The sequence below is a fragment of the Puma concolor genome, chromosome C1, assembly GCF_028749965.1.
Source record: "Puma concolor isolate L17-30 chromosome C1, mPumCon1.1.hap2, whole genome shotgun sequence".
NCBI lineage: Eukaryota > Metazoa > Chordata > Mammalia > Carnivora > Felidae > Puma > Puma concolor.
Window position 1 is genome coordinate 40,007,238 of NC_141674.1, and position 1,132,912 is coordinate 41,140,149.

Here is a 1,132,912-nt window from a genome sequence, read left to right on the forward strand (position 1 = left end):
CCCCCCATCAACCCTCAGTTTGCTCTCAGTTCTCAACAGTCTCTTATGCTTTGGCTCTCTCCCACTCTAACCTCTTTTTTTTTCCTTCCCCTCCCCCATGGGTTCCTGTTAAGTTTCTCAGGATCCACATAAGAGTGAAACCATATGGTATCTGTCTTTCTCTGTATGGCTTATTTCACTTAGCATCACACTCTCCAGTTCCATCCACGTTGCTACAAAAGGCCATATTTCATTTTTTCTCATTGCCACGTAGTATTCCATAGTGTATATAAACCACAATTTCTTTATCCATTCATCAGTTGATGGACATTTAGGCTCTTTCCATAATTTGGCTATTGTTGAGAGTGCTGCTATGAACATTGGGGTACAAGTGCCCCTATGCATCAGTACTCCTGTGTCCCTTGGATAAATTCCTAACAGTGCTATTGCTGGGTCATAGGGTAGGTCTATTTTTAATTTTCTGAGGAACCTCCACACTGCTTTCCAGAGCGGCTGCACCAATTTGCATTCCCACCAACAGTGCAAGAGGGTTCCCGTTTCTCCACATCCTCTCCAGCATCTATAGTCTCCTGATTTGTTCATTTTGGCCACTCTGACTGGCGTGAGGTGATACCTGAGTGTGGTTTTGATTTGTATTTCCCTGATAAGGAGCGACGCTGAACATCTTTTCATGTGCCTGTTGGCCATCCGGATGTCTTCTTTAGAGAAGTGTCTATTCATGTTTTCTGCCCATTTCTTCACTGGGTTATTTGCTTTTCGGGTGTGGAGTTTGGTGAGCTCTTTATAGATTTTGGATACTAGCCCTTTGTCCGATATGTCATTTGCAAATATCTTTTCCCATTCCGTTGGTTGCCTTTTAGTTTTGTTGGTTGTTTCCTTTGCTGTGCAGAAGCTTTTGATCTTCATAAGGTCCCAGTAATTCACTTTTGCTTTTAATTCCCTTGCCTTTGGGGATGTGTCGAGTAAGAGATTGCTACGGCTGAGGTCAGAGAGGTCTTTTCCTGCTTTCTCCTCTAAGGTTTTGATGGTTTCCTGTCTCACATTCAGGTCCTTTATCCATTTTGAGTTTATTTTTGTGAATGGTGTGAGAAAGTGGTCTAGTTTCAACCTTCTGCATGTTGCTGTCCAGTTCTCCCAGCACCATTTGTTAAAGAGACTGTCTTTTTTCCATTGGATGTTCTTTCCTGCTTTGTCAAAGATTAGTTGGCCATACGTTTGTGGGTCTAGTTCTGGGGTTTCTATTCTATTCCATTGGTCTATGTGTCTGTTTTTGTGCCAATACCATGCTGTCTTGATGATGACAGCTTTGTAGTAGAGGCTAAAGTCTGGGATTGTGATGCCTCCTGCTTTCGTCTTCTTCTTCAAAATTCCTTTGGCTATTCGGGGCCTTTTGTGGTTCCATATGAATTTTAGGATTGCTTGTTCTAGTTTCGAGAAGAATGCTGGTGCAATTTTGATTGGGATTGCATTGAATGTGTAGATAGCTTTGGGTAGTATTGACATTTTGACAATATTTATTCTTCCAATCCATGAGCAGGGAATGTCTTTCCATTTCTTTAAATCTTCTTCAATTACCTTCATAAGCTTTCTATAGTTTTCAGCATACAGATCCTTTACATCTTTGGTTAGATTTATTCCTAGGTATTTTATGCTTCTTGGTGCAATGGGATCAGTTTCTTTACTTGTCTTTCTGTTGCTTCATTGTTAGTGTATAAGAATGCAACTGATTTCTGTACATTGATTTTGTATCCTGCAACTTTGCTGAATTCATGTATCAGTTCTAGCAGACTTTTGGTGGAGTCTATCGGATTTTCCATGTATAATATCATGTCATCTGCAAAAAGCGAAAGCTTGACTTCATCTTTGCCAATTTTGATGCCTTTGATTTCCTTTTGTTGTCTGATTGCTGATGCTAGAACTTCCAGCACTATGTTAAACAACAGCAGTGAGAGTGGGCATCCCTGTCGTGTTCCTGATCTCAGGGAAAAAGCTCTCAGTTGTTCCCCGTTGAGGATGATGTTAGCTGTGGGCTTTTCATAAATGGCTTTTATGATCTTTAAGTATGTTCCTTCTATCCCGACTTTCTCAAGGGTTTTTATTAAGAAAGGGTGCTGGATTTTGTCAAAGGCCTTTTCTGCATCGATTGACAGGATCATATGGTTTTTCTCTTTTTTTTTGTTAATGTGATGTATCACGTTGATTGATTTGCGAATGTTGAACCAGCCCTGCCTCCCAGGAATGAATCCCACTTGATCATGGTGAATAATTCCTTTTATATGCCGTTGAATTCGATTTGCTAGTATCTTATTGAGAATTTTTGCATCCATATTCATCAGGGATATTGGCCTGTAGTTCTCTTTTTTTACTGGGTCTCTGTCTGGTTTAGGAATCAAAGTAATACTGGCTTCCTAGAATGAGTCTGGAAGTTTTCCTTCCCTTTCTATTTCTTGGAATAGCTTGAGAAGGATAGGTATTATCTCTGCTTTAAACGTCTGGTAGAACTCCCCTGGGAAGCCATCTGGTCCTGGACTCTTATTTGTTGGGAGATTTTTGATAACCGATTCAATTTCTTCGCTGGTGATGGGTCTGTTCAAGCTTTCTATTTCCTCCTGATTGAGTTTTGGAAGAGTGTGGGTGTTCAGGAATTTGTCCATTTCTTCCAGGTTGTCCAATTTGTTGGCATATAATTTTTCATAGTATTCCCTGATAATTGTTTGTATCTCTGAGGGATTGGTTGTAATAATTCCATTTTCATTCATGATTTTATCTATTTGGGTCATCTCCCTTTTCTTTTTGAGAAGCCTGGCTAGAGGTTTGTCAATTTTGTTTATTTTTTCAAAAAACCAACTCTTGGTTTCGTTGATCTGCTCTACAGTGTTTTTAGATTCTATATTGTTTATTTCTGCTCTGATCTTTATTATTTCTCTTCTTCTGCTGGGTTTAGGCTGCCTTTGCTGTTCTGCTTCTAGTTCCTTTAGGTGTGCTGTTAGATTTTGTATTTGGGATTTTTCTTGTTTCTTGAGATAGGCCTGGATTGCAATGTATTTTCCTCTCAGGACTGCCTTCGCTGCGTCCCAAAGCGTTTGGATTGTTGTATTTTCATTTTCGTTTGTTTCCATATATTTTTTAATTTCTTCTCTAATTGCCTGGTTGACCCACTCATTCGTTAGTAGGGTGTTCTTTAACCTCCATGCTTTTGGAGGTTTTCCAGACGTTTTTCTGTGGTTGATTTCAAGCTTCATAGCATTGTGGTCTGAAAGTATGCATGGTATGATTTCAATTCTTGTAAACTTATGAAGGGCTGTTTTGTGACCCAGTATATGATCTATCTTGGAGAATGTTCCATGTGCACTCGAGAAGAAAGTATATTCTGTTGCTTTGGGATGCAGAGTTCTAAATATATCTGTCAAGTCCATCTGATCCAATGTCTCATTCAGGGCCCTTGTTTCTTTATTGACCATGTGTCTAGATGATCTATCCATTTCTGTAAGTGGGGTGTTAAAGTCCCCTGCAATTATCACATTCTTCTCAATAAGGTTGCTTATGTTTATGAGTAATTGTTTTATATATTTGGGTGCTCCGGTATTCGGCGCATAGACATTTATAATTGTTAGCTCTTCCTGATGGATAGACCCTGTCACTATTATATAATGTCCTTCTTCATCTCTTGTTACAGCCTTTAATTTAAAGTCTAGTTTGTCTGATATAAGGATGGCTACTCCAGCTTTCTTTTGGCTTCCAGTAGCATGATAAATAGTTCTCCATCCCCTCACTCTCAGTCTATAGGTGTCCTCAGGTCTAAAATGAGTCTCTTGTAGACAGCAAATAGATGGGTCTTGTTTTTTTTATCCATTCTGATACCCTATGTCTTTTGGTTGGCGCATTTAGTCCATTTACATTCAGTGTTATTATAGAAAGATATGGGTTTAGAGTCATTGTGATGTCTGTATGTTTTATGCTTGTAGTGATGTCTCTGGTACTTTGTCTCACAGGGTCCCCCTTAGGATCTCTTGGAGGGCTGGTTTAGTGGTGACAAATTCCTTCAGTTTTTGTTTGTTTGGGAAGACCTTTATCTCTCCTTCTATTCTAAATGACAGACTTGCTGGATAAAGGATTCTCGGCTGCATATTTTTTCTGTCTAGCACACTGAAAATCTCGTGCCAATTCTTTCTGGCCTGCCAAGTTTCAAAAGAGAGATCAGTCACGAGTCTTATAGGTCTCCCTTTATATGTGAGGGCACGTTTACCCCTTGCTGCTTTCAGAATTTTCTCTTTATCCTTGTATTTTGCCAGTTTCACTACGATATGTCGTGCAGAAGATCGATTCAAGTTACGTCTGAAGGGAGTTCTCTGTGCCTCTTGGATTTCAATGCCTTTTTCCTTCCCCACTTCAGGGAAGTTCTCAGCTATTATTTCTTCAAGTACCCCTTCAGCACCTTTCCCTCTCTCTTCCTCCTCTGGGATACCAATTATGCGTAGATTATTTCTTTTTAGTGTATCACTTAGTTCTCTAATTTTCCCCTCATACTCCTGGATTTTTTTATCTCTCTTTTTCTCAGCTTCCTCTTTTTCCATAACTTTATCTTCTAGTTCACCTATTCTCTCCTCTGCCTCTTCAATCCGAGCCGTGGTGGTTTCCATTTTGTTATGCATTTCATTTAAAGCGTTTTTCAGCTCCTCGTGACTGTTCCTTAGTCCCTTGATCTCTGTAGCAAGAGATTCTCTGCTGTCAGCTATACTGTTTTCAAGCCCAGCGATTAATTTTATGACTATTATTCTAAATTCACTTTGTTATATTATTTAAATCCTTTTTGATCAGCTCATTAGCTGTTGTTATTTCCTGGAGATTCTTCTGAGGGGAATTCTTCCGCTTGGTCATTTTGGATAGTCCCTGGCGTGGTGAGGACCTGCAGGGCACTTCCCCTGTGCTGTGGTGTATAACTGGAGTTGGTGGGCGGAGCCGCAGTCAGACCTGATGTCTGCCCCGAGCCCACCGCTGGGGCCACAGTCAGACTGGTGCGTGCCTTCTCTTCCCCTCTCCTAGGGGCGGGATTCACTGTGGGGTGGGGTGGCCTGTCTGGGCTACTTGCACACTGCCAGGCTTGTGATGCTGGGGATCTGGCGTCTTAGCTGGGGTGGGTAGGCAAGGTGCACAGGGGCAGGAGGGGCAGGCTTAGCTTGCTTCTCCTTAGGTGATCCACTTCAGGAGGGGCCCTGTGGCAGCAGGAGGGAGTCAGATCCGCTGCCGGGGGTTTGGCCCCGCAGAAGCGCAGAGTTGGGTGTTTGCGCGGAGCGAGCAAGTTCCCTGGCAGGAACTGGTTCTCTTTGGGATTTTGGCTGGGGGATGGGCAGGGGAGATGGCGCTGGCGAGCGCCTTTGTTCCCCACCAAACTGAGCTCTGTCGTCGGGGAGCTCAGCAGCTCTCCTTCCCTTTGTCCTCCAGCCTTCCCGCTTTCTGAGCAGAGCTGTTAACTTATGACCTCCCAGACGCTAACTCGCGCTTGCTGTAGGAACACAGTCCGTCAGGCCCGTCCGCTTTTTGCAAGCCAGACTCGGGGGCTCTGCTTGGCCGGCGAGCCGCCCCTCCGCCCCGGCTCCCTCCCGCCAGTCCTGGAGCGCGCACCGCTTCGCCGCCCTTCCTACCCTCTTCCGTGGGCCTCTCGTCTGCGCTTGGCTCCGGCGACTCCGTTCTGCTAATCCTCTGGCGGTTTTCTGGGTTATTTAGGCAGGTGTAGGTGGAATCTAAGTGATCAGCAGGACGCGCGGTGAGCCCAGCGTCCTCCTACGCCGCCATCTTCCTTCTCTCTCCTAGAGTAACCTTTAAAGGTATATTTAATTCATACTCTCATTTTACAGATAAGGAAAATAGGTAATTTGCCAAGATCCCCAAGACCAAGACGGTTACTTGTGGAGCTGGGATTTGACTCCCAAGCTTGTGATCCTTCCTGGCATGACACAGCCTCTCATGAAGACTGACATCTAGTGAAAATGCAACAGAAAAGAAAGATTTCCTTGCTATCACAAAGACTCAACAAATATTTGTCAAACTGAACTGAATTCAAACTCCTAGAGGAGAATCTTAGAAACAAAATTTGAAATATATACATAAAACTAAAGTTAGCTTTGAAAGAAATACATTAACTAGCTAATGAAACAAACTATGTGAACAGCATTTCTTTATTCACTGATATCCACATAACAAATATTTACTTAAAAAATTTTATATATTTTTAAAATTTTAATTTAATTAAAAAAAATTTTTTTTGAGAGAGAGAGAGAGAGAGAGAGAGAGAGCATGTACAGAGTGGGGGCAGGGGCAGAGGGAGAGGAAGAGAAAGAATCTTAAGCAGGCTCTATGCCCAGCCCAATGTGGGGCTCGATCCCACAACCCTGGGATTGTGACCCGAGCTGAAATCAAGTGTTGGCCACATAACCAACTGAGCCACTCACAAACATTTACTTTTTAAATGTGAGCCACTCACAAATGGGCACCCACAAACATTTACTTTTTAAAAGTACTTGTTCCAGGGGCGTCTGGGTTGCTCAGTCGGTTAAGCATCCGACTACAGCTCAGGTCATGATCTCACGGTTTGTGAGTTCAATTCCCACATTGGGCTCTGTGCTCACAGCACAGAACCTGGAGCCTGTTTCAGATTCTCTCTCTTCCCTCCTTCTCTCTCTCTGCCCTCCCTCCTTTGCTTGCATGCTCCCTCTCTCTCTATCTCAAAAATAAATAAACATTAAAATAAATAAATAAAATAATAAAAGTACCTATTCCGATGGGGCACCTGGGAGGCTCAGTTAAGCCGCCGACTTGATTTCAGCTGGGGTCATGATCTCACCGTTGTGAGATGGAGCCCTGAGTGGGGTTCTGCACTAAGCGTGGAGCCTGTCTGAGATTCTGTCCCTCCCTCTTCCTCTGCTCCTCCCTCGTTTGCCCATGCACTCACGTTTGTGCTCTCTCTCTCTCTCTCTCTCACTCAAAAAAATAAAATAAATTTAAAAATTAAAAATTAAAAAAAAAGTATTCTTTGCTCCATTCTAAAAGGGTTCAAGGCGGGGGCGCCTGGGTGGCGCAGTCGGTTAAGCGTCCGACTTCAGCCAGGTCACGATCTCGCGGTCTGGGAGTTCGAGCCCCGCGTCAGGCTCTGGGCTGATGGCTCAGAGCCTGGAGCCTGTTTCCGATTCTGTGTCTCCCTCTCTCTCTGCCCCTCCCCCGTTCATGCTCTGTCTCTCTCTGTCCCAAAAATAAAAATAAACGTTGAAAAAAAAAATTAAAAAAAAAAGGGTTCAAGGCATAGGCATTAGACTAGCAATGTCAATAAATGAAATAATATTTAGAGATTCCAGTTAATCACGTCAGCACACAGAATTATCCAGTAAATGGTAGCCATTGCCATTGGTGACAGCAATGTGCGGAAAGCCAAGAGAACTGGGATTTGCTTCTTACCAGTTGTGTGAACTTAGGCACATCACTGAACTTCTCTGGACCTGCCTTTCCTTGTCTATGAAATGAGGAGGATGATAGCAATGATCTCTAAGGTCCTTTACAACAATAAAACCTATATGAAGACTGAGTACTCTTTTTATCATTTCCTGCATGTCATGATTGGCCAAGCCATTTTCTACTACTAAGCAATTAATTATCTAATTTATTAAGTGGAAACTGCAACAGTTAAGGAGCAACTAAGAATAGTTAATTAAAACTGTTACACCAAAGGTTCTAATAAAATGTTTCTAAACATATGCTCATGGGCTTATTTGAAAATAAAGCTTATTCATTGTTCCTAGTGAAATCTCATGTGATCAAACATTAGAGAATGCACAAATTCTGTTATATCCATAGTAATAACATTACAATGTAGCCTTAGTCTGACAATGGAATATACAAATTATTTCACAGCTATGTAGAGCAGGTCTTTTTTTAAAAGGCACCTCACCTCTATCAAGCTTCAGTGTTTAGTCTTTCACCTTCTAAATCCTACCTGTTCTTCAAAACTCAGTTCTAGAATAATTTATTTTCCACGAATCTTCCCAGGTCCCTCTCCCATCTAACCCTCTCTCCCCCAGGCTGTTTTGGATGCCCCTATGGCACTCTCAAGATCCCTGACCCTTCTGTTTTAGCACTTGTTAACAGTGTTACATTGTATTATCACTGCCTGTCATTTCCTTGTCTACCGTCCCCTCGGGCTGTGATCTTCTGGAGGACAGAAGACAACTCCACTGTCAGTGGTTAGCAGGAGGCCTAGATCTACTGCGTGCCCAGAAGATGTTGATGATGAAAATAATAGATGCATTTTTTATCTTATGTCAAATTTCCAAATCCCTCAAATATTATCCATACCTTCACACATGCCTATTCTTCTTCTATGGATGGGCATAGCTGGAGCCTTTTTGAATATGTCTCCTGCAGAGGAGAAAGGGGAAAAAGAAGCAACTTGTATTAATGGTTACTGCACACACTTTTTCCATTAACATTAAAAATAATCTTCATAAAACCTATGAGGTAACTTTATCTCTACTTATTATCTCCATTATACAGAAACTGAGGCTCAAAGGGATAATAGAATTTGCCAAACAGAGCTCCTGAAGGACAGAGGTGGGATTAGCCTGACTCCATCTAATTTCACACTGCCTCTCCAGGGAGAAGAGTGGGGTGGTGCTGGGGTTGGGTAGATGGGGGTGGGGCCTTATGTTCTGAAACCTCTCCTGTGTCTTAAAAGCAATCTATCCCACAAGTTAGCTCTTACTACCCTGAATTTTAGCCCTTTACCTGAAGGGTAAGCAGCAAATGCTCTCCCACCATAACTAATACCTGTGTTCCTCCCCAGTCATTATTTGAGCCCCGGAGGTTGTACAGATGCTATTGTTAAGTTGTTCTCATTAAGAGAGAAATAGGGCGGGACAGGGGAGGAGTGTGGCAAATCAAATCCTCAGGTCCAACCAACCAGCTAAACAAAGAAACATAGGTGCCCTTATAATTAAGGTTCACAATGAGCTTGTGATGCCTTTGTGTGAAGATTCAAGACTTTTAAAGAAAAATAACATTGTCCTTAATACAGGAATTGCCTTTCAGAGGAAGAAAGTAAGTTTCCATGCTCTTACTAATTGCTTGTTACATGAAGTTGACTATCCTAGAGTCACAATATGACATGTAATTGTAAAATTATAACAGATTCTATTTATGGTTTGTATTGGGAAGGAATGTAAATTAACACTATACTTTGGGGAATTTAAAGTAATTCCAAAACATTTGTTTTAAATAGTTAATACTAGGTTTATGAAATTAAATTTTAATATGTTGCATTTAATGAAGTGTGTGTGTGTGTGTGTGTGTGTGTGTGTGTGTATCAGCCTGAAAGATATTTTCTGTTGATGAAAAATTGTTTTATTTTCCTGTACCATAATCCTTAATGCTATGATGATTTGTTTTTTATGAGATTTTTCATAAGTATTATTACCTTAACATATCTGAGTATAAAATTGAAGATGTATTATTTTTCATTTATGTGTAGAATTTTTCAGTTGCTTTCAAAAGACCTCATAAATCCAGAGAATAGATCAAATCTTTGAATATAATAAACAAAATGCATGACAAAGTGAAGTTCTAAATATGCCAGATTCTTTTCTTTGAAGAATTCATGGCTGAACTGATTTTGGAAAAGTTAGACTGAAAGAATTGGTATTTTTTTGTGTATATCGTGTCTGGGTTTGAATTCTGTTTTAGTAAATACAAGCACATGTAATGCTACATGGATTTCTTTTAAATGCGGACAGCTTCCTCCTATGAATCCTGACAGGTTGTGCATTAACCTTTTAAGTTAAATAACAGTATCTTCAGATATCAACATAAGCAATGTACTAAAATCTTTGTATCAATGTAAAAAACAACTTATAATTTATAAAATGTATAATCATTTAAATAACTCTTCTAACTATACCAGGCACTGTTCTTACTGCTCTGTTAACTCTTTAATACTGAAAACAACCCCCATGAAGTCAGTCTAATATTATGCCCATTTTGCAGCCAAGAAAACTGAGGAACAAAGAGGTTAAGTAACTTACCCAAGATCACTGAGCTAGTAAGTGGTAGAGCTAGAATCCAAACCAAGGCAGGCTTTAGAGCCAGCCCATGCTCTTACCCACCCCACTGAACAAATTAGACTCAGTAGAGAGGTGATCTGAGTAATAAAATGATTATAAAGAACAGACTTTGCTATAAGGGTTGTGCCTAAATTATTGAAAATGACAGTATATATACATATGCATACATACATGTATATGTATATGTATATGTATATGTATATGTATATGTATATGTATACACACACACACACACACACACACACACACACACACACACACACACACACCTGGCAGTGTGTTAGGCTAAGTGCTTTAAGTATATCCTTGCATTTAATCCTCATAACCACACTGTGATGTATTTATCTAATTATGTAAACTAGGGCAAGTTATTTGACTTCCCTTAATTTAAGCCCCAATTTCCTCACCAGCTGATGTGGGGATGAAACTATATACAGAGTGCTTAGCATACTGCCTAGCACAAAGTAAATTCTCTATGAAAGTTAGCTATTATTATCATCACTGGTTTTAGGCTTAGAAAAACCAAGTAACTTGTTCAAGATGACATACGTTGAAGAGGGCAGAGCTATAACTTGGAAGCTAGGTCTAATTAGTGCCCTAACTACAGTGGCTAAAGAACATAGTCTTAGCCTTAAGTCTTAGCACAGTTTACTGTGCTAAACTGCACTGAATTCTTATCTGCTCTCCTTTGCCACAATGCCTTGCTCATTGTAGGTACTTTGATAATAATCAGGGATATGGATTCATTAAAACAAAACTTGTTTTAATTCCAAAATAATAAAAATTTACTACAGAAACTTAAAAAAAAAGATAGAGGTAAGCAAAAGAAGGAGAACTAAAAATCACTCAAGATCCCACCTTCCAAAATAATCACTGTTACTCTTTCACAAACAGAATCATTCTAAGCATACAATTTTGTGATCTGCTTTTTCTCTCCCTTTGAAATATATTGTGAACATCTTTCCACATTGATAAATATTTATCTACTGTATCATTCTTAATGTCTGCAGACTATTACATTGTATGATCAGTCCCATTTGTTGACCCTTAAAGAGGATTTCCAATCTTTCCACATTCCAAAGAATGCTACAGTAAACAATCATCCAGCTACATCCTTGAACACATTAATGATTACTTCCTTAAAATAAATTTATAGAAATGGAGCTATCAGATCAAAGGATACTAGTTAGCAGAATTTTGAGTTGGTATATCCCATCTTCTCAGGTACAAAACTCTTGTATTACATAGTCAAATGAGATTATAGGAAAACAGCTCTTACAAGAAACAGGGATTATTCAGTTTTAAGGAGGCACTAAGAATGAAATCATTTAAAACTTGGATTAAATGATATAATCCATGGAAAGTAAATAAGATAAGTGATCAATAACTAATTGCTATTATTATATTGAAAAAACATCAAATTTGTTTCATATGTCATTCCAAATCCTTTGTTAAAAAATGTTTATTTTTGAGAGAGAGAAAGAGAGTGCACACGCACGAGAGCAAGCTCAAGTAGGGGAGGGGCAAAGAGAGAGGGAGACAGAGGATCTGAAGTGGGTTCTGCACTGACAGCAGTGAGCCCGATGCAGGGCTTGAACTCACAAACTGTGAGATCATGACTTGAACCCAAGTTGGATGCTTAACCGACTGACCCACCCAGGTGTCCCCCAAGTCCTTTTATTACCTAGGCCTCCTCTTTAGTTTATTTGAAGGTCTCAATGAATCAAGCCCTAAAACAAGAAAAAATTTGGGAATCCTGAGCATTACAAAGTAATTACTAAGTAACTTAGCAGTTTACTTAGTAATTCATATTCATACCTGTATTTCTTGTATTTTGAATCAAGTTAGATTTTCTGTAGGCAATAATGGACATTCTCTACAACCCTATGGTCTGTGAGTTTCTGAATTCAGAACATGGAAGTTTTATAAAGATCAGGGGAGCCAAAGAAGCCACTTGCCCCCTTTTTTTTTTTTTACCTACCCATTTTTATTTTTATGTATTTATTTTTTTTAATGTTTATTTATTTATTTTGAGAGAGAGGGAGACTATGCAAGGGACGGGCAGGGAGAGGGAGAGAGAAAATCCCAAGCAGGCTCTGCACTGTTAGTGCAGAGCCCTATGTGGGTGGGGTTCAATCTTGCAATGGGTGAGATCATGACCTAAGCCAAAATCAAGACTCACTCACTTAACGGAATGAGCCACCCAGGGGTCCCTGACCTACCTTTTTTTTTTATTTTTTTAATGTTTAGTTTATTACTTATATGAGAGAGAGAGAGACAGAGTGTGAGTGGGGGAGGAGCAGAGAGCGAGGGAGACACAGAATCTGAAGCAGGCTCCAGGCTCTGAGTTGTCAGCACAGAGCCGGAAGAGGGGTTTGAATTCATGAACCATGAGATCATGACCTGAACCCAAGTCGGAAGCTCAACCGACTAAGCCACCCAGGTGCCCCCCACCCACATTTTTAATTATCATCACATTACCCAGCATGGAACTAACTTTGTATATTATTCAAACCTCTGGCGTGGTTTAGCAGGCCAGGCAGTAAACTGAAGGGCTCTCCCAAATCAGGCCAGCAAACAGTTTAACCTTAAATTATCATTAACACATTTATTTTAAATTATAGAGCACTAAAGTGTTGGCCATTTTGCTTGGGGTTTAGTGATGTCATTGTCTCCATTTCTCACTTCTCTTTGGACATAACTTGGACAGGAGTCAACTAGCTAAACATGGCTTGAGGGACCAACTTAAAGCGTCCACACTGCCTGCCGGAGACAGGCCATTTTCCTAGTGTGCCTTCCCACAAAGGGTAAGATTTATCCTAAGGTTTCCAAAGTGGGCAAGTTTGTAAACTCTCAAGGCTCAGCACAGCGTTTTGCCAATAACATTGGTCCAGATGGTGTTGGTAGACATGAACGGCAAAGCAGCTACCACTTTTAAAATTTAAGAACAGGCAGCAGTATTGGAGAAAAGGGAGTTTTACTCATTCACCTTTTCCAGCATAGATTCCAGGCCAAGCGCCAGGACCACAAACGGAGCCTGCCTCACAGGGGCCAGTCCTCCCTCTCTCGCGCGGGGCGCCCCCTGGAGGCGACGGTGGGGGTGGCGGCAGCGACGGCGGCGGGGGTGGCGAAGCGGCCGCGCAGCGCTGGGCGGGCGAGCGAGCGAGGTAGCGAGCGCGCTAGCGAGCGCTGTGCGACTCCGCGGACGTACCCCCGCGCGCAGCGCGCCGCGCCCCGCGCCCCGCTCGCCGTGTCGCGCCCAGCAGCTGCCGCCTCCTGCCGGACCGCACCGCCAGGAAGATGCGCCTCAAGAATCAGGTAGCCGCGCCTCTGATCGGCCCCGCGCCCCCGACGCCCCGCCCACCCGCTGTCACGGGAGCCGGCGGCCACGCGGCCACGTGGCCGGGACTCGGCTGCCCCCGGCGCCCAGTCCCGCCGCCCCGATTCCCACGGAGGGAGTGGGAGCCCTTGCAGTTGGGAATCGCGCCGCGCGCCTTTGGTCGGAGGGCTCCTGGAGACCCCTCCCTCGCCCATCTGGCAGCTCTGTTCCCGCTGGGCTCCGGGTCACTCCCCCGCTGGCCTCCCGAGACTCCCCTGGCCTCTGGGGAGACAACCGAAAGTTGGGTGGGCGCGCGCCTTCTCTCCCGCAACTGCGGGCAGTGCCCGCGCGGAGAAGCCGCCGCCCTGCGCCACTCCCCTCTGCGCCTTTCGAGAGCTGTCCTCGGAGTGGTTTTCCTGAACTAGCTGGTGGCGCCAAAAAGTCCGGGCGGCTTCGAGCGAGCAAGGCCCCAGGGTGCTGGGCGAGCGGGCATGGATCCTCCGGGGGCCTGTCTCTCTGTGTGACTCCCGTTAATTGTTGAGAAGCTGCACTCTCCAATGGTTTCCCCCATTACTGGCAGCTGTGGACCTGGGCTTGGGATATTTCTGGAGGAGATTGAGAGGGCGCTTCTGTTTCACTAAGCACTGCTCTCGTTTAGCGGAGGAAAAAGAAGGCTCAGGTGTTGGCTAGGGGCTATCAGTGTTTTCTGATTGTTTTCTCTTTGGGCTGGGGGTTGTCAAACGTTGGGGATTCAGTAAACACACGTCCTGAAGTCTTTAATTTACGGGAGACGAATTCGTTTCTAAAAGGAAGAGAACCTCCCCTCCCCCAACATATCTTGGATTTAGGTAGACTACAGGGAAACCAAGGGTAAGGGCTTCTAGGAAACACCTCCAGGTTTGGGGAAAAGTGAGTCTTATTGATTCCCAAGGTGTTAGCTGGTATCGTTCAACGGTGGTAATTCTCATAAAATCTTCCTCTTGGGGATTCAAATACTGCCTCCATAACGCAGTTTGGCAGGAGCCTTGTGGGATCCTGAAAGCCTATCTGTGCCCCTTACCTAACTGCTTTATTTTATTTTATTTTTTTAAATGTTTATTTATTTTTTGAGAGAGAGAGAAGCCCAAGCAGGCTTAGCTCTGTCAGTGCAGAGACTGGGGGGGGGGGGGGGGGAGGGGGGGCTCAGTCCCCTGAACCTCAAGATCATGACTTCAGCCAAAATCAAGAGTCTCATCAAGATGCTCATTGGACTGAGCCACCCAGGCACCCCTAGCTGCTTTATTTTAGTAGTACCCCTTAAAGAGGCTGCCACCCTTTCTGTCTTGCATTTGTGTGCCTAATTTTTTTATATTTTATAACACTTGCAAATTGACACTGAATAAGTTTTAACCTCAGTCATTTCAGAATAAGTTTGATGTTTTAAAGTTTTGAATGGAACTTCATTCATGAGGGAAGTAGTCTGTGTGTTTTGTAAATGTGAGTGGGTAGAATTTTAAACTGAATAAAATTAGTGTAATGAAGAATCAAAAGGTTCAATCCAGATGTTTGCCTCCACGAATCCGTAAAAAAATGACAGTGCAGTGCTGCACGCTGCCTTTCCTTGTGGTCCTTGGGTAAAGTGGGCTGTGGCACTGTGGTTGACTAAGAACAAGTGGATGGTTGGATTCCTTCCATTCATTTTCTAAAGCACTAACCATTCTTTGGGACTGATGGAGTTGTGACCCACCCACCTATATAGAGGATTTTCCCCCTCTCCCAACTACTTTAGAAATATGTGAGGGATTTACAAGCAGGTTTTCAGTTAAAGAATTTGCAAGTAATCCTCTTTAGTTATCATTAGTATTAGACCCTGAAGCCTTTGCTTGCTTGTTAAGATGAGGTACTTGGATGTGGTGAGGCTGTGATGTAGAGCTGGTGGCCTCACTAATTCCACTATGTAGTGTGTGTTTTGAATTAACAGAGAACACCTTAGCATTTGTGTAGAGGCAATATAGTTTAACATAAGGGATTCTAATTCAGATGTTCTTGGTTCAGGTCTCATCTCACCACTCAGTAGTTATCTGACCTTGCATAATTAATTTATTGGTCCTACCATCCCTCCCTTTTTATTCCCAGTAGATCAACAGGGATAATACCAACCTTCAACAGGGAATTAAATAGAATACTATATAAGTACTGTGCCTGGCATTAGGCACTCAGCAAATACTCCTATTGTTCACTATCATTAAGCAATAGCTATTACCATCACTATTACTATATCTACTTAAAAATACCTACCTACCTATGGTTGGATAGAGAGTTTGACTGCAAATGGCAGGAGGGAACTGTCTGGGGTGATTAAAATATCCTATATCTTGATTGGGGTGTTGATTAGAAGGGTGTATCCATTTGTCAAAACTCATCAAAACTGAACCCTTAAGATCTGTGTGCATTTGGTTGTATGTGCATTACATCTCAGTAAAGTTAATTAAGAAAATTAATCTCCCAATATGTTAAGTATATATCTTTATGGAGGTGGTAGCTGACATACCAACCTAATTCTGCTTAATCTAGTGATTCATTTCCAGAGGCCTCTCTGCATATGAGCATATGTTCTTCATAAGTTTATGTTGGGTCATAGAAGGCACTCTCATTTTTCAAGTTGTTGCAGGACTGATGGTCTATGGAGAAGAATGATTGTGTGGCTTGTGCTGAGATGCTACTTAATTTGAAACTTACATATAGAGTTAGTTTTTACTAAATAGCTTTTTAAAATCAGATTAAAATGTTTTATTTGATCCAGTAGTGCTTGTTTGCATAATATATCCATCAAGTAGGCACAGTTCCTGAAAGGCCAGAGTCATTTTCTATCCCTTTTCTTGCTTTCAGTAAATTCTTTGTATCGTTCATACTTAAGTGAGATACCTAACATGTTTTTAGCACAGCACCAGGCATGTAGTAAATGCTAATATATGCTAGATGTTATTATTAAAACTGATAGATTCATATTCATCTTTTTTGGAGGTCAGAAATCAACATTATGTATATTTTAATGTCAATTCATTATAAAGATGTGAAAAACAGGTGTTTTCCTGAAGCCTCTCTCCTTGGCTAGAAGATGGTTGTCTTTTTATCTTAACATGGTCTTTTCTCTGTGTGTGTATGTGCCCTAATCACATCTTCTTATAAAAACACTACTCATATTTGAATTAGGGCTCACTCGTATGACTTCATTTTACCTTAACTACTACCTCTTTAAAGGCTTTATCTCCAAATAATCATATTCTGAGGTGGTAGGTGTTTAGGACTTTAACATATTGATTCTGGGAGGTTATAGGTCAGCCCACAACACATGGTATCTAGTAAAAAGCTGTGTTGGTTCTTTCAAAATAACTCAACAGTAGAATATGAAACAAGTCAGATTTTGATTCTTGTTTTAGAACAGTTCAATTTTGATCTAAATGGTGTAGTTCCCTACTGCAGTGAGAAACCCAAACATATCCATCACATACACACGCACCTTTTACATGTAAGGCCAATTACAACTGAGGCAGAGTTAGGGTCATTGTCTAAGCTGAGTATTCCATGCATGGGTCCACTAAAAATCATGTCCTTCATTGATTGGGAAAGATAGCTATACAGCAGCGTCCTAATCTTTCTGCCTTTTTAGTACTTTGGATAACGGAGGTAGGAGGTTTGGCTCTCTGGAAAGAAACCACTTACTCCTCTGATACCTTTATACTTAGTGCTGTCTTTTGAGCTCTTGTTTGACTTTCCAGGTATCTCTCCAACAAAATAATTATACTAATACCTTTATACATATTTTGTACATATTCAAACCATGAATTTATGGACCCAAACTTACTGCACAAACAACCTTTGTTCCTTACATCAAAGCCTAGAGATAGTTTACTCAGAGGTACCTAAATTGCCCACTTCATGGTTTATTCCCCTTACCAGTTTGAGGTTCATCTTGGCTCTTCATGTTCACGCATCAGGATATGATATTTTATCTAAAGGAAAAAAAAACTAAACTTATGTTGTGCAAAAATGGCTCTCAAATGCATTCTGTGTGTTACTATCAGTTTGTGCTAATTTGCACAGCCTCTGAACAAACTGGCAAAGTGGCTAGTGTTGATGTTGCAGCTGCTGCAGTGTTCCCAGTTGCTTTAAGAATTTTTACATTTTATTTGTATAATGATAGAGTTTACAGTTATCCACAGCGTGTTAATTACAAACACTTATTATCTTTTATAGTACCAGATTTATTCTTGATCTTAAATTTCTTTTAACAGAAATGTTGCAGCTTTTATATTTAATTATAATGGGGATTAATCATCACTTGTATCAGTTTTTACCTACAAGCAAAAACTTGGAACAAATCATAGTTGAGGTGAGGCTATTAGACTTAGAATGCAATGCCAACAAAACTTTCTTTTTTTGACTTTAAAAATTTCCATTAAGAAAAAAATTGCTAATATCACTGAGCCTCATTTCACATGACTGATCGGATAATTGACTGACTCATCCATTCGGTGAATGTTTGTTGAGTGTCCAGTATGGGCAAGGCTCAGTTGTAGGTGCTTGGGATAATGCAGTGAACAAAATTCAAATATCCCTGTCAATAAGGGTGCAAGGGGAGATAGACATTAAAAGTAGCCATAATAAGCAAGTACATTATATAGCATGTTAGAAGGTTATAAGTGCTCTGGGCTTGGAGGAAGTACAGTAGGATAAAGGAGATGAGGAGCTTGGGTGGGGGATTGCAATCTTGAATAGAGCAGGCCTCATTGAGAAGGTGATATCTGAACAAACTTGATGGCAGTAAAGAAGTTAGCCATATGTCTCCCTGGAGAATAAGCAGAGGGAACAGCCAGAGGAGAGGCCCTAAGGCAGGAGTGTACCTAGAAGGCTTCAAGGAACAGCAAGAAAGTCACTCTAGGCTAGAGAGGAGTGAACAAGAAGGAAAAAAAGATTATAAATTGGATTATAATGTTTGTATGCTGAATAAATTTTGTCATGGTTCATCATACACTGCTAAGTAGATAGATGTTTAACCTATATACTACGCACATTGTAGGGGCTCTGCAAATGCTTCCTGAATGTTTCTTTAACAAATGTATTAGTGCTTTTAAGAACTGGTTCTGAACCACAATAAAAAATGGAATCACTTCTAGAATTGTTGCTGATTCTGGCGCCAGCAAAAGTTAGAATTGGAGCTGGGAAAGGAGAACGGCAGGAAACTAACATGGAGATGCTGATGTGCAGATGACTGAGTCTTGCCTTACTGTTGTCACACTGACCTCACTAGGGAATCAATTTTTCACTTCGACTTAAACATTTGGTACTGAAAAATTCCTTTTCAATTTGGTTTGTGTCCTCATGACTTAAATTTTTAAGCAGAAAGTAAAAATTCCAGTGTAGGGGATACTTTTGATTGGAAAGCTTGAGATGTGTCAACCTCAGGATTCCCACACCATAGCATTTTCTTGTTTACTTCTTATTGGATGGATCCCATAATTATCATATTTGTTTACTTTATTTACAGTTTATGAAGCATTTTTTTTTACATATTTGTCCCTCACAACAAATCTATGTGAAGGTGGAGAGCCATTATTACATTTTTGGACTGAGTGTCTTCCATTTGCTCTCTAGATCTACTCTCTACCCTTTTCCCCATCCTTTCTGTGGCTTTGGAGGCTGCCTTTCATAGATTGCATCAGTGAGGTCCATTGTCCTTTTGCTTTGGGAAGGATTCAGCCAGTGGTGTGCTAGCAGGATATCTGAGGGCAGAAAGAAATTGAGTTCCAGTGCTAGGCTATTGGTTAATAGTGGTGTGTGAAGGCCACAACCCCTACCATCCTACAACTGTAGCTTTCTCTCTGGATTTTCTAAGGTCTAAGGGATGGCACAGGGTCTCCACTTCTGCCAACCTGGGGTGCTTCATCTCCCTTGATGAATTCTCTTCATTAAACCCTGCCTAATTTTATGCTTTGAGTGTGCCCTTCATTTCCTGTCTGGGACCCTGACTGAGGCACAGCTTTAAAGATGACAACCTAGAGAAGTTGGGTGACTTGTCAATGAGAGAAATCTGGTAAATGATGGAATAGGGACTTGAATCCTATTTTTGTGACTCAGAGGCACAATTAATTTTAAATATACCACAGAGGAATATATTCCAGCTGGTGGATACTATTGAAAAGCCTTTCTACTTTGGTCTCCCGTTAAAAGTATATTATATGGGATATTATTTATTGGTATTTCCTTAAATGTGGAAAGGCTTTTGTAAAGAATAGGGCTCTTTAGAAAGAAATATTATTCACTTTCTTGCCCCCAGACAAAATCCTTAACATATCATATCTTCATAAGAAAAGCATGGAGACAACATCAGGAAGCAATTAGACTGTTTGCTTTTGGTTTTTCAGGGTGATGAAAAATAAGGACAATGTGAATAATCTGTGATTTTCCTTTTTCATCTCTCTACTGGTCTACCATGAAGTCCTCTTTACACATTGTCTTACCTTCCTGTCTCCTCCCCTCCAACTGTTCCCCAGCACCAAACATTGTCTCTAAGTTGTAGATCTCAACTTAGAGATCATTTCCCTGTCCCCCACTCTCCACAGGATAAAGCCCAAGCTGTTGGTTTGTCATTCTCCATCTATCCTTACCTTTATATTTAACCTCATGCCCCTTGATTTTCTCCAGTTCAAATCCTCCACTTGCTACAATATTAAATCATTTGCAGTTGACCAAACATGCTTCATATTTGCTTTTGCTTATTTGCATTTGTTGTTCTCTCTGCCTACAAAATCAACTACCCTTGCCCTGAGCCCCAGTATCTGTCAGGAGAACCACTTACCCATCAGAGTTCTGTTGGAAATCATCACATGAAACGTTGTGGCCCCTGCAGGCAGAATTGCCACACTTGAGGAAAGAAGCCAAACTCCTTGAGGACAGAAATGGATTAAAAAATTTTTTTTAATGTTTATTTTTCAAAGAGAGAGAGAGAGAAAGCACAAACTGGGGAGGGGCAGAGAGAGAGGGAGACACAGAGCTCGACACGGGCTTGAACCCACAAACTGTGAGATCATGACCTGAACTGAAGTCAGACGCTTAACTGACTGAGCCACCCAGGCACCCCAAGGACAGAAATGGATTTTATTCATCACTCTATCTCCTGAGTTCTGGGGCCCTCTACTTAGTGAACCCTTTACTGAGTTCTGGGACCCTCTACTTAGTGGACAATCAACAAATATTTATTGAGCAAATGACTTAGTATAAGGCCCTTCAACCAAAACCTTTATAAGAAAAGTTTTGAAGTTGTTTTTACTGATTTGAATTAAAATGTTGGGGCGCCTGGGTGGCTCAGTCGGTTGAGCGGCCGACTTCAGCTCAGGTCATGATCTCGCAGTCCGTGGGTTCAAGCCCCGCATCAGGCTCCGTGCTGACAGCTCGGAGCCTGGGCCTGTTTCGGATTCTGTGTCTCCTTCTCTCTGACCCTCTCCCATTCATGCTTTGTCTCTGTCTCAAAAATGAATAAACGTTAAAAAAAAATGTCAGAAAGATGGGGTGAGGGTGGTAGCAAGGAAAAGATAAAAAGCAAAAATTCCGGGTTGTCATCAACTAGAGTTTCTAATTAGGGAGTCCATGCCATGGAGTCATGTTTTTGCTGCTAGAAGCCTGAGTAGGACTCTGTACAACTCTGGCCTCTTACTCAGTGTATAGACACCTGTGGTTGACCTGTATTAGCTTGCTCTGCTGCTATTATAGAAGGGATTTTTCTTTTATTTTTTCCCCCTGAAGATGAGTTGGCCATCTTTTCCCTACATCTCTGATATTAAAGATCTTTTAGTTCTCACAGCATGAATTTCTCAACAAAGGGTCATCTGGGAAGCAGCAGTTTTGAGGATCTTACTCAGGTCATTGGAGCTAGTGTTCCTGAAAGTGCCTGGTGCATAACTGTAATAATAGAAGTCAGATCCCAAGTTTGTATTACAAGTGAGTGTTTTGTACTACAAACTCTCCCTGTCCACTCATACTATCACTTGTTGAGGGGAAAATGATACTAACTGTAATACTATACTGTAATTTGAAGTCAAATTACTATGTTGTTTGGAGACATAGGGCAGAAGAAAAAATTTTAGTATACATGGGACACTCTTACTGTGTGTTGAAATAGTATTTCTCTCTCCTCTGAAGATGTGATCTATTCTTCTCAGGTGTATATTATGCAAGGTTATAATATTTTTATACTAAAATAATTTCAAAATACAAGTGGTATCAAACATTTTTACCAAATTAAAGTAAGTTTGAATTATTTTTTCTGATTTTTGAAATGGGAGAATCACACTGTACAAGGGAGAAGTGATTGAAGTAAACAAAAATTCAGTGATCTGTCCTCTAGTTACAAAATGTTGTCATATGGCATCACAATGGATCTGCTTTTCTGCTTTTCTAGAAAAGTTCTAGATCAGTTTTTTGCTTATCTGCTTTTCTAGATAAGTTCTGTTCATGGGACATTCTCTGATTCATAAGACAGAAGAGACGTAATAAAGTTTTCAAACCAAATTGGGATAACCTGTACTGTAAAGACTGTCATAATAGTCTTTTTTTTTCCTATGGAAAATTGGACATATGTGGGATGGAGTGATATTCAGCATGAATGAGGACAGGATAGGACCTATAAGAAGAAAAAGCAAACCACAAAAAATTAAGGTGAGAAATGTTTGTGAGTAGCAGTGTTATTACCTTATGTTTGTAGAGGATTCTGTCACTTTTCTCTTACATTTTCTGCATAAAAAGAGTAGTATAACGGCTCCGGGGTGGCTCAGTTAGTTGAGCATCTGACTCTTGATTTCAGCTCAGGTTATATGATCTCTTGGTTCATGAGATGGAGCCCCTCATTGGGTTCTACACTGACAGAGTGGAGCCTGCGTGGGATTCCCTCTCTCCTTCTCCCTCTGCCCCTCCCCTGTGTGTGCATGTGCACACACACACACACACACACACACACACACACACTCACTCTCTCTCTCTCTCTCTCTCTCTCAAATAAACTTTAAAAAAGAGTGGTATAAAAGGAGCATTAAAACTGAAGAACAAAAGTAAAAATGGAACTCTTAACCAATGGTAAGACTTCTGAGATAATTTCTTTATTATAAGTGTTCTTGTTCTTGTGTTCATTATCCTAGTTTATGGCATCATCATTTACCCAGTGAACCGGAGCAGAAAAATGCTAAGGAGTTACTGTAGATGCATCCTTCTACTTTACTATCTACATTTAGTTACAGTCTCTGAGGCCAGATAGTCAATTTGATTTTTTTAATTAGTTGAGTGCTTAGTATGTACCTTATTCAGAGAGAATGATATAGATAAAAATTATTGCACTTGTGGAACCTACATTTTCTTAGGCATCATATATTTCTGATTTAAAGGTAAGATTTCTGAAATAGAAACCCATTTTTACAATCAATGTTTGAAAAGAAAACAACTAAACTAAAACTTAGTGAGTTGTGGTGTGGTTATCATGACCTGTACATGGACGAACTTAATGAAGCTCACGGTAGGTATCTGTTCAATCATCACCTCAGTTGCATTATTTGCATTTGGGAGTCCCATATGCAATTGAATTATAACTTAAATTTGTATCCCTGATTGTCATGTAAGTTAAAAAATAGCCAAAAAGCACATAAAAAATGTTTAACATTATTAGTCATTAGTGAAATACAGATCAAAACCATGATGAGATACCACTTCACATCCACTAGCATGGCCATAATAAAAATAAAAATTAATAATAATAATAATGTGTTGGTGAAGATGTGGACAAATTAGAACCCTCATATATTGCCAGTGGGATTATAAAGTGATGCAGCAACTGTGGAAAAGTTTGTCGGTTCATACCGACATATAGAATTACCATATGACCTCCACAGTTCCACTCCTACATGGGTACCCATAAGAATTGAAAACAGTTATTCAGGTACATGTACACACATGTTTATAGCGCACTCTTCATGATAGCCATCAGGTGGAAACAGTCAAATGTCCATCAACGGATGACTGGATAAACATTATGGTATATACATATAATGAAATATTCTTCAGCTATGAGAAGGAATGAAATTCTGGTACAGGCTACCGCATGGATGAACCTCCAAAATACACTGAAAGAAGTGAAAGAAGCCAGATAAAAAAGGTGACACATGATTGTGCTTATATGAAATATCCAGAATAGAAAAGTCCAAAGAATTTGAAGGGAGATTGGTGGTTGCCAGGGACTAGTTATGGGAGTGGGAATGGAGAGAAACTGCTAAATGAGCAAGGGGGTTTTGCTTTGGAGTGATTGAAATGTTTTAGAACTAAATAGAATTAGAGAGAACAACATTGTGAATGTACTAAATGCCACTGATTGTTCACTTTAAAATGGTTAATTTCATAATATGTAAATTTCACCTTGATAAATTATTTTTAAAAATATTATACTATGATGCAAAATTCAAATAAAGGTTATTTTGTGCCCTCAAGTTTGTCTATCATATACTATCAGTGCAGTTAAAAACAGAATAAATGGTCAAATCTCTTTATATAGATCTTAGAATTCAGAGTTCAGAGAGATTGGTGTGACTTTTTCATGTGTCATCAAGGATGGTTATACAGGCACCTGACATCTAAAGTCAAAAGCTTGACTTCCAGTAGAAGCTTTATTATAATAATCAGGTATAACTGGGGTATCCATGTTCCTTCTGCCCTCAGCAGCTCAGAGTACATCAGTATGCCCCACTCAGGACTCATGAGTGGTATTGCCCTTTGCAGCTAAGTCTTGAGTAAGCACTGATGGCAGAGTTGCAATTTGCCTGGGCCAGGTGGATCCAGAGCAATGACCAAGGACTTTGTGAAGCAGTCTCCTGCTATTACCATGTTGAGGAGAACCTCGGCAGGCAGTAGCTGAGGATATGCTAGACTGGGTCCTCTTCTAACTGTGACACTACTACCAGCATGACCCCATTTGTAGCAGCAGTATTCCCACTGTCATCTGCCAAGTCTCAGACAGCCTCAGAACCCAGTGGCACTGTGAGCTCATGTTTCCATGCCCTCACAGGCCCAGAACTCTGGTCATGCCACACCTACTCTGTCTTTTGGAGTCTGGCTGGACAAAGCTGTCTGCTTACTTCTTAAGGGACAGATACCCTGAGTGCCTTGTAATACTCAAGCATGATTTATATTCCTCATTCAAGGTAATCTTTCTTTTTTTCTCTTGTTGGAGAAAAATTTAAATAAACACATGTTTCAAATCCAGCAGAGCACCTCCATACATTAAAAAGTATCAAAACTTTGAATAACCAAATACAGAAGAAACCCCAATATTCCTTGATGCCTTCTGAGATTGTAATATCACTCCTAACATATCAAAGAGGCCAAGTTCACCAGCATGGATTGTGAAAAACAGAGTGCCTGTGATGCCCTGCTTAGCTGTCAATGACCACAAATGATTGACAAGATCTTTGCATAATAGCTTCTGTTTATTCATAAAATTATATACAAATTAAGTTTTCAAAGTTTGAATCTTAGCCAGGCTTTAATAGTTGCTATCTTCTTTGATATTGTTTTTAATCCTAATATCATTAAGTAGATTATGTACTCTCCAGGTAAACTACAGAGACCATGGGCCCTCTTTCTCCCTTTTATTTTACTCAGGCCAATTTACACATTTATGTTTCCTGCCTAGCCCCTATGGTGTTCTGAGTTTATAATTCCCAAAAAAGACTGAAATACTTTAATAGTACATACTAAGTTTCTGGGCACTGTTTTAAGTGTTTTATCTGTACTGACTAATGGAAGATCACAACCCTATTAGGTACTGTGGCCACCATGGAGGTCTGCTATTCAGACCTCCCTTCAAGAGACAACTCACTTTATCTGCAAGGAGCACAGATAACAGCCTCCAATTGCAGTGCCTTAAGGGCATGCTTTTCCTGGACAGTCCCAGCCAATGACTGAGAATGGTGGAGATACCAGAGCCTGACCATTTCTGCCCAATGTGTGACTCCTCTTATTGAAAATCTTTGTCCCAGAGCTCCTCTTTGGGTTGGCCAAGCCTTTGTCTGATCTTTACTGTGGTGTGATGCTCTCTCTCTCCAATTCTACTTCCTCTCCCTGTATTCTCACAATAAATTGATAAATCTCTTGCATCCCTGACCCTATCTCAGTGTCTCCTTCTGGGAGGACACAACTGATACAGGTAGGTACTATTATTATCCTTAGTTTACAGATAAGGAAGACAAGGCATAGAGAGGTGGCTCAAGGTCTCATGGCTAAATTGGTTTCAGTGCCTTTAATCATGTTCTTAAACCATTAGGGTATGTTACCTCTCCATTCTAAAGTTCTTATCCAATTGGGGCGCCTGAGTGGCTTAGTCGGTTGAGCAACTGACTTCGACTCATGTCATGATCTCACGGTTCGTGGGTTCGAGCCCTGCGTTGGGCTCTGTGCTGACAGCTCAGAGCCTGGAGCCTGCTTCGGATTTTGTGTCTCCCTCTCTCTCTGTTCTTCCCCTGCTCATTCTCTATCTCTCTCTGTCTCTCAAAAATAAATAAACATTAAAAAATTTTTTAAGTTCTTATCCAATTAAGTATCCTTTGTATGGCAGAAACTCTGCTGGGTTCTAGAAATAAAGAAATGAATTATATAGCCCCTTATCTCTCTCAAGAAACCCATAATATAGTGGAGAAAACAAGGAAAATAAGCAGATGGTTTCAATCTTTGCTCTCAGTGCAATGATGAGATGAATGCAGGGGGCCTGAGAGTCTAAAGGGAAGGAATCTAATTTGTGTCATTTCTCACTTCCTCTACCCCTGGTATGGACATCCCCTTCCTCTTCTTATCCCCTTGCCCCATGCCATCTGGGATGCCTGTCATGTTCTCTGACCCCCCTAAAACTGAGTTGGGCATGATTGTTCTGTATTCTTTCAGGAACCATCTGTCTTACCATACCACAACCACCTTAGTTGATGTTTACTGCTTGTCTCCTGCTTGTCCATGTGCCCAGTGCCTAGTGGCATGCCTAGCTACAAAAGTGTTTGTTGAGTCAATGAATGAGGAGAATCATTTGTTTGCTTGCCTGTTAACTCCCAAACCTAGAACCTTTCAAGCTGTGAATTGAAAAGAGATGTTAGAAGAGAATGCACAGGACGGGAATGGTAAGGAGGCAAATGAATTATACCTTTCTCTTGAGAGAATCTCACTTTTTTTTCTCACTGTCATCAGCAGGCCTGAATTCAGGGATGTTTTTGTCTTCTTTAAAACTTGGGTTCAAACATGGACAAATGCTTTCTATCTTGTTTATGATACAGATATGGTAAGCTGATATTTTTATCCATCCATCCATCCATGCATCCATCCATGCATCCATCCATCCATCCATGCATTTGTTTGTTAAGACTGTAAACACATTTCTATGGAGTGTCCCTTGTGTGTTAGGCACAGTGCTAGGTACTGGTAATAGTGGTGAATGAGAAGCACAGTCTCTCACCTCAAGGAGTTTTCATTCTAGCAGGGCAATTGCGTTCTAAACAAATACAACCGGAATGTCCCCTAGACTCCTCCAGTTCATAGATCTTAGATGAGGTCATTTTAAATCTTTGTCACTGAGTCCAGTATGTCTGTATTCTTCCATGTACCAGATGGCATGCTATCAGTTCTGTCCATCTCTTATGTCTATGGGCATACTCAAAGGCTATTTTTTTCCTACAAATGAAATAATGCCTATCATTGATATGTGCTTTATAGTTGAATAAACCTTTCACAAATTGAATATTTTTATCATTATTACGAATATAATCATATAATATGTCCTCCTCCTACTTACGTTTCTACTTTTCTTCTTCTTTGATGCCTCCTTTTACCATATATCCTGGCCATTGTATGCTGTTCTGTTTGTTGCTATAAAGCTGCCTTTCCACTGTGCTACCACCACTATTGGAAACACCTACATGTGACCTGCTTGTTTTTCAGCTTCCTCTGTGGCCCCTGTCTCTAGATTTCTGTTCCTTTATCAGCATCTGGAATGATCTAGTACTAAGACTTGCTGCATTCATCTCATCAGCTGACCACTGCTCTCCCCACAAGACCTCTTGGAGCATCTGCTCTTTCTTCTGCCAGTTTGAGTTTGTTGCCATTTTTCATACCTCCAGATCTCAGATGCTCCCCTCTCTCCAGTCACTGGTCAAGCATTTTCCTTTATTTATTTATTTATTTATTTATTTATGTATTTATTTATTATTTTTAAATTTGCATCCAAGTTAGTTAGCATGTAGTGCAATCATGATTTCAGGAGTAGATTCCAGTGATTCATCCCCTATGTATAACACCCAGTGCTCATCCCAGCAAGTGTCTTCCTTAATGCCCCTTACCCATTTAGCCCATCCTCTCACCCACAACCCCCTAGCAGCCCTCAGTTTGTTCTCTATATTTAAGAGTCTCATACGTTTTGTCCCCCTCCCAGTTTTTATTTTTGCTTCCCTTCCCTTATGTTCATCTGTTTTGATTTTAAATTCTACATATGAGTGAAGTCATAATGACATTTGTCTTTCTCTGACTAATTTTGCTTACCATAATACCCTCTAGTTCCGTCCACATTGTTGCAAATGGCAAGATTTCATTCTTTTTGATTACTGAGTAATACTCCATTGTATATGTATACCACATCTTCTTTATCCGTTCATCTGTCAATGGACATTTGGGCTCTTTCCATACTTTGGCTATTGTCAATAGCGCAAGCATTTTCCTCTTTTTTAACATTTATTTTTGAGACAGAGCATGAACGGGGGGAGGGTCAGAGAGAGAGAGGGAGACACAGAATCTGAAATAGGCTCCAGGCTCTGAGCTGTCAGCACAGAGCCAACGCGGGGCTTGAACTCACGAACCGCAAGATCATGACCTGAGCCAAAGTCAGACGCTTAACTGACTGAGCCACCCAGGTGTCCCAAGCATTTTCCTCTTTTTATGTCGACCTGCTTTTGTAGGGGTCCCATGATATTGTGACATGGGCTCCTAGTGACAGAGTTATTCTATTATCACACATCTTTTCTTGTACTGTTAAATGTGGCTTTCAGTTAAAACCTCCCACCGTACCTGGAACCACTGATCCCATCGAGGTTTTAGGCCTACTGTACCAGCCTGTTTCCTCCTTTATGGTGGTTTTTTCCCCCACAGGATTTCTGTTTTTCTTCTGTTCAACCTGGAAGGTTTAAACCAAGGATGCATAGGGTGCATAAAGAAGATGAGAGATGCAGTGGAAGGAATGGCTCTATGCAAAGCCCCAGAGACCAGGAACAGCATGGGTGTGTGATAGAGCTAGGTATGCTGAGAAAATGCAAGCATCGCAATGTAGCCAGTGCATTGTAGCATGGAAGAGCTTAGATGGCAAGAGGTAATCCTGGGAAGCTAAATTGTGTCAGAACAAGAAGGGCCTCTCCTGGATTCTGAGAACAGAAAAAAATAATCTGGAAATGAAACAGGTTGAGTTTTCTCAAATGCAGGTGTTTTATTGGTAGCTAATTTTTCCCTGACTCTCAAAAGCTGAAACACAAGCTGCTGACATTTTGTATGCATTATGCATGCCTTGCATTTCTTCTTGGTCCTTCTCTCCATCTTTTTTACCACCTAATGGGACTGGTCTAGACAATGTCTAGACTTATTGTCTGTTTTCTGAATCTGTTGATTGTCATGACCTGGTAGTTGCTTCAAGCTTCCAGAATCCAGTTATTAACCCTTCCAAGTTTTGGATATGCTAGGACTCTCAGATGAGTCTTTTTTTTTAAGATTCTATTTTATTTTTAAGTAATCTCTACACCCAATGTGGAGCTTGAACTTACAACCCTAAGATAAAGAATCGCATGCTCTACTGACTAAGCCAGCCAGGCACCTCTCAGATGAGTCTTTTTTGCCCCCCTGCAAGGAATTACTCTTGTCCAAACCAACCAGATTTGAATAGTCACCATGTGGATATCTTGAAGAAGCAATCACCATGACAACCCTACGACAAAATCATATTCCTACAGCAATGGAAGACTGTGCTCCCACAGGAAACTCCCATCCTGTGCATCCGTCATGGTCCCTCCCATGTGAAGCCTTGTCAGTCCATGTTTCTCTCACTTTCCTTTGAACTCTGGAATCTGACTGCTTATTCCATTCATTTGACAGTTACTAATACTTCTTAAATTTCAGTCTTTTTGTGTATTTCAGTCTTGAATCCCCAACTGATTGTGAGTTCCCTGAAGGCAGAGAACATGGAGTTAAATGCTTTGAAGCCTCCTCAGGAGCCATTTTTATGGCTGGTGCAGATAGGAAGTATTTGGTATATATTTGCTAAATGAAACAATTGGGCCACAGGCGAATGAACTGCAGGAAAGATTGAACTGCTTGGAGAACCCAGAGGTGGTTCAGAAGAGCAGCCAGGCAGCATGGGCCTGCGCTCTGGAGTTATCAGACTTGGAGTTACAGCCCTATGAGGCTGCTCACAGGCTGTGTGACTTAGGGAGGTGGATTAGTTTCTCTGAGCTCCTCCCCCCTTCGTTTTTTTTCCTCTTCTTTTTAACAAAGTTGGTGATAGAAACTTCACAGGTTTGTTTAAGGATTAAATGAGATAATATACCAGCAAATTAAATCACTGCTGTTAAGGTTATTCTTCATAGAAATAGCTCTTTGTGTTGGAAAAATCAGAAGGACAGGGAAAGGTTAGGGCAGATTATTTGTTGTAGAAAAGACTGGAAAAAAGTTACTTTTTATCTTGGATTAACTAGAAGATCCTTTTTTTTTGGGCTTGAGTGCTGCTCTAGAGTTGTACTGTCTGATTTGAATTTTGGCCCCATTTTCTGCTAGCTATACAACATTGGGGAAGTCAACTTAAACTCTCTGGACCACAATTTTGTCATCTGTAAAATGGGGATAGTAATATTTACTGCATAAAGTTACTGTGAGAAAGAAATGAAACAACTCCTGTAAGATGCTTATTAGCATAGTGCTAGGCACATAGTAAGGCTCCTGATAGGTTGTTTTATTTATTGCTACTTGTATCAGTTACCTATTACTATATAATTAACCACTCTAAAATTTAGTGGTTTAAAACAGTGAGTGTTTATAATTGCTCATGGGTATACAGATCAGCTGGACAGTTCTTTTGATGTCAGTTGTGCTCATTCATACATTTGCAGTCAGGTCTAGGGCAGGAAGGTAGCTCTGTGATCTTGGCTGGGCTCTCTCACATGCGTAGGGTCAGTGGGCTACAGGCTGTTCCAGGATGGTCTTCCCAGGGCTCACTGGGATGTTTTCCATAGTCTTTCTTTCTCTGGAAGGACAGTCAGGGCTTGTTCACATGACAGGTAGGCATGAATCCAAGAAAGAATGAAAGTAAGCAAGAACTGACACACTGGGATTTCTACTGCATCCTGTTGGCCAAAGCACATCACAAGACCAGCCCAGATACAGGCATGGGGAAAAAAGATTACATCTCTTGATAGTAAGATCTACAAAGTCACATTGCAAAGGGCATGGATACAAGGAGGGGTGAAGATGTGGCTAGTTTTACAGTTGCTCTACCGTACTACCTTTACATTCCTTCTAGAAATAATAAAAACAAATATTTGTACCATGGTTTGTAGATTACAAAGACCTTTTGCCTATAAATACTGAGTCTTATAATGAGACTGTGAGTTAGGTATTTTTGAGCCTTTACTAGGTGCTAGATACTATCTTAGGCATGTACTTCTATTGAAATCTTTTTCTTACCCTTTCAGCATACATTGGTTGTTAATGCTTAGGCAGTAAGCTTTCCTTCTCGGCCAACTGCTCTCTTGACTCTTCCAGGGTCATTTTATTTACTTTCATGGGATTTAACTTTCTCCCTTTATGTAGAGTCATTGATACTCCAGCCTAAATCTTCTTGAATTTTGTTCTTCTTAGTGCTTGTTAACCAGTGTTTCATAGTTGTCACATGACTGCCTCAAACTCATCTTGTCCAGATGTATAACCAGATGTGTTATCATTTTAAAATCTAATTAGGCTGATACTTCCCAGAGTGAAAATACTATGAAATACAAATACATACATTAATATTTTGGCCTTTCTGTGACTTTTATGTATGACTTTTAACTCCTTAAAGTTTTAGAGACACTGCAAATGGCTTTCTGTAATTAACATTCTTAGGAAAAATATCTCCTGGATAAAGGCATTTCCTATTTGGCCTTAATCTTGGGTTGGAAGGTAGGGTCCTGGATGTACACTGGGTAGTTTTTATTTAGGGTTTTAGTGGTGCTACTAAATATAGCATGTCCCATTTTTCCTTTTCCCTCAAACTGTCTCATTGATGTAACATAAAACCAAATAGAACAGTGTCGAACAGCTTGAAAGAGTGAATATCATGTGTTGAAAAGGAATATCACAGTATCACCTGATAAAAATAGCTATACCCACAGCAAGCAGAGATTGGTGCACTCTAGAAGAGTGCATGCTTTTTTAAGGTTTGATTCACTTTTTACCCCCAAGAAATTGATAGGTGTTTGCAAAAGCTGTACCAGGTAAGGGTTTGCTGGATGGGGAAAAAATAACCTTTAAACTTGGTGGTCAGGTCAAGTATAGTTCTTAAAAATAAGCAGAAGAAATGTGGTTAAAAGGTCCTTAACTTTTCCATGTTACCACTCAAAGTATGTTCATATTTCTGAGGATTGAGGCAGAGGTTTGACAAAGTCAAGATTAAGAAGTCTGACGAGAAGGGGATCATATTATTAATTTATTCTACAGGTCTTAAGCAAGAGACCACATTATTTATTCAATAGCATTAATCAAGGAAACACTTTATCATGAGTATTAGAGGATACAGAGGTGAAACAGACAAACCCTCAAGGAATTTACTACCATGTAGGGAAGACATATTTATGCATATGAGTACACATATAATATTACCATGCCAAAAGGGACAGATATTGTCAGAAAGGTATCAAGTGATATAGAATTTGTATGTTCTGTGAGTATCAACTGCATCCAGGCACTGTGGTAGGTGCTGGGGACACGGCTTACACTCTAGCAGGGCAGGCATATAAATAACAAGCTAATAAACTATTAAATAAAATAATACAGGTTAGGGGGGAGAGACCTAGGGGTGTTGTTTTAGGTGGTCAGGATTATGGAGAGATGAGGGTGGGAAATGGAGGTCTTCCCTCCACCTCCTTTTTTTTTAAGTAGGCTCCATGCCCAGTGCAGAGCCCACTGTGGGGCTTGAGCTTATGACCCAGTGATTAAGACCTGAACTGAGCTCAAGAGTTGGACGCCTAACTGGCTGAGCCACCCAGGTGACCCTGAAGGTGTTTCTGAGATAAAAAAGTAGACATGACTAGACATAGAATAAGAAATGTATTTGGGGAAGAGCATTCTAGTTGGACTGGTTTTGGGGTGGATGAGATGGGGTAATCAGGTTCAGAGGAGTTGGTGATCCTCCATCTTTTATTTTGAAAAGGCTTTTAAGGGGGAGCAGTTAAGACTAACCTGGAACCAATGACTGGAGGTTTTAGGGGTTAAAGTCTATGCTGTCTAGTAGTAGGTAGTAGGAGTTCTGGCACCATGTTAGAACAGCATGGTTAACTGCCTGTGAACTCTGCAGGGGCACAAGAATGGTGTCTTTTTCATCAAAATATACCTGTTGCCTATCCCAGAATCTAATACATAGTAGGTGATCAAGAGTTGAGTTTTGAATTCCGTTTCTGAACATCACACACGTGGTTGTATGAAACCCATGGATCTTCTTGCAAGTATTCAGTTGAGATGGCTATGGATTTACATGGAAGTCTACAGATAAGTTTTCCCGAAAAGGATGGCCTATTCTGTTTTGGCTCCCCGGGATGAAATGAATTAAAAGTAATCCCTTTTTCATTTCACAGACATTTTCTCTTCTAGGATCAGAGATTGGTTTTGCTGTCCATAGAGCTGTACCTGATTTAAACAGTGTATAATAATTTAATTTCTATTTATTTTGCTTATTCACAAACATTTATGTATTTCAGAAGGAATAATTTACCCAGGATTTCACAGACAATAATCACCGAGGCCTTGTGGCTCTAAGTCCATGCTCTTTCTACTACATCCTACAGATTTCATTTCATGCAAGTTCTGTTTATGTACCTCTGTGTCATATTTCAATTTCTTTAACAGCAGCATCATTTTACCAGCTAAGAAGACTGCCTGCTCTGGATGGCAACCTAATCACTGTGCTAAGGAAGACACCTCACTCTCTGTCCCCTGTTTAATGAAACCCTCTTGGATCTCTCTGGCCCCCATTATTCTCTCTTGTCTCTGGTTTCTGTAACATTTATACCCTGCCCTCATACCTTCTCACGCTTAGCTTGTTTTCCTACTGTTTCTTCTGGTTGAACCTTATCTCCCTAGATGGGTTGTCTGTTCTAACCCCAGAGCTCAATATTTATTTATTTTTGGGAGAGAGAGAGAGCACACACGAGCAGGGGAGGGGCAGAGAGAGAGGAGGACAGAGGATCCCAGTAGGCTCCATGCTGACAGCAGAGAGCCTGATGTGGGGCTCAAACTCACAAACTGTGGAGATCATGACCTGAGCTGAAGTCTGACGCTTAACTGACTGAGCCACCCAGTATCCTCCAAAGAGCTATTTTTTAAAGCAGGAACTCCATTTATGTTTTGTGTGACACTAGACATGGATGCTTATGAACTACTTATTTGATTCAGAACCATCCATTAGTGAAAGGAAAGTTGTAGTGAATTTCTCCAGGGCATAAGTCATATTGTCCACTTCATTTATATTCCTAGCCACAAGTATTGAGCCCAGAGTAGGTGCTCAATAAATATGTTTTAGATATGTCAGCTTGGTCCCTCTGTACCCTTGTTCCTGGCATCTCTGTTTAGTAGTATTCTTAGTGATGTTCTTCACCATCCTTCAGGAAGGGTCTGGGGTTTATCTGTGCAATAATGGTAATAAGAATAACAGCTTGGTTTTTAGTTATTCCTATGTGCTGGGCATTACACTAAGTACATTACATGAATTACATTATTAAACCCTTACAACCACCCCCTCAACCCAGGTAGTCTTGAGAGCCCAACCTCCTAACCTTGGTACTATTTCCTTTGTAGCCCCTCTCTACACTCAGTAACTCACAGGGTATCAGTCATCAGGAATTTCTGGAGAAGGCCGATTGAAGGCATTGGCTAACCAGTTTAAACATTTCTAAGTCCTTTTTATTTTAGTGTCAGGGCTGTTATTAATATTTTCTATGAAATTCTGTAGTTTCTTTTTCCTCTTAGCTGAATTTGGTATAAGTACAGAATTATTACAGGGAATAGCTAGCCTAAGCTGGAATTGATGTATCTGCCGCCCCTGGCTTTGCCAAGCAACAAGATTCCTTGTTTTCTGAAGCTATCTTGGCATTGTTAATGTGGTTGGACATAGAAGTATATCTGTGATATAAATAATGGTCACTAGGATGGAGAGGATAGCAGTTTGGGAATGGTATTTCTAGTTCTGTGGAGTGCAAAAGAACTGCATTGGTCAGAGAGGATTGAACACTGCATTTATTTTCATGAGTCTTCATTGAGATTTCTACTCATTTAGCACTATTGAAGACTGGTTCCTGGTGGAGGGTGGTGTGGGAGGATTGTGGGCTCTTCTATGGGCTCTTTTTCCCTATCATTTTCATTTTCCTCTTAACTAACCCGTGTTTTCATTTGATAGCGAGAATATAGAATATGAAACTTCCACAGCTGAATGGTGAGATTTCATAGGGGCAGAGAAAGTTGTATGATCATTTTAGAACTCAGTGTTTTCCTCTGTAAATACCATGTACTCCAAAGAATTGTTGGTAGAATAAATGAGATCCAAATTCCTAACCTTGGCCTGCAACATCCAGTATTGTATAATTTCAGCCTGCCTCTCACAACCTTCTCAGATCACCATTCCAGCCTCACTGACCCTCTTGTCTTGTTCCAGGATGCCCAACTGGCTCCTGCCTCACTGCCTTCCTGCTCTACCCACACCTCTAGACCCTCAAGCAGCTGGCTGGTTACCTCCTTAGCTTGACCCAGGCCTCTGCTCAAATTACTTCTCCTCAGAGAGCCTTCCTATTCATAGTCCAGAAGAACTTTCCTTCCTTCCCTGTTTTGTCTATCTCCCTTATCCAGCATTATTTCCCCTATACTACTCACTGCTATCTTAACCTATTTTATTTTTTTTTATTAATTTATTTTTTTAATGTTTTTTTTTTTATTATTATTTTATTTTTGAGACAGGGAGAGACAGAGCATGAACAGGGGTGGGTCAGAGAGAGGGAGACACAGAATCTGAAACAGGCTCCAGGCTCTGAGCTGTCAGCACAGAGCCTGATGCGGGGCTCGAACTCACAGACCGCGAGATCATGACCTGAGCTGAAGCCGGCCGCTTAACCGACTGAGCCACTCAGGCGCCCCTAACCTATTTTATTTTTTATTACTTGTTTGTTCTCCCTTCACTTGAATGGAAGCTCCATGAGGGCAGGGTATTTGTCTGTCTTGTTTCCTTATCTCCTCAGCCCCTCCAGTGGTGCCTGGCACATGGTAAGTATTCAAACAGTATTTCCTGTCAGGGGTAAATATGCCTGATACTATCCATTCCTCGTGGCATGGATAGACTTCTTAATTTCAACTTTGTAGCAACTTTTTTACTGGGTAATGTATTTTCTATTTTTACTAACGTAACCAATAAAAGTTTATCGAACAATTTGATTAAAGAGAGTCAGGGTCAAGTTGAGGTCCACTATGGATACAGCTTCCTAAGGATTAGGTGACCAGGAATTGTTAGGTTCAGGGTTATCACTGGCAGATGATTTTTAGAGAGGCAGCTGAGGTAGGTTGGAAAGAACTGGATTCGGGTATATGAAGAGAACACCAAAGAGTTTTGTCTGAACATGATGGGGCTGGAACCAAACTGGACAGGCAAAGATTTCTAAAGACCTTATACTTACTGATGGTGTGACTTTGTTCAAGTCCTTTGACCTCCTCTGCAGTTCAGATTCCTTGTCTGTAAAATGAGTCTCATAACTGGAGAAGGGAGATGAGGGAGGGACTGCTTACCCCAAAAGGGTTGTTGTAAAACTGTTGAGGGAATGTATGTGGTAATCGTTTATATCAAGTGGCACTCACATAAATTGACATAAATGCATATAAAGTGCTTGGCACCCAGTAAGTACTCAACAAATGGCACCTATTATTTGTATTAAAATTATTAAAACACTTGGAAATTATTTGAAACCCTTGTAATGATTTGGATATCTTAATGATTAGCTTTTTTTTTGAATTTCAACAAACTTTAAACAAACTGTTGGATTGTCTCCTACTCCCGGTTTGCATTTAGTGAGCATGAGAGGGCCCTTGAGCATAGCAAGAATGTGGACTTTGGAATCAGACAGAAATGAGTGCAAATCCTGAAATGAATGAATAAATGAGTAGGCAAATGGACTAGTGTCCAAGCCTAATCTTACTTAGCCCAGGCAAATTTCAATTTCCTTTCCCCCTCAAATTGCTGTCCATCGTGTGAAGGGAGCACTGTGGCAAAGTACCAGAATAAAGAGAAATAAACTGTAGCCTAGATAATTCACAGATGCCTTTTGTACCCCTGCATGAATGTGAACCACCCTGTATTTCTTCCCTCACAGACACTGGGGCATGCTTGTCCACACAGCCCTACTGGTTCTTCCTACTGTTTTATGAGACAGATGCCAAGACTCAGCCACTCACTGTCACCATCACTGGTGAATGACAGTATCAGCCACTCACTGTCACCATCACTGGTGAATGACAAGAGTCCTGGAAAAAAAGTCATCTTTTCCTTTAACTTACCAAGGCAGGGTACATAGATCCTCCTCTTCCTGGTAATAGGATTCCAACTTAACTTTGAAGGTCCCTCAAATCTGTGGTCTTTGCAACTTCTGGGAATAACATGAGTAATAATCTTGACACAAAGATTGATTACTTACTAATGTCAGACATTATGCTCAATCCTTTATCTGATTCCTTCCACAGCTCTAGAAGGAATAGGTACTATTGTCTCATTTTTTTCAGGTGGGGAAACTGAAATTTCAAGATAGGAAATAACGTTTCCAAAGTCCCCCAGCTACAAAGAGGAGGAGTTGGGAGGTCAATCAAAGTTATCTGACTCTGGTGCCTGTGTTGGGTTGTCATTCACTAAAGTCTGTCATCTCTGCCAGACTATGAAGTCTTTGGGAGGAGAGATAGATCTTACTCACCTTAATCCCCATTCATCCCCAATGCCCAGCTCAGTCAATGGTTATTAAGATGAAAATTTAAAATTCCCTCTGTGTGGGTGGTGCCCTAGTCTACATACAGCTCAAGCTTCAAGATAGAAAGTGGCTACATCTGTGCATCCTGATGTAAAAATGTTGGCGTTTGGAGCCGAGGGCGAAGAAAGAATTCTTGAGACATCTTTGGTGCAAGAAGGTGGTTTTATTAAAGCACAGGGAAGAACCTGAGGGCAGAAAGAACATCACTCTGCCTATTTTAAGGACATGTCAGTGGGCTGTAAGTTGTAAGGAAATTTACTTTTTTCTTTTGCCTTTGTTTCCCACATCACATTCTACTCAGCTCTTTGCTCAGGCAATCTCCTCAAACCTCATAGCACCTGGGGAAAGGGTGGGGTTATTACTCCATCTTTACACGGGAAGAAGTATTCTCCCAATACTTTTTTGTAGGCACCGAAGTTGGGATATAAACTCAGCGTCCTTAATTTCATATTTAGTCATTCCCCTTCCTCTGTATCTTTAAACTTTTAAGAGACTTAGAAATTTTCTGGGTGGGGGCAAGGACATTTGACACAGTCTCTTATATTGTTTTTAAAAAAGCCTACCTTAATTGTGTGGTAAAAGCTATTTTAATCTCTAATACAGGCACAAATGCTCTATTGATTTTTTTTAAAGCAAAGTCACAAAAACCCATGTCCCTCTTTTTGTGAAAAATCATTATTACTAGGTGTTGTGGTCTGCAAGATGCTAAATAAGGATTCTAGCTAAAATGCTTTTGCAAAACTATTTCAATGCAAAATCAATAATATACCTGAAAAATTTATGAAAAGATGAATTAAGGATAAAACAACTCCTTACCTTTTAGTGAATACATACACATGTATGAACATTAACATGCAATGTTAACTTTTGGTTGTCTTCTGGGGTTTGAGATCTAGTGGCTTTGTAGATGAGGAACATACCAAGAGTCTTGCCTGAAATACAATGGTAGCCATAACTATACTGGGCAGGCCACAAGTACCAAAGGCCTTAAGCACTTAGAAAAGTAGAAATCTAACATGGGGCCAGACTCTGGACTTCCATGTAAGACTCCTGTGCCTCCCATTGGCTTCTGGACATTTTCAGTGGACCATGTGAACAAGACTATGAGTTGGTTTTTGGCTAGTCATGGCTTTAAGGCATGCTATACAGTGTAGAGCCAGGAGGACTAGGAATAGAGAGGGATGGAGTGGACTTGAAAATTATTTAGGGGTACAATGCCTGGCTCATAACAGTTGTTTGATGTTCCCTAAATGAATGAAAGTGCCATCAGCAGGACCCAGAGAGTTCCAGTGATGAAGGATAAAGAAATAAGCTATAAACTATGCAAAGGAATTCAACCTCTAGCTTCATCTGTAAGAGGGGAAAGGTGAGAATACTTCCTGTATTGGTTACTTAGTCAAGAGTTTTCCAGAGGATGTATGTACATATAGAGAGATTTATTGGAAGGAGTTGACTCATGTGGTTATGAAGGCTCACAAGTCCCAAGAGCTGCGGTCAGCAAGCCAGAGACCCAGGAGAGTCAATAGTATCATTCCATTCCGGGTCCAGAGGCCAGAGAGCCAGGAGAACTGATGGTGCAGTTCCAGTCTGAATGCTTGCAAACTCAAGACCCAGACAGAGCTGATGTTTCAATTAGAGTTGGGTGGCAGCAAAGAATTGATGCCCCAGCTCAGTGCAGTCAAGCAGGAGAAGTTGCCTTTTACTCACAGGAGGGCCAATCTTTTTGTTCTATTCTGGCCTTCAACTGATTAAATGAACCCACCCTCAGTGGGGAGAGCAATCTGCTTTACTCAGTACATTCATTCAAATGCTAATCTCATCCACAACACCTTCACAAACCCCCAGAATAATATTTGACCAAATAGCTGGGCACCCTGTGGCCCAGTCAAGTTGGCATATGAATTAACCATCCCAATTCCCATGCTTGTTGTAGAAATGTTATGAGAGTTAAAAAAAAATACTGTACAAACATAAGAGTGTCACCATTTATTCAAGGGAAAAGGTATTTATTTATTCCTTAATGATAATACCATGCATTTACCTAGTGCTTCCCGCATGCCAGTTAGTGCCCTGTTTTACTTGCCTTATCTCATCTAATTCTCACAATGACCTTCTCTCTCTCCTTTTACCCTCAGAGGGGTCCATGTCTATAATTGTTACTGCATACAAACTGTCTGTGACATGGTGAGGAGGACCTCAGGCTCTGGAGCCAGCCTGCCATGGTTTCAATGCCAGCTGTTTCACTGGCTGCACAACCTTAGGGGCAAGTTATTAACTTCTCTATGCCTCAATTTCCTCTCCTATGAAATGAGATAATTGTAAAGTGCTTAGAACAGAGCTTGGCACCTAATATGTAAATATATGCTATGTACGTATATATGTACAGGTAGCATGTATGTGTGTATGTATGTGTGTTGCAGTGGTGGGGGTGACAGTGATCACACACAGACAAACTTACTTGCCTTCATTGGCCAGTCAGGTAACATCAGTGTGTAGGAAGCAGCGGAGAATAAGTTAGTAAGGAGTGGTAGGGTGAGTGGAGAACTAGAAAGTGTCCTCTTCACTTAAAGCCATTAAAATTGGGGAATTTACAAATCATGCAAGGAGTTGACCCCCCACACCCCAATGTGCCATATGCCAAGCTGCTGTAATGTGTGTTTTACAAAGAGTTCCCTTAGTGATCCTGCTAACAGGATGGTCCATTTTATAGATGTCAAAAGCAAAGTTCACTCCCCAGGTAATAAGTACCAGAGGAAATAGGGACTGAACAAAGGGCGCTCCCTATGTAGATCCCACACCTTGATCACTGTCTCTATGCCATTCTCATGCCTAACACAGGAGCCTCTGTTGGTGGCCTTGGGGGTTATGGCTGTGTTTGTTTGTGTTACTCCTTTGTGAGCTTAGAAGGGTTGGGGCCTTATTCATTTTTCTATTTCCTGCCTCCCTACCACACTGGTGTCCATTGAGTAACATCTGATGGGTCTATGTTCTGGTCATTGGTCATCTCTAATCAGGTGGTGAACTTGGGCAATTAGTTTACTGTCTAAGATGTCCAGTTTCTCCATCTTCAAAATTGGGATAATAACTCCCACAGGTTGTATTCCTTGGGAAGCAGACTTTTGAGATGTGGACTAGCCTGCAGGGGATTTATTAGGGAGTACTTTGGGGATCATCACCATGGAAGGAAAGAGAAAGGGAGGGAAAGGGAGTGGAGGAGAGCAGAGGGAAGTTGGGGGGAAGGGAAGAAGCAGGATCAGACAGAGGGACCAGTGGGGCTGGGCTACAGTCTCAGTGAAGGCCTCAGCCAACCCTATGAAGGGATGGAAAGCTGAGATAGCCCTTCCAAGTGTACTTAGAGCAAGGGTTCCAGGTCTTCATACCCTATGTCAACCAGTCACTAGATGTGGGGTGCCCCAAGAAAGGGGCATGACTTTGGGAGAGACAGCTCTCTCCGGTCAGCTGAGCACTATCTAAGGGACTAAGTTCTTCGGTCGTGAAGGAGGATCTGGGCAGCTCACCCCAGCCTCTACTGGAGAAATCTGATAAATGTAAAAGCATGCTGTGAAATGCTAGACAAATATAGCATTTTTGTTGTTAACATTAATAGTAATATATTCGGGGATCAGGAAAAAAATTTAAACTGAGTTGAGTCTATTTTTTTGAATAGGTTCTCAGTAAGAACCATGAAGTTGGTATATACCCTTGTTTTTATTCCTCTCACTTCCCCAAAGACACCCTTTCTCCTCTCTCTTTTGTTATTAATCTCATCTTAAAAGTGCTTATGCCATCCTATTTTAAAACCTCTAGGATTGGTTTGATTTGATTTCCTTTCCACTAAAATGACTGTTCTGACCTCTGACCTTAATCCGGGATGGTTAGAGCAGCTGGAAGCACTTTCTTGACTATCTATCTATCTTCACACTTTATATTCCATATAGGCTCAGAAAAATTCTAAGTCCTAGTGCAGTTTTTAAACATTGCTAACATTAACTATTCCTGTTATCAGTGAGGTTAATTAAACATAATTGAATGCCAGCCCTAGCATTCCCAACTCTGTACTGACCCTGGAGTCAGTTCTGTCACAGTTCTGTCAGTTTGTAGGGTTCAGACATGAGAACAACACAGCAAAAGCCATCAACATGAAAGATGAATGTTCCAGAGATCAAGAATATTGAGCAACTCTGAGTCAATTCCAGGGACCAGCTGCTTATAGAAAGAACTATGTATGTGAGTTCAAAGGTGTAATACATTGTTCATTTCACATACACGTGCACACACAAACTCACACTCACATGCACACAAACACAGCACTGATGTATTCAGGCAGTTACACTGTGAATTCCATCATATGATTTCTGTCAAACATACGTGTGTATATATTTCTAACTCACACATTTCATCATGTCACTTTTCTGCTGAAATGCAACATCTCCACCATAAAATCTAAAGTCTTAGCAAAGCTCTTTTAGTCCCTGAATATGTCAGAATCTTGTATGCTGCTGTGTCTTTGTGCATGCCCTTCCCTTCTCCCCAGAAAGCCTTCTCATTGCCTATGCATCCTTCAGGTCTCAGTTCAAATGTCGCCCCTACCAGGCAGCCTTCCCTGGCTTCCCCACAATGTCACATTGACACTTGGTGCTCTGTACTGGTTTTCCTCTCACTGAGCCACTGGATGGGAGGGAAATAAATTCATGAACCTGTTGAAGAGGTGATAGGGTCACGGTGGAGAGAGAATGGGAGAAGAAATATGCAAAAACCCTTTTACTTAAAACTTAAGTCCTGTAGAGGGGCACCTGGATGGCTCAGCCAGTTGACGTCTGACTCTTGCATGAGCTCATGGTTCTTGAGTGCAAGCCCCAGGTTGGGCTCAGTGCAATGCAGAGCCTGCTTGGAATTCTCTGTCTCCCCCTCTCTCTCTCTGCCTTTCTCTGCCCCTCCTCCAACCCCCTGCTCGCACTTTTGCACGCTATCTCTCTCTCTCTCTCAAAATAAATAAAACATTAAAAAAACTTATGTCCTGTAGAGTCAATATTCAGTTATATCTCTAAAAGTGTAACTTAATGTATCTGATCCTTGATTTTGGTTTTGGTTTTAAGAAGAAACAAGAACCACCTTCTGACCCAAAGATTAGGAGAGCTTCTGAGGAGAGGCTTTCTGACAGAAGTAAAACTTTCCCCTGACTGCCCTCTTGTGGAGGTGCTTAAAGAGCCCAGAGATGATGGATAAAAACATACACCTTGTTCCCTAGGTTGAGAGAGTAGTATATTCTGCATTGTCCATTGTTCTGTTTAATCAAGCTGCCGCTTGTAGATAATTACAGATTTTTAAAGAATTAGAGTATAGCAAGTCATACCCCAAAATGAATTCAGTTTGCCTCCAATGAATCAGATGGTCCATCAAGAACATTAGAATATCCAAAAAGAAGGCTATGAACAGCACGTAGAGAAAGGCCACGTGTGGTTAAGAGAGGTCTCTGGCAGATGAAGTGCTAGATGCACATGACTTTTCACTTGCATGCCTTCACAGACTGAAGAAATCACAATTAAGAACACTTTCAGTTCTGTTTCTCTTAGATTAATGGCTCTTGTCATGCCCAAGAATCACCTGATGAGCTCTGTTAAAATACTGATTTTTGAGCCTCTCATCCAGATTCTGGTTCAGTGGGTCTGGGCTGGAGCCTAGGAATATACATTTTAATAAGCACCCTAGGGTTATTTTAATGGATATGACCCAAACACATCTTGCAGTGGGGATGGGTTTTATAGAGTCATTTACACACTTTTCCATTACCAGGCAACTTTCTCTAGCAGTCATGATTTTAGATATTCTGAGCCATTGTCCCTTGATAGCACTCTTTTTAGACCTCATGCCCTGATTTTCAGCTTGCAAGACATGGTCTTCATTTCTGTACATGGGATTGCTAGTTGGAATTAGCATTTGATCTCTATGGAACAAAATTTCTCCTTTTCCTCCTCCCTCTCTTTCTTTGTACCCACCCACCTGCCTGTCTGCCTGCCTACCTACATACCTTTGTACCTACCTACTCATATTTATGGAATAGCCTACATTTTATGCTTTGTGCTTGGTAAACCAACATGAACCACAGAAGGAGCCAACCTTTTGAGACAGGGGTTACCCTAGGATTCTGGCATTCTTGATGCGGAAAGGTGAGATGTGCTGGCCAGGAAGTAACCACCCCTGAGAATAATACCAACTATCATTTCCTGAGTGCCTACAAGGTACCAGGTATTCTATAAGTCTTTTTAGGTACATCGTTACTAATCCAGAAAAGTAGCTCACAGGTGAGGAAGCCAGAAATTTAAAGAGATTATATAACTACTCAAGTCTTCCAGAGTCTTGGAGGTTGAACTATAACTTGAATCCAGGTGTGTCTGACCCCAAAGCTCCCTGCTCCCTTTCTCTGGATGAACATATATTTCTGGCTACCCACAGGTGGGCACAAGAGCTCATCAGACTTTTCTAGAGCCACCAGTTTTGTTCTCATTAAACATAGAATTTTAGGTGAAAAGTCCATTTTCAAGAAAGTTAGCAAATCAAAAATTTTTAGATCAGCTGGATTGAAGCAAAAAGAATGGTTTCTGTGATTTTTTTTTTTAAAGGTTTCTGAAGGTTGTTTTAGGACCAAACTGGGCATCCATCCATGTATCTTAATTTTGTATTTTGTAGAGAACCTGCGGCATTGTTGATACTCCTAAAAGGTCAATAACAACTTGTTTGATATTTCGAGTTAATTGTGAGTCTCTGCATGTTTGCATAGCTGAACCTTTATTGCTAAAGGTCCCTTATAAATGTTGCATTGCCCTCAATGTTTGGGGCTGCCTTAAATGCCTTGTATGCCAGTGAAAATGCATTTGTTGCAGTGGAAAGGCATTTGATTTAACACAGTGTAGTTCATACACAGTGATAGTTTAGCTATCAGAACCTTTTAAAAAACAAAGTTTGTATTTTTCTGATTATGAAACATGCTTGAATGTTAAAAATTAGGAAAGTCTAAAACAGTGTAAAGAAGATAAATCACCCATAATCTTCTTTTCCAAGAGCAGTGGCAGTAATAATAAAAAATGCTCTTTAAGTAAGGTATGCTTACTATGTGTCAGCTCACTGTTGTGAGGAGACCTAATTCTAATTTTATAGATTTGGTAACTAAGGCTTAGAAAGGTTAAATATCTATGCTCCTAAGTGGTAAGTTAGTGAAGCCTGGATATAACATGAATTTTTCTAGTTCCAAAGCCGGTACGCTTTTTGTGCCTCTCCCACATAACCACTGTTAACATTCTAGTATGTTTCTTCCAAGTCTTTTTTTATGCATATTTTTTCATGGCTGAGATCACACTGTGAACATAATTTGCGACCCTCCCGTTTTCACTTAACATAATGGCATAAGCATTTTCCTTATAGGATCTGGCTCTGCCTTTGCATCTGACTCCATCTCATACCACCTTCCACCTTGCATGTCACACTGCAGCCACACTGGCCTTCTGTCGGTTCCGGGAACCGGCCAAGAATGCTCTTGCCTTGGGACCTTTGCACTGGCCTGGCTCAACTTCTCTTGTCTCGGTTCTCAAATGATTAGTTTTTTTCTCATCACTCAAGCCCCAGCTTCAATGTGGAGGCTTTCCCTTAATGTCTGTCTCAAGTAGATCCTGTTCTCATTCTTAGCCCCGTGTGGATTTCTTTTTTTTTGTTTGTTTGTTTGTTTTTTCAAAGTTTATTTATTTTTGGGACAGAGAGAGACAGAGCATGAACGGGGGAGGGGCAGAGAGAGAGGGAGACACAGAATCGGAAACAGGCTCCAGGCTCTGAGCCATCAGCCCAGAGCCCGACGCGGGGCTCGAACTCACGGACCGCGAGATCGTGACCTGGTTGAAGTCGGACGCTTAACCGACTGCGCCACCCAGGCGCCCCAACCCCGTGTGGATTTCTTTCGTAGCACTCATTGCATCTTACCATTAGTTTATTTTATTTGCCTTTTTACTGTATCCTCATGTCTCCTTTTTACGTCTAGCCTAGCGTGGGCTTACACATGATTCTATACTGGACATTTTCATATATAATATGCTTTCTTTATTATTTTGGTAGTTTCATGGTTGTTCACCTATGAGGTCAAACTCTAGGAACATTTTTAAGGCTCTTGCTTCATATCACTGCAAAAATTTCATCCCAGCAGCCCAAAATGTATATAACTACAAGCTCTGTGTGAGGGTGCTTCTTTCACTCTACCTTTGCCAGTGTGATCAGTTTTAGAAGTCTTAGCTAAGTATATATCTGTGAAACCATCACCTCCATAAAGTGGTTTAAAAATAAATAAATGAAGAAAAATAGACCACACACACACACACACACACACACACACACACACACAGAGCCTTAGCTATTTTAATAGGTGGCTCAAATGATGCCTGCACATTGTAGGTGCCCAGGACATTTTTGTTGAAGGAAGAGAGGAATAGAGGAATTTCACTTGATAAGGGGATGATATAAGGTTGCATTGAGCCAGAGTTCCAAGAACACTCAAATCCTTTTCTGGACTCCTTTTCCTGTGAGGTCACACAGAAATGTAAGTGAAGAAAACAAGAGATGCACAGATGAGCTCTGTTTTCAGTCCTTGTAATCTGGGCCGGACCTTGTGAAAAATTCCTTTTGCTGGGCCTAGACGTGGCCAGAGGCTAAAAATGGGGTTGCCCCTTGTCCCTTTTCCCCATCTGCATTGGATTGGTGAGGAAAGTCTTGTTCAGAGCAAAGGAAGACTATTTGCCCTATCGTTGCTGGTATAGACCTGTCCACATGCCATTTCAATATCATTTCCTTGACAGATGAGATACCATTTTTATTCAAATATACCAATTCAACAAAGCCTTTAAAAATTGATAATATTTCATGCATGGCATGATTAAAACTATACCCTCTGAGATCGTGATCCAATAAAAAGCTCTTGAACCTGACTGGATTTACTCCTGCATGCATCTTCCTTAGGTGGTCAGTGAAGGGGGAGATAGATACTGAGATCTCCCCTTATCAGTGTTGTTTTAATGTAAACATTTTTTTTACAACTAGTTGTGAAGTTAAATATTTTCCATATTTATTAACCAGTTTTAAGTCCTCTTTTAAGTAACTGTTTGTGTGTTTTGTCTGAGTCTATACTGATAACTTCTGTGATTTATGTGAGTGCTTTCAAAAGCAGTAGTCCTTTTTTATACCTGTGGTAAATATTTTTTCAGCTCATCTTCTTTATAGTTTTTATTGTTTTAGACTTACGGACGTTTTGAATTTACATGTAATCAAGCCTATCAATATTTTTCCTTGTTAATTACTTTTAAGCTTAGAAAAGTCTAGGATTTGGATAAAGGGTTATTTTTTCTTATTTTACAGTTTGATAAGCATATCTTGTTTGAAGGTGCTTTTTAATTGTATAAAGGAACACCAAAGCTGTTTGGGTTGTAAATAACTGGTTCTGTAGTACCTTCCCCAAAATTGGTGTGAACTTTTTTCCAATTTGGCTTTGAAAAAATAGATTTCAAAATTAGGTGTAACTATATAAGCTTTAAAGATGTTTCTTTGTTTGCTTCCTTGGAATCATTCAGCTTTTTTTTTTTTTTTTTTTCATGCTCTCCCTTCTATCTCCTAGAATAGTACGCAGAGGAACTCTTTAGCATACTAATATAATAAGGATGCTTTTTATGGCTTAAGAGATCTTGGGAATCCTTGGGAAATTGTTCGGTGACTCTCTGCAATGGAATTAATGTTTTCAAGCCAGAAGCCTGCATTCTATATAAGATATATTTTCAGAGCTCTTCTTGCAATGAGCTTTCCCAACCCCTCCCTCCTGCTGGCTGTCCTGGGAGTGGTGCATCTCCCCCCATAATTGGATTGTGGCCAGTGTTCCTTTGTTGTGTGCTGCTCAGGGAGGGGAGGTTGTATATTATATTCCCAAAGGGATGGGGGCTGCTTAAGTGTGAGTGCATTGTCTCTGGGTCTCTGCAGATCCAAGGCCAGTGCTTCATTCTCGGTCCCTCAAGTCACTTCTTGGCCTTGGCTGTTCTTCAGCTAAAGGGAGACATTCCCAAATGCTATTGATTGTTCTAATCTTTTTTTCCAAAGGGAGAATGTTAGTATCAAGGAGGAGGGGGGTATAAAGGGGCAATCAATTATCTTTTGGGCTTAAAAGTAAACAAAAGGAGAAAACTAAATGGATTAATGATATTTATTTTACCATCCACTATTTTCCTTATGTAGACCCCTTTGGAGCAGGAGATTCTTTTCCTAATCACTATACTGATTTGGATCCTCAAAACAACCACCCAGAAATGGCATTCTGAAACACAGTTTATTTTAAATTAATAATGTTTTCTTATTTATTTTAAAAAAAATTTAATGTTTATTTTTGAGAGGCCGAGAGAGACAGAGCATGAGTGGGGGAGGGGCAGAAAAAGAAGGAGACACAGAATCCAAAACAGGCTCCAGGCTCTGAGCTGTCAGCACAGAGCCCGACACGGGGCTCAAACTCATGAACTGTGAGATCATGACCTGAGCTGAAGTCGACGCTTAACTGAGCCACCCAGGTGCCCTAATGTGTTTTATTATTTAAACCAGCTTGGTATAATAAGGAAACAGAAGCACAGAGAGGGCTGGGGACTTAGCCACGGTGGCACAGCTAGTTAGTTACAGGATAAAGATGTTTGATGTTCATGCCTTCCACTCCAGTACTTTCCATTGTTTCTCTTCTTACAATCTCCAGAGAAACATATTTTACAACTTTGATTATGAATAGCAAACAACATACATCTTCTGGATTGTATTTTTTTTTTAATCTTAGCTATAATCCATCAAGCGAATATCTAGCTGGCTCAGTTGGTAGAACATGCCACTCTCAATCTCGGGGTTGTGAGTTCAAGCCTCATGTTGGTCATAGAGACTACTTAATTAAAAAAAATTTTTAAATAACCCATTGAGGATAAATATATTTTTATTTTTGTGAATTTCACCTTAGTGATACAACTTAAACTATAACCACCTGAAATAGACACTGAACTTTGCATGTGAAAGTTGCTATGGCCAGAATTATGTCCCTCTAAGATCTATATGTTGAAGCTCTATCCCTCCAATGTGACACTATTTGGAGATAGAACTTTTAGGAAGCAATTAAGGTTAAATGAGCTCATAAGAAAAAAAAATGAGCTCATAAGAGTGGGGTCCTAATCCAATAGGACTGATGGCCTTATAAGAGAGAGATCTTTCTTCCATGTGAGCACACAGTCAACACGAGGCAGTCACATCTGCAAGCCAGGAAGAGCATCCTCTTCAGAACCTATGGCACCCTGATCTTGGACTTACAGCCTCCAGAACTGTGAGAAAAGAATTTTCTGTTGTTTAAACCATGCAGTCCATGGTATTTTGTTGTGGCAATACAAGCTGACTAATAGAACAGTTTTATCGCCTTATTAAATTCTGGTTTCTAGACCCAATAGACCCAGGATACCCTGGATACCTTTTGTGTGTTTGGGTTGTAAGCACTTCAGAACACTTGCTTTACTTGTAAGAAATAGCTTTTTGTTGACTGGAAATACCTTCGCTCACAAATTGAACTGGTGGATGAAACTTGGCCTGTCTTCTGCTGAACCAGGAATAAAGTATGCATTAGCATTGTGATGTCACTGCAGCCAGAGGTCTTTGCTGGGCTGGGAACTCAGTTCTTGGCTCCTGAAATCACTTAATTAAAGGCAAATGCACATAATACCTAAACAGCACTACTGCACTGGTTTTGTTTTCCCTGCCATGCTGAGTTATTCGTTAACATTTGCGTAAAGCATCTGAATCATAGAATCTTTTTAGGAGGTCATCCAGCTCATCCTTTTCTCTGTAGACTAATTCTTCCACAAGCATCTGTAGCAAAATTCTGAGCCTCTGATCGTCCCCACTGCAGAGTTGGTGCCCTTGCCTTGATTCAGCTGATGTAAAAATTGAAAACAAATATTTAACAATGCAACCTTGGACAAAGTATGACATCTGAAAATGCATGGCCTTATGCCTCATAAAGTTCTTAAAATAAAAGAAAGCCACCTGCTGGTCTTTAGGTCTTAGCTGGGTAGTAATGCTACTTACACAATGTTAGCCACTGAATGTCCTCCACCTGTTGGGATGGTCAGGCTCCTTAGATCACTCAGGGCACTAGAAACCAGGAAACAATAAAGGGCACCCACCCACATAGCCAGCCAGTACCTCTTACATCTTCCCACAGACCCTGTTCTCCAAATGTTAGAGGGTAGAATAATCAGTTAAACCTTGGTGAGCATCAGCGATACTTCAGATCCATTCAAATGATTGTGTTTGGTTCTGACTCAGGGTTGGCAGTTACTCTGTAGAGTAGTAGGCTGGGTGCAGCGAGAGCCCCATTTCACAGCTGATGATGCTGATCCAGAGCAAGACTTGAGGGCTCCACAGCAAAGGAATTGAGCGGCACTGCTACTACGAACCACACTGAAAATTAACCAGCCCCACAAGGATTATCTGGCACACTGCCAGGCACTGGAATAAAGAGGAGTATCAGCTATGGTCCCTGCCTGGCCTTGCAAAACTCTTAAATGTAGTGGGAAAGAAAGATCCATAAACTGGTCATAACAGTGGGAAAAGTACTGCAGTGTTGGAAAGGAAGCAGAGGAGGCTATGAGGCAGGGCAGAGGACACCTAATGCCGATTCTTAAAAGGTGGTCAACCTAAGTTAAAAAGATAAGGTATCATTACTTTGGAAGGTTTTCCTTTTGATTCTAAGATGATCTTCATAGCTTCTAATGCGATTAAAAAAAATTACGACTTTTGATATACATTGGCTTTCCAGTATTTTAAGAACTTTGGTAGACATAGGGCCATACATTTTTTAAATTTTTTTCATGTTTACTTATTTATTTAGAGGGAAAGAGACAGAGCACAAGTAGGGGAGGGGCAGACAGAGAGGGAGAGAGAGAATCCCAAGCAGGCTTTGTCAGCACAGACCCCAACATGGAGCTCAAACCCACAAACTGTGAGATCATGACCTAAGCTGAAATCCAGAGTTGGTTGCTTGACTGACTGAGCCACCCATACATTTTTAGATCTTAGACTTTGTCCAGGGTTGGGCTGTTAAATATTTGTTTCCAATTTTGACATCAGCTTCATTTGTCAGCACAAGGGCACCAGCTCTGCAGTAGGGAAGATGAGAGGCTGAGAATTTCAAACTTTTTGGAACTTTGATTCAATTTCAACATTCCCTCAGGTGTTCGGGTGTTGGATTTTTTTTCTTTTTTTTTGTGGGGGGGAGCATGAGTGGGGAAGGGTAGAGGGAAGAGAGAGAATCTTAAGCAGGTTCCATGACCAGCTTGGAGGCCGACACGGGGCTCAGTCTCACAACTGTGAGATCATGACCTGAGCCGAAATCAAGAGTCAGATGTTTAACCAACAGAGCCACCCAGGCTCCCCGATGGGTGTCAGCTTTTAAAAAACACCTTTCTGGGGCGCCTGGGTGGCGCAGTCGGTTAAGCGTCCGACTTCAACCGGGTCACGATCTCGCGGTCCGTGAGTTCGAGCCCCGTGTCAGGCTCTGGGCTGATGGCTCAGAGCCTGGAGCCTGTTTCCGATTCTGTGTCTCCCTCTCTCTCTGCCCCTCCCCCGTTCATGCTCTGTCTCTCTCTGTCCCAAAAATAAATAAAAACGTTGAAAAAAAAATTAAAAAAAAAAAAACACCTTTCTTTTTCACCCTTCCTGTAGTCAGAATGGGCTGTAGGGGCACATTTTCTCAGCAGATGCCACCAGGTATGGGAAGGATGAGGCCAGGTGCAGGAGAACATAGCAGTTTGCTAAGGCCACCTGCAGAAGAACAGCCAGATGGGGAAACCCAGTGTCCAAAGGACTCAATTGTTTAAGAGTCATGAAAACACCTGGCATTTGGAGTCCTAACATGGCAAGCATAATAACAGGGATTCTGAGGTTGGTGTTTGAGGATCAGAGAGGCAGGTGGAGGTTGTGAGGTCTGTTCACAGAAGCCAGTTGGTAGGTTCAGGTGCTGAAATCAGTGGGAAATGGCTGAGCCCAAGCATACTTGAGTTATATACATCAACTTGCGTGAGTATCTGTTTCTGCCTGTTTAAAATGGTGGTGATTCCATTTCATAGGGTTATTGTAAGAGATAAATGAAGTTTACATGCTTAAGGAGACTGGTTCTTGAGAGAATGTGGCCTTCCCCACCTCTCCTTCCTTCCCATATCCTCTTCCCCTGCCTTCCTGCACTACTCCTTTTCACTTTTCAGGAGCTAATAGTACATAGCTAATAGTACATATGTTCTATACAAAGTATAGATCATACTAATATCACTAAGGCTTCTAAGAGAGATGATGATACAGTAACTACTAAGACACTTACTTAGTCTGGTGTTGCCACTTAAAAAAACCGGATGAAAGGTCTCTGTCAGACTATGAATTATTGTAGCAAACAGCCTTCAAATCTCAGTGGCTTAATGCAGTTAAGGAACTTCTCACTCATATCTCATATCACAGTTCAGATGGGTCTGCAGGAGGCCGTGCTCTACATGGTCATTCATGGCCCTGGGCCCCCTCCGTCTAGTGGCTCTGCTCTCCTTTCAGCCTCAGAGTTCAGCATTGTACCCTCTGCATCTACTCTAGTAAAGGGAGGAAACAGAAGAAGCAGCACCATACAGAAGTTGTTAGGGGACCAGGCCTGGAAGGATGCACATCACTTCCACCCACATTCCAATGGTCAGATCTCAGTTACTCAGCCACACTGTGGTCTAGCTGGGTGGCCAGGCAGAAAAGGAAACAGGATGGATACATGGTGGTCCCTGCCCTATAGTCAGAGCTAACCCCAAGTTGGGCAAATGATTAGAACAGTAGTGAGCTCCCTTTCACTGAAGCTATGTAAGCAGAGTTTGATGAACCCTTTCTTGGAGTGTCCTGCGGGGTGGGGTGGGACATGTTCAAGCTAGAAGAATACAGAGGACATTTCTCTGTCTGTTCTGAGATCCTGTAATTCAGTAAAGCAGCAGAGAATTAAAGCCGAATTACCCAGCCGAATTTCCGGTGCCTTAAACTGAGTTCTTGGATTAGAAATAGAACATTGAATTTCATTTCATAAATTGTTCTTCCAGCTTGACGTATTGGAGATTTTTAGCACGCACACTCACACCTGGCTACCCGCCACCTTCTGCCATTGCAGATACGCTTACAGGAAACCGTAAGTGGATCTGCTTTTGATGCTGGCAGCATCTTACTAAAATGCTTTTGCTGGCATCATGGAACAGGAGCAGAATTCAGCTGGGACCAATAATGAGGCTATTTAGAAAGTTCTTTCCTCCACCCCCTGACAAGGCAGATGTGGTGGGGATTTTTCCACTCCCATTCTGTCGATGGTGGCCGAAATTAGTTCAAGGCCATCAAAAAATGTTTAGACCTGGAGAGTTGAAGCCCCAGACCCACAAAAAGGACAAATTCTTATTCTCCTGTCTAGCAAGAGAATAAGAAACTCATCCCAGAGACTCCTAGCACAGAGGTTTGTCACCTATTTGTTCTGTTAGCAGACCTAGAAAAAGCACAGCCATGTGTCAGATTAGAAGGAAGGAAGTATTGGCTTAAATTAAAAATATCTCCAGATAATATGATCCCCCCCCCCCCCCCCCGCCCACCAAAATTGAAGCAACGTTTTATTGTAAGCATTTTCACTTCTTTCATCTCATTTGAAACTCCCGGTCATTTTTGCGTGAGGTAGGGATTTCATGCTTTATCCCAATTTAACAGATACAACTAATTGAGGTCCAGAGAGATTAAGTGACTTCATTTAAGATTAAGGGACTTCAGGATTGGTACCCAAATCTCTACACTTACAAATTCCTTCACTAGACCACATGAGGTTATATAAGCTGATGCTCTTTTGCGGGGAGGGGGGCAACACACAAACTCATAACTGAGTCCATCTGTATGTTGATCCATTCATCCATCTGTCCATCCACAAACTCCATGCCAGGCATTGTGATTGAGATACAAAGATGAATGAAGGTCTTTGCTTTCAACAGATTCATAACTTAGTAAGGGAGATGGACCTATAGATAAATAAATGATGGATACAATTAAGTGTATAGACAGAGTACAATGGGTATATATGTGGGGAAGGAGCAGGGTTAGACACACAGTGAAAGCATGGTCAGTTTTTCCTAGGGAGTTCAGGGATGGTATCACAAAGGGGGCCACATTTGAGCTGAATCTTAATGACCATCACATATACAAGGGGTATAGAGGCATCCCAGTTAGGGCACAAGCTGGTGCAAAAGCATAGAAGCTTAAGAGAATGTGTGTGATCCATGTAAGGATATCCTGGCATATTTGGGGATGGTTTTGGAAAGTGGTAAACCCCAGGGGGCAGCCTGGCCATATTGCTGGGCTAAAGTGAAGGTTGATGTTCTCTAATACTTGTGTTCACCCTAGTTTCTGGGTCCCTTGTTGACATCTCAATTCTCAGAACTTAGGGAATGTTTTGAGTCTGATCCACACAATCGAGTCCTTGATTATGTACCGTCTTGTTCTTGATTATGTACCGTCTTGTCTTGTTCTGTCCCTGTTGTCATCAATAAACCTGGCCTCCCAAGTCTGATTATAAATGCTCAAAGATCCTGAACCATATTACATTCTTGCCACATTGCCATCCCAGTGCTAAGAACAGTATTTTGAGGATGCCAAGAGATTGCTTGGTGTTTTTAAAATGTTCAGCAATCAAGCAGTGAGCTCAAGGGAATGTTAGTAGCTATGGCATCGTGAGAAGGAAAGCATGTGGACTTCAGTTCAGTTGGGTAACCCAGCACTGTGTCAGTCCTGGGGCACATAGACAAAGACGGGTTGTTTCTCAAAGAGCTCACAGTCTTTTTTTCTTTGATTTTTTTTAACATTTATGTATTTTTGAGTGAGAGAGAGAGAGAGCACGAGCGGGAGAGGAGAAGAGAGAGAGGGAGAACCAGGATCTGAAGCAGGCTCCAGGCTCTGAGCTGTCAGCATAGAGCCCAACGTGGGACTCAAACCCACCAACTGCAAGATCATGACCTGAGTTGGATGAAGTCGGTTACAAAATTGGACACTTAGTAACCGACTGAGCCACCTAGAGGCCCCAAGAGCTCACAGTCTTGAATGGAAGGCAGCCATTGCAATTCCATGAGGAATGGAGTAATCTGGAGAACAAGTTCTATGAGAAGTCAAAAAAGAAACTACTAATTCTTTCTGAGGAAATTTGGGAAGCTTGTCTGCCCTCAGTTCAGTGTAAACTCTCAAGGCAGGGGGTTTGTGTGCCTTCTTTAATGTTAATTCTTTAGTGTCTGGCACATAGTAGGTTCTTAGTAAATATTTGCTGAATGAATTAGTGGGAATTAATACTTTAACTTTATTTTGCAGGATGAGTAGGGGTTCACTAAGCAGAAGAAGAAGGGAGGTATTGTGTTCCAGACAGAGAATAGCTCATACAAAGATACATACATAAGTGTGCATCTTTATTTACCTAAGTTATTTCCCTAAATATAATTCCAGAAGGGATTCTTGAAGAGTATGGATATCAATGGGATTTCTTGTCCTTGGACAGTGCTGGTTTATGCCTGTTGTCTTGGTGTAATTATTAATAGAGCCTCCTTGCACTCTAAAAAGTGTCTGAATTTAACCAAAAGAAGGAGAGGTCCTTTGTCTTAAGCATCAGTCAAGAAAAGTAGTTGATGTAGAAGGGTCCACTACTAGATTTCAGAGGCACTAATTCAGTTCTTATTCAGCAGATATTTATTGAATGTGATTCTCTTCTGGGTACTCTAGGGACCCCTAAGGATGAACAAGGCATGGTTTTGCCTTTATTTTAAAGTGATGATTGTGCATATTCTTTCCTGCTAATAGATGATTGTGAAAATAGCACAGTAAACACTCTGAATGTTTGTTGAATGGTTATAATGAGTCAATGTATATTATTTAACCTCTCTCTGTCCTCATTAGTTGTCTTTATCTGTCAATGTAGGGTTAACAATCACAGTACCTACTTTATAGGATTATTGTGATATTAAGTGAGTTAATACATGTAAAGAGCTAATACTAATTCCTGACATAGTAAGTGCTCAGTAGATAGTAGTTGTTATGTAAAGCCACTTTGCAAATGGAGGAAAGCTACCTATAGCTCTCTGCAGCTTAAAAAGGAGAAAAGCAACTATTTGGAAGCTTTGTTTAGGGAAAGTTTCATTTGTTAATCTATTCATCCATCATTTATTATGAATCATATATGTTCCCCACCCTTTAAGGAGTTCAAGCTTAGTAGGAGAAACAGACATGCAAGAGAAGACTTTGAACTTATATACATTTGTGTTATGAAATAATGTCCTATCAACATGTACAGTTAGAGGTCTGCTGACACACCTTCACTGGAAATCTCAGCAGAAGAGGGATGGACTTTGATTAATATTAATCAAGGAAGCAATGTGGTTAAAATGGAATTTTAGAAAGGTCAGTGTGTCTGGCTAATGGGGTTCAGTCAAAATTGGAGGTAAGGATATGTTGATAAAAATCTAGGAGAGAGATACAGAGATTTGAATCAAGCAAATAGCAGTGGGTATAAGAAAAGTTAAGGAGATAGATCTACACAACTAAGTGGTTCTCAGGACTCTTGAGAAGCTTACAGATAACTTTTCTTGACTAGAGAGAGATATCTTGAAGGACAAGAGCAAGACACCAGGTCTATTTTCTAAGCCCGCTCTGGGTACTTGTGAAACCTGTGTTGTTAACCTTGTGTGTCCTCACTGTCACCATTGTTACACCATTGTTGAACTTTGTGTAATTGAAGAATGATTGGGAAACAGATTAATTGGGGAGATTTAAGGTAGGTAGAAAGTAGGAGAGGAGTAAGCACTTTTATCCTGTGTGCTTGAGGAACCCCAGAAACTGAGGCATTATGCTTGTAATCTTGGATAGCAATTACCAAATGCTTTGAATTAGATGTACTAGAGGAGGAGGCTTGGGCCTAAGGGTGGTCTCATTGGTGCTAGAACCCAGGTCTTTTGATTCCCAATTAACTTTTTTCCTACTGCACTATAGACTGGATGAGACTAGATTTAGACTAGACTATATTGGTTTAGTGGGACCCACTCTTTTCCCAACCAGGAGAGCAGTACTGTTTTATTTGTTTATATATTAAGAATTCTAATAAGCTTTTACTTAGATAAAAATCACTTACTGGGAAAAAAACCTTGAAAGTAAATCCTCTGGAGTTAGAAACCAGCTAAATAGCCTGCTACTCCTATAGTGCAGAAGTGTTGACTCTTGACTCTCCTTTTAAACTAATTATACATATATATTATATATATAAATTATATATATATACATACATATATACAAATGTATATACATACACATATCCCCCATAATGATGTAATTTCATACATGCATACATATACATACACACATTAAATATTAACTGTTATTATTCATATAGGCAGTAACGTTAAAGAATATTTAGAATACGTTATTAATTCTCTCAAGCACTTGCACATCCTAGAGTTCTTCCAGAGTCCTGATTGTGTAGAGCATGGTAATGTGGGCAAATGATGAATTCACACTCCAGGCTGCATCAGTATCCTCCTCTTTTCCATGCCTTTCACATCATCCAAGACTTATTGGAGTTCTCTGCAACTGGTACTTCTCCAGCTATGGAAGCACAGATTCAGTGTGCAAACTCTCATATTATAGCCATTAAATGAGGTTGCAGACAGAGCATTGCCATCTCTAGTAGTAAGACAGTGGTCTTTGTTGAAAGCTCATGGCTTCAGCTCGATGGATTTGTCCTGAAGAATAACTTCCACTTTAGAGTTTCTGATTTTAGTCATTTGAGGATTTCCAGAGGGATAAAGACCTTACTTTGGTAGAGATTTCTCACATAAAAAAAACGGTTCTCTGGAGGGGTGGATTCCAAAAGTTAAGGTTTTTTTGGAGTCCTCTTTGGTACTCATCTATTTTTTTTTCATTTTTTTAATTTTATTTAAATCCAGGTTAGTTAACATATAGTGTAATAATGATTTCAGGAATAGAATTTGGTGGTTCATCACTTACATATAACACCCAGTGCTCATCCCAACAAGTGCCCTCCTTAATGCCCATCACCCACTCAGCCCTACCCCCCACCCAGCACCCCTTCAGCAACTCTGTTTGTTCTCTGTATTTAAGAGTCTCTTTAATGGTTTGCCTCCCTCTCTGTTTTTATCTTACTTTTCCTTCCCTTCCCCTATGTTCATCTGTTTTGTTTCTTAAATTCCACATACGAGTGAAATCATACGATATTTATCATTCTCTGACTGACTTATTTCTAAGACAAACCATTTCTTTTTTAATGTTTATTTTTGAGAGAGAGAATGCAAGCAGGGGAGGGGCAGAGAGAGAGGGGGACAGAGGATCCGAAGCAGGCTCTGCTGATAGCAGAAAGTCCTGTGCAAGGCTCAAACTCACGAACTCGTGAGATCATGACCCGAGCCAAAGTCCAACCCTTAACCAACTGAGCCACCCAGGCGCCCCTAAGAGAAACTCTATTTTAACCTGCCATGTGATTATGTTCATTTTACTTTAGCAGATATTTACTGAGCACAAACTACAAGACAGCCAATGCGCTCAACTGGAGGGAAACAAAGACACATAAGAACAGCCCTTGCCCTGGAGTATCTTTTTGTTTCTTTTTTTAGTTTATTTATTTTGAGAGAGTGTGCATGTACCTGTGTGTGAGCAGGAGAGGGGCAGAGAGAAAGGGAGAGAGAATCCCAAACAGGCTCCACATTAACAGCGCAAAGGCGTATGCAGGGCTCAATTCCAGGAACTGTGAGGTCATGACCTGAGCTGAAATCAAGAGTCAGAACCTTAGCTAACTGAGCCACCCAGGTGCCCCACCCTGGAGTATCTTGAAAGCAGCTCAGGGAAACAGACCTGTAAACAACTGTGATGGTGGAGGCAGGAAGAATAAGCTGCTATAAAAGCTCAAATAATGAATCAGCTCATTTTGCTTTGTGAGGTTGAAGCCTTGAAGGATGAATGTGATTTTCCAGGGAGAGAATGCATTTCACATGGAAGAAATAGCAGGAACAAAGGCATGAGGTAGAAGGGCCAAGCAACATGGGAGAATAGACTGGCATGTCTAGAGGTGTATATATGGGAGGGAATGTCCCAAAGGACTCAGAAAGCTTAAATGAAGACCAGATTGCAAAGAGCCTTGAATTCCATGTTGAATAATTGGACTTGATATAAGCAGTGAGGATCATGGAAGGTGTTTTAGGCAGGAGAAGAAAAAAACATAGCTTGAGCGAAATAGAAGTGACAGTATTTGATTCTGTTTAATCTAAAAAAAGTTTCATGTGTTTCTACCTGATACTAAAAATATTTAGCATCTTTGAGTATGTAACAGCATTTCCTATACCCTATAATAATACATGCTTTATGTGTATTTTTTCACTTAAGCCTCACACCTTAGGCATTATTATTGTCCCATTTTGAACATGATGACACTAAAACTCAAAGAGAATCTTTTTTTTTTTTTTTTCAACGTTTATTTATTTTTGGGACAGAGAGAGACAGAGCATGAACGGGGGAGGGGCAGAGAGAGAGGGAGACACAGAATCGGAAACAGGCTCCAGACTCTGAGCCATCAGCCCAGAGCCCGACGCGGGGCTCGAACTCACGGACCGCGAGATCGTGACCTGGCTGAAGTCGGACGCTTAACCGACTGCGCCACCCAGGCGCCCCTCAAAGAGAATCTTTAAACTTGATCAAGGTCCTGGTCAAAGCTTGCAAGTTTAATGATTTTAACCAACTGTCTCTAGTTCTGTATTTTATTAAAATAACTTTGGTCACCAGACTGGATATCGGAGGAACATAATACCAACCTGGCTCTTCATTTGAGACAGATTTTTAAATCCTCAAAAGCTTCACTTCCCTTTAGCCAGCATTCTTACACTTTAATGTCAGTTGAAAATCTGAGTTAACCTTACCAAAAATTTTGTTTGCTAATTAAAAACTATTTATTTATAGACTCTGACATATTAGAGCTGGCAGGGACTTCAGAAATCGCCTAGTTTCAGTTCTTATTTAATCAAGAAGATTCTGGTCCAAAGAGGAGAGTGATTTGCCCAAGGTCATAGAATTATTAGTGGTAGAGATGGAACTAGCCTTGAGGTCTTCTGGCTCCTTCTTGTATATTCCCTAGTGATTTAAAATGGATCTTACTTTCAGGAACACACATCAAGCACCTACTGTGTATAAAGGTCATTGCTCTAGGCACGTCCTTCAGTAACACCCTGACACGTGGAAACATATAAAACTTCATGTCAGGTGAATGGTACGGTTTTGTTATCTACTGATACCAAGTAAAAATACGTCTTTTCTCTGTCCGCATCATGGAATTGGCACACATAGATCAATAGTGAAGATGTTCATTGTTCTAAGCCCTTGTGCATTTTGTGCCCCGAGGGACCCATGTGCTAATAGACAATAAACAAATTTCAAGCAGAAGTTTATATATTATTTGAATTATGAAAACTTTAAGATGACAAAAGAGCTTCAAAATTTTTGAACAAGATAAAAGTTTTAATGATAGGCATAACATATATGACATGAACATTTTATATCCGTAAGGGTTCTTGATGGTTAGCAAAACCTTTTGCAAGCCTTCTCATTTCACTGACAATGTAAAAACAATTAAATGTGATGATTATTCGATATCCCATCATCCAATTTACTTTGTTTGAAGTAAACAAAGTAAGTATTGAATAATAAAATCAGTAAGTACCTGTTTGTAAAGTTGGAATTTTCTTTTTATATTTTTCTTTAAACTGTCCATAGAATCTTAGGTTACATATAATAAATATAGTTTGTAAAACCCTGATGTAGGTTTTAAAAACTGTGATTTAAGTTGTTCACTGTTCTCAGTAGGGAGCAAACCGAATAGTGAGGTCAATATCAGTAACCCTTTTTAAAGAACTTAAGTATAATTTCTGTAATAACCTAGGATTAATGGTGACTTGATAAAATAAAAGTTTTGTATTTGTGAATAATTTCAGAGTAAGACCAGGGCTTTTCCAGAGACTGAAATTTCACAGGAGCCCAGCATCATTATGGTTACCACATAATATCATAAAGAAAAGTTAGCGTGAAATAGATATTTGTAGCCTACAAGGCTTTGGGGGCTGTAATGTTAAAACATCTGTTCAAAAACCTTACATTAAAAAAAATACTCATCTTCATTAAAGATGTGATCCTTTTCAAGGAGGTATTTTGAACTTGAAGCTGCTGTTGCTAAGGGGTTGCTAAGGGAAATGAGCTACTCAGCACTAATGTGCAACTTTACTCTTCTGCTTAAAAGTAGTTAAATCATTCCCCCAGCTTCAGAGTCAGAGAAGAGAACTAAAAAGGGTCAAGTGGAGAGTTGCCTCTTTCTGACAGGTATATAGCATGCCTCTCTTGTTTTTCATGGTTTTTCTTCATCTCCCACGGAGAATGGAAGCAACTTTCTTGGGCATAAAAAGGGTGAAAAGGTAAACAAGACTGCTGTGCAGGGCAGGGCTTATAATGAATGTAGACTGTTCCTAAGGCAGAAGGAAGTACCTGACCACTGAGAGAAATGCAGCTGCTGATGAGCAACCTCAGGAAAGGGCTTTTTATAATAACCCTGCATTAAGGGTGACTTGAAAGAGAAAGTTGTTTATTAATGAATAAAGTACCAAACAATTGTGTCCTAAGCATTTGGTTTTAAAGTTTTTCTAAAATATTTGGAACCAATTATTTCTGTTCTTTTACTGAGTGCCCACTATGTTCTAGGTACTGACGTTCTTCGTGCTGGGATGATAAGGCAAACAACATGCAATTTCTACCCTGCAAGCTCACAGTAGAGTGTGAAAATAAAAAAGAACTATAATTCATTGAATACAATCTGTAATAAAATTGTTTGAAAACTGTTGACATTTAGAATTATGCTCAGAGTTGAATTTTTGATAAAATTTGGAAAATATTTGGAAAGATTAATGTCTTGGGGCTTTAGTAGACAAGTCCATCTGAGGATCGGGCACTCTTTCCTCCACTACCAGAGATGGAGGAAGGAATAGCACACACACAAAATTATAGCAGGCAAAAACATGACCTTGGTAATTCTCATAGGACCAGGATTCTATCATCACCTGGTGGCAGAATACTGAAATTGCCAGCATAGGTTAGGTTTTTTGTTCTTGGGTTTGGTTTGGTTTTTTACTGTTATTGTTATACTGTCAGCAGATATCAATGACATTACTTTGAATGTTAGTTTCTGAATATATAATAACATAGAGAATAAGACTTAAATTTCTCTAGATCTACACTCTTCTATATAAGGTAGTATTTATAGTGAAGAGTGTGGATTGAGATTGGATATGTATAAATATGCCTCTTACTAGCTGTGTGATCTTGAGCAAATCATTTAAATTCCCTAATGTTTAGTTTCCCTATAGGAAATCTCAGAGTTATGTGATTAAATGAGATTTATAGGCAAAGTGTCTAGTGCAATGTTGGACACAGAGTAGATGTGCCATAACTATTAATTCCTATTCTTTTTATGAAAGTACTTACTGAATAAAAGGCCTGCTCTCCAACAGTCATATCATAATATTCCTCTTTTTATAAGTTTAAAAATATGGAAGAGATTGGAATAGACTTAGAGGAAACCTCAGAGGGGGTCTAGCTACAATGAGCTGGCTGCCAATATCCCCTTCCTTCCATACTCCCCCACCTTTGTTATTATATAAAATATCTGGAATTTTCCTAGACAAATCCTATCATTCTTTAAGCGTAGTATTAGTTCCAGCTTCTCCCCTGAAGGCTTTCCTCATCAATGCAGAAGGCATCCTCACCATCGACTATCCTTCAGTATTTTATTTTGGTACTATTCTTTTTATATTCCTTACACTATCAAGATTCATGCATAAATATGAATGTTTCTTTCCCAACCAAACTGTAAGCTTCTTGAAGGTGGGAATTATGACTTGTATTTCTTTTTATTCTTCACACTCAGAATTTAGCACTGAACTTTACCTATTGGACTAAGTCCTAATCTGCAGCAGACATTTTGGTTAGAACTGGAACAGCCCATTCAGCCTTTCTTAGTTATTATTGTCTTATTATTCTCTAAATGTTTTTGAGAGTCTTTGTATCTTCCTCAGCAAGATTGAATTATCTTATAGCTAGGTACTAATTCATACAGTTTTCCTTATTTTCCATATTAATAACAAGTACCATATAGAGTGCTGCCTCTACCAAGCCTATCTGTTTTAGTCTTGGCAGCAAACCTTCAGGGAAGTATTACTGTGCCCATTTTACAGGTGAGGAAACTGAGGCTTAGGCAGCCTAGCATATCTTTTTCCCTAAGATGGTGTTTAGTGCCTCCTAGTTGAATCACATGAAATAGGCCTTGGGATAGTTTTTGAGATGATGTTGAATGGAATCGTTGATCTTTATTTCTTCCTCATAATTGAGTGTTGCCTGGAGCCTGGCTCTGTCCTGTAAGGGGCTCAGGACATCAGAGTTCATCCAACCGATGTTTGCTAAGCAGCTACTGTATGTAAGGAATTTTGCCAGATTTGGAAGAAGTAGAGAATTAGGTCTGAATCAGGTACTCATCCTACCTGCTAAAATTTTTTGCTTTCCAGCTTTAATCCTTTGTCTCACTCACTTCAGATTTATAGCCTGGTCATGATGACAGGCTAAATGAGATACATTTTGAGGACATGTTTAGTTAGAAGCACTTCACAAAGAAATCTCTTGGTCACTTTTAGATGAGAAAAAATTACATCTTTTTCTTTCTCTTCTAGTCTGTATCCATCTTCCTCATTCATTCAACAGATATTTATTAAGCATATTCTTCTATGAAGTGATGGAGAGGAAGTCTTACTTTTAGATAAGGAAAACACCTTTCTAGAAGAATGCTTAGATATAACCGTTGTGATTCCTATGATGTTGTGTGAAATTGTGCATATCAAGTGCCTAGTGTAGTGTTCAGTATACAATAGACTGCTGGTAAAAAACAGTTTTTATTTGTACTTTATAAGTCCTATTATTTTATTTCTTCTTCTCCTCCCTCTCCTCTTCTCATCTTCCCTTCCTTCTCCTTCTCCTCCTCCTCCTTCTTCTACAATACTTTTTTACGATACTATACATTTTTTCTTTATTTGTAGTTGCAGAATTATGAGTCCAGAATTTTTTTTGAAAAAACTCTTGTGTTGAATTATTTTCTAAACTGTATTAATCTGGTTAAACACTGAATCCTTTGATGGTATGGCTATTCCATATTTATCTGTTCAGTGGCCTTTGATTTGTAAAGATTTATATTTACATGAGGGTATTTTGTTTGTTTCTTTTTTTATTATTTTTAGTGAAGCTCATCTGAGCTGAAATGGAAAGGCCCCAAATCCTTTAATGCAGGGATCTTCAGAAATCTCTGTGTGTTTGCACATTGACCCTGTTGAGTTTTCTTAGGCTGTGATGAAGAATATAACAGTGAAAAGTCCAGACAGGGACTCCACCTAAATTAGATTTTTTTTTTATAAATGTGTATTTACCTTTTTCAGAATTTTGTAAGTAAGGCAGTTTTCTTGTCCTTTAAATTTTCTTTCCCAGAAAGACATCCTAGTGCTTTAAGGGAATGGTCAAAGGCACTTTTGAAAAAGCGTACCTTAATTCTGAAAAGAAATCTTCTGCTTTCAGCTGCTTTTCTAGCATAAGGCATAGGAATGGAAAGAAAATGGGAAGATCAAGTGTGAATCAACCCAGAGGTTGGTTTACCTGCACAGGTGAACTCTAGGCAATTTAAGTGGACTAGACATCCATTTGTCACATTTTCCTAAACAGTAGCATTCTTGTAGCTCTTTCCTGCAATCCATAGTAGACAAAACTACTTAGGAAAGAGAAAAGCATCATACGGTCAGGTCATGTATCTCTAAGAGAACATCGACAGTGAATTCCAAGACTCCATGTCAGTCTGGTGCATTTTTCTTGCCTCTATGGTATGTTTCCATTTTCCTATAAAATTTGATTTAATGTGTTTAACAGGAAAAAGAAAGACAAAACCAGTGCCACAATTCATCAAAGGAAAATTAGGCTTTAAATTTTATCCAAAGCCTTTAAATAGAGTATACCGTTGTCTGGGCATACTGATTGTATTTTCTCTAAAGGAAGAAATGCCAACAGTTTTGGGTCTATTTTTCAAGGGAAGAGGGAGAAGATAACAAGAAATAGCAAGCACTACAGGAAAATGTCAGGTCATAGTCACTGATGATGCTATTTAAATGGTGTGCCATAATCATATTAGGACAGAGCACGTGGAATTCCTGATTTCTGCATGACAGTGAAGAAGGGCCAGCAATTATATGTGTGTGTGTGTGTGTGTGTCTGTCTGTTTGTTCTACCTTCCCACCCTATTTTGCTAATTCAATTGAGGTGCAAGAAGAGATAATCCAGATACCCAGAACAGGAGGAAAAAAGTCTGCAGCTGTGCTGGGAGGGACTGGTGTGAAGAGAGAGGCTCAGTCAGACTTGGAGTTTTGTGCTATTGCACGTGAATGCTCTGGAACTGCCCTAATCGACTGAAAATGAGCCGGCTACGGTCATATGGAACAGGTCTGTTTAGCCACATCGCTGGGTAGCATGGCAGATGGTAGACCGTCAATGGGTGGTATTGATTGGCTGGATTTGCCTTAGGGTAACAAGACTATGGTCCTTAAAACCCTGCTTCATCTTATTTTCCTTTGTGTAACTACGTACAGTTGTGGTTTACTCTTCTCACTCCCCAAGCCCCCAATATCTCCCTTTTTCTTTTTTCAAATCAAAAGCCTTTCCTGGTAATCAAAATAGAGAGGTTACCTTGAGATAAACACTCTTTAAATTATCACCAAGGCAAGAAAACTCGGGAATATTTTATTTACTAGGCTGATTACATTTTAATGTTTGAAGAAAGTGACATTTTTTAATTAGTGTTTAAGACATATGGTGAGTGTACAAATTAGCTTATTTCATACAACCAGAATTTGATGAGAGCAACTCCTTCTCATTCCCCAGTTTAAAATTGTCACTTGAAACTTAATATATGCGAGGAGGTTAAATGGTATTAAGCAAGGCAGCCTAGACTTAAACATGAAGGAGACAGTCACTATTGTATGTGGCTAAATATTGCCTGGATGGGCTGGAAAAATACTAGTATCGACATTTGTGTTTGCAAGAGGATGTGTAAATTCTAGGGCATTAATTTTGTCCAGCCAAGAAAACAAAATTCCAGGTATCTGTGTGTGTTGGTTTCTCTTTTAGATACGAGAGAACGTAAAATAGTGCATGCATGCTCTTTAATAATATCCTCCTTTAAATCAGGCCATATAACAATATAAGGGATGAGATTTATTTATGTCCAGGTGATTCTTTATCTTTGAACATCCACCTTCCATCACTTGGGGCTTTCAGCTTGGGACATTCTATTTATTCCTGGCAGAGGAGCAAATTAATTGGAATAGAATTGTACAAAGGAGATACCAAGTTAGCTATACATCCAAAATAACACAGGACAGAAATGTTCCACGTTGAGGTGGATCTTAGGGAAAAAGAATAGGACTGAGGAGAGATATGATTCATTTGCTCTTGTGGTCATTTATAGCTATTGGTATAATTATATTTTTAAAAGAGATGCTTAAGATTTTGTTTCTGTTTTTTTTTCCAGTGTCTTTATGTTTAAGCTTTTGGTTATTTCCTATCATAAAAGACCCTATCAAATAACCTCATGCTTTACTCAGAAGAAAAGTTGTACAACCCTTAAACTCTCTCCTCCATCTTGTATGTGATTCATCCATATGCTCACTTTTGATCGGTTTTTATCACGTGAGTCAATATTCTTCTCTTTTTGCTAAAGGAAAATATTTCCAGGGAGTTTTTGGTCCCTCCCCCACGGCCCTGCTCTGTGTTGATTGCATTTTCCTTGTTCATCCTTTGCTGAATGAAACAAAGCATGTTTGTGTTTCATTCTTCACAGTTCTTATTAGAATGGGTGATGGTGTTTTGTTTCCTCCCTATAAGTCAGGAGAAGGAATTTTATTTGTTTATTTTGACAAGATACAGAGAGATACAAGACACGATGCCTATCATGTCACACTGTACACCTAAAAGGCGGGGGCAGGGGTGGGGGGGAACACCACGATCCTTTAAGATGGTTCATTTGAATCTGTGCACTCTACCCACCTGGTGGTTATATAGTGAACTGTTACTTTAAAGAGTAGTTTAAACACCAGCCATGTTTGGGGCAGGCTGCTCTTGCAAAGAGAGCAGTACATATAACAGGAGTCTACTGTGTGTGAGATAAGGGGAAAATTCAGCTCATTGACTAGAGGTTTTAATGTGCGAACTCTAGGGAAATAATATATTGACTGTTCCGTGGCGCGCAAGAAAATTGAAGAACCCTTTGCAGACGGAGTGCTTTGCAAAGGATTCTATCTGTTTCTCTTAAAACAAAATCTGTGGCAAGATGTTTGAAATCAGCAGGACGCTTAATGCTGCTTTGTTAAATAATGAGGTAATATTTTGTCACTTTTTTTCTGGGCAGCATCTGTTTCCCTCCCCCCCCCCCTTCATTTTTTTCCCCCTATGTTTATGAAGGATTCTTTTTTCTTTTTTTTTTTTTCCTCTTTTTTCTTTTTCTCTTTCTTTTTTCTTCTCATGGAAGTCAAGGAATACAATTCACGCTTCCCTTTCTGTTCCTTCCTTTTGGTGCTTTTGGAGAATTTGGTTTGTCTTTTTTATTTGCAGTTTCAGCCGGCTGCTGTTTCCTAGCCCATTGTGCCACGTAAGGCTTCTCCACTGCGCGGAGTAGGTAGTTATTAACGCTGAATTGGCTTCTGGTACAGTCCATCTGGACTCTGTGTGGGAAAGCTGGCTGCCGGCGACTGATGCTGACATATCTGCAACCTTTGGGATGTGTGCATGGTGGCAAGGGGCTGACTGATATGAGATTACTTCTTTTAAGGGAAATTGTTATTAATGAGTCAAGAAACTGCTCATTTATGGTAAGAGGGATACAGCGGCACTGGCAGCCCCACAGCTCTGGGATATCATTTTTAGGTTGCCTTAGCTGCCTGAGTGAGACAAGTTTCTTTCTGTGGTGGTGGAGGATTGTGGCAGAAAAAAAAATCATGCATGACTGGGAGACTCGCCTGCCTGATTCTTGAGATAATATATTGAGAATCTGTTGCTTTACAAATGTCACACCACTGATGGAGCGGTCAGCCCCTCACTCTGAAAGATGAATGGTACTATTGGAAATGCAATAATAAGGTTGACTTTTCCCAACAATAGGATTCTGCCTTTGTCTTTAGAGAAAAGGCCTCTGAGGACATTTGTGCATTTGTTTGAGGATTCCGTTGAAAGACTTTAGAGTGGAGGTTTTTTGGAGAAGTAATCAATATACAAAGTGCATGGATTTTTTTAGCCTAGCACAACCAGCTAATTATTTATACTGTAATATACAGTTCCTGTTTCAGAAAAGTGGCCAGAACATCTTTTGATATACCTACTGTTGATTGATACCTAAGTGTGCTGAGATTAGTAAGGAAGGGAGAGAAGCTTTTAAGACATTCTGACTCTTATAACCTCCAGAGAGATACAAAGTAAAGATTTTGTTCTGGAGCGGAGCTGTTTTCATTTGTGTTTTTCAGCATTGTGTTCATGGTTTTCTTTTCACAATATTTTGATATTGATAGGATTGCATTCAGAGTTTCTGTTGTTGATTTGGGGCACCTGTACCTTCCCTGTGTCTGTATGTTGAGCTCTTTAGAACACTTAACCTATGAATTCGTCCCTAGAACACAGTTCAACAGATACTATAGTACTGTTGTGACTTGTAGGACTCTGTATATTTGCTGGAGAAATTATTTTAAAAGTTTACTTAGACCAGTATTGTTTCACCATAACTATTGTTACCATTTTAACATTCCTACTTTTCTCTTTCATGTATTTTTATTTCGAACAGCTGAATGTATCATAGAGTGTACCCAGCACATACCGTTTTGTGGTGTATCTGTATTTTTAAAAGTGTGAATATGTACATTTGTGTGTGTGTGTGTGTGTGTGTGTGTGTGTGTGTGTGTGTGTTCATGAAATAGTAGCTGGGAAAAAAACAGTTTTAATTTTTTTTAATATAAAGGTCATTTTCTTTTCTAACAATTTTTCATGGGCCCGTCTTTTCTTGGACTTTGAAGCCCAGAGTGTAGCATGATTTTCGGCCTCTATTTCTATTCTGCCCAGTCCCATCTTGCTGTCAACTACAGCCAAAGATTTAAAATAATGTTGAATTATTTCCTTAGTAATACTTGTTACCTCTGTGTATTCATTGAGGAACAAATTGACTAAATTGTGAATTAAATAGCAGTAATTTAGCCTTTTGGATAGAAGTAAAGCAGAAACTCTTCAGGTAAGCCACTTTAAAACCCAAACCAGAACAAATTACTATCCTATTGGAAGACTGGTGTCGCAGAGGTTATGACATGTGTAACATGGGCAGACAAACTGTATACATCACCACACACTTGCTAAATAGCTCTTTGCAAGTCTTTCAAGGGGCCAAAGATAAAAGACATCTTTTGAAGGAGAGAAGCAAAATCACGTGTTCAGTTAAGCAAGATGAGCCCTCTGCACCGGTTATGAAATGATGCTGTTGTCAAAAGCATGTTTTACCATTCTCTATAGCAGTAGTGAAAGCAGAGAAGATGTGTTTTAGTGGATTTTTAAAAATTCAGATCATGCCTCTATCCAAGTTGAGAAATCTATTCATTTAAATAAATCATTCATCATTCTCTGTTTTGAAAAGCTCAGACAGAAGGCAGAAAGGTAGAGGCTGACAGCTTTTCCCCTCCCCCCCCCAGCTTTTTTCTTTTTTTTATTAGGAAGTAGTTTTCTGAAGCAAACTTGTATGAACCCAGTTCACAGAACAAGCACAGTCTCAAACTTGCCTTCTCTTGAAACCCTGGCCATGTTAGCTGCACAAGGAGCATTACTTACTGAAAATCAGCAATATTAGGAAATAATAAAGTTAAAATGTGGATGTATTAGCACATTAAAGTGCTTTTGTTGTATCTTTAAGCCTAGAGGCAGATCATTAAATATGCATTTCGCTAGAAAGCAACTGTCCAGAAAGATAAGGTGGTTGAAAATATTCCATACTGGAAAAGCCCTCTGTCAAAGGGGTTTGATGGTGCAGCCCTCAGGACAGGGGAAAGGGAGGACACTCCCACTATTAAGGTTTGCAAGCGGCGGGTGACCTGCAGTTGTTACAGTACTTTTGAGCTGGGAGGAGAGAAAAGGTAAAAATACAAGTATGGCTGTTGTTGCTTCTGCCTGGCCTTAATTACCAGACACAAGAAGCAGTTCAGAAATCTGGTCTCTGTTGTTGTAGAGGTCACCAAATCATTAACATCGTCAATCTGGCAGTAGCTAATTTAAATAGCACCTGATGTTGCAACGCCTCCCTTCCTTTCCCCAGCCAATCAGATCCTGGCTTCGGCTGACAGATGGTCCCATAAATGGATGTAAAAAGGGGAAGCTTCGAGCCAATTTCAGCAAGGCTCTGTTCAGTTGTTCTTATCTACATCCTAGAATCGGGGGTTTCAGCTCACTGCTCCTTTTCTTTCTTTTTTTTTTTTCTTTCTCTCCCCCCATCCCCTCCCCCCAAATAATTGATTTACTTTACAATCATCCACACTGTGTTTTGTGGATCTTTAAATATATATAACAATAGTAGTCATTTAAAAAATACATTCTGAAACCTTTGCAAATTTTAAGAGAAGAGTCGAAGCTCTGCGAGACCCAATATTTGCCAATAAGAATGGTTATGGTAGGTATGACTAGATTTATAATCTGTTGTTTGTGTTGCTGGAGGGAAGAAAAACATCTACACCTTGACCAGTCTTATGCTTGCACAAGAGTTTAGTTCTCTGCTGCTGTTTGGTTCCTACATTTACTATCTCTTTTGTGTAGAGAGTGCCGGTAGGTCCTTTTATTGAAAAGCAGTGGGGAAATAGATTGTCATTTTTAACAGGTCATTGTCAATTTTCCCTTCAACATAAAGGAGGGGGGTGATGTAGAGGGGAGGTGGGCCGAAATAATTGCTGATTTTTTGAAAGAGATTATATTACATGAGACCATATTGGCAAAAAAAAAAAAAGGGGGTTTTGTTCTGTGTTTTTTTGTGAGGGAGAGGGGGTTTGTCTATGTGCCTGGGTTTTGTGGGGCTGGAGGGGATGTAGCAGGGTTAGGAATCTCCATTTCTGTGCTGGAAATTTAAAGCTCGAGAGGCAGTTCCTGGATACTGAACGTTGAGATGGGCAGTTGTGTTTCGGGGGACTGCGCAGTCAAAACGGCAAAGAGAGTGATTTATTTGGGCTTCAGTAAATGCTGCATCTTGTATTTCAAAGAGTTTCCTGTCATGACCTCATAAAAAAGAGGAGGCGGCTTGTATGTGTAGCGGTGCCTGGCGTGTTGAGTTGTTGCTTCCTTCTCTGGGCAGCAGCTCTGTAAGAAGGAATGTCAGCTTTTACATAACGTTCCTTTCCGCTTTTGACACACTGTGTGAGGGTCCATCTTCTTCTGATCACAGATGGAGTGGAATGGCTTGAAGATGGTAAGTGAAAATTCAGAGGAAGGCAGCTTGGAGATTCCAGCCTTGTGTGTGTGTGTGTGTGTGTGTGTGTGTGTGTGTGTGTGTGTGTAAGGATGATGGACTGTGCATCGTAAATCACTGTGCAGATCGTGTGTGTGTCTGTGTGTGTGTTTATTAGTATTTCTCTTTTCTGAAACCCAGCATCCATCTCCAAGTGTAATGGCACTGCATGCACACAAGGCACACACACTGCCTCTTCCATCGAACACACATTTAGCCAAGCGAGGCTGGTGTCTTTTTTGACAATCACAATGTCACCGTAGCTGTTGGCTGGCGTGTCCACCGCCTCTGTGAGCTTTCAACAGAATTACATGACTGTTAAAGTTAAAGGCACATTTCTTTTTCAGTCTCCTGCTAGGAGTGATGGGGAAGGCTGGGTACGAGGGGTGGAGGAGGTGAGGTTCAGTACCAGCAGATGCAATTGTGAAGCAGGACTTTTGGATGTGGAAAGGGAAGTGGAAAACCATTCTGCCAAAGTAGTAAATCTATTTTTAGCATCATCTTTTTCGGGAAAAAAAGAAGCAGGGAAACTCCTTGAGTGCCGCTCCTGTCGCCTGATGTTGACCCTGAAGATATGGCACAAAATGGCACAATCAAATGCCACGAGTGCCCACTTTGACTTTGAATTTCACCAGCAATAGCTTTCACAGGGTTTCAAAGCCGGGTATGTGGGGAGGCTGTAAATTCATATCTATCTCACTTATTTTTTGCTAGAAAAGCCTGGGGAGGACTTTTCGCTCTGCATAGATGTTATAACAAAGCTGTGGTCTTTTTCCCATTCTTAGAGGATTGCCTTTGTCTGGCTGCTTGTTTTGATGGGTGTAAAACAAATAAGATTAGACCGAGCAGCCCAACTGAAAGCGATAGCTGGGAGGAAAACCCAATGAAAGGTTGCCGGGGAAACGAACAGAGGAAAAGCCGAGTAGGGAGCAGGTGGCTATCATGAGAACACACTGCAAACAGTGTAAAAAAGGGGGGGAGGACAGGACCTCGATTATCTTTGCTGTTCTTTGTGGCCGGCCCAACTTTAATTATTCTTTATAAATAGGTGTTAATTACATTTCTAACTCTGGTTTACAGTGATTTTTAGAAATCTATTTTTAAGCATCTGTTCTGTCTCTCCTGTTTTTTTTTTTTTTTTTTTTTTTTTGGTTTAAAAAATAGAGAGGGAGAGAGAAGAAGAAGAAGAGGGGGGAAGGGAGGGAAGGGAATCTTGCTTTTTTTTTTCCTCTCTCTCTCTTTACCCCTTTCCCCTGCTGTGAAATTGTACGTGCGAAAAATCGCAAGGAATCCTGTGAGGCCATTTGAAAAAAATGTAAATTATATTGAATGAAGTTGACGGAAGCATAATAGTGAACTCCCACAGCTGATAGGTTCTGCAAATGATTTCTTAGAAATTTCCAGCAAATATCCATTGGAGAAATATAGGTAGTATAGATTTACCCTAAAGCAATGATTTTGTGCTAGCTGATATTGGTGTTTTTACTAAATCAGATGTTGATACTACAATTCCAGGGAGTTCATTGTATCTTTCATTTTATATCCCGAGTAGAAATTACTTTTAAAAATAATCAATGAAAAGCTGCATTCTAGCCTCTTGCTTCGTTTACCTCTCCATACCTCCAACCACAAGGTCCATCAGGTGTACCCTTGCAACCACTGCAGTGCATTTGGTCCTGGGTCTAGTCTTGGCATAAACTGAGCGAAAAGCTGATTTTTTTTTTAGAGTCTCTGAACGTCTAGGACCCGTGCGTGCCCTGGGTGACAGGCATCTCTCCCTTTTCCTCTGAGTGTGCTTTACTAGTAGTCTCTTTTTCTCATGATGGTGGGTACCAGAAGGACTGAAAGGTATAGTGCTTAGGCAAACAGGAGGTTGCATAAAAACCATGATCTGTTCTGGTTTCTTCCAAATTAGATACACGATCAGGTAGCTAATATTAAGCCCAAAATGAGAGATTTAAAAATACTGAAATACGTTAAAAGGTTCAGAAATGTAATTGGCTTTACTGAAAGTGCTCTTAATTTTTACTCTCTCCATTGCAAATCTCTGCACTCACCCCCACCCCCCCCCCACCCCCCGCCCTTTCTTTTTACCTTGCAAGACGCTTCTTTTTGTTTTGTCTTCTTATTGGGGGATTTTTTTTTATTTGTTTTGACTCTTGAAGTAAAAATAAATAAACTTATTTTTGTCATATGTCATATACTTGAACCTTTGCTCTCTGTCTTGAGCATATGTCTCTCTTAAAAATTAGAATAGGTTTTTTTTATTATCTCTAACATATTTTTTTCTGAGGAATTTCTAGCATATTTTCCTTAGGGCAAAACCATTTCCATAGAACTAGCACTTTGTCTTGGGTTGTAAAAAAAGACACGTGGTTCCACTGCTGACCTTTCTTGCTTCTTTGTCTTAAAAACATTAATGCCTACTACCTGCACGAGGAGGTGTGCCTTTATGGAAGCACTAGGCTAAGAGTGCATTTATTGAGAAATGAAAATCTGATCGGATATATTTCTGCAAAAAATACCTGACTACATCCCAGGCTTAATGGTCAGAATTTCTGTATACCTCATTGTAACATATTGGCTAAATCGTTTAATATTCAAATTTTTAAAAGGATAGAATGAACATAGATAGGGAAGTAGCTGAGAAACTGCTTTGAGAATCATTGACTTATAAGATAATTTTAATATCTCAGAAAAAAAGCCTAACAGACAACTTGAGCACTCATTTTTGTAATCTCAGTTCCGCTCATTTCTAACTGCCATTCATTCAAGTCGTCCTCCTGGCCAGATATAGATGAGCTTGCTTCTGTTTGATAGTTTTCCAAAGCCTTCAAACTTTTTTCTCTCCCGATAGCTCTTCCTTGGTCCTTTGAACACTCAAGGATTTTGTTGTGAGGGGAAGGCCAGATTGTTATGAGCTAATAACGATCGAATATTTGTTTTAAAGAAAGAGAAAGAAAATGAGCTACGTGTTTGCATTTTAGTTCTTAACTCAGTCTTGAAAAAGGGTCTGAGACGTGATAGACTTCAGGTATTCTAAACTTAGCATTTCTGTTGGGGATAATCTATTTGACATTTCAAATCTAGAAATCATTGCCTGAATAGTGCTTTGTGTGTGTATTCAGGGTCTCTAGAAGAATTTGTGGGTAAATCAAGGTGTTTTTCTCAAGAATTACCATGAACAATGAAAGGGTTTCCGTCAGGGCAAGTCCTTTCTTTGGTTTGATTTCTTCCCTTTGCACTTATTTCCTTATTGTGGGTGGAATCTTTTCCTATATGTAGACCAAATACTATTCCTTCCATGAGGATATACGCTGCTTCAATTAGCCCTTGGCATCTTAATGCCTTATTTTAATTTAAAAAAGAAAAAAGAAAACTGAAACAAATTGTGTGTACCACAAATAAGGAATGGCGGTCTTGATAGAGGTCATTGTATGTGAACAGAAGTACTTTGGCCTTGACAAATTTCTTCATCAGTTCCAATGATCTGTGGCCACCAGGCACTTAATTTATATGTCTGGACACTTAATATGTACATTTGTTGGTGAGCTGGCCAGCGGATGCTAGACACATGAGTGTGCGCTGGCAAATGCTGCAATGCAGTATTTTTTCCCAATGTCATTGGGAATTTGGGGGGTATGAAGGGACATAAACATTCTCAAGCTTTTATCTTACCATCTTCCAGTAGATGGACCATGTTGCACAGAATTGGCCAATTCTCCTTTTGAAAGTGAAGTCAACCTTTTATTGCCCACTGTTCGTTCTTCCATGCGTTTGATAGATATGTGGAAATTATGTGTATGTGACAGAGGGAGACTCTGTGTGTGTATGTGTGTGTGTGTGTGTGTGTATCTGTGTAAGCATGTGTGTGTGTTTCTGGAATCCTGCACCTGTCTTAGGTTTTCCTTATTTGGTATTACCAAATGTGTATACATACTTGCAAGTATATGTGCATCTAAAAATGGAAAGAAAACCAAACTGGGCTGGCTTCCCATAGAAAGTGGCTTCTCCTCCTCACAGACTCCAAGAGTTTTCTTATTAGAAGAAATATAAAACTCAATCAAAAAAGATATATCCGGACCCTGCAGACTTCCATTCGTAACCAAACACCTTTCTTTAGTTGCCACTTGAGAAACTATAAATGTGCAAATCCCTAACAGTGTTTGTGACCTAGAAGCTGCTCTTTCAATCAAGGGGTTGGGTTCAAATTAAAATGTATATGTTTGTGGAAGGAGAGTTGTTTTTTCTTTGGGAACATTTGAACCTAATCTTTAACCATTGGTAAAAACAAGTAGGAGGTAGGGTGGCTGTGTTAGCAGTTTGTGCATTGTTTTGTGAGTTTGTGTGTGTATGTGTGTGCTTTAGAAACATCCTTTTATTTTTAAAATCTCAGTGTATTTTAAAGATAGAGGGCCATTATAGGTCAGTGGCTTTTTAAAGGTAAAAAGAAAGGTGACTGGGGGTGGGTGGGAATTGTCACAAGCAGTAATTGTCATAAATTACTCATCTAGAAATGGAAAGGAAAAAAAAAGGCCGGAGGACAAGAGTGGAGAGAGGTACCAACATGTGGATCCGCACTTGCCGATATAAGAGATAATGAGTGATAAATTTGAACTGGTGCAGTGCGGGATGCCCGATAATTTCTCAGAACCTTGACTTTGCAGGTTCATTACTTCCTTGCTTGCTTGTTCACACCTTTAATTATATCCAGTTTGGGATGCTAGCTAGGGGCACCAAAGATGAGCCATTTTGTTTGTTGTTTACTTCATTAAGTATTCAGGCAGTGTGCTCACAATAGCTATGGAGCATCAGTGTTAGGAATCAAGCACTTTGGAAATGGAATTGTTACAAAAGAATAAAAAATAAGAAAGCAATCAGCCACCTAGCTTGCTTTGGCTGTTCACTCCGCTTAATGGTAATATTTATGCTGTTCCTTGTACATTCATTAAGAAATAAATTATGCAGTGTTAGAGTCCTAATTTGCTGGTGGCTCCCCTAAACCCTGTCACTCTCTCTACCTCTTTTCTCTCTCTCCCCACGCTCCACCGCCAAGCTTTTGCCTTTTACTTGACCATTTTAGGACTGACCATTTTGCTTTGGGGAAGATCGTTATTCAGTTCCTCATTGTATTTAATACCAGAGATATTTTCTTCTCAATATGGATCTTTCTGTATAAGGATCATGAAATGCTGAACACCATAAAGGAATCTTTAAATAATTTTTGTTGAGGAAGCAGTGAAAATGTTGAAGAAATAAGGTCAATGTAATTGTTGTGCTTGGGTTTTGTATTTTGTTTTGTTTTGTTTTTGGAAAGCCTTATTTTTAACCAAAAAAAGTAAAGTGCAAAACTAGCATATGTGATTTTTTTTAAATGGATAAAGATTACAAGTCATAGGTATCTCTTAAAAAACTTACCTTGGACTCTGGTTTGAAAAATAATATTTAAACTCGAGTTTAATTTTTAAATTGTTCATGTTAAAGCTATAAAATGTTATTCATAAACATTTTTTCTATAAGAAGTTTAGTTCTATTTTCAGGATACGAGGAAGCAGAGAAACCATCCTAGCCAAGATGGCGAATTCTGAAAAACACACTACAGGGTGGAGGTTTCCCCCTCTCTGCACTTTGTGGCATTGAATCCACTCCTGCTTGTTGTATGAATCAGTTACCTGCTGTCATCTACTGTCTTGTAGCAACTAGCCCTTGAAGTTGTTTTCCCAACTGTGTTCATAGTAGAGGTTAGCTATCATTTGTTGTTGGATGAAGATGTGTTTGTTGAGGACTTGCTATGTGTATTTCTTTGGAAGGTGGAATTCAGCTTCACCGTTTTCTTTTTCTTCTGACACTGATCAAAAAACTTCTAAGAGGCTAAGTCCCTGTGATTGGGGCTAACGTTGTGGTGAGGGATTTTAAAGTTGGATGTTACATAATGAGGTTTGTGTCAAGTTATGAGAAGAGATCTGTTTGAACATTCAAGTACACAAATGTTTTTCTTTTTGTATTTGTAAGAGCCTAGGCGTGACTCCAAAAGATAGATATAAAAGCGGGGGGGGGGGGGGGGGGGCGCGCCTGGGTGGCTCAGTTGCTTGAGTGGCTGACTTCTGCTCAGGTCATGATCTCGCGGTCCGTGACTTTGAGCCCCGTGTCAGGCTCTGTGCTGGCAGCTCGGAGCCTGGAGCCTGTTTTGGATTCTTTGTCTCCCCCTCTCTCTGCTCCTCCCCTGCTTGTGCTGTCTCTCTCTCTGTCTCTCAAAAATAAATAAATGTTAAAAAATTTTAAAAAGAAATAAAAGGTCTTCTGGACATTTTTGTCTATAAGGTTCCATATATGTAGATGTTTGCTTTCAGGAAAAGTAAAGTTTAGGCATTTGTGAGGAACTCGTCTCTCTGTCAGCTACTGTGGAGCTTGGCTAGAGCCTGTTAATTTTACAGAAATACGAATGCCTTTCTTCCAACAGAGATGACTCTTTGAGTACCTTTCCCCATGTCACCCTCCGGGGAGGACCTGAGAAGATAGTGGCCCTCTTGGCATGTACCTGTGCAAACTGTAAGTCTGCACATAGAGCAGAAATCATAGAGTAACTTTGTGACACACACTAAATACTGCATGGTGTGTGTGTGTGTGTGTGTGTGTGTGTGTGTGTGTGTGTGTGGCAGGGTATGTATAGATAGACAGCCATGACCCCCAGTGTGCTCTGGATGTGCCAATAATGGCTTCTGAAGTAGCCTATGTTTTCCTAAGCTGCCAGTCTAAACCTTCAGAGTTTTCCTTTCTAATTTGTACATGAAAAATAATAGGCTGAATTGAACTTTTTTTTCAAGTGCCCCCTTTGAAGATGCAGCAGTAGTAAATACAGCTTTAATGATAAACTTTAGCTCTAAGTGCTATTTAAAAGTCTGTCATGGAAAGCCTGAGAACTTGCAATCTTTACTAATGAAACTTTTATTAGGAGAGTGCTCACTTAAAATGGAGTAAACGACTAAGTCCCTGTAATGTGTGATTTTGACCAGATTTGACTCATCCTTTCTTATGTTACTTTTTGTAATGCAGCCAACCACACATCTAAAATTCTGGATATTGTACTTGTCTTCAATATTAATTATCTCTGTTGATGCACTGGGTACAGACAGTACAATTCCCACAAGTCCAGATTCTTACTGTAACACCAAAACAAAAGTGGTATTTATGAATAATATTGGGAAAGTTGTCCTCATAGTAACCATTCCCCAAAGGAAGCTTTACATAAATGTGCATTTATTATTCAGGATATTAAAAGGGAATCCTTAGCTTTTACATTTTAATTTGGGCTAAAATATGTAAATTGGTTTTATTTTGGAGTTGTTCTGTTTTAGGTGGCTTTGGGGGAGGATAACTTTCTAGCTTGATTATATTTTAATCGCCTCTGTAGTAGAAAAGGTTCCAATCCTGAAATCAACCTGGTTATTGTGATTAGGACCCAGAGGGCCAGTGTGCAGATGAGGCTAAATACATATCACATCGATTTGTACACATGTAGAAAAATTAGATTTGTTTCTACTAGATACCACTGTCTCCATGTCTTTATTGGCAGGGCCAGCTCAGAAGCCACGGAGCCACAAGTCTGCCTGTGGATTTACAGGACTTTCATGGTGTGCCTGTACAAGCAACCATCTGGAAATATTGCCGTTTGTCTTAAGAAACCGGGAAGGGCAAAGGACTTTAAAGTCAGGTGGATTTGGATTAGAATCCTGACTTTCCCTATTAGTAAAAGGGTGATCTTGGATGAAGTCCTTCAGCCTCTGAGCTTCAGTTTCCTCATCTTTAAGATGCAGATGATAATGCCTGACTCACAGGGTTTTTGTGAAGATCAAATGAGAAATGGTATGTGAAGGCATCAGTCATACACCTGAATATTAAAGGTGCTTAGAGGATGTTAGGTCTCCTTCAGTCTGCCCGTGCTAGATGTCCTGGGGAGAAGTGACATTGAATGATGCCCTCATAGTCTCTATCCTCTCCCCAGAACTCAAGGAAGGGGGCAGAGGTGGTGGCACAGTAATTTTTAAACACAGATAGTCCCTCAGTTCTTCCCTGGAATTGTGTGGCTTTATTAAGTTTCTCCTAGGGTTTTGTAAGGTACATTCACGGCCTCCTTTGGAATTAGAATTAACTTGGGATTTAGTTGTTAAAAGAGAAAAAAGGTGAACATAAAATTAATTTTAGTTGGTGCTGTTCTTTTTATTATTATTATTTCATGAGTCTGTTAGGAAATTCAGAAGTCAACTGATAAAAACCAAAAAAAAAAAAAAGTGAAGCTCATTAATGCAATATCATCTCTGCTAAAATATGTTATTATAACCTGTGACTTATTTGAATTTGGCCCAAACCAACTTATTTTGGAGCTATGTTTTCCCTCTTCACCACATCACCTTTTTCTTTCTGTCCTTTTTGTTTCCCCAAAAGACTGAATTTTGAAGTTCTGATTTTCAAGGAGTGGTGAAGAGGTTGAGGCAAAAAGTGGCTTAATGAGATTTTTCTAACTCGCCATCAGTTTTCTTTCTCCTGCTTGGTGAGGCAGGATGATGGATGGCTTTGGCAGTGCAAACAGTTCTAGAAGCGATTGCATTGACTGAAGAGGTGTGGGAGATGTGAGCAGAATGCTGTCCCTCAATTTATTACCTTCCCATTTGTAGGAAAGAAAGAGAAAAGAGTAAGACCTTGATGTAACTGTTGGTCACACACACTTGGGAAAGGTAGTGGTGTCAGGACTCGTGTTAAGCTGAGCCTAACTTTGTGCCTTTTTCCCAAGGCTCTGAAAGGGGGAATAAACAGGCACATTTAATAAAATTGACAACTTGCTTTAAATTGGGACCTGTTGCTGTCACAAGTGAGGACAAAGAAATAATACAAGTAGTACCTGAAGGTGCTTGAGACTTAAACTGAAAACATAACCTTTAGAACACGATTTTAATGTCATGGATTTTGGATTCCACTTTATATGGTCATGGGAAGGATGTGAAAGGGAGTAATTTTCTTTCCTTCAATTTAATCCTTAAAATCAGGGGAAGGATTATAAATTGATCTGATCCCCCAAGCACTATTTTCCAGGACTTATGCTTTTATAAAAAAAGACCCTTTACTGTGAAACAGACAATAGAATTTTTCTCTTTCCATGTGTATCTATTTCAAGGCTTCACCAAGTTCTTCTAAGGATTTTGTAAGCAGCCTCATATATGGTATGCAAGCTCTCTGGAAGAATTTAGTCGATTTTTACATTGTGTGTGTTCGGGCAGAAATACGCCAGTGGAAGAAAGGGGCTTGAATATGGAGAAGGGTAGAAGATGTTTCTGTACAGGTTAGCCTAGAAAAATCTCACACCTATTAATGAAGGACCAAAAAGAGATGATCAGGTGAATGATTTGAGCAGGTGACTAGACAGGGGAGGGGCAGGTGGATATTCTTAGGATCTCTTGGCTAGCTAAATGTTTGTATTATTTAAAAATTGACCCCTATTTAAGCCAGTACTTGAGTCTCAATTCCTTCTTGCTTTACACCACTGGCTTAAGGTTATCTGCAAGAAGAAAAGACTTTTAGCTTAGAGGAGCTTTAATAAAAACTCTTAAACAGGTCTCTAGTTGGTGTATTTTGGAGACAGGGCTTGCAGTTGCTATAATCATAACAGCACTCTTCCCGAACTACCGTTGTGTCAATTTTCTAAGAACAGAGGAGCAAGTTTGTATTTCTAGAACTTGAGCTATTCCCAGCACAGTGCTGCTGTAATGGATCTGTGACTAGGGAGATCATTTCTTATATTCACTTAACATTGTATAATTTTTGCTCTATGGTGTCAGGTTGATCTCCTTAATGTAGTTGGGGCATGTGTTATTAACCCCTTTTTATAGAAAATAAAGCTTAGCTGCCTGCCTTAGGATACGTGCTTAAGAATATCAGAAGTCTTAGCTCCAAAGTATTTAGGAATACATCCAGCTTAGCCAAAGTTTACTTCTCTAGGGGAAATCAAAAACAAAAACAAGTGAAGCAATTCCTTTTCTAGATCAAGTTTTTCAGTGTGGAATTAGCAAATACAATGGCATGTCTGTGCATATAAATCACATTCTAGGTGCCTTCTGGAATATCATAGCATTTAAAACGTATTCTAATCTAGTGGGTAAGGACAGTGACAGGCAGAATGTGAAGAATGTCTCAGCAGAGAAGGTAAAATATACACAAGAGGAGACATTCGTTGTTGTTGGAGGAAGGAGGCAGGCTTCACGGAGGAAATGTCATTTGGGTGGAACCAGGAAAGATGGATAGGCAGAGAAATTAGGGAAAGGGAGAATTCTGTGTGTAAAGAAGAATGTAAGTAAAGGCACGGAGATGGGCACTTGCTTAAGGAATAAGTAGTCTGGTGTAAATACAGCATAGGATGTGTAAAGTTAAAGAAATAGTTAAAAGCTATCATTTAGGAAGGTTAAGGTGTTTTGACTTGGTTTTAACTTTATTTGAATCAGTAGCTCTGGAATGTATTAGTTCAAAGGATTGTTAGTTTCCTGATTGTTTTGCAGGGAAGACTTGCCTTTATTGGGTCATGATTTCTCAGAAGTTGAAGTCACCCTAAAGATGCTTCTTAATTAGATATTGGTCATTCAGAGAGAATTGACATTAAAGCACTCTTCTGGTCAGAATGTGATGTGATGATGATGATGATGATGATGATGATGATGATGCTCACTGGTGAAGTTACATTGAGGCTTGCTTTTAGGCTTACAGTGCCAAAAAGCACTAGGAGGAAAAATACCAACTTTATTTCAGATTGTAAAGAAATGTGCCATTAGAGGAGCACACTGCATTCTCTCACCAGCAGGTACCAGTGCTCATGTCATGGGAAAATGTGTGGCCAGAGATAGGATAGTGGTAGTTTGGGAAAAAAACTTATTTCCCCCAGAATAGAATATACCCGCTTCAGACTTCCAAGTGCATGTACCAAGGCATGCTTGTCTTCCCTGGTAGTCTGTGAGCCCTAGAGGGCAGAGATCATGTCAAATGCTCTCTTATTTCGATGTTGGGCACACAGTAACTACTCAATTTAAATGTTTACTGAATTGAGTTATCCTTTTTTAAAGAGCCTGAACTACAGAGTTGGAAGACTTGTGAGTCTTGGGTCTGCCATTTAGTCTACCTTAGTCCAAGTCACCTCATCTTGCTGAGAGCTTCAGTTTCTTAATATGTAAAATAGAATCCATATCTTGATGGGAGGATCAGTTAAACCATATCCTTGATACACCCTCACAGACAGAATAGCAGTATTAGTAAATTACTAGGTTTAGTTTTGCCTCCAGTTATTTTACTGGGTCTTTTGACCAGAATTTTTTTAAGTAAAATAATAAATGAAATAGAAAAGAAAACATCAGTAGCTAGTGCTTAGGAAGGGTAAGTATTATTTCATGAATCTTTTGTTTCAGTTGCCTATGTTTTGAGTTGTGATGTGAAGTTGATGTGTGTTCAGTATGTTTCTTACTTTTTTTGCTTTGTTGGATTCCGGTCGGTAAATTTTGAAAAACACTGTTCTGTTGTTTTGTTTTTTTTTTTACTTTTTTTAATGTTTATTTATTTTTAAGAGAGACAGAGACAGAGACAGAGCGTGAGTAGGGGAGGGACAGAGAGAGAGGGAGACACAGAATTCAAAGCAGGCTCCAGGCTCTGAGCTGTCATTACAGAGCCTGACGCAGAGCTCTAATTCATGGACCGCGAGATCGTGACCTGAGCCAAAGTCAGATACTTAACTGACTGAACCACCCAGGCCCTTGAAAAACACTGTTCTAGATGATCATGAGCTCCGCATTCTCCAAACAAACAAAATCCATCGTTTTTTTTTTTTTTTTCAGAGCTATGCAATGCAAGATCTCTAGTATCTTCCAAATTATTAAAGGAAGCATGGCATCTGATTATTTTACATTTAATGTGAAACTGTATCTTTAGTCTTCGAAAATTCATGCTATCTGCATGGTATATGCTACGGCTCTCTATTAATCAAAGTATTTATTAACTAGCAAATCTTATTCCTTGGTCATGCCACCTAGCTGAACCTTCAAAGTAATAATACTAATGATAGTAGTAAGTAGTGGAGGTGATCTAAAGGTGAGACTAGAAATAATGAGATTAGCTTTCATTTCTTGAGCTCTTACTATGAGTCAGGCACTGTGCCTTACACACTATCCCTTTTAATCCTTAGAACAACCTTAAAAGGTAAATGTTAATTTTCCTATTTTATGGATGAACTAACGGAGATTTTGAAAGGTAAATTAAGGTTACACAGGCAGTAATTGATTGGGCCAGATTTGATTTGAACTCAGGTGTGTCTGATTCTAGAGTGAAATTTAAACATTTTATTCAGTTCCATGAAAATGTATTAAGATGCCTACTCTGTGGTAGCACTGTACTTCTTTACAAATATTGGTGGGTCAGTTGGTCCCAGCTCTTTTTTTTATGTTTATTTGTTTTTGAGAAAGAGAGAGAGAGAGAGAGAGAAACAGAGCGCAAGCAGGGGAGGGGCAGAGAGAGAGGGAGACACGGAATCTGAAGCAGGCTCCAGGCGCCAAACTCCTAGCTGTCAGCACAGAGTCCTACGCAGGGCTCAAACCCACAAACCACCAGATCGTGACCTGAGCCAAAGTCGGATGCGTAACTGACTGGGCCAGCCAGGAGCCCGAGTTGTTCTCTGCTCTTCAGGCTTTACTGTGCGTGAAAGTGGGTGAGATGTGATTTAATCACAGGAGGGCAGCCACAGAAACTTCCGTACCAAGTATTTAATTTTGGAAGTACTGAGAAAGGTGCCTGCCACATAGTAATTATTCCAGATTTATTGAATTGAATTGAAATTGGATTAATAGCTGGTGATTGGGAAGGGAGTGGGAGAGTATTGGAGAACCTTTGTACTCAAGAATGTCCTTGCCTGGAAAGTGGCAGATCGATCTGCCCTAAAACCAACCTATGCCCTTTGAAACTCCTAAAACTTGCAACAGGGAAAAGCCAACTGGAGTTCAAGAATTCAAATTGTGGGGGCACCTGGGTGGCTCAGGCAGTTAAGCATCCGACTATTGATTTTAGCTCAGGTCATGATCTCATGGTTGTGGGATTGAACCCTGTGTCAAGCTCTATGTGGACAATGCTGAGCCTGCTTGGGATTCTCTGTCTCTCTCTCTCTCTCTCTCTCTCTCTCTCTCTCTCTCTCTCTGTCCCTTTCTCTCTCTCAAAAAGTAAATAAATGTTTTTAGAAAAAATTCAAATTATGAACTTCAATTTCATTCAGGCAGAGAGAATCTTCTCTATCTTAGTATGAAAAGAGAAACCATTGGCAGAAACATTTAGAGAATGAAAATAGAAGGCGGGCTTCCTTAGAATGAAAAACAATAATTATTATTGTCGTTATTGTTATTCTTTCTATACTAACCTTACATCTTGAGCAAGTCACATTACCTCTGTGAGCCTCAGTTTCCACATTTGTAAAATAATCTATACTTCTTGGGGTTGTTGTGAGGATTACATAGATCCATTTAATAAAACCTTGCTAAGTACTCACTGTTTAGTGGTCTCTGAGGATTTAGCATAGAGACATAGCCCCTGAGTATCTGGCAAAAGTGCAGTGAGAGTGGGATTCAGCCCCACCACCTGCAAAGCCCACTGCTGAAAGAATGCACCCTTGCATTCTGCTTTGGGGTGTGTATATTATTGTCGTATGTGCCTCTTTTGCATCATTGGAGGTTCACGTTCATTGAGGGTAAGGTTGTCATGATATTCATCTTTTTATCTTCTACTACCCATGGGCCCCTGCTTACCCATTGGTGCAAGGTTACCTTATACAGTTGTCACTCAATGAATCTAACCCAGGTCAGCAAATATTTACCAAGTTGCTCAAGGTGCTGTGCTGGGAAAGTAAATTCAGTAACATTTGCTGAACAGAGTTGAGTTTAAAGTGACTTCAACGTATAAAAGGGGAACAGTATCATGAGGTGGTGATAAATTCCCCTACTGCTAAAAATGCCCATGATCTATTCAGGGAGAAAATATGGCAGTGAACCTAAAAAATAGTGTTTTCTTTCTTTTTCTTAGTGCTGTTTTGTTTGTATTTTTAAAAATTGTTTAACATTTTTATTTACTTTTGAGAGACAGAGAGAGACAGAACATGAGCAGGGGAGGGGCAGAGAGAGAGGGAGACACAGAATCCTAAGCAGGTTCCAGGCTCCATACTGTCAGCACAGAGCCGATGCAGGGTTCGAACCCAACAACTGTGAGATCATGATCTGAGCCGAAGTCGGATGCTCAACTGACTGAGCTGCCCAGGTGCCCCTGTTTTGTTTGTATTTTGTGGGGAACCAGTGTATTTGCTACAGGCACACAGTTGAGATGTGATCTCAAAGATGGCTACATTAGAGATTTGTGGCTCAGGATCAAGCCCAGCTGCCTTCACAACACCCATGAGACCCTCTGTGGCCTGTCCCCACCCTCCTTTCCAGACTCCCATCCTGCAGCTCTCGGCCTTCCATTCATTCTCCACTGTGGAACTTCACCATGCTCTTCTGTACCTATGCTCAAACAGACCCCTTGGTGTCAAACATCCTTCTACTTTTCTTCACCTGTCTTCAAGAGACAAATAGGTGACTTCTCACCTAGGAAAGGTGACTCATGCTGGGACTCATGAGCACTGCCAGCATCCTTCTGTCATTGGTCTTCCCCAGTGCATTATCAGTTGTTGACTTTACTGTTTCACTGCCACCTCAACAATCAGGACTGAGTTTATCTCTGTGCCTGTTTCCTAGTTAAGTGCTCGGTAATGAATTGTTAACTGAATGATAGAGTTGGATGTTGGTTATATGTTCATAAAGGGGTTGCCATCAGGTGCGCCATTATCCTCTAGCCTGTGAGAGGGAAGTTGGACCCAAAGCCCTCTGCCATGAAGACTGATTTTGACACTGCTGTTGCTCACCAACCGTAGTTCTGTAACTTTGGGTTAAAGATCTTGAGGATGCCTTATTTACGTGAAACTCCCTGACTACCATGACTCACCTTGTACTTCCTCATTAATTCTTCTTTCTTTCAGACTTCTTTATATCCCTTGGTCTCTACCACATGGTTAACAATGATACATCACAATAATAGTGACCTTTTATAGTGTATGTGTCAGGCTTTACAAACAGAACAAACTTAGGTTATGTCATTGAACCTTATAACTCTAGGAAGCAGGTATTTTTTTTTCATCTAAAAAATTTTTTATTTTATTTTAGAGAGAGAGCATGCATGCTGGAGAGAGGGGCAGACAGAGAGAGAGAGAGAGAGAGAAAGAGAGAGAGAGAGAGAGAGAGAAAATCTCAAACAGGGCTCATCCCACAAGCCTGGGATCATGACCTGAGCTGAAATCAAGAGTCCATCACTTAACTGACTAAGCCATCCAGGTGCTCCTGAAGCAGGTATTTTTATTCCCATTTTTAAGACAGAGCACCACATAGTTTATGTAACTTCTACAAGGTTACATGTCTAAGAAGTATCAGACTGGGAATTACAAGCCTAGTCTGTTTGATTCCAGAGCCCATGTTCTATCTCCTATTTTATATTATTCACTTCTTAAAAGGAAGGGACTGATGTAGACATTTAGCCTAGTGGTTATTAATAGAGACTTCAGTGAAGATTGCCAGAGTTCATATCCTGGCTTTACCAATTATGACTTTGAGCAAATCACTAATCCCTCCCCCCACCCCCCAATGCTTTAGTTTCTTCATCTGTAAACTAGGGTTATTTTGAGGATTTGATGGACCAATGTACTTTAAGAACTTAAAACAATAAAAATAAAGAATGTAAAACAGTGCTTAGCATATAAAGTGCTAATGATAAGCATCATTATTATTGTCATGTGAAATTAATTTGGGTCCTATTCTTCAAATATTTGTTGGATGCCTGCTATATGCCAGACACTGTTCAAGGTACTAGAGATACAGCAGTAACTAAGACAAGTCCTTGCCCTCATGGGGCTTTCATTTTAGAGGGGGAAGACAGGCAACAGAATAAGTAAGTAAGTAGAATTAGTAGATAGATTGTGTGATGTTTTATAATTCCATGTGATGAAATGCTATTTAAAACATACAATGAGGGGCGCCTGGGTGACTCAGTCTTGAGCATCTGACTCTTGAATTCGTCTCAGGTCATGATCCCAGGACCATGGGATTGAGCCCCACATCAGGCTCTGTCATAAGCATAGAGCCTGCTTAAAATTTTCTCTCTCTCTCTCTCTCTCTCTCTCTCTCTCTCTCTCTCACTTTCTCAATCTCTACCCCTCTCCTCTGCTGTGCACACATGTTCTCTCTAATATAATAAGTTAAAAAATACAGTCAGATAATGGGTTGGAGAGTGGCACTAATGAGTATTTGTTTGTGAACATGTAATGAGGCCACAACAGTTCAGCCAGCATCTTGCTTCTGCTTGGTAAGCTGGAGCAGTCATTGTCCTGTTCTGACTAGCTGCTGACTCTTGGGGTGACAGGCATACCCTACCTGCATTCAGTTTGGGGTGGTCATCCCTGGAGTAGCAGGAAATTAAAAGATTGGTTTGAGGTTTCTGGGCCTCAGGAAAACCCAACATAGAGAACTCATAAAAAGACCAGAGGTCTTCAGTCTGTGAGGGAGAAGCTCCACTCTATTTCCCTATAGTTGAGACTATGAAATGGGATAAAAATCCCAAGAAGGTCAGAAAGAAGGTTAGGTCAATCATTCAAAAAGTTCAATAATCATTGTCATTATCATAAGATTCTTCATTTCCATAAAAGTAATCTAGTGGTTAAGAGGATAGGCTTTGGAGTCAGAGAAATTGAGGATTTTTTTTCCTTTCCCACTTAACTGTGGGGGGGTCTTGGTAAGGCCACTAATTTGTTCTAGCCTCAGTTTCATTGTCTATAAAATACAGTTAATAATACCTACTTCAAAGACTGGTTTATTTTTTTATTTTCAAAGTTTAATTACTTATTTTGAGAGAGAGCGAGAGACCATGCAAGTGGACGAGGGGCAGAGAGAGAGGAAGAGAGAAAATCCCAGGCAGACTCTGCCCTGTCAGTGCAGAACCTGACTTGGTGCTCGATCTCACAATCTGTGAGGTTATGACCTGAGCCAAAATCAAGATTCAGACACTCAACCAACTGAGCCACCCAGGCACCCCTCAAAGACTTGTTCAAAGGATTATTAGCATATGTAAAGAGCCTGGTTCAGGTCCTGGCACACAGTAGGCATTTAATAAAGGAACATTTTAAAAAATAGTTCAATCCACCTAGGGTGCTATGGTGTGTATTTTAGATATTAGTCACTTTTTGTAGGGCTCATAGGGAGAGATTTAGACTAAAATATGCAAGCTACTTCCCATTGCATAACCTTCAAAGAGGAGAACAGATAACCTCAAAACTGAGGATATATCATCCAAGAAAGGCTCGTGGATGCCAGCAGAAGATAAAAAGAGCTTGGTAAAAGAGCTCTGGAGCGTGAGATCCTGAGTTCAGTTCTTGAATCTGCTGTCAAGTTTTTAAGTTGAAATGCTTACTTTTGAATATGTATTTTCATAGGTCAAAAGTATTCAGGCCAAGACTACTGCATTAACTGGAATTGTAAATAAACCTACATGATGAAAGCAACCAGAAAGCGTTAGTTTTAAAATATAGATATGTATATTTTATGTATTTTTATCTCCTCTCTCCATTGTGTATACTATTGCATAAAATTAGATTAAAATCTTAAGATTAAAAAAGGAGAGATACTGTTTATTCTGTTGCCAAAGCTCTTTTGTTTTCATTTGCAATGTGTAGATTTAAATTACTTAAAAAAAAAAAGCAAAATTCTGCATCAAACACTCTTAAGAGTAGAAGAATAACTGAACATTTGGCAGTGCACCTTTTGTGCAGAGCTCCGGGTGAAGCCCTAAATATTTTCCTCTTCTTGTGTTTAGTGGCATGTTACGATTGTGAGTCTCCCAAAATTTATTTGCCCCCCCTTAGCCACTAGTTCACATTTGTTTTGATCATCATGCCTGTACTCATCTAAAATAAACAGCGCAGGAAGAGTGAAGAAAAGGCTTAAGGAAAGGATTCAAAAATATAGAACCACAAGTTTCTCTTATGGTTTTCTCAGCACACTGCAGAGCCTGGTGGGTTGGGAAAAAAGGAAGTCTCGTGCAATGTTCCTGTGTTCTCTCCCTCTAAACCCTCCTGGCACCCTGCACCTGCCGCTGATCACTGATTCATTCAGCAGGCTTTGGTCAGATTCTTCCTGTGTACTCCATGCCTGGAGCAAGAAGTCAACTAAAATTCAGGCCCTGTTCTCCAGGAGCTCCCAGTCAGTGGGGAGACAGGCAGGTAGACTGTGACCGAATGTGGAGTGTGAATGCCACAGCAAAGCAAAGAGAGGAGGTGCCAAGGCCATCTGGGTCAGGAAGTCAGACTTCAACTGAACTTTGCAACATGGCCCAGTTATTTAGATGGTGGTGGGAGAAGCATTTTAGTGGGAGGAGAGGAAGCACACATGTAAAGACACGGAAAAGACATACATACCACAGAAGGCAGACTATGGTACCTGCCTTGTTGCATTTTGGAATTTTGTCTATTCACAAATCTGTCCATTAACCACTGCTATCCCCCACCCCTTACAAGACTAAATTCCTCAATGGCAGGGATCAAATGCCATGGAACTCAGTCATCTAATCATAATAATACATTTAATCTTTGCCACATTCCTATAAACACTGTCAACACTGAGAAAACTTAAGACACAGAATTGTTAAGTAACATGCCCAAAATCACAAAGCTGAACTTAGGCATTCAGGCTCTGGTGCCTGTGTTCCTAACCATTAGATAGATAGATATTGGATAAGTGTTTAAATTGATTTGAATTGAATGGAAGTAGAAGTAATTATATGATGGTTTATTCAATCATTTGTTTTTTTTTTTAAAAATAACACGCAAGTGGGGGCGCCTGGGTGGCGCAGTCGGTTAAGCGTCCGACTTCAGCCAGGTCACGATCTCGCGGTCTGCGAGTTCGAGCCCTGCGTCGGGCTCTGGGCTGATGGCTCAGAGCCTGGAGCCTGTTTCCAATTCTGTGTCTCCCTCTCTCTCTGCCCCTCCCCCGTTCATGCTCTGTCTCTCTCTGTCCCAAAAATAAATAAACGTTGAAAAAAAAATTTTTTTTAAAAAATAACACGCAAGTCATTAGCTTTGATAGTTGTTACAGCAAAGTATTGAGTCTCCATTGGCTTTGGCTTCTGCCTGTGTGACTTGTAGCAACTCTCCTAGGTGCAAGTGTTCTGTGGGACTCTTAACCTGTAGCCCTTAGCCAGATTTAGACCCAAAGTGAAAATAAAATATGAGTTTAGGCCTGAAACAGAGGCAGTCTGAGTTGGAATGAATGAATGGTAAAGGAAAAGAGGCTATGAAGATGGCCTTCCCCAGAAAATGGCCTTAAAAATACAGTCTTTGGGGACAGTTTGAAAGAAGTTGAGGAAGACAAGCGTGATAAGTGCAATATAGCTTTAAAAGATAAAGGTGCTCTTATTTTTTTTAATGTTTTTATTTATTTTTTCGAGTTAGCACAAGAGAGGGAGGGGCAGAGAGAGGGGGACAGAGGATCTGAAGTGGGCTGTGGGCTGACAGCAGCGAGTCCGATGTGGGGCTTGAACTCACGAACCATGAGATCATGACCTGAGCCAAAGTCAGATGCTCAACCCACTAAGCCACTCAGGTGCCCCAAAAGTGCTGTTATTTTTAAATTGATTTTGAAGAGCTGAGAAAGATACAAGAGAGGTTTATGATGAGAGAGGAATGGTGGGGAACAGAGCAAGGAAAGCAGATTTAGCTATGGAGAGCAGGTGAGCACCTGGAGAGCCGCCTGTTTATTCATTTATTCTGCCAACAAAACCTGGAGCTCTGCACTGGTCCTTGGGGTTACAAATGAATCAAACACAGCCCCTGTCCTCAAGGAGCTCACAGTCCAGCGATAAAGACAGGAAGATGGAGAGTCTCGAGGCTGTGTGGTAAATGTCCATGACGGAAGCATGTACAAAGGATAGAGGTGGGAGCTGGGGAAAGATGGGGTGTTGGGGAAGGTCTGTTAGGCCTGGTGGTGGGAGAGGACAGCTTTCTAGGCCAACAGGAGTGCCTGCGCAGAGTGTGGCACGGGAGAGACCACAGCATGTTCTAGTTTGTCCTTGCAGGCTGGAGAAAATGTTGCTGGGAGGGTGATTTCCAGGGTTTATGGAGGTTGTGGTGGGTAAAGGAGGAAGATGAGAGTCAGTGACAGGAAGACCCGGGGTCAGATCCCAGCTCTGTACCTTGGGAACCAGGGCTAGTCACTCTGCTTTCTGTTTGCTGCTTAGCCCCTGGTTTGCTCACCTGTAAAATACAAATGATAGGGGAGGGGGGCAAAGCCCACTCATCTCTCAGGGTCTTCATGAAGATGAAATGTGGTGCTGGGTGTGAATGTGCTTATAAAATCCCCTGAGTCTAACATGTGATTTAAAGAATTCTTTCCAGTGACTTTGTAAGGCTTCATTCCATTTCTGCAGGAAGATAACACTTTCTGTGTTATCTCTGCACTTCCCACCACACCTTTCCAACAGTGCCCTGTAAAATTCTCCTGAAGTGCATGTGGTCAACGTAGCTGCTCCTTGGGGTCCACAGGAAGGAAGGAGCAGTCCAAGTGGAGGGTGCACCAAGGACAGACAACCTCTATGCTTCCACCCTGAGCAGGTCCATGTGGAAAGTCAGAAATGCCCTCTGCTATCCTTCCACAGAGAGCACTGTGGCAATTTCCTGAAATTTCCCATGAAAACAAGAGGGTTTTCCTCTTGGGAAATCAGAAACCTGAGTGACTGCACTTATTACATTTGAAGTATCTAACTTTAAGCCACTCACAGTAGAGGTTGTTTTAAAAAGGCAAAGTGTGGGGCGCCTGGGTGGTGCAGTCGGTTAAGCGTCCGACTTCAGCCAGGTCACGATCTCGCGGTCCGTGAGTTCGAGCCCCGCGTCGGGCTCTGGGCTGATGGCTCAGAGCCTGGAGCCTGTTTCCGATTCTGAGTCTCCCTCTCTCTCTGCCCCTCGCCCGTTCATGCTCTGTCTCTCTCTGTCCCAAAAATAAATAAACGTTGAAAAAAAAAAAAAAGGCAAAGTGTACCAGAAATTATGTTTGTAAGTGTTAAAAATGGTGATTTCATTACTCACTTTTTATTTTTATTTTATTTTTTTTTTAACGTTTTTATTTATTTTTTTGGGACAGAGAGAGACAGAGCATGAACGGGGGAGGGGCAGAGAGAGAGGGAGACACAGAATCAGAGACAGGCTCCAGGCTCTGAGCCATCAGCCCAGAGCCCGTCGCGGGGCTCGAACTCACGGACCGCGAGATCGTGACCTGGCTGAAGTCGGACGCTTAACCGACTGCGCCACCCAGGCGCCCCTCATTACTCACTTTTTAAAGTTCACTTAATCCCTTTCCCTTTGCTCTGTATGTTCCTTACTGGTATTATTGTGAGTATTTATTTATGTTTGTGAAACATTTTGAAGATGAAGGAAATAGCTATTGACATAGGTGATGAGTACTAACATTTTTAAGTATTTTTTTCCATTTCAGAAATTAAATTCCAAGGATAAATGTTACCAGCTCTAGTCAACTTTACTGCCTCATTTTAATGGGGATATGTTTTTAGAATGTTACAATTTTGACAAGGGGAATGAACATGTATTGTGTCCTTACTGTGTGCCAAGTTCTGAGCCAGATGCCTTAAATTTGTTATTTTTCATCTTCACAACCACCCTGCAAGGCAGATAGAATTATGTGTATTTTTCAAAGATGAGTAAATTTAAATTGCAATTCAGAGTCTTAAGTGTCTAAACCACGGTCAAGGCTGGAGCCAGTTTTCAAATACAAACTCCAAACTTCATGCTCTTGCCTATACACCATGTGGAATTTTGAACTAAGATTTTCCTCTAGCATCCATTTATTTGACAGTTTTAATGACTAATGGTAGATATATAGCCCAGTAGGTTTTTAATTGGATTCGATCATTTACTTTCTTCCAAGACCATTGGGGTTGCATTTTATGGTGATAGGAGCTCTTTCCTCTGACTTGGAGGTTTCAGAAGGGACAGAGTTTGGTTTCACACTTGAGTTCAAGTTGTGGTTCTGGCTGAGTGAGAGCAGATACTGCCTCAGGCCTCACTTCTCCTTCATCCTATGTAGAGTGACTTCACTTCTTCAAGCCTTGGTTTCCCCAACTGTAAGTAGGGGCAACGACAGTTACCTACTTTGCACAGTTGTGGGAGAATTAAGTGAAGTAACCTACCTGACTACATCTATCACTGTTTATTATGCGCTGTTGGTAGTATTAGAAGTTCATGGTAATTGCTTGCCTAAACATTTTCCTGTGTAACCCAAAGCACTTTTTAATCAGTGTTATCACAGGATCTCCATTTATTGGGCCTTTGCTATATTCCAGGCAGGGACTTTGCTGGGCACTTTGTATATACTTCTCCATTACCACATTTATGACATTATAGAGTAATTACTTATTTACTGATTTATTTATTTCCTTGCAGGCAGGAAACCCCTTTCTCTCCTATATCTCAGGCATTTATCATAATCGCTTCTGGCCCATTGAAGGAACTCATTGACGTTAAGGAAGTTAGCTTGACTTTTGTTCCTTTGTGCTGCCTTTCCTCTTCTTTTAAGAACTAACTTCAGTTGTGGGGAAGAGCTATTCAAATGAAGTTCAATATTGTCATTATTAAATTGTGACTTGCTGGGGCACCTGGGTGGCTCAGTTGGTTAAGCGTCCCAACTTCGGCTAAGGTCATCTCACTGTTCGTGAGTTCCAGCCGCACATCGGGCTCTATGCTGACAACTCAGAACCTGGAGCCTGCTTCGGATTCTGTGTCCCTCTCTCTCTGCCCTCCTCGACTTGCACTCTGTCTCTCTCTCTCTCTCTCTCAAAAATAAGTAAACATTAAAAAAATTTTTTAAAACTTTTGACTTGCTTTAAAGTATGCCTATAATTTAAAAAAATTTAGTTTGCCCTAAAATTTGTTAATTTGACAACAGCTGACTCTGAATATTGTTAGCCTTTCATTGTTTTGTTTTTTTTTAAGATAAATTTCTGGGATAAAAAGAATATATCAAGAATTGGAGCAGTTTGCCAAGCAAATTTACTTTGTGATTTCAAAGGACATGGTTTCCTGACTCAAAGATGTAAACTCTTCAATACCTTAGTGTATATACATGTATCCAAATTATTCTTAGGGACTTATTAAATTAGTTCTACAAGGGTCTTATCTGAGAATTATATATAATGCAGTTTAAATTTTAGTATAAAGGTAACAATTTTGAAACTTTATCCTGTGTTTTAAAAAGTCTTACCATTTCTGAATTTTTAAAATGCCAGTTTGACTTTTGTCCAATTATATGAATTAGTGAGATTTCAGAAGCATATTTTGAAAGACAAAAGATGATTTGTGAAGATAAAAATATTAACTTGTTCTTTATTCAAATCCAAAATTCTCTGTTGTTATAAGGCAACATCATAAAAATATGTAAAAGTACATCTATTTTTCTTTTTTAAAAAAATAGAACAATGAGGAAATTGAGGTGAAGGAAAATTAAGAGAATAAAAAAAAAAACAAGATAAATTCAGAGGTTAAGTTTGTGTTGAAAAAGAATCAAGGGGCCCCTGAGTGGCTCAGTCAGTTAAGCAGCCGACTTCAGCTCAGGTCATGATCTCGTGGTTCATGAGTTCAAGCCCCGCATCAGGGTCTCTGCTGTCAGCACAGAGCCCGCTTTAGATCCTCTGTCTCTCTCTCTTTCTGCCCCTTGCTCTCTCTCTCAAAAATAAAACAAACATTAAAAACAAGAATCAAAAGTTTGCAGGGAGATTCTGTGTTCTTTCCTTAAACACAGAGGGCTACAAATTTGCTCCTCATTTTTCTAGCAGTATTACAAAGAGGAGACACAATGAATTACAAGATGCAGAGTCCATAAAACTAAAGGAAACCAATCATACAGAGGACAAAGAGTGTTAGTGGTTCATTGTCATAATAAAGTATTTGTCTTAAAGTAGACAAACATTCTGATACGTGGTATTTGTGATTTTTTTTTTTCCTCTCCACTTTGCTTTTTGTTCGTGAGATTTTTTAATACATATGTATTAGGAAGATCTCTGTATGCAGGAAAGAGAGAGAGAGAAGCTTAGAAAGCATGGCATGGAATGCTGCTTGACAGTGTCATACATTCACAAGATGTCCTTGAAGATGGAGCACAGAACAGAGATCAGGGAAATTTTGGCAGCTGCGGTTGGGAAAATAAATGGCTGTTGTGTGATTGGGCAGATCCTAAAAGCAGGCTCCTGCTCAGACCATGTAATTAAGAAAAGTGGGAGCTTTTTGTCCAAGTGCAGAATGTTCATAATATCAGAGTTTGTCAGCAGGAGCTTTTGGAACGGATCAGTACTTTTCACTCCCCGATCCAGGGAATGGTTTTCTTATAAATCATCTTCTCTCCTTGCTGTCCTCCTGAAGGTTGCTGCCAGGCGATAAGGCAGACTTAGATTGTAACCTTGCTAATACACAGTGATTTAGGTGAAGGAGAGACTGAATCACCGGCCGTTTCAAGAAATGTGATTTTTATTCATTTGGGCTCCTATGTGTCCTCTAATGTAGGAGCAGAGTGTGGCCAAGGAGAGATCCCGCAGGACAGCTCTGGGAAGGAGATGGAATAATTTTTAATACTGTGACTCCAAACTGGTTTGAAGGATTTGACATTTTCTTTCATTTTTAAAAATAACTTCCTTTCAGGTTATAAAAGTGCTGTATTTTCATTGTAAGACAAAAACTTGGAAAATAAAGATAGAGACGAGTGTAGCAGTCACCTATAATCCCACCCTTTATTGTTAGTATTTTTACTTTTCCCTCCTACATTGTACATGTTTATGTAATCAAGATAATCAGTTTTTATTTCACTTTTTTCTACATTTATCATACATGTTTTCTTCTGTTATAAAACCCATTATAAACATAATTTTAACAGCTGCAGAATACTGTGTCGTAAAACTATACAGTAACTTACTTAGTCATCCCCTCTTGTTGGGCCCTTAGGTTGTTTCTATTTTTTCACTCTTCTAAGATACACTTTTAATAATATACTTTATCATGCATACTTTTGGTCTTTAGAATTTTACAATGCTTTTCTGAGCTTCAGAATGGATCCTTGGGTCCAAGAATATGAACGTAAGGTTCAGAAAGATTGTGCCAGTTTACATTTCCACCAATGTGAATGAGACTATTTCACTGCACCTTAAAGCTTGACAGTTGCAAACCTTGAATTTCTATGTTCTATGTGAACAAGCTGTCCACAAATAATTCAGAAATACACTTCTCACAGCCTAGGTCTGCGTTCTTAGGAACGCTGTTAGGCTAGAGTCCCATTTTACTCACACCCATCTGCCTTCCCAGGGGGTGTCCAGGATGAATGGTAGTCCCAAATAACTCTCTGAGGTAGTGTGAGGAAAAAAGTTCCCCTATCAGGTCAAAAAGTCTTTTTTTCTAATGAATCCTTCTTATTAAAAAAAAGAAGAAAAAAAGGAGAGAGAAGGAAGGGAAGAAAGAAAGAAATTCAGAAGAGGAAAAAATTAAAAATAAAATTTCAAATGTGATAAAGTAATTTTCAAATTTAAAACTGCCCTATCAGAATGACGTTCAAGATTTTTTCAGTAATGAACATGTAGATATAACATGAGGCTGTGTGAATTGTCCACAGGTCTAATTTACCATGGCCACTTACACATACACTGAGGTGCTGAGAACTGTTTATTTCACTTAGTATCTTTAGCTTCATTATGCCCCCAAATAATCTTTTCTCCTTTGAATTGCACAATTGGAAGAACCATTGGCATTATACAATTCTTAACAAAGAGAAGGTTGTCCTGTATAGAATTTTCTAGATACTGACTCTCTCTACTTCCCTTCACTATCCTCCCCATTCCCACCCAGGTTTGTTAAGAAAACAAATACAAATTTTCACAATAAAAAAAAAAAAAACATTTTAGGGGCACCTGGGTGGCTCAGTCGGTTATGCGTCCGACTTCAGCTCAGGTCACGATCTCGAGGTCTGTGAGTTCGAGCCCCGCGTTGGACTCTGGGCTGATGGCTCAGAGCCTGGAGCCTGCTTCCGATTCTGTGTCTTCCTCTCTCTCTGCCCCTCCCTTGTTCATGCTCTGTCTCTCTGTCTCAAAAATAAATAAACATTAAAAAAAATTTTTTTAATAAAAAAAAAATTTTATTTGTATTTCTGAAGAATTTAATCTGAGTGTGCATTAACACAAATGCGGAGGAGTGACCCCATGGTGCAGATCATGATACAGATGCAGAATAACACATTGCTTCGTTCAGCTGAATCCCGGTGAGTTTGCTTACACTCTGAGCCACCAGCCAGGCACTTTATAAGTATACAATATTTATGCCACTGGCTATTGATTATGCATTTAATCAGAAGATAAGCTTAACTTGGGGTGCCTGGGTGGTCCAGTCAGTTAAGAGTCTGACTCTTGGTGGGCTCAGGTCATGATCTCATGGTTGGTTTATGAGTTCAAGCCCCAAATAGGGCTCCAGTGGACAGTGTGGAGCCTGCTTGGGATTCTGCCTCTCTTCCTCCCTGCCCCTCCCCCACTCGCGCAGGCACATGAGCGCATGCACAGTCAGGCTTTGTTTCTCTCAAAATAAATAAATAAACTTAAAAAAAAGAAGCTCAACTTGATAATTCTGGAAGCAATTTTACAAATTATCCATTGATGTTCTTTGTATGAAGATGACGTGTCTACCATCACAACTGGTTCCTGCCCCGACAGGTACCCATAGCTAATTATGAGGCATTTTGGTTATTTTGTCCACATTAAATATTCAGAGTTTAGAAGCTTAAGGGGTAGAATGGGAAAGGAATTGTTTTCCAATTGAATTTTTTAAGTTTTTTTTGAAGTTTTTTTTTTTAGTGTTTGTTTATTTTTAAGAGAGGGAGAGAGAGAAAATGAGAAGGGGGGAGGGGCAGAGAGAGAAAGACACACAGAATCTGAAGCAGGCTCCAGGCTCTGAGCTGTCAGCACAGAGCCTGACCCGGGGCTTGAGCTCACAAACTGTGAGATCATAACCTGAGCTGACATCAGACGCTTAACCGACTGAGCCACCCAGGTGCCCCTCCTGTTGATTTTTTTATTAGATCTAATATTTTTGCAGAAAGCGAGAGCTTGGCCATGAAATTGTATTTATATTGAAATGAAAACATTTGCGCTTTTCAAATATGTCTTTAACAAAGAAGGCTTATTGAAAGTTTGAGATGATCTTTATTTTGGAAAAGAGCACTGAATTGGGGGTTCAAGGGGTGGTGACAGAAAGGTTTCCTCATCTTTATAATGAACTGGATGGCCGGGTCATCCCTCGGCTCTGGAAGGTTTGCTGTAAAAGTCTGCTAAAACCAAGTACCCAGGGGTTTTACTAGGACTGCCCCAGGACAGGCATACCAGGAAATCATTTTAGGCCCAAACTAAAGCCCTAAAGAAACACTGTAAGATATAAAGGAGGCCAGTATTTATTTAGGAGGAGAAATGTGTGTGCTGTATCTGGGGAGGAAGATTAAAAACTTGGATTTCTGTGAATTTGAGAATAATGCCTAAGAGAAATTAAATTTTGATTATGCTTTTCATATCCACGCTGGCCCTGCTATTTTAAGTATTAATGCCTCTTGTTCTCTCCAGCGACTGCTGAGTTTTTAAAAACCCTGACTACCCCCACTGAGAATACTTTTGGCATGCCTAGTATTCCTCTCCAGTGAAGAAGATGCTGTTTCAAAGGAGTAATGCCTTAAGCTTACCTCCTTGTTACAAACAGTCATTTGTTTAGGACGTAAGCATTTAGACTGGAAACAGGACTGTCAGTACAGTATCAGAACTTGTCCGTGTATATCTCATGTATGTGCTTTTTTGGGAAGGAGGGAGAGTCATTAGAGAAACTCTGGAGGCAATTGCTTAAAGAAAGGGGTATATACAACTGGTTTTAGTTAATTATTTGTTTATCTGCCCTCCCTTTCCATCCTCCTAACTTGAACACTCTAAAGGCAGGGACCAAATTAGTTTTGTTTTCTGTATTCCTAGAACAATGCCTTGGTCTTTAATAGCATTCAATAAACTTGTGTTGACTTGAACACACTTGTTTTAAGGATATGCTGAGAATTTATTACCACATAACTTCCTAGAGTAAATAGGTCTTTCAGGTTATTTGTGCATCTACCCAAAGGTACTATTAAACTGTCAGCATGTTTTCCCCAGTTGGAATTAAATATTTTTTCTAGAGTTTTCTAGTTACCTTCCAGCAGAATTAGGGAAACTTGGTACAAATGTTTTTGAGGGACATGAGTGCAGTCTTCAGCCAGATTCTTCTGCTCCAGGGGTCTTTTGTGAGTCATCACTTGTAATTTGGTGGGGGGCGCGGGGGTGCGGGGTGAGTATATTCCCAAGTTCCCTTTTCTTAGAGTGATCAGATCATCAATCTCAGCCCCTGCTCTTGGAACCCATTAATAACATGTGTCTCCCTCCCAGTTGAATCATAACCAGGAAAGCATTGCATTTAGAAAAAAATATTAATCTGAAGGGACTTGAGTGAATTAAAGCCTCTTGAAGAGAAGGAGGGGAGAGTGTGGATTTTATGAGCTGATGGATAAAACTTTTAAAAAATATGAAATTGGGGGTTGTAAGGACATTTTTAGTATCTTTAAAGGAGCAAGAAGAGAAGTGAGGAATTATTCCTAAAAATAATATCTGTCTTCAGGAACACAGAGCCTGCTGTGTAATTTTCTAACTTTGGGGATTTGTTTTTCAGGCTTTTGAAAGGCGGGTGAGATGCAGTAGTCTGGGCTGCACCACCAGAGTCTAACATACTGCGTGTCAGGATTTTATAAGGGTTAAGTGGGAAATGCCTACAAAGAGAATTAGGACTTTTATTTTTGTTCTCATGAATAATTTAAATCTATTTCTTTAATGGTTCGATTCAGTGACTGCCCTTGGTAAACATTATTCTTCATGCTCTCGGGAGCGCTTGTTCTATTACATAAGGGTTAGCCTTTATACATAAATTTTCAAAAGTTCTTCCAACATGGTAAAAGAAAACACCTTTCAATACTCATTAAAATATTGAATAAAATACGTGTGTGCGTGTGTCTCAGATGTACACACCTGAGACATGTTTGCAATCAGTACACTCCATCTTTCTAGTTTCTGGGAATGCTGACATTTAGAGGGCATTAAAAGTAAAGGGGAGAGTATTTGGAAAAGAAGCACCATATTCCTGTGACCTTCTTAGTTTCTTTTCTCTTGGTCTTTTTGCCCTGATTGAGCCTTGAGGCCACCCCTCCTCCGGAAAACCAGAAGTTGAGAACTGCCGTGATAGGAGTACAAGGGCCCTGCACTGGGCTCTTGGATGACGAATATCAGTCTTGCGTTTTACCATAGCACAGGTTCCTGTAACATAAAGTCGTAACCCTTTATGTGTCTCATGAAGTAAATCCTGAGAGTGTAAAGTGGGTTAAGATATGTAAATGCAAGACCAAGCAGTTTATTGTGGGACTGCATTTTTATGGAAAATATTGGAGTAAGGCCACAGTATGGCAGACAGGATTGGTGAGGGGGCTGCGGTAGGGCCTCCAGGGTGGCTCTCTGGTGCCCGGGACAATAACTGTCCTTAGTTGTGAAGAGGAAGACCAGCCCTATATCTCTAGTCTTTCCCCAGATTTGAGCAGATGAAAGCCTTGTGAAGAGTGAAGGACAGAAGGAACTGTGAGGAGTCCATGAGCTGATGGAAGAAATATTAAAGGAGACTTTAAGTATATTTTTAGAATTTTACAATAGTCCAGTTTAATATACTTAAAGGACCTTCTGGCCATAAGACATGCTTGCTCTCTCCTCTGACATGTAGACCCTTTGGCAATAAATATTTGTTTGGTTAATGAATTCATGAATTCTGAGAACAAGAAGTTACATGAAAAGAAAGATTTGGGAAGGAAGGGAAGTTTTTGCACTTTGATTGTATTGCTATTCTTAGAATCAGCTGGAGGATTTCAATCTGGAGACAAAGGATTGCCTTTAGTGTACGTAAAATGGTGTGTGTGTGTGTGTGTGTGTGTGTGTGTGTGTGTGTGTGTGTGTGTACATTTTTCTGGGGAGAATGGAAAAAGGCATTCAACAGGTTCTCAAGGGGGCTCATGTCAGCCAAAGATTCAGCCCTCCTGCTTGAACAAATGCCTCTTACAATCTGTATATGAAATAATATCTAAATGTATGCCTGGCATATAGTGGGTACTCAGTAAGTATTCTGCCCTCTTTTGTTATATTTAAGAATGGGATGACATTAATACCTTTTTGGCTTGTACTTTACAGGGTTGTTTGAGGGATCTAGTGAACTACTGAACGTGCAAGGACTTTCATTCATTCAATAGTCCTTTATCCAGAACTTAGAATCATCAGGCGCTGTTCTACATGCAGGAGATGCTATAATAAACAAAACAGATGTGTTCTCTGAGCTATGGAGCTCAGGTCACCATTCTTTGTAAACTGTAAAGTGCTATACTCAATAAAGCATGGAGATAGACATGTCTCCACACCTCTGTTCAAGGGCATTTTTATGATATGGCCACCTTACTCCCTCTTCCCAGAAAAGGAGAAATAAACCCTCATCTAAATGTCCATGTCTGCATTGTCACAAGAGTACACAAGAGAGGTAGTCTGTAGACCTGGGCTTAAGTCCCATTTCCTGCTCTAACTAGCAGTATCACCCAGAGCAAGTAATTTCCCCTTTCTGGTCCTAGGTTTCCTCATTGTTAACATTATGGGGTTGGGTTTTGTGGTCCTTAGTGTTCTATGGTATCTGTCATGCATCTCCATCAGGAACTCAATGAGGGCTATCTCTTTGTCTTTGTTGTCTCTGTATCCTCAGGGCCCAGCACAGTGCCTGGCACTCCGGGGCTCCATCTCTGTTCATCTAGCATTCTAAGATCTAGCCATAATGGAAATAAACCCCATTTTTTATGTACATCTGACCTGACAAGTCCAGGAAACAGTGAAGCAGATACCTTTGGGGGGACAAAATAAAAGATGGGATTGAGCAAGTAATTAAGGCTATGGGCCTAAGGACCCAGGATTGTGGCGATGGAGACACTACGATGGGCTGTTTTTTTCAGGAGCACCTTATGAATGAGGCTGAGCCTGGCCTCTGCTTCTTACCTCCCTCCACAGAGATAAATATCCCTGAGTGCTGATCCAGCAGCTGCATGTCTGAGGCCTTCCCTCTTGCTTTTGTTGTATATTTTTCTGAAAAAAAAAGTGGTGGGAGGGGTGAGGTTAATGCGTTGAGTGTGAATAATTAGTCATTCAAATCATTGACATTTACAATGACAGGATTTGAGTGCCTATGTTATTGTGCACTGCTCTAATAGTTTATCCCTGAAATTTTCTGCCTGTATAATGTTTCTTAAAATATATCACAGGAACATAAAAGATTTAATGCAGTGCTTTGTACAACCATTAGAGTTGAAGTCAACTGAACCTCCTCAATGCTCTATCCTGGATGCTCACTGTAATTCTGTTCTTAATTGCCATTCGTAAGAGGGAAGGAGGGCAAAAATGGTTTGGAACCTGGTCAGCTGCAAAGTTGGCCGTGAGACCCACACAGACTGTTTCATGAAAATACATAGTCACACTTGAGTAACTGATATATTTATTTGCAATGAAAATTGTGCTGTTAGAATATCAAAGGCTTTAGCCTGGGGAAGGAAGTCTTCTGATCTTGTGAAGCCAGCCTCTGCACTTATTGGAGGACATACTTCCTGCTAACATACGTTTACCTCTGGTCTGTTCCCCAAGTTAAGATTACAGGTGTCCTCTCGTTAAAGACGTCATATAACCTTAAAATATTGCAGTTTAATATTCTTGGGTTCCATATCTTTAGACCTTGGCAATTTCTCTTATTTTCCAAGTAATGTTTTAAAATCCTCTTGGTTCACTTGTGTGTTGGATTTGATTCTGACATTTTACATTTGTGATTCCTTTTTTTAAGCCTGTCTTGTATCCTGGAATGCATCAAGATGAGTGAGGGGCTTACTATGTGATGTGTGTTAAACATTTGCAAGTGTTTCTCAGCTTTAGCATTGTACTTTTTTATTGAGCAAACTCTGTGTGATTGTGTGTATTTTCATCAGTTCTTTCTGAATACACAAAAGGATAATTGTAGTTTGTGTGCAGAGCAAAGAGAGCTCCATCTCCATAAGCCAAGAATGACTTGACCTAATTTATAGGTTTGGTCGGTTGAAGTAGCTCAGTACCAAATATTGCATCTCATCGATCCTTTTCAAAAGTTTGAGCCCAGTTAAGGTTGTCTGATCTACAGATGGGGCTCCAGTCCAGGAGTCAGCATAATTTAGGAAATGCACATAAGATGTAGGGGAAGATGGTTGGGGAACTGACATGACTTTACTGCAGACTCGATGCTTCGTAGGCTTCTCTGGAGCAAGGAAACCTGTGAGATGTTTACATGGACAAGTGCTGGCTTTCACCACACATGTCTGTGAGGCGAGCATCCAGTGAACAAAAGATGAACCTGGCTGTCAGGTGACCTTTAACAGTCTTGATCCCATAGAATCTCAGCATGCTTAGGTATGATTTACATTCTTCTTCATACTCCATCATTCATGCCAAAAAGGCTGCCTCGGTGCAGGATATTTTCTAGGTGTTTGTGGGAGAGCCATAAGAAGAGTAACCTGACAGGGGCACCTGGGTGGCTCAGTCAGTTAAGCGTCTGACGTCGGCTTAGTTCATGATCTCACAGTTCATGAATTCGAACCCCGTGTCGGGGCTCTGTGCTGACAGCTAGGAGCCTGGAGCCTGCTTCAGATTCTGTCTCCCTCTCTTTCTGCCCCTCCCCCAATCGCACTCTGTCTCTCTCGGTCTCAAAAATAAATACACATTAAAAAAAATAAAAAGAAATAAAAAGAAGGGTAACTTGACAAATATGGACAGCAGGGAAGGTGTTCTATAGATCATGGGACTAGCACTTTTGCCATTAAGTCAAAATGTAGCAGCTGGGTAGCTCTGTGGTTCTGCCAACCCAGCCTTCTGAACCAGATAAATTCTGCTTTTAAGTTTCTTATCAAGTTGGCAGTGCTCCTTGTGTCTGTTGCCTGGACACTTAGTGAGGCAGTGAGACGACACAGCAAATGGAGACACAGCTCAGGCCCAGGAGGCCCAACAGTTTGGCAGAGCAGAAACCTGCCTCCCAGCCAGGAGTTGTGATGATGCTCTACGACATCATCTCCATTAGCATGTACATCTCTTGGGTGCATCTCCCTCATTGTTTCCTGGACAGAGCAGCTGACTAGGCTGTGTTGGTACAGTTTCTATCAGTGCTGAGAAGAGTTTGATTTAAGATTCTTCAGATGGGGCGCCTGGGTGGCTTGGTGGATTAAGTATTCCAACTCTTGATTGAGACTCAGGTCATGATCTCGTGGTTTGTGAGTTCAAGCCCTGCATCAGGCTCTCTGCTGCTTGGAGCCTGCTTTGGGTCCTCTATGCCCCCCTCTGTCTGCCCCTCCTCCATTCTTTCTCTTTCTCTCTCAAATAAATATTTAAAATAATAAGATTCTTCTCAGAAACTCTTTGTTTTCTCCTTGCTGTCTCAACCAGCCTTCCAGAATCCCACAGTTGACCTGAATCCAAGAAAAAAGTTCTGATGATGTGATAAGGGGAGCCACTTACGTTACTTATAATGATAAAGAATCTTAGAAGCTCCTCACCTTCCTCCGTCTGCCTTATTTCTCTGACTCCTCTTGAGACTTTTTTTTTTCTTTTGGTTTCATTTCCGATTTATGATCATTCAGAAGAGGAAAGAATTAAAGTAACACCTATATAGGGCATGATGCAGAATATTAGTCATTATGCCTCCAGGCATTCTTTCTGAAGATAAACCTACACGAGAGGCTTTATTCCAATTTACAAAGAGGAAACTGAGGCTCAGAGTATTGATGTAACCTGCCTGAGAGCACATAGCTAACAGGTGGTGGAACTACAATTTAAATCAGCTGTTGCCTTGACTAAAAACATATTCCTTTTTTACTTTATCACTCTGCTTCAATGAGAAAATAAGCAAAAATAAAACCAAACCAAGAAAGTGTCAACGAGTATTGATAAGGGTGTGCAGCAACTGGAACTTTCATACTCTGCTGGTGGGAGTGTAAATTGGTGCAGCCATTTAAAAAAGATACTGACAGTGGCTACTACAGCAGAACATAAGTATATTCTATGACCCAAAAATAGACTCCCAGGAATATTCCCAACAGAAATGTGTGTGTGTGTGTGTGTAAACCACAAGACAAGTACATAATGCTCATAACAGCGTTATCAAAATAGTTAAAAACTAGAAACAACCAAATGTTTATCAACAGTAGAAGAGATAAATAAAATGTGATTTAAAAAAATTTTTTTTAATGTTTATTTATTTTTGAGAGACAGAGTGTGAGTGGGGGAGGGGCAGAGAGAGAAGGAGACACAGTATCCAAAGCAGGCTCCAGGCTCTGAGCTGTCAGCACAGAGCCCGATATGGAGTTCAAAACTACAAACCATGAGGTCATGACCTGAGACAAAACCTGACACTTAACCAGCTAAGCCACCAAGGCACCCCAAAATGTGATTTAAAAAAATTTTTTTAATGTTTATTTTTGAGGGGGGGGAGGGGCAAAGAGACAGACACAGAATCTGAAGTAGGTTCCAGGCTCTGAGCTGTCATCACAGAGCCTGACGTGGGGCTCAAACTCACGAACTGTGAGATCATGACCTGAGCCAAAGTCAGACGCTTAACTGACTGAGCCACCCAGGTGCCCCTAATTTTTTAAATGTTTATTTATTTTAGAGAGAGAGAGAGAGGCAGAGAGAGAGGGAGACAGTGGATCCCAAGCAGGCTCTGCACTGACAGAGCCTTTGTAGGGCTCGAACCCACAAACCGTGAGATCATGACCTGAACCAGAGTGGGATGTTTAACTGACTGAGCCACCCAGTTGCCCCCAATATTTTTATACAGTGGAATTCTCTACAGCAGTGGAGAAGAAGAACCTACCACTATATCTAACGACATGGATGACACCCAGACATAATGTATGAAAGGGTACATATTGTGTGATTCCATGTATTTAAAGTTCAAAAACAGATAAAACAAATCTCTGGATTAGAAGTCAGTTACCTTCGGGAGGTGTGAATGATAGAGGTGGGGACACAGGAAAGACTTCTGGAATGCTAGTCATGTTCTATATCATGATCTGAAAGGTGACTACTCAGGTACGAATTGTGTTCTCTTTGTAAACATTCTTTGAGTTGTACCCTTAAGGTTTGCACACTTTACTACATGTGTATGATATAAAAGTGCTTATCCCCCAGAAATTCTCTCAATAGCCAAATGGTGATGATAATGGAAGCTGCTAGTTATCAGATATCTGCTAAGCCTTGCTTTCCTTGTCTACAAGATGTGGAGAATATGAGAATATGCCTCATTGCCTTCTTGTGAGAAGTGAGACGAGTGATGTCAGACAATTGGTAGAGTGACTTTAATAAATATCAATGATGGGAGCATCTGGCTAGCTCAGTCAGTAGAGCATGCAACTCTTGATTTCGGGGTTGTAAGTTCAAGCCCAATATTGGGTATGAAGATTACTTAAAAATATAATCTTTTTAAAAAATAAAAACAAATAAATATCAATGAATGTGAATTACATTCCCACTACTATTCAGGTGGTTTCTGTACATCATGTCACCACCTTGCAAGGCAGGTGTCCCCATTTTCAAATGAGGAAAACTAGGGGTGCCTGGGTGGCTCAGTCACTTGGGTGTCTGACTTCAGCTCAGGTCATGATCTCACAGTTTGTGGGTTTGAGCCCCACATCGGATTCTGTGTCTCCTTCTCTCTCTGCCCCTCCCCCACTTGTGCTCTGTCTCTGTCTCTCAAAAATAAATAAATGTAAAAAAAAATTTTTTTTAATTAAAACAAAAACAACAACAACAACAAAAACAAATGAGGAAAACTAAGGCTCCTAGAATTGAAGTCCCTTACTCAAAGTCACACAGCTAGTGAAAGGCAGAGCATGATTCCATTTCCAAAGAATTGATCAATTTCGGAGGCAATGGAAGTCTTATCATGAAGGACTAGTAAGGGATGGTGATAGGATAGAATGGAAAAGGGGGATTGCTGGGCTGCATTCGGGGCCAGGAAAACTGTAGGCCCAGGCTCTGCCCCAGTTTGCGATGACACAGTTCACTGGATGTCTCTGGAATTAATCTCAAACATGAGAGTTTTGAACTAGATTTTACTAGATTTTATTTCCTTAAGTGACTTCTGGCTCTGCAGTTTTATGATTCTCTATGTTTGTCATGCCTTATAGGGCCTCTTTACAACCAGGCTCCATGAGCTTAAATTCATTTTTCCCGTAGAACTTTATTCCTGCTTCATCTTCTCAGTACTTTTCCTCAATCACATCCTATAAAGCAGGGCTAATTGTTCCCCTACTACATGCCCATTGTCCTACTGTGAGCCATTTGCCGGTCTGTGTCCTCCATAGACTGTTATCTCCTTGAGGCTAGAGACTAAGATTTATTTGTCTTTTTTCCCATACATGCTGCCTGGAACAGTTCACACATTTGTGGAAATTTTTGTTTAATTAAGTATTTAAATCCACAGAAAGTCCTTTTTGAATAAAGTGTGAGAGGATAGCCTCAGGCTGTGCTGGACCTAAGGTGGAGACCCAGAGAGACCTTTTCCTTTATGTTCTTTATTTTATTAGAGGTCCAGGAGAAACAGTAATGGAGTGGCTAGGGAGAAGAATCATCAGATGACTTAGCTCCTTGGTGTGTGTTGATGAAATCTGAAGTTTGATCAGTGCTTAAACATCAGTGACAATCCAAACCCTTCCGATATGGAATGGCCCCCACTTAATTTAATGTCATTTTACTTTATAAGATAGTTAATAAACAGGTACTGTGTTTGATCTTGTGAGCATAGACCTCTGTATTTAGTTTTTCAGCTTTAATGGAACTATAATTTTAATCATGATTATTACTTTACATTTTAATTATAATTTGGTGTGGCTTAAGTATACATTTCTGAGAGTGATTGTGTAATGAAAACAGGAATTAGCTTTTCATTAACAAAATAATGGGAGCGTTCCCATTGCATTCTAGTCTGTGTTCAAAATCTATGGGCTGGCCTAAAAATAGCAAAGGGAGTTTAACATTTTGGTTAAAAACATGCTTCTAAATTGGATGTGTTCACAACCCAGTCTCTTTTGCTCCATCTTGCTTTATCTTGTTCCCTTTCTTTTCAAAGTACAAAATAAAATAAAATAAAATCTTGAAAGAGACTTTGTGTCTTTGAGATTTCAGGAGGTTTATTTTTATTATTTTTATTTTTATTTAGATAATTAGCACCATGGAGCCACAGGTGTCAAATGGCCCGACATCCAATACAAGCAATGGACCCTCCAGCAACAATAGAAACTGTCCTTCTCCCATGCAGACAGGGGCAGCCACAGATGACAGCAAAACCAACCTCATAGTCAACTATTTACCCCAGAACATGACCCAGGAGGAATTCAGGAGTCTCTTTGGGAGCATTGGTGAAATAGAATCCTGCAAACTCGTGAGAGACAAAATTACAGGTATGGTCTTCTTCAATATTCAAAGCTTAGGATCAGCAGCTATCTGTTCGGTTGAATGTGCAGACCTTAGCAGGAATGCACGCGCGCGCACACACACACACGCACGGTGAATGGTTAATGCATCTGAGTGTCTGCATCGTGTATCCTGCCTTCAGGGATGGCGTGGGAACACAGTCGTAAGCTCCTGCAAGTGTGTACACTACATAAAACCATTCTGCAGATTGGTAGGACTTGGAAGCAGATGAGATTTTGGAGCTTCCTCAAGCTTTACTTTCTGTGAAATAACCCTTTGGTTTGATCCCCTTTTATTCTCAATCAGCCACCCTTTCCCTTTGTTCCATAGTTCTCAGTTCTGCCCTCCACCCTCCCTGTACTCCATGCTAGTTTTTATCTATTCCTTTCCTCTCAAGCATTTGGCTTGTGTGTGTCCAGTGTCTGAGACAGTTTTAATGGGGCGGGGGAGCCATTATCTCCCTCCATAATAGGATGGAGATCACAACTGCCCATTGTCTCTGGGAGAAATAGGCTGTAAGGATAGCAGATTATTCTGGAATAAAACTACTCTGCAGTAGGAGGGAGAAGCTTAATGAAGATCTGTATTTGAGGTATTTTGTTTGTTTTGTTTTGTTTTGAGGATACTCTTTGAGAAGTCGGAGACTTTTTACTTAATAGTAACACAATACCCTTACAATTTCAATACTTGAACATTTTAGCTTCCGATGTTTTTCTAATCAACAGCCATTTGCTGAAGACCTAATGTTTGCCAGACACTGATACTGTAATTCTTTGGAGTGAAGTGTCCCTGTAATCTTTTTGGAAGTGAGAATATTTTCTTAGAAATCTACTGGCTACGTCATGACAGAGTGCAGCTGCTCATCTTTGATGCTCCATTCCTAAAATCATTCCGCCCACCTGAGCATTTGTCATTTTTGAGTGTTGACTTTTGTTTCCTTTTCTCTGGACAGTTTAATTGACAAGCAACTGGCCTATTAAGAAAAAGGAAAGTCTGTCATTAAAATAGGAAGATACATCATCTTGGTTTTAAGTCTGAGAATCCAGTGTATACGTGTGCACATAGCTGTATGTGTTCTCCAATTCTTCTAATTCACTTGTAAATTTGTCTCCTATATAAATTAAGTACCTTGCAAGATCATAAAACTAAAATAACTGTTGAAAATAAAAGTCACATAACCCTCCAAAATTAATTTCCTCATCTATAAAATTGGAAAATAATATTTATCTCAAAGGGCTTATTTTGAGAATTAAGTGAGAGACTGGATAGTGTAACGCCTATTGCATAGTGGTCTCTTAGTAAATGGGAGATGTTGTTATTACAGAGGCATGTGGTATGTTACAAGGAAAGTGGCTGAACAGAGAAATTTTATCAAGGTCTCCAAATAGGACCGGAGCTTTGATGATCTTATCTGAGAACACCGTATCATCCATCCTTTAACAGAATTGCCTGTCCTCTCAGACAGCCAGTGTTTAGATTCCTGAATAATCTTTATATAATAGGATGATAATTCACACAAAATTAAAACCAGTTAAGCATATGATTCTTCCTCCCACTCCTGTATAGAAAATGTATTTTTGGTGTAGCCTTACCTTCTAAATAGGGACTCTGCCAGCTATATTAGTGAATATTATTAATCACCTTTTCAAAAGATTTCCCTTAGAACTGTAGTGAGATTTTTTAAAAGTACTGATTCATGGTGTTGTTCCTTGTTTTCTAAAGACACATGTTTAAACAAGCAGATTCCTTTACTGAAAGAATGCTAATTTGGTAGTTCACCGAGTAGATTTGAATAGGAGTGACAGCTTCGAAGACAGCCTTTAATTTGGTATACAAAACCAAAATTGTCAACTTTGGTTTGTTTAGCACCCTCTCCAGCACAAGCAGAGACAGTAGCATCTGAGCTTAAAGAAGAAGCTTATGGGTTGAAAGCAGAAATATAATTCAGGCATAAATTTATAATTATGCACTTTTTAAATTTCAGGCAAAAAAAATTTTTTTTTATTTGCAGGGAACTTCTGGGAATGAGGCAAGGAAATATATAAGAGAACAGAGATATTTGCCCTCATTTGGTAGCAGTGTTTAATAAAAGTAGAACTTGTGGTTGTAAAGAGTGCTTATTAAATTCTTCATTTACACTACCTAATTAATTCTAGCATTTTAAATTAACAGTGAAACTGGTCCCTGCTGTACCATTCCATAGATGCAGCATATTTCCTCCATCCACCAGTTGTTCAGGTTTAATTGACTACGCTAAAAGTCAGAGAAGGAGGGAGAGAGGGCTGTGGGGAGTTGGGGAAGGAGTGAGAATCGCTCTAATGGAAGACCCTCTGAGGCCTACATTTGGTGGGAGGTGATAACACAGGCTGGGAGAGGCGAGGTGGAACATCAGGCAAGTTGAAAGGCTGCTGCTGGTGGTTCAGAAGTCAGGGTAAATGACATCATAAGTATTTTTGTTGCCCTGATTTTTAACATCCCAGTCCCCCCTTTTCCTCCAACACCTCCTACAGATCTCAATACATCTCGATCCTGTGAAGTTTACAAGGAGTTTAAATATCTAGTGGGAGGATTGGGGGGTGGGAAGTGGCGAAGAGATAAGAATTCAAGATTAAGATTTTCCAGCCCAAACCACTCCCTAAGCGAATGGATTCCCTTAGAAGGTTCCAGCTTATCAAATTAAGAGAAAGAGAGGGGCGCCTGGGTGGCTCAGTCGGTTAAGCAGCCGACTTCGGCTCAGGTCATGATCTCACGGTCTGTGAGTTCGAGCCCCGTGTTGGGCTCTGTGCTGACAGCTCGGAGCCTGGAGCCTGTTTCGGATTCTGTGTCTCCCTCTCTCTGACCCTCCCCTGTTCATGCTCTGTCTCTCCCTGTCTCAAAAATAAATAAAATGTTAAAAAAAAAAAAAAAAAAGAGAAAGAGAGACACTCAGAGGAAGAGAAAGAGAGTGAGACTTGTTGTTGAAAGCATTGTAGGTAGGCTGGGTTGGCTCCTGACTGTGGGTTGTGAATGAATTCTCCATTTGAAAACACATAGAGGAAATTTGGGCATGGGCTTAAGTGTTTGGTACTGAGGACATAATTGCTATCATTTATCAGATACTTTATGCTAGGCACTTGCTAAGCACTAGACATACCTTATTTGATTTAACCCTGAGAATAACATCCATTTTCTTAGATGAGGACACTGAAACCTTGTGAGGTCAAGTAATTTCCCCCTGCAAAACAATTATCGCCAGGTGGTGGAGCTGGGGTTAACCCCCAGATTCCAAAAGCATGATTTTATGGGGAAGTATGTGCAGGATGCCCCTGCCTGTGTTAAGTGAAGATCCCCGCCTAACCCTGGCCCCATAACCCAATGAAACATTTTGATCTTCTGAGCAGTAGTTGCTGGCCACCCTCTGGAGATTCTACCTAATGCACCATGGCTTTAAACTAGACTCCTGTGTATAACAGGAGGCAAAGATAACAATATTTATCATCCTCTGGGGATACAACTCAGCCTTCAGAGTAGAACCAAATTTACTGAAAGTGCCAGGTTTAAGATTCTGTTATAGTGCTTTTGGACATCTCTGTTACTTATCTTCTCAGTGATATTAGATTTTCTTTTTCCAATTTTAAAAGGACACTTATCAGGATAATCTAGGTACCAGAGAGAGAAAACATGTCTCCCAACTTGCTTTTGTGTGCAGCCGTGGACACGTGATGGCACAGGAAGCCATGTTCTTCATTTTTCTCTTTCATCCATCTGCAGACTCTGCTGCTGGAGAGAAAGGGACATGGTGTGTGGCCCACGAGCTTTTGTGCAACCTCAAAACTCAGGCAAAAAAACATCAAACTCCTGGTAGAAATTATATTATTCCCATGAACTGCAAAGAATTGAATTAGTTTCTCATTTTTAATTTTGTTGCCCTTTTGTTTTTTCAAGCTTTGAGACTGCATTAGAGATGCTCAGTATTTTAGGGGAGGAAACATGGCTTAGGCAGGATGCAGTTAGATGGCTCAGGGTATGTCTTAAAGCCAGCAGAACTGGGATGCTAAATTACATTTTAATAGTTGTCTACCTCGTTATCACTGCTCTCCAAAAGGAAGACAGAAAGGAGAAAAAAAGTAACAAAGAAAAATCCCCAGAAATGAATCCATGTAAAACAAACAGTTTTGATCTACTTGTCTAGCTCGTGTGATTTTTTGCATTCTAGCGATCAAAAAGAATTTTTACTTGATATTACTCTTCATGTGCCCATACAGTGTAGTTTGTTTTTTTGTTTTTTTTAAATCCCAGTTCAGGCAGGTAAGAGCTCTGAAGGGAGGGTTTTGAGGACGGAGTGGTCCAAACTGAACATTATCTGTTATAAAGCTGAATATATAGAGTGTCCAGGGCATGGAACAGACTGTAAGGACTATAGATGGTTGAGAAAGGGTGAGGTTTTTGTTAGCTGGAGCTGCTGGGAGAGGTTTGAAAGATGAGGTTAGGATTTAGGTAGAGGGAAGAAAAGCAAAGGTATAGAGCTAAAATTCCAGTCTAAGAACAAAAGCCTTTTTTATTCCTTTGTGTTTTGGACACAGGAAGTAGAGCTAGAGTATGCCTCTTAGGACACAGTAGTCTATTATGAAGCAGCATCACCAGATGAAGTTAAGCATACCAAAAAACGAAGCTGGTTAGAGTTGCACCCTGACAAAGACAGCATTTCCTAAACCTCGCCTCTAGCCCATTTTTTTTTCATTTTTTTCTTTATAACACTTGGCTTTGGCTTAATTAATGTTATTCAGTGGAAAAGGCAGAACAACGCAAAAAAGACCCTTCACTGCTGTGGACATCAGGATGAATGCTTTGCCACCACCTTTGTATCTGGAATCACATCTCCAGTTAAAGGAACCAACTCAGTTTTGATTTCATGCCACTGGGTAACTTCTATTCTTTCTCAGATTTGTGAAAGTGCTATTAATCCTGTGTGTCCCTCTCAGTAGGTGACATGTGGGTACAGCAGCGGGGGTGGGGGGATTGTTAGGGCCCTCTAAGGTCAGGAGGCATTGCATGGAGTATGGTCTCTTGGGTTAAAAAGAGAAAGGACAGTGAGGGCTGTGGACTGCTTTATGTTACCTCATATACTTTCAAGAAACTGTACTTCTAGGGCACTATGGAAATTTGAGTGAGTTTTACTTCTGAGATAACTTTATAAACAATAAAAGGCCCTGAAAAATCCTAAAATATGAAAGTGCTTTCAATTCATTCCTAAAATGTGAATTCAGCCCTAAGGTGAGTTTATTGGCATACTTTCTTACAACACCCAGCCAAATAAATATAATAGCAGAAGTTTTTGTATGTTTCTGTGTGCCTTCTGTGTGTTTTGGGCATGGTATTCAATGCTTTAAATAGAGTAGCTCATTTAAATAGTAAATTGGGATTTCTTGGAGACTCACAATAATAGCCAGTGTTTATTGTGCACTATGTGCTAAGCATTGTGCTGAGATGAATTGATGGAATTTCATGTAATCCTCAAGATAGTTATTTTACAGATGAAGAAACTTGGACTTAGGAACAACTGAGTAATTAGCCCAAGGTGTCTTGGCTTCCAAGTGGAGGAGCTGGGACTTGAACCCAGGACTGTCTGACTAATTGTGAGTTGTCCAATTTATAGTTTATCTTTGGCAGTTTCTCTAAAAATACTCAACTGACTTCTCCCCTTAACACATGAACTCAGCTTATATTACCCAGGGAATGAAAACTTTCAGTTCAGGGAAAACACAATTAGAGTTCAAAATCTTTTGTTTTGGAAAAGAGCATACTACACATTAAAAAAATAACAATAAGGACCAGTGGTTTTTTAATTAAGCAGGTCACCCGTTACCTGAACAAGGAAGAACAGAGTGGTTTTTTAACTTCAGGTTTTGTCTCTTCACAAAATACTCTTCACTGTGTTTTCTTTTTCTTGATTTTGCAAGCACTGTATTAAAATGGATGCTGCCTTAAATGTAAGCATAGTTAAAACCCAGTCTCAATTATGTATAATCCAAGAAAATCCCAAGATATTGATTAGCTAAATGAACTTTTCTACATGCACATCAGAGGGCTAGTGATGAGAAGGGTACAGGAAATGGTAGCATTTATCAGCACATTTTGCTGCTGACTTTGAAAATGTGTTTGGTACAGTGCAATGTGTTTCTTGAATTCAAAGGAAAATCAGGCAGATTTGCATCTGTCATTTTATTTCTCATCCCCCTGCAGTCATCTTATTGTATTCCACAAAGAAGAACGAAAGAATTTTGACTTGTGGACTTGGGGAGGGAAAGTGATTATTGTTGGGGGCGAATGGAAAATATTCAGTTATGGAGAAGATTTGGCAGCCTAGTAGGGTTACAAAATGGAAGAATAGGGGTCTCCCTTATTAAGGGGAACTGGAAGATGTCAGAATGTTAAGTGCAAACAGTAAACTATGTAATTATTGTGCCTCTTACACACCCATGGGGCAGAGACCTCCCATACTTTCTAATTAGGATGGGTTGGCAACTGAATGGATCAGTGAGGATTAGAACTTATACAGGTACATTCTGCTCCTTTGGATATAATTCTTTTCCCAGGGTGGCAGGAGTCAGGATTATAGAGCAGGTATGGTTTCCTTTTGCCCCCTGGCTATCTTCCCCTTCATCTTCCCTTCCATATTAGATGGTTCTGCCCCCCTTCCAAACTCAGAAAACCGTAGGAAAGTATTCTCATGTCCCAAGAGAAATGTCTCAAAGGATTTTTACCTGGGATGTGAATCAGGCCTGGGTATTTTAAGGATTTTCTATTTCTGTGCTTTAGCTGACTGTTTGGTTCGTAGGACCAATTCCCTGTTCACCCAGCCTCCCCTCCTTCCCCCAGTACATACACACACACACCCACACACACTCCTTCCCTCACTCCCTCCCCCTTCTCTGTAGAATGACCTGGTTGATTGAGACTAGGAACTAAGCAGGAAGGTAATGTCAAACTGAAATTTCCACACATTATCTAAAAATGTAATTCATCAGCTTCAGGGTAGGAGGAAAGTGCTTTCTGAAATGTGTTAATGGGAAATTCATTTTTTTTCTTGTCTTCTGGGAGGTGTGGCAGGGTGATTTCTCTTTTCAATCTGCCTCCCCCACCCCACAACAGCCCCATTCCACATCTCCCTTACTGCTCTTAACTGATGAACTCTGTATCTGTCTTCATTCCTTGTAAGAACTAAAGATCTTTAAGTTGCCTTTTTATTTTTTCTACAGTCCCCAAATTGAGCTTTGATGGGAGAAGATATTTCTAGTTTGGAGAGAAGATAAAATTCAGATAGAGACCATATATTTGGATAAGGCTTTTACATTTGTAAAACATTTTCATTCAGCCAACAGTATTTATTTAGTGTCTGCTCTCTCAGACCAAATAAATGTTATTCCCTTTCCTTCTCTTCTCTTAAATTCTGTATCAGGGTCTGTGAAGAAGCCAGAGAAGATAAGACATAGTTCGTGCCCACACGTTGCTGCCAGCAGGGCAGTGATGGGGGAAGCCAGGACAAAGTATGGGGTCCTACGGCAGCCTGCAGGTCTGGAAGGGGCTGGAACGCATGTCTGTCCACCTTTACTGTTTTGCGTGTGATGGTAGTGGGGGTGAGGGTGGGGGGTGTTTGTTTTGTTTTTCACCAAGGTCCAAACTGACCCTTCCTGACCCTGGCTAGTAGTTTCATTAGCACAGAAGGACGCATCACAGAAGGACGGAGTTTTGATGGAATGCCTGCTATGTGTCAGCTACGTATTATATATGTTATCTCATTGAAGCTTTATGTCAGTTATGTATGATCAGTGGTATTATCCCCATTTTATAGATAAGGAAGCCAAGACTTAGAACAGTTAGCTGGAGAGTGGGGTTAGATCTGTCTGACTGCAAAGTCTGTGATCTGTTACCTTGTCACTCTGGCTGTGCTAAATGAATATGAACACATCAGCTATGGGTGTTCAAAAGAGAGAAAGACGACAGTAGGCTGGGGTTCTCAGAACAAGTGTCAAATGAGCCTTGATCTTGGTAGAGAGCAGGTTGTGGGAGACTAGTCCATAAAGAGGGAAGCAGTTGAGCAAGGCTTCAGAGACATCTTCAAGGGATAGTGAATGGAACAGTCAGGACTATTCCGTGGGAAAGTGTTATTAGTGGCCCCTTTGTGTTGATGAAATAACTGAAGCTCAGAAAGGTTAAGTAATTTATCCAAGGTCATAGCTAATTAGCGGTAGGGCTAAGATTTGAACCCAAGTTTGTCAGACTCCAAAGTCTGTGTTTTTTTCTACTTTCCTAATAAATAACCCAACCTAACACAGAAGGAGGTGGACAATTTGCAGACTCCCCATGGTGTCTGTGATTTGAGGGTCATTGTTTATCTTGCTGAGGTCAGGCACAAGTTCTCTCAGTGACTCTCCTTGCACCTACTTCAGTTTCTTGCTGACTTACAAATTTGGTTTTCTGCTTGGCCCTTGTTTTGTAGTTGGATGTCTGGTGATATGTGAGGTCCCATTACCATTAAGTGGATACAGATAGTTCGGGTAATTACTCTAATTCCTATGGCTGATAATGGAATTTCTTACCACAAACATCTTGACTCAGATTTAATCATTTTATTGGTGGTATGAGCATAAAGCATATACTTAATAATCCCCCAAATTTCCCTTTGTGTCTGTTTTCTTTTTTTTTTTTTTTTTTTTTTTAAATTTTTTTTTTTTTTCAACGTTTATTTATTTTTGGGACAGAGAGAGACAGAGCATGAACGGGGGAGGGGCAGAGAGAGAGGGAGACACAGAATCGGAAACAGGCTCCAGGCTCTGAGCCATCAGCCCAGAGCCCGACGCGGGGCTCAAACTCCCGGACCGCGAGATCGTGACCTGGCTGAAGTCGGACGCTTAACCGACTGCGCCACCCAGGCACCCCTTGTGTCTGTTTTCAAAGGCTTTGACATTCAGTACTTCCTCTGACCCTATCAAAATAGCCAACATATTGAGGCCAGTGCCCCCCAAAGAAGACTTGAGTCAAGAGCACTTGGTTTCTTCTTTTCCTTGCTCTTTCTTCTTTTTTTTCTTTTCTTTGCTTGCTGCCTGTCCTGTCTCCTCTTTTTGCCTTTTTATGTACTCACGTGCCATTTGATTAAAAGAGGATTTGAATTGGCTTTGTAAGATAATATGAAAGAGAGCTAGAATTAAAATAGCTATGGGTTTTTTAAAAAGCAAGGTAGAGCAAAATGGGCATAGAATGAATGGTAAAAGGAGAACCAGAAGGAAAATTAAATTACATGTGGCTAGGTGACTTGTCTGAGAAGTAACCAACCACCTAGCCTAAGTTTTCTTTACATGAAGGAAAAATGGATGGTGACAACCTTGATCCCATTCTCAAGTGGTAAGCAGGATCCCAGCCCCCTCCCACCTTCCCCCCGACACTCACATTAGCCCACAGACCTCTGTGGAGACACTTGCCAGCTGTGATACAGGATGGGATATGAAGCCTGAAATCACATACATAGAGTTTTTCTTTCTTCATCTTTCTTGCTTGAGCCCATGTTGGATTGATTGACATGTTTTTTTCTGGCCAAGGAAGTCAGTGACAGAGAGAGGCTGCCTGACTGGAGTCCCTGTTTTCACTGTTTTTGTAAACAATGTGCCAAAGGAAGTGTTCTGAAGTGAGCTTCCTTGCCTGCTACCATGAACTGAGGTATTAACTGGTCTCCAGGTCTCTTCAGTCTTCCCCTCTCCCCTCAAACCCTGAGGCTGGGCACACAGGTACTTCAGTACTCTGCTACCATCTTCCTGGTAAGGGTCCCTGCAATGAGTTCTGGCAGGTTCTGCATTGCCCAGGACTCTGAGCTGGACAGCAAACAGGAAAATCAAATGTTACTCTCACCTTCTGGCCCTGACCCTGGAAACTGGAACTAGTTCTCAGCCACCTTTTCTCTTCCCCAGTGCCCCTTGCCAGTAAGTGGAGCTTTTTCAATGAGACAGACCACTGTCTAAGTACAAAAGAAATACAGCACTACCCCAGAGTGCTCCACCCGCCCCAACATACACACACATACCGAATGCTTCCTTCTCAGAAATACCAGACACAGTGCAGTGAACTCTAACCAGAAGTGAAACAGATATCAGTGAAATCTTGCACTACTCCCCAGCCCCTCTCACACACACACATAATAGGTATGTGCCTGGCCTTGCATAAGTCGCTTTTTCCTTGTGGACCTCCCATTTTCTCGACATACAATACGAAGATAGATCCTTACCCTAACTTCTTTGCATGGGACTTGGAATTCAAACAGCTGACACATGTGGAGGCACTTGTAAACTAAAGCAGTCTATAAATGGGAGGGGCCGCTTCTGCCTCTTGACTGCTTCCGTCTTCTCACCAAGTGTCCTACCCCTGGGCCAATAGATGGATAAAGACAGAGGAAAGGAAAAGTAGGTATCTATTTGTTCTTGGTTCAGTCCTCAGTTATATAATTCCAAATAAGAAATAGGAAATGCCATATGAGAAGGCAGGAGAGTGGAATGGGACCTTACATTTATTAAGAACTGCTGGATGCCAGTTGCTTTATATTTGTTATCTCATTTAATCCTGACCACAACCCCAAGAGGTAATAGCAGCCCCATTCTTTAGATGAGGAAACCAAAGCTCACGTTGTTTGAAGTGACTGACCGAGCTGTCTGTGTACCCATGTCTGTCTGACCACATGCTGCTGCCATTTGGAACAAGAGACTTTCACAGAGAAGGTTCCTCGCATCCTTGCTGTTTCATCCTGAATCTTGCATGTGGCTGTGTAGGATGTATTCCAGTAAACCTCAGAAATAGCTACGGTAATAATGAATAGCAGTTTTAGTGGTTCTGGAAGATTGTAAATGAAAGCCTTCAGTTCAGTATTTGAAAATGCCAGGATGATTTCTGAGATTGTTTTTTAAAACCAGGCCACCTCTATGAGTGGCAACATGATAAAATGGAAGGTTCCACCAAGTTCTCATTATAGCTATGGGACTTTCAGTGGATCAAACTGTTCTGTGCCTCAGATTGTTGTGCATAAAATGGGGAAAACGACACTGGTACTTTCCACCTTACTGTGTGTTGACGGGAGATGAGCTACTAATGTGTTGGTAAGTCGTTAAAGTGCTATACCATTCAGGATATTACTGTGGTCACCTAGAAGATAGAACATTGTGAGGAGGGGATTTGTAAGGATAAAGCAAATACTAAACGCCTTGTGATAAGCTAGTTTTACTTTCTCGTCTGTCTTCCAGATGTTTTGTTCAGTTATCTATGTACATCTCAACAAAAGCTGATTAACTGCCTCAGACATCAGTGTCTAACTGTTATTAATGCGCAAGCTGATCAAATTACAATGCCACAGATACTACTTGTGCTGTTAATATTAGATTTCGGATTCCGGTCTATAATGAATGATTTTTCCTCCATGCATTGGAAAAATTGGTTAGCAAGGTTCATAAGAAAGTTTAATTAGCAGGCTGTTTGTGAAAATAGTGGTCGTGAGTCATCATTTATAATGTTGAATTGTTCTTCCGTTCCTTGAAGAGCCACGTAGGATCCTTGTGTTTGGGAAGCTGGTGTCTGCATGCTGCCCACCTGAACTGCCCGTGTAACAAACTAATGACAAAAACAGCACATTTTAAATCCGAGAGAGGAAGAGGAGGTGTAGGGTATTTGTATATTTGTGTATGTGTGTCTGTGTCTTCCCGGGGAATATCATAGACCTACTATAATCTGGAACTGTGCTAGGCAGGATAGCTTTGTGATTAAGACATAGACTGCTTGTGTTAGCATCCCAGCCTCATTAGTTACTAGCTGTGTAACAGGCAAGTTTTTCCCCTCTCTGTGCCTCGGTTTTCTCATTTGTAACATAGGGATATTGATAGGATTATTGTGAGCATCAACATATAAAACACGCAGAACAGCATCTGGTAAATAGTATATAATTCTTACAGCAGTTCTGTGAGGTGTAGGTATTATTAGCCCTATTTTACAGGTAAGGAAACTGGCTCAGAAAAGTTAACTAACTTGTTCAAGGTCACACAACTTCTAAGTGTCAGAACAAAATTGAACCCATGTTTGTTTGACTCTATTTTTTAAAAATTTACTTTAGAGAGAGAGCGCGTGAGCAGGGGAGAGGGGTAGAGGGAGAAAGAGAGAGAGAGAGAGAGAGAGAGAGAGAGAGAGAGAGAGTGAGTACTAAGCAGGGGCCCCATCCAGCGTGGAGCCTGACATGGGGCTCAATCCCACAACCCAAGGATCATGACCTGAGCGGAAATCAGGAGTCAGACCTCAACCGACTGAACCACCCAGGCACTCCTGTTTGACTCTGTTTTTATCTGCAATACTAAAGTGGCTCCCAGGGTATTGTGCCTAGTTAGTTAAGTATAGATAATGTGCAAGTGTATGGCTGTATCTGTGCACCTCTACATGTGTACTTCTGCTTTGGTGTCCATACAGCCACACACAATTATGTTTTGTTTCTCCCCTGGGTCTTTGGTTCTCTGAGTGAAACTCCTTGAGCTATTGTATGCTGATACATAGTGAGCTAGACCCAGATTTGTACAAGATGAAAATACGTCTTCAGACGTCTGACCCCCTCCCCACTATGCATCTCTGTCCTGTGTCTAGATTATCCCAGAGCAAGTCTATGTGATGTCCTCTGAGAAACAGAATCATAGACTGTTACAGTAAAAAGAGACCTTAGAACTGTTCTCTGGCTTCATTTCCTTTTTCCTGTGGGCCCCTCTGGTATCTCAGGAACTATAGCTCAGAGCTGGGGCCCACACCCCCAGGCTAGGGTAATTATATCCTGAGGCAGTATTCTGTCCTGTTTCAAAGAGTAGTGCTCATTTGGGAATCTCATCTAAAAGTCTTTCCCAAAGGTGTTTAATAGGTTATATGTTTTTTTAAAAGAGGTTCTGTGACCAAATGAGTTTGGGAAACTGAAGTGAACCAAATTAAAAAGGGTTGTTTTTTTTTTAATCACTGCTTCTTTGAGTCTGTGCTAATGCATGTTACAAATCTTAAAAGGAATGGTATAATACATAACATTGCCCTAGGAACTTTTTTTTCCTCCAGCATTTTATGGACTGTCATTCTAAGCCAGGAGGAGCTCTATTAGGGATAAGTTTGTAGTAGAAGGGAAGGAGGCAGTTTGGGATAGTTCCTACCTGATGACCTCCTGTTTTCTGTTAAGAAAGAGGTGGGGGTTCTCTACTACACGTGAGTGGGCAAGCAGAGGCCTTGGTGTCCTAGGAAAGTCTTAATGGCTCTGAGGAGAAACCGAATATGGTGCCAGATGGATCCATCCCTTCTGCACCAACACAGCCCCATCAAACATTAGGCATTTTTGTTAGAAATTACCGAGTACTAAGCATGTTCTGGGCATGATTTAAATCATGAGTTCCTTTGGTTTTCTGATTGTCAGGGTAACATTTCATTTTCCATTGCCCAAAAGAGGTGAGCCATAGAAGGTATTTATGTTTTGCAATTCTCACACACATTCCTGGGCATTCCTTCATTTTCACGTCTCCCAGGTACTTGACTCAGTGTAATGATGCTGGTCACACTTGCACAGAATAGCCATTCCCCAAGAAGCCCTTAGCTTTAAAAAAAAAAAAATCAAAGAAGATGGCTTCCCTCCTTGCTTCTTACACTACAGACCCATTTCTGCATGAGTCCTTTTGTTCTTGGGTTTTTATTTCTTGATTTTGTCTTATTTCTTATCTGCAAGCTGACTGGTGATGAAAAGGGAAAATGTGCTTTGATTCTTGTTTCTTTTTTTTTTTTTTCATGGATCTGGGAAATATCTATTCTAGCATTTGTCAGATCCTAACATGATCATGAGATTCCCGTCTGGTACTTCACTATCTGCGAACTCCTTGATGATAGGGATGGGGTACTCATCTCTGTATTTCACACCGCTGTTAGTGGTGAATCCAAGGCCAGAGATCCCCAAGCCCTGATTTCAGAAATGACACACTGACAAAGATTCTCCGACAAAGTCCTTCTCCAGCTCTGCACAGACAAGTTATTTTTCTCACCTCCTTCATCGAGAGCCATGAATTTTCTTTTACTTTGGATAAAGACAGTTTTAATAGATTTATACTCAGTTAATATTTATAAAGCATCTACCTTGTGCCAGGCCCTCTCACATAAGTTATCTCATTTAATCTAAATCCCAACATGATATCGGAAGCCTCCACACACGCCTTCTCCACAGTGTCTGATGGGAGTTTTGGAAGCTGTTGTCTTAGTGTTACACATAGCACTTCCTTTCACCCACAGACATTTCACCCACAGAATCTCATTTTGCCCAAAGGCTAATTACAGTGTATACAATTACTACTAACCTGATGACTTTTTCTACCCCTTCCTCCTTTGTTGTTGTTAGACCATCATTTAACATCAGCTGCATTTCTGGAATCACCTGTTGGTTTTGCATCCATTCTGGGTGGAAAGACTTGTCTGTCTGACATCCAGACCTTTTGTTGTATGTGAGAGTAAGCCAACCAAGAATTAAGAATTCTGGTTCATTTCTCTGACTACCTGGGAGTTTGCCAAAATCCTCCTCTTTTTGTTTCAACCCTTGTTAAAAATATGTTTAAATGTTTGACTATTCTTTCCTGTCTGTAAGAATATTCTGAACATAATTTAATTGAGTGTTGTTTCGATTAAGAATCTTTCATTGCCCCAGGGTCATCAGTCTGAACACTTGTTTTTGTGTGATAAATGCTGAAGGGTGAGGTGGTTGTCGCTGAGGTTTCTATTATCCCTCGTACATTACCTATTTTTTCTCTTTCAGCTTTTTTTTTTTAAACTAAGTACTTGATACTAGCTTTTTATCTCATGAATCGCCTTTCTTCCCTGAACAGACAGAAGAAAAATAGGGTTCAGATTAGTTTCATTTTGTCATTTGTTGAGGTATATTATTGAAATACATATTTGAAGATCTGTCATTGGAGCAACTTATTTTATAGGACAAACCAAAAGAGGTTAAAAAAAAAAAACCTCCTTTGGGAATTTGTCAGTTGGCTTTCTTTGTGCAATATTGTAGTTTTGTAACCAGTCCTTCCTGCTCTGGGGACTGCTGGAAATCATTTTGTATACTTTGCATTTCCATGAACCTTACCCCAGTAATACAGGCTTTGTTTCACATTTACTTGAACAGTTTGGGTGATACTGCCTCTGAAATCAGGAAACTGTTAAAAGCCTGTTTGGACTTTGGAGCCAGATGGACTTGGGTCTTGGGATCTGAGGTCTCTGGACATCAGTCTTCTTGATTGTAAATGGCAGTGATAATGCCTACCTTGTAGGATTGTTTCAGGGAGCATATGAGATGAGAGAAATAACGTACTCAGCTAGAACTTAAATGTTCTCACCAAAAATATGAGTAAGTAAATAAATAAATGTGCTTTATCATTGCACATCATATCAAATCGTATCATATCATCATGATGTGCACTTTAAATACCTTACAGTCATATTTGTTGACTATATCTCAGTAAAGCTAGAAAAAAAATAAAGCACTCAGTACAATAACTGGCACGTGGTAAGCACTCAAAAAATAACTATTTTTGTTCCTGTTTATTCATTGAGTTCATTCACTTATTGAGTTCATTCACTCATTCATTCATTCAACATAGATTTATTGGAAGCCTACTATGTGCCAGACATTGGTCATACCAAGATTAATAAGATCCATGTCCCTGCCCTTAAGGGATTTAGGGTCCATTAGGAAATACATTTAGTTCAGCAAGCTCATATTGAATGCCCACTGTGGGACAAGTGTTTTGCTCATTGCCATCTTGATGCTACATGATGAGTTCTCAGCTTCTAAGGAAACTACGTCTACTTAGGAAGCCAGAATGTAGCCTCTGGAAATAACCTAGTACTGGTTCAATGTAATTTTAAATACTTCAAGAATTCGAAATAAGGGAGACCAGGTCCTGTCTTTTTCAATAGTGTTTGTTGTTGGCAGAAAGCAGACACACTCAGAATTTCAGATGCCTAAATGATTCTTGAATCTGTGCCAGAGGTATGGGGAGATGTCACATATACATCTGAGCCCAGATTCAACTTGGAAACAGTATTGACATTTCAGGTTGATACCAACAATCAGCGGCCTCCTGGAAGTAGTGGCTGTGAACCGAATGGCAGGTCTGTCTCCTCAAGGGATAGATGCTCATGCTTCCTCCTCCTGCTGGAATGCCCTTCTCCATCTATTGTGTGGCTGTCTCCTATCAATCTTTTTGAATTAGTCTCAGAAATCCCTCTCTCCTACTGTCATAACACTGAACCATACTCTACAATCATTATTATTCATAGGTCTGACTTTCTAGTAGACCATGAACTCCTTGCTTCTTCCTCAGTCCTCAGTTTCAGAATCTGGAGGACAGACTTGAAGATGACTGATACTAAAGTCCTTTCCAAGACTGTCATTCTGTGATATACTAGATCCAGTTTGGCAGGCACAACCAAGTTAGAAAGTGGGAATGGGATACTTGGGTGGTATATATTGAAATTAAATGAGAAGAATGAGGACTTAGAGATAGTACTAGAAAACTCAGGCTCTGTCAAAGTCTCAGACACACTGTGCCATGTCCAGCAGGTGTTTAGCATACAAATGAGCACATATTCAAGAAACCAGGGCACAGCAAAAAAAAAAAATGCACAGGCTCTGGAATCAGAGGAGTCTGGCTACTATTCTGCAGCCAAATAACCTTGGATGTGTTACATCTACTTCCTGGGCCTCAGATTCCCCTACTGTAAAACGGGGATAGAAATGCCTGCCTCAAAGTGATGAATCACTGGACTCTACTCCTGAAACCAGTACTACACTATACGTTAACTAACTTGAATTTAAGGGGCACCTGGGCGGCTCAGTTGGTTAAGCCTCTAACTTTAGCTCAGGTCATGATCTCACAGTTGGTGAGTTTAAGCCCCACGTTGGGCTTGCTGCTGTCAGCACAGAGACTGCTTCAGATCCTCTGTTCCCCCCTTCTCTCTGCCCCTCCCCTACTCTCAGATCCTCTGTCCCCTTCTCTCTCTGCCCCTCCCCCACTAGCGCCCTGTCAGAGTCTCTCTCTCTCTCTCTCTCTCTCTCTCTCTCTCAAAGATAAATAAACATTAAAAAAAAAAAACTAACTTGGGGCACTTGGGTGGCTCAGTCGGTTTAGGGACCAACTCTTGGTTTTGGCTCAGGTCATGATCTCATGGGTTCATGGATTTGAGCCTCATATAGGGCTTTGCATTAACAGCGCAGGACCTACTTAGGATTCTCTCTCTCCCTCTCTCTGCACCCACCCCCCACCAATCACACTCTCTCTCAAACTTAACAAAAATTTTTTTAAGCTAACTTGAATTTAAATAAAAAAAAATAGTACTTACATAAAAAAATGTCTGCTTCAGAAGTTGTGAAGATTTAAATAATGATATATGTAACGTGTTTTGCTTGTAGATGCTTAGTAATTATTCTCTATCCTTTTTATTTCCTCAGTTAGAAATCAGGATAAACTGAAACACGTTGGGAGTGTTGGGTCTAAAATAAATACGATTTAGCTCCTTCCCTGCTGCCGCCCAGTAGTGCAGAGGGGGAGGCTAGGGTACACTCAAGATTTGGCTCCACCCATAACCCACCACCATGGCCAGGGAAGGCATTGTAGCTGGAGGTATAATGGACATTAATACTGCTTTACAAGAAGTGTTGAAAGACTCATTCCACGATGACCTAGCACATGGAATTCACGAAGCTGCCAAAGCCTTAGACAAGCAAGCACCAAGCCCATCTTTGTGTGCTTGCGTCCAACTGGATGAACCTATGTATGTCAAGCTGGCAGAGGCCCTTTGTGCTGAACACCAAATCAACCAAATTAAGGTTGATGACAACAAGAAACTAGGGGAATGGGTAGGCCTCTGTAAAACTGACAGAGAAGGAAAATCCCATGAAGTGGTTGGTTGCACTTGTGTGGTGGTTCAGGACTGTGGCAAAGAGCCTCAGGCCACGGATGTCACCAAGGAATACTGGGAATGCAAGAAATGAACAATAAAAAACTTAGCCCTTGTTCCTCAAATTAATAAATAAAATATAATTTAGAACCTTTCATCTTAGCATTACAAGGGATCAGTCCGTCTTGCTGACTGCTGCTCCCTTCCCTGATAACAAACATTGGTCTCTGCATACTTCTAGTCATGGCACCCTTACCACCTCACAAGGCAGCCACACTCTCATCAATCATTATTAGAAAGTTCTTCCTTTTATCAAGGCAAAAATCTGCTCCCTAACTTTCTTCTCCCAGATCTTTATTCTCTCCCTTATGACAAGCCTACCCCTGCTTTCCCATGACAGCCTTTCAAATATTAAAATTGGCTCTGAGCACCTCTAGAGTCTTCTCTCCTTCAGACTAAAGACTACAGGTCTTTCAGATGTGTTTCATGGTACTGATTCTTCTGGACATGGGTAAGGCCCTGGTAAAAAAGTTTGCAGCTCTCCCTGGTCCCTTTCTGTTTGGTATATGGGAAATTGAGTAGGTTAAGAGGATATAAGTATGTATGTGAATAGATCATATTCATCTGTTCACCTAATAGGTATTTACTGACTATCCAACAATGTTATGGATCCTTTGGTAAGTCCTGGGGATACAGAGATGAATAAAATAGCATCTTGGCCCCAAGTTGCTCCCCACCTAGTGAGGAACAGGGATACATTAAGAGATGGTTTTGAAAAGATATGTCAGTGAGATCGTTCCCCTGATCTGCAGGGCTGAGGGGAGTGGGCTGGCATGGTTTTCATATGTTTGAAGAAACCAGGGGTGCCCCTTTCCTCTGTTTAGTCACTTAGTAAGTGCAGTGGGGGGCTGCCCTCACGTTCACTTGTGTCATTGCTCTGACATTCCAGGCATGCTCCTGCCTCAGGAGCATGTTATGGTTTGTGGGATTAAGCCCCACATCAGGCTCTGTGCTGACAGTACAGAGCCTGCTTGGGATTCTTTGTCTCCCTCTCTCTGCCCCTCTTGCTTACTCCCTCTCTTTCTCTGTCTTTCTCTCTCAAAATAAATAAATAAACCTTTAAAAAAAAAAAAGATTTCTTCTGTTTGGGATGCTCTGCCCTCAGAGAGAAGGGACTGGCTGCCTCCTTTCCCTCAGGTCTCTGCTCTCATGTCACCTTAGCAGCGAGGACTCACTTGACCATTCTATTAAAATATTGCAACCCCATCCCCTATACTTTTCCCTCCTCTGCTTTATTTCCTCCCCAGTACTCACCATCATCTGACAACTTTTATATTTTATTTATGTTTCTTGTCTTGCTCCATCACCCTCAATCAGAATATAGATTCAGTGATGGCAGAAACCAAGTATTTTTGTTCTCTTCTGGTCTCAGTAAATGGAACTATGTCTCGCACATGACAAGTGTTCAGTAAATACCTGTGGGGTAAATTCATGCAGTGCTTGGATTCAGCCCTCAGGTTGGAAGGTCATCCCTTGGTAGGAAAATCCTATCAAAATTTTACTGTTTCTTCAAAGCTGAGCTCATGTGCCTCTACCTCCAGGAAGCCTTCTGTACTCTGCTCAGTCAGAATCAGTCTTCATCTCCTCTGTTATGTGTATACTTTTGTTATTGTTCTTGTTCTTGTATATGGTTTTAAAGGAAATATCTCTGGTATATTTATTATTTTTGCTGAGATATAATTAATTCTTATATCTATTTTTCCCTTCTACATATTAAGTCTCCTGAAGTCAGGAACAATATCTTGGTCATTTTGGGGCCCACTCATGGTATCTGGCATGTTGTAGATGCCTGTTATACATGGAGTCTGTGTGCCTATAGCATATTCTGTGCTCTAATATAAAAGAAAAGCATCAAAAACATTCTCTCCCTTTAAGAAGGTTGGGACCTCAATGAGAAGATAACAGTCTCATAGACAATAGTAGAAAGCAATATTTAATGGGGCATGAGAGAAGAAAGACAAGGAACCAGCCTCCACTGAGCATCTGTTATATGCCAGGCACTTTGCATGCATTATCACTTTTAATCTCCCTAATAATTCCATGAAAAAGTAATCTTAAGTTCATTTTACAGGTACAATTATTGCAGCAGAAAGGAATAAAGTGGGAATGCAGAATTGGGGGATGAGAAGAAATAATGTATACAAAGAAATTCTGAGGACTTTCCCATCTGTGCTTCCCTTCCCTGCTACTAAGGATTAGATGTATAGTTTTCTCAGAAACCAATGTGTAGGGACATTACTTGAACTTGGTTAGCTGGGGCCACACAGCAATAAGCTGAAGCTGCATTTCTTACATCATTACATTTCTGTATCAAGTCTCCAGATGATGCCAACAATACCGTTACAGGGACCACACTTAGAGTACAAAAACTTTAAACCATACTTAGTTTGAAGCAACTGTGTGAACTACCAAAAGAAAAGAAATTCTCTGACTAGTTGGTTCTACTAACCCTGAGCCTGCAGAAGAAAAGTGAAGACCCAGAATGCCCAACACCATGTAAAACCCACAGAGGTGGGGTGGGTGGGAACAGAGCCATGGATGCTCCAGAATCTCAAAGCATCCCCAGTCAGTGTGAAGAAGGGGAAGAGACCCCAGCACAGAGTGTGTGCATGTCCTTGAGTGCTTACTTGATGCTGGACACTCTGCTGTGCCTTTTCACAGAAGCCAGGCCCTGTGGAGAGAAAAGCTTGAGCCCGAAAGTCACACAGATCTGGGCTTATTCAGATCCTAACCGTGGACCCTACTTACCGGTTACCTTTGGGCAGGTTACTTAACATGTCTTAGTCTATTGTTCTTATCAGCACAATGGGCCTGATAGTACCCATTTCACACAGGATTAAATTGGGTAACAGTAGGCCACTTAGCACAGTGCCTGACACAAGGCAGACCCTGAATAAATGGTAGCTGCTGTTAGTCTGTGTGTTAACATAGTTAACCCTCACAGTGATTCTCTGATTGTGAGGATAAGGGATTATCCCTGTTTTCCCAGATAAAGGAATATGCTGATGAAGCTTAAATGGCTTAACCAAAGTTATACAGCAAATAAGTTTTGAAACAGACACACACACACACACACATAGAAACACACACTGTGTGTGTGTGTGTGTGTGTGTGTAATAACAGCTGAAGTGTGTAATAACAGCTGAAGTGTGTAATAACAGCTTCAGGTCTCTCTGACCCTCTTTAGGGTGTGTTCAGGTAGATTTTGAGCCATCTGACATCTCAGGACTGGCAGGGAGGGAGTCTTGGGATTCAGAGTTGGCTGCAGTTAACCCAGCATGCGGATTACTGCCATGCAGGTGATCTTAAGGTGACTGGGGATTTTATCATGTGCTTGGAGAACAGAATTTCATCCTGAGCTCGGGGTTCTAACATTCACAAGAATCCTTACTCAACTCAGAAGTTTTTATCAACAGCAGCTACCCATCTGGCTGCCCCCTCAGGGACTTTGCAGATGAGGGGAGTAGCAGTTAGGTTTCTAGAGAATGACGATTTTTGAAGAAAGAAAGAGCAAAGTGTGCAGGTTGGCAGTGCAAAATGCTGAGGCCCTTTCCAGCCAGCCTTGCAAAGGGATGGCTTCTCTGTTGCTGCCATCAGCCATGAGGATGTCACATTTGGGGTCCTGCTGTCATAACCCCCAGGACCCCAAAGGCAAGGGAAAACAACTTCTATCCAGAATGACCAAGAAAATGGTACTATAATCAGCTGTAAGGGTGATTCCTAGAGTCTGAATGCAATAAAAATGCTTAGCACAACTATTGAAGATAATTTTGTTTTTCTTAGATGATTCAAAAAAGCCTCAGACGTATTTCAGGGCTTTGGAATAGTTGTCAGGGACATTTTAGTTCAAATAGAGTTAACTGTGAGTATGGCAAAGGGTACTGGATTTGGAGTCAAAAGGTCTAAACCAGGGGTCAGCAAACTATGGCCAAAAGGCCAAATTGAGCCCACTGCCTGTTTTCCTAAATGTGTTTTATTGGAACACATATTGTCTACGGCTGCTTTCATGCCACAATGGCAAGGTTGTCATGACAGAGACCAGAGGACCCACCAATCCTAAGCTACTTACTATCTCACCCTGTATAACAAAAGTTTGCCAATCCCTGATCTAGACTAAGATCCAGCACTATTTTCTCTGTTCTTCAGTTTCCACATCTATAAAATGATGATTATCTCTCCCATGGGGTTGTTGTGAGAGTCAAATGTGACAGAATGGGTGGCAAAGCTCTTTGGAAATGCAGAAGACAGGCAGCACCTGATCTGTGCTGGAGGAGAGCTTACCCAGACATCCTTTGTGCTTTCTTTTCCAATCTTTGATGTCCACTTGTCATGTTCCCCCTTTCTCACAAATGGAAAAAGAATTCCCCAGGTATCCCACCTTCCCCCCAAACATAAAGCATTCTTCTAGAAATGGAGGATTGGTACAAACATATGTATCCACTCTTTCGTCCCTCAAATATTTGTTGGGCACCTACTGTTTCTTGTAGGGAGAAATGTTTGGTTTCCAAGGGGAGAAGTTGGTATACAAATTATTACAACAGAACAGAGATGTTGCCATGTCAGAGTAGGAGGACCCATCATGTGTTTGTGTGTGTGCATGTACATATGTGCAGTTTATAAAAACAGAAATATTCAGGTTCAGATTTAAGAAAAGCCTGTGAACCTCTTTAATCTAAAATACACTGAAGTGCCTTAAAGTATAGCCATTATGTATAACTGTTTCCCTTTGGAAACTACATTCTAATTTTAAGTTTCCATCCCAAACTACCAAGAAAGCATTTCCTGCCCATGCATGGTCACTGGGGATCCCTCATCTATGCCTGCTGGACAGGACTATTAAGGAGTGGTAACACATGTCAGGGTGGTTGATCACCTGAGCATCAAGGAGTCAGGTGCTCACTACAGTTTACAAATTTTGGAGGCAGTCTTCATTTTATAATATCATCTGTTCTTTATTGATTTTTTTATTGATGATTCAATAAACATAACTTCAATGATTTAATTGTTTTATTTGACCAACTTGCTATCAAAATAAACTCCTAAATTGAGAACAAAAGTTTAAAAACTTTCTGTTCTAAAAATACTGTTGCTATACCTATCTGGTGAAATCTTACTATTGCTGATAAAGAAAAATGTAGTTATTTGGGAAAAAATAATAAGAGGACCTTATCTATTTCTGGGATGCAGATACACACACACTTGGCTCTAGGCTCCAGACTGGGTCCCCTGGGCCTTCCCAGCATGATGGCTCTCTTAGTCCCCATGGAAATAGTGTTGGTATTTTTTGTGAATGTGTTTCATCCACATTTTTCCATGTGCATTTAAATATAGGACTGCAAACCCAAAACTCATCAAACAATGTATGTCCATCATACATACAAGTTAAAACATAGAATTCTTCCTCATTTTACTCTCCCCCCTACTAATAATTTTTTAAAGAAATGAGGCTTGGGTTTTTATATTTTCTACCTTGGGATTTAATCCTCTCTAGAGTGTTTTAAAAGAGACTGCTTAGTCTGCTTAGGGGGTGCCTGAGTGGCTCAGTCAGTTAAGAGTCCAACTCTTGATTTCTGCTCAGGTCATGATCTCAGGGCTTGGATCTCAGGGTTCGTGAGATCAAGCCCCATTTCAGGCTCTGTGCTGTCAGCGGGGAACCTGCTTGGGATTCTGTCTCTTCTCTCCCTCAGCCCCTTCCTCCATTTGCGCTCGCTTGTGCTCTCTCTCTCTCTCAAAATAAATAAATAAGCATTTTTAAAAAGAGACTGCTTAGTTCCATCAAGTATTTTTTATTGGACTTAGCTGGACTCCTCCTACGTTGGCAAGAAGCACGTGAGGAAGCCATTTGTGAACAAGGTAGCACAGGTAGTTTCATTGTGATGCCAGTTTATCTCATGTCTTTTATTTCCCTGGCAATGTTCTTCACCTCCATTCCCCTCTGCTTGAATGCAGTGTTCTGTTTCAGAGTTTGTACCTCGTTATTTCAGATCAAGGAGAATCTCTAGTCTTTCCCCCCTCTTCCTTTCTGAAACGATGTTCATCTGGTTTTTAGTTTTTCCCAAAAGCACCTTCATTCCTGATGTTAAGTGCAGTTTCTCTCTAAACCTAGAGCAGGTGATGACAGCACAGTTGTGCTAATTGCAGTCAACCTGAGGTGATGGTGGGTTTGGGACTGATACAAGCAGGTGGGGAGGTATGACACAGCTTGCTGGACAGGAGTCCTTTCCTTCACTTGACCTTCAGAACCTTCCTAGGACCTGAAGCAAGGGTCTAAACCAAAGATAAAATATAGAATGTAAAAACATAGCCGCTGTATTTATTTTAGATTACCATAACTATATGATAATTAGAAAGAAAGATCTAGTGTATCAGGGAATGTGCACCACTGGTAGGCATGATAAATTTCTCCACATACATTCCATCAGCATGACGAATCATGAACTATTTGGGTTTAGGTTCAGTGTTTGCAGTTAAGTGGTGAGTGTTTTGTCTGTATTTTTTCATATTTCATTTTAATTTTATAAAAATTCAATTTAGCTGGATAGACTGACTTGTTTCCTAGAACTAGCTAAGGTTTATCATTGAGATTATTGCTTTAAAAATGTCCTTCAAAGCATCTCAACTTGGTGCACAACTGTTTAAAATAAATAATTGTAAGAATATTTTAGTGCGGGGCGCCTGGGTGGCGCAGTCGGTTAAGCGTCTGACTTCAGCCAGGTCACGATCTCGCGGTCCATGAGTTCGAGCCCCGCGTCGGGCTCTGGGCTGATGGCTCAGAGCCTGGAGCCTAATTCTGATTCTGTGTCTCCCTCTCTCTCTGCCCCTCCCCCGTTCATGCTCTGTCTCTCTCTGTCCCAAAAAAATAAATAAACGTTAAAAAAAAAAAAATTTAAAAGAATATTTTAGTGCTGCAATTTTTAAGCCTTCTCTTATTTACAAGGAAAATAGAACTGATAAATTTGAATGATGAAAATGGATTTAATTAGGTGAATTTAGTTGGGCTTGATGAGGTGAAGCCAAATTTAGGATAATGATATTTTTAAACTAATGCCTCTTGTATTTTAGGATTTGCAAAAGTTTCTCCCAACATGTGGCAGGGTCGTGTAATTCACACACACCTCTCTCTCACACACACTTTTACTCTTCTGCACACACACATACACACACATGTAGAAGGGCCCCAGCAGCTAGAGTGTGTTTAGCATTTGCTCTTCCTCCTTCAGTTACTAATTCTGCCTATAAAGGGTATATCTGGCCAAGTTTGCTCCTGTCTTTCCTGTTATTCCACAACACAGAGGAGTTTTCTAATGGAAAGTATTGTCATTTTGGGTTTTCCATTTTGGGGACAAAAGTGGGCACTGAGCCATTACTCATGATCCTCTTTGCTTGCGTCCTATAAAGGATAACAAAGTCACCCGTTTTCTGATCCAGAACCCAACTTGTTTTCCCAGGTTCCCTCCTACAACCAACACAAACACAGACATTTACCAGCAAAACAGAAGCTGTTGGAAAGATTTTTTGGCTGCTGAAATGGGCTCCTGTCACCAGGACATGGCAGGCTTTTTGCTGTATTGTCTCCCAGCCCTGGCCCGGGTACTCCAGAAAGAGCTTTATGTAATCAGTCTTCCCTGACATGTGACGTCCTGTCATTTTCCTCCCTTTCGGCTCCACTGCCGCCCACAAATCAATAACATTGCTTGGGAAGTTCAAGCTGGTTTTTCAGCCACCCTAAGCTCTGTATTTCTTAAAGGGTATGTCAAAAAATGTAAAGTTTCCTAATGATATTTCTGGCTGATGACACATGGCAGAGCTGATGGACTATTTATAATCAGTGGCACGATCGCAAGCACATTATTTTTATTTCACTTGGGGGGAGCCCTGTCACTTGCTACCTCTCTTTGCAGACAAGTTGATGCCATCTCCACCTAAAGGAGCTAAATCCTCTTTGCAGAATGTGTTTGCACTCTCCCCTTTGTGTTAGGAGCTCCCCAGTTCTTTCTAATAGAACCTCCTCTTTTTTTTTAATTGTTCTCGGGCTGGGAGGGGAGGATGATGAGGGCAACCAATGATTTGTAGCAACTGCTTTAAATTCTGGTCATGCCTTCACTATAAATGTCTCAGTCTTTGCTGCTCAGATCCTGCTACATTCCTCTGAGTGTGGGCGTGGCTGGCATGACTGAGGCAGCAGACACAGCTACCACATTCAGCGCTCGCCCCAGTTTTACAGGACTGAGCATAGCATAGCTGTCTTTCGTTGAGCAGCTACTATATTCTAGGCAATGTACCTGGTAGGCATTTTATACACAGTGTCTCATTAACCCTTTCATAGTTGTCTCTGGCAAGTGCTGTTATCTCCAGAGAAGACACATGGGGGAAAAAAATTGGGACATCCAGTGACTTCTCTCCACAGTCACACTGCCCATAGGAAAAGCCCCATGACTCCAGTTCAGATCTAACAAAGCACACCTGCTCTCGTTCAACTACCTTCTCACCTCTGTCCAATTAAGTGGACACTTGTGTATGTATGTGGATGTGCAGGGGCACTTACCCATTCCCAACGTGGGCAGCTGCTGGGAGTTCATAGGCTGACCAAAGTGAGAGATGGAAGAATTGGAAACTTCACCTGGGGTAAACCCTGGTGTAAAAGAAACCATATACTAGAGGAGGGTTTTGACTCACTGCAATGGGAAGTATTACTGCTGTAAAGATACTGAGCTCTCTCTTTCTCTCTTTCTCTTTTTAAAATGTTTCCACAGGACAGAGTTTAGGGTATGGATTCGTTAACTATATTGATCCAAAGGATGCAGAGAAAGCCATCAATACTTTAAATGGACTCAGACTCCAGACCAAAACCATAAAGGTAAGAAGTGATATGCTGTCCTGATTGGGAGGCACTGGTTAAATTTTGTTCCTTTGATCTCATAAATCCAGGCTATCAGGGAGCTGGAAGTGGTGTTCTTTATTTATGCAAAGGACATTTATCATCCACAGTGCTAAGTGGAGGACACAGATCATTACAAAGAATGAGATGTAGGCTGAGTAGAGGGAAGGGACTGGAGGGTAGATGGGGTGTCAGGGCCCGCCAAGAAGGCCTGTGAGCCCAAGCCTGCAAAGATGGCCAGAACTAAGCCATGGGAAGAAGCTGAGCCAGAGAAGCTGTTCCACACAGAGGGAACAGCACATGGGAAGCTGTGAAAATGAACGTAAACATTATGAGTGGGGAACAGCATATAGGATAGCATGGTCTGATTTGGGATGGGAGGTGGGCAGGAGCCTCATGTGGCAGGCTGTAACAGTTTGGCTTTACCTAAAGGGGACAAGGACCCTCCTAAATGTGACTAGAAAAGAAAAAAAATCTGTTATAAATAAACACTAATATAATAGGGATGGGGACTATCCAATTGTTAGGAACACAGTAAAGGAATGACAGAAAAAGTAACATTCGAGCAACTGGAAAATAATTAGAGCTGTAGATAATATCTCAGGTGGGGTTGTTTTAAGTCGAAAAAGAGAAACAGTTACCCAGAGCCTGTTTCTCCAGAGGTTTCTATGACTATGCCGTCACTCTCTCGGTTCAGATTTCCCCTTGTGGAGATCCTTCAGGAGGTGGTGCTGTTTGCTTTGAGGGCCCCCTCTGATAGCTAGTGGTGGTCTCCTGGATGGAGCCTTCTCCTCCTCCTCAGTCTCCCTTCCCCTTCTTCCCCCACCTCCAGGCAGCATCCTGCTTGGGGGCAGCTGCCAGCCCATTAATGAGTCCCATCCTTCATAGCCTATTAAACCACAGGGAGGTGTCTCCTGGGCGCTCTTATCCTCACGACAGCAGGTCTGACGCAAAGTAGGACAAAAGAGAACCTCTCCCAGAATGGAAATCTATAGATGGCACCAGCTCTCAGCGTATGAAAACACAAAAGCAGAACTTTTTAGTTCAACAGAGCCACTTTTCCAACATCAGGACTGACAGAGAGAGACTGTTGGTATAAGATAATTTCAGCTAGGAGGTAATCAAAGCAAAACCAAAACAAAAATCTTCTTTTTTTGGAATATTATTATCCGATTGTCTTCCTTCCTTCCTTCCTTCCTTCCTTCCTTCCTTCCTTCCTTCCTTCCTTCCTTTATTTTAAGCAGCTTAACTTTTGCAATTGAGTTTAGCTTATTTCCAAAAGTGATTGCTTTCATGATCTCATACAGTCTGTAGTACACAAAGACCCCCAAATCAGCCTGATTCAGGCTGCCTCAGTCTCATCTTACAATCAATCCCTTTGAGCTATCTAATGGAGAAATAATTAAGAGTTGTTTAATTATGGGGTAGTCCTCTGAGAGGCAGGAGGATTAATTTCTTTCAAAGGAAAAACATACCTATTTTTACGCTTTACGTGAAGATGGGATGCTCACGTCCCTGATTGTTTGATGAGGCCACACCAGGTTGAGAGCTGTATTTGTGGGTTTGATTGATTTTTCTGTGCTATCCAGTTCAGCATTAGAATGTCAGACATTTACTCTTCCCTTGATGGACACCCTGACCTTGAACTGAGAAAGGTACTTTTTTTTTTCCTCTACAGTTTTCTTGAAACCCAAACCTTCCCAAGAGTTTAGGATCAAATCATCAGTCATCCATTTTACCTTTTTTTTTTTTTTTAATATTCCATGAAGCTGTTGGGTTTCCTGAAAGACTGATTGGACCTGGCTTTTCTGCTCTCAGAATGCACCCCCTGATCCATCATGCCATCAGAAGTAGTGCTTTGTCTAAGTAGATCTTACAGACAAGGAACGTCGATTATTTTCTTTCTGTGGGAAGGCTGTCTGCCTTCTCTTCTCTACATCCGTTGCCCCACCCCCTCACCCACCCTGTGCTCACCCTGCATCAAAACGCTGCCAACACATTTGCACCCAGCAGTAACATGGGCTTCCGAGGCATTGTAGGATTCAAAATGCATGATGCCATGGCTGAATCAATAATTTCCATCCTCTACTACGAATGAAAATTTAATGTGCAAACCTGGGGATTTCAGCCCTTTCATTAAAGCAGTTTATTTGCCATACTAAAAATTAAGTTTGAGTGATAGGTTCTTTTATTAACTTTTCTTCCCTTTCCTAAAGGGACACAATGTTTAAGGTAAAAATCATATTAAAGGGGAGGAAAAAAGCAAACCCTTTTCATGTGCTGTTAATAGTCTCATCATTTATTAATTTTTTAAAATTGCTTTTCTGCCTTTCAGGCCACTCTTTACTTCTGCTTCAGTCTGCTTTGATAAGTGACATGAGATTTATCTCTTTGCTCTGACTCCCAAGAAGGAATAGATAACTTTCATATCTGGAAAAAACAAATATCTTCCTGGAAGCATGCTTTACAGAGATCTGCCCAGAACTATCTAGTACATGTTTGCAAGATATGGTCAAGTTTGTCCCTCTTTCTCACATTTCTGGAACATTTTTGAAGTGCTTTGTGCAAAACACAATACTTTTTAAAAACTTTTTGTTTAAGTTTATTTATTTATTTTGAGAGAGAGAGAGCAGGGGAGAGGCAGAAAGAGAAGGAGAGAAAGAACCCCAAGCGGGCTCTGCTGTGTCAGCACAGAGCCTGATGCAGGGCTCGAACTCACAAACTGTGAGATCGTGACCTGCGCCAAAACCAAGAGTCAGATGCTTAACTGACTGAGCCACCCAGGTGCCCCAAAACACCCTATTTCAAATGTAATGTACAACATAGCTGCAGGAAAACCAAGAGTTAATTGTTGTTGTTATATTTTAATTCCTAGGTTTTAATGATTAACTGCTAGATTCAGGGATAGTTCTAGAAAGCCCTAAGGGAAGGGTGGAGACTATAGTGAGGTGGAGAGCAATAAAAATGGCAGGTACTCATCAGCTACTACAGATTGTTTAAGCCCAGATTGTTGCCAGGTCTTCCAATTATTCAATAAAAACTGAAATCTAGATATTTTTAATGCCAAATCTGTCAATTTCTAAAGGTTGGAAACCAACTTAAAATTTTTAAAGCATAGGTAGTCAGGTCAAACAAAACTTAATAGTTGACCTGTGGGCAAGCAGTGTGTGGCCTCTGAAGTCAAATTTAAGTACAAAAACACTGTTTTGCTTATTGGACGTGAATGATTCATTCACCTCCTAGTGGAAGGTGCCCCCAAATGATGGTTCCCTGTTAACAACTATTCATTGTCGCTTTAGTAAGGTGGATGTAATGTAACTATGTGCCAATATCAAAGGCATATAGAGGGCAAGGCCAGGCCTCTGTCCTCAAAGAGAATACAGTCTTGGCATAGACACAGCATCAAAGCAGAGAAAGAACGTGATTCATTAATTAAGCCCCTATGAGTAGTGTGGATGACTGCAGATAATGTGCCTATGTGGATCAAACAAATATATTTTTTGGAAACATGTGTTACAGTGATGTCCTAGGAACATCTAGTACATGTTTGCAGACGTGACTACAGAGGAATTATTCTTTGGATTATAACTTGTTTAGTGGGAGAAAGTGGCCAGGCTCAGAGATGAAATGACCTGTCCAATGGCACACAAGTGACCAGCAGCTGAGCTGAGCTAGCATCTGAAGGGCCTGTGAAGGACTCTGCCACAAGAGGAGATGCTTAATATGTGAGCATATGCTTGAAATAATAATAATTATTTATTATAATTATACTACTAATAATAGTAATGCTACCTTATATTGAATATTTACTGTGTACCAACAGTATTCTAACCCCTTTACATGCTTGAGAGGATTGAATTCTTGAAACATCCCTAGGGCTAGATGCTTTACACACATGAACTCTACTTCTTAAGATAGCCCTGTAAGAAGGTGCTATTCTCTCCTTTGTACAGTTGAGGAAACTGAGGCCCAAAGAGGGTAGGAGACTTACCCAGGATCACATGGTTGGTATGTGAGATTTGGAGTAAAGAAAGGTGTTTTAAAAATAACTCTAGCAGTAGGCTGTAAGTATTGGAAGGTCACACTGTGTGTTTGCTCAGCAGCACGTGCATTCTATGAGATTGTTTGGGTCTGTATTTGGCTCTGCACACACAGATAATACTCCCTGGCATGGGAAGGAGATATAAAAAGCAAACAAATTGTGTGGTTCTTCCAGGTTCTTCATTAAACAGACTTGTGGTTTGGGACTTCTGCCATCAACCTGAGTACAGACCTAAGTTCAGGTCTTTTCTTCTTGAACCCCTGCTTTGCAGGCTCTGTGCTAGGTCCTGGGATTTAGGTGACCCAGAGATGGCAGTGCCCTAGACTTTCTCCCATCTACATGTGTTAGAGAGGCACAGAGCATGGACCGTGGGCTTACATGTCTAGCCTGCCAGACCAGCCTGGCACTCCACTTGGGAAAGTGGGTCTTTTCTTAGGATTTCAACTCTGAACACAGTGGAGATGATTTGCCCCATTTAGAGTTTTGAGAGTGCTCTTTGTTGAGCTTTTTTCCTCACTTGTCTCCAACAGAGTGATGTTAGACTTTGGGACGTATTGGGTGAAATGACTGTGGGTTCTGGAAAATGATTCCCGGTACTCCTTGACTCCACAGTGGATGCCTGTCCCAGTCCTGGGCCCTCTCCTCTCTCCATGGGTTCTAAAACAGCAGCTTCTGAATTCACACTGTAATTTCAGCTGCTTACTAGGAAGCACTTCATTGAATCCAGCTGTAGTGGTCCAGCTCTTTGTCGCATTAATTAGTAACAAAGAAAATTAGATGTCTGTAGTACCTTCAAAAGAGATATCTTTACAAAAAGTTTGGATTGATATTCAAGTTACACTGAGAACCTTCAGTAAAAAGTGATCCAGAGTGTAATTTGAGGGTTTGGAATCATGCCCAGTAAATCTTTCCGAATAGTGGGACACCAGTTTGGATTTTTAACCTGAGTTCGAGGAGCAGAGGAGTAAAGAAGTGTTCACTGCTCTGCCTCCAGAAGCTCCTGTCTCATGGGGGGCACAAACATACAGAGAATCTTCTCTAATGCAGTGGGATGGGGCGCGGATGGGGCGCTTATGGGGCTGCAGGGCTGCCCGTTGGTTTGGGGTGCAGGAGTGGGAACCCGGAAGCTATGCAAGGTTTGAGCAGGAAAGGGACTTGGTCAAAGCAAAGTTCCAAGAAGGCTCATCTGGCGACGGTGTGTCACCTGCGGTGTTGGACGGATGAAACCAGTGGCTTGCAAGCTGTAGTGGTAGGTTTTTGTCAGCCTAGACACTGGTTTTCATTAGCTCTTTAGGAGCTGTTCTTACTCATTTTAAAAGCAAGGCATGCTTATTTATAAATAATTTGGAAAACACATTATCATATAATGTGGCAGTATCAGCCATTCCCAACTCAATACTGTTAACGTTTTTATATATTTCCTTCCTTTTCTCATTGCATTACAGGTTTACAAATGATTTTGTGTCTTGTCTTTTTCAAATAATTACATTAAGCTATTACTCATATTAAAAAAATACGACTTTAAAGAAAACATTCCCAGAGCACGGCTCTTGTGCAAACTGGAGGTGTGAGTGCTTTCAGGACTGGAGCAGGAAGGAGGGGACAAAAGGCTGCTTCTGCCACTCAGAGTGAACCCAGGAGGGTTGGCACTCAGTCAGGAGAGGGGCTGTGAGAGTTAAGAAGGAAGCTTTATCACAAGGCAGCAGCCCAGCTCCAGAGGGAGCAGGACTGAGAAGGAGAAGGTGCATTGAGTAAGGGCTTTTCAGAAGGAAGAAACTTCCCATCACTGGGAAGGAAAACAAACTGAGCTCCTGTCTTCAGGCCTCTCTGTACCATGATGCTGCTTAGCCATTTCTCTGTTCTCGCTTTATTCTTCTAATAGCACTAACGGTGCCTCCAGGGGATCTTTCCACACTTGAGTTTTGCAGGTTCCAGTATGCCCCTCCCACTTCTTCCTCTTGCCAGGGGTCATTGGGGGCGCTAGGCCTCCCTCCCTCGCCCTGCAATCCACCTGCCTTGCTAGAGGCCTCTGTTCCGCTGAAGCATCTTTTCTTTGCACTCGGCATAAGCAATTATTTCTCCTATCACTGCTCTTAATGCTTCCCAGAGAGTTGGCAGATCATTTTTTGCTGACGGGTATCACCCCACCCAGAAATGATAGACTGCCTCCCTCAGTCTTATTAATAATAAAAAAGGCATTTTTCTCTCCTCCCCCATTACAGCTATAGTCAGAGCAGTGTGGGAGCACTTCCCCCACCAAGGTCAGCAGGGGAGGCTGGATCACTGAATCCCCAAGGACCCAAGAGAGGGCACATAGCCACAGCAGTGTAAACTGGAGACTCGTTTACCCCAGTTGTACCAGGCTGCTCTTTCTCTCCGGTGAGAGCTTCCGTTTGCCTGCTCTGCTTCCCGGTGCTCTGCTAACTTCCTCTGAGTGAATGATTTCAGATACAGGTGTAGGAGTTTGAGAGAGAGAACTAGAGCTTCCCTGCTCTCTCTGCCCAGTGAGGCTGTTACAATTCCAGTATCTCTTGAAGGTTGTCCACAGTGTCCTGGGTCTGGATTGCAAAAGAAAATCAGACAGGTACAGGTTAAGATGACACCTTATAGTGCTATCTTATATTGGTTTCAGAAGTGTGTGGAATGGGACTTGGGGGCTTTAGTTGTCTACAAGTGTGAAAGAAGCCAACAGTAGGATGTGAGCTGCTTTTAAAAAAGCCAGTGCAGGGGCGCCTGGGTGGCGCAGTCGGTTAAGCGTCCGACTTCAGCCAGGTCACGATCTCGTGGTCCGTGAGTTCGAGCCCCGCGTCGGGCTCTGGGCTGATGGCTCAGAGCCTGGAGCCTGTTTCCGATTCTGTGTCTCCCTCTCTCTCTGCCCCTCCCCCATTCATGCTCTGTCTCTCTCTGTCCCAAAAATAAATAAACGTTGAAAAAAAAAAATTTAAAAAAGCCAGTGCACCTTGGCTGTGTTAGGAGAATTGTAGATTCCAGATCACAGGAAGTAATGCTGCTTTCTTGTGCACTCTGGTCAACCTGTCCTTGGTGTCTGTGTCCCATTCTCAGCCCCACATTTAAAAATTTTTTTTTTAACGTTTTTATTTATTTTTCGGACAGAGAGAGACAGAGCATGAACGAGGGAGGGGCAGAGAGAGAGGGAGACACAGAATCGGAAACAGGCTCCAGGCTCTGAGCCATCAGCCCAGAGCCTGACGCGGGGCTCGAACTCCCAGACCGCGAGATCGTGACCTGTCAGCCCCACATTTTAAAGAGACCTGACATTCTAAGGATTGTCCAGAGGCACATGAGGAAGATGGCAAAGATGATGCCATACTCAGATCCACCCACAGTGGTTGGTTTTTGTTCTCTAAGGGAAAAGAAGTCTGCAGTGATTCTGAAACTCAATCCTATATTTCAAGAATCTAGGAAGAGACCCTGTGCAGCTATCAGGGTAGAACATTTGTCTTGGATAGTAGTGACTCTCTGTTAGAGACATTCAAATGGAGTCATCAGGGATGATGTAGAAGAGATTCCTATACCAAACTAGAGTCTGATCTAAAGGTCCCTTTGAGCTCTGAGATTCTGAATTTTTGTGTGGTTCCTGGACTTCAACTCTTCTATCCAGTATAGTAGCCACACATGGCTATTTAAATTTGAGTTTAAATTAATTAAAATTAAGTCAAATGAAAAGTTCAGTTCCTCAGTCATACCAGGTACATTTGAAGTGCTCTGTAGTCACATGTAGTTAGTGGCCACCATATCAAGCAACACATTTTCATGATCCTAGGTTTGATTAGACAGCGCTGGCCTAGAACATCAGTGGCCGTGGGGAATAAGGAATCTCTTCTCTATGGCTATCATGAAGCCCCAGAGAAAATCAGCTGGTCTGTCAAAGATCATAGAGCCAATCCCTCTTCCCTTCCCTTTTGTTGTCCATTCAAAAGAGCTCTGAGTTAAGATGAAGAGTCGGTCAAGTCCCAGCTCTGTCAAAAACTCCCAATATGACCTTGGGCAACTTACTTTACTTCTCTGGATGCATTTCCTCATCTGCAGAATGGTTCCTTCCAGCTGCAACAGTCTAATAAAATACTATAGTGTGATCTTGTCAGCTTGATAACTTTCCAGAGAAAGTAGCAGTTTGTGCCAAGCACACAGCTTTTATTTCACTGTCCACGTTAGCCTGGTATAGTGGAAAGATCCCAGAACTTGGAGTCATATCCAGCTTTGTCTTAGTTTGGCTATGTGACCTTGGACAAGTACTTGATCTCACTGAACCAGAATTAGTCATCTAGAAAATGGAACGAATAATATCTCATGGGTAATCATGGCTTATAGTGGGGTACTCAAGTAATGCTTCCCAGAATGATGACAAAAGTGAATAGGGTTATCCCTAAGGTGAAAATTACATGACAGGAGAAGACTTTTTCCCATCTGCATGTTTCAGAGATGTACATGCTTCAAAGATGCATAAAAAAATAAAGAGTCTGAGCCTTACTAAGCCTCAGGCAGCACATATAGAGGCTTTGTATCGTAGGAAGTATTATGGAGCTCCCAGGTGGCTACAGTAATCTTATCAATCTTTCATATAGCAAGAATCAGGATTTGCAGTTTAGTGAGAAGACTGAATGTCTTCAGCTCTGGGTCTGAGACCAGTTCTTCCACTAACCGGGCCATGAAACCGTTAGCATATCTCTACCTTCTGGAGGCCACTAGATGGACAGAAATATCCTTGTACTAAGTAAGCTTCTTTGGAATTTAATGGACTTTGTTAAAGTTGTAGACATATGAATATATCACCACACCATAGAAATATTTATCCTGCCTACTGTATGCCAGACACTCTCTTGATATTCTTGGATACTCTTAAACTCCACAATGGGAGACACAGTGATAGCTGCTGCTGTTGAAATGTATATCATCTATGGAGTTTAAGGAGATAGCAGTCATTTGTGCCTGGGCCTCAGAGAAGAGATAGCATTCAGACCAGGTCTGTAGGGATGAGCAGGAGTTCATTTTGACATCATGATGAACAGATAGCAAGAACAAAGATAAGGAAGTGGAAACTTTAAGTGCATATTCTGAAAACTGACCTTTTTTAAATTTGAACTGAGGCATAGAGTACATGGAGAGTTAGCAGGAATTGAGAAGTTGGTCCAGATCGCAGAGGGCATTGAATGCTCAAATGAGGGATTTGAACATCCATCACAAGGTGTTGGAGAACCATTGAAGGCTTTGGGCAGGGAGAAGTGGCACAATCAGAGCTCATTAGAAACATTACCATCAGGTCTTGCCCCTGATAAAAGAATATCATGTATCAGGTGACAGGTGGGGGAAGTTTGAGGAGTGGGGCCACATAAGCAGACACCTGTTCTGCCTGTGGGCAGGGCTGCAGCCACAGATACAGGGAAAGCTGATCCTCACAATCAAAGCTGTTGTTTCTAGGAGCCAGCTGGCCTTCTTTCTTCTCTCCCTGCTCCAGGAGGTGGGAATCAGAGGTACCTGCAAGGGTTTGCTCCTAGAAGGCCCTGGCAGCACCAGAGACTGTTCTCAGCTGCCATTCTCCTGGTCTCTTTGGAATGAATCTCCCCCAGGGATCTATGTGCTCTGGGGAGTTTATGCTCACTCAGAGAGTAGGGTGTTACAACAGATTGGGGAAAATCTGCAGCTTGATCTTTTGAAATGATAGGTCTCTGTGTGTGTCTCCTCTGCTAGACTAATAGTCCTACATGTCAAGGATGGCTGTTTTCATCTCTGTACCAACCAGTGTTTCACATAAGGCCATAGCAATTATATCAGAGCTGTTTATTGAGCAGTTCCTATGTGCCAGGCATAGTGCCTAGAAATCTTATATGTATTAGCTTGTTTAATGCTCCAAGAACTCTGTTAGAAAGCTTCGAAGCTATGTTATTCAAGTGATATAACTCAGAAAGTTAAGTGACTTGCCCCAAGCTTACACAACTAGGAAGTGGTCAGGATTTAAATTCATATCTTTCTAGCCCCAAAGCCCCTTGCTCTTAACCGTTTTCTCTTTTCCATTCCAGAATAGATGCTCAGTGTCAGTTAAAGTAACATAAACAAGAACTTCCTTGGAACAAAGGCCTGTCTCAAAATAAAGTTTCCTGATGCTCTAACTTGCAACTATCAGTGAGAGAAACCCACAGGATAAGAGGCAATGAGAACAGGAAGGATGTTCCTAGTGTGTGGAGCTAGAATAGAAATAGGAGAAGGATGGAAACTATAGAAGAGACAGGTTTGAACACAGTTGAAGGAAGAACTTACCAATAGTCAGTGATGGCCAGTGATGGGGCAGAGCACCTCATGAAATAGTGAGCTTCCTATGTAATGTATAAGGTGGGTGGCCAGCTGTCTGAGATCTCAGCCAGAACTTTTCAGGCCACTTCCAGCACCAAGTTTCTGTGAAGCAGGTTTCAAGGATAGTGCTTGCTGCTGGTATCACCAATGGCACCTGTCACCTTTATTTCCACTTACCATGAACCACAGTGGTAGAGATTAGCAGTTTTGTGAATAGAATGCCTAGCTCATGGAGACATCCAGTCAATGATAGAGATCCTTATTATGATTTGAAGGGACCTAACAAGTAATGCTCTTGTTTTCCATATCCTGTAAAACCACTGTAAATCAGGTGAGAGATAACACAAAAGAGAAAAGCATATTGAATCCTAAGGTCACCTTTAATACAGATTATGTCTTGGATGGATTTCCTGGACACAGTGGACTTCCTAACACATAACCCCACACTTTGACAGACTGACATACCATGTTACAGGGACTTTGGACCCCACAGGCCTCCTGCTCTCATCGAACAGATCCTGGAACAGAAAGTGTGCTTCCAGCTGGTATCTGGCTGCCAGAAGGGAAGAAGTACACAGTGGCTGAGGCTTCTGTGCCTATTGCCAGTATTGAAACTTGTTCAGAATGGTCACTGTACTTCCCCTGGAGAAGAGAGGTGAGGGGGTACCAAGAATCCTAGACTGCTACCCCAGGGGGCTCCCTCCACATGGAAGCTAACACTGGAAGTGGGAGATGAGTAACCCCTTGCCAGGAACAGCCCTCTGAACTGCACTCTTCATTTATCTGTTCCCTTCCTCACTGGACCTCGGAGTGCTTGAAGCACCAGGCACCCAGCACAGCTCGGCAGACAGGAAGTGTTCAGAAATGAGAGGAACGAATGAACGCACATCTTCTAATGCCGGTATTTATTAAAGGAGCACCTTTCGAAAGCAGAGAAGGATGCCTTTTCTTACCTTACCAGACTCCCAGCACCCTAAACCAAGCCTTTATCATGTTTTCCGAGTCCTCTCCCTTTTCTGTACCACGGCAGGTTAGACAAGGGGCAAGGTATTGCCAGAGGATTCAGGAAACGTTTTACCCAAGGCCATGCTGTTCCCCCATCCCTGCCCAGGCCAACCCCCATGGCTGTGAACAGGTGAAGGAACCTCCGAGGAGAGTGCTGTGTGGGAGGGGCAGCTCCCAGCCGGGGTCCTGCTGCCCCATCTGTGATGAATGATAATGCTGCTGCACCACCTTGATGAGAATCACTGACAGCAGACTTGTGAAGTCACATTGGAAATTGGGAAGTACTTTACTTTGTGATATGGAAAGTACAGTGGAATCTGTAGAAATGTGCTAGAGGAAATTCATGGCAGTGAAGTGGTAACAGATCACCCAGACCCCACCAGGCTGACAGGAGGAATGTGGTGCCTCTATAGGTGCTCACTGGTGGTATCCCAGATGTTTGCTTGTGTGGTAAAATTGAAAGGTGTGTCCCAGTGGGTGCTAGAGTCCCACACTGCCCACAAAAGCCTGTAGTACTCACTGCGTAGTAATAATATAATAACATTTACTAAATATCTACTAAATTCTAGGAATGTGCTACCCCTGTTAAATCTATTATCTCACTTCTTTATAATAACCCATCAAAGGAAAATTGTCCCCCTTTATACCAGTAGAGAAACTGAGATTTATCAAGATCAAATTACTTGCCCAAGTAATAGCTAGTGAGTGTGGGAGCCAGCTCACAGTCAGGGCTGTAAACTCCACACTGTACTGTTACTCTTGCAGTGGGTCAGGGTTACTGTAAGCCTGCAGGGATGGGGAGTTTGGAGGCACTGCAAATCTTTTATCAAGGTCATTTGTAAAGTCACCTGCCTCTGGGCCATCCTAACCCAGAGCTAGAGGAGTGGCCTCTGTATTCCCAGCTCTTTCTGAGCTCCAGAGCAAGATCAGTGCCAGCCTAGAAATGCCAGTCTTGTCTTCAAACGTTCTGGATGAATGGAGTGAGCAGGATCCTGAGGGACTGAGGCATGGGATTCTCTAGGGCACTGCCTTTAGCATTGGAAGCCCTGGGCTCTAGGCCACTAGTTTAGTGGGGTTAACACACCAGCAATGGCTGGCTGTCTGCAGGGGCTAGAAGTGGATAATTTTTGAGAAATGTTTCAGCCTAACAAAGGACCTGACCCCTATAGTCACTCAGTTAGGATTTCATAAATGTATGAGGACACTTGAAAAGTACAAATACCAGGAATCAGCATTTGGATATTAAATTTCTACAGATTTCCTGGATGGAAAACTAAGATAACAAGAGACTTAAGTTTTTCAAATAGAGGAGAAAAAGTAAGCAAGAGTTAGGTTTGGTGAATTATCAAGGTGCTGCTGTTCACCTTTGGCCCTTGTTACTGCTCTGTGGCAGGAATTCTGCCTGGGTAAGATTCTGCCTCCATCAGAATCATCCTTTGAGGAAATGGTTTTGGTTCTGTCATTTACTTTCCAATGTCCACCCCTTTTCCCCAGCAGGTATATCCTAAGCCTGCTCCCCTCTCTACCCCAGCTCTGGCTGCCCAGACCATTGGGTATCAAGGTCATTATTATCCATTGTGCATTTATTGAGTGTCAAACAGGCATTGCACTAAGCCATTGACCTTCATCGTCTTATTTGTCCTCACACCAGAGGAGGTCTATCATTAGGCCGCCATGCCCTGACCCCACCACACACCCATCTCAGCTCTGTCTTCTTTCTGGCCCTTATAACCCTTAACTAAACCCTCCCCTTCACTGTGTTCTAGTCCCAGCTATACAACCCTAGAATAGCACACATCTTACAGCATTGTGAAAATTGGTCCATATTGTGTACCATTCTTCCATTCAACTCATGTTTATTGGGTACCTTCTGTATGTTGTATATTGTCCCCATTGGACTTGGAAGTCCTTTAGGGCAAGAGACCACTCCGTGTTCTTTCTTGTTGTGCATCCCCAGCACACAGCACTGTGTCTGGTTCATAGTAGGTCCTCGGGAAGTGTTTGCCAAGAGAAAGCCTCTACGTGGCGTCTACTTCTAGAACAGTCTTCTTTCAGTCCTTCCAACCTCAGACACTGGGAAATGGGAAACCTTCCCCTTAGCTCTTAGCTTAGTAGGGAAACACAGCTATGCTTCTGGACGCTTAACTCTTGGTGATCCCCCTAAGTAGAGGAATCCAAGCTGCAGTTAACTCCAGAGTCATTAATTCCTACATCATTCATTTTGTTCTGTGGATATATTCATTTATTCTTTCACTAGATGCTTAGCATTCTGCAGGTGTAAGGCTCTGTGCTGGGAGCTAGAGCCACTAAGGTGAATAAGATACACCACCCCTACACACACACACACACACACACACACACAACCATGACCTCAAGGAGATCAGCAGTCTAGACAGAGGGATGGTAAATCAAGGTCAGAATGGGTTAAGTATCATGGGTATGGTTCACTGAAGAACACTGCTAGGGGGCTTTTTAGGAGGAGGTAAGATCAGGGAAAGCTGTCTAGAGAAGATGGCATTGGATCTGGGCCTTAAAGAAAAATAGGATCAGGGCCTGAAAAAGTAGGTGGGAAATTTTTCCTTGTAAGACATAGAAGTAGGAGGGTATGTTTTGGGGGAGCACAAATGTCATACAGGTTATTAATTTGTCAATAATTGGCAGGGGTTAGACAGGGGTAACTCTCATTACCATGAACATATCACTACTTGTTTTTCTTTCCTTATCCCTACCACTCCCTCCTCATGTCTAAAACATAGTTCTGCTAGATTATAATCTGAAGGACTTTGTTCTGTAAAGAATGGGGGTAGGAGAGCCTTGTGTGGAGTGATGCTCTGTCCAGTCACATGAGATTCTTGGTCCTTCAGCTCCCACTCCCCAGGGATTCCATGTAAAGGTCCCTTTGCCTGTCAGCCCTGTGCTGGAGAAGAGCCTACAGAGGCCACCCCCTCAGTTTCTAGAAGAGGTAGATACTGCAGACAGTCTGCCTTGCTCCATCAGCAGGAGGAGACCAACGAGGCAGATTAGTCACTCACATCATTTTATCTGTTGAGTCAACATCTATTTTTAGGTGTGGAACCCATAAAGGGACTCGGCATCTCTGTCATGGAAAGGGAGAGAGTGCCAAGGGTGAGGGGGTCTGCTCATCCTTCATTCCTCTTTGCTAGGTACACTGCCAGACCCTTTCTCAGAAGCAAGTTCTCCTCCACTGCTGGAGCTTTAGTTCTTGATGCCAAGGGTCCAGTTTAACACGTACAATTTCTTTTGTACGCATGCTTTTGTGTGTGTACCACACACACACGCACACATCCATGCACATGCACACTCACTCACCCCCAGAGTCTTAGCAGATCTTGTAAATTGGATATATGGATTAAATAAGACTCCCAAATGAAAAATGCTAAGGCATATAGGTCCCTTCCTGTCCAACATTGTCAGATGTGCTCTGAAATGACTGTTTTCATCATCTATTCTGAGCCATAACCGCCCCAGAAATAGCTTTAGCAGGAAAGTGCTTTTGTTAGACTAGCTGTAAATTATATTTCAAATGTCTGATGTTGTTTTCTTAAAAAATAAATAAATAAGTAAATGAAAGTCTAAAATTAATGACTGCTGGGGTTTGCTTTGCTTATGTGTACTGCTACAGATTTGGCTTCTTGCAGATGGAATTTCAGATCTGTTTACACTTCTGTGTTAGCTTTTTGGGGGAAAAAAAGCAGTTGAGAGATCTGGGAGGACAAATTTACAAAGTCGAACTTATTATAACCATCCGTGAGGCTCGCTTCCTTCTTCCACTGCCCTCTCCCTCCCTCCTTTCCCCTCTGCTCTCCTTTCCTTGATTATAGTTTTGTCTGCTCTTCCTCCACGTTAGAAGGTACCCGGTTCTTGCAGATGTTATGACAAGGTCATGTATCCAGTATCACAAGCAGATGTTCATGAAGCCCCATTTCATTGCACTTTGTCATTCAGCGAGAGCAGACCTTGTGGGAGCAGATTGGAACAACACAGAGGATGGGACATAAAAAATCTTGCAGAGAACCTGATCGCTTTAATGTGTTGAAGACGAAGGGCTTGGGGGTGGGGAGGGTGGCAAGGAGAGAAATCTGCAGAGCAGAATTTCACGGAGGTTTTTTTTTTTTTTTTTGGTTTATTCAAAGATTATTATGTGTTAGATACAGTAAATCATCTATACACCCACATCCAGGAGGTAAATCTTCAGAGCTCCATGCGTGGGTCGTTCTGCATTTAACAGCTGCCATACAGTAGCTATTTTGTTCTGCACTTAGAGACCCTTATCTGTGCATTTGTTTTAAGTTATCATCACTTCTCCTTTTGTTCCTCTGTTGCCGTTCTCGGGATTCGTATTACGATTACAAGAGTAGCTAAGAATCTGAACTACTGAGATATTTAAACGGCACCATGAGTTCGAATGATAGACAAGGGGCTGTCATCTCAGTTGTTGACTCAGTCTCTACTCAGAGGGTGTTGCCTGTAATGGATTTAGCTCCTCTTGCCTTTTCCTAGGTCTCATATGCCCGTCCGAGCTCTGCCTCAATCAGGGATGCTAACCTCTACGTTAGCGGCCTTCCCAAAACCATGACCCAGAAGGAACTGGAGCAGCTTTTCTCGCAATATGGCCGTATCATCACCTCTCGAATCCTGGTTGATCAAGTCACAGGTTAAGTGTTTCTTTGTCATTTCTTTCCTTGTGTCTCAATGCCACAGCCAGTGCCCTGTGACCCATAGGAGCAGAGAGATAATGGTTACTTAGGGTAAAGGGTATGGATCATGCGCAGACAGATTTTTGACATAAGAGAAAGATTTCTTATCAATCAAATGCCCACATTTAAAACGGGCCATCTTAGGAGGTAGATCTCCCATCATGGGAACTGTTCCAGCAGCAGCTAAACTACTTGGCAGGGCTATAAAGAGGATTCGGGCATCAGGTTGTGAGTGGGACTGAATGACCTTCAAAGTCTCTTTCAACCCTTAACCAAGTAACATTACTTTTGTATGTGAAAAGAACCTGTGTTAGAGCTCCAGCTCCAATGATATCATTATAGAGCTAGAGGGAACCGCATGCTGCCTCATTTCACACGTGAAAAAAGAGAGGTCTTAAGTGGGGGATCTGACTTCTGCCCAGCTAGTTAGTGGCAGTGCAGGGACATGAACCCAAGACCTGGTACTGTGGTACTTTGTCCATAATAAAGAAAGGCATCCACCACCTCTCAGTAAGAAATGTAAGGTAACCTGGGTTGCATTTTTATTGACAAAATGTTTTCACCTACTCTCCATTTGATCCCATTTTAAAACACCCCCTGAGAGCAGTTCAGTGTGTGTTTCTCATTCGACTCCTGCAATAGACCCTTACTGAAGCCAGCTCTGCCCCAGACACTGTACAGAGGGACACTGGGGGCCTGAGATGAAGGAGGCACAGTTCTGTCCTTGCAGGACTCCATTATGATGAGCACTTGCTGGGGGCTGTCCAGTGTACCACGGGGGCTCAGGAGAAGGTGTGCTGTGCCTGGGCGGGGGGAGGTTGCTGTGAAGGCTACATCAAGGAGGTGATATTTGAGCAGGGTTTTGGAGGATGGATTGAGGTTATCTGGCACAAAGAGGGACAGAAAATTCTAGGTGGACATGATGTGTCCAGTAGAATAGGTGGATAGGACATGTCATAAGGCATGGAGTCAAGGAAGAACACAGCCTGTTCAAGGAATATGTGGTGGTTCAGTATGGCTGGCATGAGACTCAACAGGGGATTTGGGACCACATCATCAGGAGCACTAAATGCCATGCTAAGAAAGTCTAACTTCATCTGTATGCAACATAGAGCCATGGGAGGATTTTTTGTGGGTTTTGTTTGTTATTCTGTATGTGGAGTGGGAGGCAGTGAGGAACAGGTACCACGCACAAAGTAAAGAATTGAAAAGTTACAAAAAATGTGTAAAAGATGCTTTGAAGGGGTGTAATGTGGTCAGAGTTTGCTTGTCAAATAGATTACATGGTTGCTAGGTGCAGAGGGCACATTGCAGGACTAGAAACTGGACAGTGGGTGATGGGTTAGAGCAACTAGAAGGAGACGAGAACTGAGCAATCTGGTGTAGAGGCTGGAATGGACAGATGTGAGAGGTGTCTGTGTTCTGTGGGTGGGCAGCACCTGCCCAGAGCCATGATGGAAGAAATGCAGGCAGATGCATTTTGATGGGTGAGAGAGATTCTGGGATAGTCAGCCCTGGCCCCACAAGTGGGGCTACTCCCCACTGGAGGTCCATGGGGCCCAGCCCATCTCTTCTCAGAGATATTTACCAATGTGCTTTGTTCACTCTTTATGAAGGCTCTTTCTCTTTCCCTAGGAGTGTCCAGAGGGGTGGGATTCATTCGGTTTGATAAGAGAATCGAGGCAGAAGAAGCCATCAAAGGGCTGAATGGCCAGAAGCCCAGCGGTGCTACAGAACCGATTACTGTGAAGTTTGCCAACAACCCCAGCCAGAAGTCCAGCCAGGCCCTGCTCTCCCAGCTCTACCAGTCTCCCAATCGGCGCTACCCTGGCCCGCTTCACCACCAGGCCCAGAGATTCAGGTAGGCACACCCATGGGGGAAAGAACGCTGCTCCACATGTACAGAGCTGGGTGGGGGCCAGGGAAACCCACATCCCAGAAAGATGGGACAAGCATAAGAACCTCTGTCCCCAGGAATCACTGTGTGAAGCTCCCTACTGAACCTCAGTTTCCACTACTGTTAAATGGGATGGTCCAACCAGATGCTCTACCAAGCCCCCTTTCAACTTACGACTGTGGCTGTGGTTAAACTTCAGATTCTTGGATTAAAACAAAATGTCTACATTTCATCAAACAAGAAGGTGTTCTGTTTCAACAAGTTAAATCACAAATAAGTGACCACATTCAGTAGCTTAGACTTAAGGCAGAGGGAGTGGCTTTTAACAAAGTCAAAGAAAAGTGTAGGCCAGGAGACAGATGATGGGTTGTTTGGCCTGTCCCCCTCTTTCTTCTACAGGTAACTCTGTTGGGTTGGGGAAGGGACAGGTACTCTCTTTTGTGTTAACTTCACTCTGACTGTTAAGTCAGTAGATTCTGGGACAAGAAGGAAGATTTTGTCTAAGACTTATTAGTGTTTCCTTCAGGTACCAAACCCTCCCGGTGCAATGGGGGCACTTCCCTTCTCCTGGGACATTTCTGAAAGGCAGGTTTCACTCCATGAAGGCAGTCTTACCTTGACTGCCTTTATTGTGCAAGAGTTAAGAATATTCTTGACCTACTCGTAATAATTCTAAATAATGATTTTATTCCACCCATGCCCCAACTTCCTTTTAATGAAAGGGTTTTTCTCCTTTTCACACATCACATGGGAAGATAGTAGGCCCTTCCATCTGGCCATGATGAGGAAATCAGCCTTAGCAGTGTCCTCCCATGCCCTGGGAATTTGAAATGGTTAATGATTTCATGAGGAGTCCAAGTCATCTAATTTTTATTTTGTGTGAGAGCACATGCAGTATTTATGTAAAAAGCCTTTCCAGCAGGCTTCTAATGGTGGAAACTATGGTTACTACTGCCCCATGGTGTGAATAGCTTGTCCCCAAGTAAAATACTGACCATGACGGAGATTACAACATAATGGCAGTTTGCTGGGAGGAGCTTTCAGGTTGCAAACAGTCAGCTCATTGTAAAAAATCTTAACCCCAAACTCCTCCTTCCCCCTCAAAAAAATGTGTGTGGTAAGAAGATTTAGTTAATGTAGCTAGATTAAGAGAAAAGATCTATCCTGATAATGCCTTGTGCATGCACGTGTATTCCTTTTATTCACAAGTTTAATTGCAGTAAAAGGTGAATTGTAATAAAAGGTGAACAACTTAAGAAGCTGCCCCCTTTTAACGGTCTCACACACAATATAAAATGACATCCACACAAATGTTCTGAGAGGAGGGGTGAGTGGGATTAATTCAGACCTTGAAAGAAAGGGAGCTTCATTAGACACTTGCTTTAAACTCCAGCATTGACCTGAACGTGGATTACTCATAGTTGGAGGCAGAAAAGGGGGAAACGACCAGTGGATAGACTTCTAAGCATTGGGGAAAGTTGTCGAGCTTTTCTTCTTTGAAAATGGAGCATTCTTATTAATAGTTCCATTGAGCGATCTTGCCATCTGTGAGGCATTAACCCAGAGACCCTCCTTCTCTTTGCAGGCTGGACAATTTGCTTAATATGGCCTATGGCGTAAAGAGGTAATTAAAACTCCACAGATTGCCAGATGTCCGTGTTGGCACAGACTGGGGCTAGAAATTTTTTTTTTTTTAATTCACTAACTTTACTTTTTTTTTTTTAATTCTTCCTTTTTCCTCCACCAGCATGTCAAATTCTTAATTTTAATTTCAGACTTCAGTTGGTTTTGTTTCTTTTAGGGCACACAAAGCGTGTTTGTGTGTTTCACTTTTTCTTTTATTTGCAGGTGGGCTTCTCCTATGGTTCAGGTGCCACAGCTACCAAGCCCTTGATAATCTGGTTCTCTAGATGGCTCCCCCAAGGGAGAAGGCTCCTAGTCTTTGCCAGCTGACTTTGCAAACTTGCAGAGCAACTGTTTTGCATTAGCAATGCCAAGATTCAGTTAAGAGGGCAGATTCCAGCATTTCAAAATTAGAACACTTTGCTAATCACGGTTGACAATCTTATGATTGTCAGTGGAAAAATTAGATTTTGGACTACCAGCCCTTGGCCAAAGCATGAATAAACTTGTGGAGGACCTGCTGACTCCCACCCCCAGTTCAGTGTGCATTTCAGGGTACAGCCTGAGAATGAAGTGTATCTGTGTGCACCTCAACCAGGAGTTTCTTTTGTTACAGGTTTTAACAGTTATTATAAATCCTCCCTTGGTTTTATACATGAATATATGTTTTACACTTGCAGTTTCTTTCATTTAAAGCCTTTCTGTGGGGTTGGGGGTTCAAATAGAATCGAGGTTTGTGGGGGCTCTCTGAATGCAGTCACAAGAGTGATCCAGACCTAGTCTGAAAGCTGAATCTCAGGAAGTTGAGTGCGTTATGTCACTGTGTCCATGAGATTCCCATATGTGCTTTTGATAAGCTCCACTGAGCTGCTAGGGACATAGCATCTTCATCATCCTGCTCAGTAGAGCTGCACACTTTAATTCCCCTTCCCACAGTCAGGGAAAGCAATGTGGTCTTTAGTAGTCCCAGTCACATCCCCCATATGAGGCAGCTCTTTCACCACTTGGCCATGCGTGGTAAGTACCCTGACTCTGGAAACTGCACACAGTAAAGGGAATAACTTGACTGCAGACTTCACTTCGAGAGTACCAGCCTCTTGAATCTCAGTCCTGGCACCAGTGAGGATAACTGAATTACTTCCACGTGTCTAGCACACTGCTTGCCTGTTCCCACTCTCACTTTTGCATTTTTCCCACTCTGCCCTTTGCTCCCCTCTGACTTGAGTGAGGCGGCACCAGTTACAGAAAGAGGAATGCTCATGCACGGACGAGGACAGGGAAGGCACACAGTTGCAGCGTGCATGCCGCCACCCCCTCTGCTTCCCCACTCAGAGCACACGTCACTAGTGGATAAGAGCACTCTCCTTTCCTATTAAGCCCAGGTTTGGATCCAGGCTCCTCCCTACCAAAGTGCTCCAGGTAGCCATTCCCAACTAGAATTGAGACTCTCCTTGAAACCTCTTTGCTGGCTCCTGACTTTGGCCTTAAAATAATTACTTATAGCTGTTCTCTACCTTTAAACTGAGAGGAGTCAATTCACTCAGTTGGAGGAGAGAAGGTTGAGAAGACAGTCTTCAGAAATAATGCAAATAATAGTTAGACATGCATTTGCCCTTCTAAGAATTCTTACCGTGATGATTTTTGGTTTTGTCTCGTTACTTTTTTTTTTTAATGTCTATTTATTTATTTTGAGAGAGAGAGAGCAGGGGAGGGGAAGAGAGAGAGAGAGACAGAGAATCCCAAGCAGGCTGCACGCTGCCAGCACAGCACCTATGTAGGGCTCAAATTCACAAACCATGAGATCATGACCTGAACCAAATCAAGAGTCAGAGTCTTAACTGACTGAGCCACCCAGGTGCCCCTTGTTATTTGTTTTTTAGCAAGAGGGAAGATTGACTTAGTGAATAATGCCAAAATTAATACCTATTGAGTTATGTTTAGCATATCTACAGCAGCCACTTGATTACCTAAATTCTAGTTACATGCAGAACTATTCTTCCATAGGACTTTCCAATCTCCAAGAACATTTGCTTATTTTTAAAACATCCTAAGTAACACTTTACCCCATTCTTGTCCCCAGTTTTTGCTTCCTTTCCTCCTCCTATCCTCCTTTTCAGAAAACAAAAACAAAACCAAAAAAACCCAACCACATGAAAACGAAGACACTAGTCAGTGGATATGGACAAAATCCCTGTATATGTTTAGTATAAAACAAAAAGTTAACAAATATTTTTCTGCTGTAGGCACTGGTAACATAATCTGATGCATCCATTATGAATCACACGGTATATATTTTATCAGACGGTGAATAAAATCTGAAGGGTTGTTTTTCTTTTCATGATAGTAGCATGAAAACTGAGATTTCAAAGGTTAATACAAAAGAAGTTATAATAGGCAAGTAACAGTTTCCTGCTTTTCTAATTCAAGTTATATAAATGCACAAACCACTTGAAATCTTACTCCTGTGATGCTTAGAAATTAATTCCAGATAATACAGCATCAAGGAGTAATCTGTCGTTAATATTATTGGTTGGGCTTTTTTTTTTTGAACTCTTTTAAATAAATGCTAAATGAAACATGAGCCACCCATGTGGTTAATAACAAGGCATGTCTGTTCATTGTCACACATCTCTGTCCACAAAATATCAAGAGATCTTTGACAACCATAAGTCAGGGGACTGCAAAGATGGTAGACTTGAAAACTCCTCGGGCCATCCCCTAATCTGCCTTAAAAATTAAAAAAAAAATTTCCCAAGCTTTGATATCCACCAGTGTTATTCACTTATGCAGTCAATAAGTATTTATTATTTTCTATGTGTCACTATGTCTGTGATAGTCCCACATGTGCCTCAGTGAATAAATAAGTAGAGCAACAGAATGAATGAAATAGAGCCCCTCCCCCAAGAGCTGTCTATTGTGGAGAGGGAGGATAAGGGTCAGAGTGGGATACCCTATGACCATATACTGTGGTAGAAGTACGGTAGAGCCTTGCTCTAGGAGTTTCTTATGGTTATTAGGAATTGACCTAGCTTTTCTCTTGGCATTTATGTCCCTTAGCCAGTTGAGCCATTCCATTCAGAAGAAATGCCACAGACATTAGTTGTTGCATTTTGGTTTTTAAACCTTGAAGACTCTCCTGCAAACACTCACTCAGCCCTCTGCCCCATGTCTGTGTCTGTGCATCTGTGTGTTATCCGTGGTCAGACTGATGTCTGGACCAGTCCCCCCTTCTGCCTGTCCCCCCAGGTTCTCCCCAATCACCATTGACGGAATGACAAGCCTTGTGGGAATGAACATCCCTGGTCACACAGGAACAGGCTGGTGCATCTTTGTCTACAACCTGTCCCCTGATTCCGACGAGAGTGTCCTCTGGCAGCTCTTCGGCCCCTTTGGCGCAGTGAACAACGTTAAGGTCATCCGCGACTTCAACACCAATAAGTGCAAGGGATTCGGCTTTGTCACCATGACCAACTATGATGAGGCAGCCATGGCCATTGCCAGCCTCAACGGGTACCGCCTAGGAGACCGAGTGTTGCAAGTTTCCTTTAAAACCAACAAAGCCCACAAGTCCTGAATTTCCCATCCTTACTTATTAAAATATATATATAAATATATACGAACAACACACACACACACATACACACACACACACACACACACACAAAAGAGAGAGAAACAAACTTTTCGAGGCTTATATTCAACCATGGACTTTATAAGCCAGTGTTGCCTAAGTATTAAAACATTGGATTATCCTGAGGTGTACCAGGAAAGGATTTTATAATGCTTAGAAAAAAAAAGAAAAAAAAACAAAAAAATACCTTTGATGCATTGAATGTTCTTTCATAGCTGTCGTTGTTGAATATAATATACATAGATAGCGATGTGCAGGGATTTTAACCCAGCCAGCTAACTTTACTACCTTCCTTGAAGGTGGGTCTTTTTAAGATGACCATTCGCTCATTTGAAGAAGAAAAACAAAAAACAAAAAAAAAATAAAAATAAAACAATTTTTACAAAGTAATGGGATTCAAAGAAAGAAAAAAAAGATTTTTTTTTGTCAAAAAGTTGATCCAATCAGATTGGTAAAAAACCCCCCACACAAATTAAAGAGGAATAATAAAAATTGCAAAAATGAAAAAAAAACTTTTGCAAATTTTTTTATTTTTCCTTTTTTCTTTTATATCATGTGAACTAAAAACAGTCTTCTGTTAGGGGATGGGGGCAAGGGGGATACCTGATGACATTAACAATTTAATAACATTAACATTGTTGCCAAAGAGGTGGTCTCTTTGCTGAAAATGGGTTTCAAGAAAAATCTATTTTTATAAAATATAAAGAATTTTTACAAGAGAATCTGGATTTGAGAAAAAAATATTTTGACTGGCTAATTTAGGGGAAATTGACAACTTTGTCGCGTTCATACTGCACTGGTAACTTTTTAGAGATCAAGATGTGTGTTTTAAACTGGATTCGTAGACTGTTTTTTGAAGGATGGGCTATAAACAGATGATCTTCATATCTTTTCATAGCATGTAATAATAATAAAAAAACAATTATTAATTACTAGGGGAAAGGAGTGTTCGTTCTACCCAGGGTACCACAGTTCCCCACAGTCAAAACCCAAAAGCAAGGAGATGAGTTGAAAGACAGTTTTTCTTTAAGTCATCAGTATGGGATGTCAGCAGAACAAAAATTAAAAAGATTAATTTTCCTTTTGATCTAAAACTTCCTTAGTTTGAGCAGTAGGTGCTACGAAATTATTTACATATCTTAGTATCATAGTTAAATGTAATGTGTTTAGGAGAGGAAAACAAAAGATACATTTGCTTTAAATTCATTAAGGAATTTTCAAATTCACTTTGTAGCCCATGCTGGTAGAATTGGGCTGTGTTGGTACATTTGAAACACTGTTTATGTTGCTTGAAACACTTATTTATTTAATCGCCGATGTGATGATGCCTATGGCCGAGATCAAATATAGCTAGATTGGCTAGACTACTTATTTGTTTACTTAAACTATGGGAAGAAGCATATTATTGTGTCATTCTGTTGTGTGTGTATGTGTATATACAATATAAATATATATATATAAAGTTATTTTTTCTTTGGGTTAATTTATTATAAGTTGTAACACTTGGCTAGTTTTGTTTGTATATGTCTTAAAATGTTTTCTTATGATATTTAAGTGACAGTTAAAGAGGTATCAAGGTAACTTGTGTAGAACTATTGTTTGATATATTGTCATGTTTGTTGTGAATATTTTTTCTTACTGCACAGTAGAAAAATAAAAACAACTGGGTCTTTATTTTAATGTAATTCAGATTGGGGAAAAAAAAACAGAGCTAAGGGAACAAAATGACTGAGGGAGCATTCTCCCACGTCCAGTGCACTGATCATTTTAGTATGTTTGTGCTTTGTACGGTTATATATTTAAAACAAAAACAAAACAAAAAAATACAAGGGTTCATGCTCTTCCCTGGGTAATAGAAACAGTTACTCGCTATGCATAATCTAGTTGATAGTTAAATTTGCTATTGCTTTTCTTGTCTTGTTATATAAAATCTTTTCAATACAAGTTTAGTCTTAATGGTAATAAAACGTTATGGTTATTTATAACTTGTGCTTATTTTGTGCGTTTTTTCCCATGCTGAACCCACTAAGTGCATGTAGACAGAACTGTTGTTTTCACACTGAAGAGGCAAACTGTAGTAGTAGTCGTAGTGGTAGACAGATAACGAAAACCAAGGCTGCATCATAGACTCCTCCTTTAAATTTTTTTTCTGTTTTTTTTTCCTCTTTTCGGTTTTGAAAAAAAAAAAAAAAACACCAGATTTCAGTTCAGAGAACACTCGTTCAACATTCAGGGAAAACTTTTTACATCACCTGCTATGAATGAACGCAGTTTGCTGGCAAAGTTTTGATGCATTTGCTAAGCATTAGTGGGAAAGGCGTGCCAAAATCTCTTCTCTATAATGTGTTCACTCTTGGGGGAAAAAAAAAGGAAAAAAAATCTTAGGACCAGGCAGTTGTATACTTTAGTTATAATGAATGACTTCATGTTAATCTTGCTAGTTTAGATGATTTCTGAGGGAAAGTATTGTAAATGTTTTTTTTTTCATAATCTTGTTGTGTTTGAATTATTTGTACTTTATCTGTCCAGACAATAAATGAAAGTGTGTAGAATGGATTTGAGCTTCCCAGATTTTTAAATGTGTTCATTCAAACTTTTTTTGTAGCATCTTCAAATTTCCCCAGTAATTTTATCATTAAACAAACGCAAAAAAAAAAAAAAAAAAAAGGTAGAGTAAAATTGTGTTTTGCAACTTAGCCCAGTCTCTCAAAGTCAATTCGGTATTCAAAAGTCATTGCCCTAGTTCCATACCAGTAAAAGTGTGGGCTCCTGCCGGCAGTATCCACATCATCTGGGAGCTTGTTAAAATGCAGAATCTCGGGCTGAATGCAAATCTATATTTAACCAGATCCCCAGGTGAATCACTGGTACTTTAAAGTGACGAACACTGCACTGATTGATAAGAAGCTGGTACATTTGGCATTATGTTTGGCATTGTGATACATTTAGTGTTGGTTATTCATTTATAAGCATATTTGTGACTTGTTCAGAAGAAAGGAAGTCACTGCTTGCAGAGCATCTCCTGTCAGGCTGTGTGCTGTCCTCTACATTCTCTCACTTTGTCCTCCAGCAATCTGGGAGAGGTGGATAGCACTGTCCTCATTTCACTGATGGTAAGACTGAGGCTCAATGAGATTAAGTAACTTGAAACAGCTGGCAAGTCTCCAGCTGGGGCTTGACTCCAAGTCTGAGTCGACTGCACAGCACCTCAGCGTTGAGACTGCAGAGCTGGAGCAGTCTTTAGGAAACAGACCATTTACATTGGAAGTGGTAGCAAAACAAGAAAGGTTACCTTGTTATGTTAGCATTCATTTTTGCTTAGAAGTAGCAAACATTTGACTTTCTTACTTCCAATAGAAACCTAAACAAGGACTTAACTTATACAGTGTATAAAAACATGGATTTTAAGCTCAACCTCAAGGGGGGGACGAAATGTCTAAGGTATCATGAAGTCATATTAAAATGTTCCCTTAAATTTACAGATGAGCTTTTTAGTGATTTCCCGATACAACCACTCATTGATGATCTACTGTCTTTCGTTTTCATTTTCTCACTAATTGAAAATTCATAATACCTCATAAAACATCACCATCCATAAACTGACACTAGCAGAAGAAATGCCTCTAAGTGAGCCAGATGAAGAAATAGTCAGATTCTCTTCCATTTCTCATTACCCTTCCCCTTTTTTATTATTATATTAAATTACCACAGTAGTTGGGATAATTAAATTCAGGGCAAAGAATGGGATTTAATTAACCAAGCTAAATATTAAAACGAAGTCAGCCTGAACTTTACATAGATGAACTTGAGGGTTCTTATTTCAGTTTTATTTAAAGACAAGTCCCTAAGTTTCTTTTCTGAAGAAAAATGCACAAATAGCTGCCCCCAGGGAAAATGGCTTCACAAACATGTGTATAGGGTCTAAAAATGTTACTGCTAAACCTAAGATAGTTATTACCAATCATCACCATCTCTGATCCTTAAAAGTGTCATTTTAGTGTACTTTAAATGAATGGATACATTCTTTTGGAATATTGGAAGTTGGTGGAATCTTACCAGTTCATGTAGTTCACTCCCCAGCCTGCAACAGACCTATCTTGACAGTTTCACAAAGAGCTGTACGTGTTTAAATAGGTCTTTAAAATATCCATGGAAGGCCATTCTATATACACTCTCTTGGTAGCACTTCCCAACATCAGCATAACATGTCTGCCTAACAACTAATAAAAAATTCATTTTGCTGTGAGTGTAAGCCTGTACCTTAAATCTCCAGACAAACGTTATATAGTTTCTTGTAGGTGTTTGTGGGAAAGTTTTAGCAAATCACAAGAAAGCAGAGGCTATTACATTTTTTTTTAGGTCCTAGGTACGTTATGTTTTACTTGGATGAAAAATTGCATGTCAGGGAAGGCTGAAGGCATTTACTTAGTGTTATTTTTCTCAGACTGATAGGAAGAGTGCAAAAAACATGTGCTTGTGTCTGTAACCATCCTACATCATCACCACCAGCATCAAAACTACTTACATCTGACCAAAAGGATCAAAGAGTGACCAAATGTTAGTTACAGTCAGAACAGTTTATCAACTTGGGTCCTGTTTAAATTTCTTTCATCGAGATCAGTCATTATTTGTTCACTTATAAATGAAACATTTAAATCCCAAAGAACAACACTTAAAAGTACATTTGAAACTCACAAAGTCTCATAGGGCTCCTGTGCAGTCAGTATTTGTGTCTGACTACCTTAACCTTGTCAAAATTTGGCACTTAATCACCTTTCACCATAGGCAATTCAGGAAACTCAGTTCCAATTGTTTTGCCCTTACTTTCTGTAAGTACTATGCATTTGTTCTTCAACAGACATATACATGCAAATACACAGAGGCAAGCATTTGTACAACTGAATAGGAAATGGGGTGTTTTACTTTCACTTGCAAATTCAAAAATCATACCTGACAAGGCAGCATTAATGGAAAGAGTGTGTCTTCTAAATGGAAGAGTCATTAAAATCTTAATTTGAGGTCATCCTGCCAGGATCCATTCCACAGCCTTAACACATGCTCATGGAGCACAGCTGTATAATATCCCTACACCCTTCACTGCCTTTGTTCTACCTGGAAAAGAGAATAATAAAAGGAAATTACATTTTATTTCCATGAGCTACAATCAAGTTTTAATATTGTCCAAAAATGACTCGTAGCATTCCTTTATCTTATTAGCTTTTTGGCATATTAAGTAATAAGATAATTTCTCATGGTACAGTATTTATGTAAGAATCATATTTCTCTCTGTGCAGATCACTTACAGAAGTGTCTGTTAACAGGAGAGAATGATGCGTAATCGGCACTTAAGATTAAAATAGACCTGAGAACATAAAAGTGTTCCTTCAATTAAAGGAATAGCATTTCTTCAGTCTCCTCTTTTTTTTTCTTTTTTTTTTTTTTTTTTTGTTTCTGCAGCAGAATGAAAACTGGCTTAAAATCACCCAACCCCAGGTTAATTACAGGAAGGTTTCCCTATGCAAGTCCAGCTTAATCTACTAGTGGTTCAAATGCAAAGTAGACTCACATGCCACTCCAGGATACCATGTAATTATTTTAAACAGTTTCCACCAAAGTCCTTGAGGTTTAAGAGATTATTTCTAGAAAGAGCACAAGCGTTTATTATCTTTCCAATATGCCAGGCACTATACATTTAGCATTTGGTCCTTCTGCCAACTCAGGAGTATCATCCTCCTTTTACATAGAGCAAAAAGAGATTCGGAAGAGATTTGTTATCTCTGCCTGACCTCAAAGCCCCCAGTTATACCACCCTGGCTATGAGCCAATTCTGTCATAATCAGAGCCAAAACAATTACCAAATGGTCCTTACTTCAATTAAAGGTGGAGATGAGTCCTGTTATGTAAGGAACAAGGGAAATAACATTAATGCACTGTGCCTGGGGTAATCCCCAACTCTTTAATGGAAAAACAGATCCAATAACGTTGATTTACAAGCAAATTGACAAGGAAAAACTAAAAATGAGAGTTTTTAAATACTGATGAGCAACAGTGTTTAAAAATGAAAATTTCGTTGACAAGTCTATTTAAACCACCAAAAGTCAATGAGGTGGAAAGGGGTTGAGGATAGGACCGACCATAGGATAAAAAATGTTTACAAGCTAAGCCAGCCACACTTGGAGCTGACCCTTCAAGTCTCCCTCAGAGAGAAAGTCATCATGTGAACAATATCACCATGATGAGAGCTCCTTTTGCTATCTGTATTGCCTCCAAATCCTCAGAACATTCGTAGGAGGCACTATAATCCTTATTTTACACCTGACAAAAGAGGCTCAGAGATGTCGTGCATCTTGCCCAAGGTTTTACAGCATGTCGCAGAATTGGAATTTACACCCGTTGTCTGGCTCCAAGGCAAGGTCTTTCCACTAAACCACACTGAGGGCCTTTCAGTGTGATACCACACTTGTTGCACCCCCACCTACCTGTGATGTAAGGTAGGCTGGGGGTGGGAGAATCAACCTAAGCCTTGTCTACATGAGAACCTCTGCTCTGGACATCTGCTACAGGCCAGGCACTGAGGTAGGGCACACAGCAATAAACAAACATATTCAGCATTTTTTTTCTCCCACCTGTTTTGTACATGGCACTGTGCAATGGGTTATGACAGGAAACAAGAAAAGAAAGGAAATTTAGAGTTTTGTTATAAAGAAAAGCCATATGAAACAATTATTTAGCCATGCCAGGTAGCTTCTGTGCTGGAAGGAGAATTACAAGAAATTCTGAAAAATCTGTGGGGAGTGAAACAGTATTTTGGTACCCAGAGAGGAAAGAGAGTATGGCCTTGTAGAAGGAGGACAAGCACTATTGAAATAAAGTTCTAAGTTTGGATCCCAGGGCAAATTGTTTAATGTCTCTGAGAGTCCTGATCAGAGAAGGACAGATTAGAAATAAAATATGTCAAGTTCCTGGCACTCGATGAAGAGTACAGTTGACTATTAAACAACACTGGACCTACGGACACTGACCTCCACATAGTCAAAAATCCATATATAACTTTGACTCCCCCAAAACTTAAGTACTCATAGCCTGCTGTTGACCAGAAGCTTTACCAATAACACACAGTTGATTAACACATATTTTGTATGTTACATGTGTTATATATGCTATTCTTACAATAAAATAAGCTTGAGAAAAGAAAATATTATTCTCCTAATTTTTTAATGTTTATTTTTGAGAGAGAGTGAGACAAATATGAGTGGAGGAGGGGCAGAAAGAGGGAGACGCAGAATCCGAAGCAGGCTCCAGGCTCTGAGCTGTCAGCCCGGAGCCCAACACGAGGCTTAAACTCACAAATCATGAGATCATGACCTGAACCAAAGTCAGATGCTTAACTGACTGAGCTACCCAGGTGCCCTGAGAAAAGAAAATATTATTAAGAAAAACATAAGGAAGAGAAAATACATCTACAGTGCCGTAAAAATAAATCCATACGTAAGTGGATTCTCACAGTTCAAACTTGTGTTGTTCAAGGGTCAACAGTGGTAGGGATTAAACAGTAGCCAGAAAGATCCCCAGAGGCAAGGAGCTTGGGCCGGACCATTTGGCAGGGGAAGGGGGTTTGGTGGGTGCCTGTGGATGTAAAGAACAAGAAAAAGCCTCAAGGAGGGAGGAAATAGTAGGATGCATATGAGAACAAGCACTTGGAAATTTCACTCCGCCTTGTAGAATTTGAGCTGCTTTTGAAATACAACAATACAACAGGGACCACAGACCCTGTCGGTCCCTCCTCTGGTGCCTGGCCACTACAGTGATTCTGCCATTCCACCTCCTCCCTGGGACTCTTCAGTGATGCTCCCTTTACCAGCTGTCCAATTCTCTCTAAATAAACTGTTCAAATTCTAGAGAGAGGAACCTGAATGCCTTGGTTCATTGGCATTCACAGGCTGCTGGCACAATTAATTCCCTTTCTCATAGACCAACCTGGTCCTGAAGCCAGAGCTGAAGTCACATGCTACACAACATGGCCTGCTGGCAAAGAATGGCTTGGGGGAGTTGCCCTGAGCAGGGGCTTGGGGCAGGACAGGCAGCTTGGACAGCCTGTGCAGTACAGTGGGAAGCGGCTGGGCAAGATGGAGTGGAGACAGGCCTTCCAGGGATTGGTGAGGGGATGGCGATAGGTGCTAAGGAACATAGGTAGACAGCAGTGGGAGGATAGCAGAGGAATACTGATATCCCCAAGCCCTGCTTGTCTTTGCTGTAGGCACAAGAAAGACTCATATGTTCTGTCTCAAGATGACAAACAGATCCAATTAGACTATTTGTAAAGGGCAGCCTTCCCCCACTTGTCACACAGTCAGCCTGGTCTTTGCCTGCTTAGTTAGCTATGGAAAGCCCTTGGAAGTCAGTTCAATCTCCTCATTTGAATCCTTGGGAGAGAAAAGGGCTTTGGGTTGCCCAATCCTACCCTAGGTGACTAGCTCCTTACCCCATCCTACAAACATTAGGATTCCTCTCCTTAGAATGCCCTTTCTGAACCACTGCTCCACCCCCAACCAGGCCCCATTTCACTCAACACACACACACACACACACACACACACACACACACACACACATATCATCCACATGACTAATCCTACATGTTCAGCTCACAATTCAGTCCCTCCTGAGAACCTTTCATACCCCTCAGGCTAGGTTAGGGATTCCTGGACAATCCCATATCCCTCTCCTTTCCTGTCTCACAGCGCACTTTGACACCCCACATTTGTACCACTGTATGCATGCCTCCCTGGGGATGGAGGAATCAAATGTAGTGCCTACCTTGGAAGAGCTCAAACGCAGGCAGAACACTGAAGAACAAGAACAAAACCAGAGGTTGTTTGGGGGGCACAGAGAAAAAAAAACAGTCAAGTGTAACTTTGGTAGGGAAGGGTGAGACTGAAGTGTAATAAGAAAAGCATCCTTAGACATGTGTAGGAATCACCTTTACCTTGAAGGATGAATCAGACTTGGACAGGCAGGCATTGGGGCAAGGTCAGGAGCATCACAATGGGAACCATGGAAGTGACCCAGGACCAGGAGTCAGAATCCTCAACCCCCTGACTTACTGTGTGATATCACTGTACCTCACTGGGCCTCAGTTTCCCAGAAGTTAAGGGAAGGTGTTAGGGACTAGATGGTCTCTGATGGTCTTGCTCCTGCTTTCTCCTAGATTTTCATTTTCCCTTATGTTTTTCATTGATTCAGCAAATATTTATTAATTACTTACTGTATGGTACTGAGGATACAATGAGGGGACAAAAGAGATGTTTGTATACAGTTGGGGATGAATGCTGTTAAAGTCAAGTACAGGCTGCTCTGAAAGTAACAAGGACACCTGCCCATCGGAGGACAAGGAATGCCCTGCTACTGTGGCATTTGAGCTGAGGTCTGAAGGACGAGATGGGCATCCCTCATCCTAGGCAGAGGGGAAGAGCATGGACAAAGAGCCAGAGGTGGAGAGGGGGCTCAGTGGGAAGGAGCATAGTGACTCAGCAGTGGAGGTGGGGCTGGGGCTGGGCTGGGAGTGGTAGCAGGGAGCTGATAACCCCTGCAAGCCACAGAGAGGACTTTGACCTTTACCTTAAAAGTAGTGGGAAGGACCCACATTCCAGCCAATGGATCATCTTCTCTCAGCCTCAATTAACTCATATATAAAATAGGGATGATAAAGCACCCACTTTATATGGTACTGGAAGAATCAAATGAATTAATATGTGTTAAGTGCTTAAAACACAACCTGGAAAATAGCAATAACAATAAAAATGTTTGCTATCACCATCATCATCATTAGCAACATCATCACCATCATCTCATCATTATTCATCTGGCTAATTCTCACACATTCCTCAAAATTCAGCATGGATGCCATCTCTTCGGGAGCTCCTTCCCTGACTTCCCAGTCAGATTATGTACCACTCCCCTGGGCTCCCAAAGTCCCTGTGCTTCCGTCTCTCAGCCTGCAGAGTAATTTGCTGTTTACATCTCTGCCTTCACCACTAAACTGTAAGCTCATCAAGGGGAAAGGACGGTGACCTACTTGTCAGCACAAGATTGGGCACAAAAAGAATGTCAGTGAAGGTGCTCAATTGTGGTAGGCTGAATAACGCCCCCCAAGATGTTCACACGCTAACCCTTGAACCTTGAGAATATGTTACCTTATGTGATAAATGTGACTTTGCAAATGTGTGCAAAAGTTAAGGATCCTGAGATGGGGAGATTATCCTGAATTATCTAGGTGAGCCCAATATGATCATAAGGGCAGCAAGAAGGCAGCAGGGAGATCAATCAGTAGTAGGAGATGTGATGACAGAAGGAAAAGATTGGGCCCATGAGCCAAGGAATGCAGGTGGTTCTTACAAGCTGAAAAAGGTAAGGACCTCCAGAACTGTAAGAGAATAAACTGACGTTTTAAGGTTACTCTGTTTGTGGTAATTTATTACAGCAGCAAAAGGAAATTAATGTGCCAGCCAAACATGAAGCAGGGATTAGAGAAAGAATAATTGTGGGAGAAGCGAATGCTCAGACCAAGCACTCTCTGACCCCATCACATCAGTGAGAGCTGGGGTGATGTTTATGGTGGCCCCTCTGCCTGCTCTGTCAGAATACCCTCATCAAACTGGGCCCCCCAGAAGCAGATGCCACCGCCATTTTAACTTCATCCCTGGTCTTTCAACTTGGTAGACCGAGAAAGGGGGAAAAGAATCAGTGTGTCCAAAGAGATGAGTGCACTGTTTCTCCAGGCTCCAGAGGATAGAGGCTAGAGTATCAAGTGCAGTAATGGAAGGAACACTGGCTCAGGAGACCTGGGTTCAATTTCCAGCCCTACCACCAATTTCTTGTGTGATTTTGAACAAATATTATATTCCAGACAAGCTCTTTCTCTTCTGTTCCACGTCCCAATCAATGGTGGGAAACCCAGGAATATTTTTAAACTCTACCCCTTTCCCTCAACCATCCAATCAATTACCAAATCCTGTGAATTTTACCTCCTGAAAATTTCCCAAATTCATCCCCTTCTCCCCCTCTTCATGGCTGCTATCCTAGTTTAAGTCTCATCTGCTCATCAGAGACAACTGGACATCTTCTATGTACATGGATTCTGGCACTAACCTCACAGGAGACCTCCCTTCCTTAACATCTGTACCCCTCCTATCCCCTCAGTCAGAATGAGCTGCCTAAAATATCCACCTGACCAAATGCCTTCTCGGCCTAAATCCCCTGAGGAGAGTCCCAAACAGGTGACAGTCCAGATGTCTGAGCATGACTTCAAGGCCCTGCATTATCTAGGCTCTGACTGCTTAACTAGCCTCATCCTCTCCTCTTCCTGCCTCATGGTTTATATTAAACCATGCAAAACTGCCTATATTAATTCTCTTCTTCCTTTATAACAGAACCTAATTTTATTAAGGCAACAAAATGCCTAGCTTCAAAACATTTTTCAGTTTTTCTTACAGTTAGAGGTGGCCACATCACACAGCTATGGCCAATGAGATGTAACAAGTCCCTGGTGAGGTTTCCAGGAAAGATCTAAAAGACAGCAAACTCAGCTGACATTCTACTTTCCCTTTGTCATTGTCCTCCCCACCTCTTCTTTCTTCCCCCCTGTAATGCTGATGTGATATCTGGAGTTGCAGGTGCCATGTTGCAACTATGAAGGCAACAGCCAATAACCATGAATGACAGAATTGAAACACATGAGGCACCATGGTCCTCAGTAGCATCTCTTAGCTGCTACAGCAGCCCGGATTGTCTTCCCTGTGCTTCTCATTACATGAGAAAAAAATACATTCCTTACTGCAGGGTTTCCCAGCCAGTGAACACATTCTTATTGATGTTCTCATTCTATTTCCTTGACATTCTGAGCAGCTGGGTGATGCTCTGGGCTGTCAGAGTCCCCAGGCCATTTATTTCTGACCCCAAACAGCCTGTCCCTCTACCCTATTGGGACAAAAAAATATTATTGTATGTATGACACTATGTGAAAAAGGTTAGACAACTTTGCCTCACTGATTTAAGTTTGATTATTACCCTGTCCCACTTGGCCATTACCTATGCCTCCCAGTCTGACCACATTGAAGAGACTCACATTGGTCTTCAGACCCACCCAGATGTCCAATGCCCCTACAAATGCCTGCTATCCCCACCTCTAGGAGTTCCATCCCCACCTGCCTCCATATCTCCATTGCCTTATTACTGCCTGCATCAGTCTTCCATGCATCTAAGGACTCCCCATTCAGCAGCACTGACCTATTTCTGACCTCTGATGCTCCTTGGGGATTCAATTCCTGCCATCCCACTAACTGGAAGATCTCAGTGTCTTTTCTTACCTCCAGATCTACAGGGCTCATTTTTCTCTCTCTTGCTCATTCTCTCACTCTTGCTCATCATTAGGGAAGCACCCTCCTTTTCTCTTATCCCACTTGGCTAGGGAAGGAACAGTCCTACCATTGAGTTGCTTAGACCTCTGGTGACTTAGTAAAATCATTTTTTGGATATGCAGGGGTGGAGGTAGGTCAGAGTGGGCTAAGAAGTGCCTTTCGTCTAGTCCCTTTCATCCTCGAGCCTGTTTGCTAGTCTGGACCTCTGTGCCAGATGCTTTCCTCACTTACAGTGATGTTTTCTCTTGGGACCCTGTTGTTCTTATTGTAATCTGGCTGCTAACGCCCCTATCCCCATGACCTCAGTGCCCATCAGTTACGCTTATATATGTCTGAGCCTTAAATACGAACCATCCAAGTTCTCATTCATGAAGTCTATGTCAACCCGGGGATGTAGCTAGACACTGGAAGGGCATGGAATATATGTAGAGTCCTGAGCCTCCTGCTACAGAATAAATGATTAAATTCTCTAGGCCTCAGTGTCCCTATCTGTAAATGCAGAACCAGGTCTATGTGAATTCAGCTATACCATGCTGACACTAGAAGGAACCCCAGGGGAAGGCTCAAGGCCCAAGAATACATAGAACCAGTCTAGGAAGAAGGGGAGGGGGAGAAATGAGGGGGAGAGGAAGTTTTCATCAGGTGCTGAGCTTTCACTGCCAAAAAATTTCTCACAAACAAACCCACCCCAGCAAAGGAAGCTACTGTCGGCTGGCACACTGCAGAAAAGAAGGCGGGCACGAGGCCTCATTAATCCAGCAACTGTGGGATCAGTTGCAGATACCCCCAGCCCACCCACTTCTCACCATCTGCTGCTGCTGCCGCGGAGCCGGAGGCGTGCAGCTCTGGTGGGCGTCCAGCCGGCAGCCGGCAGAGGGCCTGGACCCTAAACTGTGGGGCAGCCTCAGCACGGGGACCCGCGCATTCCCTTGAGCCAGCTTGGGCCCCAAGGGTGTCTCCTACCCTCCGTCCCCACCCACCAAGCCACGCCACGACCCTCAATGAAGTTCTGCTTTGAAAGCAGCTGAGGGAGAAGCCTCAGTGCCCCAAACAAATACTAAGCAAATAAAAGACTAAATGACATTGATTGAGAACCCACTGTGTGCTGGGCACATACCTCATCTCCCACACTCCCCCCAAACCACACTAAGGCTCCGAAACTAGTTCATCATAAGCCTTAATGATTTCAATACGCATATGGATGATGCCTCCAATATCCTGGCTTCTCAATTCCTCAGCCTTTGCTTCCCCTTCCACCTCATTACTCCCTTCCTGCTCAGACCTCAGATCTGAACACCCTAATGTTAGTTTCAAATGTCTCTGTCAGTGCCTACATCCTCTCCCACTTCCTCTGGGAAACTGACTCAATCCCACTGGGACTTTCAATTTGCCTTGTACTGTCCCTTTCCCCCTCCCCCACCCCCACTGTCCTCATTCCCTTCCTAGCCAGTGTAAATTCCAAGATCAAACATCTAACCCTGCCTTGCATGCATTCATGATGTCCTGGCCAGCCCTCATTCCCCTGCACCTGCTAGCTCTCCAGCTACTCTTCTCCTGCACCTTCACAGCTGCACATGACAAGAGGAAAATACATGCTAACGCCCCTCAGTCTCCCTTTAAATTAGGGACCACTAGGGGCGCCTGGGTGGCGCAGTCGGTTAGGCGTCCGACTTCAGCCAGGTCACGATCTCGCGGTCCGTGAGTTCGAGCCCCGCGTCAGGCTCTGGGCTGATGGCTCGGAGCCTGGAGCCTGTTTCCGATTCTGTGTCTCCCTCTCTCTCTGCCCCTCCCCCGTTCATGCTCTGTCTCTCTCTGTCCCAAAAATAAATAAACGTTGATAAATTAGGGACCACTAGCCTCACAGGGCCCCGAGACTACTTGCAGTAGCACTGTTTCTCTAATTCATTTTCTCTCCCTCCCTCTTGGATGGCGCTTTCCTGCTTTCTCCTCACTTTTCAAATTTCCAATTCCCCCTCCCCCATCTTCATTCTCAAGCAAAGACCCTGCTTCTATCCGACTTTTCTGTCCATCTCTCAGTTTCTTCTTCATTTCTTTGACCTCTAAATGTTGAAGGCTGGTTTCTTGGGCCTTTTCTCTAACTACATTCACTCCCCAGGATCACTCATCCAGGGTCATGGCTTTTAGTATAATTAATGTTCAGATGATTCTCATGTGTATTTCCAGCCCAGATCCCTGCCCTGAACTCTGGAGCCAAATACACAATTGCCAAGTTGACATCTCCACCTGACTGTCTTAAGGACATCTTATACTTAACAAAAAAAGAATAGCTTTTTACCCTCCTGTCCACCCAACCTGCTCTCTTCACCGTTTCAGCAAATGGCAGCACCATCCTACCAGTCGCTCAAGCCAAAACACTTGGGGTGACACTAACTCCATTTGCTTTTCTTCTATCCTTTAGAAAATTTCCCCTTCATGTAGAGATTGGTACCTATTTTGTTCACTATTATGACCTCAGCTCCTGAAAGAATGGCACTTAGTAGGTGCTCAATAAATATTTGCTAAATAAATGAATAATTAAATTAATAGCGATGAATGTCTTGGGCACCAAGTTATTCATCCATATGCTCATTAATAAATAATTACAGATTGGATAAAGGCTGAGAAGGAAGGTGCTGTGGGAGAAAATAACAGAGGGGCTCTACTTAGGGTAGAGGTCTTCTCCCTCAGAAAACGACTTTGAAATGGAACCTGAAAGATGAGAAGGAGTCATTGTGGAAGAGCCAAGCAAAGAACATCAGTGCAAAGGCCTGGAGATGGGGAGAGTTTGAGGGGATCTAGGAAAGAAACGAATGGACAAAAGGGGCAGAAGAACAGTATGGGGAAGAAACAGAGGTGCCAGCAGACTTTGGATTGCTAAGCAGGGCCAGATCATGCAGGCTTTTGCAGACCTTAGTTAGGAATGTGGATTTTACTCTTATGTGGATCCTGAGAAACTTAACAGAAGACCATGGGGGAGGGGAAGGGAAAAAAAAGTTAGAGAGGGAGGGAGCCAAACCATAAGAGACTCTTAAAAACTAAGAATAAACTGAGGGTTGATGGGGGGTGGGAAGGTGGGGAGGGTGGGTGATGGGCATTGAGGAGGGCACCTGTTGGGATGAGCACTGAGTGTTGTATGGAAACCAATTTGACAATAAATTTCATATTAAATAAATAAAGTCCTCAAAAAAAAAAAAAAAGAATGTGGATTTTATTCCAAGGTCACTGAGTTCATTTGTCTTGTCAACTTTCGAAATAAAAAATGTGGAGTAATGTTAAGACCTGAGGATCTGGCTCCCTGTTCTGCTAGGCTTACACTATGTGACTTCTAGCAACTATCTCTCCCTCTCTGAACTCCACATCTATAATCTAGGGATAACCACTTCTGATCTGCTTACCTTGTAGCATTGTCTTTAGATTCACATGAGGTTAGCCAGAGACCTTCAGAGGTGTCACTGCCAGAGCTTAGGGGGCATTTTAACCAGATTGTTAAAGACTTGGACTAAGCAAAAGGGAAAGCTAGGAATGGTTTGCACTTAAAGAGGATAAATATGGTTAAAATCAGCACAGGCTGTTTTGCTATGGTATAAATTAAAAAGTATCTCCTAGCGTTGCCTGAGGCTTTCCAGCCAAGATTCCAGCCAAGTTCCTGGCATTCGAGAAGACCCGTTGAGAAGTGACCTGCTGACAGAAGAGTACCTGGAGATGGAAATTCTGTCCTGTCAAGGCCCTCAAGTGAGGGCTCACTTTGCGTATCCCCACTCCTGCCCTGGCCATTAACTCTCCCCCTCCTTCTCCCTTTGCTAAGGCTTGCCACACCCCATCTCTCTGCTCAGGGAGAGCTAAATATAAAATGAAAGCAACTGTAGCCACTGCTGTCTTGAGGTCAGGACACCCCCGAGAAGAATTACAAAAGGAGTAAGACATCTGAATCAGGCTGACCGGTCCCATGTGCCTTGGTGACTTAAGAGAGCCAGGCTGGCATTCCAGGTCATCACCAACTGGGCAGGGTGGTGGCTACAGGCAGCACCTCCTCCTCCACTTTCAGACAGTTGCCTAGGGCTGCTCAAGGGAAGCTGAAGCAGGTCAGGGAAAAGAATAGACTCCACATGCTAATATGGCCAGGCCTGGCCCAGGGATGGGGTCTGGGAGCTCACAGCAGAGATAATAAAAATGGCTGCTTTTTTGTGAGTACAGACCAGGAGCCAGAGGCTTGAATGCATTCTCTGTAATCCTCCTAACACCTCTTTGAAGCACACAGTATTTTCCCATTTTACAGGTAAGAAATCAGAGGTGCGGAGTTGTCAGATGCAATTTTCCAGCATCGTCAGCTTGGCCGCAGGGAAGGTGGGATTCTAGTCCAGTCTGTCTGACTCCAAAACTTATAAACTCTTTCCGCTAAGTCTCACTACCTCCTCCAGGGATATTTGCCTCATCTGACACAGCCAGAGGGAGGGGACCTCTAAGGCACATTTGCCCCTACAGGTAGAAATTTAAGAATAGTTACCTTATCAGACTGTTGAAAGGATTCAATGATTTAGCACTTAGGGGAGCACATAGTGAGTGTCTAGTACATGTTGGTCCTGGTCACGATTATGGAATTTGAGCCAGCTTCCATTTGTACCTTCATCATTCCTAATGATTTCTAATGTGCCGTGTGACTGTCCTTCTCCTGCTCTACTCCCTATACGCACAACAGATCTCTAAAGCAAGACACAGCCACTGTGGAAAGAGCATGGATTTGGGGTCAGACCAAAGTTCAAATTCCCACAGTACCACTTACTGATCTAACAACAGTTAGTTTCCTTTTCTAATAAAATGTAAATAAAAGTATCAACTTCAATGGGTTTCTGTGAGGGCTAAATGAAAAAATATATGTAAATCACACCTGATAAATAAAGAAAACTCTTTGTAATGATCGTAAGGCCTGTGTCAAATCTTCCCTACTAGATGAAAAGGTCCTTGTGGCAAAGATTTGGCTTCTTATGAACACAGATTCCCTGGTCCCAGCATCTAGGACAATGTCTGGAACTTAGTAAATGCTTAAGAAATGTTTGTCAATGAATATAGAGTTTTGTCAATAATAATTTTTTTTAAGACCCTGAGATACAAGGCAGGTAGCACAGACATACCAAAGCAGATTTGACCCTTCCTCTCTGAAGCTGACATCCAGTTGTCATCATCCTCATACACATTAAGAATTGGACACATTATTAAAATCTCTCAAAGTGACTTCCCTCTCAACTATCCTTCAGGCTGCAATGAGATGACAGAGATCTGATATCTTCATCACACAATTACTAAAACACCCTTTTTTGAGTTACCATTTTAAAATATTTGCCTAGGGACGCCTGGGTGGCTCAGTCGGTTAGGCATCCGACTTCAGCTCGGGTCATGATCTCGCAGTTTGTGAGTTTGAGTCCCCGTCGGGCTCTGTGCTGACAGCTTGGAGCCTGGAGCCTGCTTTGGATTCTGTGTCTCCCTGTCTCTCTGCCCCTCCCATGCTCATGCTCTATCTCTCTCTGTCTCTCAATAACAAATAAACATTAAAATTTTTTTTTAATAAATAAATAAAAATAAAATAAAATATTTGCCTCATTTAGCTGGAGTTTGGGTTTAATTACAGGAAGAATGTGGGCTTGGGTTAGGTTCAGTTGAATTTAGGGAAGGGGGAGCAGATAACTGGATTTCTTTCACGTGCTGAAGGACTTCTGCTGGTTACAGAACTCCCAAATAACTCTGGGCCAGTCCAAATAAAGCAAGTGACACCAAAGAAACTTGGAAAGCTCTTTGGAAAGAAAGAGAAGGTCATGGAGCAGGAGACTGAGAAGGCCTCAATCCAGTTAAAAATATTTCTGTGTCTCTCTAGGGCCTTAGAACACAGGTCAAGATGCTTGGCCTGACTGGCATTCAAGACTTCTATGATCTGGCCACACCTCTGATCTCTGCAACCTTGTCCCATATGCACAGCTCTCAATGACCATGGGCCCCATTGACTTTAAGGACCTCAGGGCTCTTTCAACTTCTTTCCCTTGACCACGGCCCAGTTTTATATCTTTTTCCTATACAGTGGCCTAAACTTGACTGGTCTAGTTTATCAACCAATAAATACACATCAGGGTCTTATTATGCACCTAAATTGGCTCTAGAAGCTGGGGGGAAAGCAGTTAACAGAACAAGTAAAATTCCCTGCCTTCAAGGATGGAACAGACAATAAATGACCGCATACATAAACAATATAGTCTTTTAAATGCTATGATAATTGCTTACCATATTAGTTCCTTTTCTCTTTTTGCTAGAACTGGTAAGGGAAGGGACAAAACAAAATCTGTGCTTGATTCAAGGTGTAGTTTTGGGGGGTGCCTGGGTGGCTCAGTCGGTTAAGTGTCCGACTGGGTTTTGACTCAGGTCATGATCTCTAGGGTCATGGTATCAAGACCTGTGTCAGGCTCCACAGAACCTGCTTAAGATTCTCTCTCTCCCCCTCTCTCTGCCCCTCATCTCTCTCTCTCTCTCTCAAAAAAATAAAAATGTAGTTTTGGAAACACCTTTGATGTTCTTTTTTTTTTTTAATTTTTTAAAAAGTTATTTTAGTTTTGAGACACCAAGAGAGAAACAGAGCACGATGGGCAGAGGGGAGGGGCAGAGAGAGAGGGAGACACAGAATCCCAAGCAGGTTCCAGGCTCTGAGCTGTCAGCACAGAGCCCGATGTGGGTTTGAACCCACGAGCTATGAGATCATGACCTGAGCTGAAGTTGGACGCTTAACTGACTGAGCCACCCAGGTACCCCAACACCTTTGATGTTCTAAATACTCATGGAAATACCCTGTACCTTCCCCTACCATTGCACTGAGACCCATTAACGGATGTTAACAGCGCATTATATTGTCCTTTGGACTAGATGAGGAGCTGCTTGAGGGCAGGGATGGAGTTCTGTTCTCACAAAGGCACTAGAGACTATCTGCTGAATGAATGAGAGGAAGATTGTGCCAACACTGAACTGTCTGTCCTCTGACCCCTAGTCATAAACCTTCAATTCATTTATACAAACATTCTGCCACTCTTGCAGTGAATTGCCCTAAGCTCTAAAGTGGTCTACTGAGGACCTTTGAGCTGGTATCCCTGATGACATTATAGCATCCAGGAAATAAGCATTTTCCAGCCCAACTCCATGAAAATAATGATTGAAAACATCATTATCTAGTGAGCACCTTCTATTGCCAGGTGCCATGCTAGTTCCTTGACATAGAACATCTTTTTAATAACTAAAAAGTTCTCCTTGATAATCCTCCCAGTGCCAATAACTGTGAGAAATACATGGAAATTACTAGCTGCTATCAATATTACTGTGTCTAAAACTACCGTTTTCCCCTGCATTAGAACAATCTGAACATTGTTAGGCAAAGACATCTAAGCAATTTTAAAATTATTTGAGTCATGACAGAGAGACTCACAACTGAAATATTTACCTTTCAATTTCAGGTGAGGATGTTCCCAGAGATGGAAGATGTGACAAGTTCCCACATCATGTGAGCATCAGAGAAAAGTTCCCCTGACAAGTCACGTGCAGAGGTGGGAACCGCTGATTAAGGAGAGGATTAATTTTATCTTCCAAGTATTTCTGCCAGGGAAATACTCTTAAATTTGTAGAATGGTGAGGCTGGAAGGGTCCTTTGAGGTTTCCTGCTCTAACCCAGTGTCTTATGAATGGGGAAACAGAAGTGCATCCTAATTGTTCAGACTGCTTCCTTACATTTCCTGCTTCAATCCCTCCACTGCATGAGAATTTATTGAATGAACAAATGAATACAAATGAGGGAGTATTTGGATCTTGTTTCATCCATTCATTTACTCAACAAATACTGAGTATTTACCGTTTTCCAGACACTGTTCTAGGGACTGGGGATACAGCAGTAGACAAAGCAGAAAAAAAAAATCTCTGCCCTCATGGAGTTTACATTCTAGAGAAAGGAAGTGAACACTAAAACTATATGCATACATACATGTTAAATGGTCATAAAAGCTAGAGAGAAGAATACAGCAACAAAGAGATAAGGAGTGGGGGAGGAGAGTGGAAACTTAATTAGGATGGTCAGAGAAGGCCCCTCTTAGAAAGAGATAGAAGCAAGGAAGGGAGCCATGTGGATATCTAGTGGTTAAAATCCAGATGGAAGGAATAGCAAATGTAGAGGGCTGGAGTATCCAAAGAATCTTGAGGAGGCCAATGTGGCTGGAGTAGAGTGAGCAAAGTGTGAGATTTCCAACATGATTCCAGAGACCAGAGACATAATAGGAGACTGAGGAGGGGTGCACCATATTGTAAAGGTCCTGTGCCATCAATGGCTGGTTTCCTTTCATATCATTCTTCTCTGTACTTTTCCCTTGCCCTCTGGCTTCTGGTTACATTTGGCCAATGGGAGGCACTAGCAGATTAGAGAGGGAGGGAATAAAAGCTAAGTATATCTCTCACTCTCTCTATTTCAAGTGGTATATCTAGCAGGGGCTACTGCCCCCCATGGCTCCAGCTCCCACCAGACAAGCCTACCAAGGTTCAGGCTCTGGTGGAACAGCTCCAGTCCTTGGGCCCCTCCCTTTATTCCTGCATCCCTAGGGAAAGTAGCAGCCCCTTCATTTGCTAATCTCACAGTTGCCTCACCTCCTTGGTTGCTCTTTTAGCTCTTCTAGTATATGTGCTGCCGAAGCGAGCACTCTTTTAGCTCTTCTAATACCTCTGTAACTAACTCCCTGCATTAAATGATCTCTACTAGATTACCTGGTGTGAGTTGTGTTTTGCCAGCTGGACCCTGACTAATCCAGGCTCCATAGGCCCTTGTTAAGACTTGAGCTTTTACTCTAAGTGAAATGGGAAGCCATTGGAGGGTTCAAGCAGAGGTGGATGAAGGACCTTGAAAGCCTGAATGAGGCATTTGTTTTTCCATAAGCACTTCTTGAATTGAAAACACTTAACCAAAGTCACACAAAATATGTGATGAACAGACCTCTGGTGCCTGCTCTTCTGCTCTCCACTCAGTGCTCAATAAATGGCATTGAGAATCCAGAAATTTCAAAGACAAGAAAAATAATTTGCATATTCTTAAGCAGTTTTGCTCAGGACTCTAACTCTTTGAAGACCTTTGCGGGTCAGGAGGGGAGATGACACTGTGCAGAGGAAGACTTTTATCTGTTTGATGTCCCAGGAGTGCCAGCAGAGATGGAGAAGAAAGGCTAACCCTTAGGAAGCCCTTGCAACATCCTAGGCACCCTGCCAGGCAATTTCATATCTAATGGCTCATTTAATCCTACAAGGACACTACTCAGCGGATATTATTATCTTTATTTTGCAAACAGAGCTTCTGAGTTTCAGAGTGGTTAGGTAACTAGTCTAAGGTCACACATCCTCCTTTTCCATTGACAAGTGGACGAAGGATCAGTACAACCCTCCAAGGTGGCCATCAAAGCCGTTGAATGAGGAGTCTTTGGGCAAAGTCATTGGACAAGAGACCAGGTCTTCAAACTAAAATTCATTTTCCCTCTCTGAATCTCAATTTCCTCATCTATAAAGTAGCAATAGTATCAATGAAATCCATTTCAAAGGATGGCTTTGAGGGTTAAAAGAAGCTACTGCATGATAAGAGCCTTGCACATTTTAAAGCTCTATATAAAAAGTTCTTAACTTGAGGTTCCTGCCTGAGCTTTGAGGTCCATGAACCCCTTAAAGATGATGCTAAAATTTGTATGTAAAGGCACAAATATGCTGGTCCTGCAAAAAATGTGACTTTCTTCATGTCTCTTTTATAGGTAAGCATCTTGCTGTGTGGATGGTGATTCCATTTTATAAAGAAAAGCTTTTCTATACTACATGGCTTCCAAATGTAAACCAACTAACTGCTGTGTAGACTATGTGCTCCGGACTTTAGGGGAAATTCAAAGGATTTTCAAGAATAATTTCCATTACATGTGATTTTTGCCTCACAGACCATCTTTAGAATTTAACCTCTGCATAAGATGTGACTCCTCTGTGCTTTTGTGGCAGGAGGGTCTGTGACTCCCAGCAACAGATTCTCAAAGGAGGTGACCCAAAGTTGGTTGGAAGCACCATTCTAGACAAATTTTGCAAGTGTTACCATGTTTTTTTAAAAATTTTTTAAATGTTTATTTACTTCTGAGACAGAGAGAGACAGAGCATGAATGGGGGAGGGTCAGAGAGAGGGAGGCACAGAATCTGAAGCAGACTCTAGGCTCCGAGCTGTCAGCACAGAGCCCGATGCGGGGCTTGAACTCACAAACCATGAGATCGTGACCTGAGCCGAAGTCGGTCGCTCAACTGACTGAGCCACCCAGGAGCCCAAGTGTTACCATGTTAATAGTGAACATACTACGGTTATTGTCATTACATATACATTTATTGAGCACTTATTATGTGTCAGATATAGTTCAAGAAATCCACGTCCACAAGGCTTATAGTGCTGTGGGGATACCAAACCATATGCAGCTGGCAGGCTTCTTGGAGGAGATGAGATATGAGCTGGATCCCAAAGGATGCTAGGAACCTTAACAGGTGAAGATGATAGAAGAGCTTGCCAAGTGGGAGGGATGTCTTGAGCAAAGACATGGGGTGGAGAAGGTGGCAGGGTCAGCTTAGAGAACTCCTAGTTGTGACTGGAGTACAGGTCAAGATGTGCGATGTGCAGGGAGGAGGCAGAAGTACTTTTGGAGACAGAAGTAGGGCTTGGCTATGGAGACCTTCAGTGTCAGCCAGGCTACAAATTCTCTTATCTGTCCCAATATCCACAACTAACTCAGCCCTTTAACTCCCCCAGCACCCATTCCAGGGCTCAATACCTATGGATGCTATGGGAGAAGGAGACCCTTAACCTAGGTAAGAGCAAGACAGACCTGGAGTCTAGTCCTGATTCATCCACCATCCAGTTGTGTGACCTTAGACAAGACTCTTCCCTTCTTTGAACCTCAGCCTCTTCATCTATAAAATAGGATGTGTACTATCTCTCCTGCCAATAGTACCCAGTAGGGTATTTGGCACTTTGTGGGAGCTCACCTCATGTTAGTTGAACTGGGCTCTTGGAGGCCATCTAATGAGACAGTGAATAGTCAAGTGATTAGGAAGAAAGACCAAAGACAGCCTTAAAGTCCTGTGTTATTGTGGTCACTGACCTTGAGAAGCTCTCACTCCATCCAGAGGCAGCAGACTCAGCCCTCTCCCCTCACGCCAAGCTCCCTCTACAACAAAGGAGACAGGAGGGAAAGTCATCCTTTGCCTAGGCTGACCCAGACGCTGGAAATCTCCCAATGCATGCTAATGCCATCGACCCTCACCGAGCTATGCTAGGTTTTCAAATAAGCTTATTTGACTCTGATTCACCTCTGGAGAAAAGAAAGGTTACATTATTGATATGAAAAAATACCAGGAACAAAGTCACCCAAACAACAACAATTCTCCCCAGCCTTCAACTTTCACAACTTCTACTTAAGTTTAGGTGACAGGCCCTTCTCAGAGAGGCCATCATGCCATCATCTCCTCACTTGATTACCTAACAGATACTCACTTTGAGCAGAACTTGAGCCAGACCCTGGGAGCACCAAGAGAACACAAAGCAGACCCTGTGTTAAAGAAACTCTCGATCCAGGGGCAAGAAAGGAGCAAAACTACGGACCCAGAAAGCTGCAAACATTAAGATGTGATTGATCACAGGGCAGGATAGTCCAGAGTTCTGTGGGAGCCAGAGTAGGGAGCACTCACTAGCTTGGGATAGGCAAGGCCATAGAGATTTTGAAGACACCCAGCCCTATACAGGCTAGGGCCAGCTGCAACCCCAGCACTCCCTTTCACCACACCTGCTCACACCAACTGCACCACCATGCCAATAACTCGCAGCTTTTCATCTGTACCAGGCCATTTCATGCATTCACACCAGTGATAAGGTACATAAAAATAAGACTTGGGAAGCAATAATGAGGCCCCTTCATGGAAGACAGTTCAGACAAGATCTCACAGGGAGATGCTAGAATGAGTAGGAATTCACTCGAGATGTCCAGGGACTCTGTGTGCCATGTGGGTAGAAAGGAAAGCATATGCAAGGGATGGTATGGAGTTACTATAGCATAAAGTGAGTGTGGGGAATTTGTGAGTTGATACTGGGGGCAGGGGCAAGTAGCCAAGGGCCTAGGATGCCAGTCTAAGGAGTTAGGACTTTATCCTATAGGTTGATGGGGAGCCCTTCACAGGTTGTAAGCAGGGCAGTGACTTGGTCAACCACCATGACTCTGGGGTGCTTGAAGTAAGTTCAGAGGAGGCTGGGCTTCTATAAATTGGTGGAAAGAAAGCTGAAATCTAACCCAAAAGCAAGAAAGTGCATCCCAGGTCCCAACAGAGCCTCAGCCAGTGAGCAATCCCTCCCCCTCCTAGCGCACAAGGACCCAAGGACTTCCCAAGGTCACCCTAATGGCCTTTGATGTCTAGCATTTCTCTACCACCATCCTAAACCATCTCCTTTCGGCAGGTTCTGCACCAAGGACAGATTTGATGGTGAGCAAATGGCTCACTGGAGAAATAAAATGCTTGTGTTTCTTCAGCAGGGAAAGCTGTTGGGGTTTTTTGTTATCATTATTATTATTTTTCTCTGAGCCAAACAAGTGACAGAACATAATAATATCATTTATTCTAACTTGCTCTTGCAAATCAGAACTTTTTAATATTTTCCTTTCAAATGAAAATGCCATTTATCATTATCAAATGAAGTGCTAATGAAAACAACATGTCTAAGAAACACATTCACACAGCAGAGCATGATGGAGCACCTTGTCAGCGGTCCATAGTCTCGCCGTTAATTTGATTTCTGCCAAAAATCACTTAAGTGAGACTTGGGTTTTTTTTTCCCCTCAATGCTCCAGGCCCTTCTACTGAGGTCTGTTTATTCCCCTCTCCTGAGAAGGCTCTGAAATCTCAAGCCAGTTTTAATCTGCCTTTTAATGGAATTCCCGTTGATTGCATGAGGGATGTGTGTGCACGTCAGGGAGCATGGGGGGCTATGCTTGCCTGCCTGTGTGTTACTGCTCATTTCTTCCACCCAAAACATATGTGGCTGCGATGTGTCCTTGTTTAGGTATGTGTGTGTGTGTTTGTGCTTCAGTTTGGGTGTGCCTCTGTAGATGATTATGTGTTCGTGTCCTTAAGCCACGGGGACAGTAATTATGTCTATTTGTTCCCCACTGTAGGCCCAGCATCTGGCCTATTGCCTGACACGTGGTAAGCACTCAATAAATATTTGCTAAGTGAATGTTAAGTGAATATGTCTGTATGTCTTCATGAGGCATGTATTTTTGTCTGCATGGGTTCATATCTGTGTTTCTATTTACATGTATGGGTCCTTCAGGGCAGGAATTATCCCTGAATCTCTAGTGCTTTGTACAGTGCCTGGCACATGGGAGGCGTTCAGTAAATGTTTGTGGAATGAATATGTCTATGGGTTTCCATACATTTTTTAAAAATTGAGGTAAAATTGACATAACATAAAATTAACCATTTTAACTGTACAGTTCAGTGGCACTTAGTATATTCACAGTGTTGTGCAACTATCACATCCATCTAGTTCCAAAACATCTTTATCACCCCAAAGGGAAACCTTGTACCCATTAAGCAGTCACTCCACACTCCCTCTCCCTCCAGTCCCTGGCAACCACTAATCTACTTTCTGTTTCTATGGATTTACTTCTTTTGGCTATTTCATGTAAATGGGAATCATACAATGTGTGACCTTGTGTGTCTTGCTCCTTTCACTTAGGATAATATTTTTAAGGCTTTCAATATATGTTTTGACATTTGTGTGTATTTAAGTCTATAGGTGTGTATTTATGTGTGGGGTAGTTGGCACCAGTGCTGTGTCCTTAGGACATGGGAAAAGGCCTGACAGCTGAGCAATGAGGAAAACTTCTTTTGCTGTGCTTCCATCCCCCTTCCCTGCCTGCCACCTCTGAGCCTCTGCGTAGGCTGTTCCTCAGCCCAGATCACCTTTCCTCATCCCGACCTTTGCCCTTGCTGGGAGAGCTCTGAATGATTCGTTGGTGATTTTTCCAAGGGCTACCTATTCCAGCCTTTGCCTACCCCAGTCTGGGTTATGAAACCCTTCTCTGAACTCCCACTACCCTGTGCTTTCTTTTGTCACTGCCTTGCTCCACTATGTGGTCAGTGTTTGTCAACTTATCTCTCTCCCTATGATCATGGGCTCCTAAGGGCAGGGGCTGTATTGTCTTCACCTTTGCAGTGCCAGTGCTTAGCATGATATTTAGCTTATAGTGAGTGTCCCAGAAGTATTGCTTCAAAGAATGAATGAATTTCTAATAAAACACATTCCATGTAGAGAGAACAAAGTGTGCAAAAGCCCTGAGGCATGAAAGAGTACATTCATTTTTAAAAACTATACCAATTTGGTATGAAGTGGAGCCTAATGTGTGTGAATGAGTAGGAAAGTGAGAGTTTAAATAGAAAGCAAGAAGTTGAAATGGGCCCATCAAAAACCACCCCAAAGAAAATGGGAAGCCCCAGCAGGGTTTACAAGGGTGTGTCATAGCCCAATTTATGGGCTGCAATGCTTCCTCTAGCTACTTGGTGCAGAATGATTGGAGACAACCAGGATGTGATAAGGGTGAACCATCTAGAAGACTACTGCAGAAGTCTAGGCAAGTGGTAAGCAGCTTAGTCTAGAGTGGTGGCAGTGGAATTGGAGTCAGAGACTTGAGCAGTGCTCAACAAAGCATGGGTTGTGAACTGGGGCTAATCCATGAACTATTACCAGTCCACAATGAGAGAAGTACATCAAGAAAAGGTGAGAGCAAGGACTTAGAAACCTTTAGAGCAATTTGACATTGCTGAGACATTTTTATTGTATTTTACAAAAGTATTGGTCCAGAACATATTGGAAATGGAAAAATAAAAGGTCCTTCACAAGGTAGTTTAGAGGACATATTAATGAATGGGGTATGCTGGGGACAGGGAGAGATTGGAAGCAGGAGTGCTCCCGGCAAGACTGTCAATGACAGGGACCATGTCTGAAGTATCTCTGTGTCCTCAGGACCCCTTTAGGAGGAAAGGCTTAGAAATCCCAGGGTTCATCAGGAGCTGAGGGTCCTGAACAATGTCAAGACTCCCACAGGATTCCAGGAAGGGTATCTGAGTCCACTCAGGCTGCTATAACAAAATACCATCCACTGCATGGCTTAAACAATTGAACAAAAGTTATTTCTCATAGTTCTGGAGGCTGTAAGCCCAAGATCCAGGCACCAGCAGATTTGGTGTCTGGCAAAGACCTGCTTCCTGGTGCATAGACAGCCGTCTCTTTGCTGTGTCCTCGCATGGAGGAAAGGGATGGAGACATCTCTGTGCTCTCTTTAAAAAGGGCACTAATCCCCATCATGAGGGCAGAACCCTCCCAAAGGCCCCACCACCAAATATCATCACACTGTCGTTAGTTTTTAACATATGAGGATATAAACATTCAATCTATAGTAAAAAGTGAGGACAAAAAGCTGGGTCCAAAAAGAAGGGATCTGGTCACGAGCCACAGAGGATTCAGGCTATGCTTTCTGTGCTTTCCTCCAGCTCTGCCTTGCTCTGCTGAGTGTGAGCTTCTGTGAAAACTGAGAGTCTTCCCTGCCCTTCACACCCTATGCTTAATCAGCCACTGAGCACAGGAACCTCAAGAGCAGTATAATGTGGGATTGAGAGCTTGAACTCTGGAGCCAGACTGCCCAAGACTGAATCCTGACTCCACTACTTACTAGGTATATAATCTCTAATCCTTGAATATGATACATACCCTTTCAGTTATGTTTCTTTGGGTTATTGTGAAAACTAAATCAGTTACATGTCAAGCATTTAGACTGGTGCTTGGCACATGGCGACAGTTCTATGTGTTTGCTTACTATGGTTACTGTTATTATGTTGGTTGTTTCTGTTTCCTAAGTATCTCCTGAACAAATCTACCCCTCTCTCCATTCCTTGTACCACTGCCCAGTCTAGGCCACAGACACAGCAACAACCTCCTCCTCAGTGGCCTGTCTTGCTTTGGGTCATTCCTCACTGCACTCTGGCCACAGAATGCTATTTCTGAACCATGAATCTGGCCATGTCACTTCCTGCTTAAAACCCAGCAGTGGCTGTCCATTGTCCCCAGGATGAGGTTCATGCTCACAGACATAATTCACAAGGCTCTCTGTGATTCAACTCTTTCTGGCCTCTCATAGACTCAGCCTTTGCCACCAGGGCCTTCGCCCTCCATGTGTCAGCCACATGAGCCTCTCTCAGCTCCCCAGATGGCCTTTGCATTTTCTGCTCCCTCTGCCTGGGCCAGCACCCCCAACTCCTTCATCAAACCAGCTCCTCTGCCTCCTTCAAGGCTCAGCTCAATAGCCACTCTTTCTGAGATGCCATCCCTTATTCCCCAGGCAGAACTAGGAACCCATGTTCTCTGTTCCCATAAGCCCTGTGCTTCGTTGACATAGCACTGACCACACAATATTGCCTTTACTGTTACATATCTACCTCCCCCAACCATAAGCTTCCCTAGGTCAGACCCTGGGCGTGACCCATCTGTGTAGATGCTCAATAAACCCATATGAGATGGGATTGAATTAGAACCAGCCCAATATTGCATTTTAAGTGCCAGAAAGCAGAATAAAGTGGCTGGATCCAACTTCTCTAGGAGAGGCTCATGCGTGGGCAAAGGGAGCATGAGATGTTCTTTTCTCACACCGTCCTCTTCCTGCTGCCAACCCCCTCCTAGCCGCGTGAGTCTCGTGAGTTGACTCCAGATGGGATGGGCTTGGCAGTGGCTGCCTGGCTGTGTGCCCACCACTCGTGGGCGCCCAGGAAACACTTGCTCAAAGGAGCTGAGCATCACCAAGCAGTCCAGCCCTGCAATTCCTACGTGGGGCCTCGGAGAGAGGAGTAGGTGGGAAGCAGGAGGTGCAGTACCTGAATCTATAATATCTCTGGGCCTCAGTCTTCCCCTCTGTGAAATAGAGTAAAAAATCCCTATCTTAATGGTTGTCATGGGAATCAAGGAGATCAAAGATGCAGGCATATAGTGAGACTTTCTACTCCTGCTTGATTCCTGTTAAGTTTCTTGACATTACCAGGGAAATTGGGGTGAAGAGAGTGAGGAAAAGCACAGTTTTGGGTAGGGTACCACTTTTGTACAGCATAGACAGGAAGGTTCTCTGCAAATGTACAATATCTTCCAAGGATCTGGCTCATTTTTAAAAGCACTCATGGTGGGGCGCCTGGGTGGCGCAGTCGGTTAAGCGTCCGACTTCAGCCAGGTCACGATCTCGCGGTCCGTGAGTTCAAGCCCCGCGTCGGGCTCTGGGCTGATGGCTCAGAGCCTGGAGCCTGTTTCCGATTCTGTGTCTCCCTCTCTCTCTGCCCCTCCCCTGTTCATGCTCTGTCTCTCTCTGTCCCAAAAATAAATAAACGTTGAAAAAAAAATTTTTTTTTAATAAAAAAATAAAAGCACTCATGGATGGTGAACGTGGATACTGATTTGTAATGGTAAGGAAGTAGAGATAAGGAGTTCAAGAAACACAGGATTGTGTGTATATGAAAGAGAAGTAAACTGAAATACCCTACTGCCAACAACAACTAACATTTATAGAGAGTACTTAGTATGGACAGAGACTGTATTAAGTGCTGTATATGTGTAAATCTTATTTAAGCCTCACAATAACCCTATGAAGAAGGTATAATTACTATTATTCCCACTTTACAGATGAGGAAACTAAGTCAGGGGAAGTTAGGTAAATTGCCCAAGAACCCATTAACACAGAGCCAGGATATGAACCCAAAACCATCTGATTCCCAAACCCTTGCTCTTTCCATCCTGTCCTGGATATTGTCATTGGTCTTCAGCTCTATACCTGCTGTTCTAAACTCTCTGGGCACCTGTACAGCGGGAAACCTATAACTACACTTCTAAGATTCCTGTGCCCACTGGGATCCAGTCTGATTCTACAACTGGAAAGCACACGTGTGTGATAAGAAAGCCAGAAGAAATTGATGTCATTTTCGGCTTCTGTTATCCACAAGAGTGTGAACTCTTGGGTTGTAGGAGCTGTGCCGATACCAGTTCCAGGAATGTCATGGGGGTGAAGCCTCCACTCCTCCCCCTTTTCCTTTTCTAGACCAAGAGCAGTGATGGCTTCCTTTTGGCACTGATTTCTGGGGAGCGCCCCCTTTATTTCCTCTTTTGTTTTCCAACCCCTCCAATAGCTTTATAACAAAGTCTCTTTGCTTGAAATACCTAGAGGGGTTTACTTCTCAACCAGACACTGGCTGACACAGTATTGCTTTCTACTCCTTCAATTAAAGGGAATAGCCAGTTATAGGATCAGTGTGTCTGCCAAACAGACTGAGGGCAAGGCTGAGGACTCTGTTGGATAGTGGAGGTCTATCAGGGAAACTGAGGCAAGCATCCACTGGGCCAACACCAACAAAGGAAGATGTGGGAGAGTGCTGCCAGCTGGCATCCAACATACCAGGCTTGGGCTTTGGGCCTAATTCCAGAATCCACCCACTCTTGAGGTTGAGCCCCAAAGCCATCCCACCAACATCAAGATTGCTCAGGACTTGGGTAATGCAAGAGAACCTTGGGGCTGGCAGGTGAACAGGCCAGGAGATGCAAGGGTAACAGGATATCTTCTGCCTGCTTCCACTACCCCTAGTAACCTATCTACTTTGTGTTGTCTGTTCTCTTCATTTGGGAGCCTGACTGAGAATAAAGTTTGGAAATTTGACAAACCTGGGTCCCCATTCTTCACCAGGTAGTTCTGTTAGTCACTTAGCCCCTCCACCCAACCCATGATCTCCTGGTTTATAAAAGGGAGGGGGACTGTCATGCCCACTGAACAAGTGTGAGGATTGAGTGAAATAATGTGTGTAAAGTACCTAGCCCAGCTCCTGGCCCATTGCAGATGCTTATGTGCATCCCTGCTCTCTTCCCCCTTCTGAATCATAAGCTCCCTTATTTAGTTATTTAACAGATCCTGTATGTGTGTCTCTCAAGCTCCATTATAAGGTCTGGGATAGTAAAGATCATGTCATAGCTTTCTTTGCCTTACTCAGAGCACCTAGTTCATTTAAAAATAATAATATGCTTTTAATAATAAATAAACCTTCACATTCATAAAAAAATAAAAAGAAGAAGATGGGAAAATAGAAATGAGGCTTCTCCACTCGGCATGAATATGGGGCATTGAGACAGGCTGCAACTTTAGAATCTGCATAATTTATTTTAGTATAATTCATTCCTTTTCTCCCTACCTTTCTCCTTCCTTCCCTCCCTTCCCTTTTTTCCCTTAAAGATTTATTTTCCAACCCTGGAAATGAATATAAATAGGTATAGCCCTTACCCTAAGAAGTCCAGATTCTAAGGTGGGAAACATCATGTAAACAGGTGCATATATGGGGCATCAACACATCCGCACAGTAGAGAACAGTGCCATGATGAAGGGAAACACACTGGTGTAGAGACCACAGTGGATGCTCCCTGGAAGAATACTGTTCTGTGCTAGTCATAATGGCAAAGTGGAAAGTATGACATGCAAGGGAAGGATGGGAAGACACAACAAAGGAGTCAGGCCAACTGCAGTTGAGAGCCCTCTCAGCTGTGTGGCCCAGGATAGCTCATGCTTCCTGTATGAAACTCAGTTTCCTCTTCTGTAAGAGGAGTGATAATACTTGCCGGGCAAGGTTGTCATGGGTTTGATGGTGATACAGAAAGGATTTGGCATGAATTACGTGTCAGTGGATATCAGGTCCCTTCCACCATTACTGTGACAATGGCTTTTCCTGAAGGAGAAAGGAGATTAAAGTTGGAAGTGTGTGGGGCCAAGATACCTCTTAAAGACACTTTGCTGGCTTCTGCATGTGGAATGCTTCCCCACATTCCCCAGTGGGTCTCCCTTCTGAGGAGGACTTATTGTTAATTATAAAACATAAGACCCTGGGCTGGGGTGCCTGAGTGGCTCAGTCAGTTAAGCATCTGACTCTTGACTTTGGCTCAGGTCATGATCTCATGGTTTGTGAGTTCGAGCCCTGCATTAGGCTCTGTGCTGACAGTGTCGAGCCTGCTTGGGTTCTCTCTCTCTCTCTCTCTCTCCCTTTCTCTCTCTGCCCCTCCCCTGCCACCTCTCTCTCTCTCTCTCTCTCTCTCTCTCTCTCTCAAAATAAATAAATAAACTTAAAAAAATAAAACATAAAACACTGAATAATGAAGAATCCAATCCCTGCCCCCACTCCAACACACACATCCCTAAGGTTACAACCATCCAGAACATAGTCAGGCCAAGCGACTTACTGGATTTCAGCAAGCCCCTCTCAGCTCATACCTCCACTGCTTTTTAAGATTTTGGACATCACAACACAAGAAGAAACCAACCCTGACTTTTTCTCTCCCTTTTCAAACTAAACAAGTTCCTGAACTTGTCAAACATAAATGCAAAATTATGAAAAACAATCATAAGCGAAAATTCCAGTTATTAAAATGTATGGGGACTAATTATTGATCTGATGATATTCTGAATAAAAAGAAAAAGACACGCTTGGATAAACGGAAATCTTTTAAAGTCATTAATATACATGTGTTTATTTTTCCTCGTCCACACTGGAAGCTGCAGCAGGGCTGTATTGTCTAACAAATTAGAGGGGGTGACAATGCCATGTTCAGCCTGATGTGTGATGTCTCTCCACTCAGACTTATTAGTTTCTGCCAAATTAAAACAAGGGATCCCTCCCCACCGCAGGCCACAGGAACGTGTAATGCAAATATGAATGCTATTAGGAAGACTTTAACCAGGGACCCTGCACAATGTTGTTTTTGTACCAACAGAACACTGCTGGCCTGAAACTGGGCCCTGTCAGCAGGGAAGCTCTGCCAGGAGGGGGGCACTTGGTTCTGTTCCTGGAAGGCTGCCCCCCCCAACGTGCCACTCCCTTGTTTTCCCCAGCACCTGTCCTTGCATCCTCCATGTGACACAACTGCCCTGCAACTCCCTTCCAAAATGATCGCTGCTCCTCTGATCCTTGGTTTTCCCATCTGCAAACTGGATCTCCTGGTGCCAGAGAGCAGAATGATGATGAAGAGCTGACAATCCAAAGTCAGGCAGATGCAATGTTCTAACTGTGGTCCCGAGTTGTGTAACTTCTGTGAGCCTCTGTTTTGTCAGTTAAACAAGGAAACAACTCTCATATAAACCCCAGTGGACTGTCTGAGGATCAAATCAGATAATACACGAAAAGCACTTAGTCAGAGCTTGGCTACATAGTAGATCGTCAATAATTTGTCAGCTATTGTTATTACCGTCTTTCTCACAGTTAAATAAAATCACATAAAGTATGCAAAAACAATAGACACAATGTCTCCTCAAAATATTTTCTCAACTAAAAAGAAACTGGCTCTGAAGTCACTCCCAGCATTTTTGGCTGAGCCAGGTGCTCTCTGACGGTTCTTTCTCTCTGTCTCTGTCTGTCTCTCTCTCTTCAGACTCCTGCAGGAAACTTCGGTTCAGGCCCTTCACATCAGGGTGTGTTTGCAACAGGCTTAAGTATCTCTGTTCATGTATGCAGTTCTCACCATGTGAGGCCACATGGCAAATCCTGCCCGTCTCCAGGTGTGGATCTCTCTAGGAAGCCTTTGGAGAGGCCCCTATAGTATCCCCTCTGGTACCTTGAGTTCTGGCTGTTCCTGCAGGTGTCCATCTCCCCCACTGGAAAGTGAAGGCCTGAAGGGCAGCGCCTGAGTCTTTCCCAGCTCTGGGCTCCAGGGACGGCCAAGCACAAGGGCTAGTCTGGGAAAATGAACAGAGTAACTAACATCTATCAGGCATTTGCTCTGGGCCTGGCTCTGGGCTAACCAATTCACAATCTCACTGAACAGCACAGTACTTTATAAAGTAAGAAGAAGCATCACACAATTTTACACAGGCTCAGGGAAGTCAAGTCCCTTGCCCAAAGTCACACCTCCTGTGAGTGGGGCATCCCGATCACACTGCGCATCTGTCTCCTCCAGGGCTTTAACCACTCCAGAGCCACTCTGCTGAGAGGGGAGGCAGGAGGAAAGAGGAGGAATTGCTTCACCCCCCTCTCTCAGCTTTAACTAGGGTAGGGACATTGGTTGGGAAGCCAGTCGTAGCATATGCAAATGAAAGGTGACAAGAGTCTCAACAGGGTGTGCTGAGAATGGAGAGATGCTTAGGGAAGGGCGGGTCAGGATCCCTTCACTTGCTGAGTGAGAGAGTGCTGAGGGAGATAGCAATGGGTAGATAGTGGTGCTGTGGTCAGAAATGTGGACTGTGAGCCATCACGTTCATCATCGGCATCGCCATAGGTGGATGTAATTTCATGCCAGGCATTGTACTAAGAGCTCCACATATGTGATCCCACTCGGGCCTCACAGAAACCTTGTGAGAAGGTATTATTGTCCCCGTTTTATAGATGAGAATATGGAGGCTTTTGAGCAATAACTTATCGGGACAATTTACATTGAAAATGACTCAAATCTCATAAAATAAACATTTTATGATCCATTTAAGCCATGAAGTATGTGCCCTGGCTACTCAGTCCTTCCCCCTGACATATAGAGGTTGGGGTGTCTTGTGTCCCCACTTTTGCCTCTAAGTCCCAATCTCAGCATCCTGCGACTCTCAGTCTAAAGCATTCCCCCAGCACCTCTCCCAGCAAGTTTACCAACTAGAAGTCGGAGGCATCCAAGAGTTCTCAAAGGGGGCAGGCAAATCAGCAACCCCCTCACTCATGTACCCAAATTTCTGATGTCCTCCTGAGGTCCACAGTCCAGTGCTCCTGAATCCCTGGCTTTTCTGCTGCACTGGCTGCAGGACTCACTCTGGCAGCCCGGGTGTCAGGCTCACAGCTACTTGGTGCCCCAGCCCCTGGAGTGCTATCAGAATTGGGTAAATGCAGCTGTTCTTTTGAAGGAGTAAGTTGAGGGCACTTATCAAATCAACTTCCTAATGAATCTTTTCAGGTCTGGATGGAAGCTGTTCTGTTACTATGGAACTTGGCTTGATTTGGAAATTAATGTGGTAATTTACAGCCACTCTGCCAGGCAAGAAGATTAAAAGAGAGTGAGAGAGAGAGAGAGTGAGGGGAGGGAGACCTGCAGGGGCAGAGCCTTAAGAAGCACCAGCCTGGGGTGTGTCTAGAGAGCTGGACCACACGCACTGGTAGAGCCGGCATTTGGGACTCAGGTAGAGAAAGGCACTCCTCAAAGCAGACCTAAAAGTCAACACTCCACACCCTCTTCTCTTTAGGGATGATAGAATGATGATAGATTAGATAGATAAATGATGATGATGATGATGATGATGATGATGAGAGAGACATATATATGATATATATATCAGAGAGAGAGAGAGAGAGAGAGAGAGAGAGAGAGAGAGAGAGAGAGATCATAGACAGACATTTACTGCTTCTAAGATTTTCTTAGTATTCCAGGATTTACTTCCCATTATTATTACTTTTGCCATGTCCACATGTCACCAATACCATTATTCACTTTCTATTTTTCTTTAGATTTATTCACTTTTATCTTAAATAAATTTTATACCACTATCATAAGTGGAAAACCAATATTACATACCAGGAAGGGAAAATAAATGTAAAATTAATTATACTGAAAACAAAAGTTTAAGTATTAAATTCTGGAGAGGTCTTTGCCTGCCCAAGGTTCTCAGTCTGAAGCCTCACCCCATTTGGGGAAAAGCAAGTTTTAGAAAGATGCTCAAGACATATTAGTACAAAGTCAAGGTGTACACACCTCTTGGAATCCACTTTCTTACTGTATGAACCAGTGCTATTTAATGCGATGACCTTTGCAGTTTATTTAACAAACATTTACATAGCATATCTTATGAGTCAGAGCCCATTCTAAAAGTTCTTTTAAAAATTAACTCCTGGGGGCCTGGGTGGCTCAGTCAGTTAAGCATCTGACTTCTGCTCAGGTCATGATTTCACAGTTTGTGGGTTGGAGCCCCACGTCAGGCTCTGTGCTGACAGCTCAGAGCCTGGAGCCCACTTTGAATTCTGTGTCTCCCTTTCTCTCTGCTCCTCCCCTGCTCACACTCTGTCTCTCTCTCTCCTTCAAAAATAATAAACATTCCAAAAAAAATTGAAAATTAACTCCTTCTCTATTTAATTTGTATAATAACCTTGTGTGGTACAGCACTATTCCCATTTTAGAGAGAGGAAACTGAGGCACAGAAGAGGTTCAGTAACTTGCTAATGGTCACCTCAAAACATCTTACTATCGGGGCGCCTGGGTGGCTCAGTCGGTTAAGCGGCCGACTTCGGCTCAGGTCATGATCTCGCGGTCCGTGAGTTCGAGCCCCGCGTCGGGCTCTGTGCTGACCGCTCAGAGCCTGGAGCCTGTTTCAGATTCTGTGTCTCCCTCTCTCTGACCCTCCCCTGTTCATGCTCTGTCTCTCCCTGTCTCAAAAATAAATAAACGTTAAAAAAAAAAAAAAAACCTCTTACTATCATCTGAAGTCGTGTGCACTTTGGTGAGTCAGAGCATCACAGAGCTTCTCCAGCCACTGTCCTGGCCAGAGCTGCAGGAATGCGGCAAGAGATGCTGTTCAAACACAAGTTTTAGGTAGCTGCAGACCGATTCCTCACGGCTCAGCCCCGCCAGTGGTGACATCTGTAAGTGGCCCCCATCGGGCCTCCGTGCCCTCCATCTGACTTTGAGTCTGGGTTCTATGGCTGGTGGGTGACAGAGAGTTGGATGTTGATCCAAAGAAGCTTCTCCAGAAGGAAAGAAGAGAGTGGGGTATTTTTTATTTTTATTTTTATTTTTTGTATTTAATAAAGAATTTTTTTTCCAGCGCCACTGGAGCTGCTGCTTTTCTTTTGAAAGAAATCCCTGAACAGAACAATGCTCTGAGAACCAGACCAGGGCTGCAGTTGGAGATCAGGTGGCTGGATCTGAGCGGGCAGCACATTCCCTTGGCACAGGGAGCAGCGGTGGGTGCAGATGAGGCCTGTGTAGAGATGAGGGGCCGTCTGGTGAGGGCTTCTGTGACCAGCTGCTTCTGCAACTGCAGCCAGGTGCCCTCAAGGGGCCCACTGCAGTCGTTCCACCCTGGACAGCCCATGCCTTGTTTGGCCTGGGGGTGTAAGATCGGCTGCAATCCTAACCACAGCCTGGCGTGGATGACAGGAGCCCTACATCATTCATATAATAATAAAAGGGTAGCAGAGGCAATATTTTGGAAATTGTTAATGCATTATACACTTTTGCTTCTCCAAGTACATGAGCCTTGCCCAGTCTGACTAATGTGAAGTTGAGAATCTTCCAGAAGGAATTCCAAGAGAAAGATGAGGTAATATGTAGATACTGACACTTAAAAAAAAAAAAAAAAACACAGAATTTTATCCTGGCTGGAACTAAAAACTATATTTTCCCCCTTAGCAGTGGGGAGAGAGATGGGAGGCTCAAAAGTGAGGTTAGATCATCAATTGAAAACATGACGCAATCTTACTGCAGATTTGAGTTAGACTATGAGTTAAATCTGAGACCCTACTATGACAATTAACATTGCTGAGCATTTCCTTTGTGTCAGTTCATTCGTTTGCCAAGTGTTATACATGCACAGCCTCATGTAATCTTCTGAATAATCACGAGGTTGATGCTGTTATTAACCCTATTTTATGGAGGAGGAAAAGGAGGAAAGTTAAATAACTCGGCAAAGCTCAGATATCCAGGAGACAGAGTAGAGATTTGAAGCCTTGGTGCATTTCTCTAGACTGCAACATTTGTCCCTAAGGAGCTACCAGTCCCTTTAGCCACCACTACTCACCCCCCCAGGAGCAAACAGAACACTCCATAAGAGAGTCTATCACCAAGACCAACATTCTTGGGCTCATCTCAGTCAAGGACTCACCATGGGACACTCCAGGTAAGAATCTCTGTCCAGCTCCTCACAGATACCAGACCCTATAAAGATTGTAAAGGCAATTGAAAATGCATAGCCCCCACACAGGGGATTGTGGATTTAGAAGCATCTGCCTCCTCTGGTAACTCCTCAGATCTTTAACAGACCAGGTGCCTGCTCCCACATCCAGATTCCAGATCTGTAAGTAATACAGATCACACATCCTCATGAGGAGCCAATGCTTGGCTCATTTACTTGGCAGTTCAGTGAGCCCCTCAACTGTCAGAGGCTCCAAGCACATGAGAGCCACCACTCCCCTCTCCCCACAGTGCAGCTCAAAGGTCAAGCAGGACCTGGCTTTCCCTCTAACTCCTTAGATATTGGAGAAGGCCCACCTCACCTCTCCACTTTTACCCTGCCTTGTGCCCTCCAGAAACAGCCCCAGCAGAGAGGGCTGAGGCCATTTTCTTCGGCAGGCCCTATGCTTGGCATACCTAGAGCTTTCCCCGCCCCTCAGCCTTGGGCCTGGAGGCCAGCCACACTCTGCTACTGCTTGCTGCATAGCACTCAACAGAGAAGTTACTCTCTTTGCAGCTCTGTGTCTTCATCTGCTGAACAGAGAGCTAGATACAGCCTCTGCGGTTTACCACCTACTCTTCCCTCTGTCTGAAAATCCTTCCTCTTCTTGATCTTACTCCTAGACTTGATCTAACTTTCTAGACTCAACTCATGTTATTAGATCCCTCTGGAGGTCTTCCCCCACCTTCCATCTTCTGACTCTTTTCCCAAGCTGGATTGCCTTCCTTCATAATAATAATAATTATAATTATATATTATATATTTATAATAATATAAATATAAGAATTATATACTATATATTTATAATAATTATAATTATTTATTATTATTATCATTATTTTATCAAGCACTTACCACATGCCAGGTACTGTGTTAAGCATGTCACATATATTTATTTAGTCCTTCACAACAATTCCATTAGGTGGATGCTATTATTGTCCTTATTTTACAGAGAAGAAAACTGAGAAATAGAGGCAAAATGAATTATCCCAGGTCACTTGGCAAATAAGTGTCAGAGCTGGGATTTGAACCCCTGCCTGGTTTTCATGAGTGATGAAAAAGTGTGATGAGGCATGAGAAGAGCTGCCTTGCCCAGCTTCCATTTTGATACATGATCCTGTTCAGGGAAGCCCATGCAAAGTTTTTAGCCAAATTACATCTTTTTTCCCAAGCAATGTTATTCCTCAGTGATGACCCCAAATCCATCCTTCTGGACTGAATTCCTGACATTGTAATTCTATCTGTTGCCATTGTTGTAATTACCCACAATTCACCCCAGAGCAAAAGTCCTATGTGTGGAGGCCCGAGGGCATGGTGGAGCTGTCAGAAAACTTGGGGTCAACATCTGACACTATGTATGACTTTGGGCAAGTTCCTGCTACAATCTGAGCAAATTCTTCACCTGAAAAATAGAGATACAATACCTATATCAGAGATTTAGGGAGGGTCAAATAAAATAGTGGGCTTTAAAGCCCTGGACAAGCAAGAAGAACTCGTCAACAATTGCTCAGCAAGTACTTACCTGTGCCTGGCACTGTTACTGTCAAGCAGGACAAAAAAAGGACCTGTCCTCTCAGAGTTTATATTTGGAGGTGACATTTTTGCCCTGGAGTTATTTTCCAGACCAGCTCTTCCTGAAGGAGTCTCCTGTTTATGAAACCACCACATTCCCTATCATGTCAGAACCTCCGGATCCTCACTGACAGGTACCCACCTACTCATTGCTGTCCCGTCTCCTCTCTCCTCTGCCCCCCCTAGGTCAAGGGTGTCCCCTGTCATTTCACTCCTTCTTTGGCCCTGACTCCTCCTCTCTAATTTAAGGAGCTGAGGTCACATGGATTTCCAGGCCCTTCCAGGTGGCCATCAATGATTGTACGGTTTGTTACTCCTTCATTGAGTGGAACTCTCCCCTGTATGGTAAAGTCAGAGGTGGGCAGGAAGATGAGCCCACAAGTCCAGTATGACCTTTGGAGTTTACCAGGCATGTCTTCACTGGGACTGAAACACCAAGTTTCACTCCCTGGCCACATCAAACACCTCCAAGTTCCCTTCATCTCCAGCTGAAATTACACCTTCCTTTGGCTGGGAGCTCCCCTCCATTCCTTGTTTTCCTGGCCAGTCCCTATATTACCTTTAAAACTCAGAGTAGAAGCTGCCTCCTCCCTAACGCTGTCTATTTTTGCAGTCAATGCACTAGGATATAATTTATTGATTTGAACATCTGTTCTCTCACCACACTGAGAGCTCCTCAAGGGCAGGGACTTTATTTTATAATACTGTTTCTCTAGGCCTTAGGTCAGCATGAGGCTCATAGCAAGTGCTCAGTTGCTATTGGATAGATTGAATTGAGTGTGATTTAAAGTCACCTGCTGAGGTTTCCAGTATCAGGAAATAACAGGGCTAGGACTGGAACCCAGACCTGAGTATGCAGAGTCCAGCACACCCCACCTCCCTGCAGTGACCAGAAGTGGCACAGAGAAGAGCTGCTGAGAGAAGAGGGGTGTCCAGATAGCTGTTTTCACCATCCTTCCACCTGAGCAGGGGAAGGCCTGGGGCAGAGATGGTCTCCAGGAGCCTGACTGTCTGAGAAGGATCCACAGGATGTCCTGAGCCTCTATAGCTACCCATCTTTTTTCCCTCCCTTTTCCCCTCTCAGCCCCCACCTGCCCAGCCCCTGGTTTTCTGGGAGCTGAAGTCAAGCCACCTTTTCCCCCTTACACTCCCTTTCCCCAGACCTCTGTAAATATGTTGGGAACCTGGCTTTTTAAATGAGGTGGGAGGAGACAGAGAGAGCCACCCACCCCCCAATGCCTGTCGAGTGCCCAGTTCATATTCCTGCTGTGACTGTATCTAAATTTGCAAATCGTCACCCCGCGCCCCACCATCATGTGTCATCTTTTATGCATGGCCACCTCTGCCGTACTGCTCGGCCAGTTGCTACGCAACCGACAACTGCGCCGCAGGGGCCTGACATTAGTGAAAGCAAATTGACCAGAGGAGCCCTCATCCTGCATGCAAAGCAGCCAGAGCCTTCCCAAGCCACCCTCTTTCTATCTGGGGCCAGACCCTTGGACCACAGCCCCCCAGCCTAAGCTGCAGACACTGGCGCTCCTACTCCTCCAGAAAAAGCTGAACCCTGGCCAGTGACAAGAGCCACTTCCAAAGGGAAAGCAGGGGCCAATGAACCTCCAGTGGAATGGTCATTTGTTGCTGCAGGAAGGGAAAAGAGGATTCCTACTCATTGAGCACTTACTATTTGGTAGGCACTGTGAAAACAGTACAATACAAAAAGCTCTAACTTCCTAGATTCCAGCCCAGCTCCACCATTTCTCATCTGTGTGTTGTGCATATAAATCACTTATTAGGACTGAGACCCAACCACTGAAGGAGGCTATCTTCAGACATCTTAGAGGGCAATAAAAGGCTAGATAACTGGCTGGAGCAGGAAGGCCAGTAGAACATCAGGTGTGAGTAGATGAGGGAAAGGAAGGAGAATAGCAGACTGCCTTGCACACCTGGTATGGAAGGCCTCTGAGCCTCCTGTTGGGAGGAACAGAGGAAATTAGAAGCTGGATGTTGTGGTCTCCCCTTCTGCTCAGTCTCTCATGGCTCCCACCCCCAGGAACTTGACCTCACAATTTGCCATTTGAATATATATATATAATTTTGCACTGGCAGGGGTGGGAGGGGTGCAGCAAGTTGTGCTGGAAAGAGTAAGGGTGTTAGAATTGATTAGAACTGACCTTAAATTCTCAATTCCTGGCTCTCACCTTTCCAAACTATGCAACTGCAGCAAGTTACTTCTGAAGTTTAATTTTTAATCTATAAAATGCACATGATGATACCTACCTCACAAGGTTAAATGGCTGACATATGTACAGCTCCTAACAGAAAATCAATAAATGCCACTCTTCTCCCCCAAACTCTTCTATGGCTCTGAATTGTCAGAGGAGTTGGCTTCCTTAGGACCACCTGGCCCCCACCCCCCTCCCTGGTTGTCACCTCCCTGCACCTCTGCACATTTGCTCAGAATGCTGATTCTTCCTAGCAAACCCTTCCTTTGGCTGTTTTCTTTTGGAAATCTGGTCTACCTCTCAGGACCCAGAAAAAAATACAATAAAATTCCAATTTTAAAAGCTCCAACAGGCAAGGCTGCCCCATCAGACCATCCCCAAATCCATTGAAATTTCCTAGTGGAAGAAAGAGCAGGAAACCAAGGAGTGATCTTCCCTTCTTCAGTGGAGTATCTGAGAAGCTTTCTCAAACTTTATGACAAGATGTCTCAAAGCTCACTTATCTGTTGAGGAATGCTGTTCTGTGGCTCCTGAAAGCTCACCGCTACATCTCACCCTGAGAATGGGCATGGGAACACCTCAGAAGACATAGCTCAGCGACTTACAGGGTGCCAAGAATGGTTCTAGGTGTTGTAACAACATCTTAGTCTTGACCAGTGTTTAAAACTTCACAGTCATTAATTAAAATAATTCACAACTTCTTATTAACATACTAATATGCTAACAACATCCTTCATTTTCATACAAATCAGTGAGGTAGATATTACCCCCACTTGCTGAAGAGGAAACAGAGTCTCAGAAAAGACGAGTGACAAGCACAAGATCACACAGTGGATTGACGATGGTAAAACTGGAGCAGGTATGCAATTCTACATGAAAATGGGCTATGAGGCTGTAATGTAGACTTTGTCTATATCATCAATCAACTTAATACTTCAGAGTGATTTTCCCATTAAAAAAAAACCTCACAATTTACTGGGGAAAGCCATTTATCTGTTCCTTGTAAGGGCAGAGCCTTTACCACATTCAGAAAGAGGCAGCATGGAGGTTGCAGAGAGCACAAGCTCAGCTGTGTGGCCCTGGGCAAATTAGTTCATTCCTTCAAGCCTGAATTTCCTCTCTCTAAAATGGAAGGTGAGGTTACCTATCCCTCTCCTGCTTCTATTCCAAAGGGTAAAATGATACAGACACCAAAGTGCTAAACTAAGAGGTCTTGGTAGGTGTTAGTATCCCCCTTAGGAGTGGCATTTCTCAGAACCAGGGGTATACAACCTATGTCTGACGTATGCATTTCTCTAATTATTCAATGTTGAGAACTGTGTTGTCATTGTTGTTTAAAAGGAGACGTGTCAATTGTATTGCCTTTGTGTTGTATTGAAAAGCATTTCTTCATCATTTGGACTAATTTCCAAACAAATTAAAAACTGTTGTAGCAGTCAAGCTCTGACTGCTTCATCTATTAGATTCAGAAGATGGCAAATTTCTTAAAACACAGATATAAACAATTCTGGTAACACGATCTGATTTATAATTAATTTTCTGCCTGGGAAGGCAAAAGTTCTCCTTCTCACTTCCTTTGCCCTCAACTTCCTGACTGTTCTCCCACTTCTGACAGACTCTTGATTAAGGAAAAGCAGATTCTGTTACCTGGGACTGTGCTGCATGTAAAAAAAGATATCTTTTCTCAAATGTCTTTTGATCACAGAGATGGCCAGGGTATAAGAAGTAGAGTTCCTTTATGATCTGACTATATTGGTTCCTGTTCCTCCCATGGTGCAGCCACAGTGCATCTTTATCAAGGCATGGTCACTCAGTGAACCCATTCTCATTAGCAGCCTTTAGAGGCCTCCCCTGTGCCAGCCTGTGGGACAGACATGCCCTAGGGGTGCTCAAGATCTAATAGAGTTACAAGGCTGAGATATAGGTGAAATAGGATGGACAAACATGTATGCAAGGAGGGTTTTTTAAGTTTCTATTTATTTGAGAGAGAGAGAGAGAGAGAGACAGAGAGAGAGAGAGAAAGAGAGAGAGAGAGAAAGAGAGAGAGAGAGAGAAAGAAAATCCCAAGCAGGCTCCACACTGACAGCATGGAGTCTGATGTGGGGCTTAAACTCACAAACCACAAGATCATGACCTGAGCTGAAATCCAGAGTGAGACATTTAACCAACTAAGCCACCCAGGTAGCCTGCAAGGAGTCATTTAAACAGCAAGAGGGTTGGCTGGGCTGAGCCCCTTGTGAAATGACAGGTATATTAGAAGGAGCCAGGGTCTAGCTGAGGACCAAGATCAGGACTCAGTCTGGAGCCAGGTTTATGGTTCAATATACGGCCAAGATCCAAGCTCAGGCTGGAACCAACATCAGGGCTCAGGTTGTGACCAAGATCAAGGTTCAGACTATAACTAGGATTAGGGTTCAATCTGTGACCAAGATTAGGGCTCAATTGGGACCTGAGTTCCAGGAGTAGTCTCTGGCCAGGGCCAGGCTAAATTGTGGTCAGGATCATGGCTCAGTGTGTAACATGGCAATGGGATTTGTAAGTGATTAGGCCCAGTTTCTGCTCATGGATTTCATAGTCTAGTTTGGGAGACAAGTAAACTGAAATTCCTCACCAACTATTAAAAGTTGTAACAGAAGGTGACATGAAACAGTAAGAACACAAGAAAGGACCAGATTGTCCCATCTGGGGCCCAGGGAACACCTTCTAGAGAAGGTGATACTTGAACTGTGTCCAGGAGAACCTGAGCAGCTTCATTTCAACGTATTTTTTTAATATTGTTTTCAGCATGTGGCCTCATTTGCTTTGCCATTCCCCAATTTCCCCCAGCATTCTGTGCTGTATGCAATGTTTGTTTTGAGGGATACTTTTACTCTTCCTTTGGCCATCAAGGTCCTGAAGAACACATAGTTTTCTTCAACTTCAGTACTTTCCATTATTTCCTGTTCACCATTCAGGTGCTCTATCTGACCCTGACACTAACTCCCAGACACCTTTGCTTCTCTGGTTTGGTTTGATGCACTGGATTACTGTGCAGGAATCCATTTACTCCCTTGTACTATGCATCTCCATCTTGTAGCACAAAGGTGTGAAACTTTTCCCTAGGTCTAGATCCAGTAGCCCCAGAGGAACAGAATGGTGAAGACAGGCAGTGAAATCTAGGAAACCAGATAAGCTCGGTGGCCTCAGGCAAATCACCCAGTCACTCTGAGCTTCCTTGTCTGTTAAATGAGGCTGAAGCATGCTTTGCCCATATTGCAAGACATTTTGGATGCCCAGTAAAATAACAGCTCTAAAAGTATTCTGGAAATAGTAAATATTACAATAAATCTCTCATGAATGAAGGAAACAGAAGTTCATTTCAGCTTCATGGGATTGGTTGATCCTCACTAGGGTCCTAAAAGGTAGGATCCGTGGTTTCTTGTATCTGTTCATCACCCAGGTATGTGGGGAGGGGATAATATGTGTTTCTGAGCTATTGCTTTGGGGTATGAGCACAATTTGTATGCCCATTTTATATTAATGTATGTACCCATGTATGTGTCTTAGATTGGCTTCTTCAGAGCAGACTCTGTGATGGGCATTTATGTACAAGTGATTAAGGAAATGCTTCCTGAAGAAACCAGTAATGGAGTAGGAAAAGCAGGAGGATAAGGAAAGGAGATAAACAAGGTAAAAGTCCTGCAGAGAGTAGATTTTAGCCTGATCCTGCAGGGGAACTCCTAAGTGTAAGTCGTCCCAACTCAAGAGTGGGGCTGGGCTTTCATTCTCTCCCTGCCAATAACCCAACAGTCATTGGTCAACTCCCAGACACATCTAGCTGTCTGTGATAGTAGGCTAGTTCTAGTCTAATAGCCTGAGGGCAGTCCCACTGAAGAAAAGCTACAGGTGCTATTAAAAGCACATGAAGTGAGGGGTGAGGATCGAAGGAGACTGGGGTAGAATACCATTATATACTAGAAGGTTTCCATTTGTGTTGGTTTCCCCAGGCCTGTGTATTGGTTTCCCAGCCTCTCTGGCTATCTCTTCTCATTTTCCTATAAGAGCTCCACTTTCTTTATTCCTTAAGTGATAACATTTCATTTGCTTAACCCATCCCTGGCTCTTGACTGCTTGCAGGATAAAGTCCAAGTCTCCAAATGACTAAGAAGCTCCTTCGTGATCTGTCCTCTGCTGACCATCCCTAAGGCTTATTACTCACATGGCCTCGTTACTCTACCCCACCCAAGAACTTTCTGGGTATGGGGATCATAATGGGGTTCTGGGAAGCCCTTACTCTCCTTGTAGCCCAAAGGGAAGACAGTGATATGACAAGAAAACTAAGGAGTTTGTGGAACAAAAATAAATACATAACTCAGCCTGTGTTCAATGAAGACTTCCCAGGGGATGAATGTGAAAGTGGAGAAAAGTGAGCTTGATAGGAATTGCAGCATAAGTAGAAGGTGGGAAGATGTGCAGGAGATTTGGCAGAGAGTTATCACAAATTAAATATTTGTGGAATAAATAAATGATTAAATGATAATACAGGCATTACACAGCCTGGGCTTTAGAATTCAACAGCCTCTCCTCTGCTTACTCACTGAGAAATCTCCAACAAGTCATTTAACCACACTAAGCCTCAGTTTCTTCATTTAGAAAATGGGGCTCTGGCGCCTGGGTGGCTCAGTTGGTTAAGCACCTGACTCTTGATTTCGTCTCAGGTCATGATCTCATGGTTCCTGGGACCAACCCTGCAACAGCCTCTGTGCTGGCAGAGCTGAGCCTGCTTGGGATTCTCTCTCTGCCCCTCCCCCATTCATGTACATACACATGCACATGCACTCACACTCTCTCACACACAATAAATAAATAAACTTTAAAAGAAAAAGAAAATGGGGCTAATGAGAGTATCTGGGACAATGGTTTCTCTGCAAGCTGGAAAACCCTATTCAAATATTAGTGTTCATTCATTCAAAGAATATTTTTTAGTTGCTACACTAGAAATCAACCTACACAAATAGGAATTAGATGGAGACTCTACTTGGCAGGTAAGGAGGAGACAAGTTTAGGGGAAGAGATGAGACAAAGAAAGAAAAGTTTAGCTCATAATGAGACAAGGTGCTATAATTAAGATCTGGGGGCTCAGAGACAGCTTGACCAATTGTCATCTAATGAGGAAGTTTTCCCCCAAAAGGTAAATTTGTATAATTTTGCCCTGAAGGATAAGTGGGGTTTTGCCAGATGAAGAAGAGGTCATGGTAGAGGGAACATATATGAAGACATAAGCATGAAAGAGAAATGTGTTTAGACCATCAGGGCTGGTCTGGATGGCATAGTGTATGTGGTATAGTGTTGAGACATGAAAGGGAAAGGGGACATCCTTAAAGGTCAAGTAATATAGGGAGAATTTGAATACTTCCCTGACAAGAGAGTTGTGGTGGCATTAAGATGAGAGGAATAAGTGAGCAAAGCCTATCTGGGTCCCAGGAAGAATAATTGTGGGAACCCATAACTTAAGAAATTGAGAAACTTCTGGATTTTTATAATCATTACCACCAACTCCCAACCACTCCACCACCACCACCACCACCGCCGCCACCAAGCTCCAGCAATCTCTCCCTTAGACAGGTATCCATTACAGAAATATCTGCTTAGTATGGTTCTTCTTGAAAATGTTGCTCCTGGGACGCCTGTATGGCTCAGTCAGTTAAGTGTCCAACTTCAGCTCAGGTCATCATCTCACGGTTTGTGAGTTTGAGCCCCACATCGGGCTCTGTGCTGACAGCTCGGAACCTGGAGCCTGCTTCAGATTCTGTGTCTCCTTCTATCTCTGCCCCTCCCCAACTTGTGCTTTGTCTCTGTCTCTCAAAAATAAATAAACGTAAAAAAAAAATTTAAAAAAATGTTGCTCCTACATCATGAGAGTCATTGCATACTATCTATCTCCTGATGAGATTTGTTTGGTTATTTTAATTGTGTTTCTATTGGCAGGGTATAGGATGAAACACCTTCTAATTAGTCTTCAATATCCCCCTGAAGAGGTCTTTACCGGTTATCTATTGCTACATAACAAACCATCCAAAACCTAGTGTCTTAACACAACCATTTATTTAGTTCATGATCCTGTAGGTTGGCAATTTAGGCTATCCTCAGGTGGGCGATTCTCCTGCTGGTCTTGACTGGGCTCATTCATTTTTCTGTGTATAGCTGTGGAAGAGCTAGAAAGGTCTGTTTCTGGGGGTTAGATGGCTGTCAGCTGAGGGTTAATGGGGTCAATTGAACCACATGTTTTTCATCATCTAGCAGGCTTGCCTGGGTTTGGTCACATTGGTGGTAGTCTCAGTGTTTTAAGAATACCAAGAGAGGAAGCTTCCAAGGCCTCCTGAAGCCTAGACTTATAACTTACCCAATATTACTTATTCTACTGACCAAAGCAAGATGCAAGCCAGCCTGAAGTGCTCTCCACGTCTGGATGGGAGAATTTACAAAGTATTGTGGCTATTTTTGCAATCTGCCCTAAGGTTTATGAACTTAGTTTTTTTCTATAATCCTGGCATATGCAAGAAAGAAAGAATGAGCATTCCAAGGTTTTTGGGGTTTTTTTGTTAATTAAATTATTCCCTGTAACCATAACATATACTAAACACATGGTGAGCTCCCAGTTATTTATTATTATGTATTATTATTATAGATCTCCCCCACATCCGAAAGTAGACCTGTCCTATGAAAACTTTTATAAGCCAAAATGATACAAGGTGAAGCAGCAATTACCATTAATTTATATGGAAAAATTTTATCATTCTCAGATCCCAAAAAAAACAACCTCTCTTTGGCCTGACACCTTAATATATCTTCCTCAAGGATGCAGAAAATAAATTGAGATACAGCACAGATGCTCACAAAGTTCAAAGCTATGGCAGCGAGTTGCTGAGTAGAGTTCCCAGGAAGGAACTGACTGCATTGCCACTCTGACTGCTCCATGTCTGCTGCCTCTATAATGGCTCACTGCAAAACAAGTGCTGAAAACTATTTTCGCTTTTATTTATGAAAGCAAAAATCCTCTCCAGATATTTTCTGGTTACCCAAAACAGGTACTAATGTAAGTCTTTCATAAAAGCAAAGTGGCCTAATGCAAACTCTTGAAAAGTTGGGGGATACCTGCATTATTTGAGTACCTGCTATGCACCAGAGACTAGTCAAAAAAACAGTGGAAAAGGTATACACAGCACTTGATCCCATGGAGTTCACAGCCCATCATGGAAAATACCTTAAGCAAGTAATTATAATAGTTACATAATATTATGTCTAAAAGTTTTATAGCTTTATTAATCTTTTTCTTTATGATTTTTGTTCTTGGAGTCTTGACTTTTAAAGCCTTCCATGATCCACAAATTAACATTCACCTGTCCAAATGGGTTTTTGAAAGAAGGAAGTTGTACCCCTGCCTGGTGGCCCTCTTAACTTGGGTCTCCAATGAGCAAACCTGGGCCCAGCCAAAAGGCTAAGACCAAAATGGGGGGAAACCCCCGTTCATCTCCAGACCCAGGTCTTGGCCCATCCTGGAAGAGGCTGGTGCTATCCTCCCTTAGCATTGTGTTACCTCCCCAGGTGGAAACCATTAGAGGGAGATTAGAGGCCCTACTTCAGTCAGCCTAGAGTTGATGTCCACTGAGCTCCCTATTACCAGATCGCCTGTTGGGCCCCTCTCAGAGGTGTTTTAATGCACACTCTGACTGATAACTGGATCCCTCAGAAGCATTTTACTGGATTTCATTCAAGTGTATATATACATACCTACATACCTACACTAACTACAGATGATAGTTTCGTATCTCTTTTCCTTTTGTTTTTCACTTAACAATGTTTCAAGTTTTCACTTAAAAATTTTTTAGTTAAGATATAGCATAATATTGGTTTCAGGAGTAGAATTTAGTAATCCATCACTTACATATACCACCCAGTGCTTATCACAAGTGCCCTCCTTAATACTCATAACCCATTTAGCCCATCCCCACCCACCTCCTCTCCAACAATGCTCAGTTTATTCTCTATAGTTAATACTTTCTTATAATTTGCCTCCCTCTCTCCTTTTTTCCCCCTTCCCCCATGTTCATCTGTTTTGTTTCTTAAATTCCACATATGAATGAAATCATATGGTATTTGTCTTTCCCTGACTGACTTGTTTCACTTAGCATAATACATTCTAGCTCCATTCGTGTCATTGCAAATGGCAAGATTTCATCATTTTTATGGCTGAATAATATTCCTATGTATACAGAAAACACATCTTCTTTATCCATTTATCAGTCGAGGGACATGTGGGCTCTTTCCATAATTCGGCTATTGTTGATAGCGCTGCTATAAACATCAGGGTGCAGGTGCCCCATTGAATCAGTATTTTTGTATCCTTTGGGTAAACACCTAGTAGTGCAATTGTTGGATCATAGGATAGTCCTATTTTTAACTTTTTGAGGAAACTCCATACAGTTTTCCAGAGTGACTGCATCAGTTTGCATTCCCACCAATAGTGCAAGAGGGTTCCTCTTTCTCCTCATCCTTGTCAACATCTGTTGTTTCCTGTGTTGTTAATTTTAGCCATTCTGACAGGTGTGAGGTGGTAGCTCATCGTGGTTTTCATTTGTATTTCCCAGATGATGAGTGATGTTGAGCAGTTTTTCATGTGTCTATTAGCCATCTGGATGTCTTCTTTAGCAAAATATCTGCTCAGGTCTTCTGCCCATTTCTTCACTGGATTATTTGTTTTTTTGGAGTTCAAGAAGTTCTTCATAGATTTTGGATACTAACCCAAAATCTAATCCATAGATTTTGGATACATACCCTATTAGATATGTCATTTGCAAATATTTTCTCCCATTCTGTTGGTTGCCTTTTAGTTTTGTTGTTTCCTTTGCTGTGCAGAAGCTTTTTATCTTGATGAAGCCCCAATAGTTCATGTTTGCTTTTGCTTCCCTTGTCTCCGGAAATGTGTCTAGTAAGAAGCTGCTACAGCTGATGTCAAAGAGGTTGCTGCCTGTTTTCTCCTGTAGGATTTTGATGGTTTTGTGTCTCACATTTAGGTCTTTCATCCATTTTGAATTTATTTTTGTGTATGGTATAAGAAAGTGGTCCAGTCTGATTCTTCTGAATGTTGCTGTCCAGTTTCCCCAACACCATTTGTTGAAGAGACTGTCTTTTTTCTGTTGCATATTCTTTCCTGTTTTTTGAAGATTAGTCGACCATATAGTTACTTTTCTATTTAATTTTTTTTTTAATCTTTATCTTTGAGAGAGAGAGAGGCAGAGTGTGAGTGGGGGAGGAGCAGAGAGAGAGGAAGACACAGAATCAGAAGCAGGCTCCAGGCTCCAAGCTGTCTGCACAGTCTGACGCGGGGCTCGAACTCACAAACTGCGAGATCATGACCTGAGCCAAAGTCAGACACTTAACCGACTGAGCCACCCAGGCACCCCGTTACTTTTCCATTTAATAATGTATTAAGAAAATTGTCTTACACTGTTAAAAAAAAAAAAAACTCTACCCTGAGAGATATATAATGAATAAATAAATATGTTCATGAAACTTCATAGCATTTCATGGAATGCTATAAGGAGGCCCACTTCATCCATCTATCTGTTCAATAAATATTGTCTCCTATGTGCTAGGCCCTCTTCTAGATGACCATTTCTGTATCCTAGGGTATGTGGCCATCTGGCCACCTTACAATGGACTTTCTTTTCTTTACAGATGAAGGATTTGTTGATGTTTTTTCCATTATTTCCCACCTACAAAATCTTTCTAAACATTTTTTTCTCTTAATTACCACCCCCATAAATTTTAATACCAGTTATATTATGTATTTGCTTTTATACTGTTTATTTCTGTGTTTTATACATTTTTTAAAAAGTAAGCTTTTTTCCACCCCCGAAGAACCACTTTTCACCCTCTTGTGGGCGATATCACCCTCTTTGAGAAACCTTTTCATTTCACAGTTGAAGAAACTGATGCCAGAGAAGGGAAAGGATTGCCTCAAGGTCATTTAGTTCAGACCCCTGGAGTCCAAAGCAGATCTCAGGGCTGCTGGTCCTTCACTCTACACCGCCTCAAACATATCCATAGAGGCCACTGTTACCCCCTCCCTCACCATCACTCCTGCCTTTGCTTCCCCAACTCAGGGCTCCCTCCAAACTCAGGCCCTCAACTTTCTAAGAGTGAGATTATCTATACCTAAGTATCCAGGTGCCTTCTAGACTTAGCCATGGACCAGTCCATTAGGAAACCCAAAGGCCCAGTTGGGGCTTCCCTCACAGAGTCCAGCATTAAGGACAAGCACTGCTCAGCTCAGGTCTTCGCTATGGGCCAGCAGATCACACCGCAGCTTCCTGGGAGGTTCAGCTCCATCACCTTTTCCAAATGCAAGACAAGCATAAAACTACTGCAGCAATGAACAACAAAAAAAATCAACTTGGAAATAATTAAACAGTGAGGCAGCCACCCATAATGATATTCTGCAGCACACTTTGGGGACAGTTTGCTGCAAAAGCGCCCGAGCACTCCGGTTGTTTAATTAACATTGAAACGGCAGTTCCACAAGAACTAAAAACCCTGTTAATTTATGTGTCTCTTAATGATGCTCATTTAAATACTGTCAACTTTCCCTCGGTTTAATATTCATGATTTTGAGTCATTAAAACACCATGATCAGCTGGGGAGGGGGGATGTCTCTCTCATCTACCCAGAAACACAAACTGTCTGAAGACAACAATTTCCAAATTCCTACCTTTTTACCCCTCTCCCCAAATGTTCAGCCTCTTAGAGAAGCTACAAACCAGTTGGAGCATTTTCAGAGCTGCAGGCAGTACAGGGGGCTGAGTGTAGTTTATCATTTACTGCCCATCTCCCTTCAGAACCAACAGGCCCTCTCACATTTTCAGCAGTCACATAGCTGGGGAGCTCAGCTGGCAAATACAGGTTCTTGATATGCACCAAGAGGCCAGTCTCCAAACCCCAGAGTGCTGAACTATTTCAAACAAGACTAGGAGACATGAGTTACCCTGAAATGTATTTCTAGAAGAAAGGGACATTTGGGTCAGAATACGATGCTGATGAGGTGAGAAGGCATACATAGGGTTTAGAAGGGGCTGTGGACACCCTTGTAGGAAACACACAGAGTCAATGTAAGGCCCCACTTGGGAGCTACACACACATAATGGAAGCTATGGGTTAGCCATTACAAAAACCCAGGCTCAACATGCACAAATACTCACTGAGACACATGCAAATTCTATGAAAGCATGTGGAAATCAATAAGGAAAATTCAAATCAATCCAATTCAGGATTACCAAACTCTGATAATAGCCCACATGCTATACCTAATTTTCTAAACTGATTGAGTAAGGAAGACAGAGATAGAAAAATGAATGCGTAGTGACCAAGAGTCATTCACCATGATAAGAAGAGCCAATGTAGATGTGGATGGGAGGGTTTTAGGATCCCAGAGAAAGGGGCACATGTGTAGAAAGTGGGTCTGGCACCAGAACACTAGGCTGACACTCGGGAGGTACTTCCTAAATGCTAGTTCCCATCTTTTCACAAGATTTCTCTCTGTAAGACCCCTTCACAACACTGGATTCTACTTTCAATAAACTAAAAACAAGGTATGGGAGTAAGTCAAATCTACCAGCATTTCTTTTTTTTATATATCCTCAAGACAGATAAGTGGTAAGTGTCATGGGAGCTGACTGGAGCAGGAGACAAAACACTGACTTCGATGCCACCCAGAACAGGGTTCCTTTTAGGAACCTGGGTAAAGTCAGTTAATAAATAAATATAAGTCTAGTTCCTCATCTGCAAAGCAAAGACATAGTCCCCAATATCATTTTTTTAAGTATCTGTTAATAGGTGTGTCTTCCCACTAGAATGTGAGCTATCTGAAGGCAGGAACAATGTCTGATTTCTCTCTGTATTTTTAGAGTATGGCACATAGTAAGGACTAGATAGTTGTTGAACTGAACTGAACTATTAACTTCACAGGGATGTTGTAATGAATAAATGAAATAAATATGTAAAGAGAAATCAGTCATGCTCAATAAATTACTTGAGACCGACCGCAGGATCAAGGAAGACTTCAAGAGTTTGAATTTAAAATGGACCTCAAAGTGTGGTGTAAAGTGGACCAAAAAGAAAAGTGTCTTCAGTTGAAAGAGCAGAGTGCATAAAGAGCCAGGCCACAAAAGCCCAGCCCTACCTGTCTCCTTCTCCCCTAGTTCCACCCACAGACCTCCCTGCACATATCATGCTCTTTCACAACCCCCTTTCCATCCTCATAATAGTCTGTTCTCCTTCAATCAGCCAGCTAACTCCTACCTAGGCTTCAAGAACTGGTTCTGCAGTCTCCTTTTCCAGGAAGCCTCCCCTGATTGCCAACTTCCTTCTGGTGCCCTCTCTGGAGTCCTGCAACCCCTCTAATCCAGCTGCATTACACCGTATGGTCACCACTATTTATATGCCTGTCTTCTCACTTGGAGGGAAAGGACTGCTTCTGAGTGGTCACTACATACCCAGTGCCCAGCCCCAAGGCTGACACAGAAAAGTTTTTGCCTAGTGGATGGGATGGCAAGCAGCCTGAGTAGGAATGGTGATTAGAGAATAAGGCCCTCAAATCCACTGTGCACAGACAAGTGTCAATAGTGGCCACCAGGGCCAAGCCACCAAGGCCTGGGCCAAGCCAGCTTTTTCCTCTCCCTCCCCCCACCCACCATCCAATAATCATCCATAAAGGAGCCCTATTGTCTAATAGAAAGGATTATGTTCCATCCCTCTACCCTCTCTGCCACCTCTATCCCCATCCCACTGCCCTGCCTCAGGCCCCACCAACTCTCCCTGCCTCAGGCTGCTGCTCCCAGCAATCCTTGTAGTCCATTCTCTATGCATAGCCAGAGAAAGTGAGCTAACAACCAGACTTCTGCAAAAGGAAATCTGACTGCTCTGCCTGACCCAAAGACCCTGTGGGATATGAGCACTGCCAGCCCCTGCTCTTCCCCTCATCATTTCTCAAATCTGCTGGCTCCACCCATTCTCTCCCTCCTCTCCAGGCCTTTCACCCACTGCTTTCTCTGCCCAGAAAATGCCTTCTCCTCCTCACCTCCCCTTTTCCCAGATAACATCTCTTCACCTGTCAATTCTTAGCTTCCATGTCACCTCCTCTAGGAAGCCTTTTCTGGTCCCCCTCAGGCTGGGCCAGGCCTTCTCCTGTCTTCCCTGGATGTCTCTCCTAGGACTCTCAGTGTGTGTCAGTTGAAAGGGAAGGTACTCAGGTGGTCACATTATGGGAATGGAAAGAGTCCTCTGTGGATCCTGCTCTTTTTCAGTTTATTTCACTCCCAGGGCCACCTCTGAGTAGACCCCCACCCCAGTACTGAGTGGGCTTTGCCAGGGGGAGGGGAGCTGCCCGAGCAACAACGCCTTCCTCCTGACCTTCTGCCTCTGCAGGTTCCCGTGACTCACTGATGGAAAACATCCACCCCTTCTGGGCCTCTTCCTTATTTCATCACTTTAATAAATTAAGAACAGATTGAAAAGCAGGAAACATTGTCTCCTGGGCCCCAGCACCCACATTCCAACTCAATTACAGGATTTGTTTTTCAGGTCTGGCCAGAGGCAGCTGGGATGCGGCAGAAAGAGGGAGAGAAAGAGTTTGAACCAAGAGGCCAGAGATGGCAATTCAGATCCCATCTCAGTTGCTGACCAAGGGCCTCAGGCCCATCCATTCACCCCTCTGAGGTTCCTCATTCATGTCTGGAAAATGGGAGATAACAATGACACATCCCTCACAGGGCGGGGGCAGCATGTCAAATGAGATTGGGAGTGTAAAAATGCTTTGTAAACAGTCAAGTCCTAGACCATGTGAGAAATAGATTACTGCCAATTCTCTTGGTTAAACTAATGTGGCATCAGACCCCCTCCTGCCTAATAACTTGGCTCTAGGACTTTGAACTGAAACTCCTGAATTCCTTGAGCAAGGGTCTCCTTCATTCTCCCACTCCTTGAAATCAGCACCAGGAAGAGGGACTCAGTGGATCTTTAGTCATATATTCAACTGTTGTTCTTGCTGTTTTCAGTTGACATCCAGAGTGCTGTGTTGGAAAATAAAATGGGAGTGGCGGGGGGGGGGGGGTCCTCAGTGGAAACTAGGAGACATAGCTTTTCTCCTGACTGCACTACTTGATTTCTTGCCAATTGTGTCAGTTTTGTGGTTTGCAGTTTCGGTTTCTCCATGTATAAAATGAGGGCAAGGGGGAATGAGTTAATAATCCTTGTCTTGATAACCTCACAGGGTGGCGATTAAGATCAAATTAGACCTTTTATAAGCTGTAAAGCTCTATACAAATGTAAACTGCTGTTAAAAGGATATTAATAATTCAATTATTATAATAGTGACTAAGTAGTGATGAAGAAGGAGAATATTCCAGCTAGATGATAATATCTCTTTCAGCAAAGAGAATTGCATGGCTTTTCTTGATCACCTCTCCTGAGTTTCTTACAGGAAACTCTCCTGAGTTTCTATGATAGTGAAGTTCTTCCTTCTCTAATCCAATTATCTCATGCTTTAGGTTAAGCCATTCTCATTTTCTGCTCTCACTTGGAAAGGAGAATAAGGTCACCACATCCTTTCCAAAAACTTCTACCCAGTTTAAGACCATTCATAAGACACACTTCTTCCTTCTAACATGTCATCTGAAAAGAGCACATTGGAGGAAAGTGGTAAATTCTGTTTTGGAAAGGTGGGTCAGAGGTGCATGTAGATCTTTCAACTGAGATGCACAATAGGCTAGCTGGAAATAAAGTCTGGAGGTTCAACAGAGTGCTCTGTGCTGAAAATAGTGGTTTAGGAGACCTCAGAATAAAAGTGGCAGCTGTATAGCTTCAATCTTATTAAACTACTCTCCATTTCCTGGGCCAGCCATCCACTCTCATGCCTCTCTACCTTTGCTCTTGCTGTTTTTTCTGTCTAAAATGACATATTCCCTTTATCTGCCTGTGAGATACTATGCCTCACCTCCAGAGAAGCCCTAACATTGCTAGAGATTTCACTTACCCTTCAACAAAGTGTTGCAATCTAGCTTTTTATGTTGCAGGCACTGCACAAGATGCTTTGCTAACTCCATCCTATTTAGTTGTCACAACATCGCTATAAGTTCATTATCTTCACTTTACATATGAAAAACTAACCTGTCCAAACCTGTGCAGATGGCTTCTGGTATAACTATGATTCAAACCCAGATCTTTGGATAACAGTTCTAGAGATATTGCCACCAGATTCTGCCAACAACTACGATAGCAAGAGATGTAAGGCAGGGGTGCACTAGCTTCCAATTCTGAGACTGACACTCAGATTCAGACAGCAGCCTGGCCTGAATTTAACAGTTACTCTGTTTGGGGGTTGAATTGGCCAGGCAAAATCAGCTGGTCATATGCCAGGGCTCTCTTATGCTTCAAGAGGTCTTTCCAGAAGTTGGCCTCCCTTGTAGCTCTCCATGGTACTGACATGACTTACATCTGCCAGCCCTAAAAGCCTGACACATTCTCCCCATAGGCACTATTTCCCCAAGTGTGTCCCCCATCTCCAACTTCGAATTTTGTTTTTCCCTATGCCAGATACTCCTCTCTCACATACCTAGTGAGTTTCTCATCATTCTTCAATACTTGGCTCCCATTGGCTTTCCAAGGTGAAGATGCCACATTAGCTTTTTAGAAAGAGTTCTTGGATACCTTCTATGTATCAGGTACTGTGGTGATGACTTTCAGAGGCAATACCTCTTATTACATACTAACATACTCTATGGCTTACTTACATATTATACTTATTATTTATTGTCTGTCTTCCACCACAAGGCCCACAAGGGCAAGGATTATTGTCTGTCCACTGATTTATTCTTGGTAACTAGAAAAGTGCCTGGCACATAGTAGTTGGGCAATCAATAACTGCTGAATGATTAAATAATTACTAAGGTATAGACAAACAACAAAAAATATTAAAAAAGCATTATGATTGCATTTCATATATAAGGGCTTGGGCAAAATGTCTTCCCCTTGGTGTTTCTTGTCCCCTTCCAGGTCCAAACTCACAGTGGGCACTGAGAGAACTGAAATGTCAGAACCAACCTGGATAGAGATCAGAGCTTTTTACAAGGGATTGGTAGAATGAGGAGCCATTGTTCACCTACACAAGTAAATCTCAGAAGAACATATAGTCTTCAGTTGATGCCATTGAGACGCTCAACTTCTATTTATTTTTTAAATGTGTATTTATTTTTGAGAAAGAGAGAGACAGAGTGCAAGCAGGGGGGTAGAGGTAGGGCAAAGAGAGAGGGAGACACAGAATCGGAGGCAGGTTCCAGGCTCCAAGCTATCAGCACAGAGTCCAATGCAGGGCCCAAACCATGAACCACAAGACCATGACCTGAGCAGAAGTAGGTCATGAGCCACCCAGATGCCCCAAGACTCTCAGCTTTTAAAAAGGAGAACTGAGACCAAGAGAAAGTTGTTAGTCACAAAATCTTTAAAGGAGTTTACTATGGTGGAAATAGGAAGTATTGAATGAGCTCTACTCTTATTTATGTGACTCAGTGCATCCTGGCATCAGAGTTTAACCTGAAATCAGTTAGAGCTCAGTATCTGCACAGAGACATCTCAGTCTGATAACAGGGTTCAGGTTTGTGTATGGGATCAGAGTTTAGTGAGTGGGTCCAAATCAATTAAGCCATTAAATCAAATAATATACACAAAATACTTGTACCAAAACTCGATCCCATTTGGTGAAATCCTTAATAAATCAGTCCCTGTTCCCCCAAATTAAATGGAATTCTACACAATTTTAAATGTTCCCTTATTAACCTTCTTCTTTCCTGGGCTCCTTTGTCTTCTTTAAGGAGCCTTCTGGAGGTGCCTACATTAGGAAGGATCTGGAACATTATGATAGTAATTTTGGATTTTGTTTTAAAGATTATGAGAGTTAAAAGAGCCAGGGATAGATTCCAGGAATCCTGACCTCTTCATCACTGTCCTCCACTCTGTCTACCAACCCTGCAAATTCCATACCCCAAGGCCTGGAGCTAGACACACATTTTCTTAAAAATGTCCCTATTTACTGCCTCCCTGGGAACTTCCACTTGTAGGCAAGATGGAATAATAGGGATAGGGTTTATCTTATTGCCTGAAACAACAACAACAACAACAACAACAACAACATCCAGACAAAGATATGAAACAATGGTTTTCAAGACAGTTCATGACAAGCAACAAAAGACAAAGACCCCCTGAGAACAAGACACAAGCAAGGCAGACCTTACAACTTCCCCAGCTTACTTCACTGAGAGAGATTCTAGGCTTCAGAACAGGGAGGGAGAACCCAAGGACAATCTGATGGACTCCCTGATTTGGGAAGTCAGAGCTGACAGTCCAAGGATAGCAAGACAGTGAGAGTTCATAAGACAGAGCACTCGAGAGAGAGAGAGCACTGCACAGAGAGAAATACAGAGATCTATAGAGGTTTCACCTCAAGTATTGAGTGCATATGTGTGAGGAGGCACAGGAAAGATCCATTAGTTCCCACCATTCACACAGCATCAAAAATAGTACCTGTTCTCCCCAAGAAACTTGAAGAAAAAAACTATTATAATTCACAGAGCATGGGTAGAACATTCAGAAGGGTCTTACCTCAATAATGGGTATTAATTAGCTCTAGACTAGAATATGCTCTGGTCCTGCCTTAAAAACCTTCAAATCAAAACCCAAAAGGATCAACTGTTTACAAGTATCTTAACTGCATCCCAGAACAAAGCTCAAGAATATTTTACAAAACGCAAAAAATATCCAGCCCCCAACAAGGTAAAATTCAGTGTCTAGAACCCAGTCAAAGATCACCAGGCATGCAAAGAAGCAAGAGAATATGACCCACACTGAGGAGAAACATCAATCAGAACTGACACAGATATTAGAATTAGGAAACAAAGACATAAAACAGACACACAATTATATTCCTTATGTTTAAAAAGTTTAAATAAAGTCATGGAAGATACAAACAAAAGGCTCAAATTTTAAACTTCTAAAGGTGAAAACTGTGAGGTCTGAGATAAAAAAATACATTGGGTTGAAGGCAGGTTAAACCCTACAGAAAAATCTGTTAGTGAAGTTGAAGAACTAGAAATAGAAGCTATTTAAGGTGAAACACAGAAAAAATAACAGGCAATTTTAAAATGAGAAGATCATCAATAACCTGTGGGGCAACTTCGTTCAACCTTAAATATGTACAATTAGAGCCCATAAAGGAGGGGAGAAGACAGAAAAATTATTTGAAAAAATAATGCCTGAAACTTTTTCCAAATTTGATGAAGACTGTAAACTCACAGATCTACGAAGCCCAATGAACCCCAAACACAAGAAAAATGAAGAAAACTATATCAAGACACATCATAATCAAATTTTTCAAAACTAGTAATAAAAGAAAATATTAAAAGCAATCATAGGCAAAGGAAACATCATATACAGAGGAACAAAGATGAACTGAAAACAGATTTCTCATCAGAAACAATGCAAACCAAAAGACACTGAAGTATCATCTTTAAAGTATAGAAAGCAAGCTGTCAACCTATAAGAATACGTAGTGAAAATATCTTTCAAAGGAGAAAGTAAAAGAAAATTTTTTTCAGACACACAGAATCTGAAAGAATTCATCACCAACAAAACAGCACTATAAGAAATGTTGTAGGAAATACTTTAGTCGGAAAGAAAATGAAACCAGATAGAAATAGAAATCTCCAAAATGGAATGAAAAATATGAGAAATGGCCACTACATGGGTAAATATACAAGATTTCTAAATTATTGTTTAAATCCCTTTAAAAAAATAATTGACTTTAGGGGGTATAGAGTTTTAGCTTTATAAGATGAAATGAGTTATGGAGAAGGATGGTGATGGTTGCACAGCATTATGAATGTGTTTAATGCCACTGAACTATACACTTATAATGGTTAAGATGGCTAATTTTAGTTATTTTACTACAATAAGAACCAAATTTTACTACAATAAGAATTAAAAAATCATTGTTTAAACAAAAATAATAACAATGTATTGCAGTATTTATAAGTAAAATGTATGACAAAGTCAGCCTAAATGTCAGGAGAGAAGAAATGGAACTATATACTATTTTAAGAGTCCCATACTCTATCTAAAGTGCTACAATCTCACTTGAAGGTAATGCAATGTTGAAGATATATACTATAAACCCTAAAGCAGCCACTACAATACATACCAAAGAGTTAATAAGCCAACAAAAGAGATGAAATGGAGCCATGAAAAAATGCTGTCCATCCAAAAGATGATAGGTGTAAACCTACCCCACTCTGCATCAATAATTACATGAAATGTAAATGGCTCCCTGCCTCCCTGGGCCTGTTGAAATGACCATATGAAGAGCACTCATCTCTCATAGCTGGATTCAATCCTCAAAGCCATCTCTGAAATAGATCACAGTTATTGTCTCCTACCACAGATTAGGAAACTGAGACCTCCTCTGGGAAAGTAACTTGCTCAGGTCAACAGCAAGTTAGCAAATGAATCACCACCCTCCTTCTTCCCAAATCAAAGCTGCTTCAACCCAACCCTAAAACAGACTCCTCCCTTCAGAAACTCATTTATTCCTATCTACCCCCACCTCTTCTCTTCTCTCTTCTCTCTCTCTCTCTCTCTCTCTCTCTCTCTCTCTCTCTCTCTCCCTCCCTCAAAAGAAGAAATACAATTTGACATGAATTAATGATGAGCCTGCCTGGCCAATTACCAGGGCTAAGTGCCCTCCTGCTGGGAGCGGCTCCCACAAAGCACTAAGTGATGTGGGCCAAGCTGAGCCCCCCTCCCCCAGCGCCCTCCTGGGTCCAGGCTTAGAGGAAGCAGCTTTCCAATTAGCTCTTGCCAGACAGACTGGCTTCTCTACACAGCAAATTGGGTTACAGAGCTCTCCTCCAGCTGGCCTCGTTGTCTGGTCCCACTCGCCCCAGCAGAGAGGAAGCTAATCAACTGTGAGGCCAAGCCTGCAGGTTTCAGGCATCCATGAAGGAAGGTCCATGCAGACCTCAGCCCTGTCCCACTAAGGTGGCATTCCATAGCCGAGTAGATTTCCCCTATAATGGACAGATAATGTCCTCAGAGCCCTGGAATCCAGGCTTCTGAGCTAAACAGAGCAAACAGTGCTCAAGGGAAAGAACCCCAGTGTCCTATACTTTCACCCATCTCATAGCCACTTCCAGGAATAATGTAGGAGGTTGCTGGGCTTTTTTCTTTCTTACTTTTCTAGCACGTCAACGATAGCCCAGATGTCACTTGAATTTGAAGGGAAACGTGAGGAAAGGGGAGCCTGGGACCTCACAGCGATGTCTTAGACTCCGTGTTCCCTCTTTCTGGACCAGCCACGGTGCTCTGACGAGGGCCTGTCCTGCTGCTCAGCTGCTCCCTCTAGTGGGCATTGCCACATCACAGTGCTGAGCACCACTTCCCTCCACCGCCCCCCCACCCCCCCCCCCACCCCCGCCAGAGCGAAAATACAGGCTCAGCACTTAACAGTTTAAGCAATAATTTCAGAGACTCTGTCACACAAGTCCTCACAATCACTCTGTAAAGTAGCTGAGCAAGGGTTGTGGTTCCCATTTTAGAGATCAGGAAGCACCTTTGGACAGATGAGGAGAAAGCTCAGAGTCAGTGTGAAGCAGGGCTGGTCCTAAAGCCCAGGTCTCTCTCCAAACCAGGGCTGTACTGGGAATGCTCTCAGCCGCCTTTCACTGACAGTGTGTTTTACTTACCCTGCAGGCCTGAGGGTTGGGTGTGCCCTCTTATAGACTGTAACCCTCACCCTTACACAATATGCACATTGCAGTTAGACTGAGCAACAGGGAAGGGTCCTAGCACCACATACCCCCTAACCATCATACCAGCTAGCCAGCCAACACATACTTGTGAGCATCTAGCATGATCCAGGTGATAGGGACTCCAAAGTGAATTAGACCAACTCCCTGTCCTCAGGGACCCCACAGGCTTATTGAGAAAATAAACAGGTAATGGCAATGTTGTATGAACAGTGCAACGATGGGGGTGACACAGAGCCTGGGAGGTATACAGGACAGGCTCTTGGCCCAGAGGAGAGGTGACACCTGACCTAACCGGAAGAGCCAGTAGGAATCCACTGGCAAAGATGGAGGGCTGAGCAGGTAGAGAATATTCCAGGCAGAAGAAATTGTTTTTAAAAAGAGAAGTCACAGGATGTCTTCAGAAAACTTTTCAGTCTGGCTGTAGCCTAGAGCATGAGGGTGCAGAGAGGCATGGCATGGGACTGAGATGCAGCAGGGTCAGACCATGAGACTCCCTGCATGTCCAGCTGCACAGGTCAAGGCTTTGTCAGAGTCAGCTCCCTATGAAGTGGTGGCTGCAATCCCATAGCTAGGTAGGTTTATGGCCAAATGTTCTTATACCCATCAGGGAGCTGAGCAGAGACAGGGCCTCTGGGGAGTGAGCAGCTGGTGATGCTGAAAAGCGTCTGCCAGGAGAATTCAGCTGCGAACACTTCCCATTCCCAAGAGGTCAAGAGGCCCTGTTGTTCCTCCCTAGTGGAGGCCCTGAGATCACACTGTCATCCATAATTCAGTCAACAAACACTCACTGGGCCTCCTGTCTGTGCCAGGCTCTGAGCTAAGCCCCAGGGGCACAGAAATAAAAAGACATGGTTCTTGCCCTTGAGAGAGATGTACAGTCCTGGGGGAAAGGGAGCCAGAGGGGAACAGACTGGGAATTTATCACAGTGTAGTGAGATGGAAGATGGGTACAGAGGAGGAACAGCAAATCTTATATGGGAGCCAAAGGGGTGAGGGGATTTGAGCTAGGCTTTAGAGTATAGGTAGGCATTTGCCATGCAGGAAAAGGAATTGTAGGAACCAGGAATGGTACATAAAGCATAAAGTCATGAAGGCACATTGAGGAACAGGGAGAAGCAGACGGTGGCTGTGTGATGAGCTGCCTGGTCAGACCATGGGAAACTAGACTTGCCAAGCCAAAAAGCTGGGATGCTCACCTAGTCAGGTTTCAGTTTTATAAAGGTGACTCTGGCAGAGACCAAGTGGCTGAAGCAGAGGGCTAGAGTGGAAGGATTGGATCCAAAAGGCAGTACTGAGGCAGAATTGACAGGGCCAGGGGCCAGACGGACTGACTGTCTATAGGAAGAAACATTCATTTGTATTTTGCTTTTTTAATTGCCAAGTTCTGCTAAGCAAACCTCTTCTGCAGCGCACATGTGAATATTCGATAAGCTAGGGTAAGTGAAAATCCCTAGTACGCACACCCCCACCCCCACCCCCAGTAAACATGAAGTCAACACTCAGTGAGGATCTACTGTAGCTGACTCCCTCTACATGATTCAGGGAGTGAGTAGATGAATGAGTAATAAGCAAACAAATGGATGAAGGAATTGGTGACCTGTGGACCCCCAGCAGGCAGCATCAGAGCCACACAAGTCTCTATGCCAAAAGTCCTGGGGAGATGCTATCCAGGAAACTAGCTTGGTGGTATGTGTTGCTTAGGGAGGCTGGGGGTGGGGGTGGGGGGTGTGGTGGTGGTAGAAGCACGGGGAGTAAATTTCAGAGTTTGCCTTGGGGCTTGGGGTCCGGTTGACCCTCTCTAGCCTTCATTCTTTTGGCTTGTATCAGGCAATGGAGGGTTGACGGGTCTACACCTGACCTAAGGAGACTCCATCTCTGGAATACAGGTTTGGATGTGGCTGTCCCACCCTCACTGTGGCAAACCTCAATAAGTCAGAAGATAACCTGTGAGAAATGGAAGAAACCTCAGGGGAGTAATTGACATCACTTAGTCCTATGATGCATAGGCACTGTGCAAGGTACATTATACCTACTATCTCATTAAATATAGCAGTCCTGAAAAGAAGGGAGTCTTATTGACATTTTACTGATTAGGAAACTGAGGCATGGAAAGGCCTAACCTTTCTTAGGCCATCAAATAGTATCCTGGACCAAGTCCACCAACTTACCCATAATTAAAGCATTAGGGCATCTGGGTGGCTCAGTCTGTTAAGAGTCCAACTTTGGCTCAGGTCATGATCTCACAGTTCATGGGTTTGAGCCCCGCATCAGGCCCTCTGCTTATGGCACAGAGCCCGCTTTGGATCCTCTGTCCCCCTCCCCCACTCGTGTGCATGCTCTCTCTCTCAAAAATAAACATTTAAAAAAACAATATAAGATTAAATAGCATTATAGAAAGTTGGAAAAACAGAGAAAAAGTGCTTACAATTTTATCATCCTAACATAGCAGCTGTTCTTTCACATAGCTCCGATATACTTGGTACATACTTGAGGTTTTATTATTCGTGAAATTTTGTCTTACTTTTTTCCTTATTTAACACTGTAACATAAGTATTTTTCCAGACTACTATGTCACCTTCAGAACCACTATTTTTGATGGCTTCAGACTGTCAAATCAGGTGTAAACACCAGATTTTATTTAACCATTTCCCATAGTTGGGTACTTAAATTGCTTCCAATCATTTGATATTATAATCAATCTTTTCTTTTATTAGAATTGCCTTTTTGTAGCAGTATTATTTCCTTAGGGCAGATTCCCAGAAACAGAAATACCAAGTCAGAGGGTTTGAACATTTTTAAGGCTTTTGATATCTGCTGCAGATAACTTTCTCATGGGATCTTTCTACTTCATTCCCCATATCTGGATGCCTTCTTTAACTCTCTTTCAAGCCCCCTTTCCCTAACACAGCACCTCCCTCACCCTCAGTCCCTCCTTATCTGTGAGGTGGAGCTAATGACCCTCCCCTACTAACCTCATGAGCTGTAGATAAAATGATTTGGAGACCCTCGTAAAGAATAGCAGGTTATACAGCATAGTGATTATATAGCACAACTTTTGGCACCAGACTACACAGCTCTGAAGCCCATATCTGCCACTCCGAAGCTGTGTGACCTTGGGCAAGTTAATTAACCTCTCTGTACTTCAGTGTCCTCGTCTGCAAAGCAAGAGTGATGAAAATAATAGCAACCCCTTTGGGTTGTAGATGAAGCTTTAAGGAGTTATTTTGTGCAGAAAGCACAGTGAAAGCCATGGTTGTAATAAAGTGATGTATGATGTGGGAGGCAGCCATAGCAGAAAAGGCTTCAGCATTCCTTGCTATAGGGGCTGCCCAGAGGGCAGGGGCCAGTAGCCAGGTGTCTGACAAAAGTACTTTCTGTGGTAACAACTCATCTAGCTCCATGGCAGTGACCATTACTCCCTCCCTGAAGCCTGCATAGTGCAAGTCTGGGTCTCTCTTACTCCCCCCTCCACTCCACCCTCTGGCTGCTGTGGCCAGATCTTATCCCTTTTTCATCAGGCTGCCTAACTGACCGGAAAATGCAAACGCATCCCTAAACGCGTGCAACTGCCCCCTCCCTCAGCCCTCTCCCCCTTCCGGGAAACCAGCCCCAGCGCCAGCCTGACGAGCAGCACTTAATTCTTTATTGAAAACCATTAACTGGAGTTCAGTTCTCTGAGCCCCAGTTTCAAATTACCCACAGGAAACGCCAGGCTGAGAGAGTGGCTTTCAAGGGCAGAGCCATCTCCTCTAAGAGACTGGCTCCAAGACCCTGACTGTGGGGACTCTTTTGAGAGACAATGACAACAACCACAACAGCAACAACAGCCATCAGTTTAATTCCTAGAAGCACAAGAACTGATGAAGCACCCTGCTCTTCTTCCTCTTCCTCTCCCTCTTCAGTAATAGCCCAGTGCAGTAGGCCTGGAAAGAAATATTGTTGCCCCATGATGGATGAGAAAGCTGACAGCCATGGGATCACAGGCAAGCAGGGTTGAACTGAGAACTTCAGATCTCCCCAACTGAGCCCTATCACCCTCCAGTCAACACCTCATGGGCTACCCACAGTAGGGAGACAGGTGAAGAAGATGGGACTGAGCCCTTGATGAGCTAAAGTCCTGATTGGGAGGGGAGACATGAAAAATGCCTAAACTAGAGCCTCAGAGACCCTAGTGCTACCTCTGGGCCTGCCACTAACTACCTGGCACATTGTGCGGTTAGTTATTATTCTGGGAATATGGACAGGAGTGAGGAAACTGAAGATTTGAAAATGTGTCTTCAGTCTTCTTTATCAAGATTTCTAACCAACCAGAAACTTCATTCATTCATTCATTCATTCATTCATTCATTCATTCTGAATTGTTTACTGTCACCTATGTGCCTAGGCACTGAGCAAAGTAATTTGCAAATAGTACTCCCTGACTCCTCCAAACAGTCTTTGGAGGTAGGTAATATCACCATCCTCACTGCCCAATGAGGAAAGTGAGGCTCGTGGAGGAAAATGAGACTCATTCATGATTGTACATCAGTGGTAAGATCTGAACCCAAGTCAACCTGACTCCCTGATTCTTACTGCTTTTTTGTTACTATTACAGTTACAGTTCTACAAAAAGTACACTATGGCCCCACAAGAGCACAGAGAGAATAAAGACCTGTGTGGGTCTCCAGGAAGGTTTTCCAGAAGTGGTGGCATCTGAGTTGAAGGATCAGTAAGACTTGGCCAAATGGGAAAGGCAGGGAAGAAGGTTTTGCAAAGGCACAAGAGCACAGGTCAGGGCTAGTAACCATCCAAGGATATGGCACATTAAGACAAGTCAGGAATTGCTAAGCCATTGGAACTGAGCACAGAGGGTACAAAGGAACAATGCCCTCTGGGAATGCACAGTCCAGGAGAGAGACAGAAATGTATAAAATGACTTGGTATTTGAGGCAAACTGGGTAATTTTTATCTAAGAACAAAGAGCTATCTGCTTCTGTGTCTCACCTCCTGCTCACAGTAGCCCAAGAAGCCACTGAACAAGAGGGCCTGGGGCTGGGGGGCAGGTAAGAAGTTTTGACTTCAGAGACCACGAGCCTGCTTCCCAGAGGTTGTGCAACTTACCACCTCTCTGAACCTCAGAAGGGGAACTTCTCTACAAAGCAGTCACCAATACCTGCTTCCCAGCACTGCACGTTACTATACCTGATCCTAGTTAGAAAATAATAAAAAGATTGGATTTTATTCTAACTTACCTAATTATACAAATGTAGATGCTGAGGCTCAGAGGCATTAGTAACTTGCCTATGGACACACCAGAAAATGCTTGATCTGAAATTTGATCTCATATCTGGTAGATTCCTCTGCCTACTGTCACTTCCACCCACAGATCCTAGTTTAGCCCTCTGGTGCCCAATGTAATAAGCCTGCTCCTCTGCCCACAATGCCCCTTTGGATGGATGAAGACAACAGCTGTGTCCCAAAATCTCTACTTCCCAGCCAAAATCTCCCAGATTTTCACAATATGATTTCAGCCCTCAACAGGGTTTAGCTGTCCTTGAGAAAGAAACAGGGAAGAATAAACAATAGAAGGAGCTCCTTAGTGCCCTGACCAGATGTGAAACATCCCCTGCCTCAGGACCAGCAGCCAGAATCGCACAAACTCCTCATGGAAAACAATAGTAACAGCCTGTTTGCTTTCCCCAGTCCATAAACTGTCACAGCCAAGCTGGACACCAGCTTTGAAACCCAAGGGACCTGTCTCCACCTAAACCTTGTCTCTTCTCTGCCCCAGATGGTCCTTATTTGAGCTGGATCCATTTTTTTGGCCACCTTGCTGAATGCGGTACACACTCATTCCAGAAAATGCTGACCTCTGCTCCAGGCCGCCTTGTCGGCAGTTTCCCAGACATGGCTCGACTGTTTATTTATTTATTTTTGTGTTAGCAAAGAGGAGAAAATCACATCGGCCTAAAATGAATACTAATGAAATGCCTTCGTTAGCTTCCTTTGTGATGAGAATGAAAAATCGGATTTCCGCAGAATTGCAAGCCATATATTTCTTTCCCCCAACCTTTTTTTTTTTTTTTTTTTGCCCTTTCCTCCGATAGGAAGATTACGGACAGCCAAGAAGGAGAGTAAAGTCATTTCATAAAAAATATCTGCATTTTTAAGGGCGCCTTTGTTGCAGAGGGACGTGGCAGTGCAATTTCTCCAAACCCACTTTTCCCAGCCTGTAAAGCAAATGTACCTATTTGTCCTCTGCTGCAACAATGCCAGCTGCATTCAATCAACTGAGAAGCTGCAAGCCATAAACCTTCTTCCCCAGCTAGGGGGGTGAGGTGGGGGGAGGGAGCAAGCAAGAGAGGAGGCATGCCATAAAAATTCATCAGAATAATGTAGGGATGAGACGCGCTCCGATCGCCGGCAAGCAATCAACCAATCACTCATTCTGTGGCATTTACAGCACGTCTCATTCCCCTGTTCCTTAAGGACAATTGATTTTTCCTGATTCCATTAGCATAACGGCGTGGAAAATGTCTGCAGTGCAATATTTCTGGAAAGTTCCAACAAGTAGGCTGGGCACTGGAGTGTGACCATCTCCATAAAGCTTCCTCAGGCTCTGCGGCAGACATCACCACAGCCACAGCAAAGTGCCCAGAGAGAATGATACAGCCTCCAAAACTTGGGGGCCAAGGGCACCTGAGGGGTGTCAGAGCAGGTAATTGGCACCAATATGAAACCCCTCAATTTCTCATTCCTAGACAAAGAAGCACTCTTTTCTGCAAGATGGGGTACTATGGGATGGTAAGGAACAAGCAAAATGCACCCAGCCCAGGAGGGGCTGAGGCACAGATCCTATGTCTACTTGCGGCCTTCCAAGTCTTCTGGATTTAGGAACTGAGAAAACAATACTTAATATAATTATTCCTTTGTGTGTGAACAGGAGGCTGCAGTAGTGGGTGCCCAGAAGCCGTTATTCTACTCCTCTGTCAGCTGGGTCCCCACCAAAACAGCATGTGCATGAAGAGGGAATGTGAGGAGTTTAGGGACATGCAGATCTGAATTCAAATTCTGGATCTCCCTTTTATTTTGTGTGTGGCCATAGGCCACAGTTAATTGGCATCTCTGATCCTCTTCTATAAAGTTTCTTTTTATGGAAACTGGGACCTCATTACTTCACAAGTCGTTGGGAGAATTAAATGAGAATATGTGAAAAGCACCTAGCATGGTGCTGATGCATAGTGACTGTTCAGCAAATCAAATTCTCCTTCCTCTCTCTATCCCCAAATTTCAATTCCCTCCTTTCCACCAGCAACACAGTTCTCTCACAGTGTCAGCTTCAGCTGGCAAGGTGGTAAATCTTTCAGTGCCAAAAGGAAACATGTAAAACCCAGGATATTTCCATCTACTGTTGCAAGTGAGATGAAAACCTGGCTGTGCCTTTTAGAATGAGCTTGGGGGGACTCCTTCCTCTTGCTCAGTCTCCTGAGTCAGCCCCTGCCTCTCTCTCACCCCCTCCTTTATTCTCACAATGCACCAGAGGGACCTTTCTAAAACACACATGTGATGTTTTCAAGCCCCTGCTTAAAACTACCCAGTAACTCCTCACTGCCTTCTGGTCTCTCCAAGATTCAGCTCAGGCTGGGCCTCCTCCAGGAACCCTTCTTTGATCCCACAACCTTTGTGCATATCTCACACTCTGTTGTGATTATCTGTGTCCACGTTTTCTCCATCCTAGATGGTAGGTTCCCTAAGGTCAGTTTTCCAGTTCTGAGTCTCTGGCATCTCTCACAGCACCTGATACTTAATAGATGTTTGGTTTATGTTGTTGAGAAAACCAACTTACAAAGGCAGTGCTGATCTCTTTGGCTAAGACTCTAAGCTTATTTCAGAATTTGTAGGCTGCTTCGGTGCTGGCCATGGTCCTGAATCCTTCAGTACTGAGGAGAGAAGGAAGAAGTAATAAAGAAACCCTGAGTATGGTGAAAACAATACACATTCATTCAGATAACCTCTAAACAAACAGTTTTTGCAGAGCATAAGGAAGGCAGGGATTCTGGGGGAATTAAGTTCCAGTCCTGGCTGTGCTGTGAATACTCTGCTCAAGACACAAAACCTTGCTGGGTCTCCATTTTTCTCATCTGTCAAATGTGAATTTGACCGTCCCGTGTCACAAGACTGTTCTAAGGATTACAAAGATGATGTCTGTGAATCTATTTGTAACCTTTCTCTTGTTAAAAAATGTTTATTTATTTTTATTTTGAGATAAAGAGAGACAGAAAGAGTATGAGTGAGGGAGGAGCAGAGAGAGAGGGGAGAGAGAGAATCCCAAGCAGGCTCCATGCTGTCAGCACAGAGTCCAATGCAGGGCTTGATCTCACAAACCTGAGATGACGACCTGAGCTGAAATCAAGAGTCAGATGCTCAATGGACTGAGCAACTCAGGAGCCTCACTTTGTGACCTTTCTTAAAGTGCCTTCCATGAAAGAACTCTGAAGTTCCTTCCAGCTCATTCAGTGCTCACTGATTGAGAGTTACCTACATTGACCATCTCCACTTCTTTACCTCCAATTTAAATTTAGCCCACTGCTGTGTGGCTTTTGGACCTATGACTCTGACAAAACAGCCCTCAGTAATGACCTTATGCTGCTAAATCTATTGATATTTTTCAGTCCTTACTATACCTGCTCTCCTAGAACCATGCCTCTTGTTTTTGAGCACTTATCTTAGGCTGTAATTATACATTCATTTGTTGACCATTTTATTAAGGCTCACTCCCCAACTAGACTGTAAACTCCATGAGGATAGAAACTGCATCTATTTTTGCTTAACACTGCATCCCCGGCTCCTGACATAATGTTTACAGGGAGCAGCCTCCCCAGTGAAATAGGAGGAAGGCAGGCAATGCTCAGAGCAGACATGGTCATTCCAGCACTGACAGACACCAATAGATGACCTGAAACCTCTCTGTAAGTCCCTGAGTCAACAACCTAATACCAGAGCTTCTCTGCCTGATGAGACCTGGAGCTCTGAGGAGGCCCCTCTTGAGAAACATTGAGGGTATTATGATGACTGGCATTGTGCCCAGCAGCATGAGTACAGAGGCATCAATACTTACTTACAGAGTTAAATATTGTGGGATAAGATCTGGGGGGATCATTGACCCCAGATACCTTGCTGTACAGAGAATGAAAATCAAGGTCAGAGAATAAATGTGATATGTCTAAGATCTCACAATGAGTCAATGTACTCCACGGTCCAGAAAGAGCAAGAGGCAGAAAGTGTGATCTCTCAGATCCCCTGGGCCCTCTGCTCTGGGCCACCACACCTAGGTTTTCCTCTACCACAACATATATCTCCATAGGCTTTCATTATCTGTTCACATATCTGCCTCCCCCTAGAGGATAAAGATGGTGTCTGGTTAATCTTTGTATTTTCAGGACCTAGTTCAATGCAAGATATATAGGAGTCACACTGGATGGTGAAAAGATTGGAAGAGTGGATGTTGAGGTATAAGAAGGGTGACTGGGAACCAGTACAGATCCCCACACAGCCTCAGAATCCCACCCAGCTGAAGATCCCAGGAACAAGGGATGGTCAGTCTCAGGCCTGGATGTCCCCCAAATCCAGACTTGGGCTCCATGGTGAAATCTCTGACATAGATCTGCAACTGAGTTCCTGCTGAATTTCCCACCTGGCCATCCAAGAAAGCCAGAGTCATCCCATAATCTCCTGAGAATGACAGAACTTCAGAGTTTACGATTCATCTTTACAGGTAACACAAAGTACAAAATACTATCAGCATTTGAAATTGAAGTTATTTTATCCATTCCATAGGATACAGAAGCAGGGGCTTTGCAGTCAGAACCCCCAAGTATAAATTCCAACTTCTCCACTTACATCTGTACACCCAAGTCTATAATGTGGATTTATAAGTATATAGAAAATATTGACTTTGCCTTCAAGGAGCTTATAATCTAGTAATAGGAAAAAGACATGTCTACAAGATTTCTAATGCCAGGTAGGATGTGACTAAAAATCTCTCAAAGAGATGATAGGGGAGGCTCACAGCCAGCTGAGAAGAAAGCTTTATGGAGAAAATAGCCTCTCATCCGAGTCTTGAAAGATACATGGGATTTTTTTTAATTTTTAAAGTTTATTTATTTTGAGAGAGAGAGAGAGCACAAGCTGGAGAGTGGCAGAGAGAAGGAGAGACAGAGTCCTAAGCAGTATCCACACCATTAGCACAAAGCCAGATGCAGTGCTCAAACTCACATACTATGAGATCATGACCTGAACTGAGATCAAGAGTCAGATGCTTAACCAACTGCACCATGCAGATGCCCCATTTTTCATGGGATTTTAAGGCAAAGAAAGAGCATTCCTAGTGAAGGAGGAAGGAGGAAAGAATGGAGCATGTTCCTGGAATGGGAAGTAAGCATGTTTGACTGAAGGGTTTAGGTAATCTTTGGAATATAAGCAGAACCTGGAGCTATAAAAGGAAGTTAAGCCAAAGTAGAGACTTGAATGACATTCAAGAAGTTTAAAAAATTTGTGCAAGGACACATAAAGTCAGTGGGGGAATCTATGATTGGACTTCAATTCTCTTCTCCTTAACCACTTTGCCTTCATCTTCAACATGAGTAATGGCACAGCAATTGGCATGGACAGAGGACTGTCCCATTATAAAAGTACATGAAAAATAAATAATCAGAATTAGTGTGACTGGCTGTGGGGCAGAGGCTCAGAGCCTCTGACAAATAAAAGTGTGAATTACAGGATGAAAGCAAGGAAATATGTTCTTCCCCCACATCTCTACAAGTGGCATATTCTACTGCCCATCAAAACCATGCTTAGAATAGCTAACTCTTATGAATGAATATAAATCTTTGCCATGGGCACATAATGTTGATACATTTAGTGTCAATTAAACATCCAAATAGCAGGGCTTTTTTCTTCAAAAATATGTACCTCTGCTGAGACTTTTCATGGCAAAGGCAAAGGTAAATTTCAGGCCAGCTCACAAATTCTGAATTATCACAAATTGAAAATTTGTTAGTAGAAAGAAGGTAAAATTGAAGCCAGGTTGATTGTTGAGATATTCAGCAACTTTAGAATCTTCTATCCAAATGTTTTAGCATCTCCAAGGCTTTAACAAATTGATTTATTAGAATGGCACCATGGGCTCAGCCAGTCCCAGGTCCAAGGATCTGCTCAAACATTACCTGACTGTGTGACCCTGAGACCTTTGCTCCACCTATCCAATATTGTGGGCCTATCTAATATTGTGAGGACAAAATAAATCAGATAATAAAATACAAGAGTTTCACTGGGAGAAACTAAAGAATACCCATAGTTCATATAGTTGGGACAGGAGCTCCAGCTCAGGAGTTCAAAAGCAAAGTGGGGATGGGGGTGGGGCAGTGCTGGTCCCAGGCTCTCAGCTACTTTCTCTTCCCACCAGAATGGGGTGAGACTCAAGGTGTGGCTGAGGTGGGGATAGAGCCTGAGCATATCTAGCTTTGGAGGAGTCTGAATTAGGGGAAGAAGTTGAAAGTGTGGCAGAGTCTGATGCTCATTCTCTATGAAGGCACACACCTAGTCAAGGAAGAGCAGTACCCAACTTTTCTGCATCCTTCAAAACCCTGTTTAGATTACATTGGCTCTGAGATGCTTTCCATGACCTGTTCCCTAGATTTGATTAATCCCTCCCTCTGCCTTTCTGTTGTGACATCTTCCTCACCATATAAATCACTGTCAGTTTACACGCCCATCTCTTCTTCCAGAGTGAGAGTTTTCCCTGGAGGCACAGACTCACATCTGAGGCATCCTTGGGTCTCCAGGGCCTGCTCAAGAGTTCCACTCAAGTACAACTCAGGAACTGTTTGCTGAACTGAAAGAGAGTACACATCCAAAAGGAACTTCAGGGACTTGAGAAGAGCAGTGATTTATATGTAGAAGAGATGCTTCTTGGAGGAGGAACATGAGGAAAAGAAAGCCTTGTTCAGGGGTTCAGAGAGAGGAAGAGGACAGACCCTGTCCCTGCTCTTTGAGGGAGGCAGAGGTCATTTCTAGGACTGAGCTGAGCCTCTTGCCTGTACCAAAGAATGTTCAAAGAATGTTCAGATGCCCTCACAGTCTCTAGGCTGAGCCTTTCATAATGAGGTCCATCAGCAATTATAGTGTTTTTCTAATGAAATTCAACTATTTAAAACCAACCTTAAGCTGATGAACACCTTTGGAACCTTACAGGAAAAATGCAGATGAACACCCCACTTTTTGCAGACGGTCCTCAAATATTAAATTGAGACTACTGTCTGGGCAGAGTGTTCCTCATGGCCATCTGAGGGATCTTTCCTAAACCTGTCCATACACAGCCAAAGTAAAAGTCAAACTAGCCCAGCAATACTCCTCTCCTCACACTTCACCAAACACAATTCATATCTCTGTGCCTTTGCAGATGCTGTTCCCTCTGCCAGGAATTCTCTCCTCATTTTCCCAACTCTACTTCACCTGCCTACTCAGCCCCAAACATAAGATCTGATACACATTAGAAACTACCTGAGTTTGGGTTTCCTCAGAAACAGATTTTAAAACAAGGATTAAACTGCAGGTAGTGTATTTGGAAAGTGGTTTCAGGAAACTCTAGAAGGGATATTGGGAAGTGAGCTAAGGAAAGGAAGGCACCAATAGAGGGTGTATTTTTTTTTTCAACGTTTATTTATTTTTGGGACAGGGAGAGACAGAGCATGAACGGGGGAGGGGCAGAGAGAGAGGGAGACACAGAATCGGAAACAGGCTCCAGGCTCTGAGCCATCAGCCCAGAGCCCGACGCGGGGCTCGAACTCCCGGACCGCGAGATCGTGACCTGGCTGAAGTCAGACGCTTAACCGACTGCGCCACCCAGGCGCCCCAAGAGGGTGTATTTTTAAGCAAGTTACCTCTACGAGTTGGTGGAACGTAACTGCAGGAACCAGTGTAGAACTTCTGTCTCAGGATATCCCACCTGAGGGGTGAGAGAGCTGGGGTATGTATCCACCAGCTGCCATTACTTATTGGCTGAAAGCTGCTCTGTATGCTAACACCCTGGTACTTCTGGCCTGCCCGTTATGCTCAGAAATGGTAAATTCTGGGGGCATATGTGTGGGTACTGACAGCATCTGCTTCAGACACCTATAAATTTTGCTGAATGAATGACACACAAACAACTCAATAATGATAATAATAATTAACTAATATTTGTAATAAATAATAATTCTAATATTTTTGCTATATGTCAGACAGAGTATAAGTACTTTATACATACTTTTTCAGTCTCCCAACAACCCTGCAAGGTAAGTTACTAGTATGTCTATTTTACAGATAAGAAAATAGAGGCACAAAGAGCTAAGTAACTTGCCCAAGGTCATGCAGCTAATAAATGACAGAACCAGGAGTGAATCTTGACAGCCTGGCATGTAGGTGACCCATTCACTCTACCTACACACTCTGGAGATGCTCCACTTTGGAACCCTGGGGCTGCCATTTCATGGCAATGTAACCTTGGACAAGTTGCTAGTCTTCTAAGTCTTAATTTCCTGATCTGTGAAGTGGGGATCATGTCACATGATTCCTGCACACACAGCAGAAGTTAACATATCAGGGCTGGGCTAGACCTTGGTCTCCATTTGTACAAGGAACTATAAAGCCTCTCCCAGCTCTAATGCTCTGTAGTTTTAAAACCCAAACAACATCTGCCATCCTCCTGTGACAACCTCATTCAGGCACACAGTCCTTTAAGACCCTCATTTGTCTGTTCCATGAAAGTAGAAGTGAGCCCAGAGTAATAAGGTGGAGAGGAGCCCGTCTTTGTGCCTACCACTCCTCCCACTGAGCTAAGGATCTTGACATACTGGCTACAGGAAATTCCAACCCAGAGCCTGGGCTAGGGATCAGATTCAAATCTCAGCCTTCACTGTGTGGCCTTTAGCAAGTCACTTCACTCATTCAAGTGTCAATTTCCTCATCTGTAATGTGGTGATCACAATTCCTACCCCAGAGGATTGTGATGAGTGTGATGGAAAGCCCCAGAACACAGTAGGTGCTCAAGGACAGGCAGCTACACATTCTTTGTTATGAAGAAGTGTGCTATATATTTCCATTAGGGTAGAAAAAAAATCTCAATGTTCACTTTAATTCTAAGCCCCGGAGGCCTTTAGCAGGGCTGACAACTTCGTCTGGAGTATGGTAAATATTTGTCTATTTCAGAGGCAGCATTTATCTTCTAAGGTGCTCGTGCCAGTCCCTGTGCTGACAAGCAACTTGTTTATTTATTACCCTAATAACAAATAGATTGTCAGGCCTGCAGGCTCCACATGCACATGGAGTTCGGGCCTGCTTCAAGCCCCAGCCGCCCAGGCTCTGGCCAGCTCTGTGGGGTCTGGGGAGCTGGGGGCCGGGGGGGGGGGGCCACCAGAGACCTGGCTCCTTCCATGTCCTGCCTTTTGTTTTTCTATTTGTTCTATCCAAAAACTCCGTTATAGAGCCTACACTGTGAAGCCTTGCCCTGGGCTGGCTCTGGGCTGCAGGGAAGAACCACATACAGCCATTGTCCTCAAAGGGCTTGAAGTCTAGAGAGAAGGAGATGATGATTATAAAAATATTAATAGTGATACTAGTAGTAGCAGCAAATACTCTGTACCAGGTGCTATGCAAAGTACTTTACATATACTAACTCATCTGATCTAACCAACAAGTGGATACTATTATTATCCCCATTTTACTGATGAGGAAACTGAGGTACAGAGAGGTTAAGGGACTTGCCCAAGATCACCTCTACAAAAATCATTGCAGTACAGAGCAGGGGTAGATACTAAAAATTTATATAATAACTATATAACAATAATACTTACACAATATTGGTGATAACTGCATGGCCTCCCAGCTATTCCTCCCACGTGCCATGCACAGCCTACTTTAGGACCGCTTGCTGTTTCCTCTTCCTAGAACAGTCTTCCCCCAGATATCCACCTCACTCACCTCCTTCAAATCTTTGTTCAAATATAACCTCAATGAGGCCCCCACATTTACAATTGCGGCTCTCCACTTCAACCCTCCCTAGCCACCCCCCATCCTTTGCTTAATTAGCCTCCAGAACACTTAACCACCACCTGTCCTGCTACATATTTTACTTTGGTTTATGTCCACCTCTCTCCACTAGAATGTACCTCCATGGTCAGAGGTTTTCTCACTTCCTGCTGCATTCATAGCATAAAGAACAGAGCCTGGCAGATAGGAAGTGATCAGTCTGTTGAATGAATGACTCATACCTGACAGTTTGAAGATATCATCCATGTGGCCTGCCCCTGAACTGCTAGCCTCCCTCAGGGTCCACTCTCTGGTTCTCCTTCATGGTGTCATGGGCACCTTCTCTTTAGGGAATTTTACCCCCTCCCATGGCTTCACATTTTCCCCTCCTCTGAGGACTCTAGGATCTTTATTTCTAGACCAAAGCCCACTCTTGAGCTCACCTGTGTAGGTAACAATCCAGGGCACATTGGCACCTGGGCCCAACCTGAGTCACCGTCCAAAATAGATAGATCTCACTACTTTATACCCAAATGTATCCCTTCTCCTGGCACCAGCCCCAAGTCATCCAAGCCAGGAGCCTGAGCCAGGGGCCAACTCCTCCTGCCTTCACCCCACAATCAGCAGTCTCAAGTCCTTAGAAGCATTTCTTGGCTGCCCCCTTCTCTTTCACCATGTTAATTTAAGCTATTATTGTATAAGAACTATGGCACAGCCTCCCTCCTGGCTGCCCCACCACCAGTCCATTCCTAGGAAACCATGCTCTATGGTATGTCTAAAACACCAATACGTCCATGCAATTCCACTATTCCATATTCTTCAGTGACTCCCCATTGCCCAATGACTGAAGGCAAAGGTCATATCCTCTATTTACCTTCCCAGCCTCATCATTGACCCTGACCCTCCTCATTCCCCAAACACATCATACTATTTCACACTCCCAGTGCTAGTCTGTGCTTGGGAAGCTCTCTCTACCTGAAAGGTTTGTGCTCCTCTCCTCTGCATGAAAAAATCCTCACCCTTCACAATCCAACTTAGATGTCACCTCCTCCATGCAGGCTCCTGTGAAAGAAGAGGAGGGAGCATTGTGAGGACACAGATGCAAGAAAGGGTGAGGCCAGCTTGGGCAATAATGACTCTTGCAGGTTTGGGAATCCTCTGTTAGACCTGGGCTCCTGGAGCTCTTGTAGGTTGTGATGTTATGCTGGCTTCAAGGGTGGGAGTGGGGGGGGGGTGCGATTGCCCATGGCTAAACCCTCACTGTGAGCTCCAACAGATACATGTAGCACCTGGGATCTCAAGGAGCTTGTGTCAAAAGGTGCCTGAGACTGTGGGGACTACAAACCACATGATACATTCCAGAGGAAAAGACCACCTCGTGTTCTCACCACAGAGATGAGGACCCCAGCTGTGATATTTGGAGATGGTTTGAGGTAGAGTGGTATGGTGGCTAAAATACCTCTATGCTAGAACTAGGCTGCCTAGCTGCTCTGCCACATTCTCCCTCCACAACTTCGGACAAATTACAAAAATATTCTTTGCCTCAGTTTCCCCATCTATAAAACAGGAACATTTATTGCAGCTGCCTCATAGGATCACTGTGAGGATTAAATGGGTTATTATATATAAAGCACTTATACATGGTAAGCACAATTTAAGCTTTTTTAATGTTTATTTATTTTGAGAGAGAGAAGAGAGGAACAGGGAGGGAGAGAGGAGAGAGAATGCTAAGCAGTCTCTGCACTGTCAGCACAGAGCCCAATGCAGGGCTCCATGTCACAACCATGAGATCATGACCTGAGCCGAGACCAAGAGTCAGACACTTAACCAACTGAGCCACTCAGGCACCCCTAAGTTTTGATTATTGTTGTTTTCACACTGTGGTTTGACAGGAGAAGACCAGCAATGACAGAGACAGAGCAATGACTGGGCATTGCTGCTCTAGGAGGGTAGTGGTCTGGAAGGGGTGACCCTGGGCTCAGGGAAAGACTCCTCTGTGCAGTCCTTCAGAACTCAGGTCCAGCTGGCCTTCTCTATTCTCCAAGTGGCCCTCCCTGACTCTGGGCCTCTCAAGGCCCCATCGCACACCCACCTCTATCATGACCCCATGCTGTCATTGTTTGTTTACATGCCTGTCTCCCCATCCAGGCTGTGAACTCCAAAAGGTCTACCCTGATGTAGCTCTAGAGGCCCAGTGCCTCACTTGGTGCCAGGCATGCAGTATGGGTTCCATAACTGAGCGGAACTATCAAGCCCTCCACAACCTTTGGTCCCGAAATCTCAAGCTGTTAATACCTGCCTCCATGTTAGGCCACCAGAGAAGGGCCGCACTTTCCCATGCTCTCAGACCTGGGCATCTTGAAGGGAAGGCTTCTGTTACTTTCCAGAGAGCAGGGGCTCCCAAGCCACTGCTCAAGACTCTTCATAAAGTCAAGACCTTGGAGGAACCTGGGGTGTTCATCTGGTAGAGAAAAACGAAATGGGTCCCATTCCTCGTGAAAGGTTTTTCATAGTGAAATTAGAAATGTAACAGCCAGGTTGACCAAGTGGGAGCCCTCAGCTATGCCCAGTATTAAGTCTTTACTTGCTGGACCACAGGAAGGCTAAGGGTCCTGGGGGAAAGGCCAGGATAGCTATTGCCAAATAGTACAAAAATATTTCCATATTTTGGCAATCAGCTGGGCTCAGTTTGACAAACAACCCAGCCATTACACCTAGACACACCATGCCCTGTCTTCCAGGAATCTAGTGCCCAGTGGGGAACTAACAAGCCAAGCAAAAAGGTCAACATCAGTTACCACCCAATGAGACAAGAGCAAAGCATGCTAAGAGTCCCATGCAGAAGGATCTGAGCAGTTACGGGAAGGGAAAGTATTTTTTTTTAGGGCTTGGAGTTTGGACCAGGCAGCTGAAGGGAGCCAGTAGTGCAGGCAGTGAGAACAAGGACCTGAAAATGTGTGGAGCCTGTTGAGGGATTGGGGCCAGCACAAATGTGGGAAATGATGCAGGAGGGACCAGGAGGCTTCGTTTTATTAATGTTTATTTATTTTGAGAGAGAGAGAGAGAGAGCATGAGCATGGGAGGGGTAGAGAAAGAGGGGCACAGAGGATCCAAAGCGGGCTCTGACAGCAGCCAGCCCAATACAGGGCTCAGACTCATGAACCATGAGATCATGACCTGGGTTGAAGTTGGATGATCAACCAACTGAGCCACCCAGGCAGTCCCTTAAAGTGTTTCTTAAACAGGCAAGTGATGGCAAGAAACCTAATTCTGGCTTCAGTGTAGATAGTGGGCTAAATAGCCAATGGGGGAGGCAGTGAGGCCAAGTAGAGGCTGTAGCAGGCTTCAGGTCAGGGAAGATGATGGCTGGTCAGGGAGGTGAATGACCAGTGAGATGGAGTATGGAAGCCAGGGGATGTGAGTGGGCAGCACTATCTCAGAAGAACATCAGCCACGTAAGGCCAGACTTGGCCAACAGGAATATTTCAGCTTCTAGAACAAGGCAACCTTTAACCTTGAAGACATCTAAGAGTCAAGGGGAATGTGATAGGTGAGGAGTTTTATCTTCATGCATTTAGCCAACAAATAAGAAAATTACTGATGGGTCCTCACAGTACAGCTCCCAGACCATTGCTATTTATTGGAGTCACCCATTGTGACCCCTCAGACCTTGCAAAAGAAAGGGAGAAGTAGTTCCAACTCACTGCAGAAGGTTCACTCACTATTTATCTTTCAACAAAGGATGTGGGCCAGAGTAATTCTTAGGGGCCCCTGGATCATCATTCAACCCATCAGAGAAGAGCTGAAAAGTGTAGAATCCAAAGGCTGTTATTTGAGGCTGAGCTGTGGAAAGATCTCTGGGTCAGGAGTCCTGCTGCCACCACTAACTGGCCGTGTGACCTTGGGAAAGTAAATCGCCTGCCCCCTAGACTGTTTCCTCACCTTTAAAGGAGGACTGTTCTGCACCTCACCTGAGGATAGCTCTTCTGTTCTCAACCCACCTTCTGTTCTGTGGTATTAAGCCAGCTATCCAACCCCTCAGCTGTCACACAAGAGCAACCATTTATTACGTACCTACTGTGTTCCAGACTCTCTAAAGGACAACACACACACACGCGCGCACACACACACACCTACCTAAAATGCAGACAGACTGTAGTATCACCACTTTAGAAATAAGAAAATAAGACTCAGTCTCATTCAAGATCAAGGGCAAATCTGGGATTTACACATGAGTATTTCAAATGTTAACATGCACAAGTTTTCTGCAAGGTGATATAGGCCCCTGAGTGCAAGAATGCAAGTGGGACTCAGAAGGATTCAATATTCCTTGTCACAGTCAGCAAAGTGGAGGGCCTTCCATTTCCTCAGTGCTTGCTCTCCCTCTCTAAAATATACACAAACCACCTGAAATGACACACTAACCATATGCCTTCCCATTCTTTAAAATGAGTCCTTCCTTCATCACATCAATAAAAGAAAGGACAAGAACCATATGATCCTCTCAATAGTTGCAGAGAAAGCATTTGACAAAATACAGCATCCTTTCTTGATAAAAAAAAAAAACCCTCAAGAAAGTAGGGATAGAAGGAGCATACCTCGAGATCATAAAAGCCATATATGAATGAGCCAACACTAATATCATCCTCAATGGGGAAAAACTGAGAGTGTTCCCCCTAAGGTTAGGAAGAAGACAAGGATGTCCACTCTCACCACTGTTATTCAACATAATATTAGAGGGCTTAGCCTCTGCAATCAGACAACATAAAGAAATAAAAGGCATCCCAATTGGCCAGGAGGAGGTCAACATTTCACTCTTCCCAGATATGATCCTCTATATGGAAAACCCAAAGATTCCACCAAAAAACTGCTAGAACTGATCCATGAATTCAGCAAAGTTGCAGGATATAAAATCAATGCACAGAAATTGGTTGCATTCCTATACACCAACAATGAAGCAACAGAAAGAGAAATCAAGGAATCGATCCCATTTATAATTGCACCAAAACCCATAAAATACCTAGGAATAAATCTAACCAAAGAGGTGAAAAATCTATACACTGAAAACTATAGGAATCTTATGAAAGACATTAAAGATAACACAAAAAAATAGAAGAATATTTTATGTTCCTGGATAGGAAGAACAAATATTGTTAAAATGTCGATACTACCCAAAGCAATCTACATATTCAATGCAATCCCTATCAAAATAACACCAGCATTCTTCACAGAGCTAAAACAAATAATCCTAAAGTTTGTATGGAACCAGAAAAGACCCCGAATAGCCAAAGCAATCTTGAAAAAGAAAACCAAAGCAGGAGGCATCACAATCCCAGACTTCAAGCTATACTACAAAGCTGTAATCATCAAGACAGTATGGTACTAGCACAAGAACAGACACTCAGATCAATGGAACAGATAGAGAACCCAGAAATGGACCCACAAACGTATGGCCAACTAATCTTTGACCAAGCATGAAAGAATATCCAATGGAATAAAGACAGTTTCTTCAGCAAGTGGTGCTGGGAAAACTAGACAGCAACATGCAGAAAAATGAACCTGGACCACTTTCTTATACTATACACAAAAATAAACTCAAAATGGATGAAAGACCTAAATGTAAGACAGGAAGCCATTAAAATCCTTGAGGAGAAAGCAGGCAAAAACCTCTTTGATCTTGCCCACAGAAACTTCTTACTCAACACATCTCTGGAGGCAAGGGAAACAAAGCAAAAATGAACTACTGGGACCTCTAAAAAGCTTCTGCACAGTGAAGGAAACAATCAGCAAAACTAAAAGGCAACCGATAGAATGGGAGAAGATATTTGCAAACGACATATCAGATAAAGGGTTAGTATCCAAAATCTATAAAGAACTTATCAAACTCAACACCCAAAAAACCAAATAATTCAGTGAAGAAATGGGCAAAAGACATGAATAGACACTTCTCCAAGGAAGACATCCAGATGGCCAACCGACACATGAAAAAATGCTCAACACCACTCATCACCAGGGAAATACACATCAAAACCACAATGAGATACCACCTTCACCTGTCAGAATGGCTAAGATTAACAACTCAGGCAACAACAGATGTTGGCGATGATGCGGAGAAAGAGAATCTCTTTTGCACTGTTGGTGACAATGCAAGCTGGTGCAGTCACTTTGGGAAAAAGTATGGAGGTTCCTCGAAAAACTAAAAATAGAACTACCCTATGACCCAGCAATTGCACTACTAGGCATTTATCCACGGGATACAGATGTGCTGTTTTGAAGGGACACATGCACCCCCATGTTTATAGCAGCACTGTCAACAATAGCCAAAGTATGGAAAGAGCCCAAATGTCCATCGATGGATGAATGGATAAAGAAGATGTGGTATATATATACAATGGAGTATTATTTGGCAATCAAAAAGAATGAAATCTTGCCGTTTGCAACTACGTGGATGGAACTAGAGGGTATTATGCTAAGTGAAATTAGTCAGAGAAAGACGAAAATCATATGACTTCACTCATATGAGGACTTTATGAGACAAAACAGATGAAATAACAGAAGGGAAACAAAAATAATATAAAAACAGGGAGGGGGACAAAACAGAAGAGACTCATAAATATGGAGAACAAACTGAGGGTTACTGGAGGGGTTGTGGGAGGCGGGATGAGCTAAATGGAATCTACCCCTGAAATCATTGTTGCACTATATACTAACTAATTTGGATGTAAATTTTAAAAAATTTAAAAAAATAAATTAAAAAACAACATTTAAAAAAATAAATAATAAAAAAAATAAAATGAATCCTTCTTCTTCCCCGTGGGAATGAAAATACAATCTCACTGTTCTTAGAGTTTAGACTTTGGTCTCATTCAGACCTGTCACTTAATAGCTGTGTGACCTTGGACAGGTTGTTTAACACCTCTGAGCCTGGAGCACCTTATATGTAAAGTAAGGACAATGACAATTATCTACTCCTCATAGGTTTGTAGTTAATCCATATGGAGCATTTAGCTCTGAGTCCGACACACAATACTACTCAATAATAATATAGTCCACAGCAGAGATTTCTGGAGCCAGACTGACTGGATTCCAGTTCTGGCTACACCATTGAGTGGCCTTGGACAAGTTACTTAACCTTTCTGTAGTTCAGTTTTCTCATCTGTAAAATCGGATTCTTATAGAACTTACCTCATAAATGGTTGTGAAGATTAAATGAGTTAATATGTATAAAATGCTTGGAAAAACACATTGTCAGCACTCAGTAAGTTTTGCCTATTGTTATAGATAACTCTCACCATCTACTGTAAGATAAAGAACAGAAAACCCTTTACAAGATGCATTGAATATTATTCAAATATCTGGCACCCTATAGGAAATAATTAGAACAAGGGAAATTGGTGGGGAAAGGAAAGAAGAAAAGGGGTTCCACTGAGATCATCAGGGTTAAAGGGCCAGGCAGATATTGGAAGATTGAAAAGGAATTCATGGCAAAGTGCTGGCTAAGACAGAAGGAGCAATCTCTCTTCTCTCTCTCCCTCTCTCTCTCCCTCCCTCCCTCAATTGTTGTAAGAATAAAACAGAATGATGACACATGACAGAGACTTCCTAGCTCTTTACCAAACCCATGTCTTCTTCTCCTGGGCACATCACTAGACTAAACTTCCCAGTCTTCTGTCATTAGGAGAAACCACATGACTGAATTCCAGCAAATGGAACATGAGTAGAAGTGATGTGTGCCACTTCCTGACCTGGTACACAAAAACCTCCATCCTCTGTGCTCTTTCCTCCTTCTGCCACTGGGCGTAGATGAGATGAACCTGACAGACCCACAATATGTAAGGAGCCGGGGTCTCTGACTCACCAGCTGGAGGAGAGCTTCCTATCAATCAGGAACACCCATCCTGGACTTGACCTGAGAATGAAATAAATTTTCATAGTGTCTGAACCATATGCTTTCATGGGTTTTTTGTTACAGCAGCTAGTGCTAATGTTTGAGAAGAGTTTAATGCAGTACCTGGAACATGGCGAGCACTCAGTTTATGGTAGCCAAGAATGCAGGAGACCAGAAAGCCCAACAGTGTTGCAGAACATAAAATATCAAGGCTTATATGGGTTCCAGAAAGCAAGTCTTTTGTTCTCTGTCTTTTCTAAATCCTCAAAGGCACAGAGGGGCCCATTTCTGGATCCCTGTAAAATAAGATAGATAATCCCCATCTGCCATGGTGACCCTGAAGAATAAAGGAAATAATTATAACTACCATTTTGTCAAGATACTGTGCATCAGGCATTTAACTAATGGCTTTATTTACCTACATTATCTTATTTTTTTCTCTCGAGTATACTAAGAATTCTTATTTTACAGATGAAGAAACTGAGGCTAGGAAGTTAATAGCATGTCTGAGCCACACAGATAGTAAATAGGCAACCAAGCCAGGTCTGACTGACTGCAGAGAATCCTTAACCACTGGCCTTCCCTAAGTGAAGTGATGCCCTCCAGGGCTCATCTCAGGCCAATTGGCTCCACACAAGGAATTCAGCCAACAAGGGAGGACAGTTAGGTCTGGGGTCACAAGGGCTGATAAATTGAGTCTCAGTGTGGGATGTGTAGGATTTGGGGTCTTGCTGGCTCAATCCATCTCTCCAGGTCAGCCCCATCCTCAGCTCCTGGGACCTGGCTAGCTGATGCCAGACCAGCATTGGTGCAACATGTAAAATGCTGAAAAGAAAATGGAGGAAAATAACTTAGCAGTAGGGAGGAGGGAACTTGTCACCCCATTTCCTTCCATCCCATGCCCAGGCTCCCAGGAGGCAGCTAGAGGTTGGACCCTGGCTCTCTCCCAAGGTCACCTTCACAACAGTTCCACCAGGGCTCCGGCTGGCAGCACCCGCCAACGCCAGGCCGTGATGGATTACTGCTCGCTCTGGCTACTGTTCACTGCACAATCCAATCTAGGAGACACACATATTTCTCAATTCAGGGACTTCTTTTATTTTATGAAAAATCAGCCAGCTGCTCAGGCATGAGTGGCCGGGCTTGGCAAGCGCTTGGATTTTGTTAGACTTCTCCAGCCCTGTTGCCTTCCTAAATTCTCTTCCCTCTACCCTAGTCTACCCATTACCCACTCTTGGCCCTATGGATGGTGGAAGAAAGAGCACAGATTTGGGAGTCAGTCCTGGGTTAATGCCCCACTTCTGCCACTCGTTCTTTGTGAACCTCAGCTTCCTTGTGCATAAGGTGATGATGATACAACCCACACTTCAGAGTTATTATGCAGAATAAATTAGTCCTCAGTTTGGAGTTCCTGGCACAATAAATACCTCACCTGTACCTCCTATGCACAGGAACTTATTCAGTTTCCTCTTCTCCATCTCCATTCTTACTCACTTGCTTCTCATTCTCTCCGTCCTTTGCTGTCTGTCCCTCCTTCTCCCTTCTTCTCTCTTCTCTGTTCAGGTCAACCTTTATACTTTCAGAGGATGTCCCAGACTGCTGTTTTAAAAGGCAGAGCAATTACTACCACAGGCCTCACTGAACTATACTTATTCTTTATTTTCCACCTTTACCTGGACAACCATGGTCTGTCTTGTGTTGTCATTAGGACATAATTCTTATGACTCAGACAACAGTGATTCTGAGTCCGACTTCTGAAGAGGCTGATTCCAATGCACACTTAAGATCCCTTGTCATTATCCTGGGGTGACTGGGTGGTTCAGTCAGTTAAGTGTCTGACTCTTGGTTTCAGCTTAGGTCATGACCTTGCAGCTTTGTGAATTTGAGCCCTGCATTGGGCTCTGCTCTGGTAGTGTGGAGTCCGCTTGGTATTCTCTCTCTTTGCCCACTCACACTGTCTCTCTCTCAAAATAAATAAACTTAAAAAATATCCTTTGTCATTATCCTTTTAAATTCTAGTGAATCATTATTCCCAGTTCTTTACCTCCTCTTTATACTTAACCGTTCTGATTTGAATAGGATACCCCCACTGGCTCAAAGAGGGGGGAAAGTATTCTCTTGTTGGAAGTGACCAGAAGATTACATTCATGGAACTGGGTAAAAGCAAAATAGCAGCCCAATCTATGCCATGAGTTCAAGTTCCTCACCACTTCATGCATCATTTGAGTCATCTCAATGATGACCTTCTAAATGGGCAGAAAATCAAGAAGGGTTACATTTAAAAACCAAAGCTGAATTGGTGCTCTAAGGGAAGATAAAAATTGAGCATATCCTTATAAGAAACCCCTTATAAGGGTCTCCTTGTGACGATGCCGGCTTAAAGGTTGGAAGACATTGGTCTTTCAACCTAAAGGAGACCAGAGACCCTGGTCCAGAGCAGTCACACTCCAAGCACTGGCACCAGCAGCTAGAATGGAGTCAGTGAATTTGGGTGCCTGACTCGTCTGTCATACATGTCAACACCAGAACACAGCATCTTCCTAAACATCCTTGACTTCTCTAGTGGACCTTCCTCACTCAGAAACCCAGCTATTCTTCAAGCACTACTGAATCCATGTTCCTTTCTTCATCCACAATGCTTCTGCCTTAATCCGGCGCATAATCTTTCACCTGAGTCCTGCACCAGCCTTCTTCCTGCACCTTCAGACACCTCCCAACCCCCATCCTCACTACACAGCAATGGTGATCTTTTCAAAATGCAAATCTGACCCATGTCCCTCTACTCCTTGAAACTCTCCAATGCCTGCCACTGTTCTCAGGCTGGTATTACTAGTTAGAACAGCAAACGTTTTCTATAAAGGGCCAGGTAGTAAATATTTTAGGCTTTGTGGGATATCTATACTCTGTTGCGACCACTCAGCTGGGCCATTGTAGCAAAAGCAACCATTGACAATAAGTAAGCAAATGGGTGTGGAATGTTTCAATAAAATTCTGTTTATAAAAATAGGCAGGGAGCCAGATTTGGCCAGCAAGCCATAGGGTGCCAACCCCTGAGATTTAGACCAATACCTGAGTGACTTGGCCACTGCCTCAGAGAGGTTAGCCCCATCACTCACCATGCAATTTTTGCTTTATAATTCAGCCACGCAGTACAATTCATTTTCTCCAAGCAGGCTGTGTTCTATCAAGCCATCATGCCTCTACTCATGCTGCCCATTATGCTCAGGCCTTTACCTTCCTTACTAGTTCCTACTTATATTAGAAGGCTTAGCTCAGTCTTTGAAGGGAAATTTGGTCATGTGCATCAAACTTTGAAACACATGTTTCTGTTTGACTCACCAATTCAACTTCTGGGAATTTATCCCACAGACAAGTAACTCACCAAAAGCTTTCAAAGATATACCTATAAAGGTGTTTGTGGCAGTACTGTTTAGAGTGTTAAGATAAATTGGAAACAACCTAAATGTTCATCAATGGGGGAGTAATTAAATTATGGTACACACATATAATATGAATAGTGTGCTAGTATTGAAAATAATGAAGTAGATCCCCAGATGTTCTGATATAGTTATTTTCAAGATATATTAAGAAAACAAGATGCAAAAGATTGTGTATAACATAATCCGATGTGTGTAAAGAAAGGATACACACTCACAAATGCTTGGTATGTGTAAAGCATCTAAAATGATACACAAGAAATGTAACAGTGCTACCTCTGGGGAATGGAACTTCAGCTGAGGGATTGGAGCAGGACTGCCAGATATGGTTGTAAAGCCTGTGCACTATACAAGCCCAGGTGAAGCCACGTGTCTAGACCACAGTGGCAATGGCCTGCCTGGAGTTGTGCAGTATAGCAGCAGCTCTGGTTTTGGAGAAGATAAACCTTTTGTTAGCTACCCTTTTATACTATTTGAATTTTTATGACACCAAAGCCTGAAGCTTGAGAGTCAACCCTGGGTTTGAAGACTGTGCTGTAGCTGTTTGCTTGCTTGCTAAGCTGTAAGTCTTTTGAGAGGAAAATGCCTGCCTTATTCACAGCACAGTGTGAATGATAACATCAAAGACAGGAGCTCAAGATACAGAGAGAGCACAGATTAACCTGATGTGGAGCTGGATCTTGCCAGAGAAAAAAGCAAGGAAGGGTACTTAAGCCAAGGGAAGAGCAAATGCAAAAGCATCGATGGGTGAAAAAAGTTGCTCATTCATGTGTTCAGAGTGATATAGAGAAATAGACTGCATGTGTACAGATGGGTATTAGATTTAACACAGTTCCTCAGACCTACTGTGTGCTAGAAAGTCAAGGCCAGCTGTCCAGAACTGGACATGTCATGGTCTTCTGTGATTCCAGTGCTCTTGAACAGGAAAAGGAGAACAAGTTCAAATTCCCTTAATATAAGGTAAGATGTTGTTGGCATCCTGTAGGTCAGAGGCAAAAGACAACTGCTGATAGAGACTATAAGAAAAACTTCATGAAGAAGCTAGTATATGACATGAGGAGGATTTTAACAGGCAGAGATGGAACATAGTAGGGCAGAAGGGAGCAGCATTTTAAGCAAAGGAAAGGAAATAAGAGAGCCCAGGACATGCTCAGGTTGCTGGAGCATAGAGCCACATCAGAGAAGGTTATAGATGAAGCGAGTAGGATTGGTTGGCTAAATGGAGAGGGCTTTGAACATGAGGCCAAGGATGCTGGCCTGTTTCCACACTGTTGGTAGAGTCTGGATTTCCAGCTGACATTCTCAGAAGCCGAGGGTTATTATCCAGGACATTAAGTGGCTAATGGGCCCATCCCAGTGCCCTGCGCAGCCTGGAGCACAAATGTTTTCCAAATGCTGTTTTTATCTCTTGGCAACAGTGAGGCCAAGCCCTCTGAGCTAAAAGCCCTGTATTTGCTGTGGTCCATTCTCCTTTCTACTGCCCATGGCCTAAAGCCGTGAGAATTGTCTCTTCATCATCACCACCCCACCCAGCCACAGCCCAGCCTAGCCCTTCCCCGGAAACAAAGCCAAGCCCACACCTGCTCTCTCTGACCTCATTTCTTCCCCACTAATTGATCAGAGTACAATAATAGCAGGCAGCAAGAGGACTAGTCCCTGATGGACGCAAAGCTCAGGAGAGAGCCTCAATTATTAATCCTGCACCAGCTGCTGGAGGCAACAGGCCTCCTGAGTATCCAGAAGAGTAGCCTGATCCCAGGTGGGGACGGGGTCAGAGATGGGGAGGGTGGCTGAGTAATACCCGGCAGCTTCTAGGCCACATCTGGAGCCCCTGGGGCAACAGGATCCGATGCCTGGCCTGAATGGATAGATCTGCTAGCCATCTTGGCGACGCTTAGGGGTGGGCCATTTGGAAGGTACTGAAGACAGGGTCACTTCCCTTCTGCTCATCTGTGGCTAACACCCTTCCTGCTGCCTCCCCTTCCCAAAGAGTTCCTCTGGACAGAATCAGAGGGAGAACAGCAGCGAGTTTTTCCAGCCATCCTAGCCAGGTCCAAGCCTAATGTCTCACAAGTGTTCTCTCCATGGTTCAAGTCTTCTTCCCATAGTTCAGATGATAGTCTTCCTAGGGAGCTGGGAGTGGAGACACAAATATAACTCCCCCACCTCTGCCTATCCCAACTGTACCCAACTTCTGTGTCTAACCTACCCAGCCTCACCTCCTCCAGGAAATCTTTCCTGACTGCTTCTGCCATTCCTGGCTCAGTTCTCCTCTGAATTCCTTTTATTCTGAGCCACCTCTTGGAGTCTACATGACTATAAGCTGTTTTTCAGTGTTCTTTTTTTTTTTTAAGTTTATTTATTTATTTTGAGAGAGAGAGAGAGAGAGAGAGAGAGAGAGAGAGAGAGAATGATTGGGGAAGGGGCAGAGAGGAGAGACAATTCCAAGTAGGGTCCTCGCTATCAGCCCAGAGCCCAACATAGGGCTCAAACTCACGAACCATGAGATCATGACCTGAGCCGAGATGAAGAGCTGGACACCTAACTAACTACATCACCCAAGCACCCCTTCAGTGTTCTTTTAAGGCTACGAGCCATTTGCTGTATCCCTGTAAACTTTTCAAGGGTGGGACCCTGTCCTCTCTTTGCTTGTGGGAAAAAGGAAAAGACATGGCATTGAGAGCCAGAAGAACAGAGTTCAAGCTTGATCTCTACCCACTAACAAGCTGTGTGCCCTCAAGGAGGCTGCCCAACCCCTATAAACCTCAGGTTCTCAATCTGCAAAATGGAGAAGATAATAATCCCAGCCTCCCAGGTAAATTGTGACAGGCCATTGGGGTTGTTCTTTCCATATCTCAGTACAGAGCCTGCTTTGGATCTTCTGTCCCTGTCTCTCTCTCTCTGTCTCTGCCCCTCCCCCACTCATGCTTGCTCGCTCTCACTAGGCTACAAGAAAGGACTGAGGGATTTGAGAATCAATGCAGCCATCCAGAAGTAGCCCAAGTCCTGGAGTCATCAGACATGGATTCAAATCCTACCTCTTATTTGAAAGCTGTCATTTCCTCTCTGAATTTAGCCTTCCCCATGTGGGGATAATTCTAACTTGAAGGAGTAGTAAAAAGAAGGGGTGCAATCTCTGTAAAATGCCTGGCAAATTGTGAAGACTCAATGAACAGTATCTATGGGGTTTGGTTTTTGAGAGGTTCCTTTGGTCAGCTTTCTTGAGGTATAATTTACACAGCATAAATGTCACCAATTTTACATGTATAATTCAATGATTTTTTGACAAATGTATCCACTCACATATCACCACAATCATGGCACAGAAAATTTCCATCACCCTTTCCATAATACTTTGCTCAAGCCCCCTTTCAATAAATACCCCCTCCCACTCATAGCCCCTAGCAACCATCGATCTGATTTCTGTCCTTATAGTTTTTCTTTTCTATAATTTCATATCAATAGCATAACATATTATGCCATCTTTTGTGTCTTTTTTCATTTAGCATAATACATTTGAGATTCATCAAATGTATTTGATAAATTTATCAAATATATCAATAGTTCAGTCCTTTTTATTAATGAGTAGTTTTCCATGATATGAGTATACCACAATTTGCTCATCCTTTCACTAGTTTGATGGATGTTTGGGTTGTCTCTATACTTTGGCTATTAAGGATAAAGATGGAGAGTGCCTGGGTGGTTCAGTCAGTTAAGCATCTGACTTGGATTCGGCTCAGGTCATGATCTCATGGTTTGTGAGTTCAAACCCCGCATCAGGCTCTGTGCTAACATCATGGAGCCTGCTTGGGATTCTCTCTCCGTCCTTCTCTCTCTGCCCCTCCCCTGCTTGCTCTCTCTTAAAATAAATAAATAAACTTTTTAAAAAAAGAATAAATATGCTATAAACATCAGCTACAAAAGCCATCATTATCATTTATTATGGAATCACAGAAAATCAGAGCTGGACAGGTCCTCAGAGGTCACCAAATCTAGCATCTTCATCCTGAAGATAAAGAAGATGAGGCGCAGAGGGGAAGTTTATAGTTTAGCTCCTTGCTGCTCCAAGTGTGGTCCATGAATCAACAGCATTACTGTCACCTGAGAGTTCATTCAAAATGCAGAATCCCAGGCCCCACCCCAGGCTTTCTTTTTTTTTTTTTTTTTTTAATGTTTGTTTATTTTTGAGAGAGAGAAAGCATGTGCACAAGCAGGGGAGGGGCAGAGAGAGAGGGAAACAGAGAATCTGAAGCAAGCTCCAGGCTCTGAGCTCTCAGCACAGAGCCCAATGTGGGTCCCAAACCTATGAACCATGAGATCATGACCTGAGCCAAAGTCGGACACTTAACTAACTGAGCCACCCAGGCACCCCACCCCCACCCCAGACTTTATGAGACAGAATCTGCTTATTAGCAACACCCCCAAGTGCTCCATAGGCACATTCAGGTTTGAGGAGCACTGTTCTAATAGGCAAGAGATGAATATGGAACTACTACCAAGGCATCTGACTCCCAGGCCAGAGGGGCATTCTCCAAGTCACACTGATTGGCAGTGGAGGTGGTGGGCAATAAGGGTCCAAGGCTTCAGTCTCTGGAGAGCCCTTTGACACTGGGATGGGTCTGGCTGGTCTAGCTAAGGACAGACTGCAGCTGCCTCTGTAGCCTTTTGCGGCTGTGGGGCCTCTTGGTATCTGGGTCAGCTTGGACAAATTGCATACGGTCCTGGGCTCCTTAATTGAAAAGCATAATAATATATTTAGGTAACAAAGCTGTTAGCATGCAGAATTAATGACAGCTATATGGCTTAGGTTGGGGAGGCAGAAGAAGAGGGCAAAGGAGTCCTGGGTGATTTCAGAGCCCAGAAGTACTCAATAGACTCATCTCCTGCAGACACACCTTAACAGTGTAATTATGTCTATTAAACAGATACGCATGAGCATAATAAGCACACTTTCCCTTAAATAGCTAAGGGAAATAATAATCACTATAATTATTGAATTATATAATAATAATATTTTATATTATTATTAAATAACAACTACAAATTGTTTATAGTTTTTACAAATTTTAAAAGTCTTTTGTTCTCATTAATGGGTGATAATTTCAGGATAGGTTTAGAAGTGAAAATAATATTGCTAGTCATGAAATTTTCTTTTATTTTGTAATTGGCTATTACAGTGTATTTTCCAGCTAGGACAGAAACAATACACTTGATTCACCCCAAGATGGACAACCAATTAGCAAGTCTAGGACCCAATACTCTAAAGGAGGTCTGATCATATCAGACCATATCTTCAGATATTTTTTGAATGTCTACGGTGTTCTGCTAACTGAAAGCAGGGGGTGGGCAAACTTGAATGAATCATTTCCTTCCAGGAACATATAGTCTAATGGGGGGAGCAGGATAAAGCTAAGACACAAATAAATAACCATACCTGGCAGTCTGTCCATGATGAGTGAGTGGTACCAAGTGTCAGTGCTTCTGTAGCTCAGAGGAAAACAGAATCTCTGGCTGGAGTAATTATGCAATACTTCCAGGAAGAAGTAAGACTGAGAAAGAGAATAACGGAAAGAAAAGGGGAGAAAGTTCTCCATCAGAAAAGGAGGATGGCTGCAATAGAAGAGTGGAGGTTGGGGGTGCCTGGGTGGCTCTGTCGGTTGAACATCCAGCTTCAGCTCAGGTTTGTGAGTTCAAGCCCCACATCAGGCTCTGTGCTGACAGCTAAGAGCCTGGAGCCTGCTTCAGACTCTGTGTTTTCTTCTCTCTCTCTGTCCCTCCCCTGCCTCTCTCTCTCAAAAATAAATAACATTTTAAAAAAATTAAAAAGAAAAAGAGTGGAGGTGGGAAAGATATGCTGCAAACAGTTCTTGTATGACTGGAGAATGTAGTGGAAGAGAACAATGGTGTGAGATGAGTGCAGTGCAAAGTTAGGGCCAGCACTCAAGCCAGGCTGGGAAAGCAGGACTTAATCCTAAAAACAACGGGAGTCAGTGAAGAGTTTTAAACAAGGGCCTGATATGGTCAGATCTGTAACTTAACCTTGAGAGAATTACAGGCCCATAACATATTAAATCCAGGAAGACTTTGTTCACGTGTTCACTATCACATGGTTGTTTTGGAAGCACAGGTTCCTAGGCCCCATTCCTGGCCCAAGTAATTAAAGTCTCTGAAGTGGAAATCTGCTTTAATTTAAGAATGCTGATTTTAGTTTTATTTAAGAACATTGATTTTAAGCCTCTCACTTTTCCAGAAGAGGAAGCTGAGGTTTAAATAGCAAATGAATTTCCTAAAGATCATAGAACCAGTAACTGGCAGAGCCAAGACTTCCAGACTCTAAAGTCTGTTCTAGGACTCCTCCATTGGAGATGTATTGTATTGTGTTGTGTTGTATTATTTTATTCTATTTTACAAAGACCTATGTAGTTCCAGATTCTCTGTCTTTTAGACATATACAGTAGGACTATCCTACCCAAAGCCTCCCCAGGAGGAAGCATTCTTGTACTTTCTGCTTCCCTTCTCCACTGGCTGCCCTCCAACCTCCCCTCCCACCCAGGTCACCCAACACAGACCAGCAAAGGCCAGTTTGGATCAGTCTTCAGAAGGCCTTCCTGTTGCTATACAGAACACTAATGATTTTCAGCATCTTCTGGACCCAAGTGATGGGTATCACTTGAGCAGATTAAGTGTAAAGAAAGGAGGAGTCAGTTTAATTGCATTTCATGTCACAGAAGACAGGGGCTTCGTTAGGGGTCAAATTTTGCAAAAACAGCAATAACTTCTCTTGTGCAATCTTCCTCAGCCTACCCTGCCTTCCAGCCCCAGTCACTTGGAACTCATTCCCACAGCTAAACTGGTGGCAAGGAGGGTGGGGGTGGGGGACAGGGCATGGAATCATACTTCCTAATAAGAAGAGATCCAAAATGCAGAATCAAGATTTAAGTAATAATATCCAACTCTTATACACTACTTACTCTATGCTAGACACTATTTAAAATGCTTTATATTTTTAACCCTTATAACAACTCTCTGAGGTATTTACCATTATTATTCCCACTTCATAGTTGAGGAAATAAACACCCAAAGAACTTAAATGACTGGCCCTGGATCTTCACGCTAATGAAGGGTCAAGCTGGGAATGAAATACAGGCAGTCTGGCTCCAGAGCCCATGCTCCTAACTATAATGCTAAACCCACTGTGTGCCTAGCCTTGTGTTAGGAACTGAATACAAAGATGAGTTACAGCCAGCATTAGGGAAGCTCCCAATCTAGTGGTGGGAGGTAATTACTAACACAGACAATAATAGCACAGTGTGATAAAGGCTGAGACAGAGAGCCCAGGGATCTGGAAGCCCAGAGAAGAGCCCTTCCCTCCCACCCCCCGCAACCCAGCCTGGAGATCAGGGAAGCATCCTGAATAAGGGGTGCCTGAGCTGCCCAAGGAAGATAATCATCTGCCAATAATTGTTCCCCAGGAGGCTGGCATTAGCATGTCCTGTGCCTGGACCAACTCTGGTCCTGATAATCCCTTCCCCTCCTAATTGGATCTGTATGCTTCACACCCAGATTCTGCCCCAGATGAGAGAAGATTCAGCCAAGCTCTACTTCCTGGATTCTGTATATTCAGCTCCCACTGGAAGCCTCCAGTTTAACAGTCTCCCAAACTTCCATGGCCACAGTGTGGAAGAGATTCTTTGCAGTAAATTTTCTAACAAAACGCAATTCAATTATGTCCTCAAACCCCAAAATAGAGTGATTTTCTTATTCTCTCTTCTTTAGTATCTTTATGGGGAAGGGAACACGCATGGGGACTGGTGTAATCCAGCCACTGGAGGGTTTCAGCAAAGGAGGGACATGAGCAGAGTAGACAATAACTCCTAAGGTCCTGCCTGCATAATGGGGAAGACAGTCCTCAACTGAGATCAGGAACAAAGGAGAGCATGTCTTGGCTGAGACAGCTTGAGCAACTGAAGGCATCCTAAGGAGTGTTCCAGCTGTTCCAGTGTTGCATCTGGCATCCTTTGAACAAAGAAAAATTTACAGATGGCTCTGTTTATTAGTTTGCAGGGGCATCCCATGCAGGTGAGGCCTCCAACACATTTCCGGGGAAAAGATGTTATCAAGCACTCCCAGGGATAAGTACTGAATGAACAGGGGGGAAAGACCAGTACTGCTCCTCAAGGCAAGAGGGAAGTCCAAGAGAGCATGACTTTGGCCTGTCTTCCAAACTGACTTGCATGAAGACAGAGTTCTGAGCACTAGGAAACTAGGCGATGGCTGGAAAGGAAGAAGGGGAGATGACCCTGAGGCCATACTGAGATTTAGCCTCTGAGCTCATCACTTTCTGGAGTCTCAGTTTTCTCATCTGTGAGATGTGGCTAATCATCTGTGATAGGCTCATCCCTATAGGCTCATCTCACAGAGCTGTTGAGGGAATTGGATGGGATAATAGCTGTGAATGTGCTTTGTAAATGGATTCAAGGTACAAATGTGAGTTTACAGTAACGATACCCAGTTTGCCTTCTACTCAATCACTGATTCCCCTCCAGCAATACAGTCACACTTTTTGTTTGTTTATACCTATCATTTTATTATTATGGGTATTATTCACTTTATGCCATTTCCATTTTTTAAATTTATTTATTTAAATTCAAGCTAGTTAATATACAGTCGTGTATTTGTTTCAGGAGAAGAATCCAAGGATTCATTGCTTACATATAACACCCAGTGCTCATCCCAAGTGCCCTTCTTAATGCCCATCACCCATTTAGCCCATCCCCCCACCCAACACCCCTCCAGCAACCTTCAATTTGTTCTCGGTATTTAAGAGTCTCTTATTGTTTGCCTTCCTCTCTGTTTTGATCTTATTTTCCCTTCCCTTCCCCTATGTTCATCTGTTGTTGTGTTTCTTAAATTCCACATGAGTGGAATCATACATTTGTCTTTCTCTGATGGACTTATTTCACTTAGCATAGCATACTCTAGTTCCATCCGTGTTGTTGCAAGTGGCAAGAATTCATTCTTTTTGATCACCAAGTAGTATTCCACTGTGTGTGTGTGTGTGTGTGTGTGTGTGTGTGTGTGTGTGTGCGCGCACGCGCGCGCGTGTGTGTACTGCATCTTCTTTATCCCTTCATCATTTGATGGACATGTGGACTCTTTCCACAAATGGGCTATTGTTGATATGCTACTATAAACATTGAGGTGCATGTTTATAGAATTTTTGTATCCTTTGGATAAATACCTAGTAGTGCAATTGCTGGGTCATAGAGTAGTTCTATTTTTAATTTTTTAAAGAACTTCTATACCATTTTCCAGAGTGACTACACCAGTTTGCATTCCCACCAACAGTGCAAAAGAGTTCCCCTTTCTCCACATCATCACCAATATCTGTTGTTTCCTGAGTTGTTAATTTTAGCCATTCTGACAGGCGTGAGGTGGTATCTCTGTGGTTTTGATTTGTGTTTCTCTGATGATGAGTGATGTTTGAGCATCACTGATGATTGAGCATCTTTTCATGTGTCTGCTAGCCATCTGGATGTCTTCTTTGGAAAAATATCCATGTCTTCTGCCCATTTCTTCACTGGATTATTTCATTTTTGGGTGTTGAATTTGATAAGTTCTTTATAGGTTTTGGATACCAACCCTTTATCTGATATGTCATTTGCAAATATCTTCTCCCATTCCAAAGGCTGCCTTTTAGTTTTGTTGATTGTTTCCTTCACTGTGCAGAAGCTTTTTACCTTGATGAGGTCCAATTGTTCATTTTTGCTTTTATTTCCCTTGCCTCTGAAGTTGTCTAGTAAGACATTGCTGTGGCAAAGGTCAAAGAGGTTGCTGCCTCTTTTCTCCTGTAGGATTTTGATGGTTTCCTGTCTCACATTAGGTCTTTCATCCATTTTGAATTTATTTTTAATGGTGTAAGAAAGTGGTCCAGTTTCATTCTTCTGCATGTTGCTGTCCAGTTTTCCCAGAACCATTTGCTAAAGAAACTGTCTTTTTTCCATTGGATACTCTTTCCTGCTTTGTCAAAGATTAGATGGACACACATCTGTGGGTCCATTTCTAGGTTCTCTATTCTGTTCCATTGATTTATGTGTCTGTTTTGTTACTTTAAACCATTTCTGTAAGACAGATGAGACCAGTATCATCTCATTCCATAAACAAGAAAGCAGGGTCCCAGAGAGGTGACTCAACTATAATCCCGGACTTCTTCTTCTATACTAGAGGAATAATAACAATTAAAATATATACTGCTTTATCACTTTATAATTAACTGAGCATTTATACTTAGATGTTTCTTCTAATCACCCCCACAACCTTAAAAAAGGGCAAAGTAGCCCCTCCCTCCTTTTTATAATGAAACTGATGCTCCTTGCACTGAGAATAGCAAGTCAATGCCACATAGCCAGAAAGAGACAGAACCAGAGCTGGAACCCAGCCTTTCAGATTCCAGAGTCCATGCCTGCTTCTCTCTATTGTTACAGCTCCTTTCTTCTAGTCATTTGTTTCAGAGTTAGAGAAAAGAATTTTGACATATGGTGCCTGACCTTGATTGATCTTGACCACTTCAAATGCAGTCTTTTGAACTTTGAATATGTTACTGTATAAAATGAGTGCACCTCAAGGGGCGCCTGGGTGGCGCAGTCGGTTCAGCGTCCGACTTCAGCCAGGTCACGATCTCACGGTCCGTGAGTTCGAGCCCCGCGTCGGGCTCTGGGCTGATGGCTCAGAGCCTGGAGCCTGTTTCCGATTCTGTGTCTCCCTCTCTCTCTGCCCCTCCCCCGTTCATGCTCTGTCTCTCTCTGTCCCAAAAATAAATAAACGTTGAAAAAAAAATTTTTTTTAAAAATAAAATGAGTGCACCTCCTTTGCAACTACATGAGGCCCCACATAAATTTTATCACTGTGACACTTGAATGCACCTACTCATTTCCATGTTCCTCCTTCTACTAGCTTGGGAAATTTCTGAGGGCAGGGACCCTGTCCTACCTGCCCTGTGTCCCCAGTGACTACATATAAAAGTCTGCCACAAGTGGCTTTATAATATTGAACAAATCCCTCGTTTCTCTTCATTTCAGTTTTACTATCCATAAAATGAAGGAGTGGGCCACCTGGGTGGCTCAGTCAGTTAAGCATCTGACTGCAGCTCATGTCATGATTTCATGGCTGGTGAGTTTAAGCCCAGTGTCAGGCTCTGTGCTGACAGCTCAGAGCCTGAAGCCTGCTTCAGATTCTGTGTCTCCATCTCTCTCTGCCCTTCCCCTGCTCATACTCTCTCTCAAAAATAAATACATATTTTTAAAAATTTATAAAATGAAGGAGGAGATGTTCACTTCTAAGTTTCTTCCAGCATTAAAATGCTTTGATTTCATAAGAATGCTGTTTTCTCTACCTATCAAAATCACACCTTCCAGTGCCAGTTTGGCTACCAGGACTTCTCTAATCTCCCACAAGCCTTTGGGACTCCTTTCTCTCCTGAAATGCTAGAGTAGTCACTATCTGTGCCACCCACCTGTCCTTAGTCCATGCTATCTCATCCATTACATGTTTCTAAGTACCTGTACCTTGTTTCCACACATTAGGATTGCAGTTTGTGAGCAAGGGCAACTTAATACCCTTGTGTTTTTGTCCCCTCATGTGCTAAGTGCAGCCATGGGCTCATGGCTAGGCATCAGGAAAGCTGGATCTTATTCCCAGCTTCTTCACTGACTCTCCTTGTGACCTTGGACAAACCACTAGACCCCTGAGCCTCAGTTTCCTATGATAGAATATGGTACTAACATTAATGCTTCCAGAATTATTTTGATACTCAAGTTAGATAACAGACAAAAAGCACTCTGTTAACTATAAAATCCTATAAATGCAAAAGATTACATTAGTGTAATTGGCATTATGATATGATTACTATTGAATATATTTGACTATGGAGGAATATAAAGATTATGCATGTATTCATTTGTTCAAAAAATTTTCCAGACAATAAGATGGATTCCAGAAGAAAACGAAGGTAAACAAGACCAGTCCCTGCCCTCAAAGGCTTCTCTGACTACAAGAACATCTTAGCAAAAAGAGCACTGAATTTAGAGTCAGAGACTTGGGCTTGAAAAGTCTGATTTCTGTTCTTGTGTAGCCTTGGGCCAAGCCATTTGAATACTTTGAAGATCAATTTCCTTTATTTATAATGAAGAAGCCATACTAGGCCATGCTTCCCAGCCATGAGAGTTTAGGATTCCATAAATATAAGAAAATTCATGGCATCTTTTCAAACTCTAGTGGATCTGTGGGGATGGGGAGAATACATGGTTAACTTCTAAGTGGCTGCTGTCAAACATAGGAATAGAAAGGTGCACCCTGCCTAGAACGGAAGATGCTGTCCTCAAATAGCGTATTTCCTAAGCACCACTGGGCCCTGGCCTGCCTGTGTCCTTTATTGCAGCCGTGAGGCAGAGGCTGTTTCAGCACCATGGATAGCTCCACCGTGGTGCTGCCTCCATGGCCTGGAGCCTAAACAGGCCTTTCCACCACCAACCAGATGTTCCTGCTTTCTCAGCCAGCTTAAGGCTAAAACAAACCTTTTCAACCAGGGTTTATCAGAGTTTCTAAATTACATACTGGGAAGAAATTTAATTGGTTTAATTAAGAAAGTTTATTTCATGGTAATTCAGTTTTGTTATGCTGCAAGACTTAATGTGTCCTCTGGTGGGAGCGTCTGTTATAAATATTCATTGCCTCACTCAAATACCCTCTCCTGGCCCTAATCTCCCTCCCTTACCCCATAGAGTTTGAAAATGTGTCTGAAGAATATTGAGGAAAGTGAGGCCTTCCTGAGCAAGGACACCAGGCCAGGACAAGGTCAACTGAATTTAGCGAGGAAGGCACAGAAGATCAGAACTAAAAGAGACCTTTATAAATATAGTGTGCCACTCCTCCTGCGTTTTACAAATAGGGAAGATTGAGGTCTGGAGGAGAAAGGGCAGGTCATACACCTAGCTGGTGGTAGAGATGGAACTAGGGACCAAGTCTCCTGATTTCCAATCCACTGCTCTTATCTCCCAAATTCTAAATTCAGGCTATCTCCAAGCTAATTCTGGACATCATCTGGTCAACTTTCTTACTACAGAGGAGGAAACTAAGGCCCAGACAGGGGCCTATTGCCCTAAGCCATATACTGACCCATCTGCCTCCCTCCCACTTCAGGATTCCCCAAAAGAAACATGCAACTTCTGCTGGATCCTCTCTAGTTAAAAGCAGCTCAGTATTATATTTTTACAACTATGCTAGTTGTAGGGAGGGGATAAAATGGATATTTGACATTGCCCTTCCTTGAAGAATTGTGCAATCCAGTTGGGCAAAGGAGATAAAATGAAAGCAGGAGACAAAATGGCAGTAACGAGTACCCCTCATGCATTGTTCAAACACACTCCTCACAGTTACCCTAATGTGTCCCAGTATTTCATGTTTTTGTGCCTTTGTAGTTAGACATCCTTCACCAATGCAACTACCTAGTCAACTCCCACTCATTCTTCAAGACCCCCCAAATCATTCCAATCCATCCCCTGACACACAGAACCATAACTGAGTTCCTCTCTCCTCCATGCCCCAATGTACTCTACCATCTTATCACATAAATCCTATCTCACAGCATTTACTTGTCTGTTTCCTCACCAGGGTAAACTCCTTGGACTCACTAGTGCCAAGAGCATTGTCTGGCAAAGACTAGAAGCTCAGAAAATAGTAGCTAAATGGATGAATATGAAACTGATTTACTGTGGGGTTTCAGTTCATTGGGGTATAAACCTGGAATAGTTTTATTTTTCCAATAACTGCTACCAACTGTGCTCTGTTGAACCCTCTCTTTTCCTGCTGGGTAGCAGGCTGCCCTACAAACTCTCAGTCTGAAGCCATAACTTTTGAGTCACTTTTAGTTATTAGAACAGTCTCATTTGAGTTCTTTAGGATTCAATCCTATTTACTTATTTTTTCCTTATTCTTATATTTTATTCAAATCTCTTGCTACCCCACCACTGTCATTCCCTGCCTTATACCCCACCACCTCTAACCCAGTTAAAGCATCTGGCTCTTGGTATGAGAGGCGGAGTATGCTCTCACTACATCCTCCTCCCTCTTCCACTGCTCTGGTATGGGGGTGCAAGGAGGGAAGCAGGAGGTAGTGGATTCCTAATGTGACAGCTCATGGTGAGGTAGTCCTCTCCTAATTGTGCCTTAGCTGTAGCCACTGACCTGGTTTATGGTCTGTGCAATCCTTATGGTGATGCGGAGTCTCCCCTAAACTCTGCAGAGGAAGGCCCTCCCCAAGAAGCTCTTCTATGCACTGTTCCCCCCTGAGATTTGCCTCATCATTGGCTGACACACCCTATCATGGTCTCACAACTCAATCCCCTGATGCCTCTCAATGATGAGGTCCCTAATCTCATCTAATCTCTGTGGACCTCCACTCAGAGGCCTGTGAACACATTCGAGAACTGAAAGGTGTAGGCGGCTTGTCCTTGCCTTTTATGCCTGGCCAAACGACCACCTAGCTCTTCTCTGCTCTTCTACTGCTACACCAGAGCCAGGCCAGTTAGTTAAGTGGAGAAGCAAAATGTCAGTCTATTCTTTCCTTGGGGTCTTGTCTCAGGGAGGGGAAATCCTTTGTCTCCTCCAGGGCAATGGGGTGGGAGGTAACAGCTTTTCCCTTTCCCATTCCTCCTTTTCTAGTGAGGAAGAGGTCAGAGTGGGGCTTGTTTTCTAAACCAAGAGTCTCAGCCAGCAGTGGCCCTGACACCCCATCAGTCTCTGTAAAACGTGGGGACTTAGGGGCACCTGGGTGGCTCAGTCAATTAAGTGTCTGACTCTTGATTTCAGCTCAGGTCATGATCTCACGGTTTGTGGGATCAAGCCCCTCATCGGGTGCAGAACCTGCTTGGGATTCTTATTCTCTCTCTCTCTCAAAATAAATAAATAAACATTTAAAAATAAAATAGGGGCACCTGGATGGCTCAGTCAGTTAAGCAGCCAGCCTCAGCTCAGGTCATGATCCTGTGGTTCAGGAGTTCGAGCCTCATATCAGGCTCTGTGCTGACAGCTCAGAGCCTGGAGACCGCTTCAGATTCTGTCTCCCTCTCTCTCTGCCCCTCCACCACTTACATTCTGTCTTTCTCTCTCTCTCAAAAAAAAAAAAAGTAAACATTAAAAAATGTTCAATAAAATAAAATGCGGGGACTTGGTATTTTTTTTCTAAGTCATGAATTTCAGTTGTCAATTCCTGGACCAAAAAAAGGATCCACTCTGCACCTTATGCTCTCCTGCACATAATTTCCTGGAATTGAAGCTAGTGCAAGAGAGGTTCAGAAAAGAGTGACTTCCAGGGGTAATCAGGGGAAACTTCCTGAAGGGAACAGTCTGAAGCTGAACTTTAAGGACCAAACAGAATTAGAATTTCTGTGGAAATAAAGGTAGTCTAGGCATGCAGAAGAGGAAAAGGAATGGTTATGACATTTTACAGGAGATAGTACAGTGCTCAGCATTTAATGGACCCTCAATAAATAACATGAGTTAAACTGATCCATTCATAGCTAGGAGTTTTCTCTGGAAAAAAAAATTAAATTTCAGGAACTTTGCAGCTATACTGACTGAATTCAGATCACTACCCTCCCTTTAATCTGGCATCTTTATCTTGTAAGTCCTCCAACCTCTCTGAGTCTCTATTTCTTCATCTAGAAAAAAAGTGGGGGATGATAAAACAATTTAGAGGACTGTTATGAGGATTATCAAGGTGCATGGTACCCTGTAGCTGAGAAAATGCCATGTATCCACCAAATAGGTTTATTTCCTCCTGTGCTCAGAGCTTGACTTCATTTCCCAGTTCCCATGAGGAACCATGAGACCGAACTCTGACCAATGGAACGTGGATAAAAGAGAAGAATATACCTTCAACCTTGGCCCTAAATCCACCATGCATCTTCCAGGTTTCTCTCACCCCTATCAGTGAGGCCCAAAGGGAACACTCCAAGAAAATAAATTTAGGAAAGAGCTCCTCTTGAGAGCCACCTGGCCAACCTCTGATTATGGCAGGTAAGAATAAACTTTTGTTGCTTAATCCACTGAGATTTGAAGGTCATGTGTTTCAGCAGCAAGCATTAATACCTCAACTAGCACACACATAGAAAGTGCTTGATAAATGCTGGCCATTATTATTAATAATATGTTTATATCACTCTTCAGATTACAAGCACTTTTTAACGTTTTGTTTTTTGTTTTTGTTTTTGTTTATTTTTGGGACAGAGAGAGACAGAGCATGAACAGGGGAGGGGCAGAGAGAGAGGGAGACACAGAATCGGAAACAGGCTCCAGGCTCCGAGCCATCAGCCCAGAGCCTGACGCGGGGCTCGAACTCATGGACCGCAAGATCATGACCTGGCTGAAGTCGGACGCCTAACCGACTGCGCCACCCAGGCGCCCCAACAAGCACTTTTTATTTCTTCATGTAATTTGTCCACAGTGCCTTTGTGAATGGGGTATGGAGAAAAAAAAGTATTGCTCCATTTTATAAGTGAGGAATCAAACCAAGACCTACTGGTGAATGGAGGTACCCACAAATCACACACAAGCAAGGAAGTCACATGACCAAGACCAAAACAATTATACTTGACTCAAGCCCCTCTTAACCTGCTTGACCCTGAACACTTGCTCTGCTGGGTCCCATAACCAGCATCAGCCCCCCTGGGATCTGTCCAGACCAGAGGGTAACAGTAATCTTAGAGTCACTAGCAGGACACAAAAAGTTAGTAATTCCTGACAAGACTTGTGCATGGGCAGGCAGGCCAGATACCAGATACTAAAGTGAGATGTGGTGACATCATCATTGGTTCAGAAAACCACATGCCACCATAGAAAGAACTAGAAGATGTAGATTCTAGCTCTGGCTCTGCCACCATCTTGCTGAGTGACTTTGGGCAAGTCACTGTGCATCTCAGGACCATAGTTGTGCATCAAAATCTACAAGGTAGCATCAGAACTTAGGGGTTAGCCTTATCCGAGAGGTCAAGGACCTCATGATTGCAGGGTAGGCTGAGTGTCCCCCACCTCCAGGAGACTTTGGGAATCTCCTCAGAGGCCAGCTGAGAATGGGCCAGCTCCATCTCCCACCTCCACCCCAAGCAGCTGCACATGCTTCAAAACCCCAGTCAAAAGGCATCTGTCACCAAAACAAGTGGGCCGCCATTCCAGCAGGGAGCAAAAGCTGGGAACAAATGGTGTTTTGTCTAAACAATTGTTTCCAATAGCAATTCCCTTTCCAGAGTGGCTTTATTATTATTATTATGTTTGTTCACTAATTAGGTTGAGACACATAAATATTTCCAATGTACAGATAACAAATACCTCTATATGAGGGAATCAACTGCCATCCCCGGTGAATCACCATCTGCCAGGGCTGGGGGGACCTCAGAACCAGAAACTGCAACATGAAATCCCAAGAGGGGAGGCACTTGAAAAAGATCACATGTAGATCAGAGGCAGCGCCAAGATGATTCAAGTTATCTTGTTCCTGAGAGCAGTGTCTAACTAGTTACTAATATGAATATTGTCATATTGTCATTACCATTGTTATTTTAGAATATATCTAGGTTTGAACCCTGACTCTCCATTCATTAGCTGTGTACTCCTCTTCAAGTCTCAATTTTCTCTGCAAAATGGGTAAATAATTGCCATCATCTCAGGAAGATCAAATGAAAAAATATATATGTTAAGTGCCTGGCATTTAGTAAGCAACTGACCCTTCTTAATCAACATTTAAAAATAAGTGGGGATGGGGTGCCTGGGGGGCACAGTTGGTTAAGCGTCTAACTCTTGATCTCAGCTCAGGTCATCATCTCACAGTTCGTGAGTTCGAGCCCCGCATTCAGCTCTGCACTGATGGTGCAGAACCTGTTTGGGATTCTGTCTTTCCTTCTCTCTGCCCTTCTCTTGCTTGTTCTCTCTTTCTCTCTCAAAAACAAATAAAGAAAATTTTACAAAAATAAGTGGGAAACATTCCAGAAGAAAAAACAGCCTTGTAGTTAAGAGAACAGATATACAGGGGAATTGTGAGGGTTTGAACTTGGCTCTACTATTTATTAGCTGCATGCCCTTAGGCAAGCTTCTGAGTGCTAGCAACTCTTCTTTCCAATTTTGCCTCACTCCTGTTCAGCTTTTAAAGAATTTTCACATCAACTCTCATTGTGGACCGGATGGTGTTTGGGGGTTGGGAGCAAAAATTATTTTACCCATTTCACAGAGGAGACTGAGAGAGGCCTAGATGCTTGCTCAGGTCACCCAGTCAGGAGGTGGCAGAGCTAGGATTTGAACTCAGGGTTCAGCTATGAGTCCTAAGCCCTTCCCTGTCTTCTAACAACAGCTGGCCCAAGCCATAGAACAGAGCAAAGACTGAGGCTCAGCCCCACCCCAGTTCTGTAATTCTGTGCCAATCACCCCCATCGGTGACAGTGGGTTGAGGGGAGCATGATCCGAGGAGGTGAATGAGAACAGATAATGCCGCACCGCTAGCTTCTAAAGTGAGCAGGTGAAGGAGAGGGCAGTAATTTTAACTGGATTGATTTCACCTGTAGGGCCATTAACTTAATGTCTCCCACTTGGTTAGGAGCAAAGCCAAGACTGGTTTCGGGTTCTTGCAGCCTGCTGCCTCTGCTGCTGGGGAGGGTAAAGAGAAGAGAGGAGTCACCCTCAGATGTGGTCAGACTGGCTGGGGCAAGGGTGAGACAAGAAAAGAGGCACTCATGCTCAGGATTGTGAGCATGCCTCTCTCAACTTTGTACCCTAGGCACCTCACTGCTGAGAAAAGTCCACAGACTGAGGATCAGGAGCCTTGAGTTCAAGTCCTGACTCTGCCACTTACCAAACAATTAAATTAAGCAACTGGTTTTACCACTCCCCAGAACTAGGGGTGTGCATCCCTATGTGGAAGGGTTGAAGGGTGACTGAAAGGTGCTGAGCTGAATGGATGGCAGCCCTTAGTGACCACCTACTCTGCAAACAGGGAGACCTGCTCTCCACTCCAAGGTCAAGGCAGGCTGAGCTCACCATCCTCCCCTTTACCCACCCCCCTCCATAGCCCAGCCTGTGTTTTACACTTAGTGCAGCCTCCGAACAAAAAGGGAGGCTCCACCCGCCTAGCCTTCACTGTAGGTCACTAAAACCCTCCCCTTCTCACCCTTGACTATTCCCATCTTCTGCCTCTACTTCTCTAACCACCAAGCTCCTCCTTGTACCTCCACAGGACACACATGGCACCATCTTGCCACTAAACAATTTTCTGCCTGTTAGCCTTGGATCTCCAGCAATAAGAGTATTATAGACTGAATTATGTTCCTCTACAATGTATATGCTGAAGCCCCAGGCCCCAGTGTGACTGTATTTGGAGACAGGACCTTTGAGGAGGTAATTGGGTTAAATGAGATCCTAAGGGTGGGACCTTAATCGAAAAGGACGGGTGTCCTTACAGAAGAAGAGATACCAGGAGTGTTCAAGCACACAGAAAAGGTCACATGAGGACACAGCAAGAAGCAGGCCATCTGCAAGCCAGGAAACGAGGCCTCACCAGAAACCAACACTGCTGGCACCTTGGCCTTGGACTTGCAGCCTCCAGAACTGTGAGAAAATAAATGTCTGTTGTTTAAGTCATCCACTCTTTGTATTTTGTGGCAGCTCCTACAGACTAATATAGAGGGTCTGTGTCACATTTCATTTGTGACCTTGGGTGGTCACTTCCTTTCTCCAAGACTATTTCTACAGCTGATAAAAGGAGTCAGGTCTGCTGAGAGAAACTCAGGAATGTCCTTGTAGAGAAGGTGATGGCCAAAATTGAGTAGATGCTGGCAGGAGACACGAAATCCAGCATAGGGAGGGTGCCCAGCAATGTCAAAGAGGCTTGAAACAGCCCATCCTGAACTGCCAGGATCTGAAGGAGTCATGTGTGATGAAGCTGAAGTGGGCAGAGCAGGACATGGAGTCTCTGCTAAGCCACACAAAGGGCTGTGTCCTTTCTGCTGAGGGCAGAAGGAAGCCACTGAAGAGTCTTGAGCAGGACAGTGGCATGATTTGCATCTTAGAAGGATTGCTCAGATGGTATGTGGAACCTGCTTTGGAAATGTAGGAAGGAGACTGATGTCAACTCCCTGACACAGGGTGATGGTCTCAAACAGTACAGCAGGAGGAGGGTCAGTGTGGGTGATAGCAGGAGAACAGATGGACCAGATGTGGTGCTTGTCTGGATGCAGGGGGAGGGAGAAGAATGCTGCACCCATTCTCCACTTGGCAGCTACTGCACGGGGCTGGCCAAGGGTGGAGAGGAGCCTGTGGATATGGAGGTGCTTTTCCACATTGTAGGAGGGGCTGTTGTCCACCCCAGTAACCAGCAAAATACTAGGTACATGACGTGTGTTCAGTAAATACTAACTCAATAAATAAATGTAAAGAAACAAAATGGTTATCATTTTGGCCACACCCTTGGTCTAAAATGGCAATCATAACTCCCCGTCATGAAACTGGCAATCCCCCAAATTACCTCTTTGACCCCCCTGGACAGCCACATCCTATCAGGACCAGAACTCAGATTTTCCTAGTTAGGGATCATGAACCATGAGACAGCTATGCTGTCACACTCCAAATTTCACTTAATCCCTGCAATGACCATTGTAGGTGGAAAGATCAGCCCCATTTTAGAGATGAAGAAACTGGGGCTCAGTGGGATTCAGCAAATGGCCCAAAACCACCTGAGCCAGACTCCCTCAGTCCATCCTACAGCTTCTTGTTTCCCTGAAGGCTCTGAACTCTTCACCTTTGATCGAGAACAAGAACAAATTCCTGGAAATCATCTGCTACATCGTTTGGCTGGAAAATATTTCTTTGAAAAAATATCCTGTCATCTTCTCCTTTTTTCTTCATATTTCAGAGTCTTGGGCCACAGCTTTTAACTTAATCTGCTGGAAAATATGGCCTGGCCATGTACCCTGTCACTCTGATCTGAGGTACAGATCCCAACCACAAATGATTTCCGCTTCTCGTTAAGAACATTCATTCATCACATCCCATCCAGGGCCTAGTTGCTCCTCCCTGAGACATGTAATTAGAATAAAATTAGAAATTCAGAGTATCAGAATTTCCCATGGACTGCTTCCAAAGCCAAGGCCCAGGGAGGGGAAAGGACTGGCCCAGAATCACACAGCCACATAGTGGCAGAGCTGGATCTCAAACCTCCGTCTCCCAGCTCTGCATTCAGTTTTCTTCCCTCAGCTCTTGCACACGCTAAATGAAGTCAGAAACCAGCAGGTCCCTGTGGGTCAATTAGCTGTCTCCTTTGAGATGAATTTTTGTGGTGTGATTACTGAGGTTCTGAGCTGCCCACTGAATTCCCCTTCTACTTACTTGCTTTTGAAAACAAGAACTATGTAGCAGAGCCACATGCTGATACCATCATATAAAAAGCTTGAAGAACAAGAAAAGGTGAGCTTAAAGGGAGTTGGAACAGTTGAAAAAAAAAAAAAGAGAAGAGACAAAGATTAAAGAAGCAAATGAACCCATGTTTTGAAACATCTATCCTTGCCGGGCACTGTGCTAGATGAGGTGCATTCATTTCCTCATTTAATCCCCACATCAACCCTAACGGGGTAGAGACAATTAATATTCCCATTTTTTAAATAAGCAAATTGAGGCTGAGGGAGGCTAAAGTAACTTGTCCAAGGTCATGATGCTGCCAATGGTAGAAGGGATCACAGTCTGACCTCAAGTACAGCACTAGATCTATTATGCCTGGCTCTCCTCATGCACAGGCTGTGTGCCCTTGAGTGGGTCTTATCTCTCTGTGGGCCTCAGTGGCCCCCTGTGTAAAATGAAACAAGTGTAGCTCCACCATTGGAGAGATCTATGGAAAAATAGGACAATAAGAGGAACAACCAGAAGAAGGCAAGGGAGCACAGAGCCACTCTGCCCACTGAGGCCATCAACAGAAAACTCTGTTAATCAGAGCAGAGGCAGGATTTGCACATTGTCATCATCATTCCCCATTCCACCTTCCACTTTAATCTGACTCCGATCTTCGTGTATCGCTCTTTGGCTCCTTGGAATGTCCCCCCCCCCACTGTGGGTGGGGCTTCTGATGGGCTTTGGAGGCCCTCACTGCCAGCCCAACAATGGATTCACACCCTCCTTTTCTGCCAGGGAGGCCAGGAAGGAGAAGGGAAGGGGCTGGGAAGCCTGAGTCTCTCCCACATGCCCTGTGAACAGGGCCAAGTCACCACCATGCCACGTAATACAATTTTAGTCATTCAAGTGTCTGTCCTGTGTGAGGTCCTGTACAGGGACAGAGAAATACAAAGGTATAAAGAACATTAACCTAATTGAGCCTCAGTTTCCTCATCTGGAAAGTAGGGACAAACCTCTTCATTTAATCCACATACAACCCTATGAAATAAATATAATTGTTCATCCTATGGAAGTTCTGCTCAGTTCATAAAAAATGCTCAGTAGACATAACTATTATATTACACAAAAGCATAGTCCTGCCCTCAGAGATCTCCCAGCGCAGTGAGGAAGGCAGGTCTCCATACCCAAGTAATAATATGTGCTACCATTCATTGAACAACTTCTCTTTTCCAAGCATTGCATCTATAGTATTTCTAACCTTCACAAAATCCTACAAGTCCTAGCATCCTTGCTTTTGGCACCCAAGGAGACTGAGGCTCCCAAAAAGGACAGGGAATTTGCTTCAGACCACCTCCTTAGGAATTTTACCCCAAGATTCCAACTGTCTCTTCTTGGCTCACTCTGTTCCAAAGCAGGCTTCAGTAAGCTCTGGAGTTGAGGTCTAGGCCAGGATCTGTATCATCCAGCACTAGCCCTTTTGGAGGACAGATATTAACAGCTGGAAGAAACCAAGCCAGAAGGAATCCCCAGGCTGCCCACTGGCAACTGACCCAGAATGCCTGGGCAACAGAGTACAAAGGTACAACATGCCAGGTACAAAGAGGGGGTGGGGGCGCCCAGAGAGAGTGCCCATGGAACATTGTGGAGTTTTGAGAAGGAGCCATTTTAAGGGCCAGTCTTCCTCCCTGCATGACCTATGAGAGGAACTGGCAAGACCCAGAAGGAGGCTGGGGCTACAGCCCAGGTGGCAGAGGATGAAGCCTCACCTGATGGCTGTGGAGATGGAGAGGAGGGGATGCCCCATCAGCAGGCATCCACAGGACACCATCTGCATCCCCAACCCTGTGGGGAATACAAAAAATCCCTGCCCTCCTGGGGGCTTCACTTCCTCCGTGGGAGGAAGCCTAACCATGGGAGACAAAATTGAATTCTTCTTCATAACAACTCCATGAGGCAGAAGTTATCATCAACCCTGATTGTCAGATGAGGAAACAAGGCTCAGAGAGGGGATGCAATTTTCCCAGGTCAGTCTGTCCCTGCCCTGAGGCCTTCTAGTTCTTACTACTCTGAGTCATGTCCCTTGCCCCCTCCTTGTCCAGCTCCTCTAGCTTTCAGAGGAGGAGAGGGACACAGGGGCCTCCCTCACAGAGGCCTAGAGACAGGCTGTATGACATACACTTCTGAAGCTTTTTAAAAATACTGATCCCCAGATCCTGTCCCTAAAGATTCTGATTTGGATGGTTTGGGCAGGGCCCAGGAATCTGAGTTTTAAAATAAATGCCAAACTGCTTCCAATTTGCAGTGGTGGCTAAAAATGAGAGGACTTCCTTGAAATGTTCTTTGATCTCTATCCCAAGGCCCAGTGAGGAGTGTGGAAAAGTCACCACCACAGTATGAGCTGAGAGGGCTTCATATCTGTCACACAGGGTTTTTGCTAAAGTTTGTGAGAATTCAGATTTAATCATCATCTGGGTCACTAACTCCAAGAGATCAAGATTCTATGATACTGAGATTTTGCCCTGAGGTCTGGCAAAACAAGGGATGTTGGTGGACTCTGCAGTTTCCTGCTAAGGAGTAAAGACGAGGCAGGCAGGACAGGCCTGGGATAGTGAAAACAGGCTTTGCAATCTGTTACAACATTTGGCTAGCATCTAGCTTAGTGGCTAGCACAGCATAGATGTTCAATAAATACTTGTTAAATGATAATGTATTTGTCAAGGTTACAGGTGTAAGAAACCCAGTTGAAACTTGCCCAGGTAAGGACACTAGGGTATCTCTCATGTCTGAGGCACAGCTGGGCCTTGGGAACCACAGGAGCCATGGGCTCAAATGCCACTGGCGTCTCTCTGCATATCAGCATCATTCCATCCAACAAAGACCTGGCTTTCCCCCATATGGCATGAAATGTGATGACCTCCTCCTCCCAAACCTCACATCCCATAACTCCCAGTATCAGACAGGATCTAGGATTTTCCTTTGAAAAATCCCCAGGAAGCCCTCTGACTGGCCCAGTTGAGTTAGGGATGCACCTCTGGTCAGGCTGGTGTAGTGACATAGCACTGACACTATTCCTTGAGCAGAAGGAATTGTTATGAGTCCGGTACTTACTCCTACTGGTGTCTATTGCCAAAAAAATTATATGAATGCTTTCCACTGTACAGCATAGTTTAGTCAATTGTTCATCTTCACGTTATGTTGTTTGGTCCTCAGAATAACCATGATTGGGGGCAATAGGAGAGAGACCTTCTCAAACAGGTTAAGAGGGGGCCCAAGGACACACAGCTAGGTTCCAGGGTGAGGCACTAGACCCCATGTATTCTGACTCCTATGTCACATATTTTTTGAAATAAAATAACAACCAAGGCGCCTGAGTGGCTCAGTAAGTTAAGCGTCAGACTCTTGAATTCAGCTCAGGTCATGATCTCATAGTTTGTGAGCTTGAGCCCCACATTGGGCTCTGCACTGACAACGTAGAGCCTTTTTGGGATTCTCTCTACCACCCCCTCCTCCCCTCACCTGCTCTCTCTCCCTGTCTCTCTCTCTCTCTCTCTCTCTCTCAAAATAAATAATTAACATTTAAAAAACAATAACAGGTGTGCGTGGCTGGCTCAGTCGATTAAGGGTCCAACTTTGGCTCAGGTCATGATCTCACAGTTACTGAGTTTGAGCCCTGCATCGGGCTCTGTGCTGACAGCTCGGAGCCTGGAGCCTGCTTCAGATTCTGTGTCTCCCTCTCTCTCTGTCCCTCCCCTGTTTTTTCTCTCTCTCAAAAATAAACATTAAAAATTTTTTTTTTTAATGTCACCACCACCAATAATAGCTGTCATATTTTTTTTAATTTTTTTTAAGTTTATTCATTTTTCAGAGAGAGAGAGACAGAGTATGAACAGGGGAGGGGTAGAGAGAGAGGGAGACACAGAATCTGAAGTAGGCTACAGGCTCCGAGCTGTCAGCACGGAGCCCGACACAGGGCTTGAACCCACAAACTGTGAGATCATGACCTGAGCTGAAGTCGGACGCTCAACCGACTGCGCCACCCAGGCGCCCCAATAGCTGTCATATATTAAGTGCCAGTTCCTTTACATAAATGATTACATTTAACTCCAACTACCCTGCAGGTATTATTTTCACTCCCATTTTATGGATGAGGAACTTGAAACCCAGAGTTCTTATGTGGTTTGCTCAAAATTGGCTTAGAAAGGACAAAGCCAGGATTGGATTCATGATGTCTCCAATGTGAAAATCTGAGCCCTTCTTCTTCCACATGCTTCTGAAAAGCCATAATACCAGCACCATGTAATTTGGGAAATGCCAAAAAGTTCCTCAGCTCTACTCCTCCCCCACTTGCCAGTTATAAGTGAATGGCATTCCCTTCAATTGACACTATAATTCTTGGAGCACAAGTCTGCTTCTGTTCAAGTGCATCCATACCAGGGAGAGAGATAACCATTCTAAGCCAGTGGTTTTCTAAGTGTGGTTGGTCCCTGAACAAGCATCACCTGGGAACTTATTAAAAAATGCACATTCTAAGGCTCCACCCCAGACCTACATTTATGGGTTGAATTGTGTCCCCCTCAAATTCATATGTTGAAGTCCTAACTCCCAGTACTCAAAATGTGACTATATTCAGAAACAGGGTCTTTAAAGAGGTAATTAAGCTTAACTGAGGTCATTGAAGTAGGCCCTAATCTAATATGACTAGTGTCCTTAGAAGAAGAAAAGATTAGGATACAGACACACACAGAGCAAAGACCATGTTAAGCTACCAGAAGATAGTCATCTATAATCCAAGGAGAGAGGCCCTTAGAAGAAACCTACCAACTCTACAAATACCTTGATCTCAGACTTCTGGTCTCTAGAAGTGTAAGAAAATAAATTTCTGTGTCTAAGCCACCCCAGTCTGTAGTACTTTGTTATGCAGCCCTTGCAAGCTAATACACCTACTAAATCAGAAAGTTGGGGACCCAGCAGTCATGTTCTAACAAGCCCACAAGGTGATTCTGAGTACACTAAAGTGTGACAACCACTGCTCTAAGCCATTGTCAGACATTGATACCTCTTTGTTGCTGGAATGTGTGAATATAAGCCTGACCTGGCTTCAGCTATAATTCTAGCCTAGTGGGGCCAACCTGCCTGAGAGACTGCAGTCAAATACAGTGGGAAGCAAAGATGAAACATAGCATGGAAGAACAGACTGAGAGTGACAGCGAGCCGAGATGGGATGACATAGATGACAGTGTTCAAGTCCACAGAAGGCTACTCTAGGATAACCCAGGCCAGCTCACTCCCAAGTTTTGACAATTGAAAGTTACTTTTGTCAGTCTCATGTCTGTAAATACAGTGTATACTCCCAACAGATTAGACATGGTTCATTTCCTGTACATGCTCCAGGGCACTGGGCACCAGGATCATGGAATACAGGTATCTTCTCATGGGGAAGCCACCCCTCCTCCCCATCCTCATGACCGTGGCTAAGTGATGGCCTCATGAACTCTTGTCTAGATCCCTGCAACAGCCCTAACTGGTCTTTTACACCTAACCTCTCCTCCTCTCCCTCCTACATCCCTCCACCTGACTTGTTTGGGGGCCTCAAAAGAGCCTCTGACTCATCCTCCTGTCCAATCCCATTCACCCTTCAGTCCAGCTCCAGTTTCCCCTCCTCCCCAGTGACTTTCTTTGTTCCCCGTGTCCCACACCCCAGACTCAGTGGATCTCTCCTCCCTCTGCACTGTTAGAGAGCTAACATTTACTGAGTATTCACTATGTGCCAGGCTCTGTGTAAGACTTTACAATCACTACCTCTTTAAAACTTACAACCATGGATGAAACACAGAAGGCTAAGTGACTTGCCCAAGGCCACACAAAGTGGCAAAGTTAGAATTTCAACCCACAAAGACTGGCTCCAGAGTCCTCACTCTTAATTGTGCCACAACACTGCCTCCACATGCTCTCATTTCTGTCCTTATACCAGGTAAGAATTTCTCCTATGGTAAGCTTCTTAAGTGTAAATTCAGTATGATGTGATCTTTTAATTAGAGAGTGCAATTTGCACTGGGCAGATCAGATTGGAGAGAAAGAGTCTGCTACAGGGGAACTAGTGAAGGGGATGGTGGGGACTGGAGTTGGCAGTGTCTGATGTCTTTAGGATGCTTTAGCAGGGCTTGGCCCTTGGTTCTCCAGCAGTGTATGGTCAAGATGAATGGAAGGTGAGAGAAGTCTGCCCTAGTGACAGTGCTAGGGGGGACAGAAAAAGAAAAGATGTTCCTCTTGAGCAAAAATGTGGGGATGTCTAAGGCTGGATTTGCTCTGTGATGTTCAGGTTTTACAGCCATACACTTAGAGCTATAAAAGCACCTTTATTATTGCCATTCCTGAAGGAAAAATAACTTTGTTATGGCTAGTGTGAAACTATCCAGCCCTTAACCTCTTTTGCCCCGTTGAAGCAATTGTCTCCATAATTCCATTTCTTATAACACAAGATTTTTTTAGGAATGCAACTTCTGCATCCTAATAGAACATAGCACACGACTGGTGTCTGGTAGGATGTCTGTGCCCCTTGATTGAACACCCTGAGGGTGAGATCAGGTCAGCTCCATTGCCAGACTTCAGAGCACAGAGCAGGTGCCCAATAGCTGTCTGCTGTGTGCTGCCTCTGCCAATACCCACCACCCCACCACCCTGTATTTCTCTTCTCTGTCACTTCTTTTGGCAAATGTAATATCACCAGCTGGTGTGACCCACCCTGCCCTGTCTCCTTGCAAATGGCTTGGCTCATTTGCAAACCAGCATTGCCCAGAGCCCATATTCACATGAAACCACAACACACACCATCACACGCTGCCATCATTACCATTACAAAATTCTTAGCAGCCCAAAAAGACCTGGGTTCAAATTCCAGCTCTACTGCTCCCCAGCTCAGAGATCTTGGGCAAGTCACACAGCTTCTCCAAGCCTCAGTTTTCTCATCTGCAAAATGGAGATAATAAAATACCTCATGCAGATGGTTGTCATGAAGATTAAATGAGATACGGTATAAAGACTGGTGTAGGACCTGACATATAGGCATTAAATGGATGAAGGTTATTGTTTAGCACTGTTTCTTCCTCACAGAAGTTCTGGGAAAGCAGCAGAGATGGTCCTGGTATTAGTTTACAGAAGAAGAAACTGGGGCATAGGAAGCCTAGGTGTCACCTAAGCCTGTGAACTCTGGACCACACAGACCCCTCCAGCTCCCTTCCTGCTTCCATACCCAGCAGGCTCCAAAAGCCTACTAGAGGAAGCAAATAGTTCCCTGAGGGGAGGGCAAGTGGCTTTTGTGGTGGCCTAGAGTTTAGATGAGCCAGCTAAGTCTGAAGACTTTGGCCCTGGGAACTGAATCTACACTTGACCTCAACTTCTCTCACAAAGCCCAAGACCACATTAGCCATGGGGTGCTGACCCCCTGCTCTGGCTACTCACAGTCCTGCACCAAGATGTGTGAGCACTGGGCTCTCTCTTCCACTCCACAGATCAGCAGGTATGTGACTTTGGGAAAGTCACTTTCCCTCTCTGAGCCTCCATTTCCTCACTCGTCTGTCTCCACAGATAATAACACCTGATCTGCAAAGTCATTCAAGGATCCAATAAACTACTGCATATGAAGTACCTAACCCAGGACACAAGACCTGGTCCACATGGTATGCTCAGTAAACAGAAGCTGTTTGACGATGATGATAATGGTGATGCTGGTGGTGATGATATAAAATCTCTCCTCAGCAGAATGGGACCAAGAACCCAGTGAGATTAAAGGCCCACTTGGATAAGCACTGGGCATGTTTATCCTGATGGGTCAGGGAACACTACTGATATTAGGGTGAATCCAAGCGCCACTGAATATTATTGTGCCCAAACCCTGTCCTGCCCTTACCTCTCTTCTTCAAGTCCCTGAGAGAAGAAAGAATGTAAACAATAATTAAAAAGAATGACTCAGTGGGGTGCCTGGGTGGCTCAGTCAGTTAAGCATCTGACTTCAGCTCAGGTCATGATCTCACAGTTTGTGGGTCCAAGCCCTGTGTCGGGCTCTGTGCTGACAGCTCAGAGCCTGGAGCCTGCTTCGGATTCTGTGTCTCCTTCTCTCTGCCCCTCCCCTACTTGTGCTCTGTCTCTCTCTGTCTTTCAAAAATAAAAAAAAAATAAAATAAAATAAAAAAGAATGACTCAGTTACACTGATTTTTAAATGCGGCTAAGGCCCCAAACCCAATGCTGAGAACTAGGCTGGGCCATGGGGAGCGGTCCTTCAGCTGCATGAGCTGGAACCCCCTAGTCAGAACTGAAGCAGGCCACTGATTATTTCAGACTATGACCAAACCCAAGTCTCAGTGTGTAGTCCAGGGACCCTGAGACTTTCACGGAATCCATGAGGTCAAAACTATTTTTGTAATATATTTGAAAGGCTTTATATGATTTTTTCACTCTCATCTCACAAGTACGCAGTGGAGTTTTTCAGAGCACATGATGTGAGATATCGTAACAGACTGAACCCAGAAGCAGGTATGAGAACTTAGGTGCCTTCTTTGAGGCCAGACATTAAAGAGATTTGCAAAAATGTAAACCATATCATTCTGGGGTGCCTGGGGGGCTCAGTAGTTGAGTATCCGACTTTGGCTCAGGTCAGGATCTCACAGTTTGTGGGTTTAAGCCCTGCATCAGGCTCTGTGCTAACAGCTCAGAGCCTGGAGCCTGCTTCAGATTCTGTGGCTCCCTCTCTCTCTGCCCCTCCCCTGTTTCCTCTTTGTCTATCTCTGTCTCTGTCTCTCTCTCAAAAATAAATCGACATTTAAAAAAAGTTTTTTAAATAAACCATATCATTCTTCTCACTTAATATGTCCCAGAAAATACAGTTATTTTTCATTTAAACGATATGATTTATGTTAAGATATAATGAGTTTGTTATGGCATTTGAAAATGAATTAATATATAAAATGGTTATTTAAAAAAATTTTTAATATAGTAAATATCTATAGCTATAACTCACATAAACAAAAGTTCTTCGGAATCTTGAAACTAAAATGTTTGATAACCACTGCCCTAGACAAACTTTTGCACACATGCACCAGGGACATGATTATCTTAGCAGAATATCTGTAATAGCAAAAACTGGAGGAACTCAAATGTCCACAAACAGGAGAATGGGTACAATAAATTATGATATAGTCACACAATGCAATATTACATATCATTGGAAATAAATGAATTACAACCTTAAAAAACAGAGGATAAAGGGACGCCTGAGTGGCTTAGTCGGTTAAACATCCAACTTCAGCTCAGGTCACGATCTGACGGTTTGTGAGTTCGAGCCCCATGTCAGGCTAACAGCTCAGAGCCTGGAGCCTGCTTTGGATTCTGTGTCTCCCTCTCTCTCTGCCCCTCCCCTGCTCATGCTCTGTCTCTCTTTCTCTCTCAAAAATAAATAAACATTTTAAAAAAAATTTTAAAGGATATTTCTAAGATTTATTTTTATTTATATTTAGTAAAATCAAGGCAAGTCACAGAACAACACACTTTATGACATCACTCTTATAAAGCTCAAAAACAAACTATAAACACATATTTAAGGACACATGCATATGTGATAAAACTTCTTTTTAAGCAAGAGAATGATAAATACACAATCCACCCCCTTAGACAGAGGCTGAGGGCTGAGATAAAGGAGGGACACATACAAGATGAACTGTTGTTGATTATATTCTAATTCTTAAGTTGGGTGGTGGCTGATGGGTAGCCATTTTGTTATAGTACTTCATAAATATATATATGGTACACACTCTTTATATGTATCAAATGTAATATTAAAGACAGTGTAACCCCTAGTACTCAGACTGTCCCTCCAAATACCATTTCCCATTAGAAAGAAAGGGAGGCAATAGACAAGTTGCATTTTAAACTAGGAACCTACTGAAACCCCCTTTCACTCCAAGCTCTTGAAGAAATGGCTGATTGTAGGTCTGGGACAGGAAACGTAAGAAATGGAACACCTTGTTATCTGAGAAAGCAAGGAAGGTGGCAGAAACTACTGAGGTCACAATCAAAAGGACTCAGGAGCCCAGTTGAAGAGGTTCCCATTAACCAAAGATGGGATGGGATCATTTGAGCATCAGTAAAGATAAAAACTGAAATGGGTTGAAACAGGTCACACTTATTTAGACTCATGAGTTCATAATGATACAAAATCATCTCACTGGTCACCTTTGGATAATGCTGAGGAACTAACTCATTATTTAAAAAGCTAAATATAAACAGAAAGAATCAAGTTCTTAGCCTGCTTTTGCTGTATGAATTGTATCTTGGCATATCCAAAGAGTTAATGAGAGGATGTTACGCTATATAGAAGTTCAGCTAAAGAGCAAATAAAACGTGATGGAACTAGAATACCACTATTGTGCACACTCTGAAGAAGTAGTTGATCTAGGCAATGATGCTGAATGGCTGCTAACAACAAAAAGAGACACGATGATTAGACACTTTTGTGCCTCATGGTAAAAGTTCATCCCACCACCTCTGAGGTGTTCTCGCTCACAAATAAAAGCTGATGAGGGCTCTAGATTTAACTACTGATATCCAGGAAACACAAGAGACAGACGAACATATCAAATATCACTAGGATGCAAGCAGCAAAGTCCAGATGTGGGTTATAGGATGAACAACCACTTTCTTCAACAAATATACAGCTGGGGAAAAATAAGAGGAGGGGCTATCCTACAGATCAAAAGAGATATAAAAGACACTATCAGCTGATTGCAGCATATGGAATTTGTTTAGATTTGGGGTCAAAATGTAAAAGAAATTACATTATGAATAACCTAGGAAATTTAAACACTATGTATTTGGTGATATTAAGGAATTTTTGTTGTATTTTTAGGTATGGTAATGACATTGTAGTTACGTATTTTCTTCCAATTTTTTATCGTTGTGATATACACATGACATAAAATTCACCATCTTAACCTTTTTTTTTTTTATGTTAGAGCATGAGCAGGGGAGAGGGGTGGAAGGAAAGAGAGACAGAATCTTAAGTAGGCTCCACACTCAGCACAGAGCTCAACGTGGGGCTTGATCCCACGACCCTGGGATCATGACCTGAGCTGAAATCAAGAGTCAGATGCTCAACTGACTGAATCACCCAGGTGCCCCCTATCTTAACTATTTTTAACATAGTGGTATTAAATACATTCATAATGGGGTGCCTGGGTGGCTCCGTTGGTTGGCCATCTGACTCTTGATTTTGGCTCAGGTCATGATCTCATAGTTTCATGAGTTCAAGCCCCCAATTGGGCTCTGCACTTGCAGCACAGAGTCTGCTTAAGATTTTGCCTTTCTCTCAGTCCCTACCCCACTCATGTGCAGTCTCCCTCAAAATAAATAAACAAATTTTATTCAACATTTATTTATTTTGGGGACAGAGAGAGACAGAGCATGAACGGGGGAGGGGCAGAGAGAGAGGGAGACACAGAATCGGAAACAGGCTCCAGGCTCTGAGCCATCAGCCCAGAGCCTAATGCGGGGCTCGAACTCACGGACCGCGAGATCGTGACCTGGCTGAAGTCGGACGCTTAACCGACTGCGCCACCCAGGTGCCCCTAAACAAATTTTAAATAAATAAATAAATAAATAAATAAATAAATAAATAAATAATGTTGAGCGACCATCACCACCATCCATCTCCATAACTCCTTCTATCTTGTAATACTGAAACTCCCTACCTATTAAACAATTAATTCCCCATTCTCCTCTCCCTCCAGCCCCTGGAAACCCACCATTCTACTTTCTGTCTCTATGATTTTGACTAAGTATCTCATAGCAATGGAATCATACAGTAGTTTTTGTGACTGGCTTATTTCTATAGTTATGTATTTTAATGCATCCTTAAATTTATACACATGGTGACATGCTGTCTAGGCTTTGCTTTAAAACAATACGGGGGCATGACAGGGTGGAGAGAGTGGGCAGGAGTAGATGAAACAAGATAGGCCATGGGTTGACAACCTTTGAAGCTGGGTGATAGGTACATGGGAGTTCATTATTCTCACATATATTATTCTACTTTTGTGTGAGTTTGAATTTACTATAATAAAACTTCTTGCAAAGAGCAAAGGCAAAATAAAGATCTTTCCAAGCAGCAACAAGAGAAAGATAATGAAGAAGCAGGAGGTGGTCACAATCATTCAGGTGCAAGATAGGGATACCATTAAGAGAATATGAGAAACAGTTTGGGAGGAACAGTGTTGAGTCGAATTTTGCACACTTGACTTTGAGATGCCGTACTTCCTCATTTAAACATCCATCCAAAATCAGTGCATCTTGGAAAAAACATCACTGGATCACTTAGGAAAAACCTCAAAACTAAGCAAACAAGTTCTAGCACTGCCATGGAGAGCTCCATCCTTTGTTCTTCCTATCCAGGAAAGCATGTTTTCCCTGTGCTTTCTGGCTGTAAGTCAGTTCCATATCTGTGACAGCTTCCCTAGTCTCATTGCGACTCAAACATGACACAGCATTTGGTAACTCGAACACCATCAGAGAAGGGAGGAGACCTTGGCAGGGGGACCAGGAGGGCTTCTCAGAGTACCCAATTCCCCTCACCTGACAGGGAAAACTGAGCTCAGAGAGCCGACATAGCCCACCATGCATGGAGCTCATTCACGGTATAGCCACCAGCAGAGCTCGGGGCTGAAGGTTCTCAGCTGAGAGGGACTGGGCCAAGGAATCAAAAGATAAGTAGCATTTTAAACTAGGAACCCACTGAAGCCCTTTTTCACCACAAACCCTCTGGTCACTCTATGGAAAATCTGTAGCTCCTAGCAATACTGAATAATACAAGTCTATGGGGATTCAGACCTGCTGGAGATCAGCACTTGCAACTCTCTACCTTCCATCCCTGCCCCTCAGCACCTACAAAATGGAGCCCCTCCTCCTGACCTCATATCGGGAAGCCCCTACCATCTCTCCAAGCACCTGACCTGATGCCATGTCCCAATCCTCTACACCTCAAAAGGATCCATCCATTATTTACTGAGCACCTGCCATGTGCCAGGCACTCTTCTATTGTTGAAAACATGTCGGTGAACAAAACAGACGAAAACCCCTGCCCCCTTGTGGAGCTTACATTGCAGTGGAGGGAGACCAACAATAACCATCACAAGTAAGTTAATGATGTGGCACATTAGGAAGTACAGAGAAAGAGCAGGTAGTAGGATTTGGGGTGCTGGGTGGGAAGCGGTTAGTCACTAAGTACCATCTCTGCATCCTCACTGTCCTGGTCCAGGCCTTTATCTTCTCTCTCCTGGATCACTATAGCAGCCTCCTCACTGCCCTCCGTGCCCTCACCCTGCCCCCTCCTATCCATCCTGGAGTCAAGTTCATCTTACTCAGTCCCGGATCTGGCCATCACTCCTTGTGTAAAACCCTCTTATGACTCCCCACTGACTGCAAATCCCTCCAGGACCTGCTCAGTCTCCTCACCCACCACACACCCCTCTGCCCTCCAACCACATCAGGGGACGCACCATTCCTGCCCTTCCTGTAGGAACATCAGCCCCCCTGGTTCCTGAGTTCTGCAACAACCATCCTCAGCCCTGTTTTCCATGTGCTGATGAATCATGCCCCAAGATAGCCTGGGAGCTCTGGGTCTCCCACTACCTAGAAGATCAAGAACCACAGCATCTGCCTTACATCGGGCTTCCAGAAATAGGCTCTGAAGTGAGAAGTTGTGTGCAGAAGACTTACTGGGGAGTGCTCCCTGGTGCCACACCTGTAACAGGGCAGAGGGACAAGCTGACCCACAATGAATTGCAACTGATCCCACAGACAGCTTTGAAGCTGGGATGGCCCCTCAGAATTTTCCAAACTGAGGAAAGCAGGTTGAACTTTTATATCCCTCCATCAGCCAGTCATTGGCCTGAGCAATCACCAAGATGAAGCATACACTAGAATGAGGCAGTTTCTACAGCCAAGGGCAATTTCTAGTGAGCCACTAGCAACCAATTTCCCAGCAGCAAGGGGATTGTGCGTCAGCCAAAGAGATGGGATCTGTGCACAGCACCACAGTATCCACTACAGCCTCTAACAGACCTGAGTTTGAAACTTGCTTCTGTCAGTTGCTTCTGTCAGTTGTAACCTTTGTGGAGATAATAATAGGCTCTGCTGCTCCCTGGAGGTTGAGATCCTTAAATAAGAGAACTGTCTGGATAAAAATGGCAGTTTGAACTTTAATGCTTATCTTTTCTCCCTCTCTATACCTTCTCCCCTGAAAATGACAGTAAGGAAAAGAGAAGATATAAACACAGAGAACAGGAAGAAAGGAAGAAGAGTCATTAATGGATGAGAAGTTTCAACAGATCTCTTTAAGATGGAAAGGGGAAGGAGGAGTGAGTGGTACTTATTTGGAAGAATGCTGGAGCCCACAACACAACCTAAGCTCTTGTGCTCCACCACCACCCAGTGAGGACACTCAGAACAGCCACACTCGGGGCGCCTGGGTGGCTCAGTCGGTTAAGCGTCCGACTTCGGCTCAGGTCATGATCTCGCGGTCCGTGGGTTCGAGCCCCGCGTCGGGCCCTGTGCTGACAGCTCGGAGCCTGGAGCCTGTTTCAGATTCTGTGTCTCCCTCTTTCTCTGACCCTCCCCTGTTCATGCTCTCTGTCTCAAAAATAAATAAATGTTTAAAAAAATTAAAAAAAAATAGAACAGCCACACTCACCATTCTCTGTACAAGTTTTATGGGCTGGATACCCGTGTCTGGTAGGATGTTCCCGCAAATGCCCATGTATATCCCCTCTAGTTAATCTGTCTGCTTTCCCAGAAACAATTGCTTACTCCCAAACCTGTTTATGCCAGTTATACTTGCTTTTATAATTATGTGATTCAATTTAATATTAATAAACCAATAAAATATGATTGCAAAAAGGGAGTTGTTTTATGAAAACTAAGTTGAATGCCTTCAAATACTCAGTGAAGGCAGACTGCTATTAAAAAAATGTTCAGATGAGTTACAGACAAGCAGTTGTAACAGATTGGGAGGAAATGATATAAATCTAGAAGGAATTTGTATTCAGATCATTCCATAAGTTCCTTTAAGTGCTAGCTGCATTATAAAGAAGCTGAACCAGGAAACGATAGACAATGCTTTATGCACTGAGGTTTATGCAACAAAGACCTTACAGAATTCCAGTTAACAGACCCACACTCAAAAGGGAGTAGGCATCTATAGATTTTAAGTTAAAATAAAATGTTTACAACAGGTTTCATTTTTTAATTATTTCTGGCTTGAAATAATTTTTTCAACAAACTAAAGTTGCACTATTTTCTACTGACCTAGATAAGACCTGCAGAAGGTGTACCAATGACATGGGAAGATGGGGTAGGGGTGGTAGGAGGTGAGATTTTGAGGCTGGAAAAGGCTGAAAATCTGCTCTCACTAATCTGCTCTGAAAATCTGCCTAGGGAACAGGTAGACTCCACAGATCTCTTCCCTACTCCATAGAGAATGTGGCTATAGATAGTGACCCCAGACCCATCACTATGTTCCAGGCTAAGAGCTTTAGGTATATGAACTCAACAACACATAGGGTAATATTCTTATAGGTCTAATTTACATATAGGAAACTGAGGCACAGAGAGATTAAGTGACTTGTCCAAGGTCATACAGTTACTAAGGGCAGATCTGGGATTCAAACCCAGGTAGTATTCAAATCCAGGTAGGATTCAAAGCCAGGTAGTATGGCTCCAAAATCCACCCTCTTAACCATATCCACCCTCCTAACCACATCCTTCCTATCTTACTGCAGAAACAGGGCAGTGCCAGAGAACTCCCCTTGTTAATAATTATGTGTCCCCCAACCAAAAGACCAGGCCCTGCCTAGCCCACCTAAAAAGAAACTGGCCCACCTGCCTCCACAGCACACCCGATGCCAGTCAACTTCTTGGATCCTTGTTCTTAACTATGGACAAAGCCTAGGACCTCAACATCAGAGAAACCTTGGCAGTGAGAAAGGATACAGAGCCAAAGACAGACCACAAAAAACTAGCCAAACAGAGAAACTGGAGGAGACAGAGATAAGTGAGGACACAGGAGGGAAAAATCACTAAGTAATATCCTCAGAGAGATAAAGAGGCTGTATCTATGTTGGGGTGGGGTGAGGGGAAGACAGAGAACAAATAAGAACTCTTAGAAATTAAAAAATATGATATCTGAAATAAAAAATTTCATAGGAGAATTGAGCCATAAATTCAAGGAAATAATCTAGAGAGTAGAATAGAAAGATAAAGAACAAGGGAAAAAGAGAAAAGAGATCTGGAAGATCAATCCTGGAGGTTGGGGATCCAAATCATAGGAGTTCCAGAGAGGACACAGAGAGAAACAGATTATTAAAGAAAAAAATTTTTAATTTCATGGCACTGAAGGACACAAGTCTCCACTTTGAAGGGCCCAGCACAATGAATGACAAAAGTCACCAACAGGTCACATGGATTGTGAAATTCCCGAATTCCAAGGATAAAGAGAAAATCCTAAAATACCAAAAAAGAGAGAGAGAGCAGTTACATATAAACAGAAATCACAAGGCATGAAGCTTCTGAACAGTAACTGTAGTTGGGCAGAGCATGGACATTCTAAAGGAAAATGATTTCCAACCCATAACTCTATGCCTAGCTGAATTATTGACCAAATACAAGGGTAGAATATAGATTAACTCCACATATATGAAAATTTCTCACCTCTGCCCAATTTCTTAGGAAGCAACTGGAGTTTCCAAAGGTAGAGAGTAAGCTAACAAAGACAGAGAACCAAAAAACAAGGACATGGGAGAAAACCCTGGAGAAGAGTTCCTGCAAACAACTGAGCAATACAGTATGGGAGGGAACACCCCTGGGAAAAGGAAGCCCAAAACAGAATACAGAACGTGACAGAACTTTAGTGGGGAAGAGAGGTGGATGGCAGTTCTGATAGAGCTTTTGGGGAAATAAAGAGTCACATTTTCTTAATAGGAATGCTGATTACTGAGTTACCTAAAAATAGTGCTCCAGATATGCTGGGCAGGAGGATGGGACCAAAACACAGCTAATTCCTTTATTCCAACAGGAAGACAATAGATGTCTGAAGTTGGTAAATTAAGAAATAGCAGTATAAGCATATTACTTTTAATTATGCAGATAAACAGCAGAAAACACAAGTTAAAAAAGCTAAACTGGTTGCTACCAGGGTGCAGAGCTGGGAGATGAATTAAGTAAGCATGGTATGGCTATTTTTCAATAAAAGCTTTCAATTTGAGGCTAGCCTGGGCCTCAGATTTTATAAAGCATTTTCGGCTTCTTCGAGAAACTCCCTTGCAGAGACAGGAAACCGAGGCCCAGACAGGGACAGTGACCTCTCAAGGTCGCAGAGAGAGGCCTGACCTCCCAAAAGCTCCTCACTGAAACGCGCCCCGCCCCCCCCCCCCCCCCCCCCCCCCCCCCCCCCCCCCCCCCCCCCCCGGCCAAGTCCCCATTCACACACGGTGCACCAGAAACTCGCTAAGGGCCAGCAGGGAGCCAATGACTCGCACCCACCCCCGCAGCCGAAGATCGTGTCTCTGAACACGGCCACGCAACGGTAATGTGGGCGCTGGCGGACTCAGCCAGCCACAGCCTCTGTACCACCCGTCGCCGTGTCCACACTGTCCTTGGGAGGACACGCGCGGAAACCGCGCGCGGTGCAGCAGCGCCCCCTGCTGGACACTGGGTGCTATGCTTCGGCCTCCCCCCCACCCCCCACACCCCCACGCTGTCCTCTGGGAAGGGTTGGGACCACGCCCGCGTGGCTCTCTCAGGACTTATTCAGACCCCGGGGCTGGCCGACTCTGTACAGCCTATGGCCGAGCAGCACTGTAATAACAGAGGGACCCTCTCTAAAATCACAGGACGCGCCGGTCTCCGGGGCCTCCTCCTTGGACGGACGTTAGGGCTAGAGAAGGTGAAGACTTACCCAAGGTCACACAGCACGTCTGGTACAACCGGGACAGGCACCCAGACCTCCTGTGGAACCTTCTAGGGCCCAAACCTGGTTTTTAGAGCCCCTCAAACTGGCCTCTTGGACTTTGGGAAAGAGCCAGGGACAAAGAGAATTCGGGTCCCGCCCCGCTAGCACGGACCCCTGGGCAACCTTGGGCGGGACCTCCTCCCCACCCCGGGGCCTGGGTCGGGCTTCAGGGCGTATGACCTCCAAGGGTCCTTCGGGCGCCAAATCTGGGGCTGCGTTCCGCGCTTCTCAGCGGCTCACTGGAGGCGCCAACAGCGGCTGCGGCTGACCCCTGCTGGCCGAAGGAAGAGTCGCTGCGCCGGGACCGACCGCGACCCCACACTGGCCGCGCCCGTTGGGCCTGGGTGAGCCCCTCCTGCCCAGCGTGCAGTATCAGCCCCAAGGAAAGCCTTGCGCTGCGCTCACAGCTCACACCGTGAAAACAGGCTCAGACGGGGGCCGGATCCGCATAAGAGGCCTAAATACCCTTCGCAGTTTCGGGTTTCAGATGAGGAGAGACCTCTACTGTGCTTCCAGAGGGAGCCAGGACTCCAGAATTTGGTTTAAGTCATACCTTTGTCTCTTCTCAGCTGTGTGACCTTGGATATGTTACCAAAACTCTCTGTGTTTCAATTTTTGCCACCAAAATGGGGATCATACCTAATATATAGACACTTTATGTATGTGAACTCATATTGGAACCCTATTATGAGATAGGTACAGTTATCCCCATTTCACAGTGAAGCACAGAAAGGTTAAGTAAGATCATACAGAAAATAAGTGATGGAATTAGGACAAAAATCCAGGTAATCTAGCTTTAGAATCATTGCTCTTAATTGCCATACTACACTGGGATGATAACAGTACCCACATTATAGTATCATCGTGAGAATTTTATGAGCTGATATATGTAAAGTACTCAGAATGGTGCCTGGCGCATAGTAAGCCCAGGTCATTGTTAACATGATTGTTCACTGAGCACCTACTATGTGCCAGGCACAGTACTAGATATGTTGGCTACAGCAGTGAGTAGGCTGACCCAGCCACTGCCCTCGTAAAGCTGCCAGAATGGGGGCAAAGACATTGAACAAGCCTGTTCAATGGAACAGGAGGGTACTGAGAGTCAGGATCCCAGGCCAGAGGGTGGCCCAAACCCAAACACAGCCACTCACCTGGAGCTGACAGAGAAAAGTGCTAAACGGCAGGCAAGAATCCAGTACACAGAGATCCCAGAACAGGAAACAAATACCTCAAGCTGAGGAAGGCAGTTGGGCTGAGCCTGAGAGGTGAGTTATTTGCCAGGCACAGGTGAGATGGAGTAAGGGTTCCCCTATGGCAGCTGGGGCCTGCATACCTGCCTGCAAGTCCTCAAGTCTCCCATCTAAGTCCAGGAATCACCTGAAGGTTGGTTTTGATTCACAAGACAAGTCATCTTGGTTTAAAGTACACTCCCACAGCCCAGAGGAAATATTTGCTCTGTGAGAACTGGGGTTCTGGTGTGAGGCCTCAGGGAGGTGAATTCTAAGTGGGCTACCTCAGGAGGCAGAGGACCGAACCGCTTCAGAGGTTGCAGGGAGCTCGGCCAGCGTTCCCCGTGCAGGGAGAATGGTGGGACAGGCCATCTTTTCTGCTTCCTCCCACTGAGCAGATTGCTCTTTCAGAATGTCCTTGTTGATGCCTCGTGGAGAGCTAAATGGATACCACTTTCCCCTGTTGCCAACCAGTTTAGTCAGAATGCTTTCTTACTGGCTCCTGATTGCAGCCAGAGCTTGTGGAAGGGGAATTTTAATCAGGTTAGGAGTGATTCTAGGACTTCGGGGCCCTTTTAGGGAGAACAGGCGGGAGAACTTTCAAGGGAAGGAAAAGGAGCAACATTTGTTGAGCCCCTCGTTTGTGTCAGACCTTAGCAGATGCTTTACCTCTAGGGTTGTTCTACTTTTAATCATCAGAGCAGCTTTGCCAGGTAAAGGTAGTATTTGTTATTCCCCATTTCATATGTGATGGAACCAAGACTCCAGAGATGGCATAACATACCTACGGTCACAGGGCTGACCAACAGCAGAGGTGAGTTTTGAAGCTAAGTCAGGGTGACATTGGAAGGGGAATCTTGCCCACCATATTCCAGTGCTTCCTTAGAGAGACCCAAGTGGGAGGCAGGGTGTGGCAATAAGGATGGCAGGGCACCGGAAGGGAAGAAAGGCTGGAGGAAGGATTTTTGCCAGGCCAGAAAAGGCAGAGAAATGCAGGTGAGCAGTCAATGTCTTCAGCAAGGTCTTCGTTTTCTCCACAGGCCACACAAAATCAGCATGGCTGGAGCATCCCGCCTCTGCAGGGTATTTTTAAAACCACCCACCTCTAAACTCCTCTGTTCCTGTGCTTTAAAGTTCTTCTGAAAAGTTAGAATAAATTTGCCTGTCTTTTCTCCGAGACAAATGCAGAGGAGGAAAACAAAAAGAACACGTATTTTATGAGCACAAATTTGGGACAGTGACACCTCCAATCATCATTTTATGGCACGATGATATACAGTAATTAGGTGTCAGGAGTAATCTATGGCCATGAGAATAGAGTCATCTCTGGGGGAAAAAAAAGCGCTTTCTTCCCAGAAGGAAATCTGAGTAACTGGGAGAGAGAGGAGCAGGAACCTTGGCCTGCAGAAAGCACTGCCTACGAGGCCCTGGGCTGAGTCAGGCCAGGGCACCTCGGGTGCCCATAAGGGAGAGACCAGAGGGTCACAAGGAAGACTGGATTGGAATCTCTACTTAGCACTTTTCTCTGTCAGCCCCAGGTTAATGGCGGCATTTGGGTCTGGGCCACTCTCTGGCCTGGGATCCTGATGTCAGAACACACTGCATGCTCCTCAGGCTTGTTCACTGTCTGTCCTTCTGGTTCTGACACTCCTTAGCGGCTGAGTGACCTGGACAAAGCTCTTTCACTCTCTGGAAGGCACGTCCTGGCTATGCCAGGGCTTGGAGTCCTCCTGGCAGGTTTCATGAAGAGTGGAGCTGGACCTAGGCCCTGAGGGATGGGAGGGTATGGATGGGCACAGAGAAGCAGGAAAGACATTCCAGACTGAGAAACTGGCCCAGGCAAAAGTGTGGAAGGGGGAAATCTGCCTTAAAGACCTTCTTAGGGGAGAATTGTTTTTGAGGCTGCATCATTCAGAAGCATTGCCAATTGAATCCTTTATTTCTATAAGCTAAAATGCCAGGCTTTTACTTTTATTTTCCTCATGAAAACACTACCCAGAGGGCACTTTGTGTCTGATGACCAGGGTTCAATTTGTCTCTACTACTGACTCAAGCAAGTGACCTCTTAGTGTCAACTATGCTCATCTACAGAAGGGGATAATTATATCTGAGGCTATTGTGAGGATTACATGAAATAATATAACCAAGTCCTAGGCCAAGGGCCTGGAATGATCTTCCCCCAGACCTTCACAGGGCTGTCTTCTCCTGATTACCCTTCATATCTCAGATGCAACCTCCTCAGAGTGGCCTTCCCTGACCACCCAACCTAGGGATGGTGTTCCCGTCCCTTCCAAGGTGAAACCACAGTCTGAAATCACCCTACTTATCTGTTCACTTGCCTGTTGTCTGTCTTTCCCATAAGAATATAAACTCCTAAGGACCCTCTTCTGTCTTATTTGCAATTAGACTGCCTCCTAGCACATGATAGGTACTCATCATGAGTAAATGAATTAATGAATGAATACTAAATACTAATACATCATGAGTAAATGAATGAATACTAAACACAGCAGATCTTAATAAATGTTAGCTTTTTCCTTCCCCTCTTCACCCTGCTTTTCTTGCCTCTCTCCTTTGGCCAGTGATGATACAAATAGTGAAGCAGAGAAGCCCAGTCCACAGGGGATAGCTTGCACATCCTAAGGCTTGACCTCCCCAGCCATTTCAGGTTAACCTGAGGCATCCAGAGAGAGTCAGTATCTTGCCCAATGTTACAGTTATAAATGACAAAGCCAGGACTGACCCCAGGAACTCCAGCTATGGACATTAAGCTTTCAACCACTACACGGTATGCCTCTTTTAACTAATGTTTTTGAGCCAAGAACAGTTCTGGGTAATTCACATGTACTATATATTTTTTCTCAATCTTTTGAAGGTTTTTTTAGCGTTAAGGTATAGTTGAAAAATAAAATTGTAATATATTTAATGTGTACAATGTGATGATTTGATACGCATGTACATTATGAAAGGATTAACTCTAAGTTAATTAACTCATACTCATATGTTTACCTTTTGGTGGTGGGATGGTAGTGAAAACACACAATGAGATATCACTTTACACCCATCAGGATGGTTATCATCAAAAAGACAAGAGATGGGGGCACCTGGGTGCCTCAGTCAGTTGAGCCTCTGACTCCTAATTTTGGCTCAGGTCATGATCTCACCATTTAGGGGTTCAAACCCCACGGGCTCTGTGCTGACAGCAAGAAGCCTGCTTGGGATTCTCTCTCCCTCTCTCTGTCCTTCCCCTGATTGTGCTCTCACTCTCTCTCTCTCTCAAAAATAAATAAATATATTTTTTAAAAAAGACAAGAGATAAATGCTGGTGAAGATGAGAAAAGGGAACCCTTGTACACTCTTGGTGGGAATATAAACTGGTACAGCCACTATGGAAAACAAGAAAACAAGATTCCTCAAGAAATTAATAACAGAACTTCCATATGATCCAGCAATTCTACTTCTGGGTATATATCCATAAAGGATGAAAGTTCATTATCTCTAAGAGATATTCTGTTCCATTGATGTATGTGTCTGTTTCCATGCTGACACCATATTGTTTTGATTACTATAGCCTTGTAATTTAGTTTGAAATCAGGAAGTGGGATGCCTTCAGCTTTGTTCTTTCTCAAGATGGCTTTGGCTATTTAGGGGTTTTTTTTGTGGTTGCATATGAATTTTAGCATTATTTTCTATTTCTGGGGAAAAATGGCATTGGAATTTTGATAGGGATTGCATTAAATCTATAGATCACTTTGAGTAGTGTGGACATTTTAAAAATATTAATTCTTCGTATCCATGAACACAAAATATCTTTCCCTTTATTGTGTCTTCTTCAATTTCTTTGATCAATGTTTTATATTTTTCAGTATATACATCTTTCACTTCCTTGGTTAAATTTATTCCTAAGTTTTTCATTCTTTTTGATGCTATTATAAATTGGATTGTTTTCTTAATTGCTCTTTCTGAAGGTTCATTTTTAGTGTATAGAAACACAACCAATTTTTTGATATTAATTTTGTATCCTGGAACTTTACTGAATTTATTAGTTTTAACAGTTTTTTGGTGCAGTTTCAGTATATAGTGTCATGTCATCTGTAAACAGAGATAATGTTTCTTCCTTTCTGATTTGGATGACTTTTTTTCTTTCCTAACTAAATGTTCTGGCCAGGACTTCTAGTATTATGTTGAATAAAAGTGTCAAGGGAGCACATCCTTGTCTTGTTCCTGATCTTAGAGAAAAAGCCTTCAGCTTTTCACCATTGAGTATGTTGTTAGCTGTGGGCTTGCCAAATATGGTTTTTATTATGTTAAGGTACATTCCACCTATATCTAATTTGTTGAGAGTTTTTATCAGATGATCATATGATTTTATCTTTCATTTTGTTAATGTGGTATATCACATTTATTGATTTCCATATGTCAACCCATCCTTGAATCCCTGGAATATATCCCACTTGATTATGGTGTATGATCCTTTTAATGTACTGTCAAATTCAGTTCATTAACATTTCGTTGGAGATTTTTGCCTCTGTGTTAATCAAAGATATTGGCCTGTAATTTTCTTTTCTGGTAGTGTCCTCTCTTTGGAATCAGGGTAATCCTGGTCCCATAAAATGAGTTTGGACATGTTCTCTCCTATTCTTTCTTTTGGAAAATTTGAAAAGGATTGGTACATATTCTTCTTTCTTGCTAGATATCGCCAGTGAAGCTATCCGGTTCTGAATTTTTCTTTGTTGGGCTATTTTTGATTACTCATTCAGTCTTCTTACTAGTAATTGATCTGTTCAGATTTTCCATTTATTCATTATTGAGTCTTGGTAGGTTGAATGTTTCTAGGAATTTATCCACTTCTCCTAGGTGATCTAATTTGTTAGTGTATAGTTTCTTATAATCTTTAGTATTTCTGTGTTATCAGTTGTATTATAATTTGTGATTCTCTAATAATATATGAGATTTAGCATCTTTTCATATATTTATTTGGCATCTGTATATCTTCTTCGGTGAGGTATTTGTTCAGGTCTTTTGCCCATTTTTAAATTGGGTTGTTCATTTTTCCTATTGTTAAGAGTCCTTTGTATATTTTGGGTAACAGTCCTTTATCAGCTGTGAGTTTTGCAAATATTTTCTCTCAGTCTGTGACTTGTCTTCTCATTCTCTTGAAGGTGTCATTACTGACAGAAGCTTTTAATTTTAACGAAGTCCAGTTTATCAATTATTTATTTCATGGATTGTGCCTTTGGGGTTTTATCTAAAAAGTCATCACCATACCCCAAATCATCTAGATTTTCTCCTTTGGTTCCTTCTAAGGGTTTTATAGCTTTGTATTTCACATTTAGGTCTATTATCCATTTTGAGTTAATTTTTGTGAAAGATTTAAGGTCTGTGTCTAGATCATTTTTTTAATGTAGATATCAAGTTGTTCCAGCACCATTTATTGAAGAGATGATCTTTTCTCCACTATACTGCCTTTGCTGTTTTGTGAAAGACCAATTGACCATATTTAAGTGGATCTATTTCTTGGCTTTATATTCTGTTCCATTGATCTATTCATTTGTCAGTACATCATTAGATACTGTAGCTTTATAGTAAGTGCTGAATTTTGGTAGTGTCAGTCACCCGACTTGGTACTTCTCCTTCCATATTTTGTTGGATATTCTGGATCTTCTGCCTTTCCATGTAAAAGTTACAATCAGTTTGTTGACATATGCAAAATAACTTGTATTTGGGGGGGGTATTGTGTTGAATCTATAGATCAAGTTAGGAATAATTGAAATATTGAGTCTTCCTATTCATAAGCATGGAATATCTCTCCATTTAGTTCTTCTTTGATCTCTTTCATCAGAGGTTTAGAGTTTTCCTCATCTAGATCTTATACATATTTTTAGATTTATATGTAAGTATTTCATGAGGGGGTTGCTAATGTAAATGATAATGTGTTTTTTATTTCAAACATCACTTGCTGGCTACTGGTATATAGGAAAGTGATTGACTTTTGTATACTTAACCTTGTATCCTGCAACCTTGCTATAATTTCTTATTAGTTCCAGGAGCTTTTTGTAGATTCTTTTAGATTTTCTACATAGATGATCATGTCATTTGTTTTTATGTCTTCCTTGTAAGTATGTATACTTTTATTTCCTTTCTTGTCTTACTGCATTAGCTAAGACTTCCACTGTGATGTTGAAAAGGAGTGGTAAGAGGGGATATCATTGACTTTTTCCTGATTTTACCAGAAAAGTTTCTAGTCTCACCATTAAGTGTGATGTTAGCTGTAGGCTTTTGTAGATATCCTTCACTGAGTTGAAGAAGTTTCCATCTAGTCCTAGTTTGCTGAGAGTTTTTGTCATGAATGAGTGTTGAATCTTGTCACATTCTTTTTCTACATCTGTTGATATGATCATTTGATTTTTATACTTTGATGTGTTATTATGGATTCATTAATTGATTTTTTGAATGTTGAACCAGCCTTGCCTACCTGGAATAAATCCCACCTGGTCATGGTGTATACAAAATTCTCAGTATATTTAAAACATTTTTATTATGAAAAAAATGTAAATATATAAAAGTAAGGAGTATAGAGAAACTGCATGTACCTGTCTCCCAGCTTCATCAGTTATTAACCTCTGGCCAGTCTAGATTCATCTACATTCCTACCCATTCACCTCTCCCCAAACCTTGATGTTTTTTAATAAAATTCTTTTCATTTCATCCCTAAATATTTCAACATGTAGCTAAAAAATAAGAATTCTTTCTCTATTTTAAGCAAATACCCTTAACCTATCTTACAGTTTTAACAATTTATTAGTATCATTAAAAATGTAATCAGCGTACACAAATATTTTTAACTAAACTTTTTTACTGATGTATAACAGACATATAGAAAGTGCACTAATCGTAAGTGTACATGAATTTTCACAAATTTTCACAAAGCCTCTGTGTAACCAGCTCTGAGATCAAAATGTAGAACATGAAAACACCCAAAAGCCTCCCTTACCACAGAGAAATTCCCCTGTTCTTCAAATACTTAGGTTTTCAGGGACACAGTCAAGCAAGAGTAGATGATTCTATGATTCTATAACCTGAGCACTCAGAACAATGATTTCAGATGGAAGCAACACAGCTAATACCTCAACTACTTCTCCCATTAGTTCAGTTCTTTAAGTAGTCCTTGTGTCATTTAGTCCTCACCTTGACCTTGTGAGGTAGGCACAAGAGGCAGTTCTCCCATTTTATTGAGAAACTGAAGTTTGGAGAAATGGTATGATATGCCCAGAGTCACACAAGTAGTTAATAGTAGAGAAAAAGAAAGGAACTTGTACTTTGCCAGGTACTTTGTACAATTTATATCATCAAACCTCACAACAGCTCTTCTAAGGGAAGCTGAGGCCTGGAGATACTTGTAATTTGTCCAGGTAACACCGCTAATGAGTGGCAGAAGCTGGGATCTGAATACAGGTCAGCTGGAGTCTAAAATCAGGCACCACCCACCCCTCCCTGGAGCCATGCCTTCTCTAGAGTCTTGGGGCTGAGCCTCACCCACAGTCACTGACCACACCCCAGCCCCTTCCAATGAGTGTCCATTCAGTTCACTTCAATGCAGTGACAACTGCATTGTTGTTACTGCTCAGACCCACATCAGTTGATTCCTAGTGTCCATCCCCAGGCCTTTTCCTGGCACTTTTGTGGACCTGAAGGAAAATCCCTATCTACTAAACCCCCAGAGGCATACAGAGAGGCATGGAGAAGAGAGTCTCCAGAGCACCATCCATCTGACACCCTCATTCCACCTCCAAGTTCCTCCTCCTCCTTTCCCCTCCCTTCTTCTTCCCCTCTCCCCCCTCACATTCCATCCTTACCTCTCCCCTCCCCTCCCTTCCAGCTCCCCTCTCCCTCCCATCCATCCCACAGGCACCCCAACCCACCACCTCTATTGACAAACTTCCTGATCTGCAGTGTCTTCAACAAGTTGGGGTGGGGGGAGGAATGTAATTTTTTTTTCTTGAAGAGATATTTATTTTTTTTTTATTTTTTTTCAATATATGAAGTTTATTGTCAAATTGGTTTCCATACAACACCCAGTGCTCATCCCAAAAGGTGCCCTCCTCAATACCCATCACCCACCCTCCCCTCCCTCCCACCCCCCATCAACCGGGAGTGATGTAATTTAAAGTTGAGGCTCAGAAGAGAAAAACAAAGGAGGAAGGCAGAAATTAAAGTAACTCCTACACCAGGGAGTTGGTGCTGTCTTCCAGATCAGTGCCGGTAGGCAAGCCACTCTGGATACTGTCATTCCCTTATCACCAGCGACCTGTGACGAGCCCTAAAAACCAGCAGGGAGGAAAAAGGAAGAAACAGGAAGAAAAACAGGTGTGGGAGTGGGCCCAAGTGTGTAACAGTACTTAGTAACAGTACTTAGTTTTAGCCACCTCTAATTTTTCATCTTGTCATCACATGCAATTTCTTCTTCCCTCCCCTCCTCATCCCCAGCTGAACAATGATTTCCACACTAGTGGCTCATTCTGGCCTTTTCACGTAATAGATCTGTGGTCTGTACACTTCTCTCATGGTAGACCTCAAATAAGGCAGTGCACTGAAATGAAGCAAAGGGAAATACAGGGTACTTGTTCTAAAGTTGTTAGCTATGTGACCCTCAGTAAGTTATTAAGCCTCTGTGGGCATCAGTTTCCTCATCTCTAAAGTGGGGTTAGATAGATAGCTGCTACCTCATAAGCTTGACAGAGATTAAAGAAGTTAATATGTGTAGAACACCTATAGTGCCAGGCAAACATGAAGTGCTTAATAAATGCTAATATTACGATGAGCACCATCCCCCACTGCCACTCGGTGGCAGCAGGACTCTGTCTTACCTGCAGCATCAGCTGCCCCTGGGATTGCAGAGCTGCTGGGTTTCACTTGGGTTATAATTGCAACTCACCTTGCACACCTCTGGGCTTTACAGGTGCTAATTTCCCACCTCACTGTTTTCTTTCTCCTTTGGGAGAACTCTTTTGCATCTTCAAGACCAGTTCAAATGTCACTTCCTCTGTAAAGGCTTCCTGACTCCTCAGACCATTCGGTCCTCTTGGCTCAGTGTAGCCCCCGCATGTGGTGCTTGAAGAAACGGAAGGACTGAGTCCAACAGGTTTTCAACAACTGCTCAGCCCCTTTCAGGGGCAGGTGGTCCTGTTTCCTGTGTGGAGCTTAAATAGGAGGGCTCTGGAGGACAGGCACTGGTTGATGATTCATCAGCTAACATTCCAGCACAGATGATTACTAAGAGCCTACTGTGAGCCAAGGATCAAGGACTGAGTCTTTTACATCTTAATCTATAGCTGAAGTATTACTTATGTCAGGGAACAGTCTGTACCACAACATTCCAAACCTAAAGTCAGATGTTCAGTAGGAAACAGGACTCACAATATCCTTGCCCCCAGAGTCTTCGTTCTACTTAGCCCAACTTCTAAGTCAGTGGGCACAGAGAGACAGAAAGAAAATACAGAAATATGGTACACCTAAGATTAAACCCAGCTGTCACCAGAGGGGGTAAAACCAGCATTTATGGAGCACTCATTGGTTGTTGGAACTTTACATTCCTTATTTCATATCATTCCTTTAAGGCAGGGACTATTATTTACTCCCCAATAAAAAATCTGATGCTCAGAGCAGTGAAATGACTTTCCCAGTCTCACAGTCACCAGTGGCAAATCTGACATGGAAGCCCAGTTGTGTCTCAGGGAACAACGTGTGCCTTTCTCTCCACAGGGATGCCTCCATTCAGGTGATCAGAGGCCATCCCATAATCTCCCATCACTTGGGTTGACTCAGAGGCTCCCTGACTTTCCTTCCCTGTTCTCAGGACACATTCCTGTCCCAAGCTTATTCATGAGCTCACCATTAATCAGAGATCAGCTGCCCACATATCTTCTGACTTTGCAGCATCCACAAGAAAAGAAAAAAACAAAAGCTCTATTCAAAGCTTTGTGTCACTTAGACTGCCTCTAATACACAGGTGTTGGAGCAAATTGCCACAGACATGCTCATCAGGGACCCAGTGAGACTCCAGGTACAGCCATAAGGTTGACAACATATAGTGGAAGATAGATGCTAAATTTCATCCCTATAAAATTCAGGTTAAAAAGGTGACATCAATATATAAGCTTTTTATCTTGGGCTCTGCCATTAAAGAATCACCCTCTTTAAACCTCTTTCCATTTTTTGAGATTGTATCAACCTAAAAAAAACTTCTCTATAACATCCACATCCACTCAGATCTCTAAGGCCTTCCTTCATGTTCTAAAAATAACAGCACATAAAGCCCCCCCTCCGCCCAGCTCGCAGCACCTCCCGGGCCACCCACCTGAAACAGGAAAGATTTTATGCAGCTGCAAAGATGTTTGCTGTTTAGATGACAACTCAGGTAGAATCCATTAGTACCTAAACATCTTTCAGTGGGAAGCCTCCTGCTCCAAAGGACAGCAGAACTGCATGGTGGCAGAGCTTGCCTTTTTATTTTGTTATTTACATAAAGCAAATGTGCAGCGTACATGGCCCTTGCAAACAAGCACTTATCCGCAGGGAGCAGGTATCCGTGTGATGTTGCTGGCTTCCCTTTCATGCCAGCTGGAGGAGAAGGCTGTCCCAGGAACAGGGAATGATGAATCCAAAAGACCCCAGCCTCTTCTCTTGGCCCCTAGGGAGGCTCATGATTTCTGTTCAGTGGCATCCAGAGCTTTCCAGCTGCCCACACCAGCTGTGCTAACTGCGAGGCTGCTCTGGGGCCCTCCATCCATACAGCTGCTGCCCTCACTCATGTGGGCCCTGGACCAGACCAAGGAAAAGACCTGGAGACTGCAATTCCAATCCTGGCTCTGCCAGTTGATGGCTGTGTGACCTTGGAGAAGTAACTTACACTCCCTGAACTTGAATTTCTTTAGGTGTAAACTGGCCTCCAAATTGCCCTAGTTCTCATTTATGGGTTTCTACCAAGCACAAGTGCCATTCTCTTTAGGAACCCAGGATGAGTGTTTGCTAGAGGGCTAGGTCAGAAGACTAGAAGACTATTTCAGGTCACTGCTCAGAAGTACTTCCCTCCACTGAAGACAGATGACTGAGCCCAGGTACTGCCCCTCATGGACACCCTTCCCAGAGTCCAGCAGCAGCATTTGTCCCCCCTTTTTCAAGTCCTAATATTGGTCTCCTGAAGCTAGTTTTCTTCACTGGTCTTTTTCCCAGCATGTCAGTGCATCACCATGAAGACTGGAATCTCCATGAGCCATCCTAACACCAACACCTACACCCACCCCAACATTACACCCAGCTAAGAGAACTGGGTGTTCACTAGGACCAGGCCCCGGTCTGCTCATGTTATATGTAGCATCTCATTCAAACTTTAGTGTACCCCAAGAAAAGGCATCTGCCTTTTACAGATAAGAAAATGGGCCTAGAGGAAGGATGAGCTAACTCTGTATGGGAGAATGAAGGCAGGCAGCCTGGAGGAGATGGCTTGGGAGCTCCAGCTTTCCAGATAGAGAAGCAGTAGGTCTTCCACGTGCCCCTCTCCCCTGACCGCCACTACCTTTGTAGCCTAGCAGCTGAAGTTAGGAGGTTGTTTTTAAAATTCAGATCCCGGATTGTGAGCCAAACCTTGGCAGAAGCAAAGCTCTTTTTTTTTTTTTTTTAATGTTTATTTATTTTTGCAGAGAAAGGGGGAGACACAGAACTCAAAACAGGCTCCAGGCTCTGAGCTGTCAGCACAGAGCCTGATGCAAGGCTTGAACTCACAGACTCACAGACCGTGAGATCATGACCTGAGCCGAAGTCAGCCACCCAACCAACTGAGCCATCCAGGCACCCCACAAGCAAAGGCTCTTAACTATGTGCCCATGTATTTAAGCTAGCACAAGCTGAACGTACAATCTCTCACAGTGAAATGTAAGTATAAATTACAGAAAGTTGCCTTTGACAAGGAACAGACTATGCTCCTAATTCTACTGAAGCAAAATCTGCCCTCTCCTGAGCGTGGCCGGGGTCAACAGGCCACATTCTGGCTGAGCTGGGGGCCATGTTATTGGACAGGGAGAGGCAGCCTGCCCCACCTGGCAGCACACTGAGAGGAAAGGGAGAGGGTGGCATAGGTGTGGACAAGTGAGGACAGAGGTGAGAGCATAAGCAAAGACCCACTTCCTGCCCGCCCAGGAAAAGAGCTGGGCCCTGCTCATTGCAACAGAGAAAGGAGGTGGGGCTGGCCCGAGAGGCCTGGGCCTGCCCATAGGATGGGTTCCTCGGCCCCATTCAGAGCAATGACACCAGCCCCAGCCGGGGTTTCCATGCTTGCTGCAGGACAAGGAGGGGCCGGGACAACAGGGGTGTGATCACCACAGCATACAGTCTTGTGCCCTTTCTGCTAACATCTGAATTGGGGCTGCTGATGGCAGTCTTGGACCTGCATGCTGCGGACACTGTGACCCAGGGGTAGGGCTGGAGAAGGCGGTGAAAAAGAACTGATGCAGACAACAGATAAGAAGGAAAGGATGGGAAGAAGGTTCCATCAGGAAGGTTCTCACCTGCCTCCTCATCTGCCCCAAACTGCCAGCTGCCAAGTTAGATAAAAGCCGATTAGCTCAGTGGCTTACATGATAGGAGATGTGTTCCTGCTCATACTCCTGATTGGACCACCTTTCACGTGCTCATTCAGGGACTTGGGCTCCTTCCACATGGTGGCTCTGCCCATGGTTGGCAGTAGGCTGTGGCATTGTGTCCATTGGGTCAGGACTGGGAGAAAGAAGACGTGGGGTATTCCGTGGGAGGTTTCACAGCCAGACCTGACAGGGCCCACGTCACTTCCACCCACCTCCCTCAGCCGGAACTTGGCACCGTGGCCACACCTAACAACAGGCAGGCTGCAAAAACAGTCTGTGTGCCCAGGAGGAGAGGAAAACAGGCTTGATGAACAACAAACCAGTGTTTGTCACCTCAGATCACCTCTCTGCACTTAGCGTCGCAGAACCTTACAATCATAGCCCCGTTGGGTGTTAGGACCATGAGTTCAGAGAATCTTAAAAGTATGAAGTCATAGAACTTGCAAGATCCACAATCATGGAAGCTTTGAAATAATCATGGAAGCTCCTAGATCTGAGGAGTTGGTTGTAGATATGTCCATTTCCCCTATCAGATTATAAGTTACCAGAGGGACAAAGTACTTCCTCAGCACCCACAACACTGGCTGTGATAATTGTAGCGCTAGCAGTGGTGGAAGAAAGGGACATGGTGCCTGTGATGTGCCAGGTGCTGTTCTAAGCACTCTGGATATTTAAATTCATTTGCCTCTCACAACACCCTTGAGTTAAGACTATTATTATCCCCAATTAACAGATGAGAAAACCAAGGCAGAGAGGTAAAGGAATACACCTGGGGCCAGGCAGCTAGTGCACATTCAGTAAGTATCTGTTGATGTGGAAGTACTGAACTAGTGTGAACCACTGTCCACAACAAACTGTCTTCATTTTCTCTCTCACTTATAAAGGAAGAAGATGGAAAGCTTTCGGGACATAATTGAAATATTAAAGAGACCCACAGATAAAGAACAACTCACTTTGTTGTTTGCCCCCCAAACTTCTGAAATGAATTCCCCATCACAATGGGAAAATTGGTGGCCTCATTAATTTCTGGGAGGGGGTTTGAAGTCAGTCTGAAGCAGGTGTTGGGGAAGGGCTTATCCCCACGCTCACTGAGGAGGCCTTGCCTGTTCCATCTAATTAACAATAAACTAGACACCCCAACACAATCCGCTTCTACATCTATAACACGCTGACAATCTAAAAATGCCAGCCTCCTCCTTGTGTGTCAACAAAATGTCACTGGCGACATTTGATGCAATTCAGAGATGAAAGTAAATCCAATATTATTGCTGACTAAATAACAACAGGCCCAATCAGGGGCTCCCAAGCCCCAGAGCAGGATAGGGAGAGGAGGCAGTGCAGCATGAAGACAGAGGAAACAGCTCCTTCCGAGATGAACCAACCCCTAGCTGCCCACGGATTGGAAACTCCAACTTGCTGGCCCACTCTGCTGGGGAGAGGCAGGACTTACAACCCCCAAAGCCAGCTGGGTGGGCCAGAGGGAGCTGTCTTCCCTCTCTGAGCCACACTTTCTTCTCCTGTGAGCAGCTCTGTGTGACAGGCAAGGGTCTAGACACTGAGGACACAGCAATCTTTTCTTTTCTATTTATTTGTTTGTTTATTTATTTTTGCAGTGTCCATCCTCTCCACTAGACTGTGAGCCACATGAAGGTAAACACCAGCTCTCTCTTGCTCACCCTTGTATCCTAGCCCCGCCCACATAGGTGCTCAATCAATACTTGTGAAATGCATGCATGCATGAGTGAGTCACCTTGTTTGGCTTCCCACTAGCCTGGGAGCTTCCTGGGAGGCCATGTGGGCTGCATACCACATATGAGGTATCACTTATCTCCTGGTGCCCAGTTCCCAACAGAGCAATGACAACCTTGATGCAAACTACACCAGTTCTCACCACACGGAACCCTTCTTGGTGGCACCCAGTATCAAAAACACCTCGACTGGGGGATCAAAATGAACATCACCAGTGACAGGTAGACAGACATCAATTGCTTCCTGATGTGTCCCTGAGAAGGACACAACATCATTTATGCAGTGTTATAGCCACTGGTGCAGCAGCTGAATCTAATTACAAAGGAACATCAGACAAACCCAAAATGGGAAGCATTCTACTAAAGAAGGAGCAGGGAGCAGGGGGCAGGGGCAGACTGTGTCTTCAAAAATGCCATTTTCATAAAAGATAAACGCTGAGAAACTATTCCAAGTTATAGAAGACCAAAGAGATGGGGCATTTGGGTGGTAGGTTGAGTGCTCAACTCTTGATTTCAACTCAGGTCAAGATCTCATGGTTCATGGGATGAAGCCCTGCATCAGGCTCTGTACTGACAGTGAGTAGCCTGCTTGGGATTCTCAGTCTCCATCTCTCTCTGCCCCTTCCTCACCCCTATCTCAAAATATATAAATAAACATTAAAAAAAAGAAGACTAAAGAGATATGGCAATTAAATAGAATGTGTGATCATCTACTGGAGAGACAAAATGCCATAAAGAATATTACTGGTCGGGGGGAAAAGCCAAAATGGCAGAACAGCATGTTAGGTTTTTTTGCATCTTGCATCCATGAAATACAGCCAGACCAACACTAACCATTCTACACACCTAGAAAACTGATTTGAGGATTAACACAACAATCTGCACAACCTGAACCACAGAACTCAGCAGGTATGGGGTATAGAGAGGTGAGCTGGGGGAGAAAGAAGCTACAGAGAGCAGGGAGCTGTTTTTGCTTGAGGAGAGAGGACGGAGACAGGGTGTTGGGGAGGGGAGTATGGGAAAAGCACCCCCCAAAAGCAGCTAGAGAGAAAGTGGAAAAGTGGAAACAGCCACAGGGACTGAACTAAAAAGGGAGAAAGGAGAGGGTTTAAATTCCATTAAGACTGTAAACAAGGGGAGTGCAGAGTCTGCAACTCCACAGCTCGATACCTGGTGGTGCTCTGGTGGGAAGGGCGAATCCCCAGGAGCAGAGTGAAGTCCAGGGAGTCTTTGGGCTACATGGAGAGAGGTGGTTCCCCTGCTGGAAGGACACTGGGTTCAGGCTGTGCGGCCACCTGGTCCCAGCAGACTTCAGAGAACAATCACATTCACGGGTGCTGGAACAAGGTCGTTAAGGGCTAAGCCTTGTGCCAGAGGTATGTTGTGATTTTCCATGATCCCTGAAACGCTGTGGCTACATGATTGCGTGAACTTTTTCTGGAGCGGGCTAGCACGCAGCCGCAGTCTCGGGCATCAGCAGCAGCAAGGTCCCACAAACGTTCCTGGGTGCAGCCGGCACCCAGCCATTATTCAGTGAGACCTTCCCAAAGAGCGGCAGAACGAGTCAAAGCCGCAGTCCCTCAGAAGCGAGGGGTCGGTAAACACAGCCAATCCGCGATAAAACTCAGAAGGGAGGTACAACCTGGCAACCTGACAGCTTGGTCACAGACAGCGTAAAAGCAGGGAGTGGACGGAAGCTGGAGACAAAGGATAGGCATGCAGTTGCTGATCAGAACAGCGCCCGAATACTAGAGTCTGGGTAGATCGTGACGCCATTTTCACCCTCCGCCCACCCCACGCATGCGCATACGCATACACACCTGCAAGCTCCACAGCAATCTACCCCAGTAGGCTAAGCAGCGCCATCTAGGGGGGAACGGAGCCATTACACTAAGCCCCGCCCAACTGGGCCAACCTTGCTCTTTAGGAACACAAGTCTCTGCCTGCTTAGTTTACTGACTATAAAGAGCTTCATACATTGACTTCTAGGAGAAAATGATGTAATTTCAATCATTTTTCAGTCTGTTCACTGGTCCATCTATTCAATTTATTTTCTTCTTTTTTGTTTCTTTTTCTTGAATACAGAAAGAGAAAAAAATTATTGTTATTTTCAATTTTTATTAAAAAATTTTTCTTTCATTTTTATACTATATTTTTTATTTTTTGTAAATTTTTAAAATTCCATTTTACTTCCATCATTTCATTTTATTCCACTTCAGTGTATTCATTTTTTCAAATTTTCAAACATTTTCCTTTTTCCCTCCTTGTTTCTTTAATCTATCAAGCTCCTTTCAACAACCAGATCAAAACACACCTAGGATCTAACATCATTTATTTGATTTGTGTGTGTGTGTGTGTGTGTGTTGTTTTTATTTTTTTAATTTTAATTTTTTTACCTTATTAATTCCTTTTCTTCCTTCAAAATGACTAAATGAAGGAATTCACCCCAAAAGAAAGAGCAGGAAGAAACAATAGCCAGGGACTTAATCAACACAGATACAAGCAAGATGTCTGAACCAGTATTTAGAATCACAATAATAAGAATACTAGTTAGAGTCAAAAATACATTAGAACCCCTTTCTGCAGAGATAAAAGAAGTAAAAAATAGCCAGAATGTAATTAAAAATGCTATAACTGAGCTGCAATCATGGATGGATGTAGCAGCGGCAAGGATGGACAAAGCAGAACAGAGAATCAGCGATATAGAGGAAAAACTTGTAGAGAATAATGAAGCAGAAAAAAAGAGGGAGATTAAGGCAAAAGAGCACAATTTAAGAATTAGAGAAATCAGTGACTCATTAAAAAGGAACAACATCATAATCATAGGGGTCCCAGAAGAGGAAGAGAGAGAAATAGGGGTAGAAGGGTTATGTGAGCAAATCATAGTGGAAAACTTTCTTAACCTGGGGAAAAACAGAGACATCAAAATCCAGGAAGCACAGAGGACCCCCCATTAGATTCAACAAAAACTGACCACCAACAAGGCATATCATAGTCAAATTCACAAAATACTCAGGCAAGAAGAGAATCATGAAAGCAGCAAGGGAAAAAAAGTCCTTAACCTACAAGGGAAGACAGATCAGGTTTGCAGAAGACCTATCCACAGAAACTTGGCAGGCCAGAAAGGAGTGGTGGGATATATTCAGTGTGCTGAATCAGAAAAATATGTAGCCAAGAATTCTTTATCCAGCAAGGCTGTCATTCAAAATAGAAGGAGAGATAAGAAGTTTCCCAGACAAACAAAAATTAAAGGAGTTTGTGACCACTAAACCAGCCCTGCAAGAAATTTTAAGGGGGACTTTCTCAGGGGAGAAAAGATGAAAAAAAAAAAAAAAAAAAAAAATATATATATATATATATATATATATATATATGTAAATAAATACCAAAAGCAACAAAAGATTAGAAAGGACCAGAGAACACCACCAGAAACTCCAACTCGACAGCATCATAATGGCAATCAATTCATATCTTTCAGTACTCACTCTAAACATCAATGGACTAAACACTCCAATCAAAAGACATAGGGTAACAGAATGGATAAGAAAACAAGATCCATCTATATGCTGTTTACAAGAGACCCACTTTAGACCTAAAGACACCTTCAGATTGAAAGTAAGGGGATGGAGAACCATCTATCATGCTAATGGTCAACAAAAGAAAGCCAGAGTAGCCATACTTATATCAGACAATTTAGACTTTAAAATAAAGACTGTATCAAGAGATGCAGAAGGGCATTATAACATAATTAAGGGGTCTATCCACCAAGAAGACCTAACAATTGTAAACATTTATGCGCCAAATGTGTGAGCACCCAAATATATAAATCAATTAATCACGAACATAAAGAAACTCATCGATAGTAATACCATAATGATAGGAGACTTCAACACCCCACTCACAGCAATGGACAGATCATCTAATCAAAAAATCAACAAGGAAGCAATGGCTTTGAAAGACACACTGGACCAGATGGACTTAACAGATATATTCAGAACATTTCAGCCTAAAGCAGCAGAATATACATTCTTCTCCAGTGCACATGGAACGTTCTCCAGAATAGACCATATACTGGGACACAAATCAGCCCTAAGTAAGTACAAAAAGATCGAGATCATACTGTGCATATTTTCAGACCACAATGCTATAAAACTCGAAATCAACCACAAGAAAAAATTTGGAAAGATAACAAATACTTGGAGACTGAAGAACATCCTACTAAAGAATGAATGGGCTAACCAAGCAGTTAAAGAGGAAATTAAAAAGTATATGGAAGCCAATGAAAATGGTAACACCACAACCCAAAACCTCTGGGATGCAGCAAAGGCGGTCATAAGAGGAAAGTATAGCAATCCAGGCCTTCCTAAAGAAGGAAGAAAGATCTCAGATACACAACCTAACCTTATGCCTTAAGGATCTGGAAAAAGAACAGCAAATAAAACCCAAAACTAGCAGAAGACAGGAAATAATAAAGATTAGAGCAGAAATTAATGCTATTGAAACCAAAAACACAGTAGAACAGATCAATGAAACCAAAAGCTGGTTCTTTGAAAGAATTAACAAAATTGATAAACCCCTAGCCAGTTTGATCAAAAAGAAAAAGGAAAGGACCCAAATAAATAAAATCAAGAATCAAAGAGGAGAGATCACAGCCAACACAACAGAAATAAAAACAATAATAAGAGAATACTCTGAGCAATTATATGCCAATAAATGGGTAATCTGAAAGAAATGGAAAAACTCCTAGAAACATATACAGTACCGGGGCGCCTGGGTGGCGCAGTCGGTTAAGCGTCCGACTTCAGCCAGGTCACGATCTCGCGGTCCGTGAGTTCGAGCCCCGTGTCAGGCTCTGGGCTGATGGCTCAGAGCCTGGAGCCTGTTTCCGATTCTGTGTCTCCCTCTCTCTCTGCCCCTCCCCCGTTCATGCTCTGTCTCTCTCTGTCCCAAAAATAAATAAATGTTGAAAAAAAAATTAAAAAAAAAAAGAAACATATACAGTACCAAAACTGAAACAGAAAGAAATAGAAAATTTGAACAGACCCATAACCAGTAACGAAATCGAATTAGTAATCAAAAATCTGCCAAAAACAAGAGTCCAGGGCCAGATGGCTTTCCAGGGGGAATTCTACCAAACATTTAAGGAAAAGTTAACACCTATTCTCTTGAAACAGTCCCAAAAAATAGAAATGGAAGGAAAGGTTCCAAACTCTTTCTGTGAAGCCAGTATTACCTTGATTCCAAAACCAGACAGAGAGCCCACTAAAAGGGGAACTATAGACCAATTTCCCTGGTGAACATGGATGCAAAAATCCTCAACAAGATATTAGCCAACTGAATCCAACAATACATTAAAAAAAATTATTCACCACGTCCAAGTGGGATTTATACCTGGAATGTAGGGCTGGTTCAATATCCACAAAACAATTAACATGATTCATCATGTCAATAAAAGAAAGGACAAGAACCACATGATCCTCTCAATAGATGCAGAGAAAGCATTTGACAAAACACAGCATCCTTTCTTGATAAAAACCCTCGAGAAAGTGGGGCTAGAAGGAGCATACCTCGAGATCATATAAGCCATATATGAATGAGCCAACACTGATATCATCCTCAATGGGGAAAAACTGAGAGCGTTCCCCATAAGGTCAGGAAGAAAACAAGGATGTCCACTCTCACCACTGTTATTCAACATAATATTGGAGGGCTTAACCTCTGCAATCAGACAACACAAAGAAATAAAAGGCATCCCAATCGGCCAGGAGGAGGTCAACCTTTCACTCTTCCCAGATATGATCCTCTATATGGAAAACCCAAAGATTCCACCAAAAAACTGCTAGAACTGATCCATGAATTCAGCAAAGTTGCAGGATATAAAATCAATGCACAGAAATTGGTTGCATTCCTATACACCAACAATGAAGCAACAGAAAGAGAAATCAAGGAATCAATTCCATTTATAATTGCACCAAAACCCATAAAATACCTAGGAATAAATCTAACCAAAGAGGTGAAAAATCTATACACTGAAAACTATAGAAAGCTTATGAAAGAAATTGAAGAAGACACAAAAAAATGGAAGAATATTCTACATTCCTGGATAGGAAGAACAAATATTGTTAAAATGTCGATACTACCCAAAGCAATCTATATATTCAATGCAATTCCTGTCAAAGTAACACCAACGTTCTTCACAGAGCTAGAACAAATAATCCTAAAATTTGTATGGAAACAAAAAAGATCCCAAATAGCCAAAGCAATCTCAAAAAAGAAAACCAAAGCAGGAGGCATCACAATCCCAGACTTCAAGCTATACTACAAATCTAATCATCAAGACAGTATGGTACTGGCACAAGAACAGACACTCAGATCAATGGAACAGATAGAGAACCCAGAAATGGACCCACAAATGTATGGCCAACTAATCTTTGACAAAGCAGGAAAGAATATCCACTGGAATAAAGACAGTCTCTTCAGCAAGTGGTACTGGGAAAACTGGACCGCCACATGCAGAAGAATGAATCTGGACCTATCTTACACCATATACAGAAATAAGCTCAAAATGGATGAAAGACCTAAATGTAAGACAGGAAGCCATCAAAATCCTCAAGGAGAAAGCAGGCAAAAATCTCTTTGACCTTGGCCACAGCAACTTCTTACTCAACACGTCTCCGGAGGCAAGGGAAACAAAAGCAAAAATGAACTACTGGGACCTCCTCAACATAAAAAGCTTCTGCACAGAGAAGGAACCAATCAGCAAAACTAAAAGGCAACCGACAGAATGGGAGAAGATATTTGCAAATGGCATATCAGATAAAGGGTTAGTATCCAAAATCTATAAAGAACTTATCAAACTCAACACTCAAAAAACAAATAATCCAGTGAAGAAATGGGCAAAAGACATGAATAGACACTTCTCCAAAGAAGACAGCCAGATGGCCAACCGACACATGAAAAAATGCTCAACATCACTCATCATCAGGGAAATACAAATCAGAACCACAATGAGATACCACCTCACACCTGTCAGAATGGCTAACATGAACAACTCAGGCAACAACAGATGTTGGCGAGGATGTGGAGAAAGAGGATCTCTTTTGCACTGCTGGTGGGAATGCAAACTGGTGCAGCCACTCTGGAAAACAGTATGAAGTTTCCTCAAAAAATTAAAAATAGAACTACCCTACAACCCAGTAATTGCACTACTAGGTATTTATCCAAGGGACACAGGTGTGCTGTTTCGAAGGACACATGCACCCAATGTTTATAGCAGCACTATCAACAATAGCCAACATATGGAAAGAGCCCAATTGTCCATCGATGAATGTGTGGATAAAGATGTGGTATATATATATACAATGGAGTGTTACTCGGCAATCCAAAAGAATGAAATCTTGCCATTTGCAACTACGTGGATGGAACTATAGGGTATTATGCTAAGCAAAATTAGTCAGTCAGAGAAAGATAAATATCATACGACTTCACTTATATGAGGACTTTAAGATACAAAACAGATGAACATAAGGGAAGGGAAGCAAAAATAATATAAAAACATGGAGGGAGACAAAAACATAAGAGAATCTTAAATAAAGAGAACAGAAGGTTGCTGGAGGGATTGTGGGAGGGAGGATGGGCTAAATGGGTAAGGGGGTAAGGAATCTACTCCTGAAATCATTGTTTCACTATATGCTAACTAACTTGGATGTAAATTTAAAAAAATAAATTAAAAAAAAAGAATATTACTGGGTCAATTGACAAAATGGGAATACAGTCAGAACTGATGAAACTATTAGTGTTAATTTTCTATTGCTGCTGTAACAAATAATCACAAATTTAATGGCTTAAAACAACCCAAATTTGGGGCGCCTGGGTGGCGCAGTCGGTTAGGCGTCCGACTTCAGCCAGGTCACGATCTCGCGGTCCGTGAGTTCGAGCCCCGCGTCAGGCTCTGGGCTGATGGCTCGGAGCCTGGAGCCTGTTTCCGATTCTGTGTCTCCCTCTCTCTCTGCCCCTCCCCCGTTCATGCTCTGTCTCTCTCTGTCCCAAAAATAAATAAACGTTGAAAAAAAAAAAAAAAAACCCAAATTTATTTAGGATGTGGACATCTTTGGGGGGCCATTATTCCTGCTGACATAGTCATAATTGATACAAGCATCTTACCAATGACAAAATTACTAAAGTTGTTAACTGTCCTGTGCTTATGTAAGAAAATATTCTTACCCTTCAAAAGTATACACTGAAGTATTTATTTGTTTATGAAAAACAAAGCTTTCTTCATTTATTTGACATGCGGGTGAGAAGAGGAGGACTGTAATGTCACTGGCACATCTGCATGAAGGGTTTCAGAAGCTGGTATCCACCAGGCCCTTCCTCTACCAGGAGGACTCTCTGCAAGGGGCAGGCAGCTCACAGATGCCCTCCGTGCCAATCATAGAAAAAGTCATGACTGTCCCTTTCTTGCCAATCTGCCAGGGTTCCAGGGGGGGAAAGCAGATAATTATCGGATCCTGGCCCAGGTCCAGCTCCTTGGTGAGGGACTTGAAGAATTGGGCTTTGTGACTGTAGTTCTCCTCTGCAGTGTCCTCCACACGGGATGGAAGAGATGAGCAGTTGCACGCAGGGCTCAGTGGAGCTGTTCACCACCAAGGCCAGACCTGGTCACACCATCATGCTCACATAGTCTTCAGGTTGGCCCAGGATGGCTGCACTGGCCGTGCCGAGTCGCTCTACCAGTCCTGTGGGCACGCCGCTGTTTTGGGCAAGTTCGTGTCCAGCTCGACAACTGGCATGTCTGGCGAGAAGGAACCGGAGTGGCCACAGCAGCGGAGAAAGAACACGCAGAGTCTACACTCAAGTATTTAGAGGCAAAGGGTCACGGTGTATGCAACTTACTCTCATATGGAACGGAAATAACAATATACAAAGAGAGAGAGGGAGGGGGGAAATGATAAAGCAAATTGACAATTTACAATAGGTACTTCTGGATAAGAAGTATATATAGTAGCCTTCCTACTATATTTGCAACTCTTCCATAATTTGAAGTAATTTCCAAATGAAGTACGTGTGTATGGCTGTGTGTGTGTGTGTGTGTGTGTGCACATGCACGTGTGTGTGTGTGTGTGTGTTTGCAATAAGTAAGAGTGCCAAGGAGCTGAGACAAGAGGTTTGCTGTGTCTTGGTTTCATCTCACCAAGTAGATTGAAGAACACCTCAGGCGCTCTCCGTTGTAGACAGAAAACCCTATGTCCTCAACATGACATTCAGGCTTTTTCATGACCTTCAGCCTCCTCTGGCAATCACATCTTCCATCTCCCATCTATTCTTTTACCCACATCTGATTACTTACCATTCCTCAAAACTACATCATAATAATTTCTCCACTTATTAAGCATCTAGTGTATACTGGCTCTACCCCCTTGTCATTTCATTCAATCCTCACAACAGAACTTCAAGTTAGATACCAGTGTTCCCTCTTACAAATAGTGAATCAAAGGCTCAGACAGGTTACTTGATTTGCTTAAGGTCACACAGCTAGAGCTAGACTTTAAATCATGTCTAAAACCAGGTTCTTTTCCATATACTGCATTGCCCCACCCTCTAAGTACTGATTCAATAAACATTTCCTAAGCACTCACTCAGTGCTGGGCTCTATGCCAGGCACTGGGAGTACAAACGTAATCAATCCCACTTCAACCTCCCAGAGTGTTACAGACGTAATCAATCCCACTTCAACCTCCCAGAGTGTATGATTTAGCCACAGAGACAGGGACAGGGCTGAGGAGAGCAAAGGGTTAAGGGTCAGGGTCAGCCGGGTTTCCACAGTCTGGCTCCATGATCCTAGAAGCTGAGCCAGGAACCTAGGTGGTGGTGCAAGTAAAGAAGGAAACCTCCCCGCCCTCAGATGGTGGGGAGTGCTGGGTGAAGGTTCCGGGGAACATTTTCCTTTTTAGTCAGGTCTCTGCTGCCCTCTAGTGGGAGATGCAGAGATAACAGGAGGAGAAGTTTCACCCAGAAGTGGCGCGTGGGGGTGGGGAGCCACATTAACTCTGAGCCTCTTCTTAGCCTTGGGATCTGTGACATGGTTCCCTGACTTGTAAATGTAGAGGTCTGGGTTTGAAACTGCAGTTTTGCAGGGGTCAGTCTGCTTCACCAGGAGAGATACTCAACTTTTCTCAGGCATATACTGAGCCCCAAAATTAACCCCAGACAGAGCCCTTCAAAGACTGAGCTATGATGAAGGTCACAGACTGAATTCTGACCTTGATTAGAGACTAAACCCACCCTAACACCCTACCAGACTTCTGCCACCCCCTCACCTGCTCCCCAGTTGCTAAACACCACCATTACTAGAAATTAAATTATATCCATTCACAATTAAATAAGCTGTAAAGAAAAACAAAGATGATACATACTCAAAATGTATTACTTCCTAATTATTTTATTACATTCTGCTGCTGGCTATACTCTTGAGGTGATTTAAATCTACAGTGTCTGCATGGCACAAATGCTACATAATGCCATGCAAATTCACATCACTCCCCAAGTCCCCAGCATATTCAGGGATAGCTTGAAATTAGCCATGCTGAGAGTATTTACACCACAGAAATTAGCAAACATTACAGCATCAGGCTTGAATTATTGTTTTGTTAATTGTCTAGACCAGGAATCAGCAAACCACAGCCAATATGCTATTTTTGTATGGTGACTTAAGAATGATTTTTACATTTTAAAAATGTTGAAAAAGATATAACAAAGGAGAATATGCAACAGAGACCATATGAGTCTCACAAAGCCTAAAACATTTACTATCTGGCCCTTTCCAGAAGGAGTTGGCTGATCTCTGGTCTAGACATAAGAACGTGTGGGGAAAATGTTAATAATGCAGATTATAAACATGTCAGATCTATAGCTGCTACCACATTATAAATCATACAGATTATTGAGGGAATATTTTTCCAGCATTTGAAAACTATTATCTAATGCAGCAAAAAAAGTCATTCACATCATTGACAAAGAGGTGAAATTCCATGCAAACTGGTGCAGCCACTCTGGAAAACAGTATAGAGTTTCCTCCAAAAGTTAAAAATAGAACTACCCTACAACCCAGCAATTGCACTACTAGGTATGTATCCAAAAGATACAAAAATACAGATTCAGAGGGGCACATGCACCCCAATGTCTATAGCAGCACTATCAACAATAGCCAAATTATGGAAGGAGCTCAAATGTACATCAATTGATGAATGGATAAAGAAGATATGGTATACACACACACACACACACACACACACACACACACACACACACACCAGAATATTACTCAGCCATCAAAAAGAATGAAATCTTGCCATTTGTAGTGACATGGATGGAGCTAGAATGTATTATGCTAAGTGAAACAAGTCAGTCAGATAAAGACAAATACTATATGATTTCACTCATATGTGGAATTTAAGAAACAAACAGATGAACATAGGGGAAAAGAGAGGGGCAAATCATGAAGTAGACTCTGAACAATAGAGAACAAACTGAAGGTTACTGGAGGAGAGGTGGGCAGGAATGGGTTAAATAGGTAATGGTATTAAGAAGGGCACATGTTGGGGCGCCTGGGTGGCTCAGTCGGTTAAGCGTCAGACTTCGGCTCAGGTCATGATCTCACGGCTGGTGAGATTGAGCCCCGCGTTGGGCTCTGTGCTGACAGCTCAGAGCCTGGCGCCTGTTTCAGATTCTGTGTCTCCCTCTCTCTCTCTGACCCTTCCCCGTTCCTCCTCTGTCTCTCTCTGTCTCAAAAGTAAATAAACGTTAAAAAAAAATTTAAAAAGAAGGGCACATGTTGTGATGAGCAGTGGGTGTTGTATGTAAGTCATTAATCACTAAATTCTACTCCTGAAACTAATATTATACCACGTGTTTAACTAAATAGAATTTAAATAAAAATTTGAAATTTAAAAAAAAAGAGGTGAAATTTCAAATTATGTAGTGGTGAAGCTGAAGAGGTTTAAATTTAATGACTATAATTTATATGAGGTTTGAGAAACAGTTTTACAGAAGAACATGTATCAGATCTAATGACAATAAATTTATATGAAAAAAAGCACATTGGAATGCAACTCCATTTGTCAAATTATGGTTGAATCACAACTATCAGTTACAGATATAAGAGTTTGGCAAAAGTCAGTGGAAGTATTCTACGAGAATCAATTAGCTAGATAGAATTTATGATAAAGAATATTGTAGAAACTTAACAGAAACCCATGGGGGAGGGGAAGGAAAAAAAAAAAAAGAGGTTAGAGTGGGAGAGAGCCAAAGCATAAGAGACTCTTAAAAACTGAGAACAAACTGAGGGTTGATGGGGGGTGGGAGGGAGAGGTGGGTGGGTGATGGGTATTGAAGAGGGCATCTTTTGGGATGAGCACTGGGTGTTGTATGGAAACCAATTTGACAATAAATTTCATATATTAAAAAAATAATAAATACATAAATACATAAATGAATAACCTAAAAAAAGAATATTGTATATGTCATCACCATAAATTTTGTTACTCATATTAGTAAAATGTATAATGAACTTATGGATGCAGGCATATGCACACATTTTTGGAGAGCTGGTTGTTAAAAATTTGCCAGCATACTGCTGCTCAACAGCCTTCACATACCCAAAGCAACAGCTATATCCCTAGTTCTAAAAAGGCAGAGATTGCCAACATCTACCAACACCCACCCACTCTTACCATGGACCTTTTTCTAAGACTCCCACCTTTCAGAGTTTGGACCTTGGTATATATTTGCTCTTGTTTTCCATCTCTGTCTTTTTGCCTCACCTTTCAAAGTATCTCTTCAGATTTGTCTCATACCTCAACTGATTTTTTCATTTATGCTCTCCGATATTTAACATCCAAGACTTTTTTCTTCCTGATCATTCTTTTTATGGCATTCTCTTATCTAGTGGATTCAATAACTTCTCTTGATTCTCTGAAAATATTCATGATAGAGTGTTGGATTTTTTTTTTAGAGTGTTTACCTCCCCACCTAGTCTCTTTCTGCCACATAGCTTTTATCTTTTTGTTTGTTCATTTGTTTTATTTTGTTTTGTCTCTGTCTTTTCTAGTAGATGCTCTCCTTGGCTCTCTGAGGGTCTTTGCTGTCTCTACGTGAGGCGTTAGTAAAAGAACAAGCCTCCTTGATGAAATGGCTGATTCCCAAACTAGGGCAGAGAAAGTAGTAGATGAGTCCAGAATATCCCCTTATGCAAGAAAGTGCCAGAAAGTCCATCTTACGATGGACATAAGGGGCAGCAGAAAGGGGCTCCCGGTGGATAAATCTAGAATGAACTGAGCATAATATGCACATACAGCATAATATATTGAGCATAATATTTCATAATATACATATATATAGTAAGACTATATATAACTCATTGATTGAAATAAAATCTGTGAGATGACATTAATACAACTTCATAAATAAATAAATAAATAAATAAATAAATAAATAGCAAGAGAGGGAAAGCTCTTCCTTGTACCAGGAAAATAACTAATAAATATAAAAGGCAATGGTGGCATTAGAAAATTATCTCCAGATAACATCCGTATAATAATTGATTCAGGCAAAAATAATCGATGATTTGAAAACTGGTGGATAATGAATATTTATTAATTACAAAAGAAAAAACAATAACTTTACACTGAAGATATTTGGCAGACACCTCGTTTAAGCAGGTGATTAAAGTTAACATCACTGGCAAAGGGATAAATGGGCGTCATGTGCCTCCTGACATGTGAACTAACACAACATCATTTGTGTGATATTGCTGTCAACGGTTCCCTCAGGAGGAAACATCAGACAAACTGAAACTAAAGGACATTCTGCAAAATACCTGTCCTGTACTCTTGAAAAAATGTCAATGTGGCAAAGAAAGACTGAGGAATTGCTTCAGATTAAAGGAGCCTAAAGAGACATGACAACTAAATGCAGCACATGATCTGGGATTTTCTGCTCTAAAGGACATTATTGGCACAGTTGGCTAAATCTGAATAAGGTCTGTAGATATAATAGCCCTGAATCAATGTTAATTTCAATGTTAAAAAGAATGTCCTCAGTTTTGAGAAACACACTGAATTATTCAGGGGCAAAGGGGCATCATGTTCAGTGAAAAAATAATATGTTGATATTAGGGGAATTTGGTGAAGAGTAGACAGGAATTCTTGCAATTTTTCTCTAAGTCTGAAATTAGGCCAAAAAAAACAAAAAACAAAAAACCACTCCACACAGTTAAGAAAAATTCTAAAGCTGACTGGGAGCTGTGTGCGCATAGGTCGGGGGTGTGGACAATGGGCCTGGGGGAGGGGGCCTGCTGGGGCCACTTCATTAGGCGCCACCCCTCTTCCCAGTTTCATCTTCCACTCTCCTGCCTAGAGGTGTCTGCCTGGTTGCCAGGTGCCAGGAGTTGAATGGGGCAGGGAAAGTGGTGTTGTGCTGGGGACTCAACATTCACTTAATCTCCTGTTTTCCCACCCTCAAGTCCCCTCCTCCCAGGCCAGAGACCCTCTCCAAAGAATAAACCTCCAGTCCTCTGCCCAGGTTGGGGGAGGGGGTAGTCTGGGCTCAGGGGGAAGAAACCAGGGGGTCTAACTACTCTCGGCTTTCAGCCACACCTACTTCTAGAAGTGCCTGAGCCTTTTCGGAGTTCCCAAGGTAGAATCTGGCTGCTTGTAAATCTAGCAAACCCACTGCGGTTTAAGATGCACCTTTCCAAGTCTGTCGAGCTAAATGTCTGAGCTCCACTCCCACCTTCCAAAAGGTGCTGTCATCTTGTCTCCTGTTCCCTTTGTCCTTGTGGCTTTAAATATTTTAATAAAACCATCCGCTGTCATTTTTCCTGGAGTTTCAGGAAAGAGCATGTGTATCCAACCTTTAATTGGAAGTCCTTTGTTATGTTCTCTAATCTTTCTACAATGACCATATATTTCTTGTGCAATTTTAAAATATATTTAAGCACATGAAAGAGTTAAATGTTGTGAAACCATGTAAAACAATTTAAGAATGGGATATTTATCAGGTTTCTGACGGGAAGATAACTAAGCTCTGAGAAGGAGCTGGGCGGTGTAAGAAAAATAATAGGAGATGCTGCTCATTGGCAATGTGCCATGAAGGCGAAAGCATTCCTCTCCGAACGTGTTTTTAACCTTCCAACAGCGACTATTAAAGATGGAGAGCACCTGGTGTGTATTGGAAGGGTCCGCAGGGCGAAAAAAGCTAGCAAAAGACTATGATAGTTCTGGAGCTCAAGTTTCACCAAATCCTAGAGGCGGCAGGTACGCGCACAGCTCGAAGGCCAAGGCCCTCCTTGGGGCTGAAGATTTGAAAGAGGCTACTCCCGGAGGGGCTCGCTTAGATCCTAGGTTAGAACCAGGCATCTGTCCCCCGCACCAACACGAAGTCAGGATAGATCCAGGGGTGAGTCAAGTCTAAGGCTCGGTGCCAAACCCAGACCCTCTGCCAGTCGGATGCAGAGAGCGAGTCCCCAGCGCGAGCACCGCATCTGGATGCACCCGCGCTCACCTCCAGCTGCGTCCTCAGCTGTGCCGCGGCCCGGAAGGGGTGGCGCCGCGAGGAGCGGCCTTTCCAGCTCTAGCCACACAGGGGCAGCAGAGGACAGGCGGAGAAAACCGAGAGGGACTTGGGGATGGGGGTGGGAGAGGGTAGGAGACTGGGAGAAAGACCTAGAGAGGGATACAAAGTACACAAAAAAGGTGGCAGAAAAATGGAGAGAGGGGCGAGGAAACTGACAGCCCGGCACTCAGGGAGAGCCTGGAGGCCCCAGAACTATAAAGGAAGGAAGCACTACTCACAGTGAGAGAATTCCTCACTTGTGCAGCGTGCCGCTGGCTCACTTTGTGATGTAAGTGTAATGAACCCATTTCAGAGATGAAGAAACTCAGGATGACAAATTACACGGTCAGCGAAGTCACAGAATTGGCCCTAGATCGTTTACTGGCTGGGGGATTTAACTTCTCTGTGCCTTGTTTTCCTTCCCTGCCTCACAGGGTTGTTATAAGGGTTAAATGAGACGACAGGCAAAGTGCTAGACTAGCTCTCGGCACATAGTAAACACTCAACAAATGCCAAGGGTTATTATTTATCTTTGTTGTTGAATCCTCACAACATGGAGAGGCGCCCTTGGATTCCAGGTTTGCGGAGTGCTGCTGAGAACTACTCCCCCCATGTTAGAGTTGGGGAAACAGGCTGGGAAAGATTGCATGACTTAGCATCCAGGTCTACAGCCAGGGTATAGCAGAGCCAAAATGCAAAATCAGGTCGCTTGTCCCTTTCCTCTACCATGCCAGCTGCCTCAGCAGGGGGCAGAAAGTGCGTGCTCAGCCCAAGTTGCTAAAGTTTGGTTCGGCCCTTTCCCACTGAGCACAGCCTGCTGCCAGGCCCTGGGCTGGAGAGGCAGCCGGGGGGTCAGCAGCATGTTTTCATGGCCAAGCAGCTCACTGAGGGAATGACTGACCAGAGCTGGACAGGGGTGGGAGTTCTGTTGGACATGCTCGCTGTTCCTGTTAGGGACAAAGAGAAGAGATCCTGGTTCCGCTCACATACCCACAGTTTCCAGCCTTCAGTGACAAACATCTGGACAAAGAGCACACCAAACGGATGGCATGGGAGAGGCACACATTGGCATGGGAAAGGGGCTGTACCTAGTCTTTGAAAGCCTGGTCTCCGATTACTCCTGAGTCCCCCTGGATGAGATACTTAACCTCCCTCTCCTTCCTACCCTCTTCATCTGCAAAATGAGGGTAACAACAATCCTTTCTTCCTCAATGAGGCGGGGAGGAGGGGGTAGGAGGATGAAATGAGGTGACCAGTGCACAGGACCAGCCTGGCACACAGGATGTTCCAAGCAAGGAGCTCTGTTATTATTTCTAAAAGAGGAATGATAATGCTCTCACAGAATTACTTCAAAGAGTAAAAGAAATGAGGCATGTTCCAGTGCCTCCAACACAGCTGATACTCAGGAAATGAGACTTAAATCTACTGCCAGGATTTGTAGAGTTGAAGGGGGACACACACACCCTGATACAGCTGGTCTTTCAGGCAACAATAACTTGGGGACAAAGCCCCTCCCACCCCCAACCACGCACCTCAAGAAGAATGTGTTCGTGGGACGGTGACACCTTTGTAGGAAAGTGAGCTTTGGGGCCTCCTGGTCAGCCCCTGCTGTGCCCACTCATAGTGAATGTGCACCACTTGTGTACCACCCTCACCCCTTTGCCTCACTCTCAGCAGGTGGCCCCAGACTCTACATCAGTCCGCTGTGACCCCCAGCTTCCCCTTTTACCAGTTGCCAACATCCTCCACCATCCTTGCCCTTGCCCTTCTGTCCCTCTAAAAAGCAGGATCCTTCCTCCTGCCCCAAACCACCTCCACCCCCCCCCCCCAGCCATGCACCTCCTCATCTGTCAGCTCCTCTCCCTCCTGGCCCCTTCCCACCAGCACGTGAACTTGCCCCTCACACCAGCAGGCTGCCCTCCCACAGTCTTCCTTCCTCCCATATTTCCAAATAAGGTCACATTTTGAGGTTCCTGATAAACATGAATTTGGGGAGGATAATATGCAACCCAGTACATTTAAACTCAGGAGATTTCACATAAATATCTAAATCACCACTTCTCTTTTCTTTTTTTTCTTTCTTTCTTTCTTTATTTTGAGAGGGGGGAGGGGCAGAGAGAGGGAGAGAGGGAATCCCAAGCAGGCTCCATGCTGTCGACTGTGGTGGCACACAGCACGAGGTAGGGCTCGATCTCATTAACTGTGAGTTGGGCGCTTTACTAACTGAACCACCCAGGCACCTCACCACTTCTCTTTTAAGAAAACCAGATGTGACCCCACATCACCCTGCACCCCAGATCCCCCCATGGTGATGAGTGGCTGGAGCTGAGAGGTGGGGAGCACTACTGCAGTCTCTTCTGAAGGCGTCAGACGACTGCAAGAGCACACCAAGATTAAAGACAGCCAGCACATTCATCTTCCTTAAAACTAGTGGCAACCTTCTGTCAGAGGAAGAGAGGAAGCAGCAAAGTGATGTGCGTGCAACTTTTAAAGAGGCAACTGCTCTCAACCCAAGTATTTCTCTCAGTCGCATTGCCTACCTGGTCCTGGTCAGGATTTTCATCTGGAGGATGGCTAGATAGTAATGCCATGCTTATGTGACTGTCACTCACTGGGTGCAGCAGTCACTCTCCATACCCACAGCCCTCGTTCTTACCATTCCTGCCCACCTTCCAACTGCCAGCACATGCACTGCTTTACCTAAGGGCCTCCTCTGGCTACTGGAGCCCATTTCTCACCTCCGCAGCACCCCCTCCCCAGACACACGTGCCAGCCTTCAAACACTGGCCAACAGAAGTGGGGGTGTGAACACCCCAGCTCCCTCACCCTGTGGGCAGGATGACTCTAAAGCTCATGTTCCCCACTGAAGTTCCCAGATGGCTGTACAATAAAGCTCCAGCCGCTCACTGTGGTAACATGTTCAGTGACACTCCCTCAGGTGGCCCACTGCCTGCCTGTCTCACTTCCCATCTCTCCTGGGAAGTGCTTTATGGGGTCACCTGTCAGATAAAGTGTTTGCACAAGAGCAACAGTGTTAGGGCGGGCTCCTGGAGGAACCTAGGTTTGAGAACAGAGACATGGCCTGCTTGCCTTGTTTGTCTTTCCATCCACAGCACAGAGCACAGTGGATGAGTACATCATAAAGAGTACTTATTATTCATTCATTTATTCTGCAGTATGTAATCTAGCTCCACTCTAGGCCTGGCCTGGGTTAGGTGCTAGGATACAATGATGAGAGGATCCACTGTGTTTCCTGCCCTCCTAAAGCTTCCAATCCAGGGAAGACTGACTTTGTTTTTAATGTTTATTTATTTTTGAGAGGGAGAGAGAGAGAGTACATGCAAGCTGGGGTGGGGCAGAGAGCAAGGGAGACAGAGAACCCAAGCAGGCTCTGTTCAGTCAGTACAGAGCCTGATGTAGGGATCAAACTCACGAACCACGAGATCAGGACCTGAGCTGAAGTCGGACATTTAACCATCTGAGCCACCCAGGTGTCTCCAGGGAACACTGACCTTTAAGGAAACAGAGATTTCTGCCCTCCTAGAAGCCTACAGCTTGGCTCTTGAAAACTTAAGATCGTAAAAAAGTGGAAACAGCACAAGCTGGCAAAATGAGTGGGGTGATCTTTCATTCACCAAGCAAATATCCACTGAGCATTTCTTCAGGCTGTCCTGAAGGCAGGGGTACAAACATGTCAACAGCGAGAAAGAACACCAAGAGGTCAAACAGAGACTATGGCAGCACCAAGGAAGGACTAACTCAGCCTAGCAGGTCCAGGAGGACTCCCTGGAGGAGGTGTCACTTGAGCTGAATTTTGAAGTATAGGAAGGCTTTTGCAAAATCTGGAAAGGAAAGAGCATTCTACACAAAGAAACTGCATGTAGAAAGGTAGGGAGGTGTGAAGATGGGGAGAGTGGCTTGATGTGGGTGGGACAAAGGAGAGGGCTCAGAAAGGAGGAGCAGGCAGGGGCAGGAATATGAAGTTGCTCCTATGCTAGTCTCAGGCATTCACACCTCATTAGGACTCAGTTTTCTCCTCAGTAGAATGAAAATGTTGAGGCTCTTGTAAAGATAAAATCTATTAATGCAAGAGAAGATCTGGCATTTATACAACACCTGACATTTCACTGGCCCTCAGGGAATAGTAGCTACTTTATCCTGAGAATGAATCCTAGGAAGTCACTGCAGGATTTAAAACCACACAGTGGCATGGTCAGCCTGGAGCTTTGGGAGATGCCAGTGAGGAGGTTGCTGTGGTCAGAAGAGGTCACCTGCATGGTTTCCAGGCATACCGATAGTTTCCTATGTCTTTCTGCCAGAGAGCTTTCTCTAGTATTGGAGAGAATCACGTGCAGGGCAGGCCAGAAATGCAAAGGAGTTAATACTCCAGGGGCAACCCTCTCCCAAGAAGGGTTGGGAATCAGTGGATAAGACCTTCCACTTCCTGTGGTAACATATTCAGTGACACTGCCCACTGTGGGACATTTCACTGCCTCTCAGAGGGTCCCCAGTTGGATTGAGCTCCAGGTGATGCTAGAGGTAACCCACTCATTAGTATATCTTTTATTAGCTTTTCTCCATTTCCTATCTCACTACTGTACTCTCTCACTATGCCTCATAGGACCACCTCCAAAATAAACTACTTATACCCAAATTCATGTCTCAAGATCTACTCTTGGGGAAACCCAAACCAAACAGGTGGCAACAGAAATGATCCTAGAAAGCAGGCCTCAGGAGGAGATTCTAGAATTAAATTACTAGGCAGCTAGATGGCCAAAAAAAAAAAGAAAACAAATCCTGTTTCTGCTGGGAAGTGAGATGCTTTTGTAGCAACACAATTACTGACTGACTCTAGCCTGTGATAGACTGGGCAGATATAGAAGTGGAAAGAAAACCAACAACCATGCCATAGCTCCAGCCCTTGAAAGCAACGGAAGTAATGGTAATTATAAGGATTGTGGAGTTGATTAGGTTGTGTTACCTTGAAGAAAGATGATCTGTCAGGCTGTTAAGTCCACCATCGACTCAGGGCACATTTGAAAACTAAAAGGTCTCCATGGCACAATTTAAAGAGACATTCATCTCCTGCAGCAGGAGAGCAGACTGTGCTGAAAATCAGCCCAAGACTTGATTGGAACCATGACTAAGTTACAAAAGAGACCGAATCCACAGCTCCAGTAAGTCCTGAGACAAAGTCCAAGTCCCAGTAGAGCGGCAGAAGTAGGACGCTAAGACTTAGTATTTTGACTTGAGAACCTTAGGCCCCACATCTTCCTGAGCCCTGTAGGTTGGCACAAATGCTTCCTCTCCCCGCATAGAGGGGAGTAGCCTCTCATTGCCAGGAGACCATGCGAAGTCCTCCTAAAGGCAATTGTCTTCCAAGGTAATAATTGTTTTCCTGCCTCCTCCCACCCCACCCCACCACCCATGACATGTAGGCCAAAATCTAGGTCTGATCTCAGCATGGTTTGATGGAGAAGTACTGTCCCTTACATGGCAGGTAATAGATTATTCACCATCAGAGCTGCAGGAACCAACCAATATATACCAGGAGAAACTAGAAGATTATATATGAAAGCATATCTTGAGGGTGCTGGGCCATGGTAGAGGAAGAATATTAAACTGGATAGGAAGTAGTTTATTGAAGTAGGTGCTCCTCTCACTCAGGACTTCACATCCTGGCAAAGATGTTCAAAGCCAGTCATAACACATTGCTAGGGTGGTTTCTTGAAGCTTGGAGATGGCATTGGCCTACAGTAAATGAAGCAGAAATACCATAACTGCCTTGGCAGAGCATTATGGAAGAGGTCGGAAAGTTCAGAGAAGTGGGCACGCTCAAATGGATTTATGATGCAAGACCAGACAGCCACCGACAAAGTTCTGTAAGAGGGCTAGAGAACACTCCCTTTACTATGCACTATGGAACAACAGGGAATGCACTATTAAAAACTCAGTGTTGGCTTTCCTCTATAAGCCAAGTTGATGGTAAAGATGCGGCTATGGAACTGGGCTACCTGGTGTCAATGGGAAGAAGGAATTCTGGACTATCAAAAGTCAGATAGTGGCACTTAAACATCAGAAACAAGGTGGGTGTTAAATGGGCAACAAAACTGGAATGGTAACCAAAGACCCTGACCCACAGGGTTATGTGGTGAAGGCTAATAGTGTTTCCAGAGGAGACATATGGGCAGCCATCTAGAGTGTTGACTTACTTATAAACCAAAAAAATATAAAGAGCATGGAAGCAGAAAACTGATAATCAGTTGCCACAATGGAAAATCATGATCCTTTGCCTAGTTTCTAGAGTTGAACCAGTTCTCAGATCCAGAGTCCATTAATTGAAGGAGAAGCCAGGTCCCCTTGAGGAAAGACCAAGAAATCCCATAGCAAACATATACAATACATATTACCCCTGTCCCCAAAAGCCCTATAACCAGTTACCAGACAATCCATACTGAAGAAAGGGGAACACCCACAGCTATTGAATAAAACTTCTAAACTTCTAGCCAGGAAACTCAACATGCCATCATAGCTCCCTTGTTGGATTGTGGTTATATAAAGGGCAGAAGATATATGGAGTCTTGGCCCAAGTCCATCTCACATGGAATCCATCCTGTGAGTAAAGGTCTTAGTGAGAGCTCCTAAAACTGCCCCCTGCACGGGACAAGAATTGGAATCAGAAGCAGTGCTACAGCATAAGTAGAATGGCAGAAATTAGCGCCAGCATCAATGAATTAAAGAATGCAGGGGTGGTGATTTTTAGCATATCCCTCTCTAGTTTACCATTATATTCCCTGAAAAGAAAAAAAAAAGAAAGATCATTGTGGACAATAGTGGACTACCAGAAACTTAACCAAGTGACAGATCCAGTCACAGCTGTTATGCCAGAAATGTATCTCCACTAGAATCAGTCAACACTTGGCATAGAGCTATTGGTGCAGCAAACATATTTTCAATCCCCATCAAAAAAGATCAAAAGCAATTCAGAGTTCTCATTTCACATTCCCCTAGGATGAGTAGCAAACACGTTGACCTTGTTGCCCCAGGGCTATGATTATCCTCCTTGCTGTCTCCATGTAACCAAAGGAACATTGGTCATTTTGACATTTCCCCAGAACATCATCATACTGGTCCAGTATACTAAAGACATCATGTTAATCAGATCTCATGAGCAGAAGTACTCTGTATACCTTGGAAAGAAACATGTGTACTAGAAGGTAGGAGATTAATCCTACAAATATTAAGGGGTCTGCCACACCAGTAACAACTTCTGGTACTCTAATGGCATAGGGCATCCTAGGACATCCCATTGCCCCAAAGTAAAGGATAAGTTATTGCACCTTTTATTTACTATAACTAAGAAAAAGTCACAGCCCTTGATAGGCCCTTTGGGTTTTAAATACAGCCCACATTTACTTATACTGTTATAATCCAATTTTGGGGTGACTGGGAAGTTTACCTATTTTGAGAGGGCTCTACAGCTGGTTTAGGTTGCTGTAGAAGCTGACCAATAAATTCAGTGGTGTTAGAGGTATCCATGGTAGATAGGAGGCTGTGAGAAATCTCTGATAAGCACCCAAATCAGAGTTTCAGTATAGACTTCTAGGATTCTGGAGGAATGCTATTCATATTTCTGCAGCAGAGAAGCTTTTGCCATTCAAAGACAGGCTGCTGGCATGCTATTGGGACTAAGGAGAGACTGAGAACCTGACCTAAAACATTAAATGACTATGAAACCAGAGATGCTTATCAAGAGCTGGATATTATCACAACCACAAAACAATTGTATCATACAATATAAATGGTACATTTGGTACTAGGGTTGAGAAGGTCCGGAAGGTCCAAATAGGGAACCCGAATTCAATGTCTCCTACGTCCATTGCATTGCAGTCTCTCCATAAGTTTCACCTAGGGCTTCGTTGTTTTTTTTTTTTTTTTAAGTTTATTTTTTTAATTTTGTGAGAGAGAGAGACCATGAGTGAAGGAGGGGCAGAGAGAGAATCCCAAGCAGACTTCATGCTGTCAGAGCAGAGCCCAATGGAGGGCTTGATCTTACAAACTGTGAGATCATGACCTGAACTGAAATCAAGAGTTGGACGCTTAACCTACTGAGCCACCCAGGCGCCACATTTTCACTTACGGCTTCTTAGGAGATTTGCAACAAGTGGCTGATAGGAAGGAGAAAAACCTGGGACTAGTTCATGGATGAGTAGACTCAATATGTTTGTACAAGTAGAAAATGGACTTCTGCACTACAACTTGTTTGTGGGTGACTCCAAGACATGGGATCTCCTCCACCATCAGGGAGAACTTCAAGCAGTACATGTAGTCATCGATTTTGTGTGGTAAGGACAAAGGTAAGGATGTATATAGATTCCTGGGAAGTGGTAAAAGGTTTGTATGCATAGTCAGGGTCCTGGAGGAAAGAAAATTGGTAGGTCAGAAACAAAGAGGCTTGACAAAGAGGCATTTAGATCAACCCACAGGAGTGAGCATGAAGTGTAAAGGTATTTGTGTCACATGCAATGCTCCTCAGAGATCCACCAGAGGAGGCATTGAATAACTAGGTCAATAGAATGACTCACTTAATGGATGTTAGTCAAACTCTATCTTTGGCCAACCCAGTGATCGTACAATAGGCCCATTAACAATCTTGTCAGAGTGGCAAAGATGGATACTATACATGGCTCAATGTCATGGGCTCTATCTTACCAAGGCTGCTCTAGCTGTGACCACTCTTGAATAGAAATTTTGAATTTCTACAGGTACTGTATCCCACAAGTCACAATACATTGGCCCAGGAGCCAAGTGCTGAAAGTAAAATTGGTTCCTTTACCACCAATGTTAGGACTCACTTGAGAATTCTGTACTTCTGCCCTCAGAACTTTAGTGTCTTTACGTTAGAAGTTCTGAGGTTCAGGGATGAAATGTTTTTACTAAGGGACACCATAAAGTGTTCCAGTGAACCTAAAGCTAGGACTGTCTTTTGGTCATTTTGGATCCTTCATTCTGGTAAACCTCCAAGCAAAGAAAGGAATCATATTGGCAGGAGTAACTAACCCTGATTATCATAAGGAAATGGAAGTGCTGCTGTATAATGGGGGCAGGAAGGAGTTTGTCTGGAATTTGGTGCTTCCATGATAGATGATAATAACAACAACAACAAAAAAGGTAATTGCAGCAATCATGGACTTACAAGAACAAGGTAACTAGGAGCTTAGATCCTTGGAAGTCTGGGTCATCCCCCTGGGCAAGCAATCTAGACTGGCAGAAGTTCTAGATGAGGCTGAGCATAAGGGAAATCCTGAATGGATGAAAGACGATAAATTATAATTACAGCTTCAGATTCACCTACAGTAGTGAGCACTGTAGTTTGTCCCACTGATCCTCCTATTGTAAATCTTTTTTTTTTAGGTATCATGAGTGACTGTACGTTGGGGAATCAAAGTGGACTTAATGTGGTGACAGGTCGGGTCTTAGCAGTGCAAAGGGAAATTGTAGCAAATTCTGTACGTGCCTCACCTGGTACTACCCTTCTACCTGGTCAGCCTGCTTCCATTCTTGCATTCTGCATCCATTCGCAATTCAAGTAATAAGAACTTTCTTTGAATATACAATTCCTAATATCTCTTTCTAGTGCTTAAAATCTTCCAGTGTCTGAATGCACTTTAAATCCTCAACATGGTGGGGGCACCTGGGTAGTTCAGTTGGTTAAGCATCTGACTTTGGCTCAGATCATGATCTCACGGTTTGTGAGCTTGAGCCCTGCATCAAGATCTGTACTTTCAGCCTAGAGCCTACTTCAGGTCCTCTGTCTCCCTCTGTCTGCCCCTTCCTTGCTTGCTCTCTCTCTCTCAAAAAAAAATAAATAAATAAGCTTAAAAAAAAACTTTAAAAGCATCCCTTCTAAAGAGCATATGACCATAGTCTTTCAATCCAATCTAATAATTTCTACCTTTAACTAATGGGTTTAGTCCATTACATTTTTGTGATTTCTGGTATGTTTGAATTTATTTTTAACATCTTAATTTAGAACTTCCTATATTTATTGCTTTATTAATACTTCTGTTTTCTCTGTTGCCTTCTAATACATTGACTAGTTTTTTATTCCTTCTTCTCTAATTGTTTCAAATTATACAATTTATTTCCATACTTAGAGTTACTTTCAAAATTTTAATACATATATTTGACCTAACAAGGTCTAAAGTTAAAGAATACTTTTTTTTCAGTTAAAGAATATCTTTACCCACGTTTATTTAAAACAATGACTTAGAACTTTATCTCTAATCACTCCCTCTCTCTGTTATCATTTTATAGTATTTTGTTCCACCTTCTATTAGACTGCTGGATATTAACTTTTATTATCACCTCATATAATCAAATGTTATTCAGCAAATCCACATATTTATATTATTGTTATTATTGTGTTGTACATTCACTCCTGAGTTAGATTTCCTTCTTCTAGAAGTACATCCTCTAGTTGTTCTTTCAACAAAGGTCAGTTACTGGTAAGTATTTCAGTTTTTTTTTTCTGAAAATATCTTATCTTGCCCTTACTCTTGAATGCTGGCTTACCTGTGGATAAAATTTCAGTAGATATTTATTTTCTCTAGGCACTTTGACAGCATAATACCACTGTCCACCGTCTTCTCTTGTTGCTGTTGATAAGTCTAAAATTATTCTAATTGTCACCCTCTGTGGTTAATCTCTTTATTCTGTTATTTTTAAGATGTTATCTTTGATTTTAGGGTTCCTCGGTTTCATTTCAATGTTTGTGCATAGATTTATTTTCATTTATCCTGCTTGAGATATTTAGGTTTCCTATACCTGAAGACTTCTGTCTTTGATAAATTCTGGATAATTCTTATTCAAAATTGCTTTACAGATTATCTCTGTCTTCATTCTCTCTATTTTCATCATCTGAAACTTTTATTAGATGAATGTTGAACTCTTTTATCCTCCATGTTTCTTAACCTGTCTTTCATATTTTCCATTTCTGTGTCTATGTTTGTATCCAATTTACTTGGATCTATCTACCAGTTCACCAATTCTCTCTTCAACTGTGTCTAATCCGATATTTGGTCTGCTCATTGAGATTTTAATTTCAATGATATGTTTTTCATTTCTCTAAATTCTATCTGGCTCTTTTTCAAGACTGCTTCTTTCTATTTCATAGTATCTTGTTCTTTTCTTTATAATGCTAAGCCAATGTGGGGGTATTACCAAGTTATAGCTGGGCCTAGTCTGCCTAATTCAGTATGCCTATTTGCATGGTTATTGTATTTCTCCCTACCAGATAATATGCACCATGAGGGCAGAGCTGTATCTGTGCTTTAATTAATTATAGTCAATATTAATTTTTATGCACACATTATTTCTTTTCTTGGCCAGGAGAAGCCCCTGCTAACTTTTGTTTTTTTGACATAGCCTCACTTAATTTTTTAGATGGCCTACTTTACAGAACAAGAAAGTGTCCCAGGCTCAACTACATTCCCAGCCTATGATCTGGAACTGGCCATTTTCCTGAAGAGCCATAGTTCTCCACAGTACTATGAAGTGAAGAAATAATATTTAGAGACCAAATTTTGTATGATAGGAGTGCTCTTTGCTCCAGATGGTCATTCATTGGCTCTAGGTCTTTTCATTGGACAGAATGAATAAATTTGAATTTTTTTAAAAATTCATGAGTTTATACTAACATTTGAAATTTAAATTACCATTGGAGTTTTACTTAACTCATTTGATTTCTTAATTATGGATGCATAATTTACATACAATAAAATTAACACATTTGGGGACACAATTGTGTAACATCCAGCACCCATATTCCCTCATGCCCCTTTATAGTTGATCCCTCTCCTGACCTTCAACCCCTAACAACTACTAACCTGCTTTCTGTTACTTCAGTTTTGCTTTTTCTAGAATTTTATATATCATATGACATATAGTTTTTTGTGTTTGACCTCTTAGCATATTTTTGAGATACATCCATATTTTTGCAATATTAGTATGACATTCATTTTTGTTACTGAATTAGTATTACAACATACGGATATACCACTATCTGTTTATCCCTTCACCAGTTGATGGACATTTGTTTTGTTTTTGTTTTTTTCAACTTTTGGCTATTATGAATGAAGCTGCTATAAACATTTCAGTAGAAGTCTTTTTAAAAATTTTTTAACGTTTATTTTTGAGAGAGAAAGAGACAGAATGCAAGCAAGGGAGGGGCAGAGAGAGAGAGAGAGGGAGGGAGACACAGAATCCGAAACAGGCTCTGGACTCTGCGATGTTAGCACAGAGCCCAATGCGGAGCAAGCTCGGGCTCACGAACCGAGATCATGACCTGAGCTGAAGTCAGATGCTTAACCAACTGAGCCACCCAGGCACCCCTTCAGTAGAAGTCTTTATGTGGACATATGCTTTTATTTCTCTTGAATAAATACCTAAGAGTAGGATTCAGGGAAATATGATGCATGTGTGTTTGACTTTATTAGATACTGCCAAACTGTATCTAAGAAGTAGATACTATTTTCTACTAAGAAGTTGAACTATTTTCATTACCACCAGCAATGAAAACTCTAATTACTCCACAAGTTTGCCAGTACTTAATGTTATCACTCTGTTTTGCTTTAGTCATTCTAGTGGTGGATATTGGCATCCAATTGTAGATTTCATTTGCATTTCCCTAATGATAGTACTATTGAGCATCTTTTCATGTACAGATTTTCTGATTTTATAATTTTCTCTTGCACTGAAATCTTGGCTGTTAACAACTATCTGTATTGATGGATTTGTTTGTATCTTTTCTATCATTATAAGTTGCTGGCGGTAAAATTCAATAATTCATGGGAAGCAGAAAAGTGGGAAACTGAGGGTTTTGGAGTTTGGCAGCCAAATGGAGACCCTGAACCATTACTTTCATAATGAATGGTCTTGGGCAAGCCCATTAGAGTCTCCAAGCCTCAGTCTCCAATTTTTTAAATGGGGATTGCCATCATCAACAAACAGTAATTATTATTATTAGCTATGACTTATTAAGCACTTTCTATGTGCCAAGCTTTATGCTAAGTGTCTTATTATATACTAAGTGTGTTTATATCATGAAAGTTCTTAGAACAATGCCGAGAACACAATAAGTCTATATTAGTATTAGTATAGTTTTTATTACAGTAAGGTATACATAAATTTTACTATTTTGATTATTTCAAGTGGCATTAAGTTCATTAAGTGGATACTAAGTTCAGTGGCATTAAGTACATTCACATTGTTGTGCAAATATCACCACTATCCATCTCCAGAAATTTTTCATCATCCCATACTGAAATTCTGTACCCATTAAACACTAACTCCCTAACTCCCCATTCCTCACTCCCCTGAGCTCCTGGTAACCACTGTTCTACTTTATGTCTCTATGAATTTGACCATTCTAGGTACCTCATATCAGTGGAATCATGCAATGTTTATCCTTTTGTATCTGGCTTATTTCACTTAGTATAATGTTTCTAAGATTCATCCATATTGTAGCATATATCAGAACTTCATTTCTACTTAAGACTTTCTTATTTTCTATCTAGTTGTTTTATCTATCGTTGAAAGTTAAGTATTATAGTTTCCAGTTACTACTGCAGAACTGTTTCACTCTAATATCCTGTCAATTTTGCTACATATATTTTGAGGATGTGTTATTAGGTACATAAATACATTTATCATCATTTAATCCTCACAGCACACTATGAGGTAAGACCATTATTATTCCCTTTACTCAGATGAGGAAAATAAGGCTTAGAGAAATTATGTATCTTGACTGAGATCAACACATATAATAATATTTTGTAACAATTCATTTATCACTATTAGAGATAACATTGTACCAATTCCTACCTGTGAGTATTGACAATTAATGAAAATAAGCATTTTCCCTGCCTTTCCTATTCAAACTGTATGGCAAATTGCATGTAACCAAACAACCTTGGTTGATAAGGAAGAGGGTTTTGGTTTTGTCTTTGTTTTGTGTGTGTGTGTGTGTGTGTGTGTGTGTTTTACGAAAGAATTTCAACTAGAAAATGTTGATGGAATAATGAAACTAGAATAAAACACTTTTTTGCAGGCCCTCATGGAATAATGTTCTAACTGATGAACAATGGATGCAAATTACATTTGATAAAAGTTTAATATGTATATTCATTTTCTATAGCTACTGCAACAAATTACTACAAATATAGTGACTTAAAACAACGTAAATTTATTACCTTACAGTTCTAGAGGTCAGAAGTCCAAAATGAATCCCAATGGGCTAAAAACAGGGATGTCATGAGGACTGTGTTCCTGTGTTCCTTGTTCACCAGGAAAGAATCCAGTTCCTAGCTATCCTGGGTTCTAGAGGCTGCCTGCATTCCTTGGCTAGTTGTCTCTTTCTCACTTTTCAAAGCCAGCAGAGTAACATCTCCAAATCTCTTTCTGACTCTGAACTCCCCTACGCCTCCTTCTTCTACTTTAAACGATCCTTGTGATTACATTGGGCCCACCTGGATAATCCAAGATTATCTCTTTATTTTAAGGTCATCTGATTACCCTAATTCCATCTACAACCTTTATTCCCTCTTGCCGTGTAATATGACATATTCACAATTTCTAGAGTTTAGGACACAGACATCTTTAGGGGAAGAGCACTAACTTGCCCACTACAATGGAGAACTAGATATTTGCCAGGTATCAAATTATTTAGAGGTTATCACAGGTTATTTAGAGGTCATAAGGGGGGAAATACACCTTAACAATAAAGGAGTCATATTGTCACCACCTGAACCCACTGATCAATTTTAACATCATTATTGGTGGATGGTCTACATTCTTGTGTTATGTAATATGAAATAAACAGAATTACCAACGGAAAATTCTTAACAAGAATGTTTTACATGACTTTAAGCAACCTTTTGGGTCTAACTTCCAGTTTACCAGAAATACAGGGGGTAGAGGAAAAAAGTTAAATGACACCTTGAAGAAGCAGTCAGATTCTTAAGATGGGTAATTCTAGAGGACAATTGCCTTGGTTTCTTTAGTAAACCACTGGCATTTAAAAAAAAAAAAATGAAGGGCTGTTCTATGTTAAATGATAAGGTTTCCCCAGAAACAGACTCTGAAACATGGATTTGAGTTTCTGTGGGAAGCCCTGAAGAACCCATAGGGCAGCAATGAAGCAATACGGGGAAGGAAAGGAGCTAATGCAGGGTGTTTTGTTACACCAGTACTGCAGTGGGTAACTGGACCTCAGGCTCATGAGGAAACTCTGGGAAATGGCATAAAACACAAGACTCAGAATTATCACACCTGAAGAGCAAAAGAGCTGGAATGGTTATACACCAATTCTCAAAATCATTTGTAGAAGACTGGTCCCTGGGAGTGTTAATTCCCTGGCACTTTTGGCATGTGGCCAGCAGGTAAAGCAGACTTTTACCCATGGCATACCTAATATATTTGACACTGCAGTGGATCACAGTTTAACAGCCCCTTTCTCTATATGAAAAAAAATATTCATTTTTTAAAGTTTATCTATTTTTATTATTTTGAGAGAGAGCACAAGTGGGGGGAGGGGCAGAGAGCTGGAGAGAGCATCCCAAGCAGGCTCTGCACTGTCAGCACAGCTCCCAACGTGGGGCTCAAACTCACAAACTGCAAGATCATGACCTGAGCCAAAGCTGGAGGCTTAACTGACTGCGCCACCCAGGCGCCCCCCAAAAAATATTTTCAATAATTAGTATGAAATAAAATGGAAAATAATCATGAATAGAAAAGAAATACAATGAGAATTTTCTTTTGTTGAAATTTATATGTATAATCATGCCATTAAGTTTTTTAATTTCAAATTAAAAAAATATTTTTAATGCTTATTTATTTTTGAAAGAGAGATAGAGCACAAGTGGGGGAGGGGTAGAGAGAGACAGACACAGACTCTCAAGCAGGCTCCAGGCTCTGAGCTGTCAGCACAAAGCCCAACCTGGGGCTCAAAACCACAAACTGTGAGATCAGGACCTGAGCTGAAGTCGAATGCTTAACCAACCAAGCCACCCAGGCGCCCCTAAATTAAAAAAAAAATTTTTTTTAATGTTTATTTATTTTTGAGAGAGAGAGGCAGACAGAGAGTGAACAGGAGAGGGCAAAGATCGAGGGAGACACAGAATCCGAAGCAGGCTCTAGGCTCTGAGCTGTCAGCACAGGGCCCTATGTGGGGCTCAAACTCACAAACCATAAGATCATGACCTAAGCTGGAGTCAGATGCTTAACCGACTGAGCTATCCAGGTGCCCCACCAATTTTTAACTTTAAATAAACAAGGGACACCTGGGTGGCTCAGTTGGTTGGGTGTCTGCCTCTTGATTTCAGCTGGGGTCATGATCTCACAGTAGTGGGATTGAGCCCCACATGGGGATTATATATCTGATTTTTTACTTGAACTCGCCATGCTTACCAAACAAAAATATTGTGCCTCAAATTTCACACTTTGTTTTACTGTTTAAAATTTTTTTAATTTTTTTTAAGGTTTATTTATTTTTGAGACAGAGAGAGACAGAGCATGAACAGGGGAGAGGCAGAGAGAGAGGGAGACACAGAATCTGAAACAGGCTCCAGGCTCTGAGCTGTCAGCACAGAGCCCGATGCGGGGCTCGAACTCACGGACTGTGAGATCATGACCTGAGCCGAAGTCGGACGCTTAACCGACTGAGCCACCCAGGCGCCCTGTTTTAAATTTTATTTTATTTTTTTAATATGAAATTTATTGTCAAATTGGTTTCCATACAACACCCAGTGCTCATCCCAACAGGTGCCTTCCTCAATGCCTATCACCCACTTTCCCCTCCCTCCCACCCCCCATCAACCCTCAGTTTATTCTCAGTCTTTAAGAGTCTCTTATGGTTTGCCTCCCTCCCCACCCATGTACCCTCTCACTCTTATTCACTGGCTGGGCAGCAGAAGTTTCCATGGGTCTACTCAGTGGGTTGTGGCTCTTCTGGTCCCATGATCAGTGCTGGGGTGATACAGTGAGCAAGAGCGTGCTTAGAGGGACCCTGGACATCACCTCCTTTGACATTCATATCACAGCCTTTTCTTCTTGGTCAACATTACTTGGCATAGTTGGCAGGATCCAAAGCTCCTAACCTTTGTCCTGAGCATCACCATACATTCAAGCAAGGTACCTACAAGGGCCTGTTATGCTCTGACATCTCCCTGGCGGTTTCAGGTCCCAGTGGAAACCAAATGGGAATCAGTGGTTGAGTGAATGGCCCCAGAACAAAACATAGAGGACATGGAAAAATCTTGAGCTTTTCATGCAAGATCCCACAAGTCCTTTTTGATCAGCAAGTACAAAATTCACTTTCAAGTATGAAAATTTCTGCTGAGGAAAATACTCACTAGCATACAGTTTGTAACTGCTATTGTCATTTTTAAAATACCCTTTTATATGTATCAGTTGGTGATACACTCTTACTTGAAACTGCACTGAGACAATTGTATATATCATCTGGGATGTCCGTGTTCAGAATTTCATACCGTAAGTCTATCGAAAAAGAAAAAACTTGGTTCTGTCTTAGACAAACATGTTTACCTTGGAGAGGTTTGGGGCTTCTTCCTCTGCCTTCAAACTGGGAAGATCTTCCAACAGACCCTCAGTGGGAACTAGGAGGATACATAGCAACTCTCAGGGCGCTGGTGGGGTTGCTCAGCAACTTGTCAGTGAGCTTTGCTAGATGTGGACACGATGTGGGAGTGTGCATGTGGGTGGTTAGTAAGTATGGACTGAGCTGCTGCTGGGCCATCCTCCTTGGTGGACAAAGGAAGGCAGAGTAGAGGAGTAGGAAAGAAATGAGAAACAAAGCCTTTGGCTTTCTAGCTAAGGGGAACATATTCAATGTGAAACACATTCAATGTTTACCCTAAAAAAGGGTAAACCCTAAAGTGCGTGGTATGTTGTAATGATAGAGTCCCATGACCTCTCCTGCTTGTTTGAGATTCAGCCAAATTGCTACTATCATCTTAGAAAACCAGCTCTTCCCCAGGATGCCCATAGGCTGCTACTTCAGTGATTGCATCTTCTACAAGATTTTGTACTTTATTGGAAGACTGAAATCAATCTTAGGCAAATATCCTATTGTATTTATTCACTAATCTATCATTATACAGAAAATTAAATATAGAAGATTTAAAATACTGACATCCTACCATTTGAAAACTGTCCATCATGTGGTACTTTCTTTCCAGTCTTCCTTTCCTATGTAGTGTGAGTGTGTCCGAGTCAGTGGCTGCTTATACTGGCACAGGCCATCCAAAAAGTGGGAAGTTCATTATGGAGAGGAGGCATGGAGTGAGCGCTGACACTCTCTAACCCAGCCATGCAAGATATTTGCAACAAGGGTGTTGGGCACCAAGCTAACAACTAAGTTTTACACTGAGTTTCTGTTTTTCACTGTCCCTTGGGTGTGTGCTTACAGAATTTGAGCACTTCTAAGGCTTATGATAATATTTTCAAATACACTAAAATATATTGCTGATTCTTACCTGCTTTAGTCATTTACAAGCAATGACCCCAGCACTGACATATGTTACCTGTACTGTCTTACATGGGGCCCCACACCTCTCAGAATCTGTGGGCTGACCAGGAGCATGTGGGCTTTCTAGGCACATTTCACACCAATGATATGCCCAAATTGGCTCTTTTTTTTTTTAACGTTTATTTATTTTTGAGACAGAGAGAGACAGAGCATGAACAGGGGAGGGGCAGAGAGAGGGAGACACAGAATTTCAAACAGGCTCCAGGCTCTGAGCTGTCACAGAGCCCGACGCGGGGCTCAAACTCACGGACCGCGAGATCATGACCTGAGCCAAAGTCAGACGCTTAACTGACTGAGCCTCCCAGGCACCCCCCAAATTGGCTCTTAAATGCACCTATAGCTGCTGCTTTACATGACCACTGAGGCCACCTTATAATGTTGGGCAGTGTGTAGGACCTCTGTAACTCTGGTACTTCCAGCCATGCAAATTGATGTTGGTAACTCCCTTGTTCTCTAATGATCCTGTGGCTGTGTGGTAAGTCAGGTCAGTAGCCCAGAACATTATCAGGACACAGGCCTGGGTTCACACTGTGACTTTTCCACATAGGAGGTCAAGAGCTTGGGCCATTCATCTCTGCTCCATCTCTGTTGAGGAAAGGGAATATTGAACAATTCTCCAGATACAACTGTAGTGAAGGAGGAATGAGTTAATGTAGGCAAAGTGTGCAGTGTGTGTCTTTTTTTTTTAAGAACTCTGACACTTGCATTGGGCTGTTTATCTTTTTAATGTTTATTTATTTTTGAGAGAGGGAGACAGAGTATGAGCCAATGGGGCAGAGAGAGAGGGAGACACAGAAACCAAAGCAGTCCCCAGGCTCTGAGCTGTCAGCAAAGGGACTGATGCAGGCCTTTAACTCATGAGCTGTGAGATCATGACCTGAGCTAAAGTCTGACGCTTAACTGACTAAGCCACCCAGCTGAGCCACATTCTGCTATTTAAATGGGAAATAGCTCCTGAAGAAATACATAAACCCACACATATTCACATTCACAATCACAACACATAGACTCACACATAGACACCCTCCAATTCTTTCACACACAAACCACACCACCTAAATGCCCTACTTGCTTCCACAGTCTGTAAAACATGGTCATAGTTCCTCACAGGACAATTTCTGACACTACACCCCTAACCCCCAATCCCAGCAGGAACCTGGAATCAGAGTGACTCTCCAAAGCAGTCAAGGAAGGCCCACCTTCTTAATCACTTAGATTTTGCCTCAGAAAAGGACTGAATCTAGAATACGTACAGTTTTCATTTCCTCCAGCATCCACTTATGATTAGAGAAAATAAAACACTATGAGGATCACACCATCCTATACATTGTTTTCTTGATGACTTCAGAAAGCCAGATGGATACAGTGGTTGAGTCAAATTAAAGAGGACATCTATGAAAAAGGCTTAGGCTTTGCATGGAAGATTTCTTAAGTCCATTCTGATCAGCAAACACAAAATTCTTCCTCACAGAGGAAAATTTTCTGTTAATGAAAATGCTCACTACCATACATGTTGTAGCTGATGCTATATATATATTTTTTTTTGAGAAAGAGAGCATGCAAGTAGGTGAGGGGCAGAGGGAAAGAGAGAGAGAGAAAGAGAGAGAGAGAATTTTAAGCAGGCTGCACGCTCAATGTTGAACACAAAGTGGGACTTGATCTCATGACCATAAGATCATGACCTGAGCTGAAATCAAGAATAGCACACTTAACCAACTGAGCCACCCAGACACCCCCATGTTGTCATTTTTATTACCCATTTGCATCAGCTGTCAGCTGGTAATGTACTTAACATTCCCCTAATCAAGGAAATGGCATATACCATCACTAATATACATTGTCAGATTTTCCTATCTACATACGATTGAAAACAAAAGAAAGAAAGCAAGCAACATTTCTACCTCAAAGAAAGGTGAGCTTAGCTTGGGGAGAGATGGGGCTCCTTTCTTTGTCCTGTCACTGGAAAGGTCCTCAAACAGGCCCTCTGGGGGAGGTGGGGGACACAGAGTAACTGTCAGGAATTCCTCAGAGAGCTTTGCTTAATGTGGACATGGAACTACAATGCATGGGTGTGATTGGTTAACAAGCAAGAACTGAGCCACTGCTGGGCCAACCTCCTTAAGGCTTGGATGAAGGAAGGAAAAGGAGAGAAGCAGGAAGGAAATGAGCAAAAGCCTTTGGCTTTTTAGCTAAGGGGATCAAATCAGTGTGAAATAATCAATCTAAAGAAAGGAAAACATTAAATGCATGCCATGTTTCAATGACAGAGTCTCATAATGGGTCTTGCCCAGTGTAAATGCCCACTTCTTCACATATTAAAGGACCATTTCAGCTTTCGTGTCTTCATATATGTGGCTTCGGTATTCATCATGTAGTCTAGTGGATTTTTTTTACTTTTTTATTGTAATGAAATATACATAACATTTAAAATATTTATGGATAAAATATTTAAAGAATAAAATATTTATCCTTTTAATAATTTGTAAGCATAACTCAGTGGCATTAATTACAGTCACAATTCTTTGTACCCATTGCTATGATTTACACCCCAAACTCACTAGATTGAAAATAACCTCTGTACCCATGAAGAAATAACTCCATCTTCCCCTCTGCCTTTAACCCTTGGTAATCTCTCCTTTCTGTCTCTATGAATTTGCATATTCTAGATATGTCCTATAATGGTATCATATGATATATGTCTTTCTCTGCCCACCTAATTTCATGGGGTGCCTGAGTAGCTCAGTCCATTAAGCATCTACTCCTGATTTTAGCTCAGATCATGATCTCATGGTTTGTGGGATCGAGCCCCATGTCAGGCTCTGCACTGCCCATCTCCTGCTCTCTCTCTCTCTCTCTCTCAAAATAAATAAATAAATAAATAAACTTTAAAAAAAGATGCCTTGTCTTGCCATTCCATTCAACATTTTGTTGGAGATTCTAGCCACGGAAATGAAGCAACAAAGTGAAATAAAAGGCATCCAGATTAGAAATGAAGAGGGGCGCCTGGGTGGCGCAGTCGGTTAAGCGTCCGACTTCAGCCAGGTCACGATCTCGCGGTCCGTGAGTTCGAGCCCCGCGTCAGGCTCTGGGCTGATGGCTCAGAGCCTGGAGCCTGTTTCCGATTCTGTGTCTCCCTCTCTCTCTGCCCCTCCCCCGTTCATGCTCTGTCTCTCTCTGCCCCAAAAATAAATAAACGTTGAAAAAAAAAAAATTAAAAAAAAAAAAAAAAGAAATGAAGAAATATTGGTACCTCATCAAGATAAAAAGCTTCTGCACAGCAAAGGAAACAATTAGCAAAACTAAAAGGCAACCGATGGAATGGGAGAAGATATTTGCAAATGACATATCAGATAAAGGGTTACTATCCAAAATCTACAAAGAACTTATCAAAATCAACACCCAAAAAACAAATAATCCAGTGAAGAAATGGGCAAAAGACATGAATAGACACTTCTCCAAAGAAGACATCCGGATGGCTAAACAACACATGAAAAAATGTTCAACATCATTCATCATCAGGGAAATACAAATCAGAACCACAATGAGATACCACCTCACACCTGTCAGAATGGCTAACATGAACAACTCAGGCAACAACAGATGTTGGCGAGGATGTGGAGAAAGAGGATGTTTTTCGCATTGCTGGTGGGAATGCAAACTGGTGCAGCCACTCTGGAAAACAGTATGGAGTTTCCTCAAAAAATTAAAAATAGAACTACCCTACAACCCAGCAATTGCACTACTAGGTATTTATCCAAAGGATACATACAGGTATGCTGTTTCGAAGGGGCACATGCACCCCCATGTTTATAGCAGCACTATCAACAATAGCCAAAGTATGGAAAGAGCTCAGAGCTCAAATGTCTACGATGGATGAATGGATAAAGAAGATGTGGTATATGTACATATATATATAATAGAGTATTACTCGGCAATCAAAAAGAATGGAATCTTGCCATTTGCAACTACGTGGATGGAACTAGAGGGTATTATGCTAAGCGAAATTAATCAGTCAGAGAAAGACAAATATCATATGACTTCACTCATCTAAGGACTTTAAGACACAGAACAGATGAACACAAGGGAAGGGAAGCAAAAACACTATAAAAAACAGGGAGGGGGACAAAACATAAGAGACTCTTAAATATGGAGAACAAACAGAGGGTTACTGGAGGGGTTGTGGGAGGCGGGATGGACTAAATGGGTAAGGGGCATTAAGGAATCTACTTTTGAAATTATTGTTGCACTATATGCTAACTAACTTGGGTGTAAATTTTAAAAAAAGAAAAAGAAAAAAAAAGAAATGAAGAAGTAAAACTATCTCTGTTTACAGATGACAAAATCTTGTACAACATACACTAAGAGACCCAGTAAGAAAACTACTAAAACTAATACATGAGTTCAGCAAGGGTGCAAGATATAAAATCAATACACAAAAATTAACTGTGTTTCTATATACTTACAAAGAACAATTCAAAATGAAATTTTAAAAAATTCCATTTACAATAACATCAATAAGAATAAAATACTCGGTAATGAATTTATCAAGTACAAAATTTATACTCAGGAAACTACAAAACATTGCTGAAAGAAATTAAAGAAGACCCAAAGCAATAGAAAGACATCCCTTGTTCATGGATCAGAAGATTTAATATTGTTATGATGGGAATACTTTGCAAATTAATCTATGGATTCAACACAAGCCTACATCAATTTTCTAACTGACATCGCTACAGAAATTGACAAGATAATCCTAAAATTCATATGGAAATTCAAGGAGCACAGTCAAAACAATCTTGAAAAAGATAAACCAAGTTGAAAGACTCACACTTTGCTATTTCAAAACTTACTACAGGGGAGCCTGTGTGGCTCAGTCAATTGAGCGGCCGACTTTGGCTCAGGTCATGATCTTGCGGTTTGTGAGTTCCAGCCCTGTGTCGGTCTCTGTGCTGACAGCTCAGAGCCTGGAGCCTGCTTCAGATTCTGTGTCTCACGCTCTCTCTGCCCCTCCCATGCTCATGCTCTGTCTCTCTCTGTCTCAAAAATAAATAAACATTTAAAAAAATTTTTTTAAATAAAAAAAATAAATTTTAAAAAACATTAAAAAATATTTTTTATAAAAAACTTACTACAAAGCTACACTAATCAAGACAGAGTGATACTAGCATGGATCAATAAAATAGAACTGAGAGTCCAGAAATAAGCCTTCACATTTATGGTTGAGTTTTGACAAGGATGCTAAGACAATTCAATGAGAAAGAACAGTCTTTTCAGCAAATCATTCTGGGACAATTGGATATCCACATGCAAAGAATGAATTAGGACCATTACTTCACACATATACAAAAATTAATTCAAAATGGATCAAACACTCAATATAAGAGCTAAAACTATAAAACTCTTTGAAAAAGGGCTCCTGGGTGGCACAGTCAGTTAAGCATCTGATTTCAGATCAGATCATAATCTCATGGTTTGTGAGTTCAGTCCTTCATCCGATGAGCTCAAGTTCCACACTGAGTGAGCATAAGCCCCACTTTGGGTGAGCATGAGCCCTGCTTTTCTCTCTCTCTCTCTCTGCCTCTCACTCACTTGTACCCTCTCTCTCTTTCTCTCTTTCTCAAAAAAAAATCTCTTTGAAGAAAATATAAGTGGAAATCTTCATGACCTTAGTTTAGGCAGTGGTTCTTAAATGTAATACTAAAGATACAAACATCAAAGGAAAAAACAGATAAATTGTATTTCATTAAAACTAAAAACTTGTGCGGCAAAAGACACCACCAAGAAATGGACAAGACAACCCTAGAATGGGAAAAAATACTTGCAAATCATCAAGCTAACAAGGAGCTTGTATCAAGAATATAGAAAGAATTTTTACAACTGAATAGCAAGGGGTGCCTGGTTGGTTCAGTCAGAGGAGGGTGCAATTCTTGACCTTAGGGTTGTGAGTTTGAGCCCCATTTTGGGTGCAGAGATTACTTAAATGAATAAAAACTTAAAAAAAAAAAAACCTCAATAGCAAAAAGACAATCTAGTTTTTTCAGTGGGCAAGGGACTTGAATAGACATTTGTACAAAGAAGACCTACAAATGAGCAAAAAGCACATGAAACAATGCTCAATATCATTAACTATCAGGGATATGCAAATCAAATCCACATTGATATACCACTTTACAACCACTAGGATGGCTGGAATCAAAAAGACAGATAACAACAAGTGTTGGCAAGCCTGTTACACTGTTGGTAGGATTGTAAAATGGTGCAGCTGCTGTGGAAAAGAGTTTGGCAGTTCCTCAAAAGGTTAAACATAGAGACGTAATGTGATCCAGCAATGTCACTGCTAGGTGTATACTCAAAGGAAATGTATATGCAACAAAAACTTATACACAGATATTCATAGCAACATTTTTCACAATAGTTACAAAATGGAAATAATTCAAATGTTTGCCAACAGATGAGTGGATAAAGAAAATGTGGTGTATCTATTCAGTGGAATATTATTTAGCAATAAAAAAGAATGAAGCACTGATCCATGCTACAACATGGATGAACCTTGAAAATAGCATGCTAAGTGAAAAAAGCCAGACACAAAAAACCACATGTTATATGATTTTGTTTATATGAATTTTGCAAGACAGACAAATTTAGAGACAGAGAAAATAAATCAGTGGTTATGTCGGGTTGGGGAGTTTAGGGAAAATGAGTAGTGGCTGCTAATGGGCACAGAATTTCTTTTGGAGGTGATGAAAATGTTCTAAAATTGATTATGGTGATGGTTATGCAACTGTGGGAACACACTAAAATCCACAGAATTGTACAATTGAGATATGTGAATTATATGGTATATGAATTATATCTCAGTAAAGCTATTATTTGAAAATCCTCAACTGTAGGAAAACAAACAACCCAATTTTTCAAAATATTTGAACCAACACTTCAGCAAAGATATATGGATGGAAAACAGATACATGAAAAGATGCTTAAGATCATTAGTCACTAGGGAAATGCAAATCAAAACCACAACAAGACACCACACCATTAGTATTAAAATGACTTTTAAAAAGAAAGAGCTAGACAACCAGTGTGCTGATGTGGCAACTCTCATATGTGGCTGGTGAGAATAAAAAATGGTATAGACCCCCTGGAAAACAGATAGGCAATGTCTTCTCTTTTTTTTAATGTTTATTTTTATTTTTGAGAGAGAGTGACTGGGGAAGGGGCCTAAAGGGACAGAGGATCCAAAGCAGGCTCCCCCCTGACAGCAGTGAGGCCAAAGCAGGGCTTGAACTTAGAAACTGCAAGATCATGACCTCAGCAGAAGTCGGCCACTCGACCCACTGAGCCACCCAGGTATCCCAATAAGCAATACCTTCTAAAATTGAACATACAATTACCATATGACTTGGCAATCATACCCCTGTGTATTTTACCCTGGATAAATGAAAACTTATGATCACACAAAAGCCTATTAATGGATGTTGATAGCAGCCCCATTCATAATCACCAAAAACAAAAACAACCCAATGTCTTTCAATAGTGAATGGATTAACAAACTGTGGTGCCTCTGTACAGTTGAATACTATGCAGCAATAAATAAGAATGAACTATTGACACATGCAACAGCTTGAATGAATCTCAAAGGCATGCTGAGGAAAGAAGCCAGTTGTAAAAGGCTACATACTATAGGATTCCATTTATGTAGCCTTCTGGAAAAGAAGAAATTAAAGACAGAGCAGATCAGTGGTTGCCAGGGGTTAAGAGTTGGGAAGAAAACTGATTATAAAAGAGCAACACAAGGAAGTTTTCTGGGGTGATAGAAATGTTCTGAATCCTGATTGTGATGGCAATTAACAAATCTATACATGTGTTCCAACTTTTAGAGATCTACTATGGAAAAGTCAATTTTACTATATATAAACATAAAAAATTATAAAGTAAACATCTGTGATATATAAGTATATCTAAATATATTTTATATATGTGTGTGCATATCTGCACACACACTGCACATGCACACATAATGTAAACTCAACAATCACTGTGGATTGTTCAGAACTTTGACCACCAATGAAAGTTTTTGAGGTGAGTAATATTTTATCTCTGAGATTATTTAGAATTGCTAGGCTATGGTGATCATTTAAAAATCCAACCAATTTTTAGTCAGTATTATTGTTTTAAATTCTCTGCCAACAATGCATCCTCTCATTGCTTCCTCAGAAAAGGGTGGCTCCCACCACCCCAACTCTGGTATTCCTCTCTCTTCTGTGGTTCTGGTATAAAAACCCTTAGACATACAGAAATGGATCCTGAAATTAGGAAATTATGAAATTAGGAAATTAGGAGCTCTGCCAGTGTCTGCTAGAGATGACCAAATTCTGGTATGAACAAATCAACTGTGTGTGTGTGTGTGTGTGTGTGTGTGTGTGTGTGTGTGTGTAAATAATTAAGTCAGTCCCCAAATGGGGGCAACTGGGTAAATCTTAATATGTATTGGGTATTAGATGATATAAAGGAATTATTTTTAATTTTTAATGTTTATTTATTTGAGAGAGAGAAAGAGAGAGAGGGAGGGAGGGGCAGAGAGAGAGGGAGACACACAATCCAAAGCAGGTTCCAGGCCCTGGGCTGTCAGCACAGAGCTGACACGGGGCTCAAACCCATGAACCATGAGATCATGACCTAAGCCAAAGTTGGATGCTTAACCAACTAAGCCACCCAGGTGCCTCTAAAGGAATTATTTTTAATATTGAGAGTATATGTGGAGGTTTTGTAAAAACATGTCTCATATTTTAGAGATGCATACTGAAGTATTTCACAATGTCTGTAATTTACTTTTAATTCTTCAAAGAAAAATGTGAATTATTAAAGTTATGTGATAAATATGAGAATTTGTTATACTCATCTCTCTACTTTCTTATATGCTTGAAATTGTTCATAATAAATGGTCTTCAAAATTTTTAAAATTCATAAAAAAATCCCAGATATATTGAATTTTTAGTGCTAGAGCCAGTGAACCCTTAATCCAGTAAGATCCCACAGCCCTATCCTGTACCTCCTGAGAAGATTTTAAATCAAAAAAAGCTTGGTGCATCTCAGTGTCCCTTGGAAAAGAAAATGGAAAAGCAAGTAACATGCTTTATAAATAAAGCTTCTACCTTAAAATGCTAAAACAAAGACTATTTAGGGCTGCAATGGGCAAACATTCAGCTATGCTGAAAGTTTGGTTTTCCAGCAGGCAGGCCTTATTCTCTACAGAAGTCTCTGCAGAGAGACTTCCCTCTTTTTAAATCAAAGTGACTTCAGTGTCAGTCACTTGCAAATAGAAGAATCTTGTCACAGTCTTGACCTATGGGGCAAGGTCATAAAGGGCCATGTAACCTTTCACTTTGTTCACTGGAACATCTGCTCTTGGAGCCTTGAGTTAACATGCAAGAGTCAGCTACCCTTAGGCCACCATGACTGAAGAACTACAGATAGGTCTCCAGTCAGTGATCCTGTTAAGCCTAGCTTTCCAGCCATCTAGGACAAGGTAATGTCTTTTTTCCATTAGATACTTTTTCCATTGGATACTCTTTCCTTTTAGTTGGGTAATATCGACATTTTAACGATATTTGTTCTTCCAATCCATGTGCATGGAATGTTTTTCCATTTCTTTGTGTCTTCTTCAATTTATTTCATAAGCTCTCTATAGGTTTCAGCATACAGATCTTTCACCTCTTTAGTTCAGTTTATTCCTAGGTATTTTATCATTTTTGGTGCAATTGTAAATGGAATCAATTCCTTGATTTCTCTTTCTGTTGCTTCATTATTGGTGTATAGAAATGCAACTGATTTTTGTACGTTGGTTTTACATCCTGCGACTTTGCCTAATTCCTGTATCAGCTCTAGCAGTTTTTTGGTGGAGTCTTTCAGGTTTTCCATGTAGAGTACCATGTCATCTGCGAAGAGTGAAAGTTTGACTTCTTCTTTGCCAATTTGGATGCCTTTTATTTTTGTTGTTGTTGTTGTTGTTGTCTTATTGCTGATGCTAGGACTTCCAGTACTATGTTGAACAACAATGGTGAGAGTGGATGTATCTGTCATGTTCTTGACCTCAGGGGGAAAGCTCTCAGTTTTTCCCCATTGAGGATGATACTAGCTGTGGACCTTTCATATATGGCTTTTATGACATTAAGGTATGTTCTTTCTATCTCAACTTTCTTGAGGGTTTTTATTAAGAAACGATGCCTTATTTTGTCAAATGCTTTTTCAGCATCTATTGAAAGGATCATATGGTTCTTATCCTTTCTTTTATTAATGTAGTGTATCACATTGATTTATTTGCGAATATTGAACCAGCCCTGCAGCCCAGGAATAAATCCCATTTGATCATGGTGAATAATTCTTTTAATATACTGTTGAATTTGATTTGCTAGTATCTTGCTGAAAATTTTTGCATCCAGGTTCATCAGGGATACTGTGTCTATTGAAATAATCATATGGTTCTTAGCCTTTCTCTTACTGATGTGGTGTATCACGTTGATTGATTTGCAAATATGGAACCACCCTTGTATCCCAGAAATAAATCCCACTTGATTGCAGTGAATGAGTTTTTAATGTATTGTTTGATTTGGTGTGCTAATATTCTGTTGAGGACTCCTGCATTTATCTTCATTGGAAATATTGGCCTATAGTTCTCTTTTTTAATGATGCCTTTAACTGCTTTTGGTATCAAGGTAATGCTAGCCTCATGGAATTAATTTGGAAGTTTTCCTTCCTTTTCTATTTTTTTTAAATAATTTAAGAAGAATAGGTATTAACTCTTTTTAGGTGTTTCGTGAAATTTGACTGTGAAGCCATCTGTCCTGGACTTTTGTTTGTTAGGAGATTTTTGATTATTGATTCAATTTCTTTGCTGGTAATCAGCCTGTTCATTTTCTATTTCTTCCTGTTTTAGTTTTGGTGGTTTACATGTTTCTAGGAATTTATCCATTTTTTTCTAGGTTGTCCAATTTGTTGGCATATAGTTTTTAAAAATCTTTTATTATTTACATTTCTGTGGTATTTCATTATTTCTCCACTCTCATTTGTGATTTTATTTATTGGGTATTTCTCTTTTTTTCTTGATGAATCTGGCTAAAGGTCTAACAATTTTATCAAATTTTTCTAAGAATCAGCTCCTAGATTCATTGATCTCTTCTGTTGTTTTTTTAGTTTTGATATCATTCATTTCTGCTTTAATCTTTAGTATTTCCTTCCTTCTGCTGTTTTAGGCTTTGTTTGTTGTTCTTTTTTAGCTCCTTCAGGTGTAAGATTAGGTTGTTTATTTGATATTTTTCTTGCTTCTTGAGATAGGCCTGTATTGATGAACCACTTTTGCTGCATCCTAAAGGTTGTGAACCATTATGTTTTCACGTACTTTTTTATGTCACCTTTTATTTCCTGGTTGACCCTTTCATTGTTTAGTAGCATGTTATTTAACCTCCACGTATTCGTGGTCTTCCCTGATTTTTTCTTGTGGTTGATTCCTAGTTTCATAGTGCTGTGGTCAGGAAAGGTGTATGGTATAACTTCAATCTTTCTCCATTTTTTGAAGCCTGTTTCATGGCCTAATATATAACCTATGCTGGAGAATATTCCATGTGCACTTGAAAAGAATGTATCTGCTATTTTAGGATGAAATGTTCTGAATATATCTGTTAAATCCCTCTGGTCCAATATGTCATTCAAAGCCATTGTTTCCTTGTTGATACTCTGTTTAGATGATCCATCCACTGATGTAAGTGGGGTGTTAAAGTCCCCTACTATTATTGCATTTTTATCAATTAGTTCCTTTATGTTTGCTATTAACTGTTTAATGTATTTGAGTACGTAAATATTTATAGTTGTTATATTTTTTTCATATTGTCTCCTTTATTATTATATAGTGTCCTCCTTTATCTCCCGTTACAGTGTTTGTTTTCAAGGTTATTTTGTCTGATATATGTATTACTACTCCAGCTTTCTTTTGACATCCATTTGCATGATAAGTGTTTCTCATTCCCTCCCATACAATCTGCTGGTGTCTTTAGGTCTAAAATGAGTTTCTTATAAGCAGCATATAGATGGGTCTTTTTTTTTTTACCCATTCTGTCACCCTGTCTTTTGATTGGAGTGTTTAGTCCATTTACATTCAAAGTAATTATTGATAGATATTTATTGTCACTTTGTTACTTGTTTAGTGGTTATTTTTGAAGATTTTCTCTGATCCTTTTATTTTGTGAGTTCTTTGAATTTTTCAGAAATATTCATTTTTACTGCTTTTGTGTTTCTTACTTTCATACTGTCATTTTTGGTCTCTTCTTTCCACTCAAAGAGTCCTCTTTAATATTTCTTGTAGGGCTGGTTTAGTGCTCAGGAACTCCTTTAGTTTTAGTTTGTCTGGGAAACTCTTTGTCCTACTCTGAATGATAGTATTGCTGGATAGAATATTCTTAGCTGCAGGTTTTTCTCATTCAACACTTCAAATATATTATGCCTCTCCTTACTGGTTTGGAAAGTTTCTGATGAAAAATCTGCTGATAACTTTATGGGGTTTCCTTTGTATGCAACTGTCTTCTTTTGTTTTGTTGTGTTTAATATTTTTTCTGTGTCACTATATTTTCTATTTTAATTATAATATGTCCTGGCATGGATCTGTTTTTGTTGATTTTGTTGGTAGTTCTCCATGCCTCCTGGATCTGGATATCTGTTTCCTTCCTCAGGCTAGGGAAGTTTTCAGCTATTATTTCTTCAAATAAATTCTCTACCCCCCTTTCTCTCATCTTCTTCTTCCGGAACTCCTATAATACAAATATTATTATGTTTGATGGAGTCACTGGGTTTCCTAAGTCTACTCTCAGTTTGCATGATTTTTTTCTCCCTTTTCTTCAACTTGATTACTTTCCATTACTCTGTCTTCTAGGTCATTAATTCAGTCCTCTGCTTCTTTCAGGCTGCTGTTTATTTCATCAAGGGTGTTTCTCATTTTGTTTACTGAGTCTTTATCTCTGCTATGTTATCCCTTATTTCTGTGTTAATGGTCTCACTGATGTCCTCCACTCTTTTCTCAAGTCCAGTGAGTATCCTTACAACCATTGCTTTAAATTCTCCATCAGGAGATCATCTGGTTGACTCAGGCAATGGAGCATGTGACTCTTGATCTCAGGGTTGTAAATTCAAGCCCCTGTTGGGCTAGAGATTATTTAAAAATAAAACCTTAAAAAAAAAAAAAAAAGAAATCCTCATCAGGTATGTTACTTATATTTGTTTTGCTTAGTTCTCCAGGTGTGGCCTTGTCCTATTCTTTCATTTGGGGCAAATTCCTCTGTCTTCTCATTTTGTCTAAGTCTCTGCACCTGCTTCTCTGTGTTAGGAAAGTCAGCTACATCTCTTGTTCTTGAGGTTAGTGGCCTTATGGGAAGAAGAGGTCCTGTAGTGCCCTACAGTGTAGTGTCCTCCTGTTCCATAGGGCCTCCGATATGTGTTGTGTGCTGCACTCTGCTGTTGTGTCCTAGCCACTTTATACTTCAGGCCAGTGGTGTGCTGAGGCTCTCTTTGCCTGTTGTGCACAATGTTTGGTTGCTGGCCTGGATGTGGCATGTTTTCACTAGTGTGTTCTGGTCTGCTTGTGAAGTGAGACCTGTTGCCACCACCACCAGAATGGAGGCCTCACAAAACTCTTAGGTCAAGAGACCTGGTGTTGGTAGGGGTTTAGGCCAGTCTTCTGGGTGAGGGGGGCCTGCCATGCTAGGACTGAGGCAAGTGTGACTGGGAAAGGTGGTTCTTCTGGAGCACAGAGTGTGGAGCTTGGTGTAAGCAAGTTAGGTAGGGAGTGTTGGCACTGCTCTGTGTTTATGCTGATGGGCATAGGAAAGAAATGGCACCAGTTAGTTCATTGTTCCCAGAAGGGTCTCTCTGTGAATGCTGCCTCTTTGGGACATGCTCTGAGATGAGCAACTCACCTCCCCACTGTGTGCCCCAGGCACTCTTGAGATCACTATTTCCAAGCTGTATGTCCAAGGGCTGTTTGCCCTGCTTTTTCTCCAAGAGCAGCCCCAATGTCCTCCAAGCTTTCCCAGAGCCAAGCACACTGACCTTTAAAACTCCAGGCTTTAAGCCCTGCTGGTTGCAGGAACTCATGAAATTCAGGCCCTGTTGCTTTCCAAGCCTATTGCTATGGGGATTTGTTTTCTCCCTGTGCTCCCCTGTGTGCTAACTTGTCTCTCACTCTTCCTTGTGACCACAGCTCCCTCCTCATGGAAGTGGCCATGATCCCTTTCTCTCCCCAGCTGTGTCTCCTCATTTCCTACCTTATTTGATGTGAGCTCTTCTCCACCTTTGTTGTGGAGTTTGTTCTGTCAGTATTCAGGAAGATTTCTGGGTATGTAGGATAGTTATCTTGTTGTATTCATGGGATGAGGTGAGCCTAGGGTCCTCCTCCTCCACCACCGTCTTCTCCTCCAAGTGAGGATCTTGAACTTTAAATTCCATCGGTGTCACTGGGACTTGGCGAAAGTGAGGACAGTCCTCAAAGTAGAAGAATAAGAAAGGGCTTTCCAGGCAGAGGGACTTGCATGGGCAAAGATTCAGGAAAGTTCATGGTCTGTTAGGTGACTCTGAGGAGCTCAGTGTGGCCAGAGTGCAAGATATAGGGAGGTGGGGATGGACATGTGGGGAAAGGGCAAAAACCCACTAAAGCTAAAGTCTCAGGGAGTAGAGAGCAGAGAAAGTTTGAAAAGGATCTGTACAGGTGGGGAGACCTGACATTTAAGCTTCATTGGTGTCACAACAAAACCAGACATAGGCTCCCCAGGGTCCTGCTCTGGGACAATAACCTTCACAGGGTGCAAAATTTTAAGAGAATGATTTTCAGAGGCCAACCTTCTTGGAATGAACAGAAAAGATGAAAGACAGAATTCCAATGCCTGGGTTCTCAACATCCTCCACCCAGGCCCATGGCTTCCGCTAAGGGAGTCCTTTGTCCAATGGGATAAAGGGCTGGGCAACTTCATCCCTCCCAAGGCCCTGCTACCACCCACATGCTGACTCTTGACCATTTGGTGTCCACACCTAGAGGCCCCATAAGTTCTGCAAATTCTGTATGTTGAATATTGAAATATTTTTCCTCATCTTCCAATCTTGTCTCTGCTCCAGGGGCCCACCACCCTGCAAAGAGTCAAGTGGTCCAGACACCTGGGAATTATCTGTGAGCTCTCCTCTTGGCTTACTCCCCTCACTCCCACCCCCACTGGATCATGAGTGGTGAGTCTGGCTCCTGATAGTTCTTTAAAAAATTTTTTTTGTGTTTATTTATTTTTGACAGAGAGAGAGAGAGAGCGCGCGCGAGAGAGAGAGCATGAGAGGGGGAGGGGCAGAGAAAGAGGGAGACACAGAATCTGAAACAGGCTCCAGGCTCTGAGCTGTCAGCACAGAACCCGATGTGGGGCTCCAACTCGCAGACCACGAGATCATGACCTGAGCTGAAGTTGGACGCTCAACTGACTGAGCCACCCAGGTGCCCCTGGTCCCTGATAGTTCTTGAAGTCAACCTTTTCTCTCCCTGTCCCTGCTTCCCCTGGCCATTTTTTGGTGCTATCATCCTACATGACTTCTACTCAGGAGACCTGGTACACAGTAGACACTCAATAGTGTGTAGCTAGCTGCTGTTGTTATGAAGAAGAGAACCCAGGGCAGGGGGCGGGGGAGATAATGTTGAAATGACCACTACAACAATCTGAGCTCTCCCATGGTAATCCAGACCCAGATCCTCGGTCCTCCCATGCCAGGGGCAGCTGCAGCAGACTTAGGGGAAAGTTTGGAAATAACATGGATGGTAGAGGTCAAGAAGGAAACTCCCATGCCACCTTCCTGTCCCCACAAAGAAGAGGTGATTCTAAAGCCTTCCACAAGATCTCCCAGGAGATCTCAGCAGTGCTCAGGCCCCAGCTCCCTCCCACCTGCTGCAGAAGATCCTCCAAACCGAGGCAGGTACTGCCTCAGCCCCCACTCCCACCACTGCCACCTAACAAACTGGCTTGAGCATCCTGGTTTCTGATTCTGACTCCCTAGAACCTGAATGTGCAGCCCTGGGCAGGTCACTGTCAGTCTCTGAGCCTCAGTGCTCCTGACTCTGCAGTTGGAATTCGCCAAAGTGTCAAGGCTGTGACTGCCTACCCCGGGTTTCCATCACTGCATCTGGGCCACCAAGACTCACAGGGCCAGGGAGGAAAGGAGCCTGGGAACCTCACTATCCCACCCTCTCAAAGTTTCACCGCTCATGAATCATTCTAAGCTCAACCCAAACTGCTGGCAGCCGGGAGCTGAGGCAAACTGTTTCCCTTCTCCGAGCAGCATGGGTACACATGAGGGACAGTTCCTCAGAGCCTCCACCATTGGCCAGGAGAGACTGCTTCAGGAGAGGAGAAGAAGGAGAAGGTCCACTGGGGCAGTGCAGAGGAAAGGAGGTCCAGAGTCCTGGGATGGTGGACAAGTCTACAAACCACTCCGGACCTCAGTTTCTTTCTTCCCTTGTAAAACGAAGCCAATAATAAACAACTCACTGGATTATTCCGAGTTTGCTGTGAGGATGAACTAAAATCCTAACCTTGAAATCCACGAAGCTCCGCTCAGGCTGTTCCTCAGAGTGGGAATGCTGGTTGCCAGGCCAACCCTTGGGGTCTGGCTTGAGCACCCGCAGGAACCAAGGAGCTCCTGGAGACTCCATGTAGGTCTCTCCTGAAACCAAGAGACCCAGAGCGATCTTAAGTTCACCTTGGATGGGGATGAAGGCAGAGGCCAGGAAGGGGGCAGCTGGAATCTATGCTGGAAGAGGACCGGAGGCCTCCAAAAAACTGGAAAAGGAGGGTGAGAAGGCTTGAGGGAGCAGCATGAAGGGCAAGAAAGTTCACCCTTCTAAAAGTGCCCGCTTTCTCTAGCTTTCCTCTCTTTTTCTAGTAACTCTTCCCTCCTCTTTCTCCTCTCTCCCTCTTCTTTCCTTCCTATCTTCCTTCCCTTTCTCGTTCTCTCTGTTGCCCCCCATCTTTCTTCTCTCGCTCCTTCTTGCACCACTTTCAGCTCATCGTCACCCTCGCACTTTATAACCAAACAGTCAAACCCCTTTCCAATTAAAGTGGAATTAGGCAACTCAATCAAATTAGTTCCCTATTAAAGCCCTTCTTTATTAAACCGTTTTTCTTGTCCTGCTATTAAGTTTCACCGCCTGGCGGAACTCGAGCCGGCCCCAGAAGTTTACCTTGGGATGACGCCGGGCCCAGACTAGGGGAGGGAGCACCCTGTTTCCCGGAGAGAGGGAGTCATCCTGCAGGGATCCGAGCAGGTGGGAGGAGGGGGTCGGCGGGGGAGCCACTATTGTGCTCAGCCCCGCTGCAGGAGGGAAAGCCACTGGGGTGCTAAGAGAGATCTGGCCGGAAGGCTCGTCCTCAAAGTCCCTTTCGGATTACACTGCCGCGGACGAGGGCAGCGCCTCCCCCCCTCCGACCTCCATCACCCCAGAATAACTCCCGGGCCACGAGCCTCTGTGGAAGAATGGTCGCAGCCCTCCTTCCCCAGCCGCCGCCTCCGTTGCCTTGGTTCCAAACCTCTTTGAGAAGGGAAGCGCGCGGTGTGCGACCCGTGCTGTGCCCAAATCTGCGGCCCAGGAGAACAGGAACCCGGCCTCCAGCCTCTCAGAATTCCGTAGGAGGCTTTGCCAGCGACCCGAGGATCCAGGGCACTGGCAAGACGACCCGCCGCTCCCGCGCGCCCAAAACAGGAGTGGGAAGGACGCAGGGTCCCCGACGCGTAGCGGGCGCCGCTCCTCGCGGAGTTCTGAGTCGCGCGTCACTCCCGTCGGCGGGGCCTTTCCCTGCGCCACGGAAAGTTTTCCGGCTCCGCACCCCCCGGGGGCGGACACCAGCCAACCTTAAGTCAAGCTGGCACCGCGGGGCCCGAGCGGGAAATCAAGATCTTTTCAATGTGGCCGCCCGAGGAGCGGGACGGGATTCGGTGCTGTTTTCTTAGAAAATAACATTTATTTCTAGCTCATGTCTATGCAAAGGAAAGCACAAAGTGAGCCATTCTCTGCAGCAGCGTTTCCCGCTGCTGTCCCTTCGGTCGGGCTTTTAGCGAGTCCCGGGAGGCGGGCGGGGATGCGCCCTCGGGCGGGCGGTTCTGGCTCAGTCACTAGTCGCTCTGTTCCTGCTTCAGTGCGCACCTTGACCACTCCTTAGGGAGAGATCGGCCGCAAACAAGAGGGGCGGGTGGGCAGGATTTGTCCCGAGTTCACAATATATTTAATCTATAAAACCTGATAAGTACAATGCGCGCATAGTCTACTTCTTTCCATTTTGTCCTTTTTTTGCTTGTTTCTGAATATTTTTCACGTTAATACCGAGGTCACCTACAGATTACAATTAATAACTTAGAATTCCATTTTATAACATTATACACTGGCTTGTATATATATATGTATAGATTATATATAGATTTATACATATATAAAAACTCACACTGCACCAAGGAAACCCATGCTTATCGGCATAAGCAACAAAGAGAGCGACAAATACCGCAACGAGGAAAGTGCACCTTAGAACTTGTTTCCTTTTTTTTTTTTTTTTTTTACAATTGATATCGATATATATATGTGTGTCCCAAAGACTCGACTCAGTGCCAAGAGATTTATACATCCTAAATTTATATTTGTTAGAGCGAATATTTTTTTTAAAAATTTAATAAGGAGAGGGAGACACAGAAGACAGACTCTCGGACTATCCTGCCATCCACTGGAGAGCGGGCGGGCGGGACGAGCACAGCAACAGGAGAGGCAGGAGCGTGTGTGGCGGCCTCAGCCTCTGAATTCTCAAGAATTCCCCGCCTTTCGAAGAGCTGATAGAGCCTTGAGAAGGGGTTTAGAGGACGAGGGTCAGGGCCACGCACCCCCTCAGAGAACACCTGTATCTGTAGTTGCTCCCTTTTGCTCAGCTCTCCACCCTTCCAAAACAAAACTGAAAATCACCTTTGAGCGAGAGGACCCGAGCCGGGGCGCAGAAGGCGCAACGGGTGAAGAGGGACCCGCGGCCCGCGGGATCAAGGCTGGGGTCCCCGTTTGGGGGCCGCCCGGATGCCGGACCCCCGGCCTACTGCTTCTCTGGGGCGCCGTTGACCATAGGCCCGTACAGGCCGCCGCCGTAGGTGGGTTCCTTGTGCACCGCAGCGGCGGCGGCCGAGCGGTCGCGCATGAGGTCGCTGAAGGCGTAGTCCATGGGCGGGCGGAAGCCAAGTGTGGGTACTAGACCCGCGGTCGAGTAGGGAGCCATGAAGGCCAGGCCACGGCTGTGCGCCGCTGCCGCCGAATAGGCCAGGCGCAGGGGGCTGAGGCCGAGCGGCGCGCCCAGTGGGTAGGCGCCGGCGTCGGCGCCGAAGTGACTAGCGTTGGGCTGCAGTGGCGAGAAGGCCGAGCGGCTGCTCAGCGAGCCCAGCGCCCCAGGCGCCATGGCGCCGGCCAGCAAAGGTCTATGGTGCGGAGGGGCAGCGGGGCCGGCCTGCAGCGGCGCGTGCAGCCCCGGCCCCCCGGCAGCGGCGGCATCAACGCGGCCCGGCCACGCGTCTTCCGCAGCTGCTACCGCACCCACCGCGGCCTTATCAGGAGGCGCGGCGGGGCCCAGGCCGGCCGCCAGACCCCCGCGGTGGTGGTTCAGCACCTGCTCGATGGCCTGCACCACGTCGCCGCCGCAACCCTGCAACACCAGCTCCAGGACGCCTCGCCGGTGGCCCGGGAAGACGCGCGTCAAGATGTCCAGCGGCGTCCGCTGCCGTGGACCCGGGCCCCCGCCCAGCCCTGGGGCGGGAGCGGCCTCTGCCTCTTCTTTGTCGGCCTCGGAACCAGACTCGGAGCCCAAAGGGCTGGCGGAGCCCGGGCTGTCCTCCTCGCCACCGCCTCCCGGGCCTGCGCTGCCCGGGCAGCTCCCACCTGCCTCCTTGGAGGCCCGGGCCAGGGGCGACCCGGAAAAGGACTCCCCGTCGCCGTTCTCAGAGCCCGAGCCCGGCCGCACCTCCGGAGAAGATGTCCCGGGACCCGAGTCTGCGCCGTCGGGTGATAAGGGCTTCCCCGGTGGCGGCTGCGGGCTGCCTGGGCGGCCGGTCTGAAGCAGCGTCTTGGGGAACAGGTCAAACTTCTGCAACTTGGCCTCTAGGAAGGGAGAAAAGGGTATATGAGGAGTGATTAGGAGCCGGGAGGCGACGGCACCCTGAGTACATTATCCCTTTGGACCCAGTTTCCTCTCTCTCTGAACCGACGACCTTCATTCACTGGGCTCCAGTGCCTCTTTCTTTTTTCTCCAGTATTCCTTAATCTCTGAGCCCTTACAGTTTTGTCTCACTTCCCCTACCCCTAGGGTGCACTCTTTTGTATGTACCCAGGACCCTAACCACTTGGGCCCTGTAAATTCAATGTCCAGTTCCCCTTTCCACATCTGTGCCCCAACACTTCCACCTTTATTCTCCTTCCTATCTTTGCCTTGACCTGGAGAAGTGGCCTGGCCCAGGAGACAATATAACTTCCACCTATATCATCTACTGTATAGAGACCCCACTCCACATCCATCGTTCCAAGAGCAAACTCTGCCCTGGGTGCCCTCTGGCCTTGGGCAACATAGCTTGTAATGGAAGGTACTTGGGTATCTAAGAGATCTCAAGCCTTTCTACAGGTAAAAATAGAGCCCCTATTTCTAATCCACCCTTTCCAAAATTAAAACCTAAGAACTTCTTCACTGCCAAGCTGGGGTCTCAGAAGGCCCCCAATGGCCCCAGACTTAATTCCTCCCTCCCTAGAAAAAGGCGAGATGTTCTTGAAGAAGAGGGTGGGGCCAGACTGGGAGTAGTGGGGGGGGGGGGGGGGGGAAGAGTGGGGATCCAGGGAAGCGAGAGAGTTCCTGCTCGAAGGAAACCAGGACAGGTGGGGAAAGATGCTAGAAAGAAGGAGCAGGCGCAGCATGCGGTTGTCCGGGGAGCATTAGGAACTTGAGAAAAGGAATCAGAGGGGGAAAAGGAAGGGGGTGTCTTCAATACCTAGAGAAAGCCGTGCGGGGAGACCAAGGAAGACTGGGAGAGGGCCAGATTTCTGAAGAAAGTTGGGAAGGAGCAGAGGAACCACGGCGCGTGAAGAGCAGAACCAAGGTTAAATATGAGACGCGCGGATTTCCGAGCAAAGTGAGCAAGGAAACTGGGACCTGGCTGCATTGGGGTAGAGGAGATAAGATTACAGGGTCTACATTTGGCCCCGCAGTGAAAAAAAGGGCCTGGGTGCCCGGTGAACTCTAGCAGTCGGGCATTTAGAAAAGGGGATTCCACTCTTTCAGTACCAAGACAAGTAAGTCTCTGGGCCACGTCCCCTGGGGCCCCGTCCCTGCTTCCCTTCCTCCCCACCCTGCCGCGCGCTCACCTGAGCTCCCCGAGCCCGCAGTGCCGCCTCCGGTCCCTGCGGGCGCTCCTGCTCCCGGCCCCCCGCCGTCGGCGGCGCACACAGAGCCGAAGACCTCGTAGGCAGGTCGCGGCGGGATAATGCCGTTGGCGGCGGCCAGCGCTAGGCCCTCGGCAGTGCCGTAGAGCAGCTGTAGCTCGCGCGCCTCGTTCTCCTCCTGCGCCTGTTGCCTGCGCAGCGCCACCTGCGCCGCCATGACGCGCTGGCGCTCCGCGATGAGCGTGCACTTGGCGCACAGGCAGTCCTTCCAGCGGCAGTAGCGCTTGTGGCCCTTGAGCGCCGACACCACGCCGTGGTTGCGGCAGCGCGCGCACTTGGGGGTCCGCGGGTACTTCTCCGCCGCCCGCAACAACAGCGGCGGCGCTCGTAGCAAGCCGCCCGCCACGCTCACCGGTAGCGACGCGGCCGCAGCCGCCGCCGCTGCCACCGACGCCACAGACGCCACGGGCGGCCCCGTCGCTGTCGCCGCCGCCGTCGCTGCTCCGGGCACGCTAGGCAGCTCAGAGCGCAGCTCCATGGCAGGACCTGGCATAGAAGACCGTGGGAAGAAGGAAGAGACTTGTGGTGAGGAGCGCACGGTGTGCTAAGGTACAGCGTACCCACGAAGAAATCAGGCTTAGGGAGGGAAATTTCGGTCGCGGAAGTTTGGCTAGTGGTGCCAAATTGCCGGGAGGAGGTGCCTTCTGATCCCCCTTGTAAGGCTGAGTTCCCCCACCCCACCCCCACCAAGGCTCTTCTTATATCTGATTTATGCGCTGGGTCTAAGATTTCGTTTGACTCAGTGGTTCCGCTGGAAAATAAAAATAAAAAGACACAAAGTTTGAAAAGTTATTGGTTCAGGTGGATATAACGAGGGTATGAAAAGTAAAATATTATTTCCCAAAGTTTAGCTTAATTGGAGTGAGACAGGTAGAGAGAAATATTTGTTTGATGGGACTCGGACTAGAGAGAAAAATTTTGATCCAACAGTTAGACCGATACCAAGAGCAAAACAGGAAAACCGAGGCGAAATGCACAGTTTTGTGGAAAGGTGGAAAAGAGAGAGCTATCAGAGCATACAAAGCATGGAGTTCAGCTGGCTGGGTCTGAAGGTTTTGGTGAGAGCAGGAGAGTTAGAAAAATCAGGAACAGAAAGAACGGCTCGAGGAAATAGAGTGAAGGCTAGCAAAACAAACATTTTAAAAGCGAAGTTAGGCGCGGGGGGAGGGGCAGGGACCCGTGGAAATGTGGGGGCTGCAAGTTTCATGAAGCGGGGCCTCCAGGGAGTGGGAGAGAAAAATGAGTGTGGAAATGAATTTGGGAGGTGTGGGGGGGGGGTTAAAGAGAAAATTAAGCCGAAGAAACTTTGGAAAAGCAAACCCAGCCTCAAGGTTAGCTTGAGGGGTGAGGAAAACAACACCAAAACAACAGCTGATACGGGTGTCTGGGTCCCAGGGTTCACTCAGGAGAGAAAGGTGTGCAAGAGAGGGAAAAACAAACAAACCCTTCAGGTAAAAGTTGTGGGTGGGGGTGGAGTAAAACCTGTGGCACAATTTTTAGTCTTGTAGCCTGGGAGAGTAGTCGAGAAGGAAAAAGTATCTTGCGAAAAGTTAGGTATTACAGGAGGGTGATCTTTTCTCTGACCATCTCACACTGCCTTCAAGATCCTCTCCTCCAGTTTAGGGACAGAATCGTCAGACACATGCTCCCCATCCTGGGATCTCTGCGGGACCTTACTCGAGTGCAGATTCTCGAGCTCTGGTCTCAGAATTGGGATCCTGGGACTTGGATAGCCCAGGAGACAGCACCGAGGCAGAGGAGTCGCCTCTGGAACTGGCTATAGGCTAACAACGGAGTCTCACCTGAGCTGCGGACCTAGAAGGCCTAAGCAGGCCCAGCCCCGAGCTTCTGCCCTGTCTCTTCTGGGTCCCCGTATTCCCGGGTCCCCGCCAGAGCCCGGAACCGAATCCTCCTGTTCCCGCCCCAGTATCCTAGATCCCTTCCCTATCTGAGCGGCCTCTTCCCTCAGGCCCCTGGGGCCGCTAAGTCCCTAAGGCCGGCGTGGCCCGGGCCTTGTCAACAGGGCCGGTAGACCAGGCCGCCTCCCCCTGCCCTCCCTGCGCCCCTCAACTACCTGCCTTGGGCTCGGGGATCCTCCTCCTCCGCTGGCGCTTCTCGCACCTCCCAGCTCCGCTCACGATGCAGGCGCTCTTGGCCTCTTCCCCTTGCCCCCTGGTCCCTTATCTGACCACGTCACCCTCCTTCGGTCACCATGTCCGAACTTCCGGACCCCCTCGGAACGCTGCGCAGTCCAACCCTTCCGTCGGAAATCCGAGCCGGGGGACTGGTTAGGGACCGGCTGACTGGAACCCGCGACCCGGCCCTCGCCGCGCGGCGTCCCCTCGCGGAGCGCGCGGGACGCTGCGCACAGCCGCGCCCCAGTTGCCCGGCGCTGCCAGACTCTCAATGAGCCGCTCGCCCGCTCTATTGTTGCTCCTTAGGGCTCCATTAGACAGAATTGGACAACAATGTGGCGCCTGCCATTGGCCAGGGGAGGCAGACAGCGCTCTGATTGGCCGGGCCCGCGCCCGGGGAGCCCCGCATTCTACTGTGTCCGAAAGATTCGAAACTCCAAAAGCTCCACAGAGTGCCTCCGGGAGGGGAGGGGCGCGCCGGGGAAGGAGTGGAAAAAAGTAGGCTAGGAGGAGCGTTGAAAATATCGTGACAAGTAGTTTCCGTGCGCCCGAGAGCGTGTGAATTGCGCCTAATTACCGTGTCCGGTGCGCCTCTACGTAGCCGTGTGTAACCCCTCGGCTTCTAGGACGCGAGCTCCGCTGCGCGGCTCTCAGAGGCCCCGGGCGCTTGGCAAGGCCGAGTTTCCCAAGTGGCCCTGGTGGCCGGGGGCGGGATAGGGGCAGGTGACAATTCAATTACCGCGGTCGGGGTGGGGTGGAACGGGGACGCAGGGGTGGGGAAGGGAGAGGGCATATAGCATAAATGCCAAGACGATTTTTCCTGCCTCCTTCCGGCTCTGTTCTACCAAGTCCAATGCGTTTGGGGTAGTTGGGAGCTGTTTTGTATTTTTCTCTTTCCGCCTTTAAAACACAGATCCTTTATTTTAAAATTCCTGGTACGATAGGCATCAAAAAAGGGTAAGTATGGTTTATGAGGATTTCTGTTGTTAAAGAGGAGACGGGAGAGAATTGAGATGACGCTTCCCGTCGGAGCCTTCCAGTTCCCTTGCGCTTCCTTTCCCAACCCTTAATTCCATTCCTCTTCCTCCTCTTGTTCTTTCCTTTCCTCACTTCTGCAGCATCTTGATTTCCTTTAGGTGGTGGTGGGATTCTTTTTGTCACTGTTGTTTCAAATTAACAAAAAGTTTAATTTCTTTTTTAAACGAAAGTAAAACGTGCCCTCTCTGTCTCCCTAGATCCTCTTGAACGCAGGACGCGCATCGGTCAGTCCGTCCTTCCCGGCCTGAGACAAGGTCGCCACGGACCCCCAGGAGTAGTTTTAACTTTCACCTTCCACTCCCGTACTGACGTCACGGCCCTGAGGAGCAGCTCGATCTGCAGAGGAGGTAACAGGTTTTGGATTTTGTTTCCCTTTTGAATGGCAACATCTGGAATTAATACCGCGGTTTTCGGGCAGGATCACCTTGGGTTTCTCTGTGATTCTCTGTGCCCTTTCTTTCTGTCTTTTCCTCGGTCCAGTGTTCTCTCTCATTTTTACTCTCCACTTTTCTCTTAATTTGTTTAATTAATAGAAAAAACGAGCTTTCACGTTGTTCTCCCTCCACTCCCGATCATGCGTTTCTGTGATGTTCTTTAGAACTTCCAGGGCCACGGGGTTCAGCCCGCGCAGCCTGGGTCGCGGAGGTCCTGGGCGCGTAGACTCAGTGTCCCGCCCCTGGCCTAGGAACGCACCCCTTTCCACCTGGCACAACTCGTGGGCCGCGACCCGCCAGCCCAACCTCTCTGACGCTAGGCGCTTGCGACTGGGGGAGGAAGGCAAGAAAAGTGGGGCCCCACCCCAGTTCACCGAGTCTGGAAGGGAGGTTCCTAGGATGCTGTCCGGGATGGCCAGGCTGAGGGAGGGAGAGGGAGAGGGAAGAAGGTGGTGTGCAGAAGAGCCGGGCAGAGAGCTTCCAGAAAGCTGACCAGGCCCTCGGGCAAGTGCCCTCCCACCCTGACAGAGTCTGTGATGGTACCATAAACCAGACCCTTTGCTCCTAACAAATTCCACTAGCTGGAGCCTGAGAATATGTTTGGGAGAGAGCAAGGGTTCAGCTCCACCTCGTGTCCTGCATGGAGTCAGGTAAGGGAATGAATCTGGGATACTATGTCCTGCAGGAGTGGAAGACCCAGACCCCACCTTAGAACACCTTGACGTTACAAGGTTAAGGAAATCTCTCTGTTAGCTGCACTCTGGCAGGAGGACATGTGGGAGAGGGGGAGGACTGCGACTGAATCCCGCACCAGGGTGTCTGGTGTCTTCTCCCAGAGCTACCTTGGACAAAGTTTTTCAGAAATTATTTTAAACCCTAAATGAATTGAACTATAGGAGTAAGCCTAGCTTTTGAAGAGCGGTGGCCCAGATACTCCTCTTTTTGCTTGAGGCCAGGCCACTGTGTCCTCAACTTCAGTTCAGTGAACCTGGGGGAGCCAAGGGTCCAGCCACAAGGACTTGGGAACCCCACGCTCTCCCACTAGAGTGTGAGGAACCCCATTTCCTTAGGAGGCAGAGTCCACATCCTGGAACCCCGCCTAACCAGAGGGAATCTGCTCACCCCTAGAGCAGGCTCCTCTTTCCTTGCCTTCATCACTCAACAGGTCTGGGACCTACAGCCTTTCTTCTGATACACCTGAGATTGGGGTGCTCATGTGAGTGAATGTGTCATGAATGGAGGGAGGCAGAGTCATCCTAGGCAGAGGTCATTGCACTCATACCTCTACAGGCCATCCTGGGGTTAGTCCTGATTTGGACTGATCCCCAAGGGAGCAGCCCTGAGGGCTGTGGCTGTGCTAGCCACCAGTGGTGCCCAAATTGAGGCAGCAGGGACTACCTTCTACACACACCAAAGGGTGGCTTCACACCTGGACATACATCCTGCACGTGGAACCTCATTCTGTGAAAGTCTTGGATACACCCTCACATCTGCTTGCAGTGACCGCCCACAGGGTGCACTCACCTCTGAAGCTGCCTTCTCACCCAGAGGACCCCTTCAGAAAGTCTGATTGAATTCACAGCGATCATAATCATGCCCTCATCCTAGGATATCCACTTTGTACTTGACCTCATACCCAGATGCCCACAGACTCCCTGGTCAGTGACTAAACACCTAGATAGAAGCATATGCTCACAGACATGTGCCCTCGCTAGTCCATGGACCCAACCCTGTTCCAGGGCCCTGAAGTTGGACCCTGCATGGAGAAAGCCAGACCACTGGGACGAATGAGGCGGCTCAGGGCAGAAAGCTCATCCTCACACAATCAGGCACAAACACACTCCCTCAAGCACCTCCTCTTAGTTCAGAATCATTTGCTGCGCCGGCGTCTGGGGTTCCCGGGTGAGTTCTCCCAACCAGGAAAATCCACCTCCACCCGTGTTCGCTGCTGGCCCCATCCCCCAGGATCCCGCCCGCAGAGGGGTGGGGTTCAAAGGGATGGCCCTAGTGGCGACCCAGGGTGAGGCTGGAGTTGGGGTGGAGGGTGTGGAGGGGGCTGGAGGTGCGGCGTGGTGGCGCTGAGTAGGAGCAGGGCCGGGGCCGCTGATGGGGGACCCGGGAGGCATTGACTTTTGAGCTGTTTGCCCGCGGCCTCGGAGCAAGCAGACGCCATCTGTTTGCCGGCTGCGGCACGTCCCGTTTAATTACCCTCCCGGCAGCCTAATAGAGATGATATTAAACTAAATCTTTCTGACATTAAAAGTAATTATCCCCAAACCGGTGGCTCCGGGACGGAATCGCCCCTCCCGTCCCCAGCCCTCCCCTGGCCGCTCCAGATTCCGTTAGTTTGGCTGAAACTCTTTACCGGCAAAGGGGCGCAGAGAAAGGGGGGGAAGGAAGGTACCTTTGGGAGAAGGAATCTACGCGGGCTGCCCTATACACGCTGTTTTCCCGCACAACCACAGACGCACGAACACGCGTGTGGATACACTCACATCTGTACACACACAGACCACGACAACATTTTCTTCCGGATCAACTCTCGCCATGTTAATTAAGAGTCTCAGCCGCGTGCACCCCTGAGTGGACAGAGAAGCGCAGCCTGGTTTGCTGTCCCCGCCCCCGAGCCCGCTACAATGGCCCTTTTACCGGGTCAAAGCCACGGATCCGGCCTAAACCGGGGCCAGGGACCCAGGCACAGTTCTGCAACCAGAAAGAACCTCTTTCATCGTGGCCCTTGACTTCTCGGGCGCTCTTCCTGTGAGGGGCCCTGCGCCTCGCGATTCCCCTCCAGGCCCTTAAGTCCCGTCAGAGTCTGCGGGGCAAGTTCTATTATTCCACTTGACAGGTGAGAGCACAGACCCGGGGAGGTGAGGTGACTGGGCCCCCATCTCAGAAGCAGTACGGGACAGAAAATAATTCGAACTCAGGAGACCAGAGGAGACCCCTACCCAAGGCCCAAGTTGTGCACGGTTCCAGGCACGGCGTCAGGCTGGGCTCGGGAGATGGAATTCTGGCCCGAGGCCCCTCTCCGCACCTCGCCCTCTGCGGCCCGCGGGACCCTCTGGTGCTCCGCCTCTCCCCGGGCCTTCGACCCCCTTCAGCAGAGGAGCGGGCCAGGGAGCCACCTGAGGGCGAGGCAGCGGTGGCACGGAGTTGAGAGCGCGGCGAGAATCCCCAGCGCAGAGCCCCTGAGCCCAGCCGGCCGCAGCCCTTCTTTGGATCAAGCCCGGGCGTCTGCAGGGTGCGTGCGGAAGCGGCGGCCGCCCAGTGTCGCCAGGCTTCTTGTCTCCACAGCTTTCTGGCCGGGCGCAGCTGAGCCGGGGACAAACGCGCGGAGAGTACTGTTCATTGCCCAACTACTTGCTTGTATTTTTGAGCGCCTAATGTGTACCGCTACCCTGATAAGCTCTTGATGTTGCGCTGTGTTGCTTGGTACCCAGTCCTTGGGGGGAGGTGTGACGTTCCACGTTTTAGAGACAAGACCGCCGATGTTCAGCAAGGCCCGGAATTCAACTTGCCCGGGGTCACAGTGCGGCTGAGCGTCGAGGAAGATGGGAACCTAGATCCCATTCCCACTCAGGTTCTTTTCTTCTTACCTTCAGTTCCAGTTGGACAGGGTCAGACCTAGGGGCTTTCGTTCGGTTCGATTCCATTCAGTTGAGAGATGATTCACAGAAACTCGAGAGAACGGGTCTTTAATTTCATTCATTTTGAGCACCTAGTAAATGCCTTGGGGCTCGAGGATAAATGAGTTGTGATGGACCCTTAAAGTGTTCATGGACCAACTAGGGACACAGTCACCCATCAGTGACCTCACGATGAGAAACACGGTTGAGGTGGGAGTGGGACAAGGAGGGTTAAGGGAGACTTCCTGAAGAAAGGGATCCCTGAAGTGAAACGTTCAATTTCCCAAATCGAAATTGTTTGTTCTGATAAAACATTACAAAACATTTTAGACAATTCAGTAAATTTGGAATTCCTTGTCTATTTACCGTTACAAAAATATACTTTTTGTTACTTGTTTTATATACAAATGTGATAAACATTTTTTCATATTAATATATCTACATAACCTTAAAAATTGCTTAATATTTCAGTGTGTGGATGTACTTTAATTTAGCCAATTTCCTCTTGAGGTATTTTGTTTGTTTCCAATTTTTGCTACAATAAACATTACTACAATGAACATTCTTTGTGAATTTGCCTAATTATTTCCTTAGGATAAATTCTTAGAAATAAGATTGATTGGCCAGAGGCTTTTTTTTTTTTTTTTTTTTTTTTTTTTAAGGCTTTTGATAGCTACTTGTCAAATAGCCCCCAGGAAAGGTTGTGTCAACGAACACACTCAACAGTAATGTATCTTGCTGATCTTTTAAATCTTTGCCAATTCAGGCAGGAAAAAAAGAATCTTTTGTCATTGTAATTTGCATTTCCTTAGTTATTTCTTAGTTTTTCTTTATGTGTTAGTCACTCATGTTTTTTTTTTTTAACTGTGTATATTCTTTGCTTATTTTTCTCTCACTGAGTTTCTCCTTTCCTTAATTTGTAATGGCTGTTTATATATTAAAGACAGTAGCATCCTCTTATCTGTAACATATGCTGCATTTCTCCCTTTTTGTTGTTTTATCCAGTTTTGCTGTTACACTGAAGTTTAATTTTTTTATGTAGCCAAATCTGTCATTTTTTCTTTATAGATGCTTCTTTCTTTATAGATGCTTAAGCAAGGGTTTTTCAAATCCAACTTTCTGAAAGCATTCACCTATATTTTGTATTAGCCCCTTTTCATATAAATGATTTACATTTATATCTTTAGTTCATTTGAAATTAAATTTGGTGGAAGCTGTGAAGTAGGTTTGTAACTTAATCCCCCCCTCCAATGTTAGCCAGTTATCACAGCTTGTATCTAATGGTCCACCCTTTCCCCCTCTGCACTGATCATATATTATATACTGAATTCTCAGAGGGCCTTAGGTCATTTCAGCACTTTTCTCTCTATGGAACTATTTACTTTTGCACCAGGCTCACTAAAAAATTATTGTAGTTCTGTAATGTTTGGGAGGGCAAGCATCTTTCTGATTCCTGATTCTTCTTTTTCAAATACTCTTGCCAATTTTGGAAAGATAGTCACCTGAATAAACATTTTAGAATTTTTAAAGCTGGCTCCAAAGTGAAAGTAAAATTTTAAAAACCTTTGGAAATTTTATTTAACTGCCTTTAGAAATTAATTTGAGGGAGATTTATCCTATACATCTTCACAATATGGGATATTTCCATCTCGGACACAGTGTGACTTTCTTATTCACAACTTTTATGTCCCCTTGTAAATTTTGTCGTTTTGTTTCTTGAGTTGTTTTTTAAGCACATTCTTTAGTATTTTATGTATCTATCGTGAACACACTGTTTCACCTATTGCAATGTCTAACTGGTTATGACAGGAGCATAAGAGAGTTACCGATCATAGTATATTTAGAGACCGGCCTCCTTGCTGACCCACTTTAAATGAGTTCTCACAGTTTCCCGGCGCTGAGTTTGGAAGGACCTGGAACTGACTAAGCTGAGGGAGGGAAGGGCGATTCTACACAGAGGAAACGGTGCGAAGGGCCAGTGATTTGTGCACGGAGTGCACTCACAGGGTGGTCTTTTTTGGACCTTCCTTCTCGTGGTCTCCTTCTTGCAAGAGGGCCTTTGGAAACAGCGATTGCAGGAATCAGCCCTGTGTGACCGTGGGCGAGTCGCCTCCCTGCTGGAATCGGATTGTTTGGAGAACAGCAGCCTCCAGGCCATCGCATGTGGGGAGAGAAGAATGCGAAGATGAAGGGCATCAGGGCTCTAGGCTCTTGGGCTGGATCAGCAAGGGTTTGAGTGCCGATTGCTCCTCGGAAGTGCGTGGGGTGTCCGCAGCCGCATACTCGCAGCCTGTAACCCTCAGGTCACCGACCAAAATGAACATATGGGGGAGGGGGATGGGGCTAGAAGGGAGAGACCTAATCCATTTGCCTGGGCCACACACTCACACATACACTAACCCACGCACCTTTGGCATCTTTCCCTCAAAGAGTTCTACTCAGACTTCCATCCTCCCCTCGCCCTCCTACCCCCACCCCCCACCCCATCCCATTTCCTGCTGGGACTGCGCAGTCTCCTTCCAGACTGTGTATGGTGGGTGAGTTCCAAGCTGCATGACTGGCTCAGGGCCCGATACTGGTTGGGCCAGAGCCCAACATGTTAACTCTCTTTCCTGGCGGGGCCCTGTGTCAGGGTGGGGAAGTTGGCTGACAAGTGGGTGGCTTCCTGCCGCCCCCCCCCCGCCCCCCCGCAATGGGTTGAGACTCCAGGCTTGCAGTGACATGGATGCACAGATGCCTTCTCCAGGTGCTTAGGCCCAGGCCACACAGTTACCTGGAACACTTCTGTTCACTGTTTAGGACCCAGCACTCAGGTTGCCCCACTGTCTCTTGTTAGAGGCACAGTAGACACAGACCAACCCTGCAAGCTTAGTGCCTCTGCATTTTGCCCTCTCTGAAGCCTCACAGCTACCCATCTTCATCCCCAATTCATGTCAGAGGAAACTGAGGCATGAAGAGGAAGTAACTTCCCAGAGTGATACAGCTCGGTGGGGGAGGGATGAGAACTGTTCTTTGCATCTGTGGAAGAGACTGGTGAGTCTAGGAGGTAGAGTTGAGGCCACTTCCCCTCAACCCCCACCCTGCCCAGTTCTCAGAACTGACCCCCTAGGAATAGGTGTAGGAGGGGTGGATGAAGGCACCCCTTCCTTTGGTGTTGGGAGCCTCTTTTCTTGGGGTTTTCTTCACTCCCTTTGGAGCATGTACACCCCCTCTCACCTCTCAGGACTGACCACACTCTGCTTTCACTTCTGGTGAAGAGTCTGGCAGCGCCTTAACACCTTTGGGCATAGCCTGGCTGAACATGGGTGCCAGTATGGCACATTCCCTCCTGTGTAAGATGGAAGCTTTCATGGGTCACTGTGAGGATTCAATGGCACAATTCATGGAAAGTCCTTCTCGGTGTCTGACATGTAGAAAACACTCGGGGTATATTGGGTATTGTTATTTGTTAGTCAGTTGCTGAATGAACGATTCTTCTCTTTGCCTTCGCTCCAGAGGGGAAAACTGTTCCCTTCTCAGTACCCTTTTGCTTCCATTAGAAAAAGGACTGGGGAGCTGGGAGCTGATGACAGGTGACTTCTGCTCTTGAACCATAATCTGAAAACTCCCTCCAGAATCAGAATTCTGATGGAGTGTCATGGATTAGAGACCTTCTGGCAGGCCTGGGGTGCTCAAGGTCCCAGAGGGACTCTGGGCCATCTCCTTCCCTAGGTCACCTCATCTCCCCTACCCACCACTCTCTCCAGGGGCTCCATTAACCAGAACATGTTTGCTATAAAGCACAAAGTGATACTGCACCAGTAAGAAAGGAGCAGCACAGCCCAGAGCCCACCCCCAGCCTCTGGAAGCAGCCCCATCTGTCTCTTCTCAGGGCCTCCATTATTTTGGGCACAACATAGCCCTACTGGTTCCTTGTGGGGCTCTGCAAAGGCAGGGGCTGGGTTCTTTTCCCCATGGCACGGTACCACTTTTATGCCAGAGAACATGGTCTTTCCCTTTGTGTCCATGACCTCCCATAGCATGTAAAAAATTCATAAAATGCACCTCGGTTTTTATATCAAGAACCTGAGGCATGTAGGTGATACTGCACAAGCTAGTTCCTCACTGATGCTTGATGTGGTTGAAGGCATGCCAGAATGGAGTCTTGCTCATTTCACTATTCTGGGCCTTAGTTTCTCCATCTGCAGAATAAGGAAAGGTAGATCTGCTGTATATGGAAATGCTCTGAAATGAGAAAAGGACTATGCAGACCCAGGCAGGAAGATGATGATTGCTATGTGGGATGCTCCATCCAGCTGAGACCTTGGCACTCTCCTTTAGAAATATAGCGAAGTTCCTGGCCTCCACACCTGATTTTCTTTACTTGTGTTTCCACTAGACTCCTCAAAACACAGAGAAAAGTTTCAGTAAGACTCTCCTTGTTGCCAACTCTTCAGAAAAATATCATGCAAATGTTACCAATGTGTGCCCAAGTAAGGCAGATAACATTTCCAGGGGCCTGGACTCCTGAGCCCAGAGGAGCAGTCTCCATTTTGATCCTGTAGGATGCCTACATTTTGTAACTCTGGGATCTCAGATTGTCAGGCTAGGGCAGTGCCATTTATTACAGAATGGACTGGCCACAGCTCCTAGGTGGGGTTCATCTCTCCCAGAACAACTATCCAATCAGGGAGCCTCCTCTGGGTTCCCATGGTTCCTGGAACTTCTCTAGCATTGGCCACACTGCCCTGAAATTTGTGGCCTCATCCCAGCCTGGAAATTCTGAGCTGAGGGTAGAGGCTGAGAATCCAGTGTTTACCAAAAAACCTAAATGATGAATAGATGAGTGAAAACTGACCCCATCTCCATAAGGCAAAGAGCACTTAAGTAATACTTCAATTAAATGCAGGTCTAATGAAAATGCATGATGGAAAAAAAAAAAAAGATTTGCTTTGGTGATAGACAGGGTTATGTTATATAGTAGTTATGAGACTTTGGGCAAATGATTTAACCTAAGCTTCAGTTTATCAATGTTTGAAACAGGGATAGTATGATCCATCTCACAGGGTGGTTTTGTAGTTCATTCATTCATATAACATTTACTGTCTGTGCCCTGTGCCAGGTCCAGTGGGGCAGACCAGTCATGGTCTATAAGGGAGACTTCTGTGCAAATAATCATAATAATATGATAAGTGCTCTGCTAGGGGCAAACACAGGGATTAGAGAGGCTCCTAACTTGTCCTGCTGATTCCATGAGGCTTTCTGGAGGAAAAGGAGAATGGAGTAATAGCCTGAACTCTGGAGCCAAACCACCTGTGTTTGAATCCTGGCTCCTTGGTTTACTAGCTGTATGACCTTGAACAAATTACCTAATCTTTTGTTCCTCAGTTTGCTCACCAATAAAATGGGGATATTAATAGCTCCTACTTCATAGGGTTGTTGTGAGTGAAGCATTTAGTGCCTGACATTCAATAAACGTATCAATGTTCAATATATTATCAACAGCTATTTACCAAGCATCTATACAGTGCCAGCTCTGTGTGGAGTGATAAAACAACAGATCAGACTGACACAGACCTTACCCTTGTGGAATTTATACCTTAGGCAAAATCTGAGCTGAGTTTCAAAGTACAAATTGCCTCCTATCTAAGGAGAGTTTGCAAAGAGCAAAGGGCAGAGGAAGGAATTCAGGGGCTGCTGACATTTCACAGGCAAGCAGAGCAGAAAAACTCTGCACAGGAGACAGAGGGGTTGGAGGAAACTAGTGGCAGGCAGTATCCTAGAAGGCAAGGGGGAAAGTGTGTGTGGGAATTTTTATATTCTATCACCTGTGGCTTAGAAGTTACAGCTACTAAAGCAGCTCAAGGATGGGGTGGGGGGCTTACTGATGAGGGGAAACAGAGCAGGTATGGGCTTTGGGCTCAGATCCAGAGTGGAATTTCAGCTCCTCTCTACTAGCTGTATATCTCTGGACAGTGACATAATTTCTCTGAGCCTCAGTTCCCCTAACTGTAAAATAAGGATACTAGTAGAGTGACTTGGCAGATACTTCTGAAGATGGCATGGGGTGACACTGTGCAGGGCTTACCTGGGTATTCAACACCAACTCCTTTACCCTTTGTTTCTTCCCAGCAGCTCCAGTTGGTTTTGTTCCAGCTCCAATTAATTAACTGCTTCAGTAACCACTGGGTGCATGACTGCTATGTGCCAGACCCTGGGCTGGCTCTGGAAATAGATGATTATGACCTGTTCTCTGCCCTTACAATGTTCCCAGATGAGCAAGGTGTTAGAGATGGAAGCGACCACCTGTACACAGACATCATTTCTTTGTTGAAACTCAGTTACTGAGTCAAAATTTACTGTGCGCTTACTATGTACTAGTCATTTTGCCAGGCCTTGAGGATAAGAAGTGACTCAGACCTTTTGGAGGGCTCAGGAGTCTGAGGTGGGGGCAGGAAGGACATGTGAGGTGAGAGTAAACATTCAGAGTGATCCACGCTACGAGAAGGGTAGCACAGAGCCGAAGATTCACAGCACAGGCACCTAACTTGGAGGGTGTGCAGAAGGTGTAGCAATGGTCAGTGAAACCATTTTGGAGGAAATGAAGTCTAAATTGAAAGCGAAGGATAGAGGGGTGGTAGGAGTCTGGTGGTGATGGGAGAGCACTCAGGACAGAGGGGACAGTGTCCAAGGCCAGAGGTGATATGGAGCTGATGCTTTCAGGAAACTGCAGGTGACTTAGGAAGTGTGTGAGGGCATGGCTGGAGGTAGATGGGAAGGGAGGTGGGGGCCAGATGAGAGGAGTTTTAAATCCAAGCCAAGAGTTTGGATTTTATCTGGAGGGCAAAGGGAAGCCTCTGAGGGTATGAAAACAGGGGTGTGGCATGGTGAGGCAGGTGTTTTAGAAAGCTCTTTCTGGCAGCTGTGTGGTGACTGGTCTAGAAGAGAGCGACTGGAGAAAGGGAGCTCAACTAGGATATGGTTTTATGACGCAGGTGGGAGACAACAAAGGTCTAGGGAAGAAATGCCCATGGGAGAACAGACAAAGGAGCAGGGGATGGACTTCGGAGATGTCAAAGATGTAGAAGCTACAGGATGCTTCTTAAATCACTGCATGTACTTAAAAACAAAGGCACTGCTTAAAACTTGGCCCCTGACACATTGGGGAAGGAGTCATTTTGGAGAGCTAAATTTTCTATAGAAGTAAGGCTTTACCCATTTTTGTATCCATCAACATTTAAAAAATGTTATGATTGTGACTATGTGAAATGCTTGGTAATATGTCATACTTTCCTTGAACGTGGCACTGCATTGCCATAAACACAGTAGGAGCTTTGGAGTCAAAGGTCTGGGTCCCAAACTCTGTTCTGCTCTTTTATAAGCTGTGGAACTCAGGCTAGTTAGACTTTACCTCTCAGAGCTTGTTTCTTCTTCAAAATAAGGTCAAGATCACCCAGTCGACAGGGTTGTTGTGGGATTACATGAGGTAATGTATGTACTGCTCTGAGCACATTACTGAGTACATCCTAAATGCTCAGCAAGTTAGTCTCCTCTTCCCTCCTTCCCATGATGCCCCAGGATTAGCCTCTGGACACCAGTAACAGTGACACTTTGTGCAGGGGTCTTTACTCTTCCCTGTAGGGCCACAGAGCAGTTCTCTTGGAATTCTTCTGCTTCTCATATTTTCTGTGTCCTCCCCCATAAATGGCCACTTGTCACTGCTATCATCATTCCCTCTCTTTTCCTTAATCCACCCCTCCCCCCACCATGTGAGTTTGTAGACCAGATAATAGCTAACTGCTCTACATGTTAACTAATTGCTAAATGTTAGTTCATTTAATCTTCAGAATCTTATCAACTAGGTACTGTTGTTACCTTTTTTTTTTAGCTAAAAAGTGAGGCACAAGAAGGTGAAGTGACTTCCAAAGGGCACACTACTAGTAAGTGCAGGAGTGGCTTGGATCCAGGCAATATGGCTCTAGAGGCTATGCTCTTAGCCACACATTGTATCACCTCTCACAACTGAGAACAACTAATAATGTGCAAATTGAGAGTTAACAGAATGAAGACTGGAGAGCAAGTCTCTTTTATTGGTATTTCCTTTCAGACCACACTTTCAAAATACAGCAGGGAGGAGCTGTAAGGCCAGTTGGGGTTGTTAGAGGTCACCTTCCAAAGCAGATTATTTGAGACAAGAGAGAAGCACTAAATGCAGAGGGAGGTTCAAGTCAAGAAAGCCCAACTGTTGTATCTCACCCCCTTTGGGGGGTGTAGCTTTCTTTTAGATGAAAATGTGGCTTGATGAAAAGAAACGAACTTCCCAAATAGTCTGATGGTATCTGCATAAATGGTGGTTCTGAATTTTCTGGCATTAATATTACCCAGTGAGAATCTGATGAATACAGATTTCCTCTTCCAGAAAACTACACATTTAACTTTTTATACACAATTTAGGGGATACCAAGCTCCATTCTTGGACATAAAATTTAGACATTTGTTATAAAGAGCTGTGAAACTGAAAATCAGAACCTCGGGCTTGAGTGTGGACTCTTGTATTGACATCCCGTGTGACTTCAGGCAAGCGCTGCCCTTTGAGCCCCACATGCAAAAATGGAATAATCATCTCTTCCCTGCTTCTCTCACTGCAGTGGGCCATGGTGATGTGTGTAGAAGGGGTGGGAAACTGCAAAATGCTATCTGAATGCATCAGGACATGGAGGTTCAGAGACGTTACTTACCTTAAGGTCACACAGTTATTAAGTGGCAAGACTAAGGTTCAAACTGGAAGACCCTAAAATCTCATATGTGTGTGTGTGTGAGAGAGAGAGAGAGAGACAGAGACAGAGAGTGAGGAGAGAGGGAGAGGAGGTGGGAGAGCAAAAGACAGAGAGAGAGAGAGAGAGAGAGAGAGAGAGAGAGAGAGAGAGAGATAGCTCCAAGAATTTTTAAAAGGATCAAATGAGATAATGCATATGAAAGGGTCACATAGGTTGTGAAGTGTGATGTTTAAGTGATTACTCGTGGACTGAATTTAGGATTCCATGTTCCAGCTACCTATGGGATCTGGGACTGGGACTGCTGAGAGGGATGGTAGAAATGTGCCAGTGATCCTGCTCATGGGGACAATTAAGACGCTCTCCCCCTATCCAAATGAACAACTTCTGTGCTTTTGGGAAAATCTGCCAGAGCTGTGCAACATCTTTAAACCCACTGACCAGCATACTCAGGTCAGCATGTGTAGCTTTGGGAGTAGTGATTTTAATACAACCACAAACTTATTTTATGTTTATAATGTCACCAAATAAAACTTATAAAAGCCCAAATCCTATTCTCCCACATTAAAAAAGAAAGATTCCACAAAAGTCTCATCCAACTCAAGACTTTGGATGCTTACAATTCAGAGATGAACACCTGTGTGTCCCATAAAACTAGTGGTGCCAGAGCATGGCAACATTGCAAACCAGAAACCTCCCCAAACTGCACCTTCTTAGAGACTGTGGAATATTGTCAATACTTGCTTAAAACTTCAAACTAATGCTTCAAACATACAGCTGATAATCTGAGAAACACTAAGGAATGAACTGGAACAGGAGTGAGGATGACAAGGAGCCCTGGAACTTCACTATTAACAGCTGGGCATAAGAACACTGAGCACTTGTTCTGACTGACTCACTGCATCTGGAGGCTGGGATGCAAAGCGCAAGGGAGTTTAAAGGTATGAGGAAGAATTGCCAAAAGACATCGCTATTTCTGTGATAGCAGAAATGACTTAATAGCTCCTCTTGTGATAGCAAGTTGCTTAATGTTTTTCTTAGAACCTAACTTTATGCAAATTGTTTTAATGTTGTACTTGTTGGAAAAAGCCTAAAACTGCTTTGGTCTCCTGTTCTGGAGTTCGACAGAACAGAATGGCATCAGTCAACAGTGACAATTAGCTGAGGCCTTTCGGGGCAATGAGGGCCTATAGGATAGGATTTCATGAGACCTGAGTAAAGAGAATCTCTCAAGTCAGGGTCGAAAAAGGAAGCACTTAATAACTTCTATGAAATCAGTTTCAGAATAAAGTCTGTACCACTGGAATACAGAAGTGAAGATGACAGGGCAGAACAATATGATGAAGTCAAACTTAAATCCGACAGAACAGGTTAAACATGAAAGTGAATTCAGAGTCCTGTCTCTCCACCCCCACCCACACTCTTGCTGCTGTTCCTAAGTATGGTCTGCATTCAGGGCTATAGCTTCTGCATGGCAGCTACAGAACAAGGTCTCCCTGGAAAAAGAAGACCTGGTGCCCTAGTGCATCTGTAGCATTGGAGAGGACTATCTTGTGGGACCACCAGGTAGGAAGGTAGGTGTGGACCGCCCCCACCCCCCAAAAAAAAGGGAGGTAGGAGTGGAGCCGGAGAGGAAGTGCTCCCCCCACAGTGGGTCTCTTTTCCTTTCAGTCTCCCTGGGAGACCTCTGGGGCCAGAGAAGGCCTGCACCTAAGTAGATGGAGCACTGGTCTGTTAGGAACACATTTCTTTCTTGTAAGAAAGTGTTCAGGGGAGGTCCCTGTTTGGAGCATCAGAGAAAAGACACAAGGTGGAATTTTCCTGGCCAATATCCACTTCCAGGCAAAGGGAAAATGACTAAACATATCTTAGGCTTCAGTTGGAGTGTTCTAAGGAACCCTTGACTTGGGCCAGGGGTAAAAACCAGCACTTAGACTATACTTTGGACAAATAGAGAATGTCAAAATCAGAATCCTAATCCCTGGGATAGAGACCACAGGTGACATAAAAACAGATGTGGAGAAACATTCCAAGACCAAAAAGAAATCACTGGCTGTGAAGGCATAAATAGTGCTTCCGTGAACTAAACTTCAAACCCCAAATCCACAGATTAACAAAAACCCACAGTTACTAAACCGTCCCCAAATTATTATACGTAGATTCAGGCAACACAGGTCTTCTGAGCTGAGCCCCCAAGTTTGCTCTCTTAAATACATGTAGTCAGAATTTTCAGCCATAGGATGGCATCCCTTTCATTTGAGAAGGGGACCCAATATCTAATACTAAAACATTAGAAGAGTGAAATAGTGGAGCAAGGTTTTATAGAGGCTCAGAGTCCATGGGGTGACTGATCAGAGTTTGGTGATAGACAAGGTGCTTAAAACAAGAAATAACAAGGTCCAAACGCACGGTGGAGTGGAGGGAGGGAAAAGCAGGAGAGAACTGTGTTCAGTGTACACTGAAGGATCAGCAACATGGGAGCTGGTATCTGCCCAAATGCAAACCTAACAGCAGTTCCCCGCAGCTGGGCGAGATACCAAAGTTCTGGTACTGGTCCTCTTCACACTATCTCTATATTCACATAATGTGCTTAAACAGTTTCCCATGTTGCATGGGAACAGCAAATACCTCCTAGGTGGAACCCGGAGACCCGAGGGAGCAGCAGTAAATAAGTATCTTGCATATAGGTCGAATGCAGTCCTCAAACACACCTTACATCTTAGTAAAGAAGTCAGAAAGTACCAACAAAGATGATATGCTTTTTTTCCTACAACAATGTTTAATCTCCATGCTGAGAAGTCCCATTTAACTTATTTCCCCCATGCCTTTTAAAATTAGGTGACAGAGTAGAAATCCAGTCATGAAAATAAAAAGGCAGAGGTGGATGATCCCTGGCTCAATGAGACATATCAAATACATAGCATCCTGGTGTCACAGGGCAGACAGAACTGTCCTAGACAGTGTGGGGAAAAGATGGGCACTCGAGAGGTAAAAATTCTACTTCGTGATCACTCACACTTGAACGGTGCATTAGTCATTGAACAAGGGCGAGGTGAAGGGGATAAGGGAGGGTGGTAGAGTTGTAATTCTCTATGAGGACTGGGAACATATACTCATGGATGGGAACTTTTAAGTAGCTATGTTTATTATTACTTTTTTCCAGCAATCTTGCAAGAGGCAGAGTGTGACACTGAATTGAGTGAGACGAGCGTGTAGGTGGGTTGGCGAGGAGCCCTTCTCTTGACGCAGGCCTCTGGCTTGTCAAGGAATGGCTGGTTCCACTGCTGGGCTGTGTTTACTCTTTTGCTTCAAGGAAAAGGGTTTCTTGAGGGAACAACTTTACCTCCAATAGTGATTTATTTGGGTCCAGCTGAGTTACCTAAAAAGAAAGAAAATATATTCAAAAGACTGGCACAAGCACGGTTTTCTCCACATGGCATTCAGATCTTGTCTGTGCACCCTGACTCTCAGTCTGCTAAGCAGAGGCATGAACATTTCCAAACCTGTTCTCTTATTTGATCCTCACAATAAACCTATGACGTAGGTGGAGTTATTACCATCTTATAACAGAGGAAACCAGGCTCACAGAGGTCAAATCTCATAGTTGAGTGGAAAAACTAGCATTTGACCACAGGGCAGGCATAGCTTCAGGAGACTGGACCTCTTCCTGGGTAAGTGGAAGGTCCTTGCCTCCTACATAGCTCAGCTTGGCTGACAGGAGCCCCTAAGGAAGGGTGTTGGCTGAACAGCTGGTTGGCACTCCTGGGAACTTCTGCTTGATTAACTCCCCACAGCATGGAAGGACTTTTCTGCTTGGTGGGAAAAGAGCTAAGCCTTTGGGGCTGATATGGCTAAACCTTCCTGTAGTAAACTGGACAATGTGTATTCTGCCATGCCCAAAGATCAATATCCTCCACTGAGGACACTCTCCCTAGGAAGGGATATCAACAATCTCCTTGGTGGGGTGGGAGGATTTTTAGTTTGAAAAAATGAGTCAATGCCACAATAAGACTTTATATTTTAGAAATAAAAAAAATCATTATTTTATAATATGAACTGTTGGGAGTAAAGCTAGACAAAATCTTGGGTCAGTTGGGATAGGCTAATCATATAGGAACCCTATATTAGGTTTATGACCCCTTAGGCCAGGGCAGGGGTGGAGGATTTATGAATCTGAGAGTGAAAGAAACAAAGTTTTCTTATTTATCAGAAGGGAATATAAATTTTAAAAAGTTAAGAAATAGTAGTGTAGTGGAAGGGACAGTGGGGCTCTGGAACCAGAAAGATTCTGGTTTCAATCACAGCTGTGTTGGCTATTAGCTTTGTGGCTTTGAAGTTAATATGAACCTTGCATGACTGATGTGTGGATTAAATGAGAAAAAATATATATAATTAGCACAGTGTCTGGCACAGAGTAGGTGTTCAGTGAAGGCTCCTGTGTATGTGAGTAACTGTAAGGATGGACAGACAGATCAATGGATAGTTCTGAGTGTGTGTGATGGGAGGCCAGGTAGTCTGCTATGTGAGAGACAGGGGCTCTGGGCCAGCAGTCTGCAGAGTGTACAGCATTTGAAGCCAGCAATCTTGTCCTCTGCTCAACTCAAGCCACACCTAATGAGATGGCTCTGCTTGTTTTCTCCTAGCTGAGGGGGAATGGGGTCCCTGAGAGGCTTGGTGTCACAAGCAGGCTGGCGAGCTGAAGGAGGAACACGATCTTTGACTGTATCCAGATGGAAACCTGGTATGCCCAGGAGGGTCATTAAGGAGACACAACCACCTCCAGAATCCTCTCTGCTTATACAGACCCCAGAGCAAAGGGGCTCTACTGGTATCTCTTGGGTTCTGGGCAGATGGGCAGGCAAGACGGTGGGGAGGGCCCAGCCTGCTGTCTGTCTTCCAATGCACGGGGGGCAAGCTGCTGGCAAATGTTTACCCACTTCCCCAATTAACATACAATATTGTGCTGTCTTTTGTCAACAAGCCTCTGCTTCAGACTCGTTGGTATTTTTTGCCCAGCTGCTTTGTCTATTGTTCTTAATTAACATGCCAGAGCTCTTCCGGCATCTTCTACTTTGTTATTTGTAGTTTGTAAATATGATGTTTGTTGGGAGAAACCATAATCATAATAGTGCCAGAACTATGCAGACTGGTGGAAAAATTATGCTATAAAGCAAAACAGGCTGGGAGGCTGCCTGCTCCCTGCTCCCTCCTTGCACCCTGCTTAAGTTGTCAACATGCAAGGTCAGAGGTTCAGAAAACATACCCAGTTTTCTTAGACTCAGTGTCCAAGAAAAGTTAAGGGATTTTCTCTGTTTTTTGGGGTGAGATGGCTGGGGCTCGAAAAGGAGGAAAATAAAGTTTCTCAAATCCTGTTACATGCCAGGGACTTTATATTATCTTATTTAATTCCTGTAACAACCATGCAAGGTGGGTAGAGATGACAGAACTGAGACTCAAAGTTGTAGCCACTTGTTTAAGGCCACATGGTAAGGGTCTGTCTATACAGCATAATGGTTAAAAAGGCTGAAGCAAACTTAGATTCAAATCCTTGCTGTCACTCTACTAGCTATAGACCTTGAAGAAATTATAGAACCAGAGAGCCTAGGTTTTCCCATCTTTAAGATGAGAATAATCAGTTTCGCATTCATAGGTTGGTGTGATGGTTAAATGGAATATTAGTAAAGTGTCTGGTACACTGCCCAAGCCAGTACTTGCTCAGTTGGTGGTAGCCATTACTGGCTGGAATGTTGCCTTGGGGAGGGGTCCTGGTCTAACCTCAGAGCTGGAGCTTTCCCCTGAGGCCTCTTGGGGCCCAGTCTGCACCAGGCTGCCTTCTTATTTCTGCCCTGCTGCCCTTAGGTAATGCCTCAGTACCTGGAGACCCCCTTTGATAGCCTCAGTGGGGCTGTGCTGAACTACTTCACAGCAAACATGGCTATTTGGGGGCTGCTCCTTCTGGTACCCCAGATCAGAAGCACTATTTTTTTCTTTGAAGATCATTTTAGACAGGAATTTTCAAAATGAACAAGGACAACCTCTGCTTCCATTTTTATTTGACTGTCTTGGACAAAAAGACTGTGGGGAACCTAGGGGGATGAGGTTTTCCCCTGCAAGATAGATGGCCCAGTGTTCTGGGTCCCACTTAAGAAGGATGTGGGGGCACCTGGCTGGGTCAGTTGTTGAGTGTCCCCAGCTTCGGCTCAGGTCATGGTCTCATGATTCTTGAGTTCGAGCCCCACATCAGGCTCACTGCTGTCAGTGCAGACCCTGCTTCAGATCCTTTGTCTCCCACTCTCTGCCCCTCCCCCCTCTTGCACTCTCTCTCTCTCTCTCTCTCTCTCAAAAAAAGAAAACATTAAAAGAAGGAGAAGGAGAAGGAGAAGGAGGAGAAGGAGAAGAAGGAGAAGGAGAAGGAGAAGGAGAAGGAGAAGGAGAAGGAGAAGGAGAAGGAGAAGGAGAAAAAGAAGAAGAATGTAGAGCATGCTAGAAGGGACCTCCAGGCAGGGAAGAGCCTAAAAACCACATTCTCTGAGAAATGGCTGAAGAGTGGGAGAGAGAGGAACTGAGACGTGGTGGTGGTGGTTGCTGCTACAGGGGAAGGGCTACCTGAAGGACTACCAAGTAGATCAGATGTGTTATTCGTGTTATTCACTGTGCCAATGGGCAGAGCTTGGACTGGTGGGCTAAAATCGCAGGGGAAGCAGAATTCAGGTGGTCAGAAAGAACTTTTTAACAGAGCAGCAGCTGCTGGTGTGCTACTGTGCTACTTTCTTCTTCCTCCTTCTGTTGTTTTCTTCTTGTTCTTCATAACCATCATCATAGCAGCAACTAGCATTTACTGAGTACCTACAATGTAGCTAGAACCGTGCTAAGTGCTTTATATAGAGTACCTTAACCATTCCTCAAAAAGTCAAATGAAGTAGGTATTATTATTGCCATTTTATAGTTGAAGATACCATGGGTTATCCTGCTCAAGGTACAGATAGAATAAGATCTCACACTCAAGTCTGTCTGACTCCAAAGCTCATAACCAGAATGCTTCTGACTAACATGTCAATAGGCTGCCTTGTGGAAGTGGAGAAGTAGGGAGGGGAGGGGAGAATGAGTACATTCTCTGTTGACCCTCAAAGCATTCAAGTAAGGGTATATTTGAGAAGATCATGAAGATAATAATAATGGCTAACATTTATTAAGCATTCATTTTGTAACGGGCATATTCCAAGCATTTTACATTTATAAGATAACTTAATTCTCATACTAATCTTCTGAAGTAGGTATAATTATTATTTCCATTATACAGATGAGAAAACTGATGATCCATGGAACACATTAAGTAACTCACCCAAAGTCTCAACGCTATTCAGGAAAGAGCCAGAATGTGAATCTAGCTTTGGAATCCATATGTAGAACCACTAGAATATTCAGCCCGAGGTGTGGCTACGAGTAGGATCCACCCAGACAAAAAAGTTGGATGAGATGGCCCTGAGGTTGTTTCTAACCAAGCTTCCAAGAGAGAAGATCTTCACTTTAAGAATGGCAAAAGATCAAGGGTCAGGAAAAAAAAAAAACCTGAAATGTTTATAAAATACGAATACAAAAACCCAAACTGAGCTTGTGTTCTGCCATTTACTTGGGACTTTACTGAATTATTGACTCTCTAAATCAACAGAGAAACCCACCCTTTGGGACTCCTTGGGAGAAGAGGCGCATTCTCAGATAAGAGATATGGCCTGACTTTGTCTGTTAGAAAAGGAAAGTCAGTCATTTTGACATTTTATTCATTATACTTAGGAAAAGTGAATAATATATATTCTTATTAAATTAATATTTTAGCAATTCATCTTTGTGAAACTTATGTTAGCAAAAATGGAACAAACAAAGCTATTCTTTCCTAGATCAATTTTCTCAGCAGTTTGAACTTTCATATACATCTTATTTCTATTACTTCCCTGGGACTCAGTTCCTTTTTAAAAAAAGTCTAACATTGCTATTGAGAAAAATGTGAATCAATGTGACAGAATCTCATCCAGGCCACACCAAGTGAGTCCCAGAATGTTAGGGGGAGAAAGTTCTTTAAGTGCCAAAAGTCCAACCCCTTCATTTTCCACAGGTTGCCCACCTGAAGCTCAGAGAGGTCGAGTGACTTGGCCCAGGTCACACAGTTGATAAGAAGTAGAAGTAGTACTCTACCCTAGAATTTCTGACTTCTGTTTTGGGGTTCTTTCTAGCCACAACATTCTGCCTCTCACTTAAAAAACGAGCATAAATATACTACTACTACTACATTGGGGGCTACCTCAGAGCAGGAGCTGAGTGATAATAAAATAATAATAGTGGCAATATATGCATAGTACTTTATAGTTTACAACATATTTACACAAACATTGACTCACAATCATATAAGATAGATATTATTATCAGTTCTTGTTATTTTACTTAATTTTGTTAATAAAATTAATGCTTTTATTTTGAAACTGAATGAAGATAAATTTGAATCTAATATTTTCACATTTAGGAAAAAATGCTAGCTTCAACAAATGTTGCTGGAACAACTTAACACTGACAGGCAAAAAGACTGGATCTAGATGCAGACCTTACATCTTTCCCAAAAAATTAACTCAAAATGGATTATAGACTTAAAGGTAAAACACAACACTAGAAGATATTCCTAGAAGATAACATAGGACAAAACCTAGATGACCTTGGCAATGGCTTTGATTTTTGAGATACATCACCAAAGGCACAATCCACAAAAGAAATAATTGATAAGCTGGACTTCATTAAAATTAAAAACTTCCGTGAAACACACTGTCAAGAGAATAAGAAGACAAACCATAGACTGAGGAAAAATATTTGCAAAAGACACATCTGATAAAGAATGATTATCCAAAATATACAAAGAATTTTTAAAACTCAACAATAAGATGAACAACCCAATTAAAAAATGGGCCAAAGAGCTTAAAGGCACCTAATCAAAGAAGATCTACTACAGATGGCAAATATGAAAAGATGCTCCACCACATCATATGCTATCAGAGAAATTCAAATTAAGATAAAAATGAGATACCACTACATGCCTATTAGAATCGCCAAAATCCAGAATATTGACAACATTAAATGCTGGTGAGGATGTGGAGCAACAGGAACTCTCATTCATTGCTGGTAGGAATGGAAAATGGCATAGCACTTTGGGAGACATGTGGTTTCTTACAAAACTGACCATATTCTTACTATATAATCCAGTAATTGTACTCCTTGGTATTTACCCAAAAGGAGCTGAAAACATGTCCACACGACAATTTACAAAAGTCTGTACACAGATGTTTATAGCACCTTTATTCACAATTGCCAAAACCTTGGAAGCATCTAAGATATCCTTCAGTAGGTGAACAGATAAATAAATTGTGATACATCCAGACAATGGAATATTATTCAACACTAGAAAAATGAGCTATTAAGCCATGAATAGACATGGAGGAAATCTTAAATGCTAAATCAAAGAAGCCAATCAAAAAGGCTACATACTGTATGATTCCAACTATATGACATTCTGGAAGAAGCAAAACTATGGAGACAGTAGAAAGATCACTAGTTGCCAGAGGTTGGGATGGGTAGAGGGGATGAATAGGCAGAGCACAGAGGATTTTTAGGACAGTAAAAATACTCTGTATGATGCTATAATGATAGTTATATGTCATTATACATTTGTCCAAACCAATAGAATGTATAACACCAAGAGTAAACTCTATATAAACTATATACCTCTGAGTGATAATGATGTGTTAATGTAGGCTCATCAGTTGTAACAAATGTACTACTCTGGTAGGGGATGTTGATAACAGAGAATGTTGATAATGGATAATGGGGGAGGATATACATGTAAGGGGGTATATGGGAACTCTCTGTACTTGTTTTGTACTTGTTTCCTTATAATTTCCATTATAACTATTCTCCCACCTCCTTCATGTGGTATAACTGTGTTCTCACTCTGTGAGTTACAGCCTTAAGGTTCAGTGTGTGGAATGGGGAAACAATAAACCACCAGTGGTTTCTATAATTTATTCTTGCTTTTAAAGTAAAATTTGCATTTCTGAAACTTCCGGCATCTTCAAGGGGAGAAAAGCTCTGTTCTCATATTTTCTGTAGTATTTGGCTGCTCTCCTCTGGGAGACCAATACCACCATTTTCTAGACTGTGTGCTGGCAGCACTGTGTGCAGAGGAGCCTTGCACAGCCTGATCCCCAGGAGCAGTCCCTTTGCTACACTGGCAGAAAGTTCACAATCTTTCTGTAGCCCACACAGACAGCAAACAGTAGAATCTCATCCATACCCCTTCTTCCTTCTCCTCCCTCCCACAGATGTGAAAGACAACCAGGTCCCATCCTCTACGTTAGAAAGACAGACAGACACATGACCACACAGCCTCTGCAAGCACTCACTCACCTTTCAGCCCTCAGCAAGCTCTCTCTCCTCCACATTCCTCTGTACTGACCGCCATGGCTGTATATTTATAATGGTGTCAGGATGTAATGGGCCAGGATGTACAGGTTCCAGTTCTGGCTCTAGTGGTGGGACTTTGGACAAATCACTTTTCTTCTCTAAGTTTTAATTTTTGCATTTAAAAAAAAATGTGGGGGGGGGGCAGTGTAATGATTCATTGAGGTCAACTGGGCTGCAGTTGAGCTTTGGAAACAAACACGTGGGTTCAAATTCCAGCTCTTGGCCATGCTCTAAGATGCTTAGAGATCCAGTTTCCTTCTCTATTGGGTGAAAGCATTGTTGTAGGGATTAAAATAACTATCATAGAGCCTCACACATGGAAGCAACTATAATTTAATGTCTTCTTTATATCTTAGTAGATGTCATTTGTGTGGTGCGAGCTCCCCAATGATCTAGGGAGGGAGACTTGGGTTGGATTCCTTTGCTAAAACTTCCTCTCTGATGACCATCGATAAGTTACTTAATTTTCTGGTTCATTGTTTATTTATAATAGTGAGACATTTTTGCCACCCAGCATTGTTGTGAAGATTATAAGATGAAGCTTATAATCATGAAGCATTTATTTCATACTCCTGCTTCCACACAGAGGGACTCTGGGATGCTCTCCCCATTTCTCACACAGGGTGAGAGGAGATCTACCTGTTTGGTGAATATGGGAGAAGAATCTAAACTCAGCCCCTTCCTTTCCCTTTTCTGGAGCCAAACCTGCTCTCCTGTTACAAGGGGCCCACGCTGACCAGTTGTATACCCAGGACTGTGTGGGCAAGTCTGTCTCATTTAGGGACAAAGAATGTATCAGTAAGACCCCTGGCTGCAGATCCCAAGCCACAATCTCTGATCAACATGTTCAGTAACAAAGGTGATATTTGTATTCCCCCCCGAGTCCTACTCTTTCTGTTGGTCTTATGTCTTTCAATTAGTCTTGGACAAGTGAAGTGAAGGGATATTATTTAAATGGCACTTAAAACCCCAAATGCCCCCACAACACTGAACAGGGGCTTAACAGTTATGATTGATGTAACTTGATGTAAGGGTCATAACTCTTTTTTTCTCAAAGTCTATTCTGCTTTGGTTAGAAGATGAGAGCAACCTAGTCAGGGCATTAATCAATTCTAAATTGCCACAAAAAAAAAGCCTATTCTTAAAGACACGCTTTTTTTTTTTTTTTTTTTAAATTAAAAGTTTATTTATTATTTTGAGAGAGAGAGCACCCCCACAAGTTGGGGAGGGGCAGAGAGAGAATCCAAGCAGACTTTGAGCTGTCAGCACGGAGTCTGACACGGGGTTTGGGGCTCTATCTCATGAACTATGAAATCATGACCTGAGCTGAAATCAAGAGTTGGACGCTTAATTGACTGAGCCACCCAGGTGCCCCAAAGACATGCTTCTTAAAACAAGTTATCTGAGGGGCGCTTGGGTGGCTCAGTTGGTTAAGCGTCTGACTTCAGCTCAGGTCATGATCTCACGGTCTGTGAGTTCGAGCCCCGTGTCAGGCTCTGTGCTGACAGCTCAGCTCAGAGTCTGGAGCCTGCTTCAGATTCTGTGTCTCCCTCTCTCTGCTCCTTACCTGTTCGCACTCTCTCTCTCTCTCTCAAAAATAAATAAACATTAAAGAAAATAAAAAAAAAAAACAAGTTATCTGAACACAAAATGAATGTGCTGACAAACTTCCTTCTGAAGAATGTGTACATAACACACTTCAAATCCTGAGCTCTTTCTGCTCTAGGAGGCAGCACAAAGACTGCTTACGTAAGTTTCCAAATTAAAGTGAAGCTGAATATATATATCTGCTTTTGGTTCTGTTCAAAATTAGCATTTACTTTGAACATGACAGAACAACTAATCTTTTGGTATAAGTAATCCATTCTGTTAGTTACTCCATTAAAAAATGCACATTAAATACTACAAGTTTAAAAAACAATTACTAACATCATCAATAGTTACCATTTATTTGGCATTTTATAAGTGCCACATGCTATACTAGTTGCTCTATATATTATCTAATTAAATTGTCATAATAATCCTAAGAGGTAAGTACTCCTATTATTCCCATTTTATTAAATTTTTTTTTCAACGTTTATTTATTTTTGGGACAGAGAGAGACAGAGCATGAACAGGGGAGGGGCAGAGAGAGGGAGACATAGAATCGGAAACAGGCTCCAGGCTCTGAGCCATCAGCCCAGAGCCTGACGCGGGGCTCGAACTCACAGACCGCGAGATCGTGACCTGGCTGAAGCCGGACGCTTAACCGACTGCGCCACCCAGGCGCCCCCTATTATTCCCATTTTATAGATGAATTCTTTGAGGTCAAAAATGGTTAGGGGATTTGCCCAGGATTACACAGGTAGAAAAGATAAGGCTAGAATTTGCACCCAGTTTTGTGAACTTCCAGCTTATATCAGATGCATCCCCCTTCATCATGTCTTATCCTACTTCTAAACAGGGAACAGGTAATGTGACTAACTGGCTTTCCTTTGAGCATAAAGAAAGCAGGCACTCTGCAACTTCATCACAGCCCGTTTTTCCTGTTGTGGTATGAGCTTTGTTCTTCCCCACAGGAACACAGGCTGTTTTTTGTTACTGTCAATGTGGTCTTAATAGCTAATTGTCCATTTTCTTTAACTACCTTCTGATGAGTTGGGAATCCCTAAAAAGAAAGGCCAGTTATACCCACAAAGTATCAGAGGGAGAACTTAAGACCTGATCTACTGGTCATATGCTGATCAGGGTGTGAAAAGACTTTGGTAACTGTAAAGTCTTTTGCAAACATAAGGGATTACCCATCATCATCATCATCACCAAGCAGGATAATGCCAGTTTTCACTCATAGCAACTTCTCTTCTATATTTGCTGAAGGTGGTAATGCAACCCTAAAAGGAAAATTCAGTCTGGAAGGGTGCCACTACGGGACTACTCTATAGCTTATTTCCATCCCAGCTTCCTGTGTAGTTTCTAGACCAACATGTCATCTTCTTGCATCACAGGTAACAAGTAGCACTGGGACAAGACTTTCTAGAAAACAATGACAGATCTCCTCTTTCCATTATTAAACTGTGGTAGAATAACTGGTGTGCTACAGAGTGAGGTTGGGTGGGCTTCTGCAGCTGCAAAGAATAGGGTCCTACAAGACATTTTATTTCCTTGACTTTTTTTTTTTAAGATGGGAAGAAGGGAGAATGAAAGAAAAGGTAAAGGAAGAACAAAGGGAGAGAAGACTAAAGTGGCAAAGGGATAAAAATTGTATCGTATAGGCTGCCCTATCTGTTCTTTGTTTTATCACATTATAATAATGGTAACAGTTAACCATTTATTGGGAGCTTACTAGGTGCTAACTGTTCTAAATGGTTTACACTATACAACACTGTGAGGGAGGTGCTATTACTTCCACTTTAAAAATGAGAAATAGAAGCTCAGACAATTATATAACCTGCCTAAGACTGAACAGGCAGGAGGAGGCAGAATAAGGATCTAAAACTAGGTCTGGCTCCAAAGTCTGTGTTCTTAACCATCACACCAGATAGTATTAGTATTGCAGTCATACACTAGACTATTTATTTCTAAGTCTCGTACTTAGAAGGACCATCCTTTTCATGTAACTGAAGCACGTATCTCCCCAAAACAGTGTACTACTATGTCAGGCAATGGGAAAATATCACTATCTAGCTCCTTAATTATCACAAACCCAGTGATTGTTAGATCTGGAAGGGATTCTTAAGTTTATTTATTTACTGAGAGAGAGAGAGAGAGAGAGAGAGAGACAGACAGACAGACAGACAGAGAATCCTAAATAGGTTCTATGCTGTCAGTGCAAAGACCGATGTGGGGTTCAATCTCATGAACTGTGAGATCATGACCTAAGCTGAAATCAGGAGTCGGACACTTAACTGACTGAGCCACCCAGGTGCTCCTGGAAGTTTAAAAAAAATTTTTTTTTAAATGTTTATTTATTTTTGAGAGAGACAGAGACAGAATGCGTAGGAGCAGAGAGAGAGGGAGACACAGAAGCAGAAGCAGGCTCCAGGCTCTGAGCTGTCAGCACAGAGCCCGACATGGGGCTCGAACTCAAAAGCTGTGAGGTCATGACCTTAGCCAAAGTCGGATGCTCCACCGACTGAGCCACCCAGGCGCCCATGAAGGGGGTTTTTATCTCTGTAACAGATGAGGACAGACAAGTCCAGTGAGGGAAAAGAATTTACCCTAGATTACTTAGCATTCATGGCAGATGTGGGACCAAATCTAGATTCTTCATTCCCACTCTGTGCTTTTAGACAGGCTGTTAATGAGGACACAGGCTCTAAAGTGTTGCTAATGTCAAAATGGCCTCAAACTTGGTGCATTGTCAGGGAGACCCTGAACACCAAATGAAAGATGTGATCCTCTCCTTGCACTGGTATCCCTGGTGGTGGCTCTGGTCACTATACTATTAAACAATGATGTTAGTTTAATATCATCTAGTGGGGAAAACCTAGAGGGAATAGAGGGGCTTCTATCAAGATGGGTAGGGTGGGGGTGGGAAGGAAAGCCTCTTTAGTCTAGAAACAGAAGATCCTAGTGTACAGAGTGAACATAAAAAGCAAAAAAATAATAAAATAGTAGAGAACATAAAGAGAATGAGAACAGGCATGTGTCCTCATTCTGGGAAGGGGTTCCCAAGATTAGTCCCTCTTGGGCTCTAGAAGACATGATTTCAAGTAAATAAAAGAAGACCTACTTTATAGAATGGTTTGCAAGCTCACTGTCCCTGAAAGCCTAATAAATAGGGCATAGGCAAATTCACAAATGAGGATTCTATAGTGTGGCAAGAGAAATAAAGTGCAGATCAGCTCCAGTGCTGTGGCAGGTTATAGGTGTGCCAGGATACTAGCCTTCTCATCCCTTAGGGCAACCAGAATCCTCAGGGCTGGGTTGCCTCTAACCCTGAGCAACTTAGTGTGGTTACCCCAAAGAGGCATACAAACGTTTTCAATGTGTGCAATGATTTGTAAAAGGCTAGAAGCACTGGTCTAGGGGACATGCCTCACTTTCAGAGGCTGAAATCATGGAAGGCAGCCAGGTCCTTATATAAAAGGTTCCTAGGAGGCCTCTGATAAAAGATTGGTCTACAAAGCAACCACTATGCTTGTAGAGAAACCTGTTAACTGGACAGGTTCAGAACTGTTACCTCAGCTTAAAAACCTGAGAAACCCTGATTATTATCTGCCCTATAGTTTCACCACTAGGCATGGACTAAGTGCTAATTAGGGAGGCAGTAAGAATTCTAGTTCTGCATGTATGCTCTTAACCAAGTCATTGAACCTCCAGAAGACCCAAATTTGTCATCTGTGAGCTGGTGACAACATCACTCAACACCTAATAGGTTCTAACAGACCATTTCCCTCCGTGTCTTTATTTCACACTGTCACTTGAGAGAGTTGAACAAAATGTCTGATCCTGCCTCTCCTCTTAAATTTCTTACATGATTCCTTACTACAACAGGATAGTCCCCTTTTGCTTTGGCCACATTTTCCCAATTTCCCAATGGGTGGTGTTTCTGGCAAGGCTCATAGCATATCCATAATGGAAGAGATATGATTGGAAAGACAGTTTGGAGATAGATCATGAAGGGTTTGAATGTCTTATTAGGTTTAAACTTTTGAAAAAAACTTTTCTCCCTGGCTTCAGAGGGATCTGGAAGGGCATGCTCAATGTGCTCTTCAGGCAACGTGGCTAGGGAGAAAGTGAACATTTTGAATGCATTTTAGTACTCAAGCAGGGCCACGCGAGCTGGTGTGTGCCTAAGTCTGCACGCAAACACCGCTCAAGAGCTGGAGCTTTGAACAGGAGTTAAAAGAGTTGAGTCCCTAACGACATACAAAAGACTTGCCGGTGTGATTTATTCTGATGTATTTACTTATCCAATTACCAAAACAGCAGGAGATCATTAAATTTTCTAGTTACCAGATGCAGCACGTTCAATATCTTAAATGTTACCAAGGCTTTCTCTGAGCTATTTTGATATTACATTTCATCTGCCCAAAAGCTTATGAAACTGGAAGGCAAGAATCATGAACAGAACAGGTGTTTTCTTTGAAGGTTGGTCCAGCAGGCACCTGTATAATAACAAACTTATACCAGAAATTCCCAAACTCTCTCCTGGACTTAAGGAAAAGTACCATGATGGGAAACAAAAGTATTTAGGAAAGAAGATGCTAAGGAAATAGTACTTGAAGGTGGCTGCAGATATGCATTTTACCTAGTCTGGTTTTCTTCATGCTCATTTCCTGTCAGTTCAGTCCTTATGTTCACAGGTCAGGGTTCAGAGTAGAGGAGAACAGAAGGTACCAAGCATGCTTTGAGACACTGCAAACCTGGCTCCTAACTCTAGCACACTGCTTCTAACTTGGGCAAGTCACTGTTCCTCCTCTGAGTTTCCTTCTGTTAAATAAGGATGTTGCATCTGATGCACCACTTCTACACCTGCTGTGAGCATCTATACAGCTTGTCTTCCACTGTACTTTACAAAAATGTCTCCTGGATAAGACTGAGCAACTTAAAGACAGGAACTGTGTGTTTCCGTTTTCTGTATTTCCAGCTTCCTGCAAAGAACCTGGTATATTATATGTTCTCAATAAATGATCAAACCAAAGAGGTACATCATGGAACACTGAAAAACACAGATAGCAAGCCTTTATTAACAACATTTGTAAAGTTAAGTGGCAAAACAGATGTTTATTCTATTTTATTTTGAAAAAAAAAATGCACCAAATAAGTGGTATCTGGGCTTAAATGTTATGAAAGGGTGGTGGTGGCTTGGCCTCAACACTTTCTCTAAATACTGTCCTCTCACAGACCTTATGCTTTAGCCAATTAGAGCAGTTTGTTATTCCCTAAATATATCTGGTGCTTCTCCTCTCTGAACCTTTGCTTGTGTTGTTTCCTCTGTTATTTCCTCTACTGGAATGTCCTTCCTCCCCAGTTCCATCTGTTGAAAACTTATATACATCCTTCAAGGTTCATCTTAAATGCTACTTTATCTATAAAACCAGGCCCTAGTGACAGAGCCTAAATTAATCTCATTCTCTAGTTCCTTGTAACAGAGTTAATCGTAAGTGGCATCTTCTCCCATTCACTGGGCCATGGCTTCTGGAACACAGGGACCATGTATGTTCATTGTGGTCTCTCCCTCAAGTACCTATTCTGCACATGTAGCCCACATTTGCTATACTAATACCTCTGTTTCAGCTCATGCTCCTCACACAAGGTGGTTGCCAATGTCTGTTGGCAGACTTAAGGGGAGTGTTTAAACTGAAATGTAGACACTGGCAATGCCAACCTTGTCCTTTGCTAAACCAGCCTTTGACCAGGCAAAGCTACCCATTTATGGAGGCTCTAGCTCAAAGGATCAGCTACAGTCTCACACTGAGTTTTCTGTCTTTTGTGCCTCTCAGGTTTGTCTAGGAGTCTATCTCTCCAGTTGGGTTGAATTCTGCGGGCTTAAATGAGGTCTCACTGGCTGTCTATCCTCAGGGCCTAGTGTATTGCTGGAAACAGTGTGAGTTCAATAAATGTTTGTTGAAAGACTGACCTATTGAATGACTGAATAGAGGCTCCCCACTCTTCCCTGGAGTCTCCACCAATCCAAAGAAGGGGAGTCAAGAGGAGCTGTATTCCCAGGTTCCTTCTGTACCTTCCTCCTAGCCTCACTCTGACAGCAGGCAGAGCTTGTCAGTAATACCATTAACAGATCATCCTAGCAGGCCCCCTGGCTGTGGACTCTCTCTGGCCCTTGCTTCAGTCCTGCTGCACAGACATAGAGACTGACAGTAAGTTTGCATCAGTTGCCCTTTCGGAAGGGATAGATTTTTCCTTGTCTATTTAAAATGCTGTTGGAATTGGCTAATTAGAAGGATTTAAAAAATCTTAATACTCTAAACAGAGAAAACTGGTTCTGAATTATTAAGCAACATTTTCAGTGCATCTGAATAACCTTAAGTGACTTAGCTGCCACCTGATCCTAAGCTCTGGCTCAGATAAATAAATGTGAAATATTGTCAAAGCTCCAGCTTATAGAACCCTCCAGCTACAGTAAATAAAAGCTTAAGTCCCCATAAACTGCCTGGGACAGAGACATTCTCATATAAAAGGAGAGAAGATGATCTTAAATAAAGCTAATACGATCAGAAAGCCAATGGTTTTGTTCTAGTTTTTAGAATAGAGTTGTCAACAGGGCAGGTATTATCTATATATGGGTCATTTAATCAGAGAATCACATAGTATCAGAGCTGAAAGATGAAGAAAGCACTTACTTTAATCTCTTCATATTTCAGATGAAGAAAGTAAGACCCAGAGAAGTACATACCTTGCTTGAAATCACAACAAATGGCTGAAAGAACTAAAATTGTGTCCCGGACATCTGGCTCCCAGCTTAGTTCCCTTCCTAGTCTATCATACTCTTCTGAGAACATACTGTCAAAATGAGAGGCTGACAACTGGCTGTTAAAAAAACACCTGAAAATTTTAACCAGAGGGGTGACTTCTAGAGCTTAATTCTAGAGTCTCCATGGTTTCCCCCCAAAGACTTTGGAGTTCTCGTCCATGACTATGCAGGGGGATGGGGGAGAGACATGGAATGAGGAAGGGAAGGAGGGAAACCCTAATTAAGTGAGGGTGAATGTGACTATATTGTGGTCCTCTCTTGCTTATCCTCAAGCTGCGAGGATATCCTGAGTTTCTGTGTGGTGAAGATGGAAAATACTAAAGCAAAAACCAAATAAAAACAGTGGATGCGTGAACGGGCAGGAATACTTTATTTCTTTTCATTTATTTACTAAACAAATATTTCCTGAATGTTTACTACAATGTCAGAATCCACGCTAGGCACTGGGATACAACAGTGAACAAGACACTATTTCTGTCCTCAGGGAATGTAGAATCTAGGACAGGATGCAGACAAGAAATTGGCCCACTACAATTCAGAACAGTGAAGGGCTATGACAGGGAAGAGGCTCAGCAGGGGAGCACGAGGAAGGTAAACCTCAGTCCTAGGGTGTCAGTTTATTTCTCTTTCCTCCTTGATGCATTCTAATATGCACACCTGTTTCCTCAAAGCGAATGAACCATTTTTCTGACTTATACTTTCATATACAATGAATCAGTATTAACTACTATGTGCCAAGCACAGTACTAGGGAATATTCAGATAAATTAGACATAATCCCAAATAACTTGATGTGTATAATTCTTTTTTTGTTTAAAAAACATACATCTTAACCTTCATTTTGTGACTGTGTAAACCAGGGCCAAGCATTTCTGCTTTTGGTATCTTTTGGTTTTCCTAGGCCTTGATCAAGTTACTTTCCTTCTCTGTATCTTGGTTGTTTCATCTATAAAATAGGGGTCTTTTCTCGTTCTCAAGGTCTAAAATACATGCATGAGGAAGGCCTGTTCACACAAGGCTCTTACATGAAAGCCAACTAGAGGAAGGAAAGTGAAATAAATTTGGAAATGTCAAAAGAATATTCAGGTTTGGGATTCAGCCATAGACATTAAATCTGAAGCCTTGAGGTCCTGTTTCCAGGTAAAGAGCAGGGTGTGGTCAGGGTGCAGTAGGCTGGGTCTGGGCTGGGTCTGGGTCTGGGCCTGGGGCTGGGGCTGGGGCTGGGGCTGGGGCTGGAGCTGGAGCTGGAGCTGGCAATGCAGTGAGGCCCCGGGGAGCAGGGGTGGGGGGGGTGGGGGGGTGGGGATTTGGCGTGTTGATGCAAGTGCTAATGCACTCTGGAACTCCAGCACTGGCTTTGAAAATTACAAGGAGTGTCTAGAAAAGGTTAATCTGTGCATATACACGTTTGCGGTTGTTTGTATTTACAATGGGGTTATTATACAGACTTTAAGTGAGTAAAGCATGTCTGCAGAAGCACCTGGAATATTGAGCACAGAACTAATGATTTTTTATTTATGGCCAGAAGGAGTCAGATTGGATTGTATGTAAAGCCTTTAAAAGTTTATTTGATTTCTGATATAGCAATTTTGAATGGTATAATGCTTTATAAACCCCTTATAAAATTAACTTCTGGGACAAAGTAAATAATTTTGTAAAGGTTTAAATACATCAACATACCTATACATAATCAGTAACAGTCACTCCATTTTATGTTTGCATGGTATGGGGAAGGGGCCTGAATTTTGGAAATTAAATACTGGTATTGACATTTATTGTGCAACCTTAAAAAATTTAAGAACTCTAAGCTTCCATGTCCTCATCTGTAAAATGGGAATAATATCTATCTTTCACAGAACTAATATACTTGATTATGCATATAATGGCACAAAAATAAATGGCTTTCATTTATTGTCCTCATTCCCTACCATTCCAAGTCCTTTGTACATGAGTAGAAAGGGCAGAGACGGTTTGTGAAGGCTCTGAATTCCATTCAGCTTCCATGAAATGGCTATAATTGCCTCAAACATTATTTAAAACTCCTCTGTGTTTTCCTTTAACATAAGTGATGGGTTTTCTTATAAATATCACTGGTCCTCTCAATACCTCTGTGGGTTAGCAAAAGCCTTGCCTTTTCTTGCCATCAGCTTCATCATAATAGCTTAGATATAGACTTACTACATGCTGGTGCTTTAGAAGTATCAGTTCGTTTCATTTTTACAACAACCCTGTGAGGTAGGTACTATCATCCTTATCGTATAGGTGAGGAAACTGAGCTATATAGAGGTTAAGTAATATGCCCAAGATCAAAGAGCTAGGAAATGGCAGAGTTGAGATTCAGCCTGGGATGTTAGACTCTGATCTTTTAACCACCACCCTGTACTGTCTCTCCATCACTCATCTCCTTCAAATACATTCTAGTCACTGCCAGGGGCATTTTCTGGTTTAGAGCCAGTGTCATAGTTTTAAATCCTCTGATAGAAAGCACCACCTAGATTTTCTCCTGGTACCCCAGACTCAACAAATCTGTCTCAAGTGAAATTTGCCTCCTTAGCAGTCTTCTTTGATTTCTGTACACGGTAGAAACCATCTTTCTCATCATTCACAACTCCTTTCTACCCACCCCCCACCACTGACTAGTTTGACAATCACCAAATCCCATTGATTATTCCTTTCTCCTGATTCTGCCATTTCTTCATCTCTATTTTTTTTAAAAGTAGACTTCATGCCCAGCATGGAGCCCAATGCAGAGCTTGAACTCATGACTCTGAGAACAAGACATCAGCTGAGATCAAGAGTTGGTTGCTTAACTGACTGAGCCATGCAGGTGCCCCATTCTTCATCCCTGTTGATGCCCTCTTAGTTCATACTTCCACAGCTTATTGTCTTCTCTACTGCAATAGTTCTATTTGGTCTCATTTTTCCAGGTTCTCCCTACTCTAATTCCTCTTAATAAACATCCACAAGCTTTAGACGATAAGAAAAAGGCAAAAATATGGAATCAAAAGACCTAAGTGGAGCCACTGCTCTGCAACTTACTAGCTATGTCAATTTGTGTTAGCCACATGGCAGCTGTAAGCCTAAATATTTCATCTTTATTACAAGGGTTAACACCCACCTTAAGTAGTTCAAATCCCAGTGGAGTTGTTTTTTGTGAGGGCAAGAACATTGTCTAGCCTATTCACTACCATATCTCTAATGTCTTGTGCATAAGAGGTGCTCAAATAATATTTGCTAGATTAATACATAGAAGACTCTTCAGTATTTTTCCATCTCTTATCTCAATTCTTTCTGTGCCCAACTTCATATCCTAAATTCTATCACAGAAAACTGTGTGCAGTTCCCCAACATATACTGGCTTATATTTCTATGGTTTTTGTTCATGCTTCTGCTTGGCAAATGTCCATTTATTTTTTTAACTTTTTATTTTGAAAAACTTATAAACTCACAGGATGTCAAAAAAATAGTAGAGTCCTTTGTACCCTTGACTCAGCCTTCACCCAATGGTACCATATTATATAACTATAGTGTGATAAAAAACAGGAAACTGACACTGGTATCATGCTATTAACTAGACTACAGGCCTTATTCACATTTTATCAGTTCTTTTTTTTTTTTTAATGTTTTTATTTATTTTTGAGACAGAGAGAGACAGAGCATGAGCAGGGGAGGGGCAGAGAGAGGGGGAGATACAGAATCTGAAGCAGGCTCCAGGCTCTGAGCTGTCAGCACAGAGCCTGATCCGGGGCTCAAACTCACAGAGTATGAGATCATGACCTGAGCTGAAGTCGGAGGCTCAACCGACTGAGCCACCCAGGCGCCCCCACATTTTATCAGTTCTTATGTGTATTCATCTGAGGGTGTGTATGTGAATGGTTATGTACAATATCATCTCATGTGCAGATCCGGGTAACCACCACTATGATTAAGATACAGAATTAAACTATGAAATTTATAGTCACACCTATCCCCTACAACCACACCCTCTATCCTTATTCCCTGGCATTCACTAATTTGTTTCCCATCCTTATAATTTTGTCAATTCGAGAATGTTATATAAACGGAGTCATACAGTATGTACACCCTTTTGAGATTACCTTTTTCTACTCAGCATAATGCCCTTGAGATCCATCCAAGTTGTTTCACGTATCAAGAGTATACTATTTTTATTGCTGTTCCTTTTTAAAAACACTTGTTCAAATCCTGTTTCTTCTGTGAAGCTCTACTGACCTTCAAGTAGAACTAGACCCTCTACTGTTCCTTGGGTTCCCACTATAGCCAGTATAGACTATCACAACATTTTTGATCTTTGAATATCTTTATTTGGTCATTCATCTATAAGGCCCTTTGGTCACATCTTTGTATCTTTAGTACCTAGCGAGTACTTGGTAAAACTAGGCATGTGTTAAATGTTTATCAAATTAATGAATGTAGACTAACTTTAAGTTATGGGTAGAAGTATTTAAAAAAAAATTTTTTTTAAATTTTTGAGAAAATTTTTAAAATTTTGAGAAACAGAGGGAGACAAAGCATGAGCGGGGAAGGGGCAGAGAGAGAAGAAGACACAGAATCTGAAGCAGGCTCCAGGCTCTGAGCAAGCAGTCAGCACAGAGCCTGAGGCAGGGCTTGAACCCACAAACTGTGAGATCATGACCTGAGCTGAAGTTGGACTGAGCCACCCAGGCGCCCCTGGGCAGAAGTATTTTTGAAAATAGTATGCAAGTGTTCCTAAAAGGCTACACAGCTCATATTATAGTTGGTCTTCATTATTCCAGATCCTACAATTTGTAAATTAATCTACTTGTTAACATTTATTTGTAACTCTAAAATCAACATGTGCAGTGCTTTCATAGTCATTTGAGAACACATGCAGAGTGGTGAAAATTTTGAGTTGCCTGATACACATGTTCCCAACCAAGGTCAAACAAGGCAATACTCTGTTTTATTGTTTCAGCTCTGATAGTGTAAACAAATGTCCTTCTTGTGGTAGATTTAGTCACAAGGCTTTTTTTATTTTTGTGCTTTTTGGGGTGATTTTGCAGTTTCAAATGGCCCCCAAGCATACTGCTGAAGTGCAGTCTAGTATTCCTAAGTTTAAGAAGACTGTGATATGCTTTATGGAGAAAATGTGTGTGCCAGATAAACTTCAGGCATGGGCTATAGTATTGCTGGCCATGATTCATTGTTAAAAACACTATATATTAAATAAGATGTCTTTGAACAGAAACACACATAAAACAAAAGTTACATACTGATTGGTTGATGAAAACTTATAACCAGAGGCTCATAGGAACTTAACCCTGTATTTACCTTAGGAACAATGTTGAGTATTTGGTAACTCAGTGTTTGTGGCAACTTTATACAACATAACTACTGTGAAAAATGAAAACTGTACTTCTCAGTTCTAAAATCAACAGCTCCCTATAGCCCACAGAATGAAATAAGAATACAGTAATTTCTTAACCTCAGATACATTGCTCACCACAATCTGTACTACTGACAAAGACCTTTCTGTTCAGCCAAAGCAATGTATTCTTCTTCATGTTGTGCCTAGCTTGGCAAGATGTGTCCCATGCCTGCTATGGTGATTTCCCGCCTTATGTCCTCTACCAGACTTGGCCTTATAGGTCAAGACCATGTCATAATCATTATCACACCCACCATAGTGTGCCATCCATACATCCTTCTGTCCATCCTATAGTCAGATCTTGGTGGGTCCTTACTCTGTGGTAGGCCTGTGCAAGCTCAGTGCCAGAAAATGGAGGTGCAAAGGCAAATAAGATGCAGTACAGATACTGCCCAAGTGAACTTACACAGAGCAGACCCTGGAGAACTCTGACATAAATTAGGTAAAAATCTCCAGGAGGAAATAAGCCTGTCTCTTACCCTAGGAAAAACACCATAAACTAATTTAGAAATGTTTCCAACTATGAAAGAAATCTGCTGGTTTGGTAAAACAGAAGGCAGATATTAAACTCTAGATATTCCTAGTTGAACACCACTCTTAAACTTTTATTATTAGGCCTGTAAGGCACACTGTTTGATATCTTTACTTGAAAGCTGATAGTTTCCAAACAGTTAATATTGGACCGAGATCCTGTCCTCTTGAAACCAAAACATAAAAGAAAAAATAAGGATAGGAAATAAGAGGTGGGCAGAGAAATAATAACCATTACCACCATACCAGTTACTATTATTAGAGTCTAACTATATGGCAAATGCTGTATGTATTAAATATTTTACATTTGTCTTCCTTTTAATGCTCACAACAATCCTTTAAAGTAGGTATTGATACTCCCATTTTTACTAAGAGACTAAGTAACCTAAGATCACTCAATGGAAAGCTGATCCAGAATTCAAGGCCAGGTCCATTTGACTCCACAGCCTGTGTATGCTCTTGTTTCAGGATACAATGCCTCTGAAATGTGATTGAAAAGAAGAGGTAGTGTTGAATAAATCATCTTTACAGTGTTGATTTATATTTGCTTATAAAACAAGCAAGGAAAAATAAATACCAACAACTTCTCCTTTATTTTAAGTAGCCAGTTTGAAGAAAGTATTCTCTCTGGGAGGGAAAGTGGCTGAACCCTGAAAGACAACTGCAGAGGCTCTTAGCAGACTACTGCAGATTTTGGGGCAAGTTTATATTGAGTATGTTGGCACTCTAGAATTAGAGATGCCAATCTCCAGGGATTGTGTTTTTCTCAGGTTCTGTTGAACATCTCCTTTGACAATACAGGGTTAACTGGTGCTTATTAGTACAGTTGATCCTTGAACAACATGGTTTGAACTGAGCAGGTTCACTTATATGTAGATTTTTTTTGATAAATATAGCACTGTACTATTAATGTATTTTCTCCTTAATAACCTTTTCTTTTCTCTAGCTTAAATTGCAAGAATATAACATATATTACATATAACATACAAAATATGTGTTAAATTACTGTTGATGTTATTGGTAAGGCTTCCTGTCAACAGTAGGCTATTAGTACATAAGTTTTTGGGGAGTCAAAAGTTATACGTGGATTTCTGACTGCACAGGGGGTTGGCACCCCTAACACACCCATGGTGTTCAAGGATCAACTGTATTCTTTGGAGGCTACTTTGACCCTTCACTACAGGACTAAGTTCTGTTACAAGTGAAGGTAAGAGGCAAAATCAAATGCTTAGAAGTTTCCCAGTTTACAGAGTTCCACCTACATATCCACTAGTAATCCCCAGAAATGAATTTGAGATGTGAATATATTAAAAAATAAAATTATAAAAAAATTATAAAATTATGTGCAGAGAAGGGTTAACATAGCAGACCTGACAGCTATTCTTTTGGAAGTCTTGCTTACAATGTTGGCCGTTGGCTGGCATTTAGGAACTTGGGTTTGGAGAAGCTTCCCACTATTCCCAGAACTGGTAAGAGTGTCTCACTATGCCCAAACTGTTTGTGGAAACAATATAATTTTTGCTGAACACCTGCTTTCCTTCTGGGATTCTGGAATTTTGGGACATGCCACTGCAGAGGGTACATACATGATCAGTCCTCAACTAAAAATCCTGGGTACTGAGTCCCTAATAAGCTTCCTTGCTTGGGAAATTAAATATGTCCTATGTGACTCTACTGCAGGTGGACCCTTGGAAGCTTGTGCCTGGTTTCTGTTGGACTTTGCCCTGTGTGCCTTTTCTCTTTGCTGATTTTGCTTTGTATCTTTTTGCTGTCATAAATCATAGCCATAAATATGACTGGATGCTCAGTCCTATGAGTTCTGCTAAGGAATTATCAAACCTTGGAATAGTCACAGTGTCAGCTGGTGTCAGAAGTGGGACTTTGGTGAAATATGGTGAAAGCATTGTTTGGATAAAGAAAGTTGGAAGGGATAAGGAATGGTCAACCTTTGGTGCCTGAGTGGATATGAAGTCATTCATCCATGGTATGAAACATGTGCTATCTGTTGTGAGAGGTAAAAGTTACCTATGGTATTTTAAAATGATAGATCTAATCTAGGAGAGTTGGCTTCATGGTTCCCTTAACTAGTTTTGGTTATGCTAACTAAAGTGAAGGAAAAAGGTGCAACCTTGTAAGGCCTTTGGCTTTGCTCTTTTAGGTGACAAGAGAAAGGATAACAAAATTTCCAAAAGTGAGCCTTGCATAGGCCAGAAATGCAAAGTTTTTATTGTTCTCTCCTTCAGGTGGGAGGAAGAAAATAGTTAAATTGGTTCTCGGGGCTGGAGCATAATTTTAGATAAACCAGAGGGGGAAAAGGGAGAAAAACACTCCAGCCATTTCTGCAGCTTAGCTGCTGTTAGGTCAGTTGCTGCAACAGCCAAGAACTGCCCTCTTCCCCACTTCCCTTGCATTCCAGCAGGGGTCTTCCCCAGCAGCTTAATATTAACCCTGTAAATGCTAAATATACTGCTAGGTGAATAAATTTTCTATGAGAAAGAGGTGGGGGGGGGGAAGGGGGAAGAGGAGGATTAAAAAAAATGGTTTTGTGGCTACTGTATTTGGATATATGGTAAAAAATGGATATAAAACATTACATGCTTCTAACTTCATAAATGCTAGAGGTATCATCCCAATGAAAGCTGCAAATTGTTAGTAGAACACTAACTACTTCCTTGATTTTGCCACTGGCGAGTGGGTTAGCGTTTAAACTCTGAGTACTGGAAACAGAACAAATCTCCAGAACTAAGGATTTTTGCTTATTGAAGCCTCTAGAAAAAGGGAGATAACATTGGAAAGAAAAGCAATTTCCAGATAGAGATACACCTTGGGAATTAAAAAAAAAAAAACATTTTTGGAGCCCCTGGGTGCCCAGTTGGTTAAGTGCCAGACTTCAGCTCAGGTCATGATCTCACAGTCCGTGGGTTTGAGCCCCACATCAGGCTCTGTGCTGACAGCTCAGAGCCTGGAGCCTGCTTCAGTTTCTGTATCTCCCTTTCTGTCCCTCCCCTGCTTACATGCTCTCTCAAAAATAAATATTGAAAAGAATTAAAAAAAACCCCATTTTTAGTTTGCTAATGAGCTTGTATACAATTAGATCTTTGATCTTTGGAGGCTGGTGATTTTCCAGTGTGGTGTGCATATTTTTGAGTAGGTAAATTTGGACAATACCAAAAGGGCTTAGGAAAGCCTTGCTTGTTACTTGAACTTAGAACACTGCTGCCTGGTCCTGCAGCATCTTGTCTTTGCTGCTGCTGAAGAAAAGTTGCTGGCTTCTTTTGGGACTCCTAAGTCCACAGATTCTAATTGTCTAGATTTGACTTTAAATAAAAACCTGACACTGTCTGTTGTGAGCTGTTTTGGCATCAGAATGTGCAGTGGTGAAATGAAAGCAAGCAGAGGCTCAATGAACAGGACTTTGACTCTGTGACTGTTGTAAATTTAGGATACCCCTTCTAGGGACCTGAAATTTTGAAAATATCATGAGTATTATCTGTATCATCTGGGTCACATACAAATGCCAATAGGAAAGGGTTTGTTTTTTGATAGGACCATCTAAAATCAAGCTGCTGATTGGCTTATATTTGGTATAGAGAATGACTGCATTCCTAATTTGTGATTCCTGACAAAAGCTGCAAGTTGGGGTAGGGCACACCACGAGGAGTGTGACTCCTCTGCCCATTCCTGACAGACCAGACTCGACTTCCTTTGGGGGATGTCTTACTATGGTTGACTTGTGTTCAACTTCCCAGATTAGTTGCAGTTTGCAACAACAGACTAATAAATAGCTTAACTCTATTTTTTAACCTTTCCTCTGGTGCATACCTTAGAAAGACAATCTGGATTTTTAAATGCTGCTGTGCTCAAAAAGGGATTGATTTTTTCTAGGCTGCTCACCAGATAAATGAACAGGACAAAAGGGGTAGGAGATTATGTAAACTCATTTAGAAAATTTTTTGTAATTCAGGATTTTGACCTGACCAATTCCTAAACATGATGGGTCTTTCTGGTGAAGTTGTATAAAAATGATTTTCTATAGGGGCGCCTGGGTGGCTCAGGGGATTAAGTGTCCTACTTCAGCTCAAGTCATGATCTTGTGGCTTGTGAGTTTGAGCCCCACATCAGGCTCTGTGCTGACAGCTCAGAGCCTGGAGCCTGCTTCAGATTCTGTGTCTCCCTTTCTCTGCCCCTCCCATGCTCGTACTCTGTCTCTCTCAAAAATAAATAAACATTAAAAATAAAAAATAAATAAAATTATGATTGCTAAACATAGGATATACTGATTTTGTAACAAAGGAGAAAACACAAAACAAAACCCTGGCACCTGGGGAGGTGTAGGGGAGGGAGGAAGGCATTAAAATGTTTGCTTTTCAAAACTATTCCTGGAAACTTTCCTCTCTTCCTTTCCTGAAGGAAAACTCCCCATGCTGGCTTTCCAGGCTGTTGCAAGTGCTTTGAATTCAAACTCAATGTTGAGTCTACAATCACAAATGACAGTGGTGACTAAGAGACAGAAGGCAGTAGCCCCACCGCCATCACTTTCACACAAAACACCTTCAGAAGTCATGTACACTCATGAGGCAGATAAACTGGTATCATGGAGAAGCAAATTTATTTGAGACTGCCTGCTTTAGGCAGTCCTTCTGAAACCAAGGACCGAACTAAATTGTTTGGACTGACTGAGAACCCAAGTGGGGGGCAGGTACCACACTGGGCCTAATGCATGTCCTGCTCGGGGTGCTCTAACAATTAATTATAGATTTTGTTTCCAGGGGTATCATGTATGCTCTCTGGGATTGTACTTCTTGTGTGTACCCTGATATTAAGACACTGCTTCAGCCCTGGAAGGTGTTCAGGTCAGCTTCAACTTAGAATTGTGCTATTCCTGAATTGATGCCTTGGGCCAGGTTTTAAAAAAAAAAAGGTTAATATAGAAACTTAAGGAGGAAGCCACCTTACTTTCTAAGATGGACTTTAATGATTAATAGGATTTGTTTTTTTAATTCAATGTTATTTTTTTAAACATTTATTTAGTTTTGAGAGACAGAGACAGAGTGTGAGTGGGTGAGGGGCAGAGAGAGAGAGGGAGACACAGAATCCAAACAAGGCTCCAGGCTCTGAGCTGTTGGCACAGAGCCCCATGCGGTGCTCAAACTCATGAACTGTGAGATCATGACCTGAGCCGAAGTCAGACGCTTAACTGACTGAGCCCCCCAGGTGCCCCGGATTTGTTTTAACTGGTAGATTCCAGGACCTCTAAAAAGCATAACTGGGACCCATACTGCAAGTTGCTCTTACTTTTCTGTAAAAATGTCTTGGTCAAGAGTAAAGGGGGTGATATACGTAGAAAAGACTGATATTCTTTGAAAGCCTTGCTTTTAAGGTTGGCCTTTGGCTGGTGTCCAGGAACTTGGTTTTCAGGAGGGTTCCCAACATTCCCAGAACTGGTGTGGTTCAATAAGTCTACACTGTGCAAACTACATAGCTTGTGTTGAATACCTACTTTTCTTCTGGAATTCTCGTACCTCAGTGGAGGGTACCTGCCTTTGTGATCAGGTCTCAATTAAAAACCTTGGGTACAAAGTCCCTAATAAGCTTCTTTGCCTGACAACACTTCACATGTGTTGTCTCAAATCACTGCTGGAGGAATTAAACTCATTCTGTATGACTGTCCTGGGAAAGGACCCTTGGAAACTTGTGCCTGGTTTCCCCTGGACTTCTCCCCATGTGCCTTTCCTCTTTGTTGATTTTGGTTTGTATCACAGCCATGAGTATGACTACATGCTTAGTCTTGTGAGTCCTCTTAGGAAATCATCAGACCTAGAGGTGGTCTTGGGAACCCCTGACACATTGTATGAAAAAGCATACACTTTGGATGTTTCATTCACAATTATGTCAGTTACTATGTATGTGATCTTGGAAATATTACTTAACATCTCTTAGCCACAGCTGTCCTATTTGTAAAATGGGGCTACTATCTATGCCTTAGGGTTTGTATAAAGATTAAATGAGAGAATACTTTCTGAAGTGTCTGGCACAGGTTATGGCACAGAGTAGGATATTAATAATTATTAATTCCCCTGTCTGACTGAGAGGTAGAAAAGGCTGTAAGAACTGAAGAGGTCACCAAATCAGCCACAAAAATTTCAAAGAAAACTTTCACATCAGAGATTCACCCACTTTTGGAAGGCTCAGACCCAATTCCTCTTGAAGGTAAGCAGGAAATTGTGCCAGTATCTTTCACTGCAAACCTCTTCGGTGTTTAGTTATGTTTCCATGTAATCTCAGGACGATTCTGCTTTCTGGCAACAGTAACATGAAGGAAGGAAGAGAGAATATGCTCACTTAAAGGAAAGCATGCTGAAAGCGAGATGGTGTGGTTTCATCCTGCACACAGTGCCTTGCCCAGGTCATGTCCAGCTGGTGAGTGGTGTTATTTCTTGCGATCACAAGGTCTATACATCTTAAAGGATCATATGTCCTGAGTACCTACCATGTGTTATGTCCTTGCCTTCAAATCACCTCTCTTAATTCTACATCACCTCATATGTGGCTATCATTGTCTGTCTTTTACAGGTGAAGAAACAAGTTTAGAGAGGCTATGTGCCTTCCCCAAGGTGTACCTAATAACTGGTTCTTTATATCATCATGCTGTCTCCCTGTCATGATTGTCAATACTCAACACATTTTTTCCTGCACTAGAGGGGCTGTAATAAATAATGGACTTCCTTCCAAGGAAGAGACAAGTCACAAGATGCAGGTCACCCTCATATTAGGAATGAGGAATGTGTGTAAAAACTTATTTTTTAAAGGTTAGAGACAGGGCAAAAGCAGTGACTTGCTGGAAATGGATAAAAGGAACTCAGCATTACCAAATCAAGCAGCATGGACCTCTGCCCTTTACCAGGTGTTTTCATTATCACTTTTGATCTTATTATCACAATATATTAGTGAGGACACATGACATTATCCTCACTTGAAAGATGAAGTAACTGAAATATAGCAAAGAGAAATAATGTACTTAATGTACCTCAGCAAATAGATGGAAGCACCAGCATTAGAACCAACATCTCTCTGACCCCAAGTAAAGATGACATAGGAGAAACTATTGAACCATTTATCAAAATACTTAGTCCAGGTGTTAGTAGACTATGTTTAAGCATCTCTCTAATCTCCCCCTGCTGGGCTGCATTTTTATCAATCTCATTTTAAGTACTGCAGCATCCCTTGACTATTCTTCTGGCTTTAGTTTTTCTTTATGTCAATTCATTTTTCCAGGCTTCCAGTGAGATAGAATGGAAAGAATCAGTACCTTGATATTTAATTTCTACTTCCTGGCTATGTGATCTTGGTCGAAACACTTAACTTACAAGTTTCAGTTCCTGTATCTGTAAATGGGAATATTTGCTTGGTATAATAGATTTCGGACATGGGTTTGAAATCTTTTTGTGCCTTTAATTTTTTCAACTATAAAGTTAATACCAATTTCATAAGCTGGTTGTAAGGATTCAATTAGAGGATACCTGTAAAGTGCATAGCATAGTTACTGATACACAGTGGGAACTCAATAACTGGTAGATAGCCTAATGGTTGTCATTTAGAAAGAGAGGGTTGCTGAAAGGAGGGAAGGAAGTCTGTTGTTTTATATGGGTTGGTCAGAAAGGGCCTCAATGAAAAGGCATCATTTGAGTAGGGACTTGAAGGATGTAAGGGCATGAGCAATATATATTTCTAGAGGAAGAAAGTGTAAGTGCAAGGCCCTAAAGTGAGAAAATGTTTTGTTGTGTTTCACAAATAGTAAGGATGCCAAGATGACTTGAAAAAATTGAGTGGGGTCAGAGAAATATACCAGGGAGTCACATCAGGGAGGGCCTTTCAAAAATTCAGAACTAGATGGGGAACTATTACAGGATTGGAGAAAAGAAGTGATGTGGTTTGCCTTATATATTTTTTAAAAAGTCTCTTGGTTTTTCAGAAAAAGAAAATGAAGGGGTAGGGTGGGTGGTGCATGGGTTGAGGCAGAGCAGCCAGTTAAGACATTACTGCAATAATATGGACAAGGGATTATAGTGGCTTGGCCTAGGGTTAGTTGTAGAGTCAATGAGAAGTAGATTTTGATATATTTTGAAGATAAAACCAACAGAATTTGCTTGTGAGTTGGATGGAGAAATGAGAGAAAGAAGAGTCAAGCAGGACTCCAAGGTTTCTGGCCTGAAAAAAAAAGGGGGGAATGAAGTTGCCATTTAATGAGACGAGGAAGACTATGACAGGAGCAGATTTGGGTGAGGGGAGGGATCAGGAGTTTAGTTTTGACTATGTTTAATTTTAAATGTCAACCAGACATTAAGTGGAGGTGCTGAGTAGGCAGTTGTATGTATAAATATCTGGAGTTCAGGAGAGAGCCTGGGCTGGAGATAACACACCTTTGGAGTTGTAACTGTATATATGACATTTAAAGCTACAAGACTGAGATCACCTAGATAATGAGGGCAGATAGAGAAGAGATTAGAGGACTGACATTTATTGAGTACCTACAATGTGCCAGGCAATGTGAATTTACAAATTATGGAGTAATGTACAGGTAATTACTCTTACTTTGATGATACCATGATGACCATGTCACTACCTTGCTCAACAAATTTACATGAAATAAAGCCAAGTTCTCTTGCCTGGTATTCTGGGTTTAATACAATTCCCTTTTAGCCTTTTCCTAGAACTTGACTATATACAAACCCCATTTTTCAACTAATCTAGTTTGCACGCCACTATCTAGCCATGCCTTGTGCTTTCCAACATTAGCTTCTTTCTTCAAGCTGTCCTGGCTGCTGGAGAATGTTCTCCTCTTACCAGTTCACCAAAAACCCTATCCATCTCAAAAGTTTTGTTTATCTGCTATACAAAGCCTTTCCTGATCACCCAGGTAAGCATGCATCTTGGTCAACTTTGACTTCTGTTGCCCTTTTTGTCTAACTACTCTTAGAATGAACTCACTGCATGAACTGCATTATGGGGATTATTTTTGTATGAGAAACCCAGGTATTCTCAAAGGCAAGGACCATGCCTTATTCCTTGGCACTTAACAGTGTCTAGAAAAATAAAAGTTTTCTGGTAAACAGAGTGTGAAATACAACTAAGTATATAATTTACCTACATCTGGCTGTGACTTTGGAATAGGAATTACAAAGACAATATGAAAAATCAGAGATGATGAAATCTTTTCAAATGTGTAAAACTGAGTTTCATTTACACATTTAAAGTATTTTTTTAGATGACAAACTACTTCCTTGGAATAAATCAGGAGGCATGATAGCATAGGGATTAGGAGCAGACTCTAGAGTCACACACTTAGGTTTGTTTCTGGTTCTGATATTTACTATGACATTGGGCAAGTTACTTAACCTCTTTTGTGCCTGAATTTCCCCATCTCAGTGAGGACAGGATGAATGTTTACCTTCAGAATAGTTTTAGGATTAAATGAGATAATGCATGTAGGGTACTTAGATTAGTGCCTAGTATAGTAAAACCTCAATAAATACTATTATTTAAAAAAAATTTAGCTGAACATTTGGCTATTGGATAATCATCATGATAATTATCATTTTTTTTTTTTTTAAATTTTTTTTTTTTTTTCCAACGTTTATTTATTTTTGGGACAGAGAGAGACAGAGCATGAACAGGGGAGGGGCAGAGAGAGAGGGAGACACAGAATCGGAAACAGGCTCCAGGCTCTGAGCCATCAGCCCAGAGCCCGACGCGGGGCTCGAACTCACAGACCGCGAGATCGTGACCTGGCTGAAGTCGGACGCTTAACCGACTGCGCCACCCAGGCGCCCCTAATTATCATTTTTAATATTTCATATCTCACAGTTTATAAAACACTTTTATATACATTGCCTTATCTGAGCCATGATATGGTCCTGGGAGAAGCAGAATTTATTGCTTCTGTTTCAAGACAACTGAGATTTAGAAAGGGCGTGTGCCTTGTTCAAGGTTGTACAGCTAATAAATGATCTTTTGATTCCAAGCCCAATGTTCCTTCCTCTGTATCATTGCCTTTCTCTATTCCATCTCCTTAATCATTCCAACAATCAAGCACAGACACCTAAGAACTATGAGTTTTCAGACTGAGTCAGTGTGTAAGGCATTGTTAAGGCATAGGATGCTTCATCTCATTACTTAAAAACAAAACTTATAATTTAGAAAATAATACATTTCAAAAAAAAAGAAAATAATACATTTCTTAAATAAAATGACTAACCTGAAGAAATATAAACCACTCTTGCTAGAAATAGTATTTTCTCCCTTTAATTAGACTGCTAATATACCAGATTAGTTTCACATATAGACCTATTTAGAAGTAACTATATTATTCTTTTAAATGTTTTGTTATTTAGTTTTTTTCTGTAAATATTATATGAACAGTTTAGCAGATGACTTCAACCTATAAATTCAAGCGTCCTGTGGTCAAAATATGCCACAAGCATCTTTCCTTACAACATCACTTTTGGAAATAAAGCAATTGAGAGGCCTTGTCTTTAGTCCTCAGTGGTCATGAACTGGATGTATGCTCTCAAGCAAGCCACTGTATCTGAGGCCCCCATTTTCTCTAACTGGCACTAACAATGACTGCCTTGCTGCCTCCCAAAGCTGATGAGAAAAGGGATAAGGTAGCTCTGTGAGTGCATTTTGCACCTGAGTGACACCTGTTGGTTTCTCTCAGGCAAGCAGTTTTTTGTGGCTTAAGGATGAGATGAATGTGGTAGGGAAGTAACTGCATGGGAGGTGGGGAGCAGGGGAGAAGAACTGAGCAGGAAGAGGAGATGGTGTGAGATTGTGTATGCTTCGGTAAGGAGTTTGGACTTTCTCTGGTAGGCCATTAAAATTTTTTTTTAATGTTTATTTATTTTTGAGAGAGATACACAGATAAGGCTCAAAAAGGGGAGGAGCAGTGCACAAAAAAACATAAAATACCTACGAATAAATCTAATCAAAGAGGTGAAAAATCTATACACTGAAAACTATAGAAAGCTTATGAAAGAAACTGAAGAAGAAACAAAAAAATGGAAAAAGATTCCATGCTCCTGGATAGGAAGAACAAATAGTTAAAATGTCGCTACTACCCAAAGCAATCTACATATTCAATGCAATCCCTATCAAAATAACACCAACATTCTTCACAGAGCTAGAACAAATAATCCTAAAATTTGTATGGAAACAGAAAAGACCCCGAATAGCCAAAGCGGTTTTGAAAAAGAAAACCAAAGCAGGAGGCATCACAATCCTGGACCTCAAGCTGTACTACAAAGCTGTAATCATCAAGACAGTATGGTACTGGCACAAGAACAGACACTCAGATCAATGGAACAGATAGAGAACCCAGAAATGGACCCACAAACGTATGGCCAACTAATCTTTGACAAAGCAGGAAAGAATACCCAGTGGAATAAAGACAGTCTCTTCAGCAAGTGGTGCTGGGAAAACTGGACAGCAACATGCAGAAGAATGAACCTGCACCACTTTCTTACACCATACACAAAAAAAACCTCAAAATGGATGAAAGACCTCAATGTAAGACAGGAAGCCATCAAAATCCTTGAGGAGAAAGCAGGCAAAAACCTCTTTGACCTTGGCTGCAGCAACTTCTTACTCAACACATCTCCGGAGGCAAGGGCAACAAAAGCAAAAATGAACTACTGGGACCTCCTCAAAATAAAAAGCTTCTGCACAGCAAAGGAAACAATCAGCAAAACTAAAAGGCAACTGACAGAATGGGAGAAGATACTTGCAAATGACATATCAGATAAAGGGTTAGTATCCAAAATCTATAAAGAACTTATCAAACTCAACACCCAAAAAACAAATAATCCAGTGAAGAAATGGGCAAAAGACATGAATAGACACTTCTATTCACTTTTGACACTTCATGTCAAAAGACATGAAGAAGACATCCAGATGGCCAACCGACACATGAAAAAATGCTCAACGTCACTCATCATCAGGGAAATACACATTAAAACCACAATGAGATACCACCTTACACCTGTCAGAATGGCTAACACTAACAACTCAGGCAACAACAGATGTTGGCAAGGATGCGGAGAAAGAGGATCTCTTTTGCATTGTTGGTGGCAATGCAAGCTGGTACAACCACTCTGGAAAACAGTATGGAGGTTCCTCAAAAAACTCAAAATAGAACTACCCTATGACCCAGCAATTGCACTACTAGGCATTTATCCACGGGATACAGGTGTGCTGTTTCAAAGGGACACACGCACCCCCATGTTTACAGCAGCACTATCAACAATAGCCAAAGTATGGAAAGAGCCCAAATGTCCATTGATGGATGAATGGATAAAGAAGATGTGGTATATATATACAATGGAGTTTTACTCGGCAATCAAAAAGAATGAAATCTTGCCATTTGCAACTACGTGGATGGAACTGGAGGGTATTATGCTAAGTGAAATTAGTCAGAGAAAGACAAAAATCTATGACTTCACTCATATGAAGACTTTAAGAGACAAAACAGATGAACATAAGGGAAAGGAAACAAAAATAATATAAAAACAGGGAGGGGGACAAAACAGAAGACTCATAAATATGGAGAACAAACTGAGGGTTACGGGAGGGGTTGTGGGAGGAGCGATGGGATAAATGGGTAAGGGGCACTAAGGAATCTACTTCTGAAATCATTGTTGCACTATATGCTAACTAATTTGGATGTAAACTTAAAAAAATAAAAAATAAAATTAAAAAAAAAAAAGAAGGGGAGGGGCAGAGAGAGAGGGAGACACAGAATCTGAAGCAGGCTGCAGGCTCTGAGCTGTCAGCACAGAGCTTGATGTGGGGCTTGAACTCATGTACCATAAGATCATGACCTGAGCCGAAGCTGGAAGCTCAACCACCTGAGCCACCCAGGTGCTCCAAGAAGCCAGTGATCTTAAAAAGCAATGGCCATAAGAAAGCTTGGGTTTTAGTGTTGGCTCTGCTTTTATAATTGATCATGTGACATAAGTAAAGTGCATCATTTTATTATGCTTTGATTCTTCCATCTGTAACATGACAGCATTGCTTCGATATCTCTGAGATCCTTTTCAAATATAGTAACGATTCCAATGTAATGTAATGATACATTATTTTGTCTGGTTTGGAGCATTTGGGTATTTTTAACATAAGTATCCATCATTGCTCTAAAGAAAGAATTCATTGCTACCATGCTTTCTTTAGCTGTAAGCCTTTCCTACCTCTTCTGCCTCTCTCCACTTAAGGTAATTACAGCAGAAACTATTTACTATGTGGTAGGGACAGTTTACATTCTCTTATTTCTTTCCACAACTCTCTGAGATAGATGTTATTATTTTTCTTTCAAAGAAAGAAAGGTGAAGAAATAAACATTCAGCATGGTCAAGTAAGTTGCTTAGTGTCACACAGCAGGTATCTGATGGAGTGGGATTCAGATACAGGTCGAACTGCAACCAAAACTTTTATTTTTAACTATGCTCTGTTTCTACTCAGCCAACATCTCTCTCTGTAAGACTCAGTTCAAATTTATTTCCTTTATAATGCCTTCCCTTACCACTGCAGGGTGAAATTACCTGTCTTTCCAACTGTAGGTATAATTTGTAATGCAATTTGCTTTATGTGTGTTTTCACTAGAATATGAACTCTTCAAGGTCAGTAACAATTTTTTATTTCTGTATCATTAGCGTCTGGTATGGAGGTTGGCAGAGTAGCTGCTCAGCAAATGTTTTGTCATATGGAAGAACAAATACATGAACGAAATACAAATTAAACTACTTCTATTTCCTTATGTTGGCAAAAAGGATATCCTTGTGTTATCGATAAAGTCAAACATCATCCAGCAGTAGTTTGTGGATACAGACTGTAAGTTCTACAAGGGCAAGAATTATGTCATTATTTTCCAGTCCTGTGTTTCCAGCACTGAGCTTAATGCTTAATGTAATAAAGGTGGATGGGTAACAGAGGAAGGAATCTGCATACCCTAAATTTGTAAGGTGTTCCCCCCCAAAGTTAATTTAAACAAACCTTTACTAACTAAGGGCCTACTCCGCTAGAAGCTTGTTTATATTCACTGTCTTGTTCCTTTAAACATTAGAAAGAGAAAGAAAAAAAATTATAAGTTATACTTATGGACGGGGAAAAACTAGAAAGCAGGAGAAAAATACAAATACGTTCATTACTTTGTTTTAGAAAATAAAATGTCTGATACTGTATTTCTGAATGTATCCATGTTTGTCTGTTTGGGGAGTTCATATCTATAGGTCTGGAGGAAGAAATGCTCTCAGAGCAAGAATGAGGGCTGTCTGATTACATAAGTGACAAGGAACACAGGGCACCAGTCCTGAAGCCAATCTGCCATTACCATCCTCCTTTCCTAGTATTCTCCAGTCATATTATAAACAGAAAGACCACACTTTCCAGTTGCAGCTGGAGATTCTCTGAGTTGGCAAAAGAGGGAAAACAGAGGAGACAGTAATGGGAAAGAGTTATGGTATAAAAAGAAAAGGAGGTGGGAAGAGTGGAAAGAAGGGAGGAGAATAAAAAGAGTAAAATGGGATTGGAAAGAACAGGAGGGGTGGGAAAGAAGGAGAGAAAAGGAAAGAGGAAGGTTGGGGGATATTGACAACCTCACACTGAGTGGCACTGGGCCAGTACCCAGTAGGTCCAGAGGGGAACTGAGAAGATGGCAGGGGCCCCTTACTGACTCTGAGGCAGGGGGAGTAGTAAGTAGTAGGGGTTAGGATCATTCCTTAACTTTAGGACTCAACTACGTCACTACCAACTACCTTGCATTGCCCAAGTAAGCAAATGGGCCACTGATGTTCACATGGCTCTAACACATCCAAGAGGTATGGCTTAATGACTAAAGCTCTGGTAGTGAATACTACTTCTCTTGGTAACTGTTATGAGCAAAACAGAAAGCAAAACAACAACAAAAATCAAATAACTCAATGTTCCCAGCACCTTGACAATCAGCTTTGCTGGGAAAGGCCTGTGTCTGCTGCTATTTTGCTTGTCCCACAGTGCTTAATTCAGTGGCATACCCACCAGACATTTAGTAAATAGTTGGACAGCTGGGAAATCTTAACATGAAGTATTGTTTTGATTGGAGGGTGGGGGCACAGAGAACGTTTACCATCCCATGGTGAGAAATCAGTCTCTGCTTTGTGGAGAAAAGGTTGAAGACACAATAAGACTCCTGGAGTTAAGTCTTATGTTATTTGTTATTAAAGAGGTGAGGTCTTAAGATGTGCTTTTTAACAGTCTTTAGTTTGGTTGTAATTTAAGATGACTTTTACAAATTAGATCCTAATCCTTGCAGACACAGATGGCTGTTACAGAATAGCCTTGCAAAAACACTAGTCATTTGACTTGAAAGAGCATTTAGAAAAGGATGAAGGGCTATTAACTCTCACCCTACCCCTGGCTCTAGGAGGTCTAGTGAGTCCTGGGTGGGCTTTCTGGGTTTAGGTCTGGGTCTGGAATCTGGGTGGGCCTATGGCATCTGTTCTTATTTGGAACAGCTTCTCTAGTTCACTCTGGAATCAGAGATTTAGGAACAGACCGAGATCATTAACATTTCACAACAGCAAGTAAATGGTTATGTGTGAGGTACCATTCTGGGAACTTCAGGGGAGATAGACATGAACATGATATGGACAGCCTTTGTAAGAAATCATAGAACAACAGGAAAAGTGATATGAGAGAGGGATGTACAAACTGCAATGGGTACAGAGCTGAGGAGCCTGGGAGAAGGGGAGGGCTTCTGAGAGAGCATCGATGACATTTGAGCTGGGCATTAAAAGATGACATCAAACAAGCCAGGAAAAGTGGGGAGAGTGGATATTCAAGGAAAAGAGAACAGAGTATACAGAAGCAAAGAGGCAAGAGAGTCTCGTGTCTTTTGTGAATAGTGAGCAATCTCATCTCCTGGTGATGGAAATAAGTAATGAAAGGCAAAGCTTAAGGTGGGAATGGTAGGTATGGGTCAGATTATGGAGAGTTTTTGAAAACATTCCAATGGGTCTATCCTTATCCTAGGTCCATAAGGAGCTATTAATGAGGTTTTCTGTTTGTTTGTTTGTTTTAAACAAGAAAGGGAATGATCAGAATAGGTTTTTAGAAAAATCCTCTTACAGAAGCAAGCCTCTGGTTAAACTTTTCCTCTGGGGAGCTGGGCCCAACTTGATCTAAACTGGCCTTGGGATAGGGTTTGAGATAGAAATGGGGTTAGGTATGAAAGGAACATTAGAAGAGCCTGTTAACGAGATTGAATAGCATTCTTCAGCAGTGTAAAGAGTGAATGCTTGAGATCTAAATGAAGAGCAAATTTTCTTGGGGAGCTTGGGTGGCTCAGTCGGTTGAGCATCTGACTCTTAATTTTGGCTCAGGTCATGATCTCACAGTTGTGAGATCGAGCCCTGTGTTGGGTCGAGCTCTGCACTGGGCATGGAACCTGCTTGGGATTCTCTCTCTCCCTCTCTCTCTGTCCCTACCCTTTGCACTCTCCCCGTGTCTCTCAAAATAAATAAACATTAAAAAAAGAGTAAATTTTCTCTAAAACTAGGTGACTAACCCTCGATTTAGGGCAAATCCATAGTTAACATAGTCTGTACTGAAAAGGCTGAGTGTTCAGTCAGTAGAGCTCAAGGTGGGCAGATAGCAGGCCCAAAAACCTCTGCATTTCACTTCACAGTTCCTTGCTTATTTACAACAGCAACTTTGTACAGTCTACATTTCTACCATATAGTCATTAATACTAACCATAAAACTCAGCCTTTTTAGAGATTGTTCCTCTCTCTCTCTCTCAAAAATAACTAAAAAAAACCATTAAAATAAAAAGGGGTGCCTGGGTGGCTCAGTTGGTTAAGCGTCCAACTTCGGCTCAGGTCATGATCTCATGGTTTGTGGGTTTGAGCCTCGCGTTGGGCTCTGTGGTGACAGCTCAGAGCCTGGAGTCTGCTTCGGATTCTGTGTCTCCCTCTCTCTCTGCCCCTCCCCTGCTCCTATGTCTGTCTGTCTCTCTCAAAAATAAATTAAAAAATTAAAAAAAATTTTTTTAGAGCTTGTTCCCCCCACGCTACTCCCAGTAATTGGGTTAAAAATTAATTTGAGGGGCGCCTGGGTGGCGCAGTCGGTTAAGCGTCCGACTTCAGCCAGGTCACGATCTCGCGGTCCGTGAGTTTGAGCCCGCGTCGGGCTCTGGGCTGATGGCTCAGAGCCTGGAGCCTGTTTCCGATTCTGTGTCTCCCTCTCTCTCTGCCCCTCCCCCGTTCATGCTCTGTCTCTCTCTGTCCCCAAAATAAATAAACGTTGAAAAAAAAAAATTAAAAAAAAAAATTAATTTGAAAAAAAAAAAAAGTTTAATTTTAAAAGCCAGCAGTTCCTTAGACTTTCTCTCTTTTAGTACTTTCACTTTCAGATGAAAGGCCCAGAAGAGGAGTGCCTTAAAACCAAGGGTTGGGATTTTAGAAGTCCTCATCACAAGGGAAAAAAAAATTGTAACTATGTGTGATGATGGATATTAGCTAAACCTACTGTGGCTATCATTTCGCAATGTTCACAAATATTGAATCATTATATTGTACACTTGAAACTGATATAAGGTTATATGTTAATTATACTTAAATTTAAACAAGCAAACAAACAAACAAGAGCTGGGAGGGACTAAGTTAGTTCCTAAGTTTTGTAAGTTCTTTAAGAGAGATGTTCATCACAGAACATAAGTATGAGAACCAGGCTGATCTTGAACCCCTTGACAGGGGTTCTTTCCTAAGTGTTCACACACTTAGAATTTAACTTCAGTTTCAGAATTCAAGTAGTTTTTTACTTGGCCATGCAGTCCACAGAGCACGTACATGCATGTGTTCCCTGGGACATGTTTGTGTGTATTATATATAACAAAGAGGAAGAGATTGGAGCAGTAGGTGGGGCTAGTGAGAGAGGAACCAATGGCTAGCACCTGGAGTCCATTCCAGTGTCCTTGGCTGAGATATAAGTAGTAGGATCCTCATCCCACCTAGGGATTTTGTGGCTGAGTGGTAGAGCTAAACATATACCACTGATTTCTGTCTCTACTCTGCAAATCTGACAGCCACTGTGAGGGACTAAGATGAACCTTAATTAAATTCTTGCTTTTGTGTTTTAGATGAAGTCTAAGTTATTAGAGTTTACATTATTGGATCAAAATGGAATCAAAGAATATTAAGATTTACTATGTATCCTAGAGGTAAGCTAGTCTAAGCCCTATCCCAGTTAAAGTAGGAACATCAGGAATGAATCCTTCCCCATGTATGTCCAGTAATGCTGGAAAGGGATCATTCAGTAGTGCATGGTTATCTCCAATGACAGGAAAATCACTACTTCATGACCCAAGATGTTCCCTTCTTAGAAAATACTTCCCTATATGGGGCCAAATTCATCTCCTGTAACTTTGAAATCACTGGTCCCAGTTCCGTCTTTGGAGCCTTACAAAGTAAGATCTCTCTTTTTCATGGCAGCCCTTCAAGTAACTGAAGACAACAATCATGTCTCCCATAGCCTTTCCATCTCCAGAGGAAATGTTCCTCAAATGACAGGATTTCCAGTTCCCTCATCTTCCGATCAGCTCTGCTCTAGACATGCTCTTTTTTCTTCAGGCTTCAGCATGGAGTCTAAGGACTGTTTGAGGGAGAGTTTATTTTGTACACAGTTGAACAGGACCATTAAATTATCTTCTTGTTGGGATTATACCTCTAAAAATGCATCTAGCATTTTGTTAGCAGCCACAACACATTAATGCTTATTCAGCTCAATTCAACAATAACTTCTGCTAAGGCATGGTCTTTCCAGGCCAAACATGAGTAATTAATTTTCTAAATCTAATGTGGGAATCTATCTCTAAATATTTCTGTAAAATTTCTATAGGTTTATTTTTGTCTATTGTTTTAGGATTTTAAGGTTTTTTTTAAATCTTGTTTTTCATAATCTATAAATCTGATAAAGTCTTAAAAGCATGGTGAGTAATAAAGGATTGAATATAGAAGTTCCTGGTCTACTCTAGGTGTCACTTTCTGGACACCACCATTTAGTCAGCAATGAGACTACCTAAGTATAGAGTTACATCTCTATTTTGCCCCAGAATACATTAGAGACTATCAAATACTTTGCTGAAATACAGATACATAATGAGTATAAGTCATTCTCTGTGACTTTCCAGGATAGCAAAAACTGTCAAATCACAAAAAACTCTTGGTTTAGCAGGACTTGTTCTAGTGAACCTATAATTGTTGACCCTGATCAAACTGTTAAGCTGATAAGCACACAATTCTCAGATCTACTCTGAGGTATATAGAGATGAGATCTTGGGAAAGATCTTGAGTCTGTATACAGACGCTTGAATAGGGGAAATAGCTAGGAAGGAAGAAAGATTTAGTACCTAATTTCTCACATAGGCTCCTGGGACATGTCTGTTGGCTTGGGAAGACATACCTCCTCCAAAGGCTGAGAAGAGAATGGTGTGTGCAACAAAGTACTCCTAGGCATGTGGTCTTGTAGTAGGCTGTACCATTGGACTTTTTTTGGACTACTTTGTCCAACCCTAATGATGGGATATCTCCCACTGGACATATTTCCTAAAATAGGCATGTGAACTTACGTCTCTCCTTGGAAAGGTACTCAGTAACTTGAACTCGTCCCATGGAAATCCTTTGGAAGCTACAAAATCAAAGACAATCTGGAGCTTATTGCTGGCCAGGAACCGCCGCTCAAGGAACTCGCCACTGGGGGTCCGGATCCGCAGTTTGCTCACAGGTTCAGCATTTTCTTCCTTTGGCTCTGGAGGCAGGGCCTGCTCTAAGGAGAGTCGAATGGCCTAAAGAGGGAAAAAAATCAGGTGTCAAAGTGTGTAACAGAAAGGACTGTGGAGAGTGGGGCAGGGAGAGACTAGAAAGAAGCTGCTGCTTTCTAGAAACTCATCAAAAAGTTATTGCCCTTTATTAACCAAGCCTGATGCTTGAACAATAGAATCATGTATTTTTCATTTTCTTAATATTAGCCCAATAAGCAATTAATTAAAAGAAATCCCACTTTAATGGCATATTAGTAAATTGATAGGTAACCACATAGAAAAGAAATGTAATTTGTTTTTTACTGAAGGGCTCATGGGTATCAAATACCCAAATTGCCTCCTTTGTAGGTTATGAATTAAGGCTATTAGAAGCATTTACAAAAGACATACAAGTAAATAATATATTTGAAAAGCATACATTTTCCAAGTCAAAATGACTGAAAAGTTTGTAGAATACTAGATATTATATGAACATGAAAATGGACTGGAAAGATTCGCTTGAGGTGATGAACAACTTTGGAAATAGTGGTGATGGCTGCACAACATTGTGAATATAATTAATGCCACTGAATTGTACACTTAGAAATGGTTACAAAGGCAAATTTCTGTTGTATATATTTTACTACAATAAAAACAAAGTGGAATGGAATGAAAAGAAATTCAAATGTTAGCTTTATTGGAGGCAGAAGACCGTAGACCTATTTTCAGCCTTGTCACTAACTTGCTGTGGGACTTGGCCAAGTTCCAATTTCTGGACCTAGAGATGGCCAAAATTCTTCACTTCACAGGTAAAAATACAGACTTAAACAGATGGAGTAAACTGTTGAGATCTGATGGCTAGAGTTGGGCTGAACCTAGGTTTCCAAGTTCACAACCTACAGTATTGCATTGTTTCATATTCATGATACTCCATTGGAAGGAAATTAGAAGGTCTCTGATATAGGAATCTATGGCAGAAATTCACTAAAACCTTTTTGTCTCTGGTACTCGGGAGGCATCTTATAAGTAAGCCTGCCATTAGTATGCTCAGCCTTATATTTATATTCTTGCCTGGTTACTTTGACATTTCCATGTTCCCAATTTGTCATCAATAGAAAAACAAAATAGTCCTTCAATTTATCTGTGACTATTATAACCAAGTAACATGAATGAGAGAAATTGGAATTTATATTCTCTAAATCCTCAACAGCAATTTTCATTTTTTTATAAAAGTTTATTTGATAGAGGGAAAGAGAGAGAGTGAGCACAAGCTGGGGAGGGGCAGAGAGAGAGGGGGAGAGAGACAGAATCCTAAGCAGGCTCCACACTGTCAGCACAGAACTGAACTATAAATAATAAAGGGGAACTATAAATAAAAGATACAGAATATCTAGAAAACAATGATTGTTGAAATCCATCATGTTGGAATTAATGGGATTCATCCAAGGCAGTGCTCAGAGGAAATTCATAGCCTTAAAATTCTTCTATTATCAGAAAAGAAAGAACAAAAATAAGCTCAGTTGGCAGGGCATGCAACCCTTGATCTTGGGGTTTGTAAGTTCAAGCCCCATGTTGGGTGTAGAGCTTACTTTAAAAAAAAAAAAAAAGACTAGGGGGAAACACTAGGGGGAAAAAGCCAATAAAGTAAGTGGGAAAAAAGCTTAGAAGAAAATAATAATAAAGCTAAAGCATACAGGAATGCATTAGAAAAAAAATATATAGTTAACCAATAAATAAGCTGGTTCTTTGGAGAAAATCAATAAGCTTCTACAAATAAAAAGAAACACATAAAAATGTTAACCTATAGAGGGTGGGGAAAACAGGGTGGAAGAAAAAATGTGTTTAAAATAACCAGCAAAGAAACAAAGTTTGTTCAGACACCAATATAGATAAGAAACTAATTTTGTGTCATTCAGGATAATTTGGTTGGTTCTAATACTGGTTTTCAAAAAACCATTAAGAATTTCTGTAGCATAGGGGCGCCTGGGTGGCTCAGTCGGTTGAGCGTCTGACTTCGGCTCAAGTCATGATCTCGCAGTCTGTGAGTTCAGGCCCCGAGTCGGGCTCTATGCTGACAGCTCAGAGCCTGGAGTATGCTTTGAATTCTGGGTCTCCCTCTCTCTCTTTCCCTCCCCCACTCATGCTCTGTCTCTCTCTCTCTGTCAAAAATAAATAAACATTAAAAAAAAAAAAGAATTTCTGTAGTGTATAGTGAAAGCTATTTTTCTCTATGACTCTGAAGTCATTTTCTTTCTTGAGGCATTGGATAATACCATCTACCTTAAAGGGGATAATAAAAGATGGGAATTACAAACACGATATATGTGAAGTTCCTAGTGTGGTGTTGGATACATAGTAGGCTTTAGTGAATGGTTGCTTGGGTTGCACTGGTTAAATAGTCCTATATTCTTGTTTTTTATATGGGGGAACTGATAACCCAGAAATGGAGACATAAGAAATATAATTCAAAAATCAGAATAATAGAAAGTTAAACCAGTTACTCTTGCCTTTTCTCCTTTCCTTTCTTTCCTTCTTTGGCTAGCATGAGGGAATTTACTTAATATTGGTGTTCTGATCAGCAACCAGTTTCAGCTGAACATTTTCAAATATTAAGTTATTTTAGTAATATTGTCATATATTAATAACCCAATGAATAGATAAACCTGTGTATATCAAAATTAAATTCCAGTTGTACTATGTCTATTACAGCATTCTCCATACTGTACCATAGTTATTTGTTTAATGTCTGGCTTTCTCACTAGCTTACAAGTTCCTTAAGAGTATGGAAAATGTCTTACTGCTTATTGCAAGAGTAGCATATAGCACAAAATATATGCTCAATATGTATTTGATAAGAGAAGGAATAAACTAACATGTTAACTGAAATGATACATGCGAAAGTACTTAGTATGGTGATAAGTACACAGCATGTGCTAAATAAATGCTAAAAGAATCTGAATCTCAGGGGCTCTACTCCTAGTAACCAAGAACTCATCACTCCTTTCTCTGAGGTATGACTCCCTCCAGCATCAACTTCCAGACTAATTTTCAACATACATGTTCCTTAAGGGCTACCCAAAAGTTGCTTGTAGGAATAAACCACCTCTGTGGATTAGAGTTATATATATTTTCTAAACTGTTAAATGGGATCATTTGACTATTTCTAACACTGTGATTCTTTAAAACTATGTCTTTTATGGCTGATGTTCATCACCACTTGCCATCAGGGAAATGCAAATCAAAACTACAATGAGATATCACCTCACACTGGTCAAGAATGGCTAAAATCAACAGTACAAGAAACAACAGGTGTTGTCGAGGATGTGGAAAAAAAGGAACCCTCTTTCACTGTTGTGGGAATGCAAACTGGTGTGGCCACCTGCAAAACAATATGGAGGTTCCTAAAAAGTTAAAAATAGCACTACCCTATAATCCAGCAATTGCACTGTTGGGTATTTACCCAAAGAATACAAAAACACTAATTCAAAGGGATACATGCACCCCTATGTTTATACAGGAGCATTATTTACAATAGCCAAGATACGGAAGCAGCATACATGTCCATCAATTGATGAATGTATAAGGAAGATCTGGCGTATATATACAATGGAATATTATTCAGCCGTAAAAAGAATTAAATCCTGCCATTTGCAATGACATGGATGGAGCTAGATGGCATAATGCTAAGTGGAATAAGTCAGTCAGAGAAAGACAAATACCATATGATTTCACACATATGTGGAATTTAAGAAACAAATGAGCGAATGGAAAAAAATGAGAGGGAGAAAGAGACAAACCAAGAAACAGACTCTTAATTACAGAGAACAAACTGATGGTTACCAGAGGGGAGGTGGGTGGGGCGATGGGCTGAACAGGTGATGGGGATTAAGGAGTACACTTGTGATGAGCACCAGGTGATGCATGGAATTGCTGAATGACTATATTGTATATCTGAAAATAATATAACACTGTGTGTTAAGTAATTGGAATTAAAATAAAAACTTAAAACTATGTCTTTGAGTTAAAAAAATATTTTTCCTGATTATAAAAGTAATATATAACCTTTGGAAAAAGAAAAATATTACAATTAATTTCCAGATTCACCATCCAGAGATAGCCACTGCTACCATTTGATTTTTTAAACCATTAATTTTTTAAACCATTTTTTAAGTGTATAATTTAGTGGCATTAAGTATATTTACGTGTTGTATTACCATCACCACCATTTATTTCTAAAACTTTTTCTTCATCCCACTCTCCATCAATTTTCCATGCATAGTTTTATATAAATATATATTTAAATCTTTTTTAAGCAAAATTTTAATCAGTGACATACTGTATAAAACTTTATGTTTTGTTCAAAGCCATATGTTCTATCATTTTAAAGTTTTTTATTGAAATATGCTATGAAAAGGTACAATGTATATAGATAGTGTGCAACAGTATACAACTTGATAAATTTTCAAAAAGTGAACATACCCATATAACTGGCCATCAAAAGTCCTTTTGCCCCTTCCTGAAAATTATCTTTCTCAAAGTTAATCACTATCCTGACTGCTAACACTGCAGTTTAAAAAACTTTAACAATTAAATGCTATGTATGGTTAGGAAACAGGCTTTGGGTATGACAGACAGAGGTTCAAATCTTGACTCATAGGCATGTAACAGTCTTTATGAACTTCAGTTACCCCATATAATAAATAGGGCCAATAATACCTTCCTCACAATTTTTTTTGTATAACATGTAGTAATGTTTGTAAAACATCTAGCAAGTGCTGACACATGGCCAGCACTCAATAAGTGCCTAGCATTGAACCTCACGCTGTAATACGGTGCTCAACAGATGACAGTTGTTGTTGTTGTTATCATTATCGTTATTATAATCCCTCTGCACCTACTTTAAATCAGAACTTAACGTGATATTTCCTGGTTTCTCCTCCTGTTCTTCCCTTTAATCCACCTGTATGCTTGCCTTCTATTTTGACATTTCCCTGCACACTATAACAACAGATGCTACATTATTGTCTGAACTCAACCAATTATACTACAGAAGAATAAACAACAGTAGCTCATTACCCCACTCATTGTGCAGACAATATCTGCTTCCTCAATGCACCTAGTCTCCAGGGCTTTTCCCCAGAATGAAAACAGACCTCAGATATCCCACATCCCAAGGTGGAAAACAATGAAGAGATATTAGGTAAGTTGGCAACCTTGGGATGTGAATACCCAAGTTTTACTGGCAAAAAAGAACAAACATACATCAGTAGCTAAGTTTCAAATATACTGGCTAAAAACAAAGGCCTCATATAAGTAAACACTGTTGTAAAACAATGACATAAAGGACACCTACACTTGAATAGCAGTCATAGTAAACACCATTGTTAAACTTCAATTTGATTTGCTCAACAAATATAATTTTTTATTTGCATTATTTTAGGTTTGTAACAAAACAAGGAAACCTAGTATAAGTTGGAAATATAAATTGATCTTGGACTTTCTGTTTGACTAAAAAATATGAATATTCAAAGCATTCACATTTGAAGGATGAGAAATGGGGACTTCTTTGAAGTGAAATTAGGAAATATAGATAGATACCCAGAAAAGACAGTTTCTATGCACTTACATTTTTTAAACAGGAAAAATAATATATTCGAACACCAATCTCTTACAGTAGGAATCAAAGACTGACTTAATTTACATACACAACATGCATACATAAATACATGCATATGCACATTATCTTCTGGGCTTCTGAGTACCCGTCATACTCACATATACAACAGTTTATAGCTAGTTGAAAGAGTTTGAAATAGGCTAAAGCTAACAGTCATTAATTCCGTAAATTCTTACTGAGCACCTTCTATATGCCAGCCATTGTTCTAAATGATAGGAAAATAGCAGTGAACAAAATAGATGAAAAAAAATTCTGCTTATGTGGAAACTATATTTTAGTAGGGTGGAAGAAAGACAACAAATACACACATAAGAAAATGTATAGTTTGTCACAAAGTGATGAATGCTATGGAGAGAGTACAGGGAGGCTGGTAGGAGGAAGGGGTACAACTTTAAACTCTGTAAGCCTCAATAAGTAAAAACTGTAGGCCAGTAAGCAAAGGCCTAAAAGAGAGAGGGAGTCACATGGACATTTAGGTCAGAGAGAAGCATCGCAGGCAGTAATCACAGTAACTGTCAAGCCCTGGCGCCTGGCCTGACTGCAGAATAGCAAGGCAGCCAATGTGGCAGGAGCAGAAAGATCAGGGGGAGAAGGGGATGCAGTTGATTAGAGAGGAATCAAAGGAGAAGGGTGAGTAAGTCATACATGGCTTTGAGTAGCCCATGTCATAATTTTTTTCCTAATTTTAAAATTGGGGTATAACTGATATACAGTAAAAACCTGTCCCTCTAAGTGTATAATTTTGTGAGTTTTGGTAAATGCATATATTTATATAACCATCATCATCAATCAAGATAAAGAACAGTTCTATCACCCCAACCCCCCCCCCCCAACACAGTTCCCCCATTCCTAGTCCCTGGCAACTTCTATTTTGCCTCCAGTTTTGTCTTTTCTAGAATGTTACATAAATATAGTCATAAATATCATATAAATGGCTTTCTTCATTCAGTGTAATGCATTGGAAATTCATTCATGTTGTTGACTATATTGTAGTTCATTCTTTTATTGCTGAGTGGTATTCCATCGAATATACCAGTGTGATTACTCCTTCTTCAGTTGGTTGACACTTAGTTAACTTCTAGTTTTTGGTGACTAAAATACAGCTACTATAAACATTAACTACAGATTTTTCTGTGAACATAAATTTTACTGTTACTTGTATTTCACCTGTGTAAATACCTAGGCGTCTGACTGTTGGGTCACATGGTATGTGTATCTTTAACTTTATTTTATTTTAATGTTTATTTATTTTTGAGACAGAGACAGAGCATAAGCGGGGGAGGGGCAGAGAGAGAGAGAGGGAGACACAGAATCCGAAGCAGGCTCCAGGCTCTGAGCTGTCAGCACAGGGCCCGACACAGGGCTCGAACTCATGGACCATGAGATCATGACCTGAGCTGAAGTCGGAGGCTCAACCGACTGAGCCACCCAGGCACCAGGTTAAGTATCTCTTTAAATATTTTGTCCATTTTATTATTGAATGTTGAGAATTCATTATGCATTCTGGACAGTAGATATATGATTTTCTTTTAGTCTGTGGCTTGTCTTTTCAACAGTGTCTTTTGAACGGTATAAGTTTTTTTTTTTTTTTTAATTAATATTTGCTTATTTATTTTGAGGGAGAGAGCAAGAGAGTGAGTGCAGGGTGGTGGCGGGGGTGGGGGGCAGAGAGAGAGAGAATCCCAAGCAGGCTCCACACTGTCAGCACTAAGTCCAATGAGAGGCTGGATCCCATGAACCAGGAGACCACAACCTGAGCCGCAATCAAGAGTCACATGTTTAACCAAGTGGGCCACCAAGGTGCCCTGTGATCAGCAGGGGTTCTTAATTTTGATTTGGTATAATTTAGATACTTGTTATTTTACGGATTGTGCCTTTGGTGTCAGATCTAAGAAATCTTGGCTTAACTCAAGATCATGAGATTTTTCTCCAATGTTTTCTTTGAGGACTTTAACAGTGTTAGGTCTATGACTTGTTTTTTGTGTATGATACAAGAAATGGACTGGGAGGTTTTTTTTTTTTTATTGTTTGGTGTTTTTACATTTTTTTGCATATGCATACTCAACTGTCACAGCATTATTTGTTGAAAAGATTATTATTTTTTTCATTGAATTGTCTTTGCACCTTTGTCAAAATCAATTGATCATATGTGTAAATCTATTTCTGGACTATTCTGTTTCACTGTGGGTCTATCCTTCTGCCAGTTCCCACAATGTCTTAAATATGCTGTCTTGAACTCTGGTAGAGTCAATCTTCCAACTTTGTTCTTCTTTTTCAAAATTGTTTTGGCTTTTCCAGTTCGATTGCCTTTTCATAGAAATTTTAGAATCACTTCATCAATTTCTTTTTTAAAAATCCTGCATACGTTTAGAATCACTGTAAAGATTTAACTTGTATTTTGAAATATGAAGCCATCTGGGTCTTGAAGTGACATGATGTACCAATTGTGTTTAAAAGGACTTATTAAAAGACATATAGGGAAGGCAAAAATGGAGGCATCAAGTCAAGTTGGAAGGTTACTAAAGTAACCCAGGTAACAGATAATGGTGGCTTGCATGAGAATGGTAGTGGTGGTATAGGTACGTAGCATCGGAGTTGTGCATATATTTTGAAGGTAAAGCCAAAAGGATTTGCTCATTAAATATGGCATGAAAGAGACAAGTCAAGGATAATTCTAAGGTTTTTGGTTCAAACAACTAGAAGATTTTCCACTTATTAAGATAGGGAAGACTGCAGGAGGAGTAAGTTTGGGTGGGGAGGATAAGATCAGTTGTTCCACTTAAGATATATTAAGTTTGTGATGTTATTAGACATCTATGTGGAGATGATGGGCTAGTAATTAGATATTCAAGTCTGGAGTTCAGGGAAAGGGAGGACCTGGAGATTTAAATTTGGATGCCAAGTGTACAGACAGTATTTAAAGTCATGATACTGATGTGATCAAAGGAACAGAACGGATCCTATATGAGAACAATTGGTCTGACCCAATTCTGCAACCATTCTCTGTTCTGGCAACCAATCATCCATCTAGAGAGTATTGATTGCTTATAACAAATATAGTCTTACTGCTGGATAAAGTAAATCGAGGCAAATAGTCATGACCAAAATTGAGATATATGAATTTTGGGCTGCTTTTGGGATATGAGGAACAGTCTGTAGGTTGGTAATTGGATACTGTGAAACTAGAATTTCTAGTCTATTTTAATGGTTCATGAAGACAATGGCAGAATACTTCAAATTGAAACTAATAAATTGTGGTCTCTATAGTTATAATAAGGTGAATTCATGTATTGGCACCTACCTTATTAAGTTGTTAACAGAGATTCAATAAGATCATGTCTGTAAAGTGCTAAGCACAGGGTTTAGCACTTATTAATTGCTTAATAGCTACTGATGATGATGATAGTAGGGATGATTACCTTTGTGGCTCATGTAGTGGTGCTATTTTTGTGGGACAAGAAGCAACTTACATAAGATAAAAATACAAATTATAAGGAACAGTTTGACTTTAATAGTCTACTCATGTTCCCACTTTCATTCTTCCAATGTAGTATAACAGGTAGCAAGTATACCAGTAGGAGCTCTGGTTCTGCTTTTACCAGGCAAATGTTTGCTAAGAATTTTAAAATAGGATTTTTAGGGGTGTCTGGGTGGCTCAGTTGGTTGAGCATCTGACTCTTGATCAGCTCAGGTCATGATCTCATGGTTCATGGGATCGAGCCCTGTGTTGGGATCTGTGCTGAGTGTGGAGCCTGCCTAAGATTCTCATTCTCTCTTACCCCCCACCCTGCCCCTCTCCCCTGCTCATGATCTCTTTTTCTGAAATACAAATAAATAAGTAAATAAAATGGGCTTTTAAATCCTGCTATGATCTGATTTCTTCATCTGTAAGATGGTAATGATACTCAAGTGAGTTTTGTAGGATGGTTATAAAGAGCAGATCAGAAAACTAAAGGGAAGTACCAAGGCTTCTAATTCCATGTTCTTCTGTTCTCTCATTTAATGGTCTTTTAAGATTAGAGTAGGCACCAAGATGTAAAAGAAAACAACTTTGGGGGCGCCTGGCTGACTCAGTCAGTAGAGCATGAAACTCCTGATCTTAGAGTTGTGAGTTCAAACTCCACGTTGGGTACAGAGATTACTTAAATAAACTCAAAAACAAAACAAAACAAAACAAAACAAAACAAAAAAACCCACCAAAACCAGAAAACAACTTTGGGGAGATAGGCAAAACTTAACCAGCAGCAAAAGGGAATAGCTTTGTGCCTATTCTCTCTCACCCATGATTCTCCAAAACTTGGCTCTTTTAACCTTATCTAATTATTAGACAGTGTTCTAAATTTGTCCATTTACTGTTCCCTGAAGAAGCCCTGTGTCTTTCTCTCTTTATTCATATTACCTAGCCCATGCCCTACCCTTTCCCATACATTCACCATCCACCTATTCATGACTCCACCCAAAAAGCTCCTCCACTTCATCTTTAACCATAAAGCCATGTTCCCTCTGTGAAATCTTTTTTATTGCTTTCCTAGTCAGAAATCATCCTCTTCTAAATATTTTTAATACTCTGTGCTATTTTAATGATTTTTATAATGTATAGTATCTTTTCCTATAATTATTTTGTATTCATCTACCCTCCTGTATTAGTGAGCTCCCTGAGGGCAGGGGCTAGGTCTCATACATGCCGCAGCACCCGATTTAGTGATTTGCACAAAGGAGATTAACAAATATTTGCTGAATACTGACTGATTAAAAGACCTGAGAGTCAAAAATCTTAGCTGAAACCTTTTCTACTAACCAAAAACTTGGTGGCAAAATTCAATACTTAGAAAAGATTTCGTAAAGAATATGTAGCTCATACATTTCTCTAGTAACTATAAAATCTGTCCTTTAAGCTGGACCACCAAAAAATACATTATTTGGGTCCTGCAGAGATGCTCTTAGTAAACTGTGCTTTGGCCTTATGCTTTCAAATTATATAAAGCTGTAAGAAGCTGTTATATAGGACTTGCTTTTGCTATTATAGCTGTAGCTATAGTATTCACCATATTGCAGTTCCCCCCTTCCCCCCTTTTTTTCTTTTTTGGAAGAGAGAGACAGGGTACAAGCAAGTGAGTGGCAGAGGGGGCGAGAGGGACAGAAAGAGAGAGGGAGAGAAAAGCAGAGCTTATCCGAAGTGGGGCTTGTGTTTACCCGAAGTGGGGCTCGTGCTCACCTGATGCAGGACTTGAGCTCACCCAATGCAGGGCTCGAGCTCACCCAAAGTGGGGCTTGAGCTCACCCAAAGTGAGGTTGGAGCTCACCTGAAGCAGGACTGGAGCTCACCCGATGTGGGACTTGAACCATGAATGGTGAGATCATGACCTGAGCTGGTCAGATGCTTAATGACTGAACCACCCAGGCGCCCCTCTTCTTTTTTTTTAAAACATTTTTTAAAGTTTATTTATTTTTGAGGTGGGGGGAGGGGCAGGGAGAGATGGGGAGAGAATCCGAAGCAGGCTCTGTGCTATCAGCACACAGCCAAATGTGGGGCTCAATCCCACGAACCGTGAGACCATGACCTAAGCCAAAATCAAGAGTTGGATGCTTAACTGACAGAGCCACCCAGGTGTCCCTGCACAGTTTCCTCTTGAAGGAAATCATAAGAAGCATTGCTCTAAGGTCTTAGTACTTGAAAAATCTGGGCATCTTTTGATAAACTGGTCTTTATCTGATGTAATAGATTAAGTGAAACTTGTAAACAATCATTTTAGCCCAAGAAAAGCACCGAACAAATTTTGTGGTTCATCCTGAGCAGGTGGGTATGCTGGATTGTCTGTTGTCAAAATGTTAATCTTACTTATGGCTTTATTTTCCTTTGTCTTGATTATTGTATCTTTTCTTTCTTCCTTAATCCATTTGAATTGCACATATTTATGTAAAATACTTGAAACTCATTTTGGAAGGAACACGTAAAATATATAAATTGGTAAAATATGGGAGGTTTTTTTTGTCCTTTGAGAATAGCTTTAGAGCCTTTCTCCTTATCATGGTCAAAGACCAGATAAGAATGTCTTCCTAGATTTTGCTGATTTCACTACAACAGTTACCACACAGCAAAATGAGACCAACTACTAAGGAATTTCACTGTAACCAAGGTGATTTGACTATTTAATACTTCATCTTTCCAAAAGATTTTGAAATACTAGAGATAATTAAAATAATAAAACCATTCTTGTTTCTCAATACAATTATACAGGTTAGGATTTCTGGTTAGAAGGAGAGGCAGTATTACTGTAAAAAGTCAGGTGACTGGGCTTCTAGTCCAGATTATGTGTCCAACCAGTTTGGTGACCATAGGGAAACTGTATAATCTTCCTGGGTCTCAGTTTCTTTAGAGGTTGCACAATAAAACCACCTTTCCCAAGGAGTTGTTTGCTGTACATGAGTGTGCTGAAATATGTTAATTGGTGCTCCATGAAAAAAAAGGGTCAAATAAATTTGGATAAGACTTAAGTAAATTAAGATACACAGAAGATAAAGAGTTCCTTAATGGTGGGGTTTATAAGAGCCTTTAACTGTGACTCTCTGGGGGAGGGTGGGTAAAGTATGGAGTATTACCTGAACTTGTGTTTTTTGGGAGTACACTCATGGATAAGTGCAATAATGACTAGTTGCAAAATAGAGTGTTCCACCCTCTCACATACTTGTAGCCAGAACATAGATACTGAAGTATGTAAAGGATGTTTATGGGGTCTTCTGTGAGAGGACAGGCTTTATCTACATTGGGAGAGAGAACAATTTTAGCGTGGGGTAAATAAGATAAATCATCAGAAGAAAGTACATGTACTACTAAGCTCTAGATCCAGAACATGTGGTTAATTGTGTACACCTGACCTTTAGCAAGTATATGGTTTTAAGATATACTATTGTGAGAGTGTGTGCACTGTGAAAGAGCATCAAAAATGAGAGTCCTAAATTTTCAAACTATGTTTCTTGAAATAGCCTAAAAGCATAGTGACAAATCTGTTTCTTAACTTCTGTGAAACATTGCAAACATGATTCCTATAGACACATGCAATGATGTATGACTTTGTATTGGAATGAAGTAAGTGAAACATCATGAGCTTTGGAGTCATAAAGACTTGGTGAGAATCTCAGCTATATTCCAATTTCTTTTTTTTTTAATGCACGAACAGGAGAGGGGCAGAGAGAGAGGGAGAGAGAGAATCCCAAGCAGGCTTTGCTCTGTCAGCACAGAGCCTGGTGCAGGGCTTGAACTTCTGAACCGTGAGATCATGACCTAAGCTGAAATCAAGAGTCAGACGTTTAACTGACTGAGCCACCCAGGCATTGCAGCTTTTCCATTTCTTTGTGTGACTTCTCAAAGAGCTTTAGTTTTCTCATTTGTAAAGAAAAGTCTCTAAGCTTGTAGCTTATTTTAATGGTCAATGAGTAAGCATATGTAAGGCCGCTAGAAAAGTATTTGATACACGGAAGATGCTCAATAAATCTACCTTCCATTATTGAGAGTTTTCAGTGTACAGAGACTAGGGTTTGGCAGACATCGTATTTTGCATGTCTGTGATAGGCACTCAATAATGTGTTTGAGGGGCGCCTGGGTGGCGCAGTCGGTTAAGCGTCCGACTTCAGCCAGGTCACGATCTCGCGGTCCGTGAGTTCGAGCCCCGCGTCAGGCTCTGGGCTGATGGCTCGGAGCCTGGAGCCTGTTTCCGATGCTGTGTCTCCCTCTCTCTCTGCCCCTCCCCCGTTCATGCTCTGTTTCTCTCTGACCCAAAAATAAATAAAAAAAGTTGAAAAAAAAATTATTAAAAAAAAAAAATAATGTGTTTGAATATGAATAAACTTTGATTTCCAAACAGTGAAAGATTACACATCTTTTAAGACATGGCTTGAATATCACTTCTTCTATAGTGTAGTCTGATTCTCAAAGCTGTGAAAGATTTTACTTTGCTAATGAACTCTCTAAGTATACTTCTATGTTATTTAGCATGGTTTTCCCTTGATTTGCTGTTCCTTGTAGACATGTCGTATCTTCCCTACCAGATGAAATTTCTTGTAGAAACTGGTTTATCATCTTTTGTTTCTCTTTCAGTGCTTAGCATAATTCTTGTTCAAAAAACATTTATTGAATAAGTATGAAGTGACATCCTCTGACCAGGAACGATGACTAATGGAGTTTTCCTTAGCCCAAGTTAGAGCCTTCCAGGCCTTTCCATCACTTGTTAGATGACTTCTTTTTATAAGTAAATCTTGCTGTTAATCCCATGTCTAGAAAAAGTTTCAAAAGTCCTTCTTTGTGAACCCATCCTAGGAAATCATTTGATATCCCTTCCTTCTCTTTGTTCCCACTGCACTGTAGGCACATCTCTATTATAGCTTTTACACATAGTTTTGTAATTCTATTTTTACAAGACTATGAGCTCCTGGTGGGGATGACCCATGTCTCTATCTCTAGTCCTGATCAGATTTTGGGCATGTACTAAGTATTCAAAAAATATTTGCAAGATGAGTAAGTGAAAAATTCTCTATATTGTTATGAATATGACAGGAACTTGGTAAGAGGGGAATAAGCCATGCTAAATGGATTTCCCATATTTAGGGGCCCAATGAAGATATCACAGAAGTAACTCACAGTGTCTTTTGGTGGGGAAAGTGAAGACTGGGAAGGGGGCCGAAAATACAGTTTTGTATTCTTGGGGTGAGACGATATCCAGGAAGGATGGGAGCATTTGTCATGTAAAAAAAGGAAAAGGAATTTCTTGAAAAGAACAGAAAAGCATGAAACTAGTATAAGGTCAAGTTTTCTAAGAGTTCCATACAATAGAGCAGGAATGATTCTTTCAAGGAAAGGTTAGGTCTTCCATACTGAAATGGGTCTGGGGAAAGTGGAAAGACATTATACGAAATATTAATATCTTCAATATCAAATGCAGTGAAAATAAACCTAGCTTTTGAATAACTTTACTTGAAATTATCCCCTACCTCACGTTCCTCTTCTTGTTCTTTGCGAATCTGCTCCAAACGAAACTGTTCTGCCATCTCTCTCTCATGAGCTTCCCTCTGTCAATAAAAGAGAAAGGGAGTCAGCACTCAATAAACACTGGTTTACTTAAAAAGGCGGGGGATGGAGGGGGAAGAGAGCTCACGCCCAGCACCGTCATAATAGAAATGTTTCTCTCTGGAACAAGAGTGGAAATGGAAGGAACAATAAAGTATAGCTCTCTGATCATGTTGAGTACCCATATAAACACCTGTTCAGCTCTGGGAGTGTGGCATTCAGGATTCTTCAGAAGACCTTTCTCTGGTCTTCTTTTCTGGTCTTTTCTGCTATCTCTCCTATACCCAAATATCAGGCTCTATCTGCATTAGCTTCTATCACGCACCCATGCTTTCTGGCTCCTTGCTGCTAGCATATACCACCTCTTGCCTCCTACCCTTTTTCTCTATTCAGTTCACATTTTTAACCCCTTCCATGAAACTCTCCCTAAGCAGATTTCCACTTATTAGCTCTCTAAAAAAAGCTAGAAAAAAACTTTCCACTGAAACTCTTGTTCCCTAATCTCTCACAGAACTCAGTGCTTCCCTTATGACTTTTATGATCCTTGCCTAAGTATTATAGCTAACTATGTTCTTGAGTTAATCTATTCTACACCACATTGTGAGTCTTTTGAGGGTAGAAATTGTGGCTTATTTTCTTTTCCCTCCTTCAATACTCAGTACAGAAGCAGGTACTCAAGAAGTATTAAATAAATCAGTGGTTTAAACATTGCTGAGTTTTTACTACAGACTGGTTAAAAAACAAGTAAAATAAATATTAGGCCTATTTTGTTTTCATTTTTCATGAGTGTTAAAAAACTTTGTGTTGTCAAAATGAATCATGCTTCAAAAGCCACGGGTAGAATTATATTCTGTTAACTGAATCTAGCTTTCTCCATTGCAAATCTAACATTCTTATGGATTAAGATGATAAAAGGGGTGGCACTTAAATAAATAATAAAAGACTATTTAGGATTGAATTCTTTGTCTCAGAAGCCCCTTGACCAAACCTACCTTGGCTCTGTCAGCCTCAAGTGAAAGGCGATAGGCCTCATCTTGCTCTCTTTTCACATTTTCTCTGGCTTCACGTTCATCCTTAAAAGAAAGGAAAAGATTCAAATGTCTTTTACCATATTACTTTTTTTTATAGAAGAAAACAATGATGATCATCTTGTCTTAGTCCTGTGTAAATTTATTAGAATTAAATAAGGCGCTTTAAAGTGTATAGGATAGAAATAAGCAAACAAGAAGAATAGCACAGTAGATGGTGAAATAAGAATGTTTAGGCCTAGCTCTACCACTTATAAACTGTGTGACCTTGAGCAAGTTATTTAACCTCTCTGGATCTCAGTTTCTTCAATTATAAAATAGAAATAGCATTTGTTTCATAGGGTTGTTGCGAGACTCAAATATAATAACATATAAAAGGTCTTGCAAAGCACTTGACATTTCTTTTTTTTAATTTTTTTTTTTCAACGTTTATTTATTTTTGGGACAGAGAGAGACAGAGCATGAACGGGGGAGGGGCAGAGAGAGAGGGAGACACAGAATTGGAAACAGGCTCCAGGCTCTGAGCCATCAGCCCAGAGCCTGATGCGGGGCTCGAACTCACGGACCGCGAGATCGTGACCTGGCTGAAGTCGGACGCTTAACCGACTGCGCCACCCAGGCGCCCCAAAAGCACTTGACATTTCATTTTCACAATGATTAGTTCCCTTCCCCTTTTCTCCTGATTTTTTAAAGATAAACTTGGCGTTGTCACCACTGAGGCTAAGGACTGGGAGAGAGTAAAGGACTGGAAAGTAATCCTCTGGTCAGCATGAGGAGAAGCTGAAAGCAAAATACCCTGGTTAACTACAGTCCACACTACACCACTAAAGCTTGGTTATCGAACTCAGTGCTTCCAACAACATTCACACTCATCAAGTGTGGATGACTTAAGCAGTTATCCAAGTTGAAGACCCTTTAAAACATTTTTAGCTTCTGAAGTGATTGTGCATCTGCCTACATTTAAATTACTTCATATGAAATTAAAAGTTAATTCAACTACCAGAATTTCTACATGTACTTAAATTTAATAAATACCCACACCTGCTGACATTAGAATATAGGTTCCCTTTTTGGCCATTTTGTGTCATAGCTGAATGAATCATATAAAGTCACCAATATCTGAATGTTTTTGACCTCTAAAAATGGAAATCTCATATGGCTGAACTTAATACTTTCTAATGTTTTGTCTTCCCAATTCAATATATATTTAGGTGCTCTCACTGATACCCATTTAAGACTGGCCTTCTCTCTGAAGCCTCAATCTCCTTTTAGTTTCAATGATTCAGCTAATTCCAAAATCTCTGATATAAATAGTAACATTTCACTGATTCCCAATCTTTTAAATAAAAAATTTGAAATAATTATAAGTTGCTGGCTAAAGCTAATTGCTATACTATCTATGATGAAAGGGTATGCTAGGTGATTTATATCAGGAACCATATTTAACCTGAGAGATCACTCAGGCTGTGAAGCATTCAGGGATAATTTACATGTCATATAATATTACACATGAATAAAAATGGGTTTTAAACACTTCCACTTGGAGACTTGTACTAAGCAATTAGTATTCATATTTTAGAGAAATAGCATACATCTTTAAATATATTTTCACTAATTCCAGCTGGGTATTTCCCACTTTGGTATATATACTAGGTTTTACTACGACCAGATACAATCAGCCTGATAATTATATTTTGCGCATTTCTGTTTATATTAGCATTTCCCTAATTCATTACTCTGTGAACTCCTCCTCCACTCCATATCCAAGTTTGTACACAGTGGCCACTTAATAGTTCATTTAGCCAAGGCTGATCTATATTTGATACATAATGTCTTTATTTTATAAGTCACTGAGGAGAGGTAATGGGAAGATTAGCAGATCTGTATTCAAATCCAATCCTGGCCAGTAGCAAGCTATGCGTTTTTGCTTCTGTCTCCCTTTCCCGTTATTTATTATATTAAAAGATTGAATTTCTAAGGCTTTTATGCCTCTGTGGACAAGTCTACCTTTCAGAAATCCCCAATATACTTAATATAACCTACGGGAGTAACTTATTTTTCTATATTTCAAATGGGGAAATACTTTAAGATGTTTAAATTTTTAATTTTACATTACTTTCTTGATCCCACTCCTCTAGTTTAGGTTTCTCTTGTAACATTCTGTACTGTCCCTTTAAAACCTTTATCACAATGACAATTAATTATCATATAATCATTTCCTTAATGTGAGATTCCCCCCATGGCACTGTAAGCATCATAAAGGCAGGGTCCTTATCTATATTACACACCTCTATATTCCAAGGGTTTCACACATTGTGTAGTTTTTGGGAGGTGTTTAATAAGCATCTGTTGAATAAATAAACTATCTTTCCAGGCACAAAATATTTATTGTCTGCAGTAAAAATTAAGGAGGAAGAGAATAGCTTAACAAAAATGCAACCCTACCTGACTCAATGAAATCAACTGGCTGGGCAGAAATGACCTATTATGACACTATGTACAGACAACAAAGGGACCTTCTAAAAGCTACCACAGCTGGAAGCCCTTTGAGCACAAATATAGTTGGTAATAGAAGCATTCTAAGTAAACAGCTCTGTTTTAAAACAGACTGTTGCAGATATGAAAGGCCATTAAATATAGGGATCTCTGCCACAAAATGTGGCACCTGTTACGAGAGGACTTCCTGCACCAGCTAACTTGCTTCCTTCTCTTCCCTGTACCCTCCTTTTCATATTAGGCATCACATCAGCACTGAGGATGCAGACGCAGGCCATAGTTTAATAGGGGAAGACACAGATAATCTTGCTTGCTTGGATCACCTTCATCATTTTTTTGTGAAGAGTTCGGTGTTCAAGTTTTGCATTATTTTACTTTTATTCCTTAAATAATGTCACTCTCTTTCTATCTGGAATAGTTCTGCTCCATTAGCTCTATCATTAAAAATCCTACCAGCTTTTTATAGAAATATAAGAGGGCGCCTGGGTGGCTCAGTTGGTTAAGTGTCTGACTTCAGCTCAGATCATGATCTTCCGGTTTGTGAGTTTGAGCCCCGCATCAGGCTTTGTGCTGACAGCTCAGAGCCTGCAACCTGCTTTGGATCCTGTGTTTCCCTTTCTCTCTGTGCCCCCTCCCCTGCTTGTGCTCTGTCTCTCTCTGTTTCTTTAAAATGAATAAACATTTAAAAAATTACAAAAAAAAAAAAAAAGCAATATAAGAGAACAACATGTACAAAAGAGCCACTATATAGAGGGAGAAACTAAAATCACATGAGGATAGAGGATTCATACAAGACTACCCATTAAGTCAGTGGCAGAACTTAGACTTGAATCCAGGTCTCCTGACAGCTTCTTCTCTCCTGTCTGCTACAAACCAATGCTCTTTTCCTTGCTCATAGCCCTCCTGGACTATCAGACAGAAAGGCCAGATCAGGCATGTGGCTCAGCATGAATTTTTCTAAACTTATCATGGTCAGAACTTCTTACTTGTTTGGTAGTTGCTTGTGAATAGCTATCATTTCTTCTTTTCTGTCTTATGGATCTTATACTTGCTTCTCTAACTGCCCTGTTCACTATCATCTCTAATTTGGAGGTTTAAAGAACACTGCTTAGGCATCTCCCCCATATTATTCTATATGATTAGATTTTTTAAAGGAAAATTCCAGGTGTGATTAACATTTCATGCACTAATTTGTTCTCATATCTACACATGCGCCTCCTGGAATTTCTCCTCTACCCTACAAATATAGTCCTTGCAGAGACTCCCTGTGCTAAATCTGAGTGGGCACATTGCACAAAGTGACGAGAAATACATGTATATTGTGTGGAAGTAGAACAGCTGGTTCAGGAACTGGTTTCAGGTGCTGCTTGGGCTAGAGCTTGGGCTACTGGGTATTAAAGTACTCTTTATCACACCAAAATGTGAAGTGGGATCGCTCAGAACTAAGTGATAGCCTCCACTGAAGCCTTTCATCTACAGCATACTTGTCAGCGCTCTCATACTGCTTTGTGCTACACTCATTTGTATGTTTCTTTACTGTTTCCTACCTCAGCTGTTAAGCTCCCAGAGGGAAAAGACTCCATTTGATATGTCTTTGTATTTCCTATGGCATCTAGCGTACTATCTTACATATGGCAAGCATTAAATACACATTTGTTAGATGAATGAATGGAATTACCAGTGCTCAAACAGTTATACACCTCAAGTTCTGGAGTCTCTAAGTATTCTTCAAACTAGTAATTTTTATTTACATGTATTTTTTTTATTCTGAGTAATAGGGTGACTTGTTAAGAAGTACAAGAGTTAGAATTTAAACCTATGTTTAAAAGATTTAAAAACCTTTCTCACCCCAAAGCCTTTGTTTTTTTTTTTTTCCAACTGTGTCAGACTAGGTGGCTTGGTATAGTTCTCTGAGACAGTAGCCATTGAGTCAGACTTCCCTATAAACCATTAAAAATAATGAAAACATTCTGAGCTGTCAAATGGTTCCTAAATGAGCTACTTAACCTGAAATGGAATTTAGATGTAACTTGTTACTCCTCTGGAGTGTTTAAAATTGGTAATCATCAGTTAATACCCAAAGGCTAATGCAAAGTTCTGAATTATCAAATTGAAGTAGGCTATAGTGGTTAGGCTTGTTTCAAATACTTACCAAATACATACACAAATATGTACATACATATATGGTATTTATCTCTTCTTCTGAATGCCCAGGTCAGAACATATACCTTGCTCTTTGCTCTGTTGAGTAAAACCTTGTACAGGGAGATGGCTTTGGTATGTATCCCTGAAGAGATATGGATCAAGATACCTTGAAATTCTCTCAATATAAATACTTAAAGACGATAGAGAAAATGTAACAAAATTTTTAAATAGTATTACTCAGCATGTGAGAAAGAAAGAAACAAAGAAAGAGAAATACCTGGGTACCAGAAATAAAAAACTGAAAAATTAGAGCCGTCAATGATGAGGTAGCATGGAACCTGACAAGTTAGATTATCCATTTTGGTAACCTAGAGTCCCAGAAGATTTTATTTTGGACCCAAGTGAGGTAGGGAAATGGAAAGTCATCTATGGGATAACTTTTGGCAGTATGGTTTAAGTATAATTTGAGTCTGGGAGTAGGGTGCAGGGGTGGGGGGAGAAAGCTTATTTTAGGAAATGATGGCCAAAAGTTTTCTGAATTTGATAAAGACTATAAAGCCACAGATCCAAGAATCTACATAAAAACACAAAGAAAGCTACACCCAGGCACATCATAACCAAATTGCACAAAATTAATAATAAAAAGAAAAATCTTAAAAGAAATCAAAGACATAATATGTACTGGGGAACAAATTAAGAATGAAAGCAGTTGTCTCAGAAACAGTGCAAGTGATAAGATAGTGAAGCAACATCTTTTAAAGCACTGAAAGAAAACAACAAACATGTCAACCAAAAGTTTTATCAAAGGTAGAATTACCTTTCAATTGCAGATGAAATAAAGACTTTTTCAGATATACAAAGGGTGAAAGAATTAATCACCAGCATGTGCATCGAGGAAAAGCTAAAGGAAGTCCTTTAGGGAGAAGTACCCACAGTACCAACCAGATGGAAATCTGGATCTACACAAAGGAGAACTGGAAATGGGAGCTCCGTGGGTAAATTAACAGACATTTTTTTCTTATTGTTTAAATCTCTTTAAGAAACAACTGAGTGCATACCAATGACATTTTAAAAAAAAAAATTTTTTTTTTCAACGTTTATTTATTTTTGGGACAGAGAGAGACAGAGCATGAACGGGGGAGGGGCAGAGAGAGAGGGAGACACAGAATCGGAAACAGGCTCCAGGCTCCGAGCCATCAGCCCAGAGCCTGACGCGGGGCTCGAACTCACGGACCGCGAGATCGTGACCTGGCTGAAGTCGGACGCTTAACCGACTGCGCCACCCAGGCGCCCCTACCAATGACATTTTTTAAAGAAACAGAACAATCCATTCTAAAATTCATATGGAAACTCAAAGGACCCCAAATAGCCAAAACAGCAGCCAAAGCAATCTTGAAAAATAACAAAGTCAGAGGACTGACATTTCCTGATTTCCAAACTTACTACAAAGCTATAGTAATCAAAACACTGTAGTACTTTACCTAGTCTTATAAACAATGGAATATTACTCAGCCATACAAAAGAATGTTATCTTGCCATCTACATCAATATGGATGGACCTAGATGGTATAATGCTAAGTGAAATAAGTTAGAGAAAGGACAAACACCATATGGTTTCATTCATATGTGGAATCTAAGGAACAAAACAAACCAACAAAGGAAAGACCAAAAAACAGACTTATTTACAGAGAACAAATTGGTGGTTGCTAGGGGAGATGGCTGAAATAGATAAAGGGGATTAAGAGTAATACTTACTGTGATGAACACTGAGTAATGTATAGAATTACTGAATCATTATATTGTATACCTGAAACTAATAACACTGCATGCTAATTATACTTCAAATAATGATGATGATGATGATGATGATGATGATGATGATGATGATAAAATAAAAACCATTGTAGTACTAGCAGAGGATACGTATCTGGACCCATGGAACAGAGTAGAGAGCTCAGAAATAAACTCTCACATATAAGATAAATTGATTTTTGACAAGAGTGTCAAGATCATCCAAAGGAGAAAGGACAGTCTTTTCAATGCATGGTGCTGGGAAAGCTACAAAAGAATGAAGTTGGGCTCTCACTTTATACTATATAAAAAATCAACTGGGGCGCCTGGGTGGTGCAGTCGGTTAAGCGTCCGACTTCAGCCAGGTCACGATCTCGCGGTCCGTGAGTTCGAGCCCCGCGTCAGGCTCTGGGCTGATGGCTCAGAGCCTGGAGCCTGTTTCCGATTCTGTGTCTCCCTCTCTCTCTGCCCCTCCCCCGTTCATGCTCTGTCTCTTTCTGTCCCAAAAATAAATAAACGTTGAAAAAAAAATTAAAAAAAAAATCAACTCAAAATGGATCAAAGACCTAAAACTAAAGAATTAAAGCTATGAAATTTTATAAGAAAATATAGGTGAGCAATCCCTATCAAAACAACACCAGCATTCTTCACAGAGCTAGAACAAACAATCCTAAAATTTGTATGGAACCAGATAAGACACTGAATAGCCAAAGTAATCTTGAAAAAGAAAATGAAAGCTGGAGGCATCACAATCCTGGAATTCAAGCTGTACTACAAAGCTGTAATCATCAAGACAGTATGGTACTGGCACAAAAACAGATATTCAGATCAATGGAACAGAACAGAGAACCCAGAAATGGACCCACAAAAGTTTGGCCAACTAATCTTTGACAATGCAGGAAAGAATATCCACTGGAATAAAGACAGTCTCTTCAGCAAGTGGTGCTGGGAAAACTGGATAGCGACATGCAGAAAAATGAACCTGGACCACTTTCTTATACCATACACAAAAATAAACTCAAAATGGATGAAAGACCTAGACGTAAGAAAAGAAGCCATCAAAATCCTCGAGGAGAAAGCAGGCAAAAATCTCTTTGACCTCGGCTGCAGCAGCTTCTTACTCAACACGTCTCCAGAGTCAAGGGGAAACAAAAGCAAAAATGAACTATTGGGACCTCATCAAAATAAAACCTTCTGCACAGCAAAGGAAACAATCAGCAAACCTAAAAGGCAACCAACAGAATGAGATAAGATATGTGCAAACGACATAGTAGATAAAGGGTTAGGGTACAATATCTATAAAGAACTTATCAAACTCAACACCCAAAAAACAAATAATCCAGTGAAGAAATGGGCAAAAGAAATGAATACACACTTCTCCAAAGAAGACATCCAGATGGCCAACCAACACATGAAAAAATGCTCAACATCACTCATCACCAGGGAAATACGAATCAAAACCACAATGAGATACCACCTCACACCTGTCAGAATGGCTAACATTAACAACTCAGGCAACAATAGATATTGGCAAGGATGTGGAGAAAGAGGATCTCTTTTGCACTGCTGGTGGGAATGCAAGCTGGTGCAGCCACTCTGGAAAAACAGTATGAAGGTTTCTCAAAAAATTAAAAATAGAACTACCCTAGGAAACAGCAATTGCACTACTAGGTATTTATCCAAGGGATACAGGTGCTGTTTCCAAGGGGCACATGCACCCCAATGTTTATAAGCAGTGCTATCAACAATAGCCAAAGTATGGAAAGAGCCCATCGAAGGATGAATGGATAAAGAAGATGTGGTATATACCATGGAGTATTACTCAGCAATCAAAAAGAATGAAATCTTGGGGCGCCTGGGTGGCTCAGTCAGTTAGCTGAGCAACTTCAGCTCAGGTCATGATCTCGCAGTCCGTGAGTTTGAGCCCCACGTTGGGCTCTGTGCTGACAGCTCAGAGCCTGGAGCCTGCTTCAGATTCTGTGTCTCCCTCTCTCTCTGCCCCTCCCCTGCTCATGCTCTGTCTCAAAAATTAAAAAAAAAAATTAAAAAAATTTAAAAAATAAAACAGAATGAAATATTGTCATTTGCAACTGCATGGATGGAACTAGAGGGTATTATGGTAAGCAAAATTAGTCAGAAAAAGACAAGTATCATATGACTTCACTCATATGAGGAATTTAAGATACAAAACAGATGAACATAAGGGAAAGGAAGCAAAAACAATATAAAAACAGGGAGGGGGACAAAACATAAGAGATTCTTTTTTTTTTTTTAATTTAAATTTTTTTTTTTTTTTTAACATTTATTTGTTTTTGAGACAGAGTGAGACAGAGCATGAATGGGGGGAGGGCCAGAGAGAGAGGGAGACACAGAATCCGAAGCAGGCTCCAGGCTCTGAGCTGTCGGCACAGAGCCCAATGCGGGGCTCAAACTCACGGACCATGAGATCGTGACCTGAGCGAAGTCTGACGCTCAACCGACTGAGCCACCCAGGCGCCCCAAGAGATTCTTAAATATAGAGAATAAACAGGGTTGCTGGAGCGGTTGTGGGTGGGGGGGATGGGCTAAATGGGTAAGGGGCATTAAGGAATCTACTCCTGAAATTATTGTTGCACTATATGCTAACTTGGATATAAATTTAAAAACATATATAAAATAAATAAATCAATTAAAAAATATATGGGTGAAAATTTTCATGACCTTGGATTAGGCAGTGATTTCTTCAGTATGACAAAGCATAGGCATTAAAAAGAAAGAAAAATAGATCAGGTAGGCACCAGCAAAATTAAAAACTTTTGTGCATCAAAAGACACTATTGAGAGTGAAAAGACCATTCACAGAATGGAAGAAAAATATTTGCAAACATATATCTGGTAAGAATTTAATATCCAGAACTACTATAAGTCAATGACAATAAAAATGAACAATCCAATTAAAACATGGGCAAAGGACTTGAAAAGACAATTCTCTAAAGATATATAAATGGTCAATAAGTACATGTTCATAGCAGCACTATTCACAATAGCCATAAGGTGGAAACAATGCAAATGTTTATCAACAGATGAATGGATACACAAAATGTGGTATACAGATACAACAGAATATTATTCAGCCATAAAAGGAAGGAAGCTCTGATACATACTATAACATGGATAAACCTTAAAGACACTATACTAAGTAAAAGAAGCCTGAAATAAAAGGACAGATATTGTATATTTCCACTTACATGAGGTACCTAGAGTAGGTAGAGTCATAGAACTAGAAAATATATCAGAGATAACCAGGGACTGAGGGAAGGAAGAATGGAGAGTTACTGCTTATTAGTCTGGCTAGATCTCTAATTCAATGGTTAACAAAGTGATATGAACAGACATCCCAGCCTTTTTCCTGATCAAAAAAACAAAAACAAAAACAAAAACATTCAATCTTTCACCACTCAGTAAAATGTTAGCTCATAGGTTTTTTTAAATAGATGTCTTTTCAGGTTCTACTCTGTTCCTACTTTACTGAAAGTTTCTATCAGGAATGCATTAGTTTTGCCTAATGCATTTTCTACATCCATTGAGATAATCATATGGTGAATCACACGGATTGATTTTCAAATTTAAGGCAAGAAAAGGAAATAAAAGACATCTAGAGTGAAAAGGTAGGTACAACTCTTTATCACACATAAAATTATCAGAGATATGGAAAATTATATGGATTCTACCAAAAAGCTATTTGAACTAATAAGGGATTTTGTAAGGTTGTGAGATATAAAATTGATACACAACTAGCAACTGCATTTCTATTCACTAGCAACAAACAATTAGAACCTATAATTTAAAAAATACCACTTATAACAGCATAAAATGTGTGAAATACTTAGGGATAAATCTGACAGAAAGATGTACACTGAAAACTACAAAATACTGCTGAAATTAAAGACCTAAATAAGTGGAGAAATACAACATTTTCATGGATTAGAAGAGTCAATATTTTTATATGACAATTCTCTTCAAATGATGTACATATTCAATGCAATTCTAATAAAAATATTGGCAGTATTTCGTTTTCTTGTAGAAATTGACAAACCTATTATAAAATTCATACAGCAATGCAAAGGACCTAGAGTAAGCCAACACAATTATGAAGAGAGAAGACTTACACTACTTGATTTCTTTTTTTTTTAATATGAAATTTATTGTCAAATTGGTTTCCATACAACACTCAGTGCTCATCCCAACAGGTGCCCTCCTCAATACCCATCACCCACCCTCCCCTCCCTCCCACTCCCCATCAACCCTCAGTTTGTTCTCAGATTTTAACAATCTCATAGTTTGGCTCCCTCCCTCTCTAACTTTTTCCTTTTCCCTTCCCCTCCCCCATGGTCTTCTGTTAAGTTTCTCAAGATCCACATAAGAGTGAAAACATATGGTATCTGTCTTTCTCTGTAGGACTTATTTCACTCAGCATAACAACTCTCCACTTCCATCCACGTTGCTACAAAAGGCCATATTTCATTCTTTCTCATTGCCACGTAGTATTACATTGTGTATATAAACCACAATTTCTTTATCCATTCATCAGTTGATGGACATTTAGGCTCTTTCCATCATTTGGCTATTGTTGACAGTGCTGCTATAAACATTGGGGTACAAGTGTCCCTATGCATCAGCACTCCTGTATCCCTTGGGTAAATTCCTAGCAGTGCTATTGGCTGGGTCATGGGGTAGATCTATTTTTAATTTTTTGAGGAACCTCCACACTGTTTTCCAGAGCGGCTGCACCAGTTTGCATTCCCACCAACAGTGCAAGAGGGTTCCTGTTTCTCCACATCCTCACCAGAGCCTCCTGATTTGTTCATTTTAGCCACTCTGACTGGCATGAGGTGGTGTCTCAGTGTGGTTTTGATTTGTATTTCCCTGATGAGGAGTGATGTTGAGCATCTTTTCATGTGCCTCTTGGCCATCTGGATGTCTTCTTTAGAGAAGTGTCTATTCAAGTTTTCTGCCCATTTCTTCACTGGATTCTTTGTTTTTCGGGTGTGGAGTTTGGTGAGTTCTTTATAGGTTTTGGATACTAGCCCTTTGTCCGATATGTCATTTGCAAATATCTTTTCCAATTCCCTTGGTTGCCTTTTAGTTTTGATTTTTTCCTTTGCAGTGCAGAAACTTTTTATGTTCATGAGGTCCCAATAGTTCATTTTTGCTTTTAATTCCCTTGCCTTTGGGGATGTGTCAAGTAAGAAACTGCTGCAGCTGAGGTCAGAGAGGTTTTTTCCTGCTTTCTCCTCTAGGGTTTTGATGGTTTCCTGTCTCACATTCAGGTCCTTTATCCATTTTGAGGTGGGGTTTTTTTTTTTTTTTTTTTTTGAATGGTGTAAGAAAGTGGTCTAGTTTCATTCTTGTGCATGTTGCTGTCCAGTTCTCCCAGCACCATTTGTTAAAGAGACTGTCTTTTTTCCATTGGATGTTCTTTCCTGCTTTGTCAAAGATTAGTTGGCCATACGTTTGTGGGTCTAATTCTGGAGTCTCTATTCTATTCCATTGGTCTATGTGTCTGTTCTTGTGGCAATACCATGCTGTCTTAATGATTACAGCTTTGTAGTATAGCTTGAAGTCTGGGATTGTGATACCTCCCGCTTTGGTCTTCTTCAAAATTATTTTGGCTATTTGGAGTCTTTTGTGGTTCCGTACAAATTTTAGGATTGCTTGTTCTAGCTTCGAGAAGAATGCTGGTGCAATTTTGACTGGGATTGCATTGAATGTGTAGATAGCTTTGGGTAGTATTTACATTTTAGCAATATTTATTCTTCCCATCCATGAACACAGAATATTTTTCCATTTCTTTATACCTTCTTCAATTTCCTTCATAAGCTTTCTATAGTTTTCAGCATACAGATCTTTTACATCTTTGGTTAGGTTTATTCCTAGGTATTTTATGATTCTTGGTGCAATTGTGAATGGGATCAGTTTCTTTGTCTTTCTGTTGCTTCATTATTAGTGTATAAGAATGCAACTGGGGGGGCGCCTGGGTGGCGCAGTCAGTTAAAAGCGTCCGACTTCAGCCAGGTCACGATCTCGCGGTCCGTGAGTTCGAGCCCCGCGTCAGGCTCTGGGCTGATGGCTCAGAGCCTGGAGCCTGTTTCCAATTCTGTGTCTCCCTCTCTCTCTGCCCCTCCCCCGTTCATGCTCTGTCTCTCTCTGTCCCAAAAATAAATAAACGTTGAAAAAAAATTTAAAAAAAAAAAAAAAAAAAAAAAAGAATGCAACTGGGGCGCCTGGGTGGCTCAGTCGCTTGAGTGGCCGACTTCGGCTCAGGTCATGATCTCACAGTCCGTGGGTTCGAGCCCCACATCGGGCTCTGTGCTGACAGCTCAGAGCCTGGAGCCTGTTTCGGATTCTGTGTCTCCCTCTCTCTCTGCCCCTCCCCTGTTCATGCTCTGTCTCTCTCTGTCTCAAAAATAAGTAAATGTTAAAAAAAAATAAAAAAAAAAACCGCAACCAATTTCTGTACATTGATTTTGTATCCTGTGACTTTGCTGAATTCATGTATCAGTTCTAGCAGACTTTTGGTGGAGTCTATTGGGTTTTCCATGTATAATATCATGTCATCTGCAAAAAGGGAAAGCTTGACTTCATCTTTGCCAATTTTGATGCCTCTGATTTCCTTCGGTTGTCTGATTGCTGATGCTAGAGCCTCCAACACTATGTTAAACAACAGCCGTGAGAATGGACATCCCTGTCGTGTTCCTGGTCTCAGGGGGAAAGCTCTCAGTTTTTCCCCACTGAGGATGATGTTAGCTGTGGGCTTTTCATAAATGGCTTTTATGATGTTTAAGTATGTTCCTTCTATCCCAACTTTCTCGAGGGTTTTTATTAAGAAAGGATGCTGAATTTTGTGAAATGCTTTTTCTGCATCGATTGACAGGATCATATGGTTCTTTTCTTTTCTTTTATTAATGTGATGTATCACATTGATTGATTTGTGAATGTTGAACCAGCCCTGCAGCCCAGGAATGAATCCCACTTGATCATGGTGAATAATTCTTTTTATATGCTGTTGAATTCAATTGGCTAGTATCTTATTGAGAATTTTTGCATCCATATTTCTCAGGGAAATTGGCCTGTAGTTCTCTTTTTTTGCTGGGTCTCTGTCTGGTTTAGGAATCAAAGTAATGCTGGCTTCATTACTTTGAAAGTTTTCCTTCCCTTTCAATTTTTTTGGAAAAGCATGAGAAGGATAGGTATTATCTCTGCTCTAAATGTCTGGCAGAATTCCCCAGGGAGGCCATCTGGTCCTGGACTCTTATTTTTTGGGAGATTTTTGATAACTGATTCAATTTCTTTGCTGGTTATGGGTCTGTTCAAGTTTTCTATTTCTTCCTGTTTGAGTTTTGAAGTGTGTGGGTGCTTAGGAATTTGTCCATTTCTTCCAGGTTGTCCAGTTTGGTGGCATATAATTTTTTATAGTATTCCCTAATAACTGCTTGTATTTCTGAGGGATTGGTTGTAATAATTCCATTTTCATTCATGATTTTATCTATTTGGGTCACCTCCCTTTTCTTTTTGAGAAGCCTGGTAGAGGTTTACCAATTTTGTTTATTTTTTTCAAAAAACGAACTCTTGGTTTCATTGATCTGGTCTACTGTTTCTGTTTGTTTTGTTTTTTTTTTTAGATTCTATATTGTTTATTTCTGCTCTGATCTTTATTATTTCTCCTCTTCTGCTGGGCTTGGGGTGTCTTTGCTGTTCTGCTTCTATTTCCTTTAGGTATGCTGTTAGATTTTGTATTTGGGATTTTTCTTGTTTCTTGAGATAGGCCTGGATTGCAATGTATTTTCCTCTCAGGACTGCCTTGGCTGCATCCCAAAGCATTTGGATTGTTGTATTTTCATTTTCATTTGTTTCTATATATTTTTAAATTTTTTCTCGAATTGCCTGGTTGACCCATTCATTCTTTAGTAGGGTGTTCTTTAACCTCCATACTTATGGAGGTTTTCCAGACTTTTTCCTGTGGTTGATTTCAAGTTTCATAGCATTGTGGTCTGAAAGTGTGCATGGTATGATCTCAATTCTTGTATACTTATTAAGGGCTATTTTATGACCCAGTATGTGATCTATCTTGGAGAATGTTCCATGTGCACTCGAGAAGAAAGTATATTCTGTTGCTTTGGGATGCAGAGTTCTAAATATATCTGTCAAGTCCATCTGATCCAATGTATCATTTAGGGCCCTTGTTTACTAATTCTGTGTCTAGATGATCTATCCATTGTTGTAAGTGGAGTATTAAAGCCCCCTGCAATTACCACATTCTTATCAATAAGGTTGCTTATGCTTGTGATTAATTGTTTTATATATTTGGGGGCCCCTGTATTTGGTGCATAGACATTTATAATTGCTAGTTCTTCCTGATGGATAGACCCTGTAATTATTATATAATGCCCTTCTTCATCTCTTGTTATAGCCTTTAATTTAAAGTCTAGTTTGTCTGATATAAGTACGGCTACTCCAACTTTCTTTTGGCTTCCAATAGCATGATAGATAGTTCTCTATCCCCTCACTTTCAATCAGAAGGTGTCCTCAGGTCTAAAATGAGTCTCTTGTAGACAGCAAATAGACGGGTCTTGTTTTTTTATCCATTCTGATACCCTATGTCTTTTGGTTGGAGCATTTAGTCCATTTACATTCATTGTTATTATAGAAAGATACGGGTTTACAGTCATTGTGAGGTCTGTAGGTTTCATGCTTGTAGTGATGTTTCTGGTACTTTGTGGTCCTTGCAACACTTCACTCACAGAATCCCCCTTAGGATCTCTTTAGGGCTGGTTTAGTGGTGATGAATTCCTTCAGTTTTTGTTTGTTTGGGAAGACCTTTATCTCTCCTTCTATTCTGAATGACAGACTTGCTGGATAAAGTATTCTCCGCTCATATTTTTTATGTTCATCACATTGAAGATTTCCTGCTATTCCTTTCTGGCCTGCCAAGTTTCAGTAGATAGGTCTGCCACTAGTCTTATGGGTCTTCCTTTATAAGTTAGAGCCTGTTTATCCCTAGCTGCTTTCAGAATTTTCTCTTTATCCTTGTATCTTGCCAGTTTTACTATGATATGTCGTGCAGAAGATCAATTCAAGTTACGTCTGAAGGGAGTTCTCTGTGCCTCTTGGATTTCAATGCCTTTTTCCTTCCCCAGATCGGGGAAGTTCTAAGCTATGATTTGTTCAAGTACACCTTAGCCCCTTTCTCTCTCTCTTCCTCTTCTGGAATTCCTGTTATACGGATATTGTTTCATTTGATTGCATCACTTAGTTCTCTCATTCTCCCCTCATACTCCTGGTTTTTTTAATCTCTCTTTTTCTCAGCTTCCTTTTTTTCCATTCTCTCCTCTGCCTCTTCAATCCATACTATGGCCACCTCCATTTTATTTTGCACCTCATTTATAGCATTTTTTAGCTCCTCATGCCTATTTCTTAGTCCCTTTATCTCTGTAGCAATAGATTCTCTGCTGTCCTCTATGCTTTTTTCAAGCCCAGTGATTAATTTTATGACTACTATTCTAAATTCATGGTCTGTTACATTGCTTAAATCGTTTTTGATCAATTCGTTAGCTGTCACTACTTCCTGGAGTTTCTTCTGCGGAGAGTTCTTCCATTTCGCCATTTTGGGTAGTCCCTGGGGTGGCTCCAAACTGCAGGGCACTTCCCCTGTGCTGTAGGGAGTAACTTGTGTTGGTTGGCAGTGCCACAGTCAGACCTGATATCTGTCCCCAGCCCACCGCTGGGGCCACAGTCAGACTGGTGTGTACCTTATCTTCCCCTCTCCCAGGGGCAGGACTCATTGTGGAGTGGTGTGGCCCCTTTCTGGGCTACATGCACACTGCCAGGCTTGTGGTGCTGCTTCAATGGGATCTGGTGTATTAGCCGGGGTGGATCCACAGGTGCACAGGGGCGGGAGGGGCAGGCTTAGCTAGCTTTGCAGTCGGTGGTTGCCTGCGGGAGGGGTCCTGCAGCACTGGGAGGGAGGCAGATCCGTGGGAGGAATGGATCCATAGAAGCACATTGTTGGGTGTTTGCGCAGTGCAATCAAGTTTGGTGACAGGAACTGGTTCCCTTTGGGATTTCGGCTGGGGGATGGGAGAGGGAGATGGCACTGGCCAGAGCCTTTGTTCCCTGCCGAGCTGAGCTCTGTCTTCCAAGGCTCAACACCTCTCCCTCCCGGTGTCCTCTTGCCCTCCTGCTCTTCCAGCAGAGCTGTTGACTTATAACATTCCAGATGTTAAGTTCCGCTGGCTGTCAGAACTCACGCAGTCCGGCCCCTCTGCTTTTGCAACTCAGACTCGGGGGCTCTGCCTTGCTGGGCGGCTGCCCCTCCACCGCCCCGGCTCCCTCCCGCCAGTTCGTGTAGCGCACACCGCCTCTCTGCCCTTCCTACCCTCTTCCGTGGGCCTCTTGTCTACGCTTGCCTCTGGAGAATCTGTTCTGCTAGTCTTCTGGCAGTTTTCTACGTTATTTAGGCAGATGTGGGTGGAATCTAAGTGATCAGCAGGACGAGGTGAGCCCAGCGTCCTCCTATGCCGCCATCTTCCGTATCTCCTCCACACTACTTGATTTCAAGACTTATTATAAAGCTAAAGTAATTGTGTGTGATATTTGTATTAAGATGGGCAAAAAAACCACTGGAACAGAATGGAGTTCAGATAGAGATCTGCACATATATATCAACAAAGATGCAAAGTTCAATGCAAAGGACAGTGTTTGGAACAAATAGTGCAGGAACTACTGGGTATCCATGTCTCCCTCTCCACTCTCCCTCCCTACTCTCCCTCCCCAAAAGAACTTCAATCCATACTTCATACTACATATAAAACTTAACTCAAATGGATCACGGACCTCAGTATAAAACCTAGTTATAGTTATAATACTTTCAGAAGAAATACAGGAAAAAATAGTGACCTGGAGTTAGGCAAATATTTCTTAGATATGACCCAAAAGCATGACACATAAAAGAAAATATAAATTGGACTTCATCAAAATTAAAAACTTCTGTTCTCCTAAAGAGAATTGAAAATGATATTAGGCCACAAACTAGGAGAAAAATCTGTGCAAATTACTTATCAAATAAAGAACGTGTATCTAGAACATATAAAGAACTCAAAATGCAAAAATAAAAAAGAATCCAATTTAAAAAGTGGGCAAAAATTTGCAGACCATCAAAAGACATATGGACATCAAGAAAGCACATGAAAAGAAGCTCAATCTCATTAGTCGTTAGGAAAATTAAAGCCACAATGAGGCACCACTATATACTTGTTAGTATGTCTGTAATTTAAAAAGATTAACCTCACCTAGGGTTAACAAGGAGGTAGAGCCACTAGAACTCTGATACACTCCTGATGGGAATGGAAAATGGTGCAACTACTCTGGAAAACATTTCGGCACTTTCTTAAAAAACTGAGCACATATATACCTACTATATAATCTAGTCATTCTAGACCTAGGTAGTTACCTAAGACCAATGAGAAAATATAAAAAACTTGTATACAACTGTTCATAGTAGCTTTATTTGTAATAGTCCCAAACTAGGAAATAATCCAAATGTATGTCAACAGGTCAATGGACAAAAAATATGAGAAAATACAGTTTTGAAAGCAGCAGTAGGCGCTTTCCTCAAACCATTGCTTGTTCAGGGCAGACAGGTATTGGAACCTCTGTCATACTGTAACAATTCCCCTTCATAGGATTTCAGAGTGAGAGTGGTAAGCCAATTATCAGTGGCTTTTCTGCCAATTTTAAGCCAATCATGACTAGTCTGGAGAAATGAGTTCTGTAATAGAGACCAAATCTCAGAAACTCAAAAGAAGAGGTACGCTTAGAACTGAGTGACTTAAGGTCAGTTTACTGAGGGCAGCCAGCACAAAGTGGATTCCTCTCAGGAATACAGCACTGAAATGCAAGGTTAAATGAGACTGCTCAGCTTCCTTCTCAAAACAGTAAAAACAGAGGAAACAGATTCAGTGAGCACTGAAATACCCATTCTCAGCTTTGTCTACCTAATTTTACTAAATGAAAATGATGACAATGGTATAGTGGTCATGTAGAAGGCTGAATCAAAGTGGAGGCTGACAGTCTTTCCACTGGGGACTAGGGGCACATTAGTGTTTAGAGTAAATCAAGTAAAATTTGCAGTGTTTGTTTCAGGTACTGACAGGAACTAAGCTCAGGCAGTTACCTTGTAAGTACAAAATAGCTATCATATTGTTCAGTGGCTACTGGAGGGAAGACTCATCCTATATATTAGTAGCCTATTTTAGGATCCAGAATAGCTAACAATGAATGAAGCATTTGGATCTGCTGGAATACTGTGTGTGTGTGTGTGTGTGTGTGTGTGTGTGTGTGTGTGTGTGTGTAAGAGAGAGAGAGAGAGAGAGAGAGAGAGAGAGAGAGAGAGAGAGAGAGGAGCTAATCAGAAAGAAAAATACAGTGTAATTTGAGCTAGTTTGCTATTTAAAAGCTTCCCTTAAAAAAGGCATTTACGCAAAATTTTAGATGCAACTGTTAAATTATTCTTAAAGGTATCATTAATATTGTTAGATGGTGGTTGTACAACATTGTGAATATACAGAATGCCACTGAATGACACATGTTACAGTGATTACCTGAATGTTATGTTAATTCCACCTCTATTAAAAAATTATTAGAACTAAAAAAATAGTAAAATTTCTGTATATAGTGGAACACTACTAAATAATTAAATGGAATGAATTACTGACACAGGCAACAACATAGATGAATCTCAAATAATTATGCTGAGTGAACGAAGCCACACTAAAGAATATATACGTATGATGTAATTTTTTAAAATAAAACTTGAGAAGATGGAAGATCATTTGGGGCATGGGACCTGGAAGGTTGGCATGCAGATGCAGGAGGAAGGAATTATAAAGGTCTATGAGGAAATGTTTGAGAGTGATGGACATGAATATGCTCACTATTTTGATTGTAGTCAGAGTTTCATGACATATATGTATGTCAGAAATTTTCAAATTGTGCAGTGCCTGGGTGGTTCAGTTGGTTAAGCCTCTGACTTCTGCTCAGGTCATGATCTCATGGTTCATGAGTTCAAGCCCTGCACAGCCTACTTCAGATCCTCTGTTTCCCTTCTCTCTCTGCCCCCCACAGCTCACACTCTCTCTCTCAAAAAGCAATAAACATTAAAAAAAAATTTCAAGTTGTATACTTTTTATAGGTTAGGTTTATTGTGGATCAATTATACTTCAATATAGCTTTAGAAAATAAATGATTAAAGCATAAGAGACTCTTAAAAACTGAGAACAAACTGAGGGTTGATGGGGGTGGTGGGGAGGGGAGGGTGGGTGATGTGTATTAAGGAGGGCACCTTTTTGGATGAGCACTGGGTGTTGTATGGTAACAATACAACACCTGACAATAAATTTCATATATTGAAAAAAAATACAATAAATTAAAAAATAAATGATTAATAGTACTAAAAAATTAATGGATGGATTAAGCAGCAGCTTGGACACAGGTGAAAAGAGAATTAATGAAAAAAAAAGAGAATTAATGAAGTAGAAGTAATGTGAGAAAATCACCTAAACTGAAACACAGAGAGATATAGAGAAATAAAATATGATAGAGGAGTTAAGAGACATGGAGGATATAATCAAGAGTATCTAACATATATCTGCTAGGAATTCTAGAAAAGAACAATACTCAAAGAGATAATTGTTTTGAATTTTCTAGTATGAGATAATAAGTGAGTAAGGATTATTTTAAATGGTAACCTCTAATTCTATAGAAACTACTGAATTGCATAAACGTATCAATTGGTTGAAGTCACCATAGTCAAGGAGTAGAGCTTTGAATTCCACCTCACATGAAGAACACCAGTTCTGATTCTCAATTCTGCTAATCTAATGATAAGACCTTGAATGACTGGGCTGTAGTAATAAAAGTAGTAGTTAAAACCTTGCCAATCAAAGTAATTCAACAAACAACACTGAAAACAATTGGAAGCTCATCAGAAATGCAGAATCTTGGGCCCCATCCCAGATTGATGAAAGCAGAACATAAATTTTAATAAGATTTCCAGGTGATTCCTATGCACATTTAATTTTGAAAAGCACTATTTAAGAAGACTGTGTAAGTCTGAGCAGAGAATCTTACAGAAAGCTAGAATTTCTTTGCTTAGAAGTAATATATCTATATTGCTTAATTACAAGTGCTTGGGATGGTTTTTGCTTGCAGTAAAGTTATAAATGGGGGAAATTCATACACACTGGTACACACTGGTACAGAAGAATGGTTCAATACTATTGGATGAAGACTTAACCTGTTAGTGTAGAGGCAGCAGTTTGGGAGACAAGACCTGTGCTATTGTGTGTGTGTGTGTGTGTGTGTGCGTGTGTGTGTGTGTGTGTGTGTGTGTTTAATGTTTATTCATGTTTGAGACAGAGAGAGAGAGAGTGAGCGAGCGAGTGCATGAATAGGGGAGGTGTAGAAAGAGAGGGAGACACAGAATCCAAAGCAGCGGTCACGCAGACTGCTCATATAGGAACATGTCCATTGAGAGCATACACTCTGAGAAAGTTAAGAGAAAGACAGTTGTATTTCCTCTCCCATATGGCAGCCCTATTACATGGAAAGTCCAGTTAAATGCTCTGGAGATTTTGGGGTGTGTGTGTGTGTGTGTTTGTAACAGAAATGATGTAATGGTTTCTGATAACATCTACATTTGGTTGCCACTTCTCTAGTTGGGATTCCTTCCTGAAAGTAAATAAATAAGACAGGAAGAGAAAGCTTGTTTTCCATCATAGGTGAGCAAACTATGGTTTTAGGGCCAAGGCTGGCCTGTGGCCTGGTTTTGAAAACAAGTTTTACTGGAGCATAGTCATGATCATTTGTTCACATATTACGTATGACTCCTTTTGTGCTACAACAGCACAGCTGAGTAGCTGTGACAGAGAGAATATGGCCCCAAAGTTAAAAATATTTACTACCTGACCCATCACAGCGAAAGTTTGCTGACCCTTTTAAATCATTATAAATGCTGATTACAGCCTTTTTAACTTTTAACTTTTAGTAAGCAGGGAATAAAACTCTAATGAGTTCATGGGAATCTAGGGAGTACTTCAGGAAAAGGAAAGGTCAGATGGAAAGAGTAACTAATTTGTTCAGTACAAAAAACCAGAAGCCATAACCTAGCTCTGACGTTAGTGTTAAAGATTTAAAATCAAGGGGCGCCTGGGTGGCTCAGTCAGTTAAGCATCCAACTCTTGGTTTTGGCTCAGGTCATGCATGATCTCAGGTCCATGAGTTCGAACCCTACATCGGGCTCTCTGTTGTCAGCACAGAGCCCATTTCAGATCCTCTGTCTCCCTCTCTCTCTGCTCCTCCCCTGCTTGTGTATGCACGTGCTCTCTCTCTCTCTCCAAAATAAACATTAAAAAATATTTAAAGTCAAAGGTCTCGTAGCCACATATTTCAAAATTTTCATAGGCTAATAATAGAAGGTCTTGAAAGTGATTTCAAACTACAGATAAAAATAATTCGATTAGGCATAAGCATGCAAGAGAATTATATACTTAAGTTACTAGAAGACGTGGAGGAATACTTTTTTTTTTTAATTTTATTTATTGAGAGAGAGTGAGCAGGGGAGAGGCAGAGAGAGAGAGAGAGAGAGAGGGAGGGAGAGAGAAAGAGAGAATCTCTCCATGATGTCAGGCTCCGTGATGTCAGCACAAAGCCTGACATGGGGCTTGATCCCATGAACTGTGAGATCATGAGGAGAGCCGAAATCAAGAGTTGGACATTTAACTGACTGAGTCACCCAGGAACCCCCGAAGAATACTTTCTAACTCTAGACACATTTGAACAAATCACCTGTCTTGGAGGCTTAGGTATGGAATTTTTTTGTTTTTCACTTGGTATCTTGGCTTAGTTTCAGGCAATGACTCTGTTGAACACCTACTATAAATAATACACTGAGCCAGGTACTGTGGGAAAGAGAAAGAACCAGGTACACTAGTCCTTACGTTAAAGACTGTTTTTAATTTCATCTAGGAGAAAGGGACAAAGGATTTTTGTTTTTATTTTTATGGAGATTTTGTAGTTATATATTGCTGTTATCAAATTTCTATTGTTGAAAATATAGTGTCAGTAAAAGAATTACCTTTCTACAATAAAAATCACATTACAACACTCTTCTGCCAGTGATTTCCCCACACCTTCAGGATAAAGTCTAAATCTTAACACAGCTGCCCTCACGTCCTTAATCAGCTTCATTGGCCACTTCCCCTGTCCACATATCCTATGTAGGCATATAGAGCCCTGGACAGACCAAGCTTTTGCATGCCTCCCTGCCTTTATACATCCTTTATCCTTGGCCTGGAATACTCTTCTCCTTTGGGCAAAATCACACTTGTCTTTTAGGCCCACCTTAAGTGTACATGTATTCACAAGTACTCTTCTGGTAGAATGGCTTCACTTCTATGTTCTATTCACATTGTAGTGTTATAGTTATATATTTACTTATTTGTCTCTCCTACTAGACTATGCATTTAGAGGGCAAGGATACTGTTTTATTAATCTCTGAATTTCCAGCATACCTTAACATCACTAAGTGCCAACTTAACATAACAGTAGTTAATGTTTAGTGAATGCTTACTATATGCCAGGCACTTTTCTGATTAGTTTGTGTATTATGATTTGATTTAATCTTCATGTATATTGAGGGAAGGAGGAAAGAAAAGAGGTGATTATGTATATAAGAAAGAAAGGGAAAGGGCGCTAAGGTACCTGCTCTAGAAATTATTATGGATCCCAGAAGTGTGAACAGCCTTTCCAAGCTAAATGCTCTTCTTTTACTTTCCTCTTTTTACCATTACTGCTATTACTTCTATCTTGGGTTCTGAGACTTAAAAGATGGCTAGAAGCCTTAGGAGAAATGATAATAGGTAGGGATGGGTGTTAAGAAAACAGCTCTACTGAGGAAATAATCCTTTTGTGTAGATTGCTAGATTATTCCAGGACTACTCTCTGTGACATATTCTGCATGAACGACAAGTTTCTTTTCAGGGGACTCTTCATGCTGATTACTGGGCACAATGTTTGGCACAGAGGAGATATTCAACAAGTGTGGACTGAATTGAACTGGATAGACAATTAACTGACTCCTTCTGAGTCACTAAAATAGACAAGCCAGTCCCTGGCAATTTTGTAGAGTCAGTGATCTCAAAAAGAAAAAAGTAAGATAATTCAAATATATAATAATTTAAAGCCAAGTTTTAAAGCCATAACCTGCCTCCAAAGCCAGTGATCATTTTATTTTCTAAGTAAGTACCTGGTTGGTATGAGAACAAAGGAAGCAGAATTTAGTAATTAAATTATTTGTAAGGGGACTAATTGATTAGGCACCAGAAAAAATGTAAGACTGTGCCTTAATTTCTTCTTCAATGTTTGGGAGATGAAAGCCTTGTTTTTGTTTTTGTTTTTGTTTTTAAATCTCCATTTTATGATCTAATTGGAATTGAGCTGGAGCTTAGATATTTAAGATCTTATTTCTGAAAATTTCTTAGGCCATAGGATATTCTAATAATTTTGTTTACAAAACAAGATATTAAAACAGTATTTATTTTTAAAGTATCAGAATTAGACATTTCTCCGAAGAATATATACAAGTGGCCAGAAGCATATGAAAAGATGCTCAACATCATTAGTCATTAGGGAAATGTAAATCAAACCACAGTGAGATACCACCTCATATCCACTAGGATGGCTAATATTTAAAATATGGGGTGGGGGGACAACAAGTGTTGGCAATTAGAAACCCTTGCACATTGCTGGTTGGAATGTAAATAATGCAGACAACTGTGGGAACAGCTTGGTGGTTCCTTGAAAAACTAAACAGAATTACCACAAGATTCAGCAATTCACTTCTAAGTATATATTCCCAAAACTGGAAACAAGGACTCATACAGATACTTGCACACTATTATTATTCACAACAGCCAAAAGGTGGAAAAAAATCCAAATGTTCATCAACAGATGAATGGATAAATAAAATGTGGTATGTCCCTACAATGAAACATTATTCAGCCATTAAAAAAAACCTGAAGTACTGACATATGCTACAGTGTGGAGGAACCTAAGGGAAAGAAGCCAGACAAAAAAAATCACATACTATATAATTCCACTTGTATAAAGAATCTAGAATAGGCAAATCACTGAGACAGAAAGTAAAATGGTGGTTGCCAGGGGTTTTTGGAGGAAGGGCAAAGGGGTTGTAGGAGTGACTGCTTAATGGATATGGGAGTAATGAAAATGTTTTGGACCTAGATAGAGGTAATAGTTGCACAACATTGTGAATGTAAAAAATGCCACTGAATTGTACACTTTGAAATGTTAATTTTATGTTATGTGAATTTTACCTAAACACTCACCCAGTATCAAAATTACAGAGGGAAGTAATATGAGCTGCTGTCTTGATAGCTACAGAGCCAAGAACTAAATAACAACAAAGCTCTCTTAACAACAAAGCTCTCTAACAACAAAGTTCCTCTAAAGAGAGAGGAATATTTTTATTTTTTCTGCACTTGCAGTATAAATGATGAAAGCACTGCTTGAAAAGATGCGTTAAATTGGCATTCCAAAGAAGCGCTGCCAGGTAGCATTGGCTTCATGGTGTACTGCAGCCAAAACATTCACTTTCCAACCAAATAACTTGGATTATAGTCCTCATTCCATTCTGATGTCAGAACAGTACAAGGAAAATGTCATAGGCTTAATACACAGACTTGGTTTGAATTCTAGGTTTTGGTGTCCTTGGGTGAGTTCCTTGATCTCCTTCAACACTGATCAATTATATCTCCAAAATGGGAGAAATACCTCCTGGCTAGATTACTGAAAGGATGAAATGAAATGATGAATACATATCACCCAGTATAGTATCTGGAACTACAATAGGCATTTGATAAATGTTATCTTAATCATCATCATCACCATCATCTCCCTAATAATATCAATCCCTTTCCTTCTAATAACTAGGTGTGTTATCTCAGCCCAAACAGTTGAATTTCTCCACTTTCTTTTAAGGATTGCCTGGGGAGGACCTGGGGGCAAATCACCATTCATTAACAGCATCATTTTTTATGGGTAGATTGGCAATGGTAGAGGAGGGAAAGCAAGGAAAGGTTCATGAACAATTATACGAACACAATCCTCGGGTCTCTGAAGCATTTTTCCATTCTTCCCTGGCTGACTGCTATACCTCATCCAAGTCACTGCCTAGGTACCAGGGCTGTGATAAGTATCCCAGTGCCAAAAATATGAACATTAGTGGTCCTAAGCATAACTGATACACCATATGTAATTTAGGAAACAAGCTTATACTAAACTGTAAAATAAGTTTAACAAATTTGACAAAATTCTGATTTTTCTGAAATGCCAAATTTCAAAAAGGTAGCTATCTCTCTGTTTTTTTTTCTGTTTATTTGGTGAACCTTCTCTGCTTATTCCGTAAGTGCTTAGTCTGCCTTTAGGTATTGACATTCTAAGTTAAAGGTTGTAGGGGCTGATAGTGGAGGGAGGCTCTTTAACCTAAGGGCCCATGGTAAGCCCCTAAATTTGCTGTTTTTGGGTGACCCAGGTTTTGAGTATTAAACAGAGGAACACATGGTGAGGCATCGTTCTGAAATGTACAAAGATTCCAGACTGAAAGGGATTATCATTTTGTTAATGGAATCAGGAATGACTTAAGAAGGCCTGATCCACTCCATGATAAGAATGAATTCCTTAAAAAAAAAAAAAAAAAAAGAAAGAAAAAAGAAGGAAAGAAGGAAAGAAAGAACAAACGAATTAATTCCTTGGTCCTAGGCCTCATCTATCACTGTGGTTTCCATTCTGTAAAAACCTCTCATTTCCTTGTTCAAATCAAAGCTACCCTTAATTATGTGCAAAGGAAAATGTAGTATTAATGAATATCTCCCACCAATATTTTTACCTACAACTTTTAATCCTTTAAAGTCTTATATTCCAAAGTTTAAAAAGCACTTTCACATGTGATACTCCCAATAATTAGGTTAGCCAGGAAGGAGCTTTTATATATATTCCCATTTAGGGATGAGGAAACAGAGACTAAGAAAGTTTAAGTGATTTTCCCAGGGTCACACAGCTTATTAGAATGCAGGCCACCTGGTATCTCATCTTTAGCTCTTTCTGCCATTTGATTTCTCTTCAACCTATATGCTTAATGTGTTTCTCCTCTCTAAATTTTCTTCCTTCCAAATATTGTAAATACAGTCCTTCAATCAGTGTAGGAGATAGTCATGGAATGATTTTCCTGGGAATAAACTGTTTACCCTTGCTGAATGAACTGAATAATAGGAAAAACAAATACAGGTTTAATTTATTTTATTATCAATGGATTCTACAGAGATGAGCAAGAGAGTAAGAAATGGATATATACCTCCAGCCTTATATTATGCTGCAGAGTTGTCATCATCTACTCACATGTCTATTTTTCTCTTCAGATCCTAAGCAAATTGAAGAGACTTTTCCTTGTTTATTTCTGTATCCCTAGTCACAAACAGTGCCTGGGACTTCATAGATCCTTAAAAGTTGAACAATGAAATGAACATTTGGCTCTACAGACATCTGTATTATAAGTTTGTTTGTTAAACTGATTTGCCTATAAAATCATTAATGAACTGCTAGTGCTCAAAAACAGTGAAATAAGGATTATGGCAAACCTGATACTCAACATTCTTTCAGCTTACATACTTGAAAGAATGTTTGGTACCTATTATATAAAAGACTGAGTCTAAATGTTAGACTAACAAAAGTTATTTTCTAAACTTTAATTCTCCAAAGTTTTAAACAGAGAAATCTTAAGATAGTCCATTGTAAGACCATGAAAACAGAGAGATGAATTCATAAGTAGCAAGTAACTTCCAAGCCCTAACTGAGACGGTCTTGCTTTGGTAGAATATAAGTCTCTGGAATTTCCGGTGGAGATGTTTAGAAAAGATTCTTTTTCATCTGGATAGAAGTGGTATGTGGGAGTGAGTTGAAAAGCTGGATTTAAGACTGGTTTGCTAATTTCTTTAGTGGCAGGATTTCAAACGATGGACTGCCTTGACTGCCGTCTCAATGTCTGTTTTGGAGGAAGTGGGCTAACTTGTGAGAGTTTATATGTTAAAGCTAAACCAGTCCAGAGAGAATCTACATATCTGCTTGGTAATCTAGGATGAAATCTGCACATTTTTCAAGCATGATGTCTCAGTTCAGAACCCTGTCATCTCTTGCTTACACTATGGCATTAGTCTCTTTATAGGTCTCCCAACTTCTAGTTTCTCCCTATAAAATTCATCACTCATTCATCCACTTACACATTTATAAAACATTTATGCATACCTTCTATATGCCAGGTTTTGTGTTAGGAACTGGAAACAAGCAGATGAGTAAGACAGTTTTTTTTCTCTTACTAGATGTAGGAGATAGAAGTATAAACTTGGAAAGGAAGGCAGTATACATGGGGGCCTATTGTGAGTTAGTCATTTTACATACGCTGTTTCTTTTCACCCCAACAATGGGGTATTATTATTTACACTTAACATATGGGGAAACTGAGACTCAAACTGGCTACATAATCTGCCGATGGTATAGAGTTTGTAAGAGATTCAATCAGGCTTTATACTTAGGTCTATCTGTTCTAAAGGCTGTGTTCTTTTCACTAAACCAAGGGTTCTCAAATTTTAAGATATACAAGTGTCACTTGCCATTTTAGGAAACTTGTGAAAACAAAGATTCTCTGGCCCATCTGCAGAGATTCTGATTCAGTAGGTATAGCATAGATGCTCAAAAATCTAGTTGTAACAAATATCTACTCAATAGACCACACTTTGAAAAGCACTATACCTCAAAAAGAAGGTTTTCTTTCAAAAAGAAAACAAAATAACAGATAAATTATAAAATCAAGATAAGTACTATCATAAAGATACCAACAAAGTGATGAGCAAATAGCACGGTCATCAGAATTAGTTTCGTAAATTACAAATCTAATTATGTCAACTTCCTGCTTAAAAGAAATGACAAATACTCCACTGCCCAGTTTAAGATCCAAATTCTATAGCAGAGTGCCTTCAACATGTGGCCCTAATGGCCATTTTCAGACTCTTATCTCCTCCCTTCCGTCTACCAACCCCTCCTTCTTGCTTTATTAAATTACTTCTCATTTTCCACATGTCCCGTATATCACACCTACAAGTTGTATCACATTTCCATATTTTTAAATGTACTTCCTTAGTCCAAATGATTACTTCCTACTCATTATTCCAAACTCAGTTTATATTATACAGAAAGTATTTCATAAGTACTTGGTAGATGCCAGGTACTAATCTAAGCACTTTACAGATATCAATGGGTTTAATCCTATCAAATAACTACTAACTGAGGAAACTGAGGCACAGAGAGATTAAGAGATTATTCTCAAGGTTATGTAGCTGCTAAGTGGCAGAATTAGGATTTGAATTCAGGCACTATGGCACCATAAACTCTTCATGACTAATTTATAGTTGCCTCTCATGAGACAGTGAGCTATTCTCAGGCAAGGACTTTCTTCTAGTTACTGAGGGCCTAATTCAAACCACATCTCTCTTCATATTCCTTTAATTTATTCTTTTCTCTTAATCTTCCAAACAACTTCTTTCCATTCCACTTGTGTGTCTCCCTGTTTTGAACCTAATTATTCTCTAATTGCTTCATGTACTGAGGTTTCCTTTTTAGAGATAAGTGGCAAGCTCTCTGAGGGTAGAAACTGTGTCTCCCAGTGCATCTTGGTACATGGCAGGTACTGAAAGAATTTTTGTTGTACTAAAATGCAGAGCAAGTATTTTACCAGCTAACCTATGTTCAGTGATTAAAGAGAAAGTATATGAATAGGGAATGGGTAGTTCCTCCAGCTTGGAATGAGGGAGCAAGGGGGTAGGTATGTGTTAGTTACTTTTTTGACAGAAGGCTGTCATTTTGAGGAGCAAATATGAAAGGGCTCTTAGGCATATAAAGACTGTTCTCCATGGTTGACTGGTTCTGACTTTCAAAGAGAAATTCTGTAGTTCAGTCTCCTAGTAAATAGTAATTAGATAGCTATAGCTATATATTTAAATTGATATTTGGATTAAAAAGTTGTATAGAAACTTTCACCCCCTTCCCAGATAAGAGATGTTCACAAACGCTTTAGGTTACTTGCAAAGCTGAATTTTTCTATTGCTTTGCATGAATAAACTAGTTCAGGACTACAAAGTACATGTTCTTTGTCTCAGTTACATCTGGAATATACGCAGTGAATAGATTCCATAGGCTCTATTCTTTGCATTTTACATAGTTATTCTAGTTCATATTTTCCTAAGGATAAACCTTTTTACAACTGTTAAGGTAGTATAATCAAATATATACAAATGTTTATAAGAGCTTTATGAAAAAGAATTTAAGGAATTATTTTTTCTAGGATAAATCTATTTAAAAAGGCAAATGTGTAAATTGGTGCAGCTACTATGGAAAACAGTATGGAGGTTCCCCCCCAAAATTAAAGTAGAACTACCATATGATCCAGCAATTCCACTTCTGGGTATTCATCTGAAGAAAACAAAAATACTAACTCAAAAACACGTATGTACCCTCATGTTCACTGCAGAATTATTTACAATAGCCAAGATATAGAAACAACCCAAATATCTACCAATGGATGAATAGATAAAGAAACTGGAGTATAAATATGCAACGGAACACTACTCAGCCATAAAAAAGAATGAAATCTTGCCATTTGTGACAACATGGATGACCTTGAGGGCAATATGCTAAGTGAAATAAGTCAGACAGAAAAAGACAAATACTGTGTGTGATCTCACTTATATGTGGAATCCAAACAAGCAAACCAAAAAACCAAGCTCATACATAACAACGAAAAGACTGGTGGTTGCCAGAGGTGGGGTTGGCCGAAATGGATAAAGGTGGTCAAAAGACACAAATTTCCAGTTATAAGATAGATAAGCCATGGAGATGTACCATACAGAACAGCAACTATAGTTAATAATACTGTACTGCATTTTTGAAACTTACAAAAATCCATGGGGCGCCTGGGTGGCTCAGTCGGTTAAGCGTCCGACTTCAGCTCAGGTCACGATCTCACGGTCTGTGAGTTCGAGCCCCATGTCAGGCTCTGGGCTGATGGCTCAGAGCCTGGAGCCTGCTTCCGAATCTGTGTCTCCCTCTCTCTCTGCCCCTCCCCCATTCATGCTCTGTCTCAAAAATAAATAAACGTTAAAAAAAATTAAAAAAAAAAAAGAAACTTACAAAAATCCTAAAAGTTATCATTACTCACAAAAAATTCTATTACCATGTATGGTAAAGGATGTTAAGAAGACTTATTGTGCTGATCATTTCACAACATATACATATATTGAATCGTTATGTTCTACAACTAAAAGTAATATAATGTTGTATGTCAATTATACCTCAACTAAAAAAAAAGGAAAATGTTACTTAAAAACAAAAGGCTGTAATTTGAAAGCATCTGAAAGTCTTTCTCCCAACTCCTATACACCTACTGGATTTCTTATTATAAGAGAAATATTTAATTTCAATTAAGAGAAAATAACATTAAAAGGAGAAAAAATAACAACAAAAGGCCTGATTCTGTAAGTGATTTTGGGCAAACAACTTATATAACTCTCAATTCCTCAACTGTAGTATTAAATTAAGATTAAATGATATCTAAAGTTCCTTTCAGCTCAGCCTAGAATAAAAATAACAGCAATAGATAATATTTATTTATATACCTTTTAGTAAATACTAGGTACTAGTACCTATTTTACACATATTATCTTATTTAATCTTCCAAACATGCACATCAGGGTAAGTATAATTATCATCCCATTTTATACAAGAAGAGACTGAAAACCAGAAACATGCATTTTAACAGACTCCTCCGGTAATAGTGATGTTAGCAGCCACTGTACCATACTTTTGAGAACTGCTACTCCAATAGATGCAGTCTATACTGGTAAAGTTAGTACAATCCCAATTGCTGTGTATAAAATAAGATTCCCCCGACCCCCAATTTGTATCTGGCTTGGGAAAGTCATTTAATGTTCTGTGCCAGTTTCCTTTTCTGTACAATGGGTATAATAATACCTATCTTGAAGAATTTATAGGAGGAATGCAAATGGCCTGGTCCCTAAGAGTAGGGACTCAATAAATGTTGTTATTATCACAGGCAACAAATAACATTAGTAATACAATAAAAAAGAACAATAAAAGAACTGTAAATTTTTGCTGAAGCCCATTTTATAGTTACTTCTATGGGCTGTTAATTTTCTTTGCTTTTGATCTTATTTTTTAAGCAAACATACTACAACATGGATTATTTTTGGTATATAGTTCTATAAGTTTCAACACACGTATAGATTCATGTAACCATCACCAAAATATGATACAGAAAACTTCCACTGTCCCCCCCAAAAATCCCTGGTGCTATTCCTTTGTAGTCATATTCTCTCCTGAGTCCTAACTCCTAACAACCACTGATTGGTTCCCCATGCCTATAGTTTTATCTTTTCAAAACTATCATATAATGGAACTATATAGTATGTAACCTTTAAAGACTGACTTCTTCTACTAAGCAAATGCCTTTTTTTTTTAATTTTTTTAAACGTTTATTTATTTTTGAGAGAGAGAGAGACAGAGCATGAACGGGGGAGGGGCAGAGAGAGAGGGAGACACAGAATTGGAAGCAGGCTCCAGGCTCTGAGCCATCAGCCCAGAGCCCGACGCGGGGCTCGATCTCACGGACCGCGAGATCGTGACCTGAGCTGAAGTCGGACGCTTAACCGACTGCGCCACCCAGGTGCCCCGCAAATGCCTTTTTTAATATATCCAAGATGGTGTAAATATCAATAGTTTGTTCCTTTTTATTGCAGAGTAGTATTCCATTGTATGGATAGAACATGGTATAATTTATCCATTTATCCATTGAAGGTGAACTGAAAGATAATGAAGGACATTTGAATTGTTTCCAGCTTTGGAAATTATGAACAGAGCTTTTATGAACATTCATGTACAGGTTTTGGTGTGAACATTAGTTTTCACATTTTTAGAGTTAATATCTAGGCTGTATGTTAAGCGTACAGTCAAACTTTCTGAGGAAAGGTCAAGCTTTTTCTGAGTGGCTGAAACATTGTGTATTCCCATGAGCAAATGAGTAAGAGTTCAAGTTGTTCTCCACCAGGCATATTAGTGTTCTCTCTTCTAATTCAAGGGTAATAAACATTCCTAGTCCAAGACTCCAAAGGTGTGCAAAGCTGTGATGAATATTTTAGTATATAAGCAGTGAATTACTTCAATAAAACAATGCCATGCAGCCAAGAATTCCAAAAGCAAATCCTCTATTAAAATAGTTTTCTATAGTCTGCCAAAATTTTCTCTAGGATATTTTCCTATATATGTCCAGACATTAAAACACACAAACATAAACACACATACATACACCTCTAACAGTAACAAAACTTTAGAAGTGTGGAGTGTAGGGAATCTTTTTTTTTTTTTTTTTTTTTTTTGCTTTGACTAACTTTGGTATGCTTTATGGTAAAAATGGTCTGCAAAGATAAGTATTAATAGGAAATGGGGTGTATATATACTTATTGTTGAACTGAAATATCTAATCTGAAATTAGAATCTTTCTGCTAATTAATCAGGTAGTCCCCACTTAATTATAAAATGGGTCTTTCAGTCTTCCAATCTAGCTATTAGAAAAGTATCTTTGTCGGGGCGCCTGGGTGGCGCAGTCGGTTGAGCGTCCGACTTCAGCCAGGTCACGATCTCGCGGTCCGTGAGTTCGAGCCCCGCGTCAGGCTCTGGGCTGATGGCTCGGAGCCTGGAGCCTGTTTCCGATTCTGTGTCTCCCTCTCTCTGCCCCTCCCCCGTTCATGCTCTGTCTCTCTCTGTCCCAAAACTAAATAAACGTTGAAAAAAAATTTTTAAAAAAAGAAAAGTATCTTTGTTTTTTCTAGAAGACACTTCTTCACAAGTCTACCTACTACAATGTTGCCTTTTTTTTTTTTTTTTTTTTAGCTTAATAGAATTCTCCCTGGTGAGGTCTTTCTTTCTGACTCTGATAGGCAGATTTAACACCCTACATATGTCTCTATCATGGGAATTATATCATTATACTGGAATCCTTTGTTTGCATGTCACTTAACATCTAAGGACTGTATCATCTTGTACATTAGTGCTTAGCACAATGTGGGCATATAGCAAGTCCTTAATAAAAATGTGTTGGTTTAGGGGTCAAAGAAATGAATTAATGGTGGTTTACCTGCTAAACATCTATATATCATCCTTTAAGACTTAAATGTTTCCTCCTCTAAGAAGTCTTCTTTGGGTCATCTCTGTTCCTTGTATTTATTGCCATTGCTATGTTTTCATAGTATATTGCAACTACCTGTTTGCTGGCATGATAGCTAATTAGATATACTGCCTAGTGGGAGAGAAATATTCACAAAGAATATTTGTCTCTAAAGATAAGGATTTAGGTAGTGTCATATTTAAGACACGAAAAGTTTCTTCTGCCTCTTTTTAAAGGATTTGCCTTAAGAGAGTTTCAGTTAACATTTTCTTTGGATGCCTGTCAGGTTTATTACATTGGGAAGGTCTCAACAGCCACTTGAGAACACTTTAGAAGTAGGTTTTAATTTTTATTTGGAGCTACTTTTAAAACAATGGTACACAAAATAAAATATAATAACTAGATATATTACCCACCCCAAGCTAGGTAATATAGCATAATTAAGATAATAAACATATTTTGTTAGACTGTACTTTTACTAAAAACAAAAAGTGGACAGGTTGGGCAAGTTGTTTAACAATGACTGCTTCTACAGTAATAAATGTTGACAGCCCAAATCAAAAAAGAATGCATTACTGAGATATCATCAATTGTGTTCTGTCATTACAAGGCAGCTCCACCCAGTCTAAGCTTGTCAAAAAGTGTTACTGTAATCCATGAAGAAGCCTCTACACCTCAGGCAAAGGAAGGAAAAAATGTGAAGGGCTGGCTCAACAGGTGTGTTGAATTGTAATGCCAATATTGAGTCATAAATCCCTTTACATTAGTTTCATATATAACAAATATTAACTTCACTCTGAGGTGTCAAGCATGGCTGGACGGATCCATCAGCAGGCACTTTAAGAGCAACAAATGTAAATAAACAGGGTGTGGATATAACTTTTTAACAGTGAGCATTATTCCATGCATAAGAGTAGACAGTATGACAAATTTTCTTATTCTACTCAAGTGAATATGGTATTTGGGAATCTAGGAATGTCTGACCTACCCTTCAGGTCAGCCCACTCTGATTCTACCTAATCTTGATAAGAACATTGCTTTCAGTTCATCCTTCAAATCTTTAATGTAAATGTAACTCAGCTTTACAGGGGATCATGATATACAAAAGGATAGAAGTATGTATTCTGGTTTCGACACAGTTGTGTGACTTTGGGCAAACTTTTATAAGTATTACATGTGTCTGCTTTCTCTTCAATAAAATGGGGATAATAACTATTTCACAAGGTTATGATGAAAACTAGAAGTGATTATTTTCAGGAAAAGTCTAACAGTGCTCAGCACTAGCAGATATTCAACACATTTACTTTCTTTTTTAAGGTACTTCAACTGACACCCTTGCTTCCCTAAGGTATAAAAGTTTGGAATTTAATACAGACTAATAAACTGCTCAGGATTAAAGCCTATGAAAGCAGGGCTGGAATCTTTTCCATTCTGTCAGTTCCCAGTAGTTTCCAGCAAGTACTGACCTCAACAATCAAGAAGTTCTCATGTTGCCAGTCCACAGCAATCTCTCACTTCTCAGCACTCAAAACCACTGAACGTGGATTTTGTTAGTGGGTTATTTTTTTATTATGCTAAAATACACATAATATAAAATTTACTATTTTAAGTGGACGATTTAGTGGCATTAACTACATTCACAGTGTTGTGCAAACCATTACACTATTTCCATAACATTTTCATCACATCAAACAGAAACTCTATACCCATTAAGCAGTAACTCCCCAACCTGCCTCATACCTCCAGTCTGGAGTAAGCTCTACTCTACTTGCTGTTCTTATAAATTTGTCTGTTCAAGATATACAAGTAGAATGATACAATATTTGGCCTTTTGCATCTGGCATCTTTCATTTCAGGGTCTTCAAGGCTCATCCATGTTGCAGTGTGTATCGGTACCTCAACCTGTATTATAGTTGAATAACATTCTTGGTATGGATATAACACAGTTTTTAATCCATTCATCTGCTGATGGACATTTGGACTGTTTCCACTTTTTGGTTATTGTAAATAATGCTGCAATGAACATTTATGAACAAGTATCTGAGTTCTCGTTTTTAATTCTTTTGGGTATTCATACCTGAAAGTGGATTAGCAAGTAATGCAGTAATTCTATATTTAACTTTTTGAGGAACTTCCAAACTGTTTTCCACAGCACATGCACCACTTTACATTCCAATCAGCAATGTACAAGGCTTTTACTTTCTCCAAATTCTTGTGTTAATTTCTATTCTTTTTGATTTTAGCCATTCTACTGGATATGAAGTGGCATCTCCTTGTGGTTTTGATTTGTATTTCCTTAATGACTGATGATGTTGAGCACCTTTTCTTGTGCTTGTTAGCCATTTGAGAATCTTCTTCAGAGAAATGTCTATTCAATCTTTGCCCAATTTTGAATTGTGTTGCTTGGCTTCTGTTGTTCAGTTGTGGGTGTTCATTATATATTCTGGATATTAATCCCTTTTTATATATGATTTGCAAGTATTTTCTTCCATTCTGTGGGTTTTCACTCTCAATAGTGTCCTTTGAAGCATAAAAGTTTTTAATTTTTTCCTAAAAGTGTTTATTTAAATTCCAGCCAGTTAACAAACAGTGCAATATTAGTTTCAGGTGTAGAATTTAGTGATTCATCACTTACAACACTTGGTGTTCATCCCAAGTGCCCACCTTAAGACCCATCATCTATTTAACCCATCTCCCCTCCAGTAACCCATCAGTTTGTTCTCTATAATTAAGAGTCTGTTTCATGGTCTGCCTCTCTCCCTCCCTTTCTCTCTCTCTCTCTCTCTCTTTTTTTTTTTTTTTTTTTTGCCCCTATGTTCACTTGTTTTGTAAAACGTATGGTTAAATTATATGGTATTTGTCTTTCTCTGACTTACTTACCTTAGCATAATACTCTCTAGCTCCACCCATGTTACCGCAACTATTAAGATTTCATTCATTTTTATGACTGAATAATATTCCATTGTATCTATATACCACATCTTTAGCCATTCATCAGTCAATGGACATTTGGGATCTTTCCATAATTTGGCTATTATTGAAAATAACAGAAGAGAAATAACAACCAACACCACAGATACAATTAAAGGACAATATTATGAAAAATTGTATGGCAAGAAATTGGATAACCTAGAAAAAAATGGATAAATTCCTAGAAACATAAACTACCAAAACTGAAATTGGAAGAAATAGAAAGTTTGATAGACTGATAACCAGCAAAGAAATTAAATCTGTAATCAAAAATCTCCCAACAAACAAAAGTCCAGGGCCAGATGGCTTCACAGGGGAATTCTACCAAACATTTAAAGAAGAGTTAATACCTACTCTTCTCAAACTATTCCAAAATATAGAAATGGAAGGAAAACTTCCAAATTCATTTTATGAGGCCAGCATTACTGTGATACCAAAAGTCTTTGGAGACAAAGACTCCACTACAAAAGACAACTACAGGCCAATAGTCTCAATGAACATGGATGCAAAAATTCTCAATAAAATACTACCAAACTGAATCCACAGTACATTAAAATAATCCCACCATGATCAAGTGGGATTTATTCCTGGGCTTCAAGAGTGGTGGTTCACTATTCACAAATTAATCAACAAGATATACCACATTAACAAAAGAAAAGATAAGAATCATATGATCCTCTCAAAAGATGCAAAAAACGCCCCCACATTTGACAAAGTACAACATCCATTCATGATAAAAACCTTCAACAAAGTACGGTTAGAGGGAACATACCTCAACATAATAAAGGGCATATAGGAAAAACCCATAGCTAATATCATCCTCAATTGAGAGCTTTACCTCTATGATCAGGAACAAGACAGGGATGTCCACTCTCACCACTTCCGTTTAGCATAGTGCTGGAAGTCCTAGCCACAGCAATCAGACAACAAAAAGTATCCAAATTGGCAAGGAATAAGTGAAACATACACTATTTGTTGACGACATGATACTCTACACAGAAAACCTGAAGGACTCCACCAAAAAGCTGCTAGGACTGACACACATGTTCAGTAAAGTCACAGAATACAAAATCAGTGTACAGAAACATTTGTTGCATTTCTATACAGCAGTAAGTTTTTAATTTTTATGAAGCCCACTTACCTGTTTTTTCCTTATGTTATCTGTGCTTTTGGTGTCATATTTAAGACAAAATCATGAAGATTTTTATCTGTATTATGTTCTAAGAGTTTTATAGTTTTAGGTCTTCGATCCATTTTGAGTTAATGTTTGTATATGGTGCTAGATATGGGTTCAACTTCACTCTTTCCTACCTGGGTATCTAGTTTTCCCAAACCATTTATTGAAGAGACTGTTCCTTCCTCATGAATAGTCTTGGGGCCTTTGTTGAAAACCAACCGACCATACCTATGAGTACATTTCTGGGCTCTCTTTTCTATTCCGTTGGTCTTTATGTCTATCTTTTATGCTAGTACCACACTGTTTTGAAATTGTAGGTTTTTGATAAGTTTTGAAATTGTGAAATGTGATTCCTCCAACTTTGTTCTTCTTTTTCAAGATTGTTTTGGCTATTCAGGGTTCCACATGAATTTTAAGATGGGTTTTCCTATTTCCGCAAAAAAATGTCTCTGGGATTTTGACTAAGACTGCATTGCATTATGGATAGCTTTAGATAATGTTGTCATCTAAACATTATTAAGTCTTCCAATCCTGTGAACAGGGGAGGTATTTCCATTTATTCGGGTCTTCCTAATTTCTTTCAGCAGTATTTTGTAGTTTTCAGTATACAAGGCTTGGGTCTTCTTGGTTAATTTATTTCTAAGTATTTTATTATTCTTGATGCAGTTGTAAATGAAATTTGTTTTCTAAATTTCCTTTCCAAATTTTTCATGGCTAGTGTATATAAATACAATTGATTTTTAAATTTGGTATCCTGTAACTTTGCCAAATATGCTCTAACAGTCTATTTGTGTGGAATCTTTAGGGTTTTCAAAATATAAGATCATATTATTTTTGAATAGAGATAATTTTACTTCTTCCTTTCCAATGTGGATGCCTTTTATTTTTCTTGCCCAATTGTGTTTTTTTTTTTTTTGTGACTTATTTCACTTGGCATAATATTTTCTTTTCTTTTTTTTTAATATGAAATTTATTATCAAATTGGTTTCCATACAATACCCAGTGCTCATCCCAACAGGCGCCCTCCTCAATACCCATCACCACCCACCTCTCCCTCCCACCCCCCATCAACCCTCAGATTGTTCTCAGTTTTTAAGAGTCTCTTATGGTTTGGCTCCCTCCATCTCTGACCTCTTTTTTTTTTCCTTCCCCTCCCCCATGGTCTTCTGTTAAGTTTCTCAAGATCCACATAAGAGTGAAAACATATGGTATGTCTTTCTCTGTAGACTTATTTCACTCAGCGTAACAACTCTCCACTTCCATCCACGTTGCTACAAAAGGCCATATTTCACTCTTTCTCATTGCCACGTAGTATTACATTGTGTATATAAACCACAATTTCTTTATCCATTCATCAGTTGATGGACATTTAGGCTCTTTCCATCATTTGGCTATTGTTGACAGTACTGCTATAAACATTAGGGTACAAGTGCCCCTATGCATCAGCACTCCTGTATCCCTTGGGTAAATTCCTAGCAGTGCTATTGGCTGGGTCATGGGGTAGATCTATTTTTAATTTTTTGAGGAACCTCCACACTGTTTTCCAGAGCGGCTGCACCAGTTGGCATTCCCACCAACAGTGCAAGAGGGTTCCTGTTTCTCCACATCCTCACCAGCATCTATAGTCTCCTGATTTGTTCATTTTAGCCACTCTGACTGGTGTGAGGTGGTATCTGACCATGGTTTTGATCTGTATTTCCCTGATGAGGAGTGATGTGAGCATCTTTTCATGTGCCTGTTGGCCATCTGGATGTCTTCTTTAGAGAAGTGTCTATTCAAGTTTTCTGCCCATTTCTTCACTGGATTCTTTGTTTTTTGGGTGTGTAGTTTGGTGAGTTCTTTATAGGTTTTGAATACTAGCCCTTTGTCTGATATGTCATTTGCAAATATCTTTTCCCATTCCGTTGGTTGCCTTTTAGTTTTGTTGATTGTTTCCTTTGCAGTGCAGAATCTTTTTATCTTCACGCAGTCCCAATAGTTCATTTTTGTTTTTAATTCCCTTGCTTTGGGGGATGTGTCAAGTAAGAAATTGCTGCGGCTGAGGCCAGAGAAGTTTCTTCCTTTCTCCTCTAGGGTTTTGATGGTATCCTGTCTCACATTCAGGTCCTTTATCCATTTTGAGGTGGGGTTTTTTTTTTGAATGGTGTAAGAAAGTGGTCTAGTTTCATTCTTCTGCATGTTGCTGTCCAGTTCTCCCAGCACCATTTGTTAAAGAGACTGTCTTTTTTCCATTGGATGTTCTTTCCTGCTTTGTCATAGATGAGTTGGCCATCCTTTTGTGGGTCTAATTCTGGAGTCTCTATTCTATTCCATTGGTCTATGTGTCTATTCTTGTGCCAATACCATGCTGTCTTGATGATTACAGCTTTGTAGTATAGCTTGAAGTCTGGGATTGTGATGCCTCCTGCTTTGGTCTTCTTCTTCAAAATTACTTTGGCTATTTGGAGTCTTTTGTGGTTCCGTACAAATTTTAGGATTGCTTGTTCTAGCTTCAAGAAGAATGCTGGTGCAATTTTGATTGGGATTGCATTGAATGTGTAGATAGCTTTGGGCAGTATTGACATTTCAACAATATTTATTCTTCCAATCCATGAATACAGAATGTTTTTCCATTTCTTTATACCTTCTTCAATTTCCTTCAAAGGTTTCTATAGTTTTCAGCATACAGATCTTTTACATCTTTGGTTAGGTTTATTCCTAGGTATTTTATGATTCTTGGTGCAATTGTGAATGGGATCAGTTTCTTTATTTGTCTTTCTGTTGCTTCATTATTAGTGTATAAGAACGCAACCAATTTCTATACATTGATTTTGTATCCTGCAACTTTGCTGAATTCATGTATCAGTTCCAGCAGACTTTTGGTGGAGTCTGTCAGGTTTTCCATGTATAATATCATGTCATCTGCAAAAAGTGAAAGCTTGACTTCATCTTTGCCAATTTTGATGCCTCTGATTTCCTTCGGTTGTCTGATTGCTGATGCTAGAGCCTCCAACACTATGTTAAACAACAGCCGGGAGAGTGGACATCCCTGTCGTGTTCCCGGTCCCAGGGGGAAAGCTCTCAGTTTTTCCCCACTGATGATGATGTTAGCTGTGGGCTTTTCATAAATGGCTTTTATGATGTTTAAGTATGTTCCTTCTATCCCAACTTTCTCGAGGGTTTTTATTAAGAAAGGATGCTGAATTTTGTCAAATGCTTTTTCTGCATCGATTGACAGGATCATATGGTTCTTTTCTTTTATTAATGTGATGAATCACATTGATTGATTTGTGAATGTTGAACCAGCCCTGCAGCCCAGGAATGAATCCCACTTGATCATGGTGAATAATTCTTTTTATATGCTGTTGAATTCGATTGGCTAGTATCTTATTGAGAATTTTTGCATCCATATTTCTCAGGGAAATTGGCCTGTAGTTCTTTTTTGCTGGGTCTCTGTCTGGTTTAGGAATCAAAGTAATGCTGGCTTCATTACTTTGAAAGTTTTCCTTCCCTTTCAATTTTTTTGGAAAAGCTTGAGAAGGATAGGTATTATCTCTGCTCTAAATGTCTGGCAGAATTCCCCAGGGAGGCCATCTGGTCCTGGACTCTTATTTTTTGGGAGATTTTTGATAACTGATTCAATTTCTTTGCTGGTTATGGGTCTGTTCAAGTTTTCTATTTCTTCCTGTTTGAGTTTTGGAAGTGTGTGGGTGCTTAGGAATTTGTCCATTTCTTCCAGGTTGTCCAGTTTGGTGGCATATAATTTTTTATAGTATTCCCTGATAACTGCTTGTATTTCTGAGGGATTGATTGTAATAATTCCATTTTCATTCATGATTTTATCTATTTGGGTCACCTCCCTTTTCTTTTTGAGAATTGGCATAATGTTTTCAAGATTTATCTGATATTGTAGCCTCTACCAGAATTCATTTTTAAGGCTGAATAGTATTCCATTGTATGCATATGCCACTTTTTTGTTGTTATTTTTTACCCTTGTCCCTTTATGGACACTCGTGTTGTTTCTACCTCTTGGCTATTATGAATAATGTTGCTATAAACCATGCACAGATTTTTAAAAAAAGTTTTCATTTAAATTCCACTTAGTTAACTTATAGTATAATATTAGTTTCAGGTGTACAATATGGTGATGCAACACTTTCATATAATACCTGGTGCTCATCACAACACATGTACTCCTTAATATCCATCACCCATCACCTATTTAACCCATATCCCTGCCCACCTCCCCTCGGGTAACCATCAGTTTGTTCTCTATAGTTTAGAGTCTGTTTCTTGGTCTGCCTCTCTTTTTTTACCCCTTTGCTCCTTTGTTTCATTTCTTAAATTCTGCATGAGTGAAATCCTATGGTATTTGTTTTTCTCTGAGTTATTTTGCTTAGCATAATACTCTCTAGCTCCATCCACATTTTGCAAATGACAAGATTTCATTTTTTTTGATGGCTGAGGAATATTTTATTGTATGTGTGTGTGTGTGTGTGTGTGTGTGTGTGTGCGCGCGCGTATATACACATCACATCTTCTTTACCCATTCATCAATCGATGGACATGTGGGCTGTTTCCATAGTTTGGCGGTTGTAGGTACTGCTGTTATAAACATCAGGGGGCACCTATCCTTTTGAATTTTTGTATCCTTTGGGTAAATATCTCATAGTACAATTACTGCATTGTAGGGTAGTTCAGCCACGGTCAATTTTGGGGAATTAAGAAGATAATATAACTGATTTAAGCAAGGAAAAATGAATATAAGTTTAACAATAACATGTGAATGACATAATAGTTCAGAAGCCAAAGTAAACTGCCCCAGTTAAATGAATTTGTCTCAATAAAACAACCAATGCAATCCTTGTTGTATATGAGCAGCCTATAAAACAGATATGATGAATGAAATGCGATTTATTTTACATTTCAAAATGTGAAATACATGTTAACAAAATTGATTACATTGCTTATTCATACCAAACTCCTGGAATCCTTGGTGGATAGCTAAGTATTCTGGTAGTCTAGGAATTACACTGAGAAATACCTATGGCTGGCATGTAGCAGGAACCTGAAGAGTAGCTATTATTATTATCTTCATTCTCACCTGTTATACCTGCCTCATAGCTTACATGGAGAATGCAAGAGCCCTTCTCTGTCCTCCATGTCAAGTTGCCTACACAGCATGTCTAGCTCACTCTGGCTAGGTGCTCCCAGGGCTCTATCTTCCTGATTACTTCCTGAGTTGTAAGCCCAGTGGCCCTATCTTGCTCACAGCTGTGGTACTGGTGCTTTACATAGTGTCTAGTACATAGGAAAAGATCAATAAATATTTATGAAATGAATATACAAATCAAGATGAAAGAAATTATTATCTTCTGTGATCTGGGATTAACTATGGAGAAAAAACATTGGATAAAGAATCCTTTTTAAAATATTTATGTGCCCAACATAGAAGTACCTAAATATAGAAAACAAATATTAACAGACCTAAAAGGGAGAAAGAGGCAGCAATACAATAATAGTAGGGGACTTTAATACCCCAATTTCATCAATGGATATATCATCCAGACAGAAAGTCAATAAGGAAATAATGGAATAAAATGACAGGTTAGATAAGATGGACTTAAGAAACATATACAGAACATTTTATCCCAAAGAGATCAGAATACACATTCGTCTCAAGCACACATGGAATACTGTGCAGGATAAATCAATCATATGTTAGGGCACACAAAAAATCTTAATAAAAACTGAAATCATATCAAGCATGCTTTCCAACTGAAATGGTATGAAACTAGAAATCAATTACAAGAAGAAAACTGGAATATTCACAAATATGTGGAGCTTAAACAACATGCTGAACAACCAGTGGGTCAATGAAGAAATCAAAGAAAAAATAAAAAATACCTTGAGACAAATGTAGATGGAAATACAACCTATCAAAACTTATGGGACACTGCAAATGCAGTTATAAGAGATAAGCTCATGGTGATAAATGCCTATATCAAGAAACAAGAAAAATCTCAAATAAACAATCTAACTTTACTCTCAAGGAACTAGAAAAAGAAGGACAAAGTCCAAAGTTAGCAGAGGGGAAAAAATGGTAAGGATCAGAGGAGAAAGAAATGGAGACTAAAAGACAATAGAAAAGATCAGTGTAACTATATTTATCATTGTGAGCACTGAATAATGTATAGAATTATTGAATTAATGTTGTATACCTGGAACCATTTTATATCAATTAAATTTCAATAATAAATAAAATATACCATTTTTTTTAAAAATTTTTTTTTTTCAACGTTTATTTATTTTTGGGACACAGAGAGACAGAGCATGAACGGGGGAGGGGCAGAGAGAGAGGGTGACACAGAATCGGAAACAGGCTCCAGGCTCTGAGCCATCAGCCCAGAGCCTGATGCGGGGCTCGAACTCACGGACCGTGAGATCGTGACCTGGCTGAAGTCGGACGCTTAACCGACTGCGCCACCCAGGCGCCCCTAAAATATACCATTTTATGTCAATTAAATTTCAATAATAAATAAGAGTTCAGTGAAACTAAGAGCTGAATTTTTGAAAAGATAAACAAAATTGACAAGCCTTTAGACAGACTCACCAAGAAAAACAGAGGGCTCAAATAAATAAGATCAGAAATGGAAGAGGAGATGTTACAATTGATAGCACAATATTACAAAAAGGATCATAAGAGACTACTACGAACAATTATATTCCAGTATACAAATAAATTAGATCATTTAGAAGAAATGGATAAATTCCTTGCAGGGTGCCTGGGTGGTTCCATCAGGTAAGTGTCGTCCAACTCTTGGTTTCAGCTCAGGTCATGATCTCACAGTTTGCAGGATCGAGCCCTGCACTGGGCTCTGTGCTGATAGCACAGAGCCTGCTTGGGATTCTCTCTCCCTTTCTTTCTGTCCCTCCCCCTCCTCTCTTTCTCTCTCTCTCTCAAAATAAATAAACTAAAAAAAAATATTCCTTTCAACATACAACCTACCAACACTGAATCAGGAAGAAATAGAAAAATCTGGAAAGAAGTAATCCCTGCACCTATGACACTGAGGATTCTAAATACATTGTTGAATGGATGAACAAAGAAACGAATGAAATAATAAACAGACCAGGAACTAAGTATCATAAACCCTTTATAATCAGAGTTTTCTGGATTACTACTGGCTAAAGAAAATAGGGCATATGAAAATAATTGAATCTATTTACATGTTAGAAAGTATTGTTTGGAACCAGGCTGTAAGTAAAAACAGATTTTAGATGTGGCTACTATCATGTAGTGATATTTACTCTCCTCCTCACCCCTTCATTGTCAATAAGCCTACATTGCAGCAAAGTACCTCTCTGTCCCCAGGACTGAGCCCGGAGCTATATACTTGATAGATGCTCAGTAAACACTTAAAAAACCAAACTAAATCATTACTGAAAGTGTCTGTGAATAAAACTATAGGCCGTTCTACCAAAACAAGAGGCTTATATAATGTATGCTTCTTGATTATATACAATGGAATATTCCTCAGCCATCAAAAAGAACAAAATCTTGCCATTTGTGACAACGTGGGTGGAGCTAGAGTATCTTCTGGTATCTAAGCAAAATAAGTCAGTCAGAGAATGACAATATCATATGATTTCACTCATATATGGAATTTAAGAAAGAAAACAGATGAATATAGGAGAAGGGAAGAAAAAATAAAATATAAACAGAGAGGGAGGCAAACCATAAAAGACTCTTAAATATAGAGAACAGACTGAGGGATGCTGGAAGGGAGGTCAGTGGGGGGACGGGCTAAATGGGTAATGGGCATTAGGAGGTCACTTGTTGTGGTGAGTACTGGGTGTTGTATGTAAGTGATGAATCACTAAATTCTACTCTTGAAACCAATACTACACTATATATTAATAACTAACTTAAATTTAAATAAAATCTTGGAAGAAAAAGAAAAGAAAATAGAACAATTAGTGATACAAAGGTTAGTGCATTCTGGGCCATTAAAGAATAATTCAGAGAATGAATATGTTTGGGCTTGGTTTTATTTAATAAAAACTTTGTATAGTATAGGCATCTCTGGTTGCACGAATACAATGGAATCAGGGAAGTAATGGATACAACTGAACCAAAGTTAAGTTTACATAAATTCAGGCCTAGGAAGCTGTGCCCCAACCCTGTCTATGAATTTGATTATAATTGCAAGCTTAAGATAAAGCCTTACTTGAAATTTTTTGAAGAGTAAAAGCAAATTCGCCATTATAAGGGACAGTGTTTCTTGTCACGTACACAGCAGATACCAAATCATTTATGATCTATGCATAGTCCAAAACAAGTCGTTGAACCTAGAAAAGCTTGTCTTAGGAACTCTACTTATGAACTGAATAATAACTTCCATGAAGACACTAAAAACAAAGAGAAATCCTTACCTCTTACAGTTAAATTTCAATAAAAATTTCAATTATATGGAGCCTTGGATTTTTCCTGTAACCCTGATATTAAAATTTGTGCTCAGTATTAAAGGAATTAAAGTCAATTTCTTTACCAATGAATTATGAGGAACACAAATTAAGACGAAAGAATGAACTGGGAATATGCATGCAAATATAGTGCATTCATATTATTATACAGCATAATCTGTAAATCTAGTACTAATGAGACTCAAGATTTAAATGGCTGAAAAATGTGTTTAGTGAATTATTGTCAATCAATGCCTCTATTCCAGGATAAATGTAATCATGAACGGCAACACACCTATTATTACAAATTCCTAAGTAAGTACAGTACTTCATTATTTCAAAATGTCATTGTCAATTTATAAAGTAACAGATAAACATCTTTCCACCATATACCTGATTACCTTTTCTTTAGAGTAAATGAAACATTGGCTATTAAGGAAAATTACAAACATCATTTTTCCAGCAATGAAAGAAACCTAATGTGTATTAAAACTCTAAACTAGTTACAGCACTCCAAATTTTCGTATTTGTTAATTAGTGCTAACTTGTTAATCAGATTTTATACCACTATAATCAAGAATTCTTTTTTTCAACTAACATTCTTTCTTTTATTTTTAGTGTTTAGTTTTGAGAGAGAGAGAGAGCAAGCAGGGGAGGGACACAGAGAGAGGGAGAGAGAGTCAGAAGCAGGCTCCAGGCTCCAAGTTGTCAGCACAGAGCCCGATGTGGGGCTTGAACTCATGAACTGTGAGATCATGACCTGAGCTGAAGTTGAATACTTAATCAACTGAGCCACCCAGGTGCCCCATCAACTAACATTATTTCATGTGAATTCTGCCAAGTATTCATTTAGTCAATCATTTAGCAAACATTTGTTGAGTGCTTACTTCATCCTAGGTATACCGTTAGGGGATACAGTTATAAATGTGAATATGACCCAACTCTTGTTCTTAAACTCAGTCTAATAGAAGAAAGAGACAAGCAAATAAAGTAAAAAATATGTCTACATGTTTTCCATTTGTAATAGCTAATGGGTATTGTATTGAAAGTACTCCCTATAGCTAGAAACTTTTCATCATTACTCAGAAATCAAACTTTCTCTATTTGTCTATGAAAATAATTTTTTCAATTAAAAATATTAGGAAGGATAATTTAATAAGTACCTGTGAAATAAGCATCTCAAAGGAACAAATGCTAGCATGTGTTTCATAATTTTTAGGCTGTTTTCCAAACCCAGAAATTTTTTGACTGATATAGCAATAATGATTACTTGAGATTATTATAGGTCCTACTAGCCATGTGATCTTGGGCAAATGAACTTAACCGTTTCGATCTTCAGCATTCTCATCTGAGAAGTGAAGATAATAGTACCAATCTGTATTAGATTATCTCTCATTTGGTCCTCAGTATCCACACTTCACCTAGCTTTTTGCCCAGGGTGGTTCTCTTGATTTTCAGCTTCTGGTTGGGTTAGGTCAGTAGGAGGTACTAGTAGGAGATCAGAGCTTGGAAGGAAAGTAAAGCTATTTCCGGGTTTCCTCTCTACCAGGACACCAATGGCTATATCCCTCTACTAGATACAGTCCTCTCGATATACCACCTTCTCCAACACATTTAGGCCTAGGGGTGGTTAACGGCTCCTCTTTGCCCTAGAGTTTGTACTAACTATTGCTGATTTCCATAAACCCTGACCTTACCTTTATAAACAGTTCTTTTATTAAACTGTTCTCAAATAACCAAGTTTGAAAGTGCCATGTGTTTTCTGCCAGAACTCTGTGGCAGAGTTTCTGTGACTCATATACAACCTCATGGGGTTGTTTTGAGATCACTTCTTAGCTCAGTGCTTAGCACATTATAAATATTCAGTAAATGTTGACTACTACTGTCATTATCAATACTGCTGTTATTATTATTTTATTTGAGGTTCCATGCTCATGCCATCTATACCAACTGAATATACTAAAGAGACTGAGAAATTCAGAATTCTGGAGATCTTTTACTAAGCCTCCCAGTGTTTCAAAAATATGTTAAAATGTAAAATCTGTTCACTCCTAATCAATCTCAATATTTAAAAAGAGTAGGAGGATCTTGAAAGTGAGTGAAAAAACCACATAGTACACAGGATTTCCTGGACTCTCGTTTCTTTTGTAAATATGCTTCGGAATTCATTTCTTGCAAATTGACCTCCTGTCACCACTCCAAATCTAGCAAAGTATAAATGTCCATAAAGTTAAACAAATTGTTGGGTCTTAGGGTCATGAAAAGAAAGGACTGAAAGGTAAACTCAATGGTATAAAAGTCCTTGGTTCATCTGGAAATGCATCTTCATTATCCTTATTTATCAATCATGACATAGGCAAGCATCTCCATTTGACAAATTATCCCATCAAAATCCTATTAAAAGTCTACTTAACCTTTCATCTTACCTCATCCTTTATATCTTCCTGTTGTTGGGCTGTGAAGATCTCCATTGCAGCCATGAGTCTCATCATTAGCTCATCCACTGTTGTGTTACCTAGCAACACACGGAGATTGCCAAATTTCACATTATTAAAGTTATAATAAAATGGAAAGCCATTCTAGAATTAATCAGTAAGGAGTAACTAAAGTCTAATAAAAATTGCAGACTACTATGCTAATATCTAGTTAAAACACTTTCACATTTGCATTTAAAAGTTTCATATGTTCAATGTGAAAGAGTAAAGCAGCATACAGGCAGTTGAAATTTCAAATACAGTAGATTTGAGGGAACCATCTCTCAATGAGAAAGATTTTTCAGCACTATGAAGAAGAATGGTTAAGTTATGAGGATCAGAAGTTCTTTCAAGTTAGAAAAATGCAGGTACTTAAAGATACTAGCAACAACTACCAATTGTTTATATGCCAATAATTAGGCTAAATACTATATATATATATATATATATATATATATATATATATATATATATATCAGTTGGGCAAAAATATAAATATATATATAGTATTTAGATTATATATTTATTTACAGTAGAGTATATGTTATATATTTATTATTATAACATATTTTATATTATATATTTATATATAAATAATATATTTATATTTTATATATTATTATAATATGTATTTATATATTATATATAGTATAGTACATATTATATATTATTATATACAAATATGTTATAGATATATTATTTATATACATTATATAGTATAGTATATAGTATATATTTATTTATAGCTATAGAATTTGGATTTACATTATATATATAATCTCATTTAACCTGTACAACAATGCTTTGAAAGTATCATTATGATTTTGACTTTGAGAGCTCAAGTAACCTGTGCAATCAAGATCAAGCTGATTAAGTGGTGGGGCCAGGGTTTGAAATCAAATGAGTCTGACTCAAAAAGCCTGTTCTCTTTGTCATCTCAGTACACTATTTATTTAGAATTATCTCTTATCACTAAAAACTCTGGTGACGCAAACAGCAATTCATTTTCTGGAAAAAAAAAAAAAAAAGAAGAGTTCTTTTTTTGCCCAACTGATATTTTTCCCTTTCAGCTGCTTTTAAATGACTATACTATAAACTTTATGAGAGTACTTATTTATTTTATTTTAATCTTTTAAAGTTTTAATTTTAATTCCAGTTAGTTAATATACAGTGTTATATTAGTTTTATAAGAGAGTATTTAAATATTTGATTTCCTTTTGGGGTGCTTGGGTTGCTCAGTCAGTTGAGCGTCAGACTTTGGCTCAGGTCAGGATCTCAAGGTTCATGGGTTTGAGCCCCATGTCAGGCTTTGTGCTGATAGCACACAGCCTGCTTCAGGTTCTCTGTCTCCCTCTCTGCCCCAACTCTGCTTGCGCACTCTCTCTCTCAAAAATAAATAGTAAAAAAATAAAAAAACAAAACAAATAAATGCTTGATTTTCCTTAATGCTATTTTATTCTCTGCCCAATGCCATGACAAAAGTATAGCACATAAAGCACATATACACCATTTCTTGAATGCATTGTCCTGTTACTTGCTTTGGATACATCTACAAGAGAGAAATCCATAAGGATACATAAAGATTTGGCAATTCTTCTTTTCTTTCAAAACTACATGCAAAAGTGCCCATCTTTCTCTGGGGCCTGAGAGGAGGTCTTCTTGTCCCATTGATGAAACGGGACAACAAATAGCAAGCATCCTTGCTGGTGTTATTCTAGAGTAGGGCTGGACTAACATGACCTTTCAATGGTCCTTTTCTCTATTTTCCTTATGACCACTGGCAGCAGGTTAGGGAGCATCTGTGGTCCTTAGTAAAAGAAACAATCTAAATAAATCAGTCACATCAGCACTAGTCTCTGAACAAATGAGCTAGAGAACAAATATTATCTTGGTGTGATACCATGGTAGTGAGAAAGCAGAGTTGGTTTTATAGCCACAGTTCTAACCTAACTCCACAACTTAAAAACTATATGTTCTAGTGCCTAGAAACTGTCTAGCACATGACAAGAGCTTAATTAACTATTCATTTAGTAAGCGAATAACTAAGTGAATGAGTGACTGACTATAGCTCTCTAAGGATCAATTTCCTTATCACAGAATACACAATCACTGGTAGTTATTAATTGGTATGACAAATGGAAAGAGTTTTGGAGAAACTTCAATTTTGATACTAGGCAAATCTTTGAGTTTCCCTTTCTTATTTGCAAACTGTAGTGACTAAGACTCAATGCATGGGATATGAATTCTTATGTTGTTTGTTTATTTATTTTGAATGAGAGAGGGAGAGAGAATACCCCAAGCAGGTTCCGTGATGTCAGTGCAAAGCGTGATGCAGGCTCAATCCCACAAACTGTGTGTGACCTGAGTTGAAATCAAGAATCAGACGCTTAACTGACTAAGCCACCCAGGTGCCTAGGAACAGGACTTCTTTATGGAGGGTACTGGCCATTCATTTTCAGGCTTAAGCCTGCTTATCAACTATGCTTCAAACCTAACTGTAAGGATTCACTGCCAAACTGGACAAGACAGAGAAAAGGGACCAATTAATGCAGTTCTGGACAAGTTTTTTCTTTATAGCCTATTGCGGTAGTTTTAAAACTTTTGTTTTCAGAACTCATTTACACCCTTAACAACTTTTGAGATCCCCAAATAATTTTTATGTGGGTTATTGTTATCAAAATTTATTGTGTTAGAAATTAAAGTTGAAATACTTAAAGCATATTTATCAATTCGTTTAAAAGTAACAATAATAAACCCATTACATGTTAATATAAATACCACATTTTTATGAAAAATGGCTCTATGTTCCAAATGAAAAAGTTTAGCAAGAAGAATGGTATTGTTTTAACATTTTGCAAATGTCGTTAATGTCCGGCTTAATAGACCATAACTGGATTCTCATATTTACTTGTATATTAAACCAGTTACAATATGTTGTTTTATGTCTTAGTTAAAATTTATGAAGCAAATCTGGTCTCACATAGATATGTAGGTGAAAAAGAGAGGAGTATTTTAATAGATAATTGTAAATATTCTTTGATACACCTAAACTGACAAGTACAAGTTTCTCCAAGTATGTGAAGAACTTGAAACCATTGATGAACTGTTTGTATTTTGTAATATTTTTTTTTTAATTTTTTTTTTTTTTGCAACATTTATTTATTTTTGGGACAGAGAGAGACAGAGCATGAACGGGGGAGGGGCAGAGAGAGAGGGAGACACAGAATCGGAAACAGGCTCCAGGCTCTGAGCCATCAGCCCAGAGCCTGACGCGGGGCTCGAACTCACGGACCGTGAGATCGTGACCTGGCTGAAGTCGGACGCTTAACCGACTGCGCCACCCAGGCGCCCCTGTATTTTGTAATATTAAGATCCACTGACCTATCTTGGTCTTTGAATGGATCTTTTACCTATGCATGATTTTATAATATCATGCATTGGTCATGTTGAAAATATTGGTTCACTGAGTTATGCATTTCTCCTCAATATTGACATACCTAATTATATGATATCAAAAAATCACATTTGTTAATCTTACAACTGATGTCATCAGAAAATTATTTAAGCTGTCAATTTTATGGTGGATGACAATGTTTTGCTTAAAAGCTCAAGTTTTATCAGTGGCAACAAGTACTATCAGTAATACCTAGGCTATTTAAGTATAGTTTGTCTCTCAGTATTTTCAAGTAAAAATGATGTTCTGTAAGAAAAAAATGACTCGTTCAGCTCAAGCAACCACACAAGTGCTTTTCTTTGAGACTACCTTTGTACTCTGAAATGCAGCAGAAATGTGTTATCCATACCTCTCGTGTGTCACACAAACTATAAAAAGGGTGGAATTTAATAAAATAATTTTAAAATTGCACATAATAGAGGTAAAGAATATGCTACTGGTATAGTTTTGGTCATGACCTTGATTTGTGTGAAGGTGCCAGTAGTTTTACACAAATTTGATTTTGTGCCACCAATGCAAATGTTAGCACAGTAATAAAAAAAAAAAAAGAGGCAAAAAAGAAAAGTCTTATCACTATCATGAAAACAATTTGATGTCACGGATCCAATGAAAGGGTCCAGAGGACCTCCAGGATCCATGGAATACATTTTAAGAACCACTGACTATTATAATACTGCCTTTGACAGGGAAAACAGGAATGAAATATTATCTTCATTATCCATTTACCCTATGTAATTCATTCCCCTAGAAGATCTTCTTTAGCATTGTTTATGAAACTCAATGCTTTAGTTACAGAGCAAACATAAAATACCAGAGGTTTTATTTTGAGTTTTAAAGGCACTAGAATTTACACCATGCCCTGACATCATATTATCCACTATAGAACTTTTAACTGAAATACAGGTAGAAATAAAGTATCTCAGGGCCACCTGGGTGGCTCTGTCAGTTAAGTGACCGACTCTTGGTTTCAGCTCAGGTCATAACCTCATGGTTAGTGAGTTCGAGCCCTACATTGGACTCTGCACTGACAGCCCAGAGCCTGCCTGAGATTCTCTCTCTCCCACTCTCTCTGTCTCTCCTCCACTAGTGCTCTCTCCCTCTCAAAATAAACTTAAAAAAAAAAGAAAGAAAGAAAGAAAGAATCTCAGACACAAGCTTTAGCTTGGGGCATGAGAAACATCTTTTCACTATGGCATAGGAAAGATATACTCTTTTCAATTTAAGCTATGTTCTAAATAATAATTTTATAATAATCCTTGGGGTATATCAGTAACAGTTTTATAAAAAATCAGTCACTGTTTTTGTTTGTAAAGAGTATGCTATGTGATTAAACTTACAGGCATCCTATAGCTTCATACCTTAGCACTGTATCCTAACACGGATTCACACAAATAAGGGGTACCAGCAACCACTGTGTGAACAATTGATTTATAATACCCAGTCACTGGCTTTTCTAGATAACTAAAGATCAGCATTTCTTTCAATTAATCAACATTACAGCAAGAAATCAATATATGTATAAAAAAATGTCATGTTTGACAAGTGATTATGACTTAATTGTTGGAGAATTTAGCAGTTCTGAACAATTAACATGATTATGCTATGTCCCAAGGGTTGTGCAATTTTATTAAGAAATTTCTGTTGGTGGGGCGCCTGGGTGGCTCAGTTGGTTCAGTGTCTGACTTCAGCTCAGGTCACGATCTCACAGTTCATGAGTTTGAGCCCCACGTCAGGCTCTGTGCTGACAGCTCGGAGCGTGGAGCCTGCTTCAGATTCTGTGTCTCCCTCTCTCTCTTCCCCTCCCCTGCTTGCACTCTGTCTCTCTCAAAAATAAATAAACATTAAAAAAATGTTTTTAAATAAAAAAAAAAAAGAAATTTCTGCTGGAATTTAATGCAGCGTATTTCATTCTTCATAGAACCTGTACTTTTTGAAGATGTTCTTTTTTAGGATATTCTATGTTTTAAAATACAAAGATGTTCACCAATATAGAGAATTATTTTCAACTTTGATGTAAATATTATAAGGTTATCTCATACACAAGAAGACAGTCTACTCCCTTTGTGACAGGTACTTTACCTTGTATCACATTTAACACTTCATTAGATGAACGCTTTCCCATAATAATCAGAAAAAGTGGAAACTGATCTGTTTTTTGAGTCCGAATGGTTTGTGCCACAACACTGCCAAAATGTCTATTGCACATTGTCAGAAATCTAAAATGAGACAAAAGTCAAAGTCAATTTCATTTCGGAGTTTAATAAACTTACTAGTTCCCCAACAAAAAACTCACTGTTTTACTAATTATGTTACAAATAGCCTGTCTGTTATCAGTACATACAGTCCTGCTATACTGAGTTTTCAACAATATCTTAAATGATACAGAAATAATTATCATACAGGAAAGCAGGCAGCAAGCCCTAAATGCTGGCTGGAGGCTGAGAGAATAGGATTCTTAGTCTTAAACATTGCAAGCTATACTGCCCTAAACAATGAGAAAAACAAACAAAATGAATTTTAAGAGGAAAGAATTTCTTAAATAGGACAAATGCCGTGTGGTACAAAGTTAAATTGACTGGCAGCATCCTAGACTAAACAGGATTTAGCAACATTTTCACAAGTCTTTAGAATCAAGAATTGTACTTTAGAATTGTGTTTTTTCCAGTAGTAGTGGGCCTTCTAGTTTCATACTTACCATGAGATAAAAATAATAATTCTAAGCTTTTGACCAAAAAAGCTCAGAGATATTAGCATACTGAAGTCTAGCATTAGTATTCTTAACACGATCTGGAATAAATGAAAAAACTGATAAAGCTTTTCTCTTCTATTAGAGGACTGTTTGAAATTAGCATTTCTTTCAAGAGAAAAGGGTAGCTTATGATATGTTTTCAGATCTGATGGTAAAAAGTAAATGTCATAATAATAATGAATTATGAAAGACCAAATGCAAATATAGAATGCTTTAATAAGATCCAATTTAATAAAGTCTGTAAAAATAATGGACTTTTAATAACACAGGTCACAAAAGGCAAAACAGTGGAAATTCTGGGGACTAGCCACTGGTACTGGCTTATTAATTCTTAATTATGTTCATGAAAGGCAACTTAAATCGTGTGTTTTCTTATGCCTTATGATAATATTTTAGGTAACAACTCCTCTGAAATGTATGTTCTAGCTGATGAGCAAAATCCTGTTGTCACATGCATTAGAAGGTAAATCTATTTGAAAAGACAAACGGCATTAAAATGTCATGTGCTCAGATTCATTTGATATCCAAATTCAAAACAGAATCAAACCTCTTAATTTTTAAAGCCCATATATCTCTTGTCTATAGAAATTCATTCCAGAAATTTAGGCTGAATCCTCCACAAAACCTGTGCTGTGACTACAGGAAGTAGACCATGTTAAGGGCCACGAGAGCTGTCAGCAAGAGTGTCAAGGCAAGTTAGCACCACAGCAATAAGTTCACTGGGAGGCAGTTTCATATATATATTTAGAGCAGCAATAACCAGATCTCATGGCAATTTGAAATGACAAGGCCCTAAGAAATCAATTGTTGGCCATGAAATATCAGTGCTCCCATGAAAATTCAGATCTTCACATTCCAGAACTATTATACAATAAAAGGTGCTCAAGCAGCCTAAGCCTCCAGTACAAAATTTCACACTCATATAGTTTTAATTCATCAATGGAGACGTGTAGATCAAGACACTAGAACGTTAGGATGTCATTTTTCTTTCTGCTGTTACTAAAATATTTGAGGTCAATCTTGACCCTGATTTGATCATTGGCAACCTCTGAATTTAAAAATGTCAAAAAACATCTGGAATGTCATTCCCTACAAAAGGGAGAAAATAAGTCCTTGTTGCTTTCACACCAATGGATTAAGTGGATATCACAGTAGATGCCCATCATAGCACTAGCCTCACAAGTGATATTAAATACTACCTAAACAGGATACCCCCAAAAAAGGAAGGGAAGACAGAAGCCAGGAAGGAAGGAAGGAGAAAAGAGAGAAAGCAGGCAGACACGCTGGTTAGCTTAGTGGTTTAAAGTATTCAATTTCAAGACAATTTGCCTGGAAATTGTGTACTTCCCAAATTGTCATTTTATGAAAACGAGCTAGAAGGGAAAATAATTATGAAAATAGAGGTAACTTCTTGAGTTTAAATTAATACACCACACACATTTCAAAACTTCACAAAGTGTATTCAAGAGAAATACAGCCTTCAAAGGCACATTAGCTGTTCAATTAACTATAAAAAAACAACAAAGTGATCAGTTTTCTAGCAGGTATTGGCAAATCATTCTAATGTTTTGGAAGTTGTGGAGAAATACACAGGAATCCCGCAGCCAGTTGATGCTTTCTAGTGGCCTTAACTAACAATTTGTTCTAATCAAAGAGAGACTTTGTTAAATTTTTAATTAATCTAATTAATCTTCCTAAGATCTGAATCATGTTTACTTTGAGATTTTCAAATTACAATCAATGAGAGCATATAGGGCCAATGGACAGCCAAGTCCCAAATTACAAAATTCCTGCTTGTCAGTTCCTTCTATTACAATTTACACGAACTTCACCACACAGATATCACATCCTTCTCATGGCTAGGAGACTCCACTTCTTCCTCTCAACATCTATTCACAACACAAAGTTACCATTCATAGCATACTACCAACAGCAAAAATCCATTTCAGAACATTAGCACAAAAACAGACAAGGGAAAAACAAATTGTTTCAAGAAAAAAAATGTGGTTTTCAGAATTGTGTGGCATTTTCTTCCCTTTTAAAGAGCTAAAAGTGTGCCAGTGCATCTAATGGCAGCACCAAACTTGTCAGCCTAACTGCATACGGTGTTCAAGAGAGTCAGGTGTCACAAAGGGATAAATGGTTTCCACAACAATTGGATTCCTACAATCTCAAACCCAGAAGGGGAAGCAATGGCAACTGTTCCCTGGCAAGGAGAAATGGCTTTGTTTTTTAATTATAAAAGCTTTAAATAAATGAAACAATTTACTCCTCATATATCTAATTAAGAGGAATCAACCCCCCAAAACAAAAAGCTAAAGTGACAAATTTAAAAGACAAAGAATGAAGGTGGGAGGAAGGGAGGTAAGGAGGAAGGGGAAGAAGAAGGAAAGGTTGAGAAAATGAATGAAGAGAACACAGTTAATCACAAATCAAGTATAATAAAGCAATTCATTGATGGGGGCTGGGTGATGGTAGTGGTGGGGGAAGTGAGTGAGAAGTCTCAAACTTTGGCCTTGCTGATGAAACAAAATATAATTAGTAGTTCATATTCACCAGTTCTTGCTCTTAGAAATCTAAAATTAGATACAATCTTATCTTTTAATCTAAAGTTTGGGAAGAAAAAAAGCAGAACATCTAATGGCTAGCATATATTAATCATTAGTAAAATTTTCAGTCTCTGAAGCATAGTACTTTTCTATCTTGCTAATGGAAACCAGGATTACTAATAAATCAGATATGGGAAAAAGTAATCTCATTTTAATTCAAAACAGGATATAGTTTAGTTTCTCTCAATCAAATTCATAATTAAATGAGTCACTGACTTTTACTAAGTTGTACTCCAGCATAAGATACATAATAGAAGAAACACAGCAATTTAGGAATGGTGAGATTCCACAAACATTTACTATCTACTGTATACCAGATAATACAAAAGGATGCACATCTGATAAAAAATGGAGGCTAAAAACTGCTAATGACTCTGTGAGGCTTCCTGATTATTACATTTCAATATGTAATATTGAGGTTCCCAAGGAACCTCAGATGTAAAATGGGAGTAATACTTACATTTAAAACATTTATATTCTTGTAAGATACAAAAAGCATCAGAATTATGTTCAAAATATGGTATCCCTTCAAATTGGTAGCTATTTTATTACTAATTGCATAATGATATTTAACATTTTTATCATAACTATACTTTCAGGATTAAAATAAAAGCTTTTGGGGTGCCTGGGTGGCTCAGTTGGCTAAGCATCTGACTTTAGTTCAGGTCATGATCTTATGGTTTGTGAGTTTGAGCCCTGTGTTGGGCTCTGTGCTGACAGCTTGGAGCCTGGAGCCTGCTTCAGATTCGGTGTCATCCTCTCTTTCTCTTTCCTTCCCCCGCTTGTGCTCTGTCTCTCTCTGTCGCTCAAAATAAGTAAACATTTAAAAATTTAAAAAAGAATCAAAAAACAAAAAAGAATCAAATGATAGCTTATACCTAGGGGCTAACACTGAAAGATTTAAAAAAAATATATTTTTTTTTAACGTCTATTTATTTTTGAGACAGAGAGAGACAGAGCATGAATGGGGGAGGGTCAGAGAGAGAGGGAGACACAGAATTGGAAACAGGCTCCAGGCTCCGAGCTGTCAGCACAGAGCCCAACGTGGGGCTTGAACTCACGGACCACGAGATCATGACCTGAGCTGAAGTCAGACGTTCAACCGACTGAGCCACCCAGGCGCCCCAGAAAGATTTTTTGCATAGTAAGAATTGTTGACTAAAACCCAAAATAGTCACTGGTTTTATTTTCATTTAGAGAATGAAAGGGGAAGTATTAATATTTGGAAAATAAGAAAAGACATGATGCTACAGCTGTGTAATACTACAAAACCTTACACATTTAAAAGTGGATATGATAGGCACAACACAATTATGTAGCTAAATGCAATCAGAGTCTGTTTTCCCAAACTTACTCATCTCTAATAAAAAAAAAATGAAGTAAAACAAAAAGGAAACAGAACTAAAATCACTATTAAAAAATGTATTTACTGGGGCACCTGGGTGGCTCAGTCAGTTAAGCATCCGATTTTGGCTCAGGTCGTGATCTCACGGTTCGTGAGTTCGAGCCCCGTGTCAGGCTCTGTGCTGACAGCTCAGGGCCTGGAGCCTGCTTCTGATTCTGTGTCTCCCATCCCTCAGCTCCTCCCATGCTCACACTGTCTGTCTCTCAAAATAAAGATTAAAAAAATTTTTTTTAAATGTATTTATGTTTAGCAGTGTTAACTGATTTAAAAGCAAGAATCAGTATTAAAATTTCTGGCTGCTTACCCTTGAGCCATTAAACATTAATTGTCTTTCTGATAAAGTGTGAACCATTTCTTCAAAATGAGAGGTTACAAAGCAGAAGATATTCATGTTCAATAGTGCTATGGGACTTCTCCAATATTACCAAATAGTTTAAGGCAGAATCTATGTATACATTTCCTTAGCTATAGCTGCTAATTTTATACTACTTCTTAAGTTACTTTGGTTTAAGGTTCTTCCCTTTATTTATTAAAAAAATTTTAATGCTTATTTATTTTTGAGAGAGAGAGAGAGGCAGAGAAAGACAGGAACAGAGGATCTGAAGCAGGCTCCATGCTGATAGCAGAGAGCCCAATGTGGGGCTCAAACTCACAAACCATGAGATCATGACCTGAGCTGAAATCATGAGTTGGACACTTAACAAACTGAGTCACCCAGGCACTCCAAAGTCTCTTCCCTTTAAAACAGACCAAACAAGCTGTTTTTGCTAGAGTAATAATCCTCATTACTCACACATGTGCATACATGTGGGTTTGTTAAACCACATTTATGTATATCAGTAGAAAAACCAGAACATAAAAGAAAGAACCCTTGAGATCATCTACCTATCTAGCCATTCTTTCTTCTGCTTTTCCCTTTAATAAGAAAATTAAAGCCAAGGTCCTTTAATGTGTGAAGTGAGACTTATCAAGTTACTAGCACTGCCAAGCATACCAAAATCAGGCCAAAGAGTTTTGTTTCCTACTGCAACACCATTTCCACGTCTGCATGCCTATCCCATTGTTTAGCTCAGTTCTGGAGTTTGTATTGGGAATGATCTTCAGCACCTCTGGTAACACTCTTTGTCCTTTGAGGGTAGTTTTGATTTTTGGAAATAGTCTTAAGTATGATTCAAACTGAGGAAAAGGTATGTGACTAAGCTGGGGGACACTGGTTATACAGGCCGTGATCTTTAAGCTTTAATGGCTTAGGAATCATCTAGGGAGTTTGTTTATCTTGGAGAGAGAGTGAGAGGGAGCGAGAGAATCTTAAGCCCTGATGTGGGGCTTGATCCCACAACCTTGGGATCATGACCTGGGCCGAAATCGAGCCAGATGCTCAACTGACTGAGCCCCATTTTATTTTATTTTATTTTATTTTATTTTTCAATATATGAAATTTATTGTCAAATTGGTTTCCATACAACACCCAGTGCTCATCCCAAAATGTGCCCTCCTCAATACCCATCACCCACCCTCCCCTCCCTCCCACCCCCCATCAACACTCAGTTTGTTCTCAGTTTTTTAAAAAAAATTTTTTTTTCAACGTTTATTTATTTTTGGGACAGAGAGAGACAGAGCATGAACGGGCGAGGGGCAGAGAGAGAGGGAGACACAGAATCGGAAACAGGCTCCAGGCTCTGAGCCATCAGCCCAGAGCCCGACGCGGGGCTCGAACTCACGGACCGCAAGATCGTGACCTGGCTGAAGTCGGACGCTTAACCGACTGCGCCACCCAGGCACCCCTGTTCTCAGTTTTTAACAGTCTCTTATGCTTTGGCTCTCTCCCACTCTAACCTCTTTTTTTTTTTTTTTTTTTTGAGCCCCATTTTAAAAGGCAGGTTCCTCAGCCCCATTCCCCAGAGATTCTGATTCAGTAGATCTGGGTAAAGGCCCAGGAAACTGCCTATTTTAATAAGCTGCCAACCCACACCAGGTGATTTTTACATTAGGGGTTAATGGACTACACTGAGAAACACATTTTCAGGGCACAAGACTGCTTTCCTTGTAAAGCTTTAAGCTGTCTCTGAATGAAGTTCTTAAAGAAGTCCCCAAAATGTTTTGGACAATGGCAGCTTCAGTGGACCATGTGTCTAGTCTCCTCAGGTGATGACCATGTTGAAGATGTTAATTCTCACTTGTTTGTGTAGGTGAGCTGCAATGTCTCTATGAGACAACTAAAAATACTCCTAAAGCCTGTGAGCTACAGGTGATAGAGGAAAAACAAAGCAGGGAAAGGGAGCCTGCAATACAAAATAGTCTCACTGAAAAGTTGGTATTTGGTCAAAGACTCAAAAGAGGTGAAGGAGGAAGTGAAACACGTATCTCTGGGAAGAGAATTTCAGGCAGAAAGAACAGCAAATACCAACACCTCGATAGCATATCTTAAAGGTAAAAATAAGGTTAGTATAGCTGGAGCAGAGTGAAGCATAAAAAACAAAACTGATAGTTTTGACTATTTCTATATGGTAAAAAATAGCTTAACAAGGCCAAAAGATAAATGATGAACAGGGGAAAAAATTCTGAATTTCAAACCACAGAAAAAGGGCAAAGTTCCCTAATATACAGAACTCTTATAAAACAATAAGGAAAAGATCAACAAACAATATATAAAGACAGCTGCCATAAATGGAAATAGCAGTGGCTCATAAACATGTGAAAAGACACTCAAAATAACTCATAATGAGTTAACTTCTAATTAAAGCTACACTAAGAGGGGTGCCTGGCTGGCTCAGTGGGTGGAGCATGTGACTCTTGATCTAGGGATCATGAGTTTGAGCCCCATGGTGGTTGTGGAGATAACTTAAATAAATAAATAAACTTAAAAAAATAAAGCTACACTAAGAAACTATTTTTCATCTGTCAGCTTGATAAAGCAAGTATTGTACACTGTTAGACGGAGTGAAATTTGTGCCAACTCCCTTGTGGGCAATTTGCCAGTATCTATGAAAATTAAAAATGCACACATACTCTTTTTTTTCTTCCAAGTTTTAATTTAAATTCCAGTTAGTTAACATACAGTGTAATATTATTTTCAGGTGTAGGATTTAGTGAGTCATCACTTACATGCAACACCCAGTGCTCATCACATGTGCTCTGCTTAATCCCCATCACCTATTTAACCCATCTCCCCCGCCCACCTCCCCTGCAGCAACCCTCAGTGTTCTCTATAGTTAAAAGTCTGTTTTATGGTTTGCCTCTCTTTTCCCCTATGTTCATCTGTTAAAAAATACACACATACTCTTAACCTAGCACTCCTACATTTGGGAATTTAGTTTAGATATGTTTTTATGTAGGAAATCACTTATGTGTACTCTTACTGCAGAACTGTAATATTGGATGTCCATCAGTAGGATCTCATTAAATAAATCATAATAACTTTGGAAATTAAAAGGGATATTTATCCATAAAGCAGAAAGAGTTCTTTACGAACTGATATGGAATATCTTTAGCATATAATGTTAGAGAGAATCCTGGGAAGATGACGGCATAGGAGGACGCTGGGCTCACCGCGCGTCCTGCTGATCACTTAGATTCCACCTACACCTGCCTAAATAACCCAGAAAACCGCCAGAAGACTAGCAGAATGGAGTCTCCAGAGCCAAGCGCAGACGAGAGGCCCACGGAAGAGGGTAGGAAGGGCGGCGAGGCAGTGCGCGCTACACAGGCTGGCGGGAGGGAGCTGGGCGGAAGGGCGGCCCAACGGCCAAGCAGAGCCCCCGAGTCTGGCTTGCAAAAGCGGAGGGGCCGGACGGAGTGTGTTCCGACAGCAAGTGGGACTGACATCTGGAAGGTTATAAGCTAACAGCTCTGCCCGGAGAACGGGAAGGCTGGAGGACAACAGGAGGGAGAGTTGTTGAGCCCTGGACGACAGAGCTCAGCTTGGCGGGGAACAAAGTTGCTCACCAGCGCCATCTCCCTCGCCCATCCCCAGCCAAAATCCCAAAGGGAACCAGTTCCTGCCAGGGAACTTGCTTGCACTGCGCAAACACCCAAAGCTGTGCTTCTGCGGATCCATCCCTCTGACAGGTCTGACGCCCTCCTGGTGCCGCAGGGCCCCTCCCGAAGAGGATCTCCGAAGGAAAAGTGAGCTGAGCCTGCCCATCCCGCCCCTGTGCACCTTGCTGATCCACCCCAGTAATACACCAGATCCCAAGCACCACAAGCCTGGCAGTGTGCAAGTAGCCCAGAAGGGCCACACCACCCCACAGGGAATCCCACCCCTAGGAGAGGGGAACAGAAGGCACACACCAGTCTGACTGTGGCCCCAGTGGTGGGCTGGGGGCAGACATCAGGTCTGACTGCGGCCCCGCCCACCAACGCAAGTTATTCAAGACAGCACAGGGGAAGTGCCCCGCAGTCCTGCACCACTCCAGGGACTATCCAAAATGACGAAACAGAAGAATTCCCCTCAGGAAAATGTCCAGGAAATAACAACAGCTAACGAACTGATCAAAAATGATTTAAACAATATAACAGAAAGTGAATTTAGAATAATAGTCATAAAATTAATCGATGGGCTTGAAAACAGTATAAAGGACAGCAGAGAATCTCTTGCTACAGAGATCAAGGGACTAAGGAACAGCCAGGAGGAGCTAAAAAATACTATCAACGAGCTGCAAAATAAAATGGAGACAACTACGGCTTGGATTGAAGAGGCAGAGGAGAGAATAGGTGAACTAGAAGATAAAATTATGGAAAAAGAAGAAGCTGAGAAAAAGAGATAAAAAAAATCCAGGAGTATGAGGGGAAAATTAGAGAACTAAGTGATGCACTAAAGAGAAATAATCTACGCATAATTGGTATTCCAGAGGAGGAAGAGAGAGGGAAAGGTGCTGAAGGGGTACTTGAAGAAATAATAGCTGAGAACTTCCCAGATCTGGGGAAGGAAAAAGGCACTGACATCCAAGAGGCACAGAGAACTCCCTTCAGACGTAACTTGAATCGATCTTCTGCACGACATATCATAGTGAAACTGGCAAAATACAAGGACAAAGAGAAAATTCTGAAAGGAGCTAGGGATAAACGTGCTCTAACATATAAAGGGAGACCTATAAGACTTGTGACCGGTCTCTCTACTGAAACTTGGCAGGCCAGAAAGGAATGGCAGGAGATCTTCCATGTGATGAAAAGAAAAAACTTGCAGCCGAGAATCCTTTATCCAGCAAGTCTGTCATTTAGAATAGAAGGAGAGATAAAGGTCTTCCCAAACAAACAAAAACTGAAGGAATTTGTCACCACCAAACCAGCCCTACAAGAGATCCTAAGGGGGATCCTGTGAGATAAAGTACCAGAGACATCGCTACAAGCATGAAACCTACAGACATCACAATGACTCTAAACCCATATCTTTCTATAATAACACTGAATGTAAATGGACTAAATGCTCCAACCAAAAGACATAGGGTATCAGAATGGATAAAAAAACAAGACCCGTCTATTTGCTGTCTACAAGAGACTCATTTTAGACCTGAGGACACCTTCAGATTGAGAGTGAGGGGATGGAGAACTATTTATCATGCCACTGGAAGTCAAAAGAAAGCTGGAGTAGCCACTTATATCAGACAAACTAGACTTTAAATTAAAGGCTGTAACAAGAGATGAAGAAGGGCATTATATAATAATCACAGGGTCTATCCATCAGGAAGAACTAACAATTATAAATGTCTATGCACCGAATACGGGAGTCCCCAAATATATAAAACAATTACTCACAAACATAAGCAACCTTATTGATAAGAATGTGGTAATTGCAGGGGACTTTAACACTCCACTTACAGAAATGGATAGATCATCTAGACACACGGTCAATAAAGAAACAAGGGCCCTGAATGATACATTAGATCAGATGGACTTGACAGATATATTTAGAACTCTGAATCCCAAAGCAACAGAATATACTTTCTTCTCGAGTGCACATGGAACATTCTCCAAGATAGATCACATACTGGGTCACAAAGCAGCACTTCATAAGTATGCAAGAATTGAAATCATACCATGCATACTTTCAGACCACAATACTATGAAGCTTAAAATCAACCACAGGAAAAAGTCTGGAAAACCTCCCAAAGCATGGAGGTTAAAGAACACCCTACTAAAGAATGAATGGGTCAACCAGGCAATTAGAAAAGAAATTAAAAAATATATGGAAACAAATGAAAATGAAAATACAACAATCCAAACACTTTGGGATGCAGCGAAGGCAGTCCTGAGAGGAAAATACATTGCAATCCAGGCCTATCTCAAGAAACAAGAAAAGTCCCAAATACAAAATCTAACAGCACACCTAAAGGAAATAGAAGCAGAACACAAAGACAGCCTAAATCCAGGAGAAGAAGAGAAATAATAAAGATCAGAGCAGAAATAAACAACATAGAATCTAAAAAAACTGTAGAGCAGATCAACGAAACCAAGAGTTGGTTTTTTGAAAAAATAAACAAAATTGACAAACCTCTAGCCAGGCTTCTCAAAAAGAAAAGGGAGATGACCCAAATAGATAAAATCATGAATGAAAATGGAATTATTACAACCAATCCCTCAGAGATACAAACAATTATCAGGGAATACTATGAAAAATTATATGCCAACAAACTGGACAACCTGGAGAAATGGACAAATTCCTAAACACCCACACGCTTCCAAAACTCAATCAGGAGGAAATAGAAAGCTTGAACAGACCCATAACCAGCGAAGAAATTGAATCAGTCATCAAAAATCTCCCAACAAATAAGAGTCCAGGACCAGATGGCTTCCCAGGGGAGTTCTACCAGACGTTTAAAGCAGAGATAATACCTATCCTTCTCAAGCTATTCCAAAAAATAGAAAGGGAAGGAAAACTTCCAGACTCATTCTATGAAGCCAGTATTACTTTGATTCCTAAACCAGACAGAGACCCAGTAAAAAAAGAGAACTACAGGCCAATATCCCTGATGAATATGGATGCAAAAATTCTCAATAATAATACTAGAAAATCGAATTCAACAGCATAAAATTATTCACCATGATCAAGTGGGATTCATTCCTGCGATGCAGGGCTGGTTCAACATTCGCAAATCAATCAATGTGATACATCACATTAATAAAAGAAAAGATAAGAAGCACATGATCCTGTCAATCGATGCAGAAAAGGCCTTTGACAAAATTCAGCAACCTTTCTTAAAAAAAACCCTCGAGAAAGTCAGGATAGAAGGAACATACTTAAAGATCATAAAAGCTATTTATAAAAAGCCCACAGCTAACATCATCCTCAGTGATGGGGAGGATCAATGGGGAAAAACTGAGAGCTTTTTCCCTGAGATCAGGAACACGACAGGGATGTCCACTCTCACCGCTGTTGTTTAACACAGTGTTGGAAGTTCTAGCATCAGCAATCAGACAACAAAAGGAAATCAAAGGCATCAAAATTGACAAAGATGAAGTTAAGCTTTCACTTTTTGCAGATGACATGATATTATACATGGAAAATCCGACGGACTCTACCAGAAGTCTGCTAGAACTGATACATGAATTTAGCAAAGTTGCAGGATACAAAATCAATGTACAGAAATCAGTTGCATTCTTATACACTAATAATGAAGCAACAGAAAGACAAATAAAGAAACTGATCCCATTCACAATTGCACCAAGAATCATAAAATACCTAGGAATAAACCTAACCAAAGATGTAAAAGATCTGTATGCTGAAAACTATAGAAAGCTTATGAAGGAAATTGAAGAAGGTATAAAGAAATGGAAAAACATTCTGTGTTCATGGATGGGAAGAATATTGTCAAAATGTCAATACTACCCAAAGCTATCTACACATTCAATGCAATCCCAATCAAAATTGCACCAGCATTCTTCTCGAAGCTAGAACAAGCAATCCTAAAATTCATATGGAACCACAAAAGGCCCCGAATAGCCAAAGGAATTTTGAGGAAGACCAAAGCAGGAGGCATCACAATCCCAGACTTTAGCCTCTACTACAAAGCTGTAATCATCAAGACAGCATGATATTGGCACAAACACAGACACATAGACCAATGGAATAGAATAGAAACCCCAGAACTAGACCCACAAAAGGATGGCCAACTCATCTTTGACAAAGCAGGAAAGAATATCCAATGGAAAAAAGACAGTCTCTTTAACAAATGGTGCTGGGAGAACTGGACGGCAACATGCAGAAGAATGAAACTAGACCACTTTCTCACACCATTCACAAAAATAAACTCAAAATGGATAAAGGACCTGAATGTGAGACAGGAAACCATCAAAACCCTAGAGGAGAAAGCAGGAAAAGACCTCTCTGACCTCAGCCGGAGCAATTTCTTACTTGACACATCCCCAAAGGCAAGGGAATTAAAAGCAAAAATGAACTACTGGGACCTTATGAAGATAAAAAGCTTCTGCACAGCAAAGGAAACAACCAACAAAACTAAAAGGCAACCAACGGAATGGGAAAAGATATTTGCAAATGACATATCAGACAAAGGGCTAGTATCCAAAATCTATAAAGAGCTCACCAAACTCCACACCCGAAAAGCAAATAACCCAGTGAAGAAATGGGCAGAAAACATGAATAGACACTTCTCTAAAGAAGACATCCAGATGGCCAACAGGCACATGAAAAGATACTCAACATCACTCCTCATCACGGATATACAAATCAAAACCACACTTAGATATCACCTCACACCAGTCAGAGTGGCTAAAATGAACAAATCAGGAGACTATAGATGCTGGAGAGGATGTGTAGAAACGGGAACCCTCTTAAAATGTTGGTGGGAATGCAAACTGGTGCAGCCACTCTGGAAAACAGTGTGGAGGTTCCTCAAAAAATTAAAAATAGATCTACCCTATGACCCAGCAATAGCACTGCTAGGAATTTACCCAAGGGATACAGGAGTACTGATGCATAGGGGCACTTGTACCCCAATGTTTATAGCAGCACTCTCAACAATAGCCAAATGATGGAAAGAGCCTAAATGTCCATCAACTGATGAATGGATAAAAAAAATTGTGGTATATACACAATGGAGTACTACGTGGCAATGAGAAAGAATGAAATATGGCCCTTTGTAGCAACATGGATGGAACTGGAGAGTGTTATGCTGAGTGAAATAAGTCCTACAGAGAAAGACAGATAACATATGGTGTCACTCTTATGTGGATCCTGAGAAACTTAACAGAAACCCATGGGGGAGGGGAAGGAAAAAAAAAAAAAAAAGAGGTTAGAGTGGAAGAGAGCCAAAGCATAAGAGACTCTTAAAAACTGAGAACAAACTGAAGGTTGATGGGGGGTGGGAGGGAGGGGAGGGTGGGTGATGGGTATTGAGGAGGGCACTTTTTGGGATGAGCACTGGGTGTTGTATGGAAACCAATTTGACAATAAACTTCATATATTGGAAAAAAAAACATATAATGTTAGTGGAAAAAGCAAGGTGTTGAATGGTGTTTACCCGTTCCACCATGGTATAAAACAGATGAAAAGTAAGTACATATTAGCTTTGGCTTGTTTATACATAAAACAGTCTCTGGATGGATAAATGAGAAACTTACAACAGTGCCTCTGGGGAGGGTAACTAACAGGGGTAAGTATGGGACTTTTCATTTCATACCTTTTTTTGCCTTTTGAATTTTGCTTAATGTCAATATATTAGCCAATCATGAAATAAATATCAAATTTGAAAGACAGTAAGTCCATTACAAAAATAAAGAAAAATTACATGTAATATAAATTCCATAAACTTTTAACACAATGCTAATAACATTTGTCTACTTCTTATCAGTGTTTCATTCAAATATATCTTTTCCTTTTTGTGGTAATCACTATATGAGTGAATACAATTTTTAAGTCTTCTATGCCATAGTAATGAACTGGCATGTTACTTAAGTGTTTGAATAATATTCCATTGAGTAGAGATATATATTGTCATATTCATAAATATTCACCTATAGCTAGATTTTTCTTTCTAGTTTTTATTATTATGAATAACACTGGGATAAATGACCTGAAGTATTTCCTATGAAATGAAGTGAAAGTCTGTGAAGTGAAAACATAGAGTAAAAGGATAGAATCATTTAATGACTACTGATCCATATTATTAATATGTATCAGTCACTTTTTAAAAATTATTTTGAGAGAGAGAGCAAGAAAGAGCATGGGGGAAGGGCAGAGAGAGAGAGAATCCCAAGCAGGCTCTGTGCTGTCAGTGTGAAGCTCTACATGGGGCTTGATTTCATAAATTGAGATCATGACCTGAGCTGAAATCAGGAGTTGACACTTAACCAACTGAGCCATCCAGGAGCCCCTATACCAATTGTTTTCTAAAAGTATGGTATAATGTTTCTCCATGAAAATGCAATACTATATGCATGTTAGTACACAGCCAAACTAAAGGCCAATTAAAAAAAAAACACAGGTGAGATTTTGGGAAGATTTAATCTAAAAAAATCCTTGGTCTGTTTGAAGCTTATTAGACTTCTTAGTAACAGTAAACTGTTAAATGTCTCAATAGATAAGGAGTCAGAATTTATTCTATTTTTGAGACAGCGAGAGAGAGTGTGAGCAGGGGAAAGACAGAGAGAGAGGGAGACACAGAATCGGAAGCAGGTTGCAGGCTCCAAGTTCCAAGCTGTCAGCATAGAACCTGACTCAGGGCTTAAACCCACGAACTGTAAGATCATGACCTGAGCCAAAGTTGGATGCTTAACCGACTGAGCCACCCAGGTGCCCCAGGAGTCAGATTTTAAAAAAATGAAATAACTTTTTTTTTAAAGTTTATTTATTTATTTGAGAGCTAGAGAGACAGAGAGAGAGAGAGGGAGAGAGAGTACAAGTGGGGGGTGGGGGGGAGCATAGAGAAAGGGGAGAGAGAGAATCCCAAGCAATGAGCTATCAGTGCAGAGCCTGATGCAGGGCCCAAACTCATGAACTGTGAGATCATGACCTGAGCTGAAATCAAGAGTCTGGTGCTTAACCGACTGAGCCACCCAGGTACCCCAAAACCAAGTAACTTAATTTATCTCCTTATTGTTACCCATAAATCACTCAGTGAAAAGGCATTGAGGCACTGACAGTTTAATGCCTATAGAGTCATTATTTACACATTTTTTTGGGATGGGCAATAATCATAAATAGATAATTGGCTATCTTATTCTCACCACTAGTAAGAAATAAACATTTATTTTAAGTACCTCATACAAATCTTAGTTGGGAGGAATAACAGAATATCTAATCCAATTTCTTATCAAATGCAAAAATTCCTTCTCTAGAAATGTAAAGAGAAGATTCATTTTCAGGGGCCAAATAAGAGAGCAAATGTATGTTAAATAAAAAAAAATATTTCTTTTATGTTCTGCCTTTTATCAATCAGTCAATATTTAGGAGGACCTACTAAACATATGACAAGGTAAGACATGGTTTGTGTCCTTAATAAGGATATTTTGGCTTTGATAAATCAAGGCCCCTATACAGGGAACATAATCTGGCATTTAACTGGGGCCTGAATTTTAGTGGTTCAGATTAAGTACTGGAGAGAATGAGAGAAGGGAATGGGGGCCCAGAAGTCAGGGAGAACTTTGTGTTCCATAATGGTACTCTTGGACAGCTATTAGGAGAAATCATCTCTTATTCACCTCTGCATTCCTAGCACCTAGTGACTAATTATATTTGTTGCATGAATAAGCCAATTTATGCTTCAGTAACCTTTATCTCCACTACGATAATGTTGACCATACAACTTTTCTTTTCTTCTTCCAACTACTTCTGAAATCAGTTTAATTAAGACAGTTGGGGGCGCCTGGGTGGTTCAGTCGGTTAAGCCTCTGACTTGGGCTCAGGTCATGATCTCACAGTTAGTGAGTTTAAGTCCCGCATCAGGCTCTGTGCTGACAGCGCGGAGCCTGGAGCCTGCTTTGGATTCTGTCTTCCTCTCTCTCTGCCCCTCCCCTGCTCATGCTCTGTTTCTCCCTGTCTCAAAAATAAATAAACTAAAAAAAAAGACAGTTGGCATGAATTATAATGGTCTCCAATGCCTCTTCAATGTGCTTCTACCATCATAAGTCATTTGGACCCTCAAAATAAGCACGTATTGGTCCACAAGTTCATGATTCTAAGCTTCCCTCATCATTTTTAGCATACTGCAGTTTTTACATAATTTCATCCTGTCACCACCCACTGACTGAAAATGTGATTTAGAAGAGGTGTAAAATACTCAAATATTAACATATTAAAGAAAGTAGGAATTACTGCAAGCAGCATAATACTGTAGGGAAGAACACACTTAGGAGTCAAATAAACCTGATTTTGTCACTTACTAGTTGTTTCTTTAGATAACTTAATTGTTCTGAGCGTTAGTTAGCTTTCTCACATATAAAATGAAGATAATGATACCTTTCGAACTGGTCAGCAGATTAATTAATATTACTTTATTTTCTCCCTTTTATGTGCTTCAGAGTCAAAATTAGTTTTTCCTTTATCCACCCCGCCCCCCATTAAGGATAAGGCAAAATGTTTCCTAAAATAAATTTTAACAGCAATATCAGACTCACATCAGTCACATAACAAGGTGTTATAATCAGCACCATGCTTGGCACTATATATTATACTGCTGTATAACTTCTACAGTGTACCTCATTATCATTGTAGCATAAGATCATGTACTATTCTAAGGTACAGATTTGAAGTAAAGATATATATTCTTTCATACTGTCATGTTCCCTGATTTTTTCCTATCTGCAAAATTTGGAGATGTGATTTTATTATTATATTAAAAATTTTTAGCATCATTTATTTCAGTGTTGGTTGGCTTCCGCTGGAATGCTGACATTTATATGTAATTTATTTACATATTTGACTTTTAAAAAGTTTTTATTTAAATTCCAGTTAGTTAACATACAGTGTAATATGAATTTCAGGTGTACAATGTAGTGATTCAGCACTTCCATACAACACCTGTTGCTCATCACAAATGCACTCATTTTTATTTTCATTTTACTTTAATTTACTTTAATTTAATTTTAAGAGAGAGTACTAATGGGGGAGAAGGGTAGATGGGGGGAGAGAGAAGGAGAGAGAGAGAGAGAGAGAGAGAGAGAGAGAGAGAGAGAGAGAGAGAGAATCCCAAACAGGCTCCACGCTCAGTGCAAAGCCTGATGTGGGCTCAATCCCATGACCCTAGTATCATAGCTGAGCTGACATCAAGAGTTGGATGCTCAACCAACTGAGCCACTCAGGCACCCCACCAAGTACACCCCTTAATCCCCATTACCTATTTATCCATCTCCCCACCTACCTCCATTCTAATGGATAAGAAAATGTGGGAGAGCATCAGCAGAAATCTCCTACATAGGAGGAAAATCTTCAAAAGATAAAAGCAACAGTTCAGTATATTAGCATCTTAGTCTCTCATTAAAGCTTTCATGTAAAGCACTTGACAAATGCTCACTTGAGACAGTTGCTGTTTGACAAAGAGCACTGAATGGACAGGTTGACTCTATAGGCTTTTCCTTTATGCTCTATACCAGTTATGAATTAGATCATCAAAAAGGAATACTTAAGGACCATATCACCTAAAATCCCTAAAAAAATTACCATTACTACAAAATATTTAATACAAAGTCCTCTTCTTTTGCAGAAGGTTGATATAAGAAACATCTATTTTAATTTAAAATCTGTCATATGCAAAACAGTAGAAAATAACTGTCTACTTTATTTCTTAATGACTCTTGAATAGATGATCATGCAAAAAAATTCTCTCTTGAATTCAGTGCCAGGAAATCTTGAGATGAACTGTTAAATTTTTTTTTATTAGTCAATGAGATCTATAAATGATAAACTGTAAACTCTAGGGCATAGTACCTGGCACATACTAGAAACTCAAAAAATATATATTAGATGGATAGATGAATGAATGAGAAACATTTTCTGTTTCTCCTAAGCTGCCAGAATTACAGAGCTAAATTCAGTGTTTATGTACAAAACTTGAGTCAATCCAAGTGTTTATAAATGTTTAATGGATACTTTACTGGACAAAGAAATGCCTCGATAGTAGAATAAATGGGACAGTAAAAAGCTAGAATAAATGATGATAAAAATGACTATCATCTGAATCTCTAAAAACAAGTTAATACTATGAGTTTCAAAAAGTACAGATCAGTAAACTGGATCTCAGTCCTCTACAAAAGCTAGAAAAGTCACTTAGACAAATGGCTTCTGAACACTTAGAATACAATAGTGATGACTAGGAGACAACATGGGTTATTAAGAATACAATAAGCCTAACTAGGCTGAATTACTAGGCTGAGAACTCATGAGCATTCCATGAGCTTTGAGTATCTGGAGTTCAGTAAGAAGTGATGAGGTATCTCGAAATATCCTTCAGGATAAGATTCAGAAATGCAGGCTAAGTTGGATAAATTTCTTGTCACTGAGAAATTGAACCTGCAGAGTGTTACCAAACTGAAAGTGGTCTCAAATAGCTTACCACTTGGTTTTGTTCTGTCAACATTTTTATAAATGTCTGATATAAACCAAATATACCTTACAGATACAATGCACTGAGCATTTACTCTGTGCCAGACTTTTTCAAAAATCAATTATCCCAGTTAAGTCCAATAACAACTCTAAGGGATGTAGTTTTTAATCTCCATTTTTCAATACAGAAACTGCAACTTAGAGGGGTTAAGCAACTTGCTCAAGGTCCCTAGAGTGACCTACTGGCACAGCTAGAATTCCAATCCTAGTGTGATTAAATCTAAATTAATTTATACTCAACCATTATGCTGTTCTGCATTTTTATATCATCCAACAAGTAATTATTGAGTATTCAAGTAAGAAACACAAGTGAAGAAGATTGATGTAATTCTTGCCCTTAGGAATCTTACATTCTAGTGGAAGAATTAGAAAACAAAATTTTAATAAACAAAAGCAATGGCTTATTATGAAAAGTTTTAAGAGAGTACTATGAAAAAGAATGATGGCGAAGAAGCTTTCTCTAAAAAGGTTCAACAGGTCTTTTTCAAGAGGAGACATTTACAGTGAGACCTGAAGAAAGAAAATTAAAAGTCATTTCTATCTAATGACTTCTGTTTTCTCAGTCAACTTGTGAGGGCAGCTGGGAAAGGGAGCAGAGAGGGACAGGAGATGTTTAATGAATGAGGAGTAGTATGAAACAGACATCTTACCAAGGGAACGAAAGCTAACTAGAGAATCACAGTAGGCTTGGTCAGCATTATTGTGTACTTGCTTGCAGTTTGTGTTTGTTTAGAAAAAAAATTAGTGTGACTATCTCTAGCAGTGTTTAAGTGCAAGGGCACAGATATAAAGAAGGAGAATAGCTGGGTTCAGCAAATTGAGTGCAATGGATGGAGACACTGGTAAGGGAATTTAAGATATTACAAGGAAGTCATAATGATGGGCCTTGAAATCTAAATAGGACAAAAAGGGAAATGAAGATTAGAGACACAAAAGGGCAGATGAAGTAAAGTGGTGGGGTCAATAGATTGGAGGGCATAATGAGATAAAAAACTTTAGCACTTGAGCAAGTAAGATAGGGATAGGAAGTGTTGGTCAGAGCCAAGTGCTTGAAATCAAAATATATGAGGTGATAAAGCTTCTCTTGATGGCTACGTCTAAGTGTGGTAAATAAGGAGAAGAAAAAAAAATTCTGGAGTTAGGTATAGCTAGGCATGGAAAGGATTATCAAGAATGACAGCAATAGAAATGATAGGAGTTACAATATCATTTATGAATGATAACTCTTGGGAGAGTTAACAGAATCTGAACTTCAAAAGATCTTGTCAGTCAACTGCATTAGTAGAGAATGGCAAAGATCTAGTTTAATAACAACCCAGACCCCCAAAATTATTTAAACAAATAGTAACAACCCAGGCCCAGCCCATCAGGGTAGCCCCATATTTGAAAAACTGGTAGGGGGATTTAGTTGACTACCTCAGTTCAACAGGAGCCAACAATATAATTCCAGAATAGAACTGAGCACAGCATCAGATAAACCTGCTCTAGAGCACTATGCTTGATTTTGGGCACCTTTAGAATGGGCTGGATCTAGACACCCTAGCATATAAGGAGCAATGGAAATAAATATACTTTGTAAAAAAAAAAAAAAAAAAAGGCAAGAAAATTAGGGCAAACAAGATAGCTCTAGTTAAACTGACTGTAAGGCAGAACTAAAGTCAGGCTTATTAATTCCCAAGTTAGGCTTATTAATTCCAAACTAGAACCAAAAGGGAGAAAGTTGCAGAAGCCCTATGAAGAAGCACTGTAGCAAACACCTTTTCTAGCTTTTAGAGTAGCTCAAAATGTACTACCTTCTGAAGCTTTAATTTCTCTGTCCCTAGCAGTATCCAGGTAGCAACTGTAGTAACAACAGTTAAGCACATTATGGGGAAACATACCTGCATGGCTGTAAAATAGATGTTGAGAACACCTCTAATCTCCAACTCTAAGATTTGGTGAATCCCATATTTATTTGTTCCTTGAGCAAAAGGTCTAGGTCTTATATTCCCCTTACAACCTTCATAAGGCTTTGCATAGTTATTCAGTACATTTTTGTTGTTGAATAATCCAGCCTGACGAGGTCATGGGACAAGAAGCATTATGAAGCAGAAAAGCACAGGTTGATTTGGAATTTATATCTGGTACAACCATTTGCATGACCTTGGGTAAATTATAGAACCTCTGTGAGCCAAAAATAATTTCCACATATGTGACATTGGACCTTGGCTATTTACCTTGCATAATTGTAGTTAAATGACCTAATATATACACAGTGAGGATTAAATAAACTCATACATCTATTTATATCTAAATCTGTATCTATAATTAGTATGGCACGTAGTAGGTGCTTTAATGGTTGCAGTTATTATGTGTTTTGGTTTTTTTTTTAAAAGCAGTAATGATAGTCTTATTCTTAGCTATTGAAACTCTCAGTAGAAGCCCCTGTCATAAATGACATGAGCTTGGAGAACAATTCTAAGGGTAAAGAAGCTGTCTTTATTGGTGAAAGAGGCAGAAAATGATTGTGGCGTCCTTAGCTACACTCCACTAAGGTCACTACAAGTTATCACAAACTGGTAAGGGCAGTAATCTACTTAAAACTTTACTAACATTTATTTTGAAAATGAAATCTTGCTTACTTCTCATTTTTCTATTGAAAATAGTTATGTCCAAGTCATCAGAAAGAGAATTTTAGAGATAAAGGTCAAAGGTCTCAGGTCAAGTGGGTCAGCTGTCAGCACCCTCTTCCCCAATTTTCATAGATGAAAAAAAAAAAAAAAGATCTGGAAATGTTATACCATTTGCCTAATATTTCCTTGTTCTTCATACTCCCAGACCAACTGAGTCCAACTTCCTAACTGCTCTACATTTTATGAATGACATCTGCATAAACAGTGGGAAAATAGTTTATCATAGTCTTTTAAGAACAGCAACTGACATATTTAAATGTGCATAGATTTTGCTTTAAGAACTAATAAAAAGTTAATACTTACATAGCTTTCATAATGACCAAATAAATTTTTGTTGCTGTGGTGCTGAGTAACTTATTTGGGAGCTACTCAGAGCCTCCAATACCTTATTTGATACTGGGTTGGCAACATAATTTTTCAGATTGAGATATAGTAATCAAAGCTTCTTTATTGTTCATGTTAACTTGCTTCATTCTTTCCTTAGTTGAGGTGTGTAGAAAGGTATGTTAAAGAGGACTTTCTTGGTGCTGATCATGCATTGAGGAAAAGAAAGATACATACATACAGAAAGATACACACATATCTTAAATTGTTGCTGTGCCTACAGACTGAGTCAGCCAACAGCAGATAAACTACAAAATCCCTACAGTTAACTTTTAATTCATTAATAATATAAAAATATTTTGTCACTTTTCTCTATTACTGTAATGCAGTCAAGTTCAAAGACACAAACATATGCTTGAGGAAAGGACACAAAATCTACTTCCTAATGAATTATCCAAATATGTTAAGAAACAGGATTCCACCTGACTCTACAATTCCAGACTGACAGTTTTTGGTGGTATATTTAGCAGATTAGATCACTAAGGTAATTGGGCACTAAAACCTTTTTGAGTATCCATTTAAATTGAGAGGCAAATACTAGAAAAACGTCAGAGGAACCAGTTTCCAATAGGTGGTGACTGAACGAACACATTCCCTTTATAAGTTTTCTGAGTGTTTTACTATCAGTATTTATGGAAGAGGAGAACTGTGCTACTGATTTAAGTGGCATAGTTGATACATGATCAGTAAAAGTTCTTCAGAAACAACCATGAATATAAAAATTATTAACACTAACAAAGCAGTTCATAAAGTAAATAAATCTCTTGAGATCTTTTCAATTTCAGGCAAGGAGAAAAGCAAAAGACATGATGGGGTATATTACTTTAAAAAAGATATTTCATTTTGGAGATGTCTAATTTTTAGAATTTGTTTCATTAGATAACTCATGTTTTGTATTCTATATAAACACTGGATCAAGTACCTCTGGCAGTCATATTTATCTGAATTTGTATATTCTAAAATACTAGGATAACTAGCTATTGGGAGGGAATATTTACATACAACTGCACACAAATTTAGAAAGTCACAAAACAGGAAAGAATCTGGCTACAGAGCACAGAAGGGCAAAAGCTTGGCATTTAGCTGAAACTCTGTGTATCTTGAAAAGATACAATGATTCTTTTTATTCTGTAACTCTTACAAGTCAAGTACTTAGAATATTCAAAATACAAAGGGTTTAGCAGAAAGACCAAGGAGAACACCAACAGAGTAACAAGAAAGGTCTAGTGCATGAGAAAAATAAGATTTGCTAAAAACATATAATGTTCTTTTGGACTGTATTGTCAACAGTTCTCACCTTTGATTGTTCTTTTCTAAAATAGTCTTCATATAGACTGTGAAAACACATAGAAAACTGTATCTGAGTTAAATGCCTGTTTTCTAAATAGCATTAATTAGATGAATATCAAGGGAAAAATATATAGCTTGATTCAGATATAATGCATGCACCAGCAGGCAGTTATGATTGCAGTACTAGGTAGTAGTGTAGGAAGTATCCAAATCACAGTAAAAAGGCTTGTAAACCAGTAATTTAAAATTACCTAAAAGAACATTTTTAAAAGGATAATCTTCTATTTTAAAAAGAGTAAAGAATTATAAACAGTTTAGCCATCATCTATATACAGACTGGCTTGTTCTCAATCATAAGAGGCCATCATCTTTTATCCTGTCCCTCTTTTCCTTCCTTTCAGTACTATTAGTAAACTATTCACAACTGCACCCTTGGACAATGCTGAGCAGTAATTATGACTTGCTGACAAAGAGATATGAACAATTACTGAGCCCATTTTGAAACCCTACACTAATAAAGTCATTAGATGCTGCCCTTGCCATGATCCTTCTAAAAGCTTCTGAAGTTACAAGAACACACGGCATTGTTTGCAGGGACAATTGCTGCTGGCAGAACGCAAACCTTGAGTTAAACCATGCTGCAAATTGATCTTGACATTCTGTTAAGACCGCCACTAAAAATCAAAAGCAGAGGAGAAAAGGAGAAAATGAGTGGGTAGGATGTAATCATGGAACAGGAGGGGTTCCTCCTCACCTTCTCTCCTCCCTCTTCACAAAACAAACCAGGGAGAAAATGACAAACTCTCCTGGTGTTTTGGAACCTTTATTTTAAAGCATTAATTAAGCCCTTGACCTGGGATGTTTAGGATGGCAATACATTTCCTTTAAAAGTACTGGAAGGAAAACGTAGCACAAAGGAAATAAAGAAGTTTGGGGAAAATTATATGGAAATCTGGCATGAAGGCTCTCTGGAAGTCTTGGTTCCCTGACCACAACATGTCCATCTGTTTTATCAGCTACTTCTGCAGAATCCATATCTCCTCCTAGGGTAGCAGCTGGGAATTAACACTCCTTGTGTCTCCCATGCAGACCTCACACCTGGGCAATATTTGCTGGATCAAATGGAGGTGGAGGGTTAGAGTAACATGGTCATCTAGGCTTCAGCCAGGCATGAAGCATGGAGTAATTTGGAATTAAGGGTATGCCACTGTGAATATTGCTAATTGCTCAAATGGAAAGTGCAGGTGAAGACAGCCTACTGATAATAAGAGCTTTAAGTCAATTAACTCTTGCCAAAGATTAAGTAATGTGGAAAACTATCACTTGAATATTAAGGCTAAAAAGTACCTGTCAGCATAGCAGCAGAAGTTTCCAGTGATCTGAAATAACTGCACTCAAGGGCATTAAGTTCAAAAGCTAATATTAACAGGCAACAGAATTCTGTGAATACTGGTACTAACTGTGCAGGCAAAATTTAATGCAACATTATGTATATATATTTCATACAACCTGTGTAATTCAGGCACTGTCAGCAATTCCTAGGTAACTATTTGCAGCTACTATGAACACCACTTAGAAATAGTGCACAATGGCTGATTTAACACTTCGTAGCATGTACACTGATGTGCTAAATATTTCCACCTCAGGAACTTACATATAAACACCTCATAGCTGGCTGATTACCCAGTTGGCATTATCCTAGTCAAATTCAAGTTTTCTAGAATTAAATAATCTAAACCAGTACTTATACTAGATAGACTGAGACATTTGCCTTGTGGGCCCTCCTGGTCAGAGCAAGAGATACCCATTAATCCATTTACTACTGGTTAATATTGGTGGTTTACTGTGCCACATAGGTTATGTAACTTTCCTTGATGAAGCAACTACAGCCAAAAACTCATAGCTTAACGTCAAGGGCATTCCTGTGCCAATGTTCCCATGCAACTAATAGATGTCCAAATAACTCTAATAGAGGGAAGCAAATTAATGCTTATTGTGCTAGTGCTTTATATACTACTATCTATATTTAATTCAAATGATGCCCAAATGGAACTTGCTTGACTCCTTGGCATACCTCATCATGTAGCCAGTTTAGCACTCTGGTCCTATGAACATGTTTACTTTAATCAATGCCATCACCATTGCAGAAGGCTCAGAGTACCATCCCCAAATGGCCCGATCTGAGGGGGCCAGTTGTTTCAGGGCTATCAGACTTGGTGAGTCTGGGGAAGAAACTCTGGAACCACAGGATGAACTCATCTGGGCTGGAATTCAAGTCTCTTTCCAGAGGGTGTGCGGGTGCCTGGTGCACAGAAGACAGACAGCAATATTCTAAAGTGCTACAGGGCCAGCAGAAGACAAGGTACCTGGTCTGGACATTTGTAATTAATTCATCAAGGAAAATGAAGGTTTTTCCTTTATTAGACCTACTAATGGCTATGGCGGAAGATCACACAATTAGAGTAGTATAACAGCATTTCCAATACTCTTTCCACTGCCACTTATTATTCAATAAGACTATTAGAGATTATTTATCAATATAACACTGACTTTTTCAAAGGCACTGTGTAACACATTGAGACTATAGATATAGCTCTCTTGGGGGGGGGTGACAACATAATAGGGAGACAGACAATAACCATACAATGTTCATGAATTCCATCATTACAGGTTAGTATATGGATATTATGGGAGCATAAAGAATGTGCATTTTAGACTGAGAGGCAAGAGAGGATGGACAATGGCAAGGCTTCCTAAAGGTGATAACTGTCCTGAATTTTAAGAAATTATTCTTTTACAGCACAAGCATTTGTTCACTAACAATATATTGTCCTTAAATATATTTTATTGTAGTAGTTAAATCCATGATGATTTTCTACATGTTTCCACATCCAAAAGAGTATCTGATCTCTGCCCCACTGTCTGCCTGTAAGCATATGCCAATATTGGGGTGAATCATTAATAAAACAACTTATTGGGATCTGTCCATCCCTGCTAGTTGACCTTAAACCTTAATCTCGTTCAGACCATATATGATTACACTAGCTGGGCAGGTCCTTCTATTTTTTCTCTCCTCCACAATTATATAAACCACTGATTCTTCGTTTCTGATACTTAATTATGAGGTTTAAAATACTAATATTCCTTTATAAAAATAGCAAATATCTCCAACCTAATAAACTAGGAATGCTGCTAATATAAAAAGTAAAATCCTAATTTCATTTTTCCATGTGTCATTTCTTTGAAGTTCTTCCTTGGCCCACTCAGGTAGAGTACCTCTCTATGAAGTTCATCTATACTCCCAAAGCACCTTGGGCATACTTCATACTACATATTAGCTCTCTGTCTTCCTACTAAAGAGTAGGAATTTTGAGCATTATACACTGTATCTTTTTCACCTTCTCATCCTCAGTGCAAAGTACCATTCCTGGTTCCTATTAAATATGCAGTAAATGTTTACTCAATGAATAAACATGAAGAAAAGATACCTTTCTTAAGATATCTTTTAGCTACTTTCAGAAATGATCTGCAGGATCTCCTTATTTACTGTTACCTGTTTCTTCAGCTCTTTCAGTTACAGGTATATCCTACTCTTTCTTTAAGGATTATTGTTTAGATGGATATTTAGGAAATTATACCCTCCAGAACTTCTTAAGACTAACAAGGGCTTATTGCCTACTGCTTTAAGAAAGAATGGCCCTGAATTGCAACTAGACATGACAGCCAAGACTGTACAGAGTTTTCCAGGAAAGAAACCTCCATTTAGATATATAATACTGAAATTATAAGCACATTCTTAGGTAGAAATGGATGCATACATTCATTGGCCAAATGCTTACTGAATTTCTTTCTCCTACAGTTTTGTAAATTTAAAGTACCTTGTTTACAGGGCATCTGGGTGGCTTGGTTAAATGACTGACTCTTGGTTTCAGCTCAGGTCATGACCTCACTGTTCAGGAGTTCGAGCCTTGCATTGGGCTTTGCACTGACAGTGTGCAGCCTGCTTGGTATTCTCTGTCTTCCTCTCTCTGCTCCTTCTCATGCTTGCTCTCTATCTCCCTCTCTCAAAATAAATAAATAAATAAATAAATAAATAAATAAATAAATAAATAAATAAATAAGCCCTGTTTAATGAGACAAATAAAATGAATAAGACTTTCTGGGAGATCACAATCTAGTGAGGGAGAAGATAGTTATATTACCATTACTGCTAAAGTCTGATGTCTCAATTCATATTTGGAACGTTCCAAGATCAATCCAGAAATTATTCTGATCTATTTTATACAGGTATAGGTTGGTCAAATTAAGTATTCAACTTAGAAAGAAAGTTATTAGAATCATTTTGGAGGTGGGAAATCCAAATCATCAACATCACAGGGGTGTATAATAGTGACATTCTATAGATATCTGTTTCTTTTTTATTCTAATTTGTTAGTGAAATTAAGAAATTTAACTTATATATAACCTCAAGTGATATTCATATTCTGGTAACTTTACCAAATCATTCACTTGGTACAGTATTCTTCTCTTCTACACATGAGAGATTCACAGTAAACTAACTAATGTTTCTGTAGGTTTAGCAGAGTATTTCTTCCATTATTTTTTTTTTTAAGATTTAATTTTTTTTAAGTAATCTCTATACCCAACATGGGGCTTGAACTCACAACCCCGAGATCAAGAGCCGCATGCTCTACTGACTAGGCCAGCCAGGTGCCCCTTAGCAGAGTATTTCTTTTCTTTTTCTTTTTAATGTTTGTTTATGGGGGGAGGGGAGAAAGAGGGCAACAGAATCTGAAGCAGGCTCCAGGCTTTGAGCTGTCAGCACAGAGCCCCACATGGGGCTCGAACTCACAAACTGCGAGATCATGACCTGAGCCAAGGTCAGATGCTTAACGGACTGAGCCACCCAGGCGCCCCATTATTTCTTAAGCAAAAGTAAATTTGCTTGGCAAGTCCAACCCCATCTTAGGCACCAATGTCCCCAGCTATCACGTCAGGGGGCAGTCCCAGAAAACTACTAAGGAGTCACCCAGACTAAATAGCATATAGGCTCAGGATTTAAAAAATTTGTGTGATCAGTTTGAACTAGGAAAGCCAGATATGGGATGAAACAAGCCATCCACCAGGAATTTATTTCCACACTTTTTACATCTGTCATACGAAACTCACAGCAATCTTGTTTGTGATGCGTAGAAATCTCTTCTACATTTTCACCTATTAATCTGTCATATTTTAGCTTTCTGGTAATATGCAAATGATGGCACAGCAACTTTTGAAATACAGCTCACCGATCAATAAATATTAGTTCAGTGGTCTTCTACTGAACTGAGTGTGAAACTTTGAGGTTTTGTTATTCAGTGTTAATAGTGTCAAATGGATAATTCAATAAATGTTTATGACAAACACCTCTGGACAAAATGTGGTACTAAAAATACAAGTAAGATCATAGAGATGGAAATGCAACTAGACAATTTTATTTAGATGACGGTTGGTAAGAAAATTGTTGCTAAGCTAATCTTTTTCTGTGATAATAAATAAGTCTAATTAATTAAAATATTTTTGCAGTTCAATATATCAAGGGAAATCTACTTTTACTCCATTTTAGGAATATGTCATTCCAATGAAATTTCGTCCTGGGTATGTAAAATATGTATTTTCCATTTGCCTTGACAATAATAATGTGGAGATGTACATGAAAAGCATCTACATGATTCTGTTGCTTTATAGAGAGAAATATAATACCTTAACTTAAAATACTTTTTAATTTGTAATATGGATAGAATTTGATTTTGAGTAAGGATGCCAAGTATCTTAAATTCCAGAAATGGTTAATTCTCTTTTGCCCCATTGGCCCTGTTTCTTGTTTGTATAAATATTTACTAAAGCAAATTCCTAGATGTTTCTATTTTCAGTCTTTAATATCACTTCTTTTCATTTTCATGAATGTAATAATAATAATGAGATGCCATATTTTTAAAAATGTAGATTGAAATATCTTATCATACCTCACAGTTGGTCCTGCAATTCATTGAGAAATAGCTCTAAAGCCTTAAACAAGGCCTTTATTTTGTGTTTTAAAAAAAGTGTCATAAGGAGTTAATAGGACACAGCTGTACTGGCTCTTTCTAATAAGCAGCTTCTGTCGCTTTGGTCACCACAGGTGTCTCTGTAACCTGCAAACTCTTATTACTAGTGTATCAAAGTTGTGCTACTTAACAGACTTCTTTGGTAAAACATAACAAAGCAATTACATGGCTGTTGATTGCCAGTCATAAAAAAAAAACCCTCAAACACTGTTTTTCAAAAGAAACTACACTGCAATTTTTTGTCATTGTAAAATAAAAGGAACTAAGGAATTAAATGGAGGATAGAACAAAATAACAGCAGGTAGCCTGCTGAACTTAGCCATTACAGATGGTTTAGAAATAGTGTTTCCTTCTCCATCAAGTTGTGGATAAAAGGAAAGGAGGAGATTCCTTACTGCCAGTGAATGGCAAAAGATTTAGCCAAGTCTCCAGTCTATGTATTTTGCCTCATGAAAGACCTTCGATGCTGCATTTTTATCTGTTTTTGGCACTGCTTTTCATCACCTTTAACTGAGTGTGAATAATAACCTGATTTAATTTAAACAAATACAGGTGCTAAAGGTTCTTTATTTATGTATAACAGGGAACATTTCCAATGCAGAACGAAGTCATCCTGTGAAATTTCCTAACCATTTGCTTAAAGAAATGAAGTATTAGATGAAGAAATTGCTTCAACATTCTTTTGCTTCACATTTCAGGGAAGAATCATTCTTCTTTTCAGGTTTAGATTACATAAAACAAAGTCTAAATGATGAGCAAAAATTCAGTGAGCTATAAAATAATAAAAAAACAAATCAGATGATTTCTAATTGTTCTATAATCATTTAAATTAGGTAACTACAGTAGGCTTGCCTTGAAATGAACTTAATCTCCCTGTTCATAAACCAATACCCTGTGATTATGATTGTGTTAAACACACCCAAAGTAGCATCACTGACTGTTATGGCCACATGTAATTAAACATGATGAAATATATTTCAGATGGGAAACTCAAACAGGCAAAATATGAAGAATTATTCATCATTTATAGATATTGTGATTAACAAATTAAGTAAATTTATCCTGACAGCTAGGAAAGGGATTTTTTTTCCTACTGAGAATATGGATGTGTGCAAAAGAATGTGTGCAATAAAGCGATTACATCAATTAGTATATGCTAGAGTTAAGCTATTACCAACTCCATGGACTAGCCCAGAATGTCTTGCCTTCTTCACTGGAATTATTAAAAAATAAACTTACTACTAAGATTTTATGTTAGACTTGCTCTGCTTTTTCTGAACATTATTAAAAATAGATTTTCTCTAAATATTCAACAACATATGAGAACCTAAGAATATCCAGTAGGTGGAAATGTACTGTACCAGTTGTACTGCAAAAAGATGAAAAACAATTTGGTATTTTGGTTTTGGTTTTCAGGTTACTCTTGGATTTAGAAACCTTTTATAAATTGAGGTATATTTTCACAATTGTAAACAACTGCATACATTAGCTACAACAAATACCTTTTATCTAATTAAATGTAATGGTAGAGAATTTAATGCTAAGGATGAAAATGTTCATGATAAGAAACCAAATACAGTAACTTTTTTAAAAAATAGAAGCCCCACTTGTAACAACAGTATTACCTTGCTCTGTTGGCGTCCTTTGTCAGATCCCAAGCCCAGGTTATAAAGTTTTGACTCAGATAAGAGACAATAGATTCAGCACAAAGCATTTGTGAGCAGAACACGTTGGTTAATACACTTTCATCATGGTGGAGGTAGATAGCAAGAAGCTTTCTCTGAAAAGAGGAGAAAAGACAGATGAATTAAAATATTCACTAACATAAGATTTCTTGAATTTTGGAAAGGCATAATCTGTCAATATAAACAGCAAAGACAAAAATTAAATGCTACTACCTAAAAGAGCACCTGACACTTAAGAGTTCCTAAAGCATTCACTAATATGAATAAACTTTGCTTCCTTATACTCTAAAGAGGCTAGGATGATAATACTGTTTTATAGACTGTCACAGACCCCTGTTAACATGTGCAAGCCTATCTGTAGCAGAATATGCAATAGAATTGCATTTTCTTTAAATAAAACGGATTTACAATTCTTCATATTAAAACATGCTTTATAAAAGGAAAATTAATTTTGAACTATCCAACTATGTACAGAGAAAAAATATGGATTAAGAATGATTCCCAAAGTCTCTTACGTATTTTTTTGTTTTTAATCTTAACTCTGAGAAGTCTCTTCTACTTGAAGGGAAAAGGTCTGAAATGAAGTTATGTTTTACTTCCACAAGTAATTTCAAAGCCCTTAATGTGTTCTCATATTAAAGTCTTTATGTAAGAGCATGTAACATCTAATTGCCCCTGGAAAGATGGTAGAAAGTAGTTCACATGAATTCTCTCTAGTCTATATTTCAGAAAATGTCCACTGTGGTTTCTCATATGGTGCATTATTCTTTCCCCTTTGCTTGATAAAACTTGCTATCAAGAAATGACATTTGTTCTCTTAAAAGCGTCCTCTGTCATAGATGGATAGTTAATAAAATAACTGAAACTAAAAACTGAAATTGAGCAACATAATTTGCAACATGTCAGCTTTAACAACATCCCCCTGCGATGATGATTAAAGAGCCTAAATTGTTATTGACTAATTCTTGGTGCTACATTGTAGAAGAGCTGAGTTTAAAAACAGTCACTTGCCATGATATGGAAAAAAAAAATACGGTAAACACAATATGCAAACCAATCTGTGAAATTCTGGCAAGGGAAAATTTTAAGGAAGCTTAGGGTCTTCTCCCTTCATATTAAATAAGGATGTGATGATAAAAAAGAAAAACTTGCTGTGTGGGATTCCAAAAAAAGGGAGGACATTTACAGAGAAATGTAAGGCTCATATTGATGAAAGGATATTGATATTTGAAGCTTGGAATTATCCTATTCAATAATCCAAATGATGATGATAACAATAACAATAATAATAATGTAATTATTAAAATATTTCCTCCAAAGGTAAATTTTGTACTAGATGAGGGTAACCAGAGGTACATAGGTAGATTAAGATTCCAAAAGCATCTACTATGAATAGGAGGCACTATTAGTTACACACCCTTTACCTACTTTAATCCCCAGAATATACCTGTAAAATAGTATTCTTAAGTTTATTAGCAGATAAGAAAACTGAGGTTTAGAAAGAAGACTTGTCCTAAATTCTACCACAACTAGTAAGTAAGTAGTACATCTGGGACTGGAAGCCAAATTGATAGACTCTAAGCCTAGTATTCTTTCTTTGGCACTACAGCAGTAGCAGGAAAATCAACCACACTGTAGTCAAGGCTTGGAGTGCTCATAGAATATGAAGATGCCAGATTGGCCCCTGCTCATACATCAGTGCTTCCTGGGCCTCAGAGACAACGTGTAATGGGAATAAGGACAGAATTCCTGAGTATAAGTAGCTCAGTTACTCCAATAGTAGCTGTTTCCATGGGTCAACTCATTTAATCATTCACTCAACAAGCATTTGTTGAAATACGGTGTCAGGACTAGTAGGAAGCAGTGGTGATAAAATGGTCAAAAAGACAGACTCTGGGTTTCTTCATCCATGTTGGTGTCTGCAGGTAACAGTAGCTGGTTTCTAGGAAGTTTGTAATCAGATTCACAGTTGGGAGAGATACTTATCTGGTAAATTCCTACTCATCCTTTAAGGCTCAAGGCAAATGCCTCTGTGAAACCTTCCCTGATTCCCTCAGGCAGAGCTAACAGCTTCCTTTTCTGGGCCTCTATCTCTTCCCATTGGTATTATCATTGTTTACCAGTTTCCCCTCTAGACAAAGTCTCTCAAGGGTGAGGACTGGGTCTCTTTCAGTCTTTGCATCCCTACAGCTAGCATGGGTCTCAGCATGTTTGATGAAAGAAACTTGAATGCTGATTATCAAACCGCTGGCAAAAAAAGATACCAAATGGCAGCAGCAATGCCAAACCACTTTCAGCAAAAGAATCTAGAAATCTGCTTTAGGAAAAGGAACATGAACCTGGCAGCACTAACAAATTCAGAACTCCTCTTCTTAGGAGCTCTCTAGCTGAATAGACAGAGGGATGTCAACCTCTAATTCTGCTTGATCGTATCTCAGCAACTACATTTAATGAGACATTGGGAACAAGAGAGCTGTCCACTTTTAAATCAGCATATTTCTAAGCAAACAATGGCAATGGCTAAATCTTTAAAACGCCCATTTCTCTCAAGAATGCTGCAATGGAACATTTAGACTTTGAGAAAGAGATTAGCGATTTACATTGCTATCTCACTGATTTAATTTAAATGCTCTTCCAAACCAAACACACATGTGCCGAAGAGGCTACTAAGAAACCCAACATGCAGAGTTCCCTATAAGTGCAGCCGACAGTGTTGACTGAAACTAAACTTGGAAATCCAGGGCACTAATGCACAATATCAAGCAATAAAACAGCATCTCTTTGGCAATATTTAATTTAAAAAAGAAGAAAGAGGCAGGCGAAGATCAGGCACTGTCTGTTTTGGAGGATCAACCACTCTGCATTTCAAAGCATTGGTCCCTGCAATATCCAGGTTACTGTGCTAGAATCTCGACTATTATATCGCAGTTGTGAGAGGGAGGGCAAAGATGTGTTTACTCAGTGATTAGGCCCTTAGAATAAGCCTCTAGCTCCTAGAGAGACAGCTCACTACTTATTCATTTGGGCCAATTCACAAAGCCTAGGAAGATTAAACATCCATGCTGAGAAGACAAGCGAATGCAGACGGTGAAAAAGAAATAAAAATTCTTTAAAAACTCTGAGATGACTTCATTATTTTTCCACAAGGAAACTTTAGGAAAGTGTTTAGTTAGAGAAAAACCCACATTGACCTCTCTCTAAACCCTTAATCTTTCCTTTGTGGTGGCATTGCTTTGTGGTAAGCGACTGGCTCGCCTCGCCCCTCTTTTCACTGGAAGCTGAGAGAAAAAAGGCTCTGGAGAAACAGTTTTCGTTCCAGGGACACAAACCCCTGACACTGTTAAACATGAGATGCCAGGAAAACACACTTAAAAAAAAATTCTCACTTTAAGCTCTAAACTGTGAGAAAGGAGATGATAAAAAGAGTAATCAGAAGAGAATCTTCAGGCTGGGGGTGGGGGGGGGGGGGGTGGAACGCCCATAGTAGCTTTGAAAAGGGAAACTGAATAATCTTAAAATGATCTTTCTAACATAATATGCTTTCAACAAAAATTTTTTCTTCTGCTATTTTGACAGAAATACTTAGTAAAATAGAAAACTCTTAATAATATGCAAATGCTACTGAATATGGACTACATAAATCTTTGATTAAATTACAGGCACAGCTAAATAAGCCCCAGACACAGATTTCTGATTATTTTATTGAGCTCAATTAAACACAGGTCCAAACAGTGAGAACTGGGTTCAGCATATCAGAAAACTGCTTTTGTGAAGAAAGGGCATCTAGTACATTGAAAAAGCATGAGAAAATGTTTTGTTTTCCATAACTATAACCATTTTTCCCTTTGGTCCATTAATAATTCAGTTCAATAACATTTACGGAGTGCCTATGTGTTAGGCATTGAGAATATAAAGATGAATAAAACAAAGTTCCCTTGTCTTCAAAGAGTTGGGGGGGGTTGTCAGTGTATAGGGAAGCAAAAATTTAATTGCAGTACCATAAGATAAGTGATAAGAATGGGACATTAAAGAAACTACATTTTATTTGTATTTCTAATTTGGCACAGAGGGTGTAAGTCTGGGCGACAAAGGCAAGCAGACCAGCTACACTCTCCTCAGACTCCCTCTTTGTGATCTAGGTTTTGGTAACATAGTGGAAAGGTAAAAAAGCTCTGTGCTAAATCCAATTTTGCACTTACCATCTGTGTGACCATGGAGCAAGATGGGTGTTTATTCCAAGGACTGTGGATAAAGTGGGTATAGTACCTATTCACAACATCTGGCCCAAAGTAAGTGCTGAATGAAATGTAGTTGTTAAGATGAAGATTCCAGAATTATCCAAGTAAAATAAAGGATTTGAAAGCAATTTCAAAAGAAATGATAGCCAAGAAAATGTATTAAAGATTATGAAGCTCCTCTATTTCTCCTACTAGCAATAGTGTTTATATGCTAAATTGTGTCCCTGACTTCAGGGCCTCACTAATCTTCACATTAAAATCCAAGAGCTGGGGTGCCTGGGTGGCTCAGTCAGTTAAGCGGCCAACTTCAGCTCAGGTCATGATCTTGCAGTCTGTGGGTTCGAGCCCCACATCAGGCTCTGTGCTGACAGCTCAGAGCCTGGGGCTGTTTCAGATTCTGTGTCACTCTCTCTCTCTCTGCTCCTCCCCCACTTGCTCTCTGTCTCTCAAAAATGAATAAACGTTTAAAAAATAAAATAAAGTAAAATCCAAGAGCTAAGGTACTAAGTTGATGCTTAGGAAAATGCCAGGCTGACAGCAACCAATGTGATGTGGCCTTGAGTTACAGGAACTATTGTATTTAGACACTTAGCATTACAGAACCATAGAACATTAGACCTGGAAGAAATGAGCTGGCTATGTTTCAAAATACGCCAAGCATAGAGCAGACACTCAGAAAATATTTGGTGATGGACTCAAAGGGAAGTTTTCTAGTTTCTTTTTGAGTACCAGAAAGTCCAGTCTGTGTATTTAGTAATTTTAAAGTTGCTATAATTTTTATAAATGGTAGTTCATAGATTTTTCAGTGTAAGAATTAAAACACATTAAAAATAAAATAATTTCCTTTATGTATATTGGGACCTGACTTTGTTTCCTTCTTTTCTATCATGATTTTCATCATCATTAAGAATCACCATCACTGTTACTTTTTTTGGTTTTAAGTCTGGGAATGGTTTATTGATACAAAGACCTGACACAATAATAAACACTAATCCTTCACTTAGATTTATCAATTATTAACATTTTGCCATATTTGCTCTATCATTCATTGTATGCTTCCTTCCCTGAAACATTCAAAGTTGTTGTTTAGTAAACTATACTGTTTAGCTACACACATCTTGACACATCCACCCTAAATACTTCAGTGTCTGAATCCTGAGAAACAAAGTCATTCCCTTACATGACCATATTTTTATCACACTCTAGACATTTAATATTGTTACAATTTCATCGAGTATATAGTGTCCATATTCAAATTTCCCCGACAACCTCAAAATGTCCTTTGTAGCTGTTTTATTTACTGTTTTAAATCTAGGCTCCAATTAGGATTGTTCCAGTCACTGCCTACTTCTATAATCCTATCCCTGTATATGAATGTTTGTAGATCCAGCCCAGCATCCAACTGAAACTCAAGATAAGTACAGGTGAGAACAGAGGCCGGACAGCATGAAGCCATGCCATTTGGTTCAAATTCCTGCTTTGTCACTTCCTGGTTATGTGACCTTGGGAAAGCTACTTCACTTTTTTGTGCTTTGGGTGCCACATAGCTCTGGAGGTCAGAAGTTCAACACTCTGTCTAGATGGGAGTGGTACTATGAGTCCTATAACAGAGGCAGTCCTAGGGTTTAAGCATAAACTTTGATTGGCTACTTCGTTATAAAGGGAATACCTGAGCTAAATTTGAAATTTGGGTGGTAGTAAGGAAAATAAGAATAAAAAGAAGAAAAAGCAAAGAGAAAAGTTTGGTAAAAGGCCCAGTAATGTTAGTAGCCTGATATGTTCAAAGAACTCCAAGCTAATAACTTTTAAAGAGTGAAGAATCGGTGTAGATTGATTTGTGGAAAAAGTCATGACACTTTGTATTTTTGGTTCCCAAAGCTGAGTTCAGGGACCAACAATCAGCGACCAATTGGAGAGGTTCCAAAAGGAAACAGCCAGATATTGAAGGTGAGGTGATGCCAAGATGGTGTCTTTTTACTCTCACTTCCTGAAGCAGATGTTGGGATAGCACTCTGAAATCTTGAGAACATAAATGTATTTGAGCCTCATGCAGGGAGAATTCTCATATGAAAGTCACAGTTAAACCAAGAAAAAAGCCTAAAGTAAAATCAAACTCTCTTCATAAAAAAGCTGACCAACGTTAACTGGGACAAAGCTTTATCAGTTTTCATTGTTCAGAGTGTAACATTCAAGTCATAAAGTATTTTTGAGGAAGGCCACCATGTGACTAAAGTTTTTACAAATAAGGAAATTAGAAGCTCAAGTGATTGGCTATTATCACAAACTGTAGAGAGGCAGGTGAGTTCTTTCGGGAGGTTGTGAGAGGGAGTATGGAGGCAAGAAAAGTAGGCAGTTGCAGGCCAGAGCAAAGATCTCATCTCACTGGTTTTCCAGGTGAACACCTAGAAGCAGTACCAACGACTGGAGAAGCAGCCTCATAAAAGCGCAGGCAGGATTTTATCATCTTCTCTTCTGAGAGGAATAACACTACCCCTAGTTAACCTGTGGTCTCTTAAGCAGGCAGACTAATACGAATGTGAATGAATGTGAAGTACACAGTTTGAAAGGCAATGGTACACAAATACTTCTTTTCCCACTTTTAGACCACTGAGAAGAAGAACCCATAGCTTATCCATCACATCATTTCCACATTCCAGGGGGTGGGGGAACCACATCAATAAAGAATTAAAGATAAATTAACAGTACTTTTTAAAGTATATTGATAACAATGCATTCTTGCTGAAAAATCACAGGAATTCTAATGATTTGTGAGTAAACATGTTCAGTAACTTTTTACTACTGTCAAGTACTATCTGGCAGATTTCACAGTAGAACAATGTAAATTATAAAAATAAGCTAAGGCTAAGCATATGGTAATTCTTTTTTTTAAATTTATTTTGTGTGAGAGAGAGAGAGAGAGAGCCAGAGAGTGAATGTGAGTGGGGGGAGGGGCAGAGAGGGTGACAGAAAATCCCAAGCAGGCTCCACACTGATCTAAAGAAAAGATATCCATTTATGGATTAGTTTGTGGCCCATCAGAAAGACTCTCACAGACTCCAGTGGGCCCTGAATTATACTTTAAGGGACTGTAACTAACACTGGCCTAATGTGAATGACCTAACTGGTCCTTTAGAAAGCTCCATCTTGTACACCTGTTTAGTGAGAAGAGAGGAGAGGACCCTGTTTTCAGAAGGCCAAGTAGGCATGAAGGCAAAAGAAGACATGGAGGTTGTTAGTCTAGCCTTCATGCAAAGGTCAGGGAGAGCCTTCACTATTAGCTTGTAGTCCAGTCTATTTAACCCAGAGAGGATAGCCTACTGGGATTTGTAGTACTGAAATGTACATCTATCTGAAATGCCAGGTGTGCCATATTACATATATTTGAGACCCAGGATGGTTAAAGTCATAGTAGGGGGTTGGTGTGTATGTGTGTGTATTTTAATAGTCTATCTATGTACACACATAATCTTTATAGCACAAAAGGAGATATACAGTTATGCATCTCACTTTTTCCCCTTTACAAAGTATCTTGAACATCATTCCACATCAATATATATAAAGTGACTTCACTGTTTTTAATGGTCACATAGTATTCCACTGTATGAATGAAATTTAAGATATTTCGAATTATTTGCTATTATAAACAATGCTATAATAAATATCCTTGTATTTATCTTATTTCTCTATGCTTAGGTATATATGCAGAAAAAATTTTGCTATTATGATATGTGAAAATGATGTATTAGTGTAGTTTTAATCTGTATTTCTTATATTATGGAAGATATTTAGTGGAAACATCTAATTACAGAACAGCATATTTAGTATGGTTTCATTTATGTAAAACATATCAACATGTTTTCTGATATACATATTTGGAGATTTAAAAAAAATCACATTTAACGGGCGCCAGGTTGGCTGAATTGGTTGAACATCTGACTCTTGGTTTCAGCTCAGGTCATGATCCCAGGGTTGTGGGATGAAGCCCTGACTCAGGCTACTCACTAAGCGTGGAGACTGCTTAAGATTCTCTCCCTCTCCCTCTCCCTCTGCCCCTCTCCCCAGCTTTTGTTTTGTCTTTCTTTAAAAAAAAAAACAAAAAACAAAAAACAAAAAACAAACCAACAACCACACATTTAATAGTAAAATAACATTTAATAGTAATTATTTTCAGGTTTGGAACTATGCGGTTACTTGTTTTCTACTTTAAATGTACCTGTATTATTTTCTTTCTTTTTTTTCTTTACAACAATGAAAACATATGTAGCAAAGTTATATTAGCATCATAGTTCTTATCTCACACATGTGCAGGATGCTGTCATAGCTGTCATAGAAAATTACTCTAAAGACAATGCCTGACTTTAAGGAATTTAAATTGAAAAGAAAACAAAGACAAAATGAAGAGACTGAGCATATTTTCTAAACCACAAATAAGTTTGTTTGCCTATTTTTTCTGGATAATGGAGGGATAGAAACTCACCAACTACGGCTGTAGCTTCAGATTTGTGAAGAAATTATTTTTCTTGAAAAATATTGATCAGTGATGGTATTTACATTTTTAAACATGAAGTGGAAACAGCATTACTTTAAAATAGGCTGATTTTTTTAAAGTAAAGTAATAAATCTTGATAACAAACATTGTTAAAGCAAAGCAGTTATTTTAGTGCTGTAAACACTTATATAGGGGTTCTCAAAATTCCTTTCTTAGAATTAGTTCATAAATTGTATGAATAAATCAGTTTTGTTATTTTACAAACATTTCAAATTTGTCCCAAATTGCTTTACACCACTTTAGCCATAGTGCTGGGTGCATTTAAGGATAGCATCCTATTTAATCCTCAAAAAAACTGTATCATCATCTCCCTTTTGGTTTTCTTCCCCAGATAAGAAACAAGCTGATTACTTGTTTAGGGCCACAGAATTACTAAGTGGGAAATTAAGAATTGAGCATTGGTTTCCTTAAATTATGTGTAATATTTGGAAACAGCACTGGGTCTGAAGTCAAGATCTAAGGAGGTGTAACAGGATTACTGATATCAAAGCCCAGTCTCCCAAGGGGATGCTAGGAAATGAACAACGCTTCATGTGGGAGATAAACCGTGGCACTGAGATTTTTATTGCTGTTGGTTTTTAGTTATTACAAATGTTTAATCACTCTCTAGGGCACTTTTTTTTTTTGTACAGAATTCAGAGGTAGCAGGAATAAGAGGTAGGGAGGCAATAAGGAGAAAAAGAACCATCTTTAGGAAACTCCTAGGGAGGGGTGCCTGGGTGGCTCAGTCAGTTAAGCATCTGACTCTTGATTTTGGATCAGGGTATGATCTCCTGGTTCAAGAGTTCGAGCCCTTTGTTGTGCTCTGTGCTGACAGCTCAGAGCCTGGAGCCTGCTTCGGATTCTGTGTCTCCCTCTCTCTCTGCCCCTTCCCTGCTTGCGCTCTGTCTCTCTGTCTCTCTCTCTCAAAAAAAGATAAACATTGTGTATATAAACCACAGTTTCTCCATTCATCAGTTGATGGACATTTAGGCTCTTTCCATAATTTGGGTATTGTTGAAAGTGGCCTTTTGTAGCAACGTGGATGGAACTGGAGAGTGTTATGCTAAGTGAACTAAGTCATACAGAGAAAGACAGATACCATATGTTTTCACTCTTACGTGGATCCTGAGAAACTTAATAGACGACCATTAGGGAGGGGAAGAAAAAAAAAAGGTTAGAGAGGGAGGGAGGCAAAACATAAGAGAAAACCCTTAAAAACTGAGAACAAACTGAGGGTTGATGGGGGGTGGGAGGGAGGGGAGGGTGGGTGACGGGTACTGAGGAGGGCACTTGTTGGGATGAGCACTGGGTGTTATAGGGAAACCAATTTGACAATAAATTTCGTATTAAAAAAATCTTCATTAAATAGAAAAAAAAATCTTAAGCAGCTGACACACAACTGATGCTGCTATTACAATTCTTGATACGACAGCTTTTGTGAAGGCTTTGTAAAAATAAAAAAAAAGATAAATATTAAAAAAAAGAAAAAAACTCCTAGGAAATTGTGGTGTGGCCAGTGGTAACTCTTCTGCAACCTTAATTAAGGTTATTAACCATTGGCTCTCACTTATCTAAAGATAATATAAGCTTTATTCAATAAATATCTTTTAAATGCCAGGTAATAACAAGGAATCACAGCCCCTTCCATGCCATGGCCCCTGCTGATCTTCCCAGCCTCATGTCCTGTAATCCAACTGTCTTGCATTTTTTCTCCTGGTCTTAATTTTGTGGTTGTAATTCTCTAATTTTAATCTTCTTGCCTTTGCTTTTGACCTTTTATTCTGTTTAGAATTTTGTTATTTGGCTAAGTATTGCTTATCTTATAAGATTCAGGTCAAATGTACCTCAAGAAATCTCCCTAAACTTTCTAAGGTAGATGAAATAAATACCTCTCCTCTTTGCTTCTATAGCATATTATACTATATGGATGTTTATATTATCCTCCCCATTAAACTGCGAGCACCTCAAGGGCAGGAAAGCTCTATAGTCCAGGTCCTTAGTAGGCATGTGATAAATATTTATGGCCCTCAAGTGCATGAACATCTCTAGCAGTTAAGGGCATAGGAGGAGGTCATAAAACTGATGAACCTGTTGCCAGAAGTCTGTCTCTGTCACAACATACTTAAACACAAGAACTTACAATACCTATTTTACTAAAGTTGGAGCTCTGCTTTGGATGGTGTTTTAAATTTCTCATGAAAAAGGCAGAAAGAACCATGGGCACTCTCTTCATCAAGTACTCTCAAATGAAATCAGTTTGAGCAGTTTTCATTAAGATGGATTGAATGTGGCATCGTGAGAAACACTTTATCAAATGTAGTGTTTTACTTAGTGATTAACTATATACCAGTTGATGAAGCTCCCCAAATCCTTTGTAATCCCACCACTCCAATAAACATTTAATGAGTATATAAGTTCAAAAAGCCTAGCAGAGGATTTAAACCTTCAATCTTGTTTTTATTTACTCTTGGAACTCAATTTCTCACTTCAAGTAAAGAATGCTGGTGCTTGAGGCTCATCTGTTGCCCTGGTAAAATTAATGTGCCTCCCACAGTTTAAATTAAACATGTGATATTTAAGATGAAAGAAATTTAGTAAGAATGCCACAGTATCTGTCACACTTGCTTTTAAAATATGTGAACATCGGCCAACTGTTTTCTTAAAAATGTTTCATTCACAAGTTTTATAAAATAATATTGAAAAAGATTTGTTTTAAGTCTCAAATGTGAAATCTGAAAAGGAGAGATGAACTTTGAAATATAGTGGTATGGTGTAAATCACACTTAACCTGTGTTGGAACCTGAGCTCTTATTTGGCCTCCAGTACTTACTACTGATGGGCTTTGGTTAAACTGTATTGTGTTTCTGAGCCTGCTCATCTTTACAATGGGAATGTTGACATTATATGCCCCTATCTCACTGGTTTGTTGTGGGGTTCAAATGAGATACGTACAGGAAAGATGTTCTATAAATCATACAGCACCATATAAATCTGTAGTAACAGTATTATTTCTATGTGGACCCTGTTCTCTTTAATTAAAAGTAGATATATATAACTTGGCTGATGACCATAATAAATGTATCTGCTTAGATTTAATTCTGAATAAATTATCCATTATGTGGATAAATTTTACGTAAGTTTACAGTAATGTAATAACAATGTGTAAACAGTTGTTCTTTAACTTGTAAAAGAGAAATGAGGACAGAAAGTGTTGGATGAGGGGGACAAGATAAAGACAGTTTAGGAGTCCAAAGAGGTCAGTGGATTTTGGTATGAATCTAATATGAGGCAAAACATTTAATTTCACAAATGTGAAATTTGCTTTAACAAATGAAAATCATCCCAATGATTTTCATTTGTTAAAACACCGACACTAGTCAAAAGCAAACAATCAATAGTTTCATTAGACATATCCAGAAGTTAATAAGCAAGAGTTGTGTTCCCCTGGATAATCAGTCTGAATAAATCCAAATGCTAGTTTATTATATAAGACATTTAGAACAAGTTCTTTTGTCTATTTTGTACTGTATATTTATGGCTATTTGGGGAGCTATAGTTTAAGTTACAAAAGGCCCTAACATTTTCCAGTTACTTCAACTACTTTCAACCATATTTAGGTCCAATAATAAGTGATTGTTTAAATACAATAACATGGCCATACAATGAGAGACTCTATAACCTATTAGATTCCTGTTTTAATAAAGTATTCAGCATTACTTACAAAGCATTCTTGCAAGAAAAGTTTGATCTGAATCTGACAAAGCTTTTAGAGACCTGATATCCATTTCTCAGGAAATACAGGGATAGAGGAACAAGTTAAATAATATCACAAGGAAGCAATTATACAAATCCAGAATTTGGAACAGTCTATAAGTCATCTAGCATGATTTCTTCACAAAGCAAATGTTATTGAGGGGAGGGAGGGGGAGGAAACAGGACTGGGGAGGAGAGGGTGCTTGTTTAAAAGGAATTTAAGAAATCCAACAACTAAATATATTTTGTGATCCTTGAGTAGATTGTGATAAAAAAAAAAGTTAAAAAGACATTTTGGGAACAGCTAGTGAAGTCTGAATGTTCACTGGATATTAGATGATATTAGGAAATTACTCTTAATTGTTGTATGTGATAATGGTATTGTGATTATATAGGAGAATATAATTATTTTTTGGAAAATATATATAGATTTTTTAGGCATAAGATATGATATCTGTAATGTACTTTAAAATGGTTTAACCAAAAATAATGAATATACAAGGGTATCACGCAGTTTAAGTTTTAATTATTTCAAAACTTTAACTGCCACAAACTTAAAAAAAATCATATGAAAGTTCAAATTCTTTATATTTGTTTGTTTTTGTATATTTTGAATAATAAATTTTACATTTATTTTCTGTTCTAATCAATGCTTGCCATTTTCAGAGAAGAACTGAAACAAAAATTTATCATAAAAATTTATCAAAATCACAAAACTAAACAAGTATAAAAATGTGAATGATTACATTTCAAATGCTACTCTTTTATAAATGTTTGGCAGTTAAACTTTTGAAGTTATTAAGGCTGGGGCGCCTGGGTGGCTCAGTTGGTTGAGCATCCAACTTTGGCTCAGGTCATGATCTCACTGTTCGTGGGTCTGAGCCCTGAGTCAGGCTCTGTGCTGACAGCTTACAGCCTGGAGCCTGCTTCAGATTCTGTGTCTCCCTCTCTCTCTGCCCCTCGCCTGCTCGCACTCTGTCTCTCTTTGTCTCTCTATCTCTCTCAAAGATAAACATTAAAAAAAGAATGAAGTTTACTAAGGCTTATATCTGCATTGAAACTTTGGGATGTCTATATATGGAAGAAGCAAATATGGCAACATTTGTTAATTATTAAATCTAAGTATGAGAGATTTGGATGTTTATTGTACTATTCTTTTTACTTTTTCTGTATTAAGAATTATTTTAATAACGAGTTAAAATACTATAAAATAATTAAGCAAATGATCATGTTGTTAAAAGGTGAAAATAAGCTATTTTAACAGGATTATAACATGATGCAATAATATTAAATACACACAAAATGATTCATTAAAATATATTAAAAAATGGAAAGAATATGAATCATAAAACTGTTAATCTATGTTAGAATATTTCCTTTTTGCTTTTCAGTATTTTCCATAAATCTGTATTTATGGAAACAATAAACACGTAAATATTACAAATATATTAATACTACTGTAATTATTGTTACAAATATATTTTATTGTAAATATTTATTTCTTCAAAATAACATCCATTTAATAAATATGTAATGGTTAAAAAATAGATGTTTAAAAAAGCCTTTATAATGGGCTAGTCCACTATTCTTAGTTTAGGTAAAGAACAGTTTCTGTTTCTTAATCCACTTCATTCAACTATCATTGATTGCTCTAAGTTTGATCACTAATTATTGTCCATTTAAAAAATTTGTTTAAGATGAAATTTTCCTTAGGTCAGAACAGGAATTTCAGGAATTTCGGAGGAATTCTTACACTCTAGTCTCAACACTTCTTGCCCTCTTTAATTCTAGTAACTTTTCCTCCACTCTACACTATTTCTTCCTTCCATTCTCTTTTTTTCCTTCATTCAGTAAATATATAAAGTATTTACTATGTATAGGGATGTAGGTACACAGTCACTGCCAAAAAGAAAATCAAGTCTTTTGAGAAGACATATACAGAGAATAATTGTAAGCAATGTGTTAAATGTAACAATAAAAAGAGCAGAGGGTTTCCTTACAAAGTACTAAAGGAGGAGGTGGAATAGTGACAACAGTGGAAGAGTCAGGAACAACTAAGTCTTAGAGGAAGAGTAGGAGTCAACCAGGTAAAGGCAGAATGAAGGCATTCCTTACAGCAGAGAAGCATGAACAAAGAGCAAGATTATGGGGAAACACAAATGGAACATTATTACTAAATTTATTAATCGTAAGGCAGGGAACAGGAAGAGTTGAAGCCGTGCAGACAGGTAGGAGCCAGATTACTGAGGTCTTCACTGCTGTATCAACATATAGAGTGTACAGAATATTCTTGCTGCACTGTACTTTCTGAATTCTTGTCATAAATGTCAGTCTACCTGATTTCAACATCACAAAGCCCATTTCTATATTTTTGTGTCTAAAGTGAGTTTTGAGAAAAAAATATTGCAGTTATTAGATATGTTTTATTAGATGGTCATTTTGGGAAATGACTGAAAGAAACCTCTTTTAGCAAGAACCTGTCAATCATGTAACTGAAAAGAACATACACAGGTAGCCTGGTCCCTTCTAAGCATGTCCACCGCCCCCTGCCTCTCCCCGCCCCCCCCCCCGAAAAAACCTCCTGTTTCAGAGCTTGACAAAGCCATCTACATGAGGCAGCAATACCCTATTATACTATTGCCCCTCTGAAATGGGCATCTTGGTGATGACTAGGATGGTAGATGAACCACAAACAAAATCAAGTCTTCAATCTGAAAAACACAGAAAACATTAAGCATTGCCTGAGGCCTGGTGGTAAACCTATAGGAGATGCACTTTTTAATCAGAAAACGTTTAAGATTGCACTTACATCTCGGGCTTTCACATAGAAGGCCTCTTGAAAAGCAGCTTCTAATGAGCCAATAAAAAATACAGGATGGCAGTCACCATATCTATAGGAAAAATTATGTCTATTAATTAAAATACATTTCAAATTTACCTCAAAGTTTCACAAGTGTAATCAGCATCTTCTAAGTAAATGTTGGGACTAGTATCTCTTAAGTACAGATCAAACATTAAAACATTTCTTTAAAGGCTTCACTAGTTCTTAGAAATTTTTTTGGCCTATACTGATTATATCAGAATACTGGAATTTTAATTACATCTAGCAAATGGATTTAATAAATGCTACAAAACCATGGCATTTATAAGTAGTGATTCTTGGTTATCCACTTTCATAAGATTTCCCTTACAGAAGCCTTAACTTTCCATTTTAGTTAACTTATTCCGGAAGTCCAACAGAGAGGGAAAAAAATTGTATCTTGCAAACTTTCCAAATTATATTACATTGGAAAACAGAACTAGAGAGAAACATCATTTAAACAAAAGTTAGGGTTAAATATTCAAATCTTTTTTACTTAAACACCTTACAAGAATCTCAAATGCATATAACACATTTTATAGTAGACTCTTAAAAGAAGAAATGTTAAACAGTTCCAAAACAAAAACTAAAAGAAAAATTCACTTATATTTAAAATTTTAAAATTATTTTTAAATTTAATACTATTTTAAAGGATATTTTTGTTTATCCTATGATATACTAAAAATCAGTATTCTATAACATAGTCCTTTTGGGAATATCGTCAATATATTAATTTGATCCACATTTTGTAATCCACTTATTTTGCTTCTATATAGAGATAACATGAATGCATCTCTGAAGTGGCATAAGTGGCTTACTAGTGAAACACATACTTTGAATACTTCACAGAAAAATTAAAGACAATCTGTGATTAAAATTGCTCCAGAAAAATCACAGTAGCATTAAAAAAACATCAATTTTATATATTTAATGTCCTAACCCTACCTTGAAGAAAACTCTGCTGTAAATTGTAATAAGGCATCTCCTTCATTTTCTGCGTTTTCTGGCACTAAAAAACAAACAAAAGAAAAAACAAAAACCAAAAAACAAAACAAATAGACACAAAAAACAAACCACATAACATCTAATCCCACATATAAGAAATATATTTAATCAATAAAGAGGAAATAAAATTAAATTTTAGCTTTTGTGATATATCTGGGGAGACATTTTAACTGGACATTTCATCAAACCTTAAAAAAATTCCAAGCTCATAAATTTTGGAAAACCAATTGACACGATCTTAAGTATTTCAAATATGTGCCAGTCATCATTAGGATTTTAATGTTGTCTTAAAATGGTATCTTGTAATTAAATTATGTAAAAAGGATCTCGAGTTTCTTAAAAATCTTATTTATAAGGAAGATGGTCAATTTTAAGTAAATTGACCACATCTATTTCTGCTCAAGGGAGTTACCTAATTTCACTGAGTAAATGAGCCATTTAAGGATTTATTTTAATGGTAATTTTGCATATAGTATCACTTGTGATTCTATAGTATATATTTTGTAGAGTGAAAGAAAAGGAGATGTCCCATTTAGTTTATTTTCTTTCCTTCGAAAGGTGATACCGGTGAATGGAAAAGCAATACTACTCTTAAAACTGATACCTCCAATAAGATGTGGGGAAACAAGTCAAGTCACAGAGGTATAGCTATTTGTTTATCAGGCTCTAGATTTAAAGTAAAGAGACAGACTCATAACTAATTATACACATGAAACAAACCTATACATTCCTTTACATTTTTAATGAATTTTACTGAAGCATTGGGAAATGTTGAGGTTAATAAAATAAAAATTCAAGAGGCTCTGGTTCTAATGAATAATGTGCCTACTTGCTAAATTTTCTCCCTGTAAACCTGGAAAGTCAGTAAGAGATTTTTAAGTTCATTGTTCTTCCCAAGTTTCTGCAGTAGAGAGTAGAATTATAACGTTGGACCCAAAGAGCTATTAATACTCACTCATTGGAGATTTTCTCAGGGCAGATGATGCCATGCCGAATACTTCTCCATCATCCACCCCAAATTCGGAAGCATCTTCAAAGTCATCTCCATCACTATCACTAACCATATGAACATCGGTGCTTTGCTATTTGAGAAAAGTCCTGATTAGCTTTAAATTGACTTTAGGAAATAAAATTCCAAAACATAAGTTATATAACTACAATAGAACATTAGTATTATAATAGTTTTATTAAATAAGAAGCCATTTGCTAGAGGAAATCTTAATATTTTTCATTTTAAGGCTTACATATTTCTAAACTTGCTGTGATACCCCTATACTAAAGGTTGGAACCTGAGGGAAAATGAAGGATGCTTACAAACTGAATGAAGACAGGGATTTTTGTCTGTTTTATCCCCAGCACATAGTACACAAGTAAGTGCTCAATAAATATTTGCTCAATAAATGAGGAGATGGGTACAGAGAGGTCAGACACAAAGCAAGCTATATGAGTCTTTTAAAAAGCTCACAGTAATCTCTATTTCAAACTGCCACTTCCTTACTGCAGTGGTTCTCAAATTTCTCATTAGTGAAAAATGGTACACTTTCCTCAGTGTTATTAGAGATAACATGAAATAACACTATATATGAAAGCTTTTTGTAAAGTATAGGCTATTAAATATGAGATATATGATTCAGTAAATGTTCATTTACTACATGTTGGGCACCGATAAATATGCTGTTTATTTTGTTTTCAGCAACATCCGTTGAGATTTAAAGTATTACAATTAAAAACATCAGCTTCAAAAAAATGCACTAGGCTGCTAATCTCTGGGTAAGAATAGAATTTCAAAAATACTGAGATCTAAAACACCCAAACTGTGAGTACTGACAAATATTTATGCCTTGAATGAGAAGAGGGTCCCAGCAAGGTATCTGGCTAAATGCCTGTCTATACTAGGTTCAGTAAATAGAATCTATAAAGACTATTTAATAAATGAAATTTCTATCTTTTTAAAATACGGTACTATGCACTTAAACTATGAAAATGGGGAAACTAGTTGATTCTGGTCTATGCAGAAGAGCCTAACTTAGAGATAAATATTTGCCAGGAAAGCATCAAGGGAAACTAAGAATGAAAGACTCGTAAAACTTGGCTAGAGGGATGTTAGAGTTTAGACAGTTATACAATCATAGATTTTAAAGCTAGAAGGGATTTTAAAGATCTTTCTTATCAATGTTTTACCTCTTTCCCCTGGCCCCATGGCAAAATATTATGTAAAATTACAATGCATACCATATACAAAAGTAAGGCCACTCTGGCTGATGCAGGGGAGAAGGCAATGGGGGAGCCTAAGGCTCCTGGCGTTGGCCTTTTCTTTCTCATATCCCTTTGATAGCTGGGGTACCTCCAAAGGATCTCAGAACACTATGAAACAATTTTTTAAAATAACTGATCCAGCAAGTCTAACAGCTCCAAATAAGAAAGCCAAGATATTTACATTTGACTCAGCTTAGCATTTCCTTCTTGGGCATAACCAAGCATTGATGCCCAGAATTGTAACATTTTTCCCTCTTATCTAAGCGACAGACTTCCCAATGGCCTGAATAGAGAAGATAATGAACAAATACTTACTGCATGAGTAAAAATGAATGGTCCTTATCCTAAGCAGTCTATCTGCTATTTTGACCATATTACTATTTCTCACAGACACCTTGGTTCTACTTAGGATTCTAATCCTACTTGAGTGTTTTGCTTTGTAGGGCCAAGATCTCCTCCGGATTTCAGCAATTCAATAGCCTCAAAATTCAAAAACCCCTTCTCATTTCAAAGTGGTGAGAGAGCATCCTTTACAAAACAACACATTTACTAGGACCATTACTGTGTCTGAATTCCCCCGCTATGTTTCAGTCTGGCAAATATCTGGAGCACAAAGTTCCCTGAACTTTGAGGCTCAGTCTTAAACAAGTAAAGGCTCAGGATCTAAAAGGTACACTACAGTTCCATCAGGATAGACTAGCGGAAAGAAACAAAGGTCTAGTATGACAAACAACACATTCTCTATCAGCTAAGCTCTCACCTTAGCTTTCACTTAGTCTTGCCTAACATTCATCTTTCCTTTTAAGAGGCATCAGGTTAAGAAGAAGGGTTGCAGGACACAGAGAGTAAAAAGAAAAGGATTGTTCTACATACCATTTTTTTCCTTACTCCTTTTACCTTACTCACTCCCCTACATCTAAACTTCTTCTCCTAATCCAGTTTTCAAATAATAGCCCCTTTCCCTAACAACAGGACTTTACATCATACTAAGATAGTGATTTTAATTTTGTGCCTATGTAACTAACCCATTATTCATTTTGTCTTCATAAAGTATAGAATTCCCAAATCTCTTAAGACCCAGAAAGCAAAATCCTACAACGACAACATCTTCAAAGGGAGTTATCTAAAAAGCCAATTTTGTTGAAAAAAGTATATTTCAAATATGAATTATTGAAGTATGTGCAAGAATGAGCTACTTAATTATGTATAAGGAACTCCCAATCTCTTCACATTTTCTTATCAGTCATCTAACAGGTTAGGAAAAGCTTTTTCTAAAAATGAGATAAACAATCTTTTTTTCATTAATGTTTGCTGATGAGAATACATAATCTCTTGGTTCAGTCATGGCAGCCTTAAAATTCTTTGAATCCAGAGAAGTTATTTATTCAGAATTTGAAAAGCAGCTAAAAAAAATTTGTGATTCTATTTTGGCTGTTTATTGGCATTCATTTATTCCCATTATTATTTAAAAACATTTACAAAGCCCTAGTAAATGCCACACTGCCTGAACCTGTATGCAAGGTAGTCTATATTCTCTTATGGAACACTATATAATATATACAGATAATTATAATATCTAATGATAAGCGTTATGACAGGTAAAGTTCAGAGGAGAGCATTTAATACACTGGTAATGAGAAAAATCAGAGCAAACTTCCTAGAGGAGAAAGAACCAAACTTTGAGACAAAATTTAGACTTATATATACTTGGCACTAAGGCAAGCTTATAACTGAAGTAGATGTTCCTTTCAGCAACTACTTGTACAAAGATATAATTTAGTTGCAGATGTGTCCTTTTCAGTGTGATAAGAGATATAATAAAAGTACAAGCAAAGGCTGTGGGCTAATAAAAGAGTTACTCTAGTACCAGTGAAGAAGACTGTGCAAGGCTTCACACAAGTGGTAATTTTAACCCATACTTTAATTTTTTTTTTCAATATATGAAGTTTATTGTCAAATTGGTTTCCATACAACACCCAGTGCTCATCCCCAAAGGTGCCCTCCTCAATACCCATCACCCACCCTTCCCTCCCTCCCACCCCCCATCAACCCTCAGTTTGTTCTCAGTTTTTAAGAGTCTCTTATGCTTTGGCTCTCTTCCACTCTAACCTCTTTTTTTTTTTCCTTCCCCTCCCCCATGGGTTTCTGTTAAGTTTATCAGGATTAACCCATACTTTTAAAAGAGATACCAATGTTGTACAGAGTATGTAATGGAAGACTGGTAGGGAGGAAGTTGTACTCTAGGCAGAGAAAAAATTCAAGCAAGGAATTGGATATTTAGAAAATCAATAAAGAATTCAGGAAAGCAAACTGAATCATCAACCCCACATATGGGAGAAGAATATGGACTAGCACTAAGGGCAAAAATTTTCAATGGAACTACGTTGCAGCAGTCCTTAAACTGGCATTGGTATTTGGACTTACTTTGATGACAACAGAAGAACTACAAAAGGTTTTTAGGCAGAGGACTGCTCAAGGGAACACCTCTGATGGCTCTGTATGTGTGTGCACGTGTGTTTAGGGCAGTATGTTGGCATATGGCAGCTTTGATTTGGAGATGTGAGAAGAAAAACTTATTTCAAAGTTCCAAGTGAGAGGACTTGAGAGCCTATACTTGAGCAGTAGCAGTGGGAACTGTGCTGACAGCTCGAGCTTGGAACCTGCTTCAGATTCTGAGTCTCCCTCTTTCTCTGCCCCTCCCCTACTTGCATTCTGTCTCCCTCTCTCTCAAAAATAAATAAAACATTAAAAAATTAAATATATATGTATATTTATAGATATATATAAAATTATGATATATAAATATGTAAACATATATATACTTATTTCAGTTGGCGAAGAAGGAAAAACAGTACAAGAGATGAAGAGATTAGCTGTCAAAAATTAGAAAGTTAGATAATAGCCAAATTATGGAAAGAGCCTAAATGTCCAACAACTGATGAATGGATAAAGAAATTGTGGTTTATATACACAATGGAATACTATGTGGCAATGAGAAAGAATGAAATATGGCCTTTTGTAGCAACGTGGATGGAACTGGAGAGTGTGATGCTAAGTGAAATAAGTCATACAGAGAGAGACAGATACCATATGTTTTCACTCTTATGTGGATCCTGAGAAACTTAACAGAAGACCATGGGGGATGGGAAGAAAAAAAAAAAGGTTAGAGAAGGAGGGAGCCAAAACATAAGAAACCTAAAAACTGAGAACAAACTGAGGGTTGATGGGGGGGTGGGAGGGAGGGGAGTGTGGGTGATGGGTACCGAGGAGGGCACCTGTTGGGATGAGCACTGGGTGTTGTATGGAAACCAATTTGACAATAAATTTTATATTAAAAAATATAGAAAGTGAGAGAGAAATCTTAGAAGCAAGGTCTGAGAAAATTTCAGTGCAGACAAGAACTATAAACAGGTTCAGTATGATGAAAATCAAGGAAGAGAGAGTTATTAGGTAGTTATTAGTTAGGTATTATGACAAAAAACCACATGAAAGAAACCTGAATTTATAACTGAAAGACCTGGCTCTACTATTTTCTGTATGACACTGGGCAAGTGTCTTTGCACCCCCACTATAGAATGTGACTAATACTGACCCAGAAAGGCTGCGGTGAAAATGAAAAGAGATGGCATAGCATCTTATAAAAATGAGTATCTGACTCATAAATTCAATTTAAATCACCTGATAGAAAAAAGCCCAAACTGTAGTCAGTTAAGTGAATAGAAGGTGAAGAAATAGTCATCCAGTGTAGATTAAAGCCTGAAGGAATAGTTTTTTTTTTTTTTTTTTAGGGAAGACCTGAACATGTTTTTAGGATAAAGAGAAGGAACCAATAGAGGGAGAGGATAAAAATGAAATAGAGACCCCTTGCTCCTCCCTTGTTGTGGGAAAGGGTAGTAAGGGTAAAATCAAGATAATGGGTAGAACATAAACTCTGATAGCAAGAAATTTCTCAACTAATAAATTACGGTAATAAATTTGATGCTGACATAAAAATATCCCTATTTGAATAGTCAAAAGGAAAGGGTCATAAAAATCATGAGGTATCAGTTCATTTGGTGCAGTTTCAAAGAATAGCAGGTCTCTCAGTGACTGGAATGAACAGTTTTTGGCTGGGGTTGACAATGATTATTAATATGGGTGAGGAGACAGGTTTCTGGGGAGATATGGTAAGTTCAATTTCGTACAGAGTGAATCTGCAGTGGGCACTCAGATGGAAATGTTCAGAAGGAACCAGACTACTATTTAGCTTCTCTGCCTGTGGTGCAATGCCACATACTATTGACTCCTCCAGCAATACATGGCATTGACCCTAGCAGTATGTGGCATTGCACCACAGGCAGACAAGCTAAATACTTGTCTCACCAAGTTTTAAAAACTGAAATACAGATTTTTGGCAATTATCTGTGTTCAATTTCATTTTGTTAGGTATAAGCTCCTTAATGGAAAGACTTTGCTTTGTTCAATGCTATATTCCTGGCACTTAGACCAGTACCAGGCATAAAGAGGCATGTAACCAGAATTTATTGGATGAATACTGAATGAATCTTTTCCATCACTTAAACCAAAAAACCTAGGTATCATTCTTATCTCTTCCTTTTCTCTTCTCCCACAGATCCTATCAGTCACCAGTCCTACTGATTTTCCCTCCAAAACACTTCCTGAATCCATATCCTTCTCTATTTTTACCAATGATATTCTAGTTTGGGATCTCATTATCCTTTAACTGTGCTAGTAAAATAGATTCATACTTATTTCTCTGCCTCCAGTCCTGCTTCCCTTACATCTAGCTTCTGCACAGCAGCCAAAGTGCTCTTCTCTAAAATGTGTATGTTAAAAAATACTTAAAAGTCTTCTATGGCTGACTAGATTTCAAGTTCCCAACTTGACCTATAAGTCCTATTCACCTTCACCTCATCTCTTATCTTTGTCTTCCACTTTATTTTGCACAGACACCAAACTGCACTCATCTCTGTGCATATACTGCATCAGACCATGTTGTTTCCTTTGAATGAAATTCTATTTCTATGTTTCTTCATTTGGGTGACTGTTCTTTATTCTTTATAATTTGATTTGGATATAAATTCTTCTAGTCTTTCTTCCTCCTCCTCCTCCCCTCCCAACTTACTCCTTTTCCTCTTCCTCCTACCCCTCCCTCTCTCCTTTTAAAAAAAATATTCACTCACCAATATTTATTTTGTGGCTGGTACAGGCCAGGTACCACACTAGGTGTTAGGGCTACAGAGGTGAATAAAGCAGACACAGCTTTTGCTTGCAAATATTCTTGAACATTGTGCCTCCCACCCCCATATTTGTGCTCCCCTAGTATCTTGTGCTTGCCTCAATTTTCTCGTTAATTATATAACATGAAATTACCAGGTTATATTCATCTGACTAGCTCATAGTGAGCATTCAATAGATGTTTCCCTAACTGAAGTTATTAACTAATTAACTAGTCAACTACATTTGAAGTTTATTTTTTTATTCTTGGGGTACCCCTCCCTCTCTATCAACTGAGAATTGGGTAATTCTCCAGAAGACTGGGTCCATGGGTCTCTACCCTGTCTCACCTAAGCACCTGGGAAAAGGAGAGGGAGATATTTAGCTAGGTACCCAGAGGTATGGAAAGATCATTAAAAGGTGGTCAGGGGCAGGGAAGGCTGGGAAGGAAATTAAAATGGTGAATAATCATAAAAAAATATAGGTATAGGACCAGAAGGAGGATATGAGAAACAAAATTCCCCCAGCTAGAGGACAAATAACTATAATCCATAATATTCAAACCTTAAATTTAACTACTGATCTCAAGTATCTGCTTCCTAACTCCAGGCTTAAGACAGTCAATAGAAAAATGGCAATTGTCCTGAAACATGAAATCATTTAGGAAAAGGGTTAAAACCATAAAAAAAGAAGCAGAACCACTGGATGGAGGCTGCAGGAACACAGGTTCCAGTTTAATATAAGGAAGATATCAACAGACAGAGTTGCTCAACAATGGAACTGGTTTGCCTCATGAAACAGAATTTTGTTACTGGAGATAAAACACAGGTATATTTTGAAGGTATATTCTGAGTGAGCTCTTTCAGCATACAGACTATGGTCCTAATGTTTAGCACCTAGAAGACATTAAATAAATGTTTAAATGAATGAGGGATGAATGGAGAGAAGACTGGAAATCAAATTAAAAAATCCCTTTCAGTTGTATAATTCTAGGACAGCATAAAAGCCCAAGTCACATTTGTCCGTCCATTTCTCACCAGCCACCTGAAAGGGTGATATTTACAATTAGCCGGAAAAGGAAAAGTAATAGTTTCATCCCAAATAATCACATTTTTAGATACTCCCAAGACTGTGACTCTTTAGTTTAGCAAAGCCTCCTAACTCCACTCTACTTCTTCTCTAACCTAGAGTGTGCCAGCCTCATCAACACTCCTTTTACTATATGGCACTGACTTCTTTTTTGCTGAAGGGTCTGGCCAAATAACACATATTTGTGAGAGTGAGAGAAGGAAATAAAATGAAGTGAAACAGGTTATCTGTCACCTTTCAGAGCACAGAATAATGGGGTGGAGCTAATTGGCCACATTTTAATGTAGTGGATTTATCCATTAAAGAGTTGGAGCATAACCTGCTTTAGCACTAAAAACATACTCAAGCACTAGAAAGAAATATTTCTTTTTTAAAAATGTTTATTTATTTATTTTTGAAAGAGAGACAGAAAGCACAAGAGGGAGAGGGGCAGACAGAGAATCCCAAGCAGGCTACACACTGTCAGCACAGAGCCTGATGTGGGGCTTGAATGCACAAACTGAGCTGAAATCAAGAGTTGGATGCTTAACTGACTGAATCACCCAGGCGCCTCAAGAAAGAAATATTTCAATAAATTATTTCTGGCAATTTCTGCCAAACAGTGAAACTCAATATTATGTTTTCTTTCATGAGGATTAGGGAGATAAAATGCTGAATAAAATAGTGTGGGCTCTTTAAAGGAAATTAACATTTTTAGAGGCCCAAGAAAACAGTGCAGTAGTATTTGTAGCAGAGGAAAACCCTTTCTTTCTTGTGGATTTCTAAAAAATGTTAAAAACCAGAGCAGCAAATTATCATTTTCACAGGATGAGCAGGGACTAGAATATAATTTCTCTTTCACATATTTAAGTGATATAAATACATACTCAGAAGATGGCTGGAAAGGTCCTGTGGGAGCTTCCACAATAAGTATTCAAAATATATAGTCAGTTTAAATAAAAATTTGCAACTATATTTTGTATAGAATGTAAATGGAAAAAGGTTTGACTGGACTAGTCCATCTGTTGAATACTTGGATCATACGTTAGCCTGAAACACTGAAATAAGTAACATTTTTTTTGTATTATTTAGCTATGACCTCTATCAATACACTTTTTTTTTTTAACATTTATTTATTTTTGAGACAGAGAGAGACAGAGCATGAACGGGGGAGGGGCAGAGAGAGAGGGAGACACAGAATCGGAAGCAGGCTCCAGGCTCTGAGCCATCTGCCCAGAGCCCAACGCGGGGCTCGAACTCGCAGACCGCGAGATCGTGACCTGAGCTGAAGTCGGACGCTTAACCGACTGAGCCACCCAGGCGCCCCTCAATACACTTTTTTAAGTCATGGTGATGATTTTTCTTAGCACATAGTGGGAGCTCAATAAAAACTTTTTAAACAGCTAAACTGTAATGTACAATCTATCTTTCCCCATTCCCTTGTATCCAAAGTCATAGGTGGACACAGAGTGCTATTTGTAAGCATGGAAAAGATATTGCCTTTTAACACTGTTCAGACCCATAAAGACACACATCCCATACACAAACACGCTGAATCTTATCTGCCCCTCTTCTCTTTTTATAACACCCTATATGCTATCACTGCTTTTATTACATTATGCCATTATTATTAATTTGCTAATTTACCATGTTTGACTCTGAACACCTTGGTATAGAAACAGTGTTATTCACCTTTGTTACCTAGTATTAAGCACAACATCTGGCTCATAGAAAGTGCTCCAACTCCAGGAGTTAAAGGACCTTCAGGATCAGTCCTAATAACTGTATTCTACTATATAGTTAGCAGCAAAGAAAATCCTTTAGTCAACCTGTCAATTCTAAGTAAAATTCATTTCAACCAATTCACCTGAATTCTGTCTGTTGAAACATGAAACTTATACACCAAGAAGGAGCACATTAGCAATAAACTCGCATGAAAAGTTTCTGTCTTCAAGAATTTACTGAGACTTTATTCACGCTACATTAACTTTATCTATTCATTTGTGTGGCAGATAAAAAAGAATAGGAAGTGGGCAGGTAGGTGAAAGACAGGCCTCCTATTCACCGAAAAGCTGGCAAACAGGCTTACCTCTTCGGACTGCTCCCGGGTCTGCGCAGGTGAAGATCTTCTCCCCACTGTAAGTCGATGGCAGGGATAAGATAGCCCTGATTCAGCAAGACACATCTGTAAAAAGAAGAATCCATCATTTGTAAACAAAATGAGGCCATGTTTCACAAAAGGACTTTACTTTTGATATTTTCTATTATTTTTGAAGTTAGACTAGAAAGCTCACTCTAGTAGCCCATGCATTATATTACCAGGAAGGCTTTGAAAATTTGAAATTTTTCCATATATGGGATGTTACAATAGTCAAGGCCTCTTTTTTGTTGGCTTAAACAACATAAATCTATTTTCTCACAGTCCTGGAGGTTGAAAGTCTGAGATCAAGATGTTGGTTGGCAGGGTTGGTTTCTTTTTTTTCCTTTACTCTATTTATTTTTTTTCTTTTATTATATTTTCTTTTTATTTTTTCTAGTTAGAAACATTTTATTAAAATGTACCAGATTAAAACCCACATTTTCAGACCACAGGATGTTAATACATTCAACAAAAATTTATATTATCCTACTGCTGTGAATTTATAGAGTGATAACCCAAATCCATTTTGATCAGATAACTGAAATACCCTTCCTAGGTTACGCTTTATAGACATCACAAATCCCTTATAATAATGTAAACAAAATGACCCTTCCCTAAAAGGTGAACTTGAGAACTTCAGTCCACCTTTTCAGGACTTGCACTTCTTTGTGTACTTCCTGATGGGGAGTGGCTTCTTTTGGAAATGGAGATCTGGACTTTGGCTGATTCTTTTTTTTTTTTTTTTTTTAAATTTTTTTTTTTTTTCAACGTTTATTTATTTTTGGGACAGAGAGACACAGAGCGTGAACGGGGGAGGGGCAGAGAGAGAGGGAGACACAGAATTGGAAACAGGCTCCAGGCTCTGAGCCATCAGCCCAGAGCCCGACGCGGGGCTCGAACTCACGGAGCGAGATCGTGACCTGGCTGAAGTCGGACGCTTAACCGACTGCGCCACCCAGGCGCCCCTTGGCTGATTCTTAATAGTGAAACAGAACTGATTCTTGATCTTGACCTTGATGGGGATCTTGATGTTTTTATGGAACCAGACGTAGACCTCTGTGTGAAGCTGATCTCGATCTACAGAGAAACACAGATCTTGATCGCTGAGGAGATGGTGATCTTGACCTCCTTTCCCTGCTCCTGCTATGTGAACAAGAGTATCATCTACCTCTGGATCTTAAATGTGATCTAGACTGTGACCTGCTTCTCCTCCACCAGCTGTCAAGATGACATTCATAAGCATAATGTCCCTTTTTGCCACATTCATAGCATCTATCATTGGGATCAAAGGAATGTTGGGCAGGTGGTTGGTCTATCAAAATCAGAGCTCTGAGGCATATTTGTTGATAATTCAACTCTCACTTGGGAACCACAAATCACCTCCCTGCCCAGGCCTCGCATTGCATCTTCTGCATATGTAGGATCTTCAAATTCCACAAAGGTAAATCTTGGAGGATTTCTCATAATCCACACAGTTCTTAAGATACTGTAATAACCAAAAGCCCTTTCTAACTCTCCTCTGCTGACACTGGTTCCCAGACTACCAACATATACCTTGGTCTTCTCCTCCACACCACCCACAAGGTGACATGATGCCTGGCTGTTCTCAATGCCCAGGGAGCAATCAGTACAAAAGATGTAGCACCGACTCAGTTGCCAATGGTATTGGCAGCCTTAAGTTTTTATTTTAATTCCAGCAGAGTTAACATATACAGTGTTACATTAGTTTCAGGTGTAAATATATTGATTCAACAATTCCACACATCACCCGGTGCTCATCACAGTAAGTGCACTCTTTAATCCTCATCATGTATTTCACCCATTTGCCCATATACCTTCCCTTTGGTAACCATCAGTTTGTTCTTTATAGTTAGGAGTATGTTTCTTGGCTTGTTGCTCTCTTTTTTCCCTTTGCTCATTTGTTTTGTTTAAATTCCACATATGAGTGAATCATATGGTATTTGTCTTTCTCTGACTATTTTGCTTAGCATTATACTCTGTAGATCCATTCACATTGCTGCAAATGTTAATAGGTTTCATTCTTTTATAGGGCTGAATAATATTTATATATATGTCTATATATACACATATATATGTGAGTGTGTATATATATATATAATCTATATACAATGTGTATATATGATCTATATACAATGTGCATATATATAATCTATATACAATGTATATAATATATATACACATTGTATGCATAATATATATACTATATATATCTACACGTGTATATATAATATATACATTATATATATATATATAAAATACATCTCACCTCTTCTTTATCCATTCATTGACAGATGGACACAGGCTGCTTCCATAACTTGGCTATTGTAAATAATACTCCTGTAAACATTGGGGGTGCATGTATCCATTTGAATTAGTACTTTTGTATTCTTTGGGTAAATACCCAGTAGTGTGATTGCCGGATCATAGGGTAGTTCTATTTTTAACTTTTTGAGGAATCTCTATACTGTTTTCCACAGTGGCTGTACCAGTTTGCATGTCCACGAACAATGCAAGGGAGTTCCCTTTTCTCTACATCCTTGCCAACACTTGTTTCTTGTGTTTTTGATTTTAGCCATTCTGACAGGTGTGAGGTGGTATCTCATTGTGGTTTCCATTTGTATTTGTCTAATGATGAGTGATCTTTTGAGCATCTTTTCATGTGTCTGTTGGCCATCTGTATGTCTTCTTTGGAGAAATGTCTGTTCATGTCTTCTGCCCATTTTTTTATTGGATTATTTGTTTTGGGGGTGTGAGTTGTATTAAGTTCTTTATATATTTTGTATAGTAATGCTTTATCAGATATGTCATTTGCAAATATCTTCTCCCAGTCAATATGTTGCCTCTTAATTTTGTGGATTATTTCCTTTGCTGTGCAGAAGCTTTTTATTTTGATGCAGTACCAATAGTTTATTTTTAGTCAAGGCTATTTTTCATAAGACAATAGACTGGTGCTCCAGGAAACTGTAATAAGTCTAAAATAAAGCTAATCATATATAACCTCCACATCACCACCCACTACTAGTATGTCTGTTACTTTTCCAAATAGAATAATACTTCAGTTTACTAATTCCCAGGGCAGTGCCCTATAAATCTTTTTTGGAGGGTACTTGGAATAGTGTTTGTTGAAGGCACTAAAAAGAAAAATTTCCACAGATAGTAACAATGTCATTTATTATTTAATCATATTAATCCACAATATCAAATTATTATAGCTTATGAATCTATAATATATGTAAAGCACCTAGCACAGTACCTGGCACACAAACATTCAGTTAATTTTTGTTACCATTATGATCCAAGATGTTACCCAAAGAATCTGCCTAGTTTAGCCAACATAATTAAAGCCACATATATTTACTTCTATTGAAGTTTTTAGTGGGTCAGATATTAAATAATTAATTTGAGGTTTAAATTAAATTTGGGAAAATGTGAGCAAATATGAGTACATGTCATTTTTGTCTACATAGAATTAAAACAATATTAAATAGCCAAAAGAGGGTGTTTTCTCTAATGTTCATGAAATGACACATTGGTGTATTTAATATAATGATGATAAAAAGTTTCTTTTATTATTATTAGAAATAAGATAGGGTCTCCATTAGCACACTGAAAACATCCATTGGTAACTTTTTGGGAGGTGTGAATTAAACTGATATCTGAGGAAACCTAAATATCTGTAAATTCATAAAAACCAACCAAAGACACAATAGTGGGTTGGTCATGAGTACAATTCAAACATGTGTTACAAATAAGCTAATTATCTGAAGACAAGTACTGGAATGAAAACTACAAATGTCACATAACTATACAGGTATTTTCAATCACATGAGGTATGTGCTGTCATATATATTATACTGATAAAAATCATTTGTATTTGATTATCATTTTTCCTTTAGTCTGGTCAGAAGTTTTTTTAAATTATTTTTTTTTTATTGGAGTAAAGTACACCTAACCTTTGCCACTTTAGCCGTTTCATTTTTTTTTTTTTTTTTTTTTCAACGTTTATTTTTATTTTTGGGACAGAGAGAGACAGAGCATGAACGGGGGAGGGGCAGAGAGAGAGGGAAACACAGAATCGGAAACAGGCTCCAGGCTCTGAGCCATCAGCCCAGAGCCCGACGCGGGGCTCGAACTCAAGGACCGAGAGATCGTGACCTGGCTGAAGTCGGACGCTTAACCGACTGCGCCACCCAGGCGCCCCTCATTTTACTTATTTTTAAAGTAACTCTATGGCCAACGTGGGTCTCGAACTCACGACTTTCCAATCAAGAATCCCATGCTCTCCCAACTGAGGCAGCCAGGTGCCCCATGGTTAGAGATTTTTGTTAGTTTCTTTTGGCATTTAGATATTCTGGCCCTGTACCTTACAAATGCTAGAAAACCTGATTAATAATAATTACAGAAAGCAAACTGCATCCTTCCTGTCATTCTATTCATCATTTATCATAATTAACTCAATTTATTTTATTTCAGTACCAAGAAAAGCAAAGCTAATTTGGATAAGAAGCACAGGCTAAATTTAAGTCACATTAACTTTCACAATAGTTTTCATTTAAAAAAACTTCTCCTCCCCCATCCTGAAATCCTCTGGTAATGAAACAATAATGATGGTAAATGTCACTGACAATTAGAAGCAGTGTAGCATAATGGAAAGAAATTTGGACCAGGAGCCAGAAAAATCTTGAGTCAAGTACTTCCCAGCCTCCTGAACTTGTGAAAGTCTCTATTCTAAGCCAGAGTTTTCCATTTATTGAGGTAAGTAATCCCTGACTTAACTACATCAATGGACTTTTCAAAGGGTTAAATTAAGGTAAGTAAAAGCTGATTTTGAAAGTATACGGACTAGGCAGAAGACCTATTATCAGTCCAATGATCATTATTTTTAGGACCTGGAGAGAGAAATGGTGATTAGATACTACTGTGACTACCTTTGCATAGCAGCCTACTCATGTGTAAGTTGTAAGAGGACATATTTTAGAAGTTGGAGGAAAGTACTCGTTAAAAGTACATAGTACTACAAATGGGCTGGCTCCTCAATGGGCTGGGGTCTATAGTTATTAACATTAACCTTTCCCATAGCTACTAGTAATTCCTGAAGAGGAGTGGCCAGCACTTTCTCCTTAGCCTACAGCTGACCAAGTGGGCCTCTGCATCACTCTATTTCAGACACCAATCACAATCCACTGAGGAAATTACAGGGTCAGGAATTTCTGAGTTACTATGTGCCCAGTGTAAGTCTGTCCTAAGGGAACATATATACCAGGTGGAGAGACAAAAGATGCATATAAGAATAGGCACAAAAAAAAGGGAATAAAAGTGAGTAAAGATGGGGCTATATCTCCTCCAGGCAGTTTCTGTAGGGCTAGCAACCCCTTGGAAGGGACAATGGTTACTCAGAGAGTGATTTCAAAAATTTAGGGCTAAAGTAAATGTTTGCTGGGACTCATAACCTAAATTTATATAAAAGATGTGTAGTCAGAAGGCTGAGATTCTCGACTGGCTAAATCATTCAACTGCCCAATGACTATGGGAAAATCATTTAGAATTTCTGTATTTCAGTTTTCTTAGAAAGAGAATGGATTAATAAACCTGTCCTTAAATACAAAAATAGGGTAATACAATCTGTTCTCCCTCACAGAGTTGATATGAAGATCCAATGAGATAATGTATGTGAAACCAAATGGTTATATAATTATAAAGGATCGATACTATTATCGTTGGGGCATTTATTTTGCAAAAAATTGGAAAAAAGGGATTAGGGCTGCAGGTTTGCTTGATTTTATAGTTGCAGAGGGTTGCCTTAAAAAATTTAGATTTGCATACATCATATTAGTTAATTAACCTATAAAAAATGGTAATCTCTCAATCACAAGACTGCTTTACCCTAATATAATGAAGGACTGTGACTCATTTGCAAAATCTATTTCAAGGCTTTATTCAGGTGTTTTTTTTTTTCTGGCCATGTTAGACTGTAATTCTCTGACTTTCCATCATCACAGATTCAGAGATTCAAAATAGGCTCACAAATTGAAAAAGAAATCAAGTCAAAATCCCTTTATTATTTAATTCTATACCTTTAAATAAATACAACACATCTGAGGGTATAATCTTCTGAATGCTTAGGGATAGGTTGGGGTAAAAGAATTTCATGCCTAAAAATCTCACTGGCTATTATATACATTAAATGGGTCATGGATTTAATTAAATCAAACTATTATATACATAAAATGGGTTATTTGTTGAATGGCATGAGAGTTATATGTATATTTATTTACATATAAAGACTTTATTTTTTTTTAAAGAGTAATTGTAGGTTTACAACAAAATTGAGAAGAAAGTACAGAGGTTTCTCCAATACCCCCTACCATATGCCCCCAATAGGCATAGTCTCTCCCATCATCAACATCATTTACCAGAATGGGGTTTTTTTTACCAACAATAAACCTATACTGACACATCGTAATTACTCTAAGTCCAGAGTTTGCATTAGGGTTCACTCTTTGTGTTGTACATTTTATATGTTTGGAAAAAGGTATAATGGTATTTATGCATCATTATAATATCATACACAGTATTTTCACTACCTTAAAAATCCTCTGTGCTCTGACTATTCATCTCTATTTCCCCTCACCACACCTGGCAACCACCAATCTTTTTCCTGTCACCATAGTTTTGCCTTTTCCAGAATGTCATTCCAAATTGGTCTCTTTCAATTAGTAATATGCATTTTAAAGTTCATCCATGTCTTTTCATGGTTTAAAATCTCATTTCCTTTTAGTATTGAATGATATTCTATTGTCTGGGTGAACCAGTTTGTTTAGCCATTCACCTACTAAAAGATGTCTTGGCTGCTTCCAGATTATGGCAATTATGAATAAAGCTGTTATCAACATCTGTGAGTAGGTTTTTGTGTGAAGCTAAGTTTTCAACCCCTCTAGGTAAATGCCAAGAAACTCAGTTGCTAGATCATATGGTAAGAGTATGTTTAGTTTTCTAAGAAACTGCTAAACCATATTCCAAAGTAGCTGTAACATTTTGCATCCCTACCAACAGCGAATGAGAGTTCCTATTGCTTCACATCCTCACCAGCATTTGCTGTTGTCAGTGGTGTGGATTTTGGTCATTTAATAGGTGTTTTTTAATTTGCATTTCTCTGATGACATATGATGTGGAGCATCTTTTCATGTGCTTATTTGCCATCTGTATATCTTCTTTGGTAAGATGTCTATTAAGGTCTTTGGCTCACTTTTTAATTGGGTTGTTCATTTTCTTGTTGAGTTTTAAGAGTTTCTTGTATTTTAGATAAAAACCCTTTATTAGACGTAACTTTTGTAGATACTTTCTACCAGTTTGTGACTTATTTTCTGATTTTCTTGAAAGCAAGACTTCTAAAGTCTGAGTGTCTTGAGTTCAAATTCACTTCTGGTAGTTATTATTCTATTATTTACTCCAATCAATATTTCATATCTCAAACCTCAGTTTCTTCTACAACAATGGATAATATTACCTTTCCTAACAGGCTTTCTGTAAGATGGCTTAAAGGAAAATAGATTTGCCACATAGTAGGTATTCCATCAGTTAGTGAATACTCTTAAGATTTAGTATTTTCTTAGGAACATATTTTTTTTTTTATTTTTTTTATTTAAAAATTTTTTTTTTCAACGTTTATTTATTTTTGGGACAGAGAGAGACAGAGCATGAACGGGGGAGAGGCAGAGAGAGAGGGAGACACAGAATCGGAAACAGGCTCCAGGCTCTGAGCCATCAGCCCAGAGCCCGACGCGGGGCTCGAACTCACGGACCGCGAGATCGTGACCTGGCTGAAGTCGGACGCTCAACCGACTGCGCCACCCAGGCGCCCCTCTTAGGAACATATTAACTATGCCAATGATTCTCAAAATGCAGTTTATAGACAGGGCTCTTGAGATACTTTTAGGGGGTCTACAACATCAAAATAATTTTCATGATAACACTTAGATGGTATTTGACTTTCTCAATGTGTTTTTACACTGACAATGAAAAAACAATGGTGGGCAAAACTGCTGGTACCTTAGCACAAATCAAGGGAGTGACACCAAACTGTGTGAAAGTCTCCAGTGCCATGTACTCACTATAAAAATGTCCAGTAAAGAATGTCCCTGCTGAATCAGTAAAAAATACTACTTTTAATTAAACATGACTCTTGAGTACATACACCTCTTTTAAAACTCTCTGTGTGAACAAATGGGAAGTCTGCAAAAAACACTCCTGCTGCATATGGCAAAGTATGATGGTTTTGCTGAGGAAAAAGCACTTGTGTAATTGTTTGCCTTGTGTGCTGAACCAACAATTTTTTCAATGGAACACTGTTATTACTTAAATGACTGGCACACAAACAATGGCTATTTGGATTTAGGTGTCTGACAGAATTTTCTTCAAAAACGAATGAAGCAAGCCTGTTACTTCAAGGAACAGGTCTGAGAGTTATCAGTTACCCATGAAAAAATTTGAGTTTTCAAATAAAAATTAAAATTTTGAAAAACGTATTAGCCACCATGAGCTCAACAGCTTCCTAAAGCTTAAAAACTTTCTTTTCTTTCTTTCTTTTTTTAAAATAAGATTTTATTTTTAAGTAATCTCGACACCCACAGTGGGGCTCAAACTCACAACCTTGAGATTAAGAGTCGCATGATCCACCGACCGGGCCAGCCATGTGCTCCCTTAAAGACTTTTCCAATGAGATTGGTAGTGATATTAACAGGTGATCGTTTTTTTTTTTATATCAAATAATGGAATATGTCAACATTAGAAAATCTGCATAACTCAGAGGACCGATACTCTCTGGATGAACAATGAATGCATGATATTATAAAATTATGCACTGGAAAAGGATCTATTTAAAGTGCAAGACAGATCAATGGATCTTACTGTAACAAAGTTACAAAATGTATATTTAAGTAGCTGTAGATTCCATATCAAAACTAACATTTAGAGGGGCACCTGGGTGTCTCAGTCGATTAAGTGTCTGACTTCAGCTCAGGTCATGATCTCTCAGTTTGTGAGTTTGAACCCCACATCAAGCTCTCTGCTGTCAGTGCAGAGCCTGCTTCTGATCATCTGTCTCCCTTTCTCTCTGCCCCCTCTCCTGCTCACGCTCTCGCCTTCTCTGTCAAAAATAAACATTAAAAATAATCTTTTAAAACTAACATTTAGCTATCACTTATTGAGTTCCGATCTAGTATCAGAGAAGAATATTCACAATTATCTGAAAAGACTATTAAAATACTCCTTCTTTCTCCAGGAGGAGCCAGGATGTAGGCTTGGATTTTCTTCCTATACTTCCACCAAAATGATATATTCACAGCAGGTGAATGCAAAAGATACGAGAAACTACTTGTCTTCTATTAAGCCAGACATTAAGGAGATTTGTAAAAGTGTAACACATCACTCACTAATTTTATTTTTTGTAAAATACAATTACTTTTAATTAAAAGGTGTTATTGATATCAACGTGTAATGGACTTATTATTATCTTAAGTAAACACTTAATTTTTTCTTGGGACACTTGGGTGGCTCAGTCGGTTAAGTGTCCGACTCTTGGTTTCAGCTCAGGTCATGATCTCGTGATTCTTGAGTTCAGGCCCCACCTCTGGCTCTGTGCTGACAGCACAGAGGGAGCCTCCTTGGGATTCTCTCTCTCCTTCTCTCTGCCCCTCCCCACCTCTCTCTCTCTCTCAAAATAAACTTATAAATAAGCAAAAAATAAAAAAAACTTAATTTTTCTCAATATTAATTTTGAATATGGCAAATGTTATTAGATATAATCCTTGTAGACAAAAGCTCTTTGGGGTCTTTGATGATTTTTAAAGAGTACAGAAGGATCCTGAGACTAAAAGGTTGTAAATTATGCAAAGTATACAGATAAAACTAATTTTCATAAATAATGGCAATTATTTGAAACAACTGAGAAACTCTCAAAGTGCTTTCTTCTGTGAAGTTTTAGAATCTTCTCAATGTTTCCCCTTACATAATTAAGAAAGCATATAGTGTTTCCTCATAAACAAATTAAAATGAAATATTAGGGCAATGTGCAAATGACAACTCCTATAAACCATCATAATTGATCACAGGCCACCTCTAACAAGCCATTGACACAGTACTATTATTTTAAGCTTAGTTGTCAGAATGTTTATAGGGCCCTTCTTAAATAACACTTTCTTTAAAAATATGAATTAGTTCTTCAAAGTATTTTTTATTCTGTAGCTAACTTTTAGCCCTCTCCCCCACATTGCAGCTTGTCTTTTTTCCTCACTGTTAAATCACTGAGACTAAGACATTTTAAGAGTTCTGAATTGGAGACCAAGTTATGGGACTTAGGGCTAGTCATCAGGGGCCTTAACATTCTCTTTTGTAAAATATGAGAGCAACCCACATGAAAGACCTCTCAGACCCTTTCCAGCTCTTATGAACTGTCATCTTTATACATCACTAAGAACATTCAGTTCAATCACCTGAAGGATCCTTGTCCTGAATGTGACACACTTAATAATAAAACCTAAGTATTATAAAACTATAGCTTTACTATTTATATCTTTTAAAAATTAGTTTGTAAAATACAATGCTCTTGTATTTAAAAAATATTAATAAAAGAAAAAAATTTTAAACACAAGAGCATTGTATTTTACAAACTAATTTTTAAAAGATACAAATAGTAAAGCTATAGTTTTACAATACTTAGGTTTTATTATTAAATGTTTATTTATTTTGAGAGAGCGAGCGAGTGAGCATGTGCATACAAGCAGGTGAGGGGCAGAGAAAGGGAGAGAGAAGAATCCCAAGCAGGTTCCACGCTGTCAGCATAGAGCCCAACTTGGGGCTTGATCTCACGAACCCATGAGATCATGACCTGAGCCGAAATCAAGAGTTGGATGCTTAATTGACTGAGCCACCATCCTGACAAGGCAGAGCATAGAATACAATCATTGTAGTACAAAGAAGATATACACACACATCATTGAGTATTGCTTTATTGAGGTATAAGTGACCTACAATAAACCATACAGGTTTTAAAATATATAATTTGATAAGGTTTGAAATATATATACAAATACCCATGAAATTACTCAGTAGTTTTAAAAATATTTTAGTAATAATTGCTATTATTGAGAGCTTAATATATATTGGTATTATGTGTGTGCTTTATATGCATTACTCCACTTAACTGTCACAATAACTCTGCTTGGTAAGTATTATTGTAATCCCCATTTTAAAGAGAAGGATACTGAACCTTACATAGATTAAGGAGCTTGCCCAAGGTCACAGAGCTACTAAGTAGTGAGCCAAAACTCAAACTCAGGAAGTTTTATCTCAGAAGCATTTAGAAATAATTCAATCCTCTCTCTTTCTCCCTCTGCCCCTCTCCCCTGCTTCCTTTCTCTCTCTCTCTCTCTCTCTCTCTCTCAAAAAACAAAAACAAAAACAAAAACAAAAATGGTGGGTAGGGGGGTATGCTTGAGTGGCTCAGTCAGTTAAGCAACTGATTCTTGATTTCAGCTCAGGTCATGATCTCACAGTTGTGAGATCCAACCCTGAGCTGGGATCCTCTCTGGGCTCCTTGCTGGGTATGGGGCCTGCTTAAGTTTCTCTCTCCCTCTCCATCTGTCCCTCCTGCAAAAGCATGCGCATGTGCATGCTTGCTCCCTCCCTCAAATAAAATAAAATAAAATAAAATAAAATAAAATAAAATAAAATAAAATAAAATAAAATAAAATAAAATAAAATAAAATAAAATAAAATAAAACAAAACAATTAAGGCCCTACCATATGTTGTCTGATGGACTGATAAACAATAATTACTTTCTTTGACTTAAGCAAACAGCTGCTCCTGGATATCATCAATTTGTCAGGTACGATATTTTAAATGCTGAACATAATATATGTCTACCATATATGACAATCCTGCAAATTAAAGACAAATATGATTGCACAGATCACAAAATGGCCTCAGAGGGGTAGAATAACTTGTCTAAGATCACTGAACTACTAAGTGGCAAACCAGATTTTATTCCAAAAGCCATGGAGTTTTCAACTACATCACCTATCTGACCAATCCAAAGCTTTTAATGAATAAGAATCCCTGAAGATGACTGCTGGATCACCCCTTTAAAACTTTCAGATGCTCACGGTTCAGCTAGACAGATTAAGACAGTTATAAGCCAAACTAAATCATGAGGCTGAAGTTTCATTTACTGCCAACCAGAGTGCAAATCAAAAAAGCTTATTTATTCACAATCTGAGCTTTTTTTTTTTTTTTTAAATCACTTATGTGCTAGAAAAGTCACAGAGCTTTAATTTGTGGCAGGTTGAAGCAAGCTTATTAAGAATGTTAGTTACCAAGTGCACATCCACTTGTCTGGACTAGCCCACTGCCACATTCTTGTAGCAGGGTTAAATAGCAGTTTAGTCAACTCATAAAAAAAAAAAAAAAAGCACACTGTTAAAAAGGAAGTGACTAATAACAATCTGGAACCAATGGAATCTTATAAGAGATGTGCAGGTCAAGATCAATTACCTACAAAACTCCTGTGTAAAGAGCTCAAAAACTGTGTTCTTTTCCTGGCCTTGCTGTATTATAGTCCTCAATTGATTTGGCAAGGTTGGTAAGGTTTCATGAAATAAACACCAACAGTAACAAATTCTGAGGCTTTCTGTTATGTACAAAAACACGAATGTTATCTTGCAAGCAAGTAGAGTTGGAAGAAACAAGGATGGCTGTTATAGATATGGCTTCATTTTAGACTCAGAAGATATTCAAGTTGGAAGGGTCTTTGAATTCATCAACTGCTGATATCCCAACAAGGAGACCACAGATCTTTAAGTCTCAGCTGAGTTCAGTGCTGCTGCCATACTATCCCCATCAAGCATCCCTTGCTCCATTCAAAGCTAGTAATGTGACTCTCCTGAGAGTTTATCAGCAGCCACTCTTAAACATCTTCTATCAGTAGCCCCATCATCCCCAGTAGACTCCAAATGAAAAGTAGTTCTTTCTCACAAGAGGATCTAGTCAAATAGTACTATTTAAGGGGAGAAACTGAGATGTAGAGAGGTAATGTTTTACCAAGTCAAACAGCTGCTTAATGATAGCATAAGCATGTTCTCTTGACTCTTAACCTGTTCTTCAAAGATGTTATAGCCAGTTGCCAAATACTATGTTTTGGTTTAATTATCCCAAATTTCTAAAAAAAGACAAAAGTTTAGGAAATATATATAAATAAACTGTTCCTGACTTGTTTTTCTGTTTATTTATTTTAATCTACCACACACTGAAAAGATATTTAACATGATTAATCATCAGAGAAATGCAAATCAAAACCATAATGAGATGTCATCTCACACCAGTCAGAAAGGTTAGTATCAAAAAGACAAAAAAAAAAAAAAAAAAAAACAAGTATTGACAAGGAAGTGGAGAAAAGGGCACTGTTGGTGGGAATGTAAATTGGTATAGTTACTGTGGAAAACAATGCAGTTTCCTCAAAAACAAAAGCAACCCTAAAAACAGAAATACCATATGATTCAGTAATTCCATTTCTGGGTATTTACTTGAAAAAAATGAAAACACTAATTTGAAAAGATATATGTACTCAATGTTTACTGCAGCAATATTTACAATAGCCAAGATATAGAAACAACCCAAGTGTCCATAGATAGATGAATGGATAAAGGAGGTGCAGTAAATATACATACAATGGAATATTAGTCATAAAATAGAATGAAACCTTGCCATTCGTGACAACATGAATGGACCTAGAGGGTATTATACTAAGTGAAATAAATCAGAGAAAGATAAATACCATCAAATACCATATGATTTCACTTATATGTGGAAATCTAAAAAACAAAAAAACCAACAACAAAGAATAACAGACTCACAGAGAACAAACTAGTGGTTGCCAGCGGGGAAGGGAATAGGGAGATGGCTAAAATAGGTGAAGGGGATTAAACAGTACAAATCTACAGTTATGAAATAAGTAAATCATAGGGATGAAAAGTACCGCATAGGGAATATAGTCAATACTGTAATAACTTTGTATGGTGACAGACAGTAACTATACTTATCATGGTGGGCATTTTGTAATGTATATAATTGTCAAATCACTATGTTTTACACCTGAAACTAATATAATATTAAATGTCAACTATATTTCAATTAAAAATTTAAAAAAAAACAAAAAAGAGAAAGAAGGGATTTCAAATCAATAATGACTTGAGACTGATCTTTGAGGAAATGACTGTCAAAATAAATAGCATTTCCTAATGCATTTATGCATTTCCTAATGCATTAGTATGCAGAAATGCCTTAGTGAAGCTACTAATTTGTGGCATTCTTCGATAACCACACTCTAAACTATAAGCTGTATAAGCTGGCCATCTTCTTGGGTCCTCAGTGAACATCTGCAGAGGACAATTTTCACTTAAAATTACATTACAATATTTTTTTATTTTGGTTCCATTTAACCCATAGTTAGTGTCATAAATTACACGTAAATATTCCCAAGATGTGAACTGTAGATTTGACAAGTTGTAAATTCCACATGACACACTTAATTTAAACTGTCTTTTTTTTTTTTTTTCAACGTTTTTATTTACTTATGGGACAGACAGAGACAGAGCATGAACGGGGGAGGGGCAGAGAGAGAGGGAGACACAGAATCGGAAACAGGCTCCAGGCTCCGAGCCATCAGCCCAGAGCCTCACGCGGGGCTCGAACTCACGGACCCTGAGATCGTGACCTGGCTGAAGTCGGACGCTCAACCGACTGCGCCACCCAGGCGCCCCTAAACTGTCTTTTTAATAAAGAATAAATTTATTAAAATTTTTGAAAATATTTAAAAAGCATGTTGGGATTCTTGAAAACAGAATCAACTGATGCTACTTTTTCACATTATAATTGCCCACCTTCACGCTTCCCTGAACTGGCTCCACATTATCCAGAGTTCTATCAAAGAGAGGTTGCTTGACACAAAAGCTTTAGTTTTTAAGTCTTCTATTGCATCCCATCTCCTAAAACCAGACTGCACCATAAGGAGATAAAGATTTGACCATTGTAATAGAATTAGCAAAATTTCCAAAAAGATGGACTTTTATAAACTAAATAACAACATTCTTGCATTTGATTCTAGTGAGTACATTAGAAGAGCTTCTGAAGTACTTCAGAATACTAGAGTACTTCTGAAGAGCATTAGGTTGTATAAGAATGTAGCCTATTAGACCAGCCTAATGTAGCCTAGTACATAATTTCTCTCATACCTATTTAGTTAAGAATGGTCAGGTTTACCTCTATAAAGATACTAGCTCACACAGACAGACAAGTTACTATTTGCAAGTCAACTTTAAGCAAAAGAAGCTATTTCAGTTGAATCAAGACTTCTGTTTTAAGAAAGTCACCTATTTTGCACAGGGGCAATAATCCATGCTGTGAATGAAAATGGCACTAGTTTCTTAGTTTCTATTTCTACGCTTGGTCATTTAATTGCTTATGAGCACCCTCTGGTGGAGGGCAGAAGAGAGAAAAGAACCTATTAAAAAACATTGCTTCTAACCCACAGGATGGTGGGGGGGGGGGGGCGAATAATCTGAAACGTGCAGAATTCTCTTGAACTTGTCCTTCTTCCCCATAATTATTTCAAAATTTAGAACTAGTTATTGAGTAAGTTATATGAACCATATAGTTACCCAGAGTCTATAACTTAATTATTCGATAAACATTTATGAAGTTCCCATTATGTCAGGTACTCAGATACAGATAACCTGGCCTTGGATCCTGGCTTTGATATTTTATACCATTTCCCAGGAAAGTTGCTTGATCTCATAAAAACCCACTTTTCTAATCTGAGTAATGGGAATAATATCTTTGTTGACAACATTAAAAAGATGATAAGTGAAAAAGTGCCAAGCCTAGTAGACTTAATTTTGCAACTAAAACAAAAACAAAAAGCACACACATTTGATCTTTGGCTCTTAGTCAGAAAAAAGGATTATCTAATAGGTGTTTTCAGATGCAATGCCCAATTATTTCTGTCTTTAAAAATTTAAGACTAGATGACAGTATTGGTATCAAATAGTTTAATAACACCTTATGTCAACTACATTTAACTTAATTGATATGTGTTCTGAACATACACAGAACAACCCAATGTATTACTTAAACTTTTCCATACCAAAGGTATTCAGAAGATGTTGACCAATACTTAATAAAATAAAATACTTTCTTCCTAGGTAAACAAACCAAGCTTATTTAGGGGTTTCTTATCTATTCTCAACAGCTAGTATGTCATTCTTCTAAGTATTGCCCAGTGAAGAGTATGTTTGTTTAGATATATTTTAGCTCTGAGTACATCTAAGAGCCCATCTCTGACATTCACTACCTGCTTATGATGGAAATTTTTATGAGGATATTTTACAAGTGATGTCCAAAAGTGGAAACTCACTTCAGGTTTCCCATTTAATTCCTATAAGATGAACTGAACCAAGACTGAAGGAGAGGAAAACAGCCTGCGGGAGGATGGTGGAGGGGGAGAGGAAAGAAGTGTTGCTATCTGCTGCAGTGACTTTAGGAGACTAAGCCTACTAAGGACTCAGCTTAAATACATTTAACCAGCCTGTAAGCTACTTCTCTTCTATCACCACCATTAAAGCAAATCAAGTACTATTGTTCTTTTATGTCTTAAGGCTGCATGGTGCTCTTTTATGACTTTCTCCTATCAATGCTGCCTATGATAGGATTCCATGCGTATAAAAATATTGGAGGGCTAATACATTGAAAGAACACTGTATATAGATAAAAGGATGTGGATTAAAATCCCAACTCTGTGACTTTATTGTGACTTTGATCAACTCTCTTCTCTCAGTTTTATCACCTGTAAAACGAAAAAACATGGACTAGGTGATTTCTAAGTTCCTTTAGCTCACTCTGAACAAAATTTTCAAGGCCATTTCTGGCCCATTTTTCACGCTATTATCCCCATTCTTTTTTTATACTGTATACATATTTGCTCACTGAACCAAAAATATGCCTTGCACTTGCCTACTCCTAGATTTTGCTCATGCCATGACTTTTGCCTGGGTTTCCATCCCCATTCTCTTCTACCTGTCTCATAGGTATGCTTGGATCATAAGAGAAAAAGTAAGTGAAAGCACTTTGTCAACTCTCAGTTCAATCTCCTCCTGAAAGCCCCTACTATAACCTCCTAATTTCAAAATTTCCTGTTCTCTAAAACACCTGGTATCTCTAAAAAAAAATTTTTTTTAAAGTAAGCTCTACGCCCAACATGGGACTTGAACCCAAGACGTCAAGATTAAAAGGCATACACTCCACTGAATGAGCCAGCCAGGTGCCCCATAAAACACCTGGTATCTTTTGGTAATCAATCATACCTAGTAAAACTTTGACAACTCTTCCAGAAATAAACATTTTTAGTCAGCTAGTTCCTGAGGGGAGGAGTACAATCCCAGGTGAGAGCTGAGTAGGAGGAGGCAGTGGGGATTTTAGCAACAGAGGTCTCACATGGGTAGGTCAGGGTTAAAGAGGTGAAAGCTTGGCCCAGGAATTGGACCTGACTGAAGGAAGGGCCAAATATCTAGGAATCAAAACTCTGTTATCCTACATTTATGGAAGTTTGTCCAGGCCTTAGCCCTATAAGACATTTCTGTATTGGGGAAGAGGTAGCCCTAAGAAAGTTATCAACACCACTTCAATGGATGCAATGGATTGGTGAGCCTGCTGTTCTAGGAGGCAAAAGGGAGAGGAAGTGTCTCAATGAATAAAAAAGGAATTCTGCCCCCCCCCAAAAAATGTATTCTCAAGTCTCCTAAATCATTTACACCTGTGACAGGGAAGTTTCTGAGGAAACCTGTATCACTGTAAGATAATTTCTTTGGTAGTCATTGTTATTATGCTTCCTTGGAGAAGTATAAAAGCAGAGTATGAACTTGGACTCCAAAGTTACACTGCCAGTGTTTGAAATCCTATGTCTGCTGGCTAATAGCTGTATGACTTTAGACAACTCCCCCATCTTCTCAGTTCCTCAATTCCCTCCTCTGTAAAGTTTCTAACTTATAAGGTTGTTGTGAGGATTAAAGAGTGGAGTGTGTGTGTGTGTGTGTGTGTGTGTGTGTGTGTGTGTGTCCATATATACATATGGTAGGGATTTTGCTATATACCTCTGGGGAGTAGCAAACAGATAATACTAAATTTGTCTTAAGTAGAGTGCACAATATGACATTATTCATTCACTTAACTAATAGTGAGCATCCATGAGGAAATCAGCTGAGTGCTAGGGATACAGCCAATGGTGAACAGTTTCCGTTTTGATGAAGTTAATAATCACTGGTTTGTGAATAAAGTATGCACCATGTTAGCTGTATTTTATCCTGCTATATCTAATCTTTGTTATTGCCTTAGTGAATGTACCTGGCATAGTTTACCAAGTCCTATTCAGAAAAAAAAAAGGTTCTTATTTTTCACTCAAGTTCACAAACCTAATAAATAACAGCAGAGTCAGGACTAAGATGTTCATTCTTAGCTTTTTTTTTAAAATGACATCACCTCCACTGTAAATGTGAACTAACCTGGCTAGCTTGTTAAACTTCTAATTTATTGGGTGTGGGAACATGGTAAAGTTAAATTATGAAAAAATTTCCAAAGTCTCTAGATGCCATTAGATTACCTGAAATCATAACTATATTTAATATATTTCAAGGTGTAGAAAGGCAATGAAAGAAATAAAGAGAGCAGTATATATTGTAATATTTCATCTGTTTTTTGCATGGCTAGTTTCTATAGCCTGGACATTTGTAGAGAAAAATTACACTTGAAATCTTCTATACTTCCCAGGTTAGGCAAACATAATCATTAGGTCATTTGAATTATTTTGTAAGTAAGTTAAAGTATACTTAAAAAAAAAAATACTACTGTTAAAGAAAATGGTTGGTGCTTGGAGAACAGACTGGAAAAAATGCTTATCAAATCTCTCACTCAAGAAATAAAGGACTTTTGCACCTCTCCAAGGACATGCATATAGCACTGTGGCTATGGTGACCTGCAGTTCACTCAGGTCCTTCACATGTTGTCTTGCTTCATACGGGCCAGTCCAATACTCTGAACATTTTTTAAAGTAACTGAAAACCAAACTTTCAAACATTTTTCTAACTGTCAAAGTATCTTTTCCCAGAAGATAATGTAATTCTCTATACAATATTTGAGATTTCACACTATAATGGCTTTACTGAAACAAAAAGCATGAAAAAAACTTTTGTTACCAAAACTACTTAAATACCAAAAAGAAACCACATGTTAAAATAAAAACAAATGCATGTCTTCCAACAATTTATATTTTGTGATAATTGTTGTTATTGAATAATTAGGCTTATGAAAAGATCTCCTGAAAGGTATTTAACAGTTTATGTTAAATGGGTAAAAAAAAAAATCTATCTTGGGTGCAGTGTGTTCAGGTTATAAAAGCACAAGTGCTTATTTTATCTCCCCACAAAGTGTTGCTGAGATAATTACTGCTGACAGCTTTATTCAAGGTTCATTTCACTTCTTCTGCTATTTTTCTCTGGTTAGAAGTTCAACAGAGCCCATGGGAAGCCACACCCCTCACACCTGTTAGGCTTCTTCATGTTACGGAGGGCCAGTATGGACATGTCACTTCAAATTAGCATTGTACCAGGGCACTAACTGTGACAATTACTTATCACAGGTTTAACTAAAAAAAAAAAAAAAAGTTTCTAATTCAACCACAAAAACAGTGTCACAGAATGTAATCTAAACCTGTAAAAGCAGGTTGCATAAAGAACATTCAGAAAGCTCAAGAAAAGGTTCCCAGGGTCGAGCTTTGTGCTATATCTGAATTATTCAGGAATGCTCTGCAACTGAACATTTCCCTTGAAAACAAAACAAAACCAAAAAAGGTAAACAAGGAAGAGCCAGCAATTACACTTTAACAGTAGGCCTCTCCAAATTTTCTTCATAGTTCTCTCCCAAGCTTGAATATGTGATTCATTTTGTTAATTGTTTTGTCATATAACAAATTCGATAATGAAATTTCCAGCTAAAGCAAAGCAGCTACTTCCAGATTTACCAAAGGAAAGACAAAGCTTTATAACCAGGTAGGAAAGAGGTATTCTTCTCTCCTAATATTTGTTTTTTTTTCCCCATTTATAAAGCAGAAAATTATAACTAGAGGGCAGACATTAACAAAAAACAAAAAACAAAAAAAAAAAAAAGAAAAAGGAAAAACCTCATTCTTAAGTGTGTTTTAAGCTAGTTATTATAAGCCTCTCTGTTTCAAGTGCAAAATAATCTCAGAATTATGCCACCTCTGAAAGACCTGGGATGGTTGGCGGTGGTTTATATGGACTGCTGTGAGGCTAATTGTGGATCTTGAGTTAATTACTCTCTCTTAATAGGGGATTTAAAAAATAAATAAAATGAGCTTTTCCTCCATTTTTACCTCAGTTTGTATTCAAGGAAACACTGAATGATGATGGCTAAACTCTGAATACTTCATTATTTGCTGCTGTTATTTAGATAAAGATCTACAAAGTCCAGGAAATAAATATGTCCACACCATAATCAATGCTGATATACACTAACAAAACAAAAATGAATGGATCTATATTTGCCACAACATGCTCAACTTGCCCAGTGTCCATTACCTGGTCAAAGTTAAAAGTTCAATGTTGTTTCACAAACACAAACACACATACACACCAACAACCTGGCTGAGAGATATAAGCCAGAGCCTGTGGAAACTAGCTTTGAAACAGAATCTAGAAGTATTAAACACTCATGAAAAGCAAAGGACAAAATAATGACACTGAGCAGGAATTCAGCAGGAGAAAGTTAATTGCTTGTTTATTGGAAATGACATCCATTGAAGAATCCTTTGGAATTCTGGCATGGCAACACAATTTCAGTATCTTAATAGTTCCACAAAAATTTAAAACCATCATACACATGGATAGTGCATTAGAAATGCAAAATTTTTCTCAAGCCAAAATACAGAAGGGGTAACCCTCAAGATACTTTTCTTCATCTTCTCTAACATTTAGAAAGTTATTTATTAACAAAGGCATATAAAGTCAACACGAAATATTGATGATAATCCTTTGCTTTATAATCACAACATATTCACAGAGAATCAAGATAAAATCTTTGGTTAGAAGGAGCTTTTACTTCAAGCTGGCTCCTCATTTTAAATTTGATAAAGAGGTTCTGCTGGTGGAAAAACCTCATTATTTTCGAGAGCTACAGTATTAATCAGTGGTGACTTCAGCTCATTATAATGACAGAATCTTCAGATATGCAGGGATACATCTCAGGCCTGCTTTGTATGCATAAAGAGTACCAAGAAGCCATTTGGCACATGTCTAGTCAATAGTGGGATGCCATTTACCCCACAACACTGTGGAACTCTTTGGATAGCAAACATAGGAGCTGTGGATATTTTTCCAGCAGCATCTAATTCCTTGGCAAAACTCAGGCAGTTATGCTAACAGCTTTGGACATAGTGCTGCTGTGCATCTTGTCGTGGCTTTTCCTCCTGGGAAAAATAGTGTCTAAATTAACTATATGAAGTTAGGCACAGCACCATAAATGCTACCTAGAAACCAGAAAAAAAAAAAAAAAAAGAGAGAGAGAGAGAGAGAGGGAGAGAATTTCACCTTGCTGGTTAATCCATGCTTGGCCTATTCCAGCCATGTGATTCTTCTTCTGCTCAACTCCCATGCCCTTATTGTGAACTTGGAGAATTCTTGGTTTGTGATTCTTTCAACTTTACCTATGTCTCTGTTTAGGTATTTGATCCTAAGGCCCTTAAGGATTCAGCCTGAATCTTATATTCTCAGTTTTAGCCTCCATAGGGCTTAGAAGGTTTCTTTGATAGGTCAGTCATATAATAAATGTCTATTACTTTAATTTAAATGAGTACTTTGCCTACTTTCCTTGCCAAGGTACAATATGAAAGATCGTTGTAATTTTTAGAGAAATACAAAATCTGCCTAGGGGAAAAAAAATGCCTGGGAACCACTCCAAAGTGAGATAAGAAATACTAAACACTATCATCAGAGTGCCGATGGACCTCTGGGTCTGAGTGAAAAGTATAAGGCCCAAAAGGATTCTGACCTAAGATAGCAGGTTAAATTTGATTCAGTAGTAACTGATAACCTAAAACCACCACCCAAAATAAGCAAAATATAGACCACTCAAATTCAACATCAACATAATTTGAATTTAAACTTATTTATTTTTTTTTAATTTTTTTTTAACGTTTTATTTATTTTTGAGACAGAGACAGAGCATGAACGGGGGAGGGGCAGAGAGAGAGGGAGACACAGAATCAGAAACAGGCTCCAGGCTCTGAGCCACCAGCCCAGAGCCCAACGCGGGGCTCGAACTCATGGACCGCGAGATCGTGACCTGAGCTGAAGTCGGACGCTTAACCAACTGCGCCACCCAGGCGCCCCATAAACTTTTTTTATTTTTTGATAAAATATACTAGTTTCTTTCATATTTAATGTTTCTGTGTAATTATTTTTGCATTCTAATACATTTCATCTCTGTGGATTTCATGGGAATTAGAGTATTCAAATGTCATTTGCACTCCCAATTTGTAAAATATGATGACTCAAATTTATGAGGATGCATAATGTAGCTAGTAAGAATGTTTTCAGATTGGTATAAAACCTATCTAGTAATGTATACCATATATAAAGATACTCTATTACACTGTAAATTACATCTCACATAGGAATAAAAATACATTAGCATTATTTTACTATCATAGTTTTTAAAAAGGACTCACACTCTGATAAACACAAGAACCGGTAAGTTCTCTAGATCTCTCTAGATACATGTGCATATATTTAGTTACTGGTTCACTGGGTTCTTGTATACACCAAAGAATAATCTTTTGTATTAAATGGGAAAACCCTCAAATCCAATAATCTTTCAAAAACATTTTGACACATGATAAAATAATGCCTTATTCCTAAGTCAAGCATGTTTTTGTGGGCAAATTCATACCTGCAGCACTTATTTATGTTAATGCCAAAAACCAGTATAAAATGAAAGCTATGCTAAAGTGTTAACTCTGTAAGAAGTAATCATTTTTGTGTGCTAATTTTAAGTCTTATTTTCCAAAAATTAATCAACCTGTAACTTTGAGCTGAATAAATTTACTGAAAAGTATTCCAGTAAAGAAAAAACAAAAGAAAGAAAGAAAGAACCATTAATGTCAGTATAGCAAAACTTTTTAGTGAATTTTTTTTCCCCAGAAGCTAGGAATAGATCATTTTATACATTATTTTAATCAACATATAGTAATGTCAAAAATATTCCTTCAAAGCAAAACAAAATTTCTAGAGATCTCTCAGCAAAGTGGGAGCAAGAAATAAGGAAAGCTTTATTTTTTGAAGGACACTAGTAAGGTTGACATTCAGAAGTTGTGTATTATTTGAAATTTACCTATTTTTAGTTGATCCATTTCATTTGCTAAAGACTTACGCATCAGAACTGTATAGAATCAAATAATTTGAGAGTTGGGGGTGGGAAAGATGATGGAGAGAAAGGGAGAGGATTCCAATATTTGTAAGGCATCTACTGTGCATCACTTTAAATTCCTCCCCCAACTTTCCATTAACATAGGGTTCTTTTTAAAAAATTCTTTATTTAGAGAGAGAGAGAGAAGCCAAGTGGGGGAGAGGAGCAGAGGGATATAAAGAGAGAGAGAATCTTAAGCAGGTTCCACACTCAGCGTGGAGCCAGACATGGGGCTCGATGCCACAACCCTGGGATCATGACCTGAGCTGAAAAATCAAGAGTCAGATGCTCAACGGACTAAGCCACACAGGCGCCCCTAACATAGGGTTCTATGAGGTAGGTACTATTACCCTGTTTCAGGAAACAGAAGTCCTGACAGACTATTTGCTCCTGGTGGGATTGAGATTTCATTCTAATTCAAGTTGTTCTGATTCTAGAACATATATCTGTTCACCCATATGAAAAAACTAACTTCTATTTAGCCAGGCAACCCATATTCACTAACTCATTCTATCCTAAAGCTGCTAATATTCCCACATAGCAGATGAGGAAACACAGACTTCGTAAAATTAGTAAATCTGTCGAAACCTACTTCAAAATCTTCTAATTACATGGTCATATGTATATTTTCTACTATAACTCATTTGTCTGCTAAGTAAACCAAAGTCCAGAGGACTTATGTGACTTGCCCAAGGTTAAACTGGTGGCAAGTTCAGAGCAGAGACTATGAGCTGGGCCCGTGCCCTTCAATATATCATATTCTTCTTTTCATACTTTGTCATTCAAGATACTCCCACATTTCATCACCACCTAATCCAAGAGCTTCCTAAATGATGTCATATGAAATGTTCCCCAGCTAAAATGACACTGAAACTTATTTGACAGAATAAAAATAACATCATTCAAACTTAACTTTTTACAATTTCCTAATACTAAAACTTTTACTTACTTATACCTTGGGAGAAAGGCTATATAGGCTTTGGCTATAGCCAGTCCTGGGTAAAGTCTACTTAGGAAAGGAGGATAATGAAAGCATCCTCTTGTTTTGCTAACCTGGGAAGCATTGACTAAGGTTGGTTCTTAGGGGCTTGAGAACCAGTAGGCTGCCATTTAGGACACATAAAGACAGCTAAGGAGTAAGTGACAGTGATTAATTCTCTACCAGGGTGGGATGCCCTTGGGGATACTGTAAGAAGAGAATATGGCTCCTCTGGGCAACCTTTGACAGTATAGCTACGTATATCTGGAAGGAGTGGTAGTCACATTTGGGCCCAAATGGGAGACAGCCTCAATTTTCTTGTAGACTCTATCCTTTCCCCCCAAATCCTCTTCTAGGACCTCATCTTCTTAGACTCAGTAACTCCATATTGTACCCTACTCTACACCTTAAGCTCATTAATATCATCTTCTCCCACATCATGACCGTACTGCTCTTACCACCTCCCAGCTACACTGAGTCTATATTGCATTAATTCCCTCAGAGCCTAAAGCCTCAACTAGCTCAATAGATATACGAAGTCTGAACCAACCCCTACGAAGTAAAGAGCAGTTGAGGACTCTGCTAAATTATATTCTTTTATTTTTATTGTAGTATTTGACGGAAAATGTTCCATTTTGACTGTATTTGGGAAATTTTCAGAAATTTTGGCCCAGGTTGAAAAACTTCTCACAGATAGGAAGATAAATGGCCAAACAGAAAGGCCATGTGGTTCCATGGGAGGCATTCTGGTAGACAAGTCAGCAGAATGGGATTCTAGTCCAAACTCTAAAACTTTATCACTTTCAAGTGTTCTTGACAAAGTCATTTACCTCTCTGAATCTCAGTTTCTTTATTTGTAAGAGAAAAACAGTAACTCTTGCATGATTAAAAGATTATGAAAGAAAAATGAGTTAGTCTATGTGAAACGACTTTAAAACCAAAAAACAGATGAATGGTTTATTCCTTTGACATTTACTAGGCTCATTCTATGCACCATCTGACTCAGCGTTATTTCAACTTTAACTTTTCATATGTATTCACCTTGATTCCCTTATAGGATCTCAAAGTAAAACTCAAGTGCCATACAGTAAGCAGACATGTAATAAAAAATCTGACTATTAAGCTGATGTTGATGATACAATAAGAACCCTAATTAGTCAAAGTCAAATGCATTGTAACTCATCCCTGTACACAGCACCAAGATCCTAGAGCTGGCCTTAGTCTTAACAACAATAATAGAAGGAATCCACTACACAGCATGAATTTGACCCCACACATCTTTTTACTTTAAAGTCTGACCATTCCTCATTTCTCCTAGTCACTCTTCTTTAGTTACCTTGTCACTAAATATCAAGTATGTATCTATAGATAAAGAGAAGAGTATTGCTGCTTTTGAGGGATCCACAAACAAATAGTTAAATGCATTTACACGTAAGTATAAGTAACTAATTTTATTACCAAAATGGTTAAGTCTCTTCATAGGAGAATAAGAGGAGGAAATGCCTAACTTCATCTGAAGACTTCAAGGGAAAATGTCACAAAGAAGTGCCGTTGAATCTTAACAGGATAATTTGATTACGGACTAGGCCACAAGGAATGCAAGCACCTTAGAAGAAGAAAGGAAATGATATAAACAATGGCAAAATGGCAAGAAAGAAGGCAACACATTTAAGAAACAAGTAACTTAATGTTATTGGAGGACAGGTAAGGTACAAAATAGTCAGAGATACAGGTAGAAGGGGGAATGAATAAGTCAGATCATGAAGGGTTATATATGCCCCATATAAGCTCCCATTAGACATTATCCTATAGGCAATGGGAAACCACAGAGAGATTTGAAGCAAGGGAATAATATGAGGCAAATGCATTTAACAAAAAAAATTATACTACAGAAGGAAAGACAGACTAGGGGATGCAAGAAAAGGAGAACTGAAATAGAGAAACCAGGAAAAAATGATAAGAGCCTTAAATAAACTATGGCAGGAATGTCAGAATGACAGGGGGGACAGATCAACAGAACAAAAGAATGAAAACTAAAACCACAATAATTCTTGCCATTTGTTTACATAATTCCAGTATCACAGCAAAATTTAATAATCATTAAATTATTGATCACTGTCACTTGCCCCTTGGCTGTCTTCATGTGTCCTAAATGGCAGCCTACTGGTTCTCAAGCCAGCCGCTAGGAACCAACTTTAGTGAATGCCTCCTGGGTTGGCAAAACAAGAGGATGCTTTCATTATCCTCCTTTCCTAAGCAGACTTCACCCAAAGGCTCAAAGATGATACATTAGAAGAATTCAAAGAAGACCACTGTAGCTAAAAAACAAGAGGTATTATAATATAACACAACACTAAAGTAGTAAGCAGATATCAGAATATGCAGGGCCTGGTGGGTTATGTAATGATTATGGTCTTTACTTGGGAAGATTAAACAGAGAGATTATTTGAGCAGACATATATACTTTTTAAAAAGAAATTATCCTGATGTAGTATGAAGTGCAGACTGAAGGGAAGTGAGAGTGGATATGAGGGCCCAGTCTGTAGCCTTTTGCAATAGTCCAGATTCAAGAAGTTGGTATCTTGTAACAGGGTGGTGGCAGTGGAAATGGATAGAAGTGAATGAGTAAGAGATATATAGGTGCTAAAATTGACAGGAATTGAATATATGAATAAAGTCAGCAAGGGAGACAGAGGTATCAAGAATAACTTCTATCTGATTTGTGAAACTGGATAGACAGTGATGCCATTTATGGAATCAGGGAACTTTAGAGGGGGACCAAGTATGGTCAGGAAAAAATAAAAATTCAATTTTGGATACAATGAATTTAAGGTATATGGGACCTCTAAGTGGAGATGTTAAGAAGGCTTTTCTGGAACTGACATGGGAGGACTGGGCTAGAAATATAAATTTGTTGACCATCATCACATGAATGACAATTTAATCTACAGGTATGATAAGAATGCCTAGGGAGAACTTATGAGACAGAATGAGTACACAGAACTATGCCCTAATGACCTCAAATATTTACTAATTGGGTAGAGAGGATGAACATCCAAAGGCGACATTAAATGAAGGAGCAGAGACAGGGAAAAGCCAGGAGAGTATGGTATCCTGGGAGGCAGAGGATGAGTATTACAGGAAGGAGGAGTTTTCAGTAGAATCTAATGCTGCTGAGAAGTAGCACTGAAAATAGCTCAGCAGTGGAAATTACCCAAATGCTTGTTCCATCAATATTAAAACAGATGAATAATGTGGAACATCCACATAATGGGATATTATAAACCAATGAAAATGAATCAAGTATAGCTACATATAAGAATACAGATCAGGCAACCGACAGAATGGGAGAAGATATTTGCAAATGACGTATCAGATAAAGGGTTAGTATCCAAAATCTATAAAGAACTTACTAAACTCAACACCCAAAAAACAAATAATCCAGTGAAGAAATGGGCAAAAGACATGAATAGACACTTCTCCAAAGAAGACATCCAGATGGCCAATTGTCACATGAAAAAAATGCTCAACATCACTCATCATCAGGGAAATACAAATCAAAACCACAATGAGATACCACCTTACACCTGTCAGAATGGCTAACATTAACAACTCAGGCAACAACAGATGTTGGCAAGGATGCAGAGAAAGAGGATCTCTTTTGCATTGTTGGTGGCAATGCAAGCTGGTGCAGCCACTCTGGAAAACAGTATGGAGGTTCCTCAAAAAACTCAAAATAGAACTACCGTACGACCCAGCAATTGCACTACTAGGCATTTATCCACGGGATACAGGTGTGCTGTTTCGAAGGGACACATGCACCCCCATGTTTATAGCAGCACTATCAACAACAGCCAAAGTATGGAAAGAGCTCAAATGTCCATCGATGGATGAATGGATAAAGAAAATGTGGTATACATATATACAATGGAGTATTTCTCAGCCATCAAAAAGAATGAGATCTTGCCATTTGCAACTACGTGGATAGAACTGGAGGGTATTATGCTAAGTGAAATCAGTCAGAGAAAGACAAATATCATATGACTTCACTCATGAGGACTTTAAGAGACAAAACTGATGAACATGAGGGAAGGGAAATAAAAATAATATAAAAACAGGGAGGGGGAGCAAAAAGAAGAGACTCATAAATATGGAGAACAAACTGAGGGTTACTAGAGGGGTTGTGGGAGGGGGGATGGGCTAAATGGATAAGGGGCATTAAGGAATCTACTCCTGAAATCATTGTTTCACTATATGCTAACTAATTTGGAGGTAAATTAAAAAAAAAAAAACAAAAAGAATATGGATCAATCTCATAAACATATGGTTGAAAAAAAAGAAAGGGGAAAGCAAGGAATGAATAAAGGAGACAAACAGTATATACTATATGATTCCATTTATATATGTTGAAAACCAGACAAAACTGATTTAGGGTCTTATTTTTGGACGAAGGGGACCTGAGAGGGCCTTCTGGAATACTGCAAATGTTCTCTTCCTGCTTATGTGAAGGTACTTTATGAAAATTCATCAAGCTGTACATTTATCATTTATACACCTTTCTGAATGAATGTATTTCAATTCAAAGGTTTTTTTCTCCAATACTCTTAAGAAGTCAAGTATAGCTACAATGAGAATTTGGAGGCCTACTTGGTTTGACAATATGGCAGTCAATGGTACCTTGAGGAAAGCTATTCCAGGGGAGAAATGGGTTGAAAGCCAGAGTAGAGTGAGGTGAGAAATCAGTGGAAGAGAAAAAAATATAGATGATAATTACAGATAACTCTTTGAATTTTAGCCACAAAGACTAGGAAAGTAGTAAAGTCTGAGAGAATTTGTTTTTGTATGTTTACATGGATTTGTTTTATGGTGTGTATATGTGTGTTTGATGAGAGGCTTTTTGTGCTTAAATGTGGATAGAATATCCAGCACAATGTGATTCATTAAAATACTAAAGAGATCATTGATAATGTATAGTTGTGAGAAGACAGATGGGAATGGGGAACAGAGCACAGGTAAAGAATGATCTTATACTCAGCTTGGACTAGAAACAAGGTTTTCTGACTTCCAAACCCAGTGCTCTTTTTCTATACAGTTACCTGATTTGAAAGTGTGGGATTAGGCTAGTGGCAATATTCTAATGTTCAGTTGTAAAGGAGCTTCCAGGTTTTAATCCTGTCTCTGTGGACTTGGACAAGTTTTTAAATAACTACCCATAGTATCTTTCATGTTAAAAATGAGAACGTGAACATTTAATATCACTTCTGGAGTTTTATGGATGAATTGGTAAATCCTCAGCTAGTAGTGTTAAAAGATGCAAAAGGCTAGAATGAGGATACCTTCTCCTTGAATGTTAAAAGCTTGTGGGTAAAGTTGCCAATTATCTATAAATCAACGAATCTAAATGAAAAAGAATTGGCAGATATGATACACACGGTGGTCACGTTTCACAGTAAATTATAGAAAGACCTAGTTTCCATTCCACCTCACATTCCATAGAAGTAGAATTATTGCCACAATGAATGTAGCATGCTCATCCATGAGCTGCTACACAGTGAACATTGTATCATGGTGAAGAACATAAATGACAGATACTTTTACAGATGTCCTGTATTTCATCCACCTGTGCTATTACGAGAGGTATACAATGTGATAAGGCCATGAACTCTATTCTATTCTACTTGGGCTCAAATACCACTGCCACTGACTACTTATGAGATCAAATGAGTATGTCTCAGTTTGCTCATGTGTAAAATGGGGTAAACAATAATTACCCCATTGGATTGTTAGAAAGATTGAACTATATTATTATATATATTACTAACACTAATATCTTGTGTATAGTACTTTTAAAGTACTATCTAATGTTATCATTATTCCCAGAAAGACAGGTCTAAGATGAGTTGAAGGCAAAGGGACTAATCTTATGGGGACAAAACAGATTCTTTAAGGAAAATATCTGAATGCTTATAACAGGTGAGGTTGGAGAACTACTATGTAGGGAAGGAAAAATAAGAACTTGAGATTTAGGGAATCCCTTATGGTACAGTGGAAAGAGGTTGTAGAGTCAAACCTGGACCAGGATCCCCTTTCTACCAGTTCTTCTGTGTGTTGTTGCACAAGTTCCTAAACCACTCTGAGCCTCAGTTCCTTCATGGAAGGAGCTGTGTAAATAAAGGAATAATAACATCTACCTTTAAGGATTGTTTAATGGGCATTTTAGGGATAAAACATATAAAGCCCCAGCAAAATGCTTAGAAGAAAGTAGGATAGATGAATATTGTTCCAGTTGTTACTATTTTTATTAATAACAACAAGAATAATAATTAGAGAGGTGAAGAGAAATGGTTATATTTCATCTAGACTTTTCTTTCTTTTTTTTACTTCCTTGGGTCATGTCATAAATGTATTCTATTTTTAGCTATAACTTTTTTTTTTTAATTAAGTAACCCCCCCACAGGGCACCTGGATGGCTCAGTTGGTTGAACGGCCGACTTTGGCTCAGGTCAGCCCCACGTCAGGCTCTGTGCTGACAGCTCGGAGCCTGAAGCCTGCTTCGGATTCTGTGCCTCCCTCTCTCTCTCTCTCTGCTCCAACCCACTCGCATTCTGTCTCTGTCTCTCTCAAAAACAAATAAACATTAAATTAAGTAACCCCTATGCCCAACATAGGGCTCGAACTCAAAACTCCAAGATCATGAGTCACATGCTCTACCAACCGAGCCAGCCAGGTGCCTCAATTGTAACATATCTTGTATCAAAATAACTAAACATCAATTTTTGAAAGTTAATTTAGTTCTCACTGAAAAACTGATGTCACACTGCAAAAGGCTAATTTTCATTAAATTATTTTTGAGTTTATAATCATCTGAAAATACATAAACATCATAATGAAATTTTTGTTTCTGAATTCAGGGAACAAGTGATCCTGTTAGTAAAAAGAAACAATTCCCTGAATAATCATTTTTAAACATGGAATCTTTACATTTTTCAAGAGACTGTTATACACTTTCTCCCTATCCTAAAGGTTTCATTTTTCTGGTTTGTTTTGGTTTTTCTTTTAGTAACAATTATCAGCTGATATTTATCAGTTCTAAAACAGTGGATAACTAAATTTTGAGAGAGATTCCTAAATGGATAACCACAGAACAGAAAAGTTTATGATAGCACTGGGGTGGCTCAGTTGGTTGAGTGTCCATCTCTTGGTTTCAACCTAGGTCATGGTCTCATAGTTTGTGGATTCAAGCCCTACGTGGGGCTCCATGCTGACAGAGTGGAGCCTGCTTGCGATTCTTTCTCTCTCCCTTTCTCTGTCCTTCCCTGCTTGCACGTGTGCTTTCTCTCTCTCTCTCTCAAAATAAATAAACTTAAAAAAAAAGAAAAGCATATCATAAATAATACAACTCTTACAGATCTCTCTTCTTTTACTTAATTTACTGAAGCAGATGATTAAGATAACTGCAGAAGTAAGAAATGCAATGAACACCATGGGGTAACACACTGTTAATAAAGGTCTATTAAATATCATTTGAAAATGTCATATTTATTTGTCACTAGTCTGAAGGTTACCCTTTTTTGTCTGAATTACAAATATTTGAATTTTATGACAGATGAGTTTACATCTGCTCTAAATGAGACTGAAAGGTTAGAAACAAGTAACACAAATCAGATCTGCAGCTTTTCAATTGCACAACTAATCCAAGATAACCAATGAGATGATTTAGGTCAAATTTCTCTTCTGAGTCCTCATTCATGTGTTATCCATATGCTTGTTCACCTAGAATGATTCACTAGCATTTTACAAATCAGGGAATACATCTGTTCTTTTTCATCTCTTCAGATTCTCCAGTTACCTCTCTATTCAGCTCATTCTGCTTGCTTCCTGTTTAACTGTGAAATTACATTTAAATTTTAGGAGTAAGATATTTAAGTACTTCATACTTTCCTTCAGATTTGCATGGTTTAATTTGGGTTACTGTTCTTGCTTCTTCTTGGTGTTTTTTGTTTGTTTTTGCCTCTTTTCAGTAGTATCAACTACACAGATGGTGGTTTCCAGCTCTCACGGTTCTTCATACTTACCCACTGTTACAGGAGTTCTTCCAGAATTAAGACTACTAACTCTCCTAGCTTCTGGAGTGTAGGGGAAAAAGATGGCTTCTTAGGATGCCTATGCTTTCTCCAGATAAGATTCTATTTTCTCCAGTTATTTCTTGAACTGCCCATCCTTCTCCCATACCACAATGCTCTACTATCAGTGTTTTCTTATGAATTTGAAGCACTTTATATAAGCTGGTATTTATAAAACATTCATTTTTAATTATTCCACTGCTGAGAATACTGAAAAGAAATTAAAATAACCCTAAGAAAGTGTTCAAATACAGCTATTTGCCTTTAAACAGCAAGATGTTGAAGTAATGGTTTCAAATGAGAAAATGATACACAAATAAAAGATAACTTCTGAATTTTGAGATGGAACAGCTAGCATGGTTCACCAGCAATTTACAAGTCAGGTGCATTTACTTATTAAGCAAATGTCTAACTATATAATCACTAATAGCTTAAAATATCCAAATTAATTTGTTACATAAACTTGGAGAACATGTATTGGTTTTTTTAAGTTTTATTTGTAGTATCAGTCCTGTATTTTCTAACCTGTCATAATTAATTCAGTCCTCTTGCACTTTGAAATCTCCACAATAATAAGAACTTTATCAGGCTGGTGTTGGTATGAAGTGGCACAACAAACTGAAATCCCACCGGGAGCAGTCCACAGACTTCTCTTCTAAGCAGCAGAAAGCTGTTATCATTTTCTGAATTACAGGAACTATAAAAGGACACTCTACTCAAGCTGCCGCTGAATGTCACCTGAAAAGCAATCACAAAAGGGCTCTGTCTTGGCTTATCTCTGAGCTCTGTCACTACGGCAACCAGCAGGGAATAAGTATCTGTGGGTCTATGAATTTCAGAATCCCATAAAAGCCAGGGCTAAAAAGGCATGTGCAGCCTCTCAGAGATTGACTGCATTAATACATTAGCAAATACTGTGAAACACTGGATAAATGTCAGCAATTATGGAAAAAGCGTCTAATAACGATATTCGTTGCCTGTCAAACCCCCGTGAGGTTTGATATGTAACTGCCACTCAAAGCTGTCTGTAATTTTATCTCTTTTATACATCTGAATCCACAGCATTCAAATTTGTACTTTGAAAGTAATAAACTGTAAAGCAGTTCATTCCGTGTTGATCACAGCTGTCAACAAACATACAACAAAAGAACAAAAAGACTCATTGGCTGTGGGAACAATCACTACCAACAATCTCTTGTAGATGATTACCAAAAAAACCCTTACATACTATACATGTAGAATAGTAAACAACGTCATGATGTGGAATAGCAATTGATAGGACTATTGATTAAGTCACCTTGAGCTCAAAAAGCTACTTACCATGCAGAAATTTTCATTTTAAGCCTTATCTTTCCGTTGGAAAATTTATAAGAATGTAGCCAATTGAACACAGTTGCAAACATCCCTTTTCTTTACACATCAAAAAATGACATGGAATCTCTGTTAGCTCCAAAACAGGTTACAACGCTATCCTCACCACTTTTCTCAAACAGAGAATTATAGGCAATTGATTACATCTAAAACCCAAGAGTCTAAAGGCACAACTTAACAAACTGGGAACACTATTCTTCAGATTCATATTTCCATTGCTCAAGAAAATGACTTATTAAGAAATCTTATCACATATGTTACAGCTGTTCAAATACAATAGACAGCATGTTAACTTGCAAACACAAATGCCGGAGATTAAGTAGTGCACATATGTATTCTAAACAACCTTCGTTTCTCAGTTATAGAATGGGGTCAGGTACAAGAGTTCTAATAAGACCTTTCTCAGTTACAGAAGAAAAGAGCTTGGTTTCTTGAAAAAGGGCAGCGGAGCCTCTGAAGAAAGCAGTAATATGTACTGGAATACTTGGCTATCAGTTATTTATTGCGATTTAGAGCCAATCACTTGACTTTTCAGAGTTACATTTAATATAAATACAAGAAACATTTACTGTTTATTTTGTGCTAGGGACTCTACTAGGTACTTAAGACACAGAGATGAATAAGATCGGCCTCTTGTCCTCAAATAGTTCATAGTCTTATAGAGAGAAAAGTATATGTAAACAAATAAGTTATTACAACTACTCTTTATAAGAGCTAGTTAGAAGAAAGAAGTGGTTTGAAATAGCACTGAGGAAAATTTACAATATCAACTGTATTCCATTGTGTACTATTTTTATCAAAAATTATTTACTTATAATCTGCTACTTGGCTCAAATGAGATCATATATATGAAATGTTTGTAAACTAAAAATCACTATATGAATGTCTCTTAATGTCCTCAACTACCAGCATATGGCTACTATTCAAGAACACACATATATGCAAACCAAAGTGCTACAATGAAAATCTAAAATTCACTTACTTTCAAAAACACATAAATGTTACCCAAATAAAGGAAAATGAAGACAAATTTTCTCTGTTTCTGCTTTTTATGGAATAAGTGTTAAGCTTCAAACCAGTATGAGTACAATTCTGGAAAAAATCTGACTGGATATTTAAAAATTGAAATTATCTGGAGAAACATGGAACACGGAAGAAATAGCATGGTACAAAAGAAGGTACATGGCATCAGGGAGGGAGCAGATTTGGAGTTGAATACTGATTCTGCATTTTGCCTTCTCATCTATCAATTATGGTTTTAAATCAACATATTCATCATCATCTATTTTTTTAAGTTTTTTAATGTTTTATTTATTTTTGAGACAAAGAGAGGCAGAGCATGTGTGGGGGAGGCGCAGAGAGAGAGGGAGACACAGAATCCAAAGCAGGCTCCAGGCTCTGAGCTGTCAGCACAGAGCCCGATGTGGGCTCGAACTCACAAACTGAGATCATGACCTAAGCCAAAGTCAGACGCTTAACCAACTGAGCCGCCCAGGCACCCCTCATCATAATCTACTATTAAAAATAAAACTTAATGAGGCCCAGTCACCTATAATAAAATGCACCCATTTTTTAAAGTATTTTTTAAAGTTTATTTTGAGAGAGAGTGTGTGAGTGGGGGAGGGGCAGAGAGAGAATTCTGCATTGACAGCATGGAGCCCCACTTGGGGCTCGAACCCACAAACCACGAGATCATGACCCCAAAACAAAGAATCCAACCGACTGAGCCACCCAGGCACCCCAAAATGCACCCATTTTAAAGTGTACAGTTTAAGGAGTTTTGATATATATATATTTGTAACCACCACCGCCACAATCAAAATATCAAAAATTTCTATCACCCCCCCCCAATTTCCTAGTATTATTTAGTTAAGACTTTTTTTTTTTTAATGTTTATGCATTTTTAGAGAGAAAGACAGCATAAGCGGGGAGGGGCAGAGAGAGAGGGAGACGCAGAATCTGAAGCAGGCTCCAGGCTCTGAGCTGTCAGCACAGAGCCTGATGCGGGACTCAAACCCACAAACCACGAGATCATGACCTCAGCTGAAATCAGCCACTTAACCGACTGAACCACCCAGGCACCCCAAGACTTCTTTATATAATCTGGATATAAGGTCTCTGCCACATATATGTTTTCCACATATTTCATCCAAGTCTGTGGTTGCCCTTCCTTTTTTCCCTGAATGGTGTCTACTGAAGAGCAAAAGTTACAATCTGTAATGAAGCCAAATGTACTTTTTTTTTTTCTTTTATGGTGAGGGCTTTTAGTGTCCTAAGAAATTTTTTTCTACTCTCAAGTCTTAGAAGATTTTCTCCTATATTTTCTTCTACCAGTTTTACAGCTGTAGCTTTTGCATTTAGGTCTATGATCCATTTCAAGATAATTCTTGTGTATGACATAAAGGTTCAAGTTGTCCTTACTGACATCACTATTTGTTTTAAAAAAAAAAAAAAAAGGACCATCCTTTCTCCATTGAACTATTTTGATATCTTTGTACAAAACCAATTGACATATATATATATATATATAAAATATATATAGTTAATGTATGTTTATATATGTATACACACACACACAATCTATTTCTGAATGCTGTATTTTATCCATTGATCTATATGCCTGTCTTTACACATATCACATTGGCTTGAATACTGTATTCTTTTTGAAATCAGGCAGTATAGTCCACCAACTTTGTTCTTTTTCAAAACTGCTTTGGGAATTCTACATCCTTTATATTTCTATATAAATTTTAGAAGTAACTTATCAATTTCTACCCCAAATAAGCTATTGAGATTTCGATTGGGAATGCAGTAAATCCACAGATTAGTGTGGGGAGAAATAAAACCTTGAAAATATTGAAGTTCCAATCCATGACCATGATATACCTCTCCATTAAAAAAGTTTTTTTTAATGTTTATATTTGAAAGAGAGATAGAGAGATATGTACACAGTGTGAGTTGGGGAGGGGCAGAGAGAGACAGAAGCAGCCTCCAGGCTCTGAGCTATCAACACAGAGCCTGACGCAGGGCTTGAATCATGAGCTGTGAGATCATGACCTGAGGTGAAGCCAGATGCTTAACCAACTGAGCCACCCAGATGCCCCTATACCTCTCCACTTTTAAGGACTTTATAGGTACACCTCATTTTATCGTGCTTCACTTTGTTAACAGTGTGGTTTTTTAATTTTGTTTTGTTTTGTTTTACGAATTGAAGGTTTATGGTAACTCTTTATGGAACAAGTCTATCAGTGCCAATTTTTCCAACAGTATTTTCTCACTTTTTGTCTTTGTGCTGCATTTGGGTAATTCTTACAGTATTTCCAACTTTTCCATTATTATTATATTTGTTACAGTTATATACGATCAGTGATCTTTGAAGTTACTATTGTAATTGTTTTAGGAGACCATGAACCACACCCATATAAGGCAGCAAACTTAATCAATAAATGTTATGTATGTTCTGATTGCTCTAAAACCAGCTTTTCCCCATCACTCTCTCTCTCCTCAGGCCTCCCTATTCTCTGAGACACAACATTATTGAAATTACACCAGTTAATAATCCTACAATGGCCCCTGAGTGTTTAAGTGAAATGAAGAGTCGCAGGTGTCGGGTGCCTGGGTGGCTCAGTCGGTTGAGCATCTGACTTCGGCTCAGGTCATGATCTCATGGTTTGTGGGTTCGAGCCCCACATTGGGCTCTGTGCTGACACCTCAGAGCCTGGAGCCCTACTTCGGTTTCTGTGTCTCCGTCTCTCTCTGCCCCTCCTCTGCTCATGCTCTGTCTCTCTCAGTCTCTCAAAAATCAATAAACATTAAAAAAAAAAAAGAGTTGCAGGTCTCTCACTTTATATTAAAAGCTACAAATGATCAAGCTTACTGAGGAAGACATGTAGAAAGACTGAGAGCTAGGCCTCTTGCACTAGTTAGCCAAGTCATGAAGGCAAAGGGACAGTTCTTGAAGGAAACTAAAAGTGCTACTCCAGTGAATATATGAATAAGAAAGCGAAATAGCTTTACTGCTGATATGGATAAAGTCTGAGTGGTCTGGATGGAAGATCAAACTAGCCACAACATTCACTTAAGCCAAAACCTAATCCAGAGCAAGGCCCTAACACTCTTCAATTCTGTGGTGGCTGAGAGAGGGGAGGAAGCTGCAGAAGAAAAGTATGAAGCTAGCAGGGGCGTGTTCGCAGGATTTAAGGAAAGAAGCCATCTCTATAAGATGAAACTACAAGGTGAAGCAGCAGGTGCTGATGTAGAAGCTGCAGCAGGTTATCTGGAAGCTCCAGCTAAGATAATTAATGAAGGTGGCTACACTAAACAACAGAATCTCAATGTGGACAGAACAGCCTTATATGGAAAAGGATGCCATTTAAGACTTCCATTGCTAGAGAGAAGTTAATGCCTGGCTTTAAAGCTTCAAAGGACAGGCTGACTCTTGTAAGGGACTAATGCAGCTGGTGGCTTTAAGTTGAAGCCCATGCTTCTTTACCATTCTGAAAATCCTAGGGCCCTTAGGAATTACACTAAATCTACTTTGCCTGTGTCATTCATTCATTCATTCATTCATTCATTCAGACAGCAAGTGGGGGAGAAGGGCAGAAGAAGAGAGAATCTCAAGCTCAACATGGGGCTCAATCTCACAACTCTGGGATCATGACCTGAGCCGAAATCAGGTCATGACTCCCCATGTGCCCCAACTCTTCCTGTGCTCTTTAAATCAAACAAAGCTTAGATGACAGCAAATCTGTTTACAGCATGGTTTACCAAATATTTTAAGCCCACTGTTGAGACCTGCTGAGAAAAAAAGATTCCTTTCAAAATACTACTGCTTATTGACAATGTTCCTGGCCACCCAAGAGCTCTGATGGAAATGTACAAAGAGATGAATGTTGTTTTCATGCCTGCTAACACAGCATCGATTCTGCAGCCCATGGATCAAGAAGTCATTTTGACTTTCAAGTCTGATCATTTAAGAAATCCATTTTGTAAGGCTATTGCTGTCATAGATAGTGATTCATCTGATGGATCTAGACCAAACGGATTGAAACGTTCTGGAAAGGATTCACCCTTCTAGATGCCATTAAGAACATTTCTTGATTCATGGGAAGAAGCCAAAATATCAGCATGAACAGCAGTTTGGGAAAAGTTGATTCCAACTCTCATGGATGACTTTGAGGAGTGCAACACTTCAGTTAAGGAAGTAACTGCAGATGGGGTAGAAAGAGCAGGAGAACTAGAATTAAAAGTGGAGTTTGAAGATGTGAATGAATGACTGCAATCTCATGATAAAATGTGAACAGATGATGAGCTTTTTACAGATGAACAAAGAAAATGGCATCTTCAGATGGAATCAACTCCTGGTGAAGATACTATGAAGACTGTTGAAATGACAACAGAAGATTTAGAATATTACATAAACTTAGTGGATAAAGCAGCAGCAAGATTTGAGAGGAGTGACTCCAGTTTTGAAAGAAGTTCTACTGTGGGTAAAATGCTACCAAACAACATCACGTGCTACAGAGAAATTGTCCATGAAAGGAAGAGTCAATTAGTACAGATTTTATTTTTGTCCTATTTTAAGATATTGCCACAGCTACCCCAAACTTCTGCAGCCACCATCCTGATTAGTCAGCTGTCATCAACATCAAGATAAGACCCTCCACCAGCAAAAAGATTACAAGTCACTAAAAGCTTAGATGACAGTTTGCATATTGAGCAATAAAGTGTTTTTAAATTAAGGTATGTACATTGTTCTTTTTAGACATAATGCTATTGCACACTTCACAGACTACAGTATAATGTAAACATAACTTTCATACGCACTAGGAGAAAAGTATTTGTTTGACTCGCTTTATTGTGGTATTTGCTTTATTGCAGTGGTCTGGAAGCAAATCTTTGGTATCTCCGAGGTATGCCCATATTTCTTTATGCAAAAATTTGTAGTTTTCAGTGTACAGAGATCTTACACATATTTTGTTAGATTTATCCTTAAATATTTCATGTTTTTGGGTGAATCGTGAATAGTATATTATTTCAAAAACTCCATTTTCTGGAATTATTACAACTAATCCCTCAGAAATACAAGCAATTATCAGGGAATACTATGAAAAATTATATGCCAACAAACTGGACAACCTGGAAGAAATGGACAAATTCCTAAACACCTACACACTTCTAAAACTCAAACAGGAGGAAATAGAAAGCTTGAACAGACCCATAACCAGCAAAGAAATTCAATCAGTTATCAAAAATCTCCCAACAAATAAGAGTACAGGACCAGATGGCTTCCCTGGGGAATTCTACCAGACATTTAAAGCAGAGATAATACCTATCCTTCCCAAGCTATTCCAAAAAATAGAAAGGGAAGGAAAACTTCCAGACTCATTACTTTGATTCCTAAACCAGACAGAGACCCAGTAAAAAAAGAGAACTACAGGCCAATATCCCTGATGAACATGGATGCAAAAATTCTCAATAAGACACTAGCAAATTGAATTCAACAGCATATAAAAAGAATTATTCACCATGATCAAGTGGGATTCATTCCTGGGATGCAGGGCTGAAAAAGCATTTGACAAAATTCAGCATCCTTTCTTAGTAAAAACTCTCGAGAAAGTCGGGATAGAAGGAACATACTCAAACATCATAAAAGCCATTTATGAAAAGCCCACAGCTAATATCATTCTCAATGGGGAAAAACTGAGAGCTTTCCCCCTGAGATCAGGAACACGACAGGGATGTCCACTCTCACCACTGTTGTTTAACATAGTGTTGGAAGTGCTAGCATCAGCAATCAGACAACAAAAGGAAATCAGAGGTATCAAAATTGGCAAAGATGAAGTCAAGCTTTCACTTTTTGCAGATGACATGATACTATACATGGAAAATCCGACAGAGTCCACCAAAAGTCTGCTAGAACTGATACATGAATTCAGCAAAGTCACAAGATACAAAATCAATGTACAGTTGCATTCTTATACACTAATAATGAAGCAACAGAAAGACAAATAAAGAAACTGATCCCATTCACAACTGCACCAAGAAACATAAAATACCTAAGAATAAATCTAACCAAAGATGTACAAGATCTGTATGCTGAAAACTATAGAAAGCTTATGAAGGAAATTGAAGAAGGTATAAAGAAATGGAAAAACATTCTGTGCTCATGGGTTGGAAGAATAAATATTGTCAAAATATCAATACTACCCAAAGCTATCTACACATTCAATGCAATCCCAATCAAAACTGCACCAGCATTCTTCTCGAAACTAGAACAAGCAATCCTAAAATTCATATGGAACCACAAAAGGCCCCGAATAGCCAAAGTAATTTTGAAGAAGACCAAAGCAGGAGGCATCACAATCCCAGACTTTAGCCTCTACTACAAAGCTGTAATCATCAAGACAGCATGATATTGGCACAAAAACAGACACATAGACCAATGGAATAGAATAGAAACCCCAGAACTAGACCCACAAAAGGATGGCCAACTCATCTTTGACAAAGCAGGAAAGAATATCCAATGGAAAAAAGACAGTCCCTTTAACAAATGGTGCTGGGAGTACTGGACAGCAACATGCAGAAGAATGAAACTAGACCACTTTCTCACACCATTCACAAAAATAAACTCAAACTGGATAAAGAACCTGAATGTGAGACAGGAAACCATCAAAACCCTAGAGGAGAAAGCAGGAAAAGACCTCTCTGACCTCAGCCGGAGCAATTTCTTACTTGACACATCCCCAAAGGCAAGGGAATTAAAAGCAAAAATGAACTACTGGGACCTTATGAAGATAAAAAGCTTCTGCACAGCAAAGGAAACAACCAACAAAACTAAAAGGCAACCAACGGAATGGGAAAAGATATTTGCAAATGACATATCGGACAAAGGGCTAGTATCCAAAATCTATAAAGAGCTCACCAAACTCCACACCCGAAAAGCAAATAACCCAGTGAAGAAATGGGCAGAAAACATGAATAGACACTTCTCTAAAGAAGACATCCAGATGGCCAACAGGCACATGAAAAGATGCTCAACGTCACTCCTCATCAGGGAAATACAAATCAAAACCACACTCAGATATCACCTCATGCCAGTCAGAGTGGCTAAAATGAACATATCAGGAGACTATAGATGCTGGAGAGGATGTGGAGAAACGGGAACCCTCTTGCACTGTTGGGAATGCAAACTGGTGCAGCCACTCTGGAAAACAGTGTGGAGGTTCCTCAAAAAATTAAAAATAGATCTACCCTATGACCCAGCAATAGCACTGCTAGGAATTTATCCAAGGGATACAGGAGTACTGATGCATAGGGGCACTTGTACCCCTATGTTTACAGCAGCACTCTCAACAATAGACAAATTGTGGAAAGAGCCTAAATGTTCATCAACTGATGAATGGATAAAAAAATTGTGGTTTATATACACAATGGAGTACTATGTGGCAACGAGAAAGAATGAAATATGGCCCTTTGTAGCAATGTGGATGGAACTGGAGAGTGTGATGCTAAGTGAAATAAGCCATACAGAGAAAGACAGATACCATATGTTTTCACTCTTATGTGGATCCTGAGAAACTTAACAGGAACTCATGGGGGAGGGGAAGGAAAAAAAAAAAAAAAAAAAGAGAATGAGAGGTTAGAGAGGGAGAGAGCCAAAGCATAAGAGACTCTTAAAAACTGAGAACAAACTGAGGGGTGATGGGGGGTGGAAGGGAGGGGAGGTTGGGTGATGGGTATTGAAGAGGGCATCTTTTGGGATGAGCACTGGGTGTTGTATGGAAACCAATTTGACAATAAATTTCCTATATGGAAAAAAAACTCCATTTTCAAAATTTTCTTTGGTGCTATATAGTAACTTTTATTTTTTTGCTGTATTAATCTTGCAGCTTGTGCCTGTGTTAATTTCACTTGTCACTTTTAGTAGTTTTTCCTTTGATTATACTGGACATACAAACTACTAAACAAAGTGTATAAGAATAAAGATAACATGTAAATTACAAATTACATAAATTACAAAAATTTGTAATTTAATTTTGTTTTGGTCAGATACTGACTTTTTTGCAGTCCTCTAAAATGTACTAAAACTTTATTTATGGTCCAGGCCGTGGTCTATTTTGGTGAATGGACCATTGTTACACTCGAAAAGAAAGTGTACTCTGCTATTGATGAGTAAAGTGTATAAATTTCAATTAGGTCAAGTTAGTTAAGAGTGTTGCTCAAGTCTTCTATATCCTTATCTGTTATTTTCTGGCAACTGCTGATACAGGAATGAAATCAGTAGTTATAATTGTAAACTTGTCTATTCTTCTGGTCTTGTCAGGTTTTATTTTATGTATTTTGAAACTGCTTTTAGGTGCATATATAAGACTGTTATGTCTTCTTGATGAACTGTCCTTTCAATCATATGAAATGTCTCCTTTTAATATTCTTTGTTTTGTACTTTGATGTTAACATAGTCATTATAGCTTTCTTATAGTCATTATACTTAAAGTAAGTTTCTGATAGGCAGCATATAGCTGAGTCTTGTTTTTTAAAATTCATTTTGACAATCTTTGCCCTTTAATAGACCATTTACATTTACTGTAATTATAATGTAGTTGGATTTAAATCTTTCATCTTGCTATTTGTTTTGTACATATCCCAATTTTTCTTTTTTCCTGCCTTATTCTGGATAATTTTTATAATAATTCCATTTTATCCTTCTTAACAGCTTATTAGCTATGTTTTTTGTCTTTTTTTTTTTTTTAGTGGTTGCTCTAAGGTTTACAATATGCATCTTTAATATAACAGACTAGGGGCGCCTGGGTGGCGCAGTCGGTTAGGCGTCCGACTTCAGCCAGGTCACGATCTCGCGGTCCGTGAGTTCGAGCCCCGCGTCGGGCTCTGGGCTGATGGCTCGGAGCCTGGAGCCTGTTTCCGATTCTGTGTCTCCCTCTCTCTCTGCCCCTCCCCCGTTCATGCTCTGTTTCTCTCTGTCCCAAAAATAAATAAAAAACGTTGAAAAAAAATTAAAAAAAAAAAAATATAACAGACTATCTTCAATTAATATTATACTACTTCATGTAGTGTTATTTTCCTTTGGCTTAAAGAAATTTCTTTATCATTTCTTGCACTGCAGGTTTGCTGACACCAAATTCAATTTTTGTTTAGAGAAGTATTTTTCATTCAGTTTTGAAAGAACATTTTCATCTGATATAGAATTCTAGGTTGTCATTTTTTTTTAACTTTTAGTACTTTAAAAATGGCATTCTACTGCTTTTTAGCTGCATTGTTTCTGATGAGAAATCTAAAGAATCTACATTTGTTCCCCTATGTAATCAGTGTTGTTGTTTTTTAACTCTTTCTGCTTTGAAATTTCTTCTCTTTATCACTTGTTTTTACCTTTGATAATGATACTCCTCAGTGTAGAAATCTTTGTGTTTACCTTTCATGGAGTTCATTGAGTTTCTTGGATCTGTGTTATGGTTTTTATCAAATATGTAAAAATTTCAGAGATTATCTCTTCAAATATTTTTTGTCTTGACCTCCTTCCCCTACCTTTTCTCTCCCTTTAGGATCCAATTACATGTATGTTAGACTGCTTGATTTTGTCCTAGGGGTCATTGACACTTTGTTCATTTATTCTTGTCTTTTTTTCTCTCTGTGCTTCAATTTAGATAGTTTCTATTGCTACATATTAAAGTTCACTGGTCTTTTCTTTGGCACTTTCTAATCTGCTATTAAGCCATCCAGTAAAAGTCATTTCAGATATAATATTGTTTATCTCTAGAATGATACATTATTCCATTTTATATATTCTAGTCTCCCCTCATTAACTACATGTTTTTAAATACTTGAACATGTTCATAATATTTATAAAGCTCAAATCCCTATGTGCTAATTTAATTATCTAAGTCACTTTTAAAAAAAATTTTTTTTTTTTTGAAAGAGAGACAGAGCGTGAGCGGGGGAGGCACAGAGAGAGAGGAACACAAAGAATCTGAAGCAGGCTCCGGGCTCTGAGCTGTCAGCAGAACCCTCTGCAGGGCCCAAATTCAAGAACTGCGAGGTCATGACCTTAGCTGAAGTCAGATGCTTAACCGACTGAGCCAACCAGGCACCCCAATCTAAGTAATTTCTATGTGTATTTCTTTTGACTAATTTCTCTCCTGTTTTTGAGTTAGGTTTCTCTGCTGTTCGTATGTATAGTAATTTTTGACTGGATGCTGGACTCTGTTTTCTAGAGGCAGTTATTTGTTAATCAGCTTGTTCCTTTTGAAGATTGTTTTTAAGCGTGTAAAAAGGCAGTCCTAGAGTAGCTTCACCCTAAGCCTTGCTTATTCTCTCCATTAAGATGTGACTCTTCTGGTGGATATCCTTTGAATGCCCCATGTAGTCACTGAGGTGTCTCCACAATGGCCAGTGGGAACTCAAACTATTCCCAGTTCTATGTGAGCTCTGAGAATTGTTTGCCTTACAGATCCTAGTTAATTGTTCTTTCTCCTGGCAGTTGTTCTTTATCCAGCCTCCTGGAATTTCACCATCTGCATGCACAGATTGGTATTCAACTAAACACCAGGGGAACACTATGTAGATTTCTAGAGGTTTTTCCTCTGCTAGTACTTTACCTTCCAAAGTCTAGCTGCCTTGACTTCCCTAAACACTTTCTTTTCAAACTCAATAAAATAACCAGTTCCTGCTTTGGTTTCCTCTCTGTACTCTGGAATCCAGACATTCCTCCAGGCAGAATGTAAGACTACCATAGGGCTCGTATGTCTCCTTCAGAGTCCTACATTATCTGTTGTCTAATATCTGAAAATAGTTATTTCACATATTTTATCCAGTCTTCCACTTGTTTATAGAGGGAAGAAAATTTCCATAGCAGTTAACTATTCATGGACAGAAACAGTAGTCTACAGGCTTAGGATTTTAATAAACCCCTTGTAAAATCAAGATTCACAGCATTAGATCAAAATGCTTGTAAATTTCGTGTTGGGGGCTGCCTTGCTTCCATGTGTTTGCCCTCATATTTACTGAGTAAATACGTCCCTTGAATGCTTCATCCACCCTCCCAAATTTCTCTCTCTGTTCAGGGTACAGTCCATTTCACAACTTTTCATTCCTTTAAAAATAAAACTTTCCTCTGCTTTCAAAGCTGTTCTTTCTGTTTAGTCTTTGCCTGTGTTATTTGTAAAAGACTCTATATTGTTGACAAGGGCAACGGACGCTCTGAAGCAATGGAGTCTCACCACCATCAGAAGCAACATTATCTATAACCTTGCCAAATAAAGAAAGAGCCAGTGAAGACATCCAAAGATTGCCTAAATTTGTCTGACCTAGGATGGGCCAACAAAGTAATTTAAATAGCATAGGATGACCCTGAAGTTACTCAAAGAATGCTTCTGATTCTGCATGTGTATGTGATATACAGAAGGTGCTCACTCAAGGGAAAAGGAGCTAATGTTTGTTGAATGGCCTACTAAATTCCAGATGTTAGTTACACCAGGGGTTGGCAAACTTTTTTTTGTAAAGGTTCAAACAGCGGATATTTTAGGCTTTGTGGGCATGTCGTTTGTTGCAACCACACATCCCTGTTGTTAGCTATACTGTAAAAGAAGCTGTTTACAATACATAAACAAATGGGTGTGACTGTGTTCCAATAAAACATTATTTACAAAAATAAATGTTGAGTGGGATTTGGGCTGACAGTTACAATTGCCAAACCCTGCATTATATTATGTGTATTATCTACTTGGTAAAACCATATGAAGTTGTTAATATTCAACCATTGTGTCCATAAAAAGTGGTAATTACATGTTTTAACCCATTATGTTAATCCATTTAATCTTCACAATAGACTTTCAAAGGTGTCAATATCATCCTCACTTTGCAGATGAGGAAACTGAAATTCATACCATAACTAACTTATCCAAATAATAGCAATATTGGGATTCAATGAACTTGGATTGCCCTGCTCTCTCACAAACACACATACACACGTACAAATCAGCGTGGTGTTGCCCTGCTCCCCCACAACTATGTTGTTCTACTTGCCACTAAAGAAATACTGAGTTTTGATAATTTTTATTGGAAAGAAATTTGTATTAGAAAGATAATTTTATTTTTATTAGAAACTTGAATCTCAGTTTATCAAGTTACTAAAATCATACAAATTCATTGTTTAGTTGTTTATTATCATAGATGTCAATTTAGCAAAACTGAACAATTCAAATAAGTGAATGTATAAAACACTATGTTTGATCCTTACGGAGCATACAAAGATGAGGAAGACAGTGCTTACTCCTAATTTTTAGAACTTACAAAAGAGAGGAACACAAAAATATGAATTAAAATGTAATCAAATGTCGCTTTCTTGGGAAGTCATTTTCTTACTACTCCCATGTGTCAGCAAAATTGGTTGCTCCCTCTTCTGTGATCTCTCTGCATTTACGTAGACTGCAATTATCATTGTTTATGTATCTGTCTCACACTATACTTTGCAATCCCTAAGGAACTGGACCTGAAGAACAAACCTTATCCTTGCAACTTTAAGGGCAAGCATGGTTACTGGCCTATAAGAGTTGTTCTACAGATGTCTAGTGAATGAACAGATAGATGGATTAAAAACAGTAATAGCCAAAGGTTAACTACATTAGACACTATCTAGCACTACTTTAGTCTTTGAAATAAACTCAGGGGTAACTGTATTTATAAATACTGACTCTTTCAGTCTTCATAATACCTCTAAGGAGTAATTATCTCTGTTCTATAGTTATAGAGACTGACACCGAGAAAGATTCATTGTTTGTGGTTATTGAGATGGTACGTAATGGAGCCAGGTGAGAGGAACTAAGGAAGGAAAGAACAAAATAAATAATTTTAAAAGTTTAAATGGAACAGAAATATAAACTAATTTCTAAGAGAGCTGGTAAAGGTGGCATGGGAAGAGGGATAAAGGTAAAGTTTTTTAAAGAAGGGTCTTGAGGAAGGAAATAATTGCTGTAGGTATTCCAGGCAGAAGGAATAGTATGATTAACTGACACAAAGCAGAAGGGAGCACCAGGTATATTTGAGGAATGGCAAAATGAGTAGTTACCTAAGCTGAGATATATATGTTATCATATTGAACCATTTATTCAAGAAACATTTATTGATGATTTATTCTGGGCCTATGGGAAAATAAACCTACAAGAGACATTTCAGACCAAAGAATGAAGGGTTTTGAGTGCCAGCATAAAGATCTGTACATAAATCAGCAAGTGCTGGGTTGCCATTGAAGATAAGTAAGCAAGGATGAATGTAATTCATTCTGCACCTCAGAAATACTAACCTTGCAACAATGGATGGAATGACTACAGTAGAGGCTTATGAGTTTACTTAATAAGGAACTACTGTTTTCTAAGTATGTGGTAATTATGACAGTCTCTTCAGACAGCAGCTCCTATAAAGTGGTGGGCAGGGAACCAGTGGCAAGGGAATGTCCATAATTTGACACCTGACAAACACATGCATCAGAGAGAAGTTACAGAAGAAAATGGTCCCCATTAATTCTTTTCATTTAAAAATACAAAAAGGCAGGAGGGATGTGTGTGGTTTTTGTTTTATTTTTATTTTATAGAAAAGTCACTGTGTAATGATTCTACTTGTAAATGATCTCATTTTCAATGTGAAAATATATAATAAGCAGCTTTCTAATTCCTAACACACGCCTAAAGACCTGAATCAAAAATTCCTAATTTCTCAAATTCTGAGTTCACATTCCTCTAGCCAATGATGGAACCCTGGCAGACCATTAGTAATCTCAAAAGAAAAAAAAAAAAGGCACACATAAAAAAGTACTAAAAACAGAAGAATTATATTGTGCTTGCAGCGCTGCTGCACCACCTCTAACTTGCCCAGCTCCAGCCAAAGGAGAAGGCGGGTAAGTAAGAGTTCTCTACACCATGGCTCCTAAAAAGCAGACTGCCAGCAAATCCAACACTTCTAAAGCACAGAGGAAGCAACCTGACACAAAAGCTGCTGACAAGAGTGCACCCCCTACTGGAAGGGTGAAGAAACCTCATTGTTATAGGCCTGGTACTGTGGCACTCTAAAATTAGATGTCATCAAGTCCACTGACCTTTTGATTCTCAAACTTCTTTCCAGTGGCTGGTGCAAGAAATTGCTCAGGATATAAAAATATATTTGTGCTTCCAGAGTGCAGCTATTAGTGCTTTGCAGGAGGCAAGCGAGGCCTATCTGGTAGGCCTTTTTGAAGAACCAGTGTGCGTGTGCTATCCATGCCAAACGTGTCACATTTATGCCAAAAGACATCCAGCTAGCATGCCACATTCATGGAGGACATACTTAAGAATCCACTATGGAGGCGCCTGGGTGGCTCAGTCGGTTAAGCGTCCGACTTCGGCTCAGGTCATGATCTCACAGTTCGTGAGTTCGAGCCCCGCATCGGGCTCTGTGCTGACAGCTCGGAGCCTGGAGCCTGCTTCACATTCTGTGTCTCCCTCTCTCTCTGCCCCTTCCCTGCTCATGCTCCATCTCTCTCTGTCTCAAAAATAAATAAACATTAAAAAAAAAAAAAAAAAAGAATCCACTATGATGGAAAACATTTCATTCTTTAAAAAGAAATTCTCCTCTACAAGTTATTTGTAGTTCTGAACTTTTTTTTCCCCAGAGGATCAAAATACATATAAGTATATGATTATAAGTGAAAAAATAGGGGACAGAAATTAGGTACTGACAGTTTTTCCACTTTCATTTGTGTGCCAATTTTTAACATAAATATGGGGACATAAAGCATTAATGCGAGTCAAAATGTTTCAGTGGACAAGTTTTGCAGTTCAACTTTATAACAATACTAAATAAACCTGTTAAATTTTTCAGGGCAATGCCAGCATTTGGATTTTTAAAAAACAAGTAAATTTCTTGGGGCACCTGGGTGGCTCAGTCAGCTGAGCATCTGACTTCGGCTCAGGTCATGATCTCACAGCTCATGAGTTCGAGCCCCACATTAGGCTCTGTGCTGATGGCTCAGAGCCTGGAGTCTGCTTCGGATTCTGTGTCTCCCTCTCTCTCTGCCCCTAACCCACTCGCATTCTGTCTCTGTCTCTCTCAAAAATAAATAAACATTCAAAAAAATTTTTAAAAACAAGTAAATTTCTTACTGACGGCAACTAAATGGTGTTTGTAGTATTTTTATCATACAGTAGATTCTAACCATTCACTATACTTTTCTGAGTTGTCCTACATGCAAGTACATGTTTTTAATGTTGTCTGTCTTCTGTGCTGTTCTTGTAAGTTTCCTATTAAAATACATTAAACTATAAAAAATTGTTTTTAATGAAATAAACCTGAAGGATTTTTCTTTCTTTGTACAAGCATTATTAAAACTTGGAATTTTTAAAACTATGTATATTCAAATTATCTGCATTATAATAAATAAGGTGTCTAGACATAATTCAGAGTGTTAAAATTATTTCTACTCTCTGGAATCCAAGAGCGTCCTTGTTAAAGTGTAAAATGAGATTTCGCCTACTTGCAACTCCTTGTTCTCACAGCTGAACTGTCACAGCATGAAAACATTCCCCTACTGGTGCAGCTTTAGATACCTATTTCCCTGGTGAAAGAGCGCAAAAGGAACTGAAAGAGTTATTGACAATTCATACAGTATCCCATACCCCATTAGAGTACAACTACAAGCAAAGAAAATATTTTAACTCTGAAGGGAGATGGAACAACAACGTTTTAAATGATTGTTGACTTCACTGAGTAGCATTGAAAATGTCAAAAAAGTGTAGTCTATCAGATTGGTAAGAGACTTAAGATTATACAAGAATCTAATTATAAGGAGTCTATTTCTTTGTCCTGTTTGCTAAGTCAAAGGTTAATGAGAAGTACGCTAAAGAAAACATCTTCTGTGTTATTGCAAAAAATTTCTCATACAACTTAAAAATGTAAATGAAAAAAGTATTTTAATCTAGTTCTCCATTAACTTTTATAAAAAATAGCTTGTGAGGTATAATTTACATGCTATAAAATTTACGCATTTTTAAATGTTCAATTAAATGATTTTTAGTAAATTTATAGAGTTGTGCAACCTGGCCATGATCTAATTTTAGAACATTTGCATCATCTCAAACCCATTCACTTCTTGATCTAAGATGTTTCCATAAATTCACGGAAGCCACTGTTTATCTAAAGCTACTATATATTCAAAGCCACACAAATATCTGCAATTGAGCAGGAAAAGCGCAAACTAACCTCACTTTTAATGACCTTTATAATCAATCCTCTACTCTGGCACTGGGAAGAAAATGTTCAGGTGCTTTCTCTGAAAGTTAAACCATTCTAAGTATTAAGTTATGGCACACTGTGTTGGAAAGAAATTAATTATATTTTTGTTGGTAACACATTTCAGGCTGTTTACACAGCTGACATTTCTCAGCTGTACCCAATTCATGCCCTAAGCTGTGAGGACGATCTTGTTTTGTAGCAGATGCCTCCACTTGAGTGATTTAAATAAGTATAAAAACACCATCACCTGCAACAATATAGATTACAAGCACCAGCTTTATGAGTTTTCATAATCCTAATGAAAGAAAGGTTTCACAACATTTATTTGCCTAGAGTCTCCTTAGAAGACTACAGTTATAAGCTATTTTTGCCAAAATTTAAGTACTGGAGCTAGTGGATCTGCTATGGCACCAGTTAAAAGCAGCCTGGCCCTGAACATCTTTGTTGTATCAAATCATACAGCTCAAGGCAACATCCTGCCAATGTGGCAACATTTGCTCTGGGGAGATGTGGGCAGACATCACTTCACAGGTTCTGGGACAAGGTGCAAATATGAATAATGAGGCAAAAAAAAAAATCAAGTCTCTTAATGGAGATTCCCTCTTGTGTTAGCTGTGACTTAGATACAGCATGAGGTAGTATTATAGTCTTGAACGATGAGTTTAAGCTGCTTTCTATATTCTCCTATAGGAATGAAATTGTATTAGAACTCTTTGGTAAAAAATTAAATGTTATAACAATCATTAAAACATGGGCCTCATAAAAGACTGTGTCAATTTTCTTCAATTATTTAACACCTAAGATGTATAAGGCATGATGCTATAGAGCAATTCACTACTATAATCCTAACAATTTTTCACTAAATTTTTCACTAAATTTGCCTATCACTCTTAGAACTTGCATCTGAAAAGTCTATTTCAGTCTGGTTTCCACAAAAATGGCATCTCAGGGCAGTTGGCTTTTCAAATCCTATGAAGTCCCACATTTCTGGACTTTATTACTTTGTGTTCTTGCTCTTCAATCAGACAATTATTTTTACTTTAAATTTTATATTATAGAAATTTCCAAAAGTATATAAAAGTTGAGAAAACAGTATGATAAACTGAATATACACATCATCCAGCTTCAACAATGATCTATAGGTAGCTAATTTAGATTTACCTATATCTCCACTTACTCTCCCAACCCCACAAGTTATTTTGAAGCAAATCTCAAATACCATTTCATTTATATAACCCAGCAAATTCTTGCATGTGATACTTTTCTGAGTTAATATTATATGTTAATATTAATTGTAATAGTGACTCATTTATTGAGTGTCTACTTTGAGCCAGGTACTGTATATATATTATCACTAATCCTTCTTATAATAAAACTGCAAATTAGTGAGGCAACTAAAGCTCAAAGAATTTAAGTGACATGCTCCGATTTTAATTATTTTCTTCTATTAATGTTATGATTTCTTGTGGCAGGTTATAAAACAATGCTGAGAACATTTCTGGTTTCTCCATGTCTCCTCAGGTAAACAGAAGGCTATCTTTTATGAACATTACTCTCTTATTTTTGTTAAAAATAAACATGGCACATTTTCTGTCAGATGTGTCAAATTTTCACCAACAGGGAAAAAAACAATCCAAACTAAAACCAGCAACCACATCCCTACCCCTTAGCCATGGAAAACCAGCCAATAATCCTAATGATTTACTATCTCAACATTAAAATCAGTTGCTTAGAAATGAATGTGCCTAGGGGCACCTGGGTGGCCTAGTCGGTTAAGCAGCGGACTTTGGCTCAGGTCATGATCTCACGTTTTGTGAGTTCAAGTCCTGCGTCGGGCTCTGTGCTGACAGCTGAGAGCCTGGAGCCTGCTTCAGATTCTGTGTCTCCCTCTCTCTGCCTCTCCCCTACTCACACTTTTTCTCTCTCTTTCTCTCAAAACTAAAAAACAAAAAAAAAAATTCTTTAAAAAAAAAAAAAGGAAAGAAATGTGCCTATATGTAAACAATTTTTTTCTGGAAGGATTCACTTAAAAATTTTTTTTCTCTATTTTCCGATTACTTAAAATATTTTTTTAATACTTATTTTTGAGACAGACACACACTGTGAGAGGGAGAGGGGCAGAAAGAGAGGGAGACACAGAATCTGAAGCAGGCTCCAGGCTCTGAGCTGTCAGCACAGAGCCCGATGTGAGGCTCAAACCCACAAACTGTGAGATCATGACCTGAGCTGAACTCGGATGCCTAACCAACTGAGCCACCCAGGCGCCCCTATTTTCTGATTATTTTTAAAGTTTCATAATCTATAAAGCATTTTCCAAAGGCACAGTGTTTAAACTATGGAATAATTTAGACTCAAGTGGCATCTACATAAATTATTTAAAAATATTTCTATCTTCCACAAAATGTATGATGTTGGTGCTGAGAAAGAAGGAGTAATTATTATCCAGATGGAAATGTAATATTTACTAGATAATACAATATTATTATTATTTGGGTATTTATTATTGTAAGATGTTGACAAGGTCTCAATTTCTTTGCAGTCTGATTTATTATACACGTTAGAGTTAACGTCAAAATTCTTGAAACATTCTCATTTTTCACTTTTTTTTTTTAAAGGGTGTCTGGTTAGAACAGCCAAGAACATGGGAAAAAGTGGCCAAAATGTAATTACAATTGGCCTCCTTAGACAATAAAATTTACTCTCTTGGAAAAGAATGATCACTGCAAACAGTATAGATAAGAAAGGTTTCAAAATTAACAATAGGATAATCATTGTAAATAGATATAATAATAGGTAAAAATAATAAACTAAATCTTTTCCTCTAGCTTGTTATGCTGGTGAAAATTATGGGTATGTTTAAGAATAGAGTGCCATTGGGGCGCCTGGGTGGCGCAGTCGGTTGAGCGTCCGACTTCAGCCAGGTCACGATCTCGCGGTCCGTGAGTTTGAGCCCCGCGTCAGGCTCTGGGCAGATGGCTCGGAGCCTGGAGCCTGTTTCCGATTCTGTGTCTCCCTCTCTCTCTGCCCTTCCCCTGTTCATGCTCTGTCTCTCTCTGTCTCAAAAATAAATAAATGTTGAAAAAAAAAAAATTAAAAAAAAAAAGAATAGAGTGCCATCAATATTACTATACAAATTAACTTTTTTAAAAAGTATCAATCTACTATGGGAAATGTAGTTTTAAAACTAAATATGATTAGGTTGATTTTGAGACATCTGTAATTTAGGAAAAACTATTTTGTGTTTGGGATATTTCATTAGGAATGTCTAAATACATTCTTTTTATCAAGGAAAAAATTAAGTCAAATCAAGCAGCATCAAATTCCTGATACTGATACTGTAACATTACCAAAAGAATGTTGACGTTACTTGGTTTATGATATGTGTTCTGCAAGTGACCTCAAATTATTAGAACTCATTTTCACATTATTTGATTTCTAAAGTTCTTTCAGTGGAATACTCAAAGCATTTGATTCTGCTTTGTGATAATCACAGCCAATTAGACTGAAAATGGCAAAAGAGAAGAGAATAAAAAAATGACAACTCAATGGTCACTTACTGAGTCATCTGTGGCAGAAGCTGGCCAGCCCTCCCATAACTGATGGCGAACGGGGATACTCGTAAGGTCATACACATTTCTCTTTACCTATATAAAGAAAGAGACATCACAATTAAAATAAGGTTTCCATATGACTTATGATTGTTGCCACTTACATGATATACATTGTATTTCCTTTTTCTTCTGGATTGGAAACAGAATTTGAAACTAGGAAAACAAGAGTCAGAAAAATTTTGTAAAAATAATCTAAACCAAATTTAAAAGTAGATCCTCAATGAAAGCTAGATGAAATAGTAGTTCAAGAAACATCTCCCTCTGCCAGTTGTTTTTATATTCCTGAATGGCTTCAAGTTTCTATTCAGTCAAGAAGCTTCAGGTACACAGTTTTCACCTCTCATGGACCATAATTATAAATGTTAATAATATATTAAATTTTTAAATGATTCATGATGTGTAATAAAAAAAAGATATATTTTAAGTTTCTATGTGGGAGAAAGAAGATAGTAGTTTTTGTTTGTTTTGTTTTTTGGAGAGGCCAGGAAGAAAAACCTGAAGGTTTTTACTGTTTGACAGAAGTTTCACAGATATAAAAACACAGTGAGGTGGGGGGTGGGGGTGCCTAGGTGGCTCAGTAGATTAAATGTCTGACTTCGGCTCAGTGTCACGACTTCGTCATGCTCTCACAGTTTGTGGGTTCAAGTCCTATGTTGGGCTCTGTGCTGACAGCTCAGAGCCTGGAGCCGGCTTCAAATTCTATGTCTCTTTCTCTCTCTGCCCCTCCCCCTGCTTGTGCTTTTGGTCTCTGTCTCAAAAACAAACATTAAAATTTTTTTTTTAAGATATGAAAAGACAGGGGCTCCTGGGTGGCGCAGTCGGTTAAGCGTCCGACTTCAGCCAGGTCACGATCTCGCGGTCCGTGAGTTCGAGCCCCGCGTCAGGCTCTGGGCTGATGGCTCGGAGCCTGGAGCCTGTTTCCGATTCTGTGTCTCCCTCTCTCTCTGCCCCTCCCCCGTTCATGCTCTGTCTCTCTCTGTCCCCAAAATAAATAAAAACGTTGAAAAAAAATTAAAAAAAAAAAAGATATGAAAAGACAGATTATTTCTTTGATCTCACCCCAAATTAAAAACTACTTCAACAGCATATTTATTAACTGAGAGCCATCCATTAACATACTATTTAGGGTCTTCCTGAAAATAGAGTAATGATTCTTTTTAAATACTGTTAAAGATAAAAAACTATTTTTCTCAACATGCAACATTATGCCTTTTCATTTTAAAAGGACAGGAGGGGGGCGCCTGGGTGGCGCAGTCGGTTAAGCGTCCGACTTCAGCCAGGTCACGATCTCGCGGTCTGTGAGTTCGAGCCCCGCGTCGGGCTCTAGGCTGATGGCTCAGAGCCTGGAGCATGTTTCCGATTCTGTGTCTCCCTCTCTCTCTGCCCCTCCCCCGTTCATGCTCTGTCTCTCTCTGTCCCAAAAATAAATAAACGTTGAAAAAAAAAAATTAAAAAAAAAAAAAAAAAAGGACAGGAGGTAAGTAACTTATCAGAATAAAGTGTTGGAAGGTTAAACTCTATGTTACCCAGTAATTAAGAGTTGTCATACTGGTCTTCAGCTTTTCTTCTAAACCGGTTACAGAAATTCTATTTTATTATCAATGTACAAATTTAAAAAAATGACAAATCCTAAGAATGGAGAGATCATCCATCTTAATTAACTCTTCAAAGTTAGTTATGGGATTACCCGACTGTAACAAATGAAGCTAGTGTTGAACATAATCTGTTCAATAATACCACTTCAATATAGAAAACAAGCAGCATTCGTTCATGTTTTAAAAATGCAGAAACCTAAAGTATCATGTTGTCTAATTACAGCATCTTGTATCACATTACTGTTTATTATACACAAACACATCTAAGTTATCCTTCCAGTGAAATAGAGATATATATTCACCAAGGAAAAGAAAAAAACAAAACAAAAAACATGGAACTCAATCTATTTTTATCTCTAATGTACACCTGTGAAAAAGACTATGTAAGTGAGAACTGAGGAGCTTGGGGGCACGGTTTGGTCCCCACTCAATTCAAACAAACAGCTTTTTTCAGAGGTTCTTAGCAATGGCCTTTCTACCATGCAGTATTTTGTTTATGGTCAGTCACATTAAGTTTGGAAATTTTCGTTAGTTATTATCAACCCAATAATACAACCAAATGCAACTGGATAAACTTCTGACCACTTCCACTAGCTAAGATTATTTTGTCATGCTTAAGGAGAAAGGTGTTCCATAAATACCTATCTATTATTATATTATCTATTATATTAATAAAAGAGAGGGAAAGGACAGAAGAGGGAGTATGAAACTTTATGCCTTAACACAAAATTCCTTTCTTAAAGTTATTTTTGAATTATGTTGTCTAGATACACTGTTTCATCAGCTATTTTTTGGGGGAAAAGGCAAGACAAATATTTACATCTGTTGGAAAGGTGGCAAGTCTACCCCAGTTTTGGAGAGTATACACAAATACTACGGATTGAGTATATAAACAAATAACTCTGGAGTGGGATTCTTTAAATTCCACCTTAATTCCAAATCACAACAATATGGTATTATGAAATAAACAGTATTTTTCTTCTTCTATTAACTCATCTGTAACTGCAGTGAAATGAATAACATTCCTTTGCTATTCTAAGCCTGAAAAGCATGTTCTGGCTATAGTGTTATGTTGGTATAAAGCACAACGCCAGACTGATGTGCTGAACAAAAGTGATCAAAGTTAGAGTAATGTTAGACATTGCACAAGTATTTGGCTTCATTGTTCTTCCCAGAATGACATCTGTTAAGCAACTTGTCATAGAATAAACTGGTTAATGCAGACAGACCTTGGCTGAGATGGTACAACATAAAGCATATTAGGCTAATGTTTGACTGTTCCAATAAAAAAGCTAAATTGACAGTTTCTGAGATTTAGTGAAAAGAATCATGTACTAAACCACAACCACTAAGCAACAATTTAAGAGAAAACAAACTAGTTTTCCAAAAATAATTCTGTATTTTATCAAAGCTGTAACTATAGACAGATTTTACCATTATATGAAAGAAAGATAAGTGATATGATAGCAAAAGTACAAAATGAGTGATGCTTTTACTAATGTAGATACTGAAATTCTAGTATCTTCATTGATAGTTTTATGGAATTAAAATTTTACACCACAATCTTGCAGAGAAGGAAAAAATCCCAAACGTACACAAAAGTTAAAAATTATTCTTTTAAGAGATTAGTATTCTAGGAAACCTGAATAACAAAATATAGCTGTGTATAAAATGATGCAGATGAATTTACGGTCATCACAAATCAAATGAAGAACACAGAGTTCTCTCAGAGAGGGAAGGAGGACAGAAAAACAGAGGAAGGAGAGCAAGAGATTGTGGGGACAAAGGCAGGACTACAGGGAAGGTGGAAAAGGGACAGGGAGGAACAGAGAAATTGAGAGTGACTAATTTGAGAGATTGGACAGCACTCAAGAGAGGCAGTAAGAACACACACAGGTTAGGCTGCTGTAGCTGGCATCCCCAGCTGCCATTATTGTGCTACTTCTGATGGAGTTTCATCTTTAGAGATTTGTGTTAAATTCCAGTTAAGGACAAGTGGCACTTCACAGGGTAACATTTCCTAAGGGCCTTTTTGTCTTACACATTTTCTTTGATCAGCATTGGCTCAATATTTTGCTGAACCTTCATAATCTTTTCAATTCTGGTTATACATTAAGCTCTAAATCTATGAGATTTCAGGCTGCTAAACTATGCAAATGTTTCAATTAGTTCTGAAGAAATTTAATAATTGCTTTGATTACCAGACGAACATTAAAGCTATGTTGCAAACTATACTGTATATGGATCAAGTATTCTAGATTGACAATAGACTTTCCAGAGTTTGGAGATTTCTAGATTTCCTAAAAGGATAGTTTCATTTCTTCCCATTGCTTCAGATAAAATAGTTGTGACTAAGAAAAAAGATCAGATAAATTTGAAATAGTACAGAATATACTACTGATTTGTTTACTTGCTTTTCATTATTAATATCTGTTTATTATACTATAATTAATGTAAAAAGCTAAGCAGTGATCTTGACTTCAAACTTCACTATTTCCTCAATGTGGAAATTTCAGTGATAAACACAGCACTGGGGAAAGATCACTTTATTATGAACGTGTTTAATATAAAATTAAACATGATAATCATCTCCCACAAAGTTTTCTTTTGAGTTCCAAAAATTTTGAAACAATTTTATTTTTTAGTTAAATTTTATCAGAATTTCTTATAAAAGAATTCTTAGGAAATTATTCTGCTTAAAGGCTAAATTGTGAGTCTCTAAGATTAGCCTCATATGAGCTGTTTGTAGGTATTCAAATTGAAATATAAAAAACTTAGTAGATAACTTGTCAGCCTTAATAAAATCATTCTTTGTGTGTTAAATGTTGATCAAACTACTGAAAAACATTTCAGAGAATTTTAAATGTCATTCCGGTATTAATCCAAGTGAAACAAGATTCTGATAGAAAAGTCACAAGGTTTGAGGTATTATGGCATAATGAGAAGAGAGAACTAGATTTCTAGTCCTAATGTTGCCCAGCTGTTATTGTGGGCAAGTTGGTGAAATCTTTCTGAGACTTAGTTTATTCAATATCAGAAGAGAATAAAACAAGATCACTTCTAATTTTCAAAGTTCTAAAATCCTCTGATTTTGTGACAGTATTGGAGTTAATCCTAGGAACAGGAAGAGCTAAACATAATGTAAGACAAGCAAGTAATGAGGGAAAGTTTAAAATCATTCAATGCTAGAATACGGAAGAAAACTAGTAAAAAGTCAATAGATCAAAAAGGAAAACTGTAGATAATTTCAGGTAAAAAACACAAATATTATATATAATAAGCATATTAGGTGAATTTTTTCCTTAGATGAGAAAAGTCTGAGCTTTTGCTTTTATCACACTAAAAAGTCTACATTTTTTTAAAAGGCCACATAACATTTTCCTCTCGTGAGATTCATTTAAAAATTAAGCCTGTCATGTTGGTTTCCCATATAACTACTCCATGAACCAAATGTTATCATTCAGGCTATGGATTTGCCAGACTACTACTAACTAAAACAGTTGTAAAGTGCTATTAACTTATGTCAACATCTTTAAAATTTTGAAATCTGGCCCAAGATTCTTAACATATCAAACATTTTAATAAAAATAGAAACAAAATACTTAATTGCCATGGGATTAGAACAGCTACCAATTTATGAGCATTCTAGTTCTCACATTTTTTGAATTAAGAATACTAGGGCAGATTACAACCCTTACCAAAAGGCACCCTGAAACTACAATCATTCTCTTACCAATATTAGAAGGCCTTTGGTCATATTAGAATGTGAATTCATCCAAATTTTAAATATATCAAACTTTGAACTCCAAGTATTTCACACTATCAAATGATGCTCTGGTTAAGAATTTGCTAAATAATAACTGCACTGAAGAAATAAGAATTTGTGTGTGGGTGTTTAAATCAAAATAAAGCATACAGACTAGGCTTACTTCCAGTTTCCTAGCAGTCTTTGGTGCTCTGAAAGGCTTATACTTAAAAAACCAATCATTCCTGATCCAGACTGGGTTTTGTACACATACTTCATATCTAAGGACTTTTCTTTTTCTTCTTCTTTTCTTAACATATTATATACTCATCCCAGTTGCAGATGGATTTGTTTTACTAAGATGCAAGTTAAAACCCTCCTAAAAACCCTTCCTGAACAAAAACACTTGAAACTGGATGGTGCAAGGGGAATGAGAAGGTGGCATCAGTAATCAAATGTTAATTAGCAAGCTTTTTTCCCCCTTCCCTCAGGGCTGGCCTGTGTTGGAGAATTCAAATCAGAAATCAATGCTCCAAGTGTTTAACTATTACTTCTTCTCATTAACCATTTAAAAGACTCAGCAATTCTCTCCTCATAAAAACAGTAACTGGAGACATTTCTTTTACTCAAATGCCATCTTTCCATAAAACAATGAAGATGTTGTTTGGAGAAAACTATAAAATTGAAGTTGCTTTCAATTAGGCTTTGAACTAACTGTATTCTGCTCTTTAAAACATCTTTTGGCTCTAACTGAATTCTTCGTTCTAACAACTGTAACTAAGTTTTGCTTTGTATACCATACTTAAAAACTTATTCCACTTCTTACCTGTCAGTAAGGAAGTTTGACGATTGGCATTTTAAAAGATTACTGGGAATGATGACAATCAAACCAATCAAATATGGAAATGCATCTGAATGCATTTACTCGGAAATGGATTTTAGCATCCTGCAAAATTACCAAGGATAAGATTTAACACTTACATTAGAAAAATGGTTATATTCATAATTCCTTTCCTAAAATTTTGGTGTGGGTGAAAATGATGTAAAAATTGCAAAGTTAGGCCATATTTTTTTTCAATATATGAAATTTATTGTCAAATTGGTTTCCATACAACACCCAGTGCTCATACAACACCCAGTGCTCATCCTCAAAGGTGCCCTCCTCAATACCCATCACCCACCCTTCCCTCCCTCCCACCCCCCATCAACCCTCAGTTTGTTCTCAGTTTTTAACAGTCTCTTATGCTTTGGCTCTCTCCCACTCTAAACTCTTTTTTTTTTTTTTTCCCCTTCCCCTCCCCCATGGGTTTCTGTTAAGTTTCTCAGGATCCACATAAGAGTGAACACATATGGTATCTGTCTTTCTCTGTATGGCTTATTTCACTTAGCATAACACTCTCCAGTTCCACCCACGTTGCTACAAAGGGCCATATTTCATTCTTTCTCATTGCCACGTAGTACTCCATTGTGTATATAAACCACAATTTCTTTATCCATTCATCAGTTGATGGACATTTAGGCTTTTTCCATCATTTGGCTATTGTTGAGAGTGCTGCTATAAACATTGGGGTACAAGTGCCCCTACGCATCAGCACTCCTGTATCCCTTGGGTAAATTCCTAGCAGTGCTACTGCTGGGTCATAGGGTAGGTCTATTTTTAATTTTTTTGAGGAACCTCCACACTGTTTTCCAGAGTGGCTGCACCAGTTTGCATTCCCACCAACAGTGCAAGAGGGTTCCCATTTCTCCACATCCTCTCCAGCATCTATAGTCTCCTGATATGTTCATTTTAGCCACTCTGACTGGCGTGAGGTGATATCTGAGTGTGATTTTGATTTGTATTTTGTTAGGCCATATTTAAAGTGACTGAATAGCCTGCTTGGGATTCTCTCTCCCTCTCTCTCTGTCCCTCCCTACTCACTCTCTCTCAAAATAAATAAACTTAATTAAAAAAAATAAAAAAAAATAAAGTGACTGAACTAATGATAATAAGTTTATTAAAATAAATTTGTGGGGCACCCGGGTGGCTCAGTCAGTTAAGTGTCTGGCTCTCCATCTCAGCTGAGGTCATGATCTCACAGTTTGTGAGTTTGAGCCCCTGCAAAAAGCAGGCAAAAAGCCTGCTTGAGATTCTCTTTTTCCCTCTCTCTCTGCCCCTCCCCTGCTTGCTGGCACGCAGATGCTCTCTTTCTCTCTCTCTAAATAAATACATTTAAAAAAATAGTTTGAAATAAGTTCGTATCTTAAGCTAAAGGTTAAACCTGAATTTTAAAAGAGAATTCCTAAGGTACTAATTTGAGCAAGGCTGAGAATGTTTCTCAAATAGGAAAGATGCTAACTTTTAAGAGCTTTCTGGAAAAACAAAAGGTTTAGAGAAATTGTGAAGTTGCAGAAGTTGAAATCATAAACAATAAATACAATAAATACAACTCTGTATAAATTAAAACTCTGTGTTTTAATCAGCCCTCAAGGTAATTCTTACTAAGCCAAGTTTAAGAAGCACTGTTTTAAGATGTATGAGTTATAGGCTTTCCCAGATAACCATACCTCTCTAGTATACTCATTCTAAAGTCCCTCTGAATTTGTGCCTAATGTAGCCAATCCTTTTTGAGAACAATTATGGTTAACAATGATTTGTTGCAAAAATTCTAGACAGGCTATAATTTTATTTGAATGATAAAGTGATCATTGTTAGTCTAAGAAACTAATGATACCCTACTACCTCTTTACCACAGACTTTATAGCACTGAAATAATTGATAATGTCTTCACCATTGAGAATCTGTGCTTTTCTTCAGTTTTTCTACCTTAAACTAAGTGATTGCTTTCTGGCTATAATATGTATTTGGACATTGTAGTAAAACTGCAAATCCACAATAAATGATCTGGTCACACTAAATAAACTTGGAAGACACCTGTACACATCAGCTGAATTAAGAAATGTTCCTAAACATCAGAAAACTATATTTGGGGGCACCTGGATGGCTCAGTCGGTTGAACATCTGACTTCGGTTCAGGTCATGATCTCACAGTTGAGATTGATCCCCACATCGGACTCACTGCTGTCAGCCTGGAACCCACTTTGGATCCTCTATCCCCCTCTCCCTGCTGCTCCCCTGCTTGTGCTCTCTCTCTTAAAAATACATAAACATTTGGGATGCCTGGGTGGTTCAGTCAGTTAGGCATCTGACTTTGGCTCAGGTCATGATGTCACAGTTCCTGAGTTTGAGCCCCATGTCAGGCTCTGTGCTGACAGCTCAGAGCCTGGAGCCTGCTTCAGATTCTGTTTCCCTTTCTCTCTGCCCCTCCCCTACTTGTACTCTGTCTCTCTCTCTCAAAAGTAAATAAACATTAAAAAAAAAATTTTAATACATAAACATTTAAAAAAAAATAAAGGAAACTATGTTAGAAGCAAATGAAAAGTTTGTTTGTTTTTTGTCTCCCTCATAGGCTAGCTGAAACAAGACCCAAAGGAAAAATAACAGAAGTTTAACCTCCTATGAGTCAGTCAAGACCTTGTCTTACAGGGCAATATCTCCTCTCTATACTTTATGGAAACAGTAAGAGAGTGCAGTTTTTCCAACTATTTAATGGCCCAATAGAAACAAATACTTTTTTTTTTTTTTAATTTTTTCTTTTTCAACGTTTATTTATTTTTGGGACAGAGAGAGACAGAGCATGAACGGGGGAGGGGCAGAGAGAGAGGGAGACACAGAATCGGAAACAAGCTCCAGGCTCTGAGCCATCAGCCCAGAGCCTGACGCGGGGCTCGAACTCACGGACCCCGAGATCGTGACCTGGCTGAAGTCGGACGCTTAACCGACTGCGCCACCCAGGCGCCCCAACAAATACTTTTTTAATGCCTGCAATGAATGTATCAGTCATTCAATAAATGCTCTTAAAATTTCCCTTTATTATTTTTTTGAAAGAATTTATAAAAAGTTTATTTTTGTATTAGCCAGCACACATCAAACATTTTTTTTAATTTTAATTTTATTTTTAAGTAAACTCTACACCCAACATGGCGCTTGAACTCATGACCCCGAGATCAAGAGTAATATGCTCTACTGACTGAGTCGGCCAGGCACCCCAAACTATCATAACTTTTAAAGCTAACTTTGTTGGTGCTTCTGGCGAGCTCATTCAGTAGAGAATCGACTCTTGATCTCCCCCTTTTAAAATCAGGTAAATTAAGGCACCTGGGTGGCTCAGTCAGTTAAGCAACCAACGCCTAGTTTTGGCTCAGGTCATGATCTCATAGTTTGTGAGTTCGAGCCCTGTGTTAGGCTCCACAGGTGGCAGTGTGGAGTCTGCTTGGGATTCTCTCTCTCTGCCCCTCCCCTGACTGCACAGTCTCTTTCTCTCTCAAAATTAATAAATAAATTAAAAAAAAAAAATCAAGTAAATGAGTCAATCAATTTATAACTCCTTCCACAATGGAAAACACCAATTAAGTCAAAAGTCAATCCTAGAAATAACTAGAGCAATTATAAGAACATTTTTAGAAGTTTTACTTTAACTTAAAACCATTTTATAAAGTTTAATTTTATGCACTACTTCAAAGATTGATTATGTAAACCAAGAAATACTTGTATATCCAAAATGTTTTGATTTTTAAGTCTGAATTTTAGCAGACAATTTGATATAATGTCAGATGCAGTGTACATGTTAATCTTAAGGATATAATTATGTATAAAACCAAATTTATAAACCAATTTATTCCTATAGCTATAGGGATATTCAATGCACCTAGTATATCATCAGACACATGCAAAACTGGAACCATTCTTAATATCCAAAAATAGGATAATTAAATAAATAAGTAAAATATCATGCATCCACTAAAATGGTGATGTAGAACCAGGGTCAGTCAAGTACAGCCCAGAGGCCAAATTTGGTCTGCTATATTTGTAAATAAAGTTGTACTGGAATACCACCACTTCCATTTGTTTATATATTGTCTGCGGCTGCTTCTGAATTACCATGATGGCAGAGCTGAGTAGATGTAACAGAGGCTATATGGCCTGCAAAGCCTAAAATATTTACTATTTAGCCCTTTACAGAAGAAGTTTGCTGACCTTGATGTAGAAGAATATTTACTAACATTAAAAGTTGTTACATATTAGAAAAACGAGGCTATAAAATTATGTACATTTCTGCTTATTATATATATATATGCATACTATATGCACAGAAAATAAGATACATAATAAATGCACAGAAAAAAAGATACATAATAAAGGTAAAATTTGTTCTCTCAGTATCATGGGATTATGAGTTAATTTTATTTCATTTTTATCTTTTTGAAGTTTCTATTACTTCTGTAACAAGAATTTTGTTTTGTTTGTTTTTATTCAGAGTAAAGACATGTCCTTGGAGACAGAACAACCTGGTTTTCATTTCAGCTATGCTACTAATTATAAGTAACCCTGAACAAAGGAAAGGGGAAGGAAAGAGACACAAATGAACATTTGTTCAGTATCTTCTACAAACCAGGAACTTGGTTTTAACATATCATTTTCACAATAACCTTTACATATACTACTATCTTCATTTTACAAATGAGCAAACTGAAGCTCAGAGACAACAAATAAGTTATTCCAGTTAATAAATGGTGAGATTAGGGTTTAATTTAGTTTTCTGAGATTCTGAAGTCTAGATTCTTTCACCACTATAGCGTATCTTCTCTTAGCCTAAATTTCCTCTTCTGTAAAATAAAGGGTTATAATAAATTATCTTTAAAATTATTTTCTACCTGACACTTTTATAATTGTAGTGTGTAAGAATTTTCTATGAGACCTTTTACACTTACTCTAAATGATGGGCATTAAGTGGTAACAAATAAGAGTGACCAACTATGAATAAAACCTCTGTCATGAGACCAAGAGAGCCTTTTCAGACCTGTTGTGCTGTAATAGGCAATAAAGAGCAAGTTACAGGCTACACATTTTTGTACTTTTAAGTGCTATAGAGGAATGACAACTGCCAGATCAAATAGAAACTTGTTATTGTTTCAACAATTGAATGCGGCCTTCACAGTAAGAGGGCAGTTCCTGGTGTCACACACAGCTGGGAAAGAAATAGCAAGATAAAAAATTTTCAAGGAAAATAAATCAAGGCAAGAGGAGAACAGTTAAAACAGTAAACTTCATAAAGTGAGGGGTAGCAAAAACTCTTTCTCATATAAGCTTTTGCCCAAAGCCTTGAGTTTCCAACCCATGCTAATGTAAGAGTTTTGGCTGGAATAAAAGAATATGAAGACATTTATACTTTGGGCCTGCTGATATTCTACTTTGCTAAAATACAGTAAATCAATTATGCCCTATTATTGATTATTCTAGTTTTCCTTCTCTCAACAGTTGGGCACTCTTAACCAATCCCTCTTCTATGCTTTTGATTTGGACAAGTGAAACTCTGGTCAAGTATTTGTTTTATTTGCAACCTCTACATGTTCTAATGTAAAATTGTGGGGCAATGGCATTGATCTACCCTACCAATTTGTTTTCTTATAGAATTGCATTTCCTTTTAAATTTTTTATACACACAAATACAGAAATTAAACTACTTGCCCAAATGTCATTCAGTTAGTTAACATCTAGGTCTGGATGATAATGCAGATTTTTAAAATTCTTAATCCATTTCTTCTTTCCTGTTAATTTTTTTTTTTTTTAAATAAGAAAAGACCATTGCCTGTCTAGCAACTTCAAGTTTTTAAAAGTGCTGCCAATCCTACTGTTTGGGGCAAAGATCATCTTTATATTTTGATGAAAACTGCGTACCCTTTCCCACTCTGGTAGCACTACACTGATGCTCAGACATGATGTTTATGTTTGCTTTGCTGCTTTCTGTTGCCCATCCAGGCCTTTGCCTTTCTCTGAGATGCTGAAAAAAGTGGTGGGAACCATCAGCAATGGAAGCTCAGTCTATAATCAGGTCTCTTATAATTTTATCTTTTCTTGTTAACAAAAAAATGCAAAAAACAAAGACAACAAAGGGACTTAGTGTTGGGGTCTGAATACTAAAGTGGCCTGGGGGTGTGGCTCATCAAGTGAAAATAAACCATTCAAGTCATCCACATCAAGGAGAAAGTTTGGGAACAACTAGGCCAGTGTTTGCATTTGGGGCCCTGGAGTCAGGAGAGTTACACTTCCCTTCACTCTGCTTAACCAAGGCACCAGAGACAACCTATTTAACCTCTCCTTTTGGACATATTAAGTAATCTCTTCCAAAGAACAACGCTGAGAGATATTGAAGTATACCTGGTTAGGTTTTCTGATTTTAACTTGCTAGTTTCCAAGATCAGCTTTCAGTATTACTCTCTCCAAGAGATATGTGGGTGGGAAGGCAGGGAGGATATATTAAAGAAATTAGCTGCCATGGCTAAGAGCAAGGTTGTATTAAGACAATAGGCACCAAAATCACATACCTAGTTAATTTTAGGTGAATGAGATAGAGTTGGATGCTGATTCCAAGGGACAATTTAATTAAAGCTTATCAAAGTGAATTGACACTATGAACTAAAGTCTAATACTGCACACCAAATCCAAACTAAGGAGTGATACTGCCAATGCTCAGAAGCTCCATACAACTGGCTTTTAATTAAGGCAGTTACAATCCGATCCCAAGGATTTCGCTCTTAGGGCTGGCTCTGAAATGTAAATATAGTTATTTTAGAAAGAAAATAACAGGAATACCCTAGCATTCCAATTAATGTATAACTAAGATCAGAGAATTTCTTTTTTAAATCACGATTCATTAAATAAGCAGTCATTCTAAATAAACTGTCTGAAGTCCCCTGTTAAAAAAAAAATTACTCCTATTTATTCATTAACAAAGCTATTCCTTAGCTCATCCCTGCCATAACCTACTCTATTCAAAACCATATGGGAAAGGACATTAAAAAACCGCCACAAACCATGGACTTCTGGTATTAGTGCTACACACTGCATACCCCTATTCATTATTCTACCTCCCTTGTTTAATCTATCATTAAGATTCAGTGACCCTACACTAAATTTAAAGCAGATCCTTCCTTCCTCCCATGCCTAAATTCACATACTTTTCTAGTTGGGGATGCCCTCAAGTATTAACAACTCTACGGGGTTTCTCTAATCTCAGCTCTGAACTATGTCATGCTATAGAACCAAGAAATTGCTGTTTTACATCTCTAACTATGGAGGCTTCCATATAAAAGGACCATATAATTTACTTAATAAGATAAAGGGGGAAAAATCACCATTTAATAAGTATTTTTTTCATTGTATATGGTAAAAGAGGTGCATGGAGACACTGTCATATGCTATGTTGTTTTACAAGTTAATATTACCTACAGGCATTACTTCAACTGTATTTATCACAGAACTCAGAGTTTTAAATAACGATGAAAATGTCAGGTGTTGACTATCTTAATAAATGGAAAAACAAATGAAAAAAGAACATGCTGATTTAAATATATAGTTGATAAAACAATCATTTTGGGGAAAAGAGATTTCAAGAAATTAGCAACGTAATGTTTCTAGAAAATATTAAACTTCATTTTCAAATTAGAAACAAAAAAATCTAATGTACAATGTGGCAAAATAAAGAGTAAGGAGTCACGTGTATGACGGTCTATCAGTGCTAACAGTGATACAGTGATGTCAGATATGTTCTATATCTGTGTTGTCCAATAAGGTGGCCACTAGTCCCAATGCGACTGCTAAGCATTAAAACCTAGCTAGCTAGTGTAGTTGAGTAAGGAACATAATTTAAACTTAAATTGCCACATGCGAATAGTACCTATCCTACTGAACAGTCTATTAAGATTACTTAAGAAAGTGAAGAATACAGAGCAACATAAAAACATACCACTGATAAAACTATACACTTACATACTTCATCTCATTCTTATTTCTTTATAGTCAATACACAAAGGTAGAAATATTGTGCTAAATTAATTTTTCACATGTATACTTTTGTTGTCCTTGATGTTATTTTAAAGTAGACTAATAAGTATAAATAAGAATTATATGCTTTAGCATTCTGAAATTGAAGGAACTGTGATAGCATACACATAAATGAAACCTTACTTGAAAAAAAAGAGCAATAATGGGCTATAATATAATCATTAAATATCCAAGAGAGTCAAATATTCTTTATTTAAAAATGTTACGTTTGATTTACATAGCTGCCACATTATGTAGGTCTAATTATTCATCAGTTCATTCATTCATTCATTCACAAAATGGTTACCTGGGAACAATTACAATGATTCAGATGCTACTACAACAAATCATGTTAACTGTACACCTGGCAGCAGCATCTCATTTAAGAGAGTGATGATTCAAAATTAATTCCTTCTTTTTGGGCCAAGATTCCTAAAGCATTCACAGATGCAGAGCTGGGAAGGGGCATCTGGGTGGCTCAGTTGGTTAGGCATCCGACTCTTGATTTTAGCTCAGGTCATGATCTTGAGGTTTGTGAGACAGAGCCCTGCTCTTGACAGTGCGGAGCCTGCTTGGGATTCTCTTTCTGCCCCCTCCCTCTGTGCACACATGCTTTTTCTCTCTCAAAATAAATAAACTGAAGAATTAAAAAAAAAAAACAGAGCTGGAAAGAGACATATAATGGATGCTATAACTACTACCAGCCTTAAACCCAGTTCCTTATTGATTCAGTAAGTTCTTACGTCAGTGATTACAATACAGCAAAGAAAGTGCTGGGTGAACAAGATTCAGACGTCTATACTCCCTTAAGGAACTACATCTGGTTGGTAAGAAAATATGTGAGAATAGCTTATTTACAGTACAAATATACTTGTTACAGGTTTTTTTTAAGGTAAATAAAATGACTGAGTGAATAGAGAAAAATGCAGATGGGACCAGAGAAAAGAGTTAAGAATTAAATATAAAACATTTCTCCTCCTTTAAAAAGTATATCATTTTTTATTAATGCTAAAAATTAGGGTGACATTATAAAAATACTTTTAAGGAAAGTACATAATGCACTACTAATAAAGTACTAGGAGAATTTCTCACTGGATTTCATAAGCAACAGATAAAACTGTTCTAAGTTTAACAAGTACATTCATTGAGTGCTAATAACTCATGAGCATTCATATGGTTGTCCAGCCAGTCAAAAAATATCTGAGTGGCTACAATGAGGATGGTACTATTTTGTAGTAGTTACTAAGAGACAAAGTCTCTGCCTTCATGGAATTTAAATTCATTCTAAAGTATGTGTATGGCAGGTGGGGGTGGGCGGTAAGGAAGGAGACAGAAAATAAATAAGTAAATACATAACAAGATAATTTCAGGTTAGGTAAATTCTATGAAGGGTGATACTAGATTCCTACCAGTCATTCTCTACTTTAGGTGAGTTGAATCCTGAATGAGAAGGTACTTATCCCAGAAAGAGTGTTCCAGACAAACATGAAATGCAAAGGTACTGACAGGTGCTTTATATACATGTATATACTCTCTAATTCTTGCTATCAAGTTTCACCTAGCTTTTATTTATTTATTTTAACAGAAAAAGCATCTAAGGACTCAAACTCTCCAAGTAAGCAGAAACAGGATTCAAAAAGGAATCTATGGGACTCTGAGGCACTTTCTCTTTTTCACCTCACTATGATACTTCCTCCAAAACTCAAACTACAAAAGTCTGTTCTTCGAGAGCCTGAGTGGCTCAGTCGGTTATGCATCTGACTTTGGCTCAGGTCATGGTCTTGCGGTTTGTGGGTTCAAGCCCCACGTCGGGCTTTGTGTTGACAGGTCAGAGCCTGGAGCCTGCTTCAGATTCTGTGTCTCCCTCTCTCTCTGTCCCTCCCCCACTTACACTTTGTTTCTCTTTCTCTCTCAAAAATAAATAAACGTTTAAAAAAACTTCAAAAAAGAAAAGTTTGTGTGTTTTCAGTATATTACTGCCCCCTCTATATTGCCAAAAAATGTTACCCATGCTGATCACTTACTTGCCTAACTCTTCATTCATAGATTGGGTCATGCATTAGTTCAACTAGACTAAATAATCATAAATCCCAAATTACTGTCAGCTACAAATTAATAAAGTTTATTATACTAATAGCTAACTCAAAGGGATATTTCAGAGATTCTGATCAAAGATACCCTGTCTTCAAACACAGCTGGGTGTTGTTTGTATGTTTTAGCTCAAGTGAATAGATATTGTCATGTATTCCAAAATAAATGGCAAGTGCATTTGATCATATTTTATCTTTTGTCATGTTTCACTGCATTATGCCAGTACTGAATAAATTTGAGGGTATCTACTCTTGAAAATTGTGGCAGCCTGGCAATCACATCCAAGGAAAGCCAGTTATTTGAGAGCAACATTCTCTGACACCCCAATATTACCACACCTTCTTCATGCTCTAAATCGAAAAAGAGGACAGGAATAGCTGTTGCTAAAGCACAGCTAGACCCCTATTACCTTGTAAATTTAAAAGTAAATCTGGTAAACTTTCTATACTTGTATATGTTTATGGCTCTTTAATTCATCTATTCAACGAACATTTGTTGGGCACTTCTGAAGTTCTGTCTCTGACAGGCATTAGAGTAGCCTTCTCAAATGCAAGTGTACAGAGCAGCTAGAGATGTAACATAAATGGGTGAAATGTGATGGGTAAATGGCATTTAGTTTTAGTTTTGAGGAAGCAAAATTGGGGTGCTGGGGACTACAGTAAACTGGAGAGCATGCCTCATCTACTGAGGCACCTACTACTCTATAACAGCTGATTGCTGCTATGGAAAATCTGGGATTCGATGTTGCCAGAATTTTCTCATTCGTTGAGAGAAGCCAGAAGCCAGGCATTCTGTTTTATTTTGTTGTTGCTGTTGTTTTTTTACATGTGATGTGTCCAAACTTTTAAGTGTTGGCAACCAGTTCAAATATAAAACACTCTTGAACCAAAACTCATAGCCAAACAAAACAGTCATTGCTGTTGCCAGTTTGCAACCTCTGCAAGAGAGATACAGGGTAGATAAAGACACAATATTCTTGCCTTAAGGGAAGTCACAGCCCTGTGAGGGTTACATTCAGAAACAAACATTCATGGTACAATATGATAACTATTATGATAAAGATATCAATAAAGCATTAGGAGTGCATAAAGAAGACTTAGCATAATGTCTTCTAGCTTTATCCATGTTGTTGCAAATGGCAAGATTTCCGTTTTTTAAGGCTGAACAATATTCCATTGTGTGTATAAATCATATTATCTTTATCCATTCATCTGGAGATGAGGCATCTGAGGCACAGAGAAGATATGTAACTTAACCAAGTTCATATAATAATAGTAAATGCCTCCCTCTATTATATTCCAATTGTAACATACATGATAAGACAATAAATTATACACTACAATATATACTTTTTCTATAGTAAAACTAACAATGTGAATCAAGTGTTTCAGCGTTGTTAAAGTTCAACCATTACTATATGCACATTAATCACTCTGTAATTCAATAAATACCAAAGTAACTTGGTTTGGAAACTGTAGGGGCGCCTGGGTGGCTCAATCAGTTGAGCATCCGACTTTGGCTCAGGTCGTGATCTCACAGTCCGTGAGTTTGAGCCCCGCGTCAGGCTCTGTGTTGACAGCTCAGAGCCTGGAGCCTGCTTCGGATTCTGTGTCTCCCTCTCTCTCTGACCCTCCCCCCATTCATGCTCTGTCTCTTTCTGTCTCAAAAATAAATAAACGTTAAAAAAATTTTTTTAATTAAAAAAAAAAGAAAAAAAAAGAAACTAATATCACCAAGATAAACTAATACATACAGAAAAATGCTTAATTTCACTAGTAATTAAGAAAATGCAAATTAAGAAATACCATTCACACCTTTCAAATGGGTAACAACTAAAAATATTGACATAATCCATTGTTGATGTAACATGCATGCTCACATAGCTGGTAGGTAAAGAAGAAAGCAAAGCTTTTTTTGAGTGGGGACAATTTGGCAATATCTATCAAAATAAAATGAATGTAGCCTTCAACCCAGCCATTCCATTTCTAAATGGCTATCTTAGAGAAATCCATACAACTCATGAAGAGGAAGTCATCAAATTTTTTTTAGGTTTCTGAGTTCTGAGTCATTTATAATGAAAATATTATTTATGTACTTTCTGAGTAATTAAAAACACAATGACTAACACTATGATGGAAAAATTAGTTATGCTTTTCAATGTCAACCTGAATGTGTGCAATAATTTCATTTTATTTCATATTACAAAGTTTAGAAAATTTTGAACTATGAAGCACATCTAGGCCATATATGTAAACTACAAAAGTAAAATAATTTGGTTTTGGGGATGATTTAAGACTATTTGAGATAGCCACTACCCATTCAAAATTAACGCTTGATGTCAGGCCCTTTCCCTGCTCCAAGCAGCTTTAACCAACCCTACCGATCTCACCGTTAAGATACCCCACAGTACAAAATCTAAAAACTGCATCAGGAATTTCCCCTATCTCTCCTAAATACAAATAGCTTTAGCCTCATAGGCAAGTGAGCATCTAGGCAACTATACACTATTGAAACCACAGTGTCATTTTTTATCTAACTCATGGGTTAGGCAGGCAATGTCAAGCATATATCTGAGGGCAAGTTCGTTAGTGTTTGACTAGGATACTTCAGGGAATCCTTTTTTCCTCTGTCTTACACATTTCACAAAACACTATTTTTATGAGTAAAAACACAAGGAAGAAGGCAAGAACTGGATAATCTGATAAAGTTAAATTAGTTGCTTTCTAAAAAATATATTTTCCTATGCCAGATTCTTCATCTACCAAACATGATAATCAACACATAGTACATTGTTTTATAACTGCTAAATAAGACAACAAAATTACTGAGGGAAAGAAAGCCAGTTTCTTAAAAAAAAAAAGTGTAGTTTTGAATTTCAACTTCATTTTGAATTTTGAAATCATTCACCTGAATTCATTCATTTTGAATTTCAACTTCATTCACTCCTTCATTCAACTATTAAGTGCAGCATGCTTTATACCTGAACATATCCCTCAGTATCCCTACTAAATAGATGGCATTATTTCCACTTTACAGAGACAAATGACACCTAACAATTTGCCCAACTGATATACTTGCTTCTCTATGCAGATGTTTAACAATGAGAATGTAACATAGCCAAAACTAAATTATCCTCATATCTAGTCCTATTTTAATAAATGGCACTACCATTCAGTTACTCAACTCAAAAACTTAGGAATCATCTTTCATTTTCCCCTTATTCTCACCATTCATTCCTTTTAATCCATAACCAAAACAAGACTGCCACTGTCTCTCAGCTGGACTAGTACAAGAACTACCTCAAAATTCTAAGTGTTTTCACTTTTGCCTTCTGCAATCCATTCTACACAAAGCAGCAAAAACAGTATTTTAAAAAACATAACTAGATCATGTAATTTTTCTCTTTAAAACTTCTAAAAGCATCCCATTGCACTTAGAATGACTTGGTCTCACTTACTTTTCCAAATTAAGAACTAACTATTAACCTCTCAGCTAACAAGTTATTTGTTTAAATAATGTGACCCAAGCTGAGTATCAGGAATTCTGCTGTTAACTGTGAGAGAGGCAAATTTCATTAAAGTTACAAAACTGGCAGAATAAACTCAGGGCTTTATATAGTAGCCCTGGTATCAGCACTTGGGAAGATACTGACTGAAAATAAAGATAGTTCAAAAGAAAGTGGAAGCGAAAGATGGACACAGAGAGTAGTTTATGCTGGCTTGTGCTAGACACAACACTTGTGCTTATTCATTATTCAAACATTAAAAACTTACTATATGTCAAGTACTATACTGGATAGACCTTGACAGGACTTGAAAATACAAGAAACTTTTTTTCTAGATGTATCAGAAAAATGATGTTTCTTAAAACTCAGTTACTTTCATGCTTCCGTGCTTTTCCTCTTGTCCACTTGGAAATTTCTTACCCATTTTTACACAGCCACCTCAAATATTACCTCCTGAGAAGGCCTTCTTCAGCCCCCATAAGTAAAGTTAATCCCAATACCTCTGTTACAGCACTTACTAAATCATCTTTAATAGGTATGGGTTTATCTCCTTAGAAGTCCACAAACAAATTATCCTTGTGCAGTAGGCTATTAGCATGGTGCTTTGCAAATGGTAACAGCATCACAAATATTTGTTATGTGTAGAAGTCCACATTTCTTTTACATAGGCAGATCTTCATACAAATGACTCAAATGTAAGATATTACATTACAAGGTATCTGAAAAGTCATAAACAAAGAACTCAACAAAAAAAGTCATTTTATCTCCATGAAAGATTAAAGAAATCTTTACAAAGGTGGCATCTTTGAGCACAGAACTTAAAAACTTTCTGGATATGGACATGGAAGGTAAAAGCAGTCAGAGGAGAAGAGAAAATGAACAAAGAAAAGTACAAAAAGCTAAGGGGTGTGTGTCTAAGAATTCAGAGCAGCTCTGAGTGGTTGGAGCTTCTGGTAACCAGGGGGAATAAAATGAGGTTATTTGTTTTTAGTTCATAGCAACACTCAGACATGAAGAGAGCAATTTTTATTATTCTGTAGATACTTAGGATATAGAATTAAATATCTAATGAGTATTAAAATAGACCTTAATTTGCTACAGAACACTGTATGATATACATAATACGGACAAATAAGTAAAACATACACCTACTACTCTCCTCCCGAAGCTTACAACAAAAAAGAGAGCAATGGACACAATGATAAACTATTTTCATGCAATCTAGACCATAATAAATATTAAAAAATATTAAAAACCTATATTCAATGCTTATTAAGTATTAAACATTGTGTTAAGAGCTTTAAATGCAGTAATAAAGTTAATCTTCATAACAAAACCCTAAGGGATGTCATCTTCACAGAGACGAAGGAATTAAGGCACAGAGAAGCTAAATAACTTGCCAAGGTCAGATTTAGTAAGTGGTGGATCTAGCATAAAGTGCCTCTTCAAAAGATGAAGAGAGTGAGTTTGAGTAGATAAGTTTCTCAGAGGCAGCAAAAATTTTTTGTAGTTGTTGAACTAGGTGCTTGGGTTATGCCAGGGAATAAGACAGACATGGTTTACTTCCATAAAACATATAGTCTAATGGGAAAGACAAGTAACCAAACACATAATTACAACTTGTGATCAGTCCATGAAGCAAATAAACGGAGTTTAATGATGGAAACTCACAAAGTAGTGGAGACCTAGTTATATAGGAAGATGGTGGCAGAGAAAGTCTTTCTAGGATGATATTTAAACTGAGACCTGAATGGGGCACCTGGGTGGCTCAGTTGGTTAAGCGTCTGACTTCAGCTCAGGTCACGATCTCGCTGTCCGTGAGTTCGAGCCCCGCGTTGGGCTCTGGGCTGATGGCTCGGAGTCTGGAGCCTGCTTCCAATTCTGTGTCTCCCTCTCTCTCTGCCCCTCCCCTGCTCATGCTCTGTCTCTCTCTCTCTCTCTCTCTCTCTCAAAAATAAATAAACATTAAAAAAATAAATAAACTGAGACCTGAAGAATGAGGAGCCAATCATGCAAAAGATGTTCCAGATAGAAGGCTAAGTAAGAGGTAGGCAAGACCCTTATACACATATGTAAAGGAGGCAGTAATTCTCAATTCTTAGTGAATAGTTTCTCAGTAAATTCTTTCTTATTTCTATCAGTTGCATTTCAATTTAGTATTATTAAAAACACATTTTTACTGATTAATAAAATCATAACACTGTGTAGTTAAAATGTTAAGCACATAGTAGGTAAACAAAAATAAAATACTGGTAAGTGCTATGTATTTCCACATGTATTTGTATGTCACAGATATTCTAAATGCAAACACTAAAAAATAAAAGTTTCTATACATGTATTTTTGTAGAGTCCGAATCACACATCTTGGCCATTAACACATCTAATAACAACACCATACAGATTGACAATATATTCCATTTCTGGATAATGACCTAACCATTAATAAATCCCGAAGCCTAAAATTTATACCTTTGCTTCACAATAAGTAGTATTTTGCCTTGAGATAAAATCCAGCTTTTTAGCAAAACCACTTTCACTATGCTATATCTAGTAGATATAGTAGGTGTTCACCAAAATAAGTCATTTTTGTTTCATATTTTTAATTATGATTCAGAATTAGGTGATCTATCATATTATTAAGGAAACATTTTGAAAATCTATCACAGATTCTAAAACTTTAGAGGCAAAAGTAACCTATGGGATCATCTGATCAAGACAACTACTCAATGCAGTATTCTCCATAACAAGAATCAGAATTTTGAGAGAATTTCTATCACTCTCCAAGATGCTCAGATCAACTTAAAAAGTACTTCTGATTTGACCATTCTTATAGTTAGAACACTTAAGCACAGAATTTATATGAACCAATTATCTGCAGAGTCCACTGAAAGCTATTCTGTATTGTAACCTGAACAGTTACTTCTACAAATATAAACAGTTTATTATAATATAATATAGATCACAGACACTATATTCAGAATTCTAATCATTTTTATAAAATACCAGAAAGAAGAAAACTTAGTTGCATGCTTCATTTCTACCATAATTTGTGAAGACCTTAATGTCTGAAAAATAAAAGTATTTATTTTATGTTGTGATTTACTGTAAATTTCAAATGCCTATTAGTCCCTGTAAATGATCCATTAGTATTCTCAAACACAAACACACACACACACACACACACACACACACACACACACACACACACACACACACACAAATGGAAAACAAATACTAGCATTCTACAAATCTTTAACCCAAACAGGAATCTCCCATTTTTCTGAATTGCTTCTATCTCTTAACTTTTCCATAGAATAAGCAAGGTTGTATTAAAATGTCACCACTCCATTATCATTATTCTTGAATCAAACATCTTCAGTATCTGCAGTGCACTAATTCCATACAGGATGGAATTCCAACATGCAACTGAGTAGCTGATCCTGAAAGATGTACCTCTAGAGACAGAGTGCACTTGCACCTAATTAAAACTGTCTGAAATTTTTCGCACTTTCAATAGAACCAACAAATATGCATGTTGTGTAATGTCATTTTCTGTCTGTCTTGATTTTACCAACAAAATTAACCTATTGTGTAAAGTGAGAACAGAACTTCAAAAATGAAAAATCTGTGTTGGGGATTTATTTACCTCCTTGGTTACAAAAAAGAACATGCTACTTATTCAATACATACTGGTACATCTCACCCTTCTTTTTTTCTTCTTAAAAGTAAACTCTGTGTCCAATGTGGGGCCTGAACTCACGACTCCAAGATCAAGAGTCGCATACTCTACTGACTGAGACAGCCAGGTGCCCTCATCTCAGCCTTTTTGAAAGGGATTTAAAGTATTGTAAGTAACATAAATATGATCGATAGAACATAAACTGACAACTTCAGAAAGATGCTATTTCTATTCTTTTAATACTTAAGGTTGAGATCTGAATATAGTGTTTACTTCAAAATTTTAAAGAAATTAAAAATGGTTTTGAGCTTAGATGGCAATAGATGGCATATGGAATGGTCAGAAAGCACAGCATTTTTTTTTTTTTTTGAAACTTACATGTATCATGGTTATGGAAAATGTTTTAGAAAAAATAAAAAAATCCAAATGACTCTTAACATCTTTAAATACCATTTTATATAAATGTCATTTTTTATAAAACTGACGATTTTAATAGAAAAAATAATGCAAGTTGTTTAAATATAGCAATTTTAGTAATATTTTAAGTCTAAGACATTATATTTTAATTTGTCGGTATTTGTATCATCTATGACTAGAGAGAATTAATCAGTTAGTTACCTCTTATAATGTGAAAGGAAATCTTTCAGCTAATTTGAGGTGGTTCACACTACTGGCTTCCAACTTGGAAATTGAAAGGTGAGTCAGTCAGTTAAGCAAGGATGCCAAAAACTTAGTAGGCAGCAAAGTCATAGCAGGAGTAGTTTAACAAGGTGATAATGGACAGAAATGCCATCCTTACTGTGCTATTGAAACATCTGTGTTTAATAGTCTTGATTTCCAATAGACTTTTTTTGGGGGGTCAAACTCTGAAGGAGAAAGAAAACTGCAGCCCATGACAATGGGCCATTTTTCATCTTGGTCTCAAAAAATACACTTGACTCTGAAATTCAGTCTCTGCCAGCAGGAAATTAGACAGTAGAGGAATAAGGCAGCTGATAAAGGCAGTCACTTATTTATGCATTAATTCTACAAAGAGTATTCCTATCATAGGCTAGGCACTGAAGCAGAAATGAAACTGAAGGAATTCACAATCTACTCTGGGCTAGAGACACACAACTAGCAATGGCTGGTAAAATGGTTCTCCCAAACAAAAAGCCACAATTTGTAGAGTTAGCCAATTTACATGGTGTAAATACTCTCAACTCTGGCCAATTTCAAACTATCAACAGTTTATCAGGTTCACAAAATTCCAGGGTATCTAGCAATCAGCGTTTTTGCACTGACGGGAGTTAGCTGCAGCATTATACAACTAATGACTTCAATCATATTTTTGCAAGGTAACACCAGTTAAGTGCTAAAACAGATACATATGTTAAGTGTGATTAGAACAGTGGAATGGAATTCCATTTCAACATATGCTTTTTCTTCTTCTATATTCTCTACCCCCCCAACTAATCTTAAAGCATTCTATTCAGTTCTGTAGAGAACATAAAGATCAGTAGGACATAGCTCCCCTCTCCTCAAAGACCTGAACAATGATCAATGACAAGAATATAAATTGTGCATGAAGCACAATATTACATTGTGGCATATAAGGGCAAAATCAAGAAGTAAGGAGAGCCTACATTTATAACTGGACAGAAGATTACAGAAGACTTCCTAAAGGATGTATCAGCTGAGGATGGTCTTCCTGAAATATTTAGTGGGGAGGGATCTTTGAACAGTGTGAGGAGAAGGGGTCAAGCAGAAGGAGAAGAGTTAAAGAAACTCTTAAAAACAGTGAGGCATGTTTAGAGACAAGTAATATCATTTAGTAAAATCTGAGTACATGGAAAAAAGAGTAACGCCTATAAAAAGTATTTTAGGGTTAATAAAGGTATATTCACCTATACCATCTCACTTTTATTCTCATAATTAAATAATACCTGTGGCAAGTAATATTACCACTGCTAATTTTACAGATGAGCAAAGAGTCTATATAGTGAGATAGGAGGAGGATGAGGTAGGCGAGGCTTCTCAGTATAGACCATGTTAACGGATTAAAGGTTTAGTAAATGATATAAATGAAGGCACTAAAAATCATAAAATGGGAAAAAACAATGTCTTCATTGGGGACTCTTATACCACTTACCTATAATCTTCATCAGTACATCTATCTATCTATCTATCTATCTATCTATCTATCTACCTATCTATCTATCTATCTACCTATTTTTAAAAGATTTTATTTTTTTAAGTAATCTTTACACCCAATGGGGGCTCGAACCCACAACCCCAAGGTCAAGAGTGACATGTTCCATCAACTAAGCCAGCCAGGGGCCCCAATATCTCTATTTGTATAGCAGTAAAGGTGACTACATTCATTGAGTCTTACATTCACAACCTCACCAAGACCACTGTATTTCAGAATTTCAGAAGGTGCCATTTTCAACTTGCACAGCCATATGCAGCAAGTCTGACACCAGCAGATGCTATAAGAATCAAATGCATTAAGGTAGGGGAGAGGAAGTTGTAAAGTATAAAACACTAACATAATGTGAAGCTTCCTCCTCATTTCCCCTCAATGTAGTTATCAACAACTAGAATATTACTGACTGGAAGAATCTCCATAGAAATTCATTCAAATTACTGTGAAATAAAAAATCACTCCTTCTTATAATTTAGTGGATCTCCACTAAATTATAGGTAGATGATAATTTCCTCACAGAGAACATGTTTTCCTAACACACTAATTAATATCTTTATTCTCCATACAAAATATTTATTCCATGCTCAAATATTCTTCTACTACATTCACATTAACAGAACAAACTAATGGAAGCACTCTGCAAAAAAGCACTAGTCAAAGAAACTCTGTATGATATAATCAGTACCTTTTAACAGTACTTGTGTCCATGTTATCACTGTGCAGAAAAGTTGGTATTAATCCATTTGGGATGTTATGCTACTTGTGCAACAGACTTACAATCAATTAGTCAAAAGCAAAGTAAGGATCTGTCCCCTTTTAAATATTTAACAGAGGGGTGCCTGGGTGGTTCAAGTCAGTTAAGTGTCTGATTTTGGCTCAGGTCATAATCTCAGGGTTGATGAGTTCAAGCCCCGCACTGGAGTCTCTGCTGTCAGCACAGAGCCCACTTGGGATCCTCTATCTTCCTCTCTCTTTGCCCCTCTCGTGTTTGCACTCTCTCTTTCTCAAAAATAATAAACAAACACTTAAAAATAACTAAATATTGGCACAAAAACAGACACTCAGATTAATGGAACAGAATTGTGAACCCAGAAATGGACCCACAAACATATGGCCAACTAATCTTTGACAATGCAGGAAAGAATAACCAATGGAATAAAGACAGTCTCTTCAGCAAACTTTGTACAGCAACATGCAGAAAAATGAACCTGGACCACTTTCTTATACCATACACAAAAGTAAGCTCAAAATGGATGAAAGACCTAAATGTAAGACAGGAAGCCATCAAAATCCTCGAGGAGAAAGCAGGTAAAAACCTCTTTGATCTTGCCCGCAGCAACTTCTTACTCAACACATCTTCGGAAGCAAGGGAAACCAAAGCAAAAATTAACTATTGGGACTTCATCAAAATAAAAAGCTTCTGCAGAGTGAAGCTGTGAAAGAATCAGCAAAACTAAAAGGCAACTGACAGAATGGGAGAAGATATGTGTAAACAACATATCAGATAAAGTGTTAGTATCCAAAATCTATAAAGAACTTATCACACTCAACACCCAAAAAACAAATAATCCAGTGAAGAAATGGGCAAAAGGCATGAATAGGCACTTCCCCAAAAAAGACAGCCAGATGGCCAACCATCACATGAAAATATGCTCAACATCACCCATCATCAAGGAAATACAAATCAAAGCCACACTGAGATACCACCTTACACCTGTCAGAATGGCTAACATTAACAACTCAGGCAACAACAGATGTTGGCGAGGATGTGGAGAAAGAGGATTTCTTTTGCACTACTGGTGGGAATGCAAACTGGTGCAGTCACTCTGGAATACAGTATGGAGGTTCCTCAAGAAATTAAAAATAGAACTACCCTAGGAACCAGCAATTGCACTACTAGGTATTTATCCAAGGGATACAGCTGTGCTGTTTTGAAGGGACACATGTACCCCAATGTTTATAGCAGCACTATCAACAATAGCCAAAGTATGGAAAAAGCCCAAATGTCCATCGATGGATGAATGGATAAAGAAGACTCAGCAATCAAAAAGAATTAAATCTTGCCATTTGCAACTATATGGATGGAACTAGAGGGTATTATGCTAAGCAAAATTAGGCAGAGAAAGACATATCGTATGACTTCACTCATATAAGGACTTCAAGATAAAAAACAGATGAACATAAGGGAAGGGAAGCAAAAATAATATAAAAACAGGGAGAGGGACAAAACATAAGATACTCCTAAATATAGAGAGCAGGCAGAGGGTTGCTGGAGGGATTGTGGAGGGGGATAGGCTAAATGGGTAAGGGGCTTAAGGAATCTATTCTTGAAATCATTGTTGCACCATGTGCTAACTTAGATGTAAATTATAAAAAATAAATGAATTATAGGAAAAAAAAAAGAGTACAAGTAGACACATACAAAAAAAATAAATATTTAACAGAAATGCTTATAAAATTTGACTTCATAAAACTCTCCAAAGCTTAATAACATCAAACCCCAAAAAAATACCTCCAACATTACAAGGTCCATTTTCTCTTGGCTTAACTTAAATAGAGAGAGATTTAGTTACTATCTCAAAAAGAGTTCTTTAAATTCTTGGTAAACATTGGTAAATTGAAACTGGGTGTTTTTATATAATTTATCCTTGTAGCATCATCCCTGATTCTTTAATTTTCCTTTTTGGTACAATTATTCAACTTGTAGTTGTAGTTCTCTTATAAGCTCTCAGTTCTCCATATCCACTTTTTGGTTTTGTTTATTTTTTATTCCTTTTAAGTGTATGATTCAGTGGTTTTTAGCACATTCACAAACTTGTGCAACAATCATCACTAACAAATTCCAGAATGTTTTCATCATTCCATAAAGAATATCCTCCTAAATGGGCACAGGACTTGAGTGGATATTTCTTTTTTTTTTTTTTTTTAATTTTTTTTTTTTCAACATTTATTTATTTTTGGGACAGAGAGAGACAGAGCATGAATGGGGGAGGGGCAGAGAGGGAGGGAGACACAGAATGGGAAACAGGCTCCAGGCTCCGAGCCATCAGCCCAGAGCCTGACGCGGGGCTCGAACTCACAGACCGCGAGATCGTGACCTGGCTGAAGTCGGACGCTTAACCGACTGCGCCACCCAGGCGCCCGTGTGGATATTTCTATAAAGATATACAATGACCAATAAGCACAGGAAATGATGCTTCCTCAACAAACAATACTAGCAATTAGGAAAATGCAAACTAAAACCACAATGAAATACCATTTCACATCCAAATGGATATTATCAAAATGACAGAAAAAAACAAATGTTGGTGAGGATGTGGAGAAATTGAAATCCTTACACACTGCTGGTGGGAAAGTGAAATGTTGCAGCCACTGTGGAAACCAGTATGATGGTTCCTCAAAAACTTAAACACAGGATTAGCATATGATCCAGCTTTACTTGTGGGTATAATTTGAAAAGAATTGAAAGCATGGGCTTGATAAGGTGATTGTACACTTCAGTTCAATATTCAAAATAGCCAAAAGGTGTAAGCAACCCAAATGTCCCATCATGAATGGATAAACAAAATATGGTATATACATACAATGAAATATTATTCAGCCTTAAAAAGTAAATTCTGAAAAATGTTATGACATGAGTGAACCTTGAAAACATTATGCTTAGTGAAATAGGCCAGTTACAAAAGGACAAATACTAATCCACTTATATGACTAGTCAAATTCATAGAGACAGAAAGTAAAATGGTAGTTGCCAGGGCTAGAGGGGAGAGAGGAATTGGGGAGTTATTGTCTAATGGGTATGGAGTCACAATTTGGGAAGATGAAAAAAATTCTGGGAATGAATAGTGGTGATGGCTATACAACACTGTGAATATATCTGATTCCACTAAACTGTACACTCAAAAATGGTCACAAGGGTCAATTTTATGTTATGTAAATTTTACAATGAAAAACACAGAAAAATCATACCTGTGGCAAATTCAGGTATTTATTGCAAAGCCAAGTATGCTCTTAGTTATATTATCTTAGAATTCTGAAAATGAGGGGTGCCTGGGTGGGTCAGTCAGTTGTGTTGGACTCTTGGTTTCAGCTCAGGTCATGATCTCACAGTTCGTAAGTGGTGTTACCTTGCAAAATTATGATTGAATTAGTTGTATTAGTTGTATAGTTAGGATTCTCTCTCTGCCCCTCCCGCCTGCCCCTCCCTTCCTCCCTCTCTCTCTCTCTGTCTCTCAAAATAAACAAATAAACTTTAAAAAAATTTAAAAAAGAATTCTGAAAATGAGTTTAAGTAGGGAGAGATATGCACAAAAACAAATTTGTACACACATAAACATGAAGATTTAAATTGACTTTCCTAATTACTAAACTCTGAATCCACATGTGAAGATCACTGTGTTTAAATTACATTATATTTCTCATTAGGTACAACTTTATTTATAAAATATGTAAATAAACAATTATTTAAAGATATTTAATATTTTAAATGCATTTGTGTTGTGTAACTGGTGGGTTATTAATGAAATGTAAAAAACAAAACAAAAAAACAAAACAACAAGTATAACCCTGTACTCATCAGCAGCTACTACTCATTCCCCTTTCTATCTCAGCCATGTGTTCCTGGCAAACACTAACTACTTTTTAATTTTTTAAAGAGACTTTTTTTTTAGAGTAGTTTTAGGTTCATAGTAAAATTCAGCAGAAGGTTCAGAGATTTCTCACATATCCTCTGCCCCAACAAATGCATGCCTTCCCCATCAGCAACGTCCCCCACCAAAGTAGTATATTTGTTACCAATGATGGATCTACATTGATTGACACACCATTATCACCCAAAGTCCGTACTTTACATTAGGGTTCACTCTTGGTGTTGTACATTCTGTATGTTTGGATAAATTTATAAAGACATGTATCCACCATTATGGTGCAGAGTAGTTTCACTGCCCTACTAATCTACCTTTTGCCTATATAAATTGCCCATTCTAGGCATTTCATATAAATGGAATCATATAATGTGTGGCCTTTCGTGTCAGGCTTCTTTCACTTAGCAAAATTTTTTTTTTTTTTTTAAAGATTCACCTGTGTTGCAGCATATCAGTACTGCATTCCTTTCATATGACTGAATAATATTCCACTTATAGACATACCATATTTTATTTATTCATACATCAAATATGTTGATGGACATTTGGACTGTTTCTATGTTTTGGCTATTAAGAATAATGCTGCAGTCAATATTCATGCACACGTTTTTGTGTGGACATGTTTTCAATACTTTTGGTATATGTCTAGGAGTGGAATTACTGGGTCATATGGTAACTCTTCATTTAACTTTCTGAGGAACTGCCAAACTGTCTTCCAAAGCTACTGTATCAGCAATATCTGATTTCTCAACATCTTATCAACACTTGTTATTGTCATCTTTTTTATTCTAGCCATTCCTAGTGGTATGAAATGGTATCTCATTCTGGTTTTGGTTTACAATTCCCTAATGATTAAAGATGTTGAACAACTTTTCATGTACATACTGACTGCGTATCTTCTCTTGAGAAATATCCATTCAAATCTTTTATCCATTTTTAAATTAGGTTGTCTTTTTATTGTTGAATTATAAGAGTTCTTTATACAGGTTTCTTATCAATACATGATTTGTAAATATGTTCCTCCACTGTGTGAGTATTCTTTTAACTTCACTGATCGTGCTCTTTGAGAGACAGAAGAGTTTTTAATTTTGATTAAGTCCAATTACCTATTTTTCCTTTTGTTCCTTGTCTTTTTGATGTCATATCTAGAGAAACCATCATCTAACCCAAGGTCACAAAGACTTATTCCTATATTTTCTTCTAAAAGTTTTATAGTTTTATCTTTTATATTTAGGTCTTCGATTCAAATGATTTTTACATATGATGTGAAAGAGTAGTCCAAATTAATTTGTTTGCATGTAGATATCCAGTTGTCCCAGTACATGTTGAAAACATTATTCTTTCCATGTTTGTCATGGCAAACTTGCTGAAAATTAATTGACCTTGAGTGTTAAGGGATTTATTTCTTGACTTCTAATTCTATTCCACTGATCTATAGGTGTATCCTTATGTTGGTATCCTTATAGTCTGGATATTCTCACAGAATTTTAATTCACTTACCACAGGTGAAACTAAAGACGTTAAATTAAAATACCATTTACTTTTATGCATCTCAATTATTAAAAATTCTTCTTATATATTAGAAAAACTTGTTATGTTTATGCAATTCACCTTTAAAGTCTCATCACATCATATGTATTCAAGGATAGGGGCACCTGGGTGGCTCAGTTGGTTAAGTGTCCACCTCTTGATTTGGGGTCAGGTCATGATCTCATGGTTCTTGAGATCGAGCCCCGCATCGCGTTCTGCACTGACAACACAGAGACTACTTAGGATTCTCTGTCTTCTTCTCTCTCTGCTCCTCCCCCACTCTCTCTCTCTGTCTGTCTCTCAAAATAAACATTAAAAAAAAAAGGTTAAACTGTACTTTAAGATAAAAATACAATTCTTTATTATTCAGAAAGAATTCTCAATTATAGAACTTCAAACACCATGGCAACAGAGGCCTCTATTTCAACCTTGAATCTCTTAAATAACACCATAAGGATTAAAGGGATATTTACATTCCACAGTGACAAATACACATGTTTATACACACAGTGACTACCTATTGACCAGTTTTCTCTCTCCTCCATCCCCACCTCACACACAAGGTTCAGTTGAAGCATATATGAAGTCTCTAAATTCACACATCATGACCAAATTTTAGAAGCAGGAAACTCCTTTGAAACCATTTCCTAATTTTCATAAATGACTCAGATTCACAGCAGTAGTTAAATGGCTTGCCTAAATTCATACATCTACAATGCAAAATATCAGATATTAGAATCCAGGTTTCCCAATTTCTTTTCAACCACTGAATGGTGACTCATGTAAATGTGTGCTCATTCAATAATCATTTATAAGGTGCTAGATACTACATTTAGTACTATAAATATGAAGATTAAATGACTGAGATCCTACCTTCAAGAAGCCTACCATGAGAAGGAAAAACACAAAACAAAAGGATAGAAGTGCTGCAATACAAGTATACACCAGGTTCAATGGGACAAAGGGACTTTATGCCTAAAGTTCCAAGACATTTTATATTTTCACTAGCAAAAACTTTGAGTTTCTGCTGCTCTATATTATGAAAAAGTCAAACAAAGGAAAAATAAATACCAAGCTACTCAGGGCTAGATGAGCACGCAGCTGGTTAGTAGCAGGAAGATTAGAACTCAGATTTCCCTATACCTTAGTGTAATGATCTTTCCACTATCACAAACTACTTAATTGCCAATTGAGAAATACTGTTAGTTTTATTAAAATCTGTTTCACTGCATTCCCTAGACTCAGAAAAGTTTTTAAAAACCAGCTGTAACCTCATATACAGAGAAAGCACCAAGAAATGACCTGGTGGGTACTACAAATTAAGGATGATATAAATCTATGTTATTGTTAGAATTTTATTTTGCACTTTTTGTGCAAACTATCTATTCTCGGTCTCATTTTTAACAAGTAAGTGAGAATTTATATAGCCAAATCAGAGATCCTCTCATAATAACCCTCTTAAGGAAGCACCTATTTATGTCAATATTAATTCTTGAAATGCTTGAGGGGTGCCTGGGTGGCTCGGTAGGTTAAGAGTCTGACTTCGGCTCAGGTCATGATCTCACAGTCCGTGAATTCGAGCCCCACGTCGGGCTCTCTGCTGACAGCTGAGCCTGGAGCCTGTTTCACATTCTGTGTCTCCCTCTCTCTCTGCCCCTCCCCTGTTCATGCTCTGTCTCTCTCTGTCTCAAAAATAAATAAACGTTTAAAAAAAATTAAAAAAAAAAAAAAGAAATGCTTGAAATACCAGAAACATTACTTGAATGACTTCACTTTTGCAAATGCCTTCAGGTGCAAACAAGCTCACTGAGTTACAGATTGCTCTCTTTAAATTCAGTCATTCATTAAGCATACAGACTCTGTAACAAATTCAGTGGAAGGTCCACAAATAAAGAGATGAATTTGATAGTTTTCCTGTTCTTAGTCTAACGGGGAAAAAATAATAAATAACTGCAAACGAGTGTGATAAATGCTAAAACAGAATATATATTCACAAGGAGACAAGAAGCTCAGGAAAGAGAGAATAACCAAAAATTTGACCACCCAGATTGAATACCACCTGCCTCACAACATTTTGTTTCCAATTACTTTTGGCAGTTGCAACAAATCAATTTCTCCCCATCATAGAAGAAAGACTGGCCGTAAGTGAGGCCATTCAAAAAGAAAAGTAAAAAAAAAAAAAAAACCACATCATAGTCTCTTAAACTAGTTCCTGGAAATCTAAAAAAACTTTTGAGAAGTTTAATAACACAGATGTTTAATTTGAAGGCATCAACATTCATTTAAATTGATGAAATGTATGCATGTTAATGTATCAATCACTTTTAGAGTCATGCTTTACATGTTGCTCCAGTCATTATATACAAAAACTGGCTACAATATTTGAAATTCCAATTACCAATAGAAATTACAACTTTTAAGACATTTTATTATATTTCTGAAATTCACAATTCCAAGCAAAGTGATCCATGTACATACCTGTTATCAGCAACAAAAATTTTATCCATAAAAAAACAGCAGCCTTGCTTTAAAAATACCTTATTAAAATTCCCTTCTTTACAATGAGAAGGGTAGGGAAGTATTTCCCAATTCAACAGAAATGAACTAATATTCTTTTGTTTTTTAATTTATTAATTTGGGAGAGAGCGTGTGCACAGGGCACAGGGAAGGGGCAAAGAGAGAGGTAAAGAATCTCAAGCAGGCTCCACACTATCAGCACAGAGTCTGATATGGGCTCAAACCCAGAAACTGTGAGACCATGCTGAAATCAAGAATCGGATGCTACCCAGGCACCCCAAACTGATATTCTATTATAATAATAATAATTATTATTAGACATTACAATATACCTCTTAGCAGGAAATACTTCACATTTTCATCAGGAAAAGGCAGGCGTGTAAATAAATGTATACTGCTTTTGATAACAGAATACCAAAAGCACTAGAAACAAATGGCAACAGCATATTTTGAACTTAACATATATAATCTATAACTTAAATATTTTTGAAATGTAATTTTTATAAAATTATTAACAAGAGAATCAGGAATGTCACTATCTCACTTATAACTGAGTTTATTTAAATATGATTTGTTTTTTTCCTTTGTAATGATTATAGGATCTCTTCAACATTAACGTCACTACCATAACATGGTAACAATATACTTACAAAAGAATTATGACAAGTATTAAATCAATGAGATAGGAAAAAATCACAAAACAGAAGGAAAGAGGCTGAGAAAGTCAACTGATTTCAATTACTCTGAAATAAAGCTGGAGCTTGATATATAAATCTTTAACTTTCCTATATACATTAGGAATTTCCACTTTGGATAGATCTTCACTGTACTAACATTTAGAACAGATTTAGCTCTATCAGAGAAAAGAGGATTACATAAATGGATAGAAATTAATGCTCCAGAAAGATGACATATTCGAGAGAGGTCCAGCAGGTATGTAAAAACTCTAGAGCTGCTTATCTTTAAAATCTGTAAAATGGAAGGTTCAGTCTCTTACAATATGGTTTCTCTCTTTCTAGCTATCTGCTTTTTAAATTTTAACTACCTACTTGCAAAGCAAGGAAAACTTTATCAATATTATTAAATTTTGTCTTCATGGACAACTTGAAAACAATTCAGTCTGTATCAATCAAATAAGTCATAGCACCTTGATCTCTAACAATGAAAGAGAAATTACATATACATGATAGAGTCTTATTTAGAACCTTTTCTTGTTCTCTCACTCCATTGGCTAATCCTGGACTCTCTCTGGAGTGTATCTTATGATGCTCTCCAAAAATACATCAATAAGACTTATACTTTACCAAATGGGGGTTATTTAATCCTAAATATGTGCCCCCCACACAAATATGAGCAACACTGTCTTTTGTACAGTCTTTGTTTTAGAGGGAAAAAATATTTTCTTGGATGCCCATTGTCATTTCTAAAGCTTAACCTGGGAGATTCCTCTCTCACCTTCTGGAATTGGCCAAATCACATTTATTTCTTCACTGTTTGTTTTGTTTTGTTTTGTTTTTTTAAGTCTCTAAATCAACCCCAACAAACCTCTGGCTTTTATTCTTATGCCTTCAATTACACTCAATTTGTGGGGATTTGGCTTTTCTAACATAAAGGTTTTAGGAAATTATCCATAATCAATGTGTGGAATAGCTATAGCCAAAAAGGAAAAGATTCCTTCCTTGACTTCATCTGCATGGATACCATACCTCTGGAGACCACAGGCTGAAACTGGTGGCATTTTAAAAATCCTATTTTGTACTCTTAAGTGCAAATCCAATTTGTTTTCCACTGTTACGCATAGGACTTTCCCAGCATTACTGCTTTCCAAAGTACCTTCTTCCCTTATTTCCTTCATCCCTTTCCATCAAGTATTCATGTTCAGTATTATTTCTCCCCCTGCTCTCCCTCCACCCCCCATGCATAAGCTGTAAAATAGATGTAAAGCTTGGTGTAAGTCCAAAAATTTTATGATCAAAATACATACTTAGCAAATTGTTTGGCTAAATCTTTCATGTATGATGAAAGATTATTACCACAATTCATTAGCAAATTATAGACTTTGAAATGTAGGCAGACAAATATTTGGCCCTGTATCAATCAATTTGGACCAGCTGGGTAGAAATTCACACAATCCCAGGAAACCCGGGAAGTGAGGTGCTCTTTCATTTTTCATTCACTTGAAACATTAAAGAAAAATTATCATTCTATAAAAATGTCCACTTCTCAAGATTTTATCAGAGCCATTTTAGATTGAGTTTTATTTTCAGTCAATTACTACTTTAGTGACCAATAAACTGATCATTTTTCTTGCAATCCATTGTGGAAGAATAATGCCTGGTGTTATATAGGCACCTTAATATTGGACCATTATAGCCCACCTTAAGATCTAAATATTTAATAATGGTCCTATTGCCCTAAAATGAGGAAGGGTATACTTCTACATACACTAAATCAGCTTGGAAACTAATTTTGTAGTTCTTCACAATAAATATCATTAACATTCTTTCTCTGAGCCTCTCTAGCCTAGTAAGGTGACCCTGTACAAAGATTCTGATTGATCCTATGTCTGTCTGTTTTGGTTAAGCTACTAGGCCGTATATGGGGACAGCTGCACTTTGGGAGCAACTTAAAACAAATTTCATCTTAGTGGCATCTAATCCAGTGCTTGGTAAAGACGCATGGAAAAGTCAGTGTCAAAATTAAACAATGCCGGCTTTGCAATGAGCAGATGCTTTTGCCTTGCAGCTGTAAAAACCTTAAAACAATCCAGTACTCTACTGTCTGGTCACGCAATGACCACAAAGCAAGGAATACATTTTGTCATTTATAAAAAATGTTTGCTACCAGCTTTTAAAGTCTTTTTTCTTTTAAAAATATGCTTTAAAAAAGGAACATATTATAATAAGGTTAATATAGCTCTAAACTGAGCTATAGGATTTTTGTTTAAGTTTTATTTTCCATACTAAATATGTCTGAAGAAGAACTCCTTGACTAGGTAGTATTAAGTCATATACAAGACACATTAGACAAAAGAAAAATGATCATAAACAGATGTTGTAAGGGGTTTATGGCCAAATAATCTTTGGTATATAAGGATAAACATGTAAATAATTTTCAACATGTAGGCCTTAATATACCTTGACTTGATCTAAGTTATGTTTATGAGCACTTTACATTCACTTACCCAACCTCTGATTTACTTCTGTCTCTCTCTCTCTCTCTTTTTTTTTTTTTTTTTTTTTTGCTGGGTTGGGTAGGGAGAAGAATGAGGAAGTTATTATTCTTATTTAATGGCTGGAGGATACTTAAATGTTAAAATATTTCTCAGCTTAAGTAACCCAGTACCTACCAAGGTCTGTTAAAAATTGCAGCCTCTTCCAGACCTTAGAAAAAGGTTTCTTTCTCTTTTTCCCTTCCCTTATAGGACAGAAGCTTGTCTCTGGCATCAGGAATCTAGGGGTTAATATTTTAATGCTGAAATAAACTCTTCTTCATGAAGAGAAAGGCTCAAACTACTATGCCTATGAAACCAAAGAATCAGCCCCACCTAAAGTAAGTGATTGCATGGTCAATCCACGTCTGCTAATTGAAGTCCTAGATTTAAAGATAGCTTTCTATGGTACCTACAAGAAAGAGAATCTAGTAGTCTTACCTTCAATTTAAACTGAAAAAAAAAAATTTTTTTTTTCAGTAAGCGTTTCCCAGTCATTCATATTTTTTCTAGAAATCCTTATCTCCCTAAGGATATCAATTTATTTACACCTCATTGCTTATAAATTTCATTATGTTTTGTTGGTTGAAGGTTTGAGGACTCCCCTTATATTCTTCCCCATCTCAAAACTTATATTTCAATGAACAAAGTCCCAAAGTAATGACATTAATAGGAAATAAATCAAATTTTATTTTAAATATCAAAGAAAGCATGTTACCCTCTATTAAAAGTCTTTGAAAAATAAAAATTAAAATGTTTTTGTGGTTGTTTTTACATTTCTACATTTTATTTCCTAAGAATGTAATTAAGACATATTGATATATAAAGCGTTATTGGTGCCTATGCCTTTTAAAGTATAAATGCTAAACATTCATTTAAAGAGACAGGCCAAACTTAAGAAATAATCTTCTCTATGAATTATTTACAATTATCATTAAGTTACATATTACTGGCATGATTTTGTTGTATTCTTTGCTAATAACTATAATTAAAATGAACTTGAATTATAATGTCAGTATGCCATCAAATAAAAGTAGAACATGTGACAATATATCACAAGAGAATTAAACTTAAAAGTATAAAAACATACAAAATAATTGACATGTCCTAGATGTGATCTCCTGTATCTTCACACACATAACTTAGAAGAATTCATTATTTTACAGTGTCAGTATTCCAAATTACAAGTATTGTACACAAATAGCTTTAAGGATAAGAATAACTATAAATTTGCACAAACTGGGCTTGCTATATCTTCTTGTTATGTCATAATAACTTTGGCTAATTATTCGTATTATGCTAAGAAGAACCACGTGAAAATATGTTTGGAACTGCATTCCAATTTATGATAATTAATTCTACAATTCCAATTCACATTTAATGGACTTTAATATACTACATATTTTTACGGGACCATGTAAAAATTTGCAAAAACGGTTGGCTCAAATAAACGTTCTCTATTAAGTGCAATTTATCCCTTTGGGTTCACTCAATAACTGCAATATATTTTTGAAGTATATATTTTACTCAAAAAATACATAAGTAAGTCACAAACCAAAAGCTAACAGATGTGTGACTTCTAATTAGTTATAATAATCTCTGCTTCAATGCCATTAGAATGAGCCTTTCCTTTCTTTTGAAAACTAAAAAAGCTTTCCTTTGAATTTTAAACTGTCAGGGTGCTTCAAAGTCAATGTACGAAATCTGCTTTGATTAAAATTTTAGACATCTACAGTGATAACTTTATGAAAGGAAAATATTAAATTATAATTATCCTAAACAGACACAGTCTTGTGAAACTAACCCTACATTCATGTTAAAACACAAAGAGTTGAATATAATGAATTTGATTCATCCTTGGACACAAAGCTTCACCACAGTAAACTCAGTCAACTGTTGCTCTTGCGCCTATATTCATGGTGCTTAAATAGCGCACTTTAAAACAAAAAAAACTCCAATTGGCTTTTCATATATCCACCCTCCCCAAAAATAACGCACTTGAAAAACTCAAATGATATGAAAGGCTTCAAGGCCTCTTTTCTCCCTTTCATAGCCCTTTTTTTTATTTCTGTTTGCAGTAATCTGCCTTTCTCTTTCTCTTTCTCATTGCTACAGAGCAAGCGAGGAGGCTCAGAGCTTTGAAAAGGGGGCTCAGTGTGTAATGGGTCCACTAGAATTAATTTACTTGCACCAAATCCATTGAGCACAGAGGGTTTTTTTTCCCCCTCTCTCTCTCCGTCTCTCTCTCTCTTCTCAAATCATTTGGAGTCGAACGCAGCCCCCAGCCTTTGTAATTCTAGTAAAGCACTTAAAGTGCACAGTAGGTGTTCATGAGGACCATCTGGTCAAAAGCAAAACAAGCTGCTGATTTTGCCTTTGAATAGAATGAAGCAAGTGTGAATTAGTCTCTTCAATTAGCACTATTACAACCTGTCAAGTGCATATTGTAAAACAGGATTATTACAGTATTGGTCACCAGTGCAATTATTTACTCTCTGCCTTTTCTTGCATATAAAAATGTCTTATGTTTATTAGTTTCTGATAACTGAACATAATTTCTCCCAACCCAGACATTTCGAAACTACCAACACACAAATCAGAGATTATGAAACATGGTCAGCTAAGAAGATGTTAGGATACACATATCTTAAGTAACAAAGGACTAAAGCATTGTCCTTAAATCTTAACAAAATTTCATTGTTTCTATCCTCTTGAAAGTAGGTGAAGGAATACTTAAATACTTAATTTCCCATAGAGATTATTCTAAAATGTTTTTGGAGAGAGAAGAGAGAAAAAGACTTGTCAGTTTCAAAAGGCCGCATTGTAAATTTTACTTAAACTTATTTCCTACGGGGATGATTCATTAAGAATCACAGGTAACCTCAATATTTATAAAATGATTATTAGCAATTTGTTCGCTTTAAGTGGTATGACTTCAACAGATTATAACATGCAACTTGAAACTAATAATATACATGCATATTTAAAAGAAACTCATAATCTCCTTTTCTGAAAGCTGAATAAAGGCTTGAATTCATTGCCCAGTTGCTTAAGAAATTATGTCTTTCATTCTTGCTAAGATGTCACTTGTGATTTCAAATTTAAAAAAATCAAACTATGATATATGCTCATTAAAATGGGTTCATTCTAATTGAGTTTATATATGCCATTTATTTTGAAGTAAATTTATAAATCACTTAAACTTTTAATTAAACAAGCACACAATTTAATTTACTCTCTTGCATATGCACATTCTCAGCTACTCTATTCTTCAGTTCTGTGCCAGCACCCCCGCCCTCTCCACACTAGAAAACAAACAAACAAACAAAAACACCTATACTTAAAACATTTAGAGAAAGGGCATGTTAGTTAAACAGTTATAGTCAACCCAATACCAGAAAATTGCTTATTAGTACAATCTGTAAAAAACTACATGTTTAATTGTTGTTAATGATCTCCAGCATCAGAGGAGACTAGTTTGAAATATACGTTAGTCAAGCAAGTTGAGAAAGTAGCAAGTAGGAAAACAGACATAAAACCCAACACGTTTCAAATTTGCAGAATCAGACTAACCTCATGATTTCACAATTATTTAGTCAAGATTATTTTTAAGGACTAGTATGATTTATGTATTTAGTTCACTTCTCATTGCTAATTCAAACCACTGGCTTCATTTGACAATCACTAGTATTAGTAGTGAAATGTTTTACTCTTCTATGCAAGATATATCTTTATAGGTTGTCAATTTTTCCATTTCATTTCCCTTAAGAACTAAATCAACATTAATAAGAACAGTGAGAATTCTAGGGTAAAGTGAAACTTGGAAGAGGATTTAAATAATTCTAAAAGCTATTCATCATGCTTCTTGCTATAACAGATAATACTCCATGATTCCATACCAAAAATACTTAGGTTTCTTATCATTGTTATTCTGGGTCATGTGTGTATTCCTTAAGTTTGTATGACATCTGCAAAGAAAAGTGGATATTTTGCCTAATAGAAGCTTTTGCAATAGTAATATGGACAACAAAGAATTAGTTTCCAAGAAAAGTTGGCTTGATTTCAGGGACTTCATATCCTTTTCCACACCTGGGTTTAGGATTTGCAGTAGGCAAATTGATCTTTTTCCTTTAATTTAACCAATCCCAAGTGCATTTGTAATCACAGATTTTAACAGTATTAGAAAGTAGTATTACTACAATCAATATAACGAACTGTTTAAAAATCTGAATTCTCAGTGAAGAAAATGCATTAAAATTAGGTAAGCTTGTTTGAATCTTCAAAGAAATTCACTGTTTTAAAGTGTGACAAGTAGCTACTTCAGGACCCAAAAAGGTGGAAAGAAAGACTGTCACAAAGTTACTGTCATATTATCTGATAATTTGTTAAATGGAAAAAAGAGAAAGGATTTTTAGGCTTACAACTACTTCCAACTTTCCAGTCTGACCGTTTTATGCTATCAATGTCTTTTCCTCAAGTAGAAGGATAATGTAAATGGAATGATTTGTAAAGAGATTAAAAAAAAAACCCCAATATCTAACTAGCCTAAATTAAAATCTAGAGCACCCGAAGGACATAAGTCATGCATTGTGAAGCAAGAGAACACAGAGCCAGAATGAACAAACACTTGCACAACTATCGGTTTATCACCACTAAGTTGCATGAACATATGGTCACTGAAGAGTTTATTTGAAATTCAAACTACATCTAAGTTCTATTTTCTAATTCAGTATTTTAAAAAATGTATTTTGTGTAATTAAAAGTTGAATTCATAGGACCTTTTCAACCCTATTTAATTTAATAGAAATTTCTCTCTGGGACAAAAATATTACAAAAGCTTTCTCTTGTATATGCAAGGCTTTCAAAATTTAAAAATATCAAAAAAATGGGCTTTTTTTTCCCCCACCTATAGCAAAAATAAAATACTCCTACACTGGAAAAAAAATCAGGTGGTTTTTTCTTCCTTTCCCTCACATCTTGGTCAAAATTCATTCTAGGAAGTATTAAACAACACTGAAAAGAAACTGATGACAGAAATTAATTTATAATTTAGGATGTATGGCATCACTAAGCTTCTACATTCATAGCAAAAATTCTAACATTTCTAGTACTACAAAAATTCTAACATTTCTAGTACTACAAAATCATACTGACATTATATTTTTATTGTGTTGCAAACTGACTTTTAATCATACAACAAAAAAAGCCACATATTTAAGTGTCACTCTGGGTTGCATGGCTGTAGCATAAAAGCATCTATTCTTTCCCAACTACCTCCCTGCCCCCCAAGTATTCCACAAGTTGAAGAAGAAAAGTCTTAGGACTAGACCTACAGAGTGTGATCCCAGGCCTAGAGAGTGTTATCCATATTCATTTTCTAAGTTGTACAGAATAAAAGAGCCTACATGTACCTGTCTACTCATAAAAGGCAACTGATATTAGAAACTTCATTTATTTTGTCCTGGCACCTAGCATTTCAAAATCTTATTTTAAATAAACTTAAAAAAAGAAAAAGAGGAAACCAAACTCTTACAAAGAAATACGTTAAGAATATCTGTCTTTGCAAAAATATTTCTAGGACATTTTTCATTTAGAAAATGGTATGAAAAGGTTTACTGTTTTCAAGTCCTTGAGGCTTAAAATATATTTGATAATCTAAATTGCAGGCAATGGAGAACAGTTTCAGCCAACTGTGGCGCACAATGGCACATTTACAGAATTTTAAATATTTCTTTTAATAATTGATGTAGTCATTTTGAATCATTCTGCATAGGATATCAGGTGTGAGCAGATTGCATTAACGCTGCTTAAACATTTCAACTTGTCAGTATGGCCAACTCGATTTCGGAAATATTTGCAGTATTTTCCCATCGAAACAGTAATAAAGGCAAAATAAATATATGCCACTACTTTATAATCACCGAACATTAATGAATATTTTATGTCTTTTTAAATCTCCCTGTTTAATTTAAAAGGGTGAAATTAAGTCTCCTCCTTGCAATATGCCAATTATCTGTAAATCAAACAATAACTTGGCCATTATGCTCCTTTTTGTTAATATAAGAGAAGCTAATTTGAAAACACTGAATGGCATTTTTAGACTATCAGTTTAATAGTCCTTTCTGCCCTCTTGTGGAAGAAAATTGAAACACACTCAAACTATAGAAACTGGAAATGTTTAAAAAAAAAAAGTTAAAATTTTGGCTATAAAAATTTCAGTCAGAAAGGAAAATAAAGAAGTGTATATTTATCCATCATGCATTATACTAGTCTTCAATTTAAAAAAGTAAATCAGAATGAAATTTACTTCATATTATTTTTGCTTTTCTTGATTAAAATGGAGTTACTTGTTGGAAACTAAATTTCCTTATTTAATTACATCCAATATATAACTTAAATTTTACCACCATAAAGTTACCAGAATAAATTCTGCAATATAGCCATAGTTAAACATTATTTTTAATGTAAAAGCAACAATGATTCTCCAAGGAATTAAAACTTTCAATTTAGAAACTAGAACACCCATTGTAGACGTTAAGAATGAAATGGCAGTTAATATGTTTAAACCCTGGGGAAAAAATCAAATTCAAGCTTATGATTCAAAGTATGGGCGGAGAAAAATTTACTAGTCAACCAACTATTCAAGTGATAAAGAAAATAAACTTCAAACAGTGATTTATTTATGGCAAATTCAGAAGTTGAAATTCATTGGCAAAACATCAAAAAAGGAAACCATTAATAGTCTAACCATTGCTAAAACAATTCATATATGTCTGAAAAATGACTAGGTGAAAACAACTCATTCTTTCATTATGACATTAGTAATTATTTTAACCAATGTAGTCCAAGAAAAAAATTATGAAATAATCCAAGATTAAACATAATTCTCTTTATAAAAATATTAGTAGACAAATGATTGTTGTCTTAACAACTAACAAGAGGTAATGTGTTATAACTGTCATTTCAATGTTTCTAAACACAAGTCCTGTCAAACCCTTGAATATTTTCCCCCCCACGGAGATAAATTACTGGCTTTTAAGTGGGTGGGGCCACAGGCAAGAAGGTACCTTTTCTCTCTTGGGGGCGGTTCTTTTTTGAAACAGTGGCCCTGGTTGGCCACATTGAAGAAAATATTTACACTATAAATAGACTCTTCTCAGATATTCTGAGCTAAATGACTGACAGTCTCCAACAGCATTTCACGAATACTGTCCAACGTTGGGATTGAGCTACTTAAGCAAAGCTTTCTCAAATTCCTTTTGGAAAAAGCCATGTTGTAAATAATGTATTTGAAAGCAACCTTTCAAATAAAGTATAAGCATGTTCGAAAATGCATGTCGTCCACAATTTCCAAATTAATATTTTAAATCATTACTATAAAACCATAAAATGCATTATGTAATAACAATGAGTTATTTCTAAGCAAGGTTTTAAGTTGACTATTTTAAGAGTTATCAAGAGCTCTCATTTATAACATCTATCTTTCTAGGTCAAGTCATTTAATATATCTACAGTAATCATTGATGCTCCAGTTAATTAAAATTAAGAACCCAATAATGAAACATAAAGAGAGTTTCCAACTAGAACAGATAAGCCCTCTTTAACAGGGTCAACATTAGCTATAATGAGCTACCTTTATTCCTTAGCTGCGAGACATAACTCACCTCTTGAATAGTACTGCTTCCTGAGAAGTTCAGGTTGTACTCCCGCTGGACTTCTCGGTGGGTGATGATCAGCATGAAGTTTTGATTTAATGACTCCTGCAGGGCACTGAAAGGGTTGAAAGAAAAACAAGGAACTCTGAGATGAACATGTTCTAGCTTGCTTTACAGCTAGCTGCAAAAACCCCAGGAGTACCATAACCTCCACACAGGCATGTCCGGGCCCAATGTTATCATCTCTTCAGCTCCTAAAGGCAAGAGAGCATGCTGAGAACAACCAAGGGGAGCTAACCTGTTAACTCCTTCTCTACCAAGGTGTTTTTAAACTTCAATTCTAAACACTTTGCATACATAAGAATTTTCTAGAAGTCATAGGCTATTGTCTACATATGTATTTCCTCCAAGAGAACCAAATTTTTCAATTATATCAAATTCCAAATATAATACTAAAATGTATACTCAAATGCTCTGGTTCAAATCCAAGTGAAACAGCTGTTTTAGAAGAACAGAAATATAAAATACTGTTTATACTCATAAACAGTTGTGTAAGAATAGAAATATGGTTTCAGTCAAAATTCAGAAGATACTGACTGAAAACTACAGAATTTTAATTGTTATCCCCAGATTCCTTCAAAATATCTGTGATTTCACTTAGGACTCAGAAATATACAGAATTTAGACACTGGGAGAATTCAGAGCAACATTAACCAAAATGTTAGAAATGTATCAGAACTATGAAGACTAAATGAAATTAACCACCTAAGACAAGAAATATAAGTCATGGTTCTATTTGTTTATGACAATTTTAAGAAGCACTGTTAACACTCCAGAAAATAAAAATCTGTCACCATTATGTATGAATAATCTATACTGGCAGCCTCAGGTATAACTGTGCCAGACTGGTGGAGGTGGGAAGACAATTTGGGTGTGCTACACAGTTCTGGCCTTTATTATTCTTTCTTTGCTAATCTGTAACTATATGATAAACATACATTCAACAGAAGATTAGGATTAGGCAGTTAATCTCTGTCCTACTGTCTCCCATAGCGTTCCCAGGTTAATTACAGACTAAAAATACCTAGGAAACACCAATATATAGCATAATATATTACTGATCAAAATCAAAGGAAATAATACCTAACTAAAATAGAGTTTCTTTAGCAGGAACCTTTGTCACTGTATCCATAATGCCTGTCACACTATAAATATGTATTAAATAATGAATAAATGGTGAATTTCCAGAAGGCAAGAGTCTTATTCATCTTTGTATCTCACAAAGCAATGTTACTTTCTGGAAAACTACTATAGGTATTAAGATTTTGATTAATTTATTTATCAACATTAACTCAATGCCTTACATTATTCCATGTGCTAAGAATATCAACCCAAATAATACACAGGTCCTGTCCATAAAAGACTTCACAATCTAAGAAGGTAGACAAATATATAAACAGCCAGAGTATAATGCAATAGGTACAACTGAGAAATTGAAAAAAGTATAATGAAAACATGGAAGGAAGTGCTCAATTCTGTCTCTGTGAAAGAGGGAAATGGTTAAGGAAAGCTTTAGAGGAGAAGAAAAATATAAGTTGAAATATGCTGGATAAGTAGGACCTCTGTGTTTATCATTTGGAAGACAAGAAATTTTTGCTTCATCTGGGAAAGAGAGAAGGGTGGCATTTTTTAGACAAGGAAATAATAAGTGGCAGAACGTAGTAAGTTCACTCACTCAGTTAACAAATATTTATTGAGTACCTACCTATGTTTATGACATTGTTCTAGATGCTAGGGGTTCAGCAGTGAACAAAAAAACAAACAAACATGATCCCTGCTTTCATGAAACTTACATTCCAGTAAAGGATACAAACAATAAATAAATGAGTAAGCAATTTTAGAGAATACTAAGTGCCATGAAGTAATAAAATAGGATTACAATTAAAAAGGTAACAGAGGGACAGCGTGAAGGGAATTATTTTCAACAGAACAGTTGGGGAAGGCATCTCTGAGGAAGTGCCATTTAAGTTGAAGCTGTTATGATAAGAAAGAGATAGCAGTAGTCTGATCATGTAGGTCCTTGCAGACCATAGTAAAGAACTTGATATTTATAGTAATTGCACGGGAAAACCACTGGAGGTTTTAAACAGGGAAATAGTTAACAGCTGACTTACATTTACATGTATACAATATTATTCTGGCTGTTCAGGCTACAGTGAGGAAACAGTAAGGCAGGGAGAGCTAGAAGAGTTAGGAGGCTAGCCCTGGTAAGAAGTGGTGGTGACTTGGACTAGGGCAGTAGAGGCAAAGACAGTAAAGAGTTGTCAGGTTCAGATATCTTTCACAGGTAGAAGCCAGACAAATTACTGATGGAATGAGAGAAAAACATAACCTCAAATTTCTGGCCTAAGCAAATGGAAGGACAGAATTGGATTTAACAAGGAAAACTGGGGTGGGAACATATTGGTTGGGGAAATTGAGAATGAAGTTTTGGACATGTTAAGATGCCTATTAGACATCCAAAAAGAGATACCATGTACAGCTATACAGAGGTGAAGGTCAAGGAAGACAGCTCAGAGCAGGACAGTTGGCAGCGTATAGACAGTATTTAGATTTTGTGGGCAAAAGAAATAATCTAGAGAAATAATTTGCTTAGAAAAGGAGAGAGGCCAGGATGGAGCACCAGGCATTCCAATCATTTGAAATCAAGCATAGGAGGAGGAGTCAGAGTAAAGGAGATTGATAAGTGGTCAGTGAGATAAGAGAAAGACCAAGAAAGTCTAGTATAAGGGAGTCAAAAAAAGTGTTTCAATTAGGAAGGGCATGAGCAATTACACCAACTGATGCTGAGATGTTAAGTACAATAAGGTCAGAAAAAGGACAACATTCAGAAAAAGCTCATTATGACCACAGCGAAGGGTGTGTGAAAGGCATGCAATGTGGCTCAAACAGAGGTTGGGTTAATTGTTCAATTATCTGCATGCTAAATGAATTTGGGGTCAAAAGTGGCAAGTAATGAAAAGCCTATTTGGAGTTCAAGGCCTTTCATAGGTAGACTGACTTCACAACTATTCTTCAAAATTTGGCTTTTGCTCTAGAGATTAGCTAACTTCTCATGTCAGAAACATCACACCATACTCAATTCAATCTCTGTTCATGTTATTCTCATCCTCCTTCACAACCACCCTACCAATACTGCAGCTTTCAGACCACCTTATGACGTACCATTTTTATTTATTATTGACCTCCTTTTCTCCCAATTCCTTTATCATATACTGTATTTAATAATTATAGCATATTTTGTACAGTTTGATTTGTTTCATGTGTGGAAGTCCTCAATTCAAAACTACAAGTCTTTTAAAGATAGGTATCTTATTACTCATCAGTATTTCCCTTGGCAACTAGCATAATAAAAAGTGATTCAATTGAATCCTATAAACATTTAAGGAGTAGTTAGTTCTGCATATTCTGAACTGCATATAAAGAACTACTAACTGTCATTTTTTTTTTTGAGACATTCACTCAGATAGTCATTCACAGACTGTCATTCACTATCTATGAAGTGCCATTTTATTCACAAAATTGTGGTTCAAAAAGGTCAAGTAATTGCCCAAGGTCATGTAGCCACAAAAAGATGAAACCCAGTTTCTAAATTATATTTAATTCTATGTCCTTTACACATCAGTATCCTATCTCCCAAATGGCTAGGCTGCTTTGGGGATACAAAGATGATTAAGACTCCTGCCTGCTAGGAGTTCACAATTCATTCATTCCTTCTATAATTATTTGATTCCTATTATTTTCATTTATTCATTCAGAGACAGTGTGAGTGAGGAGGGAGGGAGGGAGAGGGAGGGAGGGTAGGGGAAAGGGAAAGGGAAAGAGAGAGAGAGAGAGAGAGAGAGAGAGAGAGAGAGAGAGAGAGAATCTTAAGTGGGCTCCACACTAAGCATGGAGCCTGGTATGGGGTTCAATCTCACCACTGTGAGACCATATCCTGAGTGGAAATCAAGAGCTGGAAGCTCAACTGACTGAGCCACCCACTTGTCCCCTTATTATTGGTTATAGTCAAGATAGACTACTCATAGAATTTAAAACAGATGCGAGGATTGTGAAGAAAGGAAACAGTACTTTGAAGTAATACGAAGAAGAATGGATAGTAATTGGACACGTAGATATGGAGGGTGACTATAGGCTAGTTTGAGCAGAGATGGAGATTGGAGAATATAAGGAAAAGTGCAGAAAGCAATAAGGAAGAAGTATAAGGGGATGTGATGAAGGGTTTGTGAAAAAGAAAACTTCAAAAAATTAAACACGACCATTATGGAGGTTTCAAATGCCAGGCTAAGGAGCTCAGAATTCCAGAAGTCTTGATTATTATATAGATCCTCCTTTATCTTTACATATGGATCTACACATGTCTAATACTTTTAGTGCTTGCCTTTATGCAATTCTTTAGATATGTCTCTTGATCTTGACTGGCAGACCTGTGCAGTAATTTTGCAAAAGGTTTGTTAGGACCAGCACTGACTCAGACTACTTTAGAAGAACATCACTTTAGTGTAGTTCTACAATTCCTGGATAGTCCCGGGGCAAGGTAACTAGGCAAGAAAAAATATTTATAGGTTTAAACTGCTCAAGAGTCACAGAGCTAGATTTGAATCCTTGGCTCCACTACTTGCTAGTTGTTTTACTCTGAAATGTCAATCATACATTCTTTCAATGTATTTGCTGAATGTCCACCACATACAAGGCCCTATTTTAGGCACTTAATTACTCTGTAAATTCTGTTTCCTCTTCAGGAAAAGGAGAATAATCCTTCATAGAACTGTGAATATTAAATTTTAGAAAGCCAAGTAGAAATTTTTATTGCATATAAGTTTTAAGGTGCCCTGTTATATAACTTAGTGAAATCAGACCACTTTTTTTTTTTAGCTGTTTTATTTTTATTTTGAGAGAGTAAGCAGATTCATGGGAGGGAAGTAGCAGGGGAGGGACAGAGAAAGAGGGAGACAGAGAAGCCCAAGCAGGCTCCAAGCTGTCAGCACAGAACCCAATGCGGGGTTTGATCTCAGGAACTGTGAGATCATGACCTGAGGCAAAACTAACAGTTGGCCCCTTAACCAACTGAGCCACCCAGGCATCCTGAAAACAGAACACTTTTGAGGGGTATTCATACTCTGAATCTTACAATGACAGTGAAACATTAATAAAAGGATCTATGGTGTTTTTTAGTAGCATGTTTTAGTTCCATTCCTCTGCAGGAGTTCATAGAGGGTAAAACTTTTTTTGATGCATTGAATGTAATTTTATACTAGGCCTAATGTTATCTAGACTCCCTCACAGTGTTCTTTTTTCACACAGGTCTTGTTTGGTGTTGATATACCACATTCATATTCCTTGTGAGAATAGTTTGTCTGGAGGAGTAAGCTAAAGATATTATTTATGACCTCGGACTCCAGCCTCACTCATTCACTTAGCCATTAACAATGATAGCTAGCCTTTAATTAGTGCTACTACGCATCAGGCATCAAGAAATTCATGTCAACTTTATGACGTTATGATTATCATTTTCCATTTCACAGATGACAAAACTGATGTTAAGTTACTTGCTTAAAGACACACACAAAATAAGAAGCAGCCACCCAGGTCTAACCCTTAGGATTTGTTCTCCAGGTACTGAGAAAGGGAACCCAGTAAGATCACAGGTCTACCTTCACTGAGTTTATTGAGAGATGGGAAGATAAGTAAACTTACAATTCACATATGGTACTGTTTGCTAAGAATGCTAATACCACTTGTCCTAAGGTGCTATGGAAATAAGGAGGAAGAATACCTAAATTTAACCACAGAGGCTTTCCACAGAATCTGGCATGTGAACTGAGTAAATTTTGTTTCTTGGTTTTCTGAGGTTTTTTTGGGGGGGGCGGGGGTGAATTGAAATGGGGGTGAAAGCTGTAAAGAATTTACTGTGGTGACTGGTATAATTGGCAAAGACTTTATTGCTACAATATTATCTAGACACAGATTCTAGCTGCTACTTAGCAGAATGATATGAGTCCTCATAGCTATTGCATCTAGGAGCAATTTTTTAACAGTGTCTTCTAATGGTTGATTAGGATAGCTAGCCTCAGTTAATCTACCTTCAGGCAGTCTTTTACCTTCAAAATGCAGTCATTCATGCTATGTAACTTTTAACCTTTATAATAACTCTAAGGACTACTGCCAACCAAAGTGGGTGGGTGAGAAATAACATGAAATGATTTTTTTTTTTTTAAATTTTTTTTCAACGTTTATTTATTTTTCGGACAGAGAGAGACAGAGCATGAACGGGTGAGGGGCAGAGAGAGAGGGAGACACAGAATCGGAAACAGGCTCCAGGCTCTGAGCCATCAGCCCAGAGCCTGACGCGGGGCTCGAACTCACGGACCGCAAGATCGTGACCTGGCTGAAGTCGGACGCTTAACCAACTGCGCCACCCAGGCGCCCCCTGAAATGATTTTTTTAATGGCATGTTTTCACTTCAATTAGAGGGAGAAGGAAAGGTATAAGCAAATGTACAACCTTCAATTTTAACCCAAAGCAAGAAATGGTTTCGATAGAATATATATGCTATTCTCACTGTAAGGTATTTAATTTTTGATTCTTCATCATGATTTTCCTTTCAGTTAGAATATTTGCATTTACCAACAAGAAGATTTTGTTTCTACAAAAGATAAGAGCTGTTAAAACTTGCCACTGCTCTACCCTCAGAGAGTGAAATTAATGTTTAAATTGTAATAAGAATCACATAGATTATTCCCAAGCTTTAAGCTAGTGACTATTTGTAAAAAATAAAATACACTACAATATAATACAATGAACATTCACATTTTTAAGCAATTAATAGACCAAGTGCTAGATATTTTCATATATACCATCTCATAATTCTCCTAGCTAGTTTCTTCATTTTAAAATTAGGGGAGCAGGGGGTGGCACCTGGGTGGCTCAGTTGGTTAAGCAGCCAACTTCAGCTCAGGTCATGATCTCATAGTTCGTGGAGCCCCGTGTCAGGCTCTGTGCTGACAGCTCAGGGCCTGGAGCCTGCTTCGGATTCTGTACATGTCTCTCTCTCTGTCCCTTCCCTACTTGCCACTCCCTCTCTCTCTCTCTCTCTCAAAAATAAACATTAAAAAATAAAATAAAATAAAATAAAATAAAATAAAATAAAATAAAATAAAATAAAATAAAATAAAATAAAATTGAGGGGGGAATGATACAAGAGAGGGAATGGAAGGAAGGAAGGAAGGGAACAAACTACTCCCTTAAAATTCTCAATGTTATAGCTAAGCATCAATATTGAAGCCATCAACACAATTCCAGCAATAGTTCCAGTAGAACATCCCGCTCTGCTTTCTTTTTTGTCCACAAGTTTTACATTTACAGTGCCATTTCATTAGTAGAATGTCCACCTCTGCCTGGGGAGATCCTATTCCAATTTAACTATGAACATTTATCAGAAATCAAGAGTCCATCTATAAAATATCTGCCTTCTAGTAAGTACCAATTTCCCTTTAATTCACTGGCTTAATTTAATACATTTTATATTGCCCTCCAGTTTTAAGTTTGTTTATTTTTTGAGAGAGAGAGGGTGCACGTGCGAGCAGGGGGAAGGGCAGAGAGGAGAGAGAATAATCCCAAGCAGGCTCTATGCTTTCAGTGCAGACCCCAAGCCAGGGGCTCAAACCACAAACCACGAGATCATGACCTGAGCTGAAATCAAGAGTCAGACGCTTAACTGACTGAGCCACCCGGGCACCCTCTCCAGTTTTTTAATAAGGAAAAAATAATGTATAGCAAATCTTAACACAAAAGCCCCAGTAAGTAAATTTGAAACTACATACATTTTTATACATGTGGGCATAAAAAACCATCAATTATTAGCCTCTATGGATCAAGTACTGATAAAAGCAACAGCATTAAGAAATAAATGTAACGGGTGCCTAGGTGGCTCAGTTGGTTATGCGTCTGACTTCGGCTCGGGTCATGATCTCATGGCTCATGAGTTTGAGCCCCACGTCGGGCTCTGTGCTCACAGAGCCTGGAGCCTGCTTCTGATTCTGTGTCTCCCTCTCTCTCTACCCCTCCCTCACTCACTGTCTCTCTCTCTCTCTCTCTCAAAAATAAACATTAAAAGAAATATTTTTAAAAAAGAAATAAATGTTAACAGTGTACTGTCTTGACTGAGTTCATTTCACACTGAAAGAGCACTTTAGAGATCCTCTTTCTGCAGAAAGCACATGGCTATTTAATATGTATAATGCAGTGATTTTTCAAGGTTAGCTTAACGCTGCATTATGGTAGTGAAACAATCATTTGATCATCATGTAGCTGTATACCTATTGTTAATTCCTGATTAATAAGAAGAGGAATGGCTGGGGTGCCTGGGTAGCTCAGTAGGTCAAGCGTCAACTCTTGATTTCTGCTCAGGTCATGATCTCATGGTTCTTGTGGGTTTGAGAACTGCATGGGAGATCTGCACTGTCACTGCCTGGGATTCTCTGACTCCCTCTCTCTCTCTCTGCCCTCCCCGGCTTGTGCACACACTCTCTCTCACAAAATAAATAAATAAACATTTAAATAGAAGAAGAGGTATGGCTTTCTTCCTGCCAAATAGCAGCGGCCTATTTTATAGGGTAGCACAGTAGCAGGCAGGGTATCTTGCATCCAGAATATGACAGTAATTTAAGAATTTCCTTTCCAGCAATTTCTTAAATCAAGAATTCCCTCTTAAAGTCTTCAGTGGGCAGATTTGGGCAGCCTATACCCTAGCCTTCCTATTAAAATAGTTAACAGTTCTAAGAGAAACATTGTTATAAAGTATAAATCCATCAAGATTAAACAACCAAACTAGGAAACACAACAAATTCAGATTTAGGTTTCAGGGCTCTTATGGGCTGAATGTTTGCATCCCTTTGGAATTCACAAGCTGAACGCCTAATCCCCAATGTGATGGTATTTGGAGGTAGGGCCTTTAGAAGGTTAAATTTAGCTAAATCATGAAGGCGGCGCCCATTATGGGATTAGTGTCCTTAACAGAAGAGGAAGAGAGACCAGAGCTTTTTCTCTCTCTGCCACGTGAGGACACAGCAAGAAGGCAACCATTTGAAAGCCAAGAAGAGGGCTGTCACCAGGAACCAAATCTACCAGTATCTTCCTTGATCTTGAACTTCCCAGCCTTCAGAACTGTGAGAAATAAATGTCTGTTGTGTAAGCCACCCACTCTATGGTATTTTATGCTAGCATCCTGAGTTAACTAATGTAATACGGGCTTTTAGAGCTTTTGTATTCACAGCACCATGTAAACAGCTGCTATCAGTGGAACACAAGCTTCTAAATGTATAAATATATAAATATATACACCTCCAAATTAAAACCTCACTCATTGAAATCCATGGTAGAAAACAATATGCTTTTGTCAAAACTCCTATAACTTGGAGAAACTTAAGAATTGTACATTTTTGGCTGAGGTATGGGCAAAATGGGTGAAAGGGAGTAGGAGATAAAGGCTTCCAGTTATGGAATGAATAAGTCACAGAAATAAAAAGCACAATATAAGGAATACAGTCAATGATATTGCAATAGCATTGTATGGTGACAGATCATAGCTACACTTGTGGTGAACACAACATAACGTATAAACTTGTGGAATCACTATGTTGTACACTTGAAACTAATGTAATATTGTGTATCAACTATATTCAAAAAATTTTAATTGTAAATAAATTTGCAAAAAACAATTGTATGTTATTGTATGTAAATTTGATCTCTATAGAAAAATGTAAACCATATAAACTCTTGAACAATCTGATAGCTACCATTTTGCAATTGGATGGGCCCCTTATTTTTATCTTCACAAATACAACAGACCTTTTAATCAATGTAAATGGAAACCATGGATTTGTTGACACATCATGTTCACTGACACATATGGCTTGTTGACAGTGAAATCATACTTCTCAAAATAATGCTGTATATGTAGTTACAATAAGTAAAGTATTAACACCAATATAAAGATTAAAATATTTCCTGTTTCATTCCTGCTGTGTGTATATGCTGTTTATTTTCTTGTAGTGGATATTTTAAACAAAACTATCAGTATAAAGTACAGACTTAGAGGTAGATTTTACTTTTTAAATATGACCTGAATCTGAAGCAAAAACAGTAATTTTTTTCAAATTACTTTATTAGAAAAAATGTAGATAATATACTTCAAATGTGCTACTGAATTTTTCATTAATACTTCATAATTTATATCTTTCCAAAAGGCCCTACAAAATGTTCTTTTTTGTTTCTGGGAATATTTTATGATCTACAGTGATCTTTTTATCCTTTCAGATACATCAAGATTTTAAATTAAAAAGCATCACACATGGCAATTTAAATTTCCATTCTAAACTTACAGAGTCATATGAGCTCTTGTCAACAAAAGACCAAATTTACTATAATTATGGATTATTTACACTAAAACAAAATAAGAAATCAATATGTAAATGTAATGTTTGTTGTAGCTAATGCAGCCAGCAATGACAGATTAGGTTCAAATAGCAATCAGTTTGAAAATCTGGCACATATGTAAATGAGCTAGGGACTTGATGTTTACATTTGACTGTATTTTATTCAGGATTTTTAAATTGTCTCAGGAAGAGCATAAAAATAAAATGTTAATCTTTCCACTATAAATACAACTTGAGCCCTTATCATAACTGAAACTAGGTTTTGCTCCTGTCCAGCTAAACTAACATATGATACTAATAATTCTGAGCTGCAGATTACATCATTCTTAATTAACACTCTGCTACAGTTGTTAACATCCTCCAAGACACCATGTTATCATCACCACAAGTTCTGTAACAATCTTAAAACCACGTTTAACGAAGGTTGGCCTCTTACCCTGCAGCTACTTTTAATTGCTTTCTTTGCTGGCAATTAAATATGTCTAGATAAACAAACATTTGGTTTCACTAATTCTTAATAACATTTTTCATGATAATTTCAAGTTCAGGTGTCTTTATAATTACTGTTTATCAATATAGTGATATACTGGATTCAGCAAAATGTATTAACCAAAGTACGTAAGATGAATCAAAATGTGGTAATTAGTGGTGATAGTGATATATTGTGATCCATCAAGTAGTTTATAGCAAAACTGTCAAAAAATAATTCCATCCATGGAGACAAAATGTGAAGAAAACAAAAAAAAATTACATTTACAGATATAGTGATTTTTGTTTCATGAATTATGACCAAGTTTCTGACTGTTCATTAAATCAACTATAGAGAATACCTGCAATTCTTTTTCAAAGTGTGATGTTAACAAGCTAATATCTGTGGTCACTGACCTATCAATAGGCAGTAAACTGAATAAATGGGTTTGGTACATCAATCCAATTAGATGTGTTGTGAACTCCATCAATGCTTTAATTGGAGAAAAGTTTCTTCTTTCATCCAGAATGTATAACTTCAGGGAAATGTCCTTTTATTAAAATAAGCTACTTTTTAGTAACCCCCTTATTAAATTTTGAAACATTTACTAACCCAATACTTTCTAATGTCACTTTTACAAATTCTAATACTCACAAGAATTAAATTTAAGTTGAACAGCAGTCACAATAATGTACCTGAAGCACCGCTTATATCCACTAATTCTTGAGAAATAATGACCTACTTTAAAAATGATATATCAAAGTGTTATCAAATATCATAATGATTATGACACTGGTAAAGTATTCCCAAAGGTGACTATCCTTTGTAAAAACAACAAAAAGTTATTTTGTAAAGCATTTTGGAAAAAAAGTTACTTGATCCATTCAGAGTATTTACTTCCATATACAGTTTTTTCACAAAATTGTCATGTATAGGCCAGTTAAGATCTCTCTTCTATGCTGCTAACATCTCACAAATATTGATCAATAAAAAGTCATCATGAAGAAGACACACTCATAGAACAACCATTTCAAATAACATGTCAGAAAATTATTTAGACATTAAAACCTACTGTGTGGGGTTTTTTTTCGGGTTTGAAAATAAAAATACTTAGACAAAAAAAGCCCCCCATTGGAAGTTGTTCACCTCTTCCTAAAGGAGCTGCATCACTTCGTCCATCTTCATTTAAAGGATATTATGAGCATCTACTTTACACATGAACCAGGCTGAAGTGAGACGTTATATTGAGGACCATATTCACTCTGACCTTTTGAGCATGCTCAGAGGCACTATGATGAGTGGTTTAGAGTCAGTTAAGAGTTCCCTGACAGCCAAGTCCTCGCTCATCCATTAACTAGCTCTGTGACCTGCACAGTGCTCACATGAGCTATCTTATTTAATCACAATGCCCCTCCCCAAAGTCCCAGGAGGCAGAAATTATCAACCTGATCACTCTGGATGAAAAAGCTAAGGCCTAACAGACTAACTTCTCCTTTCTGTACCTTAGTTCTTCCAGTCATAAAATAGGACTAGATTAGATGGTTGCTTTAACTCCTTCCAAAGACGATACCCTTAGAATGAGAGCTTTCTTCTCATTCTAAGTCAGAACCCTGTGGGTGTGACTCTTCTTGCATAAGGAAGTATACCTTAGCAGGAAACACACAAAAGAGTGAAAAATATTACAAGATTGTACAAATTACAATATTACAATATTGCACAAATAAACATTTGTGCAGACATTGTGAGGTGTTGGGGAAATAGAAGAAGGATAGAGTCTGGAGGCATCTTCAGAATGTCCTTCAAATAACTGAATCCCACAAAATTACATGGTGCTTCTCAGTTATCTTTCTTCATTGGGGTTAGAGGGAAAGAGGAGAGTCAAGTAGAGTTTCAGTACAGGGTGGAAGAGACAAGAATGAGAAAGAAAAAGAAAAAGGCATACTACATTTATATGAGTATCAATACACCTCAGCTAGAACCAAGGCTAGGAGCACAGGTGGATACTTACTACCACAACTGCTGGATAGTTATAAGAAGCTAAGGACAGAGGAGGAATACTTCAGTCTTTCCCTTTTTATATATACCATGTTTAATGGGTATAGTGAAACACATATGAAATGTGGAGAGTTAGAGACCTCAAGGACCCTGAGAAGAATGGTGTTTCATCTGCTTTTCTTCACTTCTGCCTCTGCTCATAGGGAGTATATTATTTCTGCCCATGCTGCTTCTCCCCACAAAGGAAGTTTTAATGAGAACACTTAGAGTATTTTTCCCCACTCTAGACCTGTTTCTCCCAGAGGAAGAAAAGAAGAGACTATTGCAATTATTCACAAGGTCACATTGTACTAGGTTAGAAGTCACAGAAGGCAAGGACTAAACCAGCAGCTTCCTCTTTCACTTCCTATGCCCTAGTACAATGAATTCTCTTCCACTTCTTACCCTCTGTGGTAGATACACCTGGACAAAGCTTGTCATGAACTCTCTAAGCTGTCTTTCCTACTGTGACTAGGTTGGTGAAGCAGGCCTATTGCAACAGCCCATCAGGCTCTAAAGACCCAGTCATAACTCTTTCTATTAGGCTACCTGAGTATGTGGGTCCTAAGATTTAGATCTGGAATAAGAGGTAAAAGACTCCACTTAGGATTCAAGTCTAAACCACATACTCCATTGGGTGCTTGTTTAGCCATTAAAATAGTTTTGTCACACAATGATTCTGTGGCAGAGCTGGGGTTACAACTAAGATATCTTTGACTCATTACTCCTCGATTCCTTCCACAGCACCCATTGGAAAATATAACACCCTACTCTTGCTTAATTCAAGACTACTGTCACCTGCTTTCCCACACCAATGGTTTTCCAAGGACCAAAAAAAAAAAAGTCATATATTTTAACACTAGTGGTTTATTCAACTAACACAAGAGTCCCAATTAGCACCCTGAATTTAACCCTGCTTATACAATAGCAATGAACTCAAAGTCATAGTTAACAGCAACTTCACAATTCAGAGGCCACACAAGAGGACCATATGCTTGACTGCGTGACAGAGCTCAAAAACAAACTCATGGAAGTCATTAAAATATTAACTGGAACCATCCTCCGAGTATAAGAAGGCCAAGTTCAAAGACTCAGTTACTACTTATAAAAGGGACAACTACACAGGGATACCTTATTTTCTGTCACCTTTCCATAAAATGAAAAAAACCTATATAACTAAAATGGAACTCGACATTTTCATCACCTATTAAAACAAGGCCAAAGCAAGGTGAAAAGACTGCCCAAGACTCTACCGAGACATCCTCTCAGTCCTTTTCTAGCAAGTTATCATTAGTAATACCCAATCCAAAATGTTCAACTTCCAACTAATATTTACATATGACCTGAAAGCTTCAGCACTATTCCCCACACCTAAAATACTTTTTCTTCTGCTCTTCACTTTAATGGCTCCTCCACCATTCATGTCTCAACTTAAACAGTATATCTTTGGAGAGGACTTTCCTGAGCATACAACCTATAGTAGCCACCCAATTCTTATCATGTCACTCTATTCTGGTTTTCTAGAAAGCACTTACTATCATCTATTGTTTTTTTTATAGTTTCTTGCCTGTCCCCCCACCTCTACACGTACTATACTGTAAACTGCATGAAAGCAAGCACCTTGTCAGCTTGTTTCTCACTATATCTCTAGCACCTAGAACAATAACTTAACATATTGTAAGATGGCACTCAATCTATATCTGGTAAATGAGTGAAAAATTGACATCCTGCATAAATAACATGATAGATAGGGCTCTCAACTTATCTGAAAAACACCTTATGATGAATTTGACAACTAGCAAAACAGCCAATGGAGAGAGTATGGATGCAAGAACCAAAAGTGACATTCTTCAATTAGTCATGAAACTTCTCACATTCATTACAACAAATGTTTGTTATTAAGGGCCTTTTACATACATGACACTTTCATAAGTTGAGGAATATGCTCATTAAGAATGTTCTTGCTTTTCTTTTTTTTTTTAAGTTTTTTTTAAACATTTATTCACTTTTTGAGAGACAGAGAGAGAGTGCACAAGCAGGGGAGGGACAGAGAGAGGGGGAGACAGAATCGGAAGCAGGCTCCAGGCTCTGAGCTGTCAGCACAGAGCCTGACACAGGGCTCGAACTCATGGACTGCGAGATCATGACCTAAGCTGAAGTTGGACGCTCAACTGACTGAGCCACCCAGGTGCCCCTTGCTTTTCAAAGCTCGGGATCTGATTGGAGAAGATAGCCGTACATGAAATAATACTAAGGAAACTAAGACTTATAGAGGAAAAATGTTGCCTTAGGCCAAAAGGCCAGTGTCAGGCAAATACAGGACTGAACAGTCTATGTGTTCTATAAAGCCAGAGCTCCTTCCATTACTACATATTTTGATGGGGAAAACCATAAGGAACAGTAGACAAAAATAAAGGTTAACCTCATGCCAAGAAGTAAAGGCTGCCTAGCTCATTACATTTATGGGACACTTTTAAGATCTTCTGTTATTATTTATGCATAATTTTGTTTTAAAATTTACTAATTTCTTACTTGCTTTAGTATTATTTAATAGTTACCTTATTATGAAAAGTTTTATGAATCTGTAGTTAAGTTCCCTTTTCCATTTCTGGTATTTTTATTTGTGCTTGCCTCTTACTTTTTCCTGTCTTGACTTTCCAAACAGTTAATTTGATGTTGATTACCTCTATCAATAACTTCTGCTTTTTAATCTTTCTTTTCTTCTATTTACTTTTGGTTAACTCTGTTGTTATTTCTCTATTTTTTTAAGTTGAACATACAATGCAAGTGTTTTCTATCTTTCTTGTCTTTTAATTAGTGGACTTAAGATTACGTATTTCCCTCTAAGTACCACTTTGGTTATATTCTAAGTTTTAGTATCTAGCACTCTCAGTTATGTTCATTTCTAAATATCCAGTGATTGCTACTATGATTTCATTTTAACCTATAATTTTGAAATAAATTATCTGTAGTATCCAAAAGTATGGAGGATCTCAGAAATATCTTTTATTATAACTTCACTTGTAATTTTCTTGCATGATGGCCAGAGAATGAAGTCAGTATGATAGCAATTTTTTGATACTAGCTTTGTGTTCTAGTACATGGCCAATTTTCATTAGTATTGCACTTGTGTTTAATTCAGCTATTCAAATCTTCTACAGCTGGCAAGAATACAATTGTTTAATTCATTAGTTTTTGAAAGATGTTTGTATATGATTGTGGTTAATCTATTTCTTCCGGTGATTTTGTCAATTTTGCTGATTTGTACACACAAGTTCACAACTTGTGTTGTGAAAAGAATGCTATACATTCTTTTAATTAATATTGGCTAGAATATCATTTTCTGTCCCTTTATTTTCCCTTTTCTATGCTATTTCTTCAAAAAATGGCTCTCTGGTAAAGAACATATAGTGGACTATTTTTAAAACTCCTATATGAGAGCTTTTAATAGCAGAGCTTAATATTTTACTGACATTTCAATATACTTGATTTCTTTTTTTTGCTACCATATTTTGTTTTTCTTCTGTCTACTTTCCTTGTTTCCTGTGCTCCTTTTTTCATATTATTGTTTGCTGATGCACTAAGTTTTACCATTCTCTTTCTTATTCTAGAAGTATGCAGGTTATTCTTCTTTAACATTATCCCATTTAATACCTAGGTGTATGTTTTTTCTAATACAGACTAAAGTTAATTAGGCTATCTAGCCTTCTTCAAACAAGAACCTAAATGAACTCCCAATAATCACTCTTTCTCACCACCTCACCACTACCCCTAACTCAGTTTCCCCATCTACAAAATTTGGTTAATAATATTTCTGATTTGGGGCGCCTGGGTGGCGCAGTCGGTTAAGCGTCCGACTTCAGCCAGGTCACGATCTTGCGGTCCGTGAGTTCGAGCCCTGCGTCAGGCTCTGGGCTGATGGCTCAGAGCCTGGAGCCTGTTTCCGATTCTGTGTCTCCCTCTCTCTCTGTCCCTCCCCCGTTCATGCTCTGTCTCTCTCTGGGTCAAAAATAAATAAACGTTGAAAAAATAATAATAATAATATTTCTGATTTATTGTGAAGATTTAATATCATATATATATGTCATATGTATATATATTATATATATATATACACATACATATATATATGTATATATATATAATATATATATATATACATATATAATATATATATATATATATATATATATAAAAGACTTGGCAAAAAATACCTGTCTTTATAAATGGTAAATGTTGTGTCACTGCCACCTACCAAGCACTTTAACTTCATACTTAACATTTTTATTCTTGTAACTATTATTTATCTTCTATCTCAGTCATTATCTATAATTTGTACTTTGTCACTAACTTTTACTATAATAGCTCCAAAAAGCCAGAACCCAGAAACATTCTCCATTTGCTTCAATCTATTATTCTCCTATCTTTCCTACTGTCACTAAACCTGCTAGCTAACTTCATTTCCATACTTAAACCCTGTACTCCACTCTGCATCCCTGCTATGGACTAAAATGCATTTCCCCTCTCCCCAACCAGAATTCTTATGTTGAATCCCTACCCCCCAATATGACTATTTGGAGACAGTCTTTAAGCGGTAATCAAGATTAAATGAGGTCTTAAGAGTGGGGCCCTAATCCGATAGAATTGGTGTCTTTATAAGAAGAGGAAGAGAGACCAAAACATCCTTGCTCAGTCACACATACCTGCTATCTGTGTTTTCTCTCTCTCGATCATGGGAACTTAGCTCATGGGAGCTAAGCCACTCCCATGCCCTCTTTGGCAACAGCCCTAATTTTGGTTTTATATTTTCAAATTTTTCTTATCTGCTGTGTCTTTCTCCTCGTCTAATTCTCTAGTCTCTTGATGCTACTCATCCTTCAACTTCTTCTCTGCATAGTTGACTTTTCTGAAATAACAGTAACTCCAATTCCTCACTTCTCTCTTATCTCTTAAAATCTACTATAATCTGGTTCTCATTTTTTCTATCAGAAATAATCTCAAAAAAGTCATCAATTACTTACATGCCAAACTCAATGACCTGTTAAATCATTATCATCCTAATAGGACTACACTGCAGTATTTTGAACCATTGCACTTTAAGATAAAAAAAATATATAGTAGTACACATTTCTCAGTTCTAAACATGACTTTGAATTGCATATGGACACACACCAGTGAAAAGCTCCATTGGCAACTAGGACATGTGGGTTTATAAATAGGTATTTGTGTGTCATCTATACATATTTGGAAAGTGAAGGACTGAGAGTAGGTATCAGGGAGACGTTACAGTAGGAGGAACTGCTGAGAACAGAACTCCCAGGAACACCAACCTTTAGAGTAGATGGAAAGAGAAGCTTACTGAATGAATCAACCTGAGTGGCAGAGAGAACACTAAGAGTGAGTCGTATCTAAGCAAAGTTTCTGTAAAGAGATGAATTAAAAAAAAAAGCCTAATACTTTTAATGAAAAGTATATAAGCTCACTGAAAACAGAACTTATTTTTAAAAAAAGGTTAGAGTGGGAGAGAGCCAAAGCATAAGAGACTCTTAAAAACTGAGAACAAACTGAGGGTTGATGGGGGGTGGGAGGGAGGGTAGGGTAGGTGATTGGCACTGAAGAGGGCATCTTTTGGGATGAGCACTGGGTGTTGTATGGAAACCAATTTGACAATAAATTTCATATATTAAAAAAATTTTAAAAAAAAGGAAAACAGAACTTATTTTTATTCACTATGTAACCAATAAATCTTGGATAGACTAAAATTTTTCCTATAATAATATGAAACCTGTATAATTAACCGGTTTTTTTCCCCCTTGCTAATTTTACTATCACTGATAGTATAGTCTGAAGTTTTGCCATTGAGGTACTATTTCACCTATTAATTAGTGAAATCTTATTAAAAAGTGTTTTTAAATGATTTTCAACTGTTATAAAAGTTAGGATTAAAGAGTTTGCTCTTAAATTTTCAGAAAGCTTGATATTCTATTTCCTGAAAAATATAATTTACATTCAAATATAATTCTAAATGTAATTATAGATCTATATATAATTTTCTGCTCTTAATGTTTTCTTTTTTCAGAAATTGTAAATACATAAAAGACTCAATTACCAGGCACCCCCTAGTGGTAGTAAAATCAAGAAAAAAATTCTTATAGGACACGGTTTAAAATGTACTGTTCTCTATATGTACAGTTCTTGGGGTGCCTGGATGGCTCAGTTGGTTGAGCATCCGATTTTGGTTCAGGTCACAATCTTGCCATTCTTGAGTTCAAGCCCCACGTTGGGCTCTGTGCTGACCAGGCAGAGCCTGGAGCCCACTTCAAGTTCTGTGTCTTTCTCTCTGTCTCTTCCCCACTCATCATCTGTCTCTGTCTCTCTCTCTCAAAAATAAACAAACATTAAAACAATTTTTATCTACAGTTCTCATCAAACTTTGAAAATAAAATGGTTTATAAGTAAATAATTTAAGAGCATGTTATTTTATATCTACATTTTAATAAATGATTAAGGATACATTGGAAAAAAAAAAAGGGAATTACACACTGAAATTTCATGAATATTCCTGAGAAGAACTACAATGAGTGAACTAATGTAATGCCCTTCAAAGAGTATATAACAATTACAAGGAAAAAAAAATCTCAATCTAAACAACTGCCTCCAAAAGAAAAGGCGTATTTACTTTTTTAATATTTATTTATTTTGAGAGAGAGTGCAAGCACAAGTGAGGGACAGGGAGAAAAAGAGGGGGAGAGAGAGAATCCCAAGCAGGCCCCACACTCAGCACAGAGTCCGACGCAGGGCTCAATCTCACGACCGACCATGAGATCATGACCTGAGTCAAACTTCAGAGTTGGATGTTTAACTGACTGAGCCATCCAGGTGCCCCAAGAGAAGACATCTTTAAAGTCTTATACATTTGTGTCAAGAATCCGAAAGCCATATTAGATGGAGAGTCACAGAGACTTCAGAGTGAGAAGTATTTACTATTGACCTTGAACAATCCAAAAGTCTTCTAAATACCTCAATTTCCTCATTTATAAAATAGATGAATCAAAATCACGCTGCATACTAGCAGGGTTATTTTACTATTTAATAAATTACTAATGGTAATTAATTACTAATGGTATTTATCAGCATAAATAAATCATTTTATTTACTGTGCTTTGCAATTTATGCATTTACATATAATGTACCACTCCTGCTTAATGAATTTTTACAACCACACTGATAACTAAAAACAATGCTTCCCATTTTATAAATGAAAAATCTAGGGCCGCAGCTAAACTGGGAGAGTAATCTAGGATTTTTCTCATTATACCTTAGTGTCCTTTGTCTGGAGAAATAGATTACAATCATAATACTTTCCTGACTTGGTTATAATAAACTTTGTCTAGGAGTGACACTATAATACCATATTGCCTGGTCTGATTATAGAAGACTGATACTTTATAAAGAATGAACCTAAAGTTTGCCATTTCACTGGAACTGCAATGGTAAAATCTAGCAGCAGGACCTCATCATAGTCTTCCACTGCAATTAACAAGCAGGTTATTATCCAACTCTTCTCCATCTTCTAATATACATTGACTCATCTCAGAGAAAAAAATAATAATAAAACCAATTAAACATCAAATGAACCACCTAAATAAAATAAACTATTTTTTTTTCAAAATTCCCAAATCTGAGATGAAGAAAGGAATGGGGACATTATATATATATATATATATATAAATTCTCCTATTTACAACAACCAATTCCAGAGTTCTTCTATTCACTTGCCAATTCTCAAATAACATTAAGAATCAGAATTACCCCTTATTTTATCCTGTTTAGATTATAAATTAGGTAACAAATTACAAACTTTATCTACCAGATTAGATAATATGATATGTTATATAACTCAATAGGAAATTTGTTTTTAGAGTCTACTATATAGTTACAATGTTGAAAACATATTTTTAATGTTTTATTTATTTTTGAGACAGAGAGAAAGCATGAGCAGGAGAGGGGCAGAGAGAGAGGGAAACAAAAGATTGGAAGCAGGCTCCATGCTGACAGCAGTGAGCTCCATGTTAGACTCAAACTCATGAACCATGAGATCTTCAACAGAGCCGAAGCTGGACACTCAACCAACTGGGCCACCCAGGTGCCCCTGAAAACTTATTTTTATTTGGTAGAATAAAAAATTAAAATCACAAGTTAAAAATAATTATAACCATTAGCTTTTAAGGTTCTAAATGAATTTTTTTAATGGTCTCCCATGAAATCAAAATTCAGATATACATCACCAAAAAAAAGTGAAAATAATCTCTAGTTTTACTGAAAGATACATTAGATTAACACACTAAGAGAAAAACACTTGGATTTTAGTTAGACTTTAATAAAATATGCATTGATATGATTTTTCATTACAAGGAGCCTCTACATGTCCTTCCTCCCCCCAGATAGTTTGTGCTTCTGTATCTTCTGTTTGGCTTTGAATTCTTCTGTCTTACTGTTCCAACAAAGGAAACAGCATCAGTATAACTTGGTAAAAATCCATAAAGCCAAGTTGGAAGATGGCAGCAGAGTATGAGAACCTGAAGTTTGCCTTGTCCCAGGAATACAGCTAGATAATTATCAAATCATCCTAAATACCCTAGAAATCCACCTAAAGACTGGCAGAACAGACTCCACAATGAAAGGCAGAGAAGAGGCCAATCAAAGAAGGTAAGACATGTGGAGACACGGTTTGGGAGAAAACTGGATTTGTGGCTGCTGTGGTGAAAAGGGATCCCTGGTCTCGGATAAAGGTGAGAGACAGACCAGCACAAAGGGGAGCACATGGGGAAAACAAATTCCCATAGCAATTGGCTAGGAAAGCAAAAAGGGCCAGATTTCCTACAATTAGTAGATCTTAAGGCCTGGAAGTTTTGTTTGTTTGTTTGTTTGTTTGTTTGTTTAAGTAGGCTTCATGCCCAGCATGAAGCCCAACATGGAGCTTGAACTCACAACCGTGAGATCAAGACATGAGCTAAGATTGAGTTGGATGCTTAACTAACTGAGCCACCCAGGCAACCCAAGCCTGAAGTTTTAAAGGTCATCCAGCTTGGGGGAATAGAGCCCAAAGGGCATTGCAATGCTCTTGGAGAGAAGGCAGTCAAATAATCCAGGGACACATAGAATGGAAACAGTGATCTGAAGACCACCTGGGGCACACAGTAGGCAGGCTATTTGCTCATTTCAGAGCACATCCCAGAGAGGCAGCATTCACAGAGACACCACTATAGGAACAAAGGAACAGACCAACACCATTTCACTCACTTCCCCTCAGCATGAGCAGGGTCACGGACCACCTGCAGGGACCAGTGCAGCACGGACACTCATGACCTAACTTGCTTACACCAAGCCCCACCCCCATGCTCCAAAAGAACCACCCTTCCCAGTCATGCTTGTATAAGAGTTCAGTGTGACAGCCTCTGGCTCCAAAAGATCAGCCCAAACCTGTGCTCACACCTTATCTCCAAACACGGGAGTTTTTTGGAGCTTCAAGTTCCACAGTGGTAGCAACAGGTCTCATTTCACAAATACACCAGAGCACACCTAGTTAAAAGGTGTCACATTCAGGCAAAGGGCCAAACACTGCCCACAACAGGCAAAGAGAACCTCTACAGATGACTGACCTGGGGATAAAGCAGCCAGAACGAAACAACAGAGTGCACATAAAACACACTGTAGACACTACTGGAATCACCAGACCCTGGGGGAGAAGGAATAATACACAACAGGGCACTATAGGATCTCTTCTTCAGAATGCTATTATACTCAAGAACAGGATACACAGCTGACCTACCACACAGAAATAGGGATAGAAATTAAGACAGAAAGAAAAGATAGAAAAACTTATCAAAAATGAAAGAACAGGACAAGGCCATAACCAGAGTTCTAGGTGAAACAGATATAAGTAACATGCCTGATAGAAAATTTAAAGTAATGATCATGAGAATTACTCACTGCACTTGAGAAAAGAGTAGAAGGCATGAATGAGACCCTTAACACAGAGATAAGGAATAACAGCAAAGATAAAGAGCTTGATAAATGAAATAAACATACTTGATGGAATGAACAGCAGGCTGGAAGAAGCAAAGGAATGAATTAATGACCTAGAAGACAGAGTAATGGAAAATAATCAAGCTGAACAAAAGAGAGAAAAAAGAATTATTCAAAATGAGAAGACTGACGGAATTCAGTGACTCCATCAAACATAGTAACATTAGCATTATAGGAGTCCCAGAAGAAAAAGAAGGAAAGGGGGTAAGAGAATTTATTTGAAGAAATAATAGCTGAAAATTTCCCAAATCTGAGGAAGGAAACAGATATTCAGAGCCAGGATAGGCACAAAGAACCCCATCAAAATCAACAAAAGCAGATTCACAACAACACATATTATAATTAAAATGCCAAATACAACGATAAAGAAAAAAATTTAAAAGCAGCAAGAAAAAGAAGACAGTCATTTATATGGGAAAACCAAAAGGGCTGGCAGGGGATACTTCAGCTGAAACTTTCTAAACCAGAAAGGAATGGCATGATAAGTTCTAATGCTAAATGGGAAAAATGTGCAGCCAAGGAGACTCTATCCAGGAAGGCTATCATTCAAAATAAAAGGACAGATAAAGAGTTTCCCAAACAAACAAAAACTAAAGAAGTTCATAACCACTAAACCAGCCCTGCAAGAAATATTGAGAGACTCTTTGAGTGGAGATGCAAAAGTGACATGATAAAGGTAGGAAACACAAAAATAGCAAAAATAAATATATCTGTAACAACCAGCCAAGGAAGTCACAATATAAAAAGATGTAATATATGACATCATATTTCTCAAACCTGGGAGAAGAGGAATAAAGAATTGGTTCAAACTTGAAAGGCCATCAACTTAATATAGACTGCTATATGCAGAAGGTGTCATATACAAACCTAATGGTAACCACAAATCAAAAACTACTAATACATATGTAAAGAATAAAGAGAAAGAAATACAAATATATCACTAAAGAAAACCAGCAAACCATGAAAGATAGAAAGACAGGAAAGGATCAGAGAAAATCTTCAGAAACAAACACAAAACAAGTAATAAAATAACAATACATAGATGGACAAAATAATCCAACCTAAAGACACCAGCACATTGAAAGTGAGGTGATGGAGAAATATTTATCATGCAAATTGTCAAAAGAAAGCCATATTAGTAATACTTTTATCAGACAAAATAAAGTTTAAAACAAAGACTATAACAAAAGACAAAGGAAGAGACTATATATATAATAAAAAGGACAATCCAACAAAATATAACAATTATAAATTTTATACATCCATAATGGATAGACCCAAATAGTTACTAGATAGACCTAAAATAGTTACTAGATAGACCTATTATTATGTATTAGAAGGAAAAAATTACTCTTTTTCTCTCATACACTACTCACAGAATACTTCTGGCTATGAAATGTGTGTTTACTATGTTTGTTTACTAACAAACATAAAGGAACTAATCAAGGAAAATACAATACTAGGAAGAGACTTTAACACCCCACTTACATCAATGGATAGATAATCTAAACAGAATATCAACAAAGAAACAATGGCTTTGAATGACACAATAGACCAGAGAGATTTACCAGATATATTCAGAACATCTTATCCTAAAATAGCATAATACATATTCTTCTCAAGTTCCCATGGAACATTCTCCAGAAGAGATCCACAAAACAGGTCTTGTCAAATTTAAAATGATCAAAGTCATACCATGCATGTTTTCTGACCAGAAAGCTATGAAACTAGAAACCAATCACATGAAAAAAAAGTCTGGAAAGCGCAGAAATACATAGAGATTACATAACATGCTATGAAACAATGAATGGATCAACAAAGAAATAAAAGAAGAAATTAAAAGGTACATGGAAACAAATGAAAATGAAAATACAATGGTTCAAAACATTTGGGATGCAGCAAAAATGGTTCTAAGAGGGAAGTTCACAGCAAAACAGGCTTGCAAGAAAGCAAGAAAATGTCAAATAAACAACCTAACCTTATACCTAAAGCTACAAAAAGAACAAACAAAACCTAAAACCAGTCAAAGGAAGGGAATAATAAAGATTAGAGAATAAATAAATGATAAAGAAACTTAAAAAAACAATAGAACACATCAATGAAACCAGGATCTGGTTCTTTGAAAAAAAAAAAATCAGTAAAATTGATAATCCTCTAGCCAGATTTATCAAGGAAAAAAAAAAAAAAAAAAAGGACCCAAATAAAATCACAAAGGAAAGAGGAGAAGTAACAACAAACACCACAGGAGCATAATTATAAGAGAATATTATGAAAGACTATGTGCCAACAAATTGGACAACCCAGAAGAAATAGGTAAGTTTCTAGAAACATAACCTACCCAAACTGAAACATGAATAGAATGTTTGAACAGACCAATTACCAGCAAAGAAATTGAATCAGTAATCAAAACACTCCCAAAAACAAAAGTCCAGGACCTAATGGCTTCATAGGTGAAGCCTACCAAATATTTAAAGAAGAATTATTACCTATTCTTCTCAAACTATTCCAAAAAATAGAAAAGGAAGAAATATTTCCAAATATTGAACTTGTGTCTAATGTGGGGACAATTTTAGAGGACTAAGCCCCGAACCTATGGGATTTTATGCTGTCTTCAGGTAGATAATATCAGAATTAAATTAAAATTGTAGAACTGGTATTGAAAAATTGCCTGGTGTGGGAGGGAAAGAACACCACACATTTCATAGCCAGAAGTATTCTGTGAGTAGTATATGAGAGAAAAAGAGTAATTTTTTCCTTCTAATACATAATAATAAAGATATTTCATAGGTGGGAGGGGAAAAGGTTGACAATATTCATAGTTTAAGCACACAGGTCTCTACCACACAAAATCACCAAATTGTATTAAGAAAGAAAGAAACATGTATAAAAATTGTGAGAATCTAAAACCAAATGTAGTTCTGGAGTGATACTGTACTCACAAACATTATTACTCTATTACTGGCATAATCATTTACTTTGGATCAGTTTGCTTTATCTAGCATTAACAATGTAATATATAATTTAATATTAAAATATTTTAATCATTCTATAAATGTCTTGAGTTTCAAGAATAATGAAAAAAGGATAAGATTCTTTATTTCAAATAGAAAAGCTTAACAAAAATGTATCAGTGCTTTTCAAACCCTATTCTGCAGGACCTGATGAACTTCCCTCAAAAGTATGCCTTCTTTAGCCATGGGGAAAGCTAGAGTTCCATTTACTCAATCTCTTCCTTCTAATACTAGTCCCTCCCCTTCAAACAGAGCAGCACTTTTTTTTTTTTTTTTTTTTTTAATTTTAGAGAAGGAGATGGAACAAGCTGGGGAGGGTCAGAGAGTGAAAATGTTAATGAGGTTCAGTGCTCAGCACAGAGCCTGACATGGGGCTCAATCTCAGGACTCTGAGATCATGACCTCAGCCAAATTGAGTCAGACGTTTAACCAAGTGAGCCACCCAGACACCCCAGACCAGTAGCATTTTTGACTATTTTTTCCATAATGGAGTTTTGCTAAAGATTTTCTTTGGAAAAAAATTCCACCACTAAAATCAAACAAACCATCCAGACCAAAATAGTTTGAAATTTTATATAGTTAATAGTTGGTGGTAAGTTTATGCTTCAACAAGATTTTGATTCGATTTCATTTTGATATTTACATACAGCTTAAAGCAATGTAACAATCAAGCTTTCCATTTCAGACTCCCAGGAAAAGTAAACACCTTACCCAGCATGACTAGATGATGAAGGTGGTGGCAAGTCTGGTGTAAGGACATAAAGACTGTTGTTTTTTGGCAAATGTAGCGATTTTAAGACCGTCTGGAAAAGAAAAATTAAAAACAAAACAAAAAAAATGACTGTTGATTGTACATTATTCATTTTTTCCCTAAAGTTCTTGAAAATTTTTCAATATTATAGCTTACCTTTTCATCTTTTGATAATTTCCTAAATATGATAATGCAGAGTGACTGAATCCAAATAATTTGTTTCTCCCATATACAAGTGAGCATATAAGTATGAACATTAAAGATAAAACGCAAATTCTTTAGCTCATGATGAAATACAACTAGATAAGAACACAGCTGAGAGTCATTAATTTCTTCATTAAAGAAGTATATCCTTGAAACTAATACGCACTTCTTCAAGGATCATTATAACAAAAATTAGCATACTGTAGGTTTTCAGAGATCACAAGACCTAGAAAAGATTATAAGCAAGCACCTCAACCCAAAGACTTTAAAGATAAGGAACTGCAGCCCAAGAAGTAAACTGACTTGGGTAAGGGCTCTAGTAAGTGTTACCTGGGTACCTTAGCTCTTACTCCAGAGAATTTTTTTGTTAAAATATTCCATCTAGGGTGAATAAACTACTCTTGTGATACATCTGAACTATATCTTGAAAGCCACACAAAACTTTAGTACAATTTTTTGCCATAAAAACCCTACATACCTTTTGCACTCCTAACTTGATGGTAAAAACTTACTAACATACTTCAAACTTTTTTTTTTTTTTGACAGAAAAACATATTAAGAAACACATTTTACATCTTTACATCGTAACCCAGGGCATACATATTTATTAAACAGATACTTACTGAGCTACCTACTCTGTGACAGGACAATTGTAAACACTGAGGGTATAGTGGTGAACAGAACGGTCTAAATCCCCTGATGGTATAGAGTTTTACAGTTTAGTACGAACAAATAAAGTTAGCAACCTATATAGTTGAATATTAAAACTTGATAATTCTTTGGAATAAACATAAATCAGGGAAGGGAGGATGAAGAATATGGGGGTGTGAGTTATGTAATTTTACACTGGGTGGTGAGGGTGGTTCTCACGTGGGGAATATGGCTTTTGAGCAAAGACTTAAAGGGGTGAGGAAGTAAACCATGAGAATATACAGAAAAAGAATATTACAGGCAAAGAAAACAACCAGCACGAAATACTTAATGAACAACAAGGAGTCTGATGTAACTGAAGTCAAATGAGCACTGACTGAGATGGGTCACAGAAAGAACAGTGATGGTAAGGACAGGAAATATGTTGAGGTATTTAGGCTAATGTAAGGGCTTTGACTTTTACTCTGAATGAAATGGGAAACTACTGAAGTGACAGGATTACTTAAATGATTCATGTTAAAATGAATCATTTAAATAATACATACATACATAAATTTGTTAGCTGTGTTGAAAACACTTGGGAAGGGGTTGGCAGAGGAGGACAGAAGCACAGAAGAGACTAATGGAATATACTAAGATAAGGATGATAATGGTTTATACCAGTGTGATAGAAGTGATGTAAAATAGCTGGATTCTAGATATATTTTGAAAATAGTATCAAAGAGATTTCCCGACACATTGGATACAGTTTCTGACAGAAAGGAGTCAGTAATGATCCTAAAGATTTTAGACTGAGTAACTGGAAAGATGAAGTTGGTATCAATTCAAAGGCAAGACTGAAGATGAAGACTTCCATTTTGGGCAGGTAAGTTTGAAATGTGTATCAAGCATTTAAATGGAGAAGATAAGCAAGTGGATATATCAATCTGGAAAGCCGGGAACAGGTCTGGAGTGGAAATATAAACTAAAGATATAAAACTGTGCATATAGATGCACTTAAAAGTCATTACACTGGACAAGATTACCACTGAATTTAGTCACGTGGTCACTTCACTGGTGACTTTGACAGAAGCACTAGCAATTCTTTGCTTAGATTGGGCTATGGAGAAATGGGGATAAATAAATTAGAGACAAGAAATATAAACAACTCTCTGGGGAAAGTTTTGTTATCAAGGGGACTAGAGGAATGCAGTGATTGTTAGAAGAGGAAGAAAAATAGAAGACATAACATTATGTTTGTGGTTATGCTCTACTAGAGGTAATGGTCTATTAGAGAAAAATACCAATGATGCAGGAAGCACAGGGAAGAATTAGGTCAAATCCTTGAATAGGCCAGAGGGGATAAAGAATGCAATCCAAAGCAAACATGGAGGCGTGGTCTTCGATAGGAGACTGGACAAGCCATATAGAGTAACAAAAGGAGAATACTTTTGTTAAATGCAGGTAAGTAAACAGAGACTAAGCTGGGAATTTGTAGAATTTTGCTTATATTGCCTTTATTTTGTCAGTGAAACAAAACAGGAAAGAAAGGCATCAGTTGAGAGTGAGAATAAGGGAAAGGTGCTTTAAAGGCCTGAGGAGAGGACAAGTACAAAATAACCATTTAGGAGTGTAGATAAACCAGGTAAATATACTGTGACTGCCTAGCAACATTAAGGGGCTCTCTAAAGACCATGGTCATGAATTTAAAGGTACACCAACACCATGATTTTATTTGTCTGCAGCCACTTTTAGCTGTAAGGCACAGAATAGATGGAGTTGGATTTATCAAAAGTTAGGATTTTTGTCATGCAGGATCTTTAAAGGAAGAGTTGGGATTATACACAAGAAAGTGATTATAATGATTAACCGTGGGATTTATTTTTGGATACAGAAAGAATTTGTTTTTATTTCCCATTTTTACAAAATTTTTTTACTATATTCTCTTGTAAACTTTTTTATTCTATTTTACTTTCTTCATTTCATTCTATTTTATTGTATAATTTTTTATTTTAAATGTTTTACCTTTTTTTTTCTTTTCTTCCCCTTTTTTCTCTATTCTATCAGCTTCTTTCAAAAACCAGAGCAGAGCACACCTAGCATCTAGCTCCCTTTATTTGATTTTTTCTGTTGGTTTTAATTTTGAAACTTTTATTTTTTTTATTTCACTAATACTTTTCCTTCCTCCAAAATGACAAAATGAAGGAATTCACCTCAAAAGAAAGTACAGGAAGAAAGGATAGCCAGGGACTTAATCAACACAGATATAAGCAAGATGTCTGAACTAAAATTTAGAATCATAATAATAAGAGTATTAGCTGGGGTTGAAAAAAGCATAGAATCCCTTTCTGCAGAGATAAAAGAAGTAAAATCCAGTCAGGAAAAAATTAAAAATGCTATATCTGACATGCAATCTCAAATGGATGCCACAGCAGCAAGGGTGGATGAATCAGAGCAGCGAATCAGTGATATAGAAGACAAAATTATGGAGAATAATGGTGCAGGAAAAAGAGGGAAAGTAAGGCAAAAAAGCACGATACAAGACATAGAGAACTCAGTGACTCATTAAAAAAGAAAGGCATCTGAAACAAAGGAGTCCCAGAAGATGAAGAGAAAGACAGAAGGGGTGGGAGGTTTATGTGAGCAAATCATAGCAGAAAACTTTCCTAAACTGTGGAAAAGACACAGACATCAAAATCCAACAAGTACAGAGAACTCCCACTAGATTCAACAAAAAACGACCATCAACAAGGCATATCATAGTCAAATGCACAAAATACACAGACAAGGAAAGAAATATGAAAGTAGCAAGGGGAAAAAAATCCTTAACCTATAAGGGAAGAGAGATCAGGTTCACAGCAGACCTATACACAGAAACTTGGCAGGCCAGAAAGGAGTGGCAGGATATATTAAGTGTGATGAACCATAAAAATATGCAGCCAAGAATTCGTTACCCAGCAAGGCTGCCATTCAAAATAAAAGGAGAGATAACGAGTTTCCCAAACAAAAACTAAAGGAATTCATGACCACTAAACCAGTCCTGCAAGAAATTTAAGGGGGACTCTTTGAGGGGAGAAAAGATGAAAAAACAAAACAAAACAAAAAACAAAAACAAAAATACACCAAAGACAACAAAGGACCAGAGAACACCATCAGAAACTTCAATTCTACAGGCAACAAAATGGCAATAAATTCATATCTTTCAGTACTCACTCTAATGTCAATGGGCTAAAGGCTCCAATCAAAAGACACAGGGTATCGCATGGATAAGAAAAAAAAGATCCTTCTATATGCTGTTTACAAGACCCATTTTATCTCTAAGGACATCTTCATATTGAAAGTAAGGGGATGGAGAACCATCTATCATGCTAATGGTTGCCAAAAGAAAGCCAGAGTAGCCACACTTATATCAGACAATGTAGATTTTAAAATAAAGAATGTAGGGGCACCTGGGTAGCTCAGTCAGTTAAGTGTCCAACTTTGGCTCAGGTCATGATCTCACAGCTTGTGGGTTCAAGCCCCGGTTGGGCTCTGTACTGACAGCTCAGAGCCTGGAGGTGCTTCAGATTCTGCGTCTCCAACTTTCTCTGGCCCTCTCCTGCTCGTGTTCGTTCTCTCTCTCTCTCTCTCTCTCTCAAAAATAAATAAACGTTAAAAAAAATTTTTTTTTAAAGAATGTAACAAGAGATGAAGAAGGGCATTATATCATAATTAAGGGGTCTATCCATCAAGACCTAACAATTATAAACAGTTATGCCCCAACATGAAACACCCAAATATATAAACCAATTAATCACAAACATGAAGAAACTCATTGATAATAATGCTATTATAGTAGGGGAATTCAACACTCCACTTACAACAATGGACAGATCATCTAGGCAGAAAATCAACAAGGAAACAATGGCTTTGAATGACATCTTGGACCAGATGGACTTAACAGATATTCAGAACATTTCATTCTAAAGCAGTGGAATATGCATTCTTCTCAAGTACACATGGAACATTCTCCAGAATAGATCATATACTGGGACACAAATCAGCCCTCAACAAGTAGAAAAAAATCAAGATCATACCATGCATATTTTCAGACCACAACACTATGAAACTTGAAATCAACTACAGGAAAAAATTTGGAAAGACCATGAATACTTGCAGATTAAAGAACATTCTATTAAATAATGAACAGGTTAACCAAGAAGTTAAAGGGGAGTTTAAAAAGTACATTGAAGCAAATGAAAATGATAACACGACTGATCAAAACCACTGGCATGTAGCAAAGGTGGTCACAATAGGGAAGTATATAGTAATCCAGGCCTTCCTAAAGAAGGAAAAAAGGTCTCAGATATACAACCTAACCTTAAACCTTAAAGAACTGAAAAAAAGAACAGCAAAAAGAACTCAAAACCAGCAGAAGATGGGAAATAATAAAGATTAGAGCAGAAATCAATGCTATCTGAAAAAAAATAAATTAATTAAAAAAAAATAAAAATAAATAAATAAATAAATAAAGTAGAAAAGATCAATGAAACCAGGAGTTGGTTCTTTGAAAGAATTAACAAAATTATAAATCCCTAGCCAGTTTGATCAAAAAGAAAAAGGACCCAAGTAAATCAAATCAAGAATGAAAGAGGAGAAATCATAACCAACACAGCAGAAATACAAACAATAAGAGAATATTATGATCAATTATATACCAATAAATTGGGCAATCTGTAAGTAATAGACAAATTCCTAGAAACATATAAATTACCTAAACTGAAACAGGAAGAAATAGAAAGTTTGAACAGATCCATAACCAGTAAAGAAATTTAATTAGTAATAAAAAACCTCCCCCAAAACAAGAGTCCAGGGCCAGATGGCTTTGCAGGTGAATTCCACCAAACATTTAAAGAAGAGTTAACACTTATTCTTTTGAAGCTGTTCCAAAAACAGAAATGGAAGGAAAACTTCCAAACTCATGCTACAAGGCCAGCATCACCTTGATTCAGAAACCAAAGACCCCATTAAAAAGGAGAACAATGGACTAATTTCCTTGATGAACATAGATGCAAAAATCCTCAACAAGATACTAGCCAACTGGAGTCAACAATACATTAAAAGGATTATTCATTGTGATCAAGTGGCATTTATACCTGGGATGCAGGGCTGTTCCAATATCTGCAAATCAATCAATGTGACATATCACCTTAACAAAAGAAAAGAATAAGAACCACATGATCCTTTCATTAGATGCAGAGAAAGCATTTGACAAAATACAGCACCCTTTCTTGATAAAAACCCTCAAGAAAGTAGGGATACAAGGATCATACCTCAAGATCATAAAAGCCATATTTGAACGACCCAACGCTAATCTCATCCTCCATGGGGAAAAAACTGAGAGCTTTCTCTCTAAGGTCAGGAACATGACAGGGAAGTACACTCTCACCACTGTTATTCAACATAGTATTGGAAGTCTTAGCCTCAGCATCAGACAACAAAAGGAAATAAAAGGCATCCAGATTGGCAAGGAGAGTGTCACACTTTCACTCTTCACAGACCATATGATATTCTATGTGGAAAACCCAAAAGATTCCACCAAAAACTTGCCAGAACTGACCCATGAAATCAGCAAAGTTGCAAGATATAAAATCAATGCAAAGAAATCGGTTGCATTTCTATCCACCAATAATGAAACAACAGAAAGAGAAATTAAGGGGAAAATCCCATTTACAATTGCACCCAAAACCATAAAACATTTGGGAATAAACCTAACCAAAGAAGTGAAAAATCTATACACTGAAAACTGTAGAAAGCTTATGAGAGAAATTGAAGAAGACACAAAAAAATGGAAAAATATTCCATGCTTATGGATTGGAAGAACAAATATTGTTAAAATGTCAATACTACCCAAAGCAATATACATATTCAATGCAATCCCTATCAAAAAAACACCAGCATTCTTCAGAGCTGGAACAAACAATCCTAAAATGTGTATGGAACCAGAAAAGACCCCGAGGAGCCAAAACAATCCTGAAAAAGAAAACCAAAGCTGGAGGCATCACAATTCCGGATGTATTACAAAGCTGTAATCATCAAGACAGTATAGTACTGGCTCAAAAACAGACACTTAGACCAGTCAAACAGAATAGAGAACCCAGAAATGGACCCACAAATGTATGACCAACTAATCTTTGACAAGCAGGAACAAATATCCAATGGAATAAAGACAGTCTCTTTAGCACATGATGCTGGGAAGACTGGACAGCAACATGAAGAATGAACCTGGACCACTTTCTTACACCACACAGAAAAACAAACTCAAAATGGATGAAAGACCTAAACATAAGACAGGAAGCCATCAAAATCCTCAAGGAGAAAGCAGGCAAAAACCTCTTTGACCTTGGCTGCAGCAACTTCTTACTCAACACATCTCCAGAAGCAAGGGAAATAAAAGCAAAAATAAACTATTGGGAACTCATAAAAATAAAAAGCTTCTGCATGATGAAGGAAACAATCAGCAAAACTAAAAGGCAACCAAAAGAATGGGAGAAGATATTTGCAAATGACATATCAGATAAAGGGTTGGTATCTAAAATCTATAAAGAATTTATCAAACTCAATACTCAAAAAACAAATAATCTAGTGAAGAAATGGGCAAAAGACATGAATAGGCACTTTTCCAAAGAAGACATCCAGATGGCTATCAGACACATGAAAAAATGCCAACACCACTCATCATCAAGGAAATGTAATTAAAAAAAAGGGGGGGGGGGAATACAAATCAAAACCACAATAAGATACCACCTCACACCTGTCAGAATGACTAAAATTAACAATGCAGGCAATGACAGATGTTGGCAAGGATGTAGAGAAAGAAGATCTCTTTTGCACTGCTAGTGGGAATGCGAACTGGTGTAGCCACTTTAGAAAACGGTATGAAGTTCCTCAAAAAATTAAAAATAGAACTACCCTACATCCCAACAATTGCACTACTAGGTATTTATTCAAAGGATACAGGTGTGCTGTTTCGAAGGGTCACATCCACCCCAATGTTTATAGCAGCACTATCAATAATGGCCATTGTTGGCTAAGAGAACAAGTGGGAAAGAGCCCATTGTGTGTTGTGTGTGTGTGTGTGTGTGTGTGTGTGTGTGTGTGTGTGTGTATGTATATACACAAAATGGCGTATTACTGACAATCAAAAAGAATGAAATCCTGCCATGTGCAACAACGTGGATGAAAGTAGAGTGCATTATGCTAAGCAAAATTAGTCAGAGAAAGACAAATATCATATAATTTCACTCGTGTGGAATTTAAGATACAAAACAGATGAACATAAGGGAAGGGAAGAAAAATAATATAAAAACAAGGAGGGGGACAAAACATAAGAGACTCAAATATAGAGAATGAACTGAGGGTTGCTGGAGGGGTTGTGGGTGGGGGGAAGGGCTAAGTGGGCAAGGGGCATTAAGGAAGATACTTGTTGGGATGAGCACTAGGTGTTATATGTAGGGGATAAATCACAGGATTCTACTCTTATAATCATTATTGCACTACATGCTAACTAACTTGGATGTAAATTAAAAAAAATACATACATACTGCATGACATTAAAAAAAAAGAAGACAGAGAGCAATTCTAGACCAATAACTAAAAATTATCAGGAAATGAGGGGAAACACCTCAATAAGTAGGTGATGATCTTTTGACATCAAATTCAAAGCTGAAGATTTTTAGAGAAGGACTGATAAAGGTCCGGAAGTGGAAGTGAGGAGCAATAAGGACACATATTTTACCAGTTAGTCCACTGTTATGATGGCTGCTAAGGAAAAGCAATGAACACGGAGAAGGCTACAAAGAAACAATGTCCTCAGGAAGGCAGATTTCAGTCAGAGGAAGATGGTGGAGGGAGTGTGCAGGGAAGAGGTTGACAACAGAAGGAATTTTGCTAATAATAAAATTAGTTCCACAGGGAATAACACAGGGTCCCAGGCATTGTAGAGGAAAAGGCTAGAGACAGATGGAGCTATGGAAATTTTAGTGAGGGATGATATGAGAATCTTAAACTCCTTGTAGTGACCAGCATAAACAGCAGGAAGAGATGTAATGAAATTAGTTGTGGTACAATCAAATAATAATGTCCAGGCTGAAAGTGTTGGAAAGCAAGGTGGAGTGCGATGTCTAGGAATCTCTCTTAATCCTACAGATGAAAGTAGAGACACATAGGGAGGCTGATCTTACCCAAGCATAGAATTCATTCTTGATCCCACTCCAAGAAGGTCCATCTTACTATAAGTATACAAGGACACTGGGATTTACTGTTGACTCATATTAGCTATCTGTTAAATAAATAAAAATACTTACCCTTACTGTTTGCAAAATACTCTGACATCTTCTATTCTATTTGGTTTTTTAATGTGGGCTATAACCCACTCATGTCACTTTACAACCCATTAATGGTTTGTAATGCATGGTCTGCAAAAATACTATATTAGGCAATTACTCATAAGTTTACAATCTGTACAGAAACCTTCATGTTCTGAATCTTTAAAATATGTGTAAGCCCTTTTGAAATTGATGTGTGACCTTTACAGAGCAGCTAACATGCAAGCAAAACACATGCATACACAGGAAAGTTATTTTTACCTTTTCATCTTTCATTTTCTTACTTGGTGGATTACTGTAAATACTCTTACCATTTGGATGGTAAATACTACCTTTTGCTATGCTATCATCCATAGATTTTCCACTGAATCTTCCCTCTCAAACCACACATGGCATAATTAAATAAATGGATACTTTTATTCATTCATTCCTTCATTCATTCCACAAACATTTGCTCAAGGTACTATGATGGAGAATGCTGGGATGGGAACCTAGTTTTATACAGAGGCCTGTTAGAGAAAGTAATGTTTAAACTGAGACTTGAAGGATGAAATAGAGGTACCCATATGAAGAATTAGGGATAAAGCATTCCAAGCAGTTAAAGGGACAGGTAAAGACATAAAGGGCTTGGGCCTATTAGAAGAATTAAAAGGAGGTTTCTATGGCTGCATCATGTAAAGTGAGGTAAGGAAGGCTAAAGGTTGTAGAGGTGAACAGTGGGTAAATAATACAATGCCTTTTGAACCACGGTGAGTTTTATTTAAAGTGCAACAAAAAACTATGTTTTAACAGCAGAGTTATATAATTCAATTTATGTTTTCAAAAGATCATTCTGGCTGCTATGTGGAGAATGTAAGGAAGAACTCAAGAAAAATGCTGGGAAAACAATGATGAAGCTATTGCATTGATCCAGGCATGAGATGCTAATGGCTTGGATTAGGCAGTGGAATAAAAATACTGAAATGTGACCACAGTTGAGGTATATTTTGGAGACAGATGTCATAGCACTTACCAAAGGATTAGGTGTTATTTGAAATGGGAAAAGACTGGATGCCCATATTTTTGTATTCATTACTGGCTATACAGTGCTGCCATTTATTGGAGGGAAACTGATAGAGAAATGGCATGGGAAGAAAAACCAAGAGCCCCATTTTAAACATGTTAACTTAAAGATGCTAATAAGGTATGCAAATACAAAAGTGAATTACCAATTTGGATAAATGAATTCACAACAGTATAACCTGGAAATATACATTCGGGAGCAATCAGAAAATTAATGGCATAGGAATATCAGAAATCATCTTGGGAAAAGAGTATACAGAAACTGAAAATATTGTTGGTAACAAAAGACTATGTTCAAATATTAGAACAGATAGCTTTAAGAACATTTTCAAAATAATTGTCTTTCTCTTCATAAACTACTGAAAATGCCATGTACAACTGATTCATATCCATAGGCTTCCCAGTAAATGAACAGATAAATGATACAGCTATATAAACTAATGCATTTTCGTGTTTTATTTCTGCCAAGGTTGTTGATTTACTCAGGCAGCACTTCTTTTTATTTTTTTAACCTTTGTTTCAATTACAACAGCCATATAGCACCCACCAGGGGTCAGCAAACTATGCCTATGGGACAAATCTAGGTCATTGCCTCTTTGTATATGGCCTGTAAGTTAAGAATAATTTTTACATTTTTAAATGGTTGAAAATTTTAACAAAGTATTTTGTAGTATGTGAAATTATATAAAATTAAAATTTCTGCATCCATAAAGATTTATTGGAACACAGTAGCGCTTCACATTTTCACATATGGCCTGTGGCTCCTTTCACACTATGACACAGAATTGAGTAGCTGCAAGGGAGACTATATTGCCCACAAAGCCTAAAAGATTTACAACCTGTTTCTGTATAGAAAAAGGCTGCTGACCCCTAAAACAGTACTTCAATAACTTAAACCTAAATCTATAAATACCTTGCTAATGTGAAATTCATGTAAATATCTTATTTAAATACTCAGAACATCTCCATATACCAAACGAACTCACATATAGATATTTACAAGCACAATGTCTACCAGAAGTCACTGACAAAGAACTGAACCAAAAATTGAAGATTCTAAGTTTATGCCTAGATACTGAAATACCAAGTTAATAACTAGTATGAAAAGATTTGATAATTATTTCTACCTCAAACATCTAAAACTTTAGAGTTAATTCATTTCCTTTCCATCTGTCCCCACTTTCTCTGTCAAAGAAAAAGTGTATGAAATATTTAATACCTGAGGCTGCTGCTGGGTCCTTAAGAATAGCAACTACTGCCTTATAATGGCAACACTTTATGAAAATTCTTAAAATACAATTCATTCCATGCACTTCCCACTATCCAAGTAAACAATGATTCTCACCATTTAAATTTTCCAAATTTAAAAAATTTGCTATTATTATCTCTGTTCTATTATCAATATTTGGCATATATATATACATTGTATGTGACTTCCTTCAGGTCAATAAGTAATTGTTTAGTACATTATTGTTCCAGGGTACTTAATGACACCCTATGAGGTTCGAGAAAAAAGTAAAGGCTCTCAAAAAGAATGCCAAACTAACTCCTATATAACAGTTAGAAATATGAAAAATATGCCATATACTGTTTTCAATTACATACCTAACTCATTCAAAACTACTGCTAGTTTATCATGAAAATGTTTTCACTTGAAAAACACTCTTTGCTGATTCTTTAAACTAAGTTACTATTTTACCAAAATCTACTTCTGTCATATGTAATAAAAACTAATAAAAACCATTTTTTAATACATCATTTAGTCAATTGTATAACTTCATAGTCTTTTATTTTAGGCAATTAAGAAACTCACACTGTCTTCCACATCTCCGGTCTTCCAGCCTTTTAACAGCATTTTAGACACAGGTATCTGAAGTTCATTTTCTAGAATCTGTTTAATCTCTCCTGTATAAATAAGAAAAGACTGAATATTACTAACAAAATAATGCAATCATCACTTGTCTATATCCAGGGCTAGCTTTAATATTAAGCATATGGTGCACAGTCAGTGACATTTCTCTGATGAATAAATAAGAAAAATTTCCATAGTCCAAACTTCAAATCTTGATCAAATAAAATGTCCCTTTGAAGAACTTAGGCTTCAAGATTAATTCTGATAAAAGACTCTACAATTAATTAACTAGTTAATTAACTGCATACCTTTTAAAAGAAATAGTTATCAGTGATTGGGGGTAAATAATCTGTTTTAAACCAATCAATTGACAATACCACTAAATGCTCAGCATGTGGTAGGAATAGCAGGTAAAGTATAAAACTTGAGGTATTATAGAAGGAAAGCAGATTTTGGAATGAAGATTTGGATTAAAGTCTTATCTTGGAAAAAATAAAATATCCATTCTTAGGTTTTGCATCATAAAATGGGGAATAATATTGCTATTCTTAACTATTTCCAGGGCCCAAAGATAAAAAGAGATAACATCCACAAAAGCAACTGAAAAAATAAAGCTAATGTACATAATCTAGAAGAAAACTTAAATTGTTTTAAAGAGAAAGGCAACAGAATTTCAAAAAAGAAAAAAAAATATGTTGGATAAATAGTCAGAGAAGGCTTTAATGAGAGAGAGAAAACTTAAACTCAGCCTGAAGGAGAGTTGGCTTATGAAAGAGAGCCAAACCAAAGGTTACTCTATTCAGTGAAGACAAAAGACTTAAAGATAAAAAGCAAAAATGAACATGATACTAATGAAAAACAGTGAGGAATCAAAGTTTTCCCAGTGCCCCACAAATCATTTTTCAGGAATCAAGTCTACATGTAAATCAATCAGCTAATTTCTGGAACTATAGATTGTTGAATCAGAATGTACAAAGATTACATGTATTTAACTTTTATTAGGTTGGTGCTAGTCTATACTTTTAGGTTCAATCCCATTTGTAATAAGTGAATGAATACTGAAAGAACTGATTATGTCATATATTAAAAGAGGAAAAATAATTCCATGCTGATAAAGGAAAAAATGGTGGCCGGTGGGGGGGGGGGGGGGGGGGGGAGAGGAAGCTTATGCTACCCAAGTACTATAGAAACACAGTTGCCAAAGTAAGCAATGCTACAATCAAAAACTTCATGGCCTTCGTGACATGGTTTTACTTCCCCAAAGAAAATTCCTATCTGGGCACTTTTGATTAGTGATTAAACATCACAAAATATTTTACAAGCACAAACTTTATCAACCTTGGCCTTCAAAAACATCACTGCTGACAAAATATTGTTGTGTTTATGGAAACAGTAGAAAAATGAGCCATACTTTTTATATCAAATACATATAAACATTGTATTTTCGCTTGTGGTTAAGGTTGGTATTTCTAGAACAGTACTTGTCTGGAACTGGGCTTGTGCTCTTATAAGTCTGCCCAGTGCTTTCCTCTTAGAAACCGATCTTCACCTGACACCTTCCACTTAGACTCTTGGAGACACTCTTAGCATTCATAGCCTAAAAGAAGTTTCTTAAAGGAAAAACAAAAAGATTTTAAGTTGAAGACCCAGTTACTCTTTGCAGCATGCTTAAGTAACATATAAATAATTCCTGGTAGAAAGGAACAGAAAACAAAACCAGAATCTTGACAACAAACTTGAGTTCCTCATATTTTAAAACTGTATTCTCTGTTGGTCTCAATTTCTTCTGTGACATGGGGATAATTATACTATCAACCCTTCATTGGGGTCAAATCACGTAAAGGCATGGGAAATGTTTTGTATCAGTATGTACCCAATATACACAAGGGACTATAAAAATGTTAGTTATTTTGATTGTATTAACTAAGGTAATACACACATAAATGTTTAGCATAGTGCCTGGCCAGTATAGGTTGTCAATAGACAGTAGTTACTGTTTCAGGGATATCTGAAATAATTCAGGTCAATGAAGCACTAGAATGCAGCAAGTTTCAGAGGCAGTATTCATATATGGGTCTATCCATATATGGGTCTATCCATATATATGGGTCTATCCATATCTGATACCAAAGATCTTAACACAACATAGCACTGACACTATAGCACCCTGGTATGTTACCTGAAAAATGTGAAGATAATATAGATGTCATCAAGAACAGTCCACTGAATTTGCAAACTGATAGGAGTTACTACCCAAAATATATAAAGAGCTCACAATACAACAGCAACACACACAATTAAAAATGGGCCATGGTCCTGAATAGATATTTTTCTAAAAAAGATATACAAATGGTCTATAGGTACACAAAAAGGTGCTCAAGATCACAAATTATTAGGGAAACACAAGTCAAAACCACAGTGAGATATCACCTCATGTCTATTAGAATGGCTGTTATCAAATGCCAGCAAAAATGTGGAGAAAAGGACACCGTTGGTGGGACTATAAATTAGTACAACCACTATAGAAAACAGCATGGAGGGTCCTCAAAAAATTAAAAATAGAACTATCATATGATCCAACAATATATCCAAAGGAAATAAAAACACTATGTCAAAGAGGTATCTGCACCCTTATGTTCATAGCAGCATTATCTACAATGCTTCCAAAATATAGAATATCTTCCATATGGAATATCCAATATCTTCCAAAATATGGAAGCAACCTAAGTGTCCACTGACGGATCAATGGATAAAGAGGTTGTTATGCATATATACATTTCAATATTATTCAATCATTAAAAAAAGGAAGGAATTCTGCCATTTTTGACAACATGGGACCTTGAAGGCATTATGCTAAGTCAAAGAAGTCAGACATAGAAAGACTAATAATACTGTATAACTCAACTACATGGGGAATCCAAAAAAAAAGAAAAAGAAAAGAAAAGAAACTCAAAGGAAAAAGACCAGATTATAGTAACCAGAAGTAGGGAGTTGGGGAATGGGACAAAGGTGGTCAATGGTAGAACTTCCAGTTATTATACAAATAAGTACTAGGGATGTAATATATAACATGATGACTATAGTTAACATTACTATATGCTACATTTTAAAGTTGTTAAGAGAGTAAATCCTACGAATTACTATCACAGACAGAAAAAGCTTTTTTTTTTTTGTATTTACATGAGATGATGGATGTTAACTAAACTCATAATGGTAATCATTTTGCAATATATGTAAGTCATTATGATGTACACCTTAAACTTATACAGTGTTGCTTATCAATTATATCTCAATAAAACTAGAAAAAGTTTTTTTTAAAAAAGCCATTGAATTCAATAGCATACTTTTCAAAACCCCAACTTAGATTATGATTTACATATAATAAAACTCACTCATGAGTTTTGATAAATATATACACCAATGCAACCACTGCCACAATTAAGATAAAGAACATTTCCTATATCACAAAAAGGTACTCATACCTCTTTGAAACAAAAACCTAACCCTACCCAACCATGGATCTTCTTCCTTCTTACTCTAAAGATGAGTTTTGTCTGTTATCTTTTATGTCTGGGTTCTTTTGCTCTGCATAATGTTTTTGATCTTCACCTATATTTCTGTGTGTACCAATAAAGTTCTTTTTCATTGTTTAGTAGTATTCTATTATATTGTAAGATAGGCAGCTTCTGAAATGGCTTTCAATGCTCTCCACCTCATGGTATTCATGTCCTTTGTAATTCCCTCCCTGTGAGCATGGGCTGTACCAAGTTACTTCTAATGAAGACAATATAATAATGGTGATGGGATGTGGACTTCTGAGATAGGTTACAAGACTACAGTTTCCATCTTCTTAGCACACTCTCTCTTGACCTTTACTCGTTCACTCTGATGAAACCAACTGTCTTGTTTTGAATTGGTATATGGAGAGACAAACATAATAAGGAAGGGAGAGAAGCCTCCAACCAAGAGTGAGTGAAGAGCTGAGTCTCTCAGTTCAACAGCCCACATGGAAATAAATCCTGTCAGCAACCACATTAGTAATCTCAAAAGTGTATACACTTCCCTAATTGAGCCTTGAGGTAACATACTAATTGCAGCCTTTGTTACACAGCAGCAAAGAAAATACATATGGACAGAGCACAATGTTTATACATTCACCAGCTGATGACCATCTGGGTTGTTTCTGTTTTTTTTCCCTACTGCAAAAAAAAAAAAAGCTACTATGAACTTATTGTGAAAACTCTTTTGTAAATATGTGTTGATTTTTCTTGAATAAATACCTAAGAATGGAATTGTTAGATTGTATGATCAACTTTATAAAAAACTGCCAAACTTTTCCAAAGTGATTATACCATCATGCACTCCACCAAAGTTCCCGTTGCCACATATCACTATGAATAAGAACTTTCTTTTTGTATTTTAGCCTTTCCAGTGGGCGTGGTTTTGAACTGTGGCTTTAATTTATATTCCCTGAAGATTAATAATAACTAACAAAACAGAACACCTTTTTTGTGTGCTTACTGGCTATTTGCATGTCTTCTACAAAGCGCTGAATAGATGTTTTATGAGTGGACCCTGCATTGTTCTTGATCTTAGGAGTCAAGAATTTAGCCTTTAATTATGAAGTATTACATTAGTTATATGTTCTTCATCAATGTGCTTTATGAGGTTGACAAAGTTTCTTTCTATTCTTACTAGTTGTGAGTTTAGTTGTTTTGTTTTTTTAACAACATGAATGGGTATTAAATGCTTTTTCCTCCACCTACTGTAATGATCAGATAAATTTTCTCATTTATTGTTCTAATATGGTGGATTACAAGAATAAATTGTAAGTTGCTAAATAAGATTTGCTTTCCTGGATAAACTTACTTGACCATGAGGTATATTATATATGTATGTGTATATTTTATTACATTTTACTGAATTCAACTTGCAAATACTTTGTAAAGGATTTCTCCCTCTATAATTGTGAGAAATATTGGTCTGTAGCTTTCTTTTACAATAATGCCTTTGTCTGGTTTTGGTATTAGAATAATGCTGATTTCACAAAATGAATTAGAAAATATTTCATCCTTGATTTATGAATGACTGCTAGTATTTCTTCCTTAAATATTAGATAGACTTTACCAGTGAAGCCATCTAATACCGGATTTTCTTTGTGGGAAGATTCTGATTGTCAATTCAATTTAAATAACTGATGTACATCTATTCATATTTTATAATATTCTTCTGTCAGCTATAATTTGTACCTTTAATATAATTTTTATAGCTTCTTAAAGTCTGCCAAACATTAATTTACTGGCATAAATTTGTTCTTCATGTTGCCTTACAACCTATTTAATGTCTACAGGTTCCTTTCATTTCCAATATGAATAACTTTGTGGGTCTTTTGTTCTTATTCGCAGTATCAAGTAAATTATCAATTTTATTCATCGCTCAAAAAACAGCTTGAAGTTTTATTTTTTGTTCATTCTTCTTCTATTTTCTGCTTTGTTAATTCCTGTGTGTGTGTATCCACATATATAATTTGCTTCCTTCTATACTTACTTTGGATTTTATTTGCTCTTTAAAAAAAAAATTTAACAGCTTTATTATGATTGACATAAAATAAACTTCATATATTTAAAATCCACAATCTCACAAGTTTTGACAAATATATTCAAAAAGTAAAACTACCATCATAATCAAGATTGTAAATTTATCCATCACCCCTGCAAAGTTTTCTTATGCCACTTGGTAATTCGTCTACACTATCCTAACTTCATCCCCAGAGAATTGAGGATTTTGATTTCTGTAACAAAGGTTTATTGAGAATTATCTAGAATTTTACATAAATGAAATTGCAGAATATATACTTTTGAAATCTGGCTTCTTTCAGTCAAAGTAGTCTGAGCTTCTCTCACGTTGTCATGTGTAACAATAGTGCATTTCTTTTATTACTAAGCATAGGTATACCACAATGTTTACCCATCCACTGGCTTACGAGCATATGAGGTTTTCTACAGTTTGGTGCTTTTAGAAATAAATTGCCATGAACAATAATGTACATGTCTTGAAGGACATATGCTTTTTTTTCTCTTGGGTAAATACCTGAATGAAGAATGGTCAGTATATTTTTAAGTTTGTAGGAAACTGCCAAACTCCTTTCCAAATTGGTTTGTAATATGATGCCCTCAAATTTATTAATCTTTCCTTCTTCAATGTCTAATCTGTTAATCCCATCTGGTAAATTTTTCATCTCAGACATCATGGTCTTCATCTCCAGATACTCAATTTGGATCATTTTTAACATTTCCAATGACTTATGATTTGAAATCTTTCGTATCTTTTTATTTTTATAATTACAATAGACATTTAAAGTAATACATTTGTAGCTCAAATGGTTCTAAATGTATGCTTCATGTTTATCCAACTTCTTAAAAAATATTTGTAAGACAAATATTAGTCGGGTGGCTTAGTTGGGTGAGCGTGTGACTTCGGTTCAGGTCATGATCTCATGGTTCACGGGTTCGAGCCCTGTGTCAGTGTCTGTGCTGACAACTCAGAGCCTGGAGCCTGCATTGGATTCTGTGTCTTCATCTCTCTCTGCCCCCACTCCTCCCCGTCCCCGCCCCCAACTAATGCTCTGTATCTCTCTCAAAAATAAATAAACATTAAAAAATTATATTTGGAAGACAGTTACAACCACAGATATCAACTCCATGATTATTTCCTTGCCCATTCTTCTCTCTCTTTTCTTTCCCAAATAACTCATTTCAGATACGGTTCAAGGTAGAATTTATACTCTTCACATTTTGTCCAATGCTCTTTAGGCACAATCTGCTGCTTCACGGTCAGGTCCAATGCTCTCTTAATGTGAAACATCCTGTTGTTGTAAAAGTTCTCAGGAAGCCTTCTTATGGTCTCTTTCATATCATCACTCCCATATATTATGTCATCTTGCATTAGCCCCAGTTTATTGAACGCTGCCACAGGCTTGATGCTGCAATCACAGGCCTGCTGACAATTTTGAATTTTGTGGATTTTACCTTAATGGGTGCTGAATATTTTTTGTTCCTATAAATATTCTTAGGCTTTGTCTAGAATGCAGATAAGTTACTTAGAAACGGCTCTTGGGTCTTGATATTAAGATGTCAGTAGGTTTCATGTGAACAGTATATAATCTAAAGCTAATTATTCCCCATTACTGAGGCAAAAACCTTGAAGCCTTGAATATTCTATCCAAGCCTCGTAAATTATGAGATTTTCCAATATAGCTTGTGAGCAGACACTATTCCTGATAGTACTCCTTCTAAGCCTTTTGGGTGGTTTATTTAGCTGTTTTAGGAGTGGATGTAAATCCTGTTTCTGTAAGTAGAAGGAGGGGAGAGAACACTTCTTGGTGCAAATGAAACTAGTGGAACACTATTTCTTAGTTGAAATTGGTCATTGTTTTTAGAACTCTTTTGTAATTAAGTAATTGAACCATAAATTTCCCTCTCAATACCACTTTGTCAGCATCTAACAATTGTTGACACGCCATTTTTCCATATTAATTTAGTTCAAAATATTTTCTAATTTCCTTTGTGATTCTTTCTTTGACCCATGATTTAAAAATATGTTGTTTAACTTCCAAATATATCAGGATTTTCTAGACTTTTTATTTCTATTTTCATTCCACTGTTTTCGGAAACACAGTTCACATGGTCTTTAAACTTTCAGTGATTTGTTTTATGGCTAAGTATATTTTCTGCCTTAATGAATGTACCAACTGCACATGAAAGAATATGTATTCTGCTATAATTATGAGGAATTTACACACTTCAAATAGGTCAAACTGGTTGATATGTTGTTCATATTTGCTGTCTGTTGTTCTGAACATTAGTATGAGAAAGCACTGCTATCATCTCCAACTATGAATGTGGACTTGTCCATTTCTCATTTCAGTTCTATCAGGTTTTGTTTCATATGCTTTCAAACTCTGTTATTAGACATGTCCACATTTATGATATTTTGGTCTTTGTGATGAGTTCCCATTTTCATCATCAAATGTCTCCATTTGGCCCTCATAATATTTCTTGCCCAGAAGTCTACTTCATTTAATATTAATTTAGTAACAATATTATTAATAACATAATACTGATTACTGTTTTTACATATATATATTGTTTTCATATATATACTGTTTTCATATATTTATATTTCATATTTATATTCATATTTATACTGTTTTCATATATATATTTCAATATTATGCTTTATATTTAAAGTGGGTTTTGGGGTGCGTGGGTGGCTCAATCAGTTAAGCATCTGACTTTTGATTTCAGCTCAAGTACTGATTTTGCAGTCATGAGACAGAGCCCTACATCAGGCTCCAAGCTGAGCCTGGAGCATGCTTGGGATTCTCTATCTCTCCTTTTCAAAATAAATGAATAAAAACTTTAAAAAATATATGAAGTGGTTTACTTGTACATGTATCATTGGTTTTCCTTTTTTATCCAGTCTCACAATCTCTACCTTCTAATAAGAATGTAAGCTAATTTATATTAATTGTAATTACTATACAGTCTTGTTTTCTATTCATCCTATTTTTTATCATCTATTTCTATCTTCATTTGAATTTATTATTTTTAGATATTCCATTCTATTTTAACCCTTGGCTTGATAACTATTATCTGTATTTCATTGTTTTAGTGATTGCTCTAGGGTTTATAATATGCATTTTTAATTTAATACAGTCTGCCTTCAAATAACATAGGACTTGACTTACAACAGTACACTTATATTTCCACATGCCTTTACTTCTACATAATTCATAAACCCCACAATATATTTTTAATCATTAAAAAAAATTAAAAATTAAAAAATTTTCGTATGTACCCACATATTTACAATTTCTGGTGTTCTTCATTTATTTGTATTAATCTAATTTTCTGTTATAATTTTCTTTCAGCCTAAGGAACTTCCATTAACATTTCTTGCAGCTTTTGTTTGTGAAAAATATATTTATTTTGTCTTCATTTTAGAAAGATATTTTTGTTGGATGTAGTATTCTAAGTTAACATTTTATTCCTTCAACACTTAAAAATATCTCTGATTGTCTCCTGGCTTGCATTGCTTCTGATAATAAGTCTGTAGTCATTATTTTTAAATCTCTTTCCTATATACAATGTGTCTTTTTTTCCTCACCTCTGATTAATATTTTTTGCAGTTTTATGCTTTTATTAACACAAATATGATGTGCACAAAAGCCGCCTATTCATTTTCTTCACTGTGCAGCCTGGCATTGGGATTGGTGACTCTGACAGACAGCTGGGCTACTCTTCCCAAAATGGCTTTGCAGTTCTTGGAGGAGACATTATGAGCAATCTCTGCACAGTAAGATTTGTTGCACATCAGCAGCACTTCAAGCTCCTTGACGTTGTGGATTAGGAATTTCCAGAAGCTGCTGGGCAGCATGTGTTTTGTTTTCTTGTTGCTCTCGTAACCATTGCAGGGCATCAAGACTAGCCCTTGAATCTTGTGCACCCCTATTGTCAATGCCTCTAGGTTTCCACCAGTTGCACTTAACTTTGACAGACCAGTCTGACTGTTGCTGGATGAACTTCTTGTACTACTGATTTTCAGCAATTTTATTATGATCTGTCTTGATATGGCTTCCTGTGAGTTACTCCTACTTGGAGTTACTAAGTTTCTTACACCTGTCTGTAAGTTTACATTTTTCATTAAATTTGAGTAGTTTTGTGTTATTATTCTTTTAACATTTTTCCCTTTCTACTAGTCCCTCTAGTTCAGGAACTCTAATCATACATACATTAGACCACTCAATTTGTCCCCACTCAGGCTGCATTCTACCACCTCACTCCTGTAGTTTTGCTGTGTGTACTTCATTTTGCATTGCTTTTATTGTTATGTCTTCAAATTAATTGATCTTTTCTTCAACAGCATCTACCTCTTAATTCTTTTGAGTAAATTCTTTCTTAGTAGATCTTATACTTTAGAATCTCCATTTAGTCAATTTTCAGTATTTTTCATTTCTTTCCTCATTGCATTCTTGATTTCCTTTAAACTCTTAAGAATAGTTAAAACAGCTGTTTTAAAATCTTCATCTGTTAATTCTATTATTTTTGCCATTTAAGGATTTTTATTTTCAAATTTTTCTCCAAGTTATGAGTCATACTTGGATACTTCTCATGTCTACTATTTTTGACTAAATGCCATTCATTATGAAAATTACATTAATGAGTATCTACATTTACTGGTTTGCCTTTAAAGAGCGTGGAAGTTTATTCTGACAGGCCCTTAATTTTCATGCATATCAGACTGATCCTCTTTAGACTCCTTCACAACACTTTTTAGGGTGGATCTAAAGCAGCGATTCTCAAAAGTATAGTTCACAGATGCCTAGGACTGCTTGAGAATGATTGTACAAAAGTAATGCTAAGTAATATTCCTGCTACTTTATCACAAATCGAAGTAGTGGTGTTAAGCTGAACTACTAGTCCTTATATCCTTAACCACCAAATACTTGCATTAAAAAAAAAAAGCCATGAAGTAACAAAAATGGTTACCTTTATTAAATCTCAGTGCATTTAATATTATGTGTGATGAAACTGGAAGTACCCATAAAGCACTTCTGTTACATATTAAAGTACAATCATTGTTCTGAGGAAAAGGACTTGTTTATAATGTGAGATGAACTGTGTTTCTCACAGAACACTATTTTTACTTGAATAAATGATATTACTTTATGTTATTCAGACTTGACATTTTCTTAAAAAGGAACAAAGTAAGCCTGTCAACCCAAGGGAAAAATCTGACATTTTTTGGTCAATGATAAAATTTGAGGCTTCAAACTAAATCCCAAATTTTTAAAAACTTTGTATATGTTATTATGAGCTTGATAACTTCCCCATACTTAAAATACTTTTCTGTGAGATTAGTGATGGTATTAACAAATTATTGGGGCACCTGGGTTGCTCAGTTGGTTAAGCAACCAACTCTTACTCATCTCAGGTCATAATCTCAGTTTGTGAGTTCTAACCCCGCACCAGGCTCCATGCCGACAGTGTGGATGGAGCCTGCTTGAGATTCTCTCCCTCTCTCTCTCTGTGCCCCTCTCGTGCATACTCACTTTCTCTCCCAAAATAAATAAACTTTAAAAAAAAAAGTGATTTACTGATATCATATAATGCAATTTGTCAATATTTCATTTATCTATATAACTAAGTGAACCAATATTTTCCAAATGACTATTTCATGGTATTAGAAAATCATGCAGTGAAAGTAAAGATATTCCAGTGAATTTTCATATAACAGAATACCACAATTTCGCTGATGTGGTTTCAGATTTTACATTGCAACTAGCCTTTAAGAAATGATCATTTACCAGTTTTGGTTGTAGTATCAAATGAGAATATCAAATAAAACTATAAGAATATAGGGAAGAGTTAAGATGGCAGAGTAGTAAGGGGATCCTAGGCTTGTCTTGTACCTGAAACACAGCTAGATCAACATCAAGCCATTTTGAACAACTAGGAAATTGATCTGAGGATTAACAGAACAATCTGCATAATTTGAGGGAGAGAATGCGGCAGGTACACCTGTCTGCAGAGGTGAACTGGGGGAGAGAAGAGCCATAGAATGAAAGAGAGGAGGGATCCATTTTTTCAAAGAAGAGAAAGAGGGGGAGACTGAGCAGAGCCTCCATTCGCACAACAAAAACACTCCCCCTCAAAGTACCTAGAGAAAAAGAGTGAAAACATGTGCAGGGGACTGCACAAGAAAACTGTTCCCCAAAATAACTGATGGAGGCGGGGAGAAGCAGAGGGTTTCAATACTGCCAGTTTTTTATAAACAGCAGAACAAAGAGTCTGGTTTCCGAGGCTAGCGCCCAGTAGCACTCTGGCAAGAAAGCAGGGAGGAGGACCGGGAGTGGGCAGCACAGACTAAGGATCCCCTGGGTCTGGCAGGGAGAAGTGGTTACCCTGCTTGGAGCGCACATGGTAGAGGCAATACAGATCTCCACAGGCAAGACCCGGTAGGTGCCATAGAGCTACCCACTCACCTATAATAGAAACAAAGGCGCCGGCTGTGTGTTGGGATTTACCTTAAATTCTGAGCCACTGCTGCTACATGCTCATGCAAACATTTTCTGGGACAAGCCAGTACCAGCCACAGTAAAGCGAGACCCTTCCCCAGAGGATCACCACAGGCTGAGCCATAGGGGTCTCTGAAGTGTTGGGTTGTGAAACACAGTTGCCTCTGGAGATAAAACTCTGGAGAGAGGTGCTGCCTGGCAGGCAGACAGCTCGAACATGGATGGGGGAAGGCAGGGAGCTGACGGAACTAGAGGCACAGGAGGGGTGAATGATCACTAGTCTATGAGTCCAGAAACTTCCCTATTGGGGAGACTAAGAGAACAGGGTGAAGCCACTTTCACCATTAGCACAACACTGATCAACCCCAGTGAGCTAACCAGAGCCACCAAGTGGAGAATGGAGCAGTTACACTAAGCCCTGCTCCTAGCACTCCACTAGGGCAAGTAAACCTGAGAATCAGAGCAGAAGACCTCCCCCAGAAGACCAGCACAAATCCCTTCCAGGCACTTAGTCTACTGATCATAAAGTGCTGCAAGTTTCAGCTCTAGGGAAAACCTGATTCATTTAGGGTTTTGTGGTTTTTTTTGTATGTTCATTCGTTCTTTGTTGTTTTTTTTTTTCTTCTTCAATTTTGCTTGTTTTTTTCTTGGATACAGAAAAAGAACTTATTTACTTATTTATTTACTTAAATTTTTTTTTCTTTTCTCTTGTCTGTTTTATCTATCAAGCTACCCTTAACAAGCAAACCAAAACACACCTAGGATCTAGCTTCCTTTATTTGATTTTTTCTAATTTTTTAAACTTTTATTTCATTTTGTTACATTTTTCCTTCCTCCAAAATGACACAATGGATGAATTCACCGAAAGAAAGAAAGAAAGAAAGAAAGAAAGAAAGAAAGAAAGAAAGAAAGAAAGAAACAAACCAGGAAGAAATGATGGCTAGGGATTTAATCAATACAGATATAACTAAGAGTCTGAACTGGAATTTAAAACAATGATTATAAGGATACTAACTGGGCTTTAAAAAAAAAGCATAGAAGACACCAGAGAATTCTTTTCTGCAAAGATAAAAGAACTATAATCTAGTCAGGCCGAAATAAAAAAAGCTGTAAGTGAGATGCAAACCCAAATGGAGGTCACAAAAACCTCCATATTGGATGAGGCAGAGGAGCAAATTAGGGACATAAAAGATAAAATTATAGAAAATAATGAAGCTGAAAAGAAGAGGGAAATAAAATAGATCACAAAGGTAAATTCAGGGACCTCAGCAACTTATTAAAATGTTATAACATTTGTATGATAGGAATCCCCAGAAGATGAAGAAACAGAAAAGGGGGCAGAAAGCTTATGTGAACAAATTATAGCTGAAAACTTCCCTAATCTGAGGAAAGACACAGAGATCAAAATCCAAAAAGCAGAGAGAACTCTCATTAAATTCAACAAAAGCTGGCCATTGCCAAGACACATCACTGTCAAATTAACAAAATACACCAACAAGGAAAGAATCTTGAAAGCACTAAGGAAAAAAACTCCTTACTATAAGGGAAGACAAATCAGGTTTGCAGCAGATCTGTCCATAGAAAATTGGCAGGCCAGAAATGAGTGGCAGGATATATTCACCATGTTAAATTGGAAAAATATGCAGCCAAGAATAGTCTATCTAACAACGCTGTCATTCAGAATAGAAGGACAAAGAGTTTCACAGAAAAACAAAAACTAAAGCAGTCTGTGACTACTAACCCAGCCCTGCAAGAAATTTTAAGGGGGACACTTTGAGTGGGAAAAAAAACAAAAACAAAAAAACAAGAAAACAAAAACCATGACCAAAAGCAGAAAAACTAGAAAGGACCAGAGAGCATCACCAGAAACACCAACTCTATATGTAACACAATGGCACTAAATTCATAACTTTCAATAATCACTCTGAATATAAATGAACTAAGTGCTCCAATCAAAAGATGTAGGGTATCAGAATGGATTTAAAAAAAAATAACAAGAGGGGCGCCTGGGTGGCTCAGTTGGTTAAGCGTCCGACTTCGGCTCAGGTCACAATCTCGCGGTCCGTGGATTCGAGCCCCGCATGGGGCTCTGGGCTGATGGCTCGGAGCCTGGAGCCTGCTTTCGATTCTGTGTCTCCCTCTCTCTCTGCCCCTCCCCCGTTCATGCTCTGTCTCTCTCTGTCTCAAAAATAAATAAACGTTAAAAAAAAATTAAAAAAAAAATAACAAGATCCATCTATAAGCTGCCTAGGAGAGACTCATTTTAGACCTAAAGACAGCTGCAGATTGAATGGACATCAAAAGAAAACCAGAGTAGCCATACTTAGACAAACTAGATTTTAAAACAAAGACTGTAACAAAAGATGAATACAGACATTATATCACAATTAAGGTGTTAGAATCAAGACGATTCTAACAATTATGAATATTTATGGCCCCAACTTGGAAGAACCCAAATGTATAAATGAATTAATAACAAACATAAAGAAACTCATTGATAATATCATAATAGGAGGGGACTTTAACACCCCACTTACAACAATGGACAGATCATCTAAGCAGAAAACCCTCAATAAGGAAACAATGGTGTTGAATGACACACTGGACTGGATAGATTTAACATATATTCAGAACATTCAATTCTAAAGCAGCAGAATACATATTCTTTTCAAGTGCACATAGAACATTCTCCAGAATAGATCATCTACTGGGTCACAAATCAGTCCTCAGCTAGTACTAAAAGATCAATTATCATACCATGCATGTTTTCAGATCACAATGCTATAAAACTTCAAGTCAACCACAAGAAAAAATTTGGAAAGCCCTCAAATACATGGAGGTCAAAGAATAGCCTACTAAAGAATGAATGGATTAAGCAGGAAATTAAAGAAGAAATTAAAAAATAAATGGAAGCAAATGAAAATGAAAACACAATAGTCCAGACCTTTGGGGTGCAGCAAAGGCAGTGCTGAGAAGGAAGTATATTGCAATTCAGGCCTATTTCAAGAAACAAGAAAGGTCCCAAATACTCAATCTAACCTTATACTAAAGGAGCTAATAAAGTAACAGCAAATAAACCCTAAAGCCAGCAGAAAAAGGGAAATTATAGAGCAGATATAAACAATTTAGAAACAAAACTAATAGCTGGTTCTTTCAAAGAATTAACAAACCCCCTAGTCACCCTTATCATAAAGAGATCACAACCAATACCAGAGAAATACAATTGTAAGACAATACTATGAAAAATTATATGCCAACAAACTGGGCAATTTGGAAGAAATGGACAAATTCCTAGAAACTCACACTACCAAAACTGAAACAGGAAGAAATAGAAAATTTAAACAGGTCCATAACCGGCAAAGAAATTGAATCAGTAATCAAAAATCACCCAGCAAACAAGAGTCCTGGGCCAGATGGTTTCTACCAGGGGAATTCTACCAGACATTTAAAGAGTTAATACCTATTCTTCCCAAACTGTTCCAAAAAATAGAAACAGAAGGAAAACTTCAAAACTCATTCTACAAAGCCAGCATTACCCTGATTCCAATATCAGGCAAAGACCCCACTAAAAAGGAGAATTACAAACCAACATCCCTAATGAACATGGATGCAAATATTCTCAATAAAATACTAGCAAATTTAATTCAACAAAATACTAGCAAACTGAATTCAACAGTACATTAAAAGAACTATCCATCATGATCAAATGGGATTTATTCCTGGGATGTAGAGCTGGTTCAATATTCACAAATCATTCAATGTGATACACATTAATAAAAGAAAGGATAAGAACCATATGATCCTGTCCACAGATGCAGAAAAAGCATTTGACAAAACACAGCATCCATTTTTGATAAAAACCCTCAACAAAGTAGGGATAGATGGAATATACTTCAACATCACAAAGGCAATATATGAAAGACCCATAGCTAATTATCATCCCCAATGGGGAAAAACTGAGAACCTTTCCCCTACAGTCTGGAACAAGACAAGGATGTCCGCTCTCACCCCTGGTGTTCAACACAATCTGAAAGTCCTAGGCTCAGCAATCAGACAACAAAATAAATAAAGGGTATATAAATTAGCAAGGAAGAAGTCAAGCTTTATTTGCAAATGGCATGATACCATGTGTAGAAAACCTGAAAGACTCCACAAAAAACTGCCAGAACTAATACAGGAGTTCAAAGTCATAGGATATAAAATCATTGTGCAGAAATCTGTTTTATTTCTATACACCCATAATGAAGTAGCAGAGAAAGAAATTATCCCATTTGCAATTGCACCAAAAACAGTAAGATACCTAGAAATAAATATAACTGAAGAGATAAAAGATCTGTACTCTGAAAAGTATAGAACACTTATGAAAGAAATTGAAGAGGACACAAAGAAATGGAAAAGCATTCCATTCTCATGGATTGGAAGAACAAACATTGTTAAAATGTCTATACTAATATAGAAAATATCCCTCTGGAGACTCTACTAACTGTATGTTCAACAGAGTCTCTTTCCTCTGGCAGGAAGGAATTTAATAGTCTCCTAACCCCAGGAATCGTTCAACTCAGCCTGTGATATTCAGATTACTATTCAGCCAAAGATTTGAGGGCAGCACAATCCAGATTTCTGGAGTTTTCTCTACATAGCTCTCTTTTCTCTAGTATTCTGCCCAAAACATTCCAGTCATCTCAGCACCATGGATCTCCCAGCTCTTCTTTTCATGTCAACAAGACTGTCAGGTTCTGCTTGGGTTCCCTTTCTGTAAATAATGGTCTAGGAAACTTCTCCAAGGCAGAAATCAGAGGGAACTATAGAGCTCACCTTATTTGTTTCCCTTTTCTCAGCGATCATAGACCTATTACGTTGCCTGTTGTCCAATACCTAAAGACAGTTATTTCATATATTTTGTCCAGTTTTATAGGTGCTTTCAGCAGGCCCACACCAATTATTCCTCTAGGGGCAAAAATAGAAATTCTTGTAATTTTTATTTCTTGAAGTTATTGCCAACAAAAATCCCAATGTTTTCCGAAGTTTGAAACAGTTTCAGAAAAACTAACCAATCAGGGGCACCTGGGTGGCTCAGTTGGTTAAGTGTCCGACTCTTAATCTGAGCTCAGGTCATATCATGATCTCATGGTTCATAGGATCAAACCCCATACAGGGCTCCACACTGACAGTGTGGAGCCTCCTAGGGATTCTCCCTCTCTCTCTGCTCCTCCCCTGCTTGTGCTCTCTCTCACTAAATAAATAAACTTAAAAAAAAAGTAAATCAACAAAAAAAGAAAAACTAACCATCAGAGATGTAGCTCATGAAAGTATAGTCAGCTATTGTTAGACACACTGATTCTATTTTACATGATAATGCCTACCTTTACATTGTAAATTATGATGTTTTATATTTATGTGGTTTTATATTAGCATGAACCATAAATTAGTTCATCTAACAATTTATTCTATGCATTAATAAGGATATTACAAACATTGCTCTGAGTATAACTGCCTTTGCTTTTTTTTGTTTTGTTTTAACAGCAACATTTCTTTATTTTTTTAAAATTTCTTTTTTAACGTTTATTTATTTTTGAGACAGAGAGAGACAGAGCGTGAACAGGGAAGGGGCAGAGAGAGAGGGAGACACAGAATCTGAAACAGGCTCCAGGCTCTGAGCCGTCAGCACAACGCCTGACGCAGGTCTCGAACTCACAGACCGTGAGATCATGACCTGAGCTGAAGTCGGATGCTTAACCGATCGAGCCACCCAGGCGCCCCGACAGCAACATTTCTTTAGAACTTTCCAATTTTTAATGACAAGAAAGCTAAAAAGAAAAAGGAAAGAAAAAAAGACTACTTCAAACCTTCATCAGCAATTACTCTAAACAGAAAGCTCCTTTAGACTGATACACTACAATATACTGAAAACAGATTTATAAACACTTTCTTTATCTGCCATTTAAATGCCTAACAAACAGACATTTTATACAGTTTTTATCTTCCTTCAGATTCCCAAGTTTTAACAAATACACTGTGTATAGAATTTATTACCTTCTTTCAAGTTCATTTGGAAGGAATATGTAGTATTAAACCTTTATATTTGTAAAGGCAACTAAATACGAGAAGAAAAAGGATTCTATCAATATAAAACAAATGACTATTAATACATTCCAATTATTTCCTTTCACAGAGGAAAATGTGTAGTGAAAGTTGGATACTGGGACTGTATTAATAACTTCCACATGGAATTAGGCACATTGTTGCAATGTTATAATCACTAGGATGAAAAGCATTACCCCAGTTCTGTCACTGGGTAACTATCATTAAGGCAAATTATAAGCCCTCTCTGGGTCTCAAATTCCACATTAATTTTAAAAAACCTATGAATACATTTCATATTAATGATGCCTGTAATGCCAGCTGCTGCCATTTTTTAATTTAAAAAATGCCAGCACAAGTTGGCGCCAAAAAGTTAAAACTGCCCCAAAAGAAAAATGATAGCCTATCACAGTAGAAACAATAAGGAAATCAAACCTATAATCTAGAAGAAACAAAATGTACAATAAGTATCACATGGATTTTTCCCCCAAGTACAATCCTCAAAACTGAATTTTCCCCCCTTTGTCCCATTAACATTTTTGCAAGTCAGAAATACTTTAGTGCTCCCAATCATTTCCTTATTTCGAACATTATAACCTACCAGTCCCTACAAATACTTGTTTTAACTATGACAGCTATTCTTTTGAGAAAAACCAGATTAAGATTCTGTATCAGAAGAAGTATATTAGACTTTTAAGGTTGGAAAGAACCCATCTCAGAGGCTGTGTAAAACCACTCTGAAGTATGACTTATCCAAGAACAAGTAAGACTTTAACAGCAAAGACTACAAGGCAATGCTGCATTGTTTCTCCCTCTACACCACAGATTCTGACCTCACAGGTTCAAAGGTGCAGCTCTTGCATAACCTGCTGCTCAAACATATAAATTTAAACAAAAAGATCACTAACATAACACCTATAGTTATCAAAAGAATCATAAATATATGGATATTTAGAGGTTCTGAGACAAAAGGATTCCAGAAAATACTACTCATTTTTTGTAATTTTTATTTGGTTATTTACATGGTTTTTTAAAAAAAATACCATTTTTACATGGTTATTTACAGTGTGTCACTGGGTCCTACAAGAACTTGAGATTACACCCAACAATGCATACATACACTCTATCAGACTACTCTAAAAGCTAATATTTGTGTCTGTGAAATTAAAAGTCTTAAGTCATTTTTTTCCCCAAACATCAATGTTCCCCTGAAAGTTGAAAGAAACCTAAAGATTATATTTAATAGGTAAGAAAGTATTGAAAATAACTTTTTAGGGGGGAGCGCCTGGGTGGCTCAGTTGGTGGAACATCCAACTTGAGCTCAGGTCACAATCTCATGGTTCATGAGTTCGAGCCCTGCATCAAGCTTGCTGCTGTCAGCGCAGACCCCACTGCAGATCCTCTATCCCCATCTCTCTCTGCCCCTCCCCTGCTCATGCTCTCTCTCTCTCTCTCGCTCTCGCTCTCAAAAATGAATAACATTTAAAAAAATAAACAAAATAACTTTTTAGGGAGCAAAGGTTCGGGTCATTTATGAAGCATACTGGTCAATAAAGATTATCAAATAATTTTCATTAGTGGCTATTTTCTATTTACCTCTTTGCTTCTCGTATTGTAGGTCCTTTGCCCAAATAAAAACACTCTGTGCTTGCCATTCATATAACAAAATTGTTTTAAGATCTAAAATCTCATATCAATGTCACATCTACTCTGTGTAAAGCATTAAGTTTAGCACTCTGAAGAATACAAAAACTGAATATTAAGTCAGGATGGAAAGGGCTTCCCAATTACAAACATAAAGGGAAAAACTATGAAAAAAAAGTCCAATACATATTGTCAAAATAAAAATATTCCTTATCCCCAAAAGCACAAAATAAAAATGTAAATTGGGAAAATATCTTCAAAACAGATAATGAATAAAAGGATAATCTCATTTATATAAAAAGTTCTTATAAATTAAAGTTTTTAAGTCAATAGAAACATAATCTCACATATAAGAGAACCACTAAACCTAGTGAAGTATTAACTCATTAGTTAGAGTGAAAGAAAAGTGAATTGAAAACAAAAGATATCATCTATTGCCAAACTGGCAAAGCACTTTCTTTTTTTTTATTGTGGAAATATATTCATACCATAAAATGCACCACTCTAACCATTTTAAGGTGTGCAGTTCAATGGCATTAAGTACTTTCACATTGTGTAACCATCATTCCTATCCATCTCCAGAACTTACTCATCACCCCATACTGTAACTCTGTACCCATTAAACAATACCTCCTTATTCCCACCTCCCCCAGCTCCTGGTAACCACTAATCTACATGCTACAATTTGACTATCATCAGTACCTTCTATAAGGGGAATAATACATATTTGTCCTTTTGTGTCTGGCTTATTTCATTTAGCATAATGTCTTCAACCGTCATCCATGTTGTAGCATACTGCAGAATTTCATTCCTTTTTCAGGCTGAATAATATTCTATTGTGTGTATATATACATATATATATGTATACACCACATTTTGCTTATCCATTTTCAGCTGATAGCTTCTTGGAATGTTTCTACTTTTTGTTCTATTTTTCTGTAAATGTACTTACTTTCAATACTTTTGGGTACATACTCAAGAAGTAGGATTGGTGGATTACATGATAATTCTAGGTTTAATTTTTCAAGGAGCGCCACATTGTTTCCCCAGTAGCTGCACAATTTTATACCTCTACCAGCAATGAACAAGTGTTCCAATTTCTCCAGATCCTCACCAAATCTTAACACTTCCTGTTGTTTAGATGATAGTAATCTTGATGGGTGTGAAGTGGTATCTCATTTTGGATTTGATTTGCATTTTCCTCATAATTCATGATGTTCATCATATTTTCATGTGCTTGGCCATCTATATATTTTCTTGGGAGAAATATCTACTCAAGTCCTCTGCCCAATTTTTAAACAACTTATTTTTTATTGAGATATAATTGATATATAACATTGTATAATTTTAAGGTATATGTATATATGTTGATTTGACACACTTATATATTGCAATTTGATTACCATTGTAACAACTCTATCACGTCACAATTATTTCTTTTTTGTGGCGGGAACAATTTTAATTGGATTCTTTGGATTTTTTTTTTGTGGGGAAGTTGCAGGAGTTTTTTATATATTCTGGATACTAATCCCTTATCAGATATATGATTTGCAGGTATTTTCTACCAGTCTGTAGGTTGCCTTTTTATTCTGTGAATAGAATCTTTGATGCACAAAAGTTTTTAATTCTGATGAAGTCCAGTTCACTTACTCTTTTTCTTTTGTTCCTATGCTTTTGGTACCATATACAAGAAATCATTGCCAAACCCAATGACATGAAGCTTTTCCCTTATATTTTGTTATAAGATTTTTCAAGTTTGAGCTCTTATGTTTAGGTCTTTGAGGTTTTTCTGGTTTTTGTTTTTTTAAATATCACAAACTGTTGGCAAGAGTATAAATTAGTATACTATTGATGGCAATTTAAACTAATAAGACTTCACTGAAGAGTAATTTGGTAGAATATGCCAAAAACTAAAAAAGTGGGTGTGCCCTCTCATGCAGAATTACACCACTAGGCATCTATATTAAGAAAAATAATCATTGAGGTTCAACAAAGTTCACTGCAGAATATTATAGTGAAAGATCAAGAAGGGAGGGGAGCTCAAAATAACCAGCAAAAGGGAAATGATCCACTAAATCATAGTATGGATTTTAAAAACTATGTACTTCAAGAGTATTTTCTTTTTGAGAGAGTGAATGTGCACAATCAGGGGAGGAGAGGGAGAGAATCTTAAGCAGGCTCCATGCCCAGCATAGAGCCTGACATGGGGGCTCAATCTCAGGACCATGAGATCATAACCTAAGTCAAAATCAAGAGTCAGACGCTTAACTGACTGAGTCACCTAGGTGCCCCACATATTTTAAAATATAGAAAATGATCATGATATAATACAAGTGAAAAAAACAGATTATGGGGTGCCTGAGTGGCATGGTTGGTTGAGGTCCAACTTCAGCTCAGGTCATGATCTCGAGCCCCACATCCGGCTCGCTGCTGTCACCCTGTCAGCACACAGCCCGCTTTGGATCCCCTGCCCCCATCTCTCTGCCTCTCCCCTGCTTGTGCTCTCACAGAAAATATTTTTTTTAAGTAAAAAAGCAAATTATAAAGCATTAAATAGAGTCTATCTCAAGTCTGCAAAATATAAATTTATACAACAGATGTAGAATGAAAATGGAAATAAATGCAGCAAAATGTTAACTGCAGTTAAAAGTAGAACAGCTGACCATTTTACTTTTTTCATATTTTGTCTATTTCATATATTTTCTACAGTGAATACTGGAACAGGAATGGACTGGACATGAGAGATTTATAAACAGAGGGAGGCAATTTCTATGCCAGGACTCAAGAAAGAAAGTGTGGAGGCACCTGGAGGGCTGAATTGGTTAAGTTCAGTAACTGAACCTTCAGTTCAGGGCATGATCTGACAGTTCGTGAGTTTGAGCCCTGCATTAGGCTCTCTGCTGACAGCACAGAACTTACTTCAGATACACTGTCTCTCTTTCTCTTTCTCTTTCTCTCTCTCTCTCCCTCTCCCTCTCCCCCTCTTGGCCTCTTCCCTACTCTCTCTCTCCTAAAAATAATCAGTAAATTTAAAAAAGAAAGGGTAAACAAAGCAATTAATATCTATTGAAAGGCTTTCTTCTAAGTACCAAGATGGTAACCATGTATATTGAGTACCAAGGGAAACTTGTTACAGATTTTAAGCAAGAAAATCTAGCAAAGAATTGAATGGGAAACAGAAAAGATGAAAACCTATTGGCACAGGATATTAAAATAACAAGACAAGAAATAGTAAATGAAAGTATACACTGCCTATGCTGAAAATGGAAAAGGTGATGCATAAGACAGTAATCTGTGAAATAGACTCTGTTTTTCAAGATGTAGTTCTTGAATCAATTTCATCAGAATCACCTATGTTGTTTGTTTTTTTAAAATGCAGATTTGCGGTCTCTACTCCATTACAGAATTAGAATCTAAATCTATGGGATTCAGCCCAGGACTTACATTTAATTAGCCCCCCAACTCACTCTGTAGGTGACTTTTATGCACACAAAATTAGAAAGACTCCTTTGAAGTTCAGCAACTTGTAGAGTCTGAGAATGAGAGGGATGGAGGAATAGAAGAAATGGCTTAGTTTTCAAGCATGTTGGTAACCAGCTCCATGTTGCTATGGGCTCTCCATGTTTTGTGGCAAACAACATGGATACTTCATTCTAGTTTAACTTAACAAAGACTTTTGCCTAAAGGTACCTTTCTGTCATACTACCCAACTGCTTAATTTGTCCTCTTGAGACTGTATTTTATTAATCTCTGAAGCTGCTTACATTAAGAGCTTAAAACATTTTAATTCCACACCTATCCTTAAGAGACTAGAAAAGCACCTGGCACATACATAGTAGGCAACCAATGAAATGAGAAATGGGTGCTTCTAAGGAAAAAGAAAGCTGTAGGGCTAGAGAGGTAGGATAAGATCAGAGAGAAAAGGGTGTACATATATGCTAAACCAATGAGCTTGAACTTATCCTAAAAGGGTGCAGTTTGAGGAAATGAGATTTGGCAAATGTATACTCTTGTGAAACAACCACTTCAATCAAAATAAAGAACTTTTCCATGACCATGAAAGTTCACCCATATTTCCCCCATTTGTGGTCATTACCTCCCCTATCCCTAACTCCTGGCAACCACTGATCTGATTTCATTCACTAGTTTTGCCTTTCCAGGACATTATATAAATGAAATTATATAGATTCCTTTTGGCCTGGTTCCTTTCACTTAACATAATATTTTGAGATTCATTCACTGTTACCTGCATTGGTAGTTTGTCACTTGTTATTGCTAGAAGTATTTTTTTTTAATATAATTTATTGTCAAATTGGCTAACATACAGTGTGTACAGTGTGCTCTTGGTTTTGGGGGTAGATTCCTGTGATTCATTACTTACATACAACACCCAGTGCTCATCCCAACAAGTGTCCTCCTCAATGCCATTACCCATTTTCCCCCTCTCCCGCCCTCCCCCAATCAACCCTCAGTTTGTTCTCTGTATTTTAGAGTCTTTCATGGTTTGCCTCCCTCCCTCTCTTTTGTAACTATTTTTTTCTCCTTCCTTCCCCCATTGTCTTCTGTTAAGTTTCTCAAGTTCCACATATGAGTGAAAACATGATACCTGTCTTTCTCTGACTTATTTCACTTAGCATAATACCTTCCAGTTCCATCCACATTGCTGCCAATGGCAGGATTTCATTCTTTCTCATTGCCAAGTAGTATTCCATTGTATATATAAACCGTATCTTCTTTATCCATTCATCAGTTGATGGACATTTAGGCTCTTTCCATAATTTGGCTACTGTTGAAAGTGCTGCTATAAACATTGGGATGCAAGTGCCCCCATGAATCAGCACTCCTGTATCCTTTGGATAAATTCCTAGTAGCGTTATTGCTGGGTCCTAGGATAGTTCCATTTTTAGTTCTTTGATGAACCTCCACAGTTTTCCAAAGTGGCTGTACCAGTTTACATTCCCACCAACAGTGCAAAGGGGTTCCTGTTTCTCCACATCCTTGCCAGCATCTGTTGTTTCCTGATTTGTTCATTTTAGCCACTTTGACCGATGTGAGGTGGTATCTGTGTGATTTTGATTTGTATTTCTCTGATGATGATGTTGAGCATCTTTTCATGTGTCTGTTGGCCATCTGGATGTCTTCTTTGGAAAAATGTCTATTCATGTCTTCTGCCCATTTCTTCACTGGATTATTTGTTTCTTGGGTGTTGAGTTTGGTAAGTTTATTACAGATTTTGGATACTAACCCTTTATCAGATATGTCATTTGCAAATATCTTTTCCCATTCCGTCAGTTGCCTTTCAGTTTTGTTGACTGTTTCCTTTGCAGTGGAGAAGCTTTTTATCTTGATGAGGTCCCAATAGTTCATTTTTGCTTTTAATTCCCTTGTCTTTGGGGATGTGTCAAGCAAGAAACTGCTGCGGCTGAGGTCAAAGAGGCTGTTGCCTGCTTTCTCCTCTAGGGTTTTGATGGTTTCCTGTCTCACATTAAGCTTTCATCCATTTTGAGTTTATTTTTGTGTATGGTATAGGAAAGTGGTCTAGTTTCATCCTTCTGCATGTTGCTGTCCAGTTCTCCCAGCCCCATTTGCTAAAGAGACAGTCTTTTTTCCATTGGATATTCTTTCCTGCTTTGTCAAAGATTAGTTGGCCATACATTTGTGGGTCCAATTCTGTGTTCTCTATTCTATTCCATTGGTCTATGTGTCTGTTGTTGTGCCAGTACCATACTGTCTTGATGATTACAGCTTTGTAGTAGAGGCTAAAGTATGGGATTGTGAGGCCTCCCACTTTTGTTTTCTTTTTCAATATTACTTTGGCTATTCAGGGTCTTTTGTAGTTCCATACAAATTTTAGGATTGTTTGTTCTAGCTTTGAGAAGAATGCCAGTGCAATTTTGATTGGGACTGCACTGAATGTGTAGATTGCTTTGGGTAGTATTGACATTTTAACAATATTTATTCTTTCAACCCATGAGCATGTAATGTTTTTCCATTTCTTTGTGTCTTCTTCAATTTCCTTCATAAGTTTTCTATAGTTTTCAGCATACAGATCTTTTACATCTTTGGTTGGGTTTATTCCTAGGTATTTTATGGTTCTTGGTGGCTAGGAAGTATTTCATTACATGGTTGTACCACAGTTGTTTATCCACTCATATTTCAAATTTTCTTTTATAGTTTTAAAGTCTGTACTTTTTGTTTCCTGTTTGGGGAAGAAATGGACAAACTCTGCCTAACCCAAACTCAAAATTTTCTTTTTCAAATTCTATAGTTTCAGCTCTTACACTTAGGTTTGTGAATTATTTGGGGCTAATTTTACTAGGTGGTGTAAGGGCTAAGTTGCTGCTGTTTTACTGTTGCTTCCTCCTCCTCCTGTTGTTGTTGTTGTTGTTGTTGTTGTTCTGGCATTTCGGATATCCAATAGTGCCAACTGCATTTGTTGAGAAGATTTACAGAGTTGAATTAACTTGGCAAGTTGTAAAATACTGAGCAGGTAAACGTGAGGTCTATTTCTGGACTCTCTATTCTATCCCGATGACCTATTTGTCTTTCTTTGCTGATACTACATTGTCACATTTACTATATTAAAATCAGTCTTAAAATGATGTGGCATGGAGCCATCCAAGTTTCTTCTTTTTCAAAATTCTTTTAACCATTTACACCATTTGCATTTTAATATAAATATTAGAATTAACTCATCAATATCTTTTTTATAAAAAAACTGGAATTTTTATTGTAATTACACAGATTTTACAGATCAATGTGAGGAAAATGACATTTTAACAATTTGAGTCTTATAATTCATGAATATGATATTTGTAATTCGTGAACATGATATATCTCTTCATTTATTTAGTTCTTTTTCTCAGCAATATTTTATGCTTTTCAGTGTAAGTCCTTGAGTATATTTTGCTAAATTTATCCCTTTTTAAAAATGGTATTGTAAAAAGTACTTTTAAAAATTTTACTTTCCAAATTGTTCACTGCAGTGTAAAGAAATATAATTGATTTTTGTATATGTGTATCAACACATATGTATCATGTATCTTTGTGTCATGTGACTATGCTAAATTCAATTATTTCTAGTAGCTTTTTTTGTAGATTCTTGGGGGCTACTTGATTATCATGTCATTTTTGAATGACAATGAGGCTTTGAATGACAATGTTCAACAGAAGTGGTACAAGTGAACATCCCTGCCTTATTCTCAACTTTAGGGTGAAAAGATTCAATCTGTCATCATTAGGTATGTTAGGTGTAGGATTTAAATAAATGTCCTTTATCAGGTTGAGGAGTCTACTTTTATTTCTAATTTTGGAGTTGTTTTTTTTTTTTTTCAAATGGACATTGAATTTTGTTAAATGTTTTTTCTGTATCTGTTGATATGATCATATGGGTTTTTATGAAATTTTTTTCTTTTTTTTATACTTATTTATTTTTGAGAGAGAGAGAAAGAGAGACAGCACGAGGGAGGGAGGGAGGGAGGGGCAAAGAGAGAAGGAGACACAGAATCTACAGCAGGCTCCAGGCTCTGAGCTGTCTGCACACAGCCCAATGTGGGGCTCAAACTCACAAAGATCATGACCTAAGCCAAAGCTGGATGCTTAACCAACTTAGCCACCCAGGCACCCCGAAATTTTTTTCCATCACAGGAGTGGCATGATTGTATTTATACATTTTTTGAGAGATCACTCATCATTAAGTTGCAAATTATTCCTTATAAATTAGTTACATCTATATAGATTACTAGACTGTAAGTGCTTTTGTTGTTGTTGACAGAGAGAAAGAGAGAGAGAGAGATAGCAAGTACAAGTAGGAGAGGAGCAGAGGAAGGCAGAGAGAGAATTCTGTGTTGTTAGCACAGAACCTGACGTGGGGCTCAATCCCACAACTGTGAGATCATGACCCAATCTGAGGGTCAGCCAGACACCCCTAGACTGTAAGTTCTATGAAGACAAATACCATGCTTCTTTTCTTCTCCATTCTATATCTAGGCTTGAATACAGTGCCTGAATTAGAGTAGAAAATATTTACTGAGGGAATAAACAAATGTGGAAACAAATGCAAACAGAACAAGAAGAACTATGAAGAATCAGCTAAAATTGAAAAAGACTAGAGGAAGAGAAAATAATTATTAGGAGGCTATCCGATTGAGGGTTGGTATTTCCACAACAGAACACTTAAGGGGCAAAAGATTAGGAATTTTCCAATTAGGAAAAACAAACAGACAAAACTTTCAAGTTTTCTACATGCCTAAGAATCCTGGAGAATTTCTTGTTGATGCTAGTCTATATAGGGTTTGAATTATTGTAATGACCAAGCCAAGAAATGAAAGCTACGCAATTTGCTCTGTTTTTCTAAGGTTATCACATATCCTTGGATTAACCTAAATCTTTGTATTTGTGGACAAAGAGTTAAATAAACTATGGCTGTCTCTTTGGACCTCACCAAACTAGACCCTATTTACCAAGTGTATAAAGGACTTTCCAAACCAAACCTGTTAATAGGATAGTCTAATATCCTCTAATGGCATAAGTGACTAAAGGGGAGGGAGGGTTGGGAGAGCAGTAGAGGGAAGAGGATGAGCTCAAAAGTACAAAAATCCTAAAATACCAAAATGCACTAAGTTTTTACAAGAGATTAGTTGGTTGACAGAGAGGTAATAACTAGCAATGCCATAAATCTTCCTATTGCTTTCTCTTCTCTAGACTTCAGACTACTAAGATGGCAAACAAGCTGGCCTTAGAAATGGTCTGAACTAATCAGAAATTCAAGCTGTATAGGAACTGGCACTGTAGAAAAGGAAGTTTTTTGCAAGAAAATACTGCAACTAAAAGAAAAGAAGAGGGACAGGGCAAGATATTTTTAACCTAAAAGTTTTAGTATTAGGCCAGTGCTCATCCCCTCATTCCACATTCAACAAATATTTAATTAATGCTTACTATTGCCAAACAGCAAGTACAATATAAAAACAAGAAGAAATCATGCCTGTCTTTAAAGAACTCACAGTTTAACAGAAAGACAGACCTGTTGAGAAACTGTGAAATAACTGGTTTACAAAAATAGAGAGAATGAGCAGAGGGTAGGAAGTAATACCAATCAACACCTCACTGTGAGACTCTGATGAAACATCATTAAAAAGTGGTTCCAGAAATTAATACAGATTACACTAATAGGAATGACATGGCTCAATCAAGGAAGAGGAAAGATCAACTGTGATCTCTCAACCCAAAGTGGACACTAATTTGAGTGTCACATTGTACAAGCAAAATGACCTCCTAAAATTAACCATGCTTCTAAAATGGAAAAGTATCTGAAAGTGAGGCCTCAGAAAATACGACTAACAACATCATCTATAGTATGCATTTTTCAGTTTTATCATGATATAATTGATATATTAGTTGAAGGTATGTAACATAATGATTTGCTATTATGTATACTGCAAAATGATTAGCACAATAAGTTTAATTAACATCACTTACCTCACATAGTTAGTCTTTTTCTTGTGATGACAACTTTTTAAGAGCTACTCTCTTGGCAAATTTCAAATATAAATACAGCATTGTTAACTATAGTCCCCATACTTTATACATTATCCCCATACAGTATGTATTTTAATTTCCATACAACTTTGTGCAATGGTTAAATGAACTAAAGATGTTTAGCCTGAAAAAATGGAGTAAAAACAATACTGTTTTTAATAGTTGAAGAATTATTAAGGGAGAAAATACATTTACCTTGTAAGCTCCGTCTGTAAAAGGAAAGTGAGGTCAAAGGAATGTTTCTGAAAGCAACACTACATTATATGTTAACTAACTTAAATTTAAATAAAATCTTGTAGTGGGGGTGCACCTGGGTGGCTCAGTTGGTTAAGGGTGTGATGCTTCATTTTGGCTCAGGTCATGATCTCACAGTTGGTAAATTCAAGGACCGCATCAGCATCTTTGCTAATACTGCAGAGCCAGCTTGGGAGTCTCCCTTTCTCTCTGCCCCTCCCCTGCTCATGATCTCTCTGTCTCTCTATCTCTCAAGAATAAATAAATATTAAAAATAATTAAATTTTGAAAAGATAAGTAAATAGAAAAAAGAAAAAAGGAATGCAGCTTATAGGTGGCAACTCAAAATAAGGAAAAAGAAATACATGCAACTGATACCTCTTTTTTTGCATGTGGTTGGTATATAAAATGTTTATATTTATAAAACTTTAGACAGAGTTACTGAACAAATGAATTAATGCCTTAAAATTAACAAGCATTTCCATTGCTAAAAGTATTTAAACACACAGTAGGTGACCCTAAGACAAAAATGTGGAAAAGACTGCTTAATTTGTGGCCATACAGACTAGACAATTTTTACAGATCCCTCCACACTCATTAATCTCCATAAACCAGTAAGTTGCTTATTCTCTTTTCTCAGTTCTCACATCTATAAAATGGGGATACAGGTTCTGGCTGTCTCAAGGTAATGTGAAAATAAGTAAGTCAAGGAGTATAAAAGGACAGAGGCAGGGACTAAGGTAGGATCAGGGGAGGGAAGGGCAGCATAAATCTGTCACTGGTGGAAAGGGAGCGAGGTTCTCCTGAAGTGAACTGTTCAACTAACTGAAGACCACAACCCCAACTCTATGCTAAAGACCGCATATTCCTCATTATTCCTCCATATACATTATCATTCCTGCTTCTGTACTTTCCTTGCCTAGAATAAACTTACTTCCCCCACCTAATGTGTCCACATAACAAATTTTGATTCATAATTCTTAATTCGGTCCTTCTCTGAAATCTTTCCTGACTACCCTCACAACCCTATCTATTCTCTTCCCATATCTCCAAGACACCAGCTAAAACTGAATATTCCTTTTCAATATCCTCATAGCACAATCTACATTCATAATAGAAATTACTTTATTGGGAAGATCATGAGTTCTAGATTCAGTCTAAGATTGAATTCGTGACTTAGGAATTCTCTGATCTTCAGTTTATTCATCTTTGAAACAGGGATAACAATGACTGCTTCACAGTATTGTTCAACTGTTGTATAGGAACCAAGTACACTAAGCATAGTGGCTGTTGTACAATAGGTAATGTGAGCATATGTACATGTGTGTATGTGTATGAATAAATGAATGAGTGAATGAATGGATAGATACCCTTTATTTCCATGTCTACTTCCCCCTCTTTATAGATATATAACATGGAGTCCTCTGGGATAATGACTCCCTTATTTTATGCACAGTCTGAAAACAGCATAACATTAAGTAAGCCCAAAGTACTCAACAAACATTTATAATACAATGATCCATTCTGATTAAACAAAAATCTTTTGGAATTTATGTCCTAATATTCAGCACTAATTGCTAAATATGAGACCTTGAGAAAGTAAAGTGCTATTTACTATTACAGCCATCACTGTGTGTTTTATTCCTTTAAACAGGAAAAAAAGTCATCTTAGAGTCTTTCAAAGGAAGATGATACAGAATTATCAGAGGGAGAAGAGACTGAAAGATAAATGGCACAAAATAAGATGCTAGAAAACATAAGTCTATGCTTCTTATCTTCATTGCTTTCCTTTGAACAAAATATGACATGAGTGATAAAAGTAGTTGAGGGAAAAATAATTTTAAATAAAGCTTAAAGACGCTTTATAAAATGGCAACTTTATTTATTTTTTTTTAATTTTTTTTTCAACGTTTTTTAGTTATTTTTGGGACAGAGAGAGACAGAGCATGAATGGGGGAGGGGCAGAGAGAGAGGGAGACACAGAATCGGAAACAGGCTCCAGGCTCCGAGCCATCAGCCCAGAGCCCGACGCGGGGCTCGAACTCACGGACCGCGAGATCGTGACCTGGCTGAAGTCGGATGCTTAACCGACTGCGCCACCCAGGCGCCCCTAAAATGGCAACTTTAAACTCTATACCAAACTGCTAACAGCAGGGACATAAGAATGAGAGAGAGGAAAAATATTCGTTTCTTTTTTATATACTTCTCTATTAAAATATTTTTTTTACTGAATAGAAGTTTTAGAAATGTGAAACTAGGTAAAAGAAACATTTCTAATGCATAAATGAGAATAAACTATGTACACGATGGCCCAGTCTGAGATGCTGCTTATTTATATATTAAAATAATTTTATAATTTGGGGAGTGTACAATTGTTGGCATAGAGGCAACAAATATCAGTTTGAAGACAGACCAAAGAACAGTGAGATTAATGTACGAAATTTGCAGACACCTCCCTCCCCCAAAGTACAAGCTATGATTAGTCCTCATCATTTCATGCTCACATTTGTGTAAGACAAATATGATTGCTACTTTCTTTCCACATGCATTAATAACAATAAAAAATAACCACTTATACAGTGTTTATTATTCATAAAGAGTGGCTGAGCACACAGGGTAAAGGCATATGCCAAAAATTACATGGTTAATCTGAGTTACAGAGTCAAGACTGGAAACTAAATTCACAGATTCAAGAAAAAAACTGGTTTGAAATATCCTAAACTACTTTTCCAAGCTCAAAATGCACTTGCTAAATGTTTTAACTCTTTACATACTCAATCTTATTCATTTCAACTCAAATGCTATCCAACATAATAAAAGTAGTTTCAGGAAAGTAGCTTAAAAACAGAAAAGAAAATGAGGCAAATGGTTAAACTAATTACAGACCTATTTTTCTATTTTCCATTCCAGAAATGAAACTAAGGCTCTGCTGAATAGGCCCAGCAAAAGTAAATTTTCTGGGAGCACTGATTCAACAAACTTTATTGAACAAATACCTGTATGTTAGGTTAAATCCTGTACTAATCTGCTATACATAAAACGAGACAATAATTCCCACCCTCAAGATCACACCATTTCACACTAGATAGTATTTTACAGAAGAACCAATGCTTTAAAATAATTCTTTAAATTTATTCAAAATAAGAAAACCCAGAAAGATTTTGTAACAAAACAAAACTGTAGAAACAAATAAATAAATAACACACTAAAAAATATTAACAAACTGATACAATTACCACTAGGTGTCACTCTGATATAAAGTTGTCAGCTGCCTTTAGGCTTGCTTTTATACATTGTTGAGTCTCCCTGGTAATAACCTGGAAAACTGCATCTTATTTACCATTTCTTTGCATTTTAACATTTATGCATACACAGAAAATTAGGATTTATACAATTCCTTAATAACAGTAAGTTGGTCCATATTTTTAAGTTTTCCTGTGGTATTTTAATATACATACAAATACATACATATGCTCATATATTGAGCCATTTATTTTCTCAACAGACTACTCTGTGCTAACCATTGTGCTTGGAGAATTTAGAGAAGAATAAGACCTAGTCTCTGAATAGTTTGAGAAGTTAATAGTCACAAGGGAAACTTGAAAAGAATAAGGTATTTTAAAATCCATTTTGCAAGTATATATATTTTATGGTATCACACAAGATGAATCAACTACTATGTCCACGCAAATTAGGAAAGGCTTCATAAAGAAGAGATATTTACATGGAATATTAAAAGATGAGTATGAGTTTCCTAGAAAAACTAAAACAAGGAAGGGCAAATCAAACAGAATATAGGAAATAAGAAACCACTGAAAGATGTATAAGAAGATTTATATTCTAGAAAAATCATTATAGGGCAACTATGTAAAATATAGACTAGAGAAATAAAGGTAACAGAGATGATAAAAATAAAGGAAGGATTCAAGTGATATCACTGTAAAACTAATACAACTTAATCAGTCAAATGCAGTGAAAGAAGAAAAAAATCTTCCATCAAGTTCCAAACATCCCTGCATACAACTTCCAGAGTGATGCACATCAACAAACTTAATGAACACAGAGAAGATGTGCGACATGATTCTTTGACTGGCATGCAATTCATAATAAAAGAATAACCATAATCCAAAACAAATTTTAAAAACTGGAACAGTTAGAAGAAGCAGGAGGTGTGTTGCACAATAACAATATGTGATATATATTTTGAGTCATATTTTATTTACAATATATTTGTAACTATCTTAATTGTATTTCTGTTTAAACAGAATGATTATTTGACTGTTTCCACTCTACCATACGTGGTCACAAGTCCGTTTTTAAAAGTGAATTATAAAGCCAACAGTTTTAACAAATGTGATCTCTGGAAATTCTATCATATGTTTTTGTAACAAAACTTTAACACAGTTTCATAGATTATTCTCCAAATTAAGATAGAATTAAAGTGTAACATTAACATATCCAGACAAGATCCAGACAAGCCAGCATTTCTGATCACCATCTTTGAAATAAGTAGGGATATCACTCCCAGTGAGAGAACCAATGAAAAGGGTGGTTCAAGTGATCAAAATATCCTTTTACTTCCAATATATACCAAATATTCCATCAACCAAAAAAAATCAGGTCATTTTCAAATGAGAGTGTTAACTACTCAGCCACATGCTACATAATAGCAATTAAAATTTATTTAATAAAGGACTTTATAGTTTTTTTAACAGATAAAACACAGATAATTTTAAGTAAAAGTGTGATACGGTACTGAGTTCTTTCCCCTATAATAAATACATTCACCACTAAACTAAGAAAGTAAAAGCCTAGTAAAAAACCCTACATAAGGAGTTTCCTACTAATACACCATGGATACCTTACCAATATTACTGAAAATCTATAGGAACAATAAGGAGGGTCAATTCTGACAAATTTCTATTGTAAAAATAAATAAAACTATTTTGCAAATATCAATAAATGGGCCTTTGGCATTTTAAAACTACAAATTCATTTTAAATATCAAAACCCTAGAAACTTACTTAAAAAAAAAAAAAAAAGAACCAAACAGACACCTGGGTAGCTCAGTAATTGAACATCCGACTCTTAGTTTCAGTTCAGGTCATGATCTCACAGTCGTGAGATCAAGTCCCATGTCAGATTCTCTTTCTTCCTCTCTCTCTGTCCCACTCCCTGCTCGTGCATGCATATGTGCACAAACTCTCTCAAAATAAATAAATAAGCTTTTTAAAAAACATATTTTGGAGCTGAAGAATATAATAACTGAATTGAAAAAGTCATTAAAAGGGCACAATAGACTTGATCAACCAGAAAAAAAAAAAAAATATGTGACCTTGAAGACAAGTCATTTGAAATTATCCAGTCAGAAGAGAAACAAGAAAAATGAAAAGAGAAAGAATGAAAAAAGCCTAGACAACTTATGGGAAACCATTAAAGGAGCAACAGGCATTTATGGGAGTTGTAGAAAATAAGACAAAGGGTCAGAAGGCTTATTTGAAGAAATAATGGCTGAACAATTCCCAAATCTGGGGAAGGAAACAGACTTGCAGATTCATGAAGCACAAAGGATCCAAAAAATAATAAATCCTAAAAAGTTCATACCAAAAAACATTAAAATCAAATTGTCAAATTAAAGGACAAAAAGGAATCTGAAGGCAGCAAGTGAAAAAAGCTCATCACATAAAGGGAACTGCCCCCAGTATCAGCAGATTTCTCAACTGAAACTTTGCAGGACAGAAGGGAAGAGAATAATATATTAAAAGTGTTGAAAGAAAAAAACTGCCAAAAAAGAATACTGTATTTCCAGTAAAACTGTTCTTCATATATTAAAGAGAAATAATGACTTTTCCCAGCTAAAAGCTGAGAAAGTTCAACAGTAGACCTGCCTTATAAGAAATGCTAAAGAGAGTACTCCAGTTGTAACAAAAGTATACCAGATAGCAACACAGGAGTATAAAGCTCATTGTTAATGGTAAATATATAGACACTACAAAACACTCTACACAAGTACAGAATATTGTAATAATGGTAATTAATAACTTATTCTGGTATAGAAGTTAAAAGAAAAAGTATACAAAATATAACTATAAAATGTTAATGGTACTTAACATGCAAAGATATAATTTGTGACATCGATAACAAAGGGAGGGAATAAAGAGTAGGTTTATGTATGACTTAAATTACCAGGTTAAAATAGATTATCAAAAATAGAAGATGTCTTATGTAAGCTCCATGATAACTACAAAGAAAACAACTACAGAAGATGCAAAGAAAACAGCTACAGAAGATACACAGAAGAAAATGGGGACAGGATCAAAGCATGATACTACAAAAAAAAAAAAAAAAAAATCGGGGCGCCTGGGTGGCCCAGTCGGATAAGCGTCCGACTTCGGCTCAGGTCATGATCTCGCGGTCTGTGAGTTCGAGCCCCGCGTCGGGCTCTGTGCTGACAGCTCAGAGCCTGGAGCCTGTTTCAGATTCTGTGTCTCCCTCTCTCTCTCGTCCTCCCCCGTTCATGCTCTGTCTCTCCCTGTCTCAAAAATAAATAAACGTTAAAAAAAAAAATCAACAAACAAAAAGGAAGACAGCAAGAGAGAGAAAGACAGAACAAAAGCTACAAGACAGAAAGGATATAATCAACAAAATGGCAACAGTTAGGTCCTCCCCTATCAGTAATTAGTTTAAATGTAAACAACCAAAAGACATAGGCTAGTTGGATTAAAAAAACAAAATTCGGGGCGCCTGGGTGGCGCAGTCGGTTAAGCGTCCGACTTCAGCCAGGTCACGATCTCGCGGTCCGTGAGTTCGAGCCCCGCATCAGGCTCTGGGCTGATGGCTCAGAGCCTGGAGCCTGTTTCCGATTCTGTGTCTCCCTCTCTCTCTGCTCCTCCCCCGTTCATGCTCTGTCTCTCTCTGTCCCAAAAATAAATAAACGTTGAAAAAAAAAAATTTAAATAAAAAAAACAAAATTCAACTACATGGTATCTATAAGAGACCACTTGAGATTCATGGACACAGAGAATGAGCTTTCGTGAAAGGATGGAAAAAAATTCTATGCAAATGGTAACCAAAAAAGAGCATTGTGACCACACTTACATCAGACTAAATAGACTTTAAGTCAAAAACTGTCACAAGAGAGATAAGACATTATATAATGATAAAAGAGTCAATTCACATAAAGGAAGATGTAACAATTATACACATATGCTCTCAACATCAAAGCACCCGATATATACGAAACAAACAATGACAGAGCTGAGGGGAGAAAGACACAACCACAATAATAGTAGGGGATTTCAATAATGGATACAATTTCTACACACAAGGTCAATAAGGAAACACAGGGCTTCAACACTAGACCAAATGGACCTAACAGACGTATACAAAACATTACACTGAACAGCAGCAAAATTCCAAGCACACGTGGAGCATTCTTCAGGGTAGGTGACATGTCAGGTTATAAATGAATCTTAATAAATGTAAGAAGAAAGAAGCAGAAGAAAAACTGCTATTGATTTTTAGTTTCATTATACTGTGATAGGAAAACATTCTCGGTACGATTTCAATCTTCTTATATCTGTTAAGACTTGTTTGTGACCTAACAGCATATCTATCCTGGAAAATTCACAGATGTATAGAAATAACTTAGGCCTGAACAACCAAAAGAGCAAAGAAAAAAATCATAAGAGAAATTAGAAAATATCTTGAGACAAATGAAAACAAAAACACGACATACCAAAACTTTAGGGATGCAGGAAATGCCTACATTAAAAAAGAACAAAGATCTAATACACAACTTAATTTTACACCTCAAGTAACTATAAAAACAGAAACAAGCTAAGCCCAAAGTTAGAAGAAGGGAGGAAATAATAAAGATTAGAGCAAAAATGAAAAGAGAATAGAAAAACAATTTTAAAAAATCAGCAAAACTAAGAGTTGAGGCTTGAAAAGATCAAGAAAAAAATGGACAAACTTTTACCCTAAACTAAGAAAAAAAAGAAAGACTCAAGTAAAACCAGAAAGGAAAAAGTAGACATTACAACTGATGCTGCAGAGATAAATACAGAGACTACTATAAATAATTATATGCCAACAAATGGGATAGCCTAGTAAAATGGGTAAATTCATAGAAACATATAAACTACAAAGACTGAATCACAAAGAAATAGAAAATCCAAACAAATCTATAACTAGTAAAGAGTAATCAGTAATTTAAAAAATCAGTAACTAGTAAAGAGTATTCAAAAAAAAAAAAAAATCAAAATCAGGGCACCTGGGTGGTTCAGTCAGTTAAGTGTCCTACTTCGGCTCAGGTCATGATCCACAGCTTGGGGGTTCAAGCTCCACGTTGGACTCTGTGCTGACAGCTCAGAGCCTGGAGCCTGCTTCAGATTCTGTGTCTCCGTCTCTCTCTGCCCCTCCCCTAATTTCCCTCTCTCCCTCTCTCTCTCTCTCTCTCTCTCCCTCCCTCCCTCTCTTTGCCCCGCTCCTGCTTGCTCTCTCTCTCTCTCTCAAAAATAAACATTAAAAGAAAAAAAAATAATCAAAATCAGTAATCAAAAACCAACAAAGAAAAATTCAGCACCAGATGGTTTCATTGGAGAATTCTACCAAACATCTGAAGAAAAATTAACCTCACCCTTTTCAAACTCATCCCAAAAATTAAGGCAGAGAGAACGCTTCTGAATTCATTTTATGAAGCCAACATTACCCTGATGCCAAAGCCAAACAAAGACACTACAAAAACAAGAACAAAAACTATTACCCAATATCCCTGATGAATATAGATGTAAAAATCCTCTACAAAATATTAGAAAACCAAATTCAACAGCACATTAGAAAGATCATACACCATAACCAAATGAAATTTATGCATGTGATACAAGGATGGTTCGACATATGGAAATCAATGTGATATATACCATATTAATGAAATGAAGAGAAAAATATTACACAATCATCTTAAAATATGCAGAAAAAGCATTTGACAAAATTCTCCAGCATTTCATGATAAAAATACTCAAACTAGAAACAGAAGAAAATTATTGCAACATAATAAAGGCCATATATGAAATATCCACAGCTAGTATCATACTGAATGGTGAAAACTAAAAACTTTTCCTCTAAAGATCATAACAATTCAAGAATGCCTACTGTTGCCACTTCTATACCACACAGTATCTGAAGTCCTAGCCAGAATGATTAGACAATAAAAAGAAATAAAAGGGATCCAAAACAGAAAGCAAGAAATAGAATTATCTATGTTTCCAGATGATATTATATGTAGAACACCCTAAAGATCCTATTAAAAAAAAAAAACCTGCTAGACCTAATAAACAAATTTGGCAATGTTGCAGGAATACAAAATTTACATACAAAAACTAGTTATATTTCATACACTAACAACAAATAATCTAATAAGGAAACTAATAAAACTATCTCATTTACAGTAGCATCAAAAAGAATAACATACACAGGAATAAATTTAGCCAAAGAGACAAAAGACTTGCACAATGAAAACTACAAAACAATGCTAAAAGAAAGTAAAGACGAAACAAATGAAAAGACATCACATGTTCATGGATTGAAAAACTTATTAATATTGTTAAAATAACCATACTACTCATAGCAACCTACAGATTCAATGTGATCCCTAACAAAATCCCAATGGCATTTTTGCAGAAAACAATGTTAAAATTCATATGGAACCACAAAGGACCCTATGTAGCCAAAACAATCTTGAGAAAGAAGAATAAAGCTGGGGGCCTTATATTTCCTGACTTCAAAACATTTTACAAAGTAATCAAGACAGTATGGTACTGGCCTAGAGAAAAACATATTGACCAATGGAACAGGTAGCAACCCCAGAAATTAATCTATACATATATGTCAAATGATTTGACAAGAGTGCCAAGTCTACACAATCGGGAAAAGATAGTCTCTTTAACAAACAGTGTAGAGAAAACTGGATATCCATGTGTGAAAGAGTGAAATTGGACCTTTAACTTATTCCATGCACAAAAGCTAACTCAAAATGGGGAGGTAGGCAGGCATGGGCTAGTGGGTAAGGAGTATTAAGGAGGGCACACGTTGTGTTGAGCATTCGCTATTATATGTAAATGATGAACCACTAAATTCTACTCCTGAAACCAATATTACACTAGATGTTAACTAACTAGAATTTAAATAAAATTTTGAAAAAAAAAAACAAAACCATAGACTTAAACATAAGATCTGAAACTATAAGACTCATAGAAGAAAATATAAAGCAAAAGCTTCATTAACATTGGTCTTGGCAATGATTTCATGGATATAACACAGAAGCATAGACAACAAAAGTAAAAATAGACAAGTGGGACTAGATTAAACAAAAAACTGTGCAGCAAAGGAAACAATGAGTATAAATATAAAGGCAACCTACAAAATTGGAGAAAATATTTCTAAAGCATATATCTGATAAGGGGTTAATATTCAAAATATATAAAGAAATCCTACAATCCAACAGCAAAAAAGTAATAACCTGATTTAAAGATGGGCAAAGGCCTTGAATAGGTATTTCTCCAAAGAAAACATACAAATTACCAACAGGTATATGAGAAGATGTTCAACATCACTAATCACCATGGAAATCCAAACCCAAACCACAATGAGATATCACTTCATACCTGTTAAGATGGCCATTATAAAACAAAAACAAAGCAGAAAATAGCAAGTGTTGGCAAGGATATGGAGAAATTGGAACCCTTGTTCATTATGGGAGTGTAAAATGGTGTGGCCATTATGAAAAAAGTAACAATGGTGGAGCCATTATGATAAAAGTATGAACATTCCTCAGAAAATTAAAAATAGAACCACACATGATCCAGCAATCCCACTTTTGGGTATTTACCCAAAAGAATTAAAAGCAAAATCTTGAGAGATATTTGCAATCTCTTGTAGCATTATTCACAATATCCAAGAGGCGAAAACAACCTAAATGTCCACAGATGGGCAAATGGATAAAGAAAATGTGGAATATACATACAATGGAATATTCTTCATCATTAAAAAAAGAAGAAAATCCTGTAATTTGCTACAATATAGACGAAACTTGAGGATATCATACTAAGTGAAATGAGCCAGACACAGAAAGACAAATACTGTATGATTCCACTTCTAGAATAGATTTAAAGTATTCAAAGTAATCTAAGCAGAAAGTTGAATGATGGTTGCCAGGGGCTGGTAGAAGGGGAAAATGGGGAGTTGCCAGTCATTGGATACAAAGTTTCAATTATACAAGATGAAAAAGTTCTGCTTTCTCAAGATATGCTGTACAACAATGTACATATAGTTAACAAAACTATATTGTACATTTAAAAATTTAAGAGGATAGATATATTATGCACTTTACCACAATTTGGGAGCAGGGGAAGGAATCTATAGGAGAATACTGGGGGCATGGGAATGAGTATGGGAAGAAATAGATGGACTAGGAAAGAAATCTGGGCAGAAGAAGGTATGTGTACAAAGGATCTAATAACCTATTCAAGGAACTGAAACAAGTCCATAAGAACTTAGGCATGGTGAGCAAGGACAAAAGTGGTAACAGATGAAAATTAGAAATGGAACAGGGGCCTGATCAAGCAGAGACTTAATAGGCCATGGTAAAAAGACTTTAATTTTATCCTAAACCAATGGGAAGTCTCTAAATGGCTTTAAGTAAGGGAATAACAATCTGATTAGTGTTTGAGAATGATCAATCTTTTAACAGTTTAGCTTTTTCTCTGTAGTGTACTTCAATTAATAAAATTAAATACAATTAGGAAAGATCTCCCTAAAAAAGAACAAAGGCAAAATTTCAGAAAGATTTGGAATTTAGATTTTAGGCAAAACTACAGTAATGGGTCAAATAATCTGAATCAAACGTGAATTCAACAGTTTCTCTGTAGAAATTTGGCAAAATCTGTCCAACAATGGCACACATACACTTTAAGTTTCCTTTGAAAAGCTGGCAGGGAGAAGGGTATTATGTCTTATTTCTGATTTCTCATTAACCATAACATGAAAAATGAATGGATTTCAGCTATAAAGTCCAATACACAATATACTTAAAGTTCGATTTGCATCTGCCCTAAAAGAACATCTTACACTATTTCATATAAGTGGAACAAAAAAATTATTCTCAAACTTGCCTCAATATCAACACAGTGTTTCGTTTTTTTTTTAATTTTTTTTAACGTTTTATTCATTTTTGAGACAGAGAGAGACAGAGCATGAATGGGGGAAGGTCAGAGAGAGAGGGAGACACAGAATCCGAAACAGGCTCCAGGCTCTGAGCCGTCAGCACAGAGCCCGACGCGGGGCTCGAACCCACAGACCGCGAGATCATGACCCGAGCCAAAGTCGGCCGCCCAACCGACTGAGCCACCCAGGCGCCCCACAACACAGTGTTTTAAAAATGCAGCATAATTGGGGCGCCTGGGTGGCGCAGTCGGTTGGGCATCCGACTTCAGCCAGGTCACGATCTCGTGGTCCGTGAGTTCAAGCCCCGTGTCAGGCTCTGGGCTGATGGCTCGGAGCCTGGAGCCTGTTTCCGATTCTGTGTCTCCCTCTCTCTCTGCCCCTGCCCCGTTCATGCTCTGTCTCTCTCTGTCCCAAAAATAAATAAAAACGTTGAAAAAAAAAATTTTTTTTAAAATGTAGCATAATTATCTGTATGGAAAATATCAGTTTCAATTTGCTCTCTCTCCCTTCTTATTGGCAGTCAACTCAAAAGAAAAGGATATAAATGAAATATTTACCTAAGAAACTATTTATGAAGGCTTTATGTTAGGAAAAACCTTACCAACAGTACAGCTGTCTTCAAGTACCACATCAACATTTCTGTCTCTGTACTCAACCCTGAAGTCCAACATCCGAGGTTGCCTTTCTACAATTTGCCTAGATGGCATTACAGGTCGAAATGCTGAAGAAGAAGAGGGAGCGGGAGCTGAAGCTGGGTGACTTGTTGGATCAAATGCAGGTCCTGGTATGGTCTCACCTCCATAGTCACTGAAATATTGACATAAAAAGGATTATCATCAACCAAATCATTACAAATTACCACTAAGGATCCATTTCCATTCCTGGCTAGTGTTGATCTTCCTATCTTATGTTGTACTTCCTCCATAAAATCTTTCCTAGTGACTGAAGGCCACATTATTCTCCCTCCCATCCTTGACTTTCTATGTCTATTAACAGTATCATACATATCATTTAGCATTTAATCAGGTTTTTGCCTCGTTGTTAATAATGTTAGTAAAACATTATTTTAGTTTCTATGAATTAAGAACAGTGTCTTCATTCACTTTCATTTATTCACTGAAGCACATTATTTAATTCATTAACTCTACTTTCCACAAAACTATTTCATAACTTTACCATCCTTAAACTTCCATTCTCCCTATCACACTCCTCAGTCTTTTTAAACTTTTTTTTTAAGTTTATTTATTTATTTTGAGAGAGAGACAGCACGAGTTGGGAAGGCAGTGACAGAGAAGGAGAAAGAGAAACCCAGGCAGGCTCTGTGCTGCCAGAGCAGAGCCCGACTCAGGGTTCAAACTCACAAAACCGTGAGATCAGGACCTAAGCCAAAACCAAGAGACAGACATTTAATGAACTGAGGCACCCAGGTGCCCTGCACTCCTCAATCTTAAAAGATGATTTTTTTCCTACTGTGCAGAGAAAACGGATGCATGCCATCAAGAGGAAATTCCTTTACCTTTCTGATATCAAATCCACAAACTACCCATCATATGTACTCTTTTTTTTCTATAAAACAGAGGAGACATCATTCTATCTATACAAAATCTAAAACCATCTTCTAATAGCTTTGCATTATGGATCATGCTTTTCCTTTCTAGTATCTTCAACATCTCCTCTTCTGGATTCTTCTCAATAACATTTAAACACGTTCAAGTCTTAAAAATAAAATCTTTGCTCTGCCCACTTAATAGTCATCTCATTTGTAAAATGGGAAAATTAATTATATTTGCAGGGATTAAATCAGGTAAACATATGAAAAGCTTAGCACAATGCCTGGTGTCTAGTAAGATCTCAAACCTCAAACTCCATATATCCAAAGTTTAACTCCTTAATGTCTCCCCCAGCCTGATCCTCCTTCCATTATTCCTCACGTTAGCCACCCAACCAGAAACTCCTGGCATTATCCTTGACACCATCTTAAGTCATAAGTCATCCACCTTTCCCCTCTGAAGCTGACACCCTGGGGCAAGTCACAAGCACCTCATGTATGGTTTGATGCAAAAGCCTAATGTCTATGTACCCCTTGCTCCTTTGCATGTCATTCCAGATCACCACTAAAATGAAATTAAAGACAGAAATGTCTTAATATCATTTTTCTTCGATACTCCCCTCTGGTCTTTATACAGAGCTAAAGAGGCATATAAGTCCCTGTATGATCCATATCCTATCTACCTTCCCATCCTTAGCTTGCTATGCTATCTCCATCTCTCTATGCTAATAGCCACAACAGCCTTTTATTTCTTCCATCTTACCTTGATCCTTCCCATTTCATGGGGGAACACACACTATTCCTTCTAAGAATATTCTTCCCATCTCATCCCTATATTCCATCTTTCTTCTAGTTAATTATATTCATACATATCTCAGATTGAACATTTTTCAACTCAGAGCATGTTTCACTACCTTAGACTGGTTCTAATTCCTCACCACCAACAATTATAATTGGTATTAATCATTTGACATTTAAGACCCCCGTAGAATATAAGTTCCACAAGGGCAAAGTTCCCATTGGTGTTTTTAATGGCCATATTTTCTGCCTAGAGCTCAAGAATTCACAGAGAAGGTACTTAAATATTTAACAAGTAAGTAAAGAAATAATTATTAAATGATTTGGTTTTTCTCTCAATTTATCATATATAGCCACTTTTTCCCCCATTGCTGGGAGGAATAGGAAAGAAGGGAATATAAGGAATGCTTCCATTGATACATTATTGTATATATGTTCCACCACAAAAACTACAAGCTCACAAGCTCTATTCTAAAACATCTTTTTTCTCACCCTAAATTTGAGGAAAAACAATGGACTGGCAACCTGAACAGGACCAAGAATGACTAAAAACACACAAATAAGCAGTATTCATTCAAGTCAGGAAAAAAAAAATTACATTTACTTCACACTATTGCTTTGATTAGTGTTAACCAAATTTATAATACAAAATTGATTTAGTGAGTTGTGTGATCAGTCTTTTAAAGAACAGGATAGGAAACAAATTATCAGCATGTGGCACTTAATAGTTAGGACCAAGTATTGGTTCCTAAACTTTTTGATTCTGATACATATTTGCATATGTGTGTTTTGGATTCCAAGCATTCCTCATTGTAGGTCCTGGCCAAAAAAGTGTGATCTCAGAGTTAAGATACTCTAGTAATCACTGATGCAAATACAAAACCCAAAACTCCCAGCTGTTAAGCTCAAGGAAAGTAATCTTAGAAGGAAGACATGGAAAAGAAAATGACCAAAGCAGGAAAGACTATAACTGTTGGAATTCAAATTGAGCTCCTAAATATCTACGAACAGAATGTTGTGTAAGGTTACTTAGTATCTCTAAATTTTGTCACAACTTCTCAGAACCTCGGCAAAATAGCTGAAGTTAATAGGCTGGTCACTGACTTACTGTTTGCTTAACTCCAAATTCATTCTTCTTTTAAATATTTTTTTTTAATGTTTATTTTTGACAGAGAAAGAGAGTGCGAGCAGGGGAGGGACAGAGACAGAGGGAGACAAATAATTCAAAGTAGGCTCCACGCTGTCAGTGCAAAGCCCAACATGGGGCTCAAACCCCAACATGGAGCTCAAACCCACAAACCATGAGATCACTATCTGAGCTGAAACCAAGAGTCGGGAAGCTGATTGAGCTACCCAGGCACCCCCAAATTCATTCTTCTATAGTCTATACTGTGATGCTGGTGCTAGCATTCTCCAAAATTCTATTTATTTTGGCATATGTTTCCCTAATAGATTCTGCATATAGGGGATACTAGCTAGGGATTATTTGTGAGGAGAGAAGGAAAGACTTCCTTCTTCCTGTTTGCATATATTTCTATCAGTACCATCCTGTAGCTTTCAGTCTCCTGCTTTTTTCGGCATTCATATAACCAGTTTCTTGACATCTCCTCAGATACCAGTAGCAGCTAAACAGTATGCATTCCACAGTGGCCTAATCCTCACTCGGATCCAAGGGGCTCCTCTGAGCTTCAAAGTTCTGTTAATCCCTTTGACCTAGACCTAAGAGTGCTGACTTCCTGAAGCAGTTATTTTATCAAAGTTTTTTCAGTTTACTTTTTTACTGTTCCACACCTGTGTAACCAATCCTACATTAAATTCCCTTTGTTGAAATACCCATTTCTTTTTTGATAATGGAGGCATCACAGGAAACAAAATTCAGGAATTGGCTTGATTATGTCCTTGACCTTCAATACACTGCTGAGCTCCTTGCCAATGGAAAATGAGATGCTAGTGATCCAAGTCATGCACTGGCATAATGATTAATTACATTATCACTTACAGTTCATTATGATCACATGCCTATTAAAACAAGTGCCTAAGGGGACCAAATGGCTATTGCACTTGGCCATTATGATAGTAATGACAATAAAGACTAGGAGCTGGCTGCTTCTGAATCTAATGGAAAGCTTAACAGAAGAAAATGACACACTTAGGGTTATTAACTTTCAGTTCAAGCCATGAGAAGAAAGCTATAGAACTTCTGAAGTAGCACTTTCTTATTTCCTATAACCACAGGTATGATCCTGCTGAGAATCACACACAAAATTTAATTTTGCAGCTTGCATAATTATAGTGAAAGTTGAATATATATACTTCCTAAATCTCTTCTGTGAAAATTACAGCACAGTTTTCAAAGGAGTGGGATCCTAAAATATGGAATAGGGATACCCAAATGGGTTCAGATGAAGGTTACAATCTTGAATCCATGGTGTCCTTCTGAACCTCTTTTGTAAGCAGAGACATGACTAAAGTTAGCCTCCTCTTGTTGAAAACTAGTAATGATCTTACTTGAGACCATTGCCTTGAAAAGGGATGCCTATTCTCAAAACCTACCCCCACCATTCCTTCTTGCCTCTAAAATCAAATTGAGGTAGGCTCCAAGAAAGTAAGTACAATGTTTTAACTGAGCGAGGGCTTAAATCCAAAAATAATTATAAAATTTTGATAAATTATATCAGTAAAAACCTAGGGAACAGGCAAGGAAATCAATTTGAAGCGAATTTGACCAAAAGAGTTTGGGTAGGGCCAAATATAACATGTTTGCTTAAGCAGCTCTAAGTACCTCTAATAGTTTGCTTGTTGACTGAAACTTAAGTCCCAAAGGAGTCTACATTTAATAAGGATGAAATGCCCAAACTTTCCTGGCAAAATGTAGAAGAAATTCAGATGCTTAGAAAAATAAAGCTTAAGTGGATTACCATGTACAGTCTGAACATACATATATCTTCCTAGTACATCACCCATGAGGTCCCAGAGGACGAGGACATTGCACTAAAGCATTCAGAAATACATTTATTTGTAAAAGTGTCTGCCTTCTTAAAAAAAACTGTAGAGGCTGTCTTCTGTGGATTGGGAATGACATGGGGAGATGAAACCACTGAATAAGCCTCCCTAATGGGCATGATGAGATGCCAGAGTGTTGAGGTCAAATGGCAGAATTTAGTAAGAAGAAGGTGGGAACAATTATGTTAACAGACAACAGAGACAAAATGCAGCAATCAGAAGATTTCAACCTCCAGAGATCTTTAGAAGTATTTAACTGAACATGATTATATCTAAGGAACAAAATTAAAAGTCAGCCAACTAAAATATTACTTGATCTAAAAACATGAGAAACCCTAGACCTGGTAGCCTAAAACCTGAGGTCCATAACCACAAAGGAGAGTCATAGTCACTCTCAGTTTCCAAACACAAGTTGTTTCACAAAGCCCCTGATCCCCACAAAGACAATGCAACAGGACCACACATATATATTGTAAATTTTCCTCTAAGACTTCACCTAAGAGACCTGCAGCCTTCAACTAGAGTGCCTGTGTACCAATAAAAGGAAAATATCTAAATCTTTAGGGGATTACTAGATTCTAACTCTAAACTGATACTAATTCCTAGGAATATAAAAGTGGAAGATTATGATGGTAAATCAAGTTTTGGCCCAAGTCCACTCATACTATATTCAAACAATCTGTCAACCTATCATGCAATTTCTTCTCCAGATTCTGAATGTATAATTGAAAGAGACACCTTCAGTAACTGGCAGACATCCCATATTGGCTTCCTGGTCCATGGAGTTAGGGTTACTACATAGGAAGGGATAACAGGAGGAAACTGATCTTTTTCTCTATATTAATTTGCAATTACCAAGACAAGCATTTTATTTTTACCCAGAAGGGTAAACAATATACCTTCACTGCCTTTTCTAAAAGATTATGTAAACTCTCTCTAGCATAATAATCTAGTCTAGAGAGATCTTGATCACCAAGCATTCCACAAAACAACATTACGTTGATAACAATGTGAACTGATCCTGAAGAACAATAGTAGCAAGCACTGAGATGCTTTGTCTTATCAAATTAGAAGATACATGCCTCAAAAATGCAGGATCTCACCACCTTGGTGAAGTTTCTGGGGTTCAGTGGCCATAAACAAGTCAGGGTAAAAGGCAGTTGCTGTATCTTGCACTTCCCATCAATAATAAGAGATAACTAAGTTAACAGAGGAAGGAAAGATTTAGACTGGGAAAAGAAAAGATGGTTGTGTATACATGCTCACACCAACCAAAAACAAACTGCTGAAGCATAACAGCCTCCAAACAAAGATACCCCAAAAAGATAGCAGTGAAAGAAAAGCCTCCCAGTGGGGAGAACTTGATATTGTACCACAGGTTGACCTTTTCATTTAGAAAGAGAGATTGCCTGAGGTACAAATCTATACTGAATCACAAGCAATAGCTTATAGGTTGGCCAGCTGATCAGGACTTGGAAAGAATAAAACAAAATTAGGTGACAAGGAAGTCTGGGCGGAATTTATGAAAATGGATCTTTTAGAATGGACAGAATGTAAATATATGTTTTAGGGGAATGTTGCCTATAGGCTATCCGCTGGGAAAAAAAGGCTCTCAGTGTGGCATAAGATAACAATGTTCTATTGTTGTGAGTCAGTTTTTTCCCTTACTACCCTAGGACTGTTCAATGCATTAATGTATAATGTAGTCATGCCAAAAGGAGGGAGGTTAGAGCACAATATCAACTTCCCCTTACCAAGTCTGAATCTGGCTACGGAAACTACTGAGTGTCTAAACTGCTACCAACAGAGACTAATACTGAGCCCCTAATATGGCATCATTCCTTAGGGATCTGGTAATGGATCATTTCTATCATGGAGGAGGAAACAATCTGTTCTCACTTAAAAAGACACTTTTCTGGATATGAAATTGACTTCCCTGATGTAATGATTCTGCCAGTAGCAACATTCATGTATTGAGGAAATGCTTATTGATCTATGGCTTCCCCTTGTTCTAAACAAGGAACTCATTTCACAGCAAAAGAGGTATAGTGCTGGTATCATTCATATATCCTGTTACCCTGAAGCACCTAGCTTGTCAAAACAGTGGAATGTCCTGCTGAAGACAGTTATGGCACAGGTTGGGAGACAACATACTCAAAGCTTGAGGCTCCACATTAAAGGATGTGGTGTATGCTTTATATCAGTGACCAAAACTATGATGTTTCTCATACTACCAGAAAACATGGGTATGAGAATTAAGCAGTGGTAGTGGTTCCTTTTATTATGCCTAACAACTTAACAGAATTTTTGTTTCCTGCTACTTTAGGCTCTGGTGGTTCAGAGATCACAGTTCCCAAAAAATGTAATGTTTCCACAATACTTTCGCAGAATTAGAACCTGAGAATGCCACTTGGCAGTTCTGTACTCCTCAGACTATTGAATCAACTAGCAAATGAAGGGATACTAAGTGAGGTGAAAGGTCCTGATTACCAAATGGATTGCTGCTCTACAATGGACTATTTTCTGGTCTTCTCTAGGTTCCCTCAATGAGTTAAATAATAGACAAAGAAACATACAATATATCTGCCTCGGTCAAAAAATAAATATGAGTTGATAAACACCATCCTTAGTCAATGAGGAAAATTACACTACTGGTTCATAAAATTTTTAGGAAACAGGCGCCTGGGTGGCTCAGTTGGTTAAGCATCCAACTTCAGCTCAGGTTATGATCTTGCAGTCTGTGAGTTTGAGCCCCATGTCCACCTCTGTGTTGACAGCTCAGAGCCTGAGGCCTGCTTCAGATTCTGTTTCTCCCTCTCTCTCTGCTCCTCCCCTGGTCATCCTCTGTCTCCCTCTCTCTCAAAAATAAATAAACATTAAAAAAAACTTTTTTTTAATTTTTAGAAGACATAGCATGTGCTGTCTACTAACATGAGTAATTCATTAGCTCTTCCTTCTAACAATAACTGCCTATAAAAATAATGTTTAAAAAGTTTCTGGACAATATGCTAAATAAATATTATACCAAGATGTAGTAAATAAACATGCACACATTTGATGTTTTATGATTAAATTGTTTACATTTATGACAGCATAAGTTACACAGTTTATAAACATATGGTATTAGTAGTATATTGTCTAGTGAAATAAGCCTTGGAGGATGAGGCAGAAGACTTGCTTATATTCCTGACTCTATCAACATCATGCTATATCATCTGGGCCAAGTCATTTCACGCCTTATCCTACCTATAAAACGAGGGATAGTAACATCTTTGCTTTGCTTACAACTAAAATAGTCGTAATTGCCTTTGCTTGCTTACAACTAAAATAGTAACTATAAAAACAAAGCTGTGGGATAAAGACCTTACACACGTGTATAAATTCCAACTTTTTTACCCAAAGGAAAAAATCTTAAAACAAAGGTGTGACATTGTCTAGTTTACTGAGTAAATTTACCTGAGTAAATTTATGTCAACTCTCTACCCTTCAGTTTCCCCATCTATGAAATATGAACACTTACCTCTTGAGGGTTATAATAAGTATTAAATGATGAAATATATGTCAATTACCTGACACAGTGCCTTAAGCATTAGGAAAATGTTAATTTCTTTGCTTTGAACTTTATGGGTACATTAAAAACCATATTCCCACTTTTGAATTCATACAAATATCTGATTTCAAGAAAAGCTATAAAGCACAGGGATTGGGCTGTTCTCCTTCCAAAAGTAATTCATATTAAAAAAATATTTTTGGTAGCTCTTTCCTCTGTTGAGGTATGAACTGACAAGGTAAGACTCAGCTGTATTCACAGACTATATTCAATTTTACTACAAAAGTCAAATAAACAAAAATCCTTTTAACTACCTACATATACCATTCTTACACCGTGTCTTCCACTTTCAGTGTTAAGTAAATGAGAAACTAACATTTTCTTTTCCTTTGGTCAAAAGATCTACAAAAGGAATTTTCAGTTATGTCAAGTCCACACTGATTTCAAAGCTGAAGAAAAAGGTTAGGAAGGGAAAGAGTTGAAGACTATTACTAGATACAACTGATTTTCTTCTGTGCACATAAGTCATTGCTTTAACAAGCAAACAAAATAAACAAAACCAACTCTGATAAAAGTTAAACCTCAAATATTACAGTAACCTCATTAGAAGTCAATTTAGTGCTGTATCTTTACTTATATTAAGCAAAAACTATCATCTTTGACAGGAGAGGTGGAATGTTTCCAGGGATGAAGGAATTTCTACAGTTCACCCATAGCATAATACTGTTAATGTTAAGATATATCCAATATGTACTCAGAACCCAGCAGCTGAATCCACAAGGGTTTAGCAAGCAAAAATTTTGGCACAAAAAGTGGAATAACATTTACTCAAGAATAAAACTGGAACCATATTTAGCAGTCTAAACCTTTTTAAACCAAAGCGGGGGAAAAAAAAAAAGATCATGAAGGAAGTTCCTGTAATCACCTGGTTTGCTTTCTAGACAAGAGTTTCAATAAAACTAAATGCTTTTGAACCAAAAAAGAAAAAAAGGAAAAAAGAAAAAAAAAAGAAGAAAAGAGTAAACAAAAAAATTTTGGTACAGACTCTGGAAATCAGCCACATTTACTCTGGATGGAAAGTCTTTCTCACAGTTTTTTTTGTGTTTTTGTTTTTGTTTCTTTTAGGGAACAGGTCTGTAATCACTAAGGATAGTATTGGTACCAAACAAAATTTGCTTCCTTTCTAAATATAGACAATTTCCTATAAAGTACAGCACATTTTGCAATTCATGGTGAATTTTTTGACAGTTTTGCAACAGCACTTTTCTTTCTCTTCAAAACAACCTCATTCCTAGTCTGCTGTTTCTGTTTGCCTCATCTGCACTTAGCAGATCATGCTTCAGTGACTTAGAAATCCCAGCCACCAAAATTCAAGCCAAAGTTTGAATGGGGGATGGGGGGAAATCAAGTAATTAAACTACACTTGGAAGGGAGAATGGTTTTACCTCCTATGACTTTATAAGTGTCCTCTTTTAATCCAAACCAGAGTCTCCAATTTTAAGGAAAGAAAACTTAAGAAAAGTTACTTCTAATTTAAGGAATTATTATTTTGTAACTTAGAGTTCTCTTGGCATCATCTTCCAATTTTACCTTCCGGCAATGACACAAAACCATGAAGACCATTCCACATGTTAACAATGGATTCTTCAGATGAAATAGTTCAATGTTCTAGGAAGTTTCATCAATTAAGAACTTACTGAAATTGTTGCAAGTTATCATATACTTAATTTAGAAAACAAAAGTGAGTGGGAAAAAGAATGTAGTAAACTGGTTGGAGACAAAGGCTGAATTGGTAGATGATAACCATGTTTTAGAGCTGCTGAGATTCAGTTCTTTCCACTTTATGAATTAGAATATGACCTTGAAAAGCTTTCTTTCTTCCTTTCTTTTTTATTTTAGAGACAGAAAAAGACAAACAGTGTGCAGGCAAGCAGGGGAGAAGTGCAGAGGGAAAGAGTGAGAGGATCTCAAGCAGGCTCCACACTCAGTGCAGAACTTGACACGTGGCTCGATCCCACAACCTTGGGATCATGACCTGAGCTGAAATCAATAGTCAGACACTCAACCGAATGAGCCACCCAGGCACCCGAAAAGCTTTCCTAAAAATAAAATAAAACCAGCTTTAAAAATAGTACCACCCATTCTGAAATAACATAATACAGTTAAAAGCTACAGACTTTAGGAAATTGATATAATAAAAATGTCTGTAAGAACAGTAACAATATTAATGAGCTTCTACACCAAAGAATGCTGTATCAAATGGTCTATCAAAAAGCGAAACAAAAAGATTAACAATTGTCTCTTTTTGCTTTGCTAAATTCTCATCCTATCATTAAGCACCTTATAACATACCTTTGTAGAATGCCATTTTCCTGGGGTATTACACCATTGATAGCTGCCTGCAAACAAAAAACAGAGAAGCCCATTTAACAAAAAAAAAAAAAAAACAAAAAACAAAAAAACAAAAGAACAAAAACAAAAAAACAGAAAAACAAAAAACAAAAACAAAAACAGAAAAATGCTCAGAGATGGGGTGGGGTGGAGAAGACTGTACAGGAAAATAAGTGTAATTTTGGAAAATAAACTGTAAACAAATACTAAATGTTTCCCTAGTAATACAAAATATTCTCTAAAATGTTTCTCTACTTGCTATAATAAAACCGTATTTTAAGAAAAAAATGCATTTGGCATATAATATACCCAAATCTTGAGTCATAAAAAGCTTAGTTCCAGTCTTCATTCAAGCAAAACACCCACAAAAACCAATGTTTAAGAATGTCAGAACAAGTAAAATCAGTACCGTAAAGTAATACTTTTAACATTATTTCCTTCTTCAGATTAAGATATAAAATCACAAATGAAAAATTCCAGTAAGAATTTTAGAATTAGCTCAGAAATTAAATTCACTCTTTCATGTTATAATTATAAATCTTCATAAAAAGACCATCTAGAAGGAAAAAACGTAGAGGCATAAATTCTTTGATAAACACAATACCACAATTGTACCAGGTTACAAAAGGAGGCAGGAGCATCACTGGGAAGTTTCCATAAAACATTCCTGAAGTTGGTCTCTATCCTAACAAGTCACCAATTACTCAGAACATAGCACAGAGGTGACATGATACGGACGTTTTTGCAGACTACTAAGCAAACAGGCTGCTACATCCTGGATTGTCACTACAGGTAATAGAGAAGATTCACTGGAGGAAAAACTTTGCATTTCCAACTCTGCCTCTGCATCATAACAACTTCTTCCCTCTCCATGCCCATCCAAGTCCACATCAAAATGAAAAAACAAACAAACAAAAAACCTAACACTTCAATGCTTTATCAGCTGCCTGAAAATCATCTCCAAAAAGGAGTTTGTGTATTTGGTGAAACATTAATCTAAATATTTGCCAGAAGTGGGTCAAGTTTACAATGTTATTCTGTAGAATGGAAACAGAGTAGAGTGTAAGGTACTTCCTATAAATTTTGAGAGTTGTAATGCTCCACTGGCAAAAAACAAAGAAAGAAAGAAAGAAAGAAAGAAAGAAAGAAAGAAAGAAAGAAAGAAAGAAAGAAAGAAAGGAAGGAAGAAAGAATGAATCACAGATTAATACAGAGAGTGGATTCCATAGAACCCTGACAACTCTGGAGGCTCATAAATCCTTTGAGCCAAACATGCTAACATGGGTTTTCAAAGCCACAAATGCAATGGAAGCATCTCTGTCTACAGCCAGGTCAATTATCTCTTTTCTCTTGACAGCAATGGTTCCACATACAAATATCTTCTTTGCTAAAAATTAGGAAAACAGTAAGAGAATTTTCTGTGCTGTTGGAAAAGAAACAAAATACCAGAGTTTGGAAAGACTGTGTTCAAATTTTCACTCAGGAATGCCAAGGTGTAATGGAAAGAATATTAAGGATTTATAAAGTCCAAAATTTGAATCTAGACTTTCCCACTTATTAATTTTATGATATTAATATGTTCTATAATCACTGAACCTCTTTCAGCCTGTTTCCTCATCTCTATAATGAACTATACCCTCAGCCAAACTGGGCCTTTTTGTTCCTCAACAGCATCAAGTTCCTCTAGTTCTTAGGTCTTTTGAAGATATTATGTCTGTTTGAAATGCTCTTTCCTCATTTCTTGTCTGGCTAAATCTTAATGATAACCAAAATTTCTGTTAGATACACTTTTTCAAATAATACTTCTTTGGTCAACCCCCATCTATATAGGTTTATGCTCACATAGAACCCTGTGCTTTTCCTTCATAGTAATTAATAATTACTTATTTGGTGGTTGTTTTATGTCTGTCTTTCTCAATAGGGTGTAAGCTCTGTGACAGACAAGACAATAACAATTTTGTTCACTACTTTATCCCCATTGCCTAGCACAGTGCAGGAACTAAACAGCACTCAATACTTATTTGTTAAATTAAGGATGATAGGGAGTACAAAAATGAAAAACAAAACAAAACAAGTCACACAGCCAAGTGACCAAAGCTCAAAAAGCTTCCTAGATGAAATAATGTCTCAACCAAGACTGAAGGATAAGTGAAAACTAGCAAGAAGGGGTAGGACACAACACTGTCCAGGAACAGTGACATACCTCCGCTTTCTTTTTCCTAGATCTTAGATCGTTTTAAATAATGTATTTCATTTTGGATAGGAAGTTAGTTTCTGACCTCAACCTTATGTACATAATAAATTCTGTACATAAATATGTAAAATGCAATCCAGAATGAAGGTACAATAAAAGTATAATTTGCTAAAGGAATATAGAATAGGGAAAGAGATTTTTATGAGGATTAAGAAAAGTTTCAGAAAAGAGATGGCATTCGATCTGGACACTGAATAATGAGTGGATACAGAAGCAAAGGAAAATTTCAGAAGAGTTCAATTTTGAACATGTTAACTTTGAAGTGACAGTAGGATATCATTTGTTTAGTTAACAAGTATGTTATTAATTGCCAACTACATACCAAGCTCTGTGCTAGGCAATGGAGATATACTAATAAATATAACATAGCTTGCATTCTAGCAGGGACAAAAATATATTCAATAATTAATTTTACTATAAGCAGTTCAGGTAATATCCAAATGGAGACAAAAGTAATTTAAAAATTCAGAGGTAGATTAATTAAAGCTATATATGTTTAAAGGCAAATAAAAGAAGCCCTAAAAATATTTCAATTCTCCCTCCCTATAAGCTTTCTTCTTTGGTGAAAAGAAGAGAGATAGAGTATTGGGGAATTCATACATGTAAGAAAAAGACGAGAGAAATCTAATGACAAAAATTAATATAGAAGGGTTAGATATAAGGGCAAAAACCATGAATATGTCACAGAGGGAGCAAAGAAGGTACTGTAGGGAAGGATTAGACAAAACTGAAAAATGTGAAAATAGTCTAATATTACGAGGCCTAAGAAGAGATTATTAAACATATTTTTTAAGTTTTAGTAAAAATTAGCTTATAAAAGGCTAAAAAATACATGGGAAATAAAGTATAACTCTTGAAACAGTGTTTAAAGTATAAAAATAGGATTATCAGTATAATACTCATTATTCTCAGTATATACACATTAGTTACTAACAAACCACCATTTTTCCAGGCTTCAATGATTACATCATCATAGCATTATCATCAGCTCTATTCTTATCAGCAGCCTCCTCAGCTGGTTAATCTCCAAATTACTGATTGCAGATAAGTAACAATAAATATTTAATACATTTAAGTTACAAGAATTTATAAATAGAAAAAAACATTTAAAAGTTTATGATAATAGAAATAATAAACACATTTTCATTATACATATACATATATATAATCATATATATTATTAGTTGACAGAATTAAGAATATAGGCAACTCTACATATTCCACATCTTTGGAAAGCCTGTGAACTAGAATAATAATTATTATTGTTAACACTGGCTTTGTTGTGTCCATTATCCATTTTTCCATCTCCTGAACATACTTAATATATAGAAAAATACTTTCTAAAATTACTATACTTTTGTTCAATTTGAAATTACTACTCTATGGTATGTCAGATTCAAAATATTTTCAAAATAACTAAAAACTAAACATTGGGTCCACAAAGTACAGTACTAGTATTTTAGCATTCACAACTCTGATCTTGCCATCAAGTGAATTCTTCAAACAAATACAGACTTTCTCTCCTCCAATCATACTGCTCCTTTACAGAATATCCTCTTTTCCACCAGTTCAAATTCCTTCATTCTTTTATTCACTGAGCACAGTGCTGGAGAAAATATAAAAATGATGAGACACGTTCCTCCCAGGACAGGCAGTTATAGAAACAACTAATTGTAAAGCAATGTGAAAGGCAATATAGGATCATGAAGGAAGGAATGCCTATTGTTGCCTAATGGAGTTGAAGACCCAGATGTGAATCATTTTCTTCAAGAAAATTTAACTGACTCACACTACCTTTTTCTCAATGATTTTTCTTCCTTTATTTTTTTTTTTAAGTTTTTACTTAAATTCTAGCTAACATACAGGGTCATATTAGCTTTAGGTGTACAATTAAGTGATTCAACACCGGTGCTCATCACAAGGGCACTCCTTAATCCCCATCACCTATTTAACCCATCCTCCCACCCACCTCTCCTCTGGTAACCATCAGTTTGTTCTCTATAGTTGAAGTCTGTTTCTTGGTTTGCCTTAAAAGTCTCAATGATTCTTCCACTGTGTTGTACTTACATAGCACTCATGCATCTTATTCATTCATTTGATATTTCATTCACTCATTCCAACATTAACTCATCCCACAAATATTTAATTAATCATCTGGAACTATTCTGAGTATTGAGAAAACAAAAGAAGATATCAGTGTCCACACTAAATTGATAAAATCATCCTCCTCTCATGATTTCACCCTGAGTAGAGCCAATCAGAAGTATTGTAAGAGCCCATCATTCTACAGCTATGAATTGTGGAATTTTCACCTTTAATCTTGTATTGGGGGGAGATGGAGGGACACTGTGTGTCTCCTCTACTCTCAATACTCCACTACAAACAATACTACTTCACGTGACACCAGATGTGTGGGTTTTCTATACATCAAGCAATTCTGCAACACCAGCTAAGTGTTCTACAATTTAACTCAATTCTGACACTGTCTACCAGTATCAGATCCCACCAGTTAAGGGCTCAGGACCATAAAACTACTCCCCACCTCCCCCTCTTCAGATGCTCATCACAAAGTCCAGACTGTTACCTGTGCTTCTGACCCACCTGCCATACATCAGAGATTCCCACAACCCTCTTTTCAATTAATTTGCTAGAGCGGCTCAAAGAATTCAGGAAAACATTTTACTTCTTAATTTACTGACTTATTATAAAAGGATACAATTCAGGAAAAACTAGGTGGAAGAGATGCCTACAGAAAGGTATGTGGGAAGGCATGCGGAGCTTCCATGCTTTCTCTAGGCACACTCTCCCTCCACATATACTACTCCCCAACCTGGAAGCTTCCCAACCTGCATTATTGGGATTTTTATGGAAGCTTCAATTACATAAGCATGATCAATCACTAATTCAATTTCCAGTCCTTCTCCCCTTCCTGGAGGATAGAGTAGGACTGATTGAAGCTTCTAATCATGGTTTGGTCTTTCTGGTGACCAGCCCCCATCCTGAAACTATCCAGGAGCCCAAAAGTCTCCTCGTTAGAACAAAAGACACTCGTATCACCCAGGAAATTCCAAGGGATTTAGGAGCTCTATGGTCAAGAACTAGGATCAAAGGGGCGTCTGGGTGGCTCAGTTGGTTAAGCATCCGACTTCAGCTCAGGTCATGATGTCACGGTTCATAAGCTCAAGACCCGCCTAGGGCTCCATGCTGACAGCTCAGAGCCTGGAGCCTGCTTCGGGTTCTGTGTCTCCCTCTCTCTCTCTCTGCCCCTACCCCTGCTCATGCTCTCTTTCTCTCTCAAAAATAAATAAATGTAAAAAAACAAAAACAAAAAAACAAAACTAGGGTCAAAAATGAAATAGCAGAACAAAAGATGCCACTAGTATTATTCTTATCACTTAAGAAATTATAAGGGTTTTAGAAGCTCTGTGTCAGAAACTGAGGGACAGAGACCAATATATTTTTTTCTATTATTTCACAGACCTTATTAGTATTCTGTTAATCAAAGGAGCTATAAGAAAAGGATCCATTTTGGGATGAAAACTTTCCCAGCTACAAAAGTGACAGGCCAAAGAAACAAAAGTAGATATAAATGTCCACACTAAATTGTAGAGTTCTAGAGAAAGAATATGAGATAATGGTGGGAAACCAATGAGGCCTCAAAAAAAGATGCTATACACCATTTTCTCCCTCTTTCTTTCTGGGCAGAAAGGAAAGTTTTTTCCACAAATGATTATTTAATTTTCTGTAAATATCTGTAACAGACTGTTTCCAACAATCTACTATATTTATACTCTTCTAAATGTTCTTTCAAATTCCTCCTTGCAAACATGTTCATCACTATGATAACCCTTCTTCAAGTACTCTATTGATAACTCTTCCTTCCACTGATTATAAACTTCAATAGAGGAATATATAAGATACTAAATGAAGGCAAAGGCAAAACAGTGGAAGTAATTTGAATGCCAGGAAAAAGCTGGGAAGAAGGGGTGATGTTTGAACCAAATGTTAAAGCAGAGCTCTTCTAGGGGGAAAAGCTGAGTAAGAGCATTCAGGGGAAAAAAATCTTTTTTTCTGTAAGTCCATTCAAGAAGTGGAAACTAGTTTTGTGTGGCTTCAGCAAAGGTTTGGGTGAGGAAGCAGTGAGGAGCCAGTTGGAAAGGTAAGCAAGAGGTAGATTATGAGAAGCAGTATAAATACAAGCATTAAAAGTTTTACTTAACCTGAAGATAATGGGCAGGCAACTGCTGCAACTGAAATTTGCCCTTCAGGAACATCATTTGGTCAGCACTGTGAAACACGAATTGAAAAGAGAAAATTGTTGAGAATGATGCCCAGGCTTCTGGCTTGGGTAACTGAGTAGACTGTTCCTGCTCCAGTCCTCCCAATCATCACAACTGGCAAGCAATTCTAAAGATTCCGTCACTCAAGTCAAAAATATATAGTCATCCTCAATTCCTTTCTCTCACATTCCACATCTGACCTATGAGAAATTCTACTTGCAAAATGTAGAATCTCCTCGATTACCACCCTATCTAAACCATCATCTTTCCTCTGGATTTCAGTAGTTTCCAAACTGGTCTCCCTGCTTCTGTCTTTGCCTCACTTGCTTACTGCTTGTTCACACAGAAGCTACCATGATGCTTATAATTGTCAAGTCAAATAAAACCCTTTCCATACTCTAATGCCTTCCCATACCAGCAGAGTAAAACTCAATGACTGTATTCTGACCTTGTAAGAAGACTGTATTAGCTGGCTCCAGCTCCTTCACTGACATCATCTTCTTACAGTATCTCTGAGGTTCACTTACTCTAGTTGCTCTGATTTCCTTACAATTTCTTGAACAAGTGAAATATGCTCCCACATCAAACCCCTTATATTTATTTTTCCTTCTGCCTACAATGCTCTTTAGATATCCACATATCTCACTCCCTCACTTCAGTAAGGTTTCTACTCAAAGGTCATCTCAGAAAGACTTTCCCTAACCATTCTATCTAAAAGAGAACCTCTTAGCCATAACACTCTACCTAACAAATTGTTTGTCTTTTTGTGTTATCTGTCTAACCTCATCCTTTTGTGAGATCCAAATGACCTTATTTTGTTCACTGATGTGTCCTCAACACCAACAATGCCTGGTCCCTAGGTGTTGTGAGTTAACATATACTGAATACATGAATGAATATGTATTCATGAACCCAAGAACATGAGCAAAGTGACAGGCTGGTGAGGATAGGGAGATTTGAGGCCTTCGGTTTTAGGCATATTGATTTTGAAGTATACTTGGAACATTCATATAGAAATGTCTTGGGGCGCCTGGGTGGCTCAGTCGGTTGAGCGCCTGACTTCAGCTCAGGTCATGATCTCACAGTTTGTGAGGTTGAGCCCCGTATTGGGCTCTGTGCTGACAGCTCAGAGCCTGGAGCCTGCTTCAGGTCTGTGACTCCCTCTCTCTCTGCTCCTCCCCTGCTCACACCCTGTCTGTCTGTCTCTCTCTCTCTCAAAAATAAACATTAAAAAAAAATTTTTTTTTAAAGACATATCCAAGAGATCAAGAATGTAAAATGTGTGAGTTCAATATTCTGACTTTGGAGTCATGGGTCATCTACTTGAAAAGTATTTGGAAAAAAATAGAACTACCAAACGATCCAGCAATCTCACTTCTGGGGATATATCTGAATTAATTGGAAGCAGGGTCTCAAAGAGATACTTGTATACTGATGTTCACAGCAGCACTATTCACAACAGCCAAGAGGTGGAAGCAACCCAAATGCCCATTAATAGTAATGAATAAAGAAAACAGGGACACCTGGGTAGCTCAGTCAGTTAAGTATCTGACTCTTGATCTCAGTTCAGGTCTTAACCTCAAGGTCAAGGTTATTATATATATAATGTATACATAATTAAAAATTATATATATAAATAAATATATATATATTATATATAAGAGAAAATGTGGTATACTCATACAATGGAATACTATTCAGCTTTAAAAAAAGGAAATACTGTCACAGACAATAACATGGATAAACCTTGAGTGCATTATGTTAAGTGAAATAAGCCAAAAAATGTCAAATGTCAAAAAATGACAAATACTGTATGATTCTATTCATATGAAATACTTAGCATAGTGAAATTCATAGAAACAGAAAGTAGAATGGGAGGAGGGAAAAAGGTAAAGTTGTAGATTAATAGGTACAGAGTTTCAGTTTAGCGAGATGAAAACATTCTGGAGATCTGTTTCACAACAATGTGAATATACTTAACACTATTAATTTACTCAAAAAAGAATAAGATGGTACACTTTATGTTTTATGTTATAAAACCAACTTTTTAAAAAGTCTTTGCAAAAGTCTTACGAATGTATTAAGTTTATCCAAAATGAAGGATAATGTGAACAAAGAAATGGCTCATGATGGAATCTATGGAATGTCAGTATTTAAGGAGTATGTATGAAAAACAAAATCAGAGAATATATTAAAAAGAAGTTATCAGAGAAGTAGGAGGAGATACATATATGCTCATCTGAGCCTCAACATAAATCTCAGTTACAGTTACATATATGCATTAACCAAATTTGTAATGGTGCAATTGGCCCCAGGGAATTTACCAAATATGATGACCTACTGTCATTAATAGAAAATGGATAAAAAAGAGATGGCATACAAACAGTAATTTTTATACTTTCTTTTTATATTTTCTTTTTTAAACAAACAAAAAAAACTACAGTAATAATTCGTATTCAATATTTCTCTGGTCTATAATCCACTATTATAGGATGGAATCAATTGTAGGATGTTCTATGTTCTGTAGTCTGACAGATCTGTTTTCAAATCCTTGTTCTATCATGTGTTTATTACCTGTTTGACTTTGACCATGTTAAATTGGCCAAAAGATTTAGTTTCCTTATCTACAAAATGGAGTAATAATACCAACTTAATTCACAAGGTTGTTATAAGGATTAAATGAGGTAATACAAGAAAGTACTCTATAAATGTTAGCCACTGTAAATATTCATCCTTATATGTTTTTTGTTTTAGTCTATTTTGCTATATGCTATATACCACTGGTGCATAAATGTCTGCCTCATGCTGGGCTAAAAATACAGATATACTGAAGTCCTGATCCCCGTGATTCAAATTCAGGTAGTATGGAATGGGGCCCAGAAATTTGTTTTTTCCCCTCACAAACTCCTCCAGAGATTCTTATGCACGGCCAAGTTTGGGAACAAGTACAGATTGTTTACAGCATAAATTTTAGAGACCTATATAAAATCCTTTATTCTGACATTACATATACAATCTATTAATTCCCCCTAAACCATTTATTATTTTCGAAGTTACTTAATGTCTAAAAGCATAGATCCTTCAGAAGCTCATATGTAGAATGAGTATATTATTAAATATGCTCAAAGTGAGGAGTGAAGGCTCTTACACCAGAATGCCAGTGTTTCCTAGCTCCATCATTTACTAGTTATGTAATTTTAAGAAAGTTACTTACATTGTCTCAGTTCTCTCATCAGTAAAATGAGAGTGATAACAGTACTTGTTCACTGGGATTTGATGAAACTTATTGACACATACTAAATGCTTAAATGGTATTTGATAAATAGTAAAATACTCAGTAAAGATAAGCTGCTTTTATTGTAACATTTAACATACCAAGATTTTTTTTCCTTTGTTTTAAATTCCAGTATAATTAATGCACAGTGTTATATTCATTCCAAGTGTACAATATGGTCATTCAACAATTCTACACATTATTCAGCGCTCATCACAGTAAGTGTAATCTTAATCCCCCTAACCCTCCCTCTGGTAACTACCAGTTTATTTCTCTATATTTAAGAGTATGCTTTTTTGTCTTTTTCTTTCTTTTTGTTTCTTAAATTCCATAATAAGTGAAATCATATGGGTGTTTATCTTTCTCTGACTGACTTATTTCACTTAGCATTATATCCTCTAGATCCATCCATGTGTGCCATACCAAGATTTATTCCTGTTTAAAATCACAAATAGTTATTCATCACAAAATGTTGAAAGCAAGGAATGGACACTATTTAAAAAAAAGAAGATTTTCAACATTTACCTATTGCAGACAACTTACTTCTGGAGATTTTTCCTCTCTTCACTACTTAAATAATGGTTACATCATCTAAATACTCTATCACTTACAAATAAGATGATGAAACCACAGTTGAAGAAAAGTGAATAGTTTAACAGCCCCACAAGTCTAAATTTAAATTTATTTAATGTGTTGGTTTTTTAAATTTTTTTTACCAATCTATTGCTGTTTACCTTTGTACTAAAAAAGAATTACAATTGGCAACCCTAAAACAGCTCCTAACAGCCAAGTATTTAATTTTAATAAGGTCTAATTTGATTTTTTTTTTTCCTTTAGGGAAAGAAACCAGAAAGCAGAACAATTTAGGAAATGTAACCATTCCACAATCTGTTTTTAGTCAAATACAAAAAATGTTCACTGAATCCTTCCAAGTAGGTATCACTATCAAAATAGCTCAACATGCAGCATCAGCAATGGTGTAGACCAAATTAAAGTCAAAGAAATACAAGACAGATCCTAAGATTAATAATGGTACCTGAGAGACTCACCCTTGTCAAATAAATATCTAAGGATGAAAAACCAAATAGCAAATTGGGAAAACCATATAGCTGGGATCAAAAGGAACTGGCAACCAAGATCTCATTTACTAAAAGCAAAAATTAGGAAAGGTGGTTTCAGTGACAGTCACTTCCCTTCCCCAGGTTCTTTGCCTCTCCTGAAGAAACTTCATGGTACTTAGACTTTGGTCAGCATCACATAAAGACCTAGTCACCCCTCTCTCTTCTGCTTAGTATAAAATAACTGCCTTCTACATCCGGATGGCCAACAGGCACATGAAAAGATGCTCAACGTCGCTCCTCATCAGGGAAATACAAATCAAAACCACATACAGATATCACCTCACACCAGTCAGAGTGGCTAAAATGAACAAATCAGGAGACTATAGATGCTGGAGAGGATGTGGAGAAACAGGAACCCTCTTGCACTGTTGGTAGGAATGCAAATTGGTGCAGCCGCTCTGGAAAACAGTGTGGAGGTTCCTCAAAAAATTAAAAATAGACCTACCCTATGACCCAGCAGTATCACTGCTAGGAATTTACCCAAGGGATACAGGAGTGCTGATGCATAGGGGCACTTGTACCCCAATGTTTATAGCAGCACTCTCAACAATAGCCAAATGATGGAAAGAGCCTAAATGTCCATTAACTGATGAATGGATAAAGAAATTGTGTTTTATATACACAATGGAGTACTACGTGGCAATGAGAAAGAATGAAATATGGCCCTTTGTAGCAACGTGGGTGGAACTGGAGAGTATGATGCTAAGTGAAATAAGCCATACAGAGAAAGACAGATACCATATGGTTTCACTCTTACGTGGATCCTGAGAAACTTAACAGAAACCCATGCGGGAGGGGAAGGGGGGAAAAAAAAAGAGGTTAGAGTGGAAGAGAGCCAAAGCATAAGAGACTCTTAAAAACTGAGAACAAACTGAGGGTTGATGGGGGGTGGGTGATGGGTATTGAGGAGAGTACCTTTTGGGATGAGCACTGGGTGTTGTATGGAAACCAATTTGACAATTAACTTCATATATTGAAAAAAAAAAAAAGAAAATAACTGCCTTCTGTTTAAAAAAAAAAAAAAAAGTTTTTAATGTTTACTTGCTTTTGAGAAGTAAGAGGGAGACAAGAATCCAAAGCAGGCTCCAGGCTCTGAGCTGTCAGCACAGAGCCTGATGAGGGGCTCGAACCCACAGACCATGAGATCATGACATGAGCAAAAGTCAAACGCTTAACCGACTGAGCCACCCAGACACCCCAGCTGCCTTCTGCTTTATTCAATGAATGTAAAAAGAGAAAGGGGAGAATGTCAACTAATTTGCCTTTTCTAAGATTCAGATTTTAAGCTAAAAACATGAAAAAGAGAAATGTCTGAAGATTAGCAGTTTAAAGAATTTATGAAGGCAGACATCCTACAGGATTAAAGGGAAGGCTTTGGATGGTTGAGCAAAGCCAACAAGCCAGATGTACTTTATGTTATAAGCAACAACATAAGGAAAACACTCTTACTTGGTATTTAGCAGCCCTAAATATAGTTGTCTCCATTTTGAGGTTGATGAACATCCAAAATAAATTTAATTTAGGAAAGTAGGTTGCAATTACTCTGCACTAGGTTAAAACAACCAAACAAAAAGAACTGCGCTAGGTATTATGGATAACACATGGACAAGACAGCCCGAAACCTTGGGAAGCCAGGAGGAAAAATAAGAATACATAAAGCAGAATATAAAAGTGTCTCTATCTCAATAAGTGACAGTTGGTCCACTCAAAAACCTTGGTGTACCCTTGACTCCCTCGTTCCCATTCACTGGCAAATTCTGATAGCTGAAATGTTAAAACACATTCAGAATTTGATCACATTGCACTGCTACCACTCTGATCTAAGCCTCCATATTCTCCCTCCTCTATTTTTGCAACAGCATCCTAACTGATTTCCTTGCTTTCCCCTGGCTCATCTACAGTGTATTATCAGAGTGGCCACAGTGAAGCTATTAAAATGTATGTCAGACCATGTCAACCCTCTACTCAAAATCTTCCACTGACTTTTACTCAGAGATAAAAACATCCTTAATATGGCTTATTTCTCCCTCACTCCTGTAATCTCTAACTTCACCTCCTCCTCCTTTCCTGAGCCACATTATCTTCTTGATGTTCCTAGAAAATGGAGGCCTGATTTTCCACTTAAGGGTATTTGTGGTTACTACTCCCCCTTCCTGAGATGTTCTTGCCCCCAGATACATGGCTCATTCACTAATTCCATTCCTCCAGGTCTTTATTCAATTGTCACCTGCCCACTTTTTTCAGAAAACTGCAGGACCCCCCCCCCACCTACTTTATTTATATCTTTCTTCCCTGTTTTATTTTTTTCCTTAGAAATGATCACTTTCTGACACATTATATAACTTACTTGTATCACTTATTGTCTGTCTCCTCCTATGAAAATGTAAGTGCCACGATGACAGTCTTACTTGTTTTGGTTCACTGCTATATATCCACCACTGAGAAGAAAGCTTTGCATATAGTAAATGTTGAATAAATGCCCTCTGACAAATTTATGAATGGAAGTGTTAAGTGAATTAGTCTTCATTAGATGTCTTTTTGGACTTAGACGAATAAAAGGAGAAGGAACATCTGTCATGTGCAAGACACTATGTAAAGTAATTACACATTATTACATGTCTCATTTAATCTTCACTCTACAAAGCAAGCATGTTATAGATGCGGAAAATAACATTCTGAGAGATTAAATGGTTTATCCAAGATCATACAGAATATACCACTCAAATTCAGGCCCCTCTGACTCCCAGAAATCCTGATCTTTTCACCACAAAGCAATTTGAGAGGTCTGTTCCTTGACAACAACAAAGAGGAAAGAGTGCACTTTGTGTTTCAAATAAACACAGTATAAATCTCTGAACTATACCAACAATACTAATATTTACTAAAATCCTCATATTCTTGGATCACTAACTCTATTTTAGAAACTGAGAAATCAATGCATCTCTGATCTGTGACTGTATGGGTGAAGGAAATGTGTTGGCTCAGGTGAGGGGTTGTGGCTGAGGGGAGAGGTTTGACTACTACCATAAATATGATCATTCCTAGAAATGAACTACATTAAATTCCTGAGGCTACAGAACACCTTCCAGCCTTCCAGACTACAACTACCCAACAGAACTTTCTGCAATGATGGAAATGTTTTATACCTGCACTGTATAATACCCTAGCCACCAGTCCCACTGATCATTTAAGATATAGCCAGTGTAACCAACAAATTGAATTATAATTATTAACAATTATTAAATTAATCATTTAATTTAAATTCAAATACCTACATAAGAGTAGTTGCATCTATATTGGATGGCACTGTTCTGAACTCTCCATTCTACTTCAGCTTTCTTCTTCACATCACTCACTAGTTCACTTATAACACTTTGATTCATTTTAGATGATGACACCGCATACAGGGCAAAGTTCTTCTCTCAAAATCATCCCAAAGGAAAAAGGAAATTACTCTATAGTTGAGTCCTTACAAATATTTTATTTTTGAAGAAAAAAATATTTAAAAAAGACATAGGGTCTAAAACAACTTCAGGCAATACTAGTTTTGGATACTAAACACAGGTTCCCTGATGGAATCAGTTTAAAGAGATGGCAAAGAACTGGGTGGCTCAGTCAGTTGAGCATCTGACTCTTGATATTGGCTCAGGTCATGATCCCAGGGTCATGGGATCGAGCCTTGCATAGGGCTCCACACTGAGCATGAAGTCTGCTTAAGATTCTCTCACTCTCCCTTTGCCCCTCTCCCCACTCACACATACACACACGCCCCAAATAAAAAATTTAAAAAAGAAAAAAGAAGAGAAAAAAGTTCAACACAGATTTCCTAATTGGGAGGGGGGAGTAATAATTTCACAATTAAAACTTTAGATGCCATTATAAATAAGCCTGTTAGAGGCGCCTGGGTAGCTCAGTCAGTTAAGCATCTGACTCTTGATCTCTTGGCTCAGGTCATGATCTCATGGTTTGTGAGATGGAGCCCTGTGTCAAGTTCCGAGATAGCACAGAGCCTGCTTGGGATTCTCTTTCTCTCTCCCTTTCTCTCTCTCTCTCTCTCTCTCTCTCTCTCTCTCTGCACCTCTCCCCCCTCCTTCTCTCGCGTGTAAGTTCTCTCCCACTCTCTCAAAATAAATAAATACATAAACTTAAAAAAAAATAAAATAAAATACACCTGTTAAAGATTGGGTTTGAAAAGGTTTCATTGTAAAGCTCACGAATAGCAAATGAGTTCTTGTGACTTGAGATTAAAATTCCCAGGAAAGTACCATATCCAATTTTTTAAAATTAACTCTATCTCAAGCCACTTAAACAAAAATTAAGATTATGTGCTCTGAAAAACTGAGAAACTAACTCTGGTAATGAGGAAGAAACTAACGTTTAAAATGCATGTGAAGGGTCGGAATAATGTTCTTCATGAAACAAATATAAAAAAGGTAATAAGGCAGTATTTTATATTATATAATTTTAAATCTGTATGCATAACTTATTAAGCTGAACTTAATGGCTATTTCTTCTACAAGCTTAAAAAAGTTTATATATTCAGGCTGACCAAAATATTTTCATTATCTTGTCATTGAGAAAATAAGAATCACCTTATATTCAGACATGTACAATAAATTCTTACATTTATTTTAAAAGCAGCTAGACTCGGGGCGCCTGGGTGGCGCAGTCGGTTAAGCGTCCGACTTCAGCCAGGTCACAATCTCGCGGTCCGTGAGTTCGAGCCCCGCGTCAGGCTCTGGGCTGATGGCTCGGAGCCTGGACCCTGTTTCCGATTCTGTGTCTCCCTCTCTCTCTGCCCCTCCCCCGTTCATGCTCTGTCTCTCTCTGTCCCAAAAATAACTAAAAAACGTTGAAAAAAAAAATTTTTTTTTTAAAAATAAAAGCAGCTAGACTCATCTACTACAGCCAGTAGTCACAAGGCCCAATTAAAGTCTCTCCTCCATCCCCTGAGCATTCTCAATCATTCTCACACTCTCTCAATTTTTACTGCTTAACCCTGTTTGAAGACATTTAAATTTACACATATTATGTCCTATGTTTATGCTTCTTTTCCCACCTATGTGTTTTTTGTCCTCAAATAGAGTCTAAGCTCATGAAGGCAAGAACCATACTTCTTTGCATTCACCATACCACTCAGAGCTAAGTGCTTTCTAGAAGACAGAAGGAAAGCTATGGATCTGATACTCCAAATATACTAAGGAGCAACAAAACAAATGCCTTCAATCTACTATACATTTGCAGGACAATTACCTCAGGCTCAGTAAATCCGAGCAATTTGTACAAGTTTAGCACTACTATAATCCAGGTTCTTTCCAATTCTGAATTGTTAATGCTCTACTGACTGATTACCATCTGATTTGCACACTGTTTAAAAACTCTTAACACTTTCCCCATACCACTACCAACACCCTCCCCCGCTCCTCCCACAGCTACCACAGGAAGGTATGAAAGGCAGCAGAGAGGAAGATGAAGGAGAGACAGTAATAGTAATTGGAAGCAGAGGATATACATGTGTCCAGGGCACACAATTTCATGGTAAATTAATCAGTGTCCACTTTGAAAATGTCTTGGGTACTAATAATCTGGTAATAGCACAGACCTTTCCACTCAGAAAAGAATCACAAATAACAGAAGATAAGGAATCACAAATAATTAAGACCTAAAAGTAAGCAGTATGAATCATTTATCATCCTGCCAAACCAATGAAGGGAAAAGACTCCCGGCTGATGAGAATCTAAAGTTGGGTAAACGCGGGGCACCTGGGAAGATCAGTCAGTTAAGCGTCTGACTGGAGTTTAGGTCATGATCTCAGAGTTCGTGGGTTCGAGGCTGCGTCAGGCTCTGAGCTGATAGCTCGGAGCCTGGAGCCTGCTTCAGGTTCTGTGTCTCCTTTTCTCTCTTTGCCCCTCCCCTGCTTGTGCATGCTCACTCACTTGGTCGCGCGAGTGCTCTCTCTCACTCCAAAGTAAATAAATATTTTGAGCACTCTCACTTGGTGCTCTCTCTCACTCCAAAATAAATAAATAAATAAATAAACATTAAAATAAAGAAAAGCTGGGTAAACAAATCTTTTCTTTAGTGCTTAGTATCATCAGGGGACAGGAATAAAAGAAATATATACAGAGAATGCAGTATTGTAATCAATAATTCCAGTTCTAGAGTTAGACATCTAAGTTCAGACAAGGTCTATCATTGATAAAATGTGTCATTTTAGGCAAGTCCATATAAAAGTGGAATGTGATAGGGGCACCTAGGTGGCTCAGCCAATTAAGCATCCAACTGTTGGTTTCAGCTCAGGTCATGATCTCATGTTTCGTGGGTTAGAGACCCACATCCAGCTCTGCACTGACAGCGCGAAGCCTGCTTGGGATTCTCTCTCTCCCTCTCTCTCTGCCCCTCCCCCCACTCACATTCTCTCTCAAAATAAGTAAACATTAAAAAATTTTTTTAGAAGTGGAAAGTGATAATAATACTTATTTCCTAGAGCAGCTGTGAGAATTAATAAGAAAAATGGATACAAACTACTTAGGATAAGATCTAATATATGGAAAGTAGCCAATATGCTTATTTCTTCTTTGAAGTAGGAGAGGGTGAGCTTCTCCATTTGGTTTTGATGTTTTGGGCAAAGCAATTTCAGGTAATAAGAGTGTTAGATTGGAAGTCAGGCGACTTGGGTTCATGCCCTGGCTTTCTCAGTAACTTGTTCTTTGACCTTGGCCAGTTCTTCTTCTCTTTGAGCCTTTATGTTACCAAATCTGTAAAAATAAAGGCACTGGGTTAAATAATTTTGCATTATTCAACATTCTTCAGAGGAACAGAACAGGATATGTATATGTGTAACTGGAGAGGGAAAGGGTCAGGGACAAGGAGAGGGAGTAAGGGATTTATTTTAAGGAATTGGCTCATCTATTTATGGAGGCAGGTTAAATCCAAAATCTACACGGTGGGCAAGCAGGCTGAAAACCTAGGGAAAAGCCAATGTTGCAGTTCAGATATGAAGGCCATCTACTACAGAATTCCCCCTTGCTCAGGAAAGGTCAATCTTTTGTTCTATTAGGCCTTCAACTTATTGGCCTTCAACTCCACCCACATTTGGAGGGCAATTTGCTTTACTCAAAATTCACTGTATCAGGGAATGGGTCAGGGTATTAGAAATGAAAGAATGAACAAAAAAGAGGCATGGTCACCAGAACTATAAATCTCCTACGGAGGGGAGCCTGGGTGGCTCAGCCAAATTCGGCTCAGGTCATGATCTCACGGTTCATAAGTTCAAGCCCCGCACTGGGCTTGCTGCTGTCAGTCTGTCAGCACGGGGCTTGCTTCAGATCCTCTGTCTTCCTCTCTCTCTCTCTCTCTCTCTCTCTCTCTCTCTCTGTCCTTCCCCACTCACACATTCTCTCTCTCAAAAAATAAATATAAAACCTTTAACATTTTTTTTAAATTTCTTAAAAATTAAAACTTCTAGGGGTGCCTGGGTGGCTCAGTTGATTGAGAGACTGACTTTGGCTCAGGTCATGATCTCATGGTTTGTCAGTTCCAGCCCCGCATCGGGCTCTGTGCTGAGAGCTCAGAGCCTGGAGCCTGCTTCTGGTTCTGTGTCTCTCTCTCTCTCTGCCCCTCCCTCACTCATGCTCTCTCTCTGTCTCAGAAATAAATAAACATTTAAAAAAAAATTTTTTTTTAAATTAAAACTTCTAGGGGAAAACACAGAGAAAAAGCTTCAGGAAATTGGATCTAGCAATGACTTTTTAGCTATCATACCAAAAACATGGGCAACAATGTTGGGGGGAAGATACATGAAACTAAAATTTCTGTGTATCAAAGTACCACAATCAACAGAGTAAAAAGACAATCGATAAAATGGGAGAAAACATTTTCAAATCGTACTTCTGATGCTACAACTCAGTAAAAATGATCAAATAAATCAATTTAAAAATGGGCAACGGACTTGAACAGACACTCAACATCACTAATCATCAGAGAAATGCAAATCAAAACTGCCATTAGGATGGCTACCTCAAAATTTTAACCCTTAAAAAGTGTTTGCAAGGATTTGGAGTTTGGAGCCCTTATGCCCCTTATGCACTGTTGATGGGATTATAAAATGATATAATCACTATGAGAAACAATAAGGAGGGTCCTCAAAAATTCAAAATTTGATCCAGTAATTCCAATTCTGGGTATATATCCAAAAGGGTTTAAAGCAGGGTCCCAAAAAAATATTTGCACACTCATGTCCAAGAGATGGAGTCAACCCAAATGACCACAGATGAAATGAATGAATAAACAGAATATTATTCAGTCTCAGAAAGGAAAAAAAAATACTGTTACAGGTTACAACATGAATATAACCTGGAGAATATTATGCTAAGTGACATAAATAAATCACACACACACACAAAAAAATACCATATGATTCCACTTATATGATGTATCTAAAGTAGTCAAATTCATAGAAACAGAAAGAATGGTGGTTACCAAGCAGGGTCAGGGTGGTAGAGGTGGTGGAGGGTGAGGTAATTGTTGTTTAATCAGTACAAAGTTCCACTTTTGCAAGATGAAAAATTGCTGGAGATGTGTTTCACAACAATGTGAATATATTTAACACTGTTGAACTATACACTGAAAAATGGGTTAAGATGACACATCTTATGTCACATGTGTTTTACCACAATAAAACAAAATGCATTAAAAAAAAAAAAAAAAAGGTTTCTGGGCGCCTGGGTGGCTCAGTCCTTAAGCATCTGACTTCAACCCAGGTCATGATCTCACAGTTCTTGAGTTCAAGTCCCACATCGGGTGAGCTTGAGTACCACACCACACTGGGTGAGCTCAACCCCCGCTTCAGATGAGCACAAGTCAGGCTTCAGGTGAGCTCGAACCCCACCCTGGATGAGCTCAAGCTTCGGGTAAAACATGAGCCCCGCTTCTCTCTCGCCACCCTTCTTCCCACCCCCCATCTCCTGAGATTCTCTCTCTGTCCCTCGTTCACTTGAGCCTTTCTCTCTCCCAAAAAAAAAAAAAAGTAAAAAGTAAAAAAAACAATTTCTGCCAAGAAAGAAAGAAAAAAAGTGAAGGAGGATTAAAATAAATATTCTCTGAGAGTAGCTTCCTCCCTGAAATGTCAACAATATATAAATTTTAAAAACACTTATATTAGCAGATTCTTATATTAATTAATTGACAGTCTACATTTGTTACCACAGGGTTGTTGTCAAAAGCAGGTAAAAACAATTAGTAATGTATACATGATAGATCAATTTACTATAAAGGTTCAATCAATCTTCAATTTTTTTTTTTAATTTTTTTTTCAACGTTTATTTATTTTTGGGACAGAGAGAGACAGAGCATGAACGGGGGAGGGGCAGAGAGAGAGGGAGACACAGAATCGGAAACAGGCTCCAGGCTCCGAGCCATCAGCCCAGAGCCTGACGCGGGGCTCGAACTCACGGACCGCGAGATCGTGACCTGGCTGAAGTCGGACGCTTAACCGACTGCGCCACCCAGGCGCCCCCAATCAATCTTCAATTTGAATAAGGTCTAATAATCCTTCATGATCTCTAATATTCCTCAGTACTCTATTAAAATTTCTCTCATACCAAACAAACATCAGAGCTGGTTTCTGTCCTCATGAAGCTTAGAATATATGAAATGTTATAGGTAATAAATAAGCAATAAACATATAAGTAAATATTTCATTAGTTTCCAACAAGGAAAAGGAACCTACACCAGATAGATCAATACAGGGACCTCAATAAGGAAAACTACTTTTAAGAGTAATGGAAGAATTAAGAGGGTTGAAAACTCATTATGCTAAGTGAAAGAAGACTGACACAAAAAGTTACATATTATATAATTCCTTTTATATAATATATCCACAACAGGAAAATCCAGAGAGACTGAAAATAGATTAAAGGTTACCAGTGAGTAGGGAAAGGGGGTAAAAGGGAATGAGGAAGAATTACTTCACGAGTCTGGGTATTTTTATGGGATGATGAAAAAGTTTTGAAACTAGAGCAAGCTGGTGGTTGTACCACACTGGGAATACATTAAAGGCCACTGGATTGTACGCCTTTTTTTTTTATTTTTTTTTTTAACATTTTATTTATTTTTGAGACAGGGAGAGACAGAGCATGAACAGGGGAGGGTCAGAGAGAGGGAGACACAGAATCTGAAACAGGCTCCAGGCTCTGAGCTGTCAGCACAGAGCCCGACGTGGGGCTCGAACTCACGGACCGCGAGATCATGACCTGAGCCGAAGTTGGCCACTTAACCAACTGAGCCACCCAGGCACCCCTGAATTGTACGCTTTTATATGGTTCAACATATATTATGTGCATTTCACTTCAATTTAAAAAAAAAAGTCTATGTGAGGCAACCTAGCAATAAACAACAACAGGAAATCCCTACTACCCCAACAAGGGTGTGGATACAAAGGAAGAAAGTGTATTAATAGAGTCCATAAACCAAGACTACCCAGTAGTAATGGGAGTCATGGAGGACAGGCTGTCCAGAGAGAGATGGAACTCTGGAAGGAACTAGAGACATACAAGAAATGGGATCACTACAGGACACTCCACAGAAGCAGGAAGAGAAGAGTAGCAATGGCCTAGTATCTCCCTCTGCAATGTCTTCACACTGCCTGTAATAAGATGATGGCTAAAAGCCAGATGGCAAGGGAGCTTGGGTAATGTAGCTTAAGTGGATCAGCCCTATAACTCAGAACATAGCAGGAGACAGTTGGGAAATTGGCAAATGATGAGCATGAAAGTACACCAAACTAAGCAATACAGAGGAAAAGAACATAGTGCTATCACAGAAATACCTGTGATCAAGAAAAACCCTCTGAAGAGGTAAAATATTTGTTAAGATCTAACAAGATGAGCAGAAGTCAGTTATTTTAAAAACTGGGGAAGGAACATTTGAGGTAGAGGAAACTACATGTGCAAATGTTGTAAAGGTAGGAAAAAATTAGTGCATTTGAGAAACTAAAGAGAGAAAAACAGTGACAGGAGAAAAACTTCCTTCCAACCAAAGTTAAAAGTGAAATGGTCAATGTCTAAAGATATTAGCTAGATTTATGACCAGTATTTGAGTTTCTGCAAATCCTTAGACATACTGGGCCAAGACCCCTTGAAGATTAGTATGGCTCAAACACCTAGAGTTTGTCATTGAAATGTCCCCCATTTAGAAAAAGCCATCAATAAAACACATGCATTGCAGTTAGTTGAACTGAACTCTTGAAGTGTGCATATCACTGTATGTAAATTAGTATATTTGAAATTTTTTAATTATAAACATTTAAAAAAATTTTTAATTATAAAACAAGCCAGAGAAAAGGGCAGATTATAATCACAGAAATGACAGTGAGAATGGCAAGTAACTTCCCATCAGGAACAAAAAAGTCCAGAAGATAATGGAAAGATAATGGAATGATATCTTCAACTGACGTAATGAAAGAAAATAACAATCAACCTATAATTCTATATCCAGGGAAAATATTTGTCAAGAATAAGGGAAAAGGGAAAAATAGATGTGTCAGACAAACTAAACCTGGAAGAGTTTGCCCCCATCAGATCTGCACTAATGCAAACTCTAAAGTATATAATACAGCAGAAGGAAAATGATCCCAAACTGAAGGCAAAGATGCAAAAAAGAGCAAAGAAAATGGGGGTAACTACAGGTAAATCTAAATGAACACGGACTGTGTAATTTGCGAGGTTTAAAAATTTTCCACAAATTAAAGTACCTAGTGAAATAATAGTGTATAAGTTGAGAGGAATGGAAATGGAAAATAAAGAGTTCTAAGATCCTTACAATGTATTAACATTAGAATTTGAGAAGTCAAATATCCATTGTCTGGTTTCCAAGGAAATTTGCCAGAAGATTTTTAAAGAGTATATAATTAACAAATGGGAAGAGGAAGGGGACATGACAGAGTAACAAAATAATCAATGTTTGCTCAACATCACTAATGATCAGGAACTACAAATAAAAACCACGATGAGATTCCACTTCACACCTGTCAGAATAGCTAAAATTATCAACACAGGAAACAAAAGATGTTGGTGAGGATGAAGAGAAAGGGGAATCCTCTTATACTCTCAATGAGAATGCAAACTGGTGCAACCACTCTGGAAAATAGTACAGAGGTTCCTCAAAAAGGTAAAAATTAAACGATTGCACTATTAGGTATTTACCCAAAAGATACAAAAATACGGATTTGAAGGGGCACATGCACCCCAATATTTATACCAGCATTATCAACAATAACCAAACTATGGAAGAGCCCAAATGTCCATCGACTGATGAATGGCTACAAGAGAATATTACTCAGCCATCAAAAAGAATGAAACCTTGCCATTTGCAATGATGTGGATGGCGCTACAGTGTATTATGCTAAGTAAAGTAAGTCAGACAAAGACAACGTATGCTTTCACTCATAAGTAAATTTAAAAAGCAAAACAGATGAACATAGGGGAAGGGAAAGACAGAGAGAGAGAGGGAAGCAAACCATAAGAGACTCTTACCTCTAGAGAACAAACTGAAGGGTTGAAGGAGGGAGATGGGCAGGGAATGGGCTAAATGGGTAATAGGTGCTAGGGAAGGCACTTGTTGTGATAACACTGGGTATTATATGTAAGTGATGAATCACTAAATTCTACACTTGAAACAATTTTTACCACATTTTAACTAACCAAAATTTAAATAAAAACTTGAAATAAAAAATAATGATGTAACAGAAGAGGGAAAACAGAACAGTTAACAGGTGGAATGACTACAACACACATAGTATCATAGATTTCACCCCAAATATATGAGTAATTACATTAAATCTGGATGTTGAATGTCCCTCATCATCAGGGAAATACAAATCAAAGCCACACTGAGATACCACCTCACACCGGTCAGAGTGCTAAAATGAACAAATCAGGAAACAACAAATGCTGGCAAGGATATAGAGAAACAGGAACCTTCTTGCACTGTTGGTGAGACTGCAAACTGATCCAGCTGCTCTGGAAAACAGTGTGGAGGCTCCTCAAAAAATTCAAAGTAGAACTACCCTATGACCCAGCAATAGAACTACTAGGAATTTACCCAAGGGATACAGGAGTGCTGATGCATAGGGGCACATGTACCCCAATGTTTATAGCAGTACTTTCAACAATAGCCAAATTATGGAAAGAGCCTAAATGTCTATCAACTGATGAATGGATAAAGAAGATATAGTTTATATATACAATGGAATACTACCTGGCAATGAGAAAGAATGAAATACCATTTGCAGCAACATGGATGGAACTGGAAGGTATTATGCTGAGTGAAATAAATCAGTCAGAGAAGGACAAGTATCATATGTTTTCATTCATATGTGGATCTTGAGAAACTTAACAGAAGTTCATGGGGGGAGGGAATGGGAAAAAATAATTACAGAGAGGGAGGGAGGCAAACCACAAGAGATTCTTAAATACAGAGAGCAAACTGAGGGTGGGGGCGGGTAGTGGGAGAGAGGGGAAAATGGGTGATGGGCATTGAGGAGGGCACTTGTTGGGATGAGCACTGGGTGTTGTATGTAAGCCAATCTGACAATAAATTAAATAAATGTATGTATGTCTGTATGTACGTATATATGTATGTATGTAATAAAGGGGTGCCTGGGTGGCTCAGTCGGTTAAGCCTCCAACTTCAGCTCAGGTCATGATCTCACAGTTCATGAGTTCAAGCCCCACATCAGGCTCTGTGCCAACAGCTCAGAGGTTGGAGCCTGCTTCAGTTTCTGTGTCTCCCCCTCTCTCTCTGCCCCTCCCCAACTCACGCACATACGTGCTCTGTCTCTCTCTCAAAAATAAACATTAAAAAATTTTAAAAAGTAAGTAATAAAGATTGGGGGAAAAATTAAAAAATAAATCTGGATGTAGAAAATGATAAAATTGAAAAGCAAAGATTAAATGGGTTAAAGATGACTCATCAACCAGCTGTATGTTATTATGGACACATTAACAATATAATGACACAGAAAGGTGAACAATAAAGAGTAAAAAGAGATATACCAAGAAAACACTACCCAGAAGAAAACTGGTGTACCTGTATTAATATTAAACGAAACAGAATGCAAAGCCAAAAGTGTTCCTAAAGAGAATAACTTAATAAGACAAAATTTCAGCCTGCTAAGAAGTTATAATGATTCTGTATGTGTGGGGTGCCTGGATGGCTCAATCAGTTGAGCATCTGACTCTTGATTTCAGCTAAGGTCATGGTCTCATGATTTGTGAGATTGAGCCTCATGTTGGACTCTGTGCTGGCAGCACAGAGCCTGTTTGGATTCTCTCTCCCCCTCTATCTCCCTCTCTCTTAAAATAAATAAATAAACTTTTAAAAAATAATAATTCTATATTTGCATGTATCTAATAATATAGCCTAGAATGAACAGCATTACCCATAAAAATCAACAAATCCACAATCACTGCAGGAGATTTTAATATACCATGTTTAGTAATTTACAGAACAAGCAAACAAAATTAAGTAAAGATTTAGAAGATCTGAACTTAAAATATTTGATCCAATGGACATACATAAAAAATATTATTCCCAGCAACTGCAAACATATTTCTAAAAACATAGAAAACAGTAAACAAATTGGGTCATAAATAGGGTCATTAAGTATTAGTTATCTGCTGTGTAACAAATTACCATAAACTAAGCAGTTTAAAACAATAAATACTGATTATCTCAGGTTAGCACCCTAGGTATGTGTGCATGGCTTAGCTGGAATCTCTGCTTCAGGGTCTCTCACAGGGCTGCAACTGGTGTGTCTGCCTGCCAGAGTTAGGATCTCATGTATAGGCTCAACGGGGTAAGGATTTCCCCATTTCCAAGCTCATTTATATGGTTTGGGACATGTTTCCATTCCTTTTGGGCTATTGGGAGTTCCTTGCCACTATTCCTCACCAACATGGTAACTTGCTTCATCAAAGCCAACAGGAGAGAATCTCTAGCAAGACAGAAGTTAAATCCTATGTAACTTAATCGCAGAAATGATATCACTTTGTTATACAGACAGTCCCCAACTTAAGATGATTCAACTTAAGTTGCTTTGATTTCATGATGATGCAGAAACAATACACATTCAGTAAAAATCATATGTCAAATTTTGAATGTTGATCTTTTTCTGAGTTAGTGATATGCAGTAAAACACTAGTGTGAAGCTAGGCAGCAGCAACAACCACAGTTCTCAGTCATCTATACAACCACAATATTGTGATTACACTTACAACCATTCTGTACACATACAACCATTCTGGGCTTTTTTAATGTTTATTTATTTTTGAAAGAGAGAGAGACAGAGCGTGAATAGGGGAGGGGCAGAGAGAGAGAGGGAGACACAGAATCTGAAGCAGGCTCCAGGCTCTGAGCTGTCAGCACAGAGCCCGACGCGGGGCTTGAATTCCAGAACGGTGAGATCATGACCTGGGCTAAGTCAGATGTTTAACTGACTGAGCCACCCAGGTGCCCCCATTCTGTTTTTCTACAGCACGGTAGTCAATAAATTACATGAGATGTTCAACATTTTAGCATAAAATAGGCTTGTGTTAGATGATTTTGCCCAACTGAAGGCTAATGTAAGTTTCTGAGAGTGTTCAAGGTAGACTAGGCTAAACTAAGCTGTTTGGCAGATTAGGTTTATTAAATGCATTTTCAACTTATGGTGAGTTTTTGGGGACATAACTCCATCTTAAGTCAAGGAAGATCTGTATGAGCCATCTTAGAGTCAGTCTGTCACAGAAAATACCAATAAACTGCAAAGGACTGAAATGATACAAAGTGTACTCCGCCAAATTAACATAACACTGCATGTTACCTACACTGAATTAAACAAATTTTTTTAAGCATACCCTCACATACTGCTGTAATTATGGCAATAAAAAAAATTAACAATGACTACTTTTTAAACAATCACATTTGAGGGGCGCCTGGGTGGCGCAGTCGGTTAAGCGTCCGACTTCAGCCAGGTCACGATCTCGCGGTCCGGGAGTTCGAGCCCCGCATCAGGCTCTGGGCTGATGGCTCAGAGCCTGGAGCCTGTTTCCGATTCTGTGTCTCCCTCTCTCTCTGCCCCTCCCCTGTTCATGCTCTGTCTCTCTCTGTCCCAAAAATAAATAAACGTTGAAAAAAAAAATAATAATCACATTTGAAATTTTATACATATACTTCTAAATATATCCTTTTGAATTCTAAACAAATATATCCACACAAATTCAAAATAAATCCACTTGAATTTGACTGCTTCCATTCCTCTGATTACACTATCCATTGTGGCATATAACAACATATTTCTAAAAACTTCTTGACTGATAACTGAAATATCTGATCTCCTATGGATCTGTTTCTATTGTCTGTTTCTCTAGGTTTTCAGTAAAATTTTTACTTAAGGTAAGCCTTAATTTTCATTGAGTAGATCAGGTAAAATACACTGAGAGATCTATTTAAAGTTCAACTGGGTTTTGTCCCTGGAAGACATCTAGGCAAAAAGATGAATCATCTTATTGTAGTCAAGGATGGAGATGATTCAAAACTGAGCCTCATTTATTCTGAGGACTGGTCTATATTTTCAGTTTACCCTTATTCCTTAGTATTCCTTCAAGGTCCCAAATGAAATTATCTGATAGAGTGTTCACCAGGGCTCTCTGACAGGACCTAATCTACACTCTCTCTCATCTCTCTTACCTCCTACCCTGTAAAATTATGAAGAAAAAAAAAAAAGAAAGAAAAAGAGGATAAGTGAAATCAAGAGCTTTGTAGATGGGTTTAACATCAGATTAGACTTAAATAAAGGAATAATAAATGAATAGAAGATCAATCAGCAGAAAATTATCCAAGTGAAACATGGAGAGACAGAAAAATGGAATTAAATAATGACTAAAATACATATGAGGTACACAGTGAAAGATATTACACATACGTACTTAAATTCTAGACTTAGATAAAATAGAAGCTTTATAAAAGAGACAGTACTAATATTTCCTAAAATTGTTGGACATCAAGAGGTATAGTAAAGAAATCCTAAGAACTCCAGGAAAGATAAATAAAAAGAAAGCCACACCTTGATACATATTAAATTGCTAAAAAAATATGTACGGGGAGAGAGAGAGAAAGAGAGAGAGAATGAGAGAGCAACCAAAGAGGAAAAGATTTACTGTCTAGAAGCCTAGGAGCAAAATTAAATTCAATAGCTGCTTTCTTCCCAGAAACAATGGAAGTCAAAAGAAAATAAAATGTCTTCAAAGTAATGAAAAGAATAAACTTTCTTCATTTAAAATTCTATTTCCAGGGGCACCTGGGTGGCTCAGTCATTAAGCATCCGACTTCGGCTCAGGTCATGATCTCATGGTTCGTGAGTTCAAGCCCTACATCGAGCTCTGTGCAGACAGCTCAGAGCCTGGAGCCTACTTCAGATTCTGTGTCTCCTTCTCTCTCTGCCCTCCCCCACTCACACTCTGTCTCTCCCTCTCTCTCAAAAATAAACATTAAAAAATTTTTTAATAAATAAAATTCTATTTCCAGTAAAAAAAAAATACTCTTCAAAAATGAAGTTAGAAAAAAAAATAAGGTGAGATTTTTTGTTAATACACTCACAATAAAGCAAAAACCAGAATATGTTCTTCAAGGAGAAGAAAAACGGCATGAGATGGAAGGAAATGCAGAAAGGAATAAAAAGCAATAGACAGAGTAAATAGAATTAAATCTAAATGCATACTGACAGTATAAAACAATAATGATGTCTTATAGGACTTAAAATGTAGGCAGAATTAAAACAGAACAAAATACCTGAAACAAAAAATAAATGGAGGTTCAGTGTTCTTTGAATGTCCTTGCTTTGTCTGAAAAGTAGTAAAACCCTTCGTTTATATTAGGCTTTAAAAAAATCAAGGGTACGTGTTTAACCTCTATCATAATCACATTAAGAATGATAGACTATATAATAAACAAAGGTTATATATCCTTGCAGGATAAAATGTTAAGACATTAAAGTTACTCACTTTCGTATATACCAGCAATGAACAATTTGAATTTGGAAAAAAAAAAACACAGTATCATTTACATGAGAACCCCCAAAATTAAATATGTAGGTCTAAATCTAAAAAATTCCAGGCACAGACAGCTTCATTGATGAATTCTACCAAATATTTAAGGAAGAAAACACAAATCTTACATAAACTCTTCGAGAAAAAAACGGATATAACATTTCTGAACTTGACCTATTAGTGACATTGCCAGATAAAATACAGGATGCTGAAACAAACAAACAAACAAACAAATATTTTTAGTATAAGCGTGCATGAGATTTTTATATGCTAAACCTAGCAACACTTTATGAAGCCAGTACTAAAATACATTAACATTACGGGGAAAAAATATCCTATGCCAGTTTCTTTCACAAACACAAAGGCAAAATTCCTAAATAAAAAATTACTAAAAGTACATCCAGAATTAAATGAAAAATACTAATGCAAAACATTGAAATATCAACCAGTGCTAAGAAGAAATTTTCTATGGCCATTTCAAAGTATGCAAGGAAAATACTTACTAAACCTCAGTATCAATTATAATTGCTAAAAGATAATAACAAAAAAAATAGTATGAAAAAATCTCCTTAATTTGATAAAGCGTTGGTACAAAAAACCTACAAGTAACATCACTTTTGGCTTCAACATTGAAATCTCTGTCTGGAATAATTCAAGGATGCCCACTAGTACCACTCCTTTGAATGCTGTACACAAGGTATGAACCAGGAAATAAGCCAGAAAAAGAAATTCAAAATATTTTTAAAAATTAATGAAAACTTAAAAGCACACCATTTATAACAGTTCACAAAGTTTAAGTACCTAGAGAATATCCAATGAAAAAAGTACAAGACTACAACAAAGACAACCAGAAAAGAGTACTAAGAGACAATAAAAACAAGTTAAAAAAAAAAAATGGAGTGATACTCTATGTTCAAGGATTTGAAGACTATGCTATAAATATGTTCATTCTCTTTCAAATTCATCCTCAAACTCAGGATAATCTCAATTACAATTCTGGCAGATTATTTTATAGGAAGTGATAACTGGATTATAAATATATATGAATATGCAAAGATCAAGAATCATCAAGACAATCTTGGAAAAAACAAAGCTTAAAAATCTACACCCCATTCTCGGGGCGCCTGGATGGCTCAGTCAGTTAGGCGTTTGAATCTTGGTTTGGGCTCAGGTCATAATCTCACAGTTTGTGGGTTCAAGCCCCGCATGGGGCTCTGAACTGTTACACAGAGCCTGCTTGGGATTCTCTCTCTCCTCTTGTGTCTCTCTCTGTGTCTCTCTGCCCCTCCCCCGCTCATGCTGTCTCTGCTGCTCTCAAAATAATAAACTTAAAAAAAAATCCTCACCCCACCAGATTATCAAGATTTTTAAAAAATCTGACAGTCAATAAACAGGGTAGTACCAAAGCAAGGAAAGACAAATAGAGCAATAGAACTTTAATAACTGAGAAATGGATCCACACATATATGAATACTTGGTTTATGATAAGTATGGCACTGTAGAGAAGTAGGGAAAGAATGGTCTTTTCAGTAAATGATAGTAAGTCAAATCAATATCTGTGAGAAAAACAAAAAACAAAAAAACTTGACCTATTCTCATACATGTAAAAACAAAAATCAACTACAAATAAATTACAACTCTAAACGTAAAAGGCAAAAACAGTAAAGCTTCTAAGGAAAACATCTAAAAGAACAACATCTTCATGATCTTGGAAAGGCAGAGATTTCTTTAAACACAGGAACTATAAAAGCAAATTCAATAAAGGAAAAGGTTAATAAATGAAGCTACATTAAAATTAGTCTTTCCTGCTTGATTCTAGAAGATGGCGGCTAAGAAGGACACTAGGCTCACCACGTCCTGCTGATCGCTTAGATTCCACCCACATCTGCCTAATTTACCCCGATAACCACCAGAAGACTAGCAGGACGGACTCTCTGGAGCCAAGTGTAGACGAGAGGACCACAGAAGAGGGTAGGAAGGGCAAAGAGGTGGTGCCCGCTACACGGACTGGCGGGAGAGAGCCGGGGCGGTAGAGGGGCAGCCAGCCCACCCGGCAAGGCAGAGTCCCCAAGTCTGGCTTGCAAAAGCGGAGGGGCCAGACAGAGCATGTTCTGACAGCCAGTGGGACTTAACATCTGGAATGTTTTAAGTCAACAGCTCTACTCGGAGAGCGGGAGGGAGAGTTGTTGAGCCCCAGAGGACAGAGCTCAGCTTGGCGGGAAACAAAGGCGATGGGAAGCGCCATCTCTCTCACCCATCCCCCAGCCAAAATCCCAAAGAGAGTCACTTCCCCTCACAGAACTTGTTTGCACCCAGCAAACACAAAACGCTGTGCTTCTGCAGATCCATGCCTCCAACGGGTCAGCCTCCATCCCAGTGCTGCAGGGCCCCTCCCGAAGCGGACCACCGAAGGCAAAGCCAGCTTAGCCTGGCCCTCCCGCCCCTGGGCACCTTGCAGATCCACCCCGGCTAATACGCCAGTTCCCATGGAAGCAGCACCACAAGCCTGGCAGTGTGCAAGCAGCCCAGACAGAGGCCACACCACTCCACAGTGAGTCCTGCCCCTGGGAGAGGGGAAGATAAGGTACACACCAGTCTGACTGTGGCCCCAGCGGCGGGCTGGGGGCAGACATCAGGTCTGACTGCGGCCCCGCCCACCAACGCAAGTTACTCCAGACAGCACAGAGGAAGAGCCCTGCAGTTCCCCGCCACTCCAGGGACTATCCAAAATGACGAACCGGAGGAATTCTCCTCAAAAGAAACTCCAGGAAGTAGCGACAGCTAACGATCTGATCAAAAACGATTTAAGCAATATAGCAGAAAATGAATTTAAACTAATAGTCAGAAAATTAATCGCTGGGCTTGAAAAAAGTATAGAGGACAGCAGAGGATCTATTACTACAGAGATCAAGGGACTAAGAAACAGTCAGGAGGAGCTAAAAAATGCTATAAATGAGCTGCAAAATAAAATGGAGGCGACCACAGCTCGGATTGAAGACGCAGAGGAGAGAATAGGTGAATTAGAAGATAAAATTATGGAAAAAGAAGAAGCTGAGAAAAAGAGACATAAAAAAATCCAGGAGGATGAGGGGAGACTTAGAGAACTAAGTGACATAATTAAACGAAATAATGTACATAACTGGATAATTGTACATAATTGGGATTCCAGAGGAGGAGGAGAGAGGGAAAGCTGCTGAAGGTGTACTGGAAGAAATCATAGCTGAGAACTTCCCTAAACTGGGGAAGGAAAAAGGCACTGAAATCCAAGAGGCACAGAGAACTCCCTTCAGACGTAACTTGAATCGATCTTCTGCACAACATATCACAGTAAAACTGGCAAAATACAAGGATAAAGAGAGAATTCTAAAGCAGCTAGGGATAAACATGCTCTAACATATAAAGGGAGACCGATAAGACTAGTGACGGATCTGTCTACTGAAACTTGGCAGGCCAGAAAGGAATGGCAGGAAATCTTCAATGTGATGAACAGAAAAAATATGCAGCCGAGAATCCTTTATCCAGCAAGTCTGTCATTTAGAATAGAAGGAGAGTAAAGGTCTCCCCCAAACAAAGATAATACCTATCCTTCTCAACTTTTCCAAAAAATTGAAAGGGAAGGAACACTTCCAGACTCATTCTATGAAGCCAGCATTGCTTTGATTCCTAAACCAGACAGAGACCCAGTAAAAAAAGAGAACTACAGGCCAATACCCCTGATGAACATGGATGCAAAAATTCTCAGTAAGATACTAGAAAATCGAATTCAACAGCATATAAAAAGAATTATTCACCATGATCAAGTGGGATTCATTCCTGGGCTGCAGGGCTGGTTCAACATTCGCAAATCAATCAATGTGATACATCACATTAATAAAAGAAAAGATAAGAACCACATGATCCTGTCAAGCGATGCAGAAAAAGCACTTGACAAAATTCAGCAAACTTTATTAATAAAAACCCTCGAGAAAGTCGGGATAGAAGGAACATACTTAAACATCATAAAAGCCATTTATGAAAAGCCCACAGCTAATATCATCCTCAATGGGGAAAAACTGACAGCTTTCCCCAAGATCAGGAACACGACAGGGATGTCCACTCTCACCACTGTTGTTTAACATAGTGTTGGAGGCTCTAGCATCAGCAATCAGACAACAAAAGGAAATCAAAGGCATCAAAATGGCAAAGATGAAGTTAAGCTTTCACTTTTCACAGATGACATGATATTATACATGGAAAACCCGACAGACTCCACCAAAAGTCTGCTAGAACTGATACATGAATTCAACAAAGTCGCAGGATACAAAATCAATGTACAGAAATCAGTTGCATTCTTATACACTAATAGTAAAGCAACAGAAAGGCAAATAAAGAAACTGATCCCATTCACAATTGTACCAAGAATCACAAAATACCTAGGAATAAACCTGACCAAAGATGTAAAAGATCTGTATGCTGAAAACTATAGAAAGCTTATGAATGAAATTGAAGAAGATACAAAGAAATGGAAAAACATTCCATGCTCATGGATTGGAAGAATAAATATTACCTAAAATGTCAATACTACCCAAAGCAATCTACACATTCAATGCAATCCCAATCAAAATTGCACCAGCATTCTTCTCAAAGCTAGAATAAGCAATCCTAAAATTTGTATGGAACCACAAAAGGCCCCGAATAGCCAAAGTAATTTTGAAGAAGAAGACCAAAGCGGGAGGCATCACAATCCCAGACTTTAGCCTCTACTACAAAGCTGTCATCATCAAGACAGCATGGTATTGGCACAAACACAGACACATAGACCAATGGAATAGAATAGAAATCCCAGAACTAGACCCACAAACGTATGGCCAACTAATCTTTGACAAAGCAGGAAAGAATATCCAATGGAAAAAAGACAGTCTCTTTAACAAATGATGCTGGGAGAACTGGACAGCAACATGCAGAAGGATGAAACTCGACCACTTTCTTACACCATTCACAAAAACAAACTCAAAATGGATAAAGGACCTGAATGTGAGACAGGAAATCATCAAAATCCTAGAGGAGAAAGCAGGGAGAAACCTCTCTGACCTCAGCCGCAGCAATCTCTTACTCGACACATCCCCAAAGGCAAGGGAATTAAAAGCAAGAGTGAATTACTGGGACCTTATGAAGATAAAAAGCTTCTGCACAGCAAAGGAAACAACCAACAAAACTAAAAGGCAACCAACGGAATGGGAAAAGATATTTGCAAATGACATATCGGACAAAGGGCTAGTATCCAAAATCTATAAAGAGCTCACCAAACTCCACACCCGAAAAACAAATAACCCAGTGAAGAAATGGGCAGAAAACATGAATAGACACTTCTGTAAAGAAGACATCCAGATGGCCAACAGGCACATGAAAAGATGCTCAACGTCGCTCCTCATCAGGGAAATACAAATCAAAACCACACTCAGATATCACCTCACGCCAGTCAGAGTGGCTAAAATGAACAAATCAGGAGACTATAGATGCTGGAGAGGATGTGGAGAAACGGGAACCCTCTTGCACTGTTGGTGAGAATGCAAATTGGTGCAGCCGCTCTGGAAAACAGTGTGGAGGTTCCTCAAAAAATTAAAAATAGACCTACCCTATGACCCAGCAGTATCACTGCTAGGAATTTACCCAAGGGATACAGGAGTGCTGATGCATAGGGACACTTGTACCCCAATGTTTATAGCAGCACTCTCAACAATAGCCAAATGATGGAAAGAGCCTAAATGTCCATCAACTGATGAATGGATAAAGACATTGTGTTTTATATACACAATGGAATACTATGTGGCAATGAGAAAGAATGAAAGATGGCCTTTTGTAGCAACATGGATGGAACTGGAGAGTGTGATGCTAAGTGATAAGTCATACAGAGAAGGACAGATTCCATACGTTTTCATTCCTATTTGGATCCTGAGAAACTTAACAGAAGACCATGGGGGAGGGGAAGAAAAAAAGTGGTTAGAGAGGGAGGGAGCCAAAGCATAAGAGACTCTTAAAAACTGAGAACAAACTGAGGGTTTATGGGGGGTGGGAGGGTGGGGTGGGTGGGTGATGGGTATTGAGGGCACCTGTTGGGATGAGCACTGGGTGTTGTATAGAAACCAATTTGACAATAAATTTTATAAGAAAAAAAATTAGTCTTTCCTCCTCATTAAGGACCCCATTAAAAGAACACAAGGCAAGCAACAGAACAGAAGATCTTTACAACACATATAACAAAGAGCTCCCAGTCAGAAAACATCTAGAACTCCTACAAACCAACAGGAAAAAAAAAAACATATCCCAATAAAAAAATAAACAAGAGATTTAAATGGATACTCAGAAGGGAGCATACCCAAATGACCATTAGCAATCAGGGAAGTACAAATTAAAACCACAATGAAATGCCTCTACCTGTTTAAGAGAAAGGATAAAATAAAAAGTTGACAATACCAAGTACTGACAAGGATGTAGAGCAACTGGAACTCTCATACTCTGCCCACAGTAATATAAATCGTGTAATCACTTCTGTGAAAGAGGTAGTGTGATACAGGCAGTCATAATGTGGAAGAGGGGTGGAGTAGCGAGGTGCATTATTGCATGGAGCTGTACTCTAACATGAAGGCGAAAAGTGGAACCAGATCAGTCAGAAAGGTCTGTTGTTTAGTGGGACAGAATACACAAAAAGGTACTATCCTTTAACTACTTATTCAGTAAAGTCTCACAATTTGGCTTTCACAGTGTAACCCACTGTGAAATACTAACATTGTTTGCTGTAAACTATAAACTGATTCACCCTCAAATAAGCGACCTCTCATTGCAGCCTAACCTCAACAGTGCTGACACCCATTTGACGTGTTCCCCAACACATTCCATAAGAGGAAAACAGATATATGTGCCAGGGTCAGTAGGAAACTGAGACTGCTGCTCAGGATTAAGGGCAGTTAAAGGTAACACCCCTTCCCAAAAGTCCATTCCTCTTTCAGAGTATTTTGTACTACTGAGTGGAAACATCAAGAAACTACCCACACACCCTTCTCTTTTTCCTATTCCACTTGTTTCTTCTAAATCTGGGCAGCTACACTGCATCCATAACTGAGCTGCCAATTATTGACAAACCAAAGCCCAGCATTTCAGTTGTTTAAACCTCATGACCCAAACTGCTCTTTCAAGTGAGTAAAATTTAAAAATATTTCATTTTAAATAAAAAAGCATTATTAGTAGCTTGAAAAGAATTGCGAGGTTATATAAGTAATAATAGTTTGGTCATTAGAATTTGGCATGCATGCACTACCAAAACCTTGGCACCTTACTATGTCCCTTTTAAGGTCAGGTAGGCTGACGGAAGGTATCTGCATCCACAGCACAGAAATTTAGACTAAACACAGACTGTTTAACCCTCTCCTCATGATCCTGAAGGTGTCATTTAAGACACAGAGATATCTGGTTGTTCTTATAAATTTTCTGTGGTAATCATTAGATCAATTCAGACTGACCACTAGATCAATTCAGACTTAACACTTCAGCAACCAGTACATCTTGTATAAAACATTTCCAAGTTTTACCAACCTACATTTTATAATCTGAACAAAATTTGTTACTAGTTTATCACATAGATAAGCTATTCTGTACTGTAGCTTCCTCTCAGGCTCAGTCTTATTTATCAACTCCAATGGCTTCTCATCTCACTTTAAAAAAAAAAAAGCATCTAAATCTTTACTAACGAAAATTAAAAGAAAATATGAAGAAATGGGAAGTCATCCCTGAATGGAAAGATTATTGGAATGATGCCAATTCCTCCATTACCTTATAAGAATAAAGAAATTATAACAGTAATATCAACATTTTGTTTTTGTAACCTAAACAAAATAATTTTAAAATCCACCTAGAAGAAAGACAGTTGAAACAAGGCAAAACATTTTTGTAAAAGAAGTGTAATGAAAAAATACTTGTCTGTCATATGCAATAAGTATGTATTATAAAGTTACCTTAAGGAAAACCACTTGAAGCTAGTTCAAGAACAGACTTCAAAAATCAAATGGACCAAAAGAAACCTAGTATACAGAAAAATTCAACATAAGCTAAAAAAGAAATTTCAAGTCAAAGAAAACACAGTTGTAAATATATATATATATATATATATATACATACATACATATATATGTGTGTGTGTGTGTATAATACTCATTAACTGAAATAAATGATTAGCTGAAAAAAGATTGCTATTTACACAATAACAGATCCTATGTGAATTAAAGAGTTAAAAGTTAAAAAAATGAAAAAAACAGTGCTAGGAGAAATATATGTGTATGTTTAATCTGATCTTGTAGTAAAAAAGTCCTACATAAGCATACAAACGAAGGAAAAAAAAGAAGTTGATGGATTTGGCCATATGAAAATAAAAATTGTGACATTCAAGAATGCGCATGTAAATTTAAATGACAAATGACAAAATAGGGGGAAAAAACCCACCATGGGTGCATGTATATGATCATATACCAAAAAACAAAAACCCTTCATATTTTGAACAGACGGGATTATAGAACTAAAAAAAGTTTTGTACTTGAAAAAATGGACAATGGATACACAGGAAATAATACAAATGACCAACGCAACATATGGGGGGACAAAATATCAACCAAAGAAATAAAAATTAAAACAAAATAACACACTTACTTATCAGGCTGCCAAATGCTCACATGCATGTACAGAAAAATATCTAGTGTTGCTAAGAATCAATGAAAATGCTTTCTCATATTTGCAAGCAGATAACAGCCTTTCTGGAGGTTAATTTGATGTCAAAAACATTAAAAAAGGGGGGCGCCTAGGTGGCTCAGTCGGTAAGCGACTGACTTGGGCTCAAGTCATGATCTCACGGTTTGTGGGTTCGAGCCCCGCGTCAGTCTCTGTGCTGACAACTCAGAGCCTGGAGCCTGCTTCTGATTCTGTGTCTTCCTCTCTCTGCCCCTCCCTCTGTTTGCAGTCTGCCTCTCTCAAAAATAAATAAACATTAAAAAAAATTTTTTTTAAGAAGAGAGATTGCTTTAAACCAACAACTCTATCCTTAGGTATGTGGTCTATGGAAATAATAAAGGGATTTTTTTACATGATTTTTCTACAAGGATTTCTCTGTGGTGTTTATATCATAAAAAATTAGAGCCAAATGAATAACTAGAGGCTGGTTAAGTACTACAGTCCATAATACGATATGGTGAGGCCATTCAAACTCATGCTTTGTAAAAATATTTAATGACATTTAAAAAGCAACAATAATTTATAAAAGAATAATTTGGGGGAGAGCCTTTTTAAGCCAAGTTATTAACAGTATTTATTTACAACCAGATGGAGAGATAGCTGCTCTATACTATTATAATTTTTATAAAATGAATTCATAGGACTAATATCATTATAAAAAATGGGGAGGTTAAGTTTGAAATATTAATTACATCTGAAATATATTTTCAATTTAAAATGTAAATTTTTACTTATTTTTTAATTTTTTTAATCTTTACTTATTTTTGAGAGAGAGACAGAGTGTGAGCAGGGGAGGCACAGAGAGAAAGGGAGACACAGAATCTGAAGCAGGCTCCAGGCCCCGAGCTGTCAGCACAGAGCCCAATGCGGGGCTCAAACCTACGAATCGTGAGATCATGACCTCAGCCAAAGTCGGACACTCAACTGACTGAGCCACCCAGGTGCCCCTGTAAATTTTTATTTTTAATTTAGAGGGATATTTAAAAGGAGTTTTAAAAAATTATATGTCTGGATAGGATAAGCTATGCTGCAGTAACAACTAATCCCCAATTCTGGTGGTTTAACAAATCAGAAAGTTTATTTCTCACTCATGCAAAACCTGCTGAACACACGGGCAACTCTCCAGGAGAGATGTCTTCCATGTGGCCACTCCAATAGTATAACTCTACCTTAAAAACACAGTTTCCATCATTGTCCACAGCATACGAGGAAGGGAGGAGGGAAGGAGATAGGGAAGGAGGGAAAAAGGGAAGGAAGGAAGAAGGAATGTCCCCATCTAACTTCAGAAGGGCTAGAAAAATCAACTTTTCTGTTTGCCCAGGAAGGAATAATATGAAAGGGATTTGGAAATTTATTATAGTATTATCTTTGCCACAGTGTTCATAAGATTACTGAAATCCAGGTTCAGTATGTCAATGTTGTAAGATAACAGAAGCTTGTTATTCATTCTCATTCCTCCATATACATTCTATGTTGCAGTAGCACTTTATAACCTGCAGTTTCCTAAACCACTCTCTTTCAATCCATAGTACCTTTACACCTGATACTCCCTTTGTCTTAGAATCTTCTTTCAGAATTCAAATGTCAACTCTTTTGTTAAGTCTTTCCTGACTCTTTTCTTATCCCTCCTGGGTCCCTCCACAACAAATACAAGATGAGTATATAGGCGTATTCAGCACTGAATGTAAGTCTCTATTACCCTGCTTATCATACTATATTGTAGACACCAAGGTTTGTATCTGCCTTCCAACTACATTGGGGTCTCCTCTTAAGAGTAAATAATCTGATTCATCTTTCTTTAAACTTATCCCTGGTATTACGTGGGCTTACTAAATGTTTATTGAGCAAATGAATGAATATGATCAGAAGAAAACAAGGTCTCCACCGGTAAGAGTTATCTCAAATTGTCAGCACTTTTCTGCAGTGGGTTGAATAGCATGCCAATAAAATTCATGTCAACCTGTAACTTTAAAATGTGACTTATTTGGAAATAGAGTCCTCGTAGATATAAGGTAAGGACTGATATAATACTGGGAAAAGGTGAGCTGTAAATTCAATGAGTGTATCCTTATCAGAGACAAAAAGTATACACAGAAAAGAAGGCCATGTGAAACTGAAGGCAGAGATTGAAGTTATGCTTACACAAACCAAAGACCACAAGAAGCCATCAGAAGCTACAATAGCCAAGAAAGAAAGGATTCTTCCCTAGATCCTTCAGAGGGAATGTGGCCCTGCCAACACCTTAATTTTGGATTTCTGGCCTCGAGAATTGTAAGAGAATAAACTTCTCTTGTTTTAAAACACCAAGTTTGTGGTAAATTTTTACAACAGCCCTAGGAAGCTAAAACACTTGCTTTTAGAAAGATGAATGTGCAGTGTGGCCGGGAAAATACGAAGGGCAAAATGGGGAAAACCAACATTTCCTCACAACATAGCTGCAAATCCAGTGGAAGCATTATTTAAAACTTTTAGAGTGGTAGTGGCATTACCAACAGCTGCCTCAACAGTTGTTCTATTGTCCTATACTAGCAGAGAATACAGTTGTAATGACAAGGAACAAAAGTGATCATCCATGGCACTTCTCAGACTAGTATCAATTTTGATACCAGAGTTTTCTGTATTTCTTGACTATCTGGGGTAATAAGCACCCATAGCATCCTTATAGTAAAGTAGAGATATTTTCTAAAACTTTCTGCTGAACAAGTTCGAAAGTCCAACAAATTTAACAATGCTAAATTTAAGTGTGCAACTGCAATAATACTAACAAGGAGACCTTCTCCACAGTGGATGTTCCAGGGAGGAAAATCTCAAAACCAAAACTTCACAGCCTATGAACTTGATGAGCATGTTTAGATATCTGAGGGTTTTTTTTTTTTTTCCTGGTTGTTTTTTTCAAACCATGGTTTTCCAACCTCTTTTTCCTGACTTCATGCTTCTTCTGAATGATAACCTTCTTTCTATGTTTTTTGTGAGTGGTTTCCTCGAATGGAAAAATAACACATTTTCTATGTAAATCTGGAAATAGCTATGTCTCTGGTTATGTGGTTCCATCTTTCATTCTCTTTTGAAGTTAAGGTAGGAATTAGTGAGAAATTTAAGCTATTTACTCCTGTAGTTTCATTTCTCTCAAAAGAGAAAATCTAGTTCCTTACAGAAGTCAATACAAGCTTTGAATCTTGGAATCCATTTGAGGGGAAGGACTGAGCAGAAGACAACCCACTCTTCCCTCACCATTTCAAATTGTAAAGCTTACCCTCATAATTATTTCTCCTTTCCCAAATACTGATCCTGTATGAAATGCTCATCAAACCACATCAATCTTTTAACTGGTTTTTCTGTACCCATCCAGTCTATACCCTTCCAACCCAACCTACACATTCTGTCAAAGTGGAACTCTTGTAACACTGCTGTCAATGTGTCACATCTTTGCTCAAAAACTTCTCAGATGAAATCATAAAATCAAAGTCATTAGGAAAGATGGGTGGGTGTCAGAAAACACTTCATTCAACTTGTCATTAACTGGATAAAATAACTGAGCCTAGAAAGTTACACTGAATTGACTGAGAGTATACCAAATAAGGGGCAGAGCCAAAACTAGGAATCAGGTTCCCCAATTACCATTCCAATACTGGGGATTGATTGATTAAATAAATAAATAAATAAATAAATAAATAAAGTCGCAAAAACTCTATGCCAGCTTTCCTAAGGAAAAGTATTTTCATAGTGTTAGGATTAGATGAAAGTTCATTAACATTCACTGAACATCTAATATGTGTGAGCTATGACCCTCAAGGAGTTCACAATTTTATAGTAAAAGGCATGAAAACAATTAAAATGTAGATTTATAACATAAATATGTATAGGGCAAAGAAAAAACACCTAATTCAGCCAGTAAAGGTGTTAAGAAGACTTCCAGCAGGAACTTATACTTTCAAATCTTGAATAACAAGTATAACAGACAATGTGGCAAAGGGTGAAAGAGCTAGAATAATAACAAATATGAGGGCATGCAACCATGACAGACTATAGCAACTGCAATTCAGTTTTTCAGTGTCATTGGACAGTAGGATAGATGTGAGGAGACATGTAAAGATGAGGAAAGAGAAAAAGGTAGGGTCTAGATCATACAAAATGCTTTACTGTTTTCATCCTAACCAATGAAAAGAAATATGGCTAGATTTGCTTTTTAGAAAATTCACTCTGTCAACAGCATGGAGGTTCTAAAGGAAATGAAGTAGAGAGCAGAAAGATTAACTAGACTCTTGCAAAAATCCAAGCTGAGACTTAAGCAATGGGAGTGTCATAAACCGCAAGAAAAAGATTTAAGAGAAATTTCCTTAGGATCACTGGAAAGAATGCAAACTTTAGAAACCAGAAAACCTAAATTCACTCCTTACAAGCTCTATAACTTAGGTAAAATCATTTAACTTCTTTGAACCTATTTCCCAGTCTCTACTATTAAACTGAAACTCTGAAAATGAAGACACCATCTAAACACAGTGGTTGTTCAAAGAATACTAGCAAACATATACAAGGTATTGAATAAGTACATGGAAAATATTAGTTATCTTTCCCCATTTCTTTGCCCCCTTGAGCTAATTAGATAGGAGGATAGGAATTGTAGGATGAAGAAAAAAATAAATAAATAAAGGAACTGTAGGACGATAACTCAGTGCTTGACTGGTCTATCTACTGAGGCATCATTAACCACAGAATATAAAAACTGCAGTTAAGATACCTGTAGGACATCTGGATGGAAGTGTGTAATGAATGATTAGATAGAGGACTGCAGTGTTTAGAAGAAAAGTCTGGGCACAATGGTAGTTGGCTATGACCTTGTGTGTGTTTCTCAAAACCCCACATTGTTCATTTCTAAAATGAAAAAAACGCCACCTATCTCATCTATTTTACAAAATGGGAACAGAATGTATATAATACTCTTTATGTGTTCTTTAAACCATAAAACAGTCTAAAATCATGGTATGGCATTATTAAAATGAAAAACCCAATTAATAAATAATTATTGAGCATATAACATATTCAAAAACCTCTTGCAAAAGACAGAATTAGGGGGGCGCCTGGGTGGCGCAGTCGGTTAAGCGTCCAACTTCAGCCAGGTCACGATCTCGCGGTCCGTGAGTTCGAGCCCCGCGTCAGGCTCTGGGCTGATGGCTCGGAGCCTGGAGCCTGTTTCCGATTCTGTGTCTCCCTCTCTCTCTGCCCCTCCTCTGCTCATGCTCTGTCTCTGTCTCTCAAAAAATAATAAAAAGATTAAAAAAAAAATTTTTTTTAAGTGTGGGTTGAATGAATTAATGATTTCAAAACATTTTGGCCATTAATTTGTTTCCTGCATTCCATCAAACTTTCATACCAATTGTTAAGCAATACCTAAGTTATGGACTACTATACTTTCTGACTAACTAGAATGCTGGATCATTACATTTCCAGACTAAGTAAGATATTTGGACTCTGTTTTACTTCCTGACTGACTGGGAATGCAAAGGCCTCATTATACTTTCTAACTTACTTGGAATTTTGGACTTCATTTTATTTATTGACCAAAAGATCCTGTTATACTTGATGTAAGTGTATCAAGTCTTGTCCCCTAGATAGTAGTACTGAGTCCGGATACACTAACTGCAAAAACCTCATTATACTCATTCAGAGTATTTAACTCCTTCCCACTGACCAGAACCAATAATTTCATTCTGATGTAAAACTCTAGATTTTGAGCTCCTAGGTCAAGACAGTCCAAATGGTGAAAGACACAAAAAGAACTGAAGGTCTGGGTAATGATTTCTTCAGAACAGCAATGAGCTTTTACAGAGCTTGTCATTAGAGGTCTACTGTAAGAGAACACTACTTTGTAACCTAAACCAATATAATTTTATATCACTCTTAAGCATGTACTTAAATGTTTCATGCACTGAGAAAATCATTTTTGGATTTTGAGTTACCAAAGTGAAATGTTCTTAATACACCCAAAATACTCACTCACGGGGTCCTATAAAATCAGGTCCTTATCTCTTGATCTGACTTATAGTATTCTCTCTCTTTTGCTCACTGTACTCTGGCCACATCAAACTTTGTTTCTTTTCTTCAAACACATGTTGACCCTCACCTCAGGGCCTTCACACTTGCTCTCTTCTCTGTCTCTATGCTTTTTCCTCAAATCTTTCCCGGATGGCTCCTCATTCGAATTAATAAGTGAAGGAGATACATTCATTTTGGAATTACATATTAGCATTATAGAATACTATGGCAAGTGGTGGAAACAGAGATGTTACCACTGCCAGTTATCTCTGTCTAACACCAAATATCTATATTTGCTACTTAAACATACTAGTGATCACAACTCATTTTATTTTTAATACAAATTATACTTTATTTTTTCAATTATTGAAATTTATTGTCAAACTGATTTCCACATAACACCCAGTGCCATCCCAAAAGATGGCCTCCTCAATACCCATCACCCACCCTCCCCTCCCTCCCAATCCCCATCAACCCTCAGTTTGTTCTTTAAGAGTCTCTTATGCTTTGGCTCTCTCCCACTCTAACCTCTTTTTTTTTTTTTTTTCCTTCCCCCGCCATGGGTTTCTGTTAAGTTTCTCAGGATCCACATAAGAGTGAAACCATATGGTATCTGTCTTTCTCTGTATGGCTTATTTCACTTAGCATCACACTATCCAGCTCCATCACGTTGCTACAAAAGGCCATATTTCATTCTTTCTCATTGCCACGTAGTACTCCATTGTGTATATAAACCACAATTTCTTTATCCATTCATCAGTTGATGGACATTTAGGCTCTTTCCATCATTTGGCTATTGTTGAGAGTGCTGCTATAAACATTGGGGTATAACTGCCCCTATGCATCAGCACTCCTGTATCCCTTGGGTAAATTCCTAGCAGTACTACTGCTGGGTCATAGGGTAGGTCTATTTTTAATTTTTTGAGGAACCTCCACACTGTTTTCCAGAGCGGCTGCACCAATTTGCATTCCCACCAACAGTGCAAGAGGGTTCCCGTTTCTCCACATCCTCTCCAGCATCTATAGGCTCCTGATTTGTTCATTTTGGCCACACTGACTGGCGTCAGGTGATATCTGAGTGTGGCTTTGATTTGTATTTCCCTGATGAGGACCGACGTTGAGCATCTTTTCATGTGCCTGTTGGCCATCTGGATGTCTTCTTTAGAGAAGTGTCTATTCATGTTTTCTGCCCATTTCTTCACTGGGTTATTTGCTTTTCGGGTGTGGAGTTTGGTGAGCTCTTTATAGATTTTGGATACTAGCCCTTTGTCCGATATGTCATTTGCAAATATCTTTTCCCATTCCGTTGGTTGCCTTTTAGTTTTGTTGATTGTTTCCTTTGCTGTGCAGAAGATTTTTATCTTCATAAGGTCCCAGTAGTTCATTTTTGCTTTCATTCCCTTGCCTTTAGGGATGTGTCAAGTAAGAAATTGCTATGGATGAGGTCAGAGAGGTGTTTTCCTGCTTTCTCCTCTAGGGTTTTGATGGTTTCCTATCTCGCATTCAGGTCCTTTATCCATTTTGAGTTTATTTTTGTGAATGGTGTGAGAAAATGGTCTAGTTTCAATCTTCTGCATGTTGCTGGTCCAGTTCTCCCAGCACCATTTGTTAAAGAGGCTGTCTTTTTTCCATTGGATGTTCTTTCCTGCTTTGTCAAAGATGAGTTGGCCATACGTTTGTGGGTCTAGTTCTGGGGTTTCTATTCTATTCCATTGGTCTATGTGTCTGTTTTTGTGCCAATACCATGCTGTCTTGATGATGACAGCTTTGTAGTAGAGGCTAAAGTCTGGGATTGTGATGCCTCCTGCTTTGGTCTTCTTCTTCAAAACTACTTTGGCTATTCGGGGCCTTTTGTGGTTCCATATGAATTTTAGGATTGATTGTTCTAGTTTCGAGAAGAATGCTGGTGCAATTTTGATTGGGATTGCATTGAATGTGTAGATAGCTTTGGGTAGTATTGACATTTTGACAATATTTATTCTTCCAATCCATGAGCAGGGAATGTTTTTCCATTTCTTTATATCTTCTTCAATTTCCTTCATAAGCTTTCTATAGTTTTCAGCATACAGATCTTTTACATCTTTGGTTAGATTTATCCCTATGTATTTTATGCTTCTTGGTGCAATTGTGAATGGGATCAGTTTCTTTATATGTCTTTCTGTTGCTTCATTATTAGTGTATAAGAATGCAACTGATTTCTGTACATTGATTTTGTATCCTGTGACTTTGTTGAATTCATGTATCAGTTCCAGCAGACTTTTGGTGGAGTCTACCGGGTCTTCCATGTATAATATCATATCATCTGCAAAAAGTGAAAGCTTAACTTCATCTTTGCCAATTTTGATGCCTTTGATTTCCTTTTGTTTTCTGATTGCTGAGGCTAGAACTTCCAACACTATGTTAAACAACAGCGGTGAGAGTGGACATCCCTGTTGTGTTCCTGATCTCAGGGAAAAAGCTCTCAGTTTTTCCCCATTGAGGATGATGTTATCAAAACCCTAGAGGAGAAAGCAGGAAAAGACCTCTCTGACCTCAGCCGTAGCAATTTCTTACTTGATACATCCCTAAAGGCAAAGGAATTAAAAGCAAAAATGAACTACTGGGACCTTATGAAGATAAAAATCTTCTGCACAGCAAAGGAAACAATCAACAAAACTAAAAGGCAACCAACGGAATGGGAAAAGATATTTGCAAATGACATATCGGACAAAGGGCTAGTATCCAAAATCTATAAAGAGCTCACCAAACTCCACACCCGAAAAGCAAATAACCCAGTGAAGAAATGGGCAGAAAACATGAATAGACACTTCTCTAAAGAAGACATCCAGATGGCCAACAGGCACATGAAAAGATGCTCAACGTCGGTCCTCATCAGGGAAATACAAATCAAAGCCACACTCAGATATCACCTGACGCCAGTCAGTGTGGCCAAAATGAACAAATCAGGAGCCTATAGATGCTGGAGAGGATGTGGAGAAACGGGAACCCTCTTGCACTGTTGGTGGGAATGCAAATTGGTGCAGCCGCTCTGGAAAACAGTGTGGAGGTTCCTCAAAAAATTAAAAATAGACCTACCCTATGACCCAGCAGTAGTACTGCTAGGAATTTACCCAAGGGATACAGGAGTGCTGATGCATAGGGGCAGTTATACCCCAATGTTTATAGCAGCACTCTCAACAATAGCCAAATGATGGAAAGAGCCTAAATGTCCATCAACTGATGAATGGATAAAGAAATTGTGGTTTATATACACAATGGAGTACTACGTGGCAATGAGAAAGAATGAAATATGGCCCTTTGTAGCAACGTGGATGGAACTGGAGAGTGTGATGCTAAGTGAAATAAGCCATACAGAAAAAGACAGATACCATATGGTTTCACTCTTATGTGGATCCTGAGAAACTTAACAGAAACCCATGGGGGAGGGGAAGGAAAAAAAAAAAAAGAGGTTAGAGTGGGAGAGAGCCAAAGCATAAGAGACTGTTAAAAACTGAGAACAAACTGAGGGTTGATGGGGGTTGGGAGGGAGGGGAGGGTGGGTGATGGGAATTGAGGAGGGCACCTTTTGGGATGAGCACTGGGTGTTGTATGGAAACCAATATGACAATAAACTTCATATATTGAAAAAAAATTTAAAAAATAAAAAATAAAAAAATTTAAAAAAAGAGGATGATGTTAGCTCACAACTCATTTTAAAGACACACTGAGGGGCGCCTGGGTGGCGCAGTCGGTTAAGCGTCCGACTTCAGCCAGGTCACGATCTCGCGGTCCGTGAGTTCGAGCCCCGCATCAGGCTCTGGGCTGATGGCTCAGAGCCTGGAGCCTGTTTCCGATTCTGTGTGTCCCTCTCTCTCTGCCCCTCCCCCATTCATGCTCTGTCTCTCTCTGTCCCAAAAAATAAATAAATGTTGAAAAAAAAATTTTAAAGACACACTGAAATAAATTTGGTTACAATGAGACATATATGTCTATTGTAGATATTCAGAAGCAATTATATCACTTTTTTCTGCTAAATCTAAACATGATCCTATCAACATTAACACACTTTTTGAGGTATACATTATCAATTGCCTTTGCACACAGTGAAAAAAAAAAGTTGGCTTACATCTTAAAACAGTGTGCCATCTTTAATATAGTGGAATATGAATCTAGAGTCAGGAGGCCTGGACTTCAAGTTTTGGCCCCGCAGTATTGTCAATGTAATGATGGAAAAACAACAACAACAACACCAACAACAACAAAGAAATTAGGAAAAGTGGATACAAAGGATCTGAAAGCCAGAGTAAAGGTGGCAGGACCCATGAATTTATAGATCCTATGTGCCTGAAGGATTGTGCAAGTCAGGTTGTTAAAGGATAGGAAGAGGAATACTTGAAATTAAGATTATGAGAGAGGTGGCAGTGACTGGTAATAAAAAGGCTAAGGTCAGGCACCTGGGTGGCTCAGTTGGTTGAGTACCTGACTCTTGATTTTGGCTCAAGCCATGATGAGCGTGGAGCCTGCTTAAGATTCTCATTCTCATTCTCTCTCTCTCTCTCTCTCTCTCTCTCTCCCCCTCTCCCCTCCCTTCCCCTCTCCCCAGCTCTCTCACTCTCTAAAAGAGAAAGAAAGAAAGAAAGAAAGAAAGAAAGAAAGAAAGAAAGAAAGAAAGAGAAAGAGAAGAAGAAAAAAAAAAGGCTAAGATCAAGATTTTAACAGAGGGTGCCTGAGGCAGATAAGTGTTTAACAGGCTGGAAGGAAAGATTTGAAATGCCAAGGGATGGCATTCCAAATGAAGAATTTAATAAGAAAAAAAGGTACAGTTATATAAAATTTGATGGAATTCTGGACTTCATTTTATTTACTGACCAAAAGATCCTGTTATACTTTGTGTAAGTGTATCGTCTTGTCCCCCAAATAGGAGTACTGGGTCCAGTCAACAGTGGGTGCCTAACTATCTGCCATCCAATATTTCCATCTGTGTCATTTATCAATTTATTGACTCTCAGGTCTGAATGCACACTTTAATTATGTCCTAGAAAAAAAAAAAGAATTCCTTAACGTCTCTCTTTAAAGTGAGCACAATGTCTTCTCAGTAGAGAGGATACTGGAAGGACACTGCAGAGGAAAAAGTCTCTCTCCTGTAGGTTCGAGCTGCAGCACAGATGCTGGCAATGTGGGTGGGAAGTGAGGACACTCAGTGGAATTCTACCTCAGTCATGGGCCCAGAACATAGTTCATCTACAACTATGCGGTCTTGGGTTAGTGATAATCTTTTCATGGTCTTCTCCATGGGAAAACTCTCCAAAGGTTTTCTGCCCTCTAACTAGTGCCCTGACTCCTTCTTGCAAGCCGCTCTGCACAGCCACCTGTGGCCAGAGGGTTCACACCACGTTGCTGCTCCTTCTACAAGTCCCCCATCCTCTACACTCAGCTTGCCTGTGCCCAGAGGATTCCCAACTCTGAGCAAGCACACTGCACACCCACACTACTGATTGTTGATTTACTCCCCCATCTGCCACCAGAGGGTGCCAATTACTTACCCAATGACTACAAACCAGTTCAGGTCTAGCCAGACAGTGAACTTCTCTCCAGTTAAATGAGCTGAACTGCTTCTCCAAAAAGGTATGAATAAGTCCTAAGCTTGTCCTTTCTTAGGTACTCTCTATTAGCCCTAGGGTACAGTATAGATTTTTCTCATATTTTATACTTACTCCTTTATCATAGTTAATAATTCACTGCATTAAATGTCACATCTTTAACCCACTGTGGGGTTTTCTGTATCCTGATTGAAGCTAAACTGTTGCACCATCCAAAACAATACTAAACAACAAAGGGGATCTAAAGCAAAACAAAAATCATGACTTCATCATGACTTCCAGAAAGAGAATACTGAAACTTCAAGATAATTGAATAAAAAGAGGAAAATTACCAATTCCCAGAGCATGGTCTCTCATATTCCTGGTCCCACTGCTCCCCCACAACACAGTCTCCCAAAACTGAGGGGAATACAGAAGAGGGAAGCTAGAGAAGTAGACTACAAACTGCTCTTAAACTATTGCCTAAGACCATAAGTTCTGTCTGAAAACATTAAAAAGGTACAAACAGATAAGCACAAAGGTTACAGGAAAGGAACTTATAAAGGTACAATTTATAAGGGCAGGCATGATTACAAGGCAGTCTAAGAAACACATAGCTACTGTGGAGAAAAAGCAAAGTGAAAGGCTCCCTTTGACAGTCAAGTGGTAAAAGGGAAAAGAAGCAAAATGGGAAAATTTCGTGTTTTACAAGACAAAAGAGAGCCATAAAATCAAAGCACTCATTACTATTTACCACCCTTCAACTCCCCCCACACACTGAAAACAGACCAACCAAAAAAAAAAAAAAACTGGCTTAAGGTATCTGAATTTTGCTAAATTGACAGAAGAGGGCGCCATTAAATAAAAATATTGTGATCCACACTATTACCATAAAAATGAACATGAATATACACAGACAAATCAACAAATATTTAAGAGCTATTGCAAAAAACATCAGGAAATGAAATTTCATACATATCTACTGAGGGAACTCCCTTACAAAAAACAACCATTAAGCAGGAAAAAGCTGTAAATCAATACTCCAAACAATATATTTAAATGTACTTAAATAAGCATTTGGGGAAAAACCACCTTGAATCAGAAAAATTTAAAAACTATGAACAACAACCACAAGATCAGGGAGAAAGGAAAGTTCATGGTACTGAGGAAAAGGAAAAGAAGAAGAAAAAAAAAAGATATTCTCACAAATGAATAATAAGTCACAAGGTACCCAGAGGAAAATAGATGCTAACAAAACTTAATGACGGGCATTGAAGAAAGGCAGGAAAACAACCAAGAGAATGAAAATAACATAATGAAAAAAAAAAAAGAGATCAGAGAGAAAATAGTGAAAGTAGAAGAGAGATAAAGTAATAATAGTCATATTGCCTAGTTCCTATAACAGAAAACAATGGAACAGAACTAAAATTTAAAACTATAATCTAAGAAAGTTTTCTAGAAATACAAAAAGACATGACTGTGTATATGCTGAATAAGTTCACTGGAGACCTGGGGAACACTAATTCAGAATGACCAACTCGGAGACATATCTTACTAAAACTACTAAATTTCAAATATAAAGAAAAATCCTCACAGCCTCCAGGCAAATATCAATAACTTACAAAGGCAAAAGAGTAAGACTGCCATCAGTTTCAAAACCAATATATAAAGCAAGACAGTGAAGCAGCAGGTTTTTATAAATGCAAAGAACATATGAACCAAAGATTTTATACGCAGCCAAACTTCAAATATCAGGATAACAGAAAAAACAAAAAATTCAACATATAAGAATTTAGGGAATTCTGCAGTATTTAGCCCTTCTTGAGAAATATACTAGACAAAGATCTTCATGCAACCAACTGACGACTAAGAAAAATTTAGTGCAAGGATCAATGATAAATATTTTAAAAATATATAAATATAATAGGGCACCTGGGTGGCTCAGTTGGTTAAGTGTCCGATTTCGGCTCCAGTCATGATTTTGGTTTCTGAGTTCAAGTCCCACATCAGGCTCTCTGCTATCAGTGCGGAGCCTGCTTCAGATCCTCTGTCTCTTTTTCTACCCCTCCCTGCTTGCGCTCTCTCTCTCAAAAATAAACAATTTTTTAAAAGAATATATAAATATACACCACTACACACTGTATCGGAAATGAAATCGGGAAGATGGCAGCATAGGAGGACACTAGGCTTTACCACATCCTGCTGATCCTTAGATTCCACCCACATCTGCCTAATTTACCCTGATAACCACCAGAAGACTAGCAGGACGGACTCTCTGGAGCCAAGCTTGGAGGAGAAACCCACGGAGGAGGGTAGGAAGGACGGAGAGGTGGTGCCCGCTACACGGACTGGCGGAAGAGAGCCGGGGCGGTGGAGGGGCAGCCAGCCCACCCGGCAAGGCAGAGTCCCCAAGTCTGGCTTGCAAAAGCGGAGGGGCCAGACAGAGCATGTTCTGACAGCCAGTGGGACTTAACATCTGGAATGTTTTAAGTCAACAGCTCTACTCGGAGAGCGGGAGGGAGAGTTGTTGAGCCCCAGAGGACAGAGCTCAGCTTGGCGGGAAACAAAGGCGATGGGAAGCGCCATCTCTCTCACCCATCCCCCAGCCAAAATCCCAAAGAGAGTCACTTCCCCTCACGGAACTTGTTTGCACCCAGCAAACACAAAACGCTGTGCTTCTGCGGATCCATGCCTCCAACGGGTCAGCCTCCATCCCAGTGCCGCAGGGCCCCTCCCGAAGCGGACCACCGAAGGCAAAGCCAGCTTAGCCTGGCCCTCCCGCCCCTGGGCACCTTGCAGATCCACCCCGGCTAATACGCCAGTTCCCATGGAAGCAGCACCACAAGCCTGGCAGTGTGCAAGCAGCCCAGACAGAGGCCACACCACTCCACAGTGAGTCCTGCCCCTGGGAGAGGGGAAGATAAGGTACACACCAGTCTGACTGTGGCCCCAGCGGCGGGCTGGGGGCAGACATCAGGTCTGACTGCGGCCCCGCCCACCAACGCAAGTTACTCCAGACAGCACAGAGGAAGAGCCCTGCAGTTCCCCGCCACTCCAGGGACTATCCAAAATGACGAACCGGAGGAATTCTCCTCAAAAGAAACTCCAGGAAGTAGCGACAGCTAACGATCTGATCAAAAACGATTTAAGCAATATAGCAGAAAATGAATTTAAACTAATAGTCAGAAAATTAATCGCTGGGCTTGAAAAAAGTATAGAGGACAGCAGAGGATCCATTACTACAGAGATCAAGGGACTAAGAAACAGTCAGGAGGAGCTAAAAAATGCTATAAATGAGCTGCAAAATAAAATGGAGGCGACCACAGCTCGGATTGAAGACGCAGAGAACAGGTGAATTAGAAGATAAAATTATGGAAAAAGAAGAAGCTGAGAAAAAGAGACATAAAAAAATCCAGGAGGATGAGGGGAGACTTAGAGAACTAAGTGACATAATTAAACGAAATAATGTACATAACTGGATAATTGTACATAATTGGGATTCCAGAGGAGGAGGAGAGAGGGAAAGCTGCTGAAGGTGTACTGGAAGAAATCATAGCTGAGAACTTCCCTAAACTGGGGAAGGAAAAAGGCACTGAAATCCAAGAGGCACAGAGAACTCCCTTCAGACGTAACTTGAATCGATCTTCTGCACAACATATCACAGTAAAACTGGCAAAATACAAGGATAAAGAGAGAATTCTAAAGCAGCTAGGGATAAACATGCTCTAACATATAAAGGGAGACCGATAAGACTAGTGACGGATCTGTCTACTGAAACTTGGCAGGCCAGAAAGGAATGGCAGGAAATCTTCAATGTGATGAACAGAAAAAATATGCAGCCGAGAATCCTTTATCCAGCAAGTCTGTCATTTAGAATAGAAGGAGAGTAAAGGTCTCCCCCAAACAAAGATAATACCTATCCTTCTCAACTTTTCCAAAAAATTGAAAGGGAAGGAACACTTCCAGACTCATTCTATGAAGCCAGCATTGCTTTGATTCCTAAACCAGACAGAGACCCAGTAAAAAAAGAGAACTACAGGCCAATACCCCTGATGAACATGGATGCAAAAATTCTCAGTAAGATACTAGAAAATCGAATTCAACAGCATATAAAAAGAATTATTCACCATGATCAAGTGGGATTCATTCCTGGGCTGCAGGGCTGGTTCAACATTCGCAAATCAATCAATGTGATACATCACATTAATAAAAGAAAAGATAAGAACCACATGATCCTGTCAAGCGATGCAGAAAAAGCACTTGACAAAATTCAGCAAACTTTATTAATAAAAACCCTCGAGAAAGTCGGGATAGAAGGAACATACTTAAACATCATAAAAGCCATTTATGAAAAGCCCACAGCTAATATCATCCTCAATGGGGAAAAACTGACAGCTTTCCCCGAGATCAGGAACACGACAGGGATGTCCACTCTCACCACTGTTGTTTAACATAGTGTTGGAGGCTCTAGCATCAGCAATCAGACAACAAAAGGAAATCAAAGGCATCAAAATGGCAAAGATGAAGTTAAGCTTTCACTTTTCACAGATGACATGATATTATACATGGAAAACCCGACAGACTCCACCAAAAGTCTGCTAGAACTGATACATGAATTCAACAAAGTCGCAGGATACAAAATCAATGTACAGAAATCAGTTGCATTCTTATACACTAATAGTAAAGCAACAGAAAGGCAAATAAAGAAACTGATCCCATTCACAATTGTACCAAGAATCACAAAATACCTAGGAATAAACCTGACCAAAGATGTAAAAGATCTGTATGCTGAAAACTATAGAAAGCTTATGAAGGAAATTGAAGAAGATACAAAGAAATGGAAAAACATTCTATGCTCATGGATTGGGAGAATAAATATTGCTAAAATGTCAATACTACCCAAAGCTATCTACACATTCAATGCAATCCCAGTCAAAATTGCACCAGCATTCTTCTCGAAGCTAGAACAATCAATCCTAAAATTTGTATGGAACCACAAAAGGCCCCGAATAGCCAAAGGAATTCTGAAGAAGAAGACCAAAGCGGGAGGCATCACAATCCCAGACTTTAGCCTCTACTACAAAGCTGTAATCATCAAGACAGCATGGTATTGGCACAAAAACAGACACATAGACCAATGCAATAGAACAGAAACCCCAGAACTAGACCTACCAACGTATGGCCAACTCATCTTTGACAAAGCAGGAAAGAACATCCAATGGAAAAAAGACAGCCTCTTTAACAAATGGTGCTGGGAGAACTGGACAGCAACATGCAGAAGGATGAAACTCGACCACTTTCTTACACCATTCACAAAAACAAACTCAAAATGGATAAAGGACCTGAATGTGAGACAGGATATCATCAAAATCCTAGAGAAGCAAGCAGGGAAAAACCTCTCTGACCTCAGCCGCAGCAATTTCTTACTTGACACATCCCTAAAGGCAAGGGAATGAAAAGCAAAAATGAACTATTGGGACCTCATGAAGATAAAAAGCTTCTGCACAGCAAAGGAAACAATCACAAAACTAAAAGGCAACCAACGGAATGGGAAAAGATATTTGCAAATGACATATTGGACAAAGGGCTAGTATCCAAAATCTATAAAGAGCTCACCAAACTCCACACCCGAAAAACAAATAACCCAGTGAAGAAATGGGCAGAAAACATGAATAGACACTTCTCGAAAGAAGACATCCGGATGGCCAACAGGCACATGAAAAGATGCTCAATGTCGCTCCCCATCAGGGAAATACAAATCAAAGCCACACTCAGACATCACCTCACGCCAGTCAGAGTGGCTAAAATGAACAAAACAGGAGACTATAGATGCTGGAGAGGATGTGGAGAAACAGGAACCCTCTTGCACTTTTGATGGGAATGCAAACTGGTGCAGCCGCTCTGGAAAACACTGTGGAGGTTCCTCAAAAAATTAAAAATAGAACTGCCCTATGACCCAGCAGTAGTACTGCTAGGAATTTACCCAAGGGATACAGGAGTGCTGATGCATAGGGGCACTTGTACCCCAATGTTTATAGCAGCACTCTCAACAATAGCCAAATGATGGAAAGAGCCTAAATGTCCATCAACTGACGAATGGATAAAGAAATTGTGGTTTATGTACACAATGGAGTACTACGTGGCAATGAGAAAGAATGAAAGATGGCCTTTTTAGCTACGTGGATGGAACTGGAGAGTGTTATGCTAAGTGAAATAAGTCATACAGAGAAGTACAGATTCCATGTTTTCACTCCTATGTGGATCCTGAGAAACTTAATAGAAGACCATGGGGGAGGGGAAGAAAAAAATAATGGTTAGAGAGGGAAGGAGCCAAAACATAAGAGATTCTTAAAAACTGAGAACAAACTGAGGGTTTATGGGGGGTGGGCAGGAGGTGTGGTTGGGTGATGGGTACTGAGCAGGGAACCTGTTGGGATGAGCACTGGGTGTTGTAAGGAAACCAATTTGACAATAAATTTCATAATAAAAATAAACAAAAATAAATAAATAAATAAACAAACAAACAAACACCACTAAAACAAAGATGGGACACAAAGTAAAAGACAAATGGACAAATGTAAGTGTTCTGAAAAAGTACAAATAACATAATTTTTTAAATATAAGAAGGAAAAGAGGAAAATAGAATAAGCCCATAGCAAAAGGTAAACTTAAGTAATACTTAAAAATTGATAAATCACATAGTAACAGACTGAAGAGAAAACATGAGACTAAGAGCATTAAAAAAAGTTCAAGTATTGGGTTGCCTAGTTGGCTCAGTCAGTTAAACATCCTACTTCAGCTCAGGTCATGATGTTGCAGTTCTGAGTTCGAGCACCGCATTGCACTTTCTGCTGTCAGTACAAAGCCTGCTTTGGGTCCTCTGTCCCCCTCGCTTTCTGCCTCTCCCCTGCTTGCACGCATAGTCTTTATCTCTCAAAATAAACAAACATTAAAAAAAAAAAGTACAAGTAAAAAAGTAAACACAAGAACAAACATATAAGCCTTCTTAAATACCAATAATTTAAGAAAAGTAACTGTAAATAAAAGGAATGAAAATACACCTCATAGAAAGCAAAGCAAGTACAACAAAGTATGCATAATTATAAAATATTACGACATTACGGAGACGAAACACATCAATCACATTAGTGAATATGAACTGACATAACTGTTTAAAAAAACATTTTCTTTTTTTTTTAAATTTTTTTTCAACGTTTTTATTTATTTTTGGGACAGAGAGAGACAGAGCATGAACGGGGGAGGGGCAGAGAGAGAGGGAGACACAGAATCGGAAACAGGCTCCAGGCTCCGAGCCATCAGCCCAGAGCCCGACGCGGGGCTCGAACTCACGGACCGCGAGATCGTGACCTGGCTGAAGTCGGACGCTTAACCGACCGCGCCACCCAGGCGCCCCTAAAAAAACATTTTCAATTTGGCCCATGAAAGAGGTCTCAACTATATGTTATACATAAGACATTCATCCAAGATACAGTAACTCAAAATGACTAAAAATAAAATTTAAAAATCAAGCTAATGAAGACAAAAAGAGTAGTATATATATAGTAAATATGACAAGGTCACTTTTCTTTACAAAGGTCACTTTATAATGCTAAAAGCCACAATTCACAATGAAGATATTACTCTTAGGAATATGCTTGTGTGAAATAACATAGCAGCCAACTTCATGAAAGAAAAACTAAAAGATATTTAAAAAGACAGAAATACACTAATAATAGGAGACTAAATATAGCACTCTCAATACAAGACAGATCAAGTGGACAAAACATAAGAAAGGAGGTAGAAGATTTTATGGATATATATTAAATTCTACATTCTGATAGTAAAGAACACACCTCTCAAGAGCCAATGACAAACACAAAAATCAATCATAGGTTATAAAGACACATAATTTTCATGAAGTAGAAATGTTTAAGAACAACACTCTCTAAATCCAATACAGTAGAATTAGAACTAACAAAAACAAAAAAAACAGGAAGGACCTTACATCCAGAAATTTAAAAACCACCTACCAAACATTTATTAGAGAAAGAAAAACTCAAAACAGTGGTTTTTCAAAATAATGGCATTGGATCATTACAGAACTAGAAAAGAGTATTACTTCCAACCTTAAAATGGAAGGAGAGAGCCCCCGAGTTCATAACTTTTCTGGAACCCATTCACAGGGCAAACAACTGGCCTAAAATCTAAGAAAGGAACATGCAGAGAGAGACAAGGTGTCAGCACTGGCTTACTAGGTAGGGTAAGAGTTACACAGGAATGACCGACAAATTGGTAAAGACTAGCAGTGTACTGGTGAGAGAAGTTAAGGCCAATACAGGGGTTTGCAAGTTCTTACAGGCTCTTTTCTCTATGACCACCACCCACCAAGTGCTCACAGGGAAAAAAAAAAAAAAAAAAAAAAAAGGCAGAATCCTGAGAATCAAGAGTCTACTAAGGTACAAAACAAAGAGAATAGCAGCAGACACTGTGTGAGGGGCACAAAATTCTTTCAGGACCCTTCCATCTCCTTTGTAAAACAAAAGCCTTAGTTTGAGAGGACAGGGCAACAAACGTTGTCACCTTAGGGCACAGCTCATGTCCATGGTGACCAGAAGAGAAAACAAGAGGAAAACCCTCTACCTCAAGAAGAGGGACAGGAAAACATGCTGGGCTCAGAATTATAGCTGGAAAGAGACAGAAGCTTGGAGAAGGCCACAAACCCAAGACACAGGGATTTAATGCCTACAGAAGACTGAAGTATTGTCAGAACAACAGAGAATGCCATCCGGTCTCCATGACCAGTCTAGCTAGCAGACTGTTACTACAGACTGTAGATTGTTACTATAAGTAACTTGCAAGAGACACCCTCTCTGAAGCACAGCTCAAAGGAAAAACCAAAAGCTGAGGGTGCAGTGAACATTAAAACAACAAAAAAACAAAGAAATTCCAGCAAACCAGTCAACACCCTAAACACAAGGTATCACAAAAGGAATTTGAAGGCTTTGATGTACTGAGCAAAGCCAAAGGAGAAATAAATCTCAAATCCAACACAACACAAAATGAGATCAACTCAAACACCTGCACATTAATATGGTCAAACTATATGTAATATTAATTTAGTCTCAATAAAAAAAGAAAAAGGACTATTTAAAACCACAGATCCAAGTACACCAACCATAACTACAGAAGCTACACACACATACACACACACACACACACACACACACAGCCTCAGACAGATCATATTCAAAAAAAAAGAAAATCTTTAGTACAGCCAGAGGGGAGGAAAAAGATATTATAGAGGAACAAATATAAGAAAATCAACAGACTTCTCTCCAGAAACCATGCCAGCTAGAAGCTAATAGAGTGACACAGAACTTTTAAGTGCTAAAGGGAAAAGAAAAAAACCTTTCAGCCCAGAATTCCATACCCATTGAAAGCATCTTTCAAAAATGAAGAATAAAACTTTCTCAGAAAAACAAAAAACTGTGACAATTTATTGCCACCAAATCTACTCTACAAAAAATATTAAAGGAAGGGGGCACCTGGGTGGCTCAGTTGGTTAGGCATCTAACTTTTAATTTCAGCTCAGGTCATGATCTTGTGGTTCGTGGGTTCAAGCTCCATGTTGGGCTCTGCACTGGCAATGTAGAATCTGTTTGGGATTCTCTCTCTCTCCCTCTTTCTCCACCCTTCCCCTGCTCTTGCACTCTCTCAAAATAAACATACATACATAAATACATACATGAAGGAAGGAAGGAAGGAAGGAAGGAAGGAAGGAAGGAAGGAAGGAAGGAAGGAAGGAAGGAAGGAGTTCAGGCAGAAGGAATATGATACCAGACAAAAGCTTAAATCTACACAAAGAAAGGACACAAATGTTAAGTAAAATAAAATTATTTTCTCCATACATTTTATTGTTCTAAAAGAAAACTGTTTGAAGAAAAACCTGTCACAACATATTGTATTTATAGCACATGCAAAACTAAAACAACATGAGAACAAAAATACAAAAGATGGGAGAGAAGAATTAGAAACAAAGTGTTATATGGCCATCACACCACACATGAAGCAGTATATTACTATTTAAATGCAGATTCTGATTGTTTAAAGATTATTTTGCAAAACTAGGAAAACTACTAAAAATAGTTTTTAAGAATAATGTTTATAAGAATAGTGACAAATTAATAGAAGACAGAAAATCAGTGGGCAAAATTTTAACAGGATATTTATATAGTCTCAGAATATCTGCACATAAGACATTTACAAATTACCAAGAGGAAAACAGTAACTTTACAGTGAAGAAACCTGGGAGACATCATCTTAACCAAGTGTCAAAGTTAACATCACCAGTAATAAGACATACTGACATTAGACGTCTCCTGGTACAATGAGAAAGGCACAAAATCACATCTGTAGAGATATTCTTACCAAGAACGCATTTGTTCAGTCTATTATGAGAAAACACCAGACAGCTCCAAACTCAGGAATATGCTATGAAATACCTGATCAATACTCTCCAAAGGTGTCATGGTCATGAAACAAAGAACTAAGGAATTATCACAGATTAGAGAAGGCTACAAAAACACAAAAACTAAATGCACTGTGGATTCTAGCTTGAATCTTGAACCAAAATAAGTACACTAGTAAAATATCTAGTGATATTCAAATAAGGTCTATAGTTCAATTAATAATATTGTACCAACAGTAAAACAGTACTATTGTGATAGTATGGTACTAAAATTACCAATAGTACTGTACCAGTTGTACTAATTGTTACCACACCAACTATACTGTGCTGTGTTACCAACTATACTGTAAGATGTCAATGTGAACAGAAGTTGGATAAAGGATATCAAGAACCCTGAAGTATTCTGCAACTCTTCTATAATTTCTTAACATTTTAAAATATCCTCATGTTCTACACATACTGTTATCAATCATTATATGTTTTAAAAATATTCATCCTCTATGCATTAGATCAACCACTAAGAAAAAAAATAATAAATCACAAATTCAAGCCAGGTACTTATGAGAGTGCTATTAGACTTGCCATATCCCTAAAATACAGACCTCTGCCTATAGAGACTACTGACCTGACCTTTAGAAATATACCTCAATTTTGACATTCAGAAAAAGATAATCAACTTCCTGGTTTAAAAAAAAAAAAAGTCAACATGTTAGCAATAATGTGGTAATACATTAAGACTACTCAATTATCTTCAAAGATTTCTTCTACATAGCTGTTAGCCATAGATTAAAGGTATAGCATAATGATTTTCCAAGCTATATCCATGAATCAACATGTACACTTAGCCATAAAGTACATCCTTGCACACTCTAGGTGAAAGTCATCCTAATTCTTTCAACAATATTACCCATTCTCTTTAAGCCTGTACATGTATATGCACACTGTTTGGGTAAAGGGAAGAGGAACAATGTAGTAAAGGCACAATAACGGATACAATGCTTCAGAGACAAGTGTCCTAAGAGAAGAGGCTTCTAGATAAGAGAAAGGATCAGACCTCAAGTGAGCCTCAAAGGAAGGATAAGGGGTATGCCTGGGTGGCTCAGTCGGTTAAGTATTCAACTCTTGGTTTCAGCTCAAGTCACAATCTCATGGTTCATGAGTTTGAGACCCACATCATGTTCTGTGCTGACAGTGCAGAGCTTGCTTGGAATTCTCTCTCTCCCTCTTTCTGCCCCTCCCCTGCTCACTCTGTGTGCATCCCTCTCTCAAATAAATAAATAAATAAATAAATAAATAAATAAATAAATTTCTTTTAAGAAAAAGGGAAGATAAAATCTGAATGATCAATAAGGAAAAGGAAAAGCATAAGCTTAGCAAAAGGAATGCTTAAGGCATGTTGGAGATTATAGGCTAATTTGGCTGTATGAAGTCATACATGCTCTAGACTTATTATGGAAGCTCATCATAATGAATAGGGAAGGTTAAATGGGAGAGGGCTCTCAACATTAAGCTACAAAAGATCACCCAAATTCTGTGACAGAGGTATTCAAAGAACAACTCCACTGTTCAGTTTCCTGTAACTAAACTAGATACAGACAAAACATAGTTTACCTTAGAATACGTTGGTATCTGAAGAACTATGGAACTATGTTTTTAAGACATAGAGCAAGTATGTTTTGTACAGAAACCCATGCATAACAGAGAAAGAAGTATTAGACGATTACACCAAAATTACCAAAACATCAAGCTAAACAAAATACAAACCAAACAAAAAAAATCCAAAAATGGATTAAAAGAAAATTAAGTTGCTGAAAGTAGGTCTTAAGCATTCTTATTGCAAAAAAATTTTTTTTTTTTAAATTTTTTTTTTCAACATTTTTTTATTTATTTTTGGGACAGAGAGAGACAGAGCATGAACGGGGGAGGGGCAGAGAGAGAGGGAGACACAGAATCGGAAACAGGCTCCAGGCTCCGAGCCATCAGCCCAGAGCCTGACGCGGGGCTCGAACTCACGGACCGCGAGATCGTGACCTGGCTGAAGCCGGACGCTTAACCGACTGCGCCACCCAGGCACCCCGCAAAAAAAATTTTTTAATAAATTAATGAGAATGAAGAAAATGAGAAGCTACGGGGCTATAAAAGGAAATATAAATTTTTATGTGAACATATTATTTTAACTGCCTCTTCCTTAAATACAGAAGTATAACTAAAATTTTTAAAAAGTTATATTATTGCTAAGTAGCAAAATTTTTAAAAACTGTCAGTATAAATATGAAAACAGGAATTCTAAGTGCCATATTTTTCTTTCCTAAGCACACACTGATTTATGTCAGCTGATCCTAGAAACCAGCAAGAGGAACTGCAAGTCATCACACTTACAGGTGTGCTAACCAAGGACACTGCTGCAATGATATTTTGTTTAAAACAATTCAAGTAACAGAAATAAATTAGTTAAGTACCATATAAGAAGGTAACTTGTGGAAAATATACTCATTTTTTAAAATCAAGCTAACCTGTAGGTTAGCAAGCTTTATAAAATATCAAGATCAGGGGCACCTGGGCAGCTCAGTCAAGTTAAGCATCTGACTTCGGCTCAGGTCATGATCTCACAGTTCATGGGTTCGAGCCCTGGGGCAGGCTCTGTGCTGACATCTTGGAGCCTGGAGCGTGTTTCAGCTTCTGTGACTCCCCCTCTATCTGCCCCTCCCCTACTTGCATTCTGTCTGTCTCTCTCTCTCAAAAGTAAATAAAAATTTTTTAAAAAAACCATCAAAATCAAAATGCATCCGACAGAACTGATCAATTTTAAAAACAAAACCATTTAAATTTTTATTTTCTTTTAAATGTTCAAGCCTTAATTAAGTAGCATATACTACTTCTTTCATAACTAGCATAAAGCTTTTAGCTTAGTTTCACAGCAGTGAGCTGACTCCTCATGATTTCAATTAGTTTAACTGCATGTTCTAAAACATAGGTTAAACAAGTATACTAGAAATCAAAAAACAATAAATATTAGCCAGAGTTTCAAATTTCATTCAACAAAACATTCACACAACAAAATGTTCATTCACACAACAAAATGTGGGCACATTATTAATTAACCATAAATTAACACACCACTTTTTTTACTAGGTCTTAAAGTCTCTAAACTTTTACCTAACATAGGTTTTACAAAAGAGATGTTTGGGTCATGCAAGGAAGTACCTCTAGAATGAGATTATATTTAAAACAAAAGTAGTACAACATGGAGCAAAATCTAATGAAAAGATAAGCAGAAAGTCAAGTTGCAGTCAGGGGTAAAAACGTAGACATCAAACAATTATGTTTTGATAATGTGAACCACTGCTGAGGTTGGTAAACTGACAATTTCATGTTTGTAAAAATTTAAGTATTCTTCTAAAAGGTAGAATTCTTTCACATCCACTTAATCACACTTTAAATAGCAGTAGTCCTTCACTGTACTTAAGCTGTCTCCTGAGATGGAGAACTGATGAAAAACTTCAGACAGGTTGGGTCATGTGAAGAGCTTTCTTTATGTTAGCACAACCAGATTAGCACAACCAGAAATAAACAGAAGGAGAAAAGACAGAAAGGATTTGTTTTCAGACATACTACTTAAAAAGCTGCAACAGAAGACCATCTAAATGTTATTAGAGAGATAATTAAATCAGCCCAATCATATTCCTTGGTATCTGAGTTATCCTCCCTCTTTCCTCAAACTTTATATTTGCCAGGTAAGGAAGAGTACTAGCAATAAGTCTTTTAACAGCAAGTACTTGTCAAATATGCAAAAGATGGGGATGGAAAACAGACTTAAAAATTAAAGTGTGGGGGCACCTGGGTCGCTCAGTCGGTTTAGCATTCAACTTTGGCTCAGGTCATGATCTCATGGTTCGTGAGTTCAAGCCCCACATCAGGCTCTGACAGCTTGGAGTCTCTAGCCTACTTCAGATTCTGTGTCCCCCTCTTTCTCGGCCCTTCCCCTGCTCACACTCTGCCTCTCTCTCTCTCTCTCTCTCTCTCTCAAAAATAAATAAACATTTAAAAATTTAAAAAAAAAATTAAAGTGTACTAGTAAGAAAAAGCAGTCAAATAAGCATTTATTAAACAAATATCATGTGCCAAGACAAAATTAATAAGAAACACAATCCTGGAGCACCTGGTGGCTCTTGGTTAAGTGTCCAAATTCAGCTCAGGTCATGATCTCATGGTTCTTAAGTTTGAGCTCCACATCAGGCTCTCTGCTGTCAGCGCAGAGCCTATTTCAGATCCTCTGTACCTTCTCTCTCTGCCCCTCCCCCCATCTCTGCCCATTCCCCACTCACATGCATGTGCTTTCCCTCTCTCTCTCTCAAAAATAAACATTAAAAACAAAATGCAAGCACTTTCTTTCAGAATCTTAGAATCTATTTGAAAAAAATGCATAAATATATTTAAAGTACCACTAGGTAACCAAAGCAAAAGTTCTTTCACTTGACAATATGAAATTAGTTGTGAATGCCGGAAAGGAAAATATAGCAGTAAAGAGGAGATAGATACACACACACACTGCTATGGAAAATTTAATACCATGACTTTAAAGGCATGAACATTTTTATAGATTGACAGACAAGAGTTCAGAATCACAGCTTTACTTCTTATCAGATGCACAAGCATGTACAGTTTACTTTATTGGGCCTCAGTTTCTCATCTATAAAAAAAACCTAATACCTACCTATCCACCTTTTGGAACTGCTCTGAAGATTAAATGAAATAATGTAGGTAAACCACTTGACGTAATACCTAGCACAAAGTACACCCTCAATAAAAGGGCAGATGGTAGAGATGGAATGATAGTCAAATTACAAACTGAAAAAGTGAAAACTTCTGTAGAACAATGGGCTTATGGTCCCTCAAAAAGAAGGAAAACAAAGAAGGCTATAGCAGAGGAGAAATTAATATGAGATATTCCTTCACAATAACTTCTCTTTTGTCATAGCAAGGATCTGTGCAAGTATAAGCCAGTGTCTAATGGCCATTGATGAAGGGCAGCACTCAATGCTTGGCTGCTTTCTGATGACAACAGAGACTCATTATATCACTGGCTAAACTAGTTCATTCATAAAACTGCAGGTGTTCAAAACACTTGTATAAAGTAGAAAAGCAGTACACACTCAAGGAACTCTACAGCCACATCCTGAGTAGGGTAGCAAAAGAAATTTTCCTAAGGAATTTTAGGGTAATCATTAAGATACATTTCTTCAAAAGTGAAAATTGGTGTAATAGAAAGATCTCAAAGCACCTCAATGAATCTGAAAATGAGACAAATTATGTGGATGATAATTTTCCTTACGTTTGACTCTTCAGTGTTTACCACTACATACAAGCTTCTATTAATACAAATCTACCAATGAAGACTAGTAATTTAATAATGATCCAAAAATAAATAGGAAGATTTGTTTCATTTTTGCATTAATTTGAAACATGTAAAGATAAATACAAGCACTCTGAATAGAGTCTTTCTTCAGCAAAACAGCTATGTCAGCACAGGCAGAAAACTAGAGCAGAACTATGGTGCAAAGTTCAAAAATCATTCCCTAAGAGCATAGAGTACTTAATATGTAGTATGGCCAGGTTTACTTTTACTTTTTTTTTACTTTTACTTTTCATGTGGCACTGGGTTATCAAGTATATGTCAAATATCTTTCCCTAGATCTCCTTGAGCTTATTAGAAATTTTATTTTATTGAAGGAGTTTCATATATACAGACCTGTGAAACAACTGGCATAGCATCTTGTCCTGCCATTATCTACATTACAAAGTTGTTAAAAAGATTAAACAAAATGGTATGTATACAAGTATTCCAAACACTGATGAAGTTCTACTAAAATTTTTGCTTATATTACTATTCATATTTGATTTTTACAGAATCTTAATAGGAATTAGAACATAAATCAATTTTTCATAAACATTTCATGTATCAAGGGATCTTGAATGTAATTTAATCCAAACCCCTTATTATATGTAAAAAAAAGTTCAGAAAGAAGTAACTCAGCTTAGACCATACTCAATAAAAGAATGACAAGAGATTTGAAAAGCCAGCCTCCTGATTCAAGATGAATACAATGGGTTTTCACTATAGTTAACTGTCTCACATTTTGGTTACTCACAATTAACACAAACTATATAGATTTCTATTCTCCACTGGCACAAACTCTTCTGTACTGAAAACAAAAAATGAACACTGGGTCAAATCTGGAGCCTACATTAAAATTTATAGTGATTACATAGCATGCTTCCATGCAATCTTTGTAAGAGATTCTAATTCATTGGCAGTCATTCTTCCTTATGTGCTCATCTTTCTGGATATAAACTGAAAATACTCATCTGCAAGGAAGGAAATCAACCATAACAACGTTAATCTCTTAAATGTAAGTGAAAACAAGGTGAAAACTCAGTCTGAGGTAGATGGAGGCAGGCAGAGTAAAACTACAGTCTTCATTTCAAGTAAAACAGTAGCTCGAGATACTGCCCAACAGAATTAAAGTTCATGTGGGGTGCCTGGGTGGCTCAGTTGGTTAAATGTCTGACTTTGGCTCAGGTCATAATCTCGTGGTTTGTGGAATCGAGCCCCTTGTCGGATTCTGTGCTAACAGCTCAGAGCCTGGAACCTGCTTCAGATTCTGTGTCTGCTCCTCTCTCTGCCCCTCCCATGCTCATGCTCTGTCTCTCAATAATAAATAAAGGTTAAAAAAAGAAGAATTAAACTTCATGTTATTTTGTTTTCAGAATTTTTGCATATATAACCTACAGTTACCCCAAAATAGAGTCAACTGGGGAGTACTTAGAAAAGGGTTTGGAAGCACTAGTTTGTGAATAGCAATACAATGAAAATAATGTACAAGATCGGGATAAGTGACTAATAACTAAAATTCCTGGGACTCAGTGATATTTTCATACAGAATATGTAATTTGTGTCTACATCTATAAAATAGCAAAAATACTTGCAATCATTATTTTTCAAGAAGATATTCCCATTTGAGTATAATATACATGTATAAGAAACCAGATGTCTTATCAAATTTTCAGTACACTTATCAAAGTCAGCTACCATATATTGTTACTTTATTTAAGATCCTACTCTATCTAGCATAAATCTGGATAAACTGTAAACACTCAGTACTGATATAATGGGCTTTCTTAAAATCGTCACAATCCCAAACTCTGGTACCTAACTCACATTTCTCTACCCTTCTCTAGCAAAATGGGCACAAAAACACGGGAGAAGGTGAACTGATATATACAGGAAATCTTAAATATATTATGTCCAAGGTTTAAAACTCAAATTATGCAAACTGTTCCATAAGGCCCATAAAATATAGAGCAGTGATAATCATAATTTAGAAAGATAAAATACCCTGCACAGGCAAAATACATAAAACACCATATAAAAAGTGCCATGATACCAATGAAAAGTTTGAACTAGTAGTAAGTTATTCAAAATATTCAAGTTTCATTTTTTAAAAGCATAAACCTTGTATAAAAATAGGACAATGAGAGAATGTATAGAATATAGTTACACAGCACAGCAAATTTTTACTGTGGATACAAGTGGATTATTTGCAGAGAAAAGCCAGTTAGGACATATATTTCAAAAGAAACCCAAAGATTAAGGTTGTGAGAGAGATCCTGATGCTTTTGTGTGGGCCCGAAAAAGTGTGAAATTACATTTCTGCAGAAATTTAACCAGTGTTTTTAAGCCAAGTGCTATTACAATATTTTCCAAAATCAAATAACTGAGAAATAGTTGAAGAAGAGTACTCGTACCACGCAATTATTTAACACTACCTAGGAAAATTGTCCTTTACAATATTCTAGATAGAATGGACTGAAAAAAAGGCAGAATCAATTAATGTTTTACCCTTCAAAGCTAAAGAACATGGACCAACAGAAAGGACATTAGGAAAGAGTTTACATTCATTTCCTGCCCCCTCCCCTTGACACCACAACTGGTAATTTTCAGATGAAAGACTTGTACTCCATCACTCTAAGCCCACAACCTCACTTAACTCCATCCCATACTCCTTTCATCAATACCACACAAGATTAGCTTGGGGGGATTTTTAATCTCAAACAACAATTTATATCAACCTCTCCAAAAGACACCCTAAAAATACACAAACTAAATAATGCACGTGAGATTGCAAAAAAAAAAAAAAACTTCAAGACAAGAAACCTGCAGACATTATTCTGAATAAGTTCCTGACACTTTCCATCTCCATAGAAATCATGGACATGTCATCTATACAGTGCTCTGATAAAAATATAGCACAACAGGGGCGCCTGGGTGGCGCAGTCGGTTAAGCGTCCAACTTCAGCCAGGTCACGATCTCGCGGTCCGTGGGTTCGAGCCCCGCGTCGGGCTCTGGGCTGATGGCTCAGAGCCTGGAGCCTGTTTCCGATTCTGCGTCTCCCTCTTTCTCTGCCCCTACCCCGTTCATGCTCTGTCTCTCTCTGTCCCAAAAATAAATAAAAAAACGTTGAAAAACAATTTAAAAAAAAATATAGCACAACAGATTAGGAAGATACGGTGGCAGAGTAGGAGGACCCTAGGCTTGCCTCATCCCACAAATACAACTAGATAACTATCAAATCAACCAAAATGCACCAGAAATTTATCTGAAGACTGGCAGAACAAACTCCACAACTAAAGGAAGAAAAGAGGCCACCTCAAAGAAGGTACAAAATGCAGAGATGCAATTTGAGAGACAAACAGATCATGGCTGCTGTGGTGGGGAGAGCCCCAGTTGCAGACAAGGGTGAGAGAGCAGGATACAGGAGAACACATGGAAAAACGAATCCCCACAGCAATTGGCTTGGAAAGCGTCAGGGCCCAAATTTCAGGAGTTCTTGCAACCAGCAGGGGTTTAAGCCTAGAGTATTAAAGGTCAACATTCTTTGCTCTGAGAGAGCTCAAAGGACACTGTGGCTGCTCTTGAAGAGAAAGCAGGATAAACAGCCTATGGACATACAGCATGGAAACTGTTCTGAAGAGAACCTGAGGCAGTGGGGAGATTATTTGCTCATCTTGGAACATGTCCCAGAGAGGCAGCATTCACAGAGAGACCCTGCTGGAAACAATGGAACTGGCAGATACCACTTCCCCCCACCCACCCCTCAGCATAAGCACAGGGCCACCAGCAGGAACAAGCACAGTGCCGACACTTGCTACCTAACTTGCTTAAACTAAGCCCCACCTCCCCATATTTCAGAAGAACCACCTTCCCAATCACAATTGCCTCAGTCCCAGTGGGGTGGCCTCTCCCCAAGAAGACCCACCCAAAACCCCCGCCAACACCATGACGCCCACCCAGGAGTTTTGCAAGGCCTTTCTTCCAGTGGTGGCAACTACAGTTCTCATTTCATAAGCAGACCAGAACATACCTAGTTAAAACATGCCATATTCAGGGGCACCCAGGTGGCTCAGTCAATTAAGCATCTGACTTCAGCTCAGGTCATGATCTCATGGTTCGTGAGTTCGAGCCCCATGTCGGGCTCTGTACTGACAGCTCAGAGCCTGGAGCCTGCTTCAGATTCTGTGTCTCCCCTCTCTCTGCCCCTTCCCCGCTTGTGCTCTGTCTCTCAAAAATAAATAAATGTTAAAAAAAAAAAAAATGCCACCTTCAGGCCAAGGACCAAACACTGCCCAACCCAGGCAAAGAGAGCCTCTGCAGACAACTGGCCTGAAGGATAAAGTGGTCAGGACAAAACAGAGCACATGCAGCACTCATGGGGACATTTCTGGAAGCGCCAGGCCCTAGGCAAATAGGATACACTACACTGCACGGCACTAGAGGACTTCTTCATAAAACCATTACCCTCAAGAAAAGGAAATGTTGATGACTTTCCTAACACAGAGAAAAGGGAACAGAGACTTAGGAAAAATAAGAAGACAGGAATTTGTCCCAAATGAAAGAATAGAATCAGACCACAGCTGCAGATCTAAGTGAAACAGATATAAGTAACATGGTTGATGGAGAATTTAAAGCTACTTACTGAAATTGAGAAAAAAGTGGTAGACATCAGTGAGACAATTAACCCAGATAAGGTATAACATAGCAGAGATAAAGAGCTAAATAATCAAAATGAAAAATACACTTGATGTAATGAACAACAGGATGAAAGAAGCAGAGAAATGAATTACTGACCTAGAAGACAGAATAATGTATAGTTATCTAGCTGAACAAAAGAGGAAACAGAATTATGCAATACTGGAATAGACTTAAGAAACTCAGTGATTCCATCAAACATAATGATGTTCATTTTATAGGAGCCTAGAAAGAAGAGAGAAAAGGGGGGAAGAGAATTTATTTGATGAAATAGCTAAAAACTTCCCTAATCTGGGGAAGGAAACAGACATCCAGATCCAGGAGGCATGGAGAACCCCCATCAAAATCAAAAAAAGAAGACCCACAAGACATACTGTAATTAAAATGACAAAATTTACCAATAAAGAAAATACTAAAAGCAGTCAGATAAAAAAAGGTACATACAAAAGAAACCGCATAAAGCTATCAGCAGATTTCTCAGCAGAACCTTCCAAGCCAGAAAGGAGTGGCATGATATATTCAGAGTGCTTAAGGGGAAAAACCTGCAGCCAAGAATACTCTGTACAGCAAGGCTATCATTCACAATAGAAAGAGAGATAAATAATTTCCCAAACAATAACTAAAGGAGTTTATGATCACTAAACCAGCCCTGCAAGAAATATCAAAAGGGACTCGAGTGGAAAGGAAAGAGAAAAAAAAAAAAAGACAGTATAAAGGTAGGAAACACAAAAGTAGTCAAAGTGAGTATTCTTGTAAAAAAAAAAAAAAACAGTCAAGGAACTTACAATATAAAAGTACATAGCATATGATACCATATACCTAAAATAGGGGGAGGAAAGGAGTAAAGAATGGGTTCAAACTTAAACAACCATGAATTTAATATGGACTGCTATATGCAGAAGATGTTATATACAAACCTAATGGTAACAACAAATCAAAAACTACTAATACACATACAAAGAATAAAAACAAAGAAATCCAAATATATGACTAAAGAAAACAAGGAACCCATGAAAGAAAGACAAGAAAGGATCAGGGAAAATTTTCAGAAACAACCACAATACAAGCGATAAAAAGGCAATAAATACATTTCTATCAATACCTACTTTGAATATAAATGGACTAAATGCTCCAATCAAAAGACATGAGGTGACAGAATGGATTAAACAAACAAACAATGGCCCATGTGTAGGTTGCCTACAAGACTCATTTTAGACCTAGAGACACCTGCAGATAAAAAGTGAGAGGATGAAGATGCCAAAAGAAAGCCAGAGTAGCAATACTTATAGCAGACAAAATAGACTAAAACAAAGTCTGGGGGCACCTGGGTGGCTCAGTAGGTTAAGCATATAACTCTTGATTTCAGCTCAGGTCATGATCTCACAGTTTATGAGACCAGGCCCCATGTCAGGCTCTGTGCTGACAGTGCAGAGCCTGCATGGGATTCTCTTTCTCCCTCTGTCTCTGCCCCTCCCCCATTCATGCTGTTTCTGTCTCTCTCAAACTAAATAAATAAACTTTAAAAAGTTTGGTTAAAAATAAAAAATGAAAATAATAAGCATAAATAAGTAAAGTTTAAAAACAAAACAAAGTCTATAAAAAGACAAAGAAGGACAATATATAATAAAGGGGACAATCCAACAAGATATTATAATTGTAAATATTTATGTACCCAACATGAAAGCACCCAAATACATAAAACAGTTAATAACAAACATAATTGATAAATAATAATAATAATAACAATAATAATAGTAGTAGGGGACATTAATATCCCACCGACATCAAATAGGTCATTTAAACAGAAAATCAACAAAGAAACAACGGCTTTGAATGAACCACTGGGCCAGATGGACTTAACAGATATATTCAGAACATTCAACCCTAAAAACAAATACACATTCTTTTCAAGTACACAAGGAACATTCTCCAAAATACATCACATATTGGGCCGCAAAACAGGTCTCATCAAACTTACAAAGAGTGAAGTCATACCATGCATCTTTTCTGACCACAAAGCTATGAAACTAGAAACCAACCACAAGAAAAAAATCTGGAAAGAGCAGAAATACAGAGAGGTTACATAACAGGCTACTTAATAGTGAGTGGGTCAACAAATAAAAGAAGAAATTAAAAAGTACATGGAAACAAATGAAAACACAATTCAAAACCTTGGGAGGCAGCAAATGTGGTTCTAAGAGAGAAGTTTATAACAATACAGGCTTACCTCAAGAACCAAGAAAAATCTCAAATAAATAACCTAATGATGCACCTAAAGAAGCCAGAAAAAGAACAAAACCTAAAACGAGCAAAAGGCAGGAAATAATAAAGATTAGAGCGGAAATAAATGATGTAGAAACTTAAAAAATAATAAATCAATGAAACTAGGAGTTGGTTCCTTGAAAAAAAAAATCAATAAAATTGATAGACCTCTAGCCAGATTTAACAAGAAAAAAAAGGAAAGGACCCAAATAAATAAAATCACAAATAAGAGAGGACAAATAACAATAGATATCACAGAAATACAATCATAAGAGAACATTATGAAAAACAATATACCAACAAATTGGACAACCTAGAAGAAATGAATAAACAGAAACAAAATGGAAACAAAAATACATAGAAATTTGAACAGACTAATTACCAGCAAAAACACTGAATCAGAAATCAAAAAACTCCCAACAGGGCTGCCTGGGTAGCTCAATTAGCGTAGCATCCAACTCTTAATTTTGGCTCATGTCATGATCTAGGGTTGTTGGATCAAGCCCCACATCAAGCTCTACACTGAGCATGGAGCCTGCTTAAGATTCTTTCTCTCCCTTTGCCCCTCTCTCCCCTGCTCTCGCATGCGTGCTCTCTCTCTCCCTCTCTCTCTAGAATAAAAAAATAAATAAAAACATTTAAAAAATTTTTTAAACTCCCAACAAACAAAGGTTAAGACCAAATGGCTTCACAAGCAAATTCTACCAAACATTTAAAGAAGAATTAATACCTATTCTTCGCAAACTATCCCAAAAGATAGAAAAGGAAGGAAAACTTCATTCATTCTATGAGGCCAGTATTACTGATACCAAAACCAAAGACACCACAAGAAAAGAGACCTAGAGGCCATTATCTCTGAAAAACACAGATGCAGAAATCCTCAACAAAATATTAGCAAATAGAATCCTACAATACATTAAAAATATCATTCACCATAATCAAGTGGGATTTACTCCTGGGATGCAAGGATGGTTCAATGGCTAAACAATCAATGTGATACATCGTGTTAGTAAGAGAAAAAATAAAAACTATGATCATCTCAATAGATGCAGAAAAAGCATCTGACAAAGTACAACATCCATTCATGATAAAAACCCTGAACAAAGTAGGTTTAGAGGGAACATACATCAACATAATAAAGGCCATATATGACAAACCCACAGTTAACATCATCCTTAATGGAGAAAAACTGAGAGCCTTTCCCTTCAGGTCAGGAGCAACACAAGGATGTCCATTCTCACCACTTTCATTCAATATAGTACTGGAAGTCCTAGCCACAGCAATCTCACAACAAAAAGAAACAAAAGGTATTCAAATAGGTAAGGAAGAAGTAAAACTCTCATTATTTGCAGATGACATGAAAACCCTCAAGACTCCACCAAAAAAAAACCGCTAGAACTGATACACTCATTCAGTGAAGTCACCGGGATACAAAATCAATCTACAGAAATCTGTTGCAATTCCATACAACAATAATGAAGCAGCAGAAAGAGAAATTAAGAAAACAATCCCACTTACAACTGCACCAAAAATAATAAGATAACTAGGAATAAACCTAACCAAAGAGGTAAAAGACCTGTACTCTGAAAACTATAAAACACTGATGAAAGAAACTGAAGATGACATAAACAAAGGGAAAGGCATTCCATGCTCACAGGCTAGAAGAACTAATACTGTTAAAATGTCTACACCCAAAGCAATCTACATATTTAGTGCAATCCTTATCAAAATACGACAAGCACTTTTCACAGAACTGAAACAAACAATCCTAAAATTAATATGGAACCACAAAATACCCCAAATAGAGCAATTCTGAAAACAAAAGGCAAGCTGCATCCCAGTTCCAGACTTCAACTTATATTACAAAGCTATAGTAATCAAAACAGTATGGTACTGGCACAAAAATAGAAACGTAGATCAATGGAACAGAATAAAAGTCCAGAAATAAACCCACAATTATATGGTCAATTAATTTTTGACAAAGCAGAAGAGAATATCCAATGGGAAAAAGTCTCTTCAACAAATTATGTTGAGAAAACTGGACAGCTACATGCAAAAAGCATAAAACTGGACCACCTTCTTTCACCATACACAAAAATAAATTCAAAATGGATTAAAGCCCTAAATGTAAGACCTGAAACTATAAAAATCATAGAAGAGAGTACAAGCAATAATCTCTCTGACATCAGCCAGACCGATTTTTTTCTAGACAGATTCCTTGAGGCAAAGGGAAAGCAAAATTAAACTACTGGGCCTTCATCAAAATAAAAAGCCTCTACACAGCAAAGGAAACAATTGATAAAACTAAAGGCAACCTATGGAATGGGAGAATATATTTGCCAATGACATATCTGATAAGAGTTAGTATCCATAATACATAAAAAATTGATACAATTCCATGCCCAAGAAACAAATAATCCAATCTAAAAATGGGCAGAAAACATGAACAAACATTTCTCCAGAGAAGACATCCAGATGGTCAACAGACACATGAAAAGATGCACAACATCACTCAATTCAGGGAAATGCAAATCAAAACTACAACCAGATATTACCTCATGCCTGTAATAATGGCTAAACTTAACAAAACAGGAAACAACAGGTGTTGGCAAGGATGCCAAGAAAGGGAACCCTCTTGCATTGATGGTAGGAATGCAAACTGGTACAGCCACTCTGGAAAACAGCATGGAGGTTTCTCAACAAGTTAAAAGTAGAGGGGCACCTGGGTGGCTCAGTCGTTGAGTGTCAGATTTCGGCTCAGGTCTTGATCTTGCTTGCGGCTTGTGAGTTTAAGCCCCACATGGGGCTCTTTGCTGAAAGCTCAGAGCCTGGTGCTTGCTTTGGATTCTGAGTCTCTCTCTCTCTCTTTCTCTCTCTCTCCCTCTCTGCCCCTCCCCCACTCAAGCTTGCTCTCTCTTTCAAAATAAATAAACATTAAAAAAATTTTTAAGTTAAAAATAGAACTACCCTATAATCAATCTAGCAATGGCACAACTGTTTAACCAAAGGATACAAAAACACTAATTCAGGGGCGCCTGGGTGGCGCTGTCGGTTAAGTATCCGACTTCAGCCAGGTCACGATCTCGCAGTCCGTGAGTTCGAGCCCCGCGTCAGGCTCTGGGCTGATGGCTCGGAGCCTGGACCCTGTTTCCGATTCTGTGTCTCCCTCTCTCTCTGCCCCTCCCCCGTTCATGCTCTGTCTCTCTCTGTCCCAAAAATAAATAAATGTTGAAAAAAAAAAATTTAAAAAAAAAAACAAAAACACTAATTCAAAGGGATATATACACTCCAATATTTACAGCAGCATTACTTACAATAGCCAAATTATGGAAGCAGCCTAACTGTCCATTGACTGATGAATGGATAAAGCAGACATGGTATATATATATACAATGAAATATTATTCAGCCATAAAAAAGAATAAAATCTTACCATTTGCAATGACATGGATGGAGCTACAGAGTATAATGCCAAGAGTAATAAGTCAGTCAGAAAAAAACAAATACCATATGATTTCACTCATATGTGGAATTTAAGAAACAAAACAAATAAGCAAAGGGGGGGAAAAAGACACACACCAAGAAACAGATTCTTAATCATAGAGAACAAACTAATAAGGGTCATCAGAAGGGAGGTGAGCAGGGAGGAAGTGTGAAATATGTGATGGAGATTAAAGAGTGCATGTGTCATGATGAGCAGAGGGTGATTAACAGAAAAACTTAAAAGAAAAAAAGAAGGAAAGAATAAAAATATGTTTAAAAGAAGATTGTATCATTGTAAAAGCATGGATTTCAAGTCAGACCATAATTTCAAGCATTTGTAAACTCTGACAAGTACCAAAGGTGTTCTTTGAACATTTTTCTTATATGAAAAATAATGAAGCTCTGGTTTAATGAAATAGACAATCTCAAAAATGTACATATTAATGCAACCATCCTGGAAGGCAATTGACTATAAATATCCAAAAACTTAAATATATATATAATTTGACCCAGAAATTCACTTATGATTTGAATTTATTCAATATCTTCTAGGAAAATAATAGGTTACACACACCACGATGTTCAACAATATTCTCTACAGTAATGTGTATATTAGCAAAACACTGCAAAAATCCTAAATGTCTAACAGCATAGGACTGACTGGTAAAATTATGCTACAACCATCCCTTGAAATACCATGCAAACATTAGAAGAACATTAAAAAGAATAACCAGTCACATTTATTTAGATAAAGACATTCGTGATACACTGTTGTGAAAAATGCACATTACAAAACAGGAGGACTAGAACTAACTCATCTGTATTTAGAAAAATTTAATCACACAATTAAAAGAAAACACCCTTGCATAATATACTAGAAAATGTTAAACAATTAGTTGTACAAGCTGAAAATAAAGATTTTTCGTATTTTGAGTACAAAAATTAAAAGTAGTAAATCTTCACAAAACACATAGATAATTAATGGTTGATTATATAAATGCATGCATGGACTTGAACACAGCTGGATATCTAATCTCAGCTCTCTAAGCCCACATCTCAAGTTTTTACCTCTGAAAATTAACACTTCTTCAAAATTGTAATTTGGACTTTTTTAGGATTTCAAAGGCACTGAGGGACACCTGTGTCATCCCAACACAACCAGTATTATTCCAATACTGTTAAACAATTCATGTTTATGAGGAACTTGGGTGGTTCAATTGGTTAAGCATCTGACTTCGGCTCAGGTCATAATCTCACAGTTGATGGGTTCAAGTCCCACATCAGGTTCTGTGCTGACAGCTCAGAGCCTGGAGCCTGCTTTGGATTCTGGGTCTCCCTCTCTCTTTGCCCCTCCCCCACTCATGCTCTGTCTCGGTCTCTCAAAAATCAACGTTAAAAAAAATTTTTTTTTAAACAACTCATAAATTACAATTCTGTAGTGCTGTGTCCGGACTTGATTTATGAGTTACTGCCTCCCACCATTCAAAACATTAAACCACTTCTAAAATAAACTGTCTGAAGTTCACTAAAAAAAAATGTTTTAACCACACAAGAATGTCATTTCTTTAATAGCTTTAGAAAGGGGTGATCAATAGTGAGAGCTCCAGGAAGTGAGGAGGAAACATCAAATAGAATTATTCTGACATTTAGACATGTCTGACTTTTCTCTCCTACCAAGCATCTCAATCAAAATATTTCAGGGGAAGAGGAACCTTAATACACAGTGAGAAGAGAACAACTTTAAGAACCATATAATTATCTAAGAATTCATAATAATTTAGTAATTTAATACTGAACTAAATATGAACTTCATATTAAAGATAAGACATTTAGATTTTGTGCACTGAGATTAAAATTATTAATGGCTATGGTATGCTGAATCATCTATAAGGAATGTTAAGGACACTGAAAAATTAATAAAATTTGATTACTGGTCAGGTAAAGAAAAAATTCTTGAAATAATTCTGAGGAAACAAACACTGTATGATCTCACTTTTATGTGGAATCTAAAAGAAAATGGAATTCACAGAAACAGATTAGATTGGTGGTTATCAGGGGTAGGGCAGAATGAAGGTGGTCAAAAAATACAAATTTCCAGGTATAAAATGAATAAATGGGGATCTAATGTACAGCAAGGCAATTAGAGTTAACAAAACTACACTGTATACTTCAAAATTGCTAAAAGAGTAAATCTTAAAAGTTTTTATCACACACAGAAAAGTAACTGTGAGATGACAGATATGTTAACTAACCTTATTGTGTTGATCATGTCACAATATACATGTATATCAAATCATCAGGTTATACACCTTAAATTTATATGCTATATGCCAATTATATCTCAACAAAGCTGCAAAAAAGAAAAAAAAGAAGTACTTACCACTAAGTCCCAATTATTTTGTTCAAGCAATGTAATAGCTTCATCAATGTTTTCAATGCCAGTACATGCCTGGAAACAAAGTAAGAATTTTAGATATGAGTTTGCGAATGGGGAGGTTAATCTTAAAAAGGTAAAGAGCATAATGTGTAATTTAAGTTTGAAAAGGTATGTGAATAAAGCCAAGACACTAAATCCCTAACACATCTTAGCATTTTACAAATATGGTTTGAAAATTAATTACAAAGTAAATTTACACTGCACTGAAATAAAAGACAATGAAGCAGTAACAGAAAGCTATGTTTAAATCTTGAGCTTTAGAGCCTAGAATAATCTCTAGATTTCTAACAGCCCAGAGCTTTTATTAAAACATTTCTGATGACAACCATGTAAAAAGAACTTCAACCCATACCTATACAAAATGTAACTCAAAATAAATAACAGATTTAAAGTAAAACCTAAAACTATTAAAACTTCTAGATCTGTGCTTTCTGATATCGTAGCCACTAGACATACATGGATAGGGAGTCCCTGAAATGTGCCTCAACTGAGTTAAGATATGCTGTGTGAAATACACGTGAGGGTGGCAGTTAGAACAAAAATTAAAACATAAATTCTTTATTTTTAAGGGGCACCTGGGTGGCTCAGTCAGTTAAGGGCCCAACTTTGGCGCAGGCTGTAATTTCACAGTTCGTGAGTTCAAGGCCCACTAGGCCCACATCAGGTTCTACACTGACATTGCAGAGCCTACTTGGGATTCTCTCTCTCCCTCTCTATTCCTCCCCAACTGCGCACACAGGCCCTCACTCTCTCTCTAAAAAATAAAGAAGCTTTTAAAAAAATTATTAAAAGAATTAATAATAATTTTTCAGAGCGCTTGGCTGGCTCAGTTGGTAAAGCATGCAACTCTTCATCTCAGGGTTGTAAGTTCGAGCCCCACAGTGGGTGTAGACACATTACTTAAAATCAAAACCTTTAAAAATAATAATTTTTCTATTAAATGTGTGTTGAGATGACCATTTTGAACATACTGGCTTAATTAAAACATAATTTTTTTAGGTTTATTTATTTGGGAGAGAGCTTGCACAGCATGGAGCAGAGAAGGAGACAGAGAATCCCAAACAGGCTCCACAATGTCAGCACAGAGCCCAATGTGGAGCTTGAACTCACGAACCATGAGAGCATGACTTGAACCAAAATCAAGAGTAAGACACTTAACCAACTGAGCCAACCAGGTGCCCCATTTTACTTTCTTAATACTAAAGAAAGGATACTAAAACCTTTCTAGTTACATTTATTAATTCCATTCTAATTTTAGTGCTGAAAACATATGAAGAATCTAAGAAATCTTCAGGAGCCTTAGACACAACAGCTAAAGTAAAGCCCAAAAATACTGATAAAATGGACTTCATTAAAATTAAGAATCACTGCACTTTGAAAGACACTGTTAAGGTTATGAAAAGCCAGGCCACACACTGGGAGAAAATATCAGCAAAACACACCTAATAAAAGATTAATAACCAAAATATAAGAAGAAGTCTCAAAACTCAATTAAAATAAATAATAAAGAGGCACCTGGTGGCTCAGTCGGCTGAGCAACCGACTCTTGATTTCAGTTCAGGTCATGATTTTAGGGTTTGGGGGTTCAAGCCCCACACTGGGCTCTGCACTGACACTGCGGAGCCAGCTTGGGACGGTCTCTCCCTCTCTGTCTGCCCCTCTCCTGCTCATGCTCTTTCTCTCTCTCTCCAAATAAATAAACATAATTAATAAACAAATGGATGGATGGATGGATGGATGGATGGATGGATGGATGGCAAAAGATTTCAACAGAAACTTCCCCAAAGAAGATACACAAATAAATACACATGAAAAAATGTTCAACAGCATTAGTTAATAGGAATATGTAAAACAAACAGAGATGCCACTTCAATACACTAGAGTGTCTAAAATCCAAAACACTAACATCAAGTGATGGTAAGGATGCAGAAGAACCAGAACTCTCATACACTGATATATGTATTACATAAGAATCTCAAAATTATATGGCCACTTTGCAAAGTTAGTTAGCAATTTTCTTAGAAAGTTATGATATAGTAATCCTACTTCTTAGGTATTATTTATCTAAGAAATTAAAACTTATGTTCACATGAAAATTATACATGAATGTTTATAACAGCTTTATTCATCATCACTAAAAACAGAAGACATCCCAAATTTCCTTCAACTGTACATTCATGCAATAGAAAATTACTCAGCAACAAAAATGAACACATTACTGATGACTCAAAACAACGGCAATAAATCTTCAAATGTATTATGCTATTGTACATATGTACAACTGTACAATGTACAACTGTACATTGTACAATGTGCTATTGTACATTACTATGCAATGTGTTTTGAGCCAGGCTCAAAAGCTTACATACTGTATAATTCCAATTACATAACATTTTAGAAAATGCAAAGTTATAAGAACAGAAAACATATTAATTATCAGAGGCTTAGGATAGGAAGAAGGGTTGACTACAAGGACCAAAGGGGAAATCTGCAGGGAACACCTGGGTGACTCAGTCGGTTAAGCATTCCAGTAGGCTCAGGTCATGATCTCACAGTTTGTAGGTTCGAGCCCCACACAGGGCTCTGTGCTGACAGCTCAGAGCCTAGAGCCTGCTTCAGATTCTCCCTCCCTCCCTCTCTCTCTCAAAAATAAATAAACATTAAAAAAAATTGGGGGGGGGGTATCTGGGTGGCTCAGTTGGTTAAGCATCTGGCTTCAGCTCAGGTCATGAACTCACGGTCTGTGAGTTCAAGCACCACATAGGGCCCTGTGCTGACAGCTCAGAGTCTGGAGCCTGCTTCTGAGTCTGTGTCTCTCACTCTCTCTGCCCCTCCCCTACTCATACTCTCTCTCACTCTCAAAAATGAATAAATGTTTAAAAAAAATGAAAATAAATAAAATGAAAAAAAATTTTTAAAGAGGAAAATTTGGGGAGTAAGGGAATAATTTGATTCCTGGACACCATAAAAATATAACAAAGGAAACAAGTAAAAAAGGCAATCTTCATTTTAAGCTGAATGAAAAATCAGAGATAATCCAAAGGCTCCAAAATAGTAACAAAAGCAGCTAAGAACAGTTAAGATAGGGCAGAAGCTGCACAGGAAGAAGTGGAGAGAAAAACTGTAAGAGGTACATAGTGAGCCCAACAGCAACAAACATCGGAAAGCACAAGCAAAATACACTTCCTCAAAGACATCATCCTTTTTTCCCTCAGAAAAACATGTAGGTGGTAGTTCCAAGAGCCAATCCCTCCACAGAAACACAAAAAATTGAACAAAAACCGTCAGAATCAAATTTCTCAGAACTCTGGAAATTGGTCAAAGGTTTGTACAAATCAAACAAATGCTGAAACATGAAAAAGGTGACTTCAAAACAGCGTGAAAGCTTTGCAATGTTTTTATTTCCCTTTCTCCACTCTTGGCTCTGTAAAAGTCTTGAATATACTAACACACATTCCTACAGTTGAACCCTACCCTAGTCCCTGGTTCTAGAGAGCAGAGCAGACACTGTTCTCAAAGAATTTGTCTGCTGTGACCTGTGCAAGGCTACCTGAAGGACTGACTCAAGGCTCTCGCCTTTGTTTTACCAACTCAAAATTCTCCTAGTACAGAAATAGCAGCTATACTCTGAAGAGGACATTCTTCATAAAAATTTTAAGACAAATGAAAAACTCACTGCCACTTGGGACAAAATATTCCAATGGAGGCAAATAACAGGCAAGCCAAAAACCTGGAAGAAAAAGATGGCAAGACAATTTCTTTGGGAAAGTACGGCACTAAAAAATACTGGGAGTTTAGAAAGCCATGCACATGTCCAAGGCAAGACACCTACTCAGAGAAAACCTGAAAAAACTACCGACTCATCTCTAGGCTCAGCACAAAAAAGAGAGAGTTGTAAACAGCCTAAGTGTTAGAGTGCTCCAGTACAGAGACAGCCTGCGTTCTTTCTTCTTTTTTTTTCTCTTTTCATTTTCTTTTTTACTCCAGATATTAAAAAAAATCTCTCTCATACCATTAGCAGATCACAACTAAGGAAAGATTTCAGAGACTGTTATGTACCAAATGTTTGTACCCCACTCCCACTGCCCACCAAATTCAGATGTTGAAGTCCTAAGTGCCACTGTGATGGCACTCAGTAATGGGGGGCATACGGGAAATTATCAGGTTTAGATGAGATCATGAAGGTGGGGCACTCATAATGGAATTAACGTCTCTTATAAGAAGACACACCAGAGAGTGCTTGGTGTGTGTGTGTGTGTGTGTGTGTCCCTGCCACATGAGAACCAAGAGAGAAAGTGACCATCTGCAAGTCAGGAAGAGTTCTCACCAAAAACTAACCACACTGGCACCACTGAGCTGAGACTTTCAGTCTTCAGAACTATGAGAAAATATCTCTGTTCTATGGTATTTTGTCACTGTAGCCCAAGCAGATTAAGACAGAGACAACTCATCACCAAAAAAATTATAAAAATTGTTTAGAAAAGCAAGTGAACAAATAACCCACAGAAAGCAACAGAAATGAACCATAAGGAGAGGTAAAAACTTGAATTCCAGAGTTATCACATTATATATTTAAAATAACCACTTGTGAAAAAAGAAATTGTGATGTATACAGAGCAACAGGAAAGTATGACCCATTTAAAGGAGAAACTAACAGAAATGGTCTGTGAGGGAGAAGAGACATCAGATTTACTGTACAAAGATTTTCAATCATCATATTAAACATCCTCAAAGAATCCATAAACAAAGAGCTAATGGGAACCAAAATGACAATGTGTCAACAGAGACTATCAATAAAGACATACAAATCACTTTAAAAAGAACCCAAGGAAAAAAATCTTGGGCTGAAAAGTACAATAACTGAAATGAAAAATTAACTACAGGGTTTTGATAGCAACTCTTGAGGAGGCAGAAGAAAGAATAGAGAACTGGAAGGTAGTTCAAATGCAATTATCCAATCTGGGAAGCATGAAGAAAAATGAACAGAGCTGAAGAGATAAGTGAGACCCACCAAATACACCAACACATGCATAACAGGGAGTTCCAGAAGGAGAAGAAATAAAGAGGCAGAAAGAATATTTCAATAATGGCTAAAAGCTTAATTAAATTTGGTAAAAGACTTAATAAACTACACATTCAAAATGTTCAAGAGATTCCTAAAGGATAAACGCAAAGACATCCATACCAAAACACATTACAATCAAGCTATCAAAACTCAAAAAGAGGGGTACCTGGGTGGCTTAGTCGGTTGAGCATCTGACTTCGGCTCAGATCATGATCTCATGGTTCGTGGGTTCAAGCCCCGCACCAAGGCTCTGTGCTGACAGCTCAGAGGCTGGAGCCTGTTTCAGACTCTGTGTCTGCCTCGCTCTCTGACCCTCCCCCACTCGCACTCTGTCTCCCTCTGTCTCAAAAATAAACATTAAAAAAATTTTTTTAAAAAACTCAAAAAGAATCATGAAAGGAGAGAGAACTTCATCTACAAGGGACCCCCAATAAGATCAACAGCTAATTTCTCAACAGAAATTATAAATGCCAAAAAGCAGTAGGGTGACTTATTTAAAGCAAAACAAAAACAAAAACAAGAAAAAACCATCCTTTAACACTAAACGAAAGGGGCACCTCGTATGGCTCAGTCAGTTAAGAGGACGACTTCAGCTCAGGTCATGATCTCACAGTTCGTGAGTTACAACTCCATGTCGGGCTCTGTGCTAACAGCTCAGAGCCTAGAGCCTAATTTGGATTCTGTGTCTCCCTCGCTCTCTGTCCCTCCCCCACTTATGCTCCTGTCTCTCTCTCTCAAAAATGAATAAACATTTTAAAAATTTAATATAAATAAATAAATAATAAATGTAATTATATAGGCAAACACAAAAGCCAGTATTATTATATTTTTGGTTTATAACTTTTTTCTACATTACTTAAGAAACAAATGCATAAAACAAGATTATAAATTGACATTAATGAACACAAAATGTATAAATTGACACTAATGAGCACAGAATGTATAAAGATGTAAGGTGTAATAACAACATGAAGAGGGAGCAATGGAGCTGTATAGGAGCAGAGTTTTTGTATGCTACTGAAGTTAAGCTGGTATTAATTCAAAACAGATTGTTATAATATGGAGAGGCTATTTATAATCCCTAGAGTAACCACTAAGAAAATAACTAAAAAACACACAGAAAAAGGGATGAGAAAGGAAACAAAACAGTACAGTACCAAAAAGTCAAGTAACCAAAAAGGAGACAATAATGAAGGAATTGAGGAAACTGAGAAAAAAAGAATGACACACAGAAAACAAACAGCAAACTAGCCAAACTAAATGCACCCTTATCAGTAATTATTGATTAAACTCTCCAATTAGAAGTCAGAGATAGGCAGAATGGATAAAAAAGACATGATCCAACTATAGGCTATCTATAAAAGACTCACTTCAAAATCCAAAGACATAAAAAGGTGAAAAGTGAAAGGACAGAAAAATATGTGTGCAATTAGTAACCAAAAGAAAGGTTGGCTCACGATACTAATATCAGATAAAGCAGACTTTAAGTCAAAAATTTTCATAAGAGAAAGAACTGATAAAAGAACAATACATCAAGAAGATATAAAAATAAGAAATACATACATACCTAATAACAGAGTCTCCAAAATACATGAAGAAAAAATTGACAAAATTGAAAGGAGAAATACAATTCTACAGAAACACTTGGAGATATCAATACCATACTTTCAATAAAGGACAGAATTAAAGAGAACATCAATAAGGAAACAGAGGAATTGAAATATAGTTATTAAGTGACTAGATTTAACATTTATAGGACACTCTACCCAAAACAACACAAATACATATTTTCTTAAGTGCAAATGGAACATTCTCTAGGAAAGAATATATAGAAACAAGTTTCAATGAATTCTGGAAGATAGAAACCATAAAAAGTATCTTTCTATGACCAAAAGGGAACTTACACCTGTAAATATCTTATTAAAAAGAAGATTAAAATAAGTAACATCACACCTTAAGGAACAGAAAAAGAACAAACTAAACCCAAAGCCACTAAAAGGAAGAAAGTAATAAAAATATGAGACTAACAGCAGAAAAAACAATAAGGAAAATCAACAAAATCAAAGACTGTTCAAAAAGATTAACAAAATTGACAAATGTTTAGACTGGCCAAGAAAAAAAAGAGAGAAGACTCAAATTACTAAAACCAGAAGTGAAAGCAGGGATGTTAATACTGACCTTACAAAACTAAAAGTATGAAAATAATACTATGAATAATTATATGTCACCAAATTAGATAACCTACATGAAATGAAAGAGATTCCTAGAAACATACTATCTACCAAAACTGACTCAAGAAAAAACAGAATTCAAATGGACTTATAACAAATAAAGAGATTGTATCAGTAATCAAAAGTCTCCTATAAAGAAAAGCCAAGGACCTGATGGCTTCACTGCTAGATTCTACCAATTATATAAAAAAGAATTAACACCAATCCTATAAATCATCCCCAAAGGGGCACCTGGGTGGCTCAGTCGGTTGGGCGTCCGACTTTAGCTTAGGTCATGATCTTGCAGTTTGAGTTCCGGCCCCACGTCGGGCTCTGTGCTGACAGCTCGGAGCCTGGAGGCCGCTTCAGATTCTGTGTCTCCCTCTCTCTCTGCCCCTCCTTCACTTCTGCTCTGTCTCTCTCTCTGTCTCCCCAAAATGAGTAAATGTTAAAAAAACATTTTTTTTAAATCATCCCCCAAAAACCAAAGAGGGGACACTTCCTAAGTCATTCTGTGAGGTCAGAAGCATCCTAATAATGACATCAGATAAACAGAGCACTAAAAAAGAAAAACACAGACCAACATCCATTGTGGATATACATGAAAAAAATTCTCAACAAAATAACAGCAAACCAGAACCAGCTACATATTAAGAGAGGATTTATCCCAGGATTGCAAAAGTGATTCAACACAGAGAAATCATTATACCACATATATAGACTGAAGGAAGAGCAAAACAAAACAAAACAAAAATATCAGCTCAAATGATGCAGGAAAAGTATTTGAAAAATCCAACAACCTTTTCATGATAAAAACACATAAATTATGAACTTTTTGGGAACTTTTTTTTTAAGTTTATTTATTTTTTGAGAGAGAGCGCGCGCAACATAGAATCTGAAGCAGGCTCCAGGCTGTGAGCTATCAACACACAGCCTGACACAGGACTCGAACCCATGAGGCGTAAGATCAGGACCTGAGCCAAAGTTGAACGCTTAACCGAATGAGCCACCCAGGCACCTCTTGAGGGGAACTTCTTTAACATAAAATATATTTATGCAGAACCCAAAACTAACAGCATACTCAATGATGAAACACTAAAAACCTTTACCCTAAGATTAAGAACAGGATAAGAAAGCCCACTTTTGCCACTTCTATGTAACATTATATTTGAAATCCTAGCCAGATTAGGCAAGAAAAATAATAAAACACATCAGAACTGGAACAGAAGAAGTAAAACTATCCCTATTCCCAAATAATATGATCTTAAACATAGAAAATCCTCAGGGCTTCACACACACACACACACACACACACACACACACACACACACACACACACACAAAGTTGTAGGATAAAAAATCAACACACAAAACTTGGTTGCATTTCTATACACTAGCAATGAATAATTGGGAAAGGATATTAAGAAAAAAATTCCATTTGTGACATAGACTAAATGAATAAAATATATAGAAATAAATTTAACGAAGGAAACACTGAAAACTGCTCAAAGAAATTTTAAAATACCTAAATCAGTGAAAAGACATCCAATATTCATGGATTGGAAGACTTACTATCATTAAGAGGACCATACTACCCAAAGAAATGTACAGATTCAATGCAATCTCTATCAAAATTCCAACAGCCTTTTTGTAAAACGGAAAAGCTGATCCTCAATTTCAAAGAGAACTGCAAGGGACCAATAAGAGTGAAAACAATCTTGCCGGGAGGGAGGGGGGAATCAAAGTCAAAAGACAATTCCTGATTTCAAAGCTTACTATAAAGCTACAGTATCCATTGTGATACTGATATAAGACAGGCATACAGAACAATATAATGTAACTGAGAGTCCAGAAATAAACCTATATACATATATAGCCAATTGATTTTTTTTTAATGTTTATTTATTTTTGAGAAAGAGAGAGTACAAGCAAGGAAGGGGCAGAGTGAGAGAGGGACACACAGAATCTGAAGCAAGTTCCAGGCTCTGAGCTATCAGCACATACCCGATGCAGGGCTTCAACTCATGAACGTGAGATCATGACCTAAGCTGAAGCTGGACATTTAACTGACTGAGCCACCCAGGCACCCCTATAGCCACCTGATTTTTGAAAAGGGTGCCAAAACAATTCAATAGGAAAAGAACACTCTATTCATCAAAAAGTGCTGAGACAGGATGCCTGGGTGGCTCAACTGGTTGAGCATCCAACTCTTGACTTTGGCTCAGATAGTGATCTCAGGGTTGTGGGATCAAGCTTCACATTGGGCTCTGCACTGAACATGGAGCCTGCTTAAGATTCTTCCTCTCTCTCTCTCTCTCTCTCTCTCTCTCTCTCTTCTCTCTCTCTCTCTGTTTCTCTGACCCTCTCCCCCACTCATGCTTTCTCTCTAAAATTAAAAAAAATATATGTTTCTTCTAAAAAACAAAAAACAGTGCCGAGACAACTGGATACCCACATGCAAAATAATAAATTTGGACCTCTGCTTCACACCATATATACAACAATGAACTCAAAATTGATTAAATTACTCAAAATAGAAGAGTTAAATTTTAAGTCTTAGAAAAAACTCTAAGGGTAAATATCCATGACCTTGTGTTTGGTAATGGATTCTTAGATGTGACATCAAAAGCATGAGCAACAAGAGAAAACGCATATACTTCATTTCATCAAAATTAAAAATATGTGTGCATCAAAGGGCACTGCTGAGAAAAAAAAAACAGCAATCTACATAATGGGAGGGAATATCTGCAAATCGTAGGTCTAATAAGGGTTTAGTTATCCAGATTATATAAAGAACACTTAACAACTCAAACACAAGAACACAATTTGATCTTAAAATGGGCTTAGAACTTAACATATTTCTCCAAAGGTACACAGATAACCAACAAGCACAAAAAAATATGCTCAATATCACCAACCATTAGGGAAAGTGAAATCAAAAGTGCAATGAGTACCACTTCACACCTCCCAACATGGTTGTAATTAAAAATAAATAAATATAGGGGCACCTGGGTGGCTCAATCAGTTAAGCGTTGAACTTTGGCTCTGGACATGATCTCACAGCACAGAGGCTCATGAGTTCAAGCCTGACATCAGGCTCTGTGCTGACAGCTCAGAGCCTGGAGCCTGCTTAGGATTCTGTGTTCCTCCCTCGCTCTGCCCCTCCCCCGCTCATGCTCTGTGTGTGTGTCTCTCTCTCAGGAATAAATAAATGAAACAAAAATTAAAATAAATAAATAAATAAATAAAATTCTAAAAACAGTAAATAACAAATGTTTGGAAAGACATGGAGAAACTGGACCCCTCACACACTGCTAATGACACAGTAAAATGGTTCAGCTGCTGCGGAGAAGAGTTTGGTGGCTCCTTAGAAACTTAAACAAAGGAGGAGCCAAGATGGCGGAACAGCATGGAAGCTTTTTATGTGTCTCGCATCCATGAAATACAGCCACCAACACTAAACCATTCTACACACCTAAAAAACTGATTGGAGGATTAACAAAACAATCTGCAAAACCTGAACCACAGAATTCAGCAAGTACGTGGCATGGAGAGGTGAATTTGGGGAGCAAGAAGCCACGAAAAGTAGGGAACCACTTTTGAGGGTGGAGAGAGGATGGAGACTGGGGGGGAGCATACTGGAAAAGCACCCTCCCCAAAAGGGGTGCTTTTCCAGTATGCTCCCCCCCCTCACCAAAAGCAGTTGAAGAGAAAGTGGAAAATTGGAAATAGCCACAGGGACTAAACTACAAAGGGAGAAATGAGAAAGGAGAGGGCTTAAATTCCATTAAGACTGTCAACAAGGGGAGCGCAAAGGCTGCAACTCCGCAGATCGATACCTGGTGGTGCTCTGGTGGGAAAGGCGAATCCTCAGGAACAGAGTAGGGTCCGGGAGGTTCTCGGGCCACACAGGGAAAAGAGGTTCCACTGCTGGAAGGACATTTGGTAGAGACTGTTGAAGCCACCTGGTCCCAGTAGACCCCAGAAGGCGGCCACATTCACTGGTGCTGGGACAAGGTCATTCAGGGCAAAGCCTGGTGCCAGATGTGTGTTGTGATTTTCCATAATCCCTGAAACGCTGCTGCTACACTGTCTCATGAACTTTTTCTGGGGTGGGCTGGCACGTGGCTGCAATCTCAGGGCACCAGTAACAGCAGGGTCCAGCGGGTGTTCCTGGGTGCAGCCAACATTCGGCCATTCCTCATTCAGCCATTGCTTGGTGAGACCCTCCCGCAGAGGGGCAGAATGTATCAAAGCCACAGCCCTACAGAAGTAAGGGGCCGGGGAAAACAGCCGCATCAGAGACAAAACTCGGGAGAGATGTACTGCCTGGGGCCTGGTCAGAGAGAGTGAAAAAGCAGGGAGTGGATGAGAGCTAAAGACAGAGGACGGGTGCACGATTGCTGATCCAGGAGAACAGACTGGGTAGCTGGGTGGACCATTTTCACCGCTCCTGCACATGCACATATGCACATACAAGCACCGCAACATTCCACCCAGTAGGCTAGCAGCTCCATCTAGTGGAGAGTGGAGCTGTTGCACTGAGCCCTGCCCAACTGGGCCAACCACGCTCTTCAAGAACACAAGTCTCACCAATGGCTTAATTTCTGGACTATAAAGAGCTACACAGACTGACTTCTAGGGGAAAACGAGACAATTTCCATCCTACTTCAATCTGTTAGCAGGTTCATCTATTCAATTTTCTTTCTTTTTTCTTTCATTTTCCTTTTTCTCTTTTACAATTCTTTTTCTTGAATACAGAAACAAAAAAATTCATTTTTTAAAAATTTTTATTAAAAATAACTTTCTCTATTTTTATTACTATATTTTTTACTTTTGTGTAAATGTTTTCAAATTCTACTTTACTTCCATCATTGTTTTAGTCTACTTCAGTGTACTCACCTTCTCAAATTTTCAAACAATTTCTCCTTTTCTTTTCTTTTTCTTTCCTGTTTCTTTCCTTTTTCTCAAAAGCAGAAAGAGAAAAACTTCATTTTTACTTTCAACTTCTATAGAAAATATTTTCATTTAATTTTTATTACATGTTATTTGCCTCTATGTAAATTTTTTCAAAATCTATTTTACTTCCATCATTTTATTCTAGTCTATTAGGGTATACTCAGTTTCTCAAATTATCAAACGATTTTTTCTTTTTTTAATCTTTTTTCTCTTTTTCATTTCTTTTCCATTTCTTATACAGAAAATGAACAAATTCATGTTTATCTTTAATTTTTATTCAAAATATTTTTCTTTAATTTTTTTTCTACTATATTCTTTACTTTTGTGAATATATTTTTAAATTCTATTTTCAAATTCTATTTTAACCCCATCATCTCACACTAGTCTACTTCAGTGTATTCATTTTTTCTAATTCACAAACGATTTCCTTTTTTTCTCTTCCCCCCCTTTTTTTTCTCTAAATTGTCAAACCACTTTCAACACCCAGACCAAAACACACCTAGGACCTAGCATCATCTATTCGATTTTTGTGTATCTTTTTAATTTTTAATTTTAATATTTTCTTTTATTTATTTTTATTTCAATTTTTCTACCTCATTAGTTCCTTTTCTCCCTTCAAAATGACAAAATGAAGGAATTCACCCCAAAAGAAAACGCATGAATAAATGACAGCCAGGGACTTAATCAACACAGATACAAGCAAGATGTCTGAACCAGAATTTAGAATCACGATAATAAGAATACTAGCTGGAGTCAAAAATAGATTAGAATCCCTTTCTACAGAGATAAAAGAAGTAAAAACTAGTCGGAATGAAATAAAAAATGCTATAACTGAGCTGCAATCATGAATGGATGCAGCGGCGGCAAGGATGGATGAGGCAGAACAGAGAATCAGCGATACAGAGGACAAACTTATAGAGAATAACAAAGCAGAAAAAAAGAGGGCGATTAAGGCAAAAGAGCATGACTTAAGAATTAGAGAAATCAGTGAGTCATTAAAAAGGAACAACATCAGAATCATAGGGGTCCCAGAGTAGGAAGACAGAGATTTTGGGGTAGAAGGGTTATGTGAGCAAATCATAGCAGAAAACTTTCTTAACCTGGGAAAAAACAGAGACATCAAAATCCAGGAAGCACAGAGGACCCCCACAGATTCAACAAAAACCAACCATCAACAAGGCATATCATAGTCAAATTCACAAAATACTCAGGCAAGGAGAGAATCATGAGCAGCAAGGGAAAAAAAGGTCCCTAACCTACAAGGGAAGACAGATCAGGTTTGCAGCAGAACTATCCACAGAAACTTGGCAGGCCAGAAAGGAGTGGTGGGATATATTCAGTGTGCTGAATCAGAAAAATATGCAGCCAAGAATTCTTTATCCAGCAAGGCTGTCATTCAAAATGGAAGGAGAGATTAAAAGTTTCCCAGACAAACCAAAATCAAAGGAGTTTGTGACCACTAAACCAGCCCTGCATGAAATTTTAAGGGGGACTCTATGAGGGCAGAAAAGATGAAAAAAGTATATACAAAATAAATGAATACCAACAGCAACAAGAATTTGAAAGGACCAGACAACACCACCAGAAACTCCAACTCGACAAGCATCATAATGGCAATCAATTCATATCTTTCAGTACTCACTCTAAACATCAATGGACTCAATGCTCCAATCAAAAGACACAGGGTAACAGAATGGATAAGAAAACAAGATCCATCTATATGCTGTTTACAAGACACCCACTTTAGACCTAAAGACACCTTCAGATTGAAAGTAAGGGGATGGAGAACCATCTATCATGCTAATGGTCAACAAAAGAAACCAGAGTAGCCATACTTCTATCAGACAATCCAGACTTTAAAATAAAGACTGTAACAAGAGATGCAGAAGGGCATTATATCATAATCAAGGAGTCTATAGACCAAGAAGACCTAACAATTGTAAACATTTATGCACCAAATGTGGCAACACCCAAATATACAAACCAATTAATCACAAACATAAAGAAACTCATCGACAGTAATACCATAATAGTAGCAGACTTCAACACCCCACTCACAGCAATGGACAGATCATCTAATCAAAACATCAACAAGGAAACAATGGCTTTGAACGACACACTGGACCAGATGGACTTAACAGATATATTCAGAACATTTCAGCCTAAAGCAGCAGAATATACATTCTTCTCCAGTGCACATAGAACGTTCTCCAGAAGAGACCATATACTGGGACACAAATCGGCCCTCAGCAAGTACAAAAAGATCAAGATCATATCCTGCATATTTTCAGACCACAACACTATGAAACTTGAAATCAACCACAAGAAAAAAATTGGATAGGTAACACATACTTGCAGACTGAAGAACATCCTACTAAAGAATGAATGGGCTAACCAAGCAGTTAAAGAGGAAATTAAAAAGTATATGGAAGCCAATGAAAATGATAACACCACAACCCAAAACCTCTGGGATGCAGCAAGTGTGGTCATAAGAGGAAAGTATATAGCAATCCAGGCCTTCCTAAAGAAGGAAGAAAGATCTCAGATACACAACCTAACCTTATGCCTTAAGGAGCTGGAAAAAGAACAGCAAATAAAACCCAAAACCAGCAGAAGACAGGAAATAATAAAGATGAGAGCAGAAATTAATGCTATCAAAACCAAAAACACAGTAGAACAGATCAATGAAACCAGAAGCTAGTTCTTTGAAAGAATTAACAAAATTGATAAACCCCTAGCCAGTTTGATCAAAAAGAAAAAGGAAAGGACCTAAATAAATAAAATCAAGAATGAAAGAGGAGAGATCAAAAACAACACAACAGAAATAAAAACAATAATAAGAGAATACTATGAACAATGGTATGTCAATAAAATAGGTAATCTGAAAGAAATGGACAAACTCCTAGAAACATACATACTACAAAACTGACACAGGAGGAAATAGAAAATTTCAACAGACCAACAACCAGTAAGGAAAATGAATTAGTAATCAAAAATCTGCCAAAAAACAAGAGTCCAGGGCCAGATGGCTTTCCAGGGGAATTCTATCCAAACATTTAAAGAAGAGTTAACACCTATTCTCTTGAAACTGTTCCAAAAAATAGAAATGGAAGGAAAACTTCCAAACTCTTTCTATGAAGCCAGCATTACCTTGATTCCAAAACCAGACAGAGACCCCACTAAAAAGGAGAACTACAGACCAATTTCCCTGATGAACAGGGATGCAAAAATCCTCAACAATGTATTAGCCAACCGGCTCCAACAATACATTAAAAAAATTATTCACCACGAGCAAGTGGGGTTTATACCTGGGATGCAGGGCTCGTTCAATATCTGCAAAACAATTAACGTGATTCATCACATCAATAAAAGAAAGGACAAGAACCATATGATCCTCTCAATAGATGCAGAGAAGCATTTGACAAAATACAGCATCCTTTCTTGATAAAAACCCTCAAGAAAGTAGGGATAGAAGGAGCATACCTCAAGATCATAAAAGCCATATATAAACGACCCAATGCTAATATCATCCTCAATGGGGAAAAACTGAGAGCTTTCCCCCTAAGGTCAGGAACAAGGCAGGGATGCCCACCCTCACCACTGTTATTCAACATAGTATTGGAGGTCTTAGCCTGTGCAATCAAACAACACAAAGAAATAAAAGGCATCCAAATCGGCCACAAGGAGGACAAACTTTCATTCTTCGCAGATGACATGATACTCGATATGGAAAACCCAAAAGATTCCACCAAAAAACTGCTAAAACTGATTCATGAATTCTGCAAAGTTGCAGGATATAAAATCAATGCACAGAAATTGGTTGCATTCCTATACACCAACAATGAAGCAACAGAAAGAGAAATCAAGGAATCGATCCCATTTACAGTTGCACAAAAAAACCATAAAATACCTAGGAATACATCTAACCAAAGAGGTGAAAAATCTATACACTGAAAACTATAGGAAGCTTATGAAAGAAATTGAAGAAGACACAAAAAATGGAAAAAGATTCCATGCACCTGGATAGGAAGAACAAATATTGTTAAAATGTCTATACTACCCAAAGCAATCTACACATTCAATGCAATCCCTATCAAAGTAACACCAGCATTCTTCACAGAGCTAGAACAAATAATCCTAAACTTTGTATGGAACCAGAAATACCCCGAATAGCCAAAGCAATCTTGAAAAAGAAAACCAAAGCAGGAGGCATCACAATCCCAGACTTCAAGCTATACTACAAAGCTGTAATCAAGAGAGTATGGTACTGGCACAAGAACAGACATTCAAATCAGTGGAACAGAATAGAGAACCCAGAAATGGACCCACAAACGTATGGCCAACTAATCTTTGACAAAGCAGGAAAAAATATCTAATGGAATAAAGACAGTCTTTTCAGCAAGTGGTGCTGGGAAAACAGGACAGTGATATGCAGAAAAAATGAACCTGGATCACTTTCTTACACCATACACAAAAATAAACTCAAAAACGGATGAAAGACCTAAATGTAAGACAGGAAGCCATCAAAATCCTCGAGGAGAAAGCAGGCAAAGACCTCTTTGATCTTGGCCGCATCAACTTCTTACTCAACACGTCTCCGGAGGCAAGGGAAACAAAAGCAAATACAAACTCTGGAACCTCCTCAAACTAAAAAGCTTCTACACAGCAAAGGAAACAATCAACAAAACTAAATGGCAACTGACAGAATGGGAGAAGATATTTGCAAATGACATATCAGATAAAGGGTTAGTATCCAAAATCTATAAAGAACTTATCACACTCAACACCCAAAAAACAAATAATCCAGTGAAGAAATGGGCAAAAGACATGAATAGACACTTTTCCAAGGAAGGACATACAGATGGCCAACCGACACATGAAAAAATGCTCAACATCACTCATCATCAGAGAAATACACATCAAAACCACAATGAGATACCACCTTACACCTGTCAGAATGGCTAACATTAACAACTCAGGCAACAACAGATGTTGGCAAGGATCCAGAGAAAGAGGATCTCTTTTGCATTGTTGGTGGCAATGCAATGGTGCAGCCACTCCGGAAAACAGTATGGAGGTTCCTTAAAAAACTAAAAATAGAACTACCCTATGACCCAGCAATTGCACTACTATGCATTTATCCAAGGGATACAGGTGTGCTGTTTCTAAGTATGGAAAGAGCCCAAATGTCCATCGATGGATGAATGGATAAAAAAGATGTGGTATATATATATAATGGAGTCTTACTCGGCAATCAAAAAGAATGAAATCTTGCCATTTGCAACTATGTGGATGGAACTGGAGGGTATTATGCTAAGTGAAATTAGTCAGAGAGACAAAAATCATATGATTTCACTCATATGAGGACTTTAAGAGACAAAACAGATGAACATATGGGAAGGGAAACAAAAATAATATAAAATAATAATAAAAAAAAGAGAGGAGGAGAAAACAAGAGACTCATAAATATAGAGAACTGAGGGTTGCTGGAGGTTTTGTGGGAGGGGGGATGGGCTAATTGGGTAAGGGGCATTAAGGAATCTACTCCTGAAATCATTGCTTCACTATATACTAATTTAGATGTAAATTTTAAAAAATAAAAAATTAAGCTAAATTCCAAAAAAAAAAAAGGAATAACACATGCTACAACATACATAAACCAGGAAAATATTATGTGAGGATCAGCCAGACACAAAGGGAAATATACTGTATGATTCCACTTGTGTGAGGTAGTCAGAATAAGTAAATTCACAGAGCCAGGAAATAGAACAGACATTTCTAGGGACTAGGGGGAGAAAAGTAGACATGGTTGTTTAATGGGTACAGTATTTCTGTTTGCAATGATAAAAAAAATTCTAGAATTAAATACTGGTGATGGCCAATACTGTGAATGTACTAAATGCCCCCTGAATTGTACATTCAAGATTAGCTAAAGTGGTAAATTTTATGTAATGTATAATTTGCCACAATTTAAAAAAAGAGAAAGAAAAAAGATAAAGCTCTTTCCTCCTTGAATTACTTTAATAACTTTATTGCAAGTCAATTACATGTGTGAATCCAGTTATGGACTCTATTGTGTTATATTCATCTAAATGTCTAATCTTCTGCCAATAAGGATACTGTATTTACATTAAATCTTTAAAAAGGATAGTATAAGTACTTCACCTTTGTTGTTTTTTTGGTTCAGTTTTTTTGTTTTGTTTTGTTTTGTTTTTTTGACTATTTTAGGGCTCTTCTTCTCCATATAAATTTAGGATCAGTTTGTCAATTGCTGCACAAAAAGTCATGTAGGATTTTGACTAGGATTGCAGAGACTCTATAATTAATTCGAGGAGACCAGGTATCTTAACAATACAGAGACTTCTGATGGATAAAAATCTATCCATTTAATGGGGCGCCTGGGTGGCGCAGTCGGTTAAGCGTCCGACTTCAGCCAGGTCACGATCTCGCGGTCCGTGAGTTCGAGCCCCGCGTCGGGCTCTGGGCTGATGGCTCAGAGCCTGGAGCCTGTTTCCGATTCTGTGTCTCCCTCTCTCTCTGCCCCTCCCCCGTTCATGCTCTGTCTCTCTCTGTCCCCAAAATAAATAAAACGTTGAAAAAAAAAAAAAATTTAAAAAATCTATCCATTTAAAAAAAATTTTAAGTTTATGTATTTATTTTGAGAGAGAGAGAGAACATGCACAGTAGGGGGCAGTGAGAAGGAGAGGGAGAATCCCAAGCAGGATCCACATTGTCAGCACACAGCCCAATTTGGGGCTCAATCCCACAAACCATGCGATCATGACCTGAGCCGATTGAGCCACCCAGGTACCCCACATTTATCCATTTAATTTAGGTTTTATTTTCTCAGAACTACTTACCTCATACATGTCTTAATTTATTTCTAATTTTTTTTTAATTTTTTTTTCAACGTTTATTTATTTTTTTTGGGACAGAGAGAGACAGAGCATGAACGGGGGAGGGGCAGAGAGAGAGGGAGACACAGAATCGGAAACAGGCTCCAGGCTCTGAGCCATCAGCCCAGAGCCTGACGCGGGGCTCGAACTCACGGACCGCGAGATCGTGACCTGGCTGAAGTCGGACGCTTAACCGACTGCGCCACCCAGGCGCCCCTCTAATGTTTTTTTAATGCTTCTCTAAGTGGTGTTTTTAATTTTTTAAAAATTCTTTTATAAAGCATGTATTGATTTACTTTAAGTAGTTTTTCCTGTAGATTTCTTATTATTTTAACTGCACGAAACCATGTCATATAATAAAGATACTTCTTCCTTTTCAGTTTAAAACTTGAAGTCTTTCACTTCTTTTCTTTGACTTATTGCACTGGACAGAATTTCCAGTAAAATGCTAAGTAAACATGATTAGAGCAAACATTCTTGCCCTTGTCTTGGGAGAAAGTATTCAATCTATGATATTAGCTGTTGATTTTATGTATACTCTTCATCAGGTTGAGATTCCCTTCTATTCACAGTTTCCTAAGAATTTTTACCATTACTCAGTGCTGTATTTTGCCAAATATCTTCCTGTATTTATTGAGGTGATCATATGAATTTCTGCTTTAAACCTATTAATATGGTGAATTCCACTGGCTGACTTTAAAATGATAAATCAATCTTATATTTTTCAGATAAGCCCCATTCAGTCAGGATATATTATCTTCTTTCTATGTCCCTGGATTCAACAGCTAATATTTTAAAGATTGTCACCTGTATGTTCATGAGGATTTTGGTCTATAATTTTCTTTTCCTATGTCTTTGATTTGAGTACAAGGGTAACACTGTTCTCATCTATTTTCTGAAATAGAATTGGTATTTTTTCAGAGCACCTGGGTGGCTTAGTTGGTTAAGTGACTGACTCTTGATTTCGGCTCAGGTCATGATCTCACAGTTCATAAGTTTGAGATGCACATCAGGTTCCACGCTGACAGCATAGAACCTTCTTGGGATTCTTTCTCTCCCGCTCTCTACCCCTCCCTGTTTATGCTCTTTTTCTTTCTCAAAATAAATAAACAAAACTTAAAAAAAATGGTATTTTTTCATCCTTAAACTGTTTGACAAAATCCACCAGTGATTTGTGCCTAAAGTTTTCTCAAGGAAAGTTTTTAATAATCAATTTACTTTTAAAAATTGTTGTAAGGGCACCTGGGTGGCTCAGGTTAAGCTTCTGACTCTTGATTTTGACTCAGGTCGTGATCTCACGGTTCAAGGGATTGAGCCCCGCAAAGGGCTCTGTGCTTCAGTGCAGAGCCTGCTTGGGATTCTCTCTCCCCACATCTCTTTTTTCCCCTTCCCCACTCACTCTCTCTCTCTCTCAAAATAAATACTTAAAAAAAACCTTTTAGTTGTTATAAAATATTCAAGCGTATTTCTTAATATTGGTAGTATGTATCTTCCTAGTTATTGAATGTAGCAAAAGCTATTCATAATTCTCTTCTAATGTGCTTTTAAGTCTGGAGGATCTATAGTAATTACCTCTCCTTCATTCTTGTTGGAGAATAAAAGAATTATTCATGAAGATGAACAATTATCCCATTATTGATCATTTCTGTATATCAGTCATCATACAATCAAAACATCATACAATCAAAACTTCTTTAATAACCCAGCCAATGGTGTATATTGCTAAATGTTTCATATGCACTAAAATAAAATCTGTACTCTTCCATTGTTGTGGAGTACTTCATGAATTTATAACAAATTGAGATTATTATCAGTTCTCAATTAAACCGATCATGTCTAGTTGTTGATAGTTTTCTTCAAATCTTTTCTATCTTCACTGATCCTATTTGTTCTATTAATCATTAAGAGAAGACTATAGAAATCTCCAGTTATAATTTTGAATTTGTGTATTTCTGCCTTCAGTTCTGCTCATTTTTGCTTGATATATTTTTAATGTATACAAATTTGGAGTATTATCTTCTGGAAGAATTGATTCTCTTATCATTGTAATATGTTCCTTTTATCTTTGGTAATATCCCTTGTCCCAATGTCTAGTTTGATATTCAAACAGCCACTTAAGCTTTTCAATGATAATTTCATAACATAGTTTTTACCACACTTTTAACATAAATGTTGCTTTATTTAGACAGTGCATTTCTCTTAGCCTAGTGTGGCCTTTTTCACAGTCTGACAATCTCTGGCCTTTTAAATGGTGTATTTAAAACATTTTTTTCACAGTCTGACAATCACTGGCCTTTTAAATGGTGTATTTAAAACATTTATGTTTAATAAAGTATGACTGGGCTTAAGTCTACTACCTTCCTATTTGTTTTCTAATTGCTCCAGTCTGGTAGCTTTTAGTAGTTATTTCTGACTTTGCTATTCAGGCATAGTGTTTGACTGTTGGCGGTATTTTTAGAAGTCTGGGACATCCCCCACTTATGAATGTTATCTTTCCCACATAATCTATTCTCCGCTTTTTTTCCTATTTGTCATGTAGCTGCATCTCATTCTAGCCTCTATGTCACATTTTCAATGCTCTCTCTATATTGTAATGATATGCTCCCATTATCTATTGCATTTTTTTAACTATGTAGCTTTCTAATTTACTCATCCATTCATTTTTTTTTAATGACTTTCTTTCAGATTCTTTTTAAAATCCATTCTATGCTATTTGTCACTATAATCTGTTCCCATCTTAGTTTTATTCTCTGTTGCTTTACATATTTTAAACACATGTATTTTAAAATTTGAGATTGCCATCAATTCTCAAGTTGTTAGTTCTTCAGTTTTAGCATCTGCTGACTATAACTGTGGCTTCTCTGTGGCATATAATTCTGACATTAAGTTCATCTTCAGCAAGATTTTCACACTTTGGGTTCAGCTGTGTCCTTATAAAGTGTTTCTTACATTTACCTTGGCTGAAACGTCAGGCATTTCAATACTTCTGGACCAGTTCTTATTCATCTTATTCTGATTTCTTATTTAAATTCAGAGTCTCAATCTTTCGATACAATCTTGTAGTTACAGTTTTTTGAGGATAATGCCTTTTCTACCTATATTCCTATGTGAATGCTCACTTTGTTTACCATGGCCCTGAACTAATGGGTAGAATTTTACCAGGTATTATTTTGGAGATAGGCACCAGGCTTTTAGAGCTCCTTGCTTATACAGGCCTAATGTCTTATCCTTCATCCCCAGGCATAAGATCAGTGTCTAGCAACATTATATCTATATGCAGTTTAAAAGGGCATTTTTGCCTTCAGCAACTGCCCATTCCAATAGCAGTGATTTCCTTTTTGAGTTCTAGCATCTGAGAACTCTTTCTTGATTTCTAGTTTGAAAACATTTAATTTTTTTGTTGTTACTGTTTTATTTTGTTGGCTGATTTTATTTAGCATTAACAGAGGGTCTTTAGCCCAGTCTTCCCCACTTTGAAAATCTATCATTCACTATTTTTCTTTCCTTTTTATAATAAAATTTCTTAAACATACCCTGGTATAACCCCCACCCTTATTTAACAATTTTATTATTTGTCATGTATTTCAAATCCATTTTTTATGTGAGAAAAATTTACAGATAGTTTAAGTCCCTAATCCTTCTCTATTTGATATCCTTTCCTTCTTCCCTCCTGAAGAATATGAGAGTTACAGCAGCATGTTTTATATTTTTATATTACACATACGAATTCAGACATAAAAGAATATTGTTTTGTGTTTTTAAGGTCTTAGATAAATCTTACCAATCTGAATCAATTCTTTAGTACATTTTATAAAACCAATAGTATGTTTTCTGGTACACATTTTGAATATATGGCTTAATGAGTTTATAAGATATTCACATCTTCTATTTTTCCTGATTTATCAAATTTTTCTTCCAAATCTTCATATTAATTTATATGTCTATCAGATTTCAATGAGAATGTAACCTCAACTGGTCCACATGGTGCCTAGCACATAGATGTTAAATAAATGAATAAATTAATGAAGAGAAGAAAACCTGACTACTGTATGGCTACATGAAATATCACCTTTTTGGTTTCATACATCTTTTCAGTGCATGTACTGTGATTATAACTATACCATTACTTTAGGTCTGATTTGACACATGAGGTCTATTTCAGAAAATACACATATAAAATGAGTACACCCTTGCATTTTAAATTTTTTTTTTTATTAAATATTTTTATTTATTTTTTTATTTTTTTCAACGTTTATTTATTTTTGGGACAGAGAGAGACAGAGCATGAACGGGGGAGGGGCAGAGAGAGAGGGAGACACAGAATCGGAAACAGGCTCCAGGCTCTGAGCCATCAGCCCAGACCCTGACGCGGGGCTCGAACTCCCGGACCGCGAGATCGTGACCTGGCTGAAGTCGGACGCTTAACCGACTGCGCCACCCAGGCGCCCCTGCATTTTAAATTTTGACATATTGATTTTTTAGTTTTTAAAGTTCTAAGTTTGCAAATGCACTTGCCTTACTGCCTTTCAATTGCTTTCCTGTCTCTCCATTAAGTGACTGGGTGAGAGGAAAATCTTCAAATTTTATATAGCTCTAAGCTTTCAGAAAATTAAAGTCAATTAAAAAAAAGTGCTATGGAGAGATTTTAAACATTATTAACTAAGATATATTTCTATTTAATCTCAAGGGTTAATTTTTCTTGTGAAGAAATAATGTCAAACGAAGGTCAAAAGTTTTCTTAGCAACCAGCTAGAGATAAATTCCTAACACAACATATTGAAACAGACTGCGTTAAGATATTGAAACAACTCTCTCCCCATATTTTTCTCTCATCTTAATGTATTTTATATTAAAATTATAGTTTTAATTACCTTGTTCATATGAGTGCTTTGAGGAGCTCACAAAGGAGGTGATGGCTTACATCAAGAAGATTATGATTCTGAGACTATGGTCTTTGTGACCACCTCAGGCTGGCACAGGGACAATATGCTGACCAGCAACAGCAAGACACATGGGTTCAAAGACTGGAAGACCACTAGGAAAAAAGGGAATGTGGCAAGCATGACACTGCTAGATGTGCTGGATTCCATTACCTCTTCCTTCTACCCCTCAAGCCTGCCCTACCAACAAGCCCTTCGAGGTCATCTACAAGATTGGGGGCATCAGCCCCAAGCCCATGGGCTGACTGGAATAAGCCTTTGTCAGGCACAGATTAGTAGTGACCTTTGCCCCCTACGACATCACCACACAGGTCAAGTCTCTAGAGATGCATGTAACACAAGGCCCTGCCCAACTACAGCATGGGCATCAATATGAAAAACACGTCAGTGCAGGACATCAGGTGAGACAACAGGCAAAAAGAACAGCCTGCTTTCAGAGGCGAGTAGCTTTGTCTCTCAGATAATCACTCTCAACACTCCTGTCAAATCCCAACCAGCTAGTCACCAGTACTGCCATATGGCCCATATCACCTACAAGTTTGCTGAGTTATAGAAGACAACTAACTGCAGTTCAGGCAAGAAGGCTGAAGACAACTCAAAGCTTTGAAGTCCAGGGGCACCTGGGTGGTTCAGTTGGGTGAGCGTCTGACTTTGGCGCAGGTCGTGATCTTGTGGCTTGTGAGTTCGAGCCCCATTTCAGGCTCTGTGCTGACAGCTCAGAGCCTGGTGCCTGCCTCGGATTCTGTGTCTCCCTCTCTCTGCCCCTCCCCTGCTCATGCTCTCTCTCTCTCTCGTCTCTCTCAAAAATAAACAGTTTTTTTAAAAATTAAGAAACAAAAAGCTTTGAAGTCCAGGGACTCAGATGGAAAGCTTCTCAAAGTACCTGTCCCTTAGTCACTTTGCTGTGCATGACATGAGGCAAACAATAACTATAGGATCATCAAGGCCATGGAAAAATGATACCTAATAGCTAACAAAGTCACCAACTTGGCCATGAAATCAGCCAAAAAGTGAGACTTGGAGCCTATAGCTAGGTATTATTTACAAAGCAATGAGTGCCCACTCTCAAGGACAAGCACCACCACTACATGCAAGCTTTCAGAAGCACACTTTAGCACTGTGGTAAAGAATGTTGACTAAACTATAGGTATGGGAGGCTGAAAAACAATGGCCTCAAATCTATAGATATTACTTTATAGAGCAAAAGATGTGATTAAATGAAGGGTCTTGAGAGAAGTTTACCCTGGACTATCTAAGTGGACCCAATATGTGATTCTTACAAGACAGAGGCAGAAGGAGTTTTTGAGATAAACACAGTCACAAAAGAAGATATGAATACCAATGCAGAGATTAGAGAGTTATGTGCCTATAAACCAAGAAATGCTGACAGAGAGAGTATGGCCTTAGTGACATCATAATTTGGACTTCAGGTATCAGAAACAATGAGAGAAAAAAAATCTGTTGTTTTAAGTCATTAAATCTATGGCAATTTGTTACAGCAGCAATAGGATCTAATACAGTAAGCATATAGTTAGACAAATATTGAGCAAGACTGAGCTATCTATAGAAGGTCACACAAAGTTAGAATTCCTAACCCAAAACTTTAGTTTACAAGGAAATACTATTTAAATATGGTAGGGATTCTTCAGAGAAATTCAAAATGTGAAACCTAGACTCCCTGATTTTCCAACAATGTTGCAAATACCACAAAGAGGTAAAAATTCAAACCAATATTTAATAAGCACTATTTGCCAAGAACACAAGTAACAGGAATATAAACAACTCTGTACATTTTTTAGAAGTAACTAAACAGAAGAAGTTTAACAAGATGTCAAAGTGAACAACATATATAAACACATAAAGTATACACTGTCATATACACATATTTCTGTTTATTTAATTCATTATCTCCCACTCAACCAACTTCTTTAACAAGAGCACCCATCCCTGGTTAGCATTAACCACAGCTTTAAACAAAAAATGACAGGAGCACCCAGGAAGCTCAGACAGTTAAGTGTCTGACTTTGGATCAGGTCATGATCTCACAATTCGTGAGTTTGAAGTCCCACATCAAGCTCTCTGCTGTCAGCACAGAGCCCACTTCAGATCCTCTGTCCCCTTCTCTCTCTGCCCCACTCACACTCTCTTCTCTCAAAAATAAATAAGCATTGGGGCGCCTGGGTGGCGCAGTCGGTTAAGCGTCTGACTTCAGCCAGGTCATGATCTCGCGGTCCGTGAGTTCGAGCCCCGCGTCGGGCTCTGGGCTGATGGCTCGGAGCCTAGAGCCTGTTTCCGATTCTGTGTCTCCCTCTCTCTCTGCCCCTCACCCGTTCATGCTCTGTCTCTCTCTGTCCCAAAAATAAATAAACGTTGAAAAAAAAATTTTTTTTAAATAAATAAATAAGCATTAAAAAAAAATATTTTTGAGATTAAAGTAAGTCCTCTTTAGAGAAAGGCAGTTACATGAGTTGTCATGAAAAATCCTCTAGATTCACAGTTAATTCTAGGTAAGGACCAAAAAAATAAAATAAAATCAATCCTTTTTTGCAGCAAAAGATAAAACCTTGAGCAGACTGAAGACATGAAGTCTGCCATGGCCTCCAAGTGAGCTCTTACAAATCACTGACTTCAGAACTGCAAATAGTTAAGATCACAGGCAGAGGTTGTAAGCTATACCTACAATCACTTACTTCCTGAAAGCAAAGGCCTTCCTTCTCTAATCCAGCCAAAGATTTCATTAGCATCTAATTCTCTGTATGAAACCCCTTCCAGGTTAAAATGTCTAGAGGTCTATTATCTTTGGGGTTTTTTTTAACATTGTTGCCATTTTTTTTTATTTAGGAATTTTATTTTTATTTATTTTTATTTTGATAAAACTGATCAGACAGTTCTTCTAAACCATATTTTTATTTTTATTTTATTTATTTATTTATTTATTTATTTATTTATTTATTTATTTATTTATTTTCAATAAATAAATTTATTGTCAAATTGGTTTCCATACAACACCCAGTGCTCATCCCAAAAGGTGCCCTCCTCAATACCCATCACCCACCCTCCCCTCCCTCCCACCCCCCATCAACCCTCAGTTTGTTCTCAGTTTTTAACAGTCTCTTATGCTTTGGCTCTCTCCCACTCTAACCTCTTTTTTTTTTTTTTTCCTCCTTCCCCTCCCCCATGGGTTTCTGTTAAGTTTCTCAGGATCCACATAAGAGTGAAACCATATGGTATCTGTCTTTCTCTGTATGGCTTATTTCACTTAGCATCACACTCTCCAGTTCCATCCACGTTGCTACAAAAGGCCATATTTCATTCTTTCTCATTGCCACGTAGTATTCCATTGTGTATATAAACCACAATTTCTTTATCCATTCATCAGTTGATGGACATTTAGGCTCTTTCCATCATTTGGCTATTGTTGAGAGTGCTGCTATAAACATTGGGGTACAAGTGCCCCTATGCATCAGTACTCCTGTATCCCTTGGGTAAATTCCTAGCAGTGCTATTGCTGGGATTTTTTATTTATTTAAATCCAAGTTAGTGAACATATAGTGTAATAATGATTTAATGAATAGACTTTAGTGATTCATCACTTACATATAACACCCAGCGCCCACCCCAACAAGCGCCCTTAACGCCCATCATCTGTTTAGTCCATCCCCGCCCCCCACCTAACACCCTGCCAGCAAACCTTAGTTTGTTCTCTGTATTTAAGAGTCCCTTATGGTTTGCCTCCCTGTTTTTAATCTTATTTTTCCTTCCCTTCTCCTATGTTCATCTGTTATATTTCTTAAATTCCACATATGAGTGAAATCATGTAAGTGTCTTTCTCTGACTGGCTTATTTCACTTAGCATAATACAGTCCAGTTCCATCCACATTGTTGCAAATGGCAAGATTTCGTTCTTTTTGAACACCAAGTAATACTTCACTGTGTATATATATACCACATCTTCTTTATCCATTCATCAATCGACAGACGTCTGGGCTCTTTTCTTACTTTGGCTATTGTCAACAGTGCTGCTTCTGATTGATACAAAATGGTCTTCCTTTTCAAATGACCTCCATTGAGTGATAGTTGTATGAAAAACAAGATATTAAGTACAGTAGTAGAGCACTCTTTCAAACCCTAGTTTTGGTAAAACCATTCACCCAAATCTCCCTTTAACTATCACTACCACTACTTCTTTTCCTCTCAAAAGCAAATGTTTTTCTTTTGTTTTGTATGACTTTTTTACACAAATGAGAATGCCCCAACCACTGCTGTGAAGAAGCCCAATGTCCGGCAGGGCAAATACATATGTAAACAAACAGAACTATAACATGACATACAATTCAGCAATCACTCTACTAGGTATTTACCCGAAGAATACAAAAATACTAATTCAAAGGAATACATGCACTTCAATGTTTATAGCAGCAATATCTACAATAGCCAAACTATGGAAACAGCCCCAAGTGTCCATCAACTGAAGAACGGATACATAAGATGTGGCATATATATACAATGGAGTATTACTCAGCCATTAAAAAAAAAATGAAATCTAAGCCATTTGCAATGACACAGATGGAGCTAGACAGTACAATACTAAGCAAAATAAGTCCATCAGAGAAAGACAAATACCGTATGATTTTACTCATATGTGGAATTTAGGAAACAAAACAAATGAGCAAAGGGAAAAAAGAGAGACAAACCAAGAACCAGAAGGGAGGTAGTTGAGAGGACGAGTTAAATAGGGGATTAAGGAGTGCACTTATTGTGATGAGCACTAGTGTTGTATAGAAGTGTTGAATCACTATATTGTATATCTGAAACTAACAGTACACTGTATGTTAACCAACTGGAATTTAAATAAAAATGTTAAAAAAAAAACTATAACAGGATATGTGCTATAATGCAGGATAGATAAAAGAATTTTCAAAAAAGAGTGATTCAGAGAGAATTAAAGAACTACTTTCCACAGAAAGTAGTCCTTGAACAGGCTTTTGAAAGATGAAATGAAGTTTCCAGGCAGAAAAAAAATGGTGGTGAATATTCTGTACAGAGAAAGCAACATGGCCAAAGACAATGATGCATGAAATTATGGTATGTTTGGAGCAAGTAAAAGTAGGTCAAAATCAAGAACACCTGGCACCCACATCTTAGTTTCTAATACTATTCTCCTATAAAACGAACGAGGGTTCCTTGGAATAATGCCTGACTCTAGGATTAGGACAGACAATATAGATTAGCCTGGAACACCTCATAGTGCCAGAAAGCACGTGAAGTGTTCAAATACAAAACACACACACACACACACACACACACACACACACACACACACACACACAAAATGATAGGGATATGTCAGAAGGATGCAGTATCTCATTAAAAGACCTCCCTCAAAACTGGAGCATTTGAGCAACAAAATAAATTAAGTCTTAATGGATTATAACCCAAAGTATAAAATAAATATCTCTGAGTACTAACACACACACACACACACACACACACACACACAATAAGAGGCAAACCTCCCACGCAGAATTCCAAATAATTTGCGTATATACTCAGCCTTCACAAAGGTAGAGTATAATTCCTTACATGTGGGATGACTTCCTTTCAAAGAGTACAGTATATAAATGGGAGGGGTGCTCTATCCCAGCCAGGTGACCAAGGTCAAGGTCAGTATTAACAATGCTAAGTCATACATTGTGATGAAAATGGTAATTTACTTCTGTGGTTTTCCTCCCAAAAAACCATTACCTCACTCTAATCAACATCAGACAAATCCCACCTGAAGGACAACCTGACAGGTAATCTTGAAAACTGTCAAAATCATCAAAAACAAGGAATGCTTGAGAAAGTATCACAGTAAGAAGAGCCTGAGAAGACAGCTAAATGTATTGCAGCATCATTTATAGAACAGAAAAGAACATCAGTTAAAATACTATATATTACAAAAGATCTACGTAATAAATATTCTAGTTACACTGTTACCTCTTTATATCGATATGTAACAGTTGGGCTTTGAAAGCACCCTCCTGGACTGGAAGAAATGCTTCCTCATTTTAATTAGCTGTTTCCCCCCTTCAATTTATTAATGACTAACAAAAATGGCTGTGCTCTTTAGACAAAATGAACGTAATAAATCAAGTATGAAAGTTGTTTTGATGAGTTATAAATGTTGTAAAATTAATAATCAAAGTTATTTGCTTCCCTAAGTATTATTCAGGGAATTAATTATTTCTCAAAGCTACGATTCTAGTCAAATTATTCATACCCTTTTGAGTCAGACATAGAGGTGTCTGCTCTAGGTGGTTTCTTCTCTTTCACCCTAAGACCCAGAGATAAGACATGAAAATTAACTATCAGAACTCAGCAACTAACACTCAACTGATATAATTCTCAAACTAGGGGAATGAAGCCAATGGAGAACACTCAAAATCAATTTGGCATTCCCAGCATAAAACTCTTACCCATTTGGATCTAACAAGTTATTTATTGTAAGCCAAGCAATTTACATTCTCATTAAATCTTCCCTGGGGCGCCTGGGTGGCGCAGTCGGTTAAGCGTCCGACTTCAGCCAGGTCACAATCTCGCGGTCCGTGAGTTCGAGCCCCGCGTCAGGCTCTGGGCTGATGGCTCAGAGCCTGGAGCCTGTTTCCGATTCTGTGTCTCCGTCTCTCTCTGCCCCTCCCCCATTCATGCTCTGTCTCCCTCTGTCCCCAAAAAAATAAATAAAAAGTTGAAAAAAAAAAAAATTAAAAAAAAAAATCTTCCCAACAACCCTAAAAAGTGGATACCATTATGCCCATTTTAACAATGAGAAACAAGTTTCAAGGACGTTAGGATAGTAAATTTCATGTTTTGTGTTCTTTATCACAATTTTTTTTAGATTACAGGGGTGGGGGAGGAATGGTGGCAGTGGTGAATAAGTCAGAATTGAAAAACAGCTCTATTCACATTTACACAAATTGAATACAATATTTTTGAGACACTGTAAGATTTTCAGAATGCGCTGTCCATGGGTTAGAAATGTGGGTCTAGAATTTTAATTTTGGTAGTCATCAGCATATGGGTAAATAATTGAAGCCACTGGCGTGGGTGACATTACCCAAGGAGAGCAAGTAGAGGGCTGAGAATGGAACTGTATTCATTTCCTACTATTACTGCTAACAACAAATTATTATAAAACTTAGTGACTTAATATAACACAAATTTATTATCCTACAATACTGGAGGTCAGATGTCCTAAAACAGGCTTCTTTACTTCTGGAGGCTTTGAGAAAAAAAAAAATGTTTACTTGTCTCTGGAAGCTACAGGCTTCTGGAGGTTGTCCTCAATCTTTGGCACCTAGCCTTGCATTCCATACCCTTTGTCTCTCTGCTTCTGTCAAGTCACCTTCTCTAAATTGACCCTCTTGCCAAACTCGTATAAGGACCCCTGTGATTATATTGGGTGGGCCCAATATATGCTGGATATTGCAGCATTTCTCCACCTAAATACCCTTAATTTCATCATATTGAAATTAAAAGCAGCTTTTGTCATGTAAGGAAACATATTCATAAATTCTTGAAATTAGGATATAAACATCTTTAGGAGGCCATTATTCTTCCTATCACAAGAACCCTGAGGAAAACTGAAGATAAAAGACATTTTAAAGGCCTCTTTGTTTATATTACTAGAACAATCATTCTCCCACTCTTTCAGATACAAACTTTAATCACCTTTGAATCACTTCTTACATAACTTCCACTTCCTTTCCTATTCAATCACATAATTTCAATCACTCTTTCTTAGTGATGTATTTGAAATTCACATCCATTTCATTCCATATCACTATACTTGTTTAGATTCCCAGTACCTAGTATTTGAAATATAATAGTGTTATATAGTATTCTCTGTGTGTTTTGTATTTTCCTCTTTTGGTCCACCAGTATCAGATTAATCTTTGTAAAATTCTGCTTTGACCACTTCACCTCTTCTATTTAAAAATCTTCCATGGTAGGGGTGCCTGGCTGCCTCAGTACAGCAATATGACTCTTAATCTTGGGGTTGTGAGTTCAAGCCCCATGTTGGATGTAGAGATTACTAACAAAATTAAAAGTTTTAAAAAAAACTTCCACTGTATTCAAAGCCCTCTATAGTCTGGCTTCTGCAAACCTATTCCACTTGACTACAGTTGACTCTGTCTCCCAACACATGACATATATATAAACCCTATGATATCCGTTTTGATTTTCCTATCTGTATTCTTGTCTATCCCTTCCTTCTTTAACCTTATCTTTAAAACTGAGCTACCATTTGTCCATCATTATGTAGCTCTCTTCCTAACTTCTACAGTATTTAGAATATACATGACACTTAACAATATAATGTATATGCAATAGGATGTATATGCAACATTATAAACTTTATTTCTATGTATATAGCATGGTGGTTTCAGATGCTATTTTCTCAAATTAAATTTTCCCAACCAGTTCCCTTTCCACTTTAAATTACCAATTGAGTTGGGGCGCCTGGGTGGCGCAGTCGGTTGAGCGTCCGACTTCAGCCAGGTCACGATCTCGCGGTCCGTGGGTTCGAGCCCCGCGTGGGCTCTGGGCTGATGGCTCAGAGCCTGGAGCTTGTTTCCGATTCTGTGTCTCCCTCTCTCTCTGCCCCTCCCCCGTTCATGCTCTGTCTCTCTCTGTCCCAAAAATAAATAAACGTTGAAAAAAGAAAACAAATCTATTAAATTATCTTGTTTGAATATTACTAAGCTACTCAATAGGCAGAGATCATGATTTACCCCCAAGGGGTGATACAGCTAAAGAATGGAGGAGGAAGCAGAAAAAAGATGGTGGATCTGAAAAAGAGTACGAGGTAGTCTGAATCCACATTCTTTAACAAGCAAGAAAATGTTATTTTTATATTTGTTGCATGACCATCTCTATGGATAGCTGGGGCTTCATCACCATACTGAAATCCCTTCCTAGAGGACTGCCCACTGAACAGGAGTACTCATAGCTTCAAGAAGCTTCATGATGCAGTGCTGGTAATGGGATGTGGGCTATAAAAAGATGTAGATAATATATGAGGACACTGTCCTACTTCTGAGGAAAATCCCAAGGGATGAGATTATAGCCATAGCTACTACTCAGAGAAAAAAGTGGGGCACATCTTAGAGCCTATGTCACCAAAGAGAGGGAGCACCTCCTGAGTTAATTTGGTTTTGACAAGACAATGGAAGTAAAAGGCTTATACAAGTATAATCATATTTTGTCTATTCTTTCATATATTGTTTTTCTATTATTGCTGCTGTTGTTAAGGTGCTGGTAATTATACTAAACCAATGATAATCAAAAGGAACTTAATATTTCTCAGTCATACAGAAATGAGGCTATTACATTTGCCACATGATGTGCTGTGGAAAGAATGTGACAAGGAGAGAAGACTATAAAGTTAGTCTTTATTTACCTAGTGATTTAGAATTAGGAAATAATGGTGCCTGCCACTTGTGAATGGAGCTCTTTTTGGTTTTTCCTACTACTGATGAGTGTCGAAGACCAAAAAAAAAAAAAAAAAAATTATTACACATTTGTAACCAAGTAATTTATCCTAGAAAATGTTCCATGGTCCACTTGAAAAGAATGTATATTTTGTTGCTTTTGGATGGAATGTTCTGTACTTGTCTCTTAGGTCCATCTAGTCTAACATATTAAGGCCAATGTTTCTTAATTGATTTTGTCTAGTCTATCCACTGATGAAGTAGAATATTAAAATCCCCTACTATTACTGTATTGCTATTTCTCCTGTTAATAATCTTTGCTTTATGTCTTTATATTTATATTTTTATATTTACATATTTATACTTATGTATTTGTTCCTATTGGACTGATGCTTTTATCATTATATAATGACCTTCTTTGTGTCTTATTAAAGTCTTTGCCTTAGAGTCTACCTTATCTAAGTATAGCAACCCTGGCTTTCTGTCTGCACTTGCATGCAATATCTTTTCCTATCCCTTCACTTTCAGTCTGTGTCCCTAAAGCTGAGTAAGTCTCCTGTAGGCAGCATATAGTTGGATCTTGTTTTTGCATCCATTCAGTGACTCTATGTCTTTTGATTGGAGAATTCAGTCTATTTACATTTAAAGTAATTATTCAGGTACAGACTTACTGCCATTTTGTTGTTTTCTGGCTATTTTGTAATTCTTTTGTTTCTTTCTTCTTCTATTGCTCTCTTCCTTTATGATTTGACTATTTTCTCAAGTGGTATGCTTAGATACCTATTTCTTTGTATCTACTTCAGGTTTTTGCTTTCTGTTTACCAGGAGGCTTTCATAAAACATATTTGTAACAGTCTATTTTAAGTTGATTATAACTTAAGTCTGAATGCATTATAAAGCTCTACATTTTTACTCTTTCCCCCTCCCACATTTTATGTTTCTAATGTCACAATTTATATCTTTTCATCTTGTATTTCCATTAAAAAACTACTGTAGGTATAGTTCCTTTTTACTATTTTTGTCTTTTAATCTTCATGCAAGATTTATAAATGATTAACCCTCCACCATTACATTAGCCTGAATTTAACCATCTATTTACCTTCACCAGTGAGATTTATACTTTAATATGTTTTCCTGTTACTAACTGGCTGTCTTTTCACTTAAAGAAGTTCCTTTAACATTTCTTGAAAGGCCTATCTACTGCTGAAGAATTCCTCCAACTCTTGTGGTCTGAGAAACTCTTTTATCTCTACAATTCTGAAGAACGGCTGTGCCAGGGAGTGTTTTACTAGTTGGCAGTTTTTCTTTCACCACTTTGACTACATCATGCCACTCCCTTTTGGACTAAAAAGTGCTGAAAAATCTGCTTACAGTCCAATGGGGAATGTATATAACAAGTTGTTTTTCTCCTTTTACTTTTCTCTCCTTACCTTTAACTTTGTGTTAAATTATTATGTGTCTTGGTGTAAGTCTCTTTGGATGATCTTACTTAAAACTCTCTGGGATTACTCCATCTGGATGCCTGATTGCTTTCCCATAAGTTTTCTGCTTCTTTGTCTCCCTCTCTTCTCTTTCTGAGACCCTCATAATGTAAATATTGATTTTATGTTGTCCCTTAAGTTTCTTAAGTTATCATCACTCTTTTTCATTCTTTATTCTTTTTGACCCTCTGACTGGATGAATCCACCACCGTGTCTTCAAATTTGCTGCTTGCTTTCTTCCACTTCATGTATTTCTGAATCCCTCTATTGAATTTTTCATTCCGTTGTTGTATTCTTCAGCTCTTTGATTTCTCTTTGGTACTTCCTTTTATTTTCTCTTTGTTGAAATCCCCCCTTTGTCATGTGTTGTTTTCCTGACCTCAGTAAGCATCTCTATGACCATTATTTTGAATTCCTTATCAGGTAAAGCACTTATCTTTGTTTCATTAAGATCTGTTCCTGAGGTTATATCCTTTTCTTTCACTTGGAATATACTCTTTGGTTCATTTTCCTTGCCTCTCTGGATTGGTTTCTGTGCATTAAATGAAACAGTCACCTTTTCCAGTCGTGACATAGTGGTCTCACAGAAAAGATAAGCTTTATGTTTCAATCCTGCCCTAGCTCTTGGTTGTCTCTCAAACCTTTAGGATCATCTAAGGAGACTTCTTTGTTCTTAGTGGCTCCCAGTAGCTGAAGGTGTGTGAAGAACTGTCAGTATCCCAAAGGGGAGGGTCTCAGCAGCCACATGGAGGCTGATTAGAAACCAGATCCTCAGGCAGCAGCTGTTAAATATATCCCCTTCAGGATATATAAATATACCCAGTAAATATATCTCTTTTAGGAAAAGACTAGAGGATAGGTATATGTGTCTGCACTGGGGTGATACCCAGTTAAGAACTGTTTCTTTGCTACCATCCCATGTGACCCATGAACACAAGCTCTGCTGGCCACCAGAGCCAGGCTATCATCATAGGTGTCTCTGGACAACAGCCACAAAAGCTGGGTGCCAGATGAGCACACAAGCTCCTTGCATGGATCCACCAGTGATCTGGTACAAGGCAGAGGGGTAAGCATGAAGATGGCACTCACTGGCTTCCCCATTCTCTAAAGAGTAATGCAGTTGGCTCCTTGATATGTGTTAAAATAAAAGCCTGCCCCTCAGGCTGTAGTATTATGTATGATAAGCAAATAGGTCTCCTTCACAGAAAGTCTAGGCATTTCTATCTGCTGCCTCAGCACTGTGACCTGGAGGAATGCTGGTTGAAAACTGTTTTTGTTTGTTACTGTCAGATGTGACTCATGAATGCAAGCCATGCTGGCTACGAGAGCCAGGCGATCAAGGGGCATCCCCTGATTTGCAGCTGCAAAAACCATGGTGCCAGATGTGTGCATGAGCTCCTTTCTAAAACACCAAGGACCTGGAGTGGGGCAGAGGAAGAGCAGGAAGATGGTGCCTGCTAGCCTCTGTGGTCTCTGGAGAGACCCCTAGGGAGGCAGTTAGTCCCTAGATAGGTCTTAAATTAGAAACCTACCCCTCAGACTGAAGCTTCTAAGATAAGGAAATAGGGCTCCTTCGTGGAAGGCCTGAGCATGTTTCAGTCTGCTACCTGTGTTTTTGGCCCTGGGGGGTTAGCCACAGTGAGTCAACAAAAGCCCTTCAAAAACTGTCTCTGAGTTCACTATAGCCTTGTGGGTCTCATGGACACAAACCCATTTTCTCAAAGCAGGATGTTTTAGGGGCACATCCCTCAGGTGGAAGTCTTAAAAACTGAGGCACCAGATATGGGCTCCAAAACCCTTTTCTTGTCAGGGAAAAGCTGGGACTTCTTCATTTCCCCCCCAGGTGTGTTGCTAATCAAGGGCAGGTTTTATGGTTAGATTGTGTCTCAGGCTCTCCTAACCTTTTTGATGAATTTTATCTCATTTGCCCAATAAGTAGGAGTCACTCAGCTCATTTATGGATTTCTTTCAAAGGAAATTTTTCCATATGTGGCTGTAGATTTGGTGTGTCCATGAGAATAGATGATTTGAGCTTCCTATGACACCGTCTCACTGGCAAACTACATACCAATTCTAATCTTCATGAAGTAGATAAATATTGCACAGAGGGAAAAACTCCATCTATAGTTCTATCCAAGATATTGAGAAGATATATACATATTCCCCCCATCCCTAGTTCGGAGAATGGTTGTCAGAGAACAAGATTGCTTTAACACTTAGAACATTTTTCCAACCTTGACCTAATTCCTCATTCTTTCTCCCTACCACAGTGCCTCTTAGAAAGAACACTTACAAGTCAACAAACTTTCAAACAAACAAAAAAATAAAATAAAACAAAACACTTTATAACTAGGAAGTTTCATACACTATTGGGGGGAATTTTAAAATGGTAAACCACTTTGAATAACCACTGGGAACTTTCCTAAATAGGTAATATGTTACCTTATGACCTAGAAATGCCACTTTTTTTTAATCTTTATTTATTTTTGAGAGAGAGAGACACTGAGTGCAAGTGGGGTAGGAACAGAGAGAGAGGGAGACACAGAATCTGAAGCAGGCTCCAGGCTCCAAGCTGTCAGCACAGAGCCCGACACGGAGCTCGAACTCACAAACTGCAAGATCATGACCTGAGCCGAAGTTGGACGCTTAATCTGACTGAGCCACCCAGGCGCCCCCTAGCAATGCCACTCCTAAATATTTATTCAAGAGAAGTAAAAATTTTCATAAAATGAAATATCCACAGATTTATATAAGAATGTTAATATCAGCTTTATCCACAAGAGTCAAAAAGTAACCAACCCAAATATCCAGCAACAAATGAATAAATGAATTGTGATATATTTGTACAACAGAATATTACCTCAGTAGTAAAAAGGAATGCATTTCTGATTCATGCATCAACATGGATAAATCTCATAAACGCTATGTTGAGTACAAAAAGGAAATAAGAAAATATATGCTATATGATTCCATATACATGATATTCAAAAGCAGAAAAAACTAATCTATGGTGACAGAAATGAAAACAGCAGTTGCTTCTCTAGAGGTTGGAGAAATGACAGGAAAAGACATGAGGAAAATTTTAGGGTGATAGGAATGTTCTGTATCTTTTTTCTTCTTAGAGAGAGAGAGAGAGAGAGTGAGCAAGCAGGGGACAGAGGCAGGGGAAGAGAGAGACAGAGAGAGAGAGAGAGAGAATCTCTCTCTTGGGCTTAATCCCACGACCCTGGGATCATGACCTGAGCCAAAATCAAGAGTTGGGACACTCAACCAACTGAGCCACCCAGGTGCCCCAGGAATGTTCTCTATCTTACTTGGAGTTATGATTTCATGAATATACTTTTGTTGAAATTTTTAAAACTGTACTCTTAAAATCTGTGCATTTTATTTTATAAAAAGTATACCTCAACAACAACAAAAACAGGTATGTAAAAACATTAACGAGTGACAGGTCTCCCCAACTTTATTTCACTTCATGCCTCCATTTATTCATTCAACAAATATTTATTGAGCATCAACTGTGTTCTTGATCCAAGAGACACAGTGAATAAAAATACGGAAAACTCTGCTCTCATTACACATGCATTGTAAAAGGACAATACAAACAACAAACAAGGTAAGTATTTTAAATACACATATTTAAAGACTGTGATAAATTAAGGACTAAAGCAGGGAAGGGGGATATGAAATGTTGGGAACATTCTATGAAGCCAGCATTACCTTGATTCTAAAACCAGACAAAGACCCCACTAAAAAGGAGAATTATAGGATAAATAAAATAAAAAGCACTGAGAAATAAAATCTAGGGAGAGAAAATTGCAGATAATGTAAAACAATTGGGGAGAGAAGAGAGAGGAAAGCATATGCGAAAAATGAAACTGATAAGCTTACCTCAATATTTAAGGTTTCTTCTTTTTTCAATTTTTCTACTCTCATATGCACATGGAATTCATGCTCAAATGAACTTTATTAGAGAAAAAACTGAGAGCTTTACCCACTGAGATCAGGAACACAACACAGATGTCCACTCTCACCACTGTTGTTCAACATAGTACTAGAAGTCCTAGTCTCAGCAATAAGACAATAATGACAAAAAAAAAAGGCATCCAAACTGGCAAAGAAGTCAAACTTACACTCTTTGCAGATGACATGATACTCTACACGGAAAACTCCAAAGCCTCCACCAAAAGACTGCCATTGCTGATACATGAACTCAGCAAAGTAGGAGGATATAAAATCAATGTACAGAAATCAGTCGCATTTCTATACACCAACCATGAAACAACAGAAAACAATATCAAGGAATCGATCCCATTTACAATTGCATCAAAAAACATAAAATATCTAGGAATAAACCTAGCCAAAGATGTAAAATATCTGTATGCTGAAAATTATAGAAACCTTAAGAAAGACACTGAACAACATACAAAGAAATAGAAAAACATTCCATGCTCATAGATCAAAAGAACAAATATTATTAAAATGTCAATTCTACCCAAAGCAATCTACATGTTCAAGGAAATCCCAATCAAAATAACACCAGCATTCTTCACAGAGCTAGAACAATCCTAAAATTTGTATGGAACCACAAAAGACCCCAAATAGCCAAAGGAATGTTGAAAAAGAAAACCAAAGTTGGAGGCATCACAATCCCAGACTTTTGCCCGTATTACAAAGCTGTAATCATCAAAACAGTACAGTCTTGGCACAAAAACAGACACACAGATCAATGGAATAGTATAAAGAATCCAGAAATGGACCCACAAATATATGGCCAACTAATCTTTGACAAAGCAGGAAAGAGCATCCAGTAGAAAAAAGGTCTCTTTAGCAAATGGTGCTGGGAGAACTGGACAGCAACATGCAGAAGAATGAACCTGGACCACTTTCTTACACCATAACAAAAATAAACTCAAAATGGAGGAAAGACCTAAATATGAGACAGGAAACCATGAAAATCCTACAGAATGCAGGCAGAAACCTCTTTGACCTCGGCCACAGCAACTTCTTACTAGACATGTCTCCAGCAGCAAGGGAAATAAAAGCAAAAATGAACTATTGGGACCTCATCAAGATAAAAAGCTTCTGTACATTGAAGGAAACAGCAAAACTAAAAGGTAACTGATGGAATGGGAAAAGATATTTACAAATGACATGTCTAATAAAGGGTTAGTATCCAAAATCTATAAAAAATTAAAAAAAAACTTACTAAGCTCAACTTCCAAAAAACAGATAATCTAGTGAAGAAATGGGCAGAAGACATGAATAGACACTTTCTCAAATGAGATATTCAGACGGCTAACAGACACATGAAAAAACGTTCAACACTGCTCATCATCAGGGAAATACATATCAAAACCACAATGAGATACCCACCTTACACCTGTCAGAAAGGCTAAAATTAACAACTCAGGCAACAAGAAATGTTGGCAAGGATGTGGAGAAAGGAGAACCCTCTTGCACTGTTGGTGGGAATGCAAACTGGTGCAGCCGCTATGGAAAACAATGTGGAGGTTCCTCAAAAAATTAAAAATAGAACTACCCTAGGACCCAGCAACTGCACTACTTTCAATTTATCCAAAGGATACAAAAATGCTGATTCAAAGGGGTACATGCACCCCAATGTTTATAACAACGCTATCAACAATAGCCAAATTATGGAAAGAGCCCAAATGTCCATCAACTGATGAATAGATTAAGAAGGTATGGCATATATATACAATGGAATATTACTTGGTGATCAAAAAGAATGAAATCTTGCCATTTGCAATAACGTCATGGAACTGGAGGGTATTAAGCTAAGCAAAATTAAGTCAGTCAGAGAAAGATAAATATCACATTTCATTCATTCATATGTGTAATCTGAGGAACTTAAGAGATGATCATAGGGGAAGGGTAGGAAAAATAAGATAAAAACAGACAAGGGGGCAAACCATAAAAGACTCTTAAATACAGAGAACTGAGAGTTGATGGGGGTGGAGAAAATGGGCATTAAGAAGGGTACCTGTTGGGGGCGCCTAGGTGGCTCAGTCAATTAACCATCCGACTTCAGCTCAGGTCATGATCTCGTGGTTTGTAAGTTCGAGCCCCACACAGGCTCTGTGCTGACAGCTCAGAGTCTGGAGCCTGCTTCAGATTCTGTGTCTCCCTCTCTCTCTCTGCCCCTCCCTCGTGCTCTCTCTCTCTCAAAAATAAACATTAAAAAAATTTTTTTAATTAAAAAAAAGGGGGGCACTTGTTGGAATGAGCTCTGGGTGTTATATGTAAGTGATGAATCACTGGATTCTACTCCTGAAGCCAAGACTACACTGTATAATTAAGACTACACTATCATTTAAGACTGAAAAGAATACAGGGACACTCAGGTGGCTCAGTCGGTTGAGTGTCCAACTTTGGCTTAGGTCATGATCTTGCAGTTGGTGAGTTCAAGCCCCACACTGGGCTCACTGCTGTCAGCACAAAGCCAGTTTTAAATCTTCTGTCCCTCTCTTTCTGCCCCTCCCCTGCTCACATGCTCTCAAAAATAAATTTTAAAAAAAGTTTTTTAATTAAAAAAAAGCCTGATAATATAAAAATATAAACATATTCACTTTTATTTTTTCAATAGAAAAATAGAGGACTTTTTAAATGTTTAAAAAAAGGGCAAGAAAGACAAAAGGGGAAAGAAAATAAGCTAGAATGCTTTGAATATACTTTGATGCATAGATTTCAGTGTAACCATGTAAATATCTTACATTATTATTTAACTACAATGACAAAAGATGTTTAAAGGATTCTCAAAGATTGAGTAACAGTGACTGGATTTATCCTCTTGTCTGATGAAACAAATTTAAAAATCAGACAAAATATGTGACACAGAGATCCAGTCAACTCAGGTATCCAAGTAAACTAAACTTTGGCAATTATTTCTGATACTTTAGGTCCCTTTCTCTCTACTTTCCAATGAAATCTGGGCATTTATTAGACTATATAGAATGATTATATAATCATTTGTTTCTAAATCTCTCTTCTATCCTACTAGATTTCTGAAATATAGGAACCATGTCTTAGACATCTTTTTAGCCCAAGCACATAAATAGTATTTGCTCATATCTAATGCATTTTCTAACTATTCCCACCTTTTATTCAAGTTAGTTCCTATGTTTAAAGTGCCTTTCACATCTTTTCTATTACTCAAGACACCTCATTCTGTAAAGCTTTCCCTTCCCTAACCATCCTTAGCCTTAACCCCTAAAAAAATTACTTATGTTTTCTTAGAACTGTATGCGTATCTCAAAATTCCTGAGATATATATACATATATAATAATTAGCATACTATATCCTAATCATTTGCTTATATATTGTCTTCTCAAAGATATGAGTAAACATTTACTCATTTTTGTAGCTCTAGTCCCTGTAACTAACTCTAGTATAATTCGTCATAATAAATGCCTTTCAAAGGAATTAAATAACACATCTTTTGCATATTCAGGAATTGTATCACTGTGCATGCACTAGCAAAAATTCTGGTCTTGTAAGAAAAAAATTGTTGGAATATTTGGATACCTAATAGAAATTACAATAAACAAACAAACAAATAAATAAATAACTAAAATTGCAGGGGTGTCTGGGTGGCTCAGTCTGTTAATCTCTAGACTTCAGCTCAGGTCATGATTTCACAGTTACTGAGTTTGAACCCACGTCGGGCTCTGTGCTGGCTGACAGCTCGGAGGCTGGAACCTGTTTCGGATTCTGTGTCTTCCCCCCTCTCTCTCTCTACCACTCCCATACTCATGCTCTCTCTGTCTCAAAAAACAAATAAATACTAAAAGTTTTTAAAAGAAAAAAGAAATTGCAATAAGTAGAGAACTGTAAGTGTAACAGAGCATTTAAAGGGAGGAGGGGATAGAATAGGAAGGACTCCATTTGTCAAACAACCATGTTAGTTATGTGGTAATATATCTCTACTGATAAATCCAGTAGCAGCAACAGATACTAACTACTACAGAGTTTAAGTCTCCCTGGCTTTCTAGAACAAAGAAAGACAAAGGAATAGTCTCTACTCCATTCTATATAGTCTGGCTTGGCTTCCAGCTTGCTCTCTTAAAAAACTGTAGATATAGGCTATTTCCTGCAACTTTCTCCCCTGGAACCTCACAAAATTAGTTGTATAAATGAAAACTGTGTAAAATTTCTGTTTAAGTATGGAAGTCCTCAAAAAATCAGACACAGACTTACCATTTGATCCTGCAATTCTAATTCTGGGTATATACCCAAAGGACTGAAAGCAGAAACTCAAACAGATCTTCATACATTCATTTCCATACCACCATTATTCACAATAACCAAGACATGGAAGTAACCTAAGTATCCACTGACAGATGAACAAATGGAGTATATACATATAACAGAACATATTCAGCCCTGGAAGAGATGGAAACTGTACCACATGCTACAACATGGATGAACTCAAGACATTATGCTAAGTAAAATAAGTCAGACACAAAAGGAAAAATATTGTATGATTCCATTTATAAGAGGTACCTAGAGTAGTCAAATTCATAGAGACAAAAAGTAGAATGGTTATTACCAGAGGCTGGGGAAATGAGGGAGTGAGGAGCTATTATTTAATAGGTACAGGGTTTCAGTTTGGGAAGATTAAAAAGTTCTGGAGATGAATGGTATGATGGTTACACAGCAATGTCAATGTACTTAATGCCACAGCACTGTAAATCTAAACGTGGTGAAATGAAAAATTTAATGGTATGTATATTTTATTACAACTTTTAAAAACTTACTTAGTTAAGGGGCACCTGGGTGGCTCGGTCAGTTAAGCATCCAACTCGGCTCAAGTCATGATATCACAGTTTGTGGGATTGAGCCCCATTGTACTGTTAGCACAGAGCCTGCTTGGGATTTTCTTTCTCCCTCTTTCTCTGCCCCTCCCCCCCCAAAATAAATAAACATGTGAAAAAACTCATTTAATTAAGCTCTTTGTAATGCTTAGTTGTGTTGAGAGTTTCCTACCAATCTCCATTAAGTCAAATTTTCAAATCTAGTGGATTTCATTGTAGAGTCTACCATCCCAACCAAGTTCAGAGGCCATCCCACTTACATTACAAATAGTCCTAGTAGTTTATATTTCACTTTTCCCTATTTGAGCAAAGATGAATAGCCAGTTTCCAAACACCTACTGATAATAATATACCCACCAACCAACTAGAAAATTACATCATTATTAGTATCTTTGAAGCTTTCAGAGGGCTACTTCCTAATTGCCTTCCTTTTTCCAGTAAGTTGACTCTTACCCTGAATTTTGCCTTATTATTGTTTTTAAGAAAAATGTCTTTCCATGAATGGGTACAATGGCCATGAAACTTACGTATGACTAATAATATTTAGAAAATACAAGACTCATTATTCACTTATTCATTACATTTATTGGGCACCAATTCTATTCTAGGCTTAAGAAGCTCATAGTTTGGTAAAAGAAACATAATAGGGGTGATGGGAGGAAGGAATAGGTAGAGAAGAAAACGTGGAAAGAAAAGATAAAGACAAAAGAGCAGTCACGTTAGGAAACTATAATTCATTTTTATTAAAACATACATAATATATGTCAGAGAAAAAATTTTAAATTAAGAATTGTCAAAAATGAAAGAAAAGAGTAATACATGAGTCATCTTCCATACTATGAGAAAATTCAGAAATATCCAAGGGATACTCAAAAGCAGAATGGTTAGGGGACTAGAGCACAACACAGAATAGACTATTATTGTCAGTACTACAAATGTAAGACAGTATCATTTCCAGAAGGTCTCTTCAGAAAGAAAAGAGAAGGGCTTGAGCAGCAACATGACAAGTCACTATCACAGACAGCATAGAAGGAAGCATGGTAGACTAAACAGTTGTTTACAGTATGGCCCTTATTCTTCCTGCATCAGGTTTACTTGGGATGCTTATTAGAAATACAGGTTTTTAGGGGCGCCTGGATGGCTCAGTCGGTTAAGTGTGTGACTTCGGCTCAGGTCATGATCTTGTGGCTCATGAGTTTGAGCCCTCCATCAGGCTTTCTGCCGACAGCTGAGAGCCTGTAGCCTGCTTCAGAATCTGTGTCTCCCTCTCTCTACCCCTCCCCTGCTTGCACACTATCTCTCGCCCGCTCTCTCTCTCAAATAAACATTAAAAAAGAAATTTAAAAATACAGGTTTTTAGATCCTGCCTCATACTACTGAATCAAACTTTCTGGAAGTAGGGCTCTAGTTTACCAACCATCCCAGGTGATTCTTACACTTACTAAAGTGTATTCAGAACCACCAATACAATGGTAAGAGAACTTTGCCCACCTCCTAACTCCCTGCTGAGTATTTTCAGGTAAACCATTTTAATTCTGCAAAAGTTTTACTGTTGTTAGAAAGAACTACTGGGGCACCTGGCTGGCTCAGTTGATAGAGCATGCAACTCTTGATCTCAGGGTTGTGAGTTTAAGCCCCACATTGGGCATAGAGGATTGCTTACTTACTTACATATACATATACACATACACACACAAATAAATAAAAACAAAAATCAGGGCTACTGAATTATATACTATTTTAAATTTTACTAAGCCTGGTTGCTGTGTTATTGTTCTTCTTAACATCATTAGTCTATTCTAACAACCTACATAGATGCTTTTATTGACAATATGTGTGTACTAAGAAAAATAAAGCATGTCTCTACCATTTCCCAAAATAAGCTGCCTATAATTCTGTACTGATGTAATCTACTCACAAGTTGGTAAATGCAAATAAATGCCAAACAGTCCCACAGTGCAGATGTGTACACATTTTGCCAAACAGCAGTTTGCTATTGGGAAATACTATCAATCATCAACCCAGTTTGTTTTCTGGTTTTTTTGTTTTTTGTTTTTAAGTAGACTCCATGCCAAACGTGGGGCTTGAACTCTTGAATTCAGGTCAGGTCACGATATCATGGTTGGTGAGATCAAGCCTGCCCCATGTTGGCTTAGAGCTCAGCCCAAGAGCCTGCTTGGGAATCTTTCTCTCTGCCACTCCCCTCCCACCCCCACCCGAGTGAGCCCTCTCCTCCTCTCAAAATAAATATTTTTTTTTAAAAAAAAGAGTAAACTATCAGCAGCAAAAGTATCAATCAAGCTAATCACATTAGTATAACTTAAATTTCTAACAGAAGGGTAAGCCAAATGTAGGGAAAAGAAGAATCAAATTTACTGTTAACAGTAAAAAGTTTTTCATGCTGAAGGGAAGTGATACCAGATAGAACCTTTAATGTACAGAGTGCCAAAAATGGTAAGTATGTGGGTAAATACAAGACACTTCTTGTTTCTTATGTTCTTTAAAAAACAATTAATTCTTTAAAGCTAACTAAAACAAGAGCAATGAATTGTGAGGTTTATAACATGTAGAAGTAAAATACGTGACAAGAATAAAACAAAGACTAGGACAGAATAAATGGAAATACCCTTATAAAGTTTTTATACTACTATACATAAAGTGGTAGAATTCAAGACAGACTGTGCTAAGTAAGCCAAATATATTATAATCCCTAGAACAACAAGAAAAAAAGAATATAGAATGTATGGCCAAGATGACTCAGATTTACCTAAGCTGAAACTATATTTCTGAAAATTTCTTCCCTGAAGGGTTTCAGGTCAAGAGTGGCCATAAGAAAAAAAAGAAGGCAGGGGCGCCTGGGTGGCGCAGTCAGTTAAGCGTCTGACTTCAGCCAGGTCACGATCTCGCGGTCCGTGAGTTCGAGCCCCGCGTCGGGCTCTGTGCTGATGGCTCAGAGCCTGGAGCCTGTTTCCGATTCTGTGTCTCCCTCTCTCTCTGCCCCTCCCCCGTTCATGCTCTCTCTCTGTCCCAAAAATAAATAAACGTTGAAAAAAAAAATTTAATAAAAAAGAAAAAAAAGAAGGCAGATGAAAAGCAGCAGGCATTATTGCCCTCAAAAAGTCTAAGTATGGCACAAGGTGCTACTGTAGCTCATATACATTGTCACTGATCTGCTGACTCACCTCACTGACATGGAAAAGATAGGTCCACAATTTCTCCAGATCTGAACTAATTTTCCTCATAAATATGGATGCAAAAGTCCTTAACAAAATCAAGTCCAGGAATATATGTATATATGTGCATGTGTGTTTGTGTGTGTGTATGTATACACATATATATACACATATATACATATTATAAAAAAGATAACACATCATGACCAAGTGAGGTTTTTTCCAGCAATGGTGATTTAACATCAAGAAATCAGTGTAATTTACCATAACAACAAAATAATGGAGAGAATCTATATGATCATCTCACTTAAATAAAAAACATATCTGATGGGGTGCCTGGCTGGCTCAGTTGGAAAAGCATAGAACTCTTGATCTCAGGATTCTAAGTTCAAGCCCCACATTTGTTGTAGACATTACTAAATAAATAAATAAATAAACAAACAAACAAACACACTTCAAAACAAAGTATCTGAGGCACCTTGGTGGCTCAATCAGTTAAGCAGCCGACTCTTGATCTCAGCTCAGGTCACAACCTCACAGTTCGTGAGATCTGTTCACGTTGGACTCTGCGTTGACAGTACAGAGCCTCCTTGGGATTCTCTTCCTCCCTCTCTCTCTATGCCCCTCACCCAGTCACTCATGCACACTCTTTCTCAAAATAAATAAACATTTAAAAAAAAGTAGCTGACAGGGGCGCCTGGGTGGCTCAGTCGGTTGTGCGTCCGACTTCAGCTCAGGTCACGATTTCGCGGTCCGTGGGTTCGAGCCCCACGTCGGGCTCTGTGCTGACTGCTCAGAGCCTGGAGCCTGTTTCGGATTCTGTGTCTCCCTCTCTCTCTGACCCTCCCCCGTTCATGCTCTGTCTCAAAAATAAAAATAAAACGTTAAAAAAAAAAAGTAGCTGACAATATTTAACACCTGTGACAAAACAAAATTTTACCACACTAGGAAAAAAGAAAATTCCATAATTTGATGAAAGAAATCTATTTAAAAAACCTACACTAACACTACACTTAATAGTGAGAGAGCAAGTACTTTCTTCCTAAGATTGAGAACAAAGCAAAAATGTTTCTTATCACCAGTTCTATTCAACACTGCATGGGAGATCCTAGCCAATGTGAGAAAGCAAGAAAAAAGTCCTAAGTTAGTAGGTAAGATATCTTTTATCACAGACAAATGACCGTATATAGAAAATCCTCTCCATTCTTTAAAAAGAAAAACCTCCTACAGTGGTAAGGAAATTTATAAGGTCACAAAATACATATGACAAAAGCCTACCACATCCTCAAAAAATTAAAAATAAAATTGCTATTTGATCCAGCAATTGTACTTTTGGATGTATACCCAAAAGAACTGAAAGCAGGAACTTGAACAGACATTTGTATATTCATGTTCACAGCTACACCATTCACAACAGCCAAAAGGTGGAAACAACCCAAATGTCCACTGACAGATAAATAAACAAAAGATGGTATATGCAAACAACAATTTATTCAGTCTTAAGAAGGCAGGAAATTCTGACACACACTATAACATGGATAAATCTTGAAGTCATTATGCTAATATAAACCAGACACAAAGGGACTAATTATTATAGGATTATACTTATATGAGGTAGCTAGAACAGTCAAATCCACAGAGATAGAAAGTAGAATGATGGTTGCCAAGGACTGGAGGAAGAGGGGTATGAAGAGTTAATGTTTAATTGGTAGGGAGTTTTAGTTCAAGAAAATGAAAAAATTCTAGAGATAGATGGCAGCGATGGTGCACAATGTGAATGTACTTAATGCCACTGAATTCTACACTTACAAATGACTAAAAAAAATAAATCTTATGTTATATATATTTAACCACAATTTTTTTTGAAAGCCTACCAAGGGCGCCTGGGTGGCTCAGTTGGTTAAGCATCCAACTTCAGCTCAGGTCATATCACAGTTCTGGGCTCAAGCCCATGTTGGGCTGCTCACTGAGCAGAGCCAGCTTTGGATCCTCTGTCTCCCTCTCTCTCTACCCCTCCCCCACACATGTACACACTCTCTCAAAAATAAACATTTTTTTTAAAGCCTACTGTATGGTTTCCTGCACGTAATGTTTAAAAACAGGCAAAAATATAGGTTAGATTCAAAGTACTGGGTTATCCTAGAGCATGAGGAGATAATAACTAGAAGAAGGCTACTGAAGTTATATTGTTTTCTTAACCTGAGTGTTGGTTTAACGGGTGTATTCATTATGTGCAAGTTCATGAACTTTTATGATTTGTGTTCTTTGCTCTATGAATATTATACCACAACATTTTGTTATTTGTTTGCTTGCTTTAATTAATGACAAACACATTGTGATTTTGGTGAGGTGAGGATCTGGATCATGCTTACAGCTAGACTGGTTTCAGGAGCAAGTCACCTGTCTAGTAAGCAAGCCCTACTGAGAGTCCAACATCCACATTACAGTGCACATTTATTGCATGCTATTTGTCTTTGACACATAAAGTATAATTCTTCTGCAATGGTGAAAATATTGTTTCTATTCCAAAACTAGTCTCAAAATGAAAGTCAACTTCTATTAATGACAGAAGTATACAGAAAATGAAGAGGCCTAACAAAATAATTTGAAGCTCTCTAAGCATACAGAGAAAAGAACATGAAGGATATATATACATATGTGTTAAAAAGATTTTTCTACACACTAAAGCATTCATAAGGCCCAACTGCTCATAGTCTCAGTTGCATTAATTATTTAGAATAAAAATATTATGCCTTAAAAAAAAAAAAAAAACTAGGGGCGCCTAGGTGGCTCCGTCAGTTGAGTGTCCGACTTCGACTCAGGTCATGATCTCACAGTTCGTGGGTTCGAGCCCCGCATCAGGCTCTGTGCTGACCGCTTGCTCAGAGCCTGGAGCCTGCTTCGGATTCTGTGTCTCCTACTCTCTCTGCCCCTCCCCCATTCACGCTTTGTCTCACTCTGTTTCTCAAAAATAAATAAATGTAAAAAAAAAAAAAACTAGACAGATGTTCTGAATTTAAAAGCTGTGAAGGCGGGGTGCCTAGGTGACTCAGCTGAGTGTCTGACTCTTCATTTTAGATCAGGTCATGATCCCAGGGTCTGGTATCAAGCCCTACATCAGGTTTCTCACTGAACATGGAGCCTGCTTGGGATTCTCTCTCTCTCTCCCTCTGCCTGTCTTCCCTGCTCACACTCTCCCAAATAAAATAAAATAAAATAAAATAAAATAAAATAAAATAAAATAAAATAAAATCTGTGAAGACAAAATAAAATTAGGTTTTTGTTTTTACTTTGATCAAAACAAGGAATGTTTAACACCATTAGGAAATAATACTGTCAGTAGTACCCTCATACATAACTAAAACTAATAGAGTTTTAGAACTAAAACAGAAAAAAGTTATTTCATCATTCATGTAATTTATATGAGGGAAAGCAGAAAGGGTATGCTCAAAAAGTGCTCTTAAGTTCTGACTTAACAATATATAAACTTTATCCTGGACATTAAAACATTATACTTCTTGAGCATGAATTCTGCATGTTTTATGAGTGTATGTGCACTAAAAAACTTTATGGGCTGACAAAGGTATATGGATTACTCTTTTTGTCTCCAAAAAGACAAAAATATTGATAAATTTTATACCCTATTTACAGTACATCTTTAAATAAAAAAAAAAAAAAAAAACTAGCGAATAGATTAATTGTAAGAGCTTACATTCTCCTTTATAGCCACAAGAGGGAGCAAACATCTAACACATCTTTATGGGAATTTCATTACATACTAATTTTTACATGACTTTTAGGAGACAATAATTGGAAAAAAACAACTACCAAAAAGTATTTGACTGTTTACATGTGCTAAATAGTGTCTGGAAATACTGTGGGTAATATAGCTCCTGTTCCCAGGCTTCATACTACTTCACACAACAAAGTACATCTAGAGTTTTGTACGATTCTTTAATAAACGTGAATAATACTTGGCTTTTTTATAGCATTACTATAAACTGTAATTTGTAAGTGTTCAGTCTGACTAGAAACTACAAATATGATGGAAAAAGACTACACAAATATCACTAATTTATATTCTACAACTCTATGAGGCAAATAACATGCATTATGCAGTCAGTTTATTATATAAAGAGTTCACAGTAGGCTCTACAATACCAGTATCTTTTTCTGAATGGACTCCAATAATCTAAGCCACTTCATATTTTTGCATTTATTTTTTTTTTAATTTTTTAAATTTTTTTTTTCAACGTTTATTTATTTTTGGGACAGAGAGAGACAGAGCATGAACGGGGGAGGGGCAGAGAGAGAGGGAGACACAGAATCGGAAACAGGCTCCAGGCTCCGAGCCATCAGCCCAGAGCCTGACGCGGGGCTCGAACTCACGGACCGCGAGATCGTGACCTGGCTGAAGTCGGACACTTAACCAACTGCGCCACCCAGGCGCCCCCATATTTTTGCATTTAGCTTAATCAAAATATAAGTAAGCTAACACTGATTTAGGGTAATTTGAGGCCGTAGTTTTAACAAAGCATTTTAGGAGAGGGGCATCTTTAAAATGTACAATGAAGGGCGCCTGGGTAGCTCAGTCATTTAAGTATCCAACTGCAGCTCAGGTCATGATCTCACAGTTTGTGGGTTTGAGCCCCATGTTGGGCTCCATGCTGACAGGTCAGAGCTCAGAGCCTGGAGCCTGCTTGCACGCACGCGCTCTCTCTCTCAAAAATAAACGTTAAAAAATTTTTTAAAAAAATAACCAAACGAACAAATAAACAAAATGTACAATGAGGGCACCTGGCTGGCTCAGTAGGTAGAGCATGCAACTCTTGATCTCAGGGTTGTAGGTTTGTGCCCCATGCTGGGTGTAGAGATTACTTAAAAATAAAACCTACTGGGGCACTGGGTGACTCAGTTAGTTGATCGTCTGACTTCAGCTGAGGTCATGATCTCATGGTTTGTGAGTTTGAGCCCCGAATCGGGCTCACTGCTGTCAGCACAGAGCCTGCTTCATATCCTCTGTCCCCTCCTCTCTCTGCCCTCCTGCACTCACGCTCTGTCTCAAAACTGAATAAACATTTTTTTTATTTTTTTTTTATTTTTTTTTTCAACGTTTATTTATTTATTTTTGGGACAGAGAGAGACAGAGCATGAACGGGGGAGGGGCAGAGAGAGAGGGAGACACAGAATCGGAAACAGGCTCCAGGCTCTGAGCCATCAGCCCAGAGCCTGACGCGGGGCTCGAACTCACGGACCGCGAGATCGTGACCTGGCTGAAGTCGGACGCTTAACCGACTGCGCCACCCAGGCGCCCCTAAACATTTTTTTTTTAAATGCACTGATGAACAATAAAATCATAATGCCAACACTGAAAATTCTCAATAACAGCCTATTAATAACATTTGAATAAAGCCATTTTTATATGATTTAAAGAAGAATGGATTTCAAAAGGGCATGATGAATAGATAGGTGACCTGAGGAGAGCTCTGCTGATTAGTATTATCTTTATAGACATAAATCTTTATAGAAGCAAAGTATTGGGGATATTCCTTCACAGGAAGGCATGTTGACAGAAAACAATGTGTAGTTAAAAAAAAAAAAAAAAGTGAATTAAAGCTGAACTGGCTTCAAATCTGAGCTTTGCCAACTATTAGCCCTGCAACTTTAGGAAGAACAGTAATCATCTTACAAGGCTATTACAAGGATTGATAATTACACAGGTAAAATAACTAACATAAGAGTTCAAATATTAACTGCAATTTATAGATGAGAAAACAGAACAAGGCCACATGATTTACCCAGGATTAGAAAGTAGAAAACTAGTAAGCCAGAACTTCTTTATTTCTAGTAATACTCCTTAAAGTTTACTTGGCCTGATGTTGTTAATCACAATAGCTTTGTTATGATTAGTACCTACATGGCATAGGTTTTCTCACCTTAACATTTCCAACCTAACTGGATCTTTATGCTTCAAATGCCCCTCTTGTAAACAATATAGATCAGTTTTTCTTTCTTATCCAATCTGTCTCCACTTTTTTTTTTTTTTTTTTTTTTTTTGCCTTTCCTTAAACAATTTTAATTACAAATGGGAGGGAGGGTGAAAGGGGTAAGGGAGGCAGGTAAAGAGAGTACAGGCTGGCTTCTAGAAAGTGGCAGCTGAGTTCATACCACACTCTTGAAAATATCAGTGGGTGAGGTGGGGGTGGGTTCCAGAACCTTTGCTAGTAACAGTCTCGACCTTCTGATTACTGCTTAGTCTGTTTACATTTAACGTAATCATTAATATGACGAGTTTGTCTACCATTTTTTTTGTCATCTGTCCCAATTGTTTTTACCTACATTCTTTAAGGTTGAACCTGCTTTTTAGTATTCTATTTTATCTCCTCTATTGGTGCTTTTTTTTTAATGTTTATTTTTGAGATAGATAGAGCATGCTGACAGCAGCAAGCCCAATGCAGGACTCAAACCAACAGAACCGTGAGATCACGACCCAAGCCGAAGTCAGTCACTCAATCAACTGAACCACCCAGGCGGCCCTCAGGTACTGTGTGTGTGTGTGTGTGTGTGTGTGTGTGTGAGAGAGAGAGAGAGAGAGAGAGAGAGAGAGAGAGAGAGAGAGAGAGAGATTATAGCAGAGCCTTGGCATTTCCAGGGGATGGATTCTGAAAGTATGCTGACATGGATACAGAGTCATCCTTTGATGAAAGGGCAATAGTGACATACATAGTTGGCCCTGGGACTCAGTTCTACATGCATTCCTCCTGAGTTTTTGGGAGACCTTCATGAAGATAGCTGCAAGGAATTCCCTGCTGGCTAGAACACATCTCACAGTTGCAGATGCTGCATGTTACCCATGGGGCAAGTCTGAAATTGTAGTCATGGATCTTGATTGGTTTTCTATCATTGCTTTAGTAATCCCAAATAGGATGCTCTGGATTTGTTCGACAAGTCATTTACTCAGAAATACCTCTCTTCCGGTTGCTGTTGTAGTCAGATTAAGATAAAAGAGATGGGAATATCATGAATTTGGGTGGTGTTAGTGATAGTGCTTGATAAATGAACAGCATCTTTAATTCTTAGTGCTGTAAATCTGTAAGCATGTTACTGAGGGTATACCAGACATTCATTTGTTCAACACATACTTGAATGATTCCACATGTATTGTGATGTGAGGATGTTAGAAAGAGAAATATGTATTACCTGACACTGTCTTGATTCACGTTTTCTTTTTTCTTTGATTCATATTTTCACTCACTTGACAAAAATTTACTGAATACCTGCTCTGTGCAGGCATTATACTAGGTAATTGGCATTATACTAGGTAATTATATTAGTGATTGCTACTTCGTAAGTCAGTTAAAATAGCTAATAAAAGTTTATCTCTTTATAGCTTATTTATTTACTGTAGACCTGTACAAAATTTCTTTTCCTGTCACATAAAGGCAACTATGTTATCATTAACTCCTACTATCTGGGTCCTAATTTTCTAGTTCTTTCCACTACTCTTTATCACTTGCTTGCTTTCCTCTGGATGTTTTTATTTATTAATGGCACACTTCAATGGAGAAGCTTGGGGGTGAATACAATATTCCAAAAAGGAGTAGGAGTAGAGCAGAATGGCCTCTCCCTTAATTTGTATATTACATTACTATTAATGCAGTCACCTTACAAATTTGATACATTTTTAATGGCTAGAAACTTAAAATGCTATATGAATAGGTAAGACATATCTCCCTCATCCTAAATTTAATCATTTGCATTTCTCAAGCCTCACTCCTAACTTCTCTTGAACTCCACAGTCATTTGCTTATATAGGATGAAGGTCAAGTTCATTGGCATGCTAACAAAGCTCTTTGTTTTTTGTCCTTTTGTAGACTATACTTTTCCCATTGCCTGGTTCTGTAGTGACACTTTGATGCTTGTAATTTTCTTGAATTTATTTCATGTCTCTTTGCCTTTGCAGTTCTCCCAATGCCTACCTCCCAGTCTTCTATTTACCTCTTTTAGTTCTGCATAGGCATTATTTCCTGTGAAGGCTTCTCTAACAGTACCTATTCCCTCTATATTTTTCATTCTTATGCATGCATCTGTTATTGCAGCTATCACCTTACTATGTAAATATTTACTTGTCTTCCTTAGTAATGTGTGAGTTCCTTACAGCCAGGAACTAGATCTTATTCATTTTAGTATTCCTAGTGCCTAGCACACTTTCTGGCACATAGTGTGTTCTCACTGAATTGTAAACTACTGAAATAAGATGAACATGAAAAGGATATGATTGAGTTTTTGGATCCTGATTTTGTCATCAGAATACTAGTTGTTTTAGCTTTGTGTCATTTGCATATGTAAAGGAACATCATTCCATTAACCCTGAGTGTCCCAAGGCTTGGAATTATGTCATATTCATCTCTGTATTGCTAGTATCTAACTGTCTGCCAAATATCAGGTTACCAGTGTTTATTGAACTGAAGCAAATTAAATTGAAATTAGATGAGGGCATTCATGCTGCAAGATACTATATGACTAGTAGCATTCATCTTTATTTCTGTATGTTATCTTTAAAAATAAATAAGAAAAAGTTTTGTCAGTTGCCTTATTGAAATCCAGATTTAGGGATATATTTTAAATTACTGACATGTATGTCAAATTATTAAAAAAAATCTTTGGGCATCATTTATTATAATGACCATACGCTCCTTTCTAAGGATTTATAAGGCAGCAGCAACTCTTCAGGATTTGTTTTAAAATTTGGCATGAATTGGGGCGCCTGGGTGGCGCAGTCGGTTAAGCATCCGACTTCAGCCAGGTCACGATCTCGCGGTCCGTGAGTTCGAGCCCCGCGTCAGGCTCTGGGCTGATGGCTCGGAGCCTGGAGCCTGTTTCCGATTCTGTGTCTCCCTCTCTCTCTGCCCCTCCCCCGTTCATGCTCTGTCTCTCTCTGTCCCAAAAATAAATAAAAAACGTTGAAAAAAAATTAAAAAAATAAATAAATAAAATTTGGCATGAATTGATGGTAAGGTAATAGTGGTAATTGTCTTAATGTTTCTATCTTTTTTCCTCTTTTGAAGTGCTCCTAGCATTCCTTCTATTAAACAAAAAATGTCCCCAAAGATGTCCTGTTGTTTGTGTGGATATCATTGGCAAGATTTTTCAGTACCTTTGCAGGTATGAGACATAAATTTACAGATTCAAGAAGCTCTGTGGGACACCAAAGAGGATTAAGACTAAGGAAGCCATACAAAGGCACACCGTAGTAGTCACATTGCTGAAAACCAAAGATAAAAAGAAAAGTCTTAAAACACATCTCATGAAGAGAACAATGACAAGAATGGTAATTAACTTCCCATTAGGAAAAATGGAATACAGGGGACAACGGAATAATATCTTTCAGTGCTGAAAGAAAAATCATCAAACTAGAATTTTATATGTAGCAAAATTATCCTTCAAAAGTGAGAATGAAGACATTTTCAGAAAAGAAAACATGAGAGAGTTTGTTGCCAACAGACCTGCACATTATAAGAAATGCTAATGGCAGTTCTTTAGGCTGAAGAAAAGTGACACCAGACGGAAATATGGAAATATGGATCTATGGAAGAAGTGAAGAGCACTGCATATGGAATATATATGCGAGTAAACATAAACAACTATGCTTGCCTTTTATTAATTTTTAATGTTCTCATTTATATTTGAGAGAGAGAGAGAGAGAGAGAGAGAGAGAGAGAGAGAGAGCTTGAGTGGGGGAGGGTCAGAGAGACAGAGACAGAATCTGAAGCACACTCCAGGCTCTGAGCTGCGAGCTGTCAGCACGGAGTCCGATGAGGGGCTCAAACCCACGAGCAGCAGGATCATGACCCAAGCTGAAGTCGAACACTCAACGAACTAAGCCACCCAGGTGCCCCGCCTTTTTATTATTTCTTAAAGAACATTCTACTAGCACAAAAATATACTGTGGAGTTTTATATTTCATGTAGAAGTAAAATATATGACAACAGTAGTGAAAGAAAATAAGTAAATGGACTTTCTTATAAGGTTCTTATATAGAATGTAGTAATAATATTAACTCAAGGTAGACTAAGAAGTTATAGATGCATATTATAATTTGTAGAACAACCACTAATAAATAGAAGAATCATAGTTAAAAAGCCAACAGAGAGGGGCACTTGAGTGGCTCAGTCGGTTAAGCTTCCAACTTTGGCTTAGGTCATGAACTCTCCCACTTTGGATCATCTGTCTCCTTCTGTCTCTCTCCCACTCGCATGCATGAAACCATGTGGCTGTTTCCTGGTATATCAATACTTTTATCTTGGCATATTAAATTACTCCCAGATTATTCGTTAGGATTTATGATATAAAAAAATCTCTAATCTTGGGGCACCTGCGTGGCTCAGTCAGTTAAGCATCCAACTTCTAAGCATCTGACTTGGCTCAAGTTACGATCTCACAGTTCATGGGTTCGAGCCCCATAATGGGCTCTGTGCCGACAGCTCAGAGTCTGGGGCCTGCTTTCAGATTCTGTTTCCCTGTCTCTCTGCCCCTCCCCCGCTTGTTTGTTTTCTCTCTCTCTCTCTCTCTCTCTCTCTCTCAAAAATAAATTTTTTTTTAAATCTGTAATCTTAGCAATAAGAACATACTTCACTTTGGAATAATCTACATTGTAACTTTACATACTCTTCATGCATGTGTAAGTGGAAAGACTAATAACCTAGCAGTATTTCTCTGTTCCACTCAGTTTTGGCAGAGTATTTACTACTTTATTCCAAAGTAATCACTAAATAATGCTTTCCTCTTCTAAAATACAATGTACTTTATTTTTTGTTTGTTTATTGAAGTCCAAGTTAGTCAACAAAAATGTAGTATAAAACAAAGTTCTTGATTATGTATACTGGAATTTAAAATAAAAAATAATAAAATAAAAAGATAAAACAAAGTTCTTGTGTTTCAACCTGGAGCCAGCCTGCCCTGGCTGGAATCAATTCTATGCCTCAACATCATTGATGCCTCAACATCATTATCTTTGTTTCAAGTCCCACTACTGGAACCTTAGGAAATACCCATAACTGATAGTACTCCCAGAAAAGTGAAGCCAAAATATATTTTTACATTTTTATTATGTATACTATGCATTTTATATATAGACAGCACAAATACAGACACATACCAACACAATACAGACACTGGTAAATGTAAAAGTGAAGTTTACAAGAAAAAAAAAGAAAAAAAGCAGAAAAAGGATAATCTCTTGCTAAAGTAATCATAACAGCAACCTAACAGCAATCCTAATAGTACCTAAATAATCCTAATAGCAACTACTGCCACATACAGCTTCAAAATAGAAGTCAATTAAATTAAACCCAGTTTCTCATCTTTTGATCACTCTATTAGTCTCAGTAAATCCAGGGACAGCAGAAAAACTTCATTTTCTTTTTGTGTTTCACAAAGCTACAAAAGGATGAAGGAATCAAAAAATAACTGGATGCAGCTTTGTTTGTTTTTTTTTTTTAAAGGCAAGCTTGTAAAGTGCAGCACTTACTAATTTTTTCCACTGTTGTAGTCACAATGATAGAGGAAAGGAAACACGGGAGAAGAGGAGACAACCCAAAGAAAAACAAGTCACATCCTTACAATTTCTTTGAAATTTCATTTTCAATTTAAAATTCGTGCAAATTTCATATTTACTTCATAGTAAATTTCATATTTACTTCATAGTAACTGTTTTTAATTTTTAAAAAACACATATTTATAAATTATTCTAGTAAATTGGTCCTAGAAGAAGACATTGATATTTATTCTGTAGCTTTGAGTACTTCCTAGCATACCCATTTGAGAAATGTGCATATACGAATCACAGACTTGACTTTGGAGTAGAACATACCTGAGTCCCAAACACAGCCTTGTTATGACTACCTGTCATTAGATAATTACTTAACCTCCTTACGCCTCCACTTTCTCATCTTTAAAATGGGAATAGTAATGACGGCTATCACAAATTGAAAGGTATATACCAATTAGATTGGATAATGCAGATAAAACACTTATCACATGGGCCAAAGTAATGCTGAGTAAACATTAGTAGTAGTTATTATAATTACCATCTCTAAAAATCAATCTGTACAATGAAGGACTGCCTAGTTTACAGGGTGGTAAGAACTGTGAAGGATCTAATATTTTACTCACTTGCAAACCAACAATTTAGCATGTTACAATTTCAAAGACGCTAGAGGAAGACACAAGACTCCTAGATCAAGAATAAAGTACTTTATTACTCACAATAATAACAGTAGCCAGAGTATCAGCATTTTCTTACATGGGTTCCCAAGACCCATTTCCCACATGGTGATACAGAGTGGGCCAGGTGACAGCTGCACATGCAGTAGAGGAGAGGAGCCCTGAGCTTAGGGAATCTTTTATAATAGACAGTGAGCAGGGACACCTTTGCTTTGGAGGGAGAAAGTATCTTTATCTCCCAAGCTGTAAGCAAACCTGCCCTTTGGTCCAGAAGGAGACATTATCTAAGCTGGTCACAATACAATACCCCTGAAAAGACAGTTTGGAACAATCTGTCTCTATTCAAAAGACGTGCCGAAATATGAGGCACAGAGACTTGTCTCTCTCACTTCTAACTATCTTGGCTGCTGACAAAGTTTCTCATGAGTATATGATTCTAACCGCTACTCTGATTATTCTGACTGACAAAGGGCTGGGACTAAATCCATTCAATCTGTTTCATACAGCATTTAATTAAAGTAGCTATCAACAGGCAGCAGGGTAAGATTAACCTTCAGAATTGATTTCAACCATGTTTCTCCGAGTCCTAAATAAGGACTCTGAGAATAAGTTGAAGAAATCCCATAAAACATCAGGGTCTACCTCAGAAAGTCTGGCAGTTCTGTCCCCAAAGTTCTGTATGAACTTTTCCACTTGGCCCAAGGCATTAATCCAGGAACAAGAGAATGTATTAACAAGTATACAGACTCTGCTTCAGCCTACAAGGAAGAAGTCTAGGGCAATTTTATCATCCATAACAATGCTGGTGAGTTGAGGCTAATCTGAATGCTTTCCAGGGCCAGGGTATGTCACTGATTATGTCAGCTAAAAAGTCAGGAACAAATTCTGAACCACCAATTCTAATTGAATAAATTCCCTCATAGAGATAACTGTCTACAGGATGTGCATAAATAACAAACTGGTTATGACTCTGGGAAGCTTCCCCAAGAAAATAAAGATAGTGTCATTTTAGAGAGATCTCCATAGTTAACTGAAGGCTATACGATCTACTGGTGGTATTCTGTTAAACACTCAAAGGTGCAAGAGTCCATATTTTTAGGAGGGAGGTATGTTAATGCCTGGCTTCCACACAAGAAATAAGATCCTGAGGGGCAGATATAGTATACCTAGAAAACGTGGGTTGTTTACAATTATTGGGTCCTTCCAAATGGGACCTACTTTAGTCTGAGAGACACAGTCAACCTGTGTCCCAACATGGCCTCCCAGCCAGGTGTCAGGCCTAGAGTTCCCAAATTCAGTTTGAACAACTGAGTCTAGTCCTTGTTTTTGAAAGGACTGAATGAGAGCAGTCAATCCAAACTGTCCCAATTATCCAGGCCACCAGTAATCTGCCCCATAGAATCTCTGAGAGAAGGCTATGGAATGGGAGTGGGTAGACATGAGGTGGTACTGACAGGTGTTGTGCATGGAAGGTATAGGAGCTGGGGCAACCCTTGCTTTTTCCAATAGATTTTTCAGTAAGATTAAAGAGAATGGCCATCAAATGGTGATCAGAGCTGAGCAGTCTAATGGAGGATGGCACACTCAGCAGTCAATTAAATTTAATGTGCCTGCAAAAGTTTGGAAGAGCTGCACCAGGACATTTTCCTTCATAAGGAAAGCTTTAAGTGTGGTTCTGAAGGTGTCTCCCTTCCCCAAAGCTTCTGGAGTCTAAGGTGTTCCTTCCCTGGGTGTCAAGATTGTTTTTTTCCCTCCACTGCCACAAAATCAGTATGTTCCACTCCAGTAGCTATAATTTCATCTTTTTTCCAATCATCTCCTACTCATACTCAGGCCTTCCCCCTAGAAATGTCAGGTATGAAACAGTCAAGGGAATTTTTATTAAACCTACAGAAACCCATTTACTGTCTCTACTGACCCACATGGACCACTGTAGGGGAACTCAGCAAGCAGGGTACTCAACCAGTAGTCATTATCCTTATGATCTAGGACCATGTCAACCAGCATGGGTTGCATGGGTTCCATGTCAACCCAACATGAAAATCCAGGTGGTGAACAAGAATTAAGTTTGAATCCCTCAGGACACCACCTTTTGGCAAGCTGCCATATAAAAGGTATACCGACAAGCTGGCACTGCACTGCAGCTAGGAGAAAAAAAGAAGCTCCTTGCCCAGAAATAGGATAGAATGTGAATTTTCAAAACAGGACTATATAACCTCTCACCCCTTCCACCCCAATCATTACCCATGAAGTGACCCAAGTTGAGATGACGCCTTTCTGGGCATAACTGTATTCACTGGCCTAAATGACTTAGTAAGTAAAAAGATGTTTCAGTCTTCAACATTTATCCACATACCAGATGCCTGTGGATGGGAGGGAGCATGAAAGGCCCCTCAAATATCTTGACTATCAAGCTCACTGTTGAGGGGCTTCTGAGATAAAAAGTATACCACTGTAAACTGCAAATGGCCCAGAAAGCCCAAAAGCATAACACAGATTAGTTTCACAAGCCAAAATTGTGTGGCCAGTCAGCCAATTAGACTAGAACAACAACACCATAACCAGAAAAAGTATCAACAGCAGTGAAGCAGCACTGATACTTCTGAGTGGGAGGTCAAAGTTCCAATGTATTAAATCTGCCAAAAACAAGCAGGAGCCATATTCCATGAAATGTGGCTTCTTTTATTATGTGACAAGTAGGTCAATTTTTGGCAGAAGTCACAAGTATAGTATGCAATGCTACTCTCTGCATCAGAAATACACAGTCCTTAAGTCTACACCCAGTTTATGATAGCTGATGCGTTATCACATCTAATATGATGGGTGGATCCAGACAACAATGATGGCTCTGGGCAGTGCAGTCTCAATCAGAAGCTTGATTCCAGTGGGCTTCATTAGAGAACAGGCCCTTATTGTGGGCATCTACATGAGTGATCCAGACAGTTTGATCAGCAGCTATAATTTGTTTCCATAGTTCACAGCTTCAAAGACAACTGTCTTTAATCTGCCAGTCTATAGTTTCCAAGTGGCAGACCAAATAGCTAGACCATTGGCAATAGGCCAAAGGGGCAGGAGAAATACAAGTTTCATGAAGGAAAGTACTGGCCAGAGCTATAAAAACAGCCTTGGGGCACCTGGGTGGCTCAATCAGTTGAGCATCTTGGTTTCACTCAGGTTATGATCCCCGCATCAGACTCCACACTGAGCATGGAGCCTGCTTAAGATTTTCTCTCTCTCTCTCTCTCTCTCTCTCTCTCTCTCTCTCTGTGTGTGTGTGTGTGTGTGTGTGTGTGTGTGTGTCCCTCTCCCCAACTCACGCTCTCTAAAATTAAAAAATTAAAATTAAAAAAAAGAACAGCCTTGAGCTCTATCCACTGAACAATCACATCCACCATCAATCTGCATAGCTGGTACAGAGGCTGAACAGCCCCAGGAAACAAGCAGACACAACGAGTTTCAGCTTGGCTGAACCACTGGTAAACTAGGCCTAGGTTTAAGGAAACCTCTAAGAATTGAGGACCCCATTGAGGCGGTGGCTTTGCCTTAGACAGTGAAGTGGGGAATAAAGATTCCTCCAAAGGAAAGCTGAGCCATAAGACATTATGCACCCCCATCCTCTCATCTCTCAAACCAGTGAAAATTCTAACAACTTCACTTTGTGCCCACAGAAGTTGCAAATTTGTCTCCTTTCACATTCAAGTATAGGTGTACACAGGTCTATAAATGTTGTCTAAAAGGAGGCAGAAACTTCTGCCCAGCCAGGACAAATCTTAGTACTAGTGGTTACATTGTGGGGAGTGGGGGGAGTCTGACTCTGAATCTAATACACTAGTGAAAAAAATTCCCTCCACCAAAGAAGATACCTGAGGGTGGTTAAGAGTTAGCAACAACCAGAATGTTCAGACAGCTGTCTTTGATCCTACTTCCTGGTGCTCAGCCTGCAACCACCTCCCTAATTCTTCCTCATTAACAGGCAATAAAGTAGAGAACCACTTAACAATTTGGACAACATGTTCAACACCAATTCCCATAGACTTCTCTCAAATTCTGTTAACCAGCCCATGAGGCCCTCACCCTTCCTCTTCCAGAAAGCCATGTGTCTGTCGATATACCATCCTTGTTGCCAAAACTGTCAGAACAGTGAAAGATCTGGTATTTTTCACCCTACTTGCAAGCTAACAAGTTACCCTGACAATTTCATTGATGCGGGCAAAAGACCTAGACTCCTGGGTTGGAGACAATGAACTTTATGACTCATGACAATATTCATAGCCAGAATATCACCATTTTCTTAGGCAGTCCCAGGCCCATTTCCCACAGTGCAACACAAAGTAGGCCAAGTCATACCTGCACACGCAATAGATTGCACTAGAGGAGGAACTCAGAGCCTAGACAACCCAAACCTTTCAAAATGCAAATGGTATACATGCCTACCCTTTACTCCAGAGGGAGACACTATCTCTATCTTCCAAGGTAGCTCACTATACAAACATCCTTGAAAAGAGCAGAAACAAAAGCAGTCAATGTCTCTGATCACAAGACATACAGAAATCATGGAGAATTGTATCAGTGGATCCCAAAAAGGCCACCGTAGAGTTTAGCTATTAAGAGCCTAGCACAGTATCTGGTACATACAAAGCAACAAACAGCTAGATACTAATGTTCTTATTCCTCCCCCATTAAACCTAAAATAAGAATGTTCAATTGTGTCTCCACCTCACTTTTATTACATGCCAAAGGATATAACTAAGATTTTATCTATATACATATGTGTGTGTATATATATATGTGTGTATATATGTACATGTATATATATATGTATGTGTATATATATGTAAATTACAAATTTATAATAAAATAAACTAAATTAAAAATAATTTTTTTTTAAGTATGCTCCACACCCAACATGGGGCTCAAACTCCTGAGGTCAAGAGTCACGTGCTCTACTGACCAATCCAGTCAGGCCTCCTCCTAAAATTATATTTAAAAACACAAGTTCAGGGCGCCTGGGTGGATGGCTCAGCTGGCTAAGCATCTGACTTCAACTCAAGTCATGATCTCACAGTTGCTGAGTTCAAGCCCCTCATTGGGGTCTGTGCTGACAGCTCAGAGCCTGGAACCTGCTTTGGATTCTGTGTCTCCCTCTCTCTCTGCCCCTCCCCCATTCATGCTCTCTCAAAAATAAACATTTAAAATTTTTAAAAACTAATAAAAAATAAAAAAAAACGTAAGTTCAACCACTACTTTTCCCTTGGGAGAAAGAAGGCAGGGAGCCAGAAGGGCACAAGAAACAAAGCTTTCCTCTCATTAACATTATACTACTACTACAGCTCAATCATTAGAGTCCAGGGAACCAGGGTAACTACAGGCGGAAAAAAAACAGGTGGCTGAAACCTAACTCTAAAACCATTAAGGTGCACAAAACCTGAAAAAAAATTTTCTGCTTTTCTTTACCACAACTTGACATCTCATCCTTCCTACCTCAATTATTCCTCTATAACCACAAATAAGACAGCTACAATTATTCTGTTAATGTCACCAAACTGCTTCTTGAAATTATCTCAAACTCACCTTAAAGCCAATGACTAATGATTTAAAAGGGTCAACAATTTTGATTTGAAATTTAAATCTCTGCCTTAAAAAACAGTTTGAAAGTGAAACCATAATGAAGAAGAGTGATTGGGGCACCTGGCTGGCTCAGTCGGTGGAGCATGCAACTCTTGATCTCCAGGCCATGAGTTCAAGCCCCACACTGGGTATAGAAATTACTTAAAAAGAAAAAAAAAAAATCTTTAAAAAAAAAAAAAAAAAAAGAGTGACTGACACATAGTTCAATAACAGCATTCAAATTTCCAGAAGTTATTGACCTCAAGCCCTATATTTTGCCACATTACCTTACTGAGCCCTCTATAAAAAGGAGAAAGCACCAGAAGGGAGATGCTTTGTATTTCTCTATAAATGGGTCACTTTAAAGTTATAATCCTCAATTCGATAAAATAGGCTGATTTTCATTCCCTCAATGACAAATTTTATTATTCAAAATCATGTCAATAAATGGTAGACTTAAAAATACAGCTGACCCTTGAAAACCACATGTTTTAACTATATGGGTCCACTTACACCTGGATTTTTTTTTTCAATCCAGTACTGTGTATTTTCTCTTCCTTATGATTTTCCTAATAACATCTTCTCTAGCTTGCTTTATCGTAAAAATACAACATATAATACATAGAACATATAAAATGTGTTAACCATTTATATTATCAATAAGGCTTCCAGTTTAAAGGCTATTAGCAATTAAATTTGGGGGGAGTCAAAATTACACGTGGATTTTCAACTGCATGGCAGGTTGGTGCCCCAAACCCCTGCATTGTTCAAGGGTCAACTATACATACAAACTTACAATTCTACTCTGTTTGTACCATAACAGCTAACATTCATAATCTTCCTTCAAAATATATTCACTGAGTGCCTCTTACAGATATTGTAGGAAAAGACGGTTAAGACCAAGGCGGTTGTTCAAAGAGCTGACAGTAGCAGAAAAAAACAAGTGATTACCAACAATCTCGCATAAGACTCAAAAGAAGAGAAACATACAAAAGATATACAACATATGTAAGACAAAATGATTAACCCTAAAACTGGGTAGAGGGTACTGATGTTATAAGCACAAGCAGCCAATAGGTTTTAAGAGATAAATAGAAGTTTTCCAAAGGGCCACAAAAAATAAGGGTATAAAGGCACGGAGCTTTGGGGCACCTGGCTCAGTTGGTGGAGCATGCAACTCTTAATCTCAGGGTCATGAGATCATCCCCACAGTGGATGTAGAGCTCACTTGCGGGGGGTGGGTGGGGAGGATATGAAGCCATAAAACACATTCTACTGTGAGCATCAAATATATATAAAATACTCAATTTTCCTATGCCATAAAAATGCAACAGTACTTAAGACAACAAAATCAAAAAAGTCCCAAGAATGGATGTAACTTCTAAAGTCATCTAGATCAGTTGTTCCCAAGTGTAGATCTTGGATCATCAACATAACCTGGGAACCTGACTGAAACAAATTTTCAAGCCCTACCTAGAATGCACTCAATCAGAAACTTGGGGTGGGATCCAACAACCTAAGGTTTAACAAGCCTTCCAGGTTATTCTTATGCAAATTCAAAGTCTGAGAATCAATGATTTAGATCAGGGTTTTTCAGCACTAAAGACATTTTAAGGTGGATAATTCTTCACTGTGAAGGGATGTCTTGTGCAGAATGATTAGCAGCATTCCTGGCCTCTACCCACTAAATGCCAGGAGCACCCCCTAGATGTGACAATCAGAAATGTCTCTAGACATAGCCTAGTGTCCCCTGTGGGGAAATTATCCACAACTGAACACCACTAATCTAGATAAGGATCAGCAAACTTTCCTGTAAGGGGCAGGGTTAATATTTTAGGCTTTGCAGGCCAAGCAATCAACTATTCAACTTTGCTATTGAGGGCAAAAGTGGCCAGAGACAATATGTACACAGATATGCATGACAGCCTTTCAATAAAACTTTATTGACAAAAATCAGGTGGTAGTTTGGCACTCAGGATGTAGTTTGCTGATCCCTAATCCAGATCAATTACCTAAATTATAACTGAATGTCTTCAACCCCAGCTGCTGGCAACTGATTGTCCTGACTCAATACGAATACCTAATCTAGTCCAGTCCTGTTTTCAGGTAGATATTGCTCTAGACAAATCTTCATTTCATAGACTGAGTAACTCAAACCGAGAAAGGATAAATGACTTGCTCAGAGAATCAGAGCCCAAACAACAACAAACGACAACAACAACAACAAAATAAACAGCAATAAACTAGAGCTCTAGTCTAAGTGTAATGTTCTAACAAATGCTTCCTACAGAGGTATATAACCATATAATGCTTTGTGAAGCATTCAAATATTCTAGCACTTTGCAGTTACTAAAACCTGGCAAGAATAGTATTGGTTTCACGGTGGGAGGAGGGGAGTGAAATAACTTTATCTTAAAGGTCCGAATAGTAAATATTTTAGGCCTGTGGGCCATAATGTCTGACTCAACTAGTCACCTCTGTCACTGCAGCAAGAAAGCAGTCACAAACAATAAGTGAATAGCTATGGCTGTATTCCAATAAATCTTTATGTATAAAAACAGGCAGCCAACTTACAGGCTATAGTTTCCTGACCCCTGATCTACAAAGTTCATAAACCCAGTCTGGAAAACAACAGGCATCAACCCAACCCCGCTCAACAAATCTAAAGGCTTTTTATTCCATGGCTTCTGACCACCTGTAAACTTAGAGACATGGCACTAGACTGGAATGAGTGCTAGTCTAGGAACAACCAAAGTGTCTGACCCACCCTCACTTCCGCCCTTCTGGCATGTCTATTATATGCCAGATACTATTAATTCATTTTGTATGTAAATTTTATCATTTGGAGAAATTTCTGAATGGTGGGTCTTGTTTTCCTCTAGAACTCCAAGCCATGTGACACATTAAGCTAGAAAATAAACACTCTAATGTGCACCTGGACAAAACCTTTATTTCAAACCAACCCATGAACTTGGACAAGTCACTTCCTTTTTCTGATCTCAATTTCCACAAAAGGAAAAATGAGAAGCTGGAAATAGATGATCTCTGAAGTCTCCTGCAGAGAACAAGCATATACTTTAAAATTGTCAAAAATGAAAATAACAAGGCACTTGGGTGTCTCAGTCAGTTAAGCATCTGACTCTTGATTTCGGCTCAGGTCACAATCTCACAGTTGTGAGATCAAGCCCTGCATTGGACTCAATGCCCGTGGAGCCTGCCTGAGATTGTCTCTCCCCTCTCTCTGCTCCTCCCCCATGCATGCTCTTTCTTCTCTCTCTCTCTCAAAATAAATAAATAAAAATTTAAAAATAAAATGAAAGTAACAACTAAAACTTAATGAACTCTTTCTACACTAGACATCTATTCTAATCACTTTACAAGCATTAACTCAGTTTTCATATGAGGAAACTGAGGCAGAATTGTGATTAGTCAAAGATCACAAGATAAGTGAGTTGCAGAGCTGTGATTTAAATCCAAACAATCTGACCTCAGAGTCCATGCTCTTAACTACTAAACTTTATTCTACATGCCAAAGCCTTATTTTCCCAATGACCAACAATCCAAACACAAACACAACATGCTTTGTCTCTCTAATGAATAAAGAGGATAGTGGAGAAAAGAAAGAAAGGACAATAACAAGACTACTTTCTGCCACAGTACTCAATCTCCTGCCTAAGGCAACCTCCCAGGAAATACATATGATGTTCCACCGATACATAGTTTGGTCCCTAATCCACAACATCACAAAGGACACCTATCCATGTGGATTAATACCATTTCTACTTGCACAGTCTGGCATCTCCTTTTGTAGAAGATTCACAGCTTCATTTAAAAGGAAAAAACGTTATGAAGGGGCAGAAACTAATTTCAAGTGACTTACTGATAGTGTCATGGAAGAGTTCATGCTACCAAGAGAAGCTGACAAATAAAAATGTAAAAGTCCATAGTGACAGTCCAGTATGAAAATGCATAAAGCAATTTAGGCAGCAAAGGTTTCACTAGTTTGAAAGACCAGGAGAGGAAAATAAAAGCACAACTATGTCATCCAGGAAACAACTGAAAGTAACATCAAAATCAAAGCCAAATTAGAGAAGAAACAGACTCACTCTGTGACCACTGGAACTAGGTTCAGAAAACATATTTTCTTAGCATGGCAGATAAGGTTTTGCTTTCTTTTTTATGTTTATTTGTTTTGAGAGCGAGCATCAGCATGCATGAGTGGTGGGAGGGGGGGAAGGGAGGAGAATCCCAAGCAGGCTCTATGCTATCAGCGCAGAGCCCCATGTGGGACCCAATCTCACAAACTGTGAGATCATGACCTGAGCAGAAATCAAGAATCAGACACTTAATGGACTAAGCCACCCAGGCATCCTGATAAGATCTGTCTCCTTAAAAAAATATATTACTATTATGAAAGCTGTTATTTTTTCCTTGACTTGAGTGAAGCTATAATCTACATCTCTATATTAGACAGTAACAGAAAAATATAAGTAGAAAAATATATGAAATCAACATGTGACACTAACCTAAGTAGCTATAGCACCTGTTTTGTTCCCCACTCCCAAAATTGTTATAAAAATGTATCTTAGAGGAAAAAGAAATTAGCACTGCATTAATTAAAAGGTTAAGCGGGAAAGGGAAAATTTTTTTTGTTCAGATAGACCTAAAATAAAACATAACTAACATTACTAAAATTATTTGATAGCAACAGCAATTCTATTTGGATAGCTCTTTTCACATCTGCAAGTAAACCAAATATATCTCAAAAGTTTATTTGAGCAAATGATATTTGCTCTACACCTCAACCTTTAAAAAAAAAAAAGGCAAAGAATTCTACAATTACAAAAAGAACAAGATCTGGAATTTTCACCTGAATGCATCTCTTTGTTATAAAAAAGACATTAAGGAAGAAAAGAAAACTGTCCTCATTTATTAATGCCTGCCTGTTTTCAAACCCAGGAAATTCCTCTACATCTCCTCCTAGCTCTAGCCAGCCAAAACTGTAGGTGTACTACTCTATTCATTCCTTTACCAGTATCATACCATGCTAACACTATTTACATTTAAAATTGATTTTTTTTTTTTTTTGGACTATTCCAAATTCTAAACTCACTTGCCCAGAGTTGAATTTACAAATAATTCATTAAACATGATACTGCCATTCTCTCCATTCAAGCTTTTGGTGGTGAGCCACTATGGATAACAGTATGGCAGTTCCTCAAAAAAAAATTAGAAATAGAAATGCCATATGATCCAGTAATTCTACTTCTGGATATATACCTATAGGAATCGAAAGGAAGGAGTCAAACAAATAATTGTACACCCATGTTCACAACAGCACTAATGATTTACAATAGTCAAAACATGGGGGAAAAGTGTCCATTGACAAATAAATGGGTAAACAAAATATGGTTCAACAGTCCCCCATAATCCACAAGGGCTATGTCCCAAGGACTCCCAATGGATGCATGAAACCAAAGACAGTACTAAACCCTATATGTTTTTTCCTATACATACATACCTGTGAGAAAGTTTAATTTATAAATTCAGCACAGTAAGAGATTAATAACTATAACAGAATAATCTTAGCAATACTGTATACTGTAATGAAAGTTATCTGAATGTGGTCTCTCAAAATCTTACTGTACTCACCCTTCTTGATGATGTGATATGAAAAAATGCCTACATGATGAGACAAAGTCAGGTAAATGACCCAGGCATTGTGTGTAGTATTAGGCTACTACTGACCTTCTGATTATACATCAGGAGGATCATCTACTTCCAGACAACAGCTGACCAAGGGTAAGTGAAACCATGGAAAGCAAAACCACAGATGATGGAGGACTATTGTATATACATACAGTGGAACAGTGGTCAGCCTTTTTAAAAATGAAGGGAATTCTGACACTTACTACTAACTGGATGAACACTGGAAACCTCATGCTAAGTAAAATAAGCCAGCTGCAAAAGGATAAATACTGCAAGATTCCACTTATTAGGTACCTAGAAAACTCACATTCATAGACAGAAAATAGAATGGTGGTTGCCAGGGGATGGAGTTCAAAAAAAATGGGAAGTTACTGTTTAATGGTTAATGTCACAGTTTTGCAAGATAAAAAGATTTCTGGAGATGGATGGTGGTGATGGTTGCACAACAATGTGAATATATTTCATGCCACTGAACTGGACACTTAAAGTGGCAAATTAAGATGGCAAATTTTATGTTATGTGTATTTCACCACAATTTTTAAAAATTTTTAATTGAGGGGTACCTGGGTGGCTCAGTTGGTTGAGCGTCCAACTCTTGGTCTCAGCTGAGATCATGATCCCATGGTCATGGGATCGAGCCTCCCCCTACTTGAGATTCTCTCTCTCTCTCCCTCTGCCCCTCTCCCCTGCTCTCTCTAAAATAAAATAAATAAAAGTTAAAAAGTAAATGAAAATCCTGTACCTTTCTCAAAAAAGGAGAAAAAGGGGGGCAAACCAATTAGAAGACATTGAACTATAGAAAACAGGCTGATGGTTGCCAGTAAGGAGGATGAGTTAAATAGGTAATGGGGATTAAGGAGTACACCTGAGGGGGCACCTGGGTGGCTCAGTCCATTAAGTGCCCAACTCTTGATTTTGGAGCTAATGGTTCTAGGTTCGAGCCATGTTGGGCTCTGCGCTGACAGCATTAGAGACTGCTTGATATTCTTTCTCTCCCTCTCTCTCATGTCCCAGACACTCAGGTACATGTGCTGCTCTCTAAATAAACATTCTTTTTAAAAAATCATGTCCCTTTCTACAAAGGCAGCACTGAGCTAAGTTACTATTAATTTCATGGTCATATGTTCACTTTTGGGTGGGGAAACTGATTTGCACAGTTACAGAAGAATCCAGCATCTTCCAAATGTCTACACTCCAAGACTTGAACTGCAATCTTTAAAATTATCCAGTTTCTGATAACTGGATCAATGCTAATTTTTTAAAGTTAATCCTATGAAAAGTTTATGTAATATAAAAAAAAAGGAAGAATAATTGATCTTAAAGCTAAGTCCACAAGAGCAAACTGATCTGGAATCATCATTTGTGAGAAGAATATGAGGTTCCTAAAAACACAAAAGGCTAATGTGCTCAATATGTATATAGTTTCTAAGTAATTTTTTATTCTACCAATAATGTTCCTACCTACTTGACAATATAAAAGAAACCTTCATCATTTGGCAAACATGAGAATGCCATAGCTTTTTCACATTTTGTAAACAACTGTTCACATCAGTGCCACTGGTTTGAAGAGAAAAACTTAGTAGAATATACTAATGTGATCAAAATTAAACCCCAAATGCTTGTCAGAAAATCTTACTCTGAGTACAAGAATCCTAAATTTCCTATTTTGAGCCAATATAAGGTTCATAGTAAGCACAATAACTGTCATAAATAATGAGAGAACAAGCAGCTACAAGTTGTCACAGGAAGTATAAAAAGTTTGGTGAAATCTCAACAAAGTTACACTTACCTTAAAGCTTTTAATGAGGTACACTACTCTAAATTGTCTAAATCCATTCTTACCAGAATATGCCAATTTTATTTTTTTAATGTTTATTTATTTATTCTCAGGCAGGGGGCAGGGAGAGGGGACGAGGAGAGCCAGCAGAGGGGCAGAGAGAGAGGGAGACAGAGAATCCCAAGCAGGCTCCAAGCTGTCAACACAGAGGCCACACGGGGGTTGATCTTATGAAGCATAAGATCATGACCTGAGCCGAAATCAAGAGTCGGATGCCTAATCCACTGGGCCACCAAGGCACCCCAGAACATAACAATTTTATAACAGGATAAACTACTCCTAGAAATAGAGTCCTTTTTCATACAACCATATTCCACATTAGATAAAAGACTAGATAATGAAAAAAAGAATTAAGAAAATAAAAGACTTAGGCAAAAAAAAAAAAAAAATCATAGGCCATGCTAATCATACAAAACACCAAAATCTTGTGGTCAACTTTTATTTTCAGAACACTTCTTTCTGTCTGAGTTTGGAAGTTACAATATAATCAAATACACATACATCCATATTCCCAATAAATCTGGTAACCGGGTAAGATAAAGAACAAACTCTGGAAATGACTATCACAATATTAAGTTGTAAAAATAAGGAAATTTTTAAAAATCAGAGAAAGAGGGAGAAGAGAAACCCAACAAAATCTCATTAAGAAAAAATGCCACCTGCTGTGCTAGTGTTAAACCATGGTGTGCGATGACAGTATTATAGAATGAAAAGTCTACCTATACATAACAGTAGTTTCTAAATTAATCCCAAAATGATTGGTTAAAAATATCTCACTACAATAATTTTTTCATCAAACATCAAAAGGCAAAGATGGCGTTCACAGGATATTAGCTCTAACTCCAAGTCTTTCATGAGGTACAACTCTACTTTCAAAGGGCCTCCCTAAGATACTTATATATTAGTGTAACTACAGTTGGGCTAAGTAAAGGAATAACCTTTGCTTATCCTTTAAATTATTCCTGGAATTAAGACACCAACCAAACAATTCAAATCTGGAGGAGAGGGGAATCCGCAAATATGAATTGGTAATTTATTAAGCTTATGAATTCACTGCAAAGATACTATGGTATATGCTATTTGCCTCCTCCTTATCTTCATACCCTCCAAAGATTCCAACATGGCATCAAAGTCTCAAATGTTTATTTCTCCTTGAAAAAGACCATACCCTCACCATTACCTTCACCACCACCCCTTCTCCTTTTTCTTACTCTCCTCAATGCACCACACCCACACCACCACGCTCTCCACACCCACACTCCATACAGCACACTCTCAAGTAACAACCCAAAACTCCTGACCCAAAATACCCCATACTTAAAAGCCCCACACTGAATACTCCCAAATTCTACCTGTTCTCTACATAATACAGAAAACATTACACACAGTCCACACACATACTCTAAACTATTATTAACACCCCTCACCCTACAAATCCGTATATAACACCCAACCCAGCATATGAATTGCACGTTCCCGGATGGTTCACCTCCCCCCAGCCCCGACACGTTCCCGGATGGTACCACACACACACACACACACACACACACACACACACGCACACACACACCCCACACGCGCGCGCGCCACGTACCATACAAAAGCCCAAACCACACACCACTGCAGTGCTCAAACAAACCCTGAGAAGAGGCAACCCTTCTGGCACCAGGAACCCACGAAGTTGGAGGTGGAAGAGGAACAGGGCCAGATACTTCACCTGAAAATCCGCCAGGATCATCTCCCGGTCCATGTTGGACGCCATGGCGGCCGCCGAGTTCCGCGGGAGCGAAGCGCGCACCTGGCAGGGAAACGGCGCCTCCTGCGGCCGTCGCCGCCGCCGCCGCCGCCGCCGCCGGGCGCGGAGGGGCTGGCAGGCGAGCCGGCGGGCGGGCCGGCGGGCCGGCGGGCGGGGCAGCGCGGGAGGCTAGGCGCTCATGCACTCAGTAACCTTCAGGCGCCCGGGCCGCCTGCCTGAGCCCCTTGGAGCCCGCGCCGCAGTTGTCCTGACAGGGAGGCTGGTCTAGATGCCGGTCAGGTCTTCCTGTCGCTGGCCAGGATGAGGACAGGTTACGACAGCGCGCACCCGGCTCTCTTCAGCGGCCGTGAAACCGGCGGGGGCGGGGAAACCAGGCGAACGAGCAGGCGGGCGAACCCCACGGCCGCCTCCACCTCCTCCGCTTCCTCCCTGGCCGCCGCCTCCGCCCCTGGTTGGCCGGCGCCACAGCTGTCGCACATTTTGCCTGTCATCGAGGTCGCAAAGCACTGCTTTGCGGCTGCCACGTGACTGCTTTCCTGTCAAGCTCTGGGCGCGCGACTACCAGGCGGGGATCCGCGCGCCGCAGGCGGCGACGCCAACTAGCAACTGCGGGAGATTGAAGTCCCGCAACAGGTTATTCCGGTTTGGAATTAAGCAAAGGCCTCGGGATACTGCCCCCCGCTGGCTGGGGCGGGGATGAGATTCTGAGCCTTACGAGGTTACATAGTTACATAAATACACATCAAGCCCCACAAACCAATTCGACACTCTCACAACCCGTTTTACAAACAGCATTTCATAAATTTCATTTTCTCTAACAAAGTCTCACCAAAATACAGTTTCATATACAGTCTTTTAGGCTCAACCTCACTGTCAAAACCTGCTTACACACTGTCACACTCAAACCCAAGTCCCCTGACACCTGCATCCTCAGATTCTCAGTAACACAGAGGTAACCAGACTCCCAAGATAGATATGGGGGAAACATGGAAGCTGAGAAAGGTGAGACTATCGACCCCAAGAAAAAGATGAGCATTTTTGTTAGTTATGAGAAATAAAAACTTTTCTATTCCTACAGCATAACATTTGTTTTTTGGACCTGAGGCAACATCTTACAAATGGGGAAACCTTGAGTCCAGCTTTGAATAGTCAATTTAAAATAATTCCGTAAGTGAAGAAATTATATTAAAATACTTACCGATTACTAAAAGTTTCAGTTTATGGTCAGAAGTTGACAGGCTTTGAGACAAGAATACTGAAAGGCTATGTAATGAAGTGTGACCATTTGTAATTGTCATCATGGCTGTAGGAAAAGTGACAGTGGGATATGTTTGACTTGAGTAAATATCATCTTCTAGACTATGGTAGAGCATGACTTGCCTTGGAAAGTGCATAAAGCCCTGAAAGAGTGAAGTAAGATTGCTGATTTTGTGCTGTAAAGTAGATACTAGTGAAATCACCATTTAGAACAAGGCCTAGCTCTTTGTATTCCCTGAACACAAAGAAGAGCACTATGGTGTTCTAAAGATCTAGGTTTATTCTGTGTTTCCCTTAAGTGAAAATAGTCTGGCCTACAACTCTCATGCAATAATCTGTATTTAGACCAGAATTAGCTAGATAAGGAATAGAACCCTCCATAGTCACATGAATTGAAACATCTTGTTTAATTGCCATCCCATTGGAAGTAATTTCAAAATAAAGCACAAATGTGAATCATGAGGTGAAACACAGAACCAGCAATTTAAGTGTGGCAATTCAGTTGTCCCATTCATATACCTCATTCTCAGCACAGGGTAGGTAAATAATTGTCTCTAGTTACATGGCCAAGAATAATGCAGCCCTGAAAAGTTGGAGGTTTTTCCTGTGATGGCATGTGTATATACTGCAGAACCCATTCAAATCCAGTGCTTGTCCCTTTCTCCCTCCCTTTTCTCCATCTGGGAATTAAAATGATGTGGTAATGTAGAAAGATGGAAAGAATACCCTACACATTCAGGTATATGGGTTCTAGTACTGCCTTCCCAGCTAATTAGCTGGGAGAACTTGGATGGGTCACTTAGACTCTCTGACTTAATTTTCTGACATGACTGTTGCATGTGATAAGAAAACAATCATGAGAATGAATGGAAAATATTTTTACAAAATGAGCATAGATTTCACAGCATTACTAGGCTTCAGATCTAATTCTTCCCCTTAACAAAAAAAAAATTCTCCAAGTCTCCATGTCTTTATGTCTAAAATGAGGCTTATAAAACTTATAGAGTAATTGTGGATATTGAGTGATATAATGCTTGTGAAAACTTTTCAGAAATTGTAAAGCTCTCCAAACATATTAGATGCTATTACTCTGTATACCAATTCCTAAATGTTTTTCTGAAGCCCACCTCTTTCATAAAACATGCCAACAAGAATTCTTCTGCTTTCTAATCACTGCTTTTACTGTCTTTACAACAGAATATAATGGTCTGGTAAATTCTGTAGCTTTTTTCTCTAATTGTTTCATATATTAATGTTTTAATTTCTCCCCAGAGGCTGAAAGTTCCTTGAGATTACAAGCCATTTCATCCAGTGTGTTTTTATATCTACCATAATTCATATATAGCAAAGTATTGAGTATATAATAACAACCAATACTTTTGAATTGAATATCTAGTATGTACACATATTTTACACATCTTATCTCATTTAATTCTCACAACAACCATTTTACAGAATAAAAAACTGCTCTGAGAAATTCTTAAGAATTTGCCCAAAGTCATGCTACAAAGTGACATACTTAGTATTCAAGGCTAGGTCAAAACTAGTGCTCTTTCCACTTAACTTGGTTACATCCCTGCAATTCACCCTCCATGTTGCAAAGTTTATACATCTCCCTATGACCTACCTATTCATGATTTGGTACATAGCATCCAGAGTAATTGTCCACTGCAGAAAACAAAATGAAAGAAAAATATTGAATTAAAAATAGTTCATTTTTCATTTCTCCAGAATTCTTTTCTTAGAAACAATTTCATTTCACTGTCACAAACTGAGAGAATAAAAATATATAGTGATTGCATGTAAGCATGAGCAAAGGAAAATAATTTTAATCTATCCATTCTCATAGTTGATCCACTGCATTAACTCATGGAGCGGCCTAATTCAAATATAGATCTTTTTCTAGAATCTCCATGTTCTTTGATCTTACCATTACTTTTTTAAAAGGAATTTTTATTTTATCTTCCTTTCAAATATATGTGATAAAGGTTATTTGTAGTTATTTTGCTGAATTTTCATTTGAAATAATTTTAGATTTATATTTATTTACCTTCCTTACCTTCCTTACCTTATTACCAGCTTCCTCTAATGTTACCACCTTACATAATTATGGTACAGCTATCAAAACTAAGAAATTAACATTGGTATAATACTATTAATCAAATTCTAGAGGCTCTTTGGATTTTTACATTAATGTCCTTTTTCTGTTTCAGGGTCCAATCCAGAATACATTATATATAGCCATTTATTTCCATATTAAATTTATTTCCTAAGTTTCTTTAGCCACTTCCAATCTGATAGTTTCTCAATCTTGACTTTTGAAGAGTAGTGGTCAGGAATTTTAGAATCCCACAAATTGGGTTTGTCTAAAATTTTGTCAGAATTATACTGTTTATGGATTTGGGAAGAAGAATACCACAGAAGTGATATGCCCTCATCAAGTATTATCAGGGCACATGATATCAACATAACTTATTACTGGTGGTGTTAACCTTAACTCTTTGGCTAAGTTAATCAAGTTTTTAACCATACTACTCACTTCTAATGTAATTCATAAGAGGATTACTACAGAGTTAGATCCACAGTTGAGAAATCAAAAATATATTTCATCTAATGATTTGATGTTCTTTAGGAGGCTAGTGTCTGATCCTGGACTCCTAACTAACAGGAAAGGCATAAGATTTGGGCTCAAGATCTGAGTCCAAATCATATATCCCACTACTTACTGGCTCTAAGTCACAAACTCTAACAAGCCTCAATTCCTTCACCTGCAAAATGGGGATAATTACCATATTTAACTCAGAAAAAAATGGGGATAATTACCATATTTAATTAAGAGTTGTGAAGATTAAATAATCTGTGCATCACATATCATAACCATGAAACAATATACATATATTAATTATTGCTATTATATTTAAGCTTTTGAGTTGCTTACTGGACATTTATTTTCTTACTTTACAAATTGACTTTCATAAGTGGGTTGGAGTACCCATATAAGAAAGCCTACTGAAACTCAGAAATAAAATGGCAAAGTCCCAATTATGAAATGATAAAAAGATCCCTGAGGGTAGCAGTCTGTTTTCCACCTCTGTTGGGTCTATGAACACAACAAAGACTTTGATACTAGTAAAGAAATTATAAATACCACATACACATTTCCATAAGCTAATCATTCAGAAACCACATAATTGAGTCAATGAGGAAAAGAACAAAATAATTTGATAAATTATATTTCTATAAGCTCTTTAAAATGAGTATGAACTGCTGGGGAAAAAGATTTCCATAACTGTTAGTATTTAATATCCAACTATAAAGCCTCTTTTCCAGTATTTGAAAGACATGTCATTATTATGCTAAAAGTGAAACCACTGGTTTCAATATAATAGATGCTTAACTGTGGATCTTTCTCATATACCATGTTAGAATGTCAAATTATTAAAGGCAGAGATACTCACCTTTCTATATACTTCAATGAACTAGCACTTAATAAAAACTAGATTCTCATTGGAGTTACTTTGTAGTGCTTACCTATGCTCTCTGAACTAAGGCTGGAACCTCTGTGATGCCACTTGTGTTTTATACAATAAGCAGACTGAGTATATGCTTTAGGACACCAGCAAAGCCAGAGTAAAAAATAACAAAGACTTCCTTAAAGAATTTAGTATTTCAGCAAAAGCACTGAAATAGTCATCATGGGAAAAATCAGAATTTTATTGGACTTCTTTACTCTTATTTTTTGGCTTTGTTTTTATTTACATATGAGGTGGGGGGTGATGGGACATCAAAATCTTTCCAGTGCTTACGACCCCCAAAAATCTTAATCCAACTCTGTATGCATCTTAAATTATCATAAATTTTATTTACTGTTATTTAGCCAAAAGTATTTCACAGAAATAACACATATATATCTATATATAATGAGTGCACTTTAAGATTCTTCCTCATTGCAATATCTTTTCTTAGCAAGAAACCAAAATAAATACTAAAAAGCAACTATAAATTTGAAATATCTAAATGTACGTAAGAAATGAGAGGAGTTAATTTCTGGTGTTGTAGTACATACTTGACTCACAATTCAAGTTTAGTTGCCTAAGAAAAGAGCTGTAGTTATTTTTTTTCTCAACAATTCTGTTAAAGAAAAGACTGCTAATCTACGTCCTAGCCAGTCTCTTGCTAGAGATCACACAGATGTTTCTGGTGTGTTTTGTTGCTAATACTCTCATTATTCTTCAAGGAACTGGGTACAGATGTTGCTTGAGGATATGCTTGCTAGAGGCCGGCTGTAATTAGACCACTTGTCATTTTTTGCTTGGTTTCATTTTGACCACTGGGTGCACCATGTAAACGTGTTGCATGTTTTTAAGGGCAAAAAATATATATAGAAACCAGTAGTAAATTAATCTTACATAGCTTAAAGAGGAAGTTAAAAGTACAGACAACTGGTGTCTCACATGACTGAAATAAACCATTGGGGAAGAGACTATTTACTCCTTTACATTCAGACACCCTAACCACCCCGCCAAAAAACCCCAAGCCCCCATCTAAGTAGTAAAAGAGAACCTAGGCAATAAAGAAATGGCCTTGATAGAAAACCCTTCCCAAGAATTAGTGTAAATTTGCCTTTAAAGTTAATTGTTTTTCTCCCTTTCCCCGAAGAAATGGAATATTTCATTGGTTCTCTTCCCTTGGAACATTAAGTCCTCCGAGTTCGTCATGATTTCCTCCTTACACGTCTTCAGTTTTCGTAAAAATCAGTGTGTGAAGGCTTTTGGTTTTTCTGAACACTGTTCTCGCTGTCAGTCTGGGTCTCTTCCTCCACCCCTCCACGGACACCTCTGCCCACCAGGACCACGGGAGTTGGTCTGGCAGGTGCGAGACCAAGGCCCGGTACTGAGAAGGCTGCGGAGTTTACACCGTGCGCGCCCCAGAGGAGGCGGCGGCAGCCCTGGGCCTGGCCGCCCGAACTTCGAGAGCCTAGCGGGGGAGCACGAAGGCGAGCCGGCCTGCCCCGCCAGGGCCGGGAAAGACTTGGTTCGCGCCAGCTCGCTCTCCGCCTTCCAGCAGCCAGCACCGCCGAGCCTCTAAGGCCCTGCGGCTCTCTGCAGCCGTCTTAATTAACAAGCCTCTCCCCCCTCACCCGCCCCCGCCGGGCCCCGGGAGTCCGAGGTTTAGTGTCGCAGACTCCATCCCGTCCGCCAGCGGGAGGAGGCCAAACCCGGCTACACCAAGCAGAACTCCTCTCCAGCTGGGGACTGGCCGCGGGGCTGGCGGGTGGGAACCAGCGCAGGAGACGCTGGGAGGGCGGTGGGGAGCAAGGAGGTTGGAGGAAGGGCGCGGGTTGGGGGCGGAGCCAGGCGAGCTGCTAGCGCTAGCGCCTCCTGGGCAGTGGGCGGGGAGTGGGCGGTGCCCGGCCTTCCCGCTCCCGCGGCGCGGCAACTCCGCGGAGCCTCCTTAAAACTCTGCCGTTAAAATGGGGGCGGGTTTTTCAACTCAAAAAGCGCTCAATTTTTTTCTTTTCAAAAAAAGCTGATGAGATCGGAAAAAAGAGAGAAGAAACCGGCACCGTCTCTGCAGCGGCAACAGAAGCAGCAATTGTTTGAGCGAAAAAAGAAGCCAGGGAGGGAGGAAAGGAAAAGAGCTGAAAGGGGGACAACGCTCAAGTGTCTCTAGGGGTGAAGAGAGCAGGGACCGGCGATTTGGGGGGGACCAGCTACAAAAGAAACTGTCACTGGGAGCGCTGCGGCTCAGGAGGAAGCAGAGCTCCCCGGCTCGGCTCCAGGGCACAGCTAGCTGGCGGCTGCTGCCCTGTCGGCGGCACGGACTGGGGGCACAGGCCAGGGGACCGCGAGAGGTTGGCGAAGTGGCACCGGGTGTCGGAGCCGCTGGGCTCTCGCCGACACGGCGGCAAGACTGGCTGTCCTCTAGCATTGTGGCGACTCCCCATACTCAGACCTTGGCCTGCGCTTTTCTGGACGCTCCCAATCTCCGGAGACCCCCCCCCAGAAAACCGGGAAAGGAAGAAAAAGACGACGGCGGCAGCTCAATGAGCCTCTACAGTGGGAAGTCTGAACTGGTTCGGTCGTAGGCGGGAAGTTACCGGTGGGCTGCCCAGTGCAGTCGCGATGCTGCAGCGCGCTGCCCTAGCAGCCCGAGCCCCATAGAAGCTTCCCGCAACGCTAGCTCCCTTCCTCACGCTGCTGGGAGTCCCGGGACCTGGTGGGGCCGGCATGACCAACTTGCCCGGGGCCCGCCGCGCGCCCGGCCGCCTCCGGAGACGCGCTCCGAGCCTGGCTCCCACGGCCTCTGAGGCTCCGCGGGGCTGCGGCAGCTCGGCGGGCGGGCTACGAAGCATTCCCACACGGCGTTAGCTTGCAGTTCGGCGCGAACGCGAATAAGGAATCCTCCTGAGAAGCCGAGGCCACTGACGAGTCATTACGACCTGTAACTTGAGGGCCACGGAACTGCTACTCCCGTTTGCCTTTGGCGATCGTCTTTAACCCTCCGGAGCACGTCAGCATCCAGCCGCCGCGGCGCTCTCCCTGCAGAGGAGGACTCAGGACTACCCCTTGCGTGAGACGGATGGAGACCGAGCCCCTCCGAGGACTTGCCCCAGCGGTTCTGGCTCGCGCGGCTCAAGTCACCACCGTGAACAAGGGTGGGTTAGTGCCTTTTCTTTCCCCCGAAATGTCTTTTCTTCCGCGGTGTTTTTTGCCCTGATCTAGTCCCTTAAGTCTCCGCACACATTTCTCCCAGAGATCTGTAGTGTAGGTACGTGACAGATCTGCTTACATTTTACGTCCAGAGTAATTTGCCAGGAATATATGTGTGTCTGTGTGTCTTTCTGTTGAGTCACCAGAATTCTTCACAGGGGTTAAGCTAAAAAGCAAGGAGCGGAGCCCCTCTCCAATGGCTCAGTTTTGCTGAATAATCACGTGTGAATCGAGGGGCGGGCTTTTGGCAGGCAGATCTTACTAGTATTTACTACCAAGCTCTACTCCAGATTAACCATCCCAGTCCTTCTGTCAGTCTCCGATGCCATCATGCAGCCTGGTTAGGAGCAAAGGAAAGGGGAAAAAAGAAAAACAACTAATTCATCTTTTCCCGATCGTCAGGACCCTAAAGAATGGCCGAGCCTTGGGGGAACGAGTTGGCGTCCGCAGCTGCCAGGGGGGACCTAGAGCAACTTACTAGTTTGTTGCAAAATAATGTAAACGTCAATGCACAAAATGGATTTGGAAGGACTGCGCTGCAGGTTGGTATCGAGAGGTGGGGAAAACAGGTCAACAATGTTGCCTACGTGACCCGGGTTTCTGGAATAACGGCTTTAAAGCTTTCGGGGGTACAAAATTTCACTGTTTTTAAGCCTAGTTGGTTGCCATATTTTATATCTTTAAGTGGATCCAACTCTCCAAAATGACGTACTTTGAACGAACTCGTCAAATTCAATAACATCCTCGATATCAAGTGGGTTCTAGGTTTGGTCTTAATTTTTGGAATGTTTTTGTGACGGTAAGGATTTAAAAGGAGTCCCAGAAGCGCCGAGGTGTGTGTGTGTGTGTGTGTGTGTGTGTGTGTGTGTGTGTGTGTGTGTGTGTAAGACAGCTCTGTAAACACACTATTATGATTGTTATTTGAAGTAAATACACTGCTATTAGTGGTTTCCGTACTTTGCTCCAATAATTGACTTTAACGTTAATTTTCTTGACTACTGGTGAGGGTGTTTTTCCTTCAAATGCTTCAAGTTTTGACAAACGACCTTTCCTCGTTTGGACTAGGTGGCCTGGACACGGGGACAGGATGTACATTTCATAGTTAATGTAATACCATCCACCCATTCAGGATTAAGGAGGAATAAAAAGTTGAATTTTCTAATCAGAGCTCAGTTTGTAGTATTTTTGTCTTTGCGGTCATGCGGTGGTATGTTCTAATTTTCAGTTAATTAGATTACAAGCAAGAAATGAAATATGTCCAGCTACCAAGTATTGTACCTGATAATTTTTTCCTCCTATGGACGTTAGTTATCATGTAACTTAGTTGGAATGGTTAGAAACAGAAAAATGGCAAAGTAGTCTTAAATAGTTGCTTTATCAGACTCCTGATGGTACTCTTCTGAACTATGCTTGTTTGGAAATGCAACATTTGAAGCTGTTTTTTGAAAATCCTTTGGGGAGAAGGTTTTAGAGTGCTTTGTTTTAGTTACAAGAATTAGAAATTTAAGTGGCAGGAGATACACTATTAACAGACGAAGTTCAGTCTGTACATTTTAAATCAGAATATACTGACCTTGCAAAAATGTCAGTATTAAAGAGGCTTATGCATAGATACTAAATTATTTATCTTGTTATTTCAGGTAGATTCTGTGAGATAAGGATTTTTTTCTTTGTCCACCTAGTAGTTTTTAATAGGTTTGATGATGACAGCAATGCTACGAATTTAATATATTGAAAAGTTTCCTATTGAAAAACCCAAGATTTTATAAATCTCACAAGGAATGAGCAACTTAACCCATGTTCAGAATAAGATCTTACAGGACTTTTGACGAACAGGAAGGCTGAGAGATTAATACTGACAAAAAAAAGTTTTGACATTTTTAATACAACTTTGCAATCTTGTTTATATTAAGTACACTTATCAAGATACTAACACCCACTTATTGTGGCTTAATCCTAGTACATATAATGAAACACACACAAACAGGAGTCTCAAGGTTTATTTTCAGTATGTATAATCCTGACTCTGAAGTTGTGTCATAACTCAAGAAAGAACTTTCTTTCAAAACAATTTCCAATGTTACTATTATTTTCTGTAAAAGATGGCAAATTTTCTTCTACAGTTATGTTCACTTAACTCCATTGCAAAAGCTTCCCCCCGCCCCCACCAAGGGTGTAAGCTTTTCAATCAGGGTAATATCAAAGGCCTTAATCGCACATTTGCTTTACAAAGATCCAAGGTATCTGCCCTTATTCTTCCCAGTGCAGGTCCTTAAATGTGACTAAATCTTTAGAGGTAGTTGTGGCAAAAATTAGATTGTGCTAATATTTAACCAAAAGTATATATTTTTTTAATTCTCAAAAAAAAATTATGTATAATTTTTACCATTACCCCAAAGGAAGGGCTAAGTCACCAGGGTTTTATCAACAGGGAAGTTTAATATCTTGGCCATCTATATAGCTTGCATTTATAAAATATTATTCATTCTAAATATATTTTATTACTTAATTTGTAATTATTTTTCAAACACACAATTTAAAGAGGTGGATCATCTTTGTATGTATCTCCCAGTGTATTATATTTAATTTCACAAACATTTCAGTGTCTACTATATAATCTATTTATTATAAATTAGATTATTATGAATATACCTAAATATAAATGAAACCAGTTAAAATGCTGAACTATTTTCTGGCATGTTAATGAGACTACACTTTTTTTCACAACTAAATTATATGTGTTGTATAATTGCATGCTGCTCTACAAGACATTTTATAATTATGAGAGCCTAACAGAGATCCCTATTAGGGTGAAATGTATTCAAACAACAGTAGATAAGTCTTTATCATGTGAATTATTTGTATGTTGATAGCAAATTTTAATACCACATTCTGACTTTTAAAATGTTGGCAGTTTACAAATAGCTACTCCTAAATATCTGATAATCACTGCAAAAGGAAATAAGATGGCATCACCAGTTGATTATTAAATGCACCCAAACCCAAGACAAAATTGTCTGTCCCAAAATACACATTAAATATCTTATTTTCTCCTTTCTTGCTCACTTGAAAATCACTAGTCAGAACTTTAAGAAAAAGTAAGTAATATAGTAGGATGACCGTTTTATTCTTTTTAAGAACAGTTGCCATATAGTCATCTCCTATCTAATGCATGGTGTATCATGAACTTAGTTTTAGATAAATCAGCATCACAAGCAATGTAGAAAACCGTTGCTTATTTAACACCTTAATAATCAGGAACATTTGAAAATTTTGAGTGAAGGATTCTAAGCACTGAATACACCTACTAGCCAATATGAAATAACTTGCAAAGAAAAAAAATTAAAAAAAAAACACTTGGAAATTTGAGCTTTATCTATTTGGAGAGAACTTGTGAAAATTAATAATTTAAGAAAATATCAGATCTGGTATTTTAATAGATCATTTTTATACTGGGTTATACAGTCTAGTGTGTAGAAACACTTCTGTGGGGATTTTAAGACTCTCACTCTCATTTCTTTTGGGTAGCTATTTAGAAAATAAATTTTACCTACATTTGATTTTTTATAACTAATACCCCAGGTTTTGTATTTTATGAGCATAAGCAAGCAAACAGAAGACTCCCAAATTCCATTTCTTTTCTTTTCATAAATTCATGGAATTACACAGTTCTTTATGGGAGACAGAAAACTGAGTTGTGGGTGAATTTTACACAAGATGGACTGGTTCTATTTTATTGATCAATTTATCCTATTTTTGGACCTGTTTAAGATATTACATCATAGAAGCTCAATTTTTAGAAGCCCTCTTTTACTTTTACCTACTAGTACCTTCTTTCCTGCAATTGAGCCCTTCAAACCCCATCATGTGGGTCTTCCCCAAGCACTCTTTCACCTAAAATAAATGCTTACATAAATAGAAAGAGAGATGGCTATTTTAAAATATTCCTGTAGGAACACTTGAAGGATTCTCCCATTTTCTCTTCTCTCCTAGGTTATGAAACTTGGAAATCCCGAGATTGCCAGGAGACTACTACTTAGAGGTGCTAATCCCGATTTGAAAGACCGAACTGGTTTCGCTGTCATTCACGATGCAGCCAGAGCAGGTTTCCTGGACACTTTACAGACTTTGCTGGAGTTTCAAGCTGATGTTAACATCGAGGATAATGAAGGGAACCTGCCCTTGCACTTGGCTGCCAAAGAAGGCCACCTCCCTGTGGTGGAGTTCCTTGTGAAGCACACGGCCACCAAAGTGGGGCATCGGAACCATAAGGGGGACACCGCATGTGACTTGGCCAGGCTCTACCGGAGGAACGAGGTCGTTAGCCTGATGGAGGGAAACCAGGCAGAGGGAGCTTCGAATTTGCAATGAATATGGGGAGGGCTCTCCCACAGTGCCTTCTATTTTGTCAGTTAACTGGTTGGCTGTCCTATTTTACTATCACTTGTTAAAATTCAGTTTTGTCATACTTTAAGCAACTAGTTAAATCTTCTCAAACTGCTAAGTGGAAATCTTATTACAGGTTTATGAATATATTTAAGCAACATCTTTTTCACCTGCAAAATCCTGAGTTCTAACATGTAATTGCAAATAGCTTTGGTTTTCTCCTGAATATGTTATCTTTCCTTGACTTTTTCCTTGCTTCTCCCTTTGCCAGTCTCAAAACCCAACTTAAGAGACTTTGTTTTTAAAATGGTTTGTCCTGACTCTTCTTTTGCCTAATTAAACACTTTTTCAAAACAGGACAATGTTTTTCTGTTATTTCCTCTATTACTCCCACACAGTTTGCCACTCGCTAAGGAGAAGTGTACTGAAAGATCACGATGCATTAAATCTTGACATTGGAGAAAATAGACCAATTGAAAAACTAGACGTATTCCATTGATGATTCAGTTATTCTTTTCTTTCTTTCTTCATGCCTCCCCTCCAAAGATTTTACTTGGTGACTAGTATTTCTGCTATACAACAAAATAAGGACAACATTTTTTGAAGACCATACCTGAAGTTATTTCATTATGAATTTATCCTAATGTTCAGTCTTCCTCTTTTCTCAAAGTCAAGTTAAATAGTTGAAAAACAGGTTTCAGAGGTATCGATCTGAAAACAAATATATGTTAACTTTAAAAGTCTTTTTTAAAAGAAAATGCCACCCTGAAAGTGCTTTCCACTAGTTTGATTTTTTAAAATCACGAAGTCAAACAATTGGCTAAATAATATATTTCTCAAAATTTATACTATAAGTATACTGTCAAGCTTTTTCTCCCTGAATGTCAGAAATGTAAAATTACAAAATGTGAAGTCCTAAAATATAATGCAAATACAAATTTTTAGGGGATAAAAAATACAACAAGAAAAAATATATAAATTATGTTAGGGTCATAACTAATTATGTATACATGTAAGGGTCTTAACTGCAGTATAATAAACATAGAAACTTTTACAATAAGTAAATAGGCCACTTCTATATATGGTACTTGATTCCCACAAAATTTTTTAGTAAAGGCTCATAAAATCTTTTTAAGAATACGTTTAGCTAAAAATTAAAAATTTTGAATGAACTAGAAATATAAAATTTCAAAGATAATTGTTCAGTATCTACTACTTACTCTAATTTTAATTAAAGATTTCGCCAAAGGATTTCAATGCAGTTACCATTTATAAATTTATAAATACATTATTCATCATCTCCGACATGAACAAAGATGTTTTATGTGAAAGCTCCCCCCTCTGCTTTATAAGCTCCCTGCCCTGGGTCCAAAAAGAACAAAATACTTCAAGGTTTATTGAAGGACATGTTTCTGATGCCTGCCCTAACAAGGATTGGAATGGTCGCAGGCAAGTGGTTTTCAGTAATTTATTTTCTATGATATAAAAGAATATAAAAGAAAATGTTTAATCCCTTTAGCACTGAATTTCACCTTTCTTAAGTGCAGTAAGACTTCAACTTCTGCCCCCTCTAACCACAAATTACTGAATGAATATATTTTTGACACCGACATGATATTAAACTTCAAACACTTATTTTAAAGTTTTTTTTAAAGTAGAAATTGAGATGTTTTGAAGAAAAAAGTGTTGTGTTTTGGATTTTAAAACCAGAATCAGCATACAAAATACACTGCTTGGGAAAGCTGAATACTTTCAAAACAAAAGGCTATTCCTAAAAAAAATAAAAACACTTCTTATAAGTTTCAACTGTAAAGATGGACGTTTCTGAATATAAAGTGGAGTTTCATAAACTTGCAAGACCCAGCATTAAAATCGCTCTTTAGAAATTTCAAATATAAAGGCATAGGGTGTCTATTAAGCTAAACAGAAGTACTTCTACAGTTGCTTTGTTCTTAGGTGGTTGGAGCACAGTAAGGGGAGCGGGAGCGTCCTCTCTCTCTTCATTAGCCTAAATTTACTAAGCATTAAAACATCACCATATCTCTCTGGCTCTTCGCAGGAAATAGCTTTACTAATCTAAGTATTTTAGAAATGAGTTTTGTGGTCCTCTCTAGGAAATATGAAAAACCATTATTCAATCTCTCAAAAACCTCGACAATAGCAAGACTTTGGACATGCGAATTGTATAGGATGGGATGAAAAGGTGCTGCTGAGTTTAATGGGACCTAATTTACATCGAGCTGAGGTGGAGAAGGGTCTGAACTTAATTCATAAGCGGAGTGGAGAGACAAGCGCAAATTGATAGGATGATCAGACCCCCAAGAGACAACTCAATATAAAGGATGGAGGGTACTTCAGCAGGGATGCGCTCTCAGATTCAGTTCTTCACTGTGCCCGCATCCACTTTTGGAAACTTGGGCTCAGCCTTTGCTCAGAAAAGCTGAATTCAGGCTTACACCTGGGAGAAGAGGGGACACTAGCCAGATCTCAGGCCACGTTCTAGTCCTTGAGCCACTGAGCAAACTGCATTTTGCCATATTTCGGTAGAGAATCAATACTTTTCTGATCAACATTGCACATTTCACAATGGTGTGATGAGCTCCTCCTGCACACGCATTACACTGGTTGACTACTAATAGACAAAAGTATTCCATCCCGGGAAAACAATTCAATTGGTAATATTACAAAATTTCCTATCCTGTTGATCAAACGAACGCTGTGGAATCCGTAGCCCAGGACTGGTTTCGAAATCTCAGTTCCCAAAAAGGTGCTTTCGGCTTTTGCCGGGGGCAGAAGTAAGAGTCCAGAAGCGCTGGAAGATCAGTGCTGGAGAGAGAAAGGGTCGTACTCGCAGCCTTCCACACTGCCCTAAGCTACCTTCATCAAAAGGCTCCGGGGGGTGGGAGGGTCGGGGGGGGGGTGGTAAAGCTCCGGTCTTCCTATCTCGAGACTGTTTTGATTTTACACGGCAGATCCCCCCCGCCCCACCCGCCAAAAAAAAAAAAAAAAAAAAGCAGATCCACGGAGGGTCCTACCGAGAGGCAGGAGACAATCTTCCAGCCTGAGACCCAGGGTAAAGCTATGCCCATTGCCAACCTAACCCAAGCCGTCTATGCAGTGGCTGCGAAGACATCCTTTCTGTCCTTTACAAACTCTCCAGACTCCAAACGGCAGCTCCCGGCTCCCCAGTGAGGAAGCTGGAGCCCAGAGCTCCCTCAGGGCGCGCAGAAAAGCCCGGCGTGGGGGTGGGGGAGTTTCAAAACCGTTAGCTCGCGTTGTTTTTTTTTTTTTTTTCCCCTCCCTCGCTAAGGTTTCTTTTCTTTTCTCTTCCTGTCCAAATATTTCAAATTTCCGCGCCTTAAATAACAGTCTCCTTTTATTTAGTTAGTTTCCTCGGCAGGTTTGGCCGCCCTCTTGTCTCTGCCCCCCGGCGGGCCCGGGGCGTCTCAGGCGCCTCGGTGCTGCCTCAACCCCCTGCGCGCTGCCCCCGGCCCAGGCTGCGTGGCCCAGAGCGCGCCCGCCGGAGCCACAGCCCCCTCTTGCCGCGACCTCGTTTGACCCGGCTCTTTGGGCACCCACAGCCAACTAAGGCCGCCCCCCACCCGGACGCCTGTCTACCTCCCAGCTCGACTTCCCTCCCCGGACTTTGGAGCCTTTTCTGCTTCGGGATTTGGATCCCTGTCGCCCTGGAGCGGCGGAAGGGCCGCAGGAATAGGAAAGCAGCGGAGGAGGCCAGTGGCCGGAGCCTGCCCCAGCCCCCACCCCGCGGGTAACCTTGGAGGCGCCCTCGGAGTGAGTGTGTGCGTTGCTGCGCCAGCCGGCTGGGGCGAGCGGGCGCACCGCGCAGCGGGCTGGAGGCGGGAGCTGGGGGAGGGGAGGGGGAGCGGGCTCCGGCGCCTGCCGGCCGCTGCCACAGCGCCCCGGGAGCTGCGGGCTACCGGGACGGCTAGGGTCCCCGGCCCTGGCCTTCAGGCAGCGGTCCCCGCGGAGGAGGCGGCCATCCCACTGGATGGTTCCAGCGACCTATGCCTGAGGACTGGGGCCGGAGGGCGACGTGGGAGCAGGGGCAAGCTGGCCGGTGAGTGCCTAGCTCTCCGCAGAGGTGAGCTGGCAGCGGGACGCGGCGCGGCGGCTGGAGCAGCTCCACGCCCAATGCCAATGCCAGCACTCCCTCCTCCCCCCGTGACAGCTGAGGACAGCCGGGCTCAGAGCCTCGCGTCCAACTGCGAGGAGGCAAATGCACCTCAGGCTTCTCAGCCCCTTAGACTATTGGGGAAGTTGCCCTATGGTGTTACCTTCCCCCTATAAACTGCTAGTAGTCCGGGACTGAAAATGCACGTTCAATTGGAAAGACCCTCGGCGTGAAATACAAAGATTGCAGGCCCGCCGGCCCTTTGGGTGGGACCGCGGCGTGCAGAAGCACCTAGAAGGGGTCTTCTTGTTTTGTTTTGCTTTGTTTTTACCTGGAATAGATTTAAAAAAATCGATTATGGATCTTCAGCGGTGTCTCAAAAGAATAAAAACTCTCCAGATCTGGATATTGACTTGGTAAATTAAGGTTCCAGTGAAATGTTTTGCCATCTGCTCATAGAAACATTGTGCAAGCTTCAGGTGTTAGGATGTGGGTTTGGAATTTTCTGTACTGTCTTTAATTCTCAAAGACATTAAGTAACAGGACGGTAACACACCGGCAAGTGAGCAAAGGTTATCCTTGCCACCACAACACCTGCAAAAGCACAAGTGGAAACTCATATTTTGCTTCCTGAGTTCTAAAATGGCTTCTGAACGGTCCAGAGGTACCAGCACATACAAGGAGGGGGACGGGCGGGGGGGGGGGGGGGACGAGAAAAGGGTTTGTACACTAAAAAAAAAAAAAAAAAACTACACAGACATTATTACCCTTCAATTAATCCACCTCACCTCTCTTTCTCCCAGCCCCCATCCTCTTTGGTCAAGGGACAATTTTAGTGTAGGCCTATTCTATAATTCTATATACAGCCTTTTTCTCTGCTCTCAGCCTCCCCCCTCCACACAAAAGTCGGCCAAAAACCTCAGCTCTTTTGCGGAGGAAGTAAAAAAACCACCAATCCTTATCCAAACTACCCGTTATTTCTTTTGAGCACTAAGAAGAAATCCTACATATAACCAATACTATGAAAGAAGAAATAATTTACTAGGACCTTAAACGCACTTAATTGGTATAAAGTGATATTAATGGTCTTAACATAAAATAATGAGACAGTTTCTGCACTTGATAAGTGAAAAGCTTAAAAAAATCTCCACCAACATGTTTGGAGACGTAAGCTTCTGCTCTTCTTTATATTTAATCATTACGTAGTTACTTAGAAAAAAATAGATCCTTTATCTTGACCATATAAAGCAGTATCATGCTGACTAATTTTATTTTATATGCCTTAGTTTCTCAGATTAGTTATATACAGTGAAAGTTCACATATAAAGCAAAACTGACATCTTTTAATGCTAAATTTTTAACTTGGAAATGCAACTAAATTATCACAATCACATTAAAATACACTCTTCTCCCCTATTTCTTCTAAGTGTGCAATGTGCACAACTTGCTGGTGAAGAAGTCTGCCCTGACTTTAAAATCTATACCTTGGAAACATGATTTCCTAAAATAAAAAATAGCTCACTGGTCTTTAAAAATAACTATTCAATAATTTAGCTATTCTGTGCACAGCTAATGTAACAGCATCTCCTTGTCTTACATTTTGGAACTATTGTAGAAGCCATTATGGCCCAAATAATTCTTGTTCCATAGTTTTCTTCTTCAGATATTTTTACTAAAAAGTGTCCTCAATGATGCAGCAGCATTCTGATGTCCATTCTGCTAACCAAAAACTTCAGACCAAACCTATACAGACCATTTTAAAAGGAACATGCATTTCTTCTTATGTCAAAGTTTAGAACAGATATGAATGAATGTTAACATTTGAAAATCCTAGAATAACTAATTTGCAAATCCATCACCATAGTGTGATAATGATTCAAGATGAAATTTTTAAAACTTCATTTATTAGAAGAATAAGTGGGATCAAATTATTAAATTAAGCAGCATTTGATGATGATTAATAGTACAGTATCCCCTATCTCAGTATTCAAATAAGCAATAATGTGTATTCTGGTATGATTTTTAACTGTGAAGAAAATAATATATAATAATCATTAGATATAGAAGTAATTGCTCCAAAGTCTCTTTTCCATCATCACCTATTTTTTGGCTGCCCCCCCTTTTTTTCTTTTTCTTTTTTTTACTTTTTGTATCTTTGTGCCTCCACGTTTTAGGTGATGAACAACAGTAGCATGTAGAAAGAGGTTTCCAGTTCTCCTTTATTCCTGTTTCCTCAGCCATCTATTCCTCTACTCACAAACATTACTTCAACTTTAAAAATCATATATTGTGGTACTAAAAAGTAACTTTTATTCCCATTAATTTAAATTAATAATAGGCCTATCAATCTGTATTTTATTTAAAATAAAGTTAGCAAAAAAAAGTGTGGACATTAGGTTGTAGCAAGTGTATATTTATGTTTTGAATGTAAATTTGCTGGAATCTTAAAACCTATTTAATATTTTGACACATGCTAAGACTTTTAGTGTAGGATCAAGATCTAAAAAATCTTGAATTTCTAGTCTTCAAAAAATAATTTAATATATTTTAATTTGCTGTATTAAGATAAGGCTAATTGTTTTAACTAATAAAAAGTTAAAATGTTGATACAGAAAAATATGAAGGGAGGACTATTATATCAAATCTAATGCAATGACCTTTTAAAATAAATTATTCTTACTGGTAAATTGTACATTTTATTTATAGTGATTATTATTTTACAGTTAAATTTTGCACTTGGCACATGGATCAGAGTTTTCTATGTTTATCTAAAAGCATGTAGTTGTTCTCATGCAGGTATTCAAAATTACACTTCGTGGCCCTGTCCTATATTGGTATTTTTATGTACATGTGTGCATGTTTAGGTATTTTTTACTGAAGTTCACTACTGAGCAAGTAGATATTTTGAACAAATACCATCAATTCACTTCATATTACTATTTTAAAGATGTAAAATCATGATCTGCTATGGAAATGTAAGCTGATAATTTTTTAGATATAGGTGAGATCATTTTCATTAATGATCCAGATGATATGAATTAAAATCTGAGAACTGAAAACACTGATGCAGGTCCTAGTTCTACCTAACTTACTGTTTCAAATTCTTGTCATGAGGCAAATATACATGTATGAAAGGAACTTAACATCCACAATCAATATAATCAAATTTGAAATAATAGAAATACAATTGTGACAAGAGGAAGAACGGACATTTAAAATGTTTTAGATGGCTATGGTTGTAGGTTAATTTAATTTCAATTATATGATGGGCAATTTGCTAAATAATCCAAAAGCAAGGATAAAACAAGAACAGTAAAAGATTTATCTGCCCAGGAATTCAAAAGCAGGGCAAACAAGACCAAAAAAAATTTTTTTTCATTATACCACCATAGGAAACAGAAACAAGTGGTATGGATAATTTTACAGTTTCTAGTAAGTTTTCTATCATCTCACTTGGATAATGCTTTTAAAACATATTAGCTAGAAGTTACCACTTGCTATTTATGGTTGTATTTTAGAATTATATATATATATATATATATATATATATATATATATATATATATATAATGTTTTACTTAAATACGACAGACACATATTCTGTTCCAAAAGAGCAAGTTCAGCACCATTCTAAAAGGGCAAGTGGATGCAGTTGGACATCTGGACTAGACGGAGGGACTGTTTAATGTGAAGCCCGAGTGGAGCCACATGCGAGAGAGCATTGAATTGACTGAATGCTGCCTAATTTGCTTAAGAGTAATCAAAATGGCTCTGAGCTGGGTTACATTGTCTATAGTTGCTTAAATACACAGTATACCTATTGGGAAAGCAAATAACTTTATATAAAGCACTTAAAGGAAGGAATATATAGATTTTGCATCCAGAAGGACATCACAGACGTCACAGGGAAGATATTAATGTAGCAACATAAAAGAAAACTGTACATAGTAATATCAGCTAAAGATAAATGATTGGTTTCAGTTTCTTAAAAAAGGCTTATCTTTTAAAGATTTAAAATGTTCTTCAAACATATAACTACTATCTATAAAATACACAACACAAGCTTATTGATATTCTGATTTTTTAAATTTCCACAAAAAAGGACTCCGAAGTACCTTTGAGTTCATCAGATCCTATTGAAATATCATGCACTATCCCTAAGATCAGGAAGTAAATTTTGTGGCTTATCAATGTAAAATAGTTTTAAATAACAGTACTTTCTAAGGAAAATGTTGTCCTGAGTTGTTAGGATGATATGGGAATTTTTAGTAGCACATTTTGTCTTATACAAAAAAAACCCCATATTATACTTACGATCAATGTAAGATTAATTTGACATTTCTAGAACAAAGTAATATTTTATATCATTGTTTTAAGTTTAAATATGTAGAACTTAAACAGTAGGACTCTGTATGGCCATTGTGAGATTTTTTTATTCAGCAACAGAATAAAGAGAAATCAGATCAAAATATAAAATTCAGACATAAAATTCAAGTTACAGAACAACAATGATATTAAACCAACTAAGACAGAAATTGTCTCATGATAATCTTGTTAATTTGGAGAAAGGAATGTAAAAAACATTTAAATCCCTTTTCATTAGATTAAAAGATTGCTGCCTTCTTATCCAATATTGTAGGGACTAAAATCCTAAATATTTATAAAAGAAATATGAGCATCCTAAAAAACAAATGCCTCTCTGCTTAGGAAGTGTAATAGTAATTGATCTGAGAGTGTTCTCTGAAGTTATTTTAATGTAGTAATGAATATATTAGCATATAAAAGTACTGAATTATATTGAATTTTGTCATTTAGTAAGCTATTGTATGTATACAAAGAAAATAGGAGATAGTTTAATAAATGTCTTTTTTTTTTTGGAACTTCTTAATTTATACATATACTAATTCAATTTACATTTCAGTAAAAGGAGAGAGAGAAGGAACAAAATCAAGCAAGATAATAAATCAATATTTATTATTTTGTATCTGTATTACCTAATTTAATATTCATAACCCTCCTCATAGATTGGGCTTTATTCTCACATTTTACAAATTAGGAACCTCAGATTTAGTGATGCTGAGTAACTTGCCCATAATCATAGGCTAGTAATTTATAGCATAATGATACATAACTTCATTATGGCCAGATGAAAGATCTTTCAAGAGAATTACCACATATCAGTCGATTCAACAACCACATATTAAGTACTCATCATTATAGTCATTTAATAGATTTATGACCTTGGGACTAATTATATCAGAGGCTTCTCACATCTGTAAAATGGGGGTAATAATACCTAATTTGCCATGTTATTGTAAATAATAAATGGAATGTGTGTAAATCTCCTGGTACTCAGTAAACCTTTAATAAATGGCAGTTATCATTATGAGGAATACAAAGCAACAGAAAATTGACCTTGGGGGACTTAAAAGCTATTTGGGTACATAAAGTATACATATGGCATACATGTAACAACTGGAAAGCAAACAAGGTCTAAGTAAGTGCATGGGAGTATGTGGTGTAGATTTCACACACAAAAAGCAGTTTTTTTAGGGAAAATCTTATTAGAAGACTTATGATATAGATTTAAATATCCTATAGTGGGCAACTTCCCTTATTGAGAAGAAAAAGGGAAAGCCACCTCAAAATAATTGACTGTTGTCCCATTTTGCACTCTCTGAGGGTGTCTACATCTAACAAATACATCAGGTGAATAACAGAAAGCAACTGCAAAGACATAAAATGTATTATTAAAAGCATAAATAAGTAGGTATTTTGAAAGGTATCTTTCATTACTTTGGACTAAGTGACTATGATACTCTGATTCAAATGGGAATAGAAAGATACCTAGGAGTTTCATGATCATTATATAATAAGTGGTCAGTGTAGGCTAGTGAGTGAATGGTTTTAGAGCCAAATAAACTTTATTTATAACTCTGGTACATGATATGTATCTCATCATGGAATAGGCAGTGATCCTTTCTGATTCTCACATCCACATTTGTAAAATGGTATAATTTTATTTACATTACAGTGTTGTAACAAGAATAATAATTATCAATAAGTCATTTTGTAGTCTAATATTGGAAACTTGCTTTGACATAAACCAGCAGACTTCCTGAGACTTATATTTGGTTATATTAATCAAAATGAAAAGAAAATCCCTCTTAGGTGACCATAACCTCAAATATTGCAGGTATTTGTGGACTAAGAATAAAAACTTTGAATTAAGACTTGAAGTCCTTGTTCCAAGCAACTATACACATCTATGCCTGTGATCAATATGCACATATGTTCCGTTTAATAACCAGTTATTTTTTAATTTTTTTATGTAAGTAATCTCTGCCCCCAAAGTGGGACTTGAACTCATGACCCCAAGACCGAGTTGCATGCTCTTCAGACTGAGCCAGCCAGGCACCCCAGTAACCACTTATTAAATACCTATTATATGTGAGCTATTTTTCTATATGCTGAGTATACAAAGATAAGTAGCAATTTAGTGAGAAAAACAAATACCATATACAGAGTATAATAGGATATTGGGCATAATGAAATCTAAAAGAAATAATAAATCAAACTTGGAAAGTAATAAAGTACCTGAGAGACACCAAACTCCATTTTCAGAAAGTTACTCTAGAAGAGACAAGTAGACTTTCATTTCCAACAAAATGAAGACTAGATTTTCTAAAAATAAAGATCCCAAAACAAAACAAATAAATTGCTGGATAAAATATTTTTTAAAACATATTTTGGAATGCAGAGTGCACTGGCAAGAAAGTAAGGGAAATCTACAGAGACGAAAAATGAGGGAAAGTGAGTCCTGATGCCAGCTGCTCTGGGGGGCATTCACTAATCTCTAATAGTTAGTTTCCTGAGGCTGCCATAACAAAGTACCACTAACTGGGTGGCTAAAACAACAGAAATATATTGTCTAATATTTCTAAAGGCTATAAGTCTAAAATCACGTTGATTCCTTCTGGGGGCTGAAGAAGAATCTTTTCTATTCCTTTCTCCTAGCTTCTGGGAACTTCAGGCATTTCTTGACTCATAGATGGTGTTCTCCCTGGGTCTGGCACTGTTGTCCTTCTATGTGTGTCCAATTTCCCCCTATTTATAAGAACACCAGTCGTGATGAATTAGGGCCCACCCTAATAACCTCATCTTGATCATCTGCTCAGACTATTGCCAAATAAGATAATATTCACAGGTGCTGGGGGTTAGAACTTAAGTACCTTTTGGGAGAGACCCATTCAGCCCATAACACCTGGTAACCTAAAGTTTTGATTTTAAAGAGGCTCAAGGAGAGGATAAAATACAATGGTTAGGGCAATCATGAAATAGGAAGACTGGCAGAAAGCCCCTTTATAAAGCTAGAACCCCCACCCCAAATGATAATATGCTTATGCTCAAGGAAAAGTTAAACTGTCTATACAAATATTTTGCCCATTTTTATTGTTTCTTGTTTGTTTATTTTCTTATTGAGTTTTGAGAGTCCTTTGTGTATTCTGGATACAAGATCTTTATCAGTATGTGTTTGTAAATATTGTCTCAGTCTGTGGTTTGTCTTTTCATTTAATCTTGTCTTTTGAAGAGAAGATTTAATTTACTGAAGTACAATTTATCATTTTTAAAATTTTCTGGTTCATGCTTTGTGTGATCCAAGAAATCTTTGCCTAAGCCAGGGGAAAAAGTTTTTCTCCTAGAAACTTCATAGTTTTATAATTTAATTTTAGATCTATGATACATTTCAAATAATTTTTTATATATAGTGTGGGGTAAGGGTTGAAAGGTTTTTTTCATTGCATATGTGTACCTATGCATAGGTACCTATGTTGTTCTAGGATCATTTATTGAAAACACTATCCTTAACCATTGAATTATCTTGACATCTTTGTGGAAAAATCAATTGACCACATATATGTAGGTTTAATTATGACTTTCTGTACCATTGATCTACATGTTTATAATTATGCAGATGTAACACTGTCTTGATTGCCATACCTTTATAATAAATCTTGAAATCAAGTAGCCTTGAAATCAATCCAACTGTATTTATTTAAATTTAATTTTGATATTCCAGGTCCTTCGATTTCTGTATACATTTTCAGATTTTAGAATTAGCATGTAATATTCTCAAAAAATGGCTGAAATTATGTTGAATGTATAAATCAATTTGGGGAGAACTGACAAGTCAACAACTTTGAGTCTTTTAACCATGAATGTCTCTCTACTTATTCAGGTTTAAAATTTTCTTTTTCTTTCATTAATATTTTGCCACTTTCAATATACAGATCTTGCATAAAATCTGTCAAACTTGCTCCTAAACATTTCATATTTTAAGCTATTTTCATTTTAATTTGCAGTTCATTGCCAGTATACAGAAATACAGTGACTTTTAAAATTCCGTATAGTTAACATACAGTGTTACTTTCCTTACAGGTATACAATACAGTGATTCAACAATTCTGTACACCACCCAGTGCTCATCATGACAAGTACACTCCTTAATTGCCATCACCTATTTCACCATACCCCACCCACCTCTGCTGGATAACCATCAATTTCTCTATAGTTTAAAGAGTCTCTTTCTTGGTTTGTCTCTTTCCTTTTTTTTTTTTTTTTGCTTTGTTCATTTGTTTTATATCTTAAATTCCACATATGAGTGAAACTTTATGGTGTTTGTCTTTCTCTGACTGACTTATTTCACTTGGCATTATACTCTCAAGCTCCATTCATGTTATTGCAAATGGCAAGATTGCATTCTTTTTTTATGGCTGAATAATATTCCATTGTCTATTATACCACATCTTCTTTATCCATTCATCCATGGATGGACACTTGGGCTGCTTCTATAATTTGCCTATTGTAAATAATGCTGCTTTAAACATAGCGGTGAACGTATCCCTTTGAATTAGTATTTTTTATTCTTTGGGTAAATACCCAGTGGTACAATTACTGGATAGTAGGGATAAATACAGTGACTTTTAATTTTTTTTAATGTTTATTTATTTTTGAGACAGACACAGAGTGTGAGCAGGGGAAGGGCAGAGAGAGAGGGAGACACAGAATCCAAAACAGGCTCCAGGCTCTGAGCTGTCAGCACAGAGCCCAACGCGGGGCTCCAACCCACAAACTGTGAGATCATGACCTGAGCCAAAGTCAGACGCTTAACCAACTGAGCCACCCAGGCGCCCTGACAGTGACTTTTATATACGGGCCTTATATCCTGCAACCTTACTAAACTTACTAATTATTCTAGATTTGGTGTGGGTTTTTTTTGTTTTTTGTTTGTTTGTTTGTTTGTTTGGAGATTTTCATGGACAGCCATATTGTCTATAAGTAAAGACAGTTGTTTTTTTTTTTTTTCTTTCCAATTTGTATGCCTTTTATTTCTTTTTCTTGCCTTACTGCACTGGCTATCACCTCCAATACAATGTTTAATAGAAGTGATAAGAGTGGACATCCTTGCTTTATTTCTGATGTTAGGGGTAAAGCATTTAATCTTTCACCATGTTAGCTCTAGATTTTTCATAGATGCCCTTTATTAGGTTAAGGAAGTTTCTTTCTATTCCTAGTATGCTTACATTTTTTATTTTAAAATCATAAATGGATGTGGAATTTCTTAATTTTTTTTTCTGCTTCTATTGAGGTGATTATTTGTTGTCGTTTTTTTTAGCCTGTTAAGAGGGTTATGTTGATTTTCAAATATTGAATTACCTTTGTGTTCCCAGGAGAAACCTCACTTTGTTTTGATGTATCATACTTCTTACACATTGCTGGATTTGATATGCTAATATGTTGTTAAAGATTTTTATGAGTATGTTCATGAGTGGTATTGATTTATAGCTTTCTTTCCTATTAATATCTTGCTATAGATGGAATATTTGTATCTCCTTAAAATTATTATGTTGAAACATAATGCTCAATGTGATGGAATGAGTAGATGTGGGAGCTACTTAGGTCATGAGGGTGGAACCCTCTTGAATGGGATTAGTGTTCTTATAAAAAAGATCCCACAGAATTCCCTAGCCCCTTCCACCTGTGAACAAGAAAGCAGGCCTTTACCAGACACTGAATCTGTCAGAGCCTTGATCTTGGACTTCTCAGCTTCCAGAACTGTGAGAAGTAAATTTCTGTTGTTTATAAGTCATCCAGTCTATGGTACTTTGTTAAAGCAGCCCAAATGGAATAAAACACATCTTTTTCTTGTTTTTTTGGTACTAGAGTAATGCTGACCTCATGAATTGGGAAGTGCTCTCTTTTCTTCTATTTTCAGAGAGAGTTTATATAGAATTGATGTTATAACTTCCTTTTTAAAAAATTTTTAATGTTTATTCATTTTTGAAAGACAGAGAGACAGAGCATGAGTGGGGGAGGGACAGACAGAATCCAAAGCAGACTCCAGGCTCTGAACTGTCAGCACAGAACCTGATGTGGAGCTCGAACTCATAGACCGAGATCATGACCTGAGTGAAGTCAGATGCTTAATCAACTGAGCCACTTGGGCGCCCTGATATTATAACTTCCTTAAGTGTTTGGTGGAATTCACCAGTGAAGCCCTCTGGAATTGGAGTCTTCTTCATGGCAAAGTTTTTATCTACACATTCAAATTTTAAAATGTATATAGGGTTATTCAGGCAATCTATTTTATTTAGTAAACTTTGGTAGTTTGTGTCTCTCAAGGAATTTGTCCATTTTATTTTTATAGTCAAATTTTTTGAAAATAAGTTTGTCATAATGTTGCCTTATTTTTTAAATGTCTGTAGTATATGTAGTTATGTTTCCCTTACATTCTTAATATTGGCAATTAATATCTTCTCTCTCTCTTATTTATTTATTTTGATCAGTTGAATATATAAATTGTATTGAACTTTCCAAGGAACCATCTTTTGGCTTCACTGATTTTGTCTATTTTTTCTCTGTTTTCACTGGTTTCTGTTCTTACCTTTATTATTTCTTTCTGCTTGCTTGCTTTCAGTTTAATTAGCTCCTTTTTTTTCTTAAAGTGAAAGCTTAGATTACTGATTCAAGACATTTATTGTTTTCTAAAAGAAATAGTCCCTCAAATATTCCTGCATCCCACAAATTTTGATATGTTATGTTTTCATTTTCAGTCAATTAAAAATATTTCTAACTTCCCTTGTTACTTCCTGGACTATTTCTGCTGTCTGTGGTCACAAAAATATACTTTGTATTATTTCAGTTGAGATCAAATACATAGGTCATATCAACAAATGTAAATGGATTTGATTCACCTATTAAAAAGATTCACATTTCAGGAGAAAACAAAAGTCAACCTATGCTTTACTTAAGAGACATACCTAAAGTTAAGTGAACCACAAATCCAAAAAAAATGGAATAAAAAAAGATATACCAGGTAAATACAAAAAATTAAAAAAGCAAGGCTTATGATCCCAATATCAGATAAGGTAGAATTCATGCCAAAAAAAGCATTAAGTGAAACAAAGGAGGATACTTTATATTACTAAAAATTACAATTCCTGGAAAGAGCCCAAATGTCCACTGATGGATGAATGGATAAAGAAGATGTGGTATATATATACAATGGAGTGTTACTCAGCAATCAAAAAGAATGAAATCTTGCCATTTGCAACTCCATGGATGGAACTGGAGGGTATTATGCTAGGTGAAATTAGTCAGAGAAAGACAAAAATCATATAACTTCACTTATATGAGGACTTTAAGAGACAAAACAGATGAACATAAGGGAAGGGAAGCAAAAATAATATAAAAACAGGGAGGGGGACAAAACAGAAGAGACTCATAAATATAGAGAACAAACTGAGGGTTGCTGGAGGGTTTGTGGATGGGGGGTGGGCTAAATGGGTAAGGGGCATTAAGGAATCTACTCCTGAAATCATTGTTGCACTATATGCTAACTAATTTGGATGTAAATTTTAAAAAATAAAAAAATAAAATTAAAAAAATTACAATTCACAATGATGATATAAAATGGTGATATAAAAGTTAGAATTATATAAACCAAATCACACAGCAACTTCATAAATAATACACCTTTTTGAATTAGTACCTATATGAGGCGCAAGGAGAAGGGTGGCTGCTGGCTCAGTCAGTGGAGCATGCAACCCTGATCTTGGGGTCATGGGGAGTTCCAGCCCCATGTTGGGCCTAGAGCTTACTTAAAAAAAAAAAAAGAGAGAGTTATGAGGAGAAATAGAAATACACAAATTGTATGAATGTATAATATGTGATTCTTAATGTGTAATATGTGAATCTTAATTTTACTTTTTAAGAGTAACAGTTTTTTTAAAAATTTTCTCCCAGCTACAAATTAAAAAACTCTCTAGCAAATAATTCTTGGCTGAAAAGAGAAAAACAAATGAAAAGTCCAGAATTTCTAAAAAAAATAACAGTAATGTCTGGATGTCAGAATCTAAGTGACACAATTAAAGTAGTGCTCAGGGGCACCTGGCTGGCTCAGTGGGTGGAACATAGAACTCTTGATCTCTGGGTTGTGACTTCGAGACCCACATTCAGTGTAGTGATATTAAAAAATAAAATAATGAGAGGAGAACCTATTAACACTTATACCAGTAAAAATATGAATTAATTTTTCAATTCAAGTAGCTAGAAAAAGAAAATAAATGAAAGCAGAGGAAAGGCATAATACATATTAAAGCAGATGCTATTGAGGTATAATGCAGAGAAATTATATAACTAGTAATTAAAATTTCTGTTCCTTAGAGCACCTGGGTGGCTCAGTCGGTTAAGTGTCAAGACTTCAGCCTAGGTCATCATCTCACTGTTGGCGAGGTTGGTGAGTTTGAGCCCCTTTTCGGGCTCTGTGTGACAGCTCAGAGCCTGGAGTCTGCTTCAGATTTTGTGCCTCCCTTTTGCTCTGTGCCCATCCCCCCACTCACGCCCCATCTCTCTCTTACTCAAAAATAAACATTAAAAACATTTTGAAAAGAAAATTTCTGTTTCTTTGGAGAAAGTCAGTAAAATAGAAAACCACTAGCTTAGTGAAGTGGAAGAAAGCACACATATACAAAATAAGAAATGACAAATTGGAAGGGTGCCTGGGTGGCTCAGTTGGTTGAACACCTGACTTCGGCTCAGGTCGTGATCTTGGGTTTGTGGGTTCAAGCTCTGCGTCGGGCTCTGTGCTGACAATTCAGAGCCTGGAGCCTGCTTTGGATTCTGTGTCTTCTCTCTCTGGCCCTCCTCTGCTCACACTCTGTCTCTGTCTCTCAAAAAAGAAAATTTTAAAAAAAGTTAAAAATTAAAAAAAAAGAAACTACAAATGAGAAATAAATACTGATATAGAGAATATTGAATTATTAGAGACTACTTTGCACAACTCTATGAAAACACATTTATAGTAAAAATGCATACTTTCTGTGGTGCCTGGCTGGCTGAGTTGCTTAAGCTCCCAACTCCTGAATTCAGCTCAGGTCATGATCCCAGGGTCATGGGACTAAGCCCCATGTCAGGCTTGGCACTGAGCATGGAACCTGCTTAAGATTCTGTCTCTTTTCCTCTGCCCCTTGCCCCTGCACATGCACGCTCTCTCTCTCAAAAAAAGCATAACTTCTAGTAAAATAAAATTTACTCACATTAACCCCAATGTATATAGAAAGCTTAAAAAGACCAATTTGCATAGAAGAAATAGAGAAAATTATCAAAGAAATATCTCTCAAAAAAGGATCAGGTCAGATGTTTTGACAGGTGAATCATACAACCTCTCATATACAAATGATTCCAGTGCTACTTAAATTATTGTAGAGCATCATAAAAGAAGGAAAACTTTCAAATGTTAATTTTGATGAAGATAAGAAAAAAGAAAAATACTGTGGTAGATTGAATTATAGGACCAATTACTCACTGTTTCCTATCTATATTCTTTACCAGGTCAACTTGCTGTTCCTCCCATAAGAGACATAGGAGATTGTACTTCACAGCCCCTTGTATTTAAGCTCAGTCATATGATTTGTGTTGGCAAATGGGACTATTTGATTTAGCTGTATAACCAACCACCTCAAGACTTAGTGGCTTAAAGCAACAAGATTTATTATTCAATATGGTTCTGTGCGTTAGCTAGAGGGTTCTCATCTGGGTCAGTTCAGATGATGCTGGATACTCTAGGATGATCTTTAAATATTTCAAAGAATGCTCAACTTGATTCAAAATTAGATAACTTCAAAGTAAAAAATATAATTCTCAATGATAAATTGGGTAAAAAAAATTAAAATTTAGTAAAAAATGTACGGTGCATATCGACAATAGTTGAAGTATGGGAAGAGCCCAAACATCCATTGACTGATAAATGGATAAAGCAGATTTAGTATACACACACACACACACACACACACACACACACACACACACACAGAGGAATATTATTTGGTGATCAAAAAGAATGAAATCTTGCTATTTGCAACAACATGGATGGAACTGGATGGAGTATATTATGCTAAGCGAAATAAGTCAGTCAGAGAAAGACAAATATATGATTTCACTCATGTGGAATTTTGGGAACACAACAGATTAATATAGCGAAGGGAAGCAAAAATAAGATAAAAACAGACAAGGAGACAAACCATAAGAGACGCTTAAATACAGAGAACAAACTTAGGGTTGCTGGCGGATTATTGGGTGGGGGGGATGGGCTAAATGGGCAATGGGCATTAAGAAGGGCACTTGTTGGGATGAGCACTGGGTGTAATATGTAAGTGATGAATCACTAAATTCTATTCCTGAAATCATTATTACACTATGTATTAACTAACTTGGATTTAAATTTTTAAAAATGTAGTGTGGACTCTGTTGGTTAGACTATGGGGAAACAGGCACTCAATTCATCGTTGGCAGGAATAAAATAATGGTACAGCCTCTTTGAAGTGAATTTGGCAACACATAACAAAATTACATATGCATTCATGTTTTAACCCTACAATTTTAATTTTAGGAATTTAACCTGAAAATACACTTTCAAAATAGGAAAAAATACATGCACAAGTATTTCATTTTGTGTATTTGAAATAGCATTACAAATAAACATGATTTGTAATAGTAAAATACTGTAAATATCCTAAGTATCCAACTACAGGGACTGATTATAATAAACTGTGACATATTTACACAGTGAAAAACTATGCAGCCATTTAAGAAGTTAGGAAGAGGGACGCCTGGGTGGCTCAGTCGGTTAAGTGTCTGACTTCAGCCTAGGTCATGATCTCGCCATTCCCAAGTTCGAGCCCCGCATTGGGCTCTGTGCTGATAGCTCAGAGCCTGGAACCTGTTTCAGATTTTGTATCCCCCTCTCTCTCTGCACCGCCCCCCCCCCCCCCCCCCCGCCGCCTCTCAAGAATAAATACACATTAAAACTTTTTTTCTTAAAAATCTTCTTAAAAAAATAAAAATAGGGGTGTCTGGGTGGCTCAGTCAGGTAAGAGTCTGACTTTGGCTCAGGTCATGATCTTGTGGTTCCGGGCTCTGTGCTGACAGCTCCTAGCCTGGAGCCTGCTTGGGATCCTGTGTCTCCCTCTCTCTCTGCCCCTCCCCCACTCACACTCTGTCTCCCACTCTCTCTCTCTCTCTCAGAAATAAAAATAAACACTTAAAGGGGCGCCTGGGTGGCGCAGTCGGTTAAGCGTCCGACTTCAGCCAGGTCACGATCTCACGGTCTGTGAGTTCGAGCCCCGCGTCGGGCTCTGGGCTGATGGCTCGGAGCCTGGAGCCTGTTTCCGATTCTGTGTCTCCCTCTCTCTCTGCCCCTCCCCTGTTCACGCTCTGTCTCTCTCTGTCCCAAAAATAAATAAACGTTGAAAAAAAAAAAAATTTAAAAAAAAAAAAAAAAAAATAAACACTTAAAAAATTAACAAAATAAATATAAAATAATTTAGGAAGAGCTGTATAAACTGATACAGAGTGATGAATGGGTAAACAAAAATATATTCATACTATGGAATATTTTTAGTCATAAAAAGGAATGAAGTACTAATAAATGGTACCACATGGGTGAAAATTATACTAAGTGAAATAAGCCTGACACAAAAGACTACATATTGTATAATTCCATTTATATAAAATGTCCAGAATAGGCTGCAGAGACAGAAAGTAGATTAAGTGTTGCAAGGGGTTCCTGGAGGGTGGAAATAGGGAATGACTGCTAATGGGTACAAAGTTCCTTTTAGGGGTGATAAAAATGTTCTGGAACTAGAAAGTGGTGATCACTGCATGATTTTGTAAAGATACTTAAAAAAAATCACTGAATTGTACACCTTATTGAAAGAGTAAATTTTGTGGTGTATAAATTATCTATCAGGTTTTTTTAAAGAGGAAGAGAGAGGCAAAAACAACAAAAGAACCCAGGCTTGTGTCTATTGCCCTGCTCAATACAAAGATGATGACCTCTAAAAGTAGGACTTATTCTTTCTAGCATGTTACCTGGCATATGATTGACACCCAGTAAATAAGTGTTGATTGAAAAAGAAAAGTAGAGGGGCACCTGGGTGGCTCAGTAGGTTAAGTATCCAACTCTTGATTTCAGTTCAGGTCAATATCTCATGGTTCGTAAGATCAAGTCTCTTGTCAGGCTCATGTGTACTCACAGCTCAGAGCTTGTTTGGGATTCTCCCTCCCTCTTTCTCTACCCCTCTCCTGCTCTCTCTCTCTCTCTCTGCCTCAAAATAAATAAATAAATATTTTGTTAAAATCTTAAAAAAAGAAAAGTAGAATGAATGATAGAGTTAAGAAATCCTATCTTGTAATTACCAGTGCAATACTTAGAAATTATTGTATGAAAGTTTGATAGGTAGGAAGATATTTACATGATCTCAAAGTATCAACCCCTAAGATTATTTAATCACAAAGGGAAAGGTATTGTTACAATGGAGAGATGTTTTGGACACCACTTTAATCAAGTTATCAAACTTAGCATGACCATAAGGGAATTAACTGACATTATGTACTTCCTGATGTGATACAGATGGGAGCACACAACACTATATATGAAATTTCTTACCAAGATTATTTAACCTGAATCTAATTTTGAAGAGGCAATCAGACAAAAATTGTGAGACATCTATGAGACAACTGTCTAGGTTGTTTAAAAATATGAGTATTAATCGGGGCACCTGGATGGCTCAGTTGGTTAAGCAACTGACTCTTGATTTCATTCAGCTCAGGTCATGATCTCACAGTTCATGAGATTGAGCCCCGTGTTAGCTCTGCACTCACAGGGTGGAGCCTGCTTGGAATTCTCTCTCTCCCCCTCTCTGCCCCTCTTCAGCTCACATGCGCTCTCTCCCTCAAAATAAATATCTAAAGAAAATCAATATTATCGAAGAAAAAAAAGCAGAGTGATATCTAATTGTGGTTTTAATTTGCATTTCCCTGATAACTAGTGATGGATTATTTCTTGACCATCTGTATGTCTTCTTTGGAAAAATGTCTATTCAGGTCCTCTGTCCATTTTTAGTAGGATTGTTTGTTTTTTTGTGTTGAGTTGTATAATTCTTTATATATTTTGGATATTAACCGCATATCAGATATATCACTTGCATATATTTCCTCTCATTCAGTAGGCTGTCTTTTGGTCTTGCTGATTTGCTCTGCAGAGCTTTTTAATTGTTTATTATTTTTAAAAGTTAATTAATAAATTTTTTTTGATAGAGCATGCAAGTGGAAGAGGGGCAGAGGGAGAGAGAGCGCGAGAGAGAATCTTAAGTGCAGAGAATCAGTGCAGAGCCCAAAACAGCGCTTGATTCCACAACTATGAGATCATGACCTGAGCTGAAATGAAGAGTCTGACGCTCAACTGACTGAGTCACCCAGGTACCCCAGAAGCTTTTTATTTTGGTTCCAATAGTTTTATTTTAATAGATGTAATAACTTAATTTTGCTTTTTTTTTCCATAGCCAGAGGAGACATATCTAGAAAAATGTTTCTATGGCTAATGTCAAAGAAATTACTGCCTATGTTTTCTTCTAGGAGTTTTAGTTTTTTCAGGTTTCACATTTAGATCTTTAATTCATTTTGAATTAATTTTTGTGTCCAGTGGTCCAGTTTCATTCTTTTGCATGGAGCTGTCCTGTTTTCCCAATACCATTTGTTGAAGAGAGAATCTTTTCCCCATGGTATATCCTTGCCTCCTTTGTCATAGATTAATTGACCATAAAAGCATGAGTTTATTTCTGGACTCCATTCTGTTTCATTAATCTATGTGTCTGTTTTTGTGCCAGTACCATACTGTTTTGGTTACTACAGCTTTTGGAACTCTTGTGCACTGTTGGTGGGAATACAAATTGCTACATCCACTGAAGGAAACAGTACAAAACAGTACAAAGTTTCCTCAGAAAGTTAAAAATTGAATTGCCATTTGATCCAGTAATTCCAACACTGGATATTTACCCCAAAAAACCAAAACACTTATTTGAAAAGATGTATGCACCCCTATGTTTATTGCAGCATTATTTACAATAGCCAAGATATGGAAGCAACACAAGTGACCATTGATAGATGAACTGATAAAGAAGATGTGGCATATTTATTCATATTATGAAATATTACTCAGCCATAAAAAAGGATGAAATCTTGTCATTTACAACAACGTGGATGGACCTAGAGGGCATAATGCTAAGTAAAATAAGTTAGACAAAGACAAATGCCATATGATTTCACTCATTTGTGTAAGTTAAGAAACAAAACAAATGAACAAAGGTAAAAAGAGTGAAACAAAAAAATAGACTTAAATATAGGGAACAAATAGGTGGTTGTCAGAGGGAAGGTGGGTGGGTGGATGGGTGAAATACATGAATGGGATTAAGAGTACACTTATCATGATGAGCAATGAGTAATGTATAGAATTGTTGAATCACTATATTGTACATTTGAAATGAATATAACACTGTATGTTAATTATACTGGAATTTAAAAAAATCATTACTAAAAAAAAAATTAAAGACAACCCAATTTAAAAATGAGTGTAAAATTTGAATAGATATTTCTCTAAAGGAGATATACTGATGGTTAATAAGCATATGAAAAGATGCTCAATATCATTAGCAAATCAAACCCAGAAGGAGATACCACTGAGACCCAGTAGTATAGCTGTAATCTAAAAGACTATATATAGTAAGTGTTGACAAGGATGTGGAGAAATTGAAATCCTCATTCACTGCCAGTGAGAATATTAAATAGTACAGCCACCTCAGAAAACAGTGTGTAATTCCTCAAATCGTTATACAAAGTTACCATATGGTCCAGAATTCTCAGTGTATATATCAAAGAAAAATGAAAACATATTCCATAAAAATTGCAAATGTTCATATTAGCATTATTCATAATAGCCAAAAAAAGTGAATACAACTCAAATTTCCATTAAATGATAAATGAATAAACAAAATGCGGTATATCCATACACTAAGCATGTTTTAAATTTTGATGAAGCCCAGGTGCCTTGTTAGTGCAGTCAGTAGCACATCAGTCTCTTAAATTTTGATGAAGCCCATTTTGTCAGTCTTTCCTTCTGGGTTTTCTGGGTCTTGTCTGCAAAAACTCTGCCTAATGCCAGATCATGAAGATATTCTCTATTTTTTCTTCTAATAGCTTTAACTTTTATATTTAGATCTGTTACCCAACCTATCAGTTGTTGACAGATGGGTATTTAAGCCTCCAACTACAATTGTGGATTTGTCTATTTATTCTTTCAGTTCTATCAGTTTTTACTTCACATGTTTTGCAGACCTATTGTTTGGTGCATATGTATTTAGGATTGCTATATCTTCTTGGTGGATTCATCACTCATTATATAATGTATTCCTCTGTTTCTGGTTATTTTCTTTGCTCTGAGGTATACTTTAAAAAGTAAATAGCCATTACTATTTACTTTTATAAAAAATTTAACAGGCTTATTTATAATTATTACAGAGTTGAAATATTGAAACTTGTTCACTGATTCATTTTGACTTACATTAATGTCTTCACATTTATATTAAAAATTCACATACAAATGAAAATGAAAACTGCCAGTACCTGATTTCTGTCCCCTATTTTTCCACTTACAGTCATATACTTAGGTACCTTTTGATGCTATTGAAAAATAAACCTAAAGTTCAGAACTACCAATAACAGGAAGGAGAAAATTTTTTTTAATTTTTCTTTTAATTTTAATTTTAGTCAGTTAACATATCAATATTGGTTTTAGGAGTAGAATTCAATGATTCAACACTTACATGCACCTAGTGCTCATCACAAGTAATCTCCTTAGCTCCCATCACCCATCTAGCCCATCTCATTAACCTTCAGTTTGTTCTCTATTGTTAAGAGTCTCTTGTGGTTTGTTTACCTTTCTTTTCTACCCACCTTCCCTTCTATTCATCTGTTTTGTTTTTTAAATTCCACATGTGAGTGAAATCATGTGGTATTTGTTTTTCTCTGATTGACTTATTTCACTTAGTATAATACATTCTAGCTCTGCTGCATCATTGTAAATGGAAAGATTTCATTATCTTTTTAAAAAAATATTTATTTTTGAGAGAGAGGGTGTGAGTGGGGAGGGGCGGACAGACAGGGAGACAGAGGATCCAAAGTGGGCTCTGCATTGACAGCAGCAAGCCCAATGCAGGGCTTAAACTTACAAACCATGAGTTCTTCTTGCCATTCATCCATTGATGGACATTTGTGGGGTTTTTTAAATGTTTATTTTTGAGAGAGAGAGAGAGGGAGAACTAGCAGGGGAGGGGCAGAGGGAGATGGGGGACAGAGGATCCAAAGTGGGCTCCATGTTGACAGTAGAGAGCCTGATGCGGGCTCAAACTCATGAACTATGAGATCATGACCTGAGCTAAAGTCAGACACTTAACTGACAGACACCCAGGCACCCCAGGCTCTCTTTATAGTTTGGCTATTCTTGATAATGCTGCTATAAACATTGAGGTGCATATACCCCTTTGAATCTGTATTTTTGTATCCTTTGGGTAAATACCTAATACTGCAATTGCTGGATGGTAGGGTAGTTCTATTTTTAGTTCTTTGAGGGAACTTCCACACTGTTCTCCAGAGTAGTTGCACCAGTTTGCATTCCCACCAACAGTGCAAGAGGGTTCCCCTTTCTCCACATCCTTGCCAAAACCTGTTGTTTCTTGGGTTTTAAACTTAGCCATTCTGACAGGTGTGAGGTGGTATCTCCTCATGGTTTTGATTTGTATTTCCCTGATGATGAGTGATGTTGAGCATCTTTTCATGTGTCTGTTAGCCATCTGGATGTCTTCGTTGGAACATGTCTATTCATGTCTTCTGCCCTTATCTTAACTGGGTTTAATGGTTTTGGGGGATGTTGTGTTTTATGAATTATTTATCGATTTTGGATACTAACCCTTTATTAGATATGTCATTTGCAAATATCTTCTCCCATTCCGTAGGCTGCCTTTTAGTTTTGTTAATTGTTTCCTTGCTGTGCAGAAGCTTTTTATTTTGATGAGGTCTCAATAGTTCACGTTTGCTTTTGTTTCCCTTGCCTTTAGCAACACGTTTAATTAAGAAATTCCTCAGGCTTAGGTCAAAGAAGTTGTTGCCTGTATTCTCCTCTAGGATTTTTATGGTTTCTTTTCTCACATTTAGGGCTTTCATCCATTTTGAATTTATTTTTGTGTATGGTTTAAGAAAGTGGTCCAGTTTCATTCTTTTGCATGTTGCCATCCAGTTTTCTCAACACCATTTGTTGAAGAGACTGTCTTTTTCCATTAGATATTCTTTTCTGCTTTGAATATTAGTTGACCAGAGAATTTATTTTTAAAGAATGAAATGTTTCCCATTATGGTGGATTCTTTTTTATTTTTTCAAAATATTTTTTACTTTTGTTATTTTAGACAAAGAGCGAGGATGGGTGAGGGAGAGGGGCAGAGGGAGAGAGAGAAAGACTCTTTTTAAAAAAATGTTTGAGAGAGAGAGAAGAAGAGCAAGGGAGGGACAGAGAGAGGGAGAAAGAGAATCTTAAACAGGTTCCACGCTCAGCACAGAGCCCTATGCAGAGCTCGATTCCACAACTCTGGGATCATGAGCCAAAATCAAGAGTCCCACACTCAACTGGCTGAGCCATTCAGGCGACCCCATCATAGTGGATTCTTTTTTTTTTAAGGGGGGTTCTGTTAATTTTTCTTTTTGTTTCTTATTTATTTTTTTTTATTTTATTTTTAATTTTTTAAAATTTACATCCAATTTAGTTAGCATATAGTGCAACAACGATTTCAGGAGTAGATTCCTTAATGCCCCTTACCCATTTAGCCCACCCCCCCCACAACCCTTCCAGTAACCCTCAGTTTGTTCTCCATATTTATGAGTCTCTTCTGTTTTCTCTCCCTCCCTGTTTTTATATTATTTTTGCTTCCCTTCCCTTATGTTCATCTGTTTTGTCTCTTAAAGTCTTCATAGGAGTGAAATCATATGATTTTTGTCTTTCTCTGACTAATTTCACTTAGTATAATACTCTCCAGTTCCACCCACGTAGTTGTAAATGGCAAGATTGCATTCTTTTTGATTGTCGAGTAATACTCCATTATATATATATATATATATATATATATATATATATATATATATATATATATATATCTCACATCTTCTTTATCCATTCATCCATCGAGGGACATTTGGCATTTGGGCTCTTTCCATACTTTGGCTATTGTTGATAGTGCTGCTATAAACATGGGGGTGCATGTGTCCCTTTGAAACAACACACCTGTATCCCATGGATAAATGCCTAGTACTATAATTGCTGGGTCATAGGGTAGTTCTATTTTGAGTCTTTTGAGGAACCACCATCCTGTTTTCCAAAGTGGCTGCACCAGCTTGCATTGCCACCAAAGTGCAAAAGAGATCCTCTTTCTCCACATCCTCGCCAACATCTGTTGTTCCCTGAGCTGTTAATGTTAGCCATTCTGACAGTTGAAGGTGGTATCTCATTGTGGTTTTGATTTGTATTTCCCTGATGATGAGTGATGTTGAGCATTTTTTCATGTGTTGGTTGGCCATCTGGATGTCTTCCTTGGAGAAGTGTCTATTCATGTCTTTTGCCCATTTCTTCACTGGATTATTTGTTTTTTGGGTGTTGAGTTTAATAAGTTCTTTATAGATTTTGGATACTAACCCTTTATCTGATATGTCATTTGCAAATATCTTCTCCCATTCTGTCAGTTGCCTTTTAGTTTTGCTGATTGTTTCCTCTGCTGTACAGAAGCTTTTCATTTTGATGAGGTCCCAACAGTTCATTTTTGTTTTTGTTTCCCTTGCCTCCAGAGACTTGTTGAGTAAGAAGTTGCTGCGGGCAAGATCAAAGAGGTTTTTACCTGCTTTCTCCTCGAGGATTTTGATGGCTTCCTGTCTTACATTGAGGTCTTTCATCCATTTTGAGCTTATTTTTGTGTATGGTGTAAGAAAGTGATCCAGGTTCATTCTTTTGCATGTCACTGTCCAGTTTTCCCAGCACCACTTGCTGAAGAGACTGTCTTTATCCCATTGGATATTCTTTCCTGCTTTGTCAAAGATTAGTTGGCCATATGTTTGTGGGTCCATTTCTGGATTCTCTATTCTGTTCCATTGATCTGAGTGTCTGTTCTTGTGCCAGTACCATACTGTCTTGATGATTACAGCTTTGTACTATAGTTTGAAGTCTGGGATTGTGATGCCTCCTGCTTTGGTTTTCTTTTTCAAGATTGCTTTGGCTATTTGGGGTCTTTTCTGGTTCCATACAAAGTTCAGGATTATTGGGGCGCCTGGGTGGCGCAGTCGGTTAAGCGTCCGACTTCAGCCAGGTCACGATCTCGCGGTCCGTGGGTTCGAGCCCCGCGTCGGGCTCTGGGCTGATGGCTCAGAGCCTGGAGCCTGTTTCTGATTCTGTGTCTCCCTCTCTCTCTGCCCCTCCCCCGTTCATGCTCTGTCTCTCTCTGTCCCCAAAAAAATAAATAAACATTGAAAAAAAAATTCAAAGTTTAGGACTATTTGTTCTAGCTCTGTGAAAAATGCTGGTGTTGCTTTGATAGGGATTGCATTGAATATGTAGATTGCTTTGGGTAGTATAGACATTTTAACAATATTTGTTCTTCCTATCCAGGAGCATGGAATCTTTTTCCATTTTTTGTGTCTTCTTCAGTTTCTTTCATAAGCTTCCTATAGTTTTCAGTGCATAGATTTTCACCTCTTTGGTTAGATGTATTCCTAGGTATTTTATGGTTTTTTGTGCAACTGTAAGTGGGATCGATTCCTTGATTTCTGTTTCTGTTGCTTCATTGTTGGTGTATAGGAAGGCAACCGATTTCTGTGCATTAATTTTATATCCTGCAACTTTGCAGAATTCATGGATCAGTTCTAGCAGTTTTTTGGTGGAATCTTTGGGTCTTCCGTATAGAGTATCATATCTGCAAAAAGTGAAAGTTTGACCTCCTCGTGGCTGATTTGGATGCTGTTTATTTCTTTGTGTTGTCTGATTGCAGAGGCTAAGACTTCAAATATTGTGTTGAATAACAGTGGTGAGAGTGGACATCCCTGTCTTCTTCCTGACCTTAGCGGGAAAGCTCTCAGTTTTTCCCCATTGTGGATGATATTAGCGTTGGCTCATTCATATATGGCTTATATGATCTCGAGGTATGCTCCTTCTATCCCTACTTTCTTTAGGGTTTTTATCAAGAAAGGATGCTGTATTTTGTCAAATGCTTTCTCTGCATCTATTGAGACGGCCATGTGGTTCTTGTCCTTTCTTTTATTGACGTGCTGAATCACGTTAATTGTTTTGCAGATATTGAACCAGCCCTGAATCCCAGGTATAAATCCCACTTGGTCATGTGAATAATTTTTTTAATGTATTGTTGAAGCCGGTTGCCTAATACCTTGTTGAGGATTTTTTCATACACGTTCATTCAGGGAAATTGGTCTATAGTTCTCCTTTTTAGTGGGGTCTCTGTCTGGTTTTGGAATCAAGGTAATGCTGGCTTCATAGAAAGAGTTTGGAAGTTTTCCTTCCATTTCTATTTTTTGGAACAGTTTCAAGAGAATAGGTGTTAACTCTTCTTTAAATGTTTGGATAGAATTCCCCTGGAAAGCCATCTGGCCCTGGGCTCTTGTTTTTTGGCAGATTTTTGATTACTAATTCATTTTCCTTACTGGTTGTTGGTCTGTTCAAACTTTCTGTTTCTTCCTGTGTCAGTTTTTGTAGCATGTATGTTTCTAGGAATTTGTCCATTTCTTTCAGATTACCCATTTTATTGGCATATAATTGTTCATAGTATTCTCTTATTATTGTTTTTATTTCTGTTGTGTTGTTTGTGATCTCTCCTCTTTCATTCTTGATTTTATTTATTTGGGTCCTTTACTTTTTCTTTTTGATCAAACTCACTAGTGGTTTATCAATTTTGTCAATTCTTTCAAAGAACCAGCTTCTGGTTTTATTGATCTGTTCTACTGTGTTTTTGGTTTCGATAGCATTAATTTCTGCTCTCATCTTTATTATTTCCTGTCTTCTGCTGGTTTTGGGTTTTATTTGCTGTTCTTTTTCCAGCTCCTTAAGGCGTCAGTTTAGGTTGTGTATCTGAGATCTTTCTTCCTTCTTTAGGAAGGCCTGGATTGCTATACACTTTCCTCTTATGACCGCATTTGCTGCGTCCCAGAGGTTTTGGGTTGTGGTGTTATCATTTTCATTGGCTTCCATATACTTTTTAATGTCCTCTTTAACTGCTTGGTTAGCCCATTCATTCTTTAGTAGGATGTTCTTCAGTCTCCAAGTATTTGTTACCTTTCCAATTTTTTTCTTGTGGTTGATTTCGAGTTTCATAGTGTTGTGGTCTGAAAATATGCAGGATATGATCTTGATCTTTTTGTACTTGCTGAGGGCCGATTTGTGTCCCAGTATATGGTCTCTTCTGGAGAATGTTCCATGTGCACTGGAGAAGAATGTATATTCTGCTGCTTTAGGCTGAAATGTTCTGAATATATCTGTTAAGTCCATCTGGTCCAGTGTGTCGTTCAAAGCCATTGTTTCCTTGTTGATGTTCTGATTAGATGATCTGTCCATTGCTGTGAGTGGAGTGTTGAAGTCTCCTACTATTATGGTATTACTATCAATACGTTTCTTTTTTTTTTTTAATTTTTTAACGTTTAATTATTTTTGAGACAGAGAGAGACAGAGCATGAACGGGGGAGAGGCAGAGAGAGGGGCGACACAGAATCGGAAGCAGGCTCCAGGTTCTGAGCCATCAGTCCAGAGCCCGACGTGGGGCTCAAACCCACGGACCACTAGATCATGACCTGAGCTACAGTCGGACGCTTAACCGACTGAGCCACCTAGGTGCCCCGATGAATTTCTTTATGTTTGTGATTAATTGATTTATATATTTGGGTGCTGCCACAATTGGCGCATAAATGTTTACAATTGTTAGGTCTTCTTGGTATAGACCCCTTGATTATGATATAATGCCCTTCTGCATGTCCTGATACAGTCTTTATTTTAACGTCTAGATTGTCTGATATAAGTATGGCTACTCCGGCTTTCTTTCGTTGACCATTAGCATGATAGGTGGTTCTCCATCCCCTTACTTTCAATATGAAGGTGTCTTTAGGTCTAAAGTGGGTGTCTTGTAAACAGCATATAGATGGATCTTGTTTTCTTATCCATTCTGTTACCCTATGTCTTTTGATTGGAGCATTGAGTCCATTGATGTTTAAAGTGAGTACTGAAAGATATGAATTGATGGCCATTATGATGCTTGTCAAGTTGGAGTTTCTGGTGGTGTTCTCTGGTCCTTTCTAATCTTTGTTGCTTTTAGTATTCATTTATTTTATATGTATATTTTCATCTTTTCTCCCCTCAGAGAGTCCCCGTTAAAATTTCATGCAGGGCTGGTTTAATGGTCACAAACTCCTTTAATTTTGGTTTGTCTGGGAACCTTTTAATCTCTCCTTCCATTTTGTTTTTTTTTTTTTTTTTTAATTTTTTTTTTTCAACGTTTATTTATTTTTGGGACAGAGAGAGACAGAGCATGAACGGGGGAGGGGCAGAGAGAGAGAGGGAGACACAGAATCAGAAACAGGCTCCAGGCTCTGAGCCATCAGCCCAGAGCCCGACGCGGGGCTCGAACTCACGGAGCGCGAGATCGTGACCTGGCTGAAGTCGGACGCTTAACCGACTGCGCCACCCAGGCGCCCCTCTCCTTCCATTTTGAATGACAGCCTTGCTGGATAAAGAATTCTTGGCTGCTTATTTTTCTGATTCAGCACATTGAATATATCCCACCACTCCTTTCTGGCCTGCCAAGTTTCTGTGGATAGTTCTGCAAACCTGGTCTGTCTTCCCTTGTATGTTAGGGACTTTTTTTCCATTGCTGCTCATGATTCTCTCCTTGCCTGAGTAGTTTGTGAATTTGATTATGATATGCCTTGTTGATGGTCGGTTTGTGTTGAATCTACTGGCAGTCCTCTGTGCTTCCTGGATTTTGATGTCTCTGTCTTTCCCCAGGTTAGGAAAGTTTTCCGCTATGATTTGCTCACATAACCCTTCTACCCCTATTTCTCTCTCTTCCCCCTTGGGACCCCTATGATTCTGATGTTGTTCCTTTTTAATGAGTCACTGATTTCTCTAATTCTTTTAAAATTTTTTTTTTCAACGTTTTATTTATTTTTGGGACAGAGAGAGACAGAGCATGAACGGGGGAGGGGCAGAGAGAGAGAGGGAGACACAGAATCGGAAACAGGCTCCAGGCTCTGAGCCATCAGCCCAGAGCCTGACGCGGGGCTCGAACTCCCAGACCGCAAGATCGTGACCTGGCTGAAGTCGGACGCTTAACCGACTGCGCCACCCAGGCGCCCCATGATTTCTCTAATTCTTAAGTCATGCTCTTTTGCCTTAATCTCCCCCTTTTTTCCTGCTTCATTATTCTCTATAAGTTTGTCCTCTATATCACTGATTCTCTGTTCTGCCTCATCCATCCTTGTCGTTGCTGCATCCATCCGTGATTGCAGCTCAGTTATAGCATTTTTTATTTCATTCTGACTAGTTTTTACTTCTTTTATCTCTGCAGTGAGGGATTCTAATCTATTTTTTACTCCAGCTAGTAATCTTATTATCATGCTTCTAAATTCTGGTTCAGATATCTTGCTTGTATCTGTGTTGATTAAATCCCTGGCTGTCGTTTCTTTGTGCTCTTTCTTTTGGGGTGAATTCCTTCGTTTTGTCATTTTGAATGGAGAAAATGAATTAATGAAGTAGAAAAATTGAAATTAAAAAAATTAAAATTAAAAAATATTAAAATTAAAAATTAAACACACACACACAAATCAAATAGATGATGCTAGATCCTAGGTGTATTTTGGTCTGGGTGTTGAAAGTCGTTTGAAAGATTAGAGAAGAAATAAAGGGGGGGGCATGAGAAAAAAAAGGAAATCGTTTGAGAATTTGAAATAGTGAATACACTGAAGTAGACTAGTGTGAGATGATGGGGGTAAAATAGAATTTGAAAAAATATACACGAAAGTAAAAAATATAGTAAGAAAAAATTAAATAAAAATAGTTTTAATAATTAAAAAGAATATGATTTTTTTCTTTTTCTGTATTAAGAAAAAAGAAAATAAACGAAAAGGAGAAAAAGATAAAAGTGGAAAAAAAAGAAATCGTTCAAAAATTTGAAAAAGTAATACACTGTAGTAGACTAAAATAAAATGATGGAAGTAAAATAGAATTTGAAAAAATTTATATAAAAATAAAAAGTAGTAATAAAAATTAAATTAAAATATTCTTAATAGAAATTGAAAGTAAAAATGAAGTTTTTCTCTTTCTGCATTCAAGAAAAAGAAAAGAAACAAAAAAGAGTAAAAGAAAAAGAAAGAAAAAGGAAATTGTTTGAAAATTTGGAACGTTGAATACACTGAAGTAGACTGAAATAAAATGATGGAAGTAAAGTAGAATTTGAAAAAATTTACACAAAAGTAAAAAATATAGTAATAAAAATTAAAGAAAAATATTTTTAGTAAAAATTTAAAATAAAAATGTTTTTTTCTCTTTCTGAATTCAAGAAAAAGAGAATTGTAAAAGAGAAAAAGATAAAAGAAAAAGAAAGAAAAGAAAAATCAAGAAAGAGAATTGTATAGATGTACCTGCTAACAGATTAAAGTTGGACTGAAATTATTTCATTTGCCCCTAGAAGTCAGTCTACGTAGCTCTTTATACTCCATAAATTAAGCTGGTGGTGAGACTTGTGTTCTTGAAGAGCAAAGTTGGCCCAGTTGGGCAGGGCTCAGTGTAACAGCTCTGCTGTCCACTAGATGGTGCTGCTTGCCTACTGGGGTGGATTGTTGCAGTGCATGTAGGTGCATATGCGCATGCGCGGGAGCATTAACATGGCCCCACCCAGCTACCCAGTTCTCCAGGATCAGCAACCGCGCACCCATCCTGTCTTCAGCTCTCGTCCACTCGATGCTTTTTCACTCTCTGTGACCAGGCCCCAGGCAGTACCTCTCTCACAAGTTTTGTCTCAGATGCGGCTGTTTTCCCTGGCCCCTTACTTCGGAAGGACTGCGGCTTTGATCTGTTCTGCAAACGGATCTCACCGAGGGTCTCACCAAGCAATGGCCGAATGAGCAATGACCGAATGTCGGCTGCATCCAGGAACGTCCTCTGGACCCTGCTGCTGGCGGTGTCCCGAGACTACAGCTAGGTGCCAGCCCGCCCCAGAAAAAGTTCGCGAGGTAGTGTAGCAGCAGCGTTTCAGGGATTATGGAAAATCACAACACACATCTGGCACCAGGCTTCACCCTCAACGAACTTGCCCCAGCACCAGCGAATGTGGCCGCCTTCCGGGGTCTGCTGGGACCAGGTGGCTTCAACAGTCTCCACCAAATGTCCTTCCATCAGTGGAACCTCATTTCCCCGTGTGGCCCAAGAACCTCCTGGACCCCACTCTGTTCCTGAGGATTCGCCTGTCCCACCAGAGCACCACCAGGTATCGGGCTGCAGAGTTGCAGCCTTTGTGCTCTCTTTGTTTACAGTCTTAATGGAATTTAAACCCTCTCCTTTCTCCTTTCTATTTTCTCCCTTTTTAGTTTAGTCCCTGTGGCTGTTTCCAGTTTTCTACTTTCTCGCCAGCTGCTTTTGGGGTGTGGGGGAGCATACAGGAAAAGCACCCCTTTTGGGGAGGGGTGCTTTTCCAGTATGCTCCCCCTGTCCCCCGTCTCCATCCTCTCTCCACCCTCAAAAGCGGTTCCCTACTTTTCACAGCTTCTTGCTCCCCAAATTCACCTCTCCGTGGCATGTACCTGCTGAATTCTATGGTTCAGGTTGTGCAGATTGTTGTGTTAATCCTCCAATCAGTGTTCTAGGTGAGTAGGATGGTTTCGTGTTGGTCTGGTGTATTTCATGGTCTGGAGACACACAAGAAACTTCCATGCTATTCCGCCATCTTGGCTCTTCCTCTCTACCATAGTGGATTCTTAAGCATGTTCTCCACTTATGCTATGTGCTAGCTGGATTTATTGTGGTATGATTGTTACTTGTTTGGCATGGATAATACAAATGGTGGTTTCTTCAATACGGCCCACCAGATAGGCGTCACTTGCCTCCTGAAATGCACCAATAGCTGCATTCTGGAAACACGTATCTGTTTTGAAGTCCTGAGCAATTTCTTGTACTAACCGCTGGAAAGGAAGTTTGGTTATCAGAAGTGTTCAGTAGACTTCTGATAATGGCTAATTTCACAGAGTGCCACAGTAACAGGCCTGTAACAGGTTTCTTCACTTCTCCAGTAGAGGGCCCACTCTTGAGAGCAGCTTTTGTATCCAGTTGCTTCCTTGGTACTTTACCACTAGTGGATTTGCAGTTGGCTTTGTAGGAGTCATGGTGTAGAGACCTCCTTACTTACCCCTCTTAGGCTGGAGCTCAGCAAACACTAGGTGGCACTGGTGTGAGCAAGTCACTGTGGTCACTGTAGTGGCTGGGAACCCTACTACTTACTACTTTTAATTGATGTTTGTATGATGTCTTTTTCCCCTGTTCTTTTACTGTCAACCTGACTATATCATTATGTTTGAAGTGAGTTTCTTATAGAATAGTTGGGTTGTGTTTTTAATTCACTCTGACCATTTATATCTATTAAAAAAATTTTAATGTTTATTCATTTTTGAGAGACACAGAGACAGAGCACGAGCGTGGGAGGGGCACAGAGAGAAAGGGAGACCCAGGATCCCAGACAGGTTCCAGGCTCTGAGCTGTTAACACAGAGTCCGGTATAGGGCTCAAACTCACAAACTGTGAGATCATGACCTGAGCCGAAGATGGACGTTTAACTGACTGAGCCACCCAGGTGCCTGTGACCATTTCTGTCTATTGATTTGTATTTAGACCATTTACATTTAAGGTAATTATTGATATTTTAGAGTGTAAGTTGTCATTTTATTTTTTATTTTCTGTTTGTCCTGTTCTTTGTCTTTGTATTTTCCTTTCCTGCCTTCCTATGGATTGCTTGAATATTTTTAGAATTCCATTTTTATTTATTTATCATGCATCTCTTTGTGTAGTTTTTTTAGGGATTGTTCGAAGTATTACATCATACATACATAACTTATCACAGTCTACTGATGTCAATTTATTAGTTTGAAGGGAGTATAGAAACCATATTGTCCTTTGTTTTCCTTTACACTCCCTCCTTTATAATGTCTTAAATATTTCTTGTACATACATGTATAACCATGTCACTGTTAAACATTTTGCTTCAGTTGTCAAGCATGTTTTAGAAACCTCAAAAAAAGAAGAAAAGCTAATTAATTTTATTTTTCTTTACCATATTTCTTCATCCTTTTTAATGCTCCAACCTTGCTTTTTTTAGTCCCTTCCTTTCTGTTTAGAGAACTCTTTTAACAATTCTTACAGTTGGTGACAACTTCTTAGTTTTCCTGTATCTGAGGATGTCTTGATTTTCCCTTCATTCCTAAAGGGTATTTTTACCAGATATGTAATTCTGGGTTCAGAGTTTGTTTCTTTTAGTATTTTAAAAGTGGTGTGTCACTACTTTCTGACTCCCATGACTTTCAATGAGAAATCCATTGTCATTTGAATTGTTTTTCTCTGATAGGCAAGGTACTGTTTCTCTCCCCGTTTTCAAGATTTTTAATTTGTCTTTAGTTTCCAAAAGTTTAACTCTATGTTTTGGTTTAGATGTCTTTGGGTTTATCCTTTCTGTGGTTCACTCAGATTATTGAATATGTAGGTATGTGTCTTTTCCCATGTTTAGAAAGTTTTCAGCCATTATTTCTTCAAGTACTTTTTTAACCACTCCCTCTTTCTCTTCTTCTTGGATTCTGCTGACATAAACATTAGATCTTTTGTTATGATTCCACAGATTCCTAAGGCTCTGTTCTTTTTTTTTTTTTTTTTTTCCTTTTTGGTCTATTTTCTCTTTGTTGTTCAGATAAAGTAATTTCTATTGTTCTATCTTGCAGTTCATTAGTTCTTTCCTCTGATCCCTCTGTTCTGCTGTTGAGCCCATCCACTGAGTTTTTATTTTGGTTATTATATTTTTCATATCTAAAATTCTCATTTAGTCCATCTTTACATTTTCTATTTTTTTGCCAAGAATTTTTAATTTTCTATGATTCAAACATGGTTTTACATTTGCTAGTTTTACATTTGCTCGAAGTATTTTTTTTATGATGGCTACTTTAAACTTTGTGGGATAGATCTAATATCTCTATCATCTCAGGTTGTAATTTAGTTTGAGATTTTCCTGGTTCCAGGTGGGGTGTATGATTTTTTATTGAAATTTTGATATTTGGGGGTTTTGTGTTACAAGACTATGGATATGATTTAAATCTCCTGCTTTAGCTAGCTTTCCCTGACATTTATATGGCAGGGGAAAGGAAATGCCCACCACCTCATCACTGACAAGTTGGGGTAGAAGTCAGGGTACAAGTCCAGATTTCCAGTTTGGACTCTGTTTACATGCAAGGTGGGGGCTATTCATTACTGCTGTGCAGGAATGGAATTTCTGACTCCCCACTAGTGTTTCAAATGATACCATTCTGCCTGGGAAAGACAGGAGTGCCTCATTTATGCCCATTATTGCTGGGCAGTGGTGAATATCCTAGCTCTCCACTAGACCTCCTCTGACCAACCTCCCCCTCCCCCCATTTTCCTTCTTTTTAAAAATAATGTATTTAATTGTAAGGTTATGTAATTTAATTTTTTAAATGGATATCTCTAACAATTGGCTCAAAAAATTCTTGAAAATTTAACAATCAACTCTTATGAGCCAGCAGAAGCTAGCTCCAGCACAACTCAGTAAAAACGCACATAACCTTTGATACAACAACTCTACTGCTAGGAATCTACCCTAAGGAATTCTAAATTTATCTTAAACTCACCTGTGCAACTGTTTGCTGGGCATGTCTTATACCCATGTATGTCTAATAAGACATCTCAAATTTATTATGTCCAGAACTAAACCTTTAATTTTTATTCTATTAAAACTTTTTTCTCCTGTGTTTCCCATCTCAGTATGTGGCTACCATCACCCAAATGCTCAAGTTAATCAGTCTTGACTCTTCTCTTTCTTTTATACCATCTAAACTATTTGCAAATCCTGCTGACTGCATCATCAAAATATGTTATGAATCTGATGACTTCTTACCTTCTTTGTCATTGAGCCTCATTGGTTCTAAGTAACCAGTTTCTGAAATAATCACTGTGGCTTTGTCTGGCCAAACCTAAGTTTACCTATCTCTGAGAGTATTGAGCCAGTCCCACCTAAGCACTTGCATAAATGGATTCTGGCAAAAAAGGCAATTTTGGTTCTAATGTTGCAACATGGTCATTTAATTGCTTATGTTCTCTGTTATAAACATCACATAATTCTATACATATATAGTAGATTAAGTGGGAAAAAAGAAAAGAAAAATAAATACCGAATTTAGTGCTTATAATCCATTATATTTTCAGTAGCATGTTTTTGAATGTTAATTAACTCACATGACCTAAACAAATCCTTTCGTTTTTAAAGTGCTTCTTCTTTTGGGGCGCCTGGGTGGCTCAGTCGGTTAAGCGTCCAACTTTGGCTTGGGTCATTATCTCGCAGTTTTTGAGTTCAAGCCCCTCATCGGGCTCTCTGCTGACAGCTCAGACCCTGGAGCCTGCTTCAGATTCTGTGTCTCTCCCTCTCTGTGCCCCTCCCCTGCTCACGTTCTGTGTCTCTCTGTCTGTCAATAATAAATAAACATTTAAAAATTTAATAAAAAAATAAAGTGCTTCTTCTTTTGGGGTGTTTATTTATTTAGAGAGAAAGCATGAGCAGAGGAGGGGCAGAGAGAGAGGAGAGAGAGAGAATCCCAAGCAGGCTCCACACTGTCCGCTCAGAGCCTCACACGGGGCTCGAACTCATGAATTGCGAGATTATGACCTGAGCCGAAGTCAGATGCTTAACTGACTGAGCCACCCAGACACCCCCCAAAATCCTGTTTTTAAACAGATATTTAAAATTACCTAGAGGGGCGCCTGGGTGGCGCAGTCGGTTAAGCGTCCGACTTCAGCCAGGTCACAATCTCGCGGTCCGTGAGTTTGAGCCCCGCGTCAGGCTCTGGGCTGATGGCTCAGAACCTGGAGCCTGTTTCTGATTCTGTGTCTCCCTCTCTCTGCCCCTCCCCCGTTCATGCTCTGTCTCTCTCTGTCCCAAAAATAAATAAACGTTGAAAAAAAAAATTAAAAATAAAATAAAATAAAATAAAATAAATAAATAAATAAAATTACCTAGAGCCATTTTGTTCTTTTAAAAAGGTCAATGTTTAATCTTTTTCCACATAGAATGGAATAATGTGATTATATATGAAAATTCATGGCAAATTCCTCTATATGGAAAACATAGTTTTCTAAGGTGCTCTTTAATTCACTGCTCACACACTTAAAAGTAAACATGAAAGAAAACCTGTTTTGCACCTTTGGGCCAGGACCCTTTTAAACCTCTGTTCAGCTTATTGCTGATTTCTCTGGTTTCTTTACTGGACCCACAAGAAAATAATTTTCTTCATTTGAAGTATATAATTGCCAAATAGAACATAGTTTTAAATTTGGAATGTTATGACTCTTATAAAAGTTACCCTGGCTTTTTAGCTGCAGTTACTACTTTGTATTCAAATTTTCAAAACAATCATTAACTCATATGATTATCGCTATTCAAGAAATTTGCATCTGTTAGGTGCAATTTTTGTGTGTGGGGGTAGAATTTAATAAAGGGAATATGTTTACAAAGGCATAAGCAGAATTTAAGGAAACCAACAAGGGATGAGGCAGTATTTGAGGGTTAATAACAGTGAGAAAATTAGTAAAAGAGGACATTGTTTACCAGTATTTTCAACTGTTGGCTTTGCCTTCCCCAGCTCATGCTTACTTGATACTTTTAGTACTTGGGCAGACAGATAAGTACTTTTGCAGTGCATCCCTGCCGCTGGTAGCTACTAATCTATATGACTATTTGATGGTTCGTAGGAAACCATGTGTGAAAGACTGAGCTGGATGCAATCTGTATGTTCAATACACATTTGAGTGCCATTGCATGTGAGGATTGTGATTAAGTACTGAGGCAGTCAAGAAGACAAATTTGATTTTTGTCTAAATGGAATCACAGTTTTGGCCTATTTATATAGATGATGTTTGTATTACTTGCATATGACCTAGATGCTTAATATAATTTTTTTTCAGTCAACCCCCAAAGCCTTGCTCCCACTAACTTCCTTGTTTTTCAGGTCTAAAGGTGCTAATGACTTCTGGCTGTCTTTGGTTCTTGAGATCCTCTTCTTTCCTTGTTTCTTCCTTTAAACTTGTCCGTATTTCTGTAGATAGTTCCTTTATGAAATTCTTTTAATTTAAGTTCTTTTGAGCATGCTATCCATTTAATGCAAGTACTTAAATTAATATAACCTATTTCAACATGCGTTCTGACTGAAAGCTGATGTTAGAAATATTCAGGGGTGCCTGGGTGGCTCAGTCGGTTAAGCGGCCAACCCTTGATTTCAGCTCAGGTCCTGATCTCACACTTTATGGGTTCAAGCCCCACATAGGGCTCTGCGCTGACAGTGCAGAGCTTCCTTGGGATCCTCTGTCTCCCTGTCTCTCTCTGCCCCTCCTCTGCTCTCTCTCATAATAAATAAAAAAATAAAAAATAAAAAATAAATAAATAAATAAAATCTTTAAAAAAGAAATATTCAAGTTCTGGTTAACTATTGACTTGTTTGAGTAAATGCTTTAAAGAGCTAACTGTTTGGGAGCACTTGGGTGGCTCATTCGAGATCGAGCCCCATGTTGGGTTCCATCCTGAGCATGGATACTGCTTAAGAGTCTCTCTCTCCCTCTGCCCCTCCCCTGTGCTCTCTCTCTCTCTCTCTCTCTCTTAAATTAAAAAAAAAAGTATTTTAGTATCTAGCTACTTATCTTCAAAAGTACCATTGCCATCACCTCTTTTATGCTTCATCTCAATATTGTGTTTGTTTCCCTAACTCTTATCGAAAATTTTACTTTTTACTTGCTTAGTTATAATCTTTTCCATTAGAGTGTAAGTTGCCTAGAGAGCATGTTTGTTTTTTCATAATATTCCTTGTGACTGACATACAGTAGATGCTCAATAAATATTTGTTCATTCATTTGACAAATATTGAGTAACTACTATGTGCCAAGCCCTGTTTCAGATTTTGAAAATAGAAGAAGTAAACCAAGTCCCCTCGCTTGTGAAATGAAGAAGCAATTGTGCTCCAAATATAAGGGAGATATAGATATAGATATAGATATAGATATAGATATAGATATAGATATAGATATAGATATAGATATAGATATATGGGATGTTAATAGCCTTTACATGAAAACAGCATTCTATAGACAAAGGGAAACAGTGATTCAAAAGTTGAACTGAACTGATTTTTTGTTGCAGGTTTTCTCAACTGCCTTAATAGGCAAGTGTGAATTTACAAAAGGGGATTGATAGATGCAGTGTTTCCCACGCTCTTTTATCACAGAGTTCCATTTTCAAGAACAAGCCAAAATTAATATTTCAAAATAGGCCATAATTGGGGGGCATGGTTGTTGCTTTGGATTTTTTAAATTGTTTATTTATTTTTGAGAAAGAAAGAGAGACAGAGTGTGAGCAAGGGAGGGGTAGAGAGTGAGGGAGAGACAGAATCCGAAGCAGACTCCAGGCTCTGAGCTGTCAGCACAGATCCTGACACGGGGCTAGAACTCATGAACCGTGAGATCATGACCTGAACTGAAGTCAGACACTTAACCTACTGAGCCACCCAGGCACCCTGCTGTTTTGGGTTTTTTAAGTGGGTCAGGAAAAATATGACTAGAGGTGCAATTTCCCTATCTAATCCATTACTATTTATTATTCTTCAGTCAATTGACTTAAAATATACAACATAAAATGATCTTTATGATTTCAGAACAAGTTATGCCTCTTTTAGAAGATATAAAACAAATTTGAAGTTTTACAGTTGACTCACAGGGTGATGTACAATTAACAACATATCTTCAGTGTAATAGTTTGGTCCTCAAAGATGTGCACACAACATTGAAACAACTGGTATAATGTCAAATTCGTCTATGTTTGATTCTGGACCATATCAACATAGCTTAAATGCATTTTACCAATTCATCAGAATGGTCTACTACACAAACCACATACCTTTTAATTTTTTGCCTTAAATATTCTTTTTCTCCCAGAAGAAGTTTGGTTTCCACCTCTTAATCACTGTGTCTTTGAAAAAATGTATTATCTCTGAGCCTCAGTTTCCTCAACTATTAAATGACATACTAATTCTTAGCTCACAGGATTAACTAAGATCACGTATATATAATTCTTCTCATGAGTGGGAGGTTACAGACAAGCCAGGGGAACAGGATAGACAGAATAAAAAATGTGAGCCAGCTGAAAGAACTCTCAATTACAAAAATGGAATAAGTTGAGCAACACAATAAAAGTGGCATCAGGGGACCTGGGTGACTCAGTCGGTTGAGCGTCCAACTTCGGCTCAGGTCATGATCTCGTGGCTCGTGAGTTTGAACCCCACATCAGGCTTGCTGCTTTCATCCTGTCAGTGCAGAGCCCCCTTTAGGGCCTCTGTCCACCTCTGTCTGTCCCTCCCCCTCTTGTACTCTCCCCCAAATAAATAAATATTTAAAGAAAGAAAGAAAGAAAGAATAAAAGTAGCATTAAATTGTAACCAAAAATATAAAATAAATATCCATGAGTCTGTAATGGTACAAATAAATGACTAAATTAATTAATTAATGGGTGAGAATAGGCAAATTTCTTATGCATAAAATTTCCAAATACAGTATATAGATACTCAAACCTAAAAGAAGGGGAGCATAAGTTTCTACTCCTTAAATGTAGGCTGCCTTCCTTCCTAAAAGTACAATACGGAAAGTTGTGGGTGAGGAAAATCTTCATAGTAGAAAAGCTTAGCAAATACTACTTCAGTCAGGAGATCAACATCAACAGTCCTATGTCATGTTAGTGGTATGTAACCTTGATATCATATGATGAAAATGGCACTTTACCTTTATAATCTTCCTCCAAAAAACCAGTAATTCATACCATTACACACCTATTCAAATGGCTAAACTCTAGATCATTGACAACATCAAATTTGCTTAATAATGTAGGTCAACAGGGACTCTCATTCATTGCTGGTGTGAATGCAAAATGGTACAGCCACCTTGGAAGTTTGGCAGTTTCTTACAAAACTAAACATGCTCTTACCATTTAATCCAGTGACTGCATCCCTTGGTGTTTACACAAAGGAGCTAAAAAGTAATGTTTACTGAAAAACCTTCACACAGATATTTGTAGCACCTCTATTCATAATTGCTGGAGCTTAGAAGCAACCAAGATACCCTTCAGTAGGTGAATGGATAAACTGTGGTACATCCAGACAAGGGAATATTATTTAGCGCTAAAACAAAGTGAGCTATAAAGCCATGAAAAGACATAGAGGAACCTTAAATGTATGTAACTAAGTAAAAGAAGCCAGTCTGAAAAAGCTACATATTGTATGATTCCAACTGTATGACATGGAAAAGGCAAAATTTTGGAAAGAGTAAAACCATCAGTGGTTACCAGAGGTTGAGCATTTGGAGGGATGAATAGGCCCAGAAAATTTTTAGGCCAGGGAAATACTCTGTATGACACTATAATGAGGGATACATACCATTATATATTTGCCCAAATCCATGGAATGTACAAGACCAAGAGTTAACCCTAAGGTAAAGTATGGATTTGGGAGTGATTATGGTGTGTCAGTTTAGGTTCAACAATTGTAACAAATGTACCAATTGGGTGGGAGATATTGATAATGGGATAATGAGACCATGCATGTGGGGGATAGGGAGTATATGGGAAATCTCTGTACTTTCCTCTCAATTTTGCTATGAACCTAAAATTAACATAATAAGCAATAACAAATAACAAAATATTAATATGTACATACCTCACTTGGCATATTTTTAATCATCTTAAAAATCATGTATCATTGGGGCACCTGGGTGGGTTGGTCAGTTAAGCATCCAACTCTTGATCTCAGCTCAGGTCTTGATATCAGGGTCATGAGTTCAAGCCCTGTATTGGGCTCCATGCTGGGGGTGGAGACTACTTTAAAAAAATCATTTGTCATTTATTTATTTTTTATCACTGAAACATTGTATGCTACATGGACATCAATTTGGAATCAGCATCCAACACACTCAAACTCAGCTACATATTTGTTGTAGAGTAAGTTCATTATGGTTCAGAATTGCTTGCGTTCACTACAGATGCTGTTCTTGTCTTCAGCCCTGTGCTATTATATATTTCTGCATTTAAAGAGTAAATTTGATACAAAAATGATGACACAGAGATTGTAAAGATGAAGAAACAAAACTTCAGTTCCTTTAATTCTGTCATTTTACATAATTATATGGAGTTCTTATTTGTGTTTAAAATTTTGAATTTAAAATGTAGACATTTGAAAGTGGTTAAAATCAATACTAAAGAAACAAAGACATGTAATTTTTAAAATTTATTGTGAAATGGGATTTTGTGAATCTTTGCCAAACTTATCCTTTTTGCTTAAGACTTTTCCTATTTGTAGATATGTTGCTTCATTTGAAAGAAACTTTTCAAAATTAAAGTCAATAAAAAGAGTTTTTCAATCAACAGTGAGTAAAGAGATTGACAAATCTGGCTATATTCTCTATTAAATATGAATATATGAAGAAGGCAGGTTTTGATGAAGTCATTGACAAATATGCAAAAGGTAAGGCTCAAAAGCAAAATGGTACTCATTACCACAACAATTTATAAGTTTCTTTCCCTTTTAAAAAATCAATTATTTAAAAATTATTATTTTTTAAATGTTTACTTATTTTTGAGACAGAGAGAGACAGAGCATGAGTGGGGGAAGAGCAGAGAGAGAGGGAGACACAGAATTTGAAGCAGGCTCCAGGCTCTGAGCTGTCAGCACAGAGCCCGACACGGGGCTCAAACTCAAAAACCATGAAATCATGACCTGAGCCAAAGTCAGGTGCTTAACCAACTGACCCACCCAGGTGCCCCAAATTAATTAAAAATTATTAAGGGGTACCTGGGTGGTTCAGTTGGTTAAGAGTCCAACTCTTGGTTTTGGCTCAGGTCATGATCTCACAGTTTGTGAGATTGAGCCCCTCGTCAAGCTATACACAGACAACATGGAGCTTGCTTGGGATTCTCTCTCTCTCTCTCTCCCTCTTTGCCCCTCCCCTGCTCTCCCTCTCTCTCAATATAAATAAGTAAACATTAAACATTTATTAATCCTTTGTTTTTTAATTTTTCTGTACTGTAATTATTATTTAATTTTTTTTGCTATTTTTAATTTTTATCAAGATATAATTGACAAAATATTTGTAAGTTTTAGGTGTATAACACTTTGGTTTTATTTTTAATTATTTTTTAAGTTTTTATTTAAATTCCAGTTAGTTAATATATAGTATAATATTAGTTTCAGGTGTACAATATAGTGATTCAACACTTCCATACAACACCTGGTACTCATCCCAACAAGTGCACCCCTTAATCCCCATCACCTATTTGACCCAGCCCTCCATCCACCTCCCCTCTGGTAACCATCGGTTGTTCTCTATAGTTAAGAATCTGTTTCTTGGTGTGTGTCTCTCTTTTTTCCCTTTGCTCATTTGTTTTGTTCCTTAAATTCCACATATGGGTGAAATCATAAGTCATTTATCTTTCTCTGATTTATTCAACTTAGGATAATACTCTCTAGCTCCATCCACAGTTGTTGCAAATGGCAAGATTTCATTCTTTTTGATGGCTGAGTAATATTCCATTGTGTATATATACCACATCTTCTTTATCCATTCATCAGTTGGTGGACACTTGGTCTATTTCTGTAATTTTACTATTGTAGATAATGCTGTTATAAACATTGGGGGGCATATATCCCTTGGAATTAGTAATTTCGTATTCTTTGGGTAAATACCTAGTAGTGCAATTGCTGAATCATAGAATAGTTCTGTTTTTAACTTTTTGAGGAACCTCCATACTGTTTTTCACAGTGGCTGCACCAGTTTGCATTCCTACCAACAGTGCAAGAGGGTTCCCCTTTCTCCACATCCTCACGAACACCTGTTGTTACTTGTGTTGTTGATTTTGGCCATTCTGACAGGTGTGAGATGATGTCTCATTGTGGTTTTGATTTGCATTTCCCTAATGATCAGTGATGTTGAACATCTTTTCATGTGTCTGTATGTCATCTTTGGAAAAATGTCTATTCATGTGTTCTGCCCTTTTTTTTTAATTTTATTTTTTTAATTTACATCCAAATTAGTTAGCATATAGTGCAACAATGATTTCAGGAGTAGATTCCCCAGTGGCCCTTACCCATTTAGCCCACCCCCCCTCCCACAAACCCTCCAGTAACCCTCTGTTTGCTCTCCATATTTAAGAGTCGCTTATGTTTTGTCTCCCTTCCTGTTTTTATATTATTTTTGCTTCTCTTCCCTTATGTTCATCTGTTCTGTGTCTTAAAGTCATCATATGAGTGAAGTCATAGGATATTTGTCTTTCTCTGACTGACTAATTTTGCGTAGCATAATACCCTCTAGTTCCATCCACGTAGTTATAAATGGCAAGATTTCATTCTTTTTGATTGTTGAGTAATACTCCATTGCGTATATATACCACGTATTCTTTATCCGTTCATCTGTGGATGGACATTTGGGCTCTTTCCATACTTTGGCTATTGTTGATAGTGCTGCTAGTTTTAAACATTGGGGTGCATGTGCCCCTTCGAAACAGCATACCTGTATCCCTTGGATAAATACCTAGTAGTGCAATTCCTGGGTCGTAGGGTGGTTCTATTTTTAGTTTTTTAAGAACCTCCATACTGTTTTACAGAATGGCTTCACCAGCTTGCATTCCCACCATCAATGCAAAAGAGATCCTCTTTCTCCACATCCTTGCCAACATCTGTTGTTCCCTGAGTTGTTAATGTTAACCATTCTGGCAGGTGTGAGGTTTTGATTTGTATTTCCCTGATGATGAGTGATGTTGAGCATTTTTTCATGTGTCGGTTGGCCATCTGGATGTCTTCCTTGGAGAAGTGTCTATTCATGACTTTTGCCCATTTCTTCACTGGATTATTTGTTTTTTGGGTGTTGAGTTTAATAAGTTCTCTATAGATTTTGGATAGTAACCCTTTATCTGATATGTCATTTGCAAATATCTTCTCCCATTCTGTCAGTTGCCTTTTAGTTTTGATGATTGTTTCCTTTGCTTTGCAGACTTTTTATTTTGAGGAGGTCCCAGTAATTCATTTTTGCTTTTGTTTCCCTTGCCTCCAGAGACGTGTTGAGTAACAAGTTGCTGCAGCCAAGATCAAAGAGGTTTTTTTCTGCTTTCTCCTTGAGGATTTTCATGGCTTCTTGTCTTACATTGAGGTCTTTCATCCATTTTGAGCTTATTTTTGTGTATGGTGTAAGAAAGTGATCCAGGTTCATTCTTCTGCATGTCACTTTCCAGTTTTCCCAGCACCACTTGCTGAAGAGACTGTCTTTATTCCATTGGATATTCTTTCCTGCTTTGTCAAAGATTAGTTGGCCATATGTTTGTGGGTCCATTTCTGGATTCTCTATTCTGTTCCATTGATCTGAGTGTCTGTTCTTGTGCCGGTACCATACTGTCTTGATGATTATAGCTTTGTAGTACAGCTTAAAATCCGGGATTGTGATGCCTCCTGCTTTGGTTTTCTTTTCAAGATTGCTTTGGCTATTCGGGGTATTTCTGCTTCCATACAAAGTTTAGGATTATTTGTTCTAGCTCTGTGAAGAGTGCTGGTGTTACTTTGATAGGGATTGCATTGAATATGTAGATTGCTTTGGGTAGTATCGACATTTTAACAATATTTGTTCTTCCTACCCAGGTGCATGGAATCTTTTTCCATTTTTTTGTGTCTTCTTCAATTTCTTTCATAAGCTTCCTATAGTTTTCAGTGTACAGATTTTTCAAGTTAGATGTATTCCCAGGTTAGATGGGTTAGATGTATTCCCAGGTGCTTTATGGGTTTTGGTGCAACTATAAATGGGATTGATTCTTTGATTTCTCTTTCTGTTGCTTCATTGTTGGTGTATAGGAATGCAACCGATTTCTGTGCATTGATTTTATATCCTGCAACTTTGCAGAATTCATGGATCAGTTTTGGCACTTTTTTGGTGGAGTCTTTTGGTTTTTCCATATAGAGTATCATGTCATCTGTGAAAAGTGAAAGTTTGCCCACCTTGTGGCCGATTTGGATGCCTTTTATTACTTTCTGTTTGATTGCAGAGGCTAAGCCCTCCAATACTATGTTGAATAACAGTGGCGAGAGTGGACATCCCTGTCTTGTTCCTGACCTTAGAGGGAAAGCTCTCAGTTTTTCCCCATTGAGGATGATATTAGCGTTGGGTCATTCATCTATGGCTTTTATGATCTCGAGGTATGCTCCTTCTATCCCTACTTTCTTGAGGGTTTTTTTTTTATGTTTATTTATTTTTGAGAGAGAAAGAACAAGCAGGGGAGGGGCAGAGAGAGAGGGAGACACAGAATCCAAAACAGGCTCCAGGCTCTGAGCTGTCAGCACAGAGCCTAATGCGGGCTCGAACTCACAAACTGTGAGATCATGACCTGAGCCGAAGTTGGACACTTAACCAACTGAGCCACCCAGGCAAGTTTCTCTTGCCTCAGGAGACATATAGAAAGAATTTGCTAGGGCCAATATCACTGCCTGTGTTCTCTAAGATATTTATGTTTTTACATCTCACATTTGCGTCTTCCATCCATTTTTTTTTTTTAATGTTTATTTATTTTTGAGAGACAGAGAGACAGAGTGTGAGCGGGGGAGGGGCAGAGAGAGAGGGAGACACAGAATCGGAAACAGGCTCCAGGCTCTGAGCCATCAGCCCAGAGCCTGACGTGGGGCTCGAACTCACGGACCGCGAGATCGTGACCTGGCTGAAGTCGGACGCTTAACCGACTGCGCCACCCAGGCGCCCCCATCCATTTTGTATTGTGGTCCACTTTTATTCCTTTGCATGTTGCTGCCCAGTTTCCCCACACCATTTGTTGAAGAGACTATCTTTTTCCTGTTGGATATTCTTTCTGCTTTATCAAAAATTAGTTGACCAAGTAGTTGTGGGTTTTGATCTGTGCATGTTTTTGTGTCGATGCCGTATTGTTTTAATTACTAGGGTTTTGCAATATAACTTGAAGTCCGGAATTGTGATGACTTCAGCTTTTCTTTTCTTTTCCTTTCTTTTATTTCTTTTTTCTTTTTAAAATTGAAGTCAGTTACTGTACAGTGTGGTCTTGGCTTTAGTAATAGAACTCAACGATTCATGAGCACCCAGTGCTCATCCCCAAAAGTACCCTCCTTAATGCCCATCACCCAGTTACCCTCTCCTCCAGCAACCCTCAGTTTGTTCTCTGTATTTAAGTGTCTCTTATGGTTTGCCTCCCTCTGTGTTTTTATCTTATTTTTCCTTCCCTTCCACTGTGTTCATTTGTTGTATTTCTTAAATTCCACAAATGAGTGAAATCATATATTTGTGTTTCTCTGATTTATTTCATTTAGCATAATACATTCTAGCTCCATCCACATTGTTGCAAATGGCAAGATTTCATTCTTTTTAAGATAAATTTTTTAATGTTTATTTTTGAGAGAGAGAGACACACACACAGAGTGTAAGTGGGGGAGGGCAGAAAGAGAGGGAGACACAAAATCTGAAGCAGGCTCCAGACTCTGAGCTGTTAGCACAGAGCCTGACGTGGGGCCCAAACCCATGAACCGTGAGATCATGACCTGAGCTGAAGGCAGACACTTAACCGATTGAGCCACCCAGGTGCCCCTGGATTTCATTCTTTTTAATATCTGAGTAGTATTCCATTGTATATATAGGATAGTTTGTTCTAGCTCTGTGAAAAAATGCTTATGCTATTTTGATAGGGATTGCATTAAATGTGTGGATTGTTATGGGTAGTACAGACATTTTAATAATAGTTTTTCTTCCAATCCATGAGCATGGAATATCTTTCCGTTTCTTTGTGTTGTCTTCAGTTTCTTTAATCAGTGTTTTATAGTTTTCAGAGTACAGGTCTTTCACCTCTTTGATTAGGTTTATTTCTAGGTATCTTATTGTTTTTGGTACAATTGTAAATTGTATTGATTCCTTAATTTCCCTTTATGCTGCTTAATTATTGGTGTATAAAAATGCAACAGATTTCTTCTAATTTTTTTAATGTTTATTTGTGAAAGAGAGAGAACAAGTGGGTAAGGGGCAGAAAGTGATGGGGACAGAGGATCTGAAGCACACTCTGTGCCTCAGACAGCAGAGAGCCCTAATGCGGGACTCAAACTCATAAACCATGAGATCATGACCTGAGCCAAAGTCAGACACTTAACCAATTGAGCCACCCAGGTGCCCCTGCAACAGATTTCTGTACATTGATTTTGTATCCTGTGACTTTATGGAACTCGTGTATCAGTTGTAGCACTTTTTTTGGAGGAGTCTTCGGGTTTTCAACACAGGGTATCATGTCATCTGCAAATAGTGAAAATTTTACTTCTTCCTTGTTAATTTGGACACCTTTTATTTCTTTTTGTTGTCTGATTGCTGTGGCTTGGAGTTCCAATACTATGTTAAATAACAGTAGTGAGATTGGACATCCTTGTCTTGTTCCTGGCCATAGAGGAAAAGCTCACAGTTTTTTCCCATTGAGGATGCTATTGCCTGTGGGTTTTTCATATATGGCCTTTATTATGTTGGGTTCCCTCTAAACCTACTTTGTTGATTTTTTTTTTTATATCGTGAATGGATGTTGTACTTTGTTAATGCCTTTTCTATATGGAAATGATCATATGGTTCTTGATTTTTTTTTAATTTACAATTTTTTGTTGTTATCAACAAAAGATTTTCAACCCATGCATATATTGTCAATTAATTTATGACAAAGGAGCCAAGAACACACAATGGGTAAAGGAGAATCTCTTCAGTAAATGGTGTTGAGAAACTGGACAGCCATGTGCAAAATAATGAAACTGGACCACTACACCATACACAAAAATCAACTCAAAATGGAGTAGAGATTTGAATGTAAGAATCAAAACCATAAAACTCCTAGAAGAAAGCATAGGTAGTAAATTCCTTGACATTGTTCTTGGCAATGATTTTTTGGATCTGACACAAAAAGCAAAGGCAACAAAAGCAAAAAACAAAATCAAAACAAGTGAAATGACATCAAACCAGAAAGCTTCTCCACAGTGAAGGAAACCATCAACAAAATTAAAAGGCAACCTACCAAAGGTGAGAGAATATTTGCTATTAATATATCTGATAAGGTGTTAATATCCAAAATACATAAGGAATTCATACAACTCACTAACAATAACAAAAAAGATGTGATTTAAAAATGGGCAGAGGATCTGAGCAGACATTTTTACAGCAAAGACATACAGATGGCCAAACATACTTGAAAATGTGCTCAAGATCACTAATCATCAAGGAAATGCAAATCAAAACCACAATGAGATATCACCTCACAGCTATTAGAATGATTATTTGTTTATCTCATTTTTTAAAAATTTTAGAGCATGTGAGCAGGGGAGGGGGACAGAGGGGAAGAGAGAGAGAGAGAGAGAGAGAGAGAGAGAGAGAGAGAGAGAGAAAATCTTAAGCAGGCTCCATGCTCAGCACAGAGCATGAGTGTGCACTTGATCCCACGACCCTGGGATCATGACCTGAGCCCAAATCAAGAGTTGGACACTCAACCAACTGAGCCACCCAAGCACTCCTCTTAGAAAGACTACTATCAAAAAGACAAAATATGGCAAGTGCTTGCAGATGTGGAGAAAAGGAAACTCTGTGTACTATTGGTGGGAATGCAAAGTCAGGGCAGCCACTATGTAAAACTATATAGAGGTTGTTCAAAAAAATTTAAAAGAGAATTACCATATGATCCAGTAATTCCACTTCTGGGTATTTATCCAAAGGAAATGAAAACACTAACTTGAAAAGACGTATGCACCCCCATGTTCACTGCAGCATTATTTACAATAGTGAAGATATGGAAACAACCCTAGTGTCCATCGATGATTAGTGGATAAAGAAAATGTGGTATATATACAAAATGGAGTATTATTCAGCCATAAAAAGGGAAATTTTCCATTTACAACAATATGGATGAAAATTTAGGACATTTTGGTAATTGAAATAAATCAGACAAAGACAAGTACCATACAATCTCACTCATATGTGTAATCTAAATAAACAAATAAACAAACAAAAACCAAGCTCATAGATACAGAGAACAGACTGGTGGTTGCCAGACGTAGGGGTGGGGAAAATGGGTGTAGATGGTCAAAAGATATAAACTTTTCAGTTACAAAATAAATAAGTCCTGGGGATGTGATATGCAGCATGGTGACTATAGTTCACAATACTTCATTGTATATTTGAAAGTTGCTAAGAGAGTAGATCTTAAAAGTTCTCATCACAAGAAAAAAAATTATAACTGTGTGGTGATAGATGCTAATTATACTCTTGCAGTAATCATTTTGTAATATATACAAATATAAAATCATTGTGCACGTGAAACTAATGTTATATGTGAACTATATTTCAATAATAAAAGGTTTTTACTGTCTATTTTTATTTTCTGGCTATTATGATTATTCATTTCATTTTCTGATTTTTACTAAAAATACTTTTGTCATGTAGAGGAGGAATGTGTTAATAAAATGACCCAATTCTTTTGCCAAATACACTAAGAACTGCTATAGTAATAATAAGTTAATATTTTAAGAATGAGATTAAGAATATTCTTCTTTCCTGAATACTCCATGTCTCTATATATGGTACTTTAGTTTTCATATTTTACTGAATCATTCACCAGTTTGTATATCTAACAAAATTACAAATTGTCTTGTCTCTCCAAATAGACTATATTCCATGATAGCAGTTCATGGAATAGGAAATCAATCAATAAATATCAATGTAAAAAATATTCTCACTGCATCCTAACTAGACCAAAAACTGAATTTGACTTTGAGATGGAAAAAAGTTAGATACTGAAATTTAATTATTCAAAAGTTGTTTGTTTGTTTATTTATTTATTTATTTTTATTTATCTTAACATTTATTTATTTTTGAGAGATACAGACAGAGCACGAACAAGGGAGAGGCAGAGAGGGAGGGAGACACAGAATCCAAAGCAGGCTCCAGGCTCTGAGCTGTCAGCACACAGCCCGACGTATGACTCAAACCCAAAAATTGTGAGATCATGGCCTGAGCCAAAGTGGATGCCTAACTGACTGAGCCACCCAGGTGCCCTGTAATTATTCAAAATTTAGATGTTCATGTTCTGAGGCAACACTATTCTTTTTTTTTTTTTTTTTGACAACACCATTCTTTTTTTTTTTTTAATTTTTTTTTAAACGTTTTTTATTTATTTTTGGGACAGAGAGAGACAGAGCATGAACGGGGGAAGGGCAGAGAGAGAGGGAGACACAGAATCAGAAACAGGCTCCAGGTTCTGAGCCATCAGCCCAGAGCCCGACGCGGGGCTCGAACCCACGGACCGCGAGATCGTGACCTGGCTGAAGTCGGACGCTTAACCGACTGCGCCACCCAGGCGCCCCAAACAACGCCATTCTTAATTAGAAAAAAAATAATTATAACAATGGCACTCTCCCCTTCTGTAGCAGATATCTCGAGCACCACCCACATCACATACCCACAGCCCATGTCTGATTTTAGCCCTATCTGTTAGGTCATTCCAATTCACTTCACATTGCCCTTGTCTTACTCAAATTAGTCTGTATTCTGCCCTAGGGCCTTCTGACATCTTTAGAGCTTGCTCTGTCCATGTGGCCAGCACAGCCCAGATGATTTAGGGATTTAACTTCTTCTGCAACTTGCAGTTGATAAGATGTAGGGTTTGTCGATAAATGCTCCAGCCTCTTTAAAATGGATTACAAAAAACTCAATAGCATGTCCTTATATTTGATTTCCTCTTTTGCTATTTCACTTTACTCACTCCCTCCCTGCTGGTTCCTGGGATGACCTCCTAAATAAACTACCTGCCTCCTAAATAAACTGTCTGCATCCAAGACCATGTCTATGACTCTGCTTTCAGAGAAATACAAATTGAAAATATACTCAACCACTATATTCCAATAACATTAGGGATTTTGTAATTCTGTGAAAATGGTAAGCTCTTTCTTGCCTCAGGGTTTTTGTATATGCTATTCCTTCTACTTTTTGTGCATTTCCCCACCTCATCAGTTAGGTATCAACTTAAGTAGCACGTTACAAGGAAAACCTTCCCTGACTCCATAAAGCAGGTTGGATATTCCCTTGCTTAATGCTCTTATTAACCAGTACTTTTCCTCAGTGGGTGTTTTAACTGTAGTTGAGTATTTATTTGTATAATTTTATGTTTAAAGTTGTTTTCCTGAGTTAGACTATAAGCTCCACGAGAGCAAGGATGATGTCTGTACAGTAAGTCTGGAATCCTGTGGGTAGTCAACAAATATGTACTTAGTGCCTATTATTTATCGAGCACTTTTCCAGACTCCAGGGGTATAGTAAAGGACAAACCACACAAAAATTGTACCCTCATGGATCTTACATTCTATGAGGGAGAAACCAAAATATACAAATGAGGGGCGCCTGGGTGGCGCAGTCGGTTAAGCTTCCGACTTCAACCAGGTCACGATCTCGCGGTCCGTGAGTTCGAGCCCCGCGTCAGGCTCTGGGCTGATGGCTCAGAGCCTGGAGCCTGTTTCTGATTCTGTGTCTCCCTCTCTCTCTGCCCCTCCCCCGTTCATGCTCTGTCTCTCTCTGTCCCAAAAATAAATAAACGTTGAAAAAAAAAATTTCAAAATATACAAATGAAATCTGTGCTATGCCAGAAGATGCTAAATGCTATGAGGAAAATAGCAAAGGAAAAAGAAAGAATTGAGGGAGTTGAAATTTTAAATAGAATGATCATGGAAGGCATAAAAGAGGTAAAATTTGAGAAAACATCTAAAAGGTATGAGCCATACTGCTATCTGGGTTAAGAGTGTCTAGGCAGAGGGGAAAATAAGTGGAAAGACCCTCAGGCAGGAGCATGCCTGCCATGAGCACATTCAAAGAACAACAATGAACCCAATATTGTAGAATTAGTAGAGTGAGTGAAAAGGAAAATAGAGATGACATCAAAGGTACGTGGTGATAGTGAGGCAGATGATGTATGATCTCGGAAACTACTGTCAGGACCCTTACCCTGCATGAAATGAGAAGAAGCTATTAAGGCTTTAAGCAGGGAAATACTATGCTCTGAATTCCATTTTAATGCTATGATAGTGGTTGTTACGTTGAGAAGTAGGGCAAAGACAAAGATAGAAACAGAGGGACCAGTTTGGATGCTGTTGCAATAATCTGGGCAGGAGATTAAGATAACTTCAACCAGACTGGTAGCAGTGAGGATAGTGATAAACAGTTTGATTCTGAATATGTTTTTTTTTTTATTTTATTTATTTTTTAAAATTTGCATCCAAATTAGTTAGCATATAGTGCAACAATGATTTCAGGAGTAGATTCCTTAGTGCCCCTTACCCATGTAGCCCACCCCCCTACCACAACCCCTCCAGTAACCCTCATTTTGTCTTCCATATTTATGAGTCTCTTATGCTTTGTCCCCCTCCCTGTTTTATATTATTTTTGTTTCCCTTCCCTTTTGTCTGTTAAAGTCCTCCTGTGAGTGAAGTCATATGATATTTGTCTTTCTCTGACTGACTAATTTCACTTAGCATAATACCCTCCAGTTCCATCTATGTAGTTGCAAATGGCAAGATCTCATTCTTTTTCGATGGCCGAGTAATACTCCATTGTGTGTGTGTGTGTGTGTGTGTGTGTGTGTGTGTGTGTGTGTATACACCACATCTTCTTTATCCATTCATCCATTGATGGACATTTGGGCTCTTTCCATACTTTAGCTATTGTTGATAGTGCTGCTATAAACATGGGGGTGCATGTGTCCCTTTGAAACAGCACACCGTTATCCCTTGGATAAATGCCTAGTAATGCAATTGCTGGGTCGTAGGGTGGTTCTATTTTTGGTTTTTTAAGAACCTCCGTACTGTTTTCCAGAGTGGCTGCACCAGCTTGCATTCCCACCATCAAGGCAAAAGAGATCCACTTTCTGCACATCCTCGCCAACATCTGTTGTTCCCTGAGTTGTTAATGTTAGTCATTCTGGCAGGTTTGAAGTGGTATCTCATTGTGGTTTTGATTTGTATTTCTCTGATGATGAGTGAAATTGAGCACTTTTTCATGTGTCGGTTGGCCATCTGGATGTCTTCCTTGGAGAAGTGTCTATTCATGACTTTTGCCCATTTCTTCACTGGATTATTTGTTTTTTGGGTGTTGAGTTTAATAAGTTCTCTATAGATTTTGGATAGTAACCCTTTATCTGCTATGTCATTTGCAAATATCTTCTCCCTTATAGTTTTAGTTTGCTAAAAGTTGCCTTTTAATTTTGCTGATTGTTTCCTTCGCTGTGCAGAAGCTTTTTAGTTTGATGAGGTCCCAGTAGTTCATTTTTGCTTTTGTTTCCCTTGCCTTCAGAGACATGTTAAGTAAGAAGTTGCTGCAGCCAAGATCAAAGAGGTTTTTTCCTGCTTTCTCCTTGAGGATTTTGATGGCTTCTTGTCTTACATTGAGGTCTTTCATCCATTTTGAGCTTATTTTTGTGTATGGTGTAAGAAAGTGATCCAGGTTCATTCTTCTGCATGTCGCTGTCCAGTTTTCCCAGCACCACTTGCTGAAGAGACTGTCTTTATTCCATTGGATATTCTTTCCTGCTTTGTCAAAGATTAGTTGGCCATACGTTTGTGGGTCCATTTCTGGATTCTCTATTCTGTTCCATTGATCTGAGTGTCTGTTCTTGTGCCAGTACCATACTGTCTTGATGATTACAGCTTTGTAGTATAGCTTGAAGTCTGGGATTGTGATACCTCCTGCTTTGGTTTTGTTTTTCAAGATTGCTTTGGCTATTTGGGGTCTTTTCTGGTTCCATACAAAGTTTAGGATTATTTGTTCTAGCTCTGTGAAAAATGCTGGTGTTGCTTTGATAGGGATTGCATTGAATATGTAGATTGCTTTGGGTAGTATTGACATTTTAACACTATTTGTTCTTCCTATCCAGGTGCATGGAATCTTTTTCTATTTTTTTGTGTCTTCTTCAATTTCTTTCATAAGCTTCCTATAGTTTTCAGTGTATAGATTTTTCACCTCTTTGGTTAGATGTATTCCTAGGTATTTTATGGTTTTTTGTGCAACTGTAAGTGGGATCGATTCCTTGATTTCTCTTTCTATTGGTTCATTGTTGGTGTATAGGAATGCAACCGATTTCTGTGCATCGATTTTATATCCTGCAACTTTGCAGAATTCATGGATCAGTTCTAGCAGTTTTTTGGTGGAATCTTTGGGTTTTCCATATAGAGGATCATATCTGCGAAGAGTGAAATGTTGACCTCCTCCTGGCCAATTTGGATGCCTTTTACTTCTTTGTGTTGTCTGATTGCAGAGGCTAAGTCCTCCAATATTATGTTGAATAACAGTGGTGAGAGTGGACATCCTTGTCTTCCTCCTGACCTTAGGGGGAAAGCTCTCAGTTTTTCCCCATTGAGGATGATATTAGTGTTGGCTCATTCATATATGGCTTTTATGATCTCAAGGTATGCTCCTTCTATCCCTACTTCTTGAGGGTTTTTATCAAGAAAGGATGCTGTATTTTGTCAAATGCTTTCTCTGCATCTATTGAGACGGCCATGTGGTTCTTGTCCTTTCTTTTATTGACGTGCTGAATCATGTTAATTGTTTTGCAGATATTGAACCAGCCCTGCATCCCAGGTATAAATCCCACTTGGACGTGGTGAATAATTTTTTTAATGTATTGTTGGAGCCGGTTGCCTAATACCTTGTTGAGGATTTTTTCATACACGTTCATTCAGGGAAATTGGTCTATAGTTCCCCTTTTTAGTGGGGTCTCTGTCTGATTTTGGAATCAGGGTAATGCTGGCTGCATAGAATTTGGAAGTGTTCGTTCCATTTCTATTTTTGGAACACCTTCAAGAGAATAGGTGTTAACTCTTCTTTAAATGTTTGGTAAATTCCCCTGAAAAGCCATCTGGCCCTGGGCTCTTGTTTTTTGGCAGATTTTTGATTACTAATTCATTTTCCTTACTGGTTGTTGGTCTGTTCAAATTTTCTGTTTCTTCCTGTGTCAGTTTTTGTAGCATGTATGTTTCTAGGAATTTGTCCATTTCTTTCAGATTACCCATTTTATTGGCATATAATTGTTCATAGTATTCTCTTATTATTGTTTTTATTTCTGTTGTGTTGTTTGTGATCTCTCCTCTTTCATTCTTGATTTTATTTATTTGGGTCCTTTACTTTTTCTTTTTGATCAAACTCACTAGTGGTTTATCAATTTTGTCAATTCTTTCAAAGAACCAGCTTCTGGTTTTATTGATCTGTTCTACTGTGTTTTTGGTTTCGATAGCATTAATTTCTGCTCTCATCTTTATTATTTCCTGTCTTCTGCTGGTTTTGGGTTTTATTTGCTGTTCTTTTTCCAGCTCCTTAAGGCGTCAGTTTAGGTTGTGTATCTGAGATCTTTCTTCCTTCTTTAGGAAGGCCTGGATTGCTATACACTTTCCTCTTATGACCGCATTTGCTGCGTCCCAGAGGTTTTGGGTTGTGGTGTTATCATTTTCATTGGCTTCCATATACTTTTTAATGTCCTCTTTAACTGCTTGGTTAGCCCATTCATTCTTTAGTAGGATGTTCTTCAGTCTCCAAGTATTTGTTACCTTTCCAATTTTTTTCTTGTGGTTGATTTCGAGTTTCATAGTGTTGTGGTCTGAAAATATGCAGGATATGATCTTGATCTTTTTGTACTTGCTGAGGGCCGATTTGTGTCCCAGTATATGGTCTCTTCTGGAGAATGTTCCATGTGCACTGGAGAAGAATGTATATTCTGCTGCTTTAGGCTGAAATGTTCTGAATATATCTGTTAAGTCCATCTGGTCCAGTGTGTCGTTCAAAGCCATTGTTTCCTTGTTGATGTTCTGATTAGATGATCTGTCCATTGCTGTGAGTGGAGTGTTGAAGTCTCCTACTATTATGGTATTACTATCGATGAGTTTCTTTATGTTTGTGATTAATTGATTTATATATTTGGGTGTTGCCACATTTGGCGCATAAATGTTTACAATTGTTAGGTCTTCTTGGTCTATAGACCCTTTGATTATGATATAATCCCCTTCTGCATCTCTTGATACAGTCTTTATTTTAAAGTCTGGATTGTCTGATATAAGTATGGCTACTCTGGCTTCTTTTGTTGACCATTAGCATGATACATGGTTCTCCATCCACTTACTTTCAATATGAAGGTGTCTTTAGGTCTAAAGTGGGTGTCTTGTAAACAGCAAATAGATGGATCTTGTTTTCTTATCCATTCTGTTACCCTATGTCTTTTGATTGGAGCATTGAGTCCATTGACATTTAGAGTGAGTACTGAAAGATATGAATTGATTGCCATTATGATGCTTGTCGAGGTGGAGTTTCTGGTGGTGTTCTCTGGTCCGTTCTAATCCTTGTTGCTGTTGGTACTCATTTATTTTGTATACATTTTTTATTCTTTTCTCCCCTCAGAGAGTCCCTCTTAAAATTTCATGCAGGGATGTTTAGTGGTTACAAACTCCTTTAATTTTGGTTTGTCTGGGAACCTTTTAATCTCTCCTTCCATTTTGAATGACAGCCTTGCTGGATAAAGAATTCTTGGCTGCGTATTTTTCTGATTCACTACCTTGAATATGTCTTACCCCTCCTTTCTGGCCTGCCAAATTTCTGTGGATAGGTCTGCTACAAACCTGATCTCTCTTCCCTTGTATGTTAGGGCCTTTTTTCCCTTGCTGCTTTCATGATTCTCTCCTTGCCTGAGTAGTTTGTGAATTTGACTATGATATGCCTTGTTGATGGTCGGTTTGTGTTGAATCTACTGGAGGTCCTCTGTGCTTCCTGGATTTTGATGTCTCTGTCTTTCCCCAGGTTAGGAAAGTTTTCCGCTATGATTTGCTCACATAACCCTTCTATCCCTATTTCTCTCTCTTCCTCTTCTGGGACCCCTATGATTCTGATGTTGTTCCTTTTTAATGAGTTACTGATTTCTCTAATTTCTAAATCGTGGTCTTTTGCCTTAATCTCCCTCTTTTTTTCTACTTCATTATTCTCTATAAGTTTGTCCTCTATATTGCTGCTTCTCTGTTCTGCCTCATCCATCCTTGTCGCCGCTGCATCCATCCGTGATTGCAGCTCAGTTATAGCATTTTTTATTTCATTCTGACTGGTTTTTACTTCTTTTATCTCTGTAGAAAGGGATTCTAATCTATTTTCAACTCAAGCTAGTATTCTTATTATCATGCTTCTAAATTCTGGTTCAGACATCTTGCTTGTATCTGTGTTGGTTAAATCCCTGGCTGTCATTTTTTCGTGCTCTTTCTTTTGGGGTGAGTTCCTTCTTTTGTCATTTTGAAGGGAGAAAAGGAATTAATGAAGTAGAAAAATTAAAATTAAAATAAACTAAAATTAAGAAAATATTGAAATAAAAAAAATTAACCACACAGACCCACAAATCAAATAGATGATGCTAGATCCTAGGTGTATTTTGGTCTGGGTGTTGAAAGCGGTTTGACAGATTGGAGGAAAAAAGGGGGCAGGGAAGGAAATTGCTTGAAGATTTGAAAAAGTGAATACACTGTAGTAGTCTAAAATAAAATGATGGAAGTAAAATAGAATTTGAAACAATTTACATAAATGTGAAAAACGTAGTAAAAAAGAATTAAAGAAAAATATTTTTAACATAAATTGAAAGTAAAATGAAGTTTTTCTCTTTCTGCGTTCAAGAAAAAGAAAAGAAGTGAAAAAGAGGAAAAAAAAGAAAGAAAATTGAATAGATGAATCTTCTTACAGATTGAAATAGGACTGAAATTACGTTTTCCCCTAGAAGTCCGACTATGATGCGCTTTATAGTCCATAAACTAAGCAGGCGGTTAGACTTGTGTTCTTGAAGAGCAAGGTTGGCCCAATTGGGCAGGGCTCAGTGTAATGGCCCATTCTCCACTAGATGGCTCTGCTAGCTTACTGGGGTGGAGTGTTGTGGTGCTCGTAGTCGTGTATATGCATGCGTGGGAGCAGTGAAAATGGTGTCACTCAGGTACCCAGTCTCTAATATGGGAACTCTGTTGTACCCGATCAGCAATCATGAATCCATCCTCTGCCTTCAGTTTTCATCCACTCCCTGCTTTTTCACTGTCCTTGACCAAGCCCCAGGCAGTACCTCTCTCCCTAGTTTTGTCTCAGATATGGCTGTTTTCTCCGGCCCCTTACTTCCGAAGGACTGTGGCTTTGACTCGTTCCACCCCTCTGTGGGAGGGTCTCACTGAGCAATGGCTGAATGTCGGCTACATCCAGGAATGCTTGCTGGACCCTGCTGTTGCCAGTGCCCCGAGACTGCGGCCAGGTGCCATTCCACCCCAGAAAAAGTTTGCAAGATAGTGTAGCAGCAGGTTTTCAGGGATTATGGAAAATCACAACACATATCTGGCACCAGGCTTCACTCCTAATGACCTTGTCTTAGCACCAGCGAATGTGGCCGCCTTCTGGGGTCTGCTGGGACCAGGTAGCTTTAACAGTCTCTACCAAATATCCTTCCAGCAGTGGAACCGCTTTTCCCCATGTGGCCCAAGAACCTCCTGGACCCCACTCTGCTCCTGGGGATTCTCCCTTCTCACCAGAGCACCACCAGGTATCAATCTGCGGAGTTGCAGACTTTGCCCTCCCCTTGTGTACAGTCTTAATGGAATTTAAACCCTCTCCTTTCTCATTTCTCCCTTTTTAGTTTAGTCCCTGTGGCTGTTTCCAATTTTCTACTTTCTTTCCAGCTGTTTTTGGGGAGAGGTGCTTCTTTTCCCATATTCTCCCCCCTGTCTCCATCCTCTCTCCGCCCGCAAAAGCACCTCCCTTCTCACTCCCCAAGTTCACGTCTCCGCACCATGTACCTGATGAATTTTTTGCTTCATGTTGTGCAGATTGTTGTGTTAATCCTCTAATCAGTTTTCTAGGTGTACAGGATGGTTTAGTGTTGGTCTGGCTGTATTTCATGGTCTTGAGACACACAAGAAACTTCCATGCTGTTCTGCCATCTTGGCTCCTCCCTCCTGAATATGTTTAAAAGAAAGATTCAGTAGGAGTTGCCTCCAAGGTTTTAAGTTTGAACAAATAGAACTGAGATTGGAAAAACTGTAGGAGAAACAGGTTGGGGGGATAGACATCAAATATGAGAGGTCTGTTGTATATCCAAATGGAAATGATGAGTAGGCAGTTGAATATACAGAATTTTGGAGTTCAGAGAAGACAACTTAACTTAGCTGGAGATATAAATTTGGAAATTATCAGCACATAGATTATTTTTAAGGCCATTAGACTGAATGAGATCTGAAAGTGTAAGGTTAGATGGAAAAAAAGAGGAAGTAAAAGGTTTGAGCCTTGGGACTTTCCAATATTTACAGGTCAGAGCAGTGAAGAGAAACCAACAAAGGGGACTGAGAAGATATTGCCACAGAGAAACCAGGAGACTGTGGAGGGAGCTATGGAAGTTCTCTTCTGATTGCTTCAATTGTTAAAGTAAAATAGGAAGTAAAGTTATTAACTGAAAGTGTTGAAGCAGGAGGAGGAGTATATCTAAGGAAGCAGAAGGTACAAATAATTTTCTAGGAGAGTGGAAGAGTAAAAACCGTAGGGCAATACAGCATGATTTCTGAGTACCATTAAGGTTATTGATTTCTGATTGTGAATTTAAAATAATAGAATTTTATATAATTTTTTTAACGTTTATTTATTTTTGAGACAGAGAGAGACAGAGCATGAACAGGGGAGGGTCAGAGAGAGGGAGACACAGAATATGAAGCAGACTACAGGCTCCAAGCTGTCAGCACAGAGCCTGATGCGGGGCTCGAACTCCCAGACCGTGAGATCATGACCTGAGCTGAAGTCAGACGCTCAACTGACTGAGCCACCCAGGTGCCCCAATAGTTAGAATTTAAAATAAGAATAGTCAGTATAATTGTGTATTTTTCTCTAGTCACATTTAGCCTTATGAGAGTAATGAAAGGGTATGAAGACAGTTCAATTTAACAAGTTTTGCCATAGGAATATGACAAAGTGAGAGAGAAGCAAATGGGTTGTGGAAGCGAAAAATTATAATCATTGGCCATGGAGTTTAAATTTGATAAGAAAAGTGTGAGGTCATAAGTGGGATGAAGGACAATTAAAAGGTCATAGGACTAATAGGTTATAAGTCTCAGGGGAATTTGAGACTTACTAGAGTTAGAATCTTAGAGGGAGTGAGTGGAAAGTTAAATGATGGTTGGAGAATAGGACACTTGAAATTGAAATGATAGGAAGATTGTAGTTACAGGTAAGACAAGATCTAGAGTGCTGTTATAGTAGTAAGTGGCAAAGGTAGGTTGGAAAAGGAGTCAGGTAATGAAATATACATGGTCCAATGGAAATTACAGTCTCAGGTATGAGAGATGACCTATGAGATCTAGGTTCTTTGTAGCAATTGATATAAACAGGGACAAATAGCATCACCAGATTGTTTCATCATCCAAAGAAAGATGTTTGTGGTAAAGTAGTGAATATTGCAAAAAAGAAAAAATCTTGCCAAAAGCTGAGAGTTTTGTGCCACACATTAAATTTTGGTAGAGGTATTAAAGTATTCAGAGGTCTCTGAATAACAAAATTTAACAATTATTGAATGTCAAAGCACTGAACTCAGAATAAATGTAAGAAAATCTTGTGGTCAACTCACTAAAGTCTGGCTTCAATCCCTACCACTGTTCTGAAGAATGTCAGTGACCCTGATTGGGTTTTCTTGAGGAGGACTCTATACAAGACTGCTTGGAGGGTGAGGTGACCTCGATAGATGGGTGAACTTCCAGAAACTAAGTTTGAGGGGAGTTGTAATCAATAAGCTGGGAGAGTCATTGGGTACTGCAGTAAGATTCCCTAGGAATTGAAAAAAATGGTCTTTGAAAAAGCCGACAAAATACTCTATGAAAAAAGAGTCACTAATTGTGCCACTGCCATAAAGAAGACCCTTCAGGGAAATTATATCTGTATCAGTTAAGTGAGATTTTTCTGCCTCTTATCTCTCCTCCCTCTCCCTTGTTCCAATCCAGATACACCCTGATGAATGGGGAAGGAGGAGTGAAAGAACAAGGTGGTAAAGTAGAACAGAAATTAATTACATTACTCTCCCCAACACAGGGTTTTACATCTGCCACACATAGGAGACTTTGGACTAGACGTTTTTTAGTCTCAAATAAAAGACTTTATTTATTTGACTGGGAGGATTTTTAAAAAATTTTTTTAAATTTTTATTTATTTTTGAGAGAGACACAGAGAGAGCATGAGTGGGGGAGGGGCAGAGAGAGAGGGAGACATAGAATCTGAAGCAGGCCCCAGGCTCTGAGCTTGTCAGCACAGAGCCTGACGCAGGGCTCGAACTCGTGAACTGTGAGGTCATGACCTGAGCCAAAGTCAGACACTTAACTGACTGAGCCACCCAGGCGCCCTTGACTAGGAGGATTTTTAAAAAATTACTAAAAGTAGGGGTGCCTGGGTGGCTCTGTCGGTTACACATCTGACTTCAGCTCAGGTCATGATCTCACAGCTCATGAGCTCGAGCCCCACATCAGGCTCTGTGCTGACAGGTTGGAGCCTGTACCCTGGTTCAGATTCTCTGTCTCCCTCTCTCCCTGCCCCTCCCCCACTTGTGTGTGGGTTCTCTCTCTCTCTCTCAAAAATAAACATTAAAAAAATTACTAAGAGTAACCCACAAATCTATGGAACCTCCTTAGACATCATCCAAGGTTGGAAAATGAAAAGTTGAGAGCAGTCTTGAAGGAATCACTGGAAAGTAATAAAGTAACTTTCTGGTAGCAGTGCCAGGTCCAGGTTGTTAGTAAAGAGGCTATAACTATAAATTAGAACATAATAAGTAACATAGGAAAAGAAGAAAAATTCTTTGAGAATTGAGTGAAAAAAAGAACCCAGGAAGTAAAATGGAAGCAGCAGCATTTGAGTTGGACTTCAAAATAACATTGGAAACTTCAGAGTGGATAGAATTTAAAGGTGAGAAGAAAAGACTACTAACTAACAAGTCATATTATCCTGAGTTTTCTGGAAAACAAATCCTGAAGCAAAGCTGAAGTATTAATGTAAGAGTGAGGAAGAAGGGCAGTGCAAATGCAATGTGATGGATTGCTAAACTGGCCATTATTTCTCAAAGTTAGACAGCCAGAAATATACCAAACAGGACATCTCCAGGCAGGTTATACAGAAACACCAGACCCAGTAAAGTCTATTTGAGAAGAATGAAAAGATAATCTATTGGTTGGCCACTCCTGTGCCCTCTCCCCATTGTCAAAGTTTGCCCCTTACAGAGTTAATTACCCTATACTTTCCAGTCATTTGGCCTCTGCTATACTTTCTGGATAAGCAAAATCGCACTCTATGGCATGATCCTTCACTTGAGCCTGGAATTTGTGGGTAGAGCCTGAGACTTCAAGATTCAGTTGTGAAACAACTTGGATCCATTGCAGTCTGTATAATTGGCCAAGGAGGCAGTAGCTGGGCTTGAGCAAGCAGCTGAGGTCCAGGAAAACTAGTGGAAAAACTGAGGCAATGCATAGAAAATGTCAAATATAGTCCCAAATCTGTAACTATGGCTTACATATTCCCACTTGGTTTGTCTACAGGCATTTCAGTCTCAGAATATCTAAAATATGTTCAAACCTTTTTTATTATGATATATTACATATCCACAGAAAACTGAAAAAAAGGTCACAGAAGGGGAGAATATATTTGCAATACATAAAACTTACAAAGGACTCATTCTAGAAGAATATGTAAAAATATCTTTTAAATCATGAAAAAGTAGACAACTCAGTAGAAAAAAAGAGGCAAAAGATGCAACATAAATTTCACAAAAAGGAAAATCCAATGCCCATAAATACATGAAAACATCTCATCTTAATTAGTAATCTGGAAAATTCTCTTTAAATCATGATAATTCCATTTGTGGATAGGATACAGTGGGAAGGATAAACCAATGTTCTACTGTAACAAATAGATAAATGGATAAATTCCAAAAATATTTTTAAATACATCAGTGTTGGGGCGCCTGGGTGGCTCAGTTGGTTGAGCATCTGACTTCGGCTCAGGTCTGATCTCACCTTTGGTGAGTCCGAGCCCCATGTTGGGCTCTGTGCTGACAGCTCAGAGCTTGGAGCCTGCTTCCAATTCTGTGTCTCCCTCTCTCTCTGACCCTTCCCCACTCACACTCTGTGTCTCTCTCAAAAATAAATAAACATTAAAAAAAATGTTGTAAAATAAATAAACACATCAGTGTTCATTTAGATGAATTAAACTTTCAATGAGAAAAGCCCTCTCCAGGTAAGTTGACAACAGTCAACAGTTTCCTTTCCTCATTATATTTGCTAATTCTAGGCACTGAGGAATTGAGCTGGCCTAGTCAGAGGGACTTCGTTGGGAGAAAAAGGAAACAAAAAAGCATTTGACAGCCAAATTGCCTGGCATAATGGGTTGGAATTTAGAGGTACCCCCAATAAGCAGCCAGTTAATCACATGGGACATTTTCTGACTGAGTGGCACAGGAAGCTGGAGGGCCTGGGTCAGGGAGGTAGAGTGAAATTGCATAGTGCTTAGGAGACAAAGAATCTTGCTAAAGTAAATGAGCCTGTAAAAAACACACAGCAGGTCTCCCTCCCAGTAAATTCTCCAGATGTTATATCTGCATGAGAAGAGATGCAAAAGAATTAAGTTTAAAACTTAAAAGTTTTCAAAGAAATTTCAGAGCTGAGGAGACAAGAGACTCATCAAGCTTTCAATCAAAAACCTGGGATAGTCACACTGAAGGATGGGGCTGGACTGAAAAAGTAGAATGAAATCTCTTGTGGTTTCATAGTGTTCAAACATGTGAATGAATGTCCAATAATGTTTTAGTCTTCTCCCACAGTAGGTCAGTACTGTAGACTTACCAAAATTCCAATTAAAAGCTTGGAAAGGCTACTTCTAAGGAACAGGGACAAATCAGAGGTGGACTGAGTCTCACTAAAATTGTAATTCAACTTTGGACTAGTTCAGATTCCAGATTGTACTGAGGTGATCTTTACCTTATTTCATTTATTTAACAGAGAAAAGTGTAAACTGTGGGGGAAAATAACGTCACCAATACTCTCTGTGGTCATATCATACACAATGTCTGCATATAATTAAAAATTACAATACACATAAAGAGGAAAAATGACACCAATAATCAAGATAAAAAACAGAGCCACAGATGATACATATGTTGGAAATAGCAGACAAGGACTTTAAAATCCCTATTATCAAATATGGTTTTAAAACTTAAGAAGATTTTTATTTTATTTTATTTTATTTTATTTTATTTTATTTTATTTTATTTTATTTTTAAGTTTTTATTTTGGGGACACCTGGGTGGCTCAGTTGGTTGACTCTTGATTTCAGCTCAGGTCATGATCCCAGGGTTGTGGGATCAAGCCCTGAGTCAGGCTCTGTGCTGAGCGTGGGTACTGCTTGGGATTCTCTCTCTCTCCCTCTGCCCCTCTCCCCTGCTTGCATGTTGACTCTCTCAAATAAAAAATATACAGATTGTATTTTTAAGTAAACTCTACGCCCAATGTGGGACTCAAACTTACAACTCCAAGATTAAGAGTTGCATGTTCTTGGATCAATGAAACAAAATAGAAAACCCAGAAATGAACCCACACCTATATGGTCAACTAATCTTCAACAAAGCAGGAAAGAATATCCAATGGAAAAAAGGTAGTCTCTTCAACAAATAGTGTTGGGAAAACTGAAGAGCAACATGCAAAAGACTGAAACTGGACCATTTTCTTATACCATACACAAAAATAAATTCAAAATGAATGAAAGACCTAAATGTGAGACATGACTCCATAAAAATCCTAGAGAAGAACACAGGCAGTAGCCTCTTTGACATTGGCCATAGCAACTTCTTACTAATTATGTCTCCTAAGGCAAGGGAAACAAAAGCAAAAATAAACTATTGGGACTTCATCAAAATAAAAAACTTCTGTACACTGAGGGAAACAATTAGCAAAACTAAAAGGCAACCTGCAGAATGGGAGAAAATATTGCAAATGACATATCTAATAAAGGGTTGGTATCCAAAATATGTAAAGAACTTATAAAGTTCAACACCCAGGAGTGCCTGGGTGGCTCAGTTGGTTGTGTCTGACTCTTGATTTTTGCTCAGGTCATGATCTCCATGGTTCATGAAATCGAGCCCTGTATGAGGCTCTGCACTGCACAGTGTGGAGACTGCTTGGGATTTTCTTTCTCCCTCTCTCCCTCTCTCTATGACCCTCCCCCACTTGTAGACGCTCTTTCTCTCAAAATAAATAAGTAAACATTTTTAAAAAGAAAGATCAATTAATTTACCACATAACAGAATAAGAAGGAAATAATCATTTCAATAGCAATAGCAAAAACATTTAATGAAGTTCAACATGAATTCATGATAAAAAGGAAGAAAAAGAACTTTAAAATCTAATAAAAGTTATCTACACAAAACCTACACCTAGGTTATCTCCTCTAAATTTGGGAAGATGACATCAATGTTTACTACCATTTATTCAGCATTACACTAGAGATCTTAGGCAGTGCAGTGAGGAAAAAATTTGCAACGTTTGAAGATTGGAAAGAAAGTAAAAGTTGTATTTACAGATAATATGATTAAGTATATAGCAAACCCAAGACAATCTACAAAAAAAATAGTGATTTGGGCAAGGTAGATAGATGCAAAGTTATTATATAATAATTAATTGTATTTCTATATGTCAGGTACAAATAGTGGAAAGTAAAATTTATAAAGCTACACCATTGACAATAACATGAACAAAGTAAGTACAGGTACCTAGGAATATATCTAACAAAAGATGTGAAAGACCTCTACGCTGATAATTATAAAACATTGCTTAGAGAAATTAAAGCCCTTCATATAGACAGATAATTCATGTTCACAGAGAAAAAACCTTCAATGTCATTAAGATGTCAATTCCTCGCAATTTTATTTATATATCAAATACAGTTCCAATCAAAATCCCAGAAGGTTTGAGTTTTGTGGTAATTGACAAGCTGATTCTAAAATTTATATGGAGGGGTGCCTGGGTGGCTCAGTCAATTGAGCATCCAACTTTTTTTTTTTTTTTTAATGTTTCTGAGACAGAGAGAGACAGAGCATGAGTGAGGGAGGGGCAGAGAGAGGCACACACAGAGTCAGAAGCAGGCTCCAGGCTTTGAACGGTCAGCACAGAGCCCGACGCGGGGCTTGAACTCACAAACCGTGAAATCATGACCTGAGCCAAAATTGGTCGCTCAACTGACTGAGCCACCCAGGCACCCCAGCATCCAACTCTTCATCTCAGCTCAGTCCTGATCTCAGGGTTGTAAGTTCGAGGCCCATGTCGGGCTCCACACTGGGAGTGGAGCCTACTTAATAAATAAACAAACAAATGAAATAAAATAAAGTTTATATGGAAATGCAAAGGACTTAGGATAGCGAACATAATCTTGAATAAGAACAAGTTTTGAAGATTTACTATAAAGGTACAGATAATAGACTGTGGTATTGGCAAAAGAATAGACATTTGTGTCCTCCCCCCATTCATATGTTAAAATTCTAACTTCCAATATGATAATATTAGGAGGTAGGGCCTTTAGAATATAATTAGGTCTTGAATGGAGCCAACATAAATGGGATTTGTGCCCTTATAAGAAGAGACAGGATAGCTTGCTCCTGTCTATTGCTCCTATCTATTTTTCTGCTCTTTACCATGTAAGGATACAAGAAGATGGCCATCTGCAAACCAGGAGGCAGGCTCTCACCAAAAGCTGGATCTGTAGGCATCTTAATCTTGGACTTCACAGCCTCCAGAACTGTGGGAAACAAATGTTTGTTGTTTACACCAACCAGTCTATGGTAATTTGTTATAGCAGTTTGAACTAAGACAATAGATATAGACCAATACTGGTACAGAATAGTGTTCAGAAATAGATTCACACATATATAGTCATTTGACTTACAATGAAGCTGAAACTTCAATTAAGTGGGGGAAGGACTTTTTTAAAAATTATTTTGTTTTTAATGTTTATTTTTGAGAGAGAGAGAGACAGAGACAAAGTGTGAGTGGGGAAAGAGCAGAAAGAGAGGGGAACAGAATCTGAAGCATGCTCCAGGCTCTGGGCTGTCAGTGCAGAGCCCCATGCAAGGCTGGAACCCATGAATCATAAGATCATGACCTGAACCAAAGTCGGAAATATCACCCAGTTACCCAGGCGCCCCAGGATTTTTTTTTTAAATAGCACTAGATAAAGTGGACACCTGTTTGAGAAACAATGAAACTTAACCCCTATTCATACCATCTGTTAAGAATTAGTTCAGATGAATCATGATGCTAAATGTGAAGGCTAAAACAATTAAGTTTAGAGAGGCAAACATAGGAGACCATTTTTATGATCTTGTGGTAGGCAAGGATTTAAACAGGACACAAACACTAACTCTAAAATAAAAATCAATAAATTAAACTTAATTAAGAACTTCGGTTCACCAAAAATACCAGTAAAGCAGTACAAAGGAAGGCTGTAGTCCAGAGAATATATTCACAATACAGACATCTAACACAGGACTTGTATCCTGAGTTTACAAAGATTTCCTACAAATAAGATAGGAAAAAAAATAATTTACAAAATAACAAAAGAATTGAACAAGTACTTCTGAAAGAAGATGTACAAATGACCAATAAAAATCAACATCACTATCATCAGGGAAACACAATTTAAAATTACAATGAAATACCAGTTTGCTGCCACCAGAATATCTAGTAATGAAAACAAAACTATCAGATATTGATGAAGATATGGAACAAATAAAATTCTTATACATTGCTGGTTATGGTGTAAATTGGCATAACCAGTTTATAAAACTTTTTGGCAGTAACTCTTAAGCCTATATATGCAATTTCACTCAAAGAGAATCCACCCAACAGATCTGACAAAGAATGCAAACAACATATCAACATATCTGAAGAATGTTTATAGTTTTATTGTAACAAAAAATTAGAAACAATGTAATATTAGTTAACAGTAGAATGGATACACAGTTGTGATAAAATCATATGAGAGACTGCATAGCAATAAGAAAAAAACCACTATCTTGATGAAGTCCCAATAGTTCATTTTTACTTTTGTTTCCCATGCCTCTGGACATGTGCCTAGTAAGAAGTTGCTAGGGCGAGGTCAAAGAGATTGCTGCCTGTAGGATTCTGGATTCTCTAGGATTTTCATGGTTTCCTGTCAAATGACATATCGGATAAAGGGTTAGTATACAAAATCTATAAAGAACTTCTCAAACTCAACACCCAAAAAACAATCCAGTCAAGAAATGAGCAGAAGACATGAATACACATTTTCCCAAAGAAGACATCCAGATGGCCAACAGACACATGAAAAGATACTCAGCACCACTCATCGTCAGGGAAATACAACCACAATGAGATACCATCTCACTCCTGACAGAATGGCTAAATTTAACAACACAGAAAAACAGATGTTGGTGAGAAGGTAGAGAAAGGGAAACCATCGCACAGTGCTAGGAATGCAAACTCGTGCAGTCACTCTGGGAAACAGTATGGAGGTTCCTCAAAAAGTTAAAAATAGAACTACCCTATGACCCAGCAATAGCACTATTAGGTATTTACCCAAAGGATACAAAAATACTGATTTGAAGGGACACATGCACCCTTATGTTTGTAGGGACATTATCAGCAATAACCAAATTATTTCTTAATGTATTTTTTAACGTGTATTTATTTTTGAGAGATGGAGCATGAGCATGAGAGGGGAGACACAGAGAGAGAGGGAGACACAGAATCTGAAGCAGGCTCCAGGTTCTGAGCTGTCAGCACAAAGCCCTTAGAGGGACTTGAACCCACGAACTGTGAGATCATGACCTGAGCTGAAGTTGGATGCTCAATTGACTGAACCACCCAGGCACCCCACCCCACAATAGCCAAATTATTGAAAGAGCCCAAATCAAATGCCCATTTTTAGATGAATGGATAAAGATGTAGTGTGTGTATATACATATATGTATATACACATGCAATATATATATGCAATGGAATATTATTCAGCCATCAAAAAGAATGAAATCTTGCCATTTGCAATGACATGGATGGAGCTAGAGTGTATTATGTTAAGCAAAATAAGTCAGTCAGAGAAAGACAAATACCATATGATTTTACTCATAGTGGAATTTAAAACAACATAATAGATGAACATAGGAGAAGGGGTAAAAAAGAAAGAGAGGGAAACAAACCATAAAAGTCTCTTAAGTATAGAGAACAACTGAGGGTTGATAGAGTGGAAATGGGTGTGGGATGGGTGATGGGTAGCTTGTGATGAGCACTGGGTGTTATATGCAAGTGATGAATTATTAAATTCTACTTCTGAAACCAATATTCTGTATGTTAACTAACTAATACATTTAATTAAAATTTGAAATAACAAAAAAATAAAAAATATACTACTACTCCATGCATTAATGTGGGTGAATCTCACAAATCTTGTGTTGCATGAAAGAAAAGAGTCTTAAAAAAGTACAAGAACAGGCAAAACTAATCCATGGTAATATAAGTTAGAATAGTGGTTACCTGGGTTATGGGTGGTTATAGATAGGGAAGGGATATGAGAAAATCTGGAGTGTGGGAAATGTTGTATATCTCAATCTGGGTGATAGTTAAAAAGGTGTTTATATGTTAAAACCCTAAGGATTCTATCAAAAAGACTACTAGAACTGATAAAAGAATTCAGTAAAGTCGCAGCATACAAAATTAATATACAGAAATCTGTTGCATTTCTATACACTGATAATAAAGTAGCAGAAAGAGAAATTAAGAAAACAATCCCATTTACAGTTGCACCAAAAGAATACAATATCTAGGAATAAACTTAAATAAGGAGGTAAAAGATCTATACTCTGAAAACTATAAATCACTGATGAAATAAATTGACACAAAGAAATGGAAAAATAGTCCATAATCATGGATTGGAAGAACCAATATTGTTAAAATGTCCATACTACCCAAAGCAACCTACAAATTTGGTGCAATCCTTATCAGAATGCTAACAACATTTTTTCTTAAATTTTTTTTAACGTTTATTTATTTTTGAGACAGAGAGAGACAGAGCATGAATGGGGGATGGTCAGAGAGAGAGGGAGACACAGAATCTGAAACAGGCTCCAGGCTCTGAGCTGTCAGCACAGAGCCCGATGCGGGGCTTGAACTCACGGACCGAGAGATCATGACCTGAGCCGAAGTCAGATGCCTAGCCGACTGAGCCACCCAAGCACCCCAACTAACAACATTTTTAATAGAACCATAACAAATAATACTAAAATTTGTATGGAACCACAAAAGAATCCAAATAGCCAAAGCAATTTTTGGAAAGAACAAAGCTGCAGATATAACAATCCCAAATTTCAAGATATACTACAAAACTGTAGTAATTAAAATGGTATGGTCCTAGCACAAGAACAGACAGAAAGGTCAACAGAACAAAATGAGACCCTGAGGTAAACCCACAATTATATCGTCAATTGATCTATGACAAAAGAGGCAAGAATATACAAGAGGGAAAAGACAGTATCTTCAACAAATGATGCTGGGAAAATGGTACAGCTATAGGCCAAAGAATAAAACTGGGCCACTTTCTTATACCATACACAAAAATAAATTCAAACTGGACGTAATGTGAGACTTGAAACCATAAAACTCCTAGAAGAAAACATAATAATTTCTTTGACATTAGCCATAGAAACATGTTTCTAGATATGCCTCCTCAGGAGAGGGAAACAAAAACAAAAATAAACTATTGGGACATCACAATAAAAAGCTTTTGCACAGTGAAGGAAATCATCAACAAAATGACAAGGGAATCTACTGAATAGGTGAAGATATTTGCAAATGATATATCTAATAAAGTGTTAATATCCAAAATATATAAATAACTTGCACAACTCAACACAAAAAGATAATCCTAATAAAATGGGCAGAAGACCTGAATAGATATTTTTCCAAAGAAGACATACAAATGGGCAACAGGCTTATAAAAAGATGCTCAACATCACTCATTATCAGGGACATGAAAATCAAAACTATGAGATATCACCTCACACCTGTTAGAATGGCTAGAATCAAAGACAGAAATAACAAGAGTTGGTGATGATGTGGAGAAAAGGGAAGGCTCGTGCACTATTAGAATGGAAATTAGTGCAGCCACTGTCGAAAACAGTATGGAGACTTTAAAAAATTAAAAATAGAACTTCCATATGATCCAGTAATTCCACTACTAGGTATTCACCCAAAGAAAACAAAAACAGAAATTCAAAAAATACATATACCCAAAGAACATAAACATACTAATTCAAAGGGATACATGCACTCCTATGTTTATTGCAGCATTATTTTCAATAGCCATTATCTGGAAACAGCCCAAGTGTCCATTGACAGATGAATGGATAAAGAAGATATGGCATATATATATATATATATATATATATATATATATATATATACACACACACATATATATACACACATATATATATATGGAATATTATTCATATATATGTATGGCCAACTAATCTTTGACAAAACAAGAAAAGAGTATCCAATGGAAAACAGTCTCCTTAGCAAATGGTGCTAGGAGAACTGGACAGCAACATGCAGAAGAATGAAACTAGACCGCTTTCTTACACCATTCACAAAAATAAACTCAAAATGGATGAAAGACCTAAATGTGAGACAGGAAACCTTTAAAACCTTAGAGGAGGAAACAGGCAACAATCTCTTTGACCTCAGCCGCAGCAATTTCTTGCTCAACACATCTCCAAAGGAAAGGGAACTAAAAGCAAAAATAAACTATTGGGACCTTATCAAGATAAAAAGCTTCTGCATTGCAAAGGAAACAATCACCAAAACTAAAAGGCAAACAACGGAATGGGAAAAGATATTTGCAGATGACATATCAGATAAAGGGTTAGTATCCAAAATCTATAAAGAACTTACCAAACTCAACACCCAAAAAATAAATAATCCAGTGAAGAAATGGGCAGAAGACATGAATAGACACTTTTCCAGAGAAGACATCCAGATGGCCAACAGACACATGAAAAGGTGTTCAACATTACTCATCATCAGGGAAATACAAATCAAAACCACACTGAGATACCACCTCACACTAGTCAGAGTGGCTAAAATGAACAACTCAGGAAACAGCAGATATCAGTGAGGATGTGAAGAAATGGGAACCCTCTTGCACTGTTGGTGAGAATGCAAATCGGTGCAGCCGCTCTGGAAAACAGTATGGAAGCTCCTCAAAAAATTAAAAATAGAACAACCCTATTGACCCAGTAATAGCACTACTAGGAATTTATCCAGAGGATACATGAGTGCTGATTCACAGGGGGCACATGTACCCCAATGTTTATACCAGAACTCTCAACAATAGCCAAATTATAGAAAGAGCCTACATGTCCATCAACTGATGAATGGATAAAGAAGATATGATTTATATATACAATGGAATACTACTTGGCAATGAGAAAGAATGAAATCCTGCCATTTGCAGCAACATGGATGGAACTGGAGGGTATTGTGCTAAGTGAAATAAGTCAGTCAGAGAAAGGCAGATATCATATGTTTTCACTCATGTGTGGAACTTGAGAAATTTAACAGAAGACCATGGGGGAAGGGAAGGGGAAAAATAGTTACAAACAGATACAAATATAGTTACAAATATTTTCCTAAAATATTACATACAGAGTATATAGGATTAATTATCTTGTGCCAAAATGATGGGCATTTGATTGACAATCTGTGCAGGTGTACCTCAAATTCAGCCTATCTGTATTACTGTAGTATAATACACTCTTTATCTTTAAACCAACAAAAAAATGCTTGCAGTATCACATCAAAGCTTATTAAAACCATGTGTTTGGTTATTATATTATTTTTAAGGTAGATTTGTAAAACATTAACTTAGCAAAGGTAGAGTCAAATGTGTTTTCAAGACATAATTATTGCACTTATTTCATTATAAGTTTTTTTTAATTGGAAATTGAAGTTAAAGCCTCTTAAAAATCAATGTAACTGATCACATGTTAAAATATATAGAGTTGCTTATTTTGGTGTAAATTATATTTGAGATTGCCTCATCCATTACATTCTTACTGTTTTATTTAAGTTCTTGTTTTAATTCCAGTTAGTTAACATACAGTGTTATATTAGTTTCAGGTGTACAATATAGTAATTTAGTGCTTCCATATATCACCCTGTGCTCATCACAAGTGCACTCCTTAATCCCCATCACCTATTTAACCCATCTCCCCCCCCCCACACCATTGTATTGGTTTTGACAATACAATGTATCTGATGTAATTAATTAATTAATTAATTTATTTATTTATTTATTTATTACCAGACTTGAACATATTCTAAAATCTAGTACAGTTTAGTATAAATAACTTATGATGTTTTAATAGCAGGAAATCCTGTTGCTGAATTTGTTAATATCTACTTCTACTAGGATTTTAATGGTAATTTTGCTTTTGTAAACATAAGGTCAAAAGTGTTATTTGGGAATGTGTATGCAAAACCAAATTTGGAAGTAAATCAACTTCAGTAAACTTTTAACAGAAATGCAACTTGAGAATTTAGAAATTTATCATTTTAATGACACAAGAAATAAGTATTTCTCCTAAGAAGCCACCTGTCACACATTAAGTATAAATCATAGTTTCTCAAGTGCTGTTTTGGGACATTTATGCTGCAATTCCAGATACATAAGTTGATTAAGCAAGGGTATTGTTGCATTTGGGTGAGCAAAAAAAAAGTGATGAAAGACAGGCCTTAAAATAATTTGGGGGGTAAATACTTTGGAATTTATACTTGATATAGAGTAAAATGTGGGGGAAAATAAAGTAATTAAGAATTGAATGTATTATCTACATAGCAGAGGATCATTAATTTACTGTTATCACTAGATGATTTTATAATTGTGAACAGATTCCCTTTTATTTAAAAACATAACAAAACACAGGCGCTGAGTGGCTCTGTTGGTTAAGCGTTCTACTCTTGATTTTGGCTCAAGTCATCATCTCATGGTTTGTGAGTTTGAGCCCTGCATCAGGTTCCGTGTTGACAATGCAGAGCCTGCTTGGGATTCTCTCTCCTTCCTTTTCTGCCCCTCCACCATTACTCTCTCTCTCTCTCTCTCCCTCAAAATAAGTAAATATTAAAAAACAAAAACAAAAATGTAACAAAACAGCACCAAAAGTTGTAAACTAGAAGAAAAATTATATATTTAAACATTTAAATGCACCATATGAAATACAGAGTTCAGCCTTAACCTTAGATCCCCTTAAAACTTACTAAAAATCTTAATTATTTTTTAGCATTTATAATGCTTACAAAATATCAGTTACTGTTCTAAGCATTTTATAAATATGAAATCATTAAATCCTTATAATAAACTCATGAGGTAGGTACTATTATTCTCATTTTACAAATGAGGAAATAAATTGCTTTTGCCTGGATAAAACCTACAACACATTGAAGTTAAGTAACTTGCCCAAGGTCACAAAGTTAATAAGTGGCATGACTGGACTTGAACCTAGACAATCGCTCCAAAGACTATGATTTTATTCACTATATGCTGTGCTGCTTCTCCAAAGCCTACTATTTCGTCTTCAGAAGATTAACTAGTATCAGGTATAGAACTAAACTAAATGGAGTCAGTTATATCAAGGGCAAAATGGAAAGGGTCAATGCAGGTGCATAAAGGAAACAACCTAACTTTATAGGAATTTATAGCTCCTCTTGGAGATCAGCAGAGGATACCAGTCAATACCTAACTCCAAATCTGTTTATGCCATCTCTGGACTTCCTAGTTCCCCTGACTCAGCTAGCCTGATGCAAGTAAGAAAACCACTAGGCAACCAATCAACTGAAAAAGCCAAATAAGTTCTGCATTTATCTCATAAAAAAATCCCTTAGTCTATGAGCAACTTTGAATTCATTGCTTCTGTATCACTGAGTTCCAGGCTTGCAATGAACTCATCTTTCTGCTTTGCTTTATTCAGTATGCAGAGTTTGGCTTTTGACACAGGAAATAATAATGTATTTTGAAACTTTTTAATTGAACAAAATGTCAAAGAATATAAAAGCTAAGGGCATTTCATTCTACTAAAACTCCCCATAAACATTTGAATTCCTTCAAGCTTTTACCTTCTATCTTATCTTCTAAAGTCACATAAAATTAACCTTATTGTTCTTGTACTACTGTTCTTCAAATATGTGAAGAAACAGACTGTGTTCTAAAATGTGTTCCTCATTTCTACTTTTTCTCCTCTGGATCTGCTCCAATCTGTCATGTATCTTTTAAAGTGCATCAGTCCTAAACTGAATTCCATATTCAGGGAGTATTTTGACTATAATAGAGTAGCAACATTACCATTCGTTCTAAATACTATTGATGTAGATGAATATTCGCTTTTTTTAAAAGTAAGTTTCAGGGCACCTGGGTGGCTCAGTCGGCGGAGCATCCGACTTCGGCTCAGGTCATGATGTTGCAGTTTGTGAGTTCCAGCCTGGCGTCCAGCGCTGTGCTGACAGCTCAGAGCCTGGAGCCTGCTTCGGATTCTGTGTCTCTCTCCCTCTCTGCCCCTCCCCTGCTCACGCTCTGTCTCTCCCTCTCTCTCAAAAATAAATAAACATAAAAAAAATTTTTTAAGTAAGTTTCATGCCCATCGGGAAGCCCAATATGGAGCCCAACGTGGGGCTTGAACTCCCAACCCTGAGATCAAGACCTGAGCTGAGATGAAGAGTCAGAGGCTTAACCAACTGAGTCACCCAGGCACCTCTTGATATTTTTAGACAGCAAAAACTTACAGACTTGCATCAAGTTTATCATAAAAGCCTCTAAGATTTTTACATACATATGTTGCAGCTAGCAAACATAATGTACTCATGCAATTGATTTTTGAACATAAATTCAAATTTAACCTTATGAAATTGAATCTTAGTGTGTATCAGCCTATCATTCCAGTCTATTGAGATCTTTTAAAATCCCAGTAGTCTTATTTAACAAATTAGCATCACCTCTCGTTTTGCACCATCAAACTTGATTGGGACGCTGTCAATATTTATCCAAGGTAGTCATTTAAATACCAAACATGAAAGAAACAAAGCCCTACTACTAACTTTTAAAAAAGTTTGGCTCAGGTCATGATCTCGTGGTTACCGAGTTCTGTGCTGAGAGCTTAGAGCCTGGAGCCTGTTTAGGATTCTGTGTCTCCCTCTCCCTCTCCCTCAGCCCCTCCCCTGCTGAAGCACTCACGCTCTCTCTCTCTCTCTCTCTCAAAAATAAATAAACATTTAAAAAAATTTTTAATGTATTTATTAAGGGCATCTGGGTGGCTCGGTCAATTGAGCTTCAGACTTGATTTCGGCTCAGGTCATGATCTCACAGTTTGTTTCATGAGATTGAACCTGGAATCCAGCTCTGTGCTGACAGTGTGGAATCTGCTTGGGATTCTCCGTCTCCCTCCCTCTCCGCCCCTCCTCCACTTACGTTCTCTATCTCTCTTTCAAAAATAAAATAATTTATTTATTAAATTAACTGTTTACTTTGTAACAGTTAGAGAGGTATGGAGTTATTACAAAGATAGTATACAGACATATATCACATACCCAGTTTTCCTATTATTAACATCTTACATTGTTAGCATGGTATATTGTCAAAATTAATGAAACAATATTGTTAAATTACTATTAAGTAAAGTCCATAGTTTATTAAGTTTTCCCCAATTTCCCCCTGATGTACTCTTTCTGTTTCAGGATCTCATCCAGGAAACTACATTATATTTAGTACTCATATCTCCTTAGGCTACTCTTGGCCATGACAGTTTCTCAGACATTGCTTGTTTTTTATGACCTTGATAGTTTTGAAGAATACTGGCCAGGCATTCTTGTGAAATTTACCCACTGTTTTTCTCATGAACAGACTGAGGTTATGGGTTTGGGGGAGGAAGACCACAGAGGTAAAATACTGTTCTCATCAAATCTTATCAATATGACTGCTATCAATACTATTGAGATGACTTATGACTGCTGATGCTAGCCTTGGTCACCTGGCTTGAGAGAGTGTTTGCAGGATTCTCCACTATAAAATCACATTCTTTTTTTTTTTTTTTTTTTAATTCTCTTTTGGGGCACCTGGGTGGCTCAGTTGGTTGAGCATCTGACTTGATCTCAGCTCAGGTTACAGTCTCACAGTTCGTGGGTTTGAGTGCCATGTGAGGCTCTGCTCTGACGGTGTTGAGCCTACTTGATTCTCTTCTCTCCATCTCTCTCTCTCCACCTCTGCTCCTCTCCGACTCTTTCTCTCTCTTGACTAAAAACCTTAAAAAAAAACAAAAAACTCTTTCCATAATCTATTTTTTGAAAGAAAGTCACTATGCGCAATTCACACTTGTGAAGTGAGGGTTTATGCTTTATTTATTTATTTATTTTATTGTTTATTTATTTATTTATTTGGACAGAGAGAGAGGAGAGAGAGAGAGAGATGAGCAGGGGAGGAACAGAGAGAAAGAAGACAAAGTACCCCAAGCAGGCTCCGCACTGTCAGTGCAAAGCCCAATGTGGGGTTTGAACTCATGAACCATGAGATCATGACCTGAGCCGAAATCAAAAGTTGGACACTTAACCAACTGAGCCACCCAGGCACCCCTATGATTCGTCTCTTTAACGGTATATTAACTATGTAAGTTATTTGGAATTCTGCATGCAATACTTGTCTATTCTCTCCCATGAATTCATTTATTTAATCATTTGTTATTATTATTATTATTATTATTATTATTATATTAGTATGGGCTGGCTTATGGATATTTATTTTAGACTTTGAGTTATAATCTAATGGTACTTTATTTAAGTTAGAGACAAATTTCATATAATTTAACTCATGTGTGGAATTTAAGAAACAAAACAAATGAGCATAAGAAAAAGAGAGAGAGAGAGACAAACCAAGAAACAGTCTTAACTACAGAGGACAACATGATGGTTACCAGAGGGCAGGTGTGTGGGGGGGATGGGTTAAATAGGTGATGGGGATTAATGAGTATACTTGCTGTGGTAAGCACTGGGTGATGTATAGAACTGTTGAATCACTATATTGTACACCTGAAACTAATAAAACACTGTGTGTTAATTATATTGGAATTGAAATAAAAGTTTTAAAAAAAATTTTAAAATGGCTTACACATATAAAATCATATTTTAATGGTACAAGACGAAATATTTTCTCCTAAGAAATAGGAGAAAGGATCTTGATCAGGATCAAGTCAAAGAAGTCCTCTCTCACCACTTTCTATTTAACATTTACACCAAATTCTAGCCAGTGCAATATGACAAGAAAAAAATTAAAGGTCTAAAGATTTACAATTTATTTCCTTATTCCTAGTTAATGTTTATAGTGATCACATTTATTGAAATACAATTTTATGTCTGTTGAATCTAAAATAAGAAATCTGACTTGCTTGTATGTCTTTAAAAAACTATTGCATGTTTTAAAGTGATGCATTTTTATTTTTTCAAAAGTATTATTATTGGATAGCTTGGAATTAAAAAAAAAAAAAACAAAAAAACAAAAACCCCTGATCATTCCCTACAGGGAATTTGAAATGTGCTGCTCTTGACTAGTTTGCTGTCCAGGACCTCTACCTGTATAGAGAGTCTGGAAACACTTCTGCAGATTCTAAAGTTTCTATTCAACAGATAGAGCCAGTACTATAAAATAAAGCCTATAAAATCAGCCAGCCCCAGACACTACTTTTTAAATGTATTAACCCAAAAGAAGAAAATTAGAAAAGGGGGTTGTTCATCCAAGAGCATAGAAAAGGATAAATGAAAGCACAAATATTAGCAATGCCCATCTAAGCAATGTCCAAGGGTAAGGGTAGGTGGCCACATTATTTATTTCTATCATATTTGCAAAGCCATGCCTATTAAGACAGATTTATAGAAAGAGCTTTTGCCAAAGGAATTGAAGTATTCTCATTCTTTTAGTATTATCCTTCTTTCTATTGACTCATAACAATGGTATTAACCATTACATTCAAACTCTGGATTAGTGATTTCATACAGGTTGGTGAACTAGCAGTAGTTACTGGCTGTCTCAGTTAATTATGTTGCTGTTCCTGAGCTCCAAATCCACCATTCTATACTCTGCTTTGTGAAGCTATTGCTTGGACCCTGCAAACTTTGGGTAGCTGATATATTTCAGGACAATTCTCAGCAACTAGCACAGAGAGAGGCTGTGAGAAAATTTCTAGGAGATTGAAAATGGCTTTGCCAAAAGGTGGCAATTGAGAGACACTACAAGGCTTGAGAAGAAAGAAGAAACTTGCTCTTTTCTGTTTGTTCCATTTGGGCTTGTGTCGGCTTCCTATCTATTTGCAGTTCCTATAAGTGGCCTCCCAACAATTCTTCACCATGGCAAGAGTTCCTTCCTATCACTTCAACTAAATCCAGCATGCATTTATTCCAATACTTGTTCCCAGCTTCATTGTTCCCTGTTCCCTCCAAAGGTACTAGCTTCAGCTTGGGTACCTGCTCCTAATGAGTTAGTCCCAGGCCCAGGCCCACAACCTCTATTCAAACTTAGTGCCACCAGTAACAGTTGAGCAACACAGCCTACTGAAATGTCTGAGTTTCATCTCTGTCATCCCTTAAGTTTCCAAATTTTAGTAATTCCAATATCTTCACCTCTTCTCAGCCATAGGGATTTTAGCTGCCTTCTGCAGTTGCTATTTCTGGGGTACCTTCCAGTTCTCTGTTTACCCTTTCAGTTATCTAGGTAAAAATGTTTATATCAAATTCTTTATATACACATAATTAGTATGGTTGCTGCTCCATGACAGACTCTGATCCACTGGCTCCCTCCACTGAATGCTTTACTGGAGATACCACAGGAAGGGGGAGTTCAGATCTCAGATCCATTCTCATCAACTAATTCAAGAACTGTGATAAAAATTTAGGGAGATTGAGGGTTTCTGGGACAAAGTTTAGGATAAAGAGTGTCCTGGACCCAGAGAGGGTTAGGGACCACAGATGGAGAGAGATTTCTAATTGCGCTCTTTTCTCTTTACTATATTGCATCATACAAGTCTGATAACAATAACAAAAGTGTGATCTAAGTTGGGAAAATTGGTTTTATACTGTATGGTGACTCCTATTGCTTTACTACAATGAAAACACAAATAAAATAGCACACCCAGGGAGAGCTGATCAAGAGAAAAAGAGAGATCAATAAAATAGGGGTGGGGGGAGGGAGAGAGGGAGAGGGAGGGAGAGAGGAAGAGGGAGGAAGAGAGAGAGAGAAACAAAGGGAGAGAGAAAAATATAGAATTAAAATCAGAAAATAATCACAGATATATCCAAGATTTCAAACTAATGTAAGAAATGATGAAAAACTATATGCCAAAATATCTGAAAACTTAGGTATATAGACAAATTCCTGGAAAGATTGTTTTAAACGGAGAAAATAGCACAACATCCAGTAGAGTTTCAGAAAGAAACACCATTAAAGAAGATAAAATGGGGATCAATTACCTCTTCCCTTCCCTATTTCTCCTTTCCAAATGCTAGTGCCAAGCAGTAGAGTTCTAAGAGATTTTCATAGAACATAGAAAAAGAAGTAGCACTAATTCTATTTATGAGACAAGAATAATCTTAACAGAGCATCCACACAAAGATAATACAAGAAAATTACAAACCAATTCCACTTATGAAAATACATGTAAAGATCCTGAATATTATCTAATTGAATCCAACAGTGTACTTAAAAATTGCAACATGATCAAATGGGATTTAGCATAGTAATGTGAAGAAACATTGAAATTAGTCATGTTAATGGGCTATAGTAGATATTTTGGATAGTTTTCTCAATCTCCATTTCTCCAAATATTTAAAGAGTTTGCAACTTAAAAAAATATATCTTTCTAGATCTTTGCAGCTAGGGTTCTGGATAAGAATCAGGTTCTACCAACAGAATACACACAAGTGAGATTTAGAAGGTGAAAATGAGTTGGATGGTGTTCAGCTGTAGTTATGGTCTATTGCTGCTAGCAAGCAAGTTTTGTAAACATGCAGCTTTCTGCAAAGGTATTCCACTGTCCAAAGGTAAGGATAACCAGCCACATTCTTTGTTTATTGCAATCATATTTAGAAACTGATGCCTATTAAGACAGTTTGATACAAGGAGCTGTTGCCAAAGAAGCTGAAATAGTCTCAGTTTCCTGTGAGTAAAGAAACAATGGTCATGGCAGTGCTTCTTCATCTGAATTCATGCTTTGTAATCTCCTGTTTGCTGTGTTAGATACTCATTTGCTATCTTTGGTGTAAAAGACTGTTGTGGCAGCAGCTTCTATATTTTAAAGTTTTTATTTAAATTCCAGTTAACATACAGGGTAATATTATTTTCAGGTGTACAATATAGTGATTCAACACTTCCATACATCACCCTGTTCTCATCACAAGTGCACTGTCATAATTCTCATCACCTATTTAACCCATCCCCCACCCACCTGCTTTCTGGTAACCATCAGTTTGTTTTCTATAGTTAAGAGTCTGCTAAGATTATGCATTATGTGTGCATAAAATTATGCATATGAGAATGCATATTTGAGATTATCCAGTCTGAGAACAGAAAGAAAAAAAGAATAAGCAAAAATGAACATGGTCTCCAAAACCTGTGAAACACTTTCAAACATATTGACACATGCATAAGGTGAGTCCCAGAAGAAAGGGGAGAGAAAGGTCAGAAAGACTATTTGAAGAAATAATGGCCAAAATCTTTCCAAATTTGATTAAAAAAACCCATATCAATATGCAAGTAGCATAATAGAATCCAGAAGAAGGGAAATAATACAGATTAGGGCAGAAATCAATGATACAGAAACAAACAAACAAACCCAGTAAAACAATCAATGAAACTATAGATGGTTTTTTGAAAAAATAAACAAAATTGATGACCCCCTAGCCAGACTTCTCAAAAAGAAAAGAGAGAGGACCCAAATAGATAAAATGACAAGCGAATGAGTAGAGATCACAACCAACACCACAGAAATACAAACAATTATAACAGAATACTATGAAATATTAAATACCAACAAACTGGACAGTCTGGAAGAAATGGACAAATTCTTAGACACTCACACACTACTAAAACTCAAACAGGAAGAAATAGAAAATTTGAACGGTCCATAACCAGCAAAGAAATTAAATCTGTTATCAAACCTCTCCCAACAAATAAGAGTCTTGGGCCAGATGGCTTCTCAGGTGAATTCTATCAGATATTTAAAGGATAGTTAATACTTATTCTTCTCAAACTGTTCCAAAAAATAGAAAAGAAAAGAAAGCTTCCAAACTTATTCTATGAAACCAGCATTACCTTGATTCCCAAACCAGACAAAAACCCCAGTAAAAAGGAGAATCACAGGCCAATGTCTTTGATGAACATGGATGCAAAAATTCTCAACAAGATACAAGTAAATAAAATCCAACAGTACATTAAAGGAATTATTCACCATGATCAAGTGGTATTTATTCCTGGGCTACAGGGCTGGTTTAATATCCACAAATCAATCAACATATATACCACATTAATAATAATAATAAAAAGGATAGAGATACTTGGGTGGCTCAGTTGGTTAAGTGTCCGACTTTGGCTTAGGTCATGATCTCACGGTTCATGAGTTTGAGTCTTGCGTCACACTCTGTGCTGACAGCTCAGAGCCTGGAGCCTGCTTCAGATTCTGTGTTTCCCTCTCTCTCTGCCACTCACCTGCTCCCACTCTATCTCTTTCTCTCTCAAAGATGAATAAACATTAGAAAAAAAACCTTAAAGGATAAGCACCATATGAGCCTTGTAATAGATGCAGATAAAGCATCTGACAAAATACAGCATCCTTTCTTGATAAAAACCCTCAAGAAAGTAGGGATAGAAGGAACATACTTCAACACCATAAAAGCCATATATGAAAGGCCCCCAGCTAATATCATCATCAATGGGGAAAAACTGAGAGCTTTCCTCCTAAGGTCAGGAACACTACAGATACGTACACTCTCACCACTGTTGTCCACCATAGTACTAGAAGGCCTAGCCTCAGCGATAAGACAACAATGATAAAAAAAAAAAAAAAAGGCATCCAAATTGGTAAAGAAGAAGTCAAACTTTCACTCTTCGCAGATGACATGATACTATACGTGGTAAACACAAAAGACTCCACCAAAAAACTGCCAAAGCTGATACATGGATTCAGCAAAGTTGCAGGATATAAAATCAACATACAGAAATCAGTTGCATTTCTATACAACAATAATGAAGCAGCAGAAAGAGAAATCAAGGAATCCACCCCATCTACAAGTACACCAAAAACCATAAAATACCTAGGAATAAACCTAACTAAAGATATCAAAGATCTATAGAGAGCTTATGAAAGAAATTGAAGACACAAAGAAATGGAAAAACGTTCCATGCTCATGGATTGGAAGAACAAATATTGTTAAAATGTCAATACTACCCAAAGCAATCTACACATTCAATGCAATCCCTATCAAAACAACACCAGCATGCTTCACAGAGCTAGAACAAACAATCCTAAAATTTTTATGGAACCACAAAAGACCCCAAATAGCCAAAGTAATGTTGAAAAAGAAAACCAAAGCTGGAACGATTGCAATTCTGGACTTTAATCCATATTACAAAGCTGTAAACATCAAAATAGTATGGTATTAGCACAAAAAACAGACACATAGATCAATGGAACAAAATAGAGAACCCAGAAATGGACCCACAAACGTATGGCAAACTAATCTTTGACAAAGCAGGAAAGAATATCCAATGGTATAAAAATAGTCTCTTCAAGTGGTGCTGGGAAAACTGGACAGTGACATGCAGAAGAATGAACCTGGACCACTTTCTTACACCATACACAAAAATAAACTCAAAATGGATGGAAGACCTAAAGGTAGTCTGGAAACCATCAAAATCCTACAGGAGAAAACAAGCAGCAAATTCTTTGACCTTGACCACAGCAGCTTCTTATTAGCCATGTCTCCAGAGGCAAGGGAAATAAAAGCAAAAATGAACTATTGGGAACTCATCACGATAAAAAGCTTCTGCTTTTTTATCTGCTACTATGCAACTGACGGAATGGGAGAAGATATTTGCAAATGACATCAGATAAAGGATTAGTATCCAAAATCTATAAAGAACTTATCACACTCAACACACAAAAAGCAAATAATACAGTGAAGTAATGGGCAGGAAACATGAATAGACCCTTTTCCAAAGAAGACATCCAGATGGCTAACAGACCCATGAAAGGATGCTCAACATCATTCATCATCAGAGAAATACAAATCAAAACCACAAGGAGATACCACTTCACACTGTCAGAATGGCTAACATTAACAACTCAGGAAACAACAGATGTTGGCAAGGATGTGGAGAAAGGAGAAGACTTTTGCACTGTTGGTAGGAATGCAAACTGATGCAGCCACTCTGGAGAACAGTATGGAGATTCCTCAAAAAATTAAAAACAGAGCTACCCTACGAGCCAGCAATTGTACTACTAGGAATTTATCCAAAGGATACAAAAATGCTGATTCGAAGGGGCACATGCACCCTAATGTTTATAGAGGCATTATTAACAATAGCTCAATTATGAAAAGACCCCAAATGTTCATCAACTGATGAATGGATTAAGAAGATGTGGTATATACATACAATGGAATACTACTTGGCAACCAAAAAGAATGAAATCTTGCCATTTGCAGCAATGTGGATGGACCCAACTGTATTATGTTAAGTGAATTAAGTCAGAGAAAGAAAAATATCATATGATTTCACTCATATGTGGAATTTAAGAACACAACAGATGAACATAGGGGAAGGGAAGGAAAAATAAGATAAAAACAGAAAGGGAGGCAAATCGTAAGAGACTCTTAAATACAGAGAATAAATTGAGGGTTGCTGGAGGGTATTTGGGTGGGAAGATGGGCTAACCAGGTCCTGGACATTAAGGAGGGTACTTGTTGGGATGAGCACTGGGTGTTATATGTAAGTGATGAATCACAGGGTTCTACTCCTGAAACCAGTACTACACTGTATGTTAATTAACTTGAATTTAAATTAAAAAAAAAATTTTTTTTTATTTTTGAGAGACAAAGAGCAACAGAGAATGAGCAAGGGAGGGGCAGAGAGAGAGGGAGACACAGAATCTGAAGCAGGCTCCAGGCTCTGAGCTGTCAGCACAGAGCCCCACGTGGGCTCAAACCCAGGAACTGTGAGATCATGACCTGAGTGGAAGTCGGATGCTTAACTGACTGAGCCACCCAGGCACCCCTAATTAACTTGAACTTAAATAAATATATTTTACACTTGGTCTTAGCCAAAAGGCCAAGAAGCGATAAATAAATAAATAAATATTTTTAAAAAAGAAAAAAAGTGACTTTAGATGTTTTTAGGAAAACCAATCAGAGACATTTCACAGTTCCTCTTTTCCACAGCTAGGTTTTCACTTCACTTTTACCCATTTCTGGCTTCCTTCTGCAGCCGCTTTTTAAAAATGTTTATTTATTTTTGAGAGACAGAGACAGGGACAGAGCACGAGCGGGAGAGGGGCAGAGAGAGAGGCAGACGCAGAATCCGAAACAGCTCCAGGCTCTGAGCTGTCAGCACAGAGCCCGATGAAGAGCTCGAACTCACAAACCGTGAGATCACGACCAAAGCAAAGTCGGAAGCTCAGCCAATTGAGCCACTCAGGTACCCCTCTGTCTGCTTTCTTAAATTTCAATACATTCCTGCTGTACATCTTTGGCTGTTTTTGGAAATTCTCCCCACCCACTCATCAAATTTTCTTCTAAATTTTTCCTTTAGAATACTCCTTTAAATTGATTATATTAGATGTTTCATCACTGTAACCATTAATATTACAGCTATGGTGAACTCAAATTGCAACAGCCTTAAATATTATTAACGATCATATATAGTTAACTATAAATAATAATTATTATTAACTATACCAATTTCCATCTACCATGCAAAAGGCTTATTTTTTAATAATTTTTCCTGCAATTTTGGTCATTTTCTTTATGTTAAAGACTATCACAATTTGTTCAGGCTGCTATAACAAAGTACCAGAGACAAGTGGGTTAAACAACAGACATTTCTTTTCCCAGAATTCTAAAGCCTGGAAGTCCAAAATCAGGATGTTAGTGGAAAACTCTTCCTGGAGTGCAGAAAACCATCTGGCTGTGTCCTTACATGGTAAAGAGATAAACAGCAAGCTCTCTGATGTTTCTGCCCCCTCCCATCATGAGGGCCCCATATCATGGTATCATCTAAATTAATTACCCTCCAAAGGCACCATCTCTAAATACCTTCACACTGGAACTAAGATTTTTAACATATGAATTGGAGGGGGGGTGGACACAATTCAGTTCATAGCAAAAAACCTGGCCTTTATATAAGTTTAACTTATGCTAGTTAATGGGATGCCACTAGGATGTTATTCTTAATCCTGGCAGTAAAGATGGAGGAAGAGATCATTAAAAAACATATCCATTAAGTTGTAACGTATAAAAGATCAAATTAATGTCCCTGTTACCAACTTTGAATATCATTTCATTATTGAATATTCTCTTTGAAAATATATGTTGACAAAAAATAAAAAACTTGATACTAAAATGTAATAATTTGAACACTTGAAATGCACAATTAGTATTATCATAACGAATGAAAATTTGACGGTAATTTTGTCATATACAATGGCATGTCAAACACTTCTTTCTAGTTCTCAAATTCCCATGTTAACATGTTAACCATGGCACCATCTTGTGGATATTTTATCAAATAGCTGTGCAAACATTTAAATGGAAACACTGAAAATGAGTGCATCTAAAAAGAAAAAATAGGAAGTTTTAAAACAAAGTTTAAGTTAGTAAAGTAAAATGTTGGCATTTCCTCAGTCTCTTTTCTTTCAAAGGGCTTTAATATATAAGTGAACTCTTGTACCAACTCCAGCGTGGTTATTTTTTCTTTTTAAGGCATTTTCTACACTAACTGCTAACTGGCCAATTGCTTCTGAATACATGATATAGATCGTGCTTTAGTGTTTATGGTGTATGTATACATTTGTTTACATATATAAATATAGGGGGACCTAGCTGGCTCAAGTTAGAGGGGCATGTATTCATTCTGGAGTTGTGAGTTCAAGCCCCACATTGGGTATAGAGATTACTTGATAAACTTAAAAAAAAGTGTGTGTGTGTGTGTGTGTGTGTGTGTGTGTGTGTGTGTGTGTGTGTATGCTACTGTAATTTTATGCTGATCTAGTTTCAGGTTATGTTAAAAGATGGGAATTGATAGAATAGGTTTAAAAAAGGAAAAATGTTTGTGGTGCTTGGGTGGCTCTGTCAGCTGAGCCTCTGACTCTTAATTTCAGTTTAGTTCATGATCCCAGGATGGTGGGATTGAATCCTGCATTGGACTCGCACTAAGCGTGGAACCTGCTTGGAATTCTCTCTCTTTTTTTTTTCCTCTCTCTCTCTCTCTCCCTCTGCCCCTGTCCCCTGCTAATGCTCTCTCGCAAATAAATTTTTAAAAAATGTTTTTAAAAAGGAAAAAAATGTTTATGAAATTAAAGTTTAATCACTTATGAACTACTATTTTGAATCTAATTTTATGAGGTAGTATGAAACATACTGACAATTAGCAAATATTCAATATTTACCAAAACACATCAAATTCTGACATCAAAACTATATATTATTTTAATGTGAAGGATTTAAATATGTATTGACTATGATAGGGAAGTATACTAAAAATATTTTACTTAGAAAAGTATTAACCACATAACATTTTGATGACTTCATCACAGAGTATGTGGAAAAATCATTGGTGTAACTGATGTGATTTTCCAAAAAAAATTGTTGAAAGTGGTTTTCTGTAACAATTTCATTGTAAAGTTTCAGAATTTAGGGTTTACAATCACATTTAAAACTTTTCATTACTATATTTACACAAAATAGAATAGCCTCTCTTGTAAACCCTACTATATGTCAAGCATTTAGATACATTATCCAATACAATCCTTCCAAAAACCTTTTGAGTTGGTATAATTACTTCTATTTTTCAGTTGAGGAAAATTGAGACTCTGAATAGTTACATAACTCATCAAGGTCATATATCTAGTAAGCAGTCATAATTATAACTTAAGTCTTCAAAGCCCAAGTTCTTGTCACAACACAACCCTGCTTCCTTAAAAGTTCAGAAAGATATCAGAGATTTTAGTCCAAATTAAAATAGAATTTAAAAAGATATTTACTCAAAGTCCTATATTTATGCCAAATTAAAGTTGTTTAATTTTTCATATGCAAAAGTTTAAATGTATGAAACCTAATATTATTGCATTTTGAGACAAAACTCTTCCAATAATACCACACTATGAAAGTATAGGAATGCCAGTTATATTATTATAACATTCTAGATAGCTATAAATAAGAATAAAACATAAATAGCAAATTTTCTTTTTTTTAAGATTTTATTTTTAAGTAATCTCTACACCTAACATGGGACTCGAACCCACAACCCCGAGATCAGGAGTCACATGTTCCACTGATTGAGCTAGCCAGGCACCCTGAGAGCAAAATTTTTTTTTAAATCAATAGCATAGCTTTATTTTATTTTATTTTTTCCAATATATGAAATTTATTGTCAAATTGGTTTCCATACAACACCCAGTGCTCATACCAAAGGTGCCCTCCTTAATACCCATCACCCACCTTCCCCTCCCTCCCACCCCCCCATCAACCCCCAGCTTGTTCTCAGTGTTTTTTTCATCTGACACTTGCTTTTATTTTTTTTTTGTTATTTTTTTTTGTTTTTTTTCAATATATGAAATTTATTGTCAGATTGGTTTCCATACAACACCCAGTGCTCATCCCAAAAGGTGCCCTCCTCAATACCCATCACCCACCCTCCGCTCCCTCCCACACCCCTTCAACCCTCAGTTTGTTCTCAGTTTTTAAGAGTCTCTTATGCTTTGGCTCTCTCCCACTCTAACCTCTTTTTTTTTTCCTTCCCCTCCCCCATGAATTTCTGTTAAGTTTCTCAGGATTCACATAAGAGTGAAACCATATGGTATCTGTCTTTCTGTCTATGACTTATTTCACTTAGCATAACACTCTCCAGTTCCATCCACGTTGCTACAAAGGGCCATGTTTCATTCTTTCTCATTGCCACGTAGTACTCCATTGTGTATATAAACCACAATTTCTTTATCCATTCATCAGTTGATGGACATTTAGGCTCTTTGGCTATTGTTGAGAGTGCTGCTATAAACATTGGGGTACAAGTGCCCCTATGCATCAGTACTCCTGTATCCCTTGGGTAAATTCCTAGCAGTGCTACTGCTGGGTCATAGGGTAGATCTATTTTTAATTTTTTGAGGAACCTCCACACTGTTTTCCAGAATGGCTGCATCAATTTGCATTCCCACCAACAGTGCAAGAGGGTTCCTGTTTCTCCACATCCTTACCAGCATCTATAGTCTCCTGATTTGCTCATTTTGGCCACTCTGACTGGCATGAGGTGACATCTGAGTGTGGTTTTGATTTGTATTTCCCTGGAGAGGAGCGACGTTGAGCATCTTTTCATGTGCCTGTTGGCCATCCGGATGTCTTCTTTAGAGAAGTGTCTATTCATGTTTTCTGCCCATTTCTTCACTGGGTTATTTGTTTTTCGGGTGTGGAGTTTGGTGAGCTCTTTATAGATTTTGGATACTAGCCCTTTGTCCGATATGCCATTTGCAAATATCTTTTCCCATTCTGTTGGTTGCCTTTTATTTTGTTGATTGTTTCCTTTGCAGTGCAGAAGCTTTTTATCTTCATGAGGTCCTAATAGTTCATTTTTGCTTTTCATTCCCTTGCCTTTGTGGATGTGTCAAGTAAGAAATTGCTGAGGCTGAGGTCAGAGAGGTTTTTCCCTGCTTTCTCCTCTAGGGTTTTGATGGTTTCCTGTCTCACATTCAGGTCCTTTATCCATTTTGAGTTTACTTTTGTGAATGGTGTGAGAAAGTGGTCTAGTTTCAATCTTCTGCATGCTGCTGTCCAGTTCTCCCAGCACCATTTGTTAAAGAGACTGTCTTTTTTCCATTGGATATTCTTTCCTGCTTTGTCAAAGATTAGTTGGCCATACGTTTGTGGGTCTAGTTCTGGGGTTTCTATTCTATTCCATTGGTCTATGTGTCTGTGTTTGTGCCAATACCATGTTGTCTTGATGATTACAGCTTTGTAGTAGAGGCAAAAGTCTGGGATTGTGATGCCTCCTGCTTTGGTCTTCTTCTTCAAAATTACTTTGGCTCTTCAGAGTCTTTTGTGGTTCCATATGAATTTTAGGATTGCTTGTTCTAGATTTGAGAAGAATGCTGATGCAAGTTTTATTGGGATTGTATTGAATGTGTAGATAGCTTTGGGTAGTATTGACATTTTGACAATATTTATTCTTCCAGTCCATATGCATGGAATGTTTTTCCATTTCTTTATATCTTCTTCAATTTCCTTCATAAGCTTTCTATAGTTTTCAGCATACAGATCTTTTACATCTTTGGTTAGATTTATCCCTAGGTATTTTATGCTTCTTGGTGAAATTGTGAATGGGATCAGTTTCTTAATTTGTCTTTCTGTTGTTTCATTATTAGTGTATAAGAATGCAACTGATTTCTGTACATTGATTTTGTATCCTGCAACTTTGCTGAATTCATGTATCAGTTCTAGCAGACTTTTGGTGGCGTCTATTGGGTTTTTCATGTATAATATCATGTCGTCTGCAAAAAGTGAAAGCTTAACTTCATCTTTGCCGATTTCGATGCCTTTGATTTCCTTTTGTTGTCTGATTACTGATGCTAGCACCTCCAACCCTATGTTAAACAACAGCGGTGAGAGTGGACATCCCTGTCGTGTTCCTGATCTTAGGGAAAAAGCTCTCAGTTTTTTCACGTTGAGGATGATGTTAGCTGTGGGCTTTTCATAAATGGCTTTTATGATGTTTAAGTATGTTCCTTCTATCTCGACTCTCTTGAAGGTTTTTATTAAGAAAGTTTGCTGTATTTTGTCAAATGCCTTTTCTGCATCAATTGACAGGATCATATGTTTCTTATCTTTTCTGTTATTAATGTGATGTATCACGTTGATTGATTTGTGAATGTTGAACCAGCCCTGCATCCCAGGAATGAATCCCACTTGATCATGGTGAATACTTCTTTTTAAATGCTGTTGAATTCGATTTGCTAGTATCTTATTGAGAATTTTTGCATCCATATTCATCAGGGATATTGGCCTGTAGTTCTCTTTTTTTACTGGGTCTTGTCTGGTTTAGGAATCAAAGTAATGCTGGCTTCATCGAATGAGTCTGGAATTTTTCCTTCCCTTTCTATTTTTTGGAATACCTTGAGAAGGATAGGTATTATCTCTGCTTTAAATGTCTGGTAGAACTCCCCTGGGAAACCATCTGGTCCTGGACTCTTATTTGTTGGGAGATTTTTGATAACTGATTCAATGTCTTCGCTAGTTATGGGTCTGTTCAAGCTTTCTATTTCCTCCTGATTGAATTTTGGAAGCATGTGGGTGTTTAGGAATTTGTCCATTTCTTCCAGGTTGTCCAGGTTGTTGGCATATAATTTTACATAGTATTCCCTGATCATTGCTTGTATTTCTGAGGGATTGGTTGTAATAATTCCATTTTCATTCACGATTTTATTTGGGTCATCTCCCTTTTCTTTTTGAGAAGCCTGGCTAGAGGTTTATCAATTTTGTTTATTTTTTCAAAAAACCAACTCTTGGTTTCGTTGACCTGCTCTACAGTTTTTTTAGATTCTATATTGTTTATTTCTGCTCTGATCTTTATTATTTCTCTTCTTCTGCTGGGTTTAGGCTGCCTTTGCTGTTCTGCTTCTAGTTCCTTTGGGTGTGCTGTTAGATTTTGCATTTGGGATTTTTCTTGTTTCTTGAGATAGGCCTGGATTGCAATGTATTTTCCTCTCAGGACTGCCTTCACTGCATCCCAAAGCGTTTGGATTGTTGTGTTTTCATTTTCGTTTGTTTCCATATATTTTTTAATGTCTTCTCTAATTGCCTGGTTGACCCACTCATTCTTTAGTAGGGTGTTCTTTAACCTCCATGCTTTTGGAGGTTTTTCAGACTTTTTCCTGTGGTTGATTTCAAGCTTCATAGCATTGTGGTCTGAAAGTATGCATGGTATGATTTCAATTCTTGTATACTTATGAAGAGCTGTTTTGTGACCCAGTATGTGATCTATCTTGGAAGATGTTCCATGTGCACTCGAGAAGAAAGTATATTCTGTTGCTTTGGGATGCAGAGTTCTAAATATATCTGTCAAGTCCATCTGATCCAATGTATCATTCAGGGCCCTTGTTTCTTTATTGACCGTGTGTCTAGATGATCTATCCATTTCTGTAAGTGGAGTGTTAAAGTCCCCTGCAATTACCACATTCTTACCAATAAGGTTGCTTATGTTTGTGAGTAATTGTTTTATATATTTGGGGGCTCCCGTATTCGGCACATAGACATTTATAATTGTTAGCTCTTCCTGATGGATAGACCCTGTAATGATTATATAATGCCCTTCTTCATCTCTTGTTACAGCCTTTAATTTGAAGTCTAGTTTGTCTGATATAAGTATGGCTACTCCAGCTTTCTTTTGACTTCCAGTAGCATGATAAATAGTTCTCCATCCCCTCACTCTCAATCTAAAGGTGTCCTCAGGTCTAAAATGAGTCTCTTGTAGACAGCAAATAGATGGGTCTTGTTTGTTTATCCATTCTGATACCCTGTGTCTTTTTGTTGGTGCATTTAGTCCATTTACATTCAGTGTTATTATAGAAAGATATGTGTTTAGAGTCATTGTGATATCTGTAGGTTTCATGCTTGTAGCGATGTCTCTGGTACTTTGTCTCACAGGATCCCCCTTAGGATCTCTTGTAGGGCTGGTTTAGTGGTGACGAATTCCTTCAGGTTTTGTTTGTTTGGGAAGACCTTTATCTCTCCTTCTATTCTAAATGACAGATTTGCTGTATAAAGGATTCTCGGCTGCAAATTTTTTCTGTTATCACATTGAAGGTCTCCTGCCATTCCTTTCTGGCCTGCCAAGTTTCAGTAGAGAGACCGGTCACGAGTCTTATAGGTCTCCCTTTATATGTTAGAGCACGTTTATCCCTAGCTGCTTTCAGAATTTTCTCTTTATCCTTGTGTTTTGCCAGTTTCACTATGATATGTCGTGCCGAAGATCGATTCAAGTTACGTCTGAAGGGAGTTCTCTGTGCCTCTTGGATTTCAATGCCTTTTTCCTTCCCCAGATCAGGGAAGTTCTCAGCTATTATTTCTTCAAGTACACCTTCAGCACCTTTCCCTCTCTCTGCCTCCTCTGGAATACCAATTATGCGTAGATTATTTCTCTTTAGTGCATCACTTAGTTCTCTAATTTTCCCCTCATACTCCTGGATTTTTTTTATCTCTTTTTCTCAACTTCCTCTTTTTCCATAATTTTATCTTCTAGTTCACCTATTCTCTCCTCTGCCTCTTCAATCCGAGCCGTGGTTATTTCCATTTTATTTTGCAGCTCGTTTATAGCATTTTTAGCTCCTCTTGATTGTTCCTTAGTCCCTTGATCTCTGTAGCAATAGATTCTCTGCTGTCCTCTATACTGTTTTCAAGTCCAGCGATTAATTTTATGACTATTACTCTAAATTCACTTTCTGTTATATTGTTTAAATCTTTTTTGATCAGTTCATTAGCTGTTGTTATCCTGGAGATTCTTTTGAGGGGAATTCTTCCATTTTGTCATTTTGGATAGTCCCTGCAGTGGTGCGGAACTGCAGGGCACTTCCCCTGTGTTGTCTTGAATAACTTGCGTTGGTGGGTGGGGCTGCAGTCAGACCTGATGTCTGTCCCCAGCCCACCGGTGGGACCACAGTCAGACTGGTGTGTACCTTCTCTTCCCCTCTTCATGGGGCGGGATTCGCTGTGGGGTGGTGTGGCCCGTCTGGGCTACTTGCACACTGCCAGGCTTGTGGTGCTGGGGATCTGGTGTATTACCTGGGGTGGATCAGCAAGGTGCACAGGGATGGGAGGGGCAGGCTCAGATTGCTTATCCTTCAGTGATCCGCTTCGGGAGGGGCCCTGTGGCAGCGGGAGGGAGTCAGACCCACCGCCGGAGGGATGGATCCTCAGAAGCACAGTGTTGGGTGTTTGCGCAGTACAAGTAAGTTCCCTGGCAGGAACTGGTTCCCTTTGGGATTTTGGTTGGGGATGGGCGGGGGAGATGGTGCTGGTGAGCGCCTTTGTTCCCCGCCAAACTGAGCTCTGTCGTCCAGGGCTCAACAACTCTCGCTCCCGTTGTCCTCCAGCCTTCCCGCTCTCTGAGCAGAGCTGTTAACTTATAACCTTCCAGATGTTAAATCCTGCTTGCTTTCAGAACACACTCTTTCCAGCCCCTCTGCTTTTGCAAGCCAGACTCAGGGTCTCTGCTTGGCCGGTGGGCTGTCCCTCCACTCCAGCTCCCTCCCGCCAGTCCGTGTAGCACACACTGCCTCTCTGCCCTTCCTACCCTCTTCCGTGGGCCTCTCGTCTGCACTTGGCTCCAGAGAATCTGTTCTGCTAGTCTTCTGGTGGTTTTCTGGGTTATTTAGGCAGGTGTAGGTGGAATCTAAGTGATCAGCAGGACGCGGTGAGCCCAGTGTCCTCCTACACCGCCATCTTCCCCTAATGAATCGAGAGCAAATTTTCTTAATGGTAACTCTTAAGCATCAATATCCTTTTAACCATTATTTTCTTTTATTACATACTATAGCTTAAAATTCTTTATAAATCTTTTAAAATTATTATGCTAAGAACACTTAAGATCTACCTGCTTAAAAAATTTTTTTTATTCCCTAGTTAATTAACATATTGTGTAGTCTTGGCTTTAGGAGTAGAACCCAGTGATTCATCTCTTACATATGACACCTAATGCTCATCCTGAAAAGTGCCTGTCATCCATTTAACCCACATCCCCATCAACACTCAGTTTGTTCTTTGTATTTAAGAGTTTCCTATGGTTTGCCTCCCTTTCTTTTTTAGCTTGTTTTTCCTTCTCTTCCCCTATGTTCATCTGTTGTGTTTCTTTTATTCCACAAGGAGTGAAACCACATATGAATGAAATCCACATTCATGCGTGAAAGTAAGGTCAGATATCTTAGTTGTGAGTAGCAGGCCAATATTTAATACAGTGTGTGGCTTATCATAAGTACTCAGTAAACACTTGTTGAACTGGGAATAGCACTAGATCTTCTGACTTATAGATTGGTAGTCTTTCCACTATATCACATCACTTTCCAGAATTCAAACATTTGCAAAGAAAGTGTTAGATTTTCAGGCAAAACATTTTAGAACTACCAGTTCAATAATTGTTCATTTTTATAGAATTTCAGTTCTTTTCTTGGAAACCTAGTTTCAAATACAGTAAAGCCCAATGATAATGAGCCCCACAATAAGGTGAATTTGAATATAACACAACTGGCAGTTGGCTCTGGTCTTAACACAGCCACTTTCTCAAACATGGATGAGCTGAAGTTCTTATCTTTGTGTATGTGTGGGAGGGGTGGTGGGGGAGAAAGAAGAAAGGAATACAGAAAAAGGCAGAAGCCATACAAGGAAACAACATTCAACACCATCAAAGAGATCAGTAGGGCAGAGAGTGGACCCCCATAGCTCCATATTCCCCCAGCTAGTATTTGAATGGATTTGAACTGTGTAAGCAGACCCATATCTACAGGCCACTAGCTGCACAGACTTACCTCCATTTCACTTCCTAAATCTCACAATATTATGACCTTGTATTTTATGTAATTAAAAATTTTGAAACCTACTTGTTTCACATCAAAATAGTCTTATTATAAGACCATCCAGAAATTTTATCACTTATCCCATGTAGTTATTTTTCCCATGTGGTCACAAATGTGTGGTATTTTTTTTTTTCCTTCTGACATATTCATCAGAGTAGCAGGCAAATACCAAAAAGAGCTCCATTGACCAGTAGCACTATTGTCTCCCAATTTTTAATCTCAAGCTAAATAAAGACTAACTTTATAGACTCCTTAGATTGTCTGATTCTTCTCATGATACATCATGTGGCAAATATGACATCTTCATTTCTAAATGAGTGACAAATACTAAGACTCTACTGACAATGATTGGTTCAGTGTAATTACCAACAACTCTAACAACAATAACAGAAAATGTATAGAAAAGAAAAAAGCGATACACTTCTCATGATGAGCATTTCATAATGTTTGTAATTGTCAAATCACTATGTTGTACACTTGAAACTAAAATAATATTATATGTCAACCTTACTTCAATTAAAAACTTCAAAAAATTTAAAAATAGGGGTGCCTGGGTGGCTCAGTCAGTTAAATGTTGGACTTCAGCTCAGGTCATGATCTCGCGGTCTGTGGGTTCGAGCCCCACTTTGGGCTCTGTGCTACAGCTCAGAGCCTGGAGCTTGCTTCAGATTCTGTGTCTCCCTCTCTCTGCCCTTCCTTCGCTCACACCTCTGTTTCTTTCTCTCAAAAAAAAGTAAATAAACATCAAAAATTTTTTTTAAAAATAAAAATTTTAAAAATGAATAGGCAATGGGACACTTGGGTGGTTCAATCGGTTGAGTGTCCTACTTTGGCTCAGGTCATGAACTCGCGGTTTGTGAGTTTGAACCCCACATCAGGCTTACTGCTGTCAGACTGTCAGTGCAGAGCCCTCTTCAGATCCTCTGTCCCCTTCTCTGCTCCCCTCCCCAACTTGTGCTCTCCCAAAAATAAATAATTTTTTTAAAAAAATGAATAGGCCAAATATGATTACATTTTTACAGGGCTTTTAGTTTGGAGTCTCCTTGTCAAAACCAAATTAACATCCTAGTTGCTTCCTCTTTTTGGTGTCAAAGGCCCTAAGACACACAACTTTCTTCACTTCTAAATAGGAGCTATGACCACAATATCGTTTCTTAGAATTTTCCTCAATAGTAGTATAGTGTCCTCAGTTAATTTATATATTATCCATTTCTTTTTATACCCATAGGCTCCATTATCAGCACTCCAACCTGAAACCTCTTGAGACTAGAGTACTCCTATTCAATGGGTAGCCCTCAAGGAAGGGGGTTTCAGCAGAGTGATTGAAGCCTCAGCTATCTACAGATACATTCAACATACATGAAAATTGCATTTCTTTATCATACTAAATAGTGTGGTACAGACTACCCTGATGTTGTTTTTCAGATCCACCATCCTTCTCTTGGTCCTTTCTCCACTTCTTAGCTTCACCAGGCTGTGGGACAATCAAGATCTCAACTACTTGAGTGGTTCAGCAATTTTCAAACAACATAATCTCCAGCTCCCAAGTTAAAGGTGGGAGGGAAACACAGTTTGGGCAAACTTAATTCAGAAAAATGGCATCTCATACCACCAAGTAAAATACATAGAAATCAAGTTTATAATATAATGTGTATACTAAGTGTCAAGCGGTGGCATGTATATTCTAAATGGTATAGAAGTTCAGAAGACAGCTGCATAATGATGGATTGTGATTATGAGGGAAAACAGCCCAGTTTTAAAGGTAAGTTTAAAAAGCAAGGAAGAGATAGACAAGAGTATAAATAGGAAAATCAAGATGGGATGTGCATATGCACATCATGTGTTGGGAGACAAATTTAACTGAAGTCAAGTGGAATGTTTGTAGAGGCCAGACAACAGAGGGCTTTGAATATTATGGAATATTTTTTAATGTTTATTTAGTTTTGAGAGAGAGGGGGAGAGAGAGAACATGCACACAAGTGGGGGAGGGGCAGAGAGAGGGAGACACAGAATCTGAAGCAGGCTCCAGACTCTGACATCAGCACAGAGCCTGACACGGGGCTAAAATTCACAAACCATGAGATCATGACCTGAGCTGAAGTTGGACACTTAACTGACTGAGCCACCCAAGCACCCCTATTATGGAATATTTTTAAGGTTAAATGGCCAAAGAAGTATTTCATGAAAATTAATCTGATATTGGTGGTTAGAATGAATCAAAAGGGGGAAAAGAAAAAACACACATAGAACAATAACACTTCACAGTATTTTAGACATAAGGTGCTGAGGATCTGAACAAGTAAGCATAGTGACATTTAGAATGCAAAAGGAGTGGACTCCAAATACATCACTAAGAAATAATGAAAAAAAAAACTGAATGAACTAGAAGTAGAAGATAAGGTGAAGAATAGAGTAAAAAATGACTAAGATTTATATCTAGCTAATTGGTAGAATTAATACAAGGAAGCTTTTGTGCGTTCCTTTAAGTTTTCCTCAGAGTTCTTATGATATACAGGGAAATTGCCGCCCCCCCCCCATGTTAATGTGTTAACCCTTAGAACCTATTAATATGTTATTGACCTTGGATGGCAAAGGGACTTTGAAAACATGATTAAGTTAGGGATATTGCAATGGAGACATTATGCTGGATTATCCAGGTGGGCCCAATGTAACCACAAAAGCCTGTATAAGAGTGAAGCAAGAGGGAAAGGTCAGAGAAATTACAATGAGATGACAAAAGCAGAGGGACACAAGGCTATGTAATGCAAGTCCAGGAGCCAAACAATAATGGTAGCCCTTGGAAACTAAAAGCTTCTGGAAGCAAGGAAACAAATTCTTTTCTAGAGTCTAAAAGTAACCACAGATTCATTCCTGGGCTGCAGGGCTGGTTCAACATTCGCAAATCAATCAATGTGATACATCACATTAATAAAAGAAAAGATAAGAACCATATGACCCTGTCAATCGATGCAGAAAAAGCATTTCACAAAATTCAGTGTCCTTTCTTAATAAAAACCCTCAAGAAAGTCGGGATAGAAGGAACATACTTAAACATCATAAAAGCCGTTTATGAAAAGCCCACAGCTAACATCATCCTCAATGGGGAAAAACTGACAGCTTTCCCCCTGAGATCAGGAAGACGACAGGGATGTCCACTCTCACTGCTGTTGTTTAACATAGCGTTGGAAGTTCTAGCATCAGCAATCAGACAACCAAAGAAATCAAAGACACCAAGATTGGCAAAGATGAAGTCAAGCTTTCACTTTTTGCAGATGACATATTATACATGGAAAACCCGATAGACTCCAACAAAATCTACTAGAACTGATACATGAATTCAGCAAGGTCGTAGGTACAAAATCAATGTTCAGAAATTAATTGCATTCTTATACACTAATAATGAAACAACAGAAAGACAAATGAAGAAACTGATCCCATTCACAATTTCACCAAGAAGCATAAATACCTAGGGATAAATCTAACCAAAGGTGTAAAAGATCTGTATGCTGAAAACTATAGAAAGCTTATGAAGGAAATTGGAGAAGATATAAAAAAATGGAAAAACATTCCATGCTCATGGATTGGAAGAATAAATACTGTTAAAATGTCAATACTACCCAAAGCTATCTACACATTCAATGCAATCCCAATCAAAACTGCACCAGCATTCTTCTCGAAGCTAGAACAAGCAATCCTAAAATTTGTATGGAACCACAGAAGACTCTGAAGAGCCAAAGTAATTTTGAAGAAGAAGACCAAAGCAGGAGGCATCACAATCCCAGACTTTTGCCTCTACTACAAAGCTGTAATCATCAAGACAGCATGGTATTGGCACAAAAACAGACACATAGACCAATGGAATAGAATAGAGACTCCAGAATTAGACCCACAAAAGTATGGCCAACTCATCTTTGACAAAGTAGGAAAGAATATCCAATGGAAAAAAAGACAGTCTCTTTAACAATTGGTGCTGGGAGAACTGGACAGCTGCATGCAGAAAAATGAAACTAGACTGCTTTCTTACACCATTCACAAAAAAAAAAAAAAAAAAAGAAAGAAAGAAAGAGAGAGAAAAAGAAAAACTCAAAATGGATAAAGGACCTGAATGTGAGACAGGAAACCATCAAAACCCTAGAGGAGAAAGCAGGGAAAAACCTCTCTGACCTCAGCCTTAGCAATTTCTTACTTGACACATCCCCAAAGGCAAGGGAATGAAAAGCAAAAATGAACTATTAGGACCTCATGAAGATAAAAAGCTTCTGCACTGCAAAGGAAACAATCAACAAAATAAAAGGCAACCAACAGAATGGGAAAAGATATTTGCAAATGACATTTCGGACAAAGGGCTAGTATCCAAAATCTATAAGGAACTCACCAAACTCCACACCCGAAAAACAAAGAATCCAGTGAAGATATGGGCAGAAAACTTGAATAAACACTTCTCTAAAGAAGTCATCCAGATGGCCAACAGGCACATGAAAAGATGTTCAACATCGCTCCTCATCAGGGAAATACAAATCAAAACCACACTCAGATACCACCTCACGCCAGTCAGAGTGGCCAAAATGAACAAACCAGGAGACTATAGATGCTGGCGAGGATGTGGAGAAACGGGAACCCTCTTGCACTGTTGGTGGGAATGCAAATTGGTGCAGCCATTCTGGAAAACAGTGTGGAGGTTCCTCAAAAAATTAAAAATAGATCTACCCTATGACCCAGCAGTAGCACTGCTAGGAATTTACCCAAGGGATACAGCAGTACTGATGCATAGGGGCACTTGTACCCCAATGTTTATAGCAGCACTCTCAACAATAGCCAAATGATGGAAAGAGCCTAAATGTCCATCAACTGATGAATGGATAAAGAAATTGTGGTTTATATACACAATGGAATACTACTTGGCAATGAGAAAGAATGAAATATGGCCTTTTGTAGCAACGTGGATGGAACTGGAGAGTGTTATGCTAAGTGAAATAAGTCATAGAGAGAAAGACAGATACCATATGTTTTCACTCTTATGTGGATCCTGAGAAACTTAACAGAAGACCATGGGGTAAGGGAAGGGGAAAAAAAAAAGTTAGAGAGGGAGGGAGCCAAAGCATAAGAGACTCTTAAAACCTGAGAACAAACTGAGGGTTGATGGGGTGTGGGAGGGAGGGGAGGGTGGGTGATGGGTATTGAGGAGGGCACCTTTTGGGATGAGCACTGGGTGTTATATGGAAACTAATTTGAGAATAAATTTCATATTAAACAATAAATAAATAAATAAATAAATAAATAAATAAATAAATAAATAAATAAAAGTAACCACAGCCTCACTGGCGTTCACTTTAGAACATCTGACGTCTTGAACTATAAAATCATAAATTTATATTACTATAAATCACTAAAGTTTTTTTATTAGTCATTTTCTTTTTATTAAAAAAATGCATGATGTAAAATAGGCTCACTTAAGTCTAAATCTTGATCTACATTTATGGTGAAAAGCTTTTCACAGAGTAAACCCAGAACACAACACTACCCAGTAAAGTAAAACAACCAAAAACATAACAAAGCAAAACAAAACTCCCAGCTAACATAATATATAATAAGGAAATTTACATGTGAATTGTTAATTTAATATAAAACATATAAAATAATATGTTATTGTAAATAATGTATCATTCTGGATTATTTACTTCCTTGTATCAGAAATCTTACCTTAAAAAAACAAAAAATACCATTTGCAACAACGGGATGGAACTAGAGTGTATTATGCTTAGCAAAATGAGTCTGAGAAAGACAAATATCATGACTTCACTCATAGGTGGAATTTAAGGTACAAAACAGATGAACACAAGGGAAGGGAAGCGCAAATAATACAAAAACAAAGAGAGGGACAAACCATAAGAGACTATTAAATACAGAGAACAAACTGAGGGTTGCTGGAGGGGTTGTGGATGGAGGGATGGGCTAAATGGGTAAAGGGCATTAGGGAGGACACTTGTTGGGATGAGTACTGGGTGTTATATGTAGCAGATGAATCACTGGATTCTACCCCTGAAATCATTATTGCAGTATATGCTAACTAACTTGGATGTAAACTTAAAAAAAAAAGGCGGGTGTCTGTGGCTCAGTCGGTTAAGCATCCAACTTCAGCTCAGGTCATAATTTCACGGTTTGTGAGTTTGATCCTCACATCAGGTGAGCTCCAGCCCCACTCTGGGCTCTGCACTCCGCACTCTCTTCCTCTCTCCCTGCCCCTCACTCACCTGTGCTCTCTCTCTCTCTCTCTCTGAAAAATAAAAAAAAAAAACAATTAAAAAAGAGACCTAGGTGTCAGGAAAAATTAATAGTAATTTCCTTTGGTTAAATTTTTATTTTAATTCCAGTATAGTTAACATACAGCATTATATTAGTTTCAGGTATACAATATAGTGATTCAACACTTCCATACATCACCCAGTGTTTATCACAATTACTTTCCTTAATCCCCTTCACCTGTTTCACCCATCCCCCCACAACCTGGTAACCATTTGTTCTCTATAGTTAAGAGTCTGTTTCTTGGTATGTCTGTCTGTCTCTCTTTTTCCTTTTATAAGCCACTAAGTTTTGTGGTAATTTGTTACAGCAGCAATAATAAACCAATACAGTTCTATTGTCAGTCTTCTCCCCCTGAGTAATATCATCCATACCAGTGGCTTCAACCATGACCTGATGATTGCCTGTAATAAATACCAAAATAAATACACCCGACTCATGGACAGTGCATCCTGAAAATCCTCCAGGTACCTCAAAACTACTGAACTCAATATATATGAATACTAACTCAAAAATTTCTCTCAAATCTGACACTTCTGTTGCACCGCTGCTACCACCTTTACTTTTGGTGCTCATTTTAGTTTCACCAATTACAAGAGCTTCTTAACTGATTTTTCTGTCATTACTTTAATTCAATATCCTCAATTTTGCCATCAGTTTTATCTTTTTTAAAAGTTTTATTTATTTATTTTTGAGAGAGAGAGCGAGAGCAAGAGAGCCTATGGGAGGGTCAGAGAGAGAGGGAGACAGAGAATCCCAAGCAGGCTCTGCATAGGCAGAGCACAGCCTGATGCGGGGCTAGAACCCACAAACCGTGTGATCATGACCTGAGCTGAAATCAAGAGCTGGTCACAACCAACTGAGCCACCCAGGCACCCCTGTGATCAGTTATATGTTTAAATAATGAGGTTATGTCACTTCTCTTCAAAATTTTCAATGGCTCCACCTGCTTATAGGGTGTATAAAGGCTGCAACCTATTTCTGTTGTCTTATCTCCATCCCACTGTATTCCACAAACATATCCCAGTTGAGATATCAGGATTGCTGAACATTTTTTCCAGTTCTCACAAGCCCTTTCTCTATGGCTGCTGAAAATGCTTCCTTATTTTCCTGTATATCCTTAGTATAAATTCCTACCATATCTGATACTTGAAACAACTTTCAGAAAGATGATCAGAGTCAAAAAATCAGGGTTATTGATTTTGCCTTGTGATATCTTGGATAAATTACCTGTTTGCTGTAGTTCTACAATGATACTTGTTTTCTATATTCCAAAGAGAATAAAATTCTGGTGAACATGTGGGGGGAGCATCCTAAAGTGGGACAATGTTGGGGGCACCTGGGTCGTACAGTTTGTTAAGTGTCTGACTTCAGCTCAGGTCATGATCTCAATGGTTTGTGGGTTTGAGCCCTGTATTGGACTCTGTGCTGACAGCTCAAAGCTTGGAGCCTGCTTCTCATTCTGTATCTTCCTCTCTCTCTGCCCCTTCCCCGCTCGCACTCTGTCTCTCTCTTTCTCAAAAATAAACAAACATTAAAAAAAAATTAAAGTGGGACAATGTGGGGTGAGGAGGGTATTATTGTAGGAGGTGTGTTATATGTAGAATGTCAGAACTTGAGCAGGATAACAAGGAAGACAGAAGGACAGCCTGGCAAGGAAGTCAGGATGAGGACTTTCATGAGGGAGAGGGGACCAGTGTGAGGTTTGAGTCCGAGCATAGTGAGAGGGGAATCTCTGCAGAGAGGTGACCCCAACAGGATGTTAGAGTCCAAGCAGGGTGACAAGGGTATCCCTGCAGAAAGATAGCTCTAAGATTGAAGTTAGATCCTGAGTGACATGAGAAAGGCATTTGTATGGAAGCTTGACTCAGGATGTTGGAACCTGAGTGGAATGAAGAAGGGTCATCACAGGGGAGAGCAGCAAGAATGGGAGATTGGTTACATCCCTTTCCAGAATGTCATACACATAAAATCATACAGTATGTAGCCTTTGCATCTGGATTCTTTCTGTTAACATGATGTTTTAGAGATTCATCCATATTGTTGCATAAATTAGTCATTCATTCCTTTTTATCGCAGGACAGAATTCCAAAATATGGATGCAGCATGATTTGATTATATATTCACCATTGATGGACATTAGGTTGTTTTTAGGTTTCACTATAATGAGTAAAACTGCTACATGGACAGGTATTTGGGTAGATCTATATATGTGTTTCTCTTAAGTAAATACCTATGAGCAGGGTTGCTAATAAGCATATGCTTAACTCTGTAAGAAACCGTCAAATTATTTTCCAAAGTTTATGTACTATTCTCTTGCCATTGGAAAGTAGAATTCTGCGTCTTTGCCATTACTTGGTATTTTTAATTTAGTTGCATTTCTTTTTAATATTTAACAATTTTAATGTAGGTAGACAGGGGTATCTCATTGAGACTTCAATTTGCATTTCCCTAACGACTATAGATTTCAAAAATTCTATATGCTCATTTGCCATGTACATATCCTCTGTAATATCTGTGTAAACATTTTGCCCATATTTAAAAATTGAATTTTGTAGCTTATTGAATTGAAAGAGTTATTAATATTCTAGACATGAGTCATTAAAAAAAAATTTTTTTTTAATGTTTATTTATTTTTGAGACAGAGAGAGACAGAGCATGAACAGCGGAGGGTCAGAGAGAGAGGGAGACACAGAATCAGAAGCAGGCTCCAGGCTCTGAGCTGTCAGCACAGAGCCCGACGCGGGGCTCGAACTCACAGACCGTGAGATCATGACCTGAGCCGAAGTCGGACGCTTAACCGACTGAGCCACCCAGGCGCCCCTAGACATGAGTCATATACCAGAATTATTTTGCAAATATTTTTCTCACTATTTATGGTTTGTTTTTTCATTTTCTTAATATTATTTTTCAATGAGCAAAAGCTTTTAATTTTGAAGGAGTCAAATTCATCTATTTTTTTAATGGTTCATGTTTTTTGTTTCCTAAGAAATATTTGCCTAATCTTGGGGCGCCTGGGTTGCTCAGTCAGTTAAGCATCCGACTTCCACTCAGGTCATGATTTCGTGGTCCGTGAGCTCAAGCCCCGCATCAGGCTCTGTGCTGACAGCTCAGAGCCTGGAGCCTGTTTCAGATTCTCCCTCTCTCTGACCCTCCTCCGTTCATGCTCTGTCTCTCTCTGTCTCAAAAATAAATAAATGCTAAAAGAAAAATAAAAAGAAAGAAATATTTGCCTAAGATAAATTCACAAAAGGCTCCTTCTAGAATTTTTAATAGTTTTAGTGCTTACATTTCAGTCTATAATTCAAGTAAATTTTTGTATATAGAATGAGTTAAAGGTTGAAATTAATGCCTTTGCACACAGATGTTCAATTGTGCCAATGACACTTATTGAAGATATTATCTTCTCCCCTCCCCCCCATTGAATTAACCTGGCACTTTTATTGATGATAATTAACCAAACGTGTTACAAATAAAAATAGAATATTCATTCTGTTTCATTGATCTACATGTATATTCTTAGGTTAATACTAAACTGCTTTAATTACTATAGCTTTATAGTAAGGCCTGAAATCAGAGAGTATGAGTCCTCCACTTTGTTCTTCTTTTTTAAAATCATACAGTATGTAAACTTTAATATCTGGATTCTTTCTCTTACTTTACTTAGCATGATGTTTTAGAGATTCATCTATATTGTTACAAATTTAGTGGTCTGTTCCTATTTATATGTGGATAGTATTCCATGATATGCTATAATGTATCTCTTCACTAGTTGATGGACATTGGGGTTGTTTCCAATTTTTAACTATAATGAACGAAGCTGTTGTATATACTCACATATAGATCTCTATTTAAATACATGTTTTCATTTCTCGTCCATACAAATTTTAGAATGAGCATGTCAGTAACTTTTTTTTACAGGCCTACTGAAATTTTGGTTGAGATTACTTTGAATCTATACTGCAATTTGAGAGAAACTGGAATTTTAACAATATTGAGTCTTACAATTCATTAAAATGGCATCTTTCTCAATTTATTTAGGCCTTTTAAATTATCTATTATCAATATTTTGCACTTTTTAGCTTACAAATATTGTACATATTTTTGCTATATCTATCCCTAAGTATTAATTTTTATGGTATTATAGTGTTTTTAAAATTTCAATTTATAATTTTTCATTGACTATATATAGAAATGCAATTTGGTTTTATATATTTATCTTGTGTCCTGTGACCTTACCAGAGTCACTATTATTAGTTTTAGTCACTTTTTCAAATTTTTTTTTTCAACGTTTTTTATTTATTTTTGGGACAGAGAGAAACAGAGCATGAACGGGGGAGGGGCAGAGAGAGAGGGAGACACAGCATCGGAAACAGGCTCCAGGCTCCGAGCCATCAGCCCAGAGCCCGACGCGGGGCTCGAACTCACGGACCGCGAGATCGTGACCTGGCTGAAGTCGGACGCTTAACCGACTGCGCCACCCAGGCGCCCCAAGTTTTAGTCACTTTTTGTAGATCCCTTGGAATCTTCTTCATAGATAATACCTTTGTCTATAAATAAAAATAGTTTAAAAAATAGTTTAATTTTTTCCTTTCCAATATGTATGCCTTTTTTCAATTTGTCTTAAATATCATATTGAATTGAATAAAACTTCCAGTGAAATGCTTAACAGAAGTAATGAAAATGGGTATCCTTGCCTTGTTCTTAATCTTAGGGTGAACAGTCCAAAAACTTTGGGATGCAGGAAATGCAGTCGTAAGAGGGAAGTATGTAGCAATCCAAGCCTTCCTAAAGAAGGGAGAAATATTTCAAAATACATAACCTAACCTTACACCTGATGGAGTTGGAAAAAGAATAGCAAATAAAGCCCAAAGCCAGAAGAAGAAGGGGAATAATAAAGATTAGAGCAGAAATCAATGATATCAATATCAAAAAAACAGTAGAACAGATCAATGAAACTTGGAGCTGGGTTTTGAAACAATTAGCAAAATTGATAAACCCTTAGCCAGATTTATCAAAAAGAAAAAGGAAAGGACACAAATAAAATCACAAATGAAAGAGGAGAGATCACAACCAACACTGCAGAAATATAATAATAATAAGAGAATATTATGAGTAATTATACGCCAAAAAATTGGGCAATCTGAAAGAAATGAATAAATTCCTATAAATATAAATTACCAAAACTGAAACAGAAAGAAATAGAAAATTTGAACAGGCCCATAACCAGTAAAGAAATTGAATCAGTAATCAAAAATATCCCAACAAACAGGAGACCAGGGCCAGATGTCTTCCCAGGGGAATTCTACCAAAGCTTTAAAGAAGAGTTAATACCTATTCTTTTGAAATTGCTTGTAAAAACAGAAATGGAAGGAAATTTTCCAAACTCTTCTTTTAGGCCAGCATTACCTTGATTCCAAAACCAGGCAAAGAACCCACTAGAAAGAAGAATTACAGACCAATATCGCTGATAAACGTGAATGCAAAAATTCTCAACAAGATACTAGCAAATCAAATTGAACAATACGTAAAAGAATTATTTACAACAGTCAAATGGGATTTATTCTTGGGCTGCAGGGGTGGTTTAATATCTGCAAATCAATCAACATGATACATCACATTAATGAAACAAAGGATAATAACCATATGATCCTCTTAGTAGATACAGAAAAAGCATCTGGCAAAATACAGCATCCTTTCTTTTTCATTATTATTATTATTATTATTATTATTATTATTATTCCCAAGTTAGTTAACATACAGTGTAGTCTTGGCTTCAGGAATAGAACTCAGTGATGCATCTCTTACATATGACACCCAGTGCTCATCCAAAAAAGTGCCCTGTTTAATGCCCATCACCCATTTCACCCACCCCTTGAACTCCCAAACCTCATCAACTCTCAGTTTGTTCTCTGTATTTAACAGTCTCTTACGGTTTGCCTCCCTCTTTGTTTCTCTTATTTTTCCTTCCCTTCCCCTATGTTCATCTGTTAAGTTTCTCAAATTCCACATATGGATGAAATCGTATATCAGTCTTTCTCTGAGTGACTTATTTCACTTAGCATAATACCCTCCAGTTCCATCCATGTTGTTGCAACTTGCAAGATTTCATTCTTTGTGATTGCTGAATAATATTCATATATATATACCAAATATTACTTAATCCATTCATTAGTTGATGGACATATGGGCTCTTTTCATAATTTAGCTATTGTTGATAATGCCTCTATAAACATTAGGGTGCATGTGCCCCTTCAAATCAGCATTTTTGTATCCTTTGGATAAATTCCTAGTAGTGCAATTGCTGGCTCGTAGGGTAGCCCTATTTTTCATTTTTTGAGGAACCTCCATACTGTTCTCCAGAGTGGCTGCACCAGTTTGCATTCCCACCAGCAGTGCAAGAGGATTCCCCTTTCTCCACATCATCACTGACATCTGTTGTTTCCTGAGTTGTTCATTTTAGTCACTCTGACCAGTGTGAGGTGATATCTCATTGTGGTTTTGATTTGTATTTACCTGACGATGAGTGATGTTGAGCATCTTTTCATGTGTCTGTTGGCCATATGGATGTCTTCTTTGGAAAAGTGTCTATTCATGTCTTCTGCCCATTTCTTCACTGGATTATTTGTTTTTTGGGTGTGGAGTTTGCTAAGTTCTTTATAGATTTTGGATAGTAACCCTTTATCTGATATGTCATTTGCAAACATCTTCTCCCATTCCATCAGTTGCCTTTTAGTTTTGTTGATTGTTTCCTTCTCTGTGCAGATTTTTATCTTGATGAGGTCCTAATAGTTTATTTTTGTTTTTATTTCCCTTGCCTTCAGAGACATGTCTAGTAAGAAGTTGCTTTGACCGAGGCTAAAGAGGTTGCTGCCTGTTTACTCCTCTAGGATTTTGATGGTTTCCTGTCTCACATTTAGGTCTTTCATCCATTTTGAACTTATTTTTGTGTATGGTGTAAGAAACTGGTCCAGTTTCATTTTTCTGCATGTCACTCTCTAGTTCTTCCAGGACCATTTGCTGAAGAGACTGTCTTTTTTCCATTGGATACTGTTTTCCTGCTTTGTCGAAGATTAGTTGGCCAATATTTGTGGGTCCATTTCTGGGTTCTCTATTCTATTCCATTGATCTATGTGTCTATTTTTAAGCACCTTTTCTTGATAAAAACACTCAAGAAAGTAGGGATAGAAAGAACATACCTTATCATAAAGGCCATATATGGAAGGTCCACAGTTATATCATCCTCAATGGGGAAAAACTGAGAGCTTTCCCCCTAAGGTCAGGAACACAACAGGGATGTCCACTCTCACCATTGTTCTTCAACATAGTACTGGAAGTCCTAACCTCAGCAATCAGACAACAAAAGGAAATAAAAGGCATCCAAATTGGCAAGGAAGAAGTCAAACTTTCACTCTTTGCAGACGACATGATACTCTACATGGAAAACCCAAAAGACTACCAAAAACTGCTAGAACTGATATGTGAATTCAGCAAAGTTGCAGGATATAAAATCAATGTACAGAAATCAGTTACATTTCTATACATCAATAACGAAGCAGCATTCATTCAATAATGAAGAGAAATCAAGGAATCGATCCCATTTATAATTGCACCAAAACCTACAAAATCCCTAGAAATAAACCTAACCAAAGAGGTCAAAGATCTGTACATTGAAAACTAGAGAAAGCTAAAGAAATGAATTGAAGAACACAAAGAAATGGAAAAACGTTCCATACTCATTGACTGGAAGAGCAAATATTGTTGAAATGTCGATACTACCTGGGTGCCTGTGTGGCTCAGTCAGTTAAGCGTCCAACTTCAGCTCAGGTCATGATCTCTTGCTTCATGAGTTCGAGCCCCACGTCGGGCTCTGTGCTGATGTCTCAGAGCCTGAAGCCTGCTTCAGATTCTGTGTGTCTCTTTCTCTGCCCCTCCCCTGCTCGTGCTCTGTCTGTCTCAAAAATAAATAAACATTTAAAAAACTTTAAAAAAATTACGATACTACCCAAAGCAATGTATACATTCAATGCAATCCCTATCAAATTAATACCTGTATTCTTCACAGAGATAGAACAAACAATCTTAAAATTTCTGTGTTTTTTTTTTATAAACTACTCAGTCTGTGATATTTTGTTATAGCAGCCTGAACAGACTAATATACGAATCAATTTTCTAAGTTTTCCTCAGGAACTTGGTGGAACTATGAATTCAACTGACAGTGGAATTCAACAATATATGCAATTAAATTTTATATTTTCTTTCTAGCACTATCAGTTCTGTGACCATAAGACATAAGACATTATGATTGTCAAGGCCACTCTTTCGTTCTTAGGTCATGACTTTAGCTGAGAGAAAAAGATTTGAACTTGTCATTTACTTTCTGTAAATACTCAATTCACTCAGTAGAATACATTCCATACTAATTCTTTTAGTCATCATTGTCATAATGTTCAAATGCAGTAGTCACTTGGGCTCACAAGTGAGTCGTTTCAGTTGTTACTTGTTGACAATTATCTGCAGGTAATAGCATGATTATTTGTGGTGATATTTCATGACATGAGCTACTAGCATCCCACTTCCTATTGGCAAGGATCTCAGCACTGCATTCAAGCCCAAGGGCATGATTAAACAAAGTCCCAAATTCAGTCTTTTCTGGTCTATCTTTTGGGACCACTCCCTGTACTAAATCTGGATTAATTGGGGTCCACTTAGCAGAAATAAACTACACAATAATTTGAACAGAGGAAGTTAAGTATAAAGGATCACAAATTGTAACAAGGAATTATTATTATTTTTTAATTTAATTTTTTATTTTTTAACACTTACATCCAATTTAGTTAGCATATAGTGCAACAATGATTTCAGGAGTAGATTTCTTAGTACCCCTTACCCATTTAACCCATCCCCCCTCCCACAAACCCTCTAGTAGCCCTCTGTTTGCTCCCCATATTTAAGAGTTTCTTATGTTTTGTTTCACTCCCTGTTTTTATATTATTTTTGCTTCCCTTCCCTTATATTCATTTGTTCTGTGTGTTAAAGTCCTCATATGAGTGAAGTCATATATTTATTTTTCTCTGACTGACTAATTTCGCTTAGCATAATACCCTCCAGTTCCATCCACGTAGTTGTAAATAGCAAGATTTCATTCTTTTTGGTTGCCGAGTAATACTCCATTGTGTGTGTGTGTGTGTGTGTGTGTGTGTGTGTGTGTGTGTATACCACATCTTTATCCATTCATCCATTGATGGATATTTGGGCTCTTTCCATAGTTTGGTTATTGTTGATAGTGCTGCTATAAACATGGGGGTGCATGTGTCCCTTCGAAACAGCACACCTGTATCTCTTGGATAAATGCCTAGTAGTGCAATTTCTGGATGGTAGGGTAGTTCTATTTTGAGTTTTTTGAGGAACCTCCATACTGTTTTCCAGAGTGGCTACACCAGCTTGCATTCCTGCCAACAATGCAAAAGATATCCTCTTTCTCTGCATCTTCGCCAACATCTTTGTTGCCTGAGTTGTTAATGTTAGCCATTCTGACAGTGTGAGGTGGTATCTCATTGTGGTTTTCATTTGTATTTCCCTGATGAGGAGTGATGTTCAGCATTTTTTCATGTGTCGGTTGGCCATCTGGATGTCTTCCTTGGAGAAGTGTCTATTCATGTCTTTTGCCCATTCCTTCACTGGATTATTTGTTTTTTGGGGGGGCGGAGTTTGCTAAGTTCTTTATAGATTTTGGATAGTAACCCTTTATCTGATATGTCATTTGAAAATATCTTCTCCATTTCTGTTGGTTGCCTTTTAATTTTGTTGATTGTTTCCTTCACTGTGCAAAAGCTTTTTATTTTGATGAGGTCCCAGTAGTTCATTTTTGCTTTTGTTTCCCTTGCCTCCGGAGACATGTTGAGTAAGAAGTTGCTGTGGGCAAGATCAAAGAGGTTTTTGCCTGCTTTCTCCTTGAGGATTTTGATGGCTTCTTGTCTTACATTAGGTATTTCATCCGTTTTGAGCTTATTTTTGTGTATGGTGTAAGAAAGTGGTCCAGGTTCATTCTTCTGCATGTCACTGTCCAGTTTTCCCAACACCACTTGCTGAAAAGACTGTCTTCATTCCATTGGATATTCTTTCGTGCTTTGTCCAAGATTAGTTGGCCATACGTTTGTGGGTCCATTTCTGGGTTCTCTATTCTGTTCCATTGATCTGAGTGTCTGTTCTTGTGCCAGTACCATACTGTCTTGATGATTACAGCTTTGTAGTATAGCTTGAAGTCCGGGATTGTGATGCCTCCTGCTTTGGTTTTCTTTTTCAAGATTGCTTTGGCTATTTGGGGTCTTTTATGGTTCCATACAAAGTTGAGGATTATTTGTTCTAGCTCTGTGAAGAATGCTGGTGTTGCTTTGATAGGGATTGCATTGAATGTGTAGATTGTTTTGGGTAGTATCGACATTTTAACACTATTTGTTCTTCCTATCCAGGAGCATGGAATCTTTTTCCATTTTTTGTGACTTCTTCAATTTCTTTCATAAGCTTCCTATAGTTTTCAGTGTATAGATTTTTCACCTTTTTGGTTAAATGTATTCCCAGGTACTTTATGGTTTTTGGTGCAATTGTGAATGGGATCGATTCCTTGATTTCTCTTTCTGTTGGTTCATTGTTGGTGTATAGGAATGCAACCGATTTCTGTGCATCGATTTTATATCCTGCAACTTTGCAGAATTCATGGATCAGTTCTAGCAGTTTTTTGGTGGAATCTTTGGGTTTTCCATATAGAGGATCATATCTGCGAAGAGTGAAAGTTTGACCTCCTCCTGGCCAATTTGGATGCCTTTTACTTCTTTGTGTTGTCTGATTGCAGAGGCTAAGCCCTCCAATACTATGTGGAATAACAGTGGTGAAAGTGGACATCCCTGTCTTGTTCCTCACGTCAGAGGGAAAGCTCTCAGTTTTTCTCCATTGTGGATGATATTAGCGTTGACTCATTCATATATGGCTTATATGACGTCGAGGTATGCTCCTTCTATCCCTACTTTCTTGAGGGTTTTTATCAAGAAAGGATGCTGTAGTCTGTCAAATGCTTTCTCTGAATCTATTGATATGATCATATGGTCCTTGTCCTTTCTTTTATTGATGTGATGAATCATTAATTGTTTTGCAGATATTGAACCAGACCTGCATCCCAGGTATAAATCCCACTTGGTCATGTGAATAATTTTTTAATGTATTGTTGGAGCCGGTTGCCTAATACCTTGTTGAGGATTTTTGCATCCCTGTTCATCAGGGAAATTGGTCTATAGTTCCCCTTTTAGTGGGGTCTCTGTCTGGATTTGGAATCAAGGTAATGCTGGCTTCATAGAAAGAGTTTGGAAGTTTTCCTTCCATTTCTATTTTTTGGAACAGTTTCAAGAGAATAGGTGTTAACTCTTCTTTAAATGTTTGGTAGAATTCCCCTGGAAAGCCATCTGGCCCTGGGCTCTTGTTTTTTGGCAGATTTTTGATTACTAATTCATTTTCCTTACTGGTTGTTGGTCTGTTCAAATTTTCTATTTCTTCCTGTGTCAGTTTTTGTAGCATGTATGTTTCTAGGAATTTGTCCATTTATTTCAGTTTACTCATTTTATTGGCATATAATTGCTCATAATATTCTCTTATTATTGTTTTTATTTTTTGTTGTGTTGGTTGTGAGCTCTCCTGTTTGATTCTTGCTTTTATTTATTTGGGTCCTTTCCATTTTCTTCTTGATGAAACTGGCTAGGGGTTTATCAATTTTGTTAATTCTTTCGAAGAACCAGCTTCTGGTTTCATTGATCTGTTCTACTGTGTTTTTGGTTTCGGTGGCATTAATTTCTGCTCTAATCTTTATTATTTCCTGTCTTCTGCTGGTCTTGGGTTTTATTTGTTCTTTTCCCAGCTCCTTAGGGCATAAGTTTAGATTGTGTATCTGAGATCTTTCTTCCTTCTTTAGGAAGGCCTGGATTGCTATATACTTTCCTCTTATGACCGCATTTGCTGCATCCCAGAGGTTTTGGGTTGTGGTGTTATCATTTTCATTGGCTTCCATATACTTTTAATTTCCTCTTTAACTGCTTAGTTAGCCCATTCATTCTTTAGTAGGATGTTCTTCAGTCTCCAAGTATTTGTTACCTATCCAATTTTTTTCTTGTGGTTGATTTCGAGCTTCATAGCATTGTGGTCTGAAAATATGCACGATATGATCTTGATCTTTTTGTACTTACTTAGGGGTGATTTGTGTCCCAGTATGTGGTCTCTTCTGGAGAACGTTCCATGTGCACTGGAGAAGAATGTATATTCTGCTGCTTTAGGATGAAATGTTCTGAATATATCTGTTAAGTCCATCTGGTCCAGTGTGTCGTTCAAAGCCATTGTTTCCTTGTTTCCTTGTTTTGATTTTTTGATTAGATGATCTGTCCATTGCTGTGAGTGGGGTGTTGAAGTCTCCTACTATTATGGTATTACTATCAATGAGTTTCTTTATGTTTGTGATTAATTGATTTATATATTTGGGTGCTGCCACATTTGACGCATAAATGTTTACAATTGTTAGGTCTTCTTGGTCTATAGACCCCTTGATTATGATATAATGCCCTTCTGCATGTCCTGATACAGTCTTTATTTTAAAGTCTGGATTGTCTGATATAAGTACGGCTAATCTGGCTTTCTTTCATTGACCATTAGCATGATAGGTCGTTCTCCATTCCCTTACTTTCAATATGAAGGTGTTTTTAGGTCTAAAGTGGGTGTCTTGTAAACAGCATATAGATGGATCTTGTTTTCTTATCCATTCTGTTACCCTATGTCTTTTGATTGGAGCGTTGAGTCCATTGACATTTAGAGTGAGTATTGAAAGATATGAATTGATGGCCATTATGATGGTTATTGAGTTGGAGTTTCTGGTGGTATTCTCTGGTCCTTTCTAATCCTTGTTGCTGTTGGTATTCATTTATTTTGTATACATATTTTCATCTTTTCTCTCCTCAGAGAGTCCCCCTTAAAATTTCATGCAGAGCTGGTTTAGTGGTCACAAACTCCTTTAATTTTGGTTTGTCTGGGAATCTTTTAATCTCTCCTTCCATTTTGAATGACAGCCTTGCTGGATAAAGAATTCTTGGCTGCATATTTTTCTGATTCAGCACACTGAATATATCCCACCACTCCTTTCTGGCCTGCCAAGTTTCTGTGGATAGTTCTGCTGCAAACCTGATCTGTCTTCCCTTGTATGTTAGGGACTTTTTTTCCCTTGCTGCTTTCATGATTCTCTCCTTGCCTGAGTAGTTTGTGAATTTGACTATGATATGCCTTGTTGATAGTCGGTTTTTGTTGAATCTATGGGGGTCCTCTGTGCTTCCTGGATTTTGATGTCTGTGTCTTTCCCCAGGTTAGGAAAGTTTCCCACTATAATTTGCTCATGTAACCCTTGTACCCCTATTTCTCTCTCTTCCTCTTCTGGGACCCCTATGATTCTGATGTTGTTCCTTTTTAATGAGTCATTGATTTCTCTAATTCTTAAATTGTGCTCTTTTGCCTTAATCTCCCTCTTTTTTTCTGCTTCATTATTCTCTATAAGTTTGTCCTCTATATTGCTGATTCTCTGTTCTGCCTTGTCCATCCTTGCACCGCTGCATCAATCCGTGATTGTATCTCAGTTATAGCATTTTTAATCTCATTCTGGCTATTTTTTACTTATTTTATCTCTGCAGAAAGGGATTCTAATATATTTTCTAGTATTCTTATCATCATGATTCTAAATTCTGGTTCAAACATCTTGCTTGTATCAGTGTTAGTTAAATCCCTGGCTGTCGTTTCTTTGTGCTTTTTCTTTTGGGGTGAGTTCCTTCGTTTTGTTATTTTGAAGGGAGAAAGGGAATTAATGAAGTAGAAAAATTAAAGTTAAAAAACTTAAACTTATTTCTTAAAAGAAATATTAAAATTAAAAATTAAAAACACACAGACACACACACACAAATCTAATAGTGATGCCAAATCCTAGGTGTGTTTTGGTCTGGGTGTTGAAAGCGGTTTGACAGATTATAGGGACAAAAAGGGGAAAGGAGGGAAAAAAAGGAAATCATTTGAGAACATGAAAAATGAATATAGTTAAGTAGACTAAAATGAGATGATGGGGTAAAATAGAATTTGAAAAAATATACCCAAAAGTAAATAATATAGTAGAAAAAAAATTAACGGAAAATATTTTTAATGAAAATTAAAAATAAATACGATTTTTTTCTTTTTCTGTATTTAAGAAAAAAGGAAAGAAACGAAAAGAGAAAAACGATAAAAAAGGAAAAAGAGAAATCGTTTGAAAATTTGAAAAAGTGAATACACTATAGTAGACTAAAATAAAATGATGGAAGTAAAATAGAATGAAAAAATTTACATAAAAGAAAAAATATAGTAATTAAAAAGTAAATAAAAATATTTTTAATAGAATTTGAAAGTAAAAATGAAGTTTTTCTCTTTCTGCATTCAAGAAAAAAAAGAAATGAAAAAGAGAAATGAAAGGAAATTGTTTGAAAATTTGAAAAGGTGAATACACTGAAGACTAAAATAAAATGATGGAAGTAAGTAGAATTTGAAAAAATTTACACAAAAGTAAAAAATATAGTAATAAAAATTAAAGAAAAATATTTTTAATAAAAATTTCAAATAAAAATGAATTTTTTTCTCTTTCTGTATTCAAGAAAAAGAGAATTGTAAAAGAGAAAAACAAAAAAGAAAAAAAAGAAGAAAATTGAATAGATGAACCTGGTAACTGATTGAAGTAGGACTGAAATTGCTTCGTTTTCCCCTAGAAGTCAGTCTGTATAGCTCTTTATAGTCCATAAATTAACCGGTGGTGAGACTTGTGTTCTTGAAGAATGAAGTTGGTCCAGTTGGGTGGGGCTCAGTGCAACAGCTTCGGTCTCCACTAGATGGCGCTGCTAGCCTACTGGGGTGGATTGTTGTGGCGCTCGTAGGTGCATATGCGCATGTGCGGGAGCGTTTAAATGGTCCCACCCAGCTACCCAGTTTGTTCTCCAGGATCAGCAACCGCGCACCGGTCCTCTGTCTTCAGCTCTCGTCCACTCCCTGCTTTTTCACTCTCTATGACCAGGCCCCAGGCAGTACCTCTCTTGCAAGTTTTGTCTCAGATGCAGCTGTTTTGCCTGGCCCCTTACTTCCAAAGGACTGCGGCTTTGACCCGTTCTGTGCCCCTGCGGGAGGGTCTCACTGAGCTATGGATGAATGAGCAATGGCCAAATGTTGGCTGTACCCAGGAACGTCCGCTGGACCCTGCTGCTCCCAGTGCCCGGAGACTGTGGCGAGGTGCCAGCCTGCCCCAGAAAAAGTTCGTGAGACAGTGTAGCAGCACCGTTTCAGGGGTTATGGAAAATCACAACACACCTCTGGCACCCGGCTTCACCCTTAATGACCTTGCCTCAGCACCAGCAAATGTGGCCGCCTTCCGGGGTCTGCTGGGACCAGGTGGCTTCAACAGTCTCTACCAAATGTCCTTCCAGCAGTGGAACTTCTTTTCCCCATGTGGCCCAAGAGCCTCCCGGACCCCACTCTGTTCCTAGGGATTTGCCCTTCCCACCAGAGCACTGCCAGGTATTGAGCTGCGGAGTTGCAGCCTTTGCGCTCCCTTTGTTGACAGTCTTAATGGAATTTAAACCTTCCCTTTCTCACTTCTCCCTTTTTAGTTTAGTCCCTGTGGCTGTTTCCAATTTTCCACTTTCCCTCTAGCTGCTTTTGGGGAGGGGTGCTTTTCCCGTATTCTCCTCCCCTCCCCAGTCTCCATCCTCTCTCCATCCTCAAAAGTGGTTCCCTACCTTTCGCAGCTTCTCACTCCCCAAATTCACCTCTCTGAGCCGCGTACCTGCTGAATTCTGTGGTTCAGGTTGTGCAGATTGTTGTGTTAATCCTCCAATCAGTTTTCTAGGTGTGTAGGATGGTTTAGTGTTGGTCTGGCTGTATTTCATGGACATGAGACACACAAAAAGCTTCCATGCTGTTCCACCATCTTGGCTCCTCCTAACAAGGAATTAATTAACAAAAGCAAAACAGAATTCTAAAGATTACTAGAATAGTAGATACAGGGAGCAGAACTACCTCCAGGACTAAGCAGAAGGAGCAAATCTGAAAAAGCTCTCCATCCATGCTCTGATCTAGCCCTCATTGGAAAGGGTGCAGCTGTGGCCCACTGAGGTACCAGGGGGAGTCATTTAGGAAAGTGCCTCAGTGGTAGAACTCACACTGTGCAGAAAGTTGCCTTCTAGGGGGCCAAGGGAAGCCATTAATGGTAAGATATCAAATGCTGATGGTCACTACATGCAGTGGCTACCACACACTGCAGAAGCTACTTACTACAGAAGACTGCTGAGGAAAGCATACTAAAACCAGGAAGAAAAACCAGTTTTTTTTTTTCTTTAGTGTCCTCCAGCACCCTGTCCTGACAAAGATTAACATTGTATCATCAGGCAGAAGAGAAATGTTTACAGGCTCAAGTTCCATCTTACAGAGCAGGTAATGAAATGTGGACCTGAAGCTGAAAGGTACTCAAAATATCTCTGAACAAACTACTTATTAATCATAATGGTGAAAAACATGATCCCTAATTCAAATGATATTAGTTACCATCGCCAATAATGGAACAAACCAGCATTGTGTACTACCTAATGGGAGGTAATTTAAAAATCCAAGAATGATTTTTTTATGTTCCTGCCAAAAATGCATAACCCGAATCTAATTATAAAGAAATCTAATTATAAAGAAACATCAGGAACATGTAAAAAGACATTCTACAAAATAAGTCTCCTGCAATGTCCAAAACTGTTGAGACCTGAAAGTAAAGAAGGACTAAGGAACTCTTCTATATTGAAAGAGAATAAAAGAAATCTGACCACAAGAATCGTTTTGCTATAAAAGACATTACTGGGACAGTCAGTAAAGCTTTAGTGGGATTTCTAGGAGTTCTTTGTACTGTGCTTGCAGTCTTTTTGTAAGTTAATATTATTTCAAAGCAAAATACAAGAATAAGTTAAATAAATAAGGCATTCCCATCTGTTACTACTGCTGCATCTCACCAAAGTAAATACACATTCCTTGGAATGCCTTCAAAGAATTCTCATGGATAAAATTCAAAAATATATAACCTTATCATAAAAAAACAAACAAACATAAAACACCCAAGGAAACAAAATATCATTTATAAGAGCCAGCATAAAAACGGGTAGCAGAATCAGATCCACAGACTTCAGAATCATTACAAACATAACATAAAACATCCATGCTCAATATATTTTTTAAAAAGAAGGAATCAAGAAAATAGTTGAGAAAGAGATTTTCAAAAAAAATTTTTTTAACGTTTATTTATTTTTGAGAGAGAGAGAGAAAGAGCATGAACGGGGGAGGGTCAGAGAGAGAGGGAGACACAGAATCGGAAGCAGGCTCCAGGCTCTGGGCCATCATCAGCCCAGAGCCCGACGCGGGGCTCGAACCCACGGACTGTGAGATCGTGACCTGAGCTGAAGTCGGACGCCCAACCGACTGAGCCACCCAGGCGCCCCAAGAGATTATTTTTTTAAAACAACAAACATAATATGGAAAAAACCTGAATTCCTGGAAATGGAAATGTTATACTCAAAATGAAGATTAGAAAGATGAATTTCAGGGAATTATTTTACACTTACTACAGGAAAAAATGATAGTGATTAAGACACATGGAGGATAGATTAGAAAAGGACTAATTAGTGCTAGAAGGAGAGGATAGAGTGGAGAAGCAGCAATATTTTAAAAAATAATGCCTTAGAATTATTCAGAAGTTATAAAAGACACGAACCTACAAGTTCAGGAATCCCAACACACACCAAGTACTATCAATAGAAAATCTTTACTTTCATATCTTATAGTGAAATAGAATATAAGACCAAGAAAATCTTAAAAATTAGCCAGAGAGAAAAAAACATATGCCTATGAAAAGAATGCTATTAGACTGATAGCTGACTTATTAACGCTAGCAATAAAAGCTGAATGAGAATACAGACAGTAAGCTTCAACCAAAATTGCCATTTTGTTGAAAATATCACTTAAGAACAAATCTGAACTAAAGATAATTTTAAACATACAATAATTGAAAGAATTTGTTACAAACAGATCTCCAGTAAAAAAAAATTCTGAAAGAAAATTTTCAAGTAGGAAGTAATCACAGATAGAAGTTCTGTGAAATGTGAGATGAATATGCAAGGGATAAATAATCCTAAACCTAAAAAGAATAATAAGCAATTCTTATCCAAAAAGGTAATTCTAGCCAAATATTGATTTTTTATTCTTTCCAAGTTTTTAGTTAACATGCAATATAATGTTAGTTTCAGGTGTAAAATTTAGTAACTCATCACTTACATATTAACATCCAGTGCTCATCACAAGGGACCTCCTTAATACCCATCACCTATTTAACCCATCCCCCTCTCCCACCTGCCTCCCCTCCAGTAACCCTCAGTGTGTTCTCTATAGTTAAGAGTCTATTTCTTGGTTTTGCTCTCTTTCCCCCCACTATGTCCATTTGTTTTGCTTCTTAAATTCCAGGAGTGAAATCATGGTATTTGTCTTTGTTTGAATAACTTATTTTGCTTTGCATAATATTCTCCAACTCCAACCATGTCACTGTAAATGGCAAGATTTCATTCTTTTTGACGGCTGAGTAATATTCCATTGTATTTATATACCACATCTTCTTTATCCACTCATCAGTCGATGGACATTTGGACTTTTTCCATAATTTGACTATTGTTGAAAATGCTGCTACAAACATTGGGGTGCACTATACCTTCGAATTAGTATTTTTGTATCCTTTGGGTAAATACCTAGCAGTGTAATTGCTGTGTCATAGGGTAGTTCTATTTTTAACTGTTTTCCAGAGTGGCTGTACCAGTTTGCATTTCCACCAACAGTATAAGAGGGTTCCCCTTCTTCTGTATCCTTGCCAATTCTGTCATTTCCTGTGTTGTTAATTTTAGCCATTCTGACAGGTGTGAGGTAATATCTCATTCTAGTTTTGATTTATATTTCCCTGATAATGAGTGGTGCTGAGCATCTTTTCATGTGTTTGTTGGCCATGTGGATGTCTTCTTTGGAGAAATGTTTGTTCATGTCTTCTGCCCATTTTTTAACAGGATTGTTTGTTTTTTGGGTATTGAGTTTTAAGTTATTTGTATATTTTGGATACTAACCCTTTATCAGATATGTTATTCCAAATTTCTTCTCTCATTCCAAAGGTTGCCTTTTAGTTTTGTTGACTGTTTCCTTTGCTGTACAAAAGATTTTATCTTGATGAAGTCCCAATAGTTTATTTTTGCTTTTGTTTCCCTTGCCTCAGGAGACATCTCTAGTAGGAAGTTGCTATGGCCGATGTCAAAGAGGTTACTGCCTATGTTCTCCTCCTGGATTTTAATGGTTTCCTGTCTCACATTTAGGTTGTTAATCCATTGTGAATTTATTTTTGCATATGGTGTAAGAAAGTGGTCCAATTTCATTTTTTTGCATGCTACTGTTCAGTTATATTACAAAGCTGTGGTGATCAAGACAGCATGATACTGGCACAAAAACAGATACATGGATCAATGAAACAAATTAGAAAACAGAAATGAACCCACAAGTATATGGGCAATTAATCTTCAACAAAGCAGGAAAGAAAACTTAATGAAAAAAAAGACAGTCTTTTTGACAAATGGTGTTGGCAAACATTTTTAACAATAATAACAATATCATGAGGGTTTAAAAAAGCACAAGTACATGAAAAAATAACATTAAGTCAGGAAGGTTTGATCTAAATTATTGTACTGACTCAGTTGGCCCAAAAAAGCTTGTTTGTATTTTGTCTTTATATTTGTATTACTAATGGAATAAAATCAAATGTCTTTCACTCAAATATTTAGATTAAATAATGATAACAGCAAAAATAATTAATTAATTGAAGTATTATGTTATTTGGAAAAGGATAAACATATTAAATCATTTTCATCTTTTTTTAAAGTTTATTTATTTATTTTGAGAGAGAGAAAGACAGCATGAGCAGAGAAGGGGCAGAGAGAGAGAGAGAGAATCTGAGTCAGGCTCCATGCTGTCAGCACAGAGCTCCACGCAAGGCTCGATCTCAGAAAATGTAAGATCATGACGTGAGCCAAAATCAAGTGTTCAATGCTTAACCAACTGAGCCACACAGGAGCTCCTAATTTTCATCTTTGATATGTTAAGTATAAACATTAAAATATAAAAGGTAACTACTAATACATTAGAGATACTTTCTGAAATAGTAGTGGGTAAAAAAGTAAAATGAAAAAAATTCAGAAGTTGCAAAGAAAACAGAAAAAAGAAAAAACGGAATAAGAGATAACATAAAGTAAGATAATAAGACAAATCCAAGTATATCAATAATTGGAGTACATTAAGGTATATAAAAGCTCAGGTAGAAGACAAACACTGATACACTGGGTGAAAAAAAATCTAGCAATATCTGGTTTACTAGAGACAAATGTAAAACCAAAGAATAGAGTAAGATTAAAAACTAAATAGATGGTCAAAGATATACCAGGAAAATATTAACCACAAGAAAGTTAGTATCATTATACTAATATAAACATAGGCTTCAAGGGAAAATATATTTTTTAAAGGTTATTTATTTTGAAAGAGAGAAAGAGAGGAAAGTGGGGAGAGAGGCTGAGAAAGAGGAGAGAGAATCCCAAGCTGACAGCATGGACCTCAACACAGGGCTTAATCTCACAAACTGATCACAACCTGAGCTGAAATCAAGAGTTGGATGCTTAACCTACTGAGCCACCCAGGTGCCCCTCAAGGAAAAAAATATTAACAACATAAAGGATAACAACATAATTTACCAAAAGTTAAAAGTTTAATAATTCTAAATAATTGTTGCATGTACCTAAAAAACTGTCATACATATAAACATAAATTCATATATGAATTGTCATACATATAAATATAATTTCTCACCATTTATATATATATGGCATGCATTTATACATGAAAAAAATAGAACTACAAAAAAAATAAGCAATTCCCAAGCTTGGTGGGAGGTTTTTATTCTTTTTTTTATTGTAAAATAAAACACTGATTAAGAGTAATACATGAGGAGTGCCTGGGTGGCTCAGTTGATTAAGTGTTCTACCATTGATTTCGGCTCAGGTCATGATCTCACAGTTCATGGAATTAAGCCCCACATCTAGCTCTGTGCTGGCAGCATGGAGCCTACTTGAGATTCTCTCTCTCCCTCTCTCTCTCTCTGCCAGCCCCCACCACGTGTGTGTGTGTGTGTGTGTGTGTGTGTGTGTGTGTGCATGCGTACTCTCTCTTTCTCAAAATAAACATTTTTTAAAAAGAGTAATACATGAACATATAGTTTATGAACTATAAAGTGAATATTCTTGAAACTAGGAACAATTCATTGTGTTCCTCTGATTCCTGTTATTTCCTACAAGTTGATAGTCAGATCCAGTGGCTAGAACAGATTCGGGTTCATTCACATTTGCAAGACCATAGGAAATGTTGTGGTTGTTTGTTAAGAGGCATATCGTGTCTAGTTGTGATTTAACAACCATTGCTGTCAAATGCTTACAGCTATTAATTAACTGAGACTTCCAAAATGCTGATATTCTAATGCTGAGCTTTATTTTTTATTAGATGAAATACTTCATTAAAGTGATATTTCTCTTTGTCTATTATTTGAGTACCAAATGACATAGTTCATGTAGAAAAGACAGGATAAATTCTTTTTTTTTTTTTTAATTTTTTTTTCAACGTTTTTATTTATTTATGGGACAGACAGAGACAGAGCATGAACGGGGGAGGGGCAGAGAGAGAGGGAGACACAGAATCGGAAACAGGCTCCAGGCTCCGAGCCATCAGCCCAGAGCCTGACGCGGGGCTCGAACTCACGGACCGTGAGATCGTGACCTGGCTGAAGTCAGACGCTTAACCGACTGCGCCACCCAGGCGCCCCAAGACAGGATAAATTCTTGACACTTTCCTTGGTCAGACTTCAAGTAACAAATTTGTTTCTTATCAATTTCTGAATGTGATCAATTTTTTTTTTGTCACTTTGAACTCATGGATTCTATGAGTTTCAATCTATTATAATTATTATCCTTCTTAAAATTCAATTTGTTCCATATGTGGCCAGTGGGAACTTCTTCAAGTTTAATAATGTGTCCTTTTGATTTGATCCTAGTAGTCTTTGATAGCTTCCTTGCTATATAGTATGACAAGATGTTCTAGGCTCATCTTACATATTTCCTGGACTAAACCATTTTTCTAAGAAGCTCTAATGGAAAATGTTCATTCTAGACTACAATCTTGGAATATAAGTGCTAAGATTGCTGGGTTAGTCATTTTTCTATTCTTTTTTAGTGGACACACTAACTCATACACATATATATGTACATGTACACATGCATACACACATCTGTATGATACCTCACACATTCATACTAACACTCCCAATTCAAATTTAATACTACAGTGTTTGCATATGATCTCTTCTGTCTTCTATATTACTTTATTTCCCCTCTTCCATACTGAGAATCTTGGCTTTCAAAGACATAGAGTATGACAGTAATAATGACAGATTTTAACATACATCTGTCAGTAACTGATATATAGATTTTCAAAAAATAGTAATATAGAATATGTGAACATTAATTCACAAGCTTGATTAATTAGAACTAAAGACATTGACTCTCAAACTGAAGAATTCATGTACCAGTTAGGGTCTCAACAGTAAATACATGGCACATTTGAAAAAGGATAATTCAGTGAAGGTTTATTTACAAAGGAATATTTGTAAGATATAGGTACAAGGAAACCATGAGGGATAGTTCATTAACCCTGAATTTAATAGTAGCCAGGCTATCACTACCCCAAAGAGAAAAAGGAATTTATAATTTCGAAGGAAAGAGTGGCACTGAATTAGGTATCTTAAAAAGAACAATAGCTGGGGCGCCTGGGTGGCGCAGTCGGTTAAGCGTCTGACTTCAGCCAGGTCACGATCTCACAGTCCGTGAGTTCGAGCCCCGCGTCAGGCTCTGGGCTGATGGCTCGGAGCCTGGAGCCTGTTTCTGATTCTGTGTCTCCCTCTCTCTCTGCCCCTCCCCCGTTCATGCTCTGTCTCTCTCTGTCCCAAAAATAAACAAAAAACGTTGAAAAAAAAATTAAAAAAAAAAAAAAAAAAGAACAATAGCTATTAGGCAACAGATACAGCCAAGTGACCTTGAAGGAAGTAATCACCTTACAGGGGAATAATTACCCTGACCTTTGTCTTATTCTTCCTTCCAATCTCCTGTTGGGGAATATTTCACCTAGATTACTTATTGAAACAACTTCATGAACTGTTCAATGCTTCCTCCCTTGCTCTCCTTCAGTATATCCTCAGCACAGCAGCCAAAATGATCCTGTTAAAACATAATAGAGAATTTGGGGAAGATGGCAGAGTAGGAAGCACCATGAATCTGTCTCCCCACATAGACAACAATTGCACCGTCAGAATCTGTCTAATGTAACTAATTTTGAAACTCTGGAGTCTGTTGAAGGTTTCCAACTTGCAGTATAAGGTCTGGACAGGTAAATTGTAGTTAATTTTAGTCAATTTCAGCTCTTAGCACAGTAGCAGCTGTCTTCCCCCAACCCCCAGACACATGGCAGGCAGCTGTACACGTGTTCCTGGAGCAGCTTGTGCAGCTTGTGGGAGCGAGGGTGGGTAAAAAGGACGCTGTCCTCCAAATATTGGTGATTTGTGCTCTGAGTATTGATTGCTGCATCTGATCACAACCGTACAAAGAGCCTGGCAGCCATTGTTGTTACATCTCCTCCAAGAGTTGAAAGCCCCCCCCCCAGCTGAAGTGACTTGCAGGAGATTAAATTAGGGCTAGTGCCCTTTTTTCCCACCCTCATGTTTTCCTTTTCTCCTTTCAGTAGCCAGACATTAAAGACAAGTACATCCAAAAATAATTGAATATATGGAGAAAAATCACAAAGCGACTGTGCATGCCCCGGAAAAACTTAAGAAGACATTAAGCTTACTTTGTCAGGCTGATCTTCAGCACAGAAACAGCACAGACAAAAATAAAAAAGTAGAAATATTATTTTTAAAATAATAAAAAACAGCAAACCCTGGGGAAAGGAGAGAATCTGATTGCCAGAATTACCACATTATTCAGTTCAATGTCCAATGTTCAATAACAATAAAAAAAACCGATGGAGAGGGAAGATGGCGGCGTAGGAGGTCGCTGGGCTCACCGCGCGTCCTGCTGATCACTTAGATTCCACCTACACCTGCCTAAATAACCCAGAAAACCGCCAGAGGATTAGCAGAACGGAGTCGAGGGAGCCAAGCGCAGACGAGAGGCCCACGGAAGAGGGTAGGAAGGGCGGCGAGGCGGTGCACGCTCCACGGACTGGCGGGAGGGAGCCAGGGCGGAGGGGCGGCTCGCCGGCCAAGCAGAGCCCCCGAGTCTGGCTTGCAAAAAGCGGAGGGGCCTGACGGACTGTGTTCCGACAGCAAGCGCAACTTAGCGTCTGGGAGGTCATAAGTTAACAGCTCTGCTCAGAAAGCGGGAAGGCTGGAGGACAAAGGGAAGGAGAGCTGCTGAGCCCCCTGACGACAGAGCTCAGTTTGGTGGGGAACAAAGGCGCTCGCCAGCGCCATCTCCCCCGCCCATCCCCCAGCCAAAATCCCAAAGAGAACCAGTTCCTGCCAGGGAATTTGCTCGCTCCGCGCAAACACCCAACTCTGCGCTTCTGCGGAGCCAAACCTCCGGCAGCGGATCTGACTCCCTCCTGCTGCCACAGGGCCCCTCCTGAAGTGGATCACCTAAGGAGAAGCAAGCTAAGCCTGCCCCTCCTGCCCCCGTGCACCTTGCCTACCCACCCCAGCTAAGACGCCAGATCCCCAGCATCACAAGCCTGGCAGTGTGCAAGTAGCCCTGACAGGCCACCCCACCCGACAGTGAATCCCGCCCCTAGGAGAGGGGAAGAGAAGGCACACACCAGTCTGACTGTGGACACAGCGGTGGGCTGGGGGCAGACATCAGGTCTGACTGCGGCTCCGCCCACCAACTCCAGTTATACACCACAGCACAGGGGAAGTGCCCTGCAGGTCCTCACCAAGCCAGGGACTATCCAAAATGACCAAGCGGAAGAATTCCCCTCAGAAGAATCTCCAGGAAATAACAACAGCTAATGAGCTGATCAAAAAGGATTTAAATAATATAACAGAAAGTGAATTTAGAATAATAGTCATAAAATTAATCGCTGGGCTTGAAAACAGTATAGCTGACAGCAGAGAATCTCTTGCTACAGAGATCAAGGGACTAAGGAACAGTCACGAGGAGCTGAAAAACGCTTTAAACGAAATGCATAACAAAATGGAAACCACCACGGCTTGGATTGAAGAGTCAGAGGAGAGAATAGGTGAACTAGAAGATAAAGTTATGGAAAAAGAGGAAGCTGAGAAAAAGAGAGATAAAAAAATCCAGGAGTATGAGGGGAAAATTGGAGAACTAAGTGATACACTAAAAAGAAATAATATACGCATAATTGGTATCCCAGAGGAGGAAGAGAGAGGGAAAGGTGCTGAAGGGGTACTTGAAGAAATAATAGCTGAGAACTTCCCTGAAGTGGGGAAGGAAAAAGGCATTGAAATCCAAGAGGCACAGAGAACTCCCTTCAGACGTAACTTGAATCGATATTCTGCATGACATATCATAGTGAAACTGGCAAAATACAAGGATAAAGAGAAAATTCTGAAAGCAGCAAGGGGTAAACGTGCCCTCACATATAAAGGGAGACCTATAAGACTCGTGACTGATCTCTCTTTTGAAACTTGGCAGGCCAGAAAGAATTGGCACGAGATTTTCAGTGTGCTAGACAGAAAAAATATGCAGCCGAGAATTCTTTATCCAGCAAGTCTGTCATTTAGAATAGAAGGAGAGATAAAGGTCTTCCCAAACAAACAAAAACTGAAGGAATTTGTCACCACTAAACCAGCCCTCCAAGAGATCCTAAGGGGGACCCTGTGAGACAAAGTACCAGAGACATCACTACAAGCATAAAACATACAGACATCACAATGACTCTAAACCCATATCTTTCTATAATAACACTGAATGTAAATGGATTAAATGCGCCAACCAAAAGATATAGGGTATCAGAATGGATAAAAAAACAAGACCCATCTATTTGCTGTCTACAAGAGACTCATTTTAGACCTGAGGACACCTTTAGATTGAGAGTGAAGGGATGGAGAACTATTTATCATGCGACTGGAAGCCAAAAGAAAGCTGGAGTAGCCATCCTTATATCAGACAAACTAGACTTTAAATTAAAGGCTGTAACAAGAGATGAAGAAGGACATTATATAATAGTGACAGGGTCTATCCATCAGGAAGAGCTAACAATTATAAATGTCTATGCGCCGAATACCGGAGCACCCAAATATATAAAACAATTACTCATAAACATAAGCAACCTTATTGATAAGAATGTGGTAATTGCAGGGGACTTTAACACCCCACTTACAGAAATGGATAGATCATCTAGACACACGGTCAATAAAGAAACAAGGGCCCTGAATGACACATTGGATCAGATGGACTTGACAGATATATTTAGAACTCTGCATCCCAAAGCAACAGAATATACTTTCTTCTCGAGTGCACATGGAACATTCTCCAAGATAGATCATATACTGGGTCACAAAACAGCCCTTCATAAGTTTACAAGAATTGAAATTATACCATGCATACTTTCAGACCACAATGCTATGAAGCTTGAAATCAACCACAGAAAAAAGTCTGGAAAACCTCCAAAAGCATGGAGGTTAAAGAACACCCTACTAACGAATGAGTGGGTCAACCAGGCAATTAGAAAAGAAATTAAAAAATATATGGAAACAAACGAAAATGAAAATACAACAATCCAAACGCTTTGGGACGCAGCGAAGGCAGTCCTGAGAGGAAAATACATTGCAATCCAGGCCTATCTCAAGAAACAAGAAAAGTCCCAAATACAATATCTAACAGCACACCTAAAGGAACTAGAAGCAGAAGAGCAAAGGCAGCCTAAACCCAGCAGAAGAAGAGAAATAATAAAGATCAGAGCAGAAATAAACAATATAGAATCTAAAAAAACTGTAGAGCAGATCAACGAAACCAAGAGTTGGTTTTTTGAAAAAATAAACAAAATTGACAAACCTCTAGCCAGGCTTCTCAAAAAGAAAAGGGATATGACCCAAATAGATAAAATCATGAATGAAAATGGAATTATTACAACCAATCTCTCAGAGATACAAACAATTATCGGGGAATACTATGAAAAATTATATGCCCACAAATTGGACAACCTGGAAGAAATGAACAAATTCCTGAACACCCACACTCTTCCAAAACTCAATCAGGAGGAAATAGAAAGCTTGAACAGACCCATCACCAGCGAAGAAATTGAATCGGTTATCAAAAATCTCCCAACAAATAAGAGTCCAGGACCAGATGGCTTCCCAGGGGAGTTCTACCAGACGTTTAAAGCAGAGATAATACCTATCCTTCTCAAGCTATTCCAAGAAATAGAAAGGGAAGGAAAACTTCCAGACTCATTCTATGAAGCCAGTATTACTTTGATTCCTAAACCAGACAGAGACCCAGTAAAAAAAGAGAACTACAGGCCAATATCCCTGATGAATATGGATGCAAAAATTCTCAATAAGATACTAGCAAATCGAATTCAATGGCATATAAAAAGAATTATTCACCATGATCAAGTGGGATTCATTCCTGGGATGCAGGGCTGGTTCAACATTCGCAAATCAATCAACGTGATACATCACATTAACAAAAAAAAAGAGAAGAACCATATGATCCTGTCAATCGATGCAGAAAAGGCCTTTGACAAAATCCAGCACCCTTTCTTAATAAAAACCCTTGAGAAAGTCGGGATAGAAGGAACATACTTAAAGATCATAAAAGCCATTTATGAAAAGCCCACAGCTAACATCATCCTCAACGGGGAAAAACTGAGAGCTTTTTCCCTGAGATCAGGAACACGACAGGGATGCCCACTCTCACCGCTGTTGTTTAACATAGTGCTGGAAGTGCTAGCATCAGCAATCAGACAACAAAAGGAAATCAAAGGCATCAAAATTGGCAAAGATGAAGTCAAGCTTTCGCTGTTTGCAGATGACATGATATTATACATGGAAAATCCAATAGACTCCACCAAAAGTCTGCTAGAACTGATACATGAATTCAGCAAAGTTGCAGGATACAATATCAATGTACAGAAATCCGTTGCATTCTTATACACTAACAATGAAGCAACAGAAAGACAAATAAAGAAACTGATCCCATTCACAATTGCACCAAGAAGCATAAAATACCTAGGAATAAATCTAACCAAAGATGTAAAGGATCTGTATGCTGAAAACTATAGAAAGCTTATGAAGGTAATTGAAGAAGATTTAAAGAAATGGAAAGACATTCCCTGCTCATGGATTGGAAGAATACATATTGTCAAAATGTCAATACTACCCAAAGCTATCTACACATTCAATGCAATCCCAATCAAAATTGCACCAGCATTCTTCTCGAAACTAGAACAAGCAATCCTAAAATTCATATGGAACCACAAAAGGCCCCGAATAGCCAAAGTAATTTTGAAGAAGAAGACCAAAGCAGGAGGCATCACAATCCCAGACTTTAGCCTCTACTACAAAGCTGTCATCATCAAGACAGCATGGTATTGGCACAAAAACAGACACATAGACCAATGGAATAGAATAGAAACCCCAGAACTAGACCCACAAACGTATGGCCAACTCATCTTTGACAAAGCAGGAAAGAACATCCAATGGAAAAAAGACAGTCTCTTTAACAAATGGTGCTGGGAGAACTGGACAGCAACATGCAGAAGGTTGAAACTAGACCACTTTCTCACACCATTCACAAAAATAAACTCAAAATGGATAAAGGACCTGAATGTGAGACAGGAAACCATCAAAACCTTAGAGGAGAAAGCAGGAAAAGACCTCTCTGACCTCAGCCGTAGCAATGTCTTACTCGACACATCCCCAAAGGCAAGGGAATTAAAAGCAAAAGTGAATTACTGGGACCTTATGAAGATAAAAAGCTTCTGCACAGCAAAGGAAACAACCAACAAAACTAAAAGGCAACCAACGGAATGGGAAAAGATATTTGCCAATGACATATCGGACAAAGGGCTAGTATCCAAAATCTATAAAGAGCTCACCAAACTCCACACCCGAAAAGCAAATAACCCAGTGAAGAAATGGGCAGAAAACATGAATAGACACTTCTCTAAAGAAGACATCCGGATGGCCAACAGGCACATGAAAAGATGTTCAGCGTCGCTCCTTATCAGGGAAATACAAATCAAAACCACACTCAGGTATCACCTCACGCCAGTCAGAGTGGCCAAAATGAACAAATCAGGAGACTATAGATGCTGGAGAGGGTGTGGAGAAACGGGAACCCTCTTGCACTGTTGGTGGGAATGCAAATTGGTGCAGCCGCTCTGGAAAGCAGTGTAGAGGTTCCTCAGAAAATTAAAAATAGACCTACCCTATGACCCAGCAATAGCACTTCTAGGAATTTATCCAAGGGACACAGGAGTACTGATGCATAGGGGCACTTGTACCCCAATGTTCATAGCAGCACTCTCAACAATAGCCAAATGATGGAAAGAGCCTAAATGTCCATCAACTGATGAATGGATAAAGAAATTGTGGTTTATATACACAATGGAATACTACGTGGCAATGAGAAAAAATGAAATATGGCCTTTTGTAGCAACGTGGATGGAACTGGAGAGTGTGATGCTAAGTGAAATAAGCCATACAGAGAAAGACAGATACCATATGGTTTCACTCTTATGTGGATCCTGAGAAACTTAACAGGAACCCATGGGGGAGGGGAAGGAAAAAAAAAAAAAAAAAGAGGTTAGAGTGGGAGAGAGCCAAAGCATTAGAGACTGTTGAGAACTGAGAACAAACTAAGGGTTGATGGGGGGTGGGAGGGAGGAGAGGGTGGGTGATGGGTATTGAGGAGGGCACCTTTTGGGATGAGCACTGGGTGTTGTATGGAAACCAATTTGACAATAAATTTCATATATAAATAAAAAAAAAACCCACAAGGTTTACAAAGAATTAGAAAAGTATGGCCTATTAAAGGGAAAAAGGTAAATTAACAAAATCTGTCCCTGAAAGACTTAATAGCAAATATATTAGACAAAGATGTGAAAACTCTTATATTAAAGATGCTTAAAGAACTAAAGGATCATGTGTAGAGTCAAAAAAGTGATGGATGAACAAAATGGAAATACCAGTAATGAGATTAAAAAACTAAAATGAAACTAAAATTACAAAGCTGAAAGACCAGTAATTGAAATGAAAAGTTCACTAGAGGGATTCAAAGGCAGATTTGATTGAGCAGACAGAAGAAACAATCAGTGAACTTGAAAACAGGACAATAGAAATTATCAAGGCTGAGGAACAGAAAGAAAAAAGATTGAAAATAAATGAACAGAGCCTCAGGGAACCTGTGGGACACTGATACTCATTGTGGAAGTCCAGAAGGATAAGACAGAGACAAAGGGGCAGAGAGAATATTGAAATAAATAATGGCTGAAAACTTCCCAAATTTGAGGAAAGACATGAATATAAATAGTCAGGAATCTCAACAAACTCCGAGATGAACTCAAAGCAACCCATTACACATTATAATCAAACTTTCAAAAGCCAAACCCAAAGAGTGAAACTTGAAAGCAGCAAGAGATAGGCAAATCATCACATACAAGGGATCCTCAATGAAATTATTAGCAAATTTCTCATTAGAAACTTTGGAGACCAGAAGGCAGTGGACCAATACATTCAAAGTGCTAGGGGTGCCTGGGTTTCTTAGTTAGTTAAGTAGCCAACTCTTGATTTTGGCTCAGGTTGTGATCTCATGATTTGTGAGATTGAGTCCCAAATCTGGCTCTGTGCTGACAGTGGGGATCCTACTTGGGATTCTCTCTCTCTCTCTCTCTCTGCCCCCCCCCCATTCTCTCATTCAAAATAAATAAATAAATTCTTTGAAAAAAGAAGCAAAGTGCTAAAAGGAAAAAAAGTCAACCAATAATCCTATATCTGACAAAACTGTCCTTCAAAAGTGAGGGAGAAATCAAGACACTCCCAGATAAAAGTTGAGAGAGTTCATAACCACTAGACCTGCCTTGCAAGAAATGCTCAAGGTAATCCTGCAAGGTAAAATGAAAGGACACTAGTCAGTAACTTGAAGCTATAAGGAGAAATAAAGATCTCAATAAAGGTAAACACATGGATAAGTATAAAATCTATTGTTATTGTAACAATGGCATATAACTTTTTGTTTTCTACATAATTTAAGAGACTAATGCATTTAAAGATTAAAAAAAATATTCACGGAAGGGTGCCTGGGTGGCTCAGTTAGTTAAGCATCTGACTCTTGGTTTTGGCTCAGGTCATGATCTCATGGTTCATGAGTTTGAGCCCTGCATCAGGCTCTGTGCTGACAGTGTGGAGCCTGCTTGGATTCTCTCTCTCTCCCCCTCTCTCTGCCCCTCCCCTGCTTGCTCGCTCTCTCTCAAAATAAATAAACTTTAAAAATTAAAAAAAAATTGGGGCGCCTGGGTGGCTGTCAGTTAAGCGTCCGACTTTGGCTCAGGTCATGATCTCACGGTCTGTGAGTTCGAGCCCTGCGTTGGGCTCTGTGCTGACAGCTCAGAGCCTGGAGCCTGCTTTGGATTCTGTCTCCCTCTCTCTCTGCCCCTCCCCCGCTCATGCTCTGTCTCTCTGTCAAAAATAAACATAAAAAAAAATTTTAAAAATTAAAACTATTCATGTAAAAGCTACTATTATTGTAAATTTGGTTTGTATCTCTAATCTAGTTTTCTATATAATTAAGAAGACCAATGCATTAAAAAATTGTTTATGTTTTAGGCACACAATGTATAAAGATGAAATTTTGTGACACAATAACCAAAAGGAACGAAAATGGAAATGTAAAGGAGCAGAGTTTTTGTTTGTTATTTAAGTTAAGCAGCTATAAATTAATTTAAACTGTTATAACTTTAGAATGTTAAATATAATCCCCATGGTAACCACAAATAGCCATAGATTATACACAAAAAGAACTTAAGAATTTTAACTCTACATTGCAAAAAATCAACTACACAAAAAAAGAAGACAGGAATGCAGGAAATGAGGGACAAAGACACTATAGGGCATGTAGAAAAAAAGAATGCAATGACAGAAGCAAATCCCTCCTTATCAGCAGTTAGTTTAAATGTAAATGGTTAAACTCCCAATCAAAAGACAGAGATTGTCAAAATGTATTAAAAACATAGGACCTTGGGGCACTGGGTGGCTCAATCAGCTAAGCTGCTCCCGACTCTTGATTTCCATTCAGGTCATGATCTCATGATCATGAGATGGAACCCTGCATTGGGCTACATGCTAAGTGTAGAGCCTATTTGGGATTCCCTCTCTCCTTCTCTTTCTGCTTCTCCCCCACTCTTTCTCTCTCTCCTTCTCAAAAATAAATAAAATAAAAACAAAACAAAACACATGACCTAATTATATGCTATTTTCAAGAGACTCGCTTGATATCTCAAGACACAAACTGGTTGAAAGTGAAAGTATAGAAAAAAATACTAACCAAAAGAAAGAAGTGGCTATACTAATATCAGACTAAATACACTTTATTTATTTATTTATTTATTTATTTATTTATTTATTATTTTATTATTATTATTTTTAATTCACATCCAAGTTAGTTAACATATAGTATAATAATGGTTTCAGGAATAGAATTTAGTGATTCATCACTTACACATAACACCCAGTGCTCATCCCAGCAAGTGTCCTCCTTAATGCCCCTTGCCCATTTAGCCTATCCCCCTCCTCCAAAACCCTCCAGCAATCCTCAGTTTCTTCTTTGTATTTAAGAGTCTCTTATGGTTTGTCTCCCTCCCTGTTTTTATATTATTTGTGCTGTCTGTAAATAAATAAATAAACTGTAAGACTTAAAAAAAAGAAAGAAATTAGAATAAGAACAAACTAAACCCAAAGCTAGCAGAAGGAAATCGTAAAGATGCCAACAGAGTGAAACAAAATAGAGAATAGAAAAGCAATAGAAAAATCAAAGAAACCAAAAGTTGGTTCTTCAAAAAAATCAACAAAGTTGAAAACCTTCAAGTAGATAGACTATGAAAAAAGAGAGACAACTCGAATTACTAAAATCTGAAATTAAAGTGAGGGCATTATTACTGATTTTACAGAAATGAGAGTATTATGTATAAATATAAATGCCAAAAATTCGGATAACCTAAGATGAAATAAAATCAGCATCTCAAAGAGATAACTATACACTCTTGTTCATGGCAGCATTATTCACAATAGCCAAGATTTAGAAACAAACTAAATGTCTACCAACAAATGAATAAGGAAAATGTGGTATATACATACAATAGACTATTATTCAGCCTTAAAAAGGAAGGAATTTCTGTAATACGTTGTAACATGGATGAACCTTGGAGACATTATAGTAAGTGAAATAAGCCAGTCACAAAAAGAGAAATATTGTATGATTCCACTTATATGAGGTAATTAATCAAAATTATAAAGATAGAAAGTATAATGGTGGTTTCCAGGGCCTTGGGGGAGGGGAGAACGGGGAGTCAGTGTTTAATAGCCATAGAGTTTCAGTTCTATAAGATGAAAACAGTTATGGAGATGGATCACGGTGATAGCTGCACAGCAATGTGAATGTATTTAATACTAATGAACTGTATACTTAAAAATGGTTAAGATAATAAATTTTATATTATGTATGTTTCATCATAATTAAAAAAATGTGGATCAGGTTATTCATTGGTTCAGTATCCTTCAACAATTTCCATCTTATTCAGAATAAAAATCAAAGTCTTTATTATGACCCATAAGACTCTACATGATCTGAATTCCCTCTCTTTATCACTCTGACCTCATCTTACTATCTATCTTTTCTATATTCTTTTCCTATCACACTGGCCTCAGGGCCTCTGCATTTAATATTCCATCTATTGGAATGCACTCTCCACAGATATTGACTTGGCTCTTTTCTCTTTTTTCCTTCAGGTAAAGTCCTTCTTGGCCATCCTGCCTAAAACTGCAAAAATCACCTCCACACACTTCCTATCCCCAATCTTTGATTTACCTTTCTGTTCAACGTTTATCATTCAAATGTGCAACATATTTCACTGATTTATATTTATCTTGTTTACTGTCTTAATCTCCAACCAGAATGTAAGTCCTTGAAGACAGGAACTTTTGTCTGATTAAGCCTGTTTCACACAGGTAAGAGATCAACAAATACCTGTTGGATTAATGAATGAAAGAATATGGTTTAAGAAGTAATAAAGGTAATCTACATTTTACATACATTAAAAAATGATTAATGTATTTTTACAAGCCTAATGTTTTCCTGAATTGCTCACAGTTACTAAATGCTAGTCTGGGTTTGCTTAATGTTCACTTAGAGCTATGCCTATCTCACTAGATGCTCTCTTCTTTTCCTCCACTCCATAGATGCGGCTAAGTGAACTTGGAGGCAAAGGCCAAAAATATGTAGAAGTACACAGGCATAGGCTTTGGAATCAGATAAACCTGGATTTACATCCCAGACACTACATCTGATAGTGTAGGGTTTTTAACCTCTACATGCCTTCATTGTTGCAAAGACAGTATGAAATAGTAGAAAAAGTATATTGGCTTCAGAATCTAAGAGTCTTAGATTCCAATGTAGTTGTGGCTTTGGGCAGTTATTTAATATATAATTCAATTTTCTCATCTATAGAGTGAAGATAATATCTCCTTCATAGGGTTCTTGTAAAAATATACGCTAAAGCACCTGACACAGAAGGTAACCAGTAAATGTTCATTTCTGTTACTAATATAGGATAGTCATTAATTTTCTGCCCAAGACAATTTTGTTCACTAGTAAGAAGGCATCTACCTTGGAGGATTTTTTTGTTTTGTTTTGTTTTTTAATGACTGCTACCTTCCAAATGAGTCTAGGGTGATTGTGTTTCAATATTACTATTAACCCATATCACTAGAGATTAAAACCAGAAGCATATTCCTATTAGCAAGATTTTACCCACAAATATACATTTCGAAGGGAATGGAAGGCAGTAGCAAGCACTGCCAGCTTACAACATTCCTTTTGCATCCACTTTCTGTTTTCTATTACAGGTGGAATCTCATTTTAATGAATACCATTTTAAACATCTGTTTTTTACATACTGAGGCTATTTTTGTGTTCTAGCAGATGGGCCACAGGAACTGTGCTTTGTTGACTTGGCTAAAACAAATTCTAAAAAAAATGAAAATTCTTTCTTTACAAGTACTGTTTGTGCAGAAATAAGTATTTTAATAAGAGGTAATTATCATTTGTAAGTGATATACCCTGGCCAAGGCTACTTCCAAGAAAACAGAACTGGGTTGTGGGTGGGTGGGAGGCAAAATGGACTAGAAAGCAAGAGAAAATTAGAGAAAAACAGAGAAACCTCAAGTTAGTTCTGTTGGAAAATACAAACCTTAAGTCAGAACTCTACTTGTAAACATAACCTCTCTTCTTCCAGGGCTTACTACACATGTTGTTCCTCTACAAAGACTTTTCTATTCTCTCTATTCCTTCTATTCCCTTGTCCTGCTACTTTTGTGGTAGCATTTACCAGGGTTCATCTTACACCTTTAAATATAATTGTTTGGTGTTCTGTCCCTTCCCTCCAACAAGACGGTGAGCTCAGATCTGTAGGCCAAAGCTGATTCAACTCGCTATAACCAATACCTAGCACAGAGCTTAATCTACAAAAATGTTTAATAAATTCTCATTGAATTTAATATAATGAAGGAGTATTGAAATGCTTGAATTAAGTATTTTTACCTATCTTGGATGCTCCTTGATAGCAAAAAGTATTTCATTTCCACAGGATTTGACACACAAATGCTCAGTGCCACGTGTTGGTTGAAAAAATTACTGAAATCAATATACTAAAGTTGGTAAAAACCAAAATCAGACTTTTAACATTTAATTTCTCTCAGGACTTTGATGCACAAATAAATCTACTATTCGCTGCTGAATTAAACCTGATAGCAAGTGACTAGAATATACCGTGAGCCTTGGGGAGACCCAGCTTAAGGCTCTTCATTCTCACCACCAGGAGAGGGGGCAGGACAAAGGAGAAGCTCCCAGGGACAGGGACATGGAAGGGCTTGGCACACCACTGGGTGGACTGCATTAGTGGGTTACCTCAAAAAAACCAGAGGACAAAATGGGGACTGCGAGAATTGATTCGAAAGAGCCCACTGGGAGCACACTGGAAGGCTTGCTCCTCTTTCCTCAGATTACATCAACTCAGGAGTTGGAGCTAACTTCAGCCAACCATTCAGAGTGAGGCTACAGCTTCTGGACCCCCTGCCCCAGGTTTACCACCCTCCAGGGTTTAGCTTCACACCACACTTCTGCCTGTGAGGTTCCAGCTTCTCGTGGAGGGACTCCAGCTTCCTCGAAAGGCACCTTCCAGTCCAGAAAAGGCTGAGTGGGCACCTCGCCTCCAGGATGTAGGAAGAGCAGAGACCTAAGTGGCAGTTGGTCTTGGTCGTGCTGCTTCTCACTTGCTCAGCCTTATCTTGTTACTCTCCCTAGCTGACCCCAACAAGCTTCAAAACCGCTGAAAAAATGCCTCTGCTCCTCTCACTCCTGTGAAGATTGGCTTCAGTGGAGTCTCTACTGCAGACCTGAGAAGTGGCACCCACTTTAGCCTTCAAGTTTCTTTTGCTCCATTTCTTTGGCACCCACTGGGCTTTGGAGTTTTGGAGTTTTGGAGTTTTGGAGTTGATGACCATTTCCTGACCTAGAGTTCCTGGAAGACCCTATTTTAGTTAAATCCTCTGGCTTGCCATGAGGAGCCCTTTGCCCTGTTTGTAAGGGAAAGGTCTGAATCTTCTTAAAAGGATGATGCAAGTGCAAAATCTAAACTAAAAATGTTGCCCTATTCTGGCCCTTCCACAATGATCTTTGGAATAATGAGATAACCCGGTTTACCCTTCCTTGCATCTGAATACTTTCTGGAAAGAAACCAACTTTCCTACCACATGCAAATTAAGGTAAAATTCAAGAGCTTCTCCTTCATGTATGAGCTTACTTTTGCAGGGGCTGTAATGCTAACAAAGTGTAAGCACTTTCACTGTACACAGTAGTATCTATGGCTAACTTGTTCAATAATTAAGATTTGCTAAACCTTATGAACAAATAAAGTATAGAACATGAAAAAGTAACCATTTATACTTGAATATATTTTCCATTATTATAGTCCATCAAATATGTTTTTCCAAATGCAATTTATTTTCCTCACTGTCAAGAATGTGTACTCAAAGTTCGTACTTGACTCTTGAACCTTTATGTTCCCACTTCTCTCTGAGTTTATGCCACACATACATGTAATTGTGGGCCTACCTAATGTGCCTAGTGAATGGGAAAAAGAAAGTTAAAAACAAGTTAGAAGTTGGTATAAATATAGAATGTAGGTTATGTAAAATCAGATGGACCTAAGCTCACTATTTATTAGCTATTTATGACTTTAAACAACTTCTTTTTTTTTTAATGTATGTTTATATGGGGGGGGAGGTGAGCATGTGTGAGAGCAGGGAAGGGGCAGAGGGAGAGAGAAAATCCCAAGCAGGCTCTGTGCTGACAGGCATGGAGATCAGTCACACCAACTGTGAGATCAAGACCTGAATGGAAATCAAGAATCAAATGCTTAACGGACGGAACCACCCAGGTGCCCGTTTAAGCAACTTCTTTATCTTAAATTGGGTTTCCCCACAACAAGACTCTGAGACAAGGATTGGGATTCAAAGAACTTTCAGAAGCCTGATGAGGAAGTGACACAAGGAAGAAAGGAAAGCCAATAAAGTGTGTAAATGAGCAGGTTACCACTGAGGGAAATTGGAACTCAATTCTACTGGTGATCCTCCGAGAGACTATAGAATAAAACCCAGAATTGTTTCACTGAGGGACAAGAAAACTGAGACATTTATCTACTAATTCCCCTCCCTCAGTGGTTAAGGGTTATTCTTGGGAGTGTTAACTCTCTGGTACTTCCCTTAAGTAGCATGCTCCTATTGCTAGAGAAAACCTTCAGGCAGAAAGACAGATGGTTGGGATAGGAAGCCATTGGCATATCATTAATGGGAATTGCCATTGAAGCTGGAGGTAGCCTCCATGGTGGGCCAGGGGGATATGGGCATGCCACTGAGGATGTCTGATACATTCAATTAAACCTTAGCTTATTTCTCTGTAAGCTAGAGATAATAATTAGAGATTATAGCTAGAGTGATATTAAGTTCCTAGCCCATGAAAAAACTAAAAAAATCCTCATATATGTAATAATGTTGTATAATAATAGTTAAGAAGCTCTTTTTTTTATTGAAGTGTAGTTGACATACTATGTTACATTAGCTTCAGGTGTACAATATAGTGATTCTATAACTCTATACATTATGCTATGTTCACAAGTGTAGCTACCATTTATAACCATACAATGCTATTACAATACCATTGAGTATATTCCCTTGCTGTACCTTTCATCCCCATGACTTATTCATTCCATAAATGGAATCCTGTAACTCTCACTCCCCTTCACCCATTTTGCTCATCCCTCACCCCTCACTCAGCCACCCACCAGTTCTCTTTAAAAAATTTTTAGGATACATTGATATTTAATTGTGGTTCCACTTTGTTTGTAGAACACATTTCTGTTTCCTCTAATCTATTTATATTCACTTATTTGGGTACTTAGCTGTCACATTATCTAGAAGAGTTCCTAAACCTGATTCTTTAATACCCTGCTCCTTCCCCTAGAATTATTTATGTCTCCCCACTAGACCATAATGAGAACAAATACAGTGTAATTTATCCTTCAACAAAAAAATGTATGAAGCATTGTGACAAATGGGGGCATCATAAACATTAAAAAAGAAAGCTCCATTCTCAGGATTTTCCAGTTTAGGCTGGATATAAACCAAAACTTAAACAACTAAAATATATTATGATACTCTGATAATGGTAAATCAAAAGTTTTATAGCAGCAAATGTGAGGAGTTAACTCCAGAATTTAGTCTGGAAGGATACAAACCAGACTGTTAATAGCAGTTATCTGTGGAGAGAAAAGTGTATGTGTGTATATGTTGACATTTGGCAGAGAGAGATCGGATAAAGGAATAGTTAACTTTTTACTCTGTTGTGTGAATCCTTTAAAAAGAATGTGTACTTATCACTTCCTTGTATAAAGAAAAAAAAGTGTAATGAAGAGGTTGAAGGGATACCAAAGAGAGGAAACAGCAAAGGCACAGACACTTTAGCTCAGAAGAATGCATTATATTCAGGAAGGTACATGTAGCATAGTATGGCTGATCCATAATAAGCCTAAAGACAAGTGTCATGAAATCAAATTAGGGAGTTGGTTTTGGGCCAGCTCAATTCTGTAGGCTATTACAGTAGGCAAGACAAAAGCACGAGAGCATTAGCCAGCAAAGCTGAAGGAGGGAGGCGTGGAGGATACCAGAGACAAGAGGCAAAAGCTACTAACTTGGCGCATAGATATAGAAGGTAAATGAGCACATGTATCAACTGAGTTCTGCAAAATAATTAAACCCTAGTGCCCTGAAGCATCTATTATATGTAATGGATTATTTTCCTATGTATCTGGAATAGTATTGTGCACTGATTCTTGGAAAAATTGAGTAATAATGATTTTTTTGTGTTCAAATATAGGTCCTGGATTGAGAAAGGCCTTGGTAATTCTGTGGAAGATGGTTGTTTATTATTGGGTAAAACATGTCCTATATGTGTAGAAGCAAATTTGAGTTTGGTTCTCAGTATATTGAATTTGAGGTATTTATGGGACATATAGGAGGAGAGATGGGATAGCTAGTTGAATAAAGGATTATGGAGCTTATACTGGAGATCTATACTGGAAATAAAGTTTAATGAGTCATCAGCATATAGGTGTTGTAATTAAAGACATATATTTAGATGGATCAACCAACTTCTGTAAGGGAAAAAAACCCCAAAGATTTAAAATAGAGTCTGAGGGAACTATGACATTGGGAATGGGCATTAGATGATGAGCCTGATAAGAAATCTAAAGCAAGAAATGGAAACCTGGAGAAACTTATGGCATAGTGGGCAAGGAAAAAAAGAATTACAAGAATGAAGGAGGGATCAACTGTGTCATTACCATAGAAAAGTGTCCATTGGCCATGGTAATATGGAGATCAGTGTGCGATCTTAGTAATATGGGATCTTAGTGAGAGCAGCTTTGGAAGAATATGGGCAAAAGGAATATTAGAGTGAGTTGAAAAGTGAAAAGGAGGTGAGAAAGTAGAGATAGTGAGAGTAAACAACTGTTCCAAGAGGCTTGACCATGAGGAATAATAAAGGGTTTATTTGTCTTGAGGAAAGAAGAGGCTTTTGAATGTTTAAATGTGAAGGGAAAAGGTCAACAGGGAGAGAGGAGGAATAAATAGTACAGAAGGAAGGGAGAAGTGATAATGGTTTCTGAGCTCAGGTGTAACATTAAGCCTTAGGCAGAAAGGAGATTCTTCAGAAAAATATGCAGCCAAGAATTCTTTATCCAGCAAGGCTGTCATTCAAAATAGAAGGAGAGATTAAAAGTTTCCCAGACAAACAAAAATTAAAGGAGTGTAACCACTAAACCAGCCCTGCAAGAAATGTTAAGGGGGAACTCTCTGAGGGGAGAACAGATGAAAAAAAAACCACAAATAAATAAAGACTAAAAGCAACAAAGACTAGAAAGGACCATAGAACACCACCAGAAACTCCAACTCTACAAGCAACATAATGGCAATCAATTCATATCTTTCAGTACTCACTCTAAACGTCAATGGACTCAATGCTCCAATCAAAAGACATAGGGTAACAGAATGGATAAGAAAACAAGATCCATCTATATGCTATTTACAAGACCCACTTTAGACCTAAAGACACCTTCAGATTGAAAATAAGGGGATGGAGAACCATCTATCATGCTAATGGTCAACAAAAGAAAGCCAGAGTAGCCATACTTATATCATACAATCTAGACTTTAAAATAGAGACTGTGGTAGGGAAGATGGCGGCGTAGGAGGACGCTGGGCTCACCGCGCGTCCTGATGATCACTTAGATTCCACCTACACCTGCCTAAATAACCCAGATAACCACCAGAGGATTAGCAGAACGGAGTCGCCGGAGCCAAGCGCAGACGAGAGGCCCACGGAAGAGGGTAGGAAGGGCGGCGAGGCGGTGCGCGCTCCACGGACTGGCGGGAGGGAGCCGGGGCGGAGCGGCGGCTCGCCGGCCAAGCAGAGCCCGCGAGTCTGGCTTGCATAAAGCGGAGGGGCCTGACGGACTGTGTTCCGACAGCAAGCGCGACTTAGCGTCTGGGAGGTCATAAGCTAACAGCTCTGCTCAGAAAGCGGGAAGGCTGGAGGACAAAGGGAAGGAGAGCTGCTGAGCCCCCGGACGACAGAGCTCAGTTTGGTGGGGAACAAAGGTGCTCGCCAGCGCCATCTTCCCCGCCCATCCCCCAGCCAAAATCCCAAAGAGAACCAGTTCCTGCCAGGGAACTTGCTCGCTCCGCGCAAACACCCAACTCTGCGCTTCTGCGGAGCCAAACCTCCGGCAGCGGATCTGACTCCCTCCTGCTGCCACAGGGCCCCTCCTGAAGTGGATCACCTAAGGAGAAGCAAGCTAAGCCTGCCCCTCCTGCCCCTGTGCACCTTGCCTACCCACCCCAGCTAAGACGCCAGATCCCCAGCATCACAAGCCTGGCAATGTGCAAGTAGCCCAGACAGACCACCCCACCCCACAGTGAATCCCGCCTCTAGGAGAGGGGAAGAGAAGGCACGCACCAGTCTGACTGTGGCCCCAGCGGTGGGCTCGGGGCAGACATCAGGTCTGACTGCGGCTCCGCCCACCAACTCCAGTTATACACCACAGCACAGGGGAAGTGCCCTGCAGGTCCTCACCACGCCAGGGACTATCCAAAATGACCAAGCGGAAGAATTCCCCTCAGAAGAATCTCCAGGAAATAACAACAGCTAATGAGCTGATCAAAAAGGACTTAAATAATGTAACAGAAAGTGAATTTAGAATAATAGTCATAAAATTAATCGCTGGGCTTGAAAACAGTATAGCTGACAGCAGAGAATCTCTTGCTACAGAGATCAAGGGACTAAGGAACAGTCACGAGGAGCTGAAAAACGCTTTAAACGAAATGCATAACAAAATGGAAACCACCACGGCTCGGATTGAAGAGTCAGAGGAGAGAATAGGTGAACTAGAAGATAAAGTTATGGAAAAAGAGGAAGCTGAGAAAAAGAGAGATAAAAAAATCCAGGAATATGAGGGGAAAATTAGAGAACTAAGTGATACACTAAAAAGAAATAATATACGCATAATTGGTATCCCAGAGGAGGAAGAGAGAGGGAAAGGTGCTGAAGGGGTACTTGAAGAAATAATAGCTGAGAACTTCCCTGAAGTGGGGAAGGAAAAAGGCATTGAAATCCAAGAGGCACAGAGAACTCCCTTCAGACGTAACTTGAATCGATCTTCGGCACGACATATCATAGTGAAACTGGCAAAATACAAGGATAAAGAGAAAATTCTGAAAGCAGCAAGGGGTAAACGTGCCCTCACATATAAAGGGAGACCTATAAGACTCGTGACTGATCTCTCTTTTGAAACTTGGCAGGCCAGAAAGAATTGGCACGAGATTTTCAGTGTGCTAGACAGAAAAAATATGCAGCCGAGAATCCTTTATCCAGCAAGTCTGTCATTTAGAATAGAAGGAGAGATAAAGGTCTTCCCAAACAAACAAAAACTGAAGGAATTTGTCACCACTAAACCAGCCCTCCAAGAGATCCTAAGGGGGACCCTGTGAGACAAAGTACCAGAGACATCACTACAAGCATAAAACATACAGACATCACAATGACTCTAAACCCATATCTTTCTATAATAACACTGAATGTAAATGGATTAAATGCGCCAACCAAAAGACATAGGGTATCAGAATGGATAAAAAAACAAGACCCATCTATTTGCTGTCTACAAGAGACTCATTTTAGACCTGAGGACACCTTTAGATTGAGAGTGAGGGGATGGAGATCTATTTATCATGCTACTGGAAGCCAAAAGAAAGCTGGAGTAGCCATCCTTATATCAGACAAACTAGACTTTAAATTAAAGGCTGTAACAAGAGATGAAGAAGGACATTATATAATAGTGACAGGGTCTATCCATCAGGAAGAGCTAACAATTATAAATGTCTATGCGCCGAATACCGGAGCGCCCAAATATATAAAACAATTACTCACAAACATAAGCAACCTTATTGATAAGAATGTGGTAATTGCAGGGGACTTTAACACCCCACTTACAGAAATGGATAGATCATCTAGACGCACGGTCAATAAAGAAACAAGGGCCCTGAATGACACATTGGATCAGATGGACTTGACAGATATATTTAGAACTCTGCATCCCAAAGCAACAGAATATACTTTCTTCTCGAATGCACATGGAACATTCTCCAAGATAGATCATATACTGGGTCACAAAACAGCCCTTCATAAGTATACAAGAATTGAAATCATACCATGCATACTTTCAGACCACAATGCTATGAAGCTTGAAATCAACCACAGAAAAAAGTCTGGAAAACCTCCAAAAGCATGGAGGTTAAAGAACACCCTACTAACGAATGAGTGGGTCAACCAGGCAATTAGAGAAGAAATTAAAAAATATATGGAAACAAACGAAAATGAAAATACAACAATCCAAACGCTTTGGGACGCAGCGAAGGCAGTCCTGAGAGGAAAATACATTGCAATCCAGGCCTATCTCAAGAAACAAGAAAAATCCCAAATACAAAATCTAACAGCACACCTAAAGGAACTAGAAGCAGAACAGCAAAGGCAGCCTAAACCCAGCAGAAGAAGAGAAATAATAAAGATCAGAGCAGAAATAAACAATATAGAATCTAAAAAAACTGTAGAGCAGATCAACGAAACCAAGAGTTGGTTTTTTGAAAAAATAAACAAAATTGACAAACCTCTAGCCAGGCTTCTCAAAAAGAAACGGGAGATGACCCAAATAGATAAAATCATGAATGAAAATGGAATTATTACAACCAATCCCTCAGAGATACAAACAATTATCGGGGAATACTATGAAAAATTATATGCCAACAAATTGGACAACCTGGAAGAAATGGACAAATTCCTGAACACCCACACTCTTCCAAAACTCAATCAGGAGGAAATAGAAAGCTTGAACAGACCCATCACCAGCGAAGAAATTGAATCGGTTATCAAAAATCTCCCAACAAATAAGAGTCCAGGACCAGATGGCTTCCCAGGGGAGTTCTACCAGACGTTTAAAGCAGAGATAATACCTATCCTTCTCAAGCTATTCCAAGAAATAGAAAGGGAAGGAAAACTTCCAGACTCATTCTATGAAGCCAGTATTACTTTGATTCCTAAACCAGACAGAGACCCAGTAAAAAAAGAGAACTACAGGCCAATATCCCTGATGAATATGGATGCAAAAATTCTCAATAAGATACTAGCAAATCGAATTCAACGGCATATAAAAAGAATTATTCACCATGATCAAGTGGGATTCATTCCTGGGATGCAGGGCTGGTTCAACATTCGCAAATCAATCAACGTGATACATCACATTAACAAAAAAAAAGAGAAGAACCATATGATCCTGTCAATCGATGCAGAAAAGGCCTTTGACAAAATCCAGCACCCTTTCTTAATAAAAACCCTTGAGAAAGTCGGGATAGAAGGAACATACTTAAAGATCATAAAAGCCATTTATGAAAAGCCCACAGCTAACATCATCCTCAACGGGGAAAAACTGAGAGCTTTTTCCCTGAGATCAGGAACACGACAGGGATGCCCACTCTCACCGCTGTTGTTTAACATAGTGCTGGAAGTTCTAGCATCAGCAATCAGACAACAAAAGGAAATCAAAGGCGTCAAAATTGGCAAAGATGAAGTCAAGCTTTCGCTCTTTGCAGATGACATGATATTATACATGGAAAATCCGATAGACTCCACCAAAAGTCTGCTAGAACTGATACATGAATTCAGCAAAGTTGCAGGATACAAAATCAATGTACAGAAATCCGTTGCATTCTTATACACTAACAATGAAGCAACAGAAAGACAAATAAAGAAACTGATCCCATTCACAATTGCACCAAGAAGCATAAAATACCTAGGAATAAATCTAACCAAAGATGTAAAGGATCTGTATGCTGAAAACTATAGAAAGCTTATGAAGGTAATTGAAGAAGATTTAAAGAAATGGAAAGACATTCCCTGCTCATGGATTGGAAGAATACATATTGTCAAAATGTCAATACTACCCAAAGCTATCTACACATTCAATGCAATCCCAATCAAAATTGCACCAGCATTCTTCTCGAAACTAGAACAAGCAATCCTAAAATTCATATGGAACCACAAAAGGCCCCGAATAGCCAAAGTAATTTTGAAGAAGAAGACCAAAGCAGGAGGCATCACAATCCCAGACTTTAGCCTCTACTACAAAGCTGTCATCATCAAGACAGCATGGTATTGGCACAAAAACAGACACATAGACCAATGGAATAGAATAGAAACCCCAGAACTAGACCCACAAACGTATGGCCAACTCATCTTTGACAAAGCAGGAAAGAACATCCAATGGAAAAAAGACAGTCTCTTTAACAAATGGTGCTGGGAGAACTGGACAGCAACATGCAGAAGGTTGAAACTAGACCACTTTCTCACACCATTCACAAAAATAAACTCAAAATGGATAAAGGACCTGAATGTGAGACAGGAAACCATCAAAACCTTAGAGGAGAAAGCAGGAAAAGACCTCTCTGACCTCAGCCGTAGCAATGTCTTACTCGACACATCCCCAAAGGCAAGGGAATTAAAAGCAAAAGTGAATTACTGGGACCTTATGAAGATAAAAAGCTTCTGCACAGCAAAGGAAACAACCAACAAAACTAAAAGGCAACCAACGGAATGGGAAAAGATATTTGCCAATGACATATCGGACAAAGGGCTAGTATCCAAAATCTATAAAGAGCTCACCAAACTCCACACCCGAAAAGCAAATAACCCAGTGAAGAAATGGGCAGAAAACATGAATAGACACTTCTCTAAAGAAGACATCCGGATGGCCAACAGGCACATGAAAAGATGTTCAGCGTCGCTCCTTATCAGGGAAATACAAATCAAAACCACACTCAGGTATCACCTCACGCCAGTCAGAGTGGCCAAAATGAACAAATCAGGAGACTATAGATGCTGGAGAGGATGTGGAGAAACGGGAACCCTCTTGCACTGTTGGTGGGAATGCAAATTGGTGCAGCCGCTCTGGAAAGCAGTGTGGAGGTTCCTCAGAAAATTAAAAATAGACCTACCCTATGACCCAGCAATAGCACTGCTAGGAATTTATCCAAGGGACACAGGAGTACTGATGCATAGGGGCACTTGTACCCCAATGTTCATAGCAGCACTCTCAACAATAGCCAAATGATGGAAAGAGCCTAAATGTCCATCAACTGATGAATGGATAAAGAAATTGTGGTTTATATACACAATGGAGTACTACGTGGCAATGAGAAAAAATGAAATATGGCCTTTTGTAGCAACGTGGATGGAACTGGAGAGTGTGATGCTAAGTGAAATAAGCCATACAGAGAAAGACAGATACCATATGGTTTCACTCTTAGGTGGATCCTGAGAAACTTAAGAGAAACCCATGGGGGAGGGGAACAAAAAAAAAAAAAAAAGAGGTTAGAGTGGGAGAGAGCCAAAGCATAAGAGACTGTTGAGAACTGAGAACAAACTAAGGGTTGAAGGGGGGTGGGAGGGAGGAGAGGGTGGGTGATGGGTACTGAGGAGGGCACCTTTTGGGATGAGCACTGGGTGTTGTATGGAAACCAATTTGACAATAAATTTCATATATAAATAAAAAAAAATAAAAATAAAATAGAGACTGTATCAAGAGATGAAGAAGGGCATTATATCATAATCAAGGGGTCTATAGACCAAGAAGACCTAACAATTGTAAACATTTATGCGCCAAATGTGTGAGCACCCAAATATATAAATCAATTAATCACAAACATAAAGAAACTCATCGGTAGTAATACCATAATAGTAGGGGACTTCAATATCCCACTTACAGCAGTGGACAGATCATCTAAACAGAGAGAAAAACAAGGAAACAATGTCTTTGAATGACACACTGGACCAGATGGACTTAACAGATATATTCAGAACATTTCATCCTAAAGCAGCAAAATATACATTCTTCTCCAGTGCACATGGAACATTCTCCAGAATAGACCACATACAGAGACACAAATCAGCCCTCAACAAGTATGAAGAGATCAAGATCATACTGTGCACATTTTGAGACCACAATGCTAGGAAACTCAAAATCAACCACAAGAAAAAATTTGAAAAGTAACAAATACTTGGAGACTAACTAACATTCTAAAGAATGAATGGGCTAAGCAAGAAGTTAAAGAGGAAATTAAAAGGACATGGAAGCCAATGAAAATGATAACACCACAACCCAAAATCTCTGGGACGTGGGAAAGGTGGTCATAAGAGGAAAGTATATAGCAATCCAGGCCTTCCTAAAGAAGGAAGAAAGATCTCAGATACATAACATACCCTTACACCTTAAGGGACTGGAAAAAGAACAGCAAATAAAACCCAAAACCAGCAGAGGACAGGAAATAATAAAGATTAGAGCAGAAATCAATGCTATTGAAGCCAAAAAAAAAAAACAAAAACAAAAACAAAAAACAAAACCCAACCAACCAAACAAACAAAAAACAGTAGAACAGATCAATGAAACCAGAAGCTGATTCTTTGAAAGAATTAACAAAATTGATAAACCACTAGCCATTTTAATCAAAAAGAAAAAAGAAAAGACCCAAATAAATAAAATCAAGAACGAAAGAGGAGAGATCACAACCAACACAGCAGAAATGAAAACAATAAGAGAATATTATGAGCAATTATACACCAATAAAATAGGCAACCTGGAAGACATGGACAGATTCCTGCAAACATATAAACTACCAAAACTGAAACAGGAAGAAATAAAAAATTTGAACAGATCCATAACCAGTAAAGAAATTGAATTAGTAATCAAAAATCTCCCCCCAAACAAGAATCCAGGGCCAGATGGCTTTCCAGGGGGAATTCTACCAAACATTTAAAGAAGAGTTAACACCTATTCTCTTGAAGCTGTTCCAAAAAATAGAAATGGAAGGAAAACTTCGAAACTCTTTCTATGAAGCCAGCATTATCTTGATTCCAAAACCAGAGACCCCACTAAAAAGGAGAACTATAGACCAATTTCCCTGATGAACTGGTATGCAAAAATCCTCAACAAGGTATTAGCCAACCAGATCCAACAATACATTAACAAAATTATTCACCAGGACCAGGTGGGATTTATACCTGGGATGCAGGTCTGGTTCAATGTCTACAAAATAATCACTGTGATTCATCACATCAATGAAAAAAAGGACAAGAACCACATGATCCTCTCAACAGATGCAGGGAAAGCATTTGACAAAATACAGCATCTTTCTTGATAAAAAACCCTCAAGAAAGTAGGGATAGAAGGATCATACCTTGAGATCATAAAACCCATATGTGAAAGACCCAATGTTAACATTATCCTCAATGGGGAAAAACTGAGAGCTTTTCCCCTAAGGTGAGGAACAAGACAGGGATGTCCACTCTTGCCACTGTTATTCAACATAGTATTGGAAGTCTTAGCAGCTGCAATCAGACAACACAAAGAAGTAAAAGGTGTCCAAATCGGCCAGGAGGAGGTCAAACTTTCACTCTTTGCAGATGACATGTTACTCTATGTGGAAAAACCAAAAGATTCCACCAAAAACTGCTAGAACTGATCCGTGAATTCAGCAAAGTTGCAGGATATAAAATCAATGCACAGAAATCGGTTGCATTCCTATACACCAAAAATGAAGCAATAGAAAGAGCAATCAGGGAATCAATCCCATTCACAATTGCACCAAAAGCCATACAATACCTAGGAATAAATCTACCCAAAGAGGTGAAAAATCTGTACACTGAAAACTATAGGAAGCTTATGAAAGAAATTGAAGAAGACACAAAAAAATGGAAAAAGATTCCATGCTCCTGGATAGGAAGAACAAATATTGTTAAAATGTCAATACTACCCAAAGCAATCTACATATTCAATGCAATCCCTATCAAAATAACACCAGCATTCTTCACAGAGTTAGAACGAACAATCCTAAAATTTGTATGGAACCAGGAAAAGACCCTGAATAGCTAAAGCAATCTTGAAAAAGAAAACCAAAGCTGGAGGCGTCACAATCCTAGACTTGAAGATTTTACAACGCTGTAATCATCAAGACAGTATGGTACTGGCACAAGAACAGACACTCAGATCAATGGAACAGAACAGAGAACCCAGAAATGGACCCACAAACGTATGGCCAACTAGTCTCTGACAAAGCAGGAAAGAATATCCAATGGAATAAAGACAGTCTCTTCAGCAACTGGTGCTGGGAAAACTGGACAGTGACATGCAGAAAAATGAACCTAGACCACTTTCTTACAACATACACAAAAATAAGCAAAATGGATGAAAGACCCAAGTTAAGACAGGAAGCTATCAAAATCCTCGAGGAGAAAGCAGGCAAGAACCTCTTTGACCTTGGCCGCAGCAACTTCTTACTCAACATGTCTCTGGAGGCAAGGGAAACAAAAGCAAAAATGAACTGTTGGGACCTCATCAAAATAAAAACGTTCTGCACAGCGAAGGAAATAATCAATAAAACTGAAAGGCAACTGACGGAATGAGAGAAGATATTTGTAAACGACATATCAGATAAAAGGTTAGTATCCAAAATCTATAGAAAACTTATCAAACTCAACACCCAAAAAACAAATAATCCAGTGAAGAAATGGACAAAAGACATGAATAGACACTTCTCCAAAGAAGTGATCCAGATGGCCAATCAACACATGAAAAATGCTCAACATCACTCCTCATCAGGGAAATACAAATCAAAACCACAATGAGATACCACCTCACACCTGTCAGAATGGCTAACACAGGCAATAACAGATGTTGTGGAGGAGGTGGAGATAAGGATCTCTTTTGCACTGCTGTTGGGAATGAAAACTGGTGCAGCCATTCTGGAAAACAGTATGGAGTTTCCTCAAAAAATTAAAAATAGAACTAGCTTACAACCCAGCAATTGCACTACTAGGTATTTATCCAAGGGATACAGGTACGCTGTTTCAAAGGGACACATGCACCCCAATGTTTATAGCAGCAGTATCAACAATAGCCAAAGTATGGAAAGAGCCCAAATGTCCATCGATGGATGAATGGTTAAGGAAGTTGTGGTATATATACACAGTGGAGTATTACTCAGCAATCAAAAAGAATGAAATCTTGCCATTTGCAATTACGTGGATGGAACTAAAGTGCATTATGCTGAGCAAAATTAGAGAAAGACAAATATCATATGAATTCACTCATTGAGGAATTTAAGACACAAAATAAATGAACATAAGGGAAAGGAAGCAAAATAATATAAACGCAGGGAGGGGAAAAACATAAAAGACTCTTAAATATGGAGAACAAACAAAGAGTTACTTGAGGGTTTGTGGGAGGGGGGATGGGCTAAATGGGTAAGCGGCATTAAGGAATCTACTCCTGAAATCATTGTTGCACACTATATGCTAAGTTGGAGGTAAATTAAAAATATATATATTAAATTTAAAAAGGTGAAATTTTGTAATAGTTGCTGAAGGGAATGAGAGGAAGACAAAGAAACTAAGATTTACTTAAAGTCTAACATATAATAGCTTGTATGGTAAAAGCTTGATATACACTATTGCATTTAATTCTAACAATCATCATTCTCTCTCTCTCTCTCTCTCTCTCTCTCTCTGTGTATATATATATATATATATATATATGTGTGTGTGTGTGTGTGTGTGTGTGTGTGTGTGTGTGTCTGTGTGTTTAAAAAGATAAATATCTTGCTCATTTCTCACAGCGAGTAAGTAACAGCCAGAATTTGAACCCAGAGTTTTTCTGGCTTCAGATCCTATGACTGACACAACTTTATGTTTAACAAACCCAAGGGAGTAAAATTAAATTTGTGGACTATGAGGTTTTGTGATGGATAGGGAAAAAAGTAGGGCTGGAAGTAAAGCCAGAGAGTAATAATAAATTGGGGAGAAATAGGAGGGTCAAGGGTTTAGAAACATCAAGGAGGTAAAATTAAAATTATGGTAGGATTAAGGTAATAAAGCTGGAATAATGATCAGAGAAAAGCATATTATGGTAAAGAATAGAATATAGGAGTTAAAATTTTAGAGTTGAAGCAGATTGGGACTGAGGTGGGGTCAGGGTAGGAGAGGGCATGAAAAGTAGGGGAGAGTGATTATGGCTAGTATTTTTTAAGCTTTTAGAGTACTAGATACTATACTAAGCACTTTATATGCATTATGTCATTTAATCCTCACAATCCTTAATAAGGTAGATACTATCAGTATTCACATTTGCTAGTGGTTTTGGCTGTTACTTTCCTAAATTAAACTAATGGAATCAGATTTTCATAAGGCAGCTTCATTTTATGGTTAATTTTCTTACTACATTCTTCCCCCCACCTTCTCTCTGGTAACCATTAGTTTATTCTCTGTAGTTAAGAATCTGTTTCTTGTTTGGTCTCTCTCTTTTCTTCCTTTCCTTGTTTGTTTTATTTCTTAAAATCTATATATGAATGAGATCACATGGTATTTGTCATTCTCTGACTGATTTTGTTTAGCATTATACTCTCTATCTCTATCCACTTTGTTGCAAATGGCAAGATTTCATTCTTTTTTATGGCTGTATAATATTCCTCTCTGTGTGTGTGTGTGTGTGTGTGTGTGTGTGTGTGTGTGTGTGTGTACGTACACCACCTCTTTATCCATTTATCAGTCCATGGACATTTGGGCTGCTTCCACACTTTGGCTACTGTAAATATACTGCAACAAACATAGGGGTGATGCATCCCTCTGAATTAGTGTTTTTGTCTTTTAGGAGTAAATACCCAGTAGTGCAATTACTGGATCATAGAGTAGTTCTATTTTTAACTTTTTGAGGAACTGCCATACTGTTTTCCACAGTGGTTGCACAAGTTTGCATTCCCATCAACAGTGCAAGAGGGTTCCTTTTTCTCCACATCCTTGCCAACACCTTTTGTTTCTTGTGTTTTTTATTTTAGCCATTCTGACAGGTGTGAGGTGATATCTCATTGTGATTTTGATTTTTTTTTTATTTATATATGAAATTTATTGTCAAATTGGTTTCCATACAACACCCAGTGCTCATCCCAAAAGGTGCCCTCCTCAATACCCATCACCCACCCTCTCCTCCCTCCCGCCCTCCATCAACCCTCAGTTTGCTCTCAGTTCTCAACAGTCTCTTATGCTTTGGCTCTCTCCCACTCTAACCTCTTTTTTTATTTTTTTTTTCCTTCCCCTCCCCCATGGGTTCCTGTTAAGTTTCTCAGGATCCACCTAAGAGTGAAACCATATGGTATCTGTCTTTCTCTGTATGGCTTATTTCACTTAGCATCACACTCTCCAGTTCCATCCACGTTGCTACAAAAGGCCATATTTCATTTTTTCTCATTGCCACGTAGTACTCCATTGTGTATATAAACCACAATTTCTTTATCCATTCATCAGTTGATGGACATTTAGGCTCTTTCCATCATTTGGCTATTGTTGAGAGTGCTGCTATGAACATTGGGGTACAAGTGCCCCTATGCATCAGTACTCCTGTGTCCCTTGGATAAATTCCTAGCAGTGCTATTGCTGGGTCATAGGGTAGGTCTATTTTTAATTTTCTGAGGAACCTCCACACTGCTTTCCAGAGCGGCTGCACCAATTTGCATTCCCACCAACAGTGCAAGAGGGTTCCCGTTTCTCCACATCCTCTCCAGCATCTATAGTCTCCTGATTTGTTCATTTTGGCCACTCTGACTGGCGTGAGGTGATACCTGAGTGTGGTTTTGATTTGTATTTCCCTGATAAGGAGCGACGCTGAACATCTTTTCATGTGCCTGTTGGCCATCCGGATGTCTTCTTTAGAGAAGTGTCTATTCATGTTTTCTGCCCATTTCTTCACTGGGTTATTTGCTTTTCGGGTGTGGAGTTTGGTGAGCTCTTTATAGATTTTGGATACTAGCCCTTTGTCCGATATGTCATTGGCAAATATCTTTTCCCATTCCGTTGGTTGCCTTTTAGTTTTGTTGGTTGTTTCCTTTGCTGTGCAGAAGCTTTTTATCTTCATAAGGTCCCAGTAATTCACTTTTGCTTTTAATTCCCTTGCCTTTGGGGATGTGTCGAGTAAGACATTGCTACGGCTGAGGTCAGAGAGGTCTTTTCCTGCTTTCTCCTCTAAGGTTTTGATGGTTTCCTGTCTCACATTCAGGTCCTTTATCCATTTTGAGTTTATTTTTGTGAATGGTGTGAGAAAGTGGTCTAGTTTCAACCTTCTGCATGTTGCTGTCCAGTTCTCCCAGCACCATTTGTTAAAGAGACTGTCTTTTTTCCATTGGATGTTCTTTCCTGCTTTGTCAAAGATGAGTTGGCCATACGTTTGTGGGTCTAGTTCTGGGGTTTCTATTCTATTCCATTGGTCTATGTGTCTGTTTTTGTGCCAATACCATGCTGTCTTGATGATGACAGCTTTGTAGTAGAGGCTAAAGTCTGGGATTGTGATGCCTCCTGCTTTGGTCTTCTTCTTCAAAATTACTTTGGCTATTCGGGGCCTTTTGTGGTTCCATATGAATTTTAGGATTGCTTGTTCTAGTTTCGAGAAGAATGCTGGTGCAATTTTGATTGGGATTGCATTGAATGTGTAGATAGCTTTGGGTAGTATTGACATTTTGACAATATGTATTCTTCCAATCCATGAGCAGGGAATGTCTTTCCATTTCTTTAAATCTTCTTCAATTACCTTCATAAGCTTTCTATAGTTTTCAGCATACAGATCCTTTACATCTTTGGTTAGATTTATTCCTAGGTATTTTATGCTTCTTGGTGCAATTGTGAATGGGATCAGTTTCTTTATTTGTCTTTCTGTTGCTTCATTGTTAGTGTATAAGAATGCAACGGATTTCTGTACATTGATTTTGTATCCTGCAACTTTGCTGAATTCATGTATCAGTTCTAGCAGACTTTTGGTGGAGTCTATCGGATTTTCCATGTATAATATCATGTCATCTGCAAAGAGCGAAAGCTTGACTTCATCTTTGCCAATTTTGATGCCTTTGATTTCTTTTTGTTGTCTGATTGCTGATGCTAGCACTTCCAGCACTATGTTAAACAACAGCGGTGAGAGTGGGCATCCCTGTCGTGTTCCTGATCTCAGGGAAAAAGCTCTCAGTTTTTCCCCGTTGAGGATGATGTTAGCTGTGGGCTTTTCATAAATGGCTTTTATGATCTTTAAGTATGTTCCTTCTATCCCGACTTTCTCAAGGGTTTTTATTAAGAAAGGGTGCTGGATTTTGTCAAAGGCCTTTTCTGCATCGATTGACAGGATCATATGGTTCTTCTCTTTTTTTTTGTTAATGTGATGTATCACGTTGATTGATTTGCGAATGTTGAACCAGCCCTGCATCCCAGGAATGAATCCCACTTGATCATGGTGAATAATTCTTTTTATATGCCGTTGAATTCGATTTGCTAGTATCTTATTGAGAATTTTTGCATCCATATTCATCAGGGATATTGGCCTGTAGTTCTCTTTTTTTTACTGGGTCTCTGTCTGGTTTAGGAATCAAAGTAATACTGGCTTCATAGAATGAGTCTGGAAGTTTTCCTTCCCTTTCTATTTCTTGGAATAGCTTGAGAAGGATAGGTATTATCTCTGCTTTAAACGTCTGGTAGAACTCCCCTGGGAAGCCATCTGGTCCTGGACTCTTATTTGTTGGGAGATTTTTGATAACCGATTCAATTTCTTCGCTGGTGATGGGTCTGTTCAAGCTTTCTATTTCCTCCTGATTGAGTTTTGGAAGAGTGTGGGTGTTCAGGAATTTGTCCATTTCTTCCAGGTTGTCCAATTTGTTGGCATATAATTTTTCATAGTATTCCCCGATAATTGTTTGTATCTCTGAGGGATTGGTTGTAATAATTCCATTTTCATTCATGATTTTATCTATTTGGGTCATCTCCCGTTTCTTTTTGAGAAGCCTGGCTAGAGGTTTGTCAATTTTGTTTATTTTTTCAAAAAACCAACTCTTGGTTTCGTTGATCTGCTCTACAGTTTTTTTAGATTCTATATTGTTTATTTCTGCTCTGATCTTTATTATTTCTCTTCTTCTGCTGGGTTTAGGCTGCCTTTGCTGTTCTGCTTCTAGTTCCTTTAGGTGTGCTGTTAGATTTTGTATTTGGGATTTTTCTTGTTTCTTGAGATAGGCCTGGATTGCAATGTATTTTCCTCTCAGGACTGCCTTCGCTGCGTCCCAAAGCGTTTGGATTGTCGTATTTTCATTTTCGTTTGTTTCCATATATTTTTTAATTTCTTCTCTAATTGCCTGGTGTGATTTTGATTTGTATTTCTTTGATGATGAGTGGTGTTGAGGATCCTTTCATGTGTCTCTTGGCCATCTGGATGTCTTCTTTGGAGAAATGTCTGTTCGTGTCTTCTGCCCATTTTTAATTGTATTATTTGGTTTTGAGGTGTTGAATTGTATGAATTCTCTATATATTTTGGATACTAACCCTTTATCCGATATGTCATTTGCAAATATCTTCTCCTATTCAGTAGGTTGCCATTTAGTTTTGTTGATTATTTCCTTTGCTGTGCAGAAGCTTTTCATTTTGAGGTAGTCTCAATAGTTTTTTGTTTTGTTTTGTTTTGTTTAATTTCCCTTGCCTCGGGACACATATCTAGAAAAATGTTGCTACAGCCAGTGTCAGAGAAATTAGTGCTTGTACTCTTTCTAGGATTTTTATGGTTTCAGGTCTCACATTTAGGTCTTTAATCTTTTGAGTTTATTTTTGTGTATGGTGAAGGAAAGTAGTCCAGCTTCATTCTTTTGCATGTGGCCGTCCTGTTTTCCCACCATTTTTTTAAAGACTTTTTCCCACTGTAAATTCATTTGTCCTTTGTTGAAGATTAATTTACCAAGTAATTGTGGGTCTATTTCTGTTTTTTTTTCTATTCCATTGATCAATGTATCTATTTTTATGCCAGTACCATACTGTTTTAATTACTACCACTTGTAATATACCTTGAAATCTGGAATTGTGATACCCCCTACTTATTTTTTCTCTTACTACATTCTTTAGCAGATTTTTTTCCAATGGCATTTTTGACTAATTCTTAGAATTTTATGAAATAACTTTAATCATAGTAATTAATGATTTAATATTGAATAACAAAGTGATTTAAAACATCTACTTTATTATGTTGTGATTATATTTTATTATGCTTTTCAGATCAAATAAAAGAGAATCAATATTAGTGCTGAACAAAACTACTTATATTAGGCAACTACCACCTTTAATTCAGAGCAGGCCATATTTCAAAGAATTTAATTTATTAAAGTGTTGGGGAAAAATGATTTTAAATAAAGGCAAGAATTTGCAAAACCTTTTATCTGGAAATATTTTAAGAATCATTTTATAAAGTAAACAAAAAGCATATTAGTGAAATCATGAAAACATCTATTTTAAAAAGATAAACAAGAAAAAAGAAACTCAGCTCTACTTAAAAAGCAAAAACAATATTGTAAATTTGTAGAAACACAAAGGTATAAGGTTACATATTATAAAGGAATTTTAAATAATTTTAAGAAAGAAGGCAATTGAAAAGAATACTAATTGACATACTTTCATAAATCTTAACAATATGATCTGACACATGATTGGTACATGCATTGAACAGAACACATGGGAATAAAAAAGACTTAGTAAGCTTCTCAGTATTCAATTTAACCAATGCACTTCCGGGTGACAAAAACAATCATTTCAAACTAAAATTGAAACAGATATTATGTTTTTAGTACATTGCTAACATCTCTTAACTCAAAGTTAATTTATCAGAGTTTCAGAACATAGAAACCATATGGTTTGTTTAAATCAATGCATTTTTTAAATGTTTATGTGTTAAAAAGAAAAATAAAGAAAAAAAAGAACCACAGTGTTTTATTTAAAGCATGTCATGGAGGATTATAATTTTTAAGTAGTTTAGTAAATGGTAGAAACACTTGGCAAGTGTTCTCAGAAAAATCATTTACCAAAATTTGCTCAAAAGGGAAAGTAAAAGTCCTTGATCCTTCCTAACCTCTATAAAACAAAAATCAACCAAAGTTCAAAAGAGTCACCAAGTACAGAAAATGTATGTTTGACTGTAATAGAATAAGCATTCAAAAGGTAACTCAAGAAAGTTTTGGGATATAGTGAATAACAGATTTGGGATAGTTATTGAATTTATTTTAAAAAACAAAAATAGAATAGCAGCTTTAGAATTTATTCAAGAAAAGCTGAAATTCCTATGTTCATTTAAATTGCAAAAAATATGATATTTAAATATGATCTTTCAGAACATCTTGAAAAAATTTCACTCAGATTTTCAAAATAATAAGTTTCTAAGGCCAAATGGAAGATGTCACAAAAGAATCAAAAGTTGTATATGATGTATTTAAATTAGTAAGTGGCAGAAATGAATCACAAAAGAGACAGGTATCTAAAGTAAAAAGTATTTGGAAGAAGAAGCAAAATATAAATATAGAAATGTGATCTATAGTAGTCATCATCACATTTGAGTTATAAATCATAGTCAAATAATGCAAATATATCAAAAAGATAACCACTACATTTATTGGAAAATTCATGACAGTCTCCTAACAAATTGAATATATTATTAAAAGCTAGAAAAACTATAGTCTTCTTATAAATATCTTCTTTTTTTTAACTACAGAAATGAAGCTTCAGAGGGAAGCACAGGAACATTTTTCACAAATGTAAAGTTTTATTCTGATGGATTTAAAACTTGAAAGCCAAAGAGTCATACCAGATGAACAAGATGAGAAAACTAGTAATTTTATATACTCTTTAATGAATGGAATGAATTTTATATAGTCAAAAAATTTTTTTAAGTTCATTTATTTACTTTGTGAGAGACAAAGAAAGCAGGCAGGGGAGGGGCAGAGAGAGAGGGAGAGAGAGAGAATCCCAAGCAGGCTCCATGCTGTCAGCGTAAAACCTGAAGTGGGGCTCAAACTCATGAACCGTGAGATCATGACCTGAGCCAAAACCAAGAGTCTGACATTTAACCAACTGAGCCACCCAGGTGCCCCACAATTGAGCTTTTATAAGCATGCTCCTTCGAGCACCTTAAGTAAAAGGAAGAAGTGCTCCACAGATGATGAAACTGTCACAATAACTGTTGGTAAGCTTTAGATCATGATGTTGTTAGTATTTTATTATGTTATTTGTTAATATTCTAAGGTTTGAACAAGTAGTCTATAGGCTATATATTTGTCCAGAAATTTCATAGGCTATACTTTTGACAGTTAAGCAGTTCTACAATTTTCATTATTTAGGCTTATGTCATTGCATTGAAATATACCCCAGGTTGTTAGAGAAAAGTTTCTGAAGACACAAGTTCTCTGGCAGTAATATAAAAGAATTGTCATAAGGAATATGGACACCTTAGACTTCCATACATATCTTGAGTGAGAAATGAAGGATCATAGTACTTTTCCTCTATCCCCAAAACTTCTGTCAATTTTATGTGTGATGGTACTGCACATAACAGGGACCTCTTTATTATTTTTTAAATTATTTTTTTATTTTAGAGAGAAAGATGCAAGTTGGGGAGAGGGACAGAGGGAGAGAAAGAGAGAATCCCAGGTGGGCTCGGCAGTGAGCGTGGGGGCTTCCTCCCATGACCCTGGGATCATGACCTGAGCCGAAACCAAAAGTTAGATGCTCAACTGACTGAGCCACCTAGGTGCCCCAACTGGGACCTCTTTAAATAAGAGGTTACACAGAGTTTAAGGGTATATTGTAGTAAAGTTGTAACAAGACTTCTTTCTAGCAACAAATTATTTCTCTCTTGAAAAAATATTTGAAATAATTTTGAAATGCTTATGACCATTTCTCTTTCATTACACTAAGCATATTATAGTTCCCACCACAAATAAGCTGACAATCCCCTCCTTACCCGTGTACATTTGACAGAATGGAAGATTAAGTAGTTCTGTTTAGCAGGCCAGATGAGTTACAGGAGAGATTTTCTTTTTTTCCCTGTCACCTACTCTAAAGGTGCCTTACACTGATTGGAAAAGGGAATGAAAATGCTCCCCTTTCTTCTGATTGAACATATAAGGAAGCCCAAATAAGGTTCAATTAGTTCTGTGCTCCAGTTTTACAATGATAAAATTCAAATCACACAGAATATACATGTGAAAAATGAAAAGTTGAGCATGGTATCCCTAAATCCAGCTTCCCTTCCACAAAGTATGTGTGGAGCAGCATTGCTTCTCTTGGACCTTCCTTCTACTTTTGAAAAAATATCCCATAAAGATCTTTCTTTTCTGCATTCAAGGAGAGAGGATTATGCAGGACATGTATACCAGGGGAAAGCAATCATATTCATATTCTTACTAGCATAATTTTTAGATATTTTTATGGTAAAAGAGCATCTGTCTCTACTGACCTTAAAATATGTTTTAAAGCCTTGTTCTGTTAACTTTGCCTTTGCAGGTGCCATGCCCAGTTGCTTCTTTCTGATTCTTGTGGGGTTTTATTATTTTTCCTTGAGTGCAGCAAATAGGGAGTGAAGAAAGGACATTCTGCACCTAGCTCTAAAAGAGTTTACAATCTAGTGGAAGAGATGATTTCCAAGCAATGGGAGCTCCTTAAAGAAAAAGGAAAGGAGCTTAAGAATTGGCATCTCAGGGGCACCTGGGTGGCTCAGTTGGTTAAGCGTCTGACTCTTAGCTCAGGTCATGATCTCACGGTTCATGTGATTAAGCCCTGTGTTGGGTTCTGTGCTAGTGGCGTGGAGCCTGCTTGGGATTCTCTCTCTCTCCCTCTCTCTCTCTTTCTGTCCCTTCTCTGCATGCACTATCTCTCTCTTTCTCTCTAAATAAATAAATGAACATTAAAAAAAAAGAACAGGCATTCTGATTGGAAGTGAGCCATTCTGACTGGAAGTGAGACTTAAAATATCAAATGGACAGAGGTCATCTGAAATTGAGGATAGTGGTAAATGGAGTTGAAAAGCTGAGCAAAATTGAGAAAGATCAGAATATCTTCAGTGGAGAATAAACAACTAAAAATCTACATAATTCATTGATTTAATTTACTTCAATAACAAATAGGTGAAGCAGAAGTCATGAGAGAAATAATTGTTTCTAAAGCCTCTGACTACTCACATAAGCTATTTGATTGTAGAACCTCCATTATTTTTATTTATCATTGAGAATAAAAATATATATTATTAATGGTAGTTATGTTCTATAAAGTTGCTGTGAACACTGAATTAACAAATACTCAACTATTGCTCTTAAGGAAAAATATAGGGTTAGGTCCCTGCAACTTCTCATTACAACATTTTTGTTAACCAGTCAATCTAGTTGTGTTTTATGTGTGCTTTTATGTAAAGACACTTTATATGGTATAGTTAGTTGATTCATTAACATTGAACTCAGTTGACAGCAGCACTATAACTCAAAGCTGAGTGAAGCTTATCTACCACACACTTTTTCTCTGTAAGGCACATCACAGCCTTCTTGCACTTAGGAACACTAGATGGTGTTTTACATTATGTTTGGGGGCCATTTTAAACAGTGAAATCACCAACAAAAAGTACAAAGCTGCAAAAACCATAACACTAAATAGATCACAAAAAGGATAATTATTGGGGCACCTGGGTGGCCCAGTTGGTTGAGTGTCCCACTTTGGCTCAAGTCATGATCTTTTGGTTGGTGAGTTCGAGCCCCACTTTGGGCTTGCTACTCTCAACACATAGCCCACTTCAGATCTTCTGTCCCTGTCTCTCTGTCCCTCCCTCACTGGCACTCTTTTTTTCAAAAATAAATAAAACATTTTTTCAAAAACTTAGAAAAGGATAATTGTCTACAGTATGAGATCTACAATAAGAAGACAGAATGTCGCCTTGTTTGACCTCAGCTAAAAACATGTACATGGATGGGAATGCAAGCTGGTGCGGCCACTCTGGAAAACAGTATGGAGGTTCCTCAAAAACTCAAAATAGAACTACCCTACGACCCAGAAATTGCACTACTAGGCATTTATCCAAGGGATACAGGTGTGCTGTTTAGAAGGGACACATGCACCCCTATGTTTATAGCAGCACTAAACAATAGCTAAAGTATGGAAAGAGCCCAAATGTCCATCGATGAATGAACGGATAAAGAAGATGTGGTATATATATATACAACGGAGTATTACTCGGCAATCAAAAAGAATGAAATCTTGCCATTTGCAACTACGTGGCTGGAACTGGAAGGTATTATGTTAAGTGAAATTAGTCAGAGAAAGACAAAAATCATATGACTTCACTCATATGAGGACTTTAAGAGACAAAACAGATGAACATAAGGGAAGGGAAACAAAAATAATATAAAAATAGGGAGGGGGACAAAACAGAAGAGACTCATAAATATGGAGAACAAACTGAGGGTTCCTGCAAGGGTTGTGGGAGGGGAGATGGGCTAAATGGGTAAGGGACACTAAGGAATCTACTCCTGAAATCATTGTTGCACTATATGCTAACTAATTTGGATGTAAATTTTTAAAAATAAAAAAGAAAGTTAAAAAAAAGAAAAAAAGAAAAAAAAACATGTACATTGACTAAAATTTTTTACCACTCTGCCCATACATATGTCTGTAAATAACTATAAAAACACTGTGAGTATTGATTTTGAGGTTACAAATACATTTCACTGAGTAAATGAATTCACAAATATGGAATCCACAAATAATGAGGATCAACCAAAATTACTTTAGCAAGGTTTCAGATCCATCTTTCATTGCAAGATTTAAATGATTCTGAAAACAAAAAAAAAATCTCCCAGACTCTTTTATATAATTTATTTATTTTTTAATATATAGTGTTTAATTTCATTTTCATTGTGTTCAAATTTTTCTTTTCCATGTCTTCTTTTAAAATATTATAATTTAAAATTTTTTACTTTGAAAAACTGCTTTATTGAAGAATAATTGAATACATCTTTATGACATTTTGGGTTTTTTTTAATTTTTTTTTCAACGTTTATTTATTTTTGGGACAGAGAGAGACAGAGCATGAACGGGGGAGGGGCAGAGAGAGAGGGAGACACAGAATCGGAAACAGGCTCCAGGCTCTGAGCCATCAGCCCAGAGCCTGACGCGGGGCTCGAACTCCCGGACCGCGAGATCGTGACCTGGCTGAAGTCGGACGCTTAACCGACTGCGCCACCCAGGCGCCCCATCTTTATGACATTTTGAACAAAGTTTTGACATGCGCACACATATACATCACCATACTCAAGATAATGTATTATTTATTACCCCCAAAAGGTTTTTTTTAAATGTTTATTTATTTTTGAGAGAGAGAGAGAGAGAGAGAGAGAGAGAGACAGAGACAGAGCATGAGCAGGGTAAGGGCAGAGAGAGAGGGAGACACAGAATCTGAAGTATGCTCCAGGCTCTGAGCTGTCAGCACAGAGTCTGATGTGGGGCTAGAACCTACGGACTGAGAGATCATGGCCTGAGCTGAAGTCAGAAGTTCAACCAACTGAGCTCCAGGCACCCCATTCCCCAAAAGGTTTTGTATACCCTTTTGTAATTCCTCCTCCCATCCTTCCCTGTCTCTCATCTCTAAGCAACCATTAGTTTGCTTTCTGTCACTGTAGATTAGTTTGCATATTCTAGAGTTTTATATAAATGAGATCATATTATATATAGTCTATATTTTTTGGCTTCTTTCACTCAGCAGAATTATTTTAAAATTAATCCCTATTGTTGTGTATGGCAATAGTTTATTTCTCTTTATTGCGAAGAGTATGAATAGACTACAATTTGTTTATCTGTTTATCTGTTGATGGGCACTTGAGTTCTTTCCAGTTTGTAGTAGTTTTCTCTTGCTGATTAACAAATTACAATCTTTTGTAGTAGCTACATAGAATAACACCCATGTGTTGGTTTTTAGTTATGTAGAACAGAAGTCTAGGTACAGTATGGCCAGATTTCTCTGCTTCTGGTATTATAAGGCTTGAAGTCAAGGCATCAACCAGGCTGTATTCCTTCTTGGTGGTTCTGGAGGGAAAAATCTGCTTCCGAGTTCATTCAGGTTGTTAAATGAATTTTGTTCCTTGTAGTTGTAGGGCTGAGGTTCTCATTTTCTTGCTGGGCTTCTCTCAGCTGCTAGAGGATACCCTCATTCCTTGCCAAATGGCTCCCTCTATCTTCAAGCTAATAATAGAGAACTTACCATATACAAATCCCCCTGAAGCTTCAAATCTCTGACTTTCCCAGTGTCTGACCTCTAGGCCCAGATTTTTCTCATGTTTCAAGCATTTATTATTTATTTATTCATTTATTTATTTTATTTGTTTTCATGTTTCAAGTTTTTATTTAAATTCTAGTTAGTTAACATATAGTGTAGTATTGGTTTCAGAAGTAGGATTTAGTGATTCATCATTTACATTTAACACCCAGTGCTCATCGCAACAAGTGCCCTCCTTAATACCCATCACCCATTTACCCCATCCCCGCACCCAGCTCCTGTCCAGCAGCACTCAGTTTGTTCTGTTTTTTTTTTTTTTAATATTCTGTTTTTTTATTTATTTTTTGAGAGGGAGAGAGAGAGAGAGCAAGCTGGGGAGGGGCAGAGAGAGAGGAGAGAAAAATCCTGAGCAGGTTCTGCCCTGTCAGTGAGGAGCCTGACGCGGGGCTAGAACTCCCAAACTGTGAGATCATGATCTGAGTTGAAACCAAGAGTCAGACTCAGCCACCCAGGCACCCCAACCCTCAATTTGTTCTTTATACTTAAGAGTTGTTTATGGTTTCCCTCTCTCTCTCTCTCTCTCTTTTCTTTCCCCTATGTTCATCTGTTTTGTTTCTTTTTTTTTTTTAAGGTTATTTATTTTGAGAGAGAGAGAGTGCAAGTGGTGAAGGGGCAGAGAGAGAAAGGCGTGGGGGGAGAGAATCCCAAGCAGGTTCTGCAGCAACAGTGCAGAGCCTAACGTGGGGCTCAAATTCACAAACCATGAGATCATGACCTGAGCTGAAGTCAGACTCTTAACCAACTCAGCCACCCAGGTGCCCCATCTGTTTTGTTTCTTAAATTCCACACATGGGTGAAATCGTATGGTATTTGTCTTTCTCTGACTGACTTATTTCACTTAGTATAATACATTCTAACTCCATCCACATCATTGCAAATGGCAAGATTTCATTCTTTTGATGGCTGAGTAACATTCCATTATATATATACACATACATATATATATGTATGTGTATAGATATATACACCACATTTTTCTTTATCTATTCATCAGTCAGTGGATATTTGGGCTTTTTCTGTAGTTTGGCTATTGTTGATAATGCTGCTATAAACATCAGGGTTCATGTGCCCCTTCGAATCCATTTTTTTTTTTATCCTTTGGATAAATACCTAGTAGTGCAATTGCTGGATGGCAGGGCACTTCTATTTTGAACGTTTTGAGGACCTCTAGACCCAGATTTAAAGGCCTCATGTGATTATGCCAGGCCCACTCAGATCATCTCTCTATCTTAAACTCAATTACTTTGGGGCCTTAATAACACCTGAAAAATCTGTTTATAGTAGTATGTAGATTAGTGCTTCATGAATAACTGGGAAAAGGTGTATGTATACTAGAGGCTGGGAGTCTGGGGGCGATCTTAGAACTCTGCCTACCACCCAGTTTTTGATTATTACAAATAAGCTGCTGTAAGAGTACCTGGGTGGTTCAGTGGGTTAAGCGTCTGACTCTTGATTTCAGCTCAGGTCATGATCTCATTGTTGGTGGGATTGAGCCCTGCATCAGGCTCTGTGCTGATGGTACAGAGCCTGCTTGGGATTCTCTCTTTACCTCTCTCCCTGCCCCTCCCCTGGTCATGCTCTCTCAGGATAAATAAATAAACATAAAAAAAAACAGATAAGCTTCTATAAAAATTTTATAGACATATATTTTCTTTTTTATTGGATAAATACATAGGAATAGAATGGCTGAATCACATGGTGGGTATATGTTTAATGTTTCATGAAACTATCAAACTATTTCCAAAGTGATTGTAACATTGTACATTCCCACCAGCATAGTAAAAGAATTCTAGTTCTTCCCCATTCTTGCCAATCTTTGGTATGTTTAATCTCATTTTAGCCTTCCTAATGGATGTGAAGTGGTTTTTCAATATGATTTTAATTTGTCTTTCTCTAATGCATAATGATGTGGAGAATCTACTCATATGCTTATTTGCCATTTCTTTGTCTTGTTTGGTGAAGGATCTGTTCATATCATTTGCTCACTTTTAATTGGGCAGTTTGTTTTCTTATTGGTGAGTCTGAGAGCTCTGCATATATTCTGGATGCAAGTCCTTAATCAGACATGTGCTTTATTAATATTTTCTCCCAGTCTGTGACTTGCCTTTTCATTTTCTGAGTAGTGTCTTTCAAAGAGCAAAAGTTTTTTTTAATGTTTATTTATTGTTGAGAGAGAGTGGGTGGGTGAGTTGGTGGGTGGGTGAGTGGGTGGGTGGGTGAGTTGATGGGTGAGACATTCCCACCAACAGTGCACAAGGGTCCCTTTTTCTCCACATGCTTGCCAGCATTCATTTCTTGTCTTCTTGATTTTAGCCATTCTAACAGGTGTGAGGTGGTATCTCATTATAGTTTTGATTATCAAAACTGTTAGAATCAGATGCATCTGATGCATCAGATGCATTTCCCTGTTAGAATCACACCTGTTAGAATCAGATGCATCAGATGCATTTCCCTGATGATGAGTGACATTGAGCATTTTTTCATGTGTCTATTGGTATACCAAATCTTCTTCATCCATGCATCTATTGATGAAAACATGGGCTGTTTCCATAGTTTGGCTACTGTAAATAATGTTGCAATAAACATAGGGGTGATATATCCCTCTGAATTAGTGTTTTTGTCTTTTAGGAGTAAATACCCAGTAGTGCAATTACTGGATCATAGGGTAGTTCTATTTTTACCTTTTTGAGGAACTGCCACACTGTTTTCCACAGTGGTTGCACCAGTTTGCATTCCCACCAACAGTGCAAGAGGGTTCCTTTTTCTCCACATCCTCACAAACACTTGTTGTTTCTTGTGTTTTTGATTTTAGCCATTATGACAAGTGTGAGGTGATATCTCATTTCCGTGATGAGTGGTGTTGAGGATCTTTTCATGTATCTCTTGGCTATCTGGGTGTCTTCTTTGAAGAAATGTCTGTTCATGTCTTCTGCCCATTTTTAATCAGGTTATTTGGGTTTGAGGTGTTGAGTTGTATAAGTACGTTATATACTTTAGATACTTACCCTTTATCATTTGCAAATATCTTCTATTCAGTAGGTTGCCTTTTAGTTTTGTTGATTGCTTCCTTTGCAATCAAAATAAAAAGTTTTTTATTTTTGTATAATCCCAATAGTTTATTTTTGCTTCTATTTCCCTTGCCTCAGGAGACATATATAGAAAAATGTTGCTATGGCCAATGTCAGAGAGATTGCTGCCTGTTCTCTCTCCTAGAAATTTTATGGTTTCAGGTCTCACATTTGGGTCTTTAATCCATTTCGAATTTATTTTTGTGTATGGTGAAAGAAAGTGGTCTAGTTTCATTCTTTTGCAAGTGGCTATCTAGTTTCCCCAACATCATTTTTTTAAAAGACTGTCTTTAACCCACTGTATACTCATTCCTTCTTTGTTGAAGATTAATTGACCATAAAGTTGTGAACTTATTTCTGATCAATAGAACAGTGTGTTCTATTGATCCATGTGCCTGTTTTTATGCCAATACCGTACTATTTTTATCACTATACCTTTATAATATAACTGGAAGTCCAGAATTGTGATGCCTCCAGCTTTAATTATTTTTTAAAATTTATTTATTTTGAGGGACAGAGAGAGAATGTATGTAAGTGGGGAGGGGCAGAGAGAGAGACAGAGAGGAAGAGAGAGAATCCCAAGCAGGCCCTATGCTGTCAGCATGGAGTCTGACACTGGGCTTGATCTCACAAACCATGAGACCATGACTTGAGTCGAAACCAAGAGTTGGACACTTAACTGAATGAGCCACCCATGCATCCCAGCTTTGTTTTTCTTTTTCAAAAATGCTTTGGCTATTTGAGATCTTCTGTGGCTCCATACAAATTTAGGACTGTTTATTCTAGCCGTGTGAAAAATGCTATTGGTATTTTGATAGGGATTGCATTAAATGTGTTCAAAAGTATACATGCACCTCGATATTTATAGCAGCATTATCTACAATAGCCAAATTATGGAAAGAGCCCAAGTGCCCATAAACTAATGAATGGATACAGAAGATGTGGTGTGTGTGTGTGTGTGTGTGTGTGTGTGTGTGTGTGTAATGGAATAATACTTAGTCATAAAAAAGAATGAAATCTTGCCATTTGCGACAACATGGATGGAGCTAGAGAGTATTATACTAAGTGAAATAAGGCAATTAGAGAAAGACAAATACAATATGATTTCACATATATGTGGAATTTAAGGAACAAAGCAAATGAGCAAAGGGAAAAAAGAAAGAGAGAGAAAGCGGCAAACCAAGAAAAAGAGTGTAGCCGTAAAGAACAAAGTGATGGTTACCAGAATGGAGGGTGGGTGGAGGGATGGTTTAAATGGGTGATGGAGATTAAGGAGTGAATTTGTTGTGATGAGGTCGTGTGTTGTATGGAAGTGCTGAATCACTATAATTTACACCTGAAACTAATTTTACACTGTATGTTAACTAATATAAATAAAATAAATATAAATAAAAACTTAAAAAAAAAGAAATGACCCTATGTTTTTATCCTTTCTCTTATTCATGTGACATATCACATTGTTTTGTCAATATTGAACCATCCTTGCATCTCCAGAATGAATTCCACTTGATCATTCCACAGAATGATTTTTTTAATGCATTATTGGATTCAGTTTGCTCATTTTGTTGATATTTTTTTCATTTATGTCAGAGATATTAGCCTGTAGTCCTCTCTCTCTCTCTCTTTTTTCCTTTTTTTGGGGTGTCTTTTTCTGGTTTTGGTATCAGGATAATGCTGGTCTCATAGAAAGAATTTGTAAGTTTTCCTTCCTCTTTTATTTTTTGGAATAGTTTGAGAATAGGTATTAGCTCCTCTTTAAATGTTTGGTAGAATTCACCTGTGAAGCTGTCTGATCCTGGACCTTTATCTTTTGGGAATTTTTTGATTACTGATTTAATTTCATTGATCTGTTCAAATTTTCTGTTTCTTCATATTTTAGTTTTGGTAGGTTATATGTTTCTAGGAATTTATCCATTTCATCTAAGTTCAATTTGTTGGCATACAGGTTTTCATAATATTCTGTTACAATTGTTTGTCTTTCTGTGGTTTTGGTTGTTATTTCTCCTCTTTCATTAGTGATTTTGTTTATTTGAGTTCTTTCCTTCCCTCTCTCTCTCTCTCTGTCTTTTATGAGTCTGGCTAAAGGTTTATTGATTTTGTTGATCTTCTCAAAGAGCCAGTTATTGATTTCATTGATCTGTTCTATTGATGTTTTAGTTACTATATCATTTATTTTTGCTCTAATATTATGTCTTTCCTTTTGCTGTGTTTGGGTTTTGTTTGTTCTTCTTTTTCTAGCTCCTTTAGGTATAAGGTTAGGTTGTTTATTTGATATTTTTCTTTCCTCTTGAGGTAGACCTGTGTTGCTCTAAACTTCCCTCTTAGAACTGCTTTTGCTGCATCCCAAAGATTTTGGATTGTTGTGTTTTCACTTTCATTTGTTTCCATGTAACTTTTTATTTCTTCTTTTATTTTGTGGCTGGCCCATTCATTATTTAGTGGCATGTTATTTAACATCCATGTATTCGTGGTCTTTCCAGATTTTTCTTGTGGTTGATTTTTGGTTTCATAGCATTGTGGTCAGAAAAGATGCATGGTATAACTTTGATTTTTTGAATTTTGAGACGTTTTGTGTCTGAATAAGTGATCTATTCTGGAGAATGTTCCATGTGAACTTGAAAAGTTCATGTGTATTCTGTTGCTGTAGGATGGAATGTTCTGAAAATATCTGTTAAATCTATCTGGTCTAGTGTGTCATTCAAAGCCACTGTTTCCTTGTTTATTTTCTGTTGGATAATCTGTCCATCTATGTAAGTGGGGTATTAAAGCCCCCTACCATTACTGTATTACTATAAATTATTTCCTTTATGTTTGTTATTAACTGTTTTTATGTATTTGGGTGTTTTCATGTTAGATGGGTAAATATTTATAATTGTTATATCTTCTTGTTGGGTTGTTCCATTTATTATTATATAGTGTCTTTTTTTGTCTCTTGTTCTATTCTTTGTTTTAAGGTCTATTTTGTCCAATATAAGTATTGCTACTCTGGCTTTCTTTTGACACCCATTTGCATGATGACTGTTTCTCCACCCCCTCACTTTCAATTTTCAGGTGTCTTCCTGTCTGAAATGAGTCTTGTATGCAGCCTGTAGATGGGTCTTGTTTTTTTTTTATACACTCTTTCACCCTATGTCTTTTGATTGGACCGTTTAAATTTTTGGTAGATACGTATTTATTGCCATTTTGTTTTTTGTTTTATGATTGTTTCTATACATTTCCTTTATCTTTTCTTCTCTTGCTATCTTATGTTTTGTTGGCTTTCGTTAGTGATATGCTTGGATTCCTTTCTCTCTCTCTCTCTCCCCCTCCTTCTCTCTCTCCCTCTCTCTTTTGCATATCTATTTCTAGCTTTTGATTTTGGGTTACCATCTGTATTGTTTTCTATTTTCTATTTCATTGGTTTTCACTTTAGTTTTTAATATTTTTTCTTCTGTTCACATTAGGCTTAATCAACTCTACTTTAGTTTTCAAGTTTTTTCACACTTTTTTTTTTAATATTGCAGTTTTTTGGTGTAAATTTTTCCCTATGTTCTTTTTTCGTGGCATCCCCCAAATCCTGATATGTTGTGTTTTGATTTTATTTGTGTTGAGTGTCCTATAAATGTTAATTAGATCCATGGTAACACATGGCTCCAAAGTTCCCTGGGGATAATCTCCATCCCAGTCAAGCCTAAAAGGAGAAAGGTGCTTGAGAGGTTTTTATGACATCACTTCCATTCAAATTCCATTGGTTAGAACTCCATCATATGGCTTCACCTAATGGTATGGGAAGCTAGGACACATAGTCTAGCTTTTTGCCTGGGAAGAAGAGGAAAATGTATTTGGACAAACAACCAGCAATCTCTTTCTATTTTCTGGAAGAGCTTGTATAAGATAAGAAATACTTGAATCATGGGTATACAGTAGAAATTGTAAAGTTATTGGGGCCTGCTGTTTTCTTTGGGGGAAATTTTGTAACTGCTGATTCAGTTTAATGGATACATGTTCATTTAGGTTTTCTATTACTTCTTGAGTCACTTTTTGTAAGTCACTTTTAGGTATATATAATTTTTATAAGTTTAAAAATAATTTGTTGAAAGTATTTTCTTATTTTAATCTCAGCTATGCTTATAATTATGTTCTTTCTTCATTTTAAATATTGTTTACTTATGCCTTTTTATTTGGTTATTAATCTAGCTAGAGATTCATCAATCTTATTAATCTTTACCAAAAATCTTAATTTTTATTTCATTAATTTTTGTTCTTTATTTATTTCCTTCCTCTATGTTATTTGGGCTTATTTTGCTGGTCTTTTTCAACTTGTAATTTGAGGAATAAGCTCATTATTTTTCAGCTTTCTTTTCTAATATATGCATTTAGGACCATACATTTCCCTTGAATTTGGTTCTAGCTTTGTTGCTACAAGTATTTGTACATATCATTATTGGTTATTTGTATTTATTTTCAAACTTCCACTGATTTCTTTTTTAATGCATGAGTTATTTACAGTGTGATTTTAAGTTTCCAGAAGTATGGGAGCTTTTCTCAGGGTATATATTAGGTTATTAATTTCAAAATTAATTGCATTATTTTCAGAGAATGTGGTATATGTAATAATGATTCTATAAAACTTGTTGAGTCTTGCTTCATGGCCTGGTGTATGCATGTGAAGCTTGAGATGTCTTCCTGTTTTTTATGTTATTAATTCCTTGCAACATTATCTCATTTACTTCTAATTCTAATCATGTGAGATAGATAGTATGACTCCCATTTTTCAGATAAGAACATTAAAAGCCAATCAGCAAAATGAGTAATTTTTCCATATTCACAGACAGGTCTGGTTAGTTTTCTAACCACTCAGAGCAGACACCAACTAAAAAAGTCAGTATGGTCAGTTTTTTATACTGGTTGCATATGAGCCTTGCTTATATCTTATTATAGATTTTTAAAATTTCAGGGCAAGGATTCATTCTTATTTAAATGACTTTTTATCCCTCACTTGGTGTATGAAACAGTATTCTACATATAAATGGTGTTCAAAAGAGACTGAAAGCTGGCAAAACCCTAAAAGAGTATAATAAACAGGTAATTTGGGAATAACTCAAAAAATAAAACAGGATTTTTAGTTCTGGAATGATTGCAAAAAGTAATCTGAAAACACTCCTGGTACAAATACCTAGTAGTTTTGGGAAAAGATATAGATATAAATATATATAGGTAACATCTATATCTATCTATATCCCTTAAATACCTCAAGACAGAATCTAAATCTAAATAGATATGTTAAAGGATATATACATATATATATATATATATATATGCAGTTAAAGGATATACATATATATACCTATATATGCATATTTATAGATATATAAAGATATATCCTTTATATCAATATATTTAGATGTATTTAGATATAGATAGATATGTTAAAGGATAGATGGGCTAAAGAAGAGAGACCTATAAAGGCAATAAAGGTTTAGACACATAAAGGGGAGGAAAACCAAGTGGATTTACTTTACTGATGCCAAGGCAAAAGAGAGAAAATGGCCACTAGTGGCCTTTTGATTTTTTGTGTTAATGGAGTTATTAATGCCTTGGAAATAGATGTGAAGAAGTAGAAATTCTCATTTTAAGAGTTTAGGCTGCAAATGGTAAGGAAAGGATCAATTGTATGGTGGAGGGTCTGCTGGGAGAGAGTTTTATTTATTTTAAGATAGAAGAATCATAACCTGATTTAAGACTTAATGTTCTTGCCTAGCTATCTCTTACTTGTTCTGTAAGATTCAGCTCAGGTGTTATCTCTAGAACAGTTTCTGCACTTGGTCAAACTGCTTCTGTTGTCTTAGCACTGCCAAAACGTCATTATCATAGCACTTGGAATATTTTAATGAACATACCCATTTAAACGTCTTGTCTTCTCCAGATTATAAACTCCATTATCATGTGTTATTTATCTTTGAATCACCAATTCTTGGCAAAGGTTTGGCAATAGAAAGTTCTCAAGTAATGTTTAACTAAACTACGGAGCTTTTTAAAATTTACCCTACCTTTTTATAAATCTACCTGCATCCACATTTTGTACTTATTTCTTTGTACTTTGTACTTATTTCTTCTTATTACAATACCTAGATAGTTTTTAATTGCAAGTATTCCTTTTCACATGTATGCTCTTCCTACTAAACAACATACTTATTTTATCCATTTTTGTAATACTAGCATTTAGCACGGTGACTTTCATTCATTCATTGAATATTCAATCATTTCTGAGTAACCAGTCATTATTCTAAACTCTAAGAATACCATAGTAAGAAAGACTTATCTTCTGGTAAAGGAGGAGAGACAATAGATGATAAACCAGTAAGTAAAGAAAATTATTTATAATAGTTATTATTAAAGACAAACAAGGTGATGCGATACAGTAACTGCTTAAAGTGAGGATTCCTTACTTTAGACAGGATACTTAAGAGCAGAATCAAGGAAGTAAAAATACTATGTTTGTATATAATGTTTCTTTAAAATATATATTGATTAAAACTTTAAAGTGAGAAAGAGATCTTAACGATCACAGAGTCCAGTCTTTTTGTTTTACGGATGGATTTAGAGAGAAAGTGTGACTTGTTGAAGGTATTAACAAATATGTAATGTGTCTTTCTCTTGGTAAAGTGGCTTGGAAACTTTCGGATTCTTTATACCTCATTGGGATTTCCCTGAGATGTAAATGACCTGTTTAAATTAGGGAGTATGATGGTGTACCAATCACACCTATTTTCTTCCCTAATTGAGATTTGGGGTTGGGGGGGTGGAGTAAAGAAGAGGGCAGAGATCTGCAAGAGGAGACAGTTAACTATCTCCTCTGACAGTTGGGCTATCATCACAGTGATAACAATAGAGAAGGTTCTACAAGGAGACGTGTAATATCAGGAATTACATAGGTGTCAAGAATTACATAGGAAGCTTCAAATTATTTTTCCTGATTTTTCTAAGATACTCATGGTAGAAAATATACACACACAGGTCTAGAGTGGAAAATTGTAACTATAAGCCCTTACTCCAGGGATAACCAATGTTGATTGTTTTCCTTTTTTTTTTTTTTTTTTACAAAATTGAGACTACATATATGTATGTGTATTATATATATATATAATTATAAATATATAATTAATTATAATTATACACACACACACACACACACACACCAGGAAAGTGAAAAGAAAAAGGAAAGGGACAAGGGATGACAAGCACCCATGTAATCTACTCAATGCATATTTTTTTGGTCATATAAGCTTCAGATATTTCATTTTTTAAAGAAATAAAACATTACAGATAAAGTCTATGTTCCATCCCCAGTTCCATTCCCCTCATTCCCTCTCCAGAAACAGTAAATATCATGAATTTAATGTATTTTAATACTTCTATTATATTAATGTGCTTTAAAAATAGCATTATTTTATGTTTTCTTTTAATGTGCGTACATGGAATCAGTACATAACTGGAATAATTGAATCCAAATTTATGGAAATTGCTTTTTCATTGAACATTATGTTTTTCAGTTCTATTCATGATGATACCTATATATCTATTCAAAGTTATAAGTGTTAGCCTTGATGAATTTTCACTGAACACACCTATATGACCAGCACCCAGCTCAAGAAACAGAATATTATCAGCATTCTTGAACTCCTCAGATAACTGTGTTTGAATTTTGTGTTGGTCTTCTTTTGCCCAACATTATTTATGAAATTTATCTACTTTGTTGTGCATAGTTGTAGTTTTTTCTTTCCCACTGTATGGAATATTAGCATCCATACTTAACTGGGTTTTTTTTTTCTGACAAAATCGAAAGATATTCCATGTCTCTTCTCCACCTGATCTAAATAATAAAGGACCTTAGCAATTTTTAAATTACTATTGTTCCCTCGCTTAGCGGTTGTGTGCATTTAAGCAAGTCCCTTAAACTTATTGTGCCTCATCTGCTTCCTCATCTATAAAACGAAGAAATAACTATACTTAATTCAGAGTTGTTTGTGAGAATTAAATGAATTTAAATATATAATACATTGAACAATGCCTGGCATGTAGTATTTACTATATGAATATTAGATATTACTATTGTTGTTGTTATTGACAAAAGGATAGACAACTTACATCAAGGGGAGAGAATAGAGAGTCTGCAAATTGACACTAATATAGCTATTTGATTTTTGACAATGGTACAAAGACAACTCAGTGAAAAAAGGATAGTCTTTTCAATAAACATATCCAAAGGGGGGGGGAAGAAATTGACATATACTTTATGCAAAAAGTAACTCAAAATGAAGAATAAATTAAATGTAAAACATAAAACTATAACTCCTTTATAGGAAAATATAGGAGAAAATCTTTGTGGCCTCTTAGGCAAAGAGCTCTTAGATAGGACCCATAGTATAAGCCACACAAGCAAAAAGTTAATAAATTAGACATCACCAAAATGTAAAAGTTTTGCTCTGAGAAAGACACTCTTAAAATAATTGAAAAGATAAGCCATAGACTTGGAGAAAATATTTCCAAATCACATATCTGACCAAGGACTTGAAGAATTGTAAAAAATCAGCAAAGATTTGAGTCAATTATTCACTAAGGAAGATATATGGATGACAAATAAATGTGTGCAAAGATGCTCAACATCATTATTCACTAAGGAAATGCAAATTAAAACCACAGGGAGATACCACTGTACATCTATTAGAATACTTGAAATAAAACTAACACCAAGTGGTGGCAATGAATCAGAGCAAGTAGAACTGTCATATAATGCTGTTGGAGAAGCAAGATGGTACCGACACTTTGGACAGCAGTTTGGCAGTTTTTTATACATTTAAATATATGGATTTATATATTTTTTAAAATGTTATTTTTGAGAAAGAGAGACAGGCAGACAGAGTGTGAGCAGGGTAGGGGCAGAGAGAGGGAGACAGAATCTGAAGCAGCCTCCAGACTCCGAGCTGTCAGCATAGAACCTGACACTGGGCTCAAACTCACAAACTGTGAGATCATGACCTGAGTGGAAGTTGGACACTTAACCGACTGAGCCCCTCAAGGGACCCCAATACATTTAAATATATACATGCTACATGATCCTACTGAAATAAAAACTTATGTTCAAACAAACACTTTTATGCAAATGTATAGTAGCTTTAATCTAACAACCCCAAACTGGAAACAACCAACTGTCTCTCAGCTGGGGAATAAACAAACCTGGTACATCCGTAAAATGGGATGTTACTCAGCAATAAAAAGAAATGAACTATTGATACATGCAGCAATGTGGGTGAATCTCAGATGCATTATGCTAAGTGAAAAAAAGCCAGACTCAAAAGGCCACATGCTGTATGATTCCATTTATGTGAAATTCTGGAAAAGGCAAAAGTATAAGGATAGAGAATGGGGATTGAAAATAAACAATGGTTGCCAGCAATTGGTGCTTGACCACTAAGAGGCAGTATGAGGAAATTTGGGGAGGTGATGAAAGTGTCATGTAACTTGGTTATGGTGATGTGATTAAACACTCTTTGTATTTGTCAAAACGTATGGAACTACACACACACACCAATAAATTTTAAAAAATTTTAAAGTAAAATCCTTAGGTTGTTGCTCCAGATACCTCTTCTCTGCTACTCTTCTATTCTTTTTTTTTTTTTTTTGGAACCCATATTACTTTTAAATATACACTCCTAATCTTTTCCAAGTCTCATAATTTCTTTATATTTTTCGTTTCTTTATGTAACTTGGCAAGTTTCTCAGTCTTATCTTTCATTTCATTAATTGTGTTCAAAGAAGACTTTATCATGAAATTTTTAAATTTTTCATTCTCCAAGATTCCTTCTTGGTCTTTTAAAAACTTTTTTAATGTTTATTTATTTCTGAGAGAGAGGGAGCGAGCGCGCTCGAGGGGTTAGGGGCAGAGAGAGAGGGAGACACAGAATCCGAAGCAGGCTCCAGGTTCCATGCTGTCAGCTCAGAGCCCAATGTGAGCTCCAACTCATGAATCGCCAGATCATGACCTAAGCCAAAGTCAGAAGTTAAACCGACTGAGCCACCCAGGCACCCCCTTCTTAGGTCTTTTATTGGTGGATCAGGACTCCATTACAATAGGGTCATTCACAGTACCAAAGGATGGTTTGATCTAGGTCTTGTCTCAATGATTTTCTCTGTTTCTTCTAGCTAATTCTTGCTTCCAGATCTCAGTGCTTCACATGCTTATGGTTTTAGCCTCTACTTATGTCTCTGTGTTGCTTTTCTTTCTTTCTTTTTTTTTTTTTTGTCTATAGAAATTTTTATCTTTTTTTTTCAAAGTTTTATTTCTTTAAGTAATCGCTACACCCCTCATAGGGCTCAAATTCATGAACCTGAAATAAAGAGTTGCATGCTCTTCCAACTGAGCCAGCCAGGCACCTCTAGAAATCTTTATCTTATATTTGAGTACAACTATTTCTTTTTCAATTTTTAAAAAATATGCATTTTATCTGTCTTGCTTTTATCATTGAATGCTATCTGATATTTCCTCATACCACTGTGCCAATGATTCTCAATTGGGGGCAGTTTTGCCCCCAGAACACATTTGCCTGGAGACATCTTTAGTACAATGCACAGGACAATCCTTATAACACATTATCTGGTCCAAAAGATAATTAGTATTGAAGTTGAGAAACCCTGCACTAAATAATTAAAGAACATGATATTTTTTATACGTAACATCATCATAACATATTTAAGTGACTTCCTAATGTGCACTTAAAAGGGTTTTTTTTTGTATTATAAGTATCACTTTTCGGTATAACTTTTTGGTACCATTAATTCCCAAATTTAGACATTTTTTGAACCCAAAGAAAACTAAGACTTGAGAGGCACCATCTTGGAAACTGGAAATTACTTAGGAAATAACAGAAGTATGGGAACAACAAAGTCTTTATCATGTCATATTTTTAGTGGAATTTATGATGTGTTCTCATATAAAGATCTTCATAAGTTTTATTTTACTTTTTAAAATTTTTATTTAAATTCCAGTTAGTTAACATACAGTGTAATATTAGTTTCAGGCATATAATTTAGTGATTCAAAACTTTTATCCAACACCCAGTGCTCATCACAAGCGCACTCCTTAATCCCCATCACCTATTTAACCCATCACCCTACTCACCTCTCTTCTGGTAACCATCAGTTTGTATTCTATAGTTTTACATTTTTAAAGCCTTTTTTCCCAGGTAACATGCAGTCAACCTTTGAGCAACATGGGTTGAACTGTGCAGATCCACTTATAAGTTGATGATTTTTGATATAGTATAGGACTATCAGTGTATTTACTCCTCATGATTTTCTTATTATTTTCTTTTCTCTAGCTTATTTATTGTAAGACTACAGTATGTAATACATACAACATACAAAATATGTGTTAATTGACTATACATTGGTAAGGCTTCCTGTCAATAGTAAGCTATTGTTTATATATTTATATATGTAAGTAGTTAAGTTTTGAGGGAGTCAAAAGTTATATAGGGATTTGTGACTATGCAGAGGTTGGTGCCCCTGACCCTCATGTAGTTCAAGGGTCAACTTTACTTTTAAATTATTTTAAGGCCCTTCATGTTGTATACAGCTTTCTGTGAAAGTTTCCCACAACTTGCTTTATTTTTAGGTATCAGATACCAGAATCTTAATAAATACTTGACCAACTTGACTATAATTACATCATGTATTCTTTAGTTTTAATTCTTTTCAATATATACCAGTATCAAGATGATTGGTAGTAGGGATAATAGGAAAAAAACAAAATAAAAACAAAAACAGAGGATTGGCTTTAATCTGCTGCCTAATCTCAATTCAGGTCCTTCTCTTACGTGGACCTCAATTTTATCATCTGTAAAATGAAAGAGTTATACCATATAATTCCAATAGGCTTTTTTTTTTTTTTTTTTTTTTTTTTTTTTAATTTTTCAACGTTTATTTATTTTTGGGACAGAGAGAGACAGAGCATGAACAGGGGAGGGGCAGAGAGAGAGAGGGAGACACAGAATCGGAAACAGGCTCCAGGCTCCGAGCCATCAGCCCAGAGCCCGACGCGGGGCTCGAACTCACGGAGCGCGAGATCGTGACCTGGCTGAAGTCGGACGCCTAACCGACTGCGCCACCCAGGCGCCCCTCCAATAGGCTTTTCCAATTATAAACTTGCAAGTTTGTCTCCTGACCTCCTGATTAATGTCTTAACACTACACTGTGTACTATCTTTTGAAATACTATGTCATTTAATTTTACGTGGAGAATGAAGATATAGGCATGAAATAATCTTTTATAATTTATTTGTATAGGTTTTTTATTTTTATTATTATTTTTTTTAAATTTTTTTTTCAACATTTATTTATTTTTGGGACAGAGAGAGACAGAGCATGAACGGGGGAGGAGCAGAGAGAGAGGGAGACACAGAATCGGAAACAGGCTCCAGGCTCTGAGCCATCAGCCCAGAGCCTGCCGCGGGGCTCGAACTCACGGACCGTGAGATCGTGACCTGGCTGAAGTCGGACGCTTAACCGACTGCGCCACCCAGGCGCCCCTGTATAGGTTTTTTAAACCCCTTAACCTATTTGTTATTTTATTATTATTATTTTATATTGTTTTGTATATATTGATTTACATTGCTATTATTTTATATTGCTTTTATTTAACTTTTGGCCACCATCTTTTATTGTTCCTAGGATAAAATGGAGATAAGACAAAGATTTCTAAAATAATTTGAAGTTTCTCACATTTGTTCTTTATTACCCCCATCTACTTTCTTGTAGTAATTGATAATACAAATTTTATTTTATCTTTTAATTTGAGAGAGAGAGAGAGTGTGTGTGTGTGTGTGTGTGTGTGTGAGCAGGGGGGAGGGGCAGAGGGGGAGAGAGAAAGAATCTCAAGCAGTCTCCATGCTCAGAATGGAGCCTGACACAGGGCTTAATCCCACAACCCTGGGATCATGACCTGAGCCGAATCCAAGAGTTGGGTGCTCAACCTACTGAGCCACCCAGGTGCCCCAGATAATACAAATTTTAAAATGAAAAGTGTCTTATTTAGAGGACTGCAAAGAATGATACTGAAAAGATAACAAAAGATTCACAACTGGATTGGGAAAGGAGAAAGCTAGATAAGAAAAAAAGAGATGATGGCTGTACAAAAACAAACAAAATTTAGGTATCAAATCCAAGCAGAGTCAAAGACATGTGCCCTGACCCTAATCATCATGAGGTCCTGTGTAAATCTCAAATTCAGAGTCTTGAAATTTGTTAGAATTGCACAGGACCCTAAAATTCAAGTCTCCCAACTTCCTGGTTAATGTCTTAATACTACACTATGTAATATCTTTTGAAATACTTTGTTACATAATTTTACCTGGAGAATGAAGATATATGTATGAAATAATCTTTTATCATTTATTTGTATAGGCTTTTTAAACCCCTTAACCTATTTTCTGGCTGCTGGTGCTGTTACTTTGGGAATTGGTTTCTTTGCTTTGGCATCAGCTTTGTGGTTCCTGATTTGCAAACGAAGGTAAGGTTTATTAAATATTTAACTTCTTTCCCCTTAAAAATCCAATGAAAGACTTTTTCAAATGGTATTAAATAACTATAATAGTATAGATTCTATAATTTGAGGTTTGGTTACAGACCCTTTGATTGGGGAGGAAAATCTTCACATGTTTAAAATAGCCTGGAAAGAGAAGTCCTACTAGAATAATAGTATAAGTACTATCATAGCAGTCTTCATGCATTAAAATTTTAAGGAATAATGAGATATATTTTATTCTTTGGAAGACATGGGTTCAAATTATAAGGCTTGACATTAAAAAATTTTTTGATTTCTAATTTAGAAACATTTAACATTTCTAATGTTAAAAACATTACCAACATGGAAAAATTCTCTTTCTTTAGGAGATATTTAAGGGGCGCCTGGGTGGCGCAGTCGGTTAAGCGACCGACTTCAGCCAGGTCACGATCTCGCGGTCCGGGAGTTCGAGCCCCGCGTCGGGCTCTGGGCTGATGGCTCAGAGCCTGGAGCCTGTTTCCGATTCTGTGTCTCCCTCTCTCTCTGCCCCTCCCCCGTTCATGCTCTGTCTCTCTCTGTCGCAAAAATAAATAAATGTTGAAAAAAAAAAAAAAAAAAGATAAGAGCTGACAGAATGCCCTGGTATAGTCTAAATATAGTCTTTTTCCAGAGACAGAAAACCCTAAAATTTGGTGGTTTTGAATATTTAGTTCAGTATTTGCTTTGTTTGATGCTTAAAAATGTAAATTTTAACATGTTCTTGCACATACTCTTCCAATATTCCCTATTTCAGAAAGTTAATGCATATTATCTGTTCACTTGCACAGGTCAGAAAACTAGAAAATCTTCACTTATTCATTCTTTTAACAAATATTTATTGGGTGCCTGCCATTGTTCTAGGGACTGAGGATACAACTGTGAACAAGTCAGACAGGATTCCTGTTTCATAGACTAGCAGTGCCATTGGGAGGAGACAGATAATGAAAAATAAAGCGGTCAAGGAATGTCTCTTCAAGTGAGTGGTATTTAATCTGAGATCTGAGTCAAAAGAAAGAGCCAGACATTTGAAGACTTTGTCAGAGAGCTTTCTAAGCTGAAGGGATAGCAAGTACACAAACCCCAAATGGTAATGTTCTTGGTATTGTTCACTAAAGGGAAAGAAGGCTAGTGTGAGTAGACTATACTGAGTGAGGGAAATAATGATGAGATTGAAGATGTAGATAAGGGCCAGATCAAATAGATGTAGATAAGGGCCAGATCAAATAGGCTAGAAATGGAGTTTGATTTTATTTATTGTGCCATCATAAGGTTTTAAGCAGGGGAATAATATTATCAGCATAATAATGGCTAACACTGAGTGCTTACTACATACTAGGCACTGTTCTAAGTGCTTTGTATGTGATCTCATTTAGACTTCATAACCACCCCATGAGGTAGCAGTAATATCATCCCCCCTTTTAAGGACACTATAATGTCACCTATAGATGATTTACATTTTTGTAACACTCTTTAAAATTTTAGATATAATTTACATAAAATAAAGTACATAGATTTTAAATGTATGATGATGAATTTCAGCAAATATATTCCCATGTATTCACAGCCTCAGTCAAAATATACAAATTTCCATCACCCTGTAAATTTCCCTCATGCTCCTTTCCAGGCATCACTCCCCACCTCCCACCCAAAAGCAATCATTATCCTGATTTTTATTACCATAGATTAATTTTGTCTAGTCTTGAATTTCATTCAAATAGAATCATAGAATCATATGGACTTTTTTATGTCTACTTTTTTTTCATTTAACATATTTTTGAGATTCATGCATGTTATATTTATGTGTATTCCATTCTTTTTACTAATGAGTAGTATTTCAGTGTATAAATATACCTCAGTTTACTTATTCTGTTAATGGACATTTGGGTCATTTCCAGTTTTTAGTTATTAGGAATAAGGCTGCTATGAACATTCTTGTATAAATATTTTTGTACATGTGTTTTCACTTCTCTTGGGTAAATACCTAAGAGTGGAATTGCTGGATCATATAGTTAACTTTATAGCAAATTGCTAAAGAGTTTTCCAAAGTGGGTACTTACTCCAACCAGCAATGTATGAGAGTTCTGATTCATATTTTTAAAAGATTTTTCTTACTTCTCTGTGAAGCCTAAATTTTAATTGAGCAAGAGTGAAAGCAGAGAGCTTTAGGAGGCTATTTCATAGTTCAGGTCAGAGATGATAGTGTCTTGGACTAATATGGAAGTAAAGGATATGGAAAGAAGGGGTTGGATTGGGGATGTGTTTTGCAGGTAAAGTTAGCAGGGCTTGCTGATAGGTTGGATGAGGTAAGGAAAGATAAGTGAAATGACAGAATTAATGCTAACATCTACGTTTTTACCATGAGGAACTGAGTAGTTGATCATGTCATTTACTGAAATGAAAAGATGATTAGAAAGAGGAGCAGGCTGAGGGAATAGTGATAAACTAGGAATTACATCTTGGATATAAGTTTGAAAGTCTATTGGACATCCATTAGAAATGTCAAATCCTCAGATATACATGTAGGAACTTTAGGAGAGAAGTCAAGCCTGAATATATAGGGTATCAATTAATAGAGGGTATCTAAGTTTATAGAACTGGGTGAGACTAAGCAGGGAGTGATTGCTGGAAGGGAAGAGAAGAACTTCGGACTGTGCCCTTCAGCCCACCATCATTTAGAAATCTAGCAAAACAATAGAAGAATCAATATTTAACTGGAAAAACAGAAAGGTACACTGTCAAGGAAGTCAAAATTAGAAAATGTTTCAAGGGTGCTGGGAAGATGGCAGAGTAGGAAGATCCTAAGCATACCCCCATCCCATATTTACAGCTAGATATCAGTCATATCTAAGTCAATAAACCAGAAAGAGATCCAAAGGCTGGCAGAACAACCTCCCCAACTAAATGTGGAGAAGCTGTATCAGAGAAACTAGGAAATGCAGAAACTGTGGTCAAGAGTTGCCCACAGGAGGGAGAGAGCTGTGGTCATGAAGAGGGGAAAATACCAGGAAGCCCACACAGGGAAAGCAAATCCCCATAAGTCTGGCTTTGAAAACCAACAGGGCTGAATTCTGTGAGATTGTATAACCAGCACAACTTGGAGCCTGGAGTTTTCAATGTCAGAGGGCAAGTGATAGCTGGGTGTCTGCCCTCAAAGCAACAACAGCCTGAGGAGAGGCAACATAGAAGCAACAGCTTGAAGAATGGGAGGGAGATCTGTTTCTACTGATTTCAGAGCTTATTGGGGGACTTCTCTGGGAACAAAGGAGTTGGCAGGTGCCATTTTCCTCCCCTGCCCCCAAACATAAACACAGAGCCATCTGGGAGGGGTGGCGCTGCACAAGCACTTGCTACCTAACCTGCTAGTACTGTGCCCTGCCCAAGTTCTTCTGAGGACTCACCAACTCCAAGCTTGCTGTCTCAGCTCTGGACCCAGTGCAGCTTTTGTTAATGCTATGCACACTGCACCCACCCACTGCCTGTACATGCTGTGCTCCTGCAGCCACCACACGTTGGAGGGTCCAACTTAGGACCAGTAGCTCAGTGCAAATTTTGCTAACATCACATGTGCCCCACCCAGCTGCCAAGCACCCCCCACCCCCGCTTTGGCTGCCACCACTACACCCTCCCACTTGGCTGTGGGAGGTTCAGCCTAGGACTAAGGGTTGGGTACAAATTTTGCTAACACCACCGCCCTGCCCCCGCGTCCTTCTGCTGTCACACCCCCAGAGCTGGCCTACCTGGACCTCACTAACATTGCAGAGAGCAAGCACAGCCCACAATAGGCAAAAAGTCAGGGCAGACATCTGGACTGAAATGAAAAGTAACTCAGACACAATAGCAGGATGCAGGCAACACACATAGGAGACTCCTCTGAAGAGCCAGGTTCTGGTGAACAGGGAATACTGCACTGTGGGACACTACAGGACCTCTTCTTCATAAAGCCACTACTTTCAAGAGCAGAAGACACAGCTGACTCCTAACACATAAGAAACAGATACAGAAGGTTAGACAAAATGAGGAGACAGAGAAATATGTCTCAAATGAAAAAACAAAACAAAATCACAGCAGGAAGTTTAAGTGAAAGAGAAATAAATCATATGCCTGATACAAAATTTAAAGTAATGAACTTAAGATAGTCACTGGACTTCAGAAAATGGTGAAGACACCAGTGAAAACCTTGAAAAAAGGATAAAAAATAATATATCAGAGATGAAGAACAGAATAAATGAAATTAAAAATACAATAGATGGAATAAATAGTAGGCTACAGGAAGCAGAGGAACATATCAGTGATGTGGAGGATAGAATAAAGGAAAGTAATCAAGCTGAACAGGTGAGAGACAAATACTACATGATGAGAATAGACATTGCCTCCCAGCCTTTGGGCTAAGATAAAGTGAAGAACAGACTTATATAACTCAGTGGCTCCATCAAGCATAATTACATTCATATTAGAAGGATCCCAGAAGAAGAAAGAGAAAGGGGGGGGGGAGACAAAAAATGTATTTGAAGAAATAATATCTGAAAACTTCCTAAATCTGGGGAGGGAAACAGAGATCCAAATACAGGAGGCACAGACATCCCCTAACAAATTCAACCCAAGAAGGTCCACACCAAGACACATAGTAATTAAAATATCAAAAACAAAAGTGATAAAGAATGTTAAAGTTGCAAGAGAAAAGAAGATAGCTACTTACAAAGGAAACCCCATTAAGCTATAAGCTGATTTTTCAGCAGAAACTTTGCAGTCCAGAAGGGATTGACATGATATATTCAAAGTGCTCAAAGGGAAAAATTTGCAGCCAAGAATACTCTATCCAGCATGGCTATCACTCAGAATAGAAGGAGCGATAGTTTCCCAGACAAACAAAAATCAAAAGAACTCATGATCACTATACCAGCCCTACAAGAAATGTTAAAAGAATGGAAAAGTGAAAAGCATAAGTAAGAATAAGAAACACAGGAATCACAAAATAAAAGGGTGTAAAAATGATACCAAATATCTGAAGCATGGAGGGGAGAGGAGTAAAGAATGAGTTAAAAAATAAGTGAAAATCAGCTAAATATGGACTGCTATATGCAAAAGATGTTATATATAAATCTAATGGTAACCAAAACTCAAAAAACAGTAATAGAAACACAATAAATGAAGAGTAAGGAACCTAAGTATATCACTAAAAAAAGCCCAGCAAACCATGAAGGAGAGAAAAAAAGAAAGGATCAGATAAAAACTACAAAACAACCACAAAACAAGTAACAAAATGGCAATAAATACATATCTATCAGTGATTACTTTGAATATAAAACTTCCAATCAAAATACATATGGTGAAAGAATGGATAAAAAAACAAGACCCATCTATAGGCTGCCTACCAAGACTCATTTCAGACTGAAAGACACCTGAAGATTGAAAGTGAGGGGATGGAGAAACAGTCATCATGCAAATGGATGTCAAAAGAAAGGCAGAGTAGCAATACTTATATCAGACAAAATGACTTTAAAACAAAGTCTGTAACAAGAAACAAAGAAAGACACTATATATTAAGAGAGGGAAAATCCAACAAGAAGGTAGAACAATTGTAAATATTTATGCACCCAACATGGAAACATCCAAATACATAAAACAGTTAATAACAAACATAAAGGAAATGATCAATAGTAATATAATAATATTAGGAGACTTTGACACATGACTTTCATCAATGGACAGATCATCCAAACAGAAAATCAATAAGGAAACTGACAGAATGATACACTGGACCAGTTGGATTTAACAGGTATATTCAGAACATTCCATCCTAAAACAGCAGAATACACATTCTTTTTAAGTGCACATGGAACATTCTCTAGAATAGATCACATATTAAGACATAAAACAAGCCTCAACAAATTCAAAAAGATTGAAGTCACACCATGCATCTTTTCTGACCACAACACTATGAAATTAGAAATAAACCACAAAGAAAAAAAGTCTGGAAAGACCACAAATACATGGAGATTAAATAACATGCTACTAAACAATGAATGGGTCAACAAATCAAAGAAATAAAAAGTACACAGAAACAAATGAAAATGAAAACACAGAATTCCTAGATCTTTGGAATGCAGCAAAAGTGATTGTAAGAGGGAAGTTTAGAGCAATATAGGCCTACATTATGAGGCAAGAAAAATCCCAAATAAACAACCTAACCCGCACGTAAAAGGCTAGAAAAAGAACAACAAACAAAACTAAAACCAATAGAAGGAAGGAAATAATAATAAAGATTAGAATAAAGGTAAATGATGTAGAAACTAAAAAACAAACAAACAAGAAAACAAAACAGAACAATAGAACAGATCAATGAAACGAGGAGCTGGTTCTTTGAAAAGTTCAATAAAATTGATGAACCCTTAGTGAGACTTATCTAAAAAATAAAGAAATAAAAGAAAGAAAGGACTCAAAATCACCAATGAAAGAGGGGAAATAATAACCAACACCCCAGAAACACAAATAATTTTAAGAGAGTATTGGAGCACCTGGGTGGCTCAGTTGGTTAAGTGTCTTACTTTGGCTCAGGTCATGATCTTGCAGTTTGTGGGTTTGAGCTCTGCGTTGGGCTCTGTGCTGACAGCTCAGAGCCTGAAACCTACTTTGGACTCTGTGTGTCCCTCTCTCTCTACCCCTCCCCCGCTCACGCTCTGTCTCTCTCTCTCTCTCAAAAATAAAATATACATTTAAAAATTTTAAAAATTCTGAGAATATTATGAAAAACCATATGCCAACAAATTAGACAACCTAGAAGAAATGGATAAATTCCTAGAAACATAACCCACCAAAACTGAAGCACAAAGAAACAGAAAATTTGAACAGACCTATTACCAGTAAGGTGATTGAATCAGTAATCAAAAAACTCCCAAAAACAATAGTCCAGGACCAGACTAGTTCACAGGTGAATTCTATCAAACACTGAAAGAAGAGTTAATAACCTATTCTACTCAAACTATTCTAAAACATAGAAGAAGGACAACTTCCACATTCATTCTATGAAGCCAGCATTATCCTAATACCAAAACCAAATAAAGACACCACCAAAAAAAAAAAAAAAAAAAAAGGAGAACTACAGGCCAATCTCCCTAATGAACATAAATGTAAAAATCCTCAACAAACAGAATCCAATAATACATTAAAACAGTCATTCACACCACAACCAAGTGGGATTTATTCCTGGGATGCAAATATTCAATATTTGCAAAATAATCAACATGATACATCCCATCAACAAAAGAAAGGATAAAAACTGTGTGATCATCTCAATAGACACAGAAAAAGCACTTGACAAACAACATGATAAAAACCCTCAAAAAAATATGTTTAGAGGGAACATACCTCAACCTAATAAAGACCATATATGAAAAATACACAGCTAACATCATCCTCAATGGGGGAAAACAGAGCTTTCCTTCTAAGATCAGGAACAAGATAAGGATTCCATTCTCATCTCTTATTCAACATGGTATTGTAAGTCCTCACCTTGGTAATTAGACAACGAAAAGAAATAAAAGGCATCCGGATTGGTAAGAAAAAAGTAAAACTGTAAGTATTTTCAGATGACACGATACTATATATAGAAAACCCTAAAGACTTTGCAAAAAACAACTACAAAAACTGATAAATGAATTTAGTAAAGTCACAGGATACAAAATCAATGTACAGAAATCTGTTGCATTTTTTAAATGTTTATTTTTGGGAGACAGAACGCGCAAGTGGGGGAGAGGCTGAGAGACAGGGGGACAGAGGATCTGAAGTGGGCTCTGCACTGACAGCAGAGAGCCCAATGTGGGGTTGAACTCATGAACTATGAGATCATGACCTGAGCCGAAGTTGGATGCTTAACCAATTGAGCCATTCAGGCGCCCCTGTTGCATTTTTATACACTAGGAATGAAGCAGCAGAAAGTCAAATTAAGAAAACAATCCTGTTTATCATTACATCAAAAATCATAAGATACCTAGGGGTGCCTGGGTGGCTCAGTTAAGTGTCCAACTTTGGCACAGGTCATGATCTCACAGTTCGTGAGTTTGAGCCCGCATCAGGCTCTGTGCTAACAGCTCGGAGCCTGGAGCCTACTTTGGATTCTGTGTCTCCCTCTTCTCTCCCCACTCGCACTCTGTCCCTCTCTCAAAAATAAATAAACATTAAAAAAAGATACCTAGGAATAAACTTAACCAAGGAAGTGAAACACTTGTACTCTGAAAACTATAAATCATTGATGGAATTAAAGATTAAATTAAAGATGACAAAGGGGCACTTGGGTGGCTCAGTAAGTTAAGTGTCTAACTCCAGCTCAGGTCGTGATCTCATGGTTCCTGAGTTTGAGCCCTGCATCTGGCTCTGTGCTGACAGCATGGAGCCTAGAGCCTACTTTGGATTCTGTGTCTCCCTCTCTTCCTGTCCCTCCCCCGCTAGCACTCTGTCTATCTCTTAAAAATAAAGAAACATTTAGAAAAATAAAAAAAAATTAAAGATGACACAAAAATGGAAAGACATTCCATGCTCATCGATTGGAAGAACAATTATTGTTAAAATGCCAATACTACCCAAAGCAATCTACAGACTTAATTCAATTCCTATCAAAATACCAACAACATTTTTCACAGAACTAGAACAAAAAATCATAAAATTTATATGGAACCATGAAAGACCCTGAATAGCCAAAGCAATTTTGAAAAAGAAAAGCAAAGCTGGAGGTATCACAATTCTAGAATTCAACTTATATTACCAAAATGCAGTAATCAAAATGGTATGGTATTAGCACAAAAATAGACACATAGATTAATGGAACAGAATAGAAAACACAGAAATAAACCTACAATTTTGTGGTCAATTAATCTCCGACAAAGCAGTAAAGAATATCCAATGGGAACAAGATAGTCTGTTCAATAAATTGTGTTGGGGGGGCGCCTGGGTGGCTCAGTTGGTTGAGCGGCCGACTTCGCTCAGGCCATGATCTCACGGTCCGTGAGTTTGAGCCCCGCGTCGGGCTCTGTGCTGACAGCTCAGAGCCTGGAGCCTGTTTCGGATTCTGTCTCCCTCTCTTTGACCCTCCCCCGTTCATACTCTGTCTCTCTCTGTCTCAAAAATAAATAAGCGTTAAAAAAATCATTAAAAAAAAAGAAATTGTGTTGGGAAAACTAGACAGCCACATGAAAAAGAATGAAACTAGACCATTGTGTGATACCATACACCAAAATAAATTCAAAATGGATTAAAGACATAAATGTGAGACTTTAAACCATAAAAATCCTAGGAGAGAGGACAAACAGTAATTTCTCTGACATTGGCCATAGCAACATTTTTCTAGATATGTCTCCTGAGGCAAGGAAAATAAAAGAAAAAATAAGCTATTGGGACTACCTCAAAATGAAAAGCTTCTGCACAGCAAAGGAAATAATCAACAAAACTAAATGGCAACCTACCAAATGGGAGATGATATTGCAAATGACATATCTGATGAAGGGTTGGTATCCAAAATATATAAAGAATTTATACAACTAGACACCCCAAAACCAAATAATCCAATTAAAAATGGGCAGAAGACACGAACAGACATTTCTCCAAAGAAGACATCCAGATGGCCAAGAGACACATGGAAGGATCCTCAACACCACTCATCATCAAGGAAATACAAATCAAAACCACAATGAGATATCATTTCACACCTGTCAGAATGGCTAAAATCAAAAACACAAGAAACAAAAGGTGTTGACAAGGATGTGAAGAAAAAGGAACCCTCTTGAACTGTTGGTGGGAATGCAAACTGGTACAACCACTGTGGAAAACAGTATGGCAGTTCCTCAAAAAGTTAAAAATAGAACTACTCTATGATCCAGTAATTGCACTACTGGGTATTTACTCCCAAAAGACAAAAACACTAGTTCAGAGGGATATATCACCCCTATGTTTATTGCAGTATTATTTACAGTAGCCAAATTATGGAAGCAGCCCACCTATCCATCAGTCAATGAATGGATAAAGAAGATGTGGTATACTGGGGAACCTGGGTGGCTCAGTTAGTTAAGCATCTGACTCTTGGTTTCAGCTCAGGTCATGATCTCTCTGTTTGTGAGTTGTAGCCCTGCATTGATTAGATATGTATTTGGAAAATGTGTTGACAGTGTGGAGCCTGCTTGGGATTCTCCCTCTCTCAACCTCTCAACCTCTCTCTCTCTCCTGTGCCCTGCTCATGCTGTCTTTCTCTCAAGATAAATAAATAAACTTAAAAAAAAGATGTGGTATATATACACAATATAATATTATTTGGCCAAGAAAAAGAATAAAATTTTGCCACTTGTAATGATACGGATGGAGCTAGGAGTATAATGCTAACTGCAATAAGTCAGTCACAGAAAGACAAATGTCATATTATTTCACTCATGTGTGGAATTAGGGAACAATCAAAAAAATTGAGCAAAGGGGAAAAAGAGAGAGAGAGGGAAACCAAGAAATAGACTCTTAACCATAGAAAGCAAACTGATGGTTACCAGAAAGGAAGTAAGGGGGGGATGGTAAAATAAATCATGTGGATTGAGCAGTGAACTTGTTGTGATGAGCACTGGGTGATGTATGGAATTGTTGAATCACTGTATTTATATCTGAAACTAAGATAACACTATATTAACTATACTGGGATTTAAAATTAAAGAAAGAAATAGAAGAAAAAATTAGAAAATGTTTCAGGAAGGAGGAGATGATGATATTGAGAAGATATTGCTTATGAAGTTGAGAAAGATGAGGATAGAGAACTAATTTTTGGATTTGGCAACATGTAAGTTATTGATGACCTTTAACAATTTTGTGGAGGGATGGGTTCAGAAGCTTATGTTTGAATAAGACACAGGAGGTAAGAAAATTGAAACAAGCATGGACCTCCCTTTAAGGAAGGTTTTTGTTTTGTTTTGTTTTGTTTGTTTTGTGTTTTTGGTGAGGAGGGAGTTGATAAATGGGCCAGTAGCTGGAAGAGAATGTGAGGTGAGGGAAGGGTTGTTTTTTCTCTCTCTGAAGATTGAAAATATGCTTGGTATCTTCCTCTTTTTCACACCTCCCCCAAATTTGAACCATCACCAGGTTCTATTTATTTTACCTCATAAATCACTAAAATCTATTTATTTCTTTCAATTACCACTGCCAACTTTTTATTTAAGTTATCCTTATCCCTCACCCATGACAGAGATTACTGCGTTAGGAGTTATGACTGACCCACTACCTTCAGTATTATCCCCATTAAATCTCTTCTCCATGCTTCAGCCAGACATTTTCCAAATACATATCTAATCAAGTCACCCAACCATTCCATCCCATCCCCACTATATTATAAAAGACTTCCCATTGCTTTTGGGATAAAGACAAACAACACAACATTTAAGACCCTACATAGTTTGCCCATGCATACTCCCCCAGTTTGTCTCCCACTTTCCCTCTTGCTTTCACTGCTTCTGATACAGTGTCCTAATCTGGTCCCTAGGTCTTTATACTTGTTTTTCTTTCTGAAAAAAGACTATTCTTTTTTCTTAGGCTATTCTTTCTTCTACATCTTTCTTCCTCCATCACACCTACCTAATATCTTACTATTTCTTCAGATACCCAATTCAATCATCTCTCCCTCAGAAAAGCCTTCCCTGACCTCTCTAACCAGATTAATTCCCTTTGTTACATATTTACATGGTACACCAGGTACCTTTCCTTGATAACACTTTCCAAAGTTGTAATTTTTCATTTTCTTATCAGTATTTTATTAATGTCTGTCTTCCTTAATAGTGTTTAAGCTCCATAAGAGCAATAACAGTTCTATGAAGCTAGTGGCTGTGCTTTTTTTTCCCTTGCTACAACACCCAGCATAATGCCTGACATATAGTAAGTATTCAATAAATATTTAAGGTAATTGAATTCAATTAATGAATGAATCCTAATTGCCTATACCTCATTAAGTAACATAATGCAATCTCTTGAATTAATTTAGGAATTTTCTAGCACCTCTGTAAGAACAAATGGAAATCAGCATCATTTTTTAAATTGTTACATTTAGAATGGCTGTTATAAACTACATTTCCTCATACTTAACTATCTTTGATCAGTTGGAGTTTTACTTGCTGATTGATTATTTTTAACAGTCTCTCAAAATTATTTGTGTTGCATGGATAAAGATCACAACTACTCTTGCATTGTAAGTATGAGTTTCAATTCAGTTTCCTTCCTCTTACTTTTGCCAGGTATATTATTAAATATAAAGCTGATGAATGAGTTTCATTTAATTTCATTTCCTTTGCCATTGAAAGCAAATTTATGAAAAGACTAACATTAAAGTAGATTGATTATCTCACAACCAGAAAGAAGGATATAAAAAAAATCATGGTTAATTTCAAACTGGAAATATTAACCCTGCATAAGAAGTAGCTTAATTTACATACTACAAATAAAATAGGTGTAATGAAATCAGTAATAGATAAGAAGAAACTATATATATTGATTTGTGTTTTAAAAATTAATATATAATAATATGTTCTGATTTTTAAACCTTTATGTATAACTATTGGAAACAATTTAATTGGTTTATAATGGAACATATGTTTAATAATATTTTCTATAAAATATTTTTCAGAGAAATATTTCAAAATTCCAAATTTAAAGCAACTGATGAGAGATGCAGGCAAATATCATCAAAGGCAAAGATTAAATCTCATTCTCAGTGTGTTTTTATTTCTCGAAACTTTCATACTGGAGGATACCAATTACAGGTAATGTATAATATTTTATATAAATATTTTCAAATAATTTATTTGATACCATGTCATTAGCATTGTTGTCTTTAAATTTGAAAGAGTATCCATTGTTATTTTTAAATTTGAGAGACAATAACATGGACCTAAATTTAAATTATCCAAACTGGTTAGTTTTTATGAGAAATTGAAAACTAAACGAAAATGTCTGCTTTTAAAGTTGCTTCTCTATATTTCTTTTTTTTTTTTTAATTTTTTTGAAGCTTTTTTATTTTTGAGAGAGAGAAACAGAGTGCAAGCGGGGAGGGACAGAGAGAAAGGGAGACACACAAAATCTGAAGCCGACCCCAGGCTCTGAGCCATCAGCACAGAGCCTGTCGCTGGAACTCACCAACTGTGAGATCATGACCTGAGCAGATGTTGGATGCTTAATGAACTGAGCCACCCAGGCACCCAGCTTCTCTGTATTTCTAACCTGAGAGCCTATATACTCCTCATAGTGGGATTGTTATTGAAGATACATGGAATAAGAAAAAGCAAAATTGCCAGGCCTGTCAGAAGAAAGTGATTTAGAAATAAGAGGATACTTGGGTAACCAAATAATCTAACAAAACTAACTAATTGAAATTAAGTACAATTAACAAGAATCTATTAAGACTTCATTGTACTCTGGGGCACCTGGGAAGCATCCGACTTCAGCTCAGGTCATAATCTTATGGTCCGTGAGTTCAAGCCTCATGTGGGGCTCTGTGCTGACCGCTCAGAACCTGGAGCCTGCTTTTGATTCTGTGTTTCCCACTCTCTCTGTCCCTCCCCCACCATGCTCTGTCTCTCTCACTTTCAAAAATGAATAAATGTTGAAAAAATTTTTAAAAGACTTCATTGTATTCTAAGCTCTGGGAGCCCCCTATTAAGGATGGTTAAGATATGAATCTTACCTTAGAGATGCTAGTGTAGTACAAGTGGGAAAAACAGACACATAGTTAACTTTCTGTTATGTGATATCAAAAACAGTGTTATATGCACAAAGTAAAACAAGGGAGATACCAGTAGAAATTTAAATCTATGATATAACTAAACAAAATAAGTATTAGTGGTTGATAACATTATTATTATAGCAATAAATAAATAGCGACAAATTGGTAGGATATCAAAGTTTCATTTTACATATTGAATATTGAACTCAAGTTAAACTCAATTTTCATTTGTTTAACAAATATTTTTTGACAACAGTAGTTTTGGCACTGAGGCTACATAAACAATAAGATATGAGTTCAGACCTAGTTAGTAGCCCCAAGTTAGTAGCAAAGAAAATCATATAAACTAAAATTATTACAACATAACATGGTAAGAGCCACAAAATTGACGAAATGTAGGCAAAGGAGCATAAATTGAGGAAGGCTTCACAGAGAAGAAATTTTTAGCTGGATTTGGAGAAATAATTTGCCAGACGGAAAGAGAACAAAAGATATTCTATGTTTAAAGGCTTACAGGTATGAAAGTAAGTAACATGTTCGGTAAAAATGCTATAATGTTTAGAGCCTAGGGTTAATAGGAGGAAGTGGTAGGAAAAGATCCTGGAGACGAGGCTGTGAGGATCATTTGCAGTCTAAGCATTTTGGATTTTGCCCCATAGGCTTCACAGATCCACTGGAGGCATTATGGGATTATGGTCAAGGGCATAGACTGTAGAGCCAGTTGATGCAGTTTGGAATCCTGGCTCTTCCACTACTAGCTGTGTAATCTTAGGCAAATTACTTAACTTCTGTGTGTCTGTTTCCTCTTCTGCAAAATGAGGATGATTTCATCTCCATAGAGTTGTTATGGGAAGTAAATGAATCAGTATGTAAAAAGCACTCAGAATCATGCCTGGCCACATAGTGAGCAACATAGAAGTATACCATTATGATTACTGGAGGGTTTTAAGCAGGTGGGTTTAATGATCAAGTTAATTCTAAAGATTAATAGCTCTGACTTTCAAATGAAAGATTGTTTGAAACTGAGATTGCATTGCAGAGAAAAAAAAATGTTTCTATGTATACATTTAATATTAATTGAATTTACTCAATACCCATCACATGCTAGGCATTTTGCTAGGTTCTATTAGTATAATGATGTCTTCATACCTAATGATGGATACAGACAGACAGTTACAAAAATATCTTGAGTGTTATAATGGAAGAAATACATATATAGTAGCCCTGAATTTTAACTGTTTATTGTTCATTCAACAAATATCTAATACAGGCTTATATGCCAGGCACTATTCTAGGCAACTGGAAATTTGGTAGTGAACAAGGAAGATAAGAGTCCCTGCTCCCCTGACATTTATAGCCTAGTGGGAGAGATAAATAATGCACAAGTAAATATAAAATATTATTCTGGACTCTTGATAGTCAGTGATAGGAACCTAATTTAGAAGAAAAGTAGTATAAAACATAGAATAAAAACATGGTATGAAAAGAATAAGGTAGTGCTGACCTCAGCCATAATCACTTTCAGTACAAAAGGATTCTTTTTCTTATTGTACCTCTTTTTCTCATCTCAATTTCTACCTGTGTATTGGCCCCTTCCTCACCTACTAGAGACAGGCAGGCAGGAGGATGAAAGTTATAACAAAAGATATGGCTTAATATATAGAACTAGAGCTTGGTTTATTTAAAAAAAGCTTTTATTGTGAAATACAGTATATATACAAAAGAGTACCCACAAACAATTTAAAGACTAGTAAGTGTAATTATTTACGCCTACCACCCAGAATAAGAAATAGAATATTACCAGTAACTTTGAGGTGTCCTGAGTCTTCATTTATCTCTTACAGTCTAATCCTCACCCTCCTGTAGACCCATTATCCTGTAATTGCAGTTAACCATTTATTTGTTTTTCTTTATGGTTTTACCACAAATACTATAGATCCTTGAGCAATCTACTGTTAAATTTTATATGTTTTTAGACTTCATGTCTAATACATTCTTATCTTTTTATGCAACATTATGTTTCTGAGATTCATCCAGGTTGGTGCATATACTCATAGCTCATTATGGGCTGTTATACAGTATTCCATTTTATGAATAGACCAAATTTTAAGTTTTGAAAATAATTCTAAAATTAAAAGACCTTGAATAGCCAAAGCAATCTTGAGAAAGAAGAACAAAACTGGAGTTATCACAATCCCAGATTTCAAGATAAACTACAAAGCCGTAGTAATCAAAACAGTCTGGTACTGACACAAAAACAGATACACAGATCAATGGAACAGAATAGAAAACATGGAAATGGTCCCACAGCAATATGGTCAACAAATCTTTGACAAAGCAGGAGAGAATATCCAATGGGGAAAAAGACAGTCTCTTCAACAAATGGTGTTGGGAAAACTGGACAACAATATGCAAAAGAATGAAACTGAAACACTTTCTTACACCATACACAAAAATAAATTCAAAATAGATGAAAGACAAATGTAAGACAGGAAACCAGCAAAATCCTAGAACACAGGCAGCAACCTCTTTAACATTGGCTGTAGCCCAGAGACAAGGGAAACAAAAGCAAAAATTAACTATTGGGACCTCATCAAGATAAAAGCTTTAGTGTCATATCTAAAACTTTTCTCCAACTGAAGGTGGTAAAGATTTATGTGGATGTTTTCTTCTAAGAGTTTTAGTAGTCTTAGCTTTTATATTTAAGTGTTGGATCTATTTTGAGTGAGTTTTCATATGTGGTTTGAGGTATGGGCCCAATTTCACTCATTTGCATTTAGATATCTGGTTGTCCCAACACCATTTGTTGAAAAGACTATTATTTTCCCATTGATTGTCTTGGCACACTTGTTGAAAGTCAGTTAGTTGACTACAAATGTGAGCATTTATTTCTGGAATCTCAATTGTATTACATTGATCTATATATTTATCCCTTACATCATACCACGTTAAAAAAAATTTTTTTTTAATGTTTATTTATTTTTGAGAGAGAGACAGACAGAGCCAGCGTGCAAGTGGAGGAGGGGCAAAGGGAGAGGGAGACACAGAATCTGAAGCGGGCTCCAGGCTCTGGAACTGTCAGCACAGAGATTAATGTGGGACTCGAACTCACAAACCATGAAATCGTGACCTGAGCCAAAGTCGAAGGCTTAACCAACTGAGCCACCCAGGCACCCCTATCAGTACCACATTTTAATTATTATAGCTTTGAAGTAAGTTTTAATATCAGGAAGTTTTCCAACTTTGTTCTTCTTTTTCAAGATTTTTTTTGGTATGAAGTTTTACATTCTATATTTCTATCTTTGATCTGCTTTTAATTTTTTAATAAGGTGTGAGGTTTAGATCAATGCTCATTTTGGGGGCTACTGATGTCTATTTATTGGAAAGGTATCCTTTCTACACTGTTGCTTTTGCAACTTTTGTCAAAAATCTATTGGGCATGTATGTGTGGGTCTATTTCTGGATTCTCTATCTGTACTATTCACCTGTCTATTGCTACCAATACCACACTCTAGCTACGTAGTAAGTCATAAAATTGAGCAGTTTGGTTCCTCCAATTTCATTCTTCTTTTCAACTTTTTTAAAGCTTTTGTCTGTTTATAAAATTTTAAGATAAACTTATCTCTAGCTACAAAATATCTTGTTAAGATTGTTGTGATGGGAATTGCATTTAGTTTACAAATTAGTCTATAGTAAATTGCCATCTTTACTACAATTGATATTTATATTGACCTGTGCTCTGTGACGTTTGTAAATAAACTTATTTATTACTTCGAGTAATGTTTGTTGTAGAATCCATAGGGTTTTCTTCAATACAGTCACATCATTCGTGAAAAACATCAATTTTACTTCTTTTCCAATCTTTATGCTTTTATTTTATTTTCTCATCTTATTGTACTGGGTAAGACCTCCAGTATAATGATGAATAGAAGTGAGAATAGTTATCCTTTTTATATTCCTGATCTTAGAATGCATAATACATTCAACTCTTCACCAGTAAGTGGGAGGTTAGTTATAGCATTTACAGATGCATATTGTCAGGTCAAGGAAATTCCCTTCTATTCTTAGTCTACTGGGAGTTGCTTTTTTTTTTTTAGTCATGAAGTTTGCTGAATTTTGCCAAATAGTTTTTCTGCGTCTTTTGACATAATTCACATGGATTTTCTCTTTTGTTAATGTGAATTACATTTAATTCCAAATATTACACCAACCTTGTATTCCTAGAATAAACCTCCCTGGATTTGATTTACTAATATATTTTAAATCATTTTGGCATCTATGTTCATAAGAGGTATTATTCTTGTAATATCTTTGTTAGATTTTAATATCACAGTTATTCTGGTCACAAAACAATTGTGAAATGTTTCCTGCTCTTCTACTTTTTGAAAAATACTGCTTTCTCAAAGTTTTTCTAGAATTTACCAATGAAGTCATCTACATCTGGAGTTTTCTTCAAGAGAAAGTTTTGCCTATAAATGTAGTAACTAATAGATATGGGGCTATTTAAATGTTCTATTTTGTATGCTTTAGAAATTTATGTTTTTTCAATGAATTTGTCCATTTTATATAAGTTGTTATTTATTGGCATAAAGTTTTTAATAGTATCCATTTATTATCCTTCTAATATCTGTAGAATCTTTAGTGGTGGCACTCTTTTTATTCCTGATTATATTTCTCTTTTCTAAATCAGTCTTGCTAGGAAGTTTCAATTTTATTATTCTTAGACTTCCCTCCCTTTATAATATAAACATTTAATGTTTATATTTTCCTCTAAGCACTCCTTTTGCTGCATCCCACAAATTTTTATGTTTTCTTTTCATCATTATTCAGTTCAATATATTTTAGAATGCCCTTTCATTGTCTTTCCTGATATTGACATTTTGAAGAATACAAGCCAGTTATTTTATAGATCATAGATTCAGTTTGACTTTCCTTATGATCAGATTCATTTTATCAGCTCTGAAGACATACAATATTTGTCTACTTTTCACTAGTGATTTTAGTTGATCACACAATCAGGATGGTGTCTGTTCTTCACCTACTGTATTATTCCAGTTTTTGCCCTAGCAATTAAATAATTTGTGTGATGACTTTTTATGATCATGTAAATATCCTTCATCAAACTCTACTTACTAGCTATATAAATTATTCTTGCCTGAGCCAATCTTTACAAAACTGTAGCAAAATGATGTTTTTCTAATTCTACCACTTCCATCTATATTTGTCATGTGGCTTTCTACTGTAAGAAAAAAGGTCCCCATCTTTATTACTTTATGTATTTATTTATTATCTGTATAGACTAATGGGTTTCTGTGTTATTCAGCAGATGATAACCCATTACTATTACTATAATTATTTTGATTGTCAGATTTTTCAAAATTTGGCCAGTGGGAACCCCTTCAAGGTTGTTTCTCTGTCTTTTTTGATATGTCCTCATCATTTTTTGATTCCTTACTTCTGATACTATAGCATCATTTTTAATAGTTGGAAGAATATCCATTGTATTAATATTTATGTATCATAATACATTTATTTTTATTTTATTTTATTTTTTTTTTATTTTATTTTTATTTTTTATTATATGAAATTTATTGTCAAATTAGTTTCCATACAACACCCAGTGCTCATCCCAAAGGATGCCCTCTTCAATGCCCGTCACCTACCCTACCCTCCCTCCCACCCCCCATAAACCCTCAGTTTGTTCTCAGTTTTTAAGAGTCTCTTATCCTTTGGCTCTCTCCCACTCTAACATCTTTTTTTTTCTTTTTTTTTCCTTCCCCTCCCCCACGGGTTTCTGTTAAGTTTCTCAGGATCCACATAAGGGTGAAAACATATGGTGTCTGTCTTTCTCTGTATAGCTTATTTCACTTAGCATCACACTCTCCAGTTCCATCCACGTTGCTACAAAGGGCCATATTTCATTCTTTCTCATTGCCACGTAGTACTCCATTGTGTATATAAACCACAATTTCTTTATCCATTCATCAGTTGATGGACATTTAGGCTTTTTCCACAATTTGGCTATTGTTGAGAGTGCTGCTATAAACATTGGGGTACAAGTGCCCCTACGCATCAGCACTCCTGTATCCCTTGGGTAAATTCCTAGCAGTGCTACTGCTGGGTCATAGGGTAGGTCTATTTTTAATTTTTTGAGGAACCTCCACACTGTTTTCCAGAGCGGCTGCACCAGTTTGCATTCCCACCAACAGTGCAAGAGGGTTCCCGTGTCTCCACAACCTCTCCAGCATCTATAGTCTCCTGATTTGTTCATTTTGGCCACTCTTCAGTGGCGTGAGGTGACATCTGAGTGTGGTTTTGATTTGTATTTCCCTGGTGAGGAGCGACGTTGAGCATCTTTTCATGTGCCTGTTGGCCATCTGGATGTCTTCTTTACAGAAGTGTCTATTCATGTTTTCTGCCCATTTCTTCACTGGATTATTTGTTTTTTGGGGTGTGGAGTTTGGTGAGCTCTTTATAGATTTTGGATACTAGCCTTTTGTCCAATATGTCATTTGCAAATATCTTTTCCCATTCTGTTGGTTGCCTTTTAGTTTTGTTGATTGTTTCCTTTTCTGTGCAGAAGCTTTTTATCTTCATGAGGTCCCAATAGTTCATTTTTGCTTTTCATTCCCTTGCCTTTGGGGATGTGTCGAGTAAGAGATTGCTGTGGCTGAGGTCAGAGAGATCTTTTCCTGCTTTCTTCTCTAGGGTTTTGATGGTTTCCTGTCTCACATTCAAGTCCTTTATCCATTTTTGAGTTAATTTTTGTGAATGGTGTAAGAAAGTGGTCTAGTTTCATTCTTCCGCATGTTGCAGTCCAGTTCTCCCAGCACCATTTGTTAAAGAGGCTGTCTTTTTTCCATTGGATATTCTTTCCTGCTTTGTCAAAGATTAGTTGGCCATACGTTTGTGGGTCTAGTTCCGGGGTTTCTATTCTCTTCCATTGGTCTATGTGTCTGTTTTTGTGCCAATACCATGCTGTCTTGATGATGACAGCTTTGTAGTAGAGGCTAAAGTCTGGGATTGTGATGCCTCCTGCTTTGGTCTTCTTCAAAATTACTTTGGCTATTCGGGGCCTTTTGTGGTTCCATATGAATTTTAGGATTGCTTGTTCTAGATTTGAGAAGAATGCTGGTGCAATTTTGATTGGGATTGCATTGAATGTGTAGATAGCTTTGGGTAGCATTCACATTTCAACAATATTTATTCTTCCAACCCATGAGCACGGAATGTTTTTCCATTCCTTTATATCTTCTTCAATTTCCTTCATAAGTTTTCTATAGTTTTCAGCATACAGATCTTGTACATCTTTGGTTAGATTTATTCCTAGGTATTTTATGCTTCTTGGTGCAATTGTGAATGGGATCAGTTTCTTTATTTGTCTTTCTGTTGCTTCACTATTAGTGTATAAGAATGCAACTGATTTCTGTACATTGATTTTGTATCCTGCAACTCTGCTGAATTTATGTATCAGTTCTAGCAGATTTTTCGTGGAGTCTATCAGATTTTCCATGTGTAATATCATGTCATTTGCAAAAAGTGAAAGCTTGACTTCATCTTTGCCAATTTTGATACCTTTGATTTCCTTTTGTTGTCTGATTGCTGATGCTAGAACTTCCAACACTATGTTAAACAACAGCAGTGAGAGTGGACATCCCTGTCATGTTCCTGATCTCAGGGGGAAAGCTGTCAGTTTTTCCCCATTGAGGATGATGTTAGCTGTGGGCTTTTCATAAATGGCTTTTATGATGTTTAAGTATGTTCCTTCTACCCCAACTTTCTCGAGGGTTTTTATTAAGAAAGGATGCTGAATTTTGTCAAATGCTTTTTCTGCATCAATTGATAGGATCATATGGTTCTTATCTTTTCTTTTATTAATATGACGTATCACATTGATTGATTTGTGAATGTTGAACCAGCCCTGCAGCCCAGGAATGAATCCCACTTGATCATGGTGAATAATTCTTTTTATGTGCTGTTGAATTCGATTTGCTAGTATCTTGTTGAGAATTTTTGCATCCATATTCATCAGGGATATTGGCCTGTAGTTCTCTTTTTTTTACTGGCTCTCTGGTTATCATAATACATTTAAGTATTTCTTTACTTTTAGAATTTTAGAGTTTTAAAAATGCTTAACAGTATTGTAAAGAACATTCTGCTAACTGTATATGTACACAAATCCAAAATTATTAACTTGGAAAAAATACATTTCTAAAAGTAGAGTTGTTATATTGCCCTCCATAAAAATTCTACCTAATTATAGTCAGCATATGTAAGAATGTTCATTTTGTTATTCCCTTAGTTTGGGTGGAATTTCAATCATTCTAGGGCCTTATTCTGTGGTCCCTAGACCAGCAATATCGTCATTACCTGGGAGTGTCTATTAGAATTGCAGAATCTCAGACCACCCCCCCCCCTCCTGCCCCCAGACCTACTGGATCATAATCTGCATTTGAACAAACTCCCAGGTAAGACATAGGCACATAAAACTCTGAGAGGCAGCATTCTAATATAATTTATACAGGAGTCACAAATTGAATTGGTCTTAAATCCGGCAAGGTAAATCGGGAGCCTATACTGGCATTTATCTTAATAAAAGGTAAAAGTGACAAATAAGTAAAGGTGATTGTGAAAAAAGGGCTTAATGTTATCCTATATATATGTATAAGACTTATATATATACACACACACATACACACACACATATCGTATATATATGTACGGTGTATCCTAAGCAAACCATTTTGGGGGACAGGACAATGCAGATCAGAACAGAGTACTAACACAGTTCCCCCAAAACACAAGAAACAGTGTTATTATCTCTCCAGCCAATTCCAAACACCCTATGTACTAGCCGATTATTTGTCTTGTGGTCTAAGGAAAACCTGAATCAGAACCACTTGCAGAACGTGTTAGAATGCATACTCCCAAACACCTCCCAGAGAATGTTTTAGTAGGGTCTGATATTATGCCCAAGTATTAGCATTTTAATAAGCACAACAAGTGATTCTGATGCCCTGGAGTTCAACAACTACTATCCCATGACACTTCGCCGAACACATCTGGAATGTATTGTTTGAGTAACTGTTTTATTTGCTTCAAAACAATAGACACATTTTTATAAAATTCATTTTGTTGTTGTTGTTGGTTAGTGAAATGAGTAAGTCTAGGAATTCTAATTACTTTTTTAGCCCTCTCTAGTTCTAACAAAGTGACTCTGAGTTAGTGAGGAGGGAGAGAAATAATTCTGATGAACTCTATTTCACCTTTTCATTCCCTATCCTGAGACTGCCTTCTTGAACCAATTCATATTCTTTCCAGATGATACCCCAACACTTTTTCTTTTCTGACAACATATTTTTGATGAAATAAATTCATATCATAGAAAAAGAACATTCCATAGTACATTAATTATGAAGTTAAAATATATTTTTCTTATATAAATATATGTTAAATATATTTTAAAAATCACATAGAAACCATTCAGTTTTTTAAATACAAATAACTTTTTTTTTGCAGGAGGAACAAAGAAAAAAGGAAACAGCATGTATAAAAGGTAATTTTTCTCAACAATTTATTAAAAGAAATCATAACCAACTTATAACAATTCACATCTTAAAGAATCAAGAAGCTGACCTAAATGATACCTAAATATTGTTTTTAAAACCATGGAAATTCAAGGGAAATGTTAATGGATTAGTATGTGAGCAGGCATATATTTCTTAGAAAATGAAACTTGCAATGTCATATCTTAAATTAAAATGTGTAATTTAAATTTTTGTTCCTTATTTATATCTAAAGGTATCATAGCTAGTGTCATATAGTAATCCTGGAGGATCAAAAGACATGAGTGTTTTATAATCCTTTAGATTATGTGTATTGCATAGTCCCTAGTACCTCAAAATGTTATCCTCCTATGTAATTTAAGAAATGTTGGAAATAAGGGTACCTGGGTGGATCAGTCAGTTAAGTGTCCAACTCTTGGTTTCAGCTCAAGTCTTGATCTCAGGGTGGTGAGTTCAAGCCCTGCCTTGGGCTCCACACTGAGCATGAAGCCTACTTTAAAAAAAAAAAGGAAAATAAAAGAAAAGTTGGATATACAAAATGCAATAAAGTATCTAAAACAGCTTTAAAAATTAATGTTATAGGGGTGCCTGGGTGGCTCAGTCAGTTAAGCGCCCGACTTCTGCTTAGGTCATGATCTCATGGCTTGTGAGTTCCAGCCCTGCACCAGGCTCTGTGCAGGCAGCTCAGAGCCTGGAGACTGCCTCAGATTCTGTGTCCCTCTCTCTCTCTGCCTCACCCCCGCTCACACACTGTCTCTCTCAAAAATAAATAAACATTTAAAAAATTAAAAAAATAAATAATTAATGTTGTACATTAGTATCAAAAGCCAATATGTAAAAATATTATAACATATGCTTAGGATATTATATCATATGATATTTTCTAAAACTTAAATTTTAAAATACCAACTGTGCAGCATAAATAATGTAATGGGGGAAGCATTAGTCTTAGAGTACTAGAAGTCCAGATGAAGTCTAGATTTGTGGTGAGTCTTCAGTCTCTAAACATGTCTTTTCCTTTGTGAAGTGGTGCTAATAGTAACTACCTTGAAAAATTATTGATAAATGAGATATGTAAGTATATCAAATCGCTTTGCACATTGTAAGGCACTCTAGGAATGTTAGATGTTACTTTAATTGGTGTAAAACCAGCCCATAGGCCCTTCCCACTGTGGACCAAACATTTTGTAATCTTACAGAAGCATGTTTTTTTACTGTTTTATTTTTTAATGTTTATTTATTTTTGGAAGAGGCAGAGCATGAGCGGGGGAGGGGGAGAGAGAGAGGGAGACACAGAATCTGAAGAAGCAGACTCCAGACTCTGAGCTGTCAGGCAGAGCTGGATGTCGGGCATGAACTCACAGACCATGAGATCATGACCTGAGCCAAAGTCAGGCGCTTAACCAACTGAACCACCCAGGCACCCCCAGAAGCATGCATTTTTAAAATTTATTTTAAAAAATCAGGCCTTACTTAGCTATAAATACTGAAGAAACTATCTACATTTTCTGATTTAAGGGACATTCCAGAACTGAGCTTTCTAGCCTGTTTAGAATCTTCTCCTGTGAAAACAGGTTGATTTTATCTAGAATAGCCTTTTCTATTCTTGATTATCATGAAATTGTTAATTCCTAATAACATATTCAACATTGTACAGATGGTGATAGCAACTTAGAATTTCACTATTTCATCCTACTGTCCATTATAACCCTTAAAAGAGTCTGAATTTTAAAAAGAAACATTGTCTTTATAAGTAAGATTTGGCTCATGAATTATGTAATATTAATAGTAAGTCTAATTTTCTTTTACAGCAAATAAAGATCACTCTAAAGATGAATTCTGCCTTGCAACAAAAAAGGTCATTTGTGACCCTTCAGAGACTAGCTCGACAACACATCCCAGCAGTGCTACTTTAAGCTTATCGACACTACAATCTGATTCTCATTACAGCCAAAGTATAGACGCAGCCGATGACTGGTTTTCTGACGATACTCTAGCAAAAAAGAGCTCTCCAATGCCTTTTCTCAGAGAACCTCTAATGGAAAAAGTATTTTCATACCTGTCAACAATTTCATTAGAAGAATGTACTGAAAATGTACTGAATATGACACTTTATGATGATCAGAAAGATGACAGCATTAAGGAAATATTTTCACGAAGAAATGCAGAAGTTGAAATACAAAAATTTCAACATAATATTGAATGACTTTTTTCTTTTGAAACTTTGTGTACACTGAAATCATGGAAAGTTAAAACCAAATTACCAGCTTCTGAGTCTCTTAAAATGTCCATACTAATATTACTTTTCTTATTCCTTGCCATATAGTGGTCCTACTTCCCTTGCTGATTCTTATTTCTAGAAATAATTACAGGAAGAATTAGAGTGACATCATGAACATTAAGCTTAACTCCTTGTATCTCATCAAAAGATATAACAAATAATACAAATGTATTTCAACATGCAGGAAAATAAGAAATCTTCAGCACAAATAGAGTTTTGAATAAAACACTCACAACATTCCCTTACACTTTTGACATTTTTAATTTTATTTCAATGTGGGTAGGGCTGGGCAGAATACTTTCATCAGCTTTTCTGAATTTTAAATGCATCAATCACCTACAATTCAACTTTTATTTTGTCACGATTTTGGTAAACAGTATACTCAATATCTGTTGCTCTTCTAGGGGAGCCTGGAACACTGTGAAGAATCCAGAATATAATTTTTCTTTGCCCTCTCCTATGTCTGCTTCTCAGAATGCTTTCCTAATCCTTACCCCACTGTGATGAAAATGTGGGCATCTATGTTCTTAAGCCTCTGATTCAAGCTAGATGAATCAGAGTTCCTCTCTAATCAGAGACCCTTGGTCAGAGTTCTGTGTTTGGTCCTGAGGGATTTCTGACACCCACTCTGTAATTAATCTTTTTTTTTTTCCTCTTTATCCTAAATACTGTCCATGTACTCAGTCCCCTTTTTCTTTCTTTGGGGAAAAATTGCTAAATACAATATTAGCTTTTATGCTTAATTTACTCATACCGACACTTATGCATATCTTCCCAAGAGATAAATCATACCTATTACAATAAATGAAAATAAACTTGTCTCAGTTAAGATAGTGGCATTACCCAGGCTGTCCCATTACCCCTTTCTGTCCCAGGGGAAATAGTAAAAAGGATTAAAACACCTCTGTCTTCTAAAGCACCTTGTCATTTCTACAAGTTATCGGTTGTGAGAACATCTATCTAATATCTACCCCTACATCTAAATAAGCTATTTCAGCTCAATGTCTGTAAGGAATAGCATATATATAAATTGTTCTCTGTCCCTTGGTGTCCTACCAACTTATATCTTACTGCCTATCCCAGAAAAGTCATCTCTAATTTTGGTGAGATGCTATAACTTTCCTATGAATTTGGGGTTGGAGATAAGAGATTCTAGCTTTGATCTCATTAGTCTTTGGAATAGAGGAAACAAACTGGGGAGCTGTGGGCTGCCATGTCCTACCTTGTGGTTTGGGAAGAAAAAAACAGTAAATCTGCTGTGAGAGAGCAGTGAAGCACTTGCAAAGTGAAAAGCAGACATGAGAGGTCAGGAGAATGTAATTCCTGGCTTTCTAACAGTCCTCCATTTCCTTGTTCCAGTCCTTCATGAAGCCTGCCCTTGGCTTGGTATGGCACACGTTATCCTAATAATAAATTAACCTATTTTCTTAAGCTAGCAAGATCTGACATTTATTAGTGTCCTGTTTTTAACTATTGTTCTGGGCTTTGGCAAAGTACCTTGTAATTTTATAATAAATTATTGTTTTTGCATAAAGCAGAAAGAGCTTTGTTTCTGTTACTATGACCAAAGCATCCTAACCAAATTCCTGTCATTATAAGTGAAAAATAACTATATGTATGCATATACAGCAATTGTTATATTATGATAGAATAGATTGAATTTTGTTTCTCAAAACCTAACACATTTACATGTTGATTAAAATGTTATTCTATATCATAGGTATATACATTTTTCTCTTTGAAAAGACTAATGAACAGTACATATGAAATGGTCTAAAATAATATTTTCAAGAATTGTGAAGATCTGAGATTTCACCATTCATGCCCTCTGACAAGTTAGCCTTCAATAATTTCATGTCTCATGGGTCAGTGACGGAGGACAGTTTATTATTCATAGCAATAGCAAGGGTGGCTTTTTTTTTTTTTTTAATTTTTTTTTTTCAACGTTTATTTATTTTTGGGACAGAGAGAGACAGAGCATGAACGGGGGAGGGGCAGAGAGAGAGGGAGACACAGAATCGGAAACAGGCTCCAGGCTCTGAGCCATCAGCCCAGAGCCTGACGCGGGGCTCGAACTCCCGGACCGCGAGATCGTGACCTGGCTGAAGTCGGACGCTCAACCAACTGCGCCACCCAGGCGCCCCTAGCAAGGGTGGCTTTTAAAAGAGGCTGACATCCATGAAATGGATCATTTTGTCCACTTAATTATTAACATTTCTTCTGATATTGCTCTTTGGGGAGCAATTACTTGAGACTCATTTATATTCCTATTCTGTGTCCATTCAGAGAAACTTACTGACATCTATTTTTCTTAGACTCCTTATCACTAATTTTCCAATTGTACTCTTTACAAGTCCCCAACCATTCAGCCAAACCATTAAGTACCCACTTCCAGTAAATCAGTACAAATATATAACTCTGAAAATTTATCTTTAGAGGCTATACAACTAGGTCACTGCTCAGTTATGCCTGCTGAAATTTTCACCAAGGCCATACATAAGTGGTACTCTGGTATTCCAGCTGTGAACTTTGAGATGATGCTAACATATCATGCAGAACTGTTTGATAAATCAGGATTAAGTATCTTCTTCCTCAGTGAACTGATGATAAGGAACTCTACTTGATACAATAGGTTATATGGTGAGAGAGAGAAGACCAGGTAGCAGGTATAAGAGCCATGGGCATCTTAACCATCTCCTCATGCAATTCGCTCACATCTGCTCACATCCAGTTCAGAATCCGCTCACATCCAGTTTTATACGTCCTAATGCCATTTGTAATTGAGTGCAGATCTACATGCCTAACTTTATGTCTTAGCAAATCATAAAACACTAGTTCATGGTGAACAGATCAACTCAAAGGTAAATTGGTATCCATGGTCACATGTTAAGTCCCTACATCTAATAGTAAGCCAGAGGATACTTCCAAAAGAATAATTATTGGCAGGTGATAACATAGCTTTCTTTAGAATCCTACAGACTCTCATTAACCTAGAGTTGCCTGCTAAAGTCTCCATAGAGTATCTCTATTTGCTACAAACACTTCACATAGCATGATCTACTGGGCCATAAACCCCAAGTGGCATAACAACTAACTTAGCCTCCTGGATCTGTCACAGAGATTTCTATTCTTCCACGCTCCACACTAGAACCTCTTTCATATTACTCAATAAGTAGGTCAGAGTAGCACATCCAAATGGAGTATATGTTACCTCCAATATTCAAAGGAGACCACTATGCATTGTGCCTCTTTCTTAGAGGTTGCAGGTATCAGATGCAGCAACTAGTCTTTCACCTTGGAAGGGATATCTGGACATGCTCCAGACCACTGGATGCTTAGTAATTTCACTGAGACAACAGGCCCTGGAATTTTGTGGAATTTATCTCCACCCTCTGGCATTCATATATTTTACCCAATTATCTAAGGTAGTTACTAATTCTTGCTCACCTTGTCAGTCAGCATGATATCATAAATGTCCTGTGCTGTCCATTTGTGTTGAATGAAGATTAAGGCCCATTTAGACTAGATTATGACAGAGTTAGGGAGATAATATAACTCTGCAGTAAAACAGTGAAGGTGTTGATGGGAATGTAAATTATTACAGCCATCATGGAAAATATTATGGAGTTTCCTTAAAAGATGAACAGAACTACCATACTGTCCAGCAATTCTACTTCTGGATATATATCTGAAGGAAACAGTATCTTCAGTATCTTGAAGAGGTATCTATACCCCTGTGTTCCTTGCAGCATTATTTACAATAGCTAAGATATGGGAACAACCTAAATATCCATCAATGAATGAGTGGATAAAGAAAATAATACACGCACACACACACACAATGGAATGTCATTCAGCCACAAAAAAGAAACCCTGCCATTTGTGACAACATGGATGAACCTGAAAGACATTATGCTAAGTGAGATAAGCCAAACAGAGAAAGACAAATACTATGTGGTATTATTTATATGTGAAATCTAAAAAAAAAAAATTGCATTTACTTGGGACATATTCCTCTGTCTCATTTTGTCTAACTCTTGTGTCTGTTTCTGTGTGTTAGGAAAGTCAGGTGCATCTCCTGCTGTTGAAAGTAATGGTCTTATGAAGAAGAGGTCCTGTAGCACCCTGCAGTGCAGGGTTCCCTGTTCACCATAACCTGGCTCTTCAGGGTGTTTTCTATGTGTGTTCCATGTGCCCTGCTGTTGAGTCTTGGCCACTTTTTCCTTCAGGCCATTCATCTGCAGAGGCTCTCTTTGCCGGTTGTGGGAAGTGTTTGGTGCCCAGCTGGGGAGGAGTGTGCCATTTTAACACAGTGCACTCAGGTCTGCTTTTGAAATGAGACTTTCTGCAGCCCATGGGATCAGGACAGTGTGGGCAGGGCACACAATTTTACAAAGGTGTTCCTTAGTCTTCCACAGGGCCCACCGACCTGGGAACCACAGCCTTAGCAAGGTTTTTTCCAATCTTCTGGGGGAGGTGACCTGTAGCACCTGAAACAAATGTGACTGGGAAGGGCAGTCCACCATAGCATGGAGGGGCAGGTGGGAGTTTGTTGTAAGCAAGTTAGGTAGTGAATGTTGGCATTTTGCTGGTCTCTGCAGGTGGCTGTGTGTTTATGCTGGGGGCTGGAGAAGGGATATGGTGCCTGTTCCTGAGGAAGTCCCTCTGGAGCCCTGCTCCTCAAGCTGAGCTCTGAGATGTGTCAATAACTCTCCCTTCCACGTACACCATGTGTTGTATCTGTTTCTATGTTGTATCTCCAAGGGCTATATGTCATACTATCTCTTTAAGAGCAGAGACTTGGTTTCCTACCACTCTCTGGGTTATCCTAGAGCCAAGCCCTCTGATTTTTAAAATTCCAGGCTTTAACACTCCCTGGTTGTAAGAGCTTATGGAATTAGACCCCTCTACTTTTCAAAACCAAATGCTTTGGGGGTCTGTCTTCCCCTCTTCTCAGTGTGATAATGTGTTCCTCTTCCTTCTCCATATTTACAGCTCCCTGCCAACTGTGGGTCCATTTTGCTCTCCATCCATTTCATTACTGACTGAGTTTCTGCCCTTCTTACCCTCTTTGATGTGGCCTCTTCACTCTCTTTAGTTGTGGAGTTTGTTCTGCCAGTCTTCAGGTTATTTTCTGGGCTATTTCCACTGACGTGAGTGCTATCTAGTTGTACCCATGCGACAAGGTGAGTTTAGGTTCCTCATACTCAGCCATCATGGCCTCCCTCCTCTCTGATTTAGCATTTTAAATATTTATTTATTTTTGAGAGAGAGAGATAGAGAGAGCATGAGCAGGGGAGGGACAGAGAGAGAGAAGGACAGAGGATCTGAAGTGGGATCTGCACTGAAAGCACTGAGTCTGATGTAGGTCTGGAACTCACGAACTGCCAGCTCATGACCTGAAGTGAAGTTGGATGCTCAACCAACAGAGCTACCCAGGCACCCTTTAATTTAGCATTTTATTTTATTAATAATTTATTTATTTTAAAATTTACATCCATGTTAGTTGGCATATAGTGCAACAATGATTTCAGGAGTAGATTCCTTAATGCCCCTTACCGATTTAGCCCATACCCCCACACATAACCCCTCCAGCAACCCCAGTTTGTTCTCTGTATTTCAGGGTCTCTAATGTTTTGTCCCCCTCCCTGTTTTTATATTATTTTTGCTTCCCTTCCCTGATGTTCGTCTGTTTTGTATCTTAAAGTCCTCATATGAGTGAAGTCACATATTTGTCTTTCTCTGACAAATTTCGCTTAGCATAATACCCTCCAGTTCCAACCACGTAGTTGCAAATGGCAAGATTTCATTCTTTTTGATTATTAAGTAATACTCCATTGTATAGATATACCACATCTTTATCCATTCATCCATCGATGAACATTTAGGCTCTTTCCATACTTTGGCTATTGTTGATACTGCTGCTATAAACATTGGGGTGCATGTGTCCCTTTGAAACAGCGTACCTGTATCCCTTGGATAAATACCTAGTAGTGCAATTTCTGGGTCATAGGGTAGTTCTACTTTTAATTTTTTGAGGAACTTCCATACTGTTTTCCAGAGTAGCTGCACCAGTTTGCATTCCCAACAGCAGTGCAAAAGAGATCCTCTTTCTCCACATCCTTGCCAATGTCTGTTGTTGCCTGAGTTCTTAATGTTAACCATTCGGACAGGTGTGAAGTGGTATCTCATTATGGTTTTGATTTGTATTTCCCTAATGATGAGTGATGAGCATTTTTTCATGTGTTGGTTGGCCATCTGGATGTCTTCCTTGGAGAAGTGTCTATTCATGTCTTTTGCCCATTTCTTCACTGGATTATTTGTTTTTTGGGTGTTGAGTTTAATAAGTTCTTTATAGATTTTGGATACTAACCCTTTATCTGATATGTCATTTGCATATATCTTCTCACATTCCATCAGTTGCCTTTTAGCTTTGTTGATTGTTTCTTTCACTGTGCAGAGATTTTTACTTTGATGAGGTCCCAGTAGTTCATTTTTGCTTTTGTTTCCCTTGCCTCCAGAGACGTGTTGAGTAAGAAGTTGCTGCGGCTAAGGTCAAAGAGGTTTTTGCCTGCTTTCTCCTTGAGGATTTTGATGGCTTCTTGTCTTACATTGAGGTCTTTCATCCATTTTGAGTTTGTTGTTGTGTATGGTGTAAGAAAGTGATCCAGGTTCATTCTTCTGCATGTCACTGTCCAGTTTTCCCAGCACCATTTGTTGAAGAGACTGTCTTTATTCCATTGGATAGTCTTTCCTTCTTTGTCAAAGATTAGTTGGCCATACGTTTGTGGGTCCATTTCTGGGTTCTCTATTCTGTTCCATTGATCTGAGTGTCTGTTTTTGTGGCAGTACCATATTGTCTTGATGATTATAGCTTTGTAATACAGCTTGAAATCCGGGATTGTGATGCCTCCTGCTTTGGTTTTCTTTTTCAAGATTGCTTTGGCTATTTGGAGTCTTTTGTGGTTCCATACAAATTTTAGGATTGTTTTTTCTAGCTCTGTGAAGAATGCTGGTGTTATTTTGATAGGGATTGCATTGAATATGTAGATTGCTTTGGGTAGTATTGACATTTTAACAATATTTGTTCTTCCTATCCAGGAGGGTGGAATATTTTTTCCATTTTTTTTGTGTGTGTGTGTCTTCAATTTCTTTCATAAATGTTCTATGCTTTTCAGTGTATAGATTTTTCACCTCTTTGGTTAGGATTTCATGGGTATTTTATGGGTTTTGGTGCAATTGTAAATGGAATCGATTCCTTGATTGCCCTTTCTGTTGCTTCATTATTGGTGTATAGGAAGGCAACCAATTTCTGTGCATTGATTTAATATCCTACAACTTTGTGGAATTCATGGATCAGTTATAGCAGGGTTTTTTGGTGGAATCTTTGGGTTTTCCATATAGAGTATCATGTCATCTGCAAAGACTGAATATTTGATCTCCTCCTGACCAAGTTGGATGTCTTTTATTTCTTTGTGTTGTCTGATTGCAGAGGCTAAGACTTCCAATTCTATGTTGAATAACAGTGGCAAGAGTGAGCATCCTGTCTTGTTCCTGACCTTGGGGGGAAAGCTCTCAGTTTTACCCATTGAGGATGATATTAAAATTGAGTCTGTCATATATGGCTTTTATGATCTTGAGGTATGATCCTTCTATCCCTACTTTCTGGAGGGTTTTTATCAAGAAAGGATGCTCTAGTCTGTCAAATGCTTTCTCTGCATCTATTGATATGATCATATGGTTCTTGTCCTTTCTTTTATTGATGTGATGAATCACATTGATTGATTTGTGGATATTGAACCAGCCCTGCATCCCAGGTATAAATACCACTTGGTCGTGGTGAATTATTAATGTATTGTTGGATCTGGTTAGCTGGTTCTTGTTGAGTATTTTTGCATCCATGTGCATCAGGGAAATTGGTCTATCATTCTCCTTTTTAGTGGGTTCTTTGGTTTTGGAATCAAGGTAATGCTGGCTTCATAGCAAGCGTTTTGAAGTTTTCCTTCCATTTCTGTTTTTTGGAACAGCTTCAAGAGAATAGGTATTAACTCTTCTTTAAATGTTTGGTAGAATTCTCCTGGAAAACCATCTGGCCCTGGACTCTTGTCTTTTGGCAGATTTTTGATTACTAATTCAATTTCTTTACTGGTTATGGGTCTGTTCAAATTGTCTATTTCTTCCTATTTCAGTTTTGGTGTTTATATGTTTTTAGGAATTTGTCCATTTCTGTCAGATTGCCCATTTTATTGATGTATAATTGCTCATAATATTCTCTGGTTATTGTTTGTGCTTCTACTCTGTTGGTTGTGATTTCTCCTCTTTCATTCTTGATTTTATTTATTTGGGTCCTTTCCTTTTTCTTTTCAATCAAACTGGCTAAGGATTTACCAATTTTGTTAATTCTTTCAAAGAACCAGCTTCTGGTTTCATTGATCTGTTCCACTGGTTGGGTTTTTTTGTTTTTTTTGTTTTTTTTTGTTTTTGTTTTTGGTTTTGATAGCATTGATTTCTGCTCTAATCTTTGTTATTTCCTGTATTCTGCTGGTTTGGGGTTTTACTTGCTCTTCTTTTCACAGCTCCTTAAGGTGTAAGGTTAGGTTGTGTATCTGAGACCTTTCTGCCTTAGGAAGGCCTAGATTGCTATATACTTCCCTCTTATGACCGCCTTTGCTGCGTCCCAGAGGTTTGGGGCTGTAGTATTATCACTTTTATTGGCTGCAATGTACTTTTCAATTTCCTCTTTAACTTCTTGGTTAGCCCATTCATTCTTTAGTAGGATGTTCTTTAGTCTCCAAGTGTTTGTTATCGGTCCACATTTTTTTCGGGTGGTTGATTTCGAGTTTCATAGTGTGTGGTCTGAAAATATGCACGTTATGATCTCAATCTTTGGTACTTGTTGGGGGCTTTTTTTGGTCCCTGTATGTGATCTCTTCTGGAGAACGTTCCATGTGCACTGGAGAAGAATGTATATTCTGCTGCTTTGGGATGAAATGTTCTATCTGTTAAGTCCATCCAGTCCAGTGTGTCATTCATAACCATTGTTTCCTTGTTTATTTTCTGTTTAGATGATCTGTCCATTGTTGTAAGTGGGGTGTTGAAGTTCCCTACTATTATGGTATTATTATCAATGACTTTCTTTATGTTTGTGATTAGTTGGGTTCTCCCAACTAATATATATTTGGGTTCTCCCACATTTGAAGCATAAATGTTTACAACTGTTAGGCCTTCTTGGTGGATAGACCCCTTAATTATGATATAATGCCTTTTTTCATCTCTTGTTATAATCCTTATTTTAAAGTCTAGATTGTCTGATGTAAGTATGCCTACTCCAGCTTTCTTTTGGCAACCATTAGCATGATAGATGGTTCTCCATCCCCTTACTTCCAATCTGAAGATGTCTTTAGGTCTAAAATTGGTCTCTTGTAAACAGCATATAGATGGGTCTTGTTTTCGTATCCATTCTGTTACCCTATGTCTTTTGACTGGAGCATTTAGTCCATTGATGTTTACAGTCAATACTGAAAGATATGACTTTATTGCCATTATGTTGCCTGTAGAGTTGGAGTTTCTGGCGGTATTCTCTGGTCCTTCCTAGTCCCTGTTCCTTTTGGTCTCTTTTTTTTTCTTGTCTTCTCTCCACTCAGACAGGGCCCTTAAAATGTCTTAGTGGTCACGAACTTCTTTAATTTTTGTTTTTCTGGGAAACTTTCTCTTTCTCCTTCTATTTTGAATGACAGCCTTGCTGGATAAAGAATCCTTGACTGCATATTTTTCTGATTCAGCACATTGAATATATCCTGCCACTCCTTTCTGGCCTGCCAAGTTTCCGTGGATAGGTCTGCTGCAAACCTGATGTGTCTTCCCTTGTAGGTTAGGGACTTTTTTTCCCTTGCTGCTTTCATGATTCTCTCCTTGCCTGAGTATTTTGTGAATTTGACTATGATATGTCTTGTTAATGGTCAGTTTTTGTTGAATCGAATGGGAGTCCTCTGTACTTCCTGGATTTTGATGTCTGTGTCTTTCCCCAGGTCAGGCAAGTTTTCTACTATGATTTGCTCACACAACCCTTCTACCCTTCTTTCTCTCTCTTCCTCTTCTGGGACCCCTATGATTGTAATGTTGTTCCTTTTTAATGAGTCACTGATTTCTCTAATTCTTAAATCGTGCTCTTTTACCTTAGTGTCCCTCTTTTTTTCTGCTTCATTTTTCTCCATAAGTTTGTCTTCTATATCGCTGACTTGCTGCTCTGCCTCATCCATCATTGCCACCATGCCATCGATTTAAGATTGCAGCTGAGTTATAGCATTTTTTTTAATATATGAAATTTATTGTCAAATTGGTTTCCATACAACACCCAGTGCTCATCCCAAAAGGTGCCCTCCTCAATACCCATCACCCACCCTCCCATCCCTCCCACCCCCCATCAACCCTCAGTTTGTTCTCAGTTTTTAACAGTCTCTTATGCTTTGGCTCTCTCCCACTCTAACCTCTTTTGTTTTTTTTTTTTCCTTCCCCTCCCCCATGGGTTTCTGTTAAGTTTCTCAGGATCCACATAAGAGTGAAACCATATGGTATCTGTCTTTCTCTGTATGGCTTATTTCACTTAGCATCACACTCTCCAGTTCCATCCACGTTGCTACAAAAGGCCATATTTCATTTTTTCTCATTGCCACGTAGTATTCCATAGTGTATATAAACCACAATTTCTTTATCCATTCATCAGTTGATGGACATTTAGGCTCTTTCCATAATTTGGCTATTGTTGAGAGTGCTGCTATGAACATTGGGGTACAAGTGCCCCTATGCATCAGTACTCCTGTATCCCTTGGATAAATTCCTAGCAGTGCTATTGCTGGGTCATAGGGTAGGTCTATTTTTAATTTTCTGAGGAACCTCCACACTGCTTTCCAGAGCGGCTGCACCAATTTGCATTCCCACCAACAGTGCAAGAGGGTTCCTGTTTCTCCACATCCTCTCCAGCATCTATAGTCTCCTGATTTGTTCATTTTGGCCACTCTGACTGGCGTGAGGTGATACCTGAGTGTGGTTTTGATTTGTATTTCCCTGATAAGGAGCGACGCTGAACATCTTTTCATGTGCCTGTTGGCCATCCGGATGTCTTCTTTAGAGAAGTGTCTATTCATGTTTTCTGCCCATTTCTTCACTGGGTTATTTGCTTTTCGGGTGTGGAGTTTGGTGAGCTCTTTATAGATTTTGGATACTAGCCCTTTGTCTGATATGTCATTTGCAAATATCTTTTCCCATTCCGTTGGTTGCCTTTTAGTTTTGTTGGTTGTTTCCTTTGCTGTGCAGAAGCTTTTTATCTTCATAAGGTCCCAGTAATTCACTTTTGCTTTTAATTCCCTTGCCTTTGGGGATGTGTCGAGTAAGAGATTGCTACGGCTGAGGTCAGAGAGGTCTTTTCCTGCTTTCTCCTCTAAGGTTTTGATGGTTTCCTGTCTCACATTCAGGTCCTTTATCCATTTTGAGTTTATTTTTGTGAATGGTGTGAGAAAGTGGTCTAGTTTCAACCTTCTGCAAGTTACTGTCCAGTTCTCCCAGCACCATTTGTTAAAGAGACTGTCTTTTTTCCATTGGATGTTCTTTCCTGCTTTGTCAAAGATGAGTTGGCCATACGTTTGTGGGTCTAGTTCTGGGGTTTCTATTCTATTCCATTGGTCTATGTGTCTGTTTTTGTGCCAATACCATGCTGTCTTGATGATGACAGCTTTGTAGTAGAGGCTAAAGTCTGGAATTGTGATGCCTCCTGCTTTGGTCTTCTTCTTCAAAATTACTTTGGCTATTCGGGGCCTTTTGTGGTTCCATATGAATTTTAGGATTGCTTGTTCTAGTTTCGAGAAGAATGCTGGTGCAATTTTGATTGGGATTGCATTGAATGTGTAGATAGCTTTGGGTAGTATTGACATTTTGACAATATTTATTCTTCCAATCCATGAGCAGGGAATGTCTTTCCATTTCTTTAAATCTTCTTCAATTACCTTCATAAGCTTTCTATAGTTTTCAGCATACAGATCCTTTACATCTTTGGTTAGATTTATTCCTAGGTATTTTATGCTTCTTGGTGCAATTGTGAATGGGATCAGTTTCTTTATTTGTCTTTCTGTTGCTTCATTGTTAGTGTATAAGAATGCAACTGATTTCTGTACATTGATTTTGTGTCCTGCAACTTTGCTGAATTCATGTATCAGTTCTAGCAGACTTTTGGTGGAGTCTATCGGATTTTCCACATACAATATCATGTCATCTGCAAAAAGCGAAAGCTTGACTTCATCTTTGCCAATTTTGATGCCTTTGATTTCCTTTTGCTGTCTGATTGCTGATGCTAGCACTTCCAGCACTATGTTAAACAACAGCGGTGAGAGTGGGCATCCCTGTCGTGTTCCTGATCTCAGGGAAAAAGCTCTCAGTTTTTCCCCGTTGAGGATGATGTTAGCTGTGGGCTTTTCATAAATGGCTTTTATGATCTTTAAGTATGTTCCTTCTATCCCGACTTTCTCAAGGGTTTTTATTAAGAAAGGGTGCTGGATTTTCTGCATCGATTGACAGGATCATATGGTTCTTCTCTTTTTTTTTGTTAATGTGATGTATCACGTTGATTGATTTGCGAATGTTGAACCAGCCCTGCATCCCAGGAATGAATCCCACTCGATCATGGTGAATAATTCTTTTTATATGCTGTTGAATTCGATTTGCTAGTATCTTATTGAGAATTTTTGCATCCATATTCATCAGGGATATTGGCCTGTAGTTCTCTTTTTTTACTGGGTCTCTGTCTGGTTTAGGAATCAAAGTAATACTGGCTTCCTAGAATGAGTCTGGAAGTTTTCCTTCCCTTTCTATTTCTTGGAATAGCTTGAGAAGGATAGGTATTATCTCTGCTTTAAACGTCTGGTAGAACTCCCCTGGGAAGCCATCTGGTCCTGGACTCTTATTTGTTGGAAGATTTTTGATAACCGATTCAATTTCTTCACTGGTTATGGGTCTGTTCAAGCTTTCTATTTCCTCCTGATTGAGTTTTGGAAGAGTGTGGGTGCTTAGGAATTTGTTCATTTCTTCCAGGTTGTCCAATTTGTTGGCATATAATTTTTCATAGTATTCCCCGATAATTGTTTGTATCTCTGAGGGATTGGTTGTAATAATTCCATTTTCATTCATGATTTTATCTATTTGAGTCATCTCCCTTTTCTTTTTGAGAAGCCTGGCTAGAGGTTTGTCAATTTTGTTTATTTTTTCAAAAAACCAACTCTTGGTTTCGTTGATCTGCTCTACAGTTTTTTTAGATTCTATATTGTTTATTTCTGCTCTGATCTTTATTATTTCTCTTCTTCTGCTGGGTTTAGGCTGCCTTTGCTGTTCTGCTTCTAGTTCCTTTAGGTGTGCTGTTAGATTTTGTATTTGGGATTTTTCTTGTTTCTTGAGATAGGCCTGGATTGCAATGTATTTTCCTCTCAGGACTGCCTTCGCTGCGTCCCAAAGTGTTTGGATTGTTGTATTTTCATTTTCGTTTGTTTCCATATATTTTTTAATTTCTTCTCTAATTGCCTGGTTGACCCACTCATTCTTTAGTAGGGTGTTCTTTAACCTCCATGCTTTTGGAGGTTTTCCAGACTTTTTCCTGTGGTTGATTTCAAGCTTCATAGCATTGTGGTCTGAAAGTATGCATGGTATAATTTCAATTCTTGTAAACTTATGAAGGGCTGTTTTGTGACCCAGTATATGATCTATCTTGGAGAATGTTCCATGTGCACTCGAGAAGAAAGTATATTCTGTTGCTTTGGGATGCAGAGTTCTAAATATATCTGTCAAGTCCATCTGATCCAATGTGTCATTCAGGGCCCTTGTTTCTTTATTGACCGTGTGTCTAGATGATCTATCCATTTCTGTAAGTGGGGTGTTAAAGTCCCCTGCAATTACCACATTCTTATCAATAAGGTTGCTTATGTTTATGAGTAATTGTTTTATATATTTGGGTGCTCCGGTATTCGGCGCATAGACATTTATAATTGTTAGCTCTTCCTGATGGATAGACCCTGTAATTATTATATAATGCCCTTCTTCATCTCTTGTTACAGCCTTTAATTTAAAGTCTAGTTTGTCTGATATAAGTATGGCTACTCCAGCTTTCTTTTGGCTTCCAGTAGCATGATAAATAGTTCTCCATCCCCTCACTCTCAATCTAAAGGTGTCCTCAGGTCTAAAATGAGTCTCTTGTAGACAGCAAATAGATGGGTCTTGTTTTTTTATCCATTCTGATACCCTATGTCTTTTGGTTGGTGCATTTCATCCATTTACATTCAGTGTTATTATAGAAAGATATGGGTTTAGAGTCATTGTGATGTCTGTATGTTTTATGCTTGTAGTCATGTCTCTGGTGCTTTGTCTCACAGGATCCCCCTTAGGATCTCTTGTAGGGCTGGTTTAGTGGTGACAAATTCCTTCAGTTTTTGTTTGTTTGGGAAGACCTTTATCTCTCCTTCTATTCTAAATGACAGACTTGCTGGATAAAGGATTCTCGGCTGCATATTTTTTCTGTTTAGCACACTGAAGATCTCGTGCCAATTCTTTCTGGCCTGCCAAGTTTCAAAAGAGAGATCAGTCATGAGTCTTATAGGTCTCCCTTTATATGTGAGGGCACGTTTACCCCTTGCTGCTTTCAGAATTTTCTCTTTATCCTTGTATTTTGCCAGTTTCACTATGATATGTCGTGCAGAATATCACTTCAAGTTACGTCTGAAGGGAGTTCTCTGTGCCTCTTGGATTTCAATTTCCTTTTTCCTTCCCCAGATCAGGGCAGTTCTCAGGTATAATTTCTTCAAGTACCCCTTCAGCACCTTTCCCTCTCTCTTCCTCCTCTGGGATACCAATTATGCATATATTATTTCTTTTTAGTGTATCACTTAGTTCTCTAATTTTCCCCTCATACTCCTGGATTTTTTTATCTCTCTTTCTCTCAGCTTCCTCTTTTTCCATAACTTTATCTTCTAGTTCACCTATTCTCTCCTCTGCCTCTTCAGACCGAGCTGTTGTCGTTTCCATTTTGTTTTGCATTTCGTTTAAAGCGCTTTTCAGCTCCTCATGACTGTTCCTTAGTCCCTTGATCTCTGTAGCAAGAGGTTCTCTGCTGTCCTCTATACTGTTTTCAAGCCCAGTGATTAATTTTATGACTATTATTCTAAATTCACTTTCTGTTATATTATTTAAATCCTTTTTGATCAGTTCATTAGCTGTTGTTATTTCCTGGAGATTCTTCTGAGGGGAATTCTTCCGCTTGGTCATTTTGGATAGTCCCTGGAGTGGTGAGGACCTGCAGGGCACTTCCCCTGTGCTGTGGTGTATAACTGGAGTTGGTGGGTGGGGCCGCAGTCCGACCTGATGTCTGCCCCCAGCCCACCGCTGGGGCCACAGTCAGACTGGTGTGTGCCTTCTCTTCCCCTCTCCTAGGGGCAGGATTCACTGTGGGGTGGCGTGGCCCGTCTGGGCTACTTGTACACTGCCAGGCTTGTGATGCTGGGGATCTGGCGTCTTAGGTGGGGTGGGTAGGCAAGGTGCACGGGGGCAGGAGGGGCAGGCTTAGCTCGCTTCTCCTTAGGTGATCCACTTCAGGAGGGGCCCTGTGGCAGTGGGAGGGAGTCAGATCCGCTGCCGGAGGGATGGA

The 1,132,912-nt window shown here is 38.9% G+C and overlaps 6 protein-coding genes, 3 long non-coding RNA genes and 3 pseudogenes across 18 annotated transcripts; 5 read left to right on the forward strand and 7 right to left on the reverse strand.

The window, feature by feature from the left end:
• The first annotated feature begins 13,322 nt into the window (after positions 1-13,322).
• ELAVL4 (ELAV like RNA binding protein 4) lies at positions 13,323-161,955 on the forward strand. Of its 7 annotated transcripts, none has more exons than XM_086716932.1 (7): positions 13,323-13,421; positions 109,025-109,265; positions 136,050-136,153; positions 152,052-152,205; positions 153,884-154,109; positions 155,731-155,769; positions 158,973-161,955. In XM_086716932.1, exons 1-7 carry the CDS (start codon positions 13,404-13,406, stop codon positions 159,340-159,342), a joined length of 1,152 nt encoding a protein of 383 aa, XP_086573058.1. In that variant the 5' UTR covers positions 13,323-13,403; the 3' UTR covers positions 159,343-161,955. The 7 variants fall into 7 exon arrangements, with proteins under 7 accessions (XP_086573058.1, XP_086573055.1, XP_086573054.1 ...); XM_086716929.1 differs by lacking the exon at positions 13,323-13,421 and adding an exon at positions 67,243-67,362; XM_086716928.1 differs by lacking the exon at positions 13,323-13,421 and adding an exon at positions 67,721-67,852.
• On the forward strand, positions 126,877-127,388 carry LOC112848492 (small ribosomal subunit protein eS12 pseudogene; annotated as a pseudogene).
• On the reverse strand, positions 151,667-288,557 carry LOC147578004 (uncharacterized). The gene is made up of 6 exons (XR_015254694.1): positions 288,319-288,557; positions 238,553-238,639; positions 230,358-230,451; positions 182,986-183,051; positions 164,350-164,511; positions 151,667-152,260 (listed from the first exon to the last, which is right to left on the reverse strand). It is a non-coding gene; the product is annotated as an uncharacterized LOC147578004 (long non-coding RNA).
• Positions 288,558-356,210: 67,653 nt separating this feature from the next.
• DMRTA2 (DMRT like family A2) lies at positions 356,211-360,358 on the reverse strand. The gene is made up of 2 exons (XM_086715250.1): positions 359,640-360,358; positions 356,211-358,388 (listed from the first exon to the last, which is right to left on the reverse strand). Exons 1-2 carry the CDS (start codon positions 360,208-360,210, stop codon positions 357,337-357,339), a joined length of 1,623 nt encoding a protein of 540 aa, XP_086571376.1. The 5' UTR covers positions 360,211-360,358; the 3' UTR covers positions 356,211-357,336.
• A 2,295-nt stretch (positions 360,359-362,653) lies between these two features.
• On the forward strand, positions 362,654-367,513 carry LOC147578006 (uncharacterized). The gene is made up of 2 exons (XR_015254170.1): positions 362,654-363,237; positions 365,790-367,513. It is a non-coding gene; the product is annotated as an uncharacterized LOC147578006 (long non-coding RNA).
• An 11,317-nt stretch (positions 367,514-378,830) lies between these two features.
• FAF1 (Fas associated factor 1) lies at positions 378,831-893,716 on the reverse strand. 3 transcript variants are annotated; one of them, XM_086716935.1, is made up of 20 exons: positions 893,522-893,587; positions 819,338-819,406; positions 747,772-747,838; positions 741,259-741,305; positions 730,608-730,813; positions 688,168-688,259; positions 676,053-676,144; positions 649,252-649,357; positions 603,907-603,993; positions 548,950-549,045; positions 539,275-539,401; positions 538,260-538,323; positions 537,264-537,345; positions 521,873-522,027; positions 490,578-490,714; positions 484,997-485,085; positions 436,115-436,195; positions 435,047-435,124; positions 420,214-420,429; positions 378,831-379,085 (listed from the first exon to the last, which is right to left on the reverse strand). In XM_086716935.1, the coding sequence occupies exons 3-20, from the start codon at positions 747,826-747,828 to the stop codon at positions 379,002-379,004; spliced, it is 1,896 nt and encodes a 631-aa protein (XP_086573061.1). In that variant the 5' UTR covers positions 747,829-747,838; positions 819,338-819,406; positions 893,522-893,587; the 3' UTR covers positions 378,831-379,001. The 3 variants fall into 3 exon arrangements, with proteins under 3 accessions (XP_086573061.1, XP_086573060.1, XP_086573062.1); XM_086716934.1 differs by lacking the exon at positions 747,772-747,838 and having other exon boundaries at positions 893,522-893,716; XM_086716936.1 differs by lacking the exons at positions 741,259-741,305; positions 747,772-747,838.
• Positions 549,171-551,517, reverse strand: LOC112872152 (uncharacterized). The gene is given in 5 exon segments (XM_086718633.1): positions 549,171-549,187; positions 549,996-550,061; positions 550,064-550,307; positions 550,309-550,673; positions 551,508-551,517. Coding segments are annotated over 5 exon segments (702 nt in total).
• LOC147578007 (uncharacterized) lies at positions 580,993-589,634 on the reverse strand. Its single transcript, XR_015254695.1, has 2 exons — positions 583,025-589,634; positions 580,993-582,442 (listed from the first exon to the last, which is right to left on the reverse strand). It is a non-coding gene; the product is annotated as an uncharacterized LOC147578007 (long non-coding RNA).
• LOC147578008 (cytochrome b-c1 complex subunit 7 pseudogene) lies at positions 694,825-701,150 on the reverse strand (annotated as a pseudogene).
• A 7,622-nt stretch (positions 893,717-901,338) lies between the features above and the next one.
• On the forward strand, positions 901,339-906,278 carry CDKN2C (cyclin dependent kinase inhibitor 2C). Of its 2 annotated transcripts, none has more exons than XM_025912074.2 (3): positions 901,339-901,475; positions 901,933-902,072; positions 905,524-906,278. In XM_025912074.2, exons 2-3 carry the CDS (start codon positions 901,944-901,946, stop codon positions 905,899-905,901), a joined length of 507 nt encoding a protein of 168 aa, XP_025767859.1. In that variant the 5' UTR covers positions 901,339-901,475; positions 901,933-901,943; the 3' UTR covers positions 905,902-906,278. The 2 variants fall into 2 exon arrangements, with proteins under 2 accessions (XP_025767859.1, XP_086573063.1); XM_086716937.1 differs by having other exon boundaries at positions 901,342-901,479.
• Positions 906,279-940,501: 34,223 nt separating this feature from the next.
• LOC112863643 (histone H3.3A-like) lies at positions 940,502-943,714 on the reverse strand (annotated as a pseudogene).
• Positions 943,715-1,081,785: 138,071 nt separating this feature from the next.
• On the forward strand, positions 1,081,786-1,117,477 carry CC1H1orf185 (chromosome C1 C1orf185 homolog). Its single transcript, XM_025912688.2, has 5 exons — positions 1,081,786-1,081,844; positions 1,091,522-1,091,627; positions 1,104,295-1,104,430; positions 1,114,909-1,114,945; positions 1,116,767-1,117,477. The coding sequence occupies exons 1-5, from the start codon at positions 1,081,829-1,081,831 to the stop codon at positions 1,117,159-1,117,161; spliced, it is 690 nt and encodes a 229-aa protein (XP_025768473.2). The 5' UTR covers positions 1,081,786-1,081,828; the 3' UTR covers positions 1,117,162-1,117,477.
• Positions 1,117,478-1,132,912: the final 15,435 nt, after the last annotated feature.

Bases quoted from the DNA above. Each gene is read 5' to 3' on its own strand.
- CC1H1orf185 (XM_025912688.2), top strand. The intron at 1,091,628-1,104,294 runs GTAAGGTTTATT...AATATTTTTCAG, and splicing joins TTCCTGATTTGCAAACGAAG to AGAAATATTTCAAAATTCCA. The intron at 1,114,946-1,116,766 runs GTAATTTTTCTC...TTTCTTTTACAG, and splicing joins GGAAACAGCATGTATAAAAG to CAAATAAAGATCACTCTAAA.
- ELAVL4 (XM_086716928.1), top strand. From the start codon at position 67,736: ATGCTGACATATCTGCAACCTTTGGGATGTGTGCATGGTGGCAAGGGG. The intron at 67,853-109,024 runs GTAAGAGGGATA...ATTTTTATTTAG, and splicing joins CAAGAAACTGCTCATTTATG to ATAATTAGCACCATGGAGCC. The intron at 154,110-155,730 runs GTAGGCACACCC...TTCTCTTTGCAG, and splicing joins CACCAGGCCCAGAGATTCAG to GCTGGACAATTTGCTTAATA.
- CDKN2C (XM_025912074.2), top strand. From the start codon at position 901,944: ATGGCCGAGCCTTGGGGGAACGAGTTGGCGTCCGCAGCTGCCAGGGGG. The intron at 902,073-905,523 runs GTTGGTATCGAG...CTTCTCTCCTAG, and splicing joins TTGGAAGGACTGCGCTGCAG to GTTATGAAACTTGGAAATCC.
- FAF1 (XM_086716934.1), bottom strand. From the start codon at position 893,566: ATGGCGTCCAACATGGACCGGGAGATGATCCTGGCGGATTTTCAG. The intron at 603,994-649,251 runs GTGAGTTATGTC...TTCTTTATATAG, and splicing joins GAAGCAGTACTATTCAAGAG to GTAAAGAGAAATGTGTATGA. The intron at 539,402-548,949 runs GTAAGCCTGTTT...TTTCTCAAATAG, and splicing joins CCCGGGAGCAGTCCGAAGAG to CAAAGCACCGATGTTCATAT.
- DMRTA2 (XM_086715250.1), bottom strand. From the start codon at position 360,210: ATGCCAGGTCCTGCCATGGAGCTGCGCTCTGAGCTGCCTAGCGTGCCC. The intron at 358,389-359,639 runs GTGAGCGCGCGG...CTCCCTTCCTAG, and splicing joins TGCGGGCTCGGGGAGCTCAG to AGGCCAAGTTGCAGAAGTTT.